General features: G+C 42.4%; 1 protein-coding gene across 3 annotated transcripts; it reads left to right on the top strand.

Annotated features, from left to right (window-relative positions):
- Positions 1-210,242: 210,242 nt before the first annotated feature.
- Positions 210,243-723,198, top strand: EPHA5 (EPH receptor A5). Of its 3 annotated transcripts, none has more exons than XM_077476128.1 (17): positions 210,243-212,396; positions 266,761-266,825; positions 352,707-353,370; positions 532,532-532,687; positions 538,715-539,050; positions 597,388-597,512; positions 635,573-635,732; positions 652,332-652,437; positions 669,386-669,453; positions 672,817-672,960; positions 679,784-679,969; positions 686,392-686,453; positions 690,033-690,242; positions 695,029-695,178; positions 703,435-703,628; positions 710,656-710,800; positions 711,990-723,198. In XM_077476128.1, exons 1-17 carry the CDS (start codon positions 212,243-212,245, stop codon positions 711,990-711,992), a joined length of 2,928 nt encoding a protein of 975 aa, XP_077332254.1. In that variant the 5' UTR covers positions 210,243-212,242; the 3' UTR covers positions 711,993-723,198. The 3 variants fall into 3 exon arrangements, with proteins under 3 accessions (XP_077332254.1, XP_077332253.1, XP_077332252.1); XM_077476127.1 differs by having other exon boundaries at positions 210,244-212,396; positions 672,835-672,960; positions 710,656-710,811; XM_077476126.1 differs by having other exon boundaries at positions 210,244-212,396; positions 710,656-710,811.
- Positions 723,199-1,153,433: the final 430,235 nt, after the last annotated feature.

The following is a 1,153,433-nucleotide window of genomic DNA, read 5'->3' as shown; positions in this document are numbered from 1 at the left end:
ATGAATTAGAGCATATTGCAATGATGGTAATTAGGGAATGAGGAAAGAAATGCAAGACATTTGCAATCATGAAATACATAGAATGTGATATTAAAGGATAAAACTTGCCTTCATATAGTCCTTCTGCAGGACCTGAATGATGGCAGAACAGGTCTCTGGAATAATGAGCCCCAGAGCCTGGGGGGAGATGCCTGTAGAGAACTTGAGGTCCTGAAGGCTTCTCCTAGTCGCCAAGTAGCGCAACGTGGCGATGAGCCTCTGCTCCGGAGTGATGGCTTGCCGCATGCAGGTATCCTGCCTGCTGATATAAGGGGTCAGCAAAGCCAGCAGACGGTGAAAAACGGGGTCCGCCATCCGGAGATAATTCCTGAAATCATCAGGATTATTCTCCTGGATCTCACAGAGCAAAGGCATGTGCGAGAAGTGATCATGCTGGCGCAACCAATTCTTGGTCCACAAACGCCTCCCCTCCCTGTTCATGGACCGGGCTTGTGTCAAAGTAACAACCCCAACACGAAGCCCCTGCACAGCATAAACTCTATGACGAGTACATAGAGGAAACATGGTTTGAAAACAGTTGGCTCGTCAAAACAGACACCAGAAAGCACCGATAAACAGCAAGGCCTGAAAGAACGACCTGAATAGCAGAAGCAAGCAGACAATAAAAAATGACTTTCAAAGTGTACTATACCAAGATATAGTCCACAATGAGAAACAAATACTTACTGACTGCACGTACTGATTATCAGATACGCAAAGACAAGCACAAACTGAAGAGCGGTAGCGATCTGAATCACAAATCTGAAAAGCGTGAATCGTCTCTCACCAAACTTCTACTAACACGCGATAGACACAAGATCAGCAGACGGATCCCAAAGGGTGCTGGACGTGGTGCTGAACTTCCCTTTTCTAGTCCCGCCGTACACGGCTTACGTCACCGAGTTCTTGGCAACCGCAAAATCAGACAACTTGGTCCGACCGTGTGTATGCAACAGTTTCGGACACAATCCGTCGGACAAAATCCGACGGAATTGGTTGGCAGAATCTCCGACCGTGTGTAGAGGGGCTAAGACATATAAACTATATAAATAAATAAAGGCATAGTTAGTGACACCCAGTCCTGTCATTTTACAAAGAGTAAAATTAATTACCCCTTGTTGATACAAGAAATGTCCATTCATTCTGATTAGGAGTAATAGGGCTTTTATAATGCCAGATTGCAGATCCCACTGATGGCATGGATAGCCATCGTCACTTCAATGGCCATTAGGAGCATACCTACTGGACAAGGCCCACATAGACGGACAGGTCTAAGAGTCTGATAAGTTCATTTCAAAATGGATTTTGTTGGACCACAACATTTTCCATGCAGTCAGTTAAGTACAATAATATCTTGCACTTGTATATCCCCTACTTCACCAGGACAAAGAGCAATGTTGCATGCCCTTGCAGACCTAATTACAGAAAAAAATCTTGTTTAGATAATTTGGTAATCATATATTATTTTACTGTGAGCTTCATTTTATCTTTACATTGGACATTGTTTTCATAGCAAAAGTAAGCCATCGTGGTCTTGAGAGTCTTGATGTTGACTAGGTGTTGTTTGATGTTCACACTCACACATGAAAACAAGAATTATATTTGAGGGTACAAAATAGTAAAAAGATGTGAAATTCATGAGTGTTTTGTACCCTATACCAATAAGCAACATAAACAAATTAACTGGTATTCGGTTTAAATGATTATCTATATAATTTTATAAATCGGCATGGGGGGGGGTGTGGCCAGAGCATGCCAAGAGTGAGGACATGAAATTGGTGAGTAGGGATGAGCCGAACACCCCCCGGTTCGGTTCGCACCAGAACTTGCGAACGACCCCCGCGTTCGGTACGAACGTTAGAACCCCATTGAAGTCTATGGGACTCGAACGTTCGAATTGGAAAGTGCTCATTTTAACGGCTAATATGCAAGATAGTGTCCTAAAAAGGGTTTGGCGACCTGCCTCCTGCCTCAGGGGACATGGGTCACTGCAAAAAAAAGTTTTAAAAACTACCGTTTTGGCGGGAGCACTGATTTTAATGACGATTAAAGTGAAAAAAAAAGTGAAATATTCCTTTAAATATGGTGCCTGCGGGGTGTCTGTAGTATGCCTGTGAAGTGCCACGTGTTTCCCGTGTTTAGAACAGTCCCTGCACAAAATGACATTAAACGGAAATAACACCATTTAAAACTGCTTGCGGTTTTAATGTTATATCTGGTTCCTGCAATATGGTTGAAAATCATTGAGAAACATGGCATGGGTAGCCCTCCCTGCCCATTACCAGCCTATTTGGGTCTTGTACGCATATTAAGGGGAACCCCGTACCCATATTAAAAAAAGGAAATGCGTGTGGCCCCCAGGCCCTATATACTCAGAACAGCAGTATACAGGCGGTGCAAACAAGACAGGGACTGTGTAGGTTTGTTGTGTTAAGTTGAATCTGTTTGTCATTTTCAACCGGTACATTTTTAAAGTGTAGCTCTAGTCAAAAAAACTATCTTTAAGCTTTTTGGAAAACATAGGGAAGGGTTATCACCCCTGTATAATTTGTTTTGTCGTCCATCTTTTTTCATCTCACTTGCTGCTGTCTCCTTGCGTTTGCAAGTAGGAGATGTTTGTAAGTTGGATGTTTGAAAGTAGGGGCCTGCCCTATATTATAGCGGTATGTACTGGGTACAGAGCACGCAGACAGCACGCACTCCTAACACTACTGACTGCAAGCTCTATTATTAACCACTTGTTAGCCCAATGTTTGCATAAAGTGAAAGATGAAGTTATGCTGAGTAAATAGATATCAAACATGTCACTCTTCAAAATTGCACATGCCCGTGGAATGGCGCCAAACGTCGCTACTTAAAAAATCCCCATAGGCGACGCTTTAAATATTTTTTTACTGGTTACATGTTTTGAGTTGCAGAGGAGGTCTAGGACTAGAATTATTGCTCTCGCTCTAACATTCTCGGCGATACCTCACATGTGTGGCACATGCGAGCACATGGGGACATGGGCGCTTTAATTTTTATTTTATTTTTTTATTGTTCATTTTACTTTATTTATTTTAGTTTGACATTTTTTTTCCCAAAAATATATTTTTGATCACTTTTATTCCTATTACAAGAAATGTAAACATCCCTTGTAATAGGAATATGGGGTGACAGGTCCTCTTTACAGTGAAATCTGGGGGGACAATATGACCCCACATCTCACCTCTAGGCTGGGAAGCCTGAAATAAAAAATAAAAAAAAGATTCTGGCTTTGATCGTACTGGCGAGTTGGTAGAAGCACCGGAGGGCGGTGAGGGGTGGGGGGCGTCTATGGCTGGGTATTTCAGGGTATCACCGAGTATGGCTGGGTATCTCTGAGTATGGCTGGGTATGGCAATTTATGGCAGGGTATTACAGAGTATTGGCGGGGTATTGGCGGGGTACTACAGAGTAATAGCAGGGTACTGCACTGCAGAGTAATGGCAGGGTACTGCACTGCAGAGTAATGGCGGGGTACTGCAGAGTAATGGCAGAGTACTGCACTGCAGAGTAATGGCAGGGTACTGCACTGCAGAGTAATGGCAGGGTACTGCACTGCAGAGTAATGGCGGGGTACTGCACTGCAGAGTAATGGCGGGGTACTACAGAGTAATGGCAGGGTACTGCACTGCAGAGTAATGGCAGGGTACTGCACTGCAGAGTAATGGCGGGGTACTGCACTGCAGAGTAATGGCGGGGTACTGCAGAGTAATGGCGGGGTACTGCAGAGTAATGGCAGGGTACTGCAGAGTATGCACTGGTATTGCAGAGTATTGGCAGGGAATTGAGGGGTTAAATTCGGTGAGCAGCGATGTGGGCACTGCAGATGCAGCCCACATCGCTGCTGACACCGATCTCTTTCCCCTCCGCTGTACCGATCGGTACAGAAAGGGGAGGTAGGAACAGGCGTCATAACATGACGCCGGTTTGTTTCCAAGTGATCACTCCGTCATTTGACGGAGCAATCACGTGGTAAACGGCCGCTATGAGCGGCCGTTTACCGTGATGCGCCGGGTCCTATGGACCCGGCGGTCACGGATGCTCTCGAGTGCGCACACCTCGGGGCACGCGAGAGCAGAATTCTGGGAGGCCGTTAATTAACGGCCTCTCTGAGTTAAACAACCGCCCTGAAGCCGTTAATCGGCAATGGGCAGTTGTTAAGTGGTTAAAGCTAGATCACTAGCTATATAGGTGAGGTGAATATAGTGGTGTATACTGCAGTCAGGGCACAGACAACAACCACTACACAGCAGCAAGATAGGAAATCAGCCAAAAACGATTGGTGTGTACTGTGTTGAAGGTACACAGAACACCCACTGCTTCAGATGCAAAGTAACACACTACAGGAGGCCGCCTTAAAGGCGGCCTTATATAGTGTGGGGCGTGCACTACACAGCCTGAGCTATGATTGGCCACAGGCAGGATGCCTGTGGCCAATCATGGCTCTCCTCGCTGCCGGCGCTGCGATTGGCCAAGCATGCGGGGTCACAGTGCATGCTTGGCCAATCATCGGGCAGCAATGCACTGCGCCAACGCAGTGCATTGTGGTCCGCGCGCGCGTCACTCGAATTTTGACGCGAACGGCCAAAACGTTCGGAATTCGCCGAACGGCCGAACGGCCAATGTTCGAGTCGAACGTACGTTCGACTCGAACACGAAGCTCATCCCTATTGGTGAGCTTCTACTCTCCCTAGGTCTACTGAAGAGGTGACTGAGAGACAGGATACCAGCCTTATGCACTGGCATGCCGGGGAGAAAGAGAGCTTCCTTCCAACCTCCCAGAGCTCACACCCACTCCAGTGCACTTTCCTCTTTTTTTCTTTGGTGGTGTTGGAAGACATCCCACTGCAGCCAAGATGGCAGGGGTGTGTTCAGCTGCACAAGCCGATCTCCCTAATGCTGGAGGGGACACAGAGGCACCAGACCACACTACCCAGGTACGGAGCTACAACTCTGCACTCTCATGGACTTCTGCACCTAACTCTACCGCTGACTGTACAGAGGGACTTGGATAATGATTGGGACACTAGGGCACATATAGAAACTCTCCCTACTAAAGTTGATACAGTAGAGTTAATCACCTCTGTTAAGATGTCAGAAACCATGAATCAGACCGAGACAGAAGTACAGCTAAATCACACTTGTTTAATAATAAAACTAAATAGAACAAACGTAGTCAAAACATGATCGACTCACTTTTATTACAACTGGATGATTATGAAAAAGTGTAGACAAAACATCTGCATTCAGGGCTCAGTGCTCCAAGGAATTTTTGGCAGATCCTGGAAGATAGAGCACCAGACCAAGTGGAAATTGACAGAGCACATAGAGCCCTTATGGCCCCACTACAGGAGGTCAACAAGCCCAAAGCGGTTATCCCCAAGATACATAAATATGCAGTCAAAGAGAATTTTATGCAAGCTATGTGTGGAAAACAGCTATTGATTTTGATGGCGCTCAATTGACCCTTTTCCCAGGCCTAACTAAGCAGACTCTGATGATGCATACATCTCTTTGCTCAGTACTAGAGGTCCTCCCCCAGGAGGGAGTGGAATATCACTGGGTGTTTTATTTTTCTGACTTATTGCTCAAAAGAATGCTAAGACAGCCATTATAGACGGGTGGTTATGTGCTGTCACCATCACCGTTACATGTGACCCCTTTGCACAGGTGTTTGTGGCTGTTTTTTAATTTTGCCGGCTTTTTATATATTAATATTCATCTTTGTGCATAATTTATGTTGTATTGCGGTTTATTCCGCCTGTACTTTTTTAAGCATTAAAGGCTTTTTTAACGGTATTTCACAATTGGAGTCCGTCTTTTTCCCTCTTACACTCGTGGCCCTGAGCCCGGGTGCATCCTTTTCATATTAGTAGATTCGCTGGCCGCCTCTAGCTGAAGTGACTTTTTGTTTATCAGCAGAAAATGCAGAACATATGAGGGACTGACGAGCCTATCCACCAGCTGATCTTCACACTGCCGTCCACTGTCGGGTCTCCTTGTCTACCTTCGGAAGTGGCTGGCCAGGCTTGAAGCATCAAAGATCCATCCGTCCCTGCAGAGGGTTGAATCTGCTTACGATTGTGACTCCGCTTGAAAGGGAGTCCACTCGCTCTGGTAAGGACCCTCACTTCAAATTGGACTGAAGTGCTTTTTTTTTAATCTTTTTTTATTATAATGTCTTTTCACTATTTGCTCACTGAATTAAATATGGACACTTTTTTTATTCATTTCAATTGGGACATTTTAATATTTATACACTGTTTCATTTGACTATATGAAATGTATCTTTTGTAGTGCAGCAATTTATTTTTATTTTACTATAGATGACCTCCCTAAGTAAGGAACACCTGCAAGTCCCAGTCACAGATTCCCCAGACTGGTGTATCACAGAGGAAATTCCCATGCCTAGACACCAGGAGAGATGGCACCCAGCTCCTCAACAAGTCTGTAAATGTCCACGTTCAAGACAGGACAGTGTTTATAAATCATTTCAACAAGAAACATGACTGCACCCAAGAGATTAGAAAGAGTGGAGCCTCTTTCATGGATGGCTCAGGGAGGGGAACTTTCCCAAAACTGTTTATTAACTTGCTGGCTTTATTGTACCCTTGCTATCTGAAGCAGCTGGGTTGTGTATCTCTTTTACACATTTAATTGATCAATTATGCTGACCTGTCACTCTTATTATTATTGTTATCCAGTCTTTTCCCCCCAATGACACCACAGGATGGAGCCTTAACTGTAATTCAAGGTTTGAAGAAAAGCCTTGGTACACGCCCCTTGAGTCATTTATCTGACCTCTCATATTCTTTAGAATACCCTCTGCACTGTTTTACAGATAATATGTGTTTAGTTATGTGGTTAGTTTTTTTGTCTATGTTCTTCATGGTGGACAGACCGACCAGTTTCACACGCCAGAGATTTTATATAGTGTCATGCTGGTATCACCTGGGATGGTTTCCTAAAGTTTAGCCACCTTTTTGACATTTTATAGTTTTGTTTATAGAATCTACTCTAAAAACGATTTCCTGTAATATCCATGGCCTCTGTTTGCCACATAAACAAGGCCAGGTGTGGCAGGAGTTTTGTCATTTGTGCATTGTGCAACATAAAGTTTCTTTCGGAGACCCACTTCCTGGTGACAACTACTCCAAATTTACCACGTTCAGTATTTAACAAAAGGTTCTTAGGCCAATATAATGTATTAAAGGCAAGAGGGGTGGCGATTACTATCCACCATTCTCAACACCTCCCATTCCTTATGTATAAAACCCTTTTGCCTCAATGCTCGAAGCAAACCATGTACTTTGTGAGGGAATGGGAAGCAGACCAAAGCCTAGAATTCACCTCCGCCCAGCTACAAAAAATCATCATGCTTTTTTAGGTCTCCTCAATCAGCTCTAGGACTCAAGAGATGTGTTATATGTTTTTATCATGCTGGTATAGGACCCTGTGAGGTTGGCAAAAATCTTCCCTGGCAAAAGTTCTTCATGTTGGCAGGATTGCTCGAAGGCAGGCTATTTTTGGAACAGTGTATTTTCTATCTACATGGCACTCTATTGACCTTCTATGTATAAGCTACTGTATATACAGTATGTTTATACAACTTGCTGATTTGTTTCACCTTTTTCCTGCTAGTTCTTTTGTTTCATGTGTCAATGATGCATTTAGACATTATGTGTTTAATCAACGTGTCATATGCTGGATATGAGTATTTTGATAATGCAAGGTTCCTTGATATATTTCTACACCACAATTGTGCTTATTACTTGCTATGATTGTTTGTGAACTAATACCAATATGAAAATCTCTAGAAAGTATTGACATAACCTTTTATTCTGTAAAAGTTATTTTCTTTTTTTTTTTCCTGTCACACAAACCTAATAAAAACAGATTATACAAAAAAAAATCATGTTCAGCACTGAAGATTGTTCCATAAAATATATCAAACAATTGCTGAAAGACTGTGAGGGAATCACTTACAGTGAGCAGGGGTCTAGGAACTAAAGTGGTTTTAAACCACCTTACATGAAATATGAAAAAAGCACATCCTTCCATAGTGTTTACTTATCTCAATTCAAAGCACAGTCTCATGTATCTCTACTGCTTCAGCATGCAGACTGTGGTTGATATTCTCAGTTATGCATCTTTCTTGTGTGGAAGAGGGTGTGTCCCTTCCCTCCAATCAGATCTCAGAGCTCTCCTCACTGAGCTGTGCCATAAGTAACTTCAGCTCCCCGCCCCCTGCTTTGTGCCTCGTGAAAAATCCTTTTGATATGTGTGTTTTACAAGGCTGTACAGGACAAATAGCTGCAGATACACAGGTACAGCTTGTGCAGGAGGATTTTATTAATCTCTGTATCACCTATGACCAGTCACTTTACTTGGTATACAAGGGTTTGCAACCACTTTAAATTATTGTGGACCATATACAAAAAAGACCACTAACCATAGCAGGGAGCAAAGACAGATATGGTAGCTGTCATATGGCAGGCTAAGTAAGACAGATGTCCTGAAAAGCAGTAGAAAAAGGATCTAATTGTCCAAAATATGTTGCCTAGCAACTCTTGAGGCCACCTTGTTATGCGGAAGAGTCTTTGTGTTTCCATCACAGTATGCACACTAAAGATTACCTCTCCATGCTACTGTTCTCCAGAGCTTCTACCTTTCCTTGCCAGCCATCTGGCAGCTTTCCATGCTTACACATCTGGCTTTGTTCCCTTATACAGCGAGTGGGCTTTTTGCATTTGGATCACAATAATTTGATTCCTAGACCATTGCTCGCTGCCCCTTTCACACTGATGGACCGATTGGATCCGCCTGTCAGTTTTTGCTATCTATGGAGCGGTGGATGTCAGCGGACATCCACCAGCATCCAATCCAATCAGCGGAGAGATCCCCGCCTTAGCAGGTGGATCGGCTTAACGGAGTCCACACCATCTGAAAGGGGCCAAAGCGATTCATTCAGCTATTGTTTGATACATTTTACAGACTGGTCTTCTGTACTGGGCAATGCCTTTTTATTCTACCTGGTCTATCTTTTGACTTCTCCCAGTCATCACTCATGCAACTCACTACAAGATCAGTAACCCTCTTCTACTTTTTACATTAACCTTTTCATTGTTGAGCAATGCTCTGATAGCCCCAGTAACATGCAGTTTTTCTTTTTATATAATCTTATACATTTTTGCTTCATTATGATAATATAATAAACAATTAATTATTCATTGAAGCACCTTAAGAAACTGCTTTTAAATCAACAGCAAGTACTCCTGTTGATTTTACTTCAGTTAAGCACATTAGCAAATATTTTCTGCTTCATGTTATGCTGTATGCATATAAACAGGTGCTAAAAGGAAGCCCTTATTACCAATATAAATACAACAAATATTGCTTTAGCGATATAAAACAAATGCACATCTTCTGTTATTATTCATCTACCTCAAGTGAGATTCATGGCGTAAACAGAATATATTTATACTTATATGAATTCTGGTGACTATGCTACAGATAGTTTCTTCATAAGACCCATGGCATGTGCATTGGTTAGTTATATGAAACAAAGGTTGTGCTTTTCCAAAACGTTCCTGTTATGTTGATAGGCCTTGTATTTGCCTAGCAGCACTTACACAGCCTGTACATAGATCTCCATAGGATGTATAAGGTATAAGTCCCCTTGCATACGACCGTTCTGGTCAGGTCCCCCTGTCAGTTTTTCAGGTGGACCTGATCGGATGGTCCATCCACCCTGATGGACCAGCGGGTGTAAACTGATTTGTGTCAGTTTACACCTGCCTTCCTCCCATACGGTCCACTAAGAAAAAACGCAAGGAGATCCATTCTTCTCTGTGTAGGCAAATCGGATCGAATGTTATTCGTGTGTAAATGGACAGAACTGGCTTTGTCAGTGTCTACTCTCTACTTAAACTGAACGAATATGGGCCTGTCATCCGATCAGGGGACAGATCCCCTACTGATCGGGGGCCTAAATTAAATTCAGTGGAAGATGCCCATGTGAAGGGGGCCTAAATTAAATTCAGTTTGCAGGCAGTTATGGTACCTGACATGTGGCCTAATATTATGAGTTCTTTTTTTGATTCTTTGGTAAATATGGGTGCTTAAACTAGACAGCCTTCTTCCTAGAAAGTCTTATTGGACAAGAAAGCATATAGCGGCATTTTGCTGGAACCTCCTGAAATGCATATTTCTTAAGCTGGAGACTCTGGAGTGGTGCAAAAAAGAAAAGATACAGACACACTGGAGCCCCCAAGTGTGACTCAGTGCATAGCTAAAAAAAAATTGCGGTCATCTTTAGACCTATGAGTTGTGGTGATTTAAAATGGCACCCTATTCGTAGAATACCTTAAAATTTGCACCCCAATGCAGGTACAGTAGATGTTGATTAGCTCATGTTGCAGTGCACCATCACAAATATGCAATGTATTGTGTTACACTCTGTTACAAACAAAAGTTGGAGGCCCAGTTTTTCTTCCGTTCTCATGCATTTGCAGCCTATTCTACATTCAATGAATGTGTGAAAATCCACACATTAACATGTGTGCAATAATGCACCAAAATGGAACATCATTGTGTGTAGAGGGTCTAAAATTATCTAATATGTTGCCTAAAAGGTTGGATGATATCACAGGTCCTTCTTCTTTTCCAATAGCAGTAGAGCATGGTACTTACTGCTGCACTGAATTATTTTTTAGTGCAGTAGTACTCAAAACCCAGGCTGTGTGATGACTTTGCTCTGGGGGTATGTTCATAATAGCCCAGAAGCCTAATGCCCCATACACATGTTTGGGGAATCCGACGGAAAAAGTTTGAGAACTGGATCTAACATTTTCCGACAACAAAATCCGATCTGACTTTTTCCAGTCGTGTGTAGAGAATTCCGACGGACAAAGTGCCACGCATGCTCAGAATAAATTACACAACGAAAGCTATTGGTTACTGGCCTCTTTATAGTCCTGTCATATGTGATTTATGTCACTGCATTCAGAATGATCAGATTTTCCGACAACTTTGTACGACCGTGTGTATGCAACACAAGTTTCAGCCAAAATCCGTGGGAAAAAATCCAACGGATTTTGTGGTCGGAAAGTCCGACCGTGTGTACAGGGCATAAGACATCTAGTGTTAGAAACAATTACTGCTGGGACCAGCTTGAAGGTTGCAGGTGTGCGTTTTAGCTCTAGTGACTTATTTTTTTCATCATTTAAAGATATTCATTTTTTGGACTGATATGCTTCATTAAAGGGTAACTCCACTTTTCTGGGAAAAGCAAATAATACAAAAATAATTTAGCATATTCAATTGCTACACAAGCCATGTTGTAATTTAAAGTCATTCTAAAGCCTAAAATTTAGTAAAAGTATCTATCACCTTACACCCTCCAATACTTACCTGTGTTCTCACTCTAGCAGTGGCTCTCCCCTTTCATTTTATGGTCTCACCGGCTTTGTTGAGGCACCAGGATCCCTTGGCTCCTTCTGCTGTCAGTCAAATCCTATAACAAGGGAGTGGGGGGTGGGGCAGGTCCATGATGTCTGTGTCTATGGACACAGTTAGTGTGACTCATGGAAGCGGCTAAGAATAGGAGAAGCAAGGAGTGCTGGCGGGAGGTCCAAGAAGAGGAAGATTGGGGTCGCTTTGCGCAATGGAGGTAAGTATAAGCCGTTTGTTTTTTGTTTGTTTTTTATTTATTGAGTTTGCTATCACCTTACTGTTATTAAAAATTACCTTTCTTTTTCAATTGCAGCTTTGTAATTTTCTGTAGAATCCAATGCAGTATGGCAACCTGGAAATGTAATTTCTTACTTGTGTGATTGGCTTATTGGTTGATTTTCTCAGAAGTCTACACGAAGATAGTTAGGTTTTAGGCATCATTTACAGCAAACTATTTTTCCCAAAGAGTTAATTACTTCTAAAGAATGTAGACCCTGCAATTTTCCTCATTTCAATACTTAAAGTGAATCAGCTTATTAATTAAGATTCACTCTGCACACAACAAACAGCTATTTCTTCACAGCAGAAACAGGTTGTAATCTGCAACAACATTTGCTAAAATCCATGCAATAAACATTGATTACCCAGAGGGGATTGTTTTTTTTTTCTTAACCAAAGTCAAGTTAGTAGCAAGTAACTGAAGAAATACTTACTTTTTGTTGACTAATTTTTTTTTGTGGGCTCCTTGAGGGTAGTGACCAATGTGAGTGTGCAATATACAGGGATAGGGACAATTGTAGACACTCACTCAGGTTGAACTGGATGGACTGGTGTCTTTATTCAACCTTACTAACTATATAACTATGTAACAAACCCAAATATGCTCTTTTATGGATACTTCGTCATTACAAAATACAGGAGTAGTTGTTTCGATTTATCTAAACACACTGTACATAAAATATCAGTCTGCTCTTGCTTAGTGCAATACAACTACTAATAAATGGCTTTAATTTAGCCAAGGGCAGCTTCAGTAGGATATTTATGTATGCTACTTTATTTATTGTATTAAGCGAATTGGTATGTACTTGTCCATTGTTAGCACAACTGATAATTTATTTTCAGATTTATTAATGTTTCTTTATGTAAAAGTTAATTAAATGTCAGTTACATGACGTCCAAACATTATTGAACACTGGAACACTGAGCATAAAGAAGGAAGTAATCATGGAAATTACATCAATATTAATTAGCTCTTTAATTCATGTCGTTTTTGACTTTACCTAGAAATGAAGAAAAAATGTAAATGTGTTATGACCCGATATAGATGTCCTTGTATATACAAAAGTTATTTATCTAGGCACTCAGAGTTGCTCTAGATAAAGTCTTAATCATGTTGCTCACTCATTGAAATGAAGAGGGATTGAGAACAGCATAGAGACCTATCTGGTATTCTGAATATGTGAATATATTCTTTAATTTATGTATTTAATATGTAGTTACAATTATAATTAATTTTGAATAGTAAGTTATATATATGTAAAGATAATATAATATTCAATAAATACAGTATGATAATTTAACCAAATACCAGATCCCCAGAGATATTTAGATGAAATGATTTTACATGATACATGGTACTTTTTAAGTACTAAACATACAAATAAGTATAATGCAACATTTATTTATTTTTTAGCGCCAAAAAATCTTAAAAATCACAGAAGAAACATATAACCTACATTTCTTGTTATAAGTATAGTAGTTATATCAGAATAACCATATTATGTCTCCTTATATAACCTTAAACAACCCACTGTCCAGCTTGTTTATGTATTAACAGAGATTTCTGTTTACCGCATATACCATTACATAATGGCAGGATTTATTCCCTTAATAAAAATGCTGATCCTTGCAGTGGCGTGAGGATAACTTAACATGTTTCCCAGATTTAAAAGATCTCTTTTATCAGGGAATACAGTAAAGGAGGTCTATCTACAATATGCATATGAGATAAATATTAGTAAGATTCAATAATTTATTGATAATGTAAAAACAAATAGAAAAGATATTTTACATAGCTTAAACAGTATAAGAACAATAATGTATAATGCTATGAACCAAAGGCAAACCTCCTAAAAGAGATTGCAGTGATAACAGGGGTCCAAACCACACAGGGCTTGAACATATCTAACAGGATCAATTAATGTCTATTTTTAAACTTATACCATGTCTCCTCCTGAATTCGCATTTCATTTTCAGCATACCAGGAAGTTTTTATTGAAATACCATGTTGCAAATGCAGCAAATGTGGCATGGCCCCATTCACTTCAATGGGTTGTGTTTGACAGCTGTACAATGTGACATACTGTATAATTTTTGCCTTCACTTGCCATAGCAATATATACTATACCCATTGGCCTCCATGTTACAATTTATGGGGATGGTAAAAACACCCTCTATCTACCTAGGCCTAAGATGTTCTGTTTGATGTTATATCTGTTGTAATGTCTATTTCCAACTAGCTACTTTCCCTAGGAGACAGATATGGATGTCTTACTCCCAGTGATGGCAACAGAGGAAAGACTCCCTAGCGCCACACATTCATGAGGTCTGGTAGTAGTAATGAGAGTGGCAACCTCAGCCTGAGCTCCTGCCAGGCCATGCCCCCAATGCGTTTCACTCCGCTCCCAGAGCTTAGTTATGTGATGTGCTCCTCATGTATACGGAGGGTATATTCCTGGGTTTTTCCCGCTTGGCTTCCTCTACACATGCACTGTTGAGTGCCCATCTTTGCATGCCCTTGATGTTCTATGCAGCTGTGGGGGATCCACCTTTATCTCGAGCTGGGCAGGGCATGGTGTGCAACAGCACCCAATGTGCATGTGTCATTTGGCATTCATACACCACTCTATTTGCAGCAAGTGCCATGGCACAGTGGAAATATTTAAGGGGGGTCTTGGATCCCATTATGCTGCTAGGGACAGGATTGCCCCCTGTCTCTGAGGGGACTCTGCTATCTTTTTGGACTATTTGGCAATGCTATTTTTTTTTTTTATAATACATCTTTATGTTGCTTCACTGCAAGTATGTAATTAGATGCTTTTCCTAATAAGTGCAATGACCAACATTAGTGTTGATCAAAAAAAATCCTGCTATTTTGTAATAGTATATGTAGAAAACAGAACTCTATTTTAATACATGAAAAAGCTAAACATTGGGTTGGTTGAGGTTATATAAGAAAGTTTGATATAGATATTCTGGTATGACTATTGCATTTATTACTTTTAGCTTTAGTTTACACTTTCATTTGAAATTCTAATTGTTTAATTTCTAATTGAAATATTGTTTTAGCAATAAAAAATACTTTTTGTTATACTGACTTGAATGTTTGATACCCAAGGAGTCACTGCAGCAATTCTTCGACAAACCTGTCTATCTCTGGTCAATGCCATAAGCTACCACTACAGCAGTGAACAAGTTGATTGTCATCTATTCCTGCGATGAGATTTTTAACTGTTTTTTAACTGTTTTTTAACTGTTTTTTAATTCATGAAATGGTATCAATAAATCAATATATTATATATCTTATTGATTTTTGCCTGGTTATATGTCCGCACAAGACTGTCTTGACTAATGCTTATTTATGGTTGCTATTGACTGTTTGCATTTATATTCACACCTCTCCTGGTGTGCTCATCCATATAGCCACTTATTGGGCACGAGTAGGACTCTGATATTGTCCCCAATGCTACAAATGTCCCAGCTTCCTGGCGCCAGACTTTTTGTTGTTGTTATCATCGCCAAACAGTTTGGGGTTCATCTGGACTCAATATCTCTCTACTCCCGGGGCTCCACATGGATGGTTATGGATCTAGTTATATCCTTGATGGCTTCTTTATATAAGATAACTGTTGAACACAAACATTGATGCATTACAGCATGCAGATTGTATTTATTTGACAAAATGCAGGTATCTGTATAACTTTGGGATTTAATGTGTGCAAGATAGATAGATAGATAGATAGATAGATAGATAGATAGATAGATAGATAGATAGATAGATAGATAGATACAAACGCAACTGCTAATTGAGATATACATCATAGCAAAATGTTTAAAAAAATCAGCAGCTAAAACATGACTTGTATTTCTTGAAAAGGTTGTTCATTTTTATTGAAGCTTGCTTGGTGCCCAAAAGGATCCCAACCAACCTCCTAGCAATCATAACACTAATGAAAACAGATGGGAATACATAAAAGAAGCCAAGGCATCATGACAGTGTGTCATATATGTGGGAGATTCTTTATAAACTGCCAAAACTGCATTCCAATTGAAGCTTAAATCTAGGCAATGTGAATTTGATGGATTAAATAGGCAAACAGGTGTGAGCCTTGGATAAACATTACTTTGTAGTTGTAACTATATTCAATTCCAGTGACTTATTATGTCAATATCAAATACGTGAACTGACCAGAGATGTACTTATAAAACTGGTAAGACAATTGCTTTTACTCATCAAGAATATACAATACATATTACAGGTCCTTTAAAATGGAAATGTTTGGAATGCACCATGTGCAGATTTCTAGGTCTGGTCTAGCTAATACTGAGGGATAGCTACTATAAAGAAAATGTTGAAGTGAACTGGAAAGGACATACAGTATATACAGAAATAACTATGCCATGATTTGGCTGCTTTGGACCCATGTTTATATAAGAATATAGCCAAGTCCATATTTTTAATTGTTATGCATCATTTAGATTTTCATTAAAATGAATTATATGTTATAAAATAAAAGTAACCAGGAGAGGAAACTATATTCCAAGCAAATATCAGTAATCATCATAGTTCTACTAGTATGCATGATTTTTGTATACCTCAGATCAGAGTTATTAATTTGAAATGATTTGCGTGTTAACAAGGAGAGGAATCTTGTGTGAAGCCATGTTTTCTTGCATTTGTAGTGACAGCCTCACAGTGGTGAAACCGAACATTTGCACTGTGAAGCAATTTACACTAAACAACCTTTTACTCATGGAGTTATGCTTTGATTCTGGATCAGCAATAAACTGCCTCTTATATAGTATGGACTTTGGATATGTCTATAAAAATATATATAACATCAATTGGAATTGTTGGCCATAACATTTTCCTGTGATAATTTCTAATAGTCCTGATTGTGGTATTTTCCTTTCATGTCACCAGTTCAGAGTGGGTTTAATTTTTTTTTTAACAGAAAAGTTTTTATTTATCTCAAAAGGAAATAGACAATTCATACAAAAAATAAAAAGGAAAATAAATTACCAAAAACGAAAATAAACATTTTCTAAACAATAAAATGATTGTAAAATGTATATAAACTAAAGAATCTTGTTTTATATATTTATTTCCCATAGATATATCTAAACCTAAATAGGGGGTTTACTTGCCTAAGTATGTAATTAATGTGTCCTTTATATTGATATTATTCATTTCCTACAAAGAAAAGATATATAAAAAAAACCCTCTTTACCAGGTTGAAATACTGTATGATAGTTCAGGGTTCTTACTAGGAGGGGGAGGGTTCATAACTAAAATAAATAGTAATAAAGTTGCTGAATTTCCTTCATAAAGTCTGCAATTGTTTGTTAAGAGAGATACTTTTATTCATGTTTAGTATATTTTAAGTGTCCTACTTTATTGTGCCTAGGTTCCCTTACAGCTCTTCTAAAGTAGTACCAACTTACTTCACTGCAATGATGACAACCTTAGGAAAAAGACATTTATTAAGAAAAATGTGTTGAAAATTATGAGTGCACACTATAATACAATACAATACCATACAATAGTCTTAAATGTTGCCATGTGTATACTGCAGCTGTATTTCAATGGCATAGTAATATATATATATATATATATATATATATATATATATATATATATATATATATATATATATATATATATATATATACATATATATATATATATATATATATATATATATAAAAATGCAATAAAATATTTCAATAAAATAGAAAACTCATTTGTACTAATTACAAATTGCATTACTTACATGTGCGGTGTACACATAAAATTTAGGTCAAGAGAATCTGTAGATCAGGAGTGATGATACAAAACTAAGTATAAAAAACAAATAATTAAATACATGGCATTTGTTTCTGATGTACAGCGGTTAAGCCATCTAAATGGCATTTAGTAAGGGCCCAGTTAAATTATTGTGGTCTGTTGCGGTGTGTTCATGAATGTGCATTAACATGTATTGTGGTAAGGCAACTTATTTTATATGAATAGGCTGCCAACACACCACCATAAACCAAAACCCAAACATGACCCTCACAATGAAGGGCACTGCAATGCACCACAGTAGAGATGGGCTGAACACCACCTCATTTGGTTAGTGCTAGGACACGAACGATGAACCCTATTGGATCCGAACTGGAAAAATCCAAAGTCCCCATTTTGAAGGCTTATATGCAAGTTATTGGCCATAAAAATAGTATGGGGCCAGGCTACTGCCCTGGGGGACATGTACTAATGCAAAAAAAAACATTTAAAAAAGATAGTTTTTAAAGGAGCAGAGATTTGAATGATGCTTAAAATGAAACAATACAAATCAGTTTAAATATAGTGAGTGGGGTCCCCTTAGTGTGCCTGTAAAGTGGCGCATCTGTACCATGTATAGAACCTGCTACAGCAAAACTGACATTTATAAAGAAAAACAAATTTCATTTCAATAGATTTACCATGCAAGCTTTCTTTATTTTGTAAATAAAGGCTTGGGGAGCCAGTCTATATGATGAGGCCACAATTTAGTGCATGCAAAACAAGATTAGAGTTTTTTGGATAAATTCTGGTGTCTCTTTGGCAGAAGACGTTGGATGGAAATAACACATTTTTGCACCCCAGTGAGTAAGCCAAATTACAGTACAAGATGACATTTTTTTTTTTTTAGATAAAGTCTGGTGTCACTTTTGCAGGCGTAAGTAAAAGGTGTGCAAAAATTGGGCTTTGAGTGTTGTTAGTGCCTCTCTAGAGGTATTCTTGATGAAAGAAAGAATTGCCTTTGCTGTAAAAAAAATAATTTGATGCTCCTGTCACACTGTTGTGGAAAAATTGGTCTTAGGGTGTTGGTGGTCCCTTCACCCTGTAACCTTCTAGAGGTACTCTTGATAAAAGCAAAATTTGGTCTTGCTGTATGTGATCTCGAATACCCTGACTGGGCACCTCTGCCGGACCTGTGTCTCCTGTTCTCCAAACGGACCCACAGCTGGCAGACTCACCATAACCAGCCCTCAACCCCCTCAAACAAGACACAAATCACTCAGGTGTTGAGGGTTAAAGATGCAGATCATAAACTGTTTATTAAGTACAAAACATACACCTTTAAACACAGTTAGGGCCCGTCCCCTTAGCCTTGACATAAAGGGGGTAGGAGGCCAGCCCACAGCCCACTCCAAAACACACAGTGACAGTTGGTTCTGTCACACTGTAAAAAAAAATAATTTAATGCCACTGTCAAACAGTTGCAGAAAAATTGGTCTTTGGGTTTTGGTGGTGCCTTCATACCATAACCTTCTAAAGGTACTGTTGATGAAAGCAAGAATTGGCCTTGCCATAAAAATAAATTAATTTTGATGCAGCCTAGACAGCCTTGCAGAGATTCGAGATCCCAATAACATGTAATCAGTGACATTGGCATCACGGGCTGGATAGCTGCTGCTAATCTGGGACTGATTCATTTTGATAAATGTCAGCTGGTCAACAAAGTCTGTGGACAGACATGCTCTTTTATCTGTCACAAAACATCCAGCAGCACTGAATGCCATTCAGAAAGCAGGTTGGATGCAGGGCAGTCCAGCAGCTCTATTGCATACTGGGTAAGTTCTGGCCAGTGGTCTATTCTCATGACCCAGGAACTAAGTGTATTGTCTACTGGAAAGCTCTCCATGAATGTTTTTGCCCCTAGATAATCTTCCACCGTATGATTCAGACACTGCTGATGGGATTTTCAAGCTGACAGCCCTGGGCGCCGAGGACATTTTTTTTTTAAATGGATCACTGAGGTGCCCCCTTCTCCAAAGCTCCTCCTTTGACCAACAGAAGCCAAAAAACTATTTTTTTTCATGAGTCTGTAACCTACCAGAGTCTGGAAATGTGTTACATAAACTCCTCTTTAAAGTGTCCTCAAGATATTTCATCCTGTGCTCCCTCTGTGAGGACAGGATGAGTTCTGAGACTTTCCCCTTGTAAGGGTGGTCAAGTAGGGTTGGCAACCAATAATAAACCTTATAATTGATGCCACAAACTCTCGGGTCCTTTTGTAGGCTTTGAAGAATAAGGGAGCCCATGCACCGCAAGTTTGCGGAGGCACGAGAAACAGAGTGCCCAGGGTCACTGAGGATTACATTATCTGGAACTGCCTCCTCTTAGCCACATACTACTCCCAATGTTTCTGGGGACAGCTTCTATGTCTCTAAAACTCCTCCTACCTCTCTTCTTGTGTGTTCTGTGGTGTCGCAAAAATGGTGTCTTCATAAAGCGGGCCTTGGAAGTCTGCCACGAGTGCCCTGTCCATAATGTCCCGAAGAGTATGCTCCAGCAGGAACACAAGAGGAATTGTGTCACTGAAGAATGCATTATCATGCCTCACCGTCCTTGTCGCCTAGTCCAAAAGGTGACAGTACAGTGCATGCATCCTTAATTAGCAGCCATTGGTATGGGGAAACAAAGCGGAGGTGCCCTGAGCCTGTTCTTGTGCCAAACTCACACAGGTACTGCTTGATGGCCCTCTGTTGCATGTGCAGCCTTGCCAAAGTTGAGTTCCACCTGGTGGGCATGTCACAAATCAGGCGGTTTATGGGGAGGTGGAATTCTCATTTAATTTCAGCCAACTGAACACTGGCTGTGTATGACTGTCTGAAATGGCTGCAGACCCTTTTATACCTGGGTATCTGTTCAAGAAAAGCTGCACCACCAAATTGAGGACATGTGCCAGGCATGGTACATGTATCAACTTTCCCTGTCGAAGAGTGGACAAAAGGTTAGTGCCCTTATCACACACCACCATTCCTGGCTAAATCTTCCAGAGTGTGAACCAACTCTTGGCCTGCCCCTGCAGAGCGGAAAGAATCTCTACTCCGGTTTGGCTCTTGTTGCCTAGACAGACCATCTGAAGCACTGCATGGCATCTTTCAGCCTGACTTGTTGAATGACCCCTTGAACACTTAGGGGGTACTGGTGGTTAATAGGACAATCCAGCAGAGGTGGGCATAGAGGAGGAGGAGGGGATGGAGCTGACAGATCGCACATCATCACCACCAGCTGTATGGAGATGTGGCAGCATTAAAAAGCTCCAGCACCGAGCCCTGTCCTGCATCCTTCCTAGTTGCAAGCAGATTTACACAGTGTGCTGTGAACTAAATTTATTGCCCCTGACTATGCTTGCTGGACCACGTGTCAGCAGTAAGGTGAACCTTGTGGCTGACTGCCTTGCCCAACAATGCCAAAGTATTGCCATCCACGTGATGTTACAGAGCTAGAATGGCCTTATGTGCATAGACATAGCGACTGGGAACCTTCCATTGTGGTACAGCACATTCTGCAAATTCATGGAAGGGGGCAAAATCCACCAAATAGAAAGGCAGGAGTTGTAAAGCCAGCAATTTGGACAAGCAGGAATTTAGATGCTGGGAATGTGGGTGACAGGGAGTGTTTTTTTTTTTTTTTTTGCTGCAGGAGCTAAGGCAGAGAAATGTGCATGCTATACTTTACAGCTGGTGGTGTGCTTCTGTAAAAAAAATGTTGCAAGGACCTGTGGCACCCTTTGCTATACCATCATACCTTGTTAGTGGAGGCAGCTGAGAGGTCATCATGAGATATAGTGGGGGTAGACATGAAAGGTGAGGAGGGAGGAGGAGAAGAATTATGTCCCTTGCGTGTGGCTTTCAGGTGCTTTTGCCAATGGGCTGAGTGGTGGGAGGTTAAATGCCTTGTCAAGCATGTGGCACCCAAATGGCTGGTGTTTATGCCACGCTAGATCTGCTTGTGGCGGAGATTACAAATTGCAACAGTGCGATTGGCTGCACATGTGATAAAATAAGGCCCACACAGCTGAGACATAACATCTCCACAATCTGTTGGACTAGGGTGGCTGCTCTTTACTTTTCCATGATGGCTGCCTCTGGAGGACATCCTGATACATTGGGGTTGTTTCTCCCCCTCACTTTTCTCCTCTACTCTATACAGCACCCAATTTGCAACAGTGACCACATCATCATCACCCCCATCATCACTGAAGCCAATTTGACAATACGTTGCGGATGGGGGAACATGACTGCCAGTCTGTTGTTTATCAGTGTTCTCCCCTCGCTGTAGGCTCATCCTCCCTTCCTCTACCTCAGAACTAATGTCAGAATCAAGTAATGTCTGTGCATCCTAAAGAAGCAAGTGGCCGACACTGTGTTTAAATAATTCAGCTGACTCCTTCATGCATGATGCTGGGCCTATTGTAAGAGAAGCTATGGATGGTTGCAGGAGTAACTGTGGATGGTGAGGCAGAATAAGCCACTATGGCAGCTGCGGTGGACTGCCCACTACTGTCAGCTTGGGTCATAGAGAATGAGGAGGACGAGGATGGTTTAGTAAGCCAGTCCACCACCTCCTCTGCATGCTGTGGCTGGATAGCATGGGCAACATCAATAAACAGAGACAAATGTGCCCTGCCTAATGACGGACCATATTCACCCATGCTTGCACACACAGATGCTGCTGGCCCCCTCATAGTGGCATTGGAACATCTGCCTTTCCTTGTTGGCCTCAAAGACATGCACACCACAGTAGACACCAGAAGCTTCCCCAAATTCTGGTGTTGTTCTGGTCCTATACCACAGGCAGCTGCAGCAGTTACAGTCGGTACAGTATTGTGCCACCTGCACAGTGTACACCTGAAGATACCCCAATTGCAGGTGTTGTTCTGGGCCTATACCGCAGGCAGCTGCAGCAGTTACAGTCTGTGTATTGTGCCCCCTGCACAGTATACATCTGAAGCTACCCCATTTGCTGGTGTTGTTTTAGTCCTATACCACAGGCAGCTGCAGCAGTTATAGTTGGTGTATTGTGCCACCTGCACAGTGTACACCTGAAGCTACCCCAATTGCTCATTTTGTTCTGGTCCTATAACACAGGAAGCTGCAGCAGTAGCAGACGATGTATTGTGCCCCCTGCACAGTGTACACCTGAAGCTACCCCAATTGCCGGCGTTGATCTGATCTTAAATCACAGGCAGCTGCAGCAGTTACAGTTGGTGTATTGTGCCCCCTGCACAGTGTACACCTGAAGGTACACCAATTGCTGGTGTTGTTCTGGTCCTATACCACAGGCAGCTGCAGTAATTACAGTCGGTACAGTATTGTGCCACCTACACAGTGCAGACCTGAAGCTACCCATTTGCTGGTGTTCTTCTGGTCCTATACCACAGGCAGCTGTAGCAGTTACAGTCGGTGTATTGTGCCACCTGCACAGTGTACATCTGAAGCTACCCCAATTGCTTGTTTTGTTCTGGTCCTATACCACAGGCAGCTGCAATAATTACAGTCGGTGTATTGTGCTACCTACACAGTGTACACCTCAAGCTACCCCAAGTGCTCATGTTGTTCTGGTCCTATACCACAGGCAGCTACAGTAATTACAGTCGGTGTATTGTGCCACCTGCACAGTGTACACCTCAAGCTACCCCAATTGCTGGTGTTGTGCTGGTTCTATACCACAGGCAGCTGTAGAAGTTACAGTTGGTGTATTGTGCCACCTGCGCAGTAGACACCAGAAGCTTCACCGTTTGCTGGTGTTGTTCTGGTCCTATACCACAGGCAGCTGCAGTAATTACAGTTGGTGTATTGTGCCACCTGCACAGTGTACACCTGAAGCTACCCCAATTGCTGGTGTTGTTCTGGTCCTAAACCACAGGCAGCTGTAGCAGTTAGAGTCGGTACAGTATTGTGCCACCTGCACAGTGTACACCTGAAGCTACCCCAATTGCAGGTGTTGTTCTGGGCCTATACCGCAGGCAGCTGCAGCAGTTACAGTCTGTGTATTGTGCCCCCTGCACAGTATACATCTGAAGCTACCCCATTTGCTGGTGTTGTTTTGGTCCTATACCACAGGCAGCTGCAGCAGTTACAGTTGGTGTACTGTGCCACCTGCTCAGTGGACACCTGAAGCTCCCCCAAATGCTGGTGTTGTTCTGGTCCTATACCACAGGCAGCTGCAGCAGTTACAGTCGGTGTATTGTGCCACCTGCACAGTCTACACCTGAAGCTACCCCAATTGCTCATGTTGTTCTGGTCCTATAACACAGGCAGCTGCAGCAGTTACAGACGGTGTATTGTGCCCCCTGCACAGTGTACACCTGAAGCTACCCCGATTGCTTGTGTTCTTCAAATCCTATAACACAGGCAGACAGCTGCAGTAATTACAGTTTGTGTACTGTGTCATCTGCACCTAAAGCTACCTGTCAGGAAATGTTCCATCCGCTGATAATATCTGTCTTTTGGCGTGCAGTACTGAGGTCCACCAGCAGGTGTCTCCGGTCAGTTTTGAGCTGTCAGGAGAGTTTTTCCCTGCTGATGTTATATCACCTTTGGGCTGCAGTACTGGCGTCCACCAGCGGATGGATCCTGGCAGTATGGAGCAGGCAGCACCTCCTGCAATCAGGTGTCACTTGAGGCCAATCACAGGCCTATAAACAGCTGGCAAGCACTCATATGTTTGCCTTGGTATTGTCCTTGTGCCCTGACCTGCTGCTTGTGACCCTGAGCCTGATTCTGAACCTGTTCCTGCGCCCTGAACCTGTGACCCGTGGTTCTGACCCTGTTTCCCTGTCCTGGTCCCTACCCTGTCCCACCTGTTACCATCATCCCTGCCCTGCAGTCTGATCCGTCCATCCTCTTCCTGTCCTGTGTTCCTTACTCCATCTGCTGATCTCCCCGTGTATGACCTTGGCCTGGCTTGTGTCTCTGATTCTGGACTGCCCTTGTTTATCTACTGATCCTCTGTGCATGACCATGGCCTGCCTATCTTTTACGATCCTGTTATTTCCCATTTATTGTACATATCTGTCTGTTGTTGTTTGGGGGTCTCTGTTGGTTTATTTATTGCACTGTGTGGTTGTATTTATATTATTCACTTTCCTTAATAAATCATTATATTTCACTTATACACATTTGGGTTTCCTCTGTTGCAGTCCACACAGTTCTGGTCTTATCTGATACATGACAGAATACCAAGGCCATCCCTGACCAGAAGTGGCTACACAGAGGAACCATCTTGGTTCAGGTTGCTTATTGAAATGAATTTAGAGGTGATTCGTTATTATGCTTTGCTGGCGTCTGAGAGTAGTGACTATCTCCGCCAGACACTGAAAGAGTGGACCAGTGATCAGCTGTTGGAAACCATTCGTTTAGCTCACTCCTGGGTTGATCAGGGCTGTATGCTGTTTGGGGATGTTCAGCTGTTAATTCAAATCTGCACAGAGCTGGCCCTGCCCTGCATCCCGGGGGCCATGATGATTTTTCTCCCCCTTTCAGTATTAATCAAGTCACATCACTGGTATGGCTTCTGGAAGATGATTCCCCTTACTTTTTTGAGCATTACACAGCCTGTTCCCAACAGATGATAATAGAATGTGTTGATTCCGTACAATCCTTTGTTAGACAGGTAGTATGTAACCCGCAGTTTGTACAACCACTACTTTTAGCATGGTCTGGTATTTTGCAATCAGCCACAGTCAGCCCACAACAAACCCTCTCTGCTGCCAAACACCTGCCTGCCCAAGAGTCTCTTCCTCCATCACCTATGGCAACCTCAGTTTCAGCCCAATATACTCTACTCCCCACAAAATATCAATACCCTGTTTCTTCCTGCTGCACATATCCTGCCTTTAATCCAACTGCCTCTTTCCCATGGCCCACTATCCCTCAAGAACTTCCCCCAGCCACTGTTACCTCTTCCCTGCCATATTCCAACCCTTCTCTCCAGTCTGCTTCATCCCTTACCTACAGGACTTCAGTAGCTAAATCTAAAAAGAGACGGAAGTTCTTTCCTACCCATTTGATCCTGCCAGTAACGAAACCTGCCTCCACACCAACCAACCTACTCCAGTCTGCCTGCATGCCAGCTGAACCTGATCACCCACCTGATTCTGTCAAACATCTGCCTGCTATCCAGCCAGTGTCTCCGCCTGAAGTTCCTGTGCTCCAGTCTGATGCCTTCCAGTCTGATGTCCCGGCCTTCCAGTCTGATGCCTTCCAGTCTGATGTCCCGGCCTTCCAGTCTGATGCCTTCCAGTCTGATGCCTTCCAGTCTGGTGTCCCGGCCTTCCAGTCTGATGCCTTCCAGTCTGGTGTCCCGGCCTTCCAGTCTGATGCCTTCCAGTCTGATGTCCCGGGCTTCCAGTCTGATGCCTTCCAGTCTGATGTCCCGGCCTTCCAGTCTGATGCCTTCCAGTCTGATGTCCCGGCCTTCCAGTCTGATGCCTTCCAGTCTGATGTCCCGGCCTTCCAGTCTGATGCCTTCCAGTCTGATGTCCCAGCCTTCCAGTCTGATGCCTTCCAGTCTGATGTCCTGACCTTCCAGTCTGATGCCTTCCAGTCTGATGTCCCGGCCTTCCAGTCCGATGCCTTCCAGTCTGATGTCCCGGGCCTTCCAGTCCGATGCCTTCCAGTCTGATGTCCCGGGCCTTCCAGTCCGATGCCTTCCAGTCTGATGTCCTGGCCTTCCAGACTGCCGTGCCCCTGCCTGCCTTCCAGACTGCCGTGCCGCTGCCTGCCTTCCAGACTGCCGTGCCGCTGCCTGCCTTCCAGACTGCCGTGCCGCTGCCTGCCTTCCAGACTGCCGTGCCGCTGCCTGCCTTCCAGCCTGCCGTGCCGCTGCCTGCCTTCCAGCCTGCCGTGCCGCTGCCTGCCTTCCAGCCTGCCGTGCCGCTGCCTGCCTTCCAGCCTGCCGTGTCACTGCCTGCCTTCCAGCCTGCCGTTCCGGTGCCTGCCTTCCAGCCTGCCATGCCGCTGCCTGCCTTCCAGCCTCCCGGTCTGATGTGCCAGCCTCCCGGCCTGAGGTGTTCCTGAGGTGTTCCTGTCTGCTATCCAGCCTGAAGTGCCGGTGCCCACTGTCCAGCCTGCGGTGCCCGCTGCACCAGCTTGAAGTGCCTGTGCCCGCTGTCCAGCTTGAAGTGCCCGCTGTCCAGCTTGAAGTGCCTGTGCCCGCTGTCCAGCTTGAAGTTCCTGCGCCCGCTGTCCAGCTTGAAGTGCCCGCTGTCCAGCTTGAAGCACCTGTGCCCTCTGCCCAGCTTGCGGTGCCCTCTGCCCAGCTTGAAGCACCTGTGCCCTTTGCCCAGCTTGCGGTGCCCTCTGCCCAGCTTGAAGTGCCTGTGCCCTCTGCCCAGCTTGTGGTGCCCTCTGCCCAGCTTGATGTACCCGCTGCCCCACTTAATGTGCCTGTGCCGGCTGCCCAGCCTGATGTGCCTGTTGCACAGTTCAAGGTGACTGCTGCCCAGTCCGACAATCAGGACCCTGCCGAGGACCTGGAGCCTGCCGCCCAACCCAACGACCCGAAGCCTGCCGCCCAGTTCGATGTGCCTGCTGCTAAACCTGTTATGTCTTCACCTGCTGTCCAGCTTGAGATGCCCATTGCCTGGTTTAATGTTTTAGACTGTCTTCATATCCAGCTTAATGTGACTCCGCCTGCTGCCCAGCTTGATGCCATGGACTTGTCCCAGCAGCAGCTAGTTGGAGCATCCGGAGGTCGCTCCTTTGAGGGGGGTACTGTCAGGAAATGTTCCATCCGCTGATAATATCTGTCTTTTGGCGTGCAGTACTGAGGTCCACCAGCAGGTGTCTCCTGTCAGTTTTGAGCTGTCAGGAGAGCTTTTCCCTGCTGATGTTATATCATCTTTGGGCTGCACTACTGGCGTCCACCAGCGGATGGATCCTGGCAGTATGGAGCAGGCAGCACCTCCTGCAATCAGGTGTCACTTGAGGCCAATCACAGGCCTATAAATAGCTGGCAAGCACTCATATGTTTGCCTTGGTATTGTCCTTGTGCCCTGACCTGCTGCTTGTGACCCTGAGCCTGATTCTGAACCTGTTCCTGCGCCCTGAACCTGCGCCCTGAACCTGCGACCCGTGGTTCTGACCCTGTTTCCCTGTCCTGGTCCCTACCCTGTCCCACCTGTTACCATCATCCCTGTCCTGCAGTCTGATCCGTCCATCCTCTCCCTGTCCTGTGTTCCTTACCCCATCTGCTGATCTCCCCATGTATGACCTTGGCCTGGCTTGTATCTCTGATTCTGGACTGCCCTTGTTTATCTACTGATCATCTGTGCATGACCCTGGCCTGCCTATCGTTTACGATCCTGGTATTTCCGATTTATTGTACATATCTGTCTGTTGTTGTTTGGGGGTCTCTGTTGGTTGATTTATTGCACTGTGTGGTTGTATTTATATTATTCACTTTCCTTAATCATTATATTTCACTTATACACATTTGGGTTTCCTCTGTTGCAGTCCACACAGTTCTGGTCTTATCTGATACATGACTCTACCCTAATTGCTGGTATTCTGCTGATCCTATACCGAAGGCAGCTGCAGTAATTACAGTCGGTGTACTGTGTCATCTGTTCAGTGTGCACCTAAAGCTACCCCAATTGCTGGTGTTCTCATCTCCCTGCAGGCCATTAGAATGTCTGGAAGGCCAACAAGGAGAGGCAGACAGTCATGAGCCAATAAAAGAGGGGAAGCAGGCTCTGTGTCTAGAGACAACAGTGCTGGTCGTGGACGCGGTGCATCATCATCAGCACATGGCCATGGGACACGCTTGTCCTTATTTTCAGCAGCTGGAAGTGTGGAGCCGCAACATGCCGAAGACTTGGTAGAGTGGATGACCAAGCCCTCCTCATCCTCCTCATCCTCTCTCACCCAAGTTCAGGGTTCTGGCAAAGCAGCTGCCAACGCGGCCTCTTCCTTTGTCTCAATGCCATCAGTCACTCCTTCCCTAGACCCACCATGTCCTCCTGAGGAGTCCACTGAACTGTTTGAGCACAGTGTTGGGTACATGCTCCAGGAGGATGCCCAGCATTTTGAAGGCTCTGATGATGATGATACCCAGCTAGAGGAAGGCAGTAGTGTGAGCCCAGAGAGAGGGGATGCCCAAGAAGGACAGCAATCTGGCAGTCATGTTCCACCAGCTGCAACTTACTGCCAGGTTTGCTACAGTGATGAGGAGGGAGGGGATGATGAGGTCACTGACTCCACATGGGTGCCTGATAGGAGAGAGGAGGAGGAGGAGGAGGCACATCTCCAATGAGGCAGGATGCTGTCCAGGGGCCAGCTTAAGGGCAGTACCGCAGAGCTCCGCCTGTGCAGGTTGCTGCCTCTGTGCATTATTCCAAAAGTTCTTGGTGTGGGCCTTCTTTGAGATGAGTGCATCAGATCGCACCACTGTTATGTCTCAAGCGTATCTCGCGTGGCCAAAACATGAGCCGCTTGGGCACCACATGCTTTACCAGACATATGTTGACCAGCCATGCAGTTCGTTGGCAAGCATACCTTAAAGACCCACACCAAAGAACAAAGCGGACCTCTCCTTGCTCCTCATCAGCTGGTATCTCCAACCCCACTATACCTTCAGTCCTCTCTGAAACCTGCACTGAGAGGAATGAAGGTGTAGAATTAGGTGTGCCACAGCCAAGTACTTGCAGGCAATCTGCTAGCAGTACCCCAACGTCTGATTTTAGCAGGCACATTTCCCTGCCCCAGCTGCTGGACCGTTGAAAGAAGTTCACTCCCAGCTTTGCACATGCCTAGAGGTTGAATCCTAGCTTTTCTAAATTGCTAGCACTTCAACTGCTGCCTTTTTAGTTTGTAGACTCTGCCCCCCTACGTGAGTTTGTACAATGTGCGGTTCCTCAGTGGCAGGTTCTCAAACGCCACTTTTTCTCACTGAAGGCAATTCTGGCTCTCTACCAGCATGTGGAAGGCAATGTCCATGCCTCGCTGGACAGAGCGGTCAGTGGTAAGGTGCATATTACCGCCGACTCATGGTCCAGCGGGCATGGACAGGGACGTTACCTATCTTTCACGGCGCATTGCGTGACTCTTCTGGCAGCTGGGAACGATGCAGGACAAGGTGCCGTAGTGTTGGAGGTTGTTCTTCCACCACATCTCCAAAATGCTACTACTGGTTGTGACACACCTCTCTCCTCCACCCCTCCTCTTCTTTTTCCTCCATGGCCTCTTCCAGTGCTTTTTCCTCTGAACCAGAGGTGCTCCGTAGGCGTTTATGGGTCTACGCAAGTACAGTAGGTGATCGCGATATTGTGTCAATCTCGCCGCTTCTATCGGCAAGATTGACACCCTGCGAGCCCCGTCGCGGGAGCCAGCGCCAAGCTGGCTCGCATCGGGAAAGGAAAAAATTTTTCTTTTCCTTTCCCGATAAGTGACAAGCATCGCTGGCCGGGTTCACACTGGTGCGGGGATCCAAATTGGATTCCCGCCAATACCAGGCACTGTATTTGGTATGAATCCTAAGGGAGAACTCCACGGCATGGTTTCCCCCTTCGGAGGCATACCAGGCACTTAGGTCCGGTAGGGATTTTAAGGGGAATCCCCTACGATGAAAAAAAACGGTGTGGGGTCCCCCCCAAAATCCATACCAGACCCCTATCCGAGCACGCATCCCGGCCGGTCAGGAAAGGGGGTGGGGACATGCGAGCGCCCCCCCCTCCTGAGCTGTACCAGGCTGCATGCCCTCAACATGGGGGGTGGGTACTTTGGGGGAAGGGGGCGCCCTGCGGCCCCCCCACCCCAAAGCACCTTGTCCCCATGTTGATGAGGACAAGGGCCTCTTCCCGACAACCCTGGCCATTGGTTGTCGGGGTCTGCGGGCGGGGGGCTTATCAGAATCCAGGAGCCCCCTTTAATAAGGGGGCCCCCGGATACCGGGCCCCCACCCTATGTGAATGAGTATGGGGTACAATGTACCCCTACCCATTCACCTGTGAAAAAAAAAAGGTAAAAAAAAAAGACAACACACAAGGTTTGAAAACAATTTATTGCACTGCTCCGGGGTTCTTCCGTCTTGGGGGGTCTTCTCGCCGGACTGCTCTTTTACTAGCGGAGGGGCCCGGCTTTCTTCTTCTTTGCCGCTGCCTGGGGGTCTTCTTCCGACTTCGGGGGTCTTGTCCCCCTCTACGGTTCTTCTTGCCGGGCCTCCGCTTTCTTCCTTTAGCTCTTTTACTAGCTGAGGCCTGGTCTTCCGTCACCACCGTCCCTTCTTCCGACTTGGGGGGTCTTGTCCCCCTCTTTGGTTCTTCTTGCCCCCCTCCTGAGCCATACCAGGCCACGTGCCCTCAACATGGGGGGTGGGTGCTTTGGGGAAAGGGGTGCGCCCTGCGGCCCCCCACCCCAAAGCACCTTGTCCTCATGTTGATGAGGACAAGGGCCTCTTCCCGACAACCCTGGCCATTGGTTGTCGGGGTCTGTGGGCGGGGGGCTTATCGGAATCCGGGATCCCCCTTTAATAAGGAGACCGGGCCACCACTAGTAAAAGAGCTGGAAGAAGAAGCGGTGGCCCGGTCTCCTTATTAAAGGGGGATCCCGGATTCCGATAAGCCCCCCGCCCACAGACCCCGACAACCAATGGCCAGGGTTGTCCGGAAGAGGCCCTTGTCCTCATCAACATGAGGACAAGGTGCTTTGGGGTGGGGGGCCGCAGGGCGCCCCCCTTTCCCCAAAGCACCCACCCCCCCATGTTGAGGGCACGTGGCCTGGTACGGCTCAGGAGGGGGGGCGCTCGTCCCCACTCCCTTTCCTGACCGGCCGGGCTGCATGCTCGGATAGGGGTCTGGTATGGATTTTGGGGGGGACCCCACGCCGTTTTTTTCGGCATAGGGGATTCCCCTTAAAATCCCTACCGGACCTAAGGGCCTGGTATTCCCCCGAGAAGGCATGCAGGCTTCATTAGTGAGGCGACATTATCGCCGCTCTCTCGCTCACTCACTACTATATATATATATATATATATATATATAGATAGATAGATAGATAGATAGATAGATAGATAGATAGATATTTTCCTATTGCAGCCAGCGCGACGGGATCACAGGATTGCGCTGGAAACACAATAACGGCGGCACCTACTGTACGCAGGCAAAAAGATGCCATTCCATGCTTGTGCTGGTGTGCTTGGGGGACAGGAGCCACTGGGGCAGATATTCTGTCAGCTCTGCAGGGGCAGGCTGAGAGGTGGTTGAATCCACGTCAGCTTAAGCCAGGAATGATGGTTTGCGACAATGGCACCAACCTCCTCTCTGCCCTCCGACAGGGACAACTGACCCATGTGCCCTGTGTGGCTCCTTAACTTGGTGGTGCAGTGGTTGAACCTGCCCAAGAACCGCCTTATCTGTGACATGCCCACCAGGTGGAACTCAGCGTTGGCCATGCTGTAGCAGCTGCACATGCATCGGAGGGCCATCAATGAGTGCCTGCGCACCTACGGCACCAGGACAGGGTCAGGGGAACTCATTTTTTTTCCCCACGCCAGTGTGCCATGATCAGGGATGCATGCTGTCCTGTCACTATTTGAGGAGGCCACGAGGATGGTGAGCAGTGACAGTGCATACATCAGTGACACTGTACCTCTTGTCCACCTGTTGGAGCACACTCTGCCTGGAATAATGAGGCAGAACAGAGGCAGGAAGAGGAGGACTTCCTTGCCTCACAAGGCCCTCTTTATCCAAACAGTGTTCCTGCTGTCCCGCAGATCACACAGGAAGAGGACAATGAGGAGGAGGAGGATTGTGTCCGCATGGAGGTGGACCCTGGCACTCAGCATAAGCAGCAGCAGTCTTTTAGGGATGATTTACAGTCCCAAGAAACCTGTGGACTTGTACGTGGCTGGGAGGAGGTGGCTGCGGATCATGTCCTCCTTAGTGATCCAGAGGACTCCGGACCGAATGCCTCAGCTAACCTATGCTGCATGGCCTCCCTGATCCTACAAAGCCTGCGGAAGGATCCTCATATTCAGCGGATCAAGGAGAGGGATCATTACTGTCCTGCATCCAGCGTTCTTTCGGAATGCACATTCAGTGCTGCTGTATGCTTTGTAACCGATCACAGGGTGCGCCTGTCCACTGACTTGGTTGATCAACTGACCTTCATAAAGATGAATCAGTCTTGGATCTCCACCAGCTACCAAACACCTGAAGCTGATGTAATCCAATAATTTTTTTTGAAATGTCACATCCCTTCAAGACTGCCTATGCTGATGCTGAGTGACTATCCTGTTATGCTGACTGACTATCCTCTTCTTCCTCAATGATTCTTCTTGTAGCTTGGAAGGCCCAATTTTTCAGCCCCTGTTTAACAGTGGCATGTAGTTAAAATTTTTGATGCAATACTTTGCAGCAGGGCTCATTCCTGCACTCAAACTAGAGTATCTGTGAGGGGTTGCAGTGTCCAGCACCAGTGACTAAGGCCCAATTTTTCAGCCCCTGTTTTACAGGGGCGTGTAATTACAATTTTTGATGCAATACTTTGCAGGAGGGTTCGTTGCTATGCTCAACTACAATATTTGTGAGTGGTTGCAGTGTTGTGGCACCAGCACCAGTGGCTAAGGCCCATTTTTTTTAGCCCCTGTTTAACAGGGGTGTGTAATAACAATTTTTGATGCAATACTTTGCAGCAGGGCTCATTCCTGCTCTCCAACTAGAGTTTCTGTGAGGTGTTGCAGTGTTGTGGCACCAGTGCCTAAGGCCCAATTTTTCTGCCCCTGTTCAACAGGTGCATGTAATTACAATTCTTGATATAATATTTCACAGCAGGGCCCATTCCAGCGCCCACCAAGAGTAATTGTGAGCACTTACAGTGTTATGGCACCAGCACCACCACCACCAAAGGCCCAATTTTTCTACCACTGTTCAACAATGTCATGTAATTACAATTCTTGATATCATATTTCACAGCAGGGCGTTCCAGTGCCCACCAAGAGTCACTTTGAGGGCTCACAGTGTTGGGGCAACACCAACACCTTAGGCCCAAATTTCTGCTGAGCATATAGGGCAGGCCCCTACTTTCAAACATCCAACTTACAAATGTCTCCTACTTGCAAACGGAAGGAGACAACAGGAAGTGAGATGAAATCTACCCCTAGGAAGGGAAATTCTCTCCTGCAAGAGTTGATATGGGAAAAACGTGTCTCTTCTCCACGGATGCTTTATCCCAATCCTTGTTTTACTTAAAACCCTAAATTTTCAAAAAACAAATCTTCTGAAGAGGTGCACAGATGGAAAAAAATGTTACAGGGGTGATAGCCCTTCCCTATGTTTTCCAACAGATTCTACTTAACAGCAAACCTACACAGTCCCTGTCTTGTTAGTACCACCTGTATACTGCTGTTCGGAGTATATAGGGCCTAGGGGCCCCACGCCTTTCCTTATTTTAATTTGGATAGGGGGTTCCCCTTAATATCCATACAAGACCCAAAGGGGCTGGTAATGGGCAGGGGGGCTACCCATGCCATTTTTCTCAATGATTTTCATCCATATTGCAGGAACCAGACATTACATTAAAACCGCAAGCAGTTTTATATGACTTTTTTTGCGTTAGAAATTTAATTTTGTGCAGGGACTGTTCTAAACATGGGAAACACGTGCCACTTCACAGGCATACTATAGACACCCCCGGAACGATATTTAAAGGAATATTTCACTTTTTTTATTCACTTTAAGTGTCATTAAAATCAGTGCTCCCAAAAAAACTGCAGTTTTTAAAACTTTTTTTGCATTGATACATGCCCCCTGGCAGGAGCCGGGTCCCCAAACCCTTTTAGGACAATAACTTGCATATTAACCTTTAAAATTAGCACTTTTGATTTAGAACGTTCAAGTTCCATAGACTTTAATGGGATCCTAAATTTTCAGTCTGTTCGCAGGTTCTGGTGCGAACCGAACCTGGGGGTGTTCGGCTCCTCCCTACTCACTAACCTTTTATGAGAGAAATAAATAGGCTCTCATTACTGACCTACTTCTAAAAATGCTGGCTACCCAGCTGTTATGCTGGCCCTCACTGGTCACTTTCCTGGAACAAAAATACAAAGTCATTAAAAAGCAAAGGTTTTCTCAACACTCTGGTTCTGGAGCAGTACCTCTAAATACTGTATCGAGAAGCTTGACTGCCAGGCAAGTAGCCCTTTCACAAGGTAAGATTAGCAATTTCAGCCTTTGCATTTCAAGATTGGTTTCTTTTAACTACTTGACTTCCAGAAAATTTCCCCGTATTTAGGCCAATTTTTGCAATACGGCACTGTGTTACTTTAACTGAAAATCGTGTGGTCATACAACGCTGTACACAAATAAAATGTATGTAATTTTTTTCAACAAATAGAGCTTTCTTTTGGTGGTATTTGATCACCTCTGCATTTTTTGTGCTCTATAAAAAAAAAAAGGCTGACTATTTTGAAAAAAAAAAAAAAAAAAAAAATATATATATATATATGTTTTACTTTCTGCTATAAAACTTATCTGATTAAAAATGTTTAAAAAATCGAATTTCTTCATAAATGTAGGTCAATATGTATTCTGCTACATGTGCAAGATCACATGTATACGTGATCCGGTGTGCAGCTGCCGTCTTGTAGCAGTAAAACTGCTATAGGTTGATCAGCAAGTGGTTAATGACAAAAATAAATTAATAACTTTATGGTTCCCAATCAGTGCAATTGATTTACTAAAACTGGAGAGTGTGAAATCTGGTACAGTTTTGCATGGTAGCCAATCAGCTTCTAACTTCAGCTTCTTCAATTACACTTGGACAAAAAAAAATCTGGAAGCTGATTGGTTTCTATGCACAGCTGCACCAGACTTTGCATTCTCCAATTTTAGTATATCAACCCCAGTATGTAAGAAATAAATTAAATGTATCCCGCCATAATTCATTTTAATATAAAAATTGCACATGTTTTTTTAAAGACATTTTAATTTTGAACCACATTTGAAGAAAAAAAGCATTATAGTTGGCTCTAACATGTCATTTGAATCTGTTGTATATGGATAAATGAAAGAAAAAGCAGACTGATCATGACCAATAGCAACGTACTTTTATCTTAGTCTCCTGTTGTGCTGTCTATAAGCAAAGTGCAGAAGGAAGTTAAAATGTCTTTCCGACATTCACCAGCTTTTTACTTATCTCTTAAAGGAAGAAATTGCTAATGAAAACATCTGTGCTCAATAATTTTCCTATGTTCTGATCTACATTCAGTCACAGACTTGGCTTCTCCATCCACAAACTAGCTCATCATCATCTGTTCTACAAGATAGCTTCCAGTCTCCAGGGAATCCCATGTGGCTATGTTCTCCAAAGTGCAGTTTGTTGTGTTAAAAATAATCTACGTATTTAATGTGGCTATGTGTCTCACTTACTTTAACTGCAGTTTAAACCGGATTTTCTCAATCAAATGATCCATAGCAGGAGAATTGGGCTTATACAGTAACAAGATGTTTGTCCTTAACTGTGTTCTTAGCCTACAGAGCAATAAAGGAGTTGTAAAGTCAGAAGGTTTGTATCTTAATCCATTCTATACATTAAGGTAAAAAGCCTTCTGTGTGCAGCAGCCGCCCCAGCACCCCCTAATACTTACCTGAGCCCCATCCTTCTCCAGTGATGTCCATGAGTGCCTTGGCTGTCTGAGACTCTCTCTCCTGATTGGCTGAGACACAGCAGCGGTGCTATTGGCTCCCGCTGCTGTCAATCAAAATCCGTCAGCCAAGCTGCTATATGCCCCTCCCCACTCTACCACAATTGACACATTATATTTTTGGGGAGGAAACGGGTACATGGTTTAGACAGGTACCCTCTCCCACTTCCGCTCAAATCACCTAGACAATCTGAGTGGACATTTAGCCCCCTCTCTTTGCCTGCAACCTTTTGTGACATGATTGGCAGCAGCAGGAGCCAATGGACAATGAGGACGGTGAAAGCCGAGAGTTCCGCTGCTCTCATGCACATCACTGGATTGAGATCAGGCTCGGATAAGTATAAGAGGTAGGCTAAGGATGCGAGGGCTAGGTGCATACAGAATTTTTTTCTTACCTTCATGTATAGCATTTGTCCATTAGGGTGTAAAAGTAATTGAATGGCTCCACTCACTGCCCTATGGGGGGTATATTGGGATGTGCAATGGAATGAAACTTATGAATACCTTATTTTCAAGAAGGCACTACTGTGCTATGCACTAAACCTTAAAAGAAACACAACAGCTTGCTTTGGATTTGTTAGTTAATTGTTAACAGTTAATTGTTTACATACATTTTGTACATTTAATTAGTAGAAGTGTTTCTGTTTCTCCGGTCACAATAATCCTACACATAAGATGCAGCATTGATAAAAAAAAAAACATAGGAATGCTAAGCAACAATTGTCATACTCTTTTGCAGATCTTGGGCTATATATATTCTCATCTTGCTTTGTTGCCACATTGTCAGGATCGGGATCTGCACCTGTGACCTCTGCTGTGTCTGGCAGTAACTCTTCTTGTTGAGCCTTGTGTTTCACAAACCTTGAACTCTTTGCTCCTCCCATGGCCTTCCTGATTTAAGCCATGTCTCTGCACCTCCTATATGCCAGATTATTGTGCTCTCTCCAACCAATATCTTGCTCTTGACACTCTTGCTGTCATACCTATATTTGCTACCATCCATTACTAGCCTTTTGCATCTTTCTCAACTACACTTCTGCTTGATCCCAATCTGCAATATCTGCTACTGGACCCTGGCTTGCTCACCACCTGGTGGGGTGGTCCTGGGGACTGTGACCTGATACTAACATGCAGTAAAACCTATCTCTACCATCAAGAGCTCTGGTGAATCAAACACCTTGGGTAAGCCTGTGTTATCTACCAGGGTGACCTGCTTGTATACCTATCTTGCTGGTTGGTGGGAGCCTCTCTACCGCTATAGCCATTGGACTCCAAGCCTGACTCCAGACCATGACACACATGAAGCCGGTTGGGTAAACTGTCATGGTCCCTACCGTGTCTTTTACATGGCCAGGCGTGGTCACGCCCCAAGTGGCTCTAGGTGGTATTGAACTAATGACTGTTTGTTCTTGCTCCTGTTTCTTTACCTCTGAGCCACACCTCAGTTCTATTCTGCCTGCTTTCCAGTCATGCCTAGTTTTGCATAAAGTACTGTGGGCAATTCTGTTTTTACCTGTCACTCTTGGATCAGCCGTGGCAGGTTACCTAATCAGCTGGGTATAAAACACTGTCTCACTCTGTCCCCAAAGGTACCTGTGTTCAAAGTTACAGTGTTCCAAGACTGACCCCGGCTTCTGACCCTGGCTTGTATTTCGTTTATGCTGACTTCTGGAATCCCGGACAATGGCTTTACTTTGGCAATCCCTTGGCTTTTCCTGTCAAGCCCCCGTGCACAGATTCACAGCCCAGGTAGCTTATCTGTTTGTTACTGTGGGCTGTGTCTATTTGCAAGGGTGAGCCTACATCTCTGCACCATGGACTCCAACCTAGGTAAGCCCTCACATAAACCGATAACAATGCTTCATTCTCAAGTTAGATAACGTATCTACTTATTTAATAAGGGGATTCAAATAAGTGTGAAATTCTGTCTAGAGGGTTCAAGTTCATGAAAAAGAGAGAACCAACATTAGGCAACATTCTATCCCCAAGCTTGTTTCAGTCAAACAAATGTAACAATACATGGTTGATCACTACAGGTATGTATAGGTATGATGCTAAAGGTTGTTCCAGTTATAGCCTTTTAGGAGATCCACATTCAGTCATGTCATATACGACTGTATGGGGAGTCCTTTGAAATCAAAAAATGAGTCAACTGTCAAGGGAGATATATAATATATATAATTTCCTGTAAAACAGTTAAACAATACCTCGGAAGGACAAAACTCTTGAGGGACTATTAATCAAACATCAGGGCATCAAAAAAACACCAACACAACAAAACACTTTTTAGAACACCATGAATCCAGTAAAGAATGCTTTAGAGTACAAATTATTCACTGCTTTTCTGATGAGCAGAAGAGAGATTTACTGGAGATTCAGATTAGACACTGGCATCCCATAGGGGATGAACTATGAATGGGGCATAACACATTATTATGCATGGGATCTTTCTCTCTCACTTCCCTTCCCCCCCCCCCCCTCTTCTTTACCTTTCCCCCGAACCCCCTTTCATCCCTGCTTTTTCTCTTCCTCCTTTTCCCCTTTCCCCTCCCCCTTCCTCTCTTCCACCTTTCCCCACCCCTTCCCATAACTCTCCCACCCTCCCTTTCTTACACCCTCCTTTTATTTTATTCTGTGAAAGGAATCCTTTGATGTTTCTTTGAGAAAGTGTTTCTTCAGAGTCAGCAATTATTGTTTGCATTCGTTTGGAACCTTGTTGATTTATGCACCAATATAAATGACACATTTCAGATTGTGCACACTCAATGAAATAATAAAAGTAAAATAATTAATGTAATTTTTTGTAATGATTTTTGCAAAAACTGTTTTTATTTTATGGACATCACAAATACTAATATATGAGTATATAAATATGGGCCAATTTTTGATGCTACAGTGATATATTGGCTATGTTACATGTAAGAGCTTCCATCATCTGTGCACTTTTTACAGGTGATGGCATGACATGCATGGTGTATTTAATAGAGATGTACATAGTTCTAATTGCTTTTGATGTATATAAACACCCCCTGTTCTGAACACCCTTATCTCTAATATCAGGAAAGGCATCAAGAGACTTGCTAGAGACAGAGGCGATCAGCGAACAAATCTGGCAAAAATGTCTTAATGGAGTCATGTCATCAGCATCCACTTTTGGAGGAATATTCCGATGAGTGAGACCACAGACAGGCCAGCACCTGTCCTACTCTTGACTTGGGAGGAAGAGTGGAGTTTGGAGCAGTGCTTTATCTTGTGGGAGTCATAAACAATGTTTGTCATGAGATGCTCAGTAAATACCTTCATGCATAATACTAGTTGCTTTTATCTAAGCCACCATTAATTGGTTATATTAACACATTTCTAAAGTGTCTATATACTGTAATTTCATAAAGCACTGTGATAATGTGTGTCAAAATCTAACCAACCTTAACATTTGGTATTATCTCACAAGCACAAATTGTATCCCTTATTTAATTGTTATAATACTCTGATCATTTTTTGTATTAACTCAATTATGCACAATTTCAAGCCATAGATTTGTGTTCATAACTGCAAATTTCCTTTGTTGGAAAAGGACATATTCTCATATATTTTCTGTATTTAAGCTCTTGGCTATATATAAAAAATATTTTTTTTTTTGTTGCATAGTAAAACAGATGTAGAGCTGATGACTAGCACTTCATACTGTCCCACCTGCATTTGGGCAAGTTTTTCAGTGTTTAAAGTGGTGATAAATATAATAATAATATAATGCATCTTACCAATCATTAGATGTTTTGGCTGCATTTGTTTACTATTATTATTATTATTATTATACAAGAACAATATAGCCCCAACAGTTTACGCAGTGCAGTGCATAACAAATAGTTATCTTTTTTGTCTTTTTTCCCTTTAATTCACCTGGTGATCCTGCCAGTAGCACACTTCCTGTCTTAGGGTGTCCGCATGAAGTAGTAAAGGATGAAGTAGTAAAGCAGACACTTCTAGACAGTAGCTTTATCTGAGGGGAGAGGGTACTGTTGGACTAGCAGATTTAGATGGACATAACAAATTGAAGCTGAGCTCCAGTTAACAATTTTTAAGCATTTACAACAAGAAGGCAGTGGTGTCACTACAGGGGTGTTGGGGGTGCAGACCGCACCCGGGCGACAGCCACCCGTGACACTAGGGGTGGCTGTGGACTGACCAACAGGGGAAGCGAAGCGGAGGTGGTGGTGGGTGCAGGAAGGTGAGAGTCTGGTGTTCTTTTTTTGGAGGGGGTAGGAGAGTCTCCTGGTGTAGTATAGAGGGGGATATGGGAGCCCACCTTACTTTCACCCCTTCCCTTTCTTTCTCTCTCACACACCCCCTATCTCTCTCACGTTGTCTTTCTCCCCTCTCTCTCTCGCTCTCACCCCTATCTCTATCACCTTGTCTCTCTCCCCCTCTCTCTCTCACTCTCTCTCACCCCCGATTTCTCTCATCCTGTCTCTCTCTTTCCCTCTGCCCCCTCTCTCTCACCCACTCGGCCCCTCACGTCCCCCCTCTCACCATGCTCTCTTTCTCTCCCCCTCTCTCTCTCCCCTCCTATTCTCTCACCTTGTCCCCCCCTCTCTCTTTCTCTCTATCACCTTGTCTCTATCCCCCTCTCTCTTACCCCTTATCTCTCTCATTCTGTCTCCCTCTTGTTCCCCCCTCTCCTCTATCACCCACTCTCTCTCTCCCCTCACCTCACCCTCTCTCACCATGCTCTCTTTCTCAACCCACCTCTCTCTCTCTCTCTCTCTCTCCAACACTCTTTCCCCCTCCCCCTCCCTCTCTCTCTCTCACCTCCTCTTATTCCCTCCATCTCTCCCCTTCCTCCATTTCTCGCCTTTTCCATCTCCCCCATCTCTCTCTCCTTTCTATGCCTGTCTCTTCTCCTAGTTGGGGGGGTTTCAGGGGGAACACTGCGGCAGGTTAGGGATGGGGGTAGCACTGTGTGTCAGGCTACCAAGGGGGCACTCTGTCAGGCCACACCAGGTGACTCCAACCCTAGTGACGCCACTGGCAACAGTTTTTTTTCCTATTGGGATAAAGGTTTTACCTTTTCATAAATAAAGTCTGACCAGTGTAAGTATCTCTGTCTGTGGTAAATTGTTTGTCTCAAACCTCTAATGCCCTGTACACATGGTCAGACTTTCTGACCGAAACTGTGCGATCAGATCTTGTTGTCGGAAAATTCAATCGTGTGTGGGCTCCATCTGACTTTTTCCGTCGGAATTTCCGACACCCAAAGTTTGAGAGCTGAATCTAAAATTTTCCGACAACAAAATCCAGTCGTTTAAATTTCGATTGCGTGTAGACAAATCCCACGGACAAAGTGCCACGCATGCTCAGAATAAATTATGGGACGAAAGCTATTGGCTACTGCCCTCTTTATAGTCCTGTCATAAGTGTTCTACGTCACCACATTCTGAATGATCAGATTTTCTGACAACTTTGTGCGACCGCGTGTATGCAAGACACGTTTGGGCCAAAATCCGTAGGAAAAAATCTGTCGTATTTTGACTTCGGAATGTCCGACCGTGTGTACAGGGCATAAGACCTCATTCACACTGAGGTGCTTTTCATGTGTTTTCACACTAAAAATAGCATCTGAAAAGCTCATGAAAACCTATTTTCATTAAAATCAATGAATGCTTTCACACTGGGGCAGTGCACTGGCAGGGCAGTGAAAAAACGCCCCTCTCCATTGAAATAAATGGATAGTGCTTCAAAAGCTCCCGAAAAGCTCTTCAAAAGTGCTGCTCAGTGTTTTACTGGCAGTTTACAAGCGCCTCAGTGTGAAAGGGGCCTAACTGCTACATCTGAAGGACAGCTTGCTCTGTTGACTTGCTAGCCAGATTTAAAACAAAAAAGACTAAAAAGAAAATGCAACCACCACATCCAAAGACTGGAAAGCTGCAATATAATAAAGGTTTTCTTTTGGGTTTAGTACCAGTCTAACATTGTTGCTGTGCCTAACTTGGTAAAAACTGTACAGTCAGTGCTGAAGAATGGTGGAATATGAATTTAGCCATATACTTGGCCTGCAAAAAAGATTATGGACATGAACATCAAAGTTACAAATTGAATTACTAGCTGAAAGGTGATACAAAGGTACTATTGTTTTGCTGATGATTACAGCTTGAGAACAGTCAGAAGTAATATCACTGTGTAGTCAAAAACAAACCCTTCATATTGGACAGGAGAACTTTTATATTGCAGGAGCAGTAATACTGTCTCTCAGCAGGATGCATGCTTCTGTATAATAACTTTATGTCTCATGCTCCTGTATCACAGATTTTGTTATCTCTGCACATTTCTCTGTAGTTCAAGAGTGCAAAACCATTCACGGAGGCACCGAAGCCTACAGTTTATAGCTCTGTATCCACCCATAGTTCTAGATTACAGTGACACGCTGTTCCGTTTTTATGTCTAAATCTGTAAATAATAACTCAATAAAAAACACACAAAATGCAATAATAAATATGTTCTGTGGATAGTTTTTGTTTCTTGATATATTTCTTGGATGTAGATTTATATTTACCTTCATAAGATTAATATTTCACACCAAATGGCTCTTGAGATCTTTCCGTAAGCATGAAAGCACTGGTATCCTGGGCTCACTGGCCACCAGTATCCAGTCTGCATGTATAAGGTTTCATTCTTAAAGCGGTAGTAAAGTCTTGTAAAAAAAAAAAAAAACAAGCCACAATCATGGCACAGCGCTCTGAAGGGATGGCATATTCAGTAAGCTGTCCGTTCAGAAGCCAGTGCGTATGCAACAGAGACGTCAGGAATAGTGAATATCTCCAAAACTATGCATGTTTAGGAGATATTCCTTTTACCTACAGGTAAGCTTTATAATAAGCTTACCTGTAGGTAATAGTGATAAAGTGGTGTTTACTACAGGGCCATAGATACTTTTTTGTTCTGGGGGGGGGGGGGGGGGTTTAGAAGCAGGTACAAAGTAAAAGTCATTTTAAATAAAACAAACTGCACTAAATTCATAAAGACTGAAAAAAGGAAAGACAATGTGTTGCTTATAATAAGTAATCACATCCTTAATTCTATTTTCTCAGATCCTCTTGAAAATTCAACCTGATTTCAGTTGTGCCTTCTTTCAAGTTTTTATGAAAGTTGCAGTGAAGTTGGCTATGGTCCAGTCTAAGGCCTGGTAAACACTGTCAGCTTTTTTTCGTTCAGCCAGACAGATCTCTGTACTAACACATGCAGGGTTAGTACAGCGATCTTCCCCACTGTGCTATTGTTTTCTGACAGGGGGATGCCCCCCACTAGAACAGAGCGGTCAGTGCTCTCAGCCATTGGAGTAGCCATCACAGGATGGTGCACTGTAATAGCCAATCTTACTGGGCAGGTGCAAAGGGGCACCATCTTGTGGAAGGCAGCACACTCACTGATTTTAACCCAGTATACCAGACAAGACAAGTGGTACTGTGCTGAGTCCATACATATTAAACATACTTCTAAACCTTGGGAACTTGAGAACGAAGGGTATGCCAAGGAGACACTAACATGCAGCACGCATAGCATGGCACAAAAAAATTGGGTGTGGCCAAAAAATATTGTGGGATGGGCTTAAGGGCAGTTGGGGAGAGATTGCGGACAGATTACAGGAGATAATCAGAGACTGCAGATGGACTATGGGAGATAATCAGAGACTGCGGACAGATACAGGAGATAATCAGAGACTGCGGATGGACTATAGGAGATAATCATAGACTGGGGACGGACTACAGGAAATAATCAGGGACTGCAGATGGACTACAGGAGATAATCAGAGACTACAGAAGGACTACAGGAGATAATCAGAGACTGTAAAAGGACTACAGGAGATAATCACAGACTGCGGACAGACTACAGGACATAATCAGAGACTGCAGATAGACTACAGGAGATAATCAGAGACTGCGGATGGATTACCCTTATCTTAGGGTCCCTACTCCCCTCTTACATCATTGACCCCCTGCAGATTCTTTTCAGCAGATGGCAGGGCAGTCTGTGGTGTGGCGCTGTCATGCACTGACCTTAAATTTCTGCTGCAGTCCAGGGCACCGAGGGTAGGAATTTATCCTCTTTTCTTCCCGCTCCACCTCCTTGCAGTATATTTAAAATGAGTGAAAAAGGTGCCTTTGTGTCACCATACAGTGTGCACCGGGTCAGCAGACCACCATGCCTAGTGCCCTGCCCGAGCCAACCCAAGATGTCAGCGCAGCGCCCCGCCCCCTGCTTGAGCCAACTTGAACCGATCTCAGATGTCAGCGGAGTGCCCCACCCCCTGCCTGAGCCGACCTGAGATGTCAGCGGAGTGCCCGGCCCTCTGCCTGAGCCAATCCGAGATGTCAATGGATCGCCCCGCCCCCTGCCTGAGCCAATCCAAGATGTCAGCAGAGTGCCCCACCTCCTGCCCGTGCCGACCCAAGATGTCCGAACCGAGATCTAATTAGGTGTGAATGGAGGGGGGAGGAGGAGGCTGACAGCGGCAGTGGCTGGATAAATACTGGAGCTTGAATAGTTATCATTGAAAAATCTGGCGTACAACTTGTCATGCAGCTTGGAGGTCCAAATTTGCTGAAAAAGTCAACCAACTGTGAAAAAAGTATATATTTCTCTTTCGTTCATTGTTGAACACAGCTCTTTTAAATCTTGACCTTAGGGTTATCACGGCACCTTCAGGAGAGGGCTAGGCAGAACAAGTAAAACATGTAAAAACAGCAAGACTGCACAGCAAGGGGGCAGTCCCACTGGCTATAACCCCTCACCCTGCTTCCTGAAGCTCAGTTTTTTTCTGCCTAGTGTAGGAGAAGGACCTAGCTCCCTAAGGGGACCATTGGTCCTGGGAATTTTTTCATTTTTTTCTGCAATTTTTATCCTGTGATCTACAATCAACAGTCGAGCTGGGTGACAGGCTGGATAATATAGATCCTTGTAGTCTCCCCAGCTTGGCCATCGAGCGTGATGGATCGGCCACAACAGACCCCTTCTGGTCCGGAGGGGTGGTGAGCTATATGCTCTGGAGCACACATATGACCAGGCTACTGCTGTCTGTGTCACAGTGTGCCGTGGCCAACAGCCACCCCATACTTCTCGGGTGATGGGTCTGTGTTAGAATGCGTCCAGCAATCCCAACAGGAGGGGTAAGTACAACTCTCCCACCTCGGCAGGATGGAGCAGCTGGGCATTCTCTGGGAGGTCACCTAGGGGGTCCCTCTCTCCCTTTCCTCCCTCTCTATCCCTTATTCCCACCTCCCCCAGTTAGGGCCACTGTGTGACTGGGCATGAGGTGCGGTGTATGAACCTGGTCGGGGGTCCTTTGGGGGGGCTTTGGGCCTTGGTGAGGGGCTGCACTGGCTGTCAGGGTCCGCTCTTTCTTTCCCTGCTTTTTTCCTTCAAAGTGAGGTATTCAGGCTGTTTGCCATGAGGATAGGCCGCCTCACAGACCATGGCCATTTTGCTGAGGCCGTGGCTATTTTCATGTAGCCTTATGTAGAGTAGTGATGGACGAACTTCCGACGGGACGTTTCGCGAACGCGGACCGCAAACGCGGCCGATAGTTCGCGAACCGGAACGTTCGCGGTGGGCCCCATTGACTTCAATGGGAGGCGAACTTCGCAAACCTACAGGTCAAATTTGCAGCCACAAAATAATTAATAGCTGTGCAAACATAGTCCCACCACATGGCCAATGACATAACACATGTATGAGGTGAATCTGGGATCGACAACTACAAGCATTCTTTTTTTATATGGGAAATTGTTGTGACAATTCAGGACTGTGGAGCGCATGAAGGCAATGGAGGAGAGGGAAGGTCAGGGACCAGGGTAGGCAAAGAAGAGGGTGCAGGAGATGATCACCAGCAGCGTGACATACAGCAATGACACCTGCACCGTGATAGAGTAATCTGACACCAGCACCGTGATAGAGAGCACTGACATCAGCAGCGTGACATAAAGCACTAACACCAGCACCGTGATAGAGTCATCTGACACCAGCACCGTGATAGAGAGCACTGACATCAGCAGCGTGACATAAAGCACTAACACCAGCACCGTGATATACAGCACTGACAGCAGCACCGTGATAGAGAGTACTGACATCAGCACCGTGATATACAGCACTGACACCTGCACCGTAAGCAGCCCCAGGAGGAAGTCAGCATAGCACAGGGATGGTGGGAGCCCCTCATAATGAGCATAGCACAGGGATGGTGGGAGCCCCTCATAATGAGCATAGCACAGGGATGGTGGGAGCCCCTCATAATATGCACAGCAGAGGTACAGCCCCAGGAAGAAGTCAGCACAGCACAGGGATGGTGGGAGCCCCTCATAATAAGCAGCCCCAGGAGGATGTCAGCATAGCACAGGGATGGTGGGAGCCCCTCATAATAAGCAGCCCCAGGAGGATGTCAATATAGCACAGGGATGGTGGGAGCCCCTCATAATAAGCAGCCCCAGGAGGAAGTCAGCACAGCCCAGGGATGGTGGGAGCCCCTCATAATGAGCATAGCACAGGGATGGTGGGAGCACCTCAAAATATGCACAGCAGAGGTACAGCCCCAGGAGGAAGTCAGCACAGCACAGGGATGGTGGGAGCCCTTCATAATATGCACAGCAGAGGTACAGCCCCAGGAGGATGTCAGCACAGCACAGGGATGGTGGGAGCCCCTCATAATAAGCAGCCCCAGTAGAAATATGACACCGCTCAACCTCTTCAAAGAGGAGAGTACGGGCATATAGTACGGTGTGCTTTTTTTGGACAAGGAAGTGAGCCAAATGAAGAAAGAAGGTCTGTGTGCTCGATTAAAAAAATTGTTTATAGACATATACATGGTCTACTGGTCACATGTCTTGAATTCCTCCGAGATCCATGCCTCATTCATTTTTAGAAATGTGAGGTAGTTAACACTGTCGTGAGCTAGGCGAGTACGCTTATCGGTCACGATCCCCCCTGCTGCGCTGAACGTCCTTTCGGACAGGACACTGGACGAGGGGCAAGCCAACAGTTCGATTACAAATTGGGCAAGCTCTGGCCAGAGGTCAAGCCTGCCCCACCCAGTAGTCCAGGGGTTCATCACTCCTCAGAGCGTCCACATCGGCCGTTAACCCGATGTAGTCGGACACCTGGCGGTCTAGGCGTTCCCTGATGCTGGATCCGGATGACACCTGTCGATGGGTCGGCTGAAAGAATGACCTCATATCTGAAGTCACCAACACATCTTCAAACCGGCCTCTTCTTGCAGGCGCTGTTGGATTGGTACCCGCAACTCCTTCTCTGGGAGTGGGAATTGCTCCTCTGCCAGCGCACGCAAAAGCAGAATGCAGCATTTCTGGAAGCAAGGCCTGGAAGTGCTGCATTCTGACAGCCCTCTGTGACGGCGGTAGCATTTCCGCCATTTTGTGTTTGTACCGGGGGGTCTAAGTACGTTGCCACCCAGTACTGGTCCTTGACCCTTATGCTTTTTATACGGGGGTCCCTATTAAAACACTGGAGCATGAAGGCCCCCATTTGCACTAAACTGGAAGAGGTGTGGTGGCCTGGCTCCTGCTCATCATCCAGGATAATGTCGTCCTCTTCATTCTCCTCTCCCCATCCACGCACAACAACAGGGGTCCCAGAAAGGTTTAAAGCATGCTCTTCTTGCTCCTCCTCATCCGCCCCAGCACCATCCTCCTCTTACTCCTCTTCAGACTCCTGTTGTTGACTTGTCTCAGATAGACTAGCCCCCCCTGGGAATTTATCCAGCATTGCGACTTCCTCATCTTCTCGCTCCTGCTCCTCCACAGCTTGATCAATGACACGATGCAATGCATGCTCCATAAAGAAGGCATAAGGTACTATGTCATCGATGGCGCCATGGCTGCGACTGACCAGTTTGGTGATCTCCTCAAATGGCCGCAGAAGTCTGCATGCATCGCGCATGAGCAGCCACTGGCGCGGTGAAAAAACCCCCAGCTCCCCAGAACCTGTTCTGCCGCAGAGTTCATACAGGTAGACGTTAACTGCACGTTTCTGCTGGAGCAGCCTATCAAGCATATAGAAGGTTAAGTTCCATCGCGTCGGTCAATCGCAAATAAGACGTCTGACCGGCAGATTGTGTCGCCGCTGAATGTCAGCAAGGCGAGCCATGGCCGTGTAAGATCTTCTGAAATGGGCCGAGATTTTCCTTGCCTGCTGCAAGATGTCCTGGACCCCAGGGTATTTGACAAGGAATTGCTGCACGACCAAGTTTAAGACGTGTGCCATGCATGGCACGTGCATGATTTTGCCCTGTTTCAATGCGCTAAGCAGATTAGCACCGTTGTCACACACCACTTTACCAACTGTCAAATTGAGCGGTGTTAGCCACTGATCTGCCTGTGAACGCAAAGCTGAAAGGAGTGCCGGGCCAGTGTGGCTCTTGGCTTCCAGGCACAACAGACGCAGCACGGCATGGCAACGTCTCACCTGGCATGTTGAATAGGTTCTGGGGAGCTTGGGTGGCGCAGCGGAGGAGACGCTAGCAGCGGAAAAGGAGGAGTCAGCCGAGGGGGAGAGGGAGGAGGATGGAGTAGGAGGAGGAGGAGAAGAAGAGCCAGGCCTGCATGCAATCCGTGGCGGTAAAACCAAATCTACACGGGTGCCACGGGTTACATGCTTGACGGCCGTCAGAAGGTTCATCCAGTGGGCAGTAAAAGTGATATACCTTCCCTGCCCGTGTTTGCTAGACCACGTGTCTGTGGTCAGATGTATCTTGGCACCGACACTGTGTGCCAGAGATACATTCACTTGCCGCTGAACATGGCCATATAGCTCTGGGATGCCCTTCTGTGAGAAATACTTCCTTCCTGGGACCTTCCATTGTGGTGTTCCAATGGCCAGAAATTTACGAAAGGTCTCCGAGTCCACCAGTTTATATGGCAGTAGTTGGCGGGCTATCAGTTCGGACAAGCCAGCCGTCAACCGTTGGGCAAGAGGGTTATCCGGCGTCATCATTTTTTTACGCTCGAACATTAGGCCCACAGAAGCCTGCCTTTTTACAGAAAAACGTGAGCTTGGCGTGATGGAAGGTGGAGTGGAGGACAATTGTGAGGAGAGAGGAGAAGGAGAAGTAGAAGACGAGGCTGAACGGTGAGAGCCTGGAGTGTGGCTTTGTGTGTTCCGTTGCTCCCACTGGGCTCGGTGATGGCTGCTCATGTGCCTTCTTAAGGCGGTCGTCCCTAGGTGAGTGTTGGGCTTACCGCGACTAATGCGTTCAATTTTTTTTTTTCTGTAAACAGTACAAAAATGTCATAAATACGGTACAGTAGTCAATAACATTGGGTGGACATAATAGGGGCACCATATTGTAGGTTACAAACGGGTTAAGTGATAGGATACACCATGAAGCTGTATACAATGGTGATGGCATAACTGAAAAAGAAGGATAGAACGAACTAAGACATTGGAAACCAGACGTATGGGTGTTCTTGGTCTGATACGGTATAATACAGTAAACAGGATATCAAATCTCCCTAAGGTCACTTAAGGAAGGGCTGGCAGAGGGGGTGGTAAAAGATTCTGGGTTGAATATGGAGGCATCCCATGGGTCCCATGTCTTGGAAAATTTGGGCAAGGAATCATGAGCTATTGCCATCAAATGTTCCATCCTACGCATGTGAGCAATGGACGAGACTACATGTGCTTGTGTGGGAGGTATGGGAGATAGCCAATGAGCTGGTATTACTCTCTTGGCAGCTAGGAGTATGAAAGCCATTAGTTTTTTAGCATATTTAGGGAGATCTAGGATCGGAAGGCCTAACAGGTAATGTGTCGGAGTCAGTGGGATATCTCTTTTCAATATTGATTGGAGAATGGATTGGACCACAGACCAAAAAGATGTGATACGTGGACAATCCCAAAAGATATGAAGGTGTGTGCCAATATCCTGTAGGCACCTCCAGCATAAACGAGACAGTGAGGGATCATACTTATGTAAAACTTCGGGGGTCCTATACCAAAACATTAGTACTTTATAAGCAGTTTCTTTCTGCTCAACACATCTCGAAACTTTGGAGATGGAAGTCCAGATCTCCTGCCATTGAGAGAGAGAAACAGTAACGGGTAGGATTATGGCCCACTTCCGCATATAAAGGTGAGAGTCTAGAGTGGGAGTGTCACGTACCTTTAAGCAGAGCCCGGAGTGCAGGAAGTGGCCTCTCGTAGACCTCTGACTCGAGAGACCCTGGTAGTGGTGACAGGGGCTCAGGAGCACAGAGGGGCACAAGTGCCTGACTGGATAGCAGATGGTAAAGGCAGAAGACCGTTGAAGGAGGAGGTGTATTGTAGTCCGGTGTCTGAATGCAGGCAAAGGTGAGATAAGGTCCAGCAGACAGCAGAAGGGTTCCTGTAGTCCAGCAACGGCATACAAGTGATTGCAGGAGGTGACAAACAACGGAGGGGTATTGTAGTCCAACAACGGATGCAGGTGCAATGGATAAGCGGAAGCGGAAGAGTCCAGTAGTCTGTGGCCAAAGGTAGAAGGCTACCAACGCAGAAGGAGTACAGCCAAATATTGCGGAGGACTGGGAGGTGTCCTATAGTACAACAGCAAGCAACTTACAGTTGACGGATGGTGTAACAGTCCAGGTCAGGCACAGGCGGGCAGATCAGATACAGAAACGGAATCCAGAAGAGTAGTCGGGTACAAGCCAAAGTCGGGGGGCAGGCAGCAAACAGCAGAATCGGAAACAAGCCGGGTTCGATACGGATCAGGGTACAGGTACAGGTACAGGTACAGGTTCAGGTTCAGATTCAGATACGGATCACCAGGACGCACAGGAACGCTGTTGATCAGGCAGCAAGGCAGTGAGGCATGGATCCAGTTTAAATAGCGCTATTGGCGCCAATTTGCGTCAAACGGCCGCGCGCGCACCCGCGCGCATGCGCACGCGCGCGCGCACGCGCGCACCGCCGATCGCGGTAACGCTCCTGGAACTGGGCAAGAGATCTTCTGCGACTTTCGCCGCTCGGACGTCCGTGAGGAGGATCTTCCTGACATTGCCCCCCCCCAATGGGCAGCCTCCGGATGCCCAACTGGGACATCTTACCTGGGTGAGATCTTTTAAATGCCAGAACCAACCTCTTGGCGTGGATGCCAGTCTCTGGTTCCCAGGAGTTCTCTTCTGGACCATACCCCTTCCACTTCACCAGATACTGTACCTGGTTGCGTCTCTTTCTGCAATCCAAAATTGCTTCTACTTCAAACTCCTCTTCACCATTAATAAGCACAGGTTCAGGAGGGCCCACGTTCCGATCGGTGAAGGGATCCTGGATTGAAGGTCTTAAGAGGGACACATGAAACACTGGGTGAATACGCAGCGATTCTGGTAATTTCAGCTCATAAGCCACATTGTTAATTTTCCTGGAAATTGGGAAAGGACCCACAAATTTTGGGCCCAGTTTCCTAGATGGGCATGTTAATTTTAGATTCAGAGTAGATAACCAAACCAAATCTCCGGGTTTTAGGTCGAGCTCCCCTCTCCTCTTTCTGTCAAAAACTGCTTTGTTGCGTTCTTGAGTTCTTGCCATCGTTTCTTGAAGCAACTTGTTATTGGTGCAGAAAAAGTCCAAAGTTTCTTGAACTGCTGGAACCGTGCATTCTGGGATATTGGCTGATAAGAACTGAGGGTGAAAACCATAGTTCGCAAAGAAGGGAGATTGATTAGTTGCAGAATGAACAGAGTTATTGTAGGAAAACTCGGCAAGTGGTAAAAGGGATACCCAATCGTCTTGCGAAAAAGAAGAATAACACCGCAAATACTGCTCAAGGGTCTGGTTCGTTCGTTCGGTCTGGCCGTTGTTCTGGGGATGATAGGCAGACGAGAACGAAAGATCAATTTCCAAGGACTTACATAAAGCTCTCCAAAATTTTGATGTAAATTGTACCCCTCGGTCGGAAACAATGTTCGCAGGTATACCGTGGAGTCTTACAATCTCCTTAATGAAGATCCTTGCGGTCTCTTGTGTCACTGGTCCTGATTTGATAGCTGACCCATCGGCAAGGTGCACAGACAACCCTTTCGCCCTGGGCCGTAAGGGCACTTGGAACTTTTGGGCAAACGATAAGTCCATAAATCCACTGCACGCTCCAGAATCAACTATTGCGGGGACTTGAATGTTCCCTCCGGGTAGCTGAAGAGAGACGGGAACAGCCAGGTGAGTAGCATTACTAGGCACAGCAGGTAAAACAGGAGAAGATACAGAAGAATGCTTACGGAATTTGGCAGGACAGGATCTCACGTAATGTCCGGGTTCTCCACAGTAAAGACACAGATTGTTGAGCTGCCGGCGTTGTCGTTCCTCGGTGGTGAGCATTGGTCTAAGTAAGCCCAGTTGCATGGGTTCAGGCGTGTCAGCAGCAGGATGTGCAGGGGGATTAGGTACACGGGGTAACATCCAGACTGGTCGGGACGGCCCGGCAGTGCGTTCTGTTCTCCGTTCTCTCAAGCGTCTGTCTATCTGGATGGAGAGGTTGATAAGGGCTTCAAGAGTTGCTGGAACACCCACCCGGGCCAATTCATCCTTTAGAGGTTCAGAGAGTCCCATGCGAAACTGGTATCGCAGAGCAGCATCGTTCCAGGTAGTATCGGAACTCCAGCGCCGAAATTCAGAGACATAGTCCTCTGCCGCTCTGCGGCCTTGCTGAAGAGAATATAAAGCTGCTTCCGCTGTGGCCGCCTGCTGAGGATCCTCATAGAGCAAACCCATGGCTTGAAAAAAGGTATTCAGGTTATTAAGGCAGGCTTCCTTTTGCTCCAAAAGGCGGTGGGCCCAAGCCTGGGGCTCACCCAGTAGGAGGGAGATAACAAAACCCACCTTAGTGGATTCTAGAGAGAAGGTTCTGGGTTGAAGTGCAAAAAACAATTCACAGGCATTGCGAAAAGCTCTATACTTGCTGCGATTTCCCGAAAACCTCTCCGGAGTTGGGACCTTGGGTTCAGGGGGTAACATAACCACTGATGGCGCAGAAGAAGTTCCCAACACGGTAGGGCCTGTGGTAGATAAGACCTGGACACGCTCTTCCAATCGAGAATAGCCTTCTTGTAGAGATTTAACAGCCTGGGTAAGTCCAGCAAGATGACGGCATAAATCATCCATGGCCGAATCTCCCTGCGTGGGCTCAGACATGGCTGCCTGATACTGTCACGTACCTTTAAGCAGAGCCCGGAGTGCAGGGAGTGGCCTCTCGTAGACCTCTGACTCGAGAGACCCTGGTAGTGGTGACAGGGGCTCAGGAGCACAGAGGGGCACAAGTGCCTGACTGGATAGCAGATGGTAAAGGCAGAAGACCGTTGAAGGAGGAGGTGTATTGTAGTCCGGTGTCTGAATGCAGGCAAAGGTGAGATAAGGTCCAGCAGACAGCAGAAGGGTTCCTGTAGTCCAGCAACGGCATACAAGTGATTGCAGGAGGTGACAAACAACGGAGGGGTATTGTAGTCCAACAACGGATGCAGGTGCAATGGATAAGCGGAAGCGGAAGAGTCCAGTAGTCTGTGGCCAAAGGTAGAAGGCTACCAACGCAGAAGGAGTACAGCCAAATATTGCGGAGGACTGGGAGGTGTCCTATAGTACAACAGCAAGCAACTTACAGTTGACGGATGGTGTAACAGTCCAGGTCAGGCACAGGCGGGCAGATCAGATACAGAAACGGAATCCAGAAGAGTAGTCGGGTACAAGCCAAAGTCGGGGGGCAGGCAGCAAACAGCAGAATCGGAAACAAGCCGGGTTCGATACGGATCAGGGTACAGGTACAGGTACAGGTTCAGGTTCAGATTCAGATACGGATCACCAGGACGCACAGGAACGCTGTTGATCAGGCAGCAAGGCAGTGAGGCATGGATCCAGTTTAAATAGCGCTATTGGCACCAATTTGCGTCAAACGGGCCGATCGCGGTAACGCTCCTGGAACTGGGCAAGAGATCTTCTGCGACTTTCGCCGCTCGGACGTCCGTGAGGAGGATCTTCCTGACAGGGAGGTAGTGAGTCATGAAGAATCCTGTAAATAGCGGATATGAGAACCTTCTGGTGTGAACCCTGGGTGCATAACATTTCAAAGGCGTTAGGTTTCTGCAGGCTCATGGCAGGAGATACAGAGCAAAAGTAGTGCTTAAATTGAAGGTAGGTGAAAATGGACCATTGTGGAATGTCAAATTTGTCCTGTAAGTCCGGAAAAGATAAAAGTTTGCGGGACACTGGGTGAACCAAGTGGCGAAGTTGGAAAATGCATGCTTGAGTCCACGGGGTCATAGCCATTGTGGACAGGCTGTCAGGTATGTCTGGGTTGTGAGTAACATTTAAAAGGGGTGGACAGGGGGAGGAAAGAGAGAACTTCTTGTGGCATTTTTTCCAAATATCCAAAGTAAATAGCATAGGAGCAAGGCAAATACGTCTGAGTTGTGATATAGAGGAGGATAGGTCAGACCAGAGCATAGAACAAGGATGGACCGGGTCAGTGATACTCATTTCTATCTCCGCCCAACGACTCGTCGCAAAATAGGAGGACCAGGAGACTGTCGTAGATAAGTGGGTCGCGTAATAATATCGTATAATATCGGGAGCTCCCAGACCCCCGTGTGAGCGCGGTGCAAAGACAACCGTATGGGCAATTCTATGTGCTTTGTCACCCCATATGAATTTAGTAAAGGCCCTCTGGATACTGCGGAGGTGGGACATGGGAAGGGCCACAGGTAAAGTTTCGAAAAGATACAAAAATTTAGGGAGTATTGCCATTTTAAGGACATTTATCCTACCTAAAATGGACAAGGGACATTCCATCCATTTATGGAGGAGGCCGTGTGTTTCTGAAATCAAAGAGAGAAAGTTAGCCTGGTATAGTGTGCGATAGGACGCTGTTAAATGAATGCCTAAATATTTGAGCGAGTCAGAACGCCACTGGTAGGGAAAGGTGTTGCGTAAAGCGGCGAGAAGTAGGGGAGGGATATGAATGGGAAGCGCTTCAGTTTTAGCTGTATTAACTTTATATCCTGATATATTACCGAACGTTTCTAGGAGGGCATGGAGGTTGGGGAGTGAGGTGTGAGGTTTAGTTAAAGTAAGCAATATGTCGTCAGCAAACAAGGACAGCTTGTATTCTTTCCGTCGTAAAGAGACTCCCCTGATGTCTGAGTCTTCCCGAATGCGTGCTGCCAGAGGTTCAAGGAATAATATAAATAACAAGGGGGAAAGGGGGCAGCCCTGTCTAGTTCCATTGCTATGTGTAAACGTTGGGGATTTGAAGGATGCCAATTGAACTTGTGAGGTGGGATGGGAATAAAGGGTTTGAAGAGCCGATACAAAGGAGCCTGAAAAACCGTAGCGTGCAAGTGTGGCAAACATGTAAGGCCATCCAAGCCTATCAAAAGCCTTTTGGGCATCTAGGCTGAGAATAAGAGCAGAGCGAGAGGTTTTATCAAGCATGTCAATTAGATCAATGGTACGTCTGGTGTTATCGCCCGCTCGTCTACCTAAAACAAAACCCACTTGATCGTTGTGAACAAGGGCAGGGATTATGGAAGAAAGTCTATTGGCTAAAATTTTTGTAAAGATTTTATAATCTGAGTTTAGTAGGGCGATGGGCCTGTAATTATCTGGCAGGGATGGGGATTTGCCCGGTTTCGGAAGGACTGTGATATGAGCGTGTAGGAATTGCGAATGTGGAGTGACCCCTTTTTGTAAGGAGGAGTAAAGCTTTAATAAGTGAGGGCCGAGGATGGGAAGGAAAGTTTTATAATATTGATATGGTAGACCGTCAGGCCCAGGGGACTTATGTAAGGGCAGTTCTTTTACTACTGCTGCTAACTCTTCTGTCGAGATATCTGCATTAAGGGCCACTAGCTGTGACGGTGATATTTTAGGCAACTTTAAAGGGGAGCAAAAAGAATCAAAAGCCTCTTGAGTGAAGAAGTGTTTAGGGTCAGAAGCTAAACAGTTGTACAATTTGTCGTAAAACGAGCCAAAAACTTTGGACATCGTCAAAGGACAATGGGTCGGGGAGCCGTCAGCCTGAAGGAGGAGGTCAGGATAAGATTGAAAGGGACGCGGTTTAAGCTTATTTACTAGCATCCTGTGGGGTTTGTTAGCGAACTCATAAAATTTCTGCTTTGCCCAAATTAGGGCCTTAGAACATTTTTGCATATCTAGCGACCTCAAACGCTCATGGAGGGTTGTGACTGTGCGCAGACGGGTCACCGTAGGGGAAGCCAGGAGCAGATCTTCAGCCTTACGGAACTGTAAGAGGGTGTCTTGCCTCAGGGCTGCCGAGTCCCGCTTTAAGCGGGCGCCGGCAGAAATACATGCACCTCTAAAAAATGCCTTGTGGGCTTCCCATAGGGTAGACACCTCTGCCACTGAACCCTCATTCAGTTGAAAAAATTCTGATAAATTTTGGGACAGTTGAGCCTCGACAATGGGGCTGCAGAGGAGAAAGTCATTGAGTCTCCAATGACAGGTTCTCGGCATGGAGCAGGCAAGAGCCAGGTCAAGCTGAACCGAGGCATGATCTGACCATGTTATGGGGTTCAGTTCTGATGCCACCGCCGATGTCAGTAGAGGTGTTGATATAAAAAGGTGGTCAAGTCTGGAGTACATCTTATGTGGGGGGGAGAAAAATGAAAACTGTCTGCTAGTGGGGTGTTTGATTCTCCATATGTCCAACAGGTTATGGGTTCTAATTAGTTTACAAAATGTGGTGGACTGACGTTCCACTCTAGATGAGAGAATGGAAGGAAAAAGCGTCTGTCTGTCTCTCCTAGGAGACATGACCATGTTGAAATCCCCCCCCCATGATCATGAAAGGTTGAGCGTAGTTACCTAAGCTGTCCAGTAAGTCAGAAAGAAATTGGATTTGGCCCGAGTTAGGAGCATACACATTAATCACAGTAAGAGAGCGTGAGAGATATTCGCAGTCCAGGAGAATATATCTACCATGGGGGTCTATAAATGAAGATTTCACCCTAATCGGGCAAGTTTTCCTAATCAGGATTGCAACCCCTGCTTTGCCAGAGGGATCAGAAGCCATAAAAGAATTTGGAAAGTGTTTAGCAGCAAATTTAAGAGAACCCCCGGGGCGAAAATGAGTCTCCTGGACCAGGACTATGTCCGCAGCCGAAGATTTGAACTCTTTCAGAGCCAGCCAGCGCTTATGAATAGAGTTCAAGCCTTTAACATTATAAGTAAGAACCCTTAAAGCCATCTTTATGGATTGGCATTAATGCAATGTAAGCAGAACAAACATGTAGCGACTAATGCGTTGACTGCAAAGATTGCAGATGGCAACGCTATTGTCAGCAGCGGACACGTTAAAAAAAGCCCACACTGCGGAGCCATGTGCCAGTGTCCTGAGAGCGCCAGATGTGACCGTACATGGACGATTACTCGCTCCAGATACATTTGCAGTCTTTTTTGTCCCTCCTGTGCAATGTAAGTTATTCCTGCTTCTCCTCCCTATCTGCTGGTCTATATCTCCCTCTGAACTCCCCTCCTCTTCCTCTCTTGTGGGCACCCACGTGACATCACTAGACACGTCATCATCAACGTCACCTTCCCCACCGCTATAAGTAGAGATCTCGGAGTAGGCAGCAACACCGGGGACCAACCTCCTCCTTGGGCTGATCTGGGTACTGTTGCCAGACTGCTGAGTAGCGGTTGTTGCTACCTCCTCTTCCTGATCCAATACCAAGAGTGGCTGCGCATCAGAAATGTCTTCATATGGATCGGAAAATAATTCCTGTGACTCAAGCGGAAGGTATGTGGTGGTGGTGGTGTTGTTGGTGGTAGTGTCTTTGGGGGTGTACATAGCAGAGAGTGAAGAAGAGGGTGCAGATCGAGAGGATGAGGAGGGTGCCGAAAAGTAAGGCTGAGTGAGCCACTCAATCAAGTCTGGTGCATCCTTTAAATGAATTGAACGCACCTTCTGCAACTTCCCAATTTGGCTCAAGCCTGTTGCTCCTGCCCTACCCCTACCACCCCTGTGGAAGGGCCTGCCTCTTCCTCTGCCTGTCATTTTTTAAATGACCCTGTGACAAAACTCTCAGTCCCTATACCGATGAAGGACTGCTGCAGTATAGGGCAGCGGTCAGCAGTAGTGCACCTCAACCCTATGTATTGTGGACCTATACCAGTCCTTATAGAATGGCAGACTGTACCTCACTCAACCCTATGTACTATAGCACCCTACACCAGGTTATTACCTTACCAGTCCTTATAAGGACCTTTGTGGAACAAGTAGGTTGTGAATGATTAGCAGACTGCAGCAGAAGGGCAGCAGTCAAGTATAATATTCTTTCTATATTTGGAAGAAAGAATATTATACGTGTACAAGCCTATTACCATACCACTGATACCAGTCCTGAAAAGAACCTTTGTGGACCTAATATAGTAACAGCTACTGATTAAACTGACCCTCACTGCCTCACACACTGCTTCCTGCCTGTCCCTATATAAACTGACAAAACAGAGGCTACTGGAACAATAACTGGAATAGCACTTTTGGGGACCTGATAGTAAAGCCGCGTACACACGGGCGGACTGTCTGGCCTACTTAGTCCGCCGAAACACATTTTAGCGGACAGTCCGCTCGTGTGTGGGCTTCAGCGGACTTTTTCAGCGTGCAGTCTGGCGGACTAAGTATTTCGGAATTTCCGTAATACTGTCCGTCGGACTCGCATTTCGGCGGACAATCCACCCGTGTGTGTGCCAGTCCGCCGTACTTTTGAAATGAGCGGACTTTTCCCGCCCGGAGAAAAGGCCGCTCATTTCGAGCGGGTATGCAGGTAGGCGGGGCTCGCGAAGGAGACGTCGCTGGCCCCGCCGCCTGGTATGGACTTAAAGGGGAACCCCAACGCCGAAAAAAATCGGCGTGGGGGTCCCCCCCAAGTCCACAACAGACCCTTGTCCGAGCACGCTACCCGGCCGGCCAGGAAAGGGGGGCGAGCGAGCGCCCCCCCTCCTGAGCCGTACCAGGCCGCGTGCCCTTAACATGGGGGGTGCCTTGGGGAAGGGGGGGCCGCGCGCCCCCCCCCCACCCCAAAGCACCTTGTCCCCGTGTTGATGAGGACAAGGGCCTCTTCCCGACAACCCTGGCCGTTGGTTGTTGGGGTCTGCGGGCGGGGGGCTTATCGGAATCCGGGAGCCCCCTTTAATAAGGGGGCCCCCGGATACCGGCCCCCCACCCTATGTGAATGAGTATGGGGTACAATGTACCCCTACCCATTCACCTGTAAAATAAAAGTACAAAAAAAAACACAACACACGAGATAAAATACTTTATTGCACAGCTCCGGGGGTCTTCCGTCTTCGGGGGTCTTCTCGCCGGACTCCTCCGCTATCTTTTTGTAGCTCTTTTGCTAGCGGAGGAGTCCGGCTTTCTTCCTCGCCGCCGGCCTCTTCTCCCGACTTCTGGGGTCTTGTCCCCCTCTTCGGTTCTTCTGCCGGGCCACCGCGCCTTCTTATAGCTCTTTTACAGGCGGTGGCCCGGTCTTCTGTCGCCGCCGTCGCCGTCGCCGCCGCCTTCCGTTCTTCTTCTTCTTCTTCTTCTCCAGGAGATGTTGCCTCGACGATCTCTCCGGCCGGAATGCCAGGGACGCACTGCGCGGCCACTTATATAGGGACAATGGGGCGGTGTCACATGGCTTTATGTCACATGGGTTGGTGTTACATGGTGACCCCGCCCCCTTACGATGTCATAGTCCCCATGTGACATCAACCCATGTGACCAACCCATGTGACATAAAGCCATGTGACACCGCCCCTTGTCCCTATATAAGTGGCCGCACAGTGCGTCCCTGGCATTCCGGCCGGAGAGATCGTCGAGGCAACATCTCCTGGAGAAGAAGAAGAAGAAGAACGGAAGGCAGCGGCGACGGCGGTGACGGCGGCGACAGAAGACCGGGCCACCACCTGTAAAAGAGCTATAAGAAGGCGCGGTGGCCCGGCAGAAGAACCGAAGAGGGGGACAAGACCCCCGAAGTCGGGAGAAGAGGCCGGTGGCGAGGAAGAAAGCCGGACTCCTCCGCTAGCAAAAGAGCTACAAGAAGATAGCGGAGGAGTCCGGCGAGAAGACCCCCGAAGACGGAAGACCCCCGGAGCTGTGCAATAAAGTATTTTATCTCGTGTGTTGTGTTTTTTTTGTACTTTTATTTTACATTTGAATGGGTAGGGGTACATTGTACCCCATACTCATTCACATAGGGTGGGGGGCCGGTATCCGGGGGCCCCCTTATTAAAGGGGGCTTCCGGATTCCGATAAGCCCCCCGCCCGCAGACCCCGACAACCAACGGCCAGGGTTGTCGGGAAGAGGCCCTTGTCCTCATCAACATGGAGACAAGGTGCTTTGGGGTGGGGGAGCCGCGCGGCCCCCCCTTCCCCAAGGCACCCCCCCATGTTGAGGGCACGCGGCCTGGTACGGCTCAGAAGGGGGGGCGCTCGCTCGCCCCCCTTTCCTAGCCGGTCGGGTAGCGTGCTCGGACAAGGGTCTGTTGTGGACTTGGGGTAGGACCCCCACGCCGATTTTTTTCGGCGTTGGGGTTCCCCTTTAAGTCCATACCAGGCGGTGGGGCCAGCGACGTCTCCTTCGCGGGCCCTGCCTACCTGGAGACGCCCTTAGAAATGAGCGGACTTTCCTCTGCGTGTGCGGGCGAGTCCGTTCATTTCAAAAGTAGGGCGGATAGTATGGCGGACTTAGTACGCTGTATTAGTCCGCTCAAAAAGTGGTGTGTGTGGTCAAGTCCGTTCATTCGAAAGTATGACGGACTGTCCGTCGGATTGTCTGACGGACTAAGTAGGCCAGACAGTCCGCCCCGTGTGTACGCGGCTTAACAGCTAATGACTAAACTGACTGTCCCTACAGCAGACACACCGTCCTGTCCCTTTCTCTAAACTGACAAAAGACACATAGGCTGCTGCAACAATCAGTAGCACAGCAAACCTATATACACCTAACACCTATAGCAGTCCTGAAAAGAACTTTTGGGTCACTGCAATCTCTCCCTGCTCCACACAGCAACCTCTCCCTATAGTGACAGAAGAAAGAATGTAAAATGGCCGCCGGATCGGGTGTATTTATAAGTCAGGGGGAATGTCCAAGTGTCCATGTGCTGTAATGTCTCAATTAGCTGTCCTGTACCCCATGATGGATGTGTCATCATAGGTCAAAGTTCTTTTACACAGCGGGCGAACGGCGCCAATAGTCCGCCGAACGGGCGGACCGCGAACAGCCGAAATTCGCCGCGAAACGACCGCCGGGCGAACCGTTCGGCCATCACTAATGTAGAGTATATGCTGTCAGACATTTTCTACAAGGTTCAGCAGACATTTTATTGGTGATTTTTTTGCTAGGACGGCTATTTTATTGTAGCCTCAGCGCAGTTTACCTCTAGTGCTGGTGTCTGTATATTTCAGAACAGCGTGGTTTTTACTCAGAACACTTTGTGATTGACACAGAGCAGACAGCGGCACAGTGCAGTACTCGGTCAGGGTGGTGAGTCCTGCAGGGGGCCCCTCAGTCTGTGAGCAGCTAGGAGGGTGCGATTTTGTGTATCTTGCCTTAAGTCCCTGAGTTGTGGCAGGTGAGTGAGGGTCAGCATGGCGTCAGAAGCTGGCGCTTCTTCCCCAGACATCCCTGCTATTGCAACCGGCTCACCTGTACAAAATGCAGTGCCTATGGATGCTTTGTCGGCGGTCCTGGAGACCTTTGTGGCCAGAGTGGAAGTGGCGTGTGGGCGCAACAGGGGTAAAAAATGCCCCCTGCCCCCCGTCTTCTGGGGAAAGCTCTGATTTAGACTCCGCTGTGACAGGCGGCCCCTGTTCTGATGTGTCAGAGGATGCAGACCAGGACCGTTTGGACAGTGAGAATGACTCTGTGTCTGGGTTAGCACAGGAAAAAGCACTAGTAGGAGCCCTTATCACAGTGGTGCGGGATACCCTGAAGATACAGGATGCAGCAGGGATTTGTAGAAGCTTGAGAAGCAGACTCCTTGGGGTCACTCAGGATGACAGCATCTGGAACTTCCTCCTCCCAGCCACGTACTACTCCCAAGGGTCCTGGGATTGGAAAACCATTGATTACAGATTGACGCATGTCTTCCTCTTCTTCGGAGCCTATGAAAGTGCCAGAATTCTCCTCCTCATCCTCCTCTCTTCTCTCCTATGTGTTCTGTGACATAGGAATGATGGTGTCTGGATAAAGTGGGCCTTGAGAGGCAAGGAATTCCTCCTATTACTCCTGCTGCTCTGCCTCCAGTGCCCTGTCCATAATGCCACGCAGAGTCTGCTCCAGCAGGAACACAACAGGCATTGTGCCACTGATGCATGCACTGTCACTGCTCACCATCCTTGCGGCCTCCTCAAATGAGGATAATACAGTGCATGCATCTTTAATGATCAGCCATTGGCGTGGGGAAAAAAAGCTGAGGTGGCCTGAGCCCATCGTTGTGCCGTACTGGCACAGGTACTCGTTGATGGCCCTCTGGTGCATGTATAGCCACTAAAGCATTCCCAAAGTTGTGTTCCACCTGGTGGGCATGTCACAAATCAGGCGGGTTATGGGCAGGTGTAATTCCCACTGAATTTTAGCCAACTGTGCACTTGCTGTGTATGACCAACTGAAATGGCTACAGACTATTCTGACATGTTTTAGTACATCTTGCAACCCTCGGAAAGTACTTAGGAAACACTGCACCACCAAATTGAGGACATGTGCCAGACATGGCACATGTGTCAACTTTCCCTGTTTAAGGGCTGACAGGAGGTTTGAGCCATTAGCGGACACCACCATTCCTGGCTCCAGCTGGCATGGTGTGAACCACCTCTGAGCCTGTCCCCTAAACACACCAGCTGAAGCACTACAGCCACCTTTTAGCCTGTCTCTGGGAATAGCCCTTTGAATGCGTAGGGGGTACTTGATGTTCATAGAAAAATTCTGCAGAGGAGGGCATGGAGTTGGCAGAGGAAGAGCAGGAGGAGGGGGTAGAGCTCACAAGTCTGGCATCAACACCAGCTGTATGGAGACGTGGGGGTACAACAAGCTGCAGCACCAAGCCCTGTCCTGCATTCTTTTGAGTTGCAAGCAGAATTACCCAGTGTGCTGTGAACAAAATAAATCATCCCTGCCCATGCTTGCTGGACCACGTGTCACCAGTAACGTGGATTTTACAGCTGACTGCCTATCCCAACGATGCCAGAACATTCCCTTCCATGCGATGGTAGAGAGATGAAATGGCCTTACGTGAAAAGTAGTTGTGACTGGTAACCTGCCATTGTGGTACAGCATATCGTGCAAATTCACGGAAGGGGGCAGAATCCACCAGGCTAAAAAGCAGAAGTTGGAGAGCCAACAGCTTTGACACTTTGACACTGCTGAGAGGTAATGACTCGGTATAGCAAGGGCAGACTGAAGTAGGTAAGGAGGAAGGACAGATTTGTGCTCCTTTTGTGTGGCTTTTAGGTGCTCTTGCCAACAGGCTGAGTGCTTAGATGTTAAATGCCTTGTTAGGCATGTGGTAAGCAAATGGTTGGTGTTTTTGCCACGTTTGATGTGCCTGAGACACAGTTTGCAAATAGCAACAGTGTGATCTGCTGCAGATGTGCTGAAAAAGACCCAGACAGCTGAGCTTTGGGGAGTAGGTCGGGAGATAACAGCTGCAGAATGTGATGGAATAGGGTGGCTGCTCTCTACTCTTTCTTAATGTCGGCCTTCTTGGGGTTGTGCCACCTCACCTTCAGTTTTCTCCTCTGCTCTATCTGCCACCCAAGTTGCATTAGTAACCTCATGGCCATCATCATCTCCATCTCCTCCATCTTCATTATTACCACTGGAGACAACTTGGCAATATGCTGCGGCTTGGGGAACATGAATGTCAATTTGTCTACCAGTGTTCCTCCCTCTCTCTAGGCTCATGTTCCTGTCATTCTCAACCTCAAAACCAACATCTAAATCCAGTAATGGCTGGGCATCATTAAGGAGCAAGCGGCTGACGCTGTGGTCAAATAACTCACCTGACTCCTCAATGGCTGATGTTGGGGCTATGGCAAGAATATATGTGGACAAGGAGGCAGGTTTATCCACTCTGGCAACTGCATGGGACTGCACACTTGTCTCTGCTTGCTTGACAGAGGATGAGGAGGATGAGGAAGGTTTAGTAAGCCAGTTCACCACCTCTTCTGCATGCTGTGGCTGGATAGCATGGGCAAACTCACTAAACAGAGGAAATGATGCCCTGCTTGAGGACTGAACACCATGTCCACCTTTGCTTGTGGACACATTTGTTGCTGGCCCCCTTACAGTGCCAAGGGAACGTCTGCCTCTCCTTGTTGTCCTCCCAAACATTATTGGGATGGAGGGGGTGGTGCTTATAAGTAAATGTAAAGAAGAAGTTGAAATCTGTACGTAGATGCACTTCAATAAATGTAAAGAGGTGTTTGGTGCACTTTATTATGAGTACTCAAGCTACACAGACACAGTCCATGGATACACTATAATATACTGCAATATAATACGCCAAACGTACAGTGACACACAGAACTATATGGCGTTAAACTGGTATTACCGCACACAGAACTATATGGCGTTAAACTGGCAGTAATGCAGGCAAAACTATATGGCATTAAACTGGCAGTAATGCACACAAAAGTAAATGGTGTTAAACTGGCAGTAATGCACACACCTATAGGGCGTTAAACTGGCAGTGCGCATGCAAAACTATATAGCATTAAACTGGCAGTAATGCACACAGAATTATATAGCGTTAAAACTGGCAGTAACGCACAAAACTATATGGCGTTAAACTGGCAGTAATGCACGTAAAATGATATGGCGTTAAACTGGCAGTAACGCACACAAAATGATATGGCATTAAGTTGGCATTAACGCACACAGAAGTAAATGTAACACACAGAAGTAAATGGCGTTAAACTGGCATTAACGCACACAGAAGTAAATGGCGTTAAACTGGCAGTAACACAATCAAATAGATGGTGTTCAACTACACTGACACTATCTGAACTGTCTCTACTCTAGCTATACACTAATGTCAAGATTACTGACACGGTCTCACTACACTACACTGAAACTATATGAACTGTCCCTACTCCACACTAATGTATGTATGAATGACACAGTCTCACTACACTACAGTGAAACTATCTGAGCTATCCCTACTCTAGCTGCACACTATGCAAAGCTGAATGATAGTCCTCCTCCCTACACTCACACTATCCCTAGACTGCCACTAAACTAATATTCTACACTGACAATTGAAGCAAAATAGCACAGTATAGCACACTAACTAACTGATAGCACTGAACAGAGCCCTGTTCTATCTCTCTCCACGCCGAAATCACACTGAAAATGGCTGCCATTGAAAGAATACTGTGGGGTGGGAAAGAGCCATGATTGGATAAAGTCATGATGACAGTGTCCAATCATGACTCTGACAGTGCTCTGTGCCCTGATTGGCTGAAGCTTTCACTATTCAGCCAACCAGGGCTTGCAATGTACTGTTCAGCACCACAATGCACTGTGGTCAGTTCAGGGGGCTGAACAAGCGGTACAACTACGCATTTGTTCGGCTGCTCGTCGAACGTCCAAACAGCTAAAGTTTGGTCCAAACTTATGCTCGGGCCAAACCGTTCGCCCCATTCCTAGTCCTTACTAATTTATATCAACAGAACAAATGCAGGAAGTTATGTGTGCACATGGGCCAGAAGTCAATGTGTGGTGATGCCAAACAAATCAATGAACCTCACCCACACCAAATCTAACTACCACATCCACCCCACAAGTACATATCCTACACTTACCTGGCAAATGAGCAGCACCTAATTCTACAGGATATATGTAGCTACATTTAGCAAACAGTTAGCAACTGGGTTTTAAGGGCCCTTCTCATAGGAGCTTACAATCTAAAATTTGTCTAAATCTTAGCGTGGACACAGCTTTACTTTAAGTGTATAATGGGTAACATTTCATACTACTATTACTCACCCACCAGCCCACATCATTTTTATTTGCAAGATTATAGAAACATACTTAACAGTCATTATTTTTACAAAGCATTCCAACATAAAATATTAAAAAGGGCACATATTCAAAATATAACACCCACCACCAGCCCACAATCCATGCACATAGATAGGTGACCATGTTCTGCTGGAAGCTGCCTTTCTGTGTACATGATTAAGCAATGCGATCAAAGAGTAGTAGGTCAGCACATGCTCCCAAACCACGTTTGCATGGTCAGACAGGGACAATACACACACAACATTGACAGCCACATGAACCCACTTTTGATGGAAAAAAAATGTACAAGAATTTAAGCAAACAGCCCTAGTTGGGCCTTTGTCAATATGCACAATATCATTCCTTCTCCCCCACAAATCACAGCAAAAAACCTGGCCTACTGCAGCCCTTTATATAAGATAGGTTGTATTGTTAGCACACTGACACACGCCCAATAGAAGTACATGCCCACCAGTATCTTTCATGCATGATTAGTGCTAACAAACATTAACATCAGTCCCTGGCTGCAATGAGTTTCCATTCTAAAGTCCAAAACTAACTTTTTTACATTAGAGGCTATTTTGACAGGAGACAAATAAAATACCAGCATGTCTTTGGATTGTGGTGAGAAATCTACCCAGGGAGAACATATAAACTTCAACACAAGCATTAGCATGCTGGGGAATTAAGGCAGCAACCCCAATGTTGCTAAACGTAATTGCTACCCATTTATCCAGCGGGCAGCCTCACACATGTTGTCTGCATCTCTGTAATGTGAACCAGCCTTAAGTGAATAGCCATACTCAGTGTTACAAGCAATATACAATATATTGTCCGAAGTATTGGGACGCCTGCCTTTGTAGGCACATGAACTATAATGGCATCCCAGTCTTATTCGGTAGGGTTCAAAATTCATTTGGCCCAACCTTTACAGCTATAACATTTTCAACTCTTCTGGGAAGGCTGTCCAAAAGGCTTAGGAGTGTGTCTACGGGAATGTTTGACCATTCTCCCATAAGTGCATTTGTGAGGTCAAGCACTGATGTTGGACGAGAAGGCCTGGCTTACAATCCCCTCTCTAATTAATCTCTAAGGTGTTCTGTTGTGTTGAGGTCAGGACTCTGTGCAGGCTAGTCAAGTTCCTCCACCCCAAACTCACTTATCCATGTCTTTATGGACCTTGCTTTGTGCACTGGTCCAAATAATTTGGTGGAGGGGGGATTATGATGTGGGGTTGTTTTTCAGGGGTTGGGCTTGGCCTCTTAGTTCCAGTGAAGGGAAATCTCAAGGCATCAGCATACCAAGAAATTTTGGACAATTTCTTGCTCCCAACTTTGTGGGAACAGTTTGGGGATGGCCCCTTCCTATTCCAACATGATTGCACACCAGTGCACAAAGCAAGGCTTATAAAGACATGGATGAGCGAGTTTGGGGTGGAGAAACTTTACTGGCCTTCACAGAGTACTGAACCCAACCTGATAGAACACCTTTTGGCTGAATTAGAGCAGAGACTGTGAGCCAGGCCTTCTCATCCAAGAGAGTGCCTGGCCCCACAAATGCACTTCTGGAACAATAGTTAAACATTCCCATAGACACACTAAACCTCGTGGACAGCCTTCTTAGGCTTCCTAGAAGCTGTTCTAGCTGCAAAGGGTGGGCCAAATACATTTTTAACCCTATGGACTAAGACTGGTCTGCCATTAAATTTCATGTGTGTGTAAAGGTAGGCATCCCGATACTTTTGGCTAAATAGTGTATCTGGCAAGATTTACAATGGTGGTGGAACCCTCCTACACATAAATTCTACATGTAGACATAGTTTTAGGACCTGGGAGGTAAGATGACTTCTTTACATGAAGCAGTATGTTTGGGATTTAAACCCATACACTCAGAGATGCTAAGCAGAAGTTCTAACCTCAAAGCCATGGAGCTGCCACAAGTGAAAACCCCCTGTACATAAATACACATAAATACTGCATTTATTTGGACATACAGGTGATGGAATTACATTATATCAAACAGTGCAGCGCTCTAACTAAAATAATTTCTAACGTATTAAAATTAATATAATTTAAAGTCCAAAATAGCTTATATATCTAAATATCCACATGATAAATCTTCAGTGGTATACAGTCAGATCATGTATAAAGTCACTTAGTGCCAGGGGGGACCACCACCAATGATAGAATTGGCTGCTCACCTCATCATGTGGACCCTTTAAATTACAGAGGGTCACATGCACTTAGTATCAGCGAATGCTTATCAACTCGTCCAATTGCTGTATTCATCCTCACAGATAGTATCCGACCGGTTCACAATCGAAGATACAGCTTTCTCCCACCAGTCAAATCAACTGACAAATTCGTGGATTGCCCACATTGGATAGTTGTATGGCAGTAGTCACATTTCCTCAAACCATGTGGATAGAAAGACAAGCCATAGTGCTCTCCATAGAAAAACGTTTTTATAATGAATATGCATAAAAACACACTTACAATAACGAAGCTTCATACGATCGTTAAAATGAACAGTGGCCGCGGGTGACGTCACGTGATCTCTGTCCGTATGTTATGTCCCTATGGGCGGGACTTCATCAGCGGACACGGAAATTACGCGACACCTGATGTATAAATAGACAATATGGGGTTCCTATGGTAAGGGTTCATCCAATCAAGCCGCTAATCCGAACACAAATGCGTTTAATGGTGAGCAAGACATTACGGACGACCTGCCCATGTTTACGAAAATTTACCATGGTAACAACTCATCCTGTTGTATCGTTCGAATCGAATGCGAAACTACACGATAACAGGCATGACCCTCAGGACAGCCTATGCGAATTTAAACAAACATTACCATGTTAGCGGCTCATCCCATCATGCCTTTCAGTACGATGCAATTGAGTACAATATCGAACGTCATTTTAAAAAACGATCATATCCATGTTTGTAAACATTACCATGGCAACAATCTATCCCTTCCCCTTATGTATATAATATAATTATATACATAAAAACCACTTACTGGGCACTCAAATTCAATGCAAAAAAACCCCATTAATAAACACATTTTCACATATGCTCAAAATTGCAAAACATTAACTTTTTCTCCAAACATTTGTTTACAAAAGTCCACCTCATATAAAATACATATAAAAATGTGTTTCGAACTTAAAGTGGTTGTATAGTAAATTTTTTGACTTTAACCTACAGGAAAGCCTATAATAAGGCTTACCTGTAGGTAAAAAAAAATCTCCTAAACCCATACGGTTTAGGAGATATTCCCCTCGCAATGCGCTGCTGACTGCAGCGGCGCATGCGCACAGGGGATTCTCGGCTGAAAGTCCGGCAGACGCCGGACCCTGCCGGAGAGAAATCTCCCGCGCGCATGCGCAGGAGTGACGATATCGCGGCTCTGTCCACTCACAGCGCCGGAGCCAAGATACCTGGAAGAAACACAGAGGGAACATGTCAGCTCCCTTGGCGTGGATCGGGCCAGATGTCGGGGCCTCGTTCTAAGGTAAGTATATCATAATGAGCTAGTATGCGGTGCATGCTAGCTCATTATGCCTTTTCCTTTGCAGGTCAGGAAGAAGAAAAAAAACTTCAGCGGGTATACAACCGCTTTAATATTCAAAAACAATTAAGAATATTAAAATGTGTATTATACACATATATCAACATGACATCACTTGCAGCCAATCAAATACAAATTAAATAATACAAAAAATACAATGAAAACTAATAATAAAATCATCGATCAATAATAAAACAATTAATATTGAAATCAACATTCAATCCACCAGGGGTTAATACCTTGGTCTCATGTATCCAGTAGGATTCCCTACGGCTTAACTAGTGGAGAAAATTACCCCCCCCCTCCAAAGTTTTGTCACCCTCTCAATCCCCTAACATTTTAAGCTTAGGGTTTTGCTGATGGAATTGTTTAAAGTGACGGAATTTCATTACTCAAGAGTTATTCTTCTTGATTTATTCTTTGATATTTGGTGGTTCTTTGTGGGTGAGTGTAGAATAGTGATATTACCCTCAAATTTTTGGGAATTACATTTTGATTTCTGATGTTGGTACACTTATCAAATTTTTTGGGCTCAAATTATGATTAAATAATAAAAAGCACAAAAACATTTCTCATTTTAAATCTGCATCAGCAATGGAATTGTTTGTGGTTTGTAAAGACACCTGTGTGAGTTTGGGTAAAGATTGTTGTAAGATGGAGAGTAACAAGTGAAAGAGAAACAGAGACAGATATATTTTATCAAAACATCAAAACATTCTACATTCTAGCATTCTTAATCACTTCAGCCCCAGAAGATTTTTTACCAGCGCTATAGTGAATATCGTTTTAGCGCTAATTAGCGTGATTAGCGGAGCTATAGCAAATGACCCCAACAGTAATCTAAATACAAAGGTCACAACACGATAAGCAGCAATAATGCATACAAATACATGGAGCTATATAAATGCATCTGGGATCAACATGTTTCACAAAATGCTTCTTCAGGGGTGATGAGACATATATTAGCTATAGAACGATACAAAAGACAAAAATAATAACAATACAAAAATATATATTATTATAAGGAAACATACATATCAAAATTGGACAGTAAAAATATAAATCAACCATTATCTTATAATCCTACATGTTCTAGATTATTCTGGTCCGCTATATCTAGGGATTGTATGGACGCATGGGGTGTTCCCCTCACGAGTGGACCCACGTAATGTACGCTTTGGTCTTTCCTATTTAGGTGGGCATCATTATATACCCCGATTTGGTCCCTCATATTTGTCTCCCTTTCTCTTTCTTGGTTGGGGAGGTTATCCTTCCCCTCCATCTGGGATAGGTGGGGTTCCGTTTTGGTCCCCTACTGGAGAAGTTGCCTGTCAGCAGCTGGTGGAGGCTGCCCTGGCTTTCTTTGATCCCTGTATAGCTATGTGTATACATAGATATACACCATATTTAGATGCTATAGGTATCTTTAATCCTGAACATGTAGGGTTATAAGATAATGGTTGATTTATATTTTTTACTGTCCACTTTTGATATGTATGTTTCTTATAATATATGTTTTGTATTGTTCTAGTCTTTTGTATTTTTCTATAGCTAATATATGTCCCATCACTGCTGAAGATGCATTTTGTGAAACATGTTGAGCCCACAGGCATTTATATAGCTCTATGTATTTATATGCATTATTGGTGCATATCGTATTGTGACCTTTGTATTTAGATCACTGTTTGTTCAAAGAAACAAACATTTTAATTGATTTTTCTAAAGTTCAATTAAATATATTTTTATATAAATATTGTTGTTTTTCATGTGGCACCATAAAAATCCAATTTTCTAAACTTCTCAATATTTCTCTATACAGGATGAGGGTGCATTTGATCTCTTGAATAGTTGCAAACATTTAAACTACCCTTAATTAAGTAGACCACAAAGATTTTAGCCAGGGTCCTGGCAACAAGAAGCAGATATATGCAGGGCTTAATCCATCCAGATCAGTCTGGTTTTATCCCTACAAGGTCTACAGCTATTGATCTAAAGAGACTCTTTTTAAATATGCAAATACCATCTGGTAACCCTGGGAGGAGAGCATCTTTGTCACTCGACCCTGCAAAAACTTTCGCTATTGTTGAGTGGACATATCCATGGGAGGTTTTGGGTTTGGCCTTGGGGATAGATTTATACATTGGGTTAAGCTGTTGTATTCTGCCCCTGTATGCAAATAAATGGTTTGGTTTCAGAATTTTTTTCCATTATATAGAGGTAAAAGACAGGGGTGCCCCCTGTCTCCTCTGCTATTTGCACTGGCCCTTGAACCATTGGCTGAAGCTGTCCGACATCTGGACACTATCTGTGGATTGTTAGAGGAACAAGGAATAAAAAAATATCATTGTATGATGATGAGGATTTATGATGTATGATGCTTTGTTGTTTCTTGGGGATACAGTTAATTCTGTAATGTCACTCATACAAAATTTTGGTTTGTTCTCTAGATATGTTATCAATTGGGATACATCTCTCATATTTCCTTTAGATAATCCCAATTTGTTCATATTAAGAGAGGTTCAGCAAATCAAAATTGTTTTATAGTTTAAATATTTGGGAATGTGGATACATTCTAGGGTAGAAGATTACCCAGTATATAATTTATCTCCTATTCTCTCTAAATTCCAATTTAAGAACTTGGCGTGGATTAAGCTACCTTTATCGGTGGTGGGCCGAGCAAACCTAATAAAAATGATTTGGGCCCCTCAATTATTATACGTCCTTCATACCCAGTATATAATTTATCTCCTATTCTCTCTAAATTCCAATTTAAGAGCTTGGCGTGGATTAAGCTACCTTTATCGGTGGTGGGCCGAGCAAACCTAATAAAAATGATTTGGGCCCCTCAATTATTATACGTCCTTCATAATTCACCGATATGGATACCTCTTAAAGGTTAAAAAAAAAATAGAATCATTATTTTGAAGGCTGTTATGGAATGGAAAAAACCCTAGGATTAAACTATCAATTCTCCAGCGGGATAGGGATGGGGGGAGATTGACGGTGCCCCAGCCGAGACTATATATCATAGCCTCCCAACTTCAGCATTTTGCTGGTTGGGGAGTTGTGAATTGGGAAGATCCTCTACAAGCCCTATTGTTAAATCATTGTTCTTGTTACAATCTTCTGCCTCAGCTAGAATCAAGAGCTTTTTTCTTGCTTAAGGTCCAACATTGGCACTTATGAATAGGGTCTGGCAGAAAATGAGGAGTATAATGAAATTTGAAGGGGCTTCGGAGTATTCATCACTTTGGGGGAATAGGCATTATAAAGAACTATGTAAGTTGGGATTCGAGCGTTGGTGCTCCCAGGGGATTCAATATATGGCCCAACTGTATTCCCATAAGGTTCTGAGCTCCTTTTAGGATCTGCAAGAATCTTATCAATTGCCTCATCATAATTTTTTTAAATATCTACAATTACAGCATACAATACAGTCTCAGTTTAAAGGGATGTAAAGATGCCACTCTTAAATTCTTTAGCAGTGGCAACTGAGAAAAAATACCTTATTTCATCTTTATGTGGCCAACTTATGAGGTCATATCAAGATCATGTTAACCCGGATAGAAGAGGGTGGGAGATAGACCTAGGGGGTATTTCAGATGATGTCTGGCAAACAATTTTGGAAAGGGCGTCTTTAGTTTCAGTATCACCTGCACAATGTTTGTCTCAATTATTCATACTATACAGGACATATATAACACCAGTAAAGCCATTTAAGTGGGGCAGACGTGATACCCCAGATTGTCCACATTTGCCAAAAATCTCCATCTGAGCTAATACATATGCTATGGAAGTGTCCTAAACTGGTTAGATACTGGCGAGAGATGGTGAATACAATTAATGAGGTTTTTTATACTCATATTGATATGGATCCTAAGACGTGCTTATTGGGTTACCTTGATGAGGATTTTTTTCCAATTTAGATTTTGATATCAGTTAATAGACTATTGTTTATAGCGTGTAAGTTAATTGCCTTAAAATGGATGTTTCTGAGCATACCCTCATTTGAGGAATGGCGTCTTCAAGTAAATGATAACCTTCTGAAGGAACAACAAATCTACTGTAATAGGGGCATACCTAATAATTTAAATAAACTGTAGAAACCATAGATATCACCCCCCGGGGTTGGCCCCATCTTTATTAGCCTCTGTTGGTTGTTTGCAGAGTGGTCAATTTTGGTTTATGATAGTAAATATGGATTCTGAAGGAAAATGGGGATGGATGGCCATAGATAAGAAAGGTGTGAATTAATCGACCTGTAGTAGTAATTTTCTTTATAGACACGGGTATATAACTTACTACATCATGTGAACACTGGATTCATGGGTTTATTTATAGTTTATTTTATATATATATATATATATATTTTTTTTTTTTTTTTCGTTTGTGTTTGTCTGTTGGTTTGTTTGTATGTCTGTTGTTGCCATGTGTAGATGTTTATAATGCTTGTTATGTTGTATAGATGATTTGTGTAAGAATTTGTTTTGGCTTGACCTTATGTGATGCCTTGGACATGTTGGAATTTTTGTATTACTTTAATACTGATATATTTGCTATATTCTCCAATATGAATGTAATTTGGTCTGTAATGATGAAAACTTTCAATAAAGAAATATTAAAGAAAAAAAAAAAGAAGGCCAGGAATACTTTGCACTCCAATTTAGTTTGCAGTACCCCTTTACATTACAGTGCCCCTAGCAATCATAGCCCCCATCACAGTGTCTCTTGCAAGCATGACCCCCCAGCTTGTTAAAATGAAAAGACTCCTGCTCATGCAGATCTCCAGAGCCAGGTAAGGAGACACAGGAATGGCCGTTTAGCTGGATGTAAGCTGCGACTGCAGTCTGTGTTAGCCCTGTCCAGACCACAGTCGCCGATTACCTGTACAGCCTGGACAGGTACTGGCCCATGGTCCGGGGAATGAGAGACATAGAGAAATAGCTGGTTATACTGTATCTATATTATGTGTTTTATATTACACTAGCTGTGAGATTTATTTTACATACAAATCAGCTGTATCCCAATACTCCCTGGGTATTTTACACTTATGTAAACTTTAACATACAGCACTAATTTGTGTTACCAATATAAGTAAAATCAACCAAAAAAATATATGGAATAATGTGTCCATGAAAAAAGGTCTCTGTGTATTCAAAGTATTTACCCCTGTGTCATAAAGTGCAGCAAAGTTGTGCAATCAATATATTCTTCAATAGTGCTGTTGTTATCCGCCATTCCCACCACCCCCGAGGCTCGCACTTTGGCATGACTTGGGACATTTGTCCTCGTATGTGGACACGACTAGACATGTGCATTAGTTTTCGTCCGAATGCATTTTCGTCCGAATTTCAGCTATTTTTGTTTTCGTTTTGACAAACGATAACGAAAGCACAGAATCCGAAAAACGAAAGATCCGACATAAATAAATGCTTTATTTTCGTTTTCATTGTTACAACAGTTCGATATAGAATAGGAGATTCGACATGACTCTGACATTAACAATCTGTCTATAGAACCTGTGGTCGAATGTGCCTAACCTTACCTCTATTAGTCCAAGATTATATAGAGAAAATATTCGACAGAGAAAAAAGATTTGACAGAGAGAAAAGATTCTGCAAGTTACTGTCCTAAAAAGTGTTTGGGGACCCGGGTCCTGCCCCAGGGGACATGTATCAATGCAAAAAAAAGTTTTAAAAACTGACGTTTTTTCGGGAGCAGTGATTTTAATAATGGTTAAAGTGAAACAATAAAAGTGTAATATTCCTTTAAATTTCGTAGGGGGGGGGGGGGGGGGTGTCTATGGTGAAGGGGCTCATGTTTCTGGTGCTTAGAACTGTCCCTGCACAAAGTGTCATTTATGCAGGAAAAAAAGTCCTTTAAAATCACTCGCAGCTATTATGAATTGTCGGCTCCGTAATACAGAGAACACTCATTGAAAGTCATTGATAAAAAAAATAAAAAAAAATAAAAAAAAGCGTGGGGGTCCCCCAAATTCAATTACCAGGCCCTTCAGGTCTGGTATGGATATTAAGGGGAACCCTGCCTCAAATTTAAGAAAAAATTTGACGTGGGGTTCCCCCTAAATATCCATAACCAGACCCTTCAGGTTCGGTATGGATATTAAGGGGAACCCCGCGTCAAATTTAAAAAAAAATTGACGTGGGGTCCCCCTAAAAATCCATACCAGACCCTTTATCCGAGCACGCAACCTGGCAGGCCGCAGGAAAAGAGGGGGGGACGAGAGAGCAGCCCCCCTCCCTCCTGAACCGTACCAGGCCACATGCCCTTAACATTGGGAGGATGCTTTGGGGGTCTGTGACCCCTCAAATCACCTTGTCCCCATGTTGATGAGGACAAGGGCCTCATCCCCACAACCCTGGCCGGTGGTTGTGGGGGTCTGCGGGCGGGGGGCTTATCAGAATCTGGAACCCCACTTTAACAAGGGGACCCCCAGATCCCACCCCCCTGTTTGAAATGGTAAGGGGGTACAAAAGTACCCCTACCATTTCACAAAGAAAGTGTAAAAAATAGTTAAATAAGACAAAGACACTTTTGAAAAATTCCTTTATTAAAAATAAAAAAAAATAAAAAAAAGATTCCAGCGGTGGTAATCCACTCTTGCTATCCAGCGACGGACGGTCATCTCTCCAGCGATGGCTCATCTCATCCAGCGCAGCGAATCCATCCTTCTTCTGTCTCCACGGAGGAGACTCTTCAGGGATTCCGGCGGCCTGACGTTTCTTATATACAGAAGGCAGGGCCACCCGTCACCTGACCCAAAGTGTCATTTATGCAGGAACAGTTCTAAGCACCAGAAACATGCTCCCCTTCACAGGCATACTATAGACACCCCCCCCCCCCCCCCTATGAAATTTAAAGGAATATTACACTTTTATTGTTTCACTTTAATCATTATTAAAATCACTGCTCCCGAAAAAAACGGCCGTTTTTAAAACTTTTTTTTTGCATTGATACATGTCCCCTGGGGCAGGACCCGGGTCCCCAAACACTTTTTAGGACAGTAACTTGCAAATTAGTCTTTAAAATGAGCACTTTAGATTTTGAACGTTGGAGTCCCATAGACTTTAATAGGGGTTCTAAAGTATGCTATATATACTAGCTCCGTCGAATCTTCTTTATACATTCGACAGACACCATAAGCCTTCAAAGACAGATTCGACCGTAATTCATGTGGATTTTCGGATGAATGCAATTTTTGAACGAAAAACGAAATAAATAAAAACGAATTTCGGGAGTAACTAAATAAATTAAGTTTTCGGACGAAAACGAAATTCCGAAACGAAATATTTTACTCTGCACATGTCTAGACACAACATGGACGTCTCGGAAATCTTTGCAGTTCCACTCTCAGAGAGCAGGGCACATCTTCTGCTTCCTGCGGAAGAGGGAGGAAGAGGAGCTGGCTTGACAGTGTTTACATATAGAGCCCCTCCTATTCCATGCCTTTCCATCCAGCCATGGAGAGCACTCTGTGTGGCCAGGAATTATTGCTGGAGGAGGGAGGTGTGCAGTAAGGATGTGCAAGGAGATGAGGCTAGTGTACTGTTAGAAACTTAGAGCATGCGGCCCGGCGGCCCTGGCCCATTACGGGTCTGCGTTTCTCCAGATCTATTATCCACCTCCACCTTTCCACTCACAGCTCTTGCATCAGATTTCCACTTCACTTATTCTACTCTTTAACCCTTTGGCTCAAAATGCATGTTAAAAATAAAAGAATATCTCCAAGGTATAGCCTCTCTTATAGCAATAATGCAAAACTTTGTTCGTATTTTCCTTACTTTTAAACAACACCAATTACTCTCAAATTTACCTTACAAATCAATCAAATAGAGAGGACTTGTAAGTATCTCAGAGTCAACTTTAAGGCCCCTTCACTTCAAAATAATCTTGCTTCAGGAGTTATTAATCCACCTAGAATTATTGATAATAAGCTTTACAAATTCCTATCAGGATTTTACACATGTGGTCACTGTGCGAATTGCAGAAATGCTAAATTTAATATCAATAAATAAAAGGTTTTTAATTCATCAGTTACCAAAAAACAGCATCCAATCAAGGATCTTATTGCCTGCACCACAGTAGGCATAGTTTATATGCTCGTATGTGACTGTGGCCTGCAATACATAGGGGGGACGTCTAGAGCCTAACATGTACGAGTAGGTGAGCATAAAAATAATATTAAGAAGGGCCTAAAAACACATAGCATATCTTGACATTTTAAAGCATGTCATCAGTGTGACCCAAAACATTTGAAATCTTGGGGACTAGAGAAAGTCGCTAGGCATTGGTGAGGTGGCAACTTCATTTGCCAGCTTAGTCAACATGAGTCTTTTTGGATATATGAGACCAAGGCTTTAACGCATGCTGGCTTGAATGTTGAGTTCAACCTCAATTGTTTTATTTCTAATAGATAGGATTTTATGTATCATTTAACCACTTCAGCCCCGGACCAATTAACAGCCTAAGGACCAGAGGTCTTTTTACAATTTCGCACTGCACTGCTTTAACTGGTAATTGCGCGGTCATGCAATGTTGTACCCAAACGAAATTTGCGTCCCTTTCTTCCCACAAATAGAGCTTTCTTTTGATGTTATTTGATTGCCTCTGCGATTTTTATTTTTTGCGATATAAATGGAAAAAGACCAAAAATTTTGAGAAAAAATTATATTTTCTACTTTTTGTTATAAGAAAAATCGAATAAACTCAATTTTAGTCATACATTTAGGGCAAAATTTATTCAGCCACATGTCTTTAGTAAAAAAAATGTCAATAAGCGTATATTTATTGGTTTGCGCAAAAGTTATAGCGTCTACAAACTAGAGTACATTTTCTGGAATTTACACAGCTTTTAATTTACGACTGCCTATCTCATTTCTTGAGGTGCTAAAATGGCAGGGCAGTACAAACCCCCCCAAATGACCCCATTTTGGAAAGTAGACACCCCAAGGAAGTTGTGAAGAGGCATGTTGAGTCCATTGAATATTTTTTTTTTGTCTCAAGTGATTGAATAATGACACAAAAAAAAAAAAAAGTTTACAAAAAGTTGTCACTAAATGATATATTGCTCACACATGCCATAGTTATATGTGGAATTGCACCCCAAAATATATTCTGCTGCTTCTCCTGAGTATGGGGATACCACATATGTGGGACTTTTTGGGAGTCTAGCCGCGTACAGCACCCGAAAACCAATCACTGCCTTCAGGATTTCTAAGGGTGCAAATTTTTGATTTCACTCCTCACTACCTATCACAGTTTCAAAAGGCCATAAAATAACACAAACCCCCCCCCAAATGACCCCATTTTGGAAACTAGACACCCCAAGGAAATTGTGGAGAGGCATGCTGAGCCCATTGAATATTTTTTTTTTGTCCCAAGTGATTGAATAATGACACAAAAAAAAAAAAAAAAGTTTACAAAAAGTTGTCATTAAATGATATATTGCTCACACATGCCATAGTTATATGTGGAATTGCACCCCAAAATATATTCTTATATTCTGCTGCTTCTCCTGAGTACGAGGATACCACATATGTGGGACTTTTTGGGAGTCTAGCTGCGTACGGCACCCCAAAATCCAATCACTGCCTTCAGGGTTTCTAAGGGTGCAAATTTTTGATTTCACTCCTCACTACCTATCACAGTTTCGAAGGCCATAAAATGCCAAAATAGCACAAAACCTCCCCAAATGACCCCATTTTGGAAAGTAGACACCCCAAGCTATTTACTGAGAGGCATGTTGAGTCCATGAAATATGTTATATTTTGCCACAAGTTGCAGGAATTTTACAATTTTTTTTTTGTTTGCACAAAGTTGTCACTAAATGATATATTGCTCACACATGCTATGGGCATAAGTCAAATTACACCCCAAAATAAATTTTGCTGCTTCTCCCGAGTACGGGGATACCACATGTGGGGGACTTTTTGGGAGCCTAGCCACGTACGGGACCCCGAAATCCAAGCACTGTCTTCCGGATTTAAATATAAAATGCTACCAAAAAAAATCAGGATCAGGCCTGACTCTGCGATCACTGCAGTTATGTGTTTAGTGTTTTGTAAGTGACAGTGATCAATCGATACTGCACTTGGGTGGGCTGGGCAGAGGGGCAAAACGCAGGTGCCAGCAGGTATCTGGGCTGATCCCGCTAACAATGCATTTTTTTGGAACCCTAAACTGCTGGGGATGCTAGTATAGATCTGATCAGATCAGATATTGATCTGTTCAGATTCTATACCACTACGGGAGGTTTATGCTTTGCGTGTGGGTGTTAGCGGTACTGGCACTAACCTAACGCTGCCTGGGGCGATGCAGACCCTGACCCTAAAACCTAATTGACATCACCCGCCGAGTGATCAGGGGGTTAAACCTTTATTGGGTAATAAATGGTGGGTGCCCTGATGCTATAAAAAGCAAACTAACCAGAGTCACCCGTAACACTTATACGGTGATCAGTGGTGAAAGGGTTAACTAGGGGCAATCAGGGGGTTCAAATTTTTATTAGGTAGTATATGGGGGTCCCTGGCGCTATATAAAAACCTGACGGGGAACCTAAATAACTAACTGGCTAACCAGCGTCACCAGTGACACTTATACTGTGATCGCTGGTGAAAGGGTTAACTAGGGGCAATCGGGGTAGTATATCGGGGTACCTAGCGCTATAAAAACCTGGCGGTGAACCTAAAAAAAAAACTAGCTACCTAGCGACACTAGCGACACTAATGCAGCGATCAGAAAAATGATCGCTTAGTGACACTGGCAAAAGGGGGTGAAAGGGTTAACTCTAGGGGCAATCAGGGGGTTAAACCTTCATTGGGGGGTGATAGGGGGCTACCCTGGACCTAACACTAACTGCCCTGACAGTTTTTACTTTTACAACTGAAATAAATAAATGATCACTGCAATCAGTGACACTGTGACTGGGGGGGGAGGGGGGATCGGGGGCGATCGGGGGGGATCGGGGGGGGGGGGGGGGTTGTGTGCCTGTGTGTACCTACATGTCAGTGTAGTGTTGGTGCACACTTACTTTCTGTCTTATTCTCGTAGTCATGTCAAAAAGACCACCCCGAGGAGAATGACATCACTTCCTCCTTCCTGTGTATACAACACACAGTGGGAGGAAGCTTCTCATTGGCCAGGAGCGATCGAGAGGGGATGGCCAGAAACCAACGGCCATACCCTCATCACGGATCGCTCCTGCAGCGAACCAAACCGCCGTATCCAGCGGGAGGGGGTCCGATCGGACCCCCCACCTGCTGAGAGGCAGGCACGTACATGTACGTGCTTGTGCCTGCCTGTGCCAATGACGTACATTGGCAATACGGCGGTCCTTAAGTGGTTAAGGAGTACCAGAGTTCATTTTAATTTTTAATTTTAATTTATTTTATCTGTAATGTATTTTTATAGACTTCTGTTTATATGCATGTTAGTGTTATTTGTACTTGGAGGATGGCTGTGGATGATGTCAGATGGATTTTTAAGGTTTTATTTTGTAATATTCTATATACAGTGAGTGTCCTTTCTATTAACCACTTGACCACTGGGCACTTAAACACCCTTAATAACCAGACCAATTTTCAGCTTTCGGTGCTCTCACATTTTGAATGACAATTACTCAGTCATGCAACACTGTGCCCATATGAAATTTTTGTCCTTTTTTTTCCACACAAATAGAGCTTTCTTTTGGTGGTATTTAATCACCGCTGGGTTTTTAATTTTTTGTGCTATAAAAGAAAAAATACCGAAAATTCTGTAAAAAAATGAATTTTCTTTGTTTCTGTTATAAAATTTAGCATATTGGTAATTTTTCTTCATACATTTTGGCTAAAATTTATACCACTACATATCTTTGGTAAAAATAAGTACAAATTGGTGGATATTATTTGGTCTTTGTGAAAGTTATAGAGTCCACAAGCTATGGTGCCAATATCTGAAAATTGATCACACCTGAAGTACTGACGGCCTATCTCATTTCTTGAGACCCTAACATGCCAGAAAAGTACAAATACCCCCCAAATTACCCATTTTTGGAAAGAAGACTTTCCAAGGTATTTAGTAAGAAGCATGAGGAGTTTTTTGACATTATCAAATTTTTTTCCACAATTCTTTGCAAAATCAAGATTTTTTTTCCTTTTTTTTTTCTTCACAAAATTGTCATATTATCAGGTTATTTCTCACACACAGCATATGCATACCACATATTACACCCCAAAACACATTCTGCTATTACTCCCCAGTATGGCAATACCACACGTGTGAGACTTTTACACAGCCCGGCCACATACAGAGGCCCAACATTCAGGGAGCACCATCAGGCGTTCTGGAGCACCCAGGCCAATTCTGACATTTCTCTCCAACATGTAAAAATCATCATTTATTTTCTAGAAAATTACATATAACCCCAAAACATTATATATTTTTTTTAGTAAAGACCCTAGAGAATACAATGGTGGTCATTGCAACTTTTTATCTCACACGGTATTTGCGCATACATTTTTCGAACTGTTTTTTTTGGAAAAAAACGATTTTGTGCTTTAAAAAAAACAAAACAGTAAAGTTAGCCCAATGTTTTTGCATAATGGGAAAGATGAAGTTACGCCGAGTAAATAGATACCTAACATGTCACCCTTAAAAATGGCACACGCTCGTGGAATGGCACCAAACGTCGCTTCTTAAAAATCCCCATAGGCGACGCTTTCAATTTTTTTACTGGTTACATGTTTTGAGTTACAGAGGAGGTCTACGGCCAGAATTATTGCTCTCGCTCTAACGTTTGGAGCGATACCTCACATGTGTGGTTTGAACACCGTTTTCATATGTGGGCGGCATTTACATCTGCTTTCGCTTCTGCATGCGAGCACATGGGGACAGGGGCGCTTTACTTTTTTTTTTTTATTGTTCATTTTGCTTTATTTATTTTAGTTTGACATTTTTTTCCCCCAAAAATACATTTTTTGATCACTTTTATTCCTATTACAAGGAATGTAAACATCCCTTGTAATAGTAATACGGCATGACAGGTCCTCTTTACAGTGAGATATAGGGTCAATAAGACCCCACACCTCACTTCTAGGCTGAGAAGCCTGAAATAAAAAAAAACAAAAAACGATTCTGGCTTTAATAGTATTGGCGAGTTGGTAGAAGCACCGGAGGGCGGCGGTAGGGGGGGGGGACGTCCCCTCTCGCCTCCTGTAAGAACGATCAAGCAGCGGAACAGCCACTATGATTGTTCTTATGGTGTAAGGAATTGCTGGCTAAAAAAGCGGATATCTGAATGATGCATGTAGCTGTAGTACAGCCGACGGGCGGGAAGTGGTTTAAATGCATTTTTTTAACACAAAGTGGTCCATCTATACAATATTTCTAACAGATAGCATATACATACCAAAAATGACACCCCAAAATAGATTCTCCTATTCCTCCTGAGTACAGCGATACCACATGTGTGAGACTTCCACAGCCTGGCCACATACAGAGACTGAGTACAGCCAAGCATGGCTGAGCATGGCCGAGCATGGCTGGGTATCATGGAGTATTGCAGGGTACCACCGAGTATGGCTGGGTGTTGCAGGGTATCACAGAGTATGGCTGAGCATGGCCGAGTATGGCTGGGTATTGCAGGGTATCACAGAGTATGGCTGAGCATGGCCGAGTATGACTGGGTATTGAAGAGTATCACTGAGTATGGCTGGGTATTGCAGGGTATCAACGAGTATGGCTGGGGATTGCAGAGTATGGCTGGGTATGGCTGGGTATGGCTGCCAATACTCTGCAGGGCATTGCTGGGTATTGCAGAGTATTGGCAGGGAATTGAGGGGTTAATTGTCGGTGAGCAGCGCTGTAGGCACTGCAGATCCAGCCCACAGCGCTGCTGACACCGATCTCTCCCCTCCACTGTACCGATCGGTACAGAGAGGGGAGGGAGGAACAGGCGTCATATCATTTGACGGATCGATCACGTGGTAAACGGCTGCGATGAGCGGCCTTTTAACCGTGATCCGTGATGCACCGGATCCTGTAAACCTGGCGGTCACGGATGCTCTTGAGTGCCAGGGGACACGCGAGAGCGGAAATTACGGGAGGATGTCATATGACGGCCTCCCAGAGTTAAGGAACCGCCCTGTAGCCGTCATTCGGCTAAGGGCCGGTTGTTAAGTGGTTAAGGCCTCTTGGGGTGTATCCCCCTTTAAATTTAGAAACCAGGATGTCTTCTCTTTCAATTGTTAGTTAACAATGAGGTTGGTTTTAACCCATGTTTCTAATTATGACTGAGAGGTTTCTTTATTTGTGTTTTTGTTTGTACTGAAATAATTCTATCCTATTTCAAATGGCTCTCTTCATGCTAGTATACTGGCGTGCTATTACATTGCGGCTGCGCCACTTTGTTTGGTAGTATATTGGTTTGTTTGGTCTCCATGGTAATATAAATAACAGGGGGCTGACGACATGTCTCCGACCCCACGCTGAAGAAGTCCCGTCCACAGGACATAACGCGTATGGGGAGGAGCCACGTCTGGCATCACCCGCGGCCATCTTTCTGGTTAGAAATCTAGATTGTCCCCTTCTTTCTTGTCCATATGTGGTATGTGGCCATCGGCTGGATCGTTTACAATCGGTACCCCAGGTGTGGGTCAAATGCTGTGTGACCTTTTACAGGTCGAGTCTATGAGGCGAGAGGCTGGAGTATCTGTGGTGGATGGGCTGAAATCACCTCTTTACTGTCTTTGTGCAAGATTGAACTTTAGGAGGCTCCTCTCACATACAAGATTGGTTTCCATCAAGCAAATGATTTTATGGACTGTTTAATTTGATTGCGCTGCACTATATTTTATCTACAGTTTGATTGAGGCATTCTGAATTATCCTTAAGTGTCAGCTAGCATTCCTCGATTGAATTTTATTTTATTTGTTTATTTTATATTTGTTATTTGTTTATATTTGTTTTTTATTTTATCTCAGAGTCAAAGTCTGAATTCCACATAAATGCCTTTCTACAAATTCTTCCACATCTACACCTCTTCAGCTTGTTTTAAATCAAGTGGAACCACACGTTTATTTACATTGATATTAAAACAAAAGAAGTCGGGGGGGGGGGCGTGTCTGGGTATGAACAGGGACAGACGTGTGGGAGAAGAGCTCCAGGAATCCTAATTGAAATCCTTAGCCATCCTTGCATTTAAGCAGCTAACCATCATAAATACACCTGCCTACTTGTCCCTCTGTGCGATCTGCAGCTGCTGGGGTTTATATTGGGCAAGATACACCCAGGATTGGCAAGCCAGATGCCGGCATCTTCCCAGCCATCATCCTGCAAAAAGGAGCTGTTGTGGACCTGGTGGTGTGGTAAGAGGCTCCCCTCGCCATCCAGCCTGATCTCCTGAGTGCCTTCGCCCGTCGTGGCCACAGCCTAGTGCGGCCTAGCGAGGCCTGCCGATCACCGGACTTTCCTACATCACTGGCCCGTGGGATGGGCGCTGCGGATGGCCAGGCCTGTAATCCAGGGCACGGGTGCTGCAGTCCTCAGCTACCTACATATTCTGCTGGGATCTGTTTAGTGCCTGGAGGCTGCTTGTGTGGGCTGGCTGTGGGGCCCCAGGGTCTAGCATCCTCCACATTCCCCTACTCACATTCTGGCTCCCTGTTTATACTTCCTGTGCTGAGTAATATCACAGCCAGCAGTCAGCTGCATAGTGATTAGGGGCACCTCCTGCATCCCTAGATGCCATCGAAAAGACGATCAGCTAAGAAACAGCCACCACCCAGGACACAGGCCTCCCCGGCAGTGGCATGTGCGGTGGCTGCAACACTGGAGGGGAGCGTGCCGTGGCCATACAGACAGCCCTGCAGCTTCTAAGGGACATGGAACAAATCGAAGGTATGGAGCAATCTGCAGCTACTGACTCCACTGCGGCCATCCTGGCAGCCATTGAGGAGAATAAAGCCACGGTCATGGGGAGGATAGATACATTGGCCTTGGAGTGTGGTCTTAACAAGATATGTACAAGTTTATAGGCCGTGTCACCGTGGTCGAGAATTGTATCTCAGATATGGAAGATGCTGCTGCTGCCACCACCCATAATGTCGCTGACCTGCAACGCACGGTAAAAACCTTGATGGCGCGGTCTGAAGATGCTGAAAATAGATTGTACCGTAATAATGTGTGCTTGGTGGGCCTTCCTGAGGGTGCAGAGCACCCAGCCAGCTTTGCTGAAAATTTCTTTAAAAAAATCCTCAATTTACAACAGGTCTCCTCAGTATATATTGCTGAGCGCGCGCATAGGGTCCCCACAGGCCCGAGACCACAAGGCGCCTTGCCTAGACCATTCCTTGTGCGATTTTTGAACTACCGGACTAGAGATCTCACCCTTGCTGCAGCCCGGAAGAAACCACAGCTCTGGTTTGAGAACACCACCCTGCATTTTTTCCCAGATTTCGGAGTTGCAGAGATGCCGTCGCATGTTCGCGGAGGTTCGGAAGAGGCTCCAGGAAAAGGGACTCACATATAATATGCTGTACCCCAGTAAGTTCCGTGTCGATCATCGAAAAAATTTTGAGGCCCCCTCAGATGTCTCATATTGGGGGATACATTGGGCTGAAGTAACTATCATTTATCTTGAAAGACATTCTGTTTGAGCTGTTTTGTTACCGTCCCCCTCCTTCTTTTTACCAGAGACACTTATTTTTTTTGTTTCCTTTTTGGGGCTACCGTACCACACTCTGAGGTGGTGAAGACCGATTACACACTGGCAGGCACATATGTTTGGTTTAAATTCCTTTACCAAGGGGGGGGGCGTGGCCTAGCGCAAGGCGAGGACAGACTTGTAAGCGGCCAGCTCCCGCTCCCGTCTTCCTTACCACCGGCAGCAGCAGGGACCGAGACCGCCACGGCGCTCCACATGAGCAGGAGGGGACCCAGCAATACCCCCCGCTCCTCCGGGACCTACAAATCGGGCGAAATAGGGAGTTATTTCCCCGCGAAAGGAACGGGACACAGAGCGGCCTCCACACCCAAGATGGCGGCGACCCGCTCCGTGGCCGCACATGCGGTGCGGGCCGTGTCTCAGGTACAGTCCGCGGACGAACTGCCCCACTCACCCAAATCCCCAGACCCAGACAGGGACCCCCCGGGCAGCTCCTCACAATCCAGGAGCCCATCCCCCCAGGGCCACACGCAGAGGGACATCTGGGATATGGAGGCCTATCTTAAAGCCCTCCCCAATAAGCAGGACATTGAATCCTATATTAGCAGACTGGAAAGATCATATGACAGAAAGATGAATGACCTCCGCAAAGATATTGGGCATAGATTGGAGGATATTGAACATACGGTGGAGGAAACAATCTCCAGACTGTCTGAACATGACACCATATTGCAGGAGCATACTACCCAAATCCAGCAGCTATTTTATGGTTTGGACGACCAGGAAAACAGGAGTCGCCGCAACAATATCCGCATGCGCGGCTTACCTGAGTCTGTTGAAAACAAGGACTTGGTCACAGCAGCCACCAAGGTGTTTAACCAATTGCTTAATATACCTGCAGACACCACGATCGAAATAGATCGCATTCACAGATCTCTGGGCCCCCGCAACCCGAACACAGCTTACCCCAGAGATGTCATCTGCCGTGTGCACTTTTTCAATGTCAAGTCGGACATTATGCAAGCAGCCCGGCATCAGGAGACCATCCTGTTCAACGATACCCCTATTATGTTGCTGACAAACCTGTCCAGGCAGACCCTCCTGATGAGGAAGGCCCTGAAACCTGTTACCGACGCCCTACAAGCCAAACAAATCAAGTATCGCTGGGGGTTCCCTTTGCAGCTCTCCGCAACTCAGAATGGCAACTCTGCAACTTTTCGCACACTGGGAGACCAACCCACCTTCCTTGGAACTTTTGAGTTACCACAAATACGGATCCCAGACTGGCCTCTTCACTCTGCCACTCCTGGCCTTCCCATATCTTCTGGATGGACAACAGTCACCAAGAAAAAGTGCTTCCGCTCCCGCACTTCTAAATCTCCAGCTGGTTGAGACTTCCCCGAACCCACCAGCTGGTGGGGTTCTTGTTTCCTAGCTTTACACGGTCCACAAATTCCTGAGATGAGTCGAAGGTTAACAAGTATACCGTATCTGTTGCAATGCACCTCGGAAGCTCAGACCTTATCAGCATTTGAACTGCATGGTGGTTCTAGTTATTCACTGTTTGTTTGTGTTTCTCTGCTTCCTGAATGGTGCTGCACTGCTTTCTAACCTCACTTACATTAGTGCTTTAGTGCTGCTTTGAAATACCTATTCATTAGTTTTATATATCACTATTGTTTTTTTCATTTTTTTTTTCATTAGCTCAAACATAGACGGGGCGGGATACTATGTTAGCGTCCCATGCTCCCCCCCCCCCCATTAGGACTAGCAGAGACTTTGCTGACTCTGTATTTACAATTTCAGTTAGTTTTTCAGGGGACGTCCTCCCTACCAAAATGGACATTAGAGGGAACCATCCACCCAAACCTTTTCATAGTGTGTTGTGTGACACACAAGTTCCTGAAACCATGTGGATTTTCTCCCCAAGACCTGCAGCAGGGCATAGCAGGCTCATAAGCACAACATCTTACTACAAAGTTGCACTCACCCTCCTCCCCTTCTGTCTAACCTACCTTCCTATTCCCCCTCTGTTCTACTCAGCTCCCTCCTATTTATTCTGGTTCTCTAACCTTTCAGCCACAACCACAAGCCACATCACCCACTTCCCACCTCGTCACGGCAACCCCCATAGAACTTAAAGTATCCTCGCTTAACTGCAGAGGTTTTAACATGCCAGAGAAACGCAGACAGATATTACATCATTTTCATAAGACTAAAACACTAATACTGCTACTACAGGAAACTCAATTCCGCACCGATTCTGTTCCCACTTTTCAAGATAAACACTACTCCATGTGGTTTCATAGCACCAACCCCTCGGCTAGGACCAAAGGGGTATCAATAGCATTCCATAGTTCTTTCTCGCCTGAGGTATTAGAAGTTGACATAGACCCTAAGGGGAGATTCTTGTTCTTGAAAATTGTCATTCAACAATTGATTGTAACTATTGTCAATGTTTATCTTCCAAACCAGGATCAGCTCCACTTCCTCTCCTCCGTGGTGGCCCGCCTGAGTTCCTTCAGCTCACCCAACTTAATACTGGGAGGCAATTTCAATGCTCCCCTCATACCTAGACTGGATTCCTCTACCGGTAAGTCACACATCATTCCTTCCTCCTTATCTAAAATGTGTGCGATCTTAGCGGATTTGTCTCTAATTTACACTTGGCGAATTTTACATCCCTCCGAGAGAGACTACACATATTACTCCCCAGCTCACAATTCCTATAGCAGGATTGACCATATATTTTTGTCTCAACCACTACTAGACCTGGTAGTGGTTGAAGTTGTGGTCGGACCACTCCCCTGTACATGTCACTCTGGGTCGCATCCCACAACACACACGCAGAACCACATGGAGACTAAATGATAACCTACTAAATGACACCGTCTGTACTGCAGGGGCATCGACAGCCATCACTGAATTTGTCCAAAAACACGTTACCGATTAGACCTCCGCCATGAATCAATGGGAAACCTTTAAATGTGTTCTTAGGGGGATCTTTATCCAACACGGGACCAGACTGAAAAGCGCACGTACGGAGGAAATAAAAAATCCCTCGACCCTGCAATATTAGTTGAGCTGTCCAACGCCCGACGTGACTTACTGCAACTTTTTACTGACAGGGCGCTTACAGCTCGAAACAAGGGCCGCCATATTGCAACCTTCTGGCACTTACATATGCTTACCTACCTAGTCCGCTCTTATGGCTTTAAAGCTCTTGTCATACAATGTAAAGAGCTTAGGTTCTATACGTAAGCACTGGTTGGCCCTGAAAGAATTCAGGTCCTCTGGTGCAGACGTGATTATGTTGCAAGAAACCCATTTTAAAGCAGATGGCTCCCTTAAGTTTGCCTCCAAACACTTCCCCACCTCCTTCCTAGCCTCTGACCCCACAGGTAGGGTTGGTGTTGCGATTTTGATCAGAAAGTCATGCCCCATTAAGGTTAAAAACTCCCATGTAGACCCCCATGGTAGATACCTAATCCTAGACTGCCAATACTTTAACACCTCTCTGACCCTCGTCAACCTCTATGCCCCTAATGTTGCTCAGATTGACTTCCTTAGTGGCCTGTTTGACTCTTCCCACTACCCATCACAACCCTTTATGATAGTCGGCGGGGACTTTAATTTGGTTATGTCCCCCACTAGAGATAGACAAACACTGTTCTCTTCAACGGCCTCCAAGAAGCTTGCCTCTCAAGCTACCTCCTTCCGTCAGCTTATAAGATCCCACCGACTTTTCGACTCATGGAGGATTAAACACCCCACAGCTCAACAATTTACGTTCTATTCTCCAGCCCATTAAATGTATTCACGGCTTGATCGCTTCTTTATATCTGCCCCTCTCATCCCACACGTGGTTGACTCTGAGGTGATGCCGATTACCTGGTCTGACCATGCCCCCATTACCCTAGATCTCCTGCTCACTAAGGCTTACCCCAGATTTTGCCACTGGCGACTTAATAATTATCTCTTACAATCTGAAAGCTCCCACTCTGTCCTTGCGCAGAGCCTTGCAGAATTTTTCCAACTAAACAGAGGGTCGGTCTCTGATTTTTCCACCCTGTGGGAAGCTCACAAGGCCGTTTTTAGGGGTGCTTGCATTGCTGAGAGCTCTAGACTGAAGAGAGACAGGACCAAACTTATTCGATCTCTAACTTCTGCTCTTCTCTCGGCGGAGCGGAGGCTTTTGGGCTCCCCCACGGTGGAGAGACTGCGGAGAGTCACACTGCTCAGGAAACAGATAAAAATGACACAACTTGACCAGGCAGCTTAATCGATGCTCTGGATGAAGCAGAAATTGTACGAATTCTCCAATAAACCCCATAAGATGTTAGTTAACAAACTACATCCGCACACATTCAACTCCTTCCCTGAGTTTCTCTCCCGGCCTGACGGAACTAAGACTCATTGCCCTTGTGAAATCTCAAACATCTTTGGCAAATTTTACCCCAAACTTTATAACTGTCTATCCCTAGAAAACCACTTCCATTTCACACAAGAGAAATTTAAGTCCTTCTTCTCCAACCTGAAACTTCCCAAGCTCTCGTCAACTGACTTAGAGGCCCTAAATAAAACAGTAACGGCGGACAAGCTCTCGGCTATAATACGGGAGCTCCCTTCACATAAATCGCCTGGCCGTAATGGCCTCCCCTATTTTTACTATAAAACCTATCTGGATATTTTGGGACCGCACATGCTCACCTTATTCGACTCTCTACTTGAGGGCACCCCTCCCCATTCCCACTTTTCACACTCCTTCATCTCAGTAATTCCCAAGCCGTGTAAGGACCCCTCCATCCCAGACAATTACAGGCCTATAGCCCTTCTAAATTCGGATCACAAGATATTTACGAAAATCCTTGCTTCTAAACTGTCAATTCTTGCCCCCAAACTTATTCACAGAGACCAGGTGGGGTTTGTCCCTGACAGACACGCCGGAGATAACACCCGATGCACAATCAATCTGGTGGACCTTCTGGATAGGACCAATAAATCTGCTCTGATACTTAGTTTAGACGCACAGAAGGCCTTTGATAGGCTTAGCTGGCCTTATATGTTCGCCACGCTCAAAGTCTATGGTTTCACTGGCCCCTTTTTAAAAGCACTGGAGGCTTTATACTCATCTGTTACTGCCCAGGTACAGATGGCTTCCTTCATGTTGCCTCGCTTCCCCATGATGAATGGAACTCAGCAGGGGTGTCCTCTATCACCGTTGTTATTTATTTTATGCCTTGAACCCCTAGCCGGATCCATACGTTCTCCTCCAGATATCCGTGGGGTGGTGATGCGACAGGGGGAGTATAAATTATCACTCTTCGCAGACGACATCTTGCTAACTATTACCAACCCACTGGTCTCCCTCCCCTCACTGCACAAACTACTCTCATCCTTTGGTCGTATCTCTGGTTACAAAGTGAATACCTCAAAGACTGAAGCTCTACCCATACACATCCCCGCTACACAACTCTCTAGGCTTAGAGAAACTTATCCTTATAGATGGTGCAATGACTCACTCAAATACTTGGGTGTTCTTTTGACCCCTTCATATTCCCACCTGTTCCACGCAAACTTTCCTCCCTTATTCCAAGACATAAATAGCTCCCAACTGTCCTGGTCCAAATACCCTCTGTCCCTCTTGGGAAGGATCAACATCCTTAAAATGTCAGTCTTGCCAAGATCGCTCTATCATTTTGAGACACTGCCAGTTTCCATTCCAACCCCACAGCTTAAACTTCTCCAAAGGCGTTATTTAAAATTTATATGGGCTGACAGATCCCACCGCCTAGCCAGTTCAGTGGTATTTGCACCTCGAGCTCGGGGAGGCTTGGGGGCTCCGGATATCGTGAAATACTGCCATGCTACTCATTTAAGAATAATTATCACTTGGTCCTCTCTGAACACCCAAAGTCAGTGGGCTGCTATTGAGAAGGGGGTGCTATATCTGGTTCACCCATGCTCCTTGATCTGGAGCACCCCATCCCCTCTGCACCCTAACCTTAGGCGTCAATGTACGGCCCCAATGTCCTTTACCCTGGACATATGGCAAATGTGCAAAAAAAAGTACTCCCTTTCCTCACCCTGGCCACCCCTCACAAATGTGTTGTTTAACCCAATTATCCCCAATGGATTGTCCTTGGGTAGGACTTTCGTGTGGCTGGACCCCCCCCCCCCCTCTTCCAACTTAGAAATTTGGTGCATGCCATTTCGCGAAGGCTTTATGCTTTCGAGACCTTACGTGAAAAATATGATATCCCCAATCATTCGTTTTACTTCTATCTACAAGTTAGACACCTCTTTAGCTCCAAGTCTCCGACATTAACCCTTGATAACCCCACAGCCTTTGAACACCTTTGCGCCCAGGGACCCCATCAATTACATCTAATCTCCTCTATCCACCAAATCCTCCATGAGTCGACCCCCTTAAATGAACTTACACATCTGTATATGAGTAAATGGTCTAATTTGCTGGATAAACCTATCACCCTACAGACATGGGATAAGATTAAATCCTCTAAATGTGTCACGCAAAGGGAAACGGCTATTAAAATTCTTATGTTCTGGTATAGGACCCCCGATGTCATCCACAAATTTGACCCCTCAGTCTCGCCGAGTTGCGGGCTTGACATCGGGTCACTGTTCCACATCTTTTGGAAATGTCCCCTGATACGTCCCATTTGGATAGAGGTGGGATCATTGGTGATGGGGGTGACGGGGGTGTCCCTTCCGATCGACCCCTTACACTGCTTGCTGGGCCTCCCTATCCCAGGCCTACCAAAAAATACAAACCGGCTGATCTCCTATATTCTACTAGCTGCTAAGAGGCTTATCCCATTATGCTGGCTATCTGGCACATCCCCCCCCCCAGCCTATATTTCTTCAACTGTTGTCCGAGATACGGAGAATGGAGTACCTGATGGCCTTGGTGCATGATTTGGTTTCCCAATTTGATAAAGTCTGGGAACCCTGGGATCGTTTGGAGTATGGGGCTCCCCTGTCCGTACACCCTTAATGACCGCAGCTGCCAGTCGTAGCCCCTCCTTCTCGGCATCTATTCCCATCTTTTCCCCTCCCATCCACCCCCTCTATGTACTAGTCCAGGTAACCCTCCCCCCCCGAGACTCACCAAGATGATCATATGGATGTTTTGTTGCTTTGTCTCTCTCTGGCCTCCGGCCCACTGTCATACGGATATTTTGCCTTTCATAAACTGTATGTTACACACTTTACCTGTTATAGTTATGCAGTTCACCATTGTGCCTGCATATGTGGACATTCATCTCTAACTTCTGTAGTTAATGTTTATGTTATAATCTATATTCACTTCTGCTTATTGATTATTTCAATGCTTGATTATACTGTATTTGCTCTGAAATTTAATAAAAAATAAAATTATAAAAAAAAAAAAAAAAAACAAGGGCCGCCATATCCATTACTCACAAGCGAACAAATGCGGGAAACACCTGGCCAGGATCTTACACCCCAGACAACGGAGGCAAAATATCACATTTATAGTTACCCCAACTAGACAAAAAAGATACAAAAACTCGTAAAATCGTCTCTGAATTTAGGGACTATTATTCTTCCTTCTATAACCTCCAATCGCATAATGTCAGGGACACACAGGCCACCATGGCCGCTTTGGACTTGCAGGGTTATGTGCAAGAGACGGCCCTCCCCACCATAACATCTACTGAGGCTGAAAATCTAGAATTACCCCTGACTACCGCAGAATTCTTGACTGTAATTTAGGGTCTAAAAAAGGGGAAAGGTCCGGGCCCGGATGGGTACACCCCACAGTTTTATAAAACTTTTGCACAACAATTAGCTCCTATTATGACTCGCGCGTTTGAGGAAATAGATGACACCCACCCCCTGTCTTCTCACATCCTCCAGGGTCAGATAGTGGTATTACCCAAACCTGGTAAAGATCATTCTCACTGTAGCAACTACAGGCCCATTTCCCTCCTTAACATCGATCTCAAACTCTTTGCCAAAATCCTAGCCACTTGTTTAGCCCCCCTCTTGCCGTCTCTTGTACACAGTGACCAAGTTGTTTCTATCCCTGACCGCGAGGCTCGCGATAACACTACAAAGACATTACACCTTATCTCGTATGCCCAACAACACAACATCCCTACGTATCTCTTGGCATGTGACGCTGAGAGGGCATTTGACCGTGTAAGTTGGTCCTTCTTGCAAGCAACACTACTGCAAATAGGGATGGGACCAAAGCTACTATCTAAGGTGATGTCATTATATACTAATCCCTCTGCAACAGTGACAGCGAATGGGGGTTCCTCTGAGACGTTTGCAATTAGAAACGGCACCAGGCAGGGGTGCCCTTTATCACCCCTGCTGTTCGCGCTTATGGTTGAACATCTCGCACAAGAGATTCGTGCCAATCCTGCCATACACAGGATCCCGACCTCCTCAAAACCCAGCAAACTATCATTATACGCAGATGACCTGCTCATTTACATCACACAACCACTAACTAGCATACCAGCATCAGTCCCCTTTCTCAATAGTGTGACTTCGTGAGAATGGGGTCTTACAACTGTGGTGCGCAGGTAGACTGTTAAACATGGTCACCCTGACTAGGGGGCTCTGAGCAGATCCCCAGGTGGAATGTACTAATTTTAAGGCTGAGAGATTTTCTTTGCTGAGTTTTCCCTTTTCTACACCCTGCCCCACCCCACCCCATTGACCCATAAGGTCACACGTACAGTTGTCCTGTCCCATACCTGTTTGTTACCAATCTAGGCTTGAGCGTTCTTTTAAAGAGTGAATCTCCCAGGCGGGATCCATCGATAGATGACGCCGCGTGGGAGAACTTGTGAGTATCACCTTCTTTAACAGGTATGACTGTACGAATTGCTATGCAAATTCTTAGGATGCTTATAAGATGTCGTGTATACAATGCATTTCCTACCCTGCCCCCCTCCCCCCCAACTATATTTATTCTGTACCCCCTCCCCCCTCAATTCTTACTGTACTAAAATGTTACCTGAACTGTAACAATAAACAAATATTCAACCTTAAATTCCTTTACCAAGTTACCCTTCTCAAAAGATTTCATAGCACTGTGCCTTGTCAAGGGATGCATATATACAGCACTTGCTTTCACTGCGCGAACATTCCCTTCAAGGTGATACAATACATATGCAGCTGCTTGGTGCTTCATGGCTACAATATGAATGGAGCTGAAGCTCTCTCCACAAAAGGAAAAGACCATTCCCAGAAGGCGCTTGGCGCTAGTACTCACCTTATTGCACTTTTTTTTTTTTTTTTGTGTTCCTCCCCAAGGAACATATGGAATAACTTAACAAGACAAAAAGTCTGCTAGGGCGGGGTCTGTGTTTTTTTTCTCATTTTATCTGTTCCCCCCACCCTTTTTTTCCAGCTGGCTAGACAGGGAATTGTTATGACAGGACTGTATGCCTTTTTTATGGTTTTGTTTGCGCTCTGTTTGGGTTTATATGCCCCACCTTTTTTTGTGGTTGGTTGTTTGTGGTGTTACTCTCGGTACTTCACGGTTGATAAACTGGTGGGCACTCATCTCCTGGAATGTCAGGGGCTTGAATTCAAAATACAAGAGAGCATTCGTGTTGAAATTCTTACAGGCCCAACATCCCCACATAATTTTTTTGCAGGAAACTAATTTGCTAGGTAATACAATCCTGGCAATGAAACGTCCCTGGATGTATAGAGCCATACATGTCACTTTTTCATCTTATGCAAGGGGTGTGTCTATTTTGTTGCACAAGTTCTTACCTTGCTCTGTAGAAAAGGTGATTACAGATCCCGGGGGAAGATACTTAATGGTAATAATTAATATAATAATAATTAAGTAAGAATTTATCCCTTCATTATCAAGACGAGACCACTTGTCAGCTGCAAAGGAGTGTGGCGCGTGTTTTTGAAAAGGGAGACAAGAATGGCAAACTCTTGGCTCTCCTGAAGACAGGAGACTCATCCCCGACAGTAGTTCCCTGCATATTATCCCCATCCGGACAACTAATAAGAGAAAGGGAGGACATAGTACAGGAGTCTGTATCCTTCTATAGGTCTCTGTACTCTTCAATAGATCTCTATGACACTGGTGACCTCAGGGACACATCGGGGTCCCTGCGGTTACCTGAGCTGCCAGAGGAGGCTGGTGGTTTTCTGGATGCTGCGTTCAGGGAGGAGGAGGTGGTCATTCCCTAGTGGTAAGGCTCCTAGACCCGATGGTCTGCCAATTGAGTGGTACTGTCAATACTCCGATACTCTGGCACCCAGATTGCTGCAATTATACACAGATTGCTTTCAAAAGGGATGCTTGCCCGTCTACTTTTATGAGGCTCATATTGTATTATTGGCCAAACCGGATAAAGACCCACTGCAGTGTTCGTCATATAGGCCCATCTCATTATTAAATATGGACCTCAAAATACTGACCAAACTGTTAGCTACTAGACTTATGCTGGTCCTACCGCATGTTATTTCACCTGGCCAGACAGGTTTTATGCCCAAAAAGGCTATGGATATTAATCTGCGCAGGGTCTTCACCCATACTCAGTTAGGCCCTGAAAATTCTAGCGTTGGGATACTGGTCTTCCTCAATTTAGAGAAGGCCTTTGATTCCGTAGACTGGAAATACATGAAGGTGGTACTAGAGATGTTTGGGTTCGGTCCTCAGTTCCGGAAGTGGATCGATATTCTATATCATTGCCCCATAGCAGCCATAAAACTAAACAATATGTTATCGGAATCTTTTCCAGTGCATTGGGGCACGCGCCAAGGATGCCCTTTGTCTCTGGGTCTTTTCTCTATTATGATCGAACCCTTGGCTGTGGCCCTGCGAGCCTCTGAGGAGGTAAGGGAGATAAAGGTGGGTAGCTTGACTGAAAAAACAGCACTATATGCAGATGATATGGTTCTTTTTTTGCGGGACTTCGAGAATTCCCTGACGGCACCTTTAGACATTCTTAATTCCTTTGCTCATTTTTTGGGTCTGAAAGTCAACTGGGGGAAATCCCAGATTCTCTTACTTAAGACGCCATCCCCCAGATAAATGTAAGCATTTATTGTGATTATAAGTAAAATATATGAAAACAAAAAAAATATTTAAATTAAAAAGTAAAATTTTGTTAAATGATTTCAAATAAAATCAAAAAAGCTTTTCAAGAAGCTTTCTTGCAATTTTCAAAGATGTACTATACTACAGATGTGATATAAGTCCTCTTTTATTCTTTCTTATGCCGTGTACACACAACCGGTTTTCCCGTCGGAATAAACTCCAAAGGTTTTTCCAGCGGAGTTCCGCTGAAACTGTCTTACGTACACACAATCACACCGTCCGGTCATTAACCACTACAGCCCCGGACCAATAAACACCTTAAGGACCAGAGGTCTTTTTCCAATTTCGCACTGTGCTGCTTTAACTGGTAATTGCGCGGTCATGCAATATTGCACCCAAACAAAATTTGCGTCCTTTTCTTCCCACAAATAGAGCTTTCTTTTGATGGTATTTGATTGCCTCTGCGATTTTTATTTTTTGTGATATAAATGGAAAAAGAGCGAAAATTTTGAAAAAAAAAGATATTTTCTTCTTTTTGTTATAAGAAAAATCGAATAAACTAAATTTTAGTCATACATTGAGGGCAAAATGTATTCAGCCACATGTCTTTAGTAAAAAAAATGTCAATAAGCGTATATTTTTTGGTTTGCGCAAAAGTTATAGCGTCTACAAACTAGAGTACATTTTCTGGAATTTACACAGCTTTTAATTTATGACTGCCTATCTCATTTCTTGAGGTGCTAAAATGGCAGGGCAGTACAACCCCCCCCCCAAATGACCCCATTTTGGAAAGTAGACACCCCAAGGAAATTGCTGATGGGTATGTTGAGCCCATTGAATATTTTTTTTTTGTCCTAAGGGATTGAATAATGACAAAAAAAAAATAAAAAATTTACAAAAAGTTGTCACTAAATGATATATTGCTCACACATACCTTGGTTATATGTGGAATTGCACCCCAAAATATATTCCGCTACTTCTCCTGAGTATGGGGATACCACATGTGTGGGACTTTTTGGGAGTCTAGTCGCGCACGGCACCCCGAAAACCAATCACCACCTTCAGGATTTCTAATGCCCCGTACACACGAGCGGACTTTTCAACATCCAAAGTCCGAAGGACCGAGTCCGTCAGACTATCCGATCGTGTGTGGGCTGCAACGGACTTTTGATTCGCCAAAGTCTGACGGACTTTAGAAATGAAGCATGCTTCAAATTTTCCCGAAGGAACTCCGCCGGACCCGGTCCCCTTCGAAAACTCCGCTCGTGTGTATGCTACTCCGACGGACTAAAACCGACGCTAGGGCAGCTATTGGCTACTGGCTATGAACTTCCTTATTCGAGTCAGGTCGTACGTCATCACGTTCGAATCCGTCGGAGTTTAGTGTGATCGTGTGTGGCCAAGTCCGTTTGGCCGAAAAGTCTGTCAGAACTCCGTCGGAACTCCGGCGGAACTCCGGCGGAACTCCTTTGGAAGTCTGTCGGACATAAGTCCTCTCGTGTGTACGGGGCATTAGGGTGCAAATTTTTGATTTCCCTCCTCACTACCTATCACAGTTTCGAAGGCCATAAAATGCCAAAATACCACAAAACCCCCCAAAATGACCCCATTTTGGAAAGTAGACACCCCAAGCTATTTACTGAGAGGCATGTTGAGTCCATGAAATATTTTATATTTTGCCACAAGTTGCGGGAATATTACAAACTTTTTTTTTTTGCACAAAGTTGTCACTAAATGATATATTGCTCACACATGCTATGGGCATATGTGAAATGACACCCCAAAATACATTCTGCTGCTTCTCCTGAGTACAGGGATACCACATGTGTGGGACTTTTTGGGAGCCTAGCCGCGTACGGGACCCCGAAATCCAAGCACCGCCTTCAGGATTTCTAAGGGCATACATTTTTTATTTTACTCCTCACTACCTATCACTACCTATCACAGTTTTGAAGGCCATAAAATGCCAAGATAGCACAAAACCCCCCCAAATGACCCTATTTTGGAAATTAGACACCCCAAGCTATTTGCTGAGGGCCATGTTGAGACCATTGAATATTTTTTTTTTGTCCCAAGGGATTGAATAATGACAAAAAAAAAAAATTTTTTACAAAAAGTTGTCACTAAATGATATATTGCTCACACATGCCATGGTTATATGTGGAATTGCACCCCAAAATATATTCCGCTACTTCTCCCGAGTATGGGGATACCACATGTGTGGGACTTTTTGGGAGTCTAGTCGCGCACGGCACCCCGAAAACCAATCACCACCTTCAGGATTTCTAAGGGTGCAAATTTTTGATTTCACTCCTCACTACCTATCACAGTTTCGAAGGCCATAAAATGCCAAAATAGCACAAAACCCCCCAAAATGACCCCATTTTGGAAAGTAGACACCCCAAGCTATTTACTGAGAGTTGATGTTGAGTCCATGGAATATTTTATATTTTGCCACAAGTTGCGGGAATATTACAAACTTTTTTTTTTGCACAAAGTTGTCACTAAATGATATATTGCTCACACATGCTATGGGCATAAGTCAAATTACACCCCAAAATAAATTCTGCTGCTTCTCCCGAGTACGGGGATACCACATGTGGGGGACTTTTTGGGAGCCTAGCCATGTACGGGACCCCAAAAACCAAGCACTGCCTTCCGGATTTAAATATAAAATGCTACCAAAAAAACTGTTAGCGATCGCAGGGATCAGGCCTGACTCTGCGATCGCTGCAGTTATGTGTTTAGTGTTTTGTAAATGACAGTAATCGATCGATACTGCACTTGGGTGGGCTGGGCAGAGGGGCAAAACGCAGGTGCCAGCAGGTATCTGGGCTGATCCCGCTAACAATGCATTTTTTTGGAACCCTGAACTGCTGGGGACGCTAGTATAGATCTGATCAGAACAGATATTGATCTGTTCAGATTCTATACCACTACAGGAGGGTTATGCTTTGCGTGTGGGTGTTAGCAGTACTGGCACTAACCTAGCGCTGCCTGGGGCGACGCAGACCCTGACCCTAAAACCTAATTGATATCACCAGCCGGGTGATCAGGAGGTTAAACCTTTATTGGGTAATAAATGGTGGGTGCCCTGATGCTATAAAAAGCAAACTAACCAGACTCACCCGTAACACTTATACAGTGATCAGTGGTGAAAGGGTTAACTAGGGGCAATCAGGGGGTTCAAATTTTTATTAGGTAGTATATGGGGGTCCCTGGTGCTATATAAAAACCTGATGGGGAACCTAAATAACTAACTGGCTAACCAGCGTCACCAGTGACACTTATACTGTGATCGCTGGTGAAAGGGTTAACTAGGGGCAATCAGGGGGTTAAAACCATTATTGGTTGGTATATGGGGGTACCTAACGCTATAAAAACCTGGCGGTGAACCTAAAAAAATAACTAGCTACCTAACGACACTAGTGACACTAATGCAGCGATCAGAAAAACGATCACTTAGTGACAATGGCAAAAGGGGGTGAAAGGGTTAACTAGGGGCAATCAGGGGGTTAAAACCATTATTGGGTAGTATATCGGGGTACCTAGCGCTATAAAAACCTGGCGGTGAACCTACCAAAAAACTAGCTACCTAGCGACACTAGCGACACTGATGCAGCGATCAGAAAAATGATCGCTTAGTGACACTGGCAAAAGGGGGTGAAAGGGTTAACTAGGGGCAATCAGGGGGTTAAAACCATTATTGGGTAGTATATCGGGGTACCTAGCGCTATAAAAACCTGGCGGTGAACCTAAAAAAATAACTAGCTACCTAGCGACACTAGCGACACTAATGCAGCGATCAGAAAAATGATCGCTTAGTGACACTGGCAAAAGGGGGTGAAAGGGTTAACTAGGGGCAATCAGGGGGTTAAAACCATTATTGGGTAGTATATCGGGGTACCTAGCGATATAAAAACCTGGCGGTGAACCTAAAAAAATAACTAGCTACCTAGCGACAGTAGCGACACTGATGCAGCGATCAGAAAAATGATCGCTTAGTGACAGTGGCAAAAGGGGGTGAAAGGGTTAACTAGGGGCAATCAGGGGGTTAAAACCATTATTGGGTAGTATATCGGGGTACCTAGCGATATAAAAACCTGGCGGTGAACCTAAAAAAATAACTAGCTACCTAGCGACACTAGCGACACTGATGCAGCGATCAGAAAAATGATCGCTTAGTGACACTGGCAAAAGGGGGTGAAAGAGTTAACTAGGGGCAATCAGGGGGTTAAAACCATTATTGGGTAGTATATCGGGGTACCTAGCGCTATAAAAACCTGGCGGTGAACCTAAAAAAATAACTAGCTACCTAGCGACACTAGCGACACTAATGCAGCGATCAGAAAAATGATCGCTTAGTGACAGTGGCAAAAGGGGGTGAAAGGGTTAACTAAGGGCAATCAGGGGGTTAAAACCATTATTGGGTAGTATATCGGGGTACCTAGCGATATAAAAACCTGGCGGTGAACCTAAAAAAATAACTAGCTACCTAGCGACAGTAGCGACACTGATGCAGCGATCAGAAAAATGATCGCTTAGTGACACTGGCAAAAGGGGCTGAAAGGGTTAACTAGGGGCAATCAGGGGGTTAAAACCATTATTGGGTAGTATATCGGGGTACCTAGCGATATAAAAACCTGGCGGTGAACCTAAAAAAATAACTAGCTACCTAGCGACAGTAGCGACACTGATGCAGCGATCAGAAAAATGATCGCTTAGTGACACTGGCAAAAGGGGGTGAAAGAGTTAACTAGGGGCAATCAGGGGGTTAAAACCATTATTGGGTAATATATGGGGGTACCTAGCGATATAAAAACCTGGCGGTGAACCTAAAAAAATAACTAGCTACCTAGCGACAGTAGCGACACTGATGCAGCGATCAGAAAAATGATCGCTTAGTGACACTAGCAAAAGGGGGTGAAAGAGTTAACTAGGGGCAATCAGGGGGTTAAAACCATTATTGGGTAGTATATCGGGGTACCTAGCGCTATAAAAACCTGGCGGTGAACCTAAAAAAATAACTAGCTACCTAGCGACACTAGCGACACTAATGCAGCGATCAGAAAAATGATCGCTTAGTGACAGTGGCAAAAGGGGGTGAAAGGGTTAACTAGGGGCAATCAGGGGGTTAAAACCATTATTGGGTAGTATATCGGGGTACCTAGCGATATAAAAACCTGGCGGTGAACCTAAAAAAATAACTAGCTACCTAGTGACAGTAGCGACACTGATGCAGTGATCAGAAAAATGATCGCTTAGTGACACTGGCAAAAGGGGGTGAAAGAGTTAACTAGGGGCAATCAGGGGGTTAAAACCATTATTGGGTAGTATATCGGGGTACCTAGCGATATAAAAACCTGGCGGTGAACCTAAAAAAATAACTAGCTACCTAGCGACAGTAGCGACACTGATGCAGCGATCAGAAAAATGATCGCTTAGTGACAGTGGCAAAAGGGGGTGAAAGGGTTAACTAGGGGCAATCAGGGGGTTAAAACCATTATTGGGTAGTATATCGGGGTACCTAGCGATATAAAAACCTGGCGGTGAACCTAAAAAAATAACTAGCTACCTAGCGACAGTAGCGACACTGATGCAGCGATCAGAAAAATGATCGCTTAGTGACACTAGCAAAAGGGGGTGAAAGGGTTAACTCTAGGGGCAATCAGGGGGTTAAATCTTTATTGGGGGTTGATAGGGGGCTACCCTGGACCTAACACTAACTGCCCTGACAGTTTTAACTGTTACAACTGACACTGAATGCATTGATCAGTAAAGAAATGATCAATGCAATCAGTGACACTGTGACTGGGGGGGGGGCGGGGGGGTCGGGGGGGGATCGGGGGGGGGGGTTTGTGTGCCTGTGTGTACCTACATGTCAGTGTAGTGTTGGTGCACACTTACTTTTAGTCTTCTCCTCGTAGTCCGGTCAAAAAGACCGCCCCGAGGAGAATGACATCACTTCCTCCTTCCTGTGTAAACAACACACAGTGGGAGGAAGTTCGTCATTGGCCAGGAGCGATCCAGAGGGGGTGGCCAGAAACCAACGGCCATCCCCTCCTCACGGATCGCTTCTGCAGCGAACCGGACCGCCGTATCCAGCGGGAGGGGGTCGATCGGACCCCCCACCCGCTGGAAGGCAGGCACGTACATGTACGTGCTTGTGCCTGCCTGTGCCATTGTGATGACGTACAATGGCAATACGGCGGTCCTTAAGTGGTTAAGAACGCGGTGACGTACAACATGTACAACAGGACTAGAAAAAGGAAGTTATAGCCAGTAGCCAATAGCCTCCGTCTCGTACTTGATTCAGAGCATGCATCGTTTTTGGTCCATCGGAACAGCATACAGACGAGTGATTTTCCCAATAGGAATTGTTTCCGTTGGAAATATTTAAAACATGTTCTATTTCTAGGTTCGTCAGAATTTCCGTAAAAAAAAAAAATTTGGTGAGGCACACACACGATCAGAATATACGATGAAAAGCTTCCGTCTGACTTTTTCTGTCAGACATTCCGCTTCTGTGTACGCGGCATAAGACTTATAAATGTATATTTGACTATATTTGAATAATATATATATATATATATATATATATATATATATATATATATATAAATTTAACTCAAAATTATAGTTAAGGTATATTATACAGTAAACATAGACAAAGAGACATGATTGAACAGTCTTTACGGACATGACACAGATGAATGATTTCTCTTTTTTTGTATCACTAATTGCTTTAGGATAAAAATGATAGACTCATCATAACACAAGCTATAAAAAGCCTTATATTGTTATGCTTCATTAAAGTGCTAATTCTGCCGGATGTATAATTTCACACTTTACCTTGATGTGTAAATTAAATGTGAGTCAGCTTTTACTAAGAAGAGTTATTTATTATTTATTTATTTTACACTTCACTCTGTGGGTGGTATCAAATAATTGCATGATTTAAGAGCTTTCCAAAACAAGTGAAATGATTATTGTAGATATACAATAGATATATGTAGAGGGTGAGAGTATACAGTGCCTTGAAAAAGTATTCATACCCCTTGAAATTTTCCACATTTTGTTATGCTACAACCAAAAACGTAAATGTATTTTATTGGGATTTTGGGATTTTATGTGATAGACCAACACAAAGTGGCACCTAAGGCCGCGTACACACGCGGGGACTGTTCGCCCAACTTTGTCCGTCAAACAGTTTCGGCAAACAGTCCGCTCAAACTTAGCATGGACGGACATGGCCACACACGACGGACGAACAGTTTGCTGAAACCGTGCGCGATGACGTGAACGGCACGTACGACGGGACGAAAAATACGACGTCCTATACACTGCATTATAGCTTTCGGCGTGAAAATCCTTTCTGAGCATGCGCGCAACTTTGTTTGACGAACAAGCCTACACACGAGCGGACTGTTCGCTGAAACAAGGTTTCAGCGGACAGTTTTTCGGAAATTCCGAAAAACCTTGTCCGTCAAACTGTCCGCTGAAACTGTCCGCTGAAAGCCCACACACGAGCGGACTGTCCGCCCAAACACTGTTCAGCGGACAAAGTTGGGCGAACAGTCCGCCCGTGTGTACGCGGCCTTATTGTGAATTGGAAGGAAAATGATAAATGGTTTTTACATTTTTTTACAAATAAATATCTATATAAAGTGTGGCGTGCTTTTGTATTCAGCCCCCCATACACACTATTCGATTTTCTGCAGATTTTTGTCTTCAGATTTACCAAAACCATGTAGTGCAAGGGCCTGCCTGGACTGGTTGCATACAAATTGAAACTCTAATGCCCCGTACACACGAGCGGACTTTTCAACATCCAAAGTCCGACGGACTGAGTCCGTCAGACTATCCGATCGTGTGTGGGCTGCAACGGACTTTTGATTCGCCAAAGTCTGACGGACTTTAGAAATGAAGCATGCTTCAAATTTTCCCGAAGGAACTCCGCCGGACCCGGTCCCCTTCGAAAACTCCGCTCGTGTGTATGCTACTCCGACGGACTAAAACCGACGCTAGGGCAGCTATTGGCTACTGGCTATGAACGTCCTTATTCGAATCCAGTCGTACGTCATCACGTTCGAATCCGTCGGAGTTTAGTGTGATTGTGTGTGGCCAAGTCCGCTCAGCCGAAAAGTCTGTCAGAACTCCGTCGGAATTCCAGCAGAACTCCGTCGGAATTCCAGCAGAACTCCGACGGAACTCCTTTGGAAGTCTGTCGGACATAAGTCCTCTCGTGTGTACGGGGCTTAAGACTTTTTTTGCATTGATACATGCCAGGACCCAGGTCCCCAAATACTTTGTATGACAATACCATATAAGCCTTAAAAATGAGCACTTTTGATTTCTTCCATAGGCTTTTAAAGGGTTGTCTGAGGCTTTCGAATTTGCTTTCGAAAACACCCCACGAACATCGGGCTCATCCCTAATTTTAATTAGGGGTATCAGAGTAAAGGGGGGTGAATACAAATACACGCCACACTTTTCACATATTTATTTGTAAAAAATGTTGAAAACCATTTATCATTCTCCTTCCACTTCACAATTATGTGCCACTTTGTGTTGGTCTATCACTTAAAATCTCAATAAAATACATTTATGTTTTTGGTTGTAACATGACAAAATGTGGAAAATTTCAAGGGGTATGAATACTTTTTCAAGGCCCTGTATATAAATAATATACATAAATATATTTATATGCAGTATTTATGAGAGAGAGAGAGAGAGAGAGAGAGAGAGAAAATGTAAAAATGTCAACGTCTATCGAACTTGCTTTTAGTGCCACAGTTTATATTTTGAATTTAGTGTCCAGATGATTATTGTATGCACATTTACTTTTGAGATCACTATTTTCTCAGTATTTATAAAGAAATTTCAATATGATAACTCCCTGAAGCGATCCAGCATAACTGCAATTTTCAAAACAAAATTGCAAAAAATTATTGTTACAAAGAAACTGAACTGTGAAAGCTGTAAAAAAGAATGTCAAGCAGATGGAGAATGACTAGCCACTGCTATTGCTTGTAGTTTCTCTGCAGCTGATCTTCTCCCCATTAGTGACTTGCCATGCCTTGTTCTGCACTGTCTCTATGTAGAGACACAGTATCTTGATAGATACATGGCTTTGCCTCCTCTTGTCTGAGCTGCCTTTTGATATCGGATAATCTGATGACTGGTGAGGTAATAAGAAGTAACAGCCGGAGAGGTGGAGGAAGCACAGATCTACAGAATAAAAGCAGATGTAGGGATAGCTTTGCAAATCCTCAGGTACAACTCTCTCCTTTTTAGCAAACAGCATAGTAGTGGCATTACACAATTTTATCCCAAAGCTTAAAAAAATTGTAGTCATGGGCAGTAATGCCTTATATACACACAAACTGTAGTAAATCAGTTATAACCACTTCACGCAAATCGCCATACCCGTATGTCGGTACTTTGATGCTAAATATCAGGGTTAGGGCAGCAGCTAGCTGCCCTAACCTGGGTAATTTCGGGAATGGCGTGCATTTCTCTAAGAAAAAAGTGGTCTCTGGGTCGGATTCGCTGCAAGATCACTTTTATCGGCGGCGGGAGAGGTGCTCCCCCACGAGCTCCGGTTGTATCCACCGCTTACCGGACCTGCTAGTAGCGGCAGAGATGATTGCATCCTCTCCCATGAATGCCTGGCTGCTGTCTGAAGGGAAAATCCCCCCTGTTCTCCTCCATGGCATGGGAGGGCAGAAGTGAGGAGAATTTTTTATTTATTTTTTAAAATCTTTTTTTATTTTATTTTTAATGCATTGTAGTGTAAATATGAGATCTGAGGTCTTTTTGACCCCAGATCTCATATTTAAGAGGTCTTGTCATGCTTTTATTTATATTACAAGGGATTTTTCAAAATAAAAAACTAAAAGTAAAATGACTAAGATTTTTTTATTTTTTTAAAGTGCCCCATCCTGACGAGCTTGCGCACAGAAGTGTACGCATACATGAGTAGCGCCCGCATATGGAAAGGCTATTCAAACCACACATGTGAGTTATTGCCGTGATCGTTAGAGCAAGGGCAATAATTCTAGCCCTCCTCTGTAACTCAAAACTGGTAACCTGTAGAAATGTTTAAACATCGCCTATGGAGATTTTTAAGGGTAAACGTTTGTTGCCATTCCACGAGCGGGCACAAATTTGAAGTGTGGCATGTTGGGTATCAATTCATGTGGCGTAACATTATCTTTCACAATATAAAAAAAAAATTGGCCTAACTTTACTGTTGTCTTATTCTTTTTATAAAAAAAAGTGTATTTTTTCCCAAAAAAGTGCACTTGTAAGACCGCTGCGCAAATACAGTACGGCAGAAAGTATTGCAACTAGGGTGTTATTCTCTAGGGTGTTAAAAAAATATATAATAGTTTGGAGTTCTAAGTAATTTTCTAGCAAAAAAAAATTATATTAACGTGCAAACAATTGCAAAAAAGAGGCTCGGTCCTTAACCCTTTCAATACTGGGCACTTTCGCCCCCTTCCTTCCCAGACCATTTTTCAACTTTCAGCGCACTTTCAATGACAATTGCGTGGTCATACTATGCTGTACCCAAATGAAATTTTCATCATTTTGTTCCACAAATAGAGCTTTATTTTGGTGGTATTTATTCATGACTCCGTTTTAATTTTTTTGCGATATAAGCGAAAAAAAGAGTGGAATTTTGGAGAAAAAAAAAATTTTCTTTCTATTTTAAAAGAAATCCAATAAAATTGAGTTTTGTCATAAATTTAAGACAAAATGTATTCTGCTACATGTTTTTGGTAAAAAAAAATCTGTTAAGCGTATAATAATTGGTTTGTGTGATCACGGACATATGTACGCAAATGATCATGTACAGATGTGTGCAGGTGATCACGGACATATGTGTGCAGATAATCATTGGGACATGTGATTTTAGTGGGACATATGTGGGGAACATGTGTTTTTATTATTTGGGGACATGTGTTTTGGGGACATTGTGTGGGGACATGTGTGTTTACACTGTGTGTTTTACATGTGTGTTTACACTAGGTTGGTGATCAGTGAGTAAAAAGCTGTAAAAAAAAAAAAAAAAAAAAACAGCTCATATTCACTGATCACAAGCCGGCTGCAGCGATCTGCTCTCCTCTCCTCATCGACAACTTCCGTGTGAGGAGAGCCAATTGCCTAGCAACCGGCTCTATATTTAAATCACATGATGGCTGTGATTGGACACGGCCATCATGTGATCAGGAGGGCCAATCACAGACCACCCCTGCCGATCGGGATAGTGCCGCTGTGCTAGAACGCGCACGCACGATCCCCCTCCTTCTGAAGGACATTCCTGAATGTCCACTCAGAAGGAGAGAGCGCCCACCTGGCGGTATATGTACATTGGCCAGATGAGAAGTGGTTAAACTCAATGCATGGGAATGCCTCGGAGGAATTCAAGACAAAGAGTACATTTTCATGGTATTAATAGCATTTTTAGATGTTGTGAATAATATGGTAAAATCTTCTCTTTTCGAGTCTACTTTAAGCATTTTTCTGTTCCCACACAACAATAGACAGTCTTTAATTACAATGACATTTGTACTTATGGTTCTAAAAATGTTTGTCTTAATACATTTTTATTGAAAACATTTTTTGCAAAAAATCTTAAAACACATGAGAAACATCATTGAGGTATTATGTGTGGTGCGAGTGTGCAAGATAGATGGTAGACAATTAGAAAAAAATACTTTCTGCCTCATACTAGACCACATGCTTTTAAATATTACCGGGTTTACCTTGCAAGGAGTCCAAACACAATATTCCCCATGTACACATTCTTGAAGATAGCTATTCTTTAATGATGGGTGCTGCAATGACTACAGGCTGGGAATCATAAATGATCCAAGTGAAGAACTGTCATCAGCACACCAAGGATTCCTCAAGAAGAGTCCAAAGCTTTATTATCTATCGTGGTCACATGGTACAAAAAAGGCAACGTTTCAGAGCCACGCAGGGCCCCTTTGTCAGGCAAGTGACCATCACTTGCCCTCTACCTTGCAATGTGGGGGCAAACATGCAAAACATGTTGTCCTAATGTTGAAGAATAAGGGCATCTTCTCCACATATGTTAACCAAGAGGATGCAAAGGTTTGACAGGAGCATTAATAATACTCTGAAAGCCACTAAGATGATAAGGGAGCCCACAGATTTAAAAAAAACAAAAAACAAAAAAACACCAACACTGAAATTTCCTTTAATCAAAAGAAGGTTCACACACAAGGTACAAACATTTGACTGAATGTAAACATTTTTAAATAACATCTGTCATAAGCTAGTAGTGTGAACTAAAATATATTCATCACATTTCATCAAACAATATTTGACCCACAAGGGACCAATATATTGTTTTAAAACAAACAATTGCCATGTAGCCAAAATGAACAAATTCAAGATTAGATTTAGCACTAACAAACACATTCAAACTAACATTTGCTTTTCATTCCCACATGGGTCAATACTGACATATCCACTTAATACAAACAGCCATTTTTGTGACATTCAATACTCAATAAGGTTCATACTCCACCAACAGCATTCAATTTAGCACTATCTGCCCAATGCCAATGTTCACAATGTTCATTCAACTTTAAAAATAAATAACCTACGGTAATGAAAATGTGTTAAAAAGTTTATTCATAATGTCATTAATGTGAAAAAAATGATTTTACAGAAGTTAGAATTAATGGAGTTAATAAATATTGTTCCCATGGTTTATGAAATTATATTTTACTGCATAAAATGAATTGGGATTGCCAGCAAGAATGGTCCTCCAGGATCTGCAAATACCTAATATAATGGATTATGCATATCTGGCATTTTGACCTAGTTCAATTTTAACAGCTACTACAAAACCTCTTAAAAAAGACAAAGTAGACATTAAAAGTCTAGAGAACCTTGAAAACAAGAAAGGTTATTTTATGGCTCTAGCCTCCGAAGCTATGTTTTCTCTGAACATTAAGTGCAACATACACGAACATAATAATCTGTTAGACAGAAATGGGTTTCCAAAAACATTTCTGTAGAGTGCAGAAATGTTGTTTTATCTTTAAACTCTTTAGTGAAATTGCATTGCTTGATTCAGATGAAGGCCAAGACCTCTTACTAAAGCCAATGCCATTTCCTAATGGAAGATATATAGCAGCTGACATAAGTCAAAGCACTTTGGGAAATAAAAAAGAAGAAAACTGCAAATTTTAATGAAAGAAATAAGTGTAGGTGCAAAGGAAAATCCTTAGTGTATTATTTGCAATGAAGACGACAGCCTCAAGCAAAGCAATTGACTTAATCAAAAGATGTATACTAAGTTTAATTTCACAACAGCCCAGCAAGCAGAAGAAGAGTTTTGGATCTGGGAATAATTTAATGTTGTTTGAAAGGCTAATATGTGGCAAAGTAGTCAATCTGGAATTAGATGTACAATTTCCTGTCCTTAATGGGACAATATGGGATATAAGAGTCTACACACTAATGCTTTTTACATTTTAACAAACATGCATAAATGATAACTCAATGAGCAACCTGTATGAGTGCAGTTTTTAGCCCAACCTTGTAATACATTGTTACAGATTACTAATTCAAAAGAGAACTTTCCATTTTGTAGCCAACAATGTAAAACAGTAGGGAAAATAGTCATTACCCTTAGTTTCAGCAAATTATTATTATTTTTACACTATGATAATATGCACCACCGTCCCAACTGTTTAAAGCTGAACTCCAGCTTTACCTTAAGTCTTGCACAGTTGTACAGATTCCTCTCCTGTCCTGACACTTACTCTGATTTCACACATGTAGCTGCAGCAGGTCAGACAGAGTCTGTGTCATTTGTTACTGGAACAGGAAAAGGTTTGACTGCGCTTCAGCAAAACTGAAGACTTTATTGAAGATAAAAATCATCAAACAACATCGTAGACATCAATGCAGACCTAGCAGAGATTAACGCGTTTCACAAATTGGAATTTGCTTAGTCATAATCTGACAAACACTGAAGTATAACCCTTATATAGCATATACTCAGTTGAAATCAACCAGTGATTGATGATGCCAATTACCCCTTGTATCTGAGGTTTCTGCAATAAAACAGACAAAAACCACAAATAACTACAACCTATACAATAAAACCAGTACATATATAATAAAATAAAGGAAAGAAACTTTAAACAGAGTCCTGCTTTGTATAGAAGAAAATTGCAATTATCGGATAGCTGTCCCAACAGATAAGAGAAAAAACACCACTAAATGAAACATTCAAATATTTTTCAAAAAATCCTCAATATTAATTTCCTATATAGTGGTAATCAAAAAATGTTATAACAATCACACCTATGTTACACTGTATATGTACATAATGCTTGTATCTGTCAATACAGGTCACTGTTGATAAAAAAAAACGTTTTTGTTTTTTTTTTGCTGGCGGCGCGCTCGCGTGCTGGTCAGGACCCCCATCAGTCTGGTAGCGGGTCCCGCAGACTCGATTGCCGTGGGCATACCCGCGATCGTCTCACGGGGCAGCTGAACGAAGAGATGCCATTGTAAACAGCATCTCCCCATTCTGCCTAGCAACTAGTGATGCTGATCTCTGCTCCATGTGATTGGAGCAAAGATCAGTGTTCACTAAATGAAAACCTAGCCCCCAACAGTAACACACCCCAAGGAACACTTAACCCCTACACTGCCACCCACTGGTTAACCCCTTCACTGCCAGTGTCATTTACACAGGAATCGCTGCATTTATATAGCAGTGATTGCTGTATAAATGACAATGGTCCCAAAAATGTGTAAAAAATGTCCGATGTGTCCGCCATAATGTCGCATAAAACTATCCTCTATTTTGTAAACGCTATAACTTTTGCGCAAACCAATCAATAATCGCTTATTGCGATTTCTTTACCAAAAATATGTAGAAGAATACGTATCGGCCTAAACTGTGGGAAAATAATGTTTTTTTATATATTTTTGGGGGATATTTATTATAACAAAAAGTAAAAAATAATGTTTTTTTTTCAAAATTGTTGCTCTATTTTTGTTTATAGAGCAAAAAATAAAAACCACAGGGGTGATAAAATACCACCAAAAGAAATCTCTATTTGTGGGAAAAAAGGACGTCAATTTTGTTTGGAAGCCACATCGCATGATCGCACAATTGTCAGTTAAAGCGACGCAGTGCCCGAAACACAAAAAGTGGTCTGGTCTTTGGCCAGCAAAATGGGCCGGGGCTGAAGTGGTTAAAGAAAAGAGCACTGCCAAGAGGGAGAACTGATTCTGGAACAAAAAGTCATACTACTTAATAATATGTGACATCCCACTCATGATTTAACCCCCTCGGTATCCTCCAAAAGATCCAAAAGACCTCCCTTTTACAGAGAGGGCGAAATACATCACCTCCTCTTTGGGCGACTTTCACCTTTTAGATCACCTGTACTTGTAGAAGTGACCGATTTCCTCAATTTTTTGGAGTTAAAATGATGGGCTACATTAGTGGGCTTACATAATCTAATGTGTAAATCATATTTTACCTTTTAAAAGTAAAATCATAAAAAATCGTTTTACACTATTGGAGCACCTTTATTATTTTACATGTGGAATATTTGAATTTGCAGAATGGATGATTGGAGCAACGGTTCACTACTTGCCGTTTGGCTGATAAGCGCTTAAGCCTGATACGAAAGTGCAGGCATTGGGAGTCGGTGAGTGCATTTCTTAAGGGAGTGGAATCACTGATCACTTTGGTGTGGTGGATGGAATAAGAAGAGACATTATTTCAAAGGATACTTTGACACTTTCATGAACTTTATCTTAATTTTGTTTGTTCTGTGACACATTTATTTGGTTCACTTATCACACGGTGATACAATTTTTGTTCTCACACATGTTGTTCATACCATTTAATTGTTGTCACGTTTCTTGGAGTTAGTTATAATTTATAGTTAAGCGCTACTATTTTTCCTTTTTTCTGATTTTAGTTTTAAAAATGTAAAATATGATTTGTACTTTACATTTTTTCAAGTGACAGCTCTAGTTTTCAAGTGGCAGCTCTAGTTGAGGGAGCAGGCTTTGTCTAGGTGCAGCGGTGGGTATTTAGGTAAAGGGTGGACATTTTTGGAATACCTGTAGTTTGTTACACAATCTAATGTCTGCTAAATGCTCACGAAACCTGAGTCTGCGAGTGGTTCTCCCCACATACTGCATGGAACATGCTGCACAGGTAATAGCATACACCACATAAAAGGTGTTACAATTGAAAAATGTCAATATTGTACTGCCTGCCATCAACCAAAGAGCAGAAAGTGTCACCTAGTAACACGTGGGAACAACTCACGGGAACGACATTTAAAGTTGCCCTTGCAGTGAAGAAAAGTAAGGGATTTTGCAGGAATGTGCTAAGTAATTACCCAGGGTTTTTGCTTTTCTGGCCACTATGTTAACTCTCCCATCCAAAAGCTGAACACATGTTTGGTCATTATAAAGTAGGGATACATATTTGTTGACAATGTGTTTAATTTGATTACATTTTAAACTATAACCTAAAACCAAGGAAGGACGCTTATCCACCCAATTCTTCTTTAACATCCAAAAAGCAAATAGACTCCCTATCAGTGCAAGTCATTAACTGAACGTGTGAACCGGCGCACTTTGAAGTGCAAAACGACAATAAATATGTAACCTGCAACTGGTGCTAGGGTAACTGCGGTTTTCTCATTGAAAATAGCATGTACCCAATACAATTGGTTAATTTCATCTCACTGGATGTGTCTTGTTAGACAATTAGTAGGTGTTCTCAGTTAATTAACCCTTTTGATGCTAATCTCATTCCTATTACTAGTAATATATCTTTGAAATGTTTTTTTTTTTCTATTTTTACCCAAATCTTTTAATACATTACAAAGAACAGAGAAGTGTTTCTAAATCCAATAAATTTATATTTTCAGATCTTGATCTTTAAAAGGTGACCATACACGACAATCAGTTAGATCTTAAAAAAAAATAGATTTAATTCAAGAGCCTGTTTGATTTCCTATAATTTGAATTAAATGTTCAAGTGTGTCATCCTATTACCTATTTTGCCGAAATATTGAATTGTACCATCTTAAGTGCCAAATTTGGAATGTAGATGTGCCATGACCTACTTGTATTTTCCCAACAATATTCCTTGGGCATTATACAAGGCACCTGAAAAACCACCTTTTTTGAAGACATACTAGAGTGATCAGGAATCTTCAAACTACGGCTCTCCAGCTGTTGCAGAACTACACATCTCAGGAGGCATTGTAAAACTCTGACATTCACAGACATGACTAGGCTTGATAGAATTGTAGTTCCTGAACAACTGGAGGGCCGTAGTTTGAAGACGTGCTAGACCATTATTATGCCTCCAGAATTGGGAGTGTGGCATCTACCTAACTTCTCTCTGCTAGCTGAAAACAGAATCTACATATATATATATATATATATATATATATATTGGCCCGGAAGTGAATCTGTACACAGGAATTAGGTGTGTGTTTTGAGGCCAAATCATTTAGACATACACACATGACCCACAAACACCACGCCATGTAAAAATAACTAAAAAATTATCTTAAATTTGCAAATAAGGATCATCTCTTCCTCAGAAAACAGTGAGCAGGGCATGGTGTTGGGAGGAGCAGTACAAGCAGTACAAGCAACTTCCTGGAGAGGCAGGATGTCATTCCTGTGTGCTCGCCACCACTTCCAAGAACCAGATATGTGTCACGGTCGTGCTCACGCATCTGGATGCATTTAGGGCATCTAGCTGCAGGAACCCAATTTTTAGGGAAATTAATAGTAAAGCAGATGCAGATTTCCAGGACTGCACTAACAAATGTTTCTAGTGAAAGTCAACTGTTCTTTTCTATTAAACAAGGTTAAATGGGCCATTGACATGCATCACAGTTGAACTTAGGAACATGTCTTTGCAAAGTTAAACTAAATGAAATCCTTTATTTTTGCTTGGGGATACAGTACAGAGGGATTAGAAGTCTTGTCAGTTTTTGGGGATGTCTGCACACCTGATAGGATGTTTCTCCTTCAAATGTATTCACTTTCTGTCACATAGCCAAACAGAAAGTGAGAGTAAAACCCTGCCAATGTCTTTCCTTGGGGACACACAGGTCACTCTAAATAGTTCCCCATTAGATAAATTGCACTGTAGCATTTTGCTGTGTACACCCCAAATTATTAAGTATCTTGGACTTTGGAGTTTATTTACTAAAGGAAAATCCACTTTAAGTGCATTTGGAAGTGCAGTTGCTGGAGATCCGAGGGGGGACAATAAAAAAAACAGTATCTTTGCTTCTACATGATTGGATGATACAATCACCAGTGCTTCCCCTCAGATTTACAGTGAGTACACTTGTGTTGCAGAGTGAATTTGCCTTAAATAAACCCCAAAATACCTAATAATTTGGGGTGTACACAACAAAGTGCTAGAGTGCAATTTGCCTAATGAGGACACTAGTTAGATTGACCTGTGTGTCCCCAAGGAAAGACAATGGTAGGGTTGTACACTCACTTCTTGTTTGGTTTGTGACAGGAAGAAATTTTCAGAAAAGGGGCACACAGCCCAACCTAAAAAAGACAAGCAGGGGTTTTAACACTCACTTGGTTTCCCTCAAATTCCCACAATTGGAATAGGATTGTATTGAGCTAGATTTTAGCTCAGTTTTCTAAAATCAGTGGTTCTCAACCCTGTCCTCAAGTACACCCAACAGTCCATGTTTGCAGGTTTTCCTTCATCTTGCACAGGTGCTTTAAATCAGAGTCAATGGCTTGGTATTTTGGACAGCCATTTTAGCTAAGATCCATGGCAGCATATGCACAATCCATGCATATGCTACCATAAAGGCACCAGAAAAGTAGCTTTTAGACAAATCACACATTTTCTTGTTTTGCCACACACACACCTCTTTTCAGGGCAAGGTAAACATGGGCAAAAGTTAAACAACAAATGCCATTGTGGTCTATGGGAACTGACTTGTTAATTATGCTAGTCACCCCTTGGCTGGCTTATATTCTAGTTATTGGCCTTAAAATGGTTATGGGGGCCCAGGTCCCACCCTTAGAGATATATCAATGTCACCAATTGTGGACAACCCCAAAAACAAAACAAGGGGAAGTGCCTTTAAAAATGTTAAATTGCTTAAAAGCTAGTAACTTGGGGGGCTTACTCTGCCTCTAAAGTGGTGCACCTGTAGCATGTATCCAAAATGCTGCTTCAAAGATGTACAGCTTTAGAGAAAACTTCCAAATCTACATTGCAGCTGCAAGATTTTAACCCAAAAAAAAAAAATAGCCTGCCCTCAATACATACAAGGCCATTTGGGTTTGTTAAGGTTTGAGATGAGAACCCCCACATAAAAAATACCACCCCAGACTAAAACAATATTATGACCCTATGTAACGTCCTTACAGGATGTCTCCAATTTACAAGCCGACCTCAATACACTGTCTAATTGGGCAACTATGTGGCAGATGAGGTTTAATGTTGATAAATGTAAAGTTATACACTCGGGGGCTAAGAATATGCATGCATCATACATGCTAGGGGGAGTACAACTGGGGGAATCCATAGTGGAGAAGGATGGTAGACCCCGCCCCCTCTGATGTAACGGAAACCTGCGTTACATCAGAGGGGGCGGGGTCACCGACACGTCACTGGGGAACCCCTGGCTTCCCTCTCCTGCGTCAGAGGGGCGGGGTCAAGTGACAGGTGGCCCCGCCCTCCCAATATAAGAAATGTCAGCGCTCGGCTCTCTGCAGTGTCTCCGCGGTGGAGACAGAAGAAGGAGGTATAGACAGCGCTGGACTGAGAGATCCCCCGTCGCTGGATATGATCATCCATCGCTGGACCCCGGAGACCCGTCGCTGGATAGCAAGAGTGGATTAGCACCGCTGGAATTTTTTTTAATTTTTTTTTATTTTTAATAAAGGAATTTTTCAAAAGTGTGTTTGTCTTATTTAACCATTTTGACACTTTCTTTGTGAAATGGTAGGGGTACTTTTGTACCCCCTTACCATTTCAAACAGGGGGGGGCCGGGATCTGGGGGTCCCCTTGTTAAAGGGGGCTTCCAGATTCTGATAAGCCCCCCGCCCGCAGACCCTCACAACCAACGGCCAGGGTTGTGAGGATGAGGCCCTTGTCCTTATCAACATGGGGACAAGGTGCTTTGAGGGGTCACAGACCCCCAAAGCATCCTCCCAATGTTGAGGGTATGTGGCCTGGTACGGTTCAGGAGGGAGGGGGGCCGCTCTCTCGTCCCCCCCTCTTTTCCTGCGGCCTGCCAGGTTGCGTGCTCGGATAAAGGGTCTGGTATGGATATTTAGGGGGACCCCCACGTCAATTTTTTTTTTTAATTTGATGCGGGGTTCCCCTTAATATCCATATCAGACCTGAAGGGTCTGGTATGGATATTTGGGGGGACCCCCACGTCAATTTTTTTTTTTAATTTGACACGGGGTTCCCCTTAATATCCATGTCAGACCTGAAGGGCCTTTTGATTGAATTTAGGGGAACCCCCACGCTTTTTTTTTTTTTTTTTTTTTTAATCAATGAATGAATGAATTGTCGGCTAATACAGAGAACACTCATTGAGTGTTCTCTGTATTACGGAGACCCGACAATTTAGCCGCAAGTGATTTTAAAAGACTTTTTTTCCTGCACAAATGACACTTTGTGCAGCGACAGTTCTAAGCACCAGAAACATGCGCCCCTTCACAGGCATACTATAGATACCCCCCAGCTACGAAATTTTAAGGAATATTACACTTTTATTGTTTCACTTTAATCATTATTAAAATCACTGCTCCTGAAAAAACGGCCGTTTTTAAAACTTTTTTTTGCATTGATCCATGTCCCCTGGGGCAGGACCCAGGTCCCCAAACACTTTTTAGGACAGTAACCTGCATATTACCCTTTAAAATGAGCACTTTAGATTGTGAACGTTCGAGTCCCATAGACTTTAATAGGGTTCTAAAGTTCACACGAAGTTTAGGTCTGTTCGCAGGTTCTGGTGCGAACCGAACAGGGGGGTGTTCGGCTCATCCCTACTTCACAGTTAGAGCTGTGAAAATGTGGAATAGACTCCCGCCAGAGGTGGTTCTGGCCAGCTCAGTAGATTGCTTTAAGAAAGGCCTGGATACTTTCCTGATTGTACATAATATAACTAGGTACTAACATAGGTAAAGTTGATCCAGAGAAAATCCGATCGCCTCTTGGGGGATCAGGAAGGAATTTTTTTCCTCTGCTGTAGCAAATTGGAGCATGCTCTGCTGGGGTTTTTTTTCGCCTTCCTCTGGATCAATTGTGGGCATAAAATTGGGTATTTGGTTTGTACGATTATTTTTTATTTTATTTATTTGTTTTTAAGGTTGAACTGGATGGACTTGTGTCTTTTTTCAACCTGACTAACTATGTAACTATGTAACAATGTAACCCTCCCACACACTAACAACCGCTAGCCAAACACACAGCAAGCCAGCCCAAAAAAGGGGGTGGATGCTTGGGAGCAGGGGGGGCTCGGGCACCTCAAAAGTCAACCACCTTGTTCCCATATTCAGGGGGACAAGGTCATCTTCCACACAACCCTAGGCTGAGGTTGTGGGGGGCTGCAGACAGGGGGCTTTACGGAATGTGGAAAGACCATTTAAACTAGTGGGTACAAGGTGCTTTGTGGTTGGTATTGGGATGAGCCCAACATGCCCCAAAGGCAGCTCTGAAAAAGGATGTGGTTTGGATTGGTGAAGGCAGCTGACAGTGTGGAGTTAACCTTTAAAAGAAAAAGCCCATAGAAATCCAAGGGATTAGAGGGGGAGACAAGAGTATTGGAGAAAGGTGTGTGGCGTTCCCCTTTAAAAGCAAAAGCTAGCCCAAGGAAATGATATGCATTAGAGGGGGAAGGTTAAATATGAGGAGGAGCTAGAGGAGCGAGAGTCTTTTTACAAAATGTTAACAAGGTGCATTTCACATGTTGGCAATGTAACATGCTAACATGACCTCTGTGCAAATCTCCTTAAAAAATACATAAAGGTAAACCAGTTTAAAATAAAATTTGTGTAAAATAAAAATTGCATGTACGATGCCTGACAATTACTAAGATTTTGGCCGCGCCATGAACAAACTCATGTGAACAAGAGCAAGAGCCGCTTGCGCATGCACACCACTTACATTGATCTCACACAGTTCTAAACGTACTTGCAGGCACAGCATGCTTCCTATGAAAAAGTTACTTTCTCATTCTATTTTGGGCATATTTGTTATAAAACTTTTTGTATTGTTGCCGGTTTTTTGATGGTCCCACTGGAGTACTGGATTTATTTAAATGATTGGAACCTCTAGGTTGAGCTATAGATGTATTGGAGACTGTAACAGCCAACATGTCCTCAGCAAATTCAATCTCTGTTTCAGAGAAACTAACACCGTTTTTCACATGTTGATTACTGTATTGATTTCAATGCCCCATTTTTTTCCAAGAATAAACATTGGTGATTTCATAGTCCAGTTTGTCCCAAAGAAGTTTGTTTTTTTCCCTTCAATCGTTTCTCTCTCAATCTTATTGATTTTATCACTTAATTTCTGATCCAGTTCTGAAAATAATGTCCCATCTTGCAGGGGTAAAATCCCAAGTTGGTAAATAGCGATTTACTCCTGAAGTTTGTCCAGTTTCAAGCTTTTGGATGCAATATTTATTCTCATAAGATCAAAAGAGCATGATGAAAGGTTGCCTGTCCACTGTTTTTTCAGCTCCTCATTGAATAGATCAAATGTGGGGAACTTCTTGATATGAAGACCCCTGGGCACATGTTCCACAGTAAGATGTTCATTTAAAGTCCTTTTGTGTCATTTGTTGATTGGGCGACAATAAAGCATCATCCAATAAAGCCGAACTTATACTTCCAGTTTTCATTTACCTAATGAACCACAACAAAGATGGCCACGCTGCTACTTCCGGTCGTATTGTATTTAAGGAGTACTAGATTAGCCAATCACAATTCTCCTGATGAAGTCACGTGATTGACGTAACACGTAGGGAGTGGCCGGGATCCCAACGCAATACCGGACCTGACGTAAGACTGGCGGAAGATGCCAGGTAGTCATTTTTCTTTTAAACTGTTACTGTTTTTTTATCAATGTGAGAGTCTAATTGTTATTATTAATAAATCAAAAGTTCGTGTTTTTAATACTACACTATTGGTGCCTTTTTTCCCCCTCCCTCTGTTCTCTATTGAGCTGCCTGGTGTGTAATACATCTGCTGCAGGGATGGATGGCCCCCTGGTGGTCTAACCCATGTGCCCACATTATCGAGCTGTAAAGTACAACAGTGGAAGATCCCCTGGTGGTGGCTAATAGGATGAACTGAAGATTCACTTATACTTGATGTGGTTATAACTAAGGAGTGGAGGTGAGAGTTCTGAGAGCCCAGACTTTGATTCAATTCATTGTTCTTCTTTGCTTATGGGAATACGTTTCAGTGTCCTCTGTGTGGTTTATGCTACTGAGAGACTCACTTTTATGGATTTATGAAATGGTGCATACTTTCCTCAATATTTTGGACTACTATTAGTGTTTACAATCCATTTATTTATTAGCACTTGTCACTTTATGATTGCTCTATTTTATATATACATCAGTTTGTTTGTGCAGGATCATTATGGACTTGAAGTTTGAGCCAATATCCTTCAGAAAAAAATACACGGTTTTATTGTCGAAAAATCCGATTGTGTGTGTATGGGGAATAATAAGATAAACTTGCATCTGCTCTAGCAGACCAAAGCATTTTTGGAGTTTGTTGTCCTCTTGTATTTCTTACAGTGAGGCCTTAATTGCCCTTGTTATTGGAGTCTGGAGGGAAATATACATTTTCTGTAGTATGTGGATCTGGAACAGACATTATTTTGTAAAATTATAGCATTCTATTATTGCCCATAAATGACTTAATAATATTAATACTTTTCACATTGTTTAATTTGAGCCCGACATTAGTATTACTTTGGATCGTTACTGTATTTTCGGCAGAGAATAAAATATGCAAGCTGTGTGAATATAGTATACTCAGAAATTTGGTTAGCCCTGTCATATGTTATTATTAGCTGCTTATTTGTTTGCCAAGAAAAGTAAAGTTGGCAGACCTGAGATTTACAGGTATAAATCACAGAACATACAACATTTATGTGAATCATTCTATAAAATAACTGCTAAAGCCTCAACCAAATGATTGATCATCAAATGGAGACAGTGAAGAATCATCCTGCCAAAGTTTTCAAATCCAAACACATGAATAAGCTCATAGAGTATCTACAGACAGCAATAATAACAAAAAAAATAACAGTTATTTCATTCATCTGCTCAAGTCAATATTTCTGACCAAACACTCCTAACAGAAGTGGTGTTTGAAGTGCTCACATGTCAACAGTGTGAAGAGTTCAGCCATGGAGTAGAAAGAGTTAACTGTGAAATCCCCCGCTCACTCTTGTCCCCCCCTCTTGGCAGCAGAGAATCTGAGCCAATCAGTGTCAGGAGGATTTGCACTGCAGCGCCTGATGTGGATTCTGGGAAATGTAGTCTTTTAAGGGGAATAGTGCAATGCAAGTGAAGGTAGAGTGATGGAGCTTCACTATCCATTATTCCCTGCACAACAGAGGAGGAGAGATATAACTTTTTTCAGGCAATTCTAGAGAGATCGGGGTCTTTTGCAGGAGGAAGCAAGCTGTACAGACGTGTGGTTTTGGTTGAGACTGAGCAGAGACCAGGGTGTCATGTCAGAGCAGTGCAGAGACCATAAAATACAGACCAGTTGCCTTTGCTGAGTTTGTGAAAGGATCAGGTGTCCTTGTTGTTTCCTTCGCTCAGAAGGATCCCTTGCTGTGCCTTGGAACCAGAGCTGGGAGACCCTTTTCTTTTTTTTTTTTTCAATTGTATTTTTATTGAAAATTTCAGAGAGAATGTACAAAGGGAAGTATAACAGCAAAAAAAAAAAACAGTTGTCAGTGTCAACAATGTTACAGACCATAGGCAAAAAAGTAAGAAAAGAAAGTAAGCATAAAATAAACACAAGAAAAAAAAAAAAAAAATCTGATGGTCAGGCAATATCAAGTCACAGGCACAATTAAAGCAGTAATGCATCCACTAACGGGGGAGGGGGGGGGGGGGCGCGGGGGGAAGAGTCAATAGGGGGAGGTGTAGGAAAGAGTCCAATGGGTGGGTAGGCCAGATAGCTATGTGTCTGCAATGAAAGCATAGCCAACCAGTGGATCTGGGGTATGCTCAGTTCCGGGAGGAGCCTATACCAGATTAAGGCATCCTCGGGGAAAGACATATATTGGGAGGGGGATGGGGAAAAGCATCAGGTAATCCTTAAGGGGGGGCTATAGGGAAACCCGGGTTGAGCGGGGAATGGTCCCATAAGTCCCAGACTCGGGAAAACCTGTGCAGAGTATCATGAATAACAGCGGTAAGGTATTCCATCCTACGAATCTGTTCCAGCGTTTGCAATATCTGCGGGAGCGTTGGCGGGGACTGTGACAGCCATCTAACTGGAATAGCCCATCTTGCAGCAAGTAGAATATAGCCTAAAAGTTTCTGGACATTAGCAGGCAGGTCAGGAAAGGGTAAGCCTAACAAAAAGTGGATCGGGGTTAAAGGAAGGACAGTATCGGAAAGATCTTGCAAGTATCCATGGACCGAGGACCAAAAGGGTTAAATGACCGAACATTCCCAGAATATGTGAAAAAGAGATCCAACAGCCTTCCGGCATCTCCAGCAGAGTGGGGAAGCCCGTGGATCGTATTTATGTAGGAGCTGTGGGGTCCTGTACCAGAACATTAGAATTTTATAGATTGTCTACTTCTGTTCCACGCATCGAGACGATTTAGAGGCAGTCTCCCAAATTTTCAGCCTGGGGGGTGGTAATGGACTGGCCAATAAGCCGAGACCATTTGTGCATATAGAGATGACCCGGGCCAGAAAGAGAGGGAGAGGCCTGTAAGTACTTGTAAATCTCAGAGATAAGTTTCGATTGGTATGGACCTTGGGAGCAGAGAAGTTCAAAGGGGGTAGGGTTATTCAAAGTAAGGGTGGGGCTTTTGGAGCCAAAATAATGTCTAATTTGAAGATAGGAGTAAAACAAACCCTTGGGAACCTGAAATTTACGTTGAATATCAGCGAAGGACAGAAGCGAGTGTGTAAGTGGATGCACCAGGTTACGAAGTTGGAAAACGCCCGCCCGTGTCCAAGGGAGCATGCGCGAGTAAGACAGGCTGTCCGGGATGTCAGGGTTGAACAATACGTTTAATAATGGCGAGCACGGAGAGGTCAGGGAGAAACGCTGGGCACATTTCTTCCATATAGAAAGAGTAAAGAGCATGGGGCTCAGAGAGAGGTTCCTAAGTTGATGTATGGAATCATCCGATTTTGCCCAAATCATCGAGCAGGGGTGGACCGGGGCAGTAATGTTCATTTCAATGTCAGACCACACACTGGATGACATTCTATGTGACCACACTATGACCGGTTTTAAGTGTGTAGCATAATAATATTTAAGGAGGTCCGGGGCCCCCAATCCACCCCGAGCTCTAGGAGTGAGCACCACAGAACTAGCTATCCTGTGGGCCTTATAGCGCCATATAAAATTCAGGAAGGACCTCTGAGTCGCTTTAAGTTGGGACATGGGAACGGGGATCGGTAGTGTTTCAAACAGGTATAAAAGTCGTGGCATGATAGACATCTTCAGGACATTGATGCGACCCAAGAGAGAAATGGGATATGAGTCCCATTGTCGCAAGAGCCGGTCGATGTCCCGAAAGAGTGGTGGGAAATTAGCACGGTATAGGCCAGAGTAGGAAGGGGTAAGGTTAACCCCTAGATATTTAATGGAGTCTGTACACCAACGATAAGCGTAATTGCTCTGCAAAGGGGCAAGCTCTACGGGGGGATAAGAACAGGTAGGGCTTCTGTCTTGTTAGTGTTGATTTTATATCCAGAGATCGAGCTAAATTGATGCAGGAGAGCATGTAGAGAGGGGAGGGAAGTATGGGGTCTGGTTAAAGTCAGTAGGATATCGTCAGCATAGAGAGACATTTATTATGTATTATTTATACTCTGTTTGGCGTAGTCGTACCCCCGAATGTCAGGGTGGTTACGGATAGCCGCAGCCAAGGGTTCCAAACAGAGAATAAAGAGTAAGGGGGATAATGGACAGCCCTGCCTAGTGCCATTACTGAGGGAGAAGGATGGCGATAAATAGGAGGATAGTTGAACTTGCGAGGAGGGTTTGGAATACAGTGCCCTCAGGGCGGTGACGAAATGAGAAAGCGTGGCAAACATAAATGGCCAGCTGAGTCTATCGAACGCCTTCTGGGCGTCAAGGCTCAGTATTAGAGCTGGGCGGTTTGTTTTGTTTAGTAAGTCAATCAGATCTACAGTACGTCTAGTATTATCTCCTGCATGCCTAGCCAGCACAAAACCAACTTGGTCCTTGTGGATGAGGTGCGGTAGAAAACGGGACAGCCTATTAGCCAATATCTTAGTGAAAATTTTGTAATCGGAATTTAGCAGCGCGATGGGCCTGTAGTTGTCTGGGAGGGAGGGATCTTTATCAGGTTTCGGGATCACAGATACATGAGCATGGAGAAACTGGGGATCAGGAGTGGTGCCTTTCAATAAGGAAGAGAATAGGGAAAGGAGATGTGGACTCAGCAGCGGAAGGAAAGTTTTGTAGTAGGAGTAAGGAAGGCCATCAGGGCCAGGAGCTTTTTGAGTGGGAAGATTCTCCACTACTGCAGCTAATTCCTCAGGGGAGATGGTGGAATTTAAAGACGAGAGGTGGTCAGGGGAAAGCTGGGGGAGGGACAGTGATTCCACAAAGGAGTTGAATTTCTCCTGAGTGAAAGTGTATTGATTGTCAGTGAGTAAACAGTTATACAACTTATGGTTGAAGTCACCAAATGTTTTAGACATTGTGAGAGGGCAGTAAGTGGAGGAACCATCGGGCTGTCTAAGGGAGTCAGGATAGGCTTGGAAAGGTCGAGGTTTAAGTTTGTTTACTAGTATCCGGTGGGGTTTGTTAGAGTACTCGTAAAACTTCTGTTTGGACCATAGGAGGGATTTGTCTATCTTCTGCATATCAAGTGATCTAAGGAGGTTACGTAGGTAGACAACAGTCCTGAGCTCTGACACCGTGGGAGAAGAGAACAAACGGTCTTCGGCTTTGAGAAGTCTGAGAAGAGCCGAGGCTCTTTCGTGTGCAGCGTCTTTTTTAAGTCGGGAGCTGATTGCAATACAATGCCCCCTGAATACAGGTTTATGTGCCTCCCACAGTGTCGAGGGCCCAGAGACGGAGCCGACGCTAAGCTCAAAATATTCAGCAAGGCATGTGGTCAGTTGGGCGTTAGTCTCAGGGTTACGTAGAAGAGTCTCATTGAGCTGCCAGTGACAGGAGCGGGGGAAGGCCGAGGATAGGGAGAGTTCCAAATGGACTGAGGAATGATCCGACCATGGGACAGGATTAATTTCCGAGGATGCTGCAGCCATCAAAAGGGGAGTGGAGATGAAAAAATGGTCTAATCTAGAAAAAAGTTTGTGGGGGTGGGAGTAAAAAGTATATTGTCTCTGAGTAGGGTGTTTGATTCTCCATATGTCTAAGAAACGTCGGGCTCTGATAAGTCTGCGGAACGATTTGGAGAGGGAGTCTACAGTGGAGGGGGTCTTAGAGGGGAACAAAACATGTTTGTCTTTACCAGGGGACATGACCATATTGAAATCCCCACCAATCACTGTGAAAGGGTGCGCATAATTATCTAACACGTCAAAAACAGCACTAAGGAAGCGAACCTGACCAGAATTGGGAACATATACATTTAGAATCGTGACAGGGTGGGACTGAAACATGCAATCCAGAATAATAAATCTGCCCTGGGGGTCCAAATAAGTAGATTGGATTCGTAACGGGCAGGAGCGGATAATCAGAATTGCCACGCCTGCCTTGCCAGACGGATCTGAGGCCAGAAAGGAGGTCGGAAATGTTTTGCTGGCAAATTTAAGGGAACCCCCAGGACGGAAGTGTGTCTCCTGGACCAGTATCACGTCCGCCTTAGAAGCTTTAAACTCTTTCAGAGCTAACCACCTCTTCCGAACAGAGTTTAAACCTTTCACATTACAGGTAAAAAATTTCAACGACATATCAAAGGAGATTGGTGAGAGAGCATAGAAAAAAAGCCTAAAACAGTCAGTGGAGGTTGAGTCCCAAGCAGTGGGGAGGTAGAGGCAAGAGGAGAGATAGAAACAAAGGGAGAGAAAAAGAGAGAGCCTGACATTTGGGTAAATAGTGGTGCAACAATAACATTGATATTGACATATATCTATAAAAAAGTGGTTGTCGATCACCAAGGAAAACAAAGGAGACCGAGGCCTGACTAAAAGGAACTTCCCAAGAGAAACTCGTGTAAAGGTGAGCGGTGTCACAAGAATATGTGAAGCACCGAAAAAAAACTGTTGACAAAATCGAAAAGTGTCAAAAAGAACAAAAAAAAGCAGCCTATGGGGAGACTGCATGGGCCGTAGCCAGAAAAAAGAACGAAAATAAAAAAATAAAAAAAATAAAAAAGACATCCGAAGAGAAACCCGGAGGAGAATAACCTCCAGGAAGCCCAGGTCCGAGCCCGGGACCAAAACAGGGGTCGCGAGGACCACCTAATGTGGGGGGGGGAGGAACCCATAGGCCACCCCCGCCTACCATAACTGGAAAAAACTAGATCAGCCAATTTGTCAAAAAAAGTGAACATAGCAACAGAATGAATAATAATATCACAGGCAAAAGACAATAGATTAAAGTTGCAAACATTGGAAAAAAAGAGCATTGAACAATAAACAGTGCACCCCATGGGCGTTGGGGGGTAAGTGTGGGGGATCCACCATGGTATAATAACAGAAAAACCGCACCATGGAAAATCCAGCAAGGCCCCATCTAGGGGGGTAAATAGGCTCAGTCTCGTCCCGATTCAGCGCCCCTCAGGTCGGGGGTCTAAAGGAAGGTCTCCGTCGAGGGGTGAGGTTGGACCTGGAAGGCTTTGGTCGAACTGGAGTCCAGATCCGGGCAGGAAGTGCAGACGGCCGAGGCGTAGAGGGAAGCGGAGCAGGTTCTTCATCTGGAAGAGGAGGGAGGCCAAGACTGCAAAGGAAGGCGTCGCTTTCGTGTAGATCACGAAGAGAGAATTGAGTGCCTTCTCGGGTCACCGAGAGGCGGAAAGGGAAGCCCCATCTGTATGGGACCTTGTGGGATTGGAGATGAAGCGTCAAGGGACGAAGGTTCCGTCGTCTTGCTAAGGTAATGGGCGAGAGATCATTAAATATTTGAATCTTGGCACCTTTAAAGTCCAGCTTGGATTGATTGCGAGTAGCGAGTGTAAGTGCTTCCTTACTGTCAAAATAGTGGAACCGAACCACCACGTCCCTCGGGTTTGCACCTGCAGGGGGTTTAGGCGCTAGTGATCTATGGGCCCTGTCCAATCGCCAATCAATATCTGGAACTTGGGGGGCCACCATGTTAAACAAGCTTAGAAGATATGAGCGGAGATCCCTGTCCTCCACCACCTCGTGGATGCCCCTGATCCGCAGGTTTTGCCTACGTTCACGATTCTCAAGGTCTTCTTGTTGCGTTTGAAGTTGAGAGACGGAGTGTTTAACAGCGGCGTTATCTTCCTCTAACACTTGAACATATTGGACCAGTTCATCAAATTTAGTCTCTAGGGTGTCTGTTCGGCCGCCCAATTGGTCGATCTCACCCCTCAGCTCCTTGGCAAGTTTCCCAATTTCCTGAGATATGGAGTGAGTGATAGCTTTGAGCAGGGATTGGAGCTTAGCGTCTAGAACATCTGCCGTCAGCAAAGTGGGGGATCCCTGGTCCAGGATGGGTGAAGGAGTGGCCGGGTAGTTGAAGTCTGGTTCACAACGAATTTGAGGGTCTGGTGCGGGGTCTCCCTCCGGTTGGGAGGAGGGGATGGATTTGTGTAGATAACGGTCCATGGTGGATGAAGTATGGGGGAGAAGTACAGAAGCGTAGGACTTTCTTTGGTCTCCTATCTTCCCCATGGGGTGCACGGTTGGGCTGAGTGGGTGAGGATGTGGCTCCCAGAGGTAGTAAAGCTGTAAATCGCTGTGCAGGAGCCTCAGGAAGGCGGGGGTGGGGACATGGCCCCAAAATCACATGGCTGTCATGGTAGAGGGGTTCTCACATGGTCTAGCAGTCAATAGGCCCAGACAAGTGGGCACATGAGTTGAAGGGGGATACAGGGCAATTTGGGGGGGGTGGGGGCAGAACAATCAGCCCAGGTGGACGCTGGGGGAAGCAGGGGCACAGGGGGGGGATGAAGGGGGGGTAGCTGGAGGAAGGTACCTGTGGAGGTAGCAGGAACACTGCGCTGCGTATCGGTGAGTCCAGATGGAGGTCACTCACAGTGGAGGAGGAGAGCAGTCTGGTGTCTACCAGGGATCTCCGGCCGATGGAGAGTGAGGATGGGTGCAGACCTCCACTGCAGCAGCTGCCAGCACCTCCGCTGGGTGGGTGGGTGGCGTAGGCCCGAGGCCTAAAGATGGTGGCCGGCCTCGCGTGGAAGGGGCTCCGCAGCAGGCCTCAGTGCGGGTGGATCCTCCGGAGTCGTCTCAGGCCACCTCCGCCAGCGGGCTCTACCTCCGAAGGCTGTAAGGGGAGGTCAGCGGCGTTGTAGAAGGCCCCGAATGGCGCGGATGTCCGGGAAAGCAGTAGGCGGGCAGGTGTAGGCCGCGAGCCTGGATGGGGCTCGAGCGGCCGGCAAAGGCACAAAAAACCTCCAGGGATGATGCGGGAGGGTTCCGGCATCCAGCGGGGAGAGTCTAGGGCTCTCTCCCCGCTCGGATCGTCCCGATGTCGGTGGATGAAGCGGCGGCTGTGTCGGAGCTCTGGCTCAGCACGTCCGCTCCCGTCGGCTTCCGGTCACGCCCCCCCCGGGAGACCCTTTTCTAAGTGTGCCTACATCAGAGAGGGCAGAGCCCATGAGAACCGCAGCTGAGAGACTGAGCCTTGTAAGGAAGCTAAACGAAGCTATACGAGGCACCAGGGGGGAGTGTGGCTCGGGGCACGGCGGACTTTCTGGAAAGCCTTTCGCTCCCATCCTTAACGGAGGCTCACGTTACCCTCATGGACAGAGATATTCAGCTCCCCGAAGTTCTACAAGCAATAAAAGAACTCAAGGTGGGCAAACGTCCTGGGCCTGACGGGTATACCGCGCTTTTTTATAGGAAGCTGGCATCGGTGATAGCTCCCCACCTGGTGGCAATGTACAATTCGGTGAAAAACGGCTATCCTCTCACCCCTGATCTTCTGACAGCAAACGTGGTGATGATTCCTAAACCGGACCGTGACCAATCATCTTGGGCCAATTTCAGGCCTATCTCACTCATTAATGTAGACATGAAACTCTTGACAAAAATCCTGGCGAATCGATTAAACTCTTTTCTTCCCCGGTTAATAAAAAAAGATCAGGTGGGCTTTGTACCTCAGAGACAGGCTGGAGATGCAATACGACGTATAGTTCAACTCCAACATATAGCCCAGACTCGCTCTCTGGAAACCATGCTTCTCTCCCTTGATATAAATAAGGCCTTTGACTCCTTATCCTGGCCCTATCTCATGTCTGTCCTACGGCGTTATGGATTCGGGACTTCCTTTATGGCTTGGATGTCTGCCCTATAGGATTCCCCTCGAGCAAAAGTTAAATATTATGGATTTGAATCCCCCATGTGTAATGTCAGCAGGGGAACCCGCCAGGGGTGTCCACTGTCTCCCCTTCTTTTTGTGTTGGCACTGGAACCTCTGGCGGAGGCAATAAGAGCTCATCCAGATATCAAGGGCATTGAAATAGCAGGTTGCCCCCACAAGATTTCCTTATTTGCTGACGACATTCTTCTTTCTGTCACCTCTCCTAGAACTTCCCTGCCAAATTTACACGCATTGTTGCAAACCTTTGCGTCTCTCTCAGGACTCCAGATTAACTCATCTAAGTCGAAGGCATTGTCGACTAACCTCTCTGCAGAGTTACTGAGGGACTTGCAATCGGCCATTCCTTACCAGTGGGTCTCCTCCTTGCCTTATTTGGGAATCCGTCTCACATCGACATATCAGGCTTTATATCAGGCGAATTATCCACCATTATTCACGAAATTAACGGATATGTTGTCGGCGTGGTCCTCTTTGCCTCTTTCGTGGTTTGGGAGAATAACGGCCGTCAGAATGGCGTACCTTCCGAAACTACTTTACTACTTTAGGGTTCTCCCCGTCCCGATTCCCTCCCACATCCTCCATACCCATCAGCATAGGATCCTGCAATTTATCTGGGGATCGTCTCGCCCCCGTATTAATAAACAAATCCTGTTCGCCAGCAGACGTGATGGGGGCCTCTCGGTCCCGAATATAAGAGACTACTATGTAGCTGCCACCATTGCTCCGCTCTCTCACCTCCATGAGACGTATCAACTCCCGCTATGGGCGGCTATTGATCTGCTTGAGACTGACCCCATCCCAATCTCTTCATTACCATGGCTCCCACCTGTACATCGCCCTAAGATAACGGGGCCTTGTATGATTCATACGCTGCGAGTTTGGGACTCGGTGAAATACTCGGCGGGGCTGGCTTCTCCCCATCTCCCACTGTTGCGGCTTTTGCGGTGCCCGCTTTTCCCTCCGGGTCTCGATCACCCAGCGCAATTCAAGTGGTGGACCATTAATGGATTTGGCGACGTACATTCCTTGCTTACTCCCACTAGGATCTTAACATATGATGTTCTGCGCTCATCGCATGACCTACCGCTACGAGAATATTACAGATATCTGCAGATCCGTCATTTCCTCCAGATTCTCCTTAAATCGCAGGACGCCCCTTACAGGTTGACACCGTTTGAGAGCATCTGCAGATCCAGGCCCCATTCTCCTGGTCTGATATCTATGATTTACTCAGCTCTGATCTCTAAGAGGAGACCTCCAGTGCAATGGGAGAGGGAGTTTGGGAGGAAGCTGGATGCGGAGGACTGGCGGGCAATGACCCTAACCATATCCAACTGCTCACGCAACGTAGTAATTCTGGAAAATGCATATAAGGTGTTATACCGGTGGTATTATACCCCGGCGCGCCTGGCTCGCTTTGCCCCATCCTATTCCCCTCTTTGTTTCAGGGAATGTGCACAAGAGGGCACTATGGCCCATATTTGGTGGACGTGCCCGCGGGTGTGCAGACTATGGGTCAGGGTGTATGCATTGCTCCGTAGCCTGCTTCGAGTAAATCTTAAAAGGGATCCGTTTGAGGCGCTCCTTGGCAAACCAATCAATGCGCTATTGCGCCCAGAGCGCCAATTGGCGCAACTTTTTTTTACTGCAGCTAAATTGACAATAGCCAGAGCATGGAGAACCCCAGCCCTGAGCTTCGAGGCAGTTAAGAATCGGCTAAATGATGTTATGGTCAACGAAAAATTGTCTTCTGTTCTTTCTGACACTCATGCCAAGTTTCTACGTGTCTGGCAGCTCTGGATCGCGTATCATTATTCTCCTAGATTCGATGTCGCTATATTGTCATTGTAAGGATCGGCGGTGCATACCCTGTGAGCCCAATCTCTTCCCCCCTTCCCCTCTCTCTTCCTCGACCCCCCCCCCTTTTTCTTCTCTTTCTTTCTCTGCTCTTTCCAATTTACAGTAGATGGTTACTATGGGCTGTCAAAGTATTGAACGACAAGCTTCTGTTGCAGTCATGTGAACACCCGGGTCCACCCGGACACAGAAAATGTTGGCACCGTTTGGGCAACAGCCTGCTTTACTTAATATTATACTGTGAAACACCTGAACTGTGATTTGTATGAAAGCCTATTGTATTCAAATGCGCTTAATAATAATAAAAACTTTTGTAAAAGAGATAAATATTTGTACAACTATAATTATGCAATTATTGTAATTTTTGTTTTATTTTAATAAATATTAAGCGCTGCAATCCCATCTGGATTTTCCTATCATTGTATCAAGTACAAAATCAACCATACCATTATTTAACCACTTCCCACCCGGCCAATGCATATATACGGCCGGGTGGGAGCCGTCTACTTCTGATAGGACGTTCAGGAACGTCCTTCAGAAGTAGCGGGATCGTGCGCGCGCGTGCCCACGCAGAGGCGCGATCCCGATGTGCTCGTGTCACCCGGACACGGCACATCTCAGATCGGCAGGAGGGCTCTGTGATTGGCCCTCCTGATCACATGACGGCCGTGTCCAATCACGGCCGTCATGTGATGTAAACAAACAGCCGGTTGCTAGGCAATCGGCTCTCCTCTCCTCACACGGAAGTCATCGCTGAGGAGAGGAGAGCAGAACGCTGCAGCCGGCTGATGATCAGTGAGTATGAGCTGTTTTTTACAACTTTATACTCACTGATCATCAGTCTAGTGTAAACACACAACACACAACACAGTGTAAACACAGTCCCCACATATGTCCCCAAAACACACATGTCCCCAAAACATACATGTCCCCAAATAATAAAAACACATGTCCCTAATAATAAAAACATGTCCCCCACATATGTCCCACTAAAATCACATGTCCCAATGATTATCTGCACACATATGTACGTGATCACCTGCACACATATGTACATGATCATTTGCGTACATATGTCCGTGATCACACAAACCAACTATTATACACTTAACGGAATTTTTTTTACCAAAAACATGTAGCAGAATACATTTTGGCTTAAATTTATGACAAAATTTGATTTTATTGGATTTCTTTTAAAATAGAAAAAAGAAAATATTGCTTTTTTTTCCAAATTTCCGCTTTTTTTGCGCTTATATCGCAAAAAATAAGAAACGGAGTCGTGAATAAATAACACCAAAATAAAGCTCTATTTGTGCGAACAAAATGATAACAATTTCATTTGGGTACAGTGTAGCATGACCGCGCAATTGTCACTGAAAGCGCTAGAGCGATGAAAGCTGAAAACTGGGCTGGGAAGGAAGGGGGCGAAAGTGCCCTGTATTGTAGTGGTTAATTTTGCCAGTACTGCACTTTCAGAAAATATACGTTTTAAGGGATCTTTTACATACTTTCATTTTTTTTTACTAAACGTAATATTGGAAAATGCAAAGAAATAAAAAAGTACAAATGGTTCTGCCTCGTAAGGTAATAAATGTAGGCAAGGCCTGGCAACAAAATAATTAAAGGATAGGCAACATCGGTCCTCCCACTTTTGTAGTATTAATATTTACTCCACATGATGGCCTTTGTCTGGCAACTGGAGATACTTATATCTGTCACCTGAAGGAGAAAGAGGAGAGGGGGTGCAAAGAAAGGTAGCATTTTTGTTGGGAACTGGCTGCAGGACAGGAGTACTTTCTACAATTAATTATGATTCACTTTGTTAAAACTACACAATATCAGGTTCAGGTTGTGAATCCTATATTATATTCACTTTCATATGCAAAGAAACATGTAATGCATTCAGTTTTCTATGACTTGCATTAGATTTGATGTTTATGACCTTAGTTGAAAGTTAGTTTCTTGTGATGATTATATCAGAAATTCTGGAAAAAAATAATAGGCCAGATGTAACTGCTTGTGGGTTAATAAAAAATGTATGTATTTAACTATGTCAGCTCTTGCACTTGTATGCCTTTATAGACCAAAGTAATTTTTAAATTTCAATTATTAGACTGTTTATTGAGTGATAGCTTTGTGATAACTTAAGGTAACAATGTAACATTACATATTTTTTATGGAAAAAATAAGATTTTGTTTGTCAATATTGTCTTTTAAAAATTATTTTATTTTCAATTAAATCAATAAAAATGTTTTGTTTTTTTCTATTTTGACCAGTTTTTTTTTTTTTTCAAAAAATAGTTCTACTGTCAATGAAAAGTTTACATTTTATTCTATATGTGTTCCCATTTAAAATGATGGTGCTAATTCAAAGCTTGACACAGTTATTTGCAAAGAAACATCTCTATTAAAGCAATATTAAAGACAAAAAAATATAAATAAACATAACATAACAAAATAACTAAATAACTAACATGAAATGTTAGATGGCATTGTGGATACAGACAAGTATAAGTGTGTCAATGTCTCACATGAGTGGTGCGTTGAGATGATTCGTACCTTTCTCTAGGAGAGAGACCACCACCAGTGGAATTATGAGTTGTATTAGACCTTCTTCAATACATTCTGACCCATAACTGGTTCAGTTTTAAGGATTCCCACTACCCCCAGGTACAGGGTGTGGCCATGGGCACTTGTTGTGCCCCAGCCTACATCAACCTGTACTTGGGGGGTGGGAACGTAATCTGTTCTCCAATGATGCATTATCTCCCTTTACAAACAATATATTGTGCTGGATGCGCTATATCAATGATATCTTTATTATCTGGACTAACACATGACCGGTTTTCCCGTCTGAATAAACTCTGAAGGTTTTTCCGATGGCGTTCAGATGGAAATCCGCTAAAACTGTCTTGCATACACAAGATCACACCAAAGTCCTATTGTCAAGACAGGACTAGAAAAAGGAAGTTCAAGACCCAATGCGCCAACCTTTGGGCTCATTCTGCTAATCTCGTGTTAGTAGAAGTTTGGTTAGAGACGATTCACGCTTTTCAGACTCTTGCTTTTTCACCATTTTGAAGCCATGTTGTGGTTATGTACTCGTCTTACAGTTCGTGCTGTGTGGTGGCTTGGTGTTGGGGTTTATACTTTGACCCAAGTCCAGTCCATGAACAGGGCAAGGAGGAGTTCATGGACCAAGAATTAGTTACTCCAGTGTGACCAATTCTCGCACATGACTCAGCTGCGTGAGATCCAGGAGAATAATCCTGATGATTTCAGGAACTTTCTCTGGATTACGGACCTCGTTTTTCACCGTCTGTTGGCTTTGCTCACCCTTTATATCAGCAGGCAGGATATCTGCATGAGGCAAGCCATCGCTCCGGAGCAGAGGCTGGTCACCACCTTACAGTATTTGGTGACTTGGAGAAGTCTACAGGACCTCAAGTTCTCTACAGGCATTTCCTCCCAGGCTCTGGGGATCATTATTCCAGAGACCTGTTCTGCCATCATTCAGGTCCTGCAGAAGGACTATATTAGGGTTTTCTCCTTTAACATCACATTATATGTATTTAATGTTTGCTAATGCATTGTATTTCTTTCATCATTCCCTAATTACCATGATTGGAATATGCTGTGAATGTCCCTTTTATCCTCATGCATGCTGTAAGCTTTTAATGCTCCTTTTCTGGCCTATATGCATATTTGCCTTCACTAACCTCCCCAGCATGCTATCCTGGGCCCATATACACCTATAGCCTAGTCCCTTACCCGAAATACACCCCCCCCCCCCCATGTGTACAAATGTTATGTGTGTCCTTAAATTCAGGCAGAGTGCTGGAGGCTTTTTTATTTTTGGCTCCCAAAGTCACCTCAAATCCCCCCCCCAAAAATTTGGGTTTTTAACTTCATCATAACGAATACCCATAATTATTATGACATCAAGAAAATGATATTAACGAACATTCTTATTTTGTCCGATTCTGAATCTCCCAGCGACTACCAGTGCCAGTCTCCAACTCCCATATTAAAAAAGGTAGCAGCAGAAGAAAATTTGATTGGTCAACAAAACACCAGTCATGTTTCGGTTGTAACGGAATTTGGATCCGAAATTTGTCAGGGAAATTCCATATTTTGTATACAATTCAAAAGCATAGAAATTCCTATTTTGGATGCTTCCGAATGTACGAATTTTCGATTCGTACCAAATGAGCCTCACATGTCTAGTGTAAGACACTCACCTGCTGTGGTGACAAGTTTGTCAAGTTCCTCCACCTCTCCTTCCTCCAGATCCTCAGGGTGTGGTGGTTTTTGGAGTTCCCCTTCTTTCTCAGGTGGGGGGTTCCTGATGTCCTCTGTTAAGGACCTCTGTCCTCTGTGTCCTCCGAGTCTTTGGTCTCCTATGAGAAGGAAACAAAAGGTATACTTTAGCACACAGATATTTAGGCATGACCAAATGTATTTAACCTGTATCTGCCCAAAACATCGCATTTAATGAGAAAACAATGTTTCCTATGACCGATTACTGTGCCCACTAAACTGAAACTTGCCATTTTAAAATGTCCTACACTAAAGAAAATCACATGGCACAGCATGCAAGTAATAATAAAGAATCTGAACACACGACAACTACTTACTTTTTCTAAGCACTCTCTTGATCCTCCTATACTGATCCAGCTCCCTCAGTTTCAGGTCTGACCAGCGTTTGCTTATTTGCTCCTTTGTTCATCATACCCCAAAATTTTTTGTGCAGACTCTTCACAACTTTTGTCATAATTTTGGCCTCTCACATTCAGGTTGGTGTACGATCCATTCTTGCCATCATAGTCGTTCCTCCTCAAGATGTCCACCATCTCCACCATCTCAAGAAAGGACATTTGTAGCCTTAAATCGTTGCCTCCGGGATTGGGATTTTTCGGCCTCTGGGCTTTCCTCCTCATCGTTACTCCAATCAATAACAGACACCTATTGTGTCTCCGCCATGTTGCTTCTACTGTGCACTGAAGAGAAGGGTCAGAGAATACACTAGAAAGAACTCAGGGACAGGCGACGCATGCGCAGTGTATATAAAGTAACACGCATGTGTCGTACGTATGATCGTTGTGCTGAGTAAGTAGGACGAACGTTCTAACAAAGGTAAAATCTTATCTTTGGTACATCAGTGGCCTATACTGCTTCCAGATTGAGACCTATATTGGGATGCAATTATGAGAGTTTAGGCTGACATTAGTGTTTTTGTCTTGTGTATTGTAAATATGAATGACTTTAAAGGACCCAGAATTTATGGCCAGTTTTATTGACAAGTACAGGGAGATGCAGAATCTGTGAGGGGGTGAAAAACTGTTTATATTATAATAAACAAGCTAGGAAGTCAATGCTGGAGAAACTTCTGGAATTTGTGAAGACTTGGGTCTCAGGTGCAACCATCCATCTCTTGGAAAATAAAATTGTGACCTTGAGGAACATGTATAAGAAGGAGCATAATAAGATCCAGAAATCACTCTGATCAGGAGCATCAGCAGAGAATGTTTATGTCCCCAGGCTGTGTTACTTCAACAAACTGATTTCTGGACAACCAAACTGAAGACAGGGAATCACTTTCGACCCTTCCATGCAGCCTTCTCTCCACCCTTCCCTCAACCCCAGCAGAGGCTGACGATGAACAACCTTGGCCTTCCATCCTGGCAGAAGTGGATGCGCCCAGCTGGAGCCAGGTATATTATTTGTAGACATATTTATTGTCCTAATATTTATGATGTTAACTTGATGTCATAATTGATTACAAATTAATGATTTTATCAAAAAAATGATGTATACATACAGTGGTGTGAAAAATTGTTTGCCCCCTTCCTCATTTCCTGTTCCTTTGCATGTTTGTCACACTTAAGTGTTTCGGAACATCAAACCAATTTAAACAATAGTCAAGGACAACACAAGTAAACACAAAATGCAATTTGTAAATGAAGGTGTTTATTATTAAAGGTGAAAAAAAATCCAAACCATCATGGCCCTGTGTGAAAAAGTGATTGCCCCCTTGTTAAAACATACTATAACTGTGGTTGTCCACACCTGAGTTCAATTTCTCTAGCCACACCCAGGCCTGATTATTGCCACACCTGTTCACAATCAAGGCATCACTTAAATAGGAGCTGCTTGACACAGTAAGGTCCACCAGAAGATCCTTAAAAGCTACACATCATGCCGAGACCCAAAGAAATTCAGGAACAATTGAGAAAGAAAGTAATTGAGATCTATCAGTCTGGAAAGGGTTATAAAGCCATTTCCAAAGCTTTGGGAATCCAGCGAACCACAGTGAGAGCCATTATCCACAAATGACGAAGACATGGAACAGTGGTGAACCTTCCCAGGAGTGGCCGGCCGCCCAAAATTACCCCAAGAGCGCAGCGATGACTCATCCAAGAGGTCACAAAAGACCCCACAACAACGTCCAAGGAACTGCAGGCCTCACTTGCCTCAGTTAAGGTCAGCGTTCATGCCTCCACCATCAGGAAAAGACTGGGCAAAAATGGCCTGCATGGCAGAGTTCCAAGGAGAAAACCACTGCTGAGCAAAAAGAACATCAAAGCTCGTCTCAATTTCTCCACAACACATCTTGATGATCCCCAAGACTTTTGGGACAACATTCTGTGGACCGATGAGACAAAAGTGGAACTCTTTGGAAGGTGTGTGTCCAAGTATATCTGGCGTAGAAGGAACACTGCATTTCATAAAAATAACATTATACCAACAGTAAAATATGGTGGTGGTAGTGTGATGGTCTGAGGCTGTTTTGCTGCTTCAGGACCTGGAAGACTTGCCGTGATAAAAGGAACTATGAATTCTGCTGTCTACCAAGAGATCCTGAAGGAGAATGTCCGACCATCTGTTCGTGTACTCAAGCTGAAACTAACTTGGGTTCTGCAGCAGGACAATGATCCTAAACACACCAGCAAGTCCACCACCGAATGGCTGAAGAAAAACAAAATGAAGACTTTGGAGTGGCCTAGCCAAAGTCCTGACCTGAATCCTATTGAGATGTTGTGGTATGACCTTAAAAAGGCCGTTCATGCTCGAAAACCCTCTAATGTAACTGAATTAGGACAATTCTGCAAAGATGAGTGGGCCAAAATTCCTCCAGGACGCTGTAAAAGCCTCATTGCACGTTATCGCAAACGCTTGGTTGCAGTTGTTGTTGCTAACGGTGGCCCAACCAGTTATTAGGTTTAGGGGGCAATCACTTTTTCACACAGGGCCATGATGGTTTGGATTTTTTTTCACCTTTAATAATAAACACCTTCATTTACAAATTGCATTTTGTGTTTACTTGTGTTGTCCTTGACTATTGTTTAAATTGGTTTGATGTTCCGAAACACTTAAGTGTGACAAACATGCAAAGGAACAGGAAATGAGGAAGGGGGCAAACACTTTTTCACACCACTGTATCAATTGACAGTAGTGGCCCAAAAAATTTTGTGGCCAGCTTGAAAAATGTTGGGGTCACAATGATAGTCTTTTCTATTTATTAACATTGCATTTGCAAGTTTTGAGCTGAAAATTGTGTGTAATTGATGAAGCAAAAACTAAAACTATGTTCCTTTTTTATACACAGGAGCTCAGCCAGGAGAGGGGTCTGGAAAGTGTCACCCAGGAGGAGGCTGTGCCCAGTGGCAGTCAGGAGGAGGGTGGGCCCAGTAGGAGCCTCACCCAATCCCAGGTGCCTCCTCTCTGCCTTACCACCAAAAGGCCCAGGAAAGGGACGATAACAGAGGAGGCAGCACTGGGCCTCATTATGGAAGCAAGAGATATCCTCAGGAGCCCCCCCCCCCCCCCAACACCGAAGAGGCCTATGGCTGCTATCTAGCCACCAGGTTGCTAGAATAGGAGAAGGGCCAATGCCTCCTTTGTAAGGGAATTATTTTTGAGGCCCTTGAAAAGGGGTTGAGGGGCCAGCTGACTGAGAACAGCCAGATATATGAGCAAGCCCATTCTCCTCCTCCTCCTCCTGCCACAAGTACACCACCAGAGCCACAGCCTCCAATGAAGGATGCAGGGAAGGCTGCAGCGAAGAGAAGAAAGTGATGACCTGGCTTCAGTCTGGTCTGACAGAAGATACATGCTGGTGTAGTACCACAGCCTGGGGACAAATATGTCATCTGCTGCTGGTCCTAATCTCTGGGATTCCTGGACCAGATTGTGCTCCAAATTATATGGACTCCTCAAGCTTCCAATTTTCTTTTCCACAGATTTATGTGTGCCCTGGGGGCCAAAAGGCTTTGCAAATTCCAAAAGTTTCTCCAGCGTTGCCTTCCTCTTTGTTACCTAGAATAAATGGATATTTTAATTTCAGAAAATACTTTCCTATGTGTTTTTCTACAAAAAAAGGACAGTTTGTTTGTGAGTAAGCAGGCACATTTCAAAAAGACAATGTCAAATTAACAAGGGACACCAACCTCCTTGAGGTTAATACAAAATACAAGATAATAATGTTATTGTGGTAACTTGACACACCAAAAAACAAAAATGATATGGAGATCACTAGAAAATTTTTAATTAATCCTAAAAAAAAAAAATCTTCATGCAATAAAAAATAAAAGATGACTATAAAAAATAATTGTAAACATTATTATGGAGATCTGGCTTTTAAATAATACAATATTATTCATGAGATCAGGAGAAATAATGAAGAAATACGTTTGTGAGAATATGAGCAGCAAAACAACTTCATGCTTATAGCATTATAAAGAAGAAAATAATGTGCTGCATTAAAATATCACAGAATTAGCAGCATGAGGAATATGCTAGCTCCAATACGAAACGCTAGTTTTACCACACCAAGTGTTTCCGTCTCGTACTTTCTTCAGAGCATGCGTCGTTTTTGGTCCGTCGGAACAGCATGCAGACGAGCGTTTTTCCCGATAGGAATTGGTTCCGTCGGAAATATTTAGAACATGTTCTATTTCTAGGTGAAAAAAAAAGTCCAATGAGGCATGCACACAATCAGAATATACGATGAAAAGCTTTGGTCTGACTTTTTCTGTCGGACATTCTGCTTGTGTGTACGCGGCATTAGACATCATTGGAGACTTTCATCAAAACCCTCAATCACAACTCATTTAATTAAAAAATTACTGTAATGCCACGTACACATGATCGGAAATTTGGCCAGCAAAAGACCGATGAGAGCTTTTTGTCTGAAAATGTGACCGTGTCTATGCTCCATTGCAATTTTGCTGGGCGAATTTACGCCAGCAAAAGACTGAGAGCACGTTCTCAATTTTTTAGATGGAAAAAAAATTCGGTCAGCGATTCCGATCGTCTGTAGCAATTCCGATGTGCAAAATTCCTACGCATGCTCGGAAACAATATGACGCATGCTAAGAAGCATTCAACTTAATTTTCTCGGCTTGTTGTAGTGTTGTACGTCCCCACGTTCTTGAAGGTCGAAAGTTCAGTGAACATTTGTGTGACCGTGTCTATGCAAGCCAAGTTTAAGCGGAATTCTGTCAGAAAAACCATGATAGATTTTTCCGACAAGAATTCCAATTGTGTGTATTAGCTGCGATACCCCTAAAATCATAATTTTAGATCTTACCATCTTTAGTGAAAAAGACAACTGCTTGGCAACTAATCTGTTCCAAAAGGAAACAGCAGGAAACAATCTTTTACATGCATCAAGTGCTCATCCACCAGCCCTAATTCGCAGCATTCCATATGCACAGTATATTAGACTATGATGCAACTGTATGCATTTAATTGATTTTCAAAGTCAAGTCAAGTCTCTACATGTATGTCTCCTGGAAAGGGGGTATAGCAAGACTCTATTTCATCAGGCATACAACAAAGAAATGCGTCAGTCTCGCAATTAATTGTTGTATAGAGCTACTCTACAGTTAAATATGTCACAAGATTCTCTTCTCAACACCTCAAATTAAGACATATTATGACCAATCATTTGCTACATGAGGACCCAATTTTGAGGAAATATGTTGGGCTGCACCCCAAGATAACTTTTAGGGGAGACACATCGCTTAGTGACAGACTTGTCTGTAGTTACTTCTCTGCCATCTCCAAAGTCCGTAGACCCCCCAGAGGCATTTTTAGATGTAGCAGGTGCACATTCTGCCCCTGGGTGAATATAGGTAATAGGTTCTTGCTTCCTAACAGGGAAATGATTTTCCCAAATTTCAATGCCAACTGTGACACACAGGGCATAGTGTACTTGATGATCTGCAAATGCTGAGCTTTTTATGTGGGTAAGATGGCCAGGCAGTTTAGACAAAGGTTAAACAATCAGGTTTATTATTCAACAAAAGGGAAAATGCTGAATGGATTGAGTGTCTAGCTGCCATATATGCTCCAGGGATAAATGAAACTCAGTCATTTAAGCCCTTCCTTTAAAATCTAATGTTTGTATGATATATATCTTCAACTCATAACTAGTATTTAGAACCTGTTTGATTCTTGACCTTTTTTTTTTTTTTAATTGCTACATGCTCCTCCTCTCTATAATAAAAATGAATTGAGTTAAACTTTGTTATGGTTGATCTAGTTTGTTGGTTCCTGTTGAGATATATTATATGACAATTTCTAGATTGATTCTGGTATGATGCTATACAATGTTTTTTCTCATATGGTTATCTCCATTGCTGCCCTGTAACATGCTGGAAAGGTCTCAAATATATGTGTTATATAATGACCTAAATCATTGTTTGTGCTGTCCGTATTTAATACTGGATAGTTTGTTGTCTCAATCATTTATGTATATTTATCATTAATATGTTTTATTTCTACAATTTTTATTTTTAGCATGTCAATTTCTCTGCTTAACCCACATACGGTCGCCCCAGCACCATATGTACGGTAGCACTCTTTGCTGCCTGACTGCGGCGATTGAGGGACTTGCTCTCCTTGAATTGGTCTGCTTTCGTTGTGGTGTCCCACCCTCCCTCCGTCAGCGGTGTGTCAGACACATGCACATTAGCATGTGTTCAATTTCGGCCGATGTCACCTCTGGTTTCAGGAATGACGCACTCCCGGTTGATGTCACTTCCGGTTGGGGCATATATACATTAGGGATGAGCCGGACACCCTCCTGTTCAATTCGCAGCAGAACATACGAATAGGCAAAAAACTCAGCAGAACACACGAACACCATTAAAGTCTATGGGATATGAACATGAATAATCAAAAGTGATCATTTTAAAGGCTTATATGCAAGTTATTGTCATAAAAAAAGTGTTTAAGGACCTGGGTCCTGCCCCAGGTGATTTTTTTTAATGTTTAAAGTGAAACAATAAAAATGAAATATTCCTTTAAATATCACGCCTGGGGGGGTGTCTATAGTATGCCTGTAAAGTGGTGTATTTTTCCTGTGTTCCCATTACCATAGCAAAATGACATTTCTAAAAGGAAAATTTTCATTTACAACTGATCGCAGCTGTGAATTGTCGGGTCTCGGCAATATAGATAAAACTCAGGGGAACTAAGGGTAACCTTGCGTCAAAATTAAAAATAAAATGGCGTAGGGGTCCCCCCAAAATCCATACCAGACCCTTTTCCGAGCATGCAACCTGGCAGGCCGCAGGAAAAGAGGGGGGACAAGAGAGCGCCCCCCCTCCTGAACCTTACCAGGCCACATGACCTCATCATGAGGAGGGTGCTTTGGGGTAGCCAAGAAAAAAAAAGCTGCAACTGACCCCCCTCTGATGCGTCTTCGCTGTGACAGCTCTTATATAACTGAGGGCGGGCCACCCGGTGACTTAACGGGGTAACCTCGCCCCCTCTGACGCCCTCTGCTAGCCAACATTTGTTGGCGGAAAGTACAACAAATGTTTGATGGAGCATACACATGGTCGGACTTTCCGCCATCAAGCTCACATCCAACATTTGTGGTCAGAAAATCCAAATGTGTGTACAAAATCCAAGTGTGTACTGGGCATTAGGGTGGCTTCACACTGATCCATTGTGCTTTGGCCACAGCTCAGTGTACCCGCATGCAGTACTTTTGGTGCGCTTTCAGAAAATGCACCAAAACCTCAGACCATAATAGAATCTATTGGAAAGCACAGCCAACCCACACAAAAACTGCAGTTACATTTGTGCTGCACTTGTGCCACACACAAAGTGCAGCGGAGCAGTGTGAAAGTGCCCTATTAAATAGCGGAGCTGCATGCCTTTTTTCTAAATTCCCCTATTGTGTGCATTTTTTCCAGATAAACATTCTCACTTTTCATTTGTGAATACAACAATTTCATTACGAACATTAAAAGCTAAGAAAATGTGTTTCATGCCATAGTTTAATAACCTCAGATTTCTGTTCACCTTCACTGAATGCTTTCAATGTTATTAGGTTTAATGTCACTAGCTGGCATAATCACATGAAACATCTGGATGCTCACATGCTAGTATTATCCTTTCTGTCTGTTGCTAAAAACCCTAGTGACAAAAGAGAGGCAAGGTTATATATAAAAAAGAGCATAAAAAGACACTAGACCATAACCAAAACTACCACTGGATTGCTTACAGTAAATGTTCCTCCCTAAAACACTCATTTGGATTCATGGTACTGCTTTTAATTTTTTTTTAAGGCCAAAAATGAAATACAAGCATCTTTAACCACTTTCAGACCGGACCATTTTGTTCCTTAAAGTGGGGTACCCCCTAAAAAAAAAAAATTAAAAGTCAGCAGCTACAAATACTGCAGCTGCTGGCTTTTAATAAATCGGACACTTACCTGCCCCAGGGTCCAGTGATGCGGGGGAACGAAGCCCCCCCCTCGCCCCCCGCTCCGCTCGCGGTGCCGTCATGCATACTGTGGGCACCCGGCTGTGGCTTCACAGCCGGGCACCCACTGCGCATGCGAGAGCGGCGCAGGGCGCCGTGATACGCTGTACAGTCACCTGGGACACATGACAGGTCCCAGGTGAATGTGCGGCGCGAGGGGAAGTGATGTCACCAGCCCGGGCAATGAAGAAGGCAGACTACGAGGGACCCTCTAGCAACTGGTATTTAGAGGTGAGTAAAACATTTTTTTTTTGCCAATTATTTTTTTTTTTTTTTTTTAAAGAATTTTAAGTAGTTTTATTTTTTTGGTGGCAACACCACTTTAAGACCAGACCACTTTTTGCGATTTGACACTGCGTCGCTTTAACTGACAATTGCGCGGTCGTGCAACGTGGCTCCCAAACAAAATTTACATCCTTTTTTCCCACAAATAGAGCTTTCTTTTGGTGGTATTTGATCACCCCTGCAGTTTTTATTTTTTGAGCTATAAACAAAAATAGAGCGTCAATTTTGAAAAAAAATGCATTACTTTTTGTTATAATAAACATCCCCCAAAAATATATAAAAAACATTTTTTCCCCTCAGTTTAGGCCAATACGTATTCTTCTACATATTTTTGGTAAAAAAATAAATAAATCGCAATAAGCGATTATTGATTGGTTTGCGCAAAAGTTATAGCGTTTATAAAATAGGGGATAGTTTTATGGCATTTTTATTAATATTTTTTTTACAAGTAATGGCGGAGATCAGTGATTTTTATTGTGACTGCGACATTATGGCGGACACATCATTTTTGACACATTTTTGGGACCATTGTCATTTATACAGCAATCAATGCTATACAAATGCACTGATTCCTGTGTAAATGACACTGGCAGTGAAGGGGTTAACTAGGGAGTGGCATTGTAGGGGTTAAGTGTTCCTAGGGGTGTGTTACTAACTGTGGGGGGCTGGGCTTTGTGCTAGTGAACACTGATCTCTGCTCCAATCACATAGAAATGGATGTACCTGTACGCCAATATGCCTGCCCGTGCCATTCTGCCGATGTACATCGGCGTGAGCCGGTCGGGAACAGGTTAAGTTATGCAGCCATTAATAATGAAAAATATACACATAAGAGTTCTGAAGTGCCAACATTTGTAAAACAGCCATTGCGTTTAAACTGAAAAAAAAAAATTAGGCACAATATTACATGGTACTAACTATTCTGAACTAAGCAAGTATACTATAGCCTGTCTGCAGAACTTCCATCCATGTTGTGCACAAATATACCCACTCTTGTTTTCAAAAAATATGTCCCCAAAGTGCTGGTATCTTCTTGCCAAGTCACAACATGAACTCTCATTGCAGTACTCCCTCATTAAAATGGAAAATTGTTATCACTTACCGTAATTTTCCTTTCCTGGCCTGTCCTCACGTCAGCACATAACAGGTTAACACCTCCTTTGGAGCCCCCAATGACCACATGTTACAAGCTGAATATAAAACACAGTTCCTCCCCCAACTAAGATGTTCGATAACCTAGCCTGCAACAGGCCACTGGGGAGGGAGTCCTGTGCTGATGTGATAATGGGCCAGGAAAGGAAAATTAGGCCCCTTTCACACATGCGGACGATATGTCCGTATTTCATCCATCCGTTTGCAGATGAAATACGGACATACATTCATCCCTATGGGATAGCGGGTGTCTGCGGATGAGCATCCGCAGACACCCGATTTCGTCCGCCTCCGCAACAGTCCGATTCTGCAGACGGAGGAAAATCCTATTTTTCTATCCGTCTGCAGAGCGGATCGGACGAACACGGACAGACGGTCCGTGCTCGTCCGATCCCCATAGAGGAGAGCGGAGAGCTGACAGGGCGGTCCCCGCACAGTGTGCGGAGACCGCCCTGTCCGCAGCCGGCTCAGCGGGGACAACGGAGCGATCCCCGCTGAGCGAGCGGATCTTCACGGGGCGGATCATTACTGATCCGCCCCCCGTGTGAAAGAGGCCTTATGGTAAGTGTTTCCAAATTTCCATTTTCATGGCCCATCCTCCAGTCAGCACATAATGGGATATACCAAAGCCAATATAGGGTGGGAGAGCACAAATAAAAAAACACTGACAATCAAAGAAATGCTGCTAAAGCCTGAAAGAATTGATCTCTCTTGTCCCAAATTTTCTGGTTGCATATTTAGTTTGTAAGGTTGAATGAAGGCAGCACCAGACCTTCAAGCTAGCCCTTTCCCATATCTTCCAAGCAATCCTGGCATAACTGCCCCAAAGCCTGCCCCCCCCCCCCCCCCCCACCAGTGAAATAGGCTTGCAATTGTTTCAGAACAGAAAAGCATGCTTCCTGTATGCCAATCTAATCACCCTAGTATCCCAAGAGTGGATGACTCCTAAGGGCCTGATGACTAAAATGAAAAGATTGTACACTTTCCTCTTTTAACCAAGTATACTGTTAGTAACTCGACCATGTGTAAGAAAACTGAAGTCTTCCTGCTGTGCACTCAATGCCTCTCTCTGTGAAAACTCCAGAAAAAACTGGGACGTAGTCCCTCCGAAATTGGATACCACATTAAAATTTAACTTTGGCAAAAGATATGGTATCCCTATCTCTGGTAAAAAGGAAAAAGAAAAGAAACCAAACGTCCCTTGTAGGAAAGTATTGCAATCTTCAACATCTGTCTGAAGTAGTTGCTGTCAGAACTAGTTTTATTGTGAGGTGCTTAGATGGAAATTAAACCTATTGGATCAAAGGGTGCTCTCAGATCCAAGCCCAAGTCCCACAGAGGGAACCAGGATTTCCCTCAAGGTCATATGGATCATCATCTGGAAGAAGCATCTGGTCACTGGCTTTTGCACCCATCTGCAGCCTGTGAAAAGATAAGGTAGCGATCTGTACCTTAAATGGAGTTGTATGCCAGACCAACCTCTAGCGCTGACTGTAAAATGTCAAGGATTTTGGCTAGAGCAGGAAACACAGGAGTGAAAGCTTTTTCTGAGCAAACAAAACAGATTTCTTTTATATCCTCTCCTATGTCGTGTTCATGGATGATCTTCTGGTCACCAGGGTCTGAACAACCTCAGATGAGAATCCCTGGACCTCTAGTGTAGCCTATTCCATAGCCAGGCTATTAAAAGTAGTCTTATTGGATTGGGGAGCTATTACTGATCTTGCCATAAATGATTTTACCAGAAACAAAGATCAAACAGAGAATTCCATGGCACTGTGAACCTCTTGTATGACGGAGTCTTTGCATTGGTATCTTTTTTCAAATATCAGAAGCTACATGTTCAGTGAAGTCTCCCTGAGAGCTACTGCTGGAATGCCCCATAGGGCCAATATTGGTATGAGGCACTTGTTGAAAAAAAAATATTCTGCCTAACTGAACCAATAATTGGCTTTGCTTCTCTGACAAGAAGACCAACCTTAACTGACTTAGCCCCTGTACACACGGTCGGAGATTTTGCCAACCAAATCTGTCGGATTTTGTCCGTCGGATTTAGTCTGACGGATTGTGTCCAAAACTGTTGCATACACACGGTCGGGCCAAGTTGTCTGATTTAGCGGTTGCCAAGAACGCGGTGACGTAAGCCGTGTACGGCGGGACTAGAAAAAGGAAGTTCAGCACCACGTCCGGCACCCTTTGGGCTCCTTCTGCTGATCTCGTGTTTTAGTAGAAGTTTGGTGAGAGATGATTCGCGCTTTTCAGATTAGTGATTCAGATCGCTACCGCTCTTCAGTTTGTGCTTGTCTTTGCGTATCTGATAATCAGTGCGTGCAGTCATTAAGTATTTGCTTCTCATTGTGGACTATATCTTGGTATAGTACGCTTTGAAAGGCATTTTTTATTATCTGCTTGCTTCTGCTATTCAGGTCGTCCTTTCAGGCCTTGCTGTTTATCGGTGCTTTCTGGTGTCCGTTCTGACCAGCCGACCGTTTTCCAAACATGTTTCGTCTACGTACTCATCGTACAGTTTGTGCTGTGCAGGGGTTCTTACTTTGACTTTGACACAAGCCCAGTCCATGAACAGGGAGGGGAGGCGTTTGTGGACCAAGAATTGGTTGCGCCAGCGTCACCAGTTCTCCCACATGCCTTTGCTCCGTGAGATCCGCGAGAATAATCCTGATCATTTCTGGATTTTTCTCAGGATGACGGACCCCGTTTTTCACTGTCTGCTGGCTTTGCTCACCCCTTATATCACCAGGCAGGATACCTGCATGCGGCAAGCCATCACTCCAGAGCAGAGGCTCATCGCCACGTTGCGCTACTTGGCGACAGGGAGAAGCCTTCAGGACCTCAAGTTTTCTACAGGCATCTCCCCCCAGGCTCTGGGGATCATTATTCCAGAGACCTGTTCTGCCATCATTCATCTCCTGCAGAAGGACTATATTATGCTAATTTTTAGCCTTAAACATCACATTCTATGTATTTCATGATTGCTAATGTCTTGCATTTCTTTCCTCATTCCCTAATTACCATCATTGCAATATGCTCTAATTCATATGCTCTGCCCCTTTGTCCTCATGCAGATTTGCCTCACTAACTTCCCCACCATGCTCTTCTTGGCCCCTAAAACTATAGTCTAGTCACTTAACAATGTCTTTTGGCAGCTCCATAGTATTGCTTTACCCTAAACTCTCTACAAATGTGATGTGTGTGCTTCAATTCATGCAAAGTGACCTTTTTTTGTTTTCTTGGAGTTGTGCCAAACTCATTAGGAACCCCCCTCTCCCCAACTGCTAGCTCAGCTGATAGCAATCTTCTATCTGATGACTTGACCCAACCCAATACACACTCTAAATACCTTTATCATGATCACATTTATGGACAAATTCACCAAAGCATGTAGTGCAAGGGCCTGCCTCAATACTTTCAAATGCTATTTTTATTTTTTAAACACATTAATTTTCTTGCTATGTAATAGCAGAATGTCAAAATGTCCTTCCATTTTGTGATTATGACACTTCTTACCTCTCTGGTGGGTTGCCAATAGTGTAACTAAGGAGGGGCTTCACAAAGTATCACACATTATTTAGGCATTCAGCTCTCAATCAAGTGGAGAGTGTTACCTGTCCTAAACATCCCCCCTCATTTTTTAGCAAGGGCCCATCAGATGGGGGGATGGGGGGGGGGGTTATACTTTAGGCTTTAAATACTCATTTGAAAAAATGTTATACTAATTTTGCCAAAAAATGTGGGTGTCTAATCTGCATGCAATGTTGATTTGTCAAATTACTATTTTTTTTTTCTTGTGTCACTACACAGTGTCCTTCAACGCCACAGGAATGGCAGACTGTGGCCTCCCACTTTACCATTTTTATTATAGTTGTGCCTTTTTCACCAACAGTGCAAACCCAAGTTCAGAGCGAGAAGAGGGGACAGTCTCTTCTTCAGATAATCTTATTATGTTGTGGGTCTGCTACACACACACCTTGTTTTTGTAATTAATATATGTAGTGAATTACTGACCAAAATCATGCTCATTTTCAGCACCATGGCAGGAAAATGGCATGATTGTCCAAATTTACACATCACTGTGGGTGCTTTTTACTAAAGTACTGCAAAAGTACACCTGATACTGCACTTTGAGTGCAAAGTGGAGTTGCCTTTATTAAATCACACTCCTTCTCAGCACAAACTCAAATTTGACTACAAATACATTTTAAGCCCAATGAAAAAGGAAGCCACACATTGTTGAGAATTCAACTTTTTAATACAAGCACATTCATATGTGCGTTTATTAAAGGTTTTTACAACAAAACCAAGAGATTTTGGATATCCAAAACAGAGTTTGATCATATTTTTTTTAACTTGTTTTTTTTGTGTAAACAGGCATGTATCAAACCGTAAAATACAGAACACAGGAACTTACAAAGTTCAACTTGGAAAAGTGAAGACAATATCAGACATGAGTATGTACAAACTGGGCTGATATTGCCTTCATCACATGGGGTGTGACCCCTGAAAAATCCAAATTTGGAAGATGCACACAGTGTGTCAACATGTGCTAACTCCCATCATGGGGGATCAATTGTACATGCTTTGGGGCTGCAACCCCTTCATCTCAGACACTTTACACAAAACATGTACATTGATCCCCCATGATGGGAGATAGCGCATGTTTACACACTCTGTGCATCTTCAACATTTTTAATTATGCAAAATACAACATTTTTATGAGTACAAGCAATCATATATTTACATGTTATTGCACAATCATAAATTAGTATTCTCTATTTCATCAATGTATACACATTCCAACATGGACTTAGTAGTAGACATGTGAAGAGCTGAGTATTCAATAAGCACAGATTATATATAAATACATGACACATTAAAGCGTCATTTAGAGAAAAACCATAAAATAAAAGGACAAAAATCAAAATGGAACGTTCATGCTTTGTTGACAATTGTATATACAAGACGGCAGTTGAAAGCTCTACGCGTTTCGTGACCTTATAGCCACTCATCAGGAGCAACACCGTAGTGGTAGCCTATAGGTAAAACAAAATAGACAACCATTGTTTAAGGAAAAAAAAAAAAATAATAATAATTTGAAATAAAAATAAAAATAAATTATATATATACAGATGTACAGACATGGAGAAACCCCCATGGATGTACATAAAACCCGCAGACTTACATCCATATCTGCGCAGAGGCGGCACAGTGCATCGAGAATCGGGCCGACCCAAAAGTGCCATGAACCGGGGCTGAGGGAGCACGTCCAGGGCGACAACCAAAACACATAAACCGCCCCCCTAGCAGGTAGGAGTAGGGGATGTGAGAAAAATTGAGTATTGGAAGTGAAGTGACCCATTTGGGGGGACCTATAAAATATAAACAATTAAAATTAATGTGTGTTGAAATGTGTGTGAAATTGTTGTGTAGAAGTGTGAGCTGAAAGGAGAGGGAGTGGGAGATTGGAGTGGAAAAGAAGGGGAGTAGTGTAAAAAAAAAAAAAAAAAAAAAAAAAAGGAATGAATAAATAATTACCTCCTGGCTATAAGGTCACGAAACGCGTAGAGCTTTCAACTGCCGTCTTGTATATACAATTGTCAACAAAGCATGAACGTTCCATTTTGATTTTTGTCCTTTTATTTTATGGTTTTTCTCTAAATGACGCTTTAATGTGTCATGTATTTATATATAATCTGTGCTTATTGAATACTCAGCTCTTCACATGTCTACTACTAAGTCCATGTTGGAATGTGTATACATTGATGAAATAGAGAATACTAATTTATGATTGTGCAATAACATGTAAATATATGATTGCTTGTACTCATTAAAAACTCATCTTTATCAAATTTGATGCTTTCTGCTCCCGTGTGCCTCACGCAAAGTCCCGCTCGTTGCTCTCTTCTTTTTTTTTTAAATACTAAATCGGGATGGAGGAGGGGATGTGAACGGCCCCTACTACCTCATTTAAAGTCCCAAACAATTTCCTTTCTTCTTTTTGCCAAACACAACATTTTTATGTTAAAAAGCAAAAATAAAACCCTCTCTAGTTTTTTAGTTTTCACACTCTCCCCAAAACATCAATGAGGTTCTTCATTTTATTTTTAACATCATTGATGTTTTGTTGTACAATTTCCAAATCCCTATTACACCCCATTATCTCCCCGATCAAGATCTGGGCACTTTCACTGGTAAAACGGGAATCTTCCTCCACATCACCTAGAAAACAAAGCAAACAAACACACCATGTAATCCAAATATGGTGATATACATTGATGAGCTTACCGGAAGCTGTGTTCTCCGACACTCACCTGTTGTGCTGACAATTTGGCCAACCTCCATGATCTCTCCTTCTTCCTCCTGCTCCTGCTCCTCTGTTTCTTCTTTTGGAGGTTGCCCTTCTTTGGGAGGGGTGTGGTCCCTGGTGTCCTCATGCTCCCTGGTGTCCTAATACTTGCCGAGTCTTCTCTCCCCTATGAGAATGTAAACAAAGATTAATTAGCACACAGAGGGCAGAAATAGGAATCTGAAACATTGCTTGGAAGTGTTGTACAATTGTGTTTTTGGGCCGAGTTACAAGGTGAGAACATTATTGGGGACACTTTGTTAAGCTGGAATACTTCATTGCAGAATGATGTTTCATACGAACAAACGAAACCACGGCCTTGAAAGTGGCCATTTTAAAATGTACAACATGAAATCAAAGCACATGGAGCATGTATGCAAGCAAGAATAATCATATGAACACACGACAACTACTTACTTTTTTTAAAAACACGCTTGATCCTTAGGTACTGCTCGTGCTCCCTCAGTTTCAGGTCTGACCAGCGTTTTCTCAGTTGATCCTTGGAACGGCGTACCCCAAAATTCTTCAGAAGACTCTTCACAACTTTATTCATGATCTTGGCCTTTCGGATATTTGGGTTGGGGTAAGGTCCATACTTCCCATCATAGTCGGTCCTGTTCAATATGTCGACCATCTCCAACATCTCTCCAAAAGACATATTTGAGGCCTTAAATCTTGTCTTCCTGGATCGGGACCTTTCAGGCTCCGGGCTTTCCTCACCCTCCTCCTCGTTAGTGGAACTATTAGTGTGCACCTGCGTTCTCTCCGCCACGTGCTCTCCCCACTGCGTGGGAAGCGAAGGGGCGGGGAATAGTCTGGAAAGAACGTCAGGAGCGGGCGGAGTTTCACGCATGCGCACTGTATATAAAACGCAACACGTGTATTGTCCGTACGATCTGGGAGGAGAGTGTGAGTCACGGACGCGGCGAACGTGAAAACAAAGGTAACATTTTTAACTTGGTGCTTCACTAGACTAGACTGCTTGTATCTAGGCCGATGTTGGGACAAGATTAGGAGGGATTTTAATTGCATTATTAGTATTTGAGGGTTTGTCTTGTGTTGTGTCTTGCAGACAAAATGGATCCATTCAACAATGCCAACTTTATGGGGCTATTCATAGAACTGTACATGGAGATGCCCTGTCTGTGGCAGTTCCACAAGTTTTATAATGACAGATCAAAGAGGAACGCAGCACTGGAGAAACTGCTTGCTTTGTTGCAGATCAGGGTCCCCACGGCAGACATGACCTATCTGAATCGCAAAATTGTGGCCATGAAGCTTACATATTTCAGGGAGAGAAAGAAGCACCTGGAGTCCTTGAGAGCAGGAGATCCAGATGCTATTTATTACCCCAGGATAATGCACTTTGACAGACTGCATTTTCTGGTAGACCAAGGGGTACCCAGGCCACCACTCAGGCCACCACTCTCCAGGCTTCCTCCAAGGCATCCTTCACCCCCAGCTGAGGCTTCTGATGTCCAACCTGGGCCTTCCAGGCAGCACCATGTGGTGGGGCCCAGCTTGAGACAGGTATTGCATTGTTGAACATATTTCTTGTGTTACATTTAATGATGTTAACTAGATGTTCTCATTGATCAGTAAGTTGAGATTTCTCCAAGTGGTTTACATCTCAATAGACAGTAGTGACCAAAAATGATTGGGACGGGAAAGAAAAATGCTGGTGTCAGAATGATAGTCTGTTCTATTTGGTAACATTCAATTAGCAAAAGTCAGGAGCACAAAATGTTGTGATTGATGATCAAAAAACTAAAACTATGTCCCCTTTTCATACACAGGAAGACCTCAGTTGGGGGGAGGCTGTGGCAAGTGGCAGCCAGGAGGTCCACCAACGCCCTCCTTCTCCTGCCCCAGCTACAGGAGCCCAGCCACAGCCTGGAAGGATGCCTGGTGGGAAGTCACAAAGGAAGACCAGAGAGTGATGGCCTGGGTTGAGTCTGATGTGCCAGAAGATGCAGCCTCTTGAAGATCCACATCCTGGGGACAGAAATGGCATCTGAATTTCCTGCTCTCTAGGACTTCGGGACCAGACTTCTCTCCCTGAGATATCCACTCCCCAGGCCACCAATTTTTTAATATCTCATTTAGTCATGTCTGCCCTGGGGGCCAAAGGCTGCACCAAAGTTAAGAAGTTTCTCCAGTGCTGCGTTCCTAGTTTTTTTTTCTAGCAAACAAAATACATTTTTTTTTCTTTGATGAAATACTTGTGTAATGTGTTTTCCTTCAAAAAGTACAGTTTATTTGTGAGCAGGCAGGTACATTTCCAAAATACAAAGTGAACTAAATAACAAGTAGGGATGAGCTTCGAGTTCGAGTCGAACTCATGTTCTACTCGAACATTGCCTGTTCGCCTGTTCAGCTAACAGTGAACAATTTGGGCTGTTCGCAGCAAATTCGAAAAGCCGGAACACCCTATACAAGTCTATGGGAGAAATCTAAAGTGCTCATTTTAAAGGGTAATATGCAGGTTACTGTCCTAAAAAGTGTTTGGGGACCTGGGTCCTGCCCCAGGGGACATGGATCAATGCAAAAAAAAGTTTTAAAAACGGCCGTTTTTTCAGGAGCAGTGATTTTAATAATGATTAAAGTGAAACAATAAAAGTGTAATATTCCTTTAAATTTCGTAGCTGGGGGGTATCTATAGTATGCCTGTGAAGGGGCGCATGTTTCTGGTGCTTAGAACTGTCGCTGCACAAAGTGTCATTTGTGCAGGAAAAAAAGTCTTTTAAAATCACTTGCGGCTAAATTGTCGGGTCTCCGTAATACAGAGAACACTCAATGAGTGTTCTCTGTATTAGCCGACAATTCATTCATTCATTGATTAAAAAAAAAAAAAAAAAAAAAAAGCGTGGGGGTTCCCCTAAATTCAATCAAAAGGCCCTTCAGGTCTGACATGGATATTAAGGGGAACCCCGTGTCAAATTAAAAAAAAAAATTGACGTGGGGGTCCCCCCAAATATCCATACCAGACCCTTCAGGTCTGATATGGATATTAAGGGGAACCCCGCATCAAATTTTTAAAAAAAATTGACGTGGGGGTCCCCCTAAATATCCATACCAGACCCTTTATCCGAGCACGCAACCTGGCAGGCCGCAGGAAAAGAGGGGGGGACGAGAGAGCGGCCCCCCCCTCCCTCCTGAACCGTACCAGGCCACATACCCTCAACATTGGGAGGATGCTTTGGGGGTCTGTGACCCCTCAAAGCACCTTGTCCCCATGTTGATAAGGACAAGGGCCTCATCCTCACAACCCTGGCCGTTGGTTGTGAGGGTCTGCGGGCGGGGGGCTTATCAGAATCTGGAAGCCCCCTTTAACAAGGGGACCCCCAGATCCCGCCCCCCCCCCTGTTTGAAATGGTAAGGGGGTACAAAAGTACCCCTACCATTTCACAAAGAAAGTGTCAAAATGGTTAAATAAGACAAACACACTTTTGAAAAATTCCTTTATTAAAAATAAAAAAAATAAAAAATAAATTCCAGCGGTGCTAATCCACTCTTGCTATCCAGCGACGGGTCTCCGGGGTCCAGCGATGGATGATCATATCCAGCGACGGGGGATCTCTCAGTCCAGCGCTGTCTATACCTCCTTCTTCTGTCTCCACTGCGGAGACACTGCAGAGAGCCGAGCGCTGACATTTCTTATATTGGGAGGGCGGGGCCACCCGTCACCTGACCCCGCCCCTCTGACGCAGGAGAGGGAAGCCAGGGGTTCCCCAGTGACGTGTGGGTGACCCCGCCCCCTCTGATGTAACGGAAACCTGCGTTACATCAGAGGGGGCGGGGTCACCCACACGTCACTGGGGAACCCCTGGCTTCCCTCTCCTGCGTCAGAGGGGCGGGGTCAGGTGACGGGTTAAAGAACAATGCGCTTGATGAATGAATTTTTAACATTGCAGCGTGACGAATGTGCTATATCGCTTACGAGCAGTAGTTTTACCTGAACGAGCGCTTCCGTGTCGGAATTTGAATGTGAGCATGCGCGGCACTTGGTCCGAACAAAATGCTCTACACATGATCGGATTAGGTCCGACCGGCCCAGTTGGTCGGGAAATATTTGGGTCGGACAGAGATTCGGACGGAATCAGTCCGATGCATACCACACACAGTCGGATTATCTGACGACACGGTCCGATAAGACGCATTTCGACGGATTCTCCGACCGTGTGTACGCGGCATTAGTGATTCTCTGCCCTATGAAAAGTTTCTTTGCAAGATGCAACAAGAAAAAAGACTTTTGATGTCCCCTTTCTAGGCAATGTAGGCTATTACTGTCTTGTTGTCAACCCCTTGGAAATCTTGAAAGGCTTGCAATGCTAGAAAAAGGCTTTCTTCCATTCAAAATACTTGGGGAGTCTGTGCTTCACCATGCTCCAATGGCCTTGCACTTGTTTCTTCAGATTGTGGACTCCCTAGCCTCAGAGACTGGCATCAGGCTTCAGAATCATCCTATCTCCTGGGCTGAGTGGCATGTCCCCCAAAGAAGCACAGTAGCGATGTGCAAAATTTCAGTTCTTGTTGAATTTGTATAGGCACAATGATTTTCTGATCCATAGACAGCCCAGCTCATAGGCTAAAGAAGGCAAATTGAAACACCCTCAGGTGCCACCTGGCTCAAGGTACCTCCACTGCCAACAAGATCTTCAAAAAGATTCCTTGGGCTGTGCCAATTCTGTAGACAACTGACCACCGCAAAACTTACACGCCTCTGGTGTTGCATTGATTGGTACATGGGAGTATGAGTTGGCCGGTCGAAAGATTCCAACTGGTCCTCCTGCTGAACTGTACCTGTGACTGTCTGCATGGACTCCATCTTGAACCTCTTGATGTATATGATGAACACGTTCCATGCCTTCAAACTGAGACAGGTCAGGAGGCTCCTGCCTTAGGTACTAGAAAAACTGGGGAGAATGGCCCCCAGATGATTCTATGTTTTCTGTATTACTGGCTTGATGACCTTGTAGCAGTATAAAAATTTTGCAAACATTTTTTGAGATCAGTTCTCCATTGTTCACTACCTGTCTTCTGGACCCACTGGTCTTTGGCAATTGTTGTCCAAACCCTCCAGAAGGAAGCTACAATCATCTACTTCACTTAGGCCCCTTGACCCCAACTGGAAAAGACTGGTTGGACGCACCTTTAAAAGAGACTTTCCAGCCATCTTAGCAGCTTGCTCTGGACTTATTTCATGTCAAAAGTAACTTTGAGATACCTCCATTGTGATCCATTAAATCTGCAGCCTGTCCAATAAGATTTGGCCTCCTGCACCCTCTGAAGTTCAGTGGGCTTCAGTGAGGTATGGTGGCTTCCTCTTACTAGTCTGTGGCTACAGTCCAGACTTTTTCTCCTGTCATTCGCTTAATTGCGTTGTTCAGCGTTTGGCCGAACAATAACCTCCCATTATAGGAAATGTTGAAGGCTTGTGTAGAAGTTCCACCTGCCCTCCAGTGGCATAACCACAATGCTCTCCTAGCAGTGACTGAGTGCACCAGCGCTTGTACAAGGTCTATTAAAAGCATCAACCAAAAGTCAGTTGCCAGGTTCCACTCTTTCAAGAAACTGTGTCAAATCTTGTAGTTTCCAACGTTGAATGTAATGCCATTTCTGAAGTTAATATATTGAAGTTAACTCTATTGCTGGGCGGCAGGCAAAATCTGTCACTGTATAGATTCTGTACACGCCTGATGGCCAGATCAACACAGTTTCTGTATTCCAGATGTGTTTCTGCATAAGTGTTTTTGATGCATTCTACATGCGTTTTGCCACTTTCCCAATGTGTTCCTATAAAGAAACAATGCAACATTCTACGCTTGTTGACCACACTAGAATGCGCTGTCCTGGTGTGGATTAAGTCATTGGAATCAAATTTAAACACTATCTATGCGTTCCTGATGCAGAAATAAAAATGCACTGGACTGCATCTGGTGTGAACAAGTCCATTGAAGGCAACCAAATTATAAAAAGACAAAGACAATTGCTGCACCAGACACAAGAGTGCAGCAACCATCCCTGGAACATACAGCAGCCATTTTATATGGATGAAGCTTAGGGAACCTGTTACTGTAAATTGGTCTTCTGACGAGGTCTCTGTCATCCTCCATCAACGAGCGATTTACATTCTATCATTATTGGAAAAGACAATCCTCCATCAATGAGCGATTTATGCTCTATCATTGTTGGGAAAAGTCCATCCTCCATCAATGAGCGATTTACTCTCTATCATTGTGGGAAAAGAACATCCTCCATCAACGAGCAATTTACGCTCTGCCTTTATGGGAAAAGACCATCCTTCATGAATGAGCGTATTATGCTCTGCCATTATGGGAAAAGCCATGCTTCATGAACAAGCGATTTATGCTCTATCGTTATGGGTGTTGCTTGTGCCGTGGATATTTGCAGCATACTTTCTGCTATAGCCGCCTTAATAGGTCTTAGAATTTTGCACAACCACATGCTCGTGAGGCAACCCGTGCAATTTCATTGCTCTGCCACTGCATGCAGGCCCAGACATGCAGGCCCAAAATGCACCCTAAGCTTGGAAATGCATCTTCTATCATACTTGCATAATACGCATGTGCCAATTTCCTGGATTCTGTCCCTTAACAGGGTAAGTGGAAACAACTCCTTTAGAGTGTATTGACCACATGCTTAATGAATGTGAGAACCTGTTAGGTGTTGTCATCCTGTGACAGTTGGCGGGTCTTGTGTTTTTTTTGCAGCATTTGTGTTCAGGGTTTCTGCTCCTAAAATAATGCAAAACACCTTAATTTGCATATTTTCCTTGGGCACTCTTAAGAAACACGTCCCACGTCGCCACCCCTCCTACCTTTGCTAATCTTCTGTGCCACTAACAGGTGTGGCAAGCTCATATTTTCACAAAATATGAAAAGCATCTTACCTCTCAGCAAAAAAACATGGAACCCTGTCTTTTTAAGAGCCATCTGCCTTCAGCCACTCACTTCAGACGTATCTGCAGGTGAGCTTCAGACAGCATTTCCAAAGGCAGACATCAGACACAGTCAGAAAAAAAAAAACAGTCAGACTGTCAAACCCACAGAAGTAAACATCATAGCAGGGGAGCCAGGACAACACATCCAGAATCTGAGGTAAGTCCTTTACCTGGCAGGACTGCAGAGAGAGAGAGGGAGGGAGAGAAGATCTCACAACAGCAGACCTCCAAAATCAGTTACACCATTGCATGGTGGTCTGGCGGTTCCCATATAATGCTGCCCATCTCCCCACATTCTGTGACACCATTCACAGACACTCTCAGACTGACAATAAAGCCAGGAAAGCAGTGTGGTGTGCTGCATATAAGAAGACAGGAAAAAACCAAAGGGAGAGGCAATCATGACATTGCAGGGCTGCTATAATACCACACCTGTACAATATATTAATGCTGTTTAAGCATCATTTCACCCACAGCCTTGGCACAAAAGGCACCCACTTCTTAGAAATATTTAACTTCAGCATTCAGGGTCTTCCAACTCCATGAGAGGCTGAACATGGAGGGGTAGGTTCGGCCGGGGGGGGGGGGGGATGCAGCAAACAAATGACTTACCAGCTGCAATCAGCATGTGGCCTGGAGCATGACCAAAAAAATAACATCTTAGTTGGGGGAGGGGCTGTCTTTTATACTCAGCTTGGAACATGTGGTCATTGGGGGCTCCAAAGGAGGTGTTAACCCGTTATGTGCTGATGGGAGGATGGGTCAGGAAAAGAAATGTAAGGCCATGCTAAAACATTATAGACAGCAGCACGCATAAAACCGATATATGAAGTCTCTCACACATACTCGTTAAATTTCTATGCACCTCAGTAATGATCAGACAGAAAACAAATGTGACAGTCAACTCAAGAAAGAAAATAGGTGACCGTTAGATTTTAACTGGGAAAATAACTCTAATGCCGCGTACACACGACCGGAATTTTCGAGGGACTAGGTCCGACGGTCTTCGCAACGGACTTTCGACGGAGTTTCGACAGACTTTCCGAATGAACGGACTTGTACGACCAGACTAGAATAAGGAAGTTCATAGCCAGTAACCAATAGCTGCCCTAACGTCAGTTTTGGTCCGTCGGACTAGCATACACACGAGCAGATTTCTCGATAGGAACTGGGTCCAGCGGAGTTCCGGAGGAAACATTTGAAACATGTTCTATTTCTAAAGTCCATCAGATTTTTGGACAGCAAAGGTCCGATGGAGCCCACACATGATCGAATTGTTTGACGGATTCGTTCCGTCTGACCTTTGCTTTGAAAAGTCCAGTCATGTGTACGCGGCATAATTGTGCTTGGCAGCCTGCTACCACTTTAACAAATTTTAACACCAAGGATTATATGGTATATTTTTTGTACAACTTTTGTAGCATGGAGGTGTATAGAATTTTCACATTGTATGAAGAGATGCATTATCATGGAAAATGATACAACGTACACAAGAAAGGAGTTGTGGCAACAGTTTGGGGAAAACCCTTCTCTGTCCTATCATGACCTTGCCCCCATGTACAAAGCTGAGACCTAGTTTGGCCAGTTTGGTGCCAGGGGAGTTGAGTGGATTTCACACAACCTTGACCTCGGCCCAGCTAAAAACCTCAGAGATAAACTGGAATGCCAATTGCAAGCCAGATCTTTTCATCTAACAGCAATCCTTGATTCTCTTTTGGCTGAATTGACAATTCCAAGATCTTGTGGAAAGCATTCCCAAAAAATAAGTGTGTGTGTGTGGCCAATGGCTGTCAGTGTCAACAAGCTCATATAGGTGTGATGATCAAGTGTCCTCAAACTTTTGTTCATTTAATCCATTCTTGTGTTTTTTTTGTTTGTATAGTTTAGTTTCTTAACAAACTGAGACTGTTGTGGAAGAGAAACATATTATGCCACACAGTTTAGAGCATACAAACTACATGGAGATGTATTTATGTATCTGCTGGACAATATTGATTCAAGAATCCCTGTAACCTAAGGTCAGGGACTCTTGACTGGCTGCAAGCATGGCTACCTTTCCTCAGTATAATGGGAATGTATTCAAGTTGGAAAAAGCTATAGACGGAGTATTCATTAAAGTGTTACTAAACCCAAAACAGTAAAATCAGTCTGTATATGCAGTAAAGCATACTTGTTATACTCAATGTGGGGTTAATCCATTGCATTGTGTAAAACGCTGTTTGATCCTGTTTTCTCGGATCCTCCCCTTCTTCCACTGTCTCCGATATATATGCTGATAGAATGGAGCCTTGGGGGGCTAAGCTGCACATACTCAGTTTGGTGTGTATTACTGGAGAGTTGTTTTTTTCTTGGGAGAGGTCATGTGAGAGTGTGTGTGATCAGCACAGGGCCAATCAGCACTGTCCAGGGAGAAGGTTAAGGGTTAATGCAGCCTGATAGGACAATCAAGGGAGAATGAAAACTCCTCCTACAAACTTTAACCAGACTCTGATAGAAGTCACATGATTGCTGTAACTGCTGATGAGAAAAGGCATTTAGCAATTTATATTTACTAAAATAATTGCATTACCATGTTCTGTGTACTGTGGGAGAACAGATATAGTGAATATACAGTTCTGGGTTTAGTAACACTTTAAGTTTTGGAGAGGTCTGAGCTGTATGGAGCCAGTTACAATGGGCTGTGGGCAGGGCAGGACTTAGGGTGGTGGGGGCCCCTGGGCTTGAGTCACTTTCGGGCCCTACCTTCTATACATTACCATATTTATCGGTGTATAACATGCACCCCAAGTTTAGGAGGGAATTTTAAGTAAAAAAAACTTTTAGGAGGGAAGTTTAAGGAAAAAAACGTACATTTAAATGCCCATCAATGCAGCCTTATCAGTGTCCATCTGCAGCCTTGTCCAGTGTCATTTGCAGGCTTGTCATTGCAGTCTTGAAGTTTAAAAATGGCGCTGCCGAGATACAGAGTCCTGTGTATCTCGGCGGCTCTTGGGCCCTCTCGCAGTCCCGAGTGGAGCCGAGAGTACTCGGCTCGGCTCACAGTCACGCCCAGTCCCTGTGTTATGTCCATCATAGGGCGGGACTGGGCATAACTGTGAGCGGAGCCCAGACGGGTACACTCGGCTGTGTATCTTGGCGGGGCCCCCAATTGGGTGGGGCCCATGGGCTTGAGCCCAGTCAAGCCCAATGGTAAGTCCTGCCCTGGCTGTGGGTGGGAACATGGCCTTTTTGGACGTCTAGCTTTGACTCCTGAACTGCAAGATCCTGAATTGCAAGATTTCCTCTGGGTTTTATTTACCACAAACTTTCCTCCCTTCAAATCCTCCTTAGCATAGGATGGCATTGAGCTTCTCAATCAGACATGTGGTTGAGAGGAGTATTGTGCCCTGGGATCATCTGTCTTGTTGCTGATGAGCCACAATATACACCTCTAGTGTGTATGGGTGTGGGTCTTGCAGCTGCTCCTGAGGCACACCTTCACTATACTACCCAACACTGAGGGTGTCCTAAGCCACCCAACTCTGCCTCTACTTTGTTTGAAGATAGATGCTTGTGAAGCCCATAGGAGGACCCTTCCAGAAAGAGTATAGCTGCCCAATATAGTTCCTGCTCCAGTTTTGCTGCTGTGAATCTATCCTCTTGTCCACCAAAGTGCTCTACCAGCCTTTCACCCCCTTATAACCCCATGTTTTCTTTTAGATCTCACCATTCCCAGCAGTGCTTCTTCCACTGATCCACAGTCTGCTTTACAAGCTGAGCACAGATACACCTGGTGAAAGCTTATTGGTGTCACCAGTTATTTTACTGAAACAGAACTTCAATGGAAGCACACTGCCTTGCTGTTATGGATAATAACTTTGCTACTGCTGATCCTACTCAGCTTCTCCATGGACCATAATCACTGTTTAACATCAGTGAGTATGACTCCAGACAGATATGGGGTAGAGGGGCAAATATGTCAGCAGGGGAAATGTCAAGTTGCAGGTAATTTGATGCAATCAAGATTGCACACGAGCATAACAGCTACTGGGAGTGGATTATTATCTCCTAACAAGGCAGCAGCAGCAGCATTGACATGGACCCTCTAGCTACACAACTAAAGCAATACTCCAAAGTGAGATGATAGGCTTACCCAAAAAGTGTTGACTGGCATCCAGTCCACAGTAGATCAGGGTAGCACAGGCAGATCAAGCTTGGAAGTAGGATCAGGACTTGCAGAAGTAGGCAGATTGTCACAGGTGAGAGCAGGTAATTTGGAATGGCTCACTGTGTGGAGCTAAAGGGTCAGCCATAGTTCTCAAGAGCTTCTCATGGGGGGAATAGATTATTTTACTAAAGGCTTACAAACTGGCCCTGAAATGTGTCAGAATTTTTTTTTTTTTTTTTAAAGAATTGACTCTCCTAGATTTCAATGCTGCTACATCAGGGGATCGTGAATTTTTTCATTGTTTGGCAAGTGTCTAGTGAACCAAACTTTGCTAGATTCACTAAGCACTACCTACCAGCCAATTAAAAAGGCAATTGTAAAAGATGGACACCCTAAAACGAGTAATAGCATGCGTCTAAAGTGTGTTAACCGTGGGAGGGGCTAAAAAGGGCATTGACTACTAAAACCTGACCCTTTTCACTGTATTTACTGTATGCACATATGCCATGGTCATTGTACTTATAAAATATGCTTTAAATGCTGTGATACAAGTTGAAGCTTCAGATGTATGATTTTCAAGATAATAATTTTCAAGAAGTGAAACACTTTCATTACATATGCTTCTCTGCACACTAAAAATAAAGAGAGCTAACAATTTGTCTGATCTTAAACATAATTAAAATAGACAGGGACTACTTATCATCAGGCATGTACTGGCCATTGGGACTACAGGGAGTTTCCCGGTGGGCCGATGGCTCAGTGGGCCACTCTGATGTAAGGGGGCTGGTAATGGGACACTCTGATGTAAGGGGGCTGGTGATGAGACACTCTGATGTAAGGGGGCTGGTGATGGGACACTCTGATGTAAGGGGGTGCTGATGGGACACTCTGATGTAAGGGGGCTGGTGATGGGACACTCTGATGTAAGGGGGTGCTGATGGGACACTCTGATGTAAGGGGGTGCTGATGGGACACTCTGATGTAAGGGGGCTGGTGATGGGACACTCTGATGTAAGGGGGTGCTGATGGGACACTCTGATGTAAGGGGGTGCTCATGGGACACTCTGATGTAAGGGGGCTGGTGATGGGACACTCTGATGTAAGGGGGTTGCTGATGGGACACTCTGATGTAAGGGGGTTGCTGATGGGACACTCTGATGTAACGGGCCGGTGATGGGACTCTCTGATGTAAGGGGGCTGGTGATGGGACACTCTGATGTAAGGGGGTGCTGATGGGACACTCTGATGTAAGGGGGCTGCTGATGGGACAATCTGATGTAAGTGGGCTTGTAATGGGACACTCTGTTGTAAGTGGCTGGTGATGGGATACTCAAAATGTAAGTGGGCCGGTCTGGATGAAGTCCAGGGCCAAATTTCTGTCCCAGTCCAGCCCTGCTTATCATCCAGCAACCATTGAGACACTTTGGTCAGAAGTAAGCAGTGAAGAATATAATGTATATAGGGCAGAGGTTTGTAAAGCACAGACTGCAGAGAATAAGGATATGTAATGCAGGGGGTCAGCAGGGGGTGAGGAATAAGTAATATACAGTAGACATGTTCAATCTGTTTTGGTCTGAATACAAATTCAGACAAATTTTTGGTTATTTGGAGATTCAGATGTATCCAAATCTCCGAATGTAATAGTAACGAATATTCGGATGTATCCGAAACTCAGAATGAAATAGAATAGAATAAGAATTCCAACTTTTCAGAACAACGATCAACCAATTCAAATTCTTTGTAAAGAAATAGCTGGTTGTTAAGCAGTGGGCCGGGAAGCCGGCCACTCCGGTCTTTAACAACCATGAGTCATCATCTGTCAGCGGGCTTCCCCACTGACAGATGAATGTAAAAGAATGCTAGCATTGCCCAAAGGGGGCCCTCAGATCCTGGCCCCTCCATGTGAATGGGTATCGGGTTCATCATACCCCTACCCATTCACAAAAATAGTGTCAAAAAGTAAAAACCACAGGAAACTGTTTTTGACAATTGCTTTATTAAAAAATAAATAAAAATTGTGTCCCTCTATATAGATCCATTGTCAATCACTATGCCTGCCAAACCCAAAAAATAGAAAAAAAATAAAAATCTCCGCCTTCTGGGAGGCTACACGCCATCTGCCCACTCTGTGCTTTGACAGTTCTTATATAGGTAAGGGGTGGGGCCACCTGGCTGCATCACCATGTGGCATCGCCCCCTTCTGATGTCACATGATGCCCCCCAAAGAGCCTGGTATGGGGGAGACCTAACACAATTTTTTTTACATTCGTATATTGCCAGGAAATGCCGGCATTCTTTATCTTTTCATTCTTCTGTCAATGGGGAAGCCCACTGACAGATGATGACTCATGGTTGTTAAGGACACGGGTGGCTGGCTTTCTGGCCCGCTGCTTAACAATTAGCTATTTCTTTAATACAGAATTCCATTGGTCCATCGTTTTTTCGACCAACTCAAATTCTAATTGTTCTGAAAAGTTGGAATTTGTAAGAACATTAATAAACTAAACAAATTTTAACTAAATAAAATGAAACTAAACAAATTCCAAAACCAAACTTAACAAATTTCATAACGGAACGAAATTACTAACATAACAAATCTATAAGAAGCAAAACAAATTTTTCCATTCTGCACATGTCTAATATACAGAGTGTTGCAGTCAGAAGTACATACCACACAGAGTGGCCAGTTTAGGAGTACATAACTCACTGAGTGCAGGGGACAGGAGCGTGTAATGAACAAAATGCAGTCAGGAGTAAGTAAGATACAGAGCTCAGTGGTAAGGAGTGGTAAACATACAGAGTGAGGGGTTAGTGTTAAGTAATGCACATAATGTAAACATTGCAGGACTTAGGAATGTGTATAGCAAAGAATGCAGGGGTCTGAAGTATGTAACACACAGAGTACAGAGGGTGAGGGTTATGTAACACACAGAGTGCATGGATCAGTGGTACGTAACCCACAGTACAAAGGTTAGAGGTACACAATGTGCAATGTGCATAGGTCAGGGGTATATGTTTCACAGAGTACAGTGGTCAGGAAACTAATAAAGAGTGAGGGGTCAGAAGTAAGTAATGCATAGAGTTCAGGGATCAGGAGTTCATAATGCACAAGGTACAAGGATTACGAATATGTACCACACAAAATATAGAGTTTTGTAGTTTATAATGCACAGAGTGTTAGGAGTGTGTAATGTGTACAGTGCAGAGGTTAGGGGTGTGTAATTCACAGAGTGTATGATGCAGGGGTGTGTAAAGTACAGAGTGCAGGGGTCAAGGGAGTGAATAATTCCCCTTTTAAGCAATACTATTTTCTACTTCCCCATCTCTGAAAAAAAAAACTCTCACTCCCAAAGAAAATCCAACACTAATCTGCATGCTGATTCCTCACCCCCACCCTAAGCTTAAATAATTTCTGCAAGACAAGATTTTCTCCCAGCAAAAATGCCCCGCTCCCCTGAGTCCAAATTTCCCCTGTTAAAATCCACCCTCCCGGACATGACCATAGGTAGCAGTGGAAAGTACTTGAGCTGCATCTTGGTTGCAAATCTAAATCTGTATACCCTGAGCTTGCAGCATAATAAAGGTATGTGTAAGTGTATTGTGGTGCATGCCTTTAGGACCATATCATATTTACTTGTCTTCTAATATAATGATAGCTTTGCAGTAAGAAAAAGAAAATCTGTAATAGTGGAGCAAAAATTCACATCATTTCTTTAGAAGTTGATCATTTTCTAAATGTTTTTTTTATCAAGAAATCTGTAAAAATGAAATAGTGTACATCTCTCCCTGGGGTGTTATAGAGTGCATGATTTATTTCATAAACTGACCACTTTCCTTGATCCTGGCTTCATTTCATTCACTGAATATAGCAGCTATATAACACTTTAGGTAATAATGTAGTTTAAAATTCTTTAAAGCAGCATCACAATATATTTGCAAGCTGCAGTTAAACATGAGAATCTTTTACCATTTAAGTATATTTTAAATGATGCAGCCAAATTGTACACACTGATAAAAAATTTAAATAGATTATAATTATTATTAAGAAGACGAAGAACAAAAAATATATTATATCTGGCAAACGTATTGGGTTAATATCTGAGTTTAGAAAAAGTACCTAGAAATGCCATATATATAGATATATTTATTCATTACAGGTTCTTACAGTATCTCAAAAAAGTGAGTACACCCCTCACATTTTTGTAAATATTTTATTATATCTTTTCATGTGTCAACACTGAACAAACAACACTTTACTACAATGTAGAGTAGTGAGTGTACAGCTTGTATAACAGTGTAAATCTGCTGTTCCCTCAAAATAACTCAATACACAGCCATTAATGTCTAAACCGCTGGCAACAAAAGCAAGTCCCCACCTAAGTTAAAATGTCCAAATTAGGCCAAAAGTGTCCATATTTTGCGTGGCCACTATTATTTTCCAGCACTGCCTTAACTCTCTTGGGCATGGAGTTTACCAGAGCTTCACAGGTTGCCACTGAAGTCCTTTTCCACATCACAGAGCTAGTGGAAGTTAGCGACCTTGCGCTCCTCCACCTTCAGTTTGAGGATACCCCACAGATGCTCAATAATGTTTAGGTCTGGAGACATGCTTGGCCAGTCCATCACCTTTACCCTCAAATTCTTTATCAAGGCAGTGGTCTTCTTGGAGGTGTCTTTGGGGTCATTATCATGTTGGAATACTGACCTCCCAGTCTCTGAAGGGAGGGGATCATGCTCTGCTTCAGTATGTCACAGTACATGTTAGTATTCATGGTTCCTGCAATGAACTGTAGCTCTGCAGTGCCGGCAGCACTCATGCAGGCCCAGACCATGACACTCCCACCGCTATGCTTGACTGTAGGCAAGACACACTAGTCTTTGTACTCCTCACCTTGTTGCCTCCACACTTGCTTGACACCATCTGAACCAAATAAGTTTATCTTGGTCTCATCAGACTACAGGACATGGTTCCAGTAATCCATGTCCTTAGTCTGCTTGTCTTCAGTAAACTGTTTGTGGGCTTTCTTATGCATCATCTTTAGAAGAGACTTCCTTCTAGGATGACAGCCATGCAGACCAATTTGATGCAGTGAGCGGCGTATGGTCTGAGCACTGAAAGGCTGACCCCTCCCCTTTAACCTCTGCAGCAATACTGCCAGCACTTATATGTCTATTTCCCACAGACAACCTTTCAATATGATGCTGAGCACGTGCACTCAGCTTCTTTGATCAACCATGGCAAGGCCTGTTCTCAGTGGAACCTGTCCTGTCAAACCGCTGTATGGTCTTGGCCACCATGCTGCAGCTCAGTTTCAGGGTCTTGGCAATCTTCTTATAGCCTAGGCCATCTTTATGAATTTTTTCAGATCCTCTGAGAGTTCTTTGCCATGAAGTGCCATGTTGAGCTTCCAGTGACCAGTATGAGAGAGTGAGAGTGAGAACACCAAATTTAACACACCTGCTCCCCATTCACACCTGAGACCTTGTAAAACGAATGAGTCACATGACACTGGGGAGGGAAATGGCTAATTGGGCCGAATTTGGACATTTTCACTTAGGGGTGTACTCATTTTTGTTGTCAGCAGTTTAGACATTAATGGCTGTGTGTTGAGTTATTTTGAGGGGACAGCAATTTTACACTGTTATACAAGCTGTACACTCATTACTTTACATTGTAGCAAAATTTAATTTCTTCAGCGTTGTCATATGAAAAGATATAATAAAATATTTACAAAAATGTGAGAGGTGTAATAACTTTTGTGAGATACTGTATATATATATATATACTCTGCATTCAGTGTAGCCTATATATACAGTGCATTCAGTGTTGTGTAGTTTCTAATACACTTCTGGTGGTGTACACAGTCTACAATACATTGCAGCCATTGTACAGTTTCTAATACAGTGCAGGCGATGAACACAGTAGCTAATATAGTGTGTACAGTTTCTAATACACTTCAGGTGGTGTATTAATATATGTATACAGTCTAATTATAAATATATATATATATATATATATATATATATATATATATATATATATATATATATATATATACTGCATTGAGTGTAGCCTATATATACAGTTCATTCAGTGCTGTGTAGTTTCTAAAACACTTCAGGAGGTGTACACAGTATATAATACAGTGTAGTGTGGTGTTGCAAAACAAAAAATACATCATGTCCGGAAAGCCACCAAGAAGAGGCAGACGCTCACAGGCCACTAAAAGAGGGCAAGCAGCCTCTGTGTCTACAGTCAACAGTGGTGGTCATGGACATGGTGCATCCTCTGCAGGTGGCCATGGGGCACGCTTGTCCTTGAAGGCTGACGTGAGCCTACAGAGAGGGGGTGCCACAGAAGGACAAGAAACTGGCAGTCATGTTCCGCAGCTGCAGCATACTGCCAAGTTTTCTCCAGTGACAAGGAGGGAGAGGATGATGAGGTCACTGACTGTACTTGGGTGCCTAAGAGAAGAGAGGAGGAGTAGGCACAACTCCAATGAGGCAGCATGTCCTCCAGTGGGCAGCTTAAGGGCAGCTACCGTATTGCATCACACCACAGAGCTCTGCAGGTGCAGGGCGCTGCTGACTCCCCGCTGACTTTTAAAAGTTCCTTGGTGTGGGCCTTTTTCGACAGGTGTGCAGCAGATCGCACTGTTGCTGTTTGCAGCTTATGTCTGAAGTGGTTCAAGTATGGCGAGAACAGCAGCTGCTTGGGCACCACATGCTTGACCAGACATATGATGACCTGCCATGCAGTCCGTTGGCAGCAGCACTTGAAAGACCCACATCAAAGAAAAAGGCGGACTTCTCCTTGCTCCTCATATGGGATCTCCAACCATACTATACCTTCAGTCCTCTCAAAAACCTGCACTGAGAGGAATAAAGGTATAGCAATAGGTATCCCAAGTACTTGCAGCCAATCTGCTAGCAGTACACCACCAATTGATTTTAGCAGGCACATTTCCCTACCCCAGTTGCTGAACCATAAAAATAAATTCGATCCCAGCCATCCACATGCTCAGCATCTAACTGCTAGCTTGGCCAAATTGCTAACACTGCAACATGCCTTTTCAGCTGGTAGAATCTGCCCCCTTTTGTGAATTTGTGGAATGTGCTTTTCACGGAAGGCCATTCTGGCTCTTTACCGGTATATGAAAGGCAATGTTTTGGCCTCGTTGGACCGGGCAGTCAGCAGTAAAGTTCATATTACTAACTGACTCATGGTCTAGCAGACATGAGCATGGATGGTACCTATCCTTCACGGTGTTAACCTTTAAAATCTATATTTCTGATTTATTAATCAGAAGATATGATATGGGTTTAAAAGAGAATCCTATTGACCAGGAAAAGGAAGGTTTAACATAACACCCTTTATTAGAGTAAGTTACAGGTCTATATACACAGAAAATATCTATAGTCTAAGGTCTTACATCAAGGAAGAAAATACTAGGTTGTAATATAATATTTACATGCAGGAATACAAAGTATATTCTCTAAGACAGTATATTTAGTCACAAGCATACAAGCATATTTAGTTACAAGCCACACCTTAACCATAATTACCCATCCTTACAGAGTTCCACTCGTGACCACTGCTTCCCAAAAAGACTTAATTGGATTTCCCCAGGAACTTAAGCAATGATTATGGTTGGACTCTCCTCATTGTCTACCCCAGCATGGGGTCCTTTGAAGTGAGTAGGTGTAGAACAATGGGAGTGGCTTCTCCATATGGTGTATACAAGTCTCGGCCCCGCATTGTCTGCTCTTCCCAAGCCCCTGGGGGGGAGGCATTTTACCTGACCTTCCTAGATCCCGGCCAAATGAGATCTATTTCTAATTACAATATTTTACAGATATTAATGAAGATTTCACATAAACTCATAAGGCAACAACGGTACACTGGGTAACTCTGCTGGCAGCTGGGAAGGATGCAGGACAGGGTTCAGTGTTGGAGCTTGTTCTACCACCACGCCTTCAAAAAGCTGTCAGTCATTCTGCTACAACATCTGTATGCTCCCTTCCCTTCTCTTCTTCTTCCTCTATGGCCTCTTCTGCAGAATTTTCCTCTGAACCAGCAATGCTACCTAAGCACTCAAGGGGATACACAAGCAGTCAAGCTAAAAGATGCCATGCTGTGATTGAGTTGGTCTGCCTAGGGGACAGGAGCCACACTGGGGCAGAGATTCTGTCAGCTCTGCATGGGCAGGCTCAGAGGTGGTTGACGCCATGCCAGCTTCAGCCAGGAATGGTTGTATGCAACAATGGCAGCAACCTTCTCTCCGCCCTCCGACAAGGACACTTATTCCATGTTCCATATTTGCCACGCATCCTGAATTTGGTGGTACATTGGTTCTTGAGCAGGTACCCAGGCTTACACGATCTCCTGAGGCAGGCCAGAAAATGCTGTGGTCATTTCCACTGCTCAGCTGGCTGGCATTCAAAGGGAATGCAACCTGCCTAACAACCACCTTATTTGTGACATGTCCACCAGGTGGAACTCAACATTGGCAATGCTGCAGCGGCTGCACACACAGCAGAGGGCCATCAAAGAGTACCTGTGTGAGTATAGCACCAGGATAGGGTCAGGGAAAGGTGGCTTCTTTTCACCATGCCAGTGGCTACTGATTAAGGATGCATGCACTGTCTTGTCACCATTTGAGGAGGCCACAGGGATGGTGAGCAGCGACAATGCATGCATCAGTGACACTGTCCCTCTAGTCTTCCTGCTGGAGAACACGCTTCATGGACAGAGCACTTGAGGCAGAACAGCGGAAGAAAGAGGAGGACTTTCTTTCCTCTCAAGGCCCCCTTTATGCAGATAGCATTCCTGCGGACCCACCAAACACACAGGAAGAAGAGGAGGAGGATTATGTCCGCATGGATGTAGAGGATAACACTCATCATCAGACTTCAAGGGATGGTTTTCAGTCCCCAGAAACCCAAGGAGCTGTACATGGCTGAGAGGAGGTAGATACAAATCATGTGATCCTTAGTGACCCAGAGGACTCAGAAAAAAATGCCTCTGCAAACGTTCACTACATGGCCTGCCTGATTCTGAAAAGCCTGTGAAAGGACCCTAGGATTTGTGGTGTCAAGGAGAGGGAGCATTACTTGCTGGCAACCCTTCTTGATCCACATTACAAGGGTAAGGTTGCAGAACTCATTCAGCCTTGTGCAGGATGAAACATCTCCAGGAGGCCCTAAATAAAGGTTTGTGCAACCCATTTCCAGACCCTGGGACGTTACAATTTCCTGGTGCTGGACAATGTGTTTCTGAGGATTCGTTCAGTCAGAGGAAGACTGGCGGAGAAGGTGGCTGGCTGACGATGCCTTTAAACAATTTTTCAGTCCTCAGTGCCAAGGTCTGATTGGTTCAAGCAACCATCGCCAGCACCTGCATTATATAGTGCAGGAATATCTAGGAGCAAGATCAGACTTGGAAACTTTTCCAACAGAGCATCCACTGGGTTACTGGGTCTTGAGGATGGACCACTGGACAGAACATGCTCAAAATGCAATTGAGCTACTGGCCTGTACTGCATCCAGCGTGCTTTCTGAATGGACATTCAGTGCTGCTGGAGGGTTTTTGTAACAATTTAAAGAGTGTGCCTGTCCACAGACTCTGTTGATGGCCCACATTCATAAAAATTAATCAGTCTTGGATCAGCAGCTATCAAGCACCTGATGCTGCTGTAACTGATTGAATTTGCAATGGATCTGGGATCCCTTGAAGACTGCCTATGCTGACTGTCCTATTCCTCCTCAATCTTGATGATGCTAGCTTCCAACAATATTTTTGGTTTAGGGCACCACCACCACCCAAGGCCCAAGAGTATATGTAAGGGGTTACAGTGTTGTGATACCATGCAATTTTCCTGCCCCTGTTTAACAGGGGCATGTAAGTACAATTTGTGATATAATATTTCACATAATATTTCACAGCAGGGCCCATTCCGGCACCCAGCAAGAGTAAATGTGAGAGCTTACAGTGTTCCGGCGCCACCAAAACCAAAGGTCCAATTTTTCTGCCTCTATTTAACAGGGGCGTGTAATTACAATGTTTTATATAATATTTCACAGCAGGGCCCATTCCTGTGCCCAACAAGAGTAACTGTGAGGGGTTACAGTGTTCTGGCACCTCCAACACTAAGGGATCCGACAATACATTATAGCTGCGAGCAGTTTTAAATTACATTTTTTCCTTTAGAAATGTAATTTTGCTGTGGTACTGTTATAAACATGGGAAAGAATGCGCTACTTTACAGGCATACTAAGGACACCCCCCAGGCACGATATTTAAAGGAATATTTTATTTTTATTGTTTCACTTTAAGCATTATTAAAATCACTGCTCCTGAAAAAACATCACTTTTTAAAACTTTTTTTTGCATTGATACATGTCCCCTGGGGCAGAACCCAGGTCCACAAACACTTTTTATGGCAATAACTTGCATATAAGCTTTTAAAATGAGCACTTTTGATTTTTCGCGTCCCATAGATATTAACGGTGTTCGCACACATTTTTTGCATGTTCTACTGTGAACTGAACTGGGGGTTGTTTGGCTCATCCCTACTCAGGAGTCAGTAGTAAGTAAGGTAGAATTCATGAATCTGTAGTAAGTAACACAAAAATAAGAGATCAGTAGTTTGTAATGCACAGTGCAGAGTTCAGAAGTAGGTAACAACATTCAGAGGTCAGTAGAATGCAAAGCAGAGTGCAGGGGTCAGTAGTATGTAATGCAAAGTGTAATGCCGCGTACACACAATGAAACAATCGGATGGAAAAGTCCGGCAAACTCAAGTCTGCCGGACAATCCCCCCGTGTGTAGCCTCCGGCGTACATTTTTGACCGGAAAGTACGGTGGACTTAGAAAGTAGTTTTGCACTCCAATCTACCCGCCGGACTTGCATTTCGGCGGACAATCCGGCCGTGCGTATGCCAGTCCGCCGTACTTTTGAAATGAACGGACTTTTCCCGCCCGGAGAAAAGTCCGTTCATTTCGAGTAGGTCTCCAGGTAGGCGGGGCCCGCGAAGGAGACATCGCTGGCCCTGCCACCTGGTATGGACTTAAAGGGCAACCCCCCAGGTCCACATCAGACCCTGGTCCGAGCACGCTACCCGGCCGGCCAGGAAAGGAGGTGGGGATGAGCGAGCGCCCCCCCCCCCCCGAGCCATGCCAGGCCATGTGCCCTCAACATGGGGGGGTGCCTTGGGGAAGGGGGGCCACGCAGCCCCCCCACCACAAAGCACCTTGTCCCCATGTTGAAGAGGACAAGGGCCTCTTCCCGACAACCCTGGCCATTGGTTGTCGGGGTCTGCGGGTGGGGGGCTTATCGGAATCCGGGAGCCCCAGAGGATGCTGGGACTGTGACATCATACTGGGCGGGGACATCATCCGGTGATGTCCTTATATAAGTCGCCGCACACCCGGTCCCGTCATTGTGAGCAGAGCGAGAGACGAGGCAACATCTGAAGAGAAGAAGAAAAGAACAGAAGAAGAGAAGAACATACGAACAGAAGGCGGCGGCGGCGGCGACAGAAGACCGGGCCACCGCCTGTAAAAGAGCTAGAAGAAGGCGCGGTGGCCCGGCAGAAGAACCGAAGAGGGGACAAGACCCCTGAAGTCGGAAGAAGAGGCCGCAGCGAGGAAGAAAGTCGGGCTCCTCCGCTAGTAAAAGAGCTACAAGAAGATAGTGGAGGAGTCCGGCGAGAAGACCCCCGAAGACGGAAGACCCCCGGAGCTGTGCAATAAACTATTTTATCTTGTGTGTTGTGTTTTTTTGTACTTTATTTTACAGGTGAATGGGTAGGGGTACATTGTACCCCATACTCATTCACATAGGGTGGGGAGCCGGTATCCGGGGGCCCCTTATTAAAGGGGGCTCCCGGATTCCGATAAGCCCCCCGCCCGCAGACCCCGACAACCAACGGCCAGGGTTGTCGGGAAGAGGCCCTTGTCCTCATCAACATGGGGACAAGGTGCTTTGGGGTGGGGGGGCTGCACGCCCCCCCTTCCCCATGGCACCCCCCATGTTGAGGGCATGCGGCCTGGCACGGCTCAGGAGGGGGGGGCGCTCGCTCGTCCCCACCCCCTTTCCTGGCCGGCCGGGTAGCGTGCTCGGACAAGGGTCTGATGTGGACCTGGGGGGACCCCACGCCGATTTTTTTCGGCGTTGGGGTTCCCCTTTAAGTCCATACCAGGTGGCGGGGCCAGCGACGTCTCCTTTGCGGGCCCCGCCTACCTGGAGACGTGCTCGAAATGAGCGGACTTTCCTCCGCATGTGTGGGCGAGTCCGTTCATTTCAAAAGTACGGCGGATAGTACGGCGGACTTAGTACGCCGTATTAGTCCGCTGAAAAAGTGCCACGTGTGGGCAAGTAGCCCGTTTGGAAAGTCCGACGGACAGTCTGGCGGGAAGTCCGCCAGACTAAGTCCGTCAGATAGTCGGCTACGTGTGTACACGGCAAAAGGGTCACAGTATGTAACAGAGTGCAGCGGTCATAGTATGTAACAGAGTGCAGCGGTCACGAGTAAGCAATGCAGAGGCCAGTAGTATGTAACTCACACTGCAGGTGTCTAAGGTAAGTAATGCAGACATCAGGGGTTAGTAGTACCACAAAGTTCAAAGGTCAGCAGTATGTACCACAAAGTGCAAGGGTTAGGAATGAAAAACAGGGGGTTAATAGTAAATAACCAAGGAGGGGCAGCCCCTGTAGATAGAACAGCACAGCTGGCGGAAGATGCTGTAAAATCTTTCATAGCCCAAGCAGCTGAAGGGATGAAATCTATTGTCTTGGAACAGCCACACACAATAGAATGGTGTTTGACAGCTGTTAGAGCAGAAAGTGGGTGCTGGATATTTGATAGCTCATGGAATAGCAGCCCTGGCTTTTAAGTGGTCTGGGCTAGGACGGGCTCACTTGCAGTCATTTCCTGTCCAACGAAAAAGGAGCTGGCAGCTCTTGCCAGCAATGGTGAGTTGTTGACCTCAGTCTAGGGTGTTTATAATTCTTGTACTTATCAAGGACCCCTTTCAATTTTTCCATACAGTATATGTTTGGTGACTTTGTGCATAATGAAGAGTATACCCAAATGATAACCTAATTAACCCTGTTCAGAGGCTCATTGTTGCCGAATTTCCAAAAGTTCTAACTCAATTAAATCGTTTTTCTAAAATGGAGCCTAATGAATGGGTACTTTATGCATGTGCTGTATGTATATGGACACTTCTCTTTGAGCGCACTGGTCCAACTCTCCATTGATTGCATAAGCTATTCGTTCGCAAAATATTGCTTTTCTATGTGATTATACATGAATTAAGAACATTTCAGCTTCTCAGTGTACTGGTGGCATGTTTTATCCATGATGTACACCAATGTACAGGCGCAAGAAGTCCCAGTAGCTGCCCAATGGCATGAAAGATGTCTGACCCAGAAGAAGACTGGCAGGGATTGGGGAAGGGGCTGTCGGGGAGAGTTTGCTAAGTGTATCATAATGTTTAAGCATGCTGCTTAATCTTATTGCAAAAACCCACTAATCACAAAATACCACAAAACACTCAAACCCTGTACTAATGAAATATACAAGTAAGATACGCCAATGTAGCTGATTTTCCAGCTTAATAAGAAGATTTTTTACAATACAGGTTAAAAACAACCTAAAAAGTTTGTGGATAAATCAAAACTAAATTCAATTCCCCCACTCGTTTCTTTTTTATTTATTTTTTTCAATAAATTTTTATTGTTTTATAAAGGATATACAAAGGCAAGTGGTACAGGACATGTTGATTTTTACAGTTGTAATTAACAGTCAATGCAATAGAGGGAGGGAAGAGGGGAGAGGGAAAGAAAGGGTGAAAAAGAAACGGATAAGTAGGTGGTTACACAAACAATAATGCAAATACTGGTTACTACACAGGATATATCTTATCAGGGTTAAGATCTAGTTCACAGAATTCTTATATTTGTTGGTCCAAATTTTCCATTGCTTATCAAATAGATCGCACTTCAATGTATTTATGGCAAGAGCACGCTCTATAGTGTGGTGTTGGTTCACTCTTCTAATTAGGTCAGAGATGTTTACCGTCATGGCAGTTTTCCAATGTTGTAATATCATGGATCTAGCAGAAAGAAGGATGTTGGAAATAACAATCCGCATATCATGCGGAAATTGTTCAATACCCATATGTAAAATTCCTAGGGATGGATTGGGGCGAGTGACAATACCCGTGAGCGATGTTATAAGTTGGAATACTTGATTCCAGTAACTAACCAAGTTGGGACACTCCCAAAACATGTGCAGTAGATGTCCTAGCTGTCCACAGTTTCTCCAACATGTATTTTGGGCAGATGGAGAAAATGTTGCCAGTCTACACGGTGTGTATTGCCACCTGTTAATTATTCTAATAGTCATTGCCCAATGATTAATAGAACGGGAGGCTTTTTGGATTTCTCGAAATGTGGTTGTCCACTGATCATCAGTAAATGTTTTCCCTAAATCCGCCTCCCATTTATCAATCGATTTTGTTTTCACAAAGGATTGTTTAGCATGTAGAAGGGAGTAAAAAAGCGAAATGCCTTTCCTGGTGGGGCGTTCTCGAGTTAAGAAGTTCCATGCACTGGATGGCATTGTTATAATAGGGGGAGGGTTACGTTTTAGAAAATGTGCCACTTGGATACATGTAAACTGGTACTTGTTGGGGAGATTGTATTGAGCCATAATCTGTGTGCTGGAAAGAGCTGTACCATTAGACAATAGGTCTTGGATGGTATGTATACCGTGGTTGGGGAACTGTTTTAGGGACAGCATAGGGATTTTATGCTCGAGCAGGCTAAGCGGAAATTTGTATTCCACAGCATTTTGAGAGTTATGGGTATGATGTAGGAAGAACCTCCATGCTTGTAGGGAGGCTATAAGGGTGGGAGCCATGGAATGGAGAGCCCAGGGTTTCCATACATCACTCACGAGCAATGCCACTAGATCTGGTATTGGGGCTATATGCCTTTCCAGCTCAACCCAAGGTGGTGAATCTATAGTTTTGAACCAGTGTTGGAGTTGGTCCAGTCTAGATGCCCACAAATAATCAGAAACATCAATCAGTCCTACTCCACCTACTCGGTTATGCGGAATCAGGTTGCTAGGAGAGCAGCGAGCTTTTTTACCATTCCATATGAATTTCCACAGAGTAGTAGACAAGGTCTTAAGGAAATGGGTTGGGATAGGTATAGGTATGGATCTGAACATATACAATATGAGAGGGAGAACTAACATCTTACATTCTGCCAATCTACCCATCCAGGATAATTCAGTCTTGGCTATACATTTGAGCGTTTCATCTATCTTTAGAAGCAATGACTTAATATTGACGGAGACTAGAGTTTTCGTGGAATTGGTGATTTTTATACCTAAGTAGGGTATGCCATCTTCTTTCCATACATATGGAAGGGTGGTTTGAAGTTGGAGTTTGATACGTTTGTCAATTCCTAAATCTAGAATCAATGATTTGGCGAAATTAACTTTATAGTACGAAATCTCACCAAAGTTTTTTAAAGTTTCATGGACTAAGGGGAGAGATCTGGACGGGTTTGTCAGCATCAGTACAACTTCATCGGCAAACAGGTTAATAACGTGGTTACGAGATCCTAACACGTGTCCAGTAATATCGGCCTGGGATCTAATGGCCTCCGCCAGAGGCTCTATCATAAGGTTAAAAATGGTTGGAGATAATGGACACCCCTGACGAGTGCCATTAGAAATAGGGAAAGGTGTAGAAAGCATTCCAGCTGTTAAGACTTGGGCGGATGAATTGGAATATAAAGCCAACATTGCGTTAGAGATAAGACCTTGAAAGCCAAATTTTTGTAGAACTTCCTTCATATAACACCACTCCACCCTACCAAACGCCTTCTCTGCGTCTATGGAGAGCAGCAGAGAAGGAGTTTTAGTTAAATTAGCATAATGAACAATGTTAATAATACGTCTTGTAGCATCAGAAGTTTGTCTCCCCCTGATGAAGCCCATCTGGTCGCTTTTAATTAAGGAAGGCATAAACTCTGACAGTCTAAGGGCGATAAGTTTGGCGTAGATCTTTATATCCGTGTTTAGGAGAGAAATAGGTCCAAAATTACTAGGGGTAGTGGGATCTTTGCCAGGTTTGGGTATAGTGGTCACGTATGCTTTTAACATTTCATTTGGAAAGGATGCTGAGTGTGCTGCCTGTGTGAACATCTTTTGGAGATATGTGGAAAGAATAGTGGAAAAGGTTTTAAAATATTCATTATTTAGTCCATCAGGACCTGGGGATTTCCCATGAGGGAGTGAAGTAATGACTGATGTTATTTCATGGTTTGTGAACGGTGATGTCAGGTCACCTAGAGCCCAGGTGACAGGTGCACACCGTAGGGTTGGGGATGCACTGCAAGGCTGTGGACCCTACGGCTGACGGCTGCAGACGGGGGACAGATCCCACTGGGGTAAGAGCGTAAGATTCCCCGGGGCGCGGAGTCTAAGAGCCAGCTGGTGTTCACCAGAGCTTCGAGTGGTGAAGATGGTCTTGGCTGCAACTGGTTCCAGGTCGTGACCCCCAGGGTCCCCCAGCTCACACCCACAGTAGGTAACAGGAGGATAGGGATGGTGAGGGACAAAGCCAAGGTCGGGGCCACAAGCAGAACAGAATAGTCGGGTACACGCCAATAGGTCAGGGTCACAGGCAAGCAGGGATGGTCAGAACATGCCAAGGTCGGTAACGGAAATCAGAAGCAGAGCACACGACAGGAAACAGGAAGCTAATACACAAGGGTTGATCAGCAGGATAGGCTAGCAGTGCAAAGGTTAATATAGTGTAGTCTGATAGGGGCTAGGGTGGAGCCATTCCAGAGGAAGGAAATAAAAGCAGTCAGGTGAAGCTCGGCTGGTCTCTAGAAATGAACACATGCAGACAGGTAAGGAGAACAACTCTAATGCATAACCATGACAGGTGAATTCAGCAATTCAAGCTGTGATTCAGAGAGTTTAGGGAGATCTAAATCTTTGAGGAAATGCTGTATTTTGGGAACAGTGGGTTGAGGAGTGTGGGGGTCGGTGTTAAGGTTGTAAAGCTCACTATAATATTGTGCAAATTGGTTTGCGATTTCTTGAGGATTGATTACTTTATGAAGGGATGTAGGGTGTATCAGGTGGGAAATCCTAGTTTTGGTGCGTATTGCTCTAATCCTATTGGCAAGATATTTACCTGCTCTATTTGCACAGGCATAGGTACGTAACTTCAAGCGTCTAAGGTAGAAATCATAGTTTTGGGCCAAGTGATCTCTCAATTTTTCTCTAATGCCCCGTACACACGAGAGGGATTAAGTCTGACAGACTTCCGACGGAGTTCTAGCGGAGTTCCGCCGGAGTTCTGGCGGACTTTTCGACCGAACGGACTTGACCACACACCATCACACCAAACTCCGACGGAGTCGAACGTGATGACGTACGACTGGATTCGACGTAGGAAGTTCATAGACAGTAGCCAATAGCTGCCCTAGCGTCGGTTTTAGTCCGTCGGAGTAGCACACACACGAGCGAATTTTTCGAAGGGGACCGGGTCCGGCGGAGTTCCGTCGGGAAAATTTGAAGCATGCTTCATTTCTAAAGTCCGTCAGACTTTTGCGAAGCTAAAGTCCGTTGCAGCCCACACACGAGCGGATAGTCCGCCGGACTCAGTCCGTCGGAGTTTGGATGTCGAAAAGTCCGCTCGTGTGTACGGGGCATAAGAGAGGTTATTTGGGCAGTCCTCTGGTGAGAGGGAGATGCTTTATTGAGGGTTTCTAAATTGTGGATATCGGAAGTAATGGAGTCTATGGTTGCAGTATACTTCTTTTTAGCTCTAGCTCCTAGCTGGATAAGGATGCCTCTAATAAACGCTTTGTGGGCGTTCCAGAGTGTGAAGGGACTCTCTACTGAATGTTCATTTTGTTGGAAATATGTTTTAAGGTTTTGAGAAATCAGTTCTTTGGTATCGGGGTCCTGTAGTAATCTAACACTGCAGCGCCAGATGGGTGATGAGGGAGAGACACCCTTCTCATGAATAGAAAGTGATATGGCAGAATGGTCAGACCACGTAATATCATGTATCTCAGAGGATGAAACATTTTGTAAGGTCCATTGATCTGATAAAAAGAAGTCTATTCTGGAATAAGACCCATGTACATGGGAGAAGAAGGTAAAGTCTTTCTCGTTGCCATGTGTGCATCGCCATACGTCGTACAGTTTTTCAGAGTGCAGGACCGTATTTAGGCAGGTGTTATTGTTGCGTTTAACATTAGAAGTGTCAAGTTGTGGGTCGACAATGAGGTTAAAATCGCCACAAATAATGAGACTACCGTATTGGATAGGTTGTATTTTACGGATTAGTCTACAGTGGTGTGAAAAAGTGTTTGCCCCCTTCCTCATTTCCTGTTCCTTTGTATGTTTGTCACACTTAAGTGTTTCGGAACATCAAACCAATTTAAACAATAGTCAAGGACAACACAAGTAAACACAAAATGCAATTTGTAAATGAAGGTGTTTATTATTAAAGGTGAAAAAAAATCCAAACCATCATGGCCATGTGTGAAAAAGTGTTTGCCCCCCTTGTTAAAACATACTATAACTGTGGTTGTCCACACCTGAGTTCAATTTCTCTAGCCACACCCAGGCCTGATTATTGCCACACCTGTTCACAATCAAGGCATCACTTAAATAGGAGCTGCTTGACACAGTAAGGTCCACCAGAAGATCCTTAAAAGCTACACATCATGCCGAGACCCAAAGAAATTCAGGAACAATTGAGAAAGAAAGTAATTGAGATCTATCAGTCTGGAAAGGGTTATAAAGCCATTTCCAAAGCTTTGGGAATCCAGCGAACCACAGTGAGAGCCATTATCCACAAATGGCGAAGACATGGAACAGTGGTGAACCTTCCCAGGAGTGGCCGGCCGCCCAAAATTACCCCAAGAGCGCAGTGACGACTCATCCAAGAGGTCACAAAAGACCCCACAACAATGTCCAAGGAACTGCAGGCCTCACTTGCCTCAGTTAAGGTCAGCGTTCATGCCTCCACCATCAGGAAAAGACTGGGCAAAAATGGCCTGCATGGCAGAGTTCCAAGGAGAAAACCACTGCTGAGCAAAAAGAGCATCAAAGCTCGTCTCAATTTCTCCACAACACATCTTGATGATCCCCAAGACTTTTGGGACAACATTCTGTGGACCGATGAGACAAAAGTGGAACTCTTTGGAAGGTGTGTGTCCAAGTATATCTGGCGTAGAGGGAACACTGCATTTCATAAAAAGAACATTATACCAACAGTAAAATATGGTGGTGGTAGTGTGATGGTCTGGGGCTGTTTTGCTGCTTCAGGACCTGGAAGACTTGCCGTGATAAAAGGAACTATGAATTCTGCTGTCTACCAAGAGATCCTGAAGGAGAATGTCCGACCATCTGCTCGTGTACTCAAGCTGAAACGAACTTGGGTTCTGCAGCAGGACAATGATCCTAAACACACCAGCAAGTCCACCACCGAATGGCTGAAGAAAAACAAAATGAAGACTTTGGAGTGGCCTAGCCAAAGTCCTGACCTGAATCCTATTGAGATGTTGTGGTATGACCTTAAAAAGGCCGTTCATGCTCGAAAACCCTCTAATGTAACTGAATTAGGACAATTCTGCAAAGATGAGTGGGCCAAAATTCCTCCAGGACGCTGTAAAAGCCTCATTGCACGTTATCGCAAACGCTTGGTTGCAGTTGTTGCTGCTAAGGGTGGCCCAACCAGTTATTAGGTTTAGGGGGCAATCACTTTTTCACACAGGGCCATGATGGTTTGGATTTTTTTTCACCTTTAATAATAAACACCTTCATTTACAAATTGCATTTTGTGTTTACTTGTGTTGTCCTTGACTATTGTTTAAATTGGTTTGATGTTCCGAAACACTTAAGTGTGACAAACATGCAAAGGAACAGGAAATGAGGAAGGGGGCAAACACTTTTTCACACCACTGTATTCAAAAACCTAATCTGTCGGGTGTTTGGAGCGTATAAAGATACAATGGTGTACGGTTTAGAATTAATATCACCCTGAAGAATAATATAGCGACCATTGTCGGCTGTGATGGATTTCTTGAGATGGAAGGAGACCGTGTCACGGATGGCAAGAAGGACCCCTCCGCTTTTTTTATTCGGGTTATTTGCCAGGAATATATGTGGGTAGTTTTTATGTGTACATTTGGGATGGTTGTCCTGTTGAAAATGAGTTTCCTGTACACATAAAATATCCGCCTTTAGTTTCTGAGCTTCGGTCCACAGCGAGTAGCGTTTCACAGGGTGGTTGAGGCCTTTGGCATTAATGGAAACAAAGGTAATGGTCATATTTCAGGTAGGAAAAAAAGATGTGTAAGTGTACTTACAGAATCCTTCGAGAATTATTAGAGTCATCTGAGCTCCATGAGATTGACAGAAGAGATGCCGCTATGGTATTTATAGATGTAGTAGAACAGGGGATGAAGAGTCCATCACGTGTAGGTCCAGTGCTAATGGAACAAAGGGTGTAACCACAAAAATAAACAATAACGTATAGAATAATAAAAATAGAATCATATAAGCGATCCATATGCAAACAAAGCTGCAAAAATGACAAATGTCAGGGGTAAGAACAAGGAAAGATGAAGAAATCCTTGTGCCCAGGGAGAGAACATATTTGTCAACGGTGTGTGATTATTTACTGCCATCAGTGACATTTTTGGGGGCTCGTCTGCGTGAAACTACTTGCCACTCATCCGGAATAGGGCGTAGTTGTGTTGCAGGTGGTTCCAGAGGGTTTTGTTGTGGAAGTATGCCCCATTGACGCAGGAGTGCGATACCTTCAGCTAAAGTAGTAACTGTGTGCGTGGTACCATCATGTGAGATGGACAATTTTGCTGGGTAACGCCATTTATGTGGTATATTGTGGTTGCGCAGGGCCTTAGTGATGGTTGCTAAGTTTCGGCGCACTTGCAGAGTATGTCTTGATAGGTCAGGGAGGAGGATCAATTCAGCATATTGAGATATGTTGTTGCCTCGAGTACGAAACGCAGTCATAATTTGTTCCTTGATATGATAGTAATGCATCTTGAGCAAAACATCCCGAGGGGTACCTTCAGGTAGAAATGCTGGCTTGGGGATTCTGTGAATCCTGTCAATGGTCAGTTCCTGAGGAGATAATGTAGGGATAATGGTGGAAAATAGCGTGTGTACATACTGCATTAATTGGTTTGGAGGTATGACTTCAGGAATACCTCTGATTTTAATATTGCACCTCCTAGAGCGGTCCTCAAGGTCTGCTACTTTACTCTTTAGCCATGTTATTTCTTCATCATGGGATTTGTGGGCCTCTACTAAAGTATTGAAGGAAGTTGTGCATTCCCCCATGTTACGTTCCATTTGGTCCACTCTATTACCTAGGGCCAATACTTCTCTATGGCAGTTAGTGATTTCTACAGTGAGGTCAGCTTGTATGGAGGCTTTGAGTGACATCAGCATCTCCTTAAGGACCGTATCTGAGACCGGTCGATCGGATGTGGGGTAGGCCGCAATCAGGTCGGATGCCGGTGGATGTATAGCGTGGCCTATGGGAGCGGATCCGCTTACCTCCATGTCCGCTCGGTTTACCTCTGGAGAAGATATCCGTTGCCTTTGTTTGGCTGGGCTTCTAGTCGTGGGGCTATTCGTTCCCGAGGAGGAATCGCTGAGGGAAGTCGTTCGGAGGTGAGATTGTTGCGAGGCCTGCTCTTGAGTTTCAGTCACGCACGAACCGGCGCCATTTTGTGTGATTCCGTGCGCCTTGAAAAGGTTCGGAAGTTTCCGCGGCGGTTGTTGACTCTTTCTATTTTTTGCCATCTTCGGTAGAAGCGAAGGTGTCTACCCTGCGTTATAGATAGGTTTATGTGGAAATATGTCACCAATGGAGTCGTTATAGGGTTGTTCTCTCCGGTGGTCGAACGGAGCTCTCAGCTCAAGCGTCCATCTTAGCGCTCGGTCGCCACACCCCCCCCACTCGTTTCTTTTAAAAAGCTATTCTTTTCTAAACCATTCATGGCAAACCCTAGAAACTGCAGTGCATGAAATCTCAGAAAGGCAGCAAAAAAATAAAAAAGGAGCTGCAACTGCTACCTCAAGTACCAACAATCATTCCATAGTTACTTAGATCATTCACCTCATTTTAACATCTGCTAGCTATAGATATTGGGTTGCAGCGACATGATTCACTGCTTGCTGCTTTGCGTAAATGTGCAGGTAAACAGCACATGATAACATGTCCGCTGAGCGTATTTTTGCTCGAGTTCCATAATAATTCACAATCCTTTCATATTGCCAGAGAGTGACTAAGGTACATTTATATGATATTTTCTCATTTGGGAGAAAGAGCTGAATCTGTTTTTGGCACACTTTGCCAGTTGGATTTGTCAAACATAAAAACAACTCAAAATACATCTGTACTGTAAAAATCCATTTTCCAATTTTAATTTTCATTTGCACTTGTACTGAACAAAATATAGTTTCTGGTATTTGTCATTGTAGTTGAGTTTCATACACACATAAGATGATATTTGGTAAAAAGTTGGTATTATACAACATACCAACTGACTGTAAAATCCTGGTTTGTTGTGAAAATACCACAATGTCACACTTTAAATAAAATATGCCCACATAAGATCTAAATACATGATTAAATAAATGTATCTTAAAGTGTAATTAAACCCAAAAACAAAACTGTAATATACTGAAGTCTAGTTTTTTGTTCGTTTTTTATCAACCTGCTGATATTGCCAGTAACTTGCTTTCTCTATTTTAGGGTGATAACACTCACTCCCTGTACTATGTACAGTAAAAATCTGGTCTAATCTGCATGCTCCCATCTAAGCATTAATCCCCCCTTCCTCCCAGTACAAATCCACCTCCCCGCTAAAATCCAACCTCCTGACACAAATCCCCCCCAGCTCAATTTCTCTCTTCCCCCATATGCCCTCAGCACAAATTCCCCCACCCTCCAAAAAAAAATGTCCCCCTCTACCCCTCAAATTTCCCCCTAAACATAAATCCTCTGCCCGCACTCCAAATCCCCTCCTAGCATAACCCCCTCCCCCCAAAAAAAAAGCAGATCTTTCCACAAATCCCCTTCCCCTACCATATTATCTTTTCTAGCACAAGCCCTCCAAATCACCACTCCTAGCACACCAAATTTTCCCTCGTAAAGCAATTCTTGCCCCCTAACACCCCCCCCCAAATTACCCCTCCCAACACAAATTTCCTCCCCAAATCTCCTTGTGGTGCCTCTCCACCTCACATGTGCCCAGGGCAGCTTCCTCTCCTGCCCAACCCTTGTCCCAGCCCTGGCGGTGACCTTTCCTCCAGGGAGCCAAGGACCACAATAAACAGGCCAGAGAGAAAGAGAAGAAGGAGATCAAGAAACATCCATTCCCCAATCTCCTTTGTAACGTAAGAACTCGAAAGGGACGTGTATTTTGTCATTTCAAGTTTCACAGCTGTCCTTCCCCTAATACTGTAGCTGAAGAAGCAGCTAATCAAGCACAATCTTGATTAGCTGCATTCGATTATAGGGGAGTCATTGGGGGTGTTTCTATAAAGAATATGTGTCCTGTCCATTCTATCACATAGGAAACCCTTGTGCCCCCTTGGGATAGTAATAAAGTTACATTTAAAAAAATATAAAAAAGGTGTAAAAAAAATACATTGTTATATAAGAAATACACCACGTCTCCCCTACAAAAACACACTAGTGCATAAATTAGTGTAGGACCCGCACATGTATGTACAGTGGTGTGAAAAAGTGTTTGCCCCCTTCCTCATTTCCTGTTCCTTTGCCTGTTTGTCACACTTAAGTGTTTCGGAACATCAAACCAATTTAAACAATAGTCAAGGACAACACAAGTAAACACAAAATGCAATTTGTAAATGAAGGTGTTTATTATTAAAGGTGAAAAAAAATCCAAACCATCATGGCCCTGTGTGAAAAAGTGATTGCCCCCCCCTTGTTAAAACATACTATAACTGTGGTTGTCCACACCTGAGTTCAATTTCTCTAGCCACACCCAGGCCTGATTATTGCTACACCTGTTCACAATCAAGGCATCACTTAAATAGGAGCTGCTTGACACAGTAAGGTCCACCAGAAGATCCTTAAAAGCTACACATCATGCCGAGACCCAAAGAAATTCAGGAACAATTGAGAAAGAAAGTAATTGAGATCTATCAGTCTGGAAAGGGTTATAAAGCCATTTCCAAAGCTTTGGGAATCCAGCGAACCACAGTGAGAGCCATTATCCACAAATGGCGAAGACATGGAACAGTGGTGAACCTTCCCAGGAGTGGCCGGCCGCCCAAAATTACCCCAAGAGCGCAGCGACGACTCATCCAAGAGGTCACAAAAGACCCCACAACAACGTCCAAGGAACTGCAGGCCTCACTTGCCTCAGTTAAGGTCAGCGTTCATGCCTCCACCATCAGGAAAAGACTGGGCAAAAATGGCCTGCATGGCAGAGTTCCAAGGAGTGTTAAGTGGTTAAAGCTAGATCACTAGCTATATAGGTGAGGTGAATATAGTGGTGTATACTGCGGTCAGGGCACAGACAACAACCACTACACAGCAGCAAGATAGGAAATCAGCCAAAAACGATTGGTGTGTACTGTGTTGAAGGTACACAGAACACCCACTGCTTCAGATGCTAACACACTACACGAGGCCGCCTCAAAGGCGGCCTTATATAGTGTGGGGCGTGCACTACACAGCCTGAGCTATGATTGGCCACAGGCAGGATGCCTGTGGCCAATCATGGCTCTCCTCGCTGCTGGCGCTACGATTGGCCAAGCATGCGGGGTCACAGTGCATGCTTGGCCAATCATGAGCCAGCAATGCACTGCGCCACCGCAGTGCATTGTGGTCCGCGCGCGCCACTCGAATTTTGACGCGAACGGCCCAAACGTTCGGAATTCGCCTAACGGCCGAACAGCCAATGTTCGAGTCGAACGTACGTTCGACTCGAACACGAAGCTCATCCCTAATTGTTATGAAAAATGCTTTAATGAATAGGCATACAGAAAACTCACATCTGCAGCCCAATAATTCTTTACTTTAAGGGGAAAGCTGTCAATAAATATACCTAAAAGAATAGCATCCTTATGAAATAAACTTTTTAGCAGTGGTAGGCCGCGTACACACGGGCGGACTGTCCGTCCAACTAAGTCCGTCAGACAATCCGACAGACAGTCCGTCCTACTTTTGAATGAACGGACTTGACCACACACGATGAACAGACAGTCCGCTGAAAGCTTGCGCGATGACGTGTACAGCACGTACGACGGGACTAGAAATACGATGTCCAATACACTGCAATGCAACCTTCGGCCGTGTAAATCCTTTCTGAGCATGCGCCATACTTAGTCCGTCCAACTTGCCTACTCACGAGCGGACTGTCCGCTGAAACCAAAGTTGGACGGACAATATTACGGAAATTCCGAAAGACTTAGTCCGCCAGTCTGTCCGCTGAAAAAGTCCGCTGAAGCCCACACACGAGCGGATTGTCCGCTGAAACACGTTTCAGCGGACCAAGTCCGTCAGACAGTCCGCCCGTGTGTACGCGGCCGTAGTGTTCTGCATCAAAGTTGAAGATTGGAGTTGGAAGTTGAGGCTATATGATTGCATCACCTTGAGTCTTTACTCCATGATATAAGGCCATACATTATGCATTTTTTTTTCTTTAACCACGGGTTGAAGGGGAGAAAATCGTCTGATTCTCCCATTCAGTATTGCTGGGGGAATCCCTCCCACAGAACTATTGTATTCTGACAGCATGAGGTTTCCCCACCGTCAGAATATACTGATCATTGCTGTCAGCTATAGCCAGTGGCAGTGATCATACAAAAAAATACAACATGCTGGATGTACTAAAGTCGATTGATACATCAACTTTAGTACAACCAGTCGGCCCATAGATGGATCAAAATTTGTACGGTTCCTGCTGAACCAGTCAAATTTTGATCTGCCTTTGGGCAGTTTACTGTAGATATTAACAAAACATAGATTGCGTGTGGTAGACCAAGTCTTAGCTGTAGATCAGAAGAGGACCATAAGGAGAAATTGACAAAAATTTGGCCAAAATGCATAAAACTGAACTCCCTACACCAAATTTGGCTGTATACAGTGAACCCTGAAACTTGCTGGAATTGCTTGGCCTTACTCCAGATTTGTTTGCATTAATGTATAAATTGGGAAGAGCTTATTAGATTTGCCAAGCACCTGTGCCTCCAGACCCACACAAATATCTACCGTTTTGGTAGTATACAAACCAATTATACTGCAATAAACAGAACTGTAAAGTTAAGTGAATTAAAACTCAAACAAAATATATAAGAATTATATAGAGCAATATCTTCAATAGTATTACTTGAAAAACATATACGTGTGTAAATCCCTCGCTGCTGCAACTTTACATCAATATACAACTTAAATATATACCGTATTCACCAATAATGAACATGAAGTGGCTCCGTGAGAAGAAGCACATACAATATAAATTAGTCTCTTTATAATTAATCGTACTCAAACAAGTTCAACTGCCACCACACAGTAATAAATAGGTACTATTCCATGGTGATCTTTAGTCCCCCTGGACTCCACCAGTTGTGTAGTGCTCCACTTCCAAGCTCTCTTTTGCACTCACCAAAAAGATTTGGCTCTCAAATTAATGATTGGCAAATACACTTTATATAAATATATTTTGTTTTTTATTCCAGTAAAATGTATATATTCACAACCAGAAATAAAAAAATGTGCTCTTCATATATACGCTTCTATGAATATTTATTTCTCCTTTGATAAAGACACTTTACGAAACATGTTAAGACATACCCCACAGCAAACCGGAAGGGATGTCAGCGCCCCGTACTGGAAGTGACATGGAGTCACTACATGAGGACTGGGTGAGATGCCAATCACTGGGAGACCAGATTGAAATTTAGTTTACATAGAGGCATATTTAGGAAGAGCGCATTTGTTATTTCTATTTGTGTTTATATATATTTTACTGGCTGGAATAGGTTACTTTTCTAAAAGGGATTACTTTATTGGGAGTGTTTTCTCTTTACATGGTCACTTTATACTTTTCCAATGAAAGAAGATGATGGAGTGAGTTTTGACGCTTGGGATCTACAGGAGTATATTTATGTAAAGTGCATTTGCCGATCATTCATTTGGGAGGTGAAAACAGAGCATGGGAGTGGGAGGACTACACAATTGGTGTTATTGCTGTGAAGTCCTGTGGGAATAAAGATCACCATGGTATAGCACCTCTTTCTCACTGGTGTGGTGGCGTTTGGACTTGTTTGAGGGCAATTAAGTCTAAGGATACTTTTGTAGTATGCAGAATAATCGAGGCAGTGGGATCTAGTTTAGTAGGTTGCACCAAGTAACCCACCAGGTTCTGTAGTTGTGCAGTGACATAATACAGCCAGGGGTTTGGCGATGACAGATTGCCCCCCCCCCCCCCCACTGCAGCCCACCTCCATAGGTCTTTGCAAATGATCTAGCCTCACTCTGGGGGCCTGATGGTGTCATAATAAAGATAAAAAGATAGAGTTAATAATCTGGTATATTTCTAATGGAATAACTATAGGAGTATTATAAAGAAGATATAGGAGTTGGGGCATAAGAATCATCTTTGATAAGGTTGGTTTTACCCACTAGGGATAACCATAATCTGTTCCTGTCTTAATCTTATCTCTTGCAAAAATCCATAGGCATTGGAGTGTATACTATTACAAGGTACTTGAAACTGATCATGAGACAGATGGGACACACCTGGGTTATAGGTTGGGTAGAGTTGTTGCTCAGCAGAATTATAGCTGAGTTGGATCAATTAATGGTTAGACTGGAATACACTTCAATTGTTTGAATAATTTCCAAGGCCATCTAGAGGGAGCAGGAGGTATCACTCAACATCAGCATTGTATTGTACACATTTTATATTCCTCACTATATTTAAAACCAGTTATATCAGCAGTGGACATAATCATGGCTGATAAGTTACAACATTAATTACCGTATTATAATAGTTAAACAATACAGACTGTTTATGATATTGGTATTTTCTGTAATTTATGTAGTTTGTTAGTGGGTTTTGTTCTGTGGTCCACAGCCCTATTTTGAATGTGAAGCTCACACACACTTTCTGGTTCTGGTTAGGTTCCAGCCTGTATTCAAAGTGGGTCTGTGAACAGCATACATTGAATCTGGGGTGTTACACAACCAATGGACCCATTTCTCTTGATGTCTCTTGACATGAGTGGTCCTGCCCGCAAACTTATTTCCTTGTCTTCATTTTGCTTGTTACAGATAGGCTGTCATCTCTTACTGCAGCAGCACACATAGACTCTTCCCTCACAGTCTGTGCTTCCAGTTCTCTCTTTTTAGCACCTTATCCTTTATTTAACCATGTCATTAGCATAACCATATCCCTTTGCTTCTTTTATGGGGAATATCAGCACTGGCTGTTGTTTTTAACATCCTCTGCAAGTAGTTAAAGTGATTCTAAAGGAATACATTTAAAAAAAAAGTATACTTACCTGCTCTGTGCAATGGTTTTACACAGAGCAGCCCCGATCATCACCCCACTGGCGTTCCTGGTTCCTGACTCCTGCTGAGTGCCATCAATAAAAAGCCTCTTGCTATGGGGGCACTCCTGAGCCGCCTGCCTGTGAATGGACATTGTCTATTCACGCAGAGAGTCCGGCTCATCCCCTCCCCTGCTCCGTGGTTGACAGCAGCAGAGGTAAATGGCCTCCCACTGCCATGAGAGCCAATGAGGTTAAGAGAGACCCGGGAGAGCTGCTGCTCTAATACACATTGCTGGATCGAGATGGGGCCCAGGCAAGTATAGAAGGGGGGGGGGGGCTTGGGGGAAGCTACACCCAGAAGGTTTTTACCTTTAAAGATTAGCTAAAGGCAAAACTTTTTTTTTAGTTTTGGATAGAATGGAGACAGCCTAGAATCCCCATCAATTTTTGTTGCTGTCTGTGCCCCTGTTATTGTCAGAAACCATGAATAAGACTGAGAAAGAAATACAGTTAAATCACACTTGTTTGATAATAATAAAAAATGGTAAACAGAGTAAACTTAGTCAAAACATAGCCAGAGTTCAGGAACCAGAATGGATAGTCAGACAAGCCAAAAGGTCAGGGAGCCAGAGAACAACGTAGTAGAACAGCAAGCAGGATCTGGAGCCAGAAGGAATGTCAGCCAGACAAGCCTTTAACAGGAACACAGGAGAGCGTCTCTAGAGATGTGACCAAGGTGAAGGCAGATATCATCTGGACTGGATGGCTTAAGTAGGCAAGACTGATGAGCAGGATATCATCAACAGGTGAGTCACTGTGGAAAGATAGGCGCTGGCAATTAGTCAACAGCTGAGCAGCCAGCTCAGAGAAGGAAGGGCTGAGCCCAGCCCTGACAATTTTGGAGATTCGCCCTCTCTGTTTGTCCTGTTTACTATTATCATTGAAAGTGAAAGTAAAAGAAAATCCATATTTTGGGTTGTCCCCAGAAAAGTAATAGAGGGGAAATCTTCCAATGGGCACACTAGTTCCAGTAACCTGGGGGTGCCCAAGAAATTTCCTTAGTTTGCAGGGATTTCCTCTCACCTCTCGTTTGTCTATGGAACAGGAAGTGAAGGTAAATCTCAGCAATGGGACACAGATGGCATAAAAAAAAAATCTGACAGGGGTTATAACCATCCCTTACTCTATCCAAAAATGACAAAAAAGTTTTGCCTATAATTCTACTTTAATGCACAGAATGCATTTAGGTAAAACAAAAAAAAAACAAAAAAAAAAAAACCTTCTGCCTTTAGAACCACTTTAATATTTGCAGTTTCCATTTAATTTAGGTTATAGAGTAGGGATGAGCCGAACACCCCCCGGTTCGGTTCGCACCAGAGCTTTCGAACGGACCCCAAATTCGTACGAACGTTAGAACCCCATTGAAGTCTATGGGACTCGAACGTTCGAAATTAAAAGTGCTAATTTTAACTGCTAATATGCAAGATACTGTCCTAAAAAGGGTTTGGGGACCTGGCTCCTGCCCCAGGGGACATGGGTCAATGTAAAAAAAACTTTTAAAAACTGCAGTTTTTTCGGGAGCACTGATTTTGATGACGATTAAAGTGAAAAAAAAAAGTGAAATATTCCTTTAAATATCGTGCCTGGGGGTGTCTGTAGTATGCCTGTGAAGTGCCACGTGTTTCCCGTGTTTAGAACAGTCTCTGCACAAAATGACATTTAACGGAAATAACGTCATTTAAAACTGCTTGCGGTTTTAATGTTATATCTGGTTCCTGCAATATGGTTGAAAATCATTGAGAAAAATGGCATGGGTAGCCCCCCCTGCCCATTACCAGCCCCTTTGGGTCTTGTATGCATATTAACCCCGTACCCATATTAAAAAAAGGAAATACGTGTGGCCCCCCAGGCCCTATATACTCAGAACAGCAGTATACAGGCGGTGCAAACAAGACAGGGACTGTGTAGGTTTGTTGTGTTAAGTTGAATCTGTTTGTAATTTTCAACTGGTACATTTTTAAAGTGTAGCTCCAGTCCAAAATACTATTTTTAAGCTTTTTGGAAAACATAGGGAAGGGTTATATAATGTATAATGTATAATTTGTTTTGCCGTCTGTCTTTTTCAGAGCACGCAGACAGCATGCACAATCTCCTACCGCTGACTGCAAGCTCTATTTAAAACGAGCAAGATATTTAGCTATATAGGTGGATATAGCGGTGTATACTGCGTTCAGAGCAAGCAGACAGCACGCACAATCTCCTAACACTGACTGAAAGCTCTATTTAAAACGAGCAAGATATTTAGCTATATAGGTGGATATAGCGGTGTATACTGCGTTCAGAGCAAGCAGACAGCACGCACAATCTCCTAACACTGACTGAAAGCTCTATTTAAAACGAGCAAGATATTTCGCTATATAGGTGGATATAGCGGTGTATAATGCGTTCAGAGCACGCAGACAGCACGCACAATCTCCTACCGCTGACTGAAAGCTCTATTTAAAACGAGCAAGATATTTAGCTATATAGGTGGATATAGTAGTGTATACTGCGTTCAGAGCAAGCAGACAGCACGCACAATCTCCTAACACTGACTGAAAGCTCTATTTAAAACGAGCAAGATATTTAGCTATATAGGTGGATATAGCGGTGTATACTGCGTTCAGAGCACGCAGACAGCACGCACAATCTCCTAACACTGACTGACAGCTCTATTTAAAACGAGCAAGATAGTTAGATATATAGGTGGATATAGCGGTGTATACTGCGTTCAGAGCATGCAGACAGCACGCACAATCTCCTAACACTGACTGACAGCTCTATTATAAAAGATAGATATATCGCTAGATATAGAGGTGAATATAGCGGTGTATACTGCGGTCAGGGCACGCAGACAACAACCACTACAGAAGAACAAGAACGAAAAATCGTCCGATAACGATCGGTGTATACTGTGTTGAAGGTACACAGAACACCCACTAACTGCTACAGATGCCAACACACTACACAAGGCCGCCGCGCTGGCGGCCTTATATAGTGTGGGGCGTGTACTACACAGCCTGAGCTATGATTGGCCACAGGCATCCTGCCTGTGGCCAATCATGGCTCTCCTTGCTGCCGGCGCTGTGATTGGCCAAGCATGCGGGGTCACAGTGCATGCTTGGCCAATCATGAGCCAGCAATGCACTGAGCCATCGCAGTGCATTGTGGGCCGTGAGCGCCGCGCGAATTTGGCGTGAACGGTCCATAACGTTCAGAATTCGCCGAACGGGCGAACAGCTGATGTTCGAGTCGAACACGAAGCTCATCCCTATTATAGAGATCTGAATGGATTCAGAGTCACTTATTCTAATGTATACAGATACTCCTTATTTCTTGGCTTACCTGTTTAACGACCACTCTGACTTACAACCAGCTCTCTCTACCCGAACGACACGCTGTATATAGTATTGTACAGTACAGAATTTTTGTTTGCGCTCTGGACTTATGCAAATTAAAACAATGTTATTGAGTTATAGTTTGTGTTTAGACCTTTTTTTTTTTCCTAATACAGTACAGTAGTTAAGAATGCTTAAAATATTGATTACTTGTGGCTCCTCGTTTAACGATCAATTCGTTTAATGACCTGGTAGCTTGAATGGAACCTGGTCGTTTAGTGAGGAGAGCCTGTATACACATCTCTCTTTTCAATTTCTCTCTGTAATCGTGTTTAGATTAGTCTGTTTAGGAGTATTCAAAAAAGGGGGGAATTAGGAGTATTGTTGGGTCCATTTAATATTCTGCCATTTGGCTTAGGTATATCTGTTTCATCTACCATATTTTAATTATACGTATCACCACTTCCCTTCATGCTTTCTATAGAAGTATATTTGTTTTATTGAACATAGTTAGTTTATGCCAAGCCCATTTGTTTAGAAATAGCTATTTTGTACGTGGCTGTGTTTGTCTCACTGCATACAACTATGTTTCTAGCAGTTTGTATCCTTTTGGCCAGATTACATCCAGCCATACAACAGCTGAAACACTTTGGTTAGGTTTTGTTACACTGTAATCGTTGTGATCTGTGTTTGTAATTGTAAATGTTGATAGCATCTCTTATGTTGTGACTCTCAAGGAAACCAGTAGCATCTTTCAATACAGTGTGTGTGCATACAGTTTAATGTGTTTTTTTAGTGTTAAATGTGGCTTCCTTTATTCTTATTTTTTTATATATATTGTTAAAGTGATTGTAAAGGCAGAAGGTTTTTTTTTAATCTTAATGCGTTCTATGCATTAGGATAAAAAAAACTTCTGTGTGTGGCAGACCCCCTCAGCCCCCCTAATACTTACCTGAGGTCCATCTAGATCCAGCGATGTTGCACAAGAGATTCAGTTGTCCACGACTCCCCTCCTCGTTGGCTGAGACAGCACCAAGGCACCATTGGCTCCCACTGCTGTCAATCAAAGTCAGTGATTCAATGAGGAGAGAAAGGGGGTAAGGCTAGGCCCGCTGCATAGTGTCTGAGTGAACACAGGGAGCTGTGGCTTGAGTGTCCCCATAGTAAGAAGCTTGCTGTGGGGGCACTCAGCAGGGGGGAGAGGTCAAGGGGAACCTGAGAAAAGGAGGATCTGGGCTGCTCTGTGCAAAACCATCACACAGAGCTGGTAAGTATAACATGTTTGTTATTTTAACGGGGGAAAAATTGACTTTATTACCACTTTAAGTGTTACTAAACCCACAACAGTAAAATCCGTCTGTAAATGCAGTAAAGCATGCTTGTTGTACTCACTGTGGAACCTAAAGGGTTAATCCTCTGCATTGTGTTAAAAGGCTGTTTGATCCTGTCTACTCTGATTCTGCCCTTCTTCCACTGTCCTCAATCTATCTCCTGATAAGGCAGAGCCTTTGAAGTCACTCTGCACATACTCAGTTTGGTTTGAATTGCTAGAGAATTTTATTTTATTTTCTTGGGAGGGTGCATATGATCAGCACAGGGCCAATCAGCACTTTCTAGACAGAGGGTCAGGGGTCCTGCAGCCACATAGGACAGACAGAGGTGATGTTATGAGTTTTTATTTTTATCCTGTACATGTGTACATGTGTATTTTAGTAGAAATTGTTCTTTGTTATCTTTTTTTATGTGAAGTATTTCAAACTTTTCCTCCAGCCCTGATGAAGCAGTATTGTATAACCTGAAAACATGTTGGGGGTTCTTTTCCCTGTTTGTTGTAAGCAGCTGAACAATAAAGGTTTTGGACTCCTAAGGATTTTTCATTGAGTGCTCTCTTTGACTCTTTACACTTAGATTTCTTAACTCAGGTGATTGTCCCAATGGGATTCCCAACGCTGCAATGAGCTGCTAAATGCAAGTCAATTGGGCTTAAGCAATGACTTTGTCCATCTTTTGATAATGTGAAAATCTGCTTCCAGAGCCCCTTGACCACTACGTTTTAAAGTGTTGGCATGGCCAAAGAGATATACACCAATCAACCATAACTAGACCTCTGAAGGTATGCCGTGGCATCTGGCACAAAGCCATGGATCAAACTTGTTTTTCCAACACATCCCACAGATGTTGGATTGGATTGGGATCTGGATAATTTGAAGACCAATTCGACACCTGAAACGTGTTGTTGTTTCCCTCAAACCAGTCTTAAAGCCTTTTTTCAGTGTGGCAGGGTGCACTATTTTGCTGAAAGAGATCTCTGCAATCAGGGAATACCATTTCCATGAAGGGTTGTACTTGGTCAGCAACAATATTTAGGTAGGTGGTACATGTCAAGTAACTTCCACATGAATGGCAGGAGACAAGGTTTCTCAGCAGAACATTGCCCAAAGAATCAAAGTGCCTCCATAGGCTTGTTTTCTTCCTATGCTGCATCTCAGTGCCAACTCTTCTCCAGGTAAGCAGCACACATGCACCTGGCCATCTGCATGATGTGAAAGACATGAATCATCAGACCTTGTTTCATTGCCCCTTAGTTCAGATCTAATGCTCATTTGCCAACCGTAGGCACTTTTGGGTGCGGAAATGGGTTAGCATGACCAATCTGTGACTACACAAGCCCATATACAACAAACTGTGATGCCCATTTTTTTCTGTTTTCAACACATCAACTTCAGGGAAAACATGTTTACTTGCTGTCTAATACTTGCCACTGACTTTAGATGCCAATGTAATGAGATCATCAATGTTATTCGCCTAATGTGTCAGTGGTCATAATGTTATGGCTGATTGGTTTGTTGTGCACAATATAATATGTTATGTATTTAAATGAATCTGTGAAAATATGCACCTAACGACCACATGGTTTCTAATATTAAGTCTAAACTGAAAAAATGTAGAGAATAAGTCATTTATAATAAATAGGAATTGGTCTGTTACAATATTGTATAAAGAACTGTATGTGCTGTTGGTGTATTGTAGGTTTTAATAAATGTACCCTTTGGTGTGATATTGGTCTCAGAGTAATAAAGAATATTGCCTTTTAGATATAATCTTGGCTAGTTGTGTGACTTTATAAGCCTTTTTGAATGTGTTCCGTGTACTACTGTATATTGAAAGAATTAAGTCCCCACTGTGATTATACAGTAAATTCAAGGTAGAGGGATTTTCATTGTTTTCTTTTGAGCCTTAAAACCTGACTGGAGTTGAAATATTTCCAAGCTCAAAACTTAAAAGAAAAAAAAGTTTTAGCTTACATACACCTAAAGCAGGAGTCCAAAACTGGCGGCCCTCCAGCTATTGCAAAACTTCAAGTCGCATTGCAAAGCTGACGATTACAGGCATGACTCCCAACAGACAGAGGCATGATGGGACTTGTATTTTGGAGGGCCGCCAGTTTGATATCCCTGAAGCTATTCCATTTGTATACCAAAATGTACTTCATACTAAGCATTGCAAAGTCTAGGGCCTGATATACAAATAGTCTTTGAGATTGTCAAGTTAAGATATAACAGAACATGTGTTTCAAAAGATGGTAATGGTGCAGTCTCTAGTTAAATTCGTTGTAAACCCTTACATATACCCAGTGAAGGCACTGGCCTCAGGTGATACACAGAGATAAACAAATCCTCCTACATAAGTTGTATCTGTGTATCTGCAGTCTTCTCTTTTCTATATCCATGCAAAGTGTGAAATTGATAAGCTTGTCTGAGAGTTCAGAAAAATGTAGGTGGAGACCTGAAGTTACACTCTGCAGAGCTCAGCTTGGAGAGGTCTGAGAGCTGATTGGATGAAAGGGACACAATGAATGACACTTATTTTAATTTTAACTGTAAGCAGAGATCAAAATAAAATAAATAGGTAGAAAAGGGTGTGGAGGTGGGACATAATTCCCAGCAGAGGCTCCAACAGTGAAGTGAGCAAAAACAGCTTTAAAATAAGAACCATTGTTTTCAAGACAAAAACACGCACCAAGAAAATGTAAAAAGGGAATAAAAGCAAAACAATGGTAAAAAAATAGAAAATGTCAGCAGAAAATTAATAACTATGAAAAGAGGAGAAGGAAGTTATTAGTAATGATTAGGGTAGATTAAGGGATAATTAGGGGTTAAATAGGAACAAATTGCAGCATCTGCTCCTGTGATACAGACCAAGTGTCACTAAAGCCCCATACACACTATCAGATTTTCTGCAGATTTTTTCCTTCGGATTTACCAAAACCATATAATATGAGGTCAAACCTTATGTTTCAATGTGTATGCAATCAGGCAGGCCCTTACACTACATGGTTTTGGTAAATCTGAAGACAAAAATGATCACAAAATCTGATATATGTGATAAATCTGTGTATGGGGCTTAAGAATGACTGGGGTAGAGGAGCAAGGCCCGTGTATTGTGCGGGCACGGGCGCTGCTCGCCCAGGATCTCTGCCACCCTCCCTATCAAGGTGCCCAGCCCCTGGACATGTGAATTACTATGGTGGGGATAAGCGTGGGGTGTGTATTTTGAAGCACGTGATTACAGCCAGAGGCTCTAATAGGCTTCAAAATAGTGTGGGATTGGGCGCAGAGCACTGCGTCCCAATCCCACCCTGTTGTGTGACAGTAGCAAATACATTTTTGCTATGGTCACACTACAAATCCTCCCCGCCAATCAGGAGGCAGGTCTGTGAGACCTGTTTCCCAATTGGCCAAAGCGCCAGGTGACCTTATTGGACGCCTAGCTGTCAGGGTTGGGCTCAGCCCTTCCTTCTCTGAGCTAGCCGCTCAGCTATCAGCTAATAGCCAGCTCCCATCTCTCTCTACAGTTACTCAGCTGTTGATGATATCCTGCTCATCAGTCCTGCCTATTTAAGCCATCCAGTCCAGAGGAGCTCTGCCTTCGCCTTGATCAACATCACAGAAACTATCTCCTGTGATCCTGTTCAAGACCTGCTTTGTTGACATCCCTTCTGGCTCCAGATCCTGCTTGTTGTTCCAGTACATTGATCCCTGACTTATGGCTTGGCTGACTATCCATTTGTTCTCTTTTATTATTAAACAAGTGTGATTTAACTGTACTTCTGTCTTGGCCTGATTTCAGACACTAGCACTTTGGCAGAAGAGGAGACACATAGGGGAGGAAGCCTGAGGATCGGTCACCGGAGCTGCTGCTGCCCACACTGGAGGAGAGGAGGAGGACAGCCCCGCCAATGCAGGAGAGGAGGAGAGCCCCACCACACAGCGGGTAAGTGCCGCTGGACCACCCCGGGTCATCCGGCTGGTGGTTAGTGCCACGGGTGGTCAGTGCTGCGAGTGGTCAGTGCCACGGGAGACCCAGTACAAGTCATATTGTTATTGAATGTTATTAAAAATGACCTTATCAATCTGCAGCTGTGTAATTTTCTGTAAAATGTAATGCAATATTGCTACCTGGAGGTGTTCTTTACACAGAATGTGTACAGAACGTCCCAGAGATATGTAATTTCCTGCTTGTGTGATTGGGTCACTGATTTTCCTAGAAGTCTACATTAAGATACATCCCCACAACAAAAATTTCATTTTTGGTGAGATACCCCCAATAGCAAATAATGTCTAAGGGGATACAGGCCCTGCAATTTTCCTCATTAGAGCCCTGCAGATATGCAGCAGCTGGTTGATAATTATAAAACCACTCAAATTTGATTTATTTTCTACATGGACACAGACGGGTAGGATTCTGCAACAAAGTTTTTTTTAAATCCCAGCAATGTACATAGCTCACCCAGAGAGGAATGTTTTTTTTTTTTGTTTTTTCTCAAGAAAGTTGGAGTTTCTCTATAAGGGTAAAAATGTGAAAGTGGAAATTTATCTTTCTGCACTTCAGAATTAGCATGAACCACTGAGCATGACTGTTCATTTGTATTTAGAATAGGTGATTGGTAAGGTCTTGGAAGTTGTTTAAACCACTTCAATACTGGACACCTTTACCCCCTTAATATCCAGGCCAACTTTCATCTTTCAGCTCTGTCACATTTTAAGTGACGATTGTGTGGTCATGCAATACTGTACTAATATGAAATTTTTATAATTTTTTCACACAAATAGAGATTTCTTTTGGTGGTATTTAATCACCGCGTGTTTTTTTATTTTTTGCTAAATAAATGAAAAAAGACAGATGATTTTTTTTTTTTTTTTAACGTTTTCTTTGTTTCTGTTATAGCATTTGCAAATAAATAATCTTTCTTCATAAACTGAGGCCAAAATATATTCTGCTGCATTTCTTTGGTGAAAATAACCTAAATCAGTGTATATTATTATTAGTCTGTAAGAAAGTCCACAAATTATCTCAAAATGGATCAATTTTGATGTACTGACAGTCTAATTTCTTATGGCCCCGAAATGCCAGGACAGTACAAATATCCCCAAAATGGCTCCTTTTTGCAAAGTAGACAGTCCAAGGTATTTAGTAAGAGGCATGGCAAGGTTTTTGAAGTTGTAATTTTTTTGTCACAATTGTTTGGGGAAAATTAAGAAATATATATTTTTTTTCTCACAATTTTGAAAAAAAAATTACATACTGTCACACGTGCAGTACAACGTCATCATATACACTATGTTACCAAAAGTGTTGGGACACCTGCTTTTACATGCACATGAACTTTAATGACATCCCAGTCTTCGTTCATAGGGTTCAATAGTGAGTTGGCCCACCCTTTGCAGCTATAACAGCTTCAACTCTTCTGGGAAGGCTGTCCACAAGGTTTAGGAGTGCGTCTATGGGAAGGTTTGATCATTCTTATAGTGTAACTGGTGTGGCAGTGATCAGGGGCACTGATTGGTGACAGCATGTAAAAAAAAACAAAGAAAACACTTTTTATATATTTCTTTTTTCATAGTAACACTCTACCACTCTGGGGAGGTGATCAGGATTTTTTTTCTTTCTTTTTTTGCTTATTTATTGCTTATAACTGGGAATTTTACAGATATAAGTAACCATTTTTTTAATAAAAACTATTAATTCCATGTTTACTATTGTGATTATCTGTGATTGGCCGCAGCTAATCACACGGTACAGATGGGCTGTGATTAGCCCTGTCTGTACCATGTGATCACTGTGACCAGTCACAGAGCTCATCACAAAAGTACACAATGAAAGACTTGAATCAAAGCCTTTCATTGTGTACAATTGTCATGTGATTTGCTGTCATTGGCCACAGCGATCACAAGATACCAGCAGCAGACCAGTACAGTGATCTGTCATCTGTTGTGTCTGGTGGATACAGCAGGTGACAGATCGCACCAGAGTGCTGCCTGTGGGGTACATGAAGCATGATCCTGGGAGGCCATCACATGACAACCTCCCAGAATAACAGAGCTTCCGTTTGGCCGTCATATTACAATAAGTTGGGGGGAGGGGGTTTAAATAACAAACATGTGATACTTACTTGCTCCTTGCAATGGTTTTAAACAGAGCATCCCCAATCCTCATCTTCTGGGGTCCTCCCCCCTTCCAATTGCCCCCACAGCTGTGGGGCACTAGTACAGGCTTGATGTTAAGCCTGGCTCTGTGTGTCCACTGACATACACAGCGAGGGGAGGCCTAGGCCCCCGCTCCCTTCTCACAGGCTGTGATTGACAGCACCAGGAGCCAAAGGCTCCATGTCCAGTGAGGAAAGACAGAGAGGAAAAGGCCACTGCTCCTGGGTACAATGCTGAAACAGGATCGGGCACAAATAAGTATTTAAGGGGCTGGGGGAGCATAACACAGAAGATTTTTTAGCTTAAAGTGTTACTAAACCCAGGATCCTGCATTCACTATATCTGGTCTTCCACATTAAACAGAACATGAAATGCAACTATTTTAGTAAATATAAACTGCTAAATACCTTTTCTCATCAGCAGTATATAGCGGTTTTGTGACTTCTATCAGTTTCCAGCCAAGCATTGGTTAAAGCTTATAGGAGGACTTTCATTCTCCTCAAGATTGTACTATGGGACAGCATAACCCCTGACCCTCTGTCTGGACAGTGCTGATTGGCCCTGTGCCGATCACATGCACCCTCCCAAGAAAAAAAAAACACTCTCTAGCAATACACACCAAACTGAGCATGTGCAGAGTGCCTCCTAAGGATCTGTGCTTTTAGCAGATGAATTGTGGACTGTGGAAGAAGGGAAGGAACAGAGAAGACAGGATCAAACAGCCTTTTTACACACTGTGAGTATAACAAGCATGCTTTACTGCATAACCACCGCACAGAGCAGGTAAGTATCACATGTTTATTATTTTTAACGAAAAAAACAAGACTTTAGTATCATTTTAATTCATAGAATGTATTACGGTGCCTTTAGAATCACTTTAGCATCATCTTGATGTCCATGAAAATACTCTTTCATTTTTAATGGTGTGTATTGGGATATTATTATCCTGAAAGATGGAAACAAAATTTGAATTTGATCCTGCAAAATAGCTCCATACACTTTGGCCTCTATACAATTTGATAGAGCATCCATGAGACACAAAGACTCCAGTGTGATGGCTATCATTGCCATTTTAGATCCCTGCCATATTTAACAGATTGCAAAAGAAGCTGTAGCTTGAATCCAGGCTCTGGCAGTCCCTAAAAATAAACCCATCTGGTTGTAGGAAATAGAATTAGCCATATTACTTTTTTCACCCCTTGGCATATAGGTTTTGCATGCTTTACAGCAGTTGATGGTTCTTTGTATACTTGCCTTGGTTACAAGTAGTCTATAAATGGTAGTAGGATACCTGCCATGAACAGTGCTAAATCACTACATCTATGAGATAGTTTCAACAAAATCTGTATCTGAGGATCACAAAGCCAACATAAGCTTTGTGATCCTCAGATACAGATTTTGTTGAAACTATCTCATAGATGTAGTGATTTAGCACTGTTCATGGCAGGTATCCTACTACCTGTTTGTCTACCTTGTTAGTAAGTTTAAAAATGAATTTATTGTACCTCTTTACCATCTTAGCTTATTCATGTTTGGTATAGGCTATCCGTATTTATAGCTTTTTGAAATACCGGCCATTCAGGCACTAGCCGATCTCTTTGGAATTATGTTACATATGCAATTCTACTGAAAACTCAGACAATAGAAAGCAACTTTTTTATTTCTAATAGAGAAGATGGTAAATATTTGTTATTTAATATGGAACATGGTGTAAAATGTATACATTTGCCTGGAAAATAGCAGTGCACTCTCTGTCTGTATGTGAGGGTGCCCAGGCACTCCTGTGCCTACAGCCTAACAGCTGTATATCTGCAATGTGAGATCCAAGGACACTTAGCATGCCTGCTTCAGGTCAGATACTCTCCAAACTCAATATCTAAGATAGCCTGCCCCAGGGCTGTCTTTAATATTAATTGGACCCTGGGCAAAACTTTTCTTGGGACCCCCCCCCCCCCCCCCCCTTATGCAGTTTTGCTCTCCATCTGCTCTGAGACATACAATAAATAGCAGCTGGACTCAAAGTCAGTTACAGAATCAGATCAGGCAGCTATTGTGATTGGTTGCCAGAGGTTACAGTGTATCATTACCGCTCACTGACTGGTTGCTAGAGGTTACAACACACATTACGGCTCACTGATTAGTTACTAGAGGTTACAGCACATGATTTCTGCTTGTTGATTGGTTGCTAGAGATTACCGTGGGTATGACCTCAGGGGGGCATGATATACATATGAATGCCGCCGACCACTACTATTTACATATGGATGCCGCCACTATTTATATATGAATGCCAGTAATTTACATGTAAACACAGGGTCTACGGGTGAGTCATCTGTACACAACAATAGGCCAGAGCTGGGCAGTATTATTAGCAGCGCTTCACACTGAGATATTGGGACACAGCACAGGGCTAAAACCTCAAGGGACGAGGGAATTTAAACCAGGATAGCTGGCAAGTATGAGGCAGCAATGACAGGGCCCAGGGCAGCTGTCCCTTTTGCCCTGCCTTAAAAACGGCCCGGGCCTGCCCACATGAGGGCATAGTACACACCTCCTGGGAAATTTCCCTCCATGAGTATTAGAAATATCTCTTTAACATTATCAGGCCAGGCGACCTATGTTCTTGACCTAAATTGCAAACTAACATAAAGGATTTCCAATACTTGACTCAAAAATGTCTGGCGGTTAGGAAGCCAAATCAGGAGATTTTCAAGACTCTATCCCTACTGTCTGGAAAAGGCCCTGGACCTGACAGCTTCTCTGCAATGTTCCACAAACAATTTAACAATTCATTGACTCTTAAACATCAGATTGAGGGCAGGGAGGTGACCTCGCATTGGCGGTGCGTCCATAAAGGGTGTAGGAACGCCACCCCCCCTCTCCTGGCACCGTTCTATCACCATAGATAGATTCATGCATTGCATGAATCTATCTATGGTCACCGCTGACACCCCCTATTCAGGTGTCCGGCCCAGGCACCTGAATTACAGCAGTGGGGGTGTTCTTTGGAAGCACCTGATTAGAGCCATAGGCTCTAATAAGCTCCCAAAAAGGTGAACAGTGGACGCAACACTGTGTGTTCGCTGTTCACTCAGCTGTGTGTTAGCAAAGTGAGGGAATTCACTTTGCTAACACTGAACTGCCTCTCAGCCAATCAGGTGCTCAGGTCTGTTACCTGTCACCTGATTGGCTGAAATGTCAGGCGCTGTTATTGAACTCCTGTTAGAGAGGACTGTGCAGGACACCGCCGCGAGACAGGTAAGTGCCGGACAATGCACACTGGCAGCATTTGATGGGACACAGTAGCGGCAATTGATGAGCATACTGGCAGCATTTGATGGGGCACACTGGCAACAATTGATGGGCACCCCAGGCAGCATTTGATGGGGCACAGTAACGGCAATTGATGGGCACACTCGAAGCATTTGATCAGGCACAGTAGCGGCAATTGATGGGCACACTGGCAGCATTTGATGGGGCACAGTAGCAGCAATTGATGGGCACACTGGCAGCAATTGATGGGTACAGTAGCTGTGTTTGATTGCACAGTGCCTGCGCTTGATGGGCACAGTGGCTGCATTTGATGGGCACAGTGGCTGCATTTGATGGCACAGTGGCTGCACTTGATGGGCACAGTGGCTGCATTTGATGGCATAGTGACGGCAATTGATGGGCACAGTAGCTGCGTTTGATGGCACAGGGGCTGATGTTTTTTTTTTCAGTTTGTTTGCGCCCCCCTCCCAAAAAATTTTGAGCACCAGCCGCCACTGTGACCTGGGCATATTACTTAAAAAGGTGAGGTCCCCAACCTGCCTACAATGTCTGGCAGGTTGCTATAAATCACAGCACTGGATGACCAAATCATAGGTCCTATGTCAGGTAAGATAGCTCCCATATTTGTATTTTAGCCGTGTATTTACTGTTTGCCTGGATTTCATATTGAAGAATTTTCACTTAATGAGATCAATAAACCTTGGTTGGCACATAATTTCACCCCAATGATCTTAAAGGTGAACTCATTAAAGAAAAAAAGAAAACAAACTTTAATACTATCACCTCCTGTAGTGATTCGGTGGCCCTCAGGTGGAACCACCAGTGCACAACAGAGCGCCAGGCACCTAGCACACCGAGTCACGTCAGATATTGAAGAGTCACTACACTACAAGAAAGTGAAGATTTAAGTCACTGTACAACAGATTAGATGATTAAAAAGTATTTGTATTTGTCTGACGCATGGTATTTTTTTTTTATGTTTTATATCTTTTTTCCAGCAGAGTCATTTTAACAGTGTATGTACACAGTTAGGGTTAATGTTCCTGCTGGGCATGTATCTTGATGCCAGAGGGACTCTGTATGTAGTAGGATCTGCAAACCTTATGTCACTAGGCTAAAGACACATTGGGGGTTTAATTACTAAAGGCAAATTCACTTTGCACTACAAGTGCACTTAAAAGTGGAATCACTGTAAATCGCTGTAGATCTGAGGGGAAGCTCTGAATGAGGGGAAGCTCTGCTGATTTTATCATTCAATCACGTGCAAGCAAAAATGCTGTTTTTTATTTTCCTTGCATGCCCCCCTTAGATCTACAACGATTGCACTTCCAAGTGCAGTTGTAGTGCAAAGTGGATTTACCTTTAGTAAATAACCCCCATTACGATTTCTGCTAATATTTGGTGATTAAGCCTCCATAGAAAACCTGGAATTCAGTAGGGACTTGCAGAGCCATCATAGCATACTGGTTCTCACAGACTGGAGTCGTTTGTTTCCGAATTTCAAGCTGCTCTTATAGTTTGATGTAGGCGTAGTAACCACCCTATTTTTGAGCCCCGGAGCTGCTTACAGCTACAATGCACAAGTGCATTTTCAGATATATTGCATTCCTGAATATACTTCTGGAAATACATTTAGTTTAGCCTGGCAATATAGTTTCATACAAGTACTTTTTATTGGGGTTTCAATTTCAAGAGCCACACATTGGGGTTGATTTACTAAAACTGGAGAGTGCAAAATCTGGTGCAGCTGCGTGTGGTAGCCAATCAGCTTCTAACTTCAGCTTGTTCAGTTAATCTCTGACAAAAAAAAAAAAAACTGGAAGATGGTTGTTATATAGAGCTGCAGCAGATTTTGCATGCTTTGGTTTTAATAAATCAACCCAATTATATCTTAATCACTTCAATACCAGGCACTTAAACACCTTCCTGCCCAGACCAATTTTGAGCTTTCTGCACTGTTGCACTTTGAATGACAATTGCGCGGTCATGCTACACTGTACCCAAAATAAATATATATCATTTTTTCCCCACAAATAGAGCTATCTTTTGGTGGTATTTGATCACCTCTACGGTTTTTATTTTTTGCTAAACAAATAAAAAAATACCGAAAATTTTGAAAAAAAAATTTTTTTTTTGTTTCAGTTTCAAAACTTTGTAAATAAGTACGTTTTCTCCGTCACTGATGGGCACTGATGGGGCTACACTGATGGGCACTGATAAGGCAGCACTGATGGGCACCAATGAGGTGGCACTGATGAGGTGGCATTGATGGACACTGATATGTGGCACTGATGGGCACTGATAGGCGGCACTGATGGGTGGCACTGATGGGCGACACGGATGGGCACTGATAGGGGGCACAAATTGGCACTGATAGCTGGCACGGATTGGCATGGATGGGTATGGATAGGCGGTACAGATGGGCATGGATAGGCGGCACAAATGGGCATGGATAGGCGGCACAGATGGGCATGGATAGGTGGCACAGAAGGACATGGATGGGCACTGATAGGTGGCACAGGTGGGCACTGATAGGCGGCATTGTATTACATTATACTGTACTAATGGATGCCAATCAGTGCCAAACAATAATGCATGCCAATCACTGATGCCCATTGTGGGCACTGATTGGCATCCATTATGGGCACTGATTGGCATCCATTGTGGGCACTGACTGGCATCCCTGGTGGTCTAGGGAGGATTAGCTTATGCTGGGCATCCCTGGTGGTCTGGTGGCGTCCCTGGTGGTCCAGTTTGGGCATCCTGGGGGGGGGCTGTGCTGATAATTGATCAGCACAGACTCCCCCTGTCAGAGGAGCGGCCGATCGGCTCTCCTCTACTCACGTCTGACAGACGCGAGTGAGGAAAAGCCGATCACCGGCTTTTCCTATTTACACTGTGATCAGCCGTGATTGGACACGGCTGATCACATGGTAAAGAGTCTCCGTCGGAGGCTCTTTACCAAGATCATAGTTGCGGGGTGTCAGACTGACACCCCGCAACAACGATCGTCACGATCCTGATCATGTCATATGACGTCCGGTCAGGATTTTGAAACCACTATGCCGCTGTGTATCTGTTATAGGGCGGGCGGCAAGTGGTCAAGATTGAAACTTGATGTTGGTGCAGTAGCATGCCTGTTTTTGAACACAGTGCTGCATACAGTTAAAACACATGCATTTTTTCTTCTTTTTCTTCTTCTTTAATATTCTTTATTAATAATAATAATAATAATAACTGTTATTATTATATATATCACAAACAGTTTGTTCAGTGCTTTGCAGGATAAAGACAGACAGTGCAGCTACAATGATGCATTTCTGACAGTGATGACCAGTACAATCAGAAATACATTTTTTCCTCAGCAATATAAAAACAATTTTTTTTTAGTATTTCAGTGTCAAATTCTCATGCTTTATATTGTTTTGTTTCCATTTGCCTGCATGTTACTATTTTGGACAAGGACTTAAGTAGGTTTGAGTGGTGGGGGCACCTTATTGTGCGACCACAATGCTCTCTAGCAGCAGCAGCAGCAGCAGGAGCCCAGACACAGCCTGCATCCTGCCCAGGCACACACACACACCAGAGGCTACAGGAACATAGCAGTCACACTCAGCTTCTGATGCTTTAGAGAGGAAGGCATGGCAGTCACATACAGCTTCTGATGCTGTGGAGGAGAGCATGGCAATCACATACAGAATATGATCCTGTAGAGAGGAAGGCAGCTTTTGGTGCTGTGGAGGAAAGCATGACAGTCACACTCAGATTTTGATGCAGTGGGGGGAAGCATGGGAGTCACATATAGCTTCTGATGCTCTAGAGGAGTCCTATAGAGATTTGGATGCTGTGGGGGGGGGGAAAGCATGGGAGTCACATGCAGCTTCTGATGCTCTAGAGAAGTCATATAGAGATTTGGATGCTGTGTGGAGGAAAGCATGGGAGTCACCTACAGCTTCTGATGCTCTAGAGAGGAGTCATACAGAGGTCTGGATCCTGTGGAGGAAAGTATGGGAGTCACATATAGCTTCTGATGCTCTAGAGGAATCATATAGAGATTTGGATGCTGTGGAGGAAAGCATGGGAGTCACCTACAGCTTCTGATGCTCTAGAGAGGAGTCATATATAGGTCTGGATGCTGTGGTGGAAAGTATGGGAGTCACATATAGCTTCTGATGCTCTAGAGGAGTCATATAGAGATTCGGATGCTGTGGAGGAAAGTATGGGAGTCACATATAGCTTCTGATGCTCTAGAGGAGTCATATAGAGATTTGGATGCTGTGGAGGAAAGTATGGGAGTCACATATAGCTTCTGATGCTCTAGAGGAGTCATATAGAGATTTGGAAGCTGTGGAGGAAAGCATGGGAGTCACCTACAGCTTCTGATGCTCTAGAGAGGAGTCATATAGAGATCTGGATGCTATGAAGGAAAGAAGCATGGGAGTCACATACAGCTTCTGATGCTCTAGAGAGGAGTCATATAGAGATCTGGATGCTATGAAGGAAAGAAGCATGGGAGTCACCTACAGCTTCTGATGCTATGGTGAAGATAGCATAGCAGTCACTTAGAGATTTGGATGCTGTGGAGGAAAGCTCAGCAGTCACAATCAGCTTCTGATAGAGGAGGGGGTATCAGTCACATACAAGAAAGACCTTGTCTGGCAGTCCTGTTCATTGACTGATGCAGTGGACAAAAAGCCTGAGCTTCTGATGCTGTGGACAGGATCTTGGCAATTTAATCCAGGCTTTGATGCTGTGCTCAGACTCGATTCCTTGAAAGTGCAAGGGTATGCTGAACTTCCCACTGACTTTCTCCTCTCCCCCCTGCTGATGTTTATGTGTGATCAGCATCCCTGGCAGCTGAGCTGAGCTCTGGACAGAGCGATCACAGCACTGAGCTGACGTCTGGATGTTTACTTCTTGACATCCTTAGCTTTCCTCCTCCCTTCCTACGTCTTCCATGTGATGGTCTTCTCCAGGGACCTCCTGCGATCTGCTCTCCTTAATTTGGACATCATCTCTAACTGCGATCTCCCAAGCCCTTGCTCTACCCCCTTCCTCCCTCTCTCAGCTCCATTCCATCCTACGATGATGCTGCTGAACATCTGACTTTAGGTTGAAGGGGGGGTGGAGAGGGAAAAAAAAAAAAAAAAGTGTGTGGGTTGCTGTTGTCACATCCCTCATCTTCAACCCCCGTCATCTGGTTCCTCTGAGCCATCACACTCGTCCAAATCAAAGTGTGGAAGAGGAGGAGAGACGGAGGAGGCACATCAGGGTTATTTGGAGGAGAGGAGGAGGAAGGAAAAAAAGAAGAGGAATCTTACACCTGATCACATCCCACTACCAGAAAGACACCTCTGACAGCAAGGACATCCGACAAGTGCTCGATCGCCATCAGCTCTTGGATTGACAGCCGTTAAAGGGAATTGTCGGGACTGCAAGCTGCTACTGCTGGAAAGGATCCTGAAACAGCCAGGCAAGAGGGCTTTTTTTTATTATTATTTACTAAAGGATTGCTGCTGAAAGAAGATGCTGCATGTCAGTGGTGCCAAATCTGCTGCTGCTGGACTGTCCTGGATCCATGGATCTTCTTGGTGGGGTGGATTTGGAACTCATTTAACCGTTTGGATATGGCTGATCACCAGCACCTACTCCAAGACCATCGCTGGCCCAAGCAATGAAGGTGAGCTATATTATTCATCATCCTTATGTAGGTGTGTACGTACCATTAACACTAAACACATTAGGCAGCAACGCTGACAATCAAAGCGCAGGATCTCTGTGACACCACCATTCATCACTCCAATAGGCAAAAGCAGGGAGACTTTAACATATGCATATGTTTATATGTGTGCTGCATTCATGCTGGGTCTAGGGTGCACTGCTGGCAATCACTATTAAATAACAATAGGTAGCATGTTGTACAAATGAAGTAAAATGGCAAAAGACAAGCATGTCACTTCTATTTCTTTAGCTGTATAGAGTAGTTTACAAAATAACTTGTGTAAATAATGTTTGTAAATACCTTGTATGGCTCTACAAATAACTTGCATGTGTCCACTAATAACTTATATGTATTTACAAATAACTTGAATGTGTCTACTAATGCCTTGTATGTGTCTACTAATAACTTATATGGGTCTACTAATAACGTATATGGATTTACAAATAACTTGAATGTGTTTACTAATACCTTGTATGGCTCTACAAATAACTTGTATGGGTTATAGTTGCAGCAAATAATTAACAGAGACCAGAAGCCTATAAAGATCCCCCACTTTTAAGTACACAATGGAGTTTATTTACTAAAGCTTGAAAGTGTAAAATCAGACTCACTTCTGCATAGAAACCAATGAGCTTCTAACCCCAGCTTGTTCCATTAAGCTTTGGTATTAAAACCTGGAAGCTGATTGGTTTGTATGCAGAAGTGAGCCTGATTTTGCACTTTCCAGCTTTAGTAAATAAACCCCATTGCCTACTTAAAAGTGGGGTATGACTGTATATAAGTTCCACACACAATATAAAAAAAATATACATTGCTATTCATGTTATTCTGCTTCCTTGTAATTCATGTAATTCATGATCAATCTCTAAGCATTGTGGTAAAACCATTGTTAAAGGGGTTATATGTTTATATGTGTGCTGCAATCATACTGGGTCTAGGGTGCTGACAATCACTATTAAATAACAATAGGCAGACTGTGCAAATGAAGTAGAATGGCAAGAGCCAAGCTTGTCCCTTCTTTGTCTTTGTTTAATAAAGCTGTATAGAGTAGTTTACAAATAACTTGTATATGTTTACAAATACCTTGTAAGGGTCTACAAATAACTTGTATGTGTCTACTAATAACCCTTATAGGTTATGGTTGCAGCAAATAATTAACATAGACCAGAAGCCTATAAAGATTTCTATATAAGTTCCCGCTCACAGTATAAGAAAATATATATTGCCATCACTGTCATTCTGCTTCCCTATAATTCATGATCAATCCCTAAACAATGTGCTAAAACCATTGTTAAAGGGGGCATATGCTTATATGTGTGCTGCATTCATACGGGGTCTAGGGTGCTGGCAATCACTATTAAATAACAATAGGTAGCATGTACAAATAAAGTAAAATGGCAAGAGCCAAGCTTGTCAAGTCTATGTCTTTGTTTAATAAAGCTGTAAAAAAGAGTAGTTTACAAATAACTTGTATGGGTCTATAAATATTTGTCTACAAAAAAAACTTGCATGGTTTATGGTTGCAGCAAATAAGTAACGGAGACCGGAAGCCTATAAAGATCTTTAGATAAGTTCCAGGCACTGTATTAAAAAAAAAATATTACCATCAATGTTATTCTGCTTCCTTATAATTTACTTATTCATCATGATAAGTCTCCAAACAATGTGGTAAAACCATTTTTAAATGGGGCACCATCACAAGTCCTTTCCTTTTCATATTACATATTGCATTAATATGTACTTTTTTCCCATATATAATCCTGCATAACAGATTAGGATATTTTGTGCGTTTATAGGCTGGCTTCTACAGACTTTGTTTTTTTTTTTTGTTTTTTTTTAAATATGTAAGTTAAAAGAAAATTGCTAATTCTGGTATTCTAGCATGGCCCCTGTATTACAGTACACCAAAGTGACCTCATGCTGTGCAGTACTGATAATATTGTGGAGGAGATGAGAATGGAGTTGACTCTTGGGTCAGAGCGTTGCTGCAGGGTTTATGCTGATGTCTTGTTAGGAAGTTGTTCCTTGAGCCTTGGAAATGAGTCAAGAGCAATAGTAGTCTCTGAGTTTATTACATTACAACTGCTAGGGTGCAGGCTATAATCATCTGTCTTTTTTCTTTTTTTTTTTTTGTAGAACACTCTTATAGCTGTATTACTCATAAAGGGATAGGATAGAGACTGAATGGTGATCAATAAAGGAGAAACAAGGAGGTCATTCACTATTATGTATAACACACTTTGGGCTAATTATCTGTCATTCTGTGAATGTGAACAATGTGTTTTAAAAAAAAAAAAAAAACAAGCTATGCAATACAAAAGTAATTCAAATGAAGTTGCTATTGGTATCCCTTAATATCAATACTGCCCTTATGCAATCATTGCTTTATGCTTTGCCAAGAATAAATGTGGTCACAGTTATAAGATATATTAATATTTCGGTGAATGTTTATTTTTTTTCTTGATGCTTTATAGGTGTAGAATTGTATTATATCATCATTTTATACAGTGGTTCATTATATTATAGTGGTTCATAATACTGTAGGTATTCGAAATATAAATCATTTCTGAGAAACACAATCTATCCAATTGTATTTAGAGAAATGCATACATTTTCAAAAAAAATCTGATATGTAAAAAAAAAATAATTGAGCTGACTCACATTGGAAATGTGACTTTGGTTGTGTATGTAGGCCCATTTTAAAAGTTTGTACAACTATGAAGGCCATTTACACATATATGCATCCCTTAACTCAAAAGCTGAAAACTCTGAGCAAATTAGTCTTGGATGTTTATATACTATATGACGGCTGGAAAATAAGACAGGAAAGCGGTTGGTGAATGTCCCAAGAAGCAAAAGTAAAATAATTAGACTTTTAAGAGTTTGGCTGTAGGAACCAAGGTAGTGGTTGCCAGCTAGTGTGTGGTTTTGCTAACTGTGTTTATATTTTCCCGAAACATTGTTTCAGTGGGTTTTCTCAGAACATTTTCGATATAAGCTTGGAAGTTACCATATAGGTTAATTATGAAAATAGTAAATAGCACTGGGGCATTTTTAAAGCAAATGGTTTTTCCAACTTAAAACATCTTGCATCTTGTTACACCAAATGAACACAATGCCATGACATCATCCCAACATTACATTAAGAAAATGAAAATATTGGAAAAAGATGTGAACTTGTACTTTTTAAAGTATGGCTTATTAGTCCTTTGATAACCAATGATTGACTGCAGATCATCAGGATGTGTATTTGGCCTTGAACATATTATAGACTGAAAAGACACAACTTTTCCCAACATCACGACCACAAAATGATAAAAAAAAAAAATATATATATATAGAGAGAGAGAGAGAGAGAGCTTTCTTTCTGATGCGTTTGATAAAAAAAAACACACACACACACACACACACACAGCAAGATGTGGGTTGTATATGAATGTTACGTTATGGCCATTCTACAAATTTATTTAACATGGCACAAGGTTTCCTGTTATTTAGCCTTCTCCATCTGTAGATTACAAATCAAGCCTTGATACAATACAGATCACTAAGCATCTCAAGGATTTATGCCACATATACAATTGAACTGAATGTGTGACCCAGTTGAAGATGTAATAGAAAACTAAGACCAATAAAAACATGTAATAAATTCGTGAAGAAGGACCGTTAAGGGAGGTTCATAAAATAGGTCTTTTTTTGCAGACTATTTACGTGCTACTGTTAGTGTGTTTTATTATACATGTAGTAGTTCTATCTTTGCTAGTATTTGTTCTTTACTATTTGATAATGGCTAATATCATTTGAGCTATTCTATTTTTCTATCCCTACTAGAGAGGATAGAATGATAATACCAAAAAAAAAAAAAAATCCGAAATATGTTTTTTTTTTAGGACACAAGAAAACTAGGCCCTATGTATATCACATGAATTATTGGTACACATTTCTGGCCTATCATGGCCTTAGAAATCAAATGCATACATTTTTGTTTTCCTTGCCAACAAAGTAATTATTCTATCACTTTTCGTTTTTTCACAGTTTAACATATCAAGTGCATTTTTACAGCACACATGTTTCATTGTGAGTCACATGCACGCGTCTGACTATTTTTAGTGGTTTTCTCAGTGTTACAAATTTACACAGCTAGCAGTAGATGGTAAAAATCTCAATTCATACCTATTATAGTATATTGTACAAGAGGAAGTTAACTTACACTGGTAGTGTAGACCTTGTCATGGATAAAAGCACTGTCTTTGTGCCAAAGCAAATGGAGATCTCAAACTAGGCAGAGGAAATTCATATTCCATTCTTCTAGTAGAAAAATAAAAATGACCTAGAAAGTTTTTCCTCCTGAAGATGGTTCAGTCAGAATAAGCTGGAAGATACTTATACGTACGGTATATAAGTCTTGTGTAATCAGTATAAAAATGCCATATAGCCATATTTTTATGATAACAAGCCTGTCCATAAAATATATATATATATTTTGGTTTTGTTCTTAGTGCACTTGTGTTTGTTACTGCTTTACATATCAGATATAAAAATCGCCATTAATGGCTTGGCTATGAATTGTAAATCTCAGTTACTTTACTTTATTAGAAAGAACGTTTTACCTATGATAAATAGAATTTTCCACCACTCTTTGATACCTTAAAGGCTTTCAAGTGTCTCTGATGTGCTCTTAAGAGCAGCATCATGAGAAGATTGCTGGGGAAAAAAAAACACATGTCCATGGAAATGCAACTTCATTAATGACAGCAAAATATAAGTGTAGTTAGCATATAAGCATGGTATCGGCTATTTCAGAAACTCATACACTGTCATTATAGCATTAGAGGCATACATTTCATAAGAATGAATGCTGCATTACACATCTTGTTGTGTGTTTATCAGTGTGTAAAAGCACCTAATACTTATAATACATTATATAGAAAATACAGTCCTGTGCATACCTACAAAGCCAAAAACATCAAGGCTGTTTATTTTTAGACAAATACAAAAAGCATCATTACCTTAGAGCAATTTTATCTATCAATTGTCAAGTTCAAAAAGCACATAAAGTTTTTTTTTTATTTATTTTTTACACTACATGATGCTATTATTAGTTGTTATCATATTTCTCCTATTGCTTTATTTTTTAGCACTGACACTTTCTTCTAAAAGTCATATGGTGAATATAAACATACAATGTACACATTAAATAACTTTTGATCTTTTTTTTTATGACCAGATGGTTAAGGTAAATCCCACAGGCTAAGAGAATTAATACTGCAACCAAACCTGTCATGGTTTAGCAGTGTCACTTTGATGAGCTACCTTAGAATATTGTTTGACACGATTCAGATATACAAACAATGGGATGATAGTCTAGACGTCACAACATGTGTGAATCCAAGGGAGAAGTTCAGTATAGAGTTACTGGGTGGAACTCTTTAATGTTTCTCAGTTAAAACATTGCTCATAAAAAGTGCAAATAAGTGCACAAACATCAGTACACTGTGATTTAAAAATCTGACATTTCAATATATTAACCCAATTCATTGCATGAGGGATATTACTGTATTAGGGCCCATCTGGAACTAATGAGGTTAAGTAAAATCCCTATGTTACAAAACTCCCCTCTAAGCTTATTCTTTATGTCTCCAACCACACAACACAAAGGCTGTCCTTTTCACTGCCAACGTCTCTGCCCCTTTTGACCCTTCCCTACTAAAAACAGGAGCACACCACAAAGCAAAGGGGTAGGCACATGAGGCCAGAAATTTCAGAAATCGTTTGAGGCTTTTCAACTATTATTTAGAGAATGAAAATGTGAAACCTTTGTTATGCTAAATAGTTCATGCACAGTGAGGAAAGAAATAGGCCTGCAATAATTTGATGACTTCCTCTAAGATACTGAGTCTTTTATGAAAGACCTAAGTTTCTTTAGTTAGGTACTGGTGGCATTGTCATGAAATGTGAAATTCTGTGTCAGTTTAATAACACTTCCTCTATAAACATTGTCTTTTGTGTCATTCAGTGCAGCATTCACTTGTAAAAACGGTCAGAACATCAAAGACTATAGAAACCCAAATCATTTTGTTAGTCAAGTTTTCAATCTGTATAGATCACTTGATGGGATCAGAATAGTATGAATATAGTGGGGTTTTTTTCTGTTTTTTTTATTTTTTTTGCAATTCGATGTTTATAACAAGTCACAACTTTTATGTTTTGGCGATTTGGCCAAAGTTTTTTACTTGCTATTTTTTAATGACTCTTAGAGAAATGCTCTCCCATAGATTGGTATATATTTCATTTTTTTTTTATGGAAGATTAATGAAAGCTAGAGAAAATAGAACAGGGACTAGAGAAAAATAAAACAGGGACATTGTGCATCTTATAATGAGCAACCCTATCTATATCTTACATTTTGTACAAAATCCATGTTGAAACCTGGTTGGTTGGAATTCACAATCCCAATATGTAATCCATCCTTTGTCAGTTTTATTGTAAAGACAAGCAGTTTGCATGTTCGGCAAGGTACAAGCTCACTTTAACAGTAGTTTTTCTGATAAAAAGATGGCAAGTGATGGTGCCTGATCCTTTTTTTGGGTCTAGCTTTTTTTGCTTTCATGAGGATGTAGATGAGTAAAAGATGGCTAAGGTGTTTCTGTACATTGATATATTGTGCCCCATCCATTGTATGAGGAAAAAGTCTATATCTCTCTCAAATAATACATTTTTTTTGTTTTTTTGCAACAGTTAAACCATTAGCTCTAGAAGCAATACAGCTTGCCATGTCTATGTGATTTCATTATTCAAAAATCTGTTTATTACAGCTTTCCTAGCCCATTCTAGCTAGTTATGAAGATATTGTCATTCAAACAGCCATTTTTAGAATTGTATTTGTATGCCCTCTATCTAATGCCATCTAGCCTTTGTATCCTGCAAATTAGTCATGTTCCTTTCTCTGTTTTGTAAATTGTAAATTCCCACTGAAAAAATATGTTTTTTTAACTAAGAATGTTACTAAAAAAATAAACAGTATGGAGATGGTGATGTGGTCTATGCAAAGATCAACTTTTCTTTACAGACCGATTTCCCAGGCTCCTCTATAGAGAAACCACGCTCCATTTAGGATACTAAACTGTGGCATAGGAGTAGGCTACTTTTTTATCAAAATAATGGGGAGTCTTTTGTTGCCTTTAATGATGCCACTGAGGGTACATCTAAACTAAATTATGGATGGTGGGACATGAAAGAGATAAAGATTAAACTAAGAGTATTATCTGTCCAACTTCTTAAACTCAGTATTGCTTTATGGTATTTTAAACTCAATGACATCTGGTTACAATTAAGAAAAAAATATAGGCAAACCAAAAACATTAGTAATACAGTAAATAAGACAAAGCAATAGCTATTTACCTTTCTCTGCATTGTGTTTATGGCAAAAAAGTTAATAACTTTCATCAGACTTTAGCTTTTCTATAGCTCAAAGTGCTTTTTGCAATGCAGGGGTTTCTGTGTGCTTTCAGGGCCTACATAGCTATTGCTGTAGTGTGATCCAAGGCAAACAGAAGACCCAAATAGATTCAACGGTAGTGATCAATATAGCAGCTGGAGTCTGTGAAGTTTTATACTTCAAAAAAGAAACATAACAGAAAGACATAACTTGATGCTGTGTTAGTTTAATTTTGATTTTTGTCTTAATCATTTTGTACTAGCTAATTTACAACAAAAAATTAGCCCAGTATGGACTGGAAAGTACATTTTTGTATAGGGAGATTCTGTTACACTTTCCCCTAAAATTAAAGAACAAACCTTGTGCTGATGAAGAAATGAGTTTCTATCAACTTAGCAGCGAGGCTATGTCCACAGCTGCCAGCTTGTTATAAGACTATTAGAATATATCAAACTAGAAACCTCCAGCGTGGAATGTCTATCGATTATATTTTTTCTGTGAATCTTTTTTTATTTTACATACACTGTCTAGGCATGTTAAATGGCTAACTTTAGATAATACGATGTCAAGTGTTTGTTAGTATCTTTGCATATACAGTTCCAGTTTGTTATGGATGTTATTCTATATTAGCTAAATTTGGACAATGGTCCAACCAAACTAGATTAAATATTTTGACTATTTTTCATACTTGCTTTATCCAAGAGATAGCATCCAGAGACTACAGTTTAAGTACAGCTGAATCTTCAATTTACAGATTATTAAAGGCATTATATTGATAAAAGGTCAAATATCTCTTTTGGCCTAAAACCAAGGTAGGAAACTGTAATATCTAAAAATATTCAACTCAGCTAGTTTATTTGGGATTGTTTGGCCAGGGTTGTCTGCATTGATCTGCTAGAGAGCTTTCTGTCTATGTAATCAGAGTTGTAGACTTATGACATCAGAAAGAAGGAAACAAGTACAGGAGATTAGAACCTCCCAACGTAGTAGTGTTGCAAATAGAGATAAGAAAATACATTTCTTAGGTTGTAGTTTGCCTTTATAAGACTCACTCACAAGTAGTATAGATATTCCAAATTAGTGACATTTACACCAAAAGCTTTCTGCCAATTTTCCAATCTAGTGAAGGCTTCCCGACACTGTCTTGCATGTTGTTGCTCCAGAGTGTAGTAAACTAAGCAGAAGCTTGGCTGACTTCCATCATTCAATCAGTTGCAAGCAAAAATGCTTTTTTTTTCCTTGCTTTTTTTAATCATCACCATGGTGTTTCTACTGTTTTTCTTAAAACCTAAACCTTAAGCATAAGCATTATATTCTAGTTATAAACACATTGGTGTTTAGGTAAAAGAGCATAAAATCTTTTTGATATCAGTGGTGATGCTCATGGTGGCTAATCTGGAGCATTTGATGCCACAGATTGGTATTTTCTCTAGAATTACTACATTACTCTATTATATGTCACTGATGTAGTGGAAGGGGGGCAGTTTCAGGATGACCAGGAGTAGACATTAAAATAATGTAGAAGTTACATATAATGAAGGTAAAAACCAAAATATATCTTCAAAGTTATATGAGTAAAACTGCCATTGCGGAAAGAGAAAACATGGGGGAATTCTATCTGACTCAGAAAAAAGGTTTGCTGAAATTTACATGGAAGCCAGATCAAGAATTATTCAATGTTTTGACTCCTATACGATTAGCATGAGTACATAGAGCTGTGACAAGGTGGTCATATAAGGTAATTATGTTGGGTTGTAGACCAAATATAGTTTTAGTTCCCAATGAAATATCCAGGAGATGATGTACATAGGCACTAAAAATGCTATCCAGTCCTTGAAAAGACATACAAACGTGCCACTCACAAGTTGATCTCTAAAGGTAATATACCCATGCTGTAGGGTTACATGCACCATACATTTAACCTCATGATCACAATGTACCCCACCAGCAAAGCAGAGGGCATGTGTTACTTTGAGCTAAGCCAATGACAGCTAATCAGGAACATTGATTAAAATAAATGAATGCAATAAAACAAGAAAGAAGACCATTTGCATAAATGACTGTCTTAAAAAAGCTTTACGCTATTTCTCTGTTTATTTGTCTTAACAATATCCATTTCTCTGTCTAATGATATCTAAGTATCACTTAAAAAAATCAGTTCTGCAGTTCTGTGATGTTTGCTCTAAATTACGCTTTTTCATCATATTACTTACACATGCTTGAAAATCAAAACATTTTCATTTTATTTATGGAATATATCAGGGAATAGTAAAAACCTCTGACCGGTTGATATTTCCCTCAGTGTGCCCTTTCGGGAAATTTTCCCTCACTTCCTGTTGTCACATTTTCCAGCTGGGACACAGGCAAAACCACATCTTGTAAGTAGGGTACAATTAAGACTTCTATGTTTTTATTGATGCCTGTGCCTATTGTACAGGGAATGAGGTTGAAAGCTGCCCCTACTGGGATCACAGAAAAATATAAATACCAGACAGAAATGTTTACTCTAAAACCAAATAAAATTAGGTGCTACAGTACCAATTTGTCTATTTCCTCATAACTTCAGGACTTTCTAGCCTATTTCCTTGGGGGAAATGTATTATTTTTTGTGTACTGTTTCTGCACATTTGTAAAATAATTTTTTATGCAAGATAAAATTTCTTCTTTGCCAAAATCTGTCAGTTTCCATGCATATCCTCCAATGCTGGCATGTAAGATTTCTGCGTGTGAGTTTCATTACACTATCATTTCTTTTTTTTTTTTTTTTTATCAAATTTTTTGTATATCATATATAACAAAACAAACTTATTTCTAAGAGCCTGTTTACCCCAGGTATGGTCAAGTAAAAAAAAACACACTTGCAGCATTTTTATGCAGTTTAATAGACGCATGTATAAGGCTTGATTTATTAGAAGCAAATAGGCTTAGATTACAAGGGAAGTTACACTTTGCAATAATTTTTTTTTCCAGAGCTTAGTGAATGAGTTGAACCTCTGCTGATGTCGATCGTCCAATCATGTGCACACAAAGATGCTTTCTTTTATTTTTGTTTTATGAGATTGGTTCCTACTTGCAAAGTGACATTTAAAGACATTGGCTAATCTCTGCGGAAAATTCCCCTGAAAAGTACAACTTCCCCTGCAAAGTGAACAGCCTATTTGCCTTTAGTAAATCAACACCATAATGTGTTCAGTTGTAACACATGTAAGACACACCTAAAACACATGAAAAATGCAGTATACCTGTCATGTGATCTGGCCCTTAGATGTGTGTTCAATTCACACATATTTGTAAAAAGTTACACCAGCTCAGCTGAAACTGAAAATTACATTTTTACCAATCTTCAGTTAATATTCTTCTTTAGTATATTGCTATTAAGTTATTTTAAATTCCTATTTCTGCTCTTTTTTGCAGCCCCTGATGAATTATTTGTTTTAAGTGAAACTGTTTGCCATTTGTGTTTGCATTATCCTCACTGTATTTTAGAATATAATAATGTGTTAGTGTTTGTATTGCATTCATGAAAAATGAGGCATAAAGCACTGATATTATTAGACTAGCTGTTTTCTGTGCATTTTAATAAGACAATTTGCAAGTCTGGTGCATTCATTTATAATTTTTTCTTTGAGGTTACAGTGGTTTTTCTACATGTATGGGAATATAAACACATTTGAATATCTATTTAATCATACTTGCCCTAAATGTTTTCAGTATAAGACAGTAATCATCTGTGCAATAAAACTAAGTGAACCTATTTAAATATTACTTTAAAGGAGAAATATACTCTTCCTATTTTTTTTTAGATGTACATATACAGATGATCAGTTATTTTAATATTTTAAAATTACCATTTTTGTGTAACATTTGTAGGTTTTTTTTTTTTTTGCATATGCCTTACTGATCCACTTATGTCACGCTACCAGTAATGGTTTATCTGATTAAAAATAGCATACTCTTTATAGTTTGTAATGATGAGAAACACCTACAGTGCTACTGATAGCCATAGACCACACGATTCAGGCTGTCTGTGAAAAGAACTCTAATAATTCATGTTACACGTGAATTTAAATAATATTTCCCATTTAAACATGATGCCTACTATTGTTTTTATACATTTAAAAATATACAGTAGTTAATTTTTTAATTGGTATTTTTTGTAATGGATTTATTTCTTTATTCAGTTTAATGTCCCACCCCTTTAAGAGAGACTTATCTTATGATAGTTTTATTTTGTTAATGTATATATTTATCATATACTCTATATGCTATAAATAATCTTTCTATTATTAAATAACATTACATTGATGACAAAGGGTTCCCAGAGCACTATGGATTTTAAGTGAAAGCAAAACAGTAGGCTATCTATAACTGAAACCTCAGACAGAGCTGTACAGAATGAGAGGAGTCAGTCACAGGTCTGAGTAGTAGCGGCCCATCCGTAGAGGGCGCATGGTGCCAGCCCCCCTATCCATGCATCCAGTCCCCTGATCTACATATCAGGGCACCAGACTATGGATTTCAGAGTTGGGGAGTGTCTTTGTGAAGCACGTGATTAGAGCCAGAGGCTCTAATATGCTCCAAAAAAGCGTGTGCTCGGGGCGCAGAGAACTGCGCCTAAGCCCACCCAGTTGTGTGACGATAGCAAATTAATTTTTGCTATTTTTACACTAAGTTCCTTCCCACCAATCGTATTGGATGTCTGGCGCTTAGATAGAAGAGAGGAGACAAACAGTGGAGGAAGCTTCTGGAGGAGCAGACACCAGAGCCGCTGCCCGCACCCGGCCGCACGCATTGTGGGTGGACTGTGCTAGAGGAGACCACAGCCCACCACCTAGATTGGGTAAGTGCCAGACCGCCGGTCACCCAGGGTGGGGGTGGTTGTTTGCTGCCCCTCCAAATAAAAAACTAATAAAAAACCCACCAACCGCCACTGGGTCTGAGTGATTGACTTCTTTGCTTAAAGTGATACTAAACACACTACATTTTAAATTTACATTGTTCCTTCTATTTCTGTATAGGGATGATGGCATTTTAATTATTTTAATAAAAAAAATCTAAGTACCCTTTTCCTAGTCAATATACAGCTGTCACATGACCCAGCTCTTTCCCAGCCTGTCTGCAGGGAAACATAAGCAAGAGGACATTCTAGTCCTCTGCTGCTGGTTCAATATCCTGTCCTATACCTTTATATTGTGATAACGCTCCATTTACATATTCCCGCCCCTAAGGTCCGTCCAGGTAGTATAAATTAGTCCCATACACACACAGTCATCAGGTTGATAAAGAAACCAATGAGATGTTCCGACACGCGTCCCTCTTTGATGACTGCTTCCTGTTTTGCTTCCTGTTTGTGGTCCACGCTGGTTGCTGGTTATTGTCTCCTGCCACTGACGTCACTTCTAGGATCCTCGTATATTGAGACTGTGATTGCGGGCTGGCCTGTCAGTTCTCTTGGAGCTCCCTGCTGTTTTTCCTGTTGGCATTCCCTGGACCTCCCTGCTAGTGGACACACACAGCCTAAAGAACTGGTATATGCCAGTGACCACTGCATTCATGCTGGACCACCTACATGGATATTAATGATATGCTCTGCCAGTCTACATATCTTGTAGTGTTTTTAACCCTTTTTGGGGAAATTAAACAGCTTTTAATTCTACTCTTAGAGGTGCCTTTTCTTTGTTTTTCTGTTTCCTATTCAGAGATTGCTTCCATAAGTGCAGCCCTAAGTGTGGAAGATACCATATTATAGACTTTCTGGTTCATAAAGACATCTGTTTTTGCTTGGTCCTGAAGTTCAGAGCGCCCTTACAAACTGTATCTGGATAAAAAAAACAGCCTTTAGATTAAGAGTGGAGTAAAAAGAGTAAAAATAAATAATTGATACCAATAAAGTGTTTTAATTTGGCATACAAATATGTATTTGAAATCACATTTTTATTATTGTGTGGAAATAACATGGTGCGGGCAAATTTCTGCCAGTCACAGGCTGTGTCATGCCCCTCCAGCCTGTGTCTTAAGAGGGAGGTGGAGCCACCATTCATCTACATGTAATATATCATCCCCATTGTGTTTAGCTGGTTAGTGGGCATGAAGGAGGAGTAGGGAGTGGGCTGTCATTTACCACTGTGTATACACCCAAATGTGTGACTCTATTGTCATATGGGCTGCTCAGATTTGATAGGGAGGAAATGCTCAGCATAGAGGCTCACTGAAAACTGAGCATGTGCAGAGTTGCCACCACAGCTGCAAAATCCTTAGCTGAATTGGGGACATGAGCAGAAGGTGGAGACAGAGAACAGCAGGATCAACCAGGTTTTTTGCTGGATACAGAAAATGTATCTCATAGTGACTGAGTCAGATGAGTGAGCATGCAATACAGTATTTATTGATAGTTTTTTTGGGGGGGGGGGGGGTTAGTGTCACTTTAACCACTTTAAGACCAGGCCTTTTCTGAAACTTTTTGTTACATGTTTAAATTAGCGTTTTTTTTCTAGAAAATTGCTTACAACCCCCAAACATTTTTTTTTATTTTTTAGCAGAGACCTTAGAGAATAAAATTAGAATATATTATGTCACACTGTGTTTGCGCAGCAAAGCACAATTTGAACACAATTTATTTTGGAAAAAATACACTTATTTTAATTTAAAAAAAAACAGAAAAGTTAGCCCATTTTTTTTTATATAATGGGAAAGATGATATTATGCTGAGTAAATAGATACCAAACATGGCATGCTTTAAAATTACACATGCTTGTGGAATGGCAACAAACTACGGTACTTAAAAATCTCCATAGGTGACCTTTTACACTTTTTCCCAGGTTACCCTGTTTAGAGTTACAGAGGAGGTCTGGAGGTCTAGTGCTAGAATAAGTGCTCTCGCTCTAACGATCGCGGCAATACCTCACATGTGTGGTTTGAACACTGTCTACATTTTAAGGTCGGAATGCGGAAGTAATGTTGGATGTCACTCCGTTCCTCCAAGGTCTAGCCATGGAGAGCATTGGATCTGCTCTGGGCTAACTGAAAGGTCCAGTAAGCCCAGAGATGGCTGGGATCACTTTTATGAGAAAGAGAATCTCCCACGGTATAAAACAATACCAGGGTTATGACAGCTAGCTGCTGCCATAACAACAGTATATAACGTCAAAGTAATGACTTATATATACTGTGGGCGGTCCTGAAGTGGTAAAGTGTAGTTAGAGCTACTGATCTCTATAAATAGGGCTTTTAGGATTTTACAATAGAAGACTAGAAAACATGAAAATAGAAGCCTAATGCTTAACCTGCTGGCTAGATGTAATAATGTACATTATGATCTTGGGATTTAATACTACTTTGAATTATTATTATTATTGTTAATATTATTATTATTATTATTAGTATTAATTTTATATTTTACTGACATTAACAATTATTATTTTGATTATTTTCAGTGTTTTATACTTAAATAACTAATGAACCTTTACTCTTAATAAGATAATTAAAGATATGGAATTTCACGTTAACACTGGAAACAATCAGTACTCTAAAACATATAAATTGGAAAAAGAGCAGCAATAAAAATATTTATGTAAAGATAATGTTATAAGGGTTGGCAAATTAAAGTCTAAATGTAATACATGTTTTATGATATAGAACCTATACCATCATTTAATCCAATTATAACTCATCATCAGTATATTAGAGCTTAATTATGTCGTAATTGTAATGTATACTCCTTTTTTATCCGTGAAGGTAAGCTGAGTATTGTTTGAGCATTTGTATGATAGTGGTCATGTGTTTAAAATATATAGAAATAAAATCTATATTTTCACAGTGGGTTAGGCCTGTCAAATCCCTGCTCTCGACACATATACTGTATATTAGTGTGTTTTAAATAGACCAAGAACGCTAGTTTATCTTAGGTGTTGTGTGGTCATTTTTGAATACCTGTATTTTATTACTGTTATTGCAAAATCTATAACACTTTCCAATGCTGAGCCTTCTTTCAAATTTTAGACAGTAGAACTGTTATACCATACGAGGTTGAGAACCCTTTTGCCCTCTATAAAATGATTGCTTTTGTGTCCTTTAGAGGTGAAAACTAAAACTTGTCAACTGTATGCCATGACATCTGCAGATGGTGATCCATTTCTGTTTTTACAAATTCAGTCTATGAATCATTGCTTTTGGGAAATAAAACTTTAGAGCAGCTGAGAATGTATTGAGACACTGAATTTCTAATGCCAAATCTGTTGGGGATGCAGTGACATTCATGTGCTGTTAGAACTTGTATTGGCTAAAGGTAAAAGATACGGTAAAAGAAGGAGAATGTGTTACCTTGGTTAAAAACCATAACTGGAAAATTAGGAGCATTTGTGAAACAGTTGGAAGAGGTTAATTGGACAGGATGACAATAACCTACAAAGAACCTGATGTTCAGTCTTGCAGCTGTGAAAAAAAGTTGAATGTTCTATACTGGAAGCTAATATAAGTTACTTATCTAATGTTGTCTGGCCGTTTTATTTTTCTAGTTTTGATCATTATCAAACTACATCTAATCAGAGCAGCTTTAAGACCAAAATAATTATTATCCTTATGCACTATACTGTATCAATCATGTAAGTCAGTAAGGACCATTCCACACTGCCCTTCCGATCAGGTACGCCTGTTAGTTTTTCAGGTGGACCTGATCAGAAGGTCCATTCATTCCTTTGGACAGGTGGGTGTAAAGGGATTTCCAGGACTTCTATAAAAAAAAAAAAAATAGAAAGGGTCTGTCCTCTTCCATTTAGGCAGAGCACATGAGAGGATAGTTGGGTGTATGTGCATGACGAAAAAAAAATGTTTTTTTTTTTCATTTCGATTCGTTAATCTAGTTGTTTTGTTTAGCTCAATTCAGTTGATCCGTTCAAACCGAATTCTGAATTCATATTTGAAATTCATATTCAGAATTCATATTCAGAATTTTCTAATTTTCTTTGAATTTACAGGTTTTTTGATTGATTCAAATCGATAAATTTTCGAATCGGTCAAAACAAAATGTTATATTGCTTTTGATTCAAATGCAGCAAAGTGAACAAACAAAAGAAAAGTCTTCATCAAATAACTACAATGACTCTTTAAATCACCTTAACAAACACAGCATTATTTCGAAATGGTACTCTAATAACACATACAGTCTTTGATTGCAGCAATATGTGTACAATAAGAATTCAACTGGAGTTCAAAGTAAAATTCGGTTCAAATTTCTGAAATTTGGACGAATTTCGTTACGTTATTCGGAGCATGTGGTAAAACTCATTTATATTATAATTCAGGTATTCGGATATATGCGAATCTCTGAATAATGAAAAAGTTGTCTGAATATTAATTCAGAACGAAATTAACCGCACATGTCTAGTTGGGTGTAAATGGGCAACAGAGTATATTTACTTCCAGCTGCCCATAGAGCAGAGCAGGCTCTGTCAGCATCACCATGGTGAAAGGAATCTAAAAGTCCAACTCCAGCCAAAACCGTTTTTAGGTTTTGGATAGTGCAGGGGAGACTTAAGACTTCTGTCAGGTTCACATTGCTGTCTGTAACCCTAGTTTCAGTCCTTATGATACCAGAATGGGTGCCATGGAGAAAGTGGGCACAGATAGTAATAAAAACCTTACACAGAAACGGTTTGCCCTTACAGCTTGGCAGCTATCCTCTATAGTATGCTTAAATTTCTCCCCAGCAGTCTCTAACACAATATATTGATTTGGAACACTGTACTAGCCTGGAGAAAAATTTTGAAGAAAATGGGACTATCCCCACATGTCTCTCAATTCTTACCTATACATTGCAACCCCATGTTCCCATAATGTATGCATTATGGGGCTTTCTCTAACCTAAAGGTCTTTCCCAGATTCTGTCTGTATGTTTGAACTAGGCTCTGGCTTTGGATTTTTCCACCAATTTTTGCCTCCCTTACCATCACTTCCTTCACTACCTACAAATTTCTGACTAAGTCACCAATAAAGCCAAGCAATTCCAACTTTCACTTGATAGATCGCCTGTTCCGCAATCAAACTTACTCCAACTCGGACAACCTCTAATTTTATATTTTTTATGTATCTTAATGATGCAAAGACTTAATATATGGCACACTTACAGATAAAATACAATACCGTAATGAAGCTAATGACCAATGAAATCTGGCAACAGTCACAATTTTAGCTCCTTCACAGAGCCTTCATCCCTTTCCTAACAGAAAGACAATCCACAGTAACCCAACTGCCAGCAGTGTGGATCTAACAAACCCTCCCTTAAGCACCATTTCTGGTCATGTCCACATATATTTAATATCTGGCATCAGATGACCAGCTTTATACATGAAGTTACTAGGTGCTCTATCCCTAAGGATCCTCTGTTACTCCTTTATGGTTATGGCTCACTAACACTTCAACCTGTCTCACAACCACCTATGTGACTATCTTATTACCCACATCAGACTTACATCTGTCTGTTAGTCTCATGCAGAGCTATACTAAAAAAATGGACTTCCCCAAAATCGCTAACAATTACAAATGTCAAAAAAGAGTTGAAAATCCTGCTCTATAGCGTAAAACTGGACATGGAATTGCTCAACTAGGTTTCTATATAGCATTTCACCACAAGTTGGAAGCCTTTTATGGATCTTATCTTACCAGATGGAAAAAAAAAACAGCATTGATATCCTCCTTCCAATGCTTGCCTTGGTCTCATCTAACCTCTTCTAACACAAGACTACCAGACAACTTTTCTTTCAAATCTAGGTACCAGCTCCCTTGGCTAGGCCTTATTCATGTATATACTCAGGGACTGTATTTTTTTTTTGTTTTCACCAGTAGGTGTCTTAACATCTCAGTCTCAAGCATTATTATCCATCCTCAAGCATTTCTAGTTTCCACTTTTCCCTCCTTTTTCCTTTCCTTCTCATTCTTTCTCTAACTCCCTCCCCACCTTCCCCTCCTTTCCTTTCTCACATTTTAGGATGCTTGGCTGATGATAAAGGAAGGAAAGTGGTGGCACCACTGGCATAGAAAAATAGTAATAGTAATTTATTGAAGCTTCATAAAAATCAGGAACATGATAAGATTACACTACTCCTGTGGCTTCAGCAGACGCGTTTTCACACACCTGTGCTTAGTCATTGCAAGCAAGATTATTATTTTTTTAATGAAACGTCAATAAATTACAATTTTTCTAAGCCAGTGGTGCTGCCACTTTCCTTCCTTTCTTGTTGTACACATCTTGGTTGCGGACCAAGGCTGGCACCCGGCTTTTTGTCACAGCAAGGGGAGATCTCAGTTTTCACCTGGAGCGGTGTAATCTTTGTGCTATATTTTTTTTTTTAGGATGCTCTAAGTCATACTTGGAGACCTCCACCTTCACCCTGTAAAAATAATGATCTATTGCTATGTAGCATCCTCATATTTAGGTCATATTGTAGTTGCTATCTCTGCTCTTATGTTGAACTTGTCCATCACTTTGTCACTTTGACAATCTATATTATACCATGCTTTTCATTATTTGTAAAACTAATACAAAATTCAAAAAAACAAAACAAACTCATTCTAACATTTCCATACTTTATAAAAGGTGTTTTGTTCCTGTCTATGTCCCCATTAGATGTATGTTCTGTTGCTTACTGTCCCTGGAACACTCCGCCACTAAAATATGAAATACATCAAAACCTCCTCAATGGGAAATAACCATAGAAACCTTACCCAACCCTTGCCCACTGATACAACGTTATATATTACAGTGGCTGGATTTGAGCTTTAAAGTGTTACTAAACCCATAACAGTAAAATCAGTCGTTCTATGTAGCATAGCATACTTGTTATACTCACTGTGGAACTTAAGGGGTTAATCCTCTACATTGTGTAAAAAGGCTGTTTTATCCAATATGCACAGATCCTCCCCTTCCTGCACTGTCTATCTGGGGAAGACCGGCTAACACAGGCAGAGTAGCCAACCTGCACATACTCAGTTGTGTTTTTTATGCTGGAGAGAACAGTTACTTGTTCTCAGAGATGGCAAGGTCACATGATATTGACATCACACATGTGGGCGTGTATACAGGCCGCAATGGAAATCTCCTCCATCTCAGCACTGGAGAAACTGTGCAGTTTATCATGTAACCGTGGTATATAGATCATCCAAAAAGGTATATAGTCGCAGTATTTTAATGCAAAATGAAGAAGATTTATAAGCTGTGGGCACTGTGGGGGGTGAACTATTTTCATATTACTGGGTTTAGTAACGCTTTAAGCTAACTTTCCTTCCATTTTACCCATAACAAATAATGTACATTTTGAAACACGAAAAGTGTCCTTTAATTATGTTGGTAATAGTTCCAATTTATCCAAGGTTATGGTTCTGTATGTTTAAAGTGATTATAAAGTTTCAAGGATTTTCACTTTAATGCATTCTATGCAGCAGTGGGACTCGGGAACGAGCCTGCACGGGTGCTGCTTCTTTCCGTTGGGGTACCTGATGAAGGGGATGATCGGGCTGCTCTGTGCAAGTGGTGTAAGTATAACATGTTTGTTATTTTTATAAATAAAAAAAAGCAACCTTTACAACCCCTTCAAAAATGTTTTGCCAAACTGAGAAAGCTAAATGGATGCATTGCAAAACATATTCAACATTAGAGCACAAGTCCAGTTAAATGGGACTTATACCTACAATAAATTATTTTCTGATTTGTCCAATCCTGCACTACTAATACCATGTTAAATGTGACCCAACCCACATGTTTTTATAAATTAGTTTTTTTCTATTAACTGGTTTTTATTTTGAGTAAGTAGCATTTGCAAAATACAGGCATACCCCACTTTTAACCACGCAGCGGTATTCCCGAGTCTGGTTCGGGGTGAAATTCCAGTACCATTAGCGGTAACCCCGAGCCAGACTTACCTTGTCCCCTGGATCCTGCAATGTCTCCCCGCTGTGTGTGCGAGCTGTCTCCTCACTCAATTCACACAGTGCCGAGTTCCGCCGGGTTCTATTCCCTGCGATGTACGGGGATGGAGAATGGTGCCAAATTCAAAAAAGTAAAAACACAGTACATATACAGTACACTGTAATCTTACAGATTACAGTACTGTATAAAAAAAAATACACATCCCCTTTGTCACTAGTGGTCTGTCCAGTGCCCTGCATGCACTTTTATATTATAAATACTGTTTTTCTGCCTGGAATTTGGAGATTGTCCATAGCAACCAAAAAATGGCCCTTTAGGTCAAAAGTGGTTTTAGACCAGCTAGAAAACAGCGATAATAAATTGCAGAATTGAGCGATAATGATTTGTGGGGAAATTCATCATCAAACACTAAATCCAATGACAGCGACAATTCTGCAACTGAGCAAATTTCGGTGTTTTTGATTTGATTACATTATTGAATAATTTTTATTATTATTATACTATTATTTGTTAGAATTATTTATAGTTATTTATTATATTATAATTTATGATTAATTTGTCAAACTTTATTATACCGGGGATGTCTACTAGACTCTTGTTTGGACAGATTTAAGTGAGTTTTTTCTAAGAATTACAGGCCTATGATATAAAACGGCAAATTTCCATGCAAAATAATTTTTCAGCACCAAAAATCGGAAATAATCATACCACCAGAAAGGTTAAGTACACAATGGGGCTCACTGCTGCATAGAAACCAATGCGCTTCTAACCCCAGCTTGTTCAATTAAGCTTAAAGCAGGAGTCCGCCGGGACTCCGCGTTTTTTTTTTGTTTTTAAAAGCCAGCAGCTACAAATACTGCAGCTGCTGACTTTTAAAATAGTGACACTTACCTGTCCAGCGCGCCCGCAATGTCGGCACCCGAAGCCGATCTCTAGATCGTCTCTCGGGTGCTGCCGCCGCCATCTTGGGTATGGGAATCAGGAAATGGAGCCTTTCGGCTTCATTTCCCGGTTCCCTACTGCGCATGTGCGAGTCGCGCTGCGCAATAAGGACGGTTCCCGCTGCCTCTGGGATCTGTGTGTTTCCCAGCAGGCAGCGGGGCACTTGCGGAAAGGGGCGGGCACTTTCGGAAAGGGGCGTAATCTACGCCCCTTTCCGCAGAGAGCTATCCCGGAAGTGGGTGCAGATACCTGTACTGTACAGGTATCTGCACCCCCTCCCCCCTGAAAGGTGCCAATTGTGGCGCCGGAGGGGGGGAGGGTTCCGATGAGCGGAAGGTCCACTTTAGGGTGGACCTCCGATTTAAGCAACAGCATATTAATTTAGTTTGACGTAAACCTGTCAAGATGCACTGTAGATATGTAGATATAGTGGACACCATTACGGACCTCCAAATACTGCTAGTTGCCTGTCAGTTGTGTTGACCTTCTGGCTTCCATACAATTATGTGTAAGTATATACCAGAACAAATATGTTCCCTTGCCAAGAACAAGTATGTCGACCAGTAATTTCAAAGAAAAGTTATACGTTCTTTTATACGTAAGTATTCTGGTAACTTGGGTATGGATTATTTCTCATATACCAATGATAAGGGGCTCAAGGGTTGACAACTGATATGTAGAAAACAAACTTTATTTTCCCAGAATTTTCAGTTCTGTTTTGAATCCTGGAGCCCAGGGGCTTTGTAGAGCTTTGCATGGGATAAAGCTTCACATCGTATCTTGTACTCAAACATTATGAATTAGACTTTGCAGTCTACAGGCCTTTACATGTGCAAATTGACAATCTCTGTCTTTCACTCTCTTTGCTCTGGTAGCCTACTGCTTGAAAAGGCTAAAACATTTACAAATAGGGACTTTCTGTACAAAACCCTTCTCTGTAAATCTATGTTTATTGGCTGCCTTGATGAATAAATAAAAAGTGCAAGATACCCCTACTTGGGCTGTTCCGTGGGTGTCCCTGTCTCATGCGTAGTTTACCTCTGTTGATATCGGTTGAACCGATCCCTATTACATACACACACACACACACTAAATCAAAGTGTGCACATAGATACACATCATTGTCCCCTGAAAATGTCCCTCCCACTGCTATTCCTAATAAAACATACCTGGTAATCTTGCCATAAATACAGCCTGCATAACATACCTTCCTTTTATATGCTGACAACTCCTGCCTAGAAATTGTAAGCAGTGTTGTCATTGTAGCACTGATGGTACTTAGCATAGCTTGTATTCCTTATTCCTTCTTATGTTTGGCAGTCATTGGCTATCTCCTCCAATGCTAGCAACTGACTGCATCACATGTAACAATGTGGTTCCTGGACCTTCTTCTGCAGCATAAATTCATCATCCACAAAAAGGCAACGTCTGCTATTATGTATTAGCAAAATAATTTTATCAAAGTAATTGCACACGCTGTGCACAATCATGGATCTGGTAAATCAAAACGTAATTACCTCCACTCCATGCCAACCCTAGTGTACCTTATGCTGTTCTGGAGCCCTTGGTGGAAGAGTGGTAGTGCCCAGCCTTGTCAATCACTTCAATTATACATAATGCTGCTTCTGGCAAAGGACAGCAGAGATCATGGGAAATGTAGTACTGTGGCTGATGGCATGTCAGATGTGGAAGCCACATTTGCCATCAGAAGTGTCTGTGAATAGCACTTCAGGCAAGAGCAATGATTCAAGGTACATTCCACACCAGTTAGAGAATGATGATGAAGCAAATAGTAAGCAGGATTTCAAAAATTATATTATGATTTCCCATACATGTTCTAGCCTAGAAAATAGAGTGTTTAAGGAGATCTGGTCAGAAATGCATCTCCCTCTTAGCTTCATATGTGGGACTTTTGAGCAGTTGGCAGAAACCAGAGTATTATACATGAAACAATTGTAAATAGTGATAGCTACAATCCAGATATATGAACACCACAAAGAGCAAGAACAGAGCAGCAGTATGTTTCTTCCCATGAAGTAAACACGTGATGGGGTCTTTTAAATCCCTTACCAGTTTACCTTGATGCCATCCATTTCCTCATCCAGAAGTGAGGGTTCTCCACCTTTAATTTCTGGTCTCCTTCTGGTGACTAAAAAACCAATATGCTAAAATGAATTACAGTATGCAAAGTTCAAGGTTGGCATTTTTTCCTTTACCAGATCATTTTACAAGTGGGGGTGTTTGTGTTAGAAATATGTTTTATACAGTATCTGTAAGTGTATGACCCTGCAGGATTGTCATTAGCACAATAACAGATATGCCGTGAATCTGTCTTTTTTTTTCATTCTTTTCATTCCAATGCAATTATTATAAAATATATCCTTTTCATATGCAGTATAATTGTCTATACATCATTCCAGCAGCAGAGACATTCTTATAGGTACACAGACTGGCATTCAGTATTGAGTATTTTTTTTTTCTAAGAGGGTCTTGTGTACATGTACAAAGGACTGTTTCAATTTCACGTTTTTATTAAATAAATGATAGTGTGTGATACCAATGAAAATAGCCATTTTTTTTCAAGATTTTGAAAAAATATTGAAAACCCTTAGAGTGTTGGAACTTCTATAAAGTCGGCTTGGGGACAATAAATATGTCAGTAGCTTATGGTGTGTGCTGATTAGGGCTCCACCATATGTTATAAGGATAGGATATACAGTATATCTTTTCCTTTTATTATTCCATGCACTAGGTTTTGTTTTCCTTCCCACAGCCAGGGTCAAAGCCATGTAATTGTCATATGATTTCATATTAAGTTACACTTATTGGGAGCTTCTGAACATGGACTCTGGGTCCAATGATTTTAGTAAAAGCTATCAAAATTTCCAAGCATGGGATTAACTGGTCCGTTTATTGTTATTATTATTTTTCAAATAGCCACCATGTTGAAAATAAGTATGCCATCCACATGGCTGAGTAAATGATTGCAGACTACACTATAAAAACAAAAATGAATACAATAAATGTTTTGGAAAATTAAAAGTGCAGTAAAATTCATGGCCCTATTAGCAAGATTCATTCTTCATATATGTATGTGTATATATATATATATATATATATATATATATATATATATATATATATAAATTAGCATACATCCTAAAAGAGGAACTCTGGACTGGACCAAAGATGTAACACTCTGTATTACATCCTCCCTAGATAAACAAGCAATACATTCTGCATAAAGTATGCTAGATGAATGTATTTTTGAGGCACCCCAGCGCTCAACCATTGCTATGCCTTTTTTAGGCTGTAATGGTTATTCTTAACTGTAATTCACATTAATTTTATGAATTACCTGTATTTTTGTACTTTACATTTTTTGTGAAAATTTTTAATAAATCAATATGATTGTGTTTGTGGTCCATTTTATATCTCAGCTGTACTGTTTGTCATGTGTTATATATTTTTAAGTGATCATTTTATATAATAACATTGCCATTCATGTCTTGTACATTTGCAAGAAACTAATGCAGCACTTATTAAACTCCAGAAGATGAAGATGTATGTTAACACATTGAATGAACATTTGCCCAGGGCTGCCTTCTGGGGCAGTAGTCAAGAATAGAAGAGAAGTCAGTATACAGTGTATTATGCTCTTTGAACTACCGCTATAACAAGTCTATTAAAACCAACAGAGAGTGAAAGCTTGCTGCTTAGCAGTACTGCCCCCATTGTTATAGGAAGTTAGACAAACAGAACCCTGACAGAGAAACTGGTTGTGAATTGCATTAAACCAAACTGACACACTTTACAAAAATAGCCAGTTACAAGTTACCAGTCCAGTAAATATAAGCAAGTAGTATGAAATTCACTCCAGTGACAGTTTTCCCAATCCATTTCCACAATCCTGTTTATTGAACACAGATCTGACAGTCTGACATTTTTTTTACATTATTAATTATGGGCCACTTACCACTTAAGGACCACTTAACCACCACTATTTCTGACACTCGTTGTTTATAAGTTTAAATCTTTTTTTATGCTAGAAAATTACTTAGAACCCCTAAACATTATACATTTTCTTTAGCAGACACCCTAGAGAATAAAATGGAGATTGTTGCAATACTTTATATCACATCGTATTTGCTAAGCACTCTTACAAGCACAATTTTTTGGGGGAAAAAAAAACACTTTTTTAATAAAAAAAATAAGAAAACAGTAAAGTTAGCCCAATTTTGTTCTATGATGTTTAAAAATGTCTACAAGTTACCAGGTTTAAGTTACAGAGGAGGTCTTGGGCTAGAATTATTTCTCTTGCTCTAACGATCACGGCGATACCTCACATGTGTGGTTTGAACACTGTTTACATATGTGGGTTTGACTTCCGTATGCGTTCGCTTCTGCGCGTAAGCTTGTGAGAGACAGGATACATTTTTTTCACTGTGCCTTTAAAAAAAATTTGGATCACATTTATTCCTGTTACAAGGAATGTAAACATCCCTTTTAATAGAAAATAAGCATGACAAGGCCTCTGTTTCCTCTCTGGTGGTATGATTATGTCCGATTTTTGTGTCTCAAAGCAGTACAATTGTTTTGCATAGAAATTCTGCATTTTATATTATAGGCCTGTAGTTCTTAGCAATAACACACTTAAATCTGTCCAAACAAGAGTCTAGTAGATACCCAGGGTATGATAATATTTGAAGCACAAAATCATTTAATTCAATTATAATATAATAAATAACGATAAATAATTATAAAAAAATAATAATATGATAATAATAAAATTAATTTCCCCACGGTTCACTATCGCTCAATTCTGCAAGTGTTCTAATTTACTATCACTGTTTTCTAGCTGGTCTAAAACCACTTTTGATGTAAAGAGACACTTTTTGGTTGCCATGGACAACCTCAAGTTTCCAGGCAGAAAGAACAGTATTTATAATATAAAAGTACATGCAGGGCATTGGACAAAGCACTAGGGACAAAAGGGATGTGAAATGATTTCATATAGTAATGTAATCAGTATGATTACAGTGTACTGTACGTATTATGAATGTTACATTTTCTTAATTTGCCGCCGGGCTCCACCCCCCTGCGTCCCGATGCTCACAGGGAACGGAGCCCGGCACACGGGATATCAGGACGGGGGGACATCGCAGAATCCAGAGGACAAGGTAAGTACACTGCATCAGGATCCTGCAATGCAATATGGCTCAGGGTTACCGCTAATGGTACTGAAATTTAATTCCGAACCACACCCGGGAAAACCACCAGGGAGGTTAATGTGAGATCTGGAGTCAAAAAGACCTCAGAACCTACATTTAAACTTAAAAACAATAAAATTAAAATTAAAAAAAATTATTTTTTTCCAATAAAAAAAATTGTCCCTTTAAGGCCGGAGGGTGGAAGTAACGTTTGACGTTGCTTCGGTCCTCCAAGGGCATAGGGTCAAGTGGGAGCCATCATGCCCTCATTTAACTTCCTGCCCATCCATCCCAGGGATCAGATCGTTTTTCGCCCCTTCCAACAACACCGGTAAGAGGCGCAAACGCCCATAAAAGTGATTTTGTGGCAAAAACTGAGACCACTTTTATGTGAAAGAAGATCGTCAGCTGTGCATAAAAATACAGTTGTTATGGCAACTGTATTTAACGTCAGAGTAGTGACGTATATCAACGGTGGGCAGTCTGCAAGTGGGTAAGGATATTGACCAGGGATACAGATTGGTATTAATATAGCAAGAGGGTCAGATAACATGCAGGGCCCTGCTACTGTATATTTATGCCATACAATAAGTCTGTCAAAATCGGGGAGGTTTTTCACAAACGGGGAGCAAAAAAAAGTAGGTGCTACCCAAGCACTGCTCAAAGTTCTTCCTTAAACGATAAAGAGCTCTTCTAGGTCTTTTGTTGAAGCTCCTAGTTTGCGCATAGATCAACTATATACCCTTAAGTATATTATTCCACGATCTGGAACAGTTTTGAGGGGGTTTGTTTCTTTTATTTATTAAAGTATTTACCAATATATTAGGATAGGGGCAGGTAAGTGCTCTTTCCCCCACATCTCCTCCTGTTGGGGCCCCTTTCTTTTGGGCAAGTAACCCAGTGGCAAAAGGCATATGTGACAGTGTTAATATAACAGGAGCTCAGTAGCTTTCCTATTATAAGACATACAGCAAGAGGGGCACTGTTTGAGGGTAGTGGGCAGGCATTTAACAATAATTCATTTAAACCATAAACATTACATTTCTTATGTCTGCAATTTTTCCACAATTCAACCCAATTTGATTTGAATTTCCATCTAATTTCCTGTGGCAAATTTATAATCTTTAACATATAATATGACTTTTGCGTTTTCTTAATAGTAGGTTAGAAAAAAATACAGAAATCATAGTGACATTTTACTAAATCATAGTCTTTGATATTAAAGTAGAAATTTTAGTACAGTGTTACATTCTGCAAATTGAACAGGTTGTATAAAATATTTCCCTAATTCGATTGTGTTATTACTCTATAATTCCAGTTTTCCCAGCCTGAAGAATATTTGGATCAGACATTGGCAATGCTTAATAATTAAATTCCAATGGTTTAAAGACTAGAAATAGATTTAGCAAGCTGTATCTTATCGCTTTAATATAAAGTAACTTCACCTGTCATTCACGGAATGTCTCTACATTCCATGGATCTTCAGAACAGTGTACAGTTAACAGAAATGCAAGCTTGACAAAGTGAGCCAAGACATAAAACAGTAAGTGGTGGCAGAATAACTTTAATCTGCACCTCCTATGCAAGTTTGTTATATCCAAACCAATAAAAAATATTGGATGTTTATTGTGACCATGAGATCATGATTTACTTATAGCCACTGTCGCTTAAACTAACTTGCTAAAAAAAAATGTCAGTATACTTACGTAGCACTACCCCTGAAGGAGCTGCTTGGTAATTTGGGTTCTCTGTTCTGCACCTTGAGTCCAAGAACAACCTCAGCCCCTCTGAAACACCTGGTTGACTGGAAGCCACTGCACTTATAGAAAAAACGAATATAGATACCTCTGAGTTTGCTGTGAATTAGTACCAGGAAATAGACACAATGCTATGTAGTGGGAAATTAATTAGGGTGGATTTACTAAAGGTAAATAGACTGTACACTTTTTACCCAGAGCTAAATAAATGTGGTAAAGCTCTGCTAATTTCCATCATCCAATTAGGTGCAAGCAAAAATGCAGTTTTTTTCATTGCATCTGATTTGATAATCTTTACAAAATGAGGCTTTGCCACATTACATTTACTAAAGAAAATTAGTGCAACTGCACTTTCAAATTGCATAGTATACAGAATAGAATGAATGGTGGTTTGAGCATAAATGAGCATACAGGGAGAGTAGATTCAGGGACAATCTACTAGACAATGTAATTGATATGTTAATCCCTTCAGATCTGCACTATAGCCGAATGACTACAGCGTGGACGTACTTTGCCGAGAGACCATCAATAGACGTCCTCCCCTTTGCACGCTTCCCTGCATGCCCCCTGCAGGGCCCAAGCGGCGCGTGCTGTGATCACTGAGTCAATGAGACTCACGTGATCACAGGTAGGAGAAAGGGGCCAATCCCGGCCCCTTACCACGTGATCAGCCAATGATAGCTGATCACGTGATGTAAACAGAAGATCATCAATTATTTATTTTCTCCTCACGCTGACAGCGTGAGAAGAAAAAAAAGCAGATCACCGGCTTCTGTACATGGGACATCGGTCCCAAAGAGGAAGATGCACAGCCATCTCATCTGTGCCCACCAGTGCCACAAATCAGTGCCCACCAGTGCATAACAGTGCCAGTAATCAGTGGCACCAATCAATGGCCACAAGTGCCACCTATCAATGCCCACCAGTGGTGCCAATCAGTGCCTCATCAGTGCCACCTAGCAGTGCTGCCTATCAATGTCACCTACCAATGCTGAGCCCATCAATGCCACCCATCAGTGTCCATCACTGCCACCCATCACTGCCCATCACTGCCACCTATCAGTGCTCATCACTGATATTGCATGTGATTCACACCCACGCTGCAGTGCAAATCACATGCGATGTCTGTGCTATGCGAATTCAGCCATACAGTTTGTATGGCTGATATCGCATTCAGATCAAAGTCGTGCAGGACCCTTTTTTTGGCCCGCACCAGAATCAGATTGCATGGGTGATCCGATTCATGTCCGAACTGACAGTTTGCACTGCGATATGTGAACCGATCTGGGGGGTGTCATTACCTTTGTATTGACTCTCCCAGTGATTCGCATATGGCAGTGTTAACCACTGTGCGATTCAGGTGCGATATGGGAATCGGCACTGAATGCGCAGGGTTCCAGCATCGCAGCAGTGTAAAACAAGCTTGACTCACAACTAAACTTCCAACAGATATAAACAACACAAATTATTGCAACCCTGTGATCATTTATACATCTTAACCCCTTCATGCCGATGTAATACAAATGTGAGGCCTTCGGCTTAAAGGGGTTGTACCGGGGTGATGCCTGCTGCTGCAGGCATCACCCTGATACCGTTTTTTAGCTGACAGTTGGCTTTCTTGCAATAACAACCGATGCAGCTAATCAGCCGCTTGACTGTTATTATAAGCAGCGCCCCCCCCCCCTCCCCCTGCTGCCTTTTGCATTTTGAATACAAAGGAGGGATTTGGTGTCTTATAGACCTCTAATCCCTCCATAAAGAGTACCTGTCACTGACCATTACTGTCACATGGGATGTTTACATTCCTTGTGACAGCAATAAAAGTGATAAAATATATATTTTTTAAAGGGACAATGTAAAAATAAAAGAAAATAAATAAGAAAAACAAAATGTAAGCACTTCATCCTTCCGTGCTTGCGTGCAGAAGCGGACACATACGTAAGTCGTGCATGCAAATGTAAACAGTGTTCAAACCACACATGTGAAGCATTGCTGCGATTGTTAGAGCAAAATAAATAATTCTAGCACTAGAACTCCTCGGTAACTCTAAATTGGTAACCCTTAAACATTTTTAAAGTGTCACCTGTGGATATTTTTAAGTATCGTAGTTTGTCACCATTCTACGAGTGTGCGCAATTTTAAAGCATGACATGTTAGGTATCTATTTACTTGGTGTAACATCATGTTTCACATTATACAAAAAAAATGGGCTAACTTTATTGTTTTTTTTATTTATGAATGTATATTTCTTTCATAAATTCAAAGTGTGTCTTTTAAAATTTCTTGCATTTGAAAAACCGCACCACAAATTCAGTGTGACATAAAATATTGCAACAATCACCATTTTATTCTCTAGGGTCTCTGCTAATATAAATATATATATATATATATATATATATGTAAAATGTTTGGGGGTTCTATGTTATTTCCTAGCAAATAAAAATGATTTTAACATGTAAGCAACAAGTGTCAGAAAAACGCCTAGGCTTGAAGGGGTTAAATGTATATTTTTAAATACAAACAACTGATTTTAACCTGATATCAGCTTCCTACGGTCCCCTGTACAGCACAGTTCAGGCTGGAGGAAGGAAAAGCAACACAAAATGCCACTTAGTTGTGTTGCGGTGCAGGGTACACGCTGTTAAAGAATAAGTTGAGAACAAAGTGACATAGAGATGAGCTCATCAGTTTGTTACTGCTCCTTTCAATGTCCAATCAGAGGATGGGAGCAATGAGGGGGCTGGAAAGTGAAAATGAAACTGCAAAAGAGAAAGATCAGGCCCCCCTATCTTGCAAGACAGGGCATAACTGTGGGACAGTGCTGTATAAATTTCGGGACTGGATGGCCAGAAATACAAACAATTTGACAGGTAAACAGCTCTCATGCATGTATTTTATCTGTGTGCTAGCCATTTGCCTGGAGTTTGATTTTAAAGGCCTCATTACTTTCAGGAATTATTAACCCTAAATAAGCTTGACATAAATGGTACATCAGAACCCCTGATCTTCATAAGTATTCTGGGTCAGTGACTTAGTAAATGGACCACACTTTTTAGAAGGTTACTTTACTCATCTCTACATTGTTTTCCTGACCCCTGTATGAAAATAACCAACAGGGTTATTCAAAAGGTGTGGAAATCATTCACTTGTTTGCAGCAAATCTGCTTACATTCGGTGCACACTGCCATTTGTACAGAACAGAAAGCTATATACAAAGTTTTTTTTTTTTTTTTTTTACAATTAAATTCTTGCAAAATAAATTGGCAATAGTTTTTTTTTTTTTCTACTTTGCTATTAGTTTGAAAGACTGGGTACATGGTAATTGGCTTTTGTGGATCATTGCATTTCTTCATTTACTTAATAGAATTCTGTTGTATAGAAACTGAATATAAATGTACAAATTTTCTATATTAAATGGGTTGATTTGTTTCAGCAATAATGTAATTAAAGGTGTTATCTATCTATATATGCACATCCAAATTATTGTTTTCATTCTGAATAAACAAATTGTGCCTAAGTATAGCTGTAATAAGTGCCTTCTACGGGATTTTTTTTTTTTAAATATACATGTTACTTCCCCCAGATTCCTTGTTTTGAACCGAATACCAGTTCCCTAATAGTACAGTACTACACCTCTTTTTTCTTCACGTTCTTTTTGCCTGTCCTTTTGTTTTTCCTTTTGATGGAGCCTTGCCCTTACTTCTCTTCCCTGACTGTTCTCCGGCCACCATAGGCCCTGGAATGAGAAATGAATAAAGGAAATAACCGATGTCTAACTTTTCCATTTGTTAAAATGTATTCAACAAACTAATTTGGCTTTCGGGCTGATGACTGCAGAACACAAATCTGTAAAAACTGAGACTTTACACACAAGCCCCATTTTGCTATGGATTTAATCAATGTGTCCTTACATTTGAAAGTAGAACCTTTCCCAAACTCTACATTTTTGTTACATATATACCATTGAAGCAGAAGTTGTCAATTGTGTCGGAAGTACTACTTTATATTGTAAATAACTCCAAGCTGCTTACTGAGTAACATATGCCCACCAAAGGAATAGATCCAAAAAACACAAAGCTGAAGGACCAATTTAGGTTATCATGAATCTGTAATCATTACAAGGATTTCTAAGTAGCAGTGTAAGGCATTTTGTATATGCGACATGGGCCATAGGCACAGACTTTGTTTTTGTTCATGAAGCCTGCAATACCATCCATTGAGCTTGCACTTTTTACACATATGAGTGGGTTAAAATTGAATGGATGTTTGAAAAAAAAAAAAAAGTCCAATAATAAGGCCTATCAAAGTCACATGATCAACTCTACTTAAAAATTGAGTTCTCCCTGCACCATAGGGCAACTACACACCAAAGTCTCAATTTTATTAATATCTGTCCATTGTTAATTAGCTCCATAGTGCTATCAGTGCTCGCTAAAATCTGTATTTTTATTACAAAAATGTGCATGAAAAATAGCTAACAGATGTAATATAGCCCCAAATATAGTAGCAGCAATTCTATTTATCTAGGTATACCAGTGTATAGTTCACATATATTTAGCATTTGGAGCAAACTATATATTAGCTAACTATACTTGTAAGTAAATATTATTATTATGTTTTTTTTTATTATTATTATTAATATTATTATACATGATTTATATAGTGCCAACAGTTTGCACAGTGCTTTACAATGTAGAGGGGGGACAGCACAATTACTAGACATGTGCAGAGTAAAATATTTTGTTTCGGAATTTCGTTTCGTCCGAAAAATTTATTAATTTAGTTACTCCCGAAATTCGTTTTTATTTATTTTGTTTTTCGTTCAAAAATTGCATTCATCCGAAAATCCACATGAATTACGGTCGAATCTGTCTTTAAAGGCTTATGGTGTCTGTCGAATGTATAAAGAAGATTCGACGGAGCTAGTATATAGCATACTTTGTGTGAACTTTAGAACCCTATTAAAGTCTATGGGACTCCAACGTTGAAAATCTAAAGTGCTAATTTTAATGGCTAATTTGCAAGTTACTGTCCTAAAAAGTGTTTGGGGACCCAGGTCCTGCCCCAGGGGACATGTATCAATGCAAAAAAAGTTTTAAAAACGGCCGTTTTTTCAGGAGCAGTGATTTTAATAATGATTAAAGTGAAACAATAAAAGTGTAATATTCCTTTAAATTTCATACGGGGGGTGGGGGTGTCTATAGTATGCCTGTGAAGGGGCGCGTGTTTCTGGTGCTTAGAACTGTCCCTGCACAAAGTGTAATTTATGCAGGAAAAAAAGTCCTTTTTCGGCTCCATAATACAGAGAACACTCATTGAAAGTCATTGATAAAAAAAATAATAAATAAATTTAAAAAAAAGCGTGGGGGTCCCCCAAATTCAATTACCAGGCCCTTCAGGTCTGGTATGGATATTAAGGGGAACCCCGCGTCAAATTAAAAAATAATTGACGTGGGGGTCCCCCTAAAAATCCATACCAGACCCTTTAGCCGAGCACGCAACCTGGCAGGCCGCAGGAAAAGAGGGGGGGTGACAGAGCGGTCACCCTCCCTCCTGAACTGTACCAGGCCACATGCCCTCAACATTGGGAGGATGCTTTGGGGGTCTGTGACCCCTCAAAGCACCTTGTCCCCATGTTGATGCTGAGAAGGGCCTCATCCCCACAACCCTGGCCGGTGGTTGTGGGGGTCTGCGGCCGGGGGGCTTATCAGAATCTGGAAGCCCCCTTTAACAAGGGGACCCCCAGATCCCGGCCCCCCCTGTTTGAAATGGTAAGGGGGTACAAAAGTACCCCTACCATTTCACAAAGAAAGTGTAAAAAATAGTTAAATAAGACAAACACACTTTTGAAAAATTCCTTTATTAAAAATAAAAAAAATAAAAAAAAGATTGCAGCGGTGGTAATCCACTCTTGCTATCCGGCAGTTTTTAAAACCTTTTTTTTACATTGATACATGTCCCCTGGGGCAGGACCCAGGTCCCCAAACACTTTTTAGGACTTGCAGAATCTTTTCTCTCTGTCAAATCTTTTTTCTCTGTCGAATATTTTCTCTATATAATCTTGGACTAATAGAGGTAAGGTTAGGCACATTCGACCACAGGTTCTATAGACACAGATTGTTATTGTCAGAGTCACGTCGAATCTCCTATTCTATATCGAACTGTTGTAGCAATGAAAACGAAAATAAAGCATTTATTTATGTCGGATCTTTCGTGTTTCGGATCCTGTGCTTTCTTTATCGTTTGTCAAAACGAAAACGAAAATAGCTGAAATTTGGACGAAAATGCATTTGGACGAAAACGAATGCACATGTCTAACAATTACAATACAGTTAATACAAAAGAGACAGGATAGCTGTGTGCATCACTATGTGTGCATAGTAATTACCAGTGGTGTAATAATAGCCATAGAAACTAATGGCGCTGCTATGGGGCTGGAGTAGAAGTGAGCCCCATTACAGGAAAATGAATTTTGAACTTTAAAGTTTAGAAAAGTTGAAGTCAGATCTCAAGAACCATTCTAGTCACTGATTTCCTCTGTGCAGTAAAAAGCAGCTGTCTTAGCAGTGTAGATTTATTGCCCTTCTGAACTTCTACTACATGTTGAAATTACCCTGTATGCCTAATGCGGACGAGAATTTTTAAAGAAGTTTGTATTAGGGTTATAAAGTAATTGTGTGTGAAAGCATGAACAATTTTGCAGCAATAATAATAATAGTAATAAATATCATTACGGTTGGTTAATATTATTGCTCATATTACCTATAACCCTTATTCATTGCACTGGTCGCTGGTAGGGTACTAACTTTGCTGACTGTTCTCTTGCTCTCTGCCCTTGATTTAGGTATACATTATGTTAAAATTAAATTCTGGGTATAGATATTTTATACTTTCAATTCCCGTGGAAGCTGGAAATCACTGAAGTAAAACCTGCTAATCCAGTAATTTCCAGTTGCTTCTGGGTCCCATGCTGAGTGGCTGGTCTGCTACATTGTGAATATAAGAGGTTGGCATCTCTGCATGGGTGGCATTCAGAGAAATCTTTGCATTTGCATGCCAGTCACTTAGAACTGGACTCTTTAAGATTGCTCCCACTGTAAGTATACTTATAATCACTATTCAAACAAGCAGTTTGAAAAATAAAATCACCTTTATCTACTTTATTCTATAGTAAAACATCATTGTAGTAGTACATAAATGTTTTTCCTTTTGGGTGAAGTTCCACTGTAAGCTCTTCAGTGTACTGTGGTGTGTCACAACGGTTGGTATTTTGTTAGTGCATGCCATAACCACTGTATACGTTTCAGTACAGCACAGTATGCTCTGTTTTTAGCCCACCCACCACCCCACCTGGATAGGGGAAATGCAGTTTTATGTCTTTTCCCTGTGCATTGGATTATCTTGTCCCACCATTGGTAGTGCATAAGTCCACCCTGACTACTGTTGTCAGTAATTTAGTGGTGCAATGAAGAACAAGCCTAATACAAATGTCAATGCTAAGATCTTTCTTATCACTAGATTCAAACTCTTAAGTGTTATTGGTGATAAAACAAGCAGAGGGAGAGAAAGTTACACAGCGCAGGCATTAGAAAGTACACTGAGGGCTTAATTATCTAAAGCTGGAGAGTGCAAAGTCTGGTACAACTCTGCATAGTAAGCAGTCAGGTTTTTTTTCCCTCAAAGTTCAATTGAACAAGCTGAAGTTAAAAAGCTGATTGGCTACCATGCACAGCTGCACCAGATTTTGTATGCTCCAGTTTTAGTAAATCAACGCCTGTGATGGAATAAATGAAGCCAACGTTTAGATTTTTAGCACAGTTGCAATATTTGCTGAATAGCATTAGTAGTTCACTAATTGTTCCACTCGTGCCTGAAATTGTGGATTATTAAAACCATTAGCCTTATCAAGTCTTGTACAAACTAACCAAGAAAGGGAATAAAGTGGCAGTGACTGCATTTTTCATTAAGGCTGGGTTCACACTGCTGCGGGGGGGGGGGGGAGATCCGGATGTGATTCGCACCGCACTGCAGTGCAAATCACATCCGATCTCCGTAGCGATGCGAGTTCAGCCATACAGATAGTATGGCTGAATTCGCATCGCTCCCGCAGCAAACTCGCACGGGACCCTTTTTTTGGTCCGCAGCAGAATCGGATCGCATGGGTGTTCACACCATGCGATCCGATTCCTGTGCGAGTCAGCAGATCGCACTGCGATATGCGGACGGATCTGGGGGTGTCATTAACATATCATTGACACTCCCTGCCGTCCGCATAGGGCAGTGTGAACTGCCGGCGTGAGGTGTGCGATGCGGGAAAACGCCGCGGATTCGCGGCGTTCCCGCATCGCTGTGGTGTGAACCCAGCCTTAATCTGAATCTAAATAAATGATATTTCAGAACCATGCATTTCATGTACAATCAATGTGTCGCTAATTACAATAAAGGTAGATATTATTTTCTCTAATTAAATTCACTTGTGGTGTTTAAAAGTTATGATTGTATTTTAAATGATGGGCTACAAAGTAGATCAATACACATTGTGCATCCATTATAACATACAAGAAAAATATACTGCTCTGAAGCACTTAATTACAGTAATTGCAGCTCGGAGAGTTGTGGGTGAGAATGGAACCTCCTTGCCAAGAACATCTAGATTCCAACTTGTAATCAATGAAATGTGATAAATTCGTAAACTCACGCTGTTATATGAATAGTCTATTCATTTCAAAATAGCTTAGAAAAAACATTTAAGCTTTTTGATACACACTGTGACTGTGACATCAAACAAAATTTAGATTTTTATACAGTAGGTTTAGAACAAAAGTATTTTTTTATAACAACCCTTTGCTTTGTCAAAGCAAGGTGAAGCACCCGATTTGCTTTAAAGTGAACGGGAACTTAAACTTAAAATTTAACTTAAAATTTAACTGAAGCTGCAATTACCTCCTCATCAATGATCGAACATCTGCAAGGTCCCTTGCCAGTGCCAGAATCTTCTACCTGGGTCTTCAGCCATTGCCTGTTTGGCATGTGCAGGATGATATTACTCATGCGGATGTGCAGGGACCACACCGAAAATATAGCCTGAGCTGAACAGGTGCAGCTCAATGTACATTGTATTGAAAACTGCAAACAAGCAGGTATGTTTATTTTATTGCAAAAGAGACATAGCCATAAAAAGCCTGCCTGCTCATTGCTTGTTGTTTTGTACTTTATGTTTAGCTTTAAATAGAAGTAGAGAAATAGTATTTCTCATGCTTACCATTCTCTAAAAACCTCAATCTTTGACTCTTTTAGAGCTTCAGTCACTATAATATGACACTTTAGAATGTGTCAAATGCTTAGTCCTCTGTTGTGCCTTGTGGTTCCCTCTTGCCCCCTACCCCAGCAGTACATTCCATCTTTAATTTTCTCTAAAGCAACTCCATTAAGCTGCCATTATGCAGGTGAACAAAAAGGCATTTGAACAAAATTTAATTTAATTTGTCATATCTGGATTTAGACCAAGACCAAACCATTTTTCTTTAAATTTGATCAAGGATGTTTACGGTCACATTGACTTACTATGGTGAAACATGATACTGTCCTCTTCTTGGTTCTTTAGTGGTCCAGAGGCATGAGATATAAGATAATTTATGACTTCATAATTAAAGCTTACTTACTTACAATTCTATCTTTGCTTCACTGTGCTGGTAGATCTAAGGCAGAGCTATTTTTTTTTTCATTAGAATGGGTATGTACATTAAATAGTATGATAACGTTAAAACATTTTGAGTTATACAGTCTCTTGAATTATCTCTTGAATAGGATAACAAGCATGGACTTTGGCAATAACTTTATGTGTTATACTGATGAACACTGCTCCCAAGTCTAGTTATAATAAACCAGGATATCTCTGCATTATTTTCTCTCTACAGGGAACCTGGCAAGCATGTCTCTTATATGCATTACTTTTTCCACTTGTTATGGAACCTTGGTAAAATGTATAAGGCAATAGACATGTGCATTCGTTTTCGTCCGAATGCATTTTCGTCCGAATTTCAGCTATTTTCGTTTTGACAAACGATAACGAAAGCACAGGATCCGAAAAACGAAAGATCCGACATAAATAAATGCTTTATTTTCGTTTTCGTTGTTACAACAGTTCAATATAGAATAGTAGATTCGACGTGACTCTGACAATAACAATCTGTGTCCATAGAACCTGTGGTCGAATGTGCCTAACCTTACCTCTATTAGTCCAAGATTATATAGAGAAAATATTCGACAGAGAAAAAAGATTTGACAGAGAGAAAAGATTCTGCAAGTCCTAAAAAGTGTTTGGGGACCTGGGTCCTGCCCCAGGGGACATGTATCAATGCAAAAAAAGTTTTAAAAACTGCCGTTTTTTCAGGAGCAGTGATTTTAATAATGATTAAAGTGAAACAATAAAAGTGTAATATTCCTTTAAATTTCGTAGGGGGGGTCTATAGTATGCCTGTGAAGGGGCGCATGTTTCTGGTGCTTAGATCTGTCCCTGCACAAAGTGTAATTTATGCAGGAAAAAAAGTCCTTTAAAATCACTCGCAGCTATTATGAATTGTCGGCTCCCTAATACTGAGAACACTCATTGAAAGTCATTGATAAAAAAAAAAAAAAAAAAAAAAAAAAAGCGTGGGGGTCCCCCAAATTCAATTACCAGGCCCTTCAGGTCTGGTATGGATATTAAGGGGAACCCCTTTTGAACGAAAAACGAAATAAATAAAAAACGAATTTCGGGAGTAACTAAATAAATAAATTTTTCGGACGAAAACGAAATTCCGAAACGAAATATTTTACTCTGTACATGTCTATAAGGCAATCTCTCAAAGATCCTGATAATAGCCACTAAAATTACCAACTTGATTTTTTGGGTTTCTCAGGCCTTGAACATTTTTGTTAACAGTCTTCTGATGTTAGCAATGCTACGTTTTTTTAGGCATAACGCCCAACTAGTCAGAACATTCATTCAAACAATAATTGAAGCAATAACAGATGATAAGTGAATAGCTAAATATTTTGCAAGAATTTTTGTCTCCATTCAGAAGTGAAATAGGCCTATAGTACTCACATTTAGAAGTGTATTTACCTAACTTTCGAAGGACGACTATAAGAGCCTCATTCATTGAAGCTGGCAAACAGCTAGAATCATAGGCTGCTTGAAGGTATTAAGAAGAATAGGGGCAAGCAACTAAACATTGCCGATATACCATTCCAGGCCATCTAAGACAGCGTTTTTCCTAGACTGAAAGGATTAATTGGTATTACTTATTTCCTGAACCATATTGGGTTTATCTACAGAAGCACTTTGAGGAGAATGAGTGAATGTCAAAAAAATTTTCAAATTATTCAAAGAGGAGATTTCATTGTGATATAATTGGGCATAGAGGTGCCCAATGGTTTTATTAACATGTACTGGATTCCCTCGGCATTTACCAGCTTTTCATTGACATCTGCTATTTTTGGTATAGGAGATATGGGATTATTTAAAAGAGAAAGAAAGGTTAATGCTTGATGACTTTTCACACCATAGTCAAGCAGGATAACTTGTGAATAACAGATGTTGTGTCTCAGCCAAGGCTGCATAGTTGACAGGTGTACACATAGTTCTCCCTAACAAGCTCCACTTCAGCCTCCAGAGCAGAGTGTAAATATCCTTTAAAAGGTGGAGGCTTGGCCTATGAAGGTTCCTAGTAAGTGCTTTGAATGCAAGCTTAGCGAGAGGAGGAGAGGTTTTCACCTGTCAAGAGTTTTCCAAATTCCATTAACCTCATCCTGCATCTGTATCTTGCAACCGCCATTAGGGAAATTAGCATTCACTTTCTAAAGATGGGATTGTGGCCAAATGATAGACTAAGTTGAAGAGGAGAATGGTGCTGTTTATTGGTGAGTGGCCTGCTTATATACCCCCCGGACTCCTCCCATAAATTCAGATCACCATACTGGCCTTCTTATTTATGGTCAAAGCCCTATGACTGAGACAGATATAAACCGCATAATGATGCCACAAGACTTACAATATAATACAGACCTGAGGTATGCCCTGGTCGGCTGGTCGGTATGCCAAAAAATGGGCAAAAATACTCGGATAGGGAAGTAACGCTTTATTGGTCCGGTGACATTTATTGAGCAAGCGTACTGAAGACTTGTGACATTTCTACCTAAGGGTTCGGAATGTACCAGACAAAGTAGGCGGATTTCCACCTGCCTCACTTCTTGAGGACATGGTCTGGCATCCCCTACTGAGATGCGTCTGAAGCCTCTCCAGCCTGAAAGGAGTGTCCAAAATACCGTCCGGGGTCAAGGCCAAGGTTAACTAGGAAACGGTAGCAGCAGGCTGAAGTTCAACTGGCTAGGCAGATGAGATAATAACTGGTCGAGGATTGTTACTGGGCACCAGACATTGTGGGTCTGGAAGAGCTTGACGTTGACCCCGGGCCGGACTGTTGGGTTTTGGACACTGTAAAGGGATCTGAGCTAGGTGGCGTCTGCGCAGTATCTGAAAGCCGGCTCCACTAAAGGTGAACTCGCTGCGATGAATTAATACGAAGTATAGGTATACAGCAAGGAGCTTGAACAAGAGCCTCGTGTTTAATCGGCAGCGTACCTTTTTACAACAGCTACTGTTCCCTGCCCCCAGATCATATGACTAAGACTGTTAACTGGTTCCTAACATGCATAAGGAACTAGGAATAACAATTGGACTTGAATTATAACATAAGGCATATACATAGTTACATCTTCCCTCTCAAGTACGAAACATTTAATATGAGACAAAGTCCCTCCATATTTTTGGTTTAATAGCTTGACCATAGCAAAAGAAGGTAGCTGCTGGCTCATCAACTGTAGGATTGGTGTCCAGTTGAGAGTCACTCCCAGCATTATCACATGCTGATACATTTATGCTGTCCTCGGTATCCTCGGTTGACTCAATATTTGTGTTTAGGACTTCTATGCCATCATGGGCTTGTTCTTTTTCTCCATTGTCATTCAGTTCCTCTAATGATGTATCTGTAACAGTGTCTGGACGAAGATGATGCCTGTTTCGTCTCAGCTAATGCCCCCACTTGGTTTTAATTCTATATGATTTCAGTGAATTGGCTTCTTTGATAATTCAAGCAAGTTCCAATGTATTTCCAATGACTCTGTGTCACGCAAATCCGACGTAAAAATTTTTAGAGCAGGATCTCAAATTTTCCAACAAAAAAGTCAGATCGGACCTTTTCTGATAGTTTGTAGAGAATTCCGATCGAACAAATTGCCACGCATGCTCAGATCAAATTACGAGACCAAAGCTATTGGCTACTAGCCTCAACGTAGACCCGTCATAATGAATGAACGTCATCATGTTCCGAACGATCGGATTTTCCAACAGCTTTGTCTGACTGTGTATATGCAACACCAGTTTCGGACAAAATCCATTGGAAACAATCAGACAGATTTTGTGGCCAGAATTTCCAACCGTGTGTACAAGGCATTAGTCTGTCCAAGTCTAACGGGGGCTCGCTGGGCCTTTCAATCAGCAGGAAGTCATCAAGTTAGTGAATGACTTTCTGGCATTGTGCTTGGTGCGACAGGATCCAGGTAAGAGACTGGGCAAAGGTGTCAAAAAGCCACAAGATGCTTTTGGAGCCGAAAGCCAACTTGGTGGCAAAGTAATACAAACCTTTCCATTTGATGCCATGCCACCACCAGGGATGGCTCAATGGGCAGTAATTTGGATGCATCTGAAATATCCGCTTTGGACAGCCATGCGCCTGTGCCTATGCTAATAATGGCTCGAATAGCTAAGTCAACCGAAGCATATTTAAGCGAAAAATCCTTGGAAGGAATTATGGAGTTTAAACTTGGGATGTGGGAACAACGAGGCGCTGACAAGTTATACACCCACTGAAGTTTATTTAAAAACTTGCCCTTGACAAGCCCAATAGGGCTGACTCTCCAATTAGTGAAATGTGACTCGGAAAAGGGGGCTGATGATGAACCCCCATTCCAGTTCAGACTGCAATAAATTATCTATGGCCAGCTCATCTGTGGCAGCTGAGAGGAGGTTCCTGCATTTGTGTGTCTAGTGGAGTAGCGTGATGAGGCCAGGGTGGAACCCTGACGTAAATCCGCGCACCATGAAGGTGGCTCATGAGGGAGTCGGGTGTGAGGAAAGGTAAAACCCCAGCCACCGGACATCCACTCGGCCTAGTCATGAAGCATTGTGCTGCTTGAGGTTGCACATTGCAGCCGGCATTGGCTAAAGTAGACTTGCTAAAACACAGTGGACCAACACCAGCAGATGACATCGCTCCCCAAATCATCACTCACTGTGAAAATTTCACACTGGACCTCATGCAGCTTGGATTTCGTGCCTCGCCATTCTTCCTCCAGACTCTGGGACCTTGATTTCCAAATGAAATGCAAAAGTTTCCACAGTCCGTGATGATTTTGGGAGCCATGTTATCTGCTGGTGTTGGTCCACAGTGTTTTATCAATTCCAAAATCAGAGCAGCCCTCTACCAGGAAATTCTAGAGAACTTCATGCTTCCGTCTGCTGACCACAAGTCAAAGCAACCTGGGCTTCCATAACACCTTAGCAGTGCCACAGGCTGATCGCCTCCATGCTACACCGCATCGATGTAGTAATTCATGCAAAAAGAGCGCTGACCAAGTATTGAGTGCATACTATACTGTACATGGAAATACTTTTCAATAAGCCATCATTTCTGTATTCAAATACTTTTTTATTTTATTTTTTACACATCAAAAGCGTTTATTGAGTTAAAGGAAAGGCATACAATAGTACAACTGAGAACAACCATAAGTAAATACAGTTAACATAGTACAGTGCTATACCCCAACTCATCTCATTATTCGTACTATGAAATAGTGCAGTGTATATCACCGGGGGTGTTAATGTCAATGAGATTTTGAATATTTTAACCAAATCGTAAAAACAAAGCCAAAAGGTTCACGACATACAGATGTACTGTGTCAATATTCTGACATTATCCACAGTTGAGGTCTAAGAGTGCACACAGAGAAGAAAACAAGAACGAATAATGAAATTAAAGGGATAAGGAAAGGGTAGAATAAGAATGTCCGATTTAGCCTCCAATAGTTCAGTTGTCTCTTTGAAGCTGAGCATATTTTGTAGAATAACGGAACACTATCCAAGGTGTCCAAGTAGCATGACATTTTTCCACTGATTCAGTGGCTTGAGCCACTGTTTCTTCCATAGTATATGTCTCAGACACTCTGTTCAACCATTCAACCACCGTTGGGGTTCTGGGGGTCCGCCAGTGCAGCGGCACCAGCGTCTTGGCTGCATTGAGAAGGTGTTTAAGCAAAGAATGTTTGTATCTCTTCAGGGGGACGTCAGCAATGTGAAGGAGACAGCAAGCCGCATCTAATGTGATCGAGGTATCTGTAATTTGTGTGATCAAATTTCTCACTTCCTCCCAAAAGGGCGTCAATTTAGAACAACTCCACCAAATATGCGTGAGTGTACCCACCTCTCCTTGGCATCTCCAACACATTTCTGGGACCTGAGGGAACCATCTATGCAATTTGTCAGGAGTGTGATACCAGTGTGTCAGCAGTTTATAGCACGTTTCCTGTGTTTTTGTGCTAATGGAGCACTTGTGAGCCAGTGCACATGCGTTCCTCCATTGAGAATCCGTAATGTTCCTCTGGAGTCCCCGAGCCCATTTGCTCCTGAACCTATCATCCTCATGTCCCGTCAACCTCTGTAGCCACCCGTAGGCCACCGAGGTCGCCCTGTGTAATCTCTCGCCAGACGCACAGACCTCCTCCAAATCAGTCATCTGTCTAATGAAGTGTCGTTTGTGTTTTGGGGAGGTAACAAAGCTCCTGATCTGGAAGTAATTCCATAGGGGAAACGATGGTTCTACCCATTCTCTTCTAAGGGTCTCTAAGTCTTTCATTTGGCCTCTAGAAAAGCAATCTTTTACCAGTCTTGGGGCGGCAGAGTCCGTGTCATGAAAAAGGGCGTTCTCTATACCTGGAGTAAAGTCAGAATTACCTTGGAGCGGTGTTAAAGGACTGAGGGGGGTAGTCACAGCAAACCGTTTCGAGTTTGCGTGTAGTACTGATAGCGTAGTCTCCGTCAGGGGGTTCAAGCTAATCATGCTCTTGAGACTGCTCAAAGTAATCCATGGGGAGAAGCACAATCTGTTTTCTGTTAGCATATCTTCCAATCTTACCCAGTCCTTGTCCGCCCCGTGACAGTGCCAGTCAATTATCCTAGTAATTTGTGCTGCTAACTGGTATTTCTTGAAGTCAGGCAACCCCATCCCCCCTTCGGCCTTTGGTTTCGTCAATAAGGCATAATTGATCCTCGCTCTCCCATTCTGCCATAGGAAACGTAGGACCAAGGAATTTAGTTTGTGAAAGAAGCTTCTGGGGATATGAATTGGTAACGCTCTAAACAAGTAGATCAGTCTAGGCAACACCGACATTTTTAGGATCGCCGCACGTCCGAACCAAGAGAACAACCCCTCATTCCAGGAACGTAGGTCACTTTCTATCATTTTCAGTAGTGGGGAGAAGTTGTGTTCGAAAACTCTTTTGGTGTCCGGGGATACCCAAACCCCCAGGTACTTAAGTGCCACAGCCTCCCATTGGAAGGGGCAGTTTTGCTTGGTTCTGTTTAATTCCTCCTGGGTCAGATCAATACTCAAGGCCTCCGACTTGGAATAATTAATTTTTAGATTAGACATGTATCCAAATTTAGTAAATGCTTTCAATAAATTGGGAATCGTCGTGTGCGGGTCTGTCAATAAGCATAAGCCGCAACCTTAAATTCCCTGTCTCGCACTCCGAATCCCCTTATCGAGTCATCATTATTGATCGTTCTAATGAACGGTTCTAGGGATAAAATAAACAAAAGGGGTGACAAAGGGCAACCCTGTCTGGTTCCATTCACAATGCTCACAGGTTCTGACAAGGAGCCGTTCACCCTCACTCTAGCAGTGGGATTTTGGTATATAGCAGAGATCCAGGTCATCATCCGTGTCTTCAACCCCACCTGTCTGCATGTGGCCGTCATGTAATCCCACGCCACGCGATCGAAGGCCTTCTCCGCATCCGTGGACAGGAGAAGGCCTCCGATCTTCCCCACAGGGGCCGCCCGCGACAGCAAAAGTGATTTAATAATATTGTCTTTGGCCTCTCTTCCTGGCATAAAGCCAACCTGTTCTGGACCCATCAACTCCGACAAAAGGGGGTTCAATCTGTTAGCCAATATCTTGGTCAATATTTTGAGGTCTAGATTTAGGAGAGAGATTGGCCTATAATTCGCACATGATGACGGATCTTTATTAGGTTTGGGTATCACCACTATGTGGGCCGACAGAAACTCAGGGGGGACCTTCCAAGGCGAGGACAGGGAGTTCAAAGCTTTTCTCAGAGGGTTGGAGAGAACTTCCAAAAAAGTTTTATAATAGATGGCCGAATAGCCATCCGGCCCTGGGGATTTCCCCGTCTTTAAGTCAGTTATTGCCCGTTTAATTTCATTGTCTGAAATCTGGGCGTCCAGGGATATTAAGTCCTGTTCTCCCAAAGAGGGGAGACCGCTCTCTCGTAGAAATTCTCCAATAATTTGTGATCTATTTCCTTCTAGGTCTCTGGGTCTATGTTGAGGGGGTAGATTATATAACCCAGTATAGTATTTGTGAAAATGGGCCGCAATGTCATCATTATTCACATCTAGGGAGCCCCTCGCGTTACGTATGCCGTTTATGGTTTGGCTGGAATTATGTTCTTTCAGGGCTCTGGCTAACAGCCTACCTGCCTTATTTCCCCCTTCGTAATATATTTTTTTCTTAAAAAAGAGCATTCGCCTAGCTTTCATGTGCAACAGATCCAGAAATTGCTTCCTAGTATTCAGTAGGTCAGTGGCCGTTCTCTCGCATAACATACGCTTGTGGAGTGTTTCTAGTTTGCCTATTTTATCAAGAAGGTCTTTCATCTCTTTCTCTCGTTCGCGTTTACGTCTCGCCCCTAGTTTGATTAGTACCCCCCTAATAGTACATTTGTGCGCTTCCCAGAGCACCAAAGGGTCTGTATCCGGTAGGTCGTTATTTGCGAAGAACTCTTTGAGAGCCATCACGATCAGGGGTAAATTCGTTGGATCAGTCAGGAGGGAAGGGTTCAGTTTCCAAGAATTGTATATCTGTCTCTGTCTATTGAGATCCAGGGAGATCGCTATGGGGGCATGATCAGAAATGGCCTGTGTACCGATTTTGGCTGCACTAACCACCGGCAGGTCACGTTGCGTCACAAATAAATAATCAATGCGGGAATATTTATTGTGTGGAATCGAATAGTACGTGTAATCCCTTCCCTCTGGGTTAAGCAGGCGCCACGCGTCTACTAACTGCAGTGTCTGTAAAAGACGCTTGATTTTCTTCAAAATTTGGAAAGTGACACATGACCTCCCCGTGGAAGTATCCGCCAGGGGATCTAGTGGAATATTAAAATCCCCTCCTAGAATGATACAGCCCGATGCGAAGCCCTGTAATTCCCTCGTCATGCGTCTACAAAACTGGAGATGATTTGTGTTGGGGAAATAAACATTGGCTAAAGTGAGGGGCCTGTCCCTGTAGGAGCCCTTCAGGAAGATATATCGGCCCTCCGGATCCGACATCGTCTCCGATATTACAAAGGGGGCGTCTTTCCCCAGGAGGATCGAAACACCTTTCGTCTTTGACAAAGCATTCGTTGCATGAAAGGCTCTCGTGAAGAATTTATTTGTCAATCTATGCGTCTGGCGAGAAACAAAATGCGTCTCCTGTAGGAAGACACATTGTGGCCTACTCCTTTGCAGTTCTCTGAGCACTGCGGTTCTTTTTTCTGGGATGTTCAGTCCCTTCACATTGTGTGAAATTAGCGTGGGCATATGGCCCAGTGCCGCGTATGCCATCTGTTATCTATGTGACCCAAAATCCCCCCAGAGTGGACAAGACAAATTCAACCCACAATGGTATAGAGTACGAAACAATTGAAAATCGGTAGTTATACAACCCTCAATAAGGCTATTACACTTCTTGGTAATGCATACCCGTGAAAAATGTATAGAGGAAAAGAGGCGAATCAGATAGAGAGTGAAAAGAGAGAGAGTAGGGAGAAGAAAGAGAAGCAGGAGTGAAAAGGAAAAGATAGGGAAGAAAATAAAGAAAAGAGGAAAAATAAAAGAGAAAAAAAAAGGGGGGATAGAAGTAAGGTAGGGTGAGATGTAGGAGGGAAAAGATAGATAAGAACAGCCAAAAGGAGAAGACTGTCCCCAGTTAGTAAACAATGTATTATAAAACCTCTGTCAGCTGAGCCCAACTAACAGGGTGGTAAATTAGCCTCCCTAAGGATCGGAGATATATCTGGTCCAGAGAGGCTCGGTAGGAGCGAGGGTCAGACCAGATAGCGTAGTGTGCTATCCACAGGACTGACTTTAATTTGCGGCTATTATGTCAACTAAATCAAATGAAAAATATATCCAGTAAATAACCAGATAGTACAGGTACAGTAATATCAACAAAACCTGTAAATGTCAAAAAAACTTGCGCTGATATAGGGGAGAGAATCAGCCAAGTATCTATCAAATAGTAAAATAAAAAATTGTCATCAAAACCAAAGCTCTCATAAGGAGAGGCTCTACAGTGTAAGTTTAGCAGCCCAAAAAAAAAAAAAACAGGTCACTGAACACTTGGGTTTGCATTATAAGTTACCAAAAGAAAATTAATATTGTGAGTTTTCACCCGGACCTCCTAAAAAAAAAAACTAAGTCCTCTTGGTGCTACATGACCACTGCTCATAACATGAGTCCAGCAGCAGAGATGGTCTCTTCTACGGTGGCCGTCATTGCATTAACAATAGCTTGCTGAGCATATAGCCCTTGGGCCACCTCTAAACCAGTGTAAAAAAAGAAAATAAACAAGAACCGAGATAAGGGAGCCAACAACTTTGACTCTGCAGTCTCTCATTGAGGCCCCACTTCTTCCAAGGCATATGATATAGTTTCCCGAACTGAAGGAACACAAACAGAATGAACATGTTTTGCCTCCTCTTGGGCCGTCAACAAAATCTAAGGCATCGTGGCGCTACATGTCCCCTTTCCTTGCCATGGGTCCAGCTGCAGAGATGGACTGCGCTGCGGTGGCCATTATCACAGTAACAGTTGCATGCTTGATAAAGAGCACTTGGTTCACTCTCGTGGCAAATGTAAAAAAAAAAAAAAAAAAAAAACAAGAACCAAAAAGAAAGGAACCAATAACTTAAATTCTGCATAGTCTCAATGAGGTCCCATTTCCACAAAAGCATATGGCATAATTGCCCGAATTATAGTAACTTATACTGAAAGTGAAGTAGTTCCCAGGATCAGTGACGGAGCAGGAAACCTAAAAGTAAATCAGCTTGGGACCTCCTCCCTGGGCCTAGATGGTGTGGGTCTGACGTTAGGAGTTGCCAAAGAGGGGTGGCCGCCTTTGTTGTTCCTCGACCGCTTCGACAAGCGTTTCTCTGGTGTAGATAGAGGTGAGCTGGGAGGTGACCTGTTGCCCAGTGGCACTTGAAATTCTTGATACCAGTCCGGTAGGGACACCAAGTCGATATGCAGGGCATCGCAAAAATCTGGAAGATCTTGGGGGGTACGAAGAGAGATCTGCTTACCGCCATGCATGACTACCAGCGCGAAGGGGAAACGCCAAGAGTACCGGATCTCCTTTTCCCTGAGAGCATCCAGCAGGGGGCGCAGAGCTCTCCTGTTGCGTAAAGTGATTTGGGACAAGTCTTGAAAGAGCATAATGGAGGCGCCGTTAAAAATTATGCGATCATTCCTCCTGGCGCTTCTCATTATATCCTCCTTGAGGGGAAAACTCTGGAGACAACATATAATGTCCCTGGGTGGAGCTAAATCCGGCCCTTTCATCCTAAGCGCTCTGTGCGCACGAACAAATTCTATTGCAGTGTCCTCCTGCCGATCTAATAGGCTATTAAAGAGTCTCTGCAACGCTGGGACAATCTGTTCTGGTTCTACCGATTCGGGTATCCCCCGTACCCTAATGTTGTTCCTCCTCCCCCGGTTGTCCAAATCTTCTAAATGGCGGTTCATTTCAATGAAGTGGGATGAGTGTGCCTCTGCTACGGATTCCAAGGCCCGTAACTCCCTGTCTCTACGCTTCCCTGCTGCCTCTACTGTAGAGATCTTTTCTGTAAGGACAAGCAGGTTGGATTTTAAGTCCGTTATGGCAGCCGAGAATGTGGACTTGATGTCCGCTGCGAAGCCAGACATATGTTCATATGTGAGGGGTTTGGCGGTGTTTGAGAGGCCCCTACCTGCATCCTCTGCAGCGGATTGGGAGTCCTCACTGAAGTCTTCCTCTTCGCCATGCTCCGGCGTCATCTTGTCCGGCCTGCTCTGTCTCTGCACAGACTGAGAACGGAACATTTCATTGATGTTCCGCACGGTACCACTGGACAGATTCCTCCGGGCACTGGAGTGAGGTGTGAGCTGGGTTTTCCGACCCATGACGGGCTGCTAGCGCTGGACAATATGTGCTCTTGCCGATTCTCTCCCCGGAGCTCAGCTAGTGCGCCGCCATCCTCGCCGCTGGCCAAGCCACGCCCCATACTTTTTTTTTTTTATTGGTCTTATGTAAAATTATAGTTTTCTGAGATACTGAATTTTGGGTTTTCAGTAGCTGTAAGCCACAATCATCAAAATTAAAAGAAAGAAATGCTTGAAATGTATCACTCTGTGTGTAACACATCTATAGAAACTATATGCATTTACCTTTTTGAATTGAACTACTGAAATTAACGTTTTTATGATATTCTAATTTTATGAGATGCACCTATGTATAAATATAAATATATATATATATATATATATATATATATATATATATATATATATATATATATATATATATATATATATACACACTATATACCATGTGTTTATTTGAAAGATAATGTTAAAGATAATGTGATACTAACTGAATGCAGTACATCATTCTTAAGTAGTGGTTGATTCTCATATTGGCTTGTTTAATAACATAATACAAAAGCAGTGATGTGTAGTAGCCCATGGCTGACAATCTAATTTCAGCTTGAAGAACTATAATATAGGTTGGTTATGGTAGATTTATTAAGTGAAAAGTGAGTATGTATGTAAACATATTCTTCTGTGTTTCTGTGTTTATTTAAGTCAAAATGGTCTTATCTTTACACAGTAAATCTCAGTTTAGCTATTTAAGACTTTATTTTCTGAATAATCATTATTATTTTTTATTCATAAGCTTGTCTTGCTCTCCAGTTTAATCCATTCAAATTGAAATACAGATGTCTTTTTTGTTTTAATTTGCAGAGCTATAAAGGAATCACGTACTGTAATCGGCACTGCATTCATTGACCCCTTCACTCCCATTGAGGCTACTTAATAGACAGGGTCAAGGAACTTGCAGGCTTTAATCCTCTCATGTCCTTTCTCATCTTTTTTGTGAGCTACGAGAAAGGAGAAAATAATCAATCAGAAGATTTTTTTCTGGCACAGCAAATCTAGGCTTTACAGCTCTGTACTTTATTTTTCTTCATATCGTTAAACATTGTTAGCTACACTATTACCTTTGTAACTAGACAGAACAAAGAGCAGTGAAATGCAAATGTGGGTAGAGGCCAGTCAGATTGAATTTTTCACAACTTAAAGTCAAACTCTACATAAGAACCATAGCAGGTTAAAAGCAGTAAACATACCTAAGCTTTAGCTTCAAATCTTCATTCGTGCAGGCTTTATTTAGCATTTTAAAGTTAGTTGCTTACATGGTTGTATTAGTACAGCAGTATCTCTAGGGTACTATAGATGTACGTGTTTCATTTCAGACCCTGGAGCTGCAGTTGAGCCTCTGTCCTCCTGGCCAATCACAAAATTAAGCCTTTGTTTTTTGAATGGCCACCAGGAGAGGGGATGAGAGACATGGCCGCAGAGCTGGATATCAAACCTGCAGTGCTTACATCCATGATGGCCTAGAAGTACAGTGGAAGCTGTACTAAGAGGACATGATAATAAACAGTTTTTTAGCAAACAGTTTACAGGTGAGGTTAAAGCCTCATACACACTGCTAGTTTTTTGTTTCATTCAACCTAGTAGGTTGAATGAAAAAAAAATGACAGCTCAAGTCGGAGCCGCTTTACTAACTATGCAATGTTAGAACAGTGATCTCCCCTGCTGTGCTATTGTGTTCTGATGGGGGGACAGCCCCCAGCCAGAACACACTAGGAACTGGATGATAGACCTTTTTTGGTCATGACCCTTCAACAGAAGTCAGCTTCTGTGGGACTACCTGCCGTACACAAAGACCAAATATCAGCTGATTTCTATTGAATCGGCCGATACCGCCGATACCACCCGACATTTGGCTCATGTGTACTAGGCTTAAGATATCTTTACTGCTCTCAACCTGGAAAGGTTCTTATCTACGGAGTTGGGCTTTGAGGTTAAATGTATAGACATTACTGGAAGTGACAGCAGAGGAGGCTAGGTGGAAGCAACCAGGAGACACTGATATCCATATAAAGCTTGGCTATTATCAGGAACAGGAGATGACCAGTGTGGAGCATCAGCATACAGCAGCCAGTACATTAATGGGATACATCTGAATGACCCTGACCATCTGCTGTTCACTACTTTAGGCTTAATTTTTAAGCCCTTAAGATGAGGGTACACCCGTTGGGGGAAAAGTGCACATTGCATGAAGATCACTTTATTAATTTCATGGACTCTGTTGTTCATTTCTCATTTCATGGACTTTGTTGAATTATTTTAACCTCCCTGGCGGTATGATTAGTTCGGATTTTAGGTGCTGAAAGCGGTACAATTATTAAGCATGGAAATTTGGCGTTTTATATTGTAGGCCTGCAATTCTTAGGAATAACTCTCTTAAATCTGTTCAAACCAGAGTCTAGCAGACATCCCGGGTATGATAAAGTTTATAATATAATAAATAATAATAATAATAATAATAATAATAATAATAAATAATAATAAAAATTATTCAATACTGTAATCAAATCCAAAAACACAGAAATTTGCTAATTTGTAGAATTGTCACTGTCATTAGATTTAGTGTTTGATGACAAATTTCCCCACAAATCGCTATCACTCGATTCTGCAAGAAATTATAATTTGTTATCACTGTTTTCCAGTTGGTCTAAAATTACTTTTGACATAAGGGGATGGTTTTTGGTTGCTATGGACAATCTCCAAATTCCAGGCAGAAAAAACTGTATTTACAATATAAAAGTGCATGCAGGGCACTGGACAGACCACTAGGGACAAAGGGGGTGTGTAATTTTTTTATACAGTACTGTAATCTACAGTACTATGTGTGTTTTGTGTGTTTTTACTTTTTTGAATTTGGCGCCGATCTCTGCTCCAGTGCGCTGTAACGTCGCAGGGAACGGAGCTCGGCGGCACTCGGGCACTGTGTGAATCGAGCGGAGGAGCTCGCACACACAACGCGGAGGACATCGCTGGATCTAGGGGACAAGGCAAGTAACTTCTCCCTGTATCCTCCTTGTATCCAGCGATGCAATCCCGAGTCTCGGGGTTACTGCTCGTGGTACTGAAATCCCAGCCCGAGCCAGACTCGGGATCACCGCTAGGGAGGTTAATCACTTTGGATTGTGTGTGATTCACGGAGCACAAGCACTTTATTTTATATATATATCTATAATATAGATATATATATTTTTTATTCACTTCATAATATGCATTATATTAGATTATAGTACAGATTTTATGCATTAATGGTCAGTAGCAGCGCGACACTATATATATATATATATATATATATATATATATATATATATATATATATATATATATTACAGTTTTTTCACATTGTGGGAAAGTGTGGGAAGAGCAAGCTGCTGTGTTTAGCTTTTTGGTTTTTAGTTCTATAGTTCTATTTCACGGTAGTTTACAGATTTTGCAGCTCAGAAGGCTTTACCCATTAAATGTATATTGGCACATATTCAAGTCTGCATGTGCACAGGCATCATATGGAAGGTCAGAAAGATATAGGCTTCTAAATGCTGCTTTAAGGGTTTATTTAATACTTTGAGCAGTGTATTTGTGGTATACATAGTTGCAGCATGCAGAGAGACTGTTCTAACTACCCTTGTTACATGGGTACACCATAGGTCCAATGATTCTATGGTTCAACAAAAGTAGTGTGAGAAAAATTTGTCTTTGCACCAGCCTTTCTCAACTTTTTTTTTTTAACATAAACCCTTTAAAAAACTTTTCATCTCTATTTCATGGCACGTTAGCATTAACAGCAAGTTAATATATAAGACTAGATACAAGAATAAGGAATGTGGCATACTTGAAGTGTTCAAATACCAAAAGCTACTATATACAAAAAAAAAATAGTAGTAATAATAATGATAAAATAAAACTAATAATAACTATGCCCAAAATATAAATGGGGTTCCCCTTTAAATCCATACCAGGTGACAGGGCTCGCAAGGTGTCAATCTTGCCGATGGAGGTGGCAACATTGACTTCCTTCGCTAGTTCCTTCTACCTGGAGCCACGTTCAAAATGACCTGACTTTTCTCCGTGTGTGAGCAAGTCCGTTCATTTCAAAAGTCCGGCAGACTAGCACACAGATGGGCGGATTTGAGTCAAAACTTCTTTCAAAGTCCGCCGAACACACACGGGCGGATTGTAATCCGATCGTGTGTATGCGGCATAAGTGTTACTTAACTGCAGTAGAGAAAAATCAGGTTTCCTGCCCCTCCAGACAGTGGATTACCAAAGCTGTGTAAATCTTAGACTGGGGTAAAACAGCCTCCTATATACAGTATGTGTTTTATCTTTCTATGTTGCTCTTTACCTTCAGTTTTGCTTTTAATATTTCAAGCTTGTATTGTGCTTTAGGAGTGCAGCTATACTTTAAGACATAGCATTTATGCTTATTACATCATTTTTATGGACAGTTTATTTATGTATTTATTTTTTTATTTACAGTGAACTTATTGGATTCACGGTCCGTGATGGGTGATCTTGGATGGATAGCATATCCAAAAAATGGGGTAAGGTTTATACATTATGAATAAAATTGTTTGCTAATAAAAATGTTTAAAATAAAAGTACTTATTACATTTTTATCAAGAAGTTACAAAAAGCCTCATGCCCACAGGCAGAAAAGATGGAGATGTCTGGATTTTTTTTATGCCTCTAAAGGCAGTTCAGTGTTAGTCTATGTGACCATGCACTTCAGCTTTTTACATCAGTATTGTAAGAGTAGCGTTTAGAGGCATTAAAAAAAAGCATCACAGCTGCACTAAGGCCGCGTACACACGCGGGGACTGTTCGCTCAACTTTGTCCGTCAAACAGTTTCAGCAAACAGTCCGCTCAAAATTAGCATGGACGGACTTGCCCACACACGACGAACGAACAGTTTGCTGAAACCGTGCGCGATGACGTGAACGGCACGTACGACGGGACGGAAAATACAACGTCCTATACACTGCATTACAACTTTCGGCGTGTAAATCCTTTCTGAGCATGCGCGGAACTTAGTTTGACGAACAAGCCTACAAACGAGGGGACTGTTCGCTGAAACCAAGTTTCAGCGGACAGTTTTTCGGAAATTCCGAAAAACCTTGTTCAGCAAACTGTTCGCTGAAACTGTCCGCTGAAAGCCCACACACGGGCGGACTGTCCGCCGAAACACTGTTCAGCGGACAAAGTTGGGCGAACAGTCCCCGCGTGTGTACGCGGCCTTAGAGAGGAGCTTAAATTACACATGTAAACCCGCGTATGAAAATAAATGTATTCCATTTGGCAGAATAAATTAATATTCTGGCCAGTAGAATGCATTTACACTCAAGGCACGTACATACACATACAAAAAAAAAATAAAACGGGAAAAATATAAAAAAAAAGCTCTAAATGTCACAACCAATAAGGTGTCAAAATCATTAAGCCCTGTGTTGAACTGTTGAATTTCTTGAACCTTATCGTGTTAAAGAGGAACTGCAGTCTTTGCCATTCTGATGCTTCCCTCCAACCACTTTTCATATTATTTTATATATACTGTGATTCTGTACTTGCCAGATATGCTGCAGGAATCTCCCTCCACTTAGCCTGGCTGCAACCATTTTAACTGTGGGCAGCTGAAGCAGCTGCCTGTTCACTTCCTGTATTTACACAGACACACAGAGGCACACCTCCAGCTCTACAGCTCTCATTGGCCCTCTTATAACTAACCCCCCCCCCCCACCTTAATGGCAAACTCTCACCGGAGTGAAAGAGAGAGCTGTGCATGATGTCATAAGCCTAGGCTAATGACCAGACAAGAAAGAGGAAGTGGGCTGTATAAGGTATTTACTGGCAGAAAAAAATGTTTTACTATCCAAAGTTAAAACAACAAAGGCAGAAGATTTAATAGATGGGAAGTTAAAAAAATGACTGAAGGTCCCCTTTAATACATTTCTTTTAATAGAGTAGGGAAGAGCTAAAGTATATCTAAATTCTTCCAAACAATGTAACAAATGCCTTCCTATATAAAGGAGATGAGGAGTGGACAAGGGGCTAGTAGTTCCAACCAGGAGAGCAACCTAGTTACAACCATGGCTTCTTTCACAAATACAGTGAGTGCCTTAGGGCAGGAAGTGTGGGGAAAAACATTTAAAAAAAATGTAGAAAAGAAAATTATCGCAACCAATGCATCTAAGGACTAATAAGCTGCAGTATATTCACATTTGTTTTTGGGTTTCGATTTTCTTAATGCTGTTTTGTCAACTTTTTGTCCAAAAATACAGCAGGAAGTGAAGATGACTTCAGCATAAGAGAAGTGATCTTTTAGAGCAACTTTTCTCAACCTTTTCAACACAGAGGAACCCTTGATATACCTTTCTGGTCTTACGGAACCCCTGCTAAAAATGACTATATCTACAACTCATGATACATTAGTGTGATGGTCAGTGGGAAGAATTCTCCTTACACTTGTGTACACTGGGAAGAATTACCCACTTACAAATAGCTAAAAAGATCAATGATGGCAGTGGGAACTTATCCGAGTGACAGAAATTGCTCATTACTCAAGGAACCCCTAGCAATCACTGGATGAACCCTGGTTAAAGCGGGAGTAAACCCAGTTTCAAAAAACACTTGCACAAACCCTGGCATGCCGGAAATGCTAACTTTCACATTGGTTGTGCTCTCAACCAAACTTTCAAACCATTCAATGGCTGGTTTCCTAACTGATCACAGGTGCAGCATTATGGCAGTTGAAGAATCATTAGAGGCCAAGATGGCAGCTTCCTTGACTGAAAACGATAGAAGGGTTTACTACCACTTTAAGAAACCCTGTTTTGGAGAGTTGTCAAATGTTAGGACAAATAGAGAAAGTAAATCCCTAATGGAAACACAACAATAAAGCACAACAGAGGTTCCAAACCTTCTCCACACAATCTAAAAACAAACAACCAGCCAATCAAAAAAAAAAATATATATATATATATTAGATGCAATCTGAGAAGCTATATTATGCAGAGTACATTTTTCCTGCCACAACTCAGCCCAAAAGGCTAAATCTTTTTTTTTACAACTTCTCAGCATGATGTTGGTAGGATATTTTCAGTTAAGCACACATGTATAATATATATTTTATATACAATAGTATAATATAATAATAATTAACAGTGGTTTATTTATTCTTTCCGTTCAATATTATGCCTCATACACACGATCGGACCTCCATCAGACTTTTCCGTGGATTTTTGTCTGAATGGACGTTGGCCGTGAACTTGTTCTGCATACACACTGCAAAACATTTTCAGCCAACTTTCACCAAATCACGTGGTTTTTCATCTCTTTACCGCCGCCCTTTGGGCAACTTCTGCTATTGTTGGCTGATGTTTAGCATTGGTTCTGAGCATGTGTGTTTATTCTTTGGACTTTAGTCCAATGGACTTGTGTACACAGGATCGGATTATCCTCCAAAAGACATTTGTTGTCAAAAAGTTTGAGAGCATGCACAGAGAACATTTCTCCATTGAAAAAGCAATAACATTTTTCCGATGGAGCATACAGACGGTTGGATTGTCCAATAAAACAGGTCCGTCGGACCGTTGTTGTCAAAAAGTCAGATCGTGTGTATGGGCCTTTGTTCTGATATTTCTGTAATAGACCATTACAAAATGTAATTCCTCCATGAGGTAATGATTACTTAGCAAAATTAATGTTTTCCTAGCTAAGCGAACAAACTAAAGTTTTTTCAGTCCTCCAATCACGTGCAAGCAAAAATCCCGTCTTTTTTTTTTTTTGAAATTGCATGTAATTGGATAGTCAGAGTGAACACAGGCTTCGCCTCATATATGCTGTTTCCATAGGCATCACAAATATAAGTAGAATCATGGAGGGGGCCTTCTTCCAAGGTGCCAAATATTTGCAAACCAATGTTTGTGCCTAGTGCGCTCTCAGTGCACAGACCAAGCTGTCACCAACAGACCTTGGTCTCATTTTAACAATTAGGAGCCAGAAGGATTGGCTTTCAATCACAATTGCTGTAATAGCTTGTGATTGGCTGTCAAAGTGATCCCTCACTAAAACATGGTCCTGTACTCTCTTCAGGAATTGAGAAAAAACAATATTGTATCTTTTTCTTATAGTCATAAGAAAAAAAATTACAATAAATAGATTGGTTAGGGCTTGATCTAGGTTAGTGTCAGGGTCAATCGGCTGGGGTCAACGGTTGTTGACGGTTGTTGAGGAAAAAATCTTTGCATAGTGTCACTGTGTTTTTGGTAAAATAGGAAACAAAAATATATTTAATATATATTAATATTTTTGGCCCAAACAACATATGATATACACGTATCAGGGATTGTCCTGAATGTCAGAGGTAGGAGAAAGTTATTTTGGGATGGGTCATAGTCATGGCAAGAAATATACAGCTTAAAGTTTAAAAAAACATTTTTTTTGCTATTTTGGGCTAATGTTTCTTTGATAATTAAAGAAATCAGGAGATATTCATTAACATTTACCACCAAATGAAGTCCCAATTTATCCTGGAAAAAAAAACCATCTGTGTAATTCACCAGTTTTACTAATTCACATATATGAGAATCAAATGCGTTTTGAACCCCATCCGATTTGCATGACATGTAAAACCATCTTTCTATGGAGCCGGGGGGGGGGGGGGTGGGATGAGCGAGCCCCCCCCGAACCATACAAGGCCAAATGCCCTCAACAGGTTGATAGGGACAAGGGCCTCTTCCCCACAACCCTGGCCATTGGTTGTGGAGGTCTGCGGGCAAGGGGCTTATCTGAATTTGGAAGACCCCCCCAAGATTGGGGTACATTATTCCTCTACTCATTCACCCAAAAAAGTGTCAAAAAGAAATAAAAACACAGAGACAGTTTTTGACAATTCCTTTACAAAAAAATGTTGTAATTGACACTGAATCTACACCGAGGGACATTGTTTTTGTTTTAACCACTTCAGCCCTGGAGCATTTGGCTGGCCAAAGCACTTTTTGCGATGCGGCACTGCGTCACTTTAACTGACAATTGCGCGGTCGTGCGACGTGGCTCCCAAACAAAATTGATGTCCTTTTTTCCCCACAAATAGAGATTTACGTTGGTGGTGTTTAATCACCTCTGTGGTTTTTATTTTTTGCGCTATAAGCAAAAAAATAGCATCAATTTTGAAAAAAATGCATTATTTTTTACTTTTTGCTATAATAAATATCCCCCAAAAATATATAAAAAAAAGTTTTCCTCAGTTTAGGCTGATACATATTCTTCTACATATTTTTGGTAAAAAAATTGCAATAAACGTTTATTAATTGGTTTGCGCAAAAGTTATAACATCTACAAAATAGGGGATAGTTTTATGGCATTTTTATAATTTTTTTTACTAGTAATGGCGGTGATCAGCGTTTTTATCGTGACTGCAACATTATGGCGGACACATCAGACTATTTTGGGAGCATTCAATTTATACAGCGATCCGTGCGATTAAAAATGCACTGATTACTGTGTAAATGTGACTGATAGTGAAGGGGTTAACCAAGAGGGGGCGCTGCAGGGGTTAAGCGTGTCCTAGGAAGTGATTCTAACTGGGGGGGGGCTGTCTGTGACACGACACTGATCACCGTTCCCGATTACAGGGAACAGTGATCAGTGTCCTGTCACTAGGCAGAATGGGGAAATACTTGTTTACATCAGCATTTCCCCGTTCTTCCTCTCCGTGAGACGATCCAGGGTCGGACTTACGTGGCTTGTGGCGGGCCTGCTATCCAAGCCTTGCAAGATCACGTACAATAACGTGATTTCACACAGCGAAGCCAACCTGCCGCAGTAAAACTGCGGCGGCTGGTCCACAAGCTGTTAATAAAGTAATTGTCAAAAACTGTCACTGTGTTTTTATTTGTTTTTGACCTTTTTTTTGGGAATGAGTAGGGGTACAAAGTACCCCTACTCCCTCACATGGTGGGGGTGGTATCTTCCCGATTCCAATAAGCCCTCCACCCGCAGACCGCCACAACCACCGGCCAGGGTTGTGGAGTAAAGGTCTTTGTCCCCATCAACATGGGAACAAGGTGCTTTGGAGTGCAGGCAGAACCTGAACAGTTGCTTTGGAAATTTGCAGTGAAAACTGAGGGAAAATTGTCATCAGACAGGTGTGAACCTAGCCTAACACATGTCAAAAATCTAAGATTTGTTTTACCTTCAAGCATTAAGGGTTAATAAGCTAAGTCGACTTCTCTAAGGCCGCGTACACACGCGGGGACTGTTCGGCCAACTTTGTCCGCTGAACAGTGTTTCGGCGGACAGTCCGCCCGTGTGTGGGCGTTCAGCGGACAGTTTCAGCGAACAGTCCGCTGAACAAGGTTTTTCGGAATTTCCGAAAAACTGTCCGCTGAAACCTTGTTTCAGCGAACAGTTCCCTCGTGTGTAGGCTTGTTCGACAAACTAAGTTCCGCGCATGCTCAGAAAGGCTTTACACGCCGAAAGTTATAATGCAGTGTATAGGACGTCGTATTTTTCGTCCCGTCGTACGTGCCGTTCACGTCATCGCGCACGGTTTCAGCAAACTGTTCGTACGTCGTGTGTGGCCATGTCCGTCCATGCTAATTTTGAGCGGACTGTTTGCCGAAACTGTTTGACGGACAAAGTTGGGCGAACAGTCCCCGCGTGTGTACGCGGCCTAAGTAAATAGCCTTTTCCAATTTTGTCCTTAATCATTTACTGGGGTACTCTTATCTGACAAGACAAATTTTACTACTAAGATGAGAAAGAGAGAGGAACACTTGCGCTCTGCGTGGAAGCAGTTGTCTCCCTACAGAGGTCAATGCACCTTTTGATGAGACAGACTAGTGTTCTTCAATCGGCAAAGCTGATGCTTCCTTATAATTGAAGACCTCCATCTTTGTCAACAGGGGGCATGTCGGACCTGTGCAGAGAGACCAATGCTTCCACAAAGAGTCATTCTCTGCATCATTGTAGCAGGGCACAGGGTTTTCTACTTAGAATGTGGTTGATGTTTAAAGAAAACCAACTAAGACTTTGCACACCTTTTGTTTTAATGCACCTGAAATATATTGTGTTTTTTTAAAAGTTCAGTTACACTTAAAGTCGTTTTGCAAACCTCACATGTGAAATATGAAAAAAAAAAATACCTTCCATACTGTGTAATTATCTCTCTCCAAAGCTCTTAGTGCCATTTTTCTGTGCTGCCTTGTTCTTCTGTTATCAGCATGAATCACTTTTGGTAGCTTTTCCTGACACCAAGAGTTAAAAAGGTGACTGGGAGGGAGCTGCAGCACATAGCCTGTGACTTATCCACTGCTAGTACTAGGAAGAGTACCAGTCGTGTGTACGCGGCATAATGCTTGTCACTTCACTGGGTGCATGTACACGTTTACAACCACTTTAAACGCAGGCTTGGATTTGTGAAAAAGTCCCATATGCTTTGGTTTTAAAATGTTTATTCATTTTATATTTGTTTTATTATGCATGTTCGTTTCATGCAAGGTGCATAGAACTGTACATGTTACATACAAAAATTGGTTCATGAGATGGATCAGTACAAATGTTTCCATGTCCTTCTCGGCGACAAATATGCTTTATATCTTGCTTTCCGTGTTTACATGTTTAGGCCTCAGGGTGAAGGGCGTTTTTCATCCACAGTTTATGTACACGTATTCAGTAAAGCAGAACAGCAAAGCTGTTATTACCAAATATTATTTCGCACACATGGGTTCACAGTACATATGAAATCCATATTTGTTTGCTTTGCACAAGATTTGGCTGCAGTGTTATTGCAACCTCTGATGGGTTATTTGGTTTTACAGCTGCCAATGGTTCTGTTATGTGGTATAACTCCAATTTTTAATTAAGTCATCTGGAATAATGGAGCTATCAAGCAGCTTCCGCCTTTCCAAATCTCTTTGACACTACTGTGGGTGCAGAACGTTACACCCATGTGTGTAAACCGATTTAATCATTTTACAGCCAGCTCCCACCCTTATGACCCATTTGCTTTGCTTATCATGCTGATTTTATTTCCCACTATTTACATTTCCGAAAAGTACAATTGCTTCCTTTAAGAAAATACACATCTGCTTACTGTAGGCAGTCGGATTCCTTTGACGGATTCATGGAGTTTTATGCACAGTATGGAAGATAACTTTTTTTTTTTTAGTCCACAGAGAGTACGGAGTATGCGGTGGGCATGCTGCATAAAGTGTTCTGTTTCAAACAGCATTATAAACATTCCTTTCATCACCAGTGCAAAACGGTTCTGCCAGAGCAATCCTAACTGGATAAATTAAACGACACAATTTAAAAAAGATATAAAGAGATAGCAGACAAACACTTTTTCAGAATGGTGCGCTATTGGCATAATGTCAGCAATAGCAGGGGGCATTTGATCTGGAAGATGAATAAATGACCAAGGGGTGATCCATTTCATCTTTAAACTGTATTATACTGCTTGGAGATGTTCTAATCTATCCGTGGAAAAAAATAGATAAAAAAATGTTAGATTTATCACAAAATGTGCATGCTGCGTGTCAACGTAGTAGTGGCGGGTTTAATACTACAGATTAGATGTAGACCTAGCATCCACTTTCTAACCTGCCTCACACCTAGAATTGATTTACTTGCTCATGGCACAACAATACCTATTTACTTTTTAAAGACTGAAACAGTTAAAGTGTTTGTAAAGGCTTGTTTTTTTTTCCTTATAAAAATAATAAGCATGTTATACTTACCTACTTTGTTGCAGTGGATTTGCACAGAGCAGCCCAGATCCTCCTCTTCTCAGGTCCCTCTTCTGTGATCCTGACCCCTACTGCCCTGTACACACGGTCAGACCTTCTGACGGAAAATGCGCGAAAATGCGCGAAAATATAGCAGTGATTACTGTATAAATGACAATGGTCCCAAAAATGTGTCAAAAATGTCCGATGGGTCCCCCACAATGTCTCAGTCACAATAAAAATCGCAGATCGCCGCCATTACTAGTAAAAAAAAAATAATAAAAAATTATTAATAAAAATGCTATAAAACTATCCCTATTTTGTAAACGCTATAACTTTTGCGCAAACCAATCAATAATCGCTTATTGCAATTTTTTTTACCCAAAATATGTAGAAGAATACGTATCGGCCTAAACTGAGGGAAAAAATTTTTTTTTATATATTTTTGGGGGATATTTATTATTACAAAAAGTAAAAAATAATGCGTTTTTTTCAAAATTATCGCTCTATTTTTGTTTATAGCGCAAAAAATAAAAACCGCAGGGGTGATCAAATACCACCAAAAGAAAGCTCTATTTGTGGGAAAAAAAGGACGTTAATTTTGTTTGGGAGCCACGTCGCACGACCGCGCAATTGTCAGTTAAAGCGACGCAGTGCCGAATCGCTTTGGATCAACATAACAGCCAAGAAATTAGCATTTTAAAATTGTTCATAATGCCAGCCTTCATAGGTTGTCAGTAGGGATGGGCTGAACACCCCCCCCCCCCCCCGGTTCGGTTCGCACCAGAACATACCGAACAGGCAAAAAATTTTCCAGAACACATAACCACCATTAAAGTCTATAGGACACGAACATGAATAATCAAAAGTGCTCATTTTAAAGGCTTATAGGCTTATATGTTTGGGGACCTGGATCCTGCCCCAGGAGACATGTATCAATGCCAAAAAAGTTTTAAAAAATGGCTGTTTTTTCAGGAGCAGTGATTTTAATAATGCTTAAAGTGAAACAATAAAAGTGAAATATTCCTTTAAATTTTGTACTTGGGGGGGTGTCTATAGTATGTCTGTAAAGTGGCACATTTTGCCCGTGTTTAGAACATTCCCTGCACAGATTGACATTTCTAAAGGAAAAAAGTAATTTAAAAGCACTCGCGGCTATAATGAATTGTCGGTCCTGGCAATACAGATAAAAGTCATTGAAAAAAATGGCATGGGATCCCCCTAGTCCATTACCAGGCCCTTTGGGTCTGGAATGAATATAAAGGGGAACCTCGAACCAAAACTTTTTTTTTAAATTGCATGGGGTTCCCCCCAAATTCCATACGAAATTTAAAGGAATATTTCACTTTTTTTGTTATACTTTAAGCATCATTAAAACTGCTGCTCCCGAAAAAACGGCTGTTTTTAAAACTTTTTTTGCATTTATACATGTCCCCTGGGGCAGGACCCGGGTCCCCAAACACTTTTTATGACAATAACTTGCATATAAGCCTTTAAAATAAACACTATTGATTTTTCATGTTAATGTCCCATAGACTTTAACAGTGTTCCAGCGGCTTTCGAATTTGCCCCGAACACCGCATATTGTTCGGTGTTCTACAGAACATCCGAACAACCTAGTTCTCAGTAGAGATTTTTTTTAAGGAATAATAATATGTTATTTATGATTGCTTCTAGCACCAGTATATTACTGTAAGAACAAAAAGATATGTTATAATAGGATGTAATTTACATGTTTTTTTTAGACAATTTATGCTCTTTCTTGCTCTTTTTTTTTTTTAATGCTATTTTCTAGTGTATCGTTCTCTAGAGGTTAAAAATGAGTGCAGTCTAGATTAGTCAGCATGCTTCATGAGCACAGTAATGTGTTTCTGTGCTGCCCTAACTGTAGCTTGCTATTTAGAAGAGCTGGCATAGCTGCTTAGCCAGTGCAGTGCAGGCTTTATGGAACAAGGGCCCCTAGGGAGAACAAGAGAAATGAAAGCAAAAAGAGGATTTTTTTGGCACACCAGAGTCATGTTGCATCCCTGTCATGGTAAATGGCATATCCAGGGCACCAGAACTGCAAAAATGTGGCATTGGGCTCACAGAATTAGGAAAACTGAAAAAAGAATCAGGCTACATTATATTTATTTAAACAAATGCTACGAGTTAAGCCATGATATAGCTTTTATCTGTATAATGAAAGATCCACAATAATGTTACACATATGTCCACTGTAGAGCTGATTCACAATGTATGGAATAAAATATGGCATTAACATTAGCATTACTATAAGCAAAATTATGTTTTAGTTATCAGCGGTTTGCAATGCAATGTGATAACAGGTCAGGTTATTGTGAGTGGGCTAAACAAAATATCTTTATTAAAATATTGTAAAATACAGTATAATTTTCTTAAAGGTCCACTCAAACATGATATTCCAGTTCTAGATAGAGCCTACGTCAGCCTCTGACATGTTATGTAGATTCTCAGACAGCGGGACCTCTTTGCTGTAATTCCTGACTGTTTCATTACACCTGACAGCTTTAGGTGTATGCACCCACCTTTGTATAGTTCATCACCTCTTGTTGTATTTGCCATAATATATAATAAATAAAAAATCCATCGAGGGGATTGGGAACCCTCATAGGCCTCATTCACCCGTGCGTACTGATCTGTACGCCCATGCGAAGGAGCCATCTTCACCTGTGCAGAATGAAGAGGTTTTCCACATACATTCTCCATTCTGATCCATGCATCAGACCTGCATTGTCGTACATTCATGTGTGGAGATCCATGTAGTTTTATTTAGCCAGTCATTGATTTGAACAGACTTCCTGCAGGCGTCTGAACAGAATACCTGTGCATCCCATGGAGAGAGTAGAAAATGTGTTGCAGTTATGCATAGAAACCAATCAGCTTCTAGTTTTTTTTTTGTTTTTTTTTGTCAAAGCTTAATTGACCAAGCTGAGGTTAGAAGCTGATTGGCTACCATGCACAACTGCATCAGACTTTGCACTCTCCAGTTTTAGTAAATTTCTCTGTTCAAATCTAGTACAACTGATGATATGATATCTGCTCTGCACAGTACAGACGGGGTTATTCATCACAGCTTCTCAACCCCCCTCATAATAAAGAGAACTAGAGAACTAAGTAGAATTTTTCCCTGCTGGAAGTTTCAGAAGAGAATGTCTAAAAAAAAGTAAGCTACATTTTTTTTTCAGCAATGCTATGTGAGGGGGGGGGGGGGGGGCAAATATAAAGGAGGTGTTATGCCAATGCTACAAAAATGGACATTATTTTTCAAATATTAGCTAGGATGTCTCAATTTTATTTCAGATCAAAATTAATATTGTGTACATAAACCCTAGCAATACACTTTGCTTTTTTTGCTTACTTTCGGTCTGTTAAATATACCTTTAAAAATGTTTTGTTATTTTGTTGCACAAATGCAGGAAAATGCCCACTGATCCTGTCAGAAATTCAGCACTGTCCTTTGCACTCTGTAGTGTTTCCAGCTCCGCTCAGTTCACTTCTGTGGACTACAGGACACCTCCTTCTTATGTTATGGAGATGGGGTGGATGTTTAGGGCCCCAAAAAAACTGAAGGTGAGGTCAAGATAGGTTTCCCTAGATGCATGCAAACCCAGACAAGCATTAAGTGAGACCATTCACATATCTATGAAGAAACATTCTACAAGCTCTTAATCAGGTTGTTTGATCCCGTGTGGGCTTCTTGCAACCTTACAAATGCAAGTAATTGCACCACCACCACCTTTAATTTGTCATTTATTGGTTTTTCAACTACCACACTCAAACAAATCACTACACTGGTAAAGGAGAGGGTGTTCTTGGTCCCCCTAATACACTTCCTTACCTAGCATGGAAGCCATCTTCTACATAGATACAGTACAGCCTATTATTGTTGTTACCATGGGACAGGATAATGAAAAGTGAGTGTAGGGTTAAAGGGGAAGATTTACTAAAATGGATGCACACAGAATCTGGTGCATCTGTGCATATTAACCATTCAGTTTCCAGGTTTTATTGTCAAAGCTTAATTGAACAAGCTGAACTTAGAAGCTGATTGGTTACTATGCACAGCTGCGCCAGATTTTGTGCGCACCAGTTTTAGTAAATCTCCCCCAAAGTGACAGCAAGTATCCTATTTCTAGGATCAGCAGGTGAAAAACAAGGAAAAATTAAAAAATAAGTAAACAAAGGCAGCCACTCCATTTAAGAACTGTTTGGTTGCAATATATAAAATGTTTGTTTTTGGGTTTAGATACATTTTAAGCCCTGCCCCACTCTATGGTATGTTTTGTCCTTGTTAACTTTCAATGTCAGGGCAATTCCTGCCCACTGAGGCACTGACTTTTCATAGCTGAAGGTCAGGGGACATGGTTTAATCACACAATGTTCAATTCTGATTGTGCAATCTCCTTTAGATCTTCCAACAAGTATGTTGTACAAGGACCTGTCTGATAGGATACAAATTGTTTGGATAGATTAAGTAGGTCCCCATATTCCATAGTTTGGGAAATCAAAGTTTATTGTTCAGAGATTGTATGGTCATATTGTAATATGTGAGTTTAACATTGGTTGTAGTCAAGTTAATGGAATCACCAGAGTGGTGCTGCGGACATAGCATATATTGATTTCAGCAAGGCATTTTATACAGTTCCACATAATGATCGAATACAAAAGTTGTACAAGCTAGGACCTAACCCTTGGGGGGTTCAGTGGATATGCAGTTGGTGTTTAAAGGATAGATTCCAGTGTGGGGTTGTAAATATTGTTCACTCAGAACAGAGAGCAATCACTAGGTCGTTGTCTATTTAACCTATATCTAAGTGATATAACTAAAGGTTTATTGGGAAAGGTATGTATTTTTGCTGATGACACAAAGATGTGTAATAGGGTTGATATCCCTGGAGGTGTCTGTAACATGGAACGTGATTGGCATTGCTGGAGGATTGGTCAAAGCAGTGGAAACTGCATTTCAATGTTTCTAAACGTAAAATAATGCACCTAGGGAAAAATAATTCATTGAGAGATTACAACATTGGGGGTACAGTATTGGCCAGCGCTACAGAGGAAAATGATTTGGGGCTACTTATTTCACATGATTGCAGAATGAGCAAACAGTGTACCAGGCAGTGGGAAAAGTGAATAGAATTGCATCACTGGAGGGATGAACAGCAGGATAAAGGAGGTCCTGATTCCCCTATACAGATCTTTAATGAGAGCTCATTTAGAATACTGTGTCCAGTTCTGGAGACCTCACTTACAAAAAGATATTGATAAGATAGAAAGCGTCCAGAGACGGGCGACAAAAATGGTGGGTTTACCGCTTCTTCAGGAAATACATCTGTACATGTATTTCCTGAAGAAGCGGTAAACCTGCGAAACTAGTCGAAAAACACCATGTAATTTGTGCAGCTTTTTAGCTCCTATGTGTATACTTTTTATATTTTGCATGAATAAACTTTGTTAATTTGGTTTTAATTTGCTTTGTATTTTTAATATATATTTTCTTTACTTATACCGATATAGTCCGCTTGCCTCTCTCCCTTGGTGAGTCTTGGGCAGGGTCCTGACTCCCAAACATTCTTTCTCAATTGATTCAGATGATGGTACATATATAGCTGTTTGCACATTATTATTAACTTGTTATGACGCCTATTCAGTTTGTTCAGTAAATTTAACAGACCAAAAAGACCAAATAGGGGACTAAATCATTGTTAGGTTCCACATACACTTGAAATATAATGCATGTGCTGTAGATGTACAGATCTTTTTCTTTTCATACACGGACAGGAGATGTTTGATTCAAGTAAATGGTGCCCTTCTAACCTCCAGTGAAACTAAGAGATCAGATGAGTTAGCCATCATTTGATGCATGAAATGCTTCACAGCTTCAGTACAATAATCCTAGCTACATCTGTAGTGCTTTATGAAATGCATGAAAAACACTATACTGTATGAGAAAGGGATGAAAGCAGCTAGTAGTGGCCACAGTCCAGTGATTTAAAAGTAATTGCACAATTCTCTACAGTCTGCACGCTGCTATGATATATTTTGAAGTGAACATCCAGCTTGTTTATTCCCATCTTATGAGAAAAATTGCAGTGTAGTATACTGTAAGAGGCTATTAATGAAAGCTATCCGCAGTGTAAAAATGTGTGTACAAATAAATTCCTTTCAAATTCATTTTTTTTTTTTTTAAAACATGGCAGTGAACAGTATTTGATAGCTATGCAGGGAATTAATTATTAAATGGTAGGGTGGTTAGGGTAATTTAGCTTGTGTTTTAAAGTGTATATCTAAGGCCAAAATGTGAAATCATATTTCCACATTATATTTCAATTATTTCTAGCATAGGCTTATGAATTTAAACGACCTTGACGTTTTTAACCTCCCTGGCGGTACGATTATTTTGGATTTTAGGTGATAAAAGCGGTACAATTATTTTGCATGAAAATTTGGCGTTTTATATTGTAGCCCTGTAATTCTTAGGAATAACTCTCTTAAATCTGTCCAAACTAGAGTCTAGCAGACATCCCGGGTATAATAAAGTTTGAAAAATGAAATCATAAATTATAATATAATAAATAACTATAAATAATTGTACCAAATAATAATATAACAATAATACAAATTATTCAATAATGTAATCAAATCAAAAACACAGAAATTTGCTCAGTTGCAGAATTGTCACTGTCATTACTTTTCAATATTTGATGACGGATCTCTCCACAAATCGCTGTCGCTCAATTCTGCGAGTGATTCCAATTTATTATTGCTATTTTCTAGCTGGTCTAAAATCATTTTTTATGTAAAGTGACAGTTTTGGTTGCTATGGACAATCTCCAGTTTCCAGGCATAAAGAACAGTTTTTATTATATAAAACTGCATGCAGGACACTGGACAGACCACTAGGGACAAATGGGATGTGAAATATTTACATACAGCAATGTAATCTGTAAGATTACATTATACTGTATGTATACTGTGTGTTTCACTTTTTGAATTTGGCGCCGATCTCCGTCCCTGTGCGTCGCTGCACTCGCAGGGCACGGAGATCGGCGATGTGATAGATCGAACGAGACACGGCTCGCTCGTACAGCGGGGAGACAACGCTGGATCCGAGGGAGAAGGTAAGTAATCCTCCTGGATCCAGCGATGCGGTCCCGAGTCTGGCTCGGGGTTACCGCTAATGGTACAAAAATTCCACCCCGAGCCAGACTCGGGAAGACCGTCAGGGGGGTTAAACTTACTTTGTGAAGATCCCCACACATTTAGTTCTTTGAATTTTGTGACACGTGCTCACTGTGCCCTGTGGGTAGGCACTGCTGTGCCACACATTTCACAGAGCCTGCCTTGTGAACTACAGAGGCAATGGGAGGAGGGACAGCAAGGTACAATGGGATCCATAGTCCTTAGAAGGAGGGAAGCTGCAAATCATGCAGGGAATCATGGAAGATGTAGAAAGATATGGCCAGCAGAAAGGCAGCACTCACAACATGATAGGAGATTTTTCAAGTAAGCTTATAATGAATTGGCAAATATAACCATTGTTTGTATTGCTATAATGTTATAAAACAAAAATGTATGCTGTGACTATAAATATCCTTTATCCTTTTAAAGGTAACGTTTAACTTTCCTAGCGGTATTCCCAAGTGTGGCTCGGGGTGAATTTTCACTACCAAAAGCAGTAACCCCGAGCCACACTCGGGATTGCATCATAGGATCCAGACAACGTTACTTACCTTGTCCCCAGGATCCTGCAATGTCCGCGGGCTGTGTCCTTCGCCCCATGTATATATGAGTCACCAAGGGATAGTGGCGCTGTTCTTCAAAGATAATAATAATAAGTGCACCATACACTAAAACAATATATGTGTCCTATCCACACCTTTACATGAAATTACGTGTATAAAAAGTATCACTATAAATAAAGTGCTAATAGCATAAAGATAATAAAGTGCATCAAATATATAAAAAGTCCAATGGCATATATAGTGCAAGAAATCTGTTCTGAAATTGTAGGTGAACAACTAACAATACATCTTATGCCGCTTAAACAAGATCAGACTATCCGGCAGACTTAGTCTGGCAGACAAACCGCCGGGCTGTCCGCCGGACCGTCCGAACGAGCGGACCTGCCCACACATGGGACTTTTGCGGCGGACTAGGTCCGGCGGACCTAGTCTGCTGGACTATCCGCCGTACTTTTGAAATGAACGGACTTCATTTTGAACACGGCTCCAGGTAGCCGGGACTAGCGAAGGAAATCAATGTCACCGCCTTCGGCGGCGAGATTGACACATCACTGGCCCCATCACCTGGTATGGACTTAAAGGTGAAGCCCTACGCCGAAAAAACGGCGTGGGGGTCCCCCCAGGTCCATATCAGACCCTTATCCGAGTACGCTCAGGAAAGGGGGTTGGGGAACGCTGGGGAGGGGAGTCCTGAGCCATACCAGGCCGTGTGCCCTCAACATGGGGGGTGCTTTGGGAAAGGGGGGCCACGCAGCCACCCCATCCCAAAGCACCTTGTCCCCATGTTGATGAGGACAAGGGCCTCTTCTCGACAACCCTGGCCGTTGGTTGTCGGGGGTCTGCGGGCGGGGGCTTATTGGAATCTGGGAGCCCCCTTTAATAAGGGGGCCCCCGGATCCCGGCCCCCCACCCTATGTGAATGAGTATGAGTATTCACCTGTGAAAAAAAAAATGTAAATAAAACAAAACACACAAAGGTTAAAATAATTTATTGCACAGCTCTGGGGGTCTTCTTCCGTCTTGGGGGGTCTTCTCGCCGGACTCCTCCGCTATCTTCTGCCATCTTCTGCTAACTCTTTTACAAGTGGAGGAGCCCGACTTTCTTCTTCGTCGCCACCCTCTTCTTCCAACTTCGGGGGTCTTGTCCCCCTCTTCGGGGGTCTTGTCCCCCTCTTCGATTCTTCTTGCTGGGCCTCCGCGCCTTCTTCTAGCTCTTTTACAAGTGGTGGCCCGGTCTTCTATCGTCGCTGTCGCCACTGTCTTCGCCGCTGTCTTTGCCGCCTTCTGTTCTTCTCTTCTTGAGCTGTTGACTCGTCGCTGTCCCTGGCCACAAGGACAGGGACGTGGCGTGCGGCGACTTATATAGGGACATCGCCGGGTGATGTCCCGCCCATTATGATGTCACAGTCCCACTTCAGAGGAGCTGTGTTTACAAACACATTTAAAAGGTTAAAAAAAAGTTCTATAAAGGCATAGAGTTGTTTCCCTTTTGCCGCTGTTTGTAGATATTAAGTGGATTATTTCCTGATTCTGTCCTTCCCCCAGCCCATAACTGAGTTACAGGCTTTTTGGGAGGAGGGAGTACCATTTTTTTGTTGGTACCTGCTCCCGCTTCTGCAATCTTCGCATAGGCAAGGATGACATCACTTGTCCTGCCCCCCTCCCCATCCGCAGCCTCCTGGGGCATGTCACATAATCCAGGAGGCTGCAGGACCAGTCTCCAGAAAGTTCCAGTCAGTCACAGCCTGCTCCCAAATCCAAGTTGGCAATGAGAAAAATAAGCTTCAGGAAGACGGCACTGAAAACCATAGACTGATAAGTACCTGATTTTTAAAAGTATTTGTAGCTACTGACCTTTCATTTTTAAACATCTTAGTGAAGTTCCTTTTTAAGCAGTAGGGTAACTGTATAAAACTGGAGCTTTTTATCGTGTTACAAGTTTTTTCTTCCAAAAGTTTCAACACATTATTACTTGAATAAGCATGATATCCCACACTAAAAGGGAATTCAGTGTAAAACAAATTGCTGTTGGAAAACTGGTTTGAAAGCAACATTATTTAGTAATGAATCTTCTACTGTGAGGAGACATTTTACGTAAGTGCAGAATTACAGCATACATTGCTAATAGTAGGATAATAGTGGATATGGAAGTCTCATTACTAGTAAATATTGCTAGCCACAACAGACACACACAGCGGGAACCCCCGTCCTTAGCTTGCACACCTGCTGTTCACAAAGTGTTGGTGGTCTGTTAAGACCCTTTTAATACATTGCTGTTTAATACTAAATATGGCTAGATAACTTTTAAGTCATAAGACGTAATAAAAAAATATATGTCTCCAATACTGAACATTCAGTAAGCTTGAGTATCTCTACCTGGCTATTGAATATTTGTTTATACAGATCCTTATTACATTTTGAGAGGAAGCATCGGCCCATTTAAAACATATCAACAAGAAAGAAAAGTAGCATTGAAGGTAACATTTTAGTTCCACTTCCACTCCAAAATTTTGGGAATTGGGGTTGGAGGTAATTGCAGCAGTATCAAACCCAACTGCAGCAGGCAAGTACCACTGTTTCCACAGAATTGCCTACAGGGTCATTTATCCCTGCAAAATGCCTGAAACTGTTGATTAGATCAGATAACTTATTACACTCTAATGTTGGCCAGAGATGGTTCAAACGGTTTTAATCTTGGATGGTCTCTGCTGAACTGGCCAAGATTCGAACCGTTTATGAGCAGGCTGATTGTACCTAAGTCAATCCATTGATTGACATGGATACACCCAGTGTGTTGGATTTTTACATGCCATTATTGGAAGAAAAAAAGGGTAAGGAGACAGTGAAGGGAAAAACACAAAAAAACCTCAACAAAAAATGTTGGTTGTGTTGGACTTTTTAGGCATAATAATATATTTAAATGTAACAAAAAGGGAAAAGAAAAAGAATATTTTAAATAAAAAGCACAGCGGAGGGGTTGAATTGTCGCTCTTATACCTCTGAACCATCGCAACAAGTTTACCTATATCTCGTTGAAGAGATGGACATAGAAACCCGCTAATTTCAACATTAAGAGATTATGGTGCGACACCATTTTCCGCTGCTGTCTCACATCATAAATATTTGAAGCCTCTATACTAACCGCAGGCTTCTGTACATACAACAGTGTGATGTGGATATGAAAAACGTTTTATTTGCATAGAGAAATATCTCCCCTTCTCTCTTCCTTTTTTCCTGCATGTTTTTCTTGGGGTACTCCCATGAAAAATAAAATTGGTAAAGCTCCTGAGGAAGCGTTAATCAAAACGCGAAACATGTAGAGCGAGCATCAGAATATACCCAATTGGTTCTGTAACTAATGTCCTGTCTACTGTAAACAGTAACAGTAAAGAGTGTTAAAGCGGGGTTCCACCCTAAAGTGGAACTTCCGCTGATCGGAACTCTCCCCCCCTCCGGTGTCACAATTGGCACCTTTCAGGTGGGATGGGGGTGGAGATACCTGTCAAAGACAGGTATTTACACCCACTTCCGGGCATAGACTCCCGTGGGAGTCTATGCCTCTTCCTGTCCTGCCTCGCTGTCTGCTGGGACACACATGGGTCCCAGAGACAGCACGGACAACTCCTATTGCGCTACGTGACTCGCGCATGCGCAGTAGGAAACCGGGAAGTGAAGCCAATTCACTTCACTTCCTGATTCCCTCACCTAGAATGGTGGCGGCAGCAGCCGAGAGCCGAGCGATCGATCGGCCTTGGCTGCCGGCATCGCTGGACCCTGGGACAGGTGAGTGTCCATTTATTAAAAGTCAGCAGCTGTAGTATTTATAGCTGCTGGCTTTTAATATTTTTTTCCCCGGTACAGTCCCGCTTTAATGTCTGTTTTTTTTTCTTTTTGGGCTCATATGCCTAACGGGAATATATATGGACATTGCTAAAATGCACTAGTTTAGACAGGATATGAAACAGTAATTGGTATGTTTTATATACACTTTCTTTCTTTTTCCTTTTTTATAAATAAATATCTTTTTTATTTTTTTATTTAAAATATTATTTTTCTTTTCCCTTTTTGTTACATTTAAATATATTATTATGCCTAAAAAGTCCAACACAACCAACATTTTTTGTTGAGGTTTTTTTGTTTTTTTGTGTTTTTTTTTGTGTTTTTCCCTTCACTGTCTCCTTCCCCTTTTTTTCTTCCAAGATATTTAAAGGACGTGGCATTTGGTTTTTTGTTTTATAGTGTATCCACAGAACCACCCTGGGATAGATACACATCATATCTATTACATGCCATTATTGCCCGTGGCTATACCAACCAGGATGGCTCCCCGAGCAACCACAAACCCCCTGCTCACCACCCGCTGGGAGAACACAATAGCTTCTCTGGAGGGATTCCCCATAAACACTGACTGTGTTAATGGGAGAATTTAATGATTTTATTTCCTCCTAACCATGGTTGCAGAAAAGAAAATCGCGTCATCTATGGCCTGCCTTACTCACATGAGGATGCTGAATGTGAGCTAGGACTTTAATCGCTTACTGACTGCCTCACGCCGATATATGTAGGCAGAAGGGCACGTACAGGCAGAATCATGTACCTCAAAAAAAAAGGGGAAACACCGCGCTATACCAAATCAACAGAAAAACCAGTAGGAATAAACAGCTGCCAACACTTCAAACAAACAAAGTTGAACAATTTAAAACAGAAAATAGTGTAGCGCTTCTATTAAGTGAATGTGTAGTCCCATGAGGAGGATCCGAATGTGATCACAGAAAATCAAATTAATCGGAAATCACATGGGAAAGTCAATAATCACATGGGGAAAGTCCATATACAATCGCAAATAGTAAATAAAGTCCTCTATAGTGTGACTGGTGCACAAAAGGTGTGCAGTCACTCTACAAACTCCCCACTCCTCGTTTTGGAGTTACAATTCCATCCGAGTCACATCCGAATTGGACACCCCGAGGAATGTTCCGGAGAACCCCCCGTGAGACACCTCCCAGGGCCTTCAGTCGTTTGGAGTCTTCTCAACATCTGGTCGGACCTCCACCAATCTACCACCTGGTCCTAGGTCTGGACCTTAAGCGTTTTTGACTCAACCGTCGTAAGACCGTGTGAGTCCACCATATTCGGTAAGAGTATTTTATCCACTCTATTGATATCTCCAGACAAGCTGACGTATCGGGTTGTACTTGACTAGCGAAACGCCTATCTTTTCTGAAGAATTTTCATCACACCTTTTGTGCACCAGTCACACTATAGAGGACTTTATTTACTATTTGCGATTGTATATGGACTTTCCCCATGTGATTATTGACTTTCCCATGTGATTTCCGATTAATTTGATTTTCTGTGATCACATTCGGATCCTCCTCATGGGACTACACATTCACTTAATAGAAGCGCTACACTATTTTCTGTTTTAGAATCATGTACCTGTACATTGCCCTTTAAGAGGCGGCGGGGGCGTGGGCGGCAGGGGCAGGAAGCTCCATGAGTCGTGTTGCGGGTTCCACAGACTGGATCGCCGTGGGGATACCCGCGATCGCCTCACGGAGAGGAAGAACGGGGAGATGCTAAAGTAAACAAGCATCTCCCCTTTCTGCCTAGCAACAGTGTCACTGATCTCTGCTCCCTGTGATTGGAGCAGAGATCAGTGATGTGTAAAACACAGCCACGCCCCCCACAGTTAGCAACACTCCCTTAGGACACACTTAACCCCCTACACTGCTACCCAGTGGTTAACCCCTTCACTGCCAGTGTCATTTACACAGGAATTGCTGTATAAATGACAATGCTCCCAAAAATGTACGATGTGTCTGCCATAATGTCACAGTCATGATAAAAATCGCTGATCACCGCCATTTAAAAAATATATATATATATTAATAAAAAGGCTATAAAACTATCCCCTATTTTGTAAATGCTATAACTTTTGCGCAAACCAATCAATAATCGCTTATTGTGTTTTTATTCCCCAAAAATATGTAGAAGAATACGTATCGGCCTAAACTGAGGAAAAAAATTTTTTTTTATATATATTTTTGGGGATATTTATTATAGCAAAAAGTAAAAAAAAATGTGTTTTTTTCAAAATTGTCGCTCTTTTTTTGTTTATAGCGCAAAAAATAAAAACCGCAGGATGTCAATTTTGTTTGGGAGCCATGTGGCACGACCGCGAAATTGTCAGTTAAAGTGACGCAGTGCCAGATCTCAAAAAGTGCTCTGGTCAGGAAGGGGGTATATTTTCCCGGGGCTGAAGTGGTTAAAAGAGGGTACTAAGTAAAAAGCTGCATCAGTGTTGATAGTTCAAAGCTTACTCCTAAGTCTTAACAAATTGTAAGGAACAAAAGCTCTGTAAAACATGCCAATGTAATGCCAATGTAATGGGAAGGGGAGTTAGATTTAAAACAGGAAAAAAAGAACTGAAATTCAAACAGTCATCTCTGATGGGGGCCCTGGTTGAGTTGAGGAGATCTTGGTGCCACAAAGTGTAATATTTTATTCCAGTATTACTACGTATGATACATCTGATTCTAGGCCACTTGATGGCATTACATACTGCTACACTGTTTCCCCTAAAATAAGACCTAGCCTGATTGTCGGTGTTGGCTGCAATATAAGCCCTACCACCCAAATAAGCCCTACCCTGTTTCCTCAAAAATAAGCCCTACCCTGAAAAGAAGACCTACAAGGACTTTAACTAGGGCTTATTTGGGGGGTAGGGCTTTTATTGCAGCCATCACCGACAATCACACTAGGTCTTATTTTAGGGGAAACAGGGTAGATAGGATGTGGGATGATGATGAGGTGGAGAAGTATCAAATATGCCCAAAAAGGCAAAATAATTATATAAAAAAAACTGACACTTCTTGCTCTTGGGGTATAAATACAAACTATGCAAATTTGTAGACCAATGGTAGCAATATCCCAGTATATTGCATGCTTTGGGAATTTTACCTCATATATGGTGAGTCCATTGCCTGGCTCCTATTCAAATCCCTAACTACATTGTCATCATCTTCTGTCACTGCTGCTGTTCTTCAAAATGTAGAGACATCTTCTGGTATTATATTTTTCCATTCGCCTTTTTAGCTGTTTGCTATGTAGTCAGCCTCGTGTCAAGTAACAGATAGGACATTTACACTTAGTTCTTCTCCAACTTTCCTTTCATCGTTGACAGTAATCAATCCTGGATTGACTGGACAGGAGGAAGTAATACATTGGAATATTAATTAAATGGTTTTCTGGGCAGCTGTTTTGTCCCTAAAATATTATGCATTACTAGGTGTGCAAACTGGGCCATTGTCTTGACCTGCCTTATGGCACCATCACCCAAATATACAGCGTTATCTACCACATTTATGTGGAAAGTATCCTTTTTGAAGGTCAGTCACCCTACTCAAGTGTCCCTTTGAAGTGGCATGTTTACCTGTTTTGCTCTTCACTGTGCATCCTCTTCAGTGCTTCACTGACTTTTCTTCAACATTCTCCCAGATGGGTTTTGCACCTCCTGCATATGCACACCAAAATCTTTATTCATTTCTATTGAAAAGCCTTCACCACCTGTCCTGGCTGGCTTTCACTCTAAGCCCTTGTACACACGGTCGGACATTCAAACGGAAAATGTCCGATCGGACCGTGTTGTCGGATAATCCGTCCATGTGTGGGCTTCATCTGACTTTTTCATTCGGAATGTCCGACCAAGAAAGTTTGAGAGCTGGATATAACATTTTCCAACAACATGATCCGATCGGACTTTGCCTGATCGTTTGTAGAGAATAAGGATTGGACAAAGTCCCACACATGCTCAGATCAAATTCCTAGACCAAAACTATTAGCTACTAGCCTGAACGTAATCCCGTCGTAACGAAATAACGTCATCACGTTCCGACCGTGTGTACAAGGGCAAACATGTAATGGATTTGTTTTGAAACAAAAGAGTTTTATGCTTTATTTGAATGTTCTTAATTGACCCTAATCTATAGCAATACATATATATCATGTATATCATGTTGATTTAATTTATCAATGGGTATCCTAGAGCAGAGTTTCTCAACTCCAGTCCTCAAGGCACCCCAACAAGTCATGTTTTCAGGCTCTCCATTATTTTGCACAGGTGATTTGATCAGTTTCAGTGCCTTAGTAATTACCACAGCCGGTTCATCTGAGGGAAATCATGAAAACATGACCTGTTGAGGCGCCTTGAGGACTGGAGTTGAGAAACCCTGTCCTAAAGTATATGTCGCTTTATTGCAAGCAGTCAGATTTTACACCAGATACATACATCTGCTTGTTTTTTTTATAGTTAGCTTGTTGTTAAAAAGTACCTGTTGTGAGGCCATACTCTGTCCTCCAGACTGCATACTTATTCCAGGCAATAAAGCTGAACCTGTTCTAGACACATTATTATCCTGGAACTAGAAAGTGGCATTGACTACACGGTAAGAGAATTACTTCTTCTTTTTAGAATGGCTTTTTAGTCAGAAAATGAAGTCCTTCTAGATCACTTCAGGCTGGCTCCTTTGCAGGTATAGCTAGGTGAAGGATTCAATCTACTGTCATCTATTTCGACTACTTGCGCTATCATTTATGGTTGATATGTACACTCCATGATTCATGTTTTTATTTTTGTATTCTCTAAATAAATATATGACTATCTTTATATAATTTTCTGACTACTATTTGAGTGCCGCTAAAGTCCTACCCCAAGGGGAACCCTTCTCTTATTGGTATAGCTATGTAAAACATTAAAAAAAGTGACCTACACTCTTTAAAATCCAGCAATATGCCGCCTCGCCCTTCCCTGCAGCGTCTGTGCAGTTAGTCTGTATACAAGCCTAGATGCCATGATTTTAATGACATTTTTTAAATAAAGTTGAATAATTTAGAGTGCCGCTATCCAGCTACATCTTTTCTACTTCAGTTCCTAATGCAAACAGAGCTGGCACCCTGTGGGATTGTGGAGACAACTGTTTTGGGAGAAGTCATTACCTTGGAGCAGTAATTCTTTGTCACCCTTCCCTGCACATGCTCAGTTGCTCTCTATTTTTGGAATTGTGTTGAAAATTAGAACCACTAGAGACCGATACGCTGACAGCCTAAAGATTTACTGCTGCTCAGGGGCTCTGGGCTTCAGTAAAATGGCAGTCTCTGGCAAGAAGAGACAGGAGAAATGCAGAAGGCAATTTACAGCACTCTTTAATTTTGGTAGCATAATTATTAATGTGAAATGTATTTCTAAAGTACATTATTTTTTATCAAGTTCTTATGGGTAAAGTTCCGCTTAAAATATTTTCATACGGGTGTAGTATTTTACTATGTGACAGGTTCTCTTCAAGACACTTTGACTAGTATGGCCCAACGTATCTAACAAACATAACAGAACACAATTACATTTTCTGTTTCTTTTCCAGTTCTGAAAATCCATTTACTTGCAAGTCTACAAAATATTTAGTTGCACAAGAAATAAAAGTTAATTATAACACTACACTGAATTGCAATGAATAAAATTCATCACCCATGTTTACTGGCCAACACGCCTGCCCTTTTCTGTCTATAACATTATTGATTTGGATATTGACCTTAGCATAGTGTGCATTGTGCATTATTTTAATGCTGCTGTATCAGAATAGTAAGTGTTTAGACTAATATAACTCATACGTGACATTGTACTCCAGATGCTGCAACTCTAATCTAGTTTACTTATATGGCTACTAAGCATATATTTCAACTTTCTCAACAAGATCATGAAGAAGTAGTCTTTTTTAATGACTTTATGAAAACCAGCATCGTTTTTTTGTCATGTTTCAGAGTTGATGCTAAGCAGCGGACCTTCCACCTTAGCCGTACCCCCTTTATTGTGTATTACATACTGAGCAAGAAGTAAATGGGTTTCTTGCTCATATATGGTTGGATAACATGTCTAAAAGCTGGCCTGGCATTGTAGGGTGGACAATAGGTGCTGTATTACATACTCAGGGGGAGATTTATTAAAACTGGAGAGTGCAAAATCGGGTGAAGCTCTGCAGAGAAACCAATCAGTGTCTAGGTTTTATTGTCAAAGCCTAATTGAACAAGTTGATTGGCTACTCTGACAGACCACCTGGCACCCAACCTGGGTGTCTCTATCAAGCTCTAGATTCCTCCACTCTGGAACCAGGTATTTTAACTAAAGATTGCACCCAAAAACTAGATGACACTAGCTTAGGTGCAAAGTAGAACTGACTTTATTGTAAAAGCACACAGAATACTTTATATACCAGACAAAATCAGGTAAGAGCTTGATCATGTTATCTTAAACAATGCAAACTGTAAACCGTAATAGCAGTACATCTAATGAACAGCTAACATAAACAGTAATCTAAATAAACAGTAAGATAATTAACATAAACATATAGCATCCCACAATAGTTTGGTAACGAAGTGAAGTGGACACAATACCAACAGACAGACAGCAATAGTAGGTGATTCAGTTAACAATGGGAATTCATCCTAGGAGGCACACAATGGGGAATTATACCACCAGAGAAGGACGTCTTAATAAACAGATTATAGCAGGAGAACCCAGCATCAGGTTGTTAAGTCTAGGAGGGGGGTGAAGCAATCATTGCTGCTTTGGGCACAGAGTCTCCAAATCTGTATCCAGGTCCTAGGTTCACAGTGTCTGTGTGTTTCAGGGAGACACAGACCTGAATCTGAAGCAAAACCACTCCAAGGGTTCCCCAGACACAGACCTCCTAAGAACAGAGCCCCCTTAAAAGCCAGGGCCCATAGTCGGTAGGCAAAAGGCTGGCCTGCAGTCCCCTCCAGAACCCCCTGTCCCATTTGGGTATGTCACAGCTACCATGCACAACTGCACCAGATTCTGAGTGCTCCAATCTTAGTAAATATCCCCCTCAGTGTTAAACTCTACATATGAAATATATCGACTGCATGAAATTTTGGGTGCACAGCAGATTTAAAAAGATGCAAAATAAAGCAAAAAAAAGTACAAAATAAAAAAACAAGGAGGATGTGCTTGAAATACAAATAGAAATGATGATGAATGCTTAGCTTTTCAGAGCTTCTGATCTATAGGCTCTGGATAATTATGAAAATCTGTCAGGTCTTTTAAAATGATGACAGTTCCTTATAGCTGACAAATTCCCTATAAGTGCATCTCTACTTAAGCACAGGTGGTTCAATCAACTGCACATTCATCTTCACTGTCATATATGCTCAATCAGGGATATCCTTAACACCTGGCATATTAGTGGATCTGGAGTGCTGGGCTTGACTGCTTGTGATTAAGCTCCAAACAAAAGTGATTGGTATGAAGGCTGAGCCAGCTGAATGTAAAAAATAATAAGTAAATATGCTTATATAGGAGATGGGGCATGCTATATACTCATCTCTCTGACTCAATTCAGCGAGCTCATTTCAAAGCAAGCTGGCAAAAGACCTTTCTGGTGGCAAATCATTACAATAATAGGAGATTAAAATTTTGTGTCACAAATCCTCCTAGATGACACAATTAAAGTCGTAACCACACAAATAATCCTCTAAGTTGGAATCAATTCATTATACAGTGCAAGCTCCTTCTGGTGTGCTATCAGCTTTATGTCGATGCCAAACTGAACAACTGGCTCTCCTTGTGTGATTAACTTCATCGGTGTTTTGTCTGCTCAGTGCCTCCTGGCTGATTTGAGAGTACATTTCACACTCTCGAAACATAACATTTGGGAAGATACTTCCCAAACAGAAGCCAATCAAATCACCATTAAAGTCATGTAGTCAGATTGGGGATTCTTTCTGCCAACTTACATTTTATATCCAAATTATAGTATATTAGTTCTGTCAGTTAGATGAATTTACCTGAATGGCATGTAATCAAAACACACAATTCGGAGATGAAAGTTAAATCTGGGGAATTACATTGCTTAATTTGCACACAGGGGGTTTTAACATGTCATTACCATAATGGAGAACTAGATGAATAATAATGTATAAAATACATTGAATAAATGTGATCAGGGAAATTAAAATTCAACCATCAGAAGATTATAGAAGTTTTAGGAGATGCCAAACAGTGTCTACAATTAATTATTTTTTACACTTTTTTTTGCAAAATAATTTTTTTAATTTTTTTTTTATTACATTTTTTTAATTTAAATAAAACCAGTTAGCTTAATAAATAAGGGAAGAATAATTAGTTTGTTCTTACATATTGCCTGCAAAGAGTGTACTAACTGACATATCAGCATTAGGGACGTTTCAAAATGTGAGGAATGGGACATTTAGCTTTGGCTTTGTGTAATGAAAAAGCATATGAAAAAGGCTATCCTCCTAACCCAGAATTATATTTGTATTATTATTATTATTATTATTATTATTATTATTAATTATAATAATATTATATTATATTATGTTTTTGCCTTAAATTGCAGTGCATGTCTTATTCCACCAGTCCAAGTCCAATGTGAGCTTTTGTCGGAAATTCCAACCATGTGTGTATTGCTCCATCTGACTTTTGCTGGCGAAATTTCCGCCAGCAAAAGATTAAGAGCAGGTTCTCTATTATTCCGACGGAAAAAGTTCTAATCATAAATTCTGTAGCAATTCCGACGCACAAAATTCCTATGCGTGCTCGGAAACAATTCGGCACATGATCGGAAGCATTGAACGTCATTTTCTCAGCTCGTCGCAGTGTTGTACATCACCACGTTCTTGACGGTCGAAAGTTTAGAGAACTTTTGTGTGACTATGTGTATGTAAGTCAAGCTTGAGTGGAATTCCGTTGGAAAAACCATCCAAGATTTTTCCAATGGAAATTCCCATCATGTGTACAGGGTATAAGGCTTCATTCAGACTTGCGCTAAGCGTTTTCAGGCGTTTTTCTCTGGTATAGAAGTTTTTTTAAGGAGTTTTTCATTTAGACATTTTTGCTGTGGCCAATAGAAACCCGAGTAAGGTGTGGAGTGATGCTAAAAAGGGGGAGGGGAGTTGCTGCTTGATAAAAATGCCTAAAAAAAGGCAAATTTCTCACTATTTAGGTGTTTTCCATTGAAGTCTATGGTACACAGGACTACATTTGAAAAACATTCAAATCTGCCTGAAAAGAAGCACATGTGCTTTTTTGAGCAACAGGCATTTTGCTACAGGCAAAAAAACACTCAAATGTGAACAGGGCACATTGAAATTTGTGTAATTTTGCTTGTTGAGCATTTTTGAGTGTCGAGCTTCACGCTGAAAAATGCTCAAGTGTGAAAGGGGTCTAACTCTATCCTCCAGCTGTTATACAAAAACAAAAGCCATGGTTTTATCAAGACCTGGAGTTGCCATTCATGATACCTACATGCACAAACCATACACACACGCATATGAAGTAATATCACTTAACTGGAAAAACAGAAACATAAATTCACTTTTAAATTCAGGACCTGAGATTGACCAGATAAAAGTTGGTCTCAATAGACTTGGGTTTTCTTTGTCCATAATTCTACAATTACATAATGGGGCAATAGACCTACATCCTAGACCAAAGGTAAGCCCATCAATGTCTTTAACCTCTTAGCACTGGCAGCACACAAATATGCAGAGTCTCGGTGTGTGGGTCTTGGTGCGGAGCAGCCGCATATTTGTGTGCAATGTTGCAAAAATAGCTGTGCCAATTGGGAGCTTTCTAATCATGTGACCACCAGTGATCATGAACTGGGCCAAGCCTCCCAGCATCTGAAACGCTTGCACCCAGCACCAAGGGGGTTAACAGATTTCACCTAATCATGTTGATACATGGCACAATAGTTCCATGTATCAAGACCTTTGATAGCATCAACACCACTACAATGTTTTACATAAGACTATTGAAATGTAAAAAGAAAAAATAAGAATTGATTAAAGGTAAAAAGCACAAACTACACCCCTGACGTATTGCAACAAAGTTTTCTAAAATTACACAAAAGCCCATATGCATTTGATTATTGATGTGACTGTGAAGTGGGACGCTGATTACGTGCAGAGCTGTAGGAGTACATCACACAAAATAGGGAACGTGCATGTTTTTTTCTAAGGTGCTTTGGGCAATTTAAACAAGATATCATGTAGTTAAAGTTAATGTTGCATATTCTTTAAAGAGGGTACAATTGAAGCTACCAGCAGGAACACTCCAAACACTTTACCACTTTTTTTACTTTCCAATCCAAAAAGATTCAAAGCTATAATCATGCCCATCAACGCATAGCCTGCCAGATGCGATAACAGAATTTTCCATTTTGTTGCTTTCTCTGTGGCAGCTCATTGTTATATTTAGTATGACATTTCTTCAGCAGCTTAGCACTTTTAGTTCTTTTTGTGCTTAATAATTTAAGGCTGAGTGCACACATTATTAGGAAGCTTAACACATTCTACACCACGCTGCCAATTATTCATTCCTTGCTTTTTCCAGTGCTCTATTTAAATTAATTTTGATTAATTATTCAAAGACATTTTTAAAGATATATGGTTTTATTTTTGCACTGGATAATTATTGTATGAAGGGTTTTAATACTTACCTCCAAATGCATCAGTATCACTATAACTACATTTAAGCAAATGCTATTGCTCTAAATTAAACAATCCAATTTAAAGAGACATGCCTGTCAAAAAAGACAAATGGTTTAAAAGCTGTTATAATGGCCACTGTTTATGTTTTTTTTTCAGTGCAGACAGTCCTTGATTCCATAAGTCTGACCTGTGAAAATATGGCTATATAAAGGTGACCAGTACTAATAGGAAAATAGAGCCTGCCTTTGCTGGCCTCCCACTGAAAATGCTACCGTAGTTGTCTGGCTCTTATGTTGGGGGTTATGGCCCCAACAGTGCTCACTGGAGCATTCACAATTTTAGAACTCAATGCCATCAGTATGTTTTTCAACAATAAGGCTGCAAAGGTCTTGAGTGAGCTCTTTTCTTTTTCCCATCATAAGATGTTACTTGTGTGACACCTTGGTAATGAGACATCAGTTGAACCAGCTGACATCAATTTGCACTGACAAGGGGCAGGATTGCTTTCTAATTACTGATAGATTTTAACTGATGTCTTGGCTTTCCATGCCTTTTTTTCACCTCCCTTTCTTCATGTATTCAATATTTTTCTGTGTCATTCCATTATATTACGCATAACTTAATTTCTGAACTTATTTGGTTTGGTTTCTTTATATGTATGGATTACATGGGTTGTTACCAATATGTGGTAAAAATGGCATGTCAATAGCACCTTTAGAAATAGGTTTACATAGAAAAATGGAGATGTGTTCAATACTTATTTTACCGCTGTGTGTGAGTGGACATTTGGTTTTATTAAAGTATGATTACAGTCTACACTTGGAGGTGCTCTTCCTTTTCTTGTTTTCCTTGTATACAGAGTCAGCTTCTGCTGCCTGAATCAGCCAGCCCTAGTGAATAGATTTTATGGCTTTGATGTAAATATGAATTTTATAAAAAAAAATAAAAAAAAATTACATTTGCACCTACACCCCCTCTCATTGGTTCTTATGTTGGTCCAGTCCTTTCAGTATGTCCAAATCACTGACCCAGAAAAAGTATACTGACCAGGAGTTTTGTGACTTGACAAATCATACTTATTTCATATCAACGACAGAATAGTAAAGCTAGGGACAGTCAGGCAACTAGGATTCTAAGAAAGTGATCATTAATGGCAGCATTCGTATTTAAACCAAAAAGCAGAAAAAAGGGGAACCAACTGGATCACCTGAGTAAGAAGTTAAATAAAGAGGACCAACCACGGGGACTGGGAATGTACACTCAAAAGCACGCTGCCTAATGCTGCCACAACCGACCTCTGAACAGCAGTAGCTCCAATGGCACTAACCAAGCTCAGGTCTTGATCAATGGGGGATAATAATGACTCACAGTCCCATTGAGATGTTCAAAATATGATCTGCTGAGCTCAGCATATGTATCAAATGTAGCACTGCGCGAAGGCTCTCACCACTCCGCAGCACTTGAGCATGTTACCTTGATGGGAGTCGTCTTCCTCCATTGTAATGCCAGTCAATGTAGCCCTGTCTACCGTATTGGCTGTATGCCTTATGGTAGCATTCGGGTAGCATTCGGGTAGCATTCGGGTCTGGCAATTGACCTCTTGATTCAAGCCAAACAGTTGGTAAGTTCCCTCAGAGCTGGTGCATCATTGCCGGATGGGTCTATGAAGGTAGTGGATGTAACTCCGCCAGAGTGATGGAATGCATGATGGAACACATAGGCGCTGCCTACATTAATGCATTTTGCACCCATGCTTCGTCAGCATGCCGCTAGCTTTGCTAGTCATTAGTGTGGCTTGGCTAGTGTTCATGGTCTGTGTATTGCATGAGTGTGAGTGTGACTGTTATGTTACCCTTTTTGTGACAACGTTGTCATTATTGTTTTTAATATTTTGGTAATAGCCACCCTGGCCTATATGACAATTGTGCCTTGTTTTTCAATTAAGTTTTTCTACATTAGTATACTGTGGTTGGTCCTCCTTATTCAACATATTTTGCTGCGTACACATGATTGGAATTTTGGTCGGAAAAAGCTGTCTTGCATACACACGGTCACACCAAATTTCGACCGTCAAGAACGCGGTGGCGTACAACACGTACGATGGGACTAGAAAAAATAAGTTCAATAGCCAGTAGCTAATAGGTTCCCTCTCATAGTTGAATCTGAGCATGTGTGAGTTTTTGCGTGTCGGAATTGCATACACACGATCGTAATTTCCGTCAGAAAAATTGAGAACCTGCTCTGAATCTTTTGCTGGCGGAAATTCCGCCAGCAAAATTCCAATGGAGCATACACATGGTCGCATTTTCCGACCAAAAAGCTCTCATTGGTCTTTTGCTGGCCGAAATTCCGACCGCTTGTACGTGGAGTTACTCAGGTGATCCAGTTGGTTCTGCTTTTTGGTGTTAATGACAAGTTGTGGAGGTAACTCGTCCGACAGGTGAATTGTTATCTACATTGTTAATTAAAAATATCCACAGATATGAGTCGAAGGCCCCTTGTCACTTTTACTAATAATGCATTCATATTTGGACCCAGATTCTCTTTTTTTGACCCAACAATAATCACTTTGGATAGCCCCAAGTCTGCAACCTAAACCATGTCCAAACTTGTCTCTTATGTTCCCTTTACCACATATGCAATAGTGTATGTAGTATGACACCACCATAGTTGCAAACTGAAAATGCTATAGGTAGAACTTGGTAGAGATTCCCTGCTGAGCTGCCAGATCTGCTGGTGGACTCCCACCAGTGTTAAAGGGGCCTTAAGCTCCATGCACACAGAACCTTCAAAAAAAGTCTTTCTGGATGTCGGATTGCTGGCAGCAAAATGCTGTTTTAAAAACGTGCTTTTAATACTCCGATGTGTCCATCACTTCTGCATAGAAACCATCAGCTTCTAACCTCGGTTTGTTCAATTAAGCTTTGGTAATAAAACCTGGAAGCTCATTGGTTTCTATGCAGATGTGAGCCTGATTTTGCACTTTCCAGCTTTAGCAAATAAACACCATTGCGTACTTAAAAGTGGGGTATGCCTGTACCTCTTAAAGTGATAATAAAACACACACTGTTTAATTTACATTGTCCCCACACCATCCCCACACCAGCAGCATATACTTTTCTTTGCTCCTCCGCCATACTGACCAGTTACTAAGAGGGAGGAAAGAAGCCCCGTGTAAGCTTTGAATCACAATAGGCAGAGCTTGGAGCTTGCACAGTGCTGAAAACTGTCTCCATATGACAGTGTTGGGCCAATCACCAAGCACCAGCACTGTCTCATAAGAGGAAGGGGGCAGTCATATGCTTCTCCCTACCCACAGTACTGTAAAGGTATGTGCTGCTGAGACTTTCTTCATGGCATGAGATGCTAAATAATATTAATTCTTCCAAGCATTAACACCTAACTCCACATTTAATGTCCCTATAGATATTTCATTTTGGCCAAGCTGGCCCAAATGAACATTTACTGCACTACTACCAAATGTGCTTGCTGGATGTACTGTATTACCGGTAAGTAGCCTCAGCTACATACAGTATACAACACTCTGTTCCTGCAATGAGATGAGAGCTTCCCATCCCACACCGAGAACACAATAGAGTAAAGTTGAACGCTGCTTAGCCATTCTCGGGAAGCTTTGTATTTTATGGATAAATACAAAGCTTCTTCTGATTGGCTGAGGTAGAGAGGCGGGCTGATGATGTCGCAAACTGTGCCTCAGAAGAGCTTTACATTCATTCATAGAATACAAAATCTGCCCGACTTTGTTTCAGAAGCAAAATCTCAGTCCACCTCCAGAACACAGCACTGCATATATGTAGTTGAGGCTCCAAGCATGAATGCCTGTAGTTTCGGCCAGTTTGGCTCAAAAAACTTTTTCAAGGTATATTAAACATGGAGTAAGGGCTGGTTCACACCACACCACAAAAACACACTACAGATCCATTACAGATGTGTTTCTGCATGCACATTTTTCAACATGTTTTGTACCAGTGCATTTTTGATGTGTTTTTGAAGCTGTTCCAGATGCTTTTTTCAAATTTTTTTTCACTGTGCTAGGGCCCAGTGCATTTTTGATGTGTTTCCATGCATTCCAGAGCATTTTTGATGCGTTTTACTGCGTTTCAATACCGTTCTACTGGAACTGACAACACTGGTGTGAACTATGCCCTTGGAAACCATGTAACCTAATTTCCATGCATTTTTAATGCAGGAAAAAAGGCACTGGACTACATGTGGTGTGAACTGGCCCTAAGGCTTCAGCTTGAACCTGTAGCTTCACCCTGCAAAAGAAAAGGTACAGGTTTCTTTAAACTGCTTGTTATGTTGCAGATTGAAATGTGAAAGCTATCTTCTATTCGAGGATATCTGCCACACCAACACTTTTCCATTATTTCAGTGATTATTATCTCATTTTTATGAATCCGTTGCTTTGGGCTCAGAGATGTGAAGGATCAAGCTAATGTGGATGAAAGCAGAATTGAGAGCTTTGAGGACAGAACAAATTTTATTTAATCTATAAATAAGCTATGATTTTTTGAAATAAATCCACATTTATCAGCGTTTTCGAGAAATGTAAGCAACCTAAATGGTTTCAAAGCTAAGATATTGATTATATTATGAATTATAGAAACATGTCTGCCTTCTAAATCCTACTTTGGAAGGACCAAGATAAAACACGTATTCATTTTATTACAGGACATGTGAACTGTTTTTAAATGTTACATAGTTACATAGTAGGTGAGGTTGAAAATAGACACAAGTCCATCAAGTCCAACCTATGTGTGTGAATATATGTCAGTATTACATTGTATATCCCTGTATGTTGTGGTCATTCAGGTGCTTATCTAATAGTTTCTTGAAACTATCGATGCCCCCTGCAGACACTATCCTTGCCACTCTTACATTAAAGAACATTAAAGAACCCTCTACGTAGTTTAAGGTTAAACCTCTTTTCTTCTAATTTTATTGAGTGGCCATGAGTCTTGTTAAACTCCCTTCTGCGAAAAGGTTTTATCCCTATTGTGGGGTCACCAGTATGGTATTTGTATATTGAAATTATATCCCCTCTCAAGCGTCTCTTCTCCAGAGAGAATAAGTTCAGTGCTCGCAACCTTTCTTCATAACAAATATCCTCCAGACCCTTTATTAGCTTTGTTGCCCTTCTTTGTACTCGCTCCATTTCCAGTACATCCTTCCTGAGGACTGGAGCCCAGAACAGGACAGCATATTCCAGGTGCAGCAGGACCAGAGTCTTGTAGAGTGGGAGAATTATCATTTTATCTCTGGAGTTGATCCCCTTTTTAATGCATGCCAATATTCGGTTTGCTTTGTTAGCAGCAGCTTGGCATTGCATGCCATTGCTGAGCCTATCATCTACTAGGACCCCCAGGTCCTTTTCCATCCTAGATTCTTCCAGCAGAGGTTCCCCCCCCCCCCCAGTGTATAGATTGCATTCATATTTTTGCCACCCAAATGCATTATTTTACATTTTTACACATTGAACCTCATTTGCCATGTAGTTGCCCACCCCAGCAATTTGTTCAAATCTTCTTGCAAGGTTTCCACATCCTGTGGGAAAGTTATTCTCCTGCTTAGCTTAGTACCGTCCACAAATACAGAGATTGAACTGTTTACCCCATCCTCCAGGTCATTTATGAACAAATTAAATAGGATTGGTCTGAGCACAGAACCCATCATTCTTTACAAGACCCATTAATGACAGAATATCATTATCGTACCATAATAAATCTGTTAACCTACTTTTAATTTGGGTGTCGTTTGATATCTTTATGTAATTATCTGCTTGTTAATCAAGCCTATATCAGATCAGAAGTGTGGATATTATTTTTTTAAGGCTAAGTTCATCTTTCTTTAAAAAGTAATACATTTACATATTTTTGCAGTTAAAAAAATGTGCATTTATTTATTTTTTTTTAAAAGAGGAAGCATTGCACCCTGCGATCAGCAGATATCAAGTTTCTTCACACACTGCCTACATCTCTGTTGCCTGTACCATCTGCTGAGGTGGAAGACAGGCGTTTTTTGCCCCACACAGCCACACTGTTTTCAAAATCTGGAGGAACCCCCTCCCACTGTCGCACTGGAGTTGAGGGGGAGGGGAGCAGAACAAGACCATGTTTGTATTATTACTTGTAACAGATACTCATAAGAAAGCATATTTTTGTAATGCCAAGATAAAACATTTAGTTTATCTTAGTAAAACAACCAGTAACGCATAGTAGGTAGTGCTGTGTGATATAGTATAGTGTAGTGGACGTGGAAGGGTAACAGTTATAATGGGTATATGTGTATTATTAAGTCATTTTTCTGTGCAGTAAATTTTTGTTTGAAGTTTTTTATGTCCATGACCTCACATTTGGTAAATATACACCTAGCCCATTGGAAATATTAAAGTGACTTCTTACTGGTAAATATAAAGTCAAACTCTAAGGCTGGGTTCACTCTAGCTGCAGCCGAGGCTCACACCAGAGAGTCCGGTGCATTCCTGTTCTTTGTTTCCGGGGTGAATAAGGTCTTCATTTTTGGCTAAATTCGGACCTGAAACGGAGCCAAAGACTCACAGGACCCTTTTCCAGTGTGGACTGCAGCTGCCCCGATTGAGAGCCGGTCACAGTCTCCTGTCATACGAATTGGATGCCGGTAAAGCATAAGTGTGAACCAAGCCTTAAGGTTCCTGGTAGGGATGAGTTTAAAGAATATGTCAATCCAGCATTTCATATGTTTTGTTTGTACATGCTGTACCATGTGCTTGTATGAAAAAGTATCCTATTCTCTTTATATTGCTTTCTTTGTGTGTGTTCCTGCCAGTCACTCTGCTTTCCTATTATAAACTGACCACACTCGGCACAGCATGGTCAGTTCTCTAGCTGTGCTCTCCTCCAATGATCAGACTTGTCCTGACAACCCCCCACACACAGCCATTCATTGGGAAGAACAAGTGTACTACTGTTTCTCCTCCCCCCGGCTCTCTAAGATCCCTTTGCAGCTGAGAGGTGTGTGATCACTTATATAAAAAATGTATATTTTTTTTATATGTATACACAAATCCTTTGCCTTTCATGTCTAAAAAAGGTGAGGGCTCACATATACATTTAAGGACCGCCCCACGTACATGTACTGCATCAGGGTGGCCCTTAAGCACAAAATCACGTACCCGCATGTGATCACCTTCTTCAGCTTTGGGGCGCGCACACCACCGGAGCCCTGATTGCGCTGTGATTGGAAACAGCGGGAGCCATTTAGCGGGTTCAATGGCTGCTATGGCCATCAGCCATCCGTGACTATTCACAGGAGAAGAAGAACGTGGTCTGCCTATGTAAACATGGCAGAACACTGTTCTGCCAGAGAGGAAAATGGAGATCTTGTGTTTCTGCTAAGCAAAGCACTCCCCCTACAGTTAGAAAGCACACATAGGGAACACATTTAACCCATTGATTGCCCCGATGTTAACCCCTTCCCTGCCAGTATCATTTATACAGTGACAGTGCATTTTATTAAACACTGATCACTGTATTGGTGTCACTGGTGCCCAACAAGTGTCACTTATGCCGCGTACACACGATCAAACTGCCGGACAATCCTCCCTTGTGTGGGCTCCGGCAGACTTTTTCTTTCCAAAGAAGTTTTGGCTCAAAATTGTCCGCAGGACTCGGCAGTCCGGCGGAAAATCTGCCCGTCTGTGTGCTAGTTCGCCGGACTTTTGAAATGAACAGACTTGCCCACACACGGAGAAAAGTCAGTTCATTTTGAACGTGGCTCCAGTTAGACGGGACTAGGAAAGGAGGTCAATGTCGCCACCTCCATCGCGAGATTGACACCTCGCTAGCCCGTCACCTGGTATGGACTTAAAGGGGAAGCCCTACGCTGAAAAAAGGAAAGAGGTCCCCTCCAAAGTCCCTATCAGACTCTTATCCGAGCACGCAGCCCGGCCGGTCAGGAAAGGGGGTGGGGACAATCGGGGGCCCCCCTCCTGAGCCATACCAGGCCACGTGCCCTCAACATGGGGGGTGCTTTGGGCAAGGGGGGCCCTGTGGCCCCCACCCCAAAGCCCCTTTTCCCCATGTTCCTGAGGACAAGGGCCTCTTCCCGACAACCCTGGCCATTGGTTGTTTGGGTCTGCGGGCCGAGGGCTTATCGGAATCCGAGAGCCCCGTTTAATAAGGGGGCCCCCAGATACCAGCCCTCCACCCCATGGGAATGAGTATTGGGGTACCATGTACCCCTACCCATTCACCCGATGAAAAAAAGTGTAAAGAAAAAAACCACAACACATGTTTTTAAAATAATTTTCATCTTGGGGGGTCTTCTCGCCGGACTCCTCCGCTATCTTCTGCTAGCTCTTTTACTAGCAGAGGAGGCCGGCTTTCTTCTTCGTTGCCGCCGCCGTCCAGAGGTCTTCTTCCAACTTCAGGGGTCTTGTCCCCCTCTTCGGTTCTTCTTGCTGGGCCTCCGCTTTCTTCTTCCAGCTCTTTTACTAGCGGTGGCCCGGTCTCCTGTCGCTGGCGCCGCACCTTTGGGGTTAAACGTGCCCCACTAGCAGCTGAAAAGTGGCAGCAGTAAACAGCGGTAAAGCGCCACTAAAACGCGCAGTACTTTACCTTGAATGCAGCCGCGGCCCCAGTGAAAAAGGGGTCTAATAGCCCAAAAAATAAAAACTGCAGAGCTGATCAAATACCACCAGAAGACAGCTCTATTTGTGGGGAAAAAAAGGACGTCAATTTTATTTGGGTACAGTGTTGCACAACCGCGCAATTGTCAGTTAAAACAATGCAGTGCCGTATTGCAAAAAATTACCTGGTCAGGAAGGGGGTAAAACCTTCTAGAGCTGAAGTGGTAAACAATAACATACAAACACACACGCAGATTTTGACTAAAACCCTAAATATGGCTGTAACGTGGTCCAAAAGGTGGAGTCAGCCTTTAAAGATTACTTTGCAGTGCAATGCCCTAAATTTGGGAAAGAAATCCTTTGGAAAGTGAACAGCCTAATTGCCTGTAGTAAATCAACACCATTAAGGATAAAAAGAAAATAACCGCATAAGTCATAAAGAGTAAAGATCAAAATATTCAGTAAACTTCAGTTGATATTCTTTGTGTGTGATTTTTTTTAAATTAAAAATGAGTGCCTAGAGGTCCTTTTAATAGCTTAAACAAAGCACCCTGTAGTCCCCAGGCATTTTACTGATAACCATAGCTGGGTAATGGCAGGTCTACCTTTTGCTAAGAGCACATTGCTATCATTATAGTTTGATCTTGAACATGCACAACATTCTGATTGGAGTCTTTGGAGTAATACCAGACCAAAATCTGATGTGGAACATTGGCTTTTTTGGCAAACGGTACATCCAAAGCAGCATGCAGGCACAGGTGAGAAGCAATAATTATGGCTTTTGTTTTTCATTTAGTTGTCCTTTCTGTTGGTTTATTGTGCAAATTATATAAACAATACGGTCATGTGTTTTCTGTTCTTAAAATAAAGCACTGATTTAATTCTTTAATACCTTTATATGTTTTATATACAAATAGTAATAAATATACCAGTAAGGGGTTGGCCAGAATTCATGGCCAGCAGATTTACTCAGCCAATAACCAATTTTTATCGATATGAAAGATTTCAGTGTCTGGCATTCTCTGCGCATCTGTTGATGAGGGTAGATGACATCTGTTACTTAGTGGAAATGAGGCTGTAATCTAAGTACACTGACCTGGCTGTGGTATTCTGTACCAGCTGCAGACAGTATGGAATAATTTCTTGACACTTTGGCAATGGCACGTGAAGCAGCATTTCAGCTATGGCATGAGAAATGTTAATGAATACAAAATCGTGTTTATAGCCTTAGACAACTGTTCAAAGTCATGCAATGAATATGCCAGGTAAAGAAAACAGGCTTATGGCAAAAGATTTAAGTGTACGATGCTTCATTAATAGCCTCAATCTAAATTAATAATGCGGCGAGAAGACAGATTTGCATGTTCTTAGCTCAACTTTAGCAGTACTTAATGAAAGATATTCTGGTATCTCAGTGTCTTGGGATAAGCAGTGAATGAAGTACAATGATATAGTTCAGTAGAGCGAAAGGTTGTTCTACTTGAGAAAACAACAAATAACAGCGCTGTTTCTCCCGTCCCAAAGCTGTGTAGCTTCTCCACTCGCAAAGCACGATCAGCATCTAAACTCTAAATTAAGCTTTTCATTGTCCCAACATAAATATTTGGTCTTTGTGTTGGTAAGGATATAATTTCCCTCTAAAATCTTATTCACGAGATCGTAATACAGATTTAGGAAACATTGTTGATAAAAGTAATAAAGGCATGTGAGCAATGAGATTGGGAAGACCGGGGAGTTAAGTTACAGCAATAACACAAGTTAACATTTAGTGTGGCAGAATTAGGCGATGTTAATTTTAATTTATTATATACACATGTAAATAGATCAAAGCATTTTCAAATACAGCATTAGAAGAACTACAGACTGCTTCAAAAGGGAATTCCAATGAATCAGAAAAATCGATCCATGAACTAGGTGCTATGCAGGAAACACTGCCACTATGTTAGAACTACAGTTTAGGTTGAATCTGTTTTTTTAACAGAAAACGTTTTATCACGTGTTTATTAACTGTTACATACAGCTCATGGCATTAGAAAAAGAGTTGTAAAGCGAAATACGAAAATCATCTTCAGAAGGCACAAAAGTACAGCATATAAGCAGGTTACTAATACAATCTGCCCAATCCTGGCCAGTATAGCCTACATAGTTAACACGGGATGAGCATTAAATACAACAAAGGTCCATCACGTCTACCATCAGTGGTGACTAAAAAAGAGACCATTATTGAATAACATCAACCAAGTCACTATTACCATAGAATCTGGGAAGGGGGGGGGGGCGATGGAGGGGAGGTGCTTAAAAAAGCTGAGTGGGCAAAAGGAGAGAAGGGATGAGGACTAGTAAGGGGTGGAGGAGGGGGAAGGGGAAGAGGGCAGCCACAGGAAAGCAAGGGGGGATCAGATGCACAAAGAGTAAGTCTCTCAAATTTCATTCTAATCATTTTGTCCATAAGCATCTATCTAGGTAGACCACATCTTGTTGAATTTCCAGAAACAGTTCCTTCCTTCATAGGCAATTTTATATAGGGGGAGTACTGAATTAATGGTCTTTGTCCATGCATAAACCGTTGGGGGTGCAGGAGACTTCCACCAAAGAAGGATCTCCCTTCTTGCATTAAAAAGGGCATAATTAAAAAAGATTTTAGTATATCTATTCACCTCCACATCTTCCATGTGGTGCAACAGGAAGAAGAGTGGGTCAGTATGTAATGGGGTATCACACAATTGACTTAGAGTTTGGGTCACTGATTCTCCAAAGAGAGTAAGTACAGAACAGGAGCAAATCGTATGCAAAAAAGTACCAGTGGAGACAGCACACCTCTTATGCATTGGGTCAACCTGGAGTAAATACTAGCAAGGTGCTCAAGAGTGTAATAAATTCTGAGCAGCCATGTTTAGTCTGTTTACTCATATTTCAACACTCTTTACAGGTATTGCAGCCTCTTGTCACATGTCTTTGTGATGTGCAGTCTTATCCTGCAATTTTTGTGGGAATGCGAGCATGGATTCAGAAAAAAGCTCATGAGTATACCAAAACACTGGCCTGTATTTTAATAGACTTGGATGTATGCTATCCAGATGATAAAGGTACTAGTAACTAGCAGAGTTAGATAGCAAGGCAGTGAGGTAAAGATGATACATGGATAAAATGCATATTTATAAGGCAGGCAGTTCTGTCCCCAGGGGAAAATTAAAGGAAACCTGTAATAAGTTAGATATATGGATCATCATTAAGGTGAGAACTGTTTATCCATATACTAGTTTCAGGCCATTGGCTCAAAAATTATGGATTCCACTGGATAAGCTGGACAACAGTGGAACTAGTATTTTCACAAGAAACTCAAAAATGGGACTTTGTACCTAGAAGAACTAGTTAGTCCTTTTACCTTGACACAGGCACTCAAATATCTCACTTAATCTGAGACAAGCATCAAAATTAACTGAAGAAGTTTAGAAGCTTACTAAGTCATTGGAACACCAGACACAAACTATTTCTGCCACCAAAAATAGGCTTTTGTCTACAATATAATTGGTCATATAGCCATATAGAGGTAGTCATACGAAAATGCCTGCCTGTGTCTGACTTAGGTACTTTTGAATCACAGACCCTAAACAAATATGTTTTTTGAAATGAGTGTCAAAAAAAGTCAGACCTTTTTATTTTTATTTTAGTTACAGGTTAGCTACTCAACACCAAATAAGATCAATGCTAAAGGATCAACATGGCAGCCAGAGAACTAGGAGTCTGGTGCATCTCCATTCACCATTTCAGGTCCAATTTCAGGACCAATTTCAGCCCGAATTTTTGGCTGAATTCAGACCTAAAATCGACCAAAAGATACACAGGGCTCCTGTGCAATTTCGTACAGAAGCCGTTACAGAGATGTGTGAGCCGTTCACAATCTCCTGCTATGCGAATTGGATGCGGTGAAACAGCGTCCCTTTAACACAGATTAGGTCAGTATTAGGTCAGTTTTCAAAATTGTTTGCCATCATTTGACCATGGAGAGTAATCATTGGACAGTAATCATGATTTGACTATTGTCTACTTATTCTCAGCAACAATGTGTCCAAATAAACAGAAACCAAAATTCACAAAGGAAGGCATTGGAATTGATTAAACATTGGCAGGTAGTACAAAAGCAAAGACAATTGCAAAAATGTCACCATAGAGAAGAGTTAAACTACCACCATTGCACTACTTGCTACCATGGATAGTAATCACTACCTATGATGGCCTGTTCTCTACTGATCTTCATTACCAATTAGGTTGATTTATTAAAACTAGAGTGCAAAATCTGATGGAGCTTTTCATGGTAGCCAATCAGCACTAATGTGAACTTGTTCAATTAAGCTTTGAGTAAAAACCTGGAAGCTGATTGGTTTCTGTGCAGAGCTGCATCAGATTTTGTACTCTCTAGTTCTAGAAAATCAGCTCCAGTCTGTCCAAATAAAAACTAACTGAAGCTCACAAAGAAAGGCATTGAAATTTAAATTGACGAAACATTGCCATGTAGTTACTGTATAAAAACATAAAAGACAGCAAGAATGTCGCCATAGGCTAGAATTAAACTAACACCATTGCACTCCTTGCCACTATGGTACTTTATGTCTTTGATGGGTCCAACACATGATGTTCAACCCCCTCCTTCTAATTTTAAAATGCTATAAATCTTGGGCTTAATAGTGATTGTTTTGTCTGTCTCTAATGTTAGTACAATATATAGCAAACTCTTTCCATGCCTTTCCAGATTGGCTTTTCCTTCTTGACTCTGCCCTCCTTACACATGGGGTAAGTCTGCCCAAAATGACAAAATAAAAAAAACTGCAACTGTCCTTGCTAGTCTGGAGGTTCCACTTTTGAATGCCACAAAGTTCTTTTTTTCAGTTTGCTTTTATTTTATTTTATTGTGAAAGCTCAAAAATTGAAATAAGAAACAGGCCTTAAAGTGACTTATTTTGCCCTGTTAAATGATGCATATTCATTATTGAACTTTTGTGTAATTGCTAATTAACCTTTTCACATCTATTAGATTAACACAGATGATTTTTGCTCAAAACAACTAATAACAGTAAACGGAGCTGCCTGGAGATTTAAAATGTCTAATATGGTCATGATAAAATAGAGCATAGACCGCTCACTAAAGCAAAGCTTCCTGAAGGTCACATGAACTGCAGTATTGCTGTGTACCACACATATTGTATTTATGTGATGCGCTTCATGAACTTGCAATGCCTGGGCTTATTTGTGCTAATTAACACTTATCACAATGCTCAATAAGCAATAGGATAAGCAATGACCTTAAGGGGCTAGCAGTCATGTCACATCATGACAGAGACATCTCATTACTGAATCAATTCATGTTTGCTGTTGTGTTGCTCAACTGGTGTAAGGGAAAAAGAATACTTGAAAAGCCATTTACAAGGTCTATCTAAGAGGCAAGTTCTTACTAGATTAATCGCTTGATATTCAAGAAGAACTTATAAAAACATAAAACCTACATCAAAGAGACAGTGTCATCAACTTAAAAACATTTAGTTAAAGCACAAAAAAGGTCAAAAATTTGAAGCACATTTTCCCTTCTATAAAATTTTTATTCACTTGCAATGTGCCTTTAAACTTGCTAGTAATTTTTGAAATCTTCAGGTAGAGTCAATTCCCTGAGACTTTCCTCCTATCCTTGCAAGCTATAGCCATCACCTCTTCTGGGAGTGTCTATTTACTTTCTGTGCTTGCCTAGCCGCTCCTCCGCTACCTTCACCACCATGCATAACTTCAATTTAGCAGCTGGACAAGGATCAAAAAGGAATACTATAGCATGCCACTTGAGTGACAGCTCTTAGGCTGGGTACACACTGGCCGAAAATTGGCTGGTTCAGCAGGAAACGTGTGTTCAGCAGTCTGTCTGACAGAAGCCGGTCTAACAAAAAGGCTTTTTTCAAAGGGATATGCTGGAAAGCCAGCACCCAGTCAGCGCTGATCAGTGTATTCTTTCCAGGGAGGGTTCCCCTGTCAGAGTATGATAACACATCAGGGAAGATTTCTGCACCAACATCGCTTGTGTTGGTACAGTGATCTGTCAGCTTTTTTTCATTGAACCCGCTGGGTTGAAAGAAAAAAAACTTGCAGCGTGTATCAGGCTTAAGTTTGCTGGGATTGCTAACATGACATCCAGGATTGTGGCGCCCAACAGAGGTCTGAGGGCTTTAAGAAGTCTATACAAAGGTAGTTTTACAGGTAAATAATATAATCTTATGGGAAGCTTTTTGTTGTCACAGGGTTTCTTTACATCAGAGTTTCCTAAAATCCATCCTAATGATTATTAATATTTAGCTTGAAAAGGCAATACTGGCTGGGGGCATGTAGCTAATTCAATTAACAACAGGAGGTTTAACTAGTCTTAAACACAAGTCTTGTGGGACAAGATATAACCTCAGACCTTTAACCACTTTCAGACCGGACCATTTTGCTGGTAAATGACCAGAGGTCTTTTTACACTTTGGCACTGCGCTGCTTTAACTGGTAATTGCGCGGTCATGCAATGTTGTACCCAAACAAAATTTGCGTCCTTTTCTTCCCACAAATAGAGCTTTCTTTTGATGGTATTTGATTGCCTCTGCGATTTTTATTTTTTGCGATATAAACGTAAAAAGACCGCAAATTTTGAAAAAAAATGATATTTTCTACTTTTTGTTATTAGAAAAATCCAATAAACTCAATTTTAGTCATACATTTAGGCCAAAATGTATTCAGCCACATGTCTTTGGTAAAAAAAAAGTCAATAATTGTATATTTATTGGTTTGCGCAAAAGTTGTCACATCTACAAACTAAGGTACGTTTTCTGGAATTTACGCAGCTTTTAGTTTACGACTGCCTATCTCATTTCTTGAGGTGCTAAAATGACAGGGCAGTACAAAACCCCCCCAAATGACCCCATTTTGGAAAGTAGACCCCCTAAGGAAATTGATAAGAGGCATGTTGAGCCCATTGAATATTTTATTTTTTTGCCTCAAGCGATTGAATAATGACAAAAAAAAAATTTTTTTTTTTTTTTTACACAAAGTTGTCACTAAATGATATATTGCTCACACATGCTATGGGCGTATGTGAAATGACACCCCAAAATAAATTCTGCTGCTTCTCCTGAGTACGGGGATACCACATATGTGGGACTTTTTGGGAGCCTAGCCGCGTACAGGGCCCCGAAAACCAAGCACCGCCTTCAGGCTTTCTAAGGGCGTCAATTTTTGATTTCACGCCTCACTACCTATTACAGTTTTGAAGGCCATAAAATGCCAAGATGGCACAAAACCCCCACAAATGACCCCATTTTAGAAAGTAGACACCCCAAGCTATTTGCTGAGAGGCATGTTGAGTCCATGGAATATTTTATATTTTGCCACAAGTTGCGGGAAAATTACAAACTTTTTTTTTTTTTTTTTTTTTTTCACAAAGTTGTCACTAAATGATATATTGCTCATGCATGCCATGGGCATATGTGAAATGACACCCCAAAATAAATTCTGCTGCTTCTCCTGAGTACGGGGATACCACATATGTGGGACTTTTTGGGAGCCTAGCCGCGTACGGGGCCCCGAAAACCAAGCACCGCCTTCAGGCTTTCTAAGGGCGTAATTTTTTGAGTTCACTTCTCACTACCTATTACAGTTTTGAAGGCCATAAAATGCCAAGATGGCACAAAACCCCCACAAATGACCCCATTTTAGAAAGTAGACACCCCAAGCTATTTGCTGAGAGGCATGTTGAGTCCATGGAATATTTTATATTTTGCCACAAGTTGCGGGAAAATTACAAACTTTTTTTTTTTTTCACAAAGTTGTCACTAAATGATATATTGCTCACGCATGCCATGGGCATATGTGAAATGACACCCCAAAATAAATTCTGCTGCTTCTCCTGAGTACGGGGATACCACATATGTGGGACTTTTTGGGAGCCTAGCCGCGTACGGGGCCCCAAAAACCAAGCACCGCCTTCAGGCTTTCTAAGGGCGTTACAGTTTTGAAGGCCATAAAATGCCAAGATGGCACAAACCCCCCCCCCCCAAATGACCCCATTTTAGAAAGTAGACACCCCTAAATTTAGGGGTACACTAGTGAGACTAGGTAATAAATGGCGGGTGCCCTGAAACTATAAAAAAATAACTAACCAACCAGCGTCACCTGTAACAGTTATATGGTGATCACTGGTGAAAGGGTTAACTAGGGGGCAATCAGGGGGCTTTATGCGGTAGTATATGGGGGTCCCTGGCGCTATAAAAAGCTGCGGCGAACCTAAATACCTACCTGCCTAACTAGCGTCACCTGTGACACTAATACAGCGATCAGAAAAACGATCGCTTATTAGGCTGGGTTCACACTGGAGCGATGCGGGAACGCCACGAATGCGCGGCGGGTTCCCGCATCGCATGCCTCCCGGCGGCAGTTCACACTGCCCTATGCGAACTGCTGGGAGTGTCAGTGAAATGTTAATGACACCCCCAGATCAGTTCGCATATCGCAGTGCGATCTGCAAACTTGGATCGCATGGTGTGAACACCCATGCGATCCGATTCTGCTGCGGACCAAAAAAAGGGTCCCGTGCGAGTTTGCGGCGGGTGCGACACGAATTCAGCCATACTATCTGTATAGCTGAACTCGAATCGCACAGAGATCGGATGTGATTTGCACTGCAGTGCGGTGCGAATCACATCCGTTCTCATAAACCGCTGCAATGTGAACCCAGCCTTAGTGACACTGGCGACGGGGGGTGATCACGGGGTTAAACCTTTATTGGGGGGGTTAGGGGGGTACCTTAGAACTAAAGGGGGCTAACCCTAACTGCCCTAACAGTTATTAGTCACAAATGACACCTGCCGGGTGATCAGGGGGTTAAACCTTTATTAGGTAATAAATGGCGGGTGCCCTGAAACTATAAAAAAATAACTAACCAACCAGCGTCACCTGTAACAGTTATATGGTGATCACTGGTGAAAGGGTTAACTAGGGGGCAATCAGGGGGCTTTATGCGGTAGTATATGGGGGTCCCTAGCGCTATAAAAAGCTGCGGCGAACCTAAATACCTACCTGCCTAACTAGCGTCACCTGTGACACTAATACGGCGATCAGAAAAATGATCGCTTATTAGGCTGGGTTCACACTGGAGCGATGCGGAAACGCCGCGAATCCGCGGCGGGTTCCCGCATCGCATGCCTCCCGGCGGCAGTTCACACTGCCCTATGCGAACTGCTGGGAGTGTCAGTGAAATGTTACTGACACCCCCAGATCAGTTCGCATATCGCAGTGCGATCTGCAAACTCGGATCGCATGGTGTGAACACCCATGCGATCCGATTCTGCTGCGGGCCAAAAAAAGGGTCCCGTGCGAATTTGCGGCGGGTGCGGCGGGTGTGGCGGGTGCGGCGGGTGCGGCGAATGGCTGAACTCGAATCGCACAGAGATCGGATGTGATTTGCACTGCAGTGCGGTGCGAATCACATTCGTTCTCATAAACCGCTGCAATGTGAACCCAGCCTTAGTGACACTGGCGACGGGGGGTGATCACGGGGTTAAACCTTTATTGGGGGGGTTAGGGGGGTACATTAGAACTAAAGGGGGCTAACCCTAACTGCCCTAACAGTTATTACAGTCACAAATGACACCAATGCAAAAAAAAAAAAAAAAAAATGACATTGGTGTCACTGTGACTGGGGGGCAGGGGTAATTGGGGGGGTGATCGGGGGGTAAAGGGGGGGTGTGAGTGTGCCTGGCATGTTCTACTGTGTGTGGGATGTGTTGGTGCAACTCACTGATCCGCTCTCCTCCGTGTCGGAACGAAAAATACCGACACGGAGGAGAGAATACATCACTTCCTCTCCTGTGTTTACATTACAGGAGAGGAAGTGATGTCACCGGGGATTTCCATTCGTCGGGAGCGATCGCGAGGGGGTGGCCATGAATGAATGGCCGTCCCCTCGTCCGGGATCGCTCCCGAACGAAAACCGACCGCCGCAGGCACCGGGCGGGGGCCCGATCGGGCCCCCGACCCGCGGGAGGCAAAGGACGTACATGTATGTGCTTATGCCTGCCCGTGCCATTCTGATGACGTACATCGGCGTGCGGCGGTCGGCAAGTGGTTAAGTTAAAGCAATGGAACTAAATGCCAATATCAGCCTATACCAATACAATACCAGCATACCTGCTGATATTTGGGGATAGAGAAGACAGATTTGTTGTTGAAGATCTGTGACATGGGCCTAATTTGAAATCTTAATAGTACCCAAGTAATCTTAACATTCATTATATTTCTTAGCCTACTATAGGTGTTAAACTAGAGCAGCAATTATTCAATTCAATCTTAATAAAACTTTACATTATAAAATAATATACAAAAACTATATAAGACTCAGTTTCCACTAGTGCAACTTAAAGTTGGAGTGACTTTGAAAAGATTTCTGCACTACCTTGATGCGACCCCGATCCAGAGACTGTAAAATTGGACCAAAGTCACACTCCAAACGTGACTTTGGGGGTGAGTATATGTGAGTACAATTTTTACATTCTGAAGGGGGTGGCACCTTGGCACCTGGATTCTTTTGAAGTCCCATTCAACTCTGAAGTGAAGGGTCTATATGACCCTTCACTTCCAGAGTTCCTTGGGAAAAGCCAGAGATAGACATTTTCACAACTGAAGGTGTGAATGACATTTGAACACAACCAAAACAGCTGTTACATCATATGACTTCTAACAGAACCACATATTTTGATACTTAAAACTAAATGTTTGTTACATAAAATGGCTATTCCATTTACCCTATCAGTATCAAGGGTTATTGAATAAACAGGAAATATTGCCATGGGCAAATCTGTTAGGGATTGCACATTTATGTCATGAATTGGATAATAGAGATGCTTTTAATTTTTGGAAAAGAAAATGAGTTAGTGTGATTTTGTTTATTTCAGTTTGCATTATGGTGACCCCTTTACCAGATCACTCAGGTATGGATTGGAAAACCTTTTTCTCCACCAGGGACAGTTTGGTCACTCATTACTCCCTTTCCCACCCAGAAAGTACTTAACAGATCAGTACGCATTATTCATGGAAGGGCCAGGTATTTGGGTGGGTGGGTGGGGAAGGCTCTTTCAAAGTGCCAGTGCACAGTGGCATACAGTCAAAATAGCATGGGGCCTGCACTATTTTACCAGACTGATATAATATGATTGGCGTAGGTACTCATTTTGCTCTTGTTTTGTATTCTTTTGTAAAAATAAAAATTAAAAAAAAGGAGACTTTATAAATGGTTGTGAATTTCACAGACTGATTCATGCTTCTCTAGTTGTTACTTTTCTTTACAGACTAAAATAAACTATAAAAAAACCTCAAATATATTTTTAAAGCTATAAAATAATTGGCAATGTGATGAATTGGGGTTACAATATTTATTTGTGTACCTTGCAAAACAAGATTGCTTGGCCAGACTCTATTGGAGCCTAAGCTAGGAGCCTTTCCAACAGAAGTTATAAAGTATTCAGAGCCAGTGAAAAGAATGATAGATGAGACAAAACTTTAAAGGGTTTCTCTTTACAAAATCTTGTGACCCTTCTGCTTTGTGGCTGGTGAACACCAGCAATGACTGGAGTTTGCATTGAAAAAGCAGAACAGTTCTCCTATTCAGAGACCCTGCCACCAACGACAAACAATGCTGACTTTGCTCAGCCCCGTTACTGAATCACATTAATGCAACTCACGACAACTAGACTGAAAAGACTTCTGTGTTTATTAGGGGAATATAATCGTTTAAGCTTGAATAAGCTTTGGAGGCCTAATGTGGCAGTTTGGTCAACAGAAATGAGATGTAAATTTGCGGTGAATAGCCCCTGATTACAGAAAAAATGATTAATGCAAGATTTGAAATTGATTTATGGGTACAGTTGTCAAGACGTAATACTATCTCTGTGAAATGCTTTGGACAGATTACAGCCTAGGGAATAGGATTAATGGTACCTTCAGTAATATCTGATATTTTTTTTACCATTTTGTCACTAATCCAGCTATGATAACAAAAAGCAGAGTTGAACACATAGATGTGTGGCCAGAATGGTAGGATATAGTATTGTTTATTTTATTTACTATGGTGAACATGGTATAACTATGGTTAATTAAAAAATGCATTTACGGTAGAATATTATAGATATCCCACCGTTATCTAAATTTAACATGATTTGGTAGGATTGGTAGTAATAACCGAGCCATTTTACTAACGGCAATTTATAGTTTTTTTTATAGACATGTATGTGAATGAGATTAGATGTAAAATATCTACAATGCATGTTACTGGTTAAAAAATGTTTGTTTTATATAGAATATTATTACATATGTTCACTAGCAAAAATGCGCCCATCTATTGAATGGACTGAATACAGAAGTGTCATTACAACAGTGGGGTGGTGAAGAGGGCTATGGCCCTGCAGTGGTAGAGTGCATGTTTAGACAGTAGCGGCAAGTTTGGGATTGTGCATGATGGTTTTAATTACCCCTGGGCATGAAAAACCTAGAGCAGGGCTCCACTCGTCTGCCCCCACTACCACATTTGGCACCTTTTGTGGGGGAAGTGGGAGCGGGTACCTGGTTTTGGAAGGTACCTGTTCACACTACCAGCTCACTTGGCCTCATGGTTTTAGGTGTATCCAAGCTGGGTGTTTTGAACTTGTCTGTTTTAATTGGTATGTTTTTGACCCCAATGAACAAACTAATTGTTTGCAAAAGCTGTCCAGACTTTTCTGTCACAATAACAGCCTACTAGGTTCCTTGACTTAAGGAACAGTTTTTTTATCTAGAAGGGCCACGGTGAAGTGAGCTGGAAGTTCGGCCCCCTCCTCCTTTCCCCCAGAGCCAGCCCATTCACAAATTTGCATGCACAGTAGGAAACCTGCTGTGAATCCGCAAGGTTTCCCTTAGCCAAGATGGAGTTGTCAGCATCTGAGAGCTGATTAAAGAATTGGCTCAGGTGAGGACAGCACTGGATGGTTTGACAGGTAAGTGCCCTAATAGTAAAAGTCAGCAGCTACGGTGTTTGTAGCTGCTGACTTTCATTTTTGAGGGTAAGGGGACGGAACTCCTCTTTAATGTTTATATACAGTATATTAAATGTATTACATACTGGAAACAGTAAAGTAATTATTCCAATTAGCACGTGCCTTTACTGTAGTGACAGAAAACATGTGTACAGAGACAGAAACATGGAGGAAAAAAGACAAAAGGCATCCCTAGAGGTAATTTAGCTAAGCTGAATAAATGCAACTTCTGTCAGTTATTTTGGGGTAAGCTTTCAGAAGTCTGTGCAACTAAACAAATCCTATGATGGCTTATTTTATTTAACTCCTTATACATAGAGCATCCTGGAAGAGACCACTCTGCAAAAAAAAACAATTAAAAGTCAAAATAACCTGGCCAGGGTCTTGAAGAAAGCTCACAAAGGACAAGAAAAAGGGTAAAAGCTAAGATGACCTTATAATGTTGAATCCCAGCAGTGACTATAGTTTGATAGAGAGTGAAGATGGTGTAGCTGCACAACAGACAGGACATGGGCTAGCACTAGGGATGAGCCGAACACCCCCCGGTTCGGTTCGCACCAGAACTTTCGAACGAACCCCAAATTCCTACGAATGTTAGAACCCCATTGAAGTCTATGGGACTCGAACGTTCGAAATTAAAAGTGCTAATTTTAACGGCTAATATGCAAGATACTGTCCTAAAAAGGGTTTGGGGACCTGGCTCCTGCCCCAGGGGACATGGGTCAATGCAAAAAAAAGTTTTAAAAACGGCCGTTTTGGCGGGAGCACTGATTTTAATGCCGATTAAAGTGGAAAAAAAAAAGTGAAATATTCCTTTAAATATGGTGCTTGGGGGGTGTCTGTAGTATGCCTGTGAAGTGCCACGTGTTTCCCGTGTTTAGAACAGTCCCTGCACAAAATGACATTTAACTGAAATAACGTCATTTAAAGCTGCTTGCGGTTTTAATGTTATATCTGGTTCCTGCAATATGGTTGAAAATCATTGAGAAAAATGGCATGGGTAGCCCTCCCTGCCCATTACCAGCCCCTTTGGGTCTTGTACGCATATTAAGGGGAACCCCGTACCCATATTAAAAAAAGGAAATGCGTGTGGCCCCCAGGCCCTATATACTCAGAACAGCAGTATACAGGCGGTGCAAACAAGACAGGGACTGTGTAGGTTTGTTGTGTTAAGTTGAATCTGTTTGTAATTTTCAACTGGTACATTTTTAAAGTGTAGCTCCAGTCAAAAAAAAAATTTTTAAGCTTTTTGGAAAACATAGGGAAGGGTTATCACCCCTGTATAATTTGTTTTGTCGTCCATCTTTTTTCATCTCACTTGCTGTTGTCTCCTTCCGTTTGCAAGTAGGAGATGTTTGTAAGTTGGATGTTTGAAAGTAGGGGCCTGCCCTATATGCTCTGCAGAAATGGCGGAACAAGGTGTTGGTTTTGCCACAACATTGTAAGCCCTCAAAGTGACTCTTGGTGGGCGCTGGAGCGCCCTGCTGTGAACGATTATATCAAGAATTGTAATTACATGCCATTGTTGAACAGTGGTAGAAAAATTGACCTTTGGTGGTTGTGGTGCTGGTGCCACAACACTATAAGTCCTCACAGTTACTCTGGGTGGGCACAGGAACGGGCCCTCCTGTGAAATATTATATCAAGAATTGTAATTACATGTCCCTGTTAAACAGGGGCAGAAAAATTGGGCCTTAGGCACTGGTGCTGGTGCCACGACACTGCAACCTCTCCCATATACTCTAGTTTTATTGCAGGAATTAGCCCTGCTGCAAAGCATTGCATCAAAAATTGTAATTAAACGCCCCTGTTAAACAGGGGCAGAAAAATTGGGCCTTAGGCACTGGTGCTGGTGCCACGACACTGCAACCTCTCCCATATACTCTTGTTTTATTGCAGGAATTAGCCCTGCTGCAAAGCATTGCATCAAAAATTGTACTTAAACGCCCCTGTTAAACAGGGGCAGAAAAATTGGGCCTTAGGCACTGGTGCTGGTGCCACGACACTGCAACCTCTCCCATATACTCTTGTTTTATTGCAGGAATTAGCCCTGCTGCAAAGCATTGCATCAAAAATTGTACTTAAACGCCCCTGGTAAACAGGGGCAGAAAAATTGGGCTGATGGCATCACCTAGAAACAGAAATGTTCTTCCAACATATCATCGGAGGAGGAAGAGGATAGACAATCAACATAACAGGACAGTCACTCAGCATCAGCATAGGCAGTCTTGAAGGGATGTGATATTTCAAAAAAAATTATTCGGTTACATCAGCTTCAGGTGCTTGGTAGCTGTGGGTGATCCAAGACTGATTCATCTTGATGAAGGTCAGTCGATCAACTGATTCGGTAGACAGCCGCACCCTGTGATCGGTAACAAAGCCACCAGCAGCACTGAAGGTGCGTTCCGAAAGAACGCTGGATGCAGGACAGGCCAGTAGCTCAATTGCATACTGTGCAAGCTCTGGCCAGTGATCCATCCTCAAGACCCAGTAAGCCAGAGGATTTTCGGTGGGAAAGGTGTCCAAGTCTGACCTTGCCCCTAGGTATTCCTGCACCATGTAAATCAGACGCTGGCGATGGTTGCTGGAACCGATCATACCTTGGGGCTGCGGACTAAAAAATTGTCTGAAAGCATCAGTCAGACGGCCACCTTCTCCACCGCTCCTTCTGACCGATGCCTCAGCAACACGTTGTCCAGGACCAGGAGTTTGTAACCTCCCAGTCTCTGGGAACGCATTGCACAGACCTTTCTGCAAGGCCTCCCGGAGATGTCTCATCCTCTGCTCCCTCTGCGATGGCAAGATAAGGTCGGCAACCTTACCCTTGTACCGTGGATCAAGGAGAGTGGCCAGCCAGTAATGGTCCCTCTCCTTGATCCGAAGAATACGAGGATCCTTCCGCAGGCTTTGCAGGATCAGGGAGGCCATGCAGCGTAGGTTAGCTGAGGCATTCGGTCCGGAGTCCTCTGGGTCACTAAGGACAACATGATCCGCAGCTACCTCCTCCCAGCCACGTACAAGTCCACGTGTTTCTTGGGACTGTAAATCATCCCTACAAGACTGCTGCTGCTGCTGCTGATGCTGAGTGCCAGCCTCCACCTCCATGCTGACACAATCATCGTCCCCCTCCTCTTCCTCCTCCTCATCCTCTTCCTGTGTGATGGGTGGCACAGCAGGAACACTGTCTGGATAAAGGGGGCCTTCAGAGGCAAGGAAGTCCTCCTCTTCCTGCCTCTGTTCTGCCTCAAGTGCCCTGTCCATTATTGCACGCAGCGTATGCTCCAAGAGGTGGACAAGAGGTACAGTGTCACTGATGCATGCACTGTCACTGCTCACCATCCTTGTGGCCTCCTCAAACGGTGACAGGACAGTGCATGCATCCCTGATCATGCCCCACTGGCGTGGTGAGAAAAAACCGAGCTCCCCTGACCCTGTCCTGGTGCCGTAGTCGCACAGGTACTCATTGATGGCCCTCTGCTGCGTGTGCAGCCGCTGCAGCATGGCCAACGTTGAGTTCCACCTGGTGGGCATGTCACATATAAGGCGGTTCTTGGGCAGGTTCAACTCCTTTTGGAGCTCAGCCAGCCGAGCACAGGCATTAAATGATCGTCGGAAATGCACACAGACTTTCCTGGCCTGCTTCAGGACATCCTGTAAGCCGGGGTACCTGCCCAAGAACCGCTGCACCACCAGGTTAAGGACGTGAGCTACACAGGGCACATGGGTCAGTTGTCCCTTTTGGAGGGCGGAGAGGAGGTTGGTGCCATTGTCGCAAACCCCCATTCCTGGCTTAAGCTGGTGTGGCGTCAACCACCTCTCGGCCTGCCCCTGCAGAGCTGACAAAACATCCGCCCCAGTGTGGCTCCTGTCCCCCAAACAAACCAGCGCAAGCACGGCATGGCATCGTTTTGCCTGCGTACTTGCGTAGCCCCTGGAACGCCTACGGAGCACCGCTGGTTCTGAGGACAGAGCACTGGAAGAGGCCATGGAGGAGGAAGAAGAGGAGGGGGTGGAGGAGAGAGGTGTGTCACAACCAATAGTAGCATTTTGGAGGCGTGGGGGTGGAATAACCTCCAACACTACTGCACCTTGTCCTGCATCCTTCCCAGCTGCCAGAAGAGTGACCCAATGGGCCGTGAAAGACAGGTAACGTCCCTGTCCATGCCTGCTGGACCATGAGTCAGCGGTAATATACACCTTACCGCTGACCGCCCTGTCCAGCGAGGCAAGGACATTGCCTTCCACATGCCGGTAGAGAGCTGGAATCGCCTTCCGTGAGAAAAAGTGGCGTTTGGGGACCTGCCACTGAGGAACCGCACATTGTACAAACTCACGGAAGGGGGTCGAGTCTACCAACTGAAAAGGCAGCAGTTGAAGTGCTAGCAATTTAGCCAAGCTAGCATTCAACCGCTGGGCATGTGGATGGCTGGGAGTGAACTTCTTTCGCCGGTCCAGCAGCTGGGGCAGGGACATTTGCCTGCTATAATCGGACGTGGGTGTACTGCTAGCAGAGTGCCCGGAAGCACTTGGCTGTGACACACCTAATTCTACACCTTCATTCCTCTTAGAGCAGGTTTCAGAGAGGACTGAAGGTCTAGTGGGGTTGGAGATACCAGCTGATGAGGAGCAAGGAGAGGGCCGCTTTGTTCTTTGGTGTGGGTCTTTGAGGTACGCTTGCCAACGAGCTGCATGGCAGGTCAACATATGTCTGGTCAAGCATGTGGTGCCCAAGCGGCTGATGTTTTGGCCACGCGAGATACGCTTGAGACATATGTTGCAAATAGCAGTGGTGCGATCTGATGCACTCGTCTCAAAAAAGGCCCACACCAAAGAACTTTTAGAATAACGTGCAGAGGCAGCGCCCTGCACAGGCGGAGCTCTGCGGTGTGATTCAGTCGGTGTGCTGCCCCTAAGCTGGCCCTCGGAGGGCATCCTGCCTCGTTGGACATGTGCCTCCTCCTCCTCCTCCTCTCTCCTACCAGGCACCCACGTGGAGTCAGTGCCCTCATCATCCCCTCCCTCTTCATCGCTGTAGCAAACCTGGCAGTATGCTGCAGCTTGTGGAACATGACTGCCAGATTGCTGTCCTTCTTGAGCATCCCCTCTCTCTGCATTCACGCTACTGCCTTCCTCTAGCTGAGTGTCATCATCAGAGGCTACAAAACACTGGGCATCCTCCTGAAGCATGTACCCAACACTGTGCTCAAAGAGTTCAGGAGACTCCTCAGGAGGACGTGGTGGGTCTAGGGAAGAAGTCACTGATGATGACATTGAGAGGAGGGAAGACGATGCGTTGGCAGCTGCTTTGCTAGTACCCTGAGACTGGGTGAGAGAGGATGAGGTGGATGAAGAGGGCTTGGTCATCCACTCTACCAAGTCGTTGGCATGTTGCGGCTCAACATGTCCAGCTGCCGAAAAAAGAAGGACAAGCGTGTCCCATGGCCACGTGCTGATGACAATGCACCGCGTCCACGACCAGCACTGTTGTCTCTAGACACAGAGCCTGCTTGCCCTCTTTTATCGGCTCACGCCTGTCTGCCTCTCCTTGCTGGCCTTCCAGACATGGTAATGGCCTGAAGGGAGTTGGGTAAAAAAGCAGTTGGGTAGTGTATATTGTGCTAGAGGCACACAACACCCACTAACTCCTGCAGAAAATCGTCCGAAAACGATCGGTGTGTACTGTGTTGAAGGTACACAGAACACCCACTAACTCCTGCAGATGCCTTTATTATAGAACACCAGAGATAAAGGGGTATGTACAGATGTATACTGTGCTGTGCTGGAGGCACACACAACTTCCAATAACTCCTGCAGATGGCAAGTGGGCTCAAATAGAGAAGAGCTATGTAGGTGGATATAGCGGTATGTACTGGGTACAGAGCACGCAGACAGCACGCACAAGCTCCTAACACTACTGACTGCAAGCTCTATTATAAAAGATAGATCACTAGCTATATAGGTGAGGTGAATATAGCGGTGTATACTGCGGTCAGGGCATGCAGACAACAACCACTACACAACAGCAAGATCGAAAATCTGCTGAAAACGATCGGTGTGTACTGTGTTGAAGGTACACAGAACACCCACTGCTTCAGACGCCAACACACTACACAAGGCCGCTGCGCTGGCGGCCTTATATAGTGTGAGGCGTGCACTACACAGCCTGAGCTATGATTGGCCACAGGCATCCTGCCTGTGGCCAATCATGGCTCTCCTCGCTGCTGGCGCTGCGATTGGCCAAGCATGCGGGGTCACAGTGCATGCTTGGCCAATCATGAGCCAGCAATGCACTGCGCCATCGCAGTGCATTGTGGGCCGTGAGCGCCACACGAATTTGGTGCGAACGGACCAAAACGTTCGGACTTCGCCGAACGGGCGAACAGCCGATGTTCGACTCGAACACGAAGCTCATCCCTAGCTAGCACAAAGAAGTCATTAATACAATAAGAGACCAACAGCAATTCTTTCTTTCAGCAATTTATTTGTTTTGGCAAATTCAATTTTAGGCTCTGGTGTAACCTGCTAATATATTATGACAATTCAAATAGATATAAAGCCTTCTTGGCTATAATACAACAACCCAAAATTTCATACGGTGTCCATCCAGACAATGCTGGAAGCCTATCCCCCCCTCTGAACAACACGACTACTATTTCAAGAAATATGGAGGGCGGGTGGGAGTCCCGGTCCTGTACCACACAGTGTGAAGGTAACGTCTGGACTGCCCCTTTTTTATCTCCTCCAGCTTTGCGGGCTTAGCCGCCCGTCAAATTCTTCCAATCCGCTGCTGTTGCTACCATGGGGGAGCTGCTGCTGTAACCAACCAAAATCCTGCAAAACATATCGGGTAAATGTGCATTCCCCTTTGGGCTCTCCCATATGGGTCCTGCATATTGCATGGACCTGTCATTCTTCTTATAGGTGGTACTAAGGTTTTATGTGGTGAATTAGCAACATTGTCACTTTAAGAAAGAGGTGGAATTTGGTTATTACATTTTAAATGAAAGACCTCTCATCATTACACAAGAAAGGAGATATTGTCAGGAAAAAAAGGTCTGTTATCTTCCTAAGACAGACATGAAGTTTGATAGAGCAGACTATATTACCAAAAAGACTAAAATAGCTTTAATGAGCCCTATTGCACATGTATTTCTCACCATTATACTCTCTTTATGGACTGTAATCTATGGTTAATCTTCACCCGTGTCCTGGCTGTGAAAAAATAACTGCACACAATAGTTTTAATTTTCATGCAATATATACGTTGTTTTTTTTACTGATAAAACATGATAACAATTGATGAGTTTGTTTTAAAAACAAAAGTATTATACTGCAAGATGCCAAAAATGTTGAAAAAAAAAAAATTTACATGTGTTTCAAATAATAATAATACACCGCCCCAATCCAGAAAGATCCAAGGGACTCAGTGGTATCTGTATGCTCAAAAGTAGCTATCGTCTCAGTGCAGTAGTAAACACAGATAACACTGGCTGCAAAGCTTTAATTACCTTCTGCCAAAGGCTGTTGGCACAGGGATAAAAACTAGGAAGCTCTGGAACTTAACTTCCTCCAGGTGTGCTTAGCTACCTCCTAAATCAAGTAACAATGTAATCCAGCTACAGGGGAAAAACAGTGATCACTGTGGTATGGTTAATTAAGTAAATCAAAGGCACATAAGCAGATACAGCACTGCCGCATAAAATTAGTTGACACAAGTTTAATGTAATATGTACTATAAAATATTTCAAAGGAAATATTACACGTACATATATATTGAAAGGTATGGATATGGTTTCCCTTGCAGTGCAGTTGCGGTATTGCAACATGAGTTTGGGAAGGAGTAACTTATGAAATATAAAGAACCCTTCCTTTTTCGGCAGTGGTGTTTCCTCCATATTGTATAAAGGATGTATAACCCCTAACTAAATGACATCTAGTTTGTGATTTTTAAAATGAAATAAAACTTTTCCTTTGTTGCAAATGTGTTAATCTCTTGTGGCCTCTTAGCAGCCATTCCTTGTCTACATGCACTAGATCCAATCATGGCTGCATGACATTTAGTGTCCCGTTAGTGACAAGAGTGATATATATAGATATATATATATTCTGCATTCAGTGTAGCCTATATATACAGTGCATTTGGTAGTGTATAGTTTCTAATACACTTCAGTCAGTTTACACAGTATATAATACAGTGTAGTGTGGTGTTGCAAAACAAAAAAACACATCATTTCTGGAAGGCCACCAAAGACTCACAGGCCACTAAAAGAGGGAAAGCAGCCTCTGTGTCTACAGTCAACAGTGGTGGTCGTGGACATGGTGCATCCTCTACAGGTGGTCGTGGGGCACACTTGTCCTTTTTTTCTGCTGCTGGCCATGTTATTGAACCACAAAATGCAGAAGAGTTAGTGGAGTGGATAACAAAGCCATCCTCATCCTCCTCATCTTCTGTCACCCAGGCTCAGAGTAGTTTGCCTTCCAATGCAGCTGCCAAAGTGGCCCATTTCTTGTCCACAGTCACTCCTTCCATTGCCCCACCATAATGCATGGAGGATTTCCCAGAATTATTTGACCACAGTGTCGGTTATATGCTGCTGGAGGATGCACAGCAATTTGAAGGGTTCAATGTTGGTGCACAGGTTGAGGAAGGGAGTAACGTGAGCCTAGAGAGAGGGTGTGCCACAGAAGAGCAAGAAACTGGCAGTCATGTTAACCCAGCTGCAGTATACTGCCAAGTTTGCTCCAGTAATGAGGAGGGAGTAAAGGATGAGCTCACTGACTGTACTTGGGTACCTGAGAGAAGAGAGGAGGAAAGTGAGGAGGAGGAGGCACAACTCCAATGAGGCAGGATGTCCTCTAGGGGGCAGCTAAGGGCAGCCTCCCTATTGCATCACACCGCAGAGCTCCACAGATGCAGGGTGCTTCTGACTCCCCGCTGCCTTGCAAAAGTTCCTTGGTGTGGGCTTTTTTTGACACATGTACAGCAGATCACACCATTGCTGTTTGCAACTTATGTTCGTAGCGGATGAAGCGTGGCCAGAACAGCAGCCGCTTGGGTACCACATACTTGACCAGACATATGACGACCTGCCATGCAGTCCATTAGCAACAGCACTTGAAAGACCCACATCATAGAAAAAGGCTGACCAAAGGCCCAAATTTTCTGCCCTTGTTTAACAGGGGCATGTAATTACAATTTTTGATATAATATTTCACAGCAGGGCCCGTTCCTGTGTCCAACAAGAGTAACTGTGAGGGGTTACAGTGTTTTGGCACCACCAAAATCAAAGGCCCAATTTTTCTGCCCCTGTTAAACAGGGCCATGTAATTACAATTTTTGATATAATTTTTCACAGCAAGGCCTGTTCCTGCACCCAGCAAGAGTAACTGTGAGGGGTTACAGTGTTCTGGCATCATCAACACCTAAGGCCCAAGTATATAGAGCAGACCTTATAGTATACATACTGCTGTTCAGAGTATGTAGTGCCTGGGGACCTGTAGGATCCCCATGCCATTTTTTTAAAATGTTTTGGTCCGAGGTTCCCCTTAATATCCATACCAGACCTGAAGAGCCTGGGATTGATTTAGAGGGGACATCCACACCATTTTCTTGGGTATTTTTGGCACGGATTTCCCTATAGTATTCATGCCAGACCCAAAGGGCATGGTAATGGACTGGGGGGGGGGGGCATGCCATTTTTTTAAATGATTTTTATTCATATTGCTGGAATCTGCCAATGCATTACAGTCAGTGCTGGATCGCAAAAAAGGGCTTGGTCAGGAAGGGGGTAAATCCTTCTGGGGCTGAAATGGTTAAAATCACTGCTCCTGAAAAAACTGCCATTTTTTAAACTTTTTTTTGCATTGATACATGTCCCCAAACACTTTTTTTTGGCAATATAAGCCTTTAAAATTAGCACTTGTGATTTTTCGCATTCGCGTTTCATAGACTTTAACGGTGTTCGCATGTTCACACAAATTTTTTGCCTTTTCGCATGTTCTGCTGCGAACCAGAAGGGGGGTGTTCGGCTCATCCCTAATGCTTACATACACAAGTTATGTATACCTTGTTGCATAAATAATACTGTATGGTTTGTTTCTTCTCATTTCAAATATTCATATGTTAAACACCAGCATGCCTTCAGTTCAAGTGTTCATTTTATATAGTGTACATTTCCTGATGTTTTCCTGTTCTCTAGGAGCATCATACAGCTTGACATACAGATGAATGACTGTAGGCAGCTGTATTGTTTTGTAACGCTGATGTTTTCTTGTACACCCAACATATTCCCCAAATGTGGAAGCGTCACATGAAATTTACAAGGTTTACAGGTAGGCTCATAGAAAATTACACTGGGCGCAAAAAAATGCCTACAAATGTCCATGTGCATGAACTTTAAAACTTTAAACGAATCCCTAACCATGTAAAGTAAACATTTGTCATTTGGAATAAACATATTACATTTTTCAATGCTTTTCCTTTATGTTAAACTATAGAATTAAAAAAGTTACTACAGCTTTTTCATCCACCTATAACATTCATTGACCTAGCTGATAAAAAAGACCATGTCTGGAGTTCTCAGTGCCCTTTTTTACTGTTCTGCAGTGAATCCAGATTGTCATCACAATTTCATAGGTAATAATTGTTTTGCTACACATGCTAGGGGAATAGATTAACCTTGGTCTTCTCCTGGAACTTGGCTGTTAAACATTTTTCATAAGCCTATAACCTTGTCTGAGGAGTCGGTGTCAGAAAACATGTGTATTACAAATAGTAAAGACCAAATATCTTTACTTTAAAATGATATACTTTCCTAACAGCATGAGGAAAAAAAACTGAAACAGCCAATGTCTAGTTAATGTCAACCTTTTATACAGCAAAAAATATTGTTTTTGAGGCTTTGTATGTTGGTAATTTAAGAGTTAGAAAATTACTTTAATAATTACTTTAATTGTACACAATTCCCCCCCCCCCCCCAACTGATCAAATCTTCACACCTGGTGCTTGGTACTCTAATTCAGAAAGGTCTGCTTCACATGTTACTTGGAACCAATGGTCTAGATAGAGGAGGTTGAGTAGCCCCCAAAAAAATCCTGTATACAGTTCTTACAGATTCCTGTATACAAATAACAATTAAATGTTTTCAAATCCATTATCGGGGGGGGGGGGGGGGTAGTCTTTCATGTCCTTTTAAAATCCATTATGGGGGTGAGGTAGTCTTTTATGTCCTTACATGTACACATTTTTCTCCTTTTGAAGTTGCATAGCAGTAAAACACATACAATTAAATTAATGAAATTAACTCAAAAATATTCAGCATGTTCAGAATGTTGCTTATGAAACACACGCTTGTTCTCTCTTGTGCATACTGAATTATGTGTGTATGTATGTTTTTTTTTTTTTTGCTTTTTTGAGCATATACCCATGTTTGTCCCAAGCATGTTTGAATCCAGTTACTGTGCTTGACTACCTCTATCAGAAGTCTATTCCAAGCACCGACTACTCTTTAAGTAAAAAAGTACTTTCTAAGATTAGTTTTGAACTTTCCTTCTGTTATGTTGAGGCCATGTCCACGTGTTCTTGATTTTGTCTTGTATTGAAAACACTGTTCTACTGAAGCATATTCATGCTTTTAATGTACATAAGGCTCCATGTGTCCATGCACAATAGGACGTTTACAGGCATATTTTGAGATCAACGTTTAGAAGCAGTAAAAAAAACCTTCTCATTTGCGTTTCTGATTAGAGCTCACTGGCGGAAAAAAAAAATGTAAAACTCTCCTAAACTCGTGTAAACTTTGTACAAAAAATGCTCTATATAAGCGTTTTTTACTCCAAAGAGAACAGATGTTTTTTGTAAGCCCAGTGTGCATGGAGCCTAAAGGTTTCAGTCATGTCTCCCATTTACCTTCTTTCCTCAAGACTGTAAATATTACGTTTCTGAAGACTCTCCTGATATGTTTTATTCCCAAGACTATTCACTATTTTTGTTGCCTGTCTCTGGACTCGTTCTATCTTATCAATATCTATTTTTAATTGAGGTCTAAATAATTGGATATATTTCAAATGAGGTCTAATTAAATATCTATATACGGGAATCAGGACCTCCTTCCTCCTGCTGGTTATCCCTCTAGTGATGCATTCTAGAATTCTATTCACTTTTCCCACTGCCTGGTCACAGTGATTGCTCATCTTGCAATCATCTGGAATAAGTTCTCCCAAATTGTTTCCTCTGTAGTGCTGGCCAGCACTGTACCCTCATAATATACAATATTAAGGAATTATTTATCCCTAGGTGCATTATTTTACATTTAAAACCATTTAATTGCACTTTCCACTGCAATATTCCAGCAATGACAAGGACATCAACCCTATTGCACACCTTTGAGTCATCAGCAAAAACACATACCTTTCCCAACAAACCTCAGTTCTCTACAACAGTGGTCTGTCGTAGAGAAGTCAAGGTAAAAGAAGGCTTAAAGCGGGAGTCCACCGGGACTCCACGTTTTTTTTTTTTTTTTAAAAGCCAGCAGCTACAAATACTGCAGCTGCTGACTTTTAAATAGTGACACTTACCTGTCCAGCACGCCCGCGATGTCGGCACCCGAAGCCGATCGCTCGCTCGGCTGCCGGGTCCCGCCGCCATCTTGGGTATGGGAATCAGGAAATTGAGCCTTTCGGCTTCATTTCCCGGTTCCCTACTGCGCATGCGCGAGCCGCGCGGCGCAATCCGGACAGTCCCCGCTGCCTCTGGGAGCTGTGTGTTTCCCAGCAGGCAGCGGGGCACTTGCTGAAGGGGGCGGGCGCTTGCGGAACGGGGGCGTAACGTACGCCCCGTTCCGCAGAGAGCTAGCCCGGAAGTGGGTGCAGTTACCTGGATTATCCAGGTAACTGCACCCCCCTCCCCCCTGAAAGGTGCCGATTGTGGCGCCGGAGGGGGGGGGGGATTCCGATGAGCGGAGGTCCATTTTAGGGTGGACCTCCGCTTTAACCTTAAAAGCAACACTGGGTTGGTAGATAAACCAGCAGATGATGAATATGCCAAAGGCCCTGAAGCCCGGTACACTAATCGTTCAGCAGGAACCAGCCGACTTTCAGTATGTGTACAACAAAAGTCAGTCTAATGACTAGCTTTTGTCGAATGGTCTTGCTGGAAAATCAGCATTCAATCAGCACTTGTAGCCATGTCAGAATACAATAGCTCAGTAAAACCTTGGATTGCGTGTATTATTCATTCCAGAAACATGCTGTTTATATTGTGTATATTGAAGAAAATTTCCCCAGAAGAAATAATGAAAACTCAAATGATTCCTTCCAGAACCGTTTATTCATAGGTCCTTCAGTTTATAGTCCATTTAGAAAGATCATAGCAATGTGACCTGGTTGTGTAACCATAACATTTCCATCCACAAGTGGAAGCCTACACAAGGGGATTAGAAGTAAAATCCAGAAGGAACTACAGAGTACAAAAGAGAAGAGAGACGCCTCAAAGTGTAGAAATATGTTGCTAAATGTTGTACCTTCATTAAATGTAACCATATTTCTACATTTAGAGGTTCCTCTCTTCTCTTTTTTTTTTACTCAGTTGTGACATGACACTACTTTTATATCAAAACATCGCTTGGATATCAAGTCAAAATGTATTTAAAAATGTTGTTTGTCTTGCAAAACGCTCTCAAACAAAGTTTCTCTCAAACCAAGGTTTTACTGTATATGATAAGGAACATGTAGGATACTGCATGCTTCACATTGCTGTATGCATTTTATGAATGGCCTGCAAAATGCAGAATGCTGTGTATGTAACAATTCTGAGTAAAACAGAAAAGGGGATAACAATATCTGCTTTCTGCTATGAATGAGCCCCTTAAAGCGGAGGGCCACCCTAAAAATAAAAATAGCATTAATATTCTTAAAAAAAATTGAAAAAAAATGTAACTTACCAGAAACCCCTGTTGCTAGGCAGTCTTCCTAATCTGCCTCTTCCTATTCTGTGGTGCTTCCTCCTCTTCGGCAAGCTGCCCCATTGCTTTCTGGGACATGTGTGTTTCCCAGAACACAATGGGGACATTCACAAATGAACCACTTAGCAACTGCCCCATAGCCGAATGATGGCTACAGGACGGTTGCTTAACTCTGGGAGGACGTACTATGACATCCTCCCAGAATTCCGCTCTCTTGCGCCCCCTGGAGCGTGCACCCAAGAACTTCCATGAACGCCGTGTCCAGAGGACCCGGCGCATCATGGTGAACAGCAGCTGATCGTGGCCATTTACCACGTGATCGCTCTGTCAAATGACAGTGTGAGCGGAGAGGGGAGAGATCGGTGGCAGCAGCGCTGTGGGCTGCATGTGTAGTGCCCACAGTGCTGCTCAGTGACAGATCCATCGATCCATCCATCTATGCTCACCCATCCATACTCTGCATACCCAGCCATACTCTGCATAACCAGCCATACTCTACATACTCTGCATACCCAGCCATACTCTGCATACCCAGCCATACTCTACATACTCTGCATACCCAGCCATACTCTGCATACCAGGGGCGGGCTGGGCTGGGGGACAGGGATGCAATTGCCCCCTGGGCTGCTATGATATGCTGTGGCAAAGGCTGCTGTGCTGTCAGTTCAAGAGCACACATGCGCAGATCTTGAGCTGGCCAAATCCAGTACTGTGATCCAGCGATGTCTTCATGTCAGGGCTGACAGTCTGTGTTACACAGCACAGCCCCGCCCAGCCCCTCCCTACTCCACACCATTGGCTGGCAGAGGCTGAACCTGCTTTTTTCCCCGCCCACACTCGGGGCAGCCAGTGTGCTGTCTGTGAAGAGGATGTGTGGGGCGGGAAAGTTCAATGAATCTGAGCAGTCGGCTAGAATCCAGTGAGGCTCCTGGGAGGCTGAGACCATCCAAGTAAGTGAACTCCTCCCTCCCCCTCTCTGCAGCCAAAGAGTTTTTTTTTTTTTAACAGTCTGAACAGTACCTTCTAGGTGGTATGATGTGGGTTTACACTGGCATGCTGCCGTTTGGCTGCAGTGCTGGTGTCCTGGCAGTCTTCCTGCATGTTATCCAACGTCCCATAGAGGCTGCACATTTTTACTGCATGTTCTGAAAGTGCACAAAATGTCCTGCATGCTGCTTCTTTGGTGCAATTCCAGAAAATGCAGCAAAAATGTGCAACCTAAAAGAAGTCTGGGGGACTGTGAAAGTCACCAGTACACTCTCACTGCAGCACACTAAAGGCTTGTATTTACTTGCAGCAGCCACTCCTCTAAAAAGTGATCCATGCTTAGGCCACTTTTCAGAGGCATTTGACAGGCAGTGAGGAGTTGATATTACATTTCATCCCTGCCTGTTTTAACCCTCTAAATATCAATCCCTGCAGGCTTGCCCAGTGGTGTGGTGCTCACCCACCAGAGAAGCTCCGCACTCCACAGGTAGCACTTAGTGTGGCGGCAGTGACAGCACAGTCTTTAGTCTTCATCTTCCTGCAGTCTTATTGGTCTTTGTACTGGGTGTGGGGAAGGGGCAAGCTCTTTTTTTCAGTCTCTCTGGGGGCAATCATGGAGTTTCTCTCTGAGAGACTGCTCCAAAATGATTGCCCCCACAGGGAGTGACCGCTTCACACTGCCTGCACAGAGAGAGTGACCGCTTCACACTGCCTGCACAGAGAGAGTGACCGCTTCACAATGCCTGCACAGAGAGAGTGACTGCTTCACAATGCCTGCACAGAGAGAGTGACTGCTTCACAATGCCTGCACAGAGAGAGTGACCACTTCACAATGCCTGCACAGAGAGAGTGACCGCTTCACAATGCCTGCACAGAGAGAGTGACTGCTTCACAATGCCTGCACAGAGAGAGTGACCACTTCACAATGCCTGCACAGAGAGTGACTGCTTCACAATGCCTGCACAGAGAGAGTGACTGCTTCACAATGCCTGCACAGAGAGAGTGACTGCTTCACACTGCCTGCACAGAGAGTGACCGCTTCACACTGCCTGCACAGAGAGTGACCGCTTCACACTGCCTGCACAGAGAGTGACTGCTTCACACTGCCTGCACAGAGAGTGACCGCTTCACACTGCCTGCACAGAGAGAGTGACCGCTTCACACTGCCTGCACAGAGAGTGACTGCTTCACACTGCCTGCACAGAGAGTGACTGCTTCACACTGCCTGCACAGAGAGAGTGACTGCTTCACAGTGCCTGCACAGAGAGTGACTGCTTCACACTGCCTGCACAGAGAGAGTGACTGCTTCACACTGCCTGCACATAGAGTGACTGCTTCACACTGCCTGCACAGAGAGTGACTGCTTCACACTGCCTGCACAGAGAGTGACTGCTTCACACTGCCTGCACAGAGAAAGTGACTGCTTCACACTGCCTGCACAGAGAAAGTGACTGCTTCACACTGCCTGCACAGAGAGAGTGACTGCTTCACACTGCCTGCACAGAGAGAGTGACTGCTTCACACTGCCTGCACAGAGAGAGTGACTGCTTCACACTGCCTGCACAGAGAGCGACGGCTTCACACTGCCTGCACAGAGAGTGACTGCTTCACACTGCCTGCACAGAGAGTGACTGCTTCACACTGCCCGCACAGAGAGTGACCGCTTCACTCTGCCCACACAGAGAGTGACCGCTTCACACTGCCTGCACAGAGAGAGTGACCGGCAGTGTCAAGCAGTCTCTCTCTCTCTCTGTACAGGGAATGGGGTGTAGATGGATGGTGAGCTGATTCGGGGTTTCAATGGGCCACTTGACTGGATTTGTCCCCCAGGCCTAAGGCTGCCAGCCCTCCCCTGCTGCATACCCAGCCCCACTCTGCATACACAGCCATACTCTGTATACCCAGCCATACTCTGCATACCCATCCATACTCTGCATGCCCCTCCATACTCTGCATACCCATCCATGCTCTGCATGTGCTGCATACCCATCCATACTCTGCATACCCATCCATACTCTGCATACTCTACATACCCATCCATATTCTGCATACCCATCCATACTCTGCATGCTCTGCATACCCATCCATACTCTGCATACCCATCCATACTCTGCATACTCTGCATACCCAGCCATACTCTGCATATTCTGCATACCCAGCCATACTCTGCATACCCAGCCATACTCTACATACTCTGCATACCCAGCCATATCTGCATAATCTGCATACCCATCCATACTCTGCATGCCCATCCATACTCTGCATACCCATCCATGCTCTGCATGCGCTGCATACCCATCCATACTCTGCATACCCATCCATACTCTGCATGCTCTGCATACCCATCCATACTCTGCATGCCCATCCATACTCTGCATACCCATCCATGCTCTGCATGCGCTGCATACCCATCCATACTCTGCATACCCATCCATACTCTGCATGCTCTGCATACCCATCCATACTCTGCATACCCAGCCATACTCTGCATACCCAGCCATACCCATCCATACGCTGCATACCCAGCCATACTCTGCATCCCCACCCATACTCAATCGTACTCAATCATACCCAGCCATACCCAGCCGGACCCAGCCATACCCAGCCTTCCTCAGCCATACCCAGCCATACTCAATTGTGCTTAGTCATACCCAGCCATACTCAGTCATACCCAGCCATCCCTTCTATACTCAGCCATACTCAGCCGTACCCAGCCATACTCATTCATGCTCAGCCATCCCCATCCACGGCTCATCCATCCCCATTCATGCTCATCCATGCCACATCCATGCCACTACAGTGCCTGACAAAAGTGTAATAGGTAGTCAAATTAGATTTGAAACTTGTGTCCCTAGAACACCTGATGGTTCTCCCTGCATATTGGTCCTCTGTATGTGGCCACGCTGTGGAAAAGTCTCACACATGTGGTATCGTCATACTCAAAAGGAGTAGGAGAATCTATTTTGGGGTGTAATTTTTGGTATGTACCTATTATGTGTTAGAAATATTGTGTAAATGGACAACGTTGTGTAAAAAAAATGCGTTCTCATTTTCTTTACACATTTTTCAAAAACTTGTAGAAAAAAAATGACATGTTCAAAAGACTCGATATGCCTCATAGATTATACATTGGGTTGTTTCTTTTCAAAATTGGGTCATTTTTGGGGCGTTTCCATTGTTCTGGTTCTCCAGGGCCTTCAAAAATGTAAGAGGTAGTCAAGAAATTTTATGTGTAATTTATGCTCCAAGAACGCCTGATGGCACTCCCTGCATGTTGGGCCTCTGTATGTGGCCACACTATGTAAAAGTCTCCCACATGTGGTATTGCCATACTTGGGAGCAGTAGTAAAATGTGTTTTGGGGTGTAATTTGTGCTATGCATATGCTGTGTGTGAGAAATAACCTGCTAATATAACAATTTTGTGAAAAAAAGAAAAGAAAATCTTAATTTTGCAAAGAATTATGGGAAAAAATTACAACTTCAAAAAACTCACCATGCCTCTTACCAAATACCTTGGAATGTCCAAAAAGGGGTCATTTGGGGGGTATTTGTACTTTCCTGGCTTGTTAGGGTCTCAAGAAATGAGGTAGGCCATCAGTACTTCAGGTGTGGTCAATTTTCAGAGATTGGCACCATAGCTTGTGGACTCTATAACGTTCACAAAGACCAAATAATATACACCGATTTGGGTTATTTTTACCAAAAATATGTAGTGGTATAAATTTCAGCCAAAATATATGAAGAAAAATTACTAGTTTGCTAAATTTTATAACAGAAACATAGAAAAATACATTTTTTACAGAATTTTTAGTTTTTTTACTTTTATAGAAATAGCGCAAAAAAATAAAAAACCCAGCGGTGATTAAATACCACCAAAAAAAAAGCTCTATTTGTGTGAAATAAAAGGACAGAAATTTCAAATAGGTACAGTGTTGTATGACTGAGTAATTGTCATTAAAAATGTGAGAGCACCAAAAGCAGAAAATTGGTCTGGTTATTAAGGGGGTTTAAGTGCCCAGTGGTCAAGTGGTTAAAGTTGATCTCAAGCCTGAATGTGTTAGCAAGCTACCAAAAAGATAAATAAATCCCCATGCTTTTTTTTCACTAACCTAAAATATGTGCTTTGGCACAACATGCTATTTTAGTGCTTACAGCATCGAAATTGTTGGGTATTATTACAATATACCAATCACAAATTATTAAAGCTCAACCAAAGAAAATACACTTTAACACACCTCAAGGGCTTTTGTAAGTTTCTCATTAAAATCTCAACTAAGGAAAAAAATGCAAGGACAATGAATCCTGTGTCTGAGACACCATGAAGGACAAGCAGGTGCTGAAACAGGAGTTAATTGAAGAGCAAATTACCTCAGCAAAATTAAATGTACTTGTCACAAGACTTTGTTTCACATGTTTGAGTCTGTATGAAACAATATAGCAGATCTGAACAGTCAAAAATATACAAGCAGGCTTTCTCAAGTGATACAACAAATGTAAACATCTTTGTTAGCTTGGGAATGTATGAGCCAAGTATTGCAAGAGATAAGCATAGAAATAATCAACAGCGATTCCCTTGTCTCCAAATATAAGGAAACATTTGCGCATCACTTATAGGCTAAAACAGATAGTTAGTTCTAGGTTATGGTAACCTTGCAATGACTGATAGATGTCTTACCACCTGTGAGAATTCTAAACGTCTGTGAACAGCCTAAAGTAGTTACCTAAAGAAGATTTTGTCTATGCATGCTTTACATCTAGGTAGGCCTCATAGCATAACTCCAGTGCAATTAAGAAAGGCAACCCTTAAAGAAAAACATCCTATTTTTGGACTTCACATGATTCAAACAATCATAATATACCTAGTTGTTAGGGTCTAAGCAGGTCTGATTATATAAAAAATATATATAATTTGGTCCCATGAACCATTAGCATAATTTTTTCTCTATGCCTCATACAGGTGCATCTCATAAAATTTGAATATCATCAAAAAGTGAATTTATTTCAGTAATTCAATTCAAAAAGTGAAACTCGTATGTTTTATTTAGATGCAATACGCACGGAGTAATATATTTATTTCAAGCATTGCTTTCTTTTCATTTTGATGATTATAGTGAAAATGCAAGATTCAGTATCTCCGAAAATTAGAATATTACATAAGATCAATAAAAAAAAGGATTTTCAAAACAGAAATTTTGGCTTACTGAAAAGTATGTCCATGTACAATATAGTATGCACTCAATACTTGGTTGGGGCTCCTTTTGCATGAATTACACTATATAAAATATATACGTTTCACTTTTTGAATTGAATTACTGAAATAAATTCACTTTTGATGATATTTTTCATTTATTTTTTTGCAGCAGGGGTCAAAATGTGTCTCTCAATGACTTCTTAACAACCGAAGGCTGGGTTTTAACCAGAAATACATGCCTTGATGTGTGTTCTGTTAAAGTGTGTTGATGTGGCTACATTGTGGATTTCATTTCAGGTTATTTGAATGGAAAAATACAAATTTACTAGTATTACTAATACTAGCGCACCAAAAATGCAGTGGGGTTGATTTACTAAGGGTGATCAGACTGTGCACTTGCACAGGTGCAGTTGAACTCTGTAAGTGAATGTGTTCCAAAGCTTAGGAAATGTGGTAAAACTCTGCTTATTTCCATCATCCAATCGTGTGCAAGCAAAAATGCATTTTTTTTCATTTTCCCTGCAGGTGATTGAGTATTCTTTGTAACGTGAAGCTCTGGAGCAACTGCATGTGCGGAATGCAACTGCACTTGTGCAGGTTCACAGTCTGTTTGCCTTTAGTAAATCAGTCCCAATATGTAATGCAGCCTTTCCCAACCAGGACTCCCTAGGGCTCCTCCAGAGATTGCTAGGGGGTTTCTTGAGCATTGAGTAATTTCTGCCTCTTAGATAAGTAACCACTGAAATCAATGAGTGTTTAGCTATTTGTAACTGGGAAATTCTTCATACTGACCACAAATGTGGGCAACAGTCTTCTTTTTGACAATCACACTATCGTACCATGAGCTGTAGATATGTTGATTATTAGCAGGGGTTCCCTGAGATCAGAAAAATTTCAAGTTTCCTCTGCATTTAAACAGGTTCAGAAAGGCTGATGTAGTGTATCTTCTCAAGACACTGCAACTCAACATATTGGCATAAACTGGTTCTATTGAAACAGTGTATTTTATCTGTGTATTTATTTGTTTTGGAAAGCGCAGGGAATTGCAAACCACAGCACCACAGCTCATGAAAATGTTGTAAATCAGTTTGTACAATTTATTATGGCCATCTGCTTTACTATGTACCATAATTTCTGCATACCAGAAGCTGAGAAATAGAGTATCCAGAGTTAAACCTGAACTGCCATTTCATGCTTGCCATATCTTTGGTTTTCTTTGAAATACCTGAACAGCATTTTTAATATTGATACAGAAAAAAACGACTGTAATTGCTGAGATAAAAAAAAAAGATAGACCAGCGCAAAGGCGCCTATAGACATATGAATGTATTTAAAACATGTATTTAAAACATGGCTAAATTGCACTCACAAGATGGGGGAGAAAGAGGATACTATTATTCCATCTACTGCTATTTTATGCATGTTATTGCAATTTATTGAATTTCATTGATGTCTTAGGCTGGATTCACACCTATGCTTTTTTTTAGTGCTTTCTGCATTTTACAGATTTGCACTACAGTCCATCTACCATGGTTTCCTATGGAACACTTTCTGTTGTGCAAAACTGTCAAATTCAAAAAGCACTAAAAATGCATAGGTGTGAATTCAGCCTAAGGCCTGGCTCACACTTTTTTTGCGCATTTTCTGTTTCACAGATACACGCTACAGTACATGTAACATGGTTTCCTATGGGTTATGTTCACATCTCTGCATTTCATGGAAAAGGCCAGGGTCTTTTTTGTGGTTTTTGATTCCATAGACTTCAATGGATCAAAAACATGTATTGAAAAACACAAAATGCACCTGGAATATGCAAACTGCAAACTGCTTAGGTGTGAACCAGGCCTTATGCCCTGTGCACATGGTCGGACTTTCCGACCACAAAATCTGTCTGATTTTTTCCGACAGATTTTGGCCGAAACTTGTGTTGCATATACACGGTCGCACAAAGTTGTTGGAAAATCCAATCGTTCTGAATGAGGTGACGTCAAACACGGACGTCAGGACTATAAATGGGCCAGTAGCTAATAGCTTTCGTCTCTTAGGTTATTCTGAGTATGCATGGTATTTTGTCTGTTGGAATTGTCTACACATGATCAGAATTGTCCCGCGGGGATACCCACAATCGTCTCACGGGGAAAAATTTTGATCCTTTTAGATCCTGTCCTCAAACTTTGTGCGTCGGAAAATCCGATGGAAAAAGTCAGATGGAGCCCACACACAATCAGATTTTCCAACAACATGATCCAATCGCACATTTTCTGTCAGAAAATCCGACCGTGTATACGGAAATAGGAAATTAGACTTAGGTTCATGAAACATTACCAGTGTATTTACCTGCTACAAGTTTTTTTTATGAGCTAATCTCTACTATTCACATGTAGTAGTCCATTCTTACTATCGGTCATCTTTTGTAAATTTGGCAGGGTTTATCTGCGCAGTTTTTTTTTTTCCTGCTGTTATTGTTACCTATGATTATCATTACTTACATGTAATATCTATGAAAAGCAGAACTACATTTGTTGTTGTATTGGCTGAAATAAAGCATAGCTAGCCAGATCACCAGGATCACTTCATTTAATCTCTTTAAAGGTAAGCTAATACATTTTTGGGACATTTTATAATTTTTTTAAACTTTTTTTTGTACATCATTTTTTTTTTACTGTTATACATACAATTTTTGTTTTACAAATACAATTGTAATATTTGAGAAAAGACTCCCAAACCACTGTGGGCTAACTAAAGAGACAGTACAACAAACAAAGCTTGCTTTGTAACTCTGATTGTCTGAAGAAAATTTTCTATTAAGAAGCCGTAGAAGAAGTCACTACTGTGATGATTCATTTGCATTCAGGGAGCTTCTTTCATCACAACTGAAAGCTAGAATAGCTGCCTATGGGACTAGGATTCAATCTGCTGACTCGATAGAAGACTGCATAATCACAATAAGCAATGTCGCATATGTATGTTTAACATTTTTTTTAAATCTATATATATTAATTTCTTTAGCTTTGATAATATTATACTGTATACCCATTTTATATGAAACACAAAAAATATCAAGCATCTGTGTGGTGTACCTACTAGCTGGAAAAGCCATATAACCAGAAGAAGATCTATGTTTTCAGATTTCCTTCTGATTCTGATATATCCTTTAATACAGGGGTGCCCAACCAGTGGCCCGGAGGCCACATGTGGCCCGCAAAGCCCTCTGATGTGGTAGGATTCAATATTGAGTTGGCCCACCCTTTGTAACTATAACAGCTTCCACTCTTCTGGGAAGGCCGTCCACAAGGTTTAGGAGCATGTCTATGGGACTATTTGACCATTCTTCCAGAAACACATTGATGAGGTCAGGCACTGATGTGGAGGAGAAGGCCTTGCTCGCAGTTTTCGTTCTAATTAATCTCAAAGGTGTTCTATCAGGTTGAGGTCAATTCCTCCACTCCAAACCCACTCATCAATGTCTTTATGGACCTTGCTTTGTGCGCTGGTCCAAATCATTTGGTGGAGGGGGGATTATGGTGTGGCGTTGGTTTTTAGGGGGTGTGTTTGACCCAATAGCTCCTGTGAAAGGAACTCTTAAGGCATCAGCATACCAAGACATTTTGGACAACTGCATGCTTTGGCCCTTTCCTGTTTCATCATGGCTGTGTGTGAGTGCACAAACAAGGTCCATAAAGGCATGGCAATATAGTGCATGTACTGTATATATAGTCTAGTATGTGCAAGACTTTTCCGGCAGCTGTTTGACATCAACACTTACCATATGGGAGAGCAATAGAAGAAATTGAGAACCACATGCATGCACTGATGTGGCATTTACACAGTCTCAGCTTCCATCTCGGTTCTTCCTGTCACCCTTTGGTTAAAGAGCCATAGAAGAGTAATTATTTCTCTGTTTTTGCCATCCACTAACAAATTATATTTTTAATCAACATTTTTTCTGGTTTTAGCTCAGCCCAGAGTAAGGGTTTAAATTAGCCTATTCATTTCTAAGGACTAATATGCTTGCAAAAAAATGACTTTATTTTTCTCACAAGAACCTAACTGCACTACTAATACTTTGCTTTTACTTTAGCACATCTCGGCACTCTTGCTTTAATGAAAATCCACTGACTTAAAAATAGTGCTTTCATAAATGATTGAATACCACACAGTAGAATTACATTTGTGTTTTGCTTGGTGTGGCTATCAGAAGCTCAGAGGAATATTTAGCTCAGACAGTAAATGCAGAACAGCAAATTTCACCCTACCGTTACACTTGAATTATGGTTGAAATTTCAATCTGTGTTTCTTTGGGGATTCAGAATGATACATTAAATTGAGGGATTATTTTGTGTAGATGCTGTATGGAACTAATTGTTTCATATCTGTCACCTTAACAAAATGTAATTCTTCTTGTAGCAGCATGAATTTTTATTATTACTTGTTATAAGGGTTTGTTGAAACTGTTATTTTTTTTTCTGTTTATTAAGTACCATTCTGTGAATTGTATGCTTATACACTTGAACAAAGACAGAATGAGCCTCATTCATCAAGAGAAAAACAGTCAATAGGTTCCTATGGATGTTGCAGCAGATGTTTTGTTTTAGACCTAATCTGACATTAACTACTACGGTTGTACTGCGGTAGGTTGGCACAGCTGCGCAAATCGCCTTCATTGTACGTCAGCCGCTTTAAGAAACTATAGGGGGACATGCCCTCGACACTACGCCAGAGCTGATGCGTGTGGCCGGTGGCCGCAGTGTCCAGGGATCACTCGGCAGAGAGCCAGAATGGGGATCTGTCAATGTAAACAGACAGATCCCCATTCTGACAGGGGGGTAGAGAGAGATCTGGTGTTCCTAGTGATTTAGGAACAGCAAACTCTCTCTTCCTTTAGTCAGTACACTGCCCCCACAGTTAGAAACACCTCCCTAGGGAACACTTAACCCCTTCATCGCCCCCTAGTGTTAACCCCTTTCCTGCCAGTGACATTTATACAGTAATCAGTGGCTATTTTTAGCTCTGATCACTGTATAAATGACAATAGTTCCAAAAAAATCACAGATCGACCACCATCACTAGTAAAAAATAAATAAATAATAAAAATGCCATAAATCTATACCCTATTTTGTGGACACTATAACTTTGGTGCAAACCATACAATATACGCTTATTTTTTTTACTAAAATATGTAGAGGAATCCATATTGGCCTCAACTGATGAAGAAATAGTTTATTTAAATTTTCATCATATTTATTATAGAAAAAAGTAAAAAGTATTGTTTTTTTCAAAATTGTCTCTCTTTTTTTGTTTATAGCGCAAAAAAAACAAACAGCAGAGATGATCAAATACCAAAAGAAAGCTGTGTTTGTGGGAAAAAAAGACATACATTTTGTTTGGGTACAACTTCGCACGGCAATTGTCAGTTAATCACTTAAGCCCCGGACCAATTTGCAGCCAAAGGACCAGGCCCCTTTTTGCGATTCGGCACTGCGTCGCTTTAACTGACAATTGCGCGGTCGTGCAACGCGGCTCCCAAAAAAAATTGGTGTCCTTTTTTTCCCACAAATAGAGCTTTCTTTTGGTAGTATTTGATCACCTCTGCGGTTTTTATTTTTTGCGCTATAAACAAAAATAGAGCGACAATTTTGAAAAAAATGCAATATTTTTTACTTTTTGCTATAATAAATATCCCCCAAAAATATATAAAAAAACATTTTTTTCCTCAGTTTAGGCTGATACGTATTATTCTACATATTTTTGGTAAAAAAATCGCAATTAGCGATTATTGATTGGTTTGCGCAAAAGTTATAGCGTTTACAAAATAGGGGGTAGTTTTATAGAATTTTTATTATTTTTATTTTTTTACTAGTAATGGCGGCGATCGGTGATTTCTATTGTGACTGCGACATTATGACGGACACATTGGACATTTTTGACACATTTTTGGGACCAATGCTATTTAAATGCATTGATCCGTGTGTAAATGACACTGGCAGTGAAGGAGTTAACCACTAGGGGGCAGTGTAGTGTTATGTATGACGTTATGTGTTTTTTTTCATTGTAGGGGCGTGGCCTGGCATGTGACGTCACTGATCGTCATTCCCTATAAAAGGGAAGAGACGATCGGTGACAGCCACACAGGGAAGCATGGGGAGAGGTTTGTTTACACAGACCTCTCCTCGTTCTTCAGCTATGTGACCCGATCATGGGACACCAGTGGCGATCGGGTCCACTGGTTCCACGGCCACGGTCATGGAGCACAGGACCGGGTCGGGAGCGCGCCGCCGGAGGCATGCTCCCGACCCACGGCTGGGCACTTAAAGAATCACGGACAGGTACGTGATTGTGCCCAGCCGTGCCATTCTGCCGACGTATATCGGCGTGAGGCGGTCCTTAAGTGGTTAAAGTGACGCAGTGCCGTATCACAAAAATTGCCTGGTCTTTAAGGGTACACATCCTTCCAATCCTTAAGTGGTTAAACAGGCAGTGTATGACCCAACCATAAATTCTGGGAAATTCTTAACAAACATTTTCTTAAATCTTTTTAATTAGCAAAATTCGAAAATTGACAGTAAGTCTGATGCTGTCCCATCAAGTTCACATTGACACAACAATTAAATTAATGAATCCAAGTAAACAAAGGTGTACCCCAATTCTGAAGCCACCTTTTCATATAGGGAATACGATCAGCAATATCCTTAAAACATTTTATGTTCATAAAGTCTGCCCAAATACAGTTGTTGTGTTGTGCCATAGCTACATGCTGGGTTGTATATCTTCAACATGCAAAGCCTCACGGTGGGAGAGCACCTGTACTCTTTAACTCATTCCTGCCCAGCATAGATTGGTCCCCAAAATACAATGAGGTGCTATGGGCAAGGGGTCCTTCCCTGGGTGCCATTACAGAAGCACCTACGAGAAACTTCCAATCTGGCCTAACTAGCGCCACCACTAGCCTGTTGTATATCACTGGAAGGACTTACAGCAATGCCCCTTATAGCAATCAAGCCCAGAATCCCTTTCTCTTCCAAAAGACATTCTCATCTTGAGTTTGGGAGAAGGAAGATTCCACACAATGTAGTTGATCTACATATAAACATTCTTTCTGTCATCCCACAGGTGCACATTCCTTATTTGCAAACAGATAACAGCAGAGATGGAAGCTGAGTCAAGAAACAGCCCATACCTTTAGGGGGTTTTGAAAGAGTCCTACATCCCAAGTCAAAGGGATGTGGGTAGTGCCACTGGTCCTGTACCTCTCCCTCCTTGCTTCCCTCCTGTGAAGCTCCAGAAATTATAGCCTCAAAGATCACATCTTTACCATCCCTTGGTTCTTGTACTGCTGTTTAAGACCAACTCTCCAGATCAACTCCTACCAGGTTATCTATAGAGTCCCCTTAACAAAGCTTGCCCTGCACTGTCAGGGGCAGGGCTGGTACTTCCTCACTATTTATGATATACTCCAGTCACAATTCTACCACTAGAGGATTCCCAACCCTAACTATGGTTGCATCAACTGATTAATTTAAGGAACTGCACTGGGCACCACTCTGCCTCTACTCTACTCAATAACATCATCCATAATTTTTTTGAATAGCTTGAGTTTTGTTTTGTTTTTTCTAATCAACAGCAGCACTGGTACTATTAAATAAAGTTGCACCAGAAGCAATGTCATTTTTAAAAAAATGAGCCTCATAACTACGGACATCAAGAAAATGTGACAGGATCACCCATTTGACCTGCTGTAGAGAAAAAGCAGTTCTGTATCCTTTTGGATAATTTTGGCCTACACTTTTTGCTCTTTTCCAAAATAAGCAGGCATCTGGACATGCCTTGCCTTCTGTTTTCATAGGCATATACATGCATGCTCAGATGTTTTGTAACATCCATGTTTATATAGTAGTCAGGAAAAAAGCTGTTGAATTATGCCTGCATAACTGACTGCCCACTAATGCCTGTGGCCAGCTTTAGCTGAATAAATATAAGTGTGGTGGTGGCCTTTATGACGAACAAATGAGAGTGAATCTGTTGGACTCTTGGGAGTAAATATAACCTTCAGGGCTTTTCAAGCCAGGTTGTGTTAATCAGAAAATAAATAAGAGGTTGTTATACAATTTCTGATACAGATGACAAAGATAAGATTAGGGACCAGGATGGAGGCTTGCTCAGGGAGCACTAGGCATGTGCCAAGATATGATTGTGCTGTCTCTCCCTTGTGAATTCATAGAGATAAGCAGCCTTAGCAAATTACTATTTAGCACATCTTTTTCTTTGGCTCTTCAACGCCTGCATTAATTTTAATGAAAGTCTATCTCCGGATTTGTATTGCATTAGCTGGTTACTTTTCTCCTTCTTTTGTTTGATTCTGCCATTGTGAAGAATGGTTCAAGCGTGATGGGGTAATTTCAGCACAAATAAGTATTGATACACTAGCGGCTCTATTACAGAAGAAATAAAAAAATAAAATGAGGAATGCGCATAAGTAAGCATACACAGGGCAACATTTTTAAGAACTAAAATCAGTTTATATTTTTAAACACTTTCTTCGAGAACTAAAATTAGCATTCACATATAATAAGCACATAAACTATGCTCAAACACAGCAGTATATCTCCAAAAACCAGTAAGGTTCATTCATTTTCCTTTTCTTACCTTTACTTTGCTTGATATAGGATGCATTCACATTGGGACTGCAGCAGTTGGTTATCTCTATGTTTCAAAGAATGAACTGATATAGGTAGAGCAAAAAAAGTTATCCTTTATGAAACAACACGTAAGCTCACAAGATTTCTTGCTGGACAATGTTGTGAGGATACTTTTAGATTGTAGGCTCCATTAGCAGGGGCCTTCTATTATTTTTGTATTAAACTGGATTGTAATTGTACTGTCCCCCCTCTACATTGTAAAGCACTGCATACTGCATCTGTTGGCACTATTAAAAAGAACGGTATAATAATAATAATTATACCTTACACTGATCTACTAAGAGAAACACATACACAGCTGGCAAAGGTCACCTATAGGCAGTACAGCCTGTCCCTGATCACATATTCATTATTCTAACAGCAGCAGAGCTTTTATAATTAAATACAATTGTTTTAAAACGTTTAATGTAATTTTAATGTAGCATATGCTTTTTATAATTGTAACACATTGTTTAGGCTTAAACGCATGTCTTTACAATGAGTTTAAAAAGAAAATTGTTCCCAGCATTTTTTTTTTTTAATATTACATTTTTTGTTCCGGTCTATATTCCAGTGTTAATCCAAAAATAAGTTTTGCTCCAAACTGTGCAAATCTGAACATGGGAGCATTCAAGCAAAAATGTATTTCTTCTAATAATCTACACATACTGAGAATCTCTTTATATAAACACTATATAGATGACTCCATACTGATATGGCAATCCTGAAAACATACCAAGTTTTGTTGCCCATTTAAACCACAACTACTGGGGTTTACCTTCATCTATCAGACACATCCAACTTGCTATTGATTATCTGAACATCACTCTTACTAGCAATCAAGATGGCACCATCACTACAAACTTCTTCCACACAGTTAACAGTAACAGAATACATCAGTTGCCACCACAAACCATGGCTCATAAATTTCCCCTTCAGGCAGTTCATTATGTCCCATCATAACTGTTTTTCTCAGTTCCAGAACATACCTATTCAACTGCCCATACCAACTGCACTGCATTGGTTGAACAATTCAAACATTTTGCCAAAGGTCTACTAGACGTAGATTTAATATAGTAAAGGTTTCACAGACCACAACTTGTTTCGTTTATTTTGGTTTTTTATCAGCTGCTCAATGAGGGCTCACACATCTCCAAATGTCACCTTAAAGTGGCTATAAAGGCTGAAGCTTTTTACCGTAATGCATTTTCTGCATTAAGGTAACAAAATACTTCTATTGTCAGTCCCTATCCACAATACTTACCTGAGCACAATCAAATCCAGTGATGAGAAAGTATAGTTGAGCAGCTCTGTTTATGTCAATAGACACACAGATCACAGCTCGGGATTGAGCCTGCGCTTGTGCTGCCTTAGGAAGCGGCTTTCTATTGTGGCACACAGAGAAGTGGAGAAGCCCAGAGTGGAGGAAATGTGCAAGAGTGTGCATACCATTGCATAAAGCAGGTAAGTAAGACATGTTTGTTATTTTCAAAAACATAACTTTACAATAATTTTAATTATCATTTGTTCCTTCATTATCACCAATATTTTTAAGATTAGTGTTCAAACAAACTCTCTGATGCCTTACTGACTGATATCATTTACCTTTGAATTTGCAATCATTCATCCATATCATCGCCATTGATCTCATTAATTTCACTTACTTCCTTTATAAAAAAAAACTTACTCTGTGGCTAACTCCCCTCCACATCTGTTTATGCATTTACATTTTTAGACACCAACATCAATCTCGGATTCAGTCAGCTGCCTTCACGGTGGTCAGATTATGCTGACACTCAGGTCTGTTTCCACCCTACTAACTCTCTTGACCCTGTACTATCGCACCCTCTGCTCACAGTCTCTGATCAGCACACATCCCAGTACTTTTTTACTTTGTCAGTTAGTAACTTCACTTTTCTGCCCCTTTATAGCCCTAATCCTATCCAGTAAACTCTGCCTTGAGAAAATCAAAAAATATTATATAGGTTTAGTCTTTTTATAATATATTTGTCACCCTCTACTTGATCTAGTTACATTTTTAATGTATATTTTGTACATACAGTATTTTCTTAATCTAGAGGGATATATTTGTGTTGTGTTTGTATAGTAATTTCTCCCCTTTTCTCTGCATGCTCAGTAGTGTGTGTGTGTGCTTGCTTTCTTTTTTAATGGCTACAGATTAGAAAAGTATTAAACAATCTATGTTCATTCCAACTCAGTATTGAGCCAATGAAAAAAAAAAAAGTTTTCTCCTAAAGTTTTTGAAAAGAGCATAAAATTGTGGTATAAAAAGTTAGACCCTTTTCTATATCATTGAAAAAACAGACTCAAATAAAAGTAATAGTCGTTAGCTACACACAGGTTATTATGATTGTATTCACATCCCACGTCCTCATGTTCCACGATGCTTTAGTAAGCATAAGGTGCTTGCTACAGTTGGAAAGATGTATTACTAGTTACATTCAAAATAAATATCTGTGTTTGGTTTGCAGAATAAAATTTTCCATTTTGCTCCCTGTTGATGTTAAAATCATTCTCATGTTTAAAGGGATATAGATTTTATTTTTGATGGAATGTTTTCAAGAATGTTAGAATCCCACTGTGAAGATTAATTACTCTTAGCAGTCTGCTATAATGCCCACCTGTCCAGCACTGTGCTATGCCTTGACACTGTTAAATATGCATTTGCCTAGCTGGAAAATAACCATAGTCACAAGAGACAGAGGTACCCGTCATGAAGGCCCTAATGCCTAAAGTTTAGCATTAGATATTATATTTCATGTTCAATGTTCCTTCGAAATGCTCAAAATTCTGTGGTTTTGTTAAACAAACAGCAGTAATCATTTATATATCATAATGCAGTAGAAAGATGTACTAAAATGATCTCTTTGGGCATATTCTTTAAAGCAGCGTAAAAAGAAAATATGATGTGCAAAGTGTAGTAATTTACTAGTCAACCACATCAACCAGTCTGATGTAGCTATAATAAAACCTTTGCTTGCCGTGGACTACTATACTTTGTACATGATTTTATTATATGTTTTTCTAGCCTACAACCTTGTAGTTACAGACCTATACTTTTTTGCATGTCTTATTTTTATTAACAGCTAACTAAATCAGTTCTGTTTGGGATATCTTCATTCTAATTGGGAAAGAAACAATTGTCAACCACTCTGAAATGTAAAAAAATATATACTTTAAAATATTTGATTGAAGCCACAGACTTTTTATTGCATGAGAATTATTGCCTTTTGTAGACCCTACAATTACTAAATATCAGTAAAGCATGGCTGATTCAGACAGTTGCAGTGTCAACACAGATACCTTTAAAGTGTAACTTTTTTTGTACATGTTTTGGTTAAGGTAGGGAAGGTTAAAAACTCATTAGACCCCTTTTACACTAAGGAGCTTTTCAGGCATGTTTGCGCTAAAATTAGCACCTGTAAAGTGCCTCTCAAGCCACCCATGGAAGCCTGAGTGCTTTCACGCCGGGGCAGTGAACTTGCAGGATGGGAAAAAAGGTCCTGCAAGCAGCATCTTTACAGCCACTGCTCCTCCACCGCCTCTACCAATTAAAATGAATGGGCAGCGCTGCTGAAGCACCTGCAAAGCAATTCGGCTGCACCGCTACATGGGCACTTTAATCATTTCATCGGCCACTAGTGGGGGTTAAAAGCGCCCGCTAGCAGCCAAAAAGTACTACTAAAACTAGCGGCGCTTTACTGCTAACGCAGCCGTGCCCCAGTGTGAAAGTGGTCTAACAGTTTATTTTTAACTACTCTGTGGGGTTGATTTACTAAAACCGGAGAGTGCAAAATCTGGTGCAGCTGTACATGGTAACCAATTAGCTTCTAACTTCAGCTTGTTCAATTAGGCTTTGACAGATCCATACAGATCCATACAGATTTTGCACTCCCAAGTTTTAGTAAATCAAACCCTGGGTCCTGAAAGGAAGATTCACTTTATTTCCTGTTCTGAAGACATAAAAGTAAATGAGAGGAAATCTGTTTAAAGTGAGAATTACATTCTTAGATCACTATTGGGTCACTATTGGGTCACTAAAACAAGTGTCCTCATTGAAAAATGATTCCCCATTTTTTGCTTTGGTGACAACTGTATAATTTTGGACTTGCCATCACTTTCTGTTTAAGGCTGAGTTCACATTATTGCAAATTGGATGTGGGGTCACTGCATCCACTCCACAATAGCAGGAGATTGTGACGGCTCTCTACTGAGCCGATTCACATATCTCTGTGCGTCTTTTGGTCCATATCAGGTCTGAATTCAGCACAAAATTTGGGCTGAAATTGGACCTTAAATGGTGAACCAGGATGCACAGGAACCCTGCTATGATTGCATCTGCATTAGGTGCAAACCGAGCCTTGGTGACAATGGTCACGAGGACAAATAAAGATGGTGAATCTGTTCAGTGGGTTTGCAGCCCACAATAAATATATGACAGGTACTTTAACACTTTCATTCTATTTCCACAGCTGAATAAATATTTGGGCTCTACATATACTTTATTGCTGTCCTATGGTAATTGTAGTGAAGTAAACATTTATTAACATTTGTAACCATATCTTTGTTCTATATAAAATACAGTTTCCCTGCAACTGGCCCTAATGCAACCACCAAAATCATCTATGCTTTGGCCTGACTAAATCAAATCAAATGGTTGGGAAAGACATACATGTCTATGTATATATATAGATAGAGGGTGTGTATATATATATATATATATATATATATATATATATATATATATATATATATATATATATATATATATATATATATATATATATATATATATATATACATATATTTATTTATTGTATGCTTAAATTGTATGAATAAATATATATTTTTTCTTTTGCTGTGCAGTGGGAAGAAATTGGTGAGGTTGATGAGAACTATGCTCCAATACATACATATCAAGTGTGCAAAGTGATGGAACAGAATCAAAACAATTGGCTCTTGACTAGTTGGATATCCAATGAAGGGGCTTCAAGAATCTTTATTGAGCTCAAATTTACACTAAGGGATTGCAACAGTCTTCCAGGGGGACTTGGTACTTGTAAAGAAACGTTTAATGTATATTATTTTGAATCAAGTGAAGAAGATAGTAGGAACATTAGAGAAAACCAGTACATCAAGATCGATACTATTGCGGCTGATGAAAGCTTTACCGAGCTGGACTTGGGAGACAGAGTGATGAAGCTAAACACTGAGATCAGAGATGTGGGACCACTGACCAAGAAAGGTTTTTACCTTGCCTTCCAAGATGTGGGAGCTTGTATTGCTCTGGTTTCTGTCCGTGTTTACTACAAAAAGTGTCCATCGGTGGTGCGTAATTTAGCACTTTTCCAAGACACAATCACTGGAGCAGATTCATCACAACTTTTGGAAGTATCAGGAATGTGTGTCAACAATTCCGTGACTGAGGAGGCTCCCAAAATGCACTGTAGTGCAGAGGGGGAATGGCTTGTTCCAATAGGAAAGTGTATGTGTCAAGAAGGATATGAAGAAAAGAACAATACTTGTCAAGGTAATTTATTTTTTTTGGCTATTAAAACCAAATGATTGAAACACTGACATGATATTGCAACTAATCTAATTTACTCAATTCAAAAATGAAAATAACCAAAAATGGTAAAAATACACACTAAGGGATTCATTCCTGCTCAGTTTAAAACATTAACATATTTATAGTTATTTGATGTTGATTTGCTAAAAAAATAAAGAATGTCCACTTAGCAAAATGAAAACAGAGAAGCTAAATTCTCACAAATTACCTAAATACTCAAGGCAAATACAGATTTTCCAATTCTCCTTCACCTGACTGGGCATTCAAAATTAACATAGCTATCTGGAAATTCACATTCTCTTTTACAGTTTCAGCCTCACTTTATATTGTGTTTTATACTGGAATGCATTCATATCAAATATTGATATAAAATGGAGTTGCAGCAATAAAAAAAGTATTTGATTGAAGGTCATATTATATACTTTTTAAATATAACCATATTTACTGTAATCAAACCTGCTGTCAGAAAAGCTACTAAAATTATGTCATGATTGAATTTAAGTATGTGAGCAAGTTCACATGTAAGCTAAATAGTAGCTGTACATTTGTATACCTTGACATAAATCATGTTCATGCTATTGAGAACTGATCATAACTGACAAATAAGTATTGTTATCATTAATATTTAAACACATACCAAATATACAGTACGTGATGACAGTGGATAATTGCAAATTGGTTAAATTATTACATTTTACTTTGTATACAAAAGCGGTGACACGTTTAGGTGATGTGAATGTGAAGTATTATGCATGTTTTTCATGTTTTCTCAGTTCTTATTTATTTTTTTAGAATAATGTTGATACTTGTTATGCATAGGAACATATTCACTGCAGACTTCCTAGTGCATATTTTGCATAATTTTCCTCAGTTTTTAATCTTTGACTGCAGTTTCATAAATGAATGCCAAAAGTAAAGGTTATATCAACACAGTGGGTTGGAGTACTTTCTTGAAAATATTTTAATTGAAACTTGATCAGGCATGCTTCCGCTTAGGATGGAAAATTATACAACGATTATATTTTTAATACGGCTTTCTTCTTACTTTTTTCTTGGCATTTAGTATAATAATAAAGAAGTGATCTGCTTTATTAACTCAGGGAAATGGATTATAAAAATAAAGAGTTCCAGTTTAGCAACGATCCGAGCAGCATCAGCAAAAAAAAAAATATTAAAATCGAACAATATTACCATTTGTAAGAAATAGCTGAATACTTTAGCAGATGGAAAGCCCAGCATGATATGGAATTACATCATGAATCCATTATGCAATTAAAAAAAATATATCATTAACAGTGATGTCAATGTGAAAAAGTCTTAATTGCAATGCAAAGTGACTAACTTTACAAGACGGCTTTAAAAATCTCAAAATGAATAAAGTCATTTTTTTATTTTCCATACAGTACTTCAGCCTATGCTATTGACAGTAAGGCTGAGTGTACACTACTCGTGTTGTCTTGTATCATGGCACTATTATTTAAATGCATTTTGCTATTGAGAGAAGTAACCTTGACACCAAAAGTACTTGAGAGTTTGAAAGAGTTTGAAATAGACTCAACCATAGAACCAAGAAACCAGAGTAAATTTTAAGGAGGTAGGTTATATGAACTTCCACTAACAACAGAAAAGGTCCAAAAAGTTAGTCACTAAGTATTCTTTAATGTGTATTGGCTTAACAAATATTAAATAAACCATGAGTGATATACTGTATATATATATATATATATATATAGTATCTCACAAAAGTATATATTAAATTAAATAAACCTTAAGTGATATACTATATATGTACAATATATATATTATTATATCTTTTCATGTGACAACACTGAAGAAATGACACTGAGTGTACAGCTTGTATAATAGTGTACATTTGCTGTCCCCTCAAAATAACTCAACACACAGCCATTAATGTCCACAGCACTGGCAACAAAAGTGTGTACATCCCTAATTTAAAATGTCCAAATAGGGTCCAAAGTGTCAATATTTTGTGTGTCCACCATTATTTTCCAGCACTTCCTTATCCTTCTTGGGCATGGAGTTTACCAGAGCTTCACAGGTTGCCACTGGAGTCCTCTTCCACTCCTCCATGACAACATCACAGAGTTGGTGGCCACCACACACGCTTAACACCATCTGAACCAAATACATTTTTCTTGTTCTCATCAGACCACAGGACTTGGTTCCAGTAATCCATGTCCTTAGTCTGCTTGTCTTCAGCAGACTGTTTGTGGGCTTTCTTGTGCATCCTCTTTAAAAGAGGCTTCCTTCTGGGACAATAGCCATGCAGACCAATTTGATGCAGTGTGCGACATATGGTCTGAGCACTGACAGGCTGACCCCCCACCCTTTCAATCTCTGCAGCAATGCTGGTAGCACTCATACATCTATTTCCCAAAGACAACCTCTGGATATGACATTGAGCTCTTGCACTCAACTTTTTTGGTCGACCATGACGAGTGAGTGAAGCCTGTCCTGTTAAACTGCTGTATGGTCTTGACCACCATGCTGCAGCTCAGTTTCAGGGTCTTGGGAAGCTTCTTATAGCCTAGGCCATCTTTATGTAGAGCAACATTTTTTTTCAGATCCTCAGAGTTCTTTGCCATGAGGTGCCATATTAAACTTCCAGTGATCAATATGAGAGAGTGAGAGCGATAACACCAAATTTAACACACCTGCTCCCAATTCACACCTGAGACCTTGTAACACTAATGAGTCACATGACACCATGGAGGGAAAATTGCAAATTGAGCCCAATTTTGACATTTTCACTTAGGGGTGTACTCACTTTTGTTGCCAGCCATTTAGACATAAATATATGTGTGCAGAGTTATTTTGAGTGGACTGCAAATGTATACTGTTATACAAGCTGTACACTCACTACTTTACATTGTAACAAAGCGTCCTTTCTTTAGTCTTGTCACATGAACAAAAATGTGAGGGGTGTACTCACTTTTGTGAGATACTGTATATATATATACATATATATATATATATATATATATATATATATATATATATATATATATATAGAGTAAGAAGAAGAATTTATTACCTATTCACATTGCAATTGAGCTGTGCAAACATGCAGTACATTTTTCCCAGTATGGTGAAGCAGGGAGCAAATTTCTGTGAAGTGCACCTGAACCTTATCTACCTAAAGCCTAATATTATTTGTTATAAGTAGAGAAGAAATAAAGAAATACATCTAATTGATTTAAAAGGAGAAAGGAAGAGTAGATGTAGAGTGCAGTATAATGCTTTTTAGTGGTGAGAAAATGATTTTGTGTTTGTCACACGTTGGCTCTTGCAGAAATCTTCACATTGTGATTACTTGTGCAATATTTCTATTTTTGCTAAATAATTTTGTCAATCAAGGTAATTATTCAAAGCTGAACTTTAGGTGGGTATATTTGTGCATAGTTACATTAGTCCAGCTTGGACCTTTGTAGTGCATGAGTCATACCTGGCCGTTCTTTGGGAAGCCAGAAATCACTGTAGTAGGCACCACTACTAACATAATCACTGCTAGTTTCCTGGCCCTGTGCCAACCAATTGCCCTGCAAGAGGTAAACATTTCAATGGGAACAAATATCCTAGTGATAACTGTCTATGAAGGGTATGTCCCTCATTGCCTGTTGTGTTTCCAAAACAGGGATCTCCCCTTCTGAGCACAAACAGATAATAGGTAACCTGATAGGGTATTTAAACCTTGGAGTACAAGATTTATTGAATTCAAAGAATACCATTTAAAAAGGTGCACAGTATGCAAGTGTGTAAGTGTTATTCCAACTTCACATATAGGGGATCAAAAATGTAAAACAAAGTGCAAAGTGAAAGGTAGAAGTTGACAGAAGACAAAGCAAGTACAATTTCTTCAGTGTTGTCACGTGAAAAGATATAATAAAATATTTACAAAAATGTGAGGGATGCAGTCACTTTTGTGAGATACTGTATATCTATATATACATATAAAATCTAGGGCGTTATCTTGTGGAAATATAGACCAACTACAATGCTCACTGGCTTTGCACACCCCCACCAGCCTCTTGTGCTATACTGTTGAACCATCACTGTGATGGACTTCAGCCAATATTAAGCGGAAAGCTGTGGAAGAGGGTAGAACTAAGCCGGTGATCATAAAAAAATGGTACCTGTTTTAGTGACAGAGCACCTTGGATTTCAGGGGCTCTATGCAAGGGACAAAAGGGACAATAGTTGGTATCAAAGCTGGAAGTGTTAGTCCTTAGAACTGTTCTTAATTATCAGAACTGATGGGAATATTCTCCAAAAACAGTAGTTGGCCTGCTCTGACACAGATCTTTTGGCTTTATTCATTCTGAGTTAGTAATACAAGGCAGTTATTCAAATTAGAATTTCTGACTTAACTTGATACTTGTCATCAAGACAAAAAGTATGAAAAACACTGGTTCGGCATAACAGGAAGCAACTAGCATTTTCAGAGGTCGGTTGCTTCCTGAGGATGACCTCCTTCATAAGAAACATATGCATGAATGAATAATATGAATTGCAGCATGTAAAATGCTAAATGTATTTATATTCTTGTTTAATTAGCAAATCTGATTTGAGTGCATCTCATTCCATGATATTCTGAGTAATGAATCCCAACACCCTGGCTTAGCAGTTAAGGGTCAAAATGAAAATGATTTTAAATGCGGCCAAATATGTTAACAGCAGTGGTACAAACTAAAAAGGCTTACAAAGGAAAATTTGTACTTTTGACAGTGTATAATTAAACTGGAGCAGGAAAACTAATGAAGGTGATTATAATTAAGAGGAACTAATGACCCTTAGAACACCTATAAATGTGTGCCTTCTGTTCCTATTTATAAAAAATAGTGATGAATAACTTGCAGAAGAGTGTATGGCTGGGCTTGCTGGCACTGTTATCATTTATGTAATTAGGAAATAATTAGAGGTGAGTGAATTTTTGAAAATCTGCTTGGTGACTATTTTGAGTGAAGTGATCAATTGATTAAGCTGATTTTGTTGACTCGATAAAGTCAGATATGCTTGAGAGTTCACCACTTTCAAGACATGTTCTGTGCGCGTATAGAAGCAGTATCGGTTTCCATTTGTTTTACTGCTATCCCTACTAATAGTGTGACCAAAATTAAAGGTTCTCCATTCCTCTTTTTCTAATTATGCAAAAATTGCATTTAGCGCTCATACAATTACTTGGTAAGGCAAGTTATGCACTTTCATATCTGCATCCTTAAATTTATCTTGCAATATAAAATATAAATATAAATATGGGGTTCTACACTATGGCAGTAAAAAGATTCAAGACTTTTGGGAAAATAAAAGACATTTGTTTTATCAAGCTTGGGATATATTTGGAATATCTTCTGACGTTTGAAACGTGTCAATGAGTCGACACTTCACTATTGAAGCAGTGACTGTTATAGTAAAGAATTGCAGGAAAAATATCATGCAAAATTTTTGATGATGCCTGATTTAATAATTTGTATTTAGTTACAAGGAGGGCGGTAAATGAAAAGGTACACTCTTGTAATTTATGGTATAAGGATATGAAATTATCCACATTGATGTCATGCCACATTGATGTCATCTATCCTTTTTCTACCCAGGCAGATTGACTCTGACCCACCCCTTTCATTCATTGGATTTTAGTTCTTTCAATCACAAAGGTTCAAGATCACATGTGGTCATTAGCACAGCTTTCTAGTTTTAGGGAGTATGTAAATCACCCTGTCACATCAGCCATAATCTGCCTAAACTGCGTACCGTTTCTCCTTTTAAAACATCTAAATGCTTTATAATTTGCAAGTGTAGAACTTAAAAGTACTGTAGTTATTATCTGTCACAAAAATCACAGCACCCGCTTTAAAATCTTCTGGTCTCCTCTCCAGAAAGAAGAATCCACCTTTGTTTGGGTATCATCCAGACTCAGCTTCCAGGGATAAATGCTGGCTCAGGGAAGAAACAGTAATGTAGACCTTGGTGCTTGTGAAGGTCTTGCCTATTCACAAGTTCCTAACATAGATCGACCCCCGCTGCAACCTTATTTCAAAGTTACATTGTTGCAATGTTACAGTTGGGAGAAGTTTGTGGTAGGCTGCCTGCAGCAGACTGATGACCTCATCTGAGTCTAGGGAAAGTCACTGTATCGGAGCTCAAATCCAATCTGTGACAGTTATCATAGGAACAATTATCCACACTGCAAACTATGGAGTCTTTTCCTGTTCCAATGACAACAACATCTTTAATTCCACCTCACTTTCTGTCATGGGTAAAGGGTCAAGACAAGCAGTGGGATCAGAATAACACAGTGAAAAACAAGACCGTAAAAAAAACAAAAACAAAAGAAAAAACAGTGTTTACAACATTTTCACATGCCTTAAAAAATAGACAATTTTAGCAGGAGATTTATTTTAAGCTCATTTGAAATATGTAAGTATTTAGGCCACTTTTTAATGGCTGTACTACATGTTTGGGATGTAGACTTTGACAGGCTCTTCATAAAACGTCAAGTAATTCCTTTTGTTGAATTCCTGTGTATTTAGAAAAATGAAGAAGGTCTTACACTACTGTATATTATATTAGGAACCTGCTGAGCCACAAAGACACAACTGTAACATTTCCATGCATATTGTGTTATACTTTATATTCTGTTTTACTGATCTAGTTGACCCTCTCAACCTGTGGTGGTAATAGGCAAAATATCTTAGCCGTATGTTTTTTTATGAAGGGATCAAAGATCATAGAAATTAGCTTGATGAGTATCGCAAAGGTGAGTTACTCTAACATAATAAGGGAACACTCTCTATGATAATCAGATGGAAATGTGCAATTAGACAGGGAATAATTATATGCTCAGTTATAGTAATTGATTACATTTTTGGCCAGGTCATATAAAGTCAGATATATTTAAATAATGTCAATCAGGGAGTAGTTACCTTATAAATCACATATGCAAAGTAGGTTGCCCATTTGAAGACCAAGTTCTTGACCCTCTGGAACATTTTGCAAATACCTGTTGATCCTGCCTATAGACCTGTTGGACAGTCACTTCCTTTGATTGGGTGACAGCATTCTGCAAAGAACTCACTGCTCTGCTGTCATTATTGCTGCTGCTGTGCTGTCCTAGATGCTGGCACTGAGCTTAGGGAAATTATTTTAAGGCCTAATTTTTTCTTCCCACCCCTTCAGTATTGTCTAGCTGGCTGTAGAAATAATCTGCCTTCCCAGCTGCATTTACCATTAAGTAGGAGTTAAATAAATGTATTTAAGATATTTAATTAAGCTACCTTGATCATGCTTGACTTTCAATCCAAGGAGACAAAAATGGGATGCCTTGGGTGGACTTTAACAATGCAGTTAGTAGACCTCGCTCTATATGGACAAACAGTGCTAATAAGTCCAAGGTGCTTGCAGTTCAACTTTTCTGCTCTCTGGTCCATATTTGAGGCCTTGTTAGACTTGTAAACCTTCTGCTGGTTACAACTCACCAGCAACACAATCACTATGCAGGAAATGACAGAGAAATACTTATCTTTCTGCTTTGCTGGCTTTGCATGAGCAAGGCATTGCTCTCTCGCTGGTGACTTACATTTTTCAGCATTTTCATCAGTGCGGGAATGAATGAGTATTTACATTGTACATTTTAATGATCCCATCACATTTTCACCAGCCATGGGATCTCAAGTGTGATATTAGCCAAACTGCTTCTTGAATCATTCCCTTGCTAATTGGACAGAGGTGAATTTAAAGTTTCACAAAAATTACTCTCTGCTTGAAGGTTCAGCATGAACTCCCTGGGTTTGTGTGATCCTCCTTGCTGTGGTATCTTCTTACTACGTCTAATAATGTTGCCTAGTTAATTGGGTTCTTATTATATATCTCTATAATACTGTGGTTGGAACATTATAATATAAGCTCTTCTGAGAGGGAGAGAGACAAAGAGAGGGAGAAAGGAAGACTAGTGTGATTGGGTTTGTGTATTTTGTGCTGTATAAGGCTTGATTTACTAAAAAACGTGTGTGCTTTTCTGCTCTTTCATGAAAGGCAGTAAATCATATGCAGTATACATGGTAATTTCTACCAATTTTACTTCTGAAATCTATGTATGATCATGTATTTGGTTTGAACACAAGATATACTTGTATATATATATATTTATTTCTTTATAGTATCCTTGTTTTAGTCTTTATAATATTGTTATTAATACTATGAACCATGCTTGGTATTACTAGTGGACATGTTGAGGTTAATTAATTTGTGTTGACAGTGAATAACTAATCACATGCAATGTAAAGTTAACAAAACATTTTTTTCTTGCCCATGATTGGATGAGTGAAGTAAATGCTGCTTTAACGTATTTACTAAACTAAGTGAAAATTTGTTTTGGGGAATTAGCAATCACTCTGAAAGGTGAAGATTTTTTTACTCCCTTAATAAACCAACCCAAAATTTTACATATTAAAATAACCAACTGCACAAAATGTCTATGCTTTCTTCTGTCTTTCTAATTCACTACAGTGTCATACTGTTTTTAATGTTAATTATAAAAATTAATTCAGCACAGGTGCTAAAAATGGAACATCAAATGCAAGTAGATGAGCTGTATATAAATCCTTAATTACAATCATATACTTTAAAGCTGTCATTATTTATGTAGATAAGTAAATACAAAATTATGTAAATAACAATAGGCCTCAAAAACTAAATACAGCTATATATAGCTCTATATATAGCAGCTGACAAATTCTACAGCAGTAGCACTCAAAACTGAGCCTCAACCCCCGTAAAAGTACATGCTTTCCCTATTATAAGATACAGGCCTATTTGAATGAGCCTAAGGCCGCGTACACACGGGCGGACTGTCTGACGGACTTGGTCCGCTGAAACGTGTTTCAGCGGACAATCCGCTCGTGTGTGGGCTTCAGCGGACTTTTTCAGCGGACAGTCTGGCGGACTAAGTCTTTCGGAATTTCCGTAATATTGTCCGTCCAAACTTGGTTTCAGCGGACAGTCCGCTCGTGAGTAGGCTAGTTCGACGGACTAAGTATGGCGCATGCTCAGAAAGGATTTACACGGCCGAAGGTTGCATTGCAGTGTATTGGACGTCGTATTTCTAGTCCCGTCGTACGTGCCGTACACGTCATCGCGCAAGCTTTCAGCGGACTGTCTGTTCGTCGTGTGTGGTCAAGTCCGTTCATTCAAAAGTAGGACGGACTGTCTGTCGGATTGTCTGACGGACTTAGTTGGACGGATAGTCCGACCGTGTGTACGCGGCCTAAGTAAGAAAACAGCATTAAAGGAGATCTATAGTCAGAACATACACTTTTTTTTTTTTATTGAAAAAAAAGAATTAATTAACCACGCTCAAATAAAGTGCATGTGCATTCTTTAACATAAATACTGTGATATGTAAAATAAAATGCTTTAAAGTTCCTAAGAATCTCAATGGAGTATGAGATAAAGTCCCATCAAACACTCTGTGTTGTCCACGACACTCCTGTGGTCAAAAAACATCCGTGAATCAATATGTCCTCTCTTCACTGGCATTCATATGTGCATCCTACTCATCAGAGCGTATTGACCCCCCATTACAGGTAGTCAAATACAGCATGTGTGGATGAATCCTCTGGGGAGAAGAACCACCTGTGACGGATATCACTGGCGTTGCTCCTAAAATCCTGCTGGGTGCTTGTACCGGCTCATTTAGAGGTAAAGGAAAAGCCTCTCATAGTGTAGTGGGTCCAAAAAAGTTTTATTAAAACACACTAGACAGCAAGTGTGTAGTAGTAAAAACATATACAACTAGGGGACACCGTTTTGTGCTCCACCTTCTCTTCCTGAGGTGATGAACAGTTGTTAATTCTTAGTCGACTATAACTCCAATTATCTTGTGTTTGTTCAGCTTCTCACGCCTAATCATGCGTTAACGTTTTAGGAGATTTTTTTGCTGACCAAATACGGACTTGAGAAAAAAATCTCCTAAAATGGAAGGATCTCGCCCTGAATGCTTTCTCCAGTCCTGGCTATGGGACGTTTTTGGCAATGATGAAACTTCATCCTTTGCCATCGAATGGGCACACCACACACCTTCACGCCCTCCTCCCCCAGGAGCCCCTGTGCACTTTCTCATTGCACGGATTCTTAATTTCCAAGACAAAGTCACAATTCTATGTTTTGCCAGGGAAAGAGGGCCACTCAAATATAATAGCAATACCATCTCTGTCTAACCCGACTCCTCGGCTGAAGTCCAAAGCACTTCCTTCGCGGCTATGAAGGATCGTCTACATACCGAAGACCTACAATATGCTATGCTCTTCCCTGATGAGTTGCATATTATCCATGATGGTAAAGCTCACTTCTTTACAAGCCCAAAAGAAGATATGGCCTGGCTGAATGACCGATTTGGAGCCGTACCTAGACGTGAGCCCAACTGACCCTGGCTATCGATACCTGGATTTTTCTCTAACTTTATGCTGAAGATCCTGAGATTTCCAGGTCTGTTGGCACAGCATACTGTTTTGTTTGGATTTAGGGCTCAGACTTACCTTCTATGTAACTCTCACCGGCCCACGTCCAGGAGTGTGGTATGTGCCGCTGCAATTTTGTGCCCCTCTCATTTGCAGTCAATTCCTATCCTGAATCAGGACAATTCGTCCATTACCAAGAGCCCTTACAGATCCAATACAACCCCCTATACCAGTTTGTGGCGTGGCCATGGGACATTTCTAACCTTGGTTTGAGTGTTTTGTTCAGGGATCCAAGGTTCACTATGTTTGGGATGGCTGTGCAGGGAGGGTTGAATAGGGAGTTTTTTTCTGGACCTTCTCCAGCCTTTGATGATGTTTGCAGCTGGCTTTTTGCAAAAAAACGTTTTTGTGTTCAATTTTTCATTTACTTAACTTCTCTTTTATATTTAGTTTCACACACAATTACTTGTATATGCTATGGGTGGCACAGCCTACAATGTTTTCCTTATGCTCTGCATCCTTACTATAATTATTATGCATTGATTAAGCCGCTAAAGATAATATTTTGGAATGTTAGAGGTTTAAATTTACCTCAGAAGCTGTCCCTGGTCTTTTCTGTCTTGAAAAAACATAATATATAATATGCCTTCAAGAAACTCATCTCACTAGCACAAAGGTATGCGGCCTTAAGCGCTCATAGCTAGCTAATTTGTTTCATGCTACCCATACGACCCACTCTAGAGGGGTCTATATTCTATTGGATAAGTCCCTTCCAGCAGAGATTTTACATGTCAAGGCTGGCGCAGACGGAAGATTTGTCATACTTACACTACAAATGGTCTCTATGATATTTACATTGGTAAATGTTTATATCCCTCCCCCATTCTCCTCAGACCTACTCTCCAAATTCTCCCTTATGTTCCTGTCTAGACCCCCAGGCCCCCTGCTTTACCTGGGAGACTTCAATGCTGTTTTGAACACAACTGTGGACCACTTGGGGGGCGGTGGTAAATCCTTCACTTCATTTAATGATTGGGTACAGGTATATGGCCTCACTGAGATAAGGCGGTGGAAGCATGACTTGGAGTATGACAGAAATGAAGAAAAACTTTTTATTTTCAAAAATGTTGGTCTTTTTTTATTTGTTTAGCAACAAATAAAAAACTCAGAGCTGGTCAAATACCACCAAAAGAAAGCTCTATTTGTGGGGAAAAAAATAAAAATAAAATTGTTATATGGGTACAATGTGGCATGACCACGCAATTGTAATTCAAAATGTGAGAGAGCTGAAAATTGGTGTGAGCAGGAAGGGGGGTGACAGTACCCAGTATTGAAATGGTTAAAACAAGTGAATATAATATACTGTACCTTCCTATCTGTTTGCTAATGCTAACAGCATAGGGATTAAAAAAAGGCAACGTTGATTCAGAGAGTGAAGTTCCGCTTTAACATTCTTCAAGCACCATTCTCTAAGTCCATAAGCCCCATTCAGGCATAAGACCGCCATAGACAGTTTGAATCTCAGCCGGTTCAGCAGGGACCAGTCGAGATTTAAACCATGTATGGGCAGGCTGAATATGCCCAAGTTGATTGATCGATCAACTTGGGTACAACCAGCCTGTTGGATTTTACATGTGACTATTGCTAGCATTAATCACTGTGTTCTCCCAGCGGGGCTGGCTCCCTACGTCCCCCACCAGGAGAACACAATGGCTCTGCAGGAAGGATTCCCCATCAACACTAACTGATTTTCTTGCATAGGTTGCAAGGAAGAAAATTGCTCCATCTATGGCCACCTTTAGTCTGGGAGTGCAGAAAAAAAAGCAGATCACAGCTTGTTTAAAGCTATGACCATCACTTCATTAAGATTTGAATTCAGCATGTCCAGACTATAGTTCAAAGGTACTTTAAACACTTCAAGAAAGTCAACTTAAATTTGGATTAACCACTTCCCGAACGGCGCACGACAATGTACTTCGGCAGAATGGCACGGACAGGCATATGGGCGTACAAGTATGTCCCTTTAAGAATGCCACCGTGCCATCCCGTGCACGCCGGTTGGGACCCCCATGAGGCGGGTTGCGAGTCCCGTGAACTCGTTTGTCTCACGGGGAGGCTGAACAGGGAGATGTGAAAGCAAACAGTATCTCCCTGTTCTGCCTAGCAACAAGTGACACTGATCTCTGCTCCCTGTTATTGGAGCAGAGATCAATGTTCACTAACACAAAGCCACGCCCCCCACAGTTATTAACACCCCCCTAGGACACACTTAACCCCTACACTGCCACCCCTGGTTAACCCCTTCACTGCCAGTGTCATTTGCACAGGAATCAGTGCATTTGTATAGCACTGATTGCTGTATAAATGACAATGGTCCCAAAAATTGGTCAAAAATGTCTGATGTGTCCGCCATAATGTCGCAGTCACAATAAAAATCGCTGATCGCCACCATTACTAGTAAAAAAAAATATTAATAAAAATGCCATAAAACTACCCCCCTATTTTGTAAACGCTATAACTTTTGTGCAAACCAATCAATAATCGCTTATTGCTAATTTTTTTACCAAAAATATGTAGAAGAATATGTATCAGCCTAAATGTTTTTTATATATTTTTGGGGGATATTTATTATAACAAAAAGTAAAAAATAATGCTTTTTTTCTAAATTGTCGCTCTATTTTTGTTTATAGCGCAAAAAATAAAAACCGCAGGGGTGATCAAATACCACCAAAAGAAAGCTCTATTTGTGGGAAAAAAAGGATGCCAATTTTGTTTGGGAGCCATGTCGCATGACCGCGCAATTGTCAAGTGACGCAGTGCCGAATCGCAAAAGGGGTCTAGTCTTTGACCAGCAAAATGGTCCGGGGCTGAAGTGGTTAAGCAGCCCACATCACAGTGTCCTCCTCTGTATTAAGGTGGAACTAAACCCATCAATTCAACGGTTTCCCAAAACAGTTACTTTTATTGCATGCCGAGAATGATAACTGCCATAGTTGCTTGTGCTCTAAACTGAACGGCCAAGCCATCAAAAGGCTGGTGTCACAACTGATTACATGTGCAGCACCATGAAAACTGCAAATCAAACAGAGGCTAAGATGGAAACTTCCTTGACTATAAGGAATAGGAGGGTTAACTTCACTTTCATATGCTGGGGGTTAATTATAGAATGGGCCATGCACAGGGAGGGGCACTGGGAGAGAGCGCCATCTCCTAGTAAAAACCAAGGCAGCTAATGAGCAAAAGAGTACAGTGCAAGATAAGGGAATTAAGTCATTTATAAATAGAAATTAGTTTTGCAGGGCAGGTTGTAAGGTTGTACTAAAGTAAATCCATCCATCAATTTACGTATAACCAGATTGTCATTTTTTTTTTTGCTGATCACTACCAGTGGCTATAGTAGCCAGCAGTGATCCTTGCATTCTACTGGTGGGGAAGGCTTGAGCTCTATGGACCCCCGAAATGCGCCAGTTGTCCACACATTTGTATCTAGGATGTACCGCTATTGCATGCCAGCTGGAGCAGATCTGTTTGGCTTGGGATCTTTTGTACGCATGTGAGAATCAATTTGTGGATTCAATACAAATTATTTATGGTAATGCAGGAGGTGGTGGCGCCATCCTGTGTGTTTTTTGCAATGTGTTCAGAGGACTTCCCAGTTGGAGGAGGGATCCACCCTTGAAAAGCATTCAAGAAAGAAGTTGGATGGAAGATTTCCCCTGGGTTTAGTGCTAAAAGTGTTTTTGGACTGGTGGGGAAGGCACCCTTGCGCTCCCTGCCGGCAGAGAACAATAGCTCTGTGGGAAGGATTTCCCCAACAACACAGACGGTGAATAGAGTCATTTTCTTTCCTTCAACCCATGGTTGAAGGAAAGAGAATTGCATAATGTATGGCATGCCTTACACACACCCTGTTCTGGAAAAGCATAATATAAAATCAAACATTTCTAAAGTGTTGGGGACATATTCATTACAAGTATGCCATCCTGCCGCACCCAAGATTTAACTTTAAAACAAACATTTACATGTGTTTGCTGTTTAAATGAATGAGCTTTAATTATTTGTACTCTTTTATAAGCAAAGTAAAATAAACTTTTATGAAAGCACATAAAATGTAATAAAAAGGACTACTAAAACAGCTTGTTATTTCTCTTCATCCATAAAATGAGTAAAAGCCAAGCCCACGCTAAACAGAATACACAATGCAAAAATAGGAAGTTGCATTATGTAAAGGCGACATGTGTGTGCAATATATGTTTCTAAAACAAAGCTTTCACCCTCATCAACAAACATGTTTCCAGAGAGCACATTATTTATTTATTTTCCTGGACTTTCAGAGTTGTTTCTACATTATTTTTGCTCTCAGAGTTCAAGCATGATTTAACATGTCACAACTCGTTAGCCTAACTGGGTTTGATTGTCTGACATACTTCCACTAAAACAGGGCAGCCGTCCTTTCAAGCATGCTGCTGCCCAGACAAATGAAGTGTCACAACAGTAAGAACTTGCTCTTGTATTGTGACAGCAGTAGCTTCCTCTGACAAAGTCGGCAGCAGGGAATTTAGACAATGCTTATACCAACAGATACATCTCGGCTCTTTGTAGACTGTGGCCACACACAAAGTACACACCGATCCCGGCTTAAAAAGGATCATTGATCAGTCATGTGAAATGTATTGGGGTTTGGGAAAAGGGTATTAGTCAAATATTTGGTGAGACAAAGGGACAAAAGCCAGGCGGTTATTCAAAAAAATAAAAAAGAATGGACAGTATAGTTTCTAGGATGAAAATAGACCAAGGGGGGTAATTAAAATAGACAGTTGGGGTGCAGACCCTGTGACCTGACCAGAGGCATAGGAACTGGAGAAGCACAGCTGTGATCGGGCCCTGCTCCAGGGAGGTCCAGGGCACAGCTGCCCCTTACTAAATGGAGAATGACTGTATCCTATTCCTACATTACAGAATTATACATACAAGTTATATGTGGCTACAGCCTATGTAATGGTGCTTACTATCTAATCCCTTTGTCTCATAAAACCTTGCGCCTTCCTCTTATATGCATAAAATAAATAATAGCGCAATAAACTAAACAAGATACATATGTAAAATATAAAAAACTTATATAAAACTTACCTGTGTAACAATTCCAAAAATATTAATGCAAGCATCTTAACAGTGCAACAAAAAGCACAGTACAATTTGTTATACATAAAACACAATAAAAATATGCAAAAACTGCAAAAACATCTTTGCTACAGAGAAAACAACCTTTAGCAATAATAACCCCCCTTAAGACTATGTCATATATCAAAAAGTTTTTCTTGTTGTGCCTTGTATGTAAAATACCTGTATTATATTTTTTGTATGGCACATGTCAAAGATTTTTGTACCATCTTCTGTACCAAATAAAATAGTTTGTAAACAAAAAAAGTATCACTAAAAAGTTTTTTTTTTTCGTTTTGGATAGAGTAGAGGTAGGTTAGAGCACTTGTCAGTTTTTATTGCTGTCTGTGCTCCCGTTAAGGAAATTCTCCCTTTCTATTCGTCCTGTTTACCGTTATCATTGAAGATGAAAGTAAAAGAAAATCACAAATTTTGGATTGTCTCCAGAAAAGTAATAGAGGGGAAACTAGTTCTAGTGACCTGGGGGTCCCCAAGTAATCACCTTAATTTGAAGGGATTTACTCTCACTTCCTGTTTGGCTGTAGGACAGGAAGCAAAGGGAAATCTCAGCAATGGGACACAGATGGCAAAAAAAAAAAGATCAGACGGAGGTTAAAACCCTCCCTTACTCTATCCGAAATAAAAAGTTTTGCCTATAGTTCTACTTTAAGTCATAATAACCCCCCCAGTAGCCTTTAATAGTATCCTATTTTGTTCAAACACTGCCCAAAGCAAATTCCTGAAATAATGTCACAGTTGAGTTCAGTTGTTGTCATGATCTAATTGACTAGGCAATTTAAGCCTCGTACACACGATCAGATTTTCGGACGACCGAATGTCAGTTTTTTGTGGCATGCTAGTCTCATGTCGAAAGTGAAAAGGTACAGAATACAACGTCAGAAAGGATGTAATGTGTTGAATAGTTTTGTATGTGTTCTTTCATTTCTGAGCATGCCTAGTCTTGCTCTCACGATTTTTTTCGTACCAAAACCTTACTATTGAAATGAAAACCGGACGTTGAATTCACATCCAACAAAAATTTTATAGTCTGCACATCCAGCTTTTGTCTGCCGAAAAAGTGAAATCGTCTGTCGAAAGCACCATACTAATTATCCGAAAATCGCCAGACAGCTCGTCGTATAAATTTTTACATCCGATTTTCATATCTTGTGTATGGGCCTTAAGCTCAGTCTCTGCAGTCACCCTTAGCAACTGTTACAAGTGAATGTCTCTGAAATCACTGAAATCACTCTGGGCAACCATTGATGGTGATTTCTTTGTGCATAACCCACATAACAGTGTCAGGTTTGGTTTAAAGTGTTACTAAACCCACAACAGTAAAATCCATCGGTATTTGCAGTAAGGCATGCTTGTTCTACTCAGTGTGGAACCTAAGCATTTAATCCTCTGTATTGTGTAGAAAAACTGTTTGGGGACCCTATCTCCTGATAGAACAGACCCTTGGGGCAAGTTGCACATGCTCAGTTTGGTGGTATTGCTAGAGAATTTTTTTTTTCTTGGAAGAGTGCATGTGATCAGCACAGGACCAATCAGCACTGTCAAGACAGTGGGTCAGGGGTCCTACAGTTTCATAGGACAATCAGGAGAATGAGAACTCCTCCTACAAGCTTTAATCAGACACTGATAGAAGTCAAAAGACTGTTCTAACTGCTGATGGGAAAGGGTATTTAGCAGTTTATATTTACAAAAAATATTGCATTTTCATGTTCTGTGTACGTTGGGAGACCACATATCATGCATTCAGGGTCATGGGTTTAGTAACACTTTAAAATGAATAGGAATTCCCTATTTCCTTAGAAAGACTCAACAGTGCAAAAGCGACCTTGCTTGATTATATTCAATTTGTGGAACTCCTATGGATTCCCATGTGCCTTCACTTTAGATCTCTCACTATTCAGAATCAAATTCCAGGGGGAAAAAAGTAGATGGCAAGATATGTAAATCTATTGCTCTTGAGAAAGTGCAGAAGTGACCAAACGCATTGGCTAGAACTAGTGATAATACAGAATTATCAAAATGATAAAATAAACTGTTGTAGATGTAGAATGCAGCACCCTCTAAAACCCTCCTTTCTTGGCCAAATCCTGGACTGTCTAAACATTTTTTTGTAGAGATGTAGCTTGTAGCTAAGCCCTGCTAAGCCCTGCATACATTTCTGTCAGCTCATTGCTGTGATAGACTGTACAATAGGAATGTATAGGACTCAGATAGGGTGTCTTGCTTGTTGCATGGTGAACTGCCCGATAGATGGCTATGACAGGGGGGGGGGGGGGGCTTAGGAAGCTGCTGCATGAATGTGTGGGTGTACATTTTTTTGTTTCTTGATTTTGATGTATTGGAAGGCAACAGCAGACATAATGTGATCACATTTTCAGCATGCTTGTGTAATTTTAGCGGGCAGTCAACCACAGTCAACAATTTGAATTGTTGCTGGGGAAGAGAGAAGATATGAGCCATTGTTTTGTGCACTAGAGTTGAGTACATACAGGCATACCCACCTTTTGAGTATACAATGGGGTTTATTTACTAAAGCTGGAAAGTGTAAAATCAGGCTCACTTCTGCATAGAAACCAATGCGCTTCTAACCCCAGCTTGTTCAATTAAGCTTTGGTAATAAAACCTGGAATCTCATTGGTTTCTATGCAGAAGTGAGCCTGATTTTGCACTTTCCAGCTTTAGTAAATAAACCCCATTGTGTACTTAAAAGCGGGGTATGTCTGTAATAAACAAAATATGATCATTTGATCTAGATTCTTTTGCAGTCTTCATTTGTAGTCACTCAAAACTAAAGAATACTCCAGCACTTAGCACACAGAAAGCACTGCAGCTCCCTGTCTTGTTTATCAGCGGGATGACAAGTACAATGCGTATTAATTTCATGGAATTCTGCTTCATGACATTCCTGGTCTGCAGCCAAGGAAAAGTCAGCAAAAGTGACTTTGAAGAGTGTACTTTGCAATTCACCCGATTTCACAGATTTTTAACTTTATTACTGGGTGCGTGTACTCTCATACAAAGAAGTCTTTACATGTCAGAATTAAGGAAAAGTTGAAAGAGAATTATTCACACAGGCACAATGACTTAAAGTTACCAAGCCGTTAAAAGAAGAAAAAAAAACATGACTGGGAAAAACTGCCCAAATACCATGTTAGATTATAAATCAATGTCCTGCATAAAGTAAAGGGACATTTTATTGGATGGATTACCTATCCATCATAGATGAATAAGGGATATAGGTCAATGTATTATTGCTTTAAAAGGGTATGAATGTTTTTTCAAATATTTTAATTACCGGTGCCTATACACTGCATAAATTTAAATAATCTTAATATTGTGTGTTCATTTAGGCCTTGAGTTATAGAGAACACACATAGACAGTGACCTAGACCATGCAAAATTGCATTCTACTGCCACCTGTTTCTTTTAAATGCCTGCAAGACTAGCTCAATAACTCATTAGCAGTTCATTTACATAAAGAACGTGTTTCATATAAACATCATTATTATTATACAGGATTTTTATAGCATCAATTGTACATTATATGCAAATGTACTAAATTAGGAGCTACAAAGAGCCACAATGCAGTAACCAATCATATGTACAGTAGATATCACCTTTTCTTATAGCTGTCTTATACAATTGCTTGTTGTCTGTTGTTTTACATAAAGACCAATGTTGATTCTGCTAATAATCGGGGAGCTGTATTTCCTTATCCAATATTGTATTTACCTACAATAAGCTTAGATGCCAGTGGTGGCTTGTGCTCTACGTTTTTGGGGGGCACACAAAACATCCCCCATCTCTGGTCAGTCGATTGGTCAGTTAGTCAGCCCCCTTTAGCTCTTAGATTGACAAGTACTGTTGTAGGGGATAAGATCCCCTATCCCCAGTGTGCAACCATCCTTCCATTCTATTCTGTCCGCTACAACTACAAGGAATACATGTGAGTAAAGAGGGATGTCACTAAGGTCTGTGGAGTAATACGGCTGTCCTTACTGTATCTAATGGGCTCTGCACACTCTCTGCTCACTCCTCTACACCCGGCAGCCAGCCGTGCCACTCAGAGGGCACCGCATGATCCCCATCACATCCACAGTTCACACACACAGAAAGGTGGGTGAGTGAAGGGCTGCCAGCGCTCCGTGTCCCAGCTGTGATCCTCTATACCCGGCATCCTCCCCCCTGCCCAGCTAATACAGTCGCTTCTCCTCTCAGCCAATAGGGTACCTTATTGGCCAGGAGGAAAAGCAGGAAGACAATAGTGAATATTAATTTGCTATTATCCACAACTGGATAGGCTCAGGGTGCAGTGCTCTGCGCCCCAAGCTGACCCTTTTTTGAAGCCAATTAGAGCCTTAGGCCCTAATCATGTGCTTCAAATAAAAAAACCCTGTTGGAATCCATATGTCTGGCACGCTGCGTGTAGATTAGGGGGCCAGACGCATGGATAGGGGGGTGGTGTCCTTGCACCCCCTATGGACGGGCCTCCAGTGCTAGATGACCAGAACAAATTTAGCAGTGTCAGCATGAGCTGGTTAATTTTAAAATAACTCTAATTCACATACCTAAATATTTTGAAGATATTTATTTGGTGCATTGTTTTAGAAAGACATTGTTTTCTAATACCCTTTTTTATTTGCTGGCAGATGAGCAAAAATGTTTATACATTTTCTTTCCAAGTTGTGTGCAATAATTGCATCTGACAATTACAATATTTAAAAAAAAAAACATTGCCACCTTAAGGCTGCAGTGGCAGCTGTGGTGCCACCTGCTGGCTGAAGGCTTTTTTGACTGGTTCCTGATGGCCAAAGGGGATTAGAGATGTTTATGACATCTGGACACACTACCCCCTAGCCGGTTGGTGGCTTTCGATAGAACAGTGTTTACTAACCCACCTGGCGGTATGATTAGTTCTGGTTTTAGGTGCTGAAAGCGGTACAATTATTTTACATGGAAATTTGGCGTTTTATATTGTAGTCCTGTAATTCTTAGGAATAACTCTCTTAAATCTGTTCAAACCAGAGTCTAGCAGACATCCCGGGTATGATAAAGTTTATAATATAATAAATAATAAAAATTATTCAATAATGTAATCAAATCCAAAAACACAGAAATTTGCTCATTTGCAGAATTGTCGCTGTCATTAGATTTAGTGTTTGATGACGAATTTCCCCACAAATCCTTATCGCTCAATTCTGCAAGTGATTATGATTTATTATCACTGTTTTCTAGTTGGTCTAAAATTACTTTTGACATAAAGGAACACTTTTTGATTGCTATGGACAATCTCCAAATTCCAGGCAGAAAAAACAGTATTTATAATATAAAAGTGCATGCAGGGCACTGCACAGACCACTCGTGACAAAGGGGGTGTGTAATTTTTTTTATACAGTACTGTAATCTGTAAGATTACAGTACTGTGTGTGTTTTGTGTGTTTTTACTTTTTTGAATTTGGCGCCGATCTCGGCTCCCGTGCGCCGTAACGTCGCAGGGAATGGAGCTCGGCGGCATTCGGGCACTGTGTGAATCGAGCGGAGGACAGCTCGATCACACAGCACGGAGGACATCGCTGGATCGAGGGGACAAGGTAAGTAACCTCTCCCTGTATCCTCCCTGTATCCAGCGATGTGATCCCGAGTCTGGCTCTGGGTTACCGCTTATGTTGCTAAAATCCCAACCTGAGCCAGACTCGGGATTACCGCTAGGGAGGTTAAAGTGTCCCCTGCAAAGGGCATAGTGCTGAGGGGTGTTTATATAAAGGTGATGGGTAGGAAATCATAAGTGGTATTAAGCCCCAAAACAAAAAAAATTAATATTTTGCAGTTTACCTTTCTTTAGGTGCGGTGGCCTTATTAGCTTTAAGTTTTATTTTTAAGCTTTTTTTCCTTTATTTTCACCTAGTGGTGTAGCCATTAACACATTTATTGTGTCTGCATTCTGGATGAAGTAGTAATCATGCAGAAACAATACTAGAACAATTGGACTTTATTGGCAAGCCAAGAAGGCACATAACACTGTTTAAAATTAAGAAAATATTTATTAACGATAGATCAAAAACAATAAAAGAGTATACATTAAATTTGAATTTTTACACCTTCAATGTGTATAAAGGGAACCTCCCCTAGACATAGTGAAGTGGTACAATGTATATACCAAACAAACATTCACAAGGAGTCAGTTATATGCATTATGGGAGGAGTCCACTTTCCTTTTCCTTGACATGTTTTGTGGAATACTGCTTCTTTAGGATGATGAAAGAACCATGACAAATATTCTAAATATATATAGCACCCCCTAACTAGAAGTGCTAGTGTGCATAGATAGTTGTAATTTAGGAAAATTTGGCATGGCTGGAAGCCAGCCCTGGGTTGAATCTGGGTCAGGGCTGAGTGACTGAAGAAGGCTGGATAACTCAGCAAGCAGCAGTTTTGTTCTTTTTAGGATAGCGTTTTTACGTAAATGAATAAAAGCTGATCACTGTAAGCCCCCTGTTGGTGTTAAATTACTTGTCTCAAACCTCTAACAGCTATTTTTTCTGGACTGCTTGGTCTGTTAAACTAAGTTGAAAAAAACAGACTTACTGGCTTTTCACCAGGTGAAAATAAAAGAAAGAATATTCAACATTCCCCTGTACATGGCTTTGGTAAGCTGGGACAGTTTTCCCATTAGTGGGCTTGTGCCTGTAAGCAAGCAGCAGTTGCACAAAACAACGTTTTACCTATATAGATATCAACCATATCAACCATATGTTTTTCCATCCTTAGTAAAAATGCAACCCTCTAATATAAGCTTAGTAACACAAGCTATACAAAGGGAAACAAAAAAAAAAAAAAATTCTTCAAGTAAAACTCTAGTAAATAAAAAGGAAAATGTAATAGCCCAGTCTGATAGCTAGCATCATTCAACCCATTTCCTCTAAGACAGGGATATGCAATTAGCGGATCTCCAGCTGTTGCAGAACTACAAGTCCCATGAGACATAGCAAGACTCTGACAGCCACAAGCATGACACCCAGAGACAGAGGTATGATGGGACTTGTAGTTTTGCAACAACTGGAGGTCCGCTAATTGCATATCCCTGCTCTAAGCTGACATCATCTTGGACCCACCCCAATCTGTTACTGGACAGGAGGAGCAGCACACAGTGATGAGCTCATCTCTCTGTCACCCTGCTTTCTCTTCCTATTAGCATATGAACTGATTGGCTTTTTGTACTGCTTCTTCCTCCTGCTCCCCAGTTATAATACCTAGGGTTTGCAAGAGGCTGATATCAGGTCAAATTCAGCTACTTGCACTGCTTCCATTAAAAAACACATTTAATGATATATTAATTACAAATCTGCATTCATTTGCTAGTTTATGTCTGCCTAGAGATCAGCTTTAACCTCCTGCCAACTGCATAACACATATATACAGCAGCATTAAAAGTGGGCTTTAATGCCCAGTTCCACGGTGGCCTATGGTTGTATGCTGAGAGCTCAGAGACTTTTGATCAGGAGCCAGCAGGACAGGCTCTTGATCATGTGAGAGCCAATCACAGCAGTCACATGATACAGAAGGCAAGTTCACTAAAAGGAATTAAGGCCGGACATAGACAGTTTGAATCTTGGCCTTCAGTAGGAACAGAGAGAAAAGAACCTGCTTCTCCAGGTGAGTCCGAATGGAACCCGACTAGGAGTGCCAGCCCCGGCCTGCCTCAGTGGAAATCCTGAGATAAGAAGTAATAACTGCACATCCAGAGGTTCCAATGCCTTTTTGAATCACCAAAATAACACTAGGGACACCAGCACACAGTCACGTAGAAACGTTTCACACATACATCTTGTACTTAGTCATTACAATGACTATTCAGTGATTCAATAAAGGCATTGGAACCTCTGGATGTACAGAAATTTCTTCTTATCTCAGTAGGAACAGGCCAAGATTTGAACTAAGTATGTGCAGGCTTAATGCACCAAATTTATCGATCAATCAAGTTGGGTACAACCAGCCTGCCAGATTTTACTTGAGATTATTGCTATTAATAATTCCTCTGACACCCTCCCCCCCCCCCCCACTTCCCCGCCGGGAGAAGACAATGTCTCGGCAGGAGGGATTCTCCTGTCAGCACTGTCTGTGTTGATGGGGAATTGTTCGAATTTCTTTCCTGCAACCCGTGGTTACATGAAAGACATTCTTACCGTCTATGACTTGCCTAAGGAAATGATCTTTACAGAGGGGTGTTGTTTGTAACACTACAAGTTGTGCATCCAGGCTTTAGTAATAGAAGTCCAGCCCTTTTGGAGGATGTAGCGATTTCAAAGCCCCAGTATTCCAATATAATGGCATGCTAAGCAAGGGTTTTTTTACTTTCACAGATCAAGCAAGTCTGATCCTTTTGCTTAATGTTAAATGCAGGAGAGAGTGGGCACCAAAACATAAAATAACATTTTAATTCTCCCTAGAAACATAAAGCCGCTTAATGGTGTGCTAAAAGTTACATTTAAACTGCACTAAAAACTGTGTAGGCAGTGCTGGAGTGCAGTATTATAAGCCCGAAAGTGAAAGGTAACATCTTCCATATGTATTTATATATGCAGTCTCTAAAAAATCTTGCAGCCAGCATGTTTCTAGGCTTTTTAAAGTTCAATATTTTGTCAAACATTTTTCCAACATTCTTCACATTTTCAGCAGACGCTTGTCAAGAATATGAGGAAGAGCACTTAGCATCTTCATAGAAAAATGACAGTTTAGTGTCAAACTGCTTTTATCGGCAGTCAGAAGATTAGACGAGTGGGTGACAGAACCATAGCTTTCTACAGCTCACTTGTAGACTTTTAAATGTTTATAAAGTACATTTTTGTTAAAAAAGGAGTTTTCCATAGTATCCCATATTTTTACTACTACTACTGCTAATACTACTACTGCTGCCACAACTATGTCTAAAAAAAACATATTGTTGTTGATGTTATTATTATTACTATTTTTATTATATTATTATTACAATTCGCAGGATCTATAGTCTAAACCCTGCTATACTGTTGATCCTACCACTGCACCATAATAAATGAATAAAATAAATGAGTGACTATCTATCTGCCCCTTTAAAGAAACAGTGTATAATAACAAATTTACCACAACATTTATACATACGGTAAATAGTGGCGCTATAACAAATGAATACAAAATGTGCATGATCCTTAGTGATAATAAATTACCACCCAGTGAATAAGTGAATAAAATCCAAAATAAAGTCCTAATTAATGAAAGCACATAAATGTGTTCAATTGAAGAGTCTGTGATAAATCAATTATGTTGCTTGAAATCTCCAGACCACACCACGTGAAAAGCATGCCGCCAACTCCCCATAGGGTATAAACTCACCAACAATAATTACCTCACATTCTCATGCTCGGCCAAACAAGCAATGTGGTGACTCACAGATCTCCCATCTATGTGAAACAAAGGAAAAACTCCAATAGTGCAAAAACATTTATGAAAGATGTATTAAAATGAAATAAAGATCTGCAAATATTGCACAGTTAGTAATCCCATATAAGACTAATCGCATATAAGATAAGATAAGTTTATGATAAACAGTGTCTCACCTGACCGGTGTTTATTCCACCGGAACGTCATTTCCGGTACTGTGTGTTGCGTCACTTCCACTTGCCGTACAATCACTTCCTGATGCATTTTGTCATTACGACGTCGTACAGGGATTCTTAATATTGTCAGCCTAAACAATTTATCAAGTACAAACCTCCCTTCATTTCTAAATTATCTATATAATCAACTTTCTTATCTAATTTAATAATTATGTTTTTTTTAAGACTCACCAAAACATTGAGAGCCAACCCAGTTTTTCCACTGCTGGATATTTCATGTGCATCACTACTTGTTGTTAAGATTTGGTATTGCTGCTCACACAGTCAGACTTACTGATTGTTAGTTTATTATGTTTAGTATAGACCAGAGCCTATTTCCTACAGTGGGAGAAGCGATCCATCCTTGCAGTAACAGTTACTACATAGTGAGATCTAAGGAAATATCTAAATCATAAAAACACGTTGAATTCTCACAGTCCTTGCTGCCTAAATTGTTAAAGAAGAACTTTAGTCCCCTTGATCATGGCTTAGCCCTGTACCACCGATGCCATCATTTTCAATTGCTCACAAGGTGTGCAGATGTATTGAAGGTCTCTACCCAAACTTCTTGATGCTGCAGAACTCCCTTTGCATACGCACTGAGCTGTATTCAAAGATTTGCAGAAAAAGAGCCCACAGTGCGCTTGCACATGGACACCTGTGCTGCACAGATGTGCTGGAGGTCTAGGTCAGCAGAGACCTTCAGCACATTTGTGCATATGTGTTAAACATCATTCTTGCCTAGGCAGGGAAGGCAATAATCACCATCGATGAAGTCCGAAATGACAAAAAGATTCAGGATGTGGCTACGTGGAGCTCGGTTCATGTGCTAATTATGGGAGAATGTGGAACACTGACAGTTGAAAATGGTGTGGAGGTGGTGAGACTGGGATGAGTTGTTGCCTATCTGATACCTACCCATTTACATGCAAGCTACAAGATGATTGTAAATGTAAGTGGTTTACTTGGTGTTTAGTAAATGTTTTTTTGGGATTAATGCACTATTGATGGCTTCTAGTCTTCTCTCACATACATGCAGTGAGATGAGAGCTGCTGATTGGGGAGTGAAACTATCAGGTGGCAGGTGGATATTGATCTGAAAGCTTATTTGCCTTTTCATGAGAATGAAAGGCAATTCAATCTGGTGAGTGTATTTCCATAGGCGAGAAAGATCTATTTTATCCCACTGGTGGTGGATAAAAGGTGAATTATTCCTGGCTCTACTCACATAGAGAGTTGACTGTTAAACACAAACTTTCCTGAATTGAATCCCTTTAAACATTTTTATTTATACACCATTATTTTGACAATTATATGGACTTTTTTGTATGATTTAGAAATCTTTAAAAATGTTGTATTATTTTCATGTTTGATCATATCACTTGCAGATATATGATTTTCCACTTAATAGTAGCAGTGATTGTGCTACTGTGGAATTGATTACAGAAAAGGAAGAGCTGAGGCCCTGCAGCACAAAGAAGCACTTAAAAAAATATTTAAATATTTAATAATTGTGGTAGGGGGAGGGGGCTGGAGCCAGTTACACCCACATTTTGTTTCGGGAGGAAGGACCACTTTAAAAAATCTAAGTATTTAAATGGGTTGAAAATCTTTGTGGTTTTTCACCTCGATGCATTCTTTGCATTGAGGTGAAAAACCTCTTGCAGTGCCCCCGTTTTACTTACCTAAACCCTCTTTTTCTCGCGCCGGGGATGAGCACACCAGATTGGCTAGATTGATAGCAGTGCAGCCATTGGCTCCCGCTGCGGTCAATCAAATCCAATGATGCATGCACCAGGGGGTGGGGCCAAGTCATACATTCGGTGGCTATGGACACTGAATCCTGAACTCGGGAGCATGCACACAAGGTAATCCCCTCGGGGAATCGCTTCTCCAAGGGTGTTATCTGATGTGGGGGGGAGCTGCGAGAGCCATCGGGGGACACCAGAAGAGCAGGTTCAGGGCCCCTCCATGCAAAAAGAGCTGCACAGCGGAGGTAAGTATGATATCTTTGTTATTTTTAACAAAAACAAAAAAAAAAAAACCCTTACAATCACTTTAAACTTTGCAAAATTAGCTATTCTAACCATTCTTAAAACTATTGGTAATTTACTTGTAAGTAAGCCTCGGAAAATCCACATTTCAGCTTGATAAATGGATCTGTTAGCTTCGTTCTGAATGATTGGAAAGGTTGAGCTGTGGTCTACTGTTTGTAGACTGGCATTAAATTGATATATTCCTCAGTTAGCTATCACATGATATGTTTTCAAATTGCCAAGTGACAAAGCATGATTCATTTTTATGCTCTTCTTCACAGGGGCTAGTAATCTCATCTTACTTGCATATGTTGGCAATTTGTCTGCAAGTGGTCCTGTAATATAGAAGTCTCCAAATGAGTAAAATATTCCTCTCTATGTGACACCGGCACCACCTGTTAAATGAAGACACTGGGCAATATTTTATTAAGATTAATATTCTGGAAATCGAATCCTAAAACAGATAGATGTCAGCAATTAAGCTTTGTTTTGATTAGTAGACTCTGACCTCATAGGGTAAAACAAGCTCTTATTTTATAAATTACCAAGTCTGCATGATTTTCTGTGTTGTGCACAGATGTCTATCAGAATAAAGTGTGCAGACAAGAGATTAAGCAACATTGTTTTAATCTCCATTTGCAAGCATGGAAAGGACTGGAGATGAAGTCTATATGCTAAGAATTTGAGTAAACAGAGGGTCCTGGCATTTACTGATAAAAGTTACTCCAACTGCTTATGCTAAGGAGATGAGATTTGAAGAAAAAGTTGGGTAACATGGCACTGATTTAAAAGCAATGTGTCGAACTGAACATTTGCTAACTGTAATAAGAATTACCTATCAAGCAATAAATTAGATTAACATCTTCCTAACCAACTTGCCTTCTAACCATCACACTTTCATTTGCTATGTTAAAAGCAGACTCATCAGCATAGTGGGACTTCTCAGTTTTTAAGGGATATCTTGATTTCAAAAAAGTCCTAGGTGGTTGCTTTATTCTTTCATTCCTAATCATTTTTCATTCTCAGTATATCTTGGTTTGAAGTTAAAGTAGTTGTAAAGGCTGAAGTTTTTGTATGTATGAAGGTAAAAAGCCTTCTGTGTGCAGCATCCCCCCCCCCCCCCGATACTTACCCAAGTCCAATCTCGATCCATCATTATGCGCCAGAGAGACGGCTCCCCCAGGTCTTTCCATTCTCATTGGCTGAGACAAAGCGGCATTTTTGCAGATTGCTATGACAGTACACACATAAGACACCGATTACTATGACAATACACGCATAAGACACATGCACTAGCATTGTTTTGAGAGAACAGTACTGGTTAGCCTGAAAAGTCCAATCCATCTATCAGATTTTTCCCCTTTTTGCCCATAGGTGTTGACCAAGATTGCAAGGTTGCAAGAGATATATTGATGCTGCCAGATCATGGCAACTATGGTCTAGAAAATTATCTTGTAATTGAGTTTCTCATCCATGGTTGTCTACAATTCCTGGACTTCTTCATTATATATACTACAGAGTCTTAATATGACTTTTCTTTCCAAATAGGGTTTTACTGTTTGGCTAAGGAATTCCAATTCATCACTATTCTTTTTGGATAGTTATACTTTTATACAACTTTCACAACAATATCAACATATTTTCTCAGCTTCTCTGACACCTTATTTTAACATCCCAAAACTTTAATGTAGCAGCTGCAGAATCTCTGTCTTATAATACACTTGACCACATTTACAGGACTTGGACGTTTAAAGTTTTATTATGATTATGCCAGCATCAGTCAACAATTTCATGTGTTTGCCAGCTACAAATTGAAAATATGCTCCGAGCAGTAAACAAGCAAACCTCACATTTGCTGTAAGAGTTAATATGCTTGAGAGAATTTAGTTACTAGAGTGTGCTTCTATAGGAGTTAGCAATTGTAGAATATACACTTGTACCCACTAATGTTGTCAATACATGAACAGTGTGTGCATAGATAAAAGGAATACAATTTTGTCATAGCTATAGGTTTGGGTGTTCTTTGTATAGTAATGCCATGTACACACGGCCGGACTTTTCAACAGCAAAAGTCAGACAGAACAAATTCATTGGACAATTCGACCTTATGTGGGCTTCATCGGACCTTTGCTGTCGAAAAATCAGACGGACTTTAGATTTAGAACATGTTTCAAATCTTTCCAACGGACTTGAGTCCGGACGAAAAATCTGTTCATCTGTATACTAGTCCGAGGGACAAAAAAACGCTAGGGCAGCTATTGGCTACTAGCTACGAACTTCCTTATTCTAGTCCAGTCGTATGTCATCACGTTCGAATCCATTGGACTTTGGTGTGATTGTGTGTGGCCAAGTCCGTTCATTTGAAAAGTCTGTCAGAACTCCGCTGAAAAGTCCATCGGGAAGACCGTCGGACCTAGTCTGCCAGAAAGTCCGGTCGTGTGCACACGGCATAAGGTTACTTTTTGGTCTCAAAATCCAAAATTTTCAGTGGCATAATTAATTGTATATAACTTCAGATATCCTTGATCTAATTTCTTTAAAAACATAGGCCCAGTAACACACCTCCGAAGGTCAGTAAAATTACAAGTAAGGATGAGCCAAACTGCCCTGGGTTAGGTTCAAGCAGAGGATGGCAAACGTCAAAGAAGTTTGAAAGCCAAACTTGAAGCTCACTGAAATCAAAGGGAGCTGAATCTGTCAAATTAAAAATGGCCATTTTCTGGGCTAATAGGCAGGGAGTGTCAACAATAGCATGGGTTTGGGTAAAGAGGGGAGGGCAAAGTAACCTACAGTAGGTGTGGACTGAACCGTCCGCTCATCCCTAATTTCAAGGTGCTTAAACAAAATCACAAATATTTTGGCAGGTACAACTGTTTTGATGCTTTTCAGTTGTATATGGAGTTTTACCCTAAGCCCCTTTTTTGCCTTTTTTCTGAACTGATCTCATGGGAGAGTATTAAAATCCAGCTGTCCAGCTGTACAGTAGGGGAGATCAAGCATATTCCTGCCAAGACACTGTTTAGTCTCTGGTACATTTGCACACCTTGCTTGTTAACACTTATTGCTTGTGAGGTTTTTCTTAAGTGGTTAGATTGTTGAACTGAAGTAAAAAATAAAAAATGTACAGTCAAGTACCTTACTTTTATGTGTATAAATGTATGTATGTAGAATGATTTACGTTATTCATAATTTTTAGAGTTTATTTATTATATTGTATGTACACCATACTTTTTGACTAGCAGCACAATGTATCCATATACTGTGCAAAGAAATCAACAGCAAAAAAGTGAATACATTTGTAAAAACTAGGGATAATTGCAGGGATGTTATAACATGCTGGTCAACATTTGAGTTCTCTTATGCCTGGTACATGCTACAAGTTTTTTTGTTGTTCAACCCAGCGGGCCAGTTCGCAGCCATTGTACTAACCAGCTGAAGTTAGTACAGCAATCTCCCCCGGCTGAGCCCCCCCACAAGAACACCCCGATCAGCACTCTGCCATTGGTCGGCTGGTTTTCCACCATGCTTGTCTGACAGAAGCTGGCCAGAAGGCCAACTTCTGTCACACATACCGACATACACATGGGCCGTATGTCGCAGTTTTTTTTTACTGGTCGATATCTCCTGACATTCAGCCGTGTATACGGGGCTTTAGAAACCAACTATAGACAAATTAAACACCAAATAATCCAGTTAAGTAATAATTACAAAGTTGTGATGTGTATTTAAATACAGGCAGTATAAGTTCCTGAATTTGATTGGTATCAGCTTCTTGTAATACCATATACAGTAACTTACCATCTGGGAAAGGATGAGACAGCACTGTGAACCAGTCATAGCAAAGTCATGCTACAGTGCTGATGTGATGACAAGAAACACGATTGTAGCAGGAGAACTCAGAGTTAAAGTGGTTATAAAGTCTATAAAAAATAATAATAATAATTGTATTATTTTTCCAATAGCACAGAGCGGCCCGAACATCCTATTCTGGGGTCCCTCATGGTGCTCTTGGCTTTCCTCCTCTGCGTGCACCACCACAGCAGGCCACTTGCATAGGAGGTGGAATTGCATACTTAGACACATGCAGAACTGCTCAGCCCTACCCCAACTCCCTCAGGATTTGATTGACAGCAGCATGAGCCAATGTCTTCTGCAGCTGCTTCTCTGTCTTGTGAGGAGAAAAAGAAAGACCAGCACCACTGCAGATGGACAGTGGACACAGCATTGGATTGAAATAGGAGTCAGGTAAGGGGGAATGAGTGGGTGATATCAGGGTTGGTGCAAGGATTTTTGACACCCTAGGCAAAACCTCATTTTGCCGCCCCCATTGGCCCCACCCCTGACTCCACCCACTTTGCCCTGCTAATGTGACAGAAGGTGCCGCTATACAGGAAGCATCGGCTCTGCTTCCTCTAGCATTGGCTCCAGTGCTGTGCTGCCCCTCTAATTAAACTAGCAGTCGGACTGAGTTAGTTACATGCTGCAGCCTGCAGAGCATGCAAACGCAGAGGGAAGCCAGCGGCCGAGCGCCCCTAGGCAGCAGTGTGTCCTAGGTGGCTGCCTAGTTTGCCTAGTGGTGGCACCGGCCCTGCCTCTATCAAAGACACATTCGTGATTCCTTTATGAATGTGAGAGGTTCAGGCTCTCCAATCCTCTTCCTCTATTTCTTTGCCTAGATCTCTTTCCTATGCAGGGCTGGTGCAAGGATCGTTGACACCCTAGGCGAAAACCTAATTTTGCCGCCCCCCCCCCCCCCGGCTGCGCCCATGACGCCACCTTACCCTGCCCTTGCTACACATGACCTATCTGACCCCTACACTGACCCCCTGACACATAAACTAATCCACCTGACTCCTACTTCCTGCACTACTCACATCACACTGACCCCTACACCGACCCACCTGGCACCTACGCTGACACCTACACTGACCATCACGCTGACACCTACACATACCCTGAAAACACATACCCTGACACATACAATGGCACTGACGCATACACTGAGGCATACACTGACATGACACATACACTGACACGACACATTACACTGACACGACACATTACACTGACACGACACATTACACTGACATGACACATCACACTGGCATGACACATACACTGACACATCACACTGGCATGACACATACACTGACACATCACACTGGCATGACACATACACTGACACTGGCATGACACATACACAGACACATCACACTGACATGACACAGACACATCACATACACTGACACTGGCATGACACATACACAGACACATCACACTGGCATGACACATACACAGACACATCACACTGGCATGACACATACACAGACACATCACACTGGCATGACACATACACAGACACATCACACTGACATGACACATACACAGACACATTACACTGGCATGACACATACACAGACACATCACACTGACATGACACATACACTGGCATGACACATACACTGACACTGGCATGACACATACACAGACACATCACACTGACATGACACAGACACATCACACTGACATGACACAGACACATCACACTGACATGACACAGACACATCACACTGACATGACACATATACTGACACTGACATGACACATACACAGACACATCACACTGACATGACACATACACATCACACTGACATGACACATATACTGACACTGACATGACACATACACAGACACATCACACTGACATGACACAGACACATCACACTGACATGACACATACACAGACACATCACACTGACATGACACAGACACATCACACTGACATGACACATATACTGACACTGACATGACACATACACAGACACATCACACTGACATGACACATACACATCACACTGACATGACACATATACTGACACTGACATGACACATACACAGACACATCACACTGACATGACACATACACAGACACATCACACTGACATGACACAGACACATCACACTGACATGACACATATACTGACACTGACATGACACATACACAGACACATCACACTGACATGACACATACACATCACACTGACATGACACATATACTGACACTGACATGACACATACACAGACACATTACACTGGCATGACACATACACTGACACATTACACTGGCATGACACATACACTGACACATTACACTGGCATGACACATACACTGACACATTACACTGGCATGACACATACACATCACACTGACATGACACATACACAGACACACCACACTGACATGACACTGATGACACACATCACACTGACCTACCTGACTCCTACTTCCTGCATTACTCACACACAAACCCCCTCCATACAGCTCAATGGATCCATTCTCCTCCTTACCTCTGCTCTTTGATGCTTCCTTCAGCGACCATCATCCGGGCCTCTCCGACTCCTCCGCACTGCCAGGGCCGTCCACCCGCTCCGCCGGGGCCACACCAGCGCCGCCATCCATCCGCTCCGCCGGGGCCACACCAGCGCCGCCATCCATCCGCTCCGCCGGGGCCACACCAGCGCCGCTATCCATCCGCTCCGCCGGGGCCACACCAGCGCCGTCCACCCGCTCCGCCGGGGCCACACCAGCGCCATCCGCTCCGCCTCCATCATATTCCCGCCGGGACCAGGCCAGGCAGCGCCGTCAACCCAGCTCCATGCAGGAGGTCAGCTGACCGACCTCTCGAAGCTGAGCCCCGCCCCTCCGCTGCACTCACACAGACACACAGCGCCGCTCCAGAGGGACAGGCTGGAGCAAAGGAGTCCCGGGGCGGCGCTGTGAGATGACTACGGTGGGGGCGCTCAGCGGGAAACATGGGGGATTGGTGGCGCTGGTGGAACACCACAGGGGGGGCGAGAGAGCAGAAGAGGAGCTCACACTGGGCAGAGGCCGTAGTTGCGCCCTAGGTGGTAGTGCGCCCTAGGCGACTGCCTACTTCGCCTAGTGGTAGCGCCGGCCCTGGGTGATATAACTACTAAGACCTTCTTTACCTTAGTGCAGGGAATGCATTAAGGTAAAAAAATGCCTTACTTTTATAGCCACTTTAATAGAGGGATGAGGTCAAGGTTCTGATGCATCTTCTTCATTGTCCAAACGCAGGCTGGGGGCAGCAAGGAGACCTAGCTGTATTGCTCAGCTGCAGCAGAGAAGTCATACTTACATCAGGAGTCATGGGGATTGGACTGCTGTCTTCTAGGGCTCTCGAAATCTGAGAACTAGATGGACAAAATGACATATGCTGACATTCCTTTAGCAGACATAAAAGTCCAAAGAATAGTTTGGTCTGAGTTCTTGATTATGACAGATCTTTCATTATTTGCGCAGTCAAATATGACTTCTATTTGTGTGTGACCATTCTTAGGCAGAAAAGTTGCATCACACAACTTTTATATTCTGCAATAGTGGATATTAATATTTTTGATATACTTATACATTATATATTTTTTGCATTGGTTTTTAACATTATAACCTTTTTTTTTCCAATAATTTTTATTAGGCCGCGTACACACGGGCGGACTGTTCGTCCAACTTTGTCCGCTGAACAGTGTTTCAGCGGACAGTCCGCTCGTGTGTGGGCTTCAGCGGACAGTTTCAGCGGACAGTCTGACGAACAAAGTTTTTCGGAATTTCCGTAAGACTATCCACTGAAACTTGGTTTGAGCGGACAGTCCGCTCATGTGTAGGCTTGTTCGTCAAACTAAGTTCCGCGCATGCTCAGAAAGGATTTACACGCCGAAGGTTGCATTGCAGTGTATAGGACTTCGAATCTCTCGTCCCGTCGTACGTGCCGTTCAGGTCATCGCGCAAGTTTTCAGCGGACTGTTCGTTCGTCGTGTGTGGTCAAGTCCGCTCATGCTAATTTTGAGCGGACTGTTTGTCAAACTGTTTGACGAACAAAGTTGGGCGAACAGTCCGCCCGTGTGTACGCGGCCTTACAGTTTTTACATGTATGCAAACAAACAAACAAACTTTGAGTAAGATAAGGACAGAAATAAAAGTTATATTATTACTATATATATATATATATATATATATATATATATATATATATATATATATATATTTATATATATATATATATATATATATATATATATATAATATAAATATAGTAATATTATCGGTGTTCAAAACACTCATTAAAATTTCACATGGTATCACAGTAAACATAAATGTAGACATCCAACTCTACAGTTGCTATGTTTTAATCGAACAGGTGAATATACAAAACTCAAAAGGTATATGTATAGGGTTTCACAATAGCGTATATCAGGTAACATATCGGTTGTCATTAAGTATTTCCAAGATGGGGTAGGAAAAATTATTAAAACTACCAGATAGAAAAGCCAAAGTATAGAACTAGCCAATACTTTACAGTATATACAAAGAGTATGTGAATTACCTTGGCAGGATTAAGCACATTGCAGTATTCTGCAAGAAACCAGTGGAAAAGGTCTCCCACAATTTATAACATTTCTTCAGCGTACCCCTATTTCTTCACTAGCCATAGCTCCCACAATTTATAACATTTCTTCAGCGTACCCCTATTTCTTCACTAGCCATAGCTCCCACAATTTATAACATTTCTTCAGCGTACCCCTATTTCTTCACTATCCATAGCTCCCACAATTTATAACATTTCTTTGGCATACCCCTATTTCTTCACTATCCATAGCGCCCACAATTTATAACATTTCTTTAGCGTACCCCTATTTCTTCACTAGCCATAGCCCCAACAATTCATAACATTTCTTCAGCGTACCCCTATTTCTTCACTAGCCATAGCTCCCACAATTTATAACATTTATTCGGCGTACCCCTATTTCTGTAAATCTGTTGTTCCTTCAGGAGGGTATCATTTACTTGGAGGCGAACATTATAACCTTTTAGTGAATAAAACAATATTACACTCTGTAATGGCACAACAGAAGCAATTATTAATGGGATTCATAGCATAAATACCTTGTGCTGTTCATGTTGTGAGAATGTAAGCACTTTTATAATGCACTTGAACCTGTCTGCAAACATGTTCCACGGTAATTAAATGTTAAAAGACTGATGACAGATACAATCAGGGAATGACCGATATACAGAAAGAAAATGCCCTGGAACCAAATACATCCTTATACAGATATAAATCACTAGAATAACACACTGGTAATCAAGCAAAAATAGTTTAAATGGTTGTATACTGTGTACATATGGAACTTAGTCATTGCTTGTCAGCATAACAACGATTTAAAGTGGGCCTTTAATTCTAACAGAAATCTACAGTCAACAGTCTGTTAAAAAAAATGGTTCTCATGGTGACTTAGAAAAACACATTTAGTCGGGTTATCTTCCCTGAAGTGAAGATTTCAGATTTGCTGTTCCTTTTAGTGAAATACTGCCTTCCTGCTGGTTCAGACCCATTGCTATAGCTTTTCACAGGCCACAGGCTCTGTACTACTGTCACAGTGGAAAATTCAGAATATATGCAGGCAGCCATATTTCCTCATTACACTTTTTGCTTAGCAAGGGAATTGCTGTGCATTCCCATTTTTTTAATTCAGTGAAGTCTACCTGACAGGCTAGTCTTAGTGAGAAGGTTACCCACGTTGTCTGGCAGAGATTTTCAAAATTTCTAAAAGGAATTATAATAAGGTAGGTGTAATGCAAAAAATATATACTTCGATCTGTAGCATCCTTCGAAAAATGTGACTCCCCCATGCATTTCTGTTACTCTAGATATATGAACATGTCACATTTAACAAAACCCTCAGCTTTGTGCATGCAATCAATAGGTAAGGTCAGTTTAATACAGATATACTAGAAGAATACCTCTATCGTCTACCAAATCTCAGAATTGCCAATTTTATTTTCATGTCATAAACTGCTAAACACTGTAGGTGTTTTTATTATACATATAGCCATTTTGTAGTTTTGTATAGACTAGGAAAGGGTTTAAACTCGTGCCAGGTTTTTCTTTGCTTATTTTATATCACTGGGAACATTTCCCATTACCTTTTTTCTCCAGCAGACAGTTGTCCCCAGAACTGGAGTCTGCATTAGAAAATTTCCCCTCACCACTTGTTCTGGAGGGTCAGTGCAATTGTCCAAATTGAGACATAGTCAACAATAACATAGTCATAGTAACCAACTATGTAACTATTTAACAATAAAAACTTAAAACTTTAAAGAGGTTCTAATTCTTGCCCACTTTATCAAAAAAAAAAAGTTTTGCCTAGAGATACACTTTATTATGTAACATTGCGCATGGACTATTTACTGAGTATATTGAGGATTAAACATTTTATTTAGTTTACAAGCTGTTTAAAATGCAAAGCATATGATAGCATTCCATGCACACATATTGTATGTAAGACCACGAGAAAAGCAAAAAGATACATTTGCTGCATTAACCATTGAAACATAATCCAAAATAAATTTGTATAAAGAAACACCTGTCAAGGGTTACTATTTGGAAATCAAAGATCACTATGGCTTTCATCCCTAGAAAGACTCATTAAATGTTCTGTAGTAACCTAGCCATGAACTGTCTAACTGCCTTTAAACAAAAACATTAGACACAATTTTTTTCTTTTTGATTGCTGATATTCTTAAACCTAACTCTAAAAGAAAAGCTGTTTCAAATGTTATGTTATTTAGGTAAAATAGCTACATCACTCCTGATATTGTTTATTTAATATGAAACCAACTATAAAGTAAAGACGGGAAGACAGTTCAAATGTCAAGCTGTTATAAGAGTCGAGACTATCAGATATTTTCATTATCTTCAAAGCAATTACTTGATAACCATCTCACACGCTAGGTGTTGCCATCATTTTCTTGCTGAAGCCATCAGTGAAGTGTATGTCAATTTACGACCTATGGGTTTTCATTTTTCTCAAGCTGAAAAGACATACAAATATCTCTGGAGAAGCTCCTCATGCCTAATAATTAGCACTCTGTCACAGTGACTGGCTCCTGTTGAATGCATCTTTCATGTGCAGAGCTAAGAGTCCAACATTCACACAACTGACAGGATTTGGCAATATTAACTGGCAGATGTTTCCAGCCACTGAAGTGCTGAGGGGTTGCGGACACCCGGCTTTACCGCTGTGAATTAAATTGGTGCACTTCTGAGCCGTCTCATGGGATTTCACTCAAACAGAGTTTTAACACTGAGCAAAGAATGTTTCAGAGAGAGGTGACTCATCCAATCATTGCATATCTTTCTAATTGTTGCTGCAATAATATACCAAATATCTTTTGTTAACAACGGTAGTCTTTATTCATGACTGGCTGAATGAGGTATTCAATGTAAATGAAAGTATATTTCATTAAAATATTTTGTTTAAAACTATATAACAGAAAATAAATGAAAAAAAAAAACGATATAACAGAACAAATGACATTATTATTTAGAAAGATAAACATGTTACCCACTTAATTTCTTGTACCTGTAAACTCTTTATGGACCAATTTTTACATTTCCACTAAGCACTAGGGTTCGGGCCAAACTTTTGTTGTTCGGACGTTTGGTGAACAATGAACATCATGCGGTGTTCGCAGCGAATTCAAAAGTCGCAGAACCCGTTAAAGTCTATGGGACACTAACATGAAAAAGCAAAAGTGCTAATTTTAAAGGCTTATATGCAAGTTATTGTCATAAAAAGTGTTTGGGGACCTGGGTCCTGCCCCAGGGGACATGTATCAATGCAAAAAAAGTTAAAAAAAATGGTAATTTTTTTCAGGAGCAGGGATTTTAATAATGCTTCAAGTGAAACAATAAAAATGAAATATTCCTTTAAATATCATGCCTGGGGTGGAGTGGGGGTAGTATTCCTGTAAAGCGGTACATTTTTCCCATGTTTAGAAAAGTATCACAGCAAAATTACATTTCTAAAATAAAAAAGTAATTTAAAACTGATCGCGGCTGTAATTGTCGAGTCTCGGCAACATAGATAAAACTCATTGAAAAACATGGCATGGGTCCCCACTCCCAGTCCATTACCAGGCCCTTTGGGTCTGGTATGAATATTAAGGGGAACCCCTGAACCAATTTTTTTTTTAATTGCGTGGGGGTTATACCAAAATCCATACTAGGCCCTTTAGGTCTGGTATGGATATTAAGGGGAACCCTGTGCCAAATAAAAAAAATGGCATAGGGATCCCTCTAAAATCCTAGCAGGCCAGACGTGGTGTCAGAGGGGAGAAGGGTAACCCTTTTACGTCACGGGGTGGCCCCGCCCTTAGCTATATAATAGCTGTCACTGAGAAGAAGTGTCACTCAGCGGGAGCCTCCCATGGAGGCGGAGCTGTTAAAGCTTTTTTTGGTCCGTTGTGTGGCGTGAGATGTATCTACATTGCAGGACATTTTTTTTTTACTTTTTAATAAAGGACTTGTCCCAAAGTGTCTCCTTTTTTACTATTTTGACACTTTTTTTGTGAAACGGTAGAGGTACAATGTACCCATTATCAATTCATATGGGGGTCTCCTTGTTAAATGTTTAAATATGAGATCTGGGGTCAAAAAGTCCTCAGATCTCATATTTGGACTAAAATGCAACAAAAAAAAAAAAAGAAAAAGAAAAAATGCCATTTAAAAAAAATATACCTTTAAGAGGTATGGGCGGAAGTGACGTTTTGACATCGCTTCCGCCCTCCTATGGTATAGAGACGAGTGGGGGCCATCTTAGCCTCACTCGTCTCCATACCCAGCTAGTGAAAGGACCCGATCGCCTCCGCCGCTACCGACGGCTCCGGTAAGCGGCGGAAGGTGCGGGAGGGCGGCGGGAGGGGGGTGGCACCTCTCCCGCCGCCGATAGCGGTGATCTCACGGCAAATCTGCCGCGGAGACCACCATTATCGTACAGCCGACCGGCGCCTGAAGAGATGGATATCTCGGTTGTGGCAGCAGCTCCTGCCGTTACCGAGATATCCCTCTTCAAAAATAGGACGTACATCGACGTGCGCTGGTTGGTAAGTGGTTAAATAATGTTATATGTACAGCATGTGATCTACTTATGAATGAAATAGAAAAATCCAATAAAGTGATGCATTAGTGATGAAGTATATCTGAAAAGAGGACTCAGGAGTGTCTGTTACAGATCCTGCTGTGTAACAAATTAAATCGGCTGCACACAACTGCCAGTCCAAGGATATTTATGAATAAACTTTATAAAAATCATACTACCACCAGGACACAGTCAAATGCAAAGGTTGACGCGTTTCACACAAACATTGTGCTTCCTCATAACCAAGCACCTGCTGTGTAAGACAAAGTAACTACCAGCTGCCATTTGGACAGCTGGTAATTGCCAGTTATAGTGACTTAAGGAAGCATCAGCAGGGGAAGAGGCTAGGCCTTAGAGATGCATCTGATAACTTTGTTGATGTTTTTCAGGACATTGACTTTGATCAAAGTAGTTAATGACATTTCATTTACTTTTAATATCGATTGTATATAAACATGTCCAGTAACATCTTGATAGAAACCATGTTAAATTGTATGGTAGCTTTTTTTGTAGCTGATAAAAGCTAAGTGTTTGTGGCACGATATCATTAGAAAAAGATTCATGCACAATTTTATAATGGCAAAAATTATTTGAGCATATCATATAAATTGAAGAAAAGCAATAAGTGGGAAAAAATTTTTTAGCAAATCAATTAGTACATGGTCACTAAACAAAAAAAAAAAACTGCCTAAAAAAACATGTTCTAATATTTAGAGACAAAACAGAAAATAATAATAATAATAATAATAGTAATCATACATTTAGATATCTTAGGGCAACTACAAGCGTAGTCAAGCATTTGCCCAATCCATCTATTTATTGTCATATCAGAAACACGGTATGTGTTACGGTGTGTGTTTGTGTGTTTTTCCCGATGCCCCTTCAGGATGGAATACCCCACATTACATTATTGTTTTCCCAGGTCTGACCAACATCTGCATCAGCTTCCTCCATAGGCACAGTAAATACAAATTTACCTAAAGCCAAATTGTATTTCTGTGGGATGATTGTATACAGTATATGATTTGATATCAAAGCTCTTATTTGTTAAAGCTCTGTGGTCTTGTTTGCATAAATGGCCAGTAAAAATATTGTAGGTTTACTAAACAGACTACTAATAGCTGCATCCTTATTTTCTTTAGCTTCCTGACTGACTGTGTTGCATTTCATTCAGTGAATTATAGTGCAGCTAAATATAGACTCTTGTTTATTTCTTCAGTGTTGCAGTGCTCTCTATATTTTCTTAGAAGTGTCTCCTTTTTGTTTGGAAATGTTTTACTTGAATGAAAAGGCTGTGTTCCATTCTAATTTTTGGCCTACTAACCCCCTTTAGTAATAACCGGTTTCTGTCGAGCGTTAAAGTGGAAGTCCACCCTAACACTAAAATCTGTAAATCTACAGGCATCCACTATCTAAGACTAACCTATCTAGCCCTGTAAAGGAGAAATCACTATACATACCTTTTTTTGAAGCCGCTCCGGTCCAGTCTCAAAAAGGCAGAAGCTCTGCAGAGGAGACAGCTGACACTGGCTGGGAAATGAATGGGAAGTGACGTCACCCATAGAGGTACTATAGGGTTTCTGTTGTCAGCTGTCTCCTCTGCACCCACCTCCACAGCAAAGCCACCGCTCACAGCTCACAGCTCACAGCTCACAGCTCACAGCACTGCATAAGACCAGACCGGAGGTATGTATAGCAATTTCTTCTTAACAGGGCTAGATAGGTTAGTTATAGATCGTGGATGCCTGTAGATTTCAAGATTTTAGTGTAAGAGTGGAATTCTGCTTTAAAGATGATGATAGACATTCTTAATGATTTGTTGCTCTTGTGGTTACATTGTATAATGGGCACATGTATTGTAATTACACTATAGAGTGGCTGTGATGGGCAGAATTGAGATTCCTCAACCTTCAGATACTGATAACTAGTTGTTCCTATAACAATAACACCCGTTAGAGGATTTTACTAAGTGAAATCTCTCAGGCATTGTTTGGATACCCCCATGTGCATTCACATGCTTTATCCTCCCACTTGACTGGAAGGTTAGCATAGACGTAAACAAGATATCACAAAGATAGAGAAAATGTCCCTAAACAAAATGCTATTGTTTAATCAGCTTTGCAAATCATGTGCAAAGGTTTCAAGTGGATTTACTGGAGTCCCTAAAGCATATTTCAGTTCCTTCATAATTATCGGCAGCCTAGGTGAGGGGCGCATTGTATGTTTTTCAAGCCTGTTTTTACTATGCACAGAAAGTGCATATCTGTAAGACAATTCTGCTCCCTCCCACCAAGAACCCTAACCAAAAATTCCCAGTTAGTGCTGACATGGCCTGCCCAAGTTCTGGGACCTCAAAGGTTGCTTCCACCATCACAGGAGTGAGCTTTTTCCTCATTCAAATCCCCACAACAAAGCTGTGGCTGGGCTGGGGTTGACACATGCTGGGCTTTTTTGCGTAGGGCTTTGCTGCTGGGATTGGAATAAGAAACACTGCCACCTCATGTGATACTGAAGGTAAGCCTCTAATACTTGCAGTGTACACAACTTGAGCAGGACATAACATTAACTGTCAGTTTTTTAGACTGGATTCTTGGGGGGCAGAAATGGCAGTTGTGGACTTACATTAAAAACATTTTACAAAAAAATACACAATGTATTTTAACTTACTATGGCTGCTTGTGTACATATACTTTTTTCAGCTAAAGTGAATGGTTCTGAACATAAGTTAATGCAAAGTATGAAATAAATAAATACAATTCATTTAGAAATGCCCTATAAACACACATAGGTTCATATAATCCCATGCTTGCATGAATGAGGCCTGAAAGCTTACCTTTGATGTCAAGATAGTATCACGGAATTCTGACTCTTCTGTACCCTTAGTATAATAGCACCTTCAATTTTGCATAAACCTTATTGTGGTAAATTTTGTTTCTATGTTTTGATTATTTTTCCTACCACTGCTGTTGCTGCTGTTGTCATAACTACTTCCAACTTTTTTTTTTTGAAGACTTACAAATAATAGCTTTTGAAAGCCAATTCGTTGCTCTGTGGAAATTAGAGTAATAGATTGCTGTGTAATTTTGACAATTGGCAACACATTCAGAAAAGCTGTGCATGTAAATTATACACTGCATGGTCCATTATGTTTAACACAGCACCTTGAAGGTAGGTAATGAATATCAGGGAATAGCAATTTAATTGTACCATAAGAACAGAAAAGCAAGACAATATATGTATTGAGTGCAATTACCACTTTGGTATAATTAAAACAATTACACAATTGCAGAGTAATTATGTGTGTGGCCTTTAACAGGGAGTTTTTGTATATGCCAAAAATACCTGAAATTGTAGACTTAGGAAATATTATATAAATCGTACAACTCAATTGATTTGTATTTATTGCTTAGTGTAAAAAAAACTATAAAAGGTAGATGCAATCTGCATGCCACAATTTATGAAGACAATAAAGACTGGAAACCATCAGTGCTTCAAGCATTAGGACTATACCTGAACATCAGGTATAGAAAAGGGAAAGTATAGCAACAAGATTGTCAGATTTGTTTTTAAACAAAAAAATAAGCTATAATCAGGTTGTGTATAATCACAATTGTGTAGAAATCCATATCAGGGACAGATTTTGCCATTAGAAAGAAAAATCTGAGCAACAATCGAAAAATACTGTAGTCATGCTTGGACATCAGATGGCTTTTTATATTCCTATTATGAATATATGTTTGAGCGTTTCATTGTATGCTAGAAAGAGTGAAATAATCCATAATTGAAATGTAAAATTTTTAGCAGAATAATAGTTATAAAATGACCCTGTAAAATGTATCTAAGCTAAGCTAAGCCTACCAGAAGAATATGCATGTAAACAAAGTATTATTTTTTAGAAGGGAGGAGGCTAGGTGTATATAAGATTTGTCCTAGCTTACATCAATCAAGCTGTGATCTGTTTATCTAAATACATGTCATTTTCTTTTGCTATTAAATTAAAAAATCTTATATTGTAAAATTTGTGTAAGTTCACAATTCTTGATGAAAGTAAATTGTGCTATTGAAGGTTGTGTCCCCCATTCTAACACCAGCCTGCGGCAATGAGTTTCAAGGTTAGAGATGTTCTAGCAGTGATTCAGCTTCTCGGGTCTGAAATGGAGAAAGGAAATTGTCAGCAGTTAGAAAATTGGTTCATAATTAGTATCTTGTAGCTGCAAGGTATGAATAAATTGAGTCTTGAATCAGCTGAATCTTCCGGGTCTCCTTCATATTGCACATGCAGATACATACATTTTCTTTCTCGTTTTCACATAAGGATACCCACTGGGGAATCAGTATAGCAATGGGCAATTGTGAGTTGATTGGTGCTGTCCATATTCAGAAACATGAATCACCTTGATATAAAAAATAATGCTGTGCATTTGCAGGAAAGGTTCCATAAAGTCAACCTTAAATATATGTCTCACTATAGTAATTTTCCTATAATGTATATTCATTTATAAATGTGTTTTTTGGCATGAAAAATTTTACATTTGTAATGTCATTTTAAATTATTTTAGAATTAGATATAGTTAGGTCTGCTTGTTGGGTGGGACAATTAGGGAATTTTCCTTTGGCTGAAGAGCTTGTTGCTTTTCATTTATTTTAATGGGTTTATTTATGATTTCTTTTTTCACAGGAACATATTATATCATTCTGTGAGTATGTTTGACAGTATTTGCATATGTTTTGTTACAATAATTTAATGGGTATTGATATACTACCCTTTAGGTATATTTGAAATGTAAAATTTAGACAATGAACATGAGACAGTTTATAAGCTGAATAGTCTGCACTCTGCAGTGATTCGCATTAGTCAATTTAATGGACACGACTAAAAGCAATGTGTTAAGAAACTAGTGCTGTGTTTACCAGAAGGCAACAACCAAACAATTGCATGCATACATGGTATGCATACCCTATGTGGCCCAATCAGAGTAGCATTGCCTCTAAAATTCAAGGCAACAACCAAACTATTGCATACATACCCTCTTTGGCTCACTCAGAGTAGCATAGTCCTTGTAATAAGGACTGAAAACAGCAAACTGCAAAACAGTTCTTAACACAGATAGCTGTTTGAGCTTATCTTCATAGTGAAGTCCAGGGTAGTACTTTTAATACAGGTGGACAACAGAAGGGGATGAGTATTCTTGTACCAATCAGAGAGGTGCTACAAAGAGTATGTGCATGCTATTAGGCTAGGCTCCTGCCCAATTGCCCACATGCTGGTTCTGACAGTCAAGGGCCTCCTCCTAGTTGCAATCACTTGCCCAGCTACCTCTGCCTCATCATGTGTGGCCTCTCTATCTCTGAGAAATGTATCTTCCCATGTCCAGAAAACCAGGGAATTATGGGAAAAGGTGTTAAAGGGGCCTGTGCCTATATCTGAACATGGTGAGTAAATGGGTACCTCTTAATTTAACATCTCTAAGCATACAATAGTAGATCACATTCAACAGCACTTCCTATCATATGACACTAGTAGTGGAGCTTTACACATGATCATGACTTATGGGTTTCTATGGTAGCATAACATCTTAATGCAGTGAATTACATTGTATGTTTTAGTTTTTTTTTCCATTATTGTGATTTTTATTGAAGGTTTAACAATTACAGAAAAAGAAATGTGAAGTAAGTACAACCATATTAAAGATCCCCAGGCTATACATGGATCAAACCATAAGGACGACAATAAAATAAGCTATACCCTGAATGGGGCAGCACAGTAGAAACTATAAACATAATATAGACAAGACAGTCTTGTAGCAAGGACAAGAAATATGATAAACAGTAGAGATACATACAAGTATCCAGAAAATATTACCTACATGTATTTCGCACAGCATGACGGTGACCTGCATATTTAGCATATTTGGGGTGTAACCATGGGTTGTGAGAAAGTAGAGGTAGGAGTGGTGCCAAAAATTCCCACACTTTATTACACTCACCAGAAAGAGCAGTCAAATATTCCATAGCTCCCACCTCAGATATGGCTGTAAGAAGGTTATTTTGAGATGGAAACTGTTAGCCCCTGTACACACGGTCAGAGATTTCCACAACCAAATCTGTCGGATTTTGCCCGTCGGATTTTGTCCATCGGATCTTGTCCGAAACTGTTGCATACACACGGACGGACAAAGTTGGCGAAAAATCCGATCTTTCAGAACGTGATGACGTAATTTCGTTACGATGGGACTACATTCAGGCTAGTAGCCAATAGCTTTGATGTAGGAATTTGATCTGAGCATACGTGGCACTTGGTCCGATCCAAATTCTCTACACATGATCGGTGTATGTCCGATCGGCCCAGTTGGTCGGGAAATATTTCCAACATGTTGGAAAATTGGGTCCAATGGATATTCAGACGGAATCAGTCCGATGCATACCACACACAGTCGGATTATCCGACGACGCGGTCCGATAGGACACATTCCGACGGATTCTCCGACCATGTGTACAAGGGCTTAGAGTGCAAGGGGGCGAGATGGCAATTCAACATCCAAGATAGTGAAAAGACTTGCTGCTAAGAGGCTTGTCCCATTGTGTTGGTTGTCCAATGCAACTCCCCCCTGGCCTAGGTTACTCCAACTGGTGTCTGAAATTCGGAGAATGGAGTATTTGACAGCCTCGGTGCATGATTTGGTCCCCCAGTTTGATAAAGTGTGGGAACCCTGGGATCGATCGGCATATGGGGCCCCCCCTGCCGGTACGTCCATCTGACTGCAGCTACCGACCGGGGCCCTTTGTTGATGGCTCCTGTCCCCCCCCCCTTCCCTACCCTGTCCTGTCCCCCTCCCCTCCCAGGGACATACTATGCTGACCATGTGAATACTCATTTGTTTTTTCTTTTTGCCTCTTTTTGGCCTCCGGCCTCTTGATGCTCAGAATAGTTTGTTTGCTTTACATTGATTGTTTGTTATCTATTGTACGAGATATGGATACGCAGTTCACCCTTGTGCCTGCGTTTGTGGACATTTTTCTCTGTCTGTTGTAACTCATGCCTTACATCTTGATCTATATCTCTCTATATTTACTGATTTTTCTAATGTTCTCGTGTATTCTTTTTGTTTTTGCTTTAAAAATTAATAAAAATTACAATTATTAAAAAAAAAAAAAAAAAAAAGAAAAAAAAAAAGAAAAGACTCTATCAACTATGGCGCAGAATCCCTGGACCCGAGGATAGAACCATAAAATGCATGCCAACGTTCCAACATCTGTAGAGCATCTCCAACATGTTTCTGGTACAGAGGGGTTTATAGACGTTTTGGAGGCCATATCTTTTACCAGCTAGCTAGATGTATAGGACACTGGAGAATGTCAGCCCATTTCCTCATGTATATGTGAGTAACAACTGCCAAAGGGACTATCTCTTGTAATAGTTTATGTAAAATAGAGATTAAATGTGTCTGAGTTGGGTCTTGAGTGCATATAAGTTCTAAGGTTAAAGAGGGCTTCAGGATGTGGAAAAAATGTTGAGTTGCACAAATGACAGCAGTTACAGGTAACTGGGTAAATTAAGTGGCATAATTGAAATATGCCAGCCTGTGCCCAATAAATCATTTGGGTATAGGGCAGATTGTTGGATATAGCAGGGTTATATAGTATATTCTAAAAGTCACAGAATTAAGCATGCAAATAGAGTCCTAATTTAGACATCATATCTTGGGACCCTAGTAGTGAGGAAGAATGTATAGGGTGTAACAGGCTCATTTCAATTTCAGACCAACAATTACAAGGTAACCTAACCATCCAAGAGAGAGTATGTCTTAGTCCTTGTACACACGGTCGGAGAATCCGTCGGAATGTGTCCTATCGGACTGTGTTGTTGGATAATCCGACTGTGTGTGGTATGCATCGGACTGATTCCGTCGGAATATCCGTCGGACCCAATTTTCCAACATGTTGCAAATATTTCCTGACCAACTGGTTCGATCGGACATACTCTGATCATGTGTAGAGAATTTTGATCGGACCAAGTGCCATGCATGCTCAGATCAAATTCCTACATCTAAGCTATTGGCTACTAGCCTGAACGTAGTCCCATCGTAACGAAATTACGTCATCACGTTCTGAATGATCGGATTTTTCGACAACTTAGTCCGACCGTGTGTATGCAACAGTTTCGGACAAGATCCAACGGACAAAATCCGACGGACAAAATCCGACGGACAAGATCCGACGGATTTGGTTGTCGAAATCTCCGACCGTGTGTACAGGGGCTTAGCCTTTGTACACACGGTCAGAGAATCCATCGGAATGTGTCCTATCGGACTGTGTTGTCGGATAATCTGACTGTGTGTGGTATGCATCGGACTGATTCCGTCTGAATATCCGTCGGACCCAATTTTCCAACATGTTGGAAATATTTCTCGACCAACTGGTTCGATCGGACATACTCCGATCATGTGTAGAGAATTTTGATCGAACCAAGTGCCACGCATGCTCAGATCAAATTCCTACTTCAAAGCTATTGGCTACTAGCCTGAACGTAGTCCCATCGTAACGAAATTACGGCCTCACGTTCTGAATGATCGGATTTTTCGACAACTTAGTCCGACCGTGTGTATGCAACAGTTTCGGACAAAATCCGACGGATTTGGTTGTCGAAATCTCCGACCGTGTGTACAGGGGCTTAGACGTGAAGCCAAATAATATCTGATTAAATCAGGTGCCCCTAATCCCCCTTTGGATCAAGGGACACAAGAATAGAACATGCACTCCTGGGCTTTTTGTTGTGTCAAATGAAGCTGAGGAAAAGACGTTGCAGAGAACGTAATTTAGACTTATGCACAGCAACAGGCAGTGTCTCAAACAAATAAAGCAACTTTGGCATTATAGACATTTTTAACACATTGATCCTGCCTAGAAATGATATATCATAAGCATCCCATTGATGTAAAAGGGAACATATTTTCTTGAACAAGGGAGGGAAATTCGCTTCATATAAAGATGAATACGTAGGTGTAATATGGGTGAATAAATATTTGATGGAGTTTGAGTATCAATGGTAGGTGTAATTCTGCTGTAGCAGGGTTAATAAGGTGATATTTAATGGAAAAGCCTCAGTTTTAGAGGTGTTGATTTAATAACTTTGATGTTTGCAGAATATATGAAGTTCCTTGAAGTAAGGAGGTATGGGGTTCAGTAACCGACTCACATCGGTACACGTCGGCAGAAGGGCACTTACAGGCAGAATCACATACCTGTACGTTGCCCTTTAAGAGGCGGCGGGGGCATGCTTGCGTGCCCGCAGGAAGTTCCGTGAGTTGGGTCGCAGATCCCACGGACTCGATCACCGCGGGGATACCCGCGATCACCTCACGGAGAGGAAGAACGGGGAGATGCTAAAGTAAACAAGCATCTCCCTGTTCTGTCTAGCAATAGTGAAACTGATCTCTGTTCCCTGTGATTGGAGCAGAGATCAGTGATGTGTAAAACAGCCATGCCCCCCACAGTTAGCAACACACCCATAGGACACACTTATCCCCTTCACTGCCACCTACTGGTTAACCCCTTCACTGCCAGTGTCATTTACACAGGAATCAGTGCATTTGTATAGCACTAATTGCTGTCAAAAATGTCCGATATGTCTGCCATAATGTCACAGTCACAATAAAAATCGCTGATCACCGCCATTTAATTTTTTTTTTTAATAAAAATGCCATAAAACTATCCCCCATTTTGTAAACGCTATAAATTTTGAGCAAACCAATCAATAATGGCTTATTGCGTTTTTTTTTACCAAAAATATGTACAAGAATACGTATCGGCCTAAACAGAGGAAATAAATAATTTTTTAATATATTTTTGGGGGATATTTATTATAGCAAAAAGTTAAAAATATTGTGTTTTTGTAAAAACTGTCGCTCACCCCGCAGGGGTGAACAAATACCAACAAAAGAAAGCTCTATTTGTGGGAAAAAAAGGACATACATTTTCTTTGGGAGCCACATCGTGCGCCCGTGAAATTGTCAGGTAAAGCGATGCAGTGTTGAATCGCAAAAAGTGCTCTGGTCAGGAAGGGGATAAATTCTTCCGGGGGGCTGAAGTGGGTAACAGTTAGTAGGATATCATCAGCGAACAATGATAATTTGAACTCCTTCTGTCTGACCTTTACCCCTCTAACATCTGGCTGTATACAAATCTCTGTGGTTAGGGGTTCTAAGCATAACACATAACACAGTGGAGTGGGCACCCCTGCCTGGTGCCATTGAACATTCAGAAAGGCTCTGATGTGGCATAAAAAAGTGTGACTTGAGCTCTAGGTATAGTGCTTTATTATCTCTTAAAAAAGGACATTACAAGCTTATATGGCATAATATTTCAAACATGTAAGGCCAGTCTAGCTGGCCAAATGCTTTTTGGGCATCTAAGCTCAAAAGTAAAGCAGGGATATTGGTAGCATTGTATGTCTCAGTTTTTATTGTTCTGACCTAACATGCCAAGACAATAAAAGGTAAAATGAGATTGACCTGATAAAGGCTACAGCATGATGCTCATACTGTATATGCTGATCTTTAAGATGTCTTATTGTAGACTTAGTAAACCACTGCTAAGCATAATAATGAATATAAAGCTTGATCACTGCATAATTGTAATGGGTTAGTGCACTCTGGCAATTGCCTTTTGACTTAATTACCAAAACTGCTAAAGTGCCACATTACTGAAAAAAAAATTACACTTAAAGCGGAAGTCCACCAAAAAAATATATATATATATTAAAAGCCAGCAGCTACAAATACTGCAGCTGCTGACATTTAATATATGGACACTTACCTGTCCAGGGAGCCTGCGATGTCAGCAGCCAAAGCCGATCTGTCCGTTGGCTCTTGGCTGCTGCCACCGCCATCCTCTGTAAGGTAATCAGGAAATGAAGCCTTGTGGCTTCCTTTCCTGGTTCCCTACTGCACATGCACGAGTCATGCTGCGTGTCCTCACTGGTCCCTGCTATGTTCTGGAACCTGTGTGTCTCCCAGAATACAGCAGAGGAGGACAGAGTAGGCACTGGAAGTGGCGTAGCAGCGTAGGTCGCCACAAACGCCGCAGTGATCTATGCCAGGAAGTGGGAGCAAATACCTGTATTAGACAGGTATCTGCTCCCTCCCTGAAAGGTGCCAAATGTGACACCGGAGGGGGGGATTCCCAAAAGTGGAAGTTCCATTTTTGGGTGGATCTCCACTTTAAGAAGGATTTATGTTTGTAGTAGATAGATGTTAGAGGTGCAGCAACAATGTGACAGCTAACTGATCTTTCTTTGGTTGGACTGGTGTATACAAATTCACACTCCTATCAAAAGTGCATGTATACAAAGTTAGAAGACATTCTTGGCATAAACCTTATCTCAGAAGAACATCAGAAATCACCAATGATCCAACCAGGGTAATCTATTTTCATTACAATCAGACAGTTATCCTCAATGCATGAATGTTGATTTTACTTGTTGGATGTCTAGAGTAGCAAAAAGAAAATAACTTTTTGATTTCAGAATGATTCCATTGTTATTGTGCATGATAAGCATATATTAAAGGCATTATACACCTTGCTGTCTGCACTTTGTGTTTTTCATCTGCATAAGGTGTGTATTAATCGTGTAGTTTAATTTTGTCATTTGTTAGCCTGTATGAACAGTCTATTGTAGAATAAATCTTCACATCCCGGTGTCAGAAATGTCTTTGTTCAAACATGAGGCATGCTGTATTGCACTTCTTAGGTTAATGCATGACCCCTGTCTGTATTCTAAAAACTGACACTTCCTGTGAAGAAACTAAAAATCTCACAATCCCTGGGTCTCCTAGTCTAGTAGTGGTAGAGGTGCAGTTATTGGACATAGCCACAGAAAACAGATCATTCACAGTGATCTCACCATGCTGGAAGAAATGTATTTTCATCATATTAGTGCTCCCACATTTGTAATGCAACACAGAAGAAATTGCATGGTTGTAACTGATAATAAGACGTCCCTTTAGCGAATTAGGACAAGCTTGGTGAAAGAATTCATGAACAAAGGGGAATCAATCAGCAACAACACTACCGTAGTAGCCACAACATCTGAGCCCATCATTACAAGGTAAGGCAAACAAATGACACAGGAACTATATATACACTAATACCTAGCTAAAAGAAACAAAAGTTTTGAAAGTGTACAATGCCTTTAAGACAAAAACAAACCAATAAAACACTTTGCTATCAATTTACAATTGTAGAGATGCATAAGATATTTTTAATAAATATATAATAATAATAAAATATAACTTCATAGAAAACTAATCACAGTGTTAGTAGTGTCACAAAAGGCAGATGGTTTCAATCATCAGGCAATGCTACACAATAGCACAGATTACAGAGGATTCACTTGCATATTAATCATTTCTCAAGCAATCAACCTCTATTCAGTAAAGCAGTCAAACCCTTTATTAACTGAACTTCAACTTAAATTACATTTATTGTGTTATAGCATCTAATATATGCTTGCAGCTTTCAAGCAGATATGTCGTCGTAATACGTAAAATGAAATAACTATTTTACCTAAGGTAAATGTAATGGTCAATACATTTACAAAGACACAATATTATTTTTCTGGAGCTACATTATGATGTGGCAGAATATCTATAATATAAACCAGGCCAGACTGCTATGTATTTTTGTGTATAAATAGGTAATTGAATACAATATGAGAAGTAGGTGCAAAGGTCACACATAATAATGTCTAGAATATATCATTCTGCAATAGTTAAATAATTGTTTTAAACAAGTATACTAAATCTCCCTGGTTTTGTAGAAGCTATGTAACTGAGCACCTGTCAACCTAGTTCTGAACCGGTATCCTGTCTCTCAAAATTTCCAATGATGTTTTCATTAAAGCAAGCATTATTGTAGCAATGGACATCAACATGAAGCTAAAATACAGGATGGTCTATTCTGGCAGATAGTGTTTATGCTGAAGTATTATCATAGATATTTGTACTCTGTACAATGTACAACACAATAGTTCTGTTTTGTTGCACTATCGTTGAAACCCCTTCAAAAGTTGACTGTGCTTTTAAAAACTGGAAATCATAGGGGAATGCAGATGTACAATATTAGCCTCTCACCTCTACAGAATCGTCATCATCATCAGAAATGACCAAACCCCCTCCCCTCAAGAACACATGGCTTTTATCCTTGTAGTCCCAAAATTAGGAAACTATTTGGGAGTCTCTGTAAACTACTAGCCCATCTCTCATATACATTGTAAATGCAGTTGTAAAATTAATGATCAAGATTTTGTCAAACAGAATTAACTGATTCCTAACTTTATGTCTTCATCCAGTTCAAGTGGGCTTCTTTCTCAACCATCAGTCTTTGGATCAGACCAGAAGGGTCCTAAACCTCATCTTAACAGTTCAGACAAGGGAAGTCATTTGACACAATATTGTGGGACTATTTATTCTTCACCTAACAGACACTAGGTTTTGACCCAAATTTTTAAATTTTTTTAGAACTCTGTATCGTCAGGGCAATATCATTAAAAGGGTGCAAATCTCAAAGATTCAATATTTCCAGAAGCTTGCACCAGTGCTGTCCATTTCCCCCAATTTTACATATAAAAGACATACCATGTAAAGGCCAAGAGCAAAAATGCCTTTTTTTGCAGATGACATTCTCATAATTATATCCCCCAGTAACCAATATTTCTAATCTTCAAAAAAAAACCCTATTGCAGTCATCAGCTATCTCTAGACTTAAAAAAACACACTCTAAACCCCAGGCCCCCAACCTTAACCCGGACGACCCATTCCTCAATATAGATGCTAACTTCAAGTTCAAATGGCAAACTGATAGACTATCTTACCTGGGCATTAACCAGCACTCCTCTTTCCAGAATTTGTACCAATGAAACTACCTGACTGTATTAAAATAACTTTCTGAAGATCTAGAGAAATGGTCCCACTCACAGACATCTTGGTTGGGGAGATTACACTCCATCCATATGTACATACTTCTCATAGTCTTTTAATAATTTAGAATGTGTCAATAAAAATACCAAAATCCAACCATCTCTTATTCCAAAAGAAACTTTAGAAATTAATTTGTGAAAACAAATGGCTTAGGTTCCTAGAGTCAAGGAGCAAACCTAAAAACTGTCCCAACTAGTTACCCTTCATTCAAATCGTAGACAAAAAGGAAAAGGTCCGGTGTCACCCGCAAACCACCTCCATCCCAATATATGCAACAAAAACCAGGAAATTGCCGCGGGATTTTAAATTAGGTGAGTGCGGTTAGCCAACAATTGACAGAGTAAATGCAGTCTCAAAATGTATTAAATTGCCATGCAAACATAAACATGAATCATAGCCAAGCCATGGAAATGATACATACAGTAAAAATTTAATTACACATATCATGTTACAGAATGTAAATTGCAAAGTACACAGGCATGAAAAGTATCCCAACATGTTTTGCAAGACCATGCTCACTTCATCAGGGGTAGATGTGTGTGTAGTACATCTGTAGGGGGTATAATGAACCAAGTAAATATCAGCACAGACATGGTATTGTGGCAATTAGTCAAGAGGGTCCAAAACGCTCTATACTCACCAGAGGCTGGATAAGACTACCAATTGTTTGATACCCAGAGGCGTAGTAATGAGCGTCCAACAGAGAACAAACGGGGGGCTGACATGGCTGAAATGGGGGAATGGGTCACCAAAGATCTCCCAGTATACATTAATAATGTCAACGGAAACATAAATCCATATGTGTCAATAGATTCTGTCATAACAGCATAGAAGTAAAATAGTATATGATAGAAGTATGTATATGCATGAACCAAACTGGTTCAATAATTGTATGAGCTACGGATCTAGGGGACAATAGAGAAAAAAATAAAGAAAGAAAGAAAGAAAATAAAGAAAATATGACAAAAACAGTGTGATAGAGTGTATCCAAGTCCATTGTATATGTCAGGTAAGGTAAGATTATATGTTTGTCAGTTGGTACTATACTAACAGAGTAACCATGAAGTATACAATGCAATGAAAAAAATATATATATATAAACATATGAACCAATGTTGTTCAAAGCTAGATAGACTTGGAAACTCTGAGACAGTGAAATAAAAGAGATACATATGTAATGGTGTGTGCATGAATGGACCATGAGAGTGAACATAATAATGTGTGAGACAATATATATGGCAGACCAAGATAAAGTTAAGTGCACAAATGCGAAGGAAGTAAATGGATGATTAGCATCCATCAAGGAGTGTAGAGTCACCTTGAATGAAGTGAAACTGCTGCACGTGAGTGAAACAGGAAGTGACAAACAGATCCCAGCCATGACTAGCCCTCAATTTATATCTCCAGAGGGCCCAGTGAGCTCCGCCTCCAACGCCATGTGTGCGTGACAAGGCACGAGAATGTGAATGACGCTCGCAGCCAAATGGGGGAATGCCTGCGCAGATGCCCCCAAGTCAAACATGCTGGCATTCCACGCAATAGCGAGCTGACGGTGCGACCGCAGACGTCGCACGGTAGGCATGGTTGCATGGTGCTGATGTGTAGGTGGCCCCCAAACAGGGCAGTGGGGACAGCAGTAAACATCGTAGATCCCGAGCTGGACGATAACCAACGCCACCAGCAGGGATCAGCACCAAGAACCTAGATTAGCTCATGGGAGATGTGGTACCTGAGTGTTGGACGAAATGGCTGAAAAGGCTACAGAATAAAATAATTGTATATAATGAATAATTGGCTAATAGTGGCAGCAGACCAGGTTTGGGCTAAATGGGTGTCTTCCACCCGGGTTCAATAGACAAAAAGGAAAAGGTCTGGTGTCACCTGTAAACCACCTCCATCTCAATATATGCAACAAAAAACAAATCGCGCCGGGACTTTAAATGAGGTGAGTGCGGTTAGCCAACAATTGACAGAGTAAATTCAGTCTCAAAATGTATTAAAATTGTCATGCAAACATAACCATTAATCATAGCCAAGCTACTGAAATGATACATACAGTAAAAATGTAATTACACATATCATGTTACAGAATGTACACAGGCATGAAAAGTATCCCAACGTGTTTTGCAAGACCATGCTCACTTCATCAGGGGTAGATGTGTGTGTAGTACATCTGTAGGGGGTATAATGAACCAAGTAAATATCAGCACAGACATGGTATTGTGACAGTTAGTTAAGAGGGTCCAAAACGCATGGCCCCTTACATGTATCGTGGTATAGAATGTAAACCAGGCATGAAAAGTAACCCAATGTGTTTCACAAGACCATGCTCGCTTCATCAGCGGTATTCATTCAAATTATAAACCTGCTCTCCAAACTTAATGTGGCTTCTATTTAGGGACAGATGTACAAATATGTGCCCATTACTTTCATTACTCTTGTCTTTGGCATCTCTTTTGAACCAGTTATAAACCTGAATTTCAATTGCCTCCCCCAATCTCCACAATAATAAAGGCCTGCTGAGGATAATTAACCTTTGCAACAGCTAGAGAATCCTGCCAAGGTCAATCCTGAAAGACACATTATATAAGCCAAATATGGAGAATTTTGCTATAGCCAACAGGACGATTTCCTCGCACTGCTATGACATCAGATTTGACCTTAATAGTACATTTTAACCCCAGTTTCCAGAAAATTACCTTATATGGACTTATGGAAACAGGACCTGGGGGAAGGCATTGAATTTGAGCAATGGCGCCCACTACCATCCACAGCAGAGAAAATGTATCCGCTATATTGAATTGTGCGATGGAAGCCCATAGGGTTGTCTGGTATCCTTGGACACAAAACCTCTCTGGTAGCCATGGGAGAGAATAGGCAGTTAACCCTGCTTGACAAAAAACAAACCCCACCAACTTGACCCCATACTTATCCCCTTTCTCAACTCTGACCGTTATCTTTACTATCTATGCTCTAAATATCTTTGGTTCTCCAAGCCTTCCTGCATTGACTGCTAATGAAACTCACATTGCACTTTCTATTTCTGTGGCTCATCCATAGACAGGCATTAGCATTCTAATCTTTATTGCCATCTACCTAAAGCCTACATTATCCATAAGACATCAGCATGGAAACATAGAGAATAAACTGTACATCGCTAATAAACCTTATCTGGGCATGTGTTTTCAGCACTGTAAAGATAATTAACAGAGACAGTCATATTGTTACTTAACATAAGCAATATTTGCTCTATTTTGTATTTGAAAAATACAATAACATTTGTGGAACAGGAAATTATAGGGGAAGGCGCACTGGGCCACTAGGACTGCTACTTGAAGACATTGCTCCATTTAAAATGCATTGTATCTATTTTTTTGGCATGCGATTTAGTCATAATTCTGTAATGAGTGGTGTCGTATGTCAATACTTTATAAGTACAGTACAGTAAGCATAATCCATAGATTTACAACCCAGCAACATTATTGTCATTTATAGCTGGCCATATACAGCTTTAATGTGAGCTGTGTGCGGCTCAGGAAGCATCACCTGGTCCTGCAAAAGTTGATCTAATCCACTGAGCTGGTTGGAAATGATCGGCTTTGGTAACATCAAATCATAAAAAAAGAATTGTAACAAATCACATCACAGTTGATTGCAAAACTGTATAGCATGATGCAAGAAAAAAATATTTGTGATCTATGATTTTTCTCTGATTTGTAAAATAAGTAAAAAAAGTGGCTTCAAAACAATATGAAGACTTCTTTAATGTGACAAAATGTAGTATCATTTTACCTTTGACTGTCAGACTAGTATTGCTGTAGTTGACCACATTCTAGCCATTCCCCTTTCTACTAAAATGTGCCTTTGTCAATTGTCTGTCCCCAATACACAGAACACAGAGAACAATAAAAACATGAAACGGCTCTATCCTTTATATACCCTTGTTTAAAGATAATAAACATTTGGCTGGTATTGGGTTTTTAAGAAACTTGGCTTTTTAAATTTATTTTTCTTTTACTTTTTCTTTTACTTTTATTATGCCAGTTCAAATCATCATAGTGCAGATAATTTTCCTACTGACCTTTTGGCAGAATATTGCATTAATTTTATTTTGGAAAGTGTTACAGCTCATGGAAATTATGAACTAGAAGATGTTCTGACCTCCCCATCTTCCTTATTATGCATTTCTTATTTTATTTGAAGTGTTTTCTCCATTGCTCTAACTCTGGCAAGCATCAGATTGCACAAGCCAAAGGAATTATTACAGAGGTAAAGGAAACAAGATAATGTATATTATATTTTATGCAGGGTGGCACTTTGAAGGAAAACAGTTGCATGCAAATTGCAAATATCGATGGTAATGTGCACTCTCCTGAGCTGTATCAGTTATGACAGATTTGTGACTCATTTTACAGATTCAGAATTGAATTTAAAAAGCAGCACTCTGGCAAATTCTGTGTCATTTAGCAACTGTTATAAATAAAATGTCTAGAACCTGGGAGAAAGGGTGTAAAGGTACCTTAGAATTGCTAAGTTTTCTGAACAGTAATTGAATTAATTGTCCTTTGTACTAGATGCTTAAAATGAATATTGAGCTATAGTCCTCTACAATATGTTGTTATCTGTATATAGAGATGATCAGGGACAAATGACAAAGACAGATCATGTGCAAAAATGACATGACCTGAGTTTTATGCAATTCTAATTTCCCCACAGTGCTTTCTTACTTTAAAGTACATTAATGACAGACATACAAAAATACAGCATCATTGCTGAAGTTGTTGGTTAAGCTATCAATGTGAAAAGGGGCATTTGGCATTCGAAAAATAAATATTTTATATCTTTGTTGTGTGCGATAACTAAGAATGTTAGCAAACGTAAAGTAATGCCAATCTTGCACTTAGTATCAAAACCTTTTTTTTTTTTTTTTTTAGCTACTGGGCACCACTGCATGAATCATTCCATATTAAATAGTTTCACCATTGGCTTTATTTCTACTCCCATGGCTGTCTGGTAAAGGATGATGGGTATGCATTAATCTCATATTGTGTAGAAATATTGTTGTTTGCTACTAAGCACAACACATAATAGGTTATTCTCTCTTCAATTAAATGAATATATATTCAAGCAGTAACAATTAAACATACTAATCCGTATCAACAATCCAATTTTTGAATACTTTTTTTGCTTACAAGCATTTTTTATTATTCTTTAAAGTACAGTAAAAAAGTAAAAAACAAAATCGTACAATCATGTAACAGCGTACATCATACCAGTGATATCCAACGTGTAATATATATATATAAAAAACAATGGATAAAGAACAATCTGAAGCATACTGCAAGAATATCATAAACAGGGTATATACAAACATTTTAACCCATTTCAACCCATTAAAAATAACAACCTCCCCCGTGCCTTTAATCCTGTGCCAGCAAAATGTGCCTATGTGTTTTCCAGGCTTCCCATCTGCGGTCGAATAGGTGTAACCTATCTTGTAGGGTATACAAGATCCTTTCCATGATCATCACCATATCAATTCTGTTATGTATGGAGGCAAGAGGGACTACAGGGGACTTCTAATGGAGGACAATGGCCCACAGAGTGGATATACAAATAGTATGTATGAGGCATTCCTCTATTATACTTTTTAACATATACTTTGCTATAGTGCAGTATTGGGGGTTATTTACGAAAGGCAAATCTTCTTTGCACTGAAAGTGCTCTTGGAAGTGTAGTCCCTCTAAATCTAAGGGGTAGTTCTGAAATGAGTGGAAGCTCATCTTTATCATCCTATCATGTGCATGCTAAAATGCTTTTTTTTATTTTCCTTGCATGTCCCCCTCGGATCTACAGCGACTTGACTTCCAAGTGCACTTTCGGTGCAAAGTGGATTTTCCTTTAGTAAATAACAGCCATAGGGTCTTATGATATGGTATCTAGGTAGTGACATTAATTGAAATAGAATATACAACACACAAGGTTCAATACACAAAATGCAATCTTTATTTTTTTTAGCTTTGTGACTGTAATTTTTAAATCCTATTGTGCAAGGCATAGATGTCACTTTTTTGAAAAAGTATCCCCTATGTTGATATTAGCCTTGGGAACTGAGCCTAAAGAAAGTTATATATTTAAAAATATTTTAACTAGTTGGAATAACTCTTACAGCAATGAGGGTCAATACATACGTTTTTTGGCAGAGAAAAGTCAGTTTACAACTTCTCTTTTGATAAACAGTCTGTGTATTAGCCACTGAGTGACAATTATCCACTTAGAAACGTAAAGTGTTACTAAACCCAGGACCCTGCATTCACTATTTCTGGTCTCCCACAGTACACAGAACGTAGAAATGCAATATTAGTAAATATAAACTGATAAATACCTTTTCTCAGTCTTATGACTTCTATCACTGCCTGGTTAAAGCTTGAGTTTTCATTCTACTCTGACTGTCCTATGAGGCTGCAGGACCCCTGGCCCTTTGTCTGGACAGTGCTGCTTGGCCCCGTGCTGATCACATGCACTCTTCCGAGAAAAAATAAAACTCCAATACAATACACACCAAACTGAGCAAGTGCAGACTGCCCCCCAAGACTCTGCCCTATTAGCAGATGGATTGGGGACAGTAAAAGAAGGGGAGGGTCAAAGAAGACAGGATGAAACAGCCTTCTTACACAATGCAGAGGATTAACCCCTTAGCTTCCACAGTGAGTATAACAAGCATGCTTTCCTGCATCTACAGACTGATTTTACTGTTGTGGGTTTAGTACAATTTAAGCTCAAGAGGTCCTGTTGCTGCACAGAGGCACGGGGGAGTGAAGGAAAGGTGAGTATGCATTGCTGGGGAGAGAGGTATTAATGTGAACCTGTTGCTTTGCCCTAAATTAAGAGGACAGGTTTGCTTTAGGCCTCAGAAATGAAAGAAAAACAAAGAGGGTGCTTGTGTATTGCTGGTCCTGTGGTTCGCTTGTGTGCAGGAGTGTATTGTTTCTGTGTTGCTTTAGGCCTCATTGCAGAGTAGTCATTTAGTGAAAGTACATTTTTGGATTATGGCAGTAGACCCCCTTCTCTCTGATATGTGCCAAAGTGAGATTCTGTAGCTTGGAGAAGCGCCTCAGCATAATATCTGAGTGACTTCTGTCAGCACAGCATATACAGAATACCTTGGATCTAGGTTTCATAAATATGGCAGAAATATAAGTAAGCAGAGTAATAGAAAACATCTTCAAGCCCTTACATTAAAATTTACAGTATGTAAAGGCAAAGCATTTTCTGTTTTATTCCTTTAGGGTAGAGAAATTTGTTAGCTTATTTTTTGCTATCTGCATCCTAAAACTACCCAGAGGGAACCCATATAGCAATAAGAAATTAACAAGAGTTCTAACCTTTGCCCACTTTATGCAAAACTAAAAACAAATTTGGCTACTGAGGCAATTAAAATAATAACTTTGCAGAGATTTGATGGAAAACTGTGTATGAATTTACTTCTACTGGACACAGTTAAACAGATAATTTTGTAATGTCTTTCAAGTAGAAGGCTTTGTTTTAAGCCTCATGCACACTGGACATTCTAAAAAATGCCAGTAGCATTAGCTGTTGAATGCTGCATGAAAAACGTGAGTTTTGCCGCATTTTGCAGTGTTTTTGCATTAGTGTTTTTCTGCATTTTCCTGCATTTGGATTTTTTTCACTTTATTAGCTAAACTATACTTCTGCAAAAGCTTGAGGCTTAAAAATCCTCTTAAACGCAGCTGAAAAAACTCTTCAAACACAGTAGTTCTTGTTTTTTTTTCCAACCTTGAAAACGCCCCTGCCAAAAAACGCTGATAAATGCCCATGTGTGCATGGCCATGGATATATAGGATAACATGTAGTGTACATAGTGTACATGAGGCTTACAGTTAGAATTTGTTAAATACAGTTAGGTCCATATACAGTATCTCACAAAAATGAGTACACCCCTCACATTTTTGTAAATATTTTATTATATCTTTTCATGTGACAACACTGAAGAGAAGCTTGTATAGCAGTGTAAATTTGCTCTCCCCTCAAAATAACTCAACATACAGCCATTAATGTCTAAACCGCTGGCAACAAAAGTGAGTGCTGCCTTGCTAAAGAAGCTGAGGGTAAAGGTGATGGACTGGCTAAGAATGTCTCCAGACCTAAACCCAATTGAGCATCCTTGGGGCATCCTCAAATGGAAGGTGGAGGAGCGCAAGGTCTCTAACATCCACCAGCTCCGTTATGTCATCATGGAGGAGTGGAAGAGGACTCCAGTGGCAACCTGGGAAGCTCTGGTCAACTCCATGCCCAAGAGGGTTAAGGCAGTGCTGATCTACACTCCAGTTGTTGCTCTTAACATTTCTTCATTTTATTGAAAAGCCACAGTGGACAAACACAGATGAAGTCCGTTATGTTAGGGTTAAGAGAGTGCTGTAAAATAATGGTGCTGTAAAATAATGGAGGCCACACAAAATATTGACAATATTGATGTTGCTGAGCTCACAAGTCCTGTCTTCTTTCCTCAGAATGTACCAAACTGATGATTCAGCCACTCCTAATGTTGCTGCTATCTCTCTGATGCCTTGCAATGGCCTGTTTCACTTACATGGATAGTTTCTGTTAATGCATGATGTAGGCTCACAGCAATAGATTTCAAATGCAAATACCACACTTATAATCAACTGCAAACCTTTTACCCGCTTAATTGATGAAGAAATAATGAAGGAGTAGTCCACACCTGGCCATGAAAAAGTGTTTGATTCAATTGTCCAATTACTTCCGGCCCCTTGAAAAAGGGGGGGTGGCTATTTTAAGAGCTGTAATTCCTAAACACTTCCTCCGATTTGGATGTACATGTCCTCAAATTAAAAGTGGTTTTGATGAAGAACATTAGTCAGGTGAAACGTGTTACCTTTTTGTGCCTTTGCCATATGCCTATACATCAAATTTATTGCATCAAATTGGGAGTGCAGCCATTAAACCTGTGTGCATTTTCACCCCATATCCATTATGTAACTATAGCTAGAATATGTTTTGATAAATACCTGACAAAAAATTGTGTCCAAATATATATGGACCTAACTGTATATCATACTGTTCACATTCTTATACTGTAGGTATTAGCAAAATTGGAACCAGTAATTACTGATATAAACTACAACAATGCTTTTAACATGCTAGAATATAGCAGTAAATAACCCTAGAGGTATATGATTTAAAGCGGAGTTCCACCCAAAAGTGGAACTTCCGCTCATCTGAACCCTCCCCCCCTCCGGTGCCACAATTGGCCCCTTTCGGGGGGGGGGATGCAGATACCTGTCTAAGACAGATATTTGCACCCACTTCCGGGCATAGACTCCCACGGGAGTCTATGCCTCTTCCTGTCCCGGCGAGCTGTCTGCTGGGACACACACGGGTCCCAGAGACAGCACGGACCATTCCCATTGTGCTGAGCGGCTCGCGCATGCGCAGTAGGGAACCGAGAAGTGAAGCCGCAACGCAACTGAATGGCAACTGAATGGCGCCAGCAGCAGCTGAGAGCCGAGCGATTGCTCGATCTCGGCTGCTGATATCGCTGAACTCTAGGAAAGGTAAGTGCCCATTTAGTAAAAGTCAGCAGCTGCAGTATTTTTAGCTGTTGACTTTTAAGAAAGAGATTTCCTCTTTAAGTTTAACTACTTCAGCCCTGGAAGGATTTACCGGCTTCCTGGCCAAGCCCTTTTTAGCGATACGGCACTGCACTGCTTTAAGTCGCAATTACGCGGTCGCATGACGTTGCACCCAAACAAAATTGATGTCCTTTTTTTTCACAAATAGAGCTTTCTTTTGTTGGTATTTGATCACCTCTGCAGTTTCTATTTTTTGCGCTATGAACAAAAAAATAGCAACAATTTTGAAAAAAGGCTATATGTTTTACTTTTTGCTATAATAAATATCCCCAAAAATATAAAACAAACACATTTCTTCCTCAGTTTAGGCCAATATGTATTCTTCTACAAGTTTTTGGTAAACAAAAATTGCAATAAGTGTATATTGATTGGTTTGCGCGAAAATTATTGCGTCTACAAAATAGGGGATAGATTTATGGAATTTTTATTTTTATTTTTTTACTAGTAATGGCTTCAATCTGCGATTTTTATCGTGACTGCAACATTGCAGTTGACAGATCAGACACTTTTGACACTATTTTGGGACCATTGGCATTCATACAGCGATCAGTGCTATAAAAATGCACTGATTACTGTGTAAATGTCACTGGCAGGGAAGGGATTAAACACTAGGGGGCTATCAAGGGGTTAAGTGTGTCCCCCACTGTGTTCTAACTGTAGGGGGGATGGGCTCACTAAAACATTACAGAGATCACTGCTTCTGATCATTGGGAGCAGTAGATCTTGGTCATGTTGCTAGGTAGAACAGGGTAATGCCTTGCATCTCCCAGTTGTGACTCTCAGTGCCACGATCGTGGGCCACTGGCGGACAACAATTCCGCAGGACCCGCGGGCATGCTCCCGCAGCACGTGTGCGCCCACTACTCGCCTTTGTTTTGTGCACCCTTGATACTTTGCCAAGGTATATCGGCATAAGCCGGTCGGCAAGTGGTTAAAATGTCTTTGTGCTGTGCTTATTGTAGTATAGCAATTGCTTATTTTCACATACTTACAGATTACACTGCCACAGTGAGGTCAGTGCTTATTATTTTAAATGTGTGTTATGTCAAAATAATATCTCTTTCATACATCCAAAAAATATTACATACATTTTCCTTCATCTGGTTCATGAGTTGGATCAATAAAGGTTTTAAATGAAGCCATTACATTGATCAGCCATATTGCTGCTTACATTTTCTTCATCAATGGAATGTATAGTTTTTGTTTTCTTAATACATTACATATGACAGATAATTATCAACAGATCTGTGATCAACTATCAAAATGTAACACATCTAAATGTATTTTATTTTATTTGTACAATGTCCATTGATCTTTTTAGACAAACGTTATGAGAATCATATATCTTGAAAGTCAAACCCAACCATTTATTTGCCTTGATCCAATGGGTGAAGTAAAAATAATAATTGGACATTCGAAAGAGCTTTTTAGAGTGGATCATATGTCATTGTTATCCATGTCCTGCTTGACATTAGTATAATGAGCCTAGGCAGCATACGTTTGCAACTTCAGTTGCTGTGGTCTAAAATTAGATATGACTACTGGCAACTGGATGTTAGCAATGTAGCACATTGTATTATATGAATCCTTTGCTAGCATCTCATTGGCTTCTGAAGTTCATTATACAAAAAGCTAACAAAAATTGGGTTTGTTTATTTGATTTTTGCCTCCATAGGAATACAGTATAAAATATAATAACACACTGAGTTATTCTTCCATGCAAAAAATACATTTTTATTGTAGTGGAGTGCCCACTTATTCACCATGCTCAAATACAGATACAGGGCCATTTAACTCCTTTTAGGTCAGGGTTAGGGCCAAATTTAGGATCAAAGGCCATACTCAGCATGTCAAAGTCAAGGTCATTGGTTGTGCCAAAAGCCAGTGTATTTTCGATAGGTTTAAAAAAAAAGTGTTTTAATTTAGTATCAGTGTCAGCTATTGTCAGCACAGCAAAATTTGCACTTTTGTTTCTGGGCCCTACTACTGGTACAAACACATATGAAGTATTGCTGCATAAGTCAGGAACATGGGAATTTGTTTTGGGTTGTTCTTTGGTGGTAGATCATGGTAATAGCAAACTACCGTATTTATCAGCATATAACACACACTTCCCAGTAAAACAGAGGATAAACAGTGCCTGCGTGTTATATGTTGATACTATGTGTTACTAACAGGGGGTGGGGGGTGTCAGGCCGGCCGCCCCGCCTCTCCTGGCCTTGGGACAGCACTGCCTGTATAGTCTAAAGTTGATAAAATAAAATCACTTGCCAGCCCTTTCTCCTACATCGCTCCTCCTGTGTCAGTGTCATTATAAAACAAAGCGTGTAAATCTCTCAATAGCTCACTTTTTTCTGGCTGCTGCCCTCCTCCTATTCCTCCTAGCTTTAAATTGGGGGAGGAGAGTGGTCACATGACCATATTTTTAACATCAGAGAGAGCAGTCATGGGACCAGGTCAGTGGAAAAAACTGAGCTATTGAGGTATAGTATATGGAAGCTTCATTTTACAATATGAGTGACACAGGAGAAGCAGTGTGGAAGGGGCTGGCAGTGATTTTTTTCTTAACTGTAGAGAATGCTGGCAGTGCTATCCCAGGAGACTGGGGGTCTCTTGGGAGTGCAAGGGGAGGGTGCTGTGTACTGGATGGGGGGCTGTATACTGGAGATGGGGGCTGTGTACTGGGGAGGGGGTGGTATACTGTGGAGGGAGGCTGTATACTGGATGGGGGATTGTATACTGGGGAGGGGGGCTGTATACTGGATGGGGGTCTGTATACTGGGGGGCTGTATATTGAATGGAGAGCTATATACTGGATGGGAGGCTGTCTACTGGGGAAGGGGGCTGGATAATGGATGGGGAGCTGTATACTGGATGGGGGCTGTATACCAGTTGGGAGGCTGTAGACTGGGGAGGGGGGCTGTATACTGGATGGGGCTGTGTACTGGATGGGGGGCTATTTACTGGGGAGAAGGGCTGTATACTGGATAGGGGCTGTGTACTGGGGAGGGGGGCTGTATACTGGATGGGGCTGTGTACTGGGGAGGGGGTGGTATACTGGATGGGGGCTGTGTACTGGATGGGGGGCTGTGTACTCGGGAGGGGGGCTGTATACTGGATGAGGGCTGTGTACTGGATGGGGGCTGTATACTGAGGAGGGGGGCTGTATACTGGATGGGAGCTATGTACTGGATGGGGGGCTGTGTACTGGATGGGGGGCTGTGTACTGGGGAGGGTGGCTGTATACTTGATGGGATGCTGTGTACTGGGGAGGGGGGCTGTATACTGGATGGGATGCTGTGTACTGGGGGGGGTTGCGTTATACTGGATGGTTGGCTGTGTACTGGGGAGGGGGGCTGTATACTGGATGGGGGCTGTGTACTAGATGGGGCTGTATACTGAGGAGGGGGCTGTATACTGGATGGGGCTGTGTACTGGATGGGGGGCTGTATGCTTGGGAGGGGGCTGTATACTGGATGGGGGGCTGTATACTGGATGGGGGGCTGTGCACTGTATGGGGGACTGTGCACTGGGGAGGGGGGGCTGTATACTGGATTGGGGGCTGTATACTGGATGGGGGGCTGTGTACTGGGGAGGAGGGCGGTATACTGGATGGGGGGCTGTGTACTGGATGGGGGCTGTGTACTGGGGAGGGGGGTTGTATATTGGATGGAGTTCTGTGTGCTGGATGGGGGCTGTATACTGAGGAGGGGGGCTGTATACTGGATGGGGGCTGTATATTAGATGGGGTGCTGTGTACTTGGGAGGGGGCTGTATACTGGATGGGGGGCTATGTACTGGATGGGGGGCTGTGTACTGGGGAGGGGGCTGTGTACTGGGGAGGGGGCTGTGTACTGTGCTGGGGGACTGTGTACTATAAAGGGGGCTGTGAAAAAATTTTTTCCTTAAACTTCCCTCTTAAAATTGGGGTGTGTGTTATACACGCCTGTATAACAGCTAAAAAAAATAAAAACATTAAAAACATTACTATTTTGGGCCATTTTCCAATAAAAAAATTAAGGAGATATCTATTACTATTCATCATAAATTATAGTCCCAATTATCCTGTAAAAACAAGGTATGATTCATCTAGATTCACGTAGTAGTTGTGATGACATGTAGAGTTTACCTAAATGTCAAAGTCGCAAAACTGTTCAGGTGTTAAAATTAGTTTTACTCTCGTCATGAAGGGGTCATTAAATCCAGCACTAACATTTCAAATGGGCTATTGTAGTGGTGCTACAATAAAATGGTAGCAACTATTCCATTTCTGGTTCCACTAATAGTATGTGACTACATCAGATGTTATCAAGTATAGACTCTGTAGTTATTGCTCCTTCTGGGTAACAGGGTCAGCAGTCCTGCCAATAGCCACTACAGTTTGAACAAAGCCTTATATATGCTTTAGCTTTAAACAGATAAGTGTTGGGCAACTCCAGCATTACACACTCATTACTAAAGCTGAGATTCAACAGCTATAGTGATGAGTGTGTAATGCTGGAGCTGCCCAACACTTATCTTTTTAAAGCTAAAGCATATATAAGGTATTGTACAAACTATAGTGGCTATTGACAGGACTGCTGCCCCCGTTGCCCAGAAGGAGCAATAACTACAGAGTCTATACTTGATAACATCTGATGTAGACACATACTGTTAGTGGAGCCAGAAATGGGAGCGTTGCAACCATTTTATTGCAGTACCGCAACATCAGCCCATTGGAAATGTTAGTCAAGGAGCAAACTGGCTTCAGTATGTTTGTTTGTAAATTCCTGCCTTAGGCCATGAAACAGTATTGAAGCCTTGATCACCCTGATATATCCATGCAACAAACTATTTACATAATGTATTACCGTAAAAGACTAAAAGGAGCAATTACTCTAACCCAAAGTTATTCCTAGGAAAAGCTGAATTCTTCTAAACAAACAAGCTAAAATATCTAATAAACCTAAATGAGGTAATGCTTCCGGGTACGTGGTCCCCAGACTTTTAATACCGGCTCTACTTGATTCCAAATCATAATAAAGATCACTTGTAGGGATATCCTTTGCAGTTGTCAGGTTTTATATAGAAGGCATTAAACTTTGAATAGCTTCCCATGGCCTAGAACCTGACCTTTAGAAATGTACTTCATCTGTAAATAAAAGGCCAAGAGGAATAAGGTGGCTAATGCTCAGAAAGCTACTTGAGGTGGGTGTATTGTTGAATTTATTATTGTCTCATCTAGTGTAAGGCTGTCAGCATGATAGTCACAGTATCTGTTAGGTGTTATAATAAAAGGAAAGAACTGAACGAGGTAAAGCAAATAAAAATCCTGCTGTCTCTCAGTGTGGGGAATTTTGCCGGGTAGTTTTTGTCTTGTTCTCTGATATACAGAGATTAAGAGTTCAGTTGTTGGAGTTTTTCATTGGAAACCTTCAGCAAAATATGATTTTTCTCTGCATAATAAAATTGTTAAATGACTGTTTTTTGTTTTTTTTTCGCTTTTTTATTTGAACATTTTAGTAATCTTAAATTGCATCCAAAGCATTGCTATAAATTTAAAGAGGAAAATATTTTCTGATGCTTGTGAGGATTATATGTATTAATATCCTGTATTGAGGAAACATGAACTGAATATCTCTTTGCTTTTAATTTCCTTGCATCTATAATCTCCAAGATTTGTTTTTATTAGATTGGGATACTAGCCATATGTTTCGGGTTTTATTGTTTTGTTTTATGAATCAGCTGTGAAGCGGCAACAATAAAGGATTCATAGGCCTTCAGTTGTAAACAAATAATGTTGGCAGTCCTAGTATTGGAATAAAAGGGGTAAAGAAACTGCCAGGAAAGCTAGTATCGTTATTTTAACGTTTTAATTAATCTCCCTGTTCTTGTTTTATTATTTTATTGCTATTGTGTTGTTAGCAGGTAGCCCTTTTATAGTTTAAATCTTATAACGTAAAGTAAATCTGTTCATATACAGTATGATTCACCATTACGATGTAGAGTAGACACAGTTGCTGCAAAAATCATTTAACTTTTTACATTCATGGAATTTCATTAATCAGCAGTAGAAAAGCAGTCAATCTGGCACCTGGTTTTAAACGTCAAATATGTTTTTACAACAGCCAATCAGCTGCAGAGGAACTGCTTGGGGTTGGAGTATTCAACACTGCTCACGATACTTAGAGAACTATTCATTGTGGTTGTGATTAGAGCAAGGCAAATATACAATGTATAGCTCTAAAAACTGTTTTTAACAAGCATTTACATTTTTCTTGTGTGTGGTTTAAAGCTGAACTTTAGGTATTATCTTGAAAATTAAAAAAAAAAAAACATATTGATCCAGCTTGGTTACATCAAATTATTCATAAAATAAAGGGCTGCTGGGAGTGTGGAAAGTCACTCTGTGCCACATACAGTCAGGGCTGGTCTCTTCTTAGTTCTGCTCATGCATAGTGGGTAGCTCTCTTGGCACCTCCACCATTCGGGAAACATCTTGCGAATGAATATAAGGCATTTTCATATTCTATTGCCGCGTACACACGAGCGGACTGTATGGCGTACTTAGTCCGTCATACAATCCGACGGACAGTCCGTCATACTTTCGACTGAACGGACTTGACCACACACGGATGCAGAAACAGTCCGTCGAAAGCTTGCGCGATGACGTGTACAGCACGTACGACGGGACTAGAAATAGGAAGTCCAATACACAGCAAAGCACCCTTCCGCCGTGTAAATCCTTTCTGGGCATGCGCCATTCTTAGTCCGTCGAACTAGCCTACTGACGAGCGGATTGTCCGCTGAAACCAAAGTACGACGGACAGAATTTCGAAAAATCCGAAATACATAGTACGCCAGACTGCACGCTGAAAAAGTCAGCTGAAGCCCACACACGAGCGGACTGTCCGCTGAAATGTGTTTCGACGGACTAAGTACGCCATACAGTCCGCCCGTGTGTACGTGGCATATGAATCACAGGTTGTGACACCATTTGACCCTCCTCTCCTCCTCATCCAGCTAGAAAACACCATACATGTTCCTTCTCCCAGCACTGTCAACCCAAAAAAATCTATGAACAATACTAAAGCTGGCCATACACTAATCAAAATGTAGCCAGTTCAGCAGGCACCAGTGGAATTTTGATCAGTGTGTGGCTGCCCTTGCTTGACAGAAGTTGATTGTTGACTTCTGTTGAGAAGACATGGTGGAAAACATATCTTGATCAGTGGCTGCAGCTGCTGATTAGTGTATTTTGACAGCAATCAATGTTGTTTTTGTATCTTTTTCATGTTGATGGAGGAATATGTTAGTTAAAAAAACAAAAAAAAAAACTAACAATGTATGGTTAGTTTAAAGTGTTAGATCACCTTTTCAGAAAACAATGAAACACTGCACAGAGAAGAGGGAGAAGAGTGAGGATTTCAGACCCTCAACCGCTGGGCTGGCTCCATGGGCACTGACAGCTCAGCATCACTGTAGGTAAGTACAGTGGGGACTGAGAAGGGTAGAGAAGGATGTACGGTTTTAGTTTACCCTTTCATTTTTTCAGTATGGTCAGGTGCTGGTTGACAAGAAACAGGCTTATGAATTAGCAGTGGCAGTGATTATAGTCATGCCCCTCTGCAATACCTTATTATTCCACTGATCTTTAAAGAACACATTTTATTGATTGAAGTTACAAGTTGTATTCAAGTCGGGAAGCACAGCCTGACTTGAGTTGAGACAGTAGTACCCTTTTGTAGGGCCTTTTTGTAAGGTAACTAATAGAGGAATGGGTTGGTGAATATTCCTTTTGTAAATGTTCTTCAGACATGTTCATATAAACAGATTTAGTCATATACAGTATAAAGCTTTTGAATGATCATGTGTTTTCTGCTATTGCAACTGACTGTGTAAGTAAATAAAAAACAGTCTATCTGGACTATCTGGGAAAGCATTATTCTTGTTTAGAAAAATCACATTAAAAGAGAAATATGAGATACAAAAAACAAACCTAAATACTCACCTATATAACATTGATCTGATGATGCTGCTGTCCCCTGCCAGATGTACAATGAGTACTGAGCGTTTAAAGACCGCTGAACGCTTAGTACTCGGGTTCATTCTGCGCACAGGGCGGTGACTGTCAGTCACCGCTCCATGCTCTGCCCCTCCAGTACTCACTCAAGAGAGGATTAAGATGCTGACTCAGCTCATGGTAAGGCTTGAGGGTGCATCCTAACATTATTGTCAGGATCCATGCAGAGCCTGGACTGGCACTGTGACATTAACAACAGCAGTCTTAGCCTTCTGTCTGCTGAATCAGGGTCACAGAAGTGCAGAACTAAGTGTGGCCCATAAGGAAATGATGGTCAAAAGAGCTGTGGCCATACTTCTCCTTTATTATACTACTGGGTTGGTTTCCTTGGGTTTACTGTATGTATCGGACAAACAGTTATTACAAAAAAAAGCAAAATAATTGAGCAGAGGGCATGAAGCGAGCAAGTGTCAGACCTCAAGTGCCAACTCTATGGCTGAGTGTTCTTGTAAGGAAAGATGAAAAATGCTTTCTGACCACAAGGAAAATTGGTAATATAACGTAATTTGCAAATGTACTTTCTGAAAACATAGACCAGTTCACATTTTAAGACCTCATAATTGTTAGTGAGAGGATGTAAAACATGTTTCATGTACATTTAAACAAAGCTGGCAAAACGGATTATTGCAGAAATAGAATAAATACAAAGCACAGAGCATTCCACAATGAGTGGGCGAAGAGCAAGTGGCATTCATGAAGTTTTACTACATTACCTCATGTTCCAATACTTCCTGGAGAAAAGAGTGAGAGGATTAAGGCAGGCATTTTAAAATTTGATATTAATAAACTCAATATACAATTTTTTTCAGAAAAGTCTTAAATCCACAAAAAATGTTTTTTTTTAAGAAGATGAACATTGTATTAACAACATATATTTATGTAATGTCCATTTTCTTGCTACAGCAGTTGTACAGTGTTTCTAAATTAGGACTCAGTACTGTCAGTAATCAGAATCAGCCCTTGTCAGACAAGCCCATTCTCTTCATCTGGAATACAATTTGTGTGGGGCAACTTGTACTGAGAGCTGTTGCTCAGTTATGCAAGCATAGAGCACTGCTGTGGGAGGGCAGGAAGCAGCATTTTTAAAGAAAAGAGTATTTTTAAAACATTTCCAAGCCAAATTAGTCTCAAATCATAACATGTAGAAGTTAAGAACTATTAAAGTACATGTAAAGACTCCTATGTGACTGTTTTCAAATGTCCAAAATCCAATTAATACATGACAAGGAAACCCCATATGTAAAAAAACAAAACAAAGAAAAAACTTTTAACTCCCTCGAGTAAGCTAAATCTTTCTTCATCTGTGCCTTACATGTTTCTTCTTCCATACACCCAGACAGTGGGAGGGTTGCAGGAAACAGAAGCAATGCTGTCAATCCAAAACATCTTCCAATCCCACTGAGTTTTAAAGATCACAGTTAGAAGTACTCAAGTTAGGAAGCACTGGGCTTTTTTTGTAAGGAAACCTATAGTGACATGGACAATCATTATAAGAGGAATATATCTAAAAATGTTCTTCAGAATGGTTCGCTTGGTTAAATTTAGGCATATACATTGCGTTTGAATGGTTATATGTGTTCTCTGCTATTACAACTGACCATGTACGTAATAAAAATGCACTAGTCTAACTGGGCTATCTGAAAAAGTGGTTTGGTCACTTAACAGCTATTAAATATAAATCTAAGTGTCATTGGATAGAACTCTCTATAAATTATCCTGCTGCCTTGAGCTAAAAAGAGAGGACATGTAAAACATGTCAGGACATAAACAGAGCATTTTACTACAAGACCACTGCTTGAACAGGCTGCAGAGGTCAATAACATCTATGTCTGGGTTAACAGAAATTCATGAAATCTGTATTTAGAGATTAAATAATGATCACAGCGCTGCACATAACAAATAAATCTAACAGACCCTTTCATTCACACCAGGTGCATTGGGCAGCATAATCATAATGCTAAAATAGCCTTGCTCTCAATGAAGGCGATTCACATTACTGTGTTGCAGTTGTGTACAGTAAGTACTGTATGCAGTACTTTTTTCAACACTGCAGGTTACAACCCAAACTACAGCATCACAATGCCAATGTGTGAATAGAACTTGCGACTGTTCAATAAAGTTCTAACAATAAAGTAGACAGTATGATGATCTGGGTTACTTTTTTGTTTGTTTTTTTTTCTTTTTTTTTCTTTTATCTTTTGTTTTGCCACATGGCCAGTAGATTACAAAGTGAGATGACAATTTTATAGATACACAATGTAAAATTTGAGACTGACATGATCTTTAAAACAACCTTGTCAGTCACATAAGGAAGTTCAAATTAAGGTTTTCTGTAATACAACATGTATTATACTTACCTATCCAACAGCCTGGGAGTCTGGATGTGTGAGATGCTTGTGAACATACCATGGTTCTGTCCCCTAACCCTTACATCACTACAGGACACAGGCAAGGTAGGGGATGGAGGAAAGAACCACAAGTGTTGAATGAAGAAAATTGTGAAGGTTGCTGAGCAAGAATAAAATGAAGATGGGAGACACTTTCCACCAGAGAGGTGAATATCATACCCCTTCTATTACAGACAAGCTCCATTTGGATTTTCTAGGGTGACCACAGCTGATTCTTAGATGCAATGCTGTAAGTAAACTTTGTCACCCAAGGACAAGAAGTTTGTTACTAGCAGGATCACCAGGTACAAATAAGTGAAATGTTTGTAAGAGAAAGAAAAGTAATGCAGCCACCATATCTAAGGATGAAGGTACTTAGATTAAGTATATGCTCAGCATACAAATAAAATCAGCGTGCCTTTCATGAATGTACAGTATAAGTGCCCCCATTCTCTCTGCAAATTTGTCCAAAACAGGGCAGCAACCTCACAGATGTAACTGCATTTGTTAGCTAAGGGATTCATTGCAGGCACACACATTGGTAAATATTTGCAGGACTTATATTGGTTGAACCCAGATGACATTGGTTGAACTCAATGCACAGTTTGTTAAATTCGATGGACAATGGTTGAAGGCAATAGCTTTGTGTGCTTTTTCAAGCTAACTATGCAACATAGAAACTTTTTTTTTCTTTTATATATATTTTAACAGTTGTTTATGGCCAGTCATTTTTATACTCCATGTAAGTTTCAATATATAGTTCATAGCAGAAAAAACTAAAAATAAAATTGTATTACGTGTAAGTAGATTCATTCATTGCAACGTGAAAGCAGAGTTTAAAAATATAGGATCTTGTTTTGTACATGTAGTTATGCAAATTATCATATTGGTAACATTTCCTGAATTACTAATACATCAGCGCTAGGCTTAACTGTTTGGATAAAGTTGTTTTCCAGATATTGTTTCATCATATTGGATTTCTTCGTGATTTGAAGTGAATAACAGTTGCGTGACTTACATATATGACGTAAAAGTGATAGTTATTGTCAGTTTAAACAAAAGCGACTTTGGAATTATTTAATAAAATAAATAAAAGAGACAACTACTCTGAATCTAGTGTCCTCCACAAATAGTCATGCTTCAGAGAGATTACAGACGACTATACACATGAAAGGAATAAATGCCAGAAAACTCCTAGACCACTAGTATAGATTATGGTCAGCGCATAAATAATCATCATGTTTCCACATTGTAATGCTATCTCAATTGGCTGTGTTTTTTTAAATGTTTCTGGTATGATAAATGCTGCCCATATTCCTTATGCGTAGAATATAAAGTGCATTTGCTTCATCGCATTAAAAAAAACTATGTCCTGTAGAAATCAGCAGAATCAATATGATCTATAGAATTTCCTGTGCTGAATAAAATCTGTAAATTGTACTTAAAAGCCGTTAAAAGCATCGGAATGATTGATGGGATGATTACCATTTAAATGTCATACAAATAAACATAAAACCGTGGAAAACAAGAAACATCTATAATGAAGTTACTTGGGGACAAAAATAAGTTCCTAAAACTGATTTTGAAGCAAAGCTCAGTAAAACATAACAACTAATTAAGAAAGCCTAAAATAAACGGAACCTTGGTTACTCTGATTTAATACAATTTGAACGTAATCATTTAATTTTTTTTTTTATGACACTATACTTAAAATTATTACGTCAGTTGCTTTGAGCTTCCATTTTGAAGGATCGCCATTAAACCCAAACTTCAGGCAAACCTTTTTAATCCATTATGGATAAAGACCGGAAGAGTTAGAGCTTATATTAGGATTTTATTGCGGTGTATGTCCATGTTGGAGAGTTTTCCCCCTACTTCTTGTCAGAACAGAAAGTAATGAGAAATGTCTCCAACAGGCACAAAGACAAAAAACACATGCTAATAGTTTGAGGAATAATTAGAAATTTTGACAATGTTTAATTGCTGTGTATGTGTTTATCCTGCCAAGTAACATTTTGGGAAAATAAAATCTCAACTTTGTGCATCATTACATTTGTCGTAGAGAAAGAAAGTGAAATAAACAGAGTAAAATGAACATAAAGATCTGCCAAATTTGAATGCTTGAAAAACAATGTTGGTAGATTTTTAGAAGTTGAATTCAATTAATTAATCATATACAATACTCTCAGATAAATATATATTTTTGTGAGGTATTAAATCAGATCCTGTTTGAAAAAAATGTTTTATTGCTTGAAACAGTTTTAATAATTTAAACTAATTTGGATAAAGCATCATAAAATACTTTTCAATTCTAATATTTAGGTTATATAGGTTTTATCTGCTTGCTTGGATGCCAGAAACATTATCTTTTTGAACTGTGTTTGTTAATATTTTCTCATTATTAGTCAACTCTAAAATTGGCAGCTATCTTGCTCATGCTGATTGTAATGCTGCAAAACGCTCCCATTATCACTTTATTAAAAGTGAGCCAAATATTGACTTTTGAAAAAAATATCATAGCTTTGTTAGTTTATACATTTCAGTGGTTTGTTTATAGGTACTCATACAGAGAAAAAGATTGTCACAAGGTGCTAATAATGTTGGTGTATATGCTAATATTTCACACTGTATGAAGCCAAAATAAACAGTTCACGGGTCTCTGGAAGAAGGCCACCCATTGGTGGAACTACAGTAACATAACAGCCCTTGGAAACCATGGATGAAAAAAAATTATTTTTTTTCCTTTTTCACAAATATCACAGTCCATGAGAGTCTAAATAAGAAGCACTTGTAGTTTGGGTTAAGCCACTATAGCTCTGTATTAACATCAGTATTCTATAGCATCTGCAGCTTCAGTTGTGAGCAGATTTATTATGCCGTGTACACACGGTCAGAATTTCGGCCAGCAAAAGACTGATGAGAGCTTTTCTACGGAAAATGCAACCGTGTATATGCTCCATTGGAATATTGCTGGCTGAATTCCCACCAGCAAAAGATTGAGAGCAGGTTCTCAATTTTTTTAGATGGAAAAAGTTCCAAAGGAAATTCCAATTGTGTGTATGGAATTCCGATACGGACAAACTCACGCATGCTCAGATTAAACTACGAGATGAAAGCTATTGGCTACTGGCTATTGAACTTTCTTTTTCTAGTCCCGTCATTGGTGTTGTACGTCACTATGTTCTTGACGGTTGGAATTTGGTGTGACCGTGTGTATGCAAGACAGCTTGAGCGAAATCTCATCAGAATTCCGTCGGGAAAACAATCAGAGCTTTTTCCGACCAAAATTCTTTATCATATGTACAGGGCATAAGTGTAGACATTATTGCAAGTGTTGCCTTCTCATGCAGTACGGACTGTAGAGGTTTGTGGTATTTTTGGGGCCCTAACTAAAGCTGCATTGTCATTTGCATTGCTGATGGTGTGTGGAACTGTGTGGGTATGAGAGCCTACTGATCACATCATGACTGTTTAGCTGTTCTCACTTCTGTATTGCATGCAGCAATTAAAAATAATTATATCTGCACAAGTAAGTAGGGTCTAGGGATCTACTGGGCACATTTATATATGGCTCACCATCTCTGACAATATATATTGCTAGAGACTGGCTGGCAAGATTGTGTTATATGTGTCACCTATCTTTCTCTCCTACACATGGTGGAGGACTCTAGGGTTTATGACTCATGTGGAGAAAGCAAATAATCTCTGGTTTATTAGAACCCTAGAAACACCCCTGGTCTCACTGTTAACAAGCAGATTAAGTCTTAAAGTAATAAACCGTCTTTTTGGAATAAGAAAAGAGGTTACATATATATATACATAAACATTATCTTTATTCACACTAAAGAACAACATACCATTATAGACATTTTTATTACAAACAAACCCATATGTTTTGCTTTTGATAACATTCCCTATCCTTTTCTGGGTCTGGTGTGTCTGCCAATACTTATTCTTGAGGGAGAGTGTTTTTCAGAGCTTCACATTTATTACAACAAAGACAGTCTTGTTGTTCAAGATTCAAATTTTTTCTTATCATCACTGAGAATGATTCTGTGTCGTGTTTAGACACAGTTTTAATACTGTACAAACAGTGCTATTTACAAATCCAGGTATAGTATGCTTACATTTAAAGCCCCATAGATGGCGCAAATTTTGGCCAGTTCCTGCTCAAAATTTGAGCCATTGGTGACCCAGCAAGCACCACCTGGCTCATCAAAAGTTGATTTAAAAATGTATTGAGCTGAATGGAAAATGGTTGGCCGATCAGTGGCTACAGGTCTAAATTCATTAAGATTGTGAATGCGCTGATTACATATCCAAGTTTGTTGTTCATTTTAAGTAAAAATTAAGCCTAAAATTAGCAATGTACAACTGAAATTGAAGAGCTGCACAGTGATGACATTTTGCTGGAGGCTTTTATTTTGTTTATTATTTTTCTTTTCATGAGAGTTTATACAAAAATACCAACACGTACTTCTAAATTAAATGGCAACAGAGTATTTAAGTGCAAATGTACTTGTATGGCTATAATAGGGTTTGTAATACTCTCACCTAGTCACTTACACTGCTGATACCAGCCTGTATACTATCAGCATTAGGTTTGTGTATAAAGAGGTGACAAAAGAGTCATTGTCCGTTCCCATCCCAAAAGTCCCAATCTTGATTTTGTTTGGGACCCTTTTGTGCACAGGGAAAGGTTAAATATTGGGGAGAGAACGCACCGTGAATCCAAGCAGCAGACTAAAGTAAATCTTTTTTCGAGTCCATAATAATCTTTAATCTAAGGGAACATAGGGATTTTTCAACACGTCCACAGGCTAATGGGCTCAAACACAGAAAAACATATTAACAATACTTTCTGCTAAATTAATGAAGTAATCAAAAATGATAGAATAGGAACTTAAAATATATGTGAAACATGTTTATCCTAAATACATATACAATAAAAATGTATGGAAATTATTAACCTAAGGCACATCTTTTTTTAAAGAGAAAGAAAATATATTGTAAACAGCATATGTTTTCCTAAGTTTAAGTGGTTTGCTACATCTTGGGGTACAAGAGGCTCCTTGCGATGAACAGCAACTTTCATAATTACAAATCCAAGCTGCTGTTGCAGAAACTGTACAGGGCTGGTTGGGAGGGGTCAGTAGTGTTTGGTCCAATGGAGTATAGACTTTGCATCTTCAGGGTGGGAACACATGTCAGCAGACTTCTAACTGTAGCTCTCAAGCAGAAGCTAGTGATGCAAACTGAACATGCTAGGTTGGAATTGTTACTTTGCCTAGCATGGTCAGAAGGAAATAGGGTAGATTAGCATGGTCAGAAGGAAATAGGGTAGATTAGCAAGGATCACCAGACATATACTGTAGTTTAAGTGCTAATTCGCACAAACTGCTGTTTTACGACACCGCAGTGCAGTCCGAAGGTATCACTGCAGTGACAATGTGCTGATCTTGGTGCATTGAGCTCTTTTTATTTTTACATTAACTTTATTGAAATGTCGCACAAACATTTAGGTAAGCTAAATTGGCCACTATGCAGTGTGAAGTGGTGGATTGAATGCAGTGCTTTTTTCAGCGCACACAATGCAGTGGTGTGAACCAGGCACACAGGAGACCAGGCATTTTTCCTTGTCTTGTGGTGGCACTGTGCTGCAATAGCCACCCAATTGAGTCCCATTGCACCTGGTGTGAATGGGACCTAAAGCATTGCTTTTTTTTTTTTTTTTTTTTTTTTTTTATAAAGGACTTACTAAGTTGAGGACAAAGGAAATCAATACCCATCATGTAAATGAGATTCACACACACTTTAAACAAAAGGCCCCATGCTAATTAGGTAGAGAGCTTCTGCTCCCCAAACATTAACCCATTTCATTTTTTTTTTAGTAAAGAGTGGAGTTAGTACAGGACAGAGAAAACGAAAGACTTTTTTTGACTGGTGAATATGTTGAGAAGGGAACTCCCTGATAGCAAACATTTGTTATCTTGCTATGGGACACCAGCCCAGGTGTTCTGTCATCCTTTTATAGCAAAGGGGTTATATGTTTTTTTTTTTTAAAAGAAAGGAAAATCCTGACTGACTGATATTGTGAAAGCTGACCACCACTGTTTCATGGAATGTCTAATGCACAGTGTATGCCAGCCACATGTGTAGTATAATGTTACAGTTATGGACATTTCTGACCTCCCAGAGAAATCACGAATTACCATTGTTCACTGGGTCAAAAGTGTAATAAATATTGAGATTTTCTTCTTAACCCTGACTTGACATTTGGTTGACAGACTGCTAAATGAATGACTAAAATACAGAAAACAACCTTTTCTGTAGAAAACACATTTTTTTTCTCATATTCACTGGGGCAGCTGTTATATTGTTCCCCAGATGTTAATGCCAATCATTCACTGCTGGTCTTCTTAATGGCAGATTTGTTAAGTAATGTAAATCAAACCCGCTAAAATAGCTTCATGCTTACCTTTCTCTGTTTTCAAAGTAATTGTATCCACTAGGCTAGTATTTCGGAAGCTCAAGGCACTGTTGCTAGTTTACAAATACCAAGATTCTTTAGTCCCTGCATACTAAGTATCACAATACAATTCTATTGCATTGTTGGTAGTTCTATATTATTTATGACATTACTTGAAAAAAATAAGTTCTAAGCTGTATTGCCACATTTATATTGTTTAGAATGTGCATCCTAAATGTGTGTTAGAATCAGATATTGTAATAGTTTAAGCATCTGCTCTTTTGTTAGTAAGAAAGTTACTAAGAAACAATAGCTTTATTTTTATTCTTTCCTGTCCTGCTCCTGATATATATATATATATATATATATATATATATATATATATATATATATATGTGTGTGTGTGTGTATATAAAAAAAAAATATATATATATATATATATATATATATATATATATATATATATACAGTATCTCACAGAAGTGAGTACACCCCTCACATTTTTGTAAATATTTCATTATGTCTTTTCATGTGACAACACTGAAGAGAAGCTTGTATAGCAGTGTAAATTTGCTCTCCCCTCAAAATAACTCAACACACAGCCATTAATGTCTAAACCACTGGCAACAAAAGTGAGTACACTCCTAAGTGAAAATGTCCAAATTGGGCCCAAAGTGTCAATATTTTGTGTGGCCACCATTATTTTCTAGCACTGTCTTAACCCTCTTGGGCATGGAGTTCTCTAGAGCTTCACAGGTTGCCACTGGAGTCCTCTTCCACTCATGGAGCTGGTGGATGTTAGAGACCTTGTGCTCCTCCACCTTCCATTTGAGGATGCCCCACAGATGCTCAATAGGATTCTGGAGACATGCTTGGCCAGTCCATCACCTTTAACCTTAGCTTCTTTAGCAAGGCAATGGTCATCTTGGAGATGTGTTTGGGGTCGTTATCATGTTGGAATACTGCCCTGTGGCCCAGTCTCCAAAGGGAGGGGAAGGCTATGTCATAGTACATGTTGGCATTCATGGTTCCCTGAATGAACTGTAGCTCCCCAGTGCCAGCAGCACTCATGCAGCCCCAGACCATGACACTCCACCATGTTTGACTGTAGGCAAGACACACTTGTCTTTGTACTCCTCACCTGTTTGCCACCACACGCTTGACACCTTCTGACCCAAATAAGTTTATCTTGGTCTCATCATACCACAGGACATGGTTCCAGTAATCCATGTTCTTAGTCTGCTTTTCATCAGAAAACTGTTTGTGGGCTTTCTTGTGCATCATCTTTAGAAGATGCTTCCTTTTGGGATGACAGCCATGCAGACCAATTTGATGCAACGTGCGGAAAATGACCTGAGCACTGATGGGCTGACCCCCCACCCCTTCAACCTCTGCAGCAATGCTAGCAGCACTCATACATCTATTTCCCAAAGACAGCCTCTGGATATGACGCTGAGCATGTGCACTCAACTTCTTTCGTCGACTATGGCGAGGCCTGTTCCGAGTGGAACCTGTCCTGTTAAACCGCTGTATGGTCTTGACCACCGTACTGCAGCTCAGTTTCAGGGTCTTGGCAACATTCTTATAGCCTAGGTCATCTTTATGTAGAGCAACACTTCTTTTTTTTTAGATCCTCAGAGAGTTTTTTACCATGAGGCACCATGTTGAACTTCCAGTGACCAGTATGAGAGAGTGAGAGCGATAACACCAAATTTAACACACCTGCTCCCCATTCACACCTGAGACCTTGTAACACTAATGAGTTACATGACATTGGGGAGGGAAAATGGCTAATTGGGCCCAATTTTGAAATTTTCACTTAGGGGTGTACTTGCACATATGTAGTTCAGCAGATGTTCAGCAGATGTACCCATAGAAACTACAAAACATAGCCTAATGCTTGGGTTTGTCAAACCCTAGGTGGATGTATGAATTAACAGAAATATAAAAAACTTCTCAAAGACAGATTTTTCCATGGCATTAAAAGTGTATCTCAACCCAAAAACACCAATGTGATATGTTGTAGCTTACCAAGCAGTAAATGTGGTAACTACCGTATTATGTTTTATGATAATCTTTATATCCTTTATTTTCAACTGGTGATTCTACCAGTAATGCACTTTCAGTTCTTTGATGACAAAGCTCACTCACCCTTTATTTGCACAAGAGAAACAAGACAGTCTTTTGCATTCCTCTATATCATATTGGAGCATGGGTAGTCCTCAGAAGTAGCTGAGAATAGTGTAAATTGAACCAGTAAGAGCAGTTACTGGCTCTCAAGGTTTCTAACGAGATCAACAGATACTTATTTAACCACTTGCTGATGGTAGGACATCCTCGGTTGGCAGTGGTTATACCTGGATGGTGCTTGCATCATCCCAGTATGAAAATTTTCACCCGCCAATTCCCTGTATTGCCGGAATTAATTGAGTGGCTGAATAGCCATTCAATCACTTCTATGGTTGACTGAAGATGGAGCCCAGGAATGATGCAAATGACACAGCACAGAGAGAGAGGAACTGATGTTGTTCCTCCATCTTTGTGAACCCAGAAACCGGAATCAACAAGTATCTTGTCACTTCCAGTTCCTCCTCTCTGTTTACCTGGAAAGGAGCCAATCAGACCGATCTGTGTGGCAAAAGGAGAGATTTGGGGTCTAATAGACTTCAGATCTCTCCATAAAGAAGACCTGCAATGGTCCATGCTGTGACAAGGGATGTTTTTCATCCCATGTAATCACAATAAATTTAATAAAAAATAGAAACAATGTAACATTTTTTTTGGATAAATTAAATAATAATAAAAAAAAGTGAATGCATATATTACCCCCACACGCACATGTAAACGGTGATCGCACCACACGTGTGAGGTATTGCTGCCAACAGCGACACCAATAATTCTAGCACCAGACATCCTGGGTATCTCTAAACTGGTAACCTGTAAAGGCGTTTAAAGCATCGCCTATGAAGAATTTTAAGTACCGTAGTCTGCTGCCATTCCAGGGGCAGATGCATTTTTAAAGCGTGACATGTTAGGGATCTATTTACTATTTACTTGGGGGTTCTAAGTAGTTTTCTAGCAAAAAAAAGATTTTTACATGTAGGAGAGAAGTGTCAGTATCGGTCCAGTTGACAAGTGTTTAAACACTGTTGCATGTCCCAGCCTTTTACACGTATTGCACCAGGTTTCACTATACAATAGTAGGATGTGGTAGCCACATGACACATGCCAGATCTAGCTGTCTATTACCAGTTAGTGGCTACACCTCCTTTTAGAGTCCCTACTAAGCTTCTTTAGGATTCAGTAATTACTGCAAGCATTACTACCGAATCTCTGTACTCACAAGCCCAAGTTGGAAGCCCTATAATTATCCTAATAAATTAACAACCTTGTAGACAATGTTAAAATGATCACTTTCTTTATTTTATTCTGTGCAGAGCAGTCATTTATTTCAGATAACATGGAAACATCAGTGTAACAGTTCTTTTCCGAATCTCAAATGAGGTCGGTCTCTAAGGCATAGTAAAATCTAATCTCATCAAGTAACAAAAGGAGAAAACAGACTAGAAAAATGATCAGATTTTCCGATTTCATGGTCAGAGATACCTTGGGAAGTTACAAAAGTAACATTTAAGCTCTGTAACTAAGGTGGTATGCCAAACAAAACACTAATAGCAGTGCAACTGCATGGAAAGATATCGTTTTTACAATTTAACAGCTGCAAAGTGTGAAAATTGTAGTGCAGTCAGTTCCTAGAAGCTGACAGCGAACAGGTATTAGGCGAACTGCAATTTGTTTCTTGTGTTGACACAAATTTGCACGGGGTAATTGTTATGTCTTTGTTATGGCTTATCTTGATTTCTTGTCTTTCATTGCCTTAAACAGGTTTTCATATACCATGTCAACCTGATTTATGTTATCTGTTTACAACATTTGTTGGGTCAAATGACATTTTCCTGTAAGATATTTCCTTAGGAGTAAGCTACAGAGTGTTAAAAAGGGAAAAAAATATTTAATAAATCATATAAATATATAATATTATCAAAAATATCAAAAATATCAAATGTAGCACTTTTGTATTTTATAGTGTCATTTTCTGACAAATATTTCAAGGTGATGTTTTGTGAGAAAATGAATGGTGATTGGTGCAGAATTGCCATTTAAAGGATAATTCCAAACAAAAATAAAAATCCTCATGTACTCTGTATTTCGGAAAAGCTTATTCCCAAAGTACAGTATGTTGTATATAATTGCTTCTGTTTGTTATGCTTGTTATGCTTCTGTATATGAAATTGTCTTTGTAAACCATTTGAATTTCCAATTAGCCTAACATTGTAAACATCCACAGTGGCTGCTAAAATGGCAAAGAAGGTTCAAGGCAGAAATGATTGATTCAACATCCCACCTCCAGTCTCTATTCACTTTAGCTATCAATGTAAATGGCATGCTTCATGGCCTTTAGAAAGGGTTGGGGATGTTCAGGTTGCCTTAAAGTTCAGGAATGTGTGAGATTATAGGGCTAAGATTTTGTGTTGAAATATTATTTAAATCAGAAAATTCGGTCACATTCTTAAGTACCAGTTCATACCACAAAAACATCTTTCAGTTCCATTCCAGATGCATTTCTGCATGTGCGTTTTTAATATTTTTTTTTGCGTTTTACTGCATTCCAGTAAATAAGCAGCACTGGTGTGCAGGAAAAAAAGCTGTGCACTGGTGTGAACTATGCTTTTGAAACTCATATAACTTACTTTTCATGCTCTTTTGATGCAGAAAAAAAAGCATTGCGCTGCATGTGGTGTGAACAGACCCTAAGAGCCAGTTCACACCACATGTAGTCTAGTGGGTTTTTTTCTGCATCAAAAACGCATGGAAAGTAGGTTACACAGTATGTAAGCTCTAATGAGCTGAGCCCTCTGATGCCTCTGTATTGATTTGTATTGTAAGTGTACTGTCTGCCCTCATGTTGTAAAGCACTGCGCAAACTGTTGGCGCTATATAAATCCTGTATAATAATAATATATGGTTTCCAATAGCATAGTTCACACCAGTGCGGTCACTTCCAAGGCTTTCCAGTTACAGAAAGAAAAGTAGAACATGCTGCATTTTTCCTGCACTGGACTGTACTGGAACATGGTAAAAAGAATCCAAAATACACTGGAATGCACTGAAATGCAATAAAATGCATTCCAAAAATGCACCAGACCCCAATACAATGAAAAAGCTGGAAAAAATAAGAAAAAAAAGCATCTAGAATGCATCTGAAAACACATAAAAAAATTATCAAAAGCACACTGGAATGCACCAAAAATGTGTTAAAACACGCATACAAAAAAATGCATTCAGAACCATTCTGGAGTGCATTTTTATGGTGTGAACCAGCCCTTAGGGTTGACCAACAACATTGCTTAGGAGATTTTGGCTAGACCCAACACTAGCTGCACAAATAGATGCAAGGCTTAAAAGAAAGCAATTGGCAATTGTAATGGCTACGGTTCAGAGTTTCTTATTTTTTCTGCATTTCTCGTTAAATCAACTCTTTTGCTAAAACTAAAACAAAGGGATCTCTGCACAGAAGAACCCTGCTTCTCCTGCTGCTGTTCACTGGAATAGTAATGAAAAATCACCAGCTGCAGTAATCTTCAGAAATTGAAACTTCTGGGTGTGTTAAATTTCTGGATCCCTACTGCTTTCTGTACAGTAGTAGTGGTGTAGGGTCCAGTGGATCAAACGTCAAGGAACTAGGCATCCGATGCTCCTGGAATCGCTTTTTTCTAAAAATTCTTAAGTGGGAGATTTATCCTTGATAGTGCAGCAGTCAGCTACACTGGAAAAGAATATCTAAGTTCTTTGCAAAGCAGTAAGAAGTGTGACCTATGCTTCAAGTCAAGAAGTCAAGGCCTCAACAGTGAATGTAGATAAGAAAGGTAATAGTGCCTGCTTTTTTTAAGTACTTGTAGCTTTAGGTATAGTGAAGGAATTGGGATACTTCAATAATCATGATTTGAGTATGAGAAAATAAAAAAATCATGGAAGGTGATTATAAAACTCTGCGATATGTAAACAAAAATGAATGCTAATATAAAAAAGCATAAGTGCTGAATATGTTAGTTGAAGGTTTGTGATGGCATGTGCCCATTACTTACTTTCTTGTAAGTCCATTTAGCACCCTACAGGTGAGAAACCCAGTTGATCCAGGGAAAGGCAAAACATTTACCAATTTTCCATAGTAGAGAAAAAAAAAGTATCTTTTATGATACACTCTTTTTAATATTGCCAGTTTTACAAGTAACTCTTTGGCATTTAGGCCTTTCTCTATTATAGAATAATCAGCAGCAGTTTCCCATCAAGTTTATATGTTGTTTATAGAACATTAGCTCCCAAATGGGTTAGCTTTATTTTGTTTCTGTTTTAGATTTTGTTTGCTATATGATTGCCCAGTCCCCTATTGCCAAGATCTAACTGTAAGTGCAATATAACATGATATTTAAATATTAAATACCTAATAACATAGAATTTAGAATGCAGCCAACAAATTCCTATTCAAGGGTACGCTTGAGATGATGGTGTTCCACAGTGCATTACCTGTTCGGCTTGCCAAAAACTTTCAGTGTGTCTCTATTTCACATTACCAAGCAGTAAAATTGCTGCGCTGTTAGGCTTTCAGGTTTGTTTTAGCCGAAGCCATGCCAAAGTAATGACCTGCCTTGGGCTGTTTGGAGCAGGTGCAACTCTCTTTTCAGGTTAATAGGTAGTGTATATCTTTCCTGTTTATATTACCGCCATGTGCAGAAAGCCTCAAAGAACTATTAATATTTAATGCTTTGTAGAAAGTGATAGATTTTTCTTTTAACCTAGTCATTAATTTTTTAAATAAAATTATTAGGTATTTTTCCTTACTTCTAAAATATCTGGGAAAGTTATAGTTTTATAGAGCATTACTCTCATTTTCAATTTTCAGGTGCTCTACTCTTTATCTGACCTCTATTCTTCCTTGTTTACTCAGCTTCCAATTTTCCTACATGCATAAAAAACTGATACCTACCTTGGTAAAGAAAAGTAGAAACAAGTTAGTGGCAAAACAAGTTTATGTCATAGCTGCCGACTAGTTACTGTAAATACTGTTTTCCAACCAAATTAACTGATAATTTGTAAATAGTTATATAAGTAGAAAACAAAATGGCCAGATTTACAGTTAAAAACTGAATCAACTACCGTAGTTGTTTTAAATTGAAAACATACAACACCTACATTATTATTTGATTACCATAAATGTTTTACAAGCACAAAGTGACTCAATAAACTATTTTAGTACATTTCAGCCTCATTTACAAGGATGTTGAGGCTCTTATCCTGTGAAAGAGACCTTTTTTTCACAGTTTTTCTACACTCTTGGTGCTGCATGCAGGCAGCTTATTGAAGTCTTAAAATATTAAATTAGTCTTAATATTAAAATGCATTTTTAAGTAATGGCACTGTTTTATTTTTATATATTAGCTTACTGCTATTCACCAAGGAGCAGGACTTATCTGCACTTACAGTTTAGAACAACTAAATATATTTAGTTATATATATTTAAATATGATATGCATCATAATAAAAGGCATGCAAAGTTTAAAATTCAATTTTAACTTGCCATATCCTGTTTAGAAAGGCTTGCACTCTGCCAGCATGCTTTAGAGAAGGACCATTGCTCTCTTTGTGGAAGCAGTGGTGTCTCTGCAGTGGTACAATACACCCCTTGCTGCGTTCTCCATATAACAGAGAGAATCATCTTTGCTGATTGCTGAGCTGTAGATCAGACCCCTGCAGAGATACCACAACTTTGACACAGGGGTCACCATGGGTCCTTTTCTAAAACATGTCACAGAGGATAGGCTTTTCTACTCAAGCTATGTCTGTTTTCTAAAGAAAATTGTCTTTTGTTTTAATGAACATGGAAACTATTTAGCTAATTAAGGTTCAGGTTAAATTTTGAGTAAGACTGTTTGAAGCCATTTTTTTTTTTTATCTACTTCTTAATTTTAGCTATATCTAGAAAAATGGATACAAAGTATGTAAAAGCAAACAAATAAAGAAATATCAATTAATTTAAGAAATTCTAGGACCAGTCCTATTGAAAAAAAATTATGGGACTTTATACCAAGCCAAGAGCAAGAATATGGATCAATCAGTCATTATCACCAAATGTCCCTATTCAAAATGGGACGTGTCAGGGATGTCCGCTGTCTCCTCTCCTGTTCGTTTTGGTAATGAAACATCTGGTAACAGCTCTTAGACAAAATCCTTGTATTACAGGCATACCAATGAGCGGGCAGGAGGTGAAGTTAGCGGTGTTTGCTGATGATTTGCTACTTTGCATCACCAACCCACGTGTCTCTATGCCATCTATTCCATACAAATTCCAGCGTTTTGGAGCCCTGAGTAATTTTAAGGTAAATCTGTCTTAATCAGAAATTCTTAATGGTTCCTTGTCCCTTCATCAAGTTAAGGCTCTTAGGAATAATTTTCCATTTAAGATATGTACCTCGACATTGAAATACTTGAGTATAAAAATTCCACAGGATCTTACTAAGCTATATATAGAAAATTATTATCCACTTATGCAGTGTACAATAAAAGATGTTAAAAAGTATGATCAAGCCCACTATTCATGGTTCCTGAGGATTAATATCTTAAAAATGGATATAGTACCTCGCTTTCTCTTTCTTTTTCAAACTATACCAATAGTGGTTTCCCGTTCCTTCTTCAATATGTTACAATCTTCCTTTACAAGGTTTATATGGGGAAGCAATAGACCTAGATTACAGAGGAGAACTTTGTCTCTCCTCAAAGTAAAAGGGGGAGTTGGGGCACCTGACCTATACTACTACCACATGTCAGCGATATTAGTCAGACTGGTAAACTGGTTTCTAGACATGTGCAGAGTAAAATATTTCGTTTCGGAATTTCGTTTTCGTCTGAAAACTTAATTTATTTAGTTACTCCCGAAATTCGTTTTTATTTATTTCATTTTTCGTTCAAAAATTGCATTCGTCCGAAAATCCACATGAATCACGGTCGAATCTGTCTTTGAAGGCTTATGGTGTCTGTCGAATGTATAAAGAAGATTCGACGGAGCTAGTATATAGCATACTTTAGAACCCTATTAAAGTCTATGGGACTCCAACGTTCAAAATCTAAAGTGCTCATTTTAAAGGCTAATTTGCAAGTTACTGTCCTAAAAAGTGTTTGGGGACCTGGGTCCTGCCCCGGGGGACATGGATCAATGCAAAAAAAAGTTTTAAAAACGGCCGTTTTTTCGGGAGCAGTGATTTTAATAATGATTAAAGTGAAACAATAAAAGTGTAATATTCCTTTAAATTTCGTAGGGGGGGGTTGTCTATAGTATGCCTGTGAAGGGGCGCATGTTTCCCGTGCTTAGAATTGTCCCTGCACAAAGTGTCATTTATGCAGGAAAAAAAGTCCTTTAAAATCACTCGCAGCTACAATGAATTGTCGGCTCCCGTAATACAGAGAACACTCATTGAAAGTCATTGATAAAAAAATAAATAAATAAATAAAAAAAAAAGCGTGGGGGTCCCCCAAATTCAATTACCAGGCCCTTCAGGTCTGGTATGGATATTAAGGGGAACCCTGCCTCAAATTTAAGAAAAAATTTGACGTGGGGTTCCCCCTAAATATCCATAACCAGACCCTTCAGGTCTGGTATGGATATTAAGGGGAACCCCGCGTCAAATTTAAAAAAAAATTGACGTGGGGTTCCCCCTAAAAATCCATACCAGACCCTTTATCCGAGCACGCAACCTGGCAGGCCGCAGGAAAAGAGGGGGGGACGAGAGAGCGGCCCCCCCTCCCTCCTGAACCGTACCAGGCCACATGCCCTCAACATTGGGAGGATGCTTTGGGGGTCTGTGACCCCTCAAAGCACCTTGTCCCCATGTTGATGAGGACAAGGGCCTCATCCCCACAACCCTGGCCGGTGGTTGTGGAGGTCTGCGGGCGGGGGGCTTATCAGAATCTGGAAGCCCCCTTTAACAAGGGGACCCCCAGATCCCGGCCCCCCCCCTGTTTGAAATGGTAAGGGGGTACAAAAGTACCCCTACCATTTCACAAAGAAAGTGTAAAAAATGTTTAAATAAAACAAACACACTTTTTAAAAATTCCTTTATTAAAAATAAAAAAAGATTCCAGCGGCGGTAATCCACTCTTGCTATCCAGCGACGGACGGTCAGCTCTCCATCGATGTCTAATGTCATCCAGCGCAGCGCAGCATCCTTCTTCTGTCTCCTCCACGGAGACACTGGAGGCATTCCGGCGCTGACGTTTCTTATATACGGAGGGCGGGGCCACCCGTCACCTGACCCCGCCCCCCTCTGACGCAAGGGGAAACCCGGGGTTCCCCGTGACGTAGGGGTGACCCCGCCCCCCTCTGATGTAACGGAAACCTGCCTGTGTTACATCAGAGGGGTGCGGGTCACCCCTACGTCACGGGGAACCCCGGGTTTCCCCTTGCGTCAGAGGGGGGCGGGGTCAGGTGACGGGTGGCCCCGCCCTCCGTATATAACAAACGTCAGCCGCCGGAATGCCTGTAGTGTCTCCTCCACGGAGACAGAAGAAGGATGCTGCGCTGCGCTGGATGATATTAGACATCGCTGGAGATATGACCGTCCGTCGATGGATAGCAAGAGTGGATTACCGCCGCTGGAATCTTTTTTTTATTTTTTTATTTTTAATAAAGGAATTTTTCAAAAGTGTGTTTGTTTTATTTAAACATTTTTTACACTTTCTTTGTGAAATGGTAGGGGTACTTTTGTACCCCCTTACCATTTCAAACAGGGGGGGGGGCCGGGATCTGGGGGTCCCCTTGTTAAAGGGGGCTTCCAGATTCTGATAAGCCCCCCGCCCGCAGACCTCCACAACCACCGGCCAGGGTTGTGGGGATGAGGCCCTTGTCTTCATCAACATGGGGACAAGGTGCTTTGAGGGGTCACAGACCCCCAAAGCATCCTCCCAATGTTGAGGGCATGTGGCCTGGTACGGTTCAGGAGGGAGGGGGGGCCGCTCTCTCGTCCCCCCCTCTTTTCCTGCGGCCTGCCAGGTTGCGTGCTCGGATAAAGGGTCTGGTATGGATTTTTAGGGGGAACCCCACGTCAATTTTTTTTTAAATTTGACGCGGGGTTCCCCTTAATATCCATACCAGACCTGAAGGGTCTGGTTATGGATATTTAGGGGGAACCCCACGTCAAATTTTTTCTTAAATTTGAGGCAGGGTTCCCCTTAATATCCATACCAGACCTGAAGGGCCTGGTAATTGAATTTGGGGGACCCCCACGCTTTTTTATTTATTTATTTATTTATTTTTTTATCAATGACTTTCAATGAGTGTTCTCTGTATTACGGGAGCCGACAATTCATTATAGCTGCGAGTGATTTTAAAGGACTTTTTTTCCTGCATAAATGACACTTTGTGCAGGGACAATTCTAAGCACGGGAAACATGCGCCCCTTCACAGGCATACTATAGACAACCCCCCCCTACGAAATTTAAAGGAATATTACACTTTTATTGTTTCACTTTAATCATTATTAAAATCACTGCTCCCGAAAAAACGGCCGTTTTTAAAACTTTTTTTTGCATTGATACATGTCCCCTGGGGCAGGACCCGGGTCCCCAAACACTTTTTAGGACAGTATCTTGCAGAATCTTTTCTCTCTGTCAAATCTTTTTTCTCTGTCGAATATTTTCTCTATATAATCTTGGACTAATAGAGGTAAGGTTAGGCACATTCGAACACAGGTTCTATAGACACGTTGTCAGAGTCACGTCGAATCTCCTATTCTATATCGAACTGTTGTAACAATGAAAACGAAAATAAAGCATTTATTTATGTCGGATCTTTCGTTTTTCGGATTTTGTGCTTTCGTTATCGTTTGGCAAAACGAAAACGAAAATAGCTGAAATTCGGACGAAAATGCATTCGGACGAAAACGAATGCACATGTCTACTGGTTTCATCATTCGCATTTTAAACAATGGGTACACATAGAACAGTTAATGGTCCCTTTTGATCACCAGGTGCTTCCCTGGTTAGATACTTTCCTCTATGCCTTTTCTTACAGCACACCTATTGCGTATCTGGGATAAAATGCAAGTTCAATTGGGGCTCTCCCAGAAAATGGGAATAATGACACCCCTGTTTGTCCCCCCCCCCCCAGCAAAAACTGTAACCTGAACATATTTTGTCTTCTGTGTATAAGGTTCTTATTTCTAGACGCCATCCATATCCCCCAGAGTTTACAGATAAGTGGCATAGGGACCTGAAGGTCCAAATTAAAACAGAGGAATGGGAAAAAGCGTTTATTCTTATGCCGCGTACATACGGTCGGAGAATCCGTCGGAATGCGTCTTATCGGACCGTGTCGTCAGATAATCCGACTGTGTGTGGTATGCATCGGACTGATTCCGTCCGAATCTCCGTCGGACCCAATTTTCCAACATGTTGGAAATATTTCCTGACCAACTGGGCCGGTCGGACGTAATCCGATCATGTGTAGAGAATTTTGATCGGACCAAGTGCCACGCATGCTCAGATCAAATTCCTACATCAAAGCTATTGGCTACTAGCCTGAATCTAGTCCCATCGTAACAAAATTACGTCATCACGTTCTGAAAGATCGGATTTTTCAACAACTTAGTCCGACCGTGTGTATGCAACAGTTTCGGACACAATCCGTCAGACTAAATCTGATGGACAAAATCTGACGGATTTGGTTGGCAGAATCTCCGACCGTGTGTACAGGGGCTTACACATAATATGTCATTAGCTACTAAGGCAAAAGAGACAAACTTTAAGCTTCTTTCTTGATGGTACAGATGTCCGTTACTGCTCCACCAGATATATTCAAATGTGACGGACTTGTGTTGGCATTGTCATTCTGCCAAAGGTTCGTTATTACATATTTAGTGGGAATGTCCTTCAGTTTATGATTTTTGGTATATGATACTCCAGCTTTATGCCCGGGTAACGGGGGAAACTATTCCCAACATACCACAAATTACTTTGTTATCCATTCTCCCTGGCTCGTATAAAAGCATTAGTTGACAGCTGCAAGAGCGGTTACACTGCGCCATTGGTGGTCGGCACATGTTCCATCGTTGACTGAGTGGATTTCAGAGATGGATTACATTGTGAGGATGGAGACTCTCTTGTCGCAGGAGATGGACACTTATGAACAATGTTGTCAAATTTGGCAGCCGTGGAAGATGTTAAGGGAATCCCATGAATTACGGAATCTGATTGGAGGTTGTAGATGAAATCAGTGCAGAGTTGGGGTGAACCAGGTGACGTTGGTTTGAGTAGTCATTTCGGGTAGCTCTAAATGTTTTTTTTCTTCTTTCTTTTTCTTTTTTTTTCTCTTTCTTCCACCTTCTGCCTCTTGATAGGGTTTGGCAGGGAGTGGGTATATGTTTTATATTTTATTATAATGTGGTATGTTCTTTATTATTATTTATAGGATGTGGATTATGTGTGTTTCTTTATATATATTTTTTTTCCTTTCATTTTTTGTTATGTTTAGTTGTTTGTTGTTTATGTAAGTTTCTTAAAAATTGTCAATAAAATTAGAATTAAATACATTTTTAACAGAATGAATCAAGAAGCAAACTATAAAGCTAACAAACTCAGCCTATGCACAATAAATATAACATATGTGTTCATACAAAACAAATTTTATTATGTTATTTAAAATAAATAGATCAATAACAGGCCATGACGGCATACAGTACATAAAATTGTCCCTCATAGTATCTTAAAATGACAATGCATGTTGGAATTTATGAAATGTGTGTGTGTATATATGTATATATATATATATATATATATATATATATATATATATATATATATATATATATATATATATATACACGTCTACGCCTATACGCGTTTTAGCTGCTGGCTGCTTGCTCAGGACCAAGTACCTGTTGTTCACTGGTTTGTATAATATACACTATCCATGACCTGTTGTTCTCTGGTTTGTGTTATATATCCTTATGCTTAATTTGTGATGTTAAACAAAATCAAGTAATAAACAGAAGCCCCTGGATGACCAAAATGTGCATCATATTGCATGTACTGTATATAAGTAAGACATTTGAAAAAGGTGCACATAACTGCCAAGTTCTCAACTACATACAACTGATCAGACTTAAGTTAAGCCAACTATTAGTGCTCCAAGAGGATTCAGGGGGAAAAAAGTGAATGAATATGTAAAACACTTACAAATATGATTGCTTCTGGTGCCACTCAAAGTAGAGGTGAAAGTATATCCCAGTGTCCCAGAGCATGTAGGGAGGCTTATCCTGATACCAAGCCAAAGGGCTAGCAAGTGTAAAGCGTAAAGGATCACTTAGTCATGGGGGCTATGACTAAGCCCCACTGGGTAGGAAGAAATGCAACAGGGTGTGTGGTGTGGTGGAGACATGTAGGCTGAGGACGCTGCTTATCGTTTGTTCATCTGGGCTGGCTGGGAGCAGCTATCCTTTCCTCTTTACACTTAGAAATTATAGTAATATGCAGTTACAACTTGTAGAGCAATCAAATCTCATTGATCGGGTCTTTTAATAAGAACATTTAAAAAAAAAAAAAAAGTATGGTTATATAACATTTCTATTGCCAACAGTGTAGCTCTTGAAAAGTCCTCATAAAAAGAAACGTTCCATGTGGTATTATCCCTTAATCAGAGAATGTGCCCATTTCTCACTCTATATAAGCAGGCTTCCATCTTTTCCAGCCCACATTTGCTCACTTGCTGAGAACATAATATTAGATTTCTGTTGAACTTGAGATAAAACATATTATTGATCCATCAATAAACCCTGCTCATGTTATTTGAACTTGTTATTTCATAATTTAAAAGCATATGAATGGTACAGGTTTCACCTGCTATAAGTACCCTAATGTAAAAAACAAAAAAAAAACATTAAATAGCAATTTTCATCTTCTTTTCATAAGTGTAATATTTAGTTTCAAAGTCATTTACAAGATTCTTTTGCAAGGTCAGCTGTCTTTTTCCTTTTCTCTAACTACAAAGGTGCATATATGTGATATAGCATTCATAGTGTTTCACCTTCCATGACCTATTCTTCTAAATTCCTTTTAAAAGGTTTTCCTTGATATCTTACTATGCAGTGAAGGCCTCTTATTATGCGCTCACTGCTACATTTACATCTCATCTCATATAGACATATTAAGCTTTTTGAAAGTTTCTACTTTTCTTTGTGTAGTGTCTACTGTTCCCGTCAATGATATTATGTCATTCTTATACCTATCTGTCTGTATATTCACCTCCCTATGTGATATAATAATGTCAAATAACCAGCTGGGTGTCATGTACATATACAATGAAGCTGAAGGCATGTGTTTAACTACTCCAGGGTATGTCTTCAGCTACTGCTTCTACAGCTAGAATGTTTGTTGGCTCCTATTCCTGAAAGTGACTGAACAATATTGTAACAAATTGGCATTTGGTATTATTGGTAACAATTTTTTTAATACTGTATATGAAATTTGTAGGAGTATATATTTTTATTTGTTGAGTCTGCAATACATGCACATTACCCAATGTTTTGTCTCTTTGATAACACTGGAGGTACAAAAAAATTGATCTGTTAGAAACCTGATGGACTTCTATCACCATGTAGCAAACTGAAAACTCCCAAGCAGTGTTTCAGCCCTGCTTGTTTTCTCCTCTGTTGGACTACAGAGCTCTTCCCCTCATCTCCATAACATAATGAAAGCTATTCCATAGTCCAGCAGGGGGAGAACCTGAGCAGGGACCATAACATTGCTTGGCATTTTAATGCAAGGTTGTCAGCTCACCGTGGGATGTCAAGAGCTATCTGGATTTCCGGTATTGTTTCTGTACAGGTTTTTAAGGAACTAAAATATGGAAACGTGCATGTTTTAAAGATGTACAAAAAAAGTTTTTTTTCCCAGTTATACACTTTCATTTTTATTGAATACAACATGTAATTGTAAACATTTATAGTTCTATATTTATCTTTTAATTTCAATTTTTTTTAAATTAAAGTATTAAAGGTGCAATTGACATGTTAAGGCATTAACAATGTTTAAGCAGATAGATATAAAACAAGTTGTGTTCTTATTTATATTGTTCTAGAATTGCCCTGAGATATAAATATGACTCTTTAGGTAAAGGAACTGAAAGAGAACGAGCAAACAAAATAGCAATGTAAACAACAAAAAAAATAATATAATATATAATAATAAAAATACAGCTACACAGTCCAGTAAAGTTGGGTAAGATATGATCTTCATATATTTACTCAACACAACCAGTCTATTCCTCCAAGGAAAGTTATGTTGTTTCAAGCCATTTCTAAATTATGGTTGGTATTCAGTACTTTTTAACTTGTACCATTCAGTCCACGGTTTCCAACGGGAGTACATTGATAGTTTGGGCTGCTGGTACTGAAAGTGGCCTCCCCAAAAAACTCAATACCTCCACCGCGCCAGAGAAACAATAAAATGCAACAAACTATCAGTGAAAAAACAGCTGCTACTTTCATGAAAAACAATATACTATAAATATAACACTCAGTGATAATGTGCTATATAAACAAAGTCCATTGATAAAGTGCAGGAAAAATCACAAATAAATATTCATCCAATCCTTCAATCTTCCAACGCACTCACCAGCTGATGTTGTCTCCCATTGCCTCCCAAAGTTATAGGAAAATCAATCTTCTTTCTGTTTAAGGCTAGGTTCACACCGGTGCGATGCGGGAACGCCGCAAATCCGCAGCGTTTTCCCACATCGCATGCCTCCTGCCGGCAGTTCACACTGCCCTATGCGGACTGCTGGGAGTGTCAGTAAAATGTTAATGACACCCCCAGATCAGTTCGCATATCGCAGTGCGATCTGCAAACTCGGACAGGAATCGGATAACATGGTGTGAACACCCATTCTGCTGCGGACCAAAAAAAGGGTCCCGTGCAAGTTTGCGGCGGGTGCGATGCGAATTCAGCCATACTATCTGTATGGCTGAACTCGCATCGCACAGAGATCGGATGTGATTTGCACTGCAGTGCGGTGCGAATCACATCCGGTTCTCGCTGCCGCAGCCTTAAATGGAGTTTTGAAGAAAAACTTTAGCTTACTTACAGCTGAAACACATTTACAAATCAACACCCCACCCCTTCTGGTATGTACAGTATATTTACATACCAGAAGGGTATGCATATACCCTTTTTCTCCTCCGGCGGGCGACTCTTCTGCTATGTTGAATGGCACTTGTGTAATGTCATAGAAGCATTTTAAAAGTGGTTCTCAAGGCTGAAGTTTTTTTTTTTATCTATTTTATTTTCACCTTAAAGCATTTTCTGCATTAAGGTAAACCTCCCCCCAGCTCCCTCTTATACTTATACAATCTTGATCCAGTGATATGTACGTCTCTTGCTTCTGCTAATAACAGCCAGTGGGGAGGGAGTAGGGGTAGGTTGGAGCTGCACTTTGTATGTCTATGGACACACAAAGATAATGCTATGGGGAGCAATAGGAGGTGGTGAGGTTCCAGGAACGTTTGCGGCAGACCTGAGAAGAGGAGGATCTGGGTTGTTCTGTGCAAAACCATTGCACAGTATGTTAGTATAACATCTTTGTTATTATTTTTATTTTTTTAAAGGGTTTACAATCACATTAAGGGTGGGTTTGTGATAATCTGGGCTCAAAGGAACTGGGTTGAATGTCTTTTTTTCATTTGCATCCTACTAGGCTATTAAGCTAATCTTTTTTTTTTTAACTGCAGTTCAGCTTTAAATAAACCCATCATGTGAGAGATAGGGGCAATAACATGAGCCTGGAACATGTATCATGAATCTGGACATGTATGCAGAACAGGAAAGTCAGAAGTCCCATTCACTGACCCAAAGTAAAGAGATCAGTGTCACAGCTGTGAACAGTTAGTAGGGAAATGAAGTCCTAAAAAGTCACACATCACAGAAAAACCCTGTAAAGAGGTCTATGACAGCCTCGGCCTGTGCTTCAACCAGGCCATGCCCTACCCAACATGTTTTACTCTGCAACTTTACAGTTGCTAAATTGCTTCACTCCATTACCTTTGCTGTGGTGTACCATGTCTGTCATCCAATGCCCTGGTCAACATGGAACATAAATCAAGAGCATCAGACACACCCATACCTGTGCTCTTGTAGCCTTTAAAGTGGTTGTAAACCCTTACAAACCACTTTGACCTACAGGTAAGCCTAGATTAAGGCTTACCTGTAGGTCCAAGAAATATCTCCTAAACCTATACGGTTTAGGAGATATTTGCCCGAAGACAGGCACCGCTGTCTACGGCACATGCGCGGCGGAGCTGCGAGACCCCACCGAAAAGATGGATGCTACAGGGGACAGCCGTGACATTGCTGGCTCCTGTGTCAGGTAAGTGACACATAATGGGCTACTATGCGATGCATAGTAGTCCATTATGCTTTGCTTTTGCAGGGAATGAAAGAGGAAGTAAACCCATCAGGGTTTACTTCCTCTTTAAGAGCTCATTAGTGGTGTCTTGAGTTTGGAGGGTGTACCAGACTTTCAGCTAATAATTTTGTAGCTCTTTTAACCTTGCAATTTAAAAAAAATACTATTCATCACTTTTGCATAGAAGTAAATTGCTGTCCTTTGTTATTCAGTATATAATTAGTGAACACTTATAAATGATATTCACTATTAATGTAGAGGTCTATCATTGAGAGATATAGGGGTGTGTTTTATCATAATTTTTTTTTTTAGCATAGATTCCAAATCTTTAGGCATTTATAGTTACATTAACAATGGACACTTTTTGGGGCATAAGCCAACTAATTTTTTAGAGGTGTAAACTTAGTTTAGTAATGGACAATTATTTGAGCTTAGAAGGATGCTAGATGTGGGATATACAGAATGTATACAATATAGGGTTATGAAACATGAAGAAAAAAATCATAAGCAAAGCATACAGGTAACATAGCATTAGTGAATAAAACATTGTGAAGGTAAAATAAAAATTTCTAATGAACAATGTACGATCTGACTTTCATATGTGGTGTGCCTCTAGGTGGTAATTAGTAGAGTAGAAAGTCATTTACATGCACTAGGTTCATTTTCTAATAAAGTTCCCTGCAGTGCTTTTTTATGATATTGAGCAATTCCTTATGCTGGTTTTCTCAAGACTGTAGCAATTCCAGTGAAATGAGACTTCAAGGACCTTCACCTGTTCCCCCACATGTAAGCAATGAATCCCCCACATCCTCCTACTTAAGAAAGGTTAAGATTTGCTTGGCATCTGCTTGGCTGATCATCAACTGCAGAGGAAATCCAAAAGGAACCAGTCTCCATTTCTCCCTTTTATTTCTTTACTGGGTGATCCATCAAATGCGTGAAATCAGTGTTCAGATTTGTGGTGGGAAGTAGCCAATAAGACTCTTGTGATAGGAATGGCAGAATAACTGCCTACTTGGGTGGCAGTGAAGGGTATTCTATAACATACTTGCAAATAAAACAATGTGACTTAGCATGACCTAACAAAAATTGAACCATTACCATAATGTCATCATTCCCCAGCTCCTTTAAACTAGAGAGTTTGTGCTCTTTGCTGTTCATAGTTGTATATGGCTTTTGGACATACCGGTATATAGTCTTTAGAAATGTTCTCATGCAGTGAGCACATTGGGTATTACCACAATTTACAAATAGGATTTCACAGGAATATATGACAATTATGAATTATTGTAGGCTGTGTAATTGTTTTATGTAATTTTAGTGTGTTGCTCAATCATTAGTTATAGCGCTACATAATTAAAAGCGTGATTACACTGATCACAATATAACAGAATTCAGACGTATTTAACAGGAATAGCCTAACTGCATGATTCTAACTGTTTTTTCAGTAGTACAACGTCTTTATTACATACAGTATGAGCAGCTTCTTTTTCCTTTCTACTTAAAATCAGTTAACCTTTAATGATCCAGTGTTAGCCCTTGTACACACGGTCGGACATTCCGATGGAAAATGTCAGATCGGACCGCGTTGTCAGATAATTCGAGCGTGTGTGGGCTACATCGGACTGTTTCCATCGGAATATCCGACCAACAAAGTGGGCTATAAAATTTTCCGACAGCATGATCCGATCGGACTTTGTCCGATCGTTTTTTAGGGAATTCCGATCAGACAAAGTGCCACGCATGCTCAGATCAAATTCCTAGACCAAAGCTATTGGCTACTAGCCTGAACGTAGTCTTGTCGTAACGAAATGACATCATCACGTTACGAACGATCGGATTTTCAACAACTTTGTCCGACCGTGTGTATGCAACACCAGTTTCGGACAAAATCCGTCTGACAAAATCCGACGGATTTTGTTGTCGGAATGTCTGACTGTGTGTTCAAGGGCTTAGAGCAGTAATGGTGAACCTTGGCACCCCAGATGTTTTGGAACTACATTTCCCATGATGCTCCTGCACTCTGCAGTGTAGTTGCGCATCATGGGAAATATAGTTCCAAAACATCTGGGGTGCCAAGGTTCGCCATCACTGGCTTAGAGGGTCTTCTAGCTTCTTCTTTAACCTGAGGGTTAGGGCTGTTTCACACCAGAATTGCACAGGAACATTCCTGTGTGATTTAGTGCAGTGTGATTTTCAGCCCTTCATCCAATTCATTTGAATGGATTGAAATCACACTGGATCACATAAAAATCACTGCAACCAGATTTCATTGCACTGCGATATCAGGCAAATGCACTGTGCTTGTGATCTGTGTTTGCAATGTCTTTAGGAATACACTGACACCTGCAGCAGATCGCACACCCAGTGCCTTTTGAATGCAGTGTAGGAAACACGTACAGGATGGGTGTTTATGCATTATGTTCTGGTGTGAACAAACCCTTAATGAGCCTTCTCAGTCTCCTAGCTGCTCCCATCAGCTACGACGTAACGAGTCTTATCACACGCGCCTTTGCTGGATTGGTCCTCAGAACAGGAGGCACCCTATTTAAACCTTATCAGTCTAAACTTGTGAGTGTAAGCTTCCTGTTTGTTTCCCCGCCCCGATTGTTATTATCTTGGAATCTCTTGTTGCCAACCTTTGACTTGTACCCAGAAAACTCTTTAAATTTTTGAACCTTACCTCGAATTGTTAACTGAACTACACTTGCTTGCTACCAGCCCTGACCTCTGAGCTTTTGCTTGCATGCTACCTGCATTTAGCTCAGACTAACCAAGGATTATGCTACCAGCTGCTGTCTACTGCCTAACCAGCCTTGGGACTACAGGCTCAGTCGCCTTGTCTCAGTTGCCCAGTCCTAGTGCCATCTGGACAGGAACTATAGCATCATGTTCTAAGCCCTAGGGCAACCAGGTACCTGTGGGCCTGCTTGCCTTAAGAAAACGGGGCTTCTATAGGCAAAAGTAACATCAGCCAGGTCCATGAAAACATGGGGTGGAGGAACTTGACTGGCCTGCACAGAGTCCTGACCTCATCCCGATAGAACACCTTTGGGATGATTTAGATCAGAGACTGTGATCCAGGCCTTCTCGTCTAACATCAGTGCATGACCTCACAAATGCTCTTTAGGAAGAATGGTCAAACATTCCCATAGACACACTCCCAAACCTTGTGGACAGCCTTCCCAGAAGAGTTGAAGCTGTTATAGCTGAAAAAGGGTGGACCAACTCAATATTGAACCCTGAATACTAAGACTGGGATGCCATTAAAGTTCATGTCTGTGTAAAGGCAGACGTCGCAATACTTTTGACAATATAGTGTGTGTGTATATATATATATATATATATATATATATATGTATGTATATGTATGTGTGTATATATATATATATATATATATATACAGTGCCTTGCGAAAGTATTCGGCCCCCTTGAACTTTTCAACCTTTTGCCACATTTCAGGCTTCAAACATAAAGATATAAAATTTTAATTTTTTGTGAAGAATCACCAACAAGTGGGACACAATTGTGAAGTGGAACGAAATCTATTGGATAATTTAAACTTTTTTAGCAAATAAAAAACTGAAAAGTGGCACGTGCAAAATTATTCGGCCCCTTTACTTTCAGTGCAGAAAACTCACTCCAGAAGTTCAGCGAGCATCTCTGAATGATCCAATGTTGTCCTAAATGACTGATGGTGATAAATAGAATCCACCTGTGTGTAATCAAGTCTCTGTATAAATGCACCTGCTCTGTGATAGTCTCAGGGTTCTGTTGAAAGCGCAGAGAGCATCATGAAGACCAAGGAACACACCAGGCAGGTCCGTAATACTGTTGTGGAGAAGTTTAAAGCCGGATTTGGATACAAAAAGATTTCCCAAGCTTTAAACATCCCAAGGAGCACTGTGCAAGCAATCATTTTGAAATGGAAGGAGTATCAGACCACTGCAAATCTACCAAGACCTGGACGTCCCTCTAAACTTTCAGCTCAGACAAGGAGAAGACTGATCAGAGATGCAGCCAAGAGGCCCATGATCACTCTGGATGAACTGCAGAGAACTACAGCTGAGGTGGGAGAGTCTGTCCATAGGACAACAATCAGTCGTACACTGCACAAATCTGGCCTTTATGGAAGAGTGGCAAGAAGAAAGCCATTTCTCAAAGATATCCATAAAAAGTCTCGTCTTAAGTTTGCCACAAGCCACCTGGGAGACACACCAAACATGTGGAAGAAGGTGCTCTGGTCAGATGAAACCAAAATCCAACTTTTTGCCCACAATGCAAAACTATATGTTTGGCGTAAAAGCAACACGGCTCATCACCCTCAACACACCATCCCCACTGTCAAACATGGTGGTGGCAGCATCATGGTTTGGGCCTGCTTTTCTTCAGCAGGGACAGGGAAGATGGTTAAAATTGAGGGGAAGATGGATGCAGCCAAATACAGGACCATTCTGGATGAAAACCTGTTGGAGTCTGCAAAAGACCTGAAACTGGGACGGAGATTTATCTTCCAACAAGACAATGATCCCAAACATACAGCAAAATCTACAAAGGAATGGTTCACAAATAAACGTATCCAGGTGTTAGAATGGCCAAGTCAAAGTCCAGACCTGAATCCAATTGAGAATCTGTGGAAAGAGCTGAAAACTGCTGTTCACAAACGCTCTCCATCCAACCTCACTGAGCTTGAGCTGTTTTGCAAGGAAGAATGGGCAAGAATTTCAGTCTCTCGATGTGCAAAACTGATAGAGACATACCCCAAGCGACTTGCAGCTGTAATCGCAGCAAAAGGTGGCTCTACAAAGTATTAACGCAAGGGGGCCGAATAATTTTGCACGCCCCACTTTTCATATATATGTATATATATATATATATATATATATATATATATATATATATATATATATATATATATATATATATAAGCTTTAAAATAACCTTTTCCATGGCTGCTTTGTTCTCAGACGCAATGACACAGCACTGCTGATTCTTTCCAGATTCCTATGGTCATTATGCCATCAAGAATGAGCTTCCCCCTCTTCTTTCTACATGCCATTGCTATAGCACGAATGAAAAAGACCCAGTAGCGCTTTTCAACAATATGTTATACATTTTATAAGTTACTGATATTTTCAAAGCACACTAAGAGATTTTGGTAAGGCTTTCCACTTTAGGTCTTTTTTTCTACATTTTCTTTCTTTAATGCCCTGTACACACGGTCGGACATTCCGATGACAAAATCCGGCAGATTTTTTATGACGGATTTTGGCCCTAACTTGTCTTGCATACACGCGGTCGCACAAAGCTGTTGGAAAATCCAATTGTTCAGAACGCGGAGACATACAACACGATGGGACTATAAAGAGGCCAGTAGCCAATAGCTTTTGTCTCGTAATTTATTTTGAGCATGCGTGGCATTTTGTCCACCGGAATTGACTACACACAATCGGAATTTAAACGATCGGATTTTATTGTCGTAAAAATGTAGATCCTGCTCTCAAACTTTGTGTGTCGGAAAAGTCTGATGGAGCCCACACACAATCGGATTTTCTGACAACAAGATCCAATTGCACATTTTCCATCGGAAAGTCCAACCGTGTGTACAGGGCATTATGGCTGCAATGTGCTGTGTAGTAAACAGTCCCTGTTCCTCTTTGGCTGGGTAGTACAGGGGGGTTCATTTTGTTCCTAAAGTAGTGTTCTTAAAGTACTACTTTGTCAGGGTTTCAAATGATCCCAATCACTAGCTTGACAATGATTCAAAAATGTTTAGATCTTAGCTTAGCACATTTACTATGACCAATAACACCCTGGATACTTCAAGTATACAGTTCAAACAAAGCTTTCCATTTTTAGTGCAGATGAAGTTTAGCACAATGAAAAAATATCGTCTATAGTTGTAGTGTTTTCCATGTAAAGATGTATGTCCCATGTTGTTCAGGCAGTATAATCCAGTGGAAATCTTCTGTGCAGGGCTGCCTCGTTCACTTCCTGCTGCGGACCTTCCCACACTGCAATGGTTCATAGCTCTTAGTCTTCTCTGAAGCTGAAGTGAAGAAGGTCCTGACAATAACCCCCCCTCTTCCCTCCTCCTTTGGGAAAAGTTGTTTCCTATAAAAAAAAAAAACACATGTCTCTGAATGGGGGAGAGTCTGATTCTACCTCATCATTCATAGATTAGGTTACATGCAATGTACACTATGTAACAACTTTTCCTAAAGGAGAAAGCGGGAGAAAGGGCAGGTCCCCATAGGGAGCTTTTTCACTGCACTGAAGACTTGGAGCTATTGACCATTGCAGCATTGGAAGTTCAAGGTCAGGAAAAAGGAAAGGACATCCCTTCACAGAAGATTTCTACAGGATCCCGTAGCCTGTACAACATGGTGCCCACTACATTTCAGGAAATTTAGGTTACTAAAGCTGTAGAGAATGTTTTTTTTTAGCAAAGCTTCAGCTTTAAGCACATATTCCAGCTTCTGCCTCAGTAACTCCAAAACTCCATGATATGGTGATTTTCAGGGACTGCTGCTCAGTATGTATAAAGCAATGACAGGCTGAAAGTGGCTGCAGTAGCCCGCAGTAGTCTGTTGGTATTCAGATGCAAGTGCATATAGAGAAATTACCTGTTGTTATTTCCAGATTACCTTTCATGGATGTAAACTGCTTGTGAGTAGGCTGAACTCTAACAGGCTTCTTCCATTCATGCAACTAGTCCAGTACTACAGCCTCTCTAAAGTTCTCTTAGCCTTCATCGCATGCTCGCCTCCTCCATGCACAATGCATCGTTAAAAGCCCTGCATTTTATTTGATGGTGCCTACAGCCTAGAACTTTGGGCAGAAGAGTGCTAGAGCCTGCTATTCCCTGTAGCAAAATACTAAATGAGCATTTAACTCTTGCAGTGTGTGGAAATTTAGGATGCACATTATTTTGCACAAGCACTTTGTTAAAAAAGGGACTTTGAATTTTCATTTTAATAATGCACTTGTAAAAAGAAAATCGGCACTTTTAATTATAATGCTCTTTGATTACAATTGCATTTTATACGCTAATTGTGATATAAACTCTGCATATTGGATAGTTCTAGTGACAACCATGGATTCCCTCAAATTGAAAGGAACTTCCTGTTTGGCTATGGGACAGAAAGGGAAATCTCCCCCATGGGACACACATGGCCAAAAAAAAAAAAACCTGACAGGGGTTATAACCCTCTTTTACTCTATCCAAAAAAAAAAAAATGTTAGTTCTACTTTAATTCTAGCACTCTACTTCTTTTTAATGGATGCTTTTCTTACCTTCTGATACGGACCTACAAATAGAGGGTACCTCAAGTCTTCTTTAACCACTTCCCGACCAGCACACGACGATGTATGTTGACAGAATGGCACGGGCAGGCATATTGGCGTACAGGTACGTCCAATATTCAATGCCGCCCTGCCATCGAGAGCTGGTCGGGACCCCCGTGAGTCCGGTCACGGGACCCGCGGACTCGATCGCCGCGGGCATCCCCGCGATTGTCTCACGGAGCGGCCGAATGGAGGAAATGCCGTGTAAACAGCATTTCTCCATTCTGCCTAGCAACTAGTGACGCTGATCTCTGCTCCATGTGATTGGAGCAGAGATCACTGTTCACTAAATGAAAGCCCAACCCCCCCACAGTTAGTAACACATCCCTAGGAACACTTAACCCCTACACTGCCACCCCCTGGTTAACCCCTTCACTGCCAGTGTCATTTACACAGGAATCACTGCATTTATATAGCAGTGATTACTGTATAAATGACAATGGTCCCAAAAATGTGTCAAAAATGTCCGATGGGTCCCCCACAATGTCGCAGTCACAATAAAAATCGCTGATCGCTATTACTAGTAAAAAACATAATAATAAAAAATGATTAATAAAAATGCTATAAAACTATCCCTATTTTGTAAACGCTATAACTTTTGCGCAAACCAATCAATAATCGCTTATTGCGATTTTTTTTACCCAAAATATGTAGAAGAATACGTATCGGCCTAAACTGAGGGAAAAAAATGTTTTTTTATATATTTTTGGGGGATATTTATTATAACAAAAAGTAAAAAATAATGCGTTTTTTTTCAAAATTGTCGCTCTATTTTTGTTTATAGCGCAAAAAATAAAAACCGCAGGGGTGATCAAATACCACCAAAAGGAAGCTCTATTTGTGGGAAAAAAAGGACGTCAATTTTGTTTGGGAGCCACATCTCACGACCGCACAATTGTCAGTCAAAGTGACGCAGTGCCGAATCGCAAAAAGTGGTCTGGTCTTTGACCAGCAAAATGGTCCGGTCTGCAAGTGGTTAAAAAGTCCCTCTCTGTAAATACAACATTACTGTAGAAGGAGAGAAGCTCCACTATCTTGTTTCCCTCTTTACTCCTAGAATGATGTTTAACGATGATACAAAAGAACGTGTTCTAATAAAACAATACATACAGTAAACTACATCACGGACCAATGTCCTGTACTGTGTTTTCACATCACCAAGTAGCAGATATCTGGCTGTGAATGATTTTTCTGCTCTCTTGACACCATTCACAACACTGTGATGAACATATTCCAGCATGAGATCATTCTAAAGTTTATGTTGCTGAAATAGCTTTGGAACAAGATAAAACGATAAATACAAAGATGAATTGTGCATGCAGCGCTAAAATCGCTGGAGTAATTTGTTTTGCATCCCATTTATTTAATAATAAAAGATTCACTTGGCTGTTAAAAGGGAACGGATTTATTGCTTTACTAAAACAAATCTAAGTTAAAATCCTGAAACTGTTCTTAATTTTCTGTACAGTGTTTTAAATGTTTAAACGGTAAATAGTAAAGTTATGGATGTTGCATGTACTAGAAAAATAAATAAATAAAATATCTGTTCTATTTACAGCATGTTTTAGCATGGTTATTATAAAATATGTATCTTATTGATAGGTGGGTAATCCATCCGTTTATTGATTCTCCAGCATAAAAAAAAGTAGAGAAATGGACTAGTCACTAGTGTATAAAAAAAATTGTATTTCAGTGTACTACAGTGCATAGGGATGTGTTTTAGTGTACTAGAGCATATATGGATGTTTGTTTAGTGTACTAGAGCACAGAGGAATGTGTTTGTAGTGTACTACAGTATGTAGGATTGTGTTTTAGTGCACTACAGTGTGTAGGGATGTGTTTTCAATAGACATGTGCATTCGTTTTCGTCCGAATGCATTTTCGTCCGAATTTCAGCTATTTTCGTTTTCGTTTTGACAAACGATAACGAAAGCACAAAATCCGAAAAACGAAAGATCCGACATAAATAAATGCTTTATTTTCGTTTTCATTGTTACAACAGTTCGATATAGAATAGGAGATTCGACATGACTCTGACAACAATCTGTGTCTATAGAACCTGTGTTCGAATGTGCCTAACCTTACCTCTATTAGTCCAAGATTATATAGAGAAAATATTCGACAGAGAAAAAAGATTTGACAGAGAGAAAAGATTCTGCAAGATACTGTCCTAAAAAGTGTTTGGGGACCCGGGTCCTGCCCCAGGGGACATGTATCAATGCAAAAAAAAGTTTTAAAAACGGCCGTTTTTTCGGGAGCAGTGATTTTAATAATGATTAAAGTGAAACAATAAAAGTGTAATATTCCTTTAAATTTCGTAGGGGGGGGGGTTGTCTATAGTATGCCTGTGAAGGGGCGCATGTTTCCCGTGCTTAGAATTGTCCCTGCACAAAGTGTCATTTATGCAGGAAAAAAAGTCCTTTAAAATCACTCGCAGCTATAATGAATTGTCGGCTCCGTAATACAGAGAACACTCATTGAAAGTCATTGATAAAAAAATAAATAAATAAATAAAAAAAAAAAGCGTGGGGGTCCCCCAAATTCAATTACCAGGCCCTTCAGGTCTGGTATGGATATTAAGGGGAACCCTGCCTCAAATTTAAGAAAAAATTTGACGTGGGGTTCCCCCTAAATATCCATAACCAGACCCTTCAGGTCTGGTATGGATATTAAGGGGAACCCCGCGTCAAATTCAAAAAAAAATTGACGTGGGGTTCCCCCTAAAAATCCATACCAGACCCTTTATCCGAGCACGCAACCTGGCAGGCCGCAGGAAAAGAGGGGGGGACGAGAGAGCGGCCCCCCCTCCCTCCTGAACCGTACCAGGCCACATGCCCTCAACATTGGGAGGATGCTTTGGGGGTCTGTGACCCCTCAAAGCACCTTGTCCCCATGTTGATGAGGACAAGGGCCTCATCCCCACAACCCTGGCCGGTGGTTGTGGAGGTCTGCGGGCGGGGGGCTTATCAGAATCTGGAAGCCCCCTTTAATAAGGGGACCCCCAGATCCCGGCCCCCCCCCTGTTTGAAATGGTAAGGGGGTACAAAAGTACCCCTACCATTTCACAAAGAAAGTGTAAAAAATGTTTAAATAAAACAAACACACTTTTGAAAAATTCCTTTATTAAAAATAAAAAAATAAAAAAAAGATTCCAGCGGCGGTAATCCACTCTTGCTATCCATCGACGGACGGTCATCTCTCCAGCGATGTCTAATATCATCCAGCGCAGCGCAGCATCCTTCTTCTGTCTCCGTGGAGGAGACACTACAGGCATTCCGGCGGCTGACGTTTGTTATATACGGAGGGCGGGGCCACCCGTCACCTGACCCCGCCCCCCTCTGACGCAAGGGGAAACCCGGGGTTCCCTGTGACGTAGGGGTGACCCGCACCCCTCTGATGTAACACAGGCAGGTTTCCGTTACATCAGAGGGGGGCGGGGTCACCCCTACGTCACGGGGAACCCCGGGTTTCCCCTTGCGTCAGAGGGGGGCGGGGTCAGGTGACGGGTGGCCCCGCCCTCCGTATATAACAAACGTCAGCCGCCGGAATGTCTGTAGTGTCTCCTCCACGGAGACAGAAGAAGGATGCTGCGCTGCGCTGGATGACATGAGACATCGCTGGAGATATGACCGTCCGTCGATGGATAGCAAGAGTGGATTACCGCCGCTGGAATCTTTTTTTTATTTTTTTATTTTTAATAAAGGAATTTTTCAAAAGTGTGTTTGTTTTATTTAAACATTTTTTACACTTTCTTTGTGAAATGGTAGGGGTACTTTTGTACCCCCTTACCATTTCAAACAGGGGGGGGGCCGGGATCTGGGGGTCCCCTTATTAAAGGGGGCTTCCAGATTCTGATAAGCCCCCCGCCCGCAGACCTCCACAACCACCGGCCAGGGTTGTGGGGATGAGGCCCTTGTCCTCATCAACATGGGGACAAGGTGCTTTGAGGGGTCACAGACCCCCAAAGCATCCTCCCAATGTTGAGGGCATGTGGCCTGGTACGGTTCAGGAGGGAGGGGGGGCCGCTCTCTCGTCCCCCCCTCTTTTCCTGCGGCCTGCCAGGTTGCGTGCTCGGATAAAGGGTCTGGTATGGATTTTTAGGGGGAACCCCACGTCAATTTTTTTTTAAATTTGACGCGGGGTTCCCCTTAATATCCATACCAGACCTGAAGGGTCTGGTTATGGATATTTAGGGGGAACCCCACGTCAAATTTTTTCTTAAATTTGAGGCAGGGTTCCCCTTAATATCCATACCAGACCTGAAGGGCCTGGTAATTGAATTTGGGGGACCCCCACGTTTTTTTATTTATTTATTTATTTATTTATTTTTTTATCAATGACTTTCAATGAGTGTTCTCTGTATTACGGGAGCCGACAATTCATAATAGCTGCGAGTGATTTTAAAGGACTTTTTTTCCTGCATAAATGACACTTTGTGCAGGGACTGTTCTAAGCACGGGAAACATGCGCCCCTTCACAGGCATACTATAGACAACTCCCCCCTACGAAATTTAAAGGAATATTACACTTTTATTGTTTCACTTTAATCATTATTAAAATCACTGCTCCCGAAAAAACGGCCGTTTTTAAAACTTTTTTTTGCATTGATCCATGTCCCCTGGGGCAGGACCCAGGTCCCCAAACACTTTTTAGGACAGTAACTTGCAAATTAGCCTTTAAAATGAGCACTTTAGATTTTGAACGTTGGAGTCCCATAGACTTTAATAGGGTTCTAAAGTATGCTATATACTAGCTCCGTCGAATCTTCTTTATACATTCGACAGACACCATAAGCCTTCAAAGACAGATTCGACCGTGATTCATGTGGATTTTCGGACGAATGCAATTTTTGAACGAAAAATGAAATAAATAAAAACGAATTTCGGGAGTAACTAAATAAATTAAGTTTTCAGACGAAAACGAAATTCCGAAACGAAATATTTTACTCTGCACATGTCTAGTTTTCAATGTACTGCAGTGTATATAAATGTGTTTTCAGTGTACTATAGCATTTAAAATGGGAGTTTGGTACATTACAGTGTGTAGGCATGTTTCTTCAGTGTACTACAGTTTATTGGAATGTGTTATCAGTGTACTATATTATATTGGAATATGTTTTCAGTGTACTACAATGTATTGGAAAGTGTGTACAGTGTACTATAGTGTGTAAGAATGTGTATTCCATGTGCTACCATGTATAAGAATGTGTGTTCAGTATACTACAGTGTATATGAATGTGTGTTCTTTTACAAAAGTTTATTGAATTTTTCAATAGTAGAAAATGTAGAAACATTACTTTGTCAAAATGGTGATAAAAATGTATCAATACACATTGAACACATAATCCTCCCTAAATTTAGAACTAGGACAGAAACAATCATATAACACAGTAAAACTGGATTAGAGCAAAGCTTATGAGGAGTCCATTAATGAGAGGTAAGCAATAGTTTGAAATGGTAAAAGCGAACATTCACAGAAAATGCGAAGGAGACAACTTCAGGGCAAGCGAGTCAGTATCATGCTTATCAATCCACTAGCATCCTAGTGACTCTGTAACCCAAATAAAAGATTTGAGCAAGAGGCAGAGGGAAAAAAAAACTTTTAGGGAGGGGTGAAGGAAATAAAAGGCCTCTGTTGCTCACCTGGATCCTACAAAAGCCCAATAAAGAAAGGATTTGTGCCACAGAAAATAGAAGAAGAGAAGGAGAAAGAAGAGGGAGGGAGGGAAATTGGTACCCCAGGGGTTCTAGGCTGTGTCATATAGAGTCATCGAGGTTCAAGGAAGCGAGAGGTCATTTGAGAAGGAGGGAAGTGGTCTAACCAGGGTTGCCAGATCCATTGAAATTTGTTGTACGTATCCCTCAGGATCACCATCAATCTTTCATTTATGAGCTTACTGTGGACTCAATTTATAACCTCTTCAAAACTTAGAAGTGTTTTCCAAGACCACACTATTGTTTGCCTTGCTGCCAAAAAGTTAAAGAGTAATTAGGGTGCGTTCCCGATGGGAAACATCCACAATTGGTATATGCAGAAGGGCTTCCCATGGGTCTTTCCGTAAATGTATTTGAAGAACGATATCGACCAGTATGTACACCCTAATCCATAACCTCCAAACCTTGGGGCAGGTCCATCATATGTGTTTCATGTTGTCCCAAATCTGAACAACTTCTAAAGCAGTTGACCGGGTAGACCTTTAGCTGGTGTGAAGTACCAACGTATGAACGTGTGTACAGTGTACTGCAGTGTGTATGAATGTGTGTTTAGCGTACTACAGTGTATGGGAATGTGTGTTCAGTGTACTACAGTGTATAAGAATGTGTGTTCAGTGCTCTACAATGTATAAGAATGTGTGTTCAGTGTACTACAGTGTATACAAATGTGTGTACAGTGTACTACAGTGTATACAAATGTGTGTTTAGTATACTACAGTGTATAAGAATCTGTGTTCAGTGTACTACAGTGTATAAGAATGTGTGTTCAGTGTACTACAGTGTATATGAATGGGTGTTAAGCGTACAACAGTGTATAGGAATGTGTATTCAGTGTACTACAGTATATAGGAATGCGTGTTAAGTCTACTACAGTATATAGAAATGTGTATTCAGTATACTACAGTGTATAGCAATGTGTAAGTGTATTGAGATGTGTTTTCAGTGTACTACTGTGTTTTGGAATATGTGTTCATTGTATTACAGTGCATTGGAAAATTGTTCAGTGTACTATTTACAGGGATGTGATTTAAAAAAAAAATGTGTGTTGGGTGTATATGAATACTGTAGGTTTTTCATGTACCGCAGTGTATACACATGTGTTTTCAGTGTTCTACAGTGTATAGGAATGTGTGTTCAATGCATGGTGGTCTATACGTGTGTTTCATGCACTACATTATATAAGAAAGTGTTTTTAATGTTTAACACTTCACAAGAAAGTGTTTTCTAAGTATTACAGTATATAGCAGTATGCTTTCACTGTACTAAAGTGTACAAGACTGAGATTTGAGGATGTATATAAAAGCTTGTTACATTAGATCGATGGACCCTTTTTGTTGAACAGATGTTCAGGGGACCTAGAGGTCATGTTTTATAGACTCCAAATAATGACATATAATTAATTGCTTACTATTAGCGAGTACGTTTAGGACACCGGGTTTTTCTTCACCCCATTTAGAGAACTCAAAGACCTTGGCTGAGCAATCATATTGCCACAAAACAGTTTCACAAGCCATCGTCCATGAATCAATTGTTGACAGCTTTAAATCTGAGGAGCACAAAGGTGCTTGGAACAGCTGCTGTGAGATCTACTGTAGACCTGTACTTTGAAATGTATACAAGTCAGAATCTGTGTAAATGATGGCAGGATGCAAACAGTAGTCAAGTTATCGAGGACAGAGAGACTTTTTTGTGGCAACATTATTGAATACCTGCACTGGTATCATGGAAACTTCATGAAAGACTCCATTTTCTGTCAGTGAAAATGAAGTAATGAGATCCCCAATCAACTTTTTTTTTTTGTTTCAGATAGTATATGGAACTGTAGAATCCTTGTTTTTTAAATTTCTGTCTGGGACCCTGGTGAGGATATTTCCCTTAATTTTTTAATTTAATCTTATTTTATTGAGAAAAGAAAAGTGTACAGTAGACAGTGATGTTTGCACCCTGGTTCGGTTATCCGGCAGGTCCAGCCAGTTCGGTACATCAGTTGGATCTTGTTCCAGAAAGCTGGAAAAGGCTGGGAGTTGATCCGGGTCGGAGAGGATAAATTTGTGCTCAGCCCTGGTCACCTTAATTCTGAAGGGGTGTCCCCACATGTAAGGTGCTCCGGCTCAGGTCTAGTAGTGAGCAGACCATGCGGCACATGGAGAGTGTGGAGAGTGTTGTGAGAGAGGTCTGGGTATAGGTGGATAGCAGAACCATCAAAGTCTATGGGACCCAAATGCCATGCCTTGCTCATAAGTTCTTCTTTAAGGGTATAATTGCCAATCTATAGGTGAGATGGAGTGACCTAAATCTTCCTTCCAGGTCTGGTCAGGGAGGTCAGGATTATAGTCCATATGTTTGAGAGAGTATAGTTGAGAGACCACATGCGTAGGGGGGGCAGCCTGGAGCAGCATGTTCTTCAAGTCTGTTAAGTCAGTAAGTATATCAGGCAAGGATGGGAAGCTTCAAATAAAGGATATCACCTGTTGCCTCTGCAGCCAATGTGTCGAAGTATGGGAAGATGGGCCTGAGGGAACGTCTTGAATCAGAGAAGAATCTGAACGCAGGACTTGGGAAAGTCGTCTGTAGTCTTCCTTACACCAAGGGCCGAAACTCGCTACCTGTAGGGCTGGTGGAAAAGCCAGGTTTCCGAACAGTGGAGTCATGGGTCCTTTCAGAGTAGATAGGGTCTTGGAGGAATTCATTTGGGTCCAAATTTGTATAGTTTGTCGGGTGAGGTCGCTCAGGGGTATCCCCCCTTTCAGGAATTCAGTAGGCCTCCATGGTAGGGCACGGAGATCTATTGAATTGAGATGACTCTCTATTTGTACCCATAATTTAGTGGAGGAATGATGGAACCAGTTAAGTATACATGTGAGTACTACTGCTCTATAGTATACAGAGGCATCTGGAGCTCCAGCTCCACCACGAATCTTGGGTAGTGATAGAGTCTCATAGCGTAGCCGAGGACGTGCCCCCCCAGGTAAAGGAGGAGAACAGTTAGCGGAGCTTCCTAAAGAACCAGGAGGGTATTGAAATGGGAATTGTCTGGAACAAATATATAAACCGAGGGAGGACGTCCATTTTTAGAGCATTCACCCTGCCAGATTATAGACAGAAGAGGGTGGAAGAGGGATGGGGGGAACTTGTAAGGTGGAAAAAATATACCTGGACAAAACTAGGTAAGTGGGACACCTAAATAAGGCGCCTAACAAATCTAAGGAGTCCATGAAAACGGTACACCACGTGTAAAAATCACGTATGAAGGCACAGTTCGTGTCAGGCCTATTGAGGGTGGGAGGTCGAGGTGGAGAATCTGAGCCGTGAGCCCAGTAGCATAACAGGCACATGTAGCTTAACTCAGGCACATCAGTGTAACAAAACATTTAAACAGCAGAACACATATCAGATCGTCTGTGAAGGAGGGTGGCGGTCCATGTGGGGAAATGTCTCCACACAATGTGTATGAGAAACCGTATACGGAAAACTAGAGGTGTCCACGTGGATAATGGCAAGAGACCGTGGACCCATCCAGTTCATCTGTCGTCCCCTCCTCTCGTATCCAGTTGGAACATTTCCGCTAAACACCTAACGATTAGGCCAGTGTGGTAAAATATGTTAGAAGCTCAACAATTGCATATCCAAATCAAACATCGGAAATTTGCATTCCCTTAGCCTCTCCCGAACCCCAGCTAGGTACAGCACACTAGCATAGGGCAGGGAAAAGGCCCACCAATGTTTTGCACCAGCTATCCTGAGACATTGGGGTACGGACCAGGTCATTTTGTCTCCCAGTGTAACATATCCAGCTGAGATCAGGTGGAACAGAGGAGGAAAAATGTAAAAAGAAAAGAAAAAAACCCCCAGAAAAATTCTGTAGAGGGGGAGTGGGGGTTCCCAACATCTACCTGAACAGTAGACAAGAGATGAGCAGTGTACTGGGATGGTGCTAGTCATGTGGGGAGCGTTGAAATGGCTTCATGCTACATCTTAGAGGTATCTTAATCTTCTGGGGAGGTAGGCCGACGTATTCAAGGGCCTATAGAATGTGATCTGGACCTCGGGTGCCTACGTCTTTGTGGGAGAGGGTCACATGTTTGCACCCTGGTTCGGTTATCCGGCAGGTCCAGCCAGTTCGGTACATCAGTTGGATCTTGTTCCAGAAAGCTGGAAAAGGCTGGGAGTTGATCCGGGTCGGAGAGGATAAATTTGTGCTCAGCCCTGGTCACCTTAATTCTGAAGGGGTGTCCCCACATGTAAGTTGCTCCGGCTCAGGTCTAGTAGTGAGCAGACCATGCGGCACATGGAGAGTGTGGAGAGTGTTGTGAGAGAGGTCTGGGTATAGGTGGATAGCAGAACCATCAAAGTCTATGGGACCCAAATGCCATGCCTTGCTCATAAGTTCTTCTTTAAGGGTATAAAAATGAACCCTGCAGAGGATATCGCGTGGGTGGTCACTATGTTCTCTCCTCGGCCCCCCCACTCTGTGCACCTAGTCTAGTTCAATGGGGATTGAAGCCTCTCTTCCCAGGACTATGTTGAGGATGGCAGTGACAGAAGGTTTAATTCTGTACCTGTCGTGGCCTCCGGTATGCCGTATATTATTCCTACGGCTCCTAGTTTCTCTGTTTTCTATGCGCAATTGATGTTGTCGTATATGGCGCAAGTGCTCCCTGAAGGCCTCCTGCTCGAAGGATGTGATGCTGGCTGCATGGTCAGATTGAATGTCAGTTAGGGCAGACACTGCAGTCTTATTAGTTGAGACCTGCTGTTGGAGGGCCTGGAAGTCTTTGTGGAGTAAGGTCTCCATTTTGATCACCCAAGACTCAAACTCCACTTGGAAGGCCACCAGAAGGGTCGAGCCCTCAGATATAGTCAATCCTCCTGAAGCTTGAGGGGCTATATCCCCAGGGCCTGTGTCTGGAAATGGGGCATCGGGGGTCCCAGACCTGGATGCCACAGCTGGTAAGTTCGAGTGCAGGATGGGGGTCATCCGATTCCTCGCTGCTGTCTGTCACCGGCTGAGCGGGGGGAGGAGGCTTGCTCTTCCCTGGGTTTTGAGCGGGCGCCATCTTGTCTTTGGCAGTGCGGGAATTAGACTGAGATGTGCGGAGCAGGTATCGTTGGATTGTGCCCTGTTGCAGGTCCGTAGACTCAGTAGATTGACTACTGTGTGCGGACATGTTTTGACTGAAGGATAGTCTGTCAGCTACGGGCGGTCACGGAGCTCAGCAGCTCATTGCTTTAGCCATACATGGTCAGTCACGCTCCTCTGCAAAGTTGTACGGATGGGGACCACAGGTGGGCGCTGACCCTGCTGGGTTACTCTTGTGGTTGTAAAGGGAGTGAACCAGGCTCAGAGGGGTAAGAAGACCAGGATACTGCAGCTTGAGTGGAGAAAATGACCGCTTGGGTGGAACAAAATGGCCACCACTCGTGGTCGGGGCCGTGGTTACAGTCTGCGTACTGATGGGGGTAGATGTTTGCGAGTATCTCTGTTGAGGGCCACAATCTGCCAGGCCAGGGTGCCCCCAGGGGTGGGTAAGGCTAAGATTATGCCTAGAGGAGACAGGGGGCTGCCGGGGTGTAGCAAGATGGCCACCACCCTCAGTCTCTGGGGCCAGGACCTTGGCTGGACCTTAAGCACAGATGGGGTGAATGTTCACTTAATATTACCATCCGAGGTCTCGTTTGGCCAGGCCAGGGTGCTCCTGGGGGTGGCTGGGTTTCGGATTGGGCCCAGGAGAGACAGAGAGGCTGCCGGGTGTAGCAAAATGGCCGCCATCACTTACCAGGTCCCACTGGCAGAATTCCTAGAGTGGCTTGGAGGGGATGGAAGGGGTCGCAGGCCCTGAGTAGCAGGCTGGATGTCCCCAGTTGTAGTGCCGGAGGAGATCCAGTCTCAGGGCAGGTTTAGCGGCCAGAGAGGCCGCCATTCCCTTTGAGTAGGCCAGAGCCACGGCCTTTTCTCTCAAGTGGCTGGAGCTCCGTGATCGCCATGATCTCGCTCCCAGACGGCTCCCTCTCAGTCTGTGGGGCTCCCTGGGGCTCTGGTGGGGTCAGCGCTGGTCCGTGGGTAAGTATAGCTCCAGATACGTTCTATGCCTGGAAGAGCTCACTCCAGGTACGTCTGCTCAGATCTCCATTCAGCCACACTCCCTCCCTTCATTTTTTATCGCAGTAACACCAGAGCAAGATTTGAGGGGAATGGGTGTCACTGAGACAAAAGACATGGGTGGCAATAAAAACCCTTCCTCCTTCTCCTAAAATAAAAATAGATTTCTACTCACTTCCTATCTATGTGACACCATATCATGTGGCAGGCCTTGTGGGTAAATCTCACTAATAAAAACAGATAGAAAACCTATGGAGGTTCTAACCCTAAGATTTCCTTTTTTTTGTTATCATGAGTTTTTAGTCCCATGGTAGCACACAAAACAATTCAAGTATTGTATACTTTTTTTCTGGGTTTACTGAAAAGGCAAAGCTGCAAAAAAAAAAAAAAAAGAAAAGGAAAGCATATGCCTCAAGCTAGTAAACTGCAAAACTACATGAACAGGTTTAGCAGAAAAACACATTTCAAGCCCCCTGTAGCTCATTGTCCTCACACATGGTGGCAAAGTGGTTAGTGCCCTTGCCCTGCAGCTCTGGACCCTTGTCTCAGATTCCACTTGAAGCACTATCTGCATGGAGATTGTAAATTCTACATGTTTTTCCCCTGTTTTCTACTTCCAATCCAAAAACATACAGACTGGTTAATTAATATTATTATAGAGGATTCATATAGCGCAGACAGTATGTGCAAGGCTTTACAAAATAAAGAGAGACAGGAAAGTAAAGCTACAGTTCAATACAAGAGGATTAGGATAGTCCAGCTTGTGGAGCTTACCGCCTAAAATGGCGTTAAGGTTAATCCCTACTGACCCCTTTGTCTTTAGTGAGTGTGGAGAGGGATATTCTCGAAAGTGCCTACAAAACATGCCTGGATCATGTTTTCATTTGATAGATTTACAGTAAAAAACTACTGCGTGGCATCGATAAGTAGAGCTTACCTTTATGGGCACTTTTATTGCCAAAGGAAAGAAACATGTCTGTACATTTTCACTGCTATGGGAGAGCGTTAGCTGTTTGGAATGGCATGTATTATTTATATGAAGTAACAAAGAGCTGTGTTATACAGTGGGTATAGAAAATAATCACTCTCTTTAAAATAATCACATTTTGTTGCTTTGAAGCCTGAAATGAAGATAGATGCAGTTTTTTTGTATCCAGCTGCACAAAAACAGAATCACTGAATTAGAAGAAGGATCACCCTCCTCCTAAAAATGGCTTGTATACTCAATCAGGTATAGCTAATTACCTTCTCAATGGCACTTTCAACTTTGATCAGCTGTGGTAATTTTGATTATCTCAGCATGAAACAAGCTTTCCTGGAGCATTACAGTCCCTGGTAGAGCAACTGAAGCAAACAATCAACTATGGGTGGCAAAGCACATTTTCTATACCCACTGTACTGAGTGCAGTTATCCAGTCTAGCACTCTCTTGTGTCCCCTTTTGATTAAACTCAGTGAGCGATGGAGACTTTAACCATTTGACAGAAGAATGGCAGGGAGAAAAACTCTAACTCAGAGTGTGGAGTATTATCTAGACTCGGAGAGAAATCAATGCCCTATGAATAGCCTCAACTGAAGATCCAATGTGTTCTACGTGGAGCCAAGGTGCTCTCATTGTTACTTTAGGCAATTCTTAAAGTGACACTAAACAATGTCCTTATTACAAAAAATTAGCCATACATACTGTACTCAACCACTTGCCGACTGGCTCATGCGGATATATGTCGGCAAAGTGGCACGGGTTCGCAAAACAACGTACCTGTATGTCGCTGCGCCATCCGCATCTAGTAGGCGTGCGATGTCCACCAGTGTCCCGCGATTGTGGCACAGAGTGACAGAATGGAAAGATGCCTATGTAAACAAGGCATTTCCCTGTTCTGCCTAGCAACATGACAGGGATCTACTGCTCCCAATGATCGGTAGCAGTGATCTCTGTCATGTTCTAGTGAGCCCATCCCCCCTACAGCTAGAACACACTGAGGGAACACAGTTAACCCCTTGATCGCCCCCTAGTTTAACCCCATTCCCTGCCAGTGATATTTACACAGTAATCAATTAATTTTTATAGCACTGATCGTTGTATAAATGCCAATGATTTCACAATAGTGTCAAAAGTGTCCGCCGCAATGTCACAGTCACAATGAAAATCGCAGATTGCCACCATTACTAATAACAAATAATTATTAATAATAATGCCATAAATCTATCCCCTATTTTGCGCGAACCAATCAATATACGCTTATTGTGATTTTTTTACCAAAATTATGTAGAAGAATACATATTGGCCCAAACTGTTAAAGAAATTTGTTTTTTTATATATTTTTGGGGATATTTATTATAGCAAAAAGTAAAAAATATTGCTTTTTTTTCAAAATTGACGCTCTTTTTTTGTTTATAGCACAAAAAAAAAAAAAAACAATCAAATACCACCAAAAGAAATCTCTATTTGTGGGGGAAAAAAGGACGTCATTTTTTTTGGGTACAATGTCACATGGCCACGCATTTGTGAGTTAAAGCAACGCAGTACCGAATCTCAAAAAAGGGCTTGGTCAGGAAAGGGGTAAATCCTTCCAGGGCTGAAGTGGTTAATGACCTTCTATTTTCATGAAACATTTCTCCAATCTCAGGAGCGAGCGAGATGGGGTGGCTACATTTCTACATACAGTAGGATCATGGATAATGAATGTAGCTATCCTCTAACAGAAAGTCAGATCACAGCACACAAAAAAATAGAATTCGGAGATTTGAAGGAGGATGAGGACAATAAAAGCTACTGTACTTTTTTGAGCTAAGAATACATACTTAAATAGATTTTTTTTAACCAGAGTTTAGTGTCACTTTAAGGGCTATTCAGGTTCAATTTATATGAACAATGACCATGATTTACTAAAGTAGTAGAACTTTCAAGGTGAATATTCACTTTGCAAAGGGAATTTTCTCTTATTTTGCTAAAAGGTTATGCAAAGAATACCCAAATCATGTGCAAGTAAAAACAAAAAATACGATTTTTGCTTGTACATGATTGAATAATTAAAGTAAATAAGCTAAGCGAACATTTGATTTGCTATTTTTCTCTCAAAAGAAAACATTTCCCTTATCTTAGTAAATTGGGTAAAGTTCATTTAGCCAATCATGGTGCAAGCTACAATAGTTTTTTTTTTTTTTTTTATTGCACATGAACATTATTTGCAAAGTGATTTTTCTATTTCTTTATTAAGTATACTGTAAAAGTATTCATGTAAAATCTGTCAATGTCTCATGCAGTCTTGCAAAAATCAGTCAACCTGGAAAATTGTGATCGTGCAGTAGAGACATAGTCTAGCAGAAAATGCAATTATAATTTTAGTTTCATATTATATGTCATTTCTAATACAAGACTGAGTTTATTAGCTCTATTTTTTCAAACTTCAACATTTCTATTTTTGGGCTAGGTGACAGCAGTAATCCCGTAAAATAATTGCACCATTTAATTTATATTAAAAAGCAATCTGCAATACTTTTTAGATGCAATCCATTCACAGCTTTGCTAGTACAAAACTACGTTAAATTCATCTAGTAATGTGAATTCATTAAAGAAGGTTAAAATTAGGTAATTTTTTAACCACAAACTTGTTTTTTTTTCATGCAAAAGTGTTTCTTTTAATCTGCCTTGCATAAAGGTTCAAAACACAGATACTGTATTTCTGTTCAGGTAAACATTAGAGATGAGCTCAGTGTTCGATCCAAACATTGGCTGTTTGGACATTCATCTGAACGCTGAACATTTAGGATGTTCGAGCTTCTGGTTGCCAATGTTTGCCAAGAAAGCAGCGGCTGCTTGCAACAGCTGTATTCTTAACAACCACTGATGTCACCTGCCCCATTCACTTAAATGGCTGTGAATCCCAAACCATGTAAGCAAATGGGCTTGGAATGGAACAGGGTACATCATTGCCTAAATATGCCCACATGGTCATATTTGGGCAATGATGTCACTACTATCCCAGCTCTACATGGTTACTAAGGAAGAAGCCAGTGCTTAAAATGATGGGCAAGGAATAGCGCATACCATCAAACTTGCCTACATTTGGCCATATGGATTTCCTGGGGGTCCTTACAGACCTTAAGAAGCTGACAGAACAACACTTGGAAGCGACATAGAAAAAAGTGGGTGCAAACTGCAATTGGTTAAGTGCCTTCCCAATCTATTTTCATTGGCCAATCAACTTGACAGCAGCTTTCAACTTTAGTCAACTTCTCATCAAACACAGCCATGCCAATCACATTTTCTCTTCAGTAACAATATGCTGATCTGAAAAGATAAGGCAAAATCCAGCACACAGTCTAATTCCATTTCTATTATACATACCTAACTCCACAGCATAGTGAACTTAATTGGATGAGAAAAATCCCAATCCCATGGGGCCACTTCTTTTTATTTGAGAATGCTGACAGAGATGTCTACAGTATCACAGCAAGCATCCAAACCAATGAGTGTTGCTGAGAACTATGTTCCGACAGTCAGGATGGTGGTTGTGTAGACACAGGTAAATGCCTCCACAGCTACATATGTGGTCTACAGAAATCTTGTTTTTTTGTGCCTGTAATATAATATATTTATCATAGGTTAAGAAGAGATCATCGAGAGAATAATGAACCACATATGATATTCATTATATCTGTTTTATTTCCCTGTATATTTTGGTGCCAAATCTCAGCTGGTGTTAACCTACTTTGCAATTGCGCTAAGCTTTAAGCACCTGAAAACTAAGCAGTACAGATTTGTTTAGTATTGAATATGCTCCTATATTTAGCAAATCACACAGACATAGTCTTTATTTTTTTTATTTTTTTTTAATAAGCTCAACATAAAACCTGGTTTTGGTGTGACATTGTATAGCCTGCTCCCATATGACATATAAGGACCAGTGTCATATTTATGTACAAAAGTGAATTCCAATTCCATTCTCCAGTTTTCCCCAAATATCCAGGTTTAGCGCATACATTATTTCAGCAGGGAGTATTTGAAGTGGTCTGCTGTGTTTGAGTACCTCTCTGATAGTGTTCAGCATAACTGACCTTCTACATGGAAATCATTGCTCCTCATTGCTTTTGTAACATTTGAACATTAATAAGCTGACAAGCTGTCAAATACCTGTTTGCAGAGAATTGAGGAGAGGAGCTGTAATCAGTGCTTTTTATTTTGAACTTTGAACATTTGTTATTCCATAGCAGAGGCGTAGCTTGAATCTTGTGGGCCCAAATGCAAAAGTTGACCTGGGAGCCCCCACTACCACCTGCCACTTTCACCACGCACCAAGATACTCCAAGGGGCTAAATAGTTATTACAGATCTTTGATTAGATATTGAGATGGTAATTGAATAGAATGTGGAGGTATGTCAAAATGTGGACAGTTTCTCCAAAATCTTTTGAATACCCTGGAGCAGGGGAAGACAACCTTTGAGAAGTGGAGATCTACCTGAACAACATGAAAGGGATTCTAAAACCGGGGTTCAGCGCCTTTAAAAAAAAACAAAAATCAAATACCCAGCAAGGCATAACTAAATAGTAAGGAAAACTTAAAAAAAATATACATTTTTTTAAATATAAAATTATGAAAATATAAATGTAGTGTACCTTAAAAGTGGACAGTGTCAGTCAATAAAGCAGTGGATGGTGTCAGCCACCCACCTGCCTAGCATCTAAATTCAAGCTTGTCAAAGCTGCTGACTACAACTCCTGTCTTTCTGTCTGGTGGATTTGTCCCCCTTCCATGAATTTGCAGAATGTGCTGTATCACAAGGGCAGGTTTCCAGTCCCTATTTCTTTTCACACAAGACTATTCCAGCTCTCTACCATCACATTGAAGGCAATGTTGTGGCATCACTTGGCAAGGAAGTCAGTTGGAAGGTCCACATTACTCCTGACACATGGTCCAGCAAGCATGGTCAAGGACGATATATATTTTGTTCACAGCACACTGGGTAACTCTGCTTGCAACTTAGAAGGATGCAGGACAGGGCTCAGTACTGCAGCTTGTTGAGCTCCACCTTTCCCCCTCCTCCATGCCTTCTTCTGCTGAATTGTCCCATGACTTACAAGTACCCCCTAAGCGTTCAAGGACCTATTCAATAGTCAGGCTGAAAGGTTCCATGCAGTGCTTCAGCTGGTCTGTCTAGGGCACAGGAACCTCACCAGAGCAGAGATTCTGGCAGCTCTGCCAGGGTAGGCCCATAGGTGGTTCACGCCATACCAGCTGGAACCAGGAATGGTGGTGTGCGATAATGGCTCAAACCTCCTTTCTGCCCTTTGAAAGTAAAAGTGGACACATGTGCTATGCCTGGAACATATTCTCAATTTGTTGGTGCAGCGTTTTTTAAACCAGGGTTGGAAGATGTGCTGAAGCAGGCCAGAGGAGTCTGTAGCCATTTCAGGCAGTCATGCATAGCCAGTGCTTGGTTGGCTGGAATTCCACCAGCTCATAGACCGCCTGATTTGTGACATGCCCACCAAGTATAACTCTCAAGGCCCGCTTTATGCAGATGTTATTATTCCTATGCCACAAAACACAGAGGAGAGGGAGAAGGAGGATTCTGGCAACTTTGGAGGCATTGAAGCAGAGGAAGACATAGATCAACCCTTAACAGTTTTTCATCCCCAGAACCTTTGGGAGTACTACGTGGCTGGGAGAAGGCAGTTCCAGATACTGTAATCCTCAGTGGCCGGAGGAGTCTGCTTCTCATGCCTCTGCAAACTTGCAGTGCATGGGCTCCCTCATTCTTCAAAGCCTGCAAAAGAACCTAAGAATATGTGACATCAAGGAGAAGGATCATTATGGGTTGGCAACCCTCTTTGACCACCGTTACAAGGGGAAAATCTCAGAACTCATCCCATTCCCCACAGTGGGAACAGAAGATGACATATCTTGAGGACACCTTTAAGAGGAATTTATATAACGCCTTTCCCAACTCTGGTAGGTTACAGTCTGGTGCAAAACTTAGTGTTGAGGCTTCTGTTGGTCAAGAGAGGAGCGGTGAAGAAGGGGGTCACCTCAGTGATGCATTTCAAAAATGTTTTACTCCTCAGTGCCCAGGGCTGTCAGCTTCCACATCCTATCGGCAGCATCTTCATAATATGGTGGGAGATTATAAAACAGATATGGAGAGCTTTCTAATTAATGATCCACTAGGTTACTGGGTCATGAGAATAGACCACTGGCAAGAACCTGCCCAGTATGTAATCGAGCTGCTTGGCTGCCCTTTTTGACAACAAGGCCAATTCTTGCCTTCATCAAGAGTGCCTGTATAGGGTTTCTGTGTAAAGGCACCACCAACACCCAAAGAGCAATTTTTCCACACCTGTTTGACAGGTGCATATCATTGCATTTTTTGACAGCAAGGCCAATTCTTATTTTCATCAAGAGTACCTCTATAGGGTTTACGGTGTGAAGGCACAACCAGACATTCAAAACCCACTTCATCCACACCTGTTTGACAGGTGCATATTATTAAAATTTTTGACAGCAAGCCGAATTCTTGCTTTCATCAAGAGTACCTCTATAGGGTTATGGTGTGAAGGCACCACCAACACCCAATTTCTCTGAACTGGTTACTTCTATCCAAAGTCTGCAAAAGAGACACCAGAATTTATCCAAAAAATCTCTAATCTTGTTCCGAGTGCACTAAATTGTGGCTTCATCATATTGACTGACTCCCCAAGCCTTTGTTTTTAAAATAAAGAAAGCTTGAATGGAAAATTACATGTTTTTGGCTTTATAAATATAATCAATGCTGCAGCAGGCTCTATACATGGTATAGATGTGCCACATTGCAGGCAGACTAAAAGGAACCCCCAGGCAGTATATTTAAAGGAATTTTTCACTTTAGTTGTTATTTCTCATTTTGATGGTTTTATTTTAAGCATCAGTAAATCACTGCTCATTTAAAAATTATTTTTTTTCTATTTTTTTCTTTCATTAATACATACCTTTAGGCCCCTTTCCCACTGGGGCGGTTTTCAGGCTAAAAATAGCGCCTGTGTAGCGCCTGAAAAAAACCGGCCCCTTTCACTCCAGTGTGAAAGCCGGAGGGCTTTCACACTGGAGCGGTGCGCTGGCAGGACAGTGAAAAAAGTCCTGCTAGCCGCATCTTTGGAGCGGTGAAGGAGCAGTGTATTCACTGCTCCTAAACCGCTCCTACCAATTGAAATCAATGGGACAGTGCGGCAATACCGCCGGCAAAGCGCCGTTGCAGCGGCGCTTTGCGGGCGGTTTTAACCCTTTTTCGGCCGCTAGCGGGGGTTAAAACCACCCCGCTATCGCCCACAGACCGCCGCTAAAACGACGGTAAAGCGCCGCTAAAAATAGCGGCGCTTTACCGCCGACGCCCGCACCGCCCCAGTGTGAAAGGGGCCTTAAAATAGGCACTTTTGATTTTTTCTAGTTTGGGTTCTATACACTTTAATGGGGTTTGTTACATACAGTAGTTACATAGTTACATAGTAAGGCTGAATAAAGACACCAGTCCATCCAGTTCAACCTGAGTAAGTGTCTACAATGTTCAACCTGTTATTCGGTTCCAAACTTTTGAAATGTTCAAAATTTCTGCTGCAAACTAAACAGAAGGTCGTTCGGCCCATCTCTACTGTCTAAGAGGGAGTCACCCCTTTGGAGATATTTCCTCCCTCTACCCATGTTGTATAATAGACAGACAATAAAGGGAGATTTCACCAATGGGACACAATTAACATAATTGATTTTTCCCATGGAAATCAATGGGAAGGCAAAAGAAGAACTACCTGTGCAGGATCCCAGAAGCATCTTAACCACTTGCCGACCGCCGCACAACGGTATACGTCGACAGAATGGCACGGGCAGGCATATGAGCGTATATATACGTCCCTGCCTTCCCGCGGGTGGGGGGCCCGATCGGGCCCCCCCCGGTGCCAGCGGCGGTCGGTATCCGTACAGGAGCGATCCGGGATGAGGGGCGGCCATTCGTTCATGGCCACCCCCTCGCGATCGCTCCTGACGAATGGAAGTGAGGCGTGACATCACTTCCTCTCCTGTAATGTAAACACAGGCAGAGGAAGTGATGTAATCTCTCCTCCGTGTCGGTATTTTTCGTTCCGGCACCGAGGAGAGAGGATCGGTGAGTTGCACCAACACGACACTACACAGTAGAACATGCCAGGCACACTCACACCCCCCCTTCACCCCCCGATCACCCCCCCAATTACCCCTGCCCCCCCAGTCACAGTGACACCAATTGCATTTTATTTTTTTTTGCATTGGTGTCATTTGTGACTGTAATAACTGTTAGGGCAGTTAGGGTTAGCCCCCTTTAGTTCTAAGGTACCCCCCTAACCCCCCCAATAAAGGTTTAACCCCGTGATCACCCCCCGTCGCCAGTGTCACTAAGGCTGGGTTCACATTGCAGCGGTTTATGAGAACGGATGTGTTTCGCACCGCACTGCAGTGCAAATCACATCCGATCTCTGTGCGATTCGAGTTCAGCCATACAGATAGTATGGCTGAATTTGAGTCGCACCCGCCGCACCCGCCGCAAATTCGCACGGGACCGTTTTTTTGGTCCGCAGCAGAATCGGATCGCATGGGTGTTCACACCATGCGATCCGAGTTTGCAGATCGCACTGCGATATGCGAACTGATCTGGGGGTGTCATTAACATTTCACTGACACTCCCAGCAGTTCGCATAGGGCAGTGTGAACTGCCGCTGGGAGGCATGCGATGCGGGAACCCGCCGCGGATTCGTCGTGTTCCTGCATCGCTCCAGTGTGAACCCAGCCTAATAAGCGATCATTTTTCTGATTGCTGTATTAGTGTCACAGGTGACGCCAGTTAGGCAGGTAGGTATTTAGGTTCACCGCAGCTTTTTATAGCGCCAGGGACCCCCATATACTACCGCATAAAGCCCCCTGATTGCCCCCTAGTTAACCCTTTCACCAGTGATCACCATATAACTGTTACAGGTGACGCTGGTTGGTTAGTTATTTTTTTATAGTTTCAGGGCACCCGCCATTTATTACCTAATAAAGGTTTAACCCCCCTGATCACCCGGCGGGTGTCATTTGTGACTGTAATAACTGTTAGGGCAGTTAGGGTTAGCCCCCTTTAGTTCTAAGGTACCCCCCTAACCCCCCCAATAAAGGTTTAACCCCGTGATCACCCCCCGTCGCCAGTGTCACTAAGGCTGGGTTCACATTGCAGCGGTTTATGAGAACGGATGTGATTCACACCGCACTGCAGTGCAAATCACATCCGATCTCTGTAAGATACAGATAGTATGGCTGAATTCGCGTCGCACCAGCCGCAAACTCGCACGGGACCCTTTTTTTGGTCCGCAGCAGAATCGGATCGCATGGGTGTTCACACCATGCGATCCGAGTTTACAGATCGCACTGCGATATGCGAACTGATCTGGGGGTGTCATTAACATTTCACTGACACTCCCAGCAGTTCGCATAGGGCAGTGTGAACTGCCGCCGGGAGGCATGCGATGCGGGAACCCGCCGCGGATTCGTGGCGTTCCCGCATCGCTCCGGTGTGAACCCAGCATAATAAGCGATCGTTTTTCTGATCGCTGTATTAGTGTCACAGGTGACGCTAGTTAGGCAGGTAGGTATTTAGGTTCGCCGCAGCTTTTTATAGCGCCAGGGACCCCCATATACTACCGCATAAAGCCCCCTGATTGCCCCCTAGTTAACCCTTTCACCAGTGATCACCATATAACTGTTACAGGTGACGCTGGTTGGTTAGTTATTTTTTTATAGTTTTAGGGTACCCGCCATTTATTACCTAATAAAGGTTTAACCCCCTGATCACCCGGCGGGTGATATAAGTTTGAGGGTCAGATAAGGTCTGCGTCGCCCCCGGCAGCGTCAGGTTAGTGCCAGTACCGCTAACACCCACGCACAAAGCATACACCTCCCTTAGTAATATAGTATCTGATCAGATCTATATTAGCGTCGCCAGCAGTTTAGGTTTCCCAAAACGCATTGTTAGCGGGATCAGCCCAGATACCTGCTAGCACCTGCGTTTAGCCCCTCCGCCAAGCCCAGACCAGCCCACCCAAGTGCAGTATCGATCGATCACTGTCACTTACAAAACACAACACGCATAACTGCAGCGTTCGCAGAGTCAGGCCTGATCCCTGCGATCGCTAACAGTTTTTCTTGTAGCGTTTTGATACAGTCGCTGACAGCCTAGGTGCTTTTTTACCTGTGAGTCTCACTAGTGTACCCCTAAATTTAGGGGTGTCTACTTTCCAAAATGGGGTCATTTGGGGGGGGGGGGGGTTTGTGCCATCTTGGCATTTTATGGCCTTCAAAACTGTAATAGGTAGTGAGGAGTGAAGTCAAAAATTTACGCCCTTAGAAAGCCTGAAGGCGGTGCTTGGATTTCGGGGCTCCGTACGCGGCTAGGCTCCCAAAAAGTCCCACATATGTGGTATCCCCGTACTCAGGAGAAGCAGCAGAACTTATTTTGGGGTGTCATTTCACATATGCCCATAGCATGTGTGAGCAATATATCATTTAGTGACAACTTTGTGAAAAAAAAAATAAAAAAAATAAAAGTTTGTAATTTTCCCGCAACTTGTGCCAAATATAAAATATTCCATGGACTCAACATGCCTCTCAGCAAATAGCTTGGGGTGTCTACTTTCTAAAATGGGATCATTTGTGGGGGTTTTGTGCCATCTTGGCATTTTATGGCCTTCAAAACTGTAATAGGTAGTGAGGAGTGAAGTCAAATATTTACGCCCTTAGAAAACCTGAAGGCGGTTCTTGGCTTTCGGGGCCCCGTACGCGGCTAGGCTCCCAAAAAATCCCACACATGTGGTATCCCCGTACTCAGGAGAAGCAGCAGAATTTATTTTGGGGTGTCATTTCACATATGCCCATGGCATGTGTGAGCAATATATCATTTAGTGACAACTTTGTGAAAAAAAAATAAACAAAAATTAAAGTTTGTAATTTTCCCGCAACTTGTGGCAAAATATGAAATATTCCATGGACTCAACATGCCTCTCAGCAAATAGCTTGGGGTGTCTACTTTCTAAAATGGCGTCATTTGTGGGGGTTTTGTGCCATCTTGGCATTTTATGGCCTTCAAAACTGTAATAGGTAGTGAGAAGTGAAATCAAAAATTTACGCCCTTAGAAAGCCTGAAGGCGGTGCTTGGTTTTCGGGGCCCCGTACGCGGCTAGGCTCCCAAAAAGTCCCACATATGTGGTATCCCCATACTCAGGAGAAGCAGCAGAATTTATTTTGGGGTGTCATTTCACATATGCCCATAGCATGTGTGAGCAATATATAATTTAGTGACAACTTTGTGAAAAAATAAAAATAAAAATAAAAGTTTGTAATGTTCCCGCAACTTGTGGCAAAATATAAAATATTTCATGGACTCAACATGCCTCTCAGCAAATAGCTTGGGGTGTCTACTTTCTAAAATGGGGTCATTTGTGGGGGTTTTGTGCCATCTTGGCATTTTATGGCCTTCAAAACTGTAATAGGTAGTGAGAAGTGAAATCAAAAATTTACGCCCTTAGAAAGCCTGAAGGCGGTGCTTGGTTTTCGGGGCCCCGTACGCGGCTAGGCTCCCAAAAAGTCCCACATATGTGGTATCCCCGTACTCAGGAGAAGCAGCAGAATTTATTTTGGGGTGTCATTTCACATATGCCCATAGCATGTGTGAGCAATATATCATTTAGTGACAACTTTGTGAAAAAATAAAAATTAAAGTTTGTAATTTTCCCGCAACTTGTGGCAAAATATGAAATATTCCATGGACTCAACATGCCTCTCAGCAAATAGCTTGGGGTGTCTACTTTCTAAAATAGGGTCATTTGTGGGGGTTTTGTGCCATCTTGGCATTTTATGGCCTTCAAAACTGTAATAGGTAGTGAGAAGTGAAATCAAAAATTTACGCCCTTAGAAAGCCTGAAGGCGGTGCTTGGTTTTCGGGGCCCCGTACGCGACTAGGCTCCCAAAAAGTCCCACATATGTGGTATCCCCATACTCAGGAGAAGCAGCAGAATTTATTTTGGGGTGTCATTTCACATATGCCCATAGCATGTGTGAGCAATATATCATTTAGTGACAACTTTGTGTAAAAAAAAATAAAAGTAAAATATTCAATGGGCTCAACATGCCTCTTATCAATTTCCTTAGGGGGTCTACTTTCCAAAATGGGGTCATTTGGGGGGGGTTTGTACTGCCCTGCCATTTTAGCACCTCAAGAAATGAGATAGGCAGTCGTAAACTAAAAGCTGCGTAAATTCCAGAAAACGTACCTTAGTTTGTAGATGTGACAACTTTTGCGCAAACCAATAAATATACAGTTATTGACTTTTTTTTTACCAAAGACATGTGGCTGAATACATTTTGGCCTAAATGTATGACTAAAATTGAGTTTATTGGATTTTTCTAATAACAAAAATTAGAAAATATCATTTTTTTTCAAAATTTGTGGTCTTTTTACGTTTATATCGCAAAAAATTTAAATCGCAGAGGCAATCAAATACCATCAAAAGAAAGCTCTATTTGTGGGAAGAAAAGGACGCAAATTTTGTTTGGGTACAACATTGCATGACCGCGCAATTACCAGTTAAAGCAGCGCAGTGCCAAATTGTAAAAAGACCTCTGGTCATTGACCAGCAAAATGGTCCGGTCTGAAAGTGGTTAAACTAATCTCAAACGCAAGATGACTACACCAGAAAGCACACTGCATTTGCCCATCAATGCAAATTCTAAAGCACCAAAGGTACCTCTGTGAATTGGTCCCAGTATCGCTGTTTGCTGAAGTGATATTAAAAATCAATATGCGTAAGGCATTGTGGATCTAAATGTACATGTACTGTACTTCAACATCACTGTGGCCACTTCAGTGCCATTATCATGGCTCATCCAAGGTGATTTATTCTTAGAGCCAAGGACAAGTAACAAAAGGCGGTTGCCCATTTATATTTGCTTTAATTTTGTTAATTCTTTCCTTACATGACTTTGCATTGAATAACTCTTGTTTTGTTCTTCAGAGCACTTTGAAAACTGTGTACCAGAAAAACAAATCAAAATTGTCCTTGATATTGTGTCTGTATTTTGCATGCATAAATTAATTTGAATTGTGAAGCTTTGTACCAAGCCTTTACATAATTACAAAAATATATTTACATGTTATGACAAGTTTAGATTCATTCAAAATATAAAGTACTGAGGGCTAAATAGAGAACGTTGGGGATTGATAGAGACCTTGCAGAATGAACTATGATGTTAATAACTTACCAGAGGAGGAAACCAAAGCAGGGTTTCTGAAAATCATATCATTTTATTAGTTTATTGTTGTGGACTTATATTAAAAGTGTTCATTACAGAAATTTAAAATGGAATGAACCATATGTGGCATGGTGGTAAGTTCCTATTCCATTGAATCTCCACTGTTATCTGTGGAAACGTGGGGTGGGCAAATTCTTCTTCCAGTTTATATTGTAAAGTTGGGAGATGTTGAATTTGTTCTTGGGCTTGTGAGGCTTATTGGTGACAACTGCAGATTTGCCAGCCATGTTTCTTCATTGTCATATGATTACAACAAGTTTGTCACACTTGGTTTTTCTGGTAGGATCAGCATTTAGATTCCTGGCATTTTGCTGGATGTTACACTTAAAGCAAAACTGTTTTAGCCTATTGCATTATGCACCTGTGTATTTGCAAGCTGGCATTTTGAATGTTTAATTGCCTGACATTTCTATGTTAAAATGCAGATTCCTTCATTCTATGTATTGATCAAATCGCTGTAATCTAATTTGTGCTTATACCTTTGTGTTTTGCGGATGCACACCAGTAATTCAGAATATGGAAACAGTCAAGCTTGCTGTTTTGATGTCAATGATGTGTTGACTTACACACAAATGGTTATATGTACATGCAGCAAATTATACCTGATAAATTAGTAGCTGCAAAAAAACTTACATATATAAGGTGATAGTTAAGTGACCACACACACAAAATCCAATAATGTTGGTAAAATACATACTTCATGAGCTTAACATCTTACATCTATAGCCAACTGTATTATTATGGGTTAGTAATAACATAAAAAAGGGCCAGCACACTTATACCATCATTCTGTACAGAATATAATCTTGTATAAGTGGTGGACTATTGTAAGTGTGGAAGTACTGGCGTTTTGCTCATTTTTATTGCTAAACGTCAATGCATTTAACAACCAATCTAATGTACTATAAGCTTAATCAATTGCCATATATGACACAATTAGGCTTAATTCATAAGCTAGTGCAAAGAGCAGTGATGTTGTGCAAAGTGTAGCAACCGATAACACCCAATCTGATTTCAGATTAAGTTTGACACAGTGATTTATGAGGTGAGTTCTGATTGGTGGCTGTGTGTTACTACACTTTTCATTTTAGTTCTATTCATTAGTTTACATTATGTATTAATAAATAAGATCAAATATGGCAGCACAGTTTCTAAGTGGTTGGCACTTCTGCCTAGCAGCAATCCCAACCATGTTACTACCCACCTGGAGTTTTCATGTTCTCCCTGTGCCTGGATGGGTGTCCTCCCACACTCCAAAGATATACTGGTAGGTTAATTGGCTCCTATGTAAATTTGCCATAGTATGTATATTTATGAATGTAAGTTGACTCAGTTGGATTGATGTGAATGTAATATATATGTATATACTGTATTTATAAATTATATATATACATGTATATGTATATACACTATATTACCAAAAGTATTGGGATGACCTGCCTTTAACTTAAACTTTAATGGCATCCCGGTCTTAGTCCGTAGAGTTCAATATTGAGTTAGCCTACCCTTTGTAACTATAACAGCTTCAACTCTTCTGTAAAGGCTGTCCACAAGGTTTAGTAGTGTGTCTAAAGCCGCGTACACACGTAGCCGTCTGTCCGACGTACTTTTCGAACGGGCTACTTGCCCACACACGGCACTTTTTCAGTGGACTAATACGGCGTACTAAGTCCGCCGTACTATCCGTCCTACTTTTGAAATGAACGGACTCGCCCACACACGCGGAGGAAAGTCCGCTCATTTCAAAAGTACGGCAGACTGGCATACACACGGCCGGATTATCCGCCGAAATGCGAGTCCGGCGGGAAGATTGGAGTGTAACACGGCATTCTAAGTCCGCCGTACTTTCGGGTCAAAAAAGTATGCCGGAGGCTACACACGGGGGGATTGTCCGGCGGACTTGAGTTTGCCGGACTTTTCCACCCGCTTGTTTGATCGTGTGTACGCGGCATTAGGGAAGGTTTGGTCATTCTTCCAGAAACACATTTGTGAGGTTATGCACCAATTTGAACCAGTTTCCACTCTAATTTGTCTCAAAGGTATTCTATCAAGTTGAGGTGCAGGCCAGTCAAATTCATTCAATCCAAACTTGCTCATCCATGTCTTTATAGACCTTGCTTTTTGCACTGATCCAAATCATTTGGTGGAGGGGGATTATGGTGTGGGGTTGTTTTTCAGGGGTTGGGCTTGGCCCTTTAGTTCCAGTGAAGGGAACTCTTAAGGCATCAGCATATCGAGACTTTTTGTACAATTTCATGCTCTCAACTTCTTGGGAACAGTTTGGGGATGGCCCCTTCCTGTCCCACCAATGCACAAACAATGTCTATAAAGACATTGATGAGTGAGTTTGGGGTCTAGGAACTTGACTGGTCTGCATAGAGTCCTGACCTCAACCCGATAGAACACATTTGGGATGAATTAGAGTGGAGACTGCAGGCCAGGCCTTCTCATCCACATCAGTGTCTGACCTCCCATAGACACACTTCTTTTTTTTTTTATTCTTTATTTAAATTTTTCATTTAAGTTGCGTAAAAAACATAATCAAGTATTATACAAGAAAACCATAGGACCAAAATACATTCATGCCCTTCAATTTTTCACATTATCCTGGTTTTCTTTCTTTACTTCTCGAGTTCTTCTAAAATATCTCCCTCCCACCCCTCTCCCCACCCCTACCGACCCATTACCTCGTTAAAAATCATAGATTGTCTAAAGATTTTCCAGTATTTCCATTTCACATGGAATCTCTTTCTTTCTCTTTCTTCCTCCATTCCCAGCCCTTCAATACTATACATTTCCTCAACTTTTCCTAGCCATTCCTTTACTTTGGGTGCTTCTATTTCTTTCCATTTTTTCGGAATCAGGCTTTTTGCCACGTTTATTAATGAGCTTGTGAGGGAATTCCTATACTCCTTAATTGGGGTATCTACTGCATGGAATAGGCATAACCATAGGTTCTCAGGTAACTGTATTTTAGCTATTACTTCTATATATCTTATTATTTCTCTCCAATATTCTTTAATCTTGGGACAATCCCACCATATATGGGCCAAACTTCCCGTTTGTCCACAATTCCTCCAACATTTCCCAGATTGTCCCTCCTGGTACTTTGCCATTATATCTGGGGTCCTATACCATCTTACTAAGATTTTATAATTTGTTTCTATCATCTTACTATTTTCCGTGGATCTGTGCACCATCTTCAATATTTTTTCTATATTTTGGTTTTCACCCCGTGCTCCTATCTCTTCTTCCCATTTTTTAATGAAAGTTGGTACCTCCGCTTCACATTCCCGTCTCAAGACCTTATAAAACTGGGCAATACCTGCCCTTGGGGATTTCCCCTCACATATCCTCTCCAAGGCAGTCAAATTTTCTCCATCTCTAAGCGGTTGTGGTAGTCTTGAGACGAAATGTCTAAGCTGCAGGTATCGCCACTCATTCAAATCCATCCAATCATTTTCTTTCTGTAATATTGCTAGTGTTTTCAATTTCCCCTCCTTAATTATGTGTCGTAATTGCATATTATCTTGTTTTATCCATTTCCCTCCTATTGTACTTTTACCAGGTGCAAAAAAATCATTATCTTTTAAATAAATTAAAGGGGAATTATATTTCCACTTGTTATGTTTGTGTATTCCCTCCCATACTCTAAACACATTTTTTGTGACCAAAGGTGTTGTCTTCCCTAGTGATCTATATTTTAAAGGAGTCCAGATTTCTCTATTTGTGCCTGATAAACTGTGTTCTATTTTTCCCCATCTTTTTTTACTTTCTAATTTTGCCCATTCCACCACCCGTGTTAACACTGCTGCTTCGTAATATTTTCTAAAGTCTGGGACATTCAGACCCCCCTCGTCTTTTCCCTTTTGCAAAGTCTTCAGTGGGATTCTAGGTTTCTTGTTGTTCCAGATAAATTTAGAAATTAAAGAATTTATCATTTTAAAATATAGGGGGGGGATATATATTGGTAATAGCTGAAATTTATAAAGGATTTTAGGTTGAATAATCATTTTTAAGGCATTAATTCTTCCTAACCATGACAGGGGCTTTGTTCTCATTCTCCTTATTTCTTCTCTCAATTCTTCTAGAAGGGGGATATAGTTTATTAGGTAAATTTTTTCTATTGATGCAGTCAGTTTAATCCCTAAATATTTAATTTCTTTTTGCCATAGAAATGGGAATTCTCTCTTAATGTCAAGTTCTTCTCTCGGATTTATATTTACGTTTAAGATTTCTGACTTGCTTGGGTTGATTTTAAAGTTAGATAATTCCCCGTATTCCTGTAAAGCCTTTAACAAGTTTGGCATGGAGATTCGTGGGCTAGATACATAAAACAGAATATCATCCGCGAATGCAGCTGTCTTATGTATTTCCCCCTCTATCTCAACCCCCTTTATATCTGGGTTTCTCCTTATCGTCTCCAGGAGTGGCTCCAATGCCAGAACGAACAATAGGGGGGACAGCGGACACCCCTGTCTAGTCCCATTGTTCATTCTGAAGGCTGTTGATAGTACCCCATTAACTCTTACCACTGCCTTGGGGCTGTTATATAGTGCCTTTATCCACTTCAAAATTTTGGGACCAAACCCCATTCCCCTTAGGGTACCCATCATGAATCCCCAGTCTACTCGGTCAAAAGCTTTCTCAGCATCTATTGATAGGAGTAGACTGGGGATTCTACTCTCCTTCATCCTCTGAAGCAGTAATATTGACCTTACTCCATTATCTTTTCCTTCTCGCCCCTCAATGAATCCCACCTGATCTGCATGGACTAAGCTAGGCATTAACTTCTTTATTCTAGCGGCCAATATTTTTGCGAACAATTTAACGTCCGTATTGAGTAGTGAGATCGGTCTATAGTTTGAGCATATTGTATTCTCTTTTCCCTCTTTCAATATCGTGGAGATTGTCGCAGTGGAGGCCTCCTCGCTCAGTCCATATTTTGTACCTAGTCCATTATAATATGCACATAAAATTGGGGCTAGTATGTCTCCAAACTTTTTTAGATATTCTATTATATAGCCATCAGGCCCTGGACTCTTTCCTCCTTTGGTCTCTTTTATTGCCTATATTACTTCTTGGACTGAGATTGGATTCTCCAATTCCTGCGCCAATTCCCCCGGTATTTTAGGGATATTTGCTTGAAATATATAGTCTTTGATTTTTCCCCTTCTCTTCATCTCTTGCTTTTCTGTCTCTTTTTTTCTCACGGAATATAACTGCCCATAGTATTCTCTAAAAACTTCTGTTATTTCCTTAGTTTTATAGACCGACTCTCCCTCTTTATTTAATATTTTCTCTATATAATTCTTCGATCTTTTTTTCCTCAATATCTTTGCTAAGATCTTACTATTTTTAATGCCGCTATAATATCTCTCTTTATTAATCCTATTATATATCGTCCTCATTTCCTGTTCCATTAATTCCCCGAGTTCCTCTCTTTTCATAGCCAGTTTATGTAATAGGTCCACTACCTGTCCACTTTCCCTGCCATTTGCCTTTTTATGTTCTTGCTCTAATCCATGGATTTCCTCCCTCAACTCTCTACTCTTTTTAATACCTTCTCTCTTCCTGTTTGTACCTAGTGAAATATATATCCCTCTTATATAAGCTTTATGTGTCTCCCAAATAATATTTTCCATATTCTCTTCATTTAAATTAGTGGTAAAAAAAAACTCCAATTCCTTTCTAATTATTTCCTCTCCCTTCTCGTCCAACAGTTCCCTATTCAATTTCCAGGAAAAAGGAGATTTCTGAAATCCTGGGATTTTGATCTTCAGGCATATTGGAGAATGATCAGACAATGTTCTAATTCCTATATCTGTGGATATCACCTCGTCCAGAACCCTATGTTCCACTAACCAGTAGTCGATCCTTGTGTATGTCCCGTGTACCGGGGAATAGAACGAGTAGTCTCGTATCCTTGGGTGCATAGTTCTCCACACATCCATAAGCTGATACTGATATAGCCTGTGTTTTATTATTCTCCTCTGCTCCTTCCCAATCCCCTGCACACGGGACGAACTATCCATTTGCGGATTCATACAAAAGTTCATATCTCCAGCTATATAATTACTCTTCCTCTTTTAAAATCCCATAATTTCTCCAATATTCCTTTCAGAAAAACCGTTGGACTTCTATTTGGGCAGTATATGTTAGCGAGGGTATAGTCTACTCCCCATAGTTTCCCCTTCAGAAAGAGGAATCTACCCTCAGGGTCGACTAATCTTTCTTCTATTTTATAGTATACCTCCCGTCCTATACCGATAGCTACCCCTTTTGAGTTCCTTGAGTAAGAATCTCCATAAAACCACACCGGGAACCTAGGGGAGTATATTCTAATCTTGCTTTCGTATGATAGATGGGTTTCCTGTAAGAACACTATACCCGCTTCATATTGTTCTATTTCTTTCAAAATTTTAAACCGCTTTGCTGATTCATTTAGCCCCCTAACGTTATATGACAAACAATTAACTATAGACATAGATTTTAATCAGGCTGGTTTTTCCTCTTTTCTCACTTAACGAGGTTCTCTGCTGTCGGGTCTTCTTTCTCCCCCCAGAGGGGGGGGGGGGTGAGGCGAAGAAAAAAAAAGGAATGTCCTTATACTTTTGCAGCTCTATATTAGCTTAACCCAATTATCTAATCAGCTGCTATCCACCACAGGAAGGAAAGTTACTCTCCAGTAGATATCGCTCCGAACTTATCGCATAGTTAAATCGCAGAGTTCCTCACTTAATTTGCAGCTTAGTTCATAGCATAGTTCATAACCTTTTCAGTCAGTACTAAGCTGTATCAATACTTAGTCCTTAAGTGAGCTTAAAACTCAGTACTAGTTTCAACTATCAGTTTAGCAGTTTCCAGTACTTCCAGCATTTAATCAATTGAGCCACTCCTAGGGTTATTAGGCAATCATTGACATTTAAACAGGTCCTCTCATTGGTACGTTCATACAAACATTTGAATTCCGTAGCTCTGATAGATCCATAGGTTTCAAAAAGAATCATTGCTCCATCAAGACCTCTCTTATGTCTCCAGTCAGTTAAATTTTAGCCAGCCCCAGCTGCTGCATCTCTCCCTCAGTTAGTCATCAAATCTCTTTAGCTTCCACAGCAAACACAGTTCAAACACAGTTCACGATGCAACAGCGCTGGATAACCTAGGGGCTCTAGAGGGTAGTATGCAGAGCATAATATACAGAGGACACAAAGGCAGAGATAAGAGGGGGGGCGTATGGAGGAGACAGAGGGGAGGCCAGCAACCAACAGTCACTCGTGGGGTCTCAGGATCAGGTGTTTTCTCTTGCAGCCATTTTTTTGATTGAACCAGGGATATCTCTCACTTACCCCTGTTCAGTTTCTTGCATCCTTTACTGCTGTCCACCCTGATCTATCAGTCGCTCCTCCTTGGTCTACTGATCCAATATCATGGGGAATAGGCATCTGCGGGGGTCACCATGTGCTGTCCTCTAACACGGTGTTCTATCCCACTTCACCAGCATCTGCATCAGACTTGCTGCCATGGATCTCCTGCCTCCCCTTCCGTCCTCACAGACACCGCCTCGGGCTCCTCCCCCAGCTTTCCCACATCACATCCTCCCCCAGCTGAGATGCATAGACACACTTCTAAACCTTGTGTACAGCTTTTCAAGAAGCGTTGAACCTGTTATAGCTGCAAAGGGTGGGTTAACTCAATATTGAATCCTATAGACTATGCCAATAAACTTCATGTGCAGGTAAAGGCAGGCGTTCCAATACTTTTGGTATTATAGTGTATATACCTGTATGTAAAGCACTGAGCAAACCAACGGCGCTATAAAAGTACCTGCAATAAATTAAATAAATATGCTTCCACACGCTGTTCAGATTTATCTTTGTAAAAAAACAAAACACCATGATGGGAATTGTGTTAATTTATTAACGACTAGTTTTTCTGTGTAAGTTGATCTCTATTATATGGGAATATTTTTGTGATAATGACATATCATTATGTTCTAAAGCAATCTTGGTATGTAATTGAACATAATTTATTGCTTGTTGCTCTTTTTGGCATATTAATGAATCCACCTCTAAAAAGTGACTGTGTACAAAAAACCGTACTGTATGTTAAAGTACAGTTAATTCCTCTTACACAATCCCATGAGAAGACAGAATGTTTGTGGTGTCAGCAGAACAGCAGAACAGGGATTTCTTTTCACTTGACAGTTCAGACAATCAGGTCATGATTAAAAAAAAGAAAAAAAAAAGATACAGAAACCCTTAACTTTGTTTTAGTTTTTCTTCAGATATTAATTATTAATTACCATTCCTTTTTATCATCATATATAAGTTTTGTGTACACTGAAATGGAAAAACTTGTGTTTTTCAAATTGTAAAACGAGCATTACAGATGGTACTTGTCCAGATTTGGGTACTTGACGAGGCTTAAAGAGGAAGTAAACCTTGTTGGGTTTACTTCCTTTTTGTCTCCCTGCAAAGGTAAAGCATAATGGGCTACTATGCATCGCATAATAGTAGCCCATTATGTGTCCCTTACCTGACACAGGAGCCAGCGATGTCACCGCTGTCGCCTGTAGTCTGAAGCATCCATCATCTTCTGGGTTTCGCTGCTCCGGCCACTCACAGCGCCGAAGCAGTGATGATGTCACTCCCGTGTATGCGCACAGGAGCTGCCACTAACAGCATATCACCGTTAGCAGTGGAATGCCCAGTGCACCTGCGTGCCTCTGTCTATGGCGCATGCGCTGTAGACAGCGGTGCCTGTCTTTTTGTAAATATCTCCTCAACCGTGTAGGTTTAGGAGATATTTCTTGGACCTACAGGTTAGCCTTAATCTATGCTTACCTGTAGGTCAAAGTGGTTTGTAAGGGTTTACAACCACTTTAATTTATATGTAGGTTATTTTTTTGGGAGAATATGAATTACTGAAAAATGATTTAATGATGGCTATTAGGAGCTGCTGCTGAAAGCAGCATGATGGCCTAATCTGTGCACCAGAATTGCCTGCTTCTTTGGTCTTCAATAACCATATTATAGCATGGCTCTCTGATTGGATGTCTTTGTTAATGGACAAAGGGTTTCCAACTGGATACACCTGTGACAATAGGGTTGTACAATCACAATTTTATAGTGTTTACCAGCTCGGCCATCAGGGGGGTACAGCTCATACACATGTAAGAGGCCCCAGTGTCTGGATGGGCCCAGCTGACTGCCAGGGATATGAGAAGGCAGGGTCAGGTGCAGAGGAGCTCTGTGGATGCCCCTGTATGTGTTTTAGAGTCGGAAGGCTGTTGCTCTGCCATGAGCTGACATTGGGCTCTTTGCTGCCACCTTTGGCAATTTCCTGCTTGTGCATCCCTCTGCATGTGGAAACAAGAGCTGGGGCAAGGGCCACCTTACAAGTAAGGGCGGCTGTGTGTGTGACATGCCCGTGCGTGTACATGTCTCTGTGTGTGTACATGCCTGTATGTGTACATGTCTCTGTGTGTGTACATGCTTGTGTGTGTGTACATGCTTGTGTGTGTACATGCCTGTATGTGTACATTTCTCTCTGTGTGTACATGCTTGTGTGTGTACATGCTTGTGAGTGTACATGTCTCTGTGTGTGTACATGCCTGTGTGTATGTACATGCTTGAGGCTCAGAGTGTACAGATGTGAGGGGGCTCAGAGTGTACAGGTGTGAGGGGAAGCAGAGTGTACAGGTGTGAGAGGGGCTGAGGCACTGAAGGACTTGTGGGATGGCTAGTGGGCTGATTCGGGCAGGACCCTTGGAAATGTTGGTGGTCAGTCTCAGGGGGACCCAGGCCTAAAGCTGTGTAAGGGGCCTCACAATTTCTGATGGCTGCCCTGGTGTCTACCTATTAATTAATTCAATTGATTCGTTGAATAGTTGATTAAACACTACTGTCAGTTTGGTACAGGAAGGCACCTGGGAGAAAACCGAGAGAATACTTTCTTATGATAGAAAAACATGGTGGTGCACATCTTTTATCATATGCAGCAACAATGTGTGCAGTGTTACAATTCTCTAGAACATCTTGGATGCAAGACAATTTAAAAATGGTGGGGAGTGTCCTGAACAAAACACTTTTGGAGGAAAATTAACAAAGAGTATTGCAAGCACAATGCTTGCATCTCTTTTGTAAACATTAAAAATTGAGGTGATGCTGTTCCTAAATTAACAAAATGGGCCCCTTTGTCACTTAGAAATAACCAGTTCTCTGTTCTGCGGTTTCTATGACAGGGAAACAGAAGAGCAGGAGGATGGTTGTTAACCCTGCAGGCTCTGCTCGTGCAGTGTGATCACTGCATGGGCAGAGAGAGGGATGTGTTCTGGAAATTACACCATGGTCCATTACTGCAGTATTAGCCCTTGTACACACGGTCGGAGATTCCGACAACCAAATCCCTCGGATTTTGTCCGACAGATTTTGTCTGACGGATTTTGTCTGACGGATTTTGTCCGAAACTATTGCATACACACGGTCGGACAAAGTTGTCGGAAAAATCCGACATGATTACGTTATTTCGTTATGACGGGACTACGTTCACGCTAGTAGCCAATAGCTTTGGTGTAGGAATTTGATCTGAGCATGCGTGGCACTTTGTCCGATCGGAATTCTCTACACATGATCGGAGTATGTCCGATCGGAGCATTTTGTCAGAAAAATTTACCAACAAGTTGGAAAACTTGGTCCGTCGGATACTCCGACGGAAACAGTCCGATGTAGACCACACACAGTCGGAATATCCGACAAAACGGTCCGATCGGACACATTCCGTCGGAATCTCCGACCGCGTGTACAAGGGCTAAGAATGTCACTGTGTTATTATTGCAGAGGGTTGGTGTCTGTTGCAGGTACTTTCAGGGAGAATTCCCCTATACATAGAGGATTTTAAAATATTATATTATTTTAATGAAGTATGAATAAACTTTATATACTTTTTATAATGGTTGTTTGCCTCTTGCTGTACCTATAAAATTCAATAATATGGAGTAGCAATTCTGTTTCTCAAACTTTTTGTGCTATCATATAGAAGAACTGACATATTCCCCTGTTAATTAAAGGCAGACCTGTGCCTAGTTTCTATTTCACTCTGAAAAAGAAACTAGCGCAGGTGGTGCTGATAAATCTGAAACAGGTCTATCTGCTTGGTTAATGTGGCACACATCATTCATGACTGTTTCCTGTGCCAGTTTGACTTTTATACTCATTATTGTTTACATGTATCTTCATTTTTATATGCATGACCTTTTACATTTATTTGTATGACCTTTATTTTTGTACTTGTTTTGTAACCTTGAGTAAGGGGGGATGTGTTTGGCCCCCAAAATACATTCGATTTTTTTCTGCTATGGATCGATTTTATCATTAATAATCCTGGAATCTTGGACCTTTGTTTGGTGAACTGCTGCTCAACTGGAGCCAGTGTGTCCAATGACAATCTCACTGACCCTTTGAAAATCTGAAGCTAGTACCTTTGTTCTTGTGTCTATAAAAAAGGAGGCATGCTTATCATATTCACCTTGGGCAACATGGGGATGAGAGCAAAGTGACAAACTCAAGAATGAATGGTGTATACCTAATATAAAATGCATGCAAGATAAAGAAACAAAAATAAAAACCAGTGTTGTAATGCTAGGTAACGTCTCAGCGCATTCTCTATCTCTTACCATACTGAAATCTCCTCTGGCGGTAGTTATTTACAACATTGTGTGCTACCGACAACTGTGGAGACCAGAAACAAAAGGGTTGATATACTAATGGCTAATAAACAGTGTACTGTGTACTTTGCACTAATTTCCCCCCCGTAGCTTAGTGAATGTGGTGACGCTCTGCTGTTTTCCATCATACAATCATGTGCAAACAAAAATGCTGTTTTTTTAATTTTCCTTGCACCTGATTGGGTATTCTTTACAAAGCGAAGCTTCACCGCATTCACTAAGCTCTGGGGAAATTTAGTGCAACTTTTCTTGCAAAGTGCACAGTCTATTTGCCTTTAGTAAATCAACTCCATCAGTTCTGCTTTGTGTGGACAGTAATCATCTAAAAACCCAGTATTTAGTGTTTTAGTGCTTTGTCTGGAAATCCATATTTATGTTTTCCCTTGTAATAAATAAGGATAAGATTTGAGGCTCACTTTGCAAAGTATATGTTCACCTAGCTTAGAAAATAATGTAGAGAAACGAAAACAGCAAAAGAACATGACAAAGAGACACCATTAGTCCAGCAATTATGCTGGATTCTCATTGTAGCTTTGCAATGATCTCGGGGAGGAAGAAAATATATGCTAAAACAGCAAAAGAACAAAGCACACCTGCTTGTGCTGCAAGTCACCTTAACACATAAAACAAAATGGTAAAATAATACACTTACAAATAAATAGGCCCATTAAGTTTAATAAATACACCCAAATGGTCAAGAGTGCATCCTACCAACACCAGGCTCACTCATCTAAATGCCAGTATGGAGTGTATGGTGTATGCAAACCGATTGATCCTAGTACATCTCTAAAGTAGGGCCTGCAGGCTGCCCCAGAAAAGACAGTAAGGGGGGCAATGGAACTGTACTATTACCTCTCAGGTATTTTAAAGTATTTGCTCCTTTTACCAGAGGTAATTAAAAAAAAATGTTGATGCTAATGTATATTCTTGAGTACCCAAGGGAATTTTGCTTACAAATGATTTGAAAATTTAAAGAGCACACAACTTTACATACTTTAATAAACATGCTCCAGGCTTTTAGTAAATCAACCCCAAGGAGTAGACAATTTTCCAAAATCCTGTTTTTTTTAACTCCTCCATACATTATTAAGTATTTAAAGTGAACACAGCGTCATTATATTCCCTAAGTTAATACTTACTTTGCTAATTGAATATTTTTTACTTCTTTATTAAAGAGGAAGTAAACCCTGATGGGTTTACTTCCTCTTTCATTCCCTGCAAAGGCAAAGCATAATGGACTACTATGCATTGCATAGTAGCCCATTATGTGTCACTTACCTGACACAGGAGCCAGCGAAGTCGCCGCTGTCCCCTGTAGTCCGCCGCATCCATCTTGCTGGTGGCGTCTCGCAGCTCCGCCGCTGTCATTCGGCGAAGCCGCGATGACGTCACTCCTGCGCATGCGCACGGGAGTCGACATGCGCGGCAGCTCCATTCTTGGAAATGCCGCGCTCAGTGCGCCTGCGCGCCGCTGTCTACGGCGCATGCGCCGTAGACAGCGATGCCTGTTTTATGGCAAATATCTCCTAAACCATATAGGTTTAGGAGATATTGCTTGGACCTACAGGTAAGCCTTAATCTAGGCTTACCTGTAGGTCAAAGTGGTTTGTAAGGGTTTACAACCACTTTAAATAAATCATTATGAGAGAGTAAGGCTAACCATATATACTTTATCTCCCTTAGATCTACTATCAGCTACCCAGTTTTCCAGAAAATAAGACCAGCGTGATTGTCGGTGATGGCTGCAATATAAGCCCTACCCCCCCCCCCCCCAAATAAGCGCTAGTTAAAGTCCATGTAGGCCTTATTTTCAGGGTAGGGACACAGGGTAAGTTATTTTTTGGGGGGAACAGCTTATATTGCAGCCCTCACCGACAATCACGCTAGGTCTTACTTTCGGGGAAACAGGGTATGTAGTGCAAGGGCCTACCTGATATGATACTGATTGAATAGTTTGATTAAGTTTGTCCATAAATGACATTGAACAATATCCTTTAGATCAGCCATCAACTAGTAGTGCAAGGGCCTGCCTGATATGATACTAACTAAATAGATTGTATAAGTGTGTCTCAAATCACATTGTAGAATCTCATTTACACCTGCCATCAATTATGTAGTATAACAGTGTAGTGCAAGGACCTACCTAATTTGATAGTTCATTAAAAAAACTTTTAAACTTGTGCTCATATGACATGAGTTTGGCAAATCCTAAGGAAATAGTACAAATAATATACAATAAGATGGTATGGTGTATGGCTAACCTAAGGCAGATGCCAGGGTATGTAGATAGATTTTAAACAAAAAAAAGCTGATATTTATGCACTGAGGAATACTCAATTATTATGACTTTGTCCCCATAAAATCTCCAGATGTGACTTTTTTTACGTATGAAGCAAAGCAGTACAAATGAAATTAACACCAATAAATATGCAGACTTTGTGGAGCAGAGCTGCTGATGCCCTTCTGACCACACTTTCCCATTAAAAGCTAAGATGTCATCAGGAAACATCTGCTGCTATTGCGCTTTACCCAGCAGAGCTGTAAGTGTTGCAGAACAATAAAGAATGCAATTTACACACTAGTAAAACATAAAACCTGCGCATAACGTAATTTCAAGCCTTGTATTTCCTTTTAATATGATGCATTAGAAAATGTATTGATTTTGTGCTGTTTGAAGACGAGGCCCTTTTTGAGATGCCTGTTTTTTTTTCCATGATGATGATACTTTTTAGTGTCAGTATTCATTACTGTACATTGCTCTCCGCAGCCAGCCTGACAGTTTAAGGTGCGGTATATACTCTGGGAATACACACGGATTGTTAGGCTCATCTTAGGCTATCCCCGATGTACAAATCTCTTTGTATAAAAGATAATCACAGCCACTTATCCATGACTTTTTTTCTTTCCTTCAAGACTTGCAATAATAAAAATTATTTCCCAAGAGAAGAGAAACAAAACAGTTCTTTCTGGAGGATGGCCATGTATTGGGATGAGGAATTTTTGGAGTATTCAGACCCACATAAAGACTTTATAAAGTGTTAAACCTGCCTTGGTGTTATGAGAGAATGAAAACAGGCAATTGTCCATTGCATTGCTACAGTACATTTTCCAGGGTAGTAAATCTCACAAAATACAGGCACAGATATAAAACCTTCTTGAGCATCTGTTATCCTGTGCTCTTCCTCCTATGACCTGTGAAGAAAACACGAGTAGAGGCAATTAGCAGCTGGAAAAAGCATTATCTGGAAAGTATCACATGACATGCGTATAGGACGTTATTTACAGTTAAAATGGAAAGAAAAGCCGTGAACACATCTAGATTCATATTTTTAATTGAACTGATGTGCCTCTTTCATTAATTATCAAAATATAAAAATATCTACATGGATTGATAGATAGATAGATAGATCAATAGATCGATAGATAGACAGACAGATAGATAGATAGATAGATAGATAGATAGATAGATAGATAGATAGATAGATAGATAGATAGATAGATCGATAGATAGACAGACAGACAGACAGACAGACAGATAGACAGACAGACAGACAGACAGACAGACAGATAGATAGATAGATAGATAGATAGATAGATTCATACATACATACATACATAGATGCATATGGATATATGTCTATCTATCTATGTAATTATTTGACTGGAGTATGTGAAGAAGTATAAAAAGGACACAGTATTATTGATGGGAATATTAGACAAAACACAAAGAAAAGTAGCAGGCTGTGCTGAAACTTTCAAATTGTTCACTGTTTCCATATGAGGTGAGATGAAAGGAAAATGTTAGTCGTGAACCCTTTCTTTTTTCCAATTCTTTATTTATTGAAACCTTAGAGTGAGTTGCAGAAACTTACTAACAGTTAAGTTCAGTTAGTTATATGAGTAACATAACAGTGAAAATAAACAAGTGATACATCAGGTCTGTAATTAATTAAATAGACACGGATGGGAGAGAATCCGTAAAATCTGTATAGGATGGTAACACATTCCAACATTTCTTTTCCTTTTTCATTAAGAAAGTATTAAGAGTGTAAGAATCAGATAAAGTACAGAAATGATTGCAAACAAGGGCAGATAAGAAAAGGATAAAGCAAGAGATGGGTAAGGGGGGAAGCATGTGAGGAAAGGGGCGAGGGATGCAAATAAAAGGTAAGGTGTGGAGTTGAGACCAGTGGCGTAACTAGAACCTTCAGGGCCCCGAAGCAAGAAACCATGAAGGGCCCCCCTAAACCCCAGCCAGGGCCCTTTCCTCTGAGTCCGGCGGTGGATATCCAGGGTGTGGTCACAGGTATGACTTTTGTGAGCCCTGTAGTTCCACCACTGGTATCAGTAGTTTTTTTTTTATTATTTTTATTTTTTATTTTTTGGTGCCCCATCGGGGGACTGTCCATAGGCAGGATGGGGTCCCCGTCCCCAAAAGAGATGAGGTCCTTTTCTCCAGGGCAAATGAAGTTACTGCCCCCAGGTGAGAAGGGGAGGTGGGGGTCCCTGTCCCCATGTGAGAAGGGGTCCCTGTCCCCAGGGGGAGATGGAGGAGGTATGTAATGGTGTGTGGGGGATGGGGTCCTCTCACTCACCATGACCAAGCTGTAGGCCACGCACTCATCCATGTTGGCCTGGGCTCCATCCAGTGTGCTGGACGGGCGATCAGCATATCTCCCAGAAAGACCTTTCATCATCTGTGTATGACGGGGGAGGAGGGGGGGTGGTAAACAAGCCTGCAGTGTCCTCCGGGGAGCCGTCTCTCATAGGGCTGCACTACATCTGTGTGCTTAAAGTTTGTTTACCTGGGAGAAGTATGCAGTGCAGTGTGGGCCGGACTCGGGGGGACGGGACGCTGGCTGGGGAGAACAGACATCGCACTGAGTGGCAATGCATGGAGCAGGAGAGGGGTTCTCTGAGGAGCCGGCTGAGGACACAGGTCATGTGGGGAATGCACAACTAAAGAGCAGCCAGTGCGATAGTCGAGCATAGAGCTTTGCTATTCACCCTCCACCTCCAGCCACCCGTTTGCATGGTGCACTGGTACCCCTAGCTGCCTATGCTGCTGCCGGCCATATGTAGAGGGGGCTGCATGGGCCCCCTGCATCACAGGGCCCGGTTGCGGTCGCGACTGCTGCACCCCCTATAGTTACGCCCCTGGTTGAGACCCTACCCTGGGGTCCACAATGGAAGAAAGTAGAATTGTTTCAGGAACAACTCAACAGTAGGGTCTTACCCTTGTCTGATAGGAGCAAAGTGCCCTAGTAGTAACAGGTGCGAATATGGGCTTCAGGTTTGAGTAGTGAACTCTATAGACCTCTAATAATTGCCATTGACATATAACAATTGCTCTGCAAAGTATAGATGTCATTATTGGTATATCCTTATCAAAGTGCCAAGAACATCTCCAAACAAAAGTTGTTTCAAAGTTTTGAATATAAGTATGGAAAAGTTAGAAGCACTGTATTTTTTTTTACCACTGTCTGCTCCAAATTGGGCCATTTTGCCTTACTTCTAGTCTGACAAATATCACACTGCACAAGAGGCTAAGGGAATTCTTCATACTTTCCCTTTGCTTGATGGTTGTCAGACAAAAAAGTGGGAAACACAAACTGCAAAAAGTTATTATCTGTGAGGAAGTTTTAGAACAGCCACGAGGACAATTTCACACTTATATTTTCATAATCAAGTAGTGAATGGAAGACAGAACAGAAAGAGAAAATCTTCCCTTTGTGGACAAAGAGCAACAAAAAATCACCCTAAAAATATCCTTATCAGTGACACAGACAGTAAAATATAAGAGAGGTTCTAACCCTTCCATACCCCATCCAAACCACATAAATCTTGTCTGGAATTGGGCTCTTGAGCATTATGTCTAATGTCACATACACGCGATCGGATTTTCCAACAACAAATGTTGGATGTGAGCTTGTTAGTGGAAAGTCCGACCGTGTGTATGTTCCATCGAACATTTGTTGTTGCACTTTCTGCCAACAAATGTTATCTAGCAGGTTCTAAAATCTTCCGCAAACAATTTTTTTTTGTCAGACTTTACGATTGTGTGTACACAACTCTGTCGCACAAAAGTCCACGCATGCTCGGAATCAAGGGCAAGCTAGAAGCGCTCGGTCTTGTAAAACTAGCATTCGTAATGGAGCTATCACGTATGTCTTGTACGTTCCTACGTTCGTAATTGTTGGCTAACATTTGTGTGACCGCGTGTATACAAGACAAGTTGGAGCCAACAACCTTCAAACAAAAAATCCACGGTTTTGTTGTCAGAAAGTCAGATCGTGTGTACGAGGCATTACAGTTAGTTACTCTTCTGAGTCACACACACACACATATATATGTATTTTAGTACCCAGGGGCTCTCACCCATGCAGGATGAGGCATTCCGGGGTTGTCCCACCATAGAGGAGAGGACTGATTTACAGTACTCTGAAGACTAGTAACTCCTCATTTGGAACCTGGAATTTGAAGGCTTGGAGAGGTTTTTAATGGAAAAGCCTCCAAACCCTGATTACAGGGACTTTGGTCCCGAAAGGGTTCACCTGTCTGCAGGGGAGTCCAGAACAAGAACAGCAAACAGCCAGCAGGTGTCTGTGAGGTGAAGTAGAGCAGAACACAGCTGGGTGAGCAGTGTGGACTAGCTTGTGTCTGAGACACTGTTCCTGAACTGTGGAGACCGTCACTTGGGATCCCTGAGACAGGCAAAAGCTTCAAAGAACCCTGTTAGGGGCAGGTATTACTGGTGGTGAGCTGAAACTTTATTGTTGTGCTAGAAATTGATGGGCTGTGTTTGTTTTTCCTTGCTGAGGATAAGTTATTTTCTGTCTGTCTGTTTTTTCTCTAACCACTTGCTTACTGGGCACTTAAACCCCCCTCAGTCCCAGACCAATTTTCAGCTTTCAGCGCTGATGCACTTTGAATGACAATTGCGCGGGCATACAACACTGTACCCAAATGAAATTTTTATAATTTTTTTCCCACAAATAGAGCTTTCTTTTGGTGGTATTTAATTACAGCTGGGAGTTTTATTTTTTGCTAAACAAACAAAAAAAGATGCAAAAAATAAAATAAAAAATAAAACGGGTCATTCTTCTCCTTCATTGAAGTGCGCTGATGAGGCGGCACTGATAGGCTGCACTGGTGGGCACTGATGGGCTGCATTGGTGGGCACTGATAGGCTGCATTGGTGGGCACTGATAGGCTGCACTGGTGGGCACTGATAGGCATAGTTAAGGCGGCACAAATAGGCACAGATAAGGCAGCACCGATGGGCACAGATAAGGCGGCACTGATGGGCAAATATGGGCACATAAGATGGCACGGATGGGTGGCACAGATGGGTGGGGCACGGATGGGTGGCACGGATGGGTGGCACGGATGGGCACTGATAGGTACCACTGATAGATGGGACTGATGGGCACTGATAGGTGGCACTGATAGGTGGCTCTGATAGGTGGCACTGCTGGGCACTGATGGGCGGCACTGCTGGGCACTGGTAGATGACACTGATGGGCATGGATATGTGGCACTGGGGTGCAGCACCTTTGTTAAGGCAGATTGTGGGCACTGCTGGGTGGCACTGTGGGCACTGCTGGGTGGCACTGCTGGGTGGCACTGTGGGCACTACTGGGTGGCACTGTGGGCACTGCTGGGTGGCACTATGGGCACTGCTGGGTGGCACTGACGGGGGGGCACTTACTTTTTTTAATGTGGCACTTGCAGGGGGAAGGTGGGCACTGGCAGGGGGCAGGTGGGCACTAGCAGGGCTGGCCATGATCGGGACTGATGTCCCGATCACGGCCGCCGGTGATCGGCTTTTTTTTTTCTCCTCGCGCTGTCAGCGCGAGGAGGAATAATAGCCGATTACCGGATCCGTTATATCACATGATCAGCTGTCATTGGCTGACAGCTGATCATGTGATAAGGTGTCGGGATCGACCCCTTGCTCGGATCGGTGATCAGGCGAGTCTTGTAGACTCGCCGATCACAGAGCGCGCCGCGTGCGCCCCTCAGGGGGCGCGCAGGCCGCTCGTGCACGGGACGACGTCAATAGACGTAGTCCCGGAAAAGGAGATCCGCGCTGTAGCCGTCATTTGACTATAGCGCGGATCTCAAGTGGCTAAATACATGAACTGTTTGCATTGACCTTTGCCGCTAGCTGGTGATCCTGGACTTCCACATATTACAACACACACACACACACACACAAAATCACATACAGTATATATAAGGATACATATATCATGACCAGATACTACAATAGTTGATTTCTTACATACATTCTCACACATTTCTTTTTCCAAAAGAATTGTGTATAGAGATGCATGTAAATCCACTGCTAGCAGGCTTATCCATGCAGTAGCTTTTGACTGATTTCCTAAATCACTAAATGGGACTCAGTTTAAAAGGTAACTACAATTTTGTGGGTAAAAAAAAGCAAATAAAAAAATAATGTCTGAAAGGATGCAGGCCCTGCCACCTTCCTCTTTAGAACCCTGCAAGTGCAGCAGCAGATTGGTAATGATAATATCACTCTTATTCACATTTTGCACATGAACACAGACAAACAGCTATTGCTTTAGAAAAAGAAAAGGCAGGAAACTGCAACAAAGTTTGTTAAAATCCCTGTATTGTACATATAGTAGAACAACCTTTCTCTCAACATTAAATGGAACTCAGAGTCCTGGGACATAAAAGGACATATCTCATTCAGCTTAAGGTTTTTGACTATAGAAACTAGGGATGAGTTTGATGTTCAGGTCGAACATAAGTTTGACTTGAACATCAGGTGTTCCCCCGTTCGCTGAAGAGCGAACATTATGGGGCATTCGTGGGAAATTTGAGCGCTGCAGAATGCCCCATAATGCACTGCGGGATTGCAGTGCATTGCTGTATGATAATTGGCCAAAGCATGCACCTGACCTGCATGCTTTGGCTAATCACAGCGCCCTCTGCTTTGGCCAACCTTGGCCAATCATGGCTCAGGGGGACTAAGTCCATGCCCCATACTATATAAGGCTGCTTACACGGCAGCCGTGTGTAGTGTTGTTGGTATGGACAGAGAGATAGCTTGATTTCGATTAAGCAGGCAGGCTATTCAGTTAGTAGCAGTGTATTTGATATATATATATATATATACATATATATATGTATATGTATATATATATATATATATATATATATATATATATATATATATATATATATATATGTTCTCCAGGGATTAGGTATCAGCGCCTTGGCTGTGTTCAGCAGGTATTTGTTTAGGGAGTATTTTGTATCACTTGAGATGATTAAGATGATACTCCACAAGTTTGAGATGTGGAGTAGACAACAGGCAGCATTGAGTTCTATCTTGGTCTCTGTAATGTGCTTGATCTGTCCTCTGACATAATTCCAAAATGAAGCCGGGGAGGCAGTGCATCTTTGCCACATCTCCAACATGTGTCTGGGGTCTGAGTGTTCCAGATGTGTATTTTTGCCGGAGTGGTATACCAGTCAGTAATTTGTAGGACGTTTCTTGCGTCTTGGTGCTAATTGAGCACTTCTGTGTGAGTATGCAAGCCTTTTTCCATTTATTATCTGTTATAGTTGTCATTAGATCTGCGGACCAATGGTTCTGAAATCTGTCCTTTTTTTGTAAGTTTGTGTACTGTAGGTGTATGCCATGGAAGTTACTTTTGTGACATGTTTGTCCTTGGCGCAAGTTTGTTCTATTTCTGTCAGCTGTCTGGTGTAGTCGCCCTGTTTCGCTGTGCTGTTTAAGTAGCTATGCAGTTGAAAGTATGTCCATAGAGGTAGATTAATGTATCTGCTATCTCTTTTTAATGTCCTATAGTCCTTGAGTGTCCCTTCATGGAAGTACTTGCCTGTTAGTAGTGGTTTCTTAGTCATTTGGCAGTATAGTAGATGATTTTCAGTTCCGGAGGGGAAAGTCTGTGTTGCTATATGTTCGTGTTAGGTGTGGAAGTCACCTCAGGGTGTTTTGGTGCTTCTCTGCAGGAGTCCAGAGTTGTTTTTGTGATTGAGTGTAGTTGTAGTAACTGTTTGTGTCAGAGGGGGAGGGGGCTCAAGCCTATTTCCACAGGTACCCAGTCCTTGAAGTCTCCATGGTAGTGCCAGTCTACTATTCTCGTTAGATGTGCAGCCAAGTAATATTTCTTAAAATTGGGAAGACTCATCCCCCCTAACTCCTTGGGTCTGGTCAATAGAGCAAACTTGATCCTGGGTCTTTTGTGGGACCATAAGGATTGCAGGAGGATCGAGTGTAGCTTTTTGAAAAACTTTTAGGAATTGAGATTGGTAGTGCAAGTAGTAAGTAAAGCAGTCTGGGTAGGATGACCAGAATAGTAGTTTTAGAATAGTAGCTCTCCCAAACCAGGAAAAGTAACCGGCGTTCTAGATTTTTAAGACTTTTTCTATCACCTGGAGCAGAGGTGGGAAATTTGAGTCATAGGTCAGAGAGAGCTTAGGGATCAGCCATACCCCTAGTTACTTTAAGACTTTTTCCTCTCATTAAAGGGGAAGTTTTGCTGTGTCTTAGCGGACACATTGATATTCAGGGCCTCTGACTTAGATTTATCTTGAGGTTGAAGACAAATCCATAATGGGCAAAGGCTTTTAAGAAATTGGGTAGTGTGGTGTCCTGGTCACTTTTTATATTTAATGCAGCACCTAGTTTGTAAGGTTAACCAAGCTGTGTACAGGAATTGTAATAGAACATGGAAGGCTTTCTGTCTTTTATAGGTAATGACAGGCATTGTATGGTGTATGCTCTTAGCCCTTGTACACACGGTGAGACATTCCGATGGACAATGTCCGATAGGACCGTGCTGTCGGATAATCCGACAGTGTGTGGGTTACATCGAACTGTTTCCATCGGAGTATCCGACGGACCAAGTTTTCCAGCTGGGCTATAAAATTTTCCGACAACATGATCCGATCGGATTTTGTCCGATCATGTGTAGAGAATTCTGATCGGACAAAGTGGCACGCATGCTCAGATCAAATACTTAGACCAAAGCTATTGGCTACTAGCCTGAACGTAGTCCCGTCCTAACGAAATAATGTCATCACGTTAAGTACGATCGGATTTTCTGACAACTTTGTCCGACTGTGTGTATGCAACAGTTTCCGACAAAATCCGACGGACAAAATCCGACGGATTTGGTTTTTAGAATGTCCGACCGTGTGTACAATGGCTTAGAGAGGACTTTAAGCCATATTTTCACTGTGTTATGGTGTGCTGCATATGTAGCTTATTAATATTAGGTTGGCAGTGGACCTACTCAAGTTACAAAAAAATAACAAGATCAGAATTCCCTGCTGTAGAAGAGCTATAAATCGCTCCTCTCCTTTAACCTGTGTCATCTACCTTGCCTCTTTTCCAGCTCTTTGGCCTCTGTGTGTGCCAGATAACTTTGACCTCCACTATATGTTATGATTTTATCCTCCAAACTCTATGTCAGTACAGGATATAGAGATTGGGGTAAGGAACCATTGCACATGGTGGGTAACACAGGCATCTAGCACTCTCAGAATTGAGAGCAGGGCTAAGTGGTTAGTACTTCTGCCTAGCATCATTAGGGTTGTCAATTTGAATCCCAACCATGGCACTACTTGACTGGAGTTTGCTTGTTCTCCCTGTGCCTGTGTGAGTTTCCTCCGGGTACTCCAGTTTCCTCCCACACCCCAAGGACCTGCTGGTAGGTTAATTGGATCCTGTCCAAATTGGCCCCTAGTAGTAGGACTCTTGAATGTACAATATATGTGTATAAAGTGCTGCGTAAATTGACAGCACTATATAAGTACCTGAAATAAAGGTAAGGTAGGAGACATGGGCTGCTAGAAAGACTTTTGATCTTAATTTTTTTTTTGCAACCTAACAGGGTTGTTTTAACACATGAACATAAACAGTTTTTGTTTTTTTAACCCACAACCACGACACACAGATAGATCGCAAATGCATTAACATGGGTTTTCATTGAAAATAGATACAGTACCACTCTGCACTGTCTGCGATGTGCTGGCAGCCAGTGCAGAAAAGAGTGATTAAATTTCACCATGCCTTAACATAACAGTAGTATGAATGATGGACCCTTACTGATCTGCAACTGCTTGCTGTGAGTTTCTTTTTGGACAGCATTGCTTTGTCTTTATTCATTACATAAAACTTTTGATGTTCCTTATTGTTTTAAAATATTAAATTGAATTGTGTTTTTAAATTGTACTAAATATTATTTAAAAAACAAAAGTGTAATATTATGGTTAATATACATTTTCTAACATATTACATAAATTATTTGATGACTTATACCTACAACATAATTGACAACATATGTTTTTGTAGCACAGACTTTAAAAATACAATTTTATGAATTGCCAATACTGCAATAAAAGTATTACATTGATTTATTGTTTCTAGTGTATTTTCCATAGCAGGTCTGAAAAAATGATGTAAACCTGGTATATAAATATACTAAAATAAATAAAATTCAGCATTCAAAAGAACACAGGATGAGAATTATTATTGGGAATTCTCATTTCCTAGAATTCCATTTTCTTGGTGCTTGTTCAACTTCTGATGTGTTGTTCAAGGACGGTAGGGAGGAAGTTCAAAGAGAGGTTTAACAATCTGCTCTAAACATTTTACAGCAACACTATCATTTCCTCTCGAGTGGATTTTTCCTGTATACATGCCAGACGTGTATGTTATATGAATGCACACGAATGAGTACATGTAACTATGTAGTAAACATAACAGGTCATTCTAATAATGCTATGTTGCTTCTTATAAAATGATTTGTATTCATTTCTTTAAAATCTCATGGTATATTAGAAAAAAAAATAATAGAAGTATTACCAATATTAAAATATTGGCCATTTTATTAATTTACTACAGGTACAACATTTTATTTTTTGTACTTTTGGATAGAGTAGAGAAGGTTTAAATGCCTAGGCATAAACATAATAAGAAAGTAATGGGTCCTACTAAGGTATATCCACAGGGATATATTAATTATAATCAATCTTAGACCACTCACCACAATCAGGTGCTGTCACCATAACCAATCCAAACTAAGCATACAATAATCAACCCACGTACAGACTACTCGGGTAAGAAAGCTGCTACTGAGGCAACAGAGGGTCGTAGTCAGGGCTACTCATAAAAGTACAAGATTTATTGAATTCAAAGAATACCAGATTTGTTCAGATCTTCTTGCAAGGTTTCCACATCCTGTGGACAAGTTATTGCCCCGCTTAGCTTAGTATCATCTGCAAATATAGAGATTGAACTGTTTACCCCATCCTCTGGGTCGTTTATGAATAAATTCATTAGGAGTGGTCCCAGCACAGAACCCTGGGGGACCCCACTTTCCACCCCTGACCATTCTGAGTACTCCCTATTTATCACCACCCTCTGAACATATGAATATGTACGTCCATACTTTACCAAATCCTGATGTATTTGGATGTTCTATAACATTCATTGTGTCAGTAGTGAACCAGTGCTGTGTGTCACCAGGTCCTTGATAAGGCAGGATGATCCACGAGGTAATCCATGACAAACGCTGTTTGAGTCAGGCAGCAGTATGAATCACCTTCCATTCCTAATCCCTGTTGGAGCAGGGCTGTGAGTGGAGTCACATGACTATAGTGATGTCAATGCATTTCACTAGAGGAGTAGCATAGCTTCGTCTGGACGGACCTAAAGTGCAACAGACACACAGCACTGGTTCAGTGCTGACAGAGTAGAGGTTAGAGAACATCCAAATTCATCAGGATGTGGATTCATCAGCTGATTTGAATTCATCTAAGAGGCTGATCAGAAGTACATGGCTAACTATGCCATTTAACCTTTGTGTCTTTCCCATCACCTGGCCATAGGACAATCAGTTCTCTTTATGATCTATACATCTGAAGTGGTTTCATTTTGCACTGAGTGCTTTACTGAGGCCCTAAGATAAAGTATATCATCCACATTCATAGATTCTATACTCACTGCACCAGAATCTGGATCTAGTCCTCCAATAAGTTTTTATACCAGGATAACACTACCACCAGATGACCTCAAGTCATTAATCCAGTAACAGTCAGTTTGCACGTTAATAGCATTAGCCAGGTCAACGAGTGATTCTAATTCCCTGGGGGCAGTTCACACACTGAATGTCAGATAGTTATCGCATGATAACCCTTATGTGAATGGTATTTGGTGTCCGGACTTTTTGTTTTTGTGTAATGTTTTTTGTGCTTTGTCTGTCTTCTGTCAACTTATACCTTTCACTTTGCAGTGTTTTAAATGTTTGATCCAGTATATGTGAAGTTGGAATACCACTTATTTTCATACTGTGCACCTTTTTAGCTGGTATTCTTTGAATTCAATAAATCTTGTACTCCAAGGTTTAAATACCCTACCAGGTTACCTACTGTCTGTTTGTGCTCAGAAGGGGAGATCCCTGTTTTGGAACCACAACAGGGAATGAGGGACATACCCTTCATAGACAGTTGTCACTAGGATATTTGTTCCCATTGAAATATTTACCTCTTACAGAGCAATTGGTTGGCACAGGGCCAGGAAACTAGCAGTGATTATGTTAGTAGTGGTGCCTACTACAGTGATTTCTGGTTTCCCAAAGAACAGTCAGGTATTACTCATGCATTACAAAGGTCCAAGCTGGACCAATGTAACTATGCAAAAATATGCCCACCTAAAGTTCAGCTTTGAATAATTACCATGATTAACAAAATTATTTTGCAAAAATAGAAATATTGCATAAGTAATCACAATGTGAAGATTTCTGCAAGAGCCAATGTGTGACAAACACAAAATCAATTTCTCACCACTAAAAAGCATTATACTGTACTCAAAATTTACTCTTTTTTTCTCCTTTTAAATCAATTAGACATATTTCTTCTCTACTTATAAAAAATAACACTAGACTTTAGATAGATAAGGAGGGGTTCAGGTGCACTTTGCAGAAAGCAATTTGCGGCAAAAAAACGGCTCCCTGCCTCACCATACTGGGAAAAATGTACTGCATGTTTGCACAGCTCAATTGCAATGTGAATATGTAATAAATTCTCCATGGTAGAGCTGATCTATATATATATATATATATATATATATATATATATATATATATATATATATATATACAGTAATACAGTATCTCAAAAAAGTGAGTTCACCCTTCACATTTTTGTAAATATTTTATTATATCTGTTCATGTGACAACACTGAGGTTGCTACAATGTATGTACAGCTTGTATAACAGTGTAAATTTGCTGTCCCCCGAAAACAACTCAACACACAGCCATTAATGTCTAAACCGCTGGCAACAAAAGTGAGTACACCCCTAAGTGAAAATGTCCAAATTGGGCCCAAAGTGTCAATATTTTGTGTGGCCACCATTATTTTCAAGAACTGTCTTAACCCTCTTGGTCATGGAGCTCACCAGAGCTTCACAGGTTGCCATAATGACATCACAGAGCTGGTGGATGTTAGAGACCTTGCGTTCCTCCACCACTCCACCTTCCATTTGAGAATGCCCCACAGATGCTCAATAGGGTTTAGGTCTGGAGACATGCTTGGCCAGTCCATCACCTTTACCCTCAGCTTCTTTATCAAGACAGTGGTCGTCTTGGAGGTGTGTTTGGGGTTGTTAGCATGTTGGAATATTGCCCTGTGGCCCAGTCTCCGAAGGGAGGAGATCATGCTCTGCTTCAGTATGTCACAGTACAAGTTGGCATTCATGGTTCCCTCAATGAACTGTAGCTCCACAGTGCCAGCAGCACTCATGCAGCCCCAGACCATGATACTCCCACCACCAGGCTTGACTGTAGGCAAGACACACTTGTTTTTGTATTCCTCACTTGGTTGCTGCCACACACTTGACACCATCTGAACCAAATAAGTTTATGTTGGTCTCATCAGACCACAGGACAGGGTTCCAGTAATCCATGTCCTTAGTCTGCCTGTCTTCAGCAAACTGTTTGCCGGCTTTCTTGTACATCATCTTTAGAAGGGGCTTCCTCCTGGGACGACAGCCATGCTGATGCAGTGTGCGGCGTATGGTCTGAGCACTGAGAGGCTGACCCCTCACCCCTTAAACCTCTTCAGCAACGCTGGCAGCACTCATACGTATGCATGAGCATGTGTATTCAACCTCTTTGGTTGATCATAGCGAGGCCTGTTCTGAGTGGAACCTGTCCTGTTAAACTGCTGTATGGTCTTGACCACCATGCTGCAGCTCAGTTTCAGGGTCTTGGAAATCTTCTTATGGCCTTGGTCATCTTTATGTAGAGTAACAATTCTTTTTTTTTCAGATCCTCAGAGAGTTCTTTGCCATGAGGTGCCATGTTGAATTTCCAGTGAGTATGAGAGAGTGAGAGTGATAACACCAAATTTAACATACCTGCTCCCCATTCACACCTGAGACCTTGTAACACTAAAGAGTCGCATTACACTGGGGAGGGAAAATGGCTAATTGGGCCCAATTTGGACATTTTCACTTAGGGGTGTACTCACTTTTGTTGCTAGCGGGTTAGACATTAATGGATGTGTGTTGAGTTATTTTGAGGGGACAGAAAATGTACACTGTTATACAAGCTGTACACTCAATACTTTACATTGTAGCAAAGTGTAATTTCTTCATGTGTTGTCACATGAAAAGATATAATACAATATTTACAAAAATGTGAGGGGTGTAATATATATACAGTTTATATCACTGAAACTCCATCCTCCACTACACATGAGCTATCCCGTTCTCACAGAGAGACACAAAAAGGATTACAGATGGGTTTATTTAAATCTATCAGGGCTTATTATATTTGAAATTAATATTCTACAGCGAGGAACAATATTCTCTTGCACACAGTAGATAGATTCATATCAAATAATCCATACAATGCAAAGCACTGTTTCCATTTTTTCTTTTTTTAACAATCCAGTAATATGAAGTGAGTTGAACATGTCTGCATTTTCCCCCAGTGCACTGCAACCCACCTCAATATGGTATTGGGGAGCAACATTTTCTGTGTGCCCCTAAGTTAAGCCTAAATTGATCTAAGCAGATCAATGCAACAGAAATAGATAAAAAGCAAACCCTTATAAGCAAGGTAAGCTATAAAGTTATAAAATACAACTAGACAAATGTACATGTTGTTTTAGCTTTATGTGTGATGCAATCCTTTTATTTTGGGCAAAGAGGACTGACAAAAATGAAATCAGTGCTCGTTTGAGGAGAGGCCGTGGAGGTGTACACAGATCAAATAAATGTGATTAAAAGAGTCTCTCAATAGAAAGGACAGAGTCCATAGCAACAGTCTCTAAGATGAAGAGGGAGAGGAATCCATGTGCCAGCACTAAGGGTAGCCAGTGTGAAGAGCTAGAAGCAGTCTATGCAATGCAACAAAGGAAAAGAAACACAGCGCCTCTAAGTGCAGTATTGGTAAACAATTTAATGATAAGTCAAAAGTAAAACTACTCACAAAGTGAGCATAAACACAAGCATGATAGTAATGCTGCAGCAAAATCCGGGGGTGTTTTTCTCCTAAACATCCGTGTCTCTGAAGTGCAGCTGACAGCTCGTGCAGGTGAATTCTAGCATTTGCAGCCTATGAGAACAGCAGGGAACACAGGGGAGATTGGAGATGACATCACTTCTGGGTGCAGGGTAAGAGCAGGTGGCTTCACGTTCAGAGCATGCTTGCTCCTTCCTCAGGCCTCTGGCTGGCCTGAGGAAGGAGCAAGCATGCTCCGAGCTGTTGCTGTTGCTTTGAATAAAGTGCTTCTTGGTTTCTGCACAGGCTACAGCATATTGTTATTTGCATTCTGAGACAGCCATAAGATTCTAACCTGGGCTGGAGCCTGAGTAATTTCTGCTATGGTAAGTTTTTACAACATAAGGGATGGCCTATAGCACAATAAATGCAGTTAAGGTCTATAGTAACTGCACTTTAGGAATTTATTGGCCACTAAGAGCTCTAATGAACAGCTCAAACTTATTTACTTTAAATTACTTTTTCGCTGCCGGGGAATTTTTTATTTTTTTTGCATACATGGTAAAATGTGTATTTCAGACCTGAAAATGACTCCAAAAAACATAGTTACAAAGTTACCTAGTTAGTCAGGTTGAAAAAAGACACAAGTCCATCTAGTTCAACAAAAAAATAAATAAAATACAATCTCATATACACAATCCTTCACCCACAGTTGATTCAGAGGAAGCCAAAAAAATTCAAAAGCATGCTCCAATTTGCTACAGCAGGGGAAAAAAAATCCTTCTTGATCCTCTGAGAAGCAATCAGATTTTCCCTGGATCAAACATTATCTATTTTATAAAAAATGTCAGTTGCAAATTTTTATGTCATGCAATATTTACGCAACTGTTTTTTAAATCTATATGCTCAGTAAAAAAATCTTTTTTTTACATTTTTTTTTTAATTTTTCCATTTCATTCTTTTTTTTTTTTTTAATACAACCGTTTTTATTTGAGAATATGAAAAGGCAATACAAAATTAACCAAGAAGATAAGGCACATGTTGGGATGCAACCCTGATTGGTAAACACACATGCAATACATATTAGCCACAGTCACAATGGTACCCCTTTCAAGTTATAAACCATAGTATATTATCTGTGTTTTGGCACCGTACCATGGTGCATCCCATTACCATTGATTTAGAGGAAATAAAAAGAGAGGATAAATGAATAAAAACAAAAGAGGAAAACTAAAGGAGGTAACAGAGTTGTGCTGAGATAATAGACAAATCTGTAAAGAATTACATGTGTGTCATAACCATATATAAATAATTGGAACCAAACCCATGGGCAGTATTGAATGTATTTAGAGATATCATAAGTCACCTGGGAACAAATAAGACATATATAAGACCTATGTCTCACAGTGTGCAGTCCACCCAGACCATTTGTTATTGAAAACATGCATAGTATCAAGAATAGTATGGTGGATACACTCCATTAGTTTAATGGTTTCCATTCTTTGGAGTACCTGAGCCCAGAGTACCGTGGGTGAGTGCCAGATCAAGTCTATGGCCCATAGGATAGCACAGAAAAGCGTATGTGCTCATTTTTGATTGGGGGGGGGTTATCAGGTATAGGGGGTAAAGAGTAGGCACATCGGTGCTGTCAAAGTGATCAGTGACCCTGTTATCTGTGCTACTTTTGAGGTTGCCTGACTCCAGATATGTTTCAGTTGAGAACAGCTCCAGAATGTGTGAAGCAATGTTCCTGTGGTCTGGAAGCCCCTAAAGCATATGTCTGGGACCTCTGGGTAGAATCAATGTACTTTATCTGAGGTGAGGTACCATCTAGTGTGGAGTTTCCCTACAGTTTCCTTTATAGACATAGAGTGAGAGCATTTATGCATGTTTAATATCATGTCTAACCATTCTTCAGAGGAAAATTCCGGGCCTAGATCTGATTCCCAATGGGTCATAGTAGTTGATTTCTCTGGTAAGTGCAACTCATTAAGGTATCTATGAGTATTAAAATGGTATTGAAATGGTCCCTTTCTCCCTAGACAAATCGCAGCAGACTGATACATATTGAGAGAGTCTGGTACTAGTGTTCAGTGAGTATAGTGATTCAAAAAAGTGGCTTATTTGAAGATATTAATAAAACTCGGATCCCGGAATGCCATACTGGTCCTGGAAGCATGAAAAAGGGTGAAATTGTATTCTATGGGTTAGAGCGTTAAGAGTAGTTAGGGCATTTCTTTCCCACTCAGATTAAGTTTCTGGTGGTACAGGGTCCATAAATTAATAGTTTGGCTAACTATGATATTTAGAGAGCTGACCTCCTTGGGTTTTATTTTAGTATTCCAAAGTAGGCCTGGTATGTATAATGGGCGAACCAAGATACCTTCAAAGATAAGCCAGGGAATCTGTGAAGGAGGGTGTGCCATTGGGCTGTTTGAGCCAATCTAGCTGCTAGATATTAGAGCCATATATTAGGTAGCCCCAAACAGTGTTGGTCATCTTACTTTAAAAAAGTAATTAGTTAAGTTATAAATTACTTCTCCCAAAAAGTAATTGCGTTAGTAACTCGGTTACTACATCGGAAAAGTAACTAGTTACTCAGCAAAGTAACTGTGACAGGGGGGGCAGCGGTGGTACTTGAGGGGGTGGCAGCAGTGGTACTTGAGGGGTGGCAGCAGTGGTACTTGAGGGGTGGCAGCAGTGGGTGCTTGGGGGGGGTGGCAGTGGTGGTGTACAGTACTTGGGGGGGTGGCAGCGGTTGTACTTGGGGGGGTGGCAGCGGTGGTGTACTTGGGGGGGGGTGGCAGACAGCGGTGGTGCCACCCTCTCCCACCACCACCTCTGACTCTTACTGATCTCATCCCTACCGTATCGCCCATCACCTCTGTTGTAGAAGTGATGGCGGGTGGGTAGGGATGGGATCAGTAAGAAGCAGAGGTGGTGGAGGACTTGGGATGGATCGATTGCACTGCAATTCGAATCATCAGACAGTCACTTACTTGAATGCCTCCAGGGATGCCTTTCCTCATGGGGAGAGAGACCTTCCCCTTCACTCGATTGGTGTCAGCTGACTTCATTTTTCAGTGTCCGCCCCACCTCCCTACATTCTCTCTCTCCGGATAGGCAGGGCGGGATGGGGCGGTCCAGACAGTCTCTCTGAGTCTCAGCCTCTTCTCAGCTCAGCGGGCGAAAGCCCCCCTCCCCATGGCGGAATGAACGGCCAGGCAGTGCAGCCACGGCGGGCCTCCCGGGCGGTAGATGTAATTGCAGTAACTCCGCCCAAGTAATGGGAACTGAGTTACCATGAGGGGAAGCGTAATCAGTTAAGTAACTATGTTTATTTTAACTGCGTTACTTACATCACTGGTCCCAAACCTCCATATAAATCTATTAATGGCTCGTTCAGTTAGTGCAATAGTTTGGCGAGACACGTAAATGGGAAGGGCTCTAAAGAAGTATAATAGTTTTGGGAGTATGGATGGACATTTTGATGGCAGTAACTCTTCCCATCAGAATGATAGTAAAGGATGACCATAGATGCAGCTACTGTTTAACCTTGGAGAAGGCTTGTGAGTAGTTGACATTATACATTGCACAAAGAGAGGGGGCCAAACTTACACCCAAATATTGAACAGTGTTATCTGTGAAGGTGATACCAAAGGAATCCCTGAGGTTAGCCATTATACAATGTGGGATATTGATTGGGAGTGCAGAGCATTTCACCAGATTAACCTCTTGCCCCGAAAAGGGTGTGGAATTTCTGCAAGGTAGATAGCAGGTTAGGTAGAAATACACCTGGGTCTGGTAAGAACATAAGTATGTCGTCTGCGTACAATCTCAGTTTAAATTCTTCCTCTCCTTTCTAGTAGCCTTTAATGTTTGGATCTGTGATAATTGCCCTGGCCAAAGGTTCTATGGCAAAGGGCAAAAATCAGAGGCGACTGAGGCCTTGTCTTGTTCCCCTGCCCAGGGGGAAATACTCGTAGGAGCAGCCAGGCAGCCTGATTCGGGTGTGGGGTTTATGATAAAGGGCTTTAAATCCATTTACGAATTCTCCTGAGAACCCAAATTTAGCTAGGACAGTGTCAATATAAGACCAGAGGATGCTATCGAAAGCTTTATATATGTCTAGAAATAGAATCAGCACTTTACGGGAGAGGTCTGCGTCCTGAATTATATTAACAGCTAGGACGAATGTTATCTGTAATTTGTCTTGTGGGGATAAAGTTGGTTTGTTCTGGGCCTTTTAGTGTAGAAATAATGGGCGCTAGACAATCTGCTAATACTCGGTCTAGTATTTTCATTTCATTGCTTTTATTCAGAATTTCAATGAAAAAATTTACATATAATATAGTATAGAAAAAAATTATTATGCACAAATACATTGTAATAATAGGTTGCAATGACTATAAGTCAAAGCAACCTAAGATCTCAAATATATGTGTGAGTATAGATGTTTAAGCACTTGACCACTGGGCAATTAAACCCCCTTCCTAACCAGACCAATTTTCAACTTTCAGTGCTCTCACACTTTGAATGACAATTACTCAGTCATGCAACACTCTACCCATATGAAATTTTTGTCCTTTTTTTCACACAAATAGAGCTTTCTTTTGGTGGTATTTAATCACTAGTATTGGCAGTGTATTGGTGAGCATTGGTGAGTATTGGCAGAGTATTGGCAGAGTATTGCAGAGTATTGGCGAGTATTGCAGAGTATTGGCCGAGTATTGCAGAGTATTGGCACTAAGTAGCGCTGTAGGCACTACAGATCCAGCCCACAGCACTGCTACACATGATCTCTCCTCCTCTCTCATAGCACTGCACAGATCGGTAGGGGAGGGAGGAACTGGCATCATGACATGACACTGGTTTGTTTACAAGTGATCGAGCCATCATTCGATAGATCGATCACATGGTACCAGTGGCCACTTACCATGATCCGTGATGTGCTGGGTCTTCCGGACCCGGCAGTCACGGATGTTTCCGGGACGCCCTCCCAGAATAAGCTGACCGCGCTGTAGCTGTCTTTCGGCAATGGCACGGTCGGCAAGTGGTTAAATGATGAGAATATGTATATGTATATGTAGATAACTTTAAAATGCAATAAAAAAGATTTGAGATACTAAAGAAGTCAAGAATGTATTAATTGAAATTCCTATCCAATATATATCGAGTCTCTAAAATTATCCAATAAAATACCGATGGGTTTGTATATGTCATCTTAATATGAAAAATAGGTGTCTCATCGTGTCCAACTGAGACCCTATTAGTCCATAGCGAAAGTCAGAAATAGGAAAGAGTGAAAGAGATACAAAAATTAAAGAGATTAAGAAATACATTTTAATGTACGCAAACACAATATGATGCCTATTTATGGTGAAATTGGATACATAAAACTACATTGAGTAAATAGATACCAAACATGTAAAGCCTTAAAATTGTGTCCCATTTAAGAAATTCCAAAAAATTATAATATCAATTCAATAATGTCAGCACCCCGCTTGTACAACATATATATTGATGTCTGGCTGCAGCTCATACACTCACTTTTGGGTTGCCAGATAACAATAACAGTAATCCAACTGTGCTTTCAAGTGCACTTATATACCCATTGAATTCAGCATGCATCGGAAACATCAGACACGCACTTCTGAAGGTCTGAAAAAAACTTGAGTTACAGCCTCCTGATTATCAGTTCTTCAGGTTCCCCGTAGCAAGTGCTATCACCCTGGGCTGTTCTTCTTCCTCTTAGCTCTTTACTTAATCTTACAGTACAGCTAAACAGTATTGCAGGTTCAAATAGCTTTTGACTACTCAAGTATATCAGGCAAGAACTTGATAATCAGTCACGGAGTAAAAAAAATTTAAATAAAACCAATTTATTTAAAACAAAGCAAAAACAATTGCAAACATCAGCTCTGACATGCCTGATATGTTTCATCCAGGCCACTGATTAAGCCAGTGGACAAAACATGTCAGAGATTTTCTCCAGCTTAGTTTTTTGTTTTAATTTTAACCTTTTCCATTATTTACTTCTTTCATTTATAGCGTCAACCATTCTTTAAAAATGTAATGAACTTAATTTCCAATGGACTCCACTACACTTAACAATATGATTGACCTCTTAGCCCTTGTACACACGGTCGGACATTCCGACAACCAAATCCGTCGGATTTTGTCCGACGGATTTTGTCCGAAACTGTTGCATACACACAGTCGGACAAAGTTGTCAGAAAATCCGATCGTACTTAACGTGATGACGTTATTTTGTTAGGACGGGACTAGGTTCAGGCTAGTAGCCAATAGCTTTGGTTTAGGAATTTGATCTGAGCATGCGTGGCACTTTGTCCGATCGGAAATTCTCTACACATGATCGGACAAAGTCCGATCGGATCATGTTGTTGGAAAATTTTATAGACAAGTTGGAAAACTTGGTCCGTCGGATACTCCGACGGAAACAGTCCGATGGAGCCCACACACAGTCGGATTATCAGACAACATGGTCTGATCGGACACCTTCCGTCGGAATGTCCGACCGTGTGTACAAGGGCTTAAACCTAACTTCAGCTAGATTTGGGTAATGGGTGGAGGAGTTTGATTTTATGCCAGATTTTTTGTAAAATCTACAATCCCAATAGAAGAGATTATTTAACACTTCCTGTCTCTGTGACTCCAAAACAAGAAATAGAGGAAGAGCCATCACTCCCATAGGAAGGAACAGTGAGCAATGAAAAAAGTGTCAGAACGTCGAACTCTTGCCTATTCTATCAAAATGTGCTTTTGTTTTGTCTGTGTTTTTGGAGAGATTTAGGATTGCTACTCTCCCTTGCTATAGGTGAGGGGAAATCTCTCTTATTAGGATTATTTATCCCATACCTGACCATTTTCCAAATTTGTATTACTCCTCATTCTCAGTTATCATACTCCCTAATTTCAATGGTATCTATTTTCACCAGCAGCTACCCAATATTCTTATACTGAATCTCTTACAAAAGAGGTGGCTGATTCTTGTAAAAAAAGCATTTGGACCCTATTGTTTCCTTTTACCCGTTTCCTTTGGATTTTAAGTAAGTTGTCTTTATTGTCTGTTTAGTATTGTAATACTTGTATATTTAGTTAAAGTGGTAGTAAACCGCTGGATGTCTCTTTTTTGTACCCTGCAAGGTAAAGCCACAATGTGGTAGTATGCATCGCAAACTAGCACATTATGTTAATCTTACCTTAAAATTAAGCCGTTCCAGCGCCGAGCTCTCACTGCTGCAGGCACTCCCATCTTCAACCGTCCTCCTTCTGGATTGGCGGACTCCGGTGCATGTTTAGGAGATATGTACTATAGCCTTGTTATAGGGCTTATCTATAGGTAAAAGTCAGAGATGGGAGCTTACTCCCACTTTAACGATTTTCCCTTACTGCAAAGTGCTTACAAAATATGTTAGTATTATACAAATAAAGAGTAATGAGAACAATAATAATCATTGTATTTTTACTAAATTGTGGTCCAGAATATACCCGAGAGCTGGTGTGCTTTATATACCAGCTGGTCTGTATCCCAGGTCTGGTACTGTACTTAACCACTAATAACTCTTAAAATGCACAATGTTTTACTTTATCAGCTTCCTAAGTATGAGATAATAACAATAGCAATTGTGTTCCTTAGGAACAATTCAAAATATATTCATTATCTATAATCACCTAAAGCGTTGCTGATCTCATAATGGTCAGTCACATCTTGCAGTTGTAGCTGTATTTAATTGCTTATTTTAATGCTTAGTGAAAAAAAGTTACATATAAAAAGTTGTTCTATTGTTTAATAAAAAACATTTTCCTTAAGCCAATGGGTACCACCTAAATGTATTTCGGAAATCACCACGTGATGCATAGAACAAAATTGATGCCCATGATAAATAAAAAAATGATAGGTGGTCTATGGTTGATGATATTTGTTAACATTGGACTCTGTAGAATAACATTAGCAAGTCAAAAGGATTAACTATAGGTGTTTTCCTTATTTTCTTCTTTTTTTTAATTTATTTATAAGTTTTATTTCGTTTCTTCAGCAAAATTGTGGTAAAACATCCAATGCAAAAAAACAATATACTTTTGCTTTACTGTCATGGTATGTTTATATAAATATATTTATAAACGCAATGCTAATATAATAGTATGCATGGTATGGCACAATATGCCATTATACCCAAACATACTTGGGACATAAAGTAATAGAAGAGCCCCAAGTTACAATTGTGTGTCATCCACCTTTGAGTTGCAAGTGTAGTCCTTCTATCCTTCACCTCCATAATCAGCAATATCTCCCAAGAGATCCAGATCCCTTCCTTATTACCCCTACATGAACACCTTTTAAAGCATGCAAAGTGAAGAAATGCTGGTTACATCCACTATGACACAAGTGGCCAGATAAGCTGCTGATGGGTGTCACTACAAGGCATTCATTAATACCCCTATGATTGATCATGAGACCTCACAGATCACTTGACACCACATGCCAGTAATTTCAAGATTCCTGCCCTGCTCTCCCATGGTGACTAAAACCAGCACCCTTACACTCATTATACACTCATTATACACTGCATTTAGCAAGTGAGGAACAGTGCTGAATTTTCACTGTGGGCAATGAACGTTTATATATATATATATATATATATATATATATATATATATATATATTTATTTACTAACAAAAAATTCTAAGTTGCATCCCACCTTAATCTTCTGCAGCACTGGTACTATAGTCCAACATACTTATCTAAGCTTTTCCCCGGCGTCTCGCCCACCTGTTGGAGGGACTGAAGAGAAAATTATTCACTTCTACATCTTTGGTGGACATGCGCCAAAGTGTCTTCAATATGGATTTTTGCCTTCGTGTCTTTGAGTAATTAAGATTTGAATTAAAGCAGATCCAACCAGTGCTTTATTAATGTTGAAATATGAGAGTTGGCCTTTACACCACGGGCCCTTTATCATTCACTGTATCATCACTGATAGGAGAACATATGCCACAGAGTAGAAGTAGAAATACCCCCTCTGGAATTCACACTCTAACTGAATCTAAATACTCAAACACAATTTGAACTTATGTTTTCTGTTAAGAATAGACGTAGGGGAATTTTAAGCACTAATTCATGGACATCTGGAGCACATATCTGGTACAAAGTAACACGAGTTAAGGATTTTTTTTCTTGACTAAAGTACATTTAGCAACAGGACATGGGTTTATTTTAGTCACACCGATTGATAAGTTACCAGGAAACATTTCTTTCTATCATGTTTTAGTATGGGATTGCTCCCAAAAGTTTGTTTAGCAGTTAAACGAATAAAAAAGTCTTTACTCCTCTGATTTTTTTTTTTTTTTTTTTACTGCTGTCTGTATCCCAGCCATGTCCACCCAATGTCTAGTAATAAATTCCCATACATATGCTGTAAAACATTAACAAGAGGGATTAATGACAGAGAAGTGATACAGCAGCTTTATTGATTTCCTCCCATTGTCCTTTTTTCAGATAAAGCAGTAGGCATCACAAGTTGATTCCTATCTCCTTTTTAAAGTATGGTGGTACCAGTCATAAATTACCTACAGCACCCAGCAAGAACTGTGGGCAAGCCTGTAGGATGTGCGACAGATATAATACAGCGTCTTTACTTGGAAAATTTGGTGGCACAGCAAACGTGGAAAAAAGTGGCACAGAAAACCTGTATTGTACCATCATAGCTATGTATGATCAGCTATAGGTTTAGGGATCACATAAATTTTATGTGGGTACATGTGCAAGCCTAAAATGTAGCTTCATTCCTGCTCCTGTACATGTGCTTTAATGAATCAGGCTAAATACATTAGCACTTAGTTACTCTTTCTGGTACATGCAGTCTCACAGAATTGTCTTTTGACCTCAAGGTATGATAGTTTGTGTACACAGCCTTTACATATCACATTTTTGCTTGCTGTGGTATCCACCTGAACTGTCAAACCTACTACCATTTATAGCACCTAACCAACTCAAGAAACAAACCATGTAAGAGGGAATGGGCTCCCAGACATGAAAAGAGTCCTTACCAAGTCTCTTATTTATGCATAACTTAAATCTAAACTCTGGACACGAAAGGTTTGATTCAAATATGGTTGTGGTTTGTAAAGGTAGTGTGACATCATCACTGTACTGCCCATAGCCTGTGTAGAGAGCACAGCCGAGGGAGGCACCCAGCAGGCGGCACACCTACTATAGCTTGCATACAGAAACGAAAGAGCTGTAAACAAAGTGTAAACAAGACCAGTCACCCTGCACAAGGACACGGAGCAGCAATGATTGGTCTTTATTACAGGAAACTCTTGCAGGGGAAAAATAAAAATGTTTTATGCTGAATTACCACACAAATATGGAAGAAATACACAAGAACACTAAGATTCAAGTAAGAATACACTGCGCTTCTGTTCCAACCGGAGTCATATCAAGACATCCCTCAGACATCAGTCTTGTTATTTTTAAATCTCTTTTGTGTATGTGGAAAGTCCACCTAGTTTATAGATATGGATTTAGAGTAAATAGCCAGCATAACACATTGTGCACATAGACATTTAGCATGTTCAGTGGCATTATTTACATATTTGCGCTACGTAACAGCTGCATAATGTTGAACAGCTTGATTAATTGAATTGTAGCATATTTAAATCTCATTCTGTATCGGAACAGCAATTACTTTCATGGAATGGTAGATGAACTTTTTGACGTAGGTTTTTGTAACTCTCATATTTCATTGTAAAACCCTTAACCTACAAATCCCATGCTCAAACACTTTAGTGATCTTTTCTTTAATCTAGGGTGTGAGTAATTATAGGATACCACATTTATGAATTAGCCTTATGTGCACTTAATTAGTCCATTTAAATATACAGACATGGCTTGCAATGGAGAGGCCATCTGGATTAAAGAGAAATTCTTAATTGGAAGAAGCGCAACAATCTTTATTCTGATCACAGAAGGAGCTTTGTCTGGTGCGGAACAAAAGAACCGGCAAGGTACAGGTCTTTGCTGAAATCTGTCAGAGCTATCATACATATAAATTACAGCTGGAGGAAATGTATTGAATAGAGGGCATGTCTGGTTCACAATGTACATTGAGAAAGCTGTCAGCTAGCTTATACTCTCCACAGGTTTTTCTACAAAAGGCCTATGGGAAATAATAGACATTGGTGTGGTTTCAGGCTTTCTCTGCTGATATTCACATTATTAATATTATAATTTGATGACACTTAGATGACTGGATTTGAAAATATTGTCTGCTTCCAGTACAGAGACTTTGTTTTATGAATTCATTAAAAGAAAAAAAAAAGGATGTTTATTTTACTCTAGGTATGTAAAATTCAGAGGTCATTAAAGACTGGGGATGCTTGTTAGCTACGGTATTGATATTCTTTATCTTGAGCTGAAGATGTGCATTCTGCTCCCCATCAATATTCTCAGCCATGTTTCCAGCCTTCCAGTACTTTATTAAACTACGAGAATTGTCTCTGTGAGAAGTCTCTTTTGTGCGCTCGTTTCAACTCATAAAGCTACTGATTGTTTTCTTGCAGTAATCTTTAGCACCGCTGCCTTCATAATCCGGACTGAATGTGAGCTGTCAGTGAAGTACGGGGCTGTTAAACATGTTTTGCATCTAGCCTTCAGCTAAGAATACATAATAGAAAATAAATACAGTGAAAAGTACCTCTTACTAAGACACAGATTTTTGTTTTAACTAAAGAAATGATAAAACCATCAAAGAAAATAAACTATAAATCTATAATAAAGAACTGAGGATCAGTCCATACCTGAAGGATATCAGTCAAATTATAAGGCTCCAGTACACTTCTCCCAAGCAGTGATAAGGACCACTGCAGGCACTAATACCAAGGGAGCAAAAAGGGCACAAAATCAGTGGAGTGCTTCACTTTGGACAACATTTTGACAGCATACAGCCAATAACACAAAATATTCCTATCATTAATACATTCCTATGTGTAATGAAGGTTTATAAACTGGCGCCTTGACCAGTGCCCTAACTAAGTGGCTCTTATATGTATGTATCTGTACATTTTGTTGACGGAAGAAAGTACAGGCATACCCCACTTTTAAGTACACAATGGGGTTTATTTACTAAAGCTGGAAAGTGCAAAATCCGTCTCACTTCTGCATAGAAACCAATGAGCTTCTAACTGCAGCTTGTTCAATTAATATTTGGTAATAAAACCTGGAAGCTCATTGGTTTCTATGCAGAAGTGAGCCTGATTTTGCACTTTTCAGCTTTAGTAAAAAAAAAACATTGCGTGGGGTATGCCTGTATAATGTAGTTAAAGTGGAGTTCCGCCCAAAAATGGAACTTCTACTTTTTGGAATCTTCCCCCCTTCTAGTGTACAGGTATTTGTTCCCACTTCCTGGCATAGATCACCGCGGCGTTCGCAGTGACCTACGCCACTTCCAGCGCCTACTCTGTCCTCCCCCGCTGTCTTCTGGAAAACAGAAGACAGCAGGGACCAGTGAGGACATGCAGCACGACTGCATGCACAGTAGGGAACCAGGAAGTGAAGCCACACGGCTTCACTTCCTGGTTCCCTTACCAAGTATGGCGGCGGCAGCAGCCGAGAGCCGAAGCACATATCGGCTTCGGCTGCCCACATTGCGGGCTCCCTGGACACCTAAATGTCCATATATTAAAAGTCAGCAGCAGCAGTATTTCTAGCTGCTGGCTTTTAATATTTTTTTTCGGCGGACCTCTGCTTCAAAATTCTCTAATGGTCTGTACATGTAAAAATGAATTTCTAGAGTAAGGTGACCGTTTGTCTACTAGTTGTAAATTCTAAGTGCACTGATGTGGGCAAACTGTCTCTTTCAGCCCCTCTGTCCCCTGACTCAATGCAACTTGTGGATATGACATCTATGTTTTATACTAAGGTATCCAATAGATTCTGGTAGAAGGAGTACAAGACAATTGGGAGTTGATTTACTAAAGGCAAATATATTGTTGCACTCTGCAAGAGCATTTGCTCCAGAGCTTAGTAAAAGAGCAGAAGCTCTGCTGATTTCCATCATCCAATCGTGTGCAAGCAAAAATGCAGTTTCTTTTCATTTTCCTTGCCCATGATTGGGTGTTCTTTGCAAAGTGACGCTTTACCTCATTCACTAGACTCTAGAGCAACTGCCCTTGCAGAATGCAACTGCACTTTGCAAAGTGCACAGTCTATTTGCCTTTTGTAAATAAACCCCTAAGTCTATAGGGACAGAAAGTAAAAATCCAGCTCATCTACTGCTTTACCTGTGTTTACTGCTGATGTTTCTTCGAAAATGTAGTAGGCTTAGATGTCATGGGTGTTGGGATGTTCATTCCAAGAACTAGCAAATATGCCAAACTGGAGCTGGTATATCAGCTAGAAACTAAAAAAAAAAACAGTAATTTGTTTCAATATCTTACTTTTTAATTCATAGAAGGTTTGGTTATGAAATCAAAACAAATTACAGGAAAACCTGGTAGTAGTTGGCATTTGCAAAACATTTGTGGCCATTTAAAACTGCAACAACACGTCTTAGTTTAATTTGACCCCCATCTACAAAATAAAGTCCTTTGACATGCTTACATAAACTTACTTATAGTCTCAAAATCTTTCAGGCGGTACAACAGTTTTTTAAAATTAAAATTATTTTTGACCAGTCCATTGGCACGTATATGCAATGTCAAGCAAGATATTTTGATAAGGGATACAAAGTTTCCTTTATATCAGTCTGTTTAATTCTTATGTAAATGCTACCTCCAAAATATGAACTAGATTTCAGAGATTTAGTGGACAACTAACTTTGCAAAGCAAAAAGAGGTCTCTTATAGTGGACCTGAATTTAAAAAGTAAAAAATTGGTATCTTATAGAAAACATCCAGAAACTTTAATTTTGCAGAAACACTGAGAGATTTTTGTTTTGGCTTGAATTCCCCCTAAAAATTGTTTTGCACTTTCTGTGCCTTGCACCTCATAGCTCGTCATCTGTGGCATGGGATTGTCTAAGGCACTGCTGTCAGTGACAGTTAGGCCAGCCATACACAGTTCGACTCTTGGCCGGTTCAACAGACAATGGGGGCTATTTACGAATTACAAATCCACTTTGAACTGCAAGTGCACTTGAAAGTGCAATTGGAAGTGCAGTCGTTCTAAATCTAAGGGACAGATCTGAAATGAGTGGAAGCTCTGCTGATTTTATCATCCAATCATGTGCAAGCTAAAATGCTGTTTTTTTATTTTCTTTGCATATCTCCCTCTGATCTACAGCAATTTTACTTCCAAGTTCACTTTCAGTGCACTTTCAAGTGCACTTGCAGTGCAAAGTGGAATTTCCTTTACTAAATAACTCCCAATGTCTCTGCGGGAGGGATTTCCTTGTCAGCAAATTTCTTTCCTGCAACCTGTGGCTGCAGGAAGGAAAATTGCACTGTGTTTGGCCAGCCTTATTCTCTCATGTTTTGAATTTAGATTTAGTGATGCCACTACACTGCTCTTTTTTGGGTTCTCCTTGCTTCCTTGATTCATTCATTTTGTAAATATGTTCTTTTCACACCTCTTCTGGAATATTTTCCCAGAAGTAATCAAATCACTTGTTATCGGGAGGGCAGCTCTGGCATAAGGAAGAAAAGTCCTGCCTCTACCAAGTTGGCTACATCCACACATGGCAGAACAAGGCAAGATAATGGGAAAATAAGGACTAGTTCTTTGCCATCTGCTTACTTACTTTGGGCACAGCTTTCACAGTAAACATTCTGTTTAAAGTCTACTTTAAGATAAGGAACAAGGAATGAGGAACCATTAGAACTGCTGTCAGGTTTTTATGGTTTTCTGTTTCCCCATCAGAGAGATTCCCCTTCAATTTTAGTGTCAATGACACCCTGTCATGCCCTTACTCATAGGGTGTCTCTAAGACAGGGTGCAAATTTGAATCACCCAAGTGAGAACACAGATTACTTCATTAAATAGTTTAAGCAAATCTATGATCAAGAAAACACATAGTTTGATGTATATGCCAACAGCCCTTATTTTTTTTATCAAGAGCCCTTAGAGTACTACATCCATTGTGGAGGAATTTGACATCTTCACAAAGGGGCATGGATATAACCTAGATTGTACTCCTCTTCAAGTCAAACAGTTTGATTTAATGTTGACAGATGAATTATTATTGTTTATTGTTAAAATGTTTGTGTTCCAACAAAATGCCAAACAGATTAAAAAATGCTTGCACAAACCAGGCTGGTATCCATTGATGAATGGGCTCATTAACACAAATGCATTGCTTGGTATGAGCTATGTTTAACTCAATATGCTCCATGCATACTATCTAAAAAAACTGGAAAGTACACTAATAGCTATATAATTATGCATACTCCATCACTTAAACCAAATTTTTTAACAGTATAGCAATTTTATTTCAGATTTCACCTGCATTCGTTTAAAAAAAGAAGAAAGTAAAATATGAACAGTATAGTTTTCTTTTACCCAGTACCCTTACACCATAAATGATATTTTATTGTAATACAATATGTGTAACTTTTTAAACAGGAATATTATTTCTTATCCTTAGAAAAATTACCTAAAACCCCAATGTGTCCCCAAAGTCAAAGCAGGTTTATTCTACGTTAGCAAGGCCTAACCACACACCAAGAAAAATAAAGTTTATCACAAGAACATTTATAAATGATACTGTATTTGTTAAATCCAAGTTTTGATTTATGAAATGTAATAAGTTGTGGGCAAACCTATGTAAACTTTATACAATATTTATCATTCATAACCTTATCATTTTTTTTAGAGGATATGGAATAAAAAGAAGCCCAGTATTGCATGTATCTTTGCAACAACTCCATTGAGACATAGTTAAACGTGTTTGTCATCTTTGGCCTATAGTTCTTGTCTTTATTTTTCCTTTTTTGCTGTTGACTACTGATACGTCATCCAGATGAAATCAGCATAATAGCATTCGATCTTAAAAGATGTTGGTACTTTCTCATTAAGCTCAGGTATCCTTTCTACCTATTCCACCCAAAAAAAACAATATCCTCCTTAAGTTAGAGGTATACTTACATGAATCCTTTGGTTGCAACCAGTACAGACTTTTCATTCTGTGTTAGAAATGTTCTTTTTGCTGACTGATCCTTTAAAGGAAAGTGTAAACATAGACATAGGGGGTTACAGTATTTACTAAAGACAAATCCACTTTGCACTGCAAGTGCACTTGGAAGTAAAGTCGCTGTAGATCCGAGGAGGACATGCAAGGAAATAAAAAAAACAGCATTTTAGCTTACACATGATTGGATGATAAAATCAGCAGAGCTTCTACTCATTTCAGATCTACCTCTTAGATTTAAAGAGACTGCACTTCCAAGTGCACTTTCAGTGCAAAGTGGATTTGCCTTTCGTAAATAACCCCCATAGTCTGCTCCCATCACCCTCCACTCATACAGTTGTGGTTGGAGGTCTTTAATGAGGTAAATTAGGTAGGTAGTAGTTTAAATGCATTTTTATATTACCTAAACTATTTTATATGTTAAAGTGTCTCCATTGCTGCCGACTACAATTTATCTAGACAGAAAGTGAGAGAACATATTTAACAGGTATACACACAGAAATTAACAAAGAGGTTCAAGCCTTCCCCAAATAAAAGCATTTATTCTGTCTTTCTATTGCTTTTGGAGATTTTCCCTCATTACTTGTCGCTGGAACAGTAAGTGACAGTACATTTTACTAATGGAACCCCAGATAGCAGTAGGGACCTGGTAGAGGGATCTAATCCTTTCCCACGCTAACCAAAGCTCTATCCAAAAAAAAAAAAAAAAGTTTTGGACTGGACATGCACTTTAATGATAACCATATCTATATTCCATAAGTGTATTAATCTATGACTTTTTTACACAAATATAAAAAGGTGTACAAAATGTTTAAGTAAGTCTGTGTATTTTGTTTGTTTTGCAGCATGTCGTTCAGGATTTTTCAAGTCTTCCCCTCAGAGTCAGTCGTGCAGCAAGTGCCCACCCCACAGTTATGCTCATCAGGAAGCATCAACGTCTTGTGTGTGTGAGGATCGCTACTATAGGAGGGAGTCTGACCCATATACAATGGCTTGTACAAGTAAGACTGCAATATTCCTGAATCAAACATAACCATTATTTCTAAAATAATCAACAATGCCCATTGAACTACTATCATATTATATGTGTTCTATCCAATCAGTACAAACATTTTATGTAAATGAAAAGCTTCTACCACCCCAGTCACATTCTCATATATTTGCACTTGTGTAGTGCAGCACTTTTCTATATGGACACTTCACATAAAACAAATCATTAACCAAACCATATGTAAAATAACCATGAATTGGAAATAAAATTGTATTTTATTTGGAGCACATATTTCTGATATATGATTATTTTACATATGGTTAGTTATTGGTTTGTTTTATGTGAAGTGTGCATATAGAAAAGAGCTGCACTATACAAACATAACCATTATTTCTGTTATTTATCACAAAAATGAAAAAGAAAAATATGCAGTATTAAAGATGTACTTCCTGTCAAATGGCAAAACTTCACATATGTGTCACAAATGTGCATATATAAGCTTTTTAGAAGATATTTTAACATATTCAATTATAGTTAATCAATCTTTACAGTGTTTTAGTCTACTACCCTTATTGCATTTTTATTTGTTTTCTTTAGCTGGATCTAAAATGATTATCATTGCTTGATTTATTATATAAGTAGGAAACCAATTTATTGCTTGAAACAATGTTCAGGTTTGGAGTATTAAACTTAAATTATAAGTTTACCTTTTCACAAAAAATAATAAATGCAAATTTTTTGCAGGTAAAAAAAGGTGTATTTATTATTTTTTGTTGCAGGAGCCTGTAAAGCATTGCACCAGCGATCAGCAGACCGCTGGTACCATTCTGGTCTCCTGCAGATCTATCCTTGTATCGGCTTCCTCATACCTCATAGGACAGGAAGAATGAGGGAACTACCACAGCACTCACATCACCATGGTAGTTCATGGAAAACTACAAGACGACAGCCGCAAAGGCTGCCAAACCTTGTCGTTTTCCATTCACAGAGCTGTGAATGAGTGACATGGCCGGATGGGCAGAGCTGTCACAACATGGGGGGGGGGGGGGGGGACAGGAGGTGCGAGGCCAGTGCATTCATATCATATTATACGAATATAGGTAACAGGTAACAGGTTATGAAGGTAAACTTATCCCTTAGAGTACACCTAAAGGCTAGTTTTAGAATAGAATAGAATGGAGAATAATTAGAACATCTATCTATGTTGCCTCTGCCCACGTTAGGGAGATTCACCCTCTCTATTATTCTTGTTCACTGTTATTATTGAGAGTGAAGGACAATTAAAAATGTTGCATTGCACCAGAATAGGAACAGAGGGGAAATCTTCCAGTTCTGGTCACCCTGGTGACAACAAGGGATTCCTATACTTTGGGGGAGGGATTTCCTCTATAGGACAGAAAATGAAGGAAAATATCCCTATGGGAAACAGATAATGAAAACATTTTTTACAGGTGTTATAACCAATGGTGTATTTTGGTTTTGCACTATCCTAGGCAAGGCTAAAATCAGCCCCCCCCCCCCCCCAATCTAAATTTGTCTCACCCAGGGCTGGACTGGGACAGTGCACATCAGGGCACAGCACATCAGGGTAAAATGCACATTAGAGCACAGCACATCAGGGCACAGTACATCAGGGTACAGCACAACAGGCCACATCATGGTACAGCACAACAGGCCACATCATGGTACAGGACACATGGCACATCAGGGTACAGGGCACATGGTACATCAGGGTACAGGACAGGACACATGGAACTTCAGGGTACAGGACACATGGCACATCAGGGTATATGACAGGACACATGGCACATCAGGACAGGGCATGTGTCACATCAGAGCACAGTACATCAGGACATTGAGGCACAACACCTAAGGCACATGGCACATCAAAACACATGGGGCACATCGGGGTACACGGGCGCATCAGAGTACATGGGGCACATCAGGATACATGAGACACATCAGGGTACATGGGCACATCAGGATACATGGGGCACATTGTTTACTAGCCCTTTGCTTCAAATGCAGAGTAGCGCAGGAAGCATCTGTGATAAGTTCTCTCTCATGTCACGCTGCTCCCCATAGGCCCCTCCTCTCTTCTCGTCCATCCCAGATAATGTCACAAGCAAATGGGGATGGAAGAGAAGAGAGGAGGGGCCACCAGGGAACAGCGTGACATGAGAGAGAACTTATCACAGACGTTTCCTGCGCTACTCTGCATGCTAGTTAAATCTCGATCTACCCATCAGGCGGCAGCTGTCGGTAATTGATGGGTAGATTGCCGCGGACCTCCCTAGTTGAGAAATGATGCAATAGGCAAAATAGGCGGTCGTTGAAACCAGCCCACTGAGCCATCAGCCCATCGGGAAACTCCCGGTTGTACCGATGGCCAGTACCTGCCTGGTCCCACCCCATCCGCAGTATACCATTCTTGTCTAAGGGTCTGATGAGGAAGCTGCAACCATTCACAGTGAACAGCTGTGGCTTTCCAGTCAGTCCATGAAACATGATTAGTCCAAGTGCCACATATGTGGTCAATTGATCAGAGGATGGGGTCAGTGAGACATAGGACGGGGTCAGCAGGGCGGAGGATGAGGCGGCACTGGTGAGCACTAATGAAGAGGCACTGATGAAGCTGTGCTGATGTGCAGCACTGATGGGCACTGATAGGCAGAACTGATGGGCGGCTCTGATGGGAACTAATAGGTGGCACTGATAACATGATTGGCGGCACTGGTGGGCATTAAAAGATTGCACTGATGGGCACTAACATGCGGCTCTAAGGGCACTGATAGGTGGCACTGATAAGCAGCACTGATGAGGAGGCTTCGGTTGGCAGCACTGATGGGCAGCATTGATTGACAGCACTGATGGGCATTGATTGGAAGCACTGATTGGCACTGATAGGCAGCACTGATGGGTACTGATAGTCGGCACTGTTGGGGATGCACTGATCATCAGTGCCCTAATTATCAGTGCAGAAGTCCCTTTTACCACTTTGCACTGTCACAGCGTCAGGAAAGGAATGCCTATAACTGGCGAATGCATTTATAATGTGATCAGCTGTAATTGGACACAGCTGGTCATGTGGTAAAGAACGGCTGTGATTGGCTCTTTACCCCAATCTGTGATCAGCTATGTCTGAAGGACACCAGCAATCAAATATTGCACCGGGGGAGGGGTTCTGGGAGGGCGTCAATAGAGATCTTCCCAGAATTGGATGGCCACACTGTAGCTATCATTTGGCTATAACAAAGTGTCATTTGTGCAGGAAAAAAAGTCTTTTAAAATCACTTGCGGCTATATTGTCGGCTCCCCGTAATACAGAGAACACTCAATGAGTGTTCTCTGTATTAGCCGAAAATTCATTCATTCATTGATTATGGATATTAAGGGGAACCCCGTGTCAAATAAAAAAAAAATGACGTGGGGGTCCCCCTAAATATCCATACCAGACCCTTTATCCGAGCATGCAACCTGGCAGGCCACAGGAAAAGAGAAGGGGACGAGAGAGCGGCCCCCCCTCCCTCCTGAACCGTACCAGGCCACATGCCCTCAACATTGGGAGGATGCTTTGGGGGTCTGTGACCCCTCAAAGCACCATGTCCCCATGTTGATGGGGACAAGGGCCTCATCCCCACAACCCTGAGCGCTGGTTGTGGGGGTCTGCGGGCGGGGGGGCTTATCAGAATCTGGAAGCCCCCTTTAACAAGGGGACCCCCAGATCCCATCCCCCCCTGTTTGAAATGGTAAGGTAAGGGGGTACAAAAGTACCCCTACCATTTCACAAAGAAAGTGTAAAAATGGTTAAATAAGACAAACACACTTTTGAAAAATTCCTTTATTAAAAATAAAAAAAATTAAAAAAAGATTCCAGCGTTGCTAATCCACTCTTGCTATCCAGCGACGGATCTCCAGGGTCCAGCGATGGATGATCATATCCAGCGACGGGGGATCTCTCAGTCCAGCGCTGTCCATACATCCGTCTTCTGTCTCCACTGCAGGGACACTGCGGGGATCCCAGCGCTGACGTTTTCAAAAGTGTGTGTTGTCTTATTTAACCATTTTTACACTTTCTTTGTGAAATGGTAGGGGTACTTTTGTACCCCCTTACCATTTCAAACAGGGGGGGAGGGATCTGGGGGTCCCCTTGTTAAAGGGGGCTTCCAGATTCTGATAAGCCCCCAGCCCGCAGACCCCCACAACCACCGCTCAGGGTTGTGGGGATGAGGCCCTTGTCCCCATCAACATGGGGACATGGTGCTTTGAGGGGTCACAGACCCCCAAAGCATCCTCCCAATGTTGAGGGCATGTGGCCTGGTACGGTTCAGGAGGGAGAGGGGGCCGCTCTCTCGTCCCCCCCTCTTTTCCTGCGGCCTGCCAGGTTGCGTGCTCGGATAAAGGGTCTGAAATTGATTTTTAGGGGGACCCCCATGTAATTTTTTTTTTTTATTTGATGCAGGGTTCCCCTTAATATCCATACCAGACCTGAAGGGCCTGGTAATTGAATTTAGGGGAACCCCCATGCTTTTTTTTTTTTTTATCAATGAATGAATGAATTGTCGGCTAATAAAGAGAACACTCATTGGGTGAACAGGCGAACAGGCAATGTTAGAGTCGAACATGAGTTCGACTCGAACTCGAAGCTCATCCCTATTACACAGTTCAAATATATATGTTTCCTGTTTTACCTGCTAAAGGATATGTAATTATGTACAGTCAGTCTTGTGATTTACATACACCTGTCACCCTACACATCCTGGGATATCATAGTACTATTCTTGGTTCATGGTTATTGCTTTCTGGATCACCACCCTGCTCAGTTGACAATGGTGATAATGCTGATTCAATGGGGCTGATTTCCTAAACTCTACACTGTGAAGATCTAAATCAGTTATCCAAATATGTGACAAGCACATTCCTGTTTACCGTATATGCTTTATTTATTTTTATTCATCAACACATGATTGGGTATTCAAGATGAATATAGTCTTTACTCAGTGAATATTCTCAAATGATTAGTAAATAAACCCTATTGTCTAAGGGTTCTTTCACACAAGCATCATCAGTTCCTTCATGAAAACAGAATCTTTTTACATCAGTTGATACAGCTATCTTCAGTTTAGTTTATATCAGTATAAATCCGTTGTTCGCATGTCTCTTTTTTCTTTTTCCTTTCTGTCGTTTTTGAAGAAAATAGTGGACAAAAGTATAAACAAAAAATTGGTTTCATGGCTAAAAATGAAAGTGAGCAGAATGGACGTAAATGGACAACATACTTTTACAACCATACCAGAATCCATACCACCACTCCAGTCCTTCACTTCCTGTCATGAATGGAAAATCCGAGTACTGGCTCCAATGTGATCAAGGCCAGTGTAGTGAAATGTATTAGGCAAGTGTGGTTCTTCTGGGTGGTGACCTTAGCAGCTGCTTTGTCGATAATGGAATAAAAAGACTGGATGAGCTAACATTGCAGTGCGACTCTTATCTTTCATAAATTTACATTTGTTTAAGTACACAAATACGAAATAGGACACAACCCTTTTCATTTTTTTCTGCAGACATGAAAAGACTTGTGTGTAAGGGTTTGTAAATGGAAGTTTGTCTATTTACATTTCCCCCGCTCATAGACTTCCATTGTGGATTAGTCCAGATTTGTTTGAAGAAATGATAGATTATGACTGATGCTCATGGACCCTGAAGAATATGCTGAAGTTTGAGAGGTGGCACAGAAAGCTCAACTGCTGGACCAGGAAAAAAAATGTCTCCTTTTTGGTTGTGCAATATGACAGTATGTGGATCATAGATAATTCCTTTATAAAGTAATTTTTTACTCCTGATCATGATAAACAAATAAAATATGTAGAAAACCAATAGACATCCTCTTTAACACATGACCCTTGCCTTACAGCACATGATGCTATTGGTCTTGTATTACCTTCGCACATTGCAACTGTTAACATGCAGCATATGTACGAATTAATATTTCTGCTATATTTACATAAATCAATTTGTTTTTTATCCATAACACCAGGGCCACCATCAGCTCCACGAAATGCTATATCCAACATCAATGAAACAAGTGTGTTTTTGGAATGGATGTTCCCTGCAGACACGGGTGGAAGGAAAGATGTCTATTACAATATTGTATGCAAGAAGTGTAACTCCATTTCCAGCGTATGTGAGGAATGTGGAATACATGTCCGCTATGTACCTCAGCAAAGCGGCCTGAGAAACACGACTGTAATGGTAATAGATCTGCAGGCACACACAAATTACACCTTTGAAATTGAGGCTGAGAACGGCGTGTCTGAGCTGAGCCCAGGATCTAGGCAGCATGTCTCTGTAAATGTCACCACCAACCAGGCTGGTAAGTGTGATCTGATATATTGTACAAGGCAAAGCATGGCAAAACTAAATAAAATGCCTTAATGGATTTTCAACTCTATTGCTGAAATGCTGAAAAAGTATTTATTTTATTGTTAGGTTTCATTTTGTTTTTTCCTGCTGGATTGGCTGTTGCTTTTAAATGTAATTTTGGTTTTGAGAATGAATGTGTATTGTAAACACCATGTAAATATATTAGCATGTTCAGTATTTCCGGTAACTACATTTCTATCTGTGTCCTATCTGAACAGAGGTGTATGGAAGATTAATCAATGCAATCTTCAGAATATGCAATGTCCTTCTCAAAATTGCCCATGGAAACAGGAGAAAAATATTTCAACAGATATTATTAAATTTAAATGTCTTTTTTAAAGGACATCAACTATCCTTTGATCACACTCCCAACCCCTCTTAGTGCATCCCACCAGAGAAAATACTTACCTTCCTCTTTGATCAGGTGATCTTCACTGTTTAACCCTGTCTAGTAGACATGTGCATTAGTTTTTGTCTGAATGCATTTTCGTCCGAATTTCAGGTATTTTAGTTTTCGTTTTGACAAACGATAATGAAAGTGCAGAATCCGAAAAACAAAAGATCCGACATAAATAAATGCTTTATTTTCGTTTTCGTTGTTAGAACAGTTCGATATATATAATAGGAGGTTCGAAGTGACTCTGACAATAACAATCTGCGTCTATAGAACCTGTGGTCGAATGTGCCTAACCTTACCTCTATTAGTCCAAGATTATATCGAGAAAAGATTTGACATAGAGAGAAAAGATTCGACAGAACGAAAAGATTTGACAGAGAGAAAAGATTCTGGAATTGGGTGGGGGAAGTAAAATTAAAAGAATGATGATGATGAATGTTATTGGCTGATTGTAACCAAAGAGGAGGAGCAGTAAAATAGCTAGAACTAAGTACACACGTACAGCCAACTTACTTTCACTTACGATTGCTAGCAGAGAGAGACACACACGCTGAATCATTTCAGAAGACAGTCAATCTTAGCTGGTCCATTTGAATTATCACTTGTCAGAGAACCCAAATTATTATTAAGCATAAGCACAGCAGCAGAACAATAGTGAAGCAAGCTACAGTTCAACTTAGCTTTTTCCTAATAATCTACTGCTATTGTGTTAGTGTGAGAACCTTATAGTGATACTAGTGTTGCTGTTAGTGTCGTTGTGATAGCCTCAGAGGCTGCCTGTGTTGTGGGGGGGATTTATTATTATAGAATCTTGTTAACTGTCTGATCAGTGATCGCTATCACCAGTCCACCAGTTTCTGTTTGAACGAGTATATAATATATATACAGAAACACTTGTGGATGGCCCAGGAACGTCCTCCAATGCCTCCATGTCACTCTCACAATGGGTTGCCGCCATATTTGTTATTATCAGTCACTCACTATCTGACACCTGACACTGTGAGACTTAGACCATTCATTCAACATGAACTACGGAGATTTGACAAAGCAGCGAAAAACACACACGTTTATAATAATATTCGACGGAGCATCGAAATTGTACGACGCTGCAATCATACATTTCCAGAGTCAAATGCTCCGCCTATAGGCTATATAGAGTTTAGCAGCTCCGTCGAATCTTCTTTATACATTCGACAGACACCATGAACCTTCAAAGACAGATTCGACCGTAATTCATGTGGATTTTCGGATGAATGCAATTTTTGAACGAAAAAGTAAATAAATAAAAACAAATTTAGGGAGTAACTAAATAAATTTATTTTTCGGACAAAAACGAAATTCCCAAATGAAATATTTCACTCTGCACATGTCTACTGTCTAGTGCCACGCAGCCTTTCTGGTGAAAATGTCTTCATCTTGGTGCGCATGTTCGGTCCGTCCCCACTGACTGAAATTGAGTAAAAGAAATTGCTGTACAAATATTTCTGCCCAATAATGATCATGTCAGCCTGCCCATTGCTAATATATTCAGCAGGGATAAGGTTGAGAGAGTGAGTGGATACATTAAAGACTGATAGATTGTTCACTTTGCAAGTGAAGTTGCATTCTGCAAGGGCAGATTGAAAGAAAAGCCTATCTTTATGCAGTTCTTAGCATTGGTAAGCCTTTAAAGTAAACCTTAACAACTAAATTCTCTTGTTTGCTACCTTTAGGTTTGTGAAATATAATGTTAAATCTATACTAGGTGCAAGAAAAACAAACTGTCGTGGTTTAAATACAGAACTGTCAGATGCACATTTCCTTTGATATCTCAAAGAGTCTAATTAGCCTTCCTAATTCATTTTCTGGACTGCGGTATAAATTAGTGTGAATGTTGGAGAGACAGGAGGGTTTGAGTAGTATTGCAGAGATGTATTATTATTATTTTTCCCAGAGCTTAATGAATGGGGTTAAATTTCCCTTTGTAAAGAATAAAGAACAAGAATGCATTTTTGCTTGCACATAACTGTATGATGGACATAACCTTCCCTTGCACAGTGCAACTTCCTTTGCAAAGTGACCAGACTGTTTACCTTTAGTAAATTAAAGCAGAGGTCTACCCTAAAATAAAAAAATCCATTAACATTCTCAAAAAAAAAAAAAAAAAAAATTGGAAAAAATAATGTTTTACTTACCAGAAACTCCTGTTGCTAGGCAGTCTTCCTAATCTGCCTCTTCCAATTCCGCAGTGCTTCCTCCTCTTCGGCGAGCTGCCCCATTGTCTTATGGGACATGTGTGTGTCCCAGAAAACGACAGGGCTATTCACAAAACACTGTGTGACTCACGCATGCACAGTAGGAAATGAGCAGGGAAGCCGCAAGGTTCCACTGCTTGTTTCCCTTCGTTGCGGTGGCAGTGTGGGCAGCTGCTCTGATGGAAGGATCGGCCTCGGGGGGAGGGGGGGGGCGACATTGCGGGCTTGCAGGACAAGTAAGTGTCCTTATTAAAAGTCAGCAGCTACAGTGTTTGTAGCTGCTGACTTAAAAAAAAAGTTGCGGCTGGAACACCGCTTTAACTCACCTATGTCCATACTTTGGCTACTAGAGTGTCTTATAAAAAAAAATGATTTGGATGAAAAGGAAGGCACACCTGGTGTCCAGAGAAATGTGACTTCTAAAACCTGATTCATGGAGCTGTATTAAAAATTTGCAATATGTACATCAAGCCAGCGAGTTTCGGGTGAACAGACAAGGAATGCTGCCTATACAACAAAAGCCGGAATTCCTGCCATTCAGGATCCTTGATACAACATAACCACTCATGGGAATTGTTCCCACCAAAAATAATGCAGCAACAGCCCTGAAGAAGGGGGAGTCTGTTCCCTTGAAATGCCTTGGCTTGATGTACATGTTGCTATTTTTTAACCACTTGACAACTGGGCACTTAAACCCCCCTTGTGACCAGACCAATTTTCAGCTTTCGGTGCTCTCACACTTTGAATGACAATTACTCAGTTATGTAACACTGTACCCAAATAAATTTTTGTCCTTTTTTTCCCACAAATAGAGCTTTCTTTTGGTGGTATTTGATCACCTCTGGGTTTTTTATTTTTGCGCTATAAATGAAAAAAGATGTGGCACTGATGACAGATGGCACTAATACGTGGCACTGATGACAGATGGCACTAATACGTGGCACTGATGACACTTGACACTGATGACAGATGGCACTAATACGTGCCATTGATGACATGTGATACTGATAACAGATGGCACATGACACTGACAGGTGGCACTGATGACAGATGGCACTGATACGTGGCACTGATGACAGATGGCACTAATATGTGGCACTGATGACACGTGACACTGATATGGCACTGATGACAGATAGCACTATGTGGCACTGATGTGACACTGATGACAGATGGCACTTATATGTGGCACTGGGGACAAATGGCACTGACAGGTGGCACTGGGGACAAATGGCACTGACAGGTGGCACTGGGGACAGGTGGCACTGACAACAGGTGGCACTGGGGACAGATGGCACTGACAGGTGGCACTGAGGACAGATGGCACTGGGGACAGGTGGCACTGGGAACAGGGGGCAGTGGGGACAGATGGCAGTGGGGACAGATGGCACTGACATTTACTCCGGGCACTTTATTTTCCCTTTTTTTTTTACTCATGGCCCCTACAGCTGTTTATCTCTCCCTCCTCACACGCTGTCTCTGTGTGAGGAGGGAGAGCCGGTGATGAGAGATGATCTCATATGTTTACATATAAGATCATCTCTCATTGGACACGCCGATCGCGCTGTAAGCGGCCGCTATGATTGGGACGGCCTCCCGGCAATTGGTGTCCTCGCTGCAGCCGTCTTTCGTCTATATCGCGGACGACTAGTGGTTAATAAAGATCCATGAACCAGAGTTTAGAAGTCCCATTTCTCTTGACACGGCGCACACCTTCCTTTTTATCCAAGTCTACATACTGAAATGACCTTAAGGTCACACAGAAAAGGCAGCAGCCCAATCCCCAAGAATGCCTATGACAGAAGAAGGCTCAAGGAGGTGGGACTTTATATAAAGCACATTGTTGCAAATTAATCCACTAAATTAAAATATGTATATACAGTATTTTTATTACACAGTCCTGAAATTAATATTTTGAGGATGTTTAAAAACACACAAGCCAAATGTTGCCAATTACGATACCCAAATCTACTTTCCCAGTAAAGGCAAGCTGTGCCTGGGCAGTGACATCATTGCAGTGCATATGGCCGAATGTCTGCTATCAGATGAATTATGAATCAGATGAATGCTTTATAGCTTTATTTATAGCTCCCTGGTTGGTAATTGTTGCCTTCCCTGAGTTTATTAGCCCTTAGAAAATGCCTAGATTAATGAAAGGATGTAATCCATTGTGAAAACATCCTGAGACTTTTTTGAATGGCTTTTCAGTCAGCGCCTTTGATCATGCACGCCTGTGTTGTATTTCTTTATCTAGCTGAGGAAAAGAACAATAAATCGACAACAAAAAAGAGATATATGTTTCTCATGTAAAAAAGAGTTTATTGAGCTGCAAGGAAAGGCGATCGCAATATTTTTCATAATGTAGCAGCAAATGTATGCCACTGTTATTCTGTGAAAAAACAACTTGTATTACTCTAAATAATGCACCGCCTGAATAGACCCACGATTTTCTACATTTGTTGAGCTGCTTCAGAAGAAGACAAAAAAATGGAGTAATAAAGAACAGAACAGAACATTGTGCTTTTACTTATTTTATGTATTCATTCAGTTAGTGGCAAGTCACTCTTGAATAAGTAGTGTCAAATTGTATATGCCCAACAAACAAGGCAGCAGAACTCCACAGTTGTATAATGCAGTTAGTGTGAACCGTATTAATTATTATTAATTCTATATAATCATTTATATATACCTACTTAAAGTGATTGTAAAGTTTTTTTTTGTTGTTTTTTTTTTTAAATAACAAACATGGTATACTTACCTCCTATGTGCAGTGGCTTTGCATAGGGCAGCCTGGATCCTCCTCTTTTTGGATCCCTCTTCAGTGCTCCTGGCCCCTCCCTCCTGTTGAGTGCTCCCACAGAAAGGAGCTTGCTAAGGGGGCACTCGAGCCAAGTCATAGCTCCCTGTGTCCATTCATACACAGAGCTACCATTTGGCCCAGCTCCCTCGCTTTCCTGATTGACTAACTGACTTTGATTTACAGCTGCGGGAGTCAATGGCGCCGCTACTGTGCCTCAGCCAATCAGGAGGGAGAGTCAGGGACAACTGAGGGACTCGTGGACATTGCTGGACAGAGAGGGGGTTTAGGTAAGTATTAAGGAGTGCTGGGGAGGCTGCTACACACAGAAAGTGTTTTATTTTAATGCATAGGATGCGCTAAGATAAAAAAAAACTTCTGGCTTTACAGCTCCTTTAATTCACGTATGCATACAAGAGAACTGTTATGTCTACCAACATATTTGTAATTCTGTCCATCCTGCACTGAGATGTGCACAGCTCTGCTACACAGCACAGACCTGTCTGGCAAGGCAGGAGACCTGTTTTTATGCTATAGTTCAGTAACACCTATAGGTTTGTCCCTTCTCCAGCCTGAAATTGGACAGTGAAAACAGAAGCAGAAGACTGATGCACTTGTCTTACTGTCACTCAGCTCTCTACTAGCATGCTTATTCCACAGCAGTGTCGGAGGTGGCTGAACTCCAGCTGAAATAAAACCCTGGCGGGCACTGGGGGATTAAAGGGGCAGCTTCTTTGGGTCCACCCAACAATGACTGGGCCCTGGGCAGCTGCACCTTTTGCCCAGTGGTAAGGATGGCCCTGGCTGTGGGGGTTAACAGCTATGGGTCTTCAGGGTCAGCTGCACGAAAGATGATCCGACAGGGACTTCCCCTCCCTGCCCTATTCTCCATTGAGAGAAGTTCTTTCATTGATTACACTGCATGTAAATAGGGGAAAATGCTGTAACTGATAAGACCCCCCCCCCCTTTCAAAGTCATAGACAGCTCTTGGTCTCTAGTAATGATCTCTAGACCATATGCATTACATGGGCAGCAAGGGATTAAATTAGGACCCACAGCTTTGTATATTACTGCTGTCTTTAGAGTAATCATTACCATTTACATTACATGTTCAGTTTAATCTGTACCTTGCTGAGTCCCACCCCTAAGGAACCCTTATGTATTAGATCCACATGCTTTACCTGGAAGCATGGCCCTTCCTGTTAACATTAGGCATACAAAATTACTGATTCTTTTTTCTATATTCTCAAGAACATTTTTACTTTTTGTTAACTTAAAATATATATTTTTTCAAAAACAGGGCACATTTACAGAAAGGGTGGCAGATATCAACATTTTTATTTCATTTTGCTGTGACAAAGATCACAAGAATGGAACCGCACTTATTCACTTGTGGCAATGCTGGTGAATACCTGAATTTTAATGTGCTGGAACACCGGGGTGGATTTACTAAAGGCTATTTGTGCCTGTTCACCGCAAGTGCAGTTGCTGTCTAGATCTAAGGAGAATATGCAAGGAAAATAAAAAAGTTTGTTTACAAATGGTTGAATGATAGGAACCAGCAGAGCTTCCCCTCAGATCTAGAGCAACTGCACTTGCAGTGCACAATATATTTACCTTTAGTAAATCAACCTCCCCGTGCCTATACATTGCAATATGTTGCCATTCATTCTAAATGGCATGTGATAAATGACACATACAGTATAAACAAAAGCAACAGGCCTTCACCACACTGCAGTTTAGAGATTTTAAAACACTGTTCTTTGCAGTGTTGTGTTGCCCTTCAAAAAAAGTACATGTAAAGTTTACTAACGTTACTGGAGAGTGCAAAATCTGGTGCAGCTCTGCATAGAAACCAATCAGCTTCCAGGTTTTTTTAATCAAGGTTTAATTGAACAAGATGAAGTTAGAAGCTGATTGGCTACAGCTGCACCAGCTGCACCAGATACTAAGTGTACCAGTTTTAGTAAGTCTCCCCCATTGTTTTTTTTTTTGCACATTTAACTACTTGCCAATCAGCCGCCGTCATTAGACAGTGGCAGGTTGGCTTCCCTGTGCGAATCGCTGTAGCTGTATAGGAGGTATGCAGTAATCAGCGGCTATTTTTAGCTCTGATCTCTGTATACCAAAAAGGTTTCAAAAGTGTCCGATTTGTCAGCCACAATGTTGCAGTACCACAAAAAATTGCAGATCACAGTCTAGTACTAGTAAAAAAAATAATAATAATAAAAACATACATATTGGTCTAAACTGTAAACTTTTTTTTTTTTTTATTTTGTGGGATAGTTATTATATCAAAAAGTAAAAAAATATATATTTTTTCAAAATTGTCGCTATTTTTTTGTTTATAGCGCAAAAAATAAAAACCACAGAGGTGTTTAAATACCACCAAAAGAAAGTTCTATTTGTGGGAAAAAAAAGAACATCAATTTTGTTTGGGTACAGCGTGGCAGGACCGCGTAATTGTCAGTTAAAACGATGCAGTGCCGTCTAGCAAAAAATGGCCTGGCCATTATGGGGGCAAGTCTTCCAGTCCTTAAGTGGTTAAAGTGAATAGGCTGCCTTAATGAAATGCACATGAATGCCTGCATAGCTATGTGGTTGGAGCACTTGTCTTCAGGTTCTGGATTTTGGATTTGTAAAAAATACTACTCAAAATTACCCTAGTGTTTGTATGAGTGTGCAGGGAACATTAAAATGGAAGCAACTGTGGGGGTGGGACATATACGAATGTGAATGGTTCTAGGTAATAATATGGTAACACTAAATTAATATGGGGCATAATTAGGCTTGTGGACATGCCTGTATTCTTTTACGTAGGATCTTGCTTGACAGTAAGATCCTATTATTATATGATATTGTTATACAGGATTTATATAGCACCAACAGTTTATGCAGTGCTTTACAATAAAAAGGGGGACAGCACAATTACAATACAATTCAATACAGAAGGAATAGGAGGGCCCTCCTCATAGCGCCTACATTCTAATGGGAGGGGGTGGTGGTACAAAAGGAAATAAATGTAGGGAATGATTTGATGGGGGTGGCTCAGGGACAGTTGTTGGGTGTGGGGTAGGCTTCCGTGAATAAGTGAGTTTTCAAGGATCGCTTAAAGGTGGACACTGTAGGAGCTGACCAGACATACTGGGGCAGGGAGTTGCAGAGGATGGGAGAGGCTCTGGAGAAGTCTTGAAGGCGAGCATGGGAGGAGGTAACAGCGAGAAGGAGGTCCTGGGAGGAGCTGAGAGGATGATTTGGGTGATATCTGTATATTAGATTGGTGACTTATCTGGGGGGCGATGTTGTGGATGGCCTTGTATATTTAGAATTTTATACAGTGTAGCAGGGAAAGCCAGTGGAGAGATTGGCAGAAATGGGCAGCAGTCACGGATTGGTTAGTAAAGTGTATTAGCCTGGCAGCAGCGTTCATGATAGACTGGGGAGGGAGTTGCAGTAGTCAAGGTAGGAAATAACCAAGGAGTGAATAAGTTCCTATGTAAAATCTTGTCCATACACTCTATGGGGTTAATATTAAAAATTGATGTTGCGCTCCCACAAAAGGTGAATAAAAAGGGGATGTCCCACAGGAATATATCCTTATTTAAATAGTGTAAAAAACTTATAACAGATAAATAAATTTTAAATAAAGTGCTCAAGTGCATAATATGTCTGTCTAACGAAAATTAATAAATTACAGAAAATATCACAGATTAAATAAATTAGTAGACCAAGAGAGCAATGTGTAAACAAAAAAGTGTCACTCATACTATGGTGTAAAAACCAGTGATCAAAAAAAAATAAAGTGCTAATGTGCATATGGTATCACTTATAACAAGTAGACATCAATATATAAACCAGTAGTGCTATTATTCAAAGTGACAGATATAATAGTCCAATAGTGGATAATGCAGTGAGGCTGTCACAAAACACAATGAAGCTGTATGGTGGAATCGTGCATTCGTAGTGCGATAATCTCTCCACTCAAGTGATATCCGCGTGTTCACTAGGCACACCAGGTAATTACCTTACTGCTGTAAGGTATACAGCGTATATAGCCTCTGGGAAAAGCACTGGGGGTCAGGGAGACAGCTTCAGACTCCTATAGCGTCACCACCGTCCATAAAGGTTGCTCCATGGATAAAATCAGCGAGTGTAGTAGATTAAAAGTTGTCAATTTTATTAAAAGGTTAAAACTACTCACACAGTGTCAGAGGTAAGTTGCACAGCAACATCAATTTTTTATATTAATTTTATATCTATATGAGAGTGTAAATGCATAAGGTGTTTGCAGCACCCAGTCAGGTGTTATTTTTTTCCATTTCATATACAGCGCAGGAGCCCTTACGTACACTCTATGGGGTTGATTTACTAAAGGAAAATATACTGTGCACTACAATTGGATTATAGAAACCAGCAGAGCTTTGCCTCAGATCTAGAGCAAATGCACTTGCAGTGCACAATAAATTTACCCTTAGTAAATCAACATCCCTGTATGTAATGTTTTTGCTAATATTTACACACACGCAGAGCACAACGCAAAAATACCCTATTGGTTGCTAGGATGCAGATGGCCACTGAGGGCCAACAGGTTAATTCAATAGTGTGTAATCAATCTGATGACATATTATTTATATTTACGTGTTGGCCCTGAGCAGGCTAAAAGGCTACATTTGTACTGTACGAATGTCAAAACACATATTTTGTACACATGTACAGTGTAAAATATGATTCATATGCAGGACAACGGACACCATTTTTTTCATTTTGATTTTGTTGATCTGAACACAGTGCAAGTTTACTGATCCTTGAGCAGCTGTGTGCATCGGCCAATAAAAAAACAATAGACCGGAGCCTAGTACCAAAGAAAAAAGCTATACAGATAAAAATGAAGTGTGTTTTTGAGGCCATGCGCATGAGCCATAAATCAATAAATAAATAATTTGAATTATTCAGATATTTTCAGGATTACACAAACATTTTTTTTTTAATAACTGTACTTATGCACAGCAGTAATATCAACAGCATGAACTCCCACATCATGATTGTATGTGTTAATTAAAATTGCTTTGAGTACACTACTCTAATTAGCTGCTAGACAGGGATAAAAGTGACACAGTGAATTTAATGTAGTAAAATTTACATAAAAATATGTGGACCAACTCTTTCTGTTGCCCCCAGTAGCAATGCTACTTCACATAGTTATTTATATCACAAAGATCATTTCTATTATGTTTATTAATCAGCAAGGTAATTTAAGGTAGGTTTGCCTTGTGGTGTTCCCCAATTTGCTAGCATTCACAACAATGCCCTTATTCTCGCCATAAATGGTACAACCTGACTGTACAGTCTTTGTACAATCTCGATTTACCAAAACGATATAATATATAGGTAATCAGGGAAGCCCTTGGGACTAACATAGTTGTTGGTAGATCTAAAGGTGATTATTCAGTCAGAATGTAAGGTGCATGGTGAGATTTACGTAAAACCATACAAAGGTTTTGCTGACGAATGTGGAAGTAAACAAAGGTATGCTCAACTGGGTTTGGTGTAATCGTTGACCCCTGACCCTTGACACTAAAGCTGAAATGATTAAGGAAAAATTGAAAAATAACACTAGGCTCATAAGGTTATCTTTTTTTTAATGCTGTTGATGTAGGTTAACTGGTTCCTGGGCAGGTAACTTCTGCACTCCAGGTGATCTCCATGATCTCCTTGGCTTGTAATGTGATGAAACAAAAATGTAAACTGAAATACCACACCACTTCTAAACAATCCAGGTACGACTGTATTCCAATAAAGGTCAGGGGACCAATCAGAAGAGTGTTCAACACATTTTGGGGTGGGTCAAAAAATGCTCATTTCATAAGAGCTTGGAATTAAAATCAATATAAATGGACTAGAAATTAACTGGATCATTAATGGTATTTCTTCCAGTGTGATTACAAGCACAAATCATGTTGGCTGATCCCTTGATTGTCCCCTGACTTTTATTGGAAAAAAAGTAATATCTGGAACTTTTGGCAGTGCTTACTTCTTTTTTTTTTTTTTCTAAAGCTGAAGTTTCATTCATAGACAAAGTAAGTGAGCCTAAATAAATAGGTTATTTTAGGGGGTTGTATTGCTCCTTTCAAAATGACAATGTCACCAGTCCATTTGAAAAACAATCTTCTCATTATGGGAATGCATGTCTAGGCTCCGCCATCTTGGATGTAATGTCAGAAGCCCCAGCAGACTCAGAGCTGTCACTCAAGTAACTCTCTTTAGTATTCATTTTTATTCCTCTCCGGCAACTACATATAAGGTTATGTAGGGAGGTGAACGAAGGATGCTGGGCCAGTACGGATAATAATTAGACACTCTATAAGGAGGAAAGGGCTATGGTATGCAAGGATTAGTCAAATTTGTTTTCTAGTTCAGAGGCACATTACAAGTCAATAAAATGTGTTATAGAAAGAACAAAAGCTGCATGCTACCATTTTAAATACTAGAACCTCTTCTTTAAAGAATGGATAGAACTAGAACTGCTGTGCTGATCCTATCAAACTCATTGCCTAGCCTTTGTGATCAATGACCGTTGTAAGACAGACAGGAGAAAAAGCAGGAAGGTGCCAAGCTAGCGTGATCTATGCTGAAACAGAGTGAAGATGGATAGTTACTACCTATGTCAAGGCTAAACAACTCTCAGGAGCTCACAATGGGTCACAGATACATTCATTTAAATCCTTCCTTCTGGTTTTTAAATTGCCAATTTGACAATATGGCAAATGATAGATAGATAGATAGATAGATAGATAGATAGATAGATAGATAGATAGATAGATAGATAGATAGATAGATAGATAGATAGATGTACTATATATGGATATTCCTACATCTATTTATAGGAGCAGTACCATCATCTTTCACTTATTGACAGAGGTAAATTAATTCTATTTGTTTAATTTCCACAGTGTGTCACACTTGTCTTTCGTTTGGCAAATCTGTATTTTGTACATATACATAATTATGTATGTTAAGCAGAGAAATTTAGTAATGAGAATCTCACATTATCTCTCCATCAAGATTGGGAAGGTGTTCTTAACAGATTTATTGGTTAATTTGGGATGGCATGCAGGTGGTTGAAATATTTATGAGACCTGTAATTACTTTTTGTAAAATGAGCTCCACCGAGAAATCAGCACATGGTGATGAAATGTGACGAGGAGCTTCTGACTAGCCAAAGCCTAGTAGTTATACACACTTAAAATGTCATAATGCAAAGTCTAGAGCTGTGAATTGTGCAATATTTTAATGTGAATGAGATATATATATATATATATATATATATATATATATATATATATATATATATATATATATATAGAGAGAGAGAGAGAGAGAGAGAGAGTTATATAGTACAGTGTTTCTCAACTCCAGTCCTCAAAGTGCCCAACAGGTCATGTTTTTAGGATTTCCCTCAGATGGAACGGCTGTGGTCATTACTAAGGTAGTGAAACTGATCAAATCACCTGTGCAAAATAATGGGAGGCCTGAAGACATTACCTGTCGGGGCACCTTGAGGACTGGAGTTGAGAAACACTGATATAGTATATACACAGAGCTAAAGGTGTCTAAGGTTAAAATGGTAGCCGGGGTGGTACATGACTAAGTGGTTACTGTTCCATTTTCAAAAACTCTTACACAAAAGACCCATGCTGCTCACAGATGAGCCGGCTCCAACGACCTGATCTCCTCACTGCAGGGTGCTCGTCCAGTTGCAGCTGAGCAATAATGAAAGGAAAGTCCGGATGGCTGCACACCAAACTGGGATCCACATGCCTTTATTTGCATAAAACTATGAAGAAAAGTACAAGCAAAGGAGGAATGCCTTACGCGTTTCACGCACAAATTATGCTTTATCAAAGCCCCTGATAAAGCACAATTAGTGTGTGAAATGCATAAGACGTTCCTCCCTTGCTTGTACATGTAGTGTTCTTAATGTTATTCATGGTTTTATGCGAATAAAGGCATTTGGATTTGGTGTGCAGCCATCCGGAATTTCCTTTCATTATTTTTTCAAAAACTCTTGCTCCCTATCTTTGTTTGTGTTTCATCCCTGTGCACTTACAGTGCGGATTAAATAAAATTAGAGAAATTAAAATGGGCACACCATTTGAAATATTGCTGATGTATTGCAACCAATTAGTCTTTACCTTGTATGTCTTTTAAAAAAAAGTTTGAATTGCTATGAGCAGTAATTCCATTTTATGCCCTTTTTCTTTTATACAGTTTAACTGAATTGGGCCCATAGTCTATTCACACTGGTTGATTTTCAGTCAGGACTATGTTAGGGGCATTCGATTATACACTATTGTGGTGTAGGGACTGACATTAGGGGATTCAGTTTAATCAGCGTTGTTTGAAAATAAATATATAATGAAATACTGATACTTTAGAATTGCTCAGCTTTTTATTCATGAGCATGCAAAAAAATAAAAGCTTGCTTACCAAAATAAAACCTTCCTTCAATTCATTTGTTTCAGAGTGCTCCAAATTGCACCTTGAATGTAGAAAGACAGCCTAGCTTGCAGTCTTCTGCACAGTTTGATAACTAAAAAAAAAAGATTTAATTTGGTGTGGAAAATAATCTTATGCAAAATAAAGACTGGGGAATCATTAATTAATTCAGATGCACTTCATGTATTTGCTGCTGCAAGTTAGAGATACAGAAATTAAACAAAAAAAAAAAAACCTTTTTTGTTGTGAAGGCTTGGGATTCCAATTCTTAGGTAGTTGTCTGATCTCTTAGCTGTAAGGTGCTGATTGGTTTCCCACCCAGGTACTTTTGTTTCAGTATCTGCTTTATAGCTACTGTACAAGCTTGTCATAGCAGTTACTCTGTAAATCGTCTGTCATATTTAATTTATCTCAACTATGTCCATTCTCAGTAATTTGTTTGGGTTTTTATTCTTTATTTTTTCCTTTTGTACTAGAAGGTTGCTGGATCATTATATAAGTGTTTCCTGTTAGAACCATACTGGCAATTGACTACTGTCTGCTATTTTCAGTCTCCATGTTCCTGTTGGCTGGTCCCTGTGCCCATGGCCTTATCCTCTGTTGCCTATCACTATTTGTAGCATTCTTGTACTTTTGTAGTTTGTATCCTGTGTTTCTGTCCTTTCTGTCATCATTTCCTTTGACTTTTTCTCCTTGGCCTTTCTGTTGTTCTTTTTTCTTAGCCTTTGACTCCATCAGATTTTTTTTTATTATTAAAGCAGAGTTCCACCCAAAAATGGAACAGAAGGTTAAGAGAAGGTAGCCCCCTGATATGCCACAATTGACATGTCATTTTTTTGGAGGGGGAGCGGAAACCCTCTTTTTAGAGAGTTCCAGCTCCCACTTCCTCCTGGGGCACCGCAGCCCTGGTAGGAAGATCACTTCTCCCCCCTCCCTCTAGCCAATTATTTTGGACACGTCCCAGATGATTGCCTGGCCAGTCACAGCGCGCCGTGCGGCTCGCACATGCTCAAGGCGTGCTCGGCTGTGAAGCCACAGCTGGGCGCCCACAGTGACAATGCCGACACCGTAGAGAGGAGGGTGAGATGAGCGGGGCTTTGTTCCCCCACATCGCTGGACCTTGGGAAAGGTAAGTGTCCAACTATTAAAAGTCACCAGCTGCAGTATTTGTAGCTGCTGACTTTAAATTTTTTTTTTTTTTAAGTGGAACTCCACTTTAAGTCACGGTCTGAGGTTAGACTCAAAGACCAGTAGCTATAGCTGTTAAAAGGCTCCCACTGACCAGCAGGGAAAATTCACACGCAGATCTTCTTGGCAGATGACTCAGGTTCACCCAAGATGCGGAGTCTAATCACTAACTAATACTTACCTCACTCACTCACTCATGCACTCACTCAGTGGAGATGGGTTTTGCTGCATGTTAGTGCCAGGAGGTGAGCAACCTGGTGTCCAGGCACAGATATAGCAGGTAGGGATAAAGCAGAAGTGTAGTCAATAAACAAGCCAAAGGACAGTAACAAGTGGTCACAGGTTGGTATCAAGCTGAAGCATAGTCGAGGAACAAGCCAAAGGTCAGTAACGAGTGTTAGCGGGAATGCAGACAGTAACAAGAGTGGCAAGAGTGAGATATTAACGGGAGAGAGCACAACAATCTGGCAAACATAAAGTTAAAAGACATGGCTAAAATAGGAGGTTCATGGGAGGAGCAAAGGCTTTACAGATCAAGAGAAACAAAGAGAGATCAAGGTTTAAGTCAGAATTTCCAGCATCCCAGGTGGCTCAGCAAGTGACACCACCAGACACAGCAGAGGTTGCACGTTCAAATCTGGGCCCTCCTGTTCCCTAAGATCCATATCTTGTGTCTCGCTCATCCTCATTTAATTTCTAAGCCTCTCATGCTTGGGTATAAAACTGGCCATAGATGGAATAAAATTTGGCTGGTTCAGCAGGGACTGATCCATCTATGGTCGATCCCGTTCAAGAGCAATTGATCTAAGCACCGACTGCTTACAAAGTACCTTAAATGTGTGGATGAGGGGATTGGTTCAGTTTATTTATTTATTTTTTTCGTTCAGCCCACTGGCAAAATGAAAAAACAAACAAAGTTATGGCCAGCCTAAATGTATATGTTGGGTTGAAAACCCTGAGGACACCATAGAACCAGTAGGCAGGTCTAATCCTAACCACTTCCCATCCAGGCCAATTCTGACATTTCTCTCCTACATGTAAATTTCATCATTTTTTTGCTAGAAAATTACATAGAACCCCCAAATATTATATATATTTTTTTTAGCAAACACCCTAGAGAATACAATGGCGGTTGTTGCAACTTTTTATTTCGCACGGTATTTGCGCAACAATTTTTGAATACTTTTTTGGGGGAAAAAAACATGCTTAAAAAAAAACAAAAAAATATTAAAGTTAGCCCAATTATTTTGCATAATGTGAAAGATTAAGTTATGCTGAGTAAATAGATACCTAACATATCACATTTCGAAATTGCACGCGCTCATGGAATGGCTCCAAAATTTGGTACTTAAAAATCCCCATAGGCAATGATGATTTTTTTATTTTTTTTTTCTACTGGTTACATGTTTTGAGTTACAGAAGAGGTCTATGGCTAGAATTATTTCTCTCAATTTAACATTCGTAGCGATACCTGACATGTATGGTTTGAACACCGTTTTCATATGTGAGCGGGACTTACGTATGGGTTCACTTCTGCGTGCGAGCACACAGGGACAGGGGCGCTTTAAAAAAAAAAATGTATTGTTAATTTTACTTTTTTTTGTGTGACACTTTTAAAAAAAAACAAAAAACTTTTTGATCACTTTTATTCCTATTACAAGGAACATCCCTTGTATAGGAATATGGTATGATCGGTCCTCTTTACAGTGAGATATGGGGTCAATAAGACATCTCATCTCTAGGCTGGGAAGCCTGAAATAAAAAATAAAAATAAACGATCTTGGCTTTCCAGCCGAGGTGGCGCCATTCGTTTGAATGCAGAGGTCGGGCGTGACGTCATAACGATCATAGAGACTCCGGCGACCAACTGATCCGCAGAAATCTCTATGGTCACCATCTGGGGCCGGCGGTAACTGTCTCTGACTCACCGATGGAAGCGAAGTCGGTAGAAACACCATAGGGACAGTCCCCTCTCGCCGCCCGTAAGAACGGCGGAATCACTGGCTCAAAAAGCCAATATCTGAATGATGCCTGTAGCTGCAGGCATCATTCAGATATACCCACTCAAAGTCAAGGACGTCCTGGGACGTACCTTGGGAAGGGAGTGGTTAAGGGGAACACAGCAGCTGTAAGTCAAAGAGCATGTACGAATCTTCTGCAAGAATCCCATAAATCATCACAATGTCACTCATGTTTGCACTACACTGGAAATTAGCATGGCATTGTTTACATTTTTGCAACACGGCAGAATAATGTTTTGCCTACCCTTTTCAGCACCAAAGTTTCCTGTGGTAGGAAAGCTAGAGTATATAGTACAGTGGCAAAATTCTACTGAAATGCCTGGAGACATTCAGTCTATAGTAAAGTAGCAGGTAGCACTTTTAAAGCATATATAACTTTTTCTTGCTTTGGTTAGAGTGTGAAGAAGTTAAAACCTCAGTTATTTTTACTGTTGTTTGTTTACCTACAGTATTTGTGAGATTTAGCATTTCTTCCTGTCAAATGACAAGTGTCAGAACAGGAAGTGGGGAGAAATCTACCCACTTCCTGCCTATTGGATTGTAAGGGGAGAGTGAGAAGGACATAAAATCTTTCTAGTAGAGCGAGGAACGTTTAGAACCACTGTCAGGCCTTTAACACTCTATTTCTTTCCTCAAATTCTTCTCACAGGTATCAGAACAAGAAGAGAAGAGAAATCTCCTCTATAGGAAAAAAGACAGCATTTAAGATCTTAAAGAAAGCTTGTTTACATTAAAACATGGACACCACAGATTCTATCACCTCCCCACTAAATCTAAAATAATAAATAAAAAAAATGTTTTGACTAGAATTGTGCTTCCAGTGGGATGGCACAGAAATTGAACTTTGTTACACTGAAGTTGCACTGACTTTGCATTATATTGCCACTTTGATGTTACCCCAGAGCAGTTTTAATTTTACTTATTTAATGGCAAATTAAGAAGAGTTTATTGTTAAGAAAGCAAGAAGAAATCAGTTGTATTTCATCTAGAACCTCTATCCAATTATATACGTTAGTAATTTATGTTTCTTGCTGTGCAAGCTCTTTATAAGGATAAATAGTGGAACTAATATTTCTGCGCCCTTGGCATGTGACATTGTTATATAGTTGTGTTGCATAAATTCATATTTAAATGATTTATTCTTTTATCGGCCCAGTGTTAAAGCTGAACTCTATGCAGATATAAAATCCACAAATAAATGCAGCTTTTTAATTAAATGAGTGTAAGTACTTGAATTTGACTTAACATCAATCTTTTGCAGTCTCTGTACAGTATGTACTGCAGAGCTCAGAAAGGGGGAGGGAGAAGCAGCACAAGATGACTTTTAAATGTGCAGAATAAAAAGCAAGCTTCTCCTCTCGCTGTCCAGTTACAGGGTGGAATAGGGAGGAGACCTTTATGTGTACTGTATATGTAATTGAAACTGTAACAGAGTAATATCAAGTCCCCTCTGCTGTCAGACAGGACTATACTGTGTAAATCTCAGCACTGGATGGACAAAAGCCTTTGGCAGGTAGAACAGCATTAAGGACTGCCCCATGTACATTTACAGTGGCAGGGCGGCCCTTAAGTGCAAAATCACATACCTGTATGTGATTCCTTTTTCCGAGTCTGGGGCGCACACGTGCGTCGCTGGAGAGCCGCTGATTGGACACAGTGGGAGCCAAAGAGTGGGTTCAGCAGACACAATGTCCGCTGAGAACCTGCCAGTGATTTGTAGAGAGGCAGAACGGCGGTCTGCCTAAGTGCCTATGCAAACAAGGCAGATTGCCGTTCTGCTAGTAAGAAAGACACAGACCTTGTGTTTCTGCTAAGCATGAACACGGATCTCTGTCTTCTTAATGTTAATGCACCCCCCACACAGTAAGAAAGCACTCACAGGGATCACATTTAACCTTTTGATCGCCCCTGATGTTAACCCCTTCCCTGCCGGTGTCATTAGTACAGTAATAATGCATTTTTTTTTAGCACTGATCACAGTATTGGTGTCACTGGTCCCTAAAAAAGTGTCAGTGCTCGAAGTGTCTGCCGCAATGTCACAATCCTGCTAAAAATCACTGTTTGCCGCCATTACTAGTAGAAAAAAAATCCATAAATCTATCCCATAGTTTGTAGCAAACCTATCAATATATGCTTATTGGGATTTTTTTTTTTTCACCAAAAACATAGCAGAATACATACTGGCCTAAACTGATGAAGAAATTAGATGTTTTACATTTTTTTCATTGGGTATGTTTTTATAGCAGAAAGTAAAAAATTCTTTTTTTTTTCAAAGTTTACGTTTTTTTTGTATATAGCGCAAAAAATAAAAAATGCAGAGGTGGTCAAATACCCCCAGAAGAAAGCTCTATTTGTAGGGGAAAAAAAAGGATATCAATTTTATTTGGGTACATTGTCGCACGACTACGCAATTGTCAGTAAAAGCGACGCAGTGCAGTATTGCAAAAAATGGCCTGATCAAGAAGGGGGTAAAACCTTCCAGAGATGAAGTGATTAAAGTAGAAGTAAAAGGTTTATGATAAGTGGTGTTAAAAATACCCCCCCTCTCCTATCTATAAATCATAGCCTTTATAAAAGAGATCAGTGAAAATATTTTCTATTTTGTGCACTCTGGAAATACCTTTTCATTTGAATGGGCTGCAAAATGCACTGGAATGTGGAAAAAGTACTGCAAACACGACTTTTTCAGAACACACTGCACCTAACTGCACAGTACTGTGGTGCTATGTAAATTGGTAACCGCAAACACACTGCATTTACAAGATGCATGACTGTTGTGGGGCATATGCTTGAAACCCAAGTGATGAATAAGTAACCATGCCCACATGAATAAACCACGCGTACAGCCATAGCCCTTGTACACACGATCGGACATTCCGACAACAAAATCTATTAGATTTTTTCAGACGGATTTTGTCTGAAACTGGTGTTGTATTCACCCGGTCGGAGAAAGTTGTTGGAAATTCCGATTGTTCGGAAAGTGATGACGTTCGATCGCTGCAACGGGACTATGTTGCGGCTAGTAGCCAATAGCTTTGGTCTCGTAATTTGATCTGAGCATGCGTGGCACTTTGTCCGATCAAAATTCTCTACAAACGATTGCACAAAGTCCGATCGGATCATGTTGTCGCAAAATTTTATATCCAGCTCTCAAACTTTGTTGGTCGGACATTCCGACAGAAAAAGTCTGATGGAGCCCACACACGGTCGGATTATCCGACAACACGGTCCGATCGGACATTTTCTGTCGGAATGTCTGACCGTGTGTACGGGGCATATAGTTGGAAAGGGCAAGGCTACAGCTTTATTTAGGAATTAACACAGACAATTTTTCAAGATAAACCATTTTAACCAGGGTCAGTCAGAGTTGTTCTGTGAGCATGTTTCGCCATTAGGATAACCGAGTCAAATAAGGGCCTAGCCTTACCAAGTACTGCACAGACATTAACCAATTTCAACTTCCAACCAAGGGTACAGCCAATTGCGGCAAATGTTTTACGGTGGCAAGGTCCAAAAAACAGTGATAAAGCTGTGACAAACCATGCATAGGGAGGGTGGGTGGGCAGCTCTTCCAGTTGCAGTTCCTAAAAGGCACCATTTTTACCTCAGAAATTACTTTTAACCACTTCCTGACTGCCTGCTGCATATACAGTGGTGTGAAAAAGTGTTTGCCCCCTTCCTCATTTCCTGTTCCTTTGCATGTTTGTCACACTTAAGGCTCCATGCACACTGAAGCTCAAAAAAGCTATTTCTGGACGCCAGATTGCTGGCAGAAAACGCTGGTTGAAAAACCTGCTTTTAACAGCGTTTTATACTAGCGTTAATGAGCGTTAATGAGCGTTTTACAGCGTTAGCGTTAATGGGCGTTTTTTATAAAAATACACAGAGGACACTCCAAAAATCCCACAATGCATTGAAAAATAGAATGCCGAACACTAATGAACGAGCGTTAATGAGCGTTAATGAACGTTAATGAGCGTTTGTCGTTTTTTGCCACTGAAAAACGGCACTTTGAACGCGAATTTCTGGCGTTCAGAAAAAAGCCCATAAACTCCACTGCTCATTAAAGCTGAAAAACGTCCATGTGTGCATGGACACATAGGCTAACATAGAGTGGAGTTTATGGGCTTTTACAAAAAAACGCCCAAACGCCAATAAACTGCAGTTTATCAGCTTCAGTGTGCATGGAGCCTAAGTGTTTCGGAACATCAAACCAATTTAAACAATAGTCAAGGACAACACAAGTAAACACAAAATGCAATTTGTAAATTAAGGTGTTTATTATTAAAGGTGAAAAAAAATCCAAACCATCATGGCCCTGTGTGAAAAAGTGATTGCCCCCTAAACCTAATAACTGGTTGGGCCACCCTTAGCAGCAACAACTGCAACCAAGCGTTTGCGATAACGTGCAATGAGGCTTTTACAGCGTCCTGGAGGAATTTTGGCCCACTCATCTTTGCAGAATTGTCCTAATTCAGTTACATTAGAGGGTTTTCGAGCATGAACGGCCTTTTTAAGGTCATACCACAACATCTCAATAGGATTCAGGTCAGGACTTTGGCTAGGCCACTCCAAAGTCTTGATTTTGTTTTTCTTCAGCCATTCGGTGGTGGACTTGCTGGTGTGTTTAGGATCATTGTCCTGCTGCAGAACCCAAGTTCATTTCAGCTTGAGTACACGAACAGATGGTCGGACATTCTCCTTCAGGATCTCTTGGTAGACAGCAGAATTCATGGTTCCTTTTATCACGGCAAGTCTTCCAGGTCCTGAAGCAGCAAAACAGCCCCAGACCATCACACTACCACCACCATATTTTACTGTTGGTATAATGTTCTTTTTATGAAATGCAGTGTTCCTTCTACGCCAGATATACTTGGACACACACCTTCCAAAGAGTTCCACTTTTGTCTCATCGGTCCACAGAATGTTGTCCCAAAAGTCTTGGGGATCATCAAGATGTGTTGTGGAGAAATTGAGACGAGCTTTGATGTTCTTTTTGCTCAGCAGTGGTTTTCTCCTTGGAACTCTGCCATGCAGGCCATTTTTGCCCAGTCTTTTCCTGATGGTGGAGGCATGAACGCTGACCTTAACTGAGGCAAGTGAGGCCTGCAGTTCCTTGGACGTTGTTGTGGGGTCTTTTGTGACCTCTTGGATGAGTCGTCGCTGCACTCTTGGGGTAATTTTGGGCGGCCAGCCACTCCTGGGAAGGTTCACCACTGTTCCATGTCTTCGCCATTTGTGGATAATGGCTCTCACTGTGGTTCGCTGGATTCCCAAAGCTTTGGAAATGGCTTTATAACCCTTTCCAGACTGATAGATCTCAATTACTTTCTTTCTCAATTGTTCCTGAATTTCTTTGGGTCTCGGCGTGATGTGTAGCTTTTAAGGATCTTCTGGTGGACCTTACTGTGTCAAGCAGCTCCTATTTAAGTGATGCCTTGATTGTGAACAGGTGTGGCAATAATCAGGCCTGGGTGTGGCTAGAGAAATTGAACTCAGGTGTGGACAACCACAGTTATAGTATGTTTTAACAAGGGGGGCAATCACTTTTTCACACAGGGCCATGATGGTTTGGATTTTTTTTCACCTTTAATAATAAACACCTTCATTTACAAATTGCATTTTGTGTTTACTTGTGTTGTCCTTGACTATTGTTTAAATTGGTTTGATGTTCCGAAACACTTAAGTGTGACAAACATGCAAAGGAACAGGAAATGAGGAAGGGGGCAAGGGGGGGGGGGGGGTGCGTGCGTGCCGCCATAGCCGCAATTGAGTGCTGTGTGGCCACAGGGGGAGCCAATCAGTGGGCGCGTCGGACGCAATGTCTGCCAGCCACCCATGATCACTCCCCACAGAGACAGAAAGGCGGTCTGCCCGCCGGACACGATGTCTGCCAGCCACCCGCGATCGCTCCACACAGAGACAGAAAGGCGGTCTGCCCACTGGATACGATGTCTGCCAGCCACCCGCGATCGCTCTCCACAGAGACAGAACAGTGGTCTGCAGGTGTAAACAAGCACACAACCTTGCTGTCAGGCATGGACACTGTGATATAGTTTTCCTGCTAATCAGGACATGGATCAGAGTGTCCAAGCAGTGAGCCCACCCCCCCCCCCTCCACACAGTTGGAAACACACTGAGGGGACACAGTTAACTCTTTGATTGCCCCTGATGTTAACCCCTTCCCTGCAAGTGTCATTTATACAGTGTCAATTCATATTTTTAGCATTGATCACTGTAATAATGTCCCTGGTTCCCAGAAAAGTGTCATAAGTGTCAGCTAGGTGTCTGTCTGTCTGCCGCAATGTCGCAGTCCTAAAAATTGCTGATCACCACCATTATAAGTAAAAAATAAATAAATATAAAAAAATGCCATAAATATATCCCCTATTTTGTAGATGTTTTAACTTATTCACAAACCAATCAATATACGATTATTGGGATTGTTTTACCAAAAATATGTAACAGAATAAATATTGACCTAAATTGAGGAAGAAATTAGATTTTTTTTGTAAAAATGTAATAACGCAAAAAATAAAAACCACAGAGGTGATCAAATACCACCAAAAGAAAGCTCTATTTGTGGGGGAAAAAAGGACATCAAATTTGTTTAGGTACAGCATCGCAGGGCTGCGAAATTGTCAGTTAAAGCAATGCAGTACCCTATCGCAAACAAATGGCTGTAAAACCTTCTGGAGCTGAAGTGGTTAACTGAACTCAGGCTCCACCCCATCACGTCACGTAGCCAATCATTCTTAGCCAATTTGCATGATGCATGTTACTATGCCCCGATCCTAGCCATGCCCCCAACAGTCAAGGTTCCCTTTTCTTCTTAGGGTCAAGAGGCCTTCATTTGGGGTGACATTAACAATTCATTGGCACCCATAAGGGTAGCATGTTAAAGGGTAAGTTCACCATTAGAAAAAAACTGCCTAGGCAGATAAAGGGTGTCTGCAGATAAAAACAAGTTGTGCAGCTTTGACTAAAGTTGAATAATACCCTTGCTATAGATATAGGCCATTTACATGAGTCCTGAAACTTGACTGGAAAACTCCTAGGACGTTACTAAGTGAATCCTAATGCCGCGTACACACGACCGGTACACACGAAAGGTCCGACGGAATGATTTCATCGGATATCGTGTGTGGGCTTCAGTACACTTTAAAAAAAAAAAAGTCAGAAAGACCTAGAAATAGAACATGTTTTAAATCCCATCGGGAAAACCGTTCATCTGTATGCTAGTCCGACTGACCAAATACGACACAAGGGCAGCTATTGGCTACTGGTTATTGAACTTCCTTTTCTAGCGCAGTCGCAAGTCATCACATTCGAGACGAACAGACTTTGGTGTGATTGTGTGTAGGCAAGTCCGTTCGGTCAGAACTCCATTGGAAACTCAGTCGGAAAGACCGTCAGAGTTTATTCTGACGGAAAGTCATTAGCATTACTGCTCACCTCCTCCATCAAAGAAGAGCTTAGGGTTACTGCATCAGAGCAGAGAAACTGTGTCAGGGCTGGTCTCAGCCCTTCCTTCTCTGAGGTGGCCCCTCAGCTATCGGCTAATTGCCAGCTCCTATCTCTCCACAGTTACTCAGCTGATGATGATATCCTGCTCGTCAGTACTGCCTACTTAAGCCGTCCAGCCTAGAGGATCTCTGCCTTCGCCTTAGTCAACATCACAGAAACTATCTCCTGCATTCCTGTTAAAAGAATTGCTTGGCTGACATCCCTTCCCTCCATTCCGGTGTTGTGACATATTCAGTCCGGCCATCTAAAAGTGTCTGCCCCAGCAGAAGGAGATTTGGAAAATCTCTGAAGATGAACGGCACCTGCGCCGTGAGTCGAGGTGCAAGCCCCACCATCGAAGTGGACATAGGGCTGCACATATTAGAGGGCCCCTCGCAGGCTCACTTTGCTCGCCACGCTTCGGGCACGGCCTCGCTTCGCCCGGCTCTTTTTATTCTAACTCTATGTCCACTTGGATGATGGGGCTAGAACCTGGACTCACGGCACAGGCGCCGTTCATCTTCGGCTATTTTCGGAATCTGGTTGTCCTGTGTACTGCGCATGTGCAGTACACAGCGGACACTATCCGGTGGGGGACACCATCCGACAGGACACCGGTTCCTGAACTCTGGCTATGTTTTTGACCACGTTTTGTTCTATTTACTTTTATTATTAAACAAGTGTGATTTAACGGTACTTCTGTCTCGGTCTGATTTCATGGTTTCTCACAAAGTGCATGTGAGAGGGTTTAAATCACAAAAAAAGCTCACTTCTGTCTTGGTATAGGTGAGCATTAACGACTAAGCCTTACTTAGCAACATCCTAGCAATGTTTTGGGAGTGTTCCAGTTAGGCTTCATGAGGTATGGAAATGGCCTACACCTATAGCAAAGGTGTTATTCAACTTTAGTCAGAGCTGCACAGTTTATTTTTATTTATAGACCTTTACCTGCATAGGCATTTTTTTTTTGCAAAGGTGAACTAACCCTTTAATCTGCAGTGTGGGAAATGCACACGGAGTACGCCGCTCCGCACCTTGTTTTGGTGTGAACCGGTATTTATGATATTTAATTGTTTTCATTGTCAAATAAAATGTTTGAACACGCATTCCTTATCGAAAAAAAAAATGCAAATGCATTGCACATCATTGTAGCATTTGTTCAGGGATGACATTTGCTCTGTGTTCGTACATCCACATGCTCATGTGATCTTATAATTTAGGCATACTGCACGGATTTCTCCCTGTTCTTGTTCATTTCCCATTAGTAAATCAGGCCTATTGCCTGGACAACGTGTATACTCATGCAGCAAAGGATGCTGACTTTTCTTCCTGACATAAAGATAGATGTTCCTTCTAGTGGCTGCAAATTCAGATATTAAATAGCTGGGTAATATACCATGTGACTTTGTCAGTTTGTAAAAGTATGGAAAAAAAATTTTTGAAAAATAATTACATAAAAATAACGATTTAGAAACGCTATTCCATTATCTTTTCAACAGCAGCTGGACGAGTACAGATTTCCTATTCTGCCCTGTGTACTATGTCTATCATTATCTGTTAGAATAATGTGAAAAGTGTGCAAACAGTGAGAAGCCTGGGTCCTTGTTAGAAGAAAATCGAACAATGCTATCCTGTCTGCAGTGATACTGATTAATCTGCCTCACAAAGCTTTCAGACCATTCCAGGTGATTAGTTAATCCAAGCAATAGCATCATCATCTGATAGAAGAGAAATACAATGGCATCAGTCTGTCAACTGCCTGTTGATTAATGCCTGAATTAGGAGTCATGGATTTCAGGATGCTCGCTTTCCTCCTTAGCCTGTGCTGGCTGTCAGGCCAACAAATCTAAAACACACAATGCTTTATATAAATATCTACCAATTAAGGGTGCAAAAAGCCCTTTATGCATAATACAGGCAGTGCAAATGATAAGTAACGCTAAATAGGTTATATCCTTTACATTCATTTTTCAGTATATCCCTTTTGCACAGAACAAATGTACCCTTGGGTGGATGGCTAGGTAAATTTATTAACCGCTTCAGCCCTGGAAGATTTTACCCCCTTCCTCATCAGAGCACGTTTTGCGATTCGGCACTGCGTCACTTTAACTGACAATTGCGCGGTTGTGCGACGTTGCACACAAACAAAATTGACGTCCTTTTTTTCCCATAAATAGAGCTTTCTTTTGGTGGTATTTGATCACCTTTGCGTTTTTTATTTTTGTGCTATAAACAAAAAAAGAGCGACAATTTTGCAAAAAAAAAAAAAACACTTGAAAGTGTACTTGGAAGTAAAGTCGCTGGAGATCTGAGGGGGACATGCAAGGAAAATAAAAAAAAGCATTTTAGCTTGCACATGATTGGATGGTAAAATCAGCAGAGCATCCACTCATTTCAGATCTACCCCTTAGATTTAGAGTGACTGCACTTCCAAGTGCACTTTCAGTGCAAAGTGGATTTGCCTTTAGTAAATAACCCCCAATATTTTTTACTTTTTGCTATAATAAATATCCCCCAAAAATATATAAAAAAACTATTTGTTTTCCTCAGTTTATGCTGATATGTATTCTTCTACATATTTTTGTAGTGTATATAATAAGTGTATACGTGTATATTGATTGGTTTGCACAAAAGTTATAGCATCTACAAAATAGGGGATAGTTTTATGGCATTTTTATTATTCATTTTTTTTATTAGTAATGGCGGCGACCTGCGTTTTTAACTGCGACATTATGGCAGACATACCAGACACTTTAGACACTATTTTGGGACCATTGTCATATATACAGCGATCAGTGCTATAAAAATGCACTGATTACTGTGTAAATGACACTGGCAGGGAAGGAGTTAACCATAGGGGGCGATGAAGGGGTTAACTGTGTCCTATGGAGTGATTATAACTGTAGGGGGGGTGGGCTACAACTCACATGACAGCAATCACTGCTCTCGATAACAGGGAGCAGTGATCTCTGTCATGTAAACAAGGCAGAACGGGGAAATTCCTTGTTTGCACTTCCCCGTTCTGCGGCTCTAAGACACGATTGCCGGTACTGCCACGGTCATGCTGTATGCGGTGGGTGCCGGGAGCATTGCGTGCCCGCTAACTCCGCCAATTAAAGGGGACATACAGGCATGCCCATCTGCCCACCGCGCCATTGTGCCGACATATATCGGCAAGTGGTTAATAATCCACCTCAAAGCAACCAACACAAGCAAAATCTGACATTGCAGCTTTTGGTCCTTGTTAAAGGGACAGCTAGGACTGAATTTTAAGAGTCCATGCACACTATGCAACTGAAAAAAATTCCAGAACCTCTGACAGAAAAAAGAGTGATAACACTTATAATGGGCCGTATAGCACGCGTGTTTATCCGAGTTTATGTGCGTTTATATTCATAAGCATTTTTTCCCAAAACATTCCCCTCTGCTCATTTTTCACTATAACCGATTTACACTTAAAAATGCTGAATGCACCTAAATGCCATATTTATGTACGTCAAGCGTTTTCTGCCCGGAAGCTGCACTCTAAAACACACTTGTGATGATTTTCAGCCTCCTCTTCAAATATGCCTGTAAATGTCCACATGTGCATGGATGCAATGCAGTTGATTCACTAAAGGCAAATAGGCTGTGCACTTTGCAGTTGCTCCAGAGCTTAGTAAATGAGGCAAGGCTTGATTTTGCAAAGAGTACCCAATCACGTGCAAGGAAAATAAAATAAAAAATGAAGCATTTTTGCTTGCATATGATTGGGTGATGGAAGTCAGCAGAGCTTCTGCTCATTTACTAAGCTCTGGAGAAACTGCACTTGCAGAGTGCAACTGCACTTTGCAAAGTGCACAGTCTATTGCCTTTAGTAAATCAACCCCATAGGCTAACATAGAGTTGCTTCTACAGGCTGAAAGAGAAAAAAATCACAATTTTTTTTATACCTGGTATGAATGAGGCCTAAAGTTGAATGCCAGGTTTTACTGCATAGGTACATTCATTTCGTTTGGACCAATATACGTATGCATATTCCATACCTGGCCGATCTCTGTGTCGATGTAAGGAATTACGGTAATAACTGACATTATTAGAACTCATTTACACTTGCTTCAAAACAAGGCTCCGGACACGCTAGTCAAAGCTCCTGTCACTAAATAAAATGGTTAGCTTACAGTCCTGTTTACACCTTGATTTTGCATTGCTTTGCTTTGCTTCAGCTTTGCTTCAAAAATTATACCCCATGTAGCTTTAGTGGTGCTTCAAAGCATCGTCAAAGCCTCCATAGAAGTCTATGGCAATGATCACTTGAAGCCCCAGGGAAGCCCCACAAAGCCTCACTGAAGCCTCACTGAACCCTCACGAAGCCCCATCGAAGCTCCGCCAAAGCTTCTTTGAAGCTCCATCGAAGCCTCATCAAAGCACCAAGCAAAAGCAAGGTGTAAACAGGACTGTAAGCTAACCATTTTATTTAGTGACAGGAGCTTTGACTGGCAATCAAAGAGATTTAACAAACCGTGTCCAAAACCATATTTTGAAGCAAGTGTAAACTAGCCCTTACAGTGATCCTCACTGCCCTCTGGATCCCATGCCAAGTAGCTGTAGCAACCAAAGGTGGCTGCTCACTCAGGACAGGCATCATTCAGAGAATGCCTTGTGTTTTCTCAATGAATACAAGGCATTCTCTAATTGGATGAGGTAAAAATTTCAATGTCACTGCCTTACTTCTCCACCTCCTCCAATCAGAGAATACCTTGCATTAATTAAGGAAAAAATAAAGCATTCTCTGAATAGCGCCCATACTTCTTGTTACCATGGAGCAGGGCAGATGCCTGGCATGGGACCTGAAAGACAGTGAGGATTACTGTAGTAGTGGCGGGTGCTATAGTGCTTCTCCACTTCCACAGGGATCAGCCAGGCATGGAATTTGTATACTTACATTGGACCAAGTTGGACTAATGTAGCTATACAAAAATATCCATACCTCACATTCAGCTCTAAAGTGTATTTTCACTTTTGCAGTAAAATTTGAGAAACCCCCATATATATACATATATATACATACATATATATACCCCCATAATATATGTTTTTGTTATGCGCTCCCATTCACACAGCATACCTACAAATTAAAACAATATATATACATTTCTGACTTTTCTAGTTGTTTCTGTAGAGTTAGTTTACCCTTAATTAACATACAGTACAGAATGCAAACCTTGAAACCCTTAAGAATCCCCTTGTTAGGGCAGACAATATTAAAATCTAGTGTACAACATACTGTATAATGCTATCTGCCAGCATTCCTCCCGCAGTGCTATTGTGTTCTGGGGGAGACAAAGCTGGTGGGGGAGCCAGCACAACACAATGGTCACTGCTAGCGGCTATAGCCTCAGGCAGTTATCACATGCAAACAAAATCTGACAGATTGGTTGTACTGAAGTTGATTGATGGATAATTTTCAATACAACCAGTCTGCCCATAGATGGCCTGATCCTCGGCTGGTTCAGCAGGGACTCAATCCATATATATATATATATATATATATATATATATATATATATATATATATTACATGATTCTTCACAGCATGGCCGTCCTTTGAAAGCAACATATAAATTAGGTGATTTCTTGTTAAAGTGAAGCTTTAGTCATCACTTCAGGCTATCCCCTTTTGAATGTATGGTTATATAAAATGTTAAAGATTGGTACCTATACTTTTCAAAATCCAGTATTGCACTGTCTCACCCTGCTCTGCACATGCTCAGTTTCTCTCTGTTCTTGGCACTGTGCCTAAAATCAGAGACACTGGAGGCTGCAGAAAGCTTTAAGATTTACTGTTGCTGAAGAGGGAAGAAAGCAACAGGAATTACACAGGCTATATGGAGGGACCACAGATTTGGGAAAGAGAAAATAAAAGCAGGAGAGGTGATGGGACAAACTCTGCTGCCAGGGAGAAACAAGGAGAGTATCTCCTCTCCCTGATAGTGTCTCATTGGCAGCCTGTAAACTTCAGTACTGTAAAGCTTCTGTCAGCCCTCATCTAACTAAACCAAGACATACAATCAAGGCTGGACATGTAGGTGACATACAGTTTTTGAGACCAAGGAGAGGGGGAAAGTTTCCAATAATAAAGTGACTGCTTCCAAATGGTACAAAACACCCACCAAACTACATAAAATCTCCCCAACCATCCCATCAACCTGTTGGAGATGCCCCAAGGGAGAAGACACCCTACTACACATTTGGTGGTCCTGCCCGTTAATCTAACCCTTTTGGGAGGAAGTACACAGCATCACTAAGAATGTATCCACTCTCCAGATTGAATTTTCACCAGCACAAATGCTGCTGCATCATTCCTCCATCCCAAAAAGTCTTTATCACCATTCACTGGCTTTACATCTATTAAACGCAGCCAAGATGTGCATCCCGGTTCTCTAGAAATCCACCAAACCCCCAACCATCGCAGACTGGTTCAATCGCATCTCCAAAATTGCAGAAATTGAAGAACTAATTCACCAAAGCAAAGACACCCCCTCTTCCTTCCAAACGATTTTGTCCTGTTGGAAATGCTATCAGACAACTGAAAAATACGGACAACTTCTAAAGCAAAACCCGACCACAGTGCAAAGAAATGACCCCACACCCCCAGACCAACCGCCCACCCACCTTTAATCAAACCTAACATCATACCCCATAGACAACACCAAGCTTCATGACTCGAATGTATCTCATTTACCTACAACTACCCCCTCCCAACCAACTTCTTACCCCTACACTCTCACCCTTAGAACACCACGCGAGACGACGACAAACCGGGTAGACTCACCCATCAGAAGACTCTTCACAAAGGTAGCTCGGATTGACAACAAAACAACCCCACCCAAGCAATCATATTTCTCCCCCCATAGATGAACTGCTAAGACCATCACCCCCAAATAGAAACTCTTCTTTATATCCTCACGCCACCACTACCGCTAAACTCCCAAATCTGTTGATAGTACAGGGAAGGTGGGCGATCCTGCCGAGACCCATACTGATTTCGTTTTCTAACCAGAACAGCTTACAGACCTGATGCACACATGTTAGGTACTATCCTAAAATCCATTGTGATTGCTCCCCCCCCCCCCCCCAAGTCCACAGTGGATTCTTACCCAAATAACAATTCTTCTTCTTTGTTAAATGTTAACAATCTATGATTCTTATCTGTAATTGTAAGATACCTTAACAATATCTCCTGTAACAAGTAGCAACACTATTGTTCAAAGTTATCAAATTCTTGTAACGTTACAACTTTGCATTACTTATGTTCGTATACGATGTCTATGATGTTCTGACATTGTTAATCTACACAAGTACTTTCAATAAACTTTATAAACTTTTACTTGGAAAAAAAAAGAGAAAGTGACTGCTTTGGGCTTCAGCAAAATGGTGGCCTCCAACAAGAAGAAACTTGAGCAATGCTGGAGGAAATTTTATAGCACACACAAAATTTTGGTAATCATTAGGGATGACCTGAACACCTCCTGCACCAGAACATCAACATGGGGACAAGGTGCTTTGGTGTGGACCCCAAAGCACCCTCCCCATATTGAGGGCATGTGGCCTGGTATGGTTCATTTCCTGCGGCCTGTCAGGTTGCATGCTTAGATAAGGATCTGGTATGGATTTTGGGGGGCCCCTACGCCATTTTTTTTATTCTGGCACGGGATTCCCCTTAAAATCCATACCAGACCTGAAGGGCCTAGTATGGATTTTGGGGGGACCCCCAAGCCATTTTTTTTACATTTTGGAATGGGGATTCCCTTCCCTTATCATACAGCAATGCACTGCGATCTCGCAGTGCATTATGGGGCATTCCGCAGGCCCGAATGTCCCATGAATGCCCCATATTATTCGTTGTTCAGCGAACGGGCAAACACCTGATGTTCGAGTCGAACTTACATTTGATTAAAACATTGCGCTCATCCCTAGTAATTATTGATGTTGAATGTATGTTCTTTCATTAAAGAACAGTCATTGTTATCAAACTGATATGAGTAAAGTTCGGCTTTAATATTTGCCAGCAGTTCAATTATAACCACAATTTCATGTTTTGGTTAGAAAGCAATTGATTAAGGTGGTTCACTAATTTGGTATTGAAAATGTTAAGATACTGTGTCTTTTGTTTAGGCCTCTCATGGAGTGTTTGGAGCCACTTTCAATATCTCCTTACAAGTGGGCACTTAGCCAAAAAGAATGCAGATGTCTCTAATTCCATAACACAAAAAGAAGGGTGAATGAGTGGTGTATTGTGAATTGGTATTGTGAATTGATGAATACATTTATGGTGTCTGTGGGTTTGATTTACTAATCAGAAAAATTGTGTTTACTTTAAATATCCAGTTGGGTCCAGGAGATTTTAAATAAGACTTAAAGTCCTTTACAAATGACTGGATGATTAAAACTTTACTGCCAGCTTTAGTAAACCAACCTCTGTGTGTTAAGCTCTAGCTATTGTGTTCTTCTCTATTAAATGTGTTTGTTATCTGCTGAACAGTTTGGGACTTGGGTCTGTAAGAAGAAATAATGTTTATTTTGTAATCTGTTACATGAATGCAAGAATGACTTACACGTGGTCTGTATCAGATGACCTACTATGTATAGTTGTATTGCACAGCTTGCCCTTTCCATCCTCCTAAGCTGTCTACTTGCAGCTCTGCACTCAATACACTTTTGCAACCAAGAACATCTAAAATTGTTGTTATAGAAATAAATCACGTCTGGCAATTGGGTTCTGAACACAGACATATGTGTTTTCACTGCTCGCTCATTACTTGCTTCCATAAGGTCCCCAGTGTGTATTCAGGAAAATTCTATTACCCATTAATTTTAAACACATAGCCAATCTAAAAACTCATGATTCATAGTGCCAATGTTGGATTTTTTAGTTGTCATTTGAAACCATCTTAGAGTTATAAATTTTATTTGTACAGTGTTTGGCTTGTAACAAGGTTATAGGAAAAAATGGCAGATATACAGTGTTATCCTACAATTTCTGTTTGTGATATTGGCGTACTTATGCCTATGCAAAGTGCCATTTAAAAAATATTTTATTATATTAATAAACATCAGTGCCACCATGTAATACTATTTTACAATAATTACATGGATTTAACATGCATGCATGTTCTGTTTTTGAGTACTATCTATTAAAGCAAATGCAAGCGACACAAGCTGATTTAGTAATGATGGTGCGTAGCAGTAGTGCAGCAAGATCTATCTAATCTACTAACCCATAGTCTGAAAGAAGAGGGGAAGAAGCCAGCAGTGAGTCTACTTTAGAAATGTTGAGCTGTTTATGATCGTCAAAAATCCTGTCCATGTGACTGTAGAATCTGCTAAGTTTAAACTGAATTGAACAGAAATCTATATGTGTATGGTAAATGGACTCCCAAAAAATATCCTATATTTGCGTAATTGGGAGCAATTGTATAAACAAATATCTTATTAGATCTTAACCGCTTCAGCCCCGGAAGATTTTACCCCCTATCTGACCAGACCACTTTTTGCGATTCAACACTGCGTCGATTTAACTGACAATTACGCGGTCGTGCTACATAGCTCCCAAACAAAATTGACGTCCTTTTTTTCCCATAAATAGAGCGTTCTTTTGGTGGTATTTGATCACCCCTGCATTTTTTATTTTTTTCACTATAAACAAAAAAAGAGCGACAATTTTAAAAAAAATTATTATTTTTTTAATTTTGCCATAATAAATATCCCCAAAAACATATAAAAAATTTTTTTTTCCTCAGTTTAGGCTGATACGTATTCTTCTAAATATTTTTGGTAAAAAAAAATCGCAATAAGTGTTTAATGATTGGTTTGCGCAAACGTTATAGCGTTTACAAAATAGGGGACCACTTTATGGCATTTTTATTAATAATTTTACTTTACTGGTAATGGTGGTGATCTGCGATTTTTATTGTGACTGCGACATTATGGCAGACACATCGGACATTTTTGACACATTTTTAGGAACATTGTCATTTATACAGAAATCAGTGCTATACAAATGCACTGATTCCTGTGTTAATGACACTGGCAGTGAAGGGGTTAACCACTAGGGGTCAGGGTAAGGGTTAAGTGTGTCCTGGGACGTGTTTCTAACTGTGAGGGGGACGCGGCTACATGTGACATGTCACTAATCTCTGCTCTCAATCACAGGGAGCAGAGATCAGGGACACTGTCACTAGGCAGAATGGGGAGATGCTTGTTTACATTAGCTTCTCCCCATTCTTCCTCTCCATAAGACTATCACGGGTATCGAGTCAGCAGGACCCGCGATCTGATTCACGGAGGTCCCGGGCCGGTGCGTGCGCAACACCGGTGGCGCGCATGCGATGGCACAGTGGCAAATTTAAAGGGATGTACCCGTACGTCCATTTGCCTGTCCGTGCCATTCTGCCGGCCTACATCAGTGTCCGCCAGTCGGGAACCAGTTAACAAGGTAGAATAGATCATCTAAATATATTGGAACTAAATCATCTAAATATATTGGCAAATCATCTAAATATATTGAATTATACATTGTAACTGTGGGGTGTGGGGCTAGCTTAAAGTAAACTTGTCAGCTGAGAAAAGAAAAACCTAACCTACTCCCTATTATGTGCATCCAGGTGGCCATCTACCAGGCATTCTATGGTTTCCTATGACCTAGTGAATCTACTGTCAATGGCTCCGGCAGTCAGACACTGCTCCGACGCCACCTGACTCACTTTCCAAACCATTACACCCTTCATCTCACAGTCTGCAAAACACAACAAACCAGCCCTGGGGTTGACATCAATCTGTTTCAAACTAACAACACCTGATGCTCAGTGACAGTGCTCAACCGACTACTGTCCCATCTACCCAGCCAATCTGATGGTAGCTCGTTGCTACCCATTCTACCACATCTCTTTCGGTCATGGGGCCATAACCATAAATAAGAAGGCCAGTATGGTGGCCTGAATTTATGGAGGAACCCAGAGGGTATTTAAGCAGCCCACTCGCCCATGCTCTTTGTTGGTTCAATGCAAGATACCCTCCCGCCATTCCCTTCAGGGCACTTCCCAGCACATCCTTCTTCATAAACTACCCATTACTTACCTTGGGTATGCCCCCTTTTCTTGGCGTACCAACCAGACCACCAAGGCACACGTCAGGTCTATTTATGTTGTATGTCTTGTCGCGTGTTTATGTTATCCACATCTCTCTCAGCCATAGAGCCACGACCATAAATATATATATATATATATATATATATATATATATATATATATATATATATATATATTAGGGATGCACCGAAATTTCGGCCGCCGAAACATATCGGCCGAAAATTGTGTTTTTGTCAAATCGCCGAAAGGAAAATCTTGCCGATAATGGGGGCCGGAAATGGGGGCGGGGCCTGTGAGGGGCTCCGCCCCCTGGTGCCGCCCATTGCACGGGTGTTTTCCTGGCTCGTCCTCCGTCCCCCCTCCTCCTTTCCTCCCTCCTCCTTTCCTCCCGCCCGACAGTGCGGTCATCTCCGTGTGTCACCAAGCTGTGCATTGAATTTCCCGGGCGGCTGCAGTAACAATGTCCCGCCTCCTGTGACAGACGGTACACTGATCCAATGGCGGGACATTGAATCAGCGTGACGATATTACAGGAGGCGGGACATTGTTACTGCATCCGCCCGGGAAATTCAATGCACAGCTCCGCGACACACAGAGATCACCGCACTGATCCGGGCATGGGTAAGCGGAGATGCATGTGTTACATTGGATCCTTAATACATATTTGGTGGCAGCGTGCCTTAATCATCCCTTTTTAGGACAAAGTAATAGAACTAATCAAATTGATTACAGAAACCACATTAGTACTTGATGCAACATGCTGCTTACTGCATATATCAAACTGGCCCAAAAAAATAAAAATAAAGTACAAGTCTGAAACTATCTACCTCTGGCCACTTGTGTGAATGTAGCCATGCTATATAAACCAGGTCACAGGACAAAGGCTGTACTCCCTTTATTTGCCATATAAAAAAAAAATAATAATCTTGATTTTGACCCAGCTAGGTTTTTATCACCATGTGATAGAATGGGGAAGGGTTAAGTTATTGCTATTAGAGGTAACGATATGAGTATTCCCAATAGAAGTCTGTTGGAACGGAACCAGGTAGCTTGCTTGGGGGGCCAGTTCACACCAGATGCAGTTCCGTGTGCTTTTTTTTTTTTTTGCACAAAATGCATGCACAGTGTTTTCCATGTATTCCAATGGCTCTAGTTCACACCATGCAGTCAGTTTCTGCACCGGAAACTGACTGCATGGTGTGAACTAAAGCCATTGGAATACATGGAAAACACTGTGCATGTATTTTTATCAGGCAGGCTGCATCTGAGGGGAACTGGCGAGGCTGCTTTGATCTCTCCTGTACCATGTCCACAGTCTTTGACCATCTCCTGTACCATGCCTGCAGTCTCTGACTATCTCCTGTACCATGCCTGCAGTCTCTGACCATCTCCTGTACCATGCCTGCAGTCTCTGACCATCTCCTGTACCATGTCCGCAGTCTCTGACCATCTCCTGTACCATGCCCGCAGTCTCTGACCATCTCCTGTACCATGCCCACAGTCTCTGACCATCTCCTGTACCATGCCCGCAGTCTCTGACCATCTCCTGTACCATGCCCGCAGTCTCTGACCATCTCCTGTACCATGCCCGCAGTCTCTGACCATCTCCTGTACCATGCCTGCAGTCTCTGACCATCTCCTGTACCATGCCTGCAGTCTCTGACCATCTCCTGTACCATGCCTGCAGTCTCTGACCATCTCCTGTACCATGCCTGCAGTCTCTGACCATCTCCTGTACCATGCCTGCAGTCTCTGACCATCTCCTGTACCTTACCTGCAGTCTCTGACCATCTCCTGTAATATGTCCCCAGTCTCTGACCATCTGCTGTATGAAAATATTTTTTAAAAACAGTCATTTTCGGTATCGGTGCTGTTTCGGTATCGGTTTTCGGTTTTCGGCCTAGTGTATTTTTCATTTTCGGTATCGGTTTCGGCACCAAAAAACCCATTCGGTGCACCCCTAATATATATATATATATATATTAGGGATGCACTGATACCGACACCAGTATTGGTATCGGTGCCGATACTTGACATTTTCGGGGGTATCGCTACTCATGAAAATGCACCAATACCAGAAACCGATACCAGAAGTGGCATCAGCTTGGGTGGAGCTCGGGAACGGATAAGGTTGCGGCATCGCGGCACGGCGGTGAATGCTGTTTCCCTCATGACATGTGTTTTGCTGCTGCTGCTGCTGCTGCATCTGCTACATGGCTGCCCCACATTGCGAGCATCCTCCTTACACCATGTCCCACCATTTCTAACTGTTGCTTGCTTTCTACTTATGTGTCCCGCGGCCGGTGATTGCTGTACAGTACTACTAGCTTACATCAACTGCCTAACATGGCGGCCGGCCTGTGTTATAGTTTAGTTTGTCCCACATTGTCTCTCTCTCACTTGCCTAACATGGCATTTTTTTAAAAAATGGTCACATGACCAAAATCAGGTATCGGTAATTGGTATCGGCTAGTACATGATGTCAAGTATCAGTACCCGTACTCGGTGTCAAAAAAGTGGCATTGGTGCATCCCTAATATATATATATATATATATATATATATATATATATATATATACACACACACACACACACACACACACGTATATGCCTGCCCGAACGTATGACTTTCTTTACTTCAATGCTATGGGCTCTAGCCCGAGATCTTTTGTAGACCTAGCAACGCCCCTGGTGGGGGCCCATGGTCTCTTGCATCGGGGCACTGAAGATTCTAGTTATGCCTCTGAAAATAAGGCGATATTAGCATAAGGGTTTTACCCTTAATAACGAGGAAATGAGAACACATTTTGCCTTATGCCCAGAGAAGAAAAACTGTATACCACAAAAGTAATATATAACTTCTTAACTTTTCATATCCTTAACATTTATCACTAGTCCTGTAAACATAGCATTGACACTATAAATTATGTTTTTTTGTCCACCTACATTTTTTACTATACCATTACATCTCAGCACGCTCAATAAAACCACAGTAATTAGTAATCTGCATCACATCTGTCAGTAAATTTGTCATTATTACACTACACTAAATCATTCAAAGGTTTAGTCACAGAGATAAAACAAGACAGTTTAAAAGATTTCTCATCAGTTACAGATTAGAGGATCTACTAGTTAGCCCCATAAAAATAAAGCAGCTTTCTCTTAAAGGGATACCAGAGTGCATTTTTATTGAGCACTTTTATTCTTAAAGTATTTTTTGTGGTTGTCACATTATAAAATGCTTGTTGTGATGTATTTTTCTGATTGAATTTTACTATATATCAAAGACAGAATACATTTTGACTTGTTCCTCATTTCCATTTAGCATAAAAATAAAAATAAAAAATAAACAAAATATAAGCTTTAATTTTTGAGGATCAGGTGCCTAGAGGGCATCTGTGTCACCTATTTTTAGATCACATATTGTTTGGACAAATTGCATTACAGCAGCACAGGAATCATGTATTTCAACAATTTAAGTCCAGGTAATGCTAATCGTCATGTTTTCTTTTTTTTATTCTGAACAGAAGCTATATAACTATAGATTCCACTTCAGCTCCCTGGAAGTAACAGCTACCTCCCCTCCAGACCCACTTAAACAATGGCTATGGCATTGGCATCATCATGCACCCAACCAGTCCATTATTATTTGCCCATTGGTCAGCATGTATATACTTACTTTTCAGGGTCTTTTGCAAAATGCAAGTTTGAGCGCCAAAATATTTTTCTCCAGTTTTGCAAAGTCAATTATAATGACGGTTAAATAGTTAAAATTGTGCCTCTTAACCATGCCCCCTTCCACTGAAAGAAACCTGGCAAATCAAGCTAATTAGGCTGGCCATTATAATGATACACAAATAGTGAGACTTTAGGGTGGGAGACACACATAGACATTTTGCTATGGTGTGAATGGCAGTGGCAGAAATCTACTGATTCCTGCTGCTGTGTTTGACAAGTGTGGGTGGCCACAGCTATTTTTGGCTTTTCGAAACAGCCAGCAATTATCTGTGGTGGATACTGCTGGATGCACACAAACAACATGCTATTGCTTAGTATGCAACACTTTTGGGCGAATCAGATACCTGATACCCCTTTGTGCTGTGTGGTTTCTTCTGCTTGCTTCTACATTACTACAGTACATAACTTAGGGAACCTCAGCATGCAGCTTGGGACCAGGCATCTAGCAAGTCCAAAAGTGTCTCTGATTTAGAAGCCAGTATAGCACTTGAAGACCGATCAGGGAGTTAGAGGGGTAAGTATTAACCCTATCTTTGCAGGGAGCAGGGGTGTTGCTAGGAGGCAAAAAGACCAGGAGCTTCAGCCCAAAGTCCAAAGCTGGCAACGGCGGGGGGGGGGGGGTATTGGTGGTGTGTGTATGTGGTGCAGGCCTTTTTTTGGGCTGGGTGGTGGGGTTGTGTGGTGGGGGATAAGCTTATAAGCTCACTTGATGGTTGCTGCCTGGCTTACCAGTGCCCATCAATACAGACCACTAAACTCCCCTGCCTGACACACTGACCATTACACTGACCTACCTGACCTACATACATATATATTCTGATCTACCTGACCTACATACACTGACCTACCTACACTGATCCGCCTGACCTACCTGACCTACATACACTCCTACATACCCTGACCTACCTACACTGACCTACCTGACATACATACACTGATCTACCTGACCTACATACACTGGCCTACATACACTGACCTACCTGACCTACATACACTGACCTACCTGACATACATACATACATACACTGATCTACCTGACCTACCTACACTGACCTACCGGACCAACATACACTGACCTACCTACACTGATCTACCTGACCTTCATACACTGACCTACCAACGCTGACCAACATACACTGACCTACCTACACTGACCTACATACATACATACACTGATCTACCTGACCTACATACACTGACCTACATACACTGACCTATCTACACTGACATATACATACACTAACTTACCTGACCTACATACACTGGCCTACCTACACTGACCTACCTGACCTACATACAATGACCTACCTGCACTGACCTACATACACTGACCTACCTGACCTACCTACACTGATCTACCTGACATACATACATACACTGATTGACCTGACCTACACACACACTGACTTACCTACACTGACCTACCTGACATACATACACTGACCTACCTACATTGATCTACCTGACCTACCTGACCTACATGCACTGACCTACCTGACCTACCTACCTGACATACATACACTGATCTACCTGACATACATACATACATACACTGACCTACATACATGGGCCTACCTACACTGACCTACATACACCAACCTACCTACACTGACTGACCTACCTGACCTACATACACTGACCTACCTGACCTACATACACTCACCTGCCTACACTGATCTACCTGACCTACATACACTGACCTACCTGACCAGGACTCCCATCATCACAGCAGGCAGGCAAGCAGCCAGGAGGAGGACCAAGGAGGAGGACTGAGGAGGACCGAGGAGGAGGATGACTGAGCAGGGATCTGGAGCCTGCAGTGCCTATGATGGACATCACACATCCCACGGTCCCATCATTGGACCAGTGGGACGTCCATCATAGGAGCTGCAGAAGGCGGGACCTACTAGGTTACTTGGCCGCACTCGGCGACGCTCGGCAGCTAAATAGAATGTGCATCTTTTCTGTCCCCCGCTCAGACACTCGGGGCTATTGAACCCACATTCGGGGCTTCAGACTCAATAACCCCCTATTAATGGCCCCTATGGCAGGGAGGCACTTCTTTAAGAAGTGACAAAAAGGCTTTAAACCTTAGCTGTTTTTCACAGCAATGTGGCTCAAAAATGGCCTATTCATGGTCACGACCCCATCAGAATTTTGCTTTGGGGTCCTGCGATTGGTAGTTATATCCTATTTTCCAGCAAAAATGTTCAGCTGCAAAAGCATTTCTTTGTAGAGACATGTTTCCTGAATTATATAAGCCATGGTAAATTCACATCACTTTACTTTTAAATCTTCCTTTTATTTCATTGTTGCTTTTAACAAATGTGTCCTTTTTCAAACTTCATGTGGATTCACCCAAAAAAATTCGGTGCACGTAATGTACTCCCACATTTTAAGAATAGGACAGCTGCAGCATTAGTAATAATCAGAGAGGAAAGCCTATCAAAATATTAGCGTCATTAGGCGATATGCATGAACTGCATGCTTTTTGTTATGCAAAGTACAACAATTTACAGCACTTAAAATATCTTCAGGGTCAAGGGTATCTTAGATTTTTTCAAATTTTCTTCTTAGTTTTGTTTTGTCAAAATTCAGTAGGCTCTTGCTGTCAGACAAAGGAATTAGATGTAATTAAAAGTCTGCCTGCTTCATTCAAGAATAATCTTGTGAGCATTGAGTGTTTTTTTTTCTTCCTTTAATTTACATACATTTGTTTTGCTCCTTAACTCTTTAAAGTAGGTCTAATGTTTCTGGGAGCTGATTGTCCCCACTCCTTGCTTAAAGTGGCTGTAACCCTAAAAAAAACCCCAAAAAACTCCTCTCCCTTTAAAGCAAAATATATAGCATAGTGTTTTTCCAGTGTCAGTTGGCCCTTTCCATGTTGTTCAATACATGATTGATCCTGCCCGTTCCTGTGTGTGTACTGACCACACCAATCATGGCTGCTGATTCATGATAGCGTGGTCAGTTTTTGTGCCTCTGTCATCCTGCTCTCTCCTCAGCATCTCTGCATCTTCTCCACTCCCCTTCCTCTTCTCCTCCTGTCATTTCCATAGTCTGTGTGTGAACTGTAAAAACAAGGGTGAACAGCGGCGCTAGATGGGGTGATAGCATAAATTTATATAGCAACTGGAATATACATATACATGAATTGTGTGTGTGAGTTTGTACACATAGAAATATTAAACCATGCGTTAAAACATGAAGTCTACAAATAGTCTGTTATCTTGTGTGATCAGCACCTGGAGGCAGCATGCTTACAGTGAAGCAGTGGACTCTGTGTTAAAAATAGAAACAGAGGAGCGCCAGACTGAGTGCAGTATTAATCATGAATTTAATAAAAACAAGTAGTAACTCAAAGGTAAAATTAATAAGGTTAGCATGTAGTGAAATTCGCCGGTCCTGGAGTCTTATGGAACATCCTATATGATGTCCTATTATCCTTAGCAGTCTGGGTCACTGATGTCCTCTTGCAAGGGTGCAAAAAAAGGGAAAAAAAATGCAGGAAACAGAGAACAGATGATCACGGCCGTGACCAGCGTGAACTGCAGGGTAGCAAGATGGAGCAGGGCCAGACGTGATGTCAAAGGAACCGGAAGTATGGTTATTCACAATGGCAAGGGGCCATAATGCATTTCGAAGCTATAGCTTCTTCATCAGACCATCTTGCTACCCTGGGGTTCATGTTGGTCAAGGCCATGATCAGCTGCTCTCCGTTTCCTGCTTCCTGGTTCCCAGCTCTTTTTGCACCCTTGCAAGAGAACATCTGTGCTACAGGCTGCTAAGGATAATAGAACTCTATATAAGATGTTCACTACATGCTGACCTTATTCATTTTAACTGTGAGTTACTACCTGTTTTTATTAAATTTGATTAATACTACATCCAGTCTGGCGCCCCTCTGTTACTATATGTGTGTGAACTGTGAAGATGATCCCCTCCCCTCCTGCCTTGAGTAATACTATTCTCTGCAGCTGCTCCAGTGCATGTAAAGAAACATCTATTTATTACTTTGATCCTCTCTGTTTTAGGTCTAGGTTTAGTACAGTGTTACCCATTTATTATATTTAAGATTTAATATCTCAAAGATATGATGTGGGTTAAATGACCAAGAGTGAAAGCTTTAACACAATAACAACATTTATTGGTGAGTATTAGAAAGTCTATTTAATACACATTTATCTATCTATAGCAGCCTTTCTCAACCTTTTCAACACAGAGGAACCTTTGAAATAGTTCTCTGGTCTCAGGGAACCCCTGTTAAAAATTAGATATCTACAACTCATGATAAATTAGTGTGATGGTCAGTGGGAAGAATGGCCCTTACACTTGTGGTCATTGGGAACAATTACCTCTTTCCAGATAGCTAAAAAGATCAATGGTGTCGGTAGGAACTTATCTGAGAGGCAGAAATTGCCCAATGCTGAGGGAACCCCTAGCAACCTCCTGAGGAATCCTAGGGTTCCACGGAACCCTGGTTGAAAATCACTGATCTATAGTTTACCCCAAGGAAGAAAATATTAGGTTAAAATAAAAGAATACAGAGTATATTCATCAAAAAAACAAATATCAAACAAATATATGACAAGCAGGTATACCTTTAAATGCTGGGAGCTGACCTGATATTTACTGGTAGTGATATCTTTAGGTCCACGTCAGATTCATCTCTCTTCTCCTCTATTCTGAACACACACTAATATGGGCCCGGGTCTCATTGACTTGAACAGGGCCCCCCGATTGGTGATTCTGCTACCCCTCTCCTCCATCCGGGTGTATCTTCTCCAAGATTGGACAATTTCCTCTTCCCCTTTATTTAGCATAGCTCAGCCCCTCAATAGCACCTCCGCTCTTGGGAAGATAATTTGTTTGATAGGAAATTAATTAAAGAGAAGGTCGTCACCTTCTCTTGAATGGGGCACTTAACTATGGACCTATAACTATATAAACATGGACCTAAAACAGAGAGGATCAAAGTAATTAATAGATGTGGCTTTACAACCACTTTAAGTTGCCAGTAGACTTCTTAAACCCTAAATTAACTTTCAGTTTAAATCAGATATATTTGTTCTAGGTGCATCAAAATAGGAAGCATTCAAGTCCGCTCTGGATCTTCCAGCTGCTATTCACATTTGCCATGGAACCCCTGTTCACTGCTATTTCCCTGCATATGGATATCCATGGTTATGTTCATTGGACATTTTGACCAATTTCCCTTTTTTCTTGGTCACCTCACTCTATCGCATAGCTAGGCATTTTGCTCACTTTGACTTCTCTAAATTGTTTCTCCATAACTATCCTTCACTAGTCAAAATCTGAAAACTTGGACTTCTTACAAAATATTTGTTTTGGGCAGGGTGGTGGCAATCAAAATCAATGTGTTCCCCAAATTACTTTACCCATTTATGGCACTTCCTATTACAGTTGTGAAATCATTTCTAGAATAAGTACAGTCCCTGATTAACAAGTTTATTTGGGTAGAGAAAAGACCTTGCTTTTCTGCCCAAACTCTGTATGCCTCTGGTGGGCTTGGCCTACCTCTATATTTGGCATTTTTTCCTCTCTGTAGTGTTGCCACCTCATCCCTTTAAAACCGAACACATTAATTACACAGGTTCTGAGGCTAATTTAATGCAGACAAGGCACTAAGTGAGTTTATTTACCACCTTACCCAGCCACAGAACCTGTGTAATTAATATGTGTTACGTTTTAAAAGGATGAGGCGGCAACCCTACCTCTCTGCTAGACTAGCCCAAATGGCATGTGGAATGTACCTCGCTCTAAGGTGCCCTGGGTCAAACTTGTGGCTGCATCTATCTTTACGTATATTCTCTCTGGCCTTATGTGGTCAAAATCAATTTCTAGCAAGGCAATTTTTTTAAATGGTGGGTCTGTAATTCCCTAACAACTCTTGCCTCTTTTCAAAGCACTATTGGATTCCTCTCTTTTTCTCAAATTTAACAACTTCACCAGGCCCCAAGATAGGAGTATTTCTGGTACCTACAAATTACTATTATTTTTTTTTTGCCACCACCTTTCCATCGTCCTGTTTGAAAAACTATGAATGAATTTATTTTGAAACTCCTAGAGGAAAAGGTTTAATTTCTCAATTGTATAAACTTTTGTTGTCAGCTTACACCTCTGGTAAATTATCCCAATTTGTCAAATGGGAGGAGGAGTGTGGTCAACAGTTCTCGGAGCAAGACTGGAATAATTTATTGGAGAATCTATGCAAATGTACCCCCTCAGTCTCTATCAGGGAGACAGCCTTAAAGTTGATAACACAGTGGTACTATACACCCTTCTGTCTCCATGCCATGTTTCCTGCTGTATCGAATACATATTTTAGAGGGTGTTTAGCTCTTGGTTCTTTCATTAATTTTTCAGTTCACAGAGATCGCCCCATTGTGGAGATGAATTTGTGATATGTCCATGGCCATTGCGGGTTACAAGGTTCAACTGACCTCACCTATGTGCCTTTTTTTTGCTCCAATTACTGGGATTTCACAGTATGTTCAAAGATTCATACAAACATTTTCAGTGGCTGTTTGTGATACCTCTTTCATTGGTTCTCACTAGAATCAACTCTATTATGACAATGGAACGTATTTTTCATACTCTACAGTATATGATTCTTTTTTTTTTCCCTTCAAACATACAGTATATGATTATATGCATATCTTTAAAGCTATATGGGGTGACTGGTCATCCATTCGTAACCAGTTCCATTGATCTATTCACCCTTATCTTTTTCTTTTTTGTATCCAGTACTGCTATATTTATATATATGGCATCTAATAAGATTAATCGACTTTATTGCCTTCACCATATACTCAACACTTTTATATTATAGACCCTTGGCAAAAACTGTTTATCTTTTTTATAATGTTTTGTTTTATTTGTCTTTGATACCTTTTGATATTTTGTGTACCATCTTACGTTTGCCATAAGTGTCTAGATGATAATATTTGTTTTCAAAAATTCTGTAAACTAAACTAAGAAACATTAAAAATCTTAAAGTTGCCTTTCTTTTTAAAGATGCCATAGCTTTTTAGAGTAGAAGATCCTGTGCAGTGCTAGAATGCTCTAGAGATTGACTTTTCACCTCTGTGTGAAAAAAAGTAGATGAGTGGAGAGGCATCTTTGCAAAGATTGGGCACTGTACAAACTGTACAATCTTGTAGCCATTTGGTTTTGATACACCTAAAATGTATTTTACTGATTTATACTGACATTTTTGTTAGGCCTTTAATTAGGGATGAGCCCAAGGTTCGAGTGAAATGTAAGTTCGACTCGAACATCGGGTGTTCGTTTGCTCACAAACTAACCAAACATATGGGGTGTTTGGGCAAATTAGAGCGTCCCGGAATGCCCCATAATGCGCTACAAGATCGCAGTGCATTGACGTCTGATGATTGACAAAAGCATGCACCTGACCTGCATGCTTTAGCCAATCACAGCGCACCCTGCTGCGAGAGCCATAATTGGCCAAAGGCAGGGTGCCTTTGGCCAATCATGGCTCAGGGGCACTAAGTCCACACCCCACAATATATAGGGCTGCTTACATAGTGGCCGTATATAGTGTGTGGACGGAGATAGATTGAGCTAGATTAGGCAGGCAGGTTAGTTAGTGGCCTGCAGGCAGTGTATTTAACATATATATGCAGTCTAATATCTATCTATCTATGTATATCTATCTATATATCTATCTATATAGATATATATATATATATATATATATATATATATATATATATATATATATATATATATATATTTTTTTTTTTACATTTTGGCGTGGAGTTCCCCTTAATATACATACCAGACCCGATATCCATATTCCTGGGAGCCAATAATACATTACATAATACATTACAGCCGTGAGCAATTTTAATTGACTTTTTTTCCTTTAGACGTGTTATTTTGCTGTGGTACTGTAATACATATCAGAAAGATGCACTTCTTTACAGGCAAAGTAAAGGGGCCCCTCCAGGCATAATTTTTAAAGGAATAGGAATATTAAATTTTTATTGTTTCACCTTAATCATTATTAACCACTTCCATACCAGTCACTTTCCCCCCTTCCTGCCCAGCACAATTTTAGCTTTCAGCGCTGCCACACTTTGTATGACAATTACGCGGTCATGCAACACTGTACCTAAAATACATTTTTAACATTTTCTTCCCACAAATAGAGCTTTCTTTTGGTGGTGTTTGGTAACCTTTGCGTTTATTTATTTTTTGTGCTTTATAAACAAAAAAAGACTGACAATTTAAAAAACAAAAACTAATGAGCACTTATACGCAGCAGTGATAGGTGACACTGATAGCACCGATAGGCGGCATGGGAGGGCACTGATAGGCAGCACTGATGGGCACTGATAGGTGGCACTGGATAGGCAGCACTGATGAGGAGCTACTGATAGGCATTACTGAGTGGCACTGATTGGCACTTTAGTAAATTGTATATATACGTGACCGCTCTTAGAAAGGGAGAGAGAGGGGGAGGGGAGGGAGGAAGGAAAAATGGGGGAAATAAAAAAGAGAAGAAAAAAGAAATGAAAAAGGGGGGGGGGGAGGGGGGAGAGGGACGTTAGGTTGCTGCTGCCCTTTAATGCCTCAGCCTCTAAAAGGAGTCTGTGGTTGTGTTAATCTAGAACTGGGCTAGTGGCGCTACCTCTACTATGTTACCTATTCCTTCTATCCAATGACCCCGCCTTATTTAACAGGTACTTATTTATGGAAAAATATGATGAAGCTGGTACAGATGCCTCTCTATGTCATCTATTTGTGTACTAATTATTGAGATAAAAAATAATAATGATCCCAACAAGAGGAAAAGCCAATAAATAAAACAAAATAAGAGAGTGGAAGAAAAGAGCAGAACACACCTATATTTGTATGTACCTTCCTAACAAATCCCTTGTTCCCTGTTACACTATGTTGTATATACAGGGAGGTTTCTGACCTCCAAACTTAGTGCTAATGATATAACTTTCTCCACGTATGTGAAAAGATTCTAAACTAATAAAGTCCATCAGTGCATAAAAAATATATAAATGGTAGACTCATAAAGTGCATAAGTGTTACAATGAATATTATAAAGTGCAAAGTGATACTGTGAAGTGTTCTCCAAATGGGCTCCACAGTCATCCTCATTGGCACTTTGATGGGGCACTGACAGGCAATACTGATGGGGCACTGATTGGCACTGTTGTGGGCACTGTTCAGCACTATTGTGGGGACTAATAGGCATTTATTATGGGGACAGGCTGGCATGTGTTGGGCACTGATTGGCACCTTTTGATGGGGGCTGTGCCGATAATCAATATGCTGATTATCAGCCACAACCCCCCCTCTGAAAGGGAGAGCCACCGATTGGTCACAGCTGATCATGTGGTAAGAAGCCAGCTGTGTTATCCTGATCACGTCATATGGTTATATGGTTCGGATATCACAACCACTTTGCCTCCATCATTCTGCTATAATGCGGGCGGCAAGTGGTTAAAATCCCTGCTCAACTCACTGCTCAACTGTCATTTTTAGAACTTTATTTTGCATTAATACATGACCTGTGGGGCAGTACCCAGGTTCAAATAATTTTTTTATGGCAATAACTTGCATATAAGCCTTTAAAATTAGCACTTTTGATTTTCCATGTTCATATCCCATAGAGTTTAACGGTGTTTGCATGTTTGCACACATTTTTTGCCTGTTCGCATGTTCTGGTGTGAACCGAATCTAACCGAACCGGGGGGAGGGGGGCTCATCCCTATCATTAATACTTGCCGAATTTCAAGATTGAGCTCCATCAGTTTATTGGTGACCCATCACTGCCTCTGCCTCATAAAAATATTATACAATTCTGTATATAACCAAGTTACACAGAGGTTTTATTATTGCCCAGTACTGGTGCAGTTTTAATTCATTCACTAACATCTGCAAATATTATTCAACCAAAGAAATGGACAAACTTATTCATTTAGCTTATTTCCCTTGATATTGATATTAATACTTACTGGCAAAAACCCACCAATTGCACAAGTCAAAAAACAAAACAAGGAGCTAATTTTTACATGTGTGTCAAAGGAAATTTAGTCCACCCATTTTATACTTCTAATCTCCAATTCAGTATTTTCCTTTAACAGGAACAACTGCATCCTTCCCTCAGCTGTTATTAAATTCAAAGAAAAATAAGTACACCAATCACCCAGACCTGTTTGGGTTGTGTGGGAAATGTCCTTTGGTGCCAAGCCTGCCAGTCTACATGATACAGCAATCAGTCTTCTTGATGAATGCCCTAATACTGGAGCCAATTTTAACATAGTAGCTGAATCATGTCTCACAAAATAAATGTGCTAGGTTTGTAGAATAAAAAGAATGTACAACAGAGATTTCAGGATCTGTACAATAAATATTTTAAACATTAAATAAAATAGCAATGTGTGTATTATAAGCTGCATCTATTTATAAAGCTGCATATATTTGATCTATCTACTATGTATCTATCTGTCTGTCTGTCTGTCTGTCTGTCTGTCTGTCTGTCTGTCTGTCTGTCTATATATCTATCTATCTATCTATCTATCTATCTATCTATCTATCTATCTATCTATCTATCTATCTATCTATATATCTATCTATCTATCTATCTATCTGTCTATCTAGCTATCTATCTTTCTATCTATCTGAACATTACAAGGCCAGCAGAGGACGTGGGTCTGAGTTGGATCGCAGAGTTTGATAGGCACCAAGGAATTAACAAAAAAAATTAAAACTATACTTTAAATTGTATAAACCCATAACAATGAACTTCTTCTATTTATTGATCCTGTTCGGGTCACCTTTGTGAGTTCTAGAACATCTCCCACCTGTGTAATGGGCATAGGAAGAGGGAGTTTCTGTGGTCCAAACACACATCCTCTCCTAGGGTGAAAATTCTATTCTCTTATACATATAGTATGATGGGTGAGCGTTCTTACCCTAGGACAGAAAGTGGGTTAACAACAAGATCCCTAGACTAAAATAAAAACCAAAAAAGTCTGAAAAAAATAAAAATAAAATGAATGCAGCCACTATGACTGAGGACCAGTAATCTGCAGTATATTACATGTTTGCTCTTGTGCTTAGTAGATATACTTGAAATGAAGCTCTTTCAAAGGCTGAATTGTGCCTGCATGTCCAAGCACTACCTAACATTATCTCATCATCCCTGCTTGAATGGTTAAAACTTAGAAAAAGACGTCTTTGTTCCATAGTAGATTGTATTATGCAAACTGTCTAAATATGATAATTTTAAAGCATGACGTCAATCTGATGAAAGAGTCATTTGCCCAGCCTAAATGCGTCCTAACAATGTTCTTTGATAAATGCACGCTCTAAGTTGTTTTGCCTTGGTAAAAGTCTGTTGTTTGTCTGTGTGCAGCACAGCTCCCTGATACTCTGTGAGAGCTGCCCTACCAGAAATAGTGACCTTTCCAAACAGGTTCCAGGGCAATTGGCTTTCCTTTCAAATCATACGGTGCAGTATCCAGTTGCAGACTTTTTAAGATGGAATGATTGCAGCCTTTGTGAGGATGCGGAGATTAAATTACATTTTGTTTGGGAATGAAAACTCCAAAAATACTTCTACCTTTCTACTTCAGCCCTACGCATTGTAACGCAGATGTGCTCCGGATACCAAGACACTATCATATTAATACCTCAGGGATCGATTTGATATACTTAATTGGCCTTTATCGCACAGTTACACTTTAACACTTCTATGAAAGAAAGCTCCAGGGGGTAAAATTACCAGCTTTATCATTTACTCCTGGTATAGTGTTTCCTTTTTTGCTTGTCTAAATTGTATTCAATGCCACAGCAGATTTGCAGACATCTGCACATATTGGTGAGCTACAAATGGTTTGGTTGGATGCACTTTAAATACACATTTGGCCATTCATAGGGAGTATTTGATCTGCCCTATACACAAAGATAAAACAGCAGAGGAGTGGTCTTGAAGCAAAACTGAACTGCAAGACAGCATTTTTTTTTAAAAATTGGCCCCCGGGAGCTTTTGGCATAATGTGCAAGGATGCACAGCACACTTTCTTAGCAAAGCAAACTCCTCAGCATCTCAATGTTCATGATCCCTTTCATGGCCTGCCCTTCCATCCTCATCCAGTCTTGTTCTGGATTTGGAGTCTTCAGCCACCTTGATTGGCCTGGCTGAGATGACAGAGCCCCAGCACATGTGCACATGAGTTATTTCATCTTTGTGCTGAGACTGTAGACAGAGCTGTACATACACTGCTCAGTGTACACTGACATATAAAGTGCTGATATGCAGGCAGAAGCATCTATGACAGATCAAATTGAATTCCCGTTTTATTAAAACACAGTAGAGCAGTCGTCAAGATTTAAAATAAAAAAGAAAGGGGCTGCCCCTTTAAATCAACCTAACATGTGTATGCTAAGACTGAAGTGCTGCTAAAACAGCTGCTAAAGCGCCAGTCGTTATTGCGTTTATTGTGTGTTTTTTAGCAGCACTTCTTGGTTGCTAGCGGGTCACTTTTTTAAGTCATTTGACAACGTGAGCTTAACCACTTAAGCACCGGAAGAATTTCACCCTTAATGCCCGAGCCATTTTTTGTGATATGGCATTGCGTCGCTTTAACTGACAATTACACTGTCGTGCGATGCTGTACCCAAGTGACGTCCTTTTTTTCCCACAAATAGAGCTTTCTTTTGGTGGTATTTGATCACCTCTGTGTTTTGTTTTTTCTTGCGCTATAAACAAAAAATCAACAATTTTGAAAAAAACAAAAAAGCAATATTTTATACTTTTTGCTATAATAAATAGCCCCCCAAAAAATAAAAATAAATACATTTCTTCATCAGTTTAGGCTGATATATATATTCTTTTACATATTTTTGGTAAAAAAAAAATTCAATCAGCATATATTGATGGGTTTGCACAATACTTATAGCATCTGCAAAATAGGGAGTAGATGTATGGAATTTTTATAGCATTTTTTTTTTTTACTAGTAATGGCGGCGATCTGCAATTTTTAGTGGGACGGCAACATTGTGGCGACAGGTTGGACACTTTTGACATATTTTTGGGACCATTAACATTTAGACAGCGATCAGTACTATTAAAATGCACTGATTATTGTGTAAATGTCACTGGTAGGAAAGGGGTTAAAACTAAGGTGGGGTTAAATATGTGCCTCAGTGTGTTTCTAACTGTATGGGGATGGGACTGACCAGAGGAAGAGATATATTGCTGTTCCTACTCAGTAGGAACAAGGAACAGACAATTTATCTCTCCTCTCCTGACAGAACGAGGATTTGTGCGTTTACAGACACAGATCCCCATTCTGGCTCTCATGCCTGTGATTAAACGTGGCCAGCAGAAATCATGGCCGCTGGCCAAGTGCATTGGGTCCCCCGCCATGCAGTGGGTGCACGAGCGCCTGCTAGAGCTGTTTAAAGGGTGAACGTACAGCTACGGCGATTTGCGGGATCTTGCCAAGCTGCCGCTGTATATTGACGGTGGCTGGTCAGCAAGTGATTAAAAAAAGCAAAAAAGAGTAAGACCCATTTTGTGGAGCTTTCTAAGTACTTTTAAGGTGCTTTGGAATCACTATACATTCATTTCAATGGGCTGGGGTGTTTTTGGAGTGCTTTTTACAGCTCTCCAAACACGCCTCAAAGATACTGCTTGCAGGACTTTTTCTACCGCCCTGTAAGTGCACCCCCCCAGTGTGAAAGCACCCATTCAAATAAATAGGAGTCCGTTTTCAGGCGTTTTTCAATCACTATTTTTAGCGCTAAAAGGCCTGAAAACTGCCTCGGTGTGAAAAGGGTCTAATACATCTACTTAAATAAAGACATGTGTCAACAACTATACAAAATGAAATAAAGTATCAGAATAAATGAACCATAGCAGAAAAAGTCAATATATGTTTAAGGATAGCCAAGCACCGTGCTCCTTCGAGAATTATGGTAATCTTCCAACTACTGTGCTCCACCAAATGAAAAAATATGTGTATGTGCTCACCAGAACCTTTTGGCCACCAAGTGACCATCAAGCAGAAAGTTCCACTTCTCATAGGAACAGATTGCAATTCTTCAGCAAGCGCCGCTCTCCTCACTCCCACTTTGTAACACCACAATAAATGATCCAGGAGAGACCACAAGAGAGTAATACATAGTGTAGTATGTTTTAATATGTTAAAAGCTCATACAGAATAAAATAAATGCACTTACAATTTAATAGTAGAATCGCACCCTCAACATATGTAGCTTCCAGCTGTCTCTCGCTGTCAGGTTGCTGTACCAAAGAACCATACATTCCACCATTTGGAAAGAAGTGTCTCAGCAGGTATTATATGAGGCTTGTATCTCAATGCATTTTGCACGCGTCATCAGGAATGCAGAAGGCAACTAATCAATAGTCAATTTTTGTTTTATGTTTGCATTTTTTAATTGCATTGGTTGTTCACATCTGCTTACTAGTGGATTCATTCTGTTCTGGATCAGCTAGTCCCCCCAGCCACAGGTGTCTCATAAACAAGAACTTCATGCTGCTGTTGTCTACATCGTATGCAGGTCTCTTGATGTATCTGATACATATATATTGAAATATTCAATGGAGTTGATTGTCTAGAGGAGTAGAGAATGTTCACTTTGCAAAGTAAATGTTTACTTCGTTTTGTGAATAATGCAAAACTGTGTTCACCTCATGCATTCATATCATGTTTAAGCCAAAATTGTAGACAAGCAAATTGATTTGAAAATCAGACGCATCAGGGCTGATTTACTAAAGCAGTTGGGAATATTTACTTAAAAATTGTGTGAATATTTACTTCAATTATCCAATCTTTTGAAAAGTATCACTAAATTGGGTATTTAAAGTGATCAGAATTTTTTGCCCCCGTTATTGGATAATAGAAGCAAATATTTACACCATTTTTTGAGTAAAGATTGTTAGATCGCCATTGGAATAATATTATATTTTCCTGTCAATCAGTTTTACAAATTCTCCACATCCATTACCAGTGATGCAAGTTATGATTTTAAGTTGCCTGAGTATACAAACTATGTGAACTTTGAGAAATAGCTAAAAAACAAAACAAAAGGCAAAATCGACATTTACCATAACAAGTGTAAATTAGAAACCCACAGGGAACAGTTTATCTTAGGACAGATCAGATGTTGGAGAGCCAGTATGATCTGCGTATCTGTAATACACTGATCGCAATCTTATTTGTTTTTCTACATTTTTCTAAACTTCAAGAATATAACATAGGTAAATTTAGATTTAGCTAAAACCTGTTTAAATATTATGCTTGTAGTATAGAAACACAGAATTTTCTACGGTGAGGATACAGTAAAATAAAATCCTATAATATATGTTAATTAACATAAATCTTTGAGTCCAGCTTAGACCAAGTAAGTACAGTATCTCACAAAAGTGAGCACACCCCTCACATTTTTGCTAATATTTTATTATATCTTTTCATGTGACAACACTGAAGAAATTACACTTTGCTACAATGTTAATGTAAAGTAGTGAGTATACAGCTTGTATAACAGTGTACATTTGCTGTCCCCTCAAAATAGCTTAACACACAGCCATTCATGTCTAAACCACTGCCAACAAAAGTGAGTACACACCTAAGTGAAAATGTCCAAATTGGGCCCAATTAGCCATTTTCCCTCCTCGGTGTAATGTGACCCGTTAGTGTTACAAGGTCTCAGGTGTGAATGGGGAGCAGGTGTGTTATGTCGGTGTTATCACTCTCACTCTTTCATACTAGTCACTGGAAGTTCAACCTGACACCTCATGGCAAAAAACTCTCTGAGGATCTTAAAAAAAAAGAATTGTTGCTCTATATAAGGATGGCCTAGGCTATAAGAAGATTGCCAAGACCCTGAAACTAAACGAGCTGCAGCACGGTGGCCAAGACCATACAGTGGTTTAACAGGACAGGTTCCACTCAGAACAGGCCTCGTCATGGTCGAGCAAGAAAGTTGCACGTGCTCAGCTTCATATCCAGAGGTTGTCTTTGGGAAATAAACATATGAGTGCTGCCAGCATTGCTGCAGAGGTTGAAGGGGTGGGGGGTTAGCCTGTCATTGCTCAGACCATACACCACACACTGCATCAAATTGGTTTGCATGGCTGTCATCCCGGAAGGAAGCCTTTTCTAAAGATGATGCACTAGAAACACCCCAAACAGTTTGCTGAAAACAAGCAGACTAAGGATATGGATTACTGATACCATGTCCTGTGGTCTGATGAGACCAAGATAAACGTATTTGGTTTAGATGGTGTCAAGCGTGTGTGGCAGCAACCAGGTCAGGAGTACAAAGACAAGTGTGTCTTGCCTACAGTCAAGCACGGTGGTGGGAGTGTCATGGTATGGGGCTGCATGAGTGCTGCCGGAACTGGGGAGCTAATGTTCATTGAGGGAACCATGAATGCCAGCATGTACTGTGGCATACTGAAGCAGAGCATGTTCCCCTCCCTTTTGGAAACTGGGCTGCAGGGCAGTATTCCAACATGATAACCCCAAACACACCTCCAAGACAACCACTGCCTTGCTAAAGAAGCTGATGGTAAAAGTAATGGACTGGCCAAGCATGTCTCCAGACCTAAACCCTATTGAGCATCTGTGGTGCATCCTCAAATTGAAGGTGGAGGAGCCCAAAGTTGCTAAAATCCACCAGCTCCGTGATGTCGTCATGGAGGAGTGGAAGATGACCTGCTCAAGAGTGTTAAGGCAGTGCTGGAAAATAATGGTGGCCACACAAAATATTGACACTTTGGGCCCAAGTTGGACATTTTCACTTAGGGGTGTACTCACTTTTGTTGCCAGTGGTTTAGACATTAATGGCTGTGTGTTGAGTTATTTTGAGGGGACAGCAAATTTACACTGTTATACAAGCTGCACACTCACTAATTTCTTCAGTATTGTCACATGAAAAATATAAAGCAAATATACCGTGCTGTCTGCAATCAATGTAAAAAAGCAGCTAGCACAGCAATAGATCAATTGCAAAAAATGAAAACATGTGAACAGTAAGTGCAGCGCTCAGAATAAATCTCAGAATGAACTGAAAAATATATATATACATATAGTGCACATAAATGATCCAGGAAGTAACTCAAACAATATATATGCAGGCAATGCGTATAGACACTGAATATGCGTGTATGATAGACCAAAAAAATGAATATATTGTGTGACGACAATCAAAATATGAAGTGAAGAAAAAAATATTTTAAAATAAAAAATTATAGTCCTAATGCCGCGTACACACGATTGGAATTCCGTCCAGAAAAAGACCGATGAGAGCTTTTCATCTGAAAATGTGACCGTTTGTATGCTCCATCAGAATTTAGCTGTCCGAATTCCCGCCAGCCAAAAATTGATAGCATGTTCTCAATTTTCCCAACGGAAAAACTTTCTATCGGTAATTCCGATCGTGTGTATGCAACTCCGACACGCCAAAAATGCTCAGATTCAACTACGAGATGGAATCTATTGGCTACTGGCTATTGAACTTCCTTTTTCTAGTCCCGTCGTATGTGTTGTACGTCACTGCATTCTAAACTATTGGAATTTGGTGTGACCGTGTGTAGGCAAGACAGCTTGAGCAGAATTCCGTCGGGAAAACCATCAGAGCTACTTCCGACGAGAATTTCAGATCGTGTGTACGTGGCATTAGTGTTTGGACAGGTGAGCCAAACAATAAATTGTAGATATCCAAAATTTGGTTCAAAATAACTAACACTTGAACTGGATAAAGATGTGACAAAGAAAAACGTGCCCAAACTTCATAAGTGATCCACCACTAGAGAGCCAAAAGGCTTACTGGAGCAATTGAACCCAAGTGTACACCCAATGGGTCAATCAGGCTTATAGGGCCACACACCCAGGGGAAACTGTCACATGGGACACAACTTCCAACCAGAAGACCAACTCCAACAATGGACTTAAATGGGATATAGGTAATAGACAGAGAGCCACATGGATAGTTGTTCCAATAGAACAGATTTATGAAAAGGAAGAAGAAGTAGGTACATAGTGTAATCCTATTTAAATCATAAGTAATTTATTCAATTAAAAATGAGGAAATACACTCAAATTTTAGAAGATAAAAAAGCTCTTTGGAATAAAAACTGTGACTCCAGCAGAGCTCTGAGAGAGGCTCTGCTGAAGTCACTGTTTTATTCCAAAGCGTTTTTTTATCTACTAAAATGGCGTGGGCTTGGTTACTTCCCCCTTTATCCCAGGGATCTGGGACATGAGCAAAAGAACACAGATCCCAGCCTGCATATTGATGTTTTTGCAGTCAATCTCTGGTCAGGAGTAGATATATATATCTATATATAGATATATATATATAGATATATAGATGTATCTATATATATATATATATATATAGATATATCTATATATATCTATAGATATATATATCTATAGATATATATATATAGATATATATCTATAGCTATATATATATATATATATATATATATATATATATATATATATATATATATATATATATCCAGCAAAATCCATGTGAGAAAGACCCTCTGGACCATATACAATAAGCTTCAGCATTCATATACTTTTATGAGAATCTGTATTTTTAACATACATTTTTATCATTTAAGGAATATAGCTAGCACAAGAACCAAGGCAAATGTAAAAAAAAACTCTGACTAGAAAGTCAGAAGCTTCCTCTATTAATCTTGCTATTTTCTTTTGTTTCTGCAGCCCCGTCTCCAGTCACTCATGTGAAGAAAGGAAAAATCACCAAAAATAGCATTTCCTTGTCTTGGCAGGAACCAGAGCGACCCAACGGAATCATCCTGGAATATGAGATCAAATACTTTGAAAAGGTCTGACCTTTTGCAATGTACAGTTATATCTTTGTATTTTTGTTTTCTGTTGCCAGCTAATCTTGGTTAGGGAGCCATCAGCTACATGGGAAAATTGATTACTAATTGATTGTGTCTGCAATAAATGACCAGGGTGACTTCCAGTGTGTGTTTTTCATTAGTGTGGCATGTCAGCTGAGGGAAATACATTAAAAGTTCAGCTTAGAGTTATTGGCAGACTTTGCTGATCTGAATAAAGGTCACTAAAATAAAAGGAAGTCAAACATTATATATAGCTAATATTTATGAGTCCACTTTGACAATATATTTATGTATTCAAGGGCGGGAAATCAGTTTGCATATAAATAATTGATTTAAAATACTGGCTGTAAATCATTGATTATCTTGATAATGTTGGGAGCAAAAGCCAAGTTATGAAAGCATTTCTGAAATATTAACCTCTCTCAGTAGATCGTGTGTCATTTCTCTCTCGGAAGCCCTGCACAGTACCAGTGGCAAAAGCAATTATATGATGTGATAAGAAAGATCCTTACTAAAAATGAAACAGTATCAGCTAATGTGTTGGAAGTGAGTACAGGAAAACGGATCGGAATCTAGCTTTGTTATTTAGGCAGTTACAAGAATACAAGTTGAAAAACAACTTGAAGGTCATTATACTGTCATTGTGCTTGTGTCTTAGTATTTCCTGTAACCCAAAGCCAGCAGTTAAAGGAAACCTTTACTAATGCCCAGGGGCTGCCAGTTCTGATCACCCCTGTATGGATAAGTTCCTTAGCTGTCATGCTAATCGACTGGCTTCTATAGCTTTTAAATACATAAATTAGAACACATACAGATTATGGATTCTAATATAAAACCCAATTTCAGTATTTGCAACTAAGTAGCCCATTAGTAGTTAAAATAAAAATGTAGCATTCATCTTCGTTCAAGCACTGCCCACCCATGACACTCTTCTCCATCTGCTGTTACACTTCTCAGTGTCATTTAACTCATTTCATGGATCTAGTCCATGTGACTGCATCACCATATTATCCTAGGCTCACAGAACTGTTGCACAGAACAGTGCTCACATGTCATTACTTGAGTGGTGTACTGTGCAGGAGAATGTACCATCCACCACAAATGTGAAGAGCAGTAGTGGAAGGACCCCTCTCATTCACTAGAGTTTTGCTTTAGTACAACAAAAATTATACAAATGGGAAAAACAGTTCATGCAGGACATTAATGAATCTCTTGTCTGCAAGGTACACTGTATTTATAAACATCTTGATAGGAGGTTAAGGCAAGCTTAGTATTGATTTTTTTAGCTGACTCTCAACTGTCATGTAAAAAAGAACAGGACTCTGGTCATGCCAGTCAAGTTCCCCCACCCCAAACTCGCTCATCCATGTCTTTATGGACCTAACTTTGTGCACTGATGCGTAGTCATGTTGGAACAGGAAAGAGCCATCCCCAAATTGTTCCCACAAAGTTGGGAGTATGAAATTGTCCAAAATGTCTTGATATGCTGATGCATTTAAGAGTTCCCTTCACTGGAACTAAAGGGCCAAGCCCAACCCATGAAAAAAAAAAGACCCACACCATAATCCCCCTCCACCAAATTATTTGGAGGGGTGGTCCAATACTTTTAGCAATATAATGTGGATGAGTGAGTTTGGGGTGTAGGAACTTGACTGACCTGCACAGATTCCTGACCTCAATCCAATAGAACACCTTTGGGATGAATTAGAGCAGAGACTACGAGCAAGGCATTCTCGTTCAACATCAGTGCCTGACCTCACAAATGTGCTTCTGGAAGAATGGTCAGACATTCCCATAGACACACTCCTAAACCTTGTGGAAAGTCTTCCTAGAAGAGTTGAAGCTATTAAGGGTGGGCTAACTCAATATTGAACCCTATGGACTAAGACTATGGTTCCATTAAAGTGTATATGTGTAGAGGCAGGTGTCCCAATACTTTTGGTAATATAGCGTATAAGCGATTGTGCTGCAAGTGGTTAAAGGAGAATTATGGCCAAAGATCATTTGGCTCTAGTTCTCCTGTGTGTCACAGGAGTGCACCCGTATTTAGCCGACAATGGGCTAAAGTCTGCTGTCAGCTGATGTCACAGAAATGGTCCAGGCTCTAGAGAAATACCGACTTTAATGTTTACATCCGCCCAGAAGCCTGCAGCAGCAAATGCCCTAGCCTCTCAGTGTGCTTTGTTTTGATGGTTTAAAGTAATTTGCTAGCAAAAAAAATCTGATTTTAACACACGTGCGAAAAATTTAAAAATTGCAGATAAGTTAATTATGTTGCTTAACCTCCCTGGCGACATTATTATTTCAGATTTTAGATGCTGAAAGCGGTACGATTATTTTGCATGGAAATTTGGCGTTTTATATTGTAGGCCTGTAATTCTTAGGAATAACTCACTTAAATCTAGTAGACATCCCGGGTATGATAAAATTTTAAAAACAAAATCATAAATTAAAAAAATAATAAGTAACTATAAAGAATTATACCAAATAATAATATAATAATAATACAAATTATTCAATAATGTAATCAAATCAAAAACACTGAAATGTGCTCAGTTGCAGAATTGTCACTGTCATCACTTTTCAGTATTTGATGACGAATTTCCCCACAAATCACTATCACTTAATTCTGAGAGTGATTCTAATTTATTATCACTGTTTTCTAGCTGGTCTAAAAGCACTTTCAATGTAAAGGGACAGTTTTGGTTGCTATAGACAATCTCCAGTTTCCAGGCATAAAGAACAGTTTTTATAATATAAAACTACATGCAGGACACTGGGCAGACCACTAGGGACAAAGGGGATGTGAAATAATTACATAAAGTAATGTAATCTGTAAGATTACATTATACTATATGTAATGTGTGTGTTTCACTTTTTGAATTTTGTGCCGTTCTCCGTCCCTGTGCGTCGCAACGCTCGCAGGGAACGGAGATCAGCTCTGTGATAGATTGAGTGGAGGACAAGCCGATCGCACAGCGGGGGGACATCGCTTGATCCAGGAGATAAGGTAAATATACTCATCCTGGATTCAGTGATGCGATCCTGAGTCTGGCTCGGGGTTACCGCTAATGGTACTGAATTTTCACCCCGAGCCAGACTCGGGAATACCGCCATGGGGGTTAAACAAAAAACATTTTTTGGAGTCATAATTATGAAAGACATGTTTTAGGCATGTTTCCTCTACACCTATACTCACCTGCCCTGCCATGTAAACCTGGCATCCAATGTAAACTGTCTAACTTTAAAGCTCTTCAACAAATCTTTATTTTTTATATTTTTACATATTCTACAGAAACAGTTTCTTGCCCCATTTGTCCAAAGATAGATTTTCCTGCATGTTTCCTTTAACCCGCAGTAGAAACATCCAGACAATTTTAATATATCAGGTATTATATTCCCCTTCCCCTTGGACACATCTATATTTTTGTTGTAGTTCAGTGATTCTGTAAGAAACTTGACCAACAATACACCAGGGCATCTAGCATTTCAAAAAATGTTAGCGCCTCATTATTTTCTTACAGGATTTATTTAAACAGACATCCCTAATCCTGTTTAGCTTGTAAACTATTTTTAAATATATGAAGGGGCAAAGATCTAGAGTTTGGGCACATGAGAGCTGTTCATGCCAGTCATTTTGTAGCTGAGAATTGCAGCTTGAAGTGTCTGCACTGATCCGATAATTGCAGCATCATCTCCATGTGGCATCAGAAATGCTCTAATCCTGTCAGATACAAATCATTTTTTTTGAATGATCATCTTGTTTGACAAGATCAGAGACACAAAACTGTTTTTGTATGACCTTAATGAAAGCACAACGTCACTTGTGCTTATACTGTCATGTCAACTTTTTATTTTTTTCCTAAAGTGTCATGTTGCAAGTCACTTGAGACCTTTTCATGACTACTTTTTTTACCTAAAAAATAGTGGCAGTTAAATAAAATAAAACCGTTAACAGGAAAAATTCTTATGGAAATAGACAAAAATGAGATCCATCAGCTTAGCCATCACATAAACCTGTTGATAGATATTTTTTTTTCCAAGCAGAATCTCCGTAGAGTCTGATGGTGCACATTCAGCATTGCCTAATCACATAGGGAAGCATACCATGAATAGAAAAAAGTTGTTTCTTCCCATCACCCAGCCTTTTTCAGCCTAGGTCATGTGGTCCCTGGTTTCCAATGAGTTTGGCATGGAGACAGCTGACTGGTAGACTTGCAGTGATATAATAATAGCAAGGAATAAAGAAGGAAAATATGGCTGACCCCATGTACAAATGTAATTACCAAGTCCATAGAAACAGGTTTTTAAAATATGAATCTATTTAACAAGGTTTTTTTTTAATGTTAAGTTGATTTTCTTTACTTGTGCGGCTTATACTGTATTATAATTATATTATATCATAAACATTAAGAAAAACTATTTTCCTTTAAATGAAAAATGAGAAGCGGTACAAGGCATTTTAAGGTACAGAATCTTTATTTGTAATAATTTTAACACCTCAAATCTATACACTGCATGTTACAAATTAGTCTAAATTACTTATGCAGTGGTAGAAGTATTGCCCCTATGTTTGAACTCCTGTTAAAATAATTACTAAATGTAAAATGAAAGATGATCCCATAGAAAGTTTTTTTTACAATTAGCAAATTGCATGCTGCAATTATTTTTTTTCTGCTCAAGTAACTATTTGTTGTTTAGGGAATAGATATATGAGCCAAGCTGGCTTAATTGGATCTAGCCAGATCAACATATATCACAGAAAAATACATAACAGTCACTTCAGTCTTTACAGATCCTTGATACTATATGTGTATATATATATATATATATATATATATATATATATATATATATATATATATATATATATATATATATATATATATACACAGTGGTGTGAAAAAGTGTTTGCCCCCATTCCTCATTTCCTGTTCCTTTGCATGTTTGTCACACTTAAGTGTTTCGGAACATCAAACCAATTTAAACAATAGTCAAGGACAACACAAGTAAACACAAAATGCAATTTGTAAATGAAGGTGTTTATTATTAAAGGTGAAAAAAAATCCAAACCATCATGGCCCTGTGTGAAAAAGTGATTGCCCCCTAAACCTAATAACTGGTTGGGCCACCCTTAGCAGCAACAACTGCAACCAAGCGTTTGCGATAACGTGCAATGAGGCTTTTACAGCGTCCTGGAGGAATTTTGGGCCACTCATCTTTGCAGAATTGTCCTAATTCAGTTACATTAGAGGGTTTTCGAGCATGAACGGCCTTTTTAAGGTCATACCACAACATCTCAATAGGATTCAGGTCAGGACTTTGGCTAGGCCACTCCAAAGTCTTTATTTTGTTTTTCTTCAGCCATTCGGTGGTGGACTTGCTGGTGTGTTTAGGATCATTGTCCTGCTGCAGAACCCAAGTTCGTTTCAGCTTGAGTACATGAACAGATGGTCGGACATTCTCCTTCAGGATCTCTTGGTAGACAGCAGAATTCATAGTTCCTTTTATCACGGCAAGTCTTCCAGGTCCTGAAGCAGCAAAACAGCCCCAGACCATCACACTACCACCACCATATTTTACTGTTGGTATAATGTTCTTTTTATGAAATGCAGTGTTCCTTCTACGCCAGATATACTTGGACACACACCTTCCAAATAGTTCCACTTTTGTCTCATCGGTCCACAGAATGTTGTCCCAAAAGTCTTGGGGATCATCAAGATGTGTTGTGGAGAAATTGAGACGAGCTTTGATGTTCTTTTTGCTCAGCAGTGGTTTTCTCCTTGGAACTCTGCCATGCAGGCCATTTTTGCCCAGTCTTTTCCTGATGGTGGAGGCATGAACGCTGACCTTAACTGAGGCAAGTGAGGCCTGCAGTTTCTTGGACGTTGTTGTGGGGTCTTTTGTGACCTCTTGGATGAGTCGTCGCTGCGCTCTTGGGGTAATTTTGGGCGGCCGGCCACTCCTGGGAAGGTTCACCACTGTTACATGTCTTCGCCATTTGTGGATAACGGCTCTCACTGTGGTTCGCTGGATTCGCTGGATTCCCAAAGCTTTGGAAATGGCTTTATAACCCTTTCCAGACTGATAGATCTCAATTACTTTCTTTCTCAATTGTTCCTGAATTTCTTTGGGTCTCGGCATGATGTGTAGCTTTTAAGGATCTTCTGGTGGACCTTACTGTGTCAAGCAGCTCCTATTTAAGTGATGCCTTGATTATGAACAGGTGTGGCAATAATCAAGCCTGGGTGTGGCTAGAGAAATTGAACTCAGGTGTGGACAACCACAGTTATAGTATGTTTTAACAAGGGGGGCAATCACTTTTTCACACAGGGCCATGATGGTTTGGATTTTTTTTCACCTTTAATAATAAACACCTTCATTTACAAATTGCATTTTGTGTTTACTTGTGTTGTCCTTGACTATTGTTTAAATTGGTTTGATGTTCCGAAACACTTAAGTGTGACAAACATGCAAAGGAACAGGAAATGAGGAAGGGGGCAAACACTTTTTCACACCACTGTATATATCTATATATAGATATATATCTACATATATAGATGTATATATATATATATATATATATATATATATATATATATATATATATATATATATATATATATATATATATATATATATAGTGGATATAAAAAGTCTTGTTAAAAATGTCAGGTTTCTGTGATGTAAAAAAAAACGAGACAAAGATAAATAATTTCAAAACTTTTTCCACCTTTAATGTGACCTATAAACTGTACAACTCAGTTGAAAAACAAACTGACATTGTGTAGGAGGAGGAAGTAAGAATAAAAAACTAAAATAATGTGGTTGCATAAGTGTGCACGCCTTCTTATAACTGGGGATGTAGCGGTGTTCAGAATTCAGCAATCACATTCAATCTCATGTTAAATAGGAGTCAGTACACACCTGCCATCATTTAAAGTGCATGCTGATTAACCCCAAATAAAGTTCATCTGTTCTAGTAGGTCTTTCCTGACATTTTATTAGTTGCATCCTACAGCAAATGCCATGGTTCGTAGAAAGCTTCCAAAGCATCAGAGGGATCTTATTGTTAAAAGGTATCAGTCAGGAGAAGGGTACAAAAGAATTCCCAAGGCATTAGATATACCATGGAACACAGTGAATACAGTAATCATCAAGTGAAAAAAATATTGCACAACAGTGACATTACCAAGAACTGGATGTCCCTCCACAATTAATGAAAAAAAGATAAGAAAACTGGTCCGGGAGGCTGTCAAGATGCCTACAGCAACATTAAAGGAGCTGCAGGAATATCTGGCAAGTACTGACTGCGTGGTACATGTGACAACCATCTCCCGTATTCTTCATATGTCTGGGCTATGGGGTAAAGTGGCAAGACGGAAACCTTTTTTTACGAAGAAGAACATCCAAGCCCGGCTAAATTTGTCAAAAACACATCTCACGTCTCCCAAAAGCATGTGGAAAAATGTGTTGTGGTCTGATGAAACCAAGATTGAACTTTTTGGCCATAATTCCAAAAGATATGTTTGGTGCAAAAACAACACATAACATCACCAAAAGAACACCATACCCACTGTGAAGCTTGCTGGTGGCAGCATCATGCTTTGGGGCTATTTTTCTTCAGCTGGAACAGGGGTCTTAGTCAAGGTAGAGGGAATTATGAACCATTCCAAATACCAGTCAATATTGGCATAAAAGGTTCAGGCTTCTGCTAGAAAGCTGAACATGAAGAGGAACTTCATCTTTTAGCATGGCAACAACCTAAAGCATACATCCAAATCAACAAAGGAATGGCTTCACCAGAAGAAGATTAACATTTTGGACTGGCCCAGGCAGAGCCCAGACCTGAATCCGATTAAAAATCTGTGGGTTGATCTGAAGAGGGCTGTGCACAGGAGATGCCCTCACAATCTCACAGATTTGGAATGTTTTTGCAACGAAGAGTGGGCAAATATTCCCAAACTAAGATGTGCCATGCTGATAGACTCATACCCAAAAAGACTGAGTGCTGTAATAAAATCAAAAGGTGCTTCAACAAAGTATTAGTGTAAGGGTGTGCACACTTATGCAACCATATTATTTTATTTTTTTATTTTTACTTCCCTCCAATTAAAATATTTCAGTTTGTTGTTCAATGGAGTTGTGCAGTTTATAGGTCACATTAAAGGTGGAACAAGTTCTTAAATTATTTATCTTTGTCTCATTTTTTTACATCACAGAAACATGACATTTTTTTTTTATCACAATAAAGTTTATTAAAGAGAATGTAGTGAGTACAAAAGAGTGTAAGCGTTACATAAAATATATAACAAAAAGAAAATTATGGACATTTTAGACATTAATATTTGTCGAAATTAGAACTTAGAGGTGAATCGTATGAGTACAATCACAGCAGTAATTAGGATATAACATCCAGAACATGTGTATGAGCAATGATGAGTGTGATCTAATAGTTGTGTTGTAATAGTCTGGGTATGGTTGGAATGATGATTCGGGTAAAATAGTGTAAAGTATATGCAACAGAATGGGGCAAATACTATGTAATATAATGGAGCTTTCCCAATAATATTCTATTATGAAAGACATTTTAACAAGTGTAGACTTTTTATATCCACTGTATATATACACTGAGCAAAATTATAAACGCAACACTTTTGTGTTCGCCCTTAGGCTGAACTCAAAGATCTACGACTTCTTCTATGTACACAAAAGGCCTATTTCTCTCAAATATTGTTCACAAATCTGTCTAAATCTGTGTTAGTGAGCACTTCACCTTTGCTGATATAATCCATCCACCTCACAGATGTGGCATACTGTATGAAGATGCTGATTAGATATCATGATTATTGCACACGTGTGCCAATAAAAGGCCACTCTAAAATGTGCACCCATTCATACTAAAGCAATTCATTGCAGTGTATTAATTTACATTGCAATAAAGAGGTTCTTCAGCCACCCCCCCCCCCCCCCAAATAAAATAGAATTTAAGTCAAATACTAAAGCAGCCAGCTTTTAATCTAAAGGTGCTTACTAGGGATGAGCCGAACACCCCCCAGTTCGGTTCGCAGCAGAACAAGTGAACAGACAAAAAATTTGTGCTCATTTTTAGGCATGTGCATTCGTTTTTGTCCGAATGCATTTTCGTCCGAATTTTAGGTATTTTCATGAATGTTTTAACAAACGATAACCAATGTGCAGAATCCGAAAAAAAGAAAGATCCGACATAAACAAATGCTTTATTTTTTTTGTTTTCGTTATGACAACAGTTCGATATAGATAGGAGATTCTACATGATGCTGACAATAGCAATCTGTGTCCATCGAATCTGTGGTCGAATGTGCCTAACCTTAGCTCTATTAGTCCAAGATTATTCTATATAGAGAAAAAAGATTCAACATAGAGAGAAAAGATTTGACATTATAGAGACAAAACGAAAAAGGTCTAATGTGCCTAACCTAACTCTATTAGTCCAAGATTATCTGCAAGTGGACATTTATGGTCAAATGCTCTGCCTATAGGCTATAGAAGAATTCAAATGTTGGTTGACTAGTAATAATAATTAATAAATGTAATTATTACTATTGTCATACAACATTAGAATTCTACTATAGCTTGTAGGCGGAACATTCGACCAGAAATGTACAATTGCTGCTCCGTCGAATCTTATTAGAACTTTCGACAGACACCATAAGCCTTCAATGATAGATTCAACCTTAATTATATCGGTTTTGGGACGAATCCATTTTTTAATGAAACAAAATAAATAAAAACGAATTTTGGGAGTAACTAAATAAATGTATTTTTCGTACGAAACAAAATTCCAAAACAAAATATTTCAGTGTGCACATGTCTACTAATTTTAAAAGCTTATATGCAAATTATAGCCATAAAAAGTGTTTGGGGACCCGGGTCCTGCCCCAGGGGATATGTATCAATGCACAAAAAAGTTTTAAAAACTGACGTTTTTTTCGGGAGCAGTGATTTTAATAATGCTTAAAGTGAAACAATAAAAATGAAATATTCCTTTAACCACGTAACAACCGGCCCATAGCCGAATGACGGCTACAGGGCGGTTGTTTAACTCTGTCATATGACGTCCCCCCCTGGGGCGCGCACTCGAGAGCATCCGTGACCGCCGGGTCCACATTGGTACAGCGGAGGGGGAAGAGATCGGTGTCAGCAGCGCTGTAGGCTGCATCTGCAGTGCCCACATCACTGCTCACCGAAATGTAACCCCTCAATACCCTGCAATACTCTGCAGTACCAGCAATACTCTGCAGTACCAGCAGTACTAGCAATACTCTGCAGTACCAGCAATACTCTGCAGTACCAGCAGTACTAGCAATACTCTGCAGTACTAGCAATACTCTGCAGTACTAGCAATATTCTGCAGTACCAGCAGTACTAGCAATACTCTGCAGTACCAGCAATACTCTGCAGTACCAGCAGTACCAGCAATACTCTGCAGTACCAGCAGTACCAGCAATACTCTGCAGTACCAGCAGTACCAGCAAATACCCTGCAAATACTCTGCAGTACCAGCAGTACCAGCAAATACCCTGCAAATACTCTGCAGTACCAGCAGTACCAGCAAATACCCTGCAACACCCGCCAATATCCTGCAACACCCGCCAATACTCTGCAACACCCACCAATACTCTGCAACACCCACCAATACTCTGCACTACCCTCCAATACTGTGCAGTACCCGCCAATACTCTGCAGTAAAATTCCAGCCAATACTCTGCAATACCCTGCCAATACTCTGCAATACCCTGCCTTAAATTGCCATACTCTGAGATACCCAGCCATACTCGGAGATACCCTGCAATACCCAGCCATAGTCGGTGACACCCTGCAATACCCAGCCATAGACATCCCCCCTCCCGCCACCCTCCGGTGCTTCTACCGACTCGCCAATACGATCAAAGCCAGAATCTTTTTAATTTTTTTTATTTCAGGCTTTTGAGCCTAGAGGTGAGATGTAGGGTCTTATTGACCCCATATCTCACTGTAAAGAGGACCTGTCATGCCATATTCCTATTACAAGGGATGTTTACATTCCTTGTAATAGGAATGAAAGTGATCAAAAAATTTATTTTTGGGGAAAAAAATTTCAAACTAAAATAAAGTAAAGTAAAATGAACAATTTTTTTTTTTTTTTAAAGCGCCCCTGTCCCCATGTGCTCGCATGCAGAAGTGAACGCATACATAAGTCCCGCCCACATATGAAAACGGTGTTCAAACCACACATGTGAGGTATCACTGCGAACGTTAGAGCCAGAGCAATAATTCTATCCCTAGACCTCCTCTGTAACTCAAAACATATAACCAGTAAAAAAATATATAAAGCGTTGCCTATGGGGATTTTTAAGTAGCGACGTTTGGCGCCATACCACGAGCGTGTGCAATTTTGAAGAGTGACATGTTAGGTATCTATTTACTCAGCGTAACTTCATCTTTCACATTATGCAAAAATTAGGCTAACTTTACTGTGTTTTTTTAAGCACAAAACTGTTTTTTTCCCCAAAAAAGCATTCGAAAAATTGCTGCGCAAATACCGTGCGAGATAAAACCACCATTGTATTCTCCAGGGTGTTTGCTAAAAAAACATATATAATGTTTTGGGATTATATGTAATTTTCTAGCAAATAAATGATGATTTTTACATGTAGGAGAGAAATGTCAGAATTGTCCTGGGTGCTCCAGAACGCTTGATGGCGCTCCCTGCATGTTGGGCCTCTGTATGTGGCCACGCTGTGTAAAAGTCTCACACATGTGGTATCGCCGTACTCGGGAGTAATAGAAGAATGTGTTTTGGGGTGTAATTTGTGGTATGCATATGCTGTGTGTGAGAAATAAACTGATAATATGACAATTTTGTGAAAAAAAAAAGTAAAAAAAATCTTGATTTTGCAAAGAATTGTGGGAAAAAATGACAACTTCAAAAAACTCATCATACCTCTTAATAAATACATTGGAATGTCTTATTTCCAAAAAGGGGTAATTTGGGGGGTATTTGTACTTTCCTGGCATGTTAGGGTCTCAAGAATTGAAATAGGCCGTTAGTACTTCAGGTGTGATCAATTTTCAGATATTGGCACCATAGCTTGTGGACTCTATAACTTTCACAAAGACCAAATAATATCCACCAATTTGTACTTATTTTTACCAAAGATATGTAGTAGTATAAATTTTGGCCAAAATGTATGAAGAAAAAATTACTAATCTGCTAAATTTTATAACAGAAACAAAGAAAAATAATTTTTTTTACAGATTTGTGAGCCTTTTTTCTTTTATAGCACAAAAAAAAAAAACGAGCGGTGATTAAATACCACCAAAAGAAAGCTCTATTTGTGTGAAAAAAGGGACACAAATTTCATATAGGTCCAGTGTTGCATGACTGAGTAATTGTCATTCAAAATGTGAGAGCACGGAAAGCTGAAAATTGGTCTGGTTATTAAGGGTGTTTAAGTGCCCAGTGGTCAAGTGGTTAAATATTGTGCCTGGGGGGTCTCCTTAGTCTGCCTGTAAAGTAGCGCATCTTTCCTGTGTTTATAACAGTACCACAACAAAATTACATTTCTAAAGGAAAAACCTGGAAGATTATGTAGAGAAAGATGGGAGTAGTAGCCAAAAAGGAGGCGTTACGACTGGCACCTACGATCTTGAGCGGTGTACAGGTAGGGGAGCCCCATATTCCTAACGATCCCAGGGTTCCCATACTTTATCAAACTGGGGAACCAAGTCGTGCACCGAGGCCATCAGATACTCCATTCTCAGAATTTTGGACACCAATTGAAGAAATCTAGGCCAGGGGGGAGTTGCGCCAGACAGCCAACACAATGGGACAAGCCTCTTAGCAGCTAATAGCCACGCCAATTTTTTTTTACATTTTGGCACAGGGTTCACTTTAATATCCATACCTCGTAATGGACGGGGTGGGGGCTCACACCGTTTTTTTTCAATGATTTTTATATCTATCACTGGGATCCAGCAATACATTACAGCTGCGAGCAGTTTTAACCACTTAACAATCGGCCCATAGCCGAATGATGGCTACAGGGCGATTTCTTAACTCTGGGAGGACGTCTTATGACGTCCTCCCAGAATTCTGCTCTCACGCGCCCCCTGGGGCATCCACAGGATCCAGCGCATCACGGATCACGGCTTACGGCTCATCGCGGCCGTTTACCACGTGATCGATCCGTTAAATGACGGAGCGATCACTTGTAAACAAACCGGCGTCATGTTATGACACCGGTTCCTCCTTCCCCTCTCTGTACCAATCGGTACAGTGGAGGGGAGAGATCAGTGACAGCAGCAATGTGGGCTGGATCTGCAGTGTCCACAGTGCTGCTCACCAACAATTAACCCTGCAATTCCCTGCCAATACCCTGCAATACCCAGAAATGCCCTGCCAATACTCTGCAATACCCTGCCAATACTCTGAAATGCCCTGCCAATACTCTGCAATACCCAGCAATGCCCTGCCAATACACTGCAATACCCAGTAATAATCTGCAATACCCAGCAATACTCTGTAATAGCCTGCAATACCCTGCCAATACTCTGCCATAAACTGCCATACCCAGCAATACCCAGCCATACTCAGTGATACCCAGCCATACTCAGTGATACCCTGCAATACCCAGCCATACTCTGCAATACCCAGCCATACTCTGCAATACCCAGCCATACTCTGCAATACCCAGCCATACTCGGTGATACCCTGCAATACCCAGCCATACTCTGCAATACCAAGCCATACTCGGTGATACCCTGCAATACCCAGCCATACCCGGTGATACCCTGAAATTCTCTGTGATATGCCCGGCCATGCTCAGCCATACTCGGCTGTACATGGCCTCTGTATGTGGCCAGGCTGTGGAAGTCTCACATATGTGTTATCGCCGAACTCAGGAGGAGTAGGAGAATCTATTTTGGGGTGTGTAATTTTTGGTATCTACATGCTATGCGTTAGAAATATTGTATAAAATGACAACTTTGTGTTAAAAAAAATGCATTTTAACCACTTTCCGCCCGCCAGCCATCATATGACGTCCTTGACTTTGTGCGGGGATATCTGAATGATGCCATCATTCAGATATCAGCTTTTTCAGCCGGCGATTCCCTACACCCTAAGAATGATCATAGTGGCTGTTCTGCTGCTTGATCGTTCTTACAGGAGGGGAGAGGGGACACCCCCCCCCCCGCCCTCCGGTGCTTCTACCGACTCGCCAATACGATCAAAGCCAGAATCGTTTTTTTATTTTTTATTTCAGGCTTCCCAGCCTAGAGGTGAGATGTGGGGTCTTATTGACCCCATATCTCACTGTAAAGAGGACCTGTCATGCCATATTCCTATTACAAGGGATGTTTACATTCCTTGTAATAGGAATAAAAGTGATAAAAAAAATTATTTTTGGGGGGAAAAACGTGTCAAACTAAAATAAATAAAGTAAAATGAACAATAAAAAAATAATAATTTATAAATATATAATAATAATTTTAAAGCGCCCCTGTCACCATGTGCTCGCATGCAGAAGCGAACACATACGTAAGTCCCACCCACATATGAAAACAGTGTTCAAACCGCACATGTGAGGTATTGCTGCGAAAGTTAGAGCGAGAGCAATAATTTTGGCCCTAGACCTCCTCTGTAACTCAAAACATGTAACCAGTAAAAAAAGTGAAAGTGTCACCTATGGGGATTTTTAAGTAGCGATGTTTGGCACCATTCCACGAGCGTGTGCAATTTTGAAGAGTGACATGTTAGGTATCTATTTACTTGGCGTAACTTCATCTTTCACATTATGCAAAAACATTGGGTTAACTTTACTGTTTTTTTTTTAAAGCACAAAACAGTTTTTTTCCTAAAAAAATGTGTTCGAAAAATTGGCTCGCAAATACCGTGCAAGATAAAAAGTTGTAACAACCACCATTGTATTCTCTAGGGTCTTTGCTAAAAAAAAATATAATATTTTGGGGTTCTATGTAATTTTCTAGCAAATAAATTATGATTTTTACATGTAGGAGAGAAATGTCAGAATTGGCCTGGGTGCTCCAGAATGCCTGATGGTGCTCCCTGCATGTTGGGCCTCTGTATGTGGCCATGCTGTGTAAAGGTCTCACACATGTGGTATTGCCATACTTGGGAGTAATAGCAGAATGTGTTTTGGGGTGTAATTTGTGGTATGCATATGCTGTGTGTGAGAAATAACCTAATAATATGCCAATTTTGTAAAAAAAAAAAAAAAAAGGAAAAAAAAATCTTGCAAAGAATTGTGGGAAAAAATGACAGCTTCAAAAAACTCATCATGTCTCTTACTAAATATATTGGAATGTCTTCTTTCCAAAAAGGGGTCATTTGGGGGGTATTTGTACTTTTCTGGCATGTTAGGGTCTCAAGAAATGAGATAGGTCATCAGTATTTCAGGTGTGATCAATTTTCAGATATTGGCACCATAGCTTGTCTACTCTTTCACAAAGACCAAATAATATCCACCAATTTGTACTTATTTTTACCAAAGATATGTAGTAGTGTAAATTTCGGGCACAATTTATGAAGAAAAATTACTAATCTGCTAAATTTTATAACAGAAACAAAGAAAAATATTTTTTTTTACAGAATTGTCAGCCTTTTTTCTTTTATAGCACAAAAAAAAAAAAAAACAGTGGTCATTAAATACCACCAAAAGAAAGCTCTATTTGTGTGGAAAAAAAGGACAAACATTTCATATGGGTACAGTATTGCATGACTGAGTAATTTTCATTCAAAATGTGAGAGCACCGAAAGCTGAAAATTGGTCTGGTTATTAAGGGGGTTTAAGCGCCCAGTGGTCAAGTGGTTAAATTACATTTTTTCCCGTAGAAATGTCATTATGCTGCTCCCATTCATTTGAATATGTACAGCCACTGTGTAAGCAGCCCTACATAGTGTGGGGCGTGGACTTAGCCCCCTGAGCCATGATTGGCCAAAGGCACCCTGCGTTTGGCTAATCATGGCTCTCACAGCATAGCACACCGTGTTTGGCCAAAGCATGCAGGTCAGGTGCATGCTTTGGGCAATCAGCAGCCGTCAATGCACTCATAGTGCATTGGCGGGCTCACAGTGCATTAAGCGGCATTCCACGGGCGCTAAAATTTCCCACAAATGCCTCATAATGTTCTAAATTCAGTGAATAAGTGTACACCCAATGTTCAAGTCGAACTTACGTTCGACTCGAACATCACGCTCATCCCTAGTGCTTAGCTGTCCAGGGATCCAGCACTGTCCTCACCTGGGCTGGTTCTTTGCCAGTCTTCGTGTCTGTGGCATTCCTGTGCTAACTGTGGGAAGCCGGCTGTGACTCCTTGTGGCTTCACTGCCAGAGTCCTCCCTCATTATCCAGCTCCTTGCAGCTGTAGCTTGAACACTTGCTAGACTGCTCCTCTTCTCGTCAAATGTGTTTATTATTTTTTAAATATAACAAAGATTGAAAAATTGAGTACAATATTCAAATGGCAATAAAGCTGAACATATTGATTTATGAACAGGATTAGTACATAACAATCTAAAAATGTAACGAGTAGAGCAACGAATAAACCAATAAAGTATTACATCAAAAGCATTAGAAAATTCCATCAAAAGGAAAAAAAGTAAGCTAGTGACTATTGGTTCATTTTGCAAGAGCAGTAATACATAGATCAATCCAGGGCTCGAGTCCTGCGGGAACGCGTGGGAACGGCGTCCCCGCACTTTTTTCACAGCAGGAACGCCGTTCCCTTTGCAGGACCAGAGCCGCCCGAGGCTCTAGCACAGTCTGCTAGCTGTGTTGTCTTCACAGAGCTGACATCGGAAGAGCAGCACAGTGATGCACGGAGGGCAGGGGCTGGCTCAGTTAACTGATTGGTTAATAGAACTGCTCTGCATTCTATCAACCAATCAGTTAACTGGGGCAGGTCCCGCCCTCTGTCCATCCCTTTGCTGCACTTCCGATGTCATTTGCTGTGTCCTGTGTAAGGTAAGACAGGGAAGAGGGGGCTGTTATGAAGGAGGGAGGGGGAAAGTATCAGAAACTGAAAGGAATGAGGAGAGGTGATATAAAAGGGAGGCAGGGCAGGAATGTGAAGGGGGGTTCTACAAAGGGGGTGAGGACAGGAATGTAAAGGAGGTGCCATAAAGGGGCTGAGGACAGGTTTAAATTTTAAAACTAGCTACTTGGTCATCTTCCGTACTATGTCGCATTCGCAGTCTGATCATCTCCTGTAGTATGTCGCATTCACAGTCTGGTCATCTCCTGTAGTCGCATTCGCAGTCTGGTCATCTCCTGTAGTCGCATTCGCAGTCTGGTCATCTCCTGTAGTCGCATTCGCAGTCTGATCATCTCCTGTAGTCGCATTCGCAGTCTGATCATCTCCTGTAGTCGCATTCGCAGTCTGGTCATCTCCTGTAGTCGCATTCGCAGTCTGATCATCTCCTGTAGTCGCATTCGCAGTCTGATCATCTCCTGTAGTCGCATTCACAGTCTGGTCATCTCCTGTAGTCGCATTCGCAGTCTGATCATCTCCTGTAGTCGCATTCGCAGTCTGATCATCTCCTGTAGTCGCATTCGCAGTCTGATCATCTCCTGTAGTCGCATTCGCAGTCTGGTCATCTCCTGTAGTCGCATTCGCAGTCTGGTCATCTCCTGTAGTCGCATTCGCAGTCTGGTCATCTCCTGTAGTCGCATTCGCAGTCTGGTCATCTCCTGTAGTCGCATTCGCACTCTGGTCATCTCCTGTAGTCGCATTCGCAGTCTGATCATCTCCTGTAGTCGCATTCGCAGTCTGGTCATCTCCTGTAGTCTCATTCCCGGTCTGGTCATCTCCTGTACTATGTCGCATTCACAGTCTGGTCATCTCCTGTAGTCGCATTCGCAGTCTGGTCATCTCCTGTAGTCGCATTCGCAGTCTGGTCATCTCCTGTAGTCGCATTCGCACTCTGGTCATCTCCTGTAGTCGCATTCGCACTCTGGTCATCTCCTGTAGTCTCATTCGCGGTCTGGTCATCTCCTGTAGTCTCATTCCCGGTCTGGTCATCTCCTGTAGTCGCATTCGCAGTCTGGTCATCTCCTGTAGTCACATTCGCAGTCTGGTCATCTCCTGTACTATGTCGCATTCGCAGTCTGGTCATCTCCTGTAGTCACATTCGCAGTCTGGTCATCTCTTGTAGCATGTCGCATTTGCAGTCACTGTATTTTATGTGAAATATATATATATGCATATGAGCGTATCTTTTTTTTTTTTTTTTTTTGGTGGGGGAGTGGATCTTGGGTGGGAGTTCCCACACTTTTTTCCCCAGGACTTGACCCCTGGATCAATCTAATAGGTATATATTAAAAACAGAAGAGATAATGGGGGTTGATAACGAAAAACAAATCCACTTTGCACTGCAAGTGCACTTGAAAGTCCACTTGGAAGTGCAGATGCTCTAAATCTAAGGGGTAGATCTGAAATGAGTGGAAGCTCTGCTTATTTTATCATCCAATCATGTGCAAGCTAAAATGCTGTTTTTTATATTTTCCTTGCATGTCCCCCTCGGATCTACAGCGACTTTACCTCCAAGTGCACTTTCAGTGCACTTTCAAGTGCACTTGCAGTGCAAAGTGGATTTTCCTTTAATAAATAACCCCCAATGTGTATATACAGTCAGGTCCATAAATATCGGGACATCAACACAATTCTAAGCTTTTTGGCTCTATACACCACCACAATGGATTTGAAAGGAAACAAACAAGATGTGCTTTAACTGCAGACTTTCACCTTTCATTTGAGGGTATTTACATCCAAATCAGATGTAGGAATTACAACAGTTTGCATATGTGCCTCCCACTTTTTAAGGGGCCAAAAGTAATGGGACAATTGGCTGCTCATTATCCCATTTACAAGGAGCAGATAAAAGGTCCAGAGTTCATTTCAAGTGTGCTATTTGCATTTGGAATCTGTTGCTATCAACTCTCAATATGAGATCCAAAGAGCTGTCACTATCAGTGAAGCAAGCCACTATTAGGCTGAAAAAAACAAAACAAAACCGTCAGAGAGATAGCAAAAACATTAGGTGTGGCCAAATCAATTTGCTTGCAACATTCTTAAAAAGAAAGAACGCACTGGTGAGCTCAGCAACACCAAAAGACCCGGAAGACCACGGAAAACAACTGTGGTGGATGACTGAAGAATTCTTTCCCTAGTGAAGAAAACATCCTTCACAACAGTTGGCCAGATCAAGAACACTCTCCAGGAGGTAGGTATATGTGTGTCAAAGTCAATGATCAAGAGAAGACTTCACCAGAGTGAATACAGAGGGTTCACCACAAGATGTAAACCATAGGTGAGCCTCAAAAACAGGAAGGCCAGATTAGAGTTTGCCAAACAACATCTAAAAAAGCCTTCACAGTTCTGGAACAACATCCTATGGACAGATGTGACCAAGATCAACTTGTACCAGAGTGATGGAAAGAGAAGAGTATGGAGAAGGAAAATAACCGAACTGATTGAGTATGCAAAACTGAAGGGAAAATGCCCCAAGAACAAACAGGAACTGAAGACAGTTGCAGTAGAGGCCTGGGAGAGCATCACCAGGGATGAAACCCAGCGTCTGGTGATGTATATGCATTACAGACTTGAGGCTGTAATTGACTGCAAAGGATTTGCAACCAAGTATTAAAAAGTGAAAGTTTGATGGATGATTGTTCATCTGTCTCATTACTTTTGGTCCCTTAAAAAGGGGGAGGCACATATACAAACTGTTGTATGCGCTCCAGGGTAAGCGGAAGCATATTTCAATATTCTAGCAGGAACTAAATACCAACAGGTTAGCACCTTAAAGTTAGTGGCGGACCATATGCTAGACAATTCAGTAGCATTAAATGATCGATTAAGGTCTAGTTCCTATTTGGAGACATATGAGGGGGGACCAGTGTTTGTACTAGCTAAAATTTGCTTATAGAGAAATGAAACAAGTCCTCTAGCATGAGGGTCAGAAATACATATGCGTTCAAAACGCGATATCTGGGATAGTTGGGAATTGGAATTGAAATAAGGTTGTAAAAAAATTTTGATTTGCAAATATCGGAAACAGTTCCAATTGAGGATGTCCAAATTTATCACACAAAGTAGGAAAATAATTTATGGAGGAGACAGATACCAAATGATATAAATGGGATAAATTAGCTGCATTCCATGCTTTGAAAGAATTAGGAGCAATCCAGGCAGGGTAAAAAGCGGGATTTTTAACAAAATAATGGAGCGTTAAATGAGGGGATTGATGGCCAGCAGAAGTTTTGAATCTAACCCAGATGGATAAAAAATGTTTTGTGATAGGATTGCAAATAAAAGTATGATCAATTGGTCTTATGAGAGGAGATTAGGTGCTTTGATATGGGGAGATGGCATGAAAAGTAAGATGTCATCTGCAAAAAGACATACATTATGATGACATCCAGCTAATTCAATACCTTTTATGTTTGGATCAGATGTAATAAATGGGCCAAGGGTGCAATAAGGAGTACAAATGGGAGGGGGGAGAAAAGACATCTTTCACTGGTGCCCTGTCCAATAGGGAAAGGGTCTGATTTAAAACCAGCATATTTGACAAATGCATTCGTATAACGATTGTCATATAAGGATGAAAGCCACTTCAAAAAATACAGTCCAAACCCCCAGACTGCTCCTCTTCAAGCAGACAGTCTCTGCCATAGCAATAGCAGCTGAGCCCCAGTACACAGTTTCCTGGCAGGCTCTCTCACCAAAGCTCTATCTTTTCAATCTTGGGCCCTCCAGGCTCCCGACAGCACAATAATACAGAAGTTTAGGATACAATGCAAAGGAGACACTTTTACACTCTGCCCACACATTGTGAGTCTCCCTCACATTGTCTGGTTACTCCCGCTTGTCATGCTCTGTTCCGTTGAGACTTGACATTTCTGACCGACCATTGACCAGTCAGCATCCTTCTGACCTTCGGTGTAATCAAAGACTGCTGCAGCAGCAGTTAGTCAGGTACGGTCCAGCCTCCTTTTTCTCTCTGTGCTGTCCCTCAAACATGGGAAAACAGAGAGAAAAGAGAATGAGAGAAAAAGAGAAGGAGAAAAAAAAACTTCCTTGCTGCGCTTATTTTGTCAGCTGCTAGCTGCTGGCATAAATTTAAGGCGCCCCAGTTGACATTAAATATTCATGACCACAGTGCATCCCCCTTTGTCTGCTGGTAATATGGTAATATTCAGATCCTTACCAAATGATGTAAAAACCTTCTCCTCTAGTGGGCTCAAGTTGTAAAGAAGTGTTTTGGCACTGGACAGGATGGCCAAGATCCTCAAAAAGAAAAAGTCTTGTTGAATGTGACTAACTACTACAAGCTATATTATGACCTGGATCAACAAGAACCCTCACAGACAAACCAGAATGTTGTTTGAGGTTACCTAAAAAAATTCTCAAATATCGAAGGGGCATGGCCTGCTGTGGACCAGGATGGCTGCCTGAATTCCAAGCTCTACTCCATGGCCTGCATTACGGCAATCCACTGCTACTTTTCTCCCCATAGCTCACTCTACCAGAGTGGGGGAGAACCAGGGAAACTTCAGGGCATGTCGAGGTGGTGTTATAACCCGATTCCCCATCGTTTAACTGATTATTACCTGCCGACCGCTGCCATGCAGAGGCGCCAAGATGGCACCAGCTCCAGCAAAGCACACCATGCTGACTCTGCGAACCTGCCTGCCAGCTCTGCAGCGCTGCAACCATTAGGAGACCCATCCACTGCCCCCTGCAAGAGACCATGGACACTCTCCCCCCTCCAGATTACAGCCCAAGAGGACACCATGCAGACAGAGGTAAGAGGCTGGCTACCTCCCCTGCAAACTCCCCAAACAAGGAGCCACAAGCAAAAAACAAACTATGGTCCTCTGTTGTTCCAGGGACACACGGATCCCAAAATGCTCCCTCCCCAGCTGCTATCCCTGTCACTGACAACACTGTCTCAGAAGCAATGTTAAAATCTATGCTTCTCACTCTACAGCAGGATTTACATAGGGAACTGCAGATATCTATGTCCCAGATGCATGATAGAATAGACTGTCTAGAAGAATGAACAGATGCTCTGGACAACTTACAAGATTACTCTAAAGCACATAACGAATTGTTAGACTTGCACGAACATCACACGGAAGAAATCCACCCTATTAAAATGAAATTAGCAGATTTAGAAGACCGCTCAAGGTGGAACAATATCAAATTCAGAGGTATCCCAGAGTCGATCAAACTGAATGAAATAACGCCATACTTGCAACAACTCATTACAACCCTACTTCCATGCCTCCACACTCGTGATACTCCGATCGATTGGGGCCATAGAATTGTATCTCCCAGATGGCATTTCCAGGGATGTTTTGGCCCACATACATTTCTTCCATGTCAAGGAGCAAATTCTCAAAACCCTTGCTGGTCCCATATGCCAATGTTAAGCTGTACACTGATCTGTCTCCTGCCACAATGGAAGTGCGCATAGCTTTTATCCCCATTACCTCTATTCCCCAACAGAAAAAAAATAGTTTACAGATGGGGTTCCCAACAAACAAAATCGTCCCTATCCTCACTCCAAAGGATGACTACAAAAAGCTAACCAACTGGGGATTCCTCCCCATCGCTTCTGGGGACACGGGGCAAAAAAGTTCCTATCGCACGCCACCCGAATCCAGGAATGTAACAACCGAATCGGTCGAAAAAAATCTGACCTTTGCCTTAGCCCAGGTCCTCATCCTACTGAAATCCAGTCTGGGCGATACAACTTTCCCTTTTCTTCTCCCCCACTCAGGTTAGAAGTGTGTTAGGCACACGGGTCTGTGACACTTGTTATCTTTACGATTTATTTAAGCACTGTTTTATTGCTTTTAATATTCGCATTTATTTTGTGTTTAAGTAGCAATACAGTTTCTTCTTATTTATCTGTTGCAAATAAGGCATTGTGTTACCTGTTCTCATTTTTGTCAAGTACCGCTAGTGGGTATAGTCTCTTTCCCTCTGCTCACACCTCCAAAGACACTTTTCAACCATACCCTCATGATCACCTCCCTAAATGCCAAAGGCCTAAACTCGCCTTTTAAATGCAATCTCCTTTGGAAAGAAGCACTAGCTCAACATGCAGATGTTCTCTGCATACAAGAGACCCACCTCTCTAAACTTAAGCAACCCCAATGCAGCCACAAAAGATACCCCCACTGCTTCTTTGCGAATGGCCCAAAAAAGAAAAGCGGTGTAATGATTGCCATAAACGCAGCAGTAAATTTCACACTACACCACTGTCAATATGACGAGCATGGCGGATTTCTAATCCTGTTAGCCACGCTTGATAATTGTCCACTCACCTTAGTCAATATTTATGCCCCTAACACAGCCCAAAAAATTTTTACGCTACCCTATTCTCCAAACTAATACCGTATACTCACCTTTGATAATTTGTGGTGACTTCAATGAGGTGATTGACCCCACACTAGATACTTCTAATGCTTCAAGATGTAGGCCCTCGACATTATCCGCTTTGCTTAAAGCGGTTGTATAGTCTATTTTTTTACTTTTACCTACAGCCTATAATAAGGCTTATCTGTAGGTAAATAAAGTATCTCCTAAACCTGTATGGTTTAAGAGATATTCCCCTGGCAATGAGCCACTGACTGCAGCGGCACATGCGCACAGGGGTTTCTTGGCTGTAAGCCTGGCAGACGCCAGACCCTGCTGGAAAGAAATCTCCCACAAGCATGCGCGGGAGTGACGATATTGCTGCTCCGGCCACTCACAGCGCCAGAGCCGCGATATCCGGAAGACACGCTGAGGGAACATGTCAGCTCCCTCGGCTTGTATCGGGCGATATGTCGGGGCCTCGTTCTAAGTTAAGTATTTCATAATGAGCTAGTATGCGGTGCATACTAGCTCATTATGCCTTTTCCCTTACAGGTATGAAAAAAAAAATCCAGCGGGTTTACTACCATTTTAAACAGGAGGATTTATATGATTCCTGGAGGTGCATGTACTATACCGAAAGAGAATATACCTGTTTCTCCTCCCTACACCAGTCTTACCATACACCGATCACAATCAACCATCCCAAACTCCTAGCCACACAATTTAGAGATTAAACACCTCCCTTCTTAACAATCCCACTTTTGAGACTCAAATACAGTCTGAGATTGAGACTTACTTCCAACAAAATGTAAATTCTGTAGCAGATCATGCTATAACATGGAATGCCCATAAAGCTTGCCTATGAGGTCTTTTCATAAAACTTGGGGCCCGCTCCAAAAAAAACACTCCTCCTACATAGAGTCCCTCCTAAAACAGATTTGTACCCTAGAGCTCAGGAATAAAAGATCCCCCTCGAATGCTATCTCTTCAGAGCTTAAAAACCTTAGACTCCAATTCAGTGATCACCTTCGCAAGAATTTTGATTATTATGTTAAACTGCTCAGACTAAAAATATACAGAGCAGCCAATAAACCAGGGGCCTTTGTGGCCAGACAATTTAAGAAGCAACTCTCCAATAAAAAAAATCACATATCTCACTAAGTTAAGGTAAGCGCTTAACTAATCCGCATGATATCGCCAATGAATTCAGCAACTTTTATGCAAAACTTTACAACCTTACAGAAACAGTTCCCCTACCCCCACCTAACCAAGCAGACATTTCAAGTTTGTTATCCTCCATCTCCTTGCCCTCTATCTCTCCAGAGAAAATTGACCTCCTTGCAGCTCCTTTCTCACACACTGAAATACACAAATTGATTCAAAACGTACCTCTACATAAAGCCCCAGGCCCTGATGGACTGCCCAATGAGTACTATAAATGATTCGTCCAATCTTTAGTCCCCCATCTCTGCAACATATACAAACAGTTTGCTACCCTAAGGAATCCCTCGATGCCTTGGTGGTCACATCCCTAAACTGGAAAAAGCTGCAGACAGCCCCGCCAACTATCGACAAATCTCACTCCTAAACACGAATACAAAACTGTACGCTAAAATCCTTGCACAACGCCTCTCAACTGTCATCCCCCAGATTATACATTCAGACCAAGTTGGCTTTGTGCCGGGCATACAGGCCTTGGGTGGTACCAGACGTTTTATTGACCTAATTTAGTGGGGTAAGCATAGTCAAACGCCTTCTCTCTTCCTGTCTTTGGATGCAGAGAAGACGTTCGACTGGGTCTATTGGCCATACCTGGAAGTAGTGCTTCATAAATTTGGAATGTCTGGCACCTTCCTTTCACCCATACTCGGCCTATACACTCATCCAACTGCACGCATCTGGACCTCGGGTGTCGTCTCCAGCCCCTTCATAATTACTAACGACACCAGACAGGGGTGCCTGTTGTCCCTTCTAATATTTTCCATGATAATGGAACCTTTAGCGCAATCCATAAGATCTGACCCATCAATCTCAGGTATAACAATTGGAACTGCTGATCATAAAATTGGCCTTTACCCCTATGATGTGATTATAGCCCTGACTAATCCCTTAGTGTCCCTACTGGAAGTCCAATGAGTCCTAGACTCATTTGGTTCAATATCCATGTATAAGCTGAACCACAGCAAATCCCTTATGCTTAACCTGGGCCTAGACCTCCAAACTTCTAAAACCATCTCCTCTAATTCCCCCTTTGCTCGGGCTCCCAACTCTTTTCTTCCCTATTTAGAAATCCATCTGACGTTCCCACGTAACATTTTACTAAAAACCAACCTATAAGGTATATACAAAAGAACTGAGTCACGTTCCAGCCTCTTGGGCTGGAAGGATAGCTCAGGCAAAAATTTACTTATTTACGCATATCGTATACCTTTTTCGTACAATACTTCTTCCACTTGTGCAGGATCAGATAAAAAAGCTCTAGGGAATCATCAACAACTTTATTTGGTAACAGACATGTCCCAGAGGGAAAAAGGCCATACTTTTAACCCCAGTACAACATGGCGCCTTAGGCGCACCAGACATCCAAGCTTATTATCGAGAAACAATCTTAGAGCAACGGAAAACCTGGTTGTCAGACAAACACCACTCAACCACTCAACTAGGCACCATCACTGCTTCCACAAGGATTTGGGCAGCAATCTCACAACTTGAACCAGGGATATCAATGGGCACCCTGTCAGCAATATCCATAGAAGCTATACATCTTCTATCCCCGGACTTACCTCTATTGGAATGGACTAAGGCCGGTATCAGCAAAATAGGAATGCTTTTCCTCGGCATCAGGACTGCATTTCTTTTCTCACCTATTACAGCAATTTGGCCTATCCAACCAAACGTTCTTTCTCTACTTGCAGATAAGATCCATTTTATCAAAACTGCGTTGGTCAAGTACAGACTCTCTCTCACTCTCCCTGCTAAAGTATTACAACCTTAATGAATCTAAAACCAAAGGAATTTCTCTAGTGTACAAGCTGCTTACCAAGCCATCTCCGGATCTACTCTCCTCTTCTGCACAATATTGGTCCTCATTAGTAGACCAGCCACCTCCATCTGCACAATGGCAGAAAGCCCTCACAATACCCTTACATCTGTCTCACTGCATTACCCACTGGGAATCATTACAGAAGTTGTTCCATAAATGGCACTTCACCCCAAAAAGGCTGGCGAAGATATACCCAAACACCTCATCCAAATGTTGGAGAGGCTGCGATAATATTGGATCCCTCTCACATACTTGGTAGGAGTGCCCTCCTATCAAAAGATACTGGTGAGGAGACTGATCTCTTCTTTGTGTGGCATATCCATTCCTATGTCTCCACTTGACTTTCTCCTGGGGCTCTCAATTCCCACTTGGCCTAGGCACCTACAAACTCTGATGTCATACGTCCTAATAGCAGCAAGACTGGCGATTGCGAAAAAATGGAAATTGATTCACCCTCGTTTACTGAAAGATACCATCCGACTACTTAACCTGAACTTCCTATTCAAAGCACTTCGTATTGTTTACTGCACTACTGTTGTTACCCTCTTTAGTTCTCTTGGCCCATTGTTCAAAATGTTCATCATAGTAATATTTTATGCTTATATGCATGTCTGATTCAAACCGCTTGTCCACCACTAATCCCTCAAGTTTTTTTTTTTTTTTTTTTTTTTTTTTAAACACATTTTATTGGAAGAACAGATCAAGAAATACAGACGAACAGGCATTTCCAACAACAGGTAGGATACAAAATCGGCCTAGTTACATAGTAATAAAATATCCAAAACACGGTAATATCTCGGAATGTACAGGACCAGTACTGTGTGTAAAACGGAGCCAATTAGGTGCATGTGCAGAGTACTGGCGGGCTGCAAATCATCAAAAGTAGTCCAAAACGTAATACTTTAAGAAAAGTTGTCCCTAGGCTTATAAAGAGGCCAAGTCAACGGAAGGATAAGGGGGCCAATAGTAATGAAAAGTGGGTCAATCTTCGCGGAGACAAGGGGTCAGAGCGTGTTAGGAGACATCGCTAGGGAGAACCCTAAAGGGGTCTACCTAGAGTAGGGAAAGTGACTCGTGGTTGGAGGTGTGTGGTGTTCGGAAGAGATCGCAGGTGGGAACGTCTGCAATGAGGCAGTCAGGTAGCGGACTGGGACGGGGGGATGGGGCAGGGGGGGAGGAGGGACGAGGGTGGAGGAAAGAGAGATGTAGAGACAGAGAGGGAGAAGGAAGGAGAAGGAAAGGGGAGGGAGGGGGGAGGGGGGGTGAGAGGAAGAAGGCAAAAAGGGGATCAAGGGAAAAGGGGGGAAAAAACCCCCCCTTCCCCGTGACCCCCCCCCCCGGAAGTAGAGTAAAGGATAGGTTAGGCTCTGTAAGGCCCAGGTCGTGAAACTATGGACCTGTTGCCATTAGTTGTGCACTTCTGCGTAGGCAGTGGTGGTCTGAAAGTGTTTCCAACAGGCCCATTTCGTGCTAAATTTCGAGGGGGTGTCCTTGGAAATATGGATCAATTCTTCCATTTCGGCTATTTTGTTGATTCTGGTAAACCATTCTTTAATGGAGGGGACTCTGGGTGACCCCCAGTGGATCGGGATACATTGTTTGGCCGCATTGAGCATATGCATCGCCAGGGAACCATGGTAGGCTCGTCTAGATAAAGGTGAAAGGTGGAGAAGGCATTGGGACGGGGAGGGTTCGATGTTGTAAGTGGTAATTTGGGAGGTGATTCGACATACTTCTCTCCAGTAGTCCTGAAGAAGGTTACAGGACCACCAAATATGCAGCGGTGTACCCTTTTCTAGGAGGCATCTCCAGCAGATGTCGGTGGTGTTGGGGGTAAATTTATGTATGAGAGAGGGGGTGCGGTACCACCTCGATTGGATCTTGTAATTGTTCTCTTGGGTGCTAACATTGGTGGAGCCTTTGTGGATAATCTGGAAAATGGTGCTCCATTGTTCGTCAGTTATGGATAGGGAAAGATCTTCCTCCCAGCGCTTGCAAGCCAGGGTGGACCCGGGTTGTTCCCCAACCCATAGCATGCTGTGGGTGAGGGCTATGACATGTCTTTGGGGGGTTGTTTGGGTACACAGTTGTTCGAAAGGGGATAGAGGCCTAGAACATTGGGAGTTCCTATTTAAGGATTGCAGAAAGAATGCAATTAAAAGGTAAGTCCAAGATGGAATGGGTGGTCTATCTACGGTGCTGGCAAGAATCGGGGCGGAGACTAGTTGACCTCTATTGTACAAATGGTAGGCACGTAACCTATCTTGTGGCCAATGTTCTGACAGATAGTCGGGAGATAGGCCTGGAGGGAAGTCTGGGTTACACTTGATCGGAGACAAGGGCCCGGGGATTGAGGAGATTTGTGTTTGAAGGCAAATTTGCTGAAAGCATTTTAGAGTGGGGTGTATTAATGGGTGGAGGGCGACCGAGGCCGGGGAGTGGGCAGGTCTTATCCAGGGTAGAGAAGCTAGTGGTATGGAAGAGAAAGATGCTTCCAACGGAACCCATTCCTTATAGGGGTCCTGGACATTCCAGTCTACTATCCTGGTCAGGTGGACCGCTTTGTAGTAGTTAAGTATATCTGGGAAGCCCAGGCCTCCCAGATGTTTCGGGCGAGAAAGGGTTTTAAGGGAGATTCTGGGTTTCCGGTGTCCCCATACAAATCTAGAACAAATGCTATTATAGGACGTGAAGAAAGATTGGGGGACCTGTATAGGTAAGGTTTGGAGGATATATAGCAGGCGGGGTAGAACGTTCATCTTGAGAACTGCGATCCTACCAAACCACGATAGGATCTGTTTGTTCCATCTTTCGAGATCCGTCGTCAATTTATGTAGGATGGGGAGGTGGTTTGTTACGTAAAGGTCCGCTAATTTCTGTGGTATTTGGGTGCCCAGGTATGTAATAGAATCAGATTTCCAGCGTATCGGGAAGTTCGACTCGCATTGTGTCTGGACGGGTTCTGGGAGGGAAATATTAAGAGCGTACGACTTCGAGAAGTTTATCTTAAGATTAGATACCACCTTAAATTTGCTAAATTCTGAAAGGACGATTGGAATGGTGGTGATGGGTTCCGTGAGAAACATTAGAATGTCATCGGCAAAGGCCGCGTATTTAAACTCTTTCAGTGGAGTGTGGATGCCTTTGATGTCGTTATTCAAGGTGAGGGTCTGGAGGAGAGGTTCTAGCGTAAGGATAAAGAGGATCGGGGAAAGGGGGCATCCCTGCCTCGTTCCATTTCGGATGGAGAAGGCGTTTGACAGAGTGCCGTTGACCCTGACTCGTGCTGACGGTGTGGAGTAGAGGGACATAATCATATTGGTCATGTGAGGGCCGAGTCCCAAGGAGGTGAGGACTGCTTCCATGTAGTCCCAGGCCACTCTGTCAAACGCCTTCTCAGCATCCAGGGATAGGAAGAAAGCTTTCTGTTTAGTCTGCGTAATCAAATGGTGGATATTGATGGCTTTCAGGGTGTTATCCCTTGCCTCTCGCCCGGGGATGAAACCTACTTGATCGGGGGATATAAGGGCCGGGAGAAAGGGGAGGAATCTATTAGCGAGGATTTTTGCAAATATTTTCACGTCTACATTGAGAAGGGAGATCGGCCTATAGCTACTAGTGAGTGTGAGGTCCTTATCTGGTTTGGGAATAACTGTAATGTGGGCTTCTAAGATGCTGCCGGGAAGGGATTTCGAGGTGGGAGTAGAATTGAAGGCCTTCAGGAAGGGTTTTTGAAGTGTCTCCGCAAATAATTTATAATATGCCGAGGTCAGCCCATCAGGGCCAGGACTCTTACCAGGTTTCAGTTGCTTTACGGCTTGTGACCATTCTGCTGAAGAGATAGGGGCTTCCAGGGCTTGGAGGGTGTCCTGGGGGATAGTCTTGAGAGGGAGCTTAGAGAGATACGTCTGGATATCACCAAGTCGTTTGTGAGGGTCTGGAGTTTGCGGGTTAGGGAGGTTGAGGTTATAGAGGGAGGTGTAATAGCGTTCGAACTCCGATGCTATATCTGTGTTGGTTTCGAGGACCGAACCGGTGGGGGAGTGTATACTATGGATCGTTCGCTTAGCTGCTTTAGATTTCAGGGCTTGGGCCAAAAGGTGGCCTGACTTGTTCCCATGCTCGTAGAAGAGCTTCTGGGAAAGGGCGAATTTCTTTCTCATCTGATATCCCAAGATATCTTGGATCTGGATGCGGACGTTCGTTAATTCAGCATGCGTGTCCAACGCAAGAGTTCTCTTGTGTTGAGTTTCAAGGGACCTAAGCTTGGCAAACAGGCCCGTTAGGATGGCAGCTCTTTCTTTCTTGAGGGCAGCAGCTAGGGAGATGAACTTCCCTCTTACGACACATTTATGTGCCTCCCACTGGGTAAGGGGGGAGATCCCAGGTGTGTCATTTTCTACGAAATAATTGGTTAGACAGTCACGAATTTCATTAGCTCTGAGTTCGTCTGTGAGAATGCTAGCATCCAACCTCCAGATGGTGGACCGGACAAGTTTTTCAGGGAAAGTGAAAAGGGCGGTGATGGGGTGATGATCCGAGATCGTCATGGGTTCGATTGAGGCATTGGTCAAATGGTGCAGATGCTGTTGGGAAGTCATGAGGTAGTCAATTCGGGAATACCTATTGTGTGGGACAGAAAAAAAAGTGAAATCCTTGTCTTTGGGAAATAGAGATCGCCACGTGTCGTGGAGTAATAACTCCTGGAGACTTTTCTTGATTTGCTTAAGGGCACGGAATGTCATGCTGGAGGACCCTGAGGAGGTATCCATTAAAGGATCCAAGGGGGCGTTAAAATCGCCACCGAGGATTAGCATTCCTTCCGAGAAAGATAGTAGTTTGCGCACTACCCTCCGAAAGAAGGGTACTTGGGAGGAGTTGGGGCTATAAATATTAGCAAAAGTAAACATCCTATTTTTAAAAGAGCCTTTGATGAAGAGGAACCTTCCATCGTCATCTGCTAGGGTATCTGAGAGTTGAAAGTCAAAGTTTTTGGAGAGAAGTATGGAAACACCTTTACACTTCGCAGAGGGGCATGTCGCGTGAAATTCTACAGGGAAGGCACGGTTGGTTAGTCTGGGGGTAGATTTAGCACTGAAGTGGGTCTCTTGAAGGAGGACCACATCTGCCTTTAGTTTATGCATTAACGATAGCGTCTGGTGGCGCTTCTCTGGGATGTTTAGGCCTTTGGCGTTAAAGGAGACAAGCTTCAGAGACATATGTTTAGTCTCGTTCCGTAGAGGTGGTACCATTGTGAGCAAGGTAGGTTTAGCTAGATAGTATCCGGGAGGGGGGTCTCAGGGGAGGGGGAGAGAGAGAGAGAAAGACAGAAAAAAAAAGACAGGGAGAAGAGGAAAACAATAAAAGAAAAGAAAAGAAGAGGAAAGAAAAGAAAAGAAGAGAAGATAAAATAAAAAAAAAAAGGGTAGGGGGGGGAGGAGAGAGGAGGAGGGGAGGGGAGAGAGAGGGAATCAGAGGATAGAAGGGGGGAGACAGGGAGTGAGGGAATTTGGGTGGGGTACGGGGGGTGCGAAGCCGGTGGAAGGGTTGAACCTGTCAACCCCTCGGAACTCCGAGAGCAGCACCGGCTGGGTCAACTCTGACTACCAGCGTCCGTTGTTTGGGGGTGGCGGACGAGGTCACACGAGAGGAGGGAGGTCTCCGTCACTGAGAGACCTAAGGAGGCAAAAGGACGGCAATTGGTCAAGGTGAGGATGAGTTGGGGACTAGAGATCAGCAATCTTGAGACCCCACGTGGGGATCTCATATGGAAGAGAGAGGACTATAAGGTGCGAATAAGCCATTTTCAGGTCAGCGAAACCCGAGGGTCAGGGGCAGGTGATAAGGCCTGAGGTCAGCGAGAGATAAGGAGGAGGAGATAAGCGGGAGCAGTAGGTCAAGGAAGTCCGATGAGGTAGGGATAGGGGCTTAAGCGGGATGCGCTGGAGAAGTGGCCATCAATTAACAGTGAAAAGGGAGAAATAGGATAGGGTTCCTGAGTTGTATTTCGGGGGGGAGTACCAGAGCGGGGGACAAAGTAAATGCACAGGTCTAGCTTAAAGTGAACAAATGATGACTTAACAGCTATCATAGACATAAAATCAGAACAACATAACATAACATAATACCTGGACAAGTAGGACCGACACCCGGCAGATATAGATGGTCAAGTAAGGGTAAATGCAATAACAACTACACCCGTGACATATGTAGCAAAAATCCGAGGTCTTTAAGAAAGAAGGCCGAGTATAAAGAGTCGGGAGTGAGGGCTAAGTTAAATTTTAGGGATGGGGAACAATTCTTGAGGGGTATAAATCAAAGTATATAAGGCCCAACAATTACCGGAGGTCTCTATCAATTGGTGTGCAGGGACTCCAATTTGGTCAACTGGGGCGCAGCGTAGGATCTTCAGGCACTAAAGAGAAGCCTCAAGAAGTCGGTCATGTCGCCGTAAGGATAACGATCAGGAGACTGAGCGACAATGTAACAATTACAGGGCAATATGGATAAAGATCTAGAGCTACACAGTACCTCACTCCCGACTCAGTGGGAGTACCCACGTAGTATGACTCATATCATCAGCATGCAGGCACATTTCAGTCTAGGGATTAAGAAGGGCAGAGAAGTATTGAAAGAGGGTAAGAGGAGAGAGGAAGAAAAGAAGAGGAAGGAGAATGAAGTAAGGAAGCGAGTGTTAGCAATACCATAAAAGGAGGAGAGAGTTCCACGGTTACGTCAACTTGAGACGAGTAGAGATGAGCACAGCGTAGTGGAAGGCCAAAGTCTGAAGAGGGGAGGGCCCACGACAGTCTCAGGGGGCACTTCAAGGCCGTCACGAGCCGGAGGCCTCGTAGTAGCATAGTGGAAGTCTTGACGGTCTTGAAGTAGAAACATCAGGGAGAAAAGGTGGGTATGGCTCCAGGCGTTCAGGCAGCAGCATAAACGTTGAAGGACAAATTCGGGGCGTCTGTGTTCAAGTCGAGGACTGCCCTGAGAAGAGGACAAGCTTAGACTCTGCAAGGGAGGGTGATGTGGGCAGGTCCTGGTCCGGAAGTGGGGATCTGTGGACAGATGGAGGCATCCAGAAGGTGGTCGCCAGGTGAAAGTTCTCGGAAAGGGGGCAAGGCATTCTCTGGGTGTAGAAGTCAGATGGGTTGTGATTGCAGGCTCAGGTGACGGTCAAGTTCAACATTACGAACCGGAGATATAGTTCAACAAACGGAGGAGGGTGTCTGATCTCCCTCAACTGCGGCGGGGTCTGCGGTGGGCAGGTGAAGCCGTGGGGCTACCGTTTCTTGGCGGTGAGGCACCCCTTGGGGGAGAGTGAGGAGGAGGAGGTCGGTGTTCAGGTCTGCGGCGTCTCCCTACGGCATAGTTGCCGGCTTCGTCCACCCCCTCCATAGAGTTCACCCTGCGGAGAGTAGGCAATCTGAAGTCGCTGTACCAGTCGGGGAGATCAACGGAGGGAAGATCAAGTGCGGTACAAAAGTGGTCTAGATCCTCCGGGACTCGCAGATTTTCTACCCGGCCCTGGTGAGAGACGGACAGGCAAAAAGGGTACTTCCAACGGTACGGGATGGCTCTGGTTCTCAGTATTTCCAGCAGTGGTCGAAGTTCCCGCCTGCGCTGCAGGGTGATGTTGGAGAGATCCTGGAAAATTTTGATGTTGACTCCTCTGTGGTTAATCTGGTTTCTTTCTCTGGCTTTACGTAAAATGTCCTCTTTTAAAGGGAAGTCAACCATGCAGCAAACCACATCCCTTGGGGGATCAGTATCACGACCTCTGGGGCGCAGGGCTCTATGAATACGCTCAAATGCCACTGGAGTATCTGGGGGTCTTTCCAAGAGGTCATTAAAAATGTGGGTGACTCTTTGGGACAGCAGATTAGGGTCTAAGGACTCAGGTATGCCTCTCACCCTCAGGTTCCGGCGTCTCCCTCTGTTGTCGAGGTCTTCCAAATGCCTATTGATGTCTCTCAAGTGTATAGCGTGGGATTCAGTGAGCTGTTGCACCTGGCATAAGGAGGCATCATGGCGGGTCTGCACAGCTTCCATTTCGTCTACCCTGAGAGACATTGAGTGGATGTCAGCCCTCAAATCGGAGATTGCTGCGGATAGGGTATGTTTTATGTCGGCTGCTACACTGCGCAGATCGTCAATGCTGATTGCAGGCTGATCCCGGGGGCTTGCATCGGGCCTTGCGCGCAGCGGGCTCCTGCTGTGCGGGCGTGAATTACTCGAGGCCGCGGCTCGGGAGCTGCTCCTAGGCCGCGACCGGAAGATCTCCGGGATTTGCCTGGGCGGAGGGGCTTCATGCTCCGGGGGGGAGCGGGACCTAGCCGCTGACATGCTGGAGAGCTAGGAGGCTCAGTTCAGAGGCGTAGGGTCGGTTATTACTTGCCTTCGCTGATGTAGCAGGGTCTCGTGGACGGGAGCTCAGGGATCAGGCGGCCATCTCGGATCAGCGTCAAGCCACGCCCCCATCCCTCAAGTTTTGATGTAAGTTTGTAGAAGCTACATGTTATTACTCCCCACCCTTTGTTCTCTTTTTGTCTCTTCTGTACGCAAATTAATGCCATGGTATGCCCAATTGGCACTGTTTTTGTATTATTCTTTTTCTTTTTGAAAACTAATAAACACTTAAAAAAAAAAAAATTCTCAAATATCTGCACTCAATTTCTTGCCACAGGGAAATATTATGAGACAAGTAACAACTTGTAGATAAATTGTGGTATAGCTCAGTTGCTCAGAAATTGATTGCACTACCAAGCAATTAAAACGTCTCTTGTGTGTGAGGTCACTTAAGTATCCATTTGGTACAAAACCAGTTATCTTTCTCTGGAGATTAATCTCTTTTACAATCTACCAATTAAAATCTCATGTGAAGTTTAAGCCTACAAGCATGGTATTTATTACAAATCAATTTATTCCTTGTAATGGGAGTGCTTTGTGCTTGTTTTGGAAAAAAAACAAGCTACATATGTAAGAGTTAAAAATATATATACATATGTAAGTAAAATATCTGTGGACTGTAGAGATGTACATAAAAAAAAAAAACTTTGCATCAAACATCCAGTCCTGAGCAGAAGAGCAGAAGATATTCTCATGTTTCTTCTTAAATGTCCTTGCAGTAAATGGATGGTTGACATTAACATTGACATTAAAACTAAGGTCAGGGCTTACTTGTAACCCTGACAGGCAAAAAAAACTGTTGACATTTTAAGAAAAACTTTTTTTGTTTAAATACATAACGTTTATAGTGTCTTAAAGTCTATGCTTGCTAAACAGTGGTGTGAATGCCAGTTCCTCCATCATAGAGGAACAAAAAAAAAGAAAACAAATTTCACTAGGATCCTGCAAATACTGTAGCAGATCAGACACAAACACATGGAGGGAAATTTATTAAAACTGGAGCAGACTGTACATGGCAACCAATCATCTTCTATCTTAGCTTGTTCAGTTAAGCTTTGAAAATGAAAGATAAAACCTGATTGGTTGCCATGCACAGATACGCAAGTTTCTGGCTGCACCAGTTTTTTTCTGATTAAAGAATTAAAGTCTGATTTGCTAAAGGAGTTGATAATCTTCACACAATAACATGTGTGAATATTCAATGCTTTTATCTTATCATGTTAAATGCAGTTTACTTATTTAATCTGCACATGGCAAATGACAATTTAGAGTACAAACATTTTCAACTCCTTTAGTAAACCAACCTCATTAAATCACAATATGATGCTTTGGAGGGCAGTAGATACTAATGCCTCATTTCCCGGAGATGTTAAGTATGAGAGAACTGGCAGTAGGCATAACAGCATATTAGAAAAAAAAATGTTGACTTGTTACTCTTAAAACCAGAGTTTTTGGACTCCTAAAAAAAAACGTTTTCTTTTTTTTTTTTTTAGATGAAGTAGGGAAGAGATAAAATGTTTGCCAGTTTTGTTTTTTTGTAGAATGTCTGAGGGGACCCCCCCCCCCCTCTCTTTCTATTAAAGAGTCATAGTGACAAAAAGTGATGAGAATTCCCAATGACTGACATGGAGACAGCAACAAAAACATTTGGATTTGGGTATTTATTTTTTTATTTATTTTTTAGAATCATACTTACCTAGGTGGATGAAGCATCTGGCCGATGCTGCATCTGTCCCCTACTGGCTGAGAACCGAGTGATCAAACACCACTGATCACTCGGTTCGCAAAGCTCCATGAGCAGAGAGCTGGTGACTGGTACTCACAGCACTCTGCTCTGCTCCTCTCCTTCCCCATGCTCACTGGAGCTATGGCAGGGGTTGGAGCAGCTGGCACAGGCTCTCAACAGCTCGCTAAGAGGCTGATCCAGGTGCCAGTTCTGGATTCTTGGCGGATCCCAACCATATGGTTGTGATCTTTCCCCAGCCTGGACCACCTTGGTGACATCAGCCTATAATGGGCTTCAGCCCACTGTCACAGGGGTACAGAATGAACTGTACTCCTGTGATCCACAGGAAAAGTACAGCTCAACAAGCTTTGGCTGTACTTCTCAAAAAAAGAAGACAGCACCGATAACCCTTCCACACTATATTAATATCTATTCTGGCTGGAGTTGTAATTGAATTACTGTATTTTAACAGCTTCTAATTTAAAGATGAACTCCGGGCAAACTGCAAAAATGTGCAGATGACTGTTAGGGATTGATTTAGTAAATCTAGAGAGTGCAAAATCTGGTGCAGCTGTGCATGGTAGCCAATCAGCTTCTAACTTCAGCTTGTTCAGTTAAGCTTTGACAAAAAAACCTGGAAGCTGATTGGTTACTATGTAGAACTGCACCAGATTTTGCACTCTCCAGTTTTAGTATGTTAACCCCACAGCACATATAAGTGAATAGTTTTATCTGCCAAAATATTTGTATTTCTTAACTCCAGTTCTGAAATGTATACAGCTCTGCCACATCCTACAGTCTTGTCTGGAAGGACAGGAGACTTGTTTTTCTTTTTCTGCTGCAGTTCAGTATCCCTTGCGTTTCTTCTCCTTCCGCCAGCCTGTCATTTGACAGTAAAGTTGAAGGAGCTGACTGATGAGCTTGTCTTACTATCACTCTGCTTTCACCTCCCATCTCTTTGCAATGTGGCACAAGTGAAGTGGCTCCTTGTCCTCCTTCTCACTTTCCCAAGCTGAGCTCTACTGTACAGAGACTAAAAGAAGATAATACTAGGTCAAATGTATGGAACTTACACTGCTTGTATTTAAAACCAATTATTTGGATATATTAATGAATTTGGAGATGCATTATTTGTGTATTTGTGAAATTGTCTTCATAATACTTACTTTGGAGCTTTCAACTATATGGGCTATAAGTAGTCAGAAACTTTTCTCCCAGTAAATCAGAAAAAATAGCTAATTTGATAAGAACTAATATGCAGTTAGGGTAAAAAAAGGCAGATTCTGTTCCAGGTTTTCTGATAGATACAGTAAATATTTTAAAGGGACGGGTGTCCTTCACATCTGTGCCCTGCTTGTAAACCTCTTTAGGTTAATCATCCTGTTTTGCATATTTACCCTATGCTTGCTCCACTTACTTCATCTTTCTGTACAATTTAAGGATGAAGAAACCAGCTACACAATTATCAAGTCTAAGGAGACAGAAATCACGGCAGAGGGACTGAAGCCTGCGTCATCCTATATATTCCAGATCCGAGCACGCACGGCCGCAGGGTATGGCGCCTACAGTCGCAGATTTGAGTTTGAAACCAGCCCAGTGTGTAAGTCATTTTAATTACTGTCAGCTCATGTCCATGTAATAGTTAGCGGAAAGAGTCAGCAGATCAATACCATAACAGGGAACTGTCATTCTTACACTGCTCTAGATTTCCTCTCCCAGGTCGGATGCATTAAATGAAGAGGCCCTATTCATGTCACTCAGCAGGATACACACTTCACACTTTGGTCCTTGCTTTCTCATTTGATTAAGCCCAAAGAGAGGGTCAATTTCAACCTGTACTAAAAACTAGAAGATCAGAAAAATGGAGTGTATATTTTACAGATTGTGTTTTTTTTTAAGCATAATCAAATTATACGGGATTATTTGATCTGCGGTTGCTTTACTGTACTCCAATATCTCTAAAGAACAATTTTCATATTGGTAGCTTGGGAAAGGGCAAGCAATGATATGGAACATAAACATATAATAGCTACTATTTATAATATTGAAAATACTATCAATTTAAAGGGGCTTTATTGTGTCTCTTTGTACCTGGAGAGCAAAAGCCTATTTTGATCATTGGCCAAAGTTCAGTAAGGTTGAACAGGTCCATCCTGACACTAGAATGAGGTTTGGGATCAGACTGAGGCCATTACCGGGATCTAGAGATTAAAAGGGGTCTTATGCTGTGTACACATGGTCTGACATTTTTTCTGACGGATTTTGTCCGAAACTGGTGTTGCATACACACGGTCGGACAAAGTTGTTGGAAAATCTGATTGTTCGGAACGTGGTGACATTTGTTGCGTACGATGGGACTACGTAGAAGCTAGTAGCCAATAGTTTTGGTCTCATAATTGGATCTGAGCATGCGTGGCACTTTGTCCGTCGGAATTCTCTACAAAAAATCGAAAAAAGTGTGATCGGATTCTTTTGTCAAATGTTAGATCCTGCTCTCGCCGATGGAAAAAGTCCAATAGAGCCCATACACGATCGGATTTACTGACAATATATCACCGATCGGACCTTTTCTGTCAGAATTTCCGACCATGTGTACAGGGCATTACAGTGGTGAAAATAATTATTTGATCTCCTGCAGATTTTGTACATTTGCCCACTTGCAAAGAAATTAAGGTTCTATAATTTTTATCATAGGTGTATTTTTAAATGATAGAGACAGAATACCAACCAAAAATCCAGAAAAAAACACATGATACAAATGTTATAAATTGAGTTGCGATTCAATGAGTAAAATAAGTATTTGATACCAACCAACAATAATGCTGGCTCCCAATGACTGGCTATAGTATGTGCTCATGTGGTACACCTGTCAATTTAAGAAGGTGCTCCTAACGACAACTCGTTATGTGTATAAAAAATACCTGTCCACAGAATCTCTTTCTTCCATTCAAATCTAACCATTATGGGCAAGACCAAAGAGCTATCAAAGGACGTCAGGCTTGTGAGAAGGAGACAACTGTTGGAGCGATTATTTGCAAATGGAAGAAATACAAAATAATCATTAATCGTCCTAAGTCTGGAGGTCCGTGCAAGATTTTGCCTTATGAGGTAAGGAGGATCATGAGAAAAGTGAGGGATCAACCCAGAACTACACAGGAGGAGCTTGTAAATAATCTCAAGTCAGTTGAGACCACAGTCACCAAACAAACCAATGGTAACACAATACACCGCCATGGATTGAAATCCTGCAGTGCCCGCAAGTCCCTCTCCTCAAGAAGATGCACAGGCCCATCTGAAATTTGCCATTGAACATCTTAATTATTCAGAGAAGGATTGGGAGAAAATGCTGTGTTGAGATGAGACCAAAATTGAGCTCTTTGGTATTAACTCGACTCGACAAATGCTAACTATGACGCTAAGAACACCATCCCTACAGTCAAGCACGGATGTGGAAACATTATGCTTTGTAATTGTAATATCAATGGGATACCTACGGAATCATGTGTATAAAAACCTTCAATTGCGTCATAATAAAACAGAACAGTTATTTGGAAAGATGTTGAGCGTATCTTTTGTGTCTGTTCCCTACTGTAGTAGTTATTAATTTGGAACCACTAATCAATATGAGGATAGGAGTTGCCTATCTACAAAATGTATAAGTCAGGTGGCGAGCTTTGCCTAGGAGGGGCTTTATAGGTGACCCTGAGTATTCAAAAATAGGAGCGTGAGACGATCCAGGAATTTCTGATAATCAGTCGGCTGAGGTAAGCCTTTTCCTTACATTTGAGTTATCAGACTTCCTTGATCGGTAAGGACTTTTCGGGACAAAGGGTACCTATTTTACTCCCCTTAATCGAACTGTATTGATTGGTGGTTATATGTTATGTTGTCACTGTCTACTTTCCATTGGAGTGTTATAGAAAAGAAAGGGAAGAATAGTGCTGTTCACAGGTATATGTAGTACATCTTCTAGATAAAGTAGTTTAGAGGCAAGAGGGTATAGGCACACATAGAGAAGACTAGCCAATCATTATGGCCATTAAATTACCGTATTCATCGGCGTATAACACGCACTTTTTTCCCCCTAAAATCAGGGGGAAATCGGGGGTGCGTGTTATACGCCGATCCCCCGCTGTTTCTATACCCTTCTACCACTCTCTGCGGCTTCTGGGTATTTTCGGCTATCTTCGGCCGTTCTCAGCTATTTCCGGCCATTCTCAGCTATTTTCAGCCATTCTCGGCCGTTCTTGGTGGCTTTCGGAAAGCCGAAAGCTGCTGAGGACAGCCGAGTGTGCCCGAAAATAGGCGAGAACGGCCAAAAATAGGCGAAAACGGCCGAAAATAGCCGAGAACGGACGATTGCGGCCAAAAATACCCAAAGGCCGCCGAGAACGGCCGAGAACTACCGAGCGCCATTGAGATACACAGGACATCCGCTCTGTATCTCAGCGGAGCCATTTTTAAATGGCAAACACACTAACGAGGCTGCAAATGACTGGCAAGGCTGCAATAGAAGACTGCAAATGACTGACAAGACTGCAAATGACTGGGAAGGCTGCAATAGAAGGCTGCAAATGAAGACAAGGCTGCAATGGAAGGCTGCAATGCAAGGCTGCAAATGACTGACAAGGCTGCAATGGAAGGCTGAAAATGACTGACAAGGCGGCAAATGACTGATAAGACTGCAATGCAAGCCTGCAATTGACACTGACAAGGCTGCATTGATGGGCATTTAAATGTAAGTTTTTTTCCTTAAACTTGCCTCCTAAAAGTTTTTTTCTTCTAAATTCCCTCCTAAACTTGGGATGCGTGTTATACGCCAATAAATACGGTAAGTAAATTATTAATTTGGAACCACTAATCAATATGAGGATAGGAGTTGCCTATCTACAAAATGTCTAATTCACAGGCCAACTTTGCCACATTGAGGGTTCAATGGACAGTACCATGTATTGTCAAATCTTGGATGAGAACCTTCTTCCCTCAGCTATAACACTGAAGATGAGTTGTGGATTAGTCTTCCAGCATGACAATGACCCAAAACATACTGCCAAGGCAACAAAAGAGTGGCTCAAGAAGAAGCACATTAAGGTCAAGGTGTGGCCTAGCCAGTCTCCAGATCGTAATACTATAGCAAATTTATGGAGGGAGCTGAAACTACAAGAAACGTCTTACCTCTGTGCTTGCCAACAAGGATTTCTCCACCAAGTACTAAGTCATGTTGTGCTTGGGGATCAAATACTTATTTTACTCATTGAACTACAATTAAATTTATAACATTTCTATCATGTGTTTTTTCTGGATTTTTGGTTGATATTCTGTCCCTATCATTTAACCCCTTCCAGACCAGCCACTGCAGTTGTACTGCGGCATGTACCCTGCTCCCCTGTACATCGATTCACCTTTTGACCACTAGGGGGCGCTTGTGTAGCGTGACGCCAGAGCCGATGCACATGCCTGGTGTTCGGGATGACCACTGGGCTCCCGCGATCGCTCTACACAGAGACAGAACAGAGATCTGTCAGTGTAAACAGACAGATCTCTGTGCTATCAGGGGTGAGGAGAGCGATCTGTTGTTCATACTAATTATGAACAACAGATCACTCTCCTTGCTTAGTCAGTCCCCTCCCCCCCACAGTTAACCTCCCTAGCTGTATGATTATGTCAGATTGTTGTGTCTCAAAGCGGTACAATTGTTTTGCATAGAAATTTGGCATTTTATATTGTAGGCCTGTAATTCTTAGCAATAACACACTTAAATCTGTCCAAACAAGAGTCTAGTAGACATCCCTGGTATGATAAACTTTGAAACACAAAATCATAAATTATAATATAATAAATAACTATAAATAATTATAAAAAATAATAATATAATAATAAAATGAATTTCCCCACGATTCACTATCGCTCAATTCTGCAAGTGTTCCAATTTACTATTTACTGTTTTCTAGCTGGTCTAAAACCACTTTTGACGTAAAGGGACACTTTTTAGTTGCTATGGACAATCTCCAGTTTCCAGGCAGAAAGAACAGTTTATAATATATATAACTGCATGCAGGGCATTGGACAAAAGGGATGTGAAATTATTTCATAGAGTAATGTAATCTGTAAGATTACGGTGTACTGTATGTGTTATGAATTTTCTATTTTTTGAATTTGCTAATGGTACTGAAATTTAACCCCAAGCCATACTTGGGAAAACCACCAGGGAGGTTAAAATCACTCCCTAGGGAACACAGTTAACCCCTTCCCTGCCAGTGATACTTACACAATAATCAGTGCATTTTTATAGCACTGATCGCTGTATAAATGCCAATGGTCCCGAAATAGTGTCAAAAGTGTCCAATCTGTCTGCCACAATGTCACAGATCACCATTACTAGTAAAAAAAAAAATGATAATAAAAATGCCATAAATGTTTCCCCTATTTTGTAGATGCTACAGTATAACCTTTGCGCAAACCAATCAATATATGCTTATTGCGATTTTTATTACCAAAATATGTAGAAGAATATATATCGGCCTAAACTGAGGAAAACATTTGCTTTTAAAAAAAAAAAATGGGGACATTAATTATAGCAAAAAGTACAAAATCATTTTTTGGTTTATAGTGCAAAAAATAAAAACCACAGAGATGATCAAATACCACCAAAAGAAAGCTCTATTTGTGGAGAAAAAAGCATGTAAATTTTGGTTGGGTACAACGTCGCACAACTGCGCAATTGTCAATTAAAGTGACGCAGTGCCGTATCGCAAAAAATGGCTTGGTCATTGAGCAGCCAAATCTTCCGGGGCTGAAGTGGTTAAAATACACCTATGATAAAAAAAATTATAGACCCTTCATTTTAATCTACAGGGGATTAAATAATTATTTTCCCCACTGTACCTCTGAGTTGTTTATCTGTCTCAGACATTTTTTGATACATTGACTTAAAGTGTGCATATATATATTTTTTTTAATTAGTAGCTCCGGACCCTTTAGAGTTTAGATCATCATTACAGCAAGAGAAATTGTATTTTTGATATTTGTACTGTTGAATACAATTAAATGAAAGTGTATTAATTATATTTATTTATTTTCTTAAAAAAGGGTTAGCAGTGGCAGCCTTCATATTTTTTCAGTACATGATCCCTTTAGGCTTGATTGAGTCCCTTTAACTCCTTTTGGAGAATCTCTTCTCTTTCTATTCTTTCTCTGCAAGTTGTAAATTGTATTGATTGCATAAAGTAATGTAAGTAATAATAAATAAAGTATATTCACTTATATAAAAATACATTATTTTATTGAGCACTGTCAGGACCGTTTTTAAGGCAGGGCAAAAGGGACAGCTGCCCTGGGCCCTGTCATTGTTGTGGGGCCCAAAGCAGCTGCTTCATACTTGCCAACTATCATGGTTTACATTCCCTCGCCCCTTGAGGTTTTAGTCCTGTGCTGTGTCCCAATATCTCAGTGTGAAGTGCTGCTACTAATGCTGCCCAGATCTGCCTTATTGTTGTGTACAGATGACTCATCTGCAGACCCTGTGTTTACATGTAAATTACTGGCATTCATAAGTAAATAGCGACGGCTGGTGGCATTGATATGTATATCATGCCCATTGGAGGTCATATCCATAGTAATCTCTAGCAACCAATCAACAAGCAGGAATCATGTGCTGTAACCTCTATTAACTAACCAGTGAGCTGTAATGTGTTCTGTAACCTCTAGAAACTAGTCAGTGAGCGATAATGATACACTGTAACCTCTGGCAACCAATCGCAATAGCTGCCTGATCTGATTCAGTAAACTGATTTTGAGTCTAGCTGCTATTTATTTTATGTCTCAGAGCAGGCGGAGAGCGAAACTGCATGGGGGGGGGGGGGGGGCAAGAAAAGTTTTGCCCAGGGTCCAATCAATAGTGATGGACGAACTTCCGACGGGACGTTTCGCGAACGCGAAATGCGAACGGACCCAAACGTTCGCGAAACCGACCGTTCGCCGCGGGCCCCATTGACTTCAATGGGAGGCGAACTTTGCAAACCTTCATGTCGAATTTGCGGCCACGTGGTAATTATTAGGGGGTAAAACGTAGTCCCACCATCTGGACAATGACATAATACATGTATGAGGTGAATTTGGGATCGATAACTACAAGCATTTTTATTTTATTTGGGAAATTGTTCTAACAATTCAGGACTATGGAGCTAATGAAGGCAATGGAGGAGAGGGAAGGTCAGGGACCAGGGTAGGCAAAGAAGAGGGTGCAGGAGATGATCACCAGCAGCGTGACATACCGGAATGACACATGCACCGTGATAGAGGCATCTGACAGCAGCACCGTAATACAGAGCACTGACAGCAGCACCGTGACATACAGCGCTGACAGCAGCACCGTGACATACAGCGCTGACAGCAGCACCGTGACATACAGCGCTGACAGCAGCACCGTGACATACAGCGCTGACAGCAGCACCGTGACATACAGCGCTGACAGCAGCACCGTGACATACAGCGCTGACAGCAGCACCGTGACATACAGCGCTGACAGCAGCACCGTGACATACAGCGCTGACAGCAGCACCGTGACATACAGAGCTGACAGCAGCACCGTGACATACAGCGCTGACAGCAGCACCGTGACATACAGCACTGACAGCAGCACCGTAAGCAGCCCCAGGAGGAAGTCAGCACAGCACAGGGATGGTGTGATCCCCTCATAATAAGAACCCCCAGGAGGAAGTCAGCACAGCACAGGGATAGTGTGATCCCTTCATAATAAGAACCCCCAGGAGGAAGTCAGCACAGCACAGGGATATCATAAGCAGCCCCAGTAGAAATATGACACCGCTCAACCTCTTCAAAGAGGAGGGTAGGGGCATATAGTACGGTGTGCTTTTTTGGGTCAAGGAAGTGAGCCAAATGAATTAAGAAGGTCTGTGTGCTTGATTAAAAAAATAGTTTATAGACATATACATGGTCTACTGGTCACATGTGTTGAATTCCTCCGAGATCCATGCCTCATTCATTTTTAGAAATGTGAGGTAGTTAACACTGTGGTGAGCTAGGCGAGTACGCTTATCGGTCACAATCCCCCCTGCTGCGCTGAACGTCCTTTCGGACAGGACACTGGATGAGGGGCAAGCCAACAGTTCGATTGCAAATTGGGCAAGCTCTGGCCAGAGGTCAAGCCTGCCCACCCAGTAGTCTAGGGGTTCATCACTCCTCAGAGCGTCCACATCGGCCGTTAACCCAATGTAGTCGGACACCTGACGGTCTAGGCGTTCCCTGATGCTGGATCCGGATGACACCTGTCGATGGGTCGGCTGAAAGAATGACCTCATATCCGAAGTCACCAACACATCTTCAAACCGGCCTCTTCTTGCAGGCGCTGTTGGATTGGTACCCGCAAATCCTTCTCTGGGAGTGGGAATTGCTCCTCTGCCAGCGCACGCAAAAGCAGAATGCAGCATTTCTCGAAGCAAGGCCTGGAAGTGCTGCATTCTGACAGCCCTCTGCGACGGCGGTAACATTTCCGCCATTTTGTGTTTGTACCGGGGGTCTAAGTACGTTGCCACCCAGTACTGGTCCTTGACCCTCATGCTTTTTATACGGGGGTCCCTATTAAAACACTGGAGCATGAAGGCCCCCATTTGCACTAAAGTGGAAGCGGTGTGGTGGCCTGGCTCCTGCTCATCATCCAGGATAATGTCGTCCTCTTCATTCTCCTCTCCCCATCCTCGCACAACAGGGATCCCAGAAAGGTTTAAAGCATGCTCTTCTTGCTCCTGCTCATCCGCCCCGGCACCATCCTCCTCTGACTCCTCATCAGACTCCTGTTGTTGACTTGTCTCAGATAGAGTAGCCCCCCCTGGGAATTCATCCAGCATTGCGACTTCCTCATCTTCCCGCTCCTGCTCCTCCACAGCCTGATCAATGACACGACGCAATGCACGCTCCAGAAAGAAGGCATAAGGTACCATGTCACTGATGGCGCCATGGCTGCGACTGACCAGTTTGGTGATCTCCTCAAATGGCCGCAGAAGTCTGCATGTGTCGCGCATGAGCAGCCACTGGCGCGGTGAAAAAAAACCCAGCTCCCCAGAACCGTTTCTTTCGCAGAGTTCATACAGGTAGACGTTAACTGCACGTTTCTGCTGGAGCAGCCTATCAAGCATATAGAAGGTTGAGTTCCATCGCGTCGGGCAATCGCAAATAAGACGTCTGACCGGCAGATGGTGTCGCCGCTGAATGTCAGCAAGGCGAGCCATGGCCGTGTAAGATCTTCTGAAATGGGCCGAGATTTTCCTTGCCTGCCGCAAGATGTCCTGGACCCCAGGGTATTTGACAAGGAATCGCTGCACGACCAAGTTTAAGACGTGTGCCATGCACGGCACGTGCGTGATTTTGCCCTGTTTCAATGCGCTAAGCAGATTGGCACCGTTGTCACACACCACTTTACCAACTGTCAAATTGAGCGGTGTTAGCCACTCATCTGCCTGTGAACGCAAAGCTGAAAGGAGTGCCGGGCCAGTGTGGCTCTTTGCTTCCAGGCACAACAGACGCAGCACGGCATGGCAACGTCTCACCTGGCATGTGGAATAGGTTCTGGGGAGCTTGGGCGGTGCAGTGGAAGAGACGCTAGCAGCGGAAAAGGAGGAGGCAGCTGAGGAGGAGAGGGAGGAGGATGGAGTAGGAGGAGGAGAAGAAGAGTCAGGCCTGCATGCAATCCGTGGCGGTAAAACCAAATCTACACGGGTGCCACGGGTTACATGCTTGACGGCCGTCAGAAGGTTCACCCAGTGGGCAGTAAAACTGATATACCTTCCCTGCCCGTGTTTGCTAGACCACGTGTCTGTGGTCAGATGTATCTTGGCACCGACACTGTGTGCCAGAGATACATTCACTTGCCGCTGAACATGGCCATATAGCTCTGGGATGCCCTTCTCTGAGAAATACTTCCTTCCTGGGACCTTCCATTGTGGTGTTCCAATGGCCACAAATTTGCGAAAGGCCTCCGAGTCCACCAGTTTATATGGCAGTAGTTGGCGGGCTATGAGTTCTGACAAGCCAGCCGCCAACCGTTGGGCAAGAGGGTTATCCGGCATCATCATTTTTTTACGCTCAAACATTAGGCCCACGGAAGCCTGCCTTTTTGCAGAAAAATGTGAGCTTGGCGTGATGGAAGGTGGAGTGGAGGACAATTGTGAGGAGAGAGGAGAAGGAGAAGTAGAAGACGAGGCTGGACGGTGAGAGCCTGCAGTGTGGCTTTGTGTGTTCCGTTGCTCCCACTGGGCTCGGTGATGGCTGCTCATGTGCCTTCTTAAGGCGGTCGTCCCTAGGTGAGTATTGGGCTTACCGCGACTAACGCGTTGACTGCAAAGATTGCAGATGGCAACGCTATTGTCAGCAGCGGACACGTTAAAAAAAGCCCACACTGCGGAGCCATGTGCCGGTGTCCTGGGAGCGCCAGATGTGACCGTACATGGTCGATGACTCGCTCCTGATACATTTGCAGTCTGCTTTGTCCCTGCTGTGCAATGTAAGTCATTGCTGCTTCTCCTCCCTATCTGCTGGTCCATATCTCCCTCTGAACTCCCCTCCTCTTCCTCTCTTGTGGGCACCCACGTGACATCACTAGACACGTCATCATCAACGTCACCTTCCCCACCGCTATAAGTAGAGATCTCGGAGTAGGCAGCAACACCGGGGACCAACCTCCTCCTTGGGCTGATCTGGGTACTGGCGTCAGACTGCTGAGTAGCGCTTGTTGCTACCTCCTCTTCCTGATCCAATACCAAGAGTGGCTGCGCATCAGAAATGTCCTCTTGATATGGATCGGAAAATAATTCCAGTGACTCAAGCGGAAGGTATGTGGTGGTGGTGGTGGTGGTCGTGTTGTTGGTGGTAGTGTCTTTGGGGGTGCACATAGCAGAGAGTGAAGAAGAGGGTGCAGATCGAGAGGATGAGGAGGGTGCAGAAGAGTAAGGCTGAGCGAGCCACTCAACCAAGTCTGGTGCATCCTTTAAAGTAATTGAACGCACCTTCTGCAACTTCCCACTTTGGCTCAAGCCTGTTGCTCCTGCCCTACCCCTACCACCCCTGCGGAAGGGCCTGCCTCTTCCTCTGCCTGTCATTTTTTAAATGACCCTGTGACAAAACTCTTAGTCCCTATACCGCTGAAGGACTGCTGCAGTATAGGTGAGCGGTCAGCAGTGGTGCACGTCAACCCTATCTATTGTGGACCTATAGCGGTCCTTACAGAACAGCAGACTGTACCGCACTCAAGCCTATGTACCGTAGCACCCTATACCAAGTTACCAGTCCTTATAAGAACTTTTGTGGACCAAGCAGGTTGTGTATTAGTGTTTAGCAGACTGTACGTCAGTCCCTATACCGCTGAAGGACTGCTGCAGTATAGGTGAGCGGTCAGCAGTGGTGCACGTCAACCCTATCTATTGTGGACCGATAGCGGTCCTTACAGAACAGCAGACTGTACCGCACTCAAGCCTATGTACCGTAGCACCCTATACCAAGTTACCAGTCCTTATAAGAACTTTTGTGGAACAAGCAGGTTGTGTGTTAGTGATTAGCAGACTGTACGTCAGTCCCTATACCGCTGAAGGACTGCTGCAGTATAGGTGAGCGGTCAGCAGTGGTGCACGTCAACCCTATCTATTGTGGACCGATAGCGGTCCTTACAGAACAGCAGACTGTACCGCACTCAAGCCTATGTACCGTAGCACCCTATACCAAGTTACCAGTCCTTATAAGAACTTTTGTGGACCAAGCAGGTTGTGTATTAGTGTTTAGCAGACTGTACGTCAGTCCCTATACCGCTGAAGGACTGCTGCAGTATAGGGCAGCGGTCAGCAGTGGTGCACGTCAACCCTATCTATTGTGGACCGATAGCGGTCCTTACAGAACAGCAGACTGTACCGCACTCAAGCCTATGTACCGTAGCACCCTATACCAAGTTACCAGTCCTTATAAGAACTTTTGTGGAACAAGCAGGTTGTGTATTAGTGTTTAGCAGACTGTACGTCAGTCCCTATACCGCTGAAGGACTGCTGCAGTATAGGTGAGCGGTCAGCAGTGGTGCACGTCAACCCTATCTATTGTGGACCGATAGCGGTCCTTACAGAACAGCAGACTGTACCGCACTCAAGCCTATGTACCGTAGCACCCTATACCAAGTTACCAGTCCTTATAAGAACTTTTGTGGACCAAGCAGGTTGTGTATTAGTGTTTAGCAGACTGTACGTCAGTCCCTATACCGCTGAAGGACTGCTGCAGTATAGGGCAGCGGTCAGCAGTGGTGCACGTCAACCCTATCTATTGTGGACCGATAGCGGTCCTTACAGAACAGCAGACTGTACCGCACTCAAGCCTATGTACCGTAGCACCCTATACCAAGTTACCAGTCCTTATAAGAACTTTTGTGGAACAAGCAGGTTGTGTGTTAGTGATTAGCAGACTGTACGTCAGTCCCTATACCGCTGAAGGACTGCTGCAGTATAGGGCAGCGGTCAGCAGTGGTGCACGTCAACCCTATCTATTGTGGACCGATAGCGGTCCTTACAGAACAGCAGACTGTACCGCACTCAAGCCTATGTACCGTAGCACCCTATACCAAGTTACCAGTCCTTATAAGAACTTTTGTGGAACAAGCAGGTTGTGTGTTAGTGATTAGCAGACTGTACGTCAGTCCCTATACCGCTGAAGGACTGCTGCAGTATAGGTGAGCGGTCAGCAGTGGTGCACGTCAACCCTATCTATTGTGGACCGATAGCGGTCCTTACAGAACAGCAGACTGTACCGCACTCAAGCCTATGTACCGTAGCACCCTATACCAAGTTACCAGTCCTTATAAGAACTTTTGTGGACCAAGCAGGTTGTGTATTAGTGTTTAGCAGACTGTACGTCAGTCCCTATACCGCTGAAGGACTGCTGCAGTATAGGGCAGCGGTCAGCAGTGGTGCACGTCAACCCTATCTATTGTGGACCGATAGCGGTCCTTACAGAACAGCAGACTGTACCGCACTCAAGCCTATGTACCGTAGCACCCTATACCAAGTTACCAGTCCTTATAAGAACTTTTGTGGAACAAGCAGGTTGTGTGTTAGTGATTAGCAGACTGTACGTCAGTCCCTATACCGCTGAAGGACTGCTGCAGTATAGGTGAGCGGTCAGCAGTGGTGCACGTCAACCCTATCTATTGTGGACCGATAGCGGTCCTTACAGAACAGCAGACTGTACCGCACTCAAGCCTATGTACCGTAGCACCCTATACCAAGTTACCAGTCCTTATAAGAACTTTTGTGGACCAAGCAGGTTGTGTATTAGTGTTTAGCAGACTGTACGTCAGTCCCTATACCGCTGAAGGACTGCTGCAGTATAGGGCAGCGGTCAGCAGTGGTGCACGTCAACCCTATCTATTGTGGACCGATAGCGGTCCTTACAGAACAGCAGACTGTACCGCACTCAAGCCTATGTACCGTAGCACCCTATACCAAGTTACCAGTCCTTATAAGAACTTTTGTGGACCAAGCAGGTTGTGTATTAGTGTTTAGCAGACTGTACGTCAGTCCCTATACCGCTGAAGGACTGCTGCAGTATAGGGCAGCGGTCAGCAGTGGTGCACGTCAACCCTATCTATTGTGGACCGATAGCGGTCCTTACAGAACAGCAGACTGTACCGCACTCAAGCCTATGTACCGTAGCACCCTATACCAAGTTACCAGTCCTTATAAGAACTTTTGTGGAACAAGCAGGTTGTGTGTTAGTGATTAGCAGACTGTACGTCAGTCCCTATACCGCTGAAGGACTGCTGCAGTATAGGGCAGCGGTCAGCAGTGGTGCACGTCAACCCTATCTATTGTGGACCGATAGCGGTCCTTACAGAACAGCAGACTGTACCGCACTCAAGCCTATGTACCGTAGCACCCTATACCAAGTTACCAGTCCTTATAAGAACTTTTGTGGACCAAGCAGGTTGTGTATTAGTGTTTAGCAGACTGTACGTCAGTCCCTATACCGCTGAAGGACTGCTGCAGTATAGGGCAGCGGTCAGCAGTGGTGCACGTCAACCCTATCTATTGTGGACCGATAGCGGTCCTTACAGAACAGCAGACTGTACCGCACTCAAGCCTATGTACCGTAGCACCCTATACCAAGTTACCAGTCCTTATAAGAACTTTTGTGGAACAAGCAGGTTGTGTGTTAGTGATTAGCAGACTGTACGTCAGTCCCTATACCGCTGAAGGACTGCTGCAGTATAGGGCAGCGGTCAGCAGTGGTGCACGTCAACCCTATCTATTGTGGACCGATAGCGGTCCTTACAGAACAGCAGACTGTACCGCACTCAAGCCTATGTACCGTAGCACCCTATACCAAGTTACCAGTCCTTATAAGAACTTTTGTGGAACAAGCAGGTTGTGTGTTAGTGATTAGCAGACTGTACGTCAGTCCCTATACCGCTGAAGGACTGCTGCAGTATAGGTGAGCGGTCAGCAGTGGTGCACGTCAACCCTATCTATTGTGGACCGATAGCGGTCCTTACAGAACAGCAGACTGTACCGCACTCAAGCCTATGTACCGTAGCACCCTATACCAAGTTACCAGTCCTTATAAGAACTTTTGTGGACCAAGCAGGTTGTGTATTAGTGTTTAGCAGACTGTACGTCAGTCCCTATACCGCTGAAGGACTGCTGCAGTATAGGGCAGCGGTCAGCAGTGGTGCACGTCAACCCTATCTATTGTGGACCGATAGCGGTCCTTACAGAACAGCAGACTGTACCGCACTCAAGCCTATGTACCGTAGCACCCTATACCAAGTTACCAGTCCTTATAAGAACTTTTGTGGACCAAGCAGGTTGTGTATTAGTGTTTAGCAGACTGTACGTCAGTCCCTATACCGCTGAAGGACTGCTGCAGTATAGGGCAGCGGTCAGCAGTGGTGCACGTCAACCCTATCTATTGTGGACCGATAGCGGTCCTTACAGAACAGCAGACTGTACCGCACTCAAGCCTATGTACCGTAGCACCCTATACCAAGTTACCAGTCCTTATAAGAACTTTTGTGGAACAAGCAGGTTGTGTGTTAGTGATTAGCAGACTGTACGTCAGTCCCTATACCGCTGAAGGACTGCTGCAGTATAGGGCAGCGGTCAGCAGTGGTGCACGTCAACCCTATCTATTGTGGACCGATAGCGGTCCTTACAGAACAGCAGACTGTACCGCACTCAAGCCTATGTACCGTAGCACCCTATACCAAGTTACCAGTCCTTATAAGAACTTTTGTGGAACAAGTGAGTTGTGAATGTTTAGCAGACTGCAGCAGAAGGGCAGCAGTCAAGTATAATATCCTTTCTATATTTGGAAGAAAGAATATTATACATGTACAAGCCTATTACTGTACCACTGATACCAGTCCTGAAAAGAACCTTTGTGGAACTAATAATAACAGCAAGTCTTTAAAATTACCCTCACTGCCTGACAACACTGCTTCCTTCCTGTCCCTATACAAATTGGCAAAAAAAGAGAACGATTAGTGGTTACTGGAACAGCTCTTTTGTGGACCTTGATAGTAACAGCTAATGATGATGATGATGATGATGATGATGAAAGACTAATCTGGCTGTCCCTGTAGCATACACCGTCCTTTCCCTTTCTCTAAACTAACAAAAGACACTCAGGCTGCTGCAAGAATCAGCAGCACAGCAAACCTATCAACACCTAACACCTATACCAGTCCTGAAAAGAACTTTTGTGTACCAAATAGCTAGTGGTTTATCTCTCCCTACTCCACACAGGAACCTGTCCCTATCTTAACAGAAGAAAGAATGTAAAATGGCCACCGGATCGGGTGTATTTATAGGTTAGGGGGAATGTACAAGTGTCCATGTGCTGTCATGTCTCAATTGGCTGTCCTGTATCACATGATAAACGTGTCACCAAAGGTTAAAGTTCTTGTATACATTAAACACGTAAGTCCGCCGCGGCGAACGACGGAAAAAGGCGTTCGAACGTGCGGACCGCGAATGTCGGAAATTCGCCGCGAAACGACCGCCGGGCGAACCGTTCGGCCATCACTACCAATCAATATTAAAGATGGCCCTAAGCACTGTATTTTGGCCTCAAAATATTTTGTAAAGGGGTGTTTTTAATATGTCTGCTGTTTTTCCCTATAGCAACCAATTGGATATTAGCTTTTTAACAGATTTACTTGGACTAATTAAAGGTGATCTGTGGTTGCTTGCCATGGTTACTGCAGACTTGCTGTGGTCATAAATTATAACTAAATGTTATCTTTTTTGAAGGGGAATACAGAATTAAGTTGTATAGCAGGTTTCTATTACCACACTGAGATCACATTGAATATATAATATTCATAAAGGAGAAAAAAATATTTTTTCATAAAAATGTATGTATGTATGTAAATCTTAAAATTACAATTTGCTGGTGTTTCTTCACAACGATTCTAAGTCTAAGGTGTGCAAATCCAAGGGGTGTACAAAACAAAAAAAGAGGATAGAACAAACAATTAATACCGGTGTTGTCCAATTACTATGTGCATTATATCTGCCTAGTTCAGCTTTACATAATAGCAAAGTTCCCTTCAAATCAAAAAGTTCATTGGAGATTGCAGAAATGTTTCTGTAAACAGACATGGCGGCATTATAGAAATTCCCTTTGTTCACCAATTCTGAGTATTTAGCAAATATGATTATTTTCCCCAACTGAAAGTGTATAATTTAAAGGTTACCAGATATCTTTCTAAAGCAAGCCATAGATTATGCGGTTTTCTTAAAACCACTTGACTCATCAACACAGAAATCTTGATGTGTCTTGATTATTGTATTCTAACAGTGGGAGGCTTTCCTGCCATCAGAGCCACTGCTGACAGGTATGGCATGAGAAAAACCTGACAGGCTGGTTGGACTGGTGGTTGTCTATTGATTGACTTCAGTACAACCAGGCTGCCCATGGATGGATTGAAATTTGAATGGTTTCAGCTGAACCGGCTACATTTTAAGCCATTTATGGCTAGCTTTAGGTTCTGCTTTAAATATACAAATTCATTTAAAAACTTATGACACCGCTATAAACGCATTTGTAACTAAACAGTTTTGCAGAAGCTGCAGTTGCTAAATCCTCTGAATCCCCCTGTGTACTGGGTAAAATTAAAACCGTAATCTCTGTTTTCTGTCTATTCACTCAGCATTTGCTGCAACCGGTGATCAGAGCCAGATTCCTATAATAGCTGTGTCTATCACAGTGGGGGTTATTCTGCTTGCTGGAGTTGTCGGTTTTCTTCTCAGTGGAAGGTATGTAGAAAGTCATGCTTCTGAAACAAGAAACTGCAGTTTATACACAATGTACATTTTCAATCAAAATGTAAGATAATTGTCTGCTTATTATTATGTGGCAGCAATAAATGTCTGTGTCATTTACACAGGCCAATAGTATATTCCAACTTCTAAAATGTTTTGTGAACCCATGAACATGTTCCTCATTCCTTCATGAACAGTTCCTAAACTGTGATTTTATTTTTCACCTATTTTAAGTTGAAGTTTAGCTAAAAAAAACTCCCTATATCTTTAGTCAGGACCAGTGCAAGGATCCCTGTCCACGGCCTGCTGCAGCTGCCAGTGGGAGACTAGGGAGCTGGCTGCAAGGGAGGGGGCATGCAGGGGAACTAGACAGCAGAGGGCCGGTGCGATAAGAGCGGTGGAGGTGAAAATACTAGAACCAATCCCCTTGCAGCGCAGACAGGGGGAGAAGAGGAGAAGATAGCAGCACTGCATGGGAGCTACAAGATTATCAGAAATAAGGCAATAGCAGACCCTCCTGCTTGTCAAGTGCTTGGGCCCTTATTTTGAACTGATGGGGCCAGAGCACTGGCTATACTGCCTTATCAGCGGCCCTGTGCTGCCCCTAGCCTGGTGCCCAAGCAACCTTATGCTAGTGCAGCCCTGTTTTTAGTCACATTACTTACCTATAATGATGTATGTCTCAGGGACCCGTGTTATGCAGGTATCAGGATCCTGGAGAAATATTTACTGCAGGAATGCCTGTCCTCTTCCTGTCTCTATACTTCTGGAACTGCAAACAACCAATGACCTTATGCAAACTTTTAGTAACTGAAGGAACGTCCTTTTGTTAACAAGAAACTCTACTTGGCATAGAATGCTTTCTATAGCTGCTGATCAGACAAGCAAAATAGTGACCTTGTTTTTGTGCAAAACATTTCAGTTCATATATCATGGAATATCCTGCTTGAATGGCTTAGTTTGGGCCATGTAAGGGCATGTCATTGTGATTGGATTCAGAGTGCTGTAATTCTAAATTGTAGAATTTCCTAAGATTGAGCCATTTATCCATGTGTTTTAGAAATGTTTATGTGACCCAACTTCTTTTAAGTTTTGGATCACTAACTGAAAGCAATTATTCTGCTCATTCCAATTGCCATTGCACATGTGCAACCTCACCTCCTCAACAGTAGATTGTGTAACTTCCTTGAAATGCAGCTGTATTGGTGTTACCATGCTTATTGCTTGTCTTTCTATTAGCAGAGCACTAGATTTTCCTTCTATATAGCAGGGCACATAGCAACCACTGTAGATGGCTGCATGCATATGTTCTCCTTGACACCTAGAAATTCCCTTACCTCACACGCGATAAATAGTGTTTTCCCAGACATAAATATTTTGATATCATGGAATCGTCAGCTATACCTCCAGTAATGTTGTGTACCTCATCCAATGCAAAAGATGTAGAAAAGGGTCTTATGTTGGTGAAACAGGACAGAAGTTGCAAGCGAGGATGAATTTACACAGACATACCATCAAGGAACATAAAGAAGACAGTTTCTGCACACATGTGGTACACCACTTCTCACAACCGGACCACACTATAGACCTCAATGTTTTCATTCTTAAAGGGGATTTTAGAACTTTAGAAAGAAAAACGTTTGGACTAAGAATACTTTTTTTTGACACAAAAAACACCAGCCTAACTTTAGATATTGGTTTTCTTACCCATAATACTACAGTTTTACGACCCCCTCTGTGATTGCCATCCCCCCAGTCTATAGCTCTCCCTAACTCTCACTAACTGTACTGCTAGCTTTATTACCATTTCCATATGCATTGATTTGTAGATGTTTGTTTTTCTTTTCTTTTCTTTCTTCTTTTTTCTTTTCCCTCAGAGATTGTGTTTTTTTTTATTGTTTGTTTTACATTTTAACATTCTGCTACAACTTTTGTGAATCTGTACTGCTTGAACCTTGAAGAAGGGGACATACCACAAAAGCGTGTCCTGAAAAATTGTATGTTAGTGCAAATAAAAATAATTAAATAAATAAAAAATATATTTCTAGATTGTAAGCTCTAATGAGCAGGGCCCTCTGATCCCTCCTGTATTAAATTGCATTGTAATCGTAGTGTCTTCCCTGTTGTTGTAAAGGAATGCACAAACTGTTGGCACTATATAAATCCTGAATAATAATAATAATAATAATAATAATAATCACAGACAGTACTCAATTTTGCCAGACATATAGGAATGCAATGCACTACTGTCATTACATCACCTTTTTTGTGAATTATACGTTTTGTGCTGATTTGCAGCTCCAATTTGCCAAACAGAATGGACTTTAGATCTTTGGTTTTGGTAATTAATTTTGGTAAAGGAAGGACTTTGATTGCTTTTCAAAGTTTTAGCCTTATTTCTGGCAAGACTATACAGGAATATATGTATACTGTTCTATTAAAAATCTTTTGTAGCACACTTCAGTATAGTTTACAGGACTTCCCTTTTATTCCCAGTTTTCTAAGCATTCAAAAAACTTCACCATTGTTTGCATTATCTACAAAAGTGCTTCAATGCTTCAATAAAATGGAATAAACACAGGACCAAGTATATTTTTTTTTAACACAGCATATATAAATGGTTTAATAATAAAAATACACATTATATATGCAAATAATATTTTTTTTCTCTTTAGTTTAATAAACATTTGTATAACTATTTATACATTTATATAATACACTTGCAGTTGGTTTTATATTTCTTCACAGATCAATATGTTGAGGTAAAAGAGAAAAGCCCATAAAAACTAGTCCCTGCAAATTTAAGTTTTTCGCCATTAATTTTCAGACCAAAGTATGTTTATTTTCTAATCAAATTCATAATAAGTTTGGATTTCCCATTAAGCTACAACCACTTAGTTTTTCCATCCAACTAATAAGATTATATATTTCCAAAGTTCTGGGAGCATTGTCATTTTGAGGGTCAAGCGAGTTATAGCAGAATGCTCTGTAAACGGTTAATTTGTCTTTCCAGAGAGTCTCCAGTAATTATCTAGATAATTGGGGTCAGAACAAGACAAAATATAAATGTATTTGCATAAATTGCAACTACTAGGTCTTGGCTTGCAGGGAATCACAGCCATTAATGATTGAAATCTAATTGTTTATTCACAGTTAGAAAATGAATTTACGTATCTCTGGAGTACATATTTCTACAGAGATTGTTTATTTATTTTTTGGGCCATGAAATAGAAATTGTTGGAAATATATAAATTAATCTAATTATGATGTCTGCTTTTTGGGAAGGCATTTTAATATAATGTTGATGGTTAGCATACAATATGGATTTAGTAGGCAAAATATGGTATATCTAAATTAAAGTACTGGTTAGAGCATCTCTTCCTATGTAAACTATGTAATGTTTTATTCTATGTATACATTTTAAAACGTTGGTGCAAATATTGTTCACAGTCCCTCATCTGACTTACTCAAGACTGGCAAAACATGTTTATTTAATAACCATTATGATACAGACATATTAATGCATATATGCAGCTATGAATCACGTTACAAAACATAAAGGGTAACTGTACACTAAATAAATTGGGGTCAATTGCCCATCTTTATTTTCCTCATTCATATACACAGTACATCCCCCATTGTATTCAGAACATTCGTTGCCGTCCTCTACAGGCTGTGGCCTAAGCAGGGCCTCTTATAGGCCTTTCATAATGAATCCTTAAAAAAATTAGGTGGAATGCCTGCAAGGAGGAGGTAGCCAGTGGTCTGAAGTCAGTAGTGGAAGACAACTGGCCTGAGCCTTAACTTTATTTAACCACTTCATCCCAGGCCTAATGTAAAATGATGGCCCAGTGGGGGCTGTGCCATCCTGGGTGGAAGTCATATGACGTCCTCCCAGGATCAGCCTTGTGCACATCCCCCAGGCAATGCCTCAATGCGATCTGTCACCCGCTGTGTCCACCGGACACAGAAGATGGCAGATCAGTGTACTTGGGCTTTTGCCGATACCATTTGATCGCTGTGACCAATCACAGCAGATCACATGATAAATAAATAATATACACTGATTTGGGTTATTTTCTTTTTCAAACATTTTATTAAATAATAAAGTAAGCATACAAAGGTAGAGGGCAAATAAGAACTATCCCTGAAAGAAATGGGGACAATACAGGATGCACCTTGATGCAGTAAAATGACAGGGACGCAGCCCGTACAAATATAGGATAAGTGGAGAGGTACACACATGAGAACTGTTAAACAACACAGTACATATACAGTCATGCTCAAAAGTTTGCATACCCTGGTAGAAATTGTGAAATTTTGGCATTAATATTGAAAATATGACTGATCATGCCAAAAAAACTGTCTTTTATTTAAGTATAGCAATCACATGAAGCCATTTATTATCACATATTTGGATCCTTTTTAAATCATAATGATAACAGAAATCACCAAAATTACCCTGATAAAAAATGTACCTACCCTTACAAGCCCATGTTTGGCCTTGGTATAGACACAGAAGGTGGCGCATACAGGTTAAAATGGCAATTAAAAGGTTAATTTCCCACATATGTGGCTTTTTAAATTACAATTAGTGTCTGTGTATAAATAGTCAATGAGTTTGTTAGCTCTCACATGGATGGAGAAGATAGAAAAGAACAGTCAAATGACCTGCGTAACAAGGTAATGAAACTTTACAACAATGGAAAAGGATAGAAAAAGATATCCAAAGCCTTGAATATACCAGTCAGTACTGTTTAAGCACTTAATAAGAAGATGAAAAGGTCAAGGTCAGGTAGACCAAGAAAAGGGAGATGATTTGGGTTATTTTCACCAAAGAAATGTAGCAGTATGAATTTTGGCCAGAATTTATGAAGAATAAAAAATCACAAAAGAAAGCTCTATTTGTGTAAAAAAAAGGTAAACATTTAAGTACAGTGTTGCATGGCTGTGCAATTGTCTAATTAAAGTCTGACAGTGCTGAAAGCTGAAATTTGGCCTGGTCGGGGGGTGAAAATGTCCGGTATTGAAGTAGTTAAACTATATTAATCTTTTAAATGCAAAATTCCTTCCAAATCACAAGTAATGTAGGGTTAATGAAGTTTACAACGTAGGTTTATTAAAGAAGTAGAGACTTCCACTTGGGAAAATAAATGTTCACTTAGATTAGTGGATAAGGTAAAGCTTTTCACATTAAATACTCAACCATGGGCAAGGGAAATAACAAAAAACTGGATTTTTGAAATGCATATCATTTAATAGACAACTTCTCCTTATTCACTGTGCTACAAAAACTTTTACTTTACAAAGTCGAAATTGTTTACTTCTTTAGCAAATGAGCCACTATGTGTGGTCAGCAATATTCATGGAAATGGAACTGACATTATTCAAATGCTCTATGATGTTGTGCTCATTGTGTTAATTAGACATGTGCATTCGTTTTCGTCCGAATGCATTTTCGTCCGAATTTCAGCTATTTTCGTTTTCGTTTTGACAAACGATAACGAAAGCACAAAATCCGAAAAACAAAAGATCTGACATAAATAAATGTTTAATTTTCGTTTTCATTGTTACAACAGTTCGATATAGAATAGGAGATTCGACATCACTCTGACAACAATGTGTCTATAGAACCTGTGGTCGAATGTGCCTAACCTTACCTCTATTAGTCCAAGATTATATAGAGAAAATATTCGACAGAGAAAAGATTTGACGGAGAGAAAAGATTCTGCAAGTTACTGTCCTAAAAAGTGTTTGGGGACACGGGTCCTGCCCCAGGGGACATGTATCAATGCAAAAAAAAGTTTTAAAAACGGCCGTTTTTTCGGGGGCAGTGATTTTAATAATGATTAAAGTGAATCAATAAAAGTGTAATATTCCTTTAAATTTTGTAGGGGGGGGTTGTCTATAGTATGCCTGTGAAGGGGCGCATGTTTCCCTTGCTTAGAACTGTCCCTGCACAAAGTGTCATTTATGCAGGAAAAAAAGTCCTTTAAAATCACTCGCAGCTATTATGAATTGTCGGCTCCCGTAATACAGAGAACACTCATTGAAAGTCATTGATAAAAAAATAAATAAATAAATAAATAAAAAAGCGTGGGGGTCCCCCAAATTCAATTACCAGGCCCTTCAGGTCTGGTATGGATATTAAGGGGAACCCTGCCTCAAATTTAAGAAAAAATGTGACATGGGGTTCCCCCTAAATATCCATAACCAGACCCTTCAGGTCTGGTATGGATATTAAGGGGAACCCCGCGTCAAATTTAAAAAAAAATTGACGTGGGGTTCCCCCTAAAAATCCATACCAGACCCTTTATCCGAGCACGCAACCTGGCAGGCCGCAGGAAAAGAGGGGGGGACGAGAGAGCGGCCCCCCCTCCCTCCTGAACCGTACCAGGCCACATGCCCTCAACATTGGGAGGATGCTTTGGGGGTCTGTGACCCCTCAAAGCACCTTGTCCCCATGTTGATGAGGACAAGGGCCTCATCCCCACAACCCTGGCCGGTGGTTGTGGAGGTCTGCGGGCGGGGGGCTTATCAGAATCTGGAAGCCCCCTTTAACAAGGGGACCCCCAGATCCCGCCCCCCCCTGTTTGAAATGGTAAGGGGGTACAAAAGTACCCCTATCATTTCACAAAGAAAGTGTAAAACATGGTTAAATAAAACAAACACACTTTTGAAAAATTCCTTTATTAAAAAGAAAAAATTTTTTTAAAGATTCCAGCGGCGGTAATCCACTCTTGCTACCCAGCGACGGACGGTCATCTCTCCAGCGATGGCTCATCTCATCCAGCGCAGCGAAGACAGAGAAGGATGGAGGATTCGCTGCGCTGGATGAGATGAGCCATCGCTGGAGAGATGACCGTCCGTCGCTGGATAGCAAGAGTGGATTACCGCCGCTGGAATCTTTTTTTTATTTTTTTATTTTTAATAAAGGAATTTTTCAAAAGTGTGTTTGTTTTATTTAACCATTTTTTACACTTTCTTTGTGAAATGGTAGGGGTACTTTTGTACCCCCTTACCATTTCAAACAGGGGGGGGGCCGGGATCTGGGGGTCCCCTTGTTAAAGGGGGCTTCCAGATTCTGATAAGCCCCCCGCCCGCAGACCTCCACAACCACCGGCCAGGGTTGTGGGGATGAGGCCCTTGTCCTCATCGACATGGGGACAAGGTGCTTTGAGGGGTCACAGACCCCCAAAGCATCCTCCCAATGTTGAGGGCATGTGGCCTGGTACGGTTCAGGAGGGAGGGGGGCCGCTCTCTCATCCCCCCTCTTTTCCTGCGGCCTGCCAGGTTGCGTGCTTGGATAAAGGGTCTGGTATGGATTTTTAGGGGGAACCCCACGTCAATTTTTTTTTAAATTTGACGCGGGGTTCCCCTTAATATCCATACCAGACCTGAAGGGTCTGGTTATGGATATTTAGGGGGAACCCCATGTCAAATTTTTTCTTAAATTTGAGGCAGGGTTCCCCTTAATATCCATACCAGACCTGAAGGGCCTGGTAATTGAATTTGGGGGACCCCCACGCTTTTTTTTATTTTTATTTATTTATTTTTTTATCAATGACTTTCAATGAGTGTTCTCTGTATTACGGGAGCCGACAATTCATAATAGCTGCGAGTGATTTTAAAGGACTTTTTTTCCTGCATAAATGACACTTTGTGCAGGGACAGTTCTAAGCACGGGAAACATGCGCCCCTTCACAGGCATACTATAGACAACCCCCCCCCCCTACGAAATTTAAAGGAATATTACACTTTTATTGTTTCACTTTAATCATTATTAAAATCACTGCTCCTGAAAAAACGGCCGTTTTTAAAACTTTTTTTTGCATTGATACAGGTCCCCTGGGGCAGGACCCGGGTCCCCAAACACTTTTTAGGACAGTAACTTGCAAATTAGCCTTTAAAATTAGCACTTTAGATTTTGAACGTTGGAGTCCCATAGACTTTAATAGGGTTCTAAAGTATGCTATATACTAGCTCCGTCGAATCTTCTTTATACATTCGACAGACACCATAAGCCTTCAAAGACAGATTCGACCGTAATTCATGTGGATTTTCGGAGGAATGCAATTTTTGAACGAAAAACGAAATAAATAAAAACGAATTTCGGGAGTAACTAAATAAATTAAGTTTTCGGACGAAAACGAAATTCCGAAACAAAATATTTTACTCTGCACATGTCTAGTGTTAATTACACATTCAGCCTATTAAACTCATAGTAAAAATGTTGAACAATAGAAAGTCGAACCAAAATCAGTTACACAGTGAGCAGGAGCACTATTTTAGAATTGCCTTAGGCTCCATGCACACTGGGCTTAAAAAATGTCTGCATAGAGCATTATTTACACAAAGTTTAGATGAGTTTAGGAGAGTTTTAGGTTTTTTTCTGCCAGTGAGCTCTAATCAGCAACGTTAAGCTCAAAATATGCCTCTTAACATCCTAATGTACATGAACACATAGGAAAACACTGAGCTGCTTCTACAGGCAGAACACAAAACTCCTGAAGAATCAGCAATTTTTAAGCCAGTGTGCATGGAGCCTCATACTGTATTTATTGTATAATATAATATATTTTATAATGTAATGTTGTGAAGGGATGTATATGAGATGAAAAGAATGAAGATGGGCAATTTGCCCCAATTTATTTAGTGTACCGTTACACTTTATGTTTTGTAATGCATAGCTACATACATGCATTAATATGTCAGTATCATGTTGGTTATTAAATGACAGTTAACCATTTATCCAATATGTAAGCATCAGCCTTTCAAATATACTCCTCCTTTCCACAACAAGAACACTGTTATGCCGCGTACACACGATCGGACTATGCGGCGGACAATCCGCCGGACTTTGCAGCAGAAGTCCGCCGGACTTTCTAAATAAGCGGACTTGTCTGCACATGCCCAGACTTTTCTGGCGGACTAGGTCGGCTGACAATCCCCTGGACTTTGGGTGGAGGTACGCCGGACTTTTCAAATGAATGGACTTGCCCACACACGGAGTAAAGTCTGTTAATTTTGAACGTGACTTCAGGTAGACGGGACTAGCGAAGGAAGTTAATGTCGCCGGCTCCATCGGTGAGATTGACACCTTGCTAGCCCCGTCATGCTAGCCCCGTTGCCTGGTATTGATTTTAAGGGGACCCCTATGCAGAAAAAATGGCATGGGGGTCCCCCCAAAGTCCATACCAGACCCTTATCTGAGCACGCAGCCCGGCCAGTCAGGAAAGGGGATGGGGACGAGCGAGCATTCCCCCTCCTGAACCATACCAGACTGCATGCCCGCAACATGGGGTAGGTGCTTTATGATGTCACAGTCCCGGCATCCCCGGGACTGTGACATTATAAGGGGCGGGGTCACCGTGTGACATCACCCAGTGACCCCACCCCTTATGCCTATATAAGTCGCCGCGCAACGCATCCCTGGCATTACGTCCGGAGAGAGCGTTGTATCAACATCGGAAGAAGAGAAGATGAAGAAGGCGGCGGCGACAGCAATGACGAACAAGAAGACCGGGTCAACGCTAGTAAAAGAGCTGGAAGAAGATAGCGGAGGAACCCAGCAGAAGAACAGAAGACCCCCGAAGTCGGAAGAAGACCCTAGGATGGCGGTGATGAAGCAGAAAGCCGGGCTCCTCCACCAGTAAAATAGCAGGAAAAAAGCAGAAGATAGAGGAGGAGCCTGGCGAGAAGACCCCCGGAGTCGGAAGAAGACCCCCGGAACTGTCTAATAAACTACTTTAAAAACCTGTGTTGTGTTTTTTTATTAACACTTTTTCCATCAGGTGAATGGGTAGGGGTACCATGTATTCCATACTCATTCACATAGGGTGGGAGGCCAGGATCTGGAGGCCCCCTTATTAAAGGGGGCTCCCAGATTCCGCTCGCAGACCCCAACAACCAACGGCCAGGGTTGTCGGGAAGAGGCCCTTGTCCTCATCAACATGGGGACAAGGTGCTTTGGGGTGGGGGGGCCACAGGGCCCCCCTTCCCCAAAGCACCCACCCCCATGTTGAGGGCATGCGGCCTGGTACGGTCCAGGATGGGGGCGCTCGCTCGTCCCCACCCCCTTTCCTGACTGGCTCAGATAAGGGTCTAATATGGACTTTGGGGGGACCCCTACGCCATTTTTTCGGCGTAGGGGTTCCCCTTAAAATCCATACCATCCAGACGGGACTAGCAAGGTGTCAATCTCGCTGATGGAGGTGGTGACATTGACTTCCTTCGCTAGTCCGATCGTGTGTACGCGGCATTAGCAGGATAAACAGAAATATTACTAATATGTACATTTGTCACCCTTTTATCAAGTCAGCAGCAAATCAAACAATTCTATCTTTAGCCCTCGTTCATATTGGAGCGACAGGTCAAATGGTATGACAATTGTCACACCCTATTGCCGGCAATCGCACTGTTCAAATCGGTGTAATGCCGACTTTACGGTGCCGCATCAACTTGAAAAAGTAGTTCCTGCACTACTTTCGGCATTTTTGGGGTGCATGAAGCCGCACAGATGTCTTCCAAGTCACACCCAAAGTCGCACACTGGCATGCGGTTCTGAAATTGTGCAATTTCATATGAAGTTGCGCAATTTCAAGCTCGCAGTCAATGTGAACAAGGGGTTAAAGCCCAACTAAAATTTTTAGGTAAAACCCACTAAATACATTCCAGGTGCATCAAAAGTCTTACAGCTCACGTTCATAAAAAGCAGCCACAATCCTAATTAAAAGGCTGTCCCTTGCCTGCATACTATAGAGAAAGGCCCTCGCTCTTTGTATGGAAGCAGTCTCTTTATGGAATAACTACACCCCTTCTGCTGATTCAGATCTAGAACTCTCCAGTCAGCAGAGAACATTAGCTATTCTGATTGGGGAACTCTTGCTCTGACTCAGCAAGGTGTGCGTCGAAGCTCTGCAGAAAGATCACTGCTTCTGCAAACAAAGTGAGGGTTCTTCTCTACAGCACGCTGGGAGGGGACAAGCTTTTATATTTGCCAACCTTTTGTTTTGATGTGCTTGGAATGTATTTAGCTGATTTAAACTGAAATGTTAATAGGACTTTAAAAGTAAAGTTCACCTTTTTCTATAAACTAGCCTATGCAGGCAAAGAACCCCAGTAGCATTTAAGCACCCGACCACCACTGAAAGATCAGAGGTGCCTTTGATGTGAGTAGAGCAATTGACAGACTGGCCTCAACTTCTGGTGGCAGCACCCAATGGATGTCTAACTAGGTCTTTGCTAGATTCTACACACATTGGCAAGGAAAAAGGCTGATGTAAATCCAGTAAATATATCTTATTATTGTTTCTTTAATAGATAAGTCTCCTGACTCAAATATCAAGCTTTAAAAAAACTTTCAGAATTTACTATGGCACTGACCAGACCAAATCTATTGATCTGACTCTGTGGGCTTTGAGCATATTCGGCTGGATTACCAGTTTTTTTTAGGGTTCAAATAAATGTTTTTCATTGTTGAACTGCAGGCTGAAAGCCATTCCCTCAAAATCTAGCACATCTGTTTTGCAGAAAGCCAGCATTTACTTGCCAGACGTTGCAGGGCATAATTTGTTCACTAAGTGACAAATTTATAGCCTGTTTATCTGATCAGTAAATTTAGTACATCTGGAAGCTCTAAGGTAGATAATGTTTCATGGACAGGTTTTCTGCCATGCATTATTAGTGAAGCTGAACCAGTGCAGCCGTGCCAACATAAACCTGCTATAGTATTATAGTATTATGCAGTGCATCGTGTTCAGACATGTTTTTATGGTACTTTGGGGTTTTCATGACTTAATTTTGTATGTTAATGTGACATGCTGCTGTATACATTTATCGACCTCCAGAGAGCCCCAGAATGAAAAATAAGCTGCTTCTCCCGCCTTTTTAATCGCACTTTAAATAATATACTATGAACCATTTAGCAGTGACAAAGGCCTTTTTATAGCCTTGGCAATTTTTCTGCTTGTTTAGAGAATCTTGGGATATTTTTTTTCTCCAAGGAGAAAATATTTGTATTGTATTAGAAGAACTCACACATTCCAAAGAATACTCTTTAGTTATTAAGAGTGAAGACTTATGAGTGAATAATAATAATAAACCTTCTGAAGATACGGACATTGAAAAAATAAAAAACACTAAGCACTCTTTGCATTTAAATGTATGTCCATGCAAAATATTTTTTTAGTTTTGATTATAATAAAGATGGGCTTGAACTCTTGTCAGAATTAATGGAGGTGGCTCCATTAGGGAGATTTATCCTTACTTCCTGCCTAGCTAACAATGTTTTATAAGACCACAGTAAGGGGACTTCTCCAACAGCAACACAGACATTAAAAAAAAAATGTTTTTCTTTAGTAGAGGAGCAGAAGTCTAGAACCCCCACCAGATTTTTTTAATTCTGTATCTCCATTGTCGAGTTTCCCTTATTTCCTGCCAGGTGAAACCATTGTCAACAGAACAGGAAGTAGGAGAACATTTTTACAACAAAGCCCCAGATGCAATAAAACCCAACAGTGCTTCTTATTTTTACTCTATCAAAAGGTAGAAGAAGTTTTGGCTTGACACATGCTTTAAAATTGTCACGTCAAAATTAACCAATTATAATAACAATAGAAAAAAATTTTCTTTCTATGGTGCCCTCATCCCTGCTCCTGTATCTGATTTGGTATGTACTCCTCCTCCATCTGAATAGTTATAAACCAGGAAAAAGGTCACATTGATTTCTACAGTATATATTAGCTATGCTGTCAACCAACTTGCTGTAACAAAAAACATTGGACTAAAAGAAGATTCCTTTTTTTTTTTTTTAACCACTTCAATACAGGGCACTTTCGCCCCCTTCCTTCCCAGCCCAATTTTCAGCTTTCAGCGCTCTAGCGCTTTCAGTGACAATTGCGCGGTCATGCTACACTGTACCCAAATGAAATTTTTATCATTTTGTTCGCACAAATAGAGCTTTATTTTGGTGGTATTTATTCACGACTCCGTTTTTTATTTTTTGCGATATAAGCGAAAAAAAGCGGAAATTTGGAAAAAAAAAACAATATTTTCTTTTTTCTACTTCAATAAAAATCCAATAAAATCAAATTTTGTCATAAATTTAAGCCAAAATGTATTCTGCTACATGTTTTTGGTAAAAAAAAATCCGTTAAGTGTATAATAATTGGTTTGTGTGATCACGGACATATGTACGCAAATGATCATGTACATATGTGTGCAGGTGATCACGTACATATGTGTGCAGATAATCATTGGGACATGTGATTTTAGTGGGACATATGTGGGGGACATGTTTTTATTATTAGGGACATGTGTTTTTATTATTTGGGGACATGTATGTTTTGGGGACATGTGTGGGGACATTGTGTTTATACTGTGTGATGTGTTTACTGTGTGGTGTGTTTACTGTGTACACTAGACTGGTGATCAGTGAGTAAAAAGCTGTAAAAAGCAGCTCATACTCACTGATCAGCAGCCGGCTGCAGCGATCTGCTCTCCTCTCCACAGCGATGACTTCTGTGTGAGGAGAGGAGGAGCCGATTGCCTAGCAACCGGCTGTTTGTTTACATCACATGACGGCCGTGATTGGACACGGCCGTCATGTGATCAGGAGGGCCAATCACAGAGCCCTCCTGCCGATCTGAGATGCGCCGTGTCCGGGTGACAGGGGCGCATCGGGATCGCGCCGCTGCGCGGGCGCGATCCCGCTACTCCTGAATGACGTTCCTGAACGTCCTATCAGAAGTAGGCGGCTCCCACCCGGCCGTATATGTGCATTGGCCGGGTGGGAAGTGGTTAAGAAAGTTTGTAAAGGGAGTTGATTTGATGTATTTAGCAATTTTAGTTGCCTCTTATTTTAATCAATATTATGGTTTTCAAAAAGACTGGTATTTGTGTAAAATTTAGAAGAAATAAAATGTTAATTTACAAAAGCTTTACGTTGTCATATAAGGTGAAGCTGTGTTCTCTTCAATAAACCAATCATGTTCTTGCAAATTATTTTTTTTTTTCATTCCCTTGCACATTATTGGCCATTAACAGTGAAAACAGGTTCATCTAATCTACTAGTATTTACTTTGAAGAATGGACATACACATTGCAAAGTGGACAGCTTGTATTCCTATGGTAATTCAACTCCATTGTGTCCAAAACATATTTTCTTTTTTTTTTTTAGCTGACCATAATCTGTTGTTAAATCTTTCACTCTCAGTAGTGTAATAAGCGTGAATGAGTGATGCTCTATGTTCCTCTTACTCATTCACATAGTGGGAGTCAGTACTTAGGGGCCCGTTTATTATAAAATATTCTGATAAATCCTTAGCCTGCAGACCCCCATAACTACTGTACCAATGCTGTGGAAAGGAGACCATTGTCCTCATTAACATTGGGACTGTGCCAAGTGCCGTGCCAGGGGGAAAGTTATGAAATTCGGAGGGACCTCGCACTTTTGTTTGCATGTGGTCCCACTTGACATCCATATGAGGACCCCCCCAACAAGGATAGGAGTAAGGTATGTATTTTAATGACCTGCAAGTGCTTTTAAAGCATTGCCTTTGTAAGACTTTGTGTATCCAAGTTTTTTGTCATTTCATGGGTGCATGAAATTTTAACTATTCTCCACAGTCTCTGCATTCAGAAAAAATATAGTGTTTGTAATGGGCCTTTACAAGTAATATTATCTTTTAAAGCTTATGATATTTACTGGGGTGTGTTTATATCTACTTTACTTTGACAAACTGTGCTTGAGTTCTTTGAATTGCAGTGCCAGAGTACATTTTTGTGTCACTAATCTGTGTACACAGATCTGTACACCTATAAACCAATATCTGTACACAACATCTGTTAACCAATTTTGCATTGAGGTATCTTCTCAAGTCTCTATACTCTTTTAGTAAAGTCCTGGCCTGTGCTCTTTGCCCCTAGTTATATTGAACCTAGTTGAGCTATTTAACATTGTCCAGCTGCTGGCCAATTTTACAGTACTGTGTCTTCTGTGGTCTCTTTAAACATTTGATTTTACAATATCACAGTGATTAGGGACTTCTTTATTTAATATTGTTGGACTTTATATGGGAATTTGAGTATTTTGTGACTTATCACATTGTAGGCAATTGTTCACTATTTGTATATAAAAGGGATAGCCCCTACTTTTAGTTGCATATATTGAAAGTGTTTTTTTTAACACTTAAAGGGGCAGCTGCTTTTAACCTCTTGCTTACTGGGCACTTATAACCCCCTCCTGCCCAGACCAATTTTTAGCTTTCAGTGCTGTCACACTTTGAATGACAATTGCGCTGTCATGTTACACTGTATCAATGGAAGAAAAAGGTTGGGACTTTGAGTGAAGCACAACTAGAAAGATAAGGTCATATGATAATGGATTCCACGCGAATATACATAGATAAAAATAAACATTATGATATAAAGAACACCTGAACAATTTATTGTACATAGTAAAAATTTACAACCATTAAGAGGATAACAATACATAGGTATATAAAACCATAGATGTAAGGGTTCATGATAAACATAATTAATTGATAGTCATAATAAAAAAGTCAATATTTCATAGCCTTGTGGATGTGGCATCTCAGAATCTCATGACTGTATGGTATAACAAAAGGCAGGGCTCTACGCATTTTGTGTGGTAATATCCACTCATCGGTTAAAAAAATAAAAAATACAGGAATGACTTGTGAACAGAGTGCAGTGTGGTGAGCTGGTGGCAAGGATCACACATGCGTTGAGTAATATGAACTGTATATTGTAGAACTTTACATCAGGCTCAGCAGGAGAGCACACTCATCCCTAACCACTTACAGGAATAGTTAAAGCTTTTCTGTACTTGAAGAGATGCCCACAGCTTTGGAAGAAATGCAGCCTGGCCAGTCCAACAAAAATTTGAGGCTTCCTAAATTGAGATAGCATATTGCATGCACTTTCCCTACTCCTCTGGAACCTTTCCCTATTGGTATGCCCTGTCCCTGACAGATGGGGAAATCATCCTTACAATAACCAGTCGCATAATGCTTGCCAAACCAGGGGGCAAGGGGATTAATTGAGCTCTGTCCTCCTCCATGACGTGTCTAAGAGGTTATGCAGGGCCCCAGTGTCCAATTAGACAGCTGTTCTCCTGGTGACTGCAGGAAGTCATAGAGGAACAAAGTTCCCCCCAACTTCCTTCCCCTACTGTATTGCCGCTTTGGTTTAATGTCACCTACAGTGGGGAGTACAGACTGCACCTGCCTACAGATACATAAACCTGTTTGTCAAAAAGTCAAAGCTATCTGATTCAGCAGAAGACACGCTAACCTGCTTTCTACTGGAAAATTAATACAACTGCTGAGAACTTTAAAAAGCATACTTCTGGGATTTTGCTAAAAAATGAAAAGTTAAACTAGCTTTATATTTTGCAAATTTACGGTTTTACTTTTGTATTAACTGTAGGCCTTATTAATCCAAATTCCAACCAAATGTGTAATCTGGATAGGATTTAGGGGGGTTTTATAGCCCATCTCTACTCTATTCAAAAATGTTTTGGCACTAGCCTGTTTTTAAAGCTCGAGTTTAGTTTAACAAAACATATTTCTTTCTACAGCTTTAGTTACATTACTATACCTGCAGGCTGCAAACTTCTGGATTCTGTAGAAATCTTGACTTCAGGTCTCTGAGCTCAGCTGCACTAAAGATGATCTGGTGGGGACATGTCCCTCTTTCCTCCTTCTGCATTGAGAAAAGTTATTTCAATGATTAAACATGATCTGTGAATGGGGGTTGACAATCATGTGACTGATCCAACTCTTCCCATTTACAAATCATATACAGGCATATTAGAGGCAGTGTAATCATATGACAGTGTTTTGGATAGATGCTGTCACTAGTTATAAGAAAAACTGTTATTTTTCATTAAATTTATCAAAAATGATCTTCGTTACAGGCGATGTGGATATAGTAAAGCTAAGCAGGATCCAGAAGAGGAAAAGATGCATTTTCATAATGGGCACAGTAAGTATCATATCTTTGTCACCTACATGTATTCAAATGATTACATGTTTGCTTTTGTAATAGGAGCAAAGATTATCATCCTAATAATACCCTTTTCACATCCTAATTGTAATTATGGACTTTACATGTCATAACACAAATATATATCACATAAGAAACAAGTAATACACACCTTAGTAGCTTTAGAAAGTATTTATATGACATCTAGGATAGATCATCAAAGTTCATCCTGCTTACAATCTACAAAGTAGGAGTTTGGAGGTGTGTGGGCAAAAATGTTTTGTGTTTTGCAAAGCATTGTCCACTTACTTGGACAAAGTAGCCAACTTAACCTCCCTGGCGGTGCGATTATTTCGGATTTTAGGTGCTAAAAGCGGTACAATTATTTTGCATGAAAATTTGGTGTTTTATATTGTAGTCCTGTAATTCTTAGGAATAACTCACTTAAATCTGTCCAAACCAGAGTCTAGCAGACATCCCAGGTATGATAAAGTTTGAAAAATGAAATCATAAATTACAATATAATAAATAACTATAAATAATTATACCAAACAATAATATAACAATAATAAAAATTATTCAATAATGTAATCAAATCAAAAACACTGAAATTTGCTCAGTTGCAGAATTGTCAATGTCATTACTTTTCAATATTTGATGACAGATCTCCCCACAAATCGCTATCGCTCAATTCTGCGAGTGATTACAATTTATTATTGCTGTTTTCTAGCTGGTCTAAAATCATTTTTGATGTAAAGTGACAGTTTTGGTTGCTATGGACAATCTCCAGTTTCCAGGCATAAAGAACAGTTTTTATAATATAAAACTGCATGCAGGGCACTGGATAGACCACTAGGGACAAAGGGGATGTGAAATTATTACATACAGCAATGTAATCTGTAAGATTACATTATACTGTATGCATAGCGTGTGTTTTACTTTTTGAATTTCGCGCCGATCTCCGTCCCCGTGCGTCGCAATGCTCGCAGGGAAAGGAGATCAGCTCCGTGATGAATCGAGCGGAGGACGAGTCGCTCGTACAGCGGAGGGACATCGCTGGATCCAAAGGAGAAGGTAAGTAAACCTCCTCCTGGATTCAGCGATGCTGAAGCGACCCAAGTCTGGCTGGGGTTACCGCTTTTGGTAGAAAACTTCCACCCCGAGCCAGACTCGGGAATACCGCCAGGGGGGTTAAATCAGTCTCTCTACAATTTGGTATACATGATTCAGCTTTCTCATGTCTCCCACCCAGTCTGGACGTTGATGTGGACACCTGGCAGGAAGTCTGCTTAGTCTTAAAGAGAAATGCCATTTTTTTCTAAAACATAGCTAAAAGTCCAACCTTGGTTTGTGATTTGTGTAACACATTTTTTGCTGATGTGCCTAATCAGGCTATCCACACACATTACATGGGATTGTACAACCTCCTTTAGATCTACCAACAAGTACGAAGTTCAAAGATCTGCTTGATTGAATACAAATTGATTGAATAGATTACATAGATTGTCATATTACGCTCATTGCTCATTACAAAGATTGTATGGTCAGATTGTAATGTGTAAGGTGAGCTTTAGGCCGCCTCATTTGTGAATTGCATACTTTTGACAATGTATACAATATCTGTATTGCTTTTAATTTTTCTCTGAGTGTGTCCTTAAAGAGGAGGTCCAACCTCCTTCAGAAAATAAAAATCAGCAGCTACAAATACTGTAGTTGCTGATTTTTAATATTAGGACACTTACCTGTCCAGGGATCCCGCAATGTCAGCACCCCAGCCCATTTTTCCATCAGCTCTTGGGTGCTGCCACTGTCATTGCTTCTAAGGGAAACCAGCAGTGAAGCCTTATGGTTTCTCAGATGGTTCTCTACTGAGCATGTGCGAAGCACGCTGCGCTTTCTGAATGGCCCAATGGCGGGGGAAGGAGGAGGGGCCCAAACTTCCAGGTGATCTCGCTGCGGCCGTGGTTGTGGTCAAGAACAGGTACCTGCGCCCCCCTCCCCCCCCCCCGAAAGGTGCCAAATTTGGCACCGGAGAGGGGAGGAGGCAAATATTTGATGCTTCAAAAATATTGTATGGTTACACCAGTATATGAAGGTTCTTCAAAAAGTTTCCACACTTTTTTTTGCTCTATTAAATATAGAAAAGTGCAGAGACTTTTTGAAGACCCCTCATATTTTCTAAAGATGTGTAATACTGCTACTTTCTGACATTTGATAATTATTTTATTAAAGCATTGGTATCTTTTTGAAAACCCCCCATATTTTCTGAAGATGTGTAATGCTGCTACTTTCTAACATTTGATAATTGTTTTATTAAAGCATTGGGATCTTTTTGGAGACCCCTCATATTTTCTAAAGATGCGTAATACTGCTAATTTCTGACATTTGATAATTGTTGCATTAAAGCATTGGGATCTATTGAGTAATATTATGTACTAAATGAACTATTATTTTGTTATTGCTAATAGAAAACTGTAACTTTGCTAATTAAACCTACCAAAACCTTGAGTATAAAGTCCTTATAGCTCCTTACTGATCAGTGTCAGACCCTATACAGTACTAAGAACCATACTCCTTCTCCTTGATAGTGCTTGGCCCTGATAATTGAGTTATCAGGTGGAAAGGGGAGGAAGGGGGGGAATTTACACATACCCCCATACTTAGAAGTTTATGGGGCATTTCAAAGGGATTCCGGTGAATGGGGTTGGAGGGGGGGGGGGAGTTGAGGTGAAATGAGAAAGGTAAGTATAAGTATCAGTGGAGGTGGGCTATAATGAGGACCTGATATTTTGCACTGAATTGTCAAAGTGACAGAATGTTTTTAAATTTACATTTGATTTTTGGGTTGATTTACTAAAACTGCAAAATGCAAAATTGGGTGTGGCTCTGCATAGAGACGAATCAGCTTACAGGTTATTTTGTCTAAGCTTAATTGAACAAGCTGACATTAGAAGCTAAATGGCTGCCATGCACCTGATTTTGCTTTCCAGTTTTAGTAAATCACCCCCATTGTGTTTATTTTTTTTACAAAAGAACACCCGCTGTGATATTGAAATACTTTCCAGATCCTGGTTTAACCACAGTGCTTTGTTGTTATGACCTGTAAGTTTGTTAATCCAAAATTGGATAAAACTTATTTGGGCAAAACTGCATTTCGAACAGCAGTATATATTAAGGACAAGAAATCACATATGGTGAGTTGCCTTTGATTAGCATTTATTTTTTTACTGACTAATCCTTACAGAGATAATATATGCCAGAAGGATTTTTTTTCCCATTTTTTTTGTTTTGTTTTGAAAACAAAATACATGTAATGGAAATGTTTTATTCTTAAATGTATATTTCTGACTAATAAAGAAATAGTTTTCTGTTCCTCGACAGTTAAACTGCCAGGAATAAAGACATACATTGATCCTCATACCTATGAAGACCCAAACCAGGCAGTGCATGAATTTGCCAAGGAAATTGATGCTTCCAGTATAACTATTGAGCGAGTTATTGGAGCAGGTATGTTATTTTCCTAATCTAGCTTTATCTGGGACTCAATGTAATTTAGCTTTGCTATAGTTAGTGCACAGTAGGGATGAGCTGAAACCCCCCCCCATTTTGGTTCACAGCAGAACATGCAAAAATTAGTTTGAACACGCGAACACCGTTAAAGTCTATGGGATATGAACGTGAAAATCAAAAGTGCTAATTTTAAGGTTTAATATGCAAGTTATTGTCAGAAATAGTGTTTGGGGACATGTATCAATGCAAAAAGTTTTCAATTGTCCGGTTTTATCGGGAGCAGTGATTTTAATAATGCTTAAAGTGAAACAATAAAATTGAAATATTCCTTTAAATTTCATACCTGGGGGTGTCTATAGTATGCCTGTAAATCGGCGCATTTCTCCCATGTTTACAACAGTCCCTGCACAAAATGACATTTCTAAAGGAAAAAAGTAATTTAAAACTACTTGCGGCTATGATAAATTGTTGGGTCTTGGCAAAACAGATAAAAGTCATTGAAAAAAATGGCATGGGAGTCTCCCTAAAAATCCATACCAGGCCTTTTTGGTCTGGTATGAATATTAAGGGGAACCCCAAGCCAAAATGTAAAAAAAAATGCGTGGGGGTCCCCCCAAATTCCATACCAGGCCATTCAGGTCTGGTATGGATATTAAGGGGAACACTGCGCCATTTTTTTTTTAAATGGCGTTGGGGTCCCCCTCAAAATCCATAACAGTCCCTTGAGATCTGGCCCTCCTCTGTTGCTACGGGAAGTCACTGTGAAGTCTCTGTGCGTTAGAGGGGGCCAGGGTCACCCAGGATCATAAATGGGTGGCCCCGCCCCCTCTGATGCCACAGGGAAGCCATTGGGAAGTCCCCGTGCATCGGGGGGGCAGGGTCACCTGGGTACATCACTGTATGGCCCCGCCCTCAGTTATAAAAGAACTGTCACCTGAGAAGACGGTGGTGGCGTGTGGGTTTTTTTGGGGGGTTTTTTGGTCCGAGTGAGAGAAAAAGATGAATGGACTTTGTGGGACATTTTTATTTTTTAATAAAGGACTTGTCCCAAGATGTGTCTTATGTTTTTTTTAACATTTTGATACTTTTTTTGTGAAATGGTAGGGGTACAATGTACCCGTTACGTTACCATTTCAAACAGGGGGGCCAGAATCTGGGGGTCCTCTTGTTAAAGGGGCTTACAGATTTTGATAATTCCCCCTGCCTGCAGACCCCTCACAACCACCAGGCAAGGGTTGTGGGGATGAGGCCTTGTCCCCATCAACGTGGGGACAAGGTTCTTTGGGGGATACCCCAAAGCACCCTCTCCATGTTGAGGGCATGTGGCCTGGTATGGTTTAGGAGGAGGAGCGCTCTCTCATCCCCCCTCTTTTCCTGCGGTCTGCCAGGTTGCATGCTCGGATAAGGGTCTGGTATGGATTTTGGGGGGTGCCATTTTTTCAATGACTTTTATCTGTATTGCCAAGACCCGACTGTGACAGACCTAGCCGGGACAAAGGCTTTTTGAGAGGGCTGAATGCGATTATGTGCCCTGGATTTTAAGGGGCACAGGGTGAATGAGAACCCCAGTATAATCTGTGCTAGTCAGATTCAATGCTGTATATATAATGTGTGTTGTCTCATGCTGTTGGGACACACACTGTCAGATGCTAATGTCATTAACTCCAGCCACCTGTCGTGTAAATGAGTCTAGTCTAGCTCGTAAGGACATTCCAAACATTGTTGTTTGTGCTAATTAACCCTTTGTTTATGTTTATGGTAATGTTATTGAATTGTTAGTGAGCTAGGAGCCGAAAAGTCTTATCCCTCAGTCAACTAGTCTGAGTGTTGACTAGATAATTAGCTCATGCTAATTAGGTTAGGTTTTAGTCACCCCGCTGTATATATATTTTGTGTGAGATCTCAAATAAAGGTCATTCCTGATGTCCTCCAAGACTGGTGTCGTCTAGTTCTTGGGGGTTCCTATAGCCAGATCCATTGAACTTGTGTTCCAGGACTTAGGAAGCGGTATATAGATGGAAGCACTCAATCGGAGTGTGGGATTGGTTCCGTCACATTGGTGGCAAGCAGTGGGTTGCTTCCTGCAGTCTGGGACATCCAAACCTCCACTGGGATCCAAGAGCAGGATAGCAGACTTAAGTCACCCCAGCGGAGATATGGACCTGGCATCAGAGTTCCCGGGGCTTCTGCGGATCGTCCTTTCAGCATAGACCAGGACTGTGTCTGAGGATGAATACCTGGAGCTCAGGCAGCGGATTCGGGTGGAGCTCTGGATTGGAGCCCTCCAGCTTGCTGGTATAAAACAGGGCAAGTGCTTTCCAACCCAAGAGTAATGGGCCAGTGACCAACGGGCATTGCGGATGGCATTCCTGGGAGAACGGCCCCAGGAGCAATGGGTGACTGAGTTGGACAGGCTGGTCCAGCAGGAGATAGAGCTGGACAATCATTATCAGGCTCTGCAATGGCACGCAGAGCAGGGATATTTAGGGGAGACAACAGAATGCTCTCCGGAGGGATATGACTTTGGAGGCCCTGGGTTGCTGTGAGAGAGCCTTACAGATCGTTTTGTGTTTGGCGATGAAGGGGAAGCTACCCTTAGAGACCTGTGAGAATATAGAGAGGCTATGCTCGGTCTTGCAGGGGTCTCAGAGCTTAAACCTGATCTGGACCATTTGTTCAGGAAGGAACAGCATCTGAAAAGGGCATACAGGAAATGACTAAAACACGTTCGGCAGCATGCCAGAGAATCGGCAGTGGAAACCCCCGGAGATTGTCATCCCCAAACCTGAAGTGCTGACAACAGGGCAGAGCTCTGCTAACTTCTGCTCAGCACTGATAGCATTTTCTGGGTTCCATGGACAGGAGATGGTGAAACTCTATCCCCAGACACCAGTTGCAGTGACAGGGGATTTGATAGACTTTTATGTTGAGGAAGAAGAACCTGATGAGCCTCCAGCAGAAGAGCTCGTATTAGCGCCAAACTTCACTGTGCTCTGCCCAGCACCAACAGCAATATCTGTGGAGTTGCAAGGAACTTCCCCAGCTGAAGCGCTGGTCACCGGACAGAGGGTCCAAGACCTCTGCCCCACACCTGTGGCAGTTCCGGAGGCTCAGGGTGAGAAGGTGGCGATCACTTCCCAGCAGCAGATACAGGGGGAGAAGGGAGAGGAGGTGTTGGTTGTCCCTAATCAACCTTCGGCCAGGGTGGAGAAAGCAGTCTTTCCTCCCCAGCAAAGATCTGTGCACCTGGGAGACAGCACCACAGACATGTCAACCCAGCAGCCAAATGAGGGAACGGAAAGGGAAGCAGCCAGCTCACCTCCCCAATGGCAGCTACACAGTTTGGGAGTGGAGGAATCCAGCCTCTTATCCCAACAGTTAGCCGAAGCGGATGATGTGGAGCCCCCAGCAGAAGGGCTGGCAACAGGGCAGAGTGCTATAAAACTCTGCCCAGCACCGGCAACAACTGTGGAGTTCTGGGGAGCTGGGGCAGTCAGCCTCTCTCCCCAACAGATAGCTGGAACAGATGGTGTAGAGAAGCTCCTACACCCCGCTGAACTGCTGGCAACAGAACAGAGCGCTGCTGGCCTCTGCCCACAACAAACAGAGGACAGATTTCCTGTAAAGGTGGACTTCAGTCTCCCCCTGTATACCCCAGGGATTTTGGGCAGTTGGCCCAGATGCCCAACAGCATGGCGGACTGAGCCCAACCTCCCTGTCTTCTTTCCAGTGGCTGAAAGGACTCCAGGGAAAAGGGGCGGTCCACGCCTCTCCCCAGCATCAGGCACGTTCTCTGAGAGAGGCAGAGGTTGGCTGGGTGAGGAATACTCTGTTTGGGACAATTTGTTTGGGGTACTGTGTGGATACCAGCATTAGAGGACTAGAACCCCTGACTAACTTAGGAGTCAACCCGTCTGGGGTCTCCTCCTGTGTTAGTCTCCTGCCGAAAGGGGAGATGTGTGACAGACCTAGCTGGGACACAGGCTTTTTGAGAGGAATGAACGCGAGCCTCTTGCCGATAGATTATGGGCCCTGGATTTTAAGGGGCACAGGATGAATGAGAACCCCACTATAATCTGTGCTAGTCAGATTTAATGCTGTATATATGTATATATAATGTGTGTTGTCTCATGCTGTTGGGGCACACACTGTCAGATGCTAATGTCATTAACTCCAGCCACCTGTCTGTTGTGTAAATGAGTCTAGTCTGGCTTGTAAGGACATTCCAAATGTTGTTGTTTGTGCTAATAAACCCTTGGTTTATGTTTATGGTAATGTTATTGAATTGTTAGTGAGCTAGGAGCCGAAAAGTCTTATCTCTCAGTCAACTACTCTGAGTGTTGATTAGATAATTAGCTCATGCTAATTAGGTTAGGTTTTAGTCACCCCGCTGTATATATATTTTGTGTGAGATCTCAAATAAAGGTCATTCCTGATGTCCTCCAAGACTGGTGTCGTCTAGTTTTTGGGGGTTCCTATAGCCAGATTCATTTGACTTGTGTTCCAGGACTTAGGAAGCGGTATATAGACGGAAACACTCAATCGGAGTGTGGGATCGGTCCCGTCACACCGACATTATAGCAGTTTTAAATTACTTTTTGTCCTTTAGAAATGTCATTTTGTGCAGGGATTGTTCTAAACACAGGAAAAATGTGCCATTTTACAGGCATACAATAGACATCCCCCAGGAATGAAATTTAAAGGAATATTTCACTTTTATTGTTTAACTTTAAGCATTATTAAAATCCCTGCTCCTGAAAAAACATCAGTTTCTAAAACTTTTTTTGCATTGATACATGTCCCCTGGGGCAGGACCTAGGTCCCCAAACACTTTTTTATGACAATACCAATCATATAAGCCTATAGGCTCATCCCTAGTGCACAGTAAACCTTAGTATATTTATAATTGGACTTAGACACTGGGCAACCAACAATCAAACATGGCCCCAGCTTAGTCTGCATTCCCCAGATGAAGGTCTGACCAATCCACAGCTAACATTACCCACCACAAACTTGGTGGATACCCACTCCAGGCTGCTGTAAAAGTTCTTCATTTGAATTGTGGCAACAAAATAATAGTTCTTTCATGGGGTTCTGTTCTCAGTTCCTTTTTTAAACAGAGGTACACTAACTCATGGCAACATATATAACAGAAATACCTTGGTTAAGTGCTATGGTTGGTGCTTTACATACTTATGTAAAGAGTAGAGATGGGTAAATCTGCTTGAGTTTGCTTGAAATTCCCCAAACCCAAATGTAATATTATTTATTACAAGTATTGCTAGCAATTTATGCAATGCTTTACAGTTTATATATTCACATCAGTCCCTGCCCTCAAGGGGCATTCTAAGGACCCTACCTCAGATACATAGGCACACATACTAGGACCAGTTTAGAGAGGAATCAATTAAGCACGTTGACTTGTAGATTTATAAGCTAGACTGACCTCACCCATCTTCACTAATGAATGAAAGTGCAATAGAATTTTTTTTTAAAACAACATTTTAAACAGAATTCTTGCTTTAAAGCTTCTAGCTTTGATTCTATAAAATGACAGCAAAAGAGTAATGTGATGATGTTGCTACACTATTTTCTCAGTTACTTCTTTTGTTGAGTAATCACTGCATCAGAAAGCTGGAATAATGGAATTTAGTAGAGGAGTAAATGTTTCACATGCAAAGCTTTACCTACTCTAAATCATTCAACTAAGTGTCAAATATATTTCTATTTTTTTTCAACGTGCACATTTTTAGGTGTTTACTGTAAACCCCATTTGTGAAGCTCTTCCCCATTGTTTTTCAATTTCCAAGTGGGATTTGCCAACTTCAGTGATGACAGTTTAAAAGAGAGCTTAGGATAGAAAAAAAAAAAGAGAAAAAAAAAGCTGAACATAACCTTTTGGTTTCCATAGTGTTTAGCTAATAGCAGTTATAGCTGTATAAGTGAAAGGGGAAACACAGGAAGTGCCACCTAAGTGCAGTCTTAAAAGCAGGTAAAAGGTTTGCAAAGCGTCATGTGGCCACCAGAAAGATAACCGGAACCAGCGTGGAATGCAAGGAAGTGACATCACGGATAATGGGGAGACATCCAGAAGAGCTGTTGCAGTCAGACAAGATGAGTAGACAGGCTATGCACTCAGAACATCAGCTCATTCTACAGTCAGACAAGCTGGGCCTGTCCATCTTGTCTGACTGTAACAGCTCTTTCAGATGTCTCCCTGTTGTCCGTGACGTCACTTCCTTTCATTCCACAATGGTTCCGGTTGTCTTCCTGATGGCCACAGGACATGCTGCGGACCCTTTACCATCACAGCCACACATGGGTGTCAAATTTGGACACTAGGAGTTACCTGGACTACTAGACTACAGTTGAGCTCATGTTTTATCTTCATCTTGTGAGTGATTTTATGTACCTTGCCATTAAAACCCTGCTTTTAATACTGCACTTAGGTAGTGCTTCCTGTCTTTTCCCCTTTCTATTCTATATACAGAGTTGGCTTTCTCTGAGGACAGCTGCCACCTTCATTACCCCACCACTCCTTTTTAAGGACTTATGAACTGTTCATGTACTGCCTATGAGTGATCCAGCTAATGTTTTAGTTACACTGTCCTTTGCACTCACAGTTATTGATACCATTATAGCTGTATAACTGACCAACTATAAGACAAAAAAGAATAGTATACCAAATGAAAAAAATTATTTAGAATTTTTTTGCAAGCTGACTTTAATGTTGATGTAAAAATACGTGTGTAGATGGTAAAGATTGATGGTTGACTGGCTAACTGACTAGTTGATTGCATTTATTGTTATTTCTGTGCAGGTGAATTTGGGGAAGTTTGCAGTGGCCGAATTAGGCTACCTGGAAAGAGAGAGTTTCCTGTGGCAATCAAGACTCTTAAAGCCGGATACACTGATAAGCAAAGAAGAGATTTCTTGGGAGAAGCAAGTATAATGGGACAGTTTGATCACCCGAATATCATTCACTTGGAAGGAGTAGTCACGAAAAGTATGTAGCATTTTTTAAAATTCTTCTATAGTTATTTTTACCATTAACTAGAGAATAGGGTTTTTTGGGTTATAGGGATAATAGGGTAGCTGTACATGCTAGCCTCATTATACCAAACCCGAACCAAAAGGTTGATGTTGGACTATACCGGTACCTTATACATACATAATAAGAGAAAAATTAAAGAATACAATTTAATATAAGTTTAATGAATGACAAAGATAGCAGAAGTACAAAAATATGACAATTAAAAATCTAATACACCCCAGATTCGCATGTACAATTACTCATAATAGAGTTCCATTCTGGTGGCGTAGGTGAAAGGTTCCTCTACTAGTTTTGCGGGTTGTCCGTTTCTTCAGGAGGTCTATATAGTAGATAAATAATGGACAATTCATAGCAGTTAACAATTTATATAATTACACAATTACAGTATTATAAAACCTATAGATATAACACTTAAGATAAAGGGAATATAGGGAAACTTCACTCACCCAGAGATTCTAGGAAAAAGAAGGAAGAGGTAAAAACAAAATATGGGAAAATTGGGTCCCTTCTATGCTTCCCCACTGGCGGACATGGGGGATGAAGTGCGTGTGGTACTGGAAGAAAAAAAAAAGGGGGGGGGGGGTTTAATTCAAAAACATTGTGCACAATAGGGGCATATGCGTGCATAAATACAGTTAGATGCACACACATCCCTACTGAGGCAATAGTCTATAATTAAATGCTCCAAATAATATACCAATTTATTACCTGGCAGGAATATATGGGTAAAGCAAAAACGAATATCCAATATCATTACGTGTTCAATGTCTTGAGCTTATAGAAGTATGTAATTACTATTGAGAATGGATAGTTGCTGCAAAAAGTAGAGGGAGAGCCAAAAGTAATATATTGTAAATAAAAAAATTAGATCTAAGGTTTATTTAAAAAAGTATATGCTACCTGGCTGATGTAAACCCCCAAAGTGACGGGACCGATAATACGTCAAAGCCAAAGCTCAATCTGAGATGGTGGGTGTAGTAGGTGTGTATAATAAAAACACACACCCATCCTCCATTGCCTTACACTTAAAGGTCCAAAGCTAGGGCAACATTCAATAACTCAATAGGAGATGTAATGCCGCTGCATCTATATATAGAAGGAAATCAGAGATAAATCTATATAATGACCGAGATATCTCGTGCAGCAATATCAAAAATAATTATAAATGATGCTCAAGTATAAAAAGGAACATTACCTGATGGATATAACGATTGGAACAAAAAGGGGGGATTAGTCCTGTACCGCCGCAAGCCCAAACACAGCGGTCTGAACCGACCGCTGTTTTATGGGATCCCCGACAGGTGTTCCGTCAGGCGTGTCCGCCGGCGGGAACATCGGCGGTGTCTGACGTCACATCGTCAGCGCCTCCGCACTGCGCAGGTGCAGCGCAATAGAGCGTCGCACCGGAAGTGCTCTGGGAAGGACGAAAGACAGCGGAAATACCGGTGTCACTGTCCTAAGAACCTGCGAGCCAGAGAGGGGGGAGAAAAGAGAACTCACCACCAGGCCAGGAGGCGCACATGTCCGCCGGAGGGAAGAACAGAAGACCGGGACTCCAAAAGGACAAAACAAAAATAAAATGAAATAAAACAAAACTGACCAAAACAGAACAAAAACAGGAACGAAACAAAAACGAAAATAGAAATTAGATGATAATGAGGAAACAAAAACACAAAAACACAAAAAAAAAGTCTGAGTGAAGGAAGTCTCACATAAATGACACAAATATTGTCATAACAATAAGTTTAAACATGAATATTCTAAACATACAAATAATACAGTAAAACATTAAATGGTATAGGGCAATATAAATACCATACATTAGAGGAAAAGGGAACAATTCCCAAAAAGGAGTATTGAAAGGGGGAAAAAAAAAAAAAAAAACATTAACTACTTGATTTTTTTTTTTTATCAGATATTTTTTATTTCATTTTTTTAAGAGCAGTAAACACAAGACACATACACAACCCATGTACACAGCAGTCCAGTTGCAGTGAGTTGATAAAACAACTTGATTTTTATGTAAATAGCTACAGCATAATTCAGTTCATAGCAGTTGTTGATAAGCATGATAAGTATCTAAATTACATCATAGAAAAGAAGAGTGTGCTTTATAGAATATATAACTTGATGTTGACTGGCCATTTTGGCCTTAAAAATGGGTGCACAAACCTCAAAGTAAGATTTACATTTTTGCTTGGGACTGACCTAGGTAACTGAGAAGGAGCATAGGGAAGTTTCAGTAGAAAATTAGATTTTTGGGATGTAAAGAAAAGGGATGATATTAGGAGCACTTGGGAAGTGTTGATTAAATTAATAACAAATTGGAAATCATTTCATAGCGGCTTTCCTATATATAGTTATCCTTAGACAATAGCATTGTCTGAAGATAGTGTGTCAAATGGACTACTTGATTTAGACAGACTTTACATAAGCAACTAATACATTAAAGATTAACTCCAGCTAACACTTTTTAAGCAGTAACAGAAATAGTTTTTTTTTTTTTCTTTTGGGGTAAAGGTTTTACCTAAATGAATAAAAACTGACCATTATAAGCACCAATTTCAGTTATAAAAGGTTTCTCTCACACCTATAACTGCCACTTTTGCAAGATAACTTGGTGTGTTCAAGAATGCTAAAAAAAAACACACTTACTGTCCAGACAAACAGGTGAAAATAAAGTAGCAAAATAGAAAAATTTAACTAATACAGCCATCTAAGGATTGGTGAGCTGCAATAAATTACATTTGTTGTTCGGTTTACATATGCTTTAACCATATGTAACTACTGATATTAGTATTAGATGCAGCATAAAGTTGTTTAATAACCAAGAACGCAAAGGATAAAGTATTTATTATAGCAGATAAACATACTGAAAACACTTTTTAACAGCTTTCACATCCGCACTAATTGTTTAGGTGTGCTGTGTTTCTTTTCCAATATGGCCGAATAAAAACCGAAGTAATGAGAACTATCATTGTAACACATGTCTGATTTATGTATTGTGTTTCTATTCTTTTGGTGTATAAATTGATCTGAAGCTGAAATTTTACAGGGTTATTTTCTTTCTGATCTAGCTAAAACATCCACTTGGCTTCTAATGTGACTTCTAATTTGCCATGTTATTTGTGTCTTTTAATTTCATGCTTTCTGGTCCGGTGCTAATGTGCTCAACAATTACTTTCCTACTGCAGCACCCAGATGAGGAGAATGTAACACAAATACATATCCTGCAGATATTTATTCACTGTCAGCTTGTTTTCTTCTAAAGAAACTGTGCAGAAAAGTTAGAGTTGCTATTTTGCTAACATTCCGGTTCTTGACTGGGGATTTGTAATTATAGCATCGGTGTCAGGGACAATTTGAATTCCAGGGTGCTGCGCTTTGGTAAACTTACACCTACTCAGAATAGTTTGCAACATATGGCTGGTTTACTATATTATATATTTTACACTGACCCTAAGCCCTTTAGTTTGCTTCAAAGATTAATCTAGCTACATACAGAAGCTCTCTTAGGTCTTTATTGATGCCTGTGTGCCTTTCAAAGGGATCTTGTCAGAGGTTTTAACCTTTCCTATTTTATCTCCTGACTCAAAAAAGTTTTGGTTGGCATAAAATACAGTGTATGAATCCATAAAAATAGAAATTGCTTTTGAATCTGATATAATTGGTAAAAAGAGAGGACAAGTGTAAGCTAATTTTGTTAAGTAGATGTATTTATTATAAATATTTCTAACAAATAGATAGATAGATAGATAGATAGATAGATAGATAGATAGATAGATAGATAGATAGATAGATAGATAGATAGATGCTAGATTGATATAACGATATATATTTTATCTTTATGTGTAGAATAACATTTTCTGTCAATCCATTAAAAATGTTACTCTCTTGTTTTCTTGTAGTTAAATTTGCTAAAGCAGTATGTTTGATGTTCCCTGTAGCTTAGTATAGCTGTAAACATTTTGCTCAGAGTAGCTGCTTTCACTTCAACCATCAAAGTAACTCCTATTTTTTATTTTCTCTGCACAAGTGACAAATGTACTCCTTTAGTAAATTCTCCCATAGAATCGTTAAATGCTCATTTATTTTAGCAAAGCCTATAGTGAGATAGTGAAACATGTCCTTGCAGGTACTCCGGTTTTTGGCTTCAACACTCCAACAGGTTAATTGGCTCCCATCTAAAGTTGGCCCTAGTATGTGTGTGCATGTATGTATGCATTTGAGGTGTAGTCCCTAGATTGTAAGCTTCTTGAGGGCAGTGACTGATGTATATGTACAATATTTAAAGTGGTGCATGAAGTGTTGGAGTTGAATAAAGACCTATATTGTTAATAATAATAAGAACTGTAATGAGAACAAGGATGCTAAGATATATCACTAGAAAAGTAGGAGTTTTAAAGCTTGAGATCCAAAAGTTCTAATAAACAATAAATATTGTGGTTAATGGCAATATTGCTAAAGCAGATCATTTGTGACTGTTTTTGCCATTAATTTAGAAACCCCAATAAAAGTGAAAGTTCCCTTCACCACCACCAAGGAGAATACTATTAAGAGAATAAAGTTAACATAATGATGAAAAAGCTGACATTCCTTCATTCCTTAAACCCTTTAACAAAGGAAAACGGTCCCAAAATAGTAAAAAAAATAATAATTTTCTTTTAAATTTAGATGTATATTTCTTGCAATTATCATAATTTACCACCAAAGAACCACAAAGAATCACAAAGAACATAGCAACCCTACTCATTCACCAAAAATGTGTTAAAAAGTGAATAAAGACAATAAATTAATTTTTGAAAATTCCTTTATTAAAAATTAAAAAAACGATGTCCCCTGACGTAGATACATCTCACACCGCCCGCCACACCACCAAACCGAGAAAAAGAAAACAAAAACCTCTAGCCTCATTGTACACTCCCTGCAGACTGCCTGCTCCTCTGTGTGACATTTCCTAAATAGCTAAAGGGTTGAGTCACTCCCCTTAGCTATTTAAGAAATGTCAGACAGAACAGCAGGGGGTCCGTGGGGAGCCAGAGGTTTTTTTCCTTTTTTTCGGGTCCGGCAGTGTGGCAGACACTGGTTTTATTTTTTAATAAAGGAATTGTCAAAAACTTGTTTACTGTCTTTATTTACTTTTTACACATTTTTGTTGAATGGGTAGGGGTATGGGATCTGGGGGATCTCTTGTTAAAGGGGGCTTCCAGATTCAGATAAGCCCAACCTGCAGAGCCCCCTGCCCCAAAGCACCTCCCCATGTTGAGTGCATGTGGCCTGGTATGGTTCAGGAGGGGGGGCACTCGCTCATCTCCCCCCCTTTTCTGGCCTGTCAGGCTGCATGTTCAGGTAAGGGTCTGATATGGAATGTCAGGGGACCCAATGCCGTTTTTTTATTTTTGGTGTGGTGTTTCCCTTAGAATCCATACCAGACCCAAAGGGCCAGGGACCCCCTACTGCTTTTTCCCCAGAATTTTCTATTGCCAGCATTGTTTTGTTTACATTTCAGTAGTCAGTGGGGAAGCAAGCTGATAAGTCGTCGGTTGTTAATGACGTGGCAGCCAGCTTCCCAGCCCACTGCTTAACAACCAGCTATTCTTCACACAGAATTCGAATCAATCAATCATGTTTCTACCAATCCAAGTTCTAATTGTATTGAACATTTGGAATTCATTAGAAAAGGAATAAAAATAAAATTAATTTTAAAGAATTTCAATGAAATACGTTACTATCCATTACTATTTCATTCGGGGATTCGGATACATCCGAATCTCAGAATAACCAAATATTCACCTGAATTTGTATTTGGACAGAAATGAATTGCACATGTCTAGTAACAGGCATTGTTTGTTTTCTCACCCTCAATGAACCAGCACAGTGTTATATTATTCAAAAATTTGAGAGGGGAGGGGAAGAAAATTTATTAGACACACGTCAGCATACAGAAAATTAAAAATGTTCAAAGAATGATTACGTAGGCAAAGAAAAGCGCCTGTTACAATTACAATTGTTGGTAAATGTTTTTTGGACCTGTAAATGAGCTGCAAAAATGTTTTATATATAGTGTGAATATTTCTCCAGGGAATGTGTTATTAATACCTGGCAAATACAATATGCCGCTGTAATTCATGGATCCTTGTTATAGTTATCAATAGTGATGTTTTTAAAAAGAAGATTTAAATCACTTGGTTTTATTGGTAGGGCCCATTTAACCCACAATTATCAAAACAGGTTATTGTAGACACTGAAATAACTGTTACTATAGATTTTATTGTCCTTACTGTATCATTACTGTTATATATGTATGATTTATATTATAGAAAAGTATCCATATATTATTTGCAATCTTAAGAAAATGTTTTTGTTTCCTACAGGCAAACCAGTGATGATTGTCACAGAATACATGGAAAATGGCTCTTTGGATACTTTTCTAAAGGTAGCATCCTTTATGTGCTATACTTAAATGAGATAACCTTTTATTTCATATGAATAAAATTCCATTGTCTAAAGTCTGCTATCTGCTGACAATACTCAGCTGGTCCAGACATCCAGAGAGATCCAGACTTTTATGTTGGCATCCACCCAGATGCCTGACCAGCAGCTGGCTCAGCTTCTCAGCACGCCACTGAGAGCCTGAGCAAGCTGCTACCGCACCCACCCTCTCCACAACCCAGTGCTCCAGTGAGTGCTGGAAGGACAGAGCTCACTGAAGACCAAGAACTGAGCGATCAGTGATCTTTGATGGCTTGGTTCTTAGTCTTGGAGGCAGCAGGGGACACTGGTTGCATCAGACTGCATGCACCTGGGTGAATAGGCAGGTTTATTTTTCTCAAACCCCATACTTCTCTTCTAACATATCCCACTTTTAAATAACCCGGTGAGCATACTAGGCTTTATGTTATCACATAGTGCACATCATTGCTCGAGCAGTCCTTTTATTATGCATTGAATTAAGCCTGGAAATTCTATGGCAAACCAAAATGCTTTTCTAACCAACTGAAATCACCATTTTCCCCATTTCCAGGGCAATTTTGTAGCATTTGATTGCAATGTTGGTTGCTTATGTGCTTGTATATTGTCTAGGGCTCCTTTCCAGTGCATGGTTGGCAAGCGTTGCTCGTGTGAGTTATTGCACAAGACACTGTCCTAGCTTAACCTTCACTGAAAACCCTGATGATTTTCTTAAAAGGAAAAAAACTCTCATTTTAAAAACCACTGCCTCCTAATCAGAGTTTATAAATGTGAACATGGTTGGCAAACCATGAATGCACGTTGTGTTAGTAGTTCTAACTGCTGTATAAAAATCCTTAAAAAGGCTTTCCATGTTAAATTAAAAGCAGACTCTTTCTCTAGATTCTTCTTAGCTATTTAAGAAAAAATTGCAACTCTTTGCTGTAATTTGCAATTTTAGAAAGTGGCAGTTCTTCCGTTAGAAACTATAAAACTTTGTTTTTCTGAACAATAGTTCTTTAAAACTCAGCTCCAGAAAAAAGCCATGGTCTTCCCAACTTAACTTAGCTCCCCCATCAGTGTTTAAAACTGTCTGTGTCAGACTACTTAAATACAATTAAAACTAAAGTTTGCATGCCAACTACAGTCCTGATGCAGAAATAAGTCATGTTTCATAAAGATGTAGCAAGGATATAAAAAGGTTTAATATTGTACATAAATCATAATAGAATGTACAGTAAAAAGTATAACAAAATATAATCAAAACATCTTTTTACAATATTATATTTTAGGAGTGCGCATATACCAATGTATGGTGGCCACAAAGATGCTGTCATGCAGAAATTGAAAAAGAAATGCGGTACTATAAAGAAGGAATGTTTCTTGGTGCCCACACCCCAGGCTGTATTTGTGGCCACCATACTTTGTATGCTTATTTCTGAAAGCTGGTAATAGAACTAAACAAATTCAATAAAATGTGGCTGAGCCTCAGAATATCAAATAGATTGACAGAGTCGTTTAAGGTAAACAAATCCTGATTTCAATCAAGGTGAAGGTGGTACTCTCTGTGCTAAGGAGGATGCGAAGATGAGGTACACGTTTTTACAAAGTGCTATACCTCTATAAAATATTGATATGCAATACATGAAACAGTGTTGATTTGTGCAATTTTTTTTAAAGAAATTTTTTTACTGTATTTTCCGTTGGACTAACATTAATTTCCCTGGAGAATTTCAGAACTGAAACACGCATATTATTATTTTAAAATAATGAGTACATTTCTTGGGAAAAAAATCTGTATACTTGTTCCATGTCAGTGACTCAGAAAGTGTTTTAGATATCAGCCAGGCAAATTGCATTTTCAGAAGAAGCTTAGACAGTACCTGTATACAGTGGTGTGAAAAAGGCTTTCACACAGGGCCATGATGGTTTGGACTTTTTTTCACCTTTAATAATAAACACCTTCATTTACAAATTGCATTTTGTGTTTACTTGTGTTGTCCTTGACTATTGTTTAAATTGGTTTGATGTTCCGAAACACTTAAGTGTGACAAACATGCAAAGGAACAGGAAATGAGGAAGGGGGCAAACACTTTTTCACACCACTGTACATGACAAGCTTACTTTAACCACTTGCCGACCAGCGCACGACGATGTACGTCGACAGAATGGCACGGGCAGGCAAATGGGCGTACATGTACGTCCCTTTAAATTTGCCGCCCTACCATCGGGAGCACGCCGGCGGCGCCACGCTCCCGCGCTGGCCAGGTCTCCCGTGAGTCCGGTCGCGGGACCCGCAGACTCGATCGCCGCGAGCATCCCCGCGATCGTCTCACGGAGCGGCCAAATGAAGAAAGGCCATTGTAAACATCATTTCTCCATTCTGCCTAGCAACTAGTGACGCTGATCTCTGCTCCATGTGATTGGAGCAGAGATCAGTGTTCACTAAATGAAAGCCCAACCCCTACACTGCCACCCACTGGTTAACCCCTTCACTGCCAGTGTCATTTACACAGGAATCACTGCATTTATATAGCAGTGATTACTGTATAAATGACAGTGGTCCCAAAAATGTGTCAAAAATGTCCAATGGGTCCCCCACAATGTCGCAGTCACAATAAAAATCGCTGATCGCCGCCATTACTAGTAAAAAAAAAAATAATAAAAAATTATTAATAAAAATGCTATAAAACTATCCCTATTTTGTAAACGCTATAACTTTTGCGCAAACCAATCAATAATCGCTTATTGCGATTTTTTTTACCAAAAATATGTAGAAGAATACGTATCGGCCTAAACTGAGGGAAAAAAATGTTTTTTTATATATTTTTGGGGGATATTTATTATAACAAAAAGTTAAAAATAATGCGTTTTTTTCGAAATTGTCGCTCTATTTTTGTTTATAGCACAAAAAATAAAAACCGCAGGGGTGATCAAATACCACCAAAAGAAAGCTCTATTTGTGGGAAAAAAAGGATGTCAATTTTGTTTGGGAGCCACGTCGCACGACCGCGCAATTGTCAGTTAAAGCGACGTAGTGCCGAATCGCAAAAAGTGGTCTGGTCTTTGACCAGCAAATTGGTCCGGTCTGAAAGTGGTTAAATAAAATATTGTTTGTATAAAAATAGTGGCAAGCTTTGATGAACCAGCCTGAGCTTCTAATTATATAAAGAACTGTAACTTATAAAAAACTGACCTTCAAATTAAAGTTAAGGAGTAGATTATCTCTTCCATATTGAACGTATCAGCTTGATAACCACTCTCCGCTTACAATTTGAACCCAACTTGGGTAAGCAAGACCAAGACATATTAAGCTTGATATCATCTTGTTAACTTGTTACCTTATTACCATTGTTTAACTATCTTTGACTGTAAGTAATTTTTAGCGTATACTGATAAGAAAACTCATTAGTGAATTGTTTATTGTCATGAACACATGCTCTTGTTACTGAAGAAATAAAAAATAAAAAAAGAAGAAAAGTAAAAAAAAAAAAAATGTTGTTTGTCTCTGTGCCCTTTCACTGTGAAAAGCAGTATTTCTAATCTGTAAATATTCTTTCCTCAGAAAAATGATGGCCAGTTCACTGTGATTCAGTTAGTGGGTATGCTGAGGGGCATTGCATCTGGAATGAAGTACCTCTCAGACATGGGCTACGTACATAGAGACCTGGCAGCAAGAAACATCCTCATTAACAGCAATCTGGTGTGTAAGGTTTCCGATTTTGGCCTTTCTAGGGTTCTTGAAGATGATCCTGAGGCTGCATACACAACAAGGGTAAGTTTTATATACAGTCTATTGTTATCTTAAATTAAATATGGTGTTAATTTACTAAAGGCATAGAGACTGTTCACTGTGTTCACTTAACTATCTGTATAAGGTGAAACTGTGTTCACTTTAAATAACCAGTTAAAAGCAAGGGAAATTAGGAAAACAATATTTTTGCTTACACTATTGGATCAGCAAAGTGAATGCCGATCCAATCAGCTGAATTAAGTGAACATTCACATTGCCAAAAGAACAATCTCTATGCCTTTTGTGTATCAAATCTAATGTTGTGTAGTTTTGTGAAGAAGCTACATTGTTGGTGGCATTTTCTGAGTAGCCTATTGTATTATGCAATTTGTTGAATGTCCCCTACAATGAAAATAATATTGATTTAATAGCAGCAGAATTGCTGCCAAGCATTTTTGACTAGAGCCAGGCAGGCACCTTTATTTTTTCCAAGAAATAATTAAATCACAGAAAGTGTTCTGGATCACTCAAATGATGCACAGCAGGCCAATGATGTTTTTTTTTTTTTTAACAGTTTATATGCATAAACCCATAGGCTTTTGGCAGTTTCATACATAAAAGCTGATATGTGACTTTTTTTCCCCCCCATACTAGACAAATAATAAATCAGCTGCACATAGAGCACCATGGTTAGGCCTTAGTTAACTCCCATGCTCCTCAAATCCACCACAAGAACTTTGAGATATATCTGGTACTTCTAGATATGGGGCAATGCGGGATACATCCCCCAATTTAATGACTGGTGTCTGAGCAGTCAATCTCCGCAAACTTGAGACTAAACATAAATATAGTGCCTCCAGTATGAAAAAAGTACTGGTACACTTTAAAGGACAACTGAAGAAATGTAAATGCTATAACTTTTTACACTTTCATTACAATTCTGTCATTGTTTAGCAACCAAAATTGTGGTCATTTCCTAATCACTAAAGGAACAACCAGACTCCTGTGGAAGAATGAGTGCACAAAATGTACTATCCTGTGCTCTACAAGTTCCAGCATTCAATACAACTAGAGAAACTTGCTGTCACCCACTCCCTCCTGTTTGTCCAATTCACCTGTTAGCTTATTTACATGCTCACTATTCTACCTCATCAAAACTGAACGAATGGGCTGTACACCCAACTGTGGCATTATACACTTGGTGAAGCTGACAACACCCAGAAAATAGCAAGATTTAGCTAATGTTTGCGTTTTAACCAATCCGCAAATGGGTGGGTGGCATAAAAAGAGGGGGAGCCAAATGGTTAAAAACTGAACATTAAAAACGTTTTGTTTGCTTACTTGGTATTATTTGTTATGAGTAATACCAGAGACTGTTCTGTTCAGGGATGCTTTGGTAGAATGGTGAGCATGTAGATGCTGTTAAATTTGCTTATCATGTCAATTAATTAGATAGCAAGTGGGCAGGGCAAACAGGAGAATGCAGGAATGAGTTCCACTAGTTGCAATGAGTGCTGGAACTTCCATTGTACCCATTCTTCCACAAAACCCTAGATAATCAGTCAATGATGATGTCAGTGGTCAACATTTTGGTTTATTTTAGCAAGAGAGTTAAGTTGGGAAGACCATGGCAAATTCTTAGTTTATGTGGAAATTAGTATAACATTTACAGCCATAACTTTTTGATCACTGACAGGTAAAGTGAATAGTATTGATTATCTTGTTACAATGGCATCTGAAAGTGGGTGGGATATACTGTATTTGGAATCAAGTAATTATATTGTCCGTAAAGTTGATGTGTTGAAAGCAGAAAAAAATGGGCAAGCGTAAGGATTTGAAACAAGGGCCAAATTGTAATGGCTAGATGACTGGGTTATAGCAACTCCAAAACTGCAGCTGTTGTGGGATGTTACTGGTCTGCAGTTGTCAAGATCTACAAAAAGTTGTCCAAGGAAGGAAAACTGGTGAATTGCGGAGTCATTGGAGGTCAAAGCTCATTGGTGCATGTGGGGAGTGACGGTTGGCCTGTGTAGACTGATGCAATAGAAGAACTACTGTAGCTCAAATTGCTGAAAACGTTAATCCTGGCTGCAATAGAAAAGTAACACACATTGCATCACAGTTTGTTCCTATGGGGCTGCTTAACCACAGAGCAGTTACTGTGCCCATGCTCACCCATATCCACAGTTAGAAGTGCCTACAATGGGCATGTGAGCACCAGAACTGGACCACAGAGCAATTGAAGAAGATGGCCTGGTTTGATGAATCATGTTTCTTCTATATTGTGTGGATGGCCAGGCACATGTGCGTCACTTACCTGTGAAAGAAATGGCACCAGCATGCAGTATAGGAAGAAGGCAAGCCAGCATAGGCAGTGTGATGCTTTGGGCAATGTTCTGTAGGGAAACATTGGGTCCTGCCCTTCATGTGGATGTTATGTTGACATGTACCACCTACCTAAACATTGTTGCTGAACAAATAGACCCATTTATGAAATTGGTATTCCCTGATGGCAGTGACCTCTTGGCATGTGCTTAAAAAAAACTTCTCCAATCCATGGAGGCCCCACATTGCAACTTACATGAATTAATAGATCTGCCACTGACAGCTTATGACAGATGGCACAGCATACCTTAAGAGGTATAGTGGAGCTCAAATAGTCGGAGCTACTTTGGTGGCAAAAGGGTCTGTTTTGATGGCAAAGGGGGACTTATAAGTTTAAAAACATTTGTTCTCACTTGCTGTTGTATCTATGAAAGGCAGTTCTCACCAACGGGACACAGGTGATAAATTACCTGAGAGGGGTCTTATTCCCTACTCTATCCAAAATTTTAATTTTTTTTTTTGGCTTTAGCTATACTTTAGGGGTAGACTTACCCATTAAAAAGTGTACATTTACCAATGAAGTTAAAAAATAAAATAACACTAACAAGAAAGGATTATCAACATTTTTGAATTTTTTTCCTCTCAACACAGGGATATTCTGCTTTTGCTGGCCATATCAAGGTGAAATGTGTTATATATTTATTGCTAGACATGTTTCTTCATAGCTGTTGTAACAATGGAGTACTGTAGGTCTTTTAATTGCTGCATATCTACAATTCTTAATTGCCTTATGGCATTTTGGCAGAGACATCTACAATAGGTAATTTTTTTCTGTGCTGTAGGCCAACTGTTAAAAACATAAAACTGTGTGACTCTCATACAATTATTGCTGAAGTAGGCTTCAGCATTCTGGACCCTTTCAAACAAATGATACAAATGCTGCCAAACAGAGAACCTCACTTGCTGTTGTAGGGAAAGTTCCAGAGTCTATTCAAAGGTACAGACATTTATTTTTGGTTGGTGTCATACACCAAAATAAGCATTGTTGTTTTTCTGTGGGCCAACTATATAGCCTAAAGCACTGGTTTATTGAAAAATAAATAAATCGACTCAAAAATCCACCTTGCACACTACACTTTTTAGTTCACTTGCTTTTGTGTTAAATATGAAACAAAGGCATCTATTAATCTGAGTAAACACACAGAACAACATGAGGGAGATGAAATAACAGGAATCAAAAAGTCGATAACAATGCTTAGCTATGGTTTATTCATGTGGAAAAATTTGATATGCATCCAACCAGTAAGTCGAATTGAGTTTGAATTATTAAAGCTGAGCTCCAACCAAAATGGGAAGTTCCACTTGTTTTCACCCATCCCCATCCCCTCCTCCACTGCCACATTTGGCACTTTTTTGGGGGGCGGGTACCTGGTTTTGACAGGTACCTGCTCCCACTTCCTGGTAAGATCTAAATCATGTCTGGCCCCTACTCCTTCCCCCCACTGCCTTCTAGGACCTGTGTGTCCCCCAGATAACAGCAGGACCATTCAAAGTGCAGCACCTAAAGGCTTCACTGCCAGTTTCCCTTACTTGCAATGCCTGCGCCTGTTCCCAAAGCCGATGGACGAATCGGCTTGGGGTGCCAGCTTTGCAGGATCCCTGGACAGATAAGTGTCCTTATATTAAAAGTTAGCAGCTACAGCATTTGTAGCTGCTGACTTTCTTTTGTTTTTTCCCCAGACTGGAACTTCGTTTTAGGTCTGGCTCTGAAATACAGAACCTTTCAAACTGAACTATGATATTTATGTTTTATTAAATATAACCACCTCTGTGTTACATGCTATATTCTGTAGGGTGATCTTTAGTATTAAAATTACTGTGAGATGTTGGCTGTTTCCCTATGTGCTTAACATTTCTCATAACCTCAGTTTATTAAAGCCTATTACATGAAAGTTATTTCCTTCCATATGACAAATGAAATACAGATAAGTCTTGTACATCTGTAATGTATGTCATGTGCATTTTATTATGTCTGCTTGAACTGAGCCAGCACACTTAGCACACGGCACATTTGTAATCAGCAACAGAGTTTCATAGTTTAGATTTTATCTGTAAATCTAGGCAGTGTATCAAACTTGACATTCAGGACTATACCTTCCTTCTTCTACTATTGTACAGTTTATTACTTTCATGTAGCTCCGTAATAACTGTTCAGGAAGGAAGATTACAGCCCTGATCTTGAACTGTCTGTAAATGGAGTTCAATTCATTGTTTTGAAATACATCATGTGATTCATGAGTTTTATTTTACTCTAGAGACAAAATTATTACCAGTTGTTGGATGTGAACTTTTTATTCCCCGTGTTACTTCACCTGAGCGTCAAGTGATATGTCTGTTTATGGCTTAGAGCCTTGTTTCAACTTATTTACTCAGTTTCATTATTGCTTTCAGAATAGGAAGGAAATTTACACTGTCACCTGACCGTATGTTCTAATGTTTACAGGGAGGAAAAATACCCATACGGTGGACAGCCCCTGAAGCAATTGCTTTCCGTAAGTTCACCTCTGCCAGTGATGTCTGGAGCTATGGAATAGTGATGTGGGAAGTCATGTCATATGGTGAAAGACCCTACTGGGAGATGACAAATCAAGATGTAAGTAGCCATAAAACAAGTCATATGGTTTGAATTTTGAAAAGCTTGTGGTTTCAAAAACCAGCTGGAGTGAGCATTTCAATAGGCAGCAAAATAGAGAAACAAGGTCAAATTGATTTTGAAATAGACAATAGAGTGTATCATTTGAGAGACAATAGCCACATATATTGTACAGTGGCTGGTCCCAGGAGAAAGAGGGTGCCAGGGGTGCCTTTGTATTCCTGACAGTTACAGAGCTCATCCATTAGGGAATACAGCCTTCTTTGTGTCCAATATTTTGATTGGATGATCACTTTGATTGGAATATTCTCTATAATATGATTCACTGAATACATTTGTGCTCCAGTGTGCCTCTCAGAGATTCCCCTGAAGCCCCCATCCATATTGCAGATTTTCTTATGTCTGTATGTATTGATTAACCTCATATATACACAGGGCCGGGAAAGGAGTGGGCATGAGGGACGGCTGCCCTGGGCACTGTGGTATCATGTGAAGTGGGGCGGCACCACAAGGAGATTTGTGTTTGAAGGGGACATTTGGGGGGCAGTAGGGGGTAAATATTGTTCTAAGAGGGGAAATTTGGGGGGTGTGCTAAGAGTGGTGATTTAGGGGGATTTGTGTTGAGAGGGGGGATGGGGGAAGAAGATTTTTGTTAGGAGGGATGATTTGTGGGGAATTTGTGTTGGGAGTGGGGATTTGAAGTGGTGGGGAAGATGTGTACTAGGAGAGGAAATTTTGTATTTTTGGGCTGTGGGGTATTTAGGGAATGGAGGGGCAAAGATTTGTGCTGAGAGGGTGGATTTCAGCAGGGGGGCAGATTTATACTGGGAGGAGGGGGATTTATGCTTAGGGGTAAGCATGCAGATTAGTGTTCAGTGTTTTTGTGGGGAAATTTCTACTTACACATAATGCTCATACATCTTGGGGGGGGGGGGGGGGGGCACAGTTTGGCATGTTCTCCCTGGGCACTAGACAACCTTGTCCTGGCACTGTATACACAGATTATATTTCTTAGAAGTGGACAGATTAACTATTTTAGAAGTGGACAGTTAGTCTAAAATAATTCGTCCACTAACAGTGGCGGCTGGTGTTTTCTTTTGGGGGCGGCAAACAACCACCCAAGCCCCCCCCCCGCAGCACCCACCCCCCTCCCCACTGTTTGCCAGTTGGTCTGGCACTTACCCCATTGGGTGGCAGGCAGCGTGGCGCAGCGGCTCAGCTCCCAGTCCTCTTCTCCATGGCGGCTTCCAGCTCCTCCCCTCCTCCTCCTAGGCTTCCAATAGGAGCACCTGTCCTTTCAGCCAATCGGGTGACCAGTGTCAGAACCTGCTTCCTGATTAGACAGGAGGAGGATCAGTATTAAAACAGTGAATATTAATTTTCTGTTGTGACACACCTGGGTGGGATCAGAGCACACTCTCTACGACCCGAGCCCACCCTATATTGAAGCCTTTTATGCATATGGCTCTAATTGGTGCTGCAAAAAAACAGCTCCCCCGCATTGGAATCCATGCGCCGCTGTCCTGAAAGGGGTGGACACATGGATAGGGAAAGCGGCGCTCATGAGCCCTTAATGGACGGGCCGCCCCTGCTCACTAGAGCTATCATTAACATGTGATGCATTAATACATTAATACATATGGATGCCAAAACTGGATATCTATCAACAATGGAACACATAGATATGATTTTGACATAGTGACCTATGAGACAGTAGTTTATTGTATATAACATTATACAAATCTATTGGCAGATAAACACATAATTAAACTGTATATTTAGCAATTTGCCTAAAGTTCCACTTTTTAACCTTTACCATTTCTCTAGGCTTAAAAAAATTCAGTCAGATATGCATAGTGATAAGTGATGAGCAAAACTGCCCTGGGTTTGCTTTGGCAGAGGTTTGGCAAACTTCCAAGAAGTTCAGATGTGGAACCCAAATCCCAAGTTCAGATGTCAACCCTGAACGCTATGGGAGTTGAATCTGTCAAATTAAAAATGCCCATTTTCTGGCATTAATAAATTCAGCCAGGAGCAGTGATTCTTTGCTATGCTAATAGTGGAACATTAAAAATGTCCTTTTCCTTTCACTAACATGCCTGGGGTGTCCTAACCCTGGCTGTAAATGGGGCAAATCTCTTTGATGTACAGAAAGTGCAGCGGCAGTACTGACATTTAAAAATGATTTTTTTTTCTTTTTTACACATACACATACCCTCCCAATAATCTTCTATGTATTTTAGAGGAAATATTGAGGGGGTCTGTGCTCTGTTTAAAAAAAAAAAAAAGCCATAAATGATAACTATGACAATTATTTGCTGGCAATTTAAATGGTATATATTTATTTTCCTTTTAAATGTCATGTTTGCTGTAGCATATACTACACCAAGAATGAAAGAAAATGCATAAATTCTTCTCCAAAATGCATACCAATCCCTTTGAGTCTAGTATGGATTTGAATGGGGTTCCTCGCCAAAAGAAATGTTTGTGATCCCCAGGAAACTCTTCAGGTCTGGTACTGATTTTAGGAGGGGGACACTATACAAAAAAAATGCATGATGTCTCCCTAAAACTGTACCAGACCCTTACTCTGAGCATGCAGCCTGGCTGGCCAAGAAAGGAGGGGGAGGGGAACAACATGTGCCCACCAATTTCTGAACCACCAGGCCATGTGCCCTTAACCTTATTGTTGCCTTGCCTAGCCCATGGTTGAGGGGGAATGTAGATTGAGACCAAACACTGAGCTAATTTTTAAAAGTACTAGGTAGTATTACTGTTCCCCCAAGTAAGTCATACTATGCCCCTCTTTCATAGGCATTGCCATATTGCTCAGTGCACCTTACATAAATTTAGATAAATCTTCCTCACTTCAGAATTGTAATCCTCTTTCCCCCAATCGCATTCTATGTGCACCCACAACCTGTCAAGTCAACTCAGGTCTATTCTTGCAGGTTTAAACTATTTCATCAGTAGTGCCCCATACACACGGTTGGACATTCTGACCACAAAATCCATCAGATTTTTTCCGACAGATTTTGGCCCAAACTTGTCTTGCATACACATGGTCGCTAATATAATTAGCTTCTGAAACAAATACATGTACAATTTGACATCATGTACATTAAACTGATCACCTAATCAGATGCTGAAATTGTGCATTTCTGAATCAACTGGGAAAACTGTTTATGCATAGCGGAATTTCCAGAAACCACAGTGATAATGCTGTTTTCCCCTTTCATTCTCTGCTGAGTGAAGTAAAATAGCTGTTCATGATGTTTGGCAACTGTACAACATAAGATTTAGCAGCTGTATTGCTTGTTACAAGCATCACTTATTTCAGTATGCTGAAGAAAGCATATCCCCTATTTTATTCCTCTTGATCACATGAATGTATCTATGGTTGAAAGGATACAAAGGGGTCAGTTATTTTAACGACATTTCTTATTTTACCTCAGTCACACACACATAAACATACCATACATATACAATTTTACATTTAAAATGTATAGTTAATTACTAAATTCCACTCATAAATTGATCATCTTGGCTCTTGGCTTTTTTCTGCTCTCCTCAACACCTCCTCTAATGTCACATACACACGATTGGAAATTTGGCCACCAAAAGATCAATGAGATCAATGAGAGCTTTTGGTCGGAAAATGCGACCATGTGTACGCTCCATCGAACTTTTGCTGGCGGAATTCCAGCCAGCAAAAGATTGAGAGCAGGTTCTCAATATTTCTGTCGGAAAAAGTTCCGATTGGAAATTACGATTGTCTGTACCAATTCCGACGCGCAAAATTCCTGTGCATGCTTGGAAACAATTCAGTGCATGCTCAGAAGCATTGAACTTCATTTTCTCGGCTCATCGTAGTGTTGTACATCACCACATTCTTGATGGTTGAAAGTTCAGAGAACTTTTGTGTGACTGTGTGTATGCAAGCCAAGCTTGAGCGAAATTCCGTCAGAAAAATCATCCAAGTTTTTTCCGACGGAAAATCCGTTCGTGTGTACAGGGCATAACTATTATCCTTGTTCAGAAACTAGCATTTTTAAGGAGTAAAGATGTGTGAGATAACCTTTGTGAATTTACAGTTATGGGGGTTAAAAAGTGTTTAACCACAAAAACCAAAATGGAAAATTATGAAAAAAAAAAGAAAATATAGAATATATTGATGCTTACCACTCTATTGGTGTGGTGGGTGCTTTCATATCCTTTTTTGAAGAGAATACTTGCTGATCTTGCTAAAAAAGACAATGTCCTTGTGAGCTGAAACACTACTAGTCCCTACAATCCATTGTGTAATAATAACAACCAAAGGCAGACATGTTTAAAGTCCAGCCTGTGTGACAACAATGGCTCCTTCAATAGATACCATCAGAAGTAAATGTAAAATGCAAAAAAAATAGAAAGTGTGTTATTTTCAGCACTGTCAGGTGAAAAGAAAGGGGAAGGATATTTAAAATAAAAGACTGTGGAACCTTGGATAAAGAGCATCATTTGTTCAAGAATGCTTGTAATCCAAAGCACTCATATATGAAAGCGAGTTTTCCCATAGAGGTCAATGGAAACTCAGATAATTCATTCCACAATGACTTCTATGGTTTGCCATACAGCATGTGGCCAGAGGAGGGGGCGCCGGAGATACTCAGAAACACTCGCAAACTGCTCAGAGCTGCTCGTATGTACTCAGAAACACTAGGAGAGGCTCGGAAACACTCAGGAACAGAGTGTTTCTGAGTGTTTCCAAGTGGCTCTGAGTGCAGCCAAGTGCATCCGAGCGCCCTCGCATCTCTGGGCAAATGCGATACTGCATAATCACAGAGGCTTGAATCCTGCTTGTTTTGCAAAGCAATGCTCGCAAGCTGAGTCAGGATTTAAAAAAAATAATAGCTTGTATTGTGAAACACACATTAACCACGTTACTCACAATTCGAGGTATTACTATATATCCATTTTCTGTTTTTGAGTTTAGATATGATTTAATTATAAACAAAAGTCATATATGTGCTGCAGCATGTAGCATACATGGGATATAATGACAACAATATATCATTTATCAAAGAATTATAAAATTTAGTCTGTACAGTATGACACCTGTCATAGGGCAATTGGTTAAACTACTATTATTGCTACTAAATCATCATTTTGGAGTTAGGCAGTATTGAACCCAAAAAATATTTTTTTTATATTGCAGCTTACCAAACCTTAAATGTAGTGGGTGCATTTCTTTCCTTTTTTGGGGATTTTCTTTCTTTATGTGCATCTGGTGATCTGGTAAGCAACACACTTCTTGCCCTAGGATGGCTCCAGTCCACTGGAGGAGCAAAGGAGTCACCCTTGGAGAGCAGCATTGTCAATCTGGGGTGAGGGTATTGTTATATGCTCTACAAAATCTCCAGCTCACTTTTTAAGCAGTTACAGCAACCCTTTTTTCCCCCATTTTGGGGCAAAGGTTATAATGAATAACATCTGTTAGTAGTAAAGGGTTCATCTCAACTCTCAAACTGACACTTTTGCTGCACAGCTTTCAAGAAAATTTAAAAATAAGAGACTTAAGCCTCGTACACACGATCAGATTTGTACGCTCCATCAGACAACTGTTGTCGGATTTTCCAAGGACAAATGGATAGCAGAGTTTCAAATTTTCCACAGACAAATACCTGTTGTTGTACAAACACGCATGCTCAGAAGCAAGGACGAGTCAGAAGCGGTCGGTCTTGTAAACTAGCATTCGTAATGGAGAATTAACATTCGTGACGTGGAAAATTATGAAATCTTGAAATGCAACGCACTTTCTCTTCTTCTTTAATGGGATAATAATGAAGCTGCTTTGCTGGTGATACTGATGAAGTTATTGCAAACTAATTTTCGAAGGCTTTTTTTTTGCTAGTGATATCAAGAATAATATTATTATTATTATTTTTTTTTGGGCAAGTTTCCACAACACTATTATCCCATAGTTTTTTTATGATCAAAGATACAAATATGTTGGTGTCCCTTGTCAATTTTACATCGTATTTTTGTTAAATGTAACTGCCTACTCCCAAACTGTCCTTTGAAGTAAAACACATAGCCAAGTATTATTCTCCACAATTGTCTTATTGTGCATTAAAAAATAAATAAATAAAAAATTAGACATGCTATCTGCCAATATCTGCTATCTGCTACCTTTGCCATGTGATCAGCTGTCAACAATTGACAGTTAATCACAGGATGTAAACACAAGCCGGTTATCGGCTTTTCTCTCCTCACACTGACAGTGTGAGGAGAGAAGAAGAAAGCAGATAACCAACTTCTGTTAAAGGGTCATCAGCCCCAACAGTTCTCACCAGTGCTGCTGATCAGTGCCCACCAGTGCTGCTAATCAATGTCCACCAGTGCTGCTAATTTATGCCCACCAGTGCTGCCAATCAGTGCCCATCAGTGATACCTATCAATGCCACCTACCAGTGCCCATCAGTGCCACCTATCAGTGCCTATCAGTGCTGCCTATCAGTGCCCACCAGTGGCACCTATCTGTGCAGCCTCATCAGTGCCTCCTCATCAGTGCCACCTATCAATGCCCATCAATGCTGCCTCATCAGTGCCACCTTATCAGTGCCTATTAGTGCAGTCTATTAGTGCCCATCAGTGCAGCCTCATCAGCACACATCAGTGAAGGAGACAAATTACTTGTTTGCAAAATGTTATAACAAACTATGTAAAATGTTTTTTCTTTTAACCACTTCAGCCCCGGAAGAATTGGCTGCCCAATGACCAGGCCATTTTTTGCGATACGGCACTGCATCGCTTTAACTGACAATTGCACGGTTGTGCGGCGCTGTGAAACAAAATTGATGTCCTTTTCCCCCACAAATAGAGCTTTCTTTTGGTGGTATTTGATCATCTCTGTGGTTGTTATTTTTTGCGATATAAACAAAAAAAGAGCGACAATTTTGAAAAAAACACAATATTTTGTACTTTTTGCTGTATTAAATAGCCCCAACTTTTTTTTTTAAAAGCAAATTTTTTCCTCAGTTTAGGCCGATATGTATTCTTCTACATATTTTTGGTAAACAGAAATCACAAAAAGTGTATATATTTTGTTTGGTTTGCGCAAAAGTTATAGCGTCTACAAAATAGGTGATATATTTATAGCATTTTTATTATTATTATTTTTTTACTAGTAATGGCGTCAATCTGCGATTTTTATCGAAACTGCAACATTATGGTGGACACATCAGACACTTTTGACACATTTTGGGGTTGATTGACAATTATATAGCGATCAGCGCTATAAAAGGGCATTGATTACTGTATAAATATCACTGTCAGGGAATGGGTTAACACTAGGGGGCTATCAAGGAGATTGTACCGACCTGATGCATTATAATGAAGGACGGCTGGCCGGCAAGTGGTTCAATATTCAGTCTTTTTTTTTTTTTTGTTTAGCAAAAAATAAATAACCCAGTGGTGTTTACATATCACCAAAAAAAAAGCTCTATTTGTGTGAAAAAATTTATAAAAATGTATTTTGTGTACAGTGATGCATGACCTTGCAATTGTCATTCAAAGTGCCCAGTAGGCAAGTGGTTAAATTACCAGTATCTCTGAAGCCTTTAGGGAGGGGTCTCAAACTGGCGGCCCTCCAGCTGTTGCGAAAACTACAAGCCCCACCTTGCCTGTGCCTGTGGGAGTCATGCTTGTAACTCTCAGCCTTGCAATGCCTAATGGGACTTGTAGTTTCACAATAGCTGGAGGGCCGCCAGTTTGAGACCCCTGCTTTAAGGGGACAATCCAACCAAAAGTGATAACTTAGTAGCAAATTCAGTCTTGTGGCTGAGTCAGCACCAGAATTCTTGTAAGTCTTGTACTCCCAAGAGCAAGCTCTCCATGGTATAATTTCTGATTCTGTTTTTGTCCACTTTGGTATTTTGGGTGTTCAGACCCACCTTTGCATGTTCCAGCACCTGCGCAGAATGAGAATCAACAGCGTATGAATTGTTTACAACCAAACTATACTTGTTTATTTTTTATAAAGAATGAACATTATATTTATATTATTTAACTAAAGTATTAATAATGTAAAGCCACAAAATGCTGCAAGATTTATCTGTATCAATGCAGTAGTAAGGGTCAAACATGTTGAGACAATTGTGTAAATATACTGTATAACACTTTAACAAAATCAACACCCTATCTCTGAATACTAATTTCTAGCTTGGCACATTTTATCTGTATGTTTTTAACCCAAAAAAAAAATTTCTCCATTAGGTAATTAAAGCTGTTGAGGAAGGTTATCGGTTGCCAAGTCCCATGGATTGCCCGGCTGCTCTTTATCAGCTCATGCTGGATTGCTGGCAGAAGGAACGGAATAGCAGGCCCAAGTTTGAAGAGATTGTCAGCATGTTGGACAAGTTGATCCGTAACCCAAGTAGCTTGAAGTCGCTTGTTAATTCATCTAACAGGTAAAACATAATTTTAGAACACTTCAATTATGATATTGTATATATAATATCTCACAAAAGTGAGTACATCCCTCACATTTTTGTAAATATTTTATTATATCTTTTCATGTGACAGCACTGAAGAAATGACACTTTGCTACAATGTAAAATAGTGAGTGTACAGCTTGTATAATAGTGAAATTTGCTGTCCCCTCAACATAACTCAACACACAGCCATTAATGACTAAACCGCTGGCAACAAAAGTGAGTACACCCCTAAGTAAAAGTGTCCAAATTGGGCCCAAAGTGTCAATATTTTGTGTGGCCACCATTATTTTCCAGCACTGCCTTAACCATCTTGGGCATGTAGTTCACCAGTGCTTCACAGGTTGCCACTGAAGTCCTCTTCCATTCCTCTATGACGACATCACAGAGCTGGTGAATGTTAGAGACCTTGTGCTCCTTTACCTTCTGTTTGAGGATGCCCCACAGATGCTCTAGGAGTTTAGGTCTGGATGCCCCACAGATGCTCAGCCAGTCCATAACCTTTACCCTCAGCTTCTTTAGCAAGGCAGTAGTCGTCTTGGAGGTGTGTTTGGGGTTGTTATCATGTTGGAATACTGCCCTGCGGCCCAGTCTCTGAAGGGAAGGGATCATGCTCTGCTTCAGTATGTCACAGTACAAGTTGGCATTTATGGTTCCCTCAATGAACTGTAGCTCCCCAATGCTGGCAGTACTCATGCAGCCCCAGACCATGACACTCCCACCACCAACCATGCTTGACTGTAGGCAAGACACACTTGTCTTTGTACTCCTCATCTGGTTGCCGCTAAACACTCTTGACACCATCTGAACCAAATTATTTTATCTTATCAAATTGTTTGCTGGCTTTCTTGTGCATCATCTTTAGAAGAGGATGAAAGCAAGCAGATGGGATTATAACAGTGCTTAAATAATCAAATACATACCACCCTCCACCCCTTCAACCTCTGCAGCAATGCTGGCAGCACTCATATGTCTATTTCCAAAAGACAACCTCTGAAAATGATGCTGAGAATGTGCTTCTTTGGTCGACCGTGGCGAAGCCTGTTCTGAGTGGAACCTGTCCTGTTAAACCACTGTATGGTCTTGGCCACCATGCTGCAGCTCAGTTTCAGAGTCTTGGCAATCTTCTTATAGCCTAGGCCATCTTTATGTAGAGCAACAATTGCAGCACAGGCGGCACAGTGGTGTAGTGGTTAGTACTCTGGCCTAGCAGTAAAAAGGGTTGCTGATTCAAATCCCAATGCTGGTAGGTTAATTGGCTTCTGTCAAAAATTGGCACTAGTATATGAATGTGAGTTGGGGACCTTGGATTGTGGGCTCCTTGAGGGTAGGGACCAATGTGAGTGTGTGATGTATTTGTGGAGTGCTGTGTAAATTGATGGCACTATATGGGTATCATAAATAAATAGGGACAATTGTAGACACGCACCCACACTCACTCTGGATGGACTGGTGTCTTTATTGAACCTTACTATGTAACAATTCTTTTTTTCAGATCCTCAGAGAGCCATAAGGTGCCATGTTGAACTTCCAGTGACCAGTAGAGACACCAAATGTAACACACCTGCTCCCCATTCACACCTGTGACCTTGTAAAACTAACAAGTCACATGACACTGGGAGGGGAAAAGGCTAATTGGGCCTAATTTGGACATTTTCATTTAGGGATGTACTCACTTTTGTTGCCAGCAGTTTAGAGATTAATGAATGTGTGCTGAGCTATTTTGAGAGGACAGAAAATACAAGCTGTACACTCACTACTTTACATTGTAGCAAAGTGTCATTTATTCAGTGTTGTCACATGAAAATGTATAATAAAATGTAAGGGGTGTACTCACTTTTGTGAGATACTGTATATTTTGTAAACCAAAACATTGCAAACCATGATTTAGCTGCTCATAGTTATATGATGTCTACCTTGCATGCTCTGTGTTTCCTATCTACAACAATAGATATTAAATACCTTTTCATTTTTCATTCAGCCTTTCTGAATCATCATTATTAAAAAACTGCAGCATGCTTCCAGTTTTCCATTGTCATGCCACCGCTCATCCTTTTTTCATCAGAATACAGGACACCATACCAATGCTCGGGGTCCTGTAGACTAACATATAGAGTAAACTTATAAATCAAAATGAAAGCCAGAACTTATTAAACAGCATGGGGGTTATTTACTAAAGTAAATTCCACTTTGCACTGCAAGTGCACTTGAAAGTAAAGTTGCTGTGGATCCTAGGAGGATATGCAAGGAAAATAAAAAAACAGCATTTTAGCTTGCACATGATTGGATGATAAAATCAGCAGAGCTTCCACTCATTTCAGATCTACCCCTTAGTTTTAGAGCAACTGCACTTCCAAGTGCACTTGCAGTGCAAAGTGGATTTACCTTTCGTAAATAACCCGCTATGTGTTAGTTTCATATATTTGAGATTCTATGTGGAAGCAAAAATGCCCTGCCGGGACCCCTTTGTATATTGTAGTCTCTAACTCTGATCTAATAGCGCTCCCATCTAGCAATAAATTGATTAACCTCCCTGGTGGTATGATTATGTCAGATTTTTGCGTCTCAAAGCTGTACAATTATTTTGCATAGAAATTTGGCGTTTTATATTGTATGCCTGTAATTCTTAACAATAACACACTTAAATCTGTCCAAACAAGAGTCTAATAGATATCCCGGGTATGATGAAGTTTGAAACACAAAATTATAAATTATAATATAATAAATAAATATAAATAATTATTATAAATAATAATATAATAATAATAAAATTAATTTACTCATGATTCACTGTCGCTCAGTTCTGAAAGTGTTCTAATTTACTATTGCTGTTTTCTAGCTGGTCTAAAACCACTTTTGACCTAAAGGGACACTTTTTGGTTGCTATTTACAATCTCCAGTTTCCAGGCAGAAATATATCATATAAAACTGCATGTAGGGCATTGGACAAAGCACTGGGGACAAAAGGGATGTGACATAATTTCATACAGTAATGTAATCTGGAAGATTACAGTGTACTGTATGTTTTATGGTTTTTCACTTTTTTGAATTTGCTGCCGGGCTCCGCCCCCATGCATCGCGATGCTCGCAGTGAACAGAGCCCGGCACAGAGAGGCATGGACACAGCAGGGGGACATCGTAGGATCCTGGGGACAAGGTAAGTATACCGCACCAGGATCCTGCAATGCAATCCCGAGTGTGGCTTGGGATTGCCACTAATGGTGCTGAAATTTAACCCCAAAGCCACACTCGGGAAAACCGCCAAGGAGGTTAAAGGAAAAGTAGGGGCAAAGCTCTTTTGACTGACTGTCACCAGCTCTTTGCTCATTGTAGACCGAGAACTGAGAGATCAGCATCCACCCAGGTGAGTATGACTGTTTCGGGTTTTTTTTCCCCAAACTTCTCTTTTAAAGGCCAGTCTTCCTTGGGTAAATAATCTCTCCTTAAAAGTGCAGAAATACTCCAGAAGCCCAGTCCTTTGTGCTGGGCTTCTGTTCTATCTCTGCTTTAACCCCCCTGACGGTATTCCCGAGTCTGACTCGGGACCGCATCGCTGGATCCAGGAGGAGGTTTACTTACCTTCTCCCTCGGATCCAGCGTTGTCTCCCCGCTGTACGAGCGAGCCGTGTCTCGCTCGATGCATCACATCGCCGATCTCCGTGCCCTGCGAGCGTTGCGACGCACGGGGACGGAGATCGGCGCCAAATTCAAAAAGTGAAACACACAGTATACATACAGTATAATGTAATCTTACAGATTACATTGCTGTATGTAAATATTTCACATCCCCTTTGTCCCTAGTGGTCTGCCCAGTGTCCTGCATGCAGTTTTATGTAATAAAAACTGTTCTTTATGCCTGGAAACGGGAGATTGTCCATAGCAACCAAAACTGTCCTTTTACATCAAAAATGGTTTTAGACCAGCTAGAAAACAGCGATAATAAATTGAAATCACTCGCAGAATTGAGCGATAGCGATTTGTGGGGAGATCCATCATCAAATACTGAAAAGTAATGACAGTGACAATTCTGCAACTGAGCAAATTTCAGTGTTTTTGATGTGATTACATTATTGAATAATTTTTATTATTGTTATATTATTATTTGGTACAATTATTTATAATTATTTATTATATTATAATTTATGATTTCATTTTTCAAACTTTATTATACCCGGGATGTCTGCTAGACTCTGGTTTGGACAGATTTAAGTGAGTTATTCCTAAGAATTGCAGGACTACAATATAAAACGCCAAATTTTCATGCAAAATAATGGTACCGCTTTTAGCACCTAAAATCCGAAATAATCGTACCGCCAGGGAGGTTAAAGCGGGAGTCCACCGGGACTCCGCGTTTTTTTTTTTTTTTAAAAGCCAGCAGCTACAAATACTGCAGCTGCTGACTTTTAAATAGTGACACTTACCTGTCCAGCGCGCCCGCGATGTCGGCACCCGAAGCCGATCGCTCGCTCGTGCCGCCGCCATCTTGGGTATGGGAATCAGGAAATGGAGCCTTTCGGCTTCATTTCCCGGTTCCCTACTGCGCATGCGCGAGCCGCGCGGCGCAATCCGGACGGTCCCCGCTGCCTCTGGGAGCTGTGTGTTTCCCAGCAGGCAGCGGGGCACTTGCTGAAGGGGGCGGGCGCTTGCGGAAAGGGGCGTAACGTACGCCCCTTTCCGCAGAGAGCTAGCCCGGAAGTGGGTGCAGTTACCTGGATTATCCAGGTAACTGCACCCCCCTCCCCCCTGAAAGGTGCCGATTGTGGCGCCGGAGGGGGGGGGGGATTCCGATGAGCGGAGGTCCATTTTAGGGTGGACCTCCGCTTTAAGAAAGAATTAGGTAATTGAGGAAACCCAATCTGTGATTATTGTCGAAGAGGGACACACTTATATCCTCTCATTAACACGGACAGGGGAAGCCCAGCTTCTAGATATTGAACTCTTTGTTAGGACAGACAGTGTTCAAACATAGCTGATAAGCACAGTATAGAAATAATTAATTATAATAGACATTAACTCCCCAGCCCCATCGGCATAGCATAAACAGCATAAACAGCATTTTCCATCCAAATGAGAGCATGTACAAATATATCTTTTGGACAAGTTGGAGATCGTGACATCACCACCCTTTCTTTTCACTGCACCCAACCAGAGAACACCTTGTATTCAAGGTATCCAGCTAGTACACTGACTACTACAGTAATTTAGCAAAAATGGAACTTGAAATGTCACACCACTGCTAAGAGGTCCAGATACAACTTTTTCTAATAAAATGGGGACAATACAAAAAAACCTCCCCTCCCTTCAGACCTAAACAGTGTAAACAGATACCTTCCACAGCAGTTCCTCCGGTATGAAATATGCTTTATAAATATGTTTTCAATGGTCCAAGCTGGACCTGTGTAAGTATGTAATTACGATCATACCTTGAGGACAGCTTTAAAGAGTGCTGGTTATTTCTTTACTTTGGAATTATATAGTGCCACTATTGGCCGTGCATCCTTCTATGCTGATTGTTAGTAACAGTTCAGGATACAATGTTGATTGTTATAATTTTGAATGCTGTCTGTATTCTGCTGGGGTTACTTCTCTTCATTTTGTATCCTGGAGACAAAATGAGAAGTGAGAGGATACAATATCTCTCCAAAGTGAGTGGAAATCCCTAGACAATTGTAACATTTAGGATTTCCCTTCACTTCCTGTCGCATAACAGTGCTAACCTTGACAAACAGAGATGGTGAATCTCTCAAGGGATACTGACAGCAATAAAAACCTGATGGTGGTTCAAACTGTTAAACTGTCACTAGATCCAAAGCTAAAAAATAGTTTGGCTAAAGATACAATTCAGAATATATTTATAAATCAATGAATGTAACTTTCACCATATATTCACTGATGGTCAATCACGATTATCAATCAATACTAATTTAAAAAGTGTAGCTGGAAGATTCACTTGCTGCATAATAAGTCTGTCCCTTTATGGCATAAATCGCAGTAGCTCTTGCACTAAATTATACTTAGAAATGTCACTACTGAGGATCTGGAAAAATACAGCAATATATGTCCAGAATGCTACGAAATGTATAAAAGTAAATAATAAACATTTAACCCTTGTAAGAGCGTTAGCAGCCTGGCTCAGCAATATAAACAGGAGGACTTGATGAGAGGGAAACTGTAATAAGATAATAATGATGCTTTTGGCTGACACTCAAGGTCACATCAAGAAATTAAATTATGTTAATTATGAAAAATGGTGCTGCTACCTATAAATTACTGGGGGTATAAAAATATCTGCTGACTAAAATGCCATTTATTTAATGCAAATTGCTGGCATAAGCTTTCTGTAAAAATAGAATACATATAGTGATGATTACTTCACACCACTGCCCCTTTTCAGAAAGGCAAACACAACAATTTATATAAAAAAAGCCAAAAGATACTACAGATTTTTTTAAAGCTGAACTCCAACCAGGCAATTTTTTTTTTAATCATTCAATGTATTTTAAATACTTGAATTTTACGTGATTCCAGCCTCTTGTATTTCCCTATTCAGTAGCAATGACACAGGGAGGGACAGAACTGGGAGTTATTCAGATATTCTATGTTCATAAGGAACATGCTGAATGGAGGAGAAGCAGAGAGATGATCTCATAAATCAGCTTCTTGTGATTCACTGTGTAATCGAAGGCTGAGGCAGGGTGGTGACCTAGCAGTGTTGTTCTATTATAGCAGAGAAAAGTCATGCCCCCAGGTCCAAAGTGGTTCAAAAGTACCCAAAGTACCCAAAGTTCAAAAGTACCCAAAGTACCTGGGCTGTGTAAATCTCAGAACTTGATGAACTGAAATACTTTGGTACGGTAAAACCACTCATACATTTCAAAGGTGTAGTTAGCTGTTTGTTGGCATTCAGTTTTAGTTTGTGCAGATCAATTGATTTTATAAAATATATATTATTTTGTATTACATGGCATTGCTATTTTAATCATATGTGCATATTACATTATAGGGTATCAAATTTACTGGTAGAACATAATCCAGCAGGTAATGCTGTGTATAGATCTGTAAATGAGTGGCTTGAAGGCATCAAGATGAGCAGATACACAGATACATTTATGGAGAATGGATACACTTCAATGGATGCAGTGACCCAGGTGACTTTGGAGTAAGTAATGCATTGTTATAGTGAAGAAAGGGGAGATTTACTAAAACCGGTGCACACCAAATCTGGTACAAATGTGCATAGTAACCAATCAGCTTCTAGGTTTTGTTGTCAAAGCTTAATTGAACAAGTTGAAGTTAGAAGCTGATTGGTTACTATGTACAACTGCACCAAATTCTGTTTGCACCAATTTTAGTAAACCCCCCCCCCCCCCATAATATGCATAGGGGCATTCTTATTTGCTCATCAGATCTGTTCATATTTAACCACATAACTACTTATTATTGTGTCTTTCTGATCTTCTTATCTTACTGTAAGTCTTTACATCTACTGTATGATTAAAAGCACTCGATTTTTGTAAACAGTCACATTGTTCCTGGTAGCTTTAAGCCGTGTGAACCAATTTTAGGCTTTATTGAGAGATCTGAAGTCATGTTTTTTAATCGAAAACTTTGGGGCCACTGTATTTTATTCTTTAAAAATAAATTTTTATTTCTTACTACTTACTTTAATTAGATTATATATTGTACACATAAACAAAATAGTTAACACATGATGCAGTCATAACACCGATGTCTTGGAGCATTAAGGATCTTCTGAAGAGACAGCACAGCAGAGCCTGTTTCATTTTTCCCTTGTCTAAAGTCTGTAGGAATCTTTTCAGTGCAAAGGGAGGGGGAAATACGTGTCTTCTATGACCCCTTTAGATACGAGTGTAACTTAAACTTTAACTTTGCTAAGAAAACAGTAAATCTCACATTCACCAACTTTGAGTGCATTTGTATCTTCCAGTTGCATATGTTTTAAATTACATTTACCGTTTCACCACCAGTGAATGTTTGATGAAAGTCACATTCACTGTTTTATAAACATACTCTGTATGCTTTGCCTTTGATGGCAACAAAGTGCAACCTTTTTCACTTAAAATAAAATTGTAATATAAAAATTATAATATATGTAATATGTAATAAAGAAGTGTGACCTAAAGATTCAGGTGAAGTATGTAATTTACCAGTAATTACATTTTAAAAGAAATTTACTTTTTGAATGAATTTCTTTTTTTTTATTAAAAGTGTTATTTTGTCGAAACAAAACCTTAGTGGAAGTGCTGATTTCATTTTTTTTTTTTATTTGTGTAGCCCCAACCTTCTAAAAATCCTGTGTGTGTTTTTATTCTTTAGTGATTTGAAGAGGTTTGGAGTGACTCTGGCTGGTCATCAGAAGAAGATAATGAACAGCATCCAGGAAATGAGAGCCCAGTTATTGAATGGAATGGTGCCGTTGTAATTGTACCATTCTGCATCCAAGCAAGCCTGCACTTTGTAACCTGTCCAGAGATTTATAGGCATAGAAAAAATGAAAAAGGAAAAAGGGAAGTATAACGCTATAGAAAAACTGAAAGTGACACAATGAACATAGAACTGATAATTCAAAAAAAAAAAAAATCAGTATTTGACTCAAACATCCATTTATTTTTTATTCTGTCCGTGTCATCATTCTTCATGAGTAATTGCTACATGCATGGGACCCAGAACTGGATGTAGAGGCCTAAAGTGAGGTTAGCCAGTTATTTGGCTATTGTTACAAAGGACTTCCCATGATGCTTTGTACAGGAATTGTATATAGCATCTTCATAGTGCTTTCATTGTAGCAGCACGCTAAATACTTCCAAGGACTTACTTGAATGGATCATTAAAAAAAAAAAGTTTTTGTAGCCATGTATGGCCTAGGGGGGAAAAAAGCTGCAGTTTTCTGACGTTTACTAAGTCTCAATTGTCTACAAAAGTGTATTGAAGAGCAATATGTTTAGATTTTCTTCATAGTTATCTTTTTTTGTAAATAAAAAAAAAAAAAAAATGCTGTTACACAGCATTATGGTATGGAAGTGTATGTTTAAACAAGTTGCTTGATCAGTTGCAAATACAATATATTTATTTTTTGTTTTTGTGTTCTGAGTTTCCCAATTTGTTTGCTCTCTGCTGAGTTAATGCATTAAATGATAATTAGGATTACCATGTATATATTGTACAGTTTACTACACTCCCAGGTACATTCTGTGCTGCCACTTATGTCTATATTTTGCCATTCTGTTCTTACAACACCGGTGATACACTGCAAAATATTAAAGTAAAAGAAGATAACATGAAAATACATCCATCTTCCCTGTCCCCAAACAGCTATCCACAATCATTTCCGAGATATTATTTAGCAAAAATAAAACTAAAATAAAACAGGGTATATGTTTAAACCTACGAAGTGGACTTGTTCTAATACATGATTAAACAGACATTTCATCTTTTGCTTCAAGGTGTTCTAGTTTTAGGATATTTGCATTCAAAATTGTGCTTCATGTCTTTTTTATTAGAGGAATTGCTACAGAACTTCGACGCTTTTGCATTGCATAGAATACATATCTAAACTTTATTCTGAGAATTTAATGCTAGGCCCTTCACTCTGACTTATCACCAAAGTTCATACCCTCATTCAAATGAAACTAGGACCTCTGCTTAAGGATTCCACTTTCAGATGCTATAGAACATTCAAAAACGAACTGCATGCTTATTTCCTGTTTTAAGGAGAACTTTTTTTATCTTTTTTTATGCAAGCACTCTGACATTTCAAATTACAAATTGGGTATGCAATAATATTAGCAAAACCTTTAGCATTATCTCTTTCATATTTTCTAATTGCCATCTTCTGCCACCTCTGCATTAATGGTGGGGGACAAAGAGGTGCTACCATCTGATGGAAATTACACATATATGCCCTCACCAGAAATTTGCTTTATAAACTATTTTCATGTTTTCCCGGAAGCTGGGCATGTAATAGGTTGGTTCTATATCCACGTCCTAGCCACTTGTTACTTATTGTACTAAATGCTGCTGTCAATCAAATAGGAAGACAGATCACAGATCAGGACTTGAGGGAGCCACATCATTCTGTGCAGTGATGGTCTCTGCTTCTTATGAAAATGTAGGAGAATAATGACAAGCTAAAATTGAGGAGTGAAATGCCTATAACCTTTGAGCTGATTAACCAGCAGAGCTGAAGCCAAGAGGTCATAGATAATCCCAGATCCTGCAACATGTCTGTACAGCAGCTGGGGGACCTTCTGGAAAAGCCACAAGACACATAATTGTGCAAGTGTGCATGCATGCACTATTTTTAATTTAGGATTTCAGAGTGCTTTCATACTTTAATTTTGCTTTAAGTCGTCAATTAAGCTAACCATTTTGATTGAACAGCAAAACATTGGTCTTCCAAAATATGAGCCCGTATTTCTTGTTTATACTTTGCTACACATATCCTCTTTTGTTGTCAGCCTTTAACAATACAGAACAGAAATAGTTTTCAGCTCTATAGCACATTTGCTTGTCAATGCTGTGATTAAAATGCATATGCCATGAAAAGTGAAAATTGTGTTTCACCTTTGTGAAAATCATCTGCAATTTTTGCGGTACCAATTGAAATGTAATACATGATTACAAAGATGTAACTGTGAATTATTAATTATGTTTTCCTTCTAAGAACTGATTCTGGCATGTAGACTGTGTTGGGCCAGAAATTCTGTTTATTAGTTTTATTTGAAAGAGTGTATAGTACTAGATAACTCATAATTATAAATATTCAAGCCTACCTAGTTATTCCTAAACATAGTTGTAATAATTGCATTACTAAGATTCTATATGTGTTGACTTTTAAGGTACAGATGCATTATTTGTTTATAGAAATTTTAGCAGCTGCTATTACTCTGGTTGCAAAGTTTTAGGGATGGAAAATGGTTTGAAACAATTCCAAAAAAAAAGAAAAAGAAAAGGAAAACAAATACATATAGGTGGATTAACTGAAGATGTATAGACAATTTACTTAGCAAATGAATGTTCACTTTGGAAAATGTATGTTCATATACTGTAGTTTAGTGAACAAGATGATGTTGTGTTCACCTGATCATGCGTGAGCAGAAAGGATCCTTGCTTGCATCTTATTGGATTATTTCAGTGAACACTGCTTCTCCTTATTCATTAGGCAAAAGGAACATTCACTTTGCAAAGCAAATATTCACTTTGATAAGTGAACAGTCTCTATTGCTTTAGTATAGCAATGGTAATGCATGAGCGTGTATTAGTTATATGTGATAAATAGTTCTGATGTTAAGCACAGATTATGTGTAGGTTAAATTACAGTGTGTTCCCGATGTTAAATATAAACTCTGCATCCTGTAATTTGCGTCCACACAAGAATATACACAAGATTCTTTAAAGCCAACAAAATTTCAAACTAAATGTTCAAAGCGCCTTTTTCATCAAAGTCAAACATAAATCTTCGAATGTAAGCACATGTTGTTCAAGTAAACAAGTCACTTTACAAGGAACCCACTAGAATAGTTACCTAGGGCTGTTATACTTCCTTAAATATTTTCTCAGTCAAAAAGGACACTTTAAGCCCATTTTCACTAACTTTCTAACCTAAATTGCCTAACCCTCCCATCCAGCTATGTACATACCTCGACACGGCAGCTGCATTCTAGTATGCTTTTTTATGTCCTTCTAAAAGAGATCTTCGACTCTGGCTGCACCTTTGCAGTGACCCACTATAGACTTAAATGGGGCTGTACTCCAAGACTTAAAAAGGAGGGTGGACTAGTGCAATTTTTACTAAAAAAAAACTTTAACCTTGAACAAGCATGTATACATAAGGTGCAAGGATAGTTTCTGTATGTGCACTTGTACTGGGTCAGTGATTTAGTAAGTTTTAAAGAACAACATGACCTTTATTAAAACTATTCCTTAATAACCCCCACAGTGCAGTTCATCTGAGATAATACTTATCTTCCTCCTCAAACCAATGATCTTTCTTCTGATAAGGTCTCAACCAGTTCTTCATACTGCACTGTGCACCATGGCCCTATTAATTTTATGGGCAAGCCATACTCATGGCAGTCTCAATCAGTCCCCCAAAGTAAAGCTCACCCTTAGGAATAAATGGAACATGCAGAATATGAAGATGAGCCAGTCAGGACCTTGTCAGAGAAAAGACTGCTGTATAGGGGAGGAAGATATTATCCAAGGTAAACTGCAGTTGGGGGGGATTAAAGCAAAACTTCACTAAAGCTGTAAACTTGTCCTTTAACGTAATAATAAGGATACAAACTCTATCTTTGGTAGAAGAAATATTTTAAATGTTCTTTACATCTTATAATACAAATATCATAGCTGTGATTGCCTACGTGTTTTAAATGGACTCTGTAGCTATTTTTAAAACAAAAATAAAAGCAAAGCCAATAAAGAAAAGCTTATTACTCAACTGTCTTGTATTAGCAGATGAAACCAAGAAATGTAGCAGGAGACATAGGCTTGGCCTCCATTAGAAATCATGGGTCCCTGTACAGCCTACCTGACAGGGACTCCCCTATGCTTCCCCCAATTTCTCCATGTGAGAGTTGACACTCCAGAACAAAGCCAATGGTGGTTTGTTTGTGTGACCCCACCATCGTTGCTTGTATTCCAGGGTGAGGCTTGAAGAAGAATGTGCTTTGCTACACTGTACCAGCTTGCAGGCAGACCCTTCCCTGTAATATTATTCCAATAGAAGTGATGATGGGGAAGCATTTGTGCCTGGCTTCAGCACTTTTTTTAGCTTTCTCTCCAGTTCTCCCTACACCCTGTAGCTCCCCAAAGCCACAGCATTGTGTATCTAGTGATTCCTATCCCCCTCAGATATCAGTCAAGCAGTTATAGCAGAATTTCAATGTTCACTTTTCTCTTGTTACTGTATACAAAGCATGTGTGCTGTTTATGCTGGTCATACCTAGGCACCCCTAAGGACCCAGTATAGGAGGAGTGGCTAAAATTCCCCATCAACAGCCCAAGACATAGGCATCCAACACATCTGGAAATGTTCTGGATGCTGAAAATTCTTGAGTAAGATTAGCTATTTTATATTGGTGGTGTTTGGTAGTGTGACAGTTTAGTATTAAGCACTTTTTCCAGGTTTGGCTTCCGTTTTTAAAAGTGCAGCATCAAGGACTACTACTTTTATCTCTGCTTCACTACTTAAGTAGATGAATTAAAATTCGGTCAGTTCAGCAAGGAACAATCAGCGGCAAAGCTGATAATTGTATTCTGACAGTGGAGGAGTCCCCACTGTTAGATTACAATAACACAGTGAGGAGGATTCACCCATCCACCTCACTTGTGTGGATGGGGGAACCTATTCAGTTTTTTTCAATCAGCCCACTGGTTGCTTGAAGTGTTGAAATTTCATTTGACTGGTAAATTTAGAAATGATATAACAATTGTAAGACTGGGGTTCTGGAATCTTCCTTTCCTTTGCAACTGATTGATCATCTATAATCCCATGATAGATCCTTGAAGCCCTTAAAGCATTCTTCAGCTTAGTCTATGAGTACAGAATCCTAATGGGGCCACTAGATGTAGCTTTTACCAAGCTTTGCCAGGCTTTTAGCATGCATCATTGTTATTCCTGACTGGCAAAATTATAATTTAGGAAAAATATAGATATCTGATATTCATTTACTCATTTGTTCTGGGAAAGCATTAATAATGCTTAATAAATGAAGGCCATCATTTTTGTAAATCAAACTTTGTATGTGTTCCCTTTTAAAACCTTTTTAAAAATGGTGAATATCATTGCAGCTACCTTATAAAATACCTTATGCAAATTATGTTTAGCTCTTTATTATTTTTTTATGAAAATTATTGAAACATACACAATGCAGTTCACAGTGAATGTAACCTAAATGCTTATAGGATAATTTTACTAGCCACATGTAATTTTAAGAGACTGAATTGTTTATTTTAAATGTATAAATTCTATTTCACTCTAGTAAATAACTCTGATTTAGTGATATCTGCTTTATTACCGTATATACTCGAGTATAAGCCGAGATTTTCAGCCTCTTTTTTGAGGCTGAAAGTGCCCCCCTCGGCTTATACTCGAGTCATCGCTGTCTGCCCGCTCGATCAGCGTGTCGAGCAGACAGACAGCGGCCATTCTAGAATTCAAAAGCCGCGCCTCCGGCTCCGCCTTCGCCTGTGATAGGCGGAACACTGAATTTCCCAGCAGCCTGTGTTCCGCCTATCACGGGCATCGTCTCATCCTCGTACTACGAACGAGGATGAGACGATGCCCGTGATAGGCGGAACACAGGCTGCTGGGAAATTGAGTGTTCCGCCTATCACGGACATCCGATAGGCGGAACAGCAGTCAGTGGGAAATTGAGTGTTCCGCCTATCACCGACGGAGGCGCGGCTTTTGAATCCTAGAATGGCCGCCGACGAAGAGCTGAAGGACGGAGGCTCGGCTCGGGACAGGACGGGCCGGGCCGGGCCGGGCCGGGCCGGGACGGGACGCAGGCTGGACGGGACGCAGGCTGGACGGGACGCAGGCTGGACGGACACAGGCAGGCTGGACACAGGTAGGCTGCACGGACACACACACACACACACACACACACACACACACACACACACACGGATGCATGGACACACACACACACACACACACACACACACACGGATGCATGGACACACACACAGGGATGGATGGACCCACAGGGATGGACGGACACACAGGGATGGACAGGCATGTCTCACCCTCGGCTTATACACGAGTCAATAATTTTTTCCAGTTTTTTGGGGGTAAATTGGGGGCCTCGGCTTATATTCGGGTCGGCCTATACTCGAGTATATACGGTAGTCCAGAAACTATTACATACTCATATTTATTTTTGACAAATCCATGCAGTATTGACACCTGTCATGCCTTATGTCTGTGCTAAATTTTTACACAGTAAATATGAAAATATTGACAGACAGAATTTAACATTATATTTGTCATATAAGAACTAATGAAAAAAAGCAATTATCCAAGGGCAGTAATTGCAACCAATAGCAGCCGATCAGAAACCATCACTCAATGCTTATACTACAATAATCTTCTGAAATTTGATTGGATGTTATAGCTTACTGTACATTATTGTTCTTAGTTCCAAGTTGTTAAAAGCATTTGCAGTTTGTTAACAGGTGTTTTGTGGAGTGTACAATGTTTACAATATCTGTAATGTTAGAATAAATCAAAAAAGGACAGTTATAGGGGAATCTGCCACCAAGAAAGAAGTGCTTAGACACTAATGATATAAAATAACAAATTTATTTTGCGTCATTATTTCCATCTTTTGTATGGCCCTGTAATCTTCCTTTACATGTGAGAGATTTGCTTACATTTAATCTCAGTGAACTTTTTAATTCATTAAATGGGGTTGATTGCCTAAAAGAGTACATAATATTCACTAAGTGAAAAAGTGTAAGTATATTCAGTTAAGCATCCAGTCTTAAACTAAGACAACTTCTCCATGTTTGGTTATAGTAAATCACAGTGGCACACAGCTGGAGAACACAACACAGCGGATATTCTCATAGACTTTGATTTTCCACAGGTCACCAGGAAGCCACCGTGCTTTTCAGCCCTCATCTGACAGGGGGGTTCCAAATCCTGGAGAACAAAATGTAAGAAGGTTGCACCACCCCAGTACATAACTAATGGTACAATTTATTAGAATGTAAAACACAGATAATTATATTCACAAGGCCAGATAATTGTAAAGCACATTACATAAACCAAAAAGCAGCTCCAATTGTAACCTCTACTTGTTGCTCTACTCAGGCACAAATGATACCCATAGCAGAGCAGGCTCTGACATGTTTGAGGGTAAACCCTGTTTTGTCAGAGCTGCAGTCCGGAGCTCCGAGGAAGAGGATTTTAGTCTAAAAACAAGTCAGAGTCTGCTCTGTATTGGGTGTTGTTGTGCCTATCCAGAGCTACAAATTTAGGCTACAGTTGGATGCACATTTTGGTTTATGTAATGTGCCTTACACTCATCTGTCTTTTTTCAGTATATTTGCCTGTGTTTTACATTCTAATAAATAGTACCATTGGTACTGCCCTAGGCTGGTACACCCTTCTTGCATTTTATTGTCAAGAATCTAGTCTTGCTTGTTTTTTTGTTTTTTTCAATTCCCATGGGTATTTAAGGTGTCAAATTTTCAAATATAGAATATATTAATTTTCTGTCACATATGCAAGAAATTGTCAAAATATGTCTTTCTTCCCCAGTGGAACCACCATAATATGGAACAGTATTCCCCAAACCTGTGCATAAAATCAACAGTGTATGCTTTGTAGATAACTTCACATAAGCACAAATAGCTGGTGCCTCAGCAATACAGTATAACTACCTATAAGGTTATCTAAAAATCATAAACTGCTGGTTGGGCTTAAAGACATTATTTTAAAAACAAAATACTAATGTTGAATAAACAAGTAATTGGCAAATATCGTTTTTATCAAGAGTGTGCACCACTTCTGATAGTCTTGCGGGAGTCAGCACACTATTGCTGCGGAAAAATCTCTCTATTGGAATCTCACATCATACAATGCTGGCATGAGATTCATACCATGAATAAAATATCTCTTTCATTAAAATAGATTTTAAAAACTACTATAAGGAGTCAATGAAGCCTAGAGCTGTTGATTTATTTATAGGATTGATCCTGATAATTTAGTTAAAGGTGTCAGTCTCTGGCTTCTAAATCTTAGATAGACCAATAGAGAGATATCTCACTGTTTTAATTCCCAAATCTGTCCCTGTGCACCTCTGCATGTTTTAGCACCTGTTGTGACATTCTTTATAATATATAACAATTCCAGCAGGACGACATGTGAACCCTTATAATAAACACAGCAAGCGTGCAGACAGAAGGAACTCAAGCATAGAAATATAACCAATCCAGTTCCGAAGAGATGTGAGAAACTGCCATGTGGTTCATTTCTCAATCATTTACCAAAATGTAATTATCCATTTTGGCTCAAATTACTTTTTAAGTGTCTTTACCAGTCAGTGAAACCTGCAGCTGTAGAATGGTTATGTGTATTTATCAGTCTACAAATCTGTAAATGGTAAATCTAGATAAGTATATTTACCAATTCCTGAAATCTAGAGCTGTGAATCTGGTTTTAATCTGAAGTTATATTTTTTATTTTTGTGCTTTGAGAATATAAAAAAACATTTTTTTTCCACTGTGAGAGATTTTACATAACAAGTGATGTAGTTCATTGGCATTTACTATGTCATTTACAGACTTAACAAACTGTTTACCTGTCACTGCATAGAAATAGTCTATTAGATCAAGGTAACATGGTGGCAGTGAGCTGTTCTACAGGTAATGTGTCAGAAAAAAAGCACACGCACACAGAAAAACTTTGTTTAAAAAAATATATATATTTCAGCACTTTCTATGACTATAACCTAATTATGTGTGCATCCATATTTAAACTGCTGGCCCATTTGACAATATAATGGTTTATGAAGCATTCATTCAGTGATTGTCTTTAAGTGCTAATTACAGGAAAGATACTCAAGCAGAAAGTGCAACAAACAGCATGTGGTCAGTTACCGTGATAATTACCCTTTCCTTTTATTCAAAAGCAATGTAATTGGCATTGTTGGATTCATTCATACTAGCCTAACAAGTGTACCTAAAGATCATTTTTTTTTAAAGTATCAGTATTTCATCAAATAGGTTGCTCTGTCTTGTATGTGAAAAGAGAACATTGATGTGAGTATGTAGCATTTATTAAGGCAGACAACAGGTATGTTGTTTGTTTACCATAAAGGATTTATGAGTCTTCCTTTTGGTTACTTACTCTGCCCACTGGTAGATCTGTAGGTGACAAGAAAGTACCCATAGTGGTTACATATTCTTCCCTCTAACATAAAACAGTATTTACAGTGGACACCCTTCCCCTTTGTTATTTAATAACAGTGTTAATACAATTTCTGATGGAGATATAGCAACATATTTACTTGTCTCATACTTTTATTTTTTTTCCATAATTTCCATAGCTATGCCCAGCTAATGCTCTATTATACCGCACAGCCATTTTAAATTCTTATATCATCTGTGGCCAGCTTCTACCTCCTTATTCTCTGAGTCAGACCACTGATAATATCTGCACCAGAACTGGCATAGCTAGTGATTGTTTGACCATTGCTAAGTTTGTTAGGTAAGTAACTTACCTATTTTGCAAGATCTCACTCTTCAGCTCTGAGAAGCACTGGATACAACACCAGTGCCTGAGAAAAAGTAGAAGAGGAATTAATGTATGGGGATTTCTCCTTAGAAAAAAAAAATACATAGTTTCATAAAGGTTAGCTGTTTATCAATTTGTGGGGGAAAAAAATCTTAGCTACAAATTCACCTTTTTCTATAAAGGGGTGAAAATCCACTTTCGGTGGAATGCTTGCTTAGAGAAACTAGTTTTGGCATGATCTTTTGTATTCTCCATGATAAAAAGAAGCCAGCACCCTATAAACTAGATACAGTTTACAAGTATATTAGTGTTGATTTACTACAGAAGTAGGGGCTTTTCACTTTGCAAATGGCATGTTCACTGTGTATGACAGTAAACAAGGTGTACCTGTGTACACTATAAATTCCCAATCATGTGCAAAGGCAAAAAAAATTGATTTTGCTAAAACACAATTGGTTGATTGAAGCAAAATTAGCTTCATCTTGTTTGCTTTGTGAAGATTTACTTTGAATATATTTTCTTCTTGTAGTAAATGAACCCCATTGGTAATGTTACATAAATCTTACCAGATTATTTACAAGTGATGATCTAATCTCTTTTCAGTATATAGAAAGAAAAGAGATTCTGGCTGGAGCTATGCTTTTTGTATTACAACTACCAATATCCAAGCACAAAATGAAAGACTGGTATAAAAAACTTTTATAAGATAAATACATTTGAACTATTCAGAAAGGGGCGATCAAAAGCACATGCCTATATACGTAAAAAAAAAGAAATGATTCAGATGCACTGGGGTCTTCTTTAAAAACACAGGGCAACCAAATACCTTTCTTGTTTGGTGAGGGTAATGGCATATTAAATGGTTGCTGGGTCTTACTGGTTATGACACACCATTGATCCTTGTAAGTGATTAAATAAAGGCATTTTATATTTTAATGCTTTACTCTGATTACAAGTGCATAGATTTGTTTATCGGTAGAGTCTTTAATCATAAATCCATAACAGTGTGTGTAAATTGGTATAAATGAAGCCCATGCTCTGTAACATATGTGCTAGCTATACTTTACTGTACTTAAAGTAAATGGGAGTTTAGCAGAACCAAGATTGTCCTCAATTTGTAAATAAGGCTGTGTGTCTCTTCAAAGCATTGCTGTTATTACCCCTTTTATTTTCTCCTTTCCCTAAAGCTATGTGTGCATTTGGTTGTGTACATTTTTTTGTAGTGTAAGATATGAAATTTTATATTTTTTCAAAAAAATAAAAACTTTCAATAACAAACTGAAGGTGTTGTGGTTTTAATTAGCTCGCATATGACCAAACAGCTTATTCCACAGTTTCTCAACCAGGGTTCCTCCAGAGGTTGCTAGGGGTTACTTGAGTAATGAACAATTTCTGCCTCTCAGATAAGTTCCCATTAACACCATTGATCTTTTTAGCTTTCTTTAAGGGAGTAATTCTTTCCAAGGTCCACTCATGTGCACAGCAATCTTCTCATTTTAGCAGGGGTTCTCTGAAACCATGTTCAAGGGTTCCTCTGTGTCGAGGTTGAGAAAAGTTGGCCTATTTAATACAAGTACGGAGTAAAGTACAGTATTAATAGTAGCCTTCTTAAACAGGTCTAGCTTCAGTAATGTGAATTCATATTGGTTGCTCTAGGTTAGTCCGTCTTATACATTAGTATGCTTTCGGAATTTACTGTGGACTTTTAGTATATACATAGTATATGAAAATTAATAACAAGTGTGGTTTGTTCTGGAATGCAGGCTTCAGCATCAAAATGTATGCCAGTGATATGCCTAAAAGTGATTTTCTCTGATGTTTTTGGTTCTGTCTAATGACTAATTAGATTTCTAAAAGAATGTACCATGCATGAATAAAGCCACATTTGTAAGCATCACAATAAAAAAAGAGACTGTAAAAACCTTCATTGTTAACCACTTGCCGCCCGCCCTATTACAAATTGACGGCGGCAAAGTGGTTTCATAATCCTGGCTGGACGTCATATGACGTCCTCAGGATTATGAGCCGCTGCGCGCCCCCGGGGGCGCGCATCGCGGCGATCGTTGTTGTGGGGTGTCAGTCTGACACCCGGCAACTACGATCTCGGTAAAGAGTCTCCGACGGAGACTCTTTACCACGTGATCAGCCGTGTCCAATCACGGCTGATCACAGTGTAAATGGGAAGAGCCGGTGATCGGCTTTTCCTCACTCGCGTCTGTCAGACGCGAGTAGAGGAGAGCCGATCGGCTGCTCCTCTGACAGGGGGGTCTGTGCTGATCGATTATCAGCACAGCCCCCCCGAGGATTCCCACACTGGATTACCAGAAACGCCACCAGACCACCAGGGAAAAGGTAATCCTCCCTAGAGCACCAGGGATGCCAATGGTCAGCACAATGGATGCCAATCAGTGCCCATAATGGATGCCAATCAGTGCCCACAATGGGCATCACTGATTGGCATGCATTATTGTTTGGCACTGATTGGCGTCCATTAGTACAGTATAACACCAATGCCGCCTATGAGTGCCCACCTGTGCCGCCTATGAGTGCCCACCTGTGCCGCCTATGAGTGCCCACCTGTGCCGCCTATCAGTGCCCACCCATGCCCATCTGTGCCGCCTATCCATGCCCATATGTGCCGCCTATCCATGCCCATCTGTGCCGCCTATCCATGCCTATCTCTGCCGCCCATCCATGCCAATCCGTGCCAGCTATCAGTGCCAATTTGTGCCACCTATCAGTGTCCATCCGTGTCGCCCATCCGTGTCACCCATCCGTGTCGCCCATCCGTGTCGCCTATCAGTGCCGCCTATCAGTGCCGCCTATCAGTGTCCATCAATGCCACCTCATCAGTGCCACTTCATTGGTGCCCATCAGTGCCGCCTTATCAGTGCCCATCAGTGTAGCCCCATCAGTGCCCATCAGTGAAGGAGAAAACGTACTTATTTACAAAGTTTTGAAACTGAAACAAAAAAAAACATTTTTTTTTCAAAATTTTCGGTATTTTTTTATTTGTAGCGCAAAAAATAAAAACCGTAGAGGTGATCAAATACCACCAAAAGAAAGCTCTATTTGTGGGAAAAAAATGATAAAAATTTCATTTGGGTACAGTGTAGCATGACCGCGCAATTGTCATTCAAAGTGCGACAGCGCTGAAAGCTCAAAATTGGTCTGGGCAGGAAGGTGTTTAAGTGCCCTGTATTGAAGTGGTTAAAAAGTCTCAGTGAACTGTACAAATCAAAACCAAAACACTGCACTATCAAAAGACAAGAAAAGCAGCTAACACACTAAAAATGTATATTTTAGTTCAAATGACATATAAGAAGAAAGTGTTGCGCTAAAATAGAAAAACAAATGTGTGCAAATATCACAAGTATGACCCGTGTGTTTTGGCCAATATAAACTCCAACGGTTATTGACAAAAATAATAATTTACACAGTTACAATGTGAACATATATATAAAAAGAATAAGAGTCCTTTAGTGAAAAAAAAAACAGTCACAGTCCCCCTTGGTGCAAATAGAAAAATCAAGATGTCCTCCAATACACAGGAATATTGAAGGCAAACTTCTAAGGCCAGGTTGTGCACAAAATCAGTATCCAACAATTGCAGAACAGGTCACACTCCCCAAGAAGACTATATGGGACAAAAGAATGGGGCCAAATAGTGTAATTCCGTAAAACAAATCAATTTATTAAAAAGTTATTAAACTTAGAAGTGATTTCCAGCGTTGAATCCCAAGTTCCAATATTTGTTGGCCTGAGTGCCCCTCAGTCACCTTACATCAAAGTGTAACTGACCCTTGGAGCATATGTTCGCTTGGGTCAAAGTGAGTCGGTAAGCCTACATCTGTTTAGGGTGGTGGTATCGGCACCAGGGTGTTTGCATTCACTATTCCTGTGGATTGGAGGACATCTTGATTTTTCTATTTGCACCAAGGGGGACTGTGACTGTTTTTTTATTTCACTAAAGGACTCTTATTCTTTTTATATATATATGTTCACATTGTAACTGTATAAATTATTATTTTTGTCAATAACCGTTGGAGTGTATATTGGGCAAAACACACGGGTCATACTTGTGATATTTTCACAAATTAGTTTTTCTATTTTAGCGCAACACTTTCTTCTTATATGTCAGTAAACTGTACATGCAGTGCTGGAAAGAAGGTTCCCTACCACACTAGGCAAGGATGTCAAAGTGTGCCGCCCTCCCACTCTTCCTTCCCAAGCTCTTTAACTTGGCATTACAAAAACAACTTTAAAATGCTTATAACTGTAAAAAAAAAAACATGAGAAGCAAATTGAGTAGTTAATAAAAATTATTAGGATAGCAAAAATGTAACTACAAATGCTATGGTTAAAAACAAGCTTGAAAACGAAAACCAGGTTTGCTAAATATGCAAAATGGTGCAACATCCCCAATCTGGCCAATAACTCTATTTATACATATAGGTCTCTAAAGTCACCCAGAATAACAAATTTGTGTATAAAAAGTAGTATAGAAAAGTATTAATTTCATTAACAAACATAAAAACAAAGGGCTAAAAATTCAGACAGACATATTCTCCCAAAAAATTGGTTATCCAAATATACACCAACATCTACCTACACTACTACCCATGTGTTTTAAGTTGCCACTCTGATTTATAAAATTGAACAAAAAATCACATGTGGTTCAATCATCATGATCTTCTTCAGGGGTGGAGCAGTAACCTGTAACACAAATATATATATATATATATATATATATATATATATATATATATATATATATATATAACAGTCTATACAGGCATACCCCACTTTCAAGTACACAGTACACAATATGGTTTATTTACTAAAGCTGGGAAGTGCAAAATCAGGCTCACTTCTGCATAGAAACCAATGAGCTTCTAACTCCAGCTTGTTCAATTAAGCTTTGGTAATAAAACCTGGAAGCTCATTGGTTTCTATGCAGAAGTGAACCTCATTTTGCACTTTCCAGCTTTAGTAAATAAACCCCATTGTGCACTTAAAAGTGGGGTATGCCTGTAGTACAGCATACACTAATACAACAGTTAAATGCCATTACATTGTGTCACCTTAAGATGTACATAGTTTACAAAAGTAACTTAAATAACAGAGATGCGATACACATGTGAGGTCAGTCCATTCTTAAAACCAAGGTCCAACAAATAGATCCCACCAGGGTAGACAGGGATAAGACACAAGGATCTCCAGGAGTCCCGTACACATATATAGTTCATATAGAGCTGACTCACGCTGCATGCTGTAAAGGGACAGTTATGCTGTAAATGGACAGTTTTGGTTGCTATGGAAATCTCCAGTTTCCAGGCAGAAAGAACAGTTTTTATAATATAAAACTACATGCAGGGCACTGGGCAGACCAGTAGGGACAAAGGGGATGTGAATAATTACATACAGCAATGTAATCTGTACGCTTACATTATACTGTATGTATAGTGTGTGTTTTACTTTTTGAATTTGGTGCCATTCTCCATCACCATGCATCGCAACACTCACAGGTAACGGAGCTCGGCTCCATGATGAATCGAGTGGAGGACGAGCCGCTCGCACGGGGTGGGGGGGGGGGGGGGGGGGGACATCGCTGTATCCAAGGAATAAGGTAAGTAAACTCATCCTGGATCCAGCGATGCGATCTCGAGTCTGGCTCTGGGTTACCGCTAATGGTACTGAATTTTCACCCCGAGTCGGACTCGGGAATACACCAGGGAGATTAATAGAAAAACAAAAAAAATGAATGAATGCAGAGCAGAACCTCAGCTGTCAAACTAATAGCTCAGTTCTCAAGAATACAGAGATTCTGGGATGCTGTTCTCCTTGTGTAATCATCAGGGCTTTGTGACAGTTGTACACTGTTTATAAGGTGCCCACAGAGCTTCTATCCTGAACCATGATCTCCCTGTGTAGTCCTATGCAATGCTGTAGAGGACTGGGCAATGAAGAGACATGGTGAACTATTACCAGAGCTGCCCCATAGCCCAGGGCCCAAGGCATGTGCCTCTTTTGTCTTGGTCCAACCCTACAGAACAAGAAGAGGATTGTACTGCACATGCATGTATGAAGCACTAGTCTCAGATGAGATGAGGAAGCACTGTACTTACAGTGATAAGCTACAATCCTTCTTATAGACTGTATTCAGCTCCTGGGTTAGAGTGAAATCCCACCTTTCACTGACGGGGCAAGAGATGTGCTTATTCATTAAGAGAAAGTAGAGACACTATAGGGTAGCTCAATGCAATACTAGATTAACAAGTGGAGCAAAAGTTATGTTCTGATAAATTACACTGCCAGGTACCTCTTAAAACTATTATTTTACAGTGTTTTTCTGCCATGCAGGCTAGCCCAAAGACAGAAAATTAAGTAAATTTGCAAACAGCATGTATTGCTATTGTTTGCCTGTACATGCTTTGAAAACACACATTGGGGTTGATTTACTAAAACTGGAGATGCAAAACCTGGTGCAACTGTGTATGGTAACCAAACAGCTTCTAACTTCAGCTTGTTCAATTAAGCATTGACAATAAAACCTGGAAGCTGATTGGTTTCTAAGAAAGTGTGTGGCCTTTACAAAGCTTACAGTAAGTTGCAAGCAGCTTTCTTAAAGCCCCTGAAGCCCTCTTGAGTCTATTAGGATCTGTAAGCAATACTCCTAAATTGGCACTGAAGAGTGCTTTAAAGCGATCCTAACATAGTCTAAAATGTATGTAAGATAATTAGAGTTCTGAAATGCGGGGTCCATGTGTTAACTATGTACGTCAAATCAATTACTGTGTCCCTGTGGAGCCCCCTTGAATCATAGACCAAGATTGTACATGCAACCAAGTTCTGCTTAAGTCAAGCTTAAATCCACCATTTTCGCTATAATTTGTCTGACACAGGTAGTAAAATCTCTAGCATTTCATAAGTGAATGTAATTAAGGGAAGCTTAGTGTCAAGAAAGTGCAAGTCCTAATCTCAAATTGGGCAGATTTTGGATGTCATGTCAACAGCCCCAGCAGAGAGTCACTCGAATGACTCTCTATGGTATTCCTCTTCACTCTTGCCCTGGTAGATATCTAAAAGTTTATGTAGGAAGGTAGAGAGAGGGGTGGATTTGCTGGGCCAGCACAAACAGTAATTAGACACTCCCTGAAGAGGAGACGGCTACGTTGTGGTCACACATTCTAGCTTACAGGAACATTGCAAGTGAATTAAAAACAATCTATTGAAATGAAAAGCATTGAGAGTAAGCATTTAAAATATTTGATTTTTCTGTGATTGTAGCTGCATTTTGTTTTTAGGTTGGTGACAGGTACAGCGTTGTTACCGTGCAAAATTTAATTTTGAAAAGTATAAAGAATAAAATGTACTTTAAAGCTGGCATTATGTGTTACAATCTTATTGTGCAATTTCTGTACAATCTACTTTTGATCTGCCAAATCAATATTATATGCCTACCCTAAATATACAGGGCCTACCTTAACAGTACACTTAATATGTATCAAATTAGTCAGGTCCTTCTTCTACTTGTTGGTAGAACTAAAGGATATTGTACAATCAGATTGCCAGTTGTACTCTGGACATATGGGAGACCATTTCCTATCCCTCTCAAAGGGGGTTTATTAACTTAATGGACATGTCCTTCACTTAGCAAAGTAAATGTTCTCACTTCAACCATCCAATCATAAGCAAGAAAAAAAATCATGCACGGGGGGCGTGGCCTGCAGCGGAGCCGGGTTGGTCGCAAAGATCCAGAGCTCCGGCGCTCCAGGGATTAAGCGGCTATTAGTGGACCATCCAACCACTGATTTCACTCCAAAAACCGGCGATTTAGCTTGGGCAACAGTCGTGAACATGCCTAGCAAACGGCGGAACCCGAGGCGCCCGCAACGCTTAATGGACTTCTTCCACATGAAAGCCATGGAGGGTAAGTAAGATGGCGCCGAGGCCTACTCCGTCCCTGCAGCCCCAGCAGCAAAACATCACACTAAGAAAGGGAATCCAGCTAAAATGACACTTTCACCTGATTTCCGGCCCTCCTCCCCGCCTTCCCCAGCGACCCGGAGCCCAGTTAAGTCCAAACCCAGGCTGGATGGCAACGGATTGCACAAATTGGATAGCCCAGGCCCCGAGTCGGGGAATGACACGAGGGACATGCCGGAATCGATGAAATCTTTCCCTACACAGAATCAGCCTGTGATGGACACTGTGTTAAAAGACATGCTGTTGTCCCTTAGAAGTACCATACAATCAGATATGGCTTCCTGCATGCACAAGTTTAATCGGGATATTCATGAACTGGGTGAAAGGGTAGATCACATTGAAGTGAAAATGGGTGAATACGTCAATACGATCAACGATCTGGTCGATGTGTATGAGGAGAAAGAAAGTGACACTGCATGGGTCAGGGCGAAATTGGCCGATTTGGAAGACAGGTCGAGGAGAAACAACCTGAAAATCAGGGGTATCCCCGAATTAGTGCAACAACCTGACCTGAATTCCTATGCTACAATGCTCTTTAAAACCCTCATTCCTGAGCTTACTGATCTTGATGTTACCATTGCTAGAATACACCGGCTACCCAAACCTTCCCATTTGTCTGAGCAAATACCACGGGATGTACTCCGCTGCCTACATTTCTTTCACGTTAAAGAAAGCCTCATGTAGTACATGAGAAAGCAGGATGTCATTCCCCCACAGTATCAGAACTTTTTTGCAGTTTTTTGCAGATCTGTCCCAATACACCTTACAGAAAAGGAGAAACCTGAACACAGTTACAAAAGTTCTCCGGAACCACAAAGTTGCATACAAATGGGGTTACCCCACGAAGCTTGTAGTGACACGTGACAATCGCACATATGCGATTTCTTCTTTAGAGGAGGGTATAGCTCTTCTGCGAGAATGGGACATTCTTCCTGAGGATGTGGTCACTCCCCCACCCACCAGCACACCCAGACAAGTTGACAGGGACTGGAAAGAGGTCACTGGCAAGAATGCTCGTTCTCATACATGAACATATCGGATGGTCATAAGTAACTCTGAATCCCTGGAGTGTAGGGCCGTGACTTGTACAGTCGGACTAAACCCCTCACAAATAGCAGCAGTTTCCCGCTGATTGCGGGTGACTTGTTACTCCCTCAGTGGAGCACCCTGTTTGGTGCTCAGCTGCACTGGACTATGTTTCATTTTTACGTTTTTACATGTTTATTTTTTTTCTCTTTTCCTAATATGTTCAGTTTTTTTTCCACGAGATGTCTACCTGCAACAGAAGCAGGAATCTTTGCGAACTTTCAGGAGACCAGGATGACAGAAAACCCAGACCACTGGCATCTTACTTCTTTGGATCCTTCAAGTGGACCCCATGTTTCTATGATCGGCAATGTGAGTACACCCCTTTTGTTGCTGGCTATGGGACTTTCTTCATTGTTACACCCCCATTTCCCCCCTGTCGATTGCACCGCCACCTCAGGTCCTTATCAACGCTACATCTTATCACATAGAACCCGGGACACATGGCTTTGAGGATCCTCACTATCAACACTAGGGGACTTAACCACCCCGCAAAGTGGAAATCCCTATGGAGGGAAGCTTTACTCCACAACAGTGATATTATCTGCGCTCAGGAGACACACTTTAACTCCTCAGCTCCCCCCAAATGCTCACACAGCAGCTATCCCTATGTCTTTACAGCCAACGCTGACTCCAAGTCTAGAGGTGTTCTCATGGCTATTAGAGATACAGTGGTGTTTAAGGTACACCTAGAAGTTAAAGATCCAAAAGGCAGATTCTTGATCCTGGTCTGCGATGTGAACTCTTCCATCTACACGATCGCCACCGTATATTCCCCTAATGTGCACCAAGTGCATTTTTTCAACAAACTTATTAGGAAAATCCGAAAGATCCAAAAAGGTTTATTAGTGATATGCGGAGACTTTAACGCCACTCCAGACCCGACGTGCGACTCGACCTCGACTTCCCACCGGAAGGCGGTTAAACTACTACCCTCCATTCACAACAACAATTTATATGATGCTTGGCACTGCTTCCATGCGGCTGAAAGGGATTTCACTTTTTTCTCCTCACCCCATCAGGGGTACACACGAATAGACCTATTTCTAGTTGATCAAAGAGTATTATTGTTTTCGAAATCTGTCTCCATTGGCACAATATCTTAGGCGGACCATGCCCCAGTGGTGTTGTCCATTGCCGATCCAACAGCGGTACAGAGGAGTCCGTTATGGAAACGTAACTCTTATCTTCTTCAACAGAAGGACTCTAGGGACACTGTTCACACCCGCCTTCGGGAATTTTTTGATCATAATGATGGTTCAGTTGGAGATAACTGTGTATTATGGAATGCCCATAAGGCATTTATACAGGGAATTATGGTACAGTTGGGGGCGAGGGCAAAGAGGCAGAGGCTGCAGCGGTTAAACGAGCTAACTACAGCAATTGCTGACACAGAAGCACAAAACAAACTTCACACCACACCGGCCTTATCCGAAAGATTGTCCCAACTCAGACATGATCTTAGGCTCCTGCTCCTAGAGGAATTCGAAAAAACATCCAAGCGAGTGAAAATGAACTACTATGTACACGGCAACAGAGCGGGTAAACTCCTAGCGCACAACTTAAGGGGCGACAGACATAAATCTAAAATTCCTTTCATAATTCACCCTGTGACAAAGCAAAAAGTGTACCACCCCAAAGAAATAGCGGATGCATTTAGCTCATATTACGAGTCTTTATACAACCTTAAAAAGGACCCTTCGACACACCAACCACAATTAGACACGATTAACGACTTTCTATCCTCCATTTCCATTCCTCGACTGACGCCCATCCAACTACAATCACTAAACGAACCATTTACTGACACCGACGTCCAAAAAGCTATTGCCACTTTACCACTAAATAAATCTCCTGGACCGGACGGATTTGAGGGGGGATATTATAAAGAATTTGCTCCAATGCTGACCCCTTACTTACTGAAAGTTTTTAATGATGCGGCCCCCTCTGCCTCTTTCCCTCCTAAAATGTTAGAAGCAATAATTGTTACTATACCAAAGCCAGGGAAGACTCCTGATACCCCCTCTAATTTTAGACCGATTTCGCTCCTCAACACGGATGTGAAACTATATGCTAAGCTGATTGCTCTGCGCTTAGTCAAAATAATCCCCACAATTGTTCATCCAGATCAAACGGGGTTTACCATGGGCAGACAGACGTCGGATGCCACTCGCAGAATGATTAATATCATCCACATGGCCGAGAGGCAGAAAAGGCCTTCTCTGCTTCTGACTTTAGACGCAGAGAAGGCCTTTGATCGCATACACTGGCTTTATATGACAAGGGTCCTGGAGGCCTTTGGTTTTGGTTGCAATATACTCACGGCTATTCTAGCATTATATTCTAATCCCTCGGCTAGAGTGAATGCATCCGGGGTTCTGTCCACCCCTTTTGTAATTTCCAATGGCACAAGGCAGGGGTGTCCGTTATCCCCGTTAATATTTAACCTGTTAATGGAACCCCTAGCTATATATATCAGAAGCCACCCTGAAATTAAAGGTTTCCCAGTTGGTGCAGACAGTCATGCTATCAGTTTATTTGCTGATGATATAATCTTGATCGTGACGGAGGTGGAGTCTTCCCTGGCTGCGATTTCCGATATTTTGGCTCTGTTCAACCGAGTATCTTACTATAAGGTTAATGAAAACAAATCCCACATTCTTGGCCTAGGCATCAACCCTATCATTTAAGCTCGCCTAGAGGAAACCTACCCCTATTCTTGGAACGCCAATGGGATACAATATCTAGGCATTACACTAACAGCTAGGACTGCACAATTAGCTGAGGCAAATTACACAGCATTTTTTCAACACTTAGAACCCAAACTGCATTCTCTATCTAAAGTAGAACTAACGTGGTCCGGCCGACTGGCAGCCCTTAAAATGACAATACTCCCCCAATTTATATATCTGTTTCGCACTCTCCCTATTCCAACCCCAAACATATACTTTACTAAAGCTCAATCCATGCTGAACAATTTTCTGTGGCAGGGGAAAAAAGCTAGGTGCGCATCTCACAAACTCATCAAGTCTAGATTGGTGGGGGGTATAGGACATATCGCTCTAAAAGACTACTATCTGGCAGCATGCTTAGCCCAAATCAGACAGTGGTTTTTAAGTAGTGCCAACACTAGATGGATCGAATTGGAAATCTACCAATGCCCTTACAGGAATCCACTGGATCTACTCTTAGCAGCTGGATTCATGTCCGCATTGCCCCCTAACATTTCTCCACCTATGGTGGCAGCCATAGAGGCTTGGAAAATCCTATTTCACACCCCACCGGACAATGCTCCCTCAAAATCCATTCCGCTAACCCTATCCAGTCTACAACTCTTAATCCCAAACTTAAAAATCAAACAATGGCTGGCCAAAGGTGTCACTGCAGTTACTGCATTGCAAATAGGACCAGCTACGAAAACCTTTAGAGCATTACAATTGGAATTCGGATTACAACCAGACGATATTTTTACTTACAATCAACTCTCCCACTTACTTTCGACACTTCCCGACCCATCCACTGTCTTACTGTGGAGGGTCTATCTTTACTCCAATAACCCTACCACATCTATTAAGGGAATCTCATTAATGTATAGCCTTCTACAGCAGAAAACAACATTTAGTAAAACTCCTTCCATGCGATCGTGGGAGTTAGACTTATCCAAGTCATACACCGATGATCAATGGCGTATTGCCATATCTTCTACCTACAAGACCACCAGAAGCGCCAACTTGTGGGAACTTTACCAGAAGTTGTTGTTGCGGTGGTACCTCACACCTTCGAGGATAGCCTGCTATGCCCCGCAAGCCTCGCCATTGTGCTGGAGGAACTGTGGCTATAGAGGCACACTCATTCATATCTTTTGGGAATGCCCAGTGATACAACCCCTATGGACTGCCATATTTAAAACAATATCCATACTTTCAAGCATCCTTGTGCATCCATGCCCAGGTCTAGCTATTCTATCTCTAGGTATAGATAAATTACCTCCTCGTTTAAGGAAAATTATAACCCATATTTTCCTGAGTGTACGACTGGAGATAGCCAGAGGGTGGAGGTCGTTGGTGGCACCTTCGCTCTCGGTAATTCTCCAGACAACACACTTACACATTTCTTACGAACTGATGTTTGCCTCTTCTCTAGGCAAATATAGGCAGGCTTGCAAAGAATGGGAACTGTGGCTGAACTGGTATAAGGGAAACAAAGTTTAACTGCAAATTCCTATTATGTAGCTAAATAGTCAGTGTGCACCGCTAGTTGCCCGAGAGTGGAGGAATCCATGGCCTGCAGCAACGATCTGCCAGTGGGTCCATCCACTGGCTCGGGTGCAGTTAGATCCCAGATGGGGCGCCTGGGTTGGGAGGACGCATGCTCCCTATCTAAATGTTTCACTTCTACTCTCTGAAGACTACCCAGTGGTTATTCTATACATACATTCCTATATCGGTGACGCTCCCCTCTCGATCTATTATTTCATATCACCCAGCGAGTAACACATATATTTGCTTTGGCAGGACTCTGGTCTCCATTAGAGAAATGTTGAAACTTAAGTATTTATTGCTTCATATGCTGAATTTACAATGCCTTATGACTATACTCTGTACTACAGTTTGATTATATATATGCTGTTAAATATCCTTTGCTACTATTCTTGTGGAAATTTTCAATAAAAATCTATTGTTATAAAAAAAAAATCATGCACATGATTTGTTATTAAAAGTGAACATAACTTCTTATTTGCTAAGAATTCACTTTGTTATGTGAACCTTCTCTGTTGCCTATCAACCCCATTTATTTGACAATGGTCAGTCTACTAGAAATATAATAAGATCTTTGTTTTGTAAAAACAAAATAATACAATGTATTATCAGCGTTCACAATATTTTGTGGCTTTCTACTAGTAATAATTCTATTTCTTTCATGTGCATATTGTTAGACAGATGTCTTTCAAACTCAATTATTACAAGTACCAGACAAAACATTTTGATTTAGCCATGTTCCCAATTGAGATAATTGTTCTGGAATGAAGTGTTTCAGCATGATCAGTGTTTTTGTCTGCTACAATTTTCAGAACCTGGCTAGTAACATAGACTTCCTATTGTGATATCATCAATTTTGTCTTTTAAGGAATATAAAATATTGAGATTGCCAGGTTTAATTTATTAAAGCAATAAGGCATGTTTACTTTTTAAATTAACTGTTCACTTCACTTAGGGAATGAGACAAAGCTCTGTTCCCTCCAGTTCAAAAATATGAGAACAATGTGAAAAGCCTGTATTTTTTTAGCTTCACCAGGGCCATTGAGGAAGCAAATGCTGGCTGAGGCAGCCATTTTTTCTGCAGTTCCCAGAAAAACTCTGGAGGGAATACTTCTAGTGTGTATGTGCACCCCCTCCTCCAAACACAGGCAAAGATAGTTAGCTCATCGACACTGAGCCTGTGAAGAGTGCAGGCTAATCATTACTGAGCAAAGTTCCCTTCCTGGCCACTGTGTCTGTGCAATGGCCAGCAGTTCTGTGCTCAGTGACACTGAATCTACATTGTTAACAGGCTCCACATCACTGAAGATGCTAGGCCACTGCACCTGCCTGTTTGATACATGCAACAGCCGAGCAGGGAGCTCACTAACTCTAAGCATGTAGCTTTACTAGGCTCAGGGTTTTTGAGCTGCAATGATGAGTGTCTAGTATGGGCAGCCTGGCCTCAGTACAGCCACTTTAATGCCACCTGAAGCATTTGCCACAGTTGGCCTAATGGGCAGCACAACCCTGAGCTTCGCCCTTTTGACAAACTATTACTTTGCTAAGTGAGCAGCCTCTACTCCAATAGTAAATCGCTCCATTATCTTGATTAGTACTGCCTAAATTAATTCACCAAGTGCAGTTTACAATTAAATCACTTGACATCAGATTTAGGCAGAGGTTACCGCTAAATCAAGGCTGTTATTATTCAAGAGTTATTTAAACATCTGTAGCTGCTATTGATGTCAGTGAGTAGGTTCAGCCTTCAAAAATGATCACAATGTTTTCTCTTGCAGGGTATGGATAGGAGCATAGTACTACACAATCTGTGCAGGATTAATTACATCATAAAATGTTTAACCTTACTTTGGGTCCTCTTTATAGAAAATTGATATTTAAATTTGCACGCCACCAAAAACAATATGAATGCCATTAATAAACTATAGTTCATGATGTGAAGCCTTTGGTGTCCTATGGACTTCCTTCTGATTAACCCCGCTGAGATAGGGATGGGGAGATAGGGATAGGGATGTGGGTGTAGCAATGTACAGGGAAAGGGACAATTGTAGACACTCACTCAGGTTGAACTGGATGGACTGGTGTCTTTATTCAACTTAACTAACTATGAAACTATGAAAATATGAAACCTTTGTAAGGCTAATTTCACACTGAAAGCTACGGGCGTCGGCGGTAAAATGCAGCTAGTTTTAGCAGCACTTTACCGGCCGCTAGCGGGGCACTTTTAACACCCATGCCCGTGTTGCATCTCTTTGCAGGTGATTTGGAAGAGCTGCCCATTCATTTCAATGGGCAGGGAATTTTGGGAGTGGTGTATACGCCTCTCCTAAAGCACCCCAAAGATGCTGCTTGCTGGACTTTTCAGTCCAAAAAAGTAAGAAACACAGTAAACATTTTTTGACAAGTTCTTTATTCTAAAAAGAAATAATAATAATGTCACTCAATGTAATCCACCATCAATCATGCCACTCGCCCCCCCCCAAAAAGAAAAAAGCCCGCTGTCATATCTTCAAAGGCCATCGTCCATCTATCTCCTCTCTACTTTTGACAGCTCTTTTATAGGCTATTTTATAAGCAAGGGTATGTCACCTGGTGGAACCTCCTCCTTCTGATGTAACATGATGTCACATGACGTCAGAAGGGGCAGTGCCACTGGGTGATGTAACTGGGTGGTCCCTTGCCTATAAAAGAGCTGTCAAAAGCAGAGCAGAGGAGGCAAATGGCCGGTAGCCTCCGAAGAGATGACAGTGGGCTTTTTTTTCTGCTTTTTGGGACGGCGTGATTGATGGTGGATTACATTAAGGGACATTATTATTATTATTTTTTTAATAAAGGACTTGTCAAAAACTGTTTACCATGTTTCTTCCTTTTTTTACACTTTTTTGTGAATGGGTAGGGGTATGATGTACCTGATATCCATTCACATAGAGGGGGCCGGGATCTGGGGGCCCCCTTGTTAAAGGGGGCTTCCGGATTCTGATAAGCCCCCGCCCCCGCACGCATACCCTGACAACCACAGCCAAGGGTTGTTGAGAAGAGGCTCTTGTCCCCATAAATATGGGGACAAGGTACTTTGGGGGCACCCCAAATGCACCCACCCCATGTTGAGGGCAAGCGGCCTGGTATAGTTCAGGAGCGGGGGCGCTCACTCATCCCTCCCCTTTTATGGCCTGCCAGGCTGTATGCTCGGATAAAGGTCTGGTATGGATTTTGGGAGTGGCCCCATGCCATCTTTTTTTTAAATTTTGACGTGGGAAGGACTCCACACTGTTCTTCAAAAAAAAATTGGACTTGGAGTTCCCCTTAAAATCTCTACCAGACGGGGGCATGGCCTGGAGTTACATGGCGTAGGGTGTGCAGAGTGAGAGCGCCATCCGAGAAGTCATCCTTTTCACTCATCCTCCGGGAAATCCTTTTAAAACTACGCCACCAGGCTGCCTATGGTGTCTGCTTGAATCTCTGTCGTCATATCACCACCATCAAAACAGACATCAGAAGCCATAGCCAAGCTGGCAAAATACCGCCATGAGGGTCGGGAGGGTGAGGAGGAAGATGGCGCCGATCCTGTCCAGGCTACTGGTGAACCACCCTCCGGCGACACCGCCAAAATTCTTGAGGCTGTCTCCCTGTGTCAATCTACCCTCACCTCAAAGATAGAGGAGGTTAAAATTAACATTTCCCTCATCAAGCAGGATATTCAGAAATTGAGGGACAGAGAGGGACAGAGCAGAGGTGACCACGGAGCAGCTCCAGCACCAGCTCAGCGTCATCCTGCACAAAGAGGACGACATGGAAAACAGACTCCGGAGATGCAATTGTTCGTGGGTCTGCCTGAACAAACCAAGGGTTCTGACCCTCCCACATACCTCGAAAACCTTCTTGTAAAGACCTATGGTAGAGAGGCCTTCTAGCCCACATTCATAGTTGAGCACGTGTGACGGACTGGGGTTTATATGGTCACAAAACAGACACCCCAAAGCAAAGTACATATTCATTTTTTTTTATATTTCTAAACATGTCCCTTCTATTCTATTATTAACCAGTAGATGGCAGAGAAGGTACACAAACAGAGTCTATATAAGGCCACACACCATGTGACTGGAAATTAAGCTACTTCCAGCCATAAAGTCAGTGGTCATATCTCATGCTGTTTGTGTGATTCTTTGCAGGTATGTACTCTAAATCGTTCCTAATCTGTATTAACCTGTGATAGAAAGATTCCTAAACATCTTGAGCAGATGCAGAAAAAGTCTCAGCAGATTTTATGCTATAGTTTTGCTGTAATTAGAAGTTTAGAACAGCATGTGTCAGAAACAAGTGAAAAGTGCATAAGAACATGAAAATACTGCATTAGTAAGAACAAATGTCTATGATAAACACTAAACCGTTCTAAATAGGTATATTTAAACCTGATTTATTGAAAATGGCATAGATTTATAGAAGCACATGTTTTCTGTTATTTAATATAGAAAAAAACCTATTGTATGTAAAGCTTATGTATTGCATCATACAGACATGCAATGTGCACCATCTAGTGGTTAAAAAAGAGTACTACCATGAAAATATTTGTATTAAAGCAATGCATTGCTAGTATAATTATTGCACACTTAAAGTGTACCAGAGAGATAAAGATAATTATCTATAACACAGAATAACAGGGATATATATGTTATTAAATTTAGTAATGTTCATTGTTATAACTATGTTTTAAAATACTTTAGTTAAAATCTGTATTATATATTGTTAATGGTTATAAACATGTGATATAAAAATGTAAAAGATGTATTGTTATGTAAAATTAAACTACTTCCAGCCATAAAGTCAGTGGTCATATCTCATGCTGTTTGTGTGATTCTTTGCAGTCCACGCCAAGCTGATCACCTTAACTCATTGCGTCTACAATCATCGGCTCTCTTAATTCACATTTTGAGGCCGGTAACATTTTGGGGGCTCGTGTGCCGGGATTCGTTGTGTTACCAGTGAAAGGGAAGCGCGAGACAAGCGTGAGCCTGCTACAGAGCTACAAGGAGAGTCGTGAGTGTCGTCTGCCTCGTGGGTGCAAGTCTTCAGATTGCAACAGAGATGGCGTCTCCTCATCGTGTGCTGATGTGGGATATCCGGAAACAAATTCATCTGCTTAAAGAAGAACAGCTGCATAGCCTCGCTATTATGCTGGAAGATGAAAGAGACGTGGACGTTCCATCAGTGACTGGTACCAACGAAATGGAACTTGTTGAATTTATTGAAGACTACTTGAGAAGTGATCAGCTGGAGAAGTTGGAAGATCAAGGTATGTCTTACCTACTCATCATCCAAGACAAGATCAATGAACTAAAACTTAACAAGGAAAGTACACCAACTGTGGACATTGCAACCGCTGCAAAAAAAATAAGTAGTGGGACTGCAAGGACTGAACAGGTATCGGAGGTGGTGAGATTAACTGATGTTGTTGCTTTATTGCCACGTAGAGAATTTAAAATGCATGGTGGTGTAATTTCAGATCATGGTTCGGACATGAGTTACAGTAGCGTGTGCAGACACATTGACGAGGGTCTAACAGAAAAATTCCCTGAATCTGAAATTATACGCACAGTGTTGAGGATAATCAAACCTGGTAATTTTAAAGATATGTTGACTGACAAAGATGATCTTACTGTTGCTGAATTGAAAAGGTTTTTGAAGTCACATATGAGAGAACGAAGTGGTAATGAGTTATTTCAGGACCTTAGCAATGCTAACCAGCAAGAAAGAGAAACAGCACAACAATTTGTTTACAGGCTAGTGGGGTTAAAACAAAAAGTTCTGTCTACATCACAACATGATAGGCGAGAGCTTAACTATGACAAAAAACTGGTGCAAGGCATATTCCTTCATACACTGTATCAGGGACTAAATGAGAAAAATTCTAATGTTAGACGAGATATCAAGCCTTATGTGTCTGATTTGACAGTAACGGATGACTTTATCATAGAGCAAGTCACCAGATCAGTTGATGAGGAAACAGAAAGGCAGAGACGCTTAAACAGTGCTCCTAAACATAAACCTATTACTGTTCATTCATCACAGACACCAGGTAATAGTGAAAAAGACACCTTGCAAAAGAGAGTTGAGGGAGATGTTAGAGTAAATCACACTGCATTAATGGAACTAACAACACAGGTCTCTGCTCTCACAAAGAACCTGGAAAAGATGATGAAGCAAACTCCTATTGTTGGAAACCAAATGACTAAGCCACTAACCAATGTTCAAGTTCCAGATACAACTCACTGCAAGCCCAGGTATGATGATTGCATTAAACGAGAGAGTCAGAACTGCTACCATTGTTTCTACTGTGGTTGGACAGGACACAGAGCGGTTGATTGCTTGAAGAAAAGAAGGCAGTCGGGAAACGACAGACGGTCACTGGGAAAGGGACAACCAGTGACCACCTCAAATGATCTGTCCCATGCTAAGGTAAACAGGGTATTCACCCACCGGTCAACTAGAACACTCCCAAAAGAGAATGGATTCTCCAAACAACACGTAGCACAATTAATTGGAGGAAAATGCCTACTGTCATGTCAGATGAATGGTGTACCGGTTGACATGTTGATGGATACAGGAGCTCAGGTCAGCATTGTCGGGAAGGCATGGTTAGAAAAGTTTCTACCCAGTGTCTCCATTAGGCACATACAAGATTTACTTTGTGATGACAACTTATCCATTACAGCTGCAAATGGTTCTCTCATTCCATTCATCGGATGGATTGAAGTCTGCCTGGAATTCAAAAGTAGTGGACATGGAAACTCAGCCATTTATGTGCCAATGCTGGTGAGTGACTGCTGTAATGACAATCCAATTCTTGGGTTTAATGTTATCGAAGAATTGATCAGAGAAAACCGTGACCGACCAAACAGCACCCAAAACCTGACTATCTTGCTGAGTGAAGCTATGAAAGTAAGACAGAGTGTAGCGAATAACATTGTCAATGCTGTCAGTCAAGCAACTGACCCAGGAGAAATATTCGATAGTCGTATGGTCAAAGTGGGGAAGAAGGGACTCCAGATTAAAGGAGGCGAGCTCTGTGAAGTCAAATGCAGAATTAGAGCGTGGCCGAAAGGAGGAATCATGCCATTTGAACCACTTCCCGAATATCCAATTGAGGAAGGACTTGAACTATTTCCTTCAGTGGTAGATGTGCCAAATGGGTTCTCTAAACTGGTGAAGATACCTATACTGAACCGTGCTCAACATGACATCTACCTTCCACCCAGAACAGTATTGGGTACCATTTCTCCAGCAGCTGAGATTCTACCATTGTCTCCAAACAAAGACGATGGAAAGGGAATTGATCAGAAGAAAAGGGTGTTTCATGTAAACCAGTTGAATCAAGTGGACACTGGAAATCAGCTACCCACTAACAAATCTGTTAAGTGGCACCCACCTGTCAATTTGGAAGATCTCTCAGAAGAAGAACAGGAGATAGCGAGACAAATGTTATATGATGAATCAGATGTCTTTGCTCGAGATGAGGGAGACATAGGATGCATCCCTAACCTGAAACTGAGGATAAATCTGAAAGATGAAACTCCTGTCCAGAAACGCTACAATTCGATACCGAAACCCCTATACAAAGAAGTGAAAGAATATATCCAAAACCTTCTTGACCTAGGTTGGGTAACAAAATCTTCTTCCGCATACTCATCACCAGTTGTTTGTGTTCGAAAGAAGGACAGTAGCCTACGACTATGTGTTGACTTTAGGGAGTTAAACCGAAAGACTATCCCAGATAGACATCCACTACCCAGAATACAAGATCTGCTGGATAGCTTAGGAGGATTTACGTGGTTCTCAATCCTGGACCAGGGTAGTGCGTATCATCAAGGCTTTGTGCATGAAGACTCCAGACATCTGACAGCTTTCAGCACCCCCTGGGGACTCCTGGAGTGGAACCGTATTCCATTTGGATTAACGAATGCCCCAGCAGCTTTTCAGAGATGCATGGAGAATGTATTAGAGGGCATCAGAGACAAATGTTGTTCTCCATACTTGGATGACGTACTTTGCTACTCCAAAACTTTTCAGGAGCATGTCAATGATATTAGGCAAGTGCTTAGTCGAATGCGTGAGCATGGTATCAAACTTAGACCGAAGAAGTGTGAACTCTTTAAACGACAGATTCGATACCTTGGACGAATGGTGTCAGAAGAAGGCATAAAAATTGACCCAAAAGATCTTGAAGCGGTATTACATTTGAAAAGGAAAGAACCCAAAACAGTGGGAGGGGTCAGATCTTTGTTAGGATTCCTGAGCTACTACAGGTCCTTCATTCAAGATTTCTCTCGACTTGCTAAACCGCTGTATGAACTTTTGCAGAACACTGAGAAAGAATCTGCTACATCCATCCCCAAAAACAATCGGAGGGAATCTACAAAGAAAAACGGGAACAAAGCACAAGTGCCATCTAAAACACTGATTCAATGGACACCCAAACATCAAGCTGTAGTATCCAGACTGGTGGACATGCTAACCAATCCACCAATTCTAGCATACCCTGATTTTGATTTACCCTTCGTCTTACACACTGATGCTTCCAATGAAGGCCTAGGTGCTGTACTATACCAACGACAAGGAGAAAAACTTCGTGTTATTGGGTTTGGCTCCAGAACATTAACTCCAGCAGAGCGCAATTACCATCTTCACTCTGGTAAACTTGAGTTTTTAGCTCTCAAGTGGGCAGTCTGTGACAAATTCAGAGATTACTTGTACTACGCTCCAACATTCACCGTTTACACAGACAACAACCCATTGACATATGTATTGAGTACTGCCAGACTGAATGCTGTGGGTCATCGCTGGGTTGGCGAGTTGGCTGATTTCCACTTCGATATCAAGTACAGGCCAGGTAAACTGAATGCAGACGCAGATACACTGTCACGATTTCCGGTGGAACTCACGAAGAATCTGAGTGAGTACACAGAGCTTGTACCATCTGAGGTTGTGTCAGCTATGTGGCAAGGGAGCAAAGCTGTTGACGAAGAAGAGGCATTATGGGTGGCTTCATTGACTCTTCACTCAGAAAGTGATGTGGCCGAAGAATTGCTGAAAGGACAGACAATCTGCCCAATGACTCAGGAGAATATCAGAGCATTACAACAAGACGATACCAACATTAGAGAAGTGGTCTGGCTTAAGGAGAACGACTGGATTGCAAACCACAAAGAAAAGGAGAGTATGACCAGCAAAACAAGACGTTTGATACATGAATGGAATAAACTCAGAGTCGATGAAGGAATCCTCTATCGACATTCTGGAACCCGAAAACAGCTAGTTCTACCAGAAAAGTTAAAACCATTGGTCTTAAGAAATCTTCATGATGACATGGGTCACATTGGTACTGACAAGGTAACCCACCTAGCACGTGAACGATTTTACTGGCCATTTATGCAAAAAGACATTGATGAATATGTGCTGAAGAAGTGCAGCTGCATCAAACAAAAGCGTCCAAATATCACCAAAAGAGCACCTATGGGTTCGATTACTACCAGTTCACCTTTGGAGTTAGTATCCATTGATTATCTTCACTTGGAGAAAAGCAAAGGAGGATATGAGTATATACTTGTAATAGTTGACCATTTCACACGCTTTGCACAAGCGTATCCAACTAAAAACAAATCTGGAAAAACGGCGGCAGAAAAGATCTTTCAAGATTTCATACCACGTTTTGGCTATCCAGAGAAACTCCACCATGACCAAGGAAGAGAATTTGAAAACAACTTATTTCAGACATTGCAACGATTGGCAGGGATTTCTCATTCAAGAACTACTCCATACCATCCACAGGGTAACCCAGTGGAGAGACTGAACCGTACTTTGTTACAGATGCTTCGCACTTTAGAGGAAGAGAAAAAGTCAGATTGGAAAGAACATCTTCCACATATGGTTCATGCATACAATTGCACCAGGCATGAAGCCACAGGATACTCGCCATTCTTTCTATTGTATGGAAGATCTCCTCGTTTGCCAATTGACCTAATGCTCAACCTAAATTTGGAAAAGGAATCAGAAAGTCAACCAACATTTACTCAGAAATGGGCATCTAGAATGCAAGAAGCTTACAAAATCGCATCCGAGAATAGCAAAAAATCATCTGCTAAAGGGAAGAAGTACTATGACAAAAAGATAAAAGGAGCACCTCTTCAACCGGGTGATCGGGTCTTAGTACGAAATCTCTCTGAAAGAGGAGGACCTGGTAAACTTCGTTCATACTGGGAAGAATCAGTACACAAAGTGGTAGAAAGAATCAAAGATGGGCCTGTGTACAAAATTCAGTCTGAAAGTGGTAAAAAGACTATTCGAGTACTGCACAGAAATCTTTTACTACCAGTAAATGACCTACCAATTGAAGGACACATTCCAAGAGTACCAATGAAACAAAGACAATCAAGTAACAGAAAGCATGCCAGAATGGATGTGGACCAGGAGGAGGAATGTTCAGATGAAGAAAGATGGTATTATCCTTATATACCGGAGACTACAGAAAGTCATGATTGTATTGTGTCTCAACCAAACTCTCAAAACATACAGAAAATCCCATTAAGAGTTTCTGCTGAAGAGTTCTATCCTACAACTACCACACCCAATGTTGAACAAGAACAAAATGATGGAACAGTAGTTGGCGACCAAATCTGGGCTACAGACATGGTGGGACTAGACACTGCAGAATTACCCTCATTAAGTCAAGACTTACCTGTGAACCAAGATATGCAAATGGAAAATGATGTTGATGGAGAAGACTCAACTCCTGTCAGAAGATCTACCAGACAAGCTAAGCCTAAAGAGATCTTTACATATGACACACTAGGTCAGCCAAGATACATACCAAGTCAGATTCACACCATACAAACTCCTACAATGCTAGCTACTCCCAGGACATGCCAGGTAGTTAACGTAGCTCCTTGGTGGCAACAAGTACCTATTTGGGTTACTTAAATCACTAAATAGTGTACAGATACCAATTGAGTTTAATGTCGGGAGCCATTAACTGAAGGAGGGGAGAGTGTGACGGACTGGGGTTTATATGGTCACAAAACAGACACCCCAAAGCAAAGTACATATTCATTTTTTTTTATATTTCTAAACATGTCCCTTCTATTCTATTATTAACCAGTAGATGGCAGAGAAGGTACACAAACAGAGTCTATATAAGGCCACACACCATGTGACTGGAAATTAAGCTACTTCCAGCCATAAAGTCAGTGGTCATATCTCATGCTGTTTGTGTGATTCTTTGCAGGTATGTACTCTAAATCGTTCCTAATCTGTATTAACCTGTGATAGAAAGATTCCTAAACATCTTGAGCAGATGCAGAAAAAGTCTCAGCAGATTTTATGCTATAGTTTTCCAGTAATTAGAAGTTTAGAACAGCATGTGTCAGAAACAAGTGAAAAGTGCATAAGAACATGAAAATACTGCATTAGTAAGAACAAATGTCTATGATAAACACTAAACCGTTCTAAATAGGTATATTTAAACCTGATTTATTGAAAATGGCATAGATTTATAGAAGCACATGTTTTCTGTTATTTAATATAGAAAAAAACCTATTGTATGTAAAGCTTATGTATTGCATCATACAGACATGCAATGTGCACCATCTAGTGGTTAAAAAAGAGTACTACCATGAAAATATTTGTATTAAAGCAATGCATTGCTAGTATGATTATTGCACACTTAAAGTGTACCAGAGAGATAAAGATAATTATCTATAACACTGAATAACAGGGATATATATGTTATTAAATTTAGTAATGTTCATTGTTATAACTATGTTTTAAAATACTTTAGTTAAAATCTGTATTATATATTGTTAATGGTTATAAACATGTGACTATAAAAATGTAAAAGATGTATTGTTATGTAAAATTAAACTACTTCCAGCCATAAAGTCAGTGGTCATATCTCATGCTGTTTGTGTGATTCTTTGCAGTCCACGCCAAGCTGATCACCTTAACTCATCGCATCTACAATCATCGGCTCTCTTAATTCACATTTTGAGGCCGGTAACACACACCCACCTCCAAGCTGCTTGTCCCCCGCCAGCTGGCGCACCTTCGAGGACCTTCATAGCAGAACTTCTAAACTACAGGGACCGGGACCATCCTAGATGGCAATGTCACCATGGTGGTGTTTCCAGACTTCTCCGCCGAGGTGCAGAAGAAAAGGGCACAATTTATCAAGGCCAAGCGCCAGCTCCGCACCCATTACCTCCCCTACACACACAGTGCTGTTCCAGGCGAGACTCCATGTGGTATCTGATGGAAAGGCCCAGTTTTTTGAAGACCCTGCTGCTGTCCTGTCATGGCTGGAGAGGCGTGATGTGGCGGGCCCCGCAAATTGCTGAGCCGACATGCACTACTCTCACCCACTCTGATGCTGCTAATGACCCAATGGCTGCGCAATAACTATTCCAGACCTGGATCGTTTGCTTCCTCATGAACCACAAGTTTAATGTTGCCCATTCCATGCCTTTCCCCACCTCCCTCTCCTCCAATCCTCACTGATTACTCTGGACAGCTTGGCCCTTGCATACAACTTCCAAGGTTGCACCGACTCACTGGGCGTCCCGCTCTCCCCCTTGCTTTCATGGCTAAACACCCCACAGTACCTATAATTTGGTTGGGCAATTTTAATATGACAATCAATCCAAGACTAAATAGACTCAGCACAACCGCCCAGACATAACCCCCCCACCTACCACTAGATTTGGCAAGTTCCTCTCACAGTTTGCCATGACCGGCTCATGAAGACATAAGTACCCAAACAAGACAGCCTTCTCTTGCTTTACCCCCTCACAACCAGCCATGTCCCGTTTTGATTTAATATTGCTCTCCCCGCCCTGCTGCCCGACCTCATAGATGTGGGTGTCACGTACCTAGTGGTGAGCCCGGAATGCAGAAGGAGACCTCTCTTGCGTCCCCGACTCATGGCCCCTGATGATGGTGACAGGAGGCACGGGAGTCAAAGGTAGCACGAGTGCCTGGCAGGATCAACAGCCGGTGCATGGATCAGGCTGATTTCAGGAACTGTAGCTGGACAAGCAGGCCCCAGTGGCAGCGGACAGGAACCAGTAGACAGCAGGAGACCAACAGGAACAGGTGGGTCACTCAGGGGCAGGCACGCAAAAGAGTCAGGCAAGCCGGGTCAAACCAAACAGTCAGTACAGGAACAGATGCAGCAGGCAGAGGCAGGAACGTGGAACAGGCCGGGTCGGTAATGGATGAGCACGGATGGACCAGAGGATGAGACAGGTGCAGAGTCGTAGACAAGCTGGAGGTCACAGGCAGGCAGAAGGCAGGGAAGGTCACAGGTCAGGCCGGGTCAAATACACAACAGATCAGATTCGGGTAGTAGTCTCAGGAACGCTGTAGATCAAGCAGCAAGATCTGAAGGGAGAACTGGGTTTAAATAGCCCACCTGGCGCCGGTAACCGCGCGCGCGCGCACCCACGCGACCGCGAACGCGCGCAGCCGCGCGACCACGATCGCACGCAACCGCGAAACCGCGAACACGCACACCAGGCACCCACAGGCGCGCACAGACAGGTGACGGACCACTGTCCCCAGCCAGCCTTTCTTGACAGTGGGATTTGGCACTAGGGTTCTCTCAGACCACTCACCGTACTGGGTGACAATGCGGCTCCCGGCGGCTTCCCCCTTCTGCATATGGCGGTTGAACCCCTTTTGGTTCTCCGTCTTGCCAGACCTGGATGGCACGCAAAGGGAATGGGCGCACTTCTTCTGCACCAATTTGGGCTTGGTGTCCATTGGATCTGTATGAGAGACTTTCAAACTCCATGCCCGACTAATCCTGTCTACCCTCATAAACAGACACAAAGCCACATCCAAGCTTACCCTACAACAATCTGAAGAGTGACTTAGTTCCCTAGAACAGGTGTTTCTCACAGACCCCTCTGCAGCCAATGCTTCCCTTGTCCGTCTACAAACTAGATTAACTGATCAATTACATTTTGAAAAGGTGATGCAGGGTATCTTTTTTAGAAAACAGCGCATTTTTGAACATGGCGAATGCGCGGGCAAACTGCTCGCCTAAGTGGCCCATCCTGACCACAGCCTCCAGTTGTGGTCCAACTCCAGACAGACTCTGGGGTAAGGATGAGATGAACACCCCCCGGTTCGGACCAGAACCTGCGAACAGACCTAAACTTCGTGTGAACTTTAGAACTCTATTAAAGTCTATGGGACTCGAACGTTCAAAATCAAAAGTGCTAATTTTAAAGGTTAACGTGCAAGTTATTGTCATAAAAAGTGTTTGGGGACCTGGGTCCTGCCCCAGGGGACATGTATCAATGCAAAAAAAAGTTTTAAAAAGGGAGCAGTGATTTTAATAATGCTTAAAGTGAAACAATAAGAGTGTAATATTCCTTTAAATTGTGTACCTGGGGGGTGTGTATAGTATGCCTGTGAAGGGGCACGTTTCCCGTGCTTAGAACTGTCCCTGCACAAAGTGTCATTTCTGCAGGAAAAAAAGTCATTTAAAATCACTCGTGGCTATAATGAATTGTCGGCTCCCCGTAATACAGAAAACAGTCATTTTACAATTTTTTTTTAAATTTGGCGTGGAGTTCCCCTTAAAATCCATACCAGACCCTTCAGACCCCTTTGGGGGGGAGCCCCACATCTTTTTTTTTTATTTGACGCGGGGTTCCCCTTAATATCCATACTAGACCTGAAGGGCCTGGTAATTGAATTTGGGGGAACTCCATGCTTTTTTTTTTTATCAATGACTGTTTTCTGTATTACGGGGAGCTGACAATTCATTATAGCCGTGAGTGATTTTAAATGACTTTTTTTCCTGCAGAAATGACACTTTGTGCAGGGACAGTTCTAAGCACAGGAAACATGCACCCCTTCACAGGCATACTATACACACCCCCCCCACATACGAAATTTAAAGGAATATTACACTTTTATTGTTTAACTTTAAGCATTATTAAAATCACTTTTTTTTGCATATCCCCAAACATTTTTTATGACAATAACTTGCATATAAGCCTTTAAAATTAGCACTTTAGATTTCTCCCATAGACTTGTACAGGGTGTTCGAATTTGCCGCAAACACCCCAAATTGTTTGCTGTTCGGTAAACAGGCAAACAGGCAATGTTCGAGTCGAACATGAGCTTGACTCGAACCCGAAGCTCATCCCTACTCTGGGGCTGGGATCTCGGATCCTAGCTTGGTGGCAGAGGAGTTCAAATGGTTTTGATCTGATCTTTATACATCCACTGCACAACACACTCAAACTGAACTATCCCAGTTCCTTCAATACATTGACTTTCCCTCTCTTACCCATCCCCAAATATCCCAACTAGAAGCGCTTATCACCTCAGAATGCATTACAGAGGCACTGGTGCACCTCCCAACCTCTAAGGCACCCGGCTCTGACAGAAACTGGTATTCAATTCTGGTGTGCTCTCCCCGCACCAGCCTAGTCGCCCACCCATTTCAGATCCTCCTGCGTGGTACCCATGGGCCTCCAGACATCAAAAACAGCATGTTGTCGCACCATCGCAAGATATGGCAAATAGCTATGAACAAAACCAACGCCCTTGAATTCCACACCCATAAACCTCTATGGGACAACTCCCAACTCCCTGAACTACTCACAGTCCCTGACCAAAACCTCTGGACGGCCAAAGGAATATTGTTCCTCTCACACGTCTTGGAAAATGGTGCTGTCAAGTCATTCCAAGCCATTAAAGACGACTTTGGTCTATCCAATTGTGTGCTCTTTCGCTACCTTCAGCTAATTTTTGTTCATAATTTTATACTGCTATATATCTTTGGTAAAAATAACCCAAATTAGTGGATATTATTTAGTCTGTGTGAAATTTATAGTCTATAAGCTATGGTGCAAATTATAAAAAAATTATCACACCTGATGTACTGATGGCCTATCTCATTTCTTGAGGCCCTGAAATGTCAGGACAGTACAAATACCCCAAATGATCCCTTTTTGTAAAGTAGACAGTCCAAGGTATTTAGTAGGAGGCATAGTGAATTTTTTTAAGTTGTCATTTTTTCCCCCAATTCTTGGGAAAAATTAAGAAATTTACACTGTATTATATATTCTCTACACTGCACTGTATTATATACTCTACACTATACTGCATTATATATTCTCTACACTGCACTGTACTATATACTCTACACTACACTGTATTATATATTCTACACTGGCTGACTGCACAATACTCTAACTACCCTGCCTAATCTCCATTCATAAACACTATACATGGCCGCCATGTAAGCAACCTTAGATAGTGTGAGGCGTGGACTTAGCCCCTGAGCCATGATTGGCCAAAGGCACCCTGCCTTTGGCCAATCATGGCTCTCACGGCACATCAAGCTGTGATTGGCCAAGGAATACAGGTCAGGTTCATACTATAGCCAATCAGCAGCCTTCAATGCGCTGCAATCTCGCAGTGCATTATGGGGTGATCCTCAGCGGGTAAACGTCTCACGAGCGGCCCATTAGTTTGTTCTACGAACAAGCGAACACCCGATATTCGAGTCAAACTTACGTTGAACTCAAATATTGGGCCCATCTCTAATCAGCAATATAGCAATGGAATGGAAGAAAATAATCTCACCAGCAGGAAAATCATATAAAATAACTAATTTGACCACTGATGTATGCCCCTTCTAACTTACTATTTAAAAAAACAAGGCCTACACTGACCCGAAAGACACAAAGGCTAGAAAAATCCATGCTTCCCCAAAAGGCACTCTATCATAAAAGGAGTACTCACCAAGGCCAAAATGCAGAGAGAGGCCGCTGTTGCGACTCGGTGCACACCACCCCTGAAGATAGCACAGAGAGTGGTTGGCACCAAGAGGCACAAGCTACCAGCGGGACAGCTGACTTGCTTGAAGATCAAGGAGTAGCTTGAGCAGAGCAGGTAAGTAGCGACCCAGGAAGGGTCCAGGAAGCAACAGCAACAAGTCCGTCAGGCAATAAACAAAGTCCAAATGCAGGCTGAGGGTAAAACACCATTCAAGAGTCCAGTAACTAGTAGCTCTGAGACAAAAGGCAATCCAAGAGCAGGCTGAGGGTCGATCACAGGAGACAAGAGGCAAAGTCCAGGTACAGGCCGAGGATCAAACACCAGAGAGAGCAGAAGTCCAAGAAACAAGCGAGGGGTCGGGTCCAGGAGAGAGTCAGCGAAGTCTAGAGGCAATCCGGGTCACAACGGGTTAGATAGATCACAGGAAGATCACAGGAACAAGGAGCAGGAATCACAGGTGAGCTGAAGATGAACCAGCAATTTGTGCTAGTGCTTCTTTTATAGGTCAGTAAAAACAAGTGTGCGCCAGAGCACTGTTGCCGTGCGCATGTGCACAGGAATGCGCAATTGGCGCTGCCTGTTTCTCTGATACACTCCAGCAAGTTGGAATTTAAAGGGTTGAGACAAACAATTTAACCATTTAACAACTCATAGAAACATAGAAAAGCGAGAGCAGAAAAAAGACCAAACGGTCCATCGAATCTGCCTTTGTTTCAATTTATACATGTTTTAGTTTTTTTTTGTGATTTTTTGTGTTTTTCTTTTACATTTTTTTGATAACTTTTTGGTATAGATCTGTGTTTGTTCCAAACATGTTTGAAGCCATTTACTGTTGACTGACTCACTACCTCTGCTAGAAGTTTATTCCAAGCAAACTACCTTTTCCTGTAAAATAATACTTTCTAAGATTAATTTTGAACTTTCCTCCTGTTAGTTTGAGGCCATGTCCCTGTGTTCTTTGTTCTAGAGAAGTCAACAGGTGCCTATAATGAGTAGAGACCTTCCCATTGAGAAATCAGTGTGAAAAGAAAGGTGAAACAAACAGTAAAGTATTCAAAGTGAAAGGGCTCTACTGTTTGATCGTTTTTTGGATCATTGGACCAAGGTACCCTGCCTACCCCTGAGCTCATCACTGTGAGGCTGAGCTGTGCCTACATCCCTGCTGGATATCTTCTCTGATACAGGCTTTTTAAGCTTGACTTCCGGTAAGCGTGCATTCCAGGCGGTGGTGGATCACTTTATTGGGTGTCATTTTAATTTACTTCACTGGATAATTATTTCACTTGTGGTTTCACCTTCACTATATTGGACAATTTTATATCTGATTTCACGGATCTAATAATTTTTGTTGTGTTTTTGAGTGACACAATTGGGACATTTTATCTATTTTCAGTATTTATATTGACTCTTTTACTTTTTAATTATTTTCTTATTGATTCACACATATATTGCTTTGGTTGGGTTTATCACAGAATCTTATACCTCATACATTTTTTGAACATTAAGCACAGCTCATTTTTTTTCCTTTTTCCTATGTTATTATTTGTGCATATCTCAAAATTTTTGAACTGCAGATATTTTAATTTAAATTTTATCTTTCTTGTTTTGTTTGATCACAAGGGTCACACAGTAATTTTTTTTGTTTTTTCTCAAATAGCAGGCTGCAGAAAAGAAAATCACTTGATTCCCCCATCAACACAGTCATTGTTGAAGGGGGAATGCCTCTTTCCTTCCACTGGTGGGGGGAGCCTTCCCGACCAGCAGAACACAATGATTACTGCTAGTGGCTATAGCCGCTGGCAGTATGCGCATTGGAAAAATCTGTCAGGCTGGTTGTCCCCAAGTCGAATCAACTTGGGGACAATCAGCCTGCCCATAGATGGATCAAATCCATGCTGAACCAACCGAATTTCAATCCATGCATGGCTGGCTTTAGCTTTGTAAATTACGTAAAGTTGAGCTGCGTTTTATTATCCAACCTTTTGCAAGCAAAATCCAGTTTCTTTTCCTTGAACTTTACTGGGAATTCTTTGATAAGTGGAAATTGACTTCTCAATGTCAAATTCACTTTCAAAAAGTAAACAATCTCCTCTCTTTTAGTAAATTGTGATTGTTACCCCTAAAATTATTTTAAAATGTCTATGGTAATAAAATGCAGGCACCAAGCTGGGTCTACAAACACATTCAGTTGCCTTTTCCATCCCTTTGGAAGATCAAAATCTAAGGGCACTCTTATATGCAAATTTCAGCACTTCTTATTTGTTATTTGGGCTTCCAATCGAGTAGTGCCCAGTATGAAGGTATTGAAGATGATAAGGGTGGGTTAGTCATTGACACTGCAAACAAATATTAACTTTTGCATAAAAAGTTATCCCAAAACCTGTTATTCTGGGGATAAAAAGAAAACAGCTCAACATATTGCAAGCACTACTAGGTGCCCACATTTTATGGATGTATCTATTTTCCTAAAAGTAGAACTGTGACCAGGCTATGGACAATAAAATATTTTCATATTCTTAACAAGCAGTAAATGAGTTTTAAAACATGCTTTTGCTGTAGCTACAGGCACTGTGGAATAAGGAGTCTCTCAGAAAGTAGAACACTAGAAGTCTGAGGGTCATTAGGAATCTTCTCAGGAAGCAAGGGACACAAGGAATCACTGGGGTCACTTGGAATTTTAGCATGGTGAATCATGGGGAAGAAGAGGAATCTTGTTGGAAATACAAAGTCTTTGGGGGACATGGCTAGGAACACTAGCTGTTCCTCGATGCTCTCAATACCTCAGGGAATGAACCCAGCTTGAACAGCAGGTGCTTAATCAGTCTTAAACACAAGTCTTGCACGATAACTAGTAACAGCAGAACCTTGCAAGTCAAAGCTTTTGAACTACAAATACCAGCATGGTAAAATAAAGGTGCAGCACTTATAAAAATTATACAGAACCTATACCAGGTGATGTGCATCATATAAACCACCATTTAAACAGACATCAATTGAACATATGAGTACACAAAAAATCACAAACGATAAAAAGTTCCAAAGCAAGTGTCCAAAAGTGACCTGTCTTCTCAGTTTATAGCAGAAAAAGAAAGTGAAGTGTGTATACCAATAGCCTAAAGGTTATTTAAGGATAGGACCACCACAAACACCACCACAGTCATGGACGTCTGGATGGGTAGGCAAGGGGGGTAAGTGTCCCCTCGGAGCAAGGTGTCTGCACAAAAACACTAAGGGTTGATCCTGGGTGGGTGCCCAGGGTGCACGGAGCCCAGGCGCTGCAAGCTGCCACAAAGAGGGGGCACCAAAGCTGTGGCAGTCACTTACTGTTACATTCAGCAGCAGCACCTTAGACTCTCTTATTGCACTGTCCGCTGGCCTCTCTGCTGCCGACTGCACTGGTTGCTAGACTCGCCTGCCGCCTGGTATCTAGCAACCAGGGACATCACGTCATGAGGCAGAGGCAAGGCCCCAGCATTCAGAGTGGAGTAGGAACTTCTTCCTCCTTTCATGCCTGATCAATTTTGGCTCCACCCACCTCCTCCATCTTCTCCAGGCAACGTGGCTAAGAACCTGAAGGTAGAAAGGGAGCATGCCCGAAGAGCTGAGTGTGAGCTGTCCACCTGTCAGGGCTGACTTAGCCCTTCCTTCTCTGGGCTGGCTGCTCAGCTGTTGGCTAATTGCCAGCTCTCTTCTCTCTCCACAGTTACCAGCTGTTCCTGATAATGCTCGTCTGACCTGCCTACTTAAAGCCTTCCAGCTCACTTCACCTCTGCCTTCGCCTTAGTCACATCACAAGAGACCATCTCCTGCGTTTGTTTTAAGACTGGCTTGCTGACATCCCTTCTGGCTCCTCATCCTTCTTGTTGTCGCTCTACTTGGATCCCTGACTTCTGGCCTGGCTGACTACCCGATCTGGTTACTGGACTCTGGCCTGGCTGACTACCAGATCTAGTTACTGGACTCTGACTATGCTTTGACTATTCTTTTTCTATTTACCTTTTTATTTTTATTAATAAATAAGTGTGATTTAATTGTACTTCTGTCTCAGTCTGATTCATGGTTTCTGACACCACCTGCACCAGCAACTTCCTGAGGCGGGGCAGCCTGTGTCCATGTTCTGGAGCTCATCTAACAGCACTACTTGTATAATTACGGTCAAGGTGTGAAATTAATTATTTCATGATAGATATGAGGGAGATATCATTGCTAACCTTCCAAAAATGTTCTTTACCTGGCTGTAATGCTGACCCATGGGTCTGAATCCTTTCTAAGCCAGAGCCTGTATGCACATCAGAACAGTTTAAGAAAAGTTAAAAATTCTTATCTGAATACTCCCCCCCCCCCCCCCCCGGGTTAATGAATATAAAAATATAAATATTGGAACAACAGAGCCATGGTGAAAAGCAGTAGTGGAAACCTCTGTAAACATAAATGCATATTAGAAATCAGACAATGGCAGCTTGATCCTTCCATTAAGCCTTTGCATCAGGTTTCTCAAGTTTCTTAAACCTTTGCATGTCTGCACTTTATGTGATAATGACTAAGCCCTGCCCCTTCATGACATTGTTGAAAAGGGGCAGAGCATGGGTGACCTTAAAATGATAACCCCCCTGAAAAATGTTCAGCAGAAGCCCATGATAACAGTATATACTGTAAAGGTGCGGGCAAAGATGACCCTCACTGAAGAGAGGTCAAATTTGCTTTTGTTATATTTTGTAGCACATTCAGCTTCCTTTTGAGATCTAAACCAATGATTACACCTCTGGGTATACTTGCAGATCAGAATGCAATGAAGCTCAAAATTAGGGATGAGCTTCGTGTTCGAGTCGAACATATGTTCGACTCGAACATCGGCTGTTCGCCCGTTCGGCGAATTCCGAACGTTATGGGCCGTTTGCGCCAAATTTGTGTGGCGCTCACGGCCCACAATGCACTGCATCATCGCAGTGCATTGCTGGCTCATGATTGGCCAAGCATGCACTGTCACCCCGCATGCTTGGCCAATCACAGCGCCAGCAGCGAGGAGAGCCATGATTGGCCACAGGCAGGATGCCTGTGGTCAATCATAGCTCAGGCTGTGTAGTACACGCCCCACACTATACGCAGGCGCGGCGGCCTAGTGTAGTGTGTTGGCGTCTGAAGCAGTTAGTGGGTGTTCTGTGTACCTTCAACACAGTACACACCGATCGTTATTGGCCGATTTTCGAACTTGCTCTTCTGTAGTGGTTGTTGTCTGCTTGCCCTGACCGCAGTATACACCGCTATATTCACCTCACCTATATAGCTAGTGATCTATCTTTTATAATAGAGCTTGCAATCAGTAGTGTTAGGAGCTTGTAGTTTTTTGTGCCCAATATACACCTGTATCTACCCTTTATTGCTGTTCTCTAATAGAGCCATCTGCAGGGCTTAGTGGGTGTTGTGTGACTCAATTACAGTATACCCCTTTATCTGTGGTGTTCTATAATAAAGGCATCTGCAGGAGTTAGTGGGTGTTGTGTGACTCCAGCACAATATACACCTGTATCTACCGTTTATTGCTGTTCTCTAATAGAGCCATCTGCAGGGCTTAGTGGGTGTTGTGTGACTCCATTACACTGCTGTTTTACCCAACTCCCTTCAGGCCATTACCATGTCTGGAAGGCCAGCAAGGAGAGGCAGACAGGCGCGATCCGATAAAAGAGGGCAGGCAGGCTCTGTGTCTAGAGACAACAGTGCTGGTCGTGGACGCGGTGCATTGTCATCAGCACGTGGCCATGGGACACGCTTGTCCTTCTTTTCGGCAGCTGGACATGTTGAACCGCAACATGCCAACGACTTGGTAGAGTGGATGACCAAGCCCTCTTCATCCTCCTCATCCTCTCTCACCCAGTCTCAGGGTACTAGCAAAGCAGCTGCCAACGCATCGTCTTCCCTCGTCTCAATGTCATCATCAGTGACTCCTTCCCTAGACCCACCACGTCCTCCTGAGGAGTCTCCTGAACTCTTTGAGCACAGTGTTGGGTACATGCTCGAGGAGGATGCCCAGTGTTTTGTAGCCTCTGATGATGACACTCAGCTAGAGGAAGGCAGTAGCGTGAATGCAGAGAGAGGGGATGCTCAAGAAGGACAGCTATCTGGCAGTCATGTTCCACAAGCTGCAGCATATTGCCAGGTTTGCTACAGCGATGAAGAGGGAGGGGATGATGTGGGCACTGACTCCACGTGGGTGCCTGGTAGGAGAGAGGAGGAGGAGGAGGAGGCACATGTCCAACGAGGCAGGATGCCCTCCGGGGGCCAGCTTAGGGGCAGCACACAGACTGAATCACACCGCAGAGCTCTGCCTGTGCAGGGCGCTGCTTCTGCGCGTTATTCTAAAAGTTCTTTGGTGTGGGCCTTTTTTGAGACGAGTGCATCAGATCGCACCGCTGCTATTTGCAACATATCTCTCAAGCGTATCTCGCGTGGCCAAAACATCAGCCGCTTGGGCACCACATGCTTGACCAGACATATGTTGACCTGCCATGCAGCTCGTTGGCAAGCGTACCTCAAAGACCCACACCAAAGAACAAAGCGGCCCTCTTCTTGCTCCTCATCAGCTGGCATCTCCAACCCCACTAGACCTTCAGTAATCTCTGAAACCTGCTCTGAGAGGAATGAAGGTGTAGAATTAGGTGTGTCACAGCCAAGTGCTTCCGGGCACTCTGCTAGCAGTACACCCACGTCCGATTATAACAGGCAAATGTCCCTGCCCCAGCTGCTGGACCGGCGAAAGAAGTTCACTCCCAGCCATCCACATGCCCAGCGGTTGAATGCTAGCTTGGCTAAATTGCTAGCACTTCAACTGCTGCCTTTTCAGTTGGTAGACTCGGCCCCCTTCCGTGAGTTTGTACAATGTGCGGTTCCTCAGTGGCAGGTCCCCAAACGCCACTTTTTCTCACGGAAGGCGATTCCGGCTCTCTACCGGCATGTGGAAGGCAATGTCCTTGCCTCGCTGGACAGGGCGGTCAGTGGTAAGGTGCATATTACCGCTGACTCATGGTCCAGCAGGCATGGGCAGGGACGTTACCTGTCTTTCACGGCCCATTGGGTCACTCTTCTGGCAGCTGGGAAGGATAGAGGACAAGGTGCAGTAGTGTTGGAGGTTGTTCCGCCACCACGTCTCCAAAATGCTACTATTGGTTGTGACACACCTCTCTCCTCCACCCCCTCCTCTTCTTCTTCCTCCATGGCCTCTTCCAGTGCTCTGTCCTCAGAACCAGCGGTGCTCCGTTGGCGTTCCAGGGGCTACGCAAGTAAGCAGGCAAAACAATGCCATGCCGTGCTTGCGCTGGTTTGTTTGGGGGACAGGAGCCACACTGGGGGCGGATGTTTTGTCAGCTCTGCAGGGGCAGGCCGAGAGGTGGTTGACGCCACGCCAGCTTAAGCCAGGAATGGTGGTTTGCGACAATGGCACCAACCTCCTCTCCGCCCTCCGACAGGGACAACTGACCCATGTGCCCTGTGTAGCTCACGTCCTTAACCTGGTGGTGCAGCGGTTCTTGGGCAGGTACCCCGGCTTACAGGATGTCCTGAAGCAGGCCAGGAAAGTCTGTGTGCATTTCCGCCAATCATTTAATGCCTGTGCTCGGCTGGCTGAGCTCCAAAAGGAGTTGAACCTGCCCAAGAACCGCCTTATATGTGACATGCCCACCAGGTGGAACTCAACGTTGGCCATTCTGCAGCGGCTGCACACGCAGCAGAGGGCCATCAATGAGTACCTGTGCGACTACGGCACCAGGACAGGGTCAGGGGAGCTCGATTTTTTCTCACCACGCCAGTGGGGCATGATCAGGGATGCATGCACTGTCCTGTCACCGTTTGAGGAGGCCACAAGGATGGTGAGCAGTGACAGTGCATGCATCAGTGACACTGTATCTCTTGTCCACCTCTTGGAGCATACGCTGCGTGGAATAATGGACAGGGCACTTGAGACAGAACAGAGGCAGGAAGAGGAGGACTTCCTTGCCTCTCAAGGCCCCCTTTATCCAGACAGTGTTCCTGCTGTGCCACCCATCACACAGGAAGAGGATGAGAAGGAGGAAGAGGAGGAGGAGGATGATTGTGTCAGCATGGAGGTGGAGGCTGGCACTCAGCATCAGCAGCAGTAGTAGCAGCAGCAGCAGTCTTGTAGGGATGATTTACAGTCCCAAGAATCCACGGTACAAGGGTAAGGTTGCCGACCTTATCTTGCCATCGCAGAGGGAGCAGAGGATGAGACATCTCTGGGAGGCCTTGCAGAAAGGTCTGTGCAACGCGTTCCCAGAGACTGGGAGGTTACAAACTCCTGGTCCTGGACAACGTGTTGCTGAGGCATCGGTCAGAAGGAGTGGTGGAGAAGGTGGCCGTGCTGATGCTTTCAGACAATTTTTTAGTCCGCAGCCCCAAGGTATGATTGGTTCCAGCAACCATCGCCAGAGTCTGATTTACATGGTGCAGGAATACCTAGGGGCAAGGTCAGACATGGACACCTTTCCCACCGAAAATCCTCTGGCTTACTGGGTCTTGAGGATGGATCACTGGCCAGAGCTTGCACAGTATGCAATTGAGCTACTGGCCTGTCCTGCATCCAGCGTTCTTTTTCGGAACGTACCTTCAGTGCTGCTGGTGGCTTTTTTACCGATCACAGGGTGCGCCTGTCCTCCTCCGCTGATATGTTGGAAGAACATTTCTGGCTCTGGGTGATGCCATCAGCCCAATTTTTCTGCCCCTGTTTAACAGGGGCGTTTAATTACAATTTTTGATGCAATGCTTTGCAGCAGGGCTAATTCCTGCAATAAAACTAGAGTATATGGGAGAGGTTGCAGTGTGGTGGCACCAGCACCAGTGCCTAAGGCCCAATTTTTCTGCCCCTGTTTAACAGGGGCGTTTAATTACAATTTTTGATGCAATGCTTTGCAGCAGGGCTAATTCCTGCAATAAAACAAGAGTATATGGGAGAGGTTGCAGTGTGGTGGCACCAGCACCAGTGCCTAAGGCCCAATTTTTCTGCCCCTGTTTAACAGGGGCGTTCAATTACAATTTTTGATGCAATGCTTTGCAGCAGGGCTAATTCCTGCAATAAAACTAGAGTATATGGGAGAGGTTGCAGTGTGGTGGCACCAGCACCAGTGCCTAAGGCCCAATTTTTCTGCCCCTGTTTAACAGGGGCGTTTAATTAAAAATTTTGATGCAATGCTTTGCAGCAGGGCTAATTCCTGCAATAAAACTAGAGTATATGGGAGAGGTTGCAGTGTGGTGGCACCAGCACCAGTGCCTAAGGCCCAATTTTTCTGCCCCTGTTTAACAGGGGCGTTTAATTACAATTTTTGATGCAATGCTTTGCAGCAGGGCTAATTTCTGCAATAAAAAAAGAGTATATGGGAGAGGTTGCAGTGTCGTGGCACCAGTACCAGTGCCTAAGGCCCAATTTTTCTGCCCCTGTTTAACAGGGGCGTTTAATTAAAATTTTTGATGCAATGCTTTGCAGCAGGGCTAATTCCTGCAATAAAACTAGAGTATATGGGAGAGGTTGCAGTGTGGTGGCACCAGCACCAGTGCCTAAGGCCTAATTTTTCTGCCCCTGTTCAACAGGGGTGTTTAATTACAATTTTTGATGCAATGCTTTGCAGCAGGGCTAATTCCTGCAATAAAACAAGAGTATATGGGAGAGGTTGCAGTGTCGTGGCACCAGCACCAGTGCCTAAGTCCCAATTTTTCTGCCCCTGTTTAACAGGGACATGTAATTACAATTCTTGATATAATATTTCACAGGAGGGCCCGTTCCTGTGCCCATCCAGAGTAACTGTGAGGACTTATAGTGTTGTGGCACCAGCACACCAACCACCAAAGGTCAATTTTTCTACCACTGTTCAACAATGGCATGTAATTACAATTCTTGATATAATCGTTCACAGCAGGGTGCTCCAGCGCCCACCAAGAGTCACTTTGAGGGCTTACAATGTTGTGGCAAAACCAACACCTTGTTCCGCCATTTCTGCAGAGCATATAGGGCAGGCCCCTACTTTCAAACATCCAACTTACAAACATCTCCTACTTGCAAACGGAAGGAGACAACAGCTAGTGAGATGAAAAAAGATTGACGACAAAACAAATTATACAGGGGTGATAACCCTTCCCTATGTTTTCCAAAAAGCTTAAAAATAGTTTTTTTGACTGGAGCTACACTTTAAAAATGTACCAGTTGAAAATTACAAACAGATTCAACTTAACACAACAAACCTACACAGTCCCTGTCTTGTTTGCACCGCCTGTATACTGCTGTTCTGAGTATATAGGGCCTGGGGGCCACACGCATTTCCTTTTTTTAATATGGGTACTGGGTTCCCCTTAATATGCGTACAAGACCCAAAGGGGCTGGTAATAGGCAGGGAGGGCTACCCATGCCATTTTTCTCAATGATTTTCAACCATATTGCAGGAACCAGATATAACATTAAAACCGCAAGCAGTTTTAAATGGTGTTATTTCCGTTTAATGTCATTTGGTGCAGGGACTGTTCTAAACACGGGAAACACGTGGCACTTCACAGGCATACTACAGACACCTCCCAGGCACCATATTTAAAGGAATATTTCACTTTTTTTTTCACTTTAATCGTCATTAAAATCAGTGCTCCCGCCAAAACGGCCATTTTTAAAAACATTTTAGGCATTGACCTATGTCCCCTGGGGCAGGAGCCAGGTCCCCAAACCCTTTTTTAGGACAGTATCTTGCATATTAGCCGTTAAAATTAGCACTTTTAATTTCGAACGTTCGAGTCCCATAGACTTCAATGGGGTTCTAAAGTTCGTACGAATTTGGGGTCCATTCGAAAGTTCTGGTGCGAACCGAACCGGGGGGTGTTCGGCTCATCCCTACTCAAAATAATACTGTGAAAGAAGGAAGAAACACTCTCCATGATCTTATACAGTGTGGTGGTCTGTGTGGTGGCCCTATCATTGAATGACCTTTAGGCGATTGTGATACACTCCTCACTTTCATTTTCTGCTATAAACTGGGAGACAGCTCACTTTTGGACACTTACTTTGGGACTTTTTATTGTTTATGATTTTTTTGTGCACTCATATGTTCAATTAATGTCTATTTAAATGGTCACGTTTTTATTATGCACATCACCTGGTATAGGTACTGTATAATTTATGTAAGCACTACACCTTTGATTTCTTATTCTATGCATATCGTAAATTAAGGTATTGTGTGAGCTGCTTTATAGTATTTCAAGGTTTTCAGCATGGTTTTTATCTTTTTTACACATATACCAGCATGCTGCAGATCTGTGACATCTGGATCCTGAGAGATCTCCGCCAGTGGACAGACAATAGCAAGTGCAGGCATTCATGTGGATACAAGAAAAAAACACCCCACAGGAGGTAAGTAGAAGAAGAGAGAATGATCAGGTTGGCAACATCACAAGACCATGGCTTCATATAAATAATATTGTCATTTAGATGGCCAATATCCCAGAGTTCATATTAAAGATAAAGACAAATTACTGTTGTTTGTATATTTTGGTAGGGCTAAAATTTGTTTTGTCTCTTGTATAGTCATTTAATAGAAATCCATTCCAGATCTGCATATGTTTGCCAGAATCTACAAAATGCAGCTGTGAAAGAAAGCTTTTAAAACAGATATTCATAGAGAATGTTGTCTGTGGTTCATAAACAGAAATAAGAATACAAAATTGTTCCCATTAGATAAACATTTCAACATCATGTATCTAGTTAAAGTATTTTTAACTACTTGACTTCCGGAAAGGTTTTACCCCCTTCATAACCAGGCTGTTTATTGCTATTCAGCACTGTGCTACTTTACCTGGCAATTGCTCGGTCACGCAACACTTTTTTTTTATATAATCTTTATTTTACACTTTTTTCAATTTTTACACAACACATACACATAATGTGCTAATTAGAAATATCATATTACAAACAGTACATACATTATCCAATTTAGATCTCAAAAGTTCTGTCAATTGTTATATTAAACCACATTAACACACCATTCAACCACATACAACATTCTCACAAAAAAACCTCAAAAAATATTAAAGGGCTCCGTCATGTTACTCTACCTACAGTTTAATAAATTTGCTGAGGTTCTAAACTCCTCCCATTTTTGCCATGTTTCCCGAATTTGATCCCTCTGACATGCTTCTGTCCCTATAATCAACTCCACTGACTGCATCTCGCTCATCTCACATACCCACTCCCCTATTGAGGGAGCCACTGTTTTTCTCCAGTTTTGAGCTATAACGGTTCGAGCCACTGTCAGCATATGTCTTAAGATGTCTCTTGTAATAGCTTTTATAGATTCAGGGAGCATTGATAAAACAGATACTAAGATATTGGGTTGTATTTTTTGTCCCATAATAAATTGGTATATGCCATACATTTTTAACCAAAATCTCTGAACCCACGAACAATGATACCATATATGAGACATTGTGCCTGTTGCATTTTGACATCTCCAACATACCTCTGTACTTTCATTATTTATCCTATGCATATCTATTAGACATCTATACCATCTTGCAAGGATTTTATATTTTATTTTCTGATGACTACTTGATAGAGATAACTTGTGTATTAATAAAAATGTTTTGGGTATAGTTATCCCCAATTCTTCTTCCCATTTATTTAAGTATGTCAATTCCTTTTTCTTAGTATATGAGTTCAAGCTTTTATATAATATAGATAAAACATGAGCCGGTTTGTGTTCTTGTAGTAATAATTTTTCGAATTCTGTTAATGGTCTATCTAATAAAAAATGTTTTTGTCACAGACAGAGCATACGTTTGAAGTTGTTGGTACTGCATCCATTTAGTCTTCTTATCCAGGCCCAAAGCCTCCATTGAATGAAGCATATTCTCCACCAGAATCTGAACCACCCTCACATCCTCGTCTCTATGCCAACTTAAAAAAGTTAACGTTTTCATTGCCGGTGGAAAATCCAGGTTATCGAACATTGGTCCCGTCTGAGTAGACCAATTCCCTCCCTTTAATAGCATATTCCAAACTCTCAGTGTTGAATACACTAAAAATTGCATATTCTTCCTCGGAGGTTGATGTTCTCTTTTTATCCATGGTAGAGACTTCAGTTTTATAGCCATAGCATCTTCCTCCAGCTTCACCCATTGTTTATTATCTGCATTGTAGAACCAGTCCACTATTTTAGAGATAAATATAGTGCGGTTGTACATTGATAAAATATGGGAGGGCAAGCTCTCCATCCTTTTTTGCCCTGATTAATATATCCCTTCTAGTTCAAGCTGATTTATGTGAGGGAAAATATGTGTAGCGCTATACCAAAGTGTTAAATTCAAAATATACGTACAAACACATATATATATATATATATATATATATATATATATATATATATATATATATATATATAAAGCTTATAGAATTAAATCGAATTCACGTGTACTCCGTGAACCCAAAAAAATTAAGATCAAAACAATATTAAGTGAAAAAAATATATAATCAATAACAACTTTTCTTTAAAAGTGCAAGTGCTAATACAGTCCCAAAAAGATAAAGTTTGGTGCTTCCAAGGTGTACTCTTTCCGCATGCAACACCACCACCACCGTGAGACTGGAGGAGGCTTACCGAAAAGCTTGGACTTAGCTAGGCATAGGCCCCCCAAGTCATGTAGGCTTATATATGGAACTCGGCCCGATAGGTATAGGTAGTCCACACACTCAGCTCACACCACAACATCAATTTGGCAGAAGCTTGTTATTATCCAATAAAGGATGGAGTAGTGGTATCTAGGGGTGCAACGGATCACAAAACTCACGGAAAGGATCGTTCCTCGGATCAGAGTCACAGATCGGATCATTTTTTGGATCAGCAAATAATAATTGAATTTGCAAAAACCTGTGAAAATACCACCATCATATAGTCCCCACTACAATATACATCTCCCCCACTGTAATATCCACATCATCTCCCCCAATGTAATATTGACTGAGCATGGATGGGTATGGCTGGGTATTGGCAGGGTATTGAAGAGTATTGCAGGGTATTGGCAGGGTATTTCAGATTATTGCTGGGTATTGCAGATTATTGCTGGGTATTGCAGAGTATTGGCAGGGAAAGTATTGCAGAGTATTGGCAGGGTATTTATTGCAGAGTATTGGCAGGGTAAGTATTGCAGAGTATTGGCAGGGTAAGTATGGCAGAGTATGCATTGCAGAGTATTGGCAGGGTATGTATTGCAGAGTATTGGCAGGGTATGTATTGCAGAGTATTGGCAGGGTATTGCTGGGATGGCTGTGGCTGACATCCGATTTCTCCCCTCCACTGTACAGATCAGTACAGAGAGGGGAGAGAGAAACCAGCGTCATCATGATGCCGGTTTGTTTACAGGTGATCGCTCTGTTATGGAGCGATCACATATTAAACGCTGATGGGTGTACCAAGATGGCTGCCACTCCGGAACTAGGCCGAAGCCACGGCCTTTCCTAAGGCCGAGACCGCGGAGCACTCCGTGGATCGCGTTGTGTGCCGATCCGTTGCACCCCTAGTGGTATCGTACATAAAACCATAGAGATAGAAATCTAACATAGCGTAATATTGTCATGCAAAAGTTGCTTTATTATAAAAGGTGAATAAAAAACACTCACATTTTGAAGATATCAAAACAGCGTGTAAATAAATTAATGTAAGTGATGTCTGCAAAAGAGTCCACCCAACGCATTTCGACTACAGAGTCGTCATCTGGCGTCAAGCTGATTTATGTGCCCAGATAAAACTCCATATAGAAAAAATTGGGGGAAAACACTGCGCTGAGGCCAAAGACTGAGGGTCAGCAGCTAACACCCAAACAAACAAAGTTCAGTGAAAATAAGAAAAAATTGGTGTAGCGCTAGTGAATCAATTAGTGAAAAACTCTAAAGATGTATATTAAAGGGGTGATAATGAAACCAATACTAAGAAACACACATGTGACAAAATGTGCAAAAGTAAAAAATATATAAAACAAAAATAAATGCAATTAATAATTCGCTAAGTATGTGGATGCAATATATAAGTGCACGTAGATCTTGATGGGTATCAGCAGCTGAAATATAAATCCCAGCTAAACAGTCCACGTATGTTAGGTAGTGAAAAGTGTCAGTGTTGGTCTTCCCAGCAATGGAATCAGGCAACCACACAATTCAATTCAACCTGGAACAACGACTTGTCCGGAGTGAGTTAAAGAGAATTAAATACTCTTACCGGAGGAATTGGACACATCTGACATATGACAGTGGGTCAAATGCGCTTGAAATCCTGGGTGGTATCAATCAGGTGTTATGCGTTGGTGGCAGGTCCCCGTTGGTCACCGCACTGTCTCCGGATTTCACGGACTCCTGATATGAGTGGCTGAATCATACATCTCCAGGGTCAACAGGGTCCAACTATTCACATTGGGGTGCCATCCCAAATATGGTAGATCATAAAAAAAGGGTTCAAAAAGAAGAAGGGCTCCAAATGGTGCAGGTCAGATGGTAACCAATAGGTTTATTTAAAAAGTCATAAAACCATGACATAAAAGCAATAAGTGATCACAAATTAAAATTAAACATAAGAAGAGCAATGTGGGGTGCAAAATGCGAGCACCAAAAAAAGGACCTTTGGCAATATGTCCATTTTTATAATGTTAATCCTACCCATTCAGGAGAAAACCGCTCATATTGCTGCAATTAGGGATGAGCTTCGTGTTCGAGTCGAACGTACGTTCGACTCGAACATTGGCTGTTCATCCGTTCGGCGAAATCTGAACATTTTGGTCCGTTCGCGTCAAATTCGTGTGCGATGGCGCAGTGCATTGCTGGCTCATGATTGGCCAAGCATGCACTGTGACCCCGCATGCTTGGCCAATCGCAGCGCCAGCAGCGAGGAGAGCCATGATTGGCCACAGGCAGGATGCCTGTGGCCAATCATAGCTCAGGCTGTGTAGTGCATGCCCCACACTATATAAGGCCGCCATCGCGGCGGCCTCGTGTAGTGTGTTGGCGTCTGAAGCAGTGGGTGTTCTGTGTACCTTCAACACAGTACACACCGATCGTTTTCAGCCGATTTTCTATCTTGCTGTTGTGTAGTGGTTATTGTCTGTGTGCCCTGGCCGCAGTATACACCGCTATATTCACCTCACCTATATAGCTAGTGATCTATCTTTTATAATAGAGCTTGCAGTCAGTAGTGTTAGGAGCTAGTGCTTGCTGAATTAGCGTAGGATTTTGCAATATCAATCAATTGGATCGCTCTGCATATGCTGTCTCATGTACCCCTTAAATGGACAAAGCCTACTTGATCTTTATGTGCAGCCACTGCGCCCATCAAGTGCAGCCACTGTGCCTATCAAGCGCAGCCACTGTGCCCATCAAACGCAAGTACTGTGCTCATTAAACGCAGCTACTGGTGCCACTAGCGGCTGGTGCTCAAAATTTTTGGGGAGGCGCAAACAAACTGAAAAAAGAAAATCAATTGCGGCCATTGTGCCATCAAACTAAGCCACTGTGCCCATCAAGCCCAACCACTGTGTCTATCAAACGCAGCCACTGTGCCCATCAAGCGTAGCCCCTGTGCCCAGCAAGTTCAGCCACTGTGCCCATCAAATGCAACCACTGTGCCCATCAACCACAGCCACTGTGCCCATCAATTGCCACCACCGTGCCCATCAAATGCAACCACTGTGTCTATCAAACGCAGCCACTGTGCTCATCAAGCGCAGCCACTGTGCCCATCAAATGCAACCATTGTGCCCATCAAACGCCGCCACTGTGCCCATCAAATGCAGCCACTGTGCCATCAAACGCAAGCCACTGTGCCCATCAAATGCTGCCATTATGCCCATGAAACGCAGCCACTGTGCCCATCAAAGGCAGCTACTGTGCCCATCAAGAGCAGCCATTGTGCCAACTACCATACCTATCAATTGCTGCCAGTATGCCCATCAATTTCTGCCAGTGTACCCATCAATTGCCGCTCCTGTGCCCCATCAAATGCTGCCAGTGTGCCCATTATTTGCCGCTGCAACTGTGCCCCATCAAATGCTGGCAGTGTGTATCACCCCGGCACTTGCCTGTCTCGCAGCGGGTCAGTGGCGGTGTCCTGCGTGCTCCTTGATGTCTTCTTCCGTCCTCTCTATCAGGCGTCCAATCACAGCGTCTGATGTTTCAGCCAATCAGGTGACAGATAACAGACCCGAGCACCTGATTGGCTGGGAGGTGGTTCAGTGTTAGCAAAGTGAATTCCTTTGCTTTGCTAACAAACAATTGAGTGAGCAGCAAACGCACAGCATTGCACCCGCTGTTCACCTTTTTGGGTGCCTATTAGAGTCTACGGCTCTAATCAGGTGCTTCCAAAAAAAAAACCCATCGCTATAATTCAGGTGCCCAGCGCCAGAAAAGGGGCCAGACACCTGAATAGGGGGTGTCAGCGGGGACTATAAATAGATTCATGCAAGGCATGAATCTATCTATGGTGATAGAGTGGTGACAGAAGAGAGGGGGCAGCGCTCCTGCGCCCTTTACGGACGCACTGCCACTGTATGTTATACTTTTCATTTAAAGCCCCTCTCAGAGATAAACACCCCTGCCTGTTGTAGCCACTTCCTATTGGATGGGCTATGGTAAAAAAAAGGTGGACGTCAGCAGAGAGGATTGGAGGAGACTGGTGGTCCCCTGGGTCGGTGGTACTCCTAACAGTGGGGATGTGGGATCTAGTTTGGGGATTTACGTGGGTATATCTGGCTTCACACAGTAAGGGGGAAAAGGCCTAATAGAAAAAGATAGTGGGTATTTAAGTCAAATAATGAAGAGGTAGAGAAAACATTTTGGGAGCCCAATGGATCCAGCAAATTATGCATTCTAATTATTTTCCTATTGCATTCTTCTTTGTTTTCTCCAGTACCACTACATTAAACTCCCACTTAAATTAATATTTTATTGCTTCATAGGCAGAACAAATGTCATTTGTAATTATATGGCAGAGGTTGCAGTGTCGTGGCACCAGCACCAGTGCCTAAGGCCCAATTTTTCTGACCCTGTTTAACAGGGGCATTTAAGTACAATTTTTGATGCAATGCTTTGCAGCAGGGCTAATTCCTTCAATAAAACAAGAGTATATGGAAGAGGTTGCAGTGTGGTGGCACCAGCAGCAGTGCCTAAGGCCAAATTTTTCTGCCCCCGTTTAACAGGGACATGTAATTACAATTCTTGATATAATATTTCACAGGAGGGCCCCTTCCTGTGCCCACCCAGAGTAACGGTGAGGACCACAACCACCAAAGGTCAATTTTTCTACCACTGTTCAACAATGGCATGTAATTACAATTCTTGATATAATCGTTCACAGCAGGGCGCTCCAGCGCCCACCAAGAGTCACTTTGAGGGCTTACAATGTTGTGGCAAAACCAACACCTTGTTCCGCCATTTCTGCAGAGCATATAGGGCAGGCCCCTACTTTCAAACATCCAACTTACAAACATCTCCTACTTGCAAACGGAAGGAGACAACAGCAAGTGAGATGAAAAAAGATGGACGACAAAACAAATTATACAGGGGTGATAACCCTTCCCTATGTTTTCCAAAAAGCTTAAAAATAGTTTTTTGGACTGGAGCTACACTTTAAAAATGTACCAGTTGAAAATTACAAACAGATTCAACTTAACACAACAAACCTACACAGTCCCTGTCTTGTTTGCACCGCCTGTATACTGCTGTTCTGAGTATATAGGGCCTGGGGGACACACGCATTTCCTTTTTTTAATATGGGTACAGGGTTCCCCTTAATATGCGTACAAGACCCAAATAGGCTGGTAATGGGCAGGGAGGGCTACCCATGCCATTTTTCTCAATGATTTTCAACCATATTGCAGGAACCAGATATAACATTAAAACCGCAAGCAGTTTTAAATGGTGTTATTTCCGTTTAATGTCATTTTGTGCAGGGACTGTTCTAAACACGGGAAAGACGTGGCACTTCACAGGCATACTACAGACACCCCCCAGGCACGATATTTAAAAGAATATTTCACTTTTTTTTTTCACTTTAATCGTCATTAAAATAAGTGCTCCCGCCAAAACGGCCATTTTTAAAACTTTTTTTTGCATTGACCCATGTCCCCTGGGGCAGGAGTCAGGTCCCCAAACCCTTTTTAGGACAGTATCTTGCATATTAGCCGTTAAAATTAGCACTTTTCATTTCGAACGTTCGAGTCCCATAGACTTCAATGGGGTTCTAACGTTCGTTCGAATTTGGGGTCCGTTCGAAAGTTCTGGTGCGAACCGAACCAGGGGGGTGTTCGGCTCATCCCTAGCTGCAATGTCTTTTTTATATTTTGAATTATCGGAAGATAATTGAGTTCTTGAAGTTTATTCAAATCTCTAGGAATATATGTTCCTGGATATTTATACTACTACTACTACTACTACTCTACTACTACTAGTATATATATATATATTGTAATATTTGGGGCTTATTTTAGCTTAAAGGTAGAGCTTACCAGTGAGCTGGATCCACACCAGATGTCGTTTAAGGGCTCGTAGGCCCACTTTTATTAAAGAAAGAAAAGTCAAATAACAAAATAGTTGCCCACACAGGGGTTTCAGCTTTCCACAGCAGTAATGTATGTAGAACCAAAAATACCAAGCCACCTGGCTCTCTTTAGCAGCACTGCTGCTCAGACTTCTGCTGCAGCCCTCTTGGCTCTTTAACAGAGTTCCTGTACACCCAGTACCTCAGCACTCTTTAACAGCTTCTCTTTCAGCCCACAAGCTTGGACCCTCTGTCTACTCTGACAGACCGACCTGTGCAGACATGCACACTTCTTCTCCCTTACACGCCTGGACTCCTCGGGAGGGTGGAGCCCAGAACCATGGTGTTGGCTTTGTTTTAAGCCCAAGACCCACCTGTGCAATCATGCAGCCAGACTGCTGGCTGTTCCCAAAACCCGGTCCCAGGATTGGAGATTCCGTACTACCACATATCCCCCCCCTTTGTTTCGACCCAGAGGGCGGAACACCCAAGTTACTTTTGGCACCTCTGTGCCAGATACCATTTACAGAAGTACCCTCCTGTCCAACCTCGCTTCTCCTAACGCGGAACTCCACCCAATGCCTCCTTTGGTGTCTCCCTCTAAGCTTTACTGTCACTCTGCTATGAGCTTTGATGCGACCTTCCCAACTTTTCTTCCGAGTGCATTTCCACAAGCACTTCCTCTCCTGAAATCTTAATGGGTTCCCGTTGGTCTTTCTACCAACCCTTCTGCCTCCAAGCTTCAGGTTCCCAGGTTTCCCCAAAACTCTCTCAGCAGTACTGTTCTGAGACTGTAGGGGGCCTATTTCTATAGTGTTTAGAACGGAAACCCACCTCTTATTTCTGGTACCTGACTCAGCAGTCACTAATTGATTACCAGGTTTACCTGTACCTTTGGACACCACATTATCATGTACCATTAACACATTATTTGGTTCATCATTGACAGACATATTCAAACCAACATTAGACCTCTCAATGTTGCACATGTCACCAATGCCTTTTTTTCCAAAATTTGCTAGGGCAGAGTCCACAGAGGGCACACATACTGGAGGGCCGCCATCACCCACAGGAACCTCACAGGATGCTACCTCCCCTGGGTTCACCCATTCTGCAGGCAGCTGTCCTACCACTTGACCCGTTCTGATGCCATCTGTATTTTTATCCACGCTCCTTGCCCATTCCCCTGTCCCGGGGACCTTATTAGGTTTGTCACCTAGACCAAGCACTGGACTGGGGACCCCAGTCTCTTTAACCACCTTTGTTTGAGCCCTGGTCAGGATCTCTGCTGCTTTCAGGTCCACACATGGCCCTTCCACCTCATGTGGTTTTTCTACTGGTGCAGTATACACGCCCTTCACCAACTGACCAGCACCACACTGGACCATAGCAGCAGAAATGCTTCCCATCTGGCTGTTAGGAGGTGTAACCACAGGCAATTTAGGCTTATTTTCAACTTCTCCAACGTCTGTCTCAAATATTTCTTCTGCACGTAGTCCAGCAGCATACGTAGCAGCAACTTTTAACAAAAGTAGCAAATTTAGGAATAAACCATTCCTGTCCTGTTTTGCTTTGCTCTGTACAGCCTGCCATACAGTGCTCCACCTAGTGGTACTGCGCAGTACCAGCCCATCAGACTGTGGAGGAGACACACTAGTATAGATTGGCTGTACATCCCAAAGTTCAAGCATCTCTTTTAATGCTTCAGTTATAAACCAGGCCCTTGACTCCAGACCTAAGTCCTTCCTGGGGACTTTCATGACACTGGGGATGCAGAGAGACTCACTTGCTGAGACTTGAAAAGTTGCGACGGTTAACAGAACCTCCTCCCGGCTGGAGGTAAACACAGCCTGGTGCTCCACCAGAGCGCTGCCAGGTGCTGGACTCATACCCAACTTCTCAGGCTCAGCATCAGTGAACTGCTCCAGAACATTACCAGTGACGTCACGTTGACACTCCATGTCAACCTCAGTTGTGTGGGTCACGGACAATGTCTCTGCTGTGCCCTTATTTGGTTCATCCTGCTCACCAGGGTTAACTCCTGCAGCAGCCACCGTGCCCTCATGTACAGGCTGTTCTGCAGCCCCTCCTGCTGGCCCAGCAGAAACTGTGTCCACCTTATCTTTGTGCATAAAAGCCTTATCTATCAGGGAGATAAGATTTTTGCTCCAACTATCCCAATCTGTTGTATGTGCGCTCCCTTCTGCGGTACTCCTCAGCACCGATCCATCTGCCCAAGGAGACACATAAGAACAGACTGGCTTAGTTGCAGACTCATTACACCAGTCATTGTAAATCATGTCAGACTGTGGTAGCACAGGTTGCAATACACCATATTCACCACCTTGCTCAGCTTGCATTTCATAAGCCTCACACACCTTTGCATTTTTCACAGGTTGTGTTAATCCACCATTTACCTGCACATTTTTAGTACTAGCAGCTTGCACTAACACATTACCATTACATGGTACAGTTCCATTCTGTCCCACCAGAGTGACATTGCAGTTGTCCAGGGCAACCTCTGACTCCAACACATGAAGTTCCCTGGAGATTCCTGTGGACAACTGTGCTGTCTTACCACCAGTTGCTACAGGCAACGGCCCATTTTTGATAACCCCAGGTTCTTTCAGAGCAAAAGTTTTCCCAACAGCATTAAACTTTTCATTAACAGTAACACTTATAGCATTTTTCGCATTTGTAGGCTGTCCTAGCCCATGGTCAACTTGAGCCTGATAGTCATTAGACACAACACTTTTAGTCATCAACACAGGTTCTATTTGGATTTTAACCCTTGCATTCCCACTATATAGGGAAAAGTCATTCTCAAGTGTACATTCAGTGGCCCCACTAACTGGGGTCACTCTCACATCATCATGGACAGTCTCGTAACCAGTCCTTTTATACATGAAATCAGCAGTTCCAGCCATCATTTCATTAAAGACAGTCTTACCCACCGCAGTAGTTGGTGTCACCATCTTCATTTGAGTACGTCGTCTTATGCACCAGTCCTCTACTGCACTTTTACTGGCCAATTCCTCCTGGTGGCCATGGGATGAAACTACAGCAGGCATCTCCCACCGTTTAGCACCCCCTGCAGGCACAACAGGAAACTTCTTGTTGCTAGGGGTGACTGCAAACATATTTTCACCGGAATCTGAGCCTACAGACAAAACTTTCTCAGCAACATTATCTCCAGCCGTATTCCACAACCTAGGGCAAGAAAACATGCCATGCCCCAGCTGGCCACATTCCAGGCATGGTACTGGACGATTTTTTCCCAAAGCGATTCTCTCCTGGTGATTCCCAGCAGGCCGGAATGCACAGGCCTCTTTGTGGGGACGCTGAACCAAACCTCTACTGCAGCTCCTTTCAGGCATAAATTTCACTCCGGTTGCCATAGGAGACCGCACTCTCCCAGCAGAACTTTGCTGGCTCTCTCCAACATGAAAAATTGGCTCCTCCTTAAGCTGCTTTCCACGATCCTTATTAGACATAGCCCATGGTACAGCGACAGCCCGACTGGCTTCCTCTGCGTTGCTATGGGCAACCACTCTCATTTCAGCAAACCTGGCTTCTTTTAAGAGCTTTGACCGCCCCATACTTAGAGACTCCAGAACAACTTTAAACAGTCCAGGAAAATGAAAGGGTCTCTTTTAAAGCAAGTTGCTTTTCTCTTAATGCAAGCTTTCCTCACCTGCACATTGCACACACTGATTGTGCTGTCTCATGCACACAAACACAGTTCATAGCAAGAGGAAAAAAAAAAAAAAATTTGACTTTTCATTCACAGGTACACCGCCTGCAACACGCAATGCCTTTTGCCTGGCTGCACTTTCACACACAGCCAATAGTTCCTGACTTGAACTTAGTGTAGAGCAAGGACCCGGATTCCACCGTCTTCTGCCCGCATTCGAACACCACTTGTAATATTTGGGGGTTATTTTAGCTTAAAGGTAGAGCTTACCAGTGAGCTGGATCCACACCAGATGTCGTTTAAGGGCTCATAGGCCCACTTTTATTAAAGAAAGAAAAGTCAAATAACAAAATAGTTGCCCACACAGGGGTTTCAGCTTTCCACAGCAGTAATGTATGTAGAACCAAAAATACCAAGCCACCTGGCTCTCTTTAGCAGCACTGCTGCTCAGACTTCTGCTGCAGCCCTCTTGGCTCTTTAACAGAGTTCCTGTACACCCAGTACCTCAGCACTCTTTAACAGCTTCTCTTTCAGCCCACAAGCTTGGACCCTCTGTCTACTCTGACAGACCGACCTGTGCAGACATGCACACTTCTTCTCCCTTACACGCCTGGACTCCTCGGGAGGGTGGAGCCCAGAACCATGGTGTTGGCTTTGTTTTAAGCCCAAGACCCACCTGTGCAATCATGCAGCCAGACTGCTGGCTGTTCCCAAAACCCGGTCCCAGGATTGGAGATTCCGTACTACCACAATATATATATATATATATATATATATATATATATACCTTTTGCCATTTAAAAGAGAATTTTTTTTTAAGAAGCTCCACCATATCACTTGTTAATGTAATATTGAGGGCCTCTGTTTTATCATAATTGACTTTAAAATTACTCAATATTTCAAAGCGGTTAAACTCCTGGATGAGATTCGGTATTGTCACTATTGGATTGGTTAAATATAACAATAAATAATCTGCATATACAGACATTTTATATTCCCAATCCCCTATTTTTATCCCATGTATGTCTACATTTTTACGAATGGCAGTGGTCAGGTGTTCCATTACTAGTACATACAACAGCAGGAACAGGGGACGGGGACAGTACTGTTGCGTTACATTTGATATTGTTACTGGATCAGATACAGATCAATTACATTCTGGCTGTTGGGTTATGGTATAAAACCATTATCTTCTCTAGAAGCAAAGGCCCTATTCCCCATTGTTTAAGTGTCTCTTCAAGAAAACACCATCCCACCCTGTCAAATGCCTTCTTGTCATCTACCCTAAAAACAGGGATGATAGATATGGTAATAACATAGAATTATATAGAAACTGAAATATAGGTATAAATAAAATGTGTGTGTGTGAAAAGCAGACAGCAAATAATATTAAAACATATGTTTAAAACATAATGTCCATAATTGATCTTGTATGATTAGCACCTGGAGGTAGCTTCCTTAGAGTGAAGCGATGGGCTCTGTGTAGAAATGGGAACAGAGGGGCACCAGACTGAGTGCAGTATAAGTCATATATTTAATAAAAACAAGTAGTAACTCACAGGCTAAATTAGATGAGTTCCGTATGTGGTGAGAACACCTTCCATAACTGTTCTTCCATGTTTGTGGTTTACTGTCTAGCTTGCCCTTGTGGCATGCTATATGTGGGCCGTACAATCAGGGCCCTTAGAGCCAGATTTGGGGACATCGCAGATTTGTCGATGCTGGTCTCCCTAAACATAGTTTCCCCTGCCACTTTCTGGAATATCATAAGCAATCATCCAAAGATCTAAAAGTTTGGTCCTTGAATCAATTCCAGATAAATTCCCCTCATTTCAAAAGGCTGTGTCGTCAGGAAACATATTGAATTTTCACTTTGGATACCATGTCGCCTAGAGGAATGAACAAGGAGATCGAAATCAGCACTGTTATTTAACAGGTGCTGGTGTGATTTCCCCCCGATCATGCCTCAGTGTGTCGCTTGGTCTCTGGTGAGTGGATACTCAGTTTTCTCCACTAAACAGCTCATATTGGGCAATAAACACAAATTTGCCACCGCCCTTTTTTTTAACCTCCCCTTTTTGTTTTTACCACCCCCCTTTTTTTCTTCTTCTTCTTATTTGCCCCCTTCTCTTTTTTTACAATATTGTGTTCCCTCTAGAGAGTATTGGGACAGAAAGATGTTTGCATATACTCACATGTATACATGCGTTTGTTTACAACGGCACGTACGTGCAGGTATGTGGGTATGTATATGCATGAGCTGTTATTGTATTTGTGTATATGTATGATTATATGTGTGCACACATATGTACCCAGTAGGTATCACCATCATTACCCATTAACCATTTATTATCTGAAGATTTGATTTAATCTCTTTGAGAAGTATTTTTGGTCGTGATATAACTTAGAACCTTAATATTATATCTAGCAATGTAGATAATTTTCTTAATTCATTTTTCAGTTAATTTATTCATAAAAATGTACTCATTTTATATATTTATACATTTATATTTATGTATTTAATCAATTAATTATTTGATCGATTTCTTCAAACGTCATAAAATTATCATAATCCACTATTAATCAGCAAGCTTTTTACTCATTACATTCACTTCGGTCTCCAACCGTCTACCTCTTTAAATCTGTCTATTTTATTGATGGGCTGGCCAGCCCATCAGATCTCTCTGTTTCTATTTCCTCTGTATTTAAGACTGCCAGGTTTGTCAGCCAATCATGGTCTGATGAAGAAGATGTAGCTTTGAAATGCATTACCATTCCTTGCCACTGTGAATAATCACATTTCCTGTTCCTGTGATGTCACGACCAGCTGCTTTTTGTTTCCTGCCTCCTGGTTCCCAGCATTCTCTGGATCCCTGTAAGATCACACCAGTGCCCCAGGCTGCAAAGGGAAGACATTTATGAGATTCCAGGACTGGCAATTTTCAACACATACCGAACTCATCTAATTTAACCTGTGAGTTACTACTTGTTTTTATTAAATATATGATTTATACTGCACTCAGCTTGGCGCCCCTCTGTTCCCATTTCTTGGCATCTACTGCCAACAGACAGGATGGGATGGCGTACTTCTGAGCACACTCCACCAACGTCAGAGTGTTCAATGTATTGTCTCTTGCCTCTCGACCCCCCAAAAATCCCACTTGATCCAGATGGACATATGCTGGTAATATTGGTTTTAATCTATTCAAAATTATCTTAGAATGTAATCGTAAATCGATATTTGTTAAAGAAATCGGTCGATAATTTCCACATATCGTGTGATTCTTCTCCGTTTTAGGTATGAGCGGAATATACGCCTCCATACCTTGTGGGGTAAAGGGTCTAGAGGCAGAAACCGCATTGAAAGACCACCTTGAAATGGGAATCAATAGTTCTTTAAATGTCCTGTAGAATCGAGAGGTAAAATCATCTGGCCCTTACCCAATGCCAATGCATCTATTACATTCTGGACTTCAAACTCTGAAAACTCCAATTTCAAATGTTCCGTTACTACTGTAGTAAGTGTTGGAATTGCAGTTTATTCTGAATATCGGAAAACTTTTTGTCAACATTTTTCAGGGTCTCTTTCCACTATTTGATTTGGTATGTTATAAAGTCCAGAATAAAAGGAATGAAATGTTTTTAATATCCTTTTTTTGGATCATGTACTATCTCTCCCGGTGTTGTTTTAATCTTTACTATTTATACAGTATTTGTACGCTGACAAGAGCCCTCGTTAGAAGCCTACCTGGTTTATTTCCATGTTGGTAGTACGATGCACGATTTTTGTCTATAATGCCACGCGACCGGACTTTTCGAGAGACTAGGTCCGACGGTCTTTCCAACGGACTTTCGGCGTAGTTCCGACTGACTTTCCGAAGGAACGGACTTGGCCACACACAATAACACCAAAGTCCGATGGATTCGAACGTGATGACGTACGACCGAACTAGAATAAGGAAGTTCAGTAGCCAATAGCTGCCCTAGCGTTGTTTTTTGTCCATCGGACCAGCATACACACGAAAGGATTTCTCGGTCCGGTGGAGTTCCTGTGGGGAAATTTAAAACATGTTCTATTTCTAAAGTCCGCTGGATTTTTGGCAAGCAAAGGTCTGATGGAGCCCACCTTTGGCGGCGAGATTGACACGTTGCCGGCCCCGTCACCTGGTATGGACTTAAAGGGGAAGCCCTATGCCGAAAAAATGCTGTGGGGGTCCCCCCCAAAGTCCATATAAGACCATATAAGACCCTTATCTGAGCATGCAGCCCGGCCGGTCAGGAAAGGGGGTGGGATGAGCGAGCGGCCCCCCTCCTGAGCCATACCAGGCCGCGTGCCCTCAACATGGGGGGGTGCTTTGGGGAAGGGGGACCTTGCGGCCCCCCAACCCCAAAGCACCTTGTCCACATGTTGATGAGGACAAGGGCCTCTTCCCGACAACCCTGGCCGTTGGTTGTCGAGGTCTGCGGGCGAGGGGCTTATTGGAATCCGGGAGCCCCCTTTAATAAGGGGGCCCCCAGATACCGGCCTTCCCACCCTATGTCAATGAGTATGGGGTACAATGTACCCCTACCCATTCACCTGGTGAAAAAAATAAAAAAAAAACCACACAAGGTTTCAAAATCATTTATTGCACAGCTCCGGGGGTCTTCTTCCGTCTTGGGGGTTCTTCTCGCTGGACTCCTCCGCTATCTTCTGCTCTTTTGCTAGCTCTTTTACTAGCGGAGGAGCCCGGCTTTCTTCTTCAATGACCGGGGGTCTTCTTCCGACTTCGGGGGTCTTGCCCCCCTCTGCGGTTCTTCTTGCCGGGCCTCCGCTTTCTTTCTTTAGCTCTTTTACTAGCGGTGGCCCAGTCTTCTGTCGCCGCCGCCGCTTCTTCTTCCGACTTCGGGGGTCTTGTCCCCCTCTTCGGTTCTTCTTTCCAGGCCTCTGCTCCTTCTTCCAGCTCTTTTACTAGCGGTGGCCCGGTCTTCTGTCGCCGCTGTCGCCGCCGCCTTCTCTTCTTTTCTTCTCTTCTTCTTCCTTGAGATGTTGACTCGACGCTCTCTCTGGCCACTAATGAACGGGCTTTCCTCCGTGTGTGGGCAAGTCTGTTTATTTCAAAGGTACGGCGGACTCCCACCATAGTCCGGTGGACCTAGTCCACCAGAAAAGTCCGGTTGTGCGTGGGCAGGTCCACTCATTCGGAAAGTCCGGTGGACTTTCTGGCGGTTTGTCTGCCAGACTAAGTCCGCCGGATAGTCTGATCGTGTGTACATGGCATAAATTATACCAGGTCCTCAGGGATTAAACTTTGTTTATATCGTTTTTCAAGTTCCGATATATTTTTTAAAAGGGAAGCTATTTTATTCCCTTTATCTTTTTTAAATCTCGCACCATGTTTTATGAAAATACCTCGTATTACACATTTTAGTGTTTGCCATTGTATGGGTAGGGAAGTAGCATCTCCCTTGTGATCCATCACAAAGTTTTTAATTACTCGTCCAATTTTTAATGTACAGATCTCATCTTTGAGTAAATTATCATTTAATCTCCTTGATCCCTTTATTGTTACCTCCCCTGATACCACCATATTCAAAAATACTGGAGCATGGTCTGACCACACAAGTTTCCCCACCTCCCCGAGGAAGATGCCATTCCTATCCCCATTTGATTTATAAAAAAGAGATCCAATCTATGATATGTATAATGGACCTTTGAATGAAATGTATAATCTCTATCCACTCAGTGAAAGACCCTCCAGATTTTCACTAATTGATATTTATCTAAAGTGACTCTAAATTTTGTCATATATTTAGTAGCTTGAGATAAGCGAGGTGCAGTGGTATCCATGTTTCGTTCAAGAACAAAATTAAAATCACCCCAACTAGGGTCACACCCTCTGCTCTTTCCATAAGGTCAGTGCGCATTTGTATACCTGTCTTAATTTGATCTTGATTGGGTTAATAAAGATTAATGAATGTATATTTTTTTCCATGAATGGATCATTTCAAAAGCAGAGCTCCTCCGTCTCTGCTTCTCCAACTTTTCAATAATTGATGGAGCAAAGATTTATGTATTGCTATAGATACTCCCCTAGATTTGGAATAGGGAAAAGAGTCATGATACTAAGCGGGGTAATATCAATTTTGGGTATTAGGAATATGATTTGATTGGAAGTGGATCTCCTGAAAGAAAACTATATTAACCTTTTGTTTATGAAGGGAATATAGGATTTGTGATCTTTTAGATGGGGAGTTCAAACCTCTGGCGTTAAAAAGCAAATCTTTACAGAGCTCATACTCAAAAAAAAAAAAAAAAAGAAAGTATTTCAAGTATTTAATACATTATGATACTGTTAATGCATTATTTTGATGGTATTGTGTTGTGTGGTAGGATATCACATTTCGCAAAAGGGATTTTTGAGTTATCAGTTGTATTATGGATCACAAATAATAACTTGCGTGGGGTGTATTGAAAAAACTACACTAGATTGTGTGTTTTTTTTTTTTACATATTGAATTAAACAGGCATAGGAGTATTGGATTGGATGATGTATTTTATAATAGGTTGTATGGGTTTTTATCTACCTATGAATCACAGAACTATATGCACTGGGAAAATCACCCCCTTTCTGGGGGATTTTATTTTAAATTTAATTTAATTTTTTCCCTTTGGTTGTGATAGCTATATTATGGTTAAAGCATATTTCAGTGGTATTGAATATGTGGGAGGGTTTTACATTTGGATGAAGGGATGTATGTGTCATTATTTATATGATGGATTATATTTAATAATCTTCACAAGGTATAATTAAAGAAAGATGAAGTAGTAAAGGAAAGGGGGGGGGGTATTTTTTGTTTTTCTCTCCAACAAGATATTGTGGGTATGGGGTTGGATGATATAGTTGAAGGATAGGGTGCACGGGCTATTAGGCACATTATGGATTATAGATAATAGTTTGAGGGTCCCCCCCCTTTTTTTTTTCTCTTAAACATATTGAATTAAAGGTATAGGAGTATATGACTGGATGACGTATTTAATAATAGGGTGCATGAGCTTTCATCTACTTATGAATCATAGAAGTATTGCACGGGGTACATTTTCTCTTTTCTTTTTTTTCCTTTTCTTCTCCTGGATTTATTCCCCGCCTTAACAGTCCTTTTCCATTAAAGGAAAGATAAAAGAGGAGGGAGGGGAAGAAAAAAGAAGTGGAAAATATATATTAATGGAGAGGAGGCAGACACATAAATAGATAATTCTGCATCAGGGGTGGCCTGTCCGTAAGGGGCGCCTGGGTGCCGCCCCCCCCCCCCCCCAGGCAGTCAAAAAAAAGTTAAAAAAGGTCCTTAAGTGCACTGTGTTCGGACGCCGGACACAGTCCAATGCCGGACACAGTGCACCTATGGGAAGCGCAACGTCTATGCCTATAATGTGGCGCTTCATTTGCGGGTGTTTAGCCCGCCTTGTGGCGCTTTATGAAGCGCAGAGTAACTTCGCCGAGTAACTTCCGTCGTTCATAATATATATAACTACGGGCGGGTCGGTTTGATTGATATCTGAGTTGATGTCACTTCCTGTTTTCTCACTCCAATTGTGCCCAGGAGAGAGGAACCAGGAAGTATGAGAGGACGGACCTCATCACAGGAGACATCGCTGGAGAGGACAACACACTGCAAGGTAAGTAAGGGGGGTTTGCAACTTGGTGACACATGCTGCTGCAACTTGGTGGTGACACATGCTGCTGCAACTTGGTGGGATGCATGCTGCTGCAATTTGGTGGTGACACATGCTGCTGCAATTTGGTGGGACGCATGCTGCTGCAATTGGTGGTGACACATGCTGCTGCAATTTGGCGGTGACACATGCTGCTGCAACTTGGTGGGACACATGCTGATGCAACTTGGTGGGAAGCACGCTGCTACAACTTGGTTGGACTCATGCTGCTGCAACTTGGTGGCACACATGCTGCTGCAATTGATGGTGACACATGCTGCTGCAATTTGGTGGGACACGTGCTGCTGCAACTTGGTGGGATGCATGCTGCTGCAATTTGGCGGTGACACATGCTGCTGCAATTTTGTGGGATGCATGCTGCTGCAATTGGTGGTGACACATGCTGCTGTAATTGATGGTGGGACACATGCTGCTGCAATTTGGTGACACATGCTGCTGCAACTTGGTGGAACACATGCTGCTGCAACTTGGTGGGACACATGCTGCTGCAACTAGGTGGGGAGCATGCTGATGCAACTTGGCTGGATGCATGCTGCTGCAACTTTGTGGCACACATGCTGCTGCAACTTGGTGGGACGCATGCTGCTGCAATTGATGGTGACACATGCTGCTGCAATTTGGTGAGACACGTGCTGCTGCTGCAACTTGGTGGGATGCATGCTGCTGCAGTTTGGTGGTGACACATGCTGCTGCAATTTGGTGGGACGCATGCTGCTGCAATTGGTGATGACACATGCTGCTGCAATTGATGGTGACACAGGCTGCTGGAATTTGGTGGGACACAAGCTGCATATGGTGGGACAAAGGCTGCATGTAAGGAGGGACTCTGCTGGGGGCACCTGATGGCATCTGGTGGCAGGCGACGTGGCTAGTGACACGCTCAGGGCTCCCACTGATTCTGCATTATGGTGAGTTGAATGATTTCATTTTATATTACAATGTTATAATAGAAATAATGCGCTTCAATCATTCTGACACCATAACAACCATGGTGCCGGGATGACTGAAGTGCTAACACAGGCGTTTGAAATATCTTTATCTGCTGATTGTTAAACTTTCTAGAATACACATATTTATATTGGTGTGTAGGATCTGGGCCTGCTGTCCCTCCAACCCTCTCTCCCTCCTTCCCTCGTTCATCTCAGACACTAACCACACCACCTTAGAGCTATGCCCGCTATTTCACTGAAACCACGCCCATTTTCACCAAGTGGGAGGGGTAAAAAAGGAAGGGTGGGGTCTGGCGCCCCCATCCTAAAACTTCACCAGCCGCCACTGTCATATAATATTCCTGGGTGAAACGTGGCCTTCTTGAAGTTGGTCTCTTCATACCCCTATATAGGGAACCCACAAAAGTAGGTCGGACTCAAAGAAGTCACATAGAGGGGTGTTGTATAGGATATTGTTTGTTTTTGTTGGTTGTTGAGTGAGCGTTGAAAGGGGATAGGGGGGTTTTGGTCATGCAACACTTTACACAAATTCAATTTTTATCATTTTTCACACAAATATAGATTTATTTTGGTGGTATTAGCCCACGTACACACGGTCAGAGATTTCCACAACCAAATCCGTCGGATTTTGCCTGTCGGATTTTGTCCGTCAGATCTTGTCTGAAACTGTTGCATACACACGGTCGGGCCAAGCTATCTGATTTTGCAGGTGGCCAAGAACGCGGTGACGTAAGCCGTGTACGGCGGGACTAGAAAAAGGAAGTTCAGCTCCACGTCCAGCACCCTTTGGGCTCCTTCTGCTGATCTCGTGTGTATCGCGTGTTAGTAGAAGTTTGGTGAGAGACGATTCGCGCTTTTCAGATTTGTGATTCAGATCGCTACAGCTCTTCAGTTTCTGCTTGTCGGTGCGCATCTGATAATCAGTGCGTGCAGTCAGTAAGTATTTGTTGATCATTGTGGACTATATCTTGGTATAGTACGCTTTGAAAGACAATTCTTATTGTCTGCTTGCTTCTGCTATTCAGGTCGTTCTTTCAGGCTTTGCTGTTTATCTGTGCTTTCTGGTGTCCGCTCTGACCAGCCGACCGTTTTCTAACCATGTTTCCTCTACGTACTCGTCGTAGAGTTTCTGCTGTGCTGGGGCTTCGTGTTGGGGTTGCTACTTTGACACAAGCCCGGTCCATGAACAGAGAGGGGAGGCGTTTGTGGACCAAGAATTGGTTGCGCCAGCGTGACCAGTTCTCGCACATGCCTTTGCTCTGTGAGATCCAGGAGAATAATCCTGATGATTTCAGGAATTATCTCCGGATGACGGACCCCGTTTTTCACCGTCTGCTGGCTTTGCTGACCCCTTATATCACCAGGCAGGATACCTGCATGCGGCAAGCCATCACCCAGGAGCAGAGGCTCATCGCCACCTTGCGCTACTTGGCGACAGGGAGAAGCCTTCAGGACCTCAAGTTCTCTACAGGCATCTCCCCCCAGGCTCTGGGGTCATTATTCCAGAGACCTGTTCTGCCATCATTCAGGTCCTGCAGAAGGACTATATGAAGGTAAGTTTTATCCTTTAACATCACCTTCTATGTATTTCATGATTGCTAATGTCTTGCATTTCTTTCCTCATTCCCTACTTACCCTCATTGCAATATGCTCTAATTTATATGCTGTGCCCCTTTGTCCTCATGCAGATTTGCCTCACTAACTTCCCCACCATGCTCTTCTTGGCCCCTAAAACGATGGTCTAGTCACTTAACAATGTCTTTTGTCAGCTCCATAGTATTGCTTTACCCTAAAATGTCTACAAATGTGATGTGTGTGCTTCAATTCATGCAGAGTGTTTTTTTTTTGTTTTTTTTGGGGGGGGGGGGGTTGTGCCAAACTCATTAGGAACCCCCCTCCCCCCAACTGATAGGCCAGCTGATAGCAATCCTCTATCTGATGACTTTACCCAACCCAATACACACTATACCTACCTTTTTGATGCTCACATTTATGGATGAATTCACCTAAGCATGTAGTGTAAGGGCCTGCCTCAATACTTTAACTTTTTTATTTATTTTTGGCTTTTAACCTATTAATTATCTGGATATGTAATAGCAGAATGTCAAAAAGTGCTTACATTTTGATCATTTTTTGGTATTCTGACACTTCTTACCTGTCCGGTGGGCTGCCAATAGTGTAACTAAGGAGGGGCTTCCCAAAGTATCACACATTATTTAGCCATTCAGCTCTCAATCAAGTGGAGAGGGTTACCTGTCCTAAACATCCCCCCCTCATTTTTTAGCGAGGGCCCATCAGATGGGGGGGGGGGGGGTGATGACTCTCATAAGGGGACATTAGACTTTAGGCTTTAAATACTCAGTTCACAAAATGTTTAACAAATTTTGTCCCAAAATGTTTGTGGCTAATCTGCTTGGAATGTTGATTGGTCAAACTAATAATTCTTGTTTCAATCCACAGTGTCCTTCAACGCCACAGGAATGGCAGACTGTGGCCTCCCACTTTGCCAGTCGTTGGGACTTTCCCAATTGTGGAGGAGCAATAGATGGGAAGCATGTCTGCATCGTCCCACCACCCAACTCGGGTTCATACTATTTTAACTGTAAGGGGTTTCATAGTATCGTGATGTTGGCGGTGGTATCTGCGACATATGAGTTTTTGTATGTGGACGTGGGACAAAATGGATGGATGTCGGATGGTGGAGTGTTCTCACGGACGGAGTACTACTGGCGTCTCCAGAGTGGCAGTCTGGGCTTGCCACCCCCAGAGGAGAATCAGGAAGGACTCCCGTTCGTCTTCGTCGCGGATGAGGCGTTTGCCCTGACGAACCATCTGATGCGGCCTTTCCCCCAGAGGACCCTCACCCCAGACCATAGGATTTTTAATTTCCGCCTGTCCAGAGCCCGAAGAGTGGTGGAGAACACTTTTGGTATACTGGCCAGCCGATTCCGCCTTTTTCTTACGCCTATTCACATGGCGGAATACAAACTCAATCATATAGTGCTGGCGTGCTGTGTTCTGCACAATTATTTGAAAAAAGTTTCTGCTAACTATGCGGTCTCAGTTGGCCAACAAGAAGCAGACTTGATGGACAATGCAGATAACCTCACGGGCCTTCAACATGCTCATCCTGGCTTGCCCCCCCAAAGCGCCCGTGAGGTTAGAACACAATACATGGACTACTTTGTGGGTAGGGGGGCCATTGATATGCCCGACAATGTCTGAGCAGCAATTTAAAATTAAATTTTTATATGAAACTCCTTCATTTACTGCTTGGCTTGGTTTTATGTGTCTCCTAGGTATAATTATGTTTGATAAAGTTGTGCCTTTTTCACCAACAGCGCAAACCCAAGTTCTGTGCGAGATGAGGGGACAGTCTCTTCTTCAGATAATGTTATTATGTTGTGGGTCTGCTACACACACACCTTCTTTTTTGGTAACTAATGTATGTAGTGCATTAGTGACCCAAATCGTGCTCATTTTCAGAACCATGGCAGGAAAATGGCATGATTGACCAAATTTACACATCACTGTGGGTGTTTTTTTTAGTAAAGGCACATCCACTATGCACTACAAGTGCACTGCAAAAGTACACCTGCAACTGCCCTGGGAGTGCAAAGTGTAGTTGCCTTTAGTAAATCACACTCCTTCTCAGCACAAACTTAAATTGTACTCCAAATACATTTTTGGTGCCATGAACAAAAAAGCCACACATTGTTGCTAATTGAACTGTTTAATCCAACCACATTCACATGTGCGTTTTGAAAAGGTTTGTACAACCAACCTAGAAATTTTGTTTTTTCAAAAAAGAGTTTTTAAAAAATTTGTTTTAATTATTGTTTTGGTGTAAACAGGCATATATCTAACTGTAAAATACAGAACACAGGAACATACAAAGTTCCACTTTGAAAATTGAAGACAATATCAGACATGAGTATGTACAAACTGGCATGATCTTGCCTTCATCACATGGGGTGTCACCCCAGAAAAATCCAAATTTGGAAGATGCACACAGTGTGTCAACTTGTGCTAGCTCCCATCATGGGGGATCAATGTACATGCTTTGGGGCTGCAACCCCTTCATCTCAGACACTAAACACAAAACACATACATTGATCCCCCATGATGGGAGATAATGCATGTTTCCACACTCTGTGCATCTTCCAAATGTCGAATTTGGAGAACTACAACATTTTGGTCTTAAAATTCCAAAAATAAGACCCTATCTAGTTTGGGGTGTTTCTCACTCTCCCCAAAACATCAATGATGTTTTTCCAATTTAAATTAACATCATTGATGTTTTGCAGGATATGTTCCCAATACCCATTGCACCCCATTATCTCCCTGATCTGGGCACTTTCACTGGTAAAACGGAAATCATCTTCCACATCACCTATAAAACAAAAGAAAAAAACATGTAATTTAAATATGGTGACATACATTGATGAGCTTACCGGAAGCTGTGTTCTCTGACACTCACCTGTTGTGGTGACAATTTGCACATCCTGCACGATCTCTCCTTCCTCCTCCTCCTGTTCCTCTGTTTGTTCTTTTGGAAGTTGTCCTTCTTTCTGAGGGGTGGGGTCCCTGGTGTCCTCATACTTGCCGAGTCTTCTCTCCCCTATGAGATTTGTAAAAATTAAATAATTATCACACAGAGGGCATAATTAACAATATGAAACATTGTTTGGAAGTGTTGTTCAATTGTTTATTTTGGCCGAGCTTCAAGGTCAGAACATTATTGGGGACACTGTGTTCAGCTAGAATACTTATCTGCATAACGATGTTTCCTACGAACGAATGAAACCATGAACTTGAAAGTGGCCATTTTAAAATGCACAACATGAACTCAAAGCACAGGGAGCAGTATGCAAGCAATAATAATCATATGAACACACAACTACTTACTTTTGTCCAGAACACGCTTGATCCTTATGCTCCCTCAGTTTCAGGTCTGACCAGCGTTTTCTCAGTTGATCCATGGATCGGTGTACCCCAAAATTAGGCAGAAGACACTTCACAACTTTATTCATGATCTTGGCCTTTCTGATATTTGGGTTTGGGTAAGGTCCATATTTCCCATCATAGTCGGTCCTGTTCAATATGTCGACCATCTCCAAGATGTCTCCAAAAGACATATTTGCGGCCTTAAATCTTGTCTTCCTGGATCGGGACGTTTCAAGCTCCGGCCTTTCCTCACCCTCCTCCTCGTTTAGTGTAATTATTATTGCGCACCTGTGTGCTCTGCCCACTGCGCCGGAAGCGAAGGGGCGGGGAATAGTCTGTAAAGAACATAAGGGGCGGGCGGAGTTGCACGCATGCGCACTGTATATAAAACGTAACACGCGTGTGTCGTCCCTACGATCTGTGAACAGAGGGAGAAGCTACGAACGTGCAAACAAAGGTACAATTTTGAACTTGGCACATCACTAGGCTACACTGCTTCTAGATTGAGGCCTGCATTAGTGGAGTTTAGCCTGACATTAGTGTTTGTCTTGTGTTGTGTCTTGCAGACATGGACGGCTTTAATGACTACAGCTTCCTCCCTCTATTCATCGATAAATATCGAGACCTGCCAATCCTGTGGCAAAACACCCATCCTTTATACAGTAGCAGAGCAAAGAGGCTGGCAGCAATAATGGAACTGGTTGAGTTTGTTGCCGGTGGTCCCCAGGGCAGATGAGAAATATATCAAAAAGAAAATTGAGAACCTCAGGAGTACATATCTGAAGGAGAGGAATAAGGTGCTGAAGTCCATGAAATCAGGAAATTCAGCAGCTCAGGTTTATGTCCCCACCCTGTGGTATTATGACAGGATGAGTTTTCTGTCAGACCAGGCTGAGGCCAGACAATCACTCTCTACTCTTCTTTCCACGCGTCCTATGCTCCATTCCACACCCGCTGAGTCTTCTGACGCCCAACCTGGGCCTTCCACTCAGGAAGAACTGGAGGAGCCCAGCTTGAGCCAGGTATAGTATTGTTGTACATATTTGTGGAGTCAAAATGAATGATGTTAACTTGATTTTTGCTCACTAATTGCTGATTTTAGAAAGTGTTTCACATATCAATAGACAGTAGTGGCCAAAACCTTTGCGACAAGAAAGAAAAATGCTGGGCTCAGAATGATAGTCTTTTCTATTGGTTAACAATTTGCAACAGTGTTGATGTAAAAATTGTGTGTGTTTGATGAACCAAAAACTCAAACGATGTGCTTTTTTCATACACAGGAAGAACTCAGCCAGGAACAGGAGGGTGTGGAATGCAGCAGCCAGGAGGTGGCTGTGGAAAGTGGCAGCCAGGAGGAGGCAGGGGTAAGCGGCAGCCAGGCGGTGGGCAGCCAAAGGAGCCTCACCGAATGCCAGGTCCCTCCCCTCCGCCTACCACGCAAAAGGGCGAGAAAGGGGGGGAATGTGGAGGAGTCGGCCCTGAGGCTGATTGGTGAGGCTTCTGCGGCACTACAAGCAACACCAACACACCAAGAGGCCTTGGCTGCCTTGATTGTGTGCAAGCTGGAGAAAATGGAGCAGGGGCAACAGATCTTGTGTGAGGAGGTTATTCTCCACACCCTCGACACGGGTATGTTGGGCCAAATGACACGAGAATCACACTTGTGTCATTTGGCCCATGCCCCTGCTCCTCCTCCTCCTTCTGCCACACCTCCAGCACCACAGCTACAGCCAGGAAAGGAAGCGTGTAAGGAAGACCAGAGTGTGATGACCTGGGTTCAGTCTGGTCTGCCAGAAGATTCATCCTGTTGTAGTACCACAGCCTGGGAACATAGATGTCATCTGCTGCTGTTCCGGGTTTCATGGACTTCAGGACCAGACTTCTCTCCCTCAGATATGTACTCCTCAGGCCACCAATTTTTGCTTTGAAATATTTGATGTGTGCCCTGGGGGCCAAAGGCTTCACAAATCTCCCCAGTTTCAACATTGCTGTCTCCCTCTTTATCTGTTACTGACACCGAAATAAAGGTATTTTTTGTTTGGATGAAATACTTGCATATGTGTTTTCCTTCCAAAAGGCCAGTTTATTTGTGAGCAGGCAGGTACATTTCCAAAAAACAAAGTGAAATAAATAACAAGGGGTGTTAACACTAAACAACCTCCTGTAGATTAAAAAAGAAAAACAAAATCTCAAAAATCAAATAATGTTGTTGTTGTAAGTTTACACAAAAAAAAAAAAAAAAATAAGGATAAATGAGCAAAGTGTCTTTGAGACTGGGTTCACACTGGAGCGATGCGGGAACGCCGAGAATCTGCGGAGTTTTCCCGCATCGCATGCCTCCCGCCGGCAGTTCACACTGCCCTATGCGGACTGCTGGGAGTGTCAGTGAAACCTTAATGACACCCCCAGATCTGTTCGCATATCGCAGTGCGATCTGCAAACTCGGACAGGAATCGGATCGCATGGTGTGAACACCAATGCGATCCGATTCTGCTGCGGACCAAAAAAAGGGTCCCGTGCGAGTTTGCGGCGGGTGCGATGCGAATTCAGCCATACTATCTGTATGGCTGAACTCGCATCGCACAGAAATCGGATGTGATTTGCACCGCAGCAGTGTGAACCCAGCCTGAAGGAGATTTTTAGGGAAGCCCCCCCCAAAAAAAAAACATCCCAAAAATATAAAAAAACAATCAAACATTGTGTACATGTGACGCAAACTAAAATTGTATTACTGAAATGGTTAAAAAAGAGTAATGAAATCCGTTCGGGAGAAGTGTGTGTGACTATAAGCATCAAAAGAAGTTGGTTCTTGCAGCATTGTAAAGAACAAGAGAATGCGCTTGATGAATCATTTTTTAACATTGCAGCGTGACGAATGTGCTATATCGCTTACGGATTAGGTCCGTCCGGCCCAGTTGGTCGGGAAATCTTTCCAACATGTTGGAAAATTGGGTCGGACAGAGATTCGGAAGGAATCAGTCCGATGCATACCACACACAGTCGGATTATATGACGACACGGTCCGATAAGACTCATTCCGACAGATTCTCCGACCGTGTGTACGCGGTAATAGACTTTAGGTGGTATTAGATCACCACTGGGTTAGAAAACTTTTTCTTAGTTTCTGCTACAAAATTTTTTCAAATAAATAATCTTTCTTCATAAATTTAGGCAAAAATTTATTTTGCTACATTTTTTGGTAACAATAACCCAAATCAGGGTATATTATTTAGCCTTTGTGAAAGTTATAGAGTCTACAAACTTTGGTATATATTAGAAGGCCAGCATGGTGGCCTGAATTCATGAGAGGAGCCCAGTGGGTATTTAAGCTGGCTGCACGCCCTTGTTCTCTGTCAGTTCCTTGCATGATTCGTTACGTCACCAGGCCGACTCTTCAGCTTACTGCGTGTTCGGGAGTCTGTTGTTACGAATATAGTACGTAGTGGTTGCTTATTCGTGGTTTGTCATTCAAAGTCTTGCTCGCTGTCACAGGTAGGATTCGTTACCCCCCTTGTTGTATCGCATTCAACCAGCTTGTTTCTCGTTTTGTTCCCCATTCCTTGTTTGGTTCTGCCGTGGAGATTACGAATCGTTCATAGGCCTCCAGTACGCAGTAGTCACAAGCCATTCCCTGTTTTTTCTCTGATTCACAACAGATGCATGGCACACTTACCACAATCCGATTTGTACCTAGTCGCATCAGCAGCACTATGGTTCGCATTGATTTGATCCTAAGTCACCTTGGCAGCACAAATGCTTTGTTTCACTCGCATCCCATGCAGCAATCATAGTGGTTCATACCATAACCTACCTTCATTATTCATATCATTGTGATGTCTGATTCAGATTCGTGTCAGCAGCCACATGCACCACACTCCAAACCGAACCTAGTAGCACCAGCGGCACAACGGTTCGCATCACTCACATCCCACACAGTGATTTGTAGCAGCTTGTACCATACCCTACGATTTGTTATTCACATCGTCGTTCTGAACGATTCGGATTGCATCAGCAGCTACATGCATCACACTCCAAACCATCGGAAGAACGGTTTGCATCAGGAGTATTCCACACTTAAATCGTTGCGCTGGTTTGTTTGGGGCAGGAGCCACACTGGGGCAGATAATTTGTCAGCTCTGAGGGGCAGGCCGAGAGGTGGTTGATGCCACGCCAGCTTAAGCCAGGAATGGTGGTTTGCAACAATGGCACCAACCTCCTCTCCGCCCTCTGACAGGGACAACTGACCCATGTGCCCTGTGTGGCTCATGTCCTTAACCTGGTGGTACAGCGGTTCTTGGTCAGGTACCTGGGCTTACAGGATGTCCCGAGGCAGGCCAGTAAAGTATGTGTGCATTTCTGCCAATCATTTAATGTCAGTGCTTGGCTGGCTGAGCTCCAAAAGGAGTTGAACCTGCCCAAGAACCGCCTTATATGTGACATGCCCACCAGGTGAAACTTAACGTTGGCCATGATGCAGCGGCTGCACATGCAGCAGAGGGCCATCAATGAGTACCTGTGCGACTATGGCATCAGGACAGGGTAAGGGGAGCTCGGTTTTTTTCACCATGCTAGTGGGGCATGATCAGGGATGCATGCACTGTCCTGTCACCATTTGAGGAGGCCACGAGGATGGTGAGCAGTGACAGTGCATGCATCAGTGACACTGTACCTCTTGTCCACCTGTTGGAGCATACGCTGCGTGGAATAATGGACAGGGCACTTGAGGCAGAACAGGGGCAGGAAGAGGAGGACTTCCTTGCCTCTCAAGGCCCCTTTTATCCAGACAGTGTTCCTGCTGTGCCACCCATCACACAGGAAGAGGATGAGGAGGAGGATGATGATTGTGTCAGCATGGAGGTGGAGGCTGGCACTCAGCATCAGCAGCAGCAGTCTTGTAGGGATGATTTACAGTCCCAAGAAACACGTGGACTTGTACATGGCTGGGAGGAGGTAGCTGCGGATCATGTTGCCCTTAGTGACCCAGAGGACTCCGGACCGAATGCCTCAGCTAACCTACGCTGCATGGCCTCCCTGATCCTGCAAAGCCTGCGGAAGGATCCTCGTATTCTTCGGATCAAGGAGAGGGACCATTACTGGCTGGCCACTCTCCTTGATCCACGGTACAAGGGTAAGGTTGCCGACCTTATCTTGCCATCGCAGAGGGAGCAGAGGATGAGACATCTCCGGGAGGCCTTGCAGAAAGGTTAGAGACTGGGAGGTTACAAACTCCTGGTCCTGGACAACGTGTTGCTGAGGCATCGGTCAGAAGGAGCGGTGGAGAAGGTGGCCGTCTGACTGATGCTTTCAGACAATTTTTTAGTCCGCAGCCCCAAGGTATGATCGGTTCCAGCAACCATCGCCAGCGTCTGATTTACATGGTACAGGAATACCTAGGGGCAAGGTCAGACTTGGACACCTTTCCCACCAAAAATCCTCTGGCTTACTGGGTCTTGAGGATGGATCACTGGCCAGAGCTTTCACAGTATGCAATTGAGCTACTGGCCTGTCCTGCATCCAGCGTTCTTTCGGAACGCACCTTCAGTGCTGCTGGTGGCTTTGTTACCGATCACAGGGTGCGGCTGTCTACCGAATCAGTTGATCGACTGACCTTCATCAAGATGAATCAGTCTTGGATCACCCACAGCTACCAAGCACCTGAAGCTGATGTAACCGAATAATTTTTTTTTAAATATCACATCCCTTCAAGACTGCCTATGCTGATGCTGAGTGACTGTCCTGTTATGTTGATTGTCTATCCTCTTCCTCCTCCGCTGATATGTTGGAAGAACATTTCTGGTTCTGGTTGATGCCATCAGCCCAATTTTTCTGCCCCTGTTTAACAGGGGCGTTTAAGTACAATTTTTGATGCAATGCTTTGCAGCAGGGCTAATTCCTGCAATAAAACAAGAGTATATGGGAGAGGTTGCAGTGTGGTGGCACCAGCACCAGTGCCTAAGGCCCAACTTTTCTGCCCCTGTTTAACAGGGGCGTTTAAGTACAATTTTTGATGCAATGCTTTGCAGCAGGGCTAATTCCTCAATAAAACAAGAGTATATGGGAGAGGTTGCAGTGTCGTGGCACCAGCACCAGTGCTTAAGGCCCAATTTTTTTGCCCCTGTTTAACAGGGGCGTTTAATTACAATTTTTGATGCAATGCTTTGCAGCAGGGCTAATTCCTGCAATAAAACAAGAGTATATGGGAAAGGTTGCAGTGTGGTGGCACCAGCACCAGTGCCTAAGGCCAAATTTTTCTGCCCCTGTTTAACAGGGGCATTTAATTACGATTTTTGATGCAATGCTTTGCAGCAGGGCTAATTCCTGCAATAAAACTAGAGTATATGGGAGAGGTTGCAGTGTCGCGGCACCAGCACCAGTGCCTAAGGCCCAATTTTTCTGCCCCTGTTTAACAGGGACATGTAATTACAATTCTTGATATAATATTTCACAGGAGGGCCCGTTCCTGTGCCCACCCAGAGTAACTGTGAGGACTTATAGTGTTGTGACACCAGCACACAACCACCAAAGGTCAATTTTTCTACCACTGTTTAACAATGGCATGTAATTACAATTCTTGATATAATCGTTCACAGCAGGGCGCTCCAGCGCCCACCAAGAGTCACTTTGAGGGCTTACAATGTTGTGGCAAAACCAACACCTTGTTCCGCCATTTCTGCAGAGCATATAGCGCAGGCCCCTACTTTCAAACATCCAACTTACAAACATCTCCTACTTGCAAACGGAAGGAGACAACAGCAAGTGAGATGAAAAAAGATGGACGACAAAACAAATTATACAGGGGTGATAACCCTTCCCTATGTTTTCCAAAAAGCTTAAAAATAGTTTTTTTTGACTGGAGCTACACTTTAAAAATGTACCAGTTGAAAATTACAAACAGATTCAACTTAACACAACAAACCTACACAGTCCCTGTCTTGTTTGCACCGCCTGTATACTGCTGTTCTGAGTATATAGGGCCTGGGGGCCACACGCATTTCCTTTTTTTAATATCGGTACGGGGTTCCCCTTAATATGCGTACAAGACCCAAAGGGGCTGGTAATGGGCAGGGAGGGCTACCCATGCCATTTTTCTCAATGATTTTCAACCATATTGCAGGAACCAGATATAACATTAAAACCGCAAGCAGCTTTAAATGACGTTATTTCCGTTAAATGTCATTTTGTGCAGGGACTGTTCTAAACACGTGAAACACGTGGCACTTCACAGGCATACTACAGACACCCCCTAGGCACCATATTTAAAGGAATATTTCACTTTTTTTTTCCACTTTAATCGTCATTAAAATCAGTGCTCCCGTCAAAACGGCTGTTTTTAAAACTTTTTTTTGCATTGACCCATGTCAGGAGCCAGGTCCCCAAACCCTTTTTAGGACAGTATCTTGCATATTAGCCGTTAAAATTAGCACTTTTAATTTCGAACGTTCGAGTCCCATAGACTTCAATGGGGTTCTAACGTTCATACGAATTTGGGGTCCGTTCGAAAGTTCTAGTGCGAACCGAACCGGGGGGGTGTTCGGCTCATCCCTAAACAGGAACTGTTCACAAGCTTGATTTTTCTTCATTGCTCTCCCTAAAAAATAACTTATAAAGGTGAGATTTAAATTGTAACTTTTTTTTGGAGTGGATTAGAGAGGGATTAGAACACCTGTCAGTTTTTATTGCTGTCTCTGCCCCTCATTATAGAGATGCGCCATTTCTATTTGTCCTGGTGACCATTATCGCTGAAAGTGTAAGAAAAAGGTTTTGTCACCAAACAGTAATAGTCGGGACACCAGTTCTGATGACCCTGGTGACTCGTTTTGGCTATAGGACACCGACAGGGATTATAACCCTCCCTTATTCTAACCAAGTAAAAAAGTTTTGCCTTAATTACACCTTAATCATATATGAAGTTGAAAGAAAGAGGAACTGTATGGTTACTGGATTCATCCACTGTAGACTATTATGAGCCTACTTGCAATTGATACATCCATCTGGACAGCCAGTGTTCAACCTCTCTGTAGCTATCCACCTGGGGCACATTCAGGTGTTGGGCCATCAGTGCATTATCCAGCTGGGACTACTGTTAATTCTTCTGTGACTCCCTTTGCTACTCCTGTTTCTTTCTATGAAGTGTCCTGCCCACCTGCTGTTGGTGCCAATAATCCCACTCCTTCTACTATCCCATTGCTGTCCTTCTGCTTGTTCTTCTCTGGATTTCCCTGAACTGCAGGCCCCTTTCTTGTGTTTGGGAATGGGCATACTTATTATATTCATCCCATCAGGTGAACCATGCATGTAAGGGATTGTGAAATATTGTGTACCCATTTTGACAGATAACCTGATTAAACCTTGACCTTTAAAAAGGTCACCAGTGTTTTTTTTCCTGGTTTTCTGTTGTAGCATTTACTGCTCATGGGTGTGATTCTGTCCAGTTTTTTAGGATTATTCTTGCTGCTAACCCCTGCTTGTTTTCCCTTGCTTGGGTCTCAACAGTCCTGACTTTATTGTAAGCCCACATCTTATTTGGTTTAGCACTTTGCCTCAGAGCAAAATTTCTGGACTTACTGGTTACAGTCTCTGACATTACCCTGATTACACTTCTATCCCTTCCCCTGGCACTGTCAATAACGATCTCGCTTGACCCTCTGTTTGTAATCATTTTTTTATGCCTTGACATTGTTTTGTCCATCCAAGCTTGACTTTAAACAGTTTTCTTACTTATTGCCCTTCTATTTTAGGGATATTATTATTATTGATGATTTACAAAATAAATGGAAGCAGTACAGTTACAATAGAATTCAACTAAGACAAGAGGATACAAAAGCTCTCCTATTGGGGACAAGTGATACAAAAGATATTAACCTGGGGGGGGGGGCTGTGAATTGCGCTAGAAAGTAAAATGCAGTTGTTAGTTAGAGGTGAGATATGCTTCTTGAAGACATGCGTTTTCAGGGATCGACTTAAGGCAGACAAAGTATGAGATTTCTGTGCAGGTTGAGGTTCTAGAAGATTGGAGAGTTTTTTTTTAACTCTACAAAGTTTACCTCTGTGAACAGCAGAACGCCTTCCCCAGGTGGCAAGATGGAGATCTCTTTTGTAGTTAAGATCATCAGGCATGACCAGTAAAAAGAAAGCCAATGCAACTACCATGTCTAAAGACTGGTAAGCTGCAATACTTTTTTTTCATGGGTTTAAGAGTACCGGTACCCTAAAACTGTCTGCTTTAGATGAAGAATGGTGCAACAGTGGTTATAGGGCTTAAGCTGATGTCCATATCTTATATAAATCTATTATTTTTTGAGGGAAACAAAAAACTGCAGCAACCTATAATGAGCAATTAGAAAAAAAAATATTATTTTACATTTACATAGATACATAATTACAAATATATTGACTTGACTTTATAAGTATAATTTTACTCACATTACTTTCACCATGTTTCTACTGTATGCCATCATGCACTTAGATACTGAAAGCGATCATCATAGGCAGTTTTAGCTCAGCTCTAATTGGAATTTCAATATAAAAAATCTATTTTGTAGTTTAAAAGCTTGAAATGGTATCAGATCTGCCAGTAATGTAATTTTTATGTAAATTCCTCAGGGGCCTTATGTAATTAGAAAAGACTTTTGTCTTCTGCTTCCTTTATTCTTAATGAATAAGAATATCTAACATTATTTAGTGGCCTATTTATACATGTTTTCACACAAGATTTGCACAACATTCACCCATTCTCCTATATAGTTTCAGTTGGACAAATGTGTAAATCCCAGGTGAGTTGTGTGAATCATGTTTGAAAACATTTAAACCCTGAAGTATATCGTAAGCTTTTTTATTTTTTTAGTCCCTTTACTAGAAAAATTACCTTCAACTGGAAAATGTTGCATTTCTTGATATAAGGACAAACATAAAGGGTAAGTGTGGGGCATAAAAAAAAACATTTTGCCTCCCTTTTGTAGGTGAGTTGCCACCCAAGACACAGAAGCATTTCATTGACAGCAGAAAAAGACCAGGTGGACCATTGAGTCTGCTTCCTTTCATTTTTTTTATTTGAGGCTTATTTAGTAACCCTTTTTTGTGTGAGTATAGACCTTTGTTTATCCCAAGCATGTTTAAATTCACTTATTGTGGATAAAGTCACCAGCTTAGCTAGAAATCTGTTCCAAACATTCATTACACTAAAACGAAGTGTGTCTAATGCTAGTTTTGAACTTTTCCCCTGCTACTTTGGGCTCATGTCCTGATCTCAACTTCATATTGAATTATCTCAATGTTGATTGCCAACTTGCAGTAATTGCATAGTTTGTCCAGAAGCTCTAGGGACTTAAACTTATGATCTTCTGTTTATGCATTTAAAAAGTTTAAAAATGTAACTTTCTTTTATTTATTTGGAGGAAAAGCCTTCCATATTGATAGAGGGATTTTACTTAACAATAACACCTTGGTCCGTAATCCTCTGGATTGAGGATTACCAGGTTTGTTCAAAAATCATATGAAATTCCCTGTACTATCATTCAATTAAACTTTAACTGGTAATTGCATGCAATTGGTTTTGTCACATGTAGAGCTTTGTTTTGGTAGTATTTGATCATCACTGGGTGACCAAATGAAACAGAGGAGAAGTCTCAGTACAGCTTAAATCAAGAATCTATTTGGTGGACTTTTGATATAGAAGTATGGAAGTCATAATTTTTTAATTAGTTTAATCAGTGAATGAAATATATGTTTTCCAACAAACTGAGTGTTAAATACCAAAACGAACACATATAACTAAAGTAACTATGTTGTTATAATATACAGTACATGTAGTATAGCATAATAAACATTAGATATTTGACCATGAAACACTTAAAAACGATCGCCAACATTTTTTTTTGGGTTTCTTTAACCACTTGAGATCCACGCTATAGCCAAATGACAGCTACAGCGTGGATCTCCTTTTCCGGGACGACGTCCCTGAGGGGCGCGCGCGGCGCGCTCTGTGATCGGCGAGTCCATGAGACTCACCTGGTCACCGATCCGTGCAAGGGGTCGATCCCGACCCCTTATCACGTGATCAGCTGTCAGCCAATGACAGCTGATCATGTGATATAACGGAACCGGTAATCAGCTATTATTCCTCCTCGCGCTGACAGCGCGAGGAGAAAAAAAAAAGCTGATCACCGGCGGCCGTGATCGGGACATCAGTCCCGATCACGGCCAGCCCTGCTAGTGCCCACCTGCCCCCTGCCAGTGCCCACCTGCCCCCTGCAGTGCCACATTTAATAAAAGTAAGTGCCCCCCGTCAGTGCCACCCAGCAGTGCCCACAGTGCCACCCAGCAGTGCCACCCACAGTGCCACCCACAGTGCCACCCAGCAGTGTCCACAATCTGCCTCTAAGGTGCTGCACCCCAGTGCCACATATCCGTGCCCATCAGTGTCATCTACCAGTGCCCAGCAATGCCGCCCATCAGTGCCCAGCAGTGCACCTATCAGAGCCACCTATCAGTGCCACCTATCAGTGCCCATCAGTCCCATCTATCAGTGGTACCTATCAGTGCCCATCCGTGCCACCCATCCGTGCCACCCATCTGTGCCACCCATCCGTGCCCATCTTTGCCCATCAGTGCCGCCTTATCTGTGCCCATCGGTGCCGCCTTATCTGTGCCTATTAGTGCCGCCTTAACTATGCCTATCAGTGCCCACCAGTGCAGCCTATCAGTGCCCACCAATGCAGCCTATCAGTGCCCACCAATGCAGCCCATCAGTGCCCACCAGTCCAGCCTATCAGTGCCGCCTAATCAGCGCACTTCAATGAAGGAGAAAAATGACCCGTTTGCAAAATTTTATAACAAACTATTAAAACATGATTTTTTTTTTTTGCATCTTTTTTTGTTTGTTTAGCAAAAAATAAAACTCCGAGCTGTAACTAAATACCACCAAAAGAAAGCTCTATTTGTGGGAAAAAAAATGATAAAAATTTCATTTGGGTACAGTGTTGTATGCCCGCGCAATTGTCATTCAAAGTGCATCAGCGCTGAAAGCTGAAAATTGGTCTGGGACTGAGGGGGGTTTAAGTGCCCAGTAAGCAAGTGGTTAAATGTCAACGCACAAAGCCATCAGCCTAAACTGAGCCCACGCTATGTTTGATTGTCATAGGGACCCCAGTTCCACTGGGACAGGGTTTGATGTGAATGAATTTTGGTCTAAATGTAATATTTTGAAACTACGGTACTTAAAGCGGGAGTAAACCCGCAGATGTTTTTTTTTTTTCTACCTGCAAAGGAAAAGGCATAATGAGCTAGTATGCACCGCATACTAGCTCATTATGAAATACTTACCTTAGAACGAGGCCCCGACATCTGGTCCGATCGACACCGAGGGAGCTGACATGCTCCCTCTGCGTTTCTTCCAGGTATCGCGACTCCGGCGCTGTGAGTGGCCGGAGCCGCGATATCGTCACTCACGCGCATGCGTGTGGGTGATTTCATCCCGGCCGGGTCCGGCCACTGCAGTGCTTTCAGCCGAGAATCCCCTTGTGCGCATGCGCCGCTGCAGTCAGCGGCGCATACCGAGGGGAATATCTCCTAAACCGTACAGGTTTAGGAGATATTTTTTTTACCTACAGGTAAGCCTTATTATAGGCTTTCCTGTAGGTAAAAGTAAAAAAAATTAGTATACAACCACTTTAAATTAATAAAATAACTGAATGTGAAGTCTATTTTATTAAATACAAATTCTCAATTATGGCTTAAAGTAAATAGAAATAAGACTGTTTTTAAGATGACATAAGATTCAGAATGGTGGTTCGTGTATCAATCGTGTCAATAAATAAACACGAAAAGCCATGAGAAGAATTATAGATGCTGTGACATTAACTTGACATTAAAAAAAGTCAATCTCATTCTGTAGCCTTCCCTTTGATATATGAAAGTAGTTTGTAACGCTAACTGTTTTGCTCTTTGATGTGCTCTAGTGTCACTTGCTCATTTTTATATTTGCTATTGAATTCTCCTAATAAGAAAGTATTTTTTTTTTAAACAATTTTAACACTGCACTTGAACTGAACTGTAAAGGACAGGTATATAGCAATGCATCTCTTACATGGACATTTCAAAGGCTTTGTGGATAGCAAATCCAAGGATTGTTTTTCATTGTTCATGCATTTTTTTTATTATTCCAGTGTCAAGTTCAAATTAATATTAATTTAAATTATACATTTAATAAACATTTAAATGTTAGATTTAAGACATACATCAATTCAGATATAAAACATGCAAAATAATAGTTCTGCAGTCATTATTATATCATTAAATATATTTTTTTTTAAATGGGAGCAGTGTAAGTATCTGCGTTTGACCTGATATCAGCCTACTGCAGCCCCTGTACTGTAAATCTAGAGCCCGAGAGGAAGAAACAGTAGAAGGAGTCAATCAGTTGTTGTGATTGACAATAGGTATGCTGATAGGAAGAGAAAGCGTAATAGAGGGATGAGCTAATCACAGGTTGGGCAGGTACAGGACTACTGAGCACGTAGTGCAGACCTAATGCGAGCTCTCACCTAACTCTTTCTTTCCCAAACCACGTGACCAGACCAAAGATCTCCGTAATGCTAGGTTGCTCCCAGTTACCATGGGAGATGGACTGCCAAGGAGGGAGCCAGAACACCAACTCCCTTGCTACTGGAGGACCTGTCACCTACCAAGTCCTTCCCGCTTAATGACTGCTTGTATCTCATTCCTTCATTTGGTTACCTATAGAAACTACACTCCTCTTTATTGTATTGCCAAGTTAACCTTTTGAAGTTACTTCATACCCCTGTTGTGCTTTTACAGACCCAGGTTCTTTGGAATGCGCTGTAACCAACATGCACCCCTTTGAATAACTTCAGACCAGGTGATAAGGCTTAAACTTTCCTTACTCTACAAGACAAATCTGTTTTTATTGATGTCATTGACATTGACAGATTGACATATTCCTCTTCCCTTCCTGTCCTATCTAAAATCTGTCAAACAGGAGGTGAGGAGATATTCTCTCACTTCCATGTCAGCCAAACAGACAAAAAATAAGCACAAACTTCCAAACAGGGACAAAGACAACAATAAAAAGCTAACAGAGGTACTAACCCTCCACACTATCGTGAACAGGAAAAAACGTTTGAGGCTTAAAACAGGCTTTAAAAGAGAAGTACGGGAATATAGAATAATAAACATTCATACTCACCTATGTAAATGCAGCATCAATTTGATGATGCAGCTGCCTTCTGCTGACTCTACACTGTGATTTGAGTGATAAAAGATTATTGATCCCTTGGTTCTCAGGTACGCTCTGTGCCCTGCCCCTCCACAGTCTGGTGCTTCAGTGAGCCTGGAGGGGAAGAGCGCAGGGCAGTGACCAACAGTCACTGTTCTATACTCAAAGCGGACCTGAGAACTGAGCAATCAATAATCTTTGAGAGTCTGAGCCAGTTGCTGTCTGGGTGGCTCCCTACATTATTGTCTGGATCCCTGCAAAGCCTGGACCAGCTCTGTGATATCAGCCAACAGCCATCTTTAGCCTGCTGTCAGCTGAATCTGGGTCACAGGAGTGCAGATTTAAGTGCACTCCTGTGACCCACAAGAGAAGTAAGGTCAAAAAGATCTTTGGCCATATTTCTCCTTTAACACTGTACCTTGCTGTCATAGCATACTGCACTGGAAAATATCTTATTTGAAGTTGTCATATGTCTTTAGATTCTGTAGAATATATAGTGCTGTCAATAGCTGCATTGCTAAGGAATTCTTTATCAGCTCTCCTAATAGTTCCTAATAGGGAAGAGGCTTTGGATTTTTTCCTGTCCTTTTTTTGTTTACATTTTTACATTACTATTTCTTTCATGTGATTTTTATTGATTTTTCAAAATTAAAGGTAAACCAAAACCAAACAGATAACCAAACCCTTCCTCTCTTTTCTCTGCTGCATACCCCATACATATATAGATAATACTGTACATTCACAAAATATAAAGAATAACATGGCCGAGGGCACATAAAAAATAAAGATACATCAAACTGCTACAAAGAATTTGTTATACCTCGTATGGATTAAACTCAGCAGAAGTACTGATTACTACTAAGAGCCAACATCAGAAGCATAAATTGGAAAACACAAAACAATCAGAGCCCAATTATAAATAGACTTGTCAGGTGTGAATACTCAAGTCTACTGTGTATGTAATTGCTGGTGTATATTTTACTGGCTTGTCTAAAGTGTGTAAAAAAAGAGCCTTGTCCTGATACTTCTATATTTATTTGAATGGATGAATAATCAACAGGCCTCATCATGTAATGCTTCATTGAAGCAATCTCTGGGAGATCAAGGGAAAGGGTATAATTAATATATTTTTTGTGGACAACCCTTGTGTTAAAAGACTATTTTTTCTCTGATTAAATCAAGATTAACTTGGTTCTTCTGTTCCTCAAATGTAGGTGGGTTGGAGGACAACCAGTTTTGAGCTTGTAGTTTGTTTAGCAGGCCTGTGCAGGCCTGGTTCCCCATGTTCCCCATGTTGCTTTGGATGGTAAAACTCCTCCTGCAGTATTTGGAAGTTTTTGAACACAAAATCTTTATATAGATATGCTTATAACATAATTGATGGGTATAATGGTATTCAAATCCTTGTAGTTTAGTTATCCTCTTCTAACGGGTGTTGTTCCAGATTGTGTTTTATAATTTTTTTCCACAAAATGAATGAAAAATTTCATTATGCTTCATATTTTGTTCAAGAAGCGGAGAATGGGGCACTGAGCATATTTGGAAGAGAAAGGAATATTTGGGGAGGATGGATAATATATTTTTCTTCTGATTTGTAAAGTACCGTAGATCCTATAGTTGTATTCTGTGTCATCTTAAAGGTGAAGTAGGGCCAAAACTCTTTTGACCCTACTTCTCTTGTGGGTTCATAGGACTGCACTTAGTTCTGTGACCCATATTCAGCCAACAGTGGACTAAAGTCTGCTGTTGGCTGACAATACTCAGCCGGTCCATGCTGTGGAGAAATCCTGACTTTAATGTCAGGATCCACCCAGATGGCACCTGCTCAACCTCCACTGGAGGGACAAAGCAGAAAGCCAGTGGCTGCCAGTCACTGGTTCTTTCCTCACTGAAGACCGGGAACTGAGCGATCAGTGGTTTTTGATTGCTCAATTCTGCATCTAGAGACAGCGGGGTACATATCCACCTAGGTTAGTATGCAGGTTTGTATTGTTTAAATCCAGCACTTCTCTTTTAACTGCTTGCCGACCAGTTGCCGTTATTAAACTGCGGCTAGTTGGCACGGCTGTGTGAATCATCATTAGGTGTACATTAGCCTCTTTAAAAACTATAGGGGGCATGTGCGATGCCAGAGCCCATGCAGGTGGCCGGTGGCTGCGATGTCTGCGGTGTCTGCCAGCGACCCGCAATCGCTCCTCAGAGGGCCAGAATGGGGATCAGTCAATGTAAACAGATTCCTGTTCAGGAACAGCGATCTCTCTCTACTCCCCGTCAGTCCACTCCCCCATAGTTAGAAACACCTCCCTAGGTAACACTTAACCCCTTGATCACTCACTAGTGTTAACTCTTTCCCTGCCAGTGACATTTATACAGTAATCAGTGGCTATTTTTAGCTCTGTAGCGCTGTATGAATGTCAATGGTCCCAAAGTGTCAAAAGTGTCCGATCTGTCCGCTGCCATTACTAGTAAAAAAAAAAAAAAAATTCTAAAAATGCCATAAAATGTATCCCCTATTTTGTACACACTATACATTTTGCACAAACAAATCAATATACGCTTATTGCGATTTTTTTTTACCAAAAATATGTAGAAGAACACATATTGGCCTAAACTGATGAAGATTTTTTTTTTTTTTTTTTTTAATTTGGGATATTTTTCATAGCAAAAATAAAAAATATTGTGTTTTTTTCAAAATTTACGTTCTTTTTTTGTTTATAGTGCAAAAAATAAAAACCACAGAGGTGATCAAATACCACCAAAAGAAAGCTCTATTTGTGGGAAAAAAGACATATACATTTTATATACATATACACATTTTAAAATACATTTTATTTGTGTACAACGTCGCATGACTGCGCAATTGTCAGTTAAAGCGACACAGTGCCGCATCACAAAAAACGGCCTGGTCATTATTTTGTAAATCCTTCCGGGGCTGAATTGGTAAAAGAAAAATGCTTTCTGAAATCTATAATCAGAACACTAGTATAAAATCTATCTGTAAAATCAACAGAGAAATAGAACCTGTTTTGACTGGCTTTGACTTGTGATGATGACTACATGTAGCATTTTCAGATGCATTCCACTTGATACATCCCTCTGTTTAACCACTTTCAGACCGGACCATTTTGCTGGTAAATGACCAGAGGTCTTTTTACACTTTGGCACTGCGCTGCTTTAACTGGTAATTGCGCGGTCATGCAATGTTGTACCCAAACAAAATTTGCGTCCTTTTCTTCCCACAAATAGAGCTTTCTTTTGATGGTATTTGATTGCCTCTGCGATTTTTATTTTTTGCGATATAAACGTAAAAAGACCGCAAATTTTGAAAAAAAATGATATTTTCTACTTTTTGTTATTAGAAAAATCCAATAAACTCAATTTTAGTCATACATTTAGGACAAAATGTATTCAGCCACATGTCTTTGGTAAAAAAAAAGTCAATAATTGTATATTTATTGGTTTGCGCAAAAGTTGTCACATCTACAAACTAAGGTACGTTTTCTGGAATTTACGCAGCTTTTAGTTTACGACTGCCTATCTCATTTCTTGAGGTGCTAAAATGACAGGGCAGTACAAAACCCCCCCAAATGACCCCATTTTGGAAAGTAGACCCCCTAAGGAAATTGATAAGAGGCATGTTGAGCCCATTGAATATTTTATTTTTTTGCCTCAAGCGATTGAATAATGACAAAAAAAAAATTTTTTTTTTTTTTTTACACAAAGTTGTCACTAAATGATATATTGCTCACACATGCTATGGGCGTATGTGAAATGACACCCCAAAATAAATTCTGCTGCTTCTCCTGAGTACGGGGATACCACATATGTGGGACTTTTTGGGAGCCTAGCCGCGTACAGGGCCCCGAAAACCAAGCACCGCCTTCAGGCTTTCTAAGGGCGTCAATTTTTGATTTCACGCCTCACTACCTATTACAGTTTTGAAGGCCATAAAATGCCAAGATGGCACAAAACCCCCACAAATGACCCCATTTTAGAAAGTAGACACCCCAAGCTATTTGCTGAGAGGCATGTTGAGTCCATGGAATATTTTATATTTTGCCACAAGTTGCGGGAAAATTACAAACTTTTTTTTTTTTTTTTTTTTTTTCACAAAGTTGTCACTAAATGATATATTGCTCATGCATGCCATGGGCATATGTGAAATGACACCCCAAAATAAATTCTGCTGCTTCTCCTGAGTACGGGGATACCACATATGTGGGACTTTTTGGGAGCCTAGCCGCGTACGGGGCCCCGAAAACCAAGCACCGCCTTCAGGCTTTCTAAGGGCGTAATTTTTTGAGTTCACTTCTCACTACCTATTACAGTTTTGAAGGCCATAAAATGCCAAGATGGCACAAAACCCCCACAAATGACCCCATTTTAGAAAGTAGACACCCCAAGCTATTTGCTGAGAGGCATGTTGAGTCCATGGAATATTTTATATTTTGCCACAAGTTGCGGGAAAATTACAAACTTTTTTTTTTTTTCACAAAGTTGTCACTAAATGATATATTGCTCACGCATGCCATGGGCATATGTGAAATGACACCCCAAAATAAATTCTGCTGCTTCTCCTGAGTACGGGGATACCACATATGTGGGACTTTTTGGGAGCCTAGCCGCGTACGGGGCCCCAAAAACCAAGCACCGCCTTCAGGCTTTCTAAGGGCGTTACAGTTTTGAAGGCCATAAAATGCCAAGATGGCACAAACCCCCCCCCCCCAAATGACCCCATTTTAGAAAGTAGACACCCCTAAATTTAGGGGTACACTAGTGAGACTAGGTAATAAATGGCGGGTGCCCTGAAACTATAAAAAAATAACTAACCAACCAGCGTCACCTGTAACAGTTATATGGTGATCACTGGTGAAAGGGTTAACTAGGGGGCAATCAGGGGGCTTTATGCGGTAGTATATGGGGGTCCCTGGCGCTATAAAAAGCTGCGGCGAACCTAAATACCTACCTGCCTAACTAGCGTCACCTGTGACACTAATACAGCGATCAGAAAAACGATCGCTTATTAGGCTGGGTTCACACTGGAGCGATGCGGGAACGCCACGAATGCGCGGCGGGTTCCCGCATCGCATGCCTCCCGGCGGCAGTTCACACTGCCCTATGCGAACTGCTGGGAGTGTCAGTGAAATGTTAATGACACCCCCAGATCAGTTCGCATATCGCAGTGCGATCTGCAAACTTGGATCGCATGGTGTGAACACCCATGCGATCCGATTCTGCTGCGGACCAAAAAAAGGGTCCCGTGCGAGTTTGCGGCGGGTGCGACACGAATTCAGCCATACTATCTGTATAGCTGAACTTGAATCGCACAGAGATCGGATGTGATTTGCACTGCAGTGCGGTGCGAATCACATCCGTTCTCATAAACCGCTGCAATGTGAACCCAGCCTTAGTGACACTGGCGACGGGGGGTGATCACGGGGTTAAACCTTTATTGGGGGGGTTAGGGGGGTACCTTAGAACTAAAGGGGGCTAACCCTAACTGCCCTAACAGTTATTAGTCACAAATGACACCTGCCGGGTGATCAGGGGGTTAAACCTTTATTAGGTAATAAATGGCGGGTGCCCTGAAACTATAAAAAAATAACTAACCAACCAGCGTCACCTGTAACAGTTATATGGTGATCACTGGTGAAAGGGTTAACTAGGGGGCAATCAGGGGGCTTTATGCGGTAGTATATGGGGGTCCCTGGCGCTATAAAAAGCTGCGGCGAACCTAAATACCTACCTGCCTAACTAGCGTCACCTGTGACACTAATACAGCGATCAGAAAAACGATCGCTTATTAGGCTGGGTTCACACTGGAGCGATGCGGGAACGCCACGAATGCGCGGCGGGTTCCCGCATCGCATGCCTCCCGGCGGCAGTTCACACTGCCCTATGCGAACTGCTGGGAGTGTCAGTGAAATGTTAATGACACCCCCAGATCAGTTCGCATATCGCAGTGCGATCTGCAAACTTGGATCGCATGGTGTGAACACCCATGCGATCCGATTCTGCTGCGGACCAAAAAAAGGGTCCCGTGCGAGTTTGCGGCGGGTGCGACACGAATTCAGCCATACTATCTGTATAGCTGAACTCGAATCGCACAGAGATCGGATGTGATTTGCACTGCAGTGCGGTGCGAATCACATCCGTTCTCATAAACCGCTGCAATGTGAACCCAGCCTTAGTGACACTGGCGACGGGGGGTGATCACGGGGTTAAACCTTTATTGGGGGGGTTAGGGGGGTACCTTAGAACTAAAGGGGGCTAACCCTAACTGCCCTAACAGTTATTAGTCACAAATGACACCTGCCGGGTGATCAGGGGGTTAAACCTTTATTAGGTAATAAATGGCGGGTGCCCTGAAACTATAAAAAAATAACTAACCAACCAGCGTCACCTGTAACAGTTATATGGTGATCACTGGTGAAAGGGTTAACTAGGGGGCAATCAGGGGGCTTTATGCGGTAGTATATGGGGGTCCCTAGCGCTATAAAAAGCTGCGGCGAACCTAAATACCTACCTGCCTAACTAGCGTCACCTGTGACACTAATACGGCGATCAGAAAAATGATCGCTTATTAGGCTGGGTTCACACTGGAGCGATGCGGAAACGCCGCGAATCCGCGGCGGGTTCCCGCATCGCATGCCTCCCGGCGGCAGTTCACACTGCCCTATGCGAACTGCTGGGAGTGTCAGTGAAATGTTACTGACACCCCCAGATCAGTTCGCATATCGCAGTGCGATCTGCAAACTCGGATCGCATGGTGTGAACACCCATGCGATCCGATTCTGCTGCGGGCCAAAAAAAGGGTCCCGTGCGAATTTGCGGCGGGTGCGGCGGGTGTGGCGGGTGCGGCGGGTGCGGCGAATGGCTGAACTCGAATCGCACAGAGATCGGATGTGATTTGCACTGCAGTGCGGTGCGAATCACATTCGTTCTCATAAACCGCTGCAATGTGAACCCAGCCTTAGTGACACTGGCGACGGGGGGTGATCACGGGGTTAAACCTTTATTGGGGGGGTTAGGGGGGTACATTAGAACTAAAGGGGGCTAACCCTAACTGCCCTAACAGTTATTACAGTCACAAATGACACCAATGCAAAAAAAAAAAAAAAAAAAAAAAAATGACATTGGTGTCACTGTGACTGGGGGGCAGGGGTAATTGGGGGGGTGATCGGGGGGTAAAGGGGGGGTGTGAGTGTGCCTGGCATGTTCTACTGTGTGTGGGATGTGTTGGTGCAACTCACTGATCCGCTCTCCTCCGTGTCGGAACGAAAAATACCGACACGGAGGAGAGAATACATCACTTCCTCTCCTGTGTTTACATTACAGGAGAGGAAGTGATGTCACCGGGGATTTCCATTCGTCGGGAGCGATCGCGAGGGGGTGGCCATGAATGAATGGCCGTCCCCTCGTCCGGGATCGCTCCCGAACGAAAACCGACCGCCGCAGGCACCGGGCGGGGGCCCGATCGGGCCCCCGACCCGCGGGAGGCAAAGGACGTACATATATGTGCTTATGCCTGCCCGTGCCATTCTGATGACGTACATCGGCGTGAGGCGGTCGGCAAGTGGTTAAAGCTGCTTCTACATTTTTATTTACTTGAATGGGATGGGAAGCAGTTTTGATGTGAAGCAAACAACAAACAAAAGCCAGTTGACACAAGCCTTTATATTGATCCATGCAAAAAAAATCCAGCACTCATGTTATCTATAGCTGTTCAGGCTACACTCCTATTGTTCCAAGAGTAGAACTGCTGGGAAATCCATGAAAGTGACTGTCACTTCCTCAAACTATTTAAAAAATTTCCTACAAAAAGGCAAAGGAATGCTTATCCTCTCCTGCTGTCTTCCCCATCAAAAACCACTCTAATGCGGCGTACACACAAACGACAACAAATGATCGATGGGAAATTCCGATCGTGTGTAGGCTCCATCGGACATTTGACGGAATTTCCAACAACAAAAATTTGAGAGCTGATTCTCAAATTTTCCGACAACAAAATCCATTGTCGTAAATTCTGAGCATGTGTAGACAATTCCGATGCATAAAATTCCACGCATGCTCTGAATCAATTACGAGACAGATGTGCTCGGTCTGGTAAAACTAGTGTTCGTAATGGAGATAGCACATTCGTCAAGCTGCAAATTTTGAAATCTTTCAATGCAGCGCATTCTCTTCTTCTTTATAATCCTAGAATTATGAAGTTGTTTTGCTGCTGATATTCACACAGAGTTCTGACAAACTGATTTCTTTATTATTTCTTGTGATCTCATGCATAATATTTTTTTTTTCTGCCAGTTCTCCAGAATAATGTTTATGATTTTTGTTTATAGTGATCTTCTTTTTTTTTAATCAAGATTTCCTGTTTTTTATTTTTTTTCTAGTGATCTACATAATATTTTTTCTCATTTTGTGTGTCAAGTTTCCACAACACCATTATTATCTTGTATTTTGTAACCACTTAAGGACCGCCGCATGTAATAATACGTTGGCACAATGGCACGGACAGGCACAAGCACGTACCCATACGTGCCTGCCTTCCAGCGATTGGGGGGTCCAATCGGACCCCCTCCTGCTAGCTGCGGCAGTCCGTTTCGCTTCAGGAGTGATCTGGGATGAGGGGATGGCCGTTGGTTTCTGGCCATCCCCTCGCGATCGCTCATGGTGAATGAGAGGCTTCACCTGCCTGTGTAGTGTAAACACAGGCAGGAGGAAGTGATGTGACTCTCCTTGAGGCTGTCTTTTTGACCAGACGGTGAGGAGAGAAGACACCATAGTAAGTGCACCAACACTACACTGACACGTAGGTACACATAGGCACACTTTCACCCCCAGTCACACCCTGATCACCCCCCCCCCCCCCCCCCAGTCACAGTGTCACTGATTGCAGTGATCATGTATTTACTGGTCACTGCATTTAGTGTCAGTTGTGACTGTAAAAAGTGTCAGGGCAGTTAATGTTAGGTCCAGGGTAGCCCCCTACCCCCCTATAAAGGTTTAACCCCTTGATTGCTCCCCAGGTAACCCTTTCACCCCCTTTTGCCAGTGTCACTAAGCAATCGTTTTTCTGATCGCTGCATTAGTGTCACTGGTGCCGCTAGGTAGCTAGTTATTTTTTAGGTTCGCCGCCAGGATTTTATAGCATTAGGTACCCCCATATACTACCTAATAAAGGTTTTAACCCCCTGATTGCCCCTAGGGTTAACCCTTTCACCAGCGATCACCGTACAAGTGTCACTGGTGACGCTGGTTAGCCAGTTAGTTATTTCGCTATTTAGGTTCCCCGTCAGGTTTTTATATAGCATCAGGGACCCCCATATACTACCTAATAAAGGTTTTAACCCCTGATTGCCCCCAGGTAACCCTTTCACCCCCTTTTGCCAGTGTCACTAAGCAATCGTTTTTCTGATCACTGCATTAGTGTCACTGGTGCCGCTAGGTAGCTAGTTATTTTTTAGGTTCACCGCCAGGTTTTTATAGTGTTAGGTACCCCCATATACTACCTAATAAAGGTTTTAACGCCCTGATTGCCCCTAGAGTTAACCCTTTCACCAGTGATCACCGTTTAAGTGTCACTGGTGACGCTGGTTAGCCAGTTAGTTATTTAGGTTCCCGGTCAGGTTTTTATATAGCGTCAGGGACCCCCATATGCTACCTAATAAAGGTTTTAATCCCCTGATTGCTCCTAGTTAACCCTTTCACCAGTGATCACCGTATAAGTGTTACGGGTGACGCTGGTTAGTTAGTTTGCTTTTTATAGCATCAGGGTACCCACCATTTATTACCCAATAAAGGTTTAACCCCCTGATCACCCGGCAGGTGATATCAATTAGGTTTTAGGGTCAGATATGGTCTGCCTCACCCCAGGCAGCGCTAGGTTAGTGCCAGTACCGCTAACACCCACACGCAAAGCATACACCTCCCGTAGTGGTATAGTATCTGAACAGATCAATATCTGATCTGATCAGATCTATACTAGCGTCCCCAGCAGTTCCAAAGGATAGGGTTCCAAAAAAGATGCATTGTTAGCAGGATCAGCCCAGATACCTGCTAGCACCCGCGTTTTGCCTCTCCGCCCAGCCCACCCAAGTGCAGTATCGATCGATCACTGTCACTTACAAAACACTAAACACATAACTGCAGCGTTCGCAGAGTCAGGCCTGATCCCTGCGATCGCTAACAGTTTTTTTTGGTAGCGTTTTATATTTAAATCCTGAAGGCGGTGCTTGGTTTTCAGGGTCGTGTATGCGGCTGGGCTCCCAAAAAGTCCCCCACATGTGATATCCTCGTACTCAGGAGAAGCAGCAGAATGTATTTTGGGGTATAATTTCACATATGCCCATAGCATGTGTGAGCAATGAATCATTTAGTGACAACTTTGTGCAAAAAAAAAAAAAAAAAGGTTTGTAATATTCCCCCAACTTGGGGCAAAATATAAAATATTCCATGGACTCAACATGCCTCTCAGTAATTAGCTTGGGGTGTTTACTTTCCAAAATGGGGTCATTTGGGGGGGGGGGTTTGTGTTATTTTGGCATTTTATGGCCTTCGAATCTGTGATAGGTAGTGAGGAGTGAAAAAAAAAATTTGCACGCTTAGAAATCCTGAAGGCAGTGATTGAATTTTGGGGTGCTGTACGCGGCTAGACTCCCAAAAAGTCCCACACATGCGGTATCCCCATACTCAGGAGAAGCAGCAGAATATATTTTGGGGTGCAATTCCACATATAACTATGGCATGTGTAAGCAATATATCATTTAGTGACAACTTTTTGTAAACTTTTTTTTTTATTGTCATTATTCAATCACTTGAACAAAAAAAGGGACAAAAAAAAATATTCAATGAGCTCAACATGCCTCTCAGCAATTTCCTTGGGGTGTCTACTTTCCAAAATGCGGGTCATTTGGGGGGGGGGGTTTGTACTGCCCTGCCATTTTAGCACCTCAAGAAATGAGAGAGGCAGTCATAAATTAAAAGCTGTGTAAATTCCATAAAATGTACTCTAGTTTGTAGACGCTATAACTTTTGCGCAAACCAATAAATATATGCTTATTGACATTTTTTTACTAAAGACATGTGGTTGAATACATTTTGGCCTAAATGACTAAAATTGAGTTTATTCGATTTTTCTTATAACAAAAAGTAGGAAATATCTTTTTTTTTTTAATTTTCAGTCTTTTTCCATTTATATCGTAAAAAAATAAAAATCGCAGAGGCAATCAAATACCATCAAAAGAAAGCTCTATTTGTGGGAAGAAAAGGACACAAACTTCGTTTGGGTACAACATTGCTTGACCGCGCAATTACCAGTTAAAACAGTGCAGTGCAAAATTTTAAAAAGACCTCTGGTCCTTAGGCTGACAATTGGTTCGGGGCTTAAGTGATTAAACTAGAGATTGGTTGGTGTTGGTGTCCTTTGTTAATTTGACATTGCATTTTTGAAATGTACCTGCCTACTCAGAAACAAACTGTTCTTTTTTAATTATAACACATAACCAATTATTTAAAAAAAATATATATACATTTATTAGGGGTCATACAGTAGGTGACTGCGATATTGTGTCAATCTCGCTGCTTTTATAGGCGAGATTGACACCCTGCGAGACCCGGCGTGGGAGCCAGCGCCGAGCCGGCTCTCATCGGGAAAGGAAAATGTTTCTTTTCCTTTCCCGATAAGAGACAAGCATCGCTGACATTGAGGCCGGGTTCACACTGGTGCAGGGATCCGAATTGGATTCCCGCCCATACCAGGCACTGTATTTGGTATGAATCCTAAGAGAGAACTCCACGCCAAATAAAAAAATAAAAAACGGCATGGCTTCCCCCTCCGGAGGCATACCAGGCCCGTAGGTCTGGTAGGGATTTTAAGGGGAATCCCCTACACCGAAAAAAACGGTGCGGGGGTCCGCCAAAATCCATACCAGACCCCTATCCGAGCACGGTCAGGAAAGGGGGTGGGGACGAGCGAGCACCCCCCCTCCTAAACCATACCAGGCTGCGTGCCCTCAACATGGGGGGTGGGTGCTTTGGGGGAAGGGCCCCCCACCCCAAAGCACCTTGTCCCCATGTGGAAGAGGACAAGGGCCTCTTGGATCGCGACAGAAGACCGGGCCTCCCCTAGAGCTAAAGGAAGAAAGTGGAGGCCCTGCAAGAAGAACCGAAGAGGGGGACAAGACCCCCGAAATCGAAAGAAGACCCCCGGGCGGCAGCGAGAAGACCCCCAAGATGGAAGACCACCGGAGCTGTGCAATAAACTATTTTTAACCCTTGTGTGTTGTGTTTTATTTACTTTTTTTTTCACCAGGTGAATGGGTAGGGGTACATGGTACCCCAATACTCATTCACATAGGGTGGGGGGCCGGTGCCGGAGCTTCTTAAAGGGCGCTCCCGGATTCCGATAAGCCCCCCACCCGCAGACCCAGACAACCAACAGCCAAGGTTGTCGGGAAGAGGCCCTTGTCCTCATCAACATGGGGACAAGGTGCTTTGGGGTGGGGGGGCCGCAGGGTGCCCCCCTTCCCCCAAAGAACCCACCCCCCATGTTGAGGGCACGCAGCCTGGTACGGCTCAGGAGGGGGGGCACTTGCTCGTCCACACCCCCTTTCCTGACCGGCCAGGCTGCGTGTTCGGATAGGGGTCTGGTATGGATTTTGGGGGGAACCCCACGCCGTTTTTTCAGCGTAGGGGATTCCCCTTAAAATCCCTACCGGACCTAAGGGCCTGGTATGCCCCCAAAGGCATGCAGGTTTCGTTAGTGAGGCGACATTATCGCCGCTCTCTCGCTCGCTACTATAGAAAAATGACATTTTCCTATTGCAGCCAGCGCGAGAAGGATCGCGACAGGATCGCGCTGGTTAGAGAAGCCTGTCGCCGGGAACCAGCGCGACAGGATCACTCTGGAAACACAATATCGGCGGCACCTACTGTAACAAAATAAAGAGGAAGGCAACGCTGGATAAACTGTAGACATGTGCAGAGTAAAATATTTAGTTTCGGAATTTCGTTTTCGTCCGAAAAATTAATTTATTTAGTTACTCCCGAAATTCGTTTTTATTTATTTAGTTTCTCGTTCAAAAATTGCATTCGTCCGAAAATCCACATGAATTACGGTCGAATCTGTCTTTGAAGGTTTATGGTGTCTGTCAAATGTATAAAGAAGATTCGATGGAGCTAGTATATAGCATACTTCGTGTGAACTTTAGAACCCTATTAAAGTCTATGGGACTCCAACGTTCAAAATCTAAAGTGCTAATTTTAAAGGCTAATTTGCAAGTTACTGTCCTAAAAAGTGTTTGGGGACCTGGGTCCTGCCCCAGGGGACATGTATCAATGCAAAAAAAAGTTTTAAGAACAGCCGTTTTTTCGGGAGCAGTGATTTTAATAATGATTAACCACTTCAATACAGGGCACTTAAACACCTTCCTGCCCAGACCAATTTTGAGCTTTCAGCGCTGTCTCACTTTGAATGACAATTGCGCGGTCATGCTACACTGTACCCAAATGAAATTTTTATCATTTTTTTCCCACAAATAGAGCTTTCTTTTGGTGGTATTTGATCACCTCTGCGGTTTTTATTTTTTGTGCTACAAATAAAAAAATACCGAAAATTTTGAAAAAAAAATGTTTTTTTTTGTTTCAGTTTCAAAACTTTGTAAATAAGTACGTTTTCTCCTTCACGGATGGGCACTGATGGGGCTACACTGATGGGCACTGATAAGGCGGCACTGATGGGCACCAATGAAGTGGCACTGATGAGGTGGCATTGATGAACACTGATAGGCGGCACTGATAGGCGACACTGATAGGCGACACGGATGGGCGACACGGATGGGCGACACGGATGGACACTGATAGGTGGCTGACACTGATAATCGATCAGCACAGACCCCCCCTGTCAGAGGAGCAGCCGATCGGCTCTCCTCTACTCGCGTCTGACAGACGCGAGTGAGGAAAAGCCGATCACCGGCTCTTCCCATTTACACTGTGATCAGCCGTGATTGGACACCGCTGATCACGTGGTAAAGAGTCTCCGTCGGAGACTCTTTACCGAGATCGTAGTTGCCGGGTGTCAGACTGACACCCCGCAACTACGATCGCCGCGATGCGCGCCCCCGGGGGCGCGCAGCGGCTCATAATCCTGATCACGTCATATGACGTCCGGTTAGGATTATGAAACCACTTTGCCGCCGTCTATTTGTAATAGGGCGGGCGGCAAGTGGTTAAAGTGAAACAATAAAAGTGTAATATTCCTTTAAATTTCATGGGGGGGTGTCTATAGTATGCCTGTGAAGGGGCGCATGTTTCTGGTGCTTAGAACTGTCCCTGCACAAAGTGTCATTTATGCAGGAAAAAAAGTCCTTTAAAATCACTCGCAGCTATTATGAATTGTCGGCTCCGTAATATAGAGAACACTCATTGAAAGTCATTGATAAAAAAAAAAATAATAAAAAAATTTAAAAAAAAAGCATGGGGGTCCCCCAAATTCAATTACCAGGCCCTTCAGGTCTGGTATGCATATTAAGGGGAACCCTGCGTCAAAAAAAAATAAAATTTGACGTGGGGTTCCCCCTAAATATCCATACCAGACCCTTCAGGTCTGGTATGGATATTAAGGGGAACCCCGCGTCAAATAAAAAAAAAATTGACGTGGGGGTCCCCCTAAAAATCCATACCAGACCCTTTATCCGAGCACGCAAACTGGCAGGCCGCAGGAAAAGAGGGGGGGCGAGAGTGGCACCCCTCCCTCCTGAACCGTACCAGGCCACATGCCCTCAACATTGGGAGGATGCTTTGGGGGTCTGTGACCCCTCAAAGCACCATGTCCCCATGTTGATGGGGACAAGGGCCTCATCCCCACAACCCTGTCCGGTGGTTGTGGGGGTCTGCGGGCGGAGGGCTTATCAGAATCTGGAAGCCCCCTTTAACAAAGTCCCGGCCCCCCCGATCCCGCCCCCCTGTTTGAAATGGTAAGGGGGTACAAAAGTACCCCTACCATTTCACAAAGAAAGTGTAAAAGTGTCTATTTGTAATAGGGCGGGCGGCAAGTGGTTAAAGTTAAAAACAATAAAAGTGTAATATTCCTTTAAATTTCATGGGGGGGGGTGTCTATAGTATGCCTGTGAAGGGGCGCATGTTTCTGGTGCTTAGAACTGTCCCTGCACAAAGTGTCATTTATGCAGGAAAAAAAGTCCTTTAAAATCACTCGCAGCTATTATGAATTGTCGGCTCCGTAATACAGAGAACACTCATTGAAAGTCATTGATAAAAAAAAAAATAATAAAAAAATTTAAAAAAAAAGCATGGGGGTCCCCCAAATTCAATTACCAGGCCCTTCAGGTCTGGTATGCATATTAAGGGGAACCCTGCGTCAAAAAAAAATAAAATTTGACGTGGGGTTCCCCCTAAATATCCATACCAGACCCTTCAGGTCTGGTATGGATATTAAGGGGAACCCCACGTCAAATAAAAAAAAATTGACGTGGGGGTCCCCCTAAAAATCCATACCAGACCCTTTATCCGAGCACGCAAACTGGCAGGCCGCAGGAAAAGAGGGGGGGCGAGAGTGGCACCCCTCCCTCCTGAACCGTACCAGGCCACATGCCCTCAACATTGGGAGGATGCTTTGGGGGTCTGTGACCCCTCAAAGCACCATGTCCCCATGTTGATGGGGACAAGGGCCTCATCCCCACAACCCTGTCCGGTGGTTGTGGGGGTCTGCGGGCGGAGGGCTTATCAGAATCTGGAAGCCCCCTTTAACAAAGTCCCGGCCCCCCCGATCCCGCCCCCCTGTTTGAAATGGTAAGGGGGTACAAAAGTACCCCTACCATTTCACAAAGAAAGTGTAAAAAATAGTTAAATAAGACAAACACACTTTTGAAAAATTCCTTTATTATAAATAAAAAATAAAAAGATTCCAGCAGTGGTAATCCACTCTTGCTATCCAGCGACGGACGATCATCTCTCCGGGGTCCAGCGATGGCTCATCTGAATCAGCGCAGCGACTCCAGCCATCTTCTGTCTCGACGTAGGAGACACTGCGGGGATTCCGGCGGCCTGACGTTTGTTATATGCGGAGGGCGGGGCGACCCATCACCTGACCCCGCCCCCCTCTGACGCAAGGGGAAACCCGTGCTTCCCCGTGATGTATGGGTGACCCCGCCCCCCTCTGATGTAACGGAAACCTGCCTGTGTTACATCAGAGCATTGAAAAACCTTGGTATCTGACGATTCACTGGGGAGCTTTAGATAACTCCAGGTATCCAGAGTGATCGGATGGCCACTTTGCCTTTCTCTCTGGTGACCGAGAGGAGAAGCAGGACGTACGACAGTTTCCGGAACTTTTCGATCTAGGCTGGTAACCTTCGAATGATCCGCACGTATCCATGCCCTCAGTAGTGTATCGGAACGGAATACACACAAAAGAACCCTGCAGAGGGCTGTCTGCTCATGCTAATGACTCCGCTGGTTTGGAGTCCACCCATTGCGGTAAGAGTCAAACCTTTTTCAGATCTGGATGTGATAGTGACAAAGTCAGGAAGATTTCACCGAATTCGTAAAAAGGGCCGATTTTCCTGTTCGTTGTTTTTTGGAACTGAGATTTCTTGATTACAAAGACTCCCTTTTTTCTTGATTGAATTTTACACAGGATGCTTCTTTTGATTTATCTGTATTTTCTATGTAATTTGTATTGAGTTTTTACTCTTTTCACTTTAGCTCTCACGTATATTCAGCGCAACTTTATGTATAATTTTTTCTGATTTGATCCATATTTTGATATTTGATGGTTTTTAGTTGCAGCTCTTAGGTTTTTTTATTTGTTTTTATATTATTTGACAATTCATAATAGCTGCGAGTGATTTTAACCACTTGGGATCCGCGCTATTGCAAAATGACGGCAACAGCGCGGACCCACATTTCCGGGACTACGTCTATTGACGTCGTCCCGGATACGAGCGGCCTGCGCACCCCCTGAGGGGCGCGCGCGGCGCGCTCTGTGATCGGCGAGTCCGTGAGACTCGCCTGATCACCGATCCGTGTAAGGGGTCGATCCCGACCCCTTATCACGTGATCAGCTGTCAGCCAATGACAGCTGATCATGTGATAAAACGGAGCCGGTAATCGGCTAGTATTCCTCCTCGCGCTGACAGCGCGAGGAGAAAAAAAAAAAGCCGATCGCCGGCGGCCGTGTTCGGGACATCAGTCCCGATCACGGCCAGCAATTTAAGCGGACACCTGCCCCCTGCCAGTGCCCACCTGCCACCCGCAGTGCCATCCTGAAATAAAGTAAGTGCCCCCCTGTCAGTGCCACCCAGCAGTGCCCATAGTGCCCACAGTGCCACCCAGCAGTGCCCACAGTGCCACCCAGCAGTGCCCACAGTGCCACCCAGCAGTGCCACCCACAGTGCCACCCAAAATCTGCCTCAAAGGTGCTGCACCCCAGTGCCGCCCATCAGTGCCCAGCAGTGCCGCCCATCAGTGCCCAGCAGTGCCGCCCATCAGTGCCCAGCAGTGCCACCTATCAGAGCCACCTATCAGTGCCACCTATCAGTGCCCATCAGTCCCATCTATCTGTGGTACCTATCAGTGCCCATCCGTGCCACCCATCCGTGCCACCCATCCGTGCCACTTATCCGTGCCACCCATCCGTGCCATCTTATCTGTGCCCATCTTTGCCCATCAGTGCCGCCTTATCTGTGCCCATCGGTGCCGCCTTATCTGTGCCTATTAGTGCCGCCTTAACTATGCCTATCAGTGCCCACCAGTGCAGCCTATCAGTGCCCACCAATGCAGCCCATCAGTGCCCACCAATGCAGCCCATCAGTGCCCACCAATGCAGCCTATCAGTGCCGCCTAATCAGCGCACTTCAATGAAGGAGAAAAATGACCCGTTTGCAAAATTTTATAACAAACTATTAAAACATGATTTTTTTTTTTTTGCATCTTTTTTTGTTTGTTTAGCAAAAAATAAAACTCCGAGCTGTAACTAAATACCACCAAAAGAAAGCTCTATTTGTGGGAAAAAAATGATAAAAATTTCATTTGGGTACAGTGTTGTATGACCGCGTAATTGTCACTCAAAGTGCATCAGCGCTGAAAGCTGAAAATTGGTCTGGGACTGAGGGGGGTTTAAGTGCCCAGTAAGCAAGTGGTTAAAGGACTTTTTTTCCTGCATAATTGACACTTTGTGCAGGGACAGTTCTAAACACAAGACGAAACATGCGCCCCTTCACAGGCGTACTATAGACACCCCCCCCACTATGAAATTTAAAGGAATATTACACTTTTATTGTTTCACTTTAATCATTATTAAAATCACTGCTCCCAAAAAAACTGCCGTTTTTAAAACTTTTTTTTGCATTGATACATGTCCCTTGGGGCAGGACCCGGGTCCCCAAACAATTTTTAGGACAGTAACTTGCAGAATCTTTTCTCTCTGTCAAATCTTCTTTCTCTGTCGAATATTTTCTCTATATAATCTTGGACTAATAGAGGTAAGGTTAGGCACATTCGACCACAGGTTCTATGGACACAGATTGTTATTGTCAGAGTCACATCGAATCTCCTATTCTATATGGAACTGTTCTAACAATGAAAACGAAAATAAAGCATTTATTTATGTCGGATCTTTTGTTTTTCGGATTATGTGCTTTCGTTATCGTTTGACAAAACGAAAATAGCTGAAATTTGGACGAAAATGCATTCGGACGAAAACGAATGCACATGTCTAATAAACTGGTGAAATTAGTGAAACCTTTGTACCCCAGGCACACATCAACTATTTGACAGGCAAAATTGGGAGCCTGATGAGTCCATCTAATAGGGAGCACAATTTGGTCCGGGACTCGAAGAGTTTACACATACAGATCCACGGTCCTGCTGTGCTCCCGGGCAATCGTGCGTGTCCGGCAAACATCACGACCGCTGGGCACGCACACCAGGTCCCGAGCGTGCGTGCCCACCAGACAGCTGGGAAGGGGAGGACATCATATGATGCCTGCCCAGGATTGGAGATCCCATCTGTGGGCTTCATATTCTTATAGCTGGGATGTGAAGTGGTTAAAATGGCAAGTTTCTGGTTCGTGGACACAGTAAATCGTTCGTAGTAAACATCGTTTGTTCTCCCACTAATATGATGTTTTTGGCAGATGCAGGTTAACTACATTTGTTCATGCCTATTTGGATTAATAGTATTCCAGCTTTAATAAAGGGAAAAAAATCATGTCTTCAACTTGGAACTCTGCCAAAACAGACAATTGTATGACACTTCCAAGCAATATTTCATATTCCTATTTCTTGCCCCAAATATCTGTGTGCAAAGTATGCCTATTTTTTATTCACATAGGGGAGAAAAGAATTGGGTCATCAGAGGACACCAGGGACCCACAACCTCCTAAAGAAGGTGAAATCCCAAAATGACAACCTCAGGATGTGGAGGAAGGAGAGGTTTATGAAGTGGGTGAAAAAGTTACCACAACAGGTGAGTGTCTGAGGCCACAGCTTCAGGTAATAGATGGATGCCTGCATATCTCAAATACATGGTGTGTTTTATTTTTATTTTAGGTGATTTGGATGTTGTGGAAGAACAATCTCAAGTGCACACATCCTCATCGAGGAGATCATGGTGTACAATTGGGATTTACAGAAGATCAAGGAAGACATAAATGATGTGGAAAAAAGACTCAAAAACAACCCAGGTTCTGGGGAAGGGTTTGCAAACTAACAAAGGAAATTACAGAAACAAACATCACCCTTGATCCAGCCTTTTGTTTATTAAACATCTGCTCGCTCCCTATTTGATGTTATAAAAACTCCCTGACTAGACATCTGCTGAATGCAGCAAAAATCTTAATCCCTAGAGCATGGAAAACCATGTAATCGCCAACTATTAAAGATTGGTTCTCTGAAATTAAGAGGATACACGCTATGGAAGAAACCATGGCGGTTGCACATGATCGTCTAGAGGGTCATCACAAAACTTGGAACACTTGGGTTTTATTCAAAAGTTCCAGTGAATATGAGCAGTTTGCCGAGATCTGAGATGTTACGTTACGTTTTAGAGCGTATGAGTTCCCCCCCCCTTTTTTTTCCCCCCAATCCCTCCCTACTCCCTGCCAACCTATTCTGTATATATTTTCCTCAGCTCAATTGTCACATTGTTCTCGCTCATCGTATGCATTTCATGTATGTTCATTGAGTGTTTTCCATGACTGAGCTATGTTTATTATCTCTGGTTCTGATGCTTTTTTCTGAAATGTACATTCTATATAGATTTCTGTTATACGTGACAACTTTTCAATAAAAATGTATGTTGTGAAAAAAACAAAAAAATAAAAACATCATTGATTTTTAGGCAGAATATAAAACACACCAAAATTTTAGAATTTTTGTTTTTATTATAACTTTTCTAAAAAATGTTAAAAGCCAAATTTGCCAAAAGCCAAAAGCCAAATATGTACACAGTGTGTCAACATGTGCTATCTGCCATCACGGGATATCAAGGTATGCGTTTTGTGGGTACAACTCCTTTCTCACAACTAAAGTAGGTGAGAGGCAGGGGTTGCACCCCCTAAACATATCCCCCATGATGGGAGTTAGCACATGTTGATATTAGGCATGGGATCAGGAGGGAAATCCCCATTTTGACTCCCAATTTGTGTGCATCTTCAAAAGTTGGCTTTCACAGGGGTGAGATCATCCCTTCTTATGAAGGCAAGATCAACACAGTTTGGACATACTAATGTTTGATATTGCCTTCAATTTATCAAAGTTGAACTTTGTAAGTTTCCGAGTTGTGTATTGTTTTATGTTTTTGAAAACATGCCTGTTTACCAAAAAATAGGATATTTCTACTGTCCAAAAAAATGTATTCAAAAAACATGTTGGTTTGTTCAAAAACCCTTTTCTAAACGCACATGTGAATGTGCACAGAGTAAACATTTTTCTACTCAACAATGTGTGGCTTCTTATTCCGATGCTCAAGTTGGCGTTTACAGTGACAATGGGGGTTATTTCCTAAAGGCAAATCCACTTTGCACTACAAGTGCACTTTTACAGTGCACTTGTAGTACAAAGTGGAATTTCCTTTAGTAAATAACACCCAAAGTGCTTTATAATTTGCATCAATCAGGCCATTTTCGTCACTCCAAAAAATTAATTCAGGGTGCTGAAAATTATGAATATTATTATCATTAATGCATTGCATACATTAAAGACAAAAACAAGGTGTGTGTGTGTGTGTGTGTGTGTACCAGAACCGCAACATGGTAGTTAGCAGAAGAAGAGATTGTCCCCTCATGTATCCAAGAAATTATGCTTGCACTATTGAAGAAAATGGGCAAAAAAAACCCACTGGAGAACCTAGGAGACAGATAAAAGAAACACAAGCAGTAAATCAAAAGGAAATATTTTTCAGTTTAAAATACAAATTTATTTAAAAAATAAAAATAAATAAATACATTTAAATGTATTTAAATACATAAATTGTGATGTTAAAGGATAAAACTTACCCTAATATAGTCCTTCAGCAGGACCTAAGTGATGGCAGAACAGGTCTCTGGAATGATGATTCCCAAAGCCCGGGGGGAGATGCCTGTCGAGAACATTATGTCCTGCAGACTTCTCCCCATCGCCAAGTACCGTAAAGTGGCGACTAGCCCCTGCTCGGGAGTGATGGCTTGCCACATGCAGGTGTCCTTCTCACGGAAATGAGCGAACAAGAATGTACTGAAAATCAAATACGTAATATAAAATTATGCACTGAAACTCGATGCAAACTGACTACACGCACTGAAAACCGAACCCACAAGCACAAACTGAGGAGCAGTAACGAACTGAAAAGCACAAGGCTGAAAATTGCGAATCGTCTCTCACCAAACTTCTACTAACACAAAATAAACATGAGATTAGCAGAAGGAGCCCAAAGGGTGGCACGCTGGCTATTGAACTTGCTCTTTATGGTGCTGTATGTGTTGTACATTAGCGCGTTCTTGACGATCTGAATATATGACAACATTTGTGTGACCGTGTGTATGTAAGACAAGCTTGAGCCAACATCCATCGAAAATAAATCCCAGGATTTCATTGTCAGAATGTCCGATAGCGTGTACGCGGCATTATGCTGAGTAATCCAAAGCTGGACTCTCCTTCAAGACCATCACTTCAGATGGTGTTGATCTCCTTGGTTCTCCACAACACATAGTGTTCCTTCTTCCTGACCTCCACATCATGACTGCATTCTCTAATGATTGGACATTGGCCAGCAGCAGAGGAGCAGAGGAGGTCAGTGTTCTTTTATTTTTTCTATGCATAGCATATTTAAAGATACTTTGAATACATAAGAACCTCACTTTAAAGTAAATACCCAGCATGGCTCAAATGCTGCATGCAATGTTGGGGTCAGTGTGGTACAACACATGTGCTTGTCAAATACAAAAGTGTATACTGGTCTGTGCAAACTTTCCTTTCTTGGAGGTTGAGCGGAATATGTGAGGTGTTAAAAACTCCTGCCAAATTACTATTGTTGAGTCTGCACAGGTGTACCTTGTGAATTGAAATGTACAAATTTCCCCTTTAATGGTTAAAAACATAAAGTTTATAGACATGGCTACTGAGCATTAAAGTCTTGCAAATTAGATAATTAAACTATATTGCAAGCTCCATTTATGTTCTCTTCATTCCTTAAACACTTCTGCCTCTAGAAACAGGGAGAGGAAGGCTTTTGTAAGCTCTGGGTGCCTACTTGGTGCTTACAAAGGGTTGGTGACTTTTATTCCACCCCTATGGATTATTTCTGCTAGCCTTAATGGTCAGATAACCCCAGCATTGTCACATGCTTTTTTTTTACAAAATGGAGAAGGCATAAAATCCTTGTTGGGTTCTTACTGCAGTCTCTGACCTTAATGGAGAGCTCTCCCCACACTTTCTGCCATTTTCCTCACTTCAAAACCATGGAGCTCCATAGCCTGGGCAAAGTGACCATGCTGCAGATTTTGTCTACTCTACGCCTTGACCCTGGCACATGTAGAGGAAGTTCAGTGACCGGGAAATTAAGCTGCATTGACCACCATGAAAAGAGGGGGGTAGAAAGCCCCCTATACAGAGAGAGAGAGAGAGACTGACATCAATTTGTTAAAGGCTTTTTTTCCTTTAATGCATTTCTCTGTGTAAGGGCTTACCTAGGTTGGAGTCCATGACGCAGAGATGTAGGCTCACCCTTGCAAATAAACACAGCCCACAGTAACAAAGAGATAAGCTACCTGGGTTGTGAATCTGTGCACGGGGGCTTGACAGGAATTAGCCAAAGGATTGTCCAGGTAAAGCCATAGTCAGGGATTCCAGAAGTCAGGATAACGATAAACAAAGCCAGGACCTGAAGCCGGGGTCAGACTTGGAACACTGGATTTCTGCAACAGAAGACAGGAGCACAAGAATACTTTGCAAACATGACAAAATGAACTGCCAAAGCCCCCAGAGTGAGACAGGGTTTTATACCCAGCTAATTAGGTAACCTGCCTCAGCTGATCCAGGAATGACAGGTACAAACAGAGAATTGCCCACAGTACTTAATACTAAACTAGGCATGGCTGGAAAGCAAGCTGAATAGAACTGAGGTGTGGCTCAGAGGTAAAGAAATATGAGCAACAACTGACAGTTATGAGTTTAATACCACCCAGAGCCACTTGGGGCGTGACCACGCCTGGCCATCTAAAAGACACGGTAGGGACCGTGACACTCTGCTTTAATAAAGTTAAATTATTGCTCTAGCACCCTGGGGTTTAGTCAGGGAGCTCCTAACAAATGTATTTGCCAAGAGTAATTATCTTGCTCGATTCATAGAGATCTATTGATTTCTCCCTAAGTTTGGTCTTGTTGCACTTTTCTCTTCTACCACTAGGTGGCCGGGTACTTGGTGGTATGAGAAGGGCAACCCAAGGTCAGGTTATGAGTATATGGGGTATCTCAGCCAATGGGCAGGGGTATTCGGATGAGGTCAGGTGATCTATGTTCTGTGCCACCTGGACAGCTGTCTGGGTGGATGTGTGTGTCGAACGCCCTGGGCTGCTAGGCTGGAGATTGGGCCTATCCCGGGGGCATCTGGCTGCTAGGCTGTGTGAGGGCCTATCCAGAAGTAAAGAGAGCAGCACAGGGTTGGGATTGTGGCTTGCAGTCCAACCAGAAGTGATGGTTCTACTGGACGGAGAACCTGTCAGTGGTCTGAGGTAGAAGGGAAGCTGTCACCACAAAGGGACCAACCACCTTTACCAGGGACCACAGTGAGTAACTGAATCAAGTACCGGAATCACATTCTCACTGAAAGGGCACAGTGGAGAATCGGGAAACCTCAGGCGGTAATTAAGTCAGGGACCCAACCTGCAGAAGAGACTCTTGCAGAGAAGCATTGTGAGGGACCTCGCCCTGGTTAGAAGGGGTGAAGCTTGAGAAGTATCTGGAGTGCCAAGCTAGGCACCAAGCAGAGAGGCAGGGGTGACACTTGTGGGAGATACCACCTCAAACCCTGGAGGAGCTCAAGGGATTCAGAGTCAGTGAATCAGAGGGTCTAGTGAGAGACTGCAAGCTCAGTGTTGAAGAACTACAAGAGGCAGTTGAAGAGGAGCTGAAAGGACTGTTACATTTGAGTTAGGAACTGTTAAAGATTTTTAACATAGGAGACAGCATTCCTGCAAGTGCAGATGTGGCTTCTTGCTGGGGCCTTTACCTACATGACTGTTTTCTTATTGTCTCAGAGTCTGCCAATTGAATTAGCAATTATCTAATGGTGTCCTGGCCCTAACCCTCTTTCCCCCAATGCATACAAAAAGGACTGTTAAGAGAAATAAAAACCTCTTTTACATCCAAGAAGTGTCTGGCACCCAATAACTTTGCCCACCTTGTACCCACTATGCCTCACAACCCACTACGTACAGAAGGAGGTCAGCTATCTTTGGCTTGGAAAGTTCTCATTAGACTGGACAAGTTTAGAGACTTTGCTACATTGCTATCAGGGTGTTGGTGTATTGTGGGACCCAGTTGTGGGGCAGATCATCACTAGGAAAAAGGTAGGGGCCCAATATTTTCAGAAACTACTTCTGGGATCAAGGCTACATCAGCTTAATTCACTATTATATAGTGACATTTTTTAGAGAAAACCCACGTTGTTCCTTTAAGGCAAACGACTGATAAAAATGTTTTAATATTCTTTGTAAAGCACTTGGGTATTTGTTAGAGACAAATAAATCAATACGGAGGATTTCTTGGTATTGAACCATGCAAATAGTTCAATACTTCATGTAAATTCTGAAGAATATCTTGATCAATTTAGAGCTGACTTTTTGGAAATAACATATAGACTGCAAACTAAGAGGCCAAATGTTAGGAGATTGGCAGGCTGTCTAATTTTGTTATTTAACTATGGGATCAATTCACTAAGCTATAACAATTATTTGCAGCAATGAGAGATGAAAATACGTATTGCTGAAAATAATGATTGTTTTAAGGGTTTGATTTCCATCAGATTCTGCTGCTCAAAGTTACAGCTGTCATTTAAAATTACCATATTTCACAGGTCCTAAGGAAGCTGGTAACTATACATAGGAAAGGCACCTCTTTGTTTCTGTTGCCTGTTCAATGATAAATGATAACAATTGATAATAAAGAATCATTTCCCACCACCATTTTATGCTTTGAAAAAAGTTGAGAACAGTTACATTTTATATCAGGTTTTAAAAGCTAAACTGAAGCCAAACAGCCAAATATATATACATATCAAATACGTACAGTATAAGCAAGCTGTTTTACTTGCCATATGATTTGTAACATCTTTCCATCCAGTTCTGAGATTTACAAAGCTCTTCCATATAGTACAGCCTTATATACAGTAGCAGAAAGGCCTGATTTTTCTGTGCTGTAGTTAAGTAATAATTACAGGCTTTGTCCCTCCTCCAACTGGACAGTGAAAAGAGAAGCAGCAAGCAAATGCACTTATCTCTCTCTCACTCTGCAGTCCTTATATTAGCATGTCCGCTTTGTTTATTGTGCTGCTTCTCCCACTAGTGATAAAACATTAAAGTGGTTGTAAACCCTCCCCCACAACTTCGTCCCATGTAAATCAGCATAAAAAACCCTAATGAACGCTGCTTTTAGATATCTCCTTACTTGCTTAGTATTGTTGTAATCCTTGTTGTTCTGTAGAATGAAGTCACTGAGCATGCCCAGATCTCCCCTGATTTAAGGCACACTCTCTATGTCTTATCCATCTGTTATCAGGACTTCCTACGCACAACACTGAACTCTGCTAATCACTCAGGGCTTCCTCCTACACACCATGTGACCATGTGACCTCACATAGTCTAAATATTTGCCATTACTGCAGTCTGACAAAGGGAAACATTTGACATCGGTACAAGTAAATACTATGAAATAAACAAGTAAGCTATGAACAGGGAAGCAGGGTTGCCATAGAAATGTTGGATTGAGAAGGAGGCTTGGTTAACAATACAGGAAGTGCTTAATGTAAGGGCAGAAATACATTCCACTGTGGACACATAAAACAATACTTAAGATGGTGCTGCCTAACCCCTGGAAACAAGTTTTTTTAAAGTTTCTTTAAATAGTAAGTAATATGCAATTTGGGCTGGATTACAGTGGCTATAGTCTGATAATTACTTATTATAATGGACTAAATGAAAAGAAGCATCAGAGTGGGAGAGTTTACTTCCTCTTTAACTCTGCAGAGGGCTGAAAGAGGCTGGTACCAGGTCAAATGGAGGTACTTACAAAAAAAAAATATAAATATAAAAAAACATTAAATGATGACATACAGTATATCTAAAGGCAAACTTGTTTTTTTTTTTCTATAGAGTGGAGAGGTAACACCTGTTATTGCTGTCTGTCCTGGGTTGTTTACCATTATCACCGAGAATGAAAATGAAAGAAAACACCAATTGTTGGGCTGTCACCAGAATTGGAATAGATTTGTCATTTTTCAATAGGGGTACTAGTTGTGGTGACCCTGGCAACATCAAGAGATTCCTCCATTTGGAGAGATTTCATCTCACTTCCTGTTTTGGCCATGGGACAGGAAGGGAAATCTCCCTAATGGGACACAGATGACCCAAAAAAACTGCCAGGGGTTCTAACCCCTCTTCAAAATGAAAAACAAAACACTTTCCCTTTAGTTCTACTTTATTTAATACAAGGATGTATCAATATGTGTTTTTTACATTTGGCTGGAGTTCTGCTTTAAACCCGTCTGTGACCCAGTTTAGAAATATTTCAGTGTCTCAGTAGAATATGGTAGATATTTCACTTCTTTCCTATCTACCCTTGCAATTAAGGGCAAGGATGAAGGGGGGGGGGGGGGGGATTTACTGCAAGGTGACGTTTTTCACTAATCCAGTACAAAATTATATTATTGGGCTATGAAAATGTAGAAACTGCTTAAATCCTAAATTGGAATAAGTATCAAGTTTTTTACTAAGCTCATGCAAAAAGGATTATGGCTGTTTCAAAATATAATATAAAGTAGTAATATAGTAGATATATATTTTTATCCCTTCATACAACATAGAACTTAACAATTTTTTGATTAAATTACACTGGTAGCTGGTATTTCCCCATTCCATCTGTGCGCTGATTTAAATCCTACATTTTCACAAAATCTGTACAACTGTCTTTCCCTTCCATGTATATGTTTCCTGTCAAATTGCCAAGCATTTCACTGAAAACCTTCTGGAAGTTCCATATAAGGGTTTTTTGTGCTCACCAACAAGAGTGTTATTTGCATATAAATTATAGTGTGGAAGACTGAGAGATTTCAGTATTGAAGTCAATCATCTGTTTTAGAAAGAGAAAAAAAAAATTCTTGGAAGTTTTTCTGGATTGATAGGATTTCATTTTTTTTTTACATTGACCACCTGCACCATTCCAAGGAAGAGATGTATTTCAGACAAGTCTGCAGATGAAAAATATAATGGAATCAGCGACAAGTAGGAGAAAAAAAATAAGTTATTTGTAAATGTTGCTTTGTATTAGTTTACTGATAAGATTGGAGACCATCTCAATTTAAATGATAAAAGAACTCCCACCATATAGTGCAAGATGTATGTCAGTTCTTTAGAAAAGCTAGATTTCCCCAAAGAAAAATATGGTTTGGAACTAAGAATTTCCTTATTTCAAATCTAAAATATCAAAGCAATAGTTATTAGTTAGTTATACATCGTACAAAAAGGCTGGAAGGCAAGGTGAATTTAGAAACAGAACTGGGTTTTACCCCATGAAATTGGTGTTGTAGCACAACACATCAATTTTCTATATACATTTATTAGAACATTAAAAATAAATAAATACAATAACTTACATCTTATATAATATTTACTATTTCAAAAGTTGTTTTCAATCTTTTTAAATCTGCAGCTTTGATTAAAATCCTGTCTGGTGATTCTGCCATGAAGGTCCTCATTCAGACATTTCCTGTGATAGGCTGGCAGTTGACCTCCAATTGTACTCCTGCGTTGTCATCCTGCTACATCCCTCCCTGTTGGAGACTACAAGCAGCTATGCCAACAATACTAAAAGCAAAAAAAAAATGTCAGCTAATAGTTCAAGATGTTTACTGTGAGCCCCACAAGCTAAACTTAATTTATCAGGCTATTTGATCATTTTTCTGTTTAAATTATGGTCCTATTGACTGTATTCAAATGTGTGCTGCAAGAATCTGTATTTATATAAAAATTCCAACCACGGCAACTGACTGGAGTTTGTATGTTCTTCCGCCTGCATGGATTTCCTCCGGGTATTCAGGTTTCCTCTCACATACAAACACATGCTAGTAGGCTAATTGGCTCCTTTCTAAATTGGCCCCAGTATGTGTATGCATGAATGTGAGTTAAGGACCTTAGATTGTAAGCTCCTTGAGGGCAAGGACTGATGTCCCTCAAAGTTTAACCTTAACCCTATCACTAGATAGATCTAGATTCAGTTAGGCTGGGTTAACATCCAATTCGCAATGGTGTGACCCCCAACTTTAAACGTGTCCTTCAAATAACATAGTCATAATAGGACAAGTCAGCTGTGACTGATATCACACCTACAGAATTAATCAGCCGGTCTTTTGCCTTTTTCAACATTTTTATCCATTGGACTATTTCTCTGTCTTCCCTGTAATCCCATAATAAAAAGCAATGGTAGGTAGGTTATGACTAATAACTCAATAGGCTCCTGTGAGGCTAGAAGAGCAGATTGTTACTAGCCACAGTAACATGTGATAAAGTACTCAGTTGCCACTAGAAATAACAATGGTCACATTAAACTGTGAACTCTTCTCCAGAATATGCATTTTACTTGCCTACTAGGTCTGCTATACTATCTCTAATGCCGCGTACACACGATAAGACTATCCGGTGGACTTAGTCTGGCAGACAATCCACCGGACTTTTCAGCAGAGGTCTGCCAGACTTTCCGAACGAGCGGACTTGCCCACACACGACCATACACAAACTGACTTTTCCGGTGGACTAGGTCTGGCGAACAATCCGCCAGACTTTCCGCGGATGTCCGCCGGCCTTTGCAAATGAACAGACTTGTCCACACATGGAGTAAATTCTGTTTATTCTGAACGTGACTTCAGGTACAATAGGACTAGCGAAGGAAGTCAATGTCGCCGCCTCCATCAGCGAGATTGACACCTTGCTAGCCCCATCTTGACCATCTTGCATCACACAAACAATAAAAAATTAAAATGAAGTTCATAAAGTGCAAAGCATGTGCCAAAAAAGTGTAAAAATCATCCAATAACAGTATATTCCCAAGTGAAATCAGGAGGTAGATGGACCTCCTGTTGACGTACATGCATACAAAACACATAGGGAGAGCTTTGCGTACTGACGCCATGCTGCTGTGTCCTAGTTTGGGATCGGCGGCTATTGCTGTAAGTTTGGCCGTTTATGTTTTTATACTAGATGTACATCTTTCGTTTTACTTATATATCGTTAATTTTACAATAAATTACTACACCATATACCTTTTCTCAGGCTCTGTGTGGTGAGCACCTTTTTGATCAAGTTTCAGTGCAAGAGGCCATTTAACCTGATGATTTCTCGGAACTCTCAAATTATATGTTGTCATTATGCCATTTACCAATGGCATTCTTGTGAGTGCTTATTGGTGAAGGATGCAACACTAGAGTCACTTTATGCAGAGAAGCACTTCTGTCAGCTTTTATGTCTAATATCACCTGGGAATATACTGGTATTGGATGATTTTTACACCTTTTGGCACATGCTTTGCACTTTATGGGTTTTGATTATTTATTATTTGTGTGCTGTAAGATGACCACTAAGGATGGGCAAATGGTTCAGCCTGAACATGAGTTTGGGCCAAACATTAGCTGTTCAGAAGTTCTCTGAACAACCGAATTATAGGGTAATGCGACTGTTTGTTCGGCCCACCAAACGACCACAATGCACTGCACCTCCACACAGTGCATTGAAAGCCCTGATTGGCTGAAGCAATGAAAGCTTTGCCCAATCAGGGCACAGAGCACTGTCAGAGCCGTGATTGGATGCTGTCATGATGACTGTATCCAATCATGGCTCATTGCTTTTAATCCCGCCCCACACTAAAGTATTCTTTTCATAGCAGCCATTTGTAGTGTGATAGCAGTGTGGAGAGAGCTCTGCTCAGTGCTATTAGAGAGTTAGTGTGCTATAGTGTTCTATTCTGATTCTATTGTCAGAGTAGAGTATAAGTTTAGTGTGCATCTAGGGATAGTTATGTGTGAGTGTAGTACAACCATTCATCTTACATTAGTGTGAATGTAGGGATAGTTCAGTCATTATGAGTGTAGTGCGACCATTAATCTTTACATTGGTGTGAATGTAGCAATAGTTCAGTCACTGTGAGTGTAGTGCAAACATTCATCTTTACATTAGTGTCAATGTAAGGTGAGTTCAGTCATTGTGAATGTAGCGACCACCATCCATCTTTACAATAGTTTGAATGTAAGGATAGTTCAGTCAGTGTGACTGTGAGTGTAGCGACCGTTTAATACAATGTATAGTATTGCATTACTGTTGTAAGTTCAAGGCCATATAGTTTTGTGTGTTACTGCAGGTTTAACACCACATATTTCATTGCGTTACTGCAAGTTTAACGCCATATAGTTCTGTGCATTACTGCAAGTTTAAAGCCATATAGTTCTGTGCAGTACTGCAAGTTTAACGCCATATATTTCATCCCGTTACTGCAAGTTTAGTGACATATAGTTCTGGGTGTTATTGCAAGTTTAATGCAATATAGTTCTGTGCATTAGTGCAAGTTTAACGCCATATATTTCATTGTGTTACTGAAAGTTTAAAGACATATATTTCTGTGCGTTACTGCAAGTTTAAAGCCATATATTTCATTGCGTTACTGCAAGTTTAAAGCCATATATTTCATTGCATTACTGCAAGTTTAATGACATATAGTTCTGTGCATTACTGCAAGTTTAATAACATATAGTTCTGTGTGTTACTGTAAGTTTATTGCCATGTATTTCATTGCGTTACTGCACGTTTAACAACATATTTCATTGCATTACTGCAAGTTTAACATCAAATAGTTCTGTGTGTTACTGCAAGTTTAACACCGTATAGTTCTGTGTGCATTACTGCGAATTAAACGTCATATAGTTCTGTGTGTTACTACAAGTTTAATGCCATATATTTCATTGCATTATTGCAAGTTTAACATGATATACTTCTCTGCGTTACCGCAAGTTTAATGCCATATAGTTCTGTGCGTTACTGTAAGTTTAACACCATATATTTCATTACGTTACTGCAATTTTAACGTCATATAGTTCTGTTCATTACTGCAAGTTTAACGTCATATAGTTCTGTGTATTACTGCAAGTTTAACTTCATATAGTTCTGTGCATTACTGCACGTTTAACGCCATATATTACATTGGGGTTAATTTACTAAAGGAAAATCCACTTTGCACTGCAAGTACACTTGAAAGTAAAGTCACTGTAGATCGGAGGGAGACATGCAAGGAAAATAAAAAACAGCATTTTAGCTTACACATGATTGGATGATAAAATCAGCAGAGCTTCCACTCATTTCAGATCTACCCCTCAGATTTACAGAGACTGAACTTCCAAGTGCACTTGCAGTACAAAGTGGATTTTCCATTGTGTAACTACAAGTTTAACCCGGTTCCCGACCAGCGCACGCCGATGTACATCGGCAGAATGGCACGGGCAGGCATATTGGTGCACAGGTACGTCCAATCTTCAATGCCGCCCTGCCATCGCGAGCGCGCCGGCAGCGCATTCGCGTGCCGGCGGCACATTTGCGTGCCGGTCGGGACCCCGTGAGTCCGGTCGCGGGTTCCGCCGCATACCCGCGATCGTTTCATGGGACGGCTGAATGGAGAAGTGCCGTTGTAAAAAGCATTTCTCCATTCTGCCTAGCAACTAGTGATGCTGATCTCTGCTCCATGTGATTGGAGCAGAGATCAGTGTTCACTAAATGAAAGCCCAACCCCCCACAGTTAGTAACACTTAACCTCTACACTGCCACCCACTGGTTAACCCCTTCACTGCCAGTGTCATTTACACAGGAATCACTGCATTTATATAGCAGTGATTGCTGTATAACTGACAATGGTCCCAAAAATGTGTCAAAAATGTCCGATGTGTCCACCATAATGTCGCAGTCACAATAAAAATCACTGATCGCCGGCATTACTAGTAAAAAAAAAAAAAAAAAAAAAAATTATTAATAAAAATGCCATAAAACTATCCCTATTTTGTAAACGCTATAACTTTTGCGCAAACCAATCAATAATCGCTTATTGTGATTTTTTTTTTACTGAAAATATGTATAACAATACGTATCGGCCTAAACTGAGGGAAACATTTTTTTTTATATATTTTTGGGGGGTATTTATTATAACAAAAAGTAAATAATGTGTTTTTTTCAAAATTGTCGCTCTATTTTTGTTTATAGCGCAAAAAATAAAAACCACAGGGGTGATCAAATACCACCAAAAGAAAGCTCTATTTGTGGGAAAAAAAGGACGTCAATTTTGTTTGGGAGCCACGTCACACGACCGCGCAATTGTCAGTTAAAGCGACGCAGTGGCGAATCGCAAAAAGTGGTCTGGTCTTTCACCAGCAAAATAGTCCGGTCTGTAAGTGGTTAATGGCATATATTTCATTGCAATACTGCAAGTTTAACGTCATATATTTCATTATGTTACTGCAAGTTTAACGACACATACGTTTTTTTTTTTTTACGAAAGGCAAATCCACTTTGCACTACAAGTACACTTGGAAGTGCAGTCACTGTAGATCTGAGGGGATCTGCAGCTGTATAGTTCTGTGCATTACTGCAAGTTTAACTCCATATAGTTCTCTGCGTTACTGCAAGTTTAACGTCATATATTTCATTATGTTACTGCAAGTTTTACAAAAGGCAAATCTACTTTACACTACAAGTGCACTGCAAGTACACTTGGAAGTGCAGTCACTGTAGATCTGAAGGGGACATGCAAGGAAAATAAAAAACAGCATTTTAGCTTGCACATGATTGGATGATAAAATCAGCAGAGCTTCCCCTCATTTCAGATCTACCCCTCAGATTTACAGCAACTGCACTTCCAAGTGCAAAGTGAATTTGCCTTTCGTAAATAACCCCCATAGTTCTGTCCATTACTGCAAGTTTAATGGCATATAGTTCTGTGCATTACTACAAGTTTAATGACATATATTTCATTGCATTACTGCAAGTTTAACGCCATATAGTTATGTGTGTTACTGCAAGTTTAATGGCATATATTTCATTGCATTACTGCAAGTTTAATGACATATAGTTCTGTGCGTTACTACAAGTTGAACGCCATATAGTTCTATGCGGTAATGTAAGTTTAATGCCATATATTTCATTGCGTTACTGCAAATTTAACGTAATATAGTTCTGTGTGTTACTGCAAGTTTAACGCCATATAGTTCTGTGCATTACTGCAAGTTTAACGCAGTATAGTTCCGTGTGATACTGCAAGTTTACCATATATTACATTGTGTTACTGCAAGTTTAACAACATATATTTCATTGCAATGCTGCAAGTTTAAAGCGGAGCTCCACCCTAAAGTGGAGCTTCCGCTCATTGGAACCCTCCCCCCCTCCAGCGCCACAATTGGCACCTTTCAGGGGGGAGGGGGCTGCAGGTAGCTGTACAGTACAGGTATCTGCACCCACTTCCGGCATAGATATCTGCAGAAGCTACGCCCCTTTCCGCAGAATCTACGCCCCTTTCCGAAGGTCCCCCGCTGTCTGCTGGGAAACACACGGATCCCAGAGACAGCGGGGACCATCCTTATTGCGCAGCGTGACTCGCGCATGCGCAGTAGGGAACCGGGAAATGAAGACGCAAGGCTCCACTTCCTGATTCCCCTACCCAAGATGGCGGCGGCAGCACCCGAGAGACGATCGAGAGATCGGCTTCGGGTGCCGACATCGCGGGCGCACTGGGCGGGTAAGTGTCATTATTTTAAAAGTCAGCAGCTGCAGTATTTGTAGCTGCTGGCTTTTAAAAAAAAAAAAAAAAAAAAAAAAAAAAAACGGCGGACTCCCGCTTTAACATCATATATTTCATTATTCCAAATTTTCTGGGAAAACAAAGCCCAAAAAGAGAAGTGGGACATTAACAGTGCGATATTATAATAGAAAAATACAACAAAAAAAATATTTTTATGAAAGATAAAAAGTAAATTTTATTTATAACAACAATTCAATTAAAAACCAATAACAGCCTTCAAGTTTTTTACAAGGATGTTACATAAATCGTGCGGCCCAGGTGGTGGTTTAATTAAGGTGCTTGTGAGTTTGCCTATCCCAACATGTTTCACTGTCGCTTCATCAGGGGATATACAAGCTAGCAAAATGACAAAATAGCATAAAAATCAATTAAAGTGCAAAAATACATATCCAATTAAATTTATGTATATTAATGTAAATATAGACATATATACAGACATGGAAAGGGCTTCAATTAAACAAGTGCGCTTACCCCCACTTCACCAACCCTTCCCCCAAGAAAGCATCATCCAGTTGTTAAAAAGTGCACGGATAGCGGGACCAATGGCCAAGCAAAGCAGCAGAGAGAGCACAGACGATGGTCTGTCTGGGCAGATAAAAAAATACATAAGTATATATAATGTTGTGGAAAAAAAGAAAAAAATCACAAAAATATTTATTATATACTTCTATTTATAGAATTTTTTATGTTAGAAATGTATATACTTATATGTTATGTAGTTTGTAGTTTTAATTTAAATTTTTTAATTTTTTTATATATAAAACGGAGATATAGAAGGATGCATATACTATTATGCTTACTTACATATTTACATGAAAGTAGAAATGCTTTTCTATAGTCCTGTATTTCTCACTCAAGCAAATGAGGATATCCTCTAGCCCTTTAAAGATGGTATATAGTGCAAAGGATTAGCACCCACAAGCTGTTCAAGCTTGTTTCCAAGGTGTCTATAAGGAGTAGAAGAGGAGAGGAAAATTTTATCCTATACAATTTCTTTTTTAAAAAAAAGGATTTTTTCCAAGATAGAAGAGTCTATAAAGGTTTTCAGCATGAGAAAAACTTACTAGTGATACGGCTGGATGTATCTTCCCAGCACGGCTCCTCCGTGACTGAGCCGTGTCAGATTGTATCCAGTTTATATGGCCACCGTCCATCGAGCCGGCGTCTGACGTCACCGGCTCGATGCAGACACATGAAACAACACTGCGCAGGCGCTAGGGGAGAAGAAAGGGAGAGAAGACTACATTTCCCATAATGCTCGGTATTAATACCGGCAATAGATGTCCCGCTGCAGCGCATACATGGGATATGTAGGGCAAGATGTTAAAGGACCATCCGCCCTTAGATATAATAGCTCCCCACGTGATCAAGCAGCAAAGTGCTGTCAGTAAATGGGCATCCCATTCAAAAAGAACGGGGATGCCCTTGGGTGTCCATATGCTCTCTCATAATGCCGCAAGCATAATAGGCCGGCAGACCAGCATCCGTGCACCAAAGAACGAATCTTAACTTAGGGGAGAAAAAAGGGGGGGGGAGAAACAGGGGAGTCACACTCGCATGCCAACAAGCTCAACAGCAGTCCTGGACCGAGATGACTGCAATCAAGAGCAAGAGACTTTAAAGCCCCAGTCATATCATAACAAAGCATAAAAATAAAACTTAGAAAGAACACATACAATAATATAAGGATCACATCTATTATCATCTAATTAATTTTATGTATTATAGAAACATATCAATAACTATCAAATCAGAAAAAAAAAAAAAAAACACAAAAACGCAGTTAATTTCTCTCCAATCCTCCCAATACCCTCCATTTATCATGTAGGCAATCTAGGGGAAGCATTGTAGGCATCCAAAAAATTCACCAAAATTCAAAGAAACGATCGATAGCTTAGATTTTCATTGAAGCCGGGAAACATGGGTGCCTTTAAGTTGAAAATCCACCTTGCTTCAATCTGAAGCAAGGTTTTGTCCACGCTACCTCCTCTCGAAGTAAGCAGAACATGGTCTAGTGCCTGAAATCGAATATGGTCAGGATTAAATGCATGGTACATACCAATGTGTCTACTAACCGCAGTGACCATTTTTTTTATTTAATATAGGTTTGATGTGGTCACGCATGCGTACCGAGAATGCTCTTTTTGTCTTTCCTATATAGAATCCTCCACATTGGCACTGAGCTAGATAGACTATGCCCAGCGTAGAACATGTCACATGAGATTTTGGTTTATGCCATTTGCCATTAGGTAGTTTGAATTTTGAACAATTGGCCATATAATGGCACATGTCGCAGTGTCCACAAGGGTATGTACTAGGTTTTTCATTTTCAGTAACTCTTTCAGGGTCAGCAAAATGACTATGCACTAGGCGGTCCCTCAAAGAGGGTGCTCGCTTATAGGTTATCTCTGGATATTTATTAACATATTTATTTGCCACCGGGTCCGCCAACAATAGAGGCCAAAATGTATATAGGATATCCCTGAATATTTTATTTTGATTTGAATGTTTAGTAATTAGTCTCACTGTATTGGTATTTTCATGTGGTTTGGTCGAAAACATTTACTGACAGCACTTTGCTGCTTGATCGCGTGGGGAGCTATTATATCTAAGGGCGGATGGTCCTTTAACATCTTGCCCTACATATCCCATGTATGCGCTGCAGCGGGACATCTATTGCCGGTATTAATACCGAGCATTATGGGAAATGTAGTCTTCTCTCCCTTTCTTCTCCCCTAGCGCCTGCGCAGTGTTGTCTCATGTGTCCGCATCGAGCCGGTGATGTCAGACGCCGGCTCGATGGACGGTGGCCATATAAACTGGATACAATCTGACACGGCTCAGTCACGGAGGAGCCGTGCTGGGAAGATACATCCAGCCGTATCACTAGTAAGTTTTTCTCATGCTGAAAACCTTTATAGACTCTTCTATCTTGGAAAAAATCCTTTTTTTTAAAAAAGAAATTGTATAGGATAAAATTTTCCTCTCCTCTTCTACTCCTTATAGACACCTTGGAAACAAGCTTGAACAGCTTGTGGGTGCTAATCCTTTGCACTATATACCATCTTTAAAGAGGATATCCTTATTTGCTTGAGTGAGAAATACAGGACTATAGAAAAGCATTTCTACTTTCATGTAAATATGTAAGTAAGCATAATAGTATATGCATCCTTCTATATCTCCGTTTTATATATAAAAAAAATTTAAAATTTAAATTAAAACTACAAACTACATAACATATAAGTATATACATTTCTAACTTAAAAAATTCTATAAATAGAAGTATATAATAAATATTTTTGTGATTTTTTTTCTTTTTTCCACAACATTATATATACTTATGTATTTTTTTATCTGCCCAGACAGACCATCGTCTGTGCTCTCTCTGCTGCTTTGCTTGGCCATTGGTCCCGCTATCCGTGCACTTTTTAACAACTGGATGATGTTTTCTTGGGGGAAGGGTTGGTGAAGTGGGGGTAAGCGCACTTGTTTAATTGAAGCCCTTGCCATGTCTGTATATATGTCTATATTTACATTAATATACATAAATTTAATTGGATATGTATTTTTGCACTTGAATTGATTTTTATGCTATTTTGTCATTTTGCTAGCTTGTATATCCCCTGATGAAGCGACAGTGAAACATGTTGGGATAGGCAAACTCACAAGCACCTTAATTAAACCACCACCTGGACCGCACGATTTATGTAACATCCTTGTAAAAAACTTGAAGGCTGTTATTGGTTTTTAATTGAATTGTTGTTATAAATAAAATTTACTTTTTATCTTTCATAAAAATATTTTTTTTGTTGTATTTTTCTATTATAATATTGCACTGTTAATGTCCCACTTCTCTTTTTGGTCTTTGTTTTCCCAGAAAATTTAGAATATTGTTAATAGGGATGAAGTGCCATTTGCCTTAGGTGTCGGGGGAAGTCTGAATCATGTTTGTTTGAAATATATTTCATTATGTTACTGCAAGTTTAACGACACATAGGTTTTTTTTTTACGAAAAGCAAATCCACTTTGCACTACAAGTGCACTTGGAAGTGCAGTCACTGTAGATCTGACGGGATCTGCAGCTTTGACGCAGTGTATTTCATTGCGTTACTGCAAATTTAACGCCATATACTGTAGTTCTGTGCATTACTGCATGTATGATACAGTATATTGCAGTGTATTATAGTGTATCCATGGAGTGTGTCTGTGTCGTGAATACTCAGATTAAACTACACCAAACACCACTTTCCATTGATTAACGTGCATCCATGTACACATTTACACATCTTTATTATATTTCGTTAATACGCACCCCCCATTCCCCCATCATGTCTGGATGAAAAGGCAGATGAGAGGCAGACATTCCCATGGCACTGTAAGGGGGGCAGCAGCATATATGTGTCCACAGGCTAAGGTGGACATAGTCAGTCCTCAGACAGGGCATCATTTCCTCTGTTTAGGGATGTTGCCTGTGCTATCCAGCCACAACATGCAGAGGAGGTGGTGGACTGGCTTACTAAACCGTCCTCATCTGTCCTCATCCTCTGTCACTCAAGCAGAGACTAGTGTGTAGTCCCCTTGCAGCTATCAGAGTGAAAAACCTACCTCCTTGTCCACAGCTATTTCTGCCATATCCCCAGCATCAGGCATGGAGGAGTCAGCTGAGTTATTTCAACACAGCATCAGCCACTTGCTCCTTGACGATGCACAGTCATTACTCAATTCATATGTTGGTTCTGATTCTGAGGTTGAGGAAGGCAGGAACATGAGCCTACATAGAGGGCACTGGTACACAAATTGGCAGTCATGTTCCCCCAGCTGTAGCGTATTGGCAAGTTGTCTCCAGTGGTAATGAGGATGCACGAGATGATGACGATGAGGTCACTGACTCAACTTGGGTGCTGAATAGAGCAGAGAAGAAAAGTGAGGCTGAGGCACAATCCCAATGAGGCAGCCATCATGGAAGAGTAGAGAGTACCCACCCTATTCTATCACATTGTGGAGCTGTTATCTCCTGGCCCACTTCCCACAGCTCAGCTGTCTGAGCCTTTTTTAGTACATGTGCCGCCAATCACACTGTTGCGATTTTCAAACTTTGTTTTAAGCGCATCAGGCGTGACTAAAACACCAACCATTTGGGTACCACATGCTTGAAAAGGCTCTTTAGGTGCTCAGCCCATTGGCAAGAGCACCTAAAAGCCACACAAAAGTGGCACAAATCTGTCCCTCCTCCTTACTCAGAGTTTGTCCCTGCTATACCTCATGACCTCTGAGTAGCCTCAACTGACAGGTTTTATGGTATAGCGCAGGGTGTCCCAGGTCCTTGCAGTACATCTGCCAGCAGCATAGCACCAGCTGTAGACTATTTCTATTTCTCTGCCCCATCTGCTGCAGCACAAAAAAATACAGTGCCTGCCACCCACATGCCCAGCGGCTAAATGCAAGCTTGTCAAAGATGCATGCTCTACAACTTCTGCCTTCCCACCTGGTGGATTCTGCCCCCTTCCATGAATTTGCAGAATGGGCTATACTTCAATGGCAGGTTCCCAGATGCTATTTTTTTCAGGTAAGGCCATTCTATCTCTCTACCATCACGTGGGAGGCATGGTTGTGGCAACGTACGGCAAGGCAGTCAGCTGTAAAGTCCACGTTACTGCTGGCATGAGGTCCAGCAAGCATGGGCAGGGACGATATATTTCATTCACAGCACACAGGGTAACCCTGCTTGCAACTTGGAAGGGTGCAGGACAGGGCTAGTGTTGCAGATTGTTGTGCCCCCATGTCTCAATACAGCTGGTGATGATGCCAAATTCATCATCTCTACCCCTCCTCCTCCTCCATGCCCTCCACTGCTGAATTTTCCTATGAACCTCAAGTACCCCCTAAGTACTCAAAGGGTTATTCAATGAGCCAGGTTAGAAAGATGTTTCAGCTGGTGTCTAGGGCAGCAGAGATTCTTGCAGCTCTGCAGGGACAGGCCCAGAGATGGTTCACGCCATGCCAGCTGGAGCCAGGAATGGTGTTGTGTGTGATAATGGCACACACCTCATGTCTGCCCTGGCACATGTCCTCAATTTGGTGGTGCAGTGTTTCCTAAATAGGTACCCAGGGTTGGAACATCTACTAAAGCAGGCCAGAAAAGTGTGTAGCCATTTTAGGTGGTCATACACAGCCAGTGCTCGATTGGCTGAAAATTCAGCGAGACTTAAACCTGCCCGTAAACTGGCTGATTTGTGACATGCCCACCAGGTGGAACTCAACTTTGGAAATGCTGCAGCAGCTGCAGATGCAGCAGAGGACCATCAATGAGTACCTGTGTGAGTATGGCACAACAACAGGCTCAGGCCCACTCGGCTTTTTTTCCCCACGCCAATGGCTGCTCATAAAGGATGCATGCACTGTACTGTCACCATTTGAGGAGGCCACAAGGATGGTGAGCTGTGACAATGCTTGCATCTGTGACACAATCCCCGTTGTGTTCCTGCTGGAGCAGACTCTGCATGGCATTGTGGACAGGGCACTCGAGGCAGAGCTGCAGGATGAAGAGGAGGACTTCCTTTGCTCTCAAGGCCCACTTTATGCAGACACTATTGTTCCTATGCCACAGAACACACAAGAGGAGAGAAAGGAGGAGGATTCTGGCAGTTTCAGAGGCATTGAAGCAGAGGAAGACATACATCAAACAGTAAGAGATGGTTTTCCATCCGCAGAACCCTTGTGAGTAGTACGTGACTGGGAGGAGGCGGTTCCAGATACTATAATCCTCAGTGACCCCCGAGGAGTCTGCTTCTCATGCCTCCACAAATTTGCGGTGTATGGGCTCCCTGGTGCTTCAAAGCCTGTGAAAGGATCCAAGAATATGTGGCATAAAGGAATGGATTACTATAAGTTGGCAACCCTCCTTGACCACTGTTATAAGGGGAAAGTCTCAGAACTCATGCTGTCCCCACAGTGATTGCAGAAGATGAAATCTTATGAAGACACCTTAAAGAGAAGATTATCGAACACTTTTCCCAAAGCTTACAATGTTATGGAAAACATAGTTTTGAGGCTTCTGTTGGTCAAGAGAGGAGCGGTGGAGAAGGCGGCCGCCTTAGTGATGCATTTCTGAATTTTTTTTAGTCCTTGCCACCCAGAGCTGTCAGCTTCCACATCCCATCAGCAGCATCTGCATCACATGGTGGAAAATTATCTAGGGGTGAAAACAGATGGAGAGATTTCCAGTCAATGGTCCACTGGCTTACTGGGTCATGAGTATAGACCACTGGCCAGAGCTTGCCCAGTATGCTATTGAGCTACTGGGCTGCCCTGCATCCAGCATGCTTTCCATATGGGCATTCGGTGCTGCTGGAGGTTGTGTTACTGAACATAGAACGCGTCTGTCCACAGACTCTGTGGACTGGCTGACTTTTATCAAAATGAATCAGTCCTGGATTACCAGCAGCTATGAAGCCCCTGATGCCAATGTCGCTGATTAAGTGTTTTTGGGATGTGGAATCTCTGCAGGACTTCTAGGCTGCCTAGTGTTGTGGGTGTTGATCTCATCTGGAAGAATGTTTTTGGTGTAGGTTTTATGGGCACAATTAACATCCAAAGAACATTGTTTCTGCATCTGTTTGATAGGTGCATATTATTAAAATTTTTGACAGCAAGGCCAATTCTTGCTTTCATCAAGAGTACCTCTATAAGGTTACAGTGTGAAGGTGCTACTGACAACCAAAGAACAATTTTTCCGCACCCGTTACAGAAGTAGGAATCCAAAGTCTGTGGTAGAGACACCAGAATTTATTCAAAAATACTCTAATATTGTTCCCTGTGCACTACATCGTGGCCTCATCATACCGACTGGCTCCCCAAGCCATTTCTTACAAAATAAAGAAAGTTTTCAGGAAAAATTTCATTTTTTGGGCTTCATAAATGTAATTATTGCTGCAGCAGCTTCTATACACAGTACAGATGTGCCACTTTACAGGTGGACTAGGGGGGCCCCCAGGCACTATATTGAAAGGAATTTTTAATTTTTATACTTTCACTTTAAGCATCAATAAATCACTGCTCATTTAAAAATGAAGTTTTTTTACAAACTTTTTTTCCATTAATACATGTCCCCCAGGGTAGTGCCCAGACCCCCATAAAAATTGTATGCCCAATTACTTGCATATAAGCCTTCAAAATGGGCACTTTCGATTTTTCATGCTCGTGTCCCTTAAGCTTCAATGGGGTTCGTTATTTGGTTCCGAACTTTCCCAATGTTTGCAAGTTCTAGTGCGAACCGAACAGGGGGTCATTCGGCACATCCCTAATGGTCACATACTCAATTTATGTTCATTTTTACTTATACATGACACTTTATGTTTGAATTATTGTAACGCTGCATTTTTTATTATTATTGGCATGGACATTCACTGTATTGTTCATTTAACCACTTCGCGCCTGCGCTATAGCCAAAAGACGGTTGCAGCGTGGACGCTATCTGCCGGGAGGCCGTCCCTGGACGTCCTCCCTTTAGCCAGTCACAGATCGATGTAAACGGGCAATCACAAAGTGCCCATTTGTCCCCACTGCCACCTGTCCCCACTGCCCCCACTGCCATCTGCCCCCACTGCCACCTGTCAGTGCCATCTGACCCCATTGCCACCTGTCCCTAGTGCCATCTGTCCCCAGTGCCACCTCTCATCAGTGCCATCTGTCCCCAGTGCCATCTGCCATCAGTGCCACCTCTCATCAGTGCCACCTGTCCTCAGTGCCATCTGTCCCCAGTGCCACGTATAAGTGCCATCTGTCATCAGTGCCACATCAGTGCCACGTGTCATCAGTGCCACATAGTGCCATCTGTCATCAGTGCCACATCAGTGCCACATGTCATCAGTGCCACATAGTGCCATCTTTCATCAGTGCCATATCAGTGTCACGCGTCATCAGTGCCACATATTAGTGCCATCTGTCATCAGTGCCACGTATCAGTGCCATCTGTCATCAGTGCCACCTGTCAGTGTCACATGCCATCTGTTATCAGTGTCACGTGTCATCAATGCCAGCTATCAGTGCCATCTGTCATCAGTGTCACGTGTCATCAGTGCCACGTATAAGTGCCATCTGTCATCAGTGCCACATATTAGTGCCATGTGTCATCAGTGCCATGTGTCATCAGTTCCACGTATAAGTGCCATCTGTCATCAGTACCACATATTAGTGCCATCTGTCAGTGTCACGTGTCATCAGTGCCATGTATTAGTGGCATCTGTCATCAGTACCACATATCAGTGCCGCATATCAGTGCCACATATCAGTGTCACATATCAGTGCCATTTGTCATCAATGCCATGGCGGTGTCATGTGTCATTGTCCTTTTGCTCCAGGGCCTTCAAAAGTGTAATAGGTAGTCAACAAGTTAGATGTGTAATTTATACTCCTAGAACACGTGATGGTGCTCCCTGCATGTTGGGCCTCTCTATGTGGCCAGGCTGTGGAAAAGTCCCACACATGTGGTATCATAATACTAAGGAGCAGAATTTAATTTGGGGCATTATTTGTGGTATACACATGCCACGTGAGAGAAATAACCTATTACAGTGACAAAATTTGTGGAAAAAATTTTAATAAAATAAAAAATCTTCATATTGCAAAGAATTGTGGGAAAAAATGACAACATCAAAAAGCTCACCATTCCTCTTACTAAATACCTTGGAATGTCTACTTTCAAAAAAGGGGTAATTTGGGGGTTTTTGTACTTTCCTGGCTTGTTCAGGTCGCATGAAATGAGATCGGCCACCAGTACATCAGATGTGATCAATTTTTTATGATTCGCACCACAGCTTGTAGACTCTCTAACTTTCACAAAGACCAAATAATATCCACTAATTTGGGTTATTTTTACCAAAGATATGTTATGTAGCAGTATAAATTGTGGCCAAAATTTATGAAGAAAATTTAATAATTTGCAAAATGTTATCACAGAAACAAAGAAAAATGCGTTTTTTTTCAAAATTTTTGTTATTTTTTCATGTTTAGCGCAAAAAATAAAAAACCCAGAGGTTATCAAATACCACCAAAAGAAAGCTCTATTTGTGGGAAAAAAAGGATAAAAATTTCATTTGGGTACAGTGTTGCATGACTGAGTAATTGTCATTCAAAGTATGAGAGCACAGAAAGCTGAAAATTGGTCTGGGCAGGAGGGGTGTTTAAGTGCCCAGTAGGCAAGTGGTTAAGCACAAGAGTCTCCATTTTGTTTGCACTGTTAAAATGTGTTCTGTAACCTTCACCTAACACACAGACACATCTTCTGATGGAATCTCTTTCTGTCTCTACTCCCCCTCCCCTCTCAAGGTTTTACTTTTGCAATTGTTCTGTCAGAGAATCACCAGACTTCAACGTCGGCACTTCCCCGTGCGCCTGCGGGGAAGAGCTGCACAACGACGCATGCATATGCGTCGTACGATACAATGTCGTACACGCATGTGCAAACCTATGCACACGGCTATGGGCCTTACCTGATTGGCCTGACAGTCCTATAAAAGGCATCAATGTGCTCTGTGTATTTGCTGATTTGTCTCCTCAGCTCACCTGTGTTCCTGGTTCCTGGTTCCTGGTTCCTGGTTCCTGGTTCCTGGTTCCTGGTTCCTGGTTCCTGTTCCTGTTGACCACTTCCTGTTGTGACCCGGCTTGTTTGAAGACTACTCTGATTCTCTCCTGATCTGACCCCTGGCTTGTTTAAATGGACTTTCTGCACTTAGCCTTGCTGGCTTACGGACTGATACCTGTGCTTGACCCTCGGCCTGCCTCTGGAATATCCTTTATCTCACAGACTGTACCTGTGTTTGACCCTCGGCCTTCACTCCAGGTGTTGGAACCCCTGGCAGGCATTTACTTCTACCAGTTCCAAGATCTTCTGCACGGGCATCTCTTCCTTCAGAAGACCTGCTGCATACAAGTCACCTGCTGGCAACCCGTGCCTCTTCGTGCCCTGTACCCACTGTTCCAACCTCAGGGGTACTGTGCACCCAGCTGCAAGGGAAGCCGCTCTCAGCACTTCGGCTTTGGTGAGTACCTGACAGTACAAACCAGCCAATGTCAGAAGCCGACAGAGCTGGCTCACCTCTTGAGGCTCTCTGCCAGCAGGTTGCAGCCCTCACTCAGGCAGTGCAGCGACTCCAGGATGGCTACTTTCAGATTGAAGGCCGGCTACAGCACCTGGCGATCTCTCCCAATCCATCGGATCCTTCGCCTTCTACAGCCAGCAGCTCTTCTGCTTCGCAGATTCAAGGCAGTGCTACACCTGCAGTAGTCATGAACTTTCCGGAACCCAGGGTCCCTACTCCTGAGCGTTTTTCAGGCAACCGAAAGAAGTTTAGGGCGTTCAAAAATGCATGCCTCCTGTACCTGGCCCTGCAGCCCCGGACTTTCCACTCTGAATCAGTGAAGGTGGGTTTCATCATCTCCCTGCTTTCCGATGAACCACAGTCCTGGGCCCATAACCTCCTGGAGCAGAAGAGTTCCCTTCTCGATTCCGTAGAGTCCTTTTTTGTAGCCATGTCACAATTGTATGATGACCCTCAACGCACCGCTACAGCCGAAGCCATCCTGCACTCCCTAACCCAGGGAAAAAGATCGGTAGAGGACTATATCGTAGAGTTTCGCAAATGCTCTGGGGACACTGACTGGAACGAGGCTGCCCTTAAATATCAATTTCGCCTAGGCCTCTCTGAGACCCTAAAGGACGAACTGGCCCGGGTAGATACCCCTGCATCTTTAGAAGACCTGGTCCAGTTGGCTACCAAGCTTGACCGATGTTTACGGGAGCGTCGCTCTGAGCGCCTTCAATCATCTAAACCCATGTGGATGCTACCCTGGGTACCCCCCTTGCCTATACCTGCTCCAGTCCCTTCCTCCTCTGCTGACAGTGAACCCATGCAGCTGGGCCTAGTCCGGGCTCCACTCACCCCTGATGAGAGACTCTATCGGCGTCAAGCCAATCTTTGTCTGTACTGTGGTGAATCGGGCCATTTCCTGCGCAGCTGTCCTGTAAGGCCCAGTAAGTGCCGACCTCATGCTGCGATGAATTCTCAAATTTCAGGTTTCACCCAATCTCATCTTGTCCTCCCGATTTCATTACAGGTGGCGGAAGAGGAGGTTCGGCTGGGAGCCATCATTGACTCAGGAGCCTGCAGTTGTTTCATGGACTTAACTTTAGCTCGGAAACTGCACATTCCTCTCTGCACTAAGAAACAACATCTACAAATCCACCTGGCTGACGGCTCCCTACCCTGCTCTGGTCCCGTGACCCAAGAAACGGTACCAATCTTGACATCCACTGATTCCGGCCATCGCGAATTTCTTCGCTTCGACATTATCCATTCTCCGATGTTTCCGATCATCCTCGGGTTTCCTTGGTTACAAGCCCACGACCCACTGATTAAATGGAATAAGAAGGAAGTACGCTTTTCTTCTCCCTACTGTTCACAGCACTGTCTCCTGCCAACCTCCCACAAGTCCACCTCTTGCTTGACAATACAGACTAGTCCTGATAATCTCCTGCATGTCCCCTCAGCTTATCATGACTTTTTGGACATTTTTGACAAAAAGAAAGCTGATACTCTGCCGCCCCATCGGCCCTATGACTGCCCGATTGATCTGCTACCCGGTTCCGAAATACCATTCGGGCGGATCTTCCCATTATCGGAAACCGAATTGGAAGCTCTGCGTTCTTACATTGATGAAAACCTAGAAAAAGGATTTATCCGACCATCCTCTTCTCCAGCTGGCGCAGGCATCTTTTTCGTTGAGAAAAAGGATGGTTCACTCAGGCCCTGTGTGGACTACAGGGAACTTAATAAAATTACTATTAAGAATCGGTATCCACTTCCCCTCATCCCTGAACTCTTCCAAAGCCTAAGAACTGCTAAGGTATTCACTAAACTAGACCTGCGGGGAGCATATAATTTAGTCCGAATCCGCGATGGAGATGAGTGGAAAACGGCTTTCAGGTCTAGATTCGGACACTTTGAATACCTAGTGATGCCCTTCGGGCTCTGCAATGCCCCGGCCACATTCCAACACCTCGTCAACGATATTTTCCGTGAGTATCTAGACAACTTTGTAATTGTGTATCTTGACGATATTTTGATTTTCTCCAACTCACTAGAAACACACCGAACACACGTCAGGAAGATCCTCCTCATCCTCAGAGAGCATGGGCTCTACCTAAAAGGAGAGAAATGTGAGTTTGAAAGAGACACTATCCAATTCCTCGGGTCCATCATCACCACAGGGGGAATATCAATGGACCCACAAAAGGTCAAAGCTATCCAAGAATGGCCAGCACCCACAGACAAGAGATCTGTTCAGCGATTTGTTGGCTTCGCCAACTTTTATCGCAGGTTTATTCAGGGATTCTCCACGATCATTTCCCCTATTACTCAACTAACCCGTCAGCAAGTTAAATTCCAGTGGTCTCAGCAAGCTCAGGAAGCTTTTGATGAACTAAAGAGACTTTTCACATCAGCACCTATCCTCCGGCATCCCGACCCAAGTCTTTCTTATGTATTGGAGGTAGACGCCTCCGAATCCGCAGCAGGGGCGATTCTTTCCCAAAGGAGTGGCCCGAAGGCTCTCCTTCACCCAGTTGCCTTCGCCTCCCGGAAACTCAGTCCTCCAGAGAGGAATTACGATGTCGGGGACCGAGAACTTCTCGCTATAAAATTCGCCCTGGAAGAGTGGAGGTATCTATTGGAGGGTGCGTCTCAACCCATCATGATCTTCACAGACCACAGGAACCTGGAGTACCTTAGAGCTGCCAAACGCCTCAGACCCCGACAAGCACGCTGGGCCCTCTTTTTCTCCAGGTTTAATTTCCACATCACCTACCGCCCCGGTTCCAAAAATGGAAAAGCGGACGCACTCTCCCGAATGTTTTCAGAAGCAGAAGAGCCATCTGAACCTGCAACTATTCTGTCTCCACACAATTTCCTCCAAATCATTCAGCCAGACCTAGAATCAGCCATTAAACAAGCCACCGGTCAAATCTCCGAAACTACAGCATCCTCCCTAGAAAAGAAAGAGGGTTTACTATGGGCACACAACAAGATATTCATTCCTCCCTCTGTAAGGCTCCGGATTTTGCAGACCTTTCACGATCATAAGATGGCAGGACATTTTGGGGTCCAGAAGACTGCTGATCTGATCTATCGTTCTTTCTGGTGGCCAGGTTGGAGGAAGGATTGCAGGAACTATGTCCAGTCTTGTATTACCTGCCAACGAAATAAGGGTGCTAACACCAAAGCATGGGGACTTTTGAGATCCTTACCTGTTCCCGAACGTCCCTGGAGAGAGATCTCTATGGATTTTATTGTGGATCTGCCACCTTCAGACAAGTTTACCACGATCCTAGTAGTAGTAGATCGCCTCTCGAAGATGGCGCACTTCCTACCCATGTGTGGCACTCCCTCTGCTGCGGCTACAGCAAATATTTTCATCAAGGAAGTTGTGAGGCTACATGGTGTCCCCTCCAATATCGTGTCTGATAGAGGAATTCAATTCACCTCCAAATTTTGGAAGAATCTCTGCAAGGCACTGGAGATCAAGACCTCTCTATCTTCCGCATACCATCCGCAAAGCAATGGGCAAACAGAAAGGACGAATCAAACGTTAGAGCAATACCTCTGCTGCTTTTGCTCCTGCTCCCAAGACGATTGGTCTTCTCTCCTGCCCTGCGCGGAATTTGCTTATAATAACTCTGTACATTCCGCTACCAACCAAACTCCATTTTGGGCGAACTATGGCTACCACCCTTCTTTCTTGCCAGATTCCGTCCCTGAAGTCTCCGCTCCTGCAGTCCAAGAACGGGTAAAGTCAATTCAGGACAATTTCCTTCAGATTCAGGAGGCCATGAAGAAGGCTCAAAAAGACTATGAGGTGTACTATAAGAGGAAGAAGGAGTTGCCCAAGTTTCAAGATCGGGGATAAGGTTTGGTTATCTTCTGCCAACCTGAGATTGCCATACCCGTCTCGGAAGCTCGGTCCCAAGTTCATTGGCCCCTTTGAAATCAAAAGGGTAGTAAACCCAGTAGCTTTTGAACTGGCGCTACCTAGTTCATACAAAATTCACCCGGTGTTCCATGCATCCCTATTAAAACCAGTGATTCCAAGCTCCTTCACCGGAAGACAAGTGGCACCACCTCCACCCGTCAAAGTCGAAGGTGAGGAAGAATTCGAGGTGGAAGCCATAATGGACTGTCGAAGAAGGGGAAGACAGACCCAATACCTCGTAAAATGGAAAGGGTATCCCCCTGAAGACAGTTCTTGGGAACCCTCCAGTAACATCCACGCTCCTCGCCTGATACGGGATTTTTACCGGAGACACCCCAAGCAACCAACCAGATTGGGCATCCGGAGGCTGCCCCTTGGGGGGGGCACTGTCAGAGAATCACCAGACTTCAACGTCGGCACTTCCCCGTGCGCCTGCGGGGAAGAGCTGCACAACGACGCATGCATATGCGTCGTACGATACAATGTCGTACACGCATGTGCAAACCTATGCACACGGCTATGGGCCTTACCTGATTGGCCTGACAGTCCTATAAAAGGCATCAATGTGCTCTGTGTATTTGCTGGTTTGTCTCCTCAGCTCACCTGTGTTCCTGGTTCCTGTTTCCTGTTCCTGTTTCCTGTTTCCTGTTCCTGTTGACCACTTCCTGTTGTGACCCGGCTTGTTTGAAGACTACTCTGATTCTCTCCTGATCTGACCCCTGGCTTGTTTAACCACTTCAGCTCCGGACCAATAAACACCTTAAGGACCAGAGGTCTTTTTGCAATTTCGCACTGCGCTGCTTTAACTGGTAATTGCGCGGTCATGCAATATTGCACCCAAACGAAATTTGCGTCCTTTTCTTCCCACAAATAGAGCTTTCTTTTGATGGTATTTGATTGCCTCTGCGATTTTTTTTTTTGCGATATAAATGGAAAAAGAGCGAAAATTTTTTAAAAAAAAGATATTTTCTTCTTTTTGTTATAAGAAAAATCGAATAAACTAAATTTTAGTCATACATTGAGGGCAAAATTTATTCAGCCACATGTCTTTAGTAAAAAAAATGTCAATAAGCGTATATTTTTTGGTTTGCGCAAAAGTTATAGCGTCTACAAACTAGAGTACATTTTCTGGAATTTACACAGCTTTTAATTTATGACTGCCGATCTCATTTCTTGAGGTGCTAAAATGGCAGGGCAGTACAAATCCCCCCCAAATGACCCCATTTTGGAAAGTAGACACCCCAAGGAAATTGCTGATGGGTATGTTGAGCCCATTGAATATTTATTTTTTTTGTCCTAAGGGATTGAATAATGACAAAAAAAAAAAAAAAAAAAATTTTTTTACAAAAAGTTGTCACTAAATGATATATTGCTCACACATGCCATGGTTATATGTGGAATTGCACCCCAAAATATATTCCGCTACTTCTCCCGAGTATGGGGATACCACATGTGTGGGACTTTTTGGGAGTCTAGTCGCGCACGGCACCCCGAAAACCAATCACCACCTTCAGGATTTCTAAGGGTGCAAATTTTTGATTTAACTCCTCACTATCTATCACAGTTTCGAAGGCCATAAAATGCCAAAATAGCACAAAACCCCCCAAAATGACCCCATTTTGGAAAGTAGACACCCCAAGCTATTTACTGAGAGGCATGTTGAGTCCATGGAATATTTTATATTTTGCCACAAGTTGCGGGAATATTACAAACTTTTTTTTTTTTGCACCAAGTTGTCACTAAATGATATATTGCTCACACATGCTATGGGCATATGTGAAATGACACCCCAAAATACATTCTGCTGCTTCTCCCGAGTACGGGGATACCACATGTGTGGGACTTTTTGGGAGTCTAGTCGCACACGGCACCCCGAAAACCAATCACCACCTTCAGGATTTCTAAGGGTGCAAATTTTTGATTTAACTCCTCACTACCTATCACAGTTTCGAAGGCCATAAAATGCCAAAATAGCACAAAACCCCCCCAAATGACCCCATTTTGGAAAGTAGACACCCCAAGCTATTTACTGAGAGGCATGTGGAGTCCATGGAATATTTTATATTTTGCCAAAAGTTGCGGGAATATTACAAACTTTTTTTTTTTTTGCACAAAGTTGTCACTAAATGATATATTGCTCACACATGCTATGGGCAGAAGTCAAATTACACCCCAAAATAAATTCTGCTGCTTCTCCCGAGTACGGGGATACCACATGTGGGGGACTTTTTGGGAGCCTAGCCACGTACGGGACCCCGAAAACCAAGCACTGCCTTCCGGATTTGAATATAAAATGCTATAAAAAACAAACTAACCAGAGTCACCCGTAACACTTATACGGTGATCAGTGGTGAAAGGGTTAACTAGGGGCAATCAGGGGGTTCAAATTTTTATTAGGTAGTATATGGGGGTCCCTGGCGCTATATAAAAACCTGACGGGGAACCTAAATAACTAACTGGCTAACCAGCGTCACCAGTGACACTTATACTGTGATCGCTGGTGAAAGGGGGTGAAAGGGTTAACTAGCAGCAATCGGGGGGTTAAAACCATTATTGGGTAGTATATCGGGGTACCTAGTGCTATAAAAACCTGGCGGTGAACCTAAAAAAATAACTAGCTACCTAGCGACACTAGCGACACTGATGCAGCGCTCAGAAAAATTATCGCTTAGTGACACTGGCAAAAGGGGGTGAAAGGGTTAACTAGCGGAAATCAGGGGGTTAAAACCATTATTGGGTAGTATATCGGGGTACCTAGCGCTATAAAAACCTGGCGGTGAACCTAAAAAAATAACTAGCTACCTAGCGACTGTAGCGACACTAATGCAGCGATCAGAAAAACGATCGCTTAGTGACACTGGCAAAAGGGGGTGAAAGGGTTAACTAGCGGCAATCAGGGGGTTAAAACCATTATTGGGTAGTATATCGGGGTACCTAGCGCTATAAAAACCTGGCGATGAACCTAAAAAAATAACTAGCTACCTAGCGACTGTAGCGACACTAATGCAGCGATCAGAAAAACGATCGCTTAGTGACACTGGCAAAAGGGGGTGAAAGGGTTAACTAGCTGCAATCAGGGGGTTAAAAACATTATTGGGTAGTGGGATCGGGGGGGGGGTTTGTGTGCCTGTGTGTACCTACATGTCAGTGTAGTGTTGGTGCACACTTACTTTTAGTCTTCTCCTCGTAGTCCGGTCAAAAAGACCGCCCCGAGGAGAATGACATCACTTCCTCCTTCCTGTGTAAACAATACACAGGGGAGGAAGCTTCTCATTGGCCAGGAGCGATCCAGAGGGGGTGGCCGAAAACCAACGGCCATCCCCTCATCACGGAGCGCTCCTGGACCGAATCGGACCGCCGTAAACAGCGGGAGGGGGTCCGATCGGACCCCCCACCCGCTGGAAGGCAATCACGTAGATGTACGTGATTGTGCCTGCCTGTGCCATTGTGCTGACGTACAATGGCAATACGGCGGTCCTGAAGTGGTTAAACGGACTTTCTGCACTTAGCCTTGCTGGCTTACGGACTGATACCTGTGCTTGACCCTCGGCCTGCCTCTGGAATATCCTTTATCTCACGGACTGTACCTGTGTTTGACCATCGGCCTGTCTCCGGAATATCCTCTGTCTCACGGACTGTACCTGTGTTTGACCCTCGGCCTTCACTCCAGGTGTTGGAACCCCTGGCAGGCATTTACTTCTACCAGTTCCAAGATCTTCTGCACGGGCATCTCTTCCTTCAGAAGACCTGCTGCATACAAGTCACCTGCTGGCAACCCGTGCCTCTTCGTGCCCTGTACCCACTGTTCCAACCTCAGGGGTACTGTGCACCCAGCTGCAAGGGAAGCCGCTCTCAGCACTTCGGCTTTGGTGAGTACCTGACATGTTCTATTTGCTAGCTTTTAATAACATATTTCTATTTGTTAGTTTTTAATAACGTCTCACACCACCACTTTCTTATCTATGTATAAAATAACATGTAATAATACGTTTTGGCACTGAACAGACATTTTAAACACAGTGATTGCATCCTGTGAATCTGTTCCTGCCGCTGCAGTTTCAACTTCTGTTTTTAGAGTCCCAATCAGAAATAATTCCATAACAGTTTTGGCGAGTCATATCAGGAGTTTGGCAGAGTCTCCAGAAGGAACTGCGCTTTGATCAGGATCATCAGGAACGAAGACCTCTAAATGCTGGCTAGGTAAGCTGTCCTTAAGCTTGCTATATTTCTGCCTTTCCTATCTATCCTATCTGTCAGTTCTCAAGGAAACCACTCTTGGACCTTTCTGGTTGAGTAACGTGTATGTGTGTGAATGTGTTGGGGTCCCCCTTCATGGGTTGGACTGTGTGTGGATAGGGAGAATCCTCTGTAGTTCTCTGTGTTAACTCCTAGGCAACCTGAGTCAGAGGTGCATGGTAGAGTCAGATAAAACCCACAGAAAAGAGACGAGGAGGGTCTCTTAAAGTGGTTGTAAACCCTTACAAACCACTTTGACCTACAGGTAAGCCTAGATTAAGGCTTACCTGTAGGTCCAAGAAATATCTCCTAAACCTATACGGTTTAGGAGATATTTGCCCGAAGACAGGCACCGCTGTCTATGGCGCATGCACCGTAGACAGCGGCGTGCAGGCGCACTGAGCGCGGCATTTCCAACAATGGAGCTGCCGCGCGTGTCGGCTCCCGTGCACATGCGCGGGAGTGACGTCATCGCGGCTCCGCCGAATGACAGCGGCGAAGCTGCGAGACCCCACTGAAAAGATGGATGCGCCGGACTACAGGGGACAGCGGTGACATCGCTGGCTCCTGTGTCAGGTAAGTGACACATAATGGGCTACTATGCGATGCATAGTAGTCCATTATGCTTTGCCTTTGCAGGGAATGAAAGAGGAAGTAAACCCATCAGGGTTTACTTCCTCTTTAATAAGTGTTTCATCTATTGTCATAAACTCCTTCTATACACATAGATAAGTGGAGAGTATTCTTGTAAATCTGCAGATGTCTGCACGATTGTGGCCCACTACCTTACAGTGAAGGAATGTAAAGAATAGCTTGCACATGGGAGACAGAAGCTAAAGTAGCAAATCAAACTGGCTTGACGGAGATGTTTCATAAAAGTACTGCCCAAATTGACTACGTTTGACCAGAAGACTCTGTAGAGGACCCTCCACCTTATGTGGTTGCCACTCACAAAAGCACAAGAATTCGATTAAATGGAACACACAAAAGATGAGCTGGGCAATATAGTAGAGAGCAGAGGTTTAACAGCCCCATATCAACCTACAAAAAGGGATTTGGCTCATATCCTAGAAACAGATGATTGGAATAAATCAAAAAGCACATATGAAAAACTAGATCTCTCTGAACTTAAGGCTTTGACCAGAGAAAGAGACATAAGGGCTGATTTACTAAGATGAATGTGCTGCGTCGGTTAATACCTCCATTTGTGTGCCAGATAAATTATTAAGTGAGCGTATGAACCGACGCACGCATAAGCGCAACACATAATGTGCCGGCTCAATTCATAATAGCGCGCTCTGTATCAATAACAGTCCATTCACACAGGGGCAACACGACTTCCAGCGCGACTTTGGGAGGCAACTTGGACACGACTTGAGTGTGAATCACAGCGCGACTTGGGGCGACTTACAACGCGCCTTTAAGTCCAGGCCAGGAGACTTTAATTTAAAAAAAAAAAACGACATGGGTTCCCCTCCAAGAGCATACCAGGCCCTTCAGATCTGGCATGGATTTTAAGGGCAACCCGCTCCAAAACAAAAAATGGCGTGGGGGTCCCCCTCAAAATCTATACCAGACCCTTATCCGAGCATGCAACCTGGCAGGCTGCAGGAAAAGAGGGGGGACAAGAGAGCGCCCCCCTCCTCCTGAACCATACCAGGCCACATGCCCTCAACATTGGGAGGATGCTTTAGGGTCCCCCCAAAGCACTTTGTCCCCATGTTGATGAGACCCCCACAACCACCGGCCAGGGTTGTGGGGATGAGGCCCTTGTCCTCATCAACATGGGAACAAGGTGCTTTGGGGGAACATCCTCCCAATGTTGAGGGCATGTGGCCTGGTACGATTCAGGAGAGGGGGCGCTCTCTTGTCCCCCCCTCTTTTCCTGCGGTCTGCCAGGTTGCGTACTCGGATAAGGGTCTGGTATGGATTTTGAGGGGGACCCCCATGCCATTTTCTTTTTGGCACGGGGTTCCCCTTAAAATCCATGCCAGACCTGAAGGGCCTGGTATGGAATTTCGGGGGACCCCCACGCATTTTTATTCTTAATTTTTTTTTCTTAATGCTTAATTTTTTTTCTTAATTCTCAAGTTGAGAGATGCGTCTGTTCAACTTATGCAAATGAATCTACGTGGCTTGACATTTACTAAGATTTTTCCAGCTCAGTGAACCAGAGCACTTGAACAGGATGCGCATGCGCAGTGCATAAATTTTCCTAGCTCAGTTCCGAGTGTATTTGCAGGCGCAGCAGGCTTGCTCAGAGAAAGTTAATTTTCCGTTCTATTTTGGGCATAGTTGTTACTTGGACAGTTATATCTATACTTCCTCACATCACCCCACACCACCCCATAATATTGGCACTTCCAGCTTCTTTTAATTCTGAGTTGAAGATGCCATGCGCCAGGTCTATAGCGGCGCACAGATCGCGTCCGCCTGTGCGCCGGCATGCTCATAGTAAATGGGGAATTGCACTGTGTCACAGGCACAAATGCTTTGTGAATACGGAAATGGCCGTTGCGTGTTGGCGTGCGCCGCAACTCATGGCGCAGATGCTTTGAAATTCAGCCCCATAGAGTCTGAACTTCTGGAGCAAACCATAATTTCCAAATTGTGGTAGCAAGAGAGAAGAGAATAGAAAAAGAAGGGAGACGCCACCCCTTCTGCCCCTGTCACAGAGCAATCTGTTGCAGTTTATCCCGTCAGAACCCAATTCATTTTTGAAGGTAATGCTGTTGACAGTAAGTCTCAAATTAAATGGCACCTTTTAGTCCCTAAGAAATGAGAGCCATATTAGAGGGATTGGGAGATCCTAGAAATGATCCAATTGGCTTTGCAAACAAACAGTGCTGCCCAGAAAGCATATGAGGCTTCTGCTACTGACATTCATCAGCTTCTTATTAAAGCAGTGAGAAGAAACATGTCTGGCTATATACTTAAAGCATTTGGTGTAGACGACAAAAATCTAGATAATATGGTTAGTGGATAGGAGGTTTGTGAGAAATTGAAGGAAAAATTTCCCCAAATATATGGACAAACTAGACATGCTATATTTATGAATGCTTAGCAAGAGAAAGAGGAAGCAGCAGGGGCTTATTGGAGGTGGTTAATCGATATGGCTTGGTTAATCGATATGACTGAGGAAGCAGGCCATAAAATAGAGGAAGGGAAGGAGGGAGAAACTGCAAGTCCATCTCTAAAACTGGTGAAACAAAGGTTTCTTGATGGTTTAATACCCTAGTTGAAAGAAAAGTTGTTCACAGCAAGGGCTGAGGCAGGCAATATGTCTATTCGAGACCTCCTGCCTATCCTGTTATCCATAGAAAACAGGATTAACCAAAAAGACAGCAAACCCAAGGTTATCTACATGGTGAAGCAGAGAGGAAGAGGAAGAGGCAAAGGCAATTTCAGAAATCATGGCAATCAGGGACTAGCTTAGAGGCACCTCGTGCTGATCCCAGTTTTCTGCCAAAAGCAGTGCATAGGAAAATGGCATGCCAATATCAAGCATGTTAAACAGTGGAGACAATGGTCCTGAGGCCAGAGTAAAAATATTTTTACAAGAACTCCCCTATCCTGGAGGAGGAACAGAATTAACTTGTTTAATAGATACCGGTGCAAGCCAAAGTGTTTTTAATACAGAAGACTTACCCCCAGGATTATTATCTACAAATGTTATCTGTGGTGTTGGCCTAACCGGGACCTCTACTGATTTGTCCAAGCCACTTAAACTCAGGCTAGGACAGCAAACCGAAATTGTCACTAAAGTGTTAGTTTCAGACACAGTTCCTACCAATCTTTTGGGAGATGACATTTTGAACCAAATTTCAGCAAACAGACTACACTTCTACAGTCCAAGCGGCCAGTAGTCTGTCAGAAGTTTTAAATTCTGCCTGTGGCTTATTTTTAATCCAAGACTCCACTCTGCCATTTCCACCAGAATTGAAAGTGATTCCCCTTGATTTATGGGCCACCAGCAAAGAGGATGTAGGTCTGCATGACTGCACCCCAGTCATTATAAAAATTAAACCAGGAGCCCATCTCCCACAGATTAAATAGTACCCACTGAGTATTGCTCAGACTGAGGGGATAAAGGATCAAATCACTCAACTGAAAGCAGCAAGGGTTTTTGTACCAATTAAGTCCCAAGCCAATACACCCCATTCCCAATTGCAAATAAGCCAGACAAGAAGGCTGGGCAGGTGACATACCGCATGGTGCATTATTTGAGAGCCATTAACAATATAATTGAGGCAGATACCCCACTCGTGCCCAACCCCTGTACTTTGCTAAGTGGAACACCTGCCTCCAGCACCTGCTTTACAGTGATTGATCTTGCAAATGCTTTCTTTTCTGTGTCCCTGCACCCAGATTGCTGGCACTTTTTTTCATTTACCCATGGTGCCCAAAAGTTAGCATGGACAAGATTGCCCCAAGGCTGTGTGAGTAGCCCCTCTGAATATAATACCGCATTAAAGCAAGTATTAGACCAAGGGTCCCCCTCACACCCAAACTCAGTTTTCTTCAGTACATAGACAATTTGCTTATTTGTTCTGATACAAAGGACATTTGTAGCAGAGAAACAGTAAGCCTTCTCATGTTTCTCTATAACAGTAACAACAAAGTTAGCAAAGATAAGCTACAATACTGCCAAGAGAAAGTGATCTTCCTGGGTCACTGCATTTCAAATGGAATCCGTCACTTAACCCCAGATCGAGTTAAAACAAAAGCCAAGAAATGTACGGCATCTACGTGCCTTCCTGGGGTTAGTGGGATATTGTAGGGACAGGATTCCAAATGCATAAGAACTTATGGCTCCTCTATATGAGGCTACCACTAGAAACCCTTTCAAATTCACATGGGACACAATTGCAGATGAAGGCGCTTATTAAAATTTTGTCTGAAGCTCCTGCCATTGGACTTCCTGACTATACTAAGACTTTCTAATTGTTCTGTCATGAAGTCAATGGATTTGCTGCAGGTGTACTCACCCAGCTACATGGAGACAAACAGAGGCCTGTAATGTATGTATCATCCTCATTAGATCCTGTCATCAAAGGTGCCCCCCAGTTGTATGCGAGCAATAGCAGCCTGCATTTTGCTGCTAGACAAAGTAACTGGGCCTGTACTAGTTTCTGCTCTGATCCTGTATGTGCCACATGCAGTACAGGAAATCATGAATTAAGTAAATACCAGACATGTGTCTGCCAATAGATTTGACAAGTACCAGTCTGCTCTTTTTACTATATCAAATGTAACAATCAAACAAAGTGTTACTTTAAATCCGGCTACTCTTCTTTCTATAATTGATGTGGAAGATGCAACAAATGGTACTGATGTAGAACCTGAGGGTTTTTCTTATGATTGTATGGCAGTGATGGAGGTAGAAAGGGCCTCTATCACACCAGCAAAACATGAGTCTTTATCAGATTGTGACACACACTTATTCGTAGATGGTTCGAGATTTTATACTGATGATGGTCAGCCACACACAGGGTTTGCTGTAACCACTACAGATACCATTTTACATCAGGAAGCATTGATACCCCAGATGTCAGCACAGGAAGTGGAGTTGTGTGCTGTAGTCAAAGCATGTCATCTCCTAGAGCAGTGGTCATCAACCCTGTCCTCAGGGCCCACTAACAGGCTAGGTTTGCAAGATAACTGAAATACATCACAGGTGATATAATTTGCTGCTCGGTGATTGCAGTATTCTAGTTTGCATTTCCCCAAGGTAATACATAAAACCTGGCCTGTTAGTGGGCCCCGAGGACAGGGTTGATGACCACTATCCTAGAGAATCAAAGGGGAAATGTTTACACTGATACCAGATATGCATTTGGAATATCTCACAATTTTGGGCCTATTTGGAAAGCACGGAACATCCTGACTAGGGCAGGGAAACTAGTGAGACATGCAAAACCCATAGAGCAGCTGTTTGAGGTCTTTCAGAAACCAGCAGAAGTTGCCATCTTGAAGGTAAAAGGACATGCAAGGGGAAATGACATGACAGCCAGAGGAAATGCTTTAGCGGATCAAGCTGCAAAGGATGCTGCCCTTATGGCATTTGGAGTCACATCCACTGTAGGAGTCGCCCAGATAGCAGGGACAGATTCCCCTCTTCAAGGGCAGTGGGATGTAGAAACTTTCATTCAGTTGCAGAACCAGTCCCCTGATGAAGAGAAGGATAAGTAGATCAAATGTAATGCTACCCAAAATCAGCATGGCCTGTGGAGAGCTGACAATAGGTGGTGTCTACCCAGGTGTTTGTACCCAGTTTTAGCACAACTGGCACATGGCATCAGTCATCTTGCTAAGGGCGCGATGGTGGCACTTACTGACTGCTATTGGGTAGCACCTGGATTTTGTGCATTTGCAGCCAGGTTTTGTGCTTCATGTCTCATTTGTGCTGTGTACAATGCAGGGAGTAGGGATGAGCCGAACACCCCCCCCTGTTCGATTCGCAGCAGAACATGCGAACAGGCAAAAAATTTGTTCAAACACGCGAACACCTATGGGATACGAACATGAAAAATCAAAAGTGCTAATTTTAAAGGATAATATGCAAGTTATTGTCATAAAAAGTGTTTTGGGGACATGGGTCCTGCCCCAGGGGACATGTATCAATGCAAAAATAAGTTTTAAAAATGGCAGTTTTTTTTTCGGGAGCAGTGATTTTAATAATGCTTACAGTGAAACAATAAAGGTGTAATATTCCTTTAAATTTTGTACCTGGGGGGTATCTATAGGATGCCTGTAAAGTAGCACATGTTTCCCATGTTTATAACAGTCCAAGAGCAAAATGACATTCCTAAAGGAAAAAAAGTCATTTATAGTACTAGCGCTAGTGCCAGCTATTAATGAATTTTCGGTCCCGACAATTCACATAAAAGTCATTGAAAGTCTTGAAGAATAAAAAATAAAAATGTGTGGGGGTCCCCCAAAATTCCATTACCAGGCCCTTCAGGTCTGGTATGGATATTAAGGGGAACTCTGTGCCAAAATAAAAATAATGGTGTGGGGTTCCCCCAAAAAATCCATACCAGACCCTTCAGGTCTTTACAGGCATACTATAGACACCCCCAGGTACAAAATTTAAAGGAATATTATACTTTTATTGTTTCACTTTAAGCATTATTAAAATCACTGCTCCAGAAAAAACTTTTTTTTGCTTTGATACATGTCCCCTGGGGCAGGACCCAGGTCCCCAAACACTTTTTATGACAATAACTTGCATATTAACCTTTAAAATTAGCACTATAGATTCCTCCCATAGACTTTTAAAGGGCGTTGAAACAGCTTTTCAAATTTGCCACAAACATCTGAAATTGTTGGTTGTTTGGCGAACTGGTGAACAGCCAATGTTCGAGTCTAACTCACGTTTGACTCCAAAAGTTAGCCCATCCCTAGCAGGGAGGCCTGTCCATGTTCCCCAAAAGCATTCTCCTAAGCCAGATTTCCCTTTCCAAAGAATTCAAATAGACTACATTCAGATGCCCAGAATAGGCACCTATGAGTATGCTCTAGTGTGTGTTCACATGTTTTCAGGTTGGCCTGAGTGCTGGCTAGGGATGAGCCGAACACCCCCCCACCAGGACCTGCGAACGGACCGAAAATTTGTGCAAACTTTAGACCCTCAATAAAGTCCATGGGACTCGAACGTTCGAAATCAAAAGTGCTCATTTTAAAGGCTACTATGCAAGTTATTGTTAAGTTGAATCTGTTTGTAATTTGGAACTGGTACATTTTTAAAGTGTAGCTCCAGTCAAAAAATCTATTTTTAAGCTTTTTGGAAAACATAGGGAAGGGTTATAACACAAAATCAAATAAATGGTGCTGCGCTCCCTTAACCAATAAAATACGTGAATAAATTAATCTGTATCAAGTGCTAACAATTAATTATACATAAAGTACCAGTGAGTAAAATCGAATTATCGTGACCAATCGTGATCAGTGATTAAGGTGTCTTGTGCTAACATATAATAAACATATAATATATATGTGCAAAATTAGAATATCTAATAAAAATCTGCAAAATCGCATAAAACCACATACAAAATCGCATAAAGAACACACAGTGGAGGTGATAAATACAAGCGAAACAATACCTCACAGAGTGTAATTAAAATGCCAAGCTAAATTAACATAGATGTGAATCACACGGTGCAATTCAAACAAAATAAATAAGTCTCTTAGAATGCGGCATAATATAAAGTGACATGTGATCCGTAAAGTGCTTCTCAAAGTAGCAGGTGCCAGCAAAACCACACAAGGTGTACACACTCTGGTGTCTCTTCAGTGTCCCACACGTATCGAATAAGGTGGCCCCTTACCTTACTGCTGTAAGGCAAACAGCATATAGAGGACAAGGTCTCAGATGGTTTAAGCGGTGTACCCCTAACTCCAAGTAAAAGGTCTTATCCCCACATCAGTATGTCACAATGGCAGGATCTCACAAAGAAGGGAAAAGGAGGGCTCCAATAGTGAAGTACATATATACTCTTTAATAATTAAAATCAGCAAAGTGGAGAGGTACTCACAAACAGTAAGTCAATAATTCGTAAAATACACAGCCAAGCGTTCCGTTCGTGTCTCGGACGTGACTTCCGGAACCCGAAAAACTCTTCCTATTCCGACGCGTATCGTCATGTGTCACATGACTTCACCAGAGACACGAGGTAAGGGGCTGTCATCGGTCCCCTCCAGTTGTCTCCCCCCCCGCCCGGATCCTATTTGGGGTGGTTTCGGGCTTCCGCGGCCCTCGGGGGGCCCGCGGCCGGCCCCGGCCTAGTGCGGCCTACTGAGGCCTGAGGATCCCCAGGGTTTTCTGCGGCTGCTGCCCGGGAACGTGCTCCGCGGATGTTTTGGCTCGCATCTGCGGTCTGCCTGCTTGAAACCCACCCCCCCCCCCCCCACGGAGGATTGCTTTAGTAGACTTATCTCTCTGCTTGTGGTTCTCCATCCACCTTTGATTGTGACCCCAGCCTGCTCTCCTGGTCCACTACTCCAGGCATCCCCTGCAGCCCTCTGCACACAGACTCTGCTCTGGCTCCCTTGTCTATTCATTTACTCTACTGCAGCAGGGGACTGACCACTTTACATTCTTTCTACCTGGATGATCCTTTAATCCTCTCAGATAATCAGCCACTATACCCCACAGAATTGCTACGGCGGGGGTCACCTTGACCTATCTCAAGACTGTACCTATAGAACCACGTTCTGCGTTATATGCAAGCCCCTCCTGAATGATCTGGACTTTCACCTCTAAGGGCCTGCCCCCACGTATGGAGAGGTAGGTCGGGCCTATACTCGGCTCCTGGCTCCCCCGGCCCCGCGGCCCTTCTTTCGGACAGTAAACCAGACTATGCACAGCACCATGGGGAAAGACAAGCCCAAAGCACACAAGAGCGGTAATAACCGTCACCCGGGAGGGGATCTCGATGATTATTTTGGCCATGGACGGTCGTCCTCTCAGCACCGACCGGCATCCAAAGGGACGCCGGCCCCTCCATCCCCGGCACGCTCTGAATCAGCTCTGCAGTCTCAGGTGCGTCCCCACAGCCTGCTCTCACATTCTGAGGACACTGCCCTCTCCCCCAGGCTTACCAGAAGCCGCTCTAATGCCTCCCTAGGATCGGGGGATGGATGGGACATGGAATCGCAGATTAGATCTCTGCACAGCTACATGAGGTCTCTACCCACCAAAGTTGACTTTGAACACTGTGTACTCCGGATCGAGGAAACATACCGCAAGGAAATCTCTGACTTGAGAAAAGATGTGGGGGTGCGCTTTGATGATGTGGATAGCACAGTAGATAGCCTGCGGGACACTGTACAATCACATGATCGGATCCTCAATACCCACACTGTCCTGCTTCAGCAGCTCTCATACCAACAGGACGACCTCGAAAATCGCAGTCGCCGCAACAACATCCGTATACGGGGGATACCCGAGTCGGTTGACCCCAAAAACCTGCCTGCAGCTGTGACGACTATCTTCAACCAACTGCTCCAACGACCCAAGGATGACCCGATCGAATTGGACCGGGTGCACCGTACATCGGGTCCCCGTACCCCTGACCCCTCCTTCATTCGTGACACGTTGTGCCGTGTCCATTTCTACAAAATAAAGGAGAACATTATGAGGGCCGCCAGCACGCAGCAGTCGATCCTCTTCAATGACGCACCCGTCATGCTCCTTCCTGATCTCTCTCGCCAAACACTGGCTTTGTGGAAATCCCTACGACCCCTCACGCAACTCCTGCAAGCAAGACAGATCAAATACCAATGGCGTTTCCCGTTCCATCTTCGAGTGCACCACGCGGGTAAAACCGCTGTATTTCGTACGTTGGGGGACCTACCTACATTTCTTAGTACGCTTGAACTGCCTCAAGTTGCCCTGCCTGACTGGCCGTTTGCACCGACCACTCCAGGTCTACCCTACACCCCGCAATGGCAGAAGCAAGGACGCAAGCGCACCCCTCGGTCCCCGCAGCTTCAGGATCCCAACGACTGACCCGATCAGGTGGGCCCCCCGGGCCTGTTTTCTCCTCCCGCCGCTGGGGCCTTCCCCTGTGATGGCCTTGGACCCGTATGGGTCGAATATCTCACATGTTGATTAACCCTTTTGTTTACAGGTTTTTTACATATCTTTTACAACCCCCGTTGCTGTGTTCCCCTCCCCCCTTTCCCTATAGTTGGGGTTCTCCGTTGTGCTGATAGTTCCTGTACTGATCTCAAGACTTGTCTTTGTAACCCACTGTATACAACGGTCCCCTCCGTGTTGCCCTTGACATACTTTACGATTATTGTTTTGTTTAATCTGACCCCTTTGTTGGGCCTATTGCATGTCCTTCCCCCTATGACTCATAGATGTTCTCTATTTTATGCCGGTTTACAATTGCATTTATTGATGACCACTAAGATGATTATGCTTACTATGTTCTTTAGTTTACTCTTTAGGTCGCAACTGATACTGGTTTACCCGTGGGGCCGGGGTGCTGGGAGCTGCCTGACTCTGTGTTTTTATCCCACACTCCCCCCCCCCTTGCGGGGTTTTTTTTTTCTTTTTTGTTTTTTTTTGTTGTGCGCCCCACGGTGATCCTATGATCACTGTGCGATGCACTGATTTGTGCCTTTATGACAGGCTTCTTTTCTTTGTAATGTTTGCCTTTTGGAGCCACCTAGTGGCCTTTTTTATTTTTATTTTTATTTTTATTTTATTTTTCTTGCCTACTCCTCTTTTCTGCCTGACCTACTGGGCCCGTCTCCTATCACTGATGTTTCTAAATGCCCTGTTTCATGTCCCCCTGTTTATTGTGCTGGGAACGGGTTGCCATACCTGCCACTGTTGCTACTACCTATGCAAGGTTGTTATACTGTTCTTTCTCTCTCTTCTTTCTTCTCTTCTCCCCTTCGCCTTCTCTCTGCCTTTACCCTCCCACCCCTTTCCCCCCTCCCTTACCTCCCCTGTACATCCTCTATTCCTGTTCCTTACCCCAATGGGGTTTGCCCATAGTGTCACTCATCCTATTGATCCCGAGCTCCACCCCAATGATCCCCCATGGCTAGTGACGATTCGATAACTTTTGCTTCCTTTAATTGTAGGGGTTTCAACACTCCCGAGAAGCGGAGCCAGACACTTTACCATTTTCACAAAAAGCGCGCGAAAATTCTGTTGCTCCAGGAAACACATTTTCGAGCTGGAGCTATTCCGGCACTGCGCAATAGGTACTACCCTCAATGGTTCCACAGTGTTAATCCGCAGGCCAAATCCAAGGGGGTATCTGTTGCCTTCCATAAATCTTTTAACCCGGAGGTTCTGGACTCTCTCATAGACGATTCAGGCCGCTATGTATTTTTGAAACTGAAACTAAACGATTTTCTCTTTACAGTAGCTAACGTTTACGTGCCGAACGTGGGCCAGGCTCGGTTCCTCTCTTTAGTCCTCACCAGACTATCCTCCTTTGGAGGGTCGACTTTTATTGTTGGAGGTGATCTCAATATTGCCCTCTCCCCATCCGCAGACACGCCCTCGGGTAAGTCTTCTGTACCTTGTTCCACCTTGACACGTATTAAATCACTCCTCCATTCCTCCCATCTGGTGGATGCCTGGCGAGTCCAGCATCCCACAGAAAGGGATTACAGTTATTTTTCAGTCTCACACAACTCCTACAGTAGATTGGACCACTTTCTCATATCGCAATCACTTCTAGACACGCCTCTCCAAACGGCGATCGGTAACCTCCTATGGTCCGATCATGCCCCCATCTATCTGACCCTAGTCCGCCCCCCTGTTGCCCGCCGGGGGGCGAGCTGGAGGCTTAATGACAATCTGCTGCGGGACACCGTGTGCGTGGCGGATGTCTCCAAAGTCATTAAAAATTTCATAGGTGACCACTCCGCGGACACAACCTCCCCTTTGAACCAGTGGGACACACTCAAATGTGTGATCCGGGGTACCCTCATACAACACGGCTCCCGCCTTAAGAAGGCCCGCGCTCATGACATACGCAAACTCCTTTCTACCATAGCGGACCTTGAACCCCTTCATAAAAAAGACCTGGACCCTACGGTTTTTGTCCAGCTTTCCAACGCCTGCAGAGACTTGCTCCAGCTTTTAGACGCGCACTCCCTAATTGCCAGGGATAAAGCGCGGAATCACTTCTACTCCCTGGCGAATAAATGTGGTAAACACCTGGCCAGAACTATTCACCCTAGACCCCCACGACATTCTATCCCCTTTATCGTCCAATCGGACCTTAGGAAAACGTTTAACACCTCCGGGATATCTGAATCCTTCCGGCAATACTATTCACAGCTTTATAACCTCTCACGTGCAAACCCCTCCGATCGGTCCCCCCCCTCTCCCGACCCCACACAGGATTATATTATGGAAACTGCTCTACCCACTATTGATGATGCAGACGCGACATCCCTAGATGAGCCCCTGACTACTTCTGAATTTCTGCAGGCCATCAAAGCCCTTAAAGTGGGCAAATGCCCGGGTCCTGACGGCTTTACACCCCGGTTCTACAAGACATTTGCCCCACAACTTGCACCCCTCCTGACAAAGGCCTTTAATTCGGTAGACAGTCTTAACCTCCCCTCCAAGGAATCTTTATCTGCCAACATCTCTATTATCCCTAAACCAGGCAAGGACCCATCCCAATGCAGCAGCTATCGACCCATATCCCTGCTCAACATAGATATTAAGCTATTTGCGAAAGTTCTGGCTACCCGTCTGTCCCCTTTATTGCCTAAAATTATTCATAACGATCTAGTGGGTTTTGTCCCTGGCAGAGAAGCGAGGGACAACACCTCTAAGACGATACATCTTATCTCCCTGATCCAACGTAAAGGCCTGAAAGCTTGCCTTTTATCTTTTGACGCTGAAAAGGCCTTCGATAGGGTCAGCTGGAGGTTCCTACAGCTGTCTCTACAACAACTTGGCCTCGGAACTCCCTTCATCTCTAAAGTTATGTCCCTATATTCACGACCCTTGGCTACGGTCCTAGTCAACGGTACCACATCAGCCCCCTTTGACATTGCAAACAGTACCCGCCAGGGCTGCCCCCTGTCCCCCCTCCTCTTTGTCATTATTATTGAACATTTGGCCTGTGCCATACGACAAAACCCCTCCATTCTAGGTATCGAAACTCCGTCTGCGCATCACAAACTTTCCCTGTATGCTGATGACCTCCTTGTGTACCTTCAGAATCCGCACACCTCCCTACCATCCCTACTCAGAGAATTTCAACGTTTTGGTACCCATAGTAACTTCAAGATCAACATTACTAAGACTGAAGCCCTTAACATATCCCTCACCCCCTCCACACTGTCCCTTCTAAAATCCAATTTCTCATTTAAATGGCAGACCAAGGAGATTTCTTATCTAGGGGTTATTATACCCTCCAACCTAGCTAACTTGTTTTCCCTGAATTATATTCCCCTGCTTAACCGTATACGGAAGGACCTTGAGGAATGGGGGGGGTCTCCCTTGCCCTGGTTCGGAAGGATTAATATCCTAAAGATGGACATCCTGCCCAAGCTCCTGTATTTATTTAAAACCATCCCCATCCAAGTCCCCAAATAATTTTTCATCTCCCTGCATTCGATAGCCATCAGATTCATGTGGAACAGGGGCCTCCCCAGAGTTAAATTTAAACTGCTTACACTCCCGAAGACTATGGGGGGGAACAGGCCTCCCTGACTTTGAGACTTACCATACGGCTGCTCATATGACTCGCATCATAGAATGGTTCCCCCATCCTCCTTGCAAGGCCTCGGTGGCCGTTGAACAGGACCTTTCTCCTGTGGATCTCCGAGCTCTTCTATGGGGATACAATCAGGACTACTCTAGTATGACATCCTTATCCCCATTGACCTTGGCCTCCTTGAAATTATGGTATAAGACAGGGCTAAACACCACCCTTTCCTCTGGTCCGGGCCCCCTGACGTCCCTCTTTGACCATCCTGCTTTACCACAAAGTAAAGGGGCAGCCTCCCTAGGACCCTTTAGGCATACGGAGTGGCCGCAAGCTTTCACATTTGTACATCCCTCTCAGGGGACCCCGGTCCCCCTGGCAGACTCTGGAGATTGGCTCACGGCCCTACAGGTGTCTGCATTTACCAAACGCCTACACTCCTCCTCTCAAATACACCGCAAGCTTACCGACTTTGAGGTATTGTGCTCGCTCCCAGAAACCCGCAAACACCTGCTATCCTCCTTATATAACTTACTACAGACTTTAGCGCATGATCAGCTCCCACCTTATACTAGGCTGTGGTCTGCGGATTTGGGTGAAGACATCTCTGTGCCGGAATGGCAAACCTCTTTCCACTTCACGCACAAGTCGACCATCTCCTGCTACTCTCAAGAGAAGAACTATAAGCTGCTGTCCAGATGGTACAGAGACCCTGCTACTTTACACAAAATCTTCCCGTCTACGCCAGCCACCTGCTGGCGCTGTGAAGCCTCAGTCGGAACCTATCTACATGTCTGGTGGGACTGTGAGAGGATCCGCCCCTTCTGGACACAGGTTTTTGAATGTTATAATCTTCTAGCTGATACTCCGGTTCCTATCTCTCCGAAAATTGCATTACTCTCAATACTGCCCGGGTCTATTAAATCGCAGAGACAAAGATTGCTTCATTTTTTTATGTCCTCTGCTAGGCAGCTGATACCTGCTTATTGGAAGACGACGACTGCCCCCCATTGTCACGGTGGGTATCCATTATGAATGACACCATGAGAATGGAGGAGATGTTGGCACTGGACAATGACACTTACACCAAGTTTATATCTCAATGGTCGATCTGGCTCTGCTTCTCTTCCTCTGACACCTTAATGGAACAAATTTTGAATGCATAGGGACGCTGTGGGCTCTCTCCTACCCTTCCCCCCCCCCCCACCCGTATCCCTTCCCCTTCCCCCCTTTTCCCTCTCCTCTCATCTTGATATTCATTTTTTCCTGTAACACTCTGTTCCTCTTTCTTTTGCTCCTCTCTTCCCTTTCTTTTCTCTCTTTCTTTCTGTCTTCTTCGTAATACTAATTACACGTTGTCTCATGTATTAACCCATGAGTATTTTTTCCCTACTGTGGCCTTGTGGATCGGGAACAGGCTGTTTTCCCTGTTTTCCAAACTTTCCGACGGGACCGACTGTGGTTGATAGTCGTTAGCCGTCCATTCATAAATGTAGTCCTGTTACTGTTCCTGCTTGTATTTGCCTCATGACGGTTACTGTCTTATTGTTTTTACTTGAAATGTTCAATAAAAATATTTTCAACACTAAACCATCTGAGACCTTGTCCTCTATATGCTGTTTGCCTTACAGCAGTAAGGTAAGGGGCCACCTTATTCGATACGTGTGGGACACTGAAGAGACACCAGAGTGTGTACACCTTGTGTGGTTTTGCTGGCACCTGCTACTTTGAGAAGCACTTTACGGATCACATGTCACTTTATATTATGCCGCATTCTAAGAGACTTATTTATTTTGTTTGAATTGCACCGTGTGATTCACATCTATGTTAATTTAGCTTGGCATTTTAATTACACTCTGTGAGGTATTGTTTCGCTTGTATTTATCACCTCCACTGTGTGTTCTTTATGCGATTTTGTATGTGGTTTTATGCGATTTTGCAGATTTTTATTAGATATTCTAATTTTGCACATATATATTATATGTTTATTATATGTTAGCACAAGACACCTTAATCACTGATCACGATTGGTCACGATAATTAGATTTTACTCACTGGTACTTTATGTATAATTAATTGTTAGCACTTGATACAGATTAATTTATTCACGTATTTTATTGGTTAAGGGAGCGCAGCACCATTTATTTGATTTTGTGTTATACTTTTCAGTGGTAGGGTCTATACCTCTGTCGGTGTTCTGCTGCAACCCACTCTTAAATTTTAGGTAGATTGTATTTATGATAGCGCAGGGATACTTTTATTTTCATAGGGAAGGGTTATCACCCCTGTAAAAAAAAAAATTCCGTCCATCTTTTTGTCATCTCACTTCCTGTTGTCTCCTTCCGTTTGCAAGTAGGAGATGTTTGTAAGTTGGATGTTTGAAAGTCGGGGCTTGCCCTATATGCTCTGCAGAAATTTGGGCCTAAGGTGTTGGTGTTGCCATAACACTGTAAGCCCTCAAAGTGACTCTTGGTGGGTGCTGGAATGCCCTGCTGTGAACTATTATATCAAGAATTGTAATTACATGCCATTGTTGAACAGTGGTAGAAAAATTGGGCCTTTGGTGGTGGTGGTGTTGCTGGTGCCATAACACTGTAAGTCCTCACAGTTACTCTTGGTGTGTGCTGGAACATGCCCTGCTGTGAAATATTAGATCAAGAATTGTAATTACATGCACCTGTTGAACAGGGGCAGAAAAATTGGGCCTTAGGCACTGGTGCCACAACACTGCAACACCTCATAGAAACTCTAGTTGGAGAGCAGGAATGAGCCCTGCTACAAAGTATTGCATCAAAAATGTAATTACACGCCCCTGTTAAACAGGGGCTGAAAAATTGGGCCTTAGGCACTGGTGCTGGTGCCACAACACTGCAACCACTCACAGATACTCTAGTTTGAGCGCAGGAATGAGTCCTGCTGCAAAGTATTGCATCAAAAATTGTAATTACATGCCCCTGTTAAAAGGGGCTGAAAAATTGGGCCTTAGCCACTGGTGGCAGCGACCGGAACCAAAAATGCAGGATCATTGAGGAGGAAGAGGATAGTCAGTCAGCAGGATAGTCACTTAGCATCAGCATAGGCAGTCTTGAAGGGATGTGACATTTAAAAAAAAAATTTGGTTACATCAGCTTCAGGTGCTTGGTAGCTGGTGGTGATCGAAGACTGATTCATCTTTATGAAGGTCAGTCGATCAACTGAGTCAGTGGACAGGCGCACCCTGTGATCGGTTACAAAGCCTCCAGCAGCACTGAATGTGTATTCCAAAAGAACGCTGGATGCAGGACAGGCCAGTAGATCAATTGCATACTGTGCAAGCTCTGGCCAGTGATTCAGCCTCAAGACCCAGTGACCCAGAGGATTTTCGGTGGGAAAGGTGTCCAAGTCTGATCTTGCCCCTAGGTATTCCTGCACCATGTAAATCAGACGCTGGCGATGGTTACTGGAACCGATCATACCTTGGTGCTGCAGACTAAAAAATTGTCTGAACGCATCGGTCAGATGGCCACCTTCTCCACCTCTCCTTCTGTGACTGACCGAAGCCTTAGCAACACGTTGTCCAGGACCAGGAATTTGTAACCTCCCAGTCTCTGGGAACGTGTTGCACAGACCTTTCTGTAAGGCCTCCTGAAGATGTCTCATCCTCTGCTCCCTCCGTGATGGCAAGATAAGGTCCACAACCTTACCCTTGTACTGTGGATCAAGGAGAGTTGCCAGCCAGTAATGATTCCTCTCCTTGATCCGCTGAATACGAGGATCCTTCCGCAGGCTTTGCAGGATCAGGGAGGTCATGCAGCATAGGTTAGCTGAGGCATTCGGTCAGGAGTCCTCTGGGTGACTAAGGATGACATTATCCGCAGCCACCTCCTCCCAGCCACGTACAAGTCCATGGGTATCTTGGGACTGTAAATTATCCCTAAAAGACTTCTGCTGATGCTGAGTGCCAGGCTCCACCTCCATGCTGACACAATCCTCCTCCTCCTCCTCTTCCTGTGTGATCAGCGGGCCAGCAGGAACACTGTCTGGATAAAGGGGGCCTTGAGAGGCAAGGAAGTCCCCCTCTTCCTGCCTCGGTTCTGCCCCAAGTGCCCTGTCCATTATTCCACGCAGCATGTGCTCCAACAAGTGGGCAAGAGGTACAGTGTCACTGATGCATGCACTGTCACTGCTCACCATCCTCGTGGCCTCCTCAAATGGTGATAGGACAGTGCATGCATCCCTGCTCATGGCCCGCTGGTGCGGGAAAAAAAACAAGCTCCCCTGGCCCTGTCCTGGTGCCGTAGTTACACAGGTAATCATTGATGGCCCTCTGCTGCTTGTGCAGCCACTGCAGCATGGCCCACGTTGAGTTCCACCTGGTGGACACGTCACAGATTAGGCGGTTCTTGGGCAGATTCAATTCCTTTTGGAGCTCAACCAGCCGAGCACTGGCATTATATGACTGGTGTAAATGCAACCAGACTTTCCTGGCCTGCCTCAGGACATCCCGTAAGCCCGGGTACCTGCCCAAGAACTGCTGCACCCCCAAGTTAAGGGCGTGAGCCACACAGGGCACATGGGTCAGTTGTCCCTGTCGGAGGGCGGAGAGGAGGTTGGTGCCATTGTCCCAAACCACAATTCCTGGCTTAAGCGGGCGTGGCGTCAACCACCTCTCAGCCTGCCGCTGCAGAGCTGACAGAATATCTGCCCCAGTGTTGCTCCTGTCCCCTAAGCACACCAGCGCAAGCATGGCATGGCATCTTTTTGCCTGTGTATTTGCAAGGCCCCTTGAATGCCTACCGCTGGTTCTGAGGACAAAGCACAGGAAGAGGTCATGGAGGAAGAAGAAAAGGAGGGGGTGGAGGAGAGAGGTGTGTCACAATCACCAGTAGTAGCATTTTGGAGGCGTGGTGGCGGAACAACCTCCAACACTACTGCACCTTGTTCTGCATCCTTCCCAGCTGCCAGAAGAGTCACCCAATGTGCCGTGAAAGATAGGTAACGTCCCCGCCCATGCCTACTGGACCAGGAGTCAGCGGTAATATGCACCTTACCGCTGACCGCCCTGTCCAGCGAGGCATGGATATTGCCTTTCACATGCGTAGAGAGCCGAAATCGCCTTACGTGAGAAAAAGTGGCATTTGGGAACCTGCCACTGAGGAACCACACATTGCACAAACCCACGGAAGGGGAAAGGGTCTACAAACTGAAAAGGCAGCAGTTGAAGTGCCAGCAATTTAGCCAAGCTAGCATTCAACCGCTGGGCATGTGAATGGCTGGGAGTGAACTTCTTTCTACGGTCCAGCAGCTGGGGCAGGGAAATTTGCCTGGTACAATTGGACATTGGCGTACCGCTAGCAGATTGCCCGCAATTACTTGGCTGTGACACACCTAATTCTACACCTTCATTCCTCTCAGTGCAGGTTTCAGGGAGGACTGAAAGTATAGTGGTGTTAGAGATCCCAGCTGATGAGGAGCAAGGAGAGGGGCGCTTTGTTCTTTGGTGCGGGTCTTTAAGGTACACTTGCCAACAAACTGCATGGCAGGTCAACATATGTCTGGTCAAGCATGTGGTGCCCAAACGGCTGATGTTTTGGCCACGCGAGATACGCTTGAGACATATGTTGCAAATAGCAGTGGTGCGATCTGGTGCACTCATCTCAAAAAAGCCCACACCAAGGAACTTTTGGAATAACGTGCAGAGGCAGCGCCCTGCACAGGCGGAGCTCTGCGGTGTGATTCAGTCGGTGTGCTGCCCTTAAACTGGCTCCTGGAGGGTATCCTGCCTCATTGGAGTTGTGCCTCCTCTTCTCTCCTATCAGGAACCCACGTGGAGTCAGTGACCTCATCATCACCTCCCTCCTCATCACTGGAGCAAACCTGGCAGTATGCTGAAGCTGGTGGAACATGACTGCCAGATTGCTGCCCTTCTTAGGAATCCCCTCGCTCTGGGCTCATGCTACTGCCTTCCTCTAGCTGGGTATCATCTTTAGAGCCTTCAGAACGCTGGGCATCCTCCTGGAGCATGTACCCAACACTGTGCTCAAACAGTTCGGGGGACTCCTCAGGAGGACATGCTGGGTCAGGGAAGGAGTAACTGATGCCATTGAAATGAGGGAAGAGGCCGCGTTGGCAGCTGCTTTGCCAGTACCCTGAGCCTGGGTGAGAGAGGATGAGGAGGATGAGGAGGGCTTGGTCATCTACTTTAGCAAGTCTTCGGCATGTTGCGGTTCAACACGTCCAGCTGCTGAAAATAAGGACAAGCGTGTCCCATGGCCACGTGCTGAGGAGGATGGACTGCATCCACAACCAGCACTGTTGCCTCTAGACACAGAGCTTGCTTGGCCACTTTTATTGGCTCGTGACTGTCTGCCTCTCCTTGTTGGCCTTCCAGACATACTAATGGCCTGCAGGGAGATGAGAACACCAGCAATTGGGGTAGCTTTAGGTGCACACTGAGCAGATGAGACAGTACACTGACTGTAATTACTGCAGCTGCTTGCCTGTGGTATAGGATCTGAAGAACACCAGCAATTGGGGTAGATTTAAGTGCACACTGAGCTGATGACACAGTACACCGACTGTAATTACTGCAGCTGGCTGCCTGTGGAATAGGATTTGAAGAACACCAGCAATTGGGGTAGCTTTAGGTGCAAACTGTGCAGATGACACAATACACCAACTGTAATTACTGGAGCTGTCTACGGTATAGGATCAGCAGAACACCAGCAATTTTGGTAGCTTTAGGTGCACACTGTGCAGATGACACAGTACACCGACTGTAATTACTACAGCTGCCTGCCAGTGGTATAGGATCTGAAGAACACCAGCAACTGGGCTAACTTTAGGTGCACACTGTGCAGATGACACAATACACCAACTGTAATTACTGGAGCTGCCTGCGGTATAGGACCAGAACAACACCAGCAATTGGGGTAGCTCCAGGTGTACACTGTGCAGGTGGCACAATACACAGACTGTCACTGCTGCAGCTGCCTCTGGTATAGGACCAGAACAACACCAGCAATTGGGGTAGCTTCAGGTGTACACTGTGCAGGTGGCACAATACACGACTGTCACTGCTGCAGCTGCCTCTGGTATAGGACCAGAACAACACCAGCAATTGGGGTAGCTTCAGGTGTACACTGTTCAGGGGGCACAATACATTGAATGTAACTGCTGCAGCTGCCTGTGGTATAGGACCAGAACAACACCAGTAATTGGGGTAGCTTCAGGTGTACACTGTGCAGGGGGCACAATAAACAGACTGTAATTGTAATAGCTGCAAAGGTTCTGGAGAAGTCTTGAAGGCAAGCATGGGAGGAGGTAACACGGGAGCTAGAGAGCAGGAGGTCCTGGGCAGAGCAGAGGGGATAATTTGGGTGATATCTGCAGATGAGGTTGGTGGTGTAGCTGGGGGCGATGTTGTGGATGCCTTTGTATGTCATGGTTAGCATTTTGAATTTTATACGGTGGGGTAGGGGAAGCCATTGAAGGGATTGGCAGAGAGGGGCAGCAGTCAAAGATAGGTTAATGAGGTGTATTAGTCTAGCAGCAGCATTCTTAATAGACTGAAGGGGGCATAGCCTGCGTAAGGGTAGGCTATTAAGGAGTTGCAGTAGTCAAGGTGGGAAATAATTAAGGAGTGAATAAGTTGCTTTGTGGTGTCATTAGTCAGGAAAGATCGAATTCTGGAGATGTTGCAGAGGTTAAGGAGGCAGGATTTAGCCAGTGGATGTGGGGGCTAAAGGAAATGTCAGAGTCAAGGATTACACCCAGCACCTTGGCATGTGTGGAGGGACCAATGGTTGTGCTGTTTCTCTTAATTTTAAAGCCATGGGGGAGGGCCGGGAAGGAGGAAATATAACAAGCTAATTTTAAAAAGATTGAGTTTGAGAAAGTGGTGCGACATCCATACAGATATGTTATTCAGTAAGTTTGAGATCAGTGAGGAAATCTAGGGAGTGAGTTGAGGAGTGGAGATCTGGTGTCACCGCATCTGGGTGTCACTGGCGTAAAGGTGGTATTGGAAGCCATGGGAGGTTATCAACCGGCCCAGGGAAGAGGTATAGAGCTAGAATAGGAGGGGCCCAAAGAAGGAGCCTGGGGGTACCCCAACAGAAAGAGGAAGAGGAGCGGAGGAGATGGAGTTGGAAGTGACACTGAAAGTGTGCTGAGATAGGTAGGAGGAGAACCAGGATAAAGCAGAATCACGGAGGCCAAGGGAGTGTGGTGTAAGCGTATTTAACTTCTTTTAATAATAAGAAGATATGCTATGGAAAAACATCATAGCGTTCCATCCTTGGACATAAAGCATAAAGGCCAAAGATGACAGAGAGACGAAATATATTGTGACAAAGTGCGGTAATCTCAGAAAAGTTGGGTTTTTTTGCCCTGTAAACAGAGCAGACAGGTCCGCAAATCTATAAGAGATAATGAAATCTATTGAAGAAAGAATGTGTGTACTTGCAGAATAATATAAAGTATCTGTTGACAGGGTGCAGCTACAGCACTGGAAAGCGTGGCTGTGTTCCAAGGCATATGTTTACAATTCACTTTAAATTTAGAACAGAAGAAGAAATATTCTCTTCAGTAATAAAAAAAATGGAGTAAGTGAATTTGAATGAACATTTTTGTTTGTCCCAGTAAAGCTTCTCTTGACCTGGGGGTTATTTTACAGATTTTTTTAAGTTGAAATCATGTACAAGGATTAGTCTTTAATTAGCTGATGATAACATAAAGTGACTCCGTGCTAAAATAAAATAGAAAAAAAAGTCTCCCTGCAAAGAAGATGATATATACTTACCTATCCAGCAGCCTACACTGACAATCTTGGATGCATTGAAAAGAAACCACTGACAGAAGAATCTCCAGAATCTGACAGTTTGGAAGTGTCTAGTATCAGATCCACTGCTGTGCATAGAGGTTCAAACTGCTGGCCTGCATCCTGCCTGTCTAGATAGTGGGCAAATCAAGGAAGCACTAAATGCCAGAAATCAACACTCTCAGAAGTGTTTGATTCTTAAGATTCTTCTGTCAGAAGTTTCTCTTCAAAACAGTGGATATTTTCAGTAGAAGATTATTGGTGCAGGGGATGGGATAGGTTTGTATTTTTATTCTTATGTCCACAAGAGGCTTGCCTCTCCAGGGACTCGCACGCCTTTGGCTCTTGCTGCTGTTAATAACAGCCAGTGAGCCAATCAGGAGACGGAGGGGGCAGGGCTGAGCTATGGCTCTGTGTGTGAATGGACACACAGAGCCGTGGCTCGGGTGAGTGCCTGCTTGGGTGACCCCACAGCAAGCTACTTGCTGTGGGGGCTCACCCCGGCAGGAGGGAGGAGAGCCGGCGTGGGACCTGAGAAGAATACAGGCTGCTCTGTGCAAAACTACTGCACAGAGCAGGTGAGTATAACATGTTTGTTATTTTAAAAGGAAAAAAGAAACAAGACTTTAATTTTATTTAACAATTTAAGAAAATGCTGTTTAAAGCACTGAACAAATCTATTATTTCAAATGCTCACTTGTATTATTTCTTCTTCTAAAAAAAAAAAATTAAAAATAATCACTTGCAATGTGTCTTTGAACTTGCTAGAAAATGTGACCACTCCAGGGAAAGGCAATTCTCTAGAACAGCTCCTCTCCTTTCTTGCATATCATAGCTGTCCCCTCTTCTGGGAATGTACGCTCTGTGCTGGCAGCTCCTCTGCATCTCTCTTTACCACATTACTGTTAACTACTTGCCGAGCAGCCGCTGTCATTGTTCTGCGTCAGGTTGGCGCGTTCCGAATTGCCGTCATTGTACGTCGGCTTGGGAACTGTAGTTAATGGAAGCGGGCGCCACCTAAGGCACCTGTGCACGCCCACTGGCCAGTGGGGGAGCCTATCAGTGGGTGGGGCGGACTTGAAAAATCTTTTTTTATTACATTTTCAAAGTGCACATACAGCTGTAGCCCACGCAGGGGCAAGACCAACAGATCTCGTTCTCATACAGCTACACAGCAATAACATAAGAACTTACAAAACAATCTATTAAACGACTGCCCCAATGTGGGGAGAAGGTTCGGCTCAGGATTAACTATGTTCAAACCTGGGATACCAGGGTACAAATTAAGGTAATTATATCGGGACTGAGTGCGTGGTCAGAGACTATACTTTAACCAGAATAAGCTTGATCGTCGCTTGTTGAAGTGGAGTCATCAAGCCAACATGCCCTAGCCTTATTACATTTTTTGGGGCAACCCCTGTTCCCATAAGTGTCCTTATACAAGGGTAGACTGGTTATCAGACCCTTCCAGAATTGGACAGAAGGAGGGGATGGATGCTTTCAATTCACTGTGATGGCTTTTACAAGCGTAAAACTGTAAAATGTTACTGAGTATTCTCCTGGCCATGGTCACTGACAATAAGTCAACCAGTTCTAACAAACAATATCTTGGGTCGCATGGTAGATGGAGATTGGTTACACGTTTGATCACTTGAAGGACCTCTTGCCAGTATTGTTGTATTGCCGAACAGCTCCAAAAGATGTGGAAAAACTCTCCCGGTTGGTGTGTACATCACCAACATGATCGGGACTGTTGGTGATGTACGCACGAAATCTACCCTTAAAGGGAACGCATATATGCTGGGAATAGGCAGGATAGGAACGCCAGCGAGGATGCGGGCTGTCTCAGTAGGATCCTTAAAGGGGATGGTCACCAAGAACCACAAAGTTATACAAGTCCATGCTGTTTCCTTACAGCAGTAAGGTAAGGGGACGCCCATATAATTACCACGAAAGGACCGCACAGGATATCCACCATTTGCAGCACTTTTACACCGAAGTTTGTGTATAAGCACCAGCACTTTATTCTTTTTATTTTTATGGACATGTTTTATGTATGATTTTTTGTTCGATGCATTTTTACTCTGTTGTGTATATCTATGATTGCACATTGAGACCCCAGCACTTTATCATTTTGTTTTAGCACGTGGGTTTACCATCACCAATATTTATTGCTACACCTGCACTGGATTTTAGTACACACTACGTATAGGGAAACGTATATATATTTTTTTATTTATGTTTTATGCTGGTCATGTTTTAAAAATAAGCACTTTATTGCACATTAAATAATTGATACTATCTTTGAATTTCAAATATTCAGCTATGCTATTCTATTATCTTAAATATTCCTGTCTACTATTAGGGGAGCTATTACTATCAGCTACCTAATTCTCCCTAGTGTGATTTGATTTTAGTCCTTCTGTTTAGCGCACCACTATCTCCATATCTTTTCTATTTTTTGGGTTCAGACATTCCCCTCAGTGAGTGCAGCAGTACACCAGTTATTCGTTTTTTTGTCTCTGAGTTGGCGCAGGAATACTTACTTTTTTCATGATCGGGAATGTGTTGCAGACATTCTGTGGAGCCTGTGAGGTGTATAGTATGCTCTGTGCAAAAATTTATATTGAATGATGTTATCCCTGACTGAGACCAGGGGGGAGAAGGGGAAATCCCAAATCTTCATCTACAGTCATCCTCATCCAGTCTGGGGATGTCCCCCAGGGTGGTGGCAGACTTGATGTCCGCCGGCCACCTGCGATTGTTCCATGCAGTGACAGAACGGGGATCTGCCTGTGTAAACAAGGCAAATCTCCATTCTAAGCCCTTGTACACACGGTTGGAGATTCCGACAACCAAATCCGTCGGATTTTGTCCGTCGGATTTTGTCTGACGGATCTTGTCCGAAACTGTTGCATACACACGGTCGGACAAAGTTGTCGGAAAATCCTATTTCGTTACGATGGGACTACGTTCAGGCTAGTAGCCAATAGCTTTGATGTAGGAATTTGATCTGAGCATGCGTGGCACTTTGTCCGATCGGAATTCTCTACACATGATCGGAGTATGTCCGATCGGAGCATTTTGTCGGAAAATATTTCTGGCAAGTTGGAATATCCGACAAAATGCTCCAATCGGACACCTTCCGTCGGAATCTCTGATCGTGTGTACAAGGGCTAACAGGGGAGATCACACAGATCCTGTCTTTTTTCTATGCAGGAAGACGGATATGTGTGTTTTCCCCAGGCAGCCTATCCCCCATACAGTTATAAAACACCTGCTCACCCCTGATGTTAACCCCTTCCCTGCCAGTGTCATTAGTACAATAACAGTGCATATTTTTATCACAGATTACTGTAATAATGTCACTGGTTCCCAAAAAAGTGTAAAAAATGTCAGTTAGGTGTCCGATCTGTCCACTGCAATGTAGCTGTCCCGCTAAAAATAGCAGATCATCGCTATTACTAGTAAAAAAAAAGAGTAGTAATAAAAATGCCATCAATCTATTTCCTATTTTGTAGACGCTATAACTTTTGCGCAAGCCAATCAATAAGTGTTTATTGCAATTTTTTTTTTTTCAAAAAATATGTGGAAGACTATATATCAGCCTAAACTGAGGGAGGAATTTGTTTTGTTTTTTTTTTATATTTTTTGGGAGATATTTATAATAGGAAAAAATAAAAAATATTGCTTTTTTCTCAAAATTGTTGCTCTTTTTATGTTTATAGGTCAAAAAATAAAAACCATGATCAAATACCACCAAAAGTTAACTCTATTTGAGGGGAAAAAAGGGACATAAATAAATTTTGTTTGGGTACAGTGTCACATGACCGTCATTTAAAGCGACACAGTGCCGTATCACAAAAAATGGCCTGGTTATTAAGGGGGAAAATCTTCCGGTCCTTAAGTGGTTAATATAGCAGCCAAGAGTGGATCACAGGTAAATACTATTGAGTACTGAGTTAATACTTGAGTGACAGATTTGAGTATGCTGGGGCAGCAGACATTACACCCAACATAGCAGTCTCAGGGATTCTGGATGTTAACACAACGGAGGCTTTTACATGTAAATAGCATGCCTAAAATATATTAAAGCTGGGTTCACATTTGTGTCATCATAGACAATGCATGTGATTTGCCCCGCATTGCTGTGCAGATCACATGCGATGGCTGTGCGTTGCAAATTCAGCCATGCAAACTGTATGGCTGAAATCGCATCGCATTCACACCAAAATGGTGCAGGACCCTTTTTTTGGTCCGAAATGGATTCAAATCGCATTGTGTTCACATCTATGTGATCCAAATCCTGGCACCATTTGACAGTTCGCACTGCGATCTGTGAACCAATCTGGGGGTGTCATTAACTTTACATTGACACCCCCAGCAGTTTGCAGATTTCAGTGTCAACCAGTATGCGATTCAGGTACAATGCGTGAACCGGCACTGGTTTCCAGCATCGCACCAGTGTGAACCGGGACTAAATGCACATATAAACCTATGGGAAGATTGTTGTTGAGATGAATGGTCCGACAACAAGGTCTGTTTAAACACTCTACTAGTTGTACAGTGTCTTGAAAAAGTATTCATACCCCTTGACATTTTTCACATTTTGTCATGTTACAACCAAAAAACGTAAATGTATTTTATTGGGATTTTATATAATAGACCAACACAGAGTGACACATTATTGTGAAGTGGAATGAAAATGATAGATGGTTTTCAACATTTTTTACAAATAAATATCTGAAAATTGTGGTGTGCATTTGTATTCAGCCCCTTTTACTCTGATGCCCCTAACTAAAATCTAGGGAAACCAATTGCCTTCAAAAGTTACCTAATTAGTAAATAGAGTCCACCTGTGTGTAATTTAATCTCAGTATAAATACAGCTGCTCTGTGAAGCACTCAGAGGTTTGTTAGAGAACCTTAGTGAACAAACAGCATCATGAAGGCCAAGGAACACACCAGACAGGTCAGGGATAAATTTGTGGAGAAATTTAAAGCATGGTAGGCAATAAAAACATATCCCAAGCTTTAAACATCTCACGGAGCACTGTTCAATCCATCATCCGAAAATGGAAACAAAACTGCAAACCTACCAAGACATGGCCGTCCATCTAAACTGCCAGGCCGGGCAAGGAGAGCATTAATCAGAGAATCAGCCAAGAGGCCCATGGTAACTCTGGAGGAGCTACAGAGATCCACAGCTCAGGTGGGAGAATCTGTCCACAGGTTGTGCACTCCACAATCCTGGCCTTGATGGAAGAGAAGCAAGAAGAAAGCCATTGTTGAAAGTAAGCTATAAGAAGTCTCATTTGAAGTTTGCGAGAAGCCATGTGTGGGACACAGCAAATATGTGTAAGAAGGCGCTCTGGTCTGATGAGCCCAAAATGTAACTTTTTGGTCTAAAAGCAAAACTCTATGTGTGGCGGAAAACTAACACTGAACATCACCCTGAACACACCATCCCCACCGTGAAATGGTGGTGGCAGCATCATGTTGTGGGGATACTTTTCTTTCGCAGGGACAGGGAATCTGATCAGAGTTGAGTGGGAAGATGGATGAAGCCAAATACAGGGCAATCTTAGAAGAAAACATGTTATGCCGCATATACATGGTCGGACTTTCCGACGGCAAATGTGCGATCGGAGCTTGTTGTCCGAAATTCCGACCCTGTGTGGGCTCCATCAGACAGTTTCCATCGGAATTTCTGTTGTACAAAATTTGAGAAATGGTTCTCAAAATTTTCCAACAACAAAATCAGTTTGCGTAAATTCCGATCGTGTGTACACAATTTCCATGCATGCTCAGAATCAAGCAGAAGTGCTGCACTTGCTATTGAACTTCATTTTTCTTGGCTTGTCATACGTGTTGTATGTCACCATGTTCTTGACGTTCGGAAATTCCAACAACTTTGTGCGACCGTGTGTATGCAAGACAAGTTTGAGCCAACATCCGTCTGAAAAAATCCCATGGATTTTGTTGTTGGAATGTCCGATTGTGTGTACGTGGCATTAGAGTCTACAAAAGACTTGGTACTGGGGCAGAGGTTCACCTACCAGCAGGACAACAACACTAAACATATAGCCAGAGCTACAATGGAATGGTTTAGTTCAAAGTATATTCATTTGTTAGAATGGCCCAGTCAAAGTCCAGACCTGAATCCAAATGAAAATCTGTGGCAAGACTTAAAAATTGCTGTGCACAGACGCTCCCCATCCTATCTGACAGAGCTTGAGCTATTTTACAAAGAAGAATGGGCAAAAATGTCACCTTCTAGATGCAGACATACCTAAAAGGACTTGCAGCTGTAATTGCGTTCTACAAAGTATTGACTCTGGGCCTGAATACAAATGCACACCACACTTTCAGATATTTATTTATAAAAAAAATTGAAAATGATTTATTCTTTTCTTTTCATTTCACAATTATCTACCATATTATCACATACAATCCCAATAAAATACATTTACGTTTTTGGTTGTAACATGACAAAATGTGGAAAATTTCATTGGGGTATGAATACTTTTTCAAGGCACTGTATATGAGAAAAAAGTCCCATTATTTCTTCCACAGACTTAAATTAAGCATGTTTTCTTTGTTGCTGCTTTGGATCATATAATATACTTTTCCAACATATGAAAGATGGAATTTCATCACAGGGAAACTATGCATATCAAGTTTTTATCGGTATTTGTCATTTTATTTATTTTAATGCGAGGAATACAATTCCTTTCTTGTGCTTTTTTGCCACAAGATTAGGATAATTTAGGATTCGATTAAGATGAGCAGCAAAAACACAGAACTTTGTGTTTTGTTCCACTTTTTGTACCAGATCGTCATTTGTATATTTCTGCCATTTGCACTTACTGTACACCTTAGCACTTATCATTAGCTGTAAGTGTATACCAGCTTTTAAGACCTGTTTCCTTCCACACATATTTTTTGCAATTGTTACCATAATGCCGTGTACACAGGAACGGAATTTTCATCGGAAAAAGCTCTGATGGTTTTCCCGATGGAATTCCGACGGAATTCGGCTCAAGCTGTCTTGCCTACACATGGTCACATCAAATTCCGATTGTTTATAACGTGGTGACGTACAACACGTACGACGGGACTAGAAAAAGGAAGTCCAATAGCCAGTAGCCAATAGCTTCTGTCTCGTAGTTGAATCTGTGCATTCGTGCTTTTTGGCATGTCGGCATTGCATACACACGATGGGAATTACTGATAGAAAGTTTTTCCGTCTGGAAAATTGAGAGCATGCTATACATTTTTGGCTGGCGGAAATTCGGACAGCTAAATATCGATGGAGCATACACACAGTCGCATTTTCCGCTGAAAAGCTCTCATCGGTCTTTTTCTGGCCGGAATTCTGATCGTGTGTACGTGGCATTATAGGAAAAATTTTGCTCCACCTACCCGCACCCTTTCCTGGCCATTACTATTTCTAGAAAACCCAAGTCTTTGAGATTGGAGTTCATTAATTGGAGGCCACAACAAAGGATAAAAATGATAATGAAACAACTGGCCTAATGTTGAAAATGTATATGGTTGCTGGAATATATAAAACTACTGTATATATTTTGCGTCCTGCTATTACCAGCATGCAAATATTTTCTACTGCCATTCACTTTTCCCTTTTGTGTGCTCATCTACTGCATACTTTAGGCCTCCTTGCATGTTTTTTCATTTAAGAAATTATTATTATTATACAGGATTTATATGTATAGTGCCAGGAGTTTGTGCAGCCAGTAAAGACAGTACCGTTACAATACTGGAAGAGCCTGACACGATGAGGAAGGCCTTTCTTACACCTCTGACTGGGGGCCCCTGATAGATCAGAAAGAAGTGCAGAGTGGCATGAGTGCCTATTGTCCTTGCTAACAGCAGGGCTGGATGAACTCTCAGGATCAAGCAGGGGAAGACTGTCATTAGACTGCAGAGGAGCAGGAGTGCTGGATGGACACAAGTGAGCAGGAGAACAAAGCAGGTTAAGACTAGCCTTGGACCACAGTGTCAGATTGACACCAGAGCACAGGAGCAGGCTGGTAGTGGAGATAACGGACAGGTACTGACTGATAGCAGACAGATGGTGAGCGGCTCCAGTGGAATATAGGCAAAGGCTCACAGCAGGCAGTCCAGCAGCGATGGCAACAGAAGCAAAGTTAGACGAACTGGGTCATACACATGCAGATGAATAAGGTGTAGATGCGTAGGCAGAAGCAATGTCAGGATGCAGGTCAAGTCAGTAACAGATTAGTAAAGTAGTAGCAAGAGAGACAGGCAGAAGTGTGGTCAGAGGCAAGCCGGGACCAATGCAGACAGCAGTAAGATGAAGAGTACAGGTTGCAGGTATGCACGGGAATGCTGTAGAGAAGACATCACTAAAGCATAACACAGGCTCAGTTTAAATAGCCTGCTTGGGGCTGATTCAAGTGACAGATGCATGTGAATGAGCAAGCGCACAAATATGCATGTGTGTGAGCACATGCACAATTTCTATTAGCATAAACAAGAACACGAATTAGCCTGTGCCTATGCAATGGATTCTGTCTAGAAGAGCCATCCTGTCTGCTGGAATGTCCTTCCTCACAGATACATATCAATACAGGAGGAATCCCTGCTCATTAGAGCTTACAATCTAAAAGGGACTGATACAAAATGTAATAACCCTGGAGGATGCACTGATGGAAAAAATAAATGTACAGTTAGGTGTAAGCAGGATAGGCTTCTCTGAAGAGAAACATTTTCAGGGATTGCCTAAAAGTGGATAGAGTTGGGAATAGTCAGACAGATTGGGATAGGGAATTCCAAAGGATGGGAGAGGTTCAGGAGAAGTGCTGGAGGCAAGCATGGGAGGAGATGACAATGGAACTAAAGAGCATGAGGACTTGGGAGGAACGAAGAGAATGATTTGGTTGGTATTTTGAGACTAGGTTAGTGATGTAGCTGGGGGCCAAGTTGTGGATGGCTTTGTAAGTTATTGTTAGTATTTTCAATTTAATTTGTTGTGGCAGTCAATGGAGGGATTGGCAGAGAGGGGTAGCAGACACTGAGTGGTTTATAAGGTGGATACAGCAGCACTCATGGTGGACTGAATAGGGGATAGCCTATTTAAGGGTAAGCCAATGAGGAGAGAGTTGCAGTAGTTGAAGTGAGAGATAACCAGGGAGGGGGATTAGGAGCTTTGTGGTGTCATTGGTTAGAAAGGGGCATTTTTTGGAGATTTTACGGAGGTTGAGGTGGCAAACTTTGGAAAGTAATTGGATGTGAGGCCGAAAGGAGAGCTCAGAGTCCAGGACTACACCTAGCACCTTGACATGCGGGGATGGGTTGATAATTGTGCCGTTGAGTGTGACAAAAAAGTCAGGGAAAGGTGGGGGAGGAAATATTATGAGCTTTATTCTGGACAGGTTGAGTTTGAGGAAGTGGTGTGACATTCAGACTGATCTGTCGTTCAGTAAATTAGTGATGCGTGAGGAGAGTGATGTTGTGAGCTGAGGGGTAGAGAGATAGATTTCGGTTTAGTTAGCATAGAAATTATATTGAAAGCCATGGGAGGTTATCAGCTGACCCAGGGAGGTGGTGTAGATGGAGAATAGGACAGGTGCAAAAACAGAACCTTGGCAGACCCCGATGGAGAAAGAAAGAGGAGAGGAGGAAGTAGAATTGGAAGTGACACTGAAGGTGCTGTGGGATAGGTAGGATGAGAGCCAATGAAGAGGATAGCCATGGAGACCAAAGAAGTAAAACATTTTGAGGAGGGGATGGTGAACCATATCAAAGGCTGCCGAAAGGTCCAGAAGTAGGATTACAGAATAGTATGTGTTGGTTTTTGATGTTAGTAAATGTGAAAGTCTTCTTTAACAACACCTTCCTTTTCAAGTCTTGTTAACTATTATACAATCATTATCACTACTAGAAAGAATAACACCGTTTATAACATTGAGTACTTCATGCTGACCCTTATCTTTTCCACCTCTATATTTTCAATAGGAGCTGCCATCACCACCAACACCACCACTGCGGCAAGTAACAAATGTTTGTACTGCAACACCATTCGCCTCGATATGTCCCTTTTCTAATTCTAACTGCTCATTACTTTACAAAAAATGTTCAAAACCATTTTCATATACACTATATTGCAAAGCGCTGGGACATCTGCATTTACATGCACATGAACTTTAAAGTGGTTGTAAACCCTTACAAACCACTTTGACCTACAGGTAAGCCTAGATTAAGGCTTACCTGTAGGTCCAAGAAATATCTCTTAAACCTATACGGTTTAGGAGATATTTGCCCGAAGACAGGCACCGCTGTCTATGGCGCATGCGCCGTAGACAGCGGCGCGCAGGCGCACTGAGCGCGGCATTTCCAACAACGGAGCTGCCGCGCGTGTCGGCTCCCGTGCGCATGCGCGGGAGTGACGTCATCGCGGCTCCGCCGAATGACAGCGGCGGAGCTGCGAGACCCCACCGAAAAGATGGATGCGCCGGACTACAGGGGACAGCGGTGACATCGCTGGCTCCTGTGTCAGGTAAGTGACACATAATGGGCTACTATGCGATGCATAGTAGTCCATTATGCTTTGCCTTTGCAGGGAATGAAAGAGGAAGTAAACCCATCAGGGTTTACTTCCTCTTTAATGGCATCCCAGTCTTAGTCTTTAGAGTTTAACCCCTTGCCGCCGAGCGTACGCAGATGTGCGTACTCGGCTTCCGGGGGTTATACCGGGATTATACCCACACCTTGTCAGAGTGAGAGCAATAATTCTAGCACTAGACCTCATCTGTAACTCTAACCTGGTAACCGGAATTTTTTTTAAAGCATCGCCTATTGAGATTTTTAGGTACCGTAGTTTGTCGTCATTCCACGAGTGCTTGCAATTATAAAGCGTGACATGTTTGGTATCTATTTACTTGGCGTAACATTATCTTTCACATTATGCAAAAAAATTGGGCTAATTTTACTGTTTCGTTTTTTTTTTTTTATTCATGAAAGTGTCAATTTTCCCAAAAAGTTGTGTCTAAAACACCGCTGTGCAAATACCTTGTGACATAAAATATTGCAACAATCGCCGTTTTATTCTCTAGAGTCTCTGCTAAAAAAATATATACATATGTTCTGGAGCTGTCCTAAAATCACTAAGTATTGGGCTGAGATAGTGGACTATTAATGGCCGCCTCCAGCTAGAGCTCCCCCTGTCACCGGAGCTGGCTTTACTAGGGGTTCAGGACGATGATCAAAGACCTAGACATACCAAATTACAGCTGACTTACCTCTTTTTCTATGCTAAGAGGGAAATTATATTGCGTTGGAACGCTCCCTCTCCCCCTACGGTTGGAATGTGGGAAAAATCGATTAATGCTGTGCTCCCATTGTACAAACTCACTTATATAAATAGGAATTGCCCCCAAAAAATTCTCCAGCGTATGGCAGCCATGGACAGCTTAAAGGGAAGGGTTCATGAAGGGGGGGTTAGTCACCCGCATTACACTTTTATTGGAGAAGGGGATGATGGACGGACGGGGGAGACAAGGTTTAGTCACTCCTGTATCTGTACTACTGCTTGAAACCTGTTATATATGGATAAGGATTACTGTCTTATGCTGTACATTTACTTGATCTGCTCAACCAATGTTCCTATACTATGTATTTGATTTGGTCCATGTTGGACGAGATATTGTAGTATTATGCCTTCATTGTTTGCAATAAAGGAACATTCTTTTTCGTAAAAAAAAAAAAGTTATTTATCTCATTTGATATTTCTCTTCCACTAACAAATATATATTTTTTAAACTGATAGTAAAATATAGCTTAAAATGAATTGGTTAAACTACATTTTCTTTATGATACCATAGTGTAGATATTTGTCGACCAATAGTAGCAACTCAGTTGTAAAAATATGCATATTTAAACTGAAAAATGATCTAACAATGAAAATTGACATCTTCCACTTATTTTTCACAATTCTAGAACCAATTTTCTACCTATCACTTTCAATTTCACTCCTGTCCCTACTTTAGCCCTTGTTAACTAACAGACTTTAAGTGTGCCTCTGTTTAAATCAATTGTCAAGTCAGGGAAATTGATAAATTAGTGACAGCTAGCACTGCCAATTAAAATTGCTATTGTGATTTAATTGTAACAGTATGGCAAATACAAGATTAATCCTGAATGCTTCCACAGGTTCTGGCCAGCACTGCTGAAAAACAGAGAACAATATCAAATATAAGGAAGAACCTAATGTTCAAAGTAATGGCAATGTCTTTCAGCAGCACAACTGGTGTACTAGGTTTAAAGATGATAAAGAATATGAAATGTAAATTGACTTGTGAAGGATTTATTTTGCACAAAGGTCTGTTGTGAGCTCAATATGCAGACATCCACTGGCAAGCATGCCCTCTTTTAATTAGTTTATACAGGAGGCATAATCAGCAACAAAACTTAACAAAGGTTTCTATTCTTAAATACTTTATCAAAATCTAAAAACTAAAAAAGTAGTGCAGCACCCCTTCCCTTGAATAGATGTGGAGGACCCCCCAGGCAGCTCAGTAGGCTAACATTTCAACTCTCAAAGTGGAATCCTTGACTTTTTACAGAGCGAAAGGAACAGGGTTACATCCAGTTATTATAATTTATTAAAGCCTCTCCTCCAGCAACAGTTGACACTAGCTGTGCACCTTTAAGTTGAGACTGTCAACCCAATAATTATAGATGAATTAGGTAGGACAAGTACCTTCAAGACTAAGTACTAAGAAATTCTTGCAATGCTCACCAGCAGCAGTTTATACCCAGATGTTCAGGACACTCTTCAACACAGAAACCCTCCCCAAGATACTCTATACAGGCAGCCATTTTCCTTGGCAGCTTTCTGGGGATCTACCCTACAGCAGGACAGCAAATTTCTTTCAAGCCCCAAGACACAACTTCTTTTTCCATGGGCCCAGGCTCAGTCTCCTCTTTCATCAACATCCTACCCAGACAATAGGCCCAGGAGGCAAAAGGCCCTTCTCCAAGATCACACCAAGCATTTATATCCTTTCCCAGCATGCACCACTGGCACAGAAATTCTATAACAACAGGCAGAGGTAAACGATTTTCTAAACCTAGGGGAAACCCAACTTATAACAAAATACGTAAAATAAGTGCTCAAGCTAACTGCAGCTTAGATGCCCACTACATCTAGATGAGGGGTACTCAAGCTCATGAGTCCCTACAGAATTTTGACAGGAGTTGGCCTTTAACTGTCTACTCTCCAAAAAGTCCCTACTACCCTAAATTGTATGTCAAGCCAAAAATGTTTTTTAGCATAAGATAGCATTGGGAAATATCAGAGCCTCTGTTGGGTTTTGTAGGTGTCTGGAAAAGATTTTCCTCATTTTCTCTTCCCTTGTCTCTGAGGACAACAGATTTACCAGGCAGGAAGTAAGGGAAAATCTAAACACAAAGACACAAACAGAAATAATAATCTTATAGGGGTTTAAGCCCTTTCCCTTTTATTACATCATGTGTTGCATCTTGTCTGATAAAATTCTGTCACTCAGCAGGACAGGAAGTAAGCGAGAATCTCCCCTGACTTCCCCTGTACTCCTGCAGATGTGATCTTCTGGTGCTGTGAGGGTTATTAGAAGCTGTTGTAATAATAGACCTGTAATAGGCACTCATCAAAAGTGCCAACTATGCTTTTTTAGCTCCATTCCTCAAAAAAGCTGTACCATCAGTTTCCACAATGAAAAGCACTTTATGAATGAAAGCCAGGCAAATGAATTAAAATGTTTGCCTTCTTCTGCTGTTAAGCTATTCTTCTAATATTGTCAGTCTAGCACAGTTGATGAAGAAGTATGCTTTCAACCTCTGAAAAATGTTGGCTTTCTATGATACAACGCTCTGAATAAAATTGAATTTAGAATTTAAATGTTTTGCTTTTAGTACTTTCTTGCTCGTACTCCCAGTCCCTACTCAAGCAAAGAGCCAACCTATGGCCATTGCTCCTGGAAGAGCTGCCTAAGAAGATTTAATCATTTCACACTGCTGACCTGACTCAGAACATCTACTGCTTTAAGAGATCCAGTTCCCCACACCCTTCTTTTGCATTTGACTCATATTCTCTGTGACCAGCTTACATCAGATGTGAGAGCCCTGGTGTCACGATCAAGGGTCAGGCTCATAGACCAGTTCTCTAACAGTAGCGGGACTACCACCAACCAGCAGGATAGGTATACAGGCCCTGGCAGATGACACAGGTTCATCTGAGGTGTGGAGTCTAAGTACTAATGAGTGTTGACCAGAGCTCCTGATAGTGAAGATGGATTTTGCTGTGTGTTAGTACCAGGTCGTGGTCCTCAGGATCACCCCACCAGGAGGTGAGCAAGCTGGGTTCCAGAAGCAGGTAAGCAGGTAAGGATCAAAAAGAAGCATAGTCAGTAAAACAAGCCACAGGTCAGTAATGAGTAGTTGCAGGTTGGGATCAGGCAGAATCGTAGTTGAGTATCAAGCCAAGGGTCGATAACGAGTGGTAGCACAATATGGATGGCGGCAGGGAAGAGGAGAGTGAGATACTATCTGAAGAGAGCACAATAATCTGGCAAACAGGAAGTGCAGAGACGTGGCTTAACTCAGGAACTTTATGGGAGGAGAAAAAAGTTTAATGTTCAGCAAAAGGCAAGGCACAAGGCGAGGTTGTCCGATGGCTCAGACAGGGCACTGTCCAGCATCTCAGGTGGCTGTCATCGCCAGACAGAGCAGAGGTCCCAGGTCCAAGTCCAGATTCTGACACCTGGTTGATTTTCTTAAAAGTATCTAACGAAAAAATTCTGTTGTCCATAACAATCGGTTATCCCTTGCAAGAAAGTTAGGATTTATTTGGTTGCCTTGAGCTTAAGCAGCATACGTTTTCAAATACATCCAATACCATCCTCCATTGTACTGCCAACTGCTGGCTTCTCTCCAGAGTGCATTAAATTTGAATATCATTTTTTCCTATTTATAATGTGCCACATGTTATTAGACCCATTTAACATCGCGAGACAATATTAATGCACTTTTAGCTAGTGCTATATCTACAAACCATTAAAAAATATAATAATAAAACTATCTAGAAACAATGTAACATTTTATAACTGAACAAACAATACTTAAAGATATGAAGGTTATAGTACATCAGAGAGAGTATAGGTTGTTGAATTTGCAGTTTTATATCTTTATACTCAAAGGAAGTAAAGAATGAGCTTTAAAATCTTAAAGATAATGGAGGCAGAATAAAAGGTCTATGTGGAATCTTCCGTTAGATTGCTCAGCGGTTAAACCATATTAATTAGATTTCATCAAGGAAGCTTATATAACCCACAAAGCCATTTGGGTGCTTTCCAACGTATTTCACTTGTGTGCTGTTTGGAGCCTGCAGTTTTAAAACCTCTGTATCATCTCTAAAGGGCTATGCTGTGTTAATCTACTCCTCCCTTAGCAGACATGAGCAATCAGATGGTTTCTTTGTTACGTGCAGAGGTGAAATATGGTGAAGGTAATTAATATTCAGATGTCGTGCTTACCATAATTAGAAGGCCAAAAGTCTGACAATGATAGCTGCAAAGCAGGGTCCAAGGTTGTAAATGTAATGGAGAAATAAATTAAGGCACCAGAACACATTGAAATCCAGAATTCAGTCACAGCTGGTATTTGCAATGGAGCCCTTTCTTCCGCTATTTTATCATTCACACTTCACTGATCTTTATGGAAATGACCAGGACGACGGGCAAGGCTACAAATAGGCCCACTGAGGTAATGTTAATACCTATTCTTATCAAATAGAATCACCATGGAGCTAATCTTCTGCAAATTATTTCAGGGAATTGACATTTCATGTGCACATTAACGTCTGCTTGGAAAAAAGGACCATCAATCAGGATGGTGGTACAGCTGATCTCTGTCCAAGATTGGCTTGGCGTTTATTAAGCTAAACCAATGTACATCTTTTTGGAACAAAACGAGTGTAAGTGTCTTAGAAATCAAACTAGCTGAGAGCAAGTGAATGGAACAGAGGCTAATTAAAATATGGAAGAAAAGAAACAACAAGGCACAGTATAATGCATATGGAAAGGTCACATGAAAGCTGTTATCTTCATTTCTGTTTTCTGTCAATCAGTCTTAAAAGCCAACACTTTCTTTACTAATACCACATATCATATATGGAGTAAATTATACATTTATGTAAAAGTAGTAGACATTCATATGGTTATAATTCAAAGCTAGGTATGTAGAAGAATGAACAACATCATAAAATAAACAAAGAATATTTATGATTATATTAAAGTATTTTATGTTAGCTGTGCATTTATCTCTCCACAAATGACAAAATATTAATTTCCTGGAATGTACAGCTTTTATCCTTAAAACAAATTTGAAGGGTATTTATTTAAAAAATGACTCAGCTTTACCAATAAACATGGTTTGGGCCCACATGAATTTTAAGTTAACTGAAGTGAGCTTAAAAAATATATATATATATCATAAATGAGTTTTTTTTTCGGCATCTCTACATTTTTGGGTAGCCAACATAAATCTGAGCCTAATGCCCTGTACACACGATTGGTTTTCCCGTCGGAATAAACTCTGAAGGTTTTTCCGATGGAGTTCCAGCAGAATTCTGCTGAAACTGTCTTGCGTACACACGATCACACCAAAGTCCGATCGTCAAGAACGTGGTGACGTACAACATGTACGACGGGACTAGAAAAAGGAAGTTTAATAGCCAGCAGCCAATAGCTTTCGTCTCGTACTTGCTTCAGAGCATGCGCCGTTTTTGGTCTGTCGGAAAAGCATACAGACGAGCTGTTTCCCCGATAGGAATTGGTTCAGTCGGAAATATTTAGAACATGCTCTATTTCTAGGTCCGTCAGAATTTTGGAAAAAAAAAGTCAGATGAGGTATACACGCGATCGGAATGTACGATGAAAAGCTTCCGTCTGACTTTTTCTGTTGGACAATACGCTCATGTGTACGCGGCATTAGTTTTAGGCTGATCTGGCAACTAGTTGATCAAGAATTCTTGATGTTGTCACGTAAACATGTGCTTTCATGCTTCTTGTGGTAGTGATATAAATATAGGCTGAGAACAGCAAGCCAACACTAATCATAAAATCACATTAACCCCTTTATTCTGTAGTTTAATATTCCTCAGCATAATGCCCATTTTCTTGTACAATTTTCTTTTAGATTTACCAAAACCATATATGAGGTAAATCCTAAACACTTTAAATTTGTATGCAATCCGGCCGGCCCTTGCACTACATAGTTGAATGTGAATCTAAAGGAAATTGACAAATAAAATTGTATAATGTATGGCCAGCTTAAGTCTATGTTCCATTATGAAATTAGAAGCCTGCAACAGCGGAGGCTCCTAGTTCCTAGACTGTGTGGTCATTGACAGTGCTGTTCTCATGTTGATGATCAATACCCATTCTGAATACTTTCAGATCATGTTATCATTATGACAGTCAATCACAGCTATTATATGGATTTGTTTACAAAACAAACCTTGCTACTCAGTTTTCATTGAGCTTCACAGAAACAATCAAAAAAAATAAAAAATTGGCAGACCCAATGGACCGTTTGGTCTTATTCTGTCGTCACTCTTCTATGTTTCTATAGTTTCTGCATACAAAGTCCTGTAAACCAACAACATAATTAGAACACATAAGTTGAACATCCCATTTACAACCAGTTTACCACCATTCTGTTTGCAATGTTAAAGAACACTATATTACCAAATGTATTGGGACGCCTGCCTTTACACACACATGGACTTTAATGACATCCCAGTCTAACGCCGCATACACACGACTGAACATTCCGGCAGACTAGGTCCGACGGTCTTCCCGACGGACTTTCGGCGGATTTCCGACGGACTTTCCAAATGAATGGACTTGACCACACATGAACGGACTAAGTCCGTTCAAAAGTCTGTTCGTTTTGAACGTGATGACGTAAGATGTGACTAAAAAAGGAAGTTCAATATCCAGTAGCCAACAGCTTTCCTTGCGTCATATTTGGTCTGTCGGACCAACATACAGACGAATGGTTTTCCTGATAGGAATTGAGTTAGTCAGACAGATTTGAAACATATTCTATTTCTAGGTTCGTCTGATTTTTTTAACGAAAAACTATCATATTAGCTCACACAAGATCGCATTGTCCGATGGACTGATTCCATTGGACCTAGTCTGCCGGAAAGTCCGGTCGTGTGTACGCAGCATTAGTCCGTAGGGTTTAATATTGGGTTAGCCCACCCTTTGCAGACTTAACAGCTTCAGCTCTTCTGGAAAGACTGTCCACAAGGTTTAGGAGTGTGTCTATGTGAATGATTGAGCATTCTTCCAGAAGCGCATTTTTGTAGTCAGGCATTGATGTGGATAAGAAGGCCTGGCTCGCAGTCTCTGCTCTAATTCATCCCAAAAGCCAATCAAGTTCCTCCACCCAAACTTGCTCATCCACGTCTTTATGGATCTTGTTTGTGCACCTGTGTGCAGTCATGTTGGAACAGGAAAGGGCCAGAGGCAGCTGGGGCTCCATTTTGGGGGCGGCAAACAAGCCACCCATCACTACCTGGTTGGACGGTCCCCCCACCAATTCCCCCCATTGCTTGCTTGTCCGTCTGACCAACAGCCCCGTACTTACCCCTGAAGTGACTAACACAGCCGTATCTAGGGCGATGTGATGCTGTGGAATGTGGGAAGACCAACTGGGAAGTGGGACCAAAGACCAGAGGAGCCGAGCCAAAGTGTCAGGTGGGCCTGGATGACATGCAGCACCAATATGGATGGAATGAAGGAGAATGGAAGTTTAGAAGCCTATGCTTTTCCTCTCAGCCAATCGGGATCCACTTCCTGATTGGCCAGGAGGAGAATCAGGAAGACAATCGCGAATATTACTTTGCTATTTTCACACAAGTGGGTGGGCTCGGGGAGCAGTGCTCTGTACCCCAAACCCACCCTTTTTGAAGCCAATTTTGCTTCGAAAAAAATGTGGGAATCCATGTGTCCGGCACATTAGGGACTGAACGCATGGATTAGGGGCAGTGCCCCTGCGCCTCGTATGGATGGGCCACCACTGGAAGGGGTCATCCCCAAACTGTTCCCAAGTTGGGAGCATGACATTTTCCAAAATGTCTCGGTATGCTGATGCCTGAGGTACTATATAAAACACTTCTCTACTTTGATAAGTAAGTTTGCAATGCTTTTTCCCCACACTATCAGAATTAGGCAGAATTAAAAGAGAAGTATAGGTTTGGGGGTTATTGCAGATTTATACTTACCTAGGTCCGATGTCCCCCGGCATCTCTGCACTCAGAACTGAGCGATCAAACACTGCTGATGGCTTGGTTCTCTCAGCTTCCTGAGTGGAAAGGTGCTGCCTGTCAATCAGAAGCTCTTCTGCTCTGCTCCTCCAGCCTCACTGGAGTGTTGTGCTGTGGAGGGGCAAGGATTGGCAGTCTCAGCCTCATTGCGGCTTGCTTAGAGGCTGAGACGGCTATCAGTCCAAGCACTTGGTGGATCCAGACTCCCAGAGCCGGGATGACGCGGTGCCTGGACTAATATTGGTGAAGTCAGCAGAGAGCGAACTTCAGACCACTCTCTGCTGAAAACGGGTCACAGGAGTGCAAAGCGAATTGGACTCTTGTGACCCTGAGGAGAAGCTCAGCTAATCAAGCTCAGGCTGGACTTCTCCTTTAATGCCACTAAGGTAAAGTAAACTCACATCCCCTTGTGTGTGGTTCACTCTGTTGTGTCTGTTGTCTTCTCCTGCAGGCTTTCCAGAAAAGTTGTGGGCAGTATATAATGAGTTGTCCAATTGTACATTCTAACCACTATGGCCCTGATTTTTACCTCTGTGTCAAAGGTCCCCTGTTGCATTCCCCTCAACTGTAGGATAGAAGTAAATCGGTTAGCAATTCTCAGAAAATTGCCTTAGCTGGATTCTTCTAGTACAAGAGCTAAGAGCTACAGACAGCTGTACTTTGGCAACCTAGTAGTGTGGGCAGTTGTCTCACTGATGGCAGAGCTCTGGAAAATCCATGCTCTCAATAATCTGCAGGAATGAACTGCAATTTTGACAGATGGGAGATGAACAGGTGATGTGAAGCGGTAGAGTCTCCTGCCCCAGCTGCGCCCCCTACAGCACAGTGCACAAGATGGGTGAATTTTTTACCTTGACCACTCGGGCCAGACCCTGTTTGTAATCCATTGGGCACCATGTGTTTAGGAATTCAGAGCTGTGTTGTTGCCAAAGAGAAAGGTAAGAGCTTACTACATTTCTACAGTAGAAGAGTGCCCAGTTCTCATAAACCTGACAACAGTCTCCTGCTTATCATAACAGTATAGTATTGCATGCAGAACATATAATTTATGGTGTCCATGTTCACTATCTGATTGCTACAAACGTAAATGTAGTTTATTGGGATTTTATGTGATAGACCAACACAAAGTAGCAAATAATTGTGAAGTGGAAGGTAAATGATAAATGGTTTTCAATTTTTTTTGCAAATAAATATCTGGAAAATGTGACATGCATTTGTTTTCAGCCCCCTGTACTCTGTACCCCACCTGTGCGTAATTTAATCTCAGTATAAATACAACTGTTCTGTGAAGCTCTCAGATGTTTGTTAGAGAACTTTAACGAACAAACATCATCATGAAGGGATAAGGCTGTGGAGTTTAAAGCAGGGTTAGGTTATGAAAAAATATGCCAAGTTTTGAACACCTCACGGAGCACTGTTCAATCCATCACCCAAAAATGCAAAGAGTATGGCACAACTGCAAACCTACCAAGACATGGTCGTCCACCTAAACTGACAGGCCGGGGCAAGGAGAGCATTAATTAGAGTAGCAGGCAAGAGGTCCATGGTAACTCTGGAGGAGCTGCAGAGATCTACAGCTCAGGTGGGAGAATCTGTCCAGAAGACAACTATTAGTCGTGCACTCTCCAACCTGGCCTTTATGGAAGAGTGGCAATAAGAAAGCCCTGTTGAAAGAAAGGCATACAAATTCCCATTTTCAGTTTGCAAGAAGGCATGTGAGGGACACAGCACACATGTGGAAGAAGGTGCTCTGGTCAAATGAGACCAAAATGGAACTATTGGTCTAAAAGCAAAACGCTATGTGTGGCGGAAAACTTACACTGCACATCACCCTGAACACACCATCCCCATCATGTTGTGGGGATAATTTTCTTCAGCAGGGACAGGGAAGCTGGTCAGAGTTTATGGAAAGATGGATGGAGCCAAATACAGGGCAATCTTAGAAGAAAACCTGTTAGAGTCTGCAAAAGACATGAGCCTGGGGCAAAGGTTCGCCTTCCAGCAGAACAATGACCCTAAATATACAGCCAGAGCTCCAATGGAATGGTTTAGATCAAAGTATATTCATGTGTTACAATGGTCCAGGCAAAGTTCAGACCTAAATTCAATTGAGAATCTGTGGCAAGACTTTAAAATTGTTGTTCACAGATGCTCTCCATCCAATCTGACAGGGCTTGAGCTATTTTGCAAAGAAGAATGGGCAAATATTTCACTCACTAGATGTGCAAAGATGTACAAAATATTAATCAAAAGCCTAACTGTCCAATTTTTGGACAGGTGCTACATCCCAATGTATATACAAAAAACAAACTGTGAGCACCCTGTAGTACATGGAGGATTTTTGTCCCACACTTGAATAAACAGACTCCCTTTGGGGGCTTTATTCATGCAGACAACTATTGTCCATTTGGGATTGTGCTGTTTTCCAGGGGTTGAAAATTGGAATTAAAATACCTTGTTTTTTTACTCCTTTTTTCTGCCCATTGCGCTAAACAATTTTGGAGCTTTCCATATTGAGCTGTTTATGATTCTGTTCAGGACCACCATGAAAATCTTCTCTTGAATTGCTTCCTGATCCTTTGGTGTGTATTGAACTGTTACTGGCATTCATATCTGATTTCTCTACATAAACATTTGTCCAATGATTACATTCCTCCACAAAGAACTACCTGAAGAAGACTTTCTGTAGTTGAAACGTTGGGGTATTTTTGTGATGCTATGTTGAATCTGAATAGGATATGTCAAAAATAGTTTCATAAACTTCTGTGTCCATGATGTTTCATTTAACTGAATTTTAATATATTTGTATTCAAAAAAAATTTTTTATAATAAATACAAGTGTTGCTGGGGCCTCTAAAGTCCCTTCTCCAATCCAGTTTTTTTTTTTTATATGTGCAAAGCTATTAGAGATATACCCAAAAAGACTTGCAGCTGTACTTGCAGTGAAAAGTGGTTCTACAAAGTATTGACTTTGAATACAAAAGCACGCCACAGATATTTTCAGATATTTATTTGTAAAAAAAATTGAAAACCATTTATCATTGTCCTTCCACTTCACAAATATGTGCCACTTTGTGTTGGTCTATCATATAAAATCCCAATAAAATACATTTAGGTTCTAGTAATTTTAAGGCTTGGTTTAAGACTTGGTTAAGTCATAACAGCCTCCACGGCCAAAGAGGTTCATCAAGAGGTTGTACATTAGCATTTCATTTTCAGAAAGCATTTTTAAGGTCTGGGCGCTTTCACTAGAGCAGAGTAGTGTCTACACATCTATTGTACTCCTGATGATATTTTCTCTTACCTAACTCATAGAAAGACACTTGACTCAGGGATATTTCTATAAAAAACCAAGTGAAGTTTGTTGCAGCTTCAAAGTTGTTTATCTTAGAAAAATATACCTTTGACCAAAGTTAAAACCAGCATTTTATTCTCTTTAGATCCAGTTGGCTATCCAAGCTCCACCAAGACATCAAGGTATTGTATTAAAGAGGACAAGGGGGCACTCTTTACGTCTGAAGGAAAAGAGATTTAACCTCCACATACAGAAAAAGCTCTAAAATTGTGGAATAAACTCCATTAAGCACTAGTTCTGGCCAGCTCAGAAGATTGTTTAAAAATACATAAATACTGAATGCCTTCCTTAATGCACAAAATTTGGTATAAATGAATACTAGCATGAAGGTAATAACACCAGCAATTGTTCATCGACTCCCAGGGATCAGGAAGGACTTTTTTCTTCCCTCACTGGAGCAAATTGAATCATGCTTTATAGTTTTTTTTTCCCTCTAGACCAACTTTAAGTATATGATTGTGTATATGGAGGTTTTCTATATGTTTATTCTTTTTTGTTGCTTGAACTAGATGAACTTGTATCCTTTTAACCTAATTATCTAAATATGTAAGGAAGGGCTACCTTCAGAGGGAAAGAGTAAAGGTCTTGCTAGAAAGGTATAAAAAAATATGAGAAAACTCCTAATATTCTACAAGATTTTCTCATGGTTTACAAACTTTTTTCTGTCTATATGCTCACTGTAAGATGCCATTCAGTAGTAGATTGTTCTGACATTATTGTAACACATTTTTATTAGTTTTATATGTTTAAAGAAATATTATCCTTATAGTTGTGTTAAATAGGTTTCTGTTGTTCTAACTAACAGTGAGCTAAATGTTTACAACTATGCTGAAAAGGAAATTCAGTTCTACTGTCTGCAATAAAATAGTTCATATAGTCAGTGTCCATCACAATACATTCTCTCTATCGCCATCTGCTGGACAGCTAAAAAAATTCACATGGTGAAAAATACCAATGCAGTTTCTGTTCATTTCTCCATTTTGCTCATTTTGTTGCATCTGTTGGACAGGTGTCAAAAATACAAATAGCGCTGATAAAACATAGGGAGTATACCATTGTACCTAATTCTAATTACAGAACACTTCTCTGCTATATTACGAGAATGCAAGGGGGAAGGTGTCTATAGTCCTAACCCATTTCTGTACTAGGGTGACAACATTGCTTCTCAAAAGATATACAGTCTCTTGAAAAAGCATTCATACCTCTTGAAATTTTCCACATTTTGTCACGTTACAGAAAAAAACGTAAATGTATTTTATTGGGATTTTATGTGATAGACCAACACAAAGTGGCACATAATTGTGAAGTGGAAGAAAAATGATAAATGTTTTTCAAAATGTAAAAAAAAAAGAAAAAGGTGAAAAGTGTGGCGTGCATTTGTATTCAGCCCCCTGAGTCGATACTTTGTAGAACCACCGTTCGCTGCAATTACAGCTGGAAGTCTTTTTCGGGATGTCTCTACCAGCTTTGCACATCCAGAGAGTGAACATGTTGACCATTCTTCTTTGCAAAATAGCTCAAGTTCTGTCAGTTTGAATGGAGAGCGGCTGTGAACAGCAATTTTTAAGTCTTGCCATATATTCTCAATTGGATTTAAGTCTGGACTGTGACTGGGCCATTCTAACACATGAATAGGCTTTGATCTAAACTATTCCATTGTAGCTCTGGCTGTATGTTTAGGGTCATTGTCCTGCTGGAAGGTGAACCCCCACCCCATTCTCAAGTCTTTTGCAGGCTCTAACTGGTTTTCTTCTAAGATTGCCCTGTATTTGGCTCCATCCATCTTCCCATCAACTCTGACCAGCTTCCCTGTCCCTGCTGAAGAAAAGCATCCTCACAACATGATGATGTGACCATGTTTCACAGTGGGGATGGTGTGTTCAGGGTGATGTGCAGCATTAGTTTTCTGCCACACAGCATTTTGCTTTTAGGCCAAAAATGTCAACTTTATCCCTGACCTGTCTGGTGTTTTGCTTGGCCTTCATGATGCTGTTTGTTTATGAAGGTTCTCTAACAAACCTCTGAGGGCTTCACAGGAAAGCTGCATTTATAATGAGATTAAATTACAGGTAATTATCCACTTTGTGTTGGTCTATCACATAAAATCCCAATAAAATACATTTATGTTTTTGGTTGTAACATGACAAAATGTGTAAAATTTCAAGAGGTGTGAATATGTTTTCAAGGTACTGTATTATGATGAGTGAGCGTCTTTCTAGGATAGAAAAATTAGTTACTGGCAGGCTCACCATGTAAAAATAAAGTAAAAAAAATCTGAAATCAAAAATACAAATGCAGTTAATATAAGGACTTGCAATACAACATGTACAATTTGTTTTGGAATGAAATAGAGATTAAAATATAAAAATACTGCATCACTTTCTGGCAAAGACAGTGAAACACTCTGCCACTACTACTATGCAAATTGTTTTCACATGAACATTTTTTTGTGTCAAGTATTTTTTTTTTTAACCTTTCATACCGGGCCTATTCTGGCACTCCTCTCCTACATGTAAAAATCCTAATTTTTTTGTTAGAAAATTATTCAGAACCCCCAAATATTGTATATGCTTTTTTAGCAGACACACTAGGGAATAAAATGTCGGTCATTGCAACTTATTATGTCGCAGGGTATTTGTGCAACAATTTTTCATACTCGTTTTTTTTTGGGGAAATTGAATTAAAAAATAACAAAACGGTAAAGTTAGCCCAATTTTTTTATATAATGTGAAATATGAAGTTACGGCGAGTAAATATATATCCAATGTCACGTTTTAAAATTGCGCACACTCATAGGATGTCGCCAAACTTCGGTACTTAAAAATCTCCATAGGCGACGCGTTAACATTTTTACAGGTTACCAGTTTAAAGTTCCAGAGGAGGTCTAGTACTAGAATTATTGCTATCCCTCTAACACACGCAGTGATAAATCACATGTGTGGTTTGAACAGCGTTTACTTATGTGGGCAGGACTTACGTGTGCGTTCACTTCTGTGTGCGAGTTACTGGGGACAGGGACGCTTTAAAATATATATATATATTTTTATTGCTTATATTACTTTATTTTTTATTTTTACACTTTCGCTTTTCATTTTATTTGATCGCTTTTATTCCTATTACAAGGAAAGTAAACATCCCTTGTAATAGGAATGGTGTGTGATACGTCCTCTTTATGGAGAGATACAGGGTCAATAACACCCCACATCTCTCCTCCGGGCTGGAAAGCATGAGATCAAAAAAAAAATTCACAATCCCATGCTTTCCAGCCGCGAACTTTGTTTACAAGTGCAGGCCCAGACGCGACGTCATAACATAATGCTCTGGTCTCCGATGGTCATAGAGATGACTGGTGGCCATCTGGTCACCAGAAATCTCTATGATCGCCATTCGGTGGGGGCCGATTCTTTCTCCAGGTCCCCAATGGCATAGGAGAGCCCAGAGAAGCATTGGAGGGTGGTGGGAGGGGGATGTCCCCTCTCGTTGCCTATAAGAGTGATCTAGCAGCTGAACTGCCGCTATGTTCATTCTTATGGTGCACAAAATCGTCGGCTGAAAAAGAGGATATCTGAATGATGCCTGTAGCTGCAGGCAGCATTCAGGTATTGGTAAAGGGTAAAAAAAACTGTGCTAATCAAATACACTGAATGGATGAACCAGTCTCAAAGTGGTAACTAATGTAAGATAAACATAAATAAAAATGAAAAAGAGAAAATTGCGCTAATTACAGTCCAAAAGATTTTTATGATGTATATTAATCCAAATGCTTGAACAACTGGAGATAAGTACAGCGTCCACTCGGTGACTACACCACAAAAGAGTGCACCCACCACCTTGTGAAAAACATGCTTACCAGATTGTAAGCCGATTAAGTGGCTTTAACCTAGCCCGGGCTTTTAGTTTTGCAAGAAGACACAATAATACGATACTGCAATATATAGTTGCAAGCCTCTTAGCATAGGTTGGCGTTGATTCCACAAATAATAATTTCATATCAACCAACAAAGAAAAAAATGTACACCATAGCGTACTAATGTCAAAAATAATGAATAAATAAACAATATATGCAGTTGCACTTACAGTGTGAAAAACAAAAAATGCACGGACAGAAAACCACCCAGTGGATGAATCACAATTGAGTGTACCGCCACCATACAGGGCCTCCTTACCAGATGTCAAACCTAAAAAAGCAGATGTCCCTTTAAGAAAATAGATCCGCGCTGGAAACAGACATGCAGCTTGATTGATAGATGGAAAGAAAACTCCCATCAGAGAACCAAGTAATCCGTATGACCCGTGGGTATCGATTGGTATTAACCCAAAGAGAGGACACAATACAACATAGCGTAATAACGTCAAAACTTAGTTTAATATAATAAAAAAAGATGCACTTAAAACAAACACTAAAATCTTGCATATAAATACGAAGCCGGTCGGCTACAATAAAAAAGCCACGCCGTCTCGTTGAGGAGGACCACACACCATGTAAGTCAGATGCTGGTGATGTTTGCTGGAACCGATCAGACCTTGGGGCTGCGGAATAAAGAATTGTCTGAATGCATCGGTCAGACGGTTACCTTCTCCACCGATCCTTCTGTGACTGCCCGAAGCCTCAGCAAAACATTGTCCAGGAGGACCAGGAAATTGTAACCTCCCAGGCTCTGGAAATGCATTGCATAAACCTTTCTGCAGGGCCCCCTGAAGATGTTTCATCCTCTGCTCACTCTGCGAAGGCTGGATATGTTCCGCAACCTTTCCCTTGTAATGTGGATCAAGAAGGGTTGCCAGCCAGTAATGATCCCTCTCGATACCACGAGTCCTTTCGCAGGCTTTGCAGGATCAGGGAGGCCATACAGCGAAGGTTTGCTGAGGCATTTGATCCGGAGTCCTCTGGGTCACTAAGGAGGACATGATCCACAGCAACCTCCTCCCAGCCACGTACAAGTCCATGGGTTTCTGGGGACTCAAAATGATCTCTTGAAGACTGCTGCTGAGTGCTAGGCTCCACCTCCATGCTGACACAATCCTCCTCCTTCTCCTTCTCCTCTTCCTGTGTGATGGGCGGGCCCTCAGAAAAACTGTCTGGATAAAGGGAGCCTTGAGAGGTAAGGAGGTCCTCCTCTTCCTCCCTCTGTTCTGCCTCAATTGCCCTGTCCATTATTCCACGAAGCGTGTGCTCCAACAGGAAAACAAGAGGGACAGTATCACTGATGTATGCACTGTCAATGCTCACCAATCTTGTGGCATCCTCAAATGGTGACAGGATAGTGCATGCATCCTTAATCAGTAGCCACTGGCGTGGTGAAAAAACACCAAGCTCCCCTGACCCTGTCCTGGTGCCATACTCACACAGGTACTCAGAGTTCCACCTGGTAGGCATGTCACAAATGAGGCAGTTCTTGAGCAGGCTGCATTCCTTTGGAAGGGCAGCCAGCCGAGCACTGGCATTATAAGTCCAGCCAAAATGCCCACACACTTTCCTGACCTGCCTCAGGAGATCCTGTAAGCCCTGGTACCTGAACAAGAACCGCTGCACCACCAAATTAAGGACGTAAGCCAAACAGGAAACATGTGTCAAGTGTCCCTGTCGGAGGGCAGAGAGGAGGTTGGTGCCATTGTCGCAAACCACCATTCCTGGCTGAAGCTGGCATGGTGTCAACCACCTCTGAGTCTGCCCCTGCAGAGCTGACAGAATCTCTGCCACAGTGTGGCTCCTGTCCCCTAAGCAGACCAACTCAAGCACCGCATGGCATCCTTTTGCCTGAGTGCTTGTGTAGCCCCTTGAATGCCTACGGAGAACCACTGCAGAAATCTGCAGAGGAAGCGGCCATAGAGGAAGAAGAAGAGGATCACGGAAAATGGCCGCTGGTAGTGATCACTTGTAAACAAACTGGAATCAGTTCCTCCCTCCCCTCTCTGTACCAATCTGTACAGTGCGGGGGGAGAGGGGAGAGATAATTTGCAGCAGCGCTGTGGGCTGGATCTGTAGTGCCCACAGCGCTGCTCAGTGCCAATACTCTGCAATACTCTGCAATACTCTGTCAATATTCTGCCAATACAATTTTTTTTTTAACAAATTTTCAGTCTTTTTTGATTTATAGCGCAAAAAATAAAAAACCCAGCAGTGATTAAATACCACCAAAAGAAAGCTATATTTGTGTGAAAAAAGGCAAACATTTAATATGGGTATAGTGTTGCATGACTGAGTAATTGTCATTCAAAGTGTGAAAGCACCGAAAGCTGAAAATTGGTCTGGTCAGATCACTGAATCACCTGCCTGCCTGCCTGAAAGTGTATTTAAAAACGTACACCAGGAATGGCATGCAGTCAGATATAGGTTTGGCTAGACAGGAATGCAGTGGATATATATATGTAGGAGACTATATATATATTGAATGCACTGCAGCTCACTGAATCACCTGCTTGCCGAAGTATATTAGAAACAGTACACCATATATATATATATATATATATCTCACAATTGTAAAGGTAAAGGTAATTGTAAAGGTAAGATGCACTGAAAGTGAAGTGCAAGCAATCTAGTCCTTTCCACGGACAGATATGTAGAAACAACGATGCGGATTGCTGCACAAAATTCTGCAGACATGAGATTGTGAGAAAGGGCGCTAGCTTCATAGCCCGAAACGTCGACTGCCAGTTGTATCTGGTACTTTTTGGATATTTCTATCTGATGTAATCCTTTTTGGAAATAAAATAATTTTGTGCAGCAATCCACATCGTTGTTTCTATATATATATATATATATATATATATATATATATATATATATATATATATATATATATATATATATATAGATATATAGATATATAGATATATAGATATATAGATAGATAGATACAAGCCTGGATGTATATATACACTAAATACACTGCAGCTAACTGAATCGCCTGGCCTGCTCAATCTAAATGAAATGGCACTTTCTCTCGGTCAACGCCAGCAAAACACTACACAGGGCCGACGTGCCTTATATAGTGTGGGGTGTGGACTTAACCGACGAGCCATAATTGGCCAAAGGCACCCTGAAACTGTGCTGCAGCATGGTGGCCAAGACCATACAGTGGTTGAACAGGACAGTGCCACTCAGAACAGGCCTTGACATGGTTGACCAATGAAGTTGACTGCACATGCTCAGAGTCATATCCAGAGGTTGTCTTTGAGAAATAGACATATGAGTGCTGCCAGCATTTATGCAGAGATTGAAGGGGTGGGGGGTCAGCCTCTCAGTGCTCAGACCATATGCCGCACACTGCATCAAATTGCTCTGCATGGCTGTCATCCCAGAAGGAAGCCTCTTCTAAAGATGATGCACAAGAAAGCCCGCAAACAGTTTGCTGAAGATAAGCTGACTAAGGACCTGGATTACTGGGACCATGTCCTGTGGTCTGATGAGACCAAGATAACTTATTTGGTTCAGATAGTGTCAAGCGTGTGTGTCAGCAACCAGGTGAGGAGTACAAAGACAAGTGTGTCTTGCCTACAGTCAAGCATGGTGGTGGGAGTGTCATGCTCTGGGGCTGCATGAGTGCTGCCAGGACTGGGGAGCCACGGTTCATTGAGGGAACCATGAATGCCAACATGTATTGTGACATCCTGAAGCAGAGCATGATCCCATCTCTTTGGAGACAGGGCCGCAGGGCAGTATTCTAACATGATAATGACCCCAAACCCACCTACAAGACAACCACTGCCTTGCTAAAGAAGCTGATGGGAAAAGTGATGGATTGGCCAAGCATTTTTGCCAGACCTAAACCCTACTGAGCATCTGTTGGGCATCGTCAAACGTTAGGTGGAGGAGTACAAGGTCTCAAACATCCACCAGCTCCGTGATGTCATCATAGAGGAGTGCAGGAGGACTCCAGTGGCAACCTGTGAACCTGTGAAGATCTGGTGAACTCCATGCCCAAGAGGGTTAAGGCAGAGCTGGAAAATAATGGTGACGACACAAAATATTGACACTTTGAGCCCAATTTGGACATTTTAACTTAGGAGTGTACTCACTTTTGTTGCCAGCAGTTTAGACATTAATGACTGTGTGTTGAGTTATTCTGAGGGGACAGAAACACTGTTATACAAGCTGTACACTCACTACTAAATTATAGCAAAGTGTAATTTCTTCAACTTTGCCACATGAAAAGATAATAAAATATTTACAAAAATGTGAGGGGTGTACTCAAAAGTTTGTAGGAGAGAAAAGGCAAAACAGGGGTGTAAGGGGTGAGCCCAGGGTTTAGCATTAAGATTAAAACTCTTTCTATAAATATAGTTATATACGTAAAAGGAATGCGTACAGAAACATATAGAGTACATGTGACAGCAGAAAGAGCAAGCAGACACTCGTGTCTGAACATTGGCTAAGCAGTTTAGCTTGAAACTGCCGCTCACCATAGCCGGTCCTAGTATGGATGAATACATGTTAATGCCTCAGTCGAGGCCGCTCCTCGGGTTACGTCCCCTGAATATCAAATACATCCATACTAGGTATGCTATGGTGAGATGCGATTTCAATCTAAAATGTTCATTGCTCACTGGATTAGATTTTCTTACGCTGGCATCCCTGCTATCCTGAGTGCTGATGTTGCTCCACACCTCAGCCCAGAGCGGCGCCACCAAGTACTTATGACCTTATTAGCTTAGTAGTTAGCACTTCTGCCTAACAGCACTAGGGTCATCAGTTTAAATCCCAACCATCACACCACCTGCATGGAGTTTGTATGTTTTCCCTGCGCTTGTCTGAGGGTGCTCTGATTTCATCCCACACTTCAAAGACATGCTGGTAGGTTAATTGGCTCCTGTATAATTTGGCCCTAATGTGTGATAAGGGTGTAGCACCCCCTAGCATTGCTAAAGTAGATTGTTTGTTAATATAGGTAAACTCAGGCTTGGCTGTCCTCTGACAACACAGGGATTTATGTGTTTACACACACAAATCCACGCGCTGGTGCTTGTGCATGCGATCGCACGTGGCGAGCAGCGATTCTCGCTCGCCGGCCACGTGCATTGGGTTCCCCACCATGCAGCGGGTGTACACCCTCTGGTAACCGAAGAAGGGTAGGGCGTACTCGTATGAAATTTCGTCCAGGAGAGCCATTGCGGAACAGTATATCTGCATGACATGGTTGGCAAGTGGTTAAAAAGCACTGCATAAATTATTGGTGCTATAAACATATGTTTATATATTATTTGTATGGGTGAATTATTCTACATTAACTTTTTTGACAACATTTGAATTTGAGGGAATACAAGTTTCATGAGGGTGACATGTACTGGAAAGGTGCTGGATTACAAATTCATTATTCCTCCAATGCACTGATAGTAAGTAAAGTGTTAACTGGCTATATTTGGTGGTGTAGACTGATTTAATTAGACCGCAGTTTTTTTTTCCAACGAAGAATTCCCTATTTACTACAATATTTATATGAAATATTTATAATGTGAAATATATGTATGAAATATGAATGCGGCTTGTCTGCATTTCTGTAACCTGAGGGCTTTTCAGGTACTCTGTATACTTATGTTTCAGTTATTCCAGCACCAGGACTGTCAAGTACAGTAAGGTCATGACAACTCTATTTGCCAAAATTAGGGCACATTGGAGACTTCATTAAAAACTAATTAGTATAATTTTGTAGAAGTATTCTCTAGGAGGGAACAGTGGGATGGAAGAATGCAGCCTTGCACAAACTGAAGGTTAACCACTTAAGTTTACAGAACAAAATGAAATCTTATTATACGTGATGTACAACAGCACCATCATTTTCATACAAATGTATTACTAACTAATGTACATCGATAGTTGTCGCTGGATCAGAAATAGTTAAATCGTTTCATTGAAATATGTAATGATAGATACTGCTGGGAGACAAGGAGGCAGATTCTGTGTTAGGTTCGATTATATTTGCTGCAAGAAGCTGCTCCTGGACAACAGAATCAAATCCTCCACAAGAAAACCTAGGCAGGAGCCTAGGGCCTGATGGATGTCCAGGGGGTCTAGATACAACCTTGGTGTTCTCGCCATAAAAAAATCTTCATTTCTTACTTTACTTCTACTCTAAAGTTTATTGCATACATTACCCTTCAGGGCCAGGTTGACAGCAAATCAAAAATAATACTTGAGCAGATATATGACGGCTCTTAAGCATTATAGAAATGTATTTTTGACTGCTGAGACCATATTTAAGGTTTTGACAATGTTGAATATAAAAGATGTTTGCTTAGTAGATTATGTGGTGTGGGTGGTGGAAGACTCTGGGGTCTTTTAAATAAAGTTCTCTTGCAGGCACTATCATCTAAGTACATCCAACGAGTTCTGCATCATCACAATTTTCTGTTTGGTCGTTACAGCTTTATTTATGGTTAGTACCTTTCCAACATTTGCATGGTTGCTAGTTGAACAAGGCAAAGTGTACAGGCCATGGTGGGATTGTTCAAATGATTACAGCATGGAATTCTGTCATTAATGGTGATATGGGTTATGTTTAATGGCACTTGTTAATAAAGCTTTGGCCTTGCCCTTTTGCAAGTGAATTTGTTTTTGTGGCATTTCTTGTGTACGTTATATCCTGCTTAGCAGTCATGGTTTGGAGAGAACTCTATATTCTAAACTCTAATGGAGAAATGAAAATATAAAATAGAAAAGTTTTTGCAGCAGTGAAGCTACCAGTCCAAACACACTAGACATGTGGGATATGAAGGCAACTGGGGTGACCAGCGACCATTAACATTTCATGAGTGATTGATCAACTCCAAGTTTGACGTTGATTTTTTTTGTTTTCAGTCAGTGTGGTATAGTATTGGTATAAAGTTGAGATAATGGTCCATTTTGATGACTTTCTTTGCTTTCTAAAGTTACATTTTGAGATTAGTTGTTCCTTTCCTTTGTTGGCCAGTGCATGCCCCAAGGAAAAATAGTGGAGATTTTAATTATGGTCCTTATTTATTATGACCACATTTCTGTGGAAGCTCTGTAATCTGGTGACAGGTGGCCATTGTATGACTTTAATAGGGCAGTGATTTGATATAATCAGTTCTGTTTACATTTTAGAGAATAAAACCTCTATACTTCTAAGCTAAAGCCAGCCATACATGAAATGAAAATTCAGCTGGCTCAGCAGGGACTGGCTAAGATCTGATCCATGTATGGTCAGGCTGATTGTACTTACCCAAGTCGATCCATCAATCTACTTGGGTATAACCAGCCTGTTTTTTTTTTTTTTACATTTGATTACTGCCACTAGCAGTGATCATTGTACTTTACCAGCCAGGAAAGAAAGCCCTCACCATCACCAGAAGAACACAATAGCACTGCAGGGGGCATTTCCCATCAACATTAAGGCCCCATTCACACCTGAGCATTTTGTAGCTTGAAGCCTGAACCTACAAAACGCTGGAGGGGAAAAAATCTATTATTCTCAATGGAGAGGGTTCACATCTCCACTACATGTCGCCTGAAGCCGAACGTCTGAAGCTCAAAGAAGTTCTGCACCCTTTTTTGTCTCACAAATCAGGCAGATTTCAACATTTTTGTTCTTTTACATTGGTAACTTTTTGCCCTGCACAAAATCGCGGCAAAATGCGGTAAAAAAACGCTGTAAAATCAAGCGATTTTCTGCCTGAAAATGCTGCGTTCAGGTGTGAATGGGGCCTAACTGTGTTGATTTGGGAAACAAGTGATTTCCTTTTATCCATGGTGAAAGAAAAGAAAAGCGAGTCATCTACAGTATCATCTTTGCTTTAACCATTTGCTGGCCGTATACTGTATATATACGGCAGCAAGATGGCTCTCCTGGGCAGTACTTGTACATGATCCTGCAATTCCAGGTCTGGGGCGTGCACATGCACCAACGGCAGCCTGCTCCCGCTGTGGCTGGACACAGCGGGAGCCAATCAGCGGATCCAGCAGACATGATGCCCGCCGATCGTTCGGGACACAGGCAGAACAGCGGTAAACAAAGCAGATTGCTGTTCTGTGAGAAGATAATGCTGTGATCCGTGTCCAGGGACATGGATCTCTGCCTTCCCATAGTGCAAGCAGGCACACATTTAACCCTTTGATTGGCCCTGAGGTTAACCCCTTCCCAACCAGTGTCATTAGTACAGTGACAGTGCATACTTTTAGCACTGATCACTGAGTTTCACTGGCCCCCAAAATGCATCACTTAGTGTCCAATTTTTCTGCCGCGATCTTGCAGTCCCACTAAAGGGCTCGCTGATCGCTACCATTACTAGTAAAAATAAGTAAATAAATAAAAAATCCATACATCTATCCCATAGTTTGTAAATACTATAACTTTTGCGCAAACCAATCAATATTCGCTTACTGGATTTTTTTTTAACAAAAATATGTAGCAGAATACATATTGGCCTAAAATGATGAAGAAATTTGATTTTTTCCTTTTTTTGGATATATTTTATAGCAGAAAGTATGAAATATTGGTTGTTTTTTTCCAAAATTGACAGTCTTTTTGTTTATAGCGCAGAAAATAAAAACCGCAGAGGTGATTTATAGGTAACGTTGGTCCAGGGAAAATCCGATTGCCTCTCGGGGGATCACGAAGGAATTTTTCCCCCTGCTTTAGCAAATTGGAGCATGCTCTGCTGGGGTTTTTCGCCTTCCTCTGGATCAACTGTGGGTATAGAATTGGGTATATGGGATTGTATGATATTATTATTATTTTTATTTTTTTTTGTGGTTGAACTGGATGGACTTGTGTCTTTTTTCAACCTGACTAACTATGTAACTATGATACAATATCACCAAAAGAAGGCTCTATTTGTGGGGAAAAAAGGACATAAGCATTATTAGGGTACAGCACCACATGAGCGCGCAAATGCCAGTTAAATGAACGCAGTGCTGTATCACAAAAAATGGTCTGGTCATGAAGAGGGGTAAACCAACCAGTCTACCAGGTACCTGTCGAATGTTGATCAGTGTGTGGCCATCCCTGTTAGACAGAAAATGATCATTAGATCAACTTCTGATGAAGGAACAAGTTGCTGAGTCCTGCTGTCAGAATACAATGCCCCATTGGGGGAGATTCCTCCATCAACCTTGTTCGTGTGGATGGAGGAATCTGTTTATTTTTTGTTTTTATTAAAAAAAAAGAAAAAAACTACACCAGATACATCTATTATACAGCTCAAAGAACAACAGTGATATGCAAAGAAGATACCTGCAGTCATGTAGAATGGTCAGGAAGCCGGGTCAAAATGAGATCAAGGACAGGCACAGGAACAGGATACAGGGGAAAGCTGCACATTTAGTGCAGCTGTTATCCTTTTATGTGCCGATTGGTGGCAAGAACAATTATTGTGCGCGTGCCTCTAGTGAATATTCCTGCACATGCACACATCTGTGTACCTATGCCCATTCTGGTGGGTAGCCCTTGGGTAGCATCTGTGCATGTACGTGCACCGACACGACTGTCTGGTTGCTGGGCATTACTGACATATGCCCTGGTCCAGATTTGTGAGGAAATACCCCAGGACACTATCCATTGTCTCATTAGGAGAATGCCCCAACGTTGTCAGGCATGCATACAAGCACGTGGGGGCTGGGGGCCATAAAAACTACTGAGTACCATTTTGAGTTGCTGCAATGAAAGTTCAGCAAAATGGACTAGCCTGCTGCACCATTTTTTCACTTTGATTGTCGGGGTATCTTTAAATTTAGTCCTCTGTTGGTTGATCATTTTAATTTCCATCAAACGATGTGGCATCCTTTAGTTCCTAACACATTACCCAGTCCACATCAGTATACAGTGCCTTGCAAAAGTATTTACCCCCCTTGGCATTTTTCTTGCTTTGTTGCCTCACAACCTGGAATTAACATGGAATGATTGAGGATTTGCATAATTTCATTTACAGAACATGCCCACAACTTTGACGATTTTTTTATTTTGAAGCAAACAACAAATACGACAAAATAACAGAAAAAGTCAATGTGCATTCACCCCCCTAAAGTCAATACTTTGTAGAGCCACCTTTTGCGGCTACCCCAGCTCCAAGTCACTTTGGATAAGTCTCTATGAGCTTGCCACATCTCACTACTGGGATTTTTGCCCATTCATCCTTGCAAAACTGCTCCAGCTCCTTCAAGTTGGATGGTTTGCACTTGTGAACAGCAATCTTTAAGTCTGACCACAGATTTTCTATTGGATTGAGGTCTGGGTTTTGACTAGGCCATTCTAACAAATTTGCATGTTTCCCCTTAATCCACTCAAGTGTTCCTTTAGTAGTGAGTTTGGAATCATTGTCCTGCTGGAAAGTGAACCTCCATCCTAGCCTCAAATCACACACAGAGTGGTATTTGCCCAAGAATATCCCTGTATTTAGCACCATCCATCTTTCCCTCAACTCTGACCAGTTTCCCAGTCCTAACTGCTGAAAAAAATCCCCTCAGCATGATGCTGCCACCACCACGTTTCACTGGGGGGTGGTGTTATTTTGGGTGATGTGATGTGTTGGGTTTGCACCAGACATAGCGTTTTCTTTGATGGCCAAAAGGTTCAATTTTAGTCTCATCAGGCCAGAGCACCTTCCTGCATACATTTTAGGGGTCTCCCACATGCCTTTTCGCAAACTCAAAACGTGCCATTTTGTTTTTTGCTGAAAGTAATGGCTTTCTTCTGGCCACTCTGCCATAAAGCCCAACTCTATGGAGTGTACGCCTTATTGTCGTCCTATGTATAGATACTCCAGTCTCTGCTGTGGAACTCTGCAGCTCCTCCAGGGTTACCTTAGGTCTCTGTGCTGCATCTCTGATTAATGCCCTCCTTACCCAGCCTTTGAGTTTTGGTGTGCGGCTGTCTTTTGGCAGGTTTGCTGTTGTACCATGTTCTTTCCATTTGGTTATGCAAGAGTGAGTACACACCTCGCAATTTTGTAAATATTTTATTATATCTTTTAATGTGACAACACTGAAGAAATTAAATTTTGCTACAATATAAAGTAGTGTGTGTACAGCTTGTATAAAAGTGCAAATTTAGCTGTACCCTAAAAATAACTCAACACACAGCCATTAATGTCTAAACCACTTGGCAACAAAAGTACACCCAAAATTGAAAATGTCCAAATTGGGCCCAAAGTGTCAATATTTTGAGTGACCACCATTATTTTCCTGTACTGCCTTAATCCTCTTGAGCATGGAGTTCACCAGAGCTTCACAAGTTGCCACTGGAGTCCTCTTCCACTCCTCCATGACAACATTATGGAGCTGGTAGATGTTAGAGACCTTACATGCCTCCATCTTCCATTTGAGGATGCCCCACCGATGCTCAATAGGGTTTAGGTCTGGAGACATGCTTGGCCAGTCCATCACCTTTACCCTCAGCTTCTTTAGCAAGGCAGTGGTCGTCTTGGAGGTGTGTTTGGGATCGCTATGTTGGAATACTGCCCTGCAGTCCAGTCTCCAAAGGGAGGGGATCATGCTCTACTTCAGTATATCACAGTACATGTTGGCATATATGGTTCCCTCAATGAACTGTAGCTCCCCAGTACCCCAGACAATGACACTCCCAACACAATGCTTGACTGTAGGCAAGACAGACTTGTATTTGTACTCCTCACCTGGTTGCTGACACAAACGCTTGACACCATCTGAATCAAATAAGTTTATCTTGGTCTCATCAGACCACAGGACATGGTTCCAGTAATCCATGTCCTTAGTCTGCTTGTTTAATCATTTTTAGAAGAGGCTTCCTTCTGGGACGACAGCCATGCAGATCAATTTGATGCAGTGTGTGGCATAGGGTGTGAGCACTGACAGGCTGACCCCCCCACCCCTTCAACCTCTGCAGCAATGCTGGCAGCACTCATATGTCTATTTCCCAAAGACAACCTCTGGATATGACGCTGAGCACATGCACTCAACTTCTTTGGCCAACCATGGCGAGGCCTGTTCTGAGTGGAACCAGTCCTGTTAAACTGCTGTATGGTCTTGGCCCCGTGCTACAGCTCAGTTTCAGGGCATTGGCACACTTCTTATAGGTCATCTTTATGTAGAGCAAAAAAAAATTTTTTTTTTTCAGATAATCAGAGAGTTCTTTGCCATCGGGTGCCATGTTGAACTTCCAGTGACCAGTACACACCTTCTCCCCATTCACATATAAGACCTTGTAACACTAACGAGTCACATGACACCTTAGAGGGAAAATGGCAAATTGGGCCCAATTTGGACATTTTCCCTTAGGGGTGTACTCACTTTTGTTGCCAGTAGTTTAGACATTAATGGCTGTGTGTTGAGTTATTTTGAGGGGACACCAAATTTACACTGTAATACAAGCTGTACACTCACTACGTTGCATTATAGCAAAGTGTAATTTCTTCAGTGTTGTCACATGAAAAGGTATAAAAAAAATATTTACAAAAATGTGAGGGGTGTACTTAATTTTGTGAGATACTGTAACTTCACCCCATATCTAGCATGTTTATTTGGGATATATTATATAATGTCCAGTTTGTCTATAAAATGGACAAAAAATAAATAAAAAATGGACGAGAGACTTTTCAATGTAGATATGTTTGTAAGAAATATACATTTGAGAAATTTTGGGGGTAAAATGATTGAATTGATTAATTTTATAAAGCCTGTCACATTATAGGTGATTCGGTAAGGGCACGGGGAATGGTTGCTACAATGAAAAAAAAATGTATAATGATTTTATAGTATGTTCTGGTCATCAAGGAGGAATACAGTGCCATATGGTTAATGGGGTATGTGGATCAATAGGACTACAGATCTTTTTTTTTTTCTGTGAGTCCAATATTTAGTGTAGCATCAATAAAGGTTTTAAATCCTTAAACAGGCTTCCACTCAAATGGATGGGAATAAACAGAACTGGGATTAATGATGATTTACTGTTGGGCATACCAATTGCATTTGTCCACAACTGAATTAAAAAATATCTTCTGTCAAAAAAAAAAAAATGGGAGCAAAATTTTTGATATCTGCCTGAATGCCTAGCTGTACTGTAAATGTGGGGATAATAGGTGCTTCTGAATTATAAGTTAGCCATAAAGTATTTAAATGTGCCTTTGAGATACTTGTATGAGCCCTAATTCTTCATATTTGATGTGACACCCCTCTACTTGTACTTGACCTTTCATCTGGGTGTACTGGGCTGTTTGTGCTCGCCACTTCAAAAAGATGTACTGTGCTGCTGGTGCTCACATGCTGCTGATCAATACGCCTGATTTATTTTTGTTAGAGCCCTTTCCTACTCTGAATCAGTTATTGAACCACTTCTCTCCAAAGGTTTCATATTGAGAATCTGACAGTGAGAGCTCCATGTTACTCTTATCTGCCATGCTCAGAATCTAAGCAGGCCTCCTCGCTTATGTACATTTTTTTGGACATGGCATTCAGGTTCTGGTGACACTGTTGCTGGCTATAATGTCTCTACTAAAACTGTCATGACTAGTGCTCAGGGCTGTACTGCTGGGTTCATTGACTCTGTTGACACTACTAATGGTGTGATGGAGATGAGGACGCTGGTGCTGGTGCATACTGGTCTGCCATCACTGCAATCAGGGACATTGGCACTGGTGTCGCACTGATCAGCACACTGGTACAGGAGTATACTGGTCTGGCATCACTGCAATCAGATACACAGACTGGTGACATTAGTCTGGTGGCTCTGACTGGTATTGCTAGCGATAACGTACACTGTTACATTGGCAGGACTGGTGACATTGGGACAGGTGTGACAGGTGCCAGATGGATGGCTGCAGATTATTCACATTTCACTGTTTGGGTGGTAATCAGGGACACTGTAAGCCCTTGTACACACGGTCGGAGAATCTGTCGGAATGAGTCTTATCGGACCGTGTCGTCAGATAATCCGACTGTGTGTGGTATGCATCAGACTGATTCCGTCCGAATCTCCGTCGGACCCAATTTTCCAACAAGTTGGAAATATTTCCCGACCAACTGGGCCGGACGGACCTAATCCGATCATGTGTAGAGCATTTTCATCGGACCAAGTGCCACGCATGCTCAGATCAAATTCCTACATCAAAGCTATTGGCTACTAGCCTGAATGTAGTCCCATCGTAACGAAATTACGTCATCACGTTCTGAAAGATCGGATTTTTCACCAACTTGGCCCGACCGTGTGTATGCAACAGTTTCAGACAAGATCCGACGGACAAAATCCGACGGATTTGGTTGTGGAAATCTCCGACCGTGTGTACAGGGGCTTAAATAGCTTCACTGGTGTGTGTGTGTGTGTGTGTGTGTGTGTGTGTGTGTGTGTGTGTGTGTGTGTGTGTGTGTGTGTGAAAAATGATGTGACAGAACACTGGGTAATGCTCAAGATTTGTAATTCTTTCTCCTCTCACACATGATCTCTGTGTGAGGAAAGAAAGCTGATGGCTGCATCATGCAGGCCTAGTTTACATTTTGTGATTGCACACAGAGATCACATGGTATAGAACCAATTTTCCTGTACCTGATCATGTGAAACGCTGTGTCTAGGGAACACAGCAATCACTGGGCTCACTGGGGCATGAACCACTGATGTGGAGAATGTACTGGCATGTCAACCCGCATCAGCAAATATCCTATCTGGCCCATGTACACAGTTAGGCTGCATTCACACCTCAGAGTTTTCAGCTTGTAAAACGCTTGTAAAATGCTTGAAAAAACGCCCGAAAAACGGCCAACAAGTAAAATCCCATTAATTTCAACGGCACCTGTTCACATGTGAGCATTTTGTCACCTGAAGAAAAAAACACCTGAAGCTCAGAAAAGTACAGTACATCTTTTTAGGTAGATTATAGGAGTTTTTCTGCTTTTTACATTGATGATCTTTTGACCTGTACAAAATCGTGGCAAAAAATGTAGCACAAAATCAAGAGTAAAAATAGTAAGAATAGTAAAAACTAGTCTAGTAGACATCCCGGGTATGATAAAGTTTGAAACACAAAATCCTAAATTATAATATAATAAATAAACTATAAATAACTATAAAAAATAATAACATAATGATAATAAAATAAATTTTCCCACAATTCCCTATCGCTCAATTCTGCAAGTGTTCTAACTTACTATCGATGTTTTCTAGCTGGTCTAAAACCACTTTTGATGTAAAGGTACGCTTTTTGGTTGCCATGGACAATCTCAAGTTTCCAGGCAGAAAGAACAGTATATATAACATAAAAGTGCACACAGGGCACTGGATAAAGCACTAGGGACAAAAGGGATGTGAAATGATTTGATACAGTAATGTAATCCGTAAGATTACAGTGTATATGTTATGTTTTGTGTACTTTTTGAATTTGCCTCCGGGCTCCGCCCCAATGCGTTGCAACGCTCGCAGGGAATTGAGCCTGACAAACAGAGCATTGGGTGGAGGACACAGCCCGCAGTCACAGCGAGGGGACATTGCAGGATTCTGGGGACAAGATAAGTACACTGTACCAGGATTCTGCAATGCAATCCCGAGTGTGGATCGGGGTAACCGCTAATGGTACAGAAATGTAACCCTCAGCCACACTCGGCAATACACCCCTGATGTCTCACTTCTAAAACAGAGAAAGGGACTCTCCAGTCCCTTTCTCTGCAGCCAAGCAGCAGGGGGAATCTGCTCAGAACAGGGTGATTAGGGTGTGCCCAGGCACACCTGGCACACCCTGTGTGCACCCCTCTGCAGTGAAGATTTCCACAGAATCCAGCAGCCTGAACTTTGTGGGACATCCTTCATTACATGTAAGTAATGTAACTAAAGCTGTAGAGAAAACCTTTTTTTTTTTTTCTTTAACTTTAGCTTTCAAGCGGAGTTCCACCCAGAAATGCAACTTCTGTGGATCGGATTGCCCCCCCCCCCCCCCAGTGCCACATTTGCCACCGTTCAGGGGGGAGTGGACACCTGCCAAATCTAGGTATCTGCTCCAGCTTCTGGGGAAAGATCGCCGCACTTTGTCCCAATGTCCGGCCCCTCCTCCTTCCCCCCGCTGTCTTCTGGGAGACACAAAGGTCCCAGAAGATAGCAGGGACCGTTCAGAACACGCAGCGTGACTCCTGCATGCGCAGTAGGAAACAGGCTGTGAAGCTGCAAGACTTTACTTCTTATCTCCCTTAGTAAGGATGCACGTGCACCCAGAGCCGAGGGACTAATCGGCTTCGGGGGCCGATATCATGGGCTCCCCCTGGATAGGTAAGTGTCCTTATATTAAAAGTCAGCAGCTACAGTATTTGTAGCTGCTGACTTTTATTTTTAATTTTTTTTCCCAGACAGAACTCCGCTTTAACGCTGCTGAAATAAAAAGGTAAAAAATAACATGTGCTGCATGATATTTTTTATGCTGAATTGGGTCTACAAATGAACACAATATAAATTGCAGAAATCGGTCTTACAATTACGTGTGACTAATTTGCCCTATGAAACTGATCTTTAGCACAAGTTGCATATCGAGATATACACCTTTAAATATGTCACCTCGCGGACACTTCTTTTCCAATTAAGCCAACTTGTTTCTACCATAGCATCCTTCTGAGCAATAAATCTTAATAGTGTCCCGATTGGGAAGATACATTAGTCGAACATATCATGGCCCTGACTACGTTTGGATGATATATTAGTATAATCCATCAAGGGAAGCAGTTCCTGATCTAGTGCTCACAGGGTGGTACTGCCCTGGGAGAAATCAATGATGTACTGCTTTTAGATCAATCATCCAAAAACATTTGCAAAGACTACAGGGTTTTAAAGTGCCAACTGTTTTACATTCTTCAACACCCTTATTTCTAGAGGCTAGTTTAAATACAAAGCTAAATATGTTTCGGAATTGCTTTCCATGTACACATTTAACTGTTTCAGGTTAAATTGTTGAGTTTAATGTTATAGCTCTTGTTTCTATTTAGTCCTCACCACAGTTACTGTAATAACCACAGCATTATAGCCTTGTACCAATAAACCTCCCAATTAAAATTTAGGTAAATATTAGAGTGACGCTAAACTCTGGTTTGAAAAAAACATATTTATTATTATTTAAAGATACTTATATAGCACCGTCAATTTACACATACATTGTAAATTCACATCAGTTCCTGCCCTCAAGGAGCTTACAATCTAAGGTCCCTAACTCACATTCATATACTACGGCCAATTTAGACAGAAGCCAATTAACCTACCAGCATGTCTTTGGATTGTGGGAGGAAACCGGAGTACCCAGAGGAAACCCACACAGGCACAGTGAGAACATGTAAGCTCCAGGCAGGTGGTGTTGTGGTTGAGATTTGAACCAGCGACCCTTTTTACTGCTAAGCAAGAGTGCTAACCACTACACCACTGTGCCACCCAATTTAAGTATGTATTCGTAACTCAAAACAGTCACTTCTGTTGCTCTCATTCCATTTTTGTATTGTTGCTGTGATCTGACTTCCTATAACGGGGTGACTCGTTCTCCATGGTCTTACTGTATGTAGGGTTGCCACCTTTTCTTTAAGCCAAATCCAAACACTTTAGCAGCCTGAGACACCTTTGGGTGACCCAAGGAGAGTAGTAATGTGGTGCGCATAGTGTGCTGCTGCAAAGAGTGGGTGTGGCCAAATTTATCTTGCTGACATCATCACCCTGCCCCCCCCAGTGATGCCGAACCTGCCCCCAGACAGCCAGTCGGCAACAAATTTTTGTGCGACTATCTTGGTTACTTGGGGCGTCACAGCCCAATCTAAATAATGTGTCCGGGTTTCAGTCTGCCTGCAACCCGGACACATGATTTAATACCCAGACTGTCCGGGTGAATCCCAAACAGATGGCAACTCTAACTATATATAGGAACACAGCCACCCTCTTTTGCTTGAAATGAACAAGTGACTATGGGATTTGTAGTGTGCATAGAGCAGTGCACATGTGTAGGGATTAGAGCAGGGATTTCAAACTGGCGGCCCTCCAGCTGTTGCGAAACTATAAGTCTCATGAGGCATTGCAAGGCTGACAGTTACAAGCATGACTCCCTTTATGCAGAGGCATAATGGGACTTGTAGTTCTGCAACAGCTGGAGGGACACCAGTTCGAGACCCCTGGTTTAGAGAATAAATATATAATTTAGTACCACTTAAAGACGTCATGCACATAGGAGACCTACATTTAGCAGAAGTTGATCTGGGAGGCAAAACAAACATTATACATTCCATATTAACTGCTTGCCAACCGCATCACATATATGTACAGTGGCTGAGCTGAGCACTCTTCTGTGCTGGATCTTGTACCTAGTACAAGATCGGGCACTTACAGGTAGGGGGCGCGCGCTGCCAGCGACCTAGTTGTGTTGTGATTAGACACAGCACAAGCCAAACAGTGGGTGCCGTCCAATGGACGTATTCTGGCACCCACTGATTGGTGCAACAGGACAGAGCTCTACCTTGTTTACATATCCTGTCAGGAAATAAAATTAATAATTTCCCTTAGTAAAAGCAGCACACATAGTGTACACAAACACTGGCTAGGCACACATTTAAACCCTTTGACACACATTTAAGCCCTAGTTGTTTAATCCCTTCCCAGCCATTGTCATTAAAGTAGAAAAGATGTAGCTGGATAGCCGCACTCTGTATTATTCAACTTTATTTCAAAAATGTAATTAAAATCATAGCATCTAGGCTGGGAAACAGACTAACTGCACAGCCGCTGACATGTTTCACACCGAACACGGTGCTTAGTCAGTAAGCACCGTGTTCGATGTGAAACATGTCAGCGGCTGTGCAGTTAGTCTATCAGCCTAGATGCTAAGATTTTAAATACATTTTTGAAATAAAGTTGAATAATTTGGAGTGCGGCTATCCAGCTACATCTTTTCTACTTCAGTTCCTGTTGCAAACAGAGCCAGCACCCTGTGGGATTGTAGAGACAGCTGTTTTGGGAGAAGTCATTACCTTAGAGTGGTAATTCTTTGTATTCATATCAGCCAATGTCATTAGTACAGTGACAGTGCATATTTTTATCACTGATCACTATATTAGTGTCACTGGTTCCCACAAATTGTCAAAAGTGTCAGTTAGTGTCAGAATTCCCGCTGCAATATCGCAGTCTCGCTATAAAAGTCTCTAATCACCACCATTACTAGTTTATAAAATAAATAAAAATTCCAGTATACCGTATATATCTCATAGTTGGTAGACACTGTAACGTTTGCACAAACCAATTAATATACGCCTACTGGAATTTTTTTTTTACCAAAAATATGTAGCAGAATACATATTGGCCTAAATTTATGAAGAAATTCGATTTTTACATTTTTTTTATTGGATATGTTTTATAGCAGAAAGTGAACAAAATGTTTTTTTTTTTTTCAAAATTGCTGTTTATAGCGCAAGAAATAAAAAACACAGTGGTGATCAAATACCACCAAAATAAAGCTCTATTTTTGAGGAAAAAATGACATACATTTTATTTGGGTACAGGGTTGCATAACCATGCAATTGTCAGTTAAAGTAACGCAGAGCCATAGCGCAAAAAATGGTCATGAAGGGGGGTACATTTTCTGGTTAAGTGGTTATTTTCTGCCACTTTTAAGGGTATATACATTTACATGTGTCATAAGCATTTATACACATTTTGTAAATATATATATATATATATATATATATATATATATAATATTGCCAAAAGTATTGGGACACCTGCATTTACACACACATGAACTTTAATGGCATCTCAGTCTTGCCTTGTACACACGATCAGATGTTCGGACAACCGTTCATCCATTTTTTGTTGCATGCTAGTCTCATGTCAAAAGTGAAGAGGTTACCCACCATACAAAAATTATCGCACAAGTGTGTGTATTTGTATGTATTCTTTTATTTCTGAGCATGTGTAGTCTTGCTCTTGCGATTTTTTTTGTACGAAAACCATACTAATTATACGAATCGGACATTGTGTTCACATCCGACAAAAATGTTATAGTCTGCACATCCAGCTTCGATCCAAAAATCGGCAGACAGCTAATTGGATGAAATTTTACTTCCAATTTTCTTATCATGTGTCATGGGCCTTTAGTCCATAGGGTTTAATATTGAGTTGAGCACCCTTTACAGCTATAACAGCTTCAACTCTTATGGGAAGGCTGCTATGGGAATGTTTGGCCATTCTTCCAGAAACGCATTTGTGAGGTCAGGCACTGATGTTGGACGAGAAGGCTTAGCTCGCAGTCTCCGCTCTAATTCATCCTAAAGGTGTTCTATCGGCTTGAGGTCAGGACTCTGTGCAGGCCAGTCAAGTTCCTCCACCCCAAACTCGCTCATCCATGTCTTTAAGCACCTTGATTTTTGCACTGATGCTTAGTCATGTTGGAACAGGAAGGAGCCATCCCCAAACTGTTCCCACAAAGTTGGGAGCATGAAATTGTCCAAAATGTCTTGGTCTGCTGACGCCTTAAAGCCCCATACACACTATCAGTTTTTCTGCTGCGTTTTTCATTCAGATCTACCAAAACCATATAATATGAGGTCAAACCTTAGGAGTTTCAATTTGTATGCAATCAGGCAGGCCCTTGCACTACATGGTTTTGGTAAATCTGAAGGAAAAACTCAGCAGAAAATCTGATAGTGTGTATGGGGCTTAAGAGTTCACTTCGCTGGAACTAAGGGGCCAGTCTAAATTCCTGAAAAACAACCCCACCTTGTAATCTCCCCTCCACCAAATAATTTGGACCAGTGCACAAACAATAAATACCATAAATACATGGATAAGCGATGTTGGGGTGGAGGAACATTACTGGCCTGCACACACTGGGTTTGGTTGGAGCTTGGTTCATTGAACTTTGTAGAAGTTTGAATGCTGAACCCCACTGAAATTCATGGAAGCCAAATCTATCAAATTAAAAATTGCCAATTTTCTGGGCTAATAGGAAAGATGATGTAGAGAAAAAAAAAAGTATGGGGGGGGGGGGGGGCTTGCATTGTCCTAGGGAATATGTACCAATACAAAAAAAAATTCAGCTAAGAGAAGTGATTTTTTAAATGTTTAAAGAGATTGTAGAGCTTTGTTTTTTTTGTTTGTTTTTTTAAATAACAAACATGTCACTTACCTCCACTGTGCATTTTGTTTTGCACAGAGTGGCCCAATCCTCAACTTCTGGGGTTCCCTAGCAGCGGTGGTAGTTCCTCCCCGCAACGTATAACCCTCTAGGAGAAGCGTTCTCCTGGGGGATTGCCTTGTGGGCATGCCCCCGAGTCCAGCATTTTTGTTTATAGATGCAGAATGCCGGCCTCGCCTGGCCCCCCTGAGAGCCGGCTGCGCTGCTATCAATCTATCCAATCAAGAGCTGAAACAACGGGTAGAGGGGAAGGGTGTGTCTCCGGCGTGGGAAATACAGGGCTCAGGTGAGTAAAATGGTGGGGCTGGGGGGCCGGCCACTGACAGAATTTTATTCACCTTAATGCATAGGATGCATTACGGTGAAAAAACATGAGGGTTTACAACCCCTTTAAAGTGAAGAATGCCCAAATCCCCTAAATAACATGCCTCAACGATGACCTAATCCTGCCCATGAAGAGCGCATCTCTGTGATGTACAGAAAGTGAAAAAGTGTTTAAAAACGCCTCCAAATCATTGCCAGTGGCGGAATTATCAGGGTCGTAGCAGTCACACTTGTGACTGGGCCCTGCAGTTCCGCCACTTCAGAGGGGCCCCCGGGCGATTGCCTGGAGTCCCCATGAGGCAAAGGCATCCCTAGGCTGGAGGCACTGTGTGAATGAATTCTGAGGAGAAATCGATTGCTTGAACTAAGTAAATGACAAATTGCCAGTACAATCGATCCCAACCTCCAACACCTCTGCCTCTAACTGATCCCACCCCCCCCACCACCGCCGCTGCCACCCCTCTCGACGCCACTGCTGCCACCCTCCTCAGCACCGCCACTACCACTCCCTTAATACCACCTCTGACACCCCCCTCAACACTACCACTGCCACCCCCCTCAACATCACAGCTGACACCCCCCTCAACACTACCACTGCCACCCCCTCAACACTAGCATAGCCAGCTCTGCCACCCACCCTCAACAACAACACCGCTGCTACCCCCTCTCAACACTACCACTGCCACCACTACCAGCCCCCCTCAACACCGCTGCTGCCGCTGCCACCACCACCCCTCCTCAACGCCACCACTGCTGCCACTTGGCCCTCCAATCCTGGTGGTTATGGTGTTGGTGGCTGGCGGTTGTAGGAAGTCTGTGGGTGGAGGACTTGTCAGAATCTGAAAGCTCCTTGAATAATAAGGGGGACCCCAGATACCCTTCCCTGTGAATGAGTATGGGGCACATAGTACCCCTATTCATTCACAAAAAAAAGATGTAACCTAGAAGTAAAGAAACCCAATGTTTGACAAGTCTTTGATTAAAAAAGTAAAAATCCCGGGGGGGCGTGGCTAACCACCGAGCGGTATGGCAGCTTGATTCCTCAGCTCCTGCACCGAACGGAATAAACGGACTGATACAGCACCGATCGAGATACCGAAATGATCTCAGCGGATCCTCACACCCGGGGGAACCCGACCGGAGGCTCTCGGAAACGAAAGGACCTCAAACCACCGAAGAAACTGACCGAATTCTTTGCGCTCCCTCATGGAGAAAAGATCCAAGATGGCGCCCGCGGCGCCTCACAGCACGCAGGCTCACAACGTTCGGCGGCTTCTTACACAGACCTCCCGGACGCAACGGACGATCTCACGGCTCCTCCACGAGAATCTGCCAGTTCCCTGCCTTCTTCGGGGACATCTTCTACCTCAAACAGCCCTGCTAAATCGCGGATTCGTTTAGAACCTTCGGATCCGGACCTGGAGGTAAGGCCTTCCCAGGACCAACCACTGCCTTTACCCTCCCCTGCTTCCCCCATAGCTTCTTTCCCCACTTCTAATCAAACAGTCATAGATACTATGCTGAAAGAGATGCTGATCTCCCTGCACAGCTCCCTTCATCATGACATCTCCTCTATGTTCACTGCCTTTCAAACCGAACTGCTTCACACAGGCCGCAAGTTAGACAGAGTTGAAACCCAAATGGGAGCTATGACTGAAACGGTGAATGACCTAGTTGATGCCTACGATCACACGAAAGATGAGCAAAAATGGCTGCGGGCCAAAATGGCGGACCTCGAGGACTGCTCGAGGCGCAACAATGTAAAAATCAGAGGCATACCTGAATCCATACTTCCTACTGACCTGAATTCATATGCCCGGCAGCTCATTTCCACAATTTTGCCTGATCTACCACAGATTGAAACTATAGTCGATCGCATCCACCGCTTACCAAAACCGCCACACCTACCGCCTGAGGTACCGCGCGACACCTTGATGAGAATCCATTTTTATCATACTAAAGACATGCTACTTGCTCAATCCAGACGCATGGGTCAACTCCCACCCCCCTATGCGAAGCTCCAACTCTTTGCTGATATCTCCCAATATACTCGGCAGCAGAGACGACAACTTCAAACCATAACCAAACCACTCAACAATCACAGGATTCCCTATCAGTGGGGTTTCCCTACAAAGTTGGTGGTTACCAAAAATGGTACCCGCCACAACATCCACACAGTGGAAGAGGGCATCAAACTGCTCCGCACCTGGGGCATACTCCCAGAGATCGCACCTACTGGCTCACAGCCATCGGCACTGTTCCCTCAGAACTACAACGACCATCAACGATCCAACATGATCCAATGACTGCAAGATCGGTGCTGCACCACCTCTACTGGTTATTTGCAATCCGCTCGGTGCCTGCTCGTTGTACTTAGTTCACGGACTTTTCCACCGGTTTGATCGGCAGTCCTAGTCACACTGCTGATCCCTCCTTACCTCCCCTCAGGTTTCACCACCGGTTATCTCTCCATCAGCTCATTCTTTGCCCTTAACCATCTCCTTTTTGTTTTTCTTTTTGTCTTCCACCCCCTCCTACCCGTTCTGTTGTATTAGCAAGACCATCTACCTTGAACCTCTACGAAGGACTACGTCCTCATCCTCTATACGCAATCCGTGAGATCCAGGACCATTTTTACTAGTAACTGTAAGTACTGCTTTATTTGCATATACCACCACTCTCCCTCCACACTATGCCCAAATTTTTGTCCCTTAATGCTAAAGGCCTCAACCATCCGGCCAAAAGAAAGTCCCTCTGGCGTACGGCTCGAGACTCTCACTGTGATGTGCTTTGTGTCCAAGAAACACATTTCAAAAACTCTGCAGAACCTACTTGCTCCCACAGATCATTTCCCCACATCTTCAAGGCCTCTGGTCCTGAAAAAAGAAAAGGGGTGCCATCAATAACACTTGCTCATTTACCCTTCATGACACCATACAGGATCCAGATGGCAGATACCTAGCAATAGCTTGTGACTTAAACAAGACCAGATGCACTATTGTTACTCTGTATGCTCCAAACAAATGACAAATCCGCTTCCTCTCTAAATTAATGAAGAAAATCAACAGATTCAAGCAAGGCCAGTTGATAATGTGTGGAGACTTCAATCTGGTACCCGACTCCTCCTCTTCCCAATCCAACAGGTTGACCTCCCCTATGGGTTCTTTTATTCGCTCCCATGATCTTTTTGACGTCTGGCGATGCCATCACTCCACTGAAAGAGACTACTCTTATTTCTCCCCCCGTCACAACTCCTACACCAGGATTGATTATTTCCTAGTGGACAAATGGACCTTACCTAAAATTTCCTCATCTACAATAGACACCATTACGTGGTCAGATCACGCACCAGTTACCATTTCCCTAGAAGACTCATCTTCACGCTCTCGAACCAGACTTTGGAGAGCTGACGCGGCGATCATCGCTTCTCCAACCCACTCCTCTTACATCAGAGACTGTCTAGTCGAATTCTTCAATAATAATGTTGGTACTGTTACTGATAATACTGTCCTTTGGAATGCCCATAAGGCATTCATTCGGGGTATACTCATACAAATAGGTGCTAGAGAGAGGAGGAAGAGATCAAAGCGTCTAAGCCTACTCACTTCAGAAATTAGCAAGCTTGAACACCTAAACCAATCCGCTCCCTCCCCAACAACTAAAGCTAAATTAGATGCCCTCAGATTGGAGCTCAGATCCCACCTCCTACAGGCGTATGAGAAAGCCCACAATTATTTTAAAGCAACCCACTATTCTCCGGGAAATAAAGCGGGCAAACTTATGGCAAATAGAATTAAGGGACACCATGCTAAATCCAAAATTACCCATCTATTCCACCCCACTTCCAAGCAAAAACTACTTGACCCCCAATCTATTGCAGATGCATTCAGTCACTAATACAATACCCTCTATAACTTAAAAGACGACGCCTCTGTTGTCCAACCCTCGCTGCCAGACATCCAATCCTTTCTTCAGGAAATTAACCTACCAAAATTATCACCAGACCAACTGGCTTCCTTAAATACCCCTTTCACAGCCTTGGAAGTCGAATCCGTGATCAAAGCTCTCTCGTCCAACAAATCACCTGGCCCAGATGGTCTTACTAGCAATTATTATAAACAATTTAGCTCCACTTTATCTCCCTTCCTAACTTTAGTATGTAATGACGCTGCCTCTTCCTCCTCCCTCCCACCAGAAATGTTACAAGCCTTAATTGTCACTATACCGAAGCCAGGCAAGGAACCAACCCAAGCACAAAACTTCAGACCAATATCCCTTTTGAACATAGATACAAAAATTTACGCCAAGTTGATTGCCAACCGATTGTTAGAAGTTATGCCCCTCCTGATCCACCAGGACCAGTCTGGTTTCACCAAGGGCAGGCAGGCATCTGACGCCACAAGGAGAATTATCAATATTATTCACAAAGCCGAGACTAGTCGAGCGCCTTCTCTGCTCCTTTCCTTGGATGCAGAGAAGGCGTTCGATAGGGTCCACTGGCTATATCTCCGAGCCACTCTATCTAAATTCGGATTTCAAGGTCCGATCCTCTCAGCCATTATGGCCCTGTACTCCACCCCCTCTGCACGGGTATATACCTCTGAAATGCTATCCACACCCTTTTCCATTTCAAATGGCACACGCCAAGGCTGCCCACTATCCCCCTTCATCTTCAATCTAGCTATGGAACCCTTGGCGGAACATGTCCGTCAAGCTCACTCCATCTCCGGTTTTAAAATTGGAGAAATCGAGCATAAGATAAATTTGTTTGCAGACGACGTAATATTGATGATCACAAACCCCCAATCCTCCCTGGCTTCGATTCAACTCCTTTTGCACAGATTTAGTAATGTATCTTATTATAAGGTCAATGAACACAAATCCTACATACTGGACCTGGGCATAGATGCTATCACTAGCAATATCCTACGCAACATGTACCCTTATCCTTGGGCTGATAACGGTATCCCGTACTTAGGGATTACACTAACCAAATCCACTAGATCTCTCTTCTTGTCTAACTATACAGAAGCAAAGCAAATGCTCCTCTCTGAATCCAACAAACTTACTAAATATGCCGCCTGGCAGCATTTAAAATGATGGTCCTGCCAAAACTCCTCTACATCTTTAGGGTACTCCCCATCCCACTCTCAGCCTCATACCTTACATCCTTGCAATCTATCTTGAACCATTTTGTATGGCAAGGAAAGAACTCTAGATGCAACCTAGCTAAACTTATTAAACACAGATCTAAAGGTGGGATGGGATTCACAGATATAAAAGATTACTACTTGGCCACAATTTTATCTCAGATGAAAGATTGGCTGCTGCCCTCCCCCACTACGCTTTGGGGATCCATTGAGAATGCAGACACACCAGGCCCGAACCTCCGAGATTGGCTATTTAGCACAACCTCCACTACTACATTCTCACGACACTATTCCCCTCCTATTCAAGCTTCCATCAAAGCTTGGAAGTTACTACATCTCACCGCATGGTCCCAACTCCCGACCAAACAAATTCACATCCCTCTCAACACTCTAAAACACCTCACGCCAGACTTAATAATTCCAATAGAGGTTACATCTAAAATGTCCTCTACCCTGGAGCTTCGCTCCGTACTACATAACAAATCCTTCCATCAAATTAGCTCAGCTCTCGGTGCCCCCACCAAGGATTTCCTGACATATCATAGGCTACGAACATGCCTTTTAACACATCCCTCACTAGAAGGAGCTATTCCTGTGAATATATGGAAATATTTTTTTTCTCCTAATTCCTCTACCAAAGGAGTCGCCCTCATCTACTCCACACTGCAGGAAAAATGCACCTTTCACAAATTCAAACCCCTCCTTGACTGGGAATCTGACTTACAACTCCAATTCTCAGACCAACAATGGATTGCTACAATAAATTCTGTATACAAGGCCACTTCATGCACCGCACTCTGGGAACTCTCCCAAAAAACACTTATGAGATGGTACCTGACCCCCCATAGAATTGCCAAATTCCACCAACCCACCTCCCCAAATTGTTGGAGAAACTGCGGTGACTCAGGCACCCTACTACACATTCTTTGGTCCTGTCCCCTAATTCGCACGCTCTGGGAAGACATTCAAGCCTTGTTCAGAGAACTTTTACACTTTTCTATTGTTTTATCTCCCCAACTAGCCATTCTTAACCTAACGATTGAAGACCTGATTCCAGCCCATCGACATGTGCTCACTCACGTCCTCTTAGCCACAAAACTCCTTCTGACTAGGAACTGGAAAACGAATAACACCCCACTCAGAGCTGAAGTTATCAATCTAGTCCAAACTCACTTTATATATGAAACCACTCTCGCCAAGTCTACGACCAAACACTCCTCTGTTACACACCTTTGGTTCCCATGGTCCTCCTGGTACAATGCAAACTGTAAATGTTGATGATTCAACTGTCTATTTCCTGATGATCTTGCTACTCTTCCCCCCCCCCCCTCCTCCCCTATCTCCTCTTTTTTTTTTTTTACCCCCCCCTGAGTTACCCCCTTGTCTTTCTTTATCCACCGTTGTCCACCAACGACACTCCTTCGAACTGTTGCTTCCTTTGAAGCTGTTTTTTACGATTTACATTATTAGTTGTTATTTTAACTACACTTTCATTCCCTGTACGTACTGTTTTGGTTAATTGTGACTCATGTCATTCTTTTACGTACTTGCTATCTATAAATCTATTTCTCTGTCACTGTATAACTTGTACACTGTGAAAATTCAATAAAATTCAATAAAAATTACTTTGAAAAAAAAAAAAAAAAAAGTAAAAATCCCCAAAAAATGCCCTTTGCTGTAAATCCTTTATCAATCATGATACCTACTGCCCACCATCTGAAAACAAACCTGACCACCCAGCACACACGTCTAATCCTGATGATACCACTAGATGAATGACTCTTCCCAGGGCTGTTAGCTGACAGCCTAATAAGAGAAGAGATGGGGCAGTGGACACAACATTGCCCTTTGCTTACATGGCTGGCATTCCCTTTAATGGCAGTGGTTCATAAGGAAGCAGTGGGTGCAAGCACCTGTTGCTTTCCTTGAAAGCGGGAAATTGTCATACAGGTACAGGTAAAAAAATTACTCACTATTACTGTAGAATGATGCTCACCTTCCACTGAATAGGGGGCCGTCAGGCACCCTCGGCTTTATTTGGGCTTTAGCCAAATTACCGGGCATTAAAAGCTTGGTCAAAATGGAGGTTCTGACCGAAATATTGTCTCACTCCTAACTGCAAAATACCTTGACCTGCTTCATGCACATATTTCAAGCCTTACAGATAAAACAAACATCAGCATTATGTGACTTGATCCGAATAAAAAGTGTCCTACACAAGTGTACCGCCAAAATAAGGAGGAGGATACAAACCTTTCCACTGTATGTGCCACCAGAACACTGCTTCATTGAGTAGAAGTTCTCATCGGAATTTTACAGGTAAAAGTACACTTCTAGAGTGTCTCTCCTGGGTACCCTGCTGCTTTTACTTACCTTATACTGATCTCCCGCTGCTACCTGAGCCAATGAGGTGGGAGAGTCCCAGTGCTATCCTGAATATCGCTGGATCGGAGGGAGCTCAAGTAAGGATTGTGGGAGCTGGGGGGGCCGCTGCACACAGAAGGTTTTTTACCTTCATGCAAAGAATGCATGAAGGTAAAAAAGCTTCAGCCTTTAGAACCACTTTAATACTCCCAGAAGTGTTGGTTTCCTTGCAGATCTCAAAGGAAGATTTCTACTTTACTGCACAGTTTTCTGGTTGTCTGGGCAATGGGAAAGATGTGCAGGTGCCCTTCTTTAAGGCTCCTATATTTAACCACTGGAGCTGCAGGCATCACCACAGCACAGTTTTTTAGAGCCGATGGTCAGCTCTCTTGTAATAGCAATCGTACACCAGCTATCGCAAGCAAACTTAACCACCTCAATACAGTGCAGTTACACCCCCTTCCTGACCAGACCAATTTTCAGCTTTCAGCGTTCTCACAGTTTGAATGACAATTACTCAGTCATCCTACACTGTATCCATATAAAACTTGCGTCCTTTTTTCCACACAAATAGAGCTTTCTTTTAGTGGTATTTAATCACTAGTGGGTTTTTTATTTTTTGTGCTATAAATAAAATAAAACGTAAATTTTGTGAAAAAAATGCCTTTTTCTTCGTTTCTGTCATAAATTTTTGCTAATTAGTAATTTTTCTTCATAAATTTTGGCCAAAATTTATACTGCTACATATCTTTGGTAAAAATAACCCACATTAGTATATATTATTTGGTCTTTGTGAAAGTTATAGGGTCTACAAACTATGGTGCCAATCACTAAAAATTGATCACTTCTGATCTGGCCTTCAGTACATCAGGTGTACCTCATTTCTTGAGACACTAACAAGTCAGGAAAGTACAAATACCCCCCAAATGACCCCTTTTTACAAATTAGACATCCCAAGGTATTAAGTAAGTAGCATGGTGAGTTTTTTTAAGTTGTCATTTTTTCCCACAATTCTTTGCAAAATGAAGATTTTTTATTTTTTTTTATTTTTTTTTACTAAATTGTCATATTATCAGGTTATTTCTCACACACAGCATATGCATACAACAAATTACACCCCAAAATACATTGTGCTACTCTTCCCGAGTACGGCGATACCACATGTGTAGGACTTTTACACAGCCTGGCCACATACAGAGCACTAACATTGATGTAGTACCTTCAGACGTTCTACGAGCAAAAATTACGCATCTCATTTCTCAACCACCTATTACACTTTTGAAGGCCCTGGAGTACCAGGACAATGGAATTTCCCATAAAATGACCCCATTTTGGAAAGCAAACACCCCAACGTATAATCTGTGAGGCATAATGAGTCTTTTGAACGGTTCATTTTTTTCCAGAAGTTTTTGGAATATGTGGAAAAAAATTAAAACGCATTTTTTTTTTTACACAAAATTGTCAATTTATAAGATATTTCTAACACATAGCATGTATATAGCAAAAATTACACCCCAAAATACATTCTGCTACTCCTCCCGAGTATGGCGATACCACATGTGTAGGACTTTTACACAGCCTGGCCACATAGAGAGGCCGAACATTGAAGTAGTACGTTCAGGCGTTCTAGGAGCATAAATGACACATCTCATTTCATTCCTACCCATCACACTTTTGAAGGTCCTGGACCACCAGGACAGTGAAATTACCCACAAAATGACCCCATTTTGGAAAGCAAACACCCCAACGTATATTCTATGAGACATGGGCTGGAGATAGGTACTCGGGTACTCTGATGGCCTGGTGACAGGTACTCGGGTACTCTGATGGCCTGGTGACAGGTACTCGGGTACTCTGATGGCCTGGTGACAGGTACTCGGGTACTCTGATGGCCTGGTGACAGGTACTCGGGTACTCTGATGGCCTGGTGACAGGTACTCGGGTACTCTGATGGCCAGGTGACAGGTACTCTGATGGTTTGGTGATTGGTATTTGGGTACCCTGAAGGGCGGTGACAGGTACTCATATGGACTGTGACAGGTACTCGGGTACTCAGATGGACTGTGACAGGTACTCTGGTACACAGATGGACTGGAACAGGTACTCGGGTACTCAGATGGGCTGTGACAGGTACTCGGGTACCTTGATGGACTGTGACAGGTACTCTGTACTTTTTTTTTTTTTCTTTTTTTTTGTAGGTGATATTTGTTTCTTCTGTAGTTCATCTTTAATAAGAATTTAATAGACAGAAGCCCACAACAAGACAGTTTGCGGCAAAGGGCCAGCCTTCTGACTTAATATATTTTTTATTGAAACATTTTCAAATATAAGATATCAATGTTATACAATGTACAAAACGGGCTTTGTAACAACCTAAATAATGCAATAATAACACTATGTCCAGCCCACCCGTTGTCACAAACCCTCTATGCATCTTTACCCCCCCCCTCTCCACCCATCTCTCCAACCCAACCCCCCCCCCCCCCACTTCGAGCACGTAGCGCCGGCACCGGGCACTTCAGTCGTGGCTAGATAGCTATAAGCCCCATTCGGTATTGGGGAGGGGGAAAGTAGGGGCAAATCATAAGCACAAAAAAAAAAAAAATCGGAAGCCCCCCCACCCCACCCCGCGGTCCTCCCATAGGAGAGTCCGCCTGGGGGGAGGGGAAGCGCCCCTCCCCCTCCACCCACCAAACGGGTATCAGTCCAACGTCATGGTAGACTCACTCCGGAGGGTACCCCATGTCAATCAACCAAGGGTTCCATAATGTCTCGAATTTTCTTAGATTGTTCAGTTTTATAAACATTGCTCTCTCGCACCATACTATAGAGTTGATTAAATTAACCCACTGTCCAATTACCGGGGGATTTTTGGCTTGCCAATTCATTGCTATCAGCCGCCTGGCCTGATACAAACACCTCAGGACAGATGGCTTAATTAGAGGAGAAATTCTAATCTCCTCAAATATCCCCAATAGGCAAGCCCTAGCCTCGGGTTTCAAGGTGGTCTTAAAAACCCTATTTATTTTAAGAACTATTTCTCGCCAGTAGCTATACAATTTTGGACATTTCCATACCATATGGAAGAGGTCTCCCGGTGCCCCACATCTAGGGCATTCGTCCCTAGGTTTCCTACCCATTCTCCACATCTTATAGGGGGTATGGTATACCCTATATATAAGGAACAAATGGGACACTCGCTGAGATGGAGATATAGAGGCCAGATGCCCCTGCTCAAGTGTCTTGTCCCATTGTTCTTGGGATATCGGGCCTACATCCCTTATCCAGCCCTGCCTACTCTTAGCTGGGCCTTCACCTTTCAAGAACCTTCCTCTGAGCTTAATATATAACCGAGAGATCTGGCCTTTTACTTGCCTTCGGTCCATAAGACCCTGGAGCAGGGGGATTTCGGTTCGCTCAATAGCGAGTGTCCCATATTGGGCTTGAATTCCGTGTCTCAGCTGTAGGTATTTATAAAACGTCCTGTTAGAGACAATGAATTCCTGTCTAATAGCTTCAAAGGACTTCATTACGTTCCCCTCATATAGGTGCACCAATCTATTAATCCCCTGTCTATCCCATTCCAGAGATCTATCTATCTTGTTTAATTCACCCAGGTGGCGATTATGCCATAGGGGGGTGTAAGCGGTTACTCCCACGTACCCCAACTTTTGCTTTGCTTTCTGCCATACCTTCCTCATTAAAACCTTGGTGGGGCAACTGTGGGTGAATGAATTAGCCTCTAGAGCTTCAGGTACTAGCTTATGGGGTGCCCCTATCAACAACAGCTTATGATTTGTAGACCCCCCCTCTTGGAGCCCTGCCCCTGCTAAGTGCTGGAGTTGGGCAGCCAAGAAGTATGCGCCCAGATGGGGTATGGCCAAACCTCCCTCCGTGGTGGGGAGCTGCAACGTATGTAACCCTATCCGGGCGTGCCCCTTTTTCCAAATTAAGTCCCGGATAAGTGAATCCATGCTTTGGAACCATTTCTGGTTAATCCAGATTGGGGAATTATGTAGAACATAAAGTATTTGAGGCTGCCAAAGCATTTTTATTAGGTTGCAGCGTCCCGCCACCGAGAGAGGGAGGCCGCACCATCTATTAAGTTTCAGCTTCATTTTCAGCAATAATGGTGCTAGATTCTCATTGGCATATTGGTTTACATCCCCAGATATCCAGATACCCAAGTACTTCAGCTTGGTCACCGTCTCCAGGTCTGCAAGCGTTGGCAGCACCCCTTGGTCCCCAGGTCTGGGCAGTGGCAGAAGGGCTGATTTGCCCCAGTTGATCTCTAGACCAGATTGTTGACCAAACTCACCCATCAGCTGTACCACTCCATTCAAGGTAGAGTCCACATCTCCAATAAAAAACAGGACATCGTCCGCGAATAGAGCGATTTTTTCTTCTACCCTTCCCCGCCGGAATCCCTGAATGTCCGGGCGAGATCTTGCCAGGACCGCCAGGGGCTCCATAGCTAATACAAATAAGAGGGGAGACAGCGGACACCCCTGTCTTGTTCCCCTCTCCAGCTGGAATGTTTCAGAAAATTCAGTTCCCATCTTGATTTTGGCCCTAGGTTTATTATACAGTAATTTTGTCCACTGAATAAACAAAGGGCCAAAGCCAAACCTCTCTAACACCCTCCACAAGTAGCCCCATTCCAGGCTGTCAAAGGCCTTGGTGGCATCTAGTGCTAAAATAGCTCCCAACCCCTCATTGTCCCTGGGTAATTGAATATTGAGAAAGACTCTTCTGATGTTAGTGCTGGTTGCCCTACCCGGGATAAAACCCGACTGGTCTGGATGTATTAGTTTGTGAATATATTTGTTTACACAAATTGCTAGTGCCTTTGCTAATATTTTAATGTCCGAGCATAGCAGGGATATCGGCCGGTATGATGAAACTTCCTGGTAGTCCTTCCCCTCCTTCAGAGTTAAGATAATATTGGCCTCTAGCATCGAGGCGGGGAGTTCACCCGCCTCCAATGCATAGTTCAACGTCGCCAAGAGTTCCGGCAGTAGCGTTTCCCCATAGCGTTTATAGATTTCTGCTGGTAAGCCATCTGGCCCTGGAGATTTATCATTGGGCATTGCAGCTACTGCGTTTTTTAACTCCTCCAGCGTGAGCGGTAATTCGAGGGACAGTTTGTCCTCTGCTGATAATGTTGGAATTGCTGTCTGAAGTAGAAAGTCAGTGGCAAGATTACCTCGCTCGTGAGTAGCGGATTTATATACGTTTTTATAGTAATCATGGAGTACCCTCATAATCGCAGGAGGACTAGAAACAAGATCGCCTTTTGGCGACCTAATTACCTGAGCTACTGTTGGAGCGCCATTAGTTTGAACCAAAAGGGAGAGGGCTCTGCCCACCCTCTCTCCTTCACCAAAGTAATGCTGGCGTTGAAATAACCGCCTGTTCTCTGCCTTTTTTAGAAGAGCCATTTTATAAACTTGTTGACTAGCCAACCATACCTTCTGGCTTGCGAGTGATGGAGCTTCTATGTATGCTTGCTCCGCCTGATTAACTTTGTTTCTTATTACTAGCTCCTGTTCACGGGCTTTCCTCTTAATTATTGCGACTTGTTGTATTAATGTACCCCGGATATAGGCTTTTAGGGAATCCCAGACTATACCAGGAGGAGCTGAGCCCTTATTTATTTGAAGAAATTCCCCTATCTTGTCCTGAGAGGGGCTTGAGCCACCCATTAGTACCAACCAGCCAGGGTTTATCCTCCACTCCCTTAAGCCTATTCTAGCGCCCAGAAACACTGTCATGGACAGGGGGGAATGGTCTGAGACCCCCCTTACCCCATATTCTATATCCTGTACCACCTCCGCCGCTTCTTTATTCCCCAAAACCATATCAATTCTTGATAATGTGCCATAGGTACTGGAAAAGCAAGAGTACTGCCTTTCTTGAGGGTGATGTGTTCGCCACAGATCATTTAATCCTATTTCGGAGACAAAGCCTTGCAGACGCCCTATTCTAGCCCCATCTGGAACAGGAAATCTATCCAAGTGCCTGTCCAGGGTTTCGTTGAAATCCCCTAATACTAACCATGGGACACCTGGCTTGTCTAGGTAAAACGCCAGTAATTTATACATTACCTCCAACTTGAAGGGAGGGGGTATATAAATGTTGGCTAAGATATATTGCTGCCCGCTCAACAGGCCATATAGGAAAACAAATCTCCCCTCCTTGTCAATGGAGGCCTCCTTACACAAGAAATGCGTGCCCCTCTTAACCAAGACACTCACACCTCTAGAGTATGATGTATGAAAGGAATGGTAGTATGCCAAGAATTTCCGATTGTTTAACAGTGGGGCTGTGCTAGGAGTTAAATGCGTCTCTTGGAGAAAAAGCAAACCGGGGCCCCCCCTTGCTGTTTCCAACATGACTGCTGCCCTCTTTTTTGGGTCCCCCAGCCCCCTCACGTTCCATGAAATGATATGTACACTACCCATGAGTGTTAATAATTTCTAGACCGGGCGGGGGGAGGGGGAGGGGGGGCCGTCCTCCCACGACGGGCCCCCACCCCCCCGCCCCACCACCCCCCACTCAATACCGTCATACCAGCAGTGCGCGCTCGAAGTGCCCCCCCAATCCCTCTACCCGCCCACTCCCCCCCCCCGCCCATCCGGGCATCCCCTAGGGGTCACTATTGTGGCCCTATTTTCCATACTCTCAAAGACCCTGGACGCCCAACCCCGCTCCCCCTTCTCTCCCGATTTACCTGGAGACACCTGTACTCCCCAGACTTCCACCCCTCATCCTCGCTCGTCCCCTCCATTTAAGATAGTAACTAAATAGCATAGGCCCAAGCTGGCCTGTCATTGCGCCCAACTTTGCAAAAAAAGAAAAGAAAGAAAAAAAAAAAAAAAAAAAAGGGGAAGGAGGGATCCCCGAGACAACACTCTTCTAGAGAACTTATATTTTGTGTAGTTCCCCTAAACGCATATTGCTTAACCTCCACCCTCCCCTAAAAAAAAAAAATAAATAAAAAAAAAAAATAATAAAAAATAAATAAATAAATAAATAAATAAAACCCTCTCCTCACATAGTGCCTTATCAATAAGCTTACATATTATAATCTGTGCATTATAGGTGCACCTGTTTCATATTTTCACTACCCCCCACCCTCGATAAATATTCAAATCATGTGCTAAACTTAAAGAGGATGACTATAAGCTTCCCCTGCCATTAGAAATACTAGCTACCTTAACCCTTTGCACCTCTATTTAGTTTCCTCTTTACTTCTCCCCATTTTCCCCACACCCTTCTTCCCCCCTAGCCCTCCCTCCTTGGGGTGAAAGAAGAAAAAAAAAAAGAAAAAGAAAAAAAAAAAAAAGGGGGGGGGGATACTCAGTGCTAGCCCCCCTAATGCTTACCTACTAAACATTTATAGTGATATTTATGCTATGTTGTTCTATTCATACCGTCACCCTTGCTCCCCCCTCCTTGTTGATAAGTGACCTTATAGTGACATACCTTTCCCTAAAACTAACTGACATGTTAAACATTCCATGTTACAGCTCAATAAAATTATTTCACATGCAAATATTATACAATCCTCATCTAAAACAAAAGACAAAGCAAAACCACAAAAAAAACAAAAACGGGAACAAAAAAGAAGCATTCCCCCCTTTAATCTCCCCCTACTCCACTCCCTCCCCCCCCCTCCACTCGTCAAGAGGGGGGGGGGGAACAAGGGAGGAGAGGAGAAGGACCCCCAGAGAGCTAGTTTTCCAGTCCTGGTAGTACCAAGAGAGCTAGAGGTCCTTTTTATGTTCCTCCAGCCATTTTTCCACCTCATCTGGGGTGCCAAAAAACAAAGTTGAGCCCAAGGCGGTTATGCGTAACCGGGCAGGGTACAGCAGTGCATAGCTTATCTTGTATTTTTGGAGAGTTCGCTTGATGGAGATAAACTCTTCTCTCTGCTTCTGTAAGTCTGGTGAGAAGTCTGGGTAGAACAAGACCCTGGTCCCTTTGTAAAAGATGTCTCTCAGTTCCCTGGTCCTTCGCATCAAAATAATGCGGTCATTATAATTCACAAGTCTCAATATCAATGGCCTAGTACGGCCCTCTGGTGGTCGAGGACTTATGGGGACTCTGTGAGCCCTTTCTATGGCGAAAAGTGGAGTAAAAGGGGTATCGCCCAAAAGTTCCCTAAACCAGTTTTCCAAAAAGTTTATAGGGTTAGGGCCCTCGCTCCCCTCTGGGAGACCAATCAGGCGAACGTTATTCCTGCGATTCCTATTTTCCATTGCGTCTAATTTCAAAGCCTGTATATCTATTTGTTTCTGTAGCCCATTTATTTTTTGCTGTAATGGGAAGAGCTCGTCCTCGACCGTGCTTAATCTTCCTTCTAGGACCGTGGTTCTTTCCATTGTATTGCTCAATAATTGGCCCATAGAATGTAATTCGGTTTTGATACTACTTAGCTGATTATCAAGGCCACCTATAGAAACTTTGCATTCATTAACTGCTTGCAATATGTCGCGTAGTGTAGGTTCGCCGCACTCTAACAAAGGGAGTTCCGCTGAAGCTGTTGTGTTATGTGCTGTCTTGCTTGCTGCTACAGCTAAGTCATTCACCTTACTTCCACTGGGTGATCGACCGGAGTTTGGTGTTAGTTGGCTAATGCTTCTCCTTTCCGGAGCAGCCCCCTGTGTCCTTGTTTGCCCTGCTGGCTGGTGGGGCCCCCTTCTGGTAGGTGAGGTTGCATGGGCAAAGCGTTCAAGTTTTGCTGCTGTTGCAGCAGATGTCTGGTTTGCTTTTTCTTTGGCGGCCATGGTTTTTTGGTTCCCCTCACTAAGCAGTCCGTCCTCGTTGGCCCGTTTACTGAGCATGATGTAATGACTAGGAGTAGTAGTATTACTAGACTACAGTAAAGCACCCCACAAAACAGGCAAGCCAAAAAAAAAGAGGGGGGGGTATATCCAATAGGGGGGGGAAGGGGGCTGACTTGCTTCCAGTAGAGGGGTAGGGGCCCAGTGGGAGCACAATTTCCAAGCAATTGACTTTTTTATATAGACTGTCTGTACGATGTAGGACCATGCAGTACAGTACAGCTAGAATAATGCAATGACCTCGGTCCAAGGATACAACCAACTAACCATATCAAAAGAAAAAAGGGGAATTTTTCGCCAGCACTGCCAAAAGAGGAGGAAGAAGAGAGTGTTATATTAGCTGTTGAGAGCAGTCCTGACCGTGGGCATTACCCAATTCACACTCGCTACATGCATTTATCTTCTTCACAGTTAAATGTCAGATTTACACAGTTGGTTTGGCTCAGTTCGTCATACTATAAACCCAACTATGCAGTCATATGGAAGGGAGAGGGGGGGAGAGGATTTCCACCAACTCCATCATGGGAAGCAGGACTGCCGAACCATATGATGAACCCCGGCTGCACCAAGGGCCTGACAGCCTCTACCTCCCGGTAAATTAGTATGATAGACCATACAACTGGAACAGTTCATTGATCGTTCAAATGCACATTCCTGGCTCCTGCACCCTCCTCCTTACTTCCCTCTCCCCCACAACTCTCACCCGCGTTACCGTTAGCCTAGGCAGTTGCTTTAGGCTTCACCGAGGCTCCTCAGGCACACCTCCACTTGCTGCGTTCTTATTTTCAGACTGCCGGGTTGCTATAGCAGGGCTCGCGATGTCCCGGGGGCCGCTGTGTGGGTTCCTTCGGGTTCCCACGGATTCCTTCGGTTCCCTCTTCGTACCGCGCCACTGGCGAGCCGAATCTGAAGCTCGCGATAGTACGAGTACCTCGCGAGATCTCCCGCTGATATCACCAACGTCGCAGGCGCTGTACCATCCAGCTTGGTGGTTTCCACGAGCTCCGGGATAAGGAGGCTGAGACCGCTATGTTAGGTTCGGCACCCGGCTAGACGCCTCTTCCATTACCAGGCCGATTTCTTCCCATCAAGGGAGAGCGAGGGGAGACAGGATCAGCGCGCCCAGCACTCACTCGCTCTCACACTCACTCCCACATCCGACCACCGGTACTCGGTACTCTAATGGACTGTAACAGGTATACTCGGGTACTCTAATGGACTGTGACAGGTACTCGGTACTCTAATGGACTGTGACAGGTACTCGGGTACCCTGATGGACTGTGACAGGTACTCGGTACTCTAATGGACTGTGACAGGTACTCGGGTACCCTGATGGGCCGTGACAGGTACTCGGGTACCCTGATGGGCCGTGACAGGTACTCGGGTACCCTGATGGGCCGTGACAGGTACTCGGGTACCCTGATGGGCCGTGACAGGTACTCGGGTACCCTGATGTGCCGTGACAGGTACTCGGGTACCCTGATGTGCCGTGACAGGTACTCGGGTACCCTGATGTGCCGTGACAGGTACTCGGGTACTCTGATGTGCCGTGACAGGTACTCGGGTACTCTGATGTGCCGTGACAGGTACTCGGGTACTCTGATGGGCTGTGACAGGTACTCGGGTACTCAGATGGGCTGTGACAGGTACTCGGGTACTCTGATGGGCTGACAGGTACTCTGATGGGCTGTGACAGGTACTCTGATGGACTGTGATTAACAGGTACTATGAGGGGTGGTGACAGGTCCTCTTTATTGGGGGGGGGGGCAATCAGTATGATTGGTGTACACTGTATGCGGTAACGAGATGTTACCGCAATCTCCTCCTCACACACGATCGGTGTGTGAGGAGGAGAACCCGGTAACATCCCGTTACCGCAGTTTGTTTACATTTTTGTGATCGGCTGTGAAAGGATCACAGCCGATCACGTGGGTAAACAGCCGGCCAATGGCTGTTTACCAGCGATCGCGCGCATGCGCCGTGCACGTTCGGGGTGTGACCATCTGTGATCGGCCGTGACTTCATCACGGCCGATCACGTGGTAAACAGCCATAACGAATGGCTGTTCACCCCCTTCGGTGGCGAGCGGTGTCTCCGTGACACGCCGCCACCGAAGAAACAGGGATGCGCGCGCACGAACGCGCGCATTCCCTGTTTAAACGGGAGGCCGTCATATGACGGCCTCCCGCCACAATAGGTGCGCCGCCTGGCCGTTATTTGACGGCCGGCGGTCAGCAACTAGTTAAAGGAACTGCATAAAAATAAAACAAATAAAATAAATTAATAATAATAAAAAAAAAAAGTAAAGTGCCCCCGTCCTCCTGTGCTTGCACGCAAAGTCGAATCCGTGCTTTGGTCCCGTGCGCACACAGACAGCAATTGTTCCACACATGTAAGGTATCACCTTGAATGTCAGATCATGAGCAGTAATTCTAGCACCATAGCTCCTCTTTAAATCTATAGTGGTAACCTGTAAAGGTTTTTAAAGCTTTGCCTATGGATAGTAAAATGTACGTCGTTTGTCGCCATTGCACGGGTGTGTTCAATTTTAAAGTGTGACATCTTGGTATCTATTTACTCAGTGTAACTTCGTCTTTTACATTTTACAAAAAAAAATTAAAAATTGGGTTATGTATTGTGTATTGTGTATTTTTTGCATTAAAATCCAAAAAAGAGTACCCCCCCCCCCACAAAATGCACCAATTTATTCTCTAGGGGGTCTGCTTTAACCACTTGCTTACTGGGCACTTAAACCCCCCTCAGTCCCAGACCAATTTTCAGCTTTCAGCGCTGATGCACTTTGAGTGACAATTGCGCGGTCATACAACACTGTACCCAAATGAAATTTTTATCATTTTTTTCCCACAAATAGAGCTTTCTTTTGGTGGTATTTAGTTACAGCTCGGAGTTTTATTTTTTGCTAAACAAACAAAAAAAGATGCAAAAAAAAAAAAAAAAAAAAATCATGTTTTAATAGTTTGTTATAAAATTTTGCAAACGGGTCATTTTTCTCCTTCATTGAAGTGCGCTGATTAGGCGGCACTGATAGGCTGCATTGGTGGGCACTGATGGGCTGCATTGGTGGGCACTGATGGGCTGCATTGGTGGGCACTGATAGGCTGCACTGGTGGGCACTGATAGGCATAGTTAAGGCGGCACTAATAGGCACAGATAAGGCGGCACCGATGGGCACAGATAAGGCGGCACTGATGGGCAAAGATGGGCACAGATAAGATGGCACGGATGGGTGGCACGGATAAGTGGCACGGATGGGTGGCACGGATGGGCACTGATAGGTACCACAGATAGATGGGACTGATGGGCACTGATAGGTGGCACTGATAGGTGGCTCTGATAGGTGGCACTGCTGGGCACTGATGGGCGGCACTGCTGGGCACTGATGGGCGGCACTGCTGGGCACTGATGGGCGGCACTGGGGTGCAGCACCTGAGGCAGATTTTGGGTGGCACTGTGGGTGGCACTGCTGGGTGGCACTGTGGGTGGCACTGTGGGCACTGCTGGGTGGCACTGTGGGCACTATGGGCACTGCTGGGTGGCACTGACAGGGGGGCACTTACTTTATTCAGGATGGCACTGCGGGTGGCAGGTGGGCACTGGCAGGGGGCAGGTGTCCTTTTAAAATTGCTGGCCGTGATCGGGACTGATGTCCCGAACACGGCCGCCGGCGATCGGCTTTTTTTTTTTCTCCTCGCGCTGTCAGCGCGAGGAGGAATACTAGCCGATTACCGGCTCCGTTTTATCACATGATCAGCTGTCATTGGCTGACAGCTGATCACGTGATAAGGGGTCGGGATCGACCCCTTACACGGATCGGTGATCAGGCGAGTCTCACGGACTCGCCGATCACAGAGCGCGCCGCGCGCGCCCCTCAGGGGGCGCGCAGGCCGCTCGTAACCGGGACTACGTCAATAGACGTAGTCCCGAAAATGTGGGTCCGCGCTATTGCCGTCATTTTGCAATAGCGCGGATCCCAAGTGGTTAAAAAAAATATTTCATTTGTGGGGGTTCTAAGTAATTAATTAGGCTTCATGTACACAGGACATTTAAAAACCTGAATGATGTAACTTGACAGCTAGTAACCGATGGTTAAAAATGTCCATTGTTCTGCGTTTAAACCCGCATAAACGAGGCATGTAGCCACGTTTGCATTTAGAAGAGTTTTTTACATTGTAAATGGTCAGAAATATATCTCCATTGAAAACGCCTCTAAATGAAACGTGGCTAAATGGGAGTTATGCCGCGTACACACGACCGGTTTTTCCATTAAAATAAACTCTGACGGTCTTTCCGAATGAGTTCCGCTGAAATGGACTTGCCTACACACGATCATACCAAAGTCCATTCGTTTAGAACACAATGACGTATGACGGGACTAGAAAAAGGAAGTTCAATAGCCAGTAGCCAATAGGTGCCCTTGCATAATTTTTGGTCTGTTGGAATAGCATACAGACAAAAGGGTTTCCCAATAGGAATTTATTCTGTTGGAAAGATTTAAAACATGTTCTATTTCTAGGCCCTTCAGAATAAAAAAAAAAAAAAAAAAAAAAAAAGTCAGACCGCGTGTACGCGACATTAGATGCATTTTCATGCTGTTACAAGTATTTGGCATTTCAAATGCCAATAAACTTCCGTCCTGAACGCAAATGCCAATAAACTTCCGTCCTGAACGCAAATTTTTCAAAAACATGTCACTAAACTCAACTTTCTCTAAACCACTCAGTGTACATGGACAGATAAGATAACATAGAGGAGAGTTCAGGGGCTGCTGAAAAAAAGCCCAACTGCTCCTAAAACGTCCGTTTATCAGCAGCATTGTTGACAAGGTTGGTTTAAGTCCAGCCTGTTTAAGTTTAAACATAATGTCTGCCCCAAATAAAAGACAAAAATACAATGACCCTGAACTAACCTAATGCACTATTTTATATCAACAGTCAAATTTGCATACGTACCATTTTCGTTGCACCCATAAAAAATACTTTATTAAGACATTTTTATTGGAGAACAGTTTGTGTTTTACTTCTATTTGAAGATTCTCTGCAGAGAGCCTTCTAGGCTTGTCAGCCAAATAGTGAAAAATTGTACACTTCTTCTGGTAAAATGCGCCATTTGTTAGCATATTATGATATATACTTCACTGTGGCGAATTTATTATAATGTACAAGCATCCACTGAAAATCTAAGGCTTGCCGGCGCCTACCAGTATTCATTTAAAAAACACTCACAGGCTCGGCTGACATGCAGAAATAGTTGCATTACTCAAACGGGTTTATAGAATTCAGAACTTTAATCACGGGTTACAGAGGAAATCTACACTCATTGTTATTCATTACTCATTAAAGTAAATATTTCTTGCCGAAAAAATAAATAAAGAAGAGGGAGTAGAAACTATAGTTCCACACAAGAAATTATAACTTTTTCTCTTTCTCTCTCTCTCGCTCTCAAAAAGAGATCATCATGCCTCAAAAAAGATTCTACAAAGGCTCAGACAAAGCTACACATCAAGAGTACCACCTGATCACCTCAGTTCACAACCTCCTCATGCAGCAGCCTGTACATCTTATTTTTACATGTAGAAATACATCTAGGCATGAAAGATGCCCCTTGCCAATGTGTCCTACCAATCCTTGTTTCTGTATATAATTTGTAACCAACTATTACACTATGGGGGTTATTTACTAACGGAAAATCCACTTTGCACTGAAAGTGCACCTGGAAGTGCAGTCGCTGTGGATCCGAGGGGTACATGCAAGGAAAATAAAAAACAGCATTTTAGCTTGTACATGATTGGATGATAAAATCAGCAGAGCTTCCACTAATTTCCGATCTACCCCTTAGATTTAGAGCGACTGCACTTCCAAGTGCACTTTCAGTGCAAAGTGGATTTGTCTTTCGTAAATAATCCCCTTAATGTCACTATACTGAATATACTCTATTACCAACTATCACAGCAAGCTGCATATATTTTGTCACTGACTGCCATAACAATAAGATTTCCTGGTTATAAGGACATACTGTACTGTTGTGTACAGGTATTGTTTCCTCCTGTAGGTGGTACTGCACAGCACTACAAAGGGAAGTGGAGTCTGTTGACCCTTAGAAACTCCATTAGTCCTCTCAGGGAAGTATCTAATTTGATAGCTGGGGTGGCCATCTTGGGATCCCATGTAATTTGGACATGTTTCAAGCGAATGGCAGGTTAAAGTGTTACTAAACTCCGGACCCTACATTCACTATATCTGGTCTTTCACAGTATACAGAGCATGGAAAGGCAATAGTTTTAGTAAATATAAACTGCTAAATACCTTTTATCATCAGCAATATACAGTATCTCGCAAAAGTGAGTATACCCCTCACCACATTTTTGTAAATATTTTATTATATCTTTTCATGTGACAGCACTGAAGAAATTACACTTTGCTAAAAAGTAAAGTAGTGAGTATACAGCTTGTATAATAGTGTAAATTTGCTGCCCTCTCAAAATAACTCAACACACAGCCAATTAATGTCTAAAACACTGGCAACAAAAGTGAGTACACCCCTAAGTGAAAATGTCCAAATTGGGACCAAAAATGTCAATATTTTGTGTGGCCACCATTATTTTCCAGGACTGCCTTAAAACTCTTGGGCATGGCGTTCACCAGAGCTTCCCAGGTTTCCATTGGAGTCCTCTTCCACTCCTCCATGGTGACATCACAAAACTGGTGTATGTTAGAGACCTTGCGCTCCTCCACCTTCTGATTTTACTGTTGTAGGTTTATTAACATTTTAAGAAAAATAATCCACTAGTTAGGGACAGTGCTTAGCTCAAGGAAAGGTTCCAAACAAGTAGGGGCAGAGCAGAATCACTACCACAGTATCATCTGAGATCCCTTTTTATGAGCAAGTATAGTATGATTTATTCCATCTCCACCTCTCCAGCAGAAGCCGTCTTCTGATAACAACTGTATCAACTATACCAGTGGTTCTAGAATCTGTTCTCAAGTACCCCCAACAGGCCATGTTTTGGGAGTTTCTCTTAGATAATACAGCTGTCCAAAATACAAAGCCATTGACTCTGATTTAAAGCACCTGTGCAAGATAAAAGGAAAGCCTGCAAACATAGCCTATTGGGGGTACTTGAGGACAGGGTTGAGAACCACTACAGTAGGAATTGCAATGTCTTCTCGAGTGCCCTGAACCATACCTCTCAACCGTCCCGGATTGGGTAAGACTTTTGCGTGTTCAGATGTTTGTCCCGCTATCCCACTGTACAGGTTCTTTGTCCCGCATAATTATGTTGCTTATACTGTATATCAACTTATAGCTGGATAGGACCTCCAGTGGTGTAAACAGTCAGGGACTGGCAAGCAAGCCAGGTGGATGTGCACTGTGCAGCTGCTGTGACAGATCTCACCTGTCAAATCCAAGCTGTAATGTTGGGTATGGGCTGGACTGCTACTCAGACCCACCCCCTCTGTTTTTTCATTCAGCCTGCTGGTTGAATTGGAAAAAATGAATAGTGTGTACCCAATTTGATTTTCAGGTAATTTTGGCTTTAATGTGTTTCCACACCAGGGATGGGGCCTTGGCACAGAGCAAAGGTGCCTTCAAGATGGACAGATGGTAGGAGAGTGCAGGGATGGTATCAGCAATGGAGATAACGCACATTTCTGTATACATAACACACTCCAGAACCCTGCACTCTGTACATAACGCACTCCAGAACCCTGCACTCTGTATCTAGCTCTCTCCTGAACTCTGCACTCTGTGCGTAACACACTCCAGAACCCTGCTCTATGCAAAAGGCACTCCAGAAACCTGCAGTCTGTACCTAGTGCTCTCCTGAGCCCTGCACTCTGTAAATAAAGCACTCCAGAAACCTATTCCCTGTGCATATCAGATTCCTGAACAATACACTCTGTACATAGCACACTCCTGAACCCTGTACTCTGTACGTAATGCATTCCTGAATCCTTCCACACTTTGTGTAAGGCACAGTTCTTTTTTTTTTTAAATGATAGTGCTGAGTTTTGTATGTGTCCGTGAGACTCTGTCTTGTGGCACAGTAATTAAAGCATGTTTTAGAGGTACAAGGAAACCTGGGTTTTGTTTAACTACACCCATTAAGCCCTCCCACTGTTAAGAGTGTGACCACACCCACTTTTTCTGCATTGCACGTAGTCACTTCCTCCCTCAAGTGTCCCTCATTCTGAAGTTCAAAAGTTGGGAGGTATGCCTGAACTGCATGGATGATACTGAACCTCCAAATTGTGCCTAAAAAATGATCCAAGTGGCAATAAGTGTTGCATGTGTGTTTCTTCCAAAGCGCGTAGATTCACTGGGGACCTGCCTTCACTGTAAGGGAACTCCACAAAGCCTATCTAACCTCAAAGACAAAATATAAAAAAATGCACCTAGGGAAAAAAAAAAAATCACATCCCTTCAAGACTGCCTATGCTGATGCTGAGTGACTGTCCTGTTATGTTGACTGTCTATCCTCTTCCTCCTAAGCTGATATCTTGGACGAACATTTTTGGTTCTGGGTGATGCCACCAGCCCAATTTTTCAGCCCCTGTTTAACAGGGGCGTGTAATTACAATTTTTGGTGCAATGCTTTGCAGCAGGGCTCATTCCTGCACTACAAATAGAGTATATGGGAGAGGTTACAGTGTTGTGGCACCAGAAAGCAGTGCCTAAGGCCCAATTTTTCAGCCCCTGTTTAACAGGGGCATGTAATTACAATTCTTGATATAATATTTCACAGCAGGGCCCGTTCGTGTGCCCACCGAGAGTAACTGTAAGGACTTATAGTGTTGTGGCACCAGCACCACCACCACCAAAGGCCCAATTTTTCTACCACTGTTCAACAATGGCATGTAATTACAATTCTTGATATAATTGTTCACAGCAGGGCACTCCAGCGCCCACCAAGAATCACTTTGAGGGCTTACAGTGTTGTGGCAACTCCAACACCTTGTTCCGCCATTTCTGCAGAGCATATAGGGCAGGCCCCTACTTTCAAACATCCAACTTACAAACGTCTCCTACTTGCAAATGGAAGGAGACAACAGGAAGTGAGATGAGAAAAGACAGACTGCAAAACAAATTATACAGGGGTGATAACCCTTCCCTATGTTTTCCAAAAAGCTTAAAAATAGATTTTTTGACTGGAGCTACACTTGTTAGAAATGTACTAGTTCAAAATTACAAACAGATTCTACTTAACACAACAAACCTACACAGTCCCTATCTTGTTTGCACCGTCTCTATACTCCTGTTCTGAGTATATAGGGCCTGGGGGCTCCACGCCTTTCTTTTTTTTAATATGGGTACGGGGTTACCCTTAATATCTGTATCAGACCCAAAGGGACTGGTAATGGGCAGGGGGGGGGCTACCTATGCCATTTTTCTCAATGATTTTCATCTTTATTGCCGGAACCAGATATTACATTAAAACCACAAGCAGTTTTAAATGACTTTTTTTTCCGTTAAATGTCATTTTGTGCAGGGACTGTTCTAAACACAGAAAACGTGGCACTTCACAGGCATACTATAGACACCCCCCAGACATGATATTTTTAGACCCTTTTTAGGACAATATCTTGCATATTAGCCATTCAAATTAGCACTTTTTATTTGGAACGTTCGAGTCCCATAGACTTCAATGGGGTTCTAAAGTTCTAAAGCACAAATTTTTCCGTTCCAAACTTCTGGTGCGAACCGAACCGGGGGGTGTTCGGCTCATCCATATTTAGGATACATGCCCTTTATTATCTTCTGTTTGTGAGTGCATCTGTCATTCATTTTTTTATACATTAAAACTATCTAATTGCTATGCTTAGAAGGCTCCACTTCTTGTCTTTGTCTTGTTTCAGATCCTCCTCTGTCTGCAAGCCTGGCAGCCTTCTTTGATATTAGCTTATTTAGTATATTTTCTATATGGACTTACTTTTATATGGACTAATTGCCATGGACTATTTTATTATAATTGCCCTGTGAACACAGTTCTTACCTTAGATTGACAACCCCCTCTTCCCACCCCTCCCCTCCCTGTATTTATTTTGTATCTTTGCACCCCTCCCCAGAGTGCGCTTAATTTACCCAAATTTGTTTGCGAAGTTACTTGCCTGGGAATCAGGTCATTTACATCAACATAGAGGCTGCTTTCACAGGCGCTTTGCAGGCGCTAAAGTGCTAAGAATAGCACCTGCAAAGAGCGCTGAAACCTGCGTTACATCAGAGGGGGGCGGGGTCACCCATACGTCACTGGGGAACCCCGTGGCTTCCCTCACCAGCGTCAGAGGGGGCGGGGCCAGGTGACTGGTGGCCCCGCCCTCCTAACATAAGAAACATCTGCGATGGGATCCCCGCAGTGTCTCCGCAGTGGAGACAGAAGGCGGATGCATGTATGGACAATGCTGGACCGAAAATCACCCGTCGCTGGATCAGATCAGCCATCGCTGGACCCCGGAGAGATGATCATCCATCGCTGGATAGCAAGAGTGGATTACCACCGCTGGAATCTTTTTAAAAAAAATTTTAATAAAGGAATTTTTCAAAAGTGTGTTTGTCTTATTTAACCATTTTTTACACTTTCTTTGTGAAATGGTAGGGGTACTTTTGTACCCCCTTACCATTTCAAACAGGGGGAGCGGGATCTGGGGGTCCAGATTCTGATAAGCCCCCCACCCGCAGACCCCCACAACCACCGGCCAGGGTTGTGGGGATGAGGCCCTTGTCCCCATCAACATGGGGACATGGTGCTTTGAGGGGTCACAGACCCCCAAAGCATCCTCCCAATGTTGAGGGCATGTGGCCTGGTATGGTTCAGGAGGGGGGGCGCTCTCTCGTCCCCCCTCTTTTCCTGCGGCCTTCCGGGTTGCGTGCTCAGATAAAGGGTCTGGTATGGATTTTTAGGGGGACCCCACGTCAAATTCTTTTTTAAATTTGATGTGGGGTTCCCCTTAATATCCATACCAGACCTGAAGGGCCTGGTAACTGAATTTAGGGGAACCCCCACGCTTTTTTTCAATTTATTTTTTTATCAATGAACGAATTGTGCTCCGTAATTCAGAGAACACTCATTGAGTGTTCTCAGTATTACGGGGAGCAGACAATTGAAAGTGATTTTAAAAGACTTTTTTTCCTTGCGAAATGACACTTTGTGCAGGGACAGTTCTAAGCACGGGAAACATGTGCCCCTTCACAGGCATACTACAGACACCCCCTAGGTACGAAATTTAAAGGAATATTACACTTTTATTGTTTCACTTTAACCACTTGCTTACTGGGCACTTAAACCCCCCTCAGTCCCAGACCAATTTTCAGCTTTCAGCGCTGATGCACTTTGAATGACAATTGCGCGGGCATACAACACTGTACCCAAATGAATTTTTTATCATTTTTTTCCCACAAATAGAGCTTTCTTTTGGTGGTATTTAGTTACAGCTCGGAGTTTTATTTTTTGCTAAACAAACAAAAAAAGATGCAAAAAAAAAAAAAAAAATAATCATGTTTTAATAGTTTGTTATAAAATTTTGCAAACGGGTCATTTTTCTCCTTCATTGAAGTGCGCTGATTAGGCGGCACTGATAGGCTGCATTGGTGGGCACTGATGGGCTGCATTGGTGGGCACTGATGGGCTGCATTGGTGGGCACTGATAGGCTGCACTGGTGGACACTGATAGGCATAGTTAAGGCGGCACTAATAGGCACAGATAAGGCGGCACCGATGGGCACAGATAAGGCGGCACTGATGGGCAAAGATGGGCACAGATAAGATGGCACGGATGGGTGGCACGGATAAGTGGCACGGATGGGTGGCACGGATGGGCACTGATAGGTACCACAGATAGATGGGACTGATGGGCACTGATAGGTGGCACTGATAGGTGGCTCTGATAGGTGGCACTGCTGGGCACTGATGGGCGGCACTGCTGGGCACTGATGGGCGGCACTGCTGGGCACTGATGGGCGGCACTGGGGTGCAGCACCTGAGGCAGATTTTGGGTGGCACTGTGGGTGGCACTGCTGGGTGGCACTGTGGGTGGCACTGTGGGCACTGCTGGGTGGCACTGTGGGCACTGCTGGGTGGCACTGTGGGCACTGCTGGGTGGCACTGACAGGGGGGCACTTACTTTATTTCAGGATGGCACTGCGGGTGGCAGGTGGGCACTGGCAGGGGGCAGGTGTCCTTTTAAATTGCTGGCCGTGATCGGGACTGATGTCCCGAACACGGCCGCCGGCGATCGGCTTTTTTTTTTTCTCCTCGCGCTGTCAGCGCGAGGAGGAATACTAGCCGATTACCGGCTCCGTTTTATCACATGATCAGCTGTCATTGGCTGACAGCTGATCACGTGATAAGGGGTCGGGATCGACCCCTTACACGGATCGGTGATCAGGCGAGTCTCACAGACTCGCCGATCACAGAGCGCGCCGCGCGCCCCTCAGGGGGCGCGCAGGCCGCTCGTAACCGGGACTACGTCAATAGACGTAGTCCCGAAAATGTGGCAAAATGACGGCAATAGCGCGGATCCCAAGTGGTTAATCATTATTAAAATCACTGCTCCTGAAAAAACTGCAGTTTTTAAAACTTTTTTTGCATTGATCCATGTCCCCTGGGGCAGGATCCAGGTCCAAAAACTTTATAGGACAGTAACTTGCATATTAGCCTTTAAAATTAGCACTTTAGGTTGTGAACATTCGAATCCCATAGACTTTAATAGGGTTCTAAAGTTCACACAAAGTTTAGGTCTGTTCGCAGGTTCTGGTGCGAACCGAACAGGGGGGTGTTCGGCTCATCCTTAGTGACAGGTTTAATCAAGAAAGTCATCAGGGACTCGGTAGCATTTATGTCAGTCACAAACGCCATAGGGGTCTGGACTGAAGACATCGAGGTGGCCATTTGACAAGTGGTGCCAAAAGGATGATATCATAGAGGCACTATGGCTGAAGCATTTGGCTGTATATGCATCCTCTAAACGCAAAGTGCCCTGTCACCAAAAGGTCTTAGTTGAAAAGGCATGCTCCTGGGAGACTTGAGGGAAGTCAGGGTTTTCTTCCTCAAGATGGAGGAGATCAGACTTTCGAGTTTTTTCCTTCAAAATTCATGCCTCCAGGAACAGGAATGTCTCACGGTTCCGTCAGAACAGATATCCTAAAAAGATTTGGAGAAACACTCATTTTGATGCAGGACTACCTCAAGCATTTCCGGCCGAGGCCAGGTGGAGTAAATTTTCTGGGTCTGATCCAGCCGTTGCAAGGATTCCTGAATGGTATCCACCATCCATTTTGGGCTTATCTAGACTTCAGTCCATCCCTCGTAAGTTTTCTTTCCTGGGCAAAGTTCCAGCATCCCTGCAAGGGCAGGAGACTCAAAAGGCTCTAATTAACGCTTCTTGTTGTGTTCCCCAAAAGAATTAGGAAGGATGACCAGGAGTGGATTTGAATCCTCTATTTCCCTTCATTCACTTAAATATCTGCAAGTTGGAATCCTTACTAACGATCATCCAAATGGTGCAGCCCTGAGTTTTGCCTGATCCCAGAAGAGCCTCAAGATGTTTTTTTTCCCAGGGTGGCGGTTGGTCGCAAACATCTCCAGTTCCAGTGTCTCCCCTTCAGCCTCTGCACCTGCCTGGGGGGCCTTCGAGTCATCGCTGAACAGTGATTGTCTTCTTCGGATGCCATTAGGCCTATTGTTTTCTCCTTGAAGAAGAGCCAATTCTAGGTTTCTCTTCAACCTTGATCCTATTTTCAATGCTTGTAGTATTTCAAAAACACTTTAGTTTGGACATGCCATAAAGAGGATGATGTTCTAAGCCAGGCTACAAAGATGCAGACCCCTGTATAGTGTTCTCAGGCTTAGCACCTCTCAGGGGGATAGGTAAGAGAGTGTTTCACTTCTTGGTCGGCATCTTTTTGCTTCCCCAACCTTTGCTTCACAAGAGAAGTCCTGCTTTCCTCCCTTCCAGAATTTGGGTGGCTGGTAAATAGGGAAAAGAGTCTTCTCATCCCATCCCACTCATTCATTTACCTACTGTAAGCGCTCTTCTCATCACCTCAACCAGAACGGTGTGTCTGCCTACCCAGAGGGGAGCAACTATTTTTCAGAAAACCTGTTGTGTCAGCTCGCTCAATCACCTCTCGACCTCAGGCTGTTTATGTTGCTTCGAGACCATGTCATCCTGCATCCCAATGCTGCCTTGGGCTCATTGGCTCCTGAATTTTTTTGTTCTTTTCAAGGAGGCTTCTTGTCACAATGGAAGAGATGGTATTAGGAAGATGGGACCACGAGAATAGCCTCAGATGCCTGAAAGATGTGGGCGGCCTATCTAGCCCTAGAGCCTTTCGTCCCAACAGAATCCTCCCATCAATGAAACCTGACGCACAAGAATACCTTTCAGTTGCATTAACTTCTGGAAGGAATGCTTTGGAAGTACAAGCCTTTGGAGGCAGAATATGTACACATATCCTTTTCCGATTAAGAGTGGAATTGCAGACAGTGCAAGATTTTACCCCCAAGGTACCTTTCCGGGCTACTCTTGGTCACAGCCCATTGATCTCAATGTCACTTGTTCCCATCTATGCATCTTTGAAATTCAACGAGTTTGAAAAGGTGTCTACACTTCTTTGATGCGGTTTTAGAGTCACGCCAATGGGAACGCTGCCCAAGAGGGTGTTTCCTGCATGTTCAATAAGTGTGAGAACCCTTTAGGGGTCGTCAAGATACATTCGCAGCTTTGCATGCTAAGGGATAAGTGTCACGGGATCAATATAAGCCAATGCGTGATGGCGGCCAAACCAGAGAGACTAAATGGTAAAAGCCCATAATTACATTTTCATACACCTGTAAGGAAAACCTCTTACCTGAACAGTGCCCATTGTCTCCTTGGTATCGTCCGGCTACCAGGAAGAGTTGACACTCATGGCTTGGTAATATAAGCAAGTGGATTTACAGCAAACTGGCAGTAAGAAAGACAAGGAGGTAACTCTCTTGGAAACTTGGGTCCTACTTACCCTTCCAGTTCCACGATCAGGGTCTTTGCAAGGTTTGGACATTTCCAGAGGCCTAAGATGTTGCTTACAGCCTACAGCACCCTTTGGTTCATTAAGAATTTTGTTCATACTCCCTTTTCGGGGAGAACAGAAGGAAGGAAACAGCCTCAAGAGCGATTGCTTCCTGGATTTGTAAGCTGGTTCAAGGGCTAGAGGGTTGGATCCCCCAGCAGTTAGAACCCACTCATCAAAGGCCGCTTATTCGTCCTGGACGACAACATCTCTCTGGAAACAATGGGCAGAGCGGCTACTTGGAAAATCTCAATTCACGTTCATGTGACGTTATAGCATTTGATCCAAGGGTACTCTCCTCAGTGGAGTTTGGAAGAAGGACAATTGAGTCAGCTCTCTCGATCCCTTAATATATTTTTTCGTTCTAAGCATTTCCCACCCAGTTTTTTTAGCTATTTATTTTATCACAGGTATGCTGCCATGGAGGCACCAGGAAAACGGAAAATTGTATCATACTTACCGTAATTTCCCTTTTCTGGTGCCTATCCATGTAACAGGAGAATGTTAGGAGGGGGCGTGGCTCTCTTTTTTTATAATTGATTCACTATCCTGAGGGGAGGATTCTGGGGCGAAGCTTATCACAGATATGCTGCCATGGATAGGCACCAGGAAAGGAAAATTACAGTAAGTATGATACAATTTTCAGTTTTATACCAGAAAGTAAAAAATATTGTTTTGTTTTTCAAAATTGTCTGTCTTTTTTTTTTTATAGCGCAAAAAATAAAACTGCAGAGGTGATCAAATACCACCAAAAGAAAGCTCTATTTTTGGGAAAAAAGGACATAAATTTAATTTGGGTACAGCCGCAAAATTGTCAGTTAAAGTAACGCAGTGCAGTATTGCAGAAAAGTGGTTAAAGTGTCATTACAATTTTGCAGCTTAAACTGAATGGGTTGTTTTAGAAAGTAATCGTTTACAATCACTTAAAAAAGTTTTTTTTTTTAAATAGGTGCTTGCCTTTTTGCTTGCTTAAACATCCTACCAAGTTCTACCCTGCTATGTCATGTTAAGGAGGGCATCGTGGAGCAATGTTTAACATAATTAACCTTCCCTGTACTATGCTGTCAAATCTCAGTCTTACATTGCAAACTAAATTTGAATACTGTCTGTTCTAACAAAGGGTTAAAGATCTTGGGGTGCCGGTTGTGCATTGCATGTTAACACACTTAAAAAAGATAAAATCTCTACTTTTGTACCCTATCTTCATATTGCCGTCTTTTCAAAGCTATAGAAGCTGCCCATATAGTATTATTTATTAATCTGCTTAAAAGAAACAACTAAAAGTTCGTATTTTTTTAGGAATGTTTGAATGAGAATACATTATAAAAATATAATGGCTGCAATAGCTGTATGTGATATCATGGAACAGTACAATTATCACAAACAGCGTCAGTAAATACATATTCTGGCTTCACATATTTTAGATATATAGTTGATTTTCTTAAAATGTACATTATTGTATACAGAGCAGAGGCACCCAAATCTAAATTTATTTCTACTTGAAAAAAAAAAGATTTTTTGGTAGTTTTTGACTGCTCTACCTGATTTTTATCCAGTGGTAATACATTGGCCAGTGAAGGTAGCAGCCACAACAGATCTAAAAGATATATAGGAACATTTATTCTTAGAAAATACAGCTAAAGCTCTCAAACTTGTGGAAACTGCCAGTGGCACAATTTAATCCTATATAATAGTATTGTTTGCAAGTTTTTTGCCTTCAACACTACACTGCATTGTCCTAAAAGTGTCACACATATACACTTCAAAATCACAGTCCACATTTACTTAACCTCCTCCAAACCTTGTAGTACAGTGTATTTCTAAAATATTCAAAATATCGATTTTGGCATTTGTTGAAATTGCATAGTGCCAGGACAGTAGGCATCACTTGAATAGGTAGCAAATTGAAAGAGCTCTCCAGTGATGGCTGTGATTACTGCTGCTCTACTGAAGTACCACTGTGGTCTGCACCAGTTGCCTACAGCATATTAGATGTGCTAAAAGCACTAGCCACGTGGGTATCACATGCATAAGGGAGCACATGACCACAAAACAGAACTCCATAGAAGTGGTACCTCAATGAGACAAGTCTGCAGCAAAAGGCCCGCACTTCTCCTTCTCAAAGACACATACAAGCCACTTTCCTTCAGAGTTCTGCTAATGCACCCTTTTCCTCCACCTGCTCAAGTGCACAGAGCAGTTACTTTCCTTTCTAGTGCTGCTCATGTGCCCTTTTCCCCCTCCTCCAGGGCACATAGCAGCCAATTGGCTTTAAGGAGTCATTGAATGAACAGAATGCTGCTATCCCTAATGCCCTGTACACACGACCAGTTTTCCCGTCTGAATAAATTCTGAAGGTTTTTCTGACAGAGTTCTGACAGAACTCTGCTAAAACTGTCTTGCGTACACACGATCACACCAAAGTCCAATCATCAAGAATGCAGTGTCGTACAACACGTATAATGGGACTAGAAAAAGGAAGTTCAAAAGCCAGTAGCCAATAGCTTCCGTCGCGTACTTGCTTCAGAGCATGCGTTGATTTTGGTTCGTCGGAACAGCATACAGACGGGCAGTTTTCCCGATAGGAATTGGTTCCGTCGGAAATATTTAGAACATGTTCTATTTCTAGGTTCCACAGAATTTTCAACGTAAAAAGTCTGTTAGGGTATACACATGATCAGAATATAAGATGAAAAGCTCCCGTTTGATTTTTTCTGTTGGACATTCCGCTCGCGTGTACGTGGCATCAGGCCAGTCAACAGATCTTTTCAGTTTTTTTTATTTTTATTTTGGACCTTTTTATTGTAGCTACTTAAATAAAAAAAAATGTGCTTAATCACTCCTATGGCAAACATCTTAATGCTACGCTTTTTGCGAACTTGTGGCCTGTGGTACAGCAGTGGGCGGGTACTTATTCACCCTTATTTTACTAAAGAGGTCATCCTTGACTTCCACCACCATGAGGAATTCAATTAGGCAGCAGGAGGCAGAAGAGGAATATGAGGAGAAAGGTTGGAGAGCTAAAGGTGAAGAGGAGATGGAATGTTGGGCTGCTGTCAGTGAGGGGGAGTGTTGAAGTGCCGGCTGTGTGAGGAAGAGGTCTAGGCAGTGTACACTTGTTGCTTACACAGGCAAAGCTGCCCTTTGCTTACAGCATGTCAGTGCATACTTTTGTGTGCACCAAAGCAAGGCGTTAGCAACTGATCCTGGTCAATGCTGAGGAGCTTACATTTCCCCTCAGTGTGTCTACCGGGTCGTGGGTCCAGCACGGGGAGTGGCCTGGAGCCGTAATGTCATCATTCCCACGCATGCACGTGGGAGACTTCTTTCCAGTAAGGCTCTGGCATTGTCTGCTAGACCTACACAGCACATGTGCCGCTGACATCAGTGGCTGCATGCAAAGTGAATATCTCCCAAACCGTACAGGTTTAGGAGATATTCATTTTACCTACAGGTAAGCCTTCTTATAGGCTTACCTGTAGGTAAAAATATAAAAAAAAAAGGGTATACAACCACTTTAAAGTGAGGGGCATTGGCTCTGCATACAGAAATAGCAGCATAGTAGTTACTTTATTTTTTTTTTTTTACAATTTAAAATTGTTTACATTTAACTTTCTTAAATGTGTTTTTTTTTTCTTGTGTAGCAAGGTCCCAGGGCCCCAGAGGCTTAATGGTGACCTCAAGGGTTAGGGAGAGCTGACATAATTCCTTGTAGAGTGGGTTACCAGGCATGGTGGGTGTGATGCAAGAAGAAATGATGGGCGCCAGTCATTTTTTGAATGCGAGCAAGAGATTTATTGTCTCTTAACAGAACAGTGGGAGAGAGGGTTAGGGCCAGGACACCCTTGAGTATATGCGATGGTAATTGGCAGACTCTGAGACTTCTATAGGTAGACAGCTATACAGTGGAAGGCCTCCAGACAGATAACACTTCTGTATAGGTAGGACCACTGTCTCGTATGGCAACTAATCTTTCAACAGTCACCAACGATAGTTGTACGTAACTCTTGGTAACAAAGAACAGTCTTTTTACTTATCTCACAGTATCCCACTGTAGATCTTCACTCACTGAGCTCCCAGTCTCTCACTATACTTCAAAATCCCAGTCATCACTGGATCCCCTGAGCTCTTCCACAGCTATTCTACTCTATACTTCTCAAGCTTCACCCCCGCTATCCTGCTTGGCACTTGCTCAGTGTCCTTGGCTGGTGAGAAGACTGCTCAGGTACTTGCTTCAGCTTACTCCCAGTAGTCTCCGGTAACAATGTAAATGGTCCCTTAGTGGTGACAGCTTCCTCTCTACCTCTGACCACAACTGCTTCCGTCCGTCTGAACCTTCTCAACTGAGTTGGACACCAATCCTGCAGTCCCAACCCTACTCTGCTTCTCCTGCTCCTGGATAGGCCTCAGGTAGGGATGAGTTCGATGTTGATGGGTCGCACATAAGTTCGACTCGAACATCAGGTGTTCGCCTGTTCACAAAACCGCGAACATTATTGCGGAAAATTTGAGCGCTGCGGCATGCCCCATAAAGCACTGCGAGATCTCAGTGCATTGCTGTATAATGATTGGCCAAAGCATGCACCTGACCTGCATGCTTTGGCCAATCACAGCACGCTCTGAGAGAGCCATAATTGGCCAAAGGCAGGGTGACTTTGGCCAATCATGGCTCAGGGGGACTAAGTCCACACCTCAGACTATGTAAGGCTCCTTATAGAGCGGCCGTGTGTAGTGTTGTTGGCATGGACAGAGAGATAGCTTGAGGCAGGTTATTCAGTTAGTGGAAGTGTATTTGGTATATACAATATCTCACAAAAGTGAGTACACCCCTCACATTTTTGTAAATATTTTATTATATCTTTTCATGTGACAACACTGAAGAAATTACACTTTGCTACAATGTAAAGTAGTGAGTGTACAGCTTGTAAAACAGTGTACATTTGCTGTCCCCTCAAAAAAACTCAACACACAGCCATTAATTTACAAATCGCTGGCAACAAAAGTGAGTACACCCCTAAGTGAAAATGTCCAAATTGGGCCCAAAATGTCAATATTTTCTGTGGCCAGTTTCTAAGGGCCGGTTCACACTGCAGGCGATGCGAGGCGACACCGACTTGCCTCGCCACGACCTGCCGCGACCTCAGCGGCAACTTGCAGATGACTTCTGTATAGAAGTCAATGCAAGTCGCCCCCAGGTCGCCCAGAAGTAGCACAGGAACCTTTTTTCTGAGTCGGAGCGACTCGAGTCGCTCCTCTCAGAACGGTTTCATTGTACAGAACGGGGGCGACTTGCGAGAGCGCGGCGAGGCGAGTCGTGTCGCCTCGCATCGCCCGCAGTGTGAACCGGCTCTAATACAGTACAGGTGGTGTACACAGTATCTAATATACTGTGTGCAGTTTTTACTACACTTCTGGTGGTGTACACATTATCTAATACACTTCAGGCAGTGTACACAGTATCCAATATAGTGTGTACAGTTTCTACTACACTTCTGGTGGTGTACACAGTATAAATAACAATGCAGCTGGTGTACACAGTATCTAAAACTGTGTGTACAGTTTGTATTGCTTTTCTGGTGGTGTGCACAGTATCTAATACAGTGTGTACAGTTTCTACTACACTTCTGATGGTGTACACAGTACACAATACAGTGCACCATAGTACAGTTTCTAAACAGTGCAGGCGGTGTACACAGTATCTAATACAGTGTGTACAGTATATACTAATACAGTGTCTAAAACAGTGTGTACAGTCTCTACTACACTTCTGGTGGCGTACACAGTTTCTAATACAGTGCACGCAGTGTACACAGTATCTAATACAGTGTGTACAATTTCTAATACAGTGCAGGAGGTGTATACAGTTTCTAATACAGTGTTTACAGTTTTTACTATACTTCTGGTGGTGTACACAGTATCTAATACACTTCAGGCATTGTACACAGTATCTAATATAGTGTGTACAGTGTCTACTACTTTTCTGGTGCTGTACACAGTATCTAATACAGTGTGTACAGTTTGTACTACACTTCTGGTGGTGTACACAGTATAAAATACAGTGCAGCCTGTCAGGTCACCTTGAGGCGAGGTGACAGGTGCACACCGTAGGATCAGGAGTGCACCGCAAGGTTGTGGACCCTACGGCTGACTGCTGCAGACGGGGGACAGATCCCACTGGGATTAGAGCTTAAGATTCCCTGGGGCGTGAAAACTAAGAGCCAGCAGGTGTTCACCAGCGCCTCTGGTGGTGAGGATGGACTTGGCTGCAACTGGCTCCAGGTCGCGACCCCCAGGGTCCCCCAGCTCACACCCACAGTAGGCAACAGGAGGATAGGGATGGTGAGGGACAAAGCCAAGGTCGGGGCCACAAGCAGACAAGAATAGTCGGGAACACGCCAAAAGGTCAGGATCACAGGCAAACAGGGATAGTCAAAACACACCAAAGTTGGTAATGGAAAACAGTAGAAGAGCACACGGCAGGAAACAGGAAACTAACACACAAAGGAATACACAATGGTTGATCAGCACTGATGGCCTGCAGTGCACAGGTTAATATAGGGCTCCCTGATAAGGCCTGGGGTGGAGCCATGCTTAGAGGAGATGTTATAAAAACCACCAGGTGGAAGTGGCTGGCCTCTTAGTCTGAAGACATGAGGGGAGGTAAGCAAACACAGGAATAACCATGACACAGCCATTGTACAGTTTCTAATACAGTGCAGACAGTGTACACAGTATCGAATACAGTGTGTGCATGTTATACTTCTTTTCTGGTGGTGTATACAGTATCTAATACAGTGTGTTTAGTTTCTACTACACTTCTGGTAGGGTTGCCACCTGTCCAAGATCCGCCCGTACAGTCCGGGTTTTGAATCATGTGTCCGGGTTTCAGTTCACATGAAACCTGGACACAATATTCAGACCAGGCTGTGGATCCCCAAGTAACCAAGATAATCATACACAAATCTGTTGCCATCCTGGAGCCATGGGCAGCTGTTTGGGGACAGGTTTGACTGAAGGGTGGGGTGATAATGTCAGCAAGAGCAGTTTGGCCACTCCCACTGTTTGCCAAGGCGCTCTCTGTGTGCTACATTACTACTCTCCTTGGGGCAAGGTCTTTTATAATCCTATAGTGTTTACTGCAAAAAAAAAAGAAATTGCCTTGCTGCAAAAGTATTCGGGTTTGGCTTGAAGAAAAGGTGGCAACCCTAACTTCTGGTGGTGTACACAGTGCACGATACAGTGCAGCCATAGGCCGCGTACCCACGGGCAGACTGTCTGCCCAACTAAGTCCGTCAGACAATCCGACAGACAGTCCGTCCTACTTTTGAATGAACGGACTTGACCACACACGATGAACAGACAGTCCGCTGAAAGCTTGCGCGATGACGTGTACAGCACGTACGACGGGACTAGAAATACGACGTCCAATACACTGCAATGCAATCTTCGGCCATGTAAATCCTTTCTGAGCATGCGCCATACTTAGTCCGTCCAACTTGCCTACTCACGAGCGGACTGTCCGCTGAAACCAAGTTTGGACGGACAATATTACGGAAATTCCGAAAGACTTAGTCCGCCAGACTGTCCGCTGAAAAAGTCCGCTGAAGCCCACACACGAGCGGACTGTCCGCTGAAACACGTTTCAGCGGACCAAGTCCGTCAGACAGTCCGCCCGTGTGTACGCGGCCATAGTCTAGTTTCTAATACAGTGCAGGTGGCACAGTATCTAATTCAGTGTGTACATTTTCTACTTCTTTTCTGGTGGGGTACACAATACAGTGCAGCTACAGTTCAGTTTATACTACTTTTCTGGTGGTGTACACAGTATATAATACAGTGTGTACACTTTGTACTACACTTCTGGTCCTGTACACAGTATAAAATACAGTGAAGACATTGTACAGTTTCTAATACAGTGTAGGCGGTGTACCCAGTATCTAATACAGTGTGTACAGTTTCTACTACACTTCAGGCGGTGTACACAGTAAATAATACAGTGTGTGCAGTTTCTAATACACTTCAGGCGGTACAGTGTATTAGATACTGGTGTTGCAAAACAAAATAATAAATCATTGTCTGGAACAGATGCTCACAGGCCACTAAAAGAGGGCAAGCAGCCTCTGTGTCTACAGTCAACAGTGCTGGTCATGGACATGGTACATCCTCTGCAGGTGTCCATGGGTCATGCTTGTCCTTTTTTCCTGCTGCTGACCGTGTTATTGAGCCATAACATGCAGAAGAGTTGGTAGAGTGAATAACAGAGCCGTCCTCATCCTCTGTCACCCAGGCTCAGAGTAGTTTGCCTTCCAACGCAGCTGCCAAAGTGGCCTATTCCACCAGTTCCTTGTCCACAGTCACTCCTTCCATAGCCCCACCATCATGCATGGATGGGGTCCCCAGAATTATTCAACCACAGTGTCAGATACATGCTGCTGGAGGATGTAGAGCGATTTTAAGGCTCCTATGTTGGTTCCCCGGTTGAGGAAGGGTGTAACGTGAGCCTAGAGAGAGGGGGACCCCTAGAAAGACAAGAAACTGTCAGTCATGTTCCCCCAGCTTCAGCATACTGCCAAGTTTGCTCTAGTGATGAGGAGGGAGAGGATGATGAGATCACTGACTGTACTTGGGTGCCTGAGAAAAGAGAGGAGGAGGACGCGCAACTCCAATGAGGCAGGATGTCCTCTAGGGAACAGCTTAAGGGCAGCCATCCTATTGCATCACACCACAGAGCTCCGCAGGTGCAGAGCGCTGCTGACTCTCTACTGACTTTTGACACATGTGCAGAAGATTGCACCGTTGCTGTTTGCAACCTATTTCTGAAGCAGATCAAGCATGGCCAGAACAGCAGCCGCTTGGGCATCACATGCTTGACCAGACATTTGATGACCTGCCATGCAGTCCTTTGGAAACAGCACTTGAAATACCCACATTAAAGAAAAAGGCGGACTTCTCCTTGCTCCTCATCTGGGATCGCCAACCCTACTATACCTCCAATACTATATACTGTTCATACAAATTTCTAAACAGTTTTAAAACAAGTCACATAGCATTGCTTGTGATCTTTATTTTACCAGCACACTTTATTGTGTACAAAGTGTAATAAAATATCAACCCAGAGTGCTTCAAAATACCTCAAAACCACATTCCAGAGATGAGACAGTTGTTAAAAAAAAATACAGAGTCACATTTCAGAGACAACAGCCAAATATATGGCACAGTGGCTAGAGAGTATGTAAGCAGTTTTAGTGGGACCCGGGGCAGCAATTTTCTAACAAGTGGGCATATCACAGATCTGTTGGCTTGTGAGAAGATGGATGGAGCATCCATCACAGTCCCAGCATCCTCTGGGACTGTGACATCATCCGGTGATGTCCCTAAATAAGTCGCCATACGCCGCGTGTCCTGTCATAGTGACCGGAGACAGCGACGAGGCAATATCTCCAGAAGAGAAGAACAGAAGAAGATGGCAACAGTGGCAATGGTGACAGAAGACCGGGCCACCGCTTGTAAAAGAGCTAGAAGAGGGCGTGGTGGCCCGGCAAGAAGAACCGAAGAGGGGGACAAGACCCCAGAAGTCAGAAGAAGAGGGCGGCGGCGAAGAAGAAAGCCGGGCTCCTCTGCTAGTAAAAGAGCTAGCAGAAGATAGCGGAGGAGTCCGGCGAGAAGACCCCCGAAGAAGGAAGAAGACCCCCGGAGCTGTGCAATAAACTATTTTAACCCTTCTGTGTTGTGTTTTTTTTTACATTTTTTTCACAGATGAATGGGTAGGGGTACATTGTACCCCATACTCATTCACATGGGGGGGGCCAGGATCCGGGGGCCCCCTTATTAAAGCCACGTGCCCCCCTTCCCCAAGGCACCCCCCTATGTTGAGGGCACACGGCCTGGTACAGCTCAGGATGGGGGGGCCGCTCACTCGTCCCCACCCCCTTTCCTGGCTGGCCGGGTAGTGTGCTCAGATAAGGGTCTGATATGGACCCAGGGGGGACCCTTACGCCATTTTTTCAGCATAGGGGATTCCCCTTTAAGTCCATACCAGGTGACGGGGCCAGCGACACTTCCTTCGCTGGTCCCGGCTACCTGGAGCCGCGCTCAAAATGAGCGGACTTTTCTCCGAGCAGGAAAAGTACGTTCATTTCAAAAGTACGATTGATGTGCAAAACTCCAATCTTAGTCCGCTGGACTTTTGGGTAAAAAAAGTCAGCCGGAGCCTACACACGGGCGGATTGTCCGGCGGACTTGAGTCTGATTGTGTGTACGCGGCATAGGTTTCTGAAAGTCCTACCTAACCAAAGAGATATCAACTTTTACCTCTTCAATGCGTGCTGTGAGGTTGGTCTGGCAGGATGTTACAGCTTCTTGGCATGCTGTTATGGCTTCCAGGAGTCTGGCTGTGTCTGTGCCCTGAGCACTCCCCTTCCCCTGTGCAGCAGCGCCATCTTGGTCCACAGGGTCTGTTTCCTCATGGCGGTATTGAGTCAGCTTGGCAGCAGCCCCGGTGTTTCTTTTTGGTGGCGGCATGTTCCCTCAGAGTGCCCGGTCCGGGTGGTGTCTGTATCGAGAGGTAATCTTCATTCTGTGTGTTTAGGATATCTGCATAGGATTTTCAACTGGCGGAGTGCTGCTCCTTTGCATCCTATCTCATGCCGCTCCAGACCAAGCCCCCCAAATTCAGAGCATGGTTGCATCTTACACTTGCCCTTAATCATCATGGCCCCAATATGACCTTTTTCTCCACTTGAAGTACCATAAGAAAACCTTTGACACCCCTTAAAACACTGTCATCCATATCATTTGAGGCTTCTGATACAGAATCTTGTATAGTGGGGGAGAGATGGAAAGGGAAGAGTTGGAGGAAGGAGAATCAGAAGTAAGTGATAACAGTAGCCGATCTCTCTGGAGTAATAGGACAGCTGCTCACTCCACTCCTCTGGGAGCTACCCCTGAATGACAACCAAACATTGCTGATGTTGTGCATTCCCCCTTAATTTCCTCCTCCACTATATCTGGCACCCAGGTACGGTCAGAAACCTGATTATCAAGTCCGTTCCTCATCACTAGAGCCAACTTGGCAATAAGCTGTGGCTGCAGGGACATAAGTACCAATTGGTTCTTCCTGCATGCTGCCTCCTCCTTCTATGCGCCTGTTCTCATCCTCAACCTCAGATGCAATTGATGCTATGCATCCTCTTCTACTTAATGGCTCACACTCTACTCAAATAACCCCCCCCCCCCCCAGTGCCAGCTTGCAGGGCAATGGCAGAGATGGCTGTAGAAGAACAGGACACTTTTGCAGCTGAAGTTGACTTTACACTTTAATGGCTAAAAGAACTGTAGCATGCACACTGCCCTGTCTCATGATGATGGACTCTGACCACCACTTTGGACTCTGTGGAAACAGATGCTGCTTGCCTCCATGATAGCTGTATTGGAACAATCTGTGCCTCACAGGTATTATGTTAATGTGGGGTTATTCCCTACCTTTATTTACAGGAAAAATATACTGGATATAAGGGATGCGTTTTTTTGGTGCAGAAACACTGTGGTCATTTAAAGGAACAAACTGCACCATGATAGTATGTGGTGCTCCACTGCAAACAAAGGTAGGTTCTTGCAATGTCACCAAGTTCAGGCTGCTGCTGACCCTTTAAAAAATGAAAAGACCTCCAGACAAATAAAAAGAAAAAAGCTTTAAAAAAGAGAGCTAAAAAAACAAACAACACAATTATATAGATACATTTAATTACAACAATACACCCCCCCCCACACACACACACACACACACCTTTAAAAAAAAAAAAAAAGGGAGAGGAGAGGGGCAGTAAAACAATAACAGAAGTTGTTGCTGACACACACTCCTTAAAAGTAATGTTAGATCTTAAGAAATCACAATGGAGGTGGGCTTACATTTCACTTTCCCTAACCTCATAAACTGCAATGAATCAGTGGGAATATAGAGTGACTATAGCACTGTACTTTATTTTTTCATAGATACTTATGTAGCACAGTCAATTGACACAGCACATTACATATACATTAGTACCTGCCCAAAAGGATCTTACGATCTAAGGTCCTTAACTCACATACTAGGGCCAATTTAGACAGGAGCCATCTAACCTACCCTCTCTCTCCTTGCAATATTGTCAACTGTCCCTCTCTCACTCAACTCCAACTCACTGACAAAGGTCTGTTGGGAAAGCAGCCTTTTAAAGAGTGAAAGCTGGAATTGTCCCAAAAAAACATTATTTATCAAAGTCTTGCACCTGACCTTTGATTAGGTAACACGATCAGAGATCAGTTGCAAGCCTTTGGCCAATTATGGCTTTTTGCTGGGCAATAGGTTTTCATTCAATACGAACCATCCAAAGACAGAAAGTTTGGTCTAAACTTGGATTCTGTTAGAAACCAGGACAACCTACCTCAAGATAGCACCCATGGTTATCTGAATACCTGAACAGTGATTGCATCTAATAGGATGCAGTCATTTTTCAGCTGAACATTTCCCACCTGGCTCAGTTGATTTTTAAATCAAGTTTTGATGTGCCAGGTGGTGCATATGGGGATATCCACAGCTCAAACTTTGCTCAGCAGAATTTACTTACTCTGATGCTCCCCTTCTCTTCTCCCCATTTTTAAAGTTTACAAGGTCTGAAAGAATCAACATTCTTTAACTGTGTAGGACTGCAAGCTCATTCCAGTTCTCATATTCTCCAGCAATTCTATATACAAGGGAAATTAGCAATAAACTAAACTGTGTTGGCCAACATTAGTCTCCTGTCTGTAGTAAATGAAGCAAATATTTTGACTTGGCTGTGTATCACCCATTATAAAACATACATTTATGGCTTTATTGTGTTCTGTAATAGACTGAAATAGGATGTTTCATTTATGTCAGTATGCTGGAAAATTAAATATTGTGTTTCAATTACAGTTCATTTTGTTTCTTGTACTCTTAAACAGACATGACTCATTACCTGCTAACATATGTGATTATATTTTATATCTGTGTGGCAGGTCCCAGATGGCTCTTTTTTTGTTCAAAATATTTCAATATAGGGCTGCATTTTGTTGCCTCTGGCCAACATTTTAAGATGCTAAATATTTGTAAAGGAAGGCTGTCAAGGAATCTGGATATGCAAACAAAAAACATCTTCATATGTTCTGTATGTAATACAACACAAAAAGAAAATATGATGTACAGGTAAATAAAAAGGTAATAGGTAGTTGTTTAATCTATATTATATATTGTTCTATGACTTTTGAAACATGTAAGTATATAGTTAAATATCTATCAGTACCCTTCTGAAATCATCAACACAAAAGAATGCTGCATACTAGTACCCTTCATAGATAGGATGAAAAAATACATATGTCCACTGAGTTCAACCAAAAGACAAGACTACACAATTAAAAAATGTGCATCCTTAGAACCCCTAATGCCACAGTTCATCCCATAGATTAAAGTGTATGTATGGAAACAAGGCCTGACTGCAATGGCTGGATGCTGATCTCCAGAGCTCTGCTATACATATTATTTATTCTGCATTACACAGCTTCTATACAGTGCTCCTGATTAGCATACATTCTGAAGCACCCACCCAGCCTCTGACCATGGTAAAAATGTGGACAGGGTAAGTAGCAAACACTGGCTGAAAATCTTGCTAAATAGCAACATGTGTAAATATATACCATTATATAAATGGTCAAACAGCGCTTGAGTAAATCACATCACCTGGTTTTCCGATCTCCAAATTTTCCTTCATGGGGATCCACTCATCCACCATGCAGTGTCACTACAAAAAAAAAAAAGGAACCCATCGTGAAGTACGATAAGTAAGACCTGGCTTTATTAAAATACGCAATAGTGTCCAACAATGAATATTATAAAAATTCCCATGCTGTATGTTAAAAAACAGCATACAGCTTTACCACAGATCGTTCATACAATGTGATGGTGGATTTCATGGTAAATGAGTGTATCCCAGTGGAGGAAGAGTTGGAGTCAGGACTAGTGATGGACGAACTTCTGACAGGACGTTTTGCGAACGCGGCCGATAGTTCGCGAACCGTAACGTTCGCGGTGGGCCCCATTGACTTCAATGGGAGGTGAACTTTGCAAACCTACAGGTCAAATTTGCAGCCACAAAATAATTACTAGCTGTGCAAACATAGTCCCACCACATGGCCAATGACATAACACATGTATGAGGTGAATCTGGGATCGACAACTACAAGCATTCTTTTTTTATATGTGAAATTGTTGTGACAATTCAGGACTGTGGAGCGCATGAAGGCAATGGAGGAGAGGGAAGGTCAGGGTAGGCAAAGAAGAGGGTGCAGGAGATGATCACCAGCATCGTGACATACAGCAATGACACCTGCACCGTGATAGAGTCATCTGACACCAGCACCGTGATAGAGAGCACTGACATCAGCAGCGTGACATAAAGCACTGACACCAACACCGTGATATACAGCACTGACACCAGCACCATGATATACAGCACTGACATCAGCAGCTTGACATACAGCAATGACACCTGCACCATGATAGAGTGATCTGACACCAGCACCGTGATAGAGAGCACTGACATCAGCAGCGTGACATAAAGCACTGACACCAGCACCATGATATACAGCACTGACACCAGCACCGTGATGGAGAGCACTGACATCAGTAGCGTGACATACAGCAATGACACCTGCACCGTGATAGATTGATCTGACACCAGCACCGTGATAGAGAGCACTGACATCAGCAGCGTGACATAAAGCACTGACACCAGCACCATGATATACAGCACTGACACCAGCACCTTGATGGAGAGCACTGACATCAGCAGCGTGACATACAGCAATGACACCTGCACCGTGATAGAGTGATCTGACACCAGCACCGTGATAGAGAGCACTGACATCAGCAGCGTGACATAAAGCACTGACACCAGCACCGTGATAGAGAGCACTGACACCAGCAGCGTGACATAAAGCACTCACACCAGAACCGTGATATACAGCACTGACACCAGCACCGTGATATACAGCACTGACACCTGCACTGTAAGCAGCCCCAGGAGGAAGTCAGCATAGCACAGGGATGGTGGGAGCACCTCATAATGATCATAGCACAGGGATGGTGGGAGCCCTTCATAATATGCACAGCAGAGGTACAGCCCCAGGAGGAAGTCAGCACAGCACAGGGATGGTGGGAGCCCCTCATAATGAGCATAGCACAGAGATGGTGGGAGCCCCTCATAATATGCACAGCAGAGGTACAGCCCCAGGAGGAAGTCAGCACAGGGATGGTGGGAGCCCCTCATAATAAGCAGCCGCAGGATGATGTCAACATAGCACAGGGATGGTGGGAGCCCCTCATAATAAGCAGCCCCAGGAGGAAGTCAGCACAGCACAGGGATGGTGGGAGCCCCTCATAATAAGCAGCCGCAGGAGGATGTCAACATAGCACAGGGATGGTGGGAGCACCTCATAATGAGCATAGCACAGGGATGGTGGGAGCCCCTCATAATATGCACAGCAGAGGTATAGCCCCAGGAGGAAGTCAGCACAGCACAGGTATGGTGGGAGCCCCTCATAATGAGCATAGCACAGGGATGGTGGGAGCCCCTCATAATATGCACAGCAAAGGTACAGCCCCAGGAGGAAGTCAGCACAGCACAGGGATGGTGGGAGCCCCTCATAATAAGCAGCCCCAGTAGAAATATGACACCGCTCAACCTCTTCAAACAGGAGGGTACGGGCATATAGTACGGTGTGCTTTTTTTTGGCAAGGAAGTGAGCCAAATGAAGAAAGAAGGTCTGTGTGCTCGATTAAAAAAAACGTTTATAGACATATACATGGTCTACTGGTCACATGTGTTGAATTCCTCCGAGATCCATGCCTCATTCATTTTTAGAAATGTGAGGTAGTTAACACTGTCGTGAGCTAGGCGAGTACGCTTATCGATCACGATCCCCCTGCTGCGCTGAACGTCCTTTCTGACAGGACACTGGACGAGGGGCAAGCCAACAGTTCGATTGCAAATTGGGCAAGCTCTGGCCAGAGGTCAAGCCTGCTCACCCAGTAGTCCAGGGGTTCATCACTCCTCAGAGCGTCCACATCGGCCATTAACCCGATGTAGTCGGACACCCGACGGTCTAGGCGTTCCCTGATGCTGGATCCGGATGACACCTGTAGATGGGTCGGCTGAAAGAATGACCTCATATCATAAGTCACCAACACATCTTCAAACCGGCCTCTTCTTGCAGGCGCTGTTGGATTGGTACCTGCAACTCCTTCTCTGGGAGTGGGAATTGCTCCTCTGCCAGCGCACGCAAAAGCAAAATGCAGCATTTCGTGAAGCAAGGCCTGGAAGTGCTCCATTCTGACAGCCCTCTGTAACATTTCCGCCATTTTGTGTTTGTACCGGGGGTCTAAGTACGTTGCCACCCAGTACTGGTCCTTGACCCTTATGCTTTTTATAGGGGGTCCCTGTTAAAGCACTGGAGCATGAAGGCCCCCATTTGCACTAAACTGGAAGCGGTGTGGTGGCCTGGCTCCTGCTCATCATCCAGGATAATGTCATCCTCTTCATTCTCCTCTCCCCATCCACGCACAACAACATCCCAGAAAGGTTTAAAGCATGCTCTTCTTTCTCCTCCTCATCCGCCCCGACACCATCCTCCTCTGACTCCTCTTCAGACTCCTGTTGTTCACTTGTCTCAGATAGAGTAGCCCCCCCTGAGAATTCATCCAGCATTGCGACTTCCTCATCTTCCCGCTCCTGCTCCTCCACAGCTTGATCAATGACACGACGCAATGCACGCTCCATAAAGAAGGCATAAGGTACCATGTCACTGATGGCGCCATGGCTGCGACTGACCAGTTTGGTGATCTCCTCAAATGGGCGCAGAAGTCTGCATGAGCAGCCACTGGCGCGGTGAAAAAAAACCTATTGTTAATAGCATCGACTCTCTTACTTCAAGATTGGGGGAGTATTTAGATTTTTTTATCCAACCAGCCGTACAGAAGACTAATGCATATCTTAAAGACACTAAACATACGCTTCAATTACTTGAAACAGTGACTGTCCTAGAAGGAAGAACTCTGCTCGCCACCGCAGATGTTTCTTCTTTATACACTATAGTTGCGCATCATGAAGCATGCTCCGCGGTTAAATGGCTTTTAAGAACCTTTACTACATTAAGTTGTCAACAAAGGAAGTTTTTGATAAAATGTTTGGACTTTTGCCTAAAACATAACTTCTTTTGGCATAATCAAAGTTATTATAGACAGGCCATAGGGATAGCCATGGGCGCAAAATTTGCGCCAAGTGTTGCAAATGCTTTCATGGCCCATTGGGAAGAAGAAGCCATATATAAAAACACACCAGCAGAGCTATCTTTATATAAAAGATATATTGATGATATCATTATAGTATGGAATGGTAATTTGGATACTTTAGAAAAATATTTGACGAATCTGAATGAGAATGATAAAAATATCCACTTGGAATGGAAAATACATAATAAAAATATTGATTTTTTAGACTTGAATATTTCCCTGGATAAAAGTAAGATTATTACAAAAACCCACTTTAAGAACGTTGATGCTAACAGCTACATCTCTATTAATAGCTGCCATTTCAAGCCATGGCTATTTAATATACCCAAAGGACAATTAGTCCGGGTTAGAAGAAATTGCAGCAAAATTGAGGACTATTTGGAACAGGCTGATCTTATTGCTACTAGATTTAGGGAAAAAGGATATGATGATGCCTTCATAAGAAAAGAGATTGAATATGTTAAAAGTTTGGATAGGTTCAAGATGCTTGAAAACAACAATAAAGACAAAAATAAGTTCAATGGTGAAATCCCGTCGATAATACTGGATTAAAAACATAAGGAGATCTCCAAAGTGTTAAGTCGACATTGGCATATACTTAAGAAAGACAAAGATTTGGGGAAATTTTTGCCGGAAAAACCTAATATTATCTATAAAAGGGCTCCCACTTTGAGAGACATCATAGCGAAATCTGTGGTAGAACCTCCTCCTAAAAGAGATTTTACTTTTTTTACAGGGAAAGGTTTTTATCCCTGTAAAAATTGTTTTACTTGTCGACATGCCAAAAAATTTCAAAATAAAAGAATTGATTTTACTAGCACCACTACTGGGGAAACACATCAGATACGGGATTTCATTGGATGTCATACGGAAGGCGTGGTATACTGTTTACAGTGTAGTTGTAAATTACAGTATATTGGAAGAACCAAAAGAGCACTTAAAGTAAGATTGAAAGAACACATACAGAACATCTTGAAGGGTTTTCCACAACATAGTGTCTCCAGACATTTTGATCTAGTACACAATAGGGACCCCTCCCATCTGGAATTTTGGGGTATTGAAAGATTTAATCCTTCATGGAGGGGTAGTCACAAAATTAGAACCATTAGTCAGAAGGAATCCAGATGGATTTTTATTATGAGATCTTTTTATCCTGATGGTTTAAATGTCGACTTTGATCTTAATTGTTTTTTAAATAATTTTTAATATTTTTATTATACTATGCTGTTTACTATGTGTACATTTTTGTTGCCCTTGTGGAATTCATTATGATAGGGTATATCCATGTAAAGTCCTACTATTTCCGGGATGCCATTTTTTATTTCATTTTTTTCGGTTGTCCATAACAATTTTTATATTCACCATAAAATAATTTTTATATAATATTTTTATTATTATTTTTATATCTATTTTAATATTTTATACATTTGGATAAAAAAATTTTTTGGCATTGACATTGTTAATATATATATTTGTACGTTTACCTATATTTTAATTTATTACAGTGACTTAGCACTTTAAATGGCCAGGATAACAGTCACTATTTTTTGCCACTATATCTTTTACAGTAATAACTATATCCTGGCGCTAGTTGTCATTTTGCGATTTCTTATCCATTTTTACCAGCTGTATTGCTACATGCACATGGTCCTTTTATTTTTATGCGCTGACTTTTATTGGTATTTAATACCCTCTATTTTCTATTTCTTCCGTCCGGGTCGATAATCATGTTTTAAGATGGCATTAGGTGTATTTGCTCTGCATCATTTAGGAGGAGCAAGATGGCCGAATAACTACTTTCGGTCTAAATAGTGATATATACACTTCCTTCTCTGCCATCTAAGAGGAGCAAGATGGCGGAGCTATAACATCCGGTCTCCTATTGTTTACATCCTGCTGACCTCTTCCAAAATGGCCGTTCGGACACTTCCAGTTTTGTTTTTTCTAGATATAAGGAAATCTGTAATGGCCTATCGTTATCCCCATTGAAGAAGTCACATGACGTGACGTAACGCGTAGGGAGTGGCCGTAGGACAAACCGGAAACAGCGTAAGACTGGCCGAAAACGCCAGGTCTTCATTTTATCTTCTCTGTGTGAACTTTTTTTGCTAATGTGAGAGTCCATTTTTATGCTTAATAAATTTGTCCATTCATTAAACCACTACACGATCGGAGTCCCCTCTCTTTCTCCCTCTCCCCCTCTCCTCTGTGTTCTTTTTAAGCTCTATACCACAGAATTACAAGCTGCAGTGTTATATTCAAGTATTGGAAATGGCCCTCTAGTGGCAGAAGGATATACTACAGGCTTCATCTACAATTCCTTGGTCATTATATAGAGAAAAATTAAGGAGAAGCTTCTGGGGTTATTTCACTTTGCCTGATTATTCCATCATTGAGGTGAGAGTTTTGAGAGCCTGGATTTACCAATTTTGGAACAGTTGGTCCTGTCTTTTCTCCTGCTTTTTACTGTTTTCACACATCGGTGTGTTCACTTTGATTTATTGACTTTTTATATATTTTTTATGCATATATATTTTTTTATATATATTCATTTTTTTAGTGGCACAATTTGCGCAGGACTTTTTACTTTGTTTATGTCACTGATGGCGCCATGGCTGCGACTGACCAGTTTGGTGATCTCCTCAAATGGCCGCAGAAGTCTGCATGCGTTGCGCATGAGCAGCCACTGGTGCGGTGAAAAACAACCCCAGCTCCCCAGAACCTGTTCTGCCGCTGAGTTCATACAGGTAGACGTTAACTGCATGTTTCTGCTGGAGCAGCCTATCAAGCATATAGAAGGTTGAGTTCCATCACGTTGGGCAATCGAAAATAAGACGTCTGACCGGCAGATTGTGTCGCCGCTGAATGTCAGCAAGGCGAGCTATGGCCGTGTAAGATCTTCTGAAATGGGCCGAGATTTTCCTTGCCTGCCGCAAGATGTCCTGGACCCCAGGGTATTTGACAACGAATCGCTGCACGACCAAGTGGCATGGCACGTGCGTCATTTTGCCCTGTTTCAATGCGCTAAGCAGATTGTCACACACCACTTTACCAACTGTCAAATTGAGCAGTGTTAGCCACTGATCTGCCTGTGAACGCAAAGCTGAAAGGAGTGCCGGGCCAGTGTGGCCCTTGGCTTCCAGGCACAACAGACGCAGCACGGCATGGCAACGTCTCACCTGACATGTCGAATAGGGTCTGGGGAGCTTGGGAGGCGCAGCGAAAGAGACACTAGCAGCGGAAAAGGAGGAGTCAGCCGAGGAGGAGAGGGAGGAGGATGGAGTAGGAGTAGGAGGAGGAGGAGAAGAAGAGCCAGGCCTGCATGCAATCCCTGGCGGTAAAACCAAATCTACACAGGTGCCACGGGTTACATGCTTGACGGCCGTCAGAAGGCTCACCCAGTGGGCAGTAAAAGTTATATACCTTCCCTGCCCGTGTTTGCTAGACCACGTGTCTGTGGTCAGATGTATCTCGGCACCGACACTGTGTGCCAGAGATACATTCACTTGCCGCTGAACATGGCCATATAGCTCTGGGATGCCCTTCTGTGAGAAATACTTCCTTCCTGGGACCTTCCATTGTGGTGTTCCAATGGCCACAAATTTGCGAAAGGCCTCCAAGTCCACCAGTTTATATGGCAGTAGTTGGCGGGCTATGAGTTCTGACAAGCCAGCCGTCAACGGTTGGGCAAGAGGGTTATCCGGCGTCATCGTTTTTTTACACTCGAACGTTAGGCCCACGGAAGCCTGCCTTTTTGCAGAAAAACGTGAGCTTGGCGTGATGGAAGGTGGAGTGGAAGACAATTGTGAGGAGAGAGGAGAAGGAGAAGACGAGGCTGGACGGAGAGAGCCTGGAGTGTGGCTTTGTGTGTTCCGTTGCTCCCACTGGGCTCAGTGATGGCTGCTTATGTGCCTTCTTAAGACGGTCGTCCCTAGGTGAGTGTTGGGCTTACCGCGACTAATGCGTTGACTGCAAAGATTGCAGATGGCAACGCTATTGTCAGCAGTGGACACGTTAAAAAAAGCCCACACTGCGGAGCCATGTGCCGGTGTCCTGGGAGCGCCAGATGTGACCGTACATGGTCGATGACTCGCTCCTGATACATTTGCAGTCTGCTTTGTCCCTCCTGTGCAATGTAAGTTATTCCTGCTTCTCCTCCCTATCTGCTGGTCCATATCTCCCTCTGAACTCCCCTCCTCTTCCTCTCTTGTGGGCACCCACGTGACATCACTAGACACGTCATCATCGACGTCACCTTCCCCACCGCTATAAGTAGAGATCTCGGAGTAGGCAGCAACACCGGGGACCAACCTCCTCCTTGGGCTGATCTGGGTACTGTCGTCAGACTGCTGAGTGGCGGTTGTTGCTACCTCCTTTTCCTGATCCAATACCAAGAGGGGCTGCGCATCAGAAATGTCTTGATATGGATCGGAAAATAATTCCTGTGACTCAAGCGGAAGGTATGTGGTGGTGGTGGTGTTGTTGGTGGTAGTGTCTTTGGGGGTGCACATAGCAGAGAGTGAAGAACAGGGTGCAGATCGAGAGGACGAGGAGGGTGCAGAAGAGTAAAGCTGAGTGAGCCACTCAACCAAATCTGGTGCTTCCTTTAAATGAATTGAACGCACCTTCTGCAACTTCCCACTTTGGCTCAAGCCTGTTGTTCCTGCCCTACCCCTACCACCCCTGCGGAAGGGCCTGCCTCTTTCTCTGCCTGTCATTTTTTAAATGACCCTGTGACAAAACTCTCAGTCCCTATACTGATAAAGGACTGCTGCAGTATAGGGCAGCAGTCAGCAGTAGTGCACCTCAACCCTATGTGTTGTGAACCTATACCAGTCCTTAAGGAATAGCAGACTGTACCTCACTCAACCCTATGTACTGTAGTACCCTATACCTTACCAGTCCTTATAAGGACATTTGTGGAACAAGTAGGTTGTGAATGATTAGCAGACTGTACCTCAGTCCCTATACTGATAAAGGACTGCTGCAGTATAGGGCAGCAGTCAGCAGTAGTGCACCTCAACCCTATGTGTTGTGAACCTATACCAGTCCTTAAGGAATAGCAGACTGTACCTCACTCAACCCTATGTACTGTACTACCCTATACCTTACCAGTCCTTATAAGGACCTTTGTGGAATAAGTAGGTTGTGAATGATTAGCAGACTGTAGCTCAGTCCCTATACTGATAAAGGACTACTGCAGCAGAAGGGCAGCAGTCAAGTATAATATTCTTTCTATATTTGGAAGAAATATACCATACCAGTCCTGAAAAGAACCTTTGTGGACCTAATAGTAACAGCTACTAATTAAACTGACTGTCCCTCACTGCCTCACACACAGCTTCCTGCCTGTCCCTATTTAAACTGACAAAACAGAGGCTGCTGGAACAATAACTTGAATAGCACTTTTGTGGACCTAATAGTAACAGCTAATGATTAAACTGACTGCCCCTGCAGCACACAGCGTCCTGTCCCTCTCTCTACACTGACAAAAGACAGGCTGCTGCAAAAATCAGTAGCACAGCAGTGCCTCAAACCTATATCCCGAACTACACCTAACACCTATACCAGTCCTGAAAATAACTTTTGTGGACCAAGTAGCTAGCGATTTGGGTCACTGCAGTCTCTCCCTGCTCCGCACAGCAACCTCTCCCTATAGTGACAGAAGAAATAATGTAAAATGGCCGCCGGATCGGGTCTATTTATAAGTTAGGGGGAATGTCCAAGTGTCCATGTACTGTAATGTCTCAATTGGCTGTCCTGTACCCCATGATGGATGTGTCATCATAGGTCAAAGTTCTTTTACACAGTAAACACGGAAGTCCGCCGGACGAACAGCCGAAATTCGCCGCAAAACGACCGCCAGGCGAACCGTTCGCCCATCCCTAATCGGGACACCAGGTGGTGTAATTTACTTAAGCGCTGTTTGACCATTTATATAATGGTCCATTGGATCTAGTAAGAGACCTTCATAAGTGGTGACACATGGTGTTGAAAGCACTTTTTTCTTAACAGGAAGTGGAAGTGTGGGGACACCTTCTTTCAATTATAATCTTGTAATAATAATCTTGTCGCTGATCACCATCCTTGTGGCCTCCTCAAATGGTGACAGGACAGTGCATGCATCTGTGATCAGTAGCCACTGGCATGGCGAAAAGAAGCCAAGCTCCCCTGACCCTGTCCTGGTGCTATACTCTCACAGGTACTCATTGATGGCCCTCTGCTGTGTGTGCAGCCACTTGTAGCCTCCTCAAATGGTGACAGGACAGTGCATGCATCCTTGATCAGTAGCCACTGGCACGGCGAAAAGAAGCCAAGCTCCCCTGACCCTGTCCTGGTGCTATACTCGCACAGGTACTCATTGATGGCCCTCTGCTGTGTGTGCAGCCACTACAGCATTGCCAACGTTGAGTAACAGTGAGTGAAAGACTCTTAGAATCTATACTAGACTTATTTACAATATAGCAGACAACAGACACACAGGTGGCTAGAGTTGATGACATCAGCATCTTCTAACAGTACGGGTTCCAACAGTATGAATCAGTCCTTATTTCTAATATGGCATATACAGGGTTCCTAGAGTATATGTGTCTTGGGGGGGCATGGACCTGAATCCAAAGTAACACCACCTCAAGGGTCCCCAGGCATACAGCTCACAAAGAGCACCATTCCTCCAAAATCCAGGGCCTATAATCAGTAAGCAAGAGGCCAGAATTCAGTCCCCTCCAAAAGCCCCTGTCCTAGGTGAGTCCATCACAGTAACATCCCTGCCCTGTACTACAGCTGCACTGTATTGTGTACTGTGTACACCACCAGAAGTGTAGTAGAAACTGTACACATTGTATTACATACTGTGTACACTGCCTGCACTGCATTGGCAACTGTACTACGGCTGCACTGTATTGTGTACTGTGTACACCACCAGAAGTATAGTAGAAACTGTACACACTATATTAAATACTGTGTACACCACCTGCACTGTATTAGAAACTATACAAAGGCTGCACTGTATTTTATACTGTACACCACCAGAAGTGTAGTAGACACTGTATTAGATACTGTGTACACTGCTTGAAATCTATTAGAAATAGGACACCATGGAATGCACTGTAGATATAGGCTACACACTAAATGCAGAGTATATATATATATATATACATATATATATATATATATATATATATATATAAATACACTGCCTGCACTGACTGAATAACCTGCCTGCTTAATCTAAATCAAGCTATCTCTCGGTCCACACCAACAACACTACACGTGGCCACCATGTAAGCAGCCTTATATAGTGTGGGGCATGGACTTAATCATCATACTGCAATTTTGCAGTGCATTATGGGGAATTTCGTTGCGCTCGAATTTGCCGCAAATGCCCAATAATGTTTGCTCTTCGGCAAATGGGCAAACACCCGATGTTCAAGTTATGACCCGAATATCAAGCTCATCCCTATTCATGAAACATTTTGAAAGAATATATGGACAATATTGTACAAGCACTTTAATTGTATTAATAATATATTTTACACATTTTGGATTATGAATTACTATTTTAGCACTACCTTTAGATGTATATATAATTCATTCAGGTTGTTTATTGCACTCTGCAGTCATGCCCTTCATTTCCCTCTGCCCAAGCCCTTAAAATTGGTATGCTTTCCAACGATTTCCGTAATACTAATGGAACCAGGCAAGGGTGCCAATTTTCATCTATAGTATTTCCCTTAATCATGGAACCTCAGATTTTATAAGGAATGACCCGTGCATCTCAGGTATTACATTACATGGAAATGAACAGAAAGTAAGCTTATTCATGGATTATGTCATTCTCATGGTCTCCAACCCTATCATCTCCCTACAAGAAATACAACATACAATCTCAGAGTTTCTCACTGCCTCTTACTAAAAAATAAATGTAGCCTAAACACTAATACAACGTTTCCACATATCCTACTCTCTCGAACCATGGGGGGAAAGGTTTGGGCTGAGAGTACAATTCAATTTGTATGATTTTGCATTTCAGCCTCTACTTTACAACTACATGATCTTAAATACAAACCTTTCCTATTATCTCTACCCCACAATCGTAAACAATTACAATGCCTTAAACTTTCTATAGCAGGTAGAATAGCAGACTTGAAAATGATACTGCTTTTTAAATTTCTATATCTATTTATAACTATTATTATCCCACAATCTCCTTCATACTTTATATCAATAAAACGCCTAATGCAATGTGCATGGGGTAATAAGCCTCCCAGATGTACACTTAACATCATGCCTAAACATAGACTTAATGAAGGTATGGGGTTATCAAACAATTGGTAACCCCATACAATTTTGGTCCCTTTTTGTAGATAAAAAACCCAAACTGACAATGCTGGCTATTAAACTAGAATTACCTCCCCCTTGATCAGAATACCCAGCAATTAATATAGCACACAAAATTTGGTCCAATTTTTTATACAAGCAAGCAACCCTTCAGCTCCACAGCAGATCAGGCACCCTTTTAATCTCTTACATCATTTTATTCCTAACCTAAACCTTCACCATTGGAACTCCAAGGGCCTCACTTTAATAAGCAATTATTTTCACACCATGCTCTTTTAAGACATCATGCATGGAATTTAATTCATCAGCCTCAGACTACTTCTCATATTTACATATTAATCACTTTTTACATGAAAACTCTCTTCCCCTATATGTTGAACTCCCTACTGCAGTATGCTCCTTCTTTAACGATAACAAGTACCACAAAAAATAAATAGCACTGTTTAACAGTTTACTTTTAACACTATCCAAAACCTATACAACGCATAAGTAGGAATCCAAATTAGGAAAACACTTCATTGGGTCTAACTGGAAAGCTGCACTCTTCATTACAAATAAAGACTCCCACTGTACCAATCATTGGGAACTAGGGATGGGCTGTCTGTTGGAGTCTAACTCATGCTCGCTTTAACATTGGCTGTTTACCCTTTCGCCGAACAGCGAACAATTTGGGGTGCTCGTGGCAAATTCGAAAGCCACGGAACACCCTTTAAAAGTCTATGCGAGAAATCAAAAGTGCTCATTTTATTTTTATATATTCTTTATTTTTATTTTTCGTACATTATTCAGACGTCATTATACAAATCTTGAGAGTGGAGTCGTACAGTGTATTACAGAGATACCAACTCCTTACACCTCTCATCTTACATAGTACCCTTAAAAACCCCCTTCCTCCCTCCCCCCCCCCCCCCCCCTCGGGCACAAACAAAAAAAAAAAAAAAACGGGCGGAGCTGTGCCCCCCATTCTCCGCCCGTGTCCTTCGCCCTCCTCCCCTGTTCCCTGCTCCTATTAATCAGACATGGCAGTTCCCACTCTCTATGAATGTCAGCCATTGTTGCCATTTCCCTTGGATTTCACTTTCTGGCTCCTGGGTTTTATTGATCGAATCTTCAATCAGTCTACTCTGCTCTACCCTCTTCACCCACTCAAGAATTGTCGGCCCCTGGGGGTCTCCCCAATGGTTTGGTATTAAAGCTTTGGCTGCATTCAAGAGATAAGGGATGAGAGAGGCTTTGTACTGCCTTACTCCCATGTCTGTATCGTGGAACAGGCAAGCCCATGGACATTTCCTAATCCTCTTTCCGGTTATTAAGTATATATTTTCAATTATCTTATCCCAAAAGGGTCTTATTTTTGGGCAATCCCACCATATGTGTTTGAACGTGCCTTGTTCTTTACATTCCCTCCAACACATCAAATCCTCACCCCTTCTTAACTTCTGCATTCTTATGGGTGTCATATACCACCTCGCTATTAATTTGTATGCCATTTCATATGTTCGTGAATCTTTCGCTAGTGCATATGTCATTATTAATAATTTTCTTCTGTGTTCATCATTTCTAAGTGTCCCCAGTTCCCCTTCCCATTTCCCTAAATATACGGGTAATTCCCCTTCTCCCTCTCCTCTTAATATTTTGTATAATTTAGATACCCTTTTCACTGTGCTGTGTGGGTCCTTAAATAATTTTTCTAGTGGCCTTAACTCATTCATTCCTCGTAGGGGATGTGGAAGCCCTTGTGTGAAGTGTAATAATTGATTATATCTCCATTTGTCTAAAGGTCTGTGTCCCCATTGTTGAGTGATTTCCCTATATGTTAGGATCTTATCCCCTTTCATCACCTCTCCCAGTGTTACTTCTACTTTCTGTGCCCATCTGCTATAATACATCCGCTCTTCCATTCCTGGCAAAAAATATTTTGTGTCTAGTAGTGACATTAAGGGGGAATTACATGTCCAGTTATGTGACTTGTTTATTTTATCCCATGTTCTCAATGTGTGCCTTGTGATAGTGCTAGTGCCTGATCCTAAGTTCCTTACTTGGGCTGGTACCCAAATCATTTTTACTAAGTATGTCCCACTTAATCTTGTTTCCAGCTCTGCCCAGCTCTTGCCCTCTAAGTTGTGTATCCAATCTATTATCCTGGATAATATTATGGCTTCATAATATTTTTTAAAGTCTGGGAGACCCACTCCTCCTTTTTCCTTCTCCTTTACAAGGACCTTATGTGCGATACGCGTTTTTTTTGGGTGCCATATGAATGCAAGGGCAAGAGATTTTAGTTTTCTAAAAAAACTTCCCGGCAGGGAGATGGGGACCATTTGAAATGTATATAATACCGTCGGCAGTATGAACATTTTTATTACGTTCACTCTGCCTATCCACGATATTCTTTTCTGTTTCATATTTTCCATTTGAGCTTTGATTTTATTAAGTAGAGGTATATAATTTGCTTCGTACAAATTCGTCCTTTTTACCGTTAGTTTTATCCCTAGATAGCTCAGTTCCCCTCCACTCCATTTAAAAGGTAGGCTTGCGGTTAAATCTCTCTGATCTTCTTCAGATAGATTCAGATTTAGTATTTCTGTTTTAGATAGATTGATTTTAAAGTTAGATATTCGGCCATATTGTTCCATTTCCTTCATTATCGCTGGGATTGATATTCTAGGGTATGTCACATACAATAGCAGATCATCCGCAAATGCAGAGACCTTATACTCTCTACCTCCCACTGCGAGTCCCCGTATGTCCTGACTGCCCCGGATCGCCGCCAATAACGGCTCCAAGGCAATCACGAAGAGGATCGGGGACAAGGGGCATCCCTGTCTCGTCCCATTGCATAATTCAAGGGGGCGAGACAGGGAGCCGTTCACCTTGATCCTAGCTGTCGGTTTATTATACAATGCTTTTACCCTCTGCATCATTCTCCCACCCAGCCCCATATATTCTAAGGTCTCATTTATAAACTCCCAATCTGCTCTATCAAATGCCTTTTCGGCATCCACCGACAAGAGCAGCGTGGGAGTCTCTCTTCTAGTTGCTTCCTGTATCAGCATTATTGACTTCAAAGAGTTATCCCTCCCCTCTCGTCCCCCAACAAATCCCACCTGGTCGGTATGGATCCATTCGGGGAGGAGTGTTTTCAATCGCTCGGCCAAAATTTTCGCGTAGATCTTTACATCCGTATTCAATAATGAAATCGGTCTGTAACTCTCCATCGCTGCTGGGTCCTTTCCTTCTTTCAAAATCAATGTGATGTGGGCGAGCAGGGCCTCTTCACGGAAAGCCCCCCCGTCCCCCACCTCATTGAAATATTCACAGAGCTTGGGTGCTAGAAAATGTTGAAATTTTTTATAATATAAAATAGAGTAGCCATCCAGTCCGGGGCTTCCCCCCATAGCTGTTTCTTTAATTGCCCTTTCCACTTCCGTAACTGAGATAGGGGTCTCTAGTTCGTGTAATTCATCACGTATCACTTTTAAGCAGTTAAGCTTCTCTAGGTATTCCCTGATCGTTTCTTTCCTTTTCTCCCTTTCCTCCCTTCTCATGCCTATGTTATATAAGGCGCTATAGTATGACTGGAAGTTCTCTGCAATGTCCGGTGTTGCAAACTTCATCTCCCCCTCTTTATCTCTGATCTTCGGTATATAGGTCCTATTTTTCTGTTCTTTTACTCTTCTGGCTAGCCACTTGCTTGACTTATTGCCCCACAGATGTCTCTCCCTATTTATTTTATGGAAAGCTGTCCTCCTCTCTTGTTCTAGAAATTCTTCTAGCTCTCTTTTTTTATTTTGTAGTTCCTGGGATTCCTGGAACCCTCTGGGTCTGGTCATTTGTTCTAATTCCTCAATCTTCTTATATAGCTGTACCTTCGCCTTCTCCCTGTCTTTCTTTTTCCCTGCACCTATTCCAATCAAAATCCCTCTAATAACCGCCTTATGTGTCTCCCAAATAGTAGCCTTTGAGCATTCTCCTGTGTCGTTCGTCTCATAGAAATCGCTTAATTCCTGCAGGATTTTTATGCTTACATCTTGCTCTTGAATAAGTGAGTCATTCAGTTTCCATGCACTTCCTGTCCCCATATGACCCTGTATTTCTAGTTGGATTTTTACCGGGGCATGATCGGACAAAGTGATTGACTTAATTTCTGCTTTTTTTTAAATTGGCTACCAGTTGTTGTCCTACAAAAATATAGTCTAGTCTTGTAAAGGTTTTGTGTACTGAGGAGAGATGGGTATAGTCCCGTTCTTTCTGATGGGTAATCCTCCAGCCATCGTGTAGCTGAGCGTTGGTACCGTAAATGCTTTATTTATTTTTCTATACCGGTGATCTGCCCCCCGTATACCACCCCCTGAGGAGTCCAGCTTAGGGTCTAAACACCAATTTAAATCACCTGCTAAGATTACCCTGCCCATTCTGAATTCTTCCAATTTGCTTAATACTCTCAACAAAAATTTCTCTTGATTACTATTTGGTGCATACACATTGACAATCGTACATTGCATACTCCCCAATTTGCCCTTTAAAAATAAATATCTCCCCTCTGGGTCAGTCACTCGGTCCTCGATTTCAAATCTTACTGATTTTTCAAAGCCAATTGCTACTCCTCTGGAGTGCGCTGAGGTGGAGTCTCCGTAGAACCACATTGGGAATTTGTGGGATGATAAATTTATCCCTGAGCTACTAGTAATATATGTTTCTTGGAGGCATATAACTTTTCCCCCCATAAATCGGAGTTCTTTATTGATTTTATACCTTTTTTCCCTTGTGTTTAGTCCCCTCACATTGTATGTTATCACGTTAATAAGAATCATTGGCCTCTAATATGTTATTCTATCGTTTCCCGAGCGCTGACCCAGAGGGGGCTTCCCCATTCCAGCGGACCAGGAGGACGCGAAGGACACCACCAAAAAAAAAAGAGAACCGATGTATGAAACCCCATATCCCCCTCCCACCTCCCTCCCTCTCCCCCAACTCTGCAACTGCAGCCGTTGGTAGGGGTCTCTCCCCCCTTTTGTGTGTACATGAACCCGACCCTATCTCTCTGACAGCGTCTATACTTCATGTCTACTCGGGGGTTCGTACCTGGTAGCACCTACCCAGCGACGACAACTCCCCCTCCCCCACCTCCCCCCCCTCCTTCCCGCCGGACCCCTCTGACCCTCAACATTGCTGCCCCCTGTTTCTATTGTCTCCCTCTCCATCACTCCTCTCTTTCATTCTCCTTCTCTGCCATCTTAGCTTTCTTTGGGGAGGGTGCGTGTCTATTTCTTCCTGCCAACCTGGTAACGGAGGGGGGGTGATCTCTAGGCTCTCACAAAGCCCTCTTAAGTCCTCCGGAAAGCGGAGCACCGCCGAGCGGCCATCTCTTCGCCCCCTCAAACACGCTGGGAAACCCCACTGATATGGGATGCCCGCCGCGTTCATACCTTCCGTTAAGGGTTTTAGCAATCTTCTTCTCCTCAGCGTTTCTGGGGCTAGATCTGAAAACACTCGCAGCTCTGTACCCTCGAAGGGAATCTCTGACACTGCCCTTAGTTTCTCCATTATTTGCCCCTTCTCCTCTACATAGTGAAACCTGACTATCACATCCCGTATTGCTTCCCTACTTACTCCTCCCCTGACTGCGATCCTGTGGACCCTATCTAATTTTATGCTTTCGGTTGGCTCCCTTTGTAAAAGCGGATTGAAAACCTGCTGCACTATTTTGCCCAACTCTGCGGCGCCATATTTTTCGGGGATACCTTTAATGCGTACATTCTTCCTCCTACTCCTATTCTCCTGATCTTCTAATTTGTAAAGGAGGGACCTATTTGTTCTCTGTAGGTTCTGTACCTGTTCTGCTATCTCCTCTATCCTCAGCTCCTGGTTGTCCATTCTCTCTTCAATCTCTTCTACCCTCTCTAGAACTCTACCTATATCTGCACGCACTCCCGCTATTTCTGTCTTTAGGGCCGCCTCCATTTTTGCGAACATTTCCCCCAGCATCTCTTCTATCGGGGTGGGATCCACTTGGGGGTTGGGTCGCAGGGTCTCTTCCTCGGGGATAGATTCTCCCATTGCTCTCTCCCCCCCTTTCTCTCCTTGGCCTCTGTTCAAGCTTTGAATTGAGGTGCTTGTAGTGCTTGTACTTATCTCTTTCGTCCCCCCGCTTCTAGCCCCGTCTGCTTTTGCACCTTTACCTTCCTCTCCTAACTTCTGTCTACTCAGACCTGACCTCCTTCCCACTCCTTGTTTTGGACTTTCCTGCCCCTCTTCCAGCGTACTGGTATTCACATTGTTACATGCCATATATCTCTGTATCCCTCCAGGGCTGGATATCGGGGGGGGGGGGGGGCGCTTTTACCTGATTTTGTCTTCCCCCTCATTTTCCCTTGCTTTTATTTTTTTTCCCCCTTTTTTTTTTTTTTTAGCCCTCCTCCCTACTTCCTTTCCTAATCTATTCCTTCGATTGTCCCACCTATCTAATTCCTAAAGTCCTTTCTGATGGACTCGTCCAGCCCAAGGTTGGCCCTTTTTGGGGTCCACCTGTGCCCCCTTTACATACACAAAAATATACGGAAATGTCAATATGTCAATATCGAGGTAAGGAGGCCGAGATGCTGAGAGGGCTCCCCTTGCGGCCGAGTGCAGTACAACCCTGAAGGTGACACAGGGATGCAGTGCCCACAGTAGCACAGGTTGCCAGGTAGCAGCAGTAGATGGAAAAGCTGAGTAGACCAGTCTCTGGAGGCAACTGTGCAAGGAAGTCCAAGGCAGGGTCAGGGTCAAGCCGAAGGTCAAACACGGGAGATCAATCCGGAGGTGAGAGCAATGGATCCTGAGCTGGAGACCAGGAAACGGAAGCCAAGCCAAGCCGAGGTCGGGTGCCGGGAGCAGACAAGGAGTATCAGGGACAAGCCAGAAGTCGGAGCCAGGAGAGTAGCAGAAGCAGGTCAAACAAGCCGGGTCGGTAAACAGGAGATCAGACAGCAGGGATAACAGGCACAGGTACTCAGGAGAAGCTGAAGATAAACCAGCAATGCGGCCCTGTCAGGTGAACGTTTAAATAGGCACGGCGCTTGGGTTACGTCGTGAGCGCGCCATCGCGTTCGTATGCCTATGACGTGTAACGTTATGCATTCGTCCTACCCCGCGTACACGCACTTGATCAGAAGCTACATCAGGCGTTCGTCTGGGAATCACATTGCGTCTTCGTGGGCGCTTACGCGCGTTAACACGATCGTACCTTACGAGGTAACGCCTATTTCCCTGACAGTGCCCCCCCCCCAAGGGGCAGCCTCCGGATGCCTAAACGAGCCCATTTTTCGGGATGAAGACTACGAAACCTGTGTATGAGCCTAGGTGCATGTACAAAACTTGCAGGTTCCCAAGAATTCTCTTCGGCAGAATACTCCTTCCATTTAATTAGAAATTGGATTGTCCTACCTCTCCGACGACAGTCAAGGATAGATTCGACTTCAAATTCGGTTTCGTCACCAACCTGAACCGGAGGCGGGGGCACTTCTTCTCTTCCTGAAAAAGGACTAGAGATGACACGTTTGAGAAGAGAGACATGGAAAACGGGATGAATTCTGAAAGATTTAGGCAAAGCAAGTTCAAATGCTACAGGGTTAATTTCACGTCTAATCTCAAAAGGGCCCAGGAACTTGGGTCCCAACTTCCGAGAAGGACATGACAATTTTAGATTCACTGCAGAGAGCCACACTTTGTCCCCTATCTTAAAGGCAGGGTTAATTCTCTTCCTCTTATCATAATGTTTCTTGTATTCCTCCTGAGCCTTCTTCATAGTATCCTGGAGCATCTGATAGTTAGCTTGGATAAGGTTTACTCTGTCCTGAACTGCTGGGACCGTGGATTCAGGAATGGTATTGGGTAAAAATGAAGGGTGGAACCCGTAATTTGCCCAAAAGGGTGATTGGTTGGTAGAGGCGTGCACTGAGTTGTTGTACGCGAATTCCGCACAAGGGAGCAAGGAAATCCAATCATCCTGGGAAAAGGAACAGAAGCATCGTAGATATTGTTCAAGCGTCTGGTTGGTCCTTTCCGTTTGTCCATTACTCTGTGGATGATAGGCCGAGGATAGACATATTCTAATTGACAACAACTTACAGAGCTCCTTCCAGAACCTGGAGGTAAATTGTACCCCTCTATCTGATACAATGCTGTCGGGTACACCATGTAATCGGACAATTTCCTTAATGAAGATTCTTGCGGTATCCAAGGCGGAGGGGGTCCCTTTCATCGGCAAAAAGTGCGCCATCTTAGATAGACGGTCCACCACCACCAAGATGGTAGTGTACTCTTCAGAAGGGGGCAACTCCACAATGAAGTCTAAAGAGATTTCCTTCCAAGGTTTTTCTGGGACTGGTAGCGGCCTTAGCAGGCCCCAGGATCTAGCGTTAGACCCCTTGTTTCGTTGGCAGGTTGTACAGGAGTCAACGTACTTTTTACAGTCAGATCTTAGGGTAGGCCACCATAAGGACCGCTGCACAAGGTCAATCGTCTTCCGAACTCCGAAGTGGCCGGCTAGTTGATGGTCGTGGAAGGTCCTTAATACAAGTAACCTGGCTTGCTGAGGAACAAAAATTTTATTCTGATGCCATAGAAGCCCTTCTTGGCTTCTCAGGGAAGAAGCTTCTATTTCTGTACACTGGCTAGAGGCCTGTACTATCGAAGCTCTTAGATCCGGTTGAATTAATAGGAAATTCTGAGGAGACAGAATTGTACTAGGTGTAATTTTTTCTGAGGAATCTGGGAACATCCGGGACAAGGCATCTGCCTTGCCATTTTTTGATCCTGGACGATAGGTCACATGGAAATTGAACCTCGAGAAGAATAAAGCCCATCGGGCTTGTCGGGGTCTTAGACGCTTGGCCGTGCGGAGATATTCTAAGTTTTTATGATCAGTGAAAACCAGAATGGGGTGAACGGCACCTTCCAGGAGGTACCTCCACTCTTCAAGGGCGGTCTTGATCGCCAGAAGCTCCCAGTCACCTACATCATAGTTCCTTTCTGGGGAGCTCATCTTCCGTGAAAAGAAAGCTACGGGGTGCAATAATGCCTTGGGACCTTGACGCTGGGATAGAATTGCCCCTGTGGCCACCTCTGAGGCATCAACCTCCAGTACGTAGGGTAAGGCGGGATCTGGATGCTGCAGGATAGGTGCGGTAGTGAAGAGGGTTTTGAGCTGGTCAAAGGCGGACTGTGCTGCTGGGGACCAGAGGAACTTGGTATGCTGACGAGTGGTCTGCGTGATGGGTGCTACGATGGTGGAGAAGTTCCTTATGAATCTTCGGTAGAAGTTCGCAAACCCGATAAACCTCTGAACGCCCTTCTTGTCAGAAGGAGCGGGCCAGTCTAGGATGGATTTCACTTTCTGGGGGTCCATGGCGATTCCACCTGTGGTGATGATGAGTCCCAGGAATTGAATGGATTCTTTTTCAAAGTCACACTTCTCGGCTTTAACGAATAGTCCATGGGTCCTGAGAATACCTAACACTTTCTTAACATGTATTCTATGGAGTTCCAGAGTGGTCGAGAAGATAAGAATGTCGTCCAAGTAGGCGACAACGAAGTGGTCCAAGTACTCCCGGAAAATGTCATTAATAAAGTGCTGGAAAGTTGCTGGGGCATTGCACAATCCGAAGGGCATGACTAAATATTCGAAATGCCCAAATCTTGTTCTGAATGCCGTCTTCCACTCGTCCCCCTCCCGGATACGGACAAGGTTGTAGGCTCCACGTAGATCAAGTTTGGTAAAAATGCGGGAAGTGTGGAACCTTTGGAAAAGTTCTAGGATGAGCGGAAGTGGGTAGCGGTTCTTGAGAGTGATATTATTTAATTCCCTGTAGTCCACACAAGGTCTTAAAGTCTTGTCCTTTTTCTCTACGAAAAAGATGCCTGCACCAGCAGGGGATGAGGAAGGACGGATGAATCCCTTTGCCAGATTCTCGTCTATATACTGTCTCAAGGCCCCAAGTTCAGTCTCAGAAAGAGGGAAAATCCAACCAAAGGGAATGGGAGCTCCTGGCAATAATTCGATGGGGCAGTCATAGGGACGATGCGGGGGTAAGATATCCGCCTTTTTCTTGTCGAACACATCTCTGAATTCCTGGTAAGCTGCTGGTATATTAGGAGCAGGACTGGGTACGGGTTGAACGGTCAGACAGCTGGACAAGTTTCTTGATTCGGGATCCAGACAGTATTGTTGGCAGTAGGCAGAAGTGAAGGTTATTTCTTTCTTGAACCAATCAATCCGAGGGTTGTGTGCCTGAAGCCACGGGATTCCTAAGATGACGGGAAACATGGGAGAACACAGGACGTCAAATTTAAGAAACTCCCGATGACCTGAATCTGTGGTCGTTAGAATGGGTCTTTTTTCCCTGGTGACATGGCCAGAGCTAGGTAGGGAGCCATCGGCCAGACGGACAGTCAGTCTTTGTTTCTTTAAGAGGAGCGGGAGAGCAAGACTTTTAGCCAAGGTTAAATCCAAAAAGCAGCTGCAGGCCCCAGAGTCAAGTATTGCCTGTAAGTGGACTTCCTGACCTGCCACCATCAATGTGACAGGAAGGGTGATGTGGGCTGAAGCGGGCTTCGTTACTTGGAGGTGAAATGGAGTACAGAGGGTCGGTTTACTTGGTCTTGTGGGACAGTTGTTAATACGATGTCCTGACTCCCCACAATAGAAGCAGAGGTGTGCCTGACGGCGGTGAAGCCTTTCCTCAATGGTCAAGGGGGAGCGGAACAGGCCATTCGGAACAGAGGTTGCCACCGGGCAGACCGGAGGTGGAGCCTGGATAGGATTAAGAGTCCAAGCGCGTTCAGACTGGCGTTCACGTAGGCGCCTATCAAGCTGAATGGTAAGTTGGATAAGTTCCTCAAGTGTTGGGGGAACCTCCAATCTGGCTAGCTCATCCTTGAGGACTTCGGACAACCCCACCCGGTATTGATATTTTAGAGCTGCCTCATTCCAGCCAGCATCTGTAGACCAAGTACGGAACTCTACTGTATAGTCCTCTGCAGGCCGCTCACCCTGGCGAAGGGAGTACAAGGTTGCTTCGGCTGTGGCTGTCCGAAAGGGATCATCATATAAGCGGGCCATAGCTTGAAAAAACTGATCCAAAGTACTAATGAAAGAGCTGCGTTGCTCTAGTAGGCCGTGAGCCCATGTCTGGGGATCGTCCCTTAGTAGTGAGATGGTAAAACCCACCTTGGTCACTTCAGAAGAAAAAGTCTGAGGCTGCAGGGAGAAGTACAAATAGCATGAGTTCCTGAAGGATCTAAATTTTCTTCGGTTCCCATGAAAATACTCTGGTGCAGGGACTCGTGGCTCTGGAGAGGTTGAGATTATAGTGGTAGAACCTTGGCCAGAGAGGATAGGTGACTCAGGAGGGTGCTGCAGACGTTCCTCCAACCGGAGATATTTCTCTTGGAGTCCCTTAATCGCTGGGGTAAGGGCCATGACTTCCCGTAGGATGGCCTCTATCGGGGAGTTACCTCTGTCGGCCTCTGACATATGGCTGGTTTATACTGTCAATATCGAGGTAAGGAGGCCGAGATGCTGAGAGGGCTCCCCTTGCGGCCGAGTGCAGTACAACCCTGAAGGTGACACAGGGATGCAGTGCCCACAGTAGCACAGGTTGCCAGGTAGCAGCAGTAGATGGAAAAGCTGAGTAGACCAGTCTCTGGAGGCAACTGTGCAAGGAAGTCCAAGGCAGGGTCAGGGTCAAGCCGAAGGTCAAACACGGGAGATCAATCCGGAGGTGAGAGCAATGGATCCTGAGCTGGAGACCAGGAAACGGAAGCCAAGCCAAGCCGAGGTCGGGTGCCGGGAGCAGACAAGGAGTATCAGGGACAAGCCAGAAGTCGGAGCCAGGAGAGTAGCAGAAGCAGGTCAAACAAGCCGGGTCGGTAAACAGGAGATCAGACAGCAGGGATAACAGGCACAGGTACTCAGGAGAAGCTGAAGATAAACCAGCAATGCGGCCCTGTCAGGTGAACGTTTAAAAAGGCACGGCGCTTGGGTTACGTCGTGAGCGCGCCATCGCGTTCGTACGCCTATGACGTGTAACGTTATGCATTCGTCCTACCCCGCGTACACGCACTTGATCAGAAGCTACATCAGGCGTTCGTCTGGGAATCACATTGCGTCTTCGTGGGCGCTGACGCGCGTTAACACGATCGTACCTTACGAGGTAACGCCTATTTCCCTGACACAATATATACAGAAATGTCAATATAAACCTTCAGTATACCCAAAGAAAGAATACAGAAATATGGGGGTAGTGTTCTTTCCAGTCCATTAAGCTGGGCTGACGAAATTGTCTCCTGGAGGGGTCAAAGGGCGCAGACAGATAGTCTATACTAGGGTATGTTGGAACTGGGGGGTCTTCTAAAGTTTCTCAGATTATCCGGCGTATACTCTCCTATCTCTTGCACAATTTCCTCCTCTTAGGCAGGGAGGTATTCCATATCGCTATCTCTGTGCCTCCCCCTTCGGGTCGGTAGATAAGATGGTCGAGACTAGCGTCCTGCTACTTCCAGGGAGAGGTATTAATACCCTCTTACTCTTCTGAAGGGAGAGGCGAACACAAAGAGGGCAAGGGGGTGTGAGTAACCCAATCAAAGCTTGTCCATACACTTGGGGAGAGGCCCTCTAATCCACCGATTACTGAGGAGGATACAGACACTCTAACTCCCCACTTTAACAAATCAGATCACTTCCTTTCAGTTCCCTCTGTCCTTTATCTCACCTTTCGGGCGGGGGGGGGGGTACCTTCACTCTTGGGAGGGGGTCTGGTCAGAAAATCGTTTGAAAACCTTCTAGGAGTATTCACCATCCACCCATATGTTTCCGGGTAGGCCTATAGAATTTCAGAGCTAGTCACAGTCCTTGTCTTTCTTGCTTCTTACATGGTATACCTGGTGCACCTTGGCATCTGGTGGGTAGTCATGTACTGTGTATAAAACAGCTTGTGGGTAGGATAAGACCTTTTCTCTTCTTGTTAGCCAACCATGATCAGCCAATTTGCCTCATATCTCTAGACATCATTAGCGATCGTCTCTGTAACAATCCTTATTTAGTGAGCCCTTTGAAAAACAGTCTACTCACTTCATATCGTATTCCTGGTCATTCTCCCCCTCCCCGTCCGGTACCTTTCCTCTGTGGCTCCGTCCCGTGCTGCTTCCGCCCACCGGGTCCTTGCTTGGCACTACCGTCTGTAATGGGTTACCGTTTGGGATCCGACCGGCTGACTCCTATACCTTTTAACTCGTCTTCCCGACTGCCGAGCTCCACTGGTGGGTCAGGGGACACTGTTACTGGGTCGCGGCTCTCTTTCTTTCTCCCCGCAGCGTTCGCCGTGCAGCCACTCTGTCCTTCCGAGCGTCTCAGCCTCGCTCTCGGGCCCGGCGTCGTCGCTCACCTCATACGTCGGCACTCGTCATAGGCTGCTGCTTAACGCGGGGATCATGTGGGTCAGACGGAGGAGGGAGGCGGGCGGAGGGAATCGTCCTCACCGCGCGCCTACGTCATGGTGCTCCACCCCCCCATGTATGTCAATCTTACAATCAAAAGTGCTCATTTTAAAGGCTAATATGCAAGTTATTTTCATAAAAAGTGTTTGGGGACCTGGGTCCATGTATCAATGCAAAATAAAGTTTTTTCAGGAGCAGTGATTTTAATAATGCTTAAAGTGAAACAATAAAAGTGTAATATTCCTTTAAATTTCATACCTGGGGGGTGTCTATAGTCTGCCTGTAAAGGGGCGTATGTTTCCCATGTTTAAAACATTCTGACAGCAAAATTACATTTCTAAAGGAAAAAAACTAATTTAAAACTACTCGCGGCTACAATGAATTTTCGGGTCGACGATACACATAACAGTTCATTGATAAAAACAGCATGGGGATTTCCCCATAGGGGAACCCTGAACCAAAATTAACAAAAAAAAATGCATGGGGGTCCCCCTTTGGGTCTGGTATGGATATTAATGGGAACACTGGGCCAAAATGTAAAAAAAAATGGTGTGGGGGTCCCCCTCAAAATCCATACCAGACCCCTCGACCAGAGGGGAGGACGCGAGAGCGCCCCCCCTGAACTGTACCAGGCCACATGCCCTCAACATTGGGAGGGTGCTTTGGGGTAGCCTCCCAAAGAAACTTGTCCCCATGTTGATGGGGACAAGGGACTCATCCCCACAACCCTTGCCCGGTGGTAACGGGGGTCTACGGGCGGGAGGCTTATCCGAATATGGAAGCCCCCTTTAATACGGGGACCATCAGATCCCGGCCTCCCCTGTGTACAGAAGTACCCCTACCATTTCACAAAAAAAGTGTCAAAAATGTTAAAAATGACAAGAGACAGTTTTTGACAATTCCTTTATTTAAAGTCTTCTTCTTTCCATCTTCTTTGGGTCTTCTTCCTTCTTTCTTCCTTCGGTTTCTTCCTCCATCTTCTTCTTCCTCTGCTTCTTCCTCTGATCCTCTGCTTCTTGCTCCGGTGTTCTCGTCCGGCATCTTCCTCTGCGGCGTCTTCTTTCCCGCTTCGTTCTTGGGCCACTCCACATCCATGGGAGGCTCCCACTCTGTGACGCTTCTCTTCTTTTGACAGTTCTTATATAACAGAGGGCGGACGGGGACTTGACGAGGATTTCAGAGGGGGGCGGGGTCACCCGTTACGTAACCAAGGGGGTCCTCTTGTTAAAGGGGGCTTTCAGATTCCAATAAGCCCCTCGCCCGCAGACCCTCACAACCACCGGGGAAGGGTTGTGGGGATGAGATGCTTTGGGGGGCTACCCCAAAGCACCCTCCCAATGTTGAGGGCATATGGCCTGGTAGGGTTCAGGAGGGGGAACGCTCTCTCATCCCCCCTCTTTTCCTGCGGCCTGCCAGGTTGCGTGCTCGGATAAGGGTCTGGTATGGGATTTTAGGGGGACCACCACGCCATTTTTTTTTTATTTTGGCGCAGGGTTCCCTTTAAAATTCATACCAGACCTAAAGGGTCTGATATGGATTTTGAGGGGAACCCCCACGCCAATTATTTTTACATTTTGGCATGGGGTTGCCCTTAATATCCATGCCAGACCTGAAGGGCCTGGTATGGAATTTCGGGGGACCCCCACGCATTTTTTCTTCTTAATTTTGGTTCAGGGTTCACCTGTGGGGAATTCCCCATGCCATTTTTTATCAATGAGCTGTTATGTGTATTGTCGTACCCGACAATTCATTGTAGCAGCGAGTAGTTTTAAATGAGTTTTTTGCCTTTAGAAATGTAATTTTGCTGTCAGACTGTTCTATACATGGGAAACATGCGGCCCTTTACAGGCAGACTATAAACACCCCCCAGGTACAAAATTTAAAGGAATATTATACTTTTATTGTTTCACTTTAAGCATTATTAAAATCACTGCTCCCGAAAAAACAGCTGTTTTTAAAACTTTTTTTCCATTGATGCAGGACCCAGATCCCCAAACACTTTTTACTTTCAAAAAGTTGTATTAATTTCAAGATAACAACAATATAGCAAAAATCGTCAACATAGCATCTCATTTGAACATACAGAAAGTAGATATAAGATAAGTAGACACAAGTGCTAGGCAATGCACAGCTTGAACAAGCCCTGACCCTAAGATATACCATGCGGCCTAAATACCATTTATGTCTGGCCATGGGGGTCCTAGATGCTGAAGTAAGGTTGTTCGGTTCGGCACCCATCTCCCCCGACACCCCCATTGGGATCACTCTGTGTCGAGGCAGGCCGGTACCCGACCCCGACGGACAGGGACTGTCATTCCATGACCAGATCTAATAGACCTTTCTGGATTATTGACCTACTGGAGGCGCCCCCACCCATCTACTGCTTGGAGGGTGCTCTTATGTGCCTCCAGAGGCTCAGGCTGCCTACAATCCAGTGGCAACTATGAGATACTCTAACACATATTGAGTCCTTGGTGGACTAGCTTAGAAACAGAGAAGGGAGAGAAAAGGGGAAAAGTCAAGAGTGAGGGAGGAAGAGGGGAGGGGAGAAGGGGAAGGGGTAGGGAAGAAGCATCACCACTCGTTCAAAGTTATAGTCGTGTGAATTACACGTAGGGAAAATTGGGTATTACCATTAGTCCGACCCATGGTTCCCAGGTGGCTACAAATCTATCAGACGAATCCCGTAGGAGACTGGCTACCCTTTCCTGGGATATTACCCAAGAGATTTTTCTCTTGGCTTTGATGAGAGAGACCCCCGGTTCTTTCCAGTTCCTGGCAATGGTGAGTTTGGTGCCTAGAAATACAAACTGAGCCAATCTACTTGAGGATTTAGACAGGTGTGGAATCGGCTCTTTGAGGAGAGCCACCAAGGGAGACCTGGGAATGGGAGAGCCAACCAATTTTTCAATCAAAATTAAAAAAAATTTTCCAGAAGGAGCAAATTTTTGGACACTCCCACCATATGTGTGGCATGGTACCTGTAAGCTGGCATCCTCTGAAGCAGAGGGGGCTAGCAGCCGGAAACATTGATGCTATTCTGGCAGGCGTATAGTACCATCTGGTTAGCACTTTTATCCCCGCTTCCATTAAGGTGGTGTTAAGCAGACCCTTGAAAGATTTGGCACACACTGAATGCCATTTTTCCATGGACCGATGGAAACAAAAGTCTGTTTCCCAGGCGACCATATAGGGCGCTTTAGAAACAGGAGCGGTCAGTGACGTGTAGATTAAGGAGATCCCCCCCTTCTGGTCCATGGCTTGACCACACCAAATTTCATACTTTGTAAATACAAGGGGGTTGGGATCCCCTTTGCAGAGGGAATGTAGGAAGTGGTGTATTTGGTGGAACCAAAATATTTCGGACTTGGGGAGATCTAATTTCTTGGTGCATTGTTTAAGGGTGATCGGCCCTGTCGCTGTAAAAAAGTGTCCTATCCTATATAGGCCCTTATCGACCCACCATTTAAAGGCTAAGACATTACATCCTGGAGGGAAGTGAGGATTGTTAAAAATGTGGGTTAGGGGTTTGAGTGCTGAGACTAAGCAGGTAGAAGAGCGTAAGGAATCCCATAAAGTGAAGGAGCGAGATAGGGTTGGGGATAGTATCGGAGGTCCATAGTAAGAAGTCCAAAGTAAAATTAGGGACTGCCTGTTTCTCTATTTGGATCCAGTCCGGTTTCTCGTATTTGGAGTAAACTACTGACATCTGGGCCAGCCTGGCCGCTTGATAATACTTAAAAAGGTGAGGGAGTCCTGAACCACCTTTTTTCCTGTGGGCATAAAGGATTCCACGGGATAGTCTGTACTCTGCCTTACCCCAGACAAACTTTGGAAGTTTGCTCTGGAAGGAATTAATGTGGTCCTTTTGGATGGGGATGGGAAGGGATCGGAACAAATATAGTAATCTAGGCAGTAGTGTCGTCTTAATAGCGTGTATCCTGCCTAGCCATGAGATGGAGTGCTGTGTCCAGAGTAGGAGGTCTGCTTCTAACTTATGGTACATAGGAGGATAGTTATGGCTGTACAGGCTTTCTATCTTAGCCGTAAGATTGATGCCTAAGTATCTAATGGAGGAGTCACTCCATTGGAATTTAAAGGTCCTTTATAAAAGGTCAACTGTGGAGGTATCTAGGGAAACATTGAGGGCCTGAGATTTGTTGTAGTTCACCTGGAGGCCTGACATCTTGGAGAAGGTAGCTAAGAGGGAGCAGAGATTGGGCAAGGTGGTAATGGGTGAGGTGACGAAAAAAGCATGATGTCATCAGCAAATAGGCCACATTTGTGAGTATGTGAGCCACAGGATACCCCTTTGATGTCTTGGTTTTGTTGTATGGCTATTGCAAGCGTCTCTATTGCCATTGCGAAGATAAGTGGAGATAATGGGCATCCTTGCCTGGTCCCTTGCCTTATCACTATGGGCTTTGAATAAAAGCCTTGGATTCGAACCCTTGCCATGGGAGTGGAGTAAAGAGCCTGTATTAAGCCCACAAAGCGTTGCCCAAAGCCCCATTTGCGTTAAGATGGTAAAGATGTAGGGCCAGGAGACCGAATCTAAGGCTTTTTGTAGGTCTAGAGAGAGTAGCATACCCGATTGTTTGGGGCCTCCATCCCAGTTGGTTTGGAGAATAGACATTATATCAATCGTTCTCCTTATCTGGTCCGGGCCTTGCCTGCTCGGAATGAAACCCACCTGATCCTTGTGAACATACGCATTAACGAGCAAGGCTATACGATTAGGGAGAATTTTGGTCAGTATTTTGACGTCGCAATTGATTAAGGAGATAGGACGATAATACCTCTGGGTTCTTGTCTGGTTTTGGAATGACAGCTATAAGTGCGGCATTCAGCTGAGGATCAAGCAGGTTTCCCTTTGTGGTATGGTTAAAGAATTTGGATAGGTAAGGGGCTAAGGTTTCAGCAAACTTTTTGTAATACGGATTGGATAATCCATCCGGCCCAGGGGCTGAGCTCGTCCTCAGGGTTTTTATTGCTGCTAAAACTTCCTCTGCTGTAAAAGAGGCTTCTAGGCTGTCTCTATGGTCCGAAGAGATTTGTGAGATTGGTAGACTGTCCAGGAAGGCATTGATGGTGGAATCAGTAGGGGCAAGGTCCGGTGAGTATAGTTTGTTGTAGAACTCAGAGAATTAGTCGAGAGGGATTAGCCGTGGGACCTTGCCCTGGGATTAGAATTTTTGGCATTGTATGCATTTTGAGTCGGGGTGTCAATTTGGAAGCCAGCATGGAGTCCATTTTATGGCTGTGCGTATAAAATTGATTTTGGGACCACCGTATTTGTTTTTCGGTTTTTGCTGTTAGGACTAGGTTAAGTTCAAGCCTGATCTTGTCAAGTTGGGGGAGAAATATATGGTCGGGATTCAGTTCATGTTCTGTCTTAAGGAACTTGTACTCTTTATCTAGCCTCTTGATGTCTACTTCACTTTCCCTCTTAATGTTAGAGGACAGTCTGATGAGTTCCCCCCTGATGAAGCCCATAACGTTTCCACCGAAATGTTCTTAGTATCGTTGAATTTGAGGTATTCCTTAATGGAGTTATCTAACATTGTGACCCTGACAGGGTCCGAAATGATGGACTCATTGAGCATCCATTGTCTCAGGTCCGGTCTGTTATAGTGGGATTGGATATTCATAACCACCAAGGAGTGGTCTGACAGGGTGGATTCAATAATGTGCGATTTAAGTATGAGAGGGATTGTTGGGGACTTCACTAGAAGGTGGTCAATCCTGGCCTAGGTATTGTGTGGATGGGAGAAGTGGGTATAGTCTCTTTTGGTGGGGTTCAGCTCCCTCCAGACATCCGCCAGACCCTGTGCGTGTATCAGTTTAGCTATTTTGAGACTCTCGTTAGAGGGACAGGTGAGCTGTGTTCTCAAGGGTCTAGTTTTGTCTAGGCCTTGATCAAAGGCTGTATTGGAGTCTCCCCCAAATATGACCGTGCCCTCCAGTAGGGGAGTGAGGATCTGGAAGAGGCATCTGAAGAAAGCCGCTTGCCCCTTGTTCGGGGAGTAGTAGGAAATCAGTGAGTTTAGGTGGCCATCTAATGTGCCTTTTACCAGTAAATATCTACCTTTGGGGTCTTTGGTTTCGGAGATCCATTGGAAATTGCATGACTTGGCAATTGCTATTGCTGCCCCCTTGGTTTTATTCTCCGCATTTGCCATGTAGAATTTATTGTAGTGGGAGTGTAGAAATGTGGGTTTATACCTAATAGGGAAGTGGGTTTCTTACAAGAGGATAATATCTATTTTGAACGATTTGTATGAGTTAAAGATTTTCTTGCGTTTAAGGGGTGACTTTATGCCCTGCACGTTATGGGAGGAGACCCTCCAGACATGTCTTGTATGATCAGCCATGGACTCCGAAGAAGGGAGAGCTACCCATATACACATCACTTACCCTCCTTGGAGGCTGGAGAGGCAAAGCCGGCCGAGTATGTTGTGGCCTATTGTTGTTGACAGTGATCCTCATAAGTAGCCAGGAACGTGTCGAATCTGAAAAATAGAGAACGAGCGAGTGGTGCTCCAAGGGAAAGGGGAGGAAAGAGAAAGGTAAGTAGAAGATCCAGGTTGGAAAAGAAGTACCCCCCGGGTAAATAGAAACCGAGGGGGGAGTAAAGATGTCTGTGGTCATCTCACTTCTAACCGTGAGATATAAAGAGAAAGTCAAATGCCAACCCTAAAGGCTGGCCGTCCCACCTCCCCGACAACCTAGGTAGTCAAAGAGGTAGGAGGAGGCGCATGTGGCCCACACCGCGCCCCAGCACTCGAGAACCTACTGAGATTCTAACAAGAGAACTGTGTAACATTAACAAGCTAGCAGGTTGTGATATCATATTGCTAAACGTTCCACCCATGAGGCTCTCCAGGCCCCAATTACCATGGTCAGGTATAAGATCACAAATATTACATAAATCAGACAAAAAAAAAAATAGGAGGGGGGGAGGGGAGGGGATTGAGTCAAGCCAACATCCCTAGGGTGGATACAGAGGGCTCAGGGGAAAATCACGCCCCCCCCCCCCCCGGATGAGGGGAGATAACGTAGTAATGACGTCCCCACTGTGGGGGGACAGGTTGGCCTTCCGGCCTCAAAGGTCCAAGTAGAGTCTACTAGTATCTGGGACCCAGAGAAGGGTTAGGAATCAAATGAACAGCCAGATCAGGTAGGCCCTTGGTTGGATGATCTTCTGGTCTTGGTTTTGCTCCACAGCGGATTCGGAGATCCAGTCGGGGGAGGGTGTTTGTTGGAACTCGAGGCAGGCGCGGAAGCTACCATTTCCATTTCTTGAGCAATAACATTTAATTTCAGGAGCAGCCTTTCTCCAGATTCGAATGTGGAAAAAGAGTAGTGCTGGTCCTTGTAGATAAATCTTACTGCAAACGGGAAGGCCCATTTATACTTAATATCCTTCTGGGCCATGGCCATCAAGAGTGGCTTCAGGGATCTTCTCCTTTGGATGGTGGAAGGGGAAATGTCAGCAAATAATTGAACTGGGTGTCCTTGGCAGATGATTTGAGGAAGGGTTCTGGCTTGTTTCATCACTGACTCCTTCACTGCGTAGTAAAGGGGTTTAGCAATGATGCCCCAGGGAGATCCTTCCCGGGGGGACCCATGGCTCTATGTACTCTGTCCAGCTCTAAGTGAGCTGTTGGGATATTCGGAACCAGTGACCTGATTAAGTCTTGTGTTGCAGTTGCGACATCAGTGATAGATTCTGGCAGGCCTCTGATTCTGAATTTCAGCCTCCTGGACCTATTTTAAAGGTCATCAATACGTGAAAATGCAGTGTCTAGCTGATCCTGTAGCGTTTGGATCAGGCCAGAATTCTGATGGGTAACTGCCGAGGTTTGTTCCAACTTGTCTTCAATGGCATCCATTCTGGAGCTAATGTTTTGCAAATCTGCTTTGATTTCTCCCGTAATGGCTGCTGCCTTAGCAGCGAGACCCCTGTCAAGGAGTGTTGAGAACTTGAGAAAGAGATGATCCAATGATAATTGGGAGATTTGGGTGATGGGACCCTGAGGGCCAGAAGTGTTCAAGCCAGGGGGGACGGCCGGGGATAAGACCTGATCCCCAAAAGTGTGACTGAGTAGTGGTTCCGTTGAGGCTGGGGAGGGGGTCTGGGCAGGAGTCCCAATGCCATGCGTCCCTGAGGTAAAATGGAGTAGTGCCGGGGCCAGGACGGATTTGTGGTCCAGTGTGGTTTCCAGGTGCAGATGAGAGGGCTGAGGAACTACAGCAGCAGCAGTGGCCATCTTGGGACACCCTAATTGTGAGGTGGGATTGAACTCCCTTTGAAGGCTCCTCCTGACCCCCGATTTATGCATGCAGGGAGGTCCTGGTATAGAATGGGATATAGTGTACCTCTTTTAGTGTTCGTTTTAGCCGCCTGACCGTTCTGATCGCTCCCTCATGGCTTATGGAAGTCCATCTTGGTAAACCCTGCCAGTAGTTGTATTGAGTTCTCTGGGGTCTGCGGCCGGCCTGGAGAGCTGGAATGGGCTCGGAACGGTCACCGGGCTGTTGGGGTCCCGGTGTGAAGTACAGTGATCGGGTAGCGGGGCTGGGTGACCTGCTGTGAGCTGGAGAGGCGCAGAGCTCCCGGCTTACGCGGCCATATTGGAACTCTCGCGCATGCACACTCTCCCCAAACACTTTTTATGACAATAACTTGCATATAAGCCTTTAAAATTAGCACTTTTGATTATTCATGGTCGAGTCCCATACACTTTAACGGTACTTTGTCGCGTACAGATGATTGGGATTTCCGACAACCAAACCGTGGATTTATTTCCGAAGGATGTTAGCTGAAACTTGTCTTGCATACACACGGTCGCACAAATGTTTTCAGAAATTCCGATCGGCTAGAACGCGCTGACGTACAACATGACGGGACTAGAAAAAGGAAGTTTAATAGCCAGTGCGCCACCCACTGTGCTCCTTCTGCTAATCTCGTGTTAGTAGAAGTTTGGTGAGAGACAATTTGCACTTTTCAGCCTTGTGCTTTTCAGATCGTTACTACTCTTCAGTTTGTGCTTGTGGGTTCGTATCTGGTTTTCAGTGCATGTAGTCAGTTCACACCTGGTTTTCAGTGCGTGCTATTTCTAGTACGTATTTGATTGTCAGTGAGTTCTTGTCCACTCGTTTCTGATTTTTAGCTTGTTCTTCTCAGGTTCTTTCTGATTTTCAGTGCGTTCTGTTAGTTTGTTCTGACCAGCCGACCGTTTTGAAGCCATGTTGCGGCTACGTTACTGGTCATGCTATGCGGGGGCTTGGTGTTGGGGCTCTTACTATGACCCAAGTCCAGTCCATGAACGGGGCAGGGAAGAATTCATGGACAAAGAATTGGTTGCTCCAGCGTGACCAACTCTCGCACATGCCCTTGTTGCGGGAGATCCGTGAGAATAATCCTGATGATTTCAGGAATTATCTCCTGATGATGGACCCCTTTTTTCACTGTTTATTGGCTTTGCTGTCTCTCCCTTTTTATGACTGTACGTACGATCTGTGAGCGGAGGATGGAGTAGCATAAGCGCTGATTGTGATAACAAAGATACAATTTGAACTAAGGGCATCAGTGGCCTATACTGCTTCTAGATTGAGGCCTATATTGGGACAAGATTAGGAGAGTTTAGCCTGACATTAGGGTTAGTCTTGTGTTGTGTCTTGCAGATAAAATGGATAGATTCAATGATCACGACTTCCTCCCCCAATTCTTTGATATTGTCACGTACCTTACAGTGGAGTCAGACTGCTGAGGGTGGCCTCTCGCACGGTTCCGGTCTCCACGCCCCTGAGGATGGGGACAGGGCGCGTGAGGACACGAAAGGGTGCAGGTGCCTGAAGGTGGAGGTAGCAGACCTTGGAGATGCTGGGTCCTCACGGTAGAAGAGATGTTGTAGGTAGGCACCGGAAGATCAGCAGGTGTGCAGGAAGCACTGCGTGTCTGTAACAGGCAAGGTCGGCAACTGGCAGGCAATGCGGTACAATAACAGGAGGCAGGTGCGTAATCAGGAACAAGCAAGGGTCTGGCAACGTGCAAGCAAACGAGGTACAGATTCAGGAGACAAGCCAAAGTCGAAGTCCAAGCCGGGGTCAAAGGTAGTCCAGGAGATAGTAGCACAGGGTATCCAAAGAGCGGGTGTCAGGAACGGGTCACAGGAACAAGGATCACGGGAGCAAGGTCACAGGAGCAAGGTCACAGGAGCAAGGTCACAGGAGCAAGGTCACAGGAGCAAGGTCACAGGAGCAACGATCAGGTCTACAGGAGTAGCTGAAGACGATCCAGCACTGATGTCAGGCCAGGATCCTGTTTATATAGAGGGGAGTGAGCCAGGATTGGTGGAAGTGGCCGTCCGTGCGTGAATACGTACATCCGTTCAGTTTGCGCGGGTGTCTTCGCGTGTTTGGATTGGCGTACGTCCACGTGTTCGGATTGGCGTACGTCCACGTGTTCAGATTAGCATACGTCCGTTCGTCCTGGAATTCGTACGCCTCTGACGGGGACACCGCGCATGCCGCCTGGAACGAAGGGAAACTGTCGCTATACGGGGACGGGCATACGTATGGTGAGTTCCCTGACAGTGCCCCCCCCCTTAAGGGCAGCCTCCGGGTGCCCCTTAGAACCGACCTTTGAGAGCGATGAAAAGCCCGTATAAGCCTCTGGGCATGAAGATTTGCTTCGGGTTCCCAGGAATTTTCTTCAGGGACAAAGCCTTTCCACTTAATCAAGTATTGGTTTTGTCCTTGACGCTTCCTGTAATCCAGAATGGCTTCGATTTCAAACTCCTCCTCCCCGTCTACCAATATAGCTTCTGGAGGGCTTAACTCCCGACCTGGAAAGGAATTAGGTACATCAGGCTTAAGTAGAGAAGTGTGAAATACAGGATGGATTTTAAATGAGCCGGGAAGTTCAAGTTCATAGGCTACTGAATTAATTTTCTTCTTAATTGGAAAAGGTCCCAAATATCTGGGTCCCAATTTTTTAGAGGGACACGCCAGTTTTAGGTTTGCAGTTGACAGCCACACACGATCACCGATTTTTAAATCCAATTCCCCCCTTCTCTTCCTGTCAAAAATTTTTTTATCGTCCTCCTGAGCCTTAGAGAGGGTTTCTTTAAGTACCTGATTGTTGATAACAAAGAAATTCAGCCTATCCTGGACGGCTGGTACAGGAGAATCCGGTAAGGATGTTGGCAGGAAGGAGGGATGGAACCCATAGTTGGAGTAAAATGGTGACTGGTTTGTGGCGGAATGAGTAGAGTTGTTAAATGCAAATTCTGCCAAGGGTAGTAACGAAGCCCAATCCTCCTGAGAAAAAGAAGTGAAACAACGTAAATATTGTTCTAACGTTTGATTAGTGCGTTCAGTCTGCCCGTTTGTTTGGGGATGGTAGGCTGAAGAGAAATTTAACTTGATACCCAGAGCTTCACATAATGATTTCCAAAATTTTGACGTGAATTGGACTCCACGATCAGAGACAATATCACCGGGAATTCCATGGAGTCTGACAATTTCTTTAATGAATACTCTGTCTGTCTCAGTTGCAGATGGAGTTCCCTTCATGGGGATGAAATGTGCCATTTTGGAAAAGCGATCCACCACCACGAAGATAGAGGAGAATCCTTCAGAGGGGGGAAGCTCAACAATAAAGTCCATTGCGATCTTATCCCATGGTTTTTCAGGGATAGGTAATGGCCTCAACAATCCCCAAGCTTTATTCTTGCTGTTTTTATTCCGGAGGCAGGTTGAACAAGAGCTAACATAGTTCCTGCAATCTTTCGCAAGGTTTGGCCACCAGAAATGCCTTTGAACTAAACTTATCGTCTTGTGACCCCCAAAGTGACCCGCCAGGGGATAGTCATGACAAGCCTGTAGAACGGAGGTGCGAAGATTTTGAGGAATGAATAGTTTACTTCCTCGCCAGAGAAGACCATCTTTTTCTTGGAGGTTAATATCTGGAGGGACTGATGCACCTTGAGACGACTGCCGAACCTGTGACAGAAAACTGGTTTGTGTTAATAGAAAGTTCCCGGCTTGCAAAATGGTGTCTGGAGGGGATGAGGCTTCGGTTTCAGAAAACATACGGGATAATGCGTCGGGTTTACTGTTCTTGGATCCTGGTCTGTAGGTTATGTGAAAATTAAAACGGGAGAAGAAGAGAGCCCATCTTGCCTGCCGGGGCCTGAGACGCTTAGCTGTTCTGAGATATTCCAAATTTTTATGATCTGTAAAAATTAATACTGGATGTGTTGCCCCCTCAAGTAGGTACCGCCATTCTTCTAAAGCCAGTTTGATTGCCAGGAGCTCCCGATCTCCCACATCGTAGTTCTTTTCTGACGTATTTAGTTTTTTGGAAAAGAATGCTACAGGATGCATTAATGATTTAGGTCCTTGGCGTTGGGACAGAATGGCGCCTACAGCGTTCTCTGAAGCGTCCACTTCCAGAGTGTAAGGTAGAGCAGGATCAGGGTGTTTGAGTATTGGGGCCGACGTGAATAGCCCTTTTAGTTTGTCGAATGCAGCTTGGGCCTCGATGGACCATCGGAAGCGGTTTTGTTTGCTGGTGAGTTGCGTGATGGGAGCTATAACACTGGAAAAGTTTTTAATAAACTTTCTATAAAAATTAGAGAATCCAATGAAGCGCTGTACCCCTTTCTTATCAGTTGGAGGTGGCCAGGATAAAATGGCTGAAACCTTTTGAGGATCCATCTCTATTCCCTCCGTTGATATTACCAGACCCAGAAAGTGAATGGTCCGTCGCTCGAATTCGCACACCCATGTTGTCTTAACCTCAGGAGAACTTGTTTCACATGGTCACGATGGGTTTCTAGAGAGTCTGAAAATACCAAAATGTCATCTAAATAAACAATTACAAACAAATCCAAAAAGTCCCTGAAAATGTCATTAACAAAATGTTGAAAAGTAGCTGGTGCGTTGCAGAGTCCGAATGGCATGACCAGGTACTCAAAGTGGCCAAAACGTGTCCGAAAGGCCATTTTCCATTCGTCCCCCTTACGGATTCTGATTAGATTATAGGCCCCTCATAAATCCAGTTTCGTAAATACTTTGGCTGATCGAAGTCTCTGGAATAATTCTGGAATCAATGGAAGGGGGTAGCGATTTTTAATCATCACTTTATTTAAATCCCTGTAATCCACACATGGGCGGAGCGAATGATCTTTCTTTTCAACGAAAAATATTCCAGCACCGGCTGGGGAAGAGGAATGTCGAATAAATCCTTTCTTGAGGTTCTCATTGATGTATTCTTTGAGGACCATGAGTTCAGGTTCCGATAGAGGGAATATCCTCCCGAATGGAATTTCGGCTCCAGGTAGTAACTCGATTGGGCAATCGTAGACCCGATGAGGAGGGAGTGTGTCTGCCTTTCTTTTGTCAAACACGTCCAGGAATCTGTGGTATGTGACTGGGACCAACCTCTGGAGCTCAGATGTAGAACCCGAACAGGCAATGACCGGAACCAGGTGGTTTGAGGTCCTGACACAATTTTGGAGGCAGTAAGTGGATCGAAACACGACCTCACCGGTTATCCAGTTTATTTGGGGATTATGGGCTTGTAGCCATGGCATTCCTAAAATAATTGGGAAGAGTGGTGAAGAAATGACATCCAGGCAGATTAATTCTTGGTGATCGGATAGAATGTTGGCAAGTAGTGGCTGAGTCTCATGGGTAATAGGACCTGATCTGATGTTGGATCCATCTGCTAACCTTATAGAAAGTTGGCGTTGCTTGGGTACCAATGGAATGTTGTGTTGTAGAATGAGAGTATGGTCAATGAAGCAACTACAGGCGCCCGAATCAATTATAGCTTGGACCTGGAGTGTTCCTCCTGGAAGCTGTAAGGAAAAGGGAACAGCTATATGAATTGATTTTGTCAGAGGTAATGCATTGGATACAAGAGGTGAGTCTTTGAACTTACGAATCTTATTTGGGCATGTATTCGCATAGTGACCAGTTTCCCCGCAGTAAAGGCAAAGGTTATTCTGGCGCCGGCGTAGCTTCTCTTCAGGAGACAATGGTGAGCGAAGTAGCCCTAATTGCATTGGCTCTGGAGCTTCGGAAATGGGAGCAGGTGTGGAAGCAGGAGGATAATTCGGAGCCTTGGGTAACATCCAAGTGGGGCGAAACTGGCCAACTCTTTCAGACCTCCGTTCCCTAAGACGGCGGTTAATTTGGATCGATACCTGTATGAGGTCTTCCAAAGAACTGGGAACTTCGATACGGGCCAACTCGTCTTTTAATGATTCAGACAATCCGATGCGGAATTGGTAACGTAGGGCGGCGTCGTTCCATTGAGTGTCAGAACTCCACCACCTAAAGTCCGTCACATAATCCTCTACAGGTCTGCGACCCTGACGCAGGGCATGGAGACTGGCCTCAGCAGTTGTGGCACGCTGAGGATCGTCGTATAATTTAGCCATCTCATCCAGAAAAGAGTCCATGGTATCAAGTAAAGGGCTGGCCTGTTCCAAGAGGCGATGGGCCCAGGTCTGAGGTTCCCCCAGAAGCAAGGAGACAATGAACCCTACTTTTGTGCTTTCCAAGGAGAAGGTGCGAGGCTGTAGCAGGAAGTATAGTTGGCATGCATTACGAAAAGCACAGAATTTGCTGCGATCTCCGGAAAATCGCTCTGGAGTAGGAACTCGAGGCTCCGGGGATGGCACCACTATTGCAGGCATGGATGCTGGGGTTGCCGGACTGGCGGACCGAGATGCTATAGCCCCTTGGGAGGCAGTAGTGTTTGGAGTTAATGTCTCCACCCTCTGCTCGAGTTGATGGTAACCATCCTGCAGGCCTTGAACTGCTTGGGTAAGGGCAGAGATTTGTTGGCACAGAGCTTCCAAAGGTGAGGCCCCCCTGTCTGACTCCATGTTTCTGGCTGGATCGTACTGTCACGTACCTTACAGTGGAGTCAGACTGCTGAGGGTGGCCTCTCGCACGGTTCCGGTCTCCACGCCCCTGAGGATGGGGACAGGGCGCGTGAGGACACGAAAGGGTGCAGGTGCCTGAAGGTGGAGGTAGCAGACCTTGGAGATGCTGGGTCCTCACGGTAGAAGAGATGTTGTAGGTAGGCACCGGAAGATCAGCAGGTGTGCAGGAAGCACTGCGTGTCTGTAACAGGCAAGGTCGGCAACTGGCAGGCAATGCGGTACAATAACAGGAGGCAGGTGCGTAATCAGGAACAAGCAAGGGTCTGGCAACGTGCAAGCAAACGAGGTACAGATTCAGGAGACAAGCCAAAGTCGAAGTCCAAGCCGGGGTCAAAGGTAGTCCAGGAGATAGTAGCACAGGGTATCCAAAGAGCGGGTGTCAGGAACGGGTCACAGGAACAAGGATCACGGGAGCAAGGTCACAGGAGCAAGGTCACAGGAGCAAGGTCACAGGAGCAAGGTCACAGGAGCAACGATCAGGTCTACAGGAGTAGCTGAAGACGATCCAGCACTGATGTCAGGCCAGGATCCTGTTTATATAGAGGGGAGTGAGCCAGGATTGGTGGAAGTGGCCGTCCGTGCGTGAATACGTACATCCGTTCAGTTTGCGCGGGTGTCTTCGCGTGTTTGGATTGGCGTACGTCCACGTGTTCGGATTGGCGTACGTCCACGTGTTCGGATTAGCATACGTCCGTTCGTCCTGGAATTCGTACGCCTCTGGCGGGGACACCGCGCATGCCGCCTGGAACGAAGGGAAACTGTCGCTATACGGGGACGGGCATACGTATGGTGAGTTCCCTGACAGATATGTACAGAGAGCTGCCCTGTCTGTGGCAGGTAAAAGAAAGAGGCAGGCAGCTCTGGATCAATTGCTGGAATTCCACAGGTCCCCACGGCAAACATCAACTATTTGAAGGCCAAAATTGGTGGCCTGAGGAGCACATATAATAGGGAGTGCAAGAAGATCCAGGATTCCATGAGATCAGGAGCAGCAGCAGAGGACATTTATGTCCCCAGTAGGGATGAGCTTCGTGTTCGAGTCGAACATACGTTCGACTCGAACATCGGCTGTTCGCCCGTTCGGTTATGGGCCGTTAGCGCCAAATTCGTGTGGCGCTCACGGCCCACAATGCACTGCGTCATTGCAGTGCATTGCTGGCTCATGATTGGCCAAGCATGCACTGTGACGCCGCATGCTTGGCCAATCACAGCGCCAGCAGCGAGGAGAGCCATGATTGGCCACAGGCAGGATGCCTGTGGCCAATCATAGCTCAGGCTGTGTAGTACACGCCCCACACTATATAAGGCCGCCAGCGCGGCGGCCTTGTGTAGTGTGTTGGCGTCTGAAGCAGTTAGTGGGTGTTCTGTGTACCTTCAACACAGTACACACCGATCGTTATCGGCCGATTTTCGATCTTGCTCTTCTGTAGTGGTTGTTGTCTGCTTGCCCTGACCGCAGTATACACCGCTATTCACCTCACCTATATAGCTAGTGATCTATCTTTTATAATAGAGCTTGCAGTCAGTAGTGTTAGGAGCTTGTGCGTGCTGTCTGCGTGCTCTGTACCCAGTACACACCGCTATATCCACCTACATAGCTCTTCTCTATTTGAGCCCACTTGCCATCTGCAGGAGTTATTGGAAGTTGTGTGTGCCTCCAGCACAGCACAGTATACATCTGTATATACCCCTTTATCTCTGGTGTTCTATAATAAAGGCATCTGCAGGAGTTAGTGGGTTTTTTGTGCCTCCAGCACAATATACACCTGTATCTACCCTTTATTGCTGTTCTCTAATAGAGCCATCTGCAGGGCTTAGTGGGTGTTGTGTGACTCAATTACAGTATACCCCTTTATCTCTGGTGTTCTATAATAAAGGCATCTGCAGGAGTTAGTGGGTGTTGTATGACTCCAGCACAATATACACCTGTATTAACCATTTATTGCTGTTCTCTAATAGAGCCATCTGCAGGGCTTAGTGGGTGTTGTGTGACTCCATTACTGTATACCCCTTTATCTCTGGTGTTCTATAATAAAGGCATCTGCAGGAGTTAGTGGGTGTTGTGTGCCTCCAGCACAATATACACTACCCAACTGCTGTTTTACCCAACTCCCTTCAGGCCATTACCATGTCTGGAAGGCCAGCAAGGAGAGGCAGACAGGCGCGAGGCGATAAAAGAGGGCAAGCAGGCTCTGTGTCTAGAGACAACAGTGCTGGTCGTGGACGCGGTGCATTGTCATCAGCACGTGGCCATGGGACACGCTTGTCCTTCTTTTCGGCAGCTGGACATGTTGAACCGCAACATGCCAACGACTTGGTAGAGTGGATGACCAAGCCCTCTTCATCCTCCTCATCCTCTCTCACCCAGTCTCAGGGTACTAGCAAAGCAGCTGCCAACGCATCGTCTTCCCTCCTCTCAATGTCATCATCAGTGACTCCTTCCCTAGACCCACCACGTCCTCCTGAGGAGTCTCCTGAACTCTTTGAGCACAGTGTTGGGTACATGCTCCAGGAGGATGACCAGTGTTTTGTAGGCTCTGATGATGACACTCAGCTAGAGGAAGGCAGTAGCGTGAGCACAGAGAGAGGGGATGCTCAAGAAGGACAGCAATCTGGCAGTCATGTTCCACAAGCTGCCGCATACTGCCAGGTTTGCTACAGCGATGAAGAGGGAGGGGATGATGAGGGCACTGACTCCACATGGGTGCCTGGTAGGAGAGAGGAGGAGGAGGAGGAGGCGGCACATGTCCAGTGAGGCAGGATGCCCTCCGGGGGCCAGCTTAGGGGCAGCACACCAACTGAATCACACTGCAGAGCTCCGCCTGTGCAGGGCGCTGCCTCTGCGCGTTATTCTTAAAGTTCTTTGGTGTGGGCCTTTTTTGAGACGAGTGCATCAGATCGCACCACTGCTATTTGCAACATATGTCTCAAGCGTATCTCGCGTGGCCAAAACATCAGCCGCTTGGGCACCACATGCTTGACCAGACATATGTTGACCTGCCAGCGTACCTCAAAGACCCACACCAAAGAACAAAGCGGACCTCTCCTTGCTCCTCATCAGCTGGCATCTCCAACCCCACTAGATCTTCAGTCCTCTCTGAAACCTGCTCTGAGAGGAATGAAGGTGTAGAATTAGGTGTGTCACAGCCAAGTGCTTCCGGGCACTCTGCTAGCAGTACACCCACGTCCGATTATAGCAGGCAAATGTCCCTGCCCCAGCTGCTGGACCGGCGAAAGAAGTTCACTCCCAGCCATCCACATGCCCAGCGGTTGAATGCTAGCTTGGCTAAATTGCTAGCACTTCAACTGCTGCCTTTTCAGTTGGTAGACTCGGCCCCCTTCCATGAGTTTGTACAATGTGCGGTTCCTCAGTGGCAGGTCCCCAAACGCCACTTTTTCTCACGGAAGGCGATTCTGGCTCTCTACCGGCATGTGGAAGGCAATGTCCTTGCCTCACTGGACAGGGCGGTCAGCGGTAAGGTGCATATTACCGCTGACTCATGGTCCAGCAGGCATGGACAGGGACGTTACCTGTCTTTCATGGCCCATTGGGTCACTCTGTGCAGTAGTGTTGGAGGTTGTTCCGCCACCACGCCTCCAAAATGCTACTATTGGTTGTGACACACCTCTCTCCTCCACCCCCTCCTCTTCTTCTTCCTCCATGGCCTCTTCCAGTGCTCTGTCCTCAGAACCAGCGGTGCTCCGTAGGCGTTCCAGGGGCTACGCAAGTACGCAGGCAAAACGATGCCATGCCGTGCTTGCGCTGGTTTGTCTGGGGGACAGGAGCCACACTGGGGCGGATGTTTTGTCAGCTCTGCAGGGGCAGGCCGAGAGGTGGTTGACGCCACGCCAGCTTAAGCCAGGAATGGTGGTTTGTGACAATGGCACCAACCTCCTCTCCGCCCTCCGACAGGGACAACTGACCCATGTGCCCTGTGTAGCTCACGTCCTTAACCTGGTGGTGCAGCGGTTCTTGGGCAGGTACCCCGGCTTACAGGATGTCCTGAAGCAGGCCAGGGAAGTCTGTGTGTATTTCCGCTGATCATTTAATGCCTGTGCTCGGCTGGCTGAGCTCCAAAAGGAGTTGAACCTGCCCAAGAACCGCCTTATATGTGACATGCCCACCAGGTGGATCTCAACGTTGGCCATGCTGCAGCGGCTGCACACGCAGCAGAGGGCCTTCAATGAGTACCTGTGCGACTATGGCACCAGGACAGGGTCAGGGGAGCTCGGTTTTTTCTCACCACGCCAGTGGGGCATGATCAGGGATGCATGCACTGTCCTGTCACCGTTTGAGGAGGCCACAAGGATGGTGAGCAGTGACAGTGCATGCATCAGTGACACTGTACCTCCTGTCCACCTCTTGGAGCATACGCTGCGTGGAATAATGGACAGGGCACTTGAGGCAGAACAGAGGCAGGAAGAGGAGGACTTCCTTGCCTCTCAAGGCCCCTTTTATCCAGACAGTGTTCCTGCTGTGCCACCCATCACACAGGAAGAGGATGAGGAGGAGGATGATGATTGTGTCAGCATGGAGGTGGAGGCTGGCACTCAGCATCAGCAGCAGCAGTCTTGTAGGGATGATTTACAGTCCCAAGAAACACGTGGACTTGTACATGGCTGGGAGGAGGTAGCTGCGGATCATGTTGCCCTTAGTGACCCAGAGGACTCTGGACCGAATGCCTCAGCTAACCTACGCTGCATGGCCTCCCTGATCCTGCAAAGCCTGCGGAAGGATCCTCGTATTCTTCGGATCAAGGAGAGGGACCATTACTGGCTGGCCACTCTCCTTGATCCACGGTACAAGGGTAAGGTTGCGACCTTATCTTGCCATCGCAGAGGGAGCAGAGGATGAGACATCTCCGGGAGGCCTTGCAGAAAGGTCTGTGCAACGCGTTCCCAGAGACTGGGAGGTTACAAACTCCTGGTCCTGGACAAGGTGTTGCTGAGGCATCGGTCAGAAGGAGCAGTGGAGAAGGTGGCCGTCTGACTGATGCTTTCAGACAATTTTTTAGTCCGCAGCCCCAAGGTATGATCGGTTCCAGCAACCATCGCCAGCGCCTGATTTACAGGGTGCAGGAATACCTAGGGGCAAGGTCAGACTTGGACACCTTTCCCACCGAAAATCCTCTGGCTTACTGGGTCTTGAGGATGGATCACTGGCCAGAGCTTGCACAGTATGCAATTGAGCTACTGGCCTGTCCTGCATCCAGCGTTCTTTCGGAACGCACCTTCAGTGCTGCTGGTGGCTTTGTTACCGATCACAGGGTGCGCCTGTCCACCGAATCAATTGATCGACTGACCTTCATCAAGATGAATCAGTCTTGGATCACCCACAGCTACCAAGCACCTGAAGCTGATGTAACCGAATAATTTTTTTTGAAATATCACATCCCTTCAAGACTGCCTATGCTGATGCTGAGTGACTGTCCTGTTATGTTGATTGTCTATCCTCTTCCTCCTCCGCTGATATGTTGGAAGAACATTTCTGGTTCTGGGTGATGCCATCAGCCCAATTTTTCTGCCCCTGTTTAACAGGGGCGTTTAATTACAATTTTTGATGCAATGCTTTGCAGCAGGGCTAATTCCTGCAATAAAACTAGAGTATATGGGAGAGGTTACAGTGTGGGGGCACCAGCACCAGTGCCTAAAGCCCAATTTTTCTGCCCCTGTTTAACAGGGGCGTTTAAGTACAATTTTTGATGCAATGCTTTGCAGCAGGGCTAATTCCTGCAATAAAACTAGAGTATATGGGAGAGGTTGCAGTGTGGTGGCACCAGCACCAGTGCCTAAGGCCCAATTTTTCTGCCCCTGTTTAACAGGGACATGTAATTACAATTCTTGATATAATATTTCACAGGAGGGCCCGTTCCTGTGCCCACCCAGAGTAACTGTGAGGACTTATAGTGTTGTGGCACCAGCACCACAACCACCAAAGGTCAATTTTTCTACCACTGTTCAACAATGGCATGTAATTACAATTCTTGATATAATTGTTCATAGCAGGGCGCTCCAGCGCCCACCAAGAGTCACTTTGAGGGCTTACAATGTTGTGGCAAAACCAACACCTTGTTCCGCCATTTCTGCAGAGCATATAGGGCAGGCCCCTACTTTCAAACATCCAACTTACAAACATCTCCTACTTGCAAACAGAAGGAGACAACAGCAAGTGAGATGAAAAAAGATGGATGACAAAATAAATTATACAGGGGTGATAACCCTTCCCTATGTTTTCCAAAAAGCTTAAAAATAGTTTTTTTGACTGGAGCTACACTTTAAAAATGTACCAGTTGAAAATTACAAACAGATTCAACTTAACACAACAAACCTACACAGTCCCTGTCTTGTTTGCACCGCCTGTATACTGCTGTTCTGAGTATATAGGGCCTGGGGGCCACACGCATTTCCTTTTTTTAATATGGGTACGGGGTTCCCCTTAATATGCGTACAAGACCCAAAGGGGCTGGTAATGGGCAGGGAGGGCTACCCATGCCATTTTTCTCAATGATTTTCAACCATATTGCAGGAACCAGATATAACATTAAAACCGCAAGCAGTTTTCAATGATGTTATTTCTGTTTAATGTCATTTTGTGCAGGGACTGTTCTAAACACGGGAAACATGTGGCACTTCACAGGCATACTACAGACACCCCCCAGGCACCATATTTAAAGGAATATTTCACTTTTTTCTCACTTTAATCGTCATTAAAATCAGTGCTCCCGCCAAAACGGCCATTTTTAAAAACATTTTAGGCATTGACTCATGTCCCCTGGGGCAGGAGCCAGGTCCCCAAACCCTTTTTAGGACAGTATCTTGCATATTAGCCGTTAAAATTAGCACTTTTAATTTCGAACGTTCGAGTCCCATAGACTTCAATGGGGTTCTAAAGTTCGTTCGAATTTGGGGTCCGTTCCAAAGTTCTGGTGCGAACCGAACCGGGGGGTGTTCAGCTCATCCCTAGTCCCCAGGCTGTGGTACTACAACAGACCCTTCCTTCCACACTTCTGTACACTCTTCCTTCCACCTCAGATGAGGCTTCAGAAGTCCAACCTGGGCCTTCCACCCAGGAAGAAGATGTGGAAGAGCACAGCTTGAGTCAGGTATAGCATTATTTAACATATTTCTCAAAATTGTGTTTGATTGATGAACAATAAACTAAAACTATGTCCCATTTTCATACTAAGGAAAGACTCAGCCGGGAAGAGGCTGCGCAAAGTGGCAGCTAGGAGGTGGCAGGGGAAAGTGGCAGCCAGGAGGTGGCAGGGGAAAGTGGCAGCCAGGAGGTGGCCAGGCACAGTAGCCTGACCGAATCCCAGGTTCCTCCCCTCCGTCTTCCAACAAAAAGTACCAGGAAGGGGAGGGACTTGCAGGAGTCAGCATTTTCTTTGATTTGGGATGCTACTGCGGCCATCAGAACCACCCCCAATCTTCAAGAGGCCTCTGCCTGCATGGTAGCCAGCAAAATGCAGGAAATGGAGGACAGCCAACACCTCTTTTGTGAGGAAGTGATCTATCTGGCCCTATATAAGGGGTTGAGGGGGCAAACCCACAAACAAAATCCACCTGTGTGAGTTGGACCGTCCTCCTCCTCCACCTCCTACCACAACACCAGAGCCACAGCTCAGAAGCAAGCGTGGAAGGAAGTATGGAAGAAAGACAAGAAAGTAATGGCCTGGGTTCAGTCTGGTCTGACAAAAGACGCAGGCTGTTGTAAGACCACAGCCTCAGGACATACATGTCATCTGCTACTGCTCCCAATCTCTCGGAGTCCTGGACTATATTGTGCTCCCTATTAAATGGACTCCTCAGGCTACCAATTTTGTCTGTCAAATAATTGAAGTCTGCCCTGGGGTACAACGGCTTCGCCAATTTCACCAAATTATCCAGCATTGCCTTCCTCTTTATTTTGTTATGACCCCTAATAAATGCCTATTTTATTTTCACAAATACTTGGCTATGTGTTTTAGTTCAAAAAGGACAGTTTGTTTGTGAGTAGGCAGGTACATTTCAAAAAGACAATGTGAAATTAACAAGGTACACCAACACCAACCAATCTGTTTGAGGTTAAAAAAAAAGATAATAATGGTGTTGTGTTAACTTGACACACAAAACAATAACAAATATTATGGAAATCCCTATAAAAAAAATCAAATGATCTTGATAAACATTTTTTTAAAGAAAGTAGAATACGCTAAAAACAAAAAAGAATTATTCCGGAGATTGGGCAAAAAAAAAAAAGTTTATTCAGGAGATCACAAGAAATAATAAAGAAATCCGTTTTTCAGAACTCCGTGTGAATATCAGCAGCAAAACAACTTCATTATTCTAGCATTATTAAGAAGAAGAGAATGCACTGCATTAAAAGCTTAACAATTTTGTACCATGACGAATGTGCTATCTCCATTACGAGCGCTAGTTTTACCAGGCCGATCGCTTCCGTCTCGTACTTGATTCAGAGCATGCGGGGAATTTTGTGAGTTAGAATTGTGTACACACAATGGATTTTGTTGTGAGAAAATTTGAGAACTAGCTCTCAAATTTTGTTTGGCGGAAACTCAGAAAATAAAAATGTCCGATGGAGTCTACACACGGTCGGAATTTCCGACAACAAGCTCACATCGAACATTTGTTGTTGGAAATTCAGATCATCTGTAAGTGACATTAGTGTGCCTGAAAAGTGGTGCGTCTGTACCGTGTATAGAACCTACTGCAGCAAAACTGTCATTAAAAAAAATGACATTTAACCACTTGTTTTACTGGGCACTTAAAGCCCCTTCCTGCTCAGGCCAATTTTCAGCTTTCCGCACTCTCACAATTTGAATGAAAATTGCGTGGTCATGCAACACTGTACCCAAATAAAATTATTACCATTTTTTCACACAAATAGAGCTTTCTTTTGCTGGTATTTAATCACTACTGGTGTTTTTATTTTTTTCTAAAAAAAACAAAAAAATACTGAAAATTTTGAAAACAAAACAAAACTGTTTCATAGTTTGCTAAAGAAAACTGAAAACAGGTAATTTTTTCTCCTTCATTGATAAGCTGCACTGATGGGCACTGATAGGTGGCACTGGTGGGCACTGAGAGGTGGCACTGATGGGTGGAACTGATGGACAGCACTGAAGGGCACTGATGGATTACACTGATAGGCGGCACTGATGAGCACTGGTAGGCGACACTTATAGGTAGCACTGATAGGTAGCACTGATGATGAAGCACTGATGGGCACTGGCTGGCAGCACTGATGGGCACTTATAGGATGCACTAGTGGGCATTGATAGGTAGCACTGGTGGGCACTGGTAGGTGGCACTGGTGGGCACTGCATAGCAGCAATGCCTCTCCCTGTTCAGGACGGATGTCCCTCTGTCAGAAGCTGTCAGCATGAGGAAAAAAATATTTTGTTTACATCATGTGATCATCTGCCATCAGCTGTTGTTCTTTGATCAGCCGAGTCTCATTGACTTGGTGGTCACAGAGCGCGCCAGAAGCTCATGCACGAGAGGACGTCTATCGATGCCCTCCTAGCAAAAAAGTCCAGCGCTGAAGCCATCATTTGGGAGGAGGTTAAATCAATTTTGGCGCTGCAAGCAATTGCTGGCAATACAAAAATGTTTTTAAAAATGGTGTGCCCCCCCAATCTATACCAGGCCCTTTGGGTCTGATATGGATTTTAAAGGGAACCCCATGCCAAAATGCTTGTTAAAGGGGGCTTCCAAAATCCTATAAGCCCCCTGCCTGCAGACGCCTACAACCACAGCCCAGGGTTGTGGAGAACAGGCCCATGTCTCCATCAACATGGGGACAAGGTTCTTTGGGGTGTGGTTTTTGTAATTTTGGCATGGGGTCCCCCATAAAATCCAAATCCAAAGGGCCTGGTATGGATTGGAAGTGACCCCCACCCAGTTATTTTTCAGGATTTTTCTTTTGCCTGCAATTTTTTTTCATTAAGCTGTTAGCGGGGAAGCCCATTGACAGCTGATGACTTATCCATTGTTAACCACTTAAGCCCCGGATCAATTTGCAGCCAAAGGACCAGGCCCCTTTTTGCGATTCGGCACTGACAATTGCACGGTCGTGCGACTTGGCTCCCAAACAAAATTAGTGTCCTTTTTTTCCCACAAATATAGCTTTCTTTTGGTGATATTTGATCACCTCTGCGGTTTTTATTTTTTGCGCTATAAACAAAAATAGAGCGACAATTTTGAAAAAAATTCAATATTTTTTACTTTTTGCTATAATAAATATCCCCCAAAAATATATAAAAAAACATATTTTTTCCTCAGTGTAGGCCGATATGTATTCTTCTACATATTTTTGGTAAAAAAAAATCGAAATTAGCGATTATTGATTGGTTTGCACAAAAGTTATAGCGTTTACAAAATAGGGAATAGTTTTATAGCATTTTTATTAATATTTTTTTTTTTTACTAGTAATAGCGGTGATCAGCGATTTTTATTGTGACTGCGACATTATGGCGGACACATCGGACATTTTTGACACATTTTTGGGACCATTGTCATTTATACAGCAATTAGTGCTTTTTAAATGCACCGATTCCTGTGTAAATGACACTGGCAGTGAAGGAGTTAACCACTAGGGGGCTAGGAGGGGTTATATATGACATTGTGTGTTTTTTTACTGTAGGGGGCGTGGCTTGGCATGTGATGTCACTGATCGTCTTTCCCTATAACAGGGAACAGACGATTGGTGACAGCCACACTAGGAAGCACGGGGAGAGGTTTGTTTACCCAAACCTCTCCTCGTTCTTCAGTTCTGTGACCCGATCACGGGACACCAGCAGCGATCGGGTCCACGGGTCCCACGGCCATGGTCACGGAGCTCAGGACCGGGTTCGCGAGCACGCTGCCGGCGGCGTGCGCGTGACCCACGGCTGGGCACTTAAGGAGCAACGTACCTGTACGTGCTTGCACCCAGCCGTGCCATTCTGCTGACATAAATGTGTAGGAGGCGGTGTATCACACCTGTTTTTTAAGCTGCTGACTTTTCATTTTTAAAGAAATGACTGATTATCCACTTTAAAGTGATTACAAAGGTTTCTTTTCTTATAAACTTTTCATATCCACCTCTGTGCAATAGTTTTCCACAGATCAGCCCTCATCTTCTTGCTGCTGCTAAGCCTCCTGTAAGAAGGGGAAAGAAGAGCAGCGCTGGATCGATATCAGGCCCAGGTAATTATTTTGGGAGGTGGGGGGGGGGCTGGCATGGAAAGATGTTTTACCTTAATGCAGAGAATGCAAAAACCCTTTACCTTTTCAACTACTTTAAAACCTCTATCCCACTCAATAGCTCTCTATGGAAAATGCACCCAGTATAGTTAGTTGACCATATAGAGCAAAGTACTTGCACTAAAGACACAGTAAATTATTGGGTAGATATAACCTCTGTACACTCCACTGTAAGGCTACTTTAACCACTTAAGCCCCGGACCAATTGTCAGCCTAAGGACCAGAGGTCTTTTTACAATTTGGCACTGCACTGCTTTAACTGGTAATTGCGTGGTCATGCAATGTTGTACCCAAACGAAATTTGCGACTCTTTTCTTCCCACAAATAGAGCTTTCTTTTGATGGTATTTGATTGCCTCTGCGATATTTTTTTTTTACAATATATAAATGGAAAAAGATATTTTCTACTTTTTGTTATAAGAAAATCGAATAAACTCAATTTTAGTCATACATGTAGGCCAAAATGTATTCAGCCACATGTCTTTAGTAAAAAAAGTCAATAAGCATATATTTATTGGTTTGCGCAAAAGTTATAGCATCTACAAACTAGAGTAAATTTTCTGGAATTTACACAGCTTTTAATTTATGACTGCCTATCTCATTTCTTGAGGTGCTAAAATGGCAGGGCAGTACAAACCCCCCCCCAAATGACCCCATTTTGGAAAGTAGACACCCTAAGGAAACTGCCGAGAGGCACGTTGAGCCCATTGAATATTTTTTTGCCCCAAGTGATTGAATAATGACAAAAAAAAAAAGTTTACAAAAAGTTGTCACTAAATGATATATTGCTCACACATGCCATAGTTATATAGTAACTAGCCAGTAGCCAATAGATGCCCTAGCGTCGGTTTTAGTCCGTCAGACTAGCACATACATGAGCGGATTTCTGGGTCCGGCAGAGTTCTGTCGGAAAAATTTGAAACACGTTCCATTTCTAAAGTCTGTCAGACTTTTGCAAATCAAAAGTCCGCTGCAGCCCACACACGTTCGAATAGTCTGCCGGAATCATTCCGTCAGACTTTTGATGTTGAAAAGTCTGGTCGTGTGTACGGGGCATTAGGGTGCAAATTTTTGATTTCACTCCTCACTACCTATCACAGTTTCGAAGGCCATAAAATGCCAAAATAACACAAACCCCCCCCCCCCCAAATGACCCCATTTTGGAAAGTAGACACCCCAAGCTATTTACTGAGAGGCATGTTGAGTCCATGAAATATTTTATATTTTGCCACAAGTTGCGGGAATATTACAAACTTTTTTTTTTGCACAAAGTTGTCACTAAATGATATATTGCTCACACATGCTATGGGCATATGTGAAATTATTCCCCAAAATACATTCTGCTGCTTCTCCTGAGTACGGGGATACCACATGTGGGGGACTTTTTGGGAGCCTAGCCTTAAAATTGGACGCTGAGTTCACATATGATAAACATTTTATAGTCTGCATATCCAGCTCTTGTCTGCCGAAAAACTGTAATCGACTGTCAAAAGCACCATAATAACGATCCAGAAATCGATGGCCAGACAAAATTTTACTTCTGATTTTTGTATCCTGTGTATGGACCTTTACTGATAGAATCTGCTGTATGCACCTAACTGCCTGTGTGAATGAACCCTAAAGGAAATAGCAAACAGTTGTGCTAGTGTAAGAAGCCATGAACCAGACCAAGACAGAAGTACAGTAAAATCACACTTATTTATTAATAAAATTAAAAAGATAAATAGAGTAAGCATAGTCAAAGCGTAACCAGAGTCCAGTAACTGGATCGGGTAGTCAGCCAAGCCAGAGATCAGTAGCCAGATTGGGTAATCAGCCAAGCCAGAGTTCAGTAGCCAGATTGGGTAATCAGCCAAGCCAGAGTTCAGGAACCAGATTGGGTAATCAGCCAGGCCAGAAGTCAGGGATCCAAGTAGAGGAACAGCAAGCAGGATAAGGAGCCAGAAGGGATGTCAGCAAAGCCAGTCTTTAAACAGGAATGCAGGAGATGGTTTCTTGTGATGTGACCAAGGTGAAGGCAGGAATGAAGTGAGCTGGGGATCTTTAAGTAGGCGGGACGGATGAACAGATCCACAACAGCTGGTTAACTGTGGAGAGAGATGAGAGCTGGCAATTACCTGACAGCTGAGCGGCCAGCTCAGAGAAGGAAGGGCTGAGCCAGCCCTGACAGCTAGTTTCTGTATGGACTTTAGTGGGTGATTTCTCTTTCGACTTCAAGGGGAGAATTTAATGCCTTCATTCAACAATTACCAGGAGTTTAGAAATAAGAGTTTTTAGCCTATTTTAAAATCTTATACAGTATTCTAGTGTAGTATGGAATGCAAGGAGAGAACGTTGATCAAGGTTACATATTTGAAAGCAGATTAAGGCCAGATCCAGGTATGTGTGGGCTATTGTAAGCAACAGACAATCTTCTCTGAATTTAAAATGGTTTTAATAAAATAGAATGAAATTTTGTCTTTCCAGGCAAAACAAATGGAAGAGATTATGCAGTCCATCCTAGGATGAATGCTTACTTAATGACAATCATGAAGCTGAGGTTTGCTTAGAGGCTGTGGGATTTGGGAGCTGGCGTGTGTTTTATGTGTTGGCCTCACAGCTGGTGCAGGTGAATTCCTAGCTATAATAAGCGCTAACGTTCCCCATGGAAACATTCAGCTGTGGAAAAAAACAGACAGAAATCTATTATAAATGTGACTGCAATGTCAATGTTTACAGAAGGAGGTCAAATAACAAAATTTCATTTGGTAAATGTCAGATCTCGACTTCACAAATTTACATTTCAGTCTTGGTGAGGCCTACTTTATTAATAAGTATTACATGCATTTTATAAGTTTCATTTTTTCCCCCATTTTTTATTTTTAGCTGAAGTTTCTCCTCTTACATTTATTTCTTTGCCATGTCATGTCATCAATTTCTTCCTTCCAAATGAGATTTGCCTTGAAATAGTCATTGCACTAGGGTGGTGCTCAATCATTAGTTTGCATATTGTACATTATACTTTACAGCTCCTGGAAAGATCATTACTATTAATTAGCACAGATCTTAGGATCACATGGGTATCTGCTCCTAGGGGAGGCTATTAACACAGGCAGATGATAGATGTAAGACCGTCTAAAAATAAAGAAATACCTCACAATCTATTTGAGAGTTTTTAATGGATTTGCACACATATGGTACAAAGTCGACTATGTTCATAAAGTAGCCCCAAAAGACTGCTCATGACTTTGAATTAGTGCTAGCAAGGACGTATATTATAGTGATCAGTTTTCCAATGTTTCACTGAGGCATAAAGTCTCAGACTCCACCCCTGCTAATTTGTTATTGACATTAGGTGCTTAATTTTTTAGGAAATAGCAATCGGCAATGAGATGAAAGTAGACTATATTGCACAACATATTGCAAAAAAATTGTACCATACAATAGCATGTAATACATAGGCCAATTAAACAGAGGTTTTTATTGAATGTAAAAAGGAAAATTTATTGTCAAATACTTACCGTAATTTTCCTTTCCTGATGGACTCCATGGCAGCCTACGTGTGGGTTGACCCTGCCTCCACTCCAATGCTATAGGACCCCATTCAAATAAAAGAGCACTCACCACTCCACACGGTGTTCCGTAACTAGCCTCCTCATAGGACTCATGGGTGGGAACTCCGTCTGCCATGGAGTCCATCAGGAAAGGAAAATTACGGTAAGTATTTGACAATAAATGTTCCTTTTTCCCTGACAGACTCCATGGCAGCCTACGTGTGGGAAATAACTAGCCGACCACACGGGTGGGTATGCTTTAAACAGAAAATATTTAATTTGAATTATCAACCGGTAAAATCTTTAGACCAAAATCTACAGAGGACAGAGAAGCAGGCTCAATACAGTAATGTGACATAAACGTATTAATAGAAGACCAGGAAGCTGCCTTGTAGATTGTGTCAGGAGCCACATGCCGAGCTGCTGCCCATGAGGCTGCCATTCCCCTGGTAGAGTGAGCTATCACCGCCTCTGGAGGAGCCAAGCCCTTCGCCATATAAGCCCGTTGTATAGTTCTTACAATCCAGGTGGCCAACGTCCTAGTTGAAGCTTTCTTCCCCTTGTTGCTTCCTGAAGGTAAGGTAAAGAGATGCTCCGAGCATCTGAAGGGGGAAGTAATAAGAAGATATTCTTTCAAGGCTTCTCCAACATCCAGAGGATAAACGTCATTAGAATCTGAAGTCCTAAAAGTAGGCAAGACAATTTCTTGGTTCTGGTGAAACACTGAAGTAACCTTTGGATTAGATCCCAACATGGGAATGAGGACTACTCGGTCCGGAAAGAACGTCAAAAAAGGCTCTTTGAAGCCCAAGGATCCAATTTCTGAAACCCTTTTGGCTGAAGTGACAGCAACTAAGAAAACAACTTTTGCTGAGAAATCCTTAACAGAGAGCGGGGATGGCCCCGTCGTACTTAGACTGGAGATTGAGTCCAGGACCAGAGGAAGGTCCCACTTGGGAAATCTAGGCTTTCTTTGGGGTTTGAGTCTTGAAGCTCCCCAGAAGAACTGACGAATCAGTGGATGCACTGCTCAAGATGTACCTGAGAAAGCCGATAGAGCCGACACCTGCACCCTGAGGGAGCTTATCGATAAAGGAAGATCGAAGCCAGACTGCAAGAAGCTAAGAATGTCTTGTACTCCTGGATGTTCAAAAGATCTATTCGAAGAAGAGCAGAACTTAACAAATTTGTCCCAGATTCTGCCATATACTTTGTTCGTACTTGATCTCCTTGCACTCATCAGAGTGGAAATTACACTTGATGCACATCCAATGGATTCTAGCCTCTTCCTCTCAAGAACCAGACCATCAGTCTTAGAACTGCCGGGAAAGGGTGCAGGACTATAGAGAGAATGAAAGGATAAGTTCCCCTTGGGGTTTTCAGGCAGCAACAAAAAGCAGAAATAGATTCGTAAAAAATATATTTGTTTTATTGGTTCAACGGCTTATTCGCCATCATAGATTTAAAATACAGGCTCTGGTATATATTATTACAGCATATCAATGGATAGAAAATATATGCAACACTTAATACAGAAATGGTTACAGGAACAATTTGCAAATACAACAATATTTCAAAGGTTGCAAATAACACCCAGGCTGCCCCAATGCATTTTGACCTTCAAGGAGTCAGGGTCTTCTTCAGGGGGGGAAAAAAGAACAAAGCCCAAGTGAAAGGGATAATTATATTGTGTATTCTGCAAGTAATCAAAGGGAAAAAGACTTTCAATATAATAGGTTTTTACCAAAAAATTTATTCATTTTCATAACTTGTTTCAATAATATTTACCAATTCCACCAAACCGTTACTGTTCAACCAGAGACTTTTAATAAAATCTGAAAAAAGAAATGTGCCTTCGCTCAAAGGGTCATCCTGGATCCGCTGCCCTGCTGTTCTGGCCCACCTCAACCACCCACCAAGTGGAAAAGGGAGAGGGGGGGGAAGGAAGCAGAGGAAAACGACTTCACAGGGTCATCGATCGCTAGCTTACAAGAATTGACAGTATCTGGAGTTTCCCCAGGGAGACCAGAGGAACAGAGGAGGAGGTTCTTGGTACACCCAAGGTGGCCGCACCTAAAAATAGTAGAATACAATCAGATATAAAGCAAATATATCACAAAAAAATATGCTAACTAGATATTTAACTAGTGTGTTACACAATTGTGCTAATCTGCAAAAGCGTGAATGGGAATAACAAAATAGGAGGGGAATAATACTTTGTTGCCCAAATAATATTTATATAGGTAATAAACAGGTGTGAAAATCCCACTGTGATAATCGCATTATTGTAAAATAGTGTGGATGTAGTTCAAAAACCAGTTAACTAGTAGTGCAACCAGAACAAGATGTGTGAATGTGTGTAAAAAAAACAAAAAAAAAAACAAAAAACAAAAAAACTAAAACTAAAAAACGAGTATGCTTAAACCACTAACCCCCATCAGCGTGTAGTGAAGAGCCTGAGAATGTGATAGTATGAATGATAGTGAAAAGTGCAAACTGAAAGAATATTGGTAACGTTAGTGATTAGTAATGTATTACCTGTGTATTGTATCTGCTGCACTTATTTTGTAGTTTGCAGATAAATAAATTAGCCCCTTTAAACGAATAACGAAAAAGCCCCCAGTGCCGCAGCGGCCCTAAAGCTAAATATAAAATAATATAGTTACCAAACTTCATATTGTATGAATAGAGAGAGACACAGCAAAAAGAAAGATGTCTCTCTTCAACATTCTCCATACCTATTTTAATGATCTGTCTGGTGTGGTGTTCCAGGACTCAAATGAAAAAGTCCTGACTATTGCACCTTATTTATAACACTTACTTAATTGTCAAATTTAATGCAGGTGGGGTTCTCCTCTTTTTTTTTTTTTCTTCTATTTTTTTTCCTTTTTCTTTAGTGGTGTGCTTGTTCTCCGCCCATCCGCTGCTCCCCTCAGCCCCCAGAGCCATAATTGTGGCTCCTGTCAATTCCTCTGCGTTCCGGAAGGCAAACGATGCCCCGGAAATCCCGTTGTCTCCGCCGCAACCCGCGTGACGTCGCGATAATACGCGCGCGCCTGTGCAATGCAATACTCGCCAAGAAGCCCAGGGAGAGCCTGCACAGGCACACTACGCAAACCGCGATGTCCGGCGGCGATCACGGAATGCCGCTGGCACGGGACTTACTGCCCCCAGCCAAACCTAGCCGAGGGAATTCGGGGACGGGAATCAATAAAAAATGCTCCCTCCTCCCCTCCCCGTGTCGGGAAGCTAGCGAGACCCCCGATATGGTCCAACCTCAATAGAAACAACAGATCCAAAATGCCCAGAGGGAATCACATAAAATGACAGTACACCAATAAATACAATACAAATATCGCTAGTAATACATGATATTATCAGAGTAATGAGTGCCACCATTGTTGTTTCACTGCTTTTTGCCATGGTATTTGTTAATAATAATTCAATTATGATCCTGGAAGGGAGGAGGAAACGGGAAGAGGGGGGACAGGGACAGAGGAGGGGAGAAGGGAAGGAAGGGGGAAAGAAGAAAGGGAAGGCAGAGGAACAATGGCTGAGCCCATGTTGTGACAATCTTGGGATTCAACCAAAAAATGTATTTCTTTGCATTCACTAGCGTTGTTTGATTTTTCCTTTTGATCTCTCGTCTTACTGCCTTAACTCGTTTTACCTGAGGTATAACCTTTTAAAAAAGGTACAAACGAGATTGCCTCATTGAGGCCCGGATATTGTGTAGCCTGAAGTGAATGTATCCACTTTTGTTCGATTTGTAATAGTGTCTTATTCCAATCACCGCCTCGTTTGGGAATATGTACCCTATCTAAGGTGGTGAAAAGAATTTTTGGCATAATGTAATCGTGATTCGTGACCGCATGTCTACCAAGGGGAAGGTAGATATTGCCGATTTGCATACTGTATGCATGTTTGGAAATTCTGCACCAGAATTTTTGTTTGGTCTTTCTGACGTAGTAGGCCCCACACTCACAGGTCATCAAGTATACGACCCCACAGGTCTGGCAATTTACAAAGTGTTTAGGTCGATAAATTCAGCCATTAGGTAATTTGAATGTCCTATCTTTTCTTATTAATGGACAGTGTGCACAACTGCCACATGGAAAGGTACCCAAAATTGTGCAGTGTTTTTTATTAGTCAGATCTATAAACTCACTCCTTACCAGCCTGTTATTTAGGGACGTGGCTCGTTTGTACGTGATTGAGGGAAATGGAGACACAAAGTGCCTCACTATCTCGTCATCTCTTAGAATTGACCAATGTCTTTTAATTATAGTATTGATCTCTTTGTGCTGTGCGGAAAAACGTGTTATGATGCGAGTCTTCTCATCTTTTTGATTTTTGCCACTTTGGGATCTTAGTAGTAAGGAATCTCTGGTTTGCCCAATGGTTGAATTGTACGCCCGACGAAGGCATTTGCGACTGTAGCCGCGATCGAGTAAACGACTTTGAAGATTGTCTGCTTCAATTTTGAATGATACCTCACTAGAGCAATTTCTTCTCAGGCGAAGGTATTGTCCATACGGTATAGAATTTATTAGGGGGCGGGGGTGGAAACTGTCTGCGTGCAATACTGTATTGCCAGCAGTGGTTTTTCTATACAAAGTAGTAGAAAGATTGCCTGACGAGTCTAATTCTATCTTGATATCCAAGAATGTCACAGATTTAACATCAGAATTTAAAGTAAATTTCAAATTAAACTTATTAGTATTGAGTAAATCATAAGACTCAAACAGAGTTTCCCTTGAGCCTTTCCACACGATGAAGACGTCATCAATACACCTGAGCCAGATAAACACCTGGCCCAGGTACCCGACGAGGCCCTCATCGCCGGAAAGAGATCTTTCCCACTCCTCCAGGTACAGATTGGCGTAGGATGGGGCACAACATGTCCCCATCGCTACGTCCTGTACCTGGAGGAAGTGGGAACCATCAAAGGAAAAGTAATTGTTATTTAAAATGTACTCTAAGCCATTCAAAATAAATGTATTGAATGACCTATCCTGATAGGAGTTATGGATCAAAACATTGTGAATGGAAGAGAGGCCCATACTGTGCGGGATGGAACAATATAAAGATTCCACATCGATGGTAGCAAGAAGTATCTGAGCCGGTAGTTCGAGTGTTTTGATTATTTGCAAGGACTATACCCTGAGAAAGAAGGTCCGGCCTGAGAGGGAGAGGTATGGGATTTCGAACACTGAGTTGGACCAGGAGAGGAAACCAAGGCCTGTTGGGCCAATAGGGAGCTATCATCACAACCTCTACTGCTTCCACTCGGAGCCTCCGAAGGAATTTGAGGATCACGGGAAGTGGAGGGAAAGCATATGCCCTTCTGAAACTCCACTGGTCCATCAGAGCGTCCCTCCCGCAGGCCTGATTGCAACAACTTTGCTTGTAGAACCTCTTTATTTTGAAATTGCAGGGAGAGGCAAAAAGATCCACCTCTGGACTGACCCCTAATGACAGGATCCACTTGAAGGTTTGAGCATGAAGAGACCATTCGTTGTTGTCCAGCTGAGACCGGGACAGGAAATCCGCCTGAGATTTCTGAACTCCTGGCACAAAGACCGCTGAGATGTTCATCAGGTTTTTCTGTGCCCATGATAGGATGGGTTCGACCTCCCGTAGAAGAGTAGAGCTCCGAGTACCCCCCTGCCTTTTCACGTAGGACACTGCCGTGGTGTTGTCCATCCGTAATAACACCGACTTCCCTTTCAGAAGGTGAGAGAATTGCTGGAGAGCACACCAGGCTGCCAGAAGTTCCAGGACATTCGACTCTGGTAAGGGGAGATGAGCATCCCACTTGCCCTGCGCAAGATTTGATCCGTAGAGAGCCCCCCAACCTGTCCCACTGGCGTCGGTCGTGACCGTGACCCAGGAGATGGGGATGATGGAATGACAGTTCAGCAGATTCTTGCGCTGTAGCCACCAAAAGAGGCTCTCTCTCATGTTTGTGGTTATACGAATACTTTGATTTTTGTCCCCTGACTTCCACTGCTTGAGGAAACCTGCCTGGAAGGGGCGAAGCCTCCACAAAGCCCATTTCACCATTGGGGCTGTCGAGACCATCGTACCTATGATTTTGAGACACTGAGAAGCTTTTAGGTGCTGAGTGTATAGGGCCCGAGAGACTCTTTCTCGTATTGTCTGTATTTTTTCATCCGGGAGAGAGATAGTACTCTGTAGAGTGTCGAATTGGGCTCCTAGATATATTAGCCGCTGGACCGGCTCTAGATGACTTTTTGCCAGATTTAGAAGCCACCTGAAACTGGACAGAGAAGAGATTACTTGTTCCCGGTGTTCCAGCAATTGTTCTCTGCTTTGGGACAGAACCAGCAGGTCGTCCAGGTAATGGTACAGTCGAATACCTTTTAACCTGATAAGAGCCACTACAGCCAGGAGAACCTTTGAAAAAACTCGGGGAGAGGTCGTCAACCGGAAGGGGAGGCAAATAAATTGGAGATGGTCTTGACCTACGTGAAATCTTAGGAATTTTTGAAAATCCTTTTCTCCCGGGATGTGGAAATAGGCATCCTTTAAGTCGATTGAAATCAACCAGTCTCCCGTCTGTATGGCTTGTTGAATGGTCAAAAGAGTTTCCATCTTGAATTTCCCATACTCTATGTATTTGTTTAGATAGGTGAGATCTATCACTGGGCACCAGGAGCCGCTTTTCTTCCGAACCAGGAAAAGAGGAGAATAGACTCCCTGAAACCACTCTTCCCTTGGCACCTGAATTACTGCTCCTTGAGCCTTCAACAGATCCACATAAGAAGACAGTACTTGACTTTGTTCCTCCGAGCGAGGGAGCAGGGTGGGCACGAATCTGGGAGGAGGGGAGATGGAGAAGGTCCATCTGTGGCCCGACGAGACCGTCCTGACTACCCAGTAATCTGAGATCGAGGTCACCCAGACGTGCCGAAAGAGGGATAGCCGAGCCCCCACCTGACCTGCCTGGGCGGGCGCAACCTCAGAAAGACTTAGCCTGCTCGCGACCACTGGATGACTGGTTCTTGCTAGGCTTACAAAAGGAAGTCTGACCTCTGTACCAATTCCTCCTGAAGTCCCGACCCGGTTTGTAGGAACGTGCATCCCTTGTCTTGTCTCCCTCTCTTCAGACCCAATAGTCTTCTGTCCTGGGTAAAGAAACCTGACTTGCCACCTGTAGCACGTGTAATGGCGCCGTCCAACTTGTTACCAAATAATGTAGAGCCCTCGAAGGGGATCTTACACTACGCCTGCTTAGAAACCAGGTCAGCTAGCCAGGGACGTAACCACAAGGCCCGCTTAGCCGTAACTGACAACAGCATCACACATGCCAACAGACGGATTGGATCAATGGACGCCTCCCCCAGAAAGACTGCCGGCAGCTTCAGTTCTGCTGCTGCTGAATTCTTAGCCAGTTCCTCGGAAACTCCCTTAAGGAAGGATTCCACATTTTCAGACCAAGCTTCCATGGCCTTAGACATAGCCACTAGCACCAGGGCAGGTTTGCAGGCCATCCCAGCCAGACCATAAATCTTCTTAAGATCCTGGTCAATCTTCCTCTCCAGACCGTCCTTAAAGGACACTGAATCCTCCAATGGAAGGGTAACGTGTTTGGCCAAGCGCATCAAAGCCGCATCCACCAGAGGGGCATTTTCCAGGTGCTTTACGTCTTCTATTTTGAAGGGATACAACCTGGAAGTTTTATTAGTCATAGAGGACTTCCTGTCCACTTTACTCCACTCTTCCTCAAAAATATCTTTCAGTTCAGTAAGAAAAGGAAAGTTTGGACGTTCCTTCCCCAGCTGTCTGAAGAATTTCTTCTGTTTGGCTGGAGGGGTAGATGAGTCTTCCCACTTAAGGGCCTCCTTAACTGCCTTGATCAAAGGGGAGACCATAGCAAAGTCGAAACCCCGATATCTTCCTCACCTAGGAACTCGTCTTCCGAAGTCGCATTAGATGCTGCGTAGAGCTGGGAAGTGCCCGGATCATCATGGGCCTCATCAGACTGAGGGCCAGACAAGGAAGTAGATTGACTCAGCGTGTGAGAGGTGTCCATGTCTCTCAGAGACTGCTGCACCACACGTTTCACCAGGGATTCCATACACTGGCTTTCTGATTCTTTTTCTCCAACCGCCTGGGCATAGCATTGATCACACAAAGATTTGCTCTCTGGGACTCGAGTCCCACATCCCCAGCAGGCTCTGCGATCAGAGCGACTATAATGGCAGTGGGAGTGGTGTCTGGAGGAGGAATGTCAACTTCTCCTCTGATGGTGAGATCCACGTGGTGATTCCCATCTGGATCTAGACGAATGGCGTTGTGGCCTGGTAAGGTCTTTATCCTGAAGATCCAAACTGAAAGGGCTAACACAAAACAGAAAGGGGGAAATGCTGCAAAACTGTGTATCCCCCCTCTGTGGGGCACCCCAAGAGTGCCTTCCATAAAGGATTGGTTCATAAGAGTAAATAAAATAGCAGAAATGGAAGAACTAATAGCAATCTCACACAACTCGCCTCAAAAATTTACTACATTATGGGCCTGTTGGATTCACTTTAAAACAACTGAGGATTATAAACGAAGATTTCACACCTGAATATAAGTATAGTCCATTCACTCTGTCCCCCAAGATGCAATTTCATACTCGGTTTACAGATACTCTCCCTAAACAGTCTAACAACCAATAAGCATACCCCTTAGACATTGGCAACTCATATGTTAATAATGGTAGAGGTTACTCCTATGATATATTATGGCTTCTGGCGCTAACTCACCCCTATACCATTTTATCCCTTCCCCTTTTTTCCTCCAATCCCTTTACCCCCCCCCCCCCCCCCAAAACACTGATGGTGTGCGGGACACACGCATCGGTAAAGACCGTAGACAATGACTTGAGCAAAAACTAAAAAACATATCTCGGTTTCTTTTGCTTCAAAGGACAATTCACTAAGTGAACCTAGTTTCTTTAGGTAACTGTTCCAACAAGGGTATCTACTCATATTTATACATCAGACATTCCTGGATTGCCAAGTGATCCTTTTACATCCCAATAGGTAATTGTTCACTATGCAACAATACCTACACATATTCCACGGACTATCACATCGCTTGCAAGGTGCCAAGTTCCGAGGATTAGATTGTTACCCTCCATCGAGGTTGTTCAAAGTATTATATTTGTTGTTATCGTTATCTTTACGCACCTTATGTACTTTGTTGCATGATACTTATAAAGCCTTGTCATGATTATTTCTTTATTCAATAAAAACATTTAAAAAAAAAAAAAAGGGGGGGGAAAATGGCATAAAAAAACGCAAACAAATGTGACTGTAATTCCACACCTCTCCTTATCAGCACATACCTAGTGCGTAAGGGCTGGCCACTTAAAGGCGGTGATTTGTCCATAATTTTTGGACGAAGAGAGTCACAATATGAGATAGTCTGCAAGAAAGATGAGGTCCCAAGAGAAAGCACAAGTACATAAATATCAATATATCAGTCTTTCTCTTTGAAAATATATATTTTACTTAATAATAATTAGAATTCCAAAGAAAAAGGTATTAAATATATTTTCCCTTTTTTTTTTTTAAATCAAGATTACCAATTTTAAAACTTTACCCCCTTTTTTTCTTTCATATATAAATGTATTCCAACATTCACTAATTATCTAATCCAAAATAACAACGCTCACCTTTGCAGACTGGGGCTGGAGGAACAGGCTTGCTGCTTCCAATGCACTGTCATACCCAGTGAGACTGAGGCAGCAGTCTGGTTTTAAAATCCCCGCCCATGACGTCAGCGCTCCCTTACTTCGCACTTGCGTAGTGGAGGGATGGCCATACTGCGCCTGTACGGCCGCTATAGCTCGGTCGAACTGCGCACGCGCACACCAAGCCTCAATATCGAAAGAGGCTACTGCGCACGCGTGTCCAGAATGCGGAAGACAATGCGGCGATCTGGAACGCAAAGCGCTCCAGCCGCCATACAGGGGGAATAAACGAGATGCCAGGGAATAGCCACAAACATATACAAATATATGACTGCCATGGAGAAAGAAAAAAACTCTGCAGACCTTGCCAGCCATAGTAATTCTTCCTGAATGTTTGTCCGGGGCATACCGGGGCATAGAGAGGCAACCACCCTCATACAGGGGACCGTCCAGCCTCAAAGCTACTCGCCCGCCCATGGCTGGGTACTGAGCTTGCACCGCATAGGTATGCAAAGAGAGAAATCCGAAATCCAACCGAACAGCATGTGTAGGTCCAAATGGAATAGCACAAAAAAGGAACACTTTGTGGAGTGGTGAGTGCTCTTTTATTTGAATGGGGTCCTATGGCATTGGAGTGGAGGCGGGGTCAACCCACACGTAGGCTGCCATGGAGTCTGTCAGGGAAAATAACTTTTTTCATTAATGTGCTTTTCTATTTTACCTTCCTTTGTAAGTAAATAAATAAAAAAAAGCTAAATTAAAAGCCCTTTTTTCTTATCTAAATTCATGGTCATGTGGCACACCAGATCTTACTTCCAAGTCCTCGCTTTTCTGGACTGCTGAGTAGGAGGGTCTTTCTTTGGGAGTCCACATAGTTGCCTGGATGACATGAGTACTTCCCATTAGCTCCAAATGTAACCATACACAAACGGGCATCAGACAATAAGATGAAAGAGAGCGAGAATAATTGTAATAGCTCACAATTCATCCATAAAAACAGCCAATACATTTTGGGAGCTCCAACACTCCCCCTACATTAGGTCTATAAAAATATGTGAAACAAAATATTAAGAGAAAGCAAAAACATATATACAGTATAAATAAATAAATAAATATAAATGTAAAACTAAATTGTATAACAAAACATTTTATTGTGAAAACCATACTTAAGGCTATTGATAAATAATGACAAAGAAAAAAGAACATCAAAGAATAGATTACAAATATTAATAAATTTGACACTCTATAAAACAACCAGTATGCATAAACAATAAGCAACCCTCCATATCCATGAATAGTGATCAATAAATCATTTTGTGTTATAGCTTTGCAAATAGGCTGCTTCTGTAGCAGAACAGGACTTAGCAGTAATCAAGGGATATAGCTGAATTATAGATCTGAATCAGTAGGAGAACACTCCTAGCAGTAGGAATGAGTGGACCAAGCAAAGCTCAGTTTATTAGATGTTTGCCAAACCCGGCAGGAAATCTGTGAACCCCAAACATAGTGAACACACCCCTTTAAAGTCTATAGGAACCAAATCTTGTATTTTTTCTCTGGCCGTTTCTTTTTTTAAATTTTTTTTTGAAAAAAGGTATGAGCATCTGATCACTGCCATAAAGAGCATAGGTCAATCAAAAAAACAAAAAACAAAAAAATAAATAAAACTAAACTAAAGTAAAAACTGTTCAAAAAGGAGCAGATCTTTTAATGCTTTATAAAGGGAAACAATAAAAATACCCAATTCCTCTAAATAACATGCATGGGAGATGCCTTAAACCTGTATGCAATGCTGTGTGCCTATGCGATTTAGTCCAGAAAAAGTGTATTTTTTAGCACAAAAAACCCCAGGGCACTAACCAGCTTGTTCACATTATGAAATAAAGTGACGGGTGGGAATTTGTCATTTAGTGGATGTATGACTACTGCCAATACATAATTGACTTCAGGAGGGGAGTAGGCAGTGGGCAGTGGGTGGGCAAACTTGCCATATCTGGCTATTTAGCTTGCCTGTTTGGTGAACTGCAAGCAAGCAGGGTTTTGGATGGATTCATGGTCATCCCTACTTAGCAGCAATAAATGGATACATATATTTTGTAGATTTAGTTTTCTAAATAGAAGTAAGGTGGTACATTTCTGTGATAGCCTTGTACACATACTGTTTATGAATCAGTAGCAGAAAGGCATCATATGTGTGATAACAAAAATTGGACTTTGTAAAACTGTGTGTGTGTGTTTCAAAATATGTACATTCCTGAGAGCTCATGGCTGGGAAAGTTAGATATGTATCAAAGTGTGTGTGTTTTTTAAATGCATGCTATAAAAAAATCAACAAGAAATACAAAAAGCTAAGGAGAAAAAGGGTTGTTATGGTATATATACAAGGTGTGTCTAAAAAGTTTGATAAATGGTATCAGAAAACAAACAAAGCAAAAGATACACAAATTACTTTTATTGGCCTTCAAAATAATTGCCATCCTTCACAACACCGCTTTGGAAATGTTCATGAAGCTTCTGGAAACTGTCAACAAAGGCCTCTTTAAGAATTGATTGCAGAATCCCTGTCACATACTCTTGGATTGCTCCCACATCTGCAAAATGTGTACCTTTCATGACGCTCTTAAGGCGGGAAAACAGAAATAAGTCAGCAGGTGCCAGATCAGGGGAGTATGGTGTATGATCAAGAACAGGTAGGCTACACTGAGCCAAGAATTGGAGCACAATGATCACACAGTGTACAGGAGCTTTAGCATGCAGCAACATCCTGAATGGTAGATGAGTCGTAGCATGCAGTGTTCATGATTTGACTTGCAGGAAAAAATTCCTTATGGATGATGCATTGTTGTAATAGAAGGTGATCAAAATTGTCTTGACCTTGGACTTTGGCAAGCGACTGTCGTAAACACATTTTTTGCTCATGGCTTCTGTCCCATACACTTGCACCAATATTTAATGTGTCTCCATTGCCGTTTTCCCCAATTTGTAGCAGAACTTGAGGTTCACTCATTGCTCCATTGCACCTACCTCTCACTGACTATGTTTGACTGCCCACAGCAGGTTTACCCTGATGCTCACGTGTACTCTACACTGGGTGGAGCTTCTCGACATGTCTCTGCATAGCAATGTGCATGCGTGTGCACCTGGTCCATGTTGCCATTGAGATAACGGACCATTCACTGAACTTTTTAGACCCACCTCGTATACAGACAGTAAATAAGTCAAGGAGCAGACTGGAACATCAGCTGGCAGGAACATTTGAAGCCATGACACACTGGAAGCATGGTCTGATACAAGCAGAGGTCAGCTACCAGGAAGGCAGGCAGCAAGCAGAGCGTAAGGCAGAATCGTGATCAGGAGGCAAGCAGAGGTCACACTGGGGAGTCAGTAGAATCCTGGTTAGGAGGCAGCCAGAGGTCACATTGGGAAGTCAGCAGAATCGTGGTGAGAGGGCAAGCCAAGGAAAGTCACAACTAACCTGAGGTCAAACCAGGAATCAGCAGAGACAAGCCATTATTGGGAACCAGCCAAGGTCAATAGCAGGCAGGCAGAGCAGAGACAGTCAAAGAGCAGACTTGTTCAGAAATGGGAAAGCAGATCTCAGGAACAGGTTCAATTCAAAGGGTGATAGCTGAAGACCATCCAGCAACTTCTCAGCTCTGTTCAGCTCTTAAATAGGCCATTTGATATCAAGATTATGTACCTGTTTTCCCATTAGTGTCCATGTGTATTAGCAAGCCTGAATAAATTAGGATGTTTGATCATATGAGCATGAACACGTAACCAGGCAGAAATGACCCTTGTTTTGCATATTGGCACATGTACATGTGATGCTGTCATGACACTGTCCTTTAGTTGCTTTCTGTACCTACCTATGGACAATAAGGAATCAGTAAAAGTTTACATTCCTGCTCTAATTCCCAGAGTGCACTGTAACAGGAATAGCCAGAAACACAAGGAGGCAGAGCTTTTTACTTAAAGTGGAAGTAAACTCCCCTTTCATTTTCAGCCAAGGAAGCTGCCATCTTTGCCTCTGTTTAATCTTCAACTGCTATGGTGCTGCACATGTGATTCGTTATGACACCAGCCATTGGATGGTTTGATAGTTTGGCTGAGAGCACAGCCAATGTGCAGTTAGCATTCCCGGCATGCCTTTTTTTTTAACTGTTTAAATCGATGGGTTTACTTCCACTTTAAAAATCAATTCATGTCACATACATTTATTCAGTCACAACTACCATTTAATTAGTATTAACTCAATTTTCTTGCTATAGCAGTTGCGTAGTGTGCCTAAATATGGCAAACAGGCACCAACATTTGACTACACTGCCAATGTACTCTGTAATCTTATCAGAGTTGGTCAGACACATCCCCTCTCTTCTTCAGCACTAGAGATCTGTGGGAGGACCCTGTATGGGTGGATGGAACACTTTGTGGTGATCACCTGAAGCATTGGATCTCTGTGTGAAATGCATGAGTGAAGCACTTAACATTACTGCATGTATATTTTTTATTATTTCATTGGGATTCATTTTCTTCTTTGGACTGTTGCATGAATTTCAAAAATGATGGCACTATTGATTTACTTATTTTTATTATTGTTATATTCATTTACGTATTAATCATGTATTCTGTTCAATTATGAAATATATATAAAGCACTATGTGCACATTGAGACAGTGTAACACATGTTTTCTTTTGTTTTGATATTTAAATTGCTATGTAAGATATAGTGAGTGCAGCTGTCTCCACTGGATTCTGATTGTTCATACTTGGAAAGTTATTTGTATTTAGATACACTAAGCGCACAACACTTTTTTATTTTTAACATCCTAAGAGAGTCTAGATAGAAAGCTATTATCTCTGGGAAAAGGAAATTTCTCTACTGCATGTTGCAGCTTCAGCATGGTTAATAATTTAAAGAGAAAATGTTGTGGCTTTCTATACATTTTCTATATTTATTAGGTTTAGGGATACGAGTTAACACTAAAAAATATATATTTTCTCTCCAGTCCACAGGGGGAAACCTTTTTATAATAATTAGGCATTGTAGGTATATATTGCCACTTTTAGAAGAAATGTAAGTTAGGCACATAAAATTGAAGGCAAGCCCCCATAAGGCTATAACCCCTCTCACCTGCTTATTTTTGCTTAGTGTCCTCAGATGTGAGGATGATTGTTTTTCAGCTCTGATTTTTTTCTAAAAGTTTGGAAGGGTTTTTACTATTGACAGCAGCTGGTAGGCACAGTTGGCTCAGAACTCAACTAGTCAGGCCAGGACATTTTTTTGGGAGACCATTTAATGAGCATGGGGACAAGAGCTGTGGCAGTTCACCTGACCCCACCTCTCAAAACGACATTTTGTAGTCTCTTTTGTGCAGGACACCACTTTCTGGTCAGCATATGTGGAAATTCCTTATCTACATCAGGGCTATGTTAGATCATCTGTCCCTGCTTCTCAAGATTTACAGTTGTGGGTGGCTATGGCAGGTCTTTTATTATTGAAATTGTTTCCCTTAACCACTTAAGGATCGCCTCACGCCGATATGCATCAGCAGAATTGCACGGCTGGGCACAAGCACGTACAGGTACGTTGCCCTTTAAGAGCCTAGCCGTGGGTCGTGCACGCGTGCCGCCGGCGCACTCACGACCCGGTCCTGAGCTGAAGAATGGGGAGCGATAAGTGTAAACAAACCTCTCCCCGTGCTTCCTAGTGAGCCTGTCACTGATCGTCTGTTCCCTGTCATAGGGAACAACGATCAGTGATGTCACACGCCAAGCCACGCCCCCCCTACAGTAAGAAACACAAATTAGGTCACACTTAACCCCTACACTGCCCCCTAGTGTTATCACCTTCACTGCCAGTGACATTTTTACAGTAATCAGTGCATTTTAATCGCACTGATCGCTGTATTAATGCCAATGGTCCCAAAAATGTGTCAAAATTGTTCAACGTGTCTGCCATAATGTCGCAGTCACAATAAAAATCGCTGATCGCCACCATTACTAGTAAAAAAATAAAAATAATAAAAATGCCATAAAACTATCCCCTATTTTGTAGTTGCTATAACTTTTGCTCAAACCAATCAATAAACGCTTATTATGATTTTTTTACCAAAAATACGTAGAAGAATTTATATTGGCCTAAACTGAGGAAAAAAATGTTTTTTATATATTTTTGGGGGATATTTATTATAGCAAAAAGTAAACAATATTGCTTTTTTTTTTTAATTGACACTCTATTTTTGTTTATAGCGCAAAAAATAAAAACCACAGAGATTATCAAATACCACCAAAAGAAAGCTCTATTTGTGGGAAAAAAAGGACACCAATTTTGTTTGGGAGCCATGTTGCATGACCGTGCAATTGTCAGTTAAAGCGATGCAGTGCCGAATCGCAAAAAGGGGCCTGGTCCTTTAGCTGCAAAATGGTCCGGGGCTAAAGTGGTTAAAGGAGTTCTATGGTCACAACATACGCTTTCATGTTCTAACATCTTGTAATTGCAATAAAAAAAAAAACAGTTGTTTTTTTTGACAATTAAATATAAGCTTACTTTAAAAAAATGTCCATTCATATTTTAAGTGCTGCCATTCTGCTGATGATTTCTTTCCACAACTGTCTGGATTATTTGCATGCTTTTTAGCTTCTCTACTGTTTACTTCTTAATTTCTAAGGACTTCATATCCCATGGTACCTTTCTGTCTGCAAGCAGTGGTTCCTGCACTGGCTCAGCTTCTGGATACCCCTCCTTTCAACACCTCAGTGGTTCAGAAGGCAGGCTCTGTGAAATCTGTGACACGGAAGTGCCTACTCACAGGCCATAGTGAATATGTGTCACAAAATTCAAGAAATAAATGTGTGGGAACTTCACAAAGTAAGTTTATAAATTTCAAGATAGTTCAAATTAATAGAAGTAAGATAGAAATAATTGGGGGGGGCGTGGCTGAGCACCGGAGGAAGATGGACGCATGGCTTGATAGCTCCTCCGCTCAGGGTCCTCTTAGCACAGCTCATCAGCGGGACACATCGCTCTTACACTGGCGAAAATGACCGGGAGAAGCCCATCTACCTCCCGGTCCCCCTCGGAGACACCCACGCAGCTGAGCCGCAATATACCGGCCATGTTCCGAATGCAACACGCGGACACGCAGGCCTCATCCCAGGCCTCGGACCGGAGTTCCTCTGCTGCCGCCGTCTACGCTCCTGGAGCCTCCGCACTGGCAGACATGCACACCGCGCTGCCCTCCCCCTTGCTATGCCTAGCAGATCTTCAGTTAGTGGCCTCAGACATAAAGAACACACTCTCTGCTGCCATTTCAGACTTGAAAACTGATCTTAAAGCTGTGGCCTCCAGGCTGGAACATGTAGAGGCAGCAGCCATGACGCATGGGGCGGCCATTCATAAGGTACAGTGTGTCGCCAGTGTTCATACACAGCAACTGATGGACATGCACAGGCACCTGGAAGACCTCGATAATAGAGGTTGCAGACATAATATACGTGTCAGAGGCATCCCAGAGTCTGTGGAGGGACCCCAATTGCAAACAACTATCTGGGCCATTTTCAACACCTTGCTGGGTAGGCCGCCTGATGCGCCCGTGGAGATGGAGAGATGTCACAGGGCTCTCAGACCACGGGGGAGAGACACCGACCCCCCTAGGGATGCAGTGTGCTGCTTGGTGAACTTTACCCAAAAACAGGAGATATTGCACCTGGCACACAGCCAGGATCGTTTGGAGCATGATGGGGCACACATTCAATTGTTCCAGGACCTGTCTGGCGTCACGCTGCAACATAGGAGGGATCTCCGTCCATTACTACAGGCCCTGCGGGACAGATGCATTCCCTATAGATGGAAGTTTCCCTTCTGCTTGCAAGCCACCGCAGGCAACCGCACAGCACACCTGAGGACCCTGGCTGACCTACAACCCTTCTGTGACACCTTGGGTATCCCCTTTGTAGAAGTCCCAGATTGGTACAGTGCATTCATACAACCGGATCCTTGGATACCGGCTCAAATTGATGCTACTCCGCGATCTCAAAGACAACGACAAAGAAGGCGCAGATCCTCCAATACCTCACCGCCGAGGATCCGGGGAGACATGGAAACAGATGAGAGCCCCAGAGTATCCCTTTCTTCTGTTCGCCGCAGAACCGATCACTAGCACCGGATTGATGGCGTAAGTGAGCAGATATACTTCACCCTCTGCTATTCCTCACCCATCGCTATTCCTATGTTCTTGCCCTGTTTGACGCGACCAACTTCCAGACATTGAGGTCTGTACTAACACTGCTCTACATTTTCCAGGTTTCCCACCGTGCTATTTTCTCCCCCTTTTTCAGTTTTTTTTTTTGTTCTCTGTGCTGGAGACAGTGGGCATGGATTATGTTTGAGTTGCTCAACAACCCACCCTTTAGCTGGACCAGGAACCCGAGCATTGACCCCCGGGCTAGGGAGGGGGGACGTGCCTACAGGCCCCGATCCATATAACACCCTCATAGGATGGGTTGGGGCTATAAAGTATTGGAAGGTCTCCTTTCCACAGACCCTATATAGTCCAAGTGGAGGGGCGCTTTCCCTGGCTTAAAGGGAGTCTCAGGTACCCTGGACATAAGGTAGGACGTATCCGTGATTGACAATGTGCACCAGTCAGTAATATGCAAGGGTACTGTGGAAATCAGAGATTCAGACCCTGTACTTTGACTGAGCACTGTTCCAGGTTCATCATATGCTGTTGCCATTTGGCTAAGCGGGCAGGTTCTCTTTTTTCGTTTTTATTTTTGTTTGTGTTTTGGCTGGCAAGTTCTGGACATTCTTTTTCCTGCCCGCGGGGGAACATTGCTATCTTTTGGGAGAAAGCAAAACATTTGCGTCTATTGATACTATGGCGCATTTATAAAGGATGGGTGGGATCACGCCTTATTGTCTTATTACTTCAATGTATTATGGTTTAGTACTGTACATGTCTCAGGGCTATACGGCATTCTTGGTTAGATTAGAGGTAGACGTTGCCCGGGGATGACCTTTTTGTTTGCAACCCCGGAGGATGGGGGTACATGGGGACAGACTGGTTGTTGCCCCCCTGGGGCCCCAAACTCCGGGATCAAAGGTTATCGCTTCACGGGTTGCTCAGGAGATCACTCATATGCCATAACTGTTCTTTTAAGTTTGGGAGTCAGAACAAGAGTGACATCCGGTGTCCTGGGTAATCCGAATGGAATAGACGGATGCTTGCCTAAGGGACCGGGCGTTGGGGGGTATTTCCTAGCCGGACCCGCTATGCGGGATCCGGGTGGGAAATAGGTCCCATGGACGTCGTGGTCACAAGCTACCTAATGTTTGGTTTCTGTGCTGTAAGCTACGGGTTTTGCCTTTGCAGCACCAGGTAGGAGCAGTAGCATCCAGGGATTTAGAGAATTACACCTAATCTTATCTCTACAGACGAAGGTTGTTGTTACAGTTCTTAGAATTGTTCTAATGTTCTTTGGGACTAGTTACAGGGAGGGAGGATGGTTCTCCAATAGCGCAGGATTTGGCTCTGAGTAAGCTTTCAGAGCTATGTTTATTATTTGCAGAATCATTAAGTGGCGATGTGTACCATATAGTTTACGGTCAAAACCAGAGGTCCCTGGGTGGAGATAGCTCTTGGACGACTCTTGGTGTTTGGTCTCTTCCCCACCTCAAGGAGGCAGGTTCCTTCTTTGAAACACTACCGGAATAGTTTTCCTTTCCACCTCTTCCCTCAAAACTAGTTTACTAGGTGGGCAAGCAGGACTGGCCCCACCTCTGGTGTTCTTACTTTCCCCTACACTCACGAGAGATCAGTAGGGACCTCTAGCACATCTTGGGGTCGTCTACTGTGCCTACTTAGACGTACGTACCCCTCACCCCTTTTGGCTATATCCCAGCCCTTGATCCTTCAGCTTTCCATCCCTCCCCCCACATCTCTTCCCCCCCACTTTTTTTTTTTCCCTTTCTTTCTCTGTCCCTCCAGTCGTACCCTCTCCGTCTGGCAACATCTGACTGAATTCGCACAATCCAGCCTTGGTTAACCATGCCCTCTATAGTGCAATTCTCAGCTCCTCTATCGCTTAAAGTGCTCTCCTTAAATGTAAAAGGCCTCAATGTGCCAGAAAAACGCAGCAGTGTCTTGGCGGAAGCACACCGACATAGGGCGCAAATTGTCTTTCTACAAGAGACCCATTTTAAGACAGGCTCCATCCCTCGCCTGACGGGTAAACGTTACCCAGAAGTGTATCATGCAACATGCCCCGATTCTAAAACTAAGGGGGTATCCATTTTGTTAGTCAAATCCTTGGTGTTTCGCCTCACTGACCAATTGATTGACCCTGAGGGCAGGTTTATTTTTCTGAAGGGTGTGTGGAAGAACAAACCTGTGACCTTAGCTAATGTATATTGCCCGAACACAGGTAGAGTACCGTTCCTGAAAAATACTCTCTTGAAACTGACCACGTTTCAGGAGGGCCTCTTGATTTTAGGGGGGGGATTTTAATATGGCCCTGCACCCTCTCCTAGACACCTCAACTGGCCCCTCGTCGTTTCCCTACGCGGCCCTACGTCAAGTAAAATTACAGCTTGCATCACTAACATTACATGACACGTGGCACACCCTCCATCCCAAAGAGAAGGATTTCACATTCTTTTCGACGCCTCACAAACGCTACTCGAGACTGGACTACATTTTCATACATCAAGTGGATCTGTCATACCTGGCAGATGCTACCATTGAGAACATGGTGCTTTCGGATCATCATCCGATTACAATAACCTTACGATTCCCCCAAAGAGAAGGGTTTAGCAAACTGTGGAGGCTAGACGCCTCCGTTCTAGCAGACCCGGGGGATGCAGCATATATCAAACAGGCCCTTCAGGACTATTTTCTTACCAATGACACACCTGACGTGACTCCCATGGTTCAATGGGAGGCGCACAAGTGTGTCATATGGGGACACCTTCTGGCTATTGCAGCCAGAAAGAAAAGGGAACACCAAAAGCTGATACATTCCCTCACGGATAAAATCGCTAGATTGGAGACACAACATAAACGTACTAGGGCACTTCAAGTGGCTCAAGAGCTTGCAGAGACTCGTTCGCTACCAGTGGAGGAACTCTTTAGGAGAGCTCTATCCCAGAGATTATTTTACGAGCAGGGCAACAAACCCGGGAGGTTATTGGCCAGATGTATGCAGAAGTGCACTCTCACTTCAACAGTTCATCATATCACTGACCAACAAGGAGCGGTCCACTCCAAAAATGAGGACATTGCACAACAATTTCTAACTTTTTACAACAGTCTTTATAACCTCAACGACACCTCCGGCGGCCCTAGGGGGGATGGAGATAGATCCAGCTTGATATGGGAATTCCTGTCCAACTTTAGCCCGCAACCATTATCAGACACTGCTCGCGCGGAGCTGGAGGTGCCCTTGTCCTCTGAGGAATGGGAAGCAGCCCTGAAATCTACCAAACCAGGCAAAAGTCCAGGTCCTGATGGCCTTACAGCGCAATATTATAAAAAGCTATGCAGAGATTTTGGCTCTGCGCTTCCTTAAAGCCTTTAACATGCTGTCTGCTGCTCCCCACTCCTCAGACACCCTCCTAGAGGCTTATATCACAGTAATTCCCAAGGACGATAAGGACCTCACTTATGTGGCAAGTTATCATCCAATATCACTTCTTAATGTCGATGTCAAGCTCTTCTCAAAAATTTTAGCTACACGGTTAGCATACTATGTGCCTGCCTGGATAGGGAAGGATCAAGTGGGCTTTGTCAGAGGTAGAGAGGCTAGGGATAATACCATTAAAGCCCGAAATTTGCATCACTGGCTGACCTCCACGCGCCGAGAGGGGTTCTTCCTGGCAATGGATGCGGAGAAGGCGTTCGATAGAGTGGCCTGGGATTACATGGATGCAGTCCTGCTGGCTCTCTGATTAGGGAGCGTTATGTGTGCCTTCATTAAAGCACTCTATGTGAACCCGAGAGCCAGAGTTAAGGTCAACGGCTGCCTATCGAACGCCTTCCCCATCCATAATGGCACAAGACAAGGTTGCCCTCTATCGCCACTACTCTACATCCTAACCCTAGAACCCCTCCTACGATGCATTCGAGCCAACCCAGACATACAGGGGTTAGAGGTCCGTGATAAGGAGTACAAGGTTGCGGCTTTCGTGGACGACATTTTGCTCTTCTTGTCATCGCCTCTGACGTCCATACCTAACCTCCTACCTATCCTCAAACAATTTAAGTCTATTTCAAACCTGAAAATAAACTACTCAAAATCGTTTGCCCCAGGGGTCAAGTCCTGGGGAAAAAAGTGTGGGAACTCTCACCCAAGATCCACTCCCCCACCAAAAAAAATAAAAATAAATAAAGGTACGCTCATATGCATATATATTTCACAGAAAATACAGTACATTTATTGTAAAGTGCCAGTTTACAAATACAAAATAAGTTAACTTGTCAAACAGAATAATCAACACAATGGGTGATGATCTTTCCCTCGCAGGGAATTTCTAACACAAATTCACCCTGTTCCAAATTCAAATACAGCAAATTAGAAAATATCACACAAACTGGAATAACGTTGCCCTTGCCATGCAAGATTATCGGCAACGGATCAAAAAACTCACGGATCGGATCATTCCTTGGATCTGAGTCACAGATCGGATCTTTTTTCGGATCAGAAAATAATAATTGAATTTGCAAAAACCTGTGAAAAATTTCACCACCATATAGTCCCCACTGCAATATACATCTCCCCTACTGTAATATCCACGTCATCTCCCCCAATAATATTTTGGCTGAGCATGGATGGGTATGGCTGGGTATTAGCAGAATATGTATTGGCAGGGTAAGTATTGGCAGGGTATTGCAGAATATTGGCAGGATAAGTATTGGCAGGGTATTGCAGAGTATTGGCAGGGTATGGCAGATTATTGCTGGGTATTGCAGATTATTGGCAGGGCATTGCTGGGTATTGCAGGGTAAGTATTGCAGAGTCTTGGCAGGGTAAGTATTGCAGAGTAAGTATCGGCAGGGTATGTATTGCAGAGTATTGGCAGGGTATTGCAGAGTATCGGCGGGGTATGTATTGCAGAGTATTGGCAGGGTATTGCAGAGTATTGGCAGGGTAAGTATTGCAGAGTAAGTATCGGCAGGGTATGTAATGCAGAGTATTGGCAGGGTATTGCAGAGTATTGGCAGGTTAAGTATTGCAGAGTAAGTATCGGCAGGGTATGTATTGCAGAGTATTGGCAGGGTATGTATTGCAGAGTATTGGCAGGGTATGTATTGCAGAGTATTGGCAGGGTATGTATTGCAGAGTATTGGCAGGGTATTGCAGAGTAATGGCAGGGTATGTATTGCAGAGTATTGGCATGGTATTGCAGATTGCTGACAGGGTATTTCAGCGTATTGGGTAATGCAGAGTATTGGGTATTGCGGAGTATTGGCAGGGTATTGCAGAGTATTGGCAGGGCATTGCAGAGTATTGGCTGGGTATTGCAGAGTATTGGCAGGGTATTGCAGAGTATTGGCAGGGTATTGCAGAGTATTGGGTAATGCAGAGTATTGGCAGGGTATTGCAGAGTATTGGCAGGGTATTGCAAAGTATTGGGTATTGCAGAGTATTGGCAGGGTATTGCAGAGTATTGGCAGGGTATTGCAGAGTATTGGGTAATGCAGAGTATTGGGTAATGCGGAGTATTGGCAGGGTATTGCAGAGTATTGGCAGGGTATTGCAGAGTATTGGCGGGGCATTGCAGAGTATTGGGTAATGCAGAGTATTGGCGGGGTATTGCAGAGTATTGGGTAATGCAGAGTATTGGCGGGGTAATGCAGAGTATTTGGCGGGGTAATGCAGAGTATTGGGTAATGCAGAGTATTGGCAGGGTAATGCAGAGTATTGGGTAATTCAGAGTATTGACAGGGTATTGCAGAGTATTGGGTAATGCAGAGTATTGGCGGGGTATTACAGAGTATTGGGTAATGCAGAGTATTGGCGGGGTATTGCAGAGTATTGGTGGAGTAATGCAGAGTATTGGGTAATGCAGAGTATTGGCGGAGTATTGGTGGAGTAATGCAGAGTATTGGCGGGGTATTGCAGAGTATTGGGTAATGCAGAGTATTGGTGGAGTAATGCAGAGTATTGGCGGAGTATTGAAGGAGTAATGCAGAGTATTGGCGGAGTATTGGTGGAGTAATGCAGAGTATTGGTGGAGTAATGCAGAGTATTGGCGGAGTAATGCAGAGTATTGGCGGAGTAATGCAGAGTATTGGCGGAGTAATGCAGAGTATTGGCCGAGTAAGGCAGAGTATTGGCGGAGTAATTCAGAGTATTGGCGGAGTAATTCAGAGTATTGGCGGAGTAATGCAGAGTATTGGCGGGGTAATACAGAGTATTGGTGGAGTAATGCAGAGTATTGGCGGGGTATTGCAGAGTATTGAGTAATGCAGAGTATTGGTGGAGTAATGCAGAGTATTGGCGGGGTATTGCAGAGTATTGAGTAATGCAGAGTATTGGTGCAGTAATGCAGAGTATTGGTGGGGTATTGCAGAGTATTGGGTAATGCAGAGTATTGGCGGAGTAATGCAGAGTGCTAGTGACTAACCTGGTTTACTTCTCGGGAGAGCACTGGGTAGAGGGGAGGGATACTGTATGTATATATATATATATATATATATATATATATATATATATATATATATACAGTTTAGTGTATATATAAGCATAATCTGCATTCAGTGTGGCCTATATGTACAGTGCATTCAGTGGTGTACAACATATAATACACTTCAGGCGGTGTATATATATATACATATATATATATATATATATATATATATATATATATATATAAGAAATTAGAGTGGTGTGCTTATTCAGTAACGTGACATGAATTAATATAGTTAAAGAATTAACATGATGAGTATTAGAAAAATACAAATAAATAAATGTGAATAAAAGTCCAACTAAAGCCCAAAGGTAGGAGTCAATTCACATAAAAATCTCATAGGGGTAACTTGATAGAAGAAAATACAGACAGCATATCAATTCAAACATTGACTGTTATATTTATGAATTGGCCGTTCACCTCCAATAATTACCCAAAGGTCAAACAAGGTTCATCAGATAGTCAGATAAGAAATCCTGCTGATGAATCTGTAAAGACATCCGGGTCTCAAGCGAAGATGAAGAATTATGTCCAGATCTTAGTATCAACTCATCTTGGGAAATTCCATATGTAGAGGAAACAGCTCACTCCAAGAAATAGCACTTATTGTATAAATTACGCTATAATACCATTAGTGTGTGTTGATCATCTGTTTTGGCATCCATGGAGGTTCCACATACAGGCTAGTGTATAGTGGATAGCACTTTGACCTAGCAGTAAGAAGGGTCGCTGGTTCGAATCCCAACCACGACACTACCTGCTTGGAGTTTGCATGTTCTCCCTGTGCCTGCGTGGGTTTCCTCCGGGTACTCCGGTTTCCTCCCACACTCCAAAGACATGCTGGTAGGTTAATTGGATCCGGTCTAAAATTGTCCCTAGTATGTATGAATGTGAGTTAGGGACCTTAGACTGTAATCTCCTTGTGGGTAGGGACTGATGTGAATGTACAATGTATATGTAAAGCGCCGCGTAAATTGATGGCGCTATATAAGTAACTGAAATAAAAAAAAATATATATATATATATATATATATATATATATATATATATATACTCTGCATTCAGTGTAGCCTATATATACAGTGCATTTGGTGTTGTACACAGTATATAATGCAGTGTGTACAGTTTCTGATACACTTTAGGTGGTGTACACAGTGTATAATACAGTGCAGCCATTGTACAGTTTCTTTACAGTGCAGGTGGTGCACTTCAGTGTATAATACAGTGTGTACAGTTTCTAATACACTTCAGGCAATGCATTATATATATATATATATATATATATATATATATATATATATATATATATATATATATATATATATATATATATATACACACACAGTCTAGTGAATGCAGAGTTAATGTATATATATATGTATATATATATATATATATATATATATACTCTGCATTCAGTGTAGCCTATATATACAGTGCATTCAGTGGTGTATAGTTTATAATACACTTCAGGTGGTGTACACGATATATAACACAGGGTGGACAGAATTATTCGACCACAATGCCGGTTACATGCTGCTGGAGGATGCAGCGATTTGAAGGCTCTGATGTTGGTTCCCAGGTTGAGGAAGGGAGTAACGTAAGCCTAGAGAGAGGGGGTGCCTCAGAAGGACAAGAAACTGTCAGTCATGTTCCCCCAGCTGCAGCATACTGCCAAGTAGTTTGCTCCAGTGACAAGGAGGCAGGGGATGATGAGGTCACTGACTGTACTTGGATGCCTGAGAGAAGATAGGAGGAAGGTAAGGTACCTTTCCTTCACAGTGCACTGGGTAACTCTGCTGGCAGCTGGGAAGGATGCAGGACAGGGTTCAGTGTTGGAGCTTGTTCTGCCACCATCCCTCCAAAAAGCTGGTGGTGATTCTGCCACATCTGCTCCCCTCCCTCCTCTACTTCCTACATGGCCTCTTCTGCAGAATTGTCCTCTGAACCAGCAGTGCTCCCTAAGTGCTCAAGGGGCTACCCAAGCAGTCAGACTAAAAGATGCCATGTGGTTCTTGAGTTGGTCTGCCTAGGTAACAGGAGCCACACTGGGGCAGAGATTCTGTCAGCTCTGTAGGGGCAGGCTCAGAGGTGGTTGATACCACGCTAGCTTCAGCCAGGAATGGTTGTATGCGACAATGGCACCAACCATCTCTCCACCCTCCGACATGGACACTTGACCCATTTTCCATGTTTGGCACACATCCTGAATTTGGTGGTGCAGCATTTCTTGGTATCCAGGTTTACAAGATCTCATGAGGCAGGCTAGAAAAGTCTGTGGTAATTTCTGCTGGCCATGCAATGCCAGTGCTCGCTTGGCTGACATTCAAAGAAAATGCAACCTGCCCACCAACCACCTCCTTTGTGACATGCCTACCAGGTGGAACTCAACGTTGGCAATGCTGCAGTGGCTGCACACACAACATTAATGAGTACCTCTGTGGGTATGGCACCAGGACAGGGTCAGGGGAGCTTGGCTTCATTTGGCACACCAGTGGCTACTGATCAAAGATGCATGCACTGTCCTGTCAGCATTTGAGGAGGCCACAAGGATAGTAAGCAGTGACAATGCATGCATCAGTGACACTGTCCCTCTAGTCTTCCTGCTGGAGCACACGCTTTGTGGAATCATGGGCAGAGCACCTGAGATGGAACAACAGGTGGAAGACGAGGACTTCCTTTCCACTCAAGGCCCCCTTTATTGAGATAGCATTCCTATGGGCCTGCCAAACACACAAGAAGAAGAGAAGGAGGAGGATTGTGTCAGCATGGATGTAGTGGATAACATGCAGCAGTCTTCAAGGGATGTTTTCAGTCCCCAGAAACCCAAGCAGTTGTACATGGCAGGGAGGAGGTAGTTATGGATCATGCGATCCTTAGTGATCCAGAGAACTCAGAATCGAATGTCTCTGTAAACTTTCTCTGCATGGCCTCCCTGATTCTGCAAAGCCTGCAAAAGGACCCTAGGATTTGTGGTATCAAGGAAAGGGATCATTACTGGCTGGCAACCCTTCTTGATACACGTTATAAGGGTAAAGTTGCAGAACTCATACTGCCTTCGCAGAGGGAGCAGAAGATGAAACATCTTCAGGAGGCCTTGAAGAAAAGTTTGTATAACGTATATTTCCAGACCCTGGGAGGTTACAATTTTCTGGTGCTGGACAACGTGTTTCTGTGGCTTTGTTCAGTCAGAACAAGAGCGGTGGAGAAGGTGGCCTTTAACCACTTAAGGACCGCCGTATTGCCATTGTACGTCAGCACAATGGCACAGGCAGGCACAATCACGTACATCTACGTGATTGCCTTCCAGCGGGTGGGGGGTCCGATCGGACCCCCTCCCGCTGTTTACGGCGGTCCGATTTGGTCCAGGAGCGCTCCGTGATGAGGGGATGGCCGTTGGTTTTCGGCCACCCCCTCTGGATCGCTCCTGGCCAATGAGAAGCTTCCTCCCCTGTGTATTGTTTACACAGGAAGGAGGAAGTGATGTCATTCTCCTCGGGGCGGTCTTTTTGACCGGACTACGAGGAGAAGAGTAAAAGTAAGTGTGCACCAACACTACACTGACATGTAGGTACACACAGGCACACAAACCCCCCCCGATCCCCCCCCCGATCGCCCCCCGATCCCCCCCCGCCCCCCCTCCCCCCCCAGTCACAGTGTCACTGATTGCATTGATCATTTCTTTACTGATCAATGCATTCAGTGTCAGTTGTGACAGTAAAAACTGTCAGGACAGTTAGTGTTAGGTCCAGGGTAGCCCCCTATCACCCCCCAATAAAGATTTAACCCCCTGATTGCCCCTAGAGTTAACCGTTTCACCCTCTTTTGCCAGTGTCACTAAGCGATCATTTTTCTGATCGCTGCATGTGTCGCTAGGTAGCTAGTTATTTTTTTAGGTTCACCGCCAGGTTTTTATATCGCTAGGTTCCCCCGATATACTACCCAATAATGTTTTTAACCCCCTGATTGCCGCTAGTTAACCCTTTCACCCCCTTTTGCCAGTGTCACTAAGCGATCGTTTTTCTGATCGCTGCATTAGTGTCGCTACAGTCGCTAGGTAGCTAGTTATTTTTTTAGGTTCACCGCCAGGTTTTTATAGTGCTAGGTACCCCGATATACTACCCAATAATGGTTTTAACCCCCTGATTGCCGCTAGTTAACCCTTTCACCCCCTTTTGCCAGTGTCACTAAGCGATCATTTTTCTGATCGCTGCATGTGTCGCTAGGTAGCTAGTTATTTTTTTAGGTTCACCGCCAGGTTTTTATATCGCTAGGTACCCCGATATACTACCCAATAATGGTTTTAACCCCCTGATTGCCGCTAGTTAACCCTTTCACCCCCTTTTGCCAGTGTCACTAAGCGATCGTTTTTCTGATCGCTGCATTAGTGTCGCTACAGTCGCTAGGTAGCTAGTTATTTTTTTAGGTTCACCGCCAGGTTTTTATAGCACTAGGTACCCCGATATACTACCCAATAATGGTTTTAACCCCCTGATTTCCGCTAGTTAACCCTTTCACCCCCTTTTGCCAGTGTCACTAAGCGATAATTTTTCTGAACGCTGCATCAGTGTCGCTAGTGTCGCTAGGTAGCTAGTTATTTTTTTAGGTTCACCGCCAGGTTTTTATAGCGCTAGGTACCCCGATATACTACCCAATAATGGTTTTAACCCCCTGATTGCTGCTAGTTAACCCTTTCACCCCCTTTCACCAGCGATCACAGTATAAGTGTCACTGGTGACGCTGGTTAGCCAGTTAGTTATTTAGGTTCCCCGTCAGGTTTTTATATAGCGCCAGGGACCCCCATATACTACCTAATAAAAATTTGAACCCCCTGATTGCCCCTAGTTAACCCTTTCACCACTGATCACCGTATAAGTGTTACGGGTGACTCTGGTTAGTTTGTTTTTTATAGCATTTTATATTCAAATCCGGAAGGCAGTGCTTGGTTTTCGGGGTCCCGTACGTGGCTAGGCTCCCAAAAAGTCCCCCACATATGGTATCCCCGTACTCGGGAGAAGCAGCAGAATTTATTTTGGGGTGTAATTTGACTTCTGCCCATAGCATGTGTGAGCAATATATCATTTAGTGACAACTTTGTGCAAAAAAAAAAAAAGTTTGTAATATTCCCGCAACTTTTGGCAAAATATAAAATATTCCATGGACTCAACATGCCTCTCAGTAAATAGCTTGGGGTGTCTACTTTCCAAAATGGGGTCATTTGGGGGGGTTTTGTGCTATTTTGGCATTTTATGGCCTTCGAAACTGTCATAGGTAGTGAGGAGTTAAATCAAAAATTTGCACCCTTAGAAATCCTGAAGGTGGTGATTGGTTTTCGGGGTGCCGTGCGCGACTAGACTCCCAAAAAGTCCCACACATGTGGTATCCCCGTACTCGGGAGAAGCAGCAGAATGTATTTTGGGGTGTCATTTCACATATGCCCATAGCATGTGTGAGCAATATATCATTTAGTGACAACTTGGTGCAAAAAAAAAAAAGTTTGTAATATTCCCGCAACTTGTGGCAAAATATAAAATATTCCATGGACTCAACATGCCTCTCAGTAAATAGCTTGGGGTGTCTACTTTCCAAAATGGGGTCATTTTGGGGGGTTTTGTGCTATTTTGGCATTTTATGGCCTTCGAAACTGTGATAGGTAGTGAGGAGTTAAATCAAAAATTTGCACCCTTAGAAATCCTGAAGGTGGTGATTGGTTTTCGGGGTGCCGTGCGCGACTAGACTCCCAAAAAGTCCCACACACATGGTATCCCCATACTCGGGAGAAGTAGCGGAATATATTTTGGGGTGCAATTCCACATATAACCATGGCATGTGTGAGCAATATATCATTTAGTGACAACTTTTTGTAAAAAAAATTTTTTTTTTTTTTTTTGTCATTATTCAATCCCTTAGGACAAAAAAAAAAAATATTCAATGGGCTCAACATACCCATCAGCAATTTCCTTGGGGTGTCTACTTTCCAAAATGGGGTCATTTGGGGGGGATTTGTACTGCCCTGCCATTTTAGCACCTCAAGAAATGAGATCGGCAGTCATAAATTAAAAGCTGTGTAAATTCCAGAAAATGTACTCTAGTTTGTAGACGCTATAACTTTTGCGCAAACCAAAAAATATACGCTTATTGACATTTTTTTTACTAAAGACATGTGGCTGAATAAATTTTGCCCTCAATGTATGACTAAAATTTAGTTTATTTGATTTTTCTTATAACAAAAAGAAGAAAATATCTTTTTTTTCAAAATTTTCGCTCTTTTTCCATTTATATCGCAAAAAAAAAAATCGCAGAGGCAATCAAATACCATCAAAAGAAAGCTCTATTTGTGGGAAGAAAAGGACGCAAAAAATTTCGTTTGGGTGCAATATTGCATGACCGCGCAATTACCAGTTAAAGCAGCGCAGTGCGAAATTGCAAAAAGACCTCTGGTCTTTAAGGTGTTTATTGGTCCGGAGCTGAAGTGGTTAAACAATTTTTCAGTCCTCAGTGCCAAGGTCTGAAAGGTTCAAGCAACTATCGCCAGCGTCTGCATTATATGGTGCAGGAATATCTAGGGGCAAGATAAGACTTGGAGACCTTTCCAACAGAGCATGCACTGGGTTACTGGATCTTGAGGATTCACCACTGGCCAGAACTTGCTCAATATGTAATCAAGCTACTGGCCTGTACTGCATCCAGCATGCTTTCTGAATGCACATTAAGTGATACTGGAGGGTTTGTAACGGATCAAAGAATGCGCTTGTCCAGAGACTCTGTTGATAGGCTCACATTTATAAAAATGAATCAGTTCTGGATCAGCAGCTATCAAGCACCTGATGCTGATGTAAATGATTGAATTTGCTATGGATCTGGGATCCCTTGAAGACTGCCTATGCTGCCTATCTTATTCCTTCTGAATCTTGATGATGCTGGCTTCCAACAATATTTTTGGTTTAGGGCACCACCACCACCCAAGGCCCAATTTTTCTGCCTTGGCATGTAATTACAATTTTTGATATATTTAACAGCAAGCCCATTTTGCACCCAACAAGAGTAACTGTGAGGGGTTACAGTGTTGTGGCACCACCGCCACCACCACCCAAGGCCCAATTTTCCTTCCCCTGTTTAACAGGGGCATGTATTTACAATTTTTGATATAATATTTAACAGCAGGGTCCATTCCTGCACCCAACAAGAGTAACTGTGAGGGGTTACAGTGTTCTGGCACCACCAACACCTAAGGCCCAATTTTTCTGCAGAGTATATAGTGCAGTCCGTATAGTATATATACTGCAGATCAGAGTATATAATGCCTTGGAGACCCCCTCGCCATTTTTCTTAAAATTTTGGCGTGGGGTATCCTTTAATAGCCATACCAGACCTGAAGGGCCTGGTATGGATTTTGGGGGACACCACATAATTTTTTATTTGCATTTTGGCATGGAGTTCCCCTTAAAATCCATACAAGACCCAAAGGGCCTGGTAGGGATTTTGGGGGGGAGGGACTCCACGCAGATTTTTTTTTTATTAAGGCGTGGAGTTCCTCTTAATATTCATACCAGAACCAAAGGGTCTGGTATGGACTGGGGGGGGGGGGGCACGCTGATTTTTTTATTGATTTTTATGCATGTTGCCTGTATTCGGCAATACATTACAGCCGCAAGCAATTTTAAATACAATTCCTTTGGAAATGTCACTTTGCTGCGCCACAGTAAAACACATGAGATAGATTTGCCACTTTACAATTTACCCCCTTCCTGACCAGAGCACTTTTTGCGATGTGGCACTGAGTCATTTTAACTAACAATTGCAAGGTCGTGCGACATTGCACCCAAACAAAATTGATATCCTGCTTTTCCCACAAATAGAGCTTTCTTTTGGTGGTATCTAATCACCTCTGTGTTTTTTTTGCTTTTTTTAGAGATAAACAAAAGAAGAGCGAAAATTTTATTTTTGCAATAATACAGTAAAAATCCCCCCAAAATATATTTAAAAATAAATATATATTTTTTTCCTCATTTTAGGCCGATATGTATTCTTCTACATATTTTTGGTAAAAAAAAATCGCAATAAGAGTATATTGATTGGTTTGTGCAAAAGTAATAGCGTCTACAAAATAGAGGATAGATTTATAGCATTTTTATTATTATTTTTTTTTACTAGTAATGGCGGTGATCTGCGATTTTTATCATGCAACATTATGGCGGACACTTCGAACAATTTTGACACATTTTTGAAACCATTGGCATTAACTCAGCGATCATTGCGATTAAAAATGCATTGATTACGGTAAAAATGTCATTGGCAGTGAAGGGATTAACACTAGGGGTCGGTGAAGGGGTTAACTATGTTCCCTGAGAGGTGATTCTAACTGAAGGGGAGGGACTAACTATACACCTTGACATTTTACACATTTTGTCATGCCACTAAAAACATAAATTAATTTTATTGAGATTTTGTGTGATAGACCAACACAAAGTGGCACATATGTGAAGAGTAAAGGAAAATGAGAAATAGTTTTCAAAATCTGAAAAGTGTGTCATTACTTTGTAAAACCAACTTTTGCTGCAATTACAGCTGCAAGTGTTTGTGGGGATGTCTCTACCAGCTTTGCACATCTAGATGTAGCTCTGGCTGTATGTTTAGGGTTGTTATCCTGCTGAAAGGCAAACCTCTGCCCCAGTCTCAAGTCTTTTGCAGACTCTAACAATTTTTCTTCTAAGATTGCCCTTTATTTGGTTCCATACATCTTCCCATCAACTCTGACCAGCTTCCCTTTATGTACCTATTACCAAAAATACTGTATTTACTCCACTTTCATGGGGGACAAAAATATCACAAATAAAAATAATAATATAGCATACACAATTGTGACACAAGACATATTGTATTTGAATGTTATTAATAAAATTGACCTTTCCTTTTCAATCTGTATCACTGCAACATTCTGTAAGGTTCAATGCAATATGGCAACCTGGAGGCATTCTGTACACAGATGGTTTCCAACCCCCCCCCCCCCCCCCCAACTGTAATTTCCAGTTTGTGTGATTGACTTGTCAATTTTTTCTGCACTAAGATACAAATCAGATTTTGGCCATCCTCACAAAAAAAATTATTTTCAATAAGATACCCCCAAAGGGTTTATCACATCTAAGGGGAATCAGACCCTGCCAGTTTCCTCATTAGAACCCTGCAAGTGCAGCTTTTGATCAAAAATTAAAAGATCACTGTGCTGTCTTGATGCCAAATTTACTCTTACAACTCAGTTTGCAACTTGATTATATATTGGTACTAGGTATATTTGGAATGTAAGAAGGTGACAGTATAAAAATTTTTTACACAATATTGTAGAAAAAAGGATTATTTGTGGAGAATGGTTTTAATAGAAGTAGAGGCAGAAATTTGTATAGGAGTCTGCTTGACATAAATGAAAACCTATGGCAAGCAGATATTAAAAGTGGGTAGGTAGTATTGATTGCGATTCATTCATTTGTAGGAGGGTGAAGATGCTGAAAATTGTCCAACTCATAAAGGGGCAAAGGCCCTCGTTCGGACTTTTCAGGCAATGGAAAAAAGTATAATAAAACAAATATTTTATTAACAACAAGATAACAACAGACAGGTCATATATAGAAAAGAGTTAAAGCGGAGGTCCACCCTAAAGTGGACCTTCCGCTCATCGGAATCCTCCCCCCCTCCGGCGCCACAATTGGCACCTTTCAGGGGGGAGGGGTGCAGGTACCTGTACAGTACAGGTATCTGCACCCACTTCCGGGATAGCTCTCTGCGGAAAGGGGCATAGATCTACGCCCCTTTCCGAAAGTCCCCCGCTGCCTGCTGGGAAACACACAGATCCCAGAGGCAGCGGGTCCATCCTTATTGCGCAGCGCGACTCACGCATGCGCAGTAGGGAACCGGGAAATGAAGCCGAAAGGCTCCACTTCCTGATTCCCATACCCAAGATGGCGGTGGCAGCACCCGAGAGACGATCGAGAGATCGGCTTCGGGTGCCGACATCGCGGGCGCGCTGGGCGGGTAAGTGTCCTTATTTTAAAAGTCAGCAGCTGCTGTATTTGTAGCTGCTGGCTTTAAAAAAAAAAAAAAACGGCGGAACTCCCGGCGGACTCCCGCTTTAAACGCATATAATACATATTGACAAACAATTGACACAGAATAAATGCTAGTGAGCCCCTGTGTGTCAACACATTTCACTATTGCTTCTGAAAATTGTCCATTCTACAGGAATAATTCTATAAAAGAAAATGTAATCTCTTCATTTTTGTATTAAATAGCTTTAAAATAATTGAAGTGATAAATGTCACACGTGACTCGTAGGAACAAAAGCTCAGCTCCAAGCTCATAATATATATACAAACTGATGAATCCAAACACTGCTGGTTGCTGACTTCTAGAGGGCCTGCCCTGTCAGTTACTACAATCAGTCACGTCTGTCTGGAAGGGCATGCCAGCAGGCAAGGTAACATCTCTAGGCAGATTTATGTGTGCAGTCCATAGTTCAGCATATAGTCTTACACATCCACTTTTAAAAGGTGAATTAAGTGCATTGCAAAAAAACTAAAAATGGCGTGGGGGTCCCCCTCAAAATCTATACCTGACCCTTATCCGAGCATGCAACCTGGCAGGCCACAGGAAAAGAGGGGGGGGGGGGCGAGAGAGCGCCCCCTGAACCGTACCAGACCAAATGCCCTCAACATTGGGAGGGTGTTTTGAGGTAGCCCCTCAAAGCACCTTGTCCCCATGTTGATGAGGACAAGGGCCTCATCCCCACAACCCTGGCCGGTGGTTGTGGGGGTCTGCGGGCGGGGGCGCTTATCAGAATTTGGAAGCCCCCTTTAACAAGGGGACCCCCATATCCCAGCCTCCCCCCTGTGTGAAATGGTAAGGGGGTACAAAAGTACCCCTACCATTTCACCAAAAAAGTGACAAAAAAGTGTTAAAACTGTCAGGAGACGGTCTTTGACAAGTCCTTTATTAAAGTCTTCTTTCTTCTTCTATTTTCTGGTCTTCTTCCTTCTTCCTTTCTTCATCCTTCGGTTTCTTCCTCTTCTTCTTCTTCCTCCGATCCTCTTCTTCCTCCGATCCGCTTCTTCTTACTCCAGTGTTCTCATCTGGCATCTTCCTCCACGCGTCTCTTCTTGGTTCTCGGGCCGCTCCACGCAATGGGAGGCTCCCGCTGTGTGACGCTTCTCTTCTTCTGACAGTTCTTTTATAATGGACGGTGGGGCCATTCGGCAACTCCGCCCCCCTCTGATGTATGGAACCGTAAAATAAATGTATTTTTCGGATGAAAACTAAATTCCGAAACAAAATATTTCAGTCTGCACATGATTAGTCACTGAATCAGGATTGATCAATTTTCAAATATATACTGTGTATACGATAGACTTTATAATTTTGACACTAAATAATATGCATTTTTTCACCAAAGAAATGTAGCAGAATACATTTGGCCTACATTTCTGAAGAAAGATTATTTGTTTGCAAAATTTTATAACAGAAACTAAGAAAAACATGTTTTTTTTATTTTTTTTTATTAAAAACCCAGTGGTGATTAAATACCACCAAAAAAAAGCTCTATTTGTGTGAAAAAAATGACTACAGTTTTGCATGGCTGAGCAATTGCCAGTAAGGCTAGCACAGGGCTGAGTAGCAAAAAAATGCCCTGGTCATGAAGAGGTAAAAGCTTCCAGAGGTCAAGTGGTTAAGATTGTCATGGAATATCATCTCACTTACACTGCTACACTTTTCTTAGGACAGCAATAACATTTTGACATGGCCTTCTGCTTCTCAAAAATAATGCCTTTTTTTCCTTTGAACTGGCACCATGTAATGGTAGATTGACTGAGACGCTTAAGGTTGTCACTATATGGTTTAAACTGACAGAAAAATATTTTTGTCACTTCAACCTGAAAGTCAGATTATATATGTGTCATTTAGTGTGCATTTACTGTGCTTGTGTGTTAGAACTGAGTAAAATGAAAAAAACAGACACAACACAACTATAATTTGTCAGCCAATGACCGTAAATTAATAGAAGTTGTTGATCTATAAATATACAAAAGGATTATTTTTTTCAACACAGGATCTGTGTGTGAATAACTGGGATTCTAAATCTTTATGTACAACAAACAAACATATCATATACAGTTTTTTTTTTAATTCTGCTATACAGCACACAAAAAAGCCTCTGTAGGTAAGGATCACACTATGACAGGGTATTCCCAAGATGATTTCTGCAACCAGCTTATGCTATAGATCTATATATGGGTCTCGCAAAGCTATTGGTACACACTCCTTTCTTGGTGTTCCCTACTCCATTTGCTTTCCTTCTTCATGAACAGGACTGCCTAGGCTTTATGCAGCTGGACTTCCACCGGATTGTGATAAACAAGAAATCACAAGGACTCAAGTTTATGGGCATAACACTAGTGCATCTCTCCATGCCCCAATTTCCCAATATAAAATCCTAGTTGGCCAACTCCATCCAGTTCTTTGGCACTAACTGCTTTTATACAGTGACCCCCGCCAGTGCTGGGACAAGGTCATCCAGGGCCCATGATGAAGATGACAAACAGAGCCAAGACAAGTCCTTTATTAAATATTTCTTCTTTGCGCTTCTTCTTTCATCTTCTTTCTTCTGGTTTTCCTTTGGTGTTGTTTTTCTTCTCCATCTTCTACTACATCTTCTTCTTCATCTTCTTCTTCCTCCGCTCTTCTCGTCCTGCATCTTGCTCCGGCTTCTTCTCTGCACTGTCCACACGATCCGCCTGTGTGGGAGTCTTCAGCAGTGTGACGCTTCGCTTCTTCTGACAGTTCTTAAATAACAAAGAGTGGGGCCACCTCCTCTGAAGCACGGGGACTTTGCTATGGCTTTCCCCATGATGTCGGAGGGGGGCATGGTCAACTGTATGGTATGTATTTTTGGGGGGACCCCACGGCATTTTTAAAAAAAAATTGGTGCGGGGTTCCCCTTAAAATCCAGACCAGACCTGAAGGGCCTGGTATGGAATTTAGGGGGACCCCCAAGCATTTTTTTTCCACGGTTCCCCTGTGGGGAAATCCCCATGCCGTTTTTATCGATGAACTTTTATGTGTATTGCGGACCGACAATTCAATATAGCCGCGAGTAATTTTCGTTTTTTTTTTCCTTTTTTAGAAATGTCATTTTGCTGTCAGACTGTTCTAAACACGGGAAACATGCGCCCCTTTACAGGCATACTATAGACACCCCTCAGATATGAAATTTAAAGGAATATTCCACTTTTATTGTTTTAAGCATTATTAAAATCACTGCTCCCGAAAAAACTGCACTTTTTAAAACTTTTTTTTGCATTGATACATGTCCCCTGGGGCAGGAACCAGGTCCCCAAAGATTTTTTATGACAATACCATGCACATAAACCTTTAAAATTAGCCCTTTTGATTATTCATGCCCGTGTCCCATAGACTTTAACAGTGTTCGTGTGTTCAAACTAATTTTTTGCCTGTTCTGGCGTGAACCGAACAGGGGGGGGGGGGGTGTTCGGCTCATCCCTACTCCTTACTTACAAAAGTGCAATACATAACAATTCTGCATATTAATCCTCTTCTCTTCCTTCTATACCCACTGGTGATACTTAAACAGAATAAAAAACAACATATAGGGGGTTATTTATGAAAGAAAAATCCACTTTGCACTAAAAGTGCATTTGGAAGTAAAGCCACTGTAGATCCAAGGGGGACATGCAAGGAAAATAAAAAAACAGCATTTTAGCTTGCACATGATTGGTGTCAGTGCTCTCTATCTCGGTGCTGGTGTCAGTGCTCTCTATCTTGGTGCTGGTGTCAGTGCTCTCTATCACGGTCCTGGTGTCAGTGCTCAGTCTCTATTGCGGTGCTGGTTTCAGACAGTGAGGGAGATAGCAGTGGAGAAGCCAATCAGTAGGCAGTGCCAGCACCATGGCTGAGGATCAGCATTGGACTGGCACCTCCAGTCCACCGCAGTTGAGCCCTGCATAGGTGGGGGTAAGGGCCGGGCAGAGGGAGGAGCTCAAGCATGGGTTGGCACACTGGGACACTGGCACAGGACTGCACTGCCCTGACTGTGGCACTGATCATCTCCTGCACCCCTTCATAGCCTGCCCTGACCTTGCCTCTCCTCCATGGCCTTCATGCGCTCCTGATGTGTGCACAGCTAGTAAGTATTTTGTGGCTGATAATATGACCTGGATTTTTTTAAGGTTCGCCTGCCATTAAAGTCAATGGGGTCCGCCGCGGTTCGTGAACTTTTGGCCACGTTTGCGGTTCGCGTTCACAAAACGTCCCTTCGGAAGTTCGTCCATCACTAGCTGTCACATCCAAGAGACAGCAGTCGGCAGGACGCTTTCCATCGAGGCAGAGGTTTTTTTTTTTTTCAATTTCTCTGGTCCGTCGGCACTATGATTGAATATTGATGGACATTGCGGGACACTTTTATTTATTTAATTATTATTTTTTTTAAATAAAAAACTGTGTATTGTGGTTTTTACTTTTTGATCCTTTTTTGCTGAATGGGAAGGGGTACAATGTACCCCTACCCATTCACATGAGGGGTGGGATCTGATTCAGATAAGTCACCTCACCCGCAAACCCACACAACCAATGGCCAGGGTTGTGGGGATGAGGACCCCAAAGCACCCTACCCATGTTGAGGGAAAGTGGCCTGGTATGGTTCAGGAGGGGGGGGGGCGCTCGCTCATCCCCCCTATCCTGGCCTGTTAGGCTGCTTGCTCTGATAAGGGTCTGGTAAAGATTTGGGGGGGGGGCCCGACATTTTTTGTAAAAATGCTGGCATGGAAATCCCCTTAAAATCTATTCCAGACCCAAAGGGGTACATTGCACTATATACCACACACTGTATTGTATGAAACAAAAGAACCCACTCCAGGTGAGTGAGTCTCTGGTTAATCCCTACACACACTAGACAGGCTGTGTAACATAAGAAAATGATTCCTGAGGGCTGCACTTCCAAAAATCCTTTTATTAAAGCTTCATGTGACAAGTGGTTGACAGATGGAGCAGGGGACAAAAAGTTCACGCAAATGTTAATGCTTAGTCATTACCTATTGGAACTAGTCACCCCAATCACCTATATACTACTCTAATGTGTCATCATTAGGTTACAGGTGAACTAACCAATTAAAATTAGTACTCAGCTGGTGTTACAAAGAAGAATAGACAGTGCTTAAATGCAGAGAGTTCAGTCCAAATCCATTGCCAGAAAAAAATTTGACACACCATTTGAACTCGGAGCAAACTCAACACATCAGTTAAAATCATTGTATAGTTACAACAACACACACAGAATAATAGAAAACATGTATATACAGCATCTCACAAGAGTGAGTACACCCCTCACATTTTTGTAAATATTTTAATATATCCTTTCATGTGACAGCACTGAAGAAAATACACTTTGCTACAATGTAAAGTAGTGAGTGTACAGCTTGTATAACAGTGTAAATTTGCTGTCCCTTCAAAATAACTCAACACACAGCCATTAATGTCTAAACCGCTGGCAAAAAAAGTGAGTACACCCCTAAATAAAAAGGTCAAAATTGGGCCTAATCAGCCATTTTCCCTCCCCAGTGCCATGTGACTCATTAGTGTCACATGGTCTCAGTTGTGAATGGGGAGCAGGTGTGTTAAATGTTTGTGTTGTCGCTCTCACTTTCTCATACTGGTCACTGGAAGTTCAACATGACACCTCATGGCAAAGAACTCTCTGAGGATCTGAAAATAAGAATTGTTGCTCTACATAAAGATGGCCTAGGTTATAAGAAGACTGCCAAGACCCTGAAACTGAGCTGCAGCATGGTGGCCAAGGCCCAAGTCCGTACAGCGGTTTAACAAGTTTCCACTCAAAACAGGCCTTGCCGCGGTCGACCAAAGAAGTTGAGTGCATGTGCTTAGCGTCAAATCCAGAGGTTGTCTTTGGGAAATAGACGTATGAGTTCTGCCAGCATTGCTGCAGAGGTTAAAGGGGTGGGGGGTCAACCTGTCATTTCTCAGACTATATGCCGCATACTGCATCAAATTGGTGCAGGGCTGTCGTCCCAAAAGAAAGCCTCTTCTAAAGGTGATGCACAAGAAAGCCTGCAAACAGTTTGCTGAAGACAAGTAGACTAAGGACATGGATTAGTGGAACCATGTCCTGTGGTCTTATGAGACCAAGATAAACTTATTTGGTTCAGATGGTGCCAAGCATGTGTGGCGGAAACCAGGTGAGGAGTAGGGATGAGCCGAACACCCCCCGGTTCGGTTCGCACCAGAACCTGCGAACAGACGTAAAATTTGTGTGAACTTTAGAACCCTATTAAAGTCTATGGGACTCGAACGTTCAAAATCAAAAGTGCTAATTTTAAAGGCTAATATACAAGTTATTGTCATAAAAAGTGTTTGGGGACCTGGGTCCTATCCAAGGGGACATGTATCAATGCAAAAAAAGTTTTAAAAACAGCATTTTTTTTGGGAGCAGTTATTTTAATAATGCTTAAAGTGAAACAATAAAAATGTAATATTCTTTTAAATTTCGTTCCTGGGGTGTGTATATAGTATGCCTGTAAATGGGCGCATGTTTCCCGTGCTTAGAAGTGTCCCTGCACAAAGTGTCATTTCTGCAGGAAAAAAAGTACTTTAAAAGCACTCGAGGCTATAATGAATTGTCGGCTTCCTGTAATACAGAGAACATTGAAAGTCATTGATAAAAAAAAGCGTGGGGTTCCCCCCAAATTCGATTACCAGGCCCTTCAGGTCTGGTATGGATATTAAGGGGATCCTCGTGTCAAATTTAAAAAAAAATGACGTGGGGTTCCCCCCAAATATCCATACCAGACCCTTCAGTTCTGGTATGGATTTTAAGGGGAACTCCATGCCAACTTTTAAAAAAAAATGTCGTGGAGTTCCCCCCAAAAATACATACCAGACCCTTTATCCGAGCAAGCAACCTGGCAGGCCGCAGGAAAAGAGGGGGGATGAGAGAGTGCCCCCCCTCCTGAACTGTACCAGGCTACCAGCCCTCAACATTGGGAGGATGCTTTAGGGGTCTGTGACCCCTCAAAGCACCATGCCCCCATGTTGATGGGAACAAGGGCCTCATCCCCACAACCCTGGCCGGTGGTTGTGGGGGTCTGCAGGCAGGGGGCTTATCAGAGTCTGGAAGCCCCCTTTAACAAGGGCACCCCCATATCCCACCCCCCTGTTTGAAATTGTAACGGGTACATTGTACCCCTACCATTTTACAAAGAAAGTGTAAAAAATTGTTTAAAAAAACACAGACACCGTTGGGATAAGTCCTTTATTAAAAATAAAAAAAGATTCCAGTGGTGGTAATCCACTCTTGGTATCCTGCGATGGCTGATCTCTTCTCCGGGGTCCAGCGATGGGTGATCATCTCTCCAGGGTCTAGCAATGGGTGATCTCTCCTGATGACGTCCGATAACTTGCATATAAGCCTTTAAAATTAGCACTAGATTTCTCCCATAGACTTTTACAGGGTGTTCCACGGCTTTTCGAATTTGGCGCAAACACCTCAAATTGTTCTCTGTTCGGCGAACGGGCAAACAGGCAATGTTTGAGTCAAACATGAGTTCGACTCTAATTCAAAGCTCTTCCCTAGTGAGGAGTACAAAGACAAGTGTGTCTTGCCTACAGTCAAGCATGGTGATGGGAGTGTCATGGTCTGGGGCTGCATGATTGCTGCCGGCACTGGGGAGCTACAGTCCATTGAGGGAACCATAAATGCCAACATGTACTGTGACATACTGAACCAGAGCATGATCCTCTCCCTTTGGAGACTGGGCCGCAGGGCAGTATTCCAACATGATAACGACCCCAAACACACCTCCAAGACAACCACTGTCTTGCTAAAGAAGCTGAGGGTAAATGTGATGGACTGACCAAGCATGTCTCCAGACCTAAACCTTATTGAGCATCTGTGGAGCATCCTCAAATGGTAGGTGGAGGAGCGCAAGTTCTCTAACCTCCGCCAGCTCTGTGATGTCATCATGGAGGAGTTGTAAGAGGATTCCAGTGGCAACCTGTAAAGCTCTGGTGAACTCCATGCCCAAGAGGGTTAAAGCAGTGCTGTAAAATAATTGTGGCAACACAATATATTGACACTTTGTGCCCAATGTGGATGTTTTCACTTAGGGGTGTGCTCACTTTTGTTGCCAGCGGTTTAAACATTAATGGCTGTGTGTTGAGTTATTTTGAGGGGACAGCTAATTTACATTGTTATACAAGCTGTACACTCACTATTTTACATTGTAGCAAAGTATCATTTCTTCAGTGTCGTCACATGAAAAGATATAATAAAATATTTACAAAAATGTGAGGGGTGTACTCATTTTTGTGAGATACTGTATGTAGACTAGGGATGAGCCGAACACCCCCCGGTTCGGTTCGCACCAGAACTTGCGAACGACCCCCGCGTTCGGTACGAACGTTAGAACCCCATTGAAGTCTATGGGACTCGAACGTTCGAATTGGAAAGTGCTAATTTTAACGGCTAATATGCAAGATAGTGTCCTAAAAAGGGTTTGGGGGCCTGCCTCCTGCCTCAGGGGACATGGGTCACTTAAAAAAAAGTTTTAAAAACTGCCGTTTTGGCGGGAGCACTAATTTTAATGACGATTAAAGTGAAAAACAAAAAAGTGAAATATTCCTTTAAATATGGTGCCTGGGGGGTGTCTGTAGTATGCCTGTGAAGTGCCACGTGTTTCCCGTGTTTAGAACAGTCCCTGCACAAAATGACATTAAACGGAAATAACACCATTTAAAACTGCTTGCGGTTTTAATGTTATATCTGGTTCCTGCAATATGGTTGAAAATCATTGAGAAACATGGCATGGGTAGCCCTCCCTGCCCATTACCAGCCTATTTGGGTCTTGTACGCATATTAAGGGGAACCCCGTACCCATATTAAAAAAAGGAAATGCGTGTGGCCCCCAGGCCCTATATACTCAGAACAGCAGTATACAGGCGGTGCAAACAAGACAGGGACTGTGTAGGTTTGTTGTGTTAAGTTGAATCTGTTTGTCATTTTCAACCGGTACATTTTTAAAGTGTAGCTCCAGTCAAAAAAACTATCTTTAAGCTTTTTGGAAAACATAGGGAAGGGTTATCACCCCTGTATAATTAGTTTTGTCGTCCATCTTTTTTCATCTCACTTGCTGCTGTCTCCTTGCGTTTGCAAGTAGGAGATGTTTGTAAGTTGGATGTTTGAAAGTAGGGGCCTGCCCTATATTATAGCGGTATGTACTGGGTACAGAGCACGCAGACAGCATGCACTATCTCCTAACACTACTGACTGCAAGCTCTATTATTAACCACTTGTTAGCCCAATGTTTGCATAAAGTGAAAGATGAAGTTATGCTGAGTAAATAGATATCAAACATGTCACTCTTCAAAATTGCACATGCCCGTGGAATGGCGCCAAACGTCGCTACTTAAAAAATCCCCATAGGCGACGCTTACATTTTTTTTTTACTGGTTACATGTTTTGAGTTGCAGAGGAGGTCTAGGACTAGAATTATTGCTCTCGCTCTAACATTCTCGGCGATACCTCACATGTGTGGCACATGCGAGCACATGGGGACATGGGCGCTTTAATTTTTATTTTATTTTTTTATTGTTCATTTTACTTTATTTATGTTAGTTTGACATTTTTTTCCCCAAAAATATATTTTTGATCACTTTTATTCCTATTACAAGAAATGTAAACATCCCTTGTAATAGGAATATGGGGTGACAGGTCCTCTTTACAGTGAAATCTGGGGGGTCAATATGACCCCACATCTCACCTCTAGGCTGGGAAGCCTGAAATAAAAAAAAAAAAAAAGATTCTGGCTTTGATCGTACTGGCGAGTTGGTAGAAGCACCGGAGGGCGGTGAGGGGTGGGGGGCGTCTATGGCTGGGTATTTCAGGGTATCACCGAGTATGGCTGGGTATCTCTGAGTATGGATGGGTATGGCAACTTATGGCAGGGTATTACAGAGTATTGGCGGGGTATTGGCGGGGTACTACAGAGTAATAGCAGGGTACTGCAGAGTATTGGGGGGTACTACAGAGTAATGGCAGGGTACTGCAGAGTATTGGGGGTACTGCAGAGTAATGGCGGGTACTGCAGAGTAATGGCGGGTACTGCAGAGTATTGGGGGGTACTGCAGAGTAATGGCGGGTACTGCAGAGTATTGGGGGGTACTGCAGAGTAATGGGGGTTACTGCAGAGTAATGGGGGGTACTGCAGAGTAATGGCAGGGTACTGCACTGCAGAGTAATGGCAGGGCACTGCACTGCAGAGTAATGGCGGGGTGCTGCAGAGTAATGGCAGGGTACTGCAGAATATGCACTGGTATTGCAGAGTATTGGCAGGGAATTGAGGGGTTAAATTCGGTGAGCAGCGATGTGGGCACTGCAGATGCAGCCCACATCGCTGCTGACACCGATCTCTTTCCCCTCCGCTGTACCGATCGGTACAGAGAGGGGAGGGAGGAACAGGCGTCATAACATGACGCCGGTTTGTTTCCAAGTGATCACTCCGTCATTTGACGGAGCAATCACGTGGAAAATTGCCGCTATGAGCGGCCGTTTACCGTGATCCGTGATGCGACCCGGCGGTCACGGATGCTCTCGAGTGCGCACACCTCGGGGCACGCGAGAGCAGAATTCTGGGAGGCCGTTAATTAACGGCCTCTCAGAGTTAAACAACCCCCCTGAAGCCGTTAATCGGCAATGGGCAGTTGTTAAGTGGTTAAAGCTAGATCACTAGCTATATAGGTGAGGTGAATATAGTGGTGTATACTGCAAGCAGGGCACAGACAACAACCACTACACAGCAGCAAGATAGGAAATCAGCCAAAAACGATTGGTGTGTACTGTGTTGAAGGTACACAGAACACCCACTGCTTCAGATGCTAAGTAACACACTACACAAAGCCGCCTCAAAGGCGGCCTTATATAGTGTGGGGCGTGCACTACACAGCCTGAGCTATGATTGGCCACAGGCAGGATGCCTGTGGCCAATCATGGCTCTCCTCGCTGCCGGCGCTGCGATTGGCCAAGCATGCGGGGTCACAGTGCATGCTTGGCCAATCATGGGGCAGCAATGCACTGCGCCACCGCAGTGCATTGTGGTCCGCGCGCGCGTCACTCGAATTTTAACGCGAACGGCCCAAACGTTCGGAATTCGCCGAACGGCCGAACAGCCAATGTTCGAGTCGAACGTACACGAAGCTCATCCCTAATGTAGACACACAATGAAGTTGATGTTAAGAACAAATGGTTTTAAAAACAAAGTGTTAGAAAATCATGAGGACCGATACTGGCATATTCCAAAAGTATGTGCATAGTCTCGAATGAACGTCAACGGCAAAGAAAAAAAATTAGGAGAGAAACAGGTGCTAATACACTGCAGAAAACTGGCTAAGAAAAAAAAAATATATATATATAGGAGAGAAATAGGTGTTAATAAACTGCAGAAAACTAGCTAAGAGGGAGAAAAAAGGTCAATAATACAAAAATAGGTAAGATCCCACTCAAAATTAACCCACTGGGTATACATGTTCTCAAATGGAAAATCCAAAAGACCTCCCACTTGCACAGCAACCTAAAGACATCATCTACCCTAGGTGGTCTTTTAACTCTTTCCATCCCCCATATTTGTAGAGCTGCAAGATCACCACCATGTGATTTATTAAATTGATTAGCAACATTTGTAGAGTGGTTCTTACATATATCATACACATGATCATGGAGGCGATCCCGCAATCTCCTTGTTGTTCTGCCCACATATTGTATGTGGCAGATTTTACATGTTCACACTTATAGCAAATATTTGGTGTTCCAGTTTATAAAATCTTTGACACTGTCATTTCTGCCACTAACTGTAAACTTAAATCCTTCTCTCTTAGGCCTCTTTCACACGGGGCGGATCAGTAATGATCCGCCCCGTGATGATCCGCTCGCTCAGCGGGGATCGCTTTGTTGTCCCCACTGAGCCGGCAGCGGACAGGGCGGTCTCCGCACACTGACCGGACCGTCTGCCCGTGTTCATCCGATCCGCTCTGCAGACGGACAGAAAAATAGGATTTTCCTCCGTCTGCAGAATCGGACAGTTGCGGAGGCGGACAATAGCGTGTGTCTGCGGATGCTCATCCGCAGACACCCGCTATCCCATAGGGATGAATGTATGCCCGTATTTCATCCGCAAACGGATGGATGAAATACGGACATACCATCCGCATGTGTGAAAGGGGCCCAAATAAAACGTGGACAACAAGGGCATTCTTTTGTGCCACACTTGTAGTTCCCCTTAAACTCAAGCCAAGTGGTCCCCTGCTCATTACTAGATGTACAATAATTAGGGGATAAGGAGTTGCCTAGAGAGGGCGCACGTTGAGAAACTATTCTAGCGCCACTGGAGAGGATTTTGGCATACACACTGTCATTATATAAAATTGATAAATGCCGTTCAACAATATTTTTAATCTTTCTAAACTCCATACTTTATTATATGCTGTGTACACCACCTGAAGTGTATTAGAAACTGTACACACTGTATTTTTATACTGTGTACACCACCTGAAGTGTTTTAGAAACTGAACAACATCGAATGCACTGCATATATAGGCTACACTGAATGCAGCGTATATATATATATATATATATATATATATATATATATATATATATATATATATATATATATATATATATATACTGGTCTGACTGTACACACTGTATTATCTACTGTGTACACCACCTGAAGTGCATTATAAACTGTACACACTTTATTATATACTGTGTATACCGCCTGAAATGTATTAGAAACTGTACACCACCGACTGCACTATATATATATATATATATATATATATATATATATATATATGCTACACTGAATGCAGAGTATATGTACACGACTGTATATATGTATTAATACACTGCTTGAAGTGTATTATATACTATACTGTACACCGCCAAATTTCTACACTGAATGCAGAATATATATATATATATATATATATATATATATATATATATATATATATATATACTTATTTCTTTATTTCAGGTGCTTATATAGCACTTTCAATGTATGCAGTGCTTTAGATATGCATTGTATATTCACATCAGTCCCTACCCTAAAGGAGCTTACAACCTAAGGTCCCTAACACACATTCAAACATTCAAACATATTGTAAGGTAAACCGGACCTCCACCACTAAAAAGCCAGTGTGGATACCTGCTCATGCTCATACACATTCACAAGCTAATATTCATAAGCAAAGGAACAACATAATGCCCGCAATGCCAGTTCATCGCGCACGGATATGTGCACATCCACACATTTGTGCGTGAACGAGTGCGCATGTGCGCACACGTGTGTGCAAGTGCACACGTGCACACAACAATTAGAACTTGGTGCCCAGTGGCCTATTTAAACTGCTCTGTCACTGCAAACAAGTGCTGGATGATCTTCAGCTCCTTCCTGACACAGCAAGTCCTGATCCGTTGCTTCTGTTTGTTCGTGTATGACCCGGCTTGCCTTTGGACTTCCCCTCTGCTTGCTCCTTTACTCTATTACCTGGTATCCTGACTTAGGCCTGTTTATTGGACTTGATCTGCCTGCTGACTTGGTACCACATTGCCCGGCTGTTACTCGACCTTGCCCTCTGGACTTGCTTTTGCCTGCGGATTCGGCACCCTGCTGCCCGGTTGTTGCTGACTACTGCTCTTCTTCTGGTTTTGCTCCTGTCCACGCTCTGGTGCCCAGCTTCTTCTTCCTGCTCCAAGGACTGTGACTGCCAGCTCTACCCACCTTCAGAGGGGACATCACCAGCCAGCTACCTGGCACTCGTGCCACTCCTTTCCTTTACACTTTCTGTTCCCACCTCCAGGAGTGTAGGCGGGAGGAGCAAGAGAGCCCTCTATCACATTCCAGTCTCCACCAGGTATGTGATACATATACTAGGGCCAATTTAAACAGGATCCAATTAACCTAATATACTGTACACCACTGAATGCAATTGCCTTTGGCCAATTGTGGCTCTCGCAGCAGAGCACGCTGTGATTGGCCAAAGCATACAGGTCAGATGCATGCATTGGTCAGTCATCAGACGCTAATGCACTGCAATCTCACAGTGCATTATGGGGCATTCTGCTGCCCTCTAATTTCCAGAGAACGCCTCATAATTGTTTTTTCATCCCTAACAATGAGCCTTTTGACTCTTCCTGTGCACAGTTGATCCAGAGGAAGATAAAAGAAAGCCCTATAAAAGCATTGCTCCAGCATGGAAAAAAAATATTTCTTCCAGATCTCCCAGAAGGATATTCACTGGGTCATACTATTTTGTGCATTTAGAAAAGCATCCAGCACTTTTTTTTAGCTCATCAGAACTAGTTCTTGGACACATTTTTACAGCTCTTACTGTGTAGAAGCCTTTCCATCTATGGAGGGTAAATCTCCTTTCCTCCAAATGTAAACAGTGCCCTCTTGTCCTTTGTAGTTACATAAAAGTGAATAACTCAACAAGTTCATCATATTAACCACTTATGTATGTATACATAGTGATTATAGTCCCTCTTTCCAAGAGAAAATAAATTCAGTTCAGCTAGTCTTTACTCAAAGCCAAGGTCCTCCATGCCTCTTATCAATTTGGTTGCCCTTTTCTGCAGTTACCCTAATACTTTTTTGTGGACTAAAAGCCAAACCTAAGCTACATATTCAGGATAAGGTCCTACTGATCATTACAAGCGCACAATTATATTATGTTTCTCCCTCTTTTAATACAAGAATATATTTTGCTAGTTATAAAAACTGCAGCTTGGCATTGTATGCTATTATTATCCTGACCAGGGCCATTTTTTGCGATACGTAATTGAGTCACGGACGTGCGACATTGTACTCAAACAAAATTGATGTATTTTTTCCAACAAATAGAGCTTTCTTTTGTTGGTATTTGATCTCCTCTGCGGTTTTTAGTTTTTGCTCTATAAACAAAAAAAAGTGTAAATTTTGAAAAAAAAAACACATATATTTTTAACTTTTTGCTAAAATAAATATCCCAATTTAAGCCAATATGTAATCTTCTATATATTTTTAGTAAAAAAAAAATCACAATATGCATATATTGATTGGGTTGCATAAAAGTTATAGCACCCACAAAATAGGTTATTGATTTATGGCATTTTTATTTATATTTTTTCTACTAGTGTTGGTGATGATCTGTGATTTTTGTTGGGGCTGCGACATTGCGGCGGACATTTTTTTGAAACCTATAAATAGCCACTGATTACTGTATAAATGTCAATAGCAGGGAAGGTGTTAACACTAGGGGGTGATTAAGGAGTTAAATGTGTTCCTTCACCATGTGTTCTAACTGTGGGAGATGGGAATGACCAGGGAAGGAGACCGATCGGTGTTCCTATATACTAGGAACACACGTTCTGTCTCCTCTCCACTGATAGGACATGGATTTGTGTGTTTATACACACAGATCCACTTTCCTGCTCTGCCCCGAGTGATCACGGGTACCCGGCAGATATCGTGGGCATGCACATCAGCTCCTTAGTGTTGCGTGACAGGTGCGTGCCCCCTATACCACTTAAATCGGCCGCCATACAGCTACGGCAATTGACGCAGGGGAGCCATTCTGCGGACGGTCGGCATGTGATTAAAGCAGACCTTAACCCTCCCACGATTTTCTCCTCTTATACATGCGACTCCCCCTCTACAGCGCCAATACTGGGCTCCTTTTTTTAAAATTTTTACTTAACTATATTTTCAGACTTAAAACGGTCACCCCACCCCCAACTTCCGGAATTTACCTAGGCGAATGATGCAGTGCCCCCTGAGCTTGACGTGCAGTCCAATTCATTATGAAGGAGGAGGTGGGTCTAGCGGCACCTGCACCCGGAAGAGCCCGGCAGCTCTGACAGGCAACATGGTTGTGTCAGACCCATACAGCAACTGCAGAGCTCAATGCTGGATAAAGATAAGCAGGGGAAAGGAAAATTGAGGGAGGGGAAATGCTAAAGTTCCTCTTTACATTTATGATCTACCAGAACATCCAGATTCTTCTTCGCCATTGACTCTCCCAGCTGTTCTCCTCCTAGTATGTACAACATGCGATGCATGCATGTCGTTAGCTCTCAAGTGCATAACTTTACATTTATCAACAATAACCTTATTTGTTACATAATTGTCCAATCAAACAGTGCACTAAGGTCTCCTTGAAAGTTTGAGACATTCCATAAGGATGTTACTTCACTGAATAGCTTGGTGTCATCTGCAAAGCCTGAAATGGTACTTTTAATCCCAGACCTTATATTCTTTATGAATACAGTATATAAAAAAGCAAGGGTCCCAACACTGAACTTTGGGGTACACCACTAACAACCCTATACCATTCAGAGTATGAATCATTAACCACTACTGTCTGAATACAGTCTTTTAGCCAGACTTATTTTTCCAAGCCTGTAGACTAGTGATGGCCGAACGGTTCGCCCGGCGGTCGTTTCGCGGCGAATTTCCGACTTTCGCCGTCCGCGGGTTCGAACGCCTTTTTCCGTCGTTCGCCCCGGCGGACTTACGTGTTTAATGTATACAAGAACTTTAACCTTTCGTGACACGTTTATCATGTGTTACAGGACAACCAATTGAGACATGACAGCTCATGGACACTTGGACATTCCCCCTAACCTATAAATACACCCGATCCGGTGGCCATTTTACATTCTTTCTTCTGTCACTGTAGGGAAAGGATCCTGTGTGGAGTAGGGACAGAGAAAACGCTAGCTATTTGGTACACAAAAGTTCTTTTCAGGACTGGTATAGGTGTTAGGTCAGCAGCCTGAGTTTCTTTTGTCAGTTTAGATAAAGGGACAGAGCGCTGTATGCTGCTATTTTAGGGACAGCTCAGCCAGATTAGTCTTTCTTCATCATCATCATCATCATCATCATTAGCTGTTACTATCAGGTCCACAAAAGAGCTGTTCCAGCTAATCGTTCCAGCCTACTCTTTTTTGCCAATTTGTATAGGGACAGGCAGGAAGCAGTGTGTCAGGCAGTGAGGATAATTTTAAAGACTTGCTGTTACTATTAGTTCCACAAAGGTTCTTTTCAGGACTGGTATCAGTGGTACGGTAATAGGCTTGTACACGTATAATATTCTTTCTTCCAAATATAGAAAGAATATTATACTTGACTGCTGCCCTTCTGCTGCAGTCTGCTAATCATTCACAACTCACTTGTTCCACAAAAGTTCTTATAAGGACTGGTAACTTGGTCTGTCTAGGGTGCTACGGTACATAGGCTTGGGTGCGGTACAGTCTGCTGTTCTGTAAGGACCGCTATCGGTCCACAATAGATAGGGTTGCCGTGCACTACTGCTGACCGCTGCCCTATACTGCAGCAGTCCTTCAGCGGTATAGGGACTGACGCACAGTCTGCTAAACACTAATACACAACCTGCTTGGTCCACAAAAGTTCTTATAAGGACTGGTAACTTGGTATAGGGTGCTACGGTACATAGGCTTGAGTGCGTTACAGTCTGCTGTTCTGTAAGGACCGCTATCGGTCCACAATACATAGGGTTGACGTGCACTACTGCTGACCGCTGCCCTATACTGCAGCAGTCCTTCAGCGGTATAGGGACTGACGCACAGTCTGCTAAACACTAACACACAACCTGCTTGGTCCACAAAAGTTCTTATAAGGACTGGTAACTTGGTATAGGGTGCTACGGTACATAGGCCTGAGTGCGTTACAGTCTGCTGTTCTGTAAGGACCGCTATCGGTCCACAATACATAGGGTTGCCGTGCACTACTGCTGACCGCTGCCCTATACTGCAGCAGTCCTTCATTGGTATAGGGACTGACGTACAGTCTGCTAATCACTAACACACAACCTGCTTGGTCCACAAAAGTTCTTATAAGGACTGGTAACTTGGTATAGGGTGCTACGGTACATAGGCCTGAGTGCGTTACAGTCTGCTGTTCTGTAAGGACCGCTATCGGTCCACAATACATAGGGTTGCCGTGCACTACTGCTGACCGCTGCCCTATACTGCAGCAGTCCTTCAGCGGTATAGGGACTGACGCACAGTCTGCTAAACACTAACACACAACCTGCTTGGTCCACAAAAGTTCTTATAAGGACTGGTAACTTGGTATAGGGTGCTACGGTACATAGGCCTGAGTGCGTTACAGTCTGCTGTTCTGTAAGGACCGCTATCGGTCCACAATACATAGGGTTGCCGTGCACTACTGCTGACCGCTGCCCTATACTGCAGCAGTCCTTCATTGGTATAGGGACTGACGTACAGTCTGCTAATCACTAACACACAACCTGCTTGGTCCACAAAAGTTCTTATAAGGACTGGTAACTTGGTATAGGGTGCTACGGTACATAGGCCTGAGTGCGTTACAGTCTGCTGTTCTGTAAGGACCGCTATCGGTCCACAATACATAGGGTTGCCGTGCACTACTGCTGACCGCTGCCCTATACTGCAGCAGTCCTTCAGCGGTATAGGGACTGACGCACAGTCTGCTAAACACTAACACACAACCTGCTTGGTCCACAAAAGTTCTTATAAGGACTGGTAACTTGGTATAGGGTGCTACGGTACATAGGCCTGAGTGCAGTACAGTCTGCTGTTCTGTAAGGACCGCTATCGGTCCACAATACATAGGGTTGCCGTGCACTACTGCTGACCGCTGCCCTATACTGCAGCAGTCCTTCATTGGTATAGGGACTGACGTACAGTCTGCTAATCACTAACACACAACCTGCTTGGTCCACAAAAGTTCTTATAAGGACTGGTAACTTGGTATAGGGTGCTACGGTACATAGGCCTGAGTGCGTTACAGTCTGCTGTTCTGTAAGGACCGCTATCGGTCCACAATACATAGGGTTGCCGTGCACTACTGCTGACCGCTGCCCTATACTGCAGCAGTCCTTCATTGGTATAGGGACTGACGTACAGTCTGCTAATCACTAACACACAACCTGCTTGGTCCACAAAAGTTTTTATAAGGACTGGTAACTTGGTATAGGGTGCTACGGTACATAGGCCTGAGTGCAGTACAGTCTGCTGTTCTGTAAGGACCGCTATCGGTCCACAATACATAGGGTTGACGTGCACTACTGCTGACCGCTGCCCTATACTGCAGCAGTCCTTCATTGGTATAGGGACTGACGTACAGTCTGCTAATCACTAACACACAACCTGCTTGGTCCACAAAAGTTCTTATAAGGACTGGTAACTTGGTATAGGGTGCTACGGTACATAGGCCTGAGTGCGTTACAGTCTGCTGTTCTGTAAGGACCGCTATCGGTCCACAATACATAGGGTTGCCGTGCACTACTGCTGACCGCTGCCCTATACTGCAGCAGTCCTTCATTGGTATAGGGACTGACGTACAGTCTGCTAATCACTAACACACAACCTGCTTGGTCCACAAAAGTTCTTATAAGGACTGGTAACTTGGTATAGGGTGCTACGGTACATAGGCCTGAGTGCGTTACAGTCTGCTGTTCTGTAAGGACCGCTATCGGTCCACAATACATAGGGTTGCCGTGCACTACTGCTGACCGCTGCCCTATACTGCAGCAGTCCTTCATTGGTATAGGGACTGACGTACAGTCTGCTAATCACTAACACACAACCTGCTTGGTCCACAAAAGTTCTTATAAGGACTGGTAACTTGGTATAGGGTGCTACGGTACATAGGCCTGAGTGCGTTACAGTCTGCTGTTCTGTAAGGACCGCTATCGGTCCACAATACATAGGGTTGCCGTGCACTACTGCTGACCGCTGCCCTATACTGCAGCAGTCCTTCAGCGGTATAGGGACTGACGCACAGTCTGCTAAACACTAACACACAACCTGCTTGGTCCACAAAAGTTCTTATAAGGACTGGTAACTTGGTATAGGGTGCTACGGTACATAGGCCTGAGTGCGTTACAGTCTGCTGTTCTGTAAGGACCGCTATCGGTCCACAATACATAGGGTTGCCGTGCACTACTGCTGACCGCTGCCCTATACTGCAGCAGTCCTTCATTGGTATAGGGACTGACGTACAGTCTGCTAATCACTAACACACAACCTGCTTGGTCCACAAAAGTTTTTATAAGGACTGGTAACTTGGTATAGGGTGCTACGGTACATAGGCCTGAGTGCAGTACAGTCTGCTGTTCTGTAAGGACCGCTATCGGTCCACAATACATAGGGTTGACGTGCACTACTGCTGACCGCTGCCCTATACTGCAGCAGTCCTTCATTGGTATAGGGACTGACGTACAGTCTGCTAATCACTAACACACAACCTGCTTGGTCCACAAAAGTTCTTATAAGGACTGGTAACTTGGTATAGGGTGCTACGGTACATAGGCCTGAGTGCGTTACAGTCTGCTGTTCTGTAAGGACCGCTATCGGTCCACAATACATAGGGTTGCCGTGCACTACTGCTGACCGCTGCCCTATACTGCAGCAGTCCTTCAGCGGTATAGGGACTGACGCACAGTCTGCTAAACACTAACACACAACCTGCTTGGTCCACAAAAGTTCTTATAAGGACTGGTAACTTGGTATAGGGTGCTACGGTACATAGGCCTGAGTGCGTTACAGTCTGCTGTTCTGTAAGGACCGCTATCGGTCCACAATACATAGGGTTGCCGTGCACTACTGCTGACCGCTGCCCTATACTGCAGCAGTCCTTCATTGGTATAGGGACTGACGTACAGTCTGCTAATCACTAACACACAACCTGCTTGGTCCACAAAAGTTTTTATAAGGACTGGTAACTTGGTATAGGGTGCTACGGTACATAGGCCTGAGTGCAGTACAGTCTGCTGTTCTGTAAGGACCGCTATCGGTCCACAATACATAGGGTTGACGTGCACTACTGCTGACCGCTGCCCTATACTGCAGCAGTCCTTCATTGGTATAGGGACTGACGTACAGTCTGCTAATCACTAACACACAACCTGCTTGGTCCACAAAAGTTCTTATAAGGACTGGTAACTTGGTATAGGGTGCTACGGTACATAGGCCTGAGTGCGTTACAGTCTGCTGTTCTGTAAGGACCGCTATCGGTCCACAATACATAGGGTTGCCGTGCACTACTGCTGACCGCTGCCCTATACTGCAGCAGTCCTTCATTGGTATAGGGACTGACGTACAGTCTGCTAATCACTAACACACAACCTGCTTGGTCCACAAAAGTTTTTATAAGGACTGGTAACTTGGTATAGGGTGCTACGGTACATAGGCTTGAGTGCGGTACAGTCTGCTGTTCTGTAAGGACCGCTATCGGTCCACAATAGATAGGGTTGACGTGCACCACTGCTGACCGCTGCCCTATACTGCAGCAGTCCTTCAGCGGTATAGGGACTGACGTACAGTCTGCTAAACACTAATACACAACCTGCTTGGTCCACAAAAGTTCTTATAAGGACTGGTAACTTGGTATAGGGTGCTACGGTACATAGGCTTGAGTGCGGTACAGTCTGCTGTTCTGTAAGGACCGCTATAGGTCCACAATAGATAGGGTTGACGTGCACCACTGCTGACCGCTGCCCTATACTGCAGCAGTCCTTCAGCGGTATAGGGACTGACGTACAGTCTGCTAAACACTAATACACAACCTGCTTGGTCCACAAAAGTTCTTATAAGGACTGGTAACTTGGTATAGGGTGCTACGGTACATAGGCTTGAGTGCGGTACAGTCTGCTGTTCTGTAAGGACCGCTATAGGTCCACAATAGATAGGGTTGACGTGCACCACTGCTGACCGCTCACCTATACTGCAGCAGTCCTTCAGCGGTATAGGGACTAAGAGTTTTGTCACAGGGTCATTTAAAAAATGACATGCAGAGGAAGAGGCAGGCCCTTCCGCAGGGGTGGTAGGGGTAGGGCAGGAGCAACAGGCTTGAGCCAAAGTGGGAAGTTGCAGAAGGTGCGTTCAATTACTTTAAAGGATGCACCAGACTTGGTTGAGTGGCTCGCTCAGCCTTACTCTTCTGCACCCTCCTCATCCTCTCGATCTGCACCCTCTTCTTCACTCTCTGCTATGTGCACCCCCAAAGACACTACCACCAACAACACGACCACCACCACCACCACCACATACCTTCCGCTTGAGTCACTGGAATTATTTTCCGATCCATATCAAGAGGACATTTCTGATGCGCAGCCACTCTTGGTATTGGATCAGGAAGAGGAGGTAGCAACAAGCGCTACTCAGCAGTCTGACGCCAGTACCCAGATCAGCCCAAGGAGGAGGTTGGTCCCCGGTGTTGCTGCCTACTCTACTTATAGCGGTGGGGAAGGTGACGTTGATGATGACGTGTCTAGTGATGTCACGTGGGTGCCCACAAGAGAGGAAGAGGAGGGGAGTTCAGAGGGAGATATGGACCAGCAGATAGGGAGGAGAAGCAGCAATGACTTACATTGCACAGCAGGGACAAAGCAGACTGCAAATGTATCAGGAGCGAGTCATCGACCATGTACGGTCACATCTGGCGCTCCCAGGACACCGGCACATGGCTCCGCAGTGTGGGCTTTTTTTAACGTGTCCGCTGCTGACAATAGCGTTGCCATCTGCAATCTTTGCAGTCAACGCGTTAGTCGCGGTAAGCCCAATACTCACCTAGGGACGACCGCCTTAAGAAGGCACATGAGCAGCCATCACCGAGCCCAGTGGGAGCAACGGAACACACAAAGCCACACTGCAGGCTCTCACCGTCCAGCCTCGTCTTCTACTTCTCCTTCTCCTCTCTCCTCACAATTGTCCTCCACTCCACCTTCCATCACGCCAAGCTCACATTTTTCTGCAAAAAGGCAGGCTTCCGTGGGCCTAATGTTTGAGCGTAAAAAAATGATGACGCCGGATAACCCTCTTGCCCAACGGTTGGCGGCTGGCTTGTCAGAACTCATAGCCCGCCAACTACTGCCATATAAACTGGTGGACTCGGAGGCCTTTCGCAAATTTGTGGCCATTGGAACACCACAATGGAAGGTCCCAGGAAGGAAGTATTTCTCAGAGAAGGGCATCCCAGAGCTATATGGCCATGTTCAGCGGCAAGTGAATGTATCTCTGGCACACAGTGTCGGTGCCAAGATACATCTGACCACAGACACGTGGTCTAGCAAACACGGGCAGGGAAGGTATATCAGTTTTACTGCCCACTGGGTGAACCTTCTGACGGCCGTCAAGCATGTAACCCGTGGCACCCGTGTAGATTTGGTTTTACCGCCACGGATTGCATGCAGGCCTGACTCTTCTTCTCCTCCTCCTACTCCATCCTCCTCCCTCTCCTCCTCAGCTGCCTCCTCCTTTTCCGCTGCTAGCGTCTCTTCCACTGCACCGCCCAAGCTCCCCAGAACCTATTCCACATGCCAGGTGAGACGTTGCCATGCCGTGCTGCGTCTGTTGTGCCTGGAAGCAAAGAGCCACACTGGCCCGGCACTCCTTTCAGCTTTGCGTTCACAGGCAGATGAGTGGCTAACACCGCTCAATTTGACAGTTGGTAAAGTGGTGTGTGACAACGGTGCCAATCTGCTTAGCGCATTGAAACAGGGCAAAATCACGCACGTGCCGTGCATGGCACACGTCTTAAACTTGGTCGTGCAGCGATTCCTTGTCAAATACCCTGGGGTCCAGGACATCTTGCGGCAGGCAAGGAAAATCTCGGCCCATTTCAGAAGATCTTACACGGCCATGGCTCGCCTTGCTGACATTCAGCGGCGACACCATCTGCCGGTCAGACGTCTTATTTGCGATTGCCCGACGCGATGGAACTCAACCTTCTATATGCTTGATAGGCTGCTCCAGCAGAAACGTGCAGTTAACGTCTACCTGTATGAACTCTGCGAAAGAAACGGTTCTGGGGAGCTGGGTTTTTTTTCACCGCGCCAGTGGCTGCTCATGCGCGACACATGCAGACTTCTGCGGCCATTTGAGGAGATCACCAAACTGGTCAGTCGCAGCCATGGCGCCATCAGTGACATGGTACCTTATGCCTTCTTTCTGGAGCGTGCATTGCGTCGTGTCATTGATCAGGCTGTGGAGGAGCAGGAGCGGGAAGATGAGGAAGTCGCAATGCTGGATGAATTCCCAGGGGGGGCTACTCTATCTGAGACAAGTCAACAACAGGAGTCTGATGAGGAGTCAGAGGAGGATGGTGCCGGGGCGGATGAGCAGGAGCAAGAAGAGCATGCTTTAAACCTTTCTGGGATCCCTGTTGTGCGAGGATGGGGAGAGGAGAATGAAGAGGACGACATTATCCTGGATGATGAGCAGGAGCCAGGCCACCACACCGCTTCCACTTTAGTGCAAATGGGGGCCTTCATGCTCCAGTGTTTTAATAGGGACCCCCGTATAAAAAGCATGAGGGTCAAGGACCAGTACTGGGTGGCAACGTACTTAGACCCCCGGTACAAACACAAAATGGCGGAAATGTTACCGCCGTCGCAGAGGGCTGTCAGAATGCAGCACTTCCAGGCCTTGCTTCGAGAAATGCTGCATTCTGCTTTTGCGTGCGCTGGCAGAGGAGCAATTCCCACTCCCAGAGAAGGATTTGCGGGTACCAATCCAACAGCGCCTGCAAGAAGAGGCCGGTTTGAAGATGTGTTGGTGACTTCGGATATGAGGTCATTCTTTCAGCCGACCCATCGACAGGTGTCATCCGGATCCAGCATCAGGGAACGCCTAGACCGTCAGGTGTCCGACTACATTGGGTTAACGGCCGATGTGGACGCTCTGAGGAGTGATGAACCCCTAGACTACTGGGTGGGCAGGCTTGACCTCTGGCCAGAGCTTGCCCAATTTGCAATCGAACTGTTGGCTTGCCCCTCATCCAGTGTCCTGTCCGAAAGGACGTTCAGCGCAGCAGGGGGGATTGTGACCGATAAGCGTACTCGCCTAGCTCACCACAGTGTTAACTACCTCACATTTCTAAAAATGAATGAGGCATGGATCTCGGAGGAATTCAACACATGTGATCAGTAGACCATGTATATGTCTATAAACAATTTTTGGAATCAAGCACACAGACCTTCTTAATTCATTTGGCTCACTTCCCTGACCCAAAAAAGCACACCGTACTATATGCCCCTACCCTCCTCTTTGAAGAGGTTGAGCGGTGTCATATTTCTACTGGGGCTGCTTATTATGAGGGGTTCCCACCATCCCTGTGCTGTGCTGACTTCCTCCTGGGTGTTCTTATTATGAGGGGCTCCCACCATCCCTGTGCTGTGCTGACTTCCTCCTGGGGGTTCTTATTATGAGGGGATCACACCATCCCTGTGCTGTGCTGACTTCCTCCTGGGGCTGCTTACGGTGCTGCTGTCAGCGCTGTATGTCACGGAGCTGCTGTCAGCGCTGTATGTCACGGAGCTGCTGTCAGCGCTGTATGTCACGGAGCTGCTGTCAGCGCTGTATGTCACGGAGCTGCTGTCAGCGCTGTATGTCACGGAGCTGCTGTCAGCGCTGTATGTCACGGAGCTGCTGTCAGCGCTGTATGTCACGGAGCTGCTGTCAGCGCTGTATGTCACGGTGCTGCTGTCAGCGCTGTATGTCACGGAGCTGCTGTCAGCGCTGTATGTCACGGAGCTGCTGTCAGTGCTGTATGTCACGGAGCTGCTGTCAGCGCTGTATGTCACGGAGCTGCTGTCAGCGCTGTATGTCACGGAGCTGCTGTCAGCGCTGTATGTCACGGTGCTGCTGTCAGCGCTGTATGTCACGGAGCTGCTGTCAGCGCTGTATGTCACGGAGCTGCTGTCAGTGCTGTATGTCACGGAGCTGCTGTCAGCGCTGTATGTCACGGAGCTGCTGTCAGCGCTGTATGTCACGGAGCTGCTGTCAGCGCTGTATGTCACGGTGCTGCTGTCAGCGCTGTATGTCACGGAGCTGCTGTCAGCGCTGTATGTCACGGAGCTGCTGTCAGCGCTGTATGTCACGGAGCTGCTGTCAGCGCTGTATGTCACGGAGCTGCTGTCAGCGCTGTATGTCACGGAGCTGCTGTCAGCGCTGTATGTCACGGTGCTGATGTCAGTGCTCTGTATTACGGTGCTGCTGTCAGTGCTCTGTATCTCCTGCACCCTCTTGTTTGCCTACCCTGGTCCCTGACCTTCCCTCTCCTCCATTGCCTTCATTAGCTCCATAGTCCTGAATTGTCAGAACAATTTCCCAAATAAAAAAAAAATGCTTGTAGTTATCGATCCCAAATTCACCTCATACATGTATTATGCTATTGTCCAGGTGGTGGGACTACGTGCTACCCCCTAATAATTACCCCGTGGCCGCAAATTCGACCTAAAGGTTTGCGAAATTCGCCTCCCATTGAAGTCAATGGAGCCCGCGGCGAACGGTCGTTTTCGCGAACGTTTGTGCCCGTTCGCGTTTCGCGTTCGCGAAACGTCCCGTCGGAAGTTCGTCCATCACTACTGTAGACTTTACCTTACACATTAGCTGTGTGTGAAGAACTGTCAAATGCTTTTGCAAAGTCCAAGTATATTATGACCATAGCCACTCCTTTGTCTACCTCCTCATATAATAATTAAGATTTGATAATGTTGGTCTTTCATGAATCAACGCTGTCTATTTCTTAAAATATTGTTTTCTATCAAAAACTCTTCTATATGTGTTTTTTTTTTTTAAATCAAACTATCAAGTATCTTTATAACTATAGAAGTTAACCTAGCATTTACAGTATGTAGGTTCTTGACAAAGGGAGCATGTTTACTTGTCCTGGAGTTGGGCTTTAAATGTGCATATTTTTCACACTCAACCATGTGTTGGATATTCCTCATCACTATGTGGTTATACTGTCTAGGGGAGCATCATCTACCAAGGAAGCGGGATCAGGTAGGTAAAAATTATTTTCCTGCTCCTGCTCCATGATGTCACCCCTTTAGCGAGTACGCATCAGCTATGAGAAAAAGATCTTTCAATCACTCTGTCCGAAGACGAGTGGGATCATGTCTATGAATTTGCCCACAAAGGTTCAATAAATATCTCAGCACAAAAAAATAGATACAAGCTCTACTCCCGATGGTATCGCACACCAGACAAAATTCATAAACTTTTTCCTAGTGTTCCCTCCACATGCTGGCGTTGCAACTCAGCAGAGGGCACATTCTTGCATATCTGGTGGGATTTCCCATGAATCCAGCCATTCTGGCGGGAGGCACATGCCATGATTGCCAAAATAACCACATATACCCCAGATTTCTCCCCGGCACAATTTTTGTTACACCACACATCCATTCCGAAGCGAAAGTACAGGAAGTCCCTTACACTAAACATGATCAATGCAGTCACACAGTGCATCCCCAGACACTGGAGGACGGTGCACCCCCCCACCATTTCTGAATGGCTCCATCAAATAGACAAGATTGAAGAAATGGAAAGGCTTATTCATCAAGCGCACGATAGACACACCTATTTTAGTAACATATGGTCATGCTGGACACACTTCCGACACCCCATAGTCAATTGAAACCCCTGGACACCCCATCACCGTTAAAGATGCCGTATACACACGGTCTACACGGTCTGCCTACCCCCCCTCCCCTTATAATTGCTTTTCTTTTTTTTTCTCTTCTTTCCCCCCATTTTTCTACCCCTGTTTCTCTTTTACATGAACTCAACTATCAAGACTCTTCCCCAATACCGAACCTAGCAGCAAAAGTACATGTGTACCTAGTTACGTTAACATTCACCTGCCAATTGCGCTCTCTTAGTTCACACAACACGTACCTGAGACTCAGTGGCTAGGGCACACATACACACTGACTTGGCCAGGCCCCAGCAAAACCACGCTCACAGTCTATGACTCATAACCTGGTCCCCTCCCGTTCACAGTGATTTCCCAGTAGGGGTGGACGTTCGGAGGAAGGACATGCACTGGGTCCCTATTGTTAGGCTGTCGGTCCATACACCCTCCACATAGGATTTCCCTTTTGGGTTTGGAAAATACACGCCTTATGCTGCATTTAGCAACAAATGAATTGAAAAATGGGCATACTGTGTTTATCCTGGTTGAATTAGTTGTCATTTGTTAATTAAGTATAACCGTAGGAATTTATTATGTGTTGACGTTTGGGCACTAAAGATGATATGAATGTACATTATACAATGTTCTCTGTATGTCTTATTATGACTACTGCATGCTTTATAATTTTCAAGAAAAAATTTCTGGGAAAAAAAATATATTTTCCTGCCCTCTAGGCCTATGCAAGCATTTATCTCTTGCAGTACAGAGTATTTTTGTTAGAATTGGACCTAAGATATATTTTCTGGGCTTAAAAATAGTTTTGTTTTTTTACTGAGCAAATGTTTTTCCTTGTCTCTTACTAAACTGAAGTAATATATTTCCTTGTACTTTTTGTAAATATGAATGGGTTAACAGTGGGTATCAGTCTAATATTTGCTACTAGATTTTAAATAAGGTTAACCTCAGACTTAATAAAAGTTTTGTACCAGATGCCTTGGCTTTCTATATTTTAGGAAAATCCTTAAATCTGTATGTTATTAACAGAGCTTGCTTTTTAATTTCAGATCCGTGGATGTCTATTGATTTTTCATAGGTCAGTGCTTACATTTTTAAAAGAATGATATCTTCAAACCTAAAAAATTTCTTTTAACAAAAAAGGCCTTCAGAGTTTGTTAATTCGTGTTCAATTGTCCTCAAACAAGGTATCTTGCTGTGGATATGATTTCTTGGATCAATGGACTGTGAACAGTTGACAAAACAAATCTGCAACGCTTTACACTGACATGGGTATGGGGCCAAGGGAGCCCAGATGTCTTAGACAGCACAGATGGGCCTGAGAGGCACTTTTATTTCTCATGAATCTTTCACAAGAAATAGGACCCAAAGCTAAACCTGCTAGAGACTGTTCTTTAACTACTTACTGTAACTACTAGGAAATACAAATGGACTGGTCCTCACTATGTAAATAATTCAAACTAATGTCTTAAAACATAGAAAGTCCACATAAGAGAACTTGCATCACCAATTCACCTAGTGTCACAAACTAATGCTTATATCAACAATCAATGGTTATTACGGAAATGTTTCTAGATATTATGCTTGGGCTTAGGTAAATTGTATATTTTAAACAATAGTGACATTCATCCAAAGACACTAATTTACACCATGCCATAACTTAGATTTCAAGTATGTGATTGCAAATCATGGCTTAAGTACCACAGGCAAAGCAATAATATTGCTTGCTGCTACAATGAAAAAAGTGATGTACATAATTAGCAGTAACAATATTCCTTAATTTACCATAGCTTCAGTAACAATATTCTTTCATTTACATTATCTGCAGTGACAATATTTCTTTTATAAAGCTGAACTCCAGATAAACTATTAAATAAACAGATGAAATATGAAGTAGGGGTTTGTTATACCATCTGCCCATTCCCAAGATTTAAGCGTGGTACACATAACGATATTAGCACAGCGATCTCCCTGCTGAGCTATTGTGTTCTGATAGGGGGAAGCCTCCCTCAGAACATGTCAGTTAGCGCTTACAGCTGATCAGTTGCTGGTTTTTCAGCATGCCCAATCAACAGAAGCCAGATATTTGGCCAGCTTCTGATGGACAGGCTGCTGTACACACTGAATGAATGTCAGCCAGTTTCTGTTGAACCGGCCAATACTGGCCGATATTCGGTTCATATGTACCAGCCTTTATACAGCTATGCCACACAGCACAGCCCTGTCTAGCAAGAGAAGAAAACCACATTTTTGCTCTGCTGCATTTGAGTATAACTTTAGGTGTCCTTCCTACCACTCATTATGTCAGTAGACTAATTAGCTCATCTCCCTGTGGATCCTGTAGGGATCTGGCGAAGGAGCCGCGCATGCTCTGAAATGTGATACACAAGAGGGAAAAACTAGGGGACATAAAGGACAAGGGGACTTTATATGAAATATGACACTCAGGGTAGGCTGAGACATTAATTATAGTATAAATAATGTTCTGAGGTGACAATAATGGGCATAGAGTAATAATTGATAAATATTTAATTGTAATCAATAGGTAAGATATAAAATAAGAGATAATTGATACAATATATTAATATATAATTAATTAAATCAATAGTATAAAGTAAATAAAATATAGTAGTATAATATCTCATAATACAATTTATATCATACAATATCTCATAATAAAAAATAAATATAGTAACATAATAAAAAATGTATCACATAATAGAAATTAATAGCAGCAGTACACCTAAAATAGGCACGACCATGATGAACATATTGTAATAAAAAGTAAATCAATGTCTCCGCCCTTTGATAGGGCCCATGGTATAAACTATGGATACTGTGATATAGCCACAAGTGTAAAATCTCGACGCGTTTCGTGGATTTATATCCACTCATCAGGAGCAGCTGGTTGGGAATATCTATAATAAATTATATACAAAAAATGAATAGTAATTAAAAATTGGTTGATACAGGAAGAGAGGGAGCAACACCTATGATCCTAGCCCTCTTACCTGTAGCAATATGGTATAATGGCAGAGACGGGTAAATAGTCAATAATAATTGGGATCAAATATATCGGGGGATGATGAACCATTGTCCACCCGGGAGCTGAGGTAGTGACAAAAGCGGCAGCAGGGTAAAGCCATCCAAGGGACAAAAATGAGAAAGGTGTGTAGACAAAATCCCCCTTCCAATGCAGTAGTATTCGATATGGACCATGAGGGTGTACTGTAACAAATAATAATATATATGGTGAGCATATAGGTAGAATAATGCAAAAGTAGAGGAGGGGGGAATAAACGAGAAAGGGCGGGAAGGAACTAATTGTGTGATAGGGTGCAATAATAGACAAATCCTGGTATAAAAAGGTTGAAATTCAAGTGCAAGGGGAGAGGAAAATAAATGTCCCAAAAGAACAATACTAGGTTTAACTATGCTGAAGGTAGATATAGTGAAAGTGAAAGTGCCACCGTGAAACAGATAGAGGGTCCCTGGATGCATGATGGAAAAAGAAGCTAACCTGCCAGCCATCGATAGTCAGCACCAACGCCACGTAGTACCGTGCTTTGAGAGAGGAGGCGACCACAAACAGGCAGGATACCCGCCTATTTGTAGGCATCCGAACCTCCCTCCGTTTGGTACGCAAGGAGTGGAATTAGCACGCCCGTACCGTGACCCGCAATCGCATCAGCCATGCGGGCGTGTAGAGCGTGGCGCCGACGCACAGCAGGTGCACGCCCCCAGCCCCGCAGTCATAGAAACGAGGGAGTGGGGGAATGACGCGGTGCGCGTCGCAGCTCTCGGAAGTAAACAAAGGTCAACCCCCAAGTGTTGATCAATCAAAAATAAAAACCGCAAGTAGAAAAGCCATCCCAGTGTTGCCAAAAGAAAAGAATATATATATACGTTGGCTCTTGGTGCATATCATACAGTAATCCATAAGATAAAAGAATATAAATGAGTGTGTATTTCCATCCCTAATTCATTGAGATAAAGGAGAAAAATTTTGGGACTTTATATGAGACCTTGGACATCACGTACAAAGATCTCTATCCCTAATATATTGATACACAAGAGGGAAAAACTAGGGGACATAAAGGAGAATTGGACTTTATATGAAATACGACACTCAGGGTAGGCTGAGACATTAATTATAGTATAAATAATGTTCTGAGGTGACAATAATGGGCATAGAGCAATAATTGATAAATATTTAATTGTAATCAATAGGTAAAATATAAAATAAGAGATAATTGATACAATATATTAATATATAATTGATTAAATCAATAGTATAAAGTAAATAAAATATAGTGGTTAACCCCTTCACTGCCAGTGAAATTTTTACAGTAATCAATGCAATTTTATAGCATTGATCGCTGTATTAATGCTAATGGTCCCATAAATGTGTCAAAATTGTCCAATGTGTCCGCCATAATGTCGTAATCACGATAAAAAATCCTGATTACCGCCATTACTAGTAAAAAAAAAAATATTAATAAAAATGCCATAAAACTATCCCCTATTTTGTAGACGCTATAACTTTTGCGCAAACCAATCAATAAACGCGTATTGCGATTTTTTTTTTACCAAAAATATGTAGAAGAATATGTATGGGCCTAAACTGAGGAAAAAAATTTTTTATATATATATTTTTGGGGGATATTTATTATTGCAAAAGGGAAAAAAAAATGAGTTTTTTTCAAAATTGTCACTCTTTTTTTGTTTATATAAAAACCACAGGGGTGATCAAATACCACCAAAAGAATGCTCTATTTGTGGGAAAAAAAGGATGCCAATTTTGTTTGGGAGTTATGTCGTACGACCGCGCATTTTTCAGTTAAAGCGACACAGTGTCGAATCGCAAAAAGTGCTCTGGTCAGAAAGGGGGTAAATCCTTCCGGGGCTGAAGTGGTTAAATGTTTGCATGCGCACATTGTCAGTCAGTATTTGTAAAATTGTATGCAGTCATACAAATTTTTGACCATGCCAACTCAAACTGATCTTTTTTTTGAGCTTACATTAACCATTTTAGTTTCCTATATTGATAAGCTTCCCTTTTGTCTGTTTGTCACATAGCTAATCACACAACAGAGTCACTCAACATATCAGTCACAGTATGTTTGTATTTAACTAGGGAAGGAGTGGGATGATGGAATTGCTTCATTCAAGCTGCATTCTAGAAATAAAGGTAGTACACATTAATTTAACTATTTTCTTAAAGTGGTAGTAAACTTTGAAACAATAACAAAAGAATAAGTTCTCCCTGCAAGGAAACGGCATAATGTGCTAGAATGCATCACATACTAGCACATTATGAAAGATTTACCATGAAAAGCCTTGAAAAGCCTTCCAACGGCACACTATCACCATTGTAGAGGCTTCCATCTTCATCCGGTCTTCCTTCCATGTTCCCAGGTTGCGGCCACTTGAGCTGCGATGACGTTACTCCCGTGCATGGCAAAGGAGTCTCAGCCACGGCACAGAGCTCTGAAGGAAAAGCATGGGTATGCTGTTCCTTCAAAGCGCATGCGCCAGTGATGTCTCCAGCTGGCAAGCAAGCGAAAATGTCCTAAACGGGTCACGTTTAAGAGATATTCATTCAACATACAGGTAAGTTTTATTATAAGCTTACCTGCAGGTAATAATCACAGAGTTTACTACTGCTTTAATACCATCCTAATAAAAAAATGTAACAAAATAGGTAAGCGGCAGAATGACAGAGTGCAAAGTTAGGTGCAAATTTAGAAGCAATAATGCAAAGCATTGGTAGTAGGGATGATTTGATACCTCTACTATCTATGACAGTTTCCAATCTGTCAATGATTTGTAGTGAAAATAGTGGGTGCTGACATCAGCTGCAACCTAAAATCCACTGACATCACCATCACCATTGTTTATATAATGAGCTGGGATACTGGATCATTGGCTGTGGCCATATTCGGTCAGTGAAGTCACTTGGGAGACCCTTGCCCCTTTTTTGCTTTTAGTAACAGAGCCCAGGGTTTGAATTTGATTGGATGTGCCCATTGGTCATCAGGATTTTTTTCTTTGGATGAGCACTCATTCATCGTGATTGATGTTGCTCTGCATTGCTGAATTACATGATTGTAAATGGATGTACTGTACATTGTGGGACATTTATTTTTTATTCATTAAATAACTTGTAATTTTTTCACTGCTTACATTTTTTAGGGATTGAGTAGGGAGTGTTGAAGACACGTGGCCTGGTATGGTTTCGGAGGGGGCCACAAGCTCATTCCAACCTTTCCTGGTCTTCCAGGCAACATGATCGGAAAAGGGTCAGCCATTGACTTTGGGGGCAACAAGAGAGTTTCACCGCTCCAGGCAAACCATGAAATGTTTCACTGCTGTTGCGGTAACCAGATATAGCTTCTGTAGTAAGCCGGGTGCCTGCCAGGGTTCGCGACTAAGAATCAGATACAAAAGGAGAGAGAGGTGATGGCACATCCAGCATAAAATCTTCATACTTGATTGAAGATTCATTAAAAGAGTGGACATGACATGCACTGACTGCTCAAAAAACTATTCAGCAGACACATTTCACACACCTGTGCTTAGTCCTTGCTGATGGAATTTGGGGCGGGCCATGCCATCTTTTTTTTTTTTTTTGCATGAGGTCCCTCTTCTAACATCTATATTAGACCCTAATCAAGGATAACGGTGTAGTATAGCAGGGAATCCCTAACCTATATGTTTACAAAACAGAATAAAATGAATTAAGCTGCCATTTGCCAACAATTTGTGTGGAAATGTATTTCTTTGTTAATGTCAGTTTTTCTCTAATAGGTTGTGTACATTGTACAAATTCTTTACTTCACAGGTACATCCCTCAGGCATTCAATTCAAAGGAATTTAGCATTTTTATTGTTGAGCTTAAAACATTATTGAAACCACTGTTCCCCACCAAATGGGATTTTCTTTATTTTTTATTTTTTGCTTTGATAGATGACCTTCATAGAAGTGCCCTGTCTCTCATGCCATTTATTTTAAAATCACTTGCCTTGAACTAAACTCAGGTATGTTTGTCCTATTCCTAATGGTCAGAATGGCAAAGAACATGAACACGCTTCAACATAAGGAAAATCAGGTTAGCAAAAAATATGTGGCTGTAGAGCACAGTTTCTATAAGACTGATAAGACTTTATAACAGCAGAGAATCAATACTGCAAAACAGAGAAGTGCATAGCTACAGTACTTGGCATTATCCTCATAAACTGTCTTTCACAGTGAATTTCATGGTAGCATTTATACAGTAACAAAAGTGAACAGCTACAGCGATTCAAAGCTCAAGAAGGGCCACCAGACTGAAATTGGAGTACTTCAGACATCCCAAGTCTCCCACGAGGAGCGGGAGTCTCCTGCATTTGGTTTGCGAACTCCCAGATACCAGCGAGTGCCCTGCGATTTCCCAGCTGCAGGGCCAATCCTGGGCAGCAGTGGTGTCATCCATGTGTCCTCCTCCGCCTCCTTCCCTTTGTTCTCCTCTGGCCCGCTGTCTTCCTCCTCTGCCCCCCCCCTCATGTGTCAGGATGGCGAGCGGAGGAAGGGGCCGGTACATATGTCATTTATTGGCCCCTTCCTTTTCTGAATGGGACATGAATGGGCATTCGCTACCGATCACTCCTATGTCCGGTAATAACTGAGCAGAGTAACCTGTGATTACTCTGCTTCAGTTTATGAATGGACTGGAGACTGTGTTTCCTGTCCATTCATCTTCAGTGCTGAGAGAGACTGGGGAATCTGTGTCCTCTGTCTCAAAGGGGAGATATCAGGGGTCTGTTTAGACCCTTGATATTTAATCAATGTCCCCAAGAGGGATGATAAATAAATAAAAAAACAATAAATATTAAAACATTTAATTGTAAAAAAAAACTATAAAAAATGTAATTGCAAAAAAAAAAAAAATACTGACACCACTCCCCCTTGCCCTACCAGCAATGTCTACGGTCCCAACCCCCTCCCCTAAAAAGCATTGTGAAAAAAATTAAAAACAAATGTAATTGTAAAAAAATCAATACATAAGAATAAAAAAACTATTGACACCATCCACTGCTTCGCTGACACTGCCCTACTGACACCATCCACTACTTTACTGACACTGTCCACTGCCTTACTGACACCGTCCACTGCCTCATACTCCCCACCCCTTCCCCAGAAGCACAGTGAAAAAAATATTTAAAAATGATTTAAAAAGAATAACAACAAAACTATAAAAAATAATAAAAATAAAAAAACACTGACACAATCCACTGCTCTACTGACACTGTCCACTACCCCCCTCCTCCACCCCCAGTCATTGTGAAAAACAAAAAATACAAAAATAAATTGTAAAAAATGTTTTACTGCTCTACTGACAACGTCCACTTGCCCCTAAAAAGCATTTAAAAAAAAAATACAAATACAAAAAATGTAATTGTAAAAAAATTTAAATAAAGAACTACTGACATTGTCCACTGCACTACTGACACCATCCTGAACATACTACCCACCACTGTACACTCCTCACCTGCACATTACACCCACCTACATACACTCTGCACTCCTCTTCTGTACGTACTACCCACCACCATACACTCCATACTCCTCTCCTGCACATACTACCCACCAGGGATGTGCGGTGAGGTCAGTGGCTGGTGAGGCACTGGCTACTATCAGAGCCAGATGCACACAGGTTACATATGCCTTGATTGTTACAGCGAGATCAATAATTCTAGCACTCAACCTCCTCTGTATCTCTAAACATGTAACCTGTAAAGAAAGTTTTAAGTGTCACCTATAAAGATTTATAAGTACTGAAGTACACAAGTGTGCACAACTTTAAAGTGTGACATGTTATGTATCTATTTACGTGAAGTAACCTCATCTTTCTCATTATACAAAACAATCGTGCTAACGTTAGTGGGGTTTTTTTTCCCAAAAAAAAAACATAAAAAAAAATTGCTGCACAAATACCGTGTGACATAAAAAGTTGAAACGACTGCTGTTTTATTCCCTAGGGAGTCTTCTAAAACAATATAAATAATGTTTGGGCGTTCTGAGTAATTTTCTAGCACAAAAAGTATGATTGTTACATGTAGGAGAGAAGTGTCAGAATTGACCTGGGTGGCAAGGGGTTAATTACCATAAGTAAGTAATATGCAAATAATTATTATATATTGTTTTTAAGATAATTTACTATATTTTCAAAATCTGTACTCAAGCAGGTAGCTTAACAGACAAATTACTGAAGTGTAATATAACTTCCAACCAGTAATTTCACAGTAAACAGATAATGAATTAGCTTGTACCTTTTCAGCAGAAGAAGATTCTCCCTCTTAAAGCGGTTGTAAACCCACTGAATTTTTTTTTTTTTACTCGCCTGCAAAGGAAAAGGCATAATGAACTAGTATGCACTGCATACTAGCTCATTATGAAATACTTACTTTAGAACGAGGCCCCGACATCTGGCGCAATCCACGCCGAGGGAGCTGACATGTTCCCTCGACGTTTCTTCTGGGTATCATGGCTCCGGCGCTGTGAGTGGCCGGAGCCGCGATATCGTCACTCCCGTGCATGCGCGCGGGAGATTTCTTCCCGGCAGGGTCCAGCGTCTGCCAGGCTTCCAGCCGAGAATCCCCTGTGCGCATGCGCCGCTGCAGTCAGCAGCACATTGCGAGGAGAATATCTCCTAAATCGTACATGTTTAGGAGATATTTTTTTTACCTACAGGTAAGCCTTATTATAGGCTTTCCTGTAGGTAAAAGTAAAAAAAAATGACTTTACAACCACTTTAACTGTGTAAGAAAAACATGGGATTGTGGGTAAATCTTATAGCCATGAACACATGTATTCCTTGTAGTTACGAGGGCTGGGCTGGAAGGGAGCATTTGTCTTTTAGACACATGCCCCTTATATGTCACTGCAGCGAGAGCCGTGCTTCTATTGCAGTATTTTTATTGGACAGCTGGGACCAATCGTACTTTACCATTGGTCCAAGATTCCAAGCTGCCGAGAGGGTATCAGCTTGTATTTAAAGTGGCCGCTCTATATTTAGCTTGTGACAGGCTGCGCAAGGAGCCCCATATCTCTGGAACCATAGGTCGTAGGAGCCCCACATTTTTACCAGTGGTGAGGTAGGACCCCAGGTCGCTGAGCTATTTTAAAACTTTTTTTTAATGTTCATGGCCCTGCCTCACCTGCCTCCCCTGCCTGCACATCCCTGCTACCCACCACCATACACTCCATACTCCTCTTCTGCACATGATACCCACTGCCGTACACTGCACACTCCTCTGCTGCACATACTACCCACTGCCAGACACTGCGCACTGTACATTCCCTATTTAACATGATTGCATTCTGCACTGTAAATCATCTCAGACTTTTAATCCCTTTAAGCCACGCCCAATATATAGTACCATTTTAAAGCCACACCCACATTTTGCCAGATTGGGATGTCTGAGTGCTCTGCTAACGATAACTGTAGCTGGGTCTTCTGGAGAAGCTGTGTGCCATTAGGCTCTGGCCTTGCTGCCACATGTCAGTCCAGAGAACAGCCTATGGTCTGGCTTCAAGTCACTTGCTCAGCTACCTCTACCAAATCAGGTGTGGCCTGTCTGACCTGATGAGGGAGAGAAGATGAGACGATTATACACTGGGTGTATCCAGCAACCCAGGGCATTGTGGGAAACAGAGTCAAAGATGCCTGAATCTGCATCTGAGCATGGCGAGTATATGGGTACTCCAAACAATAATAGTACAAATTTCAAAAATAAACAGTGTGGCCCTCTGAACGTGTCAGGGGTTTCACTTGAGGCTTCCTATGCTTACAAAGTTGACTTCTACTGATTTATAACATTTCATTTAAAAAATTTTTACGATTTTGTGGGTTGTAGCAAAATTCAGCTAGTGGATTGGTTCCTCGAGTTTTTGGAAAATAGTCTTGTTTTTAATTAGCCCTACATACAATCTGGAAGCAAGCCTAGGACAAAACACGTTTTAAACTGGAACATTTGAATTGAGCCCTTATAATTTGTTGCCTTTTTTAACTAGATAACCTGTGCGATTTTTGGTTTTACAAACTCACTCTATAATGAGAAAACTATCGCTTTATGGACATATCACCAAAAGGCTGCACCTGCAGTAAGCTAGAATCATTTTTGTTGTCCAGTGCAAAACCAAACCCCAGACCTGACCCCACAACCTGTTAAAGTGAACATGCCATGTCATTATTATTATTGTAACATCCCCTAGTGTTGCTAGAGTGCTAGTGTTAGGATTTTTGTTAATGTAGGTAAATTCTGGCTTGGATGACAGTCAAGCCTGTGTGTTTTTTTGGGTCAGGGTTGAGTGACTCAGGGAGGGCTGGTATGATTCACAGGCAGCATCTCTGAGACCCCCCCCCCCCCACTTCTAGAAACATACAGATGGTTCTAAAAGGATAGGCTTGGAGGGGAGGAGGAGTGGCCTGGAGTATTCATGAGGGCCCTGACCAATCCCCAACAGATCGGTTGGCCCCTCAAATATTCTAGGTAAGCCCAGCTGGGGCAGTGTGGAGTTTGGGTGGAAGATGGAGAAGGAGTGTTAGGCAGTCAGAGGCCCTTGAAAGCAGCCCCCTAGTCTGGGGGGGGGGATTAGGACTTTCCTGCAGAAGGGACCCCTCTTTTTTACACACAGAGGGATCCTGACCAGGAGGCATGGGGGCAAGGAGAGGACTGCAGGAGAACACTGACAGACAATTATCCAGGAAGGAAGATAGTCAGGAGGGCTGGTGAGTGTTGCAGTCAGAGGACTTAGAGACATGCCTGAAAAGACTGGGTGCAAGCAGACTGGGAAGGATGCAGAGTCAGTCTGGGAGGATTGTGAAGAAGTAGCCAGAAGGGCTAATGAAAGGGGTAATTGCAGTGCCTGAAGAGGTGGTACTGGGACCAGTAGCGACAGAAATAGGACAGCTAAGCACTAAGACCTCTTTACTGCTACACTACCAAAGGGGCACACAGTCCCTGCCTGCAAATAGCATTTGCTCTGGATCTGACTGAGTCTGTGTTGGATCAATTTCCCTATCCCCATCCACATTTAATTCCCCTAATAAAATACAAAAACAAAGTTGCAAGGACTTATTCCTGTCTCTAGAGTGTGTGGAAAATTAGTGTGTGTGTGATATGGGAGATACCCATATTCACCAGCGGCTTCTACGAGGGTAGCGCTCTATTATGATTATACAGGATTTATATAGCATTTGCACAGTGCTTTACAACATGGGGGCAGACAGTACAATTACAATACAATTCAGTGCAGGAGAAATCAGAGGTCCCTGCTCCTCAAAAGGGAGAGTCAAGTGATACAAACGGTAATAAGTAAATAGTATATATATACATATATATAGCAATTTATACATTTCTGTCTTCACAAGTTTTTCTGTAAAGTCACACCTCTGTGAGCCATTACTGTTAAAGTAGCCGTGGCCATTCATCCTTCATGTGCATGTTGGTGAAGGAGTAAGATATTTATTACTTAGGCCCCATTTATACTATGTATTGTGTTACCCATGTGCATTTGCACATTGCCATATATTAAGCCCCGTAAACACGGGCAGAATGTTGGGAGTCATTTGCTGGTTAAAAAAAATATTGGGCAGCATTCTGCCCATGTATATGTCAAATGTGCATGCTGGAAAGCCAGCAGCCGACGGACTCCTGATCAGTGCTCTCAGCCAATGGCAGAGAGCGCTGATCATGGTGTTCTGGCATGGGGGAGAGCATCCCATGTCAGAAAACAACAGCTCAGCGAGGGAGATTGCTGAATTAACCTCACATGGTTAGTACAGCGTCTCTGACCAGCGGGTTGCAGAAAAATAAAATGTAGTGTGTACCCGGCTTTAGGGCACGCTAAGTTAAGACCGCATATATATGTATTACTATAACCTTAACAGTATGCAAGGCTACACAGACGTTATGTTAAATATGATTTGGCTTACCCAAGAAATACTGTGTAGACTCTTCAATAACTCCACTGATAATAGCAATTGTTATGATCCCAGAAAGAAATTAATTAAAACCTGGATGCTTGATTAATGGTTACTTGAATGTTCCAGATGCAGCAAGAGGTGTATGATGGTGCTCCAAGGTCTCCTTGTCATTAAACATGTTAATTGCTGTCATTTCTTAAATTGTGTACAAATATAAGCTATGTCATCCGTATATACAATGTAACATATGGTGCGTAATCATATACTTGTTTCCAATGAAAAGATCGCTCATGTGTCATATTGTGGCCCACTTTATCACCGTGAATGCAAGCAAAGTCAAAACACAAAGAACATAACTTTGTTGATTTAGCTAATTCATAAGAGACAAAGAAGTGAAATGGATGAAAGAAAAGATGGCATCTGATTACAGCAGATGGTAGAAGATTATGCACTCTTTAGATTTGGATTCACTGGCTGCCATTGTCATGTACTGGAGAATATATGCACAGATTTTTAATAGCATGTACATATTAATGAATTTCTTTTCACATCACATTTATTGACAAGCTAACGTGCTCACTTGTGTTTATCCAGTATTAGGCATCTTAAAGCCACTTTGGAGCAGTTAGCGGCTAAATCTCAGAAAAGCTGTATGCCAACTGTTGTAAACAAGTTACATGCCACTTATTAAAAAAAAAGAAAAGTTCAAAAGTTTAATTGATAAACAAACCAAGTTCATCTGCATGTAAATTCTTTTACAAAACTATGCAATTTAATTGTTAGTAATGCTTTTAATATAATTCTCTTAACCAATTCAGCCCCAGCAAAATTTACCCCCTTACCCCCTTGTAACAGGAAAGGGACAAAGGAGAGCATGAGGCAGGTGTGCCCAACCAGTGGCCCGGGGGCCACATGTGGCCCGCGGAGCCCTCTGATATGGCCCGCAAACTCATGCTCTGGAATGGTGGGTTGGCAAGCACAGATTGTGGGTTGCTGACCCGCCATCCTAGAGTATCAGTGTTGTTAATGAAGCTGGCGGTAGAGAAAGCAAGTGGCTACAAAGCTGCATAAACCAATGCTTCCTGTATAGCGCTGACTCCTGTCACAGATGGAGTGATACCAAACGCACTCTGCCTGGGACAGCAACAGCCAGGGATACCTGAATGGAAGACTGTTATTAAAGGTAAGTTTATTACTAAAATCACAGTGTATATATGGGCATATCTCTTCTGCAGTGGTTACTGGGCTGCTTTCAAACCTATCTGCAGGTGCAGCGCAGAACATGCAGTGCACGTAATCCACAGCGCGTCGTTGTGAAAGCAGCATTAGGCCCCTTTTGCATGAATGGTCCAACCCAATCGAACCCTCTTTTTACCTCTATTGATCCACAGAAGTAAAATGCACTTGTGGCTGTATACACCCACCTACCTCCAATCCGATCCACAAAAAAAAACAGAAGGGGGATGCGTCCTATTCCGTCATGGCAAATCAGATCGGAGGGCCCATAGAATAAAGCGAGCTATGTCCGTGTCTGCTCTGCATATGTAGGGTGGACATGGACCTGTCATCCGCCCGCTCCACTCATTGTGGCCCACAACTGGTTACTAAGTCACTTACGTGGCCCTCGCTCTTTAAAAGGTTGGGCACCCCTGGTATAAGGGGATATGGCATTTTGCAATGATACTATCACTTTGCCTTGTATGTAAAACGTATTAATTACCCTCTCTTATTTGTTTCATGTTAAAGAAACCGTTGAAAGAACTTGTTTGATAAGTGGCAAAATATCTGATGATACTGGCAAGAATCTAGTAAGTTCTTAACCTCCTGTAGTGAGCTGGCAACACAGTGCCCCTGCTGTACTGAATATCCAAGAAGTCATTATATCAGTACTACCCAGGTAAACTACAGAACAGAGATTAGGAGAAGGTGGGGTGTGCCATAGTGTTAATGCACTTACTATTCTAGGGTGACAATGTCTCCCCTCTGTAAATACAGTACAGTAGGAGAGCATTATAAGCCTTGGACAGGAAGTGTGCTATTGGCAGGATCACCAGGCAAAAATAAATGGGAATATGCACAAAAAACATCTTTCTTGGGTTTAGATACACTTTATATGTGAAATAATATGCTGTAGGGATTTGTTAAAAATGTAAGGAAGCATCTGCAACAATTTCCTCTGAACAAGTGTTTCACACCTACTATCCCCAATACACGCATGCATTTTTTTAATTCAGTTTATTTGTCTTTAAGTGATCTTGGAATTAGATCTTGTAGCTGCTACAAATATACAGTTCAATTCATAGATAGTTTGTGTTTAATATTGATTATGTTTGTGAAAATATATGTTAAAATACTAAAAGTTTCCTACAATAAAAAAGGGCAAAAGAGAACACTAAAAGAAGAATAAGCTTTTATGTGACAAACTAGGTTATTGTATGGCAGAATGTGTACAAATAAAAAAAAGACAACAAAAAACTGTTTGTTTGCTATATTAAAATAGCATCACAAAAAAAGGCATCTCATGTATTTCATGTCATAAGTTTCCCTGTTTGCAGTTTCTCATATAAGATTTTTTTTTAATAAATACATTGCTCCAGGTGGCAAAGAATAGCTGCTGATTCTTTGAGAATGTTCACTCATTGATCATTACAGAATGGTGGAACTGGTGGGGCTTGTCAGGCCATTATTACACTTCACTGAACTAGTCACTACTTTTATTTCTCAAGATTTTATAGAAAAATGCTCTTTTGTATTTTTTTTTTGGAAGTGGAAATTATTTAAAAATAGACCAGTTCTGCTTTTATTTTGAACCTGGCAATATCAAAAGCATCTGTTGGCATTGTGGAATCTTTCGCTTTTTATTTTTAGGTGGAGTGATGCAGGTTTAGAACCCCTATAAAGTTGTTATTGCTGTCTGTGCCCCTTCTAGGGAGACTCACACTCTTTATTTTTCCTGGTGACCGCTGAGACAAACAAATAGCAATTGAAAACTTCAGAGTTGTCACCAGGAAATCTTCCAAAGGGGAGAACTGTTCCAGTAACCATTCCTATGGTATCAAGAGAAGGGAAGACAGCAGATATACAAGTAAAACTTATGTAGGAGAATTTGTTTCATCTCTGTGTATCATCTGAGGCTATTCACTTAGCTGGGTATATGTTATGTGAGGGTTTGCAACCACTTTAAAGACATGTAGTCAACATTAAAACAAATAGCTAACATTTAAATGCAGTGATTTAATTCATCCACTGTATGTACACCATTACTGGTACAATTTACCAATTGTTTAGCAATTCACAATGGATTCATATTCATTTAGATAGACATCTTTGGCACAAACATAAAAGGGCAGACTCAGCGGACCACTTGGTCTTTTTCTGCTGTCACTTTTCCTCATTTCTATGATTGTTTCTATATATAGATTCATGCAAATCTACATCATAATTAAAACAAATAAGCTGAACATTCCTCCTACCTCCAGCTTACCATTCCTGCAATGTTAAAGTATATTGCTGTTAATTTCCTGGGACCCCTATGCTGAGAGCTTTCCTAAATGATTTGTAGCGGCAATTACTTTTTTACAGCTGCTTATAAAAAACACAAGTTCTTTAAAGACGCCAAATTTATTTTATTAGAATGATTTAAAATATATTCTACATTTACATTTGGCTTCCTTTAAAAACGTATACAGGCTGATTTAATAAAATAGAGGCAAGGGCGGTGGATGTTTGTGAATGCAGTATTTCATAGCAACCAGCCAGACTTTGTCCACATTTCATTGTTTATTATATAGAATTTTTTATTATTTATTTATTATTATTGTTTATTAGATAGTATTTATATAGCGTCAACAGTTTGCACAGGGCTTATTGATCTCTTTGAGTTACAATACAACACATTTCCCTACTTTGATAGGTAAGTCTGTACTGTTTTCTCCCACACTATTGAAGCCACAAGTTTTGTGACTAAGGTAAAGAGAACACTCTGTGGTGTCTGTTACAAGTAGGTTGTTTCCTCCTCTGAGCTTCCCAGAAAAGTTCCTACTTGGTCTTTAAATCAGGGGTGAAGATGGCAGGTTTTAATGCTAGACAATGACTTCCAGGAAATTCTCAGAGGTGATTTTGACTTTAAGCTAACCTGAAGGGCAATACAACAGATTTACATTAAAGCCCCATCCCTCAACAACTCACCTGCCCTTCTCTCTGTTCATCTGTACAGAGCAAAGATAATACTCGTTACCAAGTATGGAAGTGCATATGACTAAATCCATGTGACAGCGATGGTCATTGGCCCAGATTTGTCACATAGGATTGGAAAGAACAACCTTGTGTAAGCTCCAACTAGAGGTGCAACTGGAATTTATACAGCAACACTCTCCCTGACACCCGCTACTGAACAGATTGATGGGGGAGCGTACAAGAGGTAAATATATGCTGTGGGGAAACCTTTTCCCTGCTTAAAATTAAAAGCTAACTTTAAAAGCAATCAATTTTTTTACATTCAGTCAGAAAATCATAGCATATTCAGAAAAAAATCTTCTTTCAGTGCTGCTTTTTGATTACCTCAGAATTGCAAACAAATTTCTTATTAAAAGTCTAATAACACATTTTCTAAGCCCTTGTACACACAGTCGTAGATTCCGACGGAATGTGTCCGATCGGACCGTTTTGTCGGAGATTCCGACTGTGTGTGGTCTACATCGGACTGATACTCCGACGGACCAAGTTTTCCAACTTGTTGGTAAAATTTTCAGATAAAATGCTCCGATCGGACATACTCCGATCATGTGTAGAGAATTCCGATCGGACAAAGTGCCACGCATGCTCAGATCAAATTCCTACACCAAAGCTATTGGCTACTAGCGTGAACGTAGTCCCGTCATAATGAAATAACGTAATCACGTCGGATTTTCCCGACAACTTTGTCCGACCGTGTGTATGCAACAGTTTCGGACAAAATCTGTCGGACAAAATCCGACGGATTTGGTTGTCAGAATCTCCAACTGTGTGTGCAAGGGCTTAGATTTAATTTCATTGGTTCTGCATGTTCCAACCAAATGAACAAAACATTTTAAATGTTCTGATTATAGCACACAGCAATAATCAAATTTAACATAATAAAAACAATCCATATGTGTACAATCCCTTCTTTAATGATTGGTCCTAAAAATGATAGGTTTTCAAGATTTGTTTTTGTTAGATCTGTTTGGAATATCAAAACATTAAAAGATGAAAGGGAAACATGTACTGTATGGGTCCACTTACATAACCTTTAGAAACGTTTATTTACTAAAGCCAAGCATTTTTCACAGAATCATTTTTTTCACCTTTATTTCATTTTTTTTGTATCTCATCACTACTGATCTTGTTCAGCCTCCTCCTGTCTATATTGACTTACTCCAGGGTTGGTTATAAATTGTTACTCAAGATTAACTTCCTGAGGGTGGCAACTTTGGCCTATAGAATGTGTGTTGGAATGGCTGCATGCTATGCTATGTGAAGTAATGCTATATGATAGAACGACAATGAAGGTGCACAACTGGGAAAAGTGCCTGAACAAAATAATTAAAAAAAATAATTGAAAAACACTTTTTGAATTTACCATAATATATTCAATTTTGCATTTTAGTGATTGTGTTTAGATCTACGTTAAAACTAAAATTTATATATGTGAGTTGTTCTTAACAGCCAGAGGATTTGTATTTATGTCAATAAAGTCTTGAGATGTACAGTGTGTACTACCAGGTTGGTGACCTGACTTTTAAAGGAAAATGTCACCGTTAAAAAATTATAATAAATGCAAATTTTTTGCATTTACTATTATTATTATTATTATTATTTTAGGAGCCTGTTAAACATTGCACCCACATCGAGCAGATCTTGAGTGTAATGCCAGGCTCTTGAAAACTGTCTGTGTAGCTGTCTGCCCATACCTCAAATATGGAAAGGCAGTTACAAAATGACAAGAAGCTCAATTAACTCCCTAGAGCATGTAACAGTGCTCTGGTAGTTCATTGAGAACTACAAGCCATCAGTGGCTGATGGTAGTTGTAATTCATTGATTCACAACACACAAGACTGTGAATGAATGACATGGCCACTCTTTTGTGACAGTGGGTGTGGGGATAAGATCCCTGTCCTGCTGTCACAGGGAAGGGGGATTGCAGGAAGAACAGGCAGATGCTGAACATGTTACATGTTACACCCTAAATATGGGTGTAACATGTTCACAAAAGTGAATTTATCCTTTAAGCAATAATGTTAATTCCCTACCCCAGCCAGTGAATGGAATGTACAGTGAAGGAGTAAAAGCAGTTCACCCCTTTGTTTACACAGCCTCAACCCCCATCAGCATGTCTTTTGTAAGCATGTAAGCACATGTGCATGCAGCATACCTGATTAGCTCCATGTGCTGATTCTTCCTCTCCCAGTGTGAGTGCAGCTCTATGGGGGATTACAATTGGCTGAAACCAAATCAAATTCAAATACCTAAATGAACTGTGTATAAAAATACATTTAAACGTTTTATTAAAATATTAAATATCTGTCAGCTTTAAATGTTAAAACAAAAGGGCAATGGCCAGAAACACAGCAGTCTTATACCTGGCAACAGTGTCTATTTTAGTGCTTGCAAAGCTTTTTTTGGACTTGTCCAAAAAAAAAATAAAAGGGCAGCACAGTGGTGTAGTGGTTAGCACATTTCCCTAGCAGCAAAAGGGTTGCTGGTTCAAATCCCAACCATAACACCATCTGCTTGGAGATTGCATGTTCTCCCTGTGCTGGCATGGATTTACTCTGGTTTCCTCCCACACTCCAAAGACATGCTGATAAGCTAATTGGCTCCCATCTAAATTGGCCCTAGTCAAGCATGTCAGGACCCTTCAGGGTAAGTCCACACTATATCAAGATACCTCTCAACTCTTTTTAAAAGTATTTTCACAAATGGTTTAAGGAAATCGCATATACTGCTGTCAATAAAAATTGAAACCAAACTGCTCCACCAAAGTCAATGTAATTCTCACAACTGGAGATATCCTCAAATAGTGAAAATGGCCCCAGATAAAGTTATTTTATTTTTGCTAGAATAGGGAAAAGCAACAGCTTATTGAATTATTGTGAAATTAGATCTTGCAAATGTATGTGACAATCATAATACTCCAACTGCAACATAAAAATGAAAGAAAACAATATCATTTTGTATTACACAGCTGTAACTATTACAATGCTTTAAAAAGAAAATAACAATGCTTTGAAATGCTTGAAATAATTGCTGAAATATTTCCTCACAGTTATTGCATTTGGTGTTTCAAGTCAATGCGATCATTCTGAAACATTTTAAATATGTTTAGCAAATAAAAAAGTAACTTGCTACAATTCTTGAAATTAAGTGAAATATCTCCAAGCAGGTTCTTATGATTATTGAGTTTTAACAGCATTCTGAAACAGCACTGCTAACTAAGACTTAATGGGATATTAAAGGCTTTTTTTTCTTTCCTTAAAATAGCAAACATGTCATACTTACCTGCTCTGTGCTTGAGTCCCCCACAGGTGCTCTTGGCCTTCCCTCCTGTCGAGTGCCCCCAGAACAAGCAGCTTGCAATGAGGGCACCCAAGCAAAGTCACTCCCCAGCTGCAGCTCTGCATGTCCATCCATACACAGAGCCGAATCTCGGCTCCAACTCCTCCATCTCCTGATTGGCTCACTGGCTGTGGCTGACAGCAGTGGGAACCAATGGCTCCTGCTGCTATCTCAGCCAATGGGGAGACAGATTCCCCAGGGAACTGAGGTGCTCATGCACATTGCTGGATCGAGATGTGGCTCACATAAGCATTAAGGGGGCTGGGGTACACTGCACAGAGTATGTTTTTTACTTTCGTGCATAGAATGCATGAAGGTAAAAAAAAACTAGGACCTTTAGAACCACTTTAACATACAACTACATAAAAAGTAGTAAAAAGAATGGGCAATACTACTCCAGCCAGACACAAAAAACACAATTAAATTTCGTTGTGTATCCCTTTAAAAATAATTAATAATTACATACATATATACTGTCTGCCATCCCTCGCACTACAGCATTCAGACTTTGAAAGTATTGGGTTTCACTTGCTCTAGAAGCTAGTTGGGTTATACTCTATGCACATGTACTGCTGGGGGAAATGCTGACAGGAAGAGGGAGCAGAATGAGCACAGCTGATGCTTGTCTGGGTCTTACTGCTCCTTCATTGTCCATTCAGCAGACATGGTGGTAATAGTGACGTATTCCTTAATTCAAACAGAGAAAGTGTTGCCTCCCTTTTGGCTGTACCCAGCATTAGAGGTACATGGATCATAAAGTGGCTAGACAAAATTACAAACCCTTTGGCAAATAAAACAATACTGTATGTGTATTTCAACTGTGCATCTAGAAATATGCCTGAATATCAACTTTAAACTAAGAAAGGGTGATAAGGACTTGATGTTTCTTCTTATAAATGGAAGCTGTAGCAATTTTTGCTAAAAGACATTATAAACATTCCTACCTGCGCCTTTTGTGTTTCCCCTACTTATGCTGAGCAAAATTATGCTGACCACAATAAAAGGCCACTCTAAAATGTGCAGTTTCATCACATAGCACAATGCCACAGATGCCGCAAGTTTTGAGGGAGCGCACCAGAGCTGTTGCCCTTTAATTTGTCTATCATAAGCTGTCTCCAAAGGCGTTTCAGAGAATTGGGCAGTACATCCAACCGGCCTCACAACCACAGACCATGTGTAACCACACCAGCTCAGGACCTCCACATCCAGCATCTTCACCTCCAAGATCGTCTGAGACCAGCCACCTGGACAGCTGCTGCTGCAATCGGTTTACATAACCAAAGAATTTCTGCACAAACTGTCAGAAACCGTAACAGGGAAGCTCATCTGCATGCTTGTCGCCCTTGATGTTTCGACCTGACTGCAGTTTGTTGTCATTGAGTGGGCAAATGCTCACATTCAATGACATCTGGCACTTTAGAGAGGTGTTCTCTTCACGGATGAATCACGGTAATCACTGTACAGGGCAGATTGCAGACAGTGTGTATAACGTCATGTGGGTGAGCGGTTTGCTGATGTCAATGTTGTAGATCGAGTGACCCATGGTGGCAGTGGGGTTATGGTATGGGCAGGCATATGCTATGGACAATGAACACAGGTGCATTTTATTGATGGCATTTTGAACGCACAGAGATAGCGTGATGAGATCCTGAGGCCCATTGTTGTGCCATTCATCCACGATCATCACCTCATGTTACAGTATGATAATGCAAGGCCCCATGTTGCAAGGATCTGTACACAATTCCCTGAAGCTGAAAACATCCTAGTTCTTGCATGGCCAGCATACTCACCGGACATGTCACCCATTATGCATGTTTGGGATGCTCTGGATCGGCTTATACATCAGTGTGTTCCAGTTCCTGCCAATATCCAGCAACTTCACACAGCTATTGAAGAAGAATGTACCAACATTCCACAGGCCACAATCAACAACCTGATCAACTCTATGCGAAAGAGATGTGCTGCACTGTATAATGCAAATGGAGGTCACAGCAAATACTGACTTGTTTTCGGACCCCCCCCAAACCCCCCCAATACAGTAAAACTGCACATTTCAGATTGGCATTTTATTGTGGCCAGCTTAAAGCACACCTGTGCAATAATCATGCTGTCTAATCAGCATCTTGATATGCCACACCTGTGAAGTGGATGGATTATCTCAGCAAAGGAGAAGTGCTCACTAACACATATTTAGAGAGATTTGTGAAAAATATTTGAGAGAAATAGGACTTTTGTGTACATAGAAAAAGTCATAGATCTATAAGTTCATCTCATGATAAATAGGAGCAAACACAACAATGTACAATGCCTTTATAGGTTTTACAATCAGTTAATAGTCGAGCCATACAGAGGCCACTGCCTTATAGAACTGCCAGGCAGTGGTTAGAACCCCCTGACATTCAGATTAAGGGTGAGTACAGGCTGATCACTGAAGTCAGCCATATATGGATCAAGATTTGTGCATTAACTTTGCAACAAAAGATATTTTTATTGAATAAAATATTATACTTATAAACGAGTGATAAAATCAAGCTAGAAATTTACAAAGAGCTCTGAGGAAGAGGGGTGGCCCTCGAAACATGTCAAATAACCTTGAACTACTCTCATCCCACTCAAGTTTACCAGCCAGCAGACCATGTTGGACGATGTCACTGATGGACTTTGTAAATTTCTCGCTTGATTTTATGACTCTTTTGTGAGTATAATATTTTATTCAAAAAAATATCTTTTGTTGCTAAGGTTATGCACAAGGCTGGTGCGCCCTCTGTCCTTGTTTTCTAGAATTTCTCTTAGGTTCTCCCTGACCTGTTGAGAGTGGCAGCACAGCCGATGCAGTGCTGTGGTGTGTGAAGAATCCTCCTCCAAGTTCACCCAACCTCTTGAGCACAGGAGCATTTGTTTTCTCTTTGTAATAGATTCACAATTTAACTGGTTCAGCAAGGACTGACCAAATTACGATCCATGCAGGGTGGCTGTACAGAATTTGATCTTCTATCAACTGCAAATTCACAGTCAGGCTTCAGCCTTTCTATGGTCCTTGAATACTTTAGAACATTTTTTTATCTCAGACAGGTTCATCAAAATTAAAAAAGCATATACCAGTAAATAGATTTTTATTTTACACATTTATTACTTATTTTTGCATTTTGCCTGGAGTTTTCTGTCATTGCTCACACCCTGTAAAATCATAAGAGTATGTGACAGCACATTCTACACCCCATATTTTTGGAGGGCTTTTGAGATGTGATGTGTTATGAAAACTAGTTTACATATTAATTGAATTCCCTAAATAATATGCAGAGTAAAAATTTGACATCTTGTTTGTCTTATATTAATTAGCAAATGGAAGGTAGTTTAAGAAAAAGATACTGTATACAGGTCTGAACATAAATAAGGTGCTTAACTTCATCATGGAGGCTTTAGTCCTTCATTCCTATTACCTAACTATGGTATAATAATTATAATAACTCGCCTTGTCTGATTTTTTTGTTTTAAGTTCATCAATTGGGGTCAGTTTTCAGGGCTCTTTGATCTCTATTTAAATAATAACTTAATGTCAAGCAATTTTTTTTCCCAAGTTTTGGATAAAGGTGGAAGAATTTGAGTTTTAGCTGGGTTTCTACTGCTACTTGGGGCTCTATTAGATACATTTACCCTCAATTCCTGTTCAACTGTGTAACTGTTTCACTAGACAGAAAGTAAGGGGAAATCTGCAAGTATAAAGCCTCATGCCCATGGTCGTTTTTACAGCCGCTTTTATGAGCGTTTTTTGCAGCTTAACCGGTTCCCGACCAGCGCACGCCGATGTACGTCGGCAGAATGGCACGGGCAGGCATATTGGCGTACAGGTACGTCCAATCTTCAATGCCGCCTGCTCGTGTGCCGGTCGGGACCCCCGTGAGTCCGGTCGCGGGTCCCGCGGACTCGATAGCCGCGGGCATACCTGCGATCGTCTCACGGGATAGCTGAATGGAGGAAATGCCGTATAAACAGCAATTCTCCATTCTGCCTAGCAACTAGTAACGCTGATCTCTACTCCATGTGATTGGAGCAGAGATCAGTGTTCACTAAATGAAAGCCCAACCCCCCCACAAATAGTAACACACCACTAGGAACACTTAACCCCTACACTGCCACCCACTGGTTAACCCCTTCACTGCCAGTGTCATTTACACAGGAATCACTGCATTTATATAGCAGTGATTACTGTATAAATGACAATGGTCCCAAAAATGTGTCAAAAATGTCTGATGTGTCCGCCGCAATGTCACAGTCACAATAAAAATCGCTAATCGCCGCCATTACTAGTAAAAAATAAAATAATAAAAAATTATTAATAAAAATGCCCTAAAACTATCCTTTTTTGTAAACGCTATAACTTTTGCGCAAACCAATCAATAATCGCTTATTGTGATTTTTTTTTACAAAAAATATTTAGAAGAATACGTATCGGCCTAAACTGAGGGAAAAAAATGTTTTTTTATATATTTTTGGGGGATATTTATTATAACAAAAAGTAAAAAATAATGCGTTTTTTGCAAAATTGTCGCTCTATTTTTGTTTACAGCCAGTAGACCGATTTTTCCTTAAAGTGATTGTAAAGTCTCATTTTTTTTCTCTAAAAATAACAAACATGTTATAGTTACCTGCTCTGGGTAGTGGATTTGCACAGAGCGGCCCAGATCCTCCTCTCCTCTGGTCCCTCTTCAGCTTTCCTGGCCCCTCTCTCCTGTCAAGTGCCTCCACAGCAAGCAGCTTACTATGGAGGCACCTGAGCTGAGTCACAGCTCTCCGTGTCCATTCAGACACGGGATCTCCACTTGGCCCCATCCCCTCTCTGTCCTGATTGGCTAACTGAATTTGATTGACAGCAGTGGTCGCCAATGGACCAGCTGCTGTGTCTCAGCCAATCAGAAGGAGAGTCCCGGACGGATGACACACTCATGGACATCGCTGGAGAGAGTTGGGGCTCAGGTAAGTAATAGGGGGGACTGAGGGGGGCTGCTGCACACAGAAGCATTAATATAAAAAAACCTTCTGACTTTGCAATCACTTTAAGATGATAATTTTTCTTTTAACACTGCAACTTCCTATTTAAATAAATTTTGTAAATGTATGTATTATGTATAATTGATGAAAAGCAAATATTGTGCCAATTTTCACAGACCCCATAATTTACTTCTGTGCATTGATAGTATAGCTAGGGTAAGGCCCCATACACACCATGCAGATTTTCTGCAGATTTACCAAAGCCATGTAGTGCAAGAGCCTGCCTGATTGCATACAAATTGAAACTCTAAAGCCCCATACACACTATCAGATTTTCTGCTGATTTTTTCCTTCATATTTACCAAAACCATATAATATGAGGTCAAACCTTAGGAGTTTCAATTTGTATGCAATCAGGCAGGCCCTTCCACTACATGGTTTTGGTAAATCTGACAACAAAAATCAGCAGAAAATCTGATAGTGTGTATGGTGCTTTAGGGGTTGACCTCATATTACCTGGTTTTGGTAAATCTGAAGAAAAAAAATCTGCAGAAAATCCAATAGTGTGAATGGGGTCTAAGGCAAAACTATCTTAACAGTAAGTGTAACAAAAAAATAAAATAAAGTTAAAGTAACAGCATCCTTCTGGAAAAGTTTTCATGTTTAAAACCTAAAAAGTTGCAGGTAATTAGTATCTCTACTCTGCTGGCAGTTATGTCATGATATTGGTTTTTATTGCATTTACTGTTATCTTAAATTGAATGGCTTCAATTTTTTTCCTCCTTATTTTGTTATCTCACCCTTACATACAAACAAGACAGAAACATTTCAGCTCCATTTAAGTACACAATGTTTTCCTACTGTTTTTTTGTTAAAATGGAACATGCATGGTGTATTCGGAAAAGATAAAAAAAGATAATACTGTTTGAGAATTAAACAAAAAGGTCACCGTTGGCAGGATGATCGAGTAAGTGTTGGAAATTGATTAAGTAGAAAAGTTTTTTAAAGTGAGACTATTTCAGACAATTTCATCATTTTAATGTGTTTTTGAAGACTTTGTCATTTTAACAAAAACAAGGTTAACAAAAGGTTGCTGATGTCAGTTCAATAAATTATACTGCTTCCTCAAAATGAAAGGGGTTATATGTATGCTTTTCTGTAAAGGTTGCAAAGTAGTGTTTTCCTCTTTTTCAAGCTATTCATTCCACTGACATTATATTAGGCAAAGGGTTTAGTGAATTTAAAGTTACGACAAGTTTTGTATTAAAAACAGCTTTGCGCCGACCTGCGCAAATTTGTGTCCAGGCTTGAAGGAGTAATAACGGGGTGATGCCACTAGCTGCAGGCATCAACCCCGTACCATTATTTAGAGCGGGCGGTTGGCTATTTAGTGATAACAACCAAAGCAGCTTAAAGCTCCCCCCTTTTGCCCGGGCCTCCTATCCCATCAGGAGACCCGAGCCACCAGCCGCCAGCTAGCCTGAGACCCATACGAAGCTGGATTTGGCTCCGATTAGGTATCCGATGTAAAATCCCGGAAGTGACGTCACAATGTCATTTCCAGATTTACTTGGCTGCCAATGGCGCTGATTTAAAAAAAAAATTACAGTATTCAGAATCACCGTTTTTGCCAATCTGAATACTTTTAAGTGCAATGGAGGGATTTTGGGGTCTTTTAGAGCCCTGATCCCTCCATAAAATTTACCTGTCACTGCCTATTACTGTCACAAGGGATGTTTACATTCCTTGTGACAGCAATAAAAGTTTTTTTTTTTTTTAAAGTGACAATGTAAAAAAATAAATAAAAAAATAAATAAAAAAAAATGTTTTTTTTTTTGTTTAACCACTTGCTTACTGGGCACTTAAACCCCCCTCAGTCCCAGACCAATTTTCAGCTTTCAGCGCTGATGCACTTTGAAGGACAATTACGCGGTCATACAACACTGTACCCAAATGAAATTTTTATCATTTTTTTCCCACAAATAGAGCTTTCTTTTGGTGGTACTTAGTTACAGCTCGGAGTTTTATTTTTTGCTAAACAAACAAAAAAAGATGCAAAAAAAAAAAAAAAAAATCATGTTTTAATAGTTTGTTATAAAATTTTGCAAACGGGTCATTTTTCTCCTTCATTGAAGTGCGCTGATTAGGCGGCACTGATAGGCTGCATTGGTGGGCACTGATGGGCTGCATTGGTGGGCACTGATGGGCTGCATTGGTGGGCACTGATAGGCTGCACTGGTGGGCACTGATAGGCATAGTTAAGGCGGCACTAATAGGCACAGATAAGGCGGCACCGATGGGCACAGATAAGGCGGCACTGATGGGCAAAGATGGGCACAGATAAGATGGCACGGATGGGTGGCACGGATAAGTGGCACGGATGGGTGGCACGGATGGGCACTGATAGGTACCACAGATAGATGGGACTGATGGGCACTGATAGGTGGCACTGATAGGTGGCTCTGATAGGTGGCACTGCTGGGCACTGATGGGCAGCACTGCTGGGCACTGATGGGCGGCACTGCTGGGCACTGATGGGCGGCACTGGGGTGCAGCACCTTTGAGGCAGATTGGGTGGCACTGTGGGTGGCACTGTGGGTGGCACTGTGGGGTGGCACTGTGGGTGGCACTGTGGGTGGCACTGTGGGCACTATGGGCACTGACGGGGGGCACTGACGGGGGCACTTACTTTTGCTTTTATTTTACTTCAGGATGGCACTGCGGGAGGCAGGTGGGCACAGGCAGGTGGCAGGTGGTCCCTTGTATTGATGGCCGTGATCGGGACTGATGTCCCGATCACGGCCGCCGGTGATCGGCTTTTTTTTTCTCTCCTCGCGCTGTCAGCGCGAGGAGGAATAATAGCCGATTACCGGCTCCGTTCTATCACATGATCAGCTGTCATTGGCTGACAGCTGATCACGTGATAAGGGGTCGGGATCGACCCTTACACGGATCGGTGATCAGGCGAGTCTCACGGACTCGCCGATCACAGAGCGCGCCGCGCGCGCCCCTCAGGGGGCGCGCAGGCCGCTCGTAACCGGGACGACGTCAATAGACGTAGTCCCGGAAATGTAGGTCCGCGCTAATGCCGTCATTTGGCAATAGCGCGGATCTGAAGTGGTTAAAGCGCCATCTCCGTGTGCTCGTGCAGCAAAGAAAACACATACGCAAGTCACGCCCGCAAATGTAAACGATGTTCAAATCACATATGTGAGGTATCGCCACGATCATCAGAGTGAGAGCAATAATTCTAGGATGAGACCTCCTCTGTAACGCTCACCTGGTAACCGTAAAAATTTTTTAAAGTGTCGCTTATGGAGATTTTTAGGTCCTGTAGTTTGTCACCATTCCACGAGTGTGCGCAATTTCAAAGCATGACATGTTATTTATCTATTTACTCAGCGTTACATCATCCTTCACATTGTACAAAAAGATGGGGCTAACTTTACTGTTTAAATTTGCGAATGGGTCTTTTTTCCCAAACAAATGCAATTGAAAAGAATGCTACACAAATACCGTGGGACATAAAATATTGCAATCACAATTTTATTCCCTAGGGTCTCTGGTAAAAAAATATAAAGTTTGGGGGTTCTAATTAAGTTTCTAGCAAAAATATGGATTTTAACTTGCAAGCAACAAATTTCAGAAATAGGCTTATGCGTGAAAGGGTTAATATTAAACCCTCTGTGTTTTTTTTTTAACTTAAAGTGGTTGCAAATCTCAGACATGACATTTGAAAAGAATGGCCATCTATAGCGTTTACTTTTTGTCTGCTGCTTCATTCCTCTGCTATCAGCATGAGTAACTTCTGACAAGTTTTCCTGACACCAAGAGAAAAATGGTGACAGAGGAGGAAGCTCCAGCTGAATAACAGCCTCATCTCTGTGACTATGTGCGGTGTAAAGGGAAGTGTGTCCCTTCCCTCCAATCAGCTCTCAGAGCTCTCCTCACTGAGCTGTGCAGAGTGTATTTTCAGCTCTCTGCTCCAATTTTATCTGAACTCCCAGACAAGCTTTGAATGGATATAGAGAAGAGAACACTTCAGATAGACATGTACAACTTATGTAGGAGGAGCCCTATAGCCTAGAAGAGGCAGAGAAGTGTCTTGCTATCCTAGGCTATGGGGCTGAGCAGTACAGTATAGGTGAACACAAATCTAGTACCTGCATGCAAGGTTGTCCCCAATAGGGTGCCGCAAGAGAAGAAAATTTGTGTTTAATATTTATTTAAGTAATCTTAAATATTGAGCAATGTGATAGTTGGTTAAATCACAAAATAACAGTTGGCATATTTATATTTTTGGAGAGCACCTCATTTTCCAGTTTCCTCTGAAAATAGTTGTTGGTATTTTAAAGTTAAACCAGTCCAACAATTGATCCATAAAAAAACCCTTAGTCTACATAAACTTGTAATTGGTTTTAAAGGTTTTCATTTTAGTTCAATTTTAAAATTGTGTTGCCACCAACAATATTATGCACAGTCTCAAAGGGGCTATGCTCAAAAACATAATCATTGTTTGCAATTATTGAGCCTCGATTAGGGGTTCCCAAGACGATAGTAACAAGCTCTTTCAAAGCACTCATTATCAATAGTGATGGACGAACTTCCGACGGGACGTTTCGCGAACGCGAAATGCGAACGGACCCAAACGTTCGCGAAACCGAACGTTCGCCGCGGGCCCCATTGACTTCAATGGGAGGCGAACTTTGCAAACCTTCATGTCGAATTTGCGGCCACGTGGTAATTATTAGGGGGTAAAACGTAGTCCCACCATCTGGACAATGACATAATACATGTATGAGGTGAATTTGGGATCGATAACTACAAGCATTTTTATTTTATTTGGGAAATTGTTCTAACAATTCAGGACTATGGAGCTAATGAAGGCAATGGAGGAGAGGGAAGGTCAGGGACCAGGGTAGGCAAAGAAGAGGGTGCAGGAGATGATCACCAGCAGCGTGACATACCGGAATGACACATGCACCGTGATAGAGGCATCTGACAGCAGCACCGTAATACAGAGCACTGACAGCAGCACCGTGACATACAGCGCTGACAGCAGCACCGTGACATACAGCGCTGACAGCAGCACCGTGACATACAGCGCTGACAGCAGCACCGTGACATACAGCGCTGACAGCAGCACCGTGACATACAGCGCTGACAGCAGCACCGTGACATACAGCGCTGACAGCAGCACCGTGACATACAGCGCTGACAGCAGCACCGTGACATACAGCGCTGACAGCAGCACCGTGACATACAGCGCTGACAGCAGCACCGTGACATACAGCGCTGACAGCAGCACCGTGACATACAGCACTGACAGCAGCACCGTAAGCAGCCCCAGGAGGAAGTCAGCACAGCACAGGGATGGTGTGATCCCCTCATAATAAGAACCCCCAGGAGGAAGTCAGCACAGCACAGGGATAGTGTGATCCCTTCATAATAAGAACCCCCAGGAGGAAGTCAGCACAGCACAGGGATATCATAAGCAGCCCCAGTAGAAATATGACACCGCTCAACCTCTTCAAAGAGGAGGGTAGGGGCATATAGTACGGTGTGCTTTTTTGGGTCAAGGAAGTGAGCCAAATGAATTAAGAAGGTCTGTGTGCTTGATTAAAAAAATAGTTTATAGACATATACATGGTCTACTGGTCACATGTGTTGAATTCCTCCGAGATCCATGCCTCATTCATTTTTAGAAATGTGAGGTAGTTAACACTGTGGTGAGCTAGGCGAGTACGCTTATCGGTCACAATCCCCCCTGCTGCGCTGAACGTCCTTTCGGACAGGACACTGGATGAGGGGCAAGCCAACAGTTCGATTGCAAATTGGGCAAGCTCTGGCCAGAGGTCAAGCCTGCCCACCCAGTAGTCTAGGGGTTCATCACTCCTCAGAGCGTCCACATCGGCCGTTAACCCAATGTAGTCGGACACCTGACGGTCTAGGCGTTCCCTGATGCTGGATCCGGATGACACCTGTCGATGGGTCGGCTGAAAGAATGACCTCATATCCGAAGTCACCAACACATCTTCAAACCGGCCTCTTCTTGCAGGCGCTGTTGGATTGGTACCCGCAAATCCTTCTCTGGGAGTGGGAATTGCTCCTCTGCCAGCGCACGCAAAAGCAGAATGCAGCATTTCTCGAAGCAAGGCCTGGAAGTGCTGCATTCTGACAGCCCTCTGCGACGGCGGTAACATTTCCGCCATTTTGTGTTTGTACCGGGGGTCTAAGTACGTTGCCACCCAGTACTGGTCCTTGACCCTCATGCTTTTTATACGGGGGTCCCTATTAAAACACTGGAGCATGAAGGCCCCCATTTGCACTAAAGTGGAAGCGGTGTGGTGGCCTGGCTCCTGCTCATCATCCAGGATAATGTCGTCCTCTTCATTCTCCTCTCCCCATCCTCGCACAACAGGGATCCCAGAAAGGTTTAAAGCATGCTCTTCTTGCTCCTGCTCATCCGCCCCGGCACCATCCTCCTCTGACTCCTCATCAGACTCCTGTTGTTGACTTGTCTCAGATAGAGTAGCCCCCCCTGGGAATTCATCCAGCATTGCGACTTCCTCATCTTCCCGCTCCTGCTCCTCCACAGCCTGATCAATGACACGACGCAATGCACGCTCCAGAAAGAAGGCATAAGGTACCATGTCACTGATGGCGCCATGGCTGCGACTGACCAGTTTGGTGATCTCCTCAAATGGCCGCAGAAGTCTGCATGTGTCGCGCATGAGCAGCCACTGGCGCGGTGAAAAAAAACCCAGCTCCCCAGAACCGTTTCTTTCGCAGAGTTCATACAGGTAGACGTTAACTGCACGTTTCTGCTGGAGCAGCCTATCAAGCATATAGAAGGTTGAGTTCCATCGCGTCGGGCAATCGCAAATAAGACGTCTGACCGGCAGATGGTGTCGCCGCTGAATGTCAGCAAGGCGAGCCATGGCCGTGTAAGATCTTCTGAAATGGGCCGAGATTTTCCTTGCCTGCCGCAAGATGTCCTGGACCCCAGGGTATTTGACAAGGAATCGCTGCACGACCAAGTTTAAGACGTGTGCCATGCACGGCACGTGCGTGATTTTGCCCTGTTTCAATGCGCTAAGCAGATTGGCACCGTTGTCACACACCACTTTACCAACTGTCAAATTGAGCGGTGTTAGCCACTCATCTGCCTGTGAACGCAAAGCTGAAAGGAGTGCCGGGCCAGTGTGGCTCTTTGCTTCCAGGCACAACAGACGCAGCACGGCATGGCAACGTCTCACCTGGCATGTGGAATAGGTTCTGGGGAGCTTGGGCGGTGCAGTGGAAGAGACGCTAGCAGCGGAAAAGGAGGAGGCAGCTGAGGAGGAGAGGGAGGAGGATGGAGTAGGAGGAGGAGAAGAAGAGTCAGGCCTGCATGCAATCCGTGGCGGTAAAACCAAATCTACACGGGTGCCACGGGTTACATGCTTGACGGCCGTCAGAAGGTTCACCCAGTGGGCAGTAAAACTGATATACCTTCCCTGCCCGTGTTTGCTAGACCACGTGTCTGTGGTCAGATGTATCTTGGCACCGACACTGTGTGCCAGAGATACATTCACTTGCCGCTGAACATGGCCATATAGCTCTGGGATGCCCTTCTCTGAGAAATACTTCCTTCCTGGGACCTTCCATTGTGGTGTTCCAATGGCCACAAATTTGCGAAAGGCCTCCGAGTCCACCAGTTTATATGGCAGTAGTTGGCGGGCTATGAGTTCTGACAAGCCAGCCGCCAACCGTTGGGCAAGAGGGTTATCCGGCGTCATCATTTTTTTACGCTCAAACATTAGGCCCACGGAAGCCTGCCTTTTTGCAGAAAAATGTGAGCTTGGCGTGATGGAAGGTGGAGTGGAGGACAATTGTGAGGAGAGAGGAGAAGGAGAAGTAGAAGACGAGGCTGGACGGTGAGAGCCTGCAGTGTGGCTTTGTGTGTTCCGTTGCTCCCACTGGGCTCGGTGATGGCTGCTCATGTGCCTTCTTAAGGCGGTCGTCCCTAGGTGAGTATTGGGCTTACCGCGACTAACGCGTTGACTGCAAAGATTGCAGATGGCAACGCTATTGTCAGCAGCGGACACGTTAAAAAAAGCCCACACTGCGGAGCCATGTGCCGGTGTCCTGGGAGCGCCAGATGTGACCGTACATGGTCGATGACTCGCTCCTGATACATTTGCAGTCTGCTTTGTCCCTGCTGTGCAATGTAAGTCATTGCTGCTTCTCCTCCCTATCTGCTGGTCCATATCTCCCTCTGAACTCCCCTCCTCTTCCTCTCTTGTGGGCACCCACGTGACATCACTAGACACGTCATCATCAACGTCACCTTCCCCACCGCTATAAGTAGAGATCTCGGAGTAGGCAGCAACACCGGGGACCAACCTCCTCCTTGGGCTGATCTGGGTACTGGCGTCAGACTGCTGAGTAGCGCTTGTTGCTACCTCCTCTTCCTGATCCAATACCAAGAGTGGCTGCGCATCAGAAATGTCCTCTTGATATGGATCGGAAAATAATTCCAGTGACTCAAGCGGAAGGTATGTGGTGGTGGTGGTGGTGGTCGTGTTGTTGGTGGTAGTGTCTTTGGGGGTGCACATAGCAGAGAGTGAAGAAGAGGGTGCAGATCGAGAGGATGAGGAGGGTGCAGAAGAGTAAGGCTGAGCGAGCCACTCAACCAAGTCTGGTGCATCCTTTAAAGTAATTGAACGCACCTTCTGCAACTTCCCACTTTGGCTCAAGCCTGTTGCTCCTGCCCTACCCCTACCACCCCTGCGGAAGGGCCTGCCTCTTCCTCTGCCTGTCATTTTTTAAATGACCCTGTGACAAAACTCTTAGTCCCTATACCGATGAAGGACTGCTGCAGTATAGGGCAGCGGTCAGCAGTGGTGCACGTCAACCCTATCTATTGTGGACCTATAGCGGTCCTTACAGAACAGCAGACTGTACCGCACTCAAGCCTATGTACCGTAGCACCCTATACCAAGTTACCAGTCCTTATAAGAACTTTTGTGGACCAAGCAGGTTGTGTATTAGTGTTTAGCAGACTGTACGTCAGTCCCTATACCGCTGAAGGACTGCTGCAGTATAGGGCAGCGGTCAGCAGTGGTGCACGTCAACCCTATCTATTGTGGACCTATAGCGGTCCTTACAGAACAGCAGACTGTACCGCACTTAAGCCTATGTACCGTAGCACCCTATACCAAGTTACCAGTCCTTATAAGAACTTTTGTGGACCAAGCAGGTTGTGTATTAGTGTTTAGCAGACTGTACGTCAGTCCCTATACCGCTGAAGGACTGCTGCAGTATAGGGCAGCGGTCAGCAGTGGTGCACGTCAACCCTATCTATTGTGGACCGATAGCGGTCCTTACAGAACAGCAGACTGTACCGCACTCAAGCCTATGTACCGTAGCACCCTATACCAAGTTACCAGTCCTTATAAGAACTTTTGTGGACCAAGCAGGTTGTGTATTAGTGTTTAGCAGACTGTACGTCAGTCCCTATACCGCTGAAGGACTGCTGCAGTATAGGGCAGCGGTCAGCAGTGGTGCACGTCAACCCTATCTATTGTGGACCTATAGCGGTCCTTACAGAACAGCAGACTGTACCGCACTCAAGCCTATGTACCGTAGCACCCTATACCAAGTTACCAGTCCTTATAAGAACTTTTGTGGACCAAGCAGGTTGTGTATTAGTGTTTAGCAGACTGTACGTCAGTCCCTATACCGCTGAAGGACTGCTGCAGTATAGGGCAGCGGTCAGCAGTGGTGCACGTCAACCCTATCTATTGTGGACCTATAGCGGTCCTTACAGAACAGCAGACTGTACCGCACTCAAGCCTATGTACCGTAGCACCCTATACCAAGTTACCAGTCCTTATAAGAACTTTTGTGGACCAAGCAGGTTGTGTATTAGTGTTTAGCAGACTGTACGTCAGTCCCTATACCGCTGAAGGACTGCTGCAGTATAGGGCAGCGGTCAGCAGTGGTGCACGTCAACCCTATCTATTGTGGACCGATAGCGGTCCTTACAGAACAGCAGACTGTACCGCACTCAAGCCTATGTACCGTAGCACCCTATACCAAGTTACCAGTCCTTATAAGAACTTTTGTGGACCAAGCAGGTTGTGTATTAGTGTTTAGCAGACTGTACGTCAGTCCCTATACCGCTGAAGGACTGCTGCAGTATAGGGCAGCGGTCAGCAGTGGTGCACGTCAACCCTATCTATTGTGGACCGATAGCGGTCCTTACAGAACAGCAGACTGTACCGCACTCAAGCCTATGTACCGTAGCACCCTATACCAAGTTACCAGTCCTTATAAGAACTTTTGTGGAACAAGCAGGTTGTGTGTTAGTGATTAGCAGACTGTACGTCAGTCCCTATACCGCTGAAGGACTGCTGCAGTATAGGGCAGCGGTCAGCAGTGGTGCACGTCAACCCTATCTATTGTGGACCGATAGCGGTTCTTACAGAACAGCAGACTGTACCGCACTCAAGCCTATGTACCGTAGCACCCTATACCAAGTTACCAGTCCTTATAAGAACTTTTGTGGACCAAGCAGGTTGTGTATTAGTGTTTAGCAGACTGTACGTCAGTCCCTATACCGCTGAAGGACTGCTGCAGTATAGGGCAGCGGTCAGCAGTGGTGCACGTCAACCCTATCTATTGTGGACCGATAGCGGTCCTTACAGAACAGCAGACTGTACCGCACTCAAGCCTATGTACCGTAGCACCCTATACCAAGTTACCAGTCCTTATAAGAACTTTTGTGGAACAAGCAGGTTGTGTGTTAGTGATTAGCAGACTGTACGTCAGTCCCTATACCGCTGAAGGACTGCTGCAGTATAGGGCAGCGGTCAGCAGTGGTGCACGTCAACCCTATCTATTGTGGACCGATAGCGGTCCTTACAGAACAGCAGACTGTACCGCACTCAAGCCTATGTACCGTAGCACCCTATACCAAGTTACCAGTCCTTATAAGAACTTTTGTGGACCAAGCAGGTTGTGTATTAGTGTTTAGCAGACTGTACGTCAGTCCCTATACCGCTGAAGGACTGCTGCAGTATAGGGCAGCGGTCAGCAGTGGTGCACGTCAACCCTATCTATTGTGGACCGATAGCGGTCCTTACAGAACAGCAGACTGTACCGCACTCAAGCCTATGTACCGTAGCACCCTATACCAAGTTACCAGTCCTTATAAGAACTTTTGTGGAACAAGCAGGTTGTGTGTTAGTGATTAGCAGACTGTACGTCAGTCCCTATACCGCTGAAGGACTGCTGCAGTATAGGTGAGCGGTCAGCAGTGGTGCACGTCAACCCTATCTATTGTGGACCGATAGCGGTCCTTACAGAACAGCAGACTGTACCGCACTCAAGCCTATGTACCGTAGCACCCTATACCAAGTTACCAGTCCTTATAAGAACTTTTGTGGACCAAGCAGGTTGTGTATTAGTGTTTAGCAGACTGTACGTCAGTCCCTATACCGCTGAAGGACTGCTGCAGTATAGGGCAGCGGTCAGCAGTGGTGCACGTCAACCCTATCTATTGTGGACCGATAGCGGTCCTTACAGAACAGCAGACTGTACCGCACTCAAGCCTATGTACCGTAGCACCCTATACCAAGTTACCAGTCCTTATAAGAACTTTTGTGGAACAAGCAGGTTGTGTGTTAGTGATTAGCAGACTGTACGTCAGTCCCTATACCGCTGAAGGACTGCTGCAGTATAGGTGAGCGGTCAGCAGTGGTGCACGTCAACCCTATCTATTGTGGACCGATAGCGGTCCTTACAGAACAGCAGACTGTACCGCACTCAAGCCTATGTACCGTAGCACCCTATACCAAGTTACCAGTCCTTATAAGAACTTTTGTGGACCAAGCAGGTTGTGTATTAGTGTTTAGCAGACTGTACGTCAGTCCCTATACCGCTGAAGGACTGCTGCAGTATAGGGCAGCGGTCAGCAGTGGTGCACGTCAACCCTATCTATTGTGGACCGATAGCGGTCCTTACAGAACAGCAGACTGTACCGCACTCAAGCCTATGTACCGTAGCACCCTATACCAAGTTACCAGTCCTTATAAGAACTTTTGTGGAACAAGCAGGTTGTGTGTTAGTGATTAGCAGACTGTACGTCAGTCCCTATACCGCTGAAGGACTGCTGCAGTATAGGTGAGCGGTCAGCAGTGGTGCACGTCAACCCTATCTATTGTGGACCGATAGCGGTCCTTACAGAACAGCAGACTGTACCGCACTCAAGCCTATGTACCGTAGCACCCTATACCAAGTTACCAGTCCTTATAAGAACTTTTGTGGACCAAGCAGGTTGTGTATTAGTGTTTAGCAGACTGTACGTCAGTCCCTATACCGCTGAAGGACTGCTGCAGTATAGGGCAGCGGTCAGCAGTGGTGCACGTCAACCCTATCTATTGTGGACCGATAGCGGTCCTTACAGAACAGCAGACTGTACCGCACTCAAGCCTATGTACCGTAGCACCCTATACCAAGTTACCAGTCCTTATAAGAACTTTTGTGGAACAAGCAGGTTGTGTGTTAGTGATTAGCAGACTGTACGTCAGTCCCTATACCGCTGAAGGACTGCTGCAGTATAGGTGAGCGGTCAGCAGTGGTGCACGTCAACCCTATCTATTGTGGACCGATAGCGGTCCTTACAGAACAGCAGACTGTACCGCACTCAAGCCTATGTACCGTAGCACCCTATACCAAGTTACCAGTCCTTATAAGAACTTTTGTGGACCAAGCAGGTTGTGTATTAGTGTTTAGCAGACTGTACGTCAGTCCCTATACCGCTGAAGGACTGCTGCAGTATAGGGCAGCGGTCAGCAGTGGTGCACGTCAACCCTATCTATTGTGGACCGATAGCGGTCCTTACAGAACAGCAGACTGTACCGCACTCAAGCCTATGTACCGTAGCACCCTATACCAAGTTACCAGTCCTTATAAGAACTTTTGTGGAACAAGCAGGTTGTGTGTTAGTGATTAGCAGACTGTACGTCAGTCCCTATACCGCTGAAGGACTGCTGCAGTATAGGGCAGCGGTCAGCAGTGGTGCACGTCAACCCTATCTATTGTGGACCGATAGCGGTCCTTACAGAACAGCAGACTGTACCGCACTCAAGCCTATGTACCGTAGCACCCTATACCAAGTTACCAGTCCTTATAAGAACTTTTGTGGACCAAGCAGGTTGTGTATTAGTGTTTAGCAGACTGTACGTCAGTCCCTATACCGCTGAAGGACTGCTGCAGTATAGGGCAGCGGTCAGCAGTGGTGCACGTCAACCCTATCTATTGTGGACCGATAGCGGTCCTTACAGAACAGCAGACTGTACCGCACTCAAGCCTATGTACCGTAGCACCCTATACCAAGTTACCAGTCCTTATAAGAACTTTTGTGGAACAAGCAGGTTGTGTGTTAGTGATTAGCAGACTGTACGTCAGTCCCTATACCGCTGAAGGACTGCTGCAGTATAGGTGAGCGGTCAGCAGTGGTGCACGTCAACCCTATCTATTGTGGACCGATAGCGGTCCTTACAGAACAGCAGACTGTACCGCACTCAAGCCTATGTACCGTAGCACCCTATACCAAGTTACCAGTCCTTATAAGAACTTTTGTGGACCAAGCAGGTTGTGTATTAGTGTTTAGCAGACTGTACGTCAGTCCCTATACCGCTGAAGGACTGCTGCAGTATAGGGCAGCGGTCAGCAGTGGTGCACGTCAACCCTATCTATTGTGGACCGATAGCGGTCCTTACAGAACAGCAGACTGTACCGCACTCAAGCCTATGTACCGTAGCACCCTATACCAAGTTACCAGTCCTTATAAGAACTTTTGTGGAACAAGCAGGTTGTGTGTTAGTGATTAGCAGACTGTACGTCAGTCCCTATACCGCTGAAGGACTGCTGCAGTATAGGGCAGCGGTCAGCAGTGGTGCACGTCAACCCTATCTATTGTGGACCGATAGCGGTCCTTACAGAACAGCAGACTGTACCGCACTCAAGCCTATGTACCGTAGCACCCTATACCAAGTTACCAGTCCTTATAAGAACTTTTGTGGAACAAGCAGGTTGTGTGTTAGTGATTAGCAGACTGTACGTCAGTCCCTATACCGCTGAAGGACTGCTGCAGTATAGGTGAGCGGTCAGCAGTGGTGCACGTCAACCCTATCTATTGTGGACCGATAGCGGTCCTTACAGAACAGCAGACTGTACCGCACTCAAGCCTATGTACCGTAGCACCCTATACCAAGTTACCAGTCCTTATAAGAACTTTTGTGGAACAAGTGAGTTGTGAATGTTTAGCAGACTGCAGCAGAAGGGCAGCAGTCAAGTATAATATCCTTTCTATATTTGGAAGAAAGAATATTATACATGTACAAGCCTATTACTGTACCACTGATACCAGTCCTGAAAAGAACCTTTGTGGAACTAATAATAACAGCAAGTCTTTAAAATTACCCTCACTGCCTGACAACACTGCTTCCTTCCTGTCCCTATACAAATTGGCAAAAAAAGAGAACGATTAGTGGTTACTGGAACAGCTCTTTTGTGGACCTTGATAGTAACAGCTAATGATGATGATGATGATGATGATGATGAAAGACTAATCTGGCTGTCCCTGTAGCATACACCGTCCTTTCCCTTTCTCTAAACTAACAAAAGACACTCAGGCTGCTGCAAGAATCAGCAGCACAGCAAACCTATCAACACCTAACACCTATACCAGTCCTGAAAAGAACTTTTGTGTACCAAATAGCTAGTGGTTTATCTCTCCCTACTCCACACAGGAACCTGTCCCTATCGTAACAGAAGAAAGAATGTAAAATGGCCACCGGATCGGGTGTATTTATAGGTTAGGGGGAATGTACAAGTGTCCATGTGCTGTCATGTCTCAATTGGCTGTCCTGTATCACATGATAAACGTGTCACCAAAGGTTAAAGTTCTTGTATACATTAAACACGTAAGTCCGCCGCGGCGAACGACGGAAAAAGGCGTTCGAACGTGCGGACCGCGAATGTCGGAAATTCGCCGCGAAACGACCGCCGGGCGAACCGTTCGGCCATCACTAATTATCAACTACTGTAGTTGGAAAATTTCACCAACGGGATTTGATCATTCCCTTTTCTGTAGGGAAAAGAGAACAAACCTTAGTCTAGCTACAAGTCACAATCCAATTGTGCAGTCTCTGTACAATTTCCTTTATATTTACCTACAACTAAGTAATATGAAGGTTTACCCACTTTCCTTTAACCTTTCATTTTATACTTATTCCTTTATTCATCTTTTTTTTATCTTCTCCTTTGTCACGTTTCCCTCATTTTAACTCATTCCTCTACCTCCATCCCAGGCTTACTCTCTTCGATTCATCCCCACTTACATTACATTACCAGTTCCACTCCATTTTGTGATCTCACATTTTTCACATTTAGTACAACATTGTTATCCCCTCATTGAATATCCATCTAACCCCTTATTACACACAGTCCCTACATTCTTTTTCATTTACAATACATTTTTAGTCATTTTCACCTTAAAATATTAATATTATTATAGATCCTTGTTCCTTTCCCTATTTAATTCCTTTTGCCAACTGTTTCTGCTCCCAATGCTGTAACAACAGAAAGATCACATTTCCACTGCAAAACGGTGTAACAGATCCCCACCATTATTCTCAAAGTCAGTTCCTCCCACCACCATCACTAATGATACACTATTGTTAACCCCTTCCCACTCAGCCTATAGCAAAATGACAGCTGGTCGGAATCTTGTCGATCCGAGTGGATGTCATATGACGTCCTCCCGGATCATGCCTCGCTTGCGCTTGCGGGGCCACGCTGCAGTGTGATTTTTCACTAGCTTTGTCCACCAATCACTGTACTAGCCCGCTGCCAGTACCATGTGACCACTTTAACCAATCACAGCAGGTCACATGACATTTGTAAACATCGGATGGCTTCCTTTCAAGCCATCCATTGTGTACAATTGTGTCCATAGCTGTGATGGGTCACAGTGATCACATGGCAAAGACTGGGTGAAGTAACTGATAAATTCAATCTATTATTATTATCAGTTATGCATTACTTTGTCTAGTCCCTATAGTTTAGTTAGTCTATCTATACTCCAAGCACATGTATTGTTAATATCACAATACTACCACAATTAGCTATGAAATCAATACACGGTCTAAGATCAATCAAATCTCATTTATTTCCCAAGGAAATAAGAAAGCTTGCATAAAGTATCAATAGAAGTTACAAGAATACATAGCATACAATCAGAGTACAATACAAGCAATACTTATGAGATCTTCGCAGCTAAGCCTCATGATGGAAATGAGAGGCAGATCTCATTCATGAAACCCTTTTTGATAAACACACCTCAGCCACACCACACCCCATCGCCCTCCCTCCTTTGCCTGTGGACCAATCAGCGTCTCTGGGGCGTCTCCTCCCCCAGGCTAACTACCTCTGACAGTCCTGCCATAATTGGACTCTGGGGGGCAGTGTTTGCCCATGAATTGTAACTGCTCCGACTGGGTTCACATCTTGTGATTCGATCTCGGACGCCCTTCCCGTTCATTCGTTATTTCTTTGTCCTTACAGACAGGCCGGCGCCGTCATTGTCCTAAATGTCTTTGAAGCTTCGTGCACACCAGGTGGGCTGAATAGAACTCATTCTGCTATGCAGATTCTGTCTGATGCCACATTCCTCTCAAATATCAATATGGCTGAGTTCGGTTGTACAAACAGATGTGTAGAACTTTATATTTATTCCAACACTGGGCCAATCACAGCCCATCTGTGCCATGTGATCAGCTGTGACCAATCACAGCTATTCATAACAAACAAACTGAATGAATTGATTTCATTCAGTAAGAAGCTTGCTTATAGCAATGAACTCCATTGTTATAAGCAAACATAATGTGTAAAAAAAAAATACTGATCACTTACCCAAATTAGTGCAATGTTAATATGGTAACATTATATTGCTCTGCTCAAAGTTTGTAATAGCAAAAAAAAAGTATTACATTTTTTTTGTTCGTACTGTCACCAGTCAGTGTCCCTGATCACCACCACACCAGTTATATGATGATGCTGTACTGCACTGGTGACAGTGTGTTAAAAAGGAAAAAAATTACAAATTCAAAAACTTGCCATGCCTCCTACTAAATAGGGGATAGCTGTGCTGTCTTGCCATTTATAGGCCTCAATAAATTAGATAGGCCGTCAGTACATCAGGATTGATAAATTTTCAGATACTGTATATACCATAGTTTGTGGACTCTATAACTTTCCTACAGACTAAATAATATACAATGATTTGTTTGTTTTTTAACCAAAGATATATAGCAGAATACATGTTGGCCTAAATTAATGAAGAACAATTATTTATTTGCAAAATGCAAATAGAAAGCAAACAGAAACAAAAACAAACTTTAAATACCAACAACAGAAAGCTCTAGTTGTGTGAATAATATGATAAAAACTTAGTTTGGGTACAGTGTTGCATGACGGAGCAATTGTCATTCAAAGTATGAAAGCTTAAAATTGGCCTGGACAGGAAGGAGGTAAAAGTGCCTGGTATTATAGTGGTTAAAGTATATGTTAGCCAAAAAAAAAACATGCAATGTACATTTTTCCTTACCTACTATTTAATATTTTGCTGCTCTTTAAATATACATACATGTTATTACAAATTAAATACCTGGTGGTCCTGCCACTTTCATCTATGAGACTTCATGTTCAAGTTCTAACTATGCTAAGAATGAATACATATCTGTGTTAGCATTGTCATTTTGGTTCCTTGCTCCTTTCATTGGCTTGCCTGAAGTCACTCAGCCCTGCACAAAATGATTGACAGCAGCAGCTACTGGCTGGAGTCCCACTGTCAATGCATTTACCATAACCATATCCCTACAGTACAGAGCAATGATGGTGATTGTAGTCATATGACTCCAGAAGGGAGATTCATTTTAAGGTACTTAGAAACCTATTTCCAGTGTACAATTTTGTTTTACAGATTACAATGCATTTACGATGTGAAAGGCTTCTTCTTCACATAAACTTTAAACAATATCACATCACCCTGACCTTCCTCCAAACCAGATTTAGCCCCCTCAGCATTTTACAGTTCCATATCTGTATCACCTCCCGTCACATCACTTCCCTGTTTCCACTGCCCAGACACCATTCATTTTCATATTGACACAGATTATACCCTTTAACACTCCCCTTCAATTGCCTCTTTGGCAAACACTGATGTCTTTTTCACTATAAATCCTGTGAATCAGCTGTTGATTGATACTGTGTAAACCTAAAATACTATGATAGCAGGTTTTCCATTTACTTGCAGTGGCATACATTGTTTAATTGTACTATTTTTTTTGAAGGTAGACACTTTTTTTTCATTATACTTAAAGATCATCTGCGCTCTGTAATCTGCATCAGTTGGTTCTGTGAAACCAACATTAGTTTGCACCAAGTTATATATATGATATAATTTTTATGTTTATCATATACCTTATATCGGCCTTTAAAATTTCCACTCCCCTACTTGCATTTGGCGAGTGGAATTTAGGGGAGGACGAGTGTGGAGCAGGGGCAGACTGGGCTGACAGTTTCCTGACTGATCTCTTCTGGCAGAAGCGGTGCGGCCACCAGAGCGGCCCGGAGGAAGGACTCCCTGCCCCCCAGACTGCTCTGATGTCCTGTAAAAAGGCTGAACTGCTTCTTCCAGAAGCGATCAGCCAGGAAACTGTCAGGAGGATTCGGCGGCTGAATCATGGAGATTGGGAATCTCCCGCTGAGACACATCTTGTATTTGAATAGCCGGCCGCTGTCAAACAAAGTCCCGGCTCCTGCACTGGCATTGAAGCAGTGTGCTGTCTATTAGAGTGGCTGGTCCAGGAAGTGGGACTTCATTTGACAGAGCGAATATTAATATACAAGATGTGTCTCAGCAGGAGATCCCCACTCTGCCGCGATCTGGCCTGCCAGATCCTCCCAATTCCTCCACGCTGCACTTTTGGGCAATGGTAGGCTGAATTGATGGGCAAAGGTAGGCTGCACAGGTAGGCAATACTATATTGCACTGATAGGCGATGGTAGGCTGCATTCATGGGCAAAGGTAGGCTGCATTCATGGGCAATTATATACTGCACTGATGGGCAATGGTAGGCTGCACTGATGGGCAATGGTAGGCTGCATTGATGAGCAAAGGTAGGCTGCATTGATGGGCAATAATATACTGCACTGCTGGGCAATGATATGCTGCAATCGTGGACACTGATATGCTGCATGAATGGGCATTGGTAGGCTGCACTGATGGGCAATGGTGGGCTGCACTGATGGGCAATGATATGCTGCACTGATGGGCAATGGTAGGCTGCATTGATGGGCAAGGATATGCTGCACTAATGGGCAATCATACGCTGCACTGATGGGCAATGATAGACTGCACTGATGGGCAATTACAGGTTGCACTGATGGGCAATGATAGGCTGCACTGATGGGCAATTACAGGTTGCACTGATGGACAATGATAGGCTGCACTGATAGGCAATGGTAGGCTGCAATGATGGGCAATGATATGCTGCATTGATAAGCAATGATAGGCTGCATTTATGGGCACTGATATGCTGCACCTTTGGGCAATGATATGCTACACTGATGGGCAATGATATGCTTTACTTATGGGCACTGATATGCTGCACTAATTGGCAATGATATGCTGCACTAGTGGGTATTGATAGGCTGCATTTATGGGCACTGATGAGCACTGATGAGGCTGCACTGATGGATACTGATAAGGCTGCACTGATGGCCAGCCACTGATAGTCTGCACTGATGGGTAATGATATTCTGATAGCCACTGATGAGGAGCCACTGATGGTCATTGATGGAGCAGATAAAAATTATAATCTCACAATATCAAACAAACAAAATTGTGAACCAAAAATAAATGAAGATGAAAGGTCCAAAATTGTGAATGAATATTAGTAATTAATGTGCAATCCAAGCAGAGAAGGTCTTAATATGAACAACAGTGAAATGTGACATCCACCCGTGCCAAATACAGAAATACAGTCCATCCATACGTGAAGAAATATCTACAGTCACTGGAAAGCGAGAAACTGTGTTGAATACACCGCCTTTAGAGAGAATTGATTCTTACCAGACATCCGTGATCCTCCGTTACAGAGGATCAGGGAAAGAATATAGTGTAGATACAGCTTGCTCCAAGGTACATCAAATTCACTTGCTACTGCTTTCTAAACCTGTGCTGGGAACCATTTGGCACGGGTGGATGTCACATTTCACTGTTTGTCATAGTAAGACTTTCTTTGCATGGATTGTACATTAATTACTTATATTCATTCACAATTTTATATTGGACTTTTCATCTTCATTTATTTTTGGTCCACCGTTTTGTTTGTTTGATATTGTGAGATTATAATTTTTATATGCACATTTGGTTATTTAGCTCTTCACTAAGCCCAGTACTCAATTAATACTATAAATTGTTTTATTTATTAATTCATGGGTTATATTTATTCACTGATTTAGCGCGGTTCTATTCTTTTTCTATTTAATTTTTCTGTTTGATGTTGCACAGGAGAATCGCTGCTTCCAATAAAGGATAGATATCATCATCATAGCTACATTTTATCTTAGCACAGCCCCCCCCCCCCCCACCCTTTTTTTACATTGCTAAGGCAGAACTGATAAGCTGCACAGATGGTGCTACATTTATAAGGCAGCACTGATATACTGCACTGATTGGCACTGATATGCTGCACTGATGGGCACTAATAGGCTGCACTGATGGGCACTAATAGGCTGCTCTGATGGCCACTGATGAGGATGCACTGTTGGCCACTAATGAGGTGGCACTTTTGAGCTGCACTGATGGGGCTGCATTGATAAGTACTGATAAGACGGCACTCTTAAGCTACACTGATATGGCTGCACTGATATTCTGTACTGCTGGGGCTGCACTGATGGGTACTGATGAGGCTGCACTGATGGCCACTGATGAGGTGGCACTTTTGAGCTGCACTGATGGGGCTGCATTGATAAGACAGAACTGATGGGCACTGATAGGCTGCACTGGTGGCCCCTAATAAGACTTCACTGATGGTCACTGATGAGTTGGTACTGATAAGCTGCACCAATGGGCACTGATAAAGCTGCACTGATAGGGCAGCATTGGTATGCTGCACTGATGGCAATGTAGTGATGGGCATTGATGGGACTGTACTGATGGGCACTGACAGGCTGCACTAATAGTCACTAATGATGCTGCACTGATGGGCAATGACAGGCTGCACTGATGTGCACTGATGAGGCTGCACTGATGGGTACTGATATGCTTTATGTTAATATTTATTTTTGGAACTAAATTCTGTATAAAACATTTAACAGTGTAATTTCATGAGATAATTCACAAGGCCGTGTTTAGGAGCAGACTTAGGGGTGGGACAGGGTAGAGGTTAGGTGGGGTTACTGGCGAGTAACTTTTAAGGCGTGGCTAGTGACTGAGGACTTAATATTTTCCCCTGTCTTATATGATATTTATATGATTATTTATACATATCATATATGTATATTATAAATAGATTTTACTTCTATCATTTAATCATAATATACATGTGGCAGTCATCTAGTTTATCAGCATTTCTACTCAAAATTTACTATATATTCACCCATGGTCCACTTTTTACTATATCATTATGGTAATACTTTAGGGATTGTATTATTATTTTTTTTCAATAGAATTTATTGGATGATTTGATGAAATACAAAAGATCAATAGAAAATATAGTAGAAACACTGTTACAGTTTAGAATAGTAACGTACATAATAAATCCAACAGACAGATAACCAGATAAGGGGGGGGGGGAGAAGAGGAGGAATTTGCTCACCTAACACTCAGGTAAATAAAAACAGGCAGAAATCAAAAATTAGTAGCTTGTACCTAGTAATATCCCTAGAATCAGCACTGGTTGGAAAAAAGTAAAAGAAATATAAGAAATAAAAGGGTTTAATGATATCTTCAGTGTCATAAAGGTGTTGAAGTCCTTGAAAGTAGTTGAAGGAACCAATGAGAGAATCATATTCCTCTGCAGACAAGGTGGTTAACTCGAAGGCTTGCCTTATCTGATAAAAGCGGTAGTTGGATGAAGTTTGGGCAAAGTCTGTGGCAAGTTTTTCTTGATACAGTAATAGATTTAGCTCTCGTTTAACAAAAGAAATAGTTGGATAATCTGGGGAGGTCCATTTTTGCAATCCACTAGGCATTGTATTTTAAATGATCAGCATCATTATTCTTTACAGTTTTACAGTATATGTTTATCTTATACATTATTATATTATTATACTTTATATTACATAAATGGATATATCATAATACACTATATTGTATATAATATATAACAAAATGTCCATGTTCATTCTGTACATTGTTATAATATTATACATTTATTACATACAGTGTTTATTTTTAATATTGTTATTATTATTCATCGAAAAAAGGTATGTATTTGCACTGCTTAAAACAGTTTGCCTAATTATATGACCAACCTCTGGTATTAAGTGAACGTAATCATAGGTGCTTAAACATATTATAGAAAATCTCTCATATCAAAATCATATTCATATGACATCAATTCCTTAGCCCTTGTACACACGATTGGACATTCCGACAACAAAATCTGTTGGATTTTGTCCGAAACTGGTGTGGCATACACACGGTCGGACAAAGTTGTCGGAAAATCCGATCGTTCATAACGTGATGACGTTGTTTTGTTACGACGGGACTACGTTCAGGCTAGTAGCCATTAGCTTTGGTCTAGGAATTTGATCTGAGCATGCGTGGCACTTTGTCCGATCGGAATTCTCTACAAACGATCGGACAAAGTCCGATCGGATCATGTTGTTGGAAAATTTTATAGCCCAGCTCTAAAACTTTGTCGGTTGGATATTCCGACGGAAACAGTCCAATGGAGCCCACACACAGTCGGATTATCCGACAACACGGTCCGATCGGACATTTTCCCTTGGAATGTCCGACCGTGTGTACAAGGGCTTATACACTTAATGACATAACAAAAATTCCAAAACATGAAAAAGAGCAATGAAGTGAAAGTAGCATTCCCTCATAAGCTATGTGCTACAATTCAAACGTGTCAGTGTTTAGAGCCCTTCCCCCCCTAAAAACGATGTGCTTTACTGAAGAAATTCATATAGTCTGCAGTTTATATCCAAAAGCATAAAGAAAAAAAAGTGCTAATGTTGAGGGTTCTTCACCCTTATAAACGATGTGTTCCACGCCACACAGGTGCCACTACCCCCCCCCCCCCCCCCGCGGAAGGCACAGATACAACCAGCAGCGATCACCCCACTGCAGCACCTCCCCAGACACTGGCACATCCAGCGGCAATGACCCTGCAGCAGTACCCCTCCAGACACTGGCACATCCAGCAGTGATCACCCCGCAGCACAGCCCACCCCCCCCTGCGGGAGACACAGACACGGCCAGTAATGATCACCTTGCTCACTCTGCAGCACCCCCCAGACACTGACACATCCAGCGACGATCACCCTGCAGTACCACCCCCCAGACGCAGCCAGCGGTGATCACCCCGCAGCAGCACCCCGCCAGACACTGACACATCCAGCGGTGATCACCCCGCAGCACCACCCCCCCAACACAGGCTCCCTGGCCAATAGAGGCTTCCAGATTGGCTGGGAGGAGAATGTGTCAGAATAGCAAATATTCATTCGCTAGTGTCACACACCTGGGTGGGATCAGGGCGCACTCTCTGCACCCCTAGCCCACCCGATTTTGAAGCCTATTATAGCCTCTGGCTCTAATCAGGTGCTTCAAAATACACACCCTGCCTATCCCCAAAATTGTAATTCATGTCTCCGGCGTCCTGAAAGGTGCCCGTGCGCCCACAATGCATGGACCGCCACTGGGTATGATGATCATCTGGTCTCATCCACAAAGTATGGCTCCTAGATGCATGTGCCAACCTCAGCTGGCTGTATCTCCGTACACTCCACCGTACACCGTACAAGAAAACATTTTAAGCAGCGCAAATACACACCTTTTTTTAATCAGCACTTACCATTGTGGGAACACTTGTATTGGTTGTAGCTTAGAGGTTAATTTAAATAAGGTCACTGTATTTTAAATATCACTTTGGCAGCGCGCAGCACCATTTTTCTTTATTATTATTCATGTTTTCCCATTATCCTCAACATTGCTAATATTATTGCTATCAATTTCATTATCATTAACATTTTTAAATTATCATTTCTATGACCTCACATTTGCTAGCTATAGTATTATCAATGTAATACCTTTTTCAAGTTTATCATGGCCTTACTAGTTTTTGACATTGTTCTCTTTTCTTTTAGAATCACGTATTACAATCATGTCAAATATTTTTTTTAGCTGCAGAACTACAGCCTCCAGAACGTTTTGACTTTGTAATCATGGTGTGCAGCATTATTTCTGGATTTTCTCATTTCTATCACAACCCAAGGTTATGGAAATCCACTGTTGTGCATAGAGATGATTAAGATGAGCCATACTGTTGGATGATAATAAAAACATAAATAAGATGAATATAAAAAAAAAATAGGGAATGAGTGCTATTAATTCATTATCCCAACAATCTTTTTTCTGTCAGTGTAATTGTCACTGGTGATTAATCCTATCTATTTGTTATGTTGACCATTGTCATCAGGACTGAAAGCGAAATCAAAGAGATGTAAAAAAAAAATTTGTTACTAGCAGTAGACGAGGCACACTCTTTTAATGCGGACACCCGTCCCAGCAACTACCTAAAACAGGATTTTCCCTCCCTTTAGGAACATTTCCTCTCATTCCTGATTGCATTTCCAGGAGAGGAAGGAAGGAAAAGACAGAAAGAACAGGTTTTATCCATCCAGTACTAAATCTAATTGTGGCTTCCTATATACACTGTTCAGCCATAACTTTATGACCACCCTTTTAAAATGCCCTAATATATAGCCACCAAAACAGCCCTAATCCATCAAGGCATTGTCACCTTTCCTCTGAAGGTATGCTGCAGTATCTGGCACCAAGCTCTCAGTGGCAAATCCTTTAAGTCCTGTGTGTTGTGAATTGGGGCCTCCATTGATTGGACTTGTTTTTCCAGCACATCCCACAGATGCTGAATTGGATTGAGATCTGGAGAATTCGGAAGCTCATGTCAACACCTCAAACTTATTGTTTTGTTTCTCAAACCATTCTTGAACCATTTTTGCAATGGCAAATGCAGCAATGTGGCAGGGTGCATTATGGTGCTGAAGGAGGCCACTGGCATCAGGAAATACTGTTTTCATGCAGGGTTGTACTTGGTCAGCAATAATCTTTAGGTAGGTAGTATGTATCAAGCAACATCCACATGAATGGCAGGACCAAGGTTTCCCTGCAGAACATTGCCCAAAGCACCATACTGCCTCCACTGGCTAACTTCCTTCCCATACCGCATCCCGGTGCCATCTCTTTCCCAGATAAGCAGCGCACATGCACCTGGACATCCACATTGTGTAAAATAAAATGTGTTTCATCAGACCAACCCACCTTCTTCCATTGTTATGTGGTCCAGTTCTGATGCGCATGTGCCATTGTGGGCACCTTTGGCTGGGGAAATGGGTCAGCATGGGTGACACATCCCCATACACAACAAACTGCAATGCCCATTTTTACATATATATTATTTATATATCCCACCAACTTTCAATAGCCACTGTAATGAGATAATCAATGTTATTCACTTGACTTATAAGTGGTCATAAATTTAAGGCAGAACAATATATACTGTATATAGAAAAGGTTGGGGATGGCGAGATAGTAGTTTGCATAAGATGGATAACATTGTTTTTAATTCCAATTCAGATCACAGAAAGGGACACTATTTCTGGAAAGATCAACAGGTATTTTTCTGTTCTTGAAAAAAATGTTTTTTCTGAAAAAAAAATAAAAATCCACCTCATCTGAAGACTGGTAAACGGCAATATATTACAGTGTTGTTCTTGGGTTTAATTCTATTTTAAGCAGAGAAAAATAGTGATGGGCCCTTGCAGCAATGGTCTAACAATTCAAAGTGTTTTTTTCTCAGTAGATCTCACAAATATATAAGCAATAACTTGCTACAACACCCCAATGTTTCCATAGTACTTGAATACGTAATGAAACTGAATCACTCAAAGCAAATTATTTTCTAAAAGTGTACTGAATTTGGTGTTAATGCTGCTTTTAAAATTCTGCATTAAACAGATTTGATGGACTGTGTAACACACTTTGCAGAACATCAGGGTGAAGACAGCTAATATGAGTAGATCAATGATGGCAGAATAATCTAGGCCTCGGCAGAAATTGGGAACCTGCATTGATTTTCACATCTCACCCAGAGTTATCTGAAAAGACGTTCTAACGGAATCAGCAGAAATTATCCTCTGCAAATCAATGAACACCAATCTCACTTGTGTCATATTATACTGTATTAAAGCTCTCTTTAAAGTTTGGAGTGTATATTAAAATCTAAACATATTATTTCAAGGCTCACCTAAGATTAGAAGTTTTTCTTTAGAATATAATTTGATACTGTGAAGTTTGAAAAGACAAGCTACTTCATTTTCAAATGTAGAATCTAAAGCTGATAAAATAATGAGGCAAAACTTTATGTTTGTACTGTCTGTTGATCAATGGTTGAATTAAATTACAGTTTGATATAATAAATTGTGTGCAGCATTGATTTGATTCAGGCTTGGACTTTTATTTTGATAGGAGACAAGCTTGTATGCCAAATAAATAAATCATGAAAAAGATGTATTTTTTTCACTTTGCCACCTCTGACTGAGATATGAGGATTCTAGGTGGGTACTGAGTAGGGGTGAGCATTAGGTTTGCGTCAAGTGTTTTTTCAACCCGAATACAGCTTGTTCGCTCACCCAAATCCCCACTGATAAAATGCAAAATGCGTGACATCAACCAGGAACCCTTATGCCCCGTACACATGGTCGGATTTTTCAATGGAAAATGTTCAATGAGAGTTTTTTGTGAGATATTCCAATCGTGTGTAGGCAACCTTCGGACATTTTCCATCGGAATTTCTCAAATTCTGGTTCTCAAATTTTCCGACAACAAAAATCCATTGTCGGAAATTCCGATTGTGTGTACACAATTCCGAAGCACAAAGTTCCACGCATGCTCGTAATCAAGCAGAAGAGCTATTGAACTTAATTTTTCTCGGCTCGTCGTACGTGTTGTACGTCACGGCGTTCTTGACGTTCGTAATTTCCAACCAACTTTGTGTGACCGTGTGTACGCAAGACAAGTTTGAGCCAATATCCGTTGGAAAAAATCCATGGATTTTGTTAGAATGTCCGATCAATGTCCGATCGTGTACGGGGCATTAGTTATTTTATTAACAATCAATCAGTGCAAGGGATTCTGAATTTTGCAATAGTGGCATGTGAAAGGCATGTGGCCTGGTATGGTTCAGAAAAGGAAAGACGCACGCACACACTGCACTCCCTTTTCTGCTGCACCACTTGTAAACCTGGTTACGAGTTTGGTTTGTTTTTTATAGTGTTTTTGTAAACACGTCAATTTTTTTATCTTACTGTATCTTTAACCACTTGCCGACCGCATAACATGCATATATTGCAGCAAAGTGGCTTTATTGCACGAAATCACATACCTGTACATGATTTTGTGCAATAGCCTCTAGGGGGCACACCGCCGGAGACCTGATCGCACACTGATTGGACACAGGGAGAGCCAATCAACGGGTCCGGCGAACCAGATGTCCACCAGCCACCCGCAATTGTTTCCGTGAGAGGCAGAACGATGGTCTGCCTATGTAAACAAGGCAGATTGCCATTCTGACAGGGGAGAAGATGAAGATCTTGTATTTCTGCTAAGCAGAAATCTGTCTTCCCCCAGTCAGAGCACCCCCCACACAGTTAGTAAGCACTCCCAGGGAACGCATTTAACCCTTTGACTGCCCCTGATGTTAACCCCTTTGCTGCCAGTGTCATTAGTATAGTGACAGTGCATTTTTGTTAGCACTGATCACTGTATTAGTGTCACTAGTCCCTAAAAAGTGTCACTTAGTGTGAGATTTGCCGGCTGCAATGTCGCAGTCCCACTAAAAATTGCTGATCGCCACTATTACTAATAAGAAAAAAATAAAAATTCCATAAATCTATCCCGTACTTGTAGATGCTATAACTTCTGCGCAAACCAATTAATATATGCATATTGGGATTTTTTACCAAAAATATGTAGCAGAATACATATTGACCTAAATTGATGAAGAAATTGAATTTTTTATTTTTTATTTTATTGGATGTGTTTTATAGCAGAAAGTAAAAAAAATTGTTGTTGTTTTTTTTTTTTTTTCAAAATTATCTGTCTTTTTTGTTTATTACTGCAAAAAATAAAAACCGCAGAAGCAATCAAAATAGCACCAAAAGAAAGCTCTATTTTTGTGAAAAAAGGACATCAATTTTGTTTGGGTACAACTTCGCATGACCGCGCAATTGTCAGTTAAATTGACACAGTGCCGTATTGCAAAAAATGGCCTGGTCATTAAGTGGGTAAATCCTTCCGGGGCTGAAGTGGTTAAAAAGATAAACACATTGCTATTCTTAGAAACAGATGGTTGAGTGGATAAATCAATTCTACATTGCTGCCTTTACAGATAATGTTATTTCACTTTTCCCATCATAATTTTCCATAACTTCATGTGCAGCTTTGAGGTATCCCCCAAGCATGTTATTTCAAGAATTAGTGTTGCCCATTAATTCACATAAAAAGACCCATTGAATGGTATTTTGTAAAAAAAAAAAAAAAAAAAAAGTTTGCTTTGTTACATGTTCACCATGACAGTGCCCAGCTATCCATACCTTGTTTATTATCTTGCAAATTAGCCAAAAAAAAACAAGAAAAAGTAGTAGATTTGGCTTCCATGGGCTTCATTAGGGTTTGGCACCATGTCTGGGGTTCACTGAACTTCCTGAGAAGCAAATTTTGAATGGTTCAATCCTAGAACTGACCACTATTATGCCCCATATACACAATCAGACATTGACCGGACATTCAGACAGCAAAATCCATGGATTTTTTTCGACGGATGTTGGCTCAAACTTGTCTTTCATATACACGGTCGCACAAAGTTAGTCGGAAATTACGAATGTCAAGAATGCCGTGATGTACAACGTGTACGATGAGCCATGAAAAATGAAGTTCAATAGCCAGTGCAGCTCTTCTGCTTGCTTCCGATCATGTGTGTAACTTTGCGCGTCATGATCATGTCATGTACACATGATTGGAATTTACGACAACGGATTTTGTTGTCCGAAAATTTGAGATCGAGATTTCAAATTTTGTGTGACAGAAATTCTGCTGGAAAATGTCCAATGGAGCCCACACACGACAAAAAGTTTCCACCGAACATTTTCCATCTGAAAATCTGAACGTGTGTACGGGGCATTACAGTGTTGGGACAGTAAAAGTCTAGAGAGCTGCTTGCATGCTGATTTGTGATTCTTGGACAATTGAATCTGCCATGGTACCCAAACAATTCTTGAGCTAAGAGCTTATAAAAACCAGTGGGAAAGTGAGCATTGGTTTATATGTGTGCTAACAGCTCAGCCATACAGCACATCCCTAAATGATAGGCTATGAGACTTGACTTTTCTCTGCTGCAGCTTAGTAGCACAGTAGCACATATAGGTCTCCTTTTCATAACTAGTTTGTGATTGGACAGTAAAAGGGAAAATGGCAGGCCAACAAGTTCATCTCTCTATCACTCACTCTCTCTCCTCCTATCAGCATGCTCTTTGCACTGTAGCACAACTGATTGGTCTTTGTGCTGTTTTTTTGACCAACCCCCCCCAAGTTTTATCTTGAAGTTGACTTTAGAGACTGACTCCAATTCAAAGCCAGGTACTTAACACTGTTCAAATAAAATAAAATTATAATAATAATTTATTTGCATGTATTTGTGTCTTTCATCTTTGAGAGCTTTATAGTTATTATGCATTTCAATTTTAACAAGATCTATGTACATCATTACTTGCATCTTAATTGGCCATATAAATAATCACGATGTAGTAATTTTTTTCAATAAAATACTGTTTTTGTGTTCATCTACTTATACAAAAAAAAAAGCAGATTCTCCTTAGCGTGTCCTAGAATGTCTCCAGATGACTTCCAGTGATCTTAAAGAAGGATGGACACTGGCAACACATTTTTCTGACTTTCTAGTTCAAGGTAATGTTTAGAGATTTGTACATACAGTATTTTCTTTCTTGTAGTCTCTTATACTGTTAAAATGTGGAACTCTAGGCTTCTTTCACACGTTTCTCCTCACCACAGTATTTTAGTAGATTAGTAGAACTTTACCTTACCAGACTGCTTAGTATGAAGTTTTAGCAATATAGTTGGAGAGGGATCAACTTTTGCGATGCTGTCTCTTTTTGGCTTAGGCATAGAGCGTTGGGAATCCTTTGTAACATATGATTTTTTCATGTTGAATATTGTAATACATTTTCATAGGTCAGAAACACTTACCATTAATAATTAAATCATGAGGTTGGTTTCTTAAAGTGGATGCAAACCCAATTTTTTTTTTATGTCATAATGTAGAGTGTACGATTTCCTATCATTTGAGCCCAGTCTTGCCACAAAGAGTTAATCCATCTCTGAGCAATCCTCTTTTATTGTTCAATGAGATAAATCTTGACAAACAGAGAAAAACTTTGTCAAATCCTCCCCCTTGCTGTGAGTGACAGGTGATTTACAGATCTCGTGCACTAGCCTAAGAGACATGTATTATTTTTTAATTCACTCCCACTCTTTTCTTCTGCTGCTCTGCCAGGATTGGATGTTCCACACCTCAGCATGATTTGGCATGCTGAAGTCATGTGGGGACTTTTCTGGGTTTTGACTGGATGTTAGTGATCATAGCAGAAGTTCAGTGTAAGAAATACACAGGAGAAAATGCATGTTGATAAGGGGAGTGTAGAGGTGGGCAGGGAGTCTACTGACATCATGACTCCACCCACTGAGCCCTGGAAAACAGAACCATCCACAAAATCTGCAGTTTTTCGGGTCTCATTGCAGACAGAGGGGAGACATTTTACAGATAAGTATACATGCAGGAGGCATCTATATCCTTCTAGATAACCAATATTACAGTAATTTAGAAAGGATGAGAGTGGGTTTACATCCACTTTAACAAGCAGGCAAGAGATGGACTTCAGTAAGTATCTTCATATTAGATACAGTCAGGGGCATGGTGTTCACAATCGGGGGGGGGGGGGGACTGCTTACAAAAAGAAGATCTGTGAACACTTTCTTAGATTTTGATGATCGTGTCCTGAAGAATTTAAGTACAATTAATGCTGCAAGTACCCACCTTAAAGAGCCATAGCAGCGAATGTTGGTATGCTTCTGTCCTGTTCCTCACTATGCTGTAAAATGAATACATTCTTCTACATGAGTTTAAATATCACCTTATGTGCTCCTCATTTTTGAACCTGTTACCTTGACTGCTATGGTAGAAGTAACAGATCAATGGTTACAGGATTAGCTAAATCATCTATAATATATTAAAGGGGTTCAATAATTCTAAAACGTTTCTGTATAGACATTGGGGGTTATTTACTAAAGGCAAAACTACTTTTCACTACAAGTGCACTGAAATTGCACTTGGAAGTAAAGTCGCTGTAGATCTGAGGGGGACATGCAAGCAAAATAAAAAAAAACAAGCATTTTAGCTTGCACATGATTGGATGATATAAACAGCAGAGCTTCACCTTATTTCAGAGCTTTCCCTCAGATCTACAGAGATCTACAGCGACTGCACTTACAAGTGCACTTACAAGTAAGCGCAAAGTAGCGCAAAGTGGATTATCCTTTACTAAATCAAGCCCATTGAATTACTTAAATATTTCAGCTTGTTCACACAATAAAATGTGTGAAGATTCACTTCAATTATCTAGATGAAAAAAGTAAACAGGGATTTTCTTTTCACATGATTGGATATTATTTATTACAGATTTTGTTAATTTATGCAGTGCTTTAAATATTGTGCATTCATATTAGTCTCAAGAAACTTACAATCTAAGGTCTGTATGTCACATGCATACATACTGGGACCAGTTTGCACAGGAGCCAATTAACCTACCAGCATGTCTTTGGAGTGTGGGAGGAAAGCCACAAAATAATATACAAACTCCATGTAGGTAGTGTCCTGGTTGGGACTGAAACCTAGGACCCTAGCCCTACAAGACAGAAATGCTAACCAATGTCCTACCCAAAGGGCTGAAGAGATTTGAAATTAATCTTCACAAATGTTATTACATGAATATTCTCAATTCCTTTGGTAAATAGCCTCATTGTTTTTTGTTCAGAAAAAGTAAAATGGCATGACAGTAAAATGATGAACACGTACAATCATTCCTATTAGTCAATATACACACAAATGCCATTTTAATGGGACTTTCTATGTACATTCAATTTATAATTAACACAAAGGAAATCATCCTCTACATTTTTACAATTGCATTTACATCAAATAACATTCTCTGTAAAGATAAACAACAAATTGAAGCTTGTATCTTTATCCATACAAGCTTAATTGTTGTCAGTCATTTTTGGTTGATGAAGTCTATATGTATTCGCTGTAATGATTCACCATAAAATACATGGTATAGAGATCATCCTAAGTCTACAAAACATTCTGTGTTGCAAAACTGTCAAATTACCAAATAGAAGTTATGGTGCTGTGAAAAAGTATTTGCCCCCTTCCTGATTTTTTTTTTTTGCATACTTCTCACACTTAAATGATTCAGATCATTAAAAAAAAAAATATTACACAAAGATAACCCAAGTAAATACAAGATGCATGTTTTTAAATTATTATTTAAATTATTAAGAGAAAAAAGCTGTTCAAACCTGCCTGGCCCTATGTGAAAAAGTAATTGCCCCCTCCCATGCTGAATCATGAATTAACTGTGATTAACCAAATTTTTTTGGAAAGCTGAGTTAAATTTCACTTGCCACACCCAGGCCTGATTACTGCCAGACCTGTTGAATCAAGAAATCACATAAATAGAAGCTGTCTGACAAAGTGAAGCACAGTAACAGATCACAAAATGCCACACAGCATGCCACATTCTAAAAAAATCAAGAACAGATTAGAAACAAACATATATTGGTCTAGGAAGGGTTTCAAAGCCATTTCTAATGCTTTGGAACTCCAGTGAACTATGGGAAGAGCAATTATCCACAAATGGAGATAAGGTGGAACAGTGGTGCACCTTCCCAGGAGTGGCCGGCCTACAAAAATATCTCCAAGAGCATGACGATGACTCATCTAGGAGGTCATACAAGAACCCAGAAAAACATCTAAAGAGCTGCAGGCCTCACTTGACTCAGGTAAGATCACTGTTCATGATTCAACAATAAGAAAGAGACTGGGCAAAAATGGCTTCCATAGGAGAGTTCCAAGGCCAAAGCCACTGCTGACCAGTAAGAACACAAAGGCTCATCTCACATTTACCAAATATTCTGTGGACTGATGAGACAAAAATTTTACTTTTTGGAAGGTGTGCATCCCGTTACATCTGGCATAAAACTAATACAGCATTTCATAACAAGAACATTATACCAACTGTCAGACATGGTGGTTGTATCACGATGGTCTGGGGCTGCTTTGCAGCTTCAGGACCTGGACGACTTACCATAATTGATGGAACCATGAATTCTGAGCTCTACCAGAAAATCCTAAAGGAAAATGTCCGGCCATCAATTCGTGACCTCAAGCTCAAGTGCACTTGAGTTATACAGCAGGACAATGATCCGAAACACAACAGCAAGTCTACCTCCAAATGGTTCAAACAAAGCAAAATGTGGGTTTTGGAATGGCCTAGTCAAAGCCCAGACTTAAATCCAATTGAGATTCTGTATAATGATCTTAACCACTTTCAGACCGGACCAATTTGCTGGTCAAAGACCAGACCACTTTTTGCGATTCGGCACTGCGTCGCTTTAACTGACAATTGCGCAGTCGTGCGACGTGGCTCCCAAACAAAATTGACATACTTTTTTTCCCACAAATAGAGCTTTCTTTTGGTGGTATTTGATCACCCCTGCGGTTTTTATTTTTTGCGCTATAAACAAAAATAGAGCGTCAATTTTGAAAAAAACACATTATTTTTTACTTTTTGTTATAATAAATATCCCCCAAAAATATATATAAAAATTTTTTTTCCCTCAGTTTAGGCCGATACGTATTCTTCTACACATTTTTGGTAAAAAAAATCGCAATAAGCGATTATTGATTGGTTTGCGCAAAAGTTATAGCGTTTACAAAATAGGGATAGTTTTATAGCATTTTTATTAATAATTTTTTTATAATTTTTTTTTTACTAGTAATGGCAGCGATCAGCGATTTTTATTGTGACTGCGACATTGTGGGGGACCCATCGGACATTTTTGACACATTTTTGGGACCATTGTCATTTATACAATAATCACTGCTCCATGTGATTGGAGCAGAGATCAGTGTTCACTAAATGAAAGCCCAACCCCCCCCACAGTTAGTAACACACCCCTAGGAACACTTAACCCCTACACTGCCACCCACTGGTTAACCCCTTCACTGCCAGTGTCATTTACACAGGAATCACTGCATTTATCATTTACACAGGAATCAATGCAGTGATTCCTGTGTAAATGACACTGGCAGTGAAGGGGTTAACCAGTGGGTGGCAGTGTAGGGGTTAAGTGTTCCTAGGGGTGTGTTACTAACTGTGGGGGGGTTGGGCTTTCATTTAGTGAACACTGATCTCTGCTCCAATCACATGGAGCAGAGATCAGCGTCACTAGTTGCTAGGCAGAATGGAGAAATGTTGTTTACAACGGCATTTCTTCATTCGGCCGCTCCGTGAGACGATCGCGGGGATGCCCGCGGCGATCGAGTCTGCGGGTCCCGCGACCGGACTCACGGAGGTCCCGACCAGCCCGATGGCAGGGCGGCAAATTTAAAGGGACGTACATGTACGCCCATTTGCCTGCCCGTGCCATTCTGTCGACGTACATCGTCGTGCGCTGGTCGGCAAGTGGTTAAACAGGCTGTTCATGCTGGAAAACCCTCCAATGTGGCTGACTTAAAACAATTCTGCAAATAAGAGTGGCCCAAAATGACACCACAGCAATGTGAAAGAATCATTGGCAGTTATCACAAGTGCTTGATTGTAGTTGTTGTCGCAAAGGGTGGCACAATCAGTTATTAGGTTTAGGGGGCAATTACTTGTTCATATAAAGCCAGGCAGGTTTGGACAGCTTTTTTGCCTTAATAAATGAAACTATCATTTAAAAACTGCATTTTGTATTTACCTTTAAGTTATCTTTGTGTAATAATACAAATGTTTGATAATCTGAGTCATTTAAGTGTGACAAATATGAAAAAAAAAATATAAAGAAGGTGGCAAATACTTTTTCACACAACTGTATATGTTATGCTAAATCAGACCTAGCAAAAACGAAAGGAGTCTATGTACTTTGATCATTGCAAACAATTGAGGTTGTATGGATAAAAGGTACTATCTTCAATGTGTGGCTTTAAGACCCCATTCACACCTGAGCGTTTTGTAGCTTGACGCCTGAAGCTACAAAACGCTGGAGGGGAAAAAATCAATTATTCTCAATGGAGACGGTTCACATCTCCACTCCAAGTCGCCTGAAGCCCTACGCCTGAAGCTCAAACAAGTTCCGGACCCTTTTTTGTAGCGCGAATCGGGCTGATTTGGGCGTTTTTCTTCTTTTAACACTGGTGACCTTTTGCCCTGCACAAATTCGCGGCAAATCGCGGTAAAAACGCAGTGAATCGCGGTAAAAAAAACGCCGCAAAAAACGCTGGAAAACGCTACGCTCAGGTGTGAATGCAGCCTAACTTTACATTGAATTTTATGTGATGTAAATAAGATTGGGAACATTTTGAGGATTTTTCCTTTTGTCTTATTTAAAAATTAAATGAACCTGGAAAGTCCTATTTAAGTGGAATTTAAATAAAGGGATGCTATCACTGTGAAACTCTGTAAATATAAAAAAATATGTATATCAACACTTGTGGATGTGTTTGGTCTACACAGTTAGTAGAAATATCCAAAAAGATGCTGATCTGAAAATAGCAGATTATGAGATAAAATGCTGCAAATCTATAAAACAGATTTTAAAAAAACACAGCAGGAAATTAAGTAATAACTATACAAAAAGGAGATTCATGGCCAATGACACCTGACCAAGGATTTATTATCCAAAGACCAAATCTTATCACATTTCTACAGACCTAAAACTCACAGACTTACTTGCTTCCCCATAGAATGAGTGAGTAAATGACATCAATAGCATAAGCCAAATATCAATCTTCATGATGAGTGAATGTGCTTGGGTGTAATTTGCAGGCCGTTCGTCGAACTCATTATAAATCACAAATTGTGAACTGTAATCTGAACCCCATTGAAGTCAACAGAGGGTGAATCTTGCAAATCACTCCTAACCATTTTCTAGGCTAAAAAGCAAGCCATTGTCAAAGGGATGGGGGTTCTGTAGGTAAAGGGTTCTCCTTTTTATGGCACTTCAAGGGTGACATTGAGAAAACAAAAGTTCTTAAAATTACATAAACAATATAAAAAAAAGGGTGCAAACGCCTAGAGCATTTTCAACAACACTTTTATTGAAAGGAAAAAGATATGCAATATGCTCACAAACCCTTGTGAATAACAGTATTGCACAACTCAGGAACTAAAACCAAGTCCATCTAAGCAACTCCTCAGGTTCAAGAGGATGATTACACCAGCTGAGATGTTTTAGTGGGCAAGCCCCCTTCGTTTCATTCTATTTAGTGGCAGCATGTGTTCCAACACTCGGAAGAGTGTGGAAGGTGGCCACCTGAATTATATTTTGCGGGAGCCGATCTTTAAAAAATGTTAACATACTTTATTCGAGTCTATAGAAAAGGCAGAAACGTATGTGAGTATAGTGGACCCATAGATCACTGTACTAAACAAGAAATTCCTTGAATGATAAATCACATAAGGAAGTTAATGAAATGTTCTCCCCTTTCATGATGGAAAGGTAAGGTACACTTAGTGCCATTTATATAAGTATACATGATTCTGTAATAAGTGTGTTTTAATTGTGTGTGCCACTGACACTTTTGTTACTGTTTGTGTGGATATAGTTTTTAGGATGCAACCTTGTGGGGAACACTGTTCGTTGACCTCTCTCTCCTTTCCCCCTCCCCCCTGGTGGAGGTGTCCCATTAATCCTAGTTTAATACATAGATAGAAAAAAAGGGACCTGTGTTTATGTCTTACCCAAGTATTCCAATACTTTA

Source organism: Lithobates pipiens, unplaced genomic scaffold (assembly GCF_037356315.1).
Source record: "Lithobates pipiens isolate NorthernLeopardFrog02 unplaced genomic scaffold, aLitPip1_a1.2 Scaffold_13, whole genome shotgun sequence".
Classification (NCBI taxonomy): Eukaryota; Metazoa; Chordata; class Amphibia; order Anura; family Ranidae; genus Lithobates; species Lithobates pipiens.
This window is presented reverse-complemented; position numbering and strand designations above follow the sequence as displayed.

Excerpts from the sequence above, each read along its gene's own strand:
- EPHA5 (XM_077476126.1), top strand. The coding sequence starts at position 212,243 with ATGCTGCATGTCAGTGGTGCCAAATCTGCTGCTGCTGGACTGTCCTGG. Across the intron at positions 532,688-538,714 it reads ATATACAATGGCTTGTACAA|GGCCACCATCAGCTCCACGA; the intron begins GTAAGACTGCAA and ends CCATAACACCAG. Across the intron at positions 597,513-635,572 it reads AGATCAAATACTTTGAAAAG|GATGAAGAAACCAGCTACAC; the intron begins GTCTGACCTTTT and ends GTACAATTTAAG.